At 32.2% G+C, this 1,129,769-nt stretch overlaps 25 protein-coding genes and 7 long non-coding RNA genes across 65 annotated transcripts; 17 read left to right on the forward strand and 15 right to left on the reverse strand.

Moving 5' to 3' along the window:
* Positions 1 to 38,104: 38,104 nt before the first annotated feature.
* Positions 38,105 to 394,368, reverse strand: LOC143078722 (CD109 antigen-like). Of its 4 annotated transcripts, none has more exons than XM_076253652.1 (39): positions 394,259 to 394,368; positions 389,010 to 389,091; positions 386,734 to 386,827; positions 375,141 to 375,304; positions 367,389 to 367,420; positions 363,048 to 363,201; positions 362,510 to 362,580; positions 362,181 to 362,232; positions 361,111 to 361,193; positions 360,578 to 360,617; positions 358,645 to 358,735; positions 355,842 to 355,926; positions 350,127 to 350,387; positions 328,302 to 328,499; positions 318,343 to 318,462; positions 179,383 to 179,406; positions 103,862 to 103,945; positions 103,256 to 103,441; positions 101,875 to 102,024; positions 99,814 to 99,954; positions 95,387 to 95,438; positions 84,625 to 84,772; positions 76,730 to 76,844; positions 74,915 to 75,028; positions 73,013 to 73,111; positions 71,878 to 72,018; positions 70,107 to 70,242; positions 69,307 to 69,483; positions 67,872 to 67,953; positions 66,935 to 67,091; positions 58,916 to 58,993; positions 57,836 to 58,019; positions 57,241 to 57,449; positions 56,733 to 56,888; positions 54,376 to 54,447; positions 53,306 to 53,415; positions 52,027 to 52,177; positions 43,607 to 43,709; positions 38,105 to 39,616 (listed from the first exon to the last, which is right to left on the reverse strand). In XM_076253652.1, the coding sequence occupies exons 3-39, from the start codon at positions 386,796 to 386,798 to the stop codon at positions 39,492 to 39,494; spliced, it is 4,410 nt and encodes a 1,469-aa protein (XP_076109767.1). In that variant the 5' UTR covers positions 386,799 to 386,827; positions 389,010 to 389,091; positions 394,259 to 394,368; the 3' UTR covers positions 38,105 to 39,491. The 4 variants fall into 4 exon arrangements, with proteins under 4 accessions (XP_076109767.1, XP_076109769.1, XP_076109768.1 ...); XM_076253654.1 differs by having other exon boundaries at positions 84,625 to 84,769; positions 394,259 to 394,367; XM_076253653.1 differs by lacking the exon at positions 84,625 to 84,772 and adding an exon at positions 87,226 to 87,370 and having other exon boundaries at positions 394,259 to 394,367.
* LOC143078723 (putative G-protein coupled receptor B0563.6) lies at positions 135,679 to 183,595 on the forward strand. 2 transcript variants are annotated; one of them, XM_076253656.1, is made up of 2 exons: positions 135,679 to 135,950; positions 182,364 to 183,595. In XM_076253656.1, exon 2 carries the CDS (start codon positions 182,378 to 182,380, stop codon positions 183,488 to 183,490), a length of 1,113 nt encoding a protein of 370 aa, XP_076109771.1. In that variant the 5' UTR covers positions 135,679 to 135,950; positions 182,364 to 182,377; the 3' UTR covers positions 183,491 to 183,595. The 2 variants fall into 2 exon arrangements, with proteins under 2 accessions (XP_076109771.1, XP_076109772.1); XM_076253657.1 differs by lacking the exon at positions 135,679 to 135,950 and adding an exon at positions 164,775 to 164,898.
* LOC143078721 (FMRFamide receptor-like) lies at positions 237,023 to 261,836 on the forward strand. Its single transcript, XM_076253650.1, has 2 exons — positions 237,023 to 237,048; positions 260,063 to 261,836. Exon 2 carries the CDS (start codon positions 260,663 to 260,665, stop codon positions 261,779 to 261,781), a length of 1,119 nt encoding a protein of 372 aa, XP_076109765.1. The 5' UTR covers positions 237,023 to 237,048; positions 260,063 to 260,662; the 3' UTR covers positions 261,782 to 261,836.
* A 6,840-nt stretch (positions 394,369 to 401,208) lies between the features above and the next one.
* On the forward strand, positions 401,209 to 412,115 carry LOC143078724 (chromosome transmission fidelity protein 8 homolog). The gene is made up of 3 exons (XM_076253658.1): positions 401,209 to 401,292; positions 411,268 to 411,388; positions 411,860 to 412,115. The coding sequence occupies exons 1-3, from the start codon at positions 401,270 to 401,272 to the stop codon at positions 412,094 to 412,096; spliced, it is 381 nt and encodes a 126-aa protein (XP_076109773.1). The 5' UTR covers positions 401,209 to 401,269; the 3' UTR covers positions 412,097 to 412,115.
* A 3,917-nt stretch (positions 412,116 to 416,032) lies between these two features.
* LOC143078725 (tyrosine aminotransferase-like) lies at positions 416,033 to 432,302 on the reverse strand. 2 transcript variants are annotated; one of them, XM_076253659.1, is made up of 11 exons: positions 432,167 to 432,302; positions 425,720 to 425,897; positions 424,321 to 424,425; positions 423,740 to 423,807; positions 423,310 to 423,468; positions 422,502 to 422,693; positions 421,960 to 422,042; positions 420,199 to 420,265; positions 419,622 to 419,834; positions 416,812 to 416,910; positions 416,033 to 416,225 (listed from the first exon to the last, which is right to left on the reverse strand). In XM_076253659.1, the coding sequence occupies exons 2-11, from the start codon at positions 425,865 to 425,867 to the stop codon at positions 416,091 to 416,093; spliced, it is 1,269 nt and encodes a 422-aa protein (XP_076109774.1). In that variant the 5' UTR covers positions 425,868 to 425,897; positions 432,167 to 432,302; the 3' UTR covers positions 416,033 to 416,090. The 2 variants fall into 2 exon arrangements, with proteins under 2 accessions (XP_076109774.1, XP_076109775.1); XM_076253660.1 differs by lacking the exon at positions 432,167 to 432,302 and adding an exon at positions 428,474 to 428,495.
* A 5,605-nt stretch (positions 432,303 to 437,907) lies between these two features.
* Positions 437,908 to 477,664, reverse strand: LOC143078728 (uncharacterized). 3 transcript variants are annotated; one of them, XM_076253674.1, is made up of 12 exons: positions 477,562 to 477,664; positions 454,592 to 454,918; positions 453,607 to 453,735; positions 452,332 to 452,430; positions 451,295 to 451,396; positions 450,735 to 450,931; positions 449,195 to 449,444; positions 448,523 to 448,582; positions 440,911 to 441,150; positions 440,614 to 440,682; positions 439,951 to 440,060; positions 437,908 to 438,057 (listed from the first exon to the last, which is right to left on the reverse strand). In XM_076253674.1, the coding sequence occupies exons 2-12, from the start codon at positions 454,818 to 454,820 to the stop codon at positions 438,046 to 438,048; spliced, it is 1,497 nt and encodes a 498-aa protein (XP_076109789.1). In that variant the 5' UTR covers positions 454,821 to 454,918; positions 477,562 to 477,664; the 3' UTR covers positions 437,908 to 438,045. The 3 variants fall into 3 exon arrangements, with proteins under 3 accessions (XP_076109789.1, XP_076109787.1, XP_076109788.1); XM_076253672.1 differs by lacking the exon at positions 477,562 to 477,664 and adding an exon at positions 457,590 to 457,739; XM_076253673.1 differs by lacking the exons at positions 439,951 to 440,060; positions 477,562 to 477,664 and adding an exon at positions 457,590 to 457,739.
* LOC143078726 (septin-7-like) lies at positions 473,015 to 527,965 on the forward strand. Of its 10 annotated transcripts, none has more exons than XM_076253668.1 (14): positions 473,015 to 473,290; positions 489,553 to 489,829; positions 501,927 to 502,033; positions 505,544 to 505,644; positions 507,109 to 507,243; positions 508,220 to 508,337; positions 508,688 to 508,780; positions 509,812 to 509,908; positions 510,468 to 510,519; positions 510,974 to 511,093; positions 511,496 to 511,631; positions 512,097 to 512,239; positions 512,942 to 512,962; positions 524,962 to 527,965. In XM_076253668.1, exons 1-14 carry the CDS (start codon positions 473,249 to 473,251, stop codon positions 524,999 to 525,001), a joined length of 1,482 nt encoding a protein of 493 aa, XP_076109783.1. In that variant the 5' UTR covers positions 473,015 to 473,248; the 3' UTR covers positions 525,002 to 527,965. The 10 variants fall into 10 exon arrangements, with proteins under 10 accessions (XP_076109783.1, XP_076109776.1, XP_076109780.1 ...); XM_076253661.1 differs by lacking the exon at positions 473,015 to 473,290 and adding an exon at positions 478,198 to 478,534; XM_076253665.1 differs by lacking the exon at positions 473,015 to 473,290 and adding an exon at positions 478,198 to 478,519.
* Positions 527,966 to 537,575: 9,610 nt separating this feature from the next.
* On the forward strand, positions 537,576 to 579,427 carry LOC143078729 (uncharacterized). 3 transcript variants are annotated; one of them, XM_076253675.1, is made up of 19 exons: positions 537,576 to 537,711; positions 553,799 to 554,212; positions 562,608 to 562,857; positions 564,977 to 565,146; positions 566,395 to 566,562; positions 567,031 to 567,245; positions 568,078 to 568,128; positions 568,855 to 568,950; positions 570,503 to 570,567; positions 571,500 to 571,622; positions 572,585 to 572,726; positions 573,201 to 573,360; positions 573,631 to 573,812; positions 574,119 to 574,237; positions 574,515 to 574,664; positions 575,250 to 575,391; positions 575,893 to 576,135; positions 576,964 to 577,126; positions 577,600 to 579,427. In XM_076253675.1, the coding sequence occupies exons 2-19, from the start codon at positions 553,876 to 553,878 to the stop codon at positions 578,907 to 578,909; spliced, it is 4,086 nt and encodes a 1,361-aa protein (XP_076109790.1). In that variant the 5' UTR covers positions 537,576 to 537,711; positions 553,799 to 553,875; the 3' UTR covers positions 578,910 to 579,427. The 3 variants fall into 3 exon arrangements, with proteins under 3 accessions (XP_076109790.1, XP_076109791.1, XP_076109792.1); XM_076253676.1 differs by lacking the exon at positions 537,576 to 537,711 and adding an exon at positions 538,463 to 538,542; XM_076253677.1 differs by lacking the exons at positions 537,576 to 537,711; positions 553,799 to 554,212 and adding an exon at positions 556,852 to 557,513.
* LOC143078730 (uncharacterized) lies at positions 563,370 to 563,880 on the reverse strand. The gene is made up of 2 exons (XR_012979251.1): positions 563,821 to 563,880; positions 563,370 to 563,659 (listed from the first exon to the last, which is right to left on the reverse strand). It is a non-coding gene; the product is annotated as an uncharacterized LOC143078730 (long non-coding RNA).
* Positions 579,428 to 590,838: 11,411 nt separating the features above from the next.
* Positions 590,839 to 599,482, reverse strand: LOC143078731 (putative RNA polymerase II nuclear localization protein SLC7A6OS). The gene is made up of 5 exons (XM_076253678.1): positions 599,297 to 599,482; positions 593,701 to 594,213; positions 592,804 to 593,122; positions 592,232 to 592,306; positions 590,839 to 591,065 (listed from the first exon to the last, which is right to left on the reverse strand). Exons 1-5 carry the CDS (start codon positions 599,456 to 599,458, stop codon positions 590,977 to 590,979), a joined length of 1,158 nt encoding a protein of 385 aa, XP_076109793.1. The 5' UTR covers positions 599,459 to 599,482; the 3' UTR covers positions 590,839 to 590,976.
* Positions 599,483 to 599,643: 161 nt separating this feature from the next.
* LOC143078734 (mitochondrial inner membrane protein OXA1L-like) lies at positions 599,644 to 614,866 on the forward strand. The gene is made up of 9 exons (XM_076253680.1): positions 599,644 to 599,762; positions 603,169 to 603,303; positions 603,604 to 603,811; positions 604,304 to 604,447; positions 605,333 to 605,418; positions 606,590 to 606,754; positions 608,810 to 608,914; positions 609,711 to 609,870; positions 613,716 to 614,866. Exons 1-9 carry the CDS (start codon positions 599,664 to 599,666, stop codon positions 613,949 to 613,951), a joined length of 1,338 nt encoding a protein of 445 aa, XP_076109795.1. The 5' UTR covers positions 599,644 to 599,663; the 3' UTR covers positions 613,952 to 614,866.
* A 2,583-nt stretch (positions 614,867 to 617,449) lies between these two features.
* On the reverse strand, positions 617,450 to 649,534 carry LOC143078735 (tetratricopeptide repeat protein 5-like). Its single transcript, XM_076253681.1, has 10 exons — positions 649,444 to 649,534; positions 635,070 to 635,202; positions 633,938 to 634,149; positions 632,795 to 632,942; positions 632,169 to 632,260; positions 629,541 to 629,594; positions 621,584 to 621,730; positions 620,577 to 620,791; positions 619,063 to 619,207; positions 617,450 to 618,321 (listed from the first exon to the last, which is right to left on the reverse strand). Exons 1-10 carry the CDS (start codon positions 649,456 to 649,458, stop codon positions 618,202 to 618,204), a joined length of 1,281 nt encoding a protein of 426 aa, XP_076109796.1. The 5' UTR covers positions 649,459 to 649,534; the 3' UTR covers positions 617,450 to 618,201.
* On the forward strand, positions 624,108 to 626,020 carry LOC143078733 (uncharacterized). The gene has a single exon (XM_076253679.1). It carries the CDS (start codon positions 624,313 to 624,315, stop codon positions 625,990 to 625,992), a length of 1,680 nt encoding a protein of 559 aa, XP_076109794.1. The 5' UTR covers positions 624,108 to 624,312; the 3' UTR covers positions 625,993 to 626,020.
* A 1,372-nt stretch (positions 649,535 to 650,906) lies between the features above and the next one.
* Positions 650,907 to 676,262, forward strand: LOC143078736 (centrosomal protein of 72 kDa-like). Of its 2 annotated transcripts, XM_076253683.1 has the most exons (15): positions 650,907 to 651,009; positions 653,154 to 653,281; positions 653,787 to 653,824; positions 654,900 to 655,054; positions 655,679 to 655,840; positions 663,680 to 663,805; positions 665,322 to 665,362; positions 665,932 to 666,044; positions 668,902 to 668,984; positions 669,562 to 669,680; positions 670,162 to 670,366; positions 670,736 to 670,947; positions 671,308 to 671,434; positions 671,791 to 671,905; positions 673,206 to 676,262. In XM_076253683.1, the coding sequence occupies exons 1-15, from the start codon at positions 650,946 to 650,948 to the stop codon at positions 673,450 to 673,452; spliced, it is 1,935 nt and encodes a 644-aa protein (XP_076109798.1). In that variant the 5' UTR covers positions 650,907 to 650,945; the 3' UTR covers positions 673,453 to 676,262. The 2 variants fall into 2 exon arrangements, with proteins under 2 accessions (XP_076109798.1, XP_076109799.1); XM_076253684.1 differs by lacking the exon at positions 663,680 to 663,805.
* A 2,571-nt stretch (positions 676,263 to 678,833) lies between these two features.
* On the forward strand, positions 678,834 to 684,082 carry LOC143078737 (uncharacterized). Its single transcript, XM_076253685.1, has 5 exons — positions 678,834 to 679,122; positions 680,979 to 681,535; positions 682,360 to 682,393; positions 682,812 to 682,850; positions 683,883 to 684,082. Exons 1-5 carry the CDS (start codon positions 678,906 to 678,908, stop codon positions 683,885 to 683,887), a joined length of 852 nt encoding a protein of 283 aa, XP_076109800.1. The 5' UTR covers positions 678,834 to 678,905; the 3' UTR covers positions 683,888 to 684,082.
* A 10,563-nt stretch (positions 684,083 to 694,645) lies between these two features.
* On the forward strand, positions 694,646 to 724,568 carry LOC143078738 (uncharacterized). Of its 2 annotated transcripts, none has more exons than XM_076253686.1 (5): positions 694,646 to 694,705; positions 713,856 to 714,089; positions 716,332 to 716,838; positions 719,624 to 719,653; positions 720,718 to 724,568. In XM_076253686.1, exons 2-5 carry the CDS (start codon positions 713,909 to 713,911, stop codon positions 720,729 to 720,731), a joined length of 732 nt encoding a protein of 243 aa, XP_076109801.1. In that variant the 5' UTR covers positions 694,646 to 694,705; positions 713,856 to 713,908; the 3' UTR covers positions 720,732 to 724,568. The 2 variants fall into 2 exon arrangements, with proteins under 2 accessions (XP_076109801.1, XP_076109802.1); XM_076253687.1 differs by having other exon boundaries at positions 694,657 to 694,705; positions 713,859 to 714,089.
* An 811-nt stretch (positions 724,569 to 725,379) lies between these two features.
* LOC143078739 (uncharacterized) lies at positions 725,380 to 733,848 on the reverse strand. Its single transcript, XM_076253688.1, has 4 exons — positions 733,000 to 733,848; positions 731,241 to 731,376; positions 729,796 to 729,928; positions 725,380 to 726,789 (listed from the first exon to the last, which is right to left on the reverse strand). The coding sequence occupies exons 1-4, from the start codon at positions 733,728 to 733,730 to the stop codon at positions 726,704 to 726,706; spliced, it is 1,086 nt and encodes a 361-aa protein (XP_076109803.1). The 5' UTR covers positions 733,731 to 733,848; the 3' UTR covers positions 725,380 to 726,703.
* A 3,292-nt stretch (positions 733,849 to 737,140) lies between these two features.
* Positions 737,141 to 742,392, forward strand: LOC143078740 (transmembrane protein with metallophosphoesterase domain-like). Its single transcript, XM_076253689.1, has 5 exons — positions 737,141 to 737,827; positions 738,232 to 738,342; positions 739,014 to 739,179; positions 740,211 to 740,350; positions 741,565 to 742,392. Exons 1-5 carry the CDS (start codon positions 737,158 to 737,160, stop codon positions 741,750 to 741,752), a joined length of 1,275 nt encoding a protein of 424 aa, XP_076109804.1. The 5' UTR covers positions 737,141 to 737,157; the 3' UTR covers positions 741,753 to 742,392.
* A 6,467-nt stretch (positions 742,393 to 748,859) lies between these two features.
* LOC143077956 (transmembrane protein with metallophosphoesterase domain-like) lies at positions 748,860 to 757,800 on the forward strand. The gene is made up of 5 exons (XM_076253007.1): positions 748,860 to 749,524; positions 752,637 to 752,747; positions 754,172 to 754,337; positions 754,926 to 755,065; positions 756,702 to 757,800. The coding sequence occupies exons 1-5, from the start codon at positions 748,987 to 748,989 to the stop codon at positions 756,887 to 756,889; spliced, it is 1,143 nt and encodes a 380-aa protein (XP_076109122.1). The 5' UTR covers positions 748,860 to 748,986; the 3' UTR covers positions 756,890 to 757,800.
* A 2,290-nt stretch (positions 757,801 to 760,090) lies between these two features.
* LOC143078742 (uncharacterized) lies at positions 760,091 to 763,451 on the forward strand. The gene is made up of 3 exons (XR_012979252.1): positions 760,091 to 760,348; positions 761,029 to 761,092; positions 762,444 to 763,451. It is a non-coding gene; the product is annotated as an uncharacterized LOC143078742 (long non-coding RNA).
* Positions 763,452 to 779,285: 15,834 nt separating this feature from the next.
* On the reverse strand, positions 779,286 to 785,075 carry LOC143078743 (uncharacterized). Its single transcript, XR_012979253.1, has 2 exons — positions 784,777 to 785,075; positions 779,286 to 781,962 (listed from the first exon to the last, which is right to left on the reverse strand). It is a non-coding gene; the product is annotated as an uncharacterized LOC143078743 (long non-coding RNA).
* Positions 785,076 to 792,156: 7,081 nt separating this feature from the next.
* On the reverse strand, positions 792,157 to 797,418 carry LOC143078744 (uncharacterized). The gene is made up of 4 exons (XR_012979254.1): positions 793,757 to 797,418; positions 793,328 to 793,395; positions 792,930 to 792,993; positions 792,157 to 792,253 (listed from the first exon to the last, which is right to left on the reverse strand). It is a non-coding gene; the product is annotated as an uncharacterized LOC143078744 (long non-coding RNA).
* Positions 797,419 to 800,752: 3,334 nt separating this feature from the next.
* LOC143078745 (uncharacterized) lies at positions 800,753 to 810,369 on the reverse strand. Of its 2 annotated transcripts, none has more exons than XR_012979256.1 (3): positions 808,933 to 810,369; positions 806,543 to 806,680; positions 800,753 to 803,179 (listed from the first exon to the last, which is right to left on the reverse strand). It is a non-coding gene; the product is annotated as an uncharacterized LOC143078745 (long non-coding RNA). The 2 variants fall into 2 exon arrangements; XR_012979255.1 differs by having other exon boundaries at positions 800,753 to 803,602.
* Positions 810,370 to 810,784: 415 nt separating this feature from the next.
* On the forward strand, positions 810,785 to 876,813 carry LOC143078746 (WD repeat-containing protein 7-like). 4 transcript variants are annotated; one of them, XM_076253691.1, is made up of 28 exons: positions 810,785 to 810,934; positions 815,441 to 815,614; positions 823,622 to 823,728; positions 824,997 to 825,075; positions 825,891 to 826,059; positions 831,024 to 831,094; positions 832,160 to 832,276; positions 835,356 to 835,501; positions 836,278 to 836,304; positions 841,151 to 841,241; positions 841,805 to 841,976; positions 842,241 to 842,323; positions 845,732 to 845,891; positions 846,451 to 846,668; positions 850,048 to 850,243; positions 854,770 to 855,081; positions 855,508 to 855,630; positions 856,574 to 857,252; positions 860,769 to 861,015; positions 861,275 to 861,470; positions 862,580 to 862,780; positions 864,283 to 864,469; positions 866,253 to 866,267; positions 869,019 to 869,289; positions 870,607 to 870,689; positions 870,975 to 871,077; positions 872,203 to 872,307; positions 873,007 to 876,813. In XM_076253691.1, the coding sequence occupies exons 2-28, from the start codon at positions 815,453 to 815,455 to the stop codon at positions 873,190 to 873,192; spliced, it is 4,506 nt and encodes a 1,501-aa protein (XP_076109806.1). In that variant the 5' UTR covers positions 810,785 to 810,934; positions 815,441 to 815,452; the 3' UTR covers positions 873,193 to 876,813. The 4 variants fall into 4 exon arrangements, with proteins under 4 accessions (XP_076109806.1, XP_076109808.1, XP_076109807.1 ...); XM_076253693.1 differs by lacking the exon at positions 836,278 to 836,304 and having other exon boundaries at positions 810,786 to 810,934; XM_076253692.1 differs by lacking the exon at positions 866,253 to 866,267 and having other exon boundaries at positions 810,787 to 810,934.
* A 4,772-nt stretch (positions 876,814 to 881,585) lies between these two features.
* LOC143078500 (uncharacterized) lies at positions 881,586 to 883,274 on the reverse strand. Its single transcript, XM_076253363.1, has one exon. It carries the CDS (start codon positions 883,272 to 883,274, stop codon positions 881,586 to 881,588), a length of 1,689 nt encoding a protein of 562 aa, XP_076109478.1.
* Positions 883,275 to 887,562: 4,288 nt separating this feature from the next.
* Positions 887,563 to 929,916, forward strand: LOC143078748 (uncharacterized). 6 transcript variants are annotated; one of them, XM_076253698.1, is made up of 16 exons: positions 887,563 to 887,931; positions 893,437 to 893,529; positions 894,784 to 894,972; positions 897,180 to 897,263; positions 897,568 to 897,786; positions 900,218 to 900,358; positions 901,927 to 902,031; positions 902,623 to 902,784; positions 904,664 to 904,789; positions 905,434 to 905,601; positions 909,441 to 909,515; positions 911,171 to 911,414; positions 921,292 to 921,383; positions 922,320 to 922,439; positions 922,818 to 922,989; positions 925,618 to 929,916. In XM_076253698.1, the coding sequence occupies exons 2-16, from the start codon at positions 893,464 to 893,466 to the stop codon at positions 926,127 to 926,129; spliced, it is 2,475 nt and encodes an 824-aa protein (XP_076109813.1). In that variant the 5' UTR covers positions 887,563 to 887,931; positions 893,437 to 893,463; the 3' UTR covers positions 926,130 to 929,916. The 6 variants fall into 6 exon arrangements, 5 of the variants coding, with proteins under 5 accessions (XP_076109813.1, XP_076109810.1, XP_076109812.1 ...); XM_076253695.1 differs by having other exon boundaries at positions 887,565 to 887,931; positions 897,568 to 897,840; XM_076253697.1 differs by having other exon boundaries at positions 887,565 to 887,931; positions 897,180 to 897,248; positions 897,568 to 897,840.
* An 11,550-nt stretch (positions 929,917 to 941,466) lies between these two features.
* Positions 941,467 to 966,481, forward strand: LOC143078749 (kelch-like protein 32). Of its 2 annotated transcripts, none has more exons than XM_076253702.1 (4): positions 941,467 to 941,567; positions 959,193 to 959,418; positions 961,229 to 961,353; positions 962,042 to 966,481. In XM_076253702.1, the coding sequence occupies exons 2-4, from the start codon at positions 959,216 to 959,218 to the stop codon at positions 963,520 to 963,522; spliced, it is 1,809 nt and encodes a 602-aa protein (XP_076109817.1). In that variant the 5' UTR covers positions 941,467 to 941,567; positions 959,193 to 959,215; the 3' UTR covers positions 963,523 to 966,481. The 2 variants fall into 2 exon arrangements, with proteins under 2 accessions (XP_076109817.1, XP_076109816.1); XM_076253701.1 differs by lacking the exon at positions 941,467 to 941,567 and adding an exon at positions 957,324 to 957,462.
* Positions 966,482 to 971,780: 5,299 nt separating this feature from the next.
* Positions 971,781 to 977,562, reverse strand: LOC143078750 (uncharacterized). Of its 2 annotated transcripts, none has more exons than XR_012979258.1 (5): positions 977,440 to 977,562; positions 976,882 to 977,160; positions 976,273 to 976,299; positions 974,603 to 975,058; positions 971,781 to 971,863 (listed from the first exon to the last, which is right to left on the reverse strand). It is a non-coding gene; the product is annotated as an uncharacterized LOC143078750 (long non-coding RNA). The 2 variants fall into 2 exon arrangements; XR_012979259.1 differs by lacking the exon at positions 977,440 to 977,562 and adding an exon at positions 977,368 to 977,382.
* A 9,790-nt stretch (positions 977,563 to 987,352) lies between these two features.
* LOC143078751 (adenosylhomocysteinase B-like) lies at positions 987,353 to 995,008 on the reverse strand. The gene is made up of 8 exons (XM_076253703.1): positions 994,875 to 995,008; positions 992,841 to 993,160; positions 992,014 to 992,113; positions 990,913 to 991,025; positions 990,128 to 990,335; positions 989,425 to 989,630; positions 988,468 to 988,662; positions 987,353 to 987,872 (listed from the first exon to the last, which is right to left on the reverse strand). The coding sequence occupies exons 1-8, from the start codon at positions 994,900 to 994,902 to the stop codon at positions 987,741 to 987,743; spliced, it is 1,302 nt and encodes a 433-aa protein (XP_076109818.1). The 5' UTR covers positions 994,903 to 995,008; the 3' UTR covers positions 987,353 to 987,740.
* A 15,869-nt stretch (positions 995,009 to 1,010,877) lies between these two features.
* LOC143078752 (uncharacterized) lies at positions 1,010,878 to 1,015,943 on the reverse strand. Its single transcript, XM_076253704.1, has 2 exons — positions 1,015,790 to 1,015,943; positions 1,010,878 to 1,014,641 (listed from the first exon to the last, which is right to left on the reverse strand). The coding sequence occupies exon 2, from the start codon at positions 1,014,632 to 1,014,634 to the stop codon at positions 1,011,473 to 1,011,475; it is 3,162 nt and encodes a 1,053-aa protein (XP_076109819.1). The 5' UTR covers positions 1,014,635 to 1,014,641; positions 1,015,790 to 1,015,943; the 3' UTR covers positions 1,010,878 to 1,011,472.
* Positions 1,015,944 to 1,024,277: 8,334 nt separating this feature from the next.
* On the reverse strand, positions 1,024,278 to 1,114,566 carry LOC143078753 (uncharacterized). 3 transcript variants are annotated; one of them, XR_012979260.1, is made up of 7 exons: positions 1,114,202 to 1,114,566; positions 1,114,053 to 1,114,085; positions 1,075,261 to 1,075,686; positions 1,065,995 to 1,066,108; positions 1,057,706 to 1,057,919; positions 1,042,329 to 1,042,501; positions 1,024,278 to 1,032,260 (listed from the first exon to the last, which is right to left on the reverse strand). XR_012979260.1 is itself a non-coding variant. In XM_076253705.1 (6 exons), the coding sequence occupies exons 1-6, from the start codon at positions 1,114,224 to 1,114,226 to the stop codon at positions 1,031,691 to 1,031,693; spliced, it is 1,341 nt and encodes a 446-aa protein (XP_076109820.1). In that variant the 5' UTR covers positions 1,114,227 to 1,114,516; the 3' UTR covers positions 1,024,278 to 1,031,690. The 3 variants fall into 3 exon arrangements, 2 of the variants coding, with proteins under 2 accessions (XP_076109820.1, XP_076109821.1); XM_076253705.1 differs by lacking the exon at positions 1,057,706 to 1,057,919 and having other exon boundaries at positions 1,114,202 to 1,114,516; XM_076253706.1 differs by lacking the exons at positions 1,057,706 to 1,057,919; positions 1,114,053 to 1,114,085 and having other exon boundaries at positions 1,114,202 to 1,114,519.
* LOC143078755 (uncharacterized) lies at positions 1,088,189 to 1,092,568 on the forward strand. Its single transcript, XR_012979261.1, has 2 exons — positions 1,088,189 to 1,088,363; positions 1,091,686 to 1,092,568. It is a non-coding gene; the product is annotated as an uncharacterized LOC143078755 (long non-coding RNA).
* Positions 1,114,567 to 1,129,769: the final 15,203 nt, after the last annotated feature.

Below are 1,129,769 nucleotides of genomic sequence, written 5' to 3' on the forward strand. Positions count from 1 at the left end.
GTGATTATGGACTTTTCGAATTGATTTTTCTCTGAGTTCAGTATTTTTGTGATTTTACTTTTTATATTTTGCAGTATTATCACAATTTAGGTTGTGTAAATATTTATATATGAAAGATTTTATTCATTTGAAGTCAAGTTAGATATTTTAACAATGCTTCGGGGACAATAAGATGTTTGATACAACTCATTGACCGTAAATGGATAGAAGATAAATATATATATATATATATATATATATACAACTCGTCTACACATCACACCAAAAATGTTAGATATGTAAATTTGCTTTCGCAAGCTATATATATATATATATATATATATAAGTCTGAAAATTACACCAAACAGTGTTAGAGTTAGATTTTATACTGACAAATTTTTGTCCGTCCCTCAGCGGGATTCGAACTCACACCTTTGATACACTACAGCACCAATCGCTTAGCCTCATGTCCAGCGCTCTAGACCACTCGACCACATCCGCTATATTAAAATATAACTTCAATAGTCGTAGTGTTACCTTGTCACGGAAGGTGAATCTAGAGATAGACATGAGACACGTGTTTTTTAAGCGTGTGTAGATGTTATATTATTATTTTCATACACAATGTATTTATTATTTGTCAGCAATCTAACTCAACAATTTTTATATATCATATAGGATCATGATTCATTTCATTATACAGTCACTAGAAATAAGTATATTTTACAAACAAGTCTAAACAAGTGACAAACCATACAATATACATGTCCACTGGATCTAAGAGTGATATAGATACAAGGTTAATGCAAATATTTATATAAGTCTGAAAATTACACCAAACAGTGTTAGAGTTAGATTTTATACTGACAAATTTTTGTCCGTCCCTCAGCGGGATTCGAACTCACACCTTTGATACACTACAGCACCAATCGCTTAGCCTCATGTCCAGCGCTCTAGACCACTCGACCACATCCGCTATATTAAAATATAACTTCAATAGTCGTAGTGTTACCTTGTCACGGAAGGTGAATCTAGAGATAGACATGAGACACGTGTTTTTTAAGCGTGTGTAGATGTTATATTATTATTTTCATACACAATGTATTTATTATTTGTATATATATACACTGTTTTATTTCGAGATGTAGCCCATATTCATCATATAAGTTTTTTAAATACAAAAAGTGCTTACCTATTTTCATTACCTGCATTTCTGAAGAAAAGACCGGGGTTACAAAATGGTCTGCATTTTAAAAAAAACAAAATCCAAATATCTATAAAATCTATATATTTATGTTAAACATTTATATGACGTAAAAGCAAGCTTTTAAGTTGTAATGTTATCCAAAAAGAATGGATATGTTATAGCAATTTCATATTGCATTTTGTGGACATTTTTTTTTACAAAGTAAAATCGTTTTTCTATGATTTTGTTATAATAGAATTTGTGCATTCATTAGATGAATATGATAATACTTTGTGTGTAAAAGTACAGTTTAAATGGCTTGATTTGCCAATTGATAATGTTAACCCCGGTAGCAGTGGGGATAAGGCTCTCGCTTACGATGTTTATAACAATGCAATCAGACCGGGCAACGGTTCGAATCCCGTGCACCAACGGTTAATTTATATAATATTAAATAACTTAACTTAAATTTCAAGAGGTCATAGTTTTTGTATTTTCATTCATGTTTTAATGTTGTCTTACTTTCCTTAAACCGGTAAAACTGAAGAAAATTATTGACTTTTGTCTCTCTAGGGTGGTAAAATGTTAAGTTTCTGGTCGGTATAGCATTAGTCCAGGGAAAAAATGATTTTACACTTGCTCAAATACCAAACATTCAGATATTTCTACGTCTTTTGCTGTTTTAATTGACAAATTCGGGATAGAATTGACAATCTTGTGAATGTTTAAATTAATGTATTTTTTTCGGATAAAATCGTTTTTTTCAAAAATATTATAACAAACTTTGATAACGTGTCCTGTAAAGTTTATCAAAAGGACTTTTTGTACCTTTTCGCATGGACTGGCTCATATCATTTTCAAAATCACAAAAAATCAAAAAAAAAAATCGAAATAGCCAAAAAGCAATGAAATATCGAAATACTTATAATACTTCATATCCAACGTTATAATTTAATGCAAACTTTGAAATACAATTATCCCTAACAACTAAAATTCTTCCCTTAGCAACCACACAACAATCAGCAAAAAGTCCATATTCCCAATATTTAGCATCGATTTGAAGTTTCCAATGAATTTGGCATCTATCAAAACATCTAGTTTGCAAAAAACACATCTAAAATATGTTGATTTTTCTCAAAGTTATGGCAAAATCACTTATTTCCTATACATAGGCTTTGCTTGGTACTTTCGCCGATATCACCTATATGAACCAGTCCATGCGAAAAGGTACAAAAACGAAAATTTTACGAAATTCTAAAAAGTGTGCATAATTATCGGTAGTAGACTTGTGAATAATAAAACACATTTACTTTTCCTCATATCCCTAAGCTGTGAGCTACACGCACCTGTGAGTGTTGAGACACCCCCCTTCTTTTAGTTTTATCAAGGTTTTTAATGAATTATTTCATATATTTCAATCATTTTCAAAGTACAGTTTAAATGGCTTGATTTGCCAATTGATAATGTTTACCCCGGTAGCAGTGGGATAAGGCTCTCGCTTACGATGCTGATAACAATGCAATCAGACCGGCAACGGTTCGAATCCCGTGCAACAACGGTTAATTTATATAATATTAAATAACTTAACTTAAATTTCAAGAGGTCATAGTTTTTGTATTTTCATTCATGTTTTAATGTTGTCTTACTTTCCTTAAACCGGTTAAAAAGAAGAAAAGTATTGACTTTTGTCTCTCTAGTGTGGTAAAATGTTAAGTTTCTGGTCGGTATAGCATTAGTCCGGGAACAAATGATCTTACACTTGCTCAAATACCAAAAATTCAGATATATTTCTACGTCTTTTGCTGTTTTAATTGACAAATTCGGGATAGAATTGACAATCTTGTGAATGTTTACATTAATGTAATTTTTTTCGGATAAAATCGTTTTTTCAAAAATATTATAACAAACTTTGATAACGTGTCCTGTAAAGTTTATCAAAAGGACTTTTTGTACCTTTTCGCATGGACTGGCTCATATAATATAAATGATTTTCATTCACACTAAAACGTCATTCTAATACAAACACAACCATAATATCAAAATTTGATTGTAATATGTTGCTATAAATCAAGAAAACTATAAAACTTGTCCTCCTCGGCGAGCTGAAGTCACTTTACATTTTTAAAAACTTTAACTCATATGTAGTTAAAACGAAAAAGAACGGTCTTTTTGTTTTAATGTTTGAAACTGCCTTCATCACCAACATTGTCCTTTAAAAAATATTAATAGAGTGTTAAATGTTTTACAGAGCCAAGGAAGACAACTCTTGTGAGAAACGAAAAATTATCACATGAATCGTCTCTACCGTCGTACGTAATAATATACAGGAATTAACATGTTTAATTATCGCTCTCGTCTCATTCATCTGACATTTTTGGACGTAACATTTCGGATATAAACATATTGTACATATTTATTGTGCGTCACCATTTATAATTTGGATTAGTAATTTGGTCACTATGTTTAATTGAAGATATTGAAGCAATTCAGCGTAGCTCATATCACTTAGAATCTATGAAACTTAGAGAGGAGACACGATATATGTGAAACTTTATAAGAAGTTCATCATAGTGCATTGAATGACGTCTGCACAGAGTCAAAACTTAAATTAGTTAAATTCTTTGCTAGAAATGAAAGGAACAAAATTTTCCTCTCATCGTTGTTAGAATTTTTGAAATTAGTTTCCTGTCTCTATTGTTGACTTGCGTGCAATTGTAAAAGAATTGAACGATATTTATAGCTGCAGGGTAAAAGAAGAGAAAAGATGAACAAAATAGATTTGTCATTTTTCTGTTCGACTTTCCCTCACTAACAATTTAGTGTGTTCTTATTAGGAGAATTTTTCAAAATATCCTCTAAGAGCCAATTTTTTTTAAAGGAATTCCGTGTTGGATTTTTAAAAATGATCATAATTTTAATCTTAAGTTCATCTTTGAAAGTTTTGCTGTAGAAAAAATTAAATCAATCGTGGTTATTTAGTGGAATATTTGTAATAAGTAAGAATTGGTTTTCTTTTTTTTTTAAAGAACTTGTGCAAGATCTGCTTACTCTTCCGGGCAACTGAGATTACCCCCAGTTTTTTTTTCTTTGGTTTTTTATACGTTGTGTTTTGTGTACTTATGTTTGTCTGTTTGTCAGTTTATTTTATACATTTGAATGTCACTCTTGTCTCTTTTGACCCTATATTATATGATGGTACTGTGTCTTAAAAGATGTGATTAAATATTAGCGAGTCTAAATCCATGTACATACAAAATGCATACATATAAATACACAACCAATTGATTGAGTTGTATAATCTTATTATAAAGTCATTAAACGACAAGCTAATTACTAGTATAACATTTGTGGGTATAAGTAAAGCTTTTGGTAGTTTGGATCAAAGGTCTTTTATATAAGCTCGAAAAATATGGCATTAAAGGGAATTTATTATGTTGGTTGAAAAGTTACTTATCGGGACGGTCACATTGGGCTGCTTAAGAGCTGGTGTGTCGCAGGGGTCGGTACTTGGTCCATTATTATTTTTGATCTACATAACTTACATTGCAGATGATCTAGGTGGGTTCAGTAGACTTTTTGCTGATGACACATCTATTGGCCATACTGCACCCGATGTTACAAGGTCTAAACACTTTAATAAATATTGATCTAGATAATTTGCAAAATTGGTCTGAAAAGTGGATGCTAAAATGTAATCCTAATAAAACAGATATCATGATTTTTAATACTAGGAATATGCAGAACGTCCTTACTCTTGATTTTGGTGGAGTCTCAATAACTCTCCTGTAAATGCACATAAACATTTAGGTATTATTTTTAGTAGTTGCTGCTCACAAGGAAGCAATCAAACCAAGAGTTCCAAATGGTGAAGTTGAAATCATCCCTTTGTAAATTTTACGGACGCCATCACGAGTTGGTTGGCCGTTATGGAATTACCGTTTCACAAATGATATCGGATTCGCTCCTTAAGTCGTAACTACAATCCGCTTCCCTCTCATGAATTTGACCTACCGAATTAGACTACTTACAGAATTTGTTATCACATAAGCAACACGACGGGTGCCACATGTGGAGCAGGATCTGCTTACCCTTCCGGAGCACCTGACACCACCCTTAGTTTTTGGTAGGATTCGTGTTGTTTATTCTTTAGTTTTCTATGTTGTGTCATGTGTATTATTGTTTGTCTGTTTGGCTTTTTCATTTTGAGCCATGGCGTTGTCAGTTTATTTTGATTTATGATTTTGACTGTCCTTTTGGTGTCTTTCGTCCCTCTTTTATCAACAGTCTGTTTTCCATCTTCTATTACATTGTGGAATGAATAAGATTTGCATATTCGTCAAATTCCTTCCTTCTCTTCTTTCAAATTACAATTGTAACAATTGTATTTTCATAATGTAAAACCTCCTAGGTACTATTTTTATGGAGACTGTTATCTATATAAAATGCAAGGCTACGCAACAAGTGCAGTGCACTTAGCGCAGATTTATACAAGGTCAATTTAGTACATGATGCATATTGTGCATGTGCTGACACAAGTGAAAGTGTTGAACACTATTTATTATATTGTAATAACTTTGTACCGCAAAGACATGTTATGCCTACTGAACTGACCCACTTAGACATTCCTGTTACAATTGATTTGTTATTGTTTAGTAATGATAACTTAGAAAACAAATGACAATTTTGTAATATTTTCTGCAGTACATAAATATATAAAAGAAACTCAACGTTTCTCACTCTGATAACAATCTTGCTGGTTATTTCGATTCGAATAGGACAAATTCGGTAATTTTGTTAACCGTGAAAGCCCTATACATACGATACTATTTTGGCTGTTCCGTTTTACTCAATTTTGATAATATTAGTAATGTTATATTATTCAAAGATTATTTTTTACCAACGCATTTTTTCACTTATATATGTTGTTCCAATGTAATTTTATTCGTTCGGAGACGTACAAGAAGCCTTAAAACGCCCGGTATTTACATTTGATTTTTTGTTTACGGAAACATATTTGTGACGTCTTCTTGTTTCGTTGCCATGCCAAGACAATAACATCATTTCGTGGAATTTTCGTTTAATGACATTTTACCATAAAAAATAAATTAAAATGGATTGATTTGTTTATTTTGCTGTAGAATAGAGATAAATATATTGTATCTGAATCTTTGCCTTTTACACTGGGGATTTTGATGTCGAAAATTGAGAGCATCTGGCAGTATAAATAAGTTGGACGTAACGCGGAACAGTCATTTTTTGTGTGTGACTGTGTTTGCGCTAAAGGTAGATAAATTGAAATTATACTGGTTGACGATAATAGGACGTCATATTATAATGTTATATTTACTACAGTCTACAATACAGACGTTGCATTGTTCGAATGATCGATTTGTTGTTCATAACGGTAACATAATGTTTCGCCTCAATGGAGTTCAATTATTGAAGTTAATACAAAAATGATACTTAGACCCCGTTTACACTGGCAAAGAAATTTAAATTTGAAAAATCAAGTGGTAAAAATAAAATGATATGTTTTATTTTTTATTTCTTTGACAAGTGTCTGAAAGAACAATGACACATATGAGTACAAGAAGTGGACGACACAGAGAGGCGATGAGAAACTCCAGCATACTGATCAATTACTCCTCAATGTAGCATGTATTATAATTTTGTTTACTTTTAACATAATATACCGCATGGTTTCGCAAAACTAATCTGAAAACATTTGACATAATGATTTGGGCAAATTATATCCTTCGAAACTTACTCTTTACATAGTATAAAAGAAAGTTAATGAACTCCGTTTTAAAACACTTTGAAAATATGTACGAGGTCAGACTAAAATATCAGTATTTGTAATGATGCTTTTGCTAAAACCTAGTTTTAAATTTCTGATTCGAGGGTAGCAATTAACAGCTATTTACGAGTTTTGAGCAGCGGTATACTACTGTTGCCTTTATATACATCATTATTATTTCAAACGGCTGATGACCTCTGGCGTAATTGGGGACTGAAAAAGTAGAAATATCGTTGTTCGTGACCTTGGAATTTCTTATTGTAAGCGTCGTAGGCTATTTATGACAAGATGACAAACCTTATTGCTTGTTTTGAGTGTGAATTCACATTACTATAAGACGTGTCACGGTACTTTTCTATCCAAAATTCATATATTTGGTTTTGATGTTATTTTGTTATTCTCATCGGATTTTGTCTAATGCTTAGTCCGTTGCTGTGTGTGTTACATTTTAATGTTGTGTCGTTGTTCTCCTCTAATTTTAAATGCGTTTCACCCAGTTTTAGTTTGTTACCCCGATTTTGTTTATTGTCCATAGATTTATGAGTTTTGAACAGCGGTATACTACTGTTGTCTTTATTTGAGAATGTGCTTCCATTGATAACAAATGACGTAGAAATAAGCAACTTTCTAGGAAAATAATAGATGTATATATTTTTGTCCGTTGAACAACAGCATCTGAATAAACTCATCAAAGATAACAGAAGAGGACAATTTGATAGTAACTCACGAGTGAAATAGATAAAATCTGAACCTTTAGGTGCCAGAATTTGGTTGATGTTTACAGGGAACTGCTATTAAAAGGATTAAGTCGTCAGAAGCTTGAATAAACTATCTTGAACAACTACCTTCGCAATTCATCTACTCTGAATGGGAACAGCAAAATCTTTGTTTATTTCTCAGTTGTTTCGACATGCATGCGTCTGTAATGTGCTTTCAGATTATTTCAATGAACGAAATATTTTCGTTTATTGAAAACATTTATCAAATCAGGAATACGGTAGTTCGTTATTTTTGTTATTATACTTTTAACTTAAACTATAAGTTGATTTAAAATTGTACAAAAGATTATCACAAATATTGGAATTTAATGTGGGATATAGATTGCACTCGCAGAAAATTGATTTGAGTGTTTCATCACAATTATTGTAAGTTTGTGCTTTTGATAGTGTGGTGGTTTTCTTCTAAATTGGAAACACTGCTGTAATGGCCTGAACTTTAATGAATGGAGTTTTCTCGGGAGTGCATATGCCAATATCCGATTGTAAGAAGGATTTTAATTTTAGTAGCACTATAAGTAATACTGCACTTTGAATCTCAGTAAATGAAAATATTCTTCACAATTCATAATGATAAATAAAAAAAGAATTGTTTAACTATTATCATGACAGATTATTTCATACAAAACTTTACGCATAAAGTAAAGAAGTAAAATGAAAATGAACAATATATAGTTTAATACAAAATTAAATGATGAATCTATTAAAGTTAGCTCGATAATGTTTTTTGACTGTGAGACTTAGATAAATTTTTAAATGCGTATTACTGAAATTTGTAAAAGCCATCGGATATTAATTGACTAACATCGAAATTTACATGATGGATTGACGTTTCTTTGAGATTAGTCCAACTCAATTTTTTTATTCGTCAAAGGTAAACACAACTTTCATGTATTCTATCTGTATCTTCAAAACTAGTCGTTTCCAATTGACATATCTCCGTTTTTTGATTTTACCATACCAGGTTAGAAAGTACTTACACGTTTTATTACCGACTGGCCATTATAATTCTCCACAACACCAGCCATACTCATTATAGTCTTTTAAGTTCTGAAAGTAAACAAAATAAACCAATTTTAACAGACAATCATCAAAAAGGGCTATATATTTAGTGACAAAATATATTTTCATTTTTCATAACTTATTTCATTTAGAGATTTCCTCTCTTTTTTATGTCAAATTGAAGATACAAGTCGCTGATAAAAAAAACCTGAATTAACACCTTCTGCAAACAATTTAATGATCGGCAATGATTTGTATTCTCATGCAAAGGAGTTGCTGTTGGTTGACATGTGTTGCTATAGTTATAGCTCTTCCCACTCACGTGGTATGGCAAAATTGTTTGACAAAAATACCAACTTATTAGGCAAAAATGGGAGGTCCGTAGAAATGACAAAGTCAAACGTTATCAATCAACGGAACAATTGGAAACAAAAAATCGTGCTCTCAGTGTTTTTGTAAGATGAACTTTTATTTGTATCAGTCTGATGAGTAAAACTTCAACTGATTTTTATATAGTTTTTTCTTATATTTGACTACTACACCACTGTCTGCGGTTAGGGGGAGAATAAGAAATTTCACACAAGTTTAGACCCACTACATTCTTCCAAAGTCAGGAACCTGTATTTCAGTGTTTTTGTTGCTGTGTAAAATATTTGTCTTTTTTTTCAATTATTTTGTACATGACTTTAGAATTTGGTTTTTTAGTTTGAATTTATCATTTTGCGGCCTTTCATAGCTGACTATGTGGTATGGGCTTTCCTCATTATTGAAAGCTGTACGGTGACACATAATTTTGATTGTCTTGGTCATTACGTTTCTTGTACAAAGTTGTCTAATTGGCAAACAGAAGACACTTGATTGGTAGAATGTCTACAAATGCAACATCTGGGTAACATTCTCATAAATACCTTCATGAGAAAAAAAATATCACCGTTGTTATCTTAAATATAATTTATGTCTTTCATATACTTTGTACTTGTTTTGGTTTTCATTCTTTTTTCATCTGAGCGTCGCTGATTAGTATTGTGTGGATGTGGAGCGCGTCTTGCGTATTAATTTTTTTTAACCTGGTACCTTTTGTTGGCTATTATTTGTTTGTTTCTCTGTCCTATATTTTCTCCCATTTATTTGTACTGTAGTTCTGTTGTTGTCATTTTAATGCTATAATCAATGCCATTAAAGCAGGAGGTTTGGCATGCAACAAAACCAGGTTCAAACCACCATTTGTTTCTTAAAATGCCCTGCACCAAGTCAGGAAAATGGCCATTGTTACATTATAGTTCGTTTGTGTGTGTTTCTGTTGTGTTATAGTTCTCTTATATTTGATACGTTTCCCTCAGTTTTAGTTTGTAACCCGGATTTGTTTTTTCTTTATCGATTTATGAATTTCGATCAGCGGTATACTATTGTTGCCTTTATGTACCATACTTTGTAAAACTACTTTTACTGTCAATTAAATGGGGAGTTGACACATGGAAACTATTCTCAATTTTATACACATCACTTTGGAAATAATCACTTTGAAGTTGTATATCTTAATTTTAAGAAATGAGCAGACCTTCTATCAACGGAACTATTCTTAATGTCAAATTCATTATATGTTGTATAAAAGACAAGCAATTGTTGAAGTGTATGTTATTAAGTGACATAACATCATCAATATATCTTGACACGACACTGAATAACTTGATTTTTCGGTTTGTCTTGAAGAAGGTTTTATAAAAATGCTGTTTTTTTTTAATCCCCAAGAAAAAAACAAATCAGCCAGTAGGTGTACACAATTGAAATTGAATGAATTCATTATGGATCGATGTATTGTTGAAAGAACAAAACAGATTCCTGACAAAGTAAGAGTTTTAGCAAACAAGAAATTTGTATCTCTAATTCCAACCATGTTTGTATAGGAAATGTATATGGTCGATCTTTCAAGTGAGCAAATGAAAGTAATACACTGATACGGTCTCATTTTTTCTGAGACATTACATAAGGCGGTCGTACTTTGGAGCATATCTCATTGTACAAATGTAGCAACCCTCCCCCCTAAAAAAAAGACGTTTTCTTGTCGAATAATAAAACAATTTTGTTCACAATTCAATGCAAAAATTTAAGGAATATAAGACTTTTGTTTTACATTCTTAATTTAAAAAAATTCTTGAACAAATACTTATCTATTTGCGTTCTAATGTTTTCTAATGTTTTGTAAGATATTTTGATTATAAACTCCTATCATGAGTCAAGTTGATCGAATTCTAGTTTCATACTAAAATTTGATGGGGCTTGTTTTATCTTATAAAGAATTGTTCACCATTAATCATAATGTTTCTATAACTTGCGTTTTCTCTCATGATTTTTTGGATAGAGATTTGATGCTAAAAAGGAAGTTATTAACAAAGTAATTTTAGTGGTAAAGTTCAAGTAATTATTTAAATCTTATAAAAACGCCATCACCAGATGATTAACCGTTTTTGAATATCTCTTCCAAACCACATCCACCTCCCCTTTTACTCGAATGTGTCGTCACAGAGTAAATGGTTATTTTGTCTAATGCGTAGTTCGTTTCTGTGTGTGTTACATTTTAATGTTGTGTCATTGTTCTCCCTCTAATATTTAATGCGTTTCCCTCAGTTTTAGTTTGTAACCCGGATTTTTGTTAATCGATTTATGAGTTTCGAACAGCGGTATACTACTGTTACCTTTATTTGCATCCAGAAAACGACTGTGCTCTATGTTTAACAAGACTTGCCTACCCTTTCAGGGCATCTTAGATCACTGCCGGTTTTTCTGAGGTTTCCATGTTTATTCGTTTGATGTTACTTTGAATTTTTGTCATTTTTTTTTCTTTTGAAAATGACGTAGTCAATTTTTCTTTTACTAATTAGTATGCATTTCCATTTAGTATCTCCGGCGTCTATATACCCACGCACCAATGAAAAATATATATTTTAATTATTTACATTCCCTCCTTCTTCATTCCAATTAGATGTGTGCTTTGATCTTACAGTTAATGCAGCAGTTGTGTCGTACAAACTTTTAATCCTTTTATATATACTGATTTTATTTTATCAGCATCAATCATTTGGAAATCGTGATGACTTCTATGTAAAAAGTATATTGTTTTTGAAACTACAAAATATAACTATACTAAACTTTTTTATTTAAACCTAGTAAAAAGATAAATGACACGAATTCTATTTGTCATGTACCATTAAACTACACGAACATATTATAAAAGCTAATGAAAGGTTGTACTTGATATTTTAGCTTCTTATGATCAATTAAAAAGTAAAATGCAGTTGTTTAAGCATGTTTGAAATTAAGAAGGCGTTCATTTTTTTGCATAGAATTATTTAGATAGGAGACATGTACTCTTTTAAAAAAAAATCGAAGCTTGTTTGAGTACATTTTGTACCGATGGATATTGTTAATCAACTTCAAATGGTTTATGCCTCAAAGTCAATGTTTTACGCATTTTTGAGACATTCAAATCTTGGTCACATGTTTTATAAAAGATCCCATACAATGTGCAACCCTCAACCAAGCGGTAAAAAGAAGAATGTCAGTACAGTACAGCGCAAAATGACCCAATCTTTTTTCTAATATGTCTGGAAAGATAGCTATCACCACAAAACTGGAGTATTCTAATTTTAAAAATTTCTGAAATTATATGATTCAGTCGAAACCATTGGAGAAACCAATAAATATATGTCGAAATACCTTTATTTATTTAATTTGATATGAACAGGAGATTTTAAGATACTGTTATAAAAACTAGAATCTTAGAAAATTACAAAAAACCACTAGTACTTTTTATATTTGAAGGAATGGAGAAAGAGTGAAAACAATCAAGATTAAAAAATGACTGAAATGCCTTGACGTCAACAGATTATTACAACTTGTTGAAAAAACCTCAGACATGTGGAAAGTTCTTATCCGATGTAACTTTCCCTTGCAGATTATTTATAGCATGTTCCTTATGCTGAACAATTTAGGATGTTTTAATATCTTTCAAGGCTTTCCATATGTCCAACTTTCATAGGCTGCAGTGTTCTAATATCGGCATTATAAATAATTTTGAAGAAAAATAGTTGATATTCAAATTTAACATGTCTATGAGATGAAATATTTTTTTCATGTGGCGGTAACTGTACCTTTTAATTTCTTTTATTTCTCCATCAATCTATTATGTTTCGTTTTCTGAATATTTCATTTTGCACTGTTTATGTTGAAACTTTAATGATAATTTTTCTGTTTCTTTTGTACGGAAAAAAGCGACTTCAAACTTATTGTGTTTCTTTTCAGCGGATATCTACTAATCTCAAAGAAAAGCATATAAGCAATAAAATAATAAAGACTGTAAGACATTTTAACTAATCCTATTAACCATTATCTACATTTGAAAAGGCCTGTACCAAGTCAGGAATATGACAGTTGTTGTCCATTCATTTGTAGTGTTTTCTCCTTTGACTTTGCAACTTTACTAGAGCCTTTCCGATTTGAATTTTCCTCTGAGTTCAGTATTTTTGTGATTTTACTTTTTCCTTAACAAGCAACAAACAAGTCTGAAATGTATAACCATGTCAGTATCATTTCCAATCACGCGAAGGTTGACATTTAGATTCTTACAATTGGCATATTGTGCATATAACTATCATTATGTGGTTTTGGTGTATGTCCTTTCAGGTCTCTAATTTTGATTCAGACCAAATGATTAACAAACAATAGGCTTAACACACAATTTGTGGAGAGAGTATCGTCTTGTCTTTATAGCACTAGTACTATTTCTAGTGTAGTCTGACTCCATTTTAACGTCAAATCTCATCACATGCAAAAGAAACTGAATTGCATATTAATTTAAATTTAATATGATAGGTTTTTTTTTCACATGTCGCGCCTTATCTCAAAAAACAATGTACGATTTTTGCTTAAAACTTTACACACTTCTTAGTTATATTAATCTTAAATCTGTATATTTTTTGGAAATAATTAAAAAATCTATTTTGAGCTATTGAATATTTTGTAATAAAATTAACGGTACCAATCTTCTTGCACCAGATGCGCATTTCGACAAAACATGTCTCTTCAGTGATGCTCGTGTCCAAAATATTTGAAATCCAAAGCTTATATAAAAGATGAAGGAGGAGTTTTTTTAACATGTCGCGCCGTATCTCAAAAAGATTTGCGATTATTGCTGAAATTTTTACCCACTTCTTTGTTATATTAATCTAAAGGCCTGTATACTTTGTGGTTTTGATTCAAAATTTTATTTTAGAGATATTGAGTTTTTTGTAAAAAAAAAAAGGTGGGGGTGTCAAATGTCGCGCCGTATCTCAAAAACAATTTAAGCTTATTGCTTAAAAATTAACATCTTCTATTTTATATGAATCTCAAGATCTTGCTTCTGAATGTGATAGATAGAACAAATATACTCACGGGGATGATTTTTATTACAATTCTAATTCATTGATACACGATTGACAACTTTTTGTATTGTTATGAGTTTTTCTTATACTTATTGTAAAAACAATCTATGTCTTTCACTGATTAAAACGTATGATACCTACAATCACAATATCTTGTTTGAAATCAGGAAACATGTTGAAATAATTTGTACTAATGAGATTCAACTTATGACCTATTGTAGCAATGTTTATCATTATATACATGCTTTAGGAACTACATTCATTAACAGAATATACATTGGAGAGATCAATATATCAAATGGAATCTATTATAATCCATCTATTATTGAAAATTAAAGTTCAACAACATAATCTGATAGTTTGTTAAGAGTTAACATTTGAACAGACTGCAGCAATTCTTCTTGTTAAAGTACATATGATGTTACTGGATTTTATAATTTTTCCCATTGTAAAATTCGACGAGAAATCAACATTTAAGATCAGTCTACAAAACTTTTGAATTTTTGACAAAGTAAGGCATTTCTACCTCAGGAAAGATAACCTTAGCTGTATTTGGCAAAACTTTTAGAAATTTTCGTCCTCAATGCTCTTCAACTTCGTTCTTTATTTGGCCTTTTTAACTTTTTTTTGGATTCGAGCGTCACTTATGAGTCTTTTGTAGACGAAACGCGCGTCTTGCGTAAATACAAAAAATAATCCTGGTATCTATGATGAGTTTATTCTAGACAAACACTGGTGGTCAGAGTTTACGACATATATAATTTTGCAATGTAATATTGCAAAGAGAAGATGTAACAATATGCAATTTGTACAGGTCAAAAACAGATATTTCTCTCCTTTTCTTTCATCACATTGAACATTGCAATTTTAACCTTATTCATATTTATTCCTGTTAAGACATAGTCACATCTTTTAAAGTCACATGAAACGAATTTCTTATATTTATCTCTCAAAATCAATCAATGAACGATCAAATCACAAAGCTTAGATTGTATTTAATCTTGACTAAGTGATCGAATATCGGTTGTTAAATTTCAAACATGTCAAAACTATCAGTAGTAAGAAAATATTGTATCTCACTTGATACAGTAAGAGAATATATGATCAGTAACTTGTATTGCTTCAATCGTATCTAGTTATCTGGTCTTTTGAAAAATGATTTATTGGATTGTTAGAAACAAAACATCAATTAATACATTCATAAACCAAAGAAATATTACTTCTGTTAATGTTCTTTGTTCTTATTATCGATAAAAGGTTTAAATTGCCATTTCATATTGGCAAGCATGAGGCTGAGATCACCAAAACAATAACAAAAAAAAAAACAACGTTATTTGCTTTTCTCTTGACTATCACTAAGACAATTGTATCCATTGAAGTTAAAAATAAAAACAAATATGGTTTCTAAAGATTTTTTTTTAATTTACAGCTATGATAAGGAATTTGCATTTTCTGTTGGGTTCCATTAATATATCCCCCAGAACTACAAATTAAAGAAACAACAGACACGTATTCCTCCGCCTCATTTTTAGACTTGTACCTCAATTTGACATACGCAGTCATCTCATTATCAGAATCTATCACAAACAAGACGATTTTAATTTTGAAATTATCAATTTCCCCCACCTTAGTAGAATATAGAATATAGAATATACTGGCTCAGATGCTAGTATTAAAACAAATTTACATCTGTTTGACCATACCATTAAACTTATTATTTTGTATGGCTGAGAGATATGGGGAATGTTTAAAACCAACTCTGCCTCTTGTAAAAAAGATGCTACAAATGTACTTGAAAAAATATACCAGAATGTTTTAAAGTTTTGTAAGCATATTTTAGGCTTAAATAATAAAAGTACAAATGTTGCTGTACAATCAGAATTAGGTAGATTTCCTATATATTTTAAAAGTGTTATATCTATGTTAAGCTATCTGCATAGATTACATCATTGCAACTCAAATTTATTGAAAGAAGCGTTTTTATGTAACAAAGATATGCTTGAAAATAACACTATGACATGGTATTCCTCTGTTAAATTTATTTTCCAAAAGCTTGAATTGAAAGAAACATATTGTATTGATTATTCAATTAATAGATTAAAACAACTTATTATGAAAAAGTTAAAGACATTTTTTTTAAAAGCATGATTCAATGATAAAGATAATGTTAATGGAAAGCTAGATATATATTTTTCTCATAAAAATAATTTCCAAATGGAAAAATATCTTGATATTCAAACTTTTCAATCAAGACAAATTTTATGTAAATTTTGCATAAGTGTCCACCAATTACGAGTAGAAAAAGAGCGACATAAGAACGAACCTATAGAAAGGTCACAGAGGACTTGTAATTTTTGTTCTCATAATGATATTGAAGATGAGTTTCATTTTTTAATAAACTGTCCATTGTATAATAAATTTCGGGAATCATTGTTTGCACAAGCTCATGAGCACTGTCAAAATTTTAATAACTTAGACTGGAAATCAAAATTTTTATGGTTAATGACCACTGAAGATAATCATATACTTAAAAGGTTAAGTATTTTTCTTATGCAGAGTTTTGAATTGAGATCCACAAATTCTGTTAATGGCTAAATCTCTTTTAGTTTATCCATATAAATATTTTAAATTTAAGTATTAAATTTAAATACACATTTCTCTATCTATGTGTATGCATATTTCATCTATTAATATGTAAATGCTTATATATGCATTAATAAACTGCAGTCAAATCTCTAAGGTGCTTATCATATTCTTGCAATTGTGAAAGAAATATAATTATATACATAAATATCTAGTAATTGGTTGATGTGTGTACATGGGAGAAAAATACCCTTATATCTAATCAATTGGGGCTGCATTTCATTCTTATGCAGCTCAAAACACCATATCTGTTTAAAGGGGAATAATCCTTACAGAAATTGATTGTCTTCCATATTACTTTCTCTTCCATGTGCATGCAATAACTGTTCAGTGTTCTATTGTCATGTATTTCATTTTATTATTTCATTGTTATAACACAAATCATTGTAATCATTGTATGAAATTTAAAACCCGCCAGGGTCCATGATTGGATTAATAAAGTATTCTTAGTCTTATTCTTATTCTATACCAACTTCACCTGCATATGGGATATATTTCCCACGTTATTCGATATTCAAGAGCTTGCAGCTCCTACTCAGACTTTGTAAAATGTCACCAGTGTCGGAGCAGAAAGTTGATGAACCAGGGTTATGTCAAAGAACGTCTCGTCCATTTTCTAAAAAAATTTCATCGGAAGATACCAAGACCTTGTTGTTAAATATTAGGAAAAATCATTGAACGGCAAAACTATTTTATATTTTTTCCTATGTGACGTTTACATTTTATGACGTCAAACACGCGAATAAATGCATGTTGTTTTCAAATTTGATATATGCTTTTTGTTCTTTTTTGTTCAATATTTTGAGATTGTGACACACTGATGACTGCTGTACCCAAATTTTTACTATTTTACCTATTATGTCTATTTTGTTCACGCATCGTTGGTTGTAATTATAATGGAATTTGATGCGACTTTTATACAAGTGATAGGTTAAGCGCTATAAAACCAGGTTCAATCAACCATTTTCTACATAAGAAAATGTCTGTACAAAGTCAGGAATATGACAGTTGTTATCCATTCGTTTGAGGTGTTTTAGCTTTTGATTTTGCCATTTGATTAAGACTTATATCTAAAATTCACTATGAGGGTCGTTTGAATTCAAAACTTTACGACGTAAGAGATGATTTCAGCTTCCCAAATGGTGAAGTCGTAATCATCACTTCATAAATATTGCGGACGCCATCACGAGTTGATTGACCGTTATGGGTTATTCGTTAAACAGATCATATCGGATATACTACTTATGTCGTAACTACAATTCCCTTCCCTTTTCACGAATGTAACCTACCGAAAAAGACTATTACCGGCGTTGTAACAACATGAGCAATACGACGGGTGCCACATGTGGAGCAGGATCTTCTTATTCTTCCGGAGCACCTGAAATCACCCCTAGTTTCTAATGGGGTTCGTGCTGTTTTTGAACCTCTATTTGTGACATTTTGTTCACGCATCATTGTCAATATAATGAAAATTGACGCGACTATCATACAAGTGAGAGTTTTTGCGCTATAAACGAATAACGACGAAAAGACGCCACACAAAACATTACAAAGAATGCTCATGATTAAGCAGCACGCACCTTACAATAACCGGGTTCGAACTTTGTGTTACGAAATGGCAAGTAGTTATTTGCTTAAATGTTTCAAGTTAGAATATTTCATCAATTGGTATATCTCATTGACGTGGCGTTCTTGTCATTCATTTGTTCTGTGTCTATGTGACTGTTTGTATTTTCTTTGTTGATATATTTATTTTTTTATAGCGATTACGATATTAACACAATGTTGACTGCTGACCCCTATATTTGACATTTTAACCTATAATGTCTGTTTGCCTTGTTCAAACATTGTTGTCAATATAATTAGACATATTATATGTCTCTGTCATAATGGAACTTAAAGCGACTGTCATACAAATGAGAGGTTTAACTAGCAAAAAAAACAAAGGTTAATATACCATTTTCTACATCAGTAAATTTCTGTACCAAGTCAGGAATATGACAGTTTTTATCCGTTCGTTTAATGTGTTTGCAGTTTTGATTTTGACATTTGTGAAGTACTTTTCGCTTTGAATTTTCTGCTGAGTTCGATATTTTTGTAATTTTACTTTTAGAATAACCGATATACTACCGCGTATAAATAAATATGTGTGCATGAACATGTGCATTTTATATCATCTGAATAGTTAGTGGTTTGTCATAACGGATAATGTTAAACTTTGATTTCTTAGCAGTAGAAGTCATAAACAGACCAAAAAGTAGAGCTCAAGTTATCGTCGATAGCATTAATTCGGTATTAATTCTACGTAAAAATAACTCAAAGAAAAATATGAAGTAATAGAAGCAAAATTGCATCATGTCAATAAAGAGAATCATCATTGGTACCAGGATTGAAATTGAATACGCCAGTCGCATACTGTGTCAGTACAATTCTATCAAAATTTTACCTAATTCTGTCAAGAGTTTTAGGAGAAGTTACGGATACAAATCGGAGACAGAAGGATGAATGAACGGACGGACTCAATGAGAACTATATACAACTTACTATAGAAAACTAGGTACAATACACAACAGGATCAACATAAATTACATTGAAACACGACCTCATTTCTAGATATTTTATATCTGCAAAATATTTAACTGATTCCTTGAGATACTGTGGTGGTCTTTATGATATATTTCTCTTGCTCTTTTCGATCTCTTTTTTTTTTCATTTCTAATTGTTTGCTTATATAATTTTAATAAAATTGAGAATGGAAATGGGAATGTGTCAAAGAGACAAAAACCCGACCATAGAAAAAACAACAGCAGAAGGTCACCAACTGGTCTTCAATGTAGCGAGAAATTCCCGCACCTGATGGATCCTTCAGCTGGCTCCTAAACAAATATATACTAGCTCAGTGATAATGAACGCCATACAAATTTCCAAATTGTACACAAGAAACTAAAATTAAAATAATTCAAGACTAACAAAAGCCAGAGGCTCCTGACTTGGGACAGGCGCAAACATGCGGCGGGGTTAAACATGTTTATGAGATCTCAACCCTCCCCCTATACCTCTAGCCAATGTAGAAAAGTAAACGCATAACAATACACACATCTAAAATTCAGTTCAAGAGAAGTTCGAGTCTGATGTTAGAAGATGTAGCCAAAGAAAATAAACAAAACGACAATAATACATAAATAACAACAGACTACTAGCAGTTAACTGACATGCCAGCTCCAAACTTCAATTAAACTAATTGAAAGATTATAATTTCATCATATGAATATCAGGCACAATTCTTCCCGTTAGGGGTTTAGTATCATACCATCATAACATATATGAGAAGAACATAACCCGTGTCATGCCAATAACTGGTTTTTGAATAAATGTGTTTAGTTTCGATGCAAGGACCCTACAAATAAAAGCAACAGTAGTATACCGATGTTCAAAACTCATAAATCTATGGACAAAAAACAAAATCGGGGTAACAAACTCAATCAATTAAGTGAATCAATATTAACGCCAAAATATGCAATCTTTAATGACATGACAACAGTATCGTAACTATATCCCTTCTTAATAAGTCTATTTAAAGGTTTTGTTAGTTTCTGAGGTGAATACTGACATTTTTGGACTTCATGTACTCCAGTCTAACAATAACTATTACTAAAAGCTACTACAAGTTTCAATTCGTTATAAGTATTTAACAAAAATCTGAATCGTTTAGAAAGTCTTTTTTTGTTGCATGGATTGCATATACATTTTAACAATATTGACATATAAATAGGTAACTGTTAATGCCTTTACTTTTTTCACTTTCAACGTATCTTTCAATGTACAGATGCCTTGCAACAGTCAAAATTTCATGTAATGTAAGTAAGTAATTTTTTTATTAAAGGGACATGTGTTTTTCACAAAATATTATATAATACAGTGAGATAAAAAAACAATAATTAGATCACCCGACCCTTTGGGTCTATAAGTCACTTTAAACATAAATTTCAATGGTGTTATATTAGTTTAGTTTGTTTTTGTAAACGTTTTTTATCCTATATATGTATTTCCTTACATTAATTTTTTTCGAATTATTAAAATATCGACCACATTTTAAAAAACTGATAAAAAATATATGAAAACCGAGCCATTTACCCTAAAAGGTGTGCTTGTTTGATTTTTTTTTTTTACATGAGACAGATCATCAACATGAAAAATTTTATTTACAGTATTTTAGGACATTCGTCTTCAATTACTCTGCTTGACAATTGGTCAAAAATAAGCTAATTAAAACATCATATCATGAAAGTTCATGCCCACTGAACTCAACTGACCGAGATGCAGTTCAGTGCAACATTGGTCACTTTAAAAATTAATAAAATATCATTATTTTATAAATTATGTATTAAATATATACATTGTACAAATAGATATAACTTACGTGTAAAAGTTTGCTGTGTTGGTGCCACACCTGTCTGTTGGTTTACCTGTATAGATCATCACTTTTGTTCCGTCATCGATTATTGCCTGGAAAATGAAATGTCTGTGCAATAAATCACTTCGTCTTATTACAAAAAAAAATTATTTGCTGAATTCAGCAGAGTATCACACATCTACTAATCATTTTATTGTCTGCTTAAATGTGTTAATAGGATTAACTAGAACGAAATACATCATATCATTGTTTGGAATAATACAACAGTTCATTTTATTATACTTATCATGATATTTGGAGACACTGTCTCAAGGATGATTTGTTTATTTATTAATTTACGTTGATTTTATTCTCATGTCTGTTGTGTTGTACCCGAGGATATAATAAGAAATGTACTAGTATTCATTTGTATTTAGATAAATAAGAATCATGTTTTTAGAGAACAGTAATCAAATATCAAACAGTCCATCATAGCCTTCAGCAGTGCATGGTACGTTGTTTATTATTTTCATTCACTTCCTCAATAACAACGATGTAGTTAAATGGTTCATCGGAAATGATTTAAGAATAATGTCTAAATTAAACCCCTCCCCCTCTGTTTTTAACATGCAAACATTAAAGCAAGGTCTCCTATGCCTACTTTATGAAGGCCAGACAGAGAAAAATGTATTCATTTAACCACGTTTGATTTTGAATAAATGTGAAATTATTTATACTCTTCTATTCAACATTTTTGTCATAGACCATAACTAATGTAAATCTTATTTATAACATTATTTTTTATGGTAACTAGTTAGATCATGCATCAGTCAAATGTCATTTTGATATTTTATATTTCTATCCTCCTCTTCTTTGTAAAAGGGATTTGTTTGTAGCGATTTTTACCCGACGTTGTGAAATCTAAACTAGCAATCCTCTTGCATCTTAAGTCTCAACAAGTATGAAAGTATTGCACAATTTCCTTTAAAGTGGAAACTCAACATTAAAATTTATCCAATGAGAATTCTGAATAAAGTTTGTTGACTTAAATGTGTGTTTTAAGAGGTATTAAGTAATTAGATATTATTATAAATAGATAGATAGATGATAGTTACATGTACATCTGCAAAAAGATAGATACTATTTATTAAGATAGATGTTAATTTTTTATAATAGGTTTTTTTTTCATTTGCTTTTTCGCTGACAAATGAGACAGTAAAAATCAGGACCCCCTTTGTTGCTTCCCTGGTCAACTTAGGGTTGACGTAACAGGTAATTATTAATTAAATATGTTTAAAATAAAAAAAAGTAAGTAAGTAGAATCATTTTCATAACAGGGTGGAGGAGACACTTATTTGGCGCGCTTAAGTCTCCAATTGACTGGGTCGGATTGATTATTTTGGTGAATTTTTTTAATCCAGGGACCATAATTACGCACCAAATCTTCAGAGTTGAACAAAATTCGAAACTTGATTTTGAATTTGTCATACATGTTACACAACTACATAACAATCGTTAAATCCATATCTTTAAGCAAAACAAAAAAGTAATGCCAGTGCTATACAGTTACTGAAAATAATGCGACGTACTTTTTGTATACATTAAATGACAGATTGTGAACTGAATTTTGACAAAAAGAAATTAAAGTCAGATCTATAAACGAGAAGGTTGTTTTGAAAAATGGGAAAAATTCTTTTAATAGAAATTCGTGTTTTTTTTATTTCGTTACAGACAACATTCATAGAAAATGTATGCAAAGAACTGTGAGTCTGGGTCGGTATCTAGTATCTTTAATAACAAGAATAATCCTCTGACAATTGACGTCATTATCTTTCGATATGTGATAGGTGGTTGCATAAGGCAATTTTGAGTTTTCGCATTTCGGTTTCTATAGGGCGAAAACGCAAAAAAACTTCACCTTGAGTTTTTGGTCTTACATTACTGTCCACTTCTGTCAGTCATCTCGATGAATTTGCACGAAATGTTGTTGTCAAATCTGTTTTTTTTTCATAATTTAAGAATTTTAATTTTGGTAACGATTCTTCTAATCAATTCATATTAACTGATTCTTTTAAAATTCCCAAAAGCCTCCAGCTAACACAAATTTGTAGTTTTTGAATCCTCAGAATCAAACAATACTAGAGTAGGAGGTTTGTCGATTAGTAAAATCAGTAAATGTATGTCCAGTTCACTGCTTCCTATACAAAATCATGGAGTGTATAAAAGTTTTACACATATACCGGTCACCAAGGTAGCTCCAAACAGGAGGAAGTCAATACCTCCATCGAATAGACTTGTGCATGGCATTGTCAGATTGTTTATAACAATGAGTTTAAATATCATTGTATAGATATAATGAATTAACGAAATCTTTACTATGTTTTCTTACAGTAATGGACTTTCAATATTCACAGCGTTATAACATGTAAATTTGATACGTTTTTGTTTTTTTTACATTTTTATCTGTTTATATTTCCAGGCCTAAGAGTTTGTTTATAATAAAACGGATTTATCCTACTAGAAAATATACTAAATAAATATAAGTATAAACTTCGCCGGGTGTCGACTATAAAATTTATCATTTACACTGTAGCATGAAAAAGTCAAAAATAACAAAATCAAAAAATCAAAATAACGTATGTACATTTGATAACAGAATAGTTAGGAATAGAATATGTGGATGAGAGCAGATTCTGAGATTATACTCTTGAATTCCTCTACTGTACTGCATGATACTATTTGTTGTGGCAGATAGTTCCAATTTATAACTGTTTGTGTATAAAATGAATATTTATAACTGTCTTTAGATGTTTGCCTAAATGAGTGTGGATTGATATGTCTGGTTCTATTGTCTAGTGGGATCAAAAGGTTATGTGAAGTGACTGTAACAATTTCATGAATAATTTTGTAAAAGAAAACAAGTCTGCATCGTAAACGACTAATTTCGAGTGGGTACCAATTTAGATCTGTCATCATTTCAGTAACTGGGTGTTATGGAAGCGGTTGCATGAGAAGTGTGCTGCTCTTCTCTGAACTTTTTTGATTTGTGAAATTTGCTGTTTTTGATGTGGTCTCAAATAGTTGAGCAGTACTCTGATTTTGGTCGGACAAGAGCTTTATTTGCATGAGCTTTAAATTTTGGTGAGGATTTTTTTAGGTTTTTACGAATAAGTCCAGGGGACTGATTTGCTTTTGGTGTCATGTTATCTATATGTTTATCCCATTTTAAATTTGATTGAAGAGTTAGGCCTAAATATTTTGTAGAGTTTTTCTAGAGAGTGATAGTGTAATTTATAAGTGAATCTAAAGGTTTGCGTTTTTGAGTTACACTGAGAATTTCCCTAAAAATAATATTATCATCTTCAAACAATCTTCATGTACTATGTTCAATATATTCTGCCAAATCGTTGATAAAGATTAAAAATAAAATTGGATCAAATACTGTGCCTTGGGATACCTCAGATGTTACAGGATTATTTTTTTTTGATGTTTCAACTTCAAGAACTACTGTTTGTGTTCTGTTTGTTAAGAAATCTTGAATCAAATGATGTGTCTTGTAATTTATACCGTAGAAACCTCTATTATACATGAGGTGGTGATGTGAAACTTTAGCAAATGCTTTAGTAAAATCCATTATTATGATGTCTATTTGAATGTTTTTATTATTTGAATTTGGAAGATCTTGAATAAATGATATTAGCTGAGTTTCACAGGTGCGGGACGATCGAAAACCATGTTGTAAGTCATATAGTATTTATATAATCTACCTGTGTTTATCTCAGTTACCTGCGATATGCGTGCAAATTCAATCAAATGCTGCGCACAAACGTAATGATTTTTGTAAGCAGTTGATACTGTTAAGAGGAAGTACGAGTTCATGTAGAGATTTAAGAAAAGCAACAGGAATTACCGTCAAGCATTCTGACGGGTTTTTTTGTAATAAAAAAAACCCCGTCAGAATGCTTGACATTCAGATTTTGAAAAAAAGTAAGATAACAGATTTAAAACTCCATGAAAATTCAAAACGAAAAATACATTATCAAATGGCAAATTTAAAAGCTCAAACAAATATGATAACGACTTTCATATTCCTGTCTTGGTACAGGCATTTTCTTATGTAGAAAATGGAGGAAATTTCCTTCAATTCATTTGTTTTGCTTGAGTATTGATCGAAAACTCAGAAAGTATATAATACTTCACCGTACGTTATGCAATAAAGGACAAATTACAAAGTACCTGTGATAACTATTTACACCACTGGGTCGATGCCACTGCTGGTGGACGTTTCGTCCCCGAGGGTATCACCAGCTCAGTAGTCAACACTTCGTTGTTGACATGAATATCAATGATGGGGTCCTTTTTATGAATTTCTTGTTTACAAAACTTTGAATTTTTCGAAAAACTAAGGATTTTCTTATCCCAGGCATAGATTACCTTAGCCGTATTTGGCACAACTTTTTGGAATTTTGAATCTTCAATGCTCTTCAACTTTGTACTTGTTTGGCTTTATAAATATTTTGATATGAGCATCACTGGTCAGTCTTATGTTATATCAGTGACGTTCGAATCCAATAAAATTAAAAGACCAAATAAAGTACGAAGTTGAAGAGCATTGAGGACCAAAATTCCTAAAATGTTTGCCAAATACAGCTAAGGTAATCTATACAAGGCAGACGTTTTTTCAATCTGCCAGATTACTTTTCTGGATGAATGATTGCCTTTCTTTGAAAAATTTTACGAACATTTTGATGTTTTGCCTTTTATCTCGAAAATAATAAAAGGAAGAAAGGATAGAGTGAAAAGTTTAAAAGAAAAAAATCTGGATGATAAGTTCTACTTATAAATGAACATGGTTGAAATTGTCTAACGACCACTTATGGGAGTTCTGGTTCTTTTATGACGACATTTACTGTTTTCTTTGGTGTTTTTGATTTATCCCTGAAAATAAATAATATATAGATATAGGAAGATGTGGTATGAGTGCCAATGAGACAACTCTCCATCCCAATAACAATTTATAAAAGTAAACCATTATTCGTCAAGGTACGGCATTCAACACAGAGCCTTGGCTCTCATCGAACAACAAGCTATAAAGGGCCCACAATTACTAGTGTAAAACCATTCAAAATGGTGAAATCTGTGTTAAAAAAACGGGAAACGAGAAACACGTTTAAATTACATAAACATAAACAAACGACAACTACTGTACAGATTCCTGACTTAGGATAGGTGCAAACATTTGCCGCGGGATTAAACGTTTTAATGGTACCAAACCTTCTCCCTTTTTCTGAGACAATAGTATAACATGACAACATACAAATACAAACGATAAAATATTAATTGGAACCGTAAATAATATTCATGATTTACACCCATTTAAAATGGAATTAAGAATAAAATTATAAGAAATGACAGAAGGCAGGTTATTCAGTGTGTACCACATTTATGATGTTATTTCTTCATAGACAGAAAAAATATAAAAGTCATTCCTTAAATAAAATCAATGATATAAATTCAAATAATTTGGATGAAAATTTGATCAAACTTTGAATCCTATGTCTGAAAAAGAACTAAAATCTAATTGTGTGTACAAAGAATAAGCTCTTGAATTGAGAGACAACCATACTGTTTCATTGGATAAGAGAGACCACAATACTGTTTCATTGGATAATAATCCTTTATAGTAGTTTGTGAGGAATATGGCATTTGTTATATTATAGTTCGTTTCTGTGTGTGTTGCATTTTAACGTTGTGTTTCCGTTGTGTCGTTTGTTTTCTCTTATTTTTGAGTGTGAATTCACATAACTATAAGACGTGTCACGGTACTTATTTATTCCAAATTCATGTATTTGGTTTTGATGTTATATTTGTTATTCTCAAAGGATTTTGTCTAATGCTTAGTCCGTTTGTGTGTTTGTGTGTGTGTGTTACATTGTAATGTTGTGTCGTTGTTCTCTTATATTTAATGCGTTTCCCTCAGTTTTAGTTTGTTTTAGTTTGTTACCCCGATTTTGTTTTTTGTTCATGGATTTATGAGTTTTGAACAGCGGTATACTACTGTTGCCTTTATTTGTGCATATACACATATATCTTATTAATTTGGCTGTTACAGGTGATATGTTTTTTTATATCAGATGATGCACCACTAAAAGTTGAAGTTTTTAAACTATTGAATAGTCTTAAATGTGACAATACCTGTAATATGTGGAAACAGGTTCCTACCTGGGCGTTCCTACAGTTAGCTCGTAAATATAGTTTGACTCAAAATGTAGAAGATGAGTAATATATGGGATTCTATACAAACTTTTGAAAAAAATCTTGGCACCATGAAGTATGGAATGATGAAAATAATGTCAATGGTAATAAATTTAGATTTTTTTTTTGTATTGGTACGGAGCCTTATGTTAAGGTAGTTAGTAATAGATGCCCCGACGTATTTTGTCACTTTTAAGAGCTGGTTCGTTACAACTTCGAGTTAAAACAGGTCGATATGCTAGACCACAAGAGCCTCTACAAGACCGTTTATGTATTTTGTGTCATAGTGGTCAAATTGAAGATGAAAAACACTTTCTTTTTAATTGTTGTTTTTACTCTGATAGCAGACATGAATTATATGCCAAAGCCTGTCTTTTAAATGTTGATTTTGAGTATTTATGCGATATTGAAAAACTTCGTTATCTTATGTGTAATGAGAATATGATTCCTCATTTAGCTAGTTCCCTTTATCATATATTTTATCGACGAAAACATGTCTTCTAGAAATTATATATGTTTTTTTTTTATTTTTATTTACGAAATACTTTTTAAATGTAATAAAGTTGTTCTGTTATGTATGTATTAGATGTTTGTTTTAATGATAGTGTCTCAGAAGTCGTTTTGGGCTGGCATCCTTTTACTTAATTTAGTATATATAAAATGACTGAATAAATAGTCAACGATCAATCTTACAGGGCGATGGATCATGTAATATGATTCTGTACACTACAAAATATAATATATAACAAGTCAAAAAAGGGTACAACATCACCATTAAATAACAATAAAATGAACAAATATCAGATATTTCGGATCACAGATATACTTCTTCAATAATAGCACGATGTCAAATGAATCATGTCAAAATATTCAAACTGAGAAACTTTTTCTAAATCTCGAAATTTAAACAATTTAAGCGAACACCACAGACGCTGATACAATCTATAAGTCGATGAAATATGTATCTTCATTCGACGACTTTTTGTTTCGTAATTTTAATCATGTTCGGAACATTACATCCCAATCTTGACGATTTGGAGAAAAAATATGATTACATTCATATAAGCAGACTATTTTTGTTTTCAATGTACAATAAGTGTGCTTGCCAATAAATGAACTTAAATGTTGTTGAAAGGATTTTATTTTTTTCGAGGTGAATTGTGTCTTTCTAAAAATAGTAATAAAGGCACAGAAAATACAACGTTCATATACAAACTTTTTTTATTTGAAGACTAACACGAAGCACTCGAGTATTTGTAACGAAGCTTGATTGAAAGGCACTTCAAACACAAGGTTATTAGATGCGTGCAAGTCTTTGTCAGACATAATACACGTGCAAGTCTTTGTCAGACATAATACACGTGCAGGTCTTTGTCAGACATAATACACGTGCAAGTCTTTGTCAGACATAATTCACGTGTCAGCATACGGGTAATCGGTGATAGTCACTGTTAAACATGAATATTCTGATGGAAACAGAGCGATCTATGTAAGTATCTGGAACGGGGACCCAATTAGTTGCCCCGTTAAAACGCATTCAAATTCATAGTAAATAAATGGGATCCTGTTCAATTAATAATTTTGATAGCCACCTTGGGACTTCTGGTTCATGTTGTGCACTTGTTTTGAAGTGTCTAAGTACAATCTCAGTGGATCCAATTAATTGCCCCATTAAAACGCATTGAAAAGCATAGTAAATAAATGGAGTCCTATTCAATTAGTAATTTTGATAGCCACAAGTGTCTAAGTACAATCTCAGTGCCTCATGACCGGCATTCCGTTGCAAAATTTTGTTTTGATTGACAGGGTCAGTCTGCCTACCTCCGGGAAAGAATAAAGGCTAGAATTTAGGCAATTTACTCTATGTACATTTAAATCAATCAAAATTTTTACAGAAATTAAAACTTGAAAGCCTACCTTTCACAGGTCGTGAACTCTAGATTTCCGGAAGTCAGAATATAGTAATTGCATAGTAATTTCCAAAACACAAGGCCAATATTGGAAAAATTGACCAATCGACTCAATGAACTTCAGTGCATTATGGGCTACTACGAGTTCACTATCACTTGAAAACACGTGGAATTAGTGGAAAACTGTCAACTAATATAGTGTCTGGGACTCTCGAAATAAATGTTTTGTTCTGCGAATAGGTTTATTGTAAATATAACATAATCTTCAATTTGCATGCTAAGATTAAAAAAGTATTGTTTACGGGCTTCACTATTCGACTTTCTTTTTCGCCTTGTAAAAGTAGTTGAACAGGTTTAATCTGTTGTTATGCATTGTACCTGTGCAATAACTACATTGCGTGAAACAGTAAAATTTCAGAAATGACCACTGTCCAGTATAAAAAAAGTATACTCTTTTAAACCTGTATAGTGTCATTCCAAAAACATTTATGTCTCGAAAAAAACGAAAACTAGTACTGAAATACTTCTATCTGTACTGGATGTGTAGACTTCATAACATAACCTGAACTGTTGCTAATATTATCCCAAAATATAACTCAGAGGTAGTTTCATCGTTCGGCTGCTGTCCTATTGACGTATGTTCAATATCTTCAATTATTGAAATCCTCTGGATCATAGTGGGTGCCATATTACCTAATAAGTTTTTCTAAAACGTGTTTTGTATATATACTAGTCAACAAAAGAAACGATACACGACTTTGAAATAAAATTTATCAAAAAGTATTAAATATAAAACAAAATGAGATACACAATTTTAAAAAGCTTTCATTTGCAATGTATGCACATGTGTTAATGAAAATCAAAACTTGTCGGAAAGTATCTAAATTCCGTGTGAACGATTATAGGGTGCCAATTAGTTTTTGCGGAAAGTTGAAGAAAAATCGACACGTAATTTTCTAAGTACTAAATACAATTTCAAATTTGTTTAAAACTATTCAATATGGTTATCAAGTTGTATTTCATGTTGTAACTAATGGGTTAAAATATTGTTTTTTCAAATTTTTGGGGAAAAAAGGTTTTTTTTTGGAATCTCAAAAAATGCAAATTTTTTTTTTATTTTTGTCTCAAATCAATGCTTTAGATATGAAAACAACACACAGTAAATTTGGAACCTTTCGGATTAGTTTTAAGATTGTGACCGCTTTTTGAATATCACTTTACACATACTGTCTATTGTCAATCAGTTGATAATGTATACATTTTAACGATTTCTCGTGGGGACGAACTTTGCTTAACAAATAAACGAAGAAACTGTATGATTTTTAAAAACAATTTGATGGCAAACATTGTCTTTACCTTTAAATGAGAGGTTGGCATCATTAGTTGGAACTTCTGTTTTTCAAATTGTCGTTTTATGTAAATTTTGTAATTTGTCACGAAAGCAAAAACATATTTTTTTTAAACGGATTTATATTTCCAAAATGATTAAGTATTACTACCTTCAATATTGGTCCTATTAACGGAAAACTTCATCTTTAATTTGAAAAAAAGTCTTGTATCGTTTCTTTTGTTGACTAGTACAGTAATAAGAAGATGAGACATGAGTGCACAATGAGACATATTTCCATCCAAGACACAATCTAGTTAAGTTATTAAGCATAGGTTCAATACTGAAAAGTAAGCTAGGGACCAAAAAATACTTGTGTTAAACAATCCAAACAACAACAAACACAACGGCCTAATCTTATATACAAAAGGAGAAGAAATTTATCAAATAAATAAATAAATATAATAGGTTTAGATCCAACGCTGCATTTTTGACACTACATATCAAAGTTCCCACCTTGTCGCACATAAACATGGATAACATCATTAAGGATTTTATGAAGGTTGGCAAATGTTCGAGTCCGTTAAAAAATCCAAAAAAAAATCCAATATCTTCATTAAAAAAAAACGAATTTGCAAAGACGAAAACAAAATGAAAATACAGTTGCTTGCTTCACTTCCTTAAGAACAAAGGGTACAGTTTAGAAGTCCCAAAATACATAAAATCTGTCAAAAGTCAATATTTATAGATTTTGTTAACACTGACATGGATGTTAATATTTCATAATGAAAAACCGAATTTTCTGAAAGTCGTTTGTAAAGAAAAACAAGGAAATGGGGTATGATTGAATGAAGTGGATCTAAGTAATGATAGGCATTCGTAATGTGCTCAACAATGAGAAAAACCCATACCGTATATTCGGCTATATATTAATGACCCCGATTGATGATTATACGTTGTTGTGTCTTTAAGACAAATGAATAAACACATTCTTTTCCTCGAATTAAATTACTTTGTAATAATAAAAGAAGGTACAATATCATAAAATAAATTTTGTGAAAACTGAAAAAAAATTAGTGACCCCAGTCAGATATTTGACAATCTCTAAGTCTGCGACTTTTTTACGAACACAAAATTCAAGGATCACACATTTTTCTTTAACTATCTATACGAAAGATGCTTCCCTCATGAATATTAGCACCGTCTGTTATCGACGGCTAACTTTGCGCTCCGTGTCATCATCAAACATATTAATGGCTATATATCGGGTATTTCAAACACTTGTTTTTTCGCAAAGAAACAACTCTTCGTTAATCTGAGCACGGAACGAATACTTTATATCACGAACTATAAATGTGGATACAAAAAACGAAAAACTTAGTAAAATTGTTAATCCCGCGTTGCACGAAAAAATGTGTTGTATTTCAGTTACACTACAAACCATTAAAGTCTGAAATGGCCTATATCTGTACTCGACTGTACTGATTTTTACTCGACAAGTCTGAATTGGTCTGACTTTTACTTGACATTACTCGACCCCAGTCTGAACCTTACTTGACTGTACTGAATCGTACTTGACCCTTATCTTTGCCGTTGAAAATAGTCTGAACTATTACTCGACCAGTCTGAAACAGTCTTAACCCATTCTTGACATGTACTCGACCTATTTTTCCAGTCTAAACATTACTTAACCAAAGGTCTGAACAATACTCGACCAGTCTGAACCATACTAGACCAAAAACCCTCTCCTTTTTTAACTGTTTAAATAAATTTCTTTTTAACTGACCTATATAACAACAGCCAACAAAATTTATAAAAGATTTTAACCTTATATAAGGAATATATCTCTCATTATATTTAGGATAAAAAAATTATATTATATATAACTTATATCAAAAAAAGGATAAAATTGAATAAATAAATAAAATTATTTTTCTGATTAGTGGTGAAATATAAAGTATAACCTCTGCTTGGGGCAAACTCATAAATAAGATCACACCTGGTCAGAGGTATTAAATTAAATTCTAAATAACATTGATTCAAAATTGCAACATCCTGTTTAAATTAAATAACAAAGGCCTTTCGAATATACATGCATGTACTAGATAAGTAATACACGAATTTAAGAAAATAAGGCTTTCTTTTTACCTACACATGTACTGAGTTAATTAGAACATATCAAAGTGCTTTATGTATGCCATGTTAATTTGACAAAAAATACTTAAATCAATTTAAAAATTTGTTTACTATTACTTTGGAATACATTTCCTTTTTTGAAAAGGTTATCAAGGATTGCTAGGGAAATTCTATTATAATGATTATATTAAATTCTTGGTTTAATAAAACAAAACAATTAAGCTCTCATTTTTTAAAAATTTATTAAGTTGTTTTATATACTATTTCATATATATCTTAATAAAAAAACCATTCACTGCATTAAGTCGACTGACAACATAAATCTATACTAGGCTTAAGTTAATGGTGAAAATAGTCCAATTACCATAAAATACTTCCGAAATATTCATAAAATTAGATTAATATTGAAAATATTAGTCACTATTCATTTTTTTTAGATTATTTGATCAGCTTGTTTTATTTATATTCTAAAAGTTGATATATATTATTATGTAAGTGTTGATTAATATTGAGTTGAAGTTATATTATGATTGATTATTGTGAAATTTTAATTTCAATACTGTATTGAATACATTTAATTTCAAGTTGTTGTTTCAATTTCATTTTTATTAAAAAATTCCTAAATTGATAAAATTCAGTTAATAGATACAAAGAATAGGCCTAGTTTTGTTAAGACTTGTTCAAGTATGGTTCAGACTAGGTCGAGTATGGTTGAGACTAAGTCGAGTACGGTTCAGACTAGGTCGAGTACGGTTCAGACTTGGTCGAGTACAGTTCAGATTCGTATTAAACGGTTAAGAACTGGTCAAGTACACACTCAGACTGTTAAGTATGGTTCAGACTACAGTCGAGTATTATCAAGTAAATCTCAAACGAATTCAGACTGGTCGAGTAAAAATCAGTACAGTCGAGTACAGATATAGGTCATTTCAGACTTTTAATGGTTTGTAGTGTAAATAACACGTGTTTTTGGTTGATTGTAAACATGTAGTAGTCCGTCATGCATTGTTACCCATTTAGTGGATTGGTCAAAAACCTAGGTATAAATAAATTGCGTCACATGTAAATAAACAATTACATGTGCGATAAGTATGCTAATTTATGCATTTCCATATAAGGTAGTGTTCCGACCTGTTTCAAATAAATTGTACAGAACTAGTGTGATAATAAAACTACACCATTTGAAATAAAAGTTAATATTTTCTTCAAGTACTACATTTATGGGTACCGGACTTGACTGATTGCCGTAACTGGGATCCTATTCCATCTGTCTAAGATAATTAATGTGATGACTATTGACTTCGCGAAACTCATTTTACAAATGGAAATGAGAAATAAATCAGATCTTACTTGGAATATGAGTGTTTCTTCTCATATTTCTCTTCAAACTCTATGAATTAACAGCTATATAATATAAATACGCAATCATTTCTTAATTACCTATTGGTTTAATTTAGGGATGATTTTATAAAACAATTTGATATTTTAATGGAAACACAAATATTCAATAAACATATATCAAAAAGAGACTGAAGCATAACAGAATACAAAATTTAATCATTTGAAAATGGCATAAAATATGCCTCTTATCTATGTAAACTAAAAGAATTGCATGCAAACAATTCTGATTTTTGTGTCACGTCACGATACCTTTTCTTTGTCGAAAATTTAAAGTCAGAGGAGAAATAACCATACTGCCTTGGCAGGTTTTACATTAAAAAAAGTTAATGAGCTACGACATTTATTGAAGAACTGGAGTCCCATGTCATTATCATATTTCGGTCTGAAGCAAAATGAATGCAAATAGATACAAATATTAGATCAAACCAGTTTCAATAATGGGCGGTACATAGAAGATAATATCAAATTGATTTATGGTTGTTTTACATTTGATTTTATATTTATTTTTATGGGAATTCTATTATCAATTGGATATAAGTAGTTTATAACAATACATGTATTAAATTTGCATTATTTAAGGTAAAAAATCATCAAAGTTCTTTGGCGTAAGAAGAGGCCGTGGACAAGGAGCTCTTTTGTAAATCTCATTTCATGAGCCGAGATTTTATAATAAAGTTCGATGAAATGTGAAAAAAAATGTACAGAAGTAGATTATTAACTATCTTGATTAGCAGATGACAATTTATGAGTTTGGTTGATAATGAAGAATCAAAGTGAGAGATTTATTGGTATACAAGACTTTCTTGACTCAGAATTTATTTTACAAGAACTCAAGCGGTATGGATTGGAAGGAGAAAAATAAAGAAGAGAAGTGTTATTCAAAACATATGAAGTGCAACGCGCGTCTGGCGTATTAAATTATAATCCTGGTACCCTTGGTAACTATTTACATGTTATATAACTAAAATAAAAATAAAGTTTAATAATGTAGCCGTTTAAAAAAACAACTCCTTAACATATCGTATTATTTGAGATGCGAGAATACGATTAAACAGTTGGACATTCGTATAGCCCTTTCAACGAGAAAAATCAATATGCAGATAGTAAAAACTTGTCAGTGTCAAATTGTAAACAACTGTGAAAGTCTATGTTGTGAAGAAAATTACATGGTTTTGCTGTGATAAATAAAAACATTAGACATAGGTTTTTTTTTTAAAATCTGTGACTGACAATTTATGTATAATCATAATTGCGTAAACATTGAAAAGTATTTTTTTCACGCTAACTTCTCATGAGTGCACATGATATATATTTATGTATGATACTTTTAACAATCACGGTTTAAGTCGAAAGCCAAACATCTCAGGAAGCTTCGATGGTTAGAAAATAATCTGAACTATACAAGGAAACGCATGATAGGACACAAAAGTAACCTCTGTTAGATTATTAACGTCAAAATTGACCGAAAATAATCAATTCGAACCAAAAAGGTGTTGTGTGCAATACATTTATGTAGTCATATATTAAGGTAGCACAATACAAAGAATTTTCATCCCCAATCAGACATCTTTAAAACTGATGTAATTCCACTCATCTTTCTTTAAATTTAATAAATGAGGTACCAAAAGAAAGAAGAAGGATTAATCTTTCAAATTGTGATAATTTCATTATGACATAATTATTACATATATAATTGTTATGTAATTAGTTGCCACTCTGTAATGTCCATCTTGAATGAATTTAGCTTCTTTGTTCTTAATAGCATCCTAAAACATTTTATAGATTCTTGCACAACACAGTTTGACCTCCAAAACTGTATCTCAGATTTTTCCTATTGTATTTCATTCTTTCATAAATCTTCAGTGAAGTTTACAACATTAATTCATTAGAGACCACTAAATTCAATTGGGTATAAAATTTGTTCTATTGATGTTTTTGGAAATCTGAGACACAGTTTTGGTGGTCAAGCTGTCTTATACAAGAATCTATAAAATATTTTGGGATGCTATAAAGAACAAAGACGCTAAATTCATTCAAGTGTGGACATCACAATATAGCGACTAATTACATAACTAATTATGTCATAATGAAATTATCACAATTTGAAAGATAAATCTTTCTTTTTTCTTTTGGTACCTCATTTAGAAAATATAAAGAAGGATGAAATGAATTACATCAGTTTAAAGTTGTCTGATTGGGAGTGAAAAAATCTTTGTACTGTGCTACCTTAAATTATGTACTGAAAGCACGAACAGGATTTCGCATTCCTAAACATTTCACATTTTACAATTTCATCTACATTATATTACTTTGATGAGCTATCACAATCGACTCGATTTCTTTGCATTGAGTCATTTTTGAGCAAGTCATGTCATCGCATTTTTTAAATAATACAAAATTGTGTGCCTTGTATTTTTTACTGACCCTTCCGTGGAACCAAATCTGCATTCTGGCCATGTTTTTGATTTGGTGGGTCTCAGTTGTTTAATTTCTTTGCAGATTTTAGGTGACTCTCTCTTTGTCGTGTTTTAGTTTTGACTATGGTATTGACTGTTTTATTTCGAGTCTAACATTGGTAAAAACTAATCTCATACAGTCCTGGGAGTGTTACAACAAAATAAAATTAATATGGAACAGAGTTTTGGTTAGCTTATCGTTAATCAAAACAATTTCTGTGAAATCTTAATTGTAAAGTAATTAATTGTAATCGGATTCGTAATGATTTCTTATACCAACAATCATAGTATATAAAAAAATCGATATTTGCTATATGAACAATTGATAAAGTGACCGTACTGACTGACTGACAAAGAAAGGTTTTGCAAACAGGAACTGCACCTGTTGTTCCTCTTTTATTTCTTAGACAAATATATAGGGAAGTTTCCGCAGTGATTTTATTTTTATACATATGGTCAAAGTCTTTAAAAATCAGAATTGGTATTGATTCGCATTAGACGTGAGAAAGAGACATACTTGGAATAAAGCAGTATTATTAGGCATCCTCATATTTTTAGAATTTTAGGATCTTACTGTATTATTTGACGTCCTTATTCTTCCAAAAGAAAGTCGTATTATTGGCATCCTCATATTTTAAGAATTTCAGGATCTAACTGAATTATTTGACATCCCAACTTTTCCGGAAATAAGCTGTATCATTTGGCGATATTATGACTTCAATACTTTCAAGATCTAGCAGTATTATATGGCGGCTTAACTTATCCATAATGAAGTTTCTTTCAAAAGAAGCTGTATTATTTGAGGTCCTCATTCTCCCAGAGGGAAACTGTAATATTTTGCGTTCTCATACTTTCAGAATCTAGCTGTATTGGTTGCTGTTTTCATTCATATAGGATATAGCTGTTTAATTTTGCGTCCTCATATTTTCATTCATTTAGGATCAAACTGTATTAATTGGCGTTCTCATACTTCCAAGATCTAGAAGTATTATCTAGTGTCCTTATTCTTCTTCCAGAAAGAAGCTGATTTATTAACATAGCTATGTAGTGGAGTTCTAAGCCTTTATCTTACTGTTTGTTGACAATACGAAGCTGATTTATTAACATAGCTATGCAGTGGAGTTATAAGCCTTTATCTTACTGTTTGTTGACAATTCGAAGCTGATTTATTAGCATAGCTATATGTTGTGGAGTTCTAAGCCTTTATCTTACTGTTTGTTGACAATTCGAAGCTTATTTATTATTTCCAAATATTTTTTAAAAATGGACGCTTCACAGGTTGAACTTTTGTTGACAGATGAATTTTGTTTTGTAAGTAGAAATTTCTAGTCTATTAATCTAGTTATATTTTTGTAGATTGAATTTATAACGTGATGATTTGAGTTCCAGACAAATACAATGGAATTAAATTAAATTCAAAACATAGAAACATTTTTTTTATTACAAATATTAGTCTAAATAAAATTAAACGCACTAAACTACAAAAAAAAAATCTTATACAAAAGGATATGATATGATATATGTTATAAATAACAGCCTAATATTAAAAAAAAGATTCTATTTTTTTTCCAGAAACATCTTAAAGAAATTCCTGTAAACGACTTTAACTGCTGTGTTAAAAAAATATTTCTGATGTCTTTCATTTACTGGATTTCATAAGAAATAACAACAATTTTTGTGAACGATCACTGTTATAAAAAATCGCTACAAAAATAGATACAACCTCACACAGTTTACTTTTTATCTCAATTAATTAGACAACCTGTTCAACATGTAAAAAAGGTAGATACTATGGAATAAAAGAGAAATGAATTATCGAAACCCTGAGAACATTACACGAACAAACAAATTAAGGAACAAGAAAGTTGTACACAAATACATAGCAATGCACTTACACCAATGCTTAGAACATAAATCTAAAACATCAACGACGTTAATTCCATATTGTTGCAAGTATAAAAGGTAATATTGAACAGGCATTTAAACAGAAGTTAGTAAATAAGTATTGATACATATATATATATATAGTTTTCTGTTAATCCATAATTAAATTTTTAAAATAAAAAAAAAAACACATTAAAGATATATACATGTAGAATGATTGATATACTTTACATTCCTATATGAAAAACCTTACCGATTTTTTTCTGGTCTTAAACCTAGTTTTGATTATAAAGATTAGCTATAACTTATTTCTTTGAAAACTGATAACTGAAGGATAGTTTGGGATTGACAAGTATTTTCAAAACAGTTATCTTTCATTTTATTATAAATGGATGCTTAAATATAATGTATATAAATGTGAATTACTGATTGAAATGTCGATAACAACATTTTGTAAAATTGTGTTACACATTCATTTTTGCATTATTTTTTTAACTTTCAAAATCAATACGAGGTCCATTTGTAATTTAAAAAGCAATAACTTTATACTTTTTTATCAACCGATATAAAAGATTAATGCTGGAACACAAAAGGTTTGGTCTCATTATTTTCATCAGATTCCTAATTTGTTATTTTGACATTTAATTTGTGGGCCATTTTTTATAAAAAGGTTTATGGTTTATAAAGAATATCAGTCATAAGAATTTTTTTACAGTCTTTTGTTTTCTACGTTCTTTTATTCCATCAAATCTTTTTCTTTTGATTCTTGGTTTTGATATTAGTTGTTCAAAAATAATACAAAGTAAATAATACAAAGCAACATTTACATACTTTACAAATATAATTCTATACAAAGATACACAACGTAAGTGTATAAAAAAATATTCAATTTCGAGTCCAGGAATGACATTGACAATAAATGTACTCTAAAAGTAAGCGAAGCTTGAACCTGCAATCAAAATCATAAAAAGGAAGTAAGACACGCTGATGCCACTGGCTGTTCCTGTCCTTTTGTCTGTGCTGAGCGAATAAGATGTCATGCTTTGTTTTTCTGAAATAAATTGAGCGATATAATTAGACAAGAGGCTGTCACAAAGACAGCCAACAGGATTTATGAACATTTATTTGTGTCCTGGCAATATCACAAAAACCATAACTGATGAACGGTGAAATTAAAAATCATTAATATCAAATTTGACCTCCATTTTGCCATCAGTATCAACATATTAAAATTTGAAAAGCTGATAACTATTTACACCACTGGGTCGATGCCACTGCTGGTGGACGTTTCGTCCCCGAGGGTATCACCAGCCCAGTAGTCAGCACTTCGGTGTTGACATGAATATCAATTATATGGTCATTTTTATAAATTTTCTGTTTACAAAACCTTGAATTTTTCGAAAAACTAAGGATTTTCTTACCCCAGGAGTAGATTACCTTAGCTGTATTTGGCACAACTTTTTGGAATTTTGGATCCTCAATGCTCTTCAACTTTGTATTGATTTGGCTTTTTAACTATTTTGATCTGAGCGTCACTGATGAGTCTTATGTAGACGAAACGCGCGTCTGGCGTATAAAATTATAATCCTGGTACTTTTGATAACTATTAGGTTGAGTGGTAAATGAGTAAATGCACCAACATGAATGGAAACACCATTTTTCGATCTATCAAGAACCACAACTCCTGAACAGAAAAAGTCAAAATCAACATTATTGAACTTGCCCTCCATTTTGTCATCAGTAACAACATACTAAAATTTGAAAAGTTTTGGTGAACAGTTCACAAGTAAATGCACGGACACGACTGGAAAAGCCATTTTCAACCTTTCAACAACCATAACTCCTGAACGGTAAAAGTCAAAATCGTCATTATTGAACTTGACCTCCATTTTGTCATCAGTAACAACATAATAAAATTTGAAAAGCTTTGGTGGAACAGTTCATGAGTAAATGCATGGACACGACTGGAAAAAAACATTTTTAAATCTTTCAAGAACCATAACTCCTGAACAGTAAAAGTCAAAATCGTCATTATTGAACTTGACCTCCATTTTGTCATCAGTAACAACATATTAAAATTTGGGAAGCTTTAGTTGAACCATTTTTAAATCTTTCAAGAACCATAACTCCTGAACAGTAAAAGTCAAAATCGTCATTATTGAACTTGACCTCCATTTTGTCATCAGTAACAACATATTAAAATTTGGTAAGCTTTAGTTGAACAGTTCATGCGTAAATGCACGGACACGACTGGAAACACCATTTTTCAATCTTCCAAGAACCATAACTCCTGAACAGTAAGAGTCAAAATCGTCATTATTTAACTTGACCTCCATTTTGTCATCAGTAACAACATATTAAAAATGTCGGAAACTTTGGTTGAACAGTTAATGCGTAAATGCACGGACACGACTGGAAACACCATTTTTAAATCTTTCAAGAACCATAACTCCTGAACAGTAAAAGTCAAAATCGTCATTATTGAACTTGACCTCCATTTTGTCATCAGTAACAACATATTAAAATTTGGGAAGCTTTGGTTGAACAGTTCATGTGTAAATGAACGGACACGACTGGAAACACCATTTTTCAATCTTTCAAGAATCATAACTCCTGAACAGTAAAAGTCAAAATCATCATTATTGAACTTGACCTTCATTTTGTTGTCAGTAACAACATATTAAAAAAAGCTTTGGTTAAACGGTTTTGACTCAAAAATCCGGTTAAAAATGAAACATTGCTATATTTCGATCCTGACTCGCATAAAACAATTTGATTTTTTTGCCGGTTTTAAATGATTTAATTGTGTAGTCTCCTCTGTAATTCTACTGGTCATGATATATGTATAAGGAAGAGGTCAGAATAACTTAAACGATCATAGGCAATGTTTTGTCAATAGGCAAGTGATGTGTCCTTCAGAAAACAGGCGTTGAAGACAGACTTTTTTAAGTATTCGTTAAATTATAAATTATAATTATAATAATTGTCATTATCAGTGACTTAATTTACAAAAATACATACAGCACTGCAGACATTGGAAAAGGGACAATTTCATGTATTTATTTTGGGTTGTTTCTCAGCAAAACTATGGTCAACCGTAATCAACCATTAAGTTGTCAGGTAATAACCATAATGATACATGAATGAACCAAATACAAGAACCAATATCCGGAGCATTAAGAAAAACAAAAATGTGTCCAAAGTACACGGATGCCCCACTCGCACTATCCTTTTCCATGTTCCATGACCGTGAAATTGGGTAATTTTCTAATTTGGCATTAAAATTAGAAAGATCATATCATAAGCAAAAATTGTACTAAGTTTCAAGTTTATTGGACTTCAGCTTCATCAAAAACTACCTTGACCAAAAACTTTAACCGGAAACTCCCACTTTCATTTTCTATGTTCAGTGGACCGTGAAATTGGGGTAAAAAGTCTTATTTGGCTTAAAAATTAGAAAGATCATCTCATAAGCAACAAGTGTACTAAGTTTCAAATTGATTGGACTTCAGCTTCATCAAAAACTACCTTGACCAAAAACTTTAACCTGGACGGACGGACGGACGAACGGAGCCACAGACCAGAAAACATAATGCCCCTTTACTATCGAGTTGGGGCATAAAAAGTCTCACTACTATTAAATTTCCAAAAGATAGAATGAGAAATGCAAGCGATAACATTAACGGTACCAAGAAAGGGAGGAATGACAGAAATAGTCTATTCTAATGGCTCATCGTTTGTAACGTTCATTTTGTTTGATTAACGTCACTAATTCTAATGGCATCAATTCGCAATTGATGCTATGAAAATTACGCTCAAGCGCAGAGGACATATAACAGATTTGAAATCTATGATTTAACGTTGTTTTCTGTTAGTTATATTAGAATGAAGATAACAATATTGCATGTTAAGCTCCGACGGCATCAAGTAGTTTGATGGTCGCAAATACCCGTTTACTGGATCCGTTAACGCCAGTAAACCTAATTTGTGACCATCAAATCAGCAATTGATGCCATTAGAGCTCAAAATACAATATTCTTCTAAATATATATATTCCCCGACAATGTAGTAGTCCCTTGACATCATTTGCGAGTATGGTCTTGAGCAATGAAGGCAACAGTAGTATACCGCTGTTATAACTCATAAATCTATGGACAAAAAACAAAATCGGGGTAACACTGAGGGAAACGCATTAAATATTAGAGGAGAACAACGACACAACATTAAAATGTAACACACACAGCAACGGACTAAGCATTAGACAAAATCCAATGAGAATAACCAATATAACATCAAAACCAAATACATGAATTTGGGATAGAAAAGTACCGTGACACGTCTTATAGTAATGTGAATTCACACTCAAAAATAGGAGAAAACAAACGACACAACGGAAACACAACGTAAAAATGTTACACACATAGAAACGAACTATGATATAACAATGGCCATTTTCCTGACTTGGTACAGGACATTTTTAAAGAAAAAAATGGTGGGTTGAACCTGGTTTTGTGGCATGCCAAACCTCGCACTTTGATGGCATTGTTAAATATTACATTAAAATGACAACATAATAATACAGGACTACAATACAAATGAATAGCAGAACGTATTAGGCAAAGCAACACATGAATAATAGACAACAAAAGGCATCAGGTTTAAAATTCATTATGTCAAAAACGCGCCTCGTCCAAACAAGACTTACCAGTGACGCCCAGATATAAAAGTTCGAAAGTCAAAAAAAGGGGGACAATGTTGTACAGCTCTGAGGATCAAAACTTTGAGTTGAAAAGTGATAGTCCGTCTGAAAGGGACGATAAATGGCTGACCCGTGTTAAGAAAGAGCCATATCTCTTGCACGTTAAAGACACCCTTGTATATTTCCAAAAAAGAGCAGGCTAATGCCGCTACAAGGTAACACTCGCACCCGCAAAGTGGAAAGGGATTAATATAAGTTGCAAAACTTGCCTCCCAATCCACTATAAATAAATATATTTAAACTTAACTAATGTAGTAATGGGGTCATATAAATAGTACTTACCCGGCTGATAGTAAAACTGTCCTGTTACAAAACTAGGTTTTGTGTCAAGAACAATGTAGTCCCACATTGCCTTTACATCTAAACATGTTTTCGATTTTGAAAGCTGAAACCATAAATAAAGCACTAAATAAACATAGATCATATTAAACATAAAATTGGAAGATAATTATCATAAAATATCTGTATTTTTGTAGAACTCTGAACCGCGATGGTACTCCGAACGACGATGTTTTGACGCTGAAGTACGTTTTTGATTAACCTGAAGTACGAGGCTGGCATTGTGACGCTATAAGTTAATAGATACGCCGAAGTACGATGGTGGTAAGGCTGACGTGCGATGGTCTACACAAACTACATTTTCAAATCTTTTTCATGTCATGTATATGTCGATTTGAATTTTAGAAGCAGTTTTTGCATTTTTTAAAGATTTTAGTAGAAGCTTGTAAACTTCAATCAAAGAGCTGATAGCTCTGAGATGGAAGAAGGTGAATAAAAGGTAACTTGAATTACCATAAAAGCAGCCCTACTAACCCATCCTGCTTTGTTCCATTATCGTTATGACGATTTTTTTTCTTCAAACAAGAATGTGTCATAAATACATGGATTTCCCATCCGAATAATCATTTTCTATGTTCAGTGGACTGTGAAAATTAGGTCAAATCTTTAATTTGGCAATAACATTAGAAAGATCATATCATAAGGAACACATGTGTACTAAGTTTCAAGTTGATTGGATTTCGACTTCATCAAAAACTACCTCGACCATAAACTTTTACCTGAAGTAGGACGGAGAGACAGACCACAAAACATAATGTCCATAAATGGAGCATAAAAAAAGTAAGACTTGTTACATACCCGCCAACTTTTTAAAGTTCCCATGGGGTTTTTTAGTGCGCGACAACAATTTTAAAAGTTACAATTTTTAGCGAAGTATTTTACACGATCTGGATTGTCTAGAAAAAGTGTCATATTTGTATGATGAACTTACATGCTTTTTTCCTAAGTCTGTTTGCATGATTCTAGTTATTGAATCGGTAGAAAAGATGGACATGTAGCTAGCACACCAGGGTTTATTTTTTTTGTGTAAGAATATTAGATGCTTGTTGAAATTTCCATTTTGAATTATGCACAAAGATGGAACTTTAACTGGTTGGGAACAATACTCCAAATGAGGCGTAACCCTCATTGGAAGAACATTACAACCACCTGTAAAAAATGAGCACCTTTACATGTATATTAATATTATTTAATGAAACTTTTCCCCAAGAACTATGCATCTATCAAGTATTAAATGGTCAAAACATGTCAAAAGAATTTTGTGATGTTTCTAAACTAATATCTTCTTCATTAATTTGACCCCTCATTTAGAAAAGTTGTTCCAAATGTAATGAATTTTCCCACATTTGAGTTAATCAAAGAGCTGAAAGCTCTAAGGAAAAATGACGCCACTGTCTCTAATATTGGGATATAATTTATGCAAGTCTTGATTTTCACATACCGTAATTAGTTTCACAATGCAACATGTCTCGTAAGCATATAATTGACATTCGTATATATGTGTGTGTGAAGTGGCTGTTTTTTTTAAGACAAATAATTAAGTCAAGACTACCTGAATTGTGCAAATAAATGACGTCAAAAGGCTTGTATATTTCTCACTGGTACATAGTCGAACCCCCTTCTCCCAGAAAATTTTAGGTAATTTTAAATAACCTTTTTATTACTGTTATCTAAGGTCTAATGAAACTCAAGTTATTTCAAAGAATTCAAGTCAAACCGGCACCTGGTCAAAATGGGTATAGTCAAATCAGCACCTGGTTAAATCGATACCCTATATAGTCAATTCGTCACCCATGTTAAATATATATTTTTAACAGTATTTTAAGCAAAAAGAGTAAAACTAAGAAAGGGGTTGCCAGATTTGTTTTCAGTATTTAAGCAAAAAGAGTTAAATACCTATTAAGGAAGAGATTGTCCGAAAATATTTACTTTCACATTTTTGGGGTTCATGTACATTTTGTAAATATTTATTTATCTCAACTAAATGTGTATGTTCCGGACCGTATGAGTATTTGGACTGTACGCGTACGGTCTGGACCCCAGTATGCATACTTTTTCAAAATACTCATATGGTCTGATTAATATCATTAAGAAGTTGCTTAAAGATGTACTTAGGTGAGGTTATGTAAAAATTAAAAAAAATTAGGAAATTAAAATTGATACTATAAGCTGGTAGAGCATCAATTAATGATAAAGATAAGCTAAAAATATTGATAGGTCATGGACCTCCTTTTAAAATTAAGATTTAAAATATGGCGGGACTTTTACCTTATATTTGCATTGGTATTATTTGGGTCTCAAAACAAAAGAAAGAAAATCAAGAATCTTCTAAAATTTTGGTAAATGACCTTTCATGAGCTATTAATGAAAAAATAAATGGGTGTTATGAGGCAAAATATTTTACATTGTATTGTATGGAAAAACACCAAGGGGTCCGAACATTTTACACAAATTCCAAAACCTCACCTAAGTACATCCTTACGTTTATAAGTTACAAATGCAGGTAAAGTTCATGTACAGATCAACATAACTTAACTCTCAAATTAATATGGAAAAGTTCCAATTGTAATTGGAATAAAAACTTTATTTTTTTAAGTAATACAAAAATTCACGCTTATTAAATCAGTTAATATCTTGTATTTAGCATGTCGATCAGTAAAACATTAATTGAATTATGATCATAGAAATTTACGATATTGGAAGTTAACATGATGTGGGACGACAATTTTAGAATATTAGAAACTTTACAAAATAATGCAAATGCAAAGGAACATGAATGAACTGCAAACATGTAAATGTAAAAAATATATCATTAATTGTGGTAGTAAGTGTCACCTTGGGCGAGAGTACCAAAATAGGATTCAGATATACAATTAAACAAATATTTAATTTCAATTGTTCAATTATTCATTTTATCCATCTAAAAGTAATTGTAATGATAACAATTTATATAAAACTAAAAATAAAGATTGTGATAAATGGTTAGCTCGTACTGGACTATACGCGTTTACTCATACGGTCCGACCGTACGCGTATGGTCAGACTGTACGAGTATACCTATACGGTCCGGACCGTACGCGTACGGTCCAAATACTCATATGGTCTGGAACATGTATTTTTAATTGTATATATGAGGTATATTTAGAAATTAAAGGTATTGGATATTTTTTATGCATTTTTTAACCAGTTGAGCATTTTACAGGATTGTTGGTTTAATGCTGTTTAAACTTTCCTGAAAAAGAACACCTTAAATTTGCTATTATTTGGCATGAAAGTTTGATTTATTGAGAGGGACTCATAGTTTTCCATTTTATTTTTCTAATTGTCTCATTGTTAAAACAACAGCTTGGGTAAGGGCTTCGTTGTTTACCTTTATACACAACAACATATTAACTATGTACTTGGTAAAAGTTATTAATTAATTGAATAGAAAATATTATAACAAATATTATTGGATGCCGAATTGACTTCAAAAAGGTGCCGATTTGACTAGATGCCGATTTAACCAGGTGCCGATTTCAGTTGTACATTTCAAATCCTCTGCGATCGTTTGTGGTATTTTCTTGAGAAAACCTGATTTCGTTCATCAAACAGAACTAGAAACTGCTTTAAAATGATTCTAGAACGCTTCATGATTGTTAAAATAAGTTTAATTCACTTAAAAAAAACAATTTTGAAACTTTGCGATGTTTTGAAAGGAAGTTTAAAAAGCATAGTAAAAGAAGAAATTAACCGGTGAGAGTCGAAATCCGTACATGACAGATATCACTATAATACGACTTTGAAAATAAAACAGTTCCATCCTTTTGTAAAACAGTCTTTAATATACCTATCACATTAATGTTTTAAGGGTCTTAAGCTTAGACAAATCATTTAAGTCGGTATCAAACACCAAAACGGAATGAACAATAACCGATTACGCTTTGTAGTTTACAAATTCTAAATGTATTGAACCAGGAACATATATATTAATATGTTAGATATACTGTTCCCAGATTGAACAGAAAGGAGAAATTTGTAATGAAATGTTGAGTTTTTATATTTATCACTTTTAATTTGATATTAAATAGAAATAACTTATTAATATGGATGAGTTGAAATTATTAGTTTGAAAAATCATGAGAGCGCCCTCTACAATATCAATAACAAAGATGGCGGAACGTAAACAAACAACTTCGCCGCGAATATGGAACTTGTTCTCTTATTTCTTGCTAATTGTACTATATAGTCCGCATCCCCACTGGAAGGTCAAATTTTGGAGAATAATAGCCCGGACTATACAAGCCTTCCTATGGACAGGTCAACATTTTTGTTGTAAATAAAATAAATTATGTAAACTGGTTCCCGTCCGACTACAACACTTTGTTCGAGTGTAGCGGAATACAAGCAGATACCAGTTAGTTTGTAAAATAGTAAATATGAAACCGAGTGCGGTAGGCGGAGGCAATAATCGACTTCCTGTTGTTCTGGTCAATGGTATTGGAACAATGCCGCTGACGCGTCATTTTCCAAAAATCTTAAAAATTTCTTTCTTTTTTTTCAACAGTAAAATGACCCCTTGTTTTAAGAACAGTCCCTCATTGAAGGGACACCACTCATATATAATGGCGGAAAAGGGGGTGCCCAACCTGTTTGCTGGTCTTTGTGAAAAAAGACTAGTACATTATCTTTTCAATGATTTTATAATTGAATACAAAAATAAAATATGCTACAACAAGTATTATGTCAATAATTTAGTGAAAAAACCCACTATTTATTATCTTTATGGTAGTACTGCATCATTGAATTTTGTCAATCAGCCATGCTTTTATCCTAAAAGCTGTGTAAGAACGATTGCAGACGAAAATTCACATTTTACATCTAGATGAAAACAACACAAGTTCGAAATCTAGCATGTTAGAATAATCTTCAGAGAAAGCGTTTTTGGTTGGCTTATTATGATCATGAAAAACACAGAATTTGATTGGCTGAACACGATTGTCTTAACTTGGGAACAAAATAAGGAACAGATGATTTTCACTACATCGTGTTTTAGAGTTTTTAACGATACCCTTAATATTAATATTTTTTAATAAATGCAAGCACGTATTATAAAATGTCCTTGATAAGAGTAAAGAGAATGAACACAGGGCGAACGTACTATACAGGCGAAAGAACTCAGGACGAACAGACCAAGGGTGAACATGTAAACAGGGCGAGTTAACCCGATACCTCATTTACGCATGCGTACTACAAATATCTACAGTAAAAAACATCCGGTTACAAGTAAACAAACAACGTTCATGTAGATGAGATGAAATCTAATGATTTACATAAATAAAAGGGTACATATTTAAGATAGTGATTGTTTTTCAATCCTAATTTACAAATTAAATGATTCAGATGCTTAATCATGTGTAAAAATCGATGTCAGGAATCAGAAGTTGTTATGAAATTATAATACACAGAAACGAATGCGGCATACGGAGGCTTAATGATTTTAAAGCCGGCACCATAGGCCCTCAGAAGACTTGAAGTCTTCTTCCACCAAAAACTATAGACGAGAAACTCTTAAGATTGATGAATAAATCTAAAAACGGTTCCTTTTTACGTACGAGGCGGCGTGACATTCTCTTACTACATACGGGTTCGCATACAGACACACTATATAATAATATTACGATAATCCAAGAACTTATGAGAGGAATCAAGTAAAGATAAAATGTTAATGCAGAATTCTGTTCACATGCAGGCAATCAAAGAGGACGATCTCTCATTTAGTATGAAACTGTTATTCAGAACAGTCAGACAAAATGAATGTAAATTCATATACTTGTACTAGATATTAAAAACATAAACATGTACTTCTCATAACAATTGCACATCTGTAGATTTTAACCCAGACATCATTGCATCAAATAGACCATCGCACTTCCGAGTCCTACATATTTATAACAAAATTGAAGTCCTTCCAATAGGAAAGCAACCTTGCAATAACAAATCGTAATAAAACACAAAAGTAAGTGTTCTTTGAGATTATGCATACCCCTATGTTATTCATCTACTAATAAATCAATCAAGTATTAAGAACATTACGAATTGACTTTATAAAGACAACCAAATGTCTTGCCTTCAACACCAAAATCTTCGCAGAACAAATTCATACATATTTGACTTTAGACCCTCCAAATTGGTCTTTAACATTTGATCCCAACCCCCTTAAAAATGGCAACCAAAGACAAAACCAATGAGGTCATAGATTCGTTGTATACAGGTATTGATAAATTTCTCCCAAAGTATTAACTAAACATTTACTTTTGTTCCATATTTTCGTGATAAAAAATGCCGATATTATCACAACGATGTTGAACATTGGTAACCATAATACATCTTCTTACCGTGAACTCCCCACTAGAAACCCAAATGACTTAGAAGTTAATACTGATTAGTCAACGTACGGCCTTCAAGAATGTCCCCCAAAATTTCCGTAAAGTTGTAAAATGCACACTGACTGACAAATGTAAAACAATTCGTACGAAAAATTTACTGCTTGATTTTAATGTACAAACAATGCAGAAAACATGTATGCTGCATTGCAACAAACGGCTCTCATTTGAAACTGGTACACAGAGAATATGGCTAGGTTTAACATTGTTGCAGGGTTGGAACTAGCCTGATCTTGGTGCAGCTGTGAAACACAACAATTTCAATTGAACGAGGCTTCTCGTTAGCTCAACACAAGACATACAAAAAGAATAAGATATTAAGCTTATTTTTTTAAACCTAAATATGCAGTACAGTGTTTACCTATACTTTATAATACAATTGAGAAAGGAAATGGATAATGTGTCAAAGAGACAACAACCCAACCAAAGAGTAGAAAACAGACGAAGGCAACGACTGGTCCTTCAACACAGCAAGAAAATCTAGGACCAAGAGGTGGACTTAAGTTGGCCCCTAAAATTGTGTACTAGTTCAGTGATAATAGACCTCATACTAATACTCCGAAATATAAATAAAAAACACAAACTATAAGGCCAGAGGCTCCTGACTTGGGATATGAGAAAAAATGCGGCGGGTTTAAACATGTTTTTTTAAATCCCAACCCTCCCCCTATATTTAGCCAATGTAGAAAAAGCAACACAATTATAATTGCAAGAAAAGAATCCAATATGATAAGTTGTACAATAAGTTTATTTTCGAAGTTGAACATCATTAACTACATAATGTGCTACTGACCAAATACGATATATACGGGGTCAGTAAATTCCATATGGGGCGACACCGAGACTTTATCACTAATAAAGAAAGCAAATCAAGTTTATTATCAGTTGAATTTGCAGTTCTCGTTTGTTCAAGTGTCAAATTATGTCAATATTACCAAGGCATCATCCGAATAAGGTACACTAGCTCAACAAAAAACTTGGGCACTTGTAGCCTTGAACTGTTGATAAAACAACTGCACATAGCAATATTTAATTCAGCTTAAATAACATTTCAGAGTTAGTTTTTCGGAAAGTAAAATGTTGGAAGAAAACAACTCTTGAAAAATTTTAGTCAACAGAACATGTTGTTTCAGAGGAGGAAATATAAAAATAAACAGTTGCGCCATGAGCGCATGATACGCCCGTCGTCTTGTGTAGAAGTTTTAATGGTTTCTGAGAAAGTTTTAAGCAATAACCATATATTATTTTTGAGATACGGCCGGATATGTGAAACCGCTCCTGGTTTTTTTTTTTACAAAAAACTAAATATCACTAAAATAAAATTTTGAATCAAAACCAAAAAGTATACAGATCTTGAGATTAATATAACAAAGAAGTGTGTAAAGTTTTAAGCAACAATCATAAATCGTTTTTGAGATACAGCGCGACATGTAAAAAAAACCCTCCCCCTTTTTTATAAAATGCTGAATAACTCAAAAATGAAATTTTGAATCATCACCAATAAGTATACAGATCTTAAGATACAACTAAAAAGTGTGTAAAGTTTTAAGCAATAATCAAAAATCGCTTTTGGGATAAGGTGCAACATGTGAAAAAAACACATCCCTGATTTAGTTACAAAGTGCCGTAAAGTATACAGATCATTTGACCATCATAAGAAACAACTGTTTAAAGTTTCATGAAATTTGGATAAGTCGTTCTCAAGTTACGGTGCGACATGTTTACCCGGACAGACAGACGGACAGACGGACGGAAGGACGGACAGACACCGGATATTTGTATACCATAATACGTCCCGTCAAAATTTGTACGGGCGTATAAAAACTGTATGAGACAACAGTGGCCATTGTTGCCATGTAGAAATATGCATCATGCACCTTAGACAATTAGACAACATAAATTTTAAGTCTTTCTTATATATAAAGATATAGTTTGTACCTGATTGAAATAGAAACTTAAAGTTTTGCCACTAAATTCTACACGTTGTACTCTTCGATCTTTCTGTAGTGCTTCCATATTAGTACCGTGGTAGCCAGTTGGTAAGTCAACATACATCATCCCCATCCCATTATCTCCAAAACCATCATACCTACAAAAATGTTAAAATACTAGTACATGTCAGGGGCGGATCCAGCCATTTTGAAACCCGCCAGATCCATCCACGCAAGATAAGGTACAGTAACAATATTTATATCAATAAAAACGATTTTTAAGGAAAATTCCTTAACAAATTTTATTTAAAAAAAAAATGACGTCACATTCTTTGTCATAACTCTTGTTCATCAACTTTCTGCTCAACCACTAGTGACCTTTAAAACGTGGAAGTCGTATATGTATGCATTTGAATACCGAACGAGTTTGCAAATGTATATCCCATATGCAGGATGGTTTCTGGTTCGATAAAAACAGAAATATAAGAAAGTTTACATATAACGATAGTCTTATTTAAGAATATGCAACATTTACGATCTACGGCTTATCTGAAGTACATTGGCAATTTCCAAACAAGACTTTTTGTATTGGGGGATGGTAAAAACATTCAATATAAGAGAATGCGTTAATAAAAATCTGCACTTATTAACGGATTTTTAACATTTATTTTCTGCACTAGAATTCATTAAAACAAATTATTTTCAAATCTGGCTATACATCTATAAGAAATTGTTTAATAAAAATTGCATATTTTTTTTAGTATTCAAATTATTGCTAAATTGATAAAATTAAATTACATGCTTTCTTCTCTCAACGACAATATTTCAATCGATCAAAAGTAAGTATTAAAAAAAACCCACAGAAAATAAAAACAAAACAACAGTAGGAGTGCTTCTCCGTGATAGGATATTCCAAATAAGGAGAAATTGTTAATTGGGCACTATAACAACCATAGACAAATATTTTATAACGAATGCAGTGTTTATCGCATCTATATATAAAAATTATACAAAATACATCATAGTCACAGGTAACGCAAAGATAAACAATGATGACTGAACACACATCTTTTATGGCAAAATAAATGCATATAAAGTACATTATAGTATGCAGGGTAGAATATTTCCTTGAAATTTACTGTAAATCTAAAATTTACTTAATGTATGGTCCTGGAACTTGATAACAATTCTGATAAATATAATCATATCAGTTCAAAGTCAATTAAAATATGTGATAAAAATATAAACATAAGAAACTATAAATTGGTAAGTATAAATGAACATACCATACGCATGCTTCAATCAGTATATTATAATAGTCGATGGTGTAACTGGTTGCCTGGACATGGAGATCTGGGAAATTACCAGCAACATTTATGTTGTATTCCCAATTAACCTGGCAAAAAAGAGAAAGACATTATAACATGGAGATCTGTGAAACTACCAGCAACATTTATATTGTACTTCCAGTTAACCTTGCAACAAAAAAGAGAGAAATTATAACATGTATTTCGTACTATGGAGATCTGGGAAATTACCAGCAACATTTATATTATACTCCTAGTTAACCTTGTAAATTATCAGAAATAAATTATAACATGTATTTCGAACTATGGAGATCTGGGAAATTACCAGCAGCATTTATGTTAAACTCCCAGTTAACCTTGTAAGAAAGAGGAATAATTTATAACATGTATTCCGTACTATTTTTTGAGATGAATATCTAAAAACAGGATATAAATTAAATTTTAACCATTTCAATATTATTGAAAGAATTGTGATTGCAAAGCATTATTTATACACATCTTCTATTCAATTTAAAAAACATGTTTTTTCAAATAAGGAGAGTCAAAGAATTTATAATTATGCATCTTAAAAAAAATGAAACATTTTAAGTTTTTTCCAATTTGAAAGAAAATGATTGTCCTATTGAAATTTATAGGTAGTAGTTTTTATTGAATTGATGAAATTGATTGCTAAGGATAATTGCTATTACTGTAGTGTAGAAAGTAAACGTATGCATAGAATCAACTTATTCTGCTAGTATTATTATGTATAGCTTTCAAAACAGTTGTTAGGTAGTAAACATAATACAGGTCTCCTGAAACGATGCGTTCTCGCCTACATCCGATTTAGATCTAAAGGTTCTTGCTTTCAAAACATAACAATTAAAAAAAAACAGCCCTTGATAAATTTAAAATGAAAGATCACATGAAAGAAAATTTGGAAACATCTAAAATAGTTTCTAGTTATGACTTTCAGTTTCAATATATAGATTTATACCATGAGTTCAGGCAATTTAATTAGAACTGTAAAAACCAAAACGACTAAAACATAATCTTTTCTAATAACTTACAGCAGCAACAATATTACCAGCACCTTGAACCTCGATTGTGATACCATTTGATGCGATGTCATCAACATTCAGCTAGAAATAATAAAACAGAACATTTCTAACTCATTTGAAATTTAGAAAACTCTTTATTTCAGGTCGTGATGTTCATTCTTTGGTTTAATATGTTGTGTTCATGCTGTTAATGTCAACTTATGTTCTATCTCCGGGTCGGTGTTTTGTTTTCTATTATTTGATTTTTGCAATGATGTTGTCAGCATATTTTCGACATGTTAGTTTGAAAATTTTGTTTGTATTATTAACCTCTCTTTTAAACACCATTCACGAATGTACATGTAGAAATGCGGATAAAAACATGAGAGTGGTGAACCAAGAATGTTACAGAAAAATAATTCTTTAAAATCTCGAATCATTCGGTTCTCTTTTCCAATTATCAAAGCAGGCTGATATAACATAAGTTCTAGACAAACATAACATTTATCAAAAATATATGCATGAATGTTTTATTGTGAATCTACCACAAAAGACGATAATACAAGATACACAAAACAAATTCGCCTGTGTGAAATGTCCCTATCGTCGGTGTGTAAATCTTAAATACAATTGTGTGAATAGTAAAGAATTGTCGGAATCGATCTTTAACTTTTGTTGCTGTAAATAAACTCATCAAAGATGCCAGGATTGAAATTTTATAATTACGCCAGAAGTGCGTTTCGTCTTCAAAAGATTTATCAGTGACGCCCGAATAAAAAAATGTTATGAAGGCCAAACAAAGTACGAAGTTGAAGAGCATTGAAGACCAAAAATTCCTCAAGTTTTTTGCCAAAAACAGCTAAGGTTATCTATTCTCAGGTAGACAAGCATATCAACGATAAGTCAAGTCTCAAGTTCTGTAATTCTTTTGAAAACAAAGTGTTGTGCGTTTTTAAAAAAATCAGAATACTATATTTCAATCGTTGAAAGGAAAAGTGGGAATGAGCAACAAAATGGCTAAAGGTATCCGGTAGTAACCTACGGCAGTCCGTGTAAAAGTGTCGGTCAACCATAACCTACGGCAGTGTGTAAAAGTGTCGGTCAAGCATAACCTACGGCAGTCCGTGTAAGAGTGTCGGTCAAGCATAACCTACGGCAGTCCGTGTAAAAGTGTCTGTCAAGCATAACCTACGGCAGTCTGTGTTAAAGTGTCGGTCAGGCATAACCTACGGCAGTCTGTGTAAAAGTGTCGGTCAAGCATAACCTACGGCAGTCCGTGTAAAAGTGTCTGTCAAGCATAACCTACGGCAGTCCGTGTTAAAGTGTCGGTCAAGCATAACCTACGACAGTCCGTGTAAGTGTCTGTCAAGCATAACATACGGAAGTCCGTGTTAAAGTGTCTGTCAAGCATAACCTACGGCAGTCCGTGTAAAAGTGTCGGTCAAGCATAACCTACGGCAGTCCGTGTAAAAGTGTCGGTCAAGCATAACCTTCGGCACTCCGTGTAAAAGTGTCGGTCAAGCATAACCGACGGCAGTCCGTGTAAAAGTATCGGTCAAGCAATTTGAGTACAAGTACAATCAGTTAAACACAATCAAAGTGCTTGTTAGAATTGAAGAGTAAAGATTGCTTTAATTGATCGTATTGTATTGTCTTATATCTTGATTCAACTAAAATTCTGGAAAAAGGAAGATAACTCAGTGATATTTTTAAAAAAAGATATGGGATCCTGCTCCTTGCCAAAATTATGTAATTTTATGAAAAGATTGTGACTTGAATATTTGAGTGTTTATTTCAGTGATTAATTACTGGAATTATTTATGGATAGGATGTATAGAAATGTATGATCAATGCATAATATACACCTTATCGCTATTTATCCGCCATTACTTGATATCACACAGGTTCCCGTAAAATTTTGACGTCACAAAACAAAACAACTGACGCCACAATGGAAAAGTGATTGTTGAATGCGTCAAAAGTTCAAGCGGTCGGGTCAGCCGGGATAAGCGGTAAGGTGTATTTGTTTTGTATCTCAAAAGTAGTGATAAAGATTTAGATATTCAGTCAGTAACATAGGGTTTTGATTGCATTTCGTGTAATCTTTTCCACAAAAAAATTCAGAAGAAAGAAATAAAATTGAGGAAAGTTTGACTCTTTTTCTTGGAATTTCTAAATGAATATTACCTGCCTAAGATGCCTATGTTTGCAGGGTTATTGTATACAGGAAAAAGTATAATGTTAAAATTGAGTCGGATATCTTCAATATTTCAATTCTAATTAAACATGTAATAAAACATTACTTGATTGTTAATCAATTTAAAACTTGATGTTTATGTTAACCTCATCTTATCAGATTAAATGTATACAAAAATTGTTTGATCTACCATGCTTTTTGACTGTAGAAGTATCGCATTGTCATTATCAATTGTGAATGTAACATCCTGCTGGCCCAATGATTTGAAGGTAACTGTTGCAGCCTTTTGTCCACTGGATAATATTTCAGCATAGCTTGACAAGGCTTGAAGGCCCATTACTGTGTCCTGCAATTTGCAAAACAAAATTAATTTAAAGTTAATATACAACTGCTATTTATATATTATTATCGTCATGCATTCTTCAAATGTTTTTTATACTATAATTTCAAGCTTAATGTGATTCAAGTACATGGGCGTTCTTAACGTTGTCTAGTTCTCAAAATTTAGCAATGGAACATTAAAGTATTCCTAAATACCGTATATCGGTTTTTGTTTTGTCTTGTGTTAATAATCGCTGTGTTCACGGCAGTTAAAGAAACGAGAAAAATTTGACCCGCTTAAATTTCCATGCATATTTCAAAATTTACCGTTGTTGGAAAGTTTCAAATATATAACTCAGCTATTTATACATTCTTACCTGAGTCGATAAATATCCGCCTTTTCCATTAATCTGTGAAATCAGCCATTTAGCAATGGGTCTTCCACTTGTCATATCCCCTTTGACCACGTGTGTCAACAAAACATATGCAGCCGTTTCAATTGCTGATGGTTTAACATCATAAGTGCTGTACATCTTTTGATTTCCAACTTCTTTCTTTCTCAGGTCACACCAACATCGCAAGTCACCTTTGGTTGATTATACAACATTTTTTTTATTAAGTATTTCTACAAACCCTTACGTTTACATAATGTATAAAAAAAATATTGAAATGTCTTTTTTCAATGTAATGTAAATAGATTAATTTGTAATTTAAAAGTTATTTTAAAGTTTGGACATGAAAAAAGGGTTTTTGAAAAGTGTTTTCGTTTTCAAATTCTAACAAAATAATCCATACAATGAAGTTTCCTGTCTTCTGTCTGGATTGTACAAGAAACGTATGCGTTTATATTTAAACTCAAAGCATATGCATGATAATTTAACGAAAATAAAGAAAAATGGATATCTTTCAAAGTGAAAAAAAAATATTCATGTTGAAAAATAGTACACGAAAGGGAAACGAAATATTTGTTACCATCATCTGAAATCGTTGAAACACCATTAAGATCAACCAAAACGTTGGATAGCTGCTCCTGGCTGTTACCAAGAGCAAAACAATATGCAAGAACTGCTCTTTGGAAAGCCGTCAGACCTGGCGTATTCTTGTAGAAGTTCTCCAAATATTTTAAAGTCAAACTTGCATCGAAGGTATTTGGAATCTAAACAGAAAGAACATGTATTTGTGTTACTGTAAGTAAGAATTATTCACTGTTCCGAAAACCAAATTGACGAAAGAGCTTGATGGCTCTTTAGGGACAAGAATTTAAATAAGAAACTTCAATAAACCTTTAGATAAAACACAAATATGGTCACCTAGGTAAACCATGTAGTTGTTTAAAACTTATTACATAATGCTCAACGGATATTAACCCTATATCGCTTTGCATTGTTAAACGGTCTTCAAAATAAGAATATTGCCTAAAATATTCTATATAGAATCGTTTTCATAAAAGTATGGACGAGAACATTTCTTTACGCACCCAGGTTATCAATTACCTGGTGAACAAATTAGATGAAATGTCCTCTGTAACGCTGAATTATCACATCGTACGTGTTATAAACATTTATTTAAATTTTGGAGTCACCATAGTTGTGTTTAGGTATAAATAAAATAATACGTATAACTAGCAGAAAACTAAAACTTGTGAGTTTATGTTAATGTTGAATACCTAACCATTCTTTTTTCTGCTCATGCACATGCATGAATTTTTCTCTTTTATTTATTCATATCCCCACTCGAAGGCCTCTAAAAGACTGAGCGAGCACAAAATCATTGTTATCGATAATTGATGACAAACAATAATTTAAATGTAAATGATTATATATTATTACTAAATAATTATTTTGGTTGAAAACACTGTTACAGGAGTACATCTATTTTGAAAGTATCACCCACGCATAGGAACTATTTCGTCTTAAATATGTACTACTGTCTGGTATATAATTTATGACTGGGTCAGAATTATTCTTGTGACATCATATGCAAAAGCGGCTATGATAGTTGATGGATAGGGGTTTCAAACTTTTACAGAACATATAATCTTGAATAACTTACCGCAACCTCTGTGTTTTGAGTTTCTTTGAAGGCTATATACACATAAGCTGTGAGCATTGGTCCTCCACTGGTACCAGTCTTAAAAAAATAATGATACATTGAAAAAGTAGCATAATTCTACAAAATTTGTTTTCTGCAAATATAAATAACTTACATCTTGCTGCGCCCTTCAATTCCTTTTATTGATTATTTTGATAAAGCAGATTTCTGCATACGAGGATCTAATTAACATTGAACTAACAAGAAAAATCTCGTGACAACCATATTAAAAATATATCGGCAAATCACGAAGAATAATAATTCAAGCAGTTTAGAACTAGCAGTTGACCTCCATATGCCCTTAGTTAACGAATTTTGACCTCAAACATCATTTGGTAAAACACAACAGCTCTTAGAAAACTGGACAATAATTTGTTTTAAGACTTCAGTCTTCCAGTCAATTTCCAGACTTATTATGGTCAGAATTTCTTTTTTTACCAGTACACATTTACATAATAACTGAATTGTCTTAACAGCTACCAAACAGTACTAAATAGACAACAAGCAAAATGTGTGAACATGAATTAATCTACCGCAGTTAATTAGTCCTGTAATGAGTCATCTCATTGTTTTAGTAGGATTAGTATTGTGTAATAATTCTTGTTTTGCTAACCATTTTTGCTGTTTACAATTTCTACATTTAAATCATTTCTTTTGAAATAACAGACCAAAGCTAGAAAATATGAGTCAATGTTATCTTTAAATGGCAATATCATAACTCATATAGGGAGTCAAATGATACAATTTACCCATCCTTTATATTTTAAGCCATGACGATCATGTTAGTTAATGTGCTAGAATAAAAAAAAACATAATTATTTATTTCTTGTGTTTTTAACGCCACTTTAAAACACCGATTTTCGTCTTTTTTGTGGAGGTAAGTTTTATTGGCGGGGAAGCCGAAGAGCCCAGATAAAACCACCAGAATAGATAAAAAAAACAACACTAACTTTAAACAAGACACTTGAAAGATAATCAAGTGTTAATTTGCTTAAATTACGGCGACAGTGCTGTACTTTAATAATATTCAAATATCGGAAATCAACCAGGAAAAAACATATAAAGGTAAGAAACAGAAATTGTGGGAATCAAAGTACTACATTTCGAACTCTACCGGGCGCGTAGATGACAGGATAATGGCCTCTTCCAATGAAAACGCATCACCTGCCAAACAATGTCTCAATCAGTGTTGTAAAGTCTGCTTACTAGATGTATAGTAAAGCGCGCCGCTCAATTTTAACGTCACTATAGTTGACGTACTTCCTTCAGCTTTCATTACATTATCAAACTAGCAAGACGTCTGTTATTTTACTTCATGCCATTGTACGAAATCTTACCCACTATACGCAATATTGGTGACGAGACCAGATGAAATAATGGAAGCGAAGATGAAAGCCGTCCGAGCGGGACACAAAGGTGCAGTTACGAAACTCCTGAGGAAATTCGAAGAAATTCAACAAAGTTCCGAAGCTGATTACGAAGAAATTTCAACACTATTAGAAGCAGTCACACAGAAGAAAAGAATTTTAGAAAATATCAGCGAAAAGATCTTGGAGCAAACTTCGGATGAAGATGTAGCTGGGGAAATACAGGACTCAGATGAGTAAATGTACAATTTAGAATATAAATTACGGCAAATCACAAAATTAGCAAAGCCAGTTCAAAATCAGAGTTTACCCGCAAATGAATCAATTTCATTGAATTTGAACCCTCATGCCGATAATTTTATACAGAATACACAATCAGTTCCATCTACATTTATTAGTCAACCTTCAACATCAGCAAACCAACAATATACACATAGCTCAAATTCACGCTCATCGTCTAGCACAAACAGCGAGTATCACAAGCTTCCGAAGTTAAACTTGCCTATATTTACCGGAGATATACTAGACTGGCAATCATTTTGGGACTCCTATGAAACCGCGATCCACACAAATCCTACACTGAGTGATGCACAAAAATTCAACTACTTAAAGTCCCTTCTACAAAGCGAAGCGTTACAAACTATAGCAGGTTTTTCCATGACGAACACAAATTACGACAAAGCAATTTCATTACTCCGGGAAAGATACGGGCAAACTCATAAAATAGTCCAAACCTACATGCAGGCCTTACTTGATTTACAGGCTCCAATTCATACAATTACTAGCCTCCGTAGTTACTATGATAAGACAGAAACTTATGTAAGAGGTCTCGAGTTACTCGGACAGACAGACGATACGTATGGATCACTACTAGTTCCTGTTATTCTAAATAAATTACCCGCAGAGATACGTCAACATTTAGCACGAGAACACAGATCCACAAACTGGACACTATATGATTTACGCAGAGCGCTTCTCGACGAACTAAATATTATGGAAGCCGGAAAATTACCGGATAAAGTAGAAAGACCACTCGCTACCGCTACCTTTTTAACTAGTATGAAGTCACGTTCAAACTCAACATTCGGAAAACCCGAAAAGTCAGTTTCGGATAAAAAGCCTTTCATTAAGTCTTGCATTTTTTGCCATGAAAATGGGCATATAGCCGTTAATTGCACAAAAATCACAACCGTTGATGCACGCACAGCTGTAATTAAGAGAGATAGGCTATGTTTTAACTGTCTCGGTCGTCACAAATTAGCTGATTGCAAATCTACAAGCACGTGTAAAAAATGCAACAAACGTCATCATACAAGTATAATGTACTAAGAATAACAGTATGAACGAATCACATGAACAAGTAAACGAAGATAATGGTAAAACCGTATTACACTCCTCATTGCACCACATAAAACATCAAATGTTATATTGAAAACCGCTGTCGCTTGCGTGAGCTCAGGAACACAGTCAACGGATGTTAATATTTTACTAGACGAAGGAGCACAGAGATCATTCGTCACAGAATCACTCGCCAGAAAACTAGATTTAGGTATAAACGGGACCGAAATAGTTCATCTTTCTGGATTCGGAGAGCAAAACAGACAAGTTAGGCATATGCAATCGGCAACGATTTACTTACAAACTGACGATGTAGAAAACATACCGCTCGAGGTACTTATCATTCCTGAAATAGCATTACCGATACAAACGCACATGAAATCAGTAGTTAATATGAGACATTTGCATGGTTTGAAATTAGCACACCCAATTACAGAAGATGACATGTTTGATATTAATTTACTTATTGGGGCAGATTATTATTGGAGTATAGTAGGAGATAAAATCATAAGAGGTAATGGACCGACTGCCGTCGAGTCTAAATTAGGATATTTACTTTCTGGACCAACGACAAGTATTAGAGAATCAAACAGTAGTTCAATATTGAACGTTATCGTGTCTCATAAAGCAGAGGAATGTAATTTAACAAAGTTTTGGGAAATCGAGTCCCTTGGTATAGAAGACAGTAACACAAATACAGAGCTACAAGAATTTTAAACGATTTATGAAAACTCATCAGTGTCATTTCTTGACAACAAGTATGTCGCCAAGCTACCTTGGAAAACCAACCACCCGCCATTACCGTCAAACAAAGCAGTCGCCTTTCGTAGGACTGAAAATGTAATAAGACGTCTTAGTAAAGAACCGCAATTGTTACAAAAGTATGGAGAAATCATCGAAGAACAGGAAAAGCGAGGGTTTATAGAGAAAGTCGAGGAAGATTTAGTTAAACCAAATACCAAGTTACATTATATCCCGCATCATCCAGTGAAGAAAGATTCCGCACCTACACCTATCAGGATCGTGTATGACTGTAGTTGTAGACAAACACCGGACACCGCCAGCTTAAATGATTGTTTACTTAACGTACCTCCGAAGTTGAATGATGTAACCGCAATACTTTTAAGTTTCCGCATGAATAAATACGCCGTATGTACAGATATTGAAAAGGCATTTCTCAACGTTGGACTAGATATTCCAGACCGGGACGTCACCAGATTTTTCTGGTTAAGCAATCCAACAGACCCAAGCAGTTGTATCACGACTTATAGGTTTAAATCTGTATTATTTGGAGCCACCTCTTCACCATTTATATTAAATGCTGTTTTATCAAAACACATCAACAACCACCAGACAGAATTTACTGACAATTTAATGAGAGATTTATACGTAGATAATATTGTTTCTAGTTTTAATTCCGAAGATGAATTGTCACAATATTTCAAAGTTGTTCGCAAATTATTTACAGATGGTGGATTCAATTTACGCGCATGGGCATCAAATAACAAACTATTATAACTTGCAGAATCTGAAAAAGTTATCGACAATGCGCAGGTAGTCAAAGTATTAGGCTTGCGTTGGAATACAGATCACGATACACTAAAGTATGCTGAAAATATTCTAGACACGGAAATAGACCTCATCACGAAACGCGAAGTACTTAGAGAATCGTCCAAGGTTTATGATCCACTCGGGATTATCAGTCCAGTTACCGTACGAGGTAAAATGTTTATGCAAACAATTTGGGGTGAAAATATGAAATGGAACGAGTCATTGCCTGATCATATGAGAACAGAATGGATTGACATCAGAAAAGATATAAATGAAGCAACAAAGACCGTTATACATCGTCACTACTTTACAAATTGTTCGGATTCTAACAGCGACAGTTTGATACATGTATTTATGGATGCTAGCATGAAAGCTTAAGGAGCTTGTGCATACCTAGTTTCAGAAGGAAAAGTTCACTCTTAATGTCAAGAAATCGAGTAGCACCGTTAAAACAGCTAACAATTCCAAGACTAGAACTAATGGCAGCAGTAATTGGAAGTCGACTTTTATTTCATATTTTGTCTCATATCAATGTTAATCGTGTAATATTATGGAGCGATAGCCAAATTGTCTTGAGCTGGCTGAGTTCGAACAAGACGTTAAAACAATTTGTCGCTAATAGAGTGAAAGAAATCAAAGAACTGACTGAAAAGTTTACATGGAAATACTGTCCAAGTGAATCCAATCCCGCCGATTTACTATCAAGAGGAATAACAACTCAAAAGTTTAGAGACAACATGTTATGGATGAACGGCCCTGATTGGTTAACGAACGAGAATATATGGCCTGAATGGAAAATAGATGAAACGCAAATTATGCCAGCAAGTGCTCAACAAAAAGTTACAGTTGATACGACACAAATACTGAGTACACACAGTGTAACGCAGGAAATCAATACCATAATTGACATTGACAGATTTAATTCTTTCAAGAAAGTTTTGAGAGTCATAGCCTACGTTGAAAGATTTATAGTTAACTGTAGATCAAAAAAAAAACGTACTGGAAATTTTAATACGCAAGAATTACAGAATGCAACGTATACTTTGATACAAGAAGTACAACGAAGACACTTTTTGGACGTAAAGCTAAGCTTACAGAATGGAGAAACAAAGACACACAACTTAGTTAAACAATTGAAACTTTATTTGGATAAGGACAACTTGATTCGTTGTGAAGGACGTATTCATAACGCGCCATTGGATGAATCTACTAAATTTCCTATACTGCTACCTGCAAAAGATAGATTAACTAGACTCATTATAATGGATGCTCTCATTTCACATTTACACTCAGGACTGTCAAGTACCGTCACACTACTCCGCCAGACATATTGGATACCGACTATACGACAAGTTGCGAATAGTATCTTACGCAAATGTGTGACCTGTAAAAAAGTTAAAGGCCGACCGTATACAGCTCCAGATCCGCCGCCTTTACCGAAGGACAGACTACGAGAAGCACCGCCGTTCACAGTAACGGGAGTTGATTTTACGGGAGCTCTGACAGTGAAAAACAACGATGGAACTACAAGCAAGGCTTACATATGTTTATTTACATGTGCCAGCACTCGCGCTGTGCATTTAGAAGTGGTAGACAATTTAACAGAAGAAACATTTATCCTAGCATTTAGAAGATTCGTAAGTAGAAAATTGTTACCGAAAACGATGATATCCGACAATGCTACTACCTACACTGCAGCCGCTAAGCATATAGAGAAACTCACACGATCAGCGTCACTTACAGAAAAGTTGAACAACTATGGTACAACATGGACATTTATACCAAAACGCGCACCGTGGTATGGTGGCTTTTGGGAAAGATTGGTAGGGATTACAAAAGAATGTGTTAAGAAGGTTTTGGGACGTTCCCTTATCAATATAGAACTTCTTAAGACAATTGTGACTGAAGTTGAAACTATTATGAATGACCGTCCGCTAACTTACGTATCGTCAGATCCTTTAGATGAACCGCTAACGCCATCACATTTACTTTACGGACGTCGGATCAGAACACTTCCATACCCTGATAATAGAGACTTTGAGCATTCGACGCTTGAGATGACTCATGAATCTGTGAATAAACTGTCTCGATTGAAATCTCAAATTATTCAACAGTTTTGGTACAAATGGAAACACGAGTATCTTACCTCTCTTCGAGAATATCATCGAAACACCGGAAAGGACAATCAAACAATCAAAGTTGGAGATGTAGTACAAGTGTCACCTGACAAAGTGGAATCTAGCCGTTATTGATCAACTGAACATTGGAGGTGACGGGAAAACGAGATCTGCTGTTATACGGACTAAAAATGGACTCACTTCACGTCCAATAACAAAACTTTATCCTCTCGAAGTGTCAGAAAATAGAGACTTTACTATAGACAATAATTGTGATCTCAACAATCCTTCTACTTCTAGAAACTTAAGCCGTAAAGCGAAAAGTGTTGCAATAGAGAAACTTAAGAAATGGACAAACGGAAATAATTCATAATCAAAGACTGCAAATTCAATTTAAGTTTAGTTTTTCATATATAGACATTAACTCATTTCAGAGACTTCAGGGTTTTCAGTAATTTTTCAAGTGTCAATTTATATTGTAGTTTTTTAATACTTTTAATTTCATCTTTTGCGCGGCCCGAGTATGTTGTAAAGTCTGCTTACTAGATGTATAGTAAAGCGCGCCGCTCAATTGTAACGTTACTATAGTTGACGTACTTCCTTTAGCTTTCATTACATTATCAAACTAGCAAGACGTCTGTTATTTTACTTCATGCCATTGTACGAAATCTTACCCACTATACGCAATAATCAGTTATAGGATAAAAATCTAAGACCGGAATAACATGTCGTTTCGGTCAACTAGTTCGTGATGGTGACACAAATCCTTTTGTAGTGGCGATATTTCAGCCGTTCTTCCAGTTGGTCATGGCCAAATGTGACGTCATACAGATCAAATCTACTAAACTGAAGGTTATTTCGTTACTTAACTGCAATTATGCAACGTTGTTGCCATATTCTAACACCGTTAACTGTTGAAATAATGTAAGACATCATAAGTGTAAAATGCACGACTGGAACGTATTAACTGAGAATTCAAATAAACTCATCATAGATACCAGCATTAAAATTCCATATTTACACCAGACGCGCGTTTCATCTACAAAAGACTCATCAGTAACGCTCGAATCAAAAAAATGTTTAAAAGGCCAAATAAAGTACGAGGTTGAAGAGCATGGAGAACCAAAATTTCCTAAAAGTATTGCCAAATACAGCTAAGGTATTGTATTCCTGAGGTAGAAAAGCCTTATTTTTTTTCCAATAGAGAAGAAGGTATGTTACTGTTGCAAAACATTGAAATTGAAAATTTGGAAGTTTTCATCATAATGTTCGTCATAGAATCTTTTTTGAAGTCGTCTGTTTATGTCTATATCGAAGGAAAGATAAAGATATGAATCAAACCCTCACATTTCTGTAGTATCCTTAATCTCAAGTTCACTAAGATACATGATATGTAATAAATCATTAAATATTGGTTAGTGTCGGTTGTGGTTTCACAGGAGAAGATCTTTGAAACAGTTAACAATGGCGACGACGACGGCGACTGCGACGGACGTCAAGTGAAAGTAATATCTGATATGCCCTAGAGTACCAGGTATTCTTAATCAGTGCAAACAAGTACGTTATGCTTATCATTATCATTATCACAAGACATATTATGTTGTTACCATCATATCCTTGTGAATTACATTCCCAGGCTCATTAAAGGATCCGTCTCTATTTGATTGCGACATTATAGCATCTTTAGCTTCTAATAACACTTTGTCATCAATAAAAATGAACTTGCTGGCCTGTGCAAAGGCCTTCATTACAAAAGCAGTCAACCTGAAATCACATTGAAGAGACATGTATTGTCGAAATGCGCATCTGGTGCAAGAAAATTGGTACCGTTAATTTTATTATATATGCTTTTCCTGTATGTAAAATATTTTTTTTCAGTTTAAGCACGTAATCAATAATTATATGATCTTTCCAAATGATTTTAAGGCCAATGTATTGTTTAAAACAAAATCATCACACATTTATAATAACCTTAGGCTAGAAGTTTTGAAGTGATGGTTTGCTCACCTGTCATATGTGCTTAACCCAAACCGAATTTGCGAGCGCACTATTTCAGGATAAAATGACAACAGAAAAATTCTTACGTATGTTCTAAAGTCTAGCTCTTTCGGAAATGAATTGTTAAGTCGGTAATTTTTAATGTGGTCCTTCGTGCAATAATATGTTAGAACATTAGGCTGCAATATCGTTAGAAATCCCTTTTCAAGTAGAAAAAAAAATCAATTCCAAATTATAATTTTTATTCACATACTAACCTCCTTATTTGAATTAAGGTTATGAGTTTTTCGTGTTTTCCGCGTTTACACTTTACCGTTGAGACGATAATAACTATAGGAAAGAAAGTTCTATGACTGATATATAAGATGTGATACTTTTTGTTAAACTTAAGCAACAGAGGAACAATTCTAATTGGACCTGACATTTTGCATTTAAAATATGTAGAATATAAATAGTCTTGCTAACAAGTATAGGCATTCTATATTTGTGGTGATAAGTTATACAATGAAAATTTAACTTTGGTGGCATAAGTTGAAGAATACTAACCATGTTGAAAAGGAATCGTCAGACTCTCCAAATGCACTAAAACCTCCGTTTGGATGCTTGTAGTTAAGTTCTCGCTGGTACCCTGTTATACAGAATAGAATGTATTCTAATATACTAATACTGCTTGTTAGCAAGGCAATAAAAAGAAAACACATTAAAATTTTGAAATTATAAGAAACTAAGGTTTCAACTCCATTAGGCATAACTGACCTTAGATAAATTTGAATATGTTTTATGTCCTTTTTTGTTATATAGCTCTTCAATTTTTTAGGTTATAATACATTCTTGGTTATCGAATATTGACTTTGAGCATGTCTGACGAAGATAATTCCAGAAAAAGCGTGCTAGAATAGATTACCAGAGCTATATTTGACAAAACCTATTGGAAATTTTGGTCATCAATGCTCTTCATTTTCGTAGCCTTTAATTTGGCCTTTATAACCATTTTAGAAACGAGCGTCTCTGATGAGTCTTTTTTAGACGAAACGCGCGTCTGACGCAAATACTAAATTTACATCCTCGTATCTATGATGAGTTTATTTAAGACGCATAAAATTTGTTACATAACATAACAATTGGCAAGAATATGCTAACTAAAGTTTCAGTCATTAAATGCTATAGTCACAGAACAAGTCTTATTCATTTGCCTAATAATAATCGACATGCCAGTTATGAAATAAACAAGATACAAGTACAAAATAATAACAACACAAGGCATGTTTAGAGAAACACATGAACGAAAATACACAGTAAATATTTCATACTCTCACGCTGGAAAAGGGACTACTTTTCCTGATAACAGTCAAAAAAGGACCCTTTTAATTCTCAAAACAGCTAGGTTTTAATTTGTTAACACATTGACTACAATTGTCATTATTTTTTATTAAGGCATCAGGTCTTTTGGGAACTTTTCCTAACATGGAAAACTCAAGTTTTATATTTTTGATTTTCTTTGACCATCAATATATTCTCATCATACATTTCTTTAGATTATAAATGTTCTTAGAGTTGCAAGGCGAATATCTCAACTCTGCTGATTCCATGTACATTTTAGTTAGCAGCTAATAATTTGTTAATCCTGAATCAGTTTTTGACATGGACAAAAAACAAAATCGGGGTAACAAACTAAAACTGAGGGAAACGCATTAAATATAAGAGGAGAACAACGACACAACATTAAAATGTAACACACACAGCAACGGACTAAGCATTAGACAAAATCCGATGCTAGAAGGATGCTGAATGTAACCATGTTTTAAGCTTTCTATCTCCAAAAAAATATTGCCTACAGATTTAGATACGTCACAAGCCTATTTCAATATGCTGAATTACCTAGTATTCAATGAATCGAATATGACATTTCATAACAGCCCAATTCGCATGTCTCGTAAAGATCTTTTATGTTGAGCACCTACGAATTCTTAATGAAATTTACCTTGTTGCATGTTCTTCTCAGCTTTCTGCTTGATTTCCGGTTTCACATTTTTGACAGCTTCCATGTAAGACATAGCATATATATTTGGAACTAATGAAATCATGTTTTGTTCTCCACATCCATATGGTGCCCTTATCATGGAGTCAAGATTTTGTAGAGACTGTCCAAATATATCACCTTAAAAAAACACCAAAAAAACATAAGGTATCCTTCTGCCAAAAAAGCTAAACATAAAGTAATGAAAGAACAGATTTCCAATGGTTCATGTGTTCCACATATTTCACATATCAAGGACAAATTTTTTTCGTCATAACATTTTATCAATATATTAAGGCAAGTATCGTACATACAAGAGCGGTAACTCGAATTCAATACAATAAAAAATTTGGAAAGCATCGATAAGAAAAATTTCAAATATTTGTACAAAATCTGTCTTAAGCTATAAAGGCTAAAGGGGAGTAACCTGAGTGTCTAATGATTTTTAATTTTCTAGAATTTAAGTTTACACATATATTAAACGATATTCCATGTCAGCATAGGATCACTAGCTGCTAACCTAGTGATACCCTAGGGGATGAAATGTCTACCAACAGGGCACGTGTAATCGACCTTGTGGTCATGATAAATGATCAAAGATAGAAAACATAATTTAGACCGCTGGAAGGGGGTTATCTAATTGAAGTTACTGTTAACATCCATCCTATAAATATCTATCTATGAATTATCATCAAATAGGGGCGAAAGATACCAGAGGGACATAAATTATCTCGTATCAAGGGGGGGAAATTGTATAAACTAACCTGTAACAGAAACCGTTATTTTCCTGGAGTCAGGAACAAAATCCGAAGGAAACTCTGGATTAACTAATAATGTCTGCAAGGTACTTTGTGCTTCAAACAGCTGCTGCACTCCACCATATTTTGTCTTTCCTTCAGGCTAAAATAATGAAAAATAAATTGCACAAACAAAATAACTAGGTCAAATCCTTGATTCAATATCTTGTTGAAATATATCAAGAACGAAATCGAAGGCATCAAAATCGGACTCTGTCTTCTTTGAAAGTCCAAAGGCTGTTCTCTTACAACAAATAAACATATATAGAACATATGTGAACCCTATCAATGCCATTAATGTTTTTCAATAATTTCAATCAATATATTGCATTAAAAAAAAAATGAGTTAGAGAATGACAGACCTGCTAAATAAAAAATTCAGCTTAATCTGGGCGGAGTCTCTGATCTGCGTCACTAAGATGGCCATATACCATGGAATGATAGCAATTCGTTTAAAAATGTCTCATTTCTTCCGTAAACATTGTCATAATAAACTGACGAACTACCACGCCGAAATAATATGACTGTACTAGATATGAAGGTCTTATATTTAAGGTTTATATGCAAAAACGTGTATCAAAAGGATGAAAGGATGAAAGGAAGGACGAACAAAACCATCACCATAGCCTCTGCAGCAAGAAAGGCAGTGGGAATACACAAATAATAGGTATATGTCCTTTTAACAACACTGGGAATACACAAATAATAGGTATATGTCCTTTTAACAACAGTGGGAATTAACAAATAATAGGTATATGTCCTTTAAACAACAGTGGGAATACACAAATAATAGGTATATGTCCTTTAAACAACAGTGGGAATACACGAATAATAGGTATATGTCCTTTTAACAACAGTGGGAATACACAAATAATAGGTATATGTACTTTTAACAACAGTGGGAATACACAAATAATAGGTATATGTCTTTTAACAACAGTGGGAATACACAAATAATAGGTATATGTCCTTTAAACAACAGTGGGAATACACAAATAATAGGTATATGTCCTTTTAACAACAGTGGGAATACACAAATAATAGGTATATGTCCTTTTAACAACAGTGTGAATACACAAATAATAGGTATATGTCCTTTTAACAACACTGGGAATACACAAATAATAGGTATATGTCTATTTAACAACAGTGGGAATACACAAATAATAGGTATATGTCCTTTTAACAACAGTGGGAATACACAAATAATGGGTATATGTCCTTTTAACAACAGTGGGAATACACAAATAATAGGTATATGTCCTTTTAACAACAGTGGGAATACACAAATAATAGGTATATGTCCTTTTAACAACAGTGGGAATACACAAATAATAGGTATATGTACTTTTAACAACAGTGGGAATACACAAATAATAGGTATATGTCCTTTTAACAACAGTGTGAATACACAAATAATCGGTATATGTCATTTTAACAACAGTGGGTATGTCCTTTTAACAACAGTGGGATTACACAAATAATAGGTATATGTACTTTTAACAACAGTGGGAATACACAAATAATAGGTATATGTTCTTTTAACAACAGTGGGAATACACAAATAATAGGTATATGTCCTTTTAACAACAGTGGGAATACACAAATAATAGGTATATGTCCTTTTAACAACAGTGGGAATACACAAATAATAGGTATATGTCTATTTAACAACACATACAAAATGTTTCTGTTTCCTCATTTTTTCTTTTTCAAGAATTTGATAAATGAAACTTACATCGACCGATATAATTTTCTCTACAATATCGGTGACATCCGTAACTTGTGTTCCACTTGTCGCCTCAACTCGTATCATTATATTACCTATAGTAGTGGGTTTGATAAACACGTTTATACCTTTAGACAGTCCAGCAGGTACCTAAAATTATAAACTTTTTTCTTAAATAAACTGTTATCACAGAGATATGTCTCGCTTTTTGGTAAATATGGGAATGCGATGTTTAAATTAAAATAGCAACACTTTAACATGCAAATTTGGCAAATATTTAAAGTCAATAGACCATGACTGAGGGGACGTGGCCAAATAATATCCATGGAAATGAAATATGACAATGCTTATACAACTGCATACCAATTATAATTTATATACCACTGGTGGTTTCCCATAAACCGACCTAATAACAAACTAATACATGAAAACTAAGCAAAAGTTCCAAATTCAATAAACCATGACTGAGGGGGTAGGGCCAAATAATCTCCATAGAACATGAGATTTGCCAATGCTTATACAACTGCATACTAATTATCATTAATTTACCACTAGTGGTTTCGTTTTAAATTGACCTACTCAGACACTAATACATGATAACTAAGTAAAAATTTCAAAGTCAATAGACCATGACTGAGGGCAAATCATATCCATGGAAATGAAATATGCCAATGCTTATACAACTGCATACCAATAATTATTAACCTACCACTATTGGTATCCATTACCTGACCTAATCAAAAACTAATACATGAAAACTAAGCAAAATTTGAAAGTAAATAGCCCATAAATGAGGGGGCGGGGACAAATAATCTCCATGGTAATGAAATGTGCCAATACTAAACAACTGTATACTAAATATCTTTAACTTACTACTAGTGGTTTACCATAAACTAGACCTAATCACAAACTAATACAGTGTTGAAGCCACCGCCGCCGCCGCCACAGTTTTCCAAAATTGACACAGATTGATGAATTATATCGTGACGAAAATACTATTAAACTGTAACTTTTAACAGTTTCTCCATAAAATGCTATCATGATACCTTCCTAAAAATATAAAATTTAACATAAACATATGCAGCAATGAAATCAGTCTGGTATTTCCTCTTTTTGAAATATGTCAACTTGATATACATTATACCTGGACTGTGTCTGTAAAGTCAGAATTTAAAGACTGTGTCGTGTTGCTTGAATCTCGGAATATCATGTAGTCCTTCGACTGCTTCAGTGTTACACGTACCTAGAATGACAACAAAAGGAGTTTTCGTTTAATATTTGATAAGCTGTTACTCTGACCACAAATTAGTAGCAAAGTAACAGCCAATTAAAAACAAAAAACTATTTTAAAAGTTAACCAATCATATGTTTTCATTCTTAGAAAAAAAGACAAAAGACAAAAATACTGAACTCAGAGGAAAATTCAAAAAGGAAAGTCCTAAATCAAATGGCAAAATCAAAAGTTCAAACACATCAAACGAATGGATAACAACTGTGATATTCCTGACTTGGTACAGGTATTTTCTTGTGTAGAAAATGGTGGATTGAACCTGGTGTTATAGCTAGCTTAACCTCTCACTTGTATGACAGTCACATTTTAGAAATTATAAAATTTAACAATGATTAAATGACAAACACTATTAAAAGTTGTACAGTATGTTACCATCTATAAAGCCAGCATTACGACCTCTTATACACTTGTTAAAACATAATACTTGTGTTAATGACTTAATGCTAAACAAATATTTTTAATCATGAGAAACTTGATATTTTTATGCTTGCAATTCAGAAATTGATTTTAGTATAGTTCAGACGGTTAGCTTTCACTTCTCAACTGTCTGACATTTAGTCCCCCTGTAACATTCTAAAGATTGTAAACCAGTATCAGATCTGATTGTTGAAGGCCTTACAGTGAAATATAGTAAATGTCCAGAAAAGAAATTACCTCATTCTATTCTGGAATAGGCATAATAACTGACGCAGTATAGATGCATAAATCGAGTTTCAATTTTCATACATTTGAATATAACAAATTTGGTAAGAGTGTATTTTGGTTTTGAGTATATATCAGTATATGAGAGACATCTAAACGAGGTTATTGTTTGAGGAAGAATAAAGAATTACAGTTATCTTTCTTGGCCTACTAGAAAATGACTGGTGTAAAAAATTCAGACAGGAAAACGAACGGTATAATCTATGAACTACAAGTACATTAAATACTTAACTCCATAAGGCAGGCATACATGTCACTTAAGTTTGTTCGTTTTGTTTAAGTGTGTTTTCGTTCAGAAACTGATACATACTTAATAAATCAATTATGAAATAGGTAAAGACAATGATCTTGCATGTGATCAAGAAGGCAAGTTATCGAAATAACGGTATCCTAATGTTTAACATTTTTACCTTTTATGTCCGATTGTTTTGCTGACAAAATATTGTCATTATAATTGAATTCTACACAAATTTCATACTATTGCGAGTTTAAGCTAGCTATAAAACTGGGTTTTATCTACCATTTTCTAAATAAGAAAATGCACGTACCACGTAGGGAATATGACAGATGTTTTATAGTTAGATGTGATTGAGTTTTTGATTTTGCCATTCGATAAGGAATTTGTCGTATTGAATTTTCCTTGGAGTTCGGAATTTTTGTTATATTTAGTTGCCAAATGCACAATATGCGATAAAAAAATTACAAATACGAATGTTATGCATACAAATAATTTAAGAGGACACGAAATGTATTTCTGAAAAGAAGTATATAAGGAGATACAGAAGGATTGTCAATTTGACCAACTATCTTAACATTGTCTATATGAATTCAATTTAATCAATTACATGTTAGATAAAATTAGTGATAAAGAAAATTACTTTCATACTTTTTGACATTGTGTCTTAAGAAACCATACAAACTTCGAGCACAAACATCCAATGTTTTTCTAGATATCATCTCGTCCTAAACTTAATCTATATACTCAAAATAAAATTATGGTTACTCAGATTAATTTTCGTTCATAGCAATGTACATATCATTTATTGCACTTACGTTCTTTTGAGCCATAAAATAGTTAAACACGACAAGTTTAACTTCGATTTTGTCTTCACGAACCGCTAATGCAGGCAACGAAACAACAACAAAAAACTGCTTAAATCCTTCGACCTGTTGAAAGTAAAAATACATTTCAATACCATTAAACAAAACTTAAAAGACAACTTTAATATGTCAACATACAAAAAGAACTAGAGGCTCTCAAGAGCCTGTGTCGCTCAACTGTATTTACTTTTTAAATCATGTACAATAAGGTTTAAATCATAATTAATAGTTATAGATATTACATATATAATTATATCTTGGATAATAACAAAAACTGCAACATTACCGTGAAATTACTAACTCGGGAACAGCAACCCAACAACGGTTTGTCATATTTGTCTAAACTTTTAAGGACAGATAAATCTAAATCTGATAAACATTTGTGCCATCGGTCACATTTGCTCTAAATGCTTCAGTTTCAGAGATATAAACCAAAAACTGCTTACCCCTATGTTTTATTTTTAACCATGTCGGCCATGATAATTAAAAGGCGGGGTAAACGGACACATTTTCTAAACCATAAACCCTTATAATGATTATGGCCAAGTATGACTAAATTTGTCTCAGTAGTTTCAGAGAATAAGATTTTTGCAAAAATTAACGAAAAATTGTAAATTTTTTTCTATAAAGGACAATAACTATTTAAGGGGTCGACTGACAATTTTGGTTATGCCGACTTATTTGTTGATCTTACTTTGCTGAACATTATTGCTGTTTACAGTTTACCTCTATAGATAATAATAGACAAGATAGTAACCAAAAACTGCAAAATTTCCTTAAAATTACCAATTCAGGGGCAGTAACCCAACAACAGATTGTAAAATTTGTCTGAAAATTTCAGGGAAGATAGAATTTGACCTGATGATCAGTTTCACCCATCTCAGATTTGCTCTAAATGCTTTGGTTTCAGAGATATAAGCCAAAACCTAAATTTAACTCTTTTTTCTATTTTTAGCCATGGCGGCCATCTTGGTTGGTTGGCGGGGTAATCAGACACGTTTTTTTTAACTAGATACCCCAATGATTATTGTGGCCAAGTTTGGTTAAATTTGGTCCAGTGATTTTAGAGAATAATTTGTTTGTAAAACCTAAAACAGACAAATAATAGTATACACGACACAACATAGATAGCTAACGACTAGGCAACTCGAACCCAACCAAAAACTAAAAAGGTATCGTCTTTTGACAGAATTTTAAAAAAGCCAATCTGATGGACAGCATCTCTTTTCATTAATTCAAAGTTGAGGGATCATGAACTAATGGAAAGGGTCTTCAAATGGTCGACAAACTGCAATGTACTTTAAAAAATGACGTAAGTTAGCATTAATTTGACCTTAACACATATTTTACGGATAAAACACTGTATTTTATTAATAATATCAATCAAAACATAAATTACCACACTTCTCGCTTACAATTTAAGAGAAAAGTTTTGGCCAAATGTTCGTTGACATAGCTTTGCTTGCTTCAAAATATAATAAACTGTTGATACATAGATAGGTCTCGTCTTTTGGTGATTTCATGTAAGATAGACGAACGGGAGAAGACTATTAGTATGCCCATCAGTGGTAAGAAATCAGATGACACACATTTACTTGAAGAAAAAAAAACACACCATAATGATGAAAGCCAATGCAAACATATTATATTAGAGATGAATATAAACAGAAGTTTCAATGGATATATCTTTGACCACATTACATAAGATGTAATGAACTTTTAATTGCATATTCTTTTGTACAAATTAAACTTTCAATTACTTCTTACCTGAACATTTTTTGCAATGCCTAGACCATTTGTAGGACTTATCGCAAACCCACGAGTTGTCCATGCTGTTATTGTGTCCGGTAACGTAAACATATTTTCATATTTACCATCAGACCTGTATAATACCAATCGTTACTAGTTTATTTATTACAATTTGAAAATTAGTTAAATACAATTAAATATGACACATTTAAAAAATACGAAAGCTACTCAGCAGTTAAGTCTTCATTTTTCTGTTTTGTGTACTGTTATTTGTTTTTGTGTTTTTTTTAGCAATGGAGTTGTCAGTTCATTTTCGACTTATGAGTTTGAATGTATCTTTGGTATCCAACCCCTTTTCCTTTTGATATACAAAATATGGGAATTTTTTCAATCGACTTACTTAGATTCGGAAAATGGTTCAATTTATACTTTTTACAGTTCTGTTCTAAGTGGCTCTGCTTAAGGCGAAGTGTACGTAATTGCACGCCTCTAGCGGAATACGGGAGTAAAAACGTTCGTCGTTAGTTACGCAAGTTATCTCCCTTACTCCAAGAAAGGACACACGAAAGAGAAACTACTTTCTGCGTTCTATAATGAATCCAACAAGCACTGCTGTGCTTTCTTAAACCTCATAGGAATTATCTAAATAACTCCAATTAGAAATCACAGCATTCTGTACGTTGTTCTGAGTGCAGCCTGATTTAAAAACACTGTTTTTTTTTTGTTTTAGACGCGTAGGAGAAGGCATTTCGTGTTTATGATATCAATAGAAAGAAAAAACGCCTCACAACCAAATTATAAACAAATAAACAAATAAACATGTAACAATTTTTCTTCTATTGATATCAAATTAATTAAATGAAACCTGAATTGACCCAACAATATCGTTTTAAAAAAAGCCGTAGTCTTCAACGCAAAACACAGTACTCAACGTAAAGTTTTATAATAGGTTACAAATAATTAATGAAAGACGTTTGAATTTAATTGTTTATTTTAAAAAGACGTTGAAATGTTCGTATTTTGTGCAATTGAAAATTTAAGGACATGATTTATATTCATATAAGAAATCAGACGATACCAAGAGAATAATTTGACCACTAGTGCAAAACTTACCAGTCGGAAGAACAAAGACGGAGAACAAACAAAAATAAACAAATTAGGCCCCAAAAATTACTCAGTAACTTAAAAATTGTCTCACTCTAACATTTATATTAAAATACGTAAAATTATGTCATTCAACTCCCAGTTTTCAACTTTTTCTACATGTGCAGAAAATAAACAGGTGTCTTCTATTCCGTCCGCAATTTATGGGAAAACTAAATCTAAATTTAGAACCATATTGAAATTGAAAGTACACATGTAAGATAAAATATAACATGTCATTTCTTCTTTCACAAATTCCAATTTCGAAGAGATATATAGCGAAACCTGTTTTCTTTTATTGTGCCTGTGTGCATCATTCAAAATTAGAGTATGTAATTTTGAAGTATCAAGTCTCAATTCAAGATTATGAATGAATAGAATATAGAATTTAGGGGGGGGGGGACCTTTATCGGAACTCCTGGATCGGGTGTTTTTAAGCTCGCGATTTCGGGATTGACACTTTCGGGATCCGGGATCCGGGAATTCTATTTCGGGTAGTCGGGATTTAATTTTTTTTAAATTCGGGACCTCGGGATTTCGTGTTTTTTAAGCCCGGGATTTCGGGATCTGGATCCCTCTTTCCCTCCTCCCTCTATTATGATTAAAAAAAAAAGAGGTGAGGGAAGTTTTGTGATACTTGTAACTGCAATTTAATATTTAGTGGAATGAGAGGTGAAATGTGGTGAGACTATTACATTTCGATTTTTTTTTAAATTTAACCCAAGTTTACTGCAAGGAGTGTTTAACGACCTCGATGATTATCCATGAGAATCTCGCACTCGGTCAGCTCTAGGTTTTCACCTAGTTCATGATCATACAAGAATTGAGAAGCCTGTGGTTTACTAGTCTTATAATATGAGACTTTGGAGTTCATATAATTTACATTCAACGGTTTTTATCGAATATTTCAAGGCTTTTTGACTATCAATGTTGACCCCTCCCCCAATTGATTGGATAACATGAATGGATTGCCGCTCCTATATCAAACTGAAGTCCTATAAACTGACTGGTATTCGAATTTGTTAAAAGAAATAATTGGTATCTCACAGGGGCGTAGCTGCCGTTAGGCACTTTAGGCACGTGCATACACATATTTTTTTCACATTTTTTTGTTTTATCAAAAAAAAATAATAAACAATGTTATCTGTAGATGAAAGCCGGTGAAGTTGTCAAAACTCTTTAATTATCGAATGCCATGTGTACACAGTTGACTGAATACCTAGCTACGCCCTTGTCTCATATTGATTCAATACCGTAATGCCGAAAAAAAATCATTTATTTCCGCGAATTCTGAACAGCTAGAAATATATTCCCGAGTTTCGATTTGAGTAATCCGAATAATTCAAGCCCTTTCCATGTCCGATTTTCTCCCACACGAGAAATGTAGCATTCGTACATCAGCTGAATAATACGACTGAATTATTCGGGTTACAATTTTTGTAAATCCCGAATGCACATAAAAGTAATGGTCCAGCCCGACTTTCGGAATAGGACTGTTGTAGATTTCAGATTGATTTCCAGAAATAAAAATCGTACAAAAATGTTTCACGCAAATATTCGTCTTCAGACGTGTAAAGTTATACAACGGTTACTAGCCGGTCTGGATTGTGCATGCAATGCATAAAATATATAATGTCGAGGCTCAGGGATGTGTTGAATTATAGAGATGCTTATGAGGCACAAAGATAAGATTAATTTACCCAAATGTACTAAGAATTACCACACAACTTAAATTTACTTAAATATTGATTTGTTATCCTGTGCCAGACAGATGGCTGATAATCTGAGAAGAGACCTTGATGACATTAAGTTTTATAGGAACAAAGATTTTGAAAACACGTTTAGATTTTAACAAAAATAAGGCACCAGATCGAAAATAGTTCTAGTTCATAATGAAGAAAATGTCAACTGTTTTCTAGCTTTGCGATCTCCGCACGCACCCGAATATAATAGACAAATACAATACAATAGTACACAAAACGTAACATAAAGAACTAAAGACCGAGCAACACGAACTCCAACAAAACGGTATATATTTCATACAACTGTTGCTGCGACGTCAATAACGTTGTCGTTGTTTTTTGTTTTTTTACACTCAAGATTCAACTTTAACCGTGTATAGCTTGAAAAGTAGCACGGTTGCTAAGGACTTTCTTTGCACCAATCGATTCCTCAGACATTTTAGAAACGTCTCATAAATTGAAAAAAAAAATCGATTGTCTAATATAATAGAAAATCTTGGAAATGTAACAATTCCTGCCGAATTTCCCGATTTTCCCTATATATCCTTTGTAATTTTGGTGTATGATGCTGTTAACTTCAACAGCTCGTATCTCAAAAACGAAAACGGTTACCCCCTTTTTTTATTTTATTTTCCAATTTATTTTTACAAGCAGAATCTACATGTAAAATTTTTAAAAAATCCATTGTGTAGTTTAATTACGTACACTTCGCCTTAAGACTCATTTTCTTCGTGTCTTTTAACACCTTTTTGTGTAATAAGTATTACATTCTATTTTGCGATTGGATATATTATACTACCAAAGATCACGTGATATACTCATTTAAGGATTTTCTTATCCCAGGCATAGATTACCTTAGCCATATTTGGCACAACTTATTGGGATTTTGGATCCTCGATGCTCTTCAACTTTGTACTTGTTCTTTATAAATATTTTGATATGAGCGTCACTGTCTGAAGGCTTAAATTAAAATATTGTTTGTTTGCAGTTTACCGACCGACCCTTGAAAATCCTCCCGACTGTGAAAATTTTATTGCTTTAAATTTGAAGAAATTTTTTTTAATACTTCTATTGACGCGATCCGGAACTTGGGGTTCTTTCCGGAAATGATTTAAAGTCTGGGTCAATTACGCATTTCAAGTTCGGTTTTTCTTGGGAAGGTCTAAAACGAGGAAATGGAAATACATTTATTTTTTTCTTTATATCATATTATTTGTCATTTAAATGTCTTTAAGAGTCAATTTACAGACTTTGACCGGGCTTTTTATATTTTTGTGAATTTTAATTCAAAGTTGAAAATTTCACTTCAATATTTGTGTACAAGGGGGTCTTCCGGTCAACTTTTTGTCCTTTTATAGTAATATATTTATTTTTTTCTTTATATAATATTATTTGTCATTTAAATGTCTATAAGAGTCAATTTACAGACTTTGACCGGGTTATATGCTTTTTCGTGAATTTAAGTTTTAATGTTCAAAAATGTGTTGCCAGAGTCGCACTAAGAAAGCCTTCCGGTCAACTTTTCGGTAAAAAAGCATAATCAAATATATTTTTTTTAATTTTATCTTATAGACTATTATATTAGCTTTCAAAATCAGTTTTATTTATTAATTTAGCTTTAGCAGTTCCAAAGATATTAGTTATAATACACTCATTTTTTATTTCCGCGTTTTCCATTTCCGCGTTTTAGAGCCTCCCGTTTTTTTAGCTTCCCGTCAAGCGTTCATGTGACCATTAAATGATAAAGCACATGGAAATTGTTTACATGTATCCATGAAGTCACGGAGGAGTACTTTACGCTGTCGTCTCGTGTCAATTTTAAGACAAATAACAAACAAAAAAGTTTATTAGTAAACTGTTTATACAAATTCAGGCACATGTAATGATGTGTGATGATATCATTGACGATGATGCAGCGGATATTCATAACTGACACGATAACCATTCTGTCTCAAACAAATCGGGTACTCCTCCGCGACTTAAATCTTCATGGATGTTAAGGCAGCAACCATTTGATTTTCTGGGGGGGGAGGTCTATGGTTTTTTTTTCTGGACAAATTTTGTTTTCGCCTTCGGCGAAAAACAATCTATTTTTTTCGCGACAAGTCGAAAACAATTTTTTTCTTTCAATTTTATCATTATATATAGTGGCAGCTGAGGGTGAAACAAACAATTTTTTAGCTCACCTGGCCTAAAAGGCCATGTGAGCTTTTCTCATCACTTGGCGTCCGTCGTCGTCGTCGTCGTTAACAATTTTTCAAACATCTTCTCCTCTGAAACTACTGAATGGATTTGAATGAAACTTAAAATGATTGTTCCTTAGATTATCCTGCACAAAGTGTGTGCTTCGATTTTTGATCCGTCAAAAAACATGGCCGCCGTTACTTAAAATAGAACATAGGGGTCAAATGCAGTTTTTGGCTTATATCTCAAAAACGGAAGCATTTAGAGCAAATCTGACATGGGGTAAAATTGTTCATTAGGTCAAGATCTATCAGCCCAGAAATTTTCAGATGAATCAAACAAACCATTGTTGGGTTGCTGCCACTTAATTGGTAATTTTAAGGAAATTGTGCAGTTTTTGGTCATTATCTTGAATATAATTATAGATGAAGATAAACTGTAAACAGCAAAAATGATCAGCAAAGTAAGATCTACAAATAGGTTAATATGACCAAAATTGTCAATTGACCCCTTAAGGGGTTAATGTCCTTTAATGACAATGTTTCACAATTTGTTCATCATATTTGCTAACTTTAAAAAATCTTCTCCTCTGAAACTACTGAATGGATTTGGATGAAACTTAGCATGATAGTTCCTTAGATTATCCTGCACAAAGTGTGTGCTTCAATTTTTGATCCGTCAAAAAACATGGCCGCCCTTACTTTAAATAGAACATAGGGGTCAAATGCAGTTTTTGGCTTATATCTCAAAAACGAAAGCATTTAGAGCAAATCTGACATGGGGTAAAAATGTTCATTAGGTCAAGATCTATCAGCCCTGAAATTTTCAGACGAATCAAACAAACCATTGTTGGGTTGCTGCCACTTAACTGGTAATTTTAAGGAAATTTTGCAGTTTTTGGTCATTATCTTGAATATCATTATAGATAAAGATAAACTGTAAACAGCAAAAATGATCAGCAAAGTAAGATCTACAAATAAGTTAAATATGACCAAAATTGTCAATTGACCCGAACAGCAAAGTAAGATCTACAAATAGGTTAATATGACCAAAATTGTCATTTTAATACTTTATGCATTAGGTCAACTATATTTATGTATGAAAATATTTTATGATCTATATGTCGGTTACGCAGGTTTTATTTGAACTTGACCTCATTTTCACAGTCCATTGCTAAGTTTTAAGTGTTTGTGTTTTGGTCTCATTTTCTTTATTTATAAACAGTAAGTCATATATATTTGTAATATTGAAGAATTGTTAGCTGTACATGTTTGCCTGGCATGGTTCAATATGTTCAATAAGGCATTGTTTACCAGGTGAGCGATTCAGGCTCTTGAGAGCCTCTTGTTTTTCTCAGAATCAAAAACAATATTTTTTTTTCCAAAAACTGGAAACAAACTTTTTTTTCCAAAAAAAAAACCATAGCCCCCCCCCCCCCCCCTTAGAAAATCAAATGGTTGCTGCCTAATGGATATAGATCATGCCAAATCAATAAGAAGCAACCCTAACTACACAAAGATGTAGAGAAAATGAATGGTTAGCTTGAAAAATAAATATACTCTCTCTATATTAAATCTATCTTCGATTGCAATGAGTATGCTCCTTTAGGATAAGGGGGGGCTGCCCCGGCCACTCATTGCAATTATTCTCTTTCTTACAATATTAAATATACCCAAACTGTGTGGCCTGTGTGAATTCAATTAAAACATGTCCTTAGGAGCTATTCTGCCAATTTTTTTTTATGCATTAAAAACATTTCAGTACAGACCATTTACTTTTTCTTCACAAGAAACTTGGTTTAGTGTAACTGCTTGTTTAAACTGTATTTTGGCTGATAAAATAAAATATTTTTCCTACCTACCGACCCTTCAGTCTGAAGGTACAGTCGGAAAACTGCAAACAAACATATTTTTAAGGTTGGCTTGATGAGTGTTATGTAGACGAAACGCGCGTCTGGCGTACTAAATTATAATCCTGGTACCTTTGATAACTATTATCGTATTTCAATATTTGAGACAAATATTTCACAAATTAGAATGTCATATTAACATATAAATAAATGCAAAATAAAATACTGCAAAGTTATAGAATGTGTTTTCATTGATGGGTATCTACAGAGAATTTGAACGTCAATATAAAACAATTATACAATAAACAGTAGCATAAATTAATAAATGAAAGTGTATAAAATCCAAGTTCAAATATGGCTGCAAAGTTCGATTAATTCAGAACTATAAGACAAATAGTTTTTACTTTATGATTATTCCATTCATTAGGCTGATCAATTCTTGTTCGGAAGAAAGTACTTCACAAAAAGGGGAATGCATGTACAAAGACTGGGGGATACATGTACAGAAACTATCAACAACAAATGTAAAATAAAGCATGCACATTTGTCATTTTTAATTTCAAGACAAAGGAATAGCATACATAACGATTCGCTTGATTGATTTTACATCTAACGGTAAATATTTGTAACACAAAACTGCAAAATGATATACATAAAATCCAGAATCAAGGTTATACTTAAATATAACTCAATAAACAATACCCACATGAAGACAAAGCACGATTGTATTCATCTAATGTGAATGTCTATTATCTGACGACAATAACAACATCAGCTGACTATTACTTTTTAGTAAAAATTTACCTCTTAACAACAATGATCTACACAAACCAATTCAACATGACGCTTGTCATGTGGAAAATAAAGGGGATGGTTACTCTTAATAACATACACGCTTATAACAGTACAATTGACATTCAGGTTTTCTCATGTTAATTGTTCCATCAAACGTGTACATATAACAGGAATAACATAAAAAACTTTGGTATATTTACCCAGTCGAATCATCTATCCATATCCATGTTTCAGGAAAACTTTTTCGAACCTGATTGTTTGGTTCCATGATTCCAGCTTCATTTACCTTGTCCCCTTTGAACATAACGTTACCTCGGTCCATTTCAATTTGTACCATCACTTGCCCTGCTTGTAACAATAATGTACGTACAGTGCAACAGATTAAATGAAGCATACAGATCTCATAGGGGAGTATTATTTGACAGAAATTTGATGTGACCCAAGGTTAAAAATGGAACAGTTCACTTCTTTAAAGTATGTGTAATGGAAGCATTCATGTCCTGTGAATTCGTTTTAAGAAGCAAAGTCAAACTTGAATCAATATGATCTGGAGTAATTACTTGAAACCATTATCTAAAAACATTAAGCAAGACAATTCCTTATTTGCTTTTGATGAAAGTATGCTCATAATCTTTGTAGTTTAGACTACACGTTCGTTCAATAACAATGTTTTTAATTTTGGCGAAATCAAACCGCATATTTATATCTAGGAAATACGTGAGGACGACAATAACAAAAGGAGGGCATTATGTCCAAAACACAGTCGAAACTCATTTTCAACTATAAAAAGTTCAAAACGTCTATGTAAATCTAAAATTGATTAACTAGACGGAAACTTTCCAATCTATCATCAGCCTTCAATATAAAATTTTGAAACACAACCCCAACAAAAACCCATAAAGATATGACACAAGAAGACTTCAAACGAGGTTTCGACTACAAGTACTATTTTGAATTGATCACGTCCCTCCCCCTTTAGATCTGTTATCTCGCTAAACAATAACGTTGTTGTATTTTTCTCTCTATAAAATGCACTTTTGAATCCAATGGTATCAATTGTTTTAATAATGCTTTCAGTTATATGACGAAGAACGGAAAAGAAGAAACACGAGGCAAGAGAAGCTTATAGAATCGTGTACCACTCACTTTAGATCTTTTAATAGTGCACAAACGAAAACATGAAAAATGCATCGACTGAACAATAAAGTCAGTTTCAGTTGGATCAACAAGTATGATCGTAATTAAACTGCAGACATACATGTAGATAGGTCTTAACTGCAGAAATACATGTAGATAGGTCTTTCTTTACTGCAGACATACATGTAGATAGGTCTTTCTTTACTGCAGACATACATGTAGATATGTCTTTCTTTACTGCAGACATACATGTAGATAGGTCTTGTTTTACTGCAGACTTACATGTAGATAGGTCTTTCTTTCTTTACAACAAAACCTCACTGACTTGGTGATCTGCTGCAGTACTGAATGTAAATGGTGCCGTGAGATATTTCTCAATTTATTTTAACAAATACTAAGCAACTGTTTATACTAGATCAGAACAAAAGATTAGAGAAACCAAATAATCATCCTAAAACAAGAATTTTAAACGTTCTACTAATACTACATCCTTAGCGTACTTGTTCAATTTTGACTTTACTCATATATTCTGATGTAATGTATCTAATCAAACACAAATGTTAACTTATACGCTGGGCATTGCATTTCAAGCATCAATCCTTGGGAATCCTTCAGCATGGCCAACATCATATCAAAAGTTGTCAATTAAAATACAGCAAAACTTGTCAATAAAAAAATTGAAAAACAACTTAACCAAATCAAATACAAGCTACGGTCAAGTATAGATAGTTCTTCATGAATACATTTTGTGGCATCTCAAAATTGAATAAAATTAAGAATGGTAATGTGGAATATGTCAAAAAGACAATAAATTCTACCATAGAGCTCAAATCTTTTAATCTTTTGAACAAATTATGAATCATTTCAGCCTATTTCAGCATTACCGATAGATGGAAGCAACACATAATACATTTTGTGGCATCTAAGATTTAAATAATCTTTTGACAAAAATAGGAATAATCACAGCATGACCGAAAGATAAAGCATAACCCTCTTAACTTCATAGATACATTTTGTAACATTTAAGATTGGAGCAATCTTTTGAAAAGTTATGAACCATTACAGCATTACTGATAAAGGATTGCAAAACATAATGCTTTAAACTTCATAAATACATTTTGAGACATCGAAGATTCTAGCATTATTTTGACCAAGTTATGAACCTTTATAGTATGACCGATAAAAGGCAGCAAACATAATGCTTCAAACTTTATGAATACATTTTGAAGCTACTAGGACTGAAGGATCTTTTGAACAAATTATGAACTACTACAGCAAAACCAAAAAAAAAAAACACAAAACATAAAATCACAAAAATACCCAACGTCGAGGAGAATTCAAAACAGAAAGTCCTGATTCAAATGTCAAAATCCAAAGCTCAACACATTAAACGAATAGCTAACAACTGTCAGATTCCTGACTTGCATACAGTTTTGAACCTGAATAAATCTAATCCATTGCAACATCCGATACTGAATCAATTAATCTGTTAACCAGTTTTTGGAACAATTTTTTCCTTGCAATTTATTTCTCTGTATTTTTTTCAATGGCCTAAATATTATATTGCATTGATATTAACAATTCAAAAATTCAATTTAACAGCCATAGGTCACATTTGCAGCCAGATATAAATTTGGATTTTATGATCTGTTGTTTTGTCTCACCCTGTTACGTCATTTAACCAGATCCAAGATTCTGGAAAGTTTTTACGAACTTTGTCAGATGATTCTGATTCTACCGGTATGTTTTCTACTTTATCTTTTCTTTGAACAGGAGCACCACCAGCCATGGCAAACATTATTTCATAATCTATATATAGATATATATTATATGGCGTATTAATCTGTGACATATTGCAGCCAATGTACGCCAAATTTAACAGAATGTATAGGATGACATTCCTGTATTTTTTAAAACTGTTTTTAAGTCATTTTTTGTTTGTTTTAAAAATCAGGTTTATAATGGAAATACAATACAAAATTTAAGTATATCATATCGATCTCATATGTCTAGAAATAAAAGAAAAAGGATTTAAGAAACATGAAATGCAAAAAACAAAAAGTTCCAATAAAATAATATATTTATAACCTGTAAATTATCATTTTCGTAAAAACATAAATCATAATTTATTTCCTGCAAAAGTCTTTTCTAGATACAAGCTAATTTTCAGGTCTTAATCCAATTCTTTCTAAAATAATTCATACATGAAGGTAGCCTATTTAAATCTGACTCAGCTGAAAATTGAATATCAAGTTTTAATGAGCATAATATAATTCAAAGTCTGCAAAAAAGCAAGCATGATTTATGGTACTTAAATGAGCATACGCTAGTATTTAGTACAAACAGAAGACGAGTATACAGTGCATGAAAAGTTTTTTGTGAAAATCTCCCATTACAGCAAAAGAGCGAAGCAAGTGGATAATATCTATTCCTTCCTGCTAACCACAGCAATAAAAGAAAAACTCATCAAGGAAAAGCAGGCTTATAATTTACAGTAAGATTGTAAAAGATATGTTTGTGTCTTTATAAATATTCAAAGTTCTAAAAGAAATCAGAATAAGAATATCCAAAAGTGAGGAACTTATTCGGATATCTTGTACCAGACGTAACATCTTAATGGTGGTACAAGACTGTACACATGAACATGTCTCGCCTCTTTTACCAATAATAATTAAATTTGATATTGCAAATTTAAGATCAATGCCGCAATATATGTACTTCATTATCAATTTCAATAAGATCAAGTTTGATAGCATCTGTCTGTGGTGTCACTTTTCACTCAATTACTTAACACAGCAAATAAATAACATTAACCTACAGTGTCTGTAGGTTTGACCGAAGTTCTATAAAAAGGCTTAATGAAACTTTTAAGAGGAGGGACATTGGCACCTAACAATCATTGAATACACCTATATAGTTTGTTTTTTTTTATAGTATCTGAGAAAGTAACATTATCAGTTGACCAACTTATAATGAAAATTAGGTCAAGGTCTGATATATCCTAGGTCAAGGTCTGATATATCCTATTAAGAAATGTATTCCTAGTCTTCCCCCGGAAGATTTCAGCAACTACTCGAAGTACGCCCAAAAAAAAACAACATAATCATGAAAACTTAAAAAAATAATATCATGGCCAGGTGATCAATAATTGATTGATTCTTGGTTGCTTAACGTCCAATGGGAAATGTTCCATGCATGTTTAGAACGAGAAAAATATTAAGAATCCGGGGAAAATTCAAAACGAAACGTCCCTTATCAAATGGCAAAATCAAATAATAAAACACATCAAACGAATGGACAACAACTGTTATATCTTTCTGTATTATTTTGATGCATTAATGCTTCTAACTTGAGAATGCCAAAAAACTACTTCTTGCTGTTTATTTGAAAAAAGGAGGTATTTTCCTGGAAAAATCTGGTTCGACAACAATTACCATGCGAAATGTTATGACCTTTTGATGCTAGTTGATCCGATGATGAACTTTAGTAGAGCTTTTCCGATCACTGAAGCCAGTACAATATTAATATGTTACATGGATATTAACTATTTATGAAAATTATAAGTACTTCTACATAATACAAACCAGGAAACATATAATGAAATGCGCAGTGACTTTTTTTATGGTAATTGAAACATAAATAACTGGGCGTATCGTCACATCCTACTTTTAACCGAAATATATGGATTCCAAAAAATCAGCATTCGTCCACATAAACATATCTTGGCCTATGAATGGCATCTTTAAAGTTCTACAGAAAGGTATTCCCTTGTGATAATTGTGACCTCTCTTTTTATTTCAATCTCAAAAATCTTGTATAGCATATATCTAAACAGTTCAAATGGTATGAAACACGTCAATAGTTTACTTTTGCAGCCATTTTTGAACTTGGATTGTGTAACATGTACTCTTATCTCACCCTGTTACTTCATTCAACCAGATCCAGCTTTCAGGAAAGTTTTTACGAACATTGTTTGATGATTCTGATTCTGTTGGCATTTTTTCTGCTAAGCCATCATTTACTTTGTTTCCAATAATAGGTCTGCCAGCAGCTTCTTGAACCACCATGTCATACATAATAGCTATGTAAATGTAAAGGGCGTGAAGATTCGTGAATTATCAATAATTAACCAGTGTATGTCACTTTTTGTTGTTGTTTAATCAAATAGTTTCTATCTAATATGTCATATAAAATAACACATTAAAACTACCAAATTGCATTCATCAAATCAAAAATTTTGATCGCTGAAATGGTTGATAAAGCAGGAGGTTAAACTAACAAAGCTGTTATGTTGAACATAAAAATCCAAATAATTAATATTCCAAGAAAAATAAGAATGCACACGTTCGTGTATTAAAAATATATTCCCTCGTGATTTAAAGTATCGAAAACAGGAAGTAAGTGTCTGAAAAAAAAAACCCCAAAAAAAAACCTCAAACATTTCAACCACTTCCTACTTGTTGAATAAATTTGTATTCATAATGGTACGCGTTAAAGGAGAAATATGCAATGAAATTTTGAAATTGCATTCAATATTTATTGAAATATTAACGTATCGCAAACAGCAATTATCTGTCTCACAGATAAAAAAAAAAAGCTTCTGACCAAACGTGAAGTCCCTCTGTTAAGTAGTACATGGGCAAATTTAGACAGATATCTTTGTAAGACGAAATGATTTGCGAACGGAAAAGGTGACTGCAATATAGCTTACAGTCTAGGACTGTTATTAATGTTTAGCATTATGCCTTCAACATTAACAAGATGCTCAGTTGGGGCAAGTATGGACACAACATTTAAGCTTGATACAGCTCTGAATTTGGATTGTGATTAAATAGTTGACACAACATAGGTTTCTGACACAGAATAAATGTGGTGTAAGAACTTATACTTAAAAACTTAAATTGAACATTTACCTATTATGTTCCAATATCCAAAATCTAAATACATGGTTATATTCAGCATATCATAGAACCCCAAGAATTCAATTTTTGATGAAATCAAATAATGTTCAATTTTAAACCCTTTAGACCTCAATGTGCACCAATTTGATAACGGGGCCCAAATATTAAAAATCTAAATACATGGTTAGATTCAGTATATAAAAGGACCCCAAGAATTCAATTTTTGTTAAAATCGAGCTAAGTTTAGTTTTGGACCCTTTGGACCTTAATGTAGACCAATTTGAAAACAGGACCAAAACTTAAGAATCTGAATACACGGTTAGATTTGGCATATCAAAGAACCCCAATAATTCATTTTTTGATGAAATCAAAGAAAGTTTAATTTTGGACCCTTTTGACCTCTAATTCGTTCGGACCAAAACTCCCAAAATCAATCCCAACCTTCCTTTTGTGGTCATTAACCTTGTGTTAAAATTTCATAGATTTCTATTAACTTATACTAAAGTTATTGTGCAAAAACCAAAAAAATGCTTATTTGGGACCTGTTTTTGGCCCCAATTCCTAAACTGTTGGGACTAAAACTCCTAAAATCAATCCCAACCTAACTTTTGTGGTCATAGACCTAATGTTAAAACTTCATAGATTTCTGTTTACTTATACTAAAGTTATTGTGCGAAAACCAAGAAAAATGCTTATTTGGGCCCTTTTTGGCCCCTTATTCCTAAACTGTTGGGACCAAAACTCCCAAAATCAATCTTAACCTTCCTTTTATGGTCATAAACCTTGTGTTTAAATTTCATAGATTTCTATTTACTTTTACTATAGTTAGAGTGCGAAAACCAAATGTCTTCGGACGACGACGACGCCAACGTGATACCAATATACAACCAATATAAAAATATATTTAATTCTTTCAATAGAAATTTTTGAATGCATGTTTCATTTAACCACGACTAAAATATCTTACAAAATGAACTAAACTACATGAATCTTTTTAATTGCAAACTGTAAATATCAAAATTAGTTGAAAACTAGCTCTCTAAGTAAATCTCCATGAATAAAAATGATATATAGAATAGGCAACACCTAAACAAGCTTATTATAAGATAATGTAAAGCTACTTTTGTAATTAGTGTAAACAAAAGACGAGTATACAGAGTATGGTGTGTGAGTGCAGCTATCCCAGTAAATAGAGAGGGAGAATTGAGGTGGGACACTCCCGCTTAAAATATTCCATCAAACTGCAAAACGTGTCTCTTTTTTTTGTAAATGCTTTAAATATAAAGTACAATAAAATGCTTCCCTGATCGCAGCCTTATGAGGCTCGACCTCTCAGATTGCATCAGGCTAACTATTTACACCACTGGATCGATGCCACTGCTTGTGGACGTGTCGTCCCCTAGGGTATCACCAGCCCAGTAGTCAGCACTTCGGTGTTGACATGTTTTCCTACGATGATTCTAGGAGGAACCCCATTCCTAACTCTTTTAAAAGTATTTAATTTCCTTTGGGTCAGTGGTCATAACTCCTTTCCGTACACATTCCTCGGTTAAAATTGCGATCGGATTTAATATAACACGACGTTTATTGACAGAACGAGTTAATTTTCTCGACATGTTTTGTTTTCAGAATTTACGGAGGTCACTTCCGGAAGGGAGACAACTCGAAATGATAATATTGAAGACTCCATTTCGCCGTAGGGGTGTTGCGATGTGGTCTACATTTATTTTAATTTAAATGATGCATATGATTTAAAATTATGAAACAACAATAACCCTCAGTAGCAGACAAACATAGAAACGATCCCATGATTTTTAAATCAATCAATTGAGTGGGGAATCCAGAGCAACCATTCAATCTAATACCCCTTGAAGTCAAGAAAACTATACGCATGCGCATAATTACCTAAACAAACAATAGAGCAAGAACATATATTAAATGTTAATTAGACGACCTAGATGGCTCTCTATTTCTTTATGGAAGAACAGTATCAAATATCAGTTTCAGAACGGTGACATATAAGAGAAACTCCACTTCAGTTCTTATATGACAAAAATAGATTTATCGGAATTCAGAGATCCTTCGCATTTCTATCAAAACTGGGGAATTCCCTCTGACGTGTTTCTAAATTCATAAAAACACTAAATATAAATACTGCTTAATTCTGTTAAAACACGCATATAAGTCAATAGAAATATCAAACATGAAGATTATGAAAAGAACATTATAGTAAAGTTGTTTAAGTTCAATCCCTTTGTTTGTTTTTACCTTTTAAAGCAAGACAATCATAAAAATCTGAGATGTTCCATAATGTTTACAATAAAACGATTGACGTGAGGGCAATGCCCCGAACAACTCGTATAAGTATACAGATTGCTTGAAAGCAATCGTATCCAAAAAACAAGTTATTGTCTGGAAACTAGAAAAATGCAAAGTTGTTTGTGGTATTTAACATTGAAGTACAATTTCAGAGCAATCGAATTACTTATACACAAGTTATTATTCCGAAACTAGAAAAATGCTTGTTTTGGACCCCTTTTTCCTAAACGGTTGGGACCATCATCCATAAAATCAATCCCAATTTTCGTGGTTTATGACAGTTGTCCATTCGTTTGATGTGTTTTATCATTTGATTTTGCCATTTGATTAGGGACTTTCCGTTTTAATGAGGCATAATATCAATAATAGAAATTACCAAATAATATTGGACAGTAAATCTGACAAATAACCAGTTACCGACTTTTCCAGAAACATACGCAAAATTTTATGTGAAAAAATAAGCTTGGGTTAACAGGTAAATTATGAATAGAGAACGCACTTTTCAATACCTTCAAATTATATGATTTACAAACAAGAAAAGATATCTTGCTTTAGAAGGGTATTTTTAAGAGGCAAAATATCAATATGGTATATGATCAAACAGGTGCTTATCAACATTTGGGTCTTTGAAGACAGTTGAGTGGTAGCATTTTCAAAATCTTTGCTAAATCTGATTTGCAGCAATGACATTTCAGTCTTAACCCAATCAAAGAGGATGTTTACGCCTTCTTTTTCACAGCGCCATACCTAGCTCAACCTCCGACCTGCACGACATTGGCACAAAATTCCACCACACCGACAACGATGTGCGAACAAAACAGACATAAAAGGTAACAATGTCAAAAAGGGCACAGCAGCCAAACACTGCGCGATAATCTCAAACACTATATCAAACATACAAATATGTAACAAAGAAACACAAAAAGGCATATCGACAAAGCACCCTAGCAAAAATGAAAGACAAGAATACTAAAATTGACTATAGCACAATAACAAATTGACTATAGCACAATAACACACTAATGGGATGTAAAAGTAAAGAGTCAGATCATATGTAACGAAGAAACACAAAAATGGAATACAGCAAAGAACATTTGGAAATATGAGAGACAAGAATACAAAAATTTACTAAAGCACAATAACACAATGACGGGATGTATGAGTACAGAACCATGTCATATGTAAGAAGGAAACACTAAAAGGCATATAGACAATGCACATAAGCAAAATTTAATGACAAGAATACAAAATGTGTTACCATAGAACTATAACACAATGCACAATCACATATATTTGGAATAATTTGACCAAGTTAAAAATGCTAAAACAGACGACGAATGATCATTACATTTGCAGTCAAATTTAACTTAATTTTGAAACTGTTTGCTAATCATACCCTGCAACATCATTCAACCAGATCCAAGATTCTGGAAACAAATTACGAACTTTATTCGATAAATCTGATTGGATTTGTTCTCCTTGGACTTTATTTGGCATATCAGCGGCTGCATCATCATATTGATATAAATAAAGATTCCCACCTACAGATGATTACAAGACTTATAAAAATGTTATATAGTTGCATACTATTATGACAGATATAAATCTCCTTTCACGCCTTGAAGTCATTAAGTTTTCGGTCAGTTTTTTGTACTCATACTAGTACTCCAAAATCAACCAAAAAAAAATGCTGGATTTCATGCTCAGACCATGATTTTTGTGCTCCGACTGAGCAAAGTTGAATGACTTAAACCCCTGGTCTTGCAGTTTTAACATCTGACCGAGTCCGTTCCGATATTAAGGTGAAATCTTAGAAAATGGTTCTTCAGATAGAGTGAAGTATAGTATCACACTGGACAAAGGAACATTTCCAATCCTTTCGTTTGACATTATCTGTTACAGTTTCTATGATAAGCCAATAATACGATTTTCTCATTTGGGCAGTTAACTCTATAGGTAAGATCAACCTAAATTCCGAAAGTTTATTCAAAAGAGAATATATAATACAGCTACTGTTTGACCCTTGATTTAACTAACCAAAAGTATTTAAATATTTCAAATAATATTTGCTCTTATAACTTGTCATTACAAGAATATGTTACAGTTTGGAATAAAAATATTCGCTCTTAAAAATATTCTTTGTAAGGTTGTTTGTTGTATTCAATTTTTTAAGTATTTCAACTCTGTTGAGGGTGTTCATATTCCAAAATGTTCTAGGATCTTACCCAATGAAAAAACAAAGTATGTCAAAAGAAAAATTTAGTTCATCACAGTGAGTATTTTGTAAAAATGTTTTTTTTCTAGAATCAAATCATTAATTTCAATATACAAAAAAGGCCAATTTGTAATTAAAATTCAAACCAATGACTATTAGTAACAAGCTTTTCTTAATACTGTGAATTGTATTAGATGTGGACAGCAGTAAAGTATATATATATATATTAAGTCTTAAGCTTATGTGAAAGAGATACACATATATAGCCCCAGTCAATGATTAGTATGATCTGAGCCATATGAAAGCCACTAATGTGTCGGAAATGAAAAATGATAAAAAGTTCTTGTGATAATAAAAGATGATTAATAAAGCCTGATTTAAACATCTTACCATCATTGGTTTCAGCTACATGTGCATCTGTCATATATACTATACCGACAGTCTAAAAACAGAGGAAAAATATGCATAACAATTACAAGGTTATGATTCAAATACCATTAAAAAAAATCTTATTTCATGTGTATGTCAAGTGTGATGCATGTGAAGGAAGTTTTTTCTTCTCAAGTTACGATGATTTTTTGGAACAAATGATTTATTTTTATGTCTTCTCGAATAATTTTAAGATCTTTACTCAATGATGAATATTTTCTATCTACGACATAACAGAACTATTGACTGTTGTTGATATAATAAACTGCTTTGAAAATGTTACTAGTTATCAAAAGTACCAGGATTATAATTTTATACGCCAGACGCGCGTTTCGTCTACATAAGACTCATCAGTGACGCTCATATCAAAATAGTTAAAAAAGCCAAATAAATACAAAGTTGAAGAGCATTGAGGACCTAAAATTCCAAAAAGTTGTGCCAAATACGGCTAAGGTAATCTACTTCTGGGGTAAGAAAATCCTTAGTTTTTCGAAAAATTCAAAGTTTTTTAAACAGAAAATTTATAAAAATGACCATATAATTGATATTCATGTCAACACCGAAGTGCTGACTACTGGGCTGGTGATACCCTCGGGGACGAAACGTCCACCAGCAGTGGCATCGACCCAGTGGTGTAAATAGTTATCAAAAGTACCAGGATTATAATTTTATACGCCAGACGCGCGTTTCGTCTACATAAGACTCATCAGTGACGCTCATATCAAAATAGTTAAAAAAGCCAAATAAATACAAAGTTGAAGAGCATTGAGGACCTAAAATTCCAAAAAGTTGTGCCAAATACGGCTAAGGTAATCTACTTCTGGGGTAAGAAAATCCTTAGTTTTTCGAAAAATTCAAAGTTTTTTAAAACAGAAAATTTATAAAAATGACCATATAATTGATATTCATGTCAACACCGAAGTGCTGACTACTGGGCTGGTGATACCCTCGGGGACGAAACGTCCACCAGCAGTGGCATCGACCCAGTGGTGTAAATAGTTATCAAAAGTACCAGGATTATAATTTTATACGCCAGACGCGCGTTTCGTCTACATAAGACTCATCAGTGACGCTCATATCAAAATAGTTAAAAAAGCCAAATAAATACAAAGTTGAAGAGCATTGAGGACCTAAAATTCCAAAAAGTTGTGCCAAATACGGCTAAGGTAATCTACTTCTGGGGTAAGAAAATCCTTAGTTTTTCGAAAAATTCAAAGTTTTTTAAACAGAAAATTTATAAAAATGACCATATAATTGATATTCATGTCAACACCGAAGTGCTGACTACTGGGCTGGTGATACCCTCGGGGACGAAACGTCCACCAGCAGTGGCATCGACCCAGTGGTGTAAATAGTTATCAAAAGTACCAGGATTATAATTTTATACGCCAGACGCGCGTTTCGTCTACATAAGACTCATCAGTGACGCTCATATCAAAATAGTTAAAAAAGCCAAATAAATACAAAGTTGAAGAGCATTGAGGACCTAAAATTCCAAAAAGTTGTGCCAAATACGGCTAAGGTAATCTACTTCTGGGGTAAGAAAATCCTTAGTTTTTCGAAAAATTCAAAGTTTTTTAAACAGAAAATTTATAAAAATGACCATATAATTGATATTCATGTCAACACCGAAGTGCTGACTACTGGGCTGGTGATACCCTCGGGGACGAAACGTCCACCAGCAGTGGCATCGACCCAGTGGTGTAAATAGTTATCAAAAGTACCAGGATTATAATTTTATACGCCAGACGCGCGTTTCGTCTACATAAGACTCATCAGTGACGCTCATATCAAAATAGTTAAAAAAGCCAAATAAATACAAAGTTGAAGAGCATTGAGGACCTAAAATTCCAAAAAGTTGTGCCAAATACGGCTAAGGTAATCTACTTCTGGGGTAAGAAAATCCTTAGTTTTTCGAAAAATTCAAAGTTTTTTAAACAGAAAATTTATAAAAATGACCATATAATTGATATTCATGTCAACACCGAAGTGCTGACTACTGGGCTGGTGATACCCTCGGGGACGAAACGTCCACCAGCAGTGGCATCGACCCAGTGGTGTAAATAGTTATCAAAAGTACCAGGATTATAATTTTATACGCCAGACGCGCGTTTCGTCTACATAAGACTCATCAGTGACGCTCATATCAAAATAGTTAAAAAAGCCAAATAAATACAAAGTTGAAGAGCATTGAGGACCTAAAATTCCAAAAAGTTGTGCCAAATACGGCTAAGGTAATCTACTTCTGGGGTAAGAAAATCCTTAGTTTTTCGAAAAATTCAAAGTTTTTTAAACAGAAAATTTATAAAAATGACCATATAATTGATATTCATGTCAACACCGAAGTGCTGACTACTGGGCTGGTGATACCCTCGGGGACGAAACGTCCACCAGCAGTGGCATCGACCCAGTGGTGTAAATAGTTATCAAAAGTACCAGGATTATAATTTTATACGCCAGACGCGCGTTTCGTCTACATAAGACTCATCAGTGACGCTCATATCAAAATAGTTAAAAAAGCCAAATAAATACAAAGTTGAAGAGCATTGAGGACCTAAAATTCCAAAAAGTTGTGCCAAATACGGCTAAGGTAATCTACTTCTGGGGTAAGAAAATCCTTAGTTTTTCGAAAAATTCAAAGTTTTTTAAACAGAAAATTTATAAAAATGACCATATAATTGATATTCATGTCAACACCGAAGTGCTGACTACTGGGCTGGTGATACCCTCGGGGACGAAACGTCCACCAGCAGTGGCATCGACCCAGTGGTGTAAATAGTTATCAAAAGTACCAGGATTATAATTTTATACGCCAGACGCGCGTTTCGTCTACATAAGACTCATCAGTGACGCTCATATCAAAATAGTTAAAAAAGCCAAATAAATACAAAGTTGAAGAGCATTGAGGACCTAAAATTCCAAAAAGTTGTGCCAAATACGGCTAAGGTAATCTACTTCTGGGGTAAGAAAATCCTTAGTTTTTCGAAAAATTCAAAGTTTTTTAAACAGAAAATTTATAAAAATGACCATATAATTGATATTCATGTCAACACCGAAGTGCTGACTACTGGGCTGGTGATACCCTCGGGGACGAAACGTACAACAGACGAATTATCTATCAATGTTTTATGCAGTACCACTTGCTCATTCCAAAACGACGATCGCCACATGTAAAACAAGATTTGAGCATTTGAAACCTCAACTTTTTTTATGGTGTCGTTTTGCTGAATCCAGTTTTCGTATTCGTGTTTTGTAGTTTATTGTTTATTTATACGTCATTTTCCGTTTTTGGTCATTTTCACTGAACTAGTACACAATTTTATTTAAGGTCAGATGAGGACTACCTGCGTGTGCGGAAGTTTTCTCGTTGCGTTGAAGACCCGTTTGTGGCCTTCGGCTGTTGTCTGCTCTTTGGCTTCTTTGACATATTCCCCGTTTCCATTCTCATTTTGGGCGTTTTATCTTTTAATTATTGATCAATTTCGATAGTTCCTTTGTTTCGTTCTTCCATTTCACGATTTATTTGAATTCCTGTTGTTCTTGTATATTTACAATCCTTTGGCATTGAAAGTGTACATGTTGTAATTTTGGTCATTTTTAGACATGATGATTAAATCCTATCATACGATTGCCTTACACAGCATTTGTTTTAATTCACGATGATAACTTTTTATTCAAGTTTCAGTATACAAAATCCGTTTGAACGGAGTTTTTCGGTTATAGCCCTATCTAACAAAATATAAGTTCTTGTATTTCAAGATGAATAATGTTGGATATGGTGTAAAGGCATGCGAGAAAGTTACTTTAACTGCATTTCTATTTAAGCGTTATCATTTACACTAAAAATAGAGATATGGGTGAAAGTGAGGTGGTTTGACAAATCATATAAGTCGTGTTTAACTAAACAAATGATTGTTAAAGGACCTTTTTTTGGTCGACTAATATGCGTTATTTCCCCTTTTTACAGACTATGGATACCGGCCTGTCTTTATTGAATTTTGTTGGAAACTGAAAATACTTTTGCATTTAATGAATACAAATACGTTAATATAAAAAAGTATCATCTCATTGTTTATCATTGATACCTTATGATAAAAGTCGATATACCAGGTTCAATCAAACATTTTTTACATTCAAAAATGCCTGTAACAAGTCAGGAATATGACAGTTGTTGTTCATTTGTTTGATGTGTTTTATAATTTTTTTTGGCCATTTGATTAGGGATTTTCGGTTTTGAATTTTCCTCAGAGTGCAGTATTTCTGTAATTATACTTTTTTTTAATTTGCAAATTATCAAAAAAGGAGGATTTGTGTTGGAAAAATTTTAATTTTCATGAGTCTATGGATTACAACTTGTTAAAATTTTCAACGTGTACTATTAAAATTACCTCTAAAATTTCATTCGCTGATGTACCCTGATAAAAGTTCTCAATAGCAAATCTTTTCCTCCGAAACATAATTGGACCAGGATAAGGGTCACTACCATCTCTTTCCTCTCTAGTATCAAACTCCATTATACCTTCCTTGACCTAAAAAAAAAGGCATGGTACTGATATTGACCAATGTTCTGTTTATAGTTCCAGTTTATATGTTATAATTTATATATGGTTGTATATATTTACTAATATAATATTTTATAACATTGAATAACATAGACATACTAAAAGAGATGATTTTTCATTTCCTATCGTTAATTATCCATTTTAGATGGTGACGTTCCCTTGTCACCATCTTACGGTGTTTATATATCTCAACTTGTACGATTCGCTCGTGTATGTAACAATGTTTTAGATTTTAACGAGAGAAATTTATGTATTACTGAAAAATTATTACACCACGGTTTTTGATATCACAAACTAGTCAAAACATTTACTAAATTTTATCATCGATATAAGGACATCATTCGTAAATATAGCTCAACATGCAGACTTCTTATACGTTCAGGTATTTCACATCCAATTTTTTATGGAAATAGTCTTTATAAAGCACAATGGTGTCAGTATTCACCTCAAAAACTAACAAAACCTTTGAATAGACTTATTAAAAAGGGATATAGTTACGATACTGTTGTCAGGTCATTAAAGATTGCATATTTTGGCGTTAATATTGATCACTTTTAGGGTCTTTGCATCGAAACTAAACACATTTATTCAAAAACCAGTTGTTGGCATGACACGGGTTATGTTCTTCTCATATATGTTATGATACTAAACCCCTAACGGGAAGGATTGTGCCTGATGTTCATATGATGAAATCATAATCTTTCAGTCAGTTTAATTGAAATCTGGAGCTGGCATGTCAGTTAACTGCTAGTAGTTTGTTGTTATTTATGTATCATTGTCATTTTGTTTATTTTCTTTGGTTACATCTTCTGACATCAGACTCGGACTTCTCTTGGACTGAATTTTAATGTGCGTATTGTTATGCGTTTACTTTTCTACATTGGCTAGAGGTATAAGGGGATGGTTGAGATCTCACAAATATGTTTAACCCCGCCGCATTTTGCGCCTGTTCCAAGTCAGGAGCCTCTGGCCTTTGTTAGGTTTTTATTATTTTAATTTTAGTTTCTTGTGTACAATTTGGAAATTAGTATGGCGTTCATTATCACTGAACTAGTATATATTTGTTTAGGGGCCAGCTGAAGGACGCCTCCGGGTGCGGGAATTTCTCGCTACATTGAAGACCTGTTGGTGACCTTCTGCTGTTGTTTTTTTCTATGGTCGGGTTGTTGTCTCTTAGGCACATTCCCCATTTCCATTCTCAATTTTATAAAGAAACATAATCATTTATTTTTAAAAGGAATGACTGTGATTCTTTTTGTCTATGAAGAAATAACAGCAAAAATGTGGTGCACACTGGATAATCCGCATAGCAGGTTATTTCAAAGTGTGCACTACTTTTTAAATGCTATTTCGAATAGACAGAAAAAATAGTAGTTATTTCTTATAATTTAATTCTATATTCCATTGTATGCCGGAGTAAATTATGAAAAAACGTTGATGAAGTCACGGTTACATGACAAAATTATTTTCTATGAGCTGATAGACAAAACACTGTCAACTAATCAGAAGACGTGTTCTATCCAAAATTAAATTATATCAAAATAACGCCAGCAACAGTACTAATTAGTTCCTATTTGATTCTGTAATCGAGTATCTTGTTTGATTGAAAATATTATTTAACTTGTTTACTTCGGCTTTATGTTGCTTTCTTTGATATGATTTAATTTTTATTAGACCAAATATTGAAATAATGCTTGTACCAAAAATACTGGCATAAATATGGAAGCCATAATCTTGTATTCAAATTATCTCTCACTTCAATTGATGGTTTTAGAATTAATTCAAGATTGTAAATCATCATAGATACCATACTTAACATAATTTCTCAAATCATATTATGATATTCAAGTCTGACACTTTTTTTGTCTTGGTTTATATCAAACTTACCTGTTGAAACGTTATGTCGTTTGGCGCTTTTAAAAGTTGAGACCCTTTGTCAATAGCAACTAAAAATATGGATGAATTTGGATCGGAAGTTACACTTAAAGTTACATCCCTGCCAACCATTTGTCTTTTAACACTGTATTCCATAGTCATCTACAAATACAGAAATAATACATAAAAAAATTCTAAATAATCTGCCCAACAGTATTAGCATATCAAGGATACGTTGTTAATTTTCACAAAATCTCACAAAATATGTTTAACCTCGCAACATGTTTGCACCTGCCCCAAGTCAGGAGCCTCTGGCCTTCGTTAGTCTTGTAGGAATTTTAGCTTTAGTTGATTTATATCTTGTACAGTTTAGTATGACGGCCCTTTTTTTTACTTAACTATTACACATTTTTGTTAAGAGGTCAGCTGAAGCTAACCACCAGATTTTTTACATTGTGTTATAAACCCCTTGGTGGCCTTCAACTGTTTTCTGCTCTTAGTCGGGTTGTTATCTCTTTGACAAATTTCCCATTTTCAATTTCATTTTCATTTACTTGATTATAAATATATCGCTTCTTTGACTAACAGCATTGATATTGGACCATTAATTACAGCATCTTTTTGTTTATTTGTGCAAAGACTGTGTATCAATGTGTACATCAAACTTCAAAGTTATAGCTGTAGCACGCATGATATTTAACTGCCAACAAACGTTCTTCTGCAAAACTAATATGTAGGTTGTGATACTAAAAACGTTAATCGACGTGTATCGATATTTATACATCCGACATTCATGTATCTAGGTATATTTCTTTTGTAGTACAGTTCGATATTGTGCTATGCCTTATTGCTCTTAATTTGAACTCTGTATAAACGGTACATTTCACATAAGTGACATTCAGTTTGTGCTATTCTGATGTATAGAAAATAGGAGATGTACCTTCTTTTTCTGCGGATTACATGTGGTAATGTACTAATACAATATTTATTTATGTATTGCTCTGTGCTGAATGTTCTTGCTCTTGTTTGTACTGTATTTCTGTTTCATGTAGTGTTGTTATTTAAGCGAGTTTTGTAAAACAGCTATATAAGCGTGAGGTTTTGCCAGTTAAAAATCAGGTTTTACCCACTTTTCTTACAATGTCATGTACTTATTCAGAAATATGGCAGTTGTTATCAAATAGTCCGTTTCTTAGTATGTTGGCGTTTGTTTTTGTTGCAGTTTAGTGTCCCTGTTTTCTCTTATAGCTGATGTGTTTCCCTCAGTTTTGGTTTGTAACCCTGATGATGTTTTTAATGACTTTTGAACAGCGGATTACTGCTGTTGCCTTGCTTAACCTCAGTGAATACAATAGAAACAGTTTACACAATAAGTAATGTACAAAATATATACCTGATTTTTAATAAGTCCAGAAACCATTATTTTCATCTCGTCTGCAACAAGTTCATTTTCATTAGAAACGGCATACAACAATAAAGAAGCTGATGGCGCCAATCCCATGTCTTGTTCAATCAAGAGTTCGGTAACAGATCCTGGGGATACTTCAAATGACCGTATCAACTTTCCTTTACTGAACAACTGAAATTAAGGATTACAATTTTGTATTTGCGACCGACGCGAGTTTCTTCTAAAAAGAATCATTAAATTAAAAGACAAGATAAATTAAAATAAGTTAACATAATTTATTAAATACTTCTAAGTAACCATCGCATCGAAGAGGACTATAGTACATCGATTGAAAAGAGAGTAAGTCGTTTCCATACATATAAATATTTGAATGAAATTTATGATTCATTTCACGTACAACATGTACAATGAGAATGGCAATACTTACAAACAGAAACAATAAAAATGAGAATGGAAATAGGGATAAGTCAAAATGACAACAACCTCAACAACAACAGCAACAACAAGTCTGTCATGAAAATTGCTATCCTGCTATTTTTGAAGTGGAATTCGGGATTCATTTCACGCATAAAGAGAAATTTCAATACTTACAAACAGAAACAAGTCTGTCTTGAAACCTGCTTTTCCGCTATATCCCGATGTTCTGACATGCATAGTATCACCAAGATCATAAACCTGCAAATAAAGAAATTGCTTATGAATTAATTTTTTAATATATCAATCATAATGAAACCCCAGAGAAGAAATCACAAACCAAAATGTGTATAAGATAAAAAGAATATAAAATTATTATTACATAATGTACAGGAAATACATGTTCAAAAAGAGTTAAGATTATAGTGAAAATATAACTGAAAACAGGATTTTAGTGTTAAAAGAGGGACGAAAGATACCAGAGGGACAGTCAAACTCATAAATCGAAAATAAACTGACAACGCCAGTGTGTTATCACTCGGAGGACAGGTGAACTCCAACTATTGGGGAAAGATTCAAAGAAATACATCATTGAAGTATAATATCATTCGTTTGTATAAGAGAACTACGATGTAAACAAGGTCTAATTATAAAACCTTTGTGATGACATATGCAATTTGATGTAACCACTAACAGCAGAAAATGAGAAAAAAGTTGTTGAATACAGTAAGTCATTTTCTGGTGATTGATTATAATCGAAAATTGGTCGATGAAGAAATAAAATCACAAAAATACTGAACTTCGAGGAAAATTCAAAAAGGAAGACCCTAACAAATGGCAAAAGCTCAAACACATCAAACGAATGGATAACAACTGTCATATTCCTGAATTGGTACAGCAAAGGCTATCGAGCGTGCTTAAAATTGATTAATAAATTTCATAATCGATTTTAATAATTGATAAAATTAAAATTTTTTTGAAAATCCTAGAGCCTTTTCTATATGTTGCAGTATACGCAGAAAATTGGCCCTTACTTATCGAGCATTCTATTTGTTTTTCATTTTCAGAGATTTTTAAAGTGTTACTGTAAAATATGTCAGTATATACCACACTGTTTGTATATCAAGTGCTAAAACACACAATGTTAAAAACGTAATTTGATTGGACATTTTATAATTATTCTCAGTAATTGTCTTTTTTGGGGGATAATTTCAACTTGATTTCTTTATCGCATAGTACTGTAAGCCAGAAAATTACAGAACATTCCTACAAGGAGTTATTTTCAATTTGTATGCTAATTTACATTGTCACAGCTAATGGAAAATTGTCATCATAACATGATATATTTATATCACACTCGCTGTGTATTCTATCAAGGACTACTAACATGCTAGTTATCTATTTTCTTCTTGCAAACACAGGAATTCTTATAGAAAAGAAGTCAAATTAAAATAAAATCGGATTCATTAAATGAAAGGATTTCTTATGTAATATAAAAACCCATGCTTAAACATTACCGCCAGTCAACCTCTGAAGTAAACAATGTCGTTTGGCTAGTTCGTAGGATTTAATTAAACTTAAACATACAAAGCAGCTGGAAGTATTGGGCAAAATGTGTCTACTATTGATGACCGTACTATATTCACCATAAGAGTATGTTTGTGTCATAAGGTTGCTGTGTCATTCATGTATGTTCACCACCTCCACCCACTCATCCGTTTATTCATTAAAAAAATAGCGTCGAAATGCCTTATTACTTATAAACTTATTATATATAATGCCAACACTTAAAAATACACAGGAATCTTTAAACAATAAATATAAGGTTTGCAACAGCAACTGACTAAATAAAGAATACAGAATTATAATGAACTTCAAGAAAGTTCAAGAATCTAAAGACAAACCCCAATATACAACATGTCCACGTCATCTAGTTGTGATGGCTATCTAGATTTTCCAACCATAATCTCTGTCGACCAAATTTATAGAACCTACCTTTTGCATTTTTTGTTATATCGGTGACTTTTTTGAATACACATGAAAACAATTTCGTGGACATTTAGCAAACTAAAAATAATTCAAAACAATCTTTCATCCAATCATCCTTCTAGCCAAGAGTTACGGGCCGCACCCTCAGAGAAGCCCTGGTCGTACCCCTAAGTTAACAAAGATGCATTCATTCTAGAATAAAAGTATATCAGAGGACAATCAGTTGCATTAAAAAAAGAAACAAAAAAGGAAGCATAACGATCGTATAATAGTGTAAAAAGTAAAATCACCAATATACTGAAATCCTAGTAAAATTCAAAAAGGAAAGTCCTTAATCAAATAGCAAATCAAAATTTCAAATGAATGTATAACAAGTGTCATATTCCTGACTTGGCACAGGCATTTTCTTATTTAGTGTAGTATTGTTGAACAAAATTTCTTAAAACACTTTACGACAGTGTTTTTTTTTTTTTTTTAAACTACGTTTTTCTTATTCTTATAAATTGTGTATGTTCTCAAGATTGTTTCTTCTCATTTAGGTTTGTTGTTTTGTGAACATGATAGAATTTATAATTCAAATGTCCATTAGCCCATTGCCACTGGACGTTAAGCAACCAGCAATCAATCAATCAATCCATTAACCCATAGGTCTAAAGTAGTTTTTGCTAATATATAGATATAGAAAGATGTCGTGTGAGTGCCAATGAGACAACCCTTCATCCAAATAACAATTTTAAAATAACAATTTTAAAAAAGGTAAACCATTATAGGTCAATGTACGGCCTCAATATGACTACAAATTATAATATCGACAGTTGTAACTACGTCAACGAACATTATTTACCGTTACAAAGAACAGACTTTATGACTGTGTCTGTAAATCATTGTGAAATTCATTTTGTTTTAATAATTTCTCTTTATTTACGTTTCAACTGTAACAATTCTCAACTTTGATTGTGCTTTTTTGACTGATATCAACAGTCTGATAGATTTTCAATTTATCCTGTAAATTAGATGTACTTTATTAGAAGTCCAGACATGTTGCCAAATGATTTATCTATCTTTCAGATTTTTATTTAAAGTGGTTTTATTGCTGATAGATTTGAAGAGAAATTTCCAAAGCGGATAAACGCTCTGCAAAGCAATAGTATGTTGAACATATTGATATTATACCACGAATAGTTGTTTCTAAAACCATTGTAGGACATAAGTTTTCATTAGAAGAATTTTTCTGATTTTCGATTTGGTCCAAGATCAAGATTTTCTTTGAAAACATCATCTACATTTTTTTCTTTTTGATAATATCTCATACCAATACTCTGACCGTTTTCATTAAAAACATATAAGACTTATAAAATAAACAGCAAGCAACATGCATTACTGTTTATCAAGTGTACTTATAATGTCATATAACATAAATATTCAATTATAGAATGGCCTTAATAAATATTAATAACATGGCTATCTGACATCTGTCCTTTTTATGAAACAGAAAATCTATACAATTATACTTTATAATGTTTACAGAACATGACAATAATATCCAATGTGTTACATTGCATATAGACATTAACTATATAAGTATTTTACGAACGTCAAAGTCAATGCAGGTCAAAAATAAAAATGAACGTTACGTTATCTGTCCTTGAAAACCCAGGAATCAAAAGAGGGACGAAAGATACCGAAGGGACAGTCAAACTCATAAATCTAAAACAAACTGACAACGCCATGTCTAAAAATGAAAAAGACAAACAAAAAACAGCACAAATGACACAACATAGAAAGGTATACAATTAACTCAATGACCATTTAAAAGAAATGTATTTCTGGATTTGACCATTAAACAATAATTACATTAGATACAAATCATGTTTTGAAGCATTTCACCAGAGACCATTCAAACAGACGTCAAAGGACCTAATATTATTGTGGAATATCTGGACTGTGATGACAAAACATTTTAATGATGTCGTAAAACATCTCAAATAAAGGCGACAATAGTATACCGCTGTTCGAAAGTCATAAAAAGATTGCCAAAAAATATATCCGGGTTACAAACTAAAACTGGGAGAAACACATCAAATAAAGAGGAAAACAACGAAAATGAGAAACACTAAAGTGCAACAACAAAATAACAAAGACAATGCAACACACAGAAACGAACTATAACATAACAATTGTCATTTCCCCGACTTGGCACTTGAACCTGGTTTTGTGGCTTGCCAAACCTCCCGCTAAAATGACAACATTACATGACAGGCCTACAATACAAACGTGAAGACAAAAATACTAAATAGTATTGTGAAACAACCGAAGAAAGCTTCAAACAATTGAAATACTTAATTTTGTTGTAAAACAATTGACACTTGACGACGAAAACTCTAAATGTACGTGAGATTATGAAACAATTCACAAATAATGACGACAGCGTCACAATTCAACTGAAAGTAAAAAAGAACAAGATAAATGATGTTTTGAAACAATACAAACATTGATAATAGTAGCTCTAATTAGTTATCAAAGGTACCAGGATTATAATTTAGTACGTCAGACGCGCGTTTCGTCTATATAAGACTCATCAGTGACGCTCATATCAAAATATCTATAAAGCCAAACAAGTACAAAGTTGAAGAGCATTGAGGATTCAAAATTCCAAAAGGTAATGCCAAATACGGCTAAGGTTATCTATGCCTGGGATAAAATAATCCTTAGTTTTTTGAAGTTTTTTTAAAAATAAAGGTATATCAAATGACAATCATCTGCATTTAAAAGAAAAGTAACAAAAAAGAAGCAAAATGATTTCTTGAATTTGTTGAAAACCTCATTTTTCTTATTCTTATAAATTATGTATGTTCTATAAGATTGTTAAATCAGCTATTTCTTTCATTTGAGTTTGTTGTTTTGTGTATAATGATAGAATTTCTTATTCAATTGTCCATTAACCAATAGGTCTATAGTCATTTTTTTTACTAATATGACTTCTAATACTTTCATATTATCTGTCCATTATATCACAGGAATCAAGGTATACAATTAACTCAATGATCATTTTAAAAAAGCGTATTTTTGGATTTGACAATTAAACAATCATGACATTAGATCCAAATCATGTATTGAAGGAATTCAACTGTGCTAACAACGCTTTAAATGTGAAACAATTCAAACTGACGTCAAACGACTAAATACTATTGTGGAATATCTGGACTGTGATGACAAAATATCTTAATGATGTCGTGAAACATCTCAAATAAATGCAACAAAAGTATACCGTTGTTCGATAGTCATAAATTGATTGATAGAAAACACATCCGGGTTACAAACTGAAACTGAGAGAAACACATCAAATATAAGAGGAGAACAACAAAAACATAAACACTAAAGTGCAACACAAAAAAAAAACGAGAGACAATGCAACACACAGAACCGAACTATAACATAACAATTGCCATTTTCCCGACTTGGCACTTGACATTTTAATAAAATTGGTCGATTGAACCTGGTTTTGTGGCTAGCCAAATCTCCCGCTTTTATGGCAATGCTACATATAACACTAAAATGACAACATTACATGACAGGCCTATAATACAAACGTGAAAACAAAAATACTAAATAGTATTGTGAAACAACTGAAGAAAGCTTCAAACAATTGAAATATTTTATTTTGTTGTATAACAATTGACACGTGACGATGAAAACTCTACATGTACGTGAAATTCTGAAACAATTCACTAATAATGACGACATCGTTACAATTCAACTGTTATTAAAAAACACACAAGATAAATGATGTTTCGAAACAATAAAACATTGATGAAAGTAGCTCTAAATGATATTTGAAGAAGTACAACTGTGACTAGAAACCATGCTGTATATTGGTAAAAATAGTCTTTGCATCGGAAAAAAACACTTAAATCCAGTTGTTGGCATGATACTCAATATGTTCTTTCCATATATTTTATTATGGTATGATACTAAATCCCTAACAGGAGGGGTTGTACTTTTATTCAGTTTAATTGAGGTCTTGAGCTGATATCAGTTCCTGTTAGTAGTTATGCCTGTACCAAGTCAGGAATATGACAGTTGTTATCCATTTGATGTTTTTTATCATTTAATTTTGTCATCTGATTAGAAACTTTATAATTGAAATTTCCTCGGAGTTCAGTATTTTTGTGATTTTACTTTTCTTTGTGTGTTTGTGTATTATTTGTTGGCTAGAGGTAAAAAGGGGATTGATGAGATCTTAGAAAACATGTTTAACCCCGCTGCATTTTTGCGCCTGTCCCAAGTCAGAAACACCTGACTTTTTTTAGTTTTGTATTTTTTGTTTTAAATTAAAGTTCATTTATATAATCCGGAGTTTAGTGTGACGTTGACTTTCACAGAACTACTACAAATTTTTATCTGAGGGACCTGCTAAAGTCTGCCTTTGGATGTGTTTAAGACCCATTGGTGACCTTGGTCTGTTTTCTACTCTTTGATTGGGTTGTTATCTATTAAAACATTCCCCATTCCCATTTTTAATTGTAAGTTCAACTATGCTCCTTTTATAAAATGGTAGTAAAATTAATCATTTGTTGTCTTAACTGGAAAAAAAGGAATGAACTGACTGCTCCTATTTTTCAATTAAAGAAACAAAAAAGTAATTAAAAAATATTTTGTTATTGTCAATTTTAGTAAGTTTAACTTTATCTATCAGTTTTGCAGATCAGCGACAAATGTCACGTTGCTTTGATATCTGATAAGAGCAGCGTATTGTACGTCAGTCATATTTCTGATCCATGACGCAAAAAGTCATTACAATAATTAAGAAAACCAAAGAAGATCAGAGTGTTAGCCTAATTAACGCGGTGTAAGAAGTACATGTAGAAACAGAAGCATTCGTTTTCCCATTCATTAAATTTTCCAATCAAAGCTTTGGCATCTATAGTCGATTGGTCTGCTTAATTTAACTTTATGCCATACAATATCCACAATAATAAGAAAGTGTGACGCATGTTATTTATACAACGAAACAGAGATTTGCAAATTAGGCGAGCTCGATCATTTCCATATCAGATATAGATCGAAGACATCGAATTTAAATTTAAATGAAAATGTCTTGCTCGTATCTATATTTAAAAGAACCTAGCAGAAAGTTTCGAAGGTAATTTCTGTACTTTTCAATAAAGACAACATTATTATTCCCCCGTTCAAGCCTGTCCTTCGTTTTTAGTGGTTAATGAACAATGTGTCGATTCACTATCTTGTTGTAGAATTAGCAACTGTTCATAACATTACATTCGCTCTTATAAAAATGAAAACAAAACAGCAAAAAAATATAAAAATAAATCAGCATAACTTTACAATACAAATATTTTATTTCAAAGACGGATTGTACCAGCTGTATCTTTACAAATTGTAATCTTTAAGACATTCTAATAAAAAAAAAATCATAAACCGTATAATCTAAAACAAGAAGAGATTCATTCAAAACTTTTCTGTTACAATGGTAATGTGTGCGTTTCATATCTGTTTATATTAACATTGCTGTTTGGGTTCCTGATTTTTAATCACAATTAAACCTCTTTCTATTTTTTACAGAGTTATATATAGAATGACGCCCTCCCAGTTAGTACTTTCGTCTGATTTCCCCATCTAGATGATGTAATTGCATTGAAGTTTGCAATGTGAAGTCAATTAAAAGGGCAAACAATGATATCCAGTTAATATTATATCCGTCAATAGCACCTGTTAAAAAAATCAACAGAAGTAGAAAACTGCACAAGTGTCTTAAATCTGAGGTTAAAGTACTAATTTAGGTTAAGCTTACATTGATTACCAGGTCAAGTTGTTTGGTGGGAGCTGATCATTTCATCAGTTGGTTTATAACAAAAAGTAAAATCACAAAAAACTGAATTCAGAAGAAAATTCAAACGGAAAGTTCTTAATCAAATGGTAAAATAAAACAACTTAAGCCATATACTACCATTTCGAAAATACGTAGCTTGTAGTATCAGTACACTTTAAAAGTTTGGTTACACTTGTGAGTTTGAATGCTCCTTTGGTATCTTTCGCCACTCTTTCACACGTAGACAAATTATTTTGAAATATAATGCGTACAATAATTACACAGTTTTTAACATAACCCTTCTTAGTTTTAAAATTGAGAATGGAAATGGGGAATGTGTCAAAGAGACAACCCCACCACAGAGCAGACAACAGCCCAATGTTCGTAGACATAAAAAAATGTGACATATTAATTTTATTCACAAAGTAGCAATACATAATACAATGTACATTTCTTTATTCCATACGATTTTATACATTTCTAAAAGTCTGTCGAGTTAAATTTTGGTCTTTTCGTGTTTCTTTTAAAATGATATTCATCCCGGACCCTTCATTTGATTATTAGTATGTTCTATACATGAAATTTTAAAGATTGTTGTATTCAACCTTCAAAGGAGAAGGGATGTTAATCCTAACCCATTAGTGTACCCTTATCCAATGTTATACAAAGGAGAAGGGATGTTAATCCTAACCCATTAGTGTACCCTTATCCAATGTTATACAAAGGAGAAGGGATGTTAATCCTAACCCATTAGTGTACCCTTATCCAATGTTATAACAGACTTTAAAAAAAGTAGCGGTCTAAAAACTACGGTTCTTCGTTAATAAAACAAAGGATATATTTGGTTGTATATAAAAGTCATAACATAAAACAAATTAACCAAATAATCCCTGTATTACAAACGAAAGAAATACACCAATTGAGAAACAATTCTAGATTATACGGCATCAAAGAATGTTCACAGCAACTGAAAACAAGTTCTGTGTCTGTTAGAATGTAATCATGACTTCTTTGACAGTTTCCGCTTTCATAAACACACATGATCAAAAGACTATGTAAAAATGTCAAAGCCATTGTAGCATGACAGGGGGACATAAACTCATATTCTGATTATCCTTTAGGAGCTATAACAACAAATTTGGTGACGAACAGAAACAACTATACGTATCGCCTTCCGCCCGCGAGATTATTTTTGAATTAATAAACATTATGAATATATGAGAAATTGCATTCAATTAATTATAGGAACTTTTATCGTGGGATCTTTTCTCCGACATAAGGTCAACCGCAAACCGCAATATCCGCCGCAAATGTGCTTTAAGTGAAATCAGTATGATCGGAATAAATCTCTCAATATAGTCAAGTACAAAATCTATATCATACAATATATCAGTTCTCTCATAACGACACAATCTTTGGAAAATAACGTTATATATAGAGGGACATAAAACTCCTTATATCAAATAGTCTTCATTGATTAGACAAAAAATATAGCTTTTCTTATAATTCCATGGTAGACACGGGGATGGAATTGATTGAAAAACAATGTGAATTTACATAAATTTTCGACTGAAGTGTTCTATGACCGAGGTGATTAAAGGGAAAATAATTACCACTATTCTCCAATATGATCAATTGGCTATTAATACTAAGTTTGTAGTTTCTTCTGTCTGTTTCCCTGGACAGAACTAACACTTCACAAGTACCTGTTTCTGTTCAATTGATTTCTGGGATTTAAATGTTGAAAACATCCCACACTGTTCTCATTCTCCTTTCATAATATAATTCAAAATAAACTTTTAATTTCTAAAAGGAATAGAAACTCAAAATGAGTCTCTTGAAGGGATACAAACGTAAATATAAACTGGGTTAAGGGATTTACTAAACAAACATTTCAAATTGATCAAGAATATTAATACTATATTGGAAACCACTGACAGGAAAGATTACATAATGCATGGTTTGACATAAATCATTACATAATGCAAAAAAACATAATTTGCTTGACAGTTGACAAATAATTAAAAGTACTTTTCAATTCAAAAAGATGGGTAGATCACTCGCAAAATTAAATAAAGATCACTCAAGAAATGAAGAACAGAGCACAATAAAATGAAAACAACGCTTTAAGTATGTCAGGCGTCCGAACTGCTGGTTCTTGATTTACCTTCACCAGGGACGTTTAAAATCGAATATTTGAAAGGCAAGGATTTATGAAAATCGAAACAGTTGAAGATCTTTACGACCAAAAAGGACATAAAATGAAAGAACTAGTACACATGATTGTTTAGGGACTAGCTGAAGCACGCTTACGGGTGCAGAATTTTCTCGCTGTATTGAGCATTCATTGGTGGACTCCGGCTGTTTTCTGTTCTTTTGTAGGGTTGTTGTCTTTTTGACACATTCCCCATTTCCATTCTCAATTTTATTTGAATTCAAAATGTGTTATCTTATATAATGATAATGCATCTGCTTTCCTGTATAAACAATGTTTGCCTGATGGTTACAATAATGTAGGTTGCATTTGACTATATGTTTCATGGATGCCTTTAACTTCTCGTTATTAGGTCTGGCAGCCGTTTTGTCACAATGATGAAACAGACAGAGTATGTATCGATAAATCTTTCAAGTCATTCATTTTTTATCAATCAAATCGACAAATATGATGTATGAAGGCAAATATCTGACCATAGTATGAACTAACCATGATTATTTCCTTATCTATGCTAGACATATATACTATATTATCTCTTTATGTCAGGTGGCACATCCTAAAATGAAAATATATCAAACTGTCGGATATTTTGCTTTGGTGTCAAAACCTAACCAATTGAACGAGTGTGATGGATAAAAGATATCAAACCTCAGTCTAACATACTAATCCGTGCACAAATTGATTAGAACCGTCAATATGTTACAAGGTGCAGCCGACTCCGAACTGTGAATTGCCGATGAAATTATCAAATTTCATTGTAGTATACAAGTTACAACCGACCCATAACTGTAATATCCCAATGATATTATCAAATGTTATTGTTGCATCTCCTTTAAAACGCCAACTAAATTACTTTAATATTCCTTCATCGTTTGAAGAGTTATATTTTTTAGCATTTTATATGTAAAAATTCTATAATCAAAATTGTATTGATTTTTTTGTATTAAACACCACCTCCAGCACTACTGGCTACATGATGGTGGGCAGTTTTTATTGCGGAGAAGTTCAAATCGGAGTGCACGAAAAGAACCATGAACTTTCGACAGGAAAACTTACAATCATAATCAATTAAAATTGGCATCGAACGCACCAGTTATTGGTCGCGATTTTTTCAGTGTTCGTACGCTAGGTGAACTACTTAAACCACTCGGCAACCGGTGATATTAGAGATATATTTTCAATAAAACGAGTATGAATTTCGAAACCTATTTGTTGGCCATAAAAACTTCTATAGAGTAAACAAATTTTGTTCTATTTCATTTATATTTAACACCATATATTAATATCGTTAAAACAAATCATTTGGGTCAAACTCCGCTGAATAAGTATCACTCACATGGTCAAAATATGAACATTATCGAAATCTACTGACATTTGAATAACATAATAGTCATAATGATATACTCCCAAAAATGTTCAACAATGTAAGATGATATATTCATGAAAATTTGACTTTGCTTAATGAAATTTTTTATTTGTAAATTTATGAAATTAAAACCTAAAATTTGTCGAACTCTTTCAAATTTTAGTTTAGATTCCTTTGAAAGTTATTTGTTCACTTCAACGTTTCTGTTATTCCGTTTTTTCTTATAGTTGATGTAATTCCTCGGTTTTAGTGTGCAACTCGGATTTGTATTTTTTTCTAATCAAATTATGACCTTTGAACAGCGGTATACTACTGTTGCCGTTATTTATTGAACATTGGAATACTACTGTTGCCTTTATTTATTGAACATTGGTATACTGTTACCTTTATTGTACATAGGTTCAGAAAGACGACCGATATTTATGAAGCTGTGATGATTTTGATCAAAGTACCAAGCAAGACTTATTCACAAATACTGGATCTTGATTTTTGACTTAATGTGTAAATAATCAATATATGCACATTTTACTAGCTAGTAATTAACGGGTTTTAAAAACAAACTAAAAGTTGAGAATTCTTTTATTGGCAATTATACCACATCTTCTTACTTTTATAATTAAGGCGCTTAGTGTAAATCATCGATTGTTAAATAAAACGAAATACAATTTTTATGACTTAATACCCCTTATTTAATTGCACAAATAAGAAAAAAAAATCTTAGAAAAATTTCATCGGACCGAATGATACACAATATCAGGAAGCTATTCTTCAACTATCGGATAAGAATCGCATTATTTAATGTCAGCATTAATTGTAGTCTATAACTTTTACTTTATCTAAAAGCAAATACATGTTTTGTAAATTACAAGAGACTTACTTTATTCTCTTTGCACAATAAAAGTAAACACGAAAGTATGTTAATATCGCCATTAAGAATAAAACTCAATACTTGTGAAAGATACACATCAATTTCTGTTAAACATATGTATATAGCTTTGTCAGGATAATTCCCAGCTTTTTTGATAAGTGACATTTTATTACTTTCTTTTACGATAAAACATTTCCCATGTGTAATTATCGCGGGAAGATGTTTCCTTGAAGGTGGCGAATTAAAATGACAATGCAAAGAGCATCACTGTTATGTCATTGCAACAATGACTTTCATTAAGAAAGATGTGATAATTTAAACATAGATTCACACTCAATCACATAAAAATGCAGGTCGATTCATTGATATATATCAAGGCTTTATTTAGGAGTCTATATAAGAAAATATTGGGACGAATTTAAAAAAAGAAACTGTCACTTATTTAAAGCACTGACATAGAACACGAAACTTTTGTTATTAATTAGTTTTGAAGGCATGTTTGGCCGTCGTCTGTTTTCAGAGAAAAATGTGATGAAAGCATATCATGAACGACAGCTTAACAAACACTTTATGATTTTTTAGTTTCGTATCTTAATTGCATAATAATGTAAACCAGCGTCATCTAATAAGACGTCATCAGGCTACGTAAACCGTTGCTAAGAGGTCAACATCCTTTAATGTGTTTTACATTGTTATTGCAGTGTTTTGTCTCTCAACATAATGTAGCACTAGTTCTGTTCCATGTACTACTTATATTAAATCCTTACTGTTTTATGCAAAATTAAAATCTTAATATGTGTAGCAATTCCAATCTATGAAAAGGAGAACTGATTAACAAAGTATTTAAAAAATTAAGGTCCGTAAGATTAAGATACTACGAGGCAATGTGTTATTTGATTTTCAAACTAAGAAGGCCAGGCACCATGTCATCGGCAATGTTAAACAAAATAAACATTTGCATTGAGTATGGGTACATCTATAACCACGGTAAAATAATTTCAGAACTTCTACATTCTTTGGGATCTCATCACTTGAAACATTTCGTTATAATTATACTGACAGGTAGCAATTAAGATACTGGTGTTAGTCCGATTGAACGTGCTCTTTATAGCTAAACTGTTCGGTGTGACTCAAGGCTCCGTGTTGAAGACCGTACTTTGACATTTATTGTTTTTCTTTTCTTTTACAAATTGTGACTTGGATGGATAAGTCAAAGACAAGGGCACTCATACAGATCTTCTTATATCTATCTACCTATTCTAATACATGTCTCAGCATTGATATAAAAAATGTATTTCTAACATGCGACATATCAAAGAAAGCTTATTTTATTCTCTTTTTCAATATTACAAGTTTTATGAAGTGCCATGATTAGGTGATTAGAAAAAACAGTCCAAAGCTCGTAAACCTGTGATTTGTATCCCGTCTCGCGTTTCATTTTAGATCAAATTGTAATTCTTTTTCCTTCACGATTTCTTTTGTGTTAATTTGTTTTTTGGGCGTCACATGCAATTGTATTTTCGCAATTTATTCAGGTTAATTTATGGACAACAGTTTTACAAATGAAGTGACCGAAATTACTGTACGAGAAAGCAAAAAAAATATTGCTTTTAACATTCTACAAGTAACTGCATTTTTATTTTACAGTATAAATAGAGAACTAAAGAATGAATTGTATTGTTGGTATTTATTTTGCTAGCTTCGTTATTACCATAATCTTTTGAAATTTTACTGAACATTCTATTGATTTCTACTTTTATTTTCACCCCTATATCTTCAGATATTTTCTGAAACATACTTCTAGATGTTTAACCCTTTAGTAAAATGCATGAATCCTTAAACGATTGTTCTTTATTGGTGGTGTTCTAATGTACAAAAAATCTGATAAAAATATAACTTCTGGCGATGTTACTTTTGGCTAAAACGCAATAATACATGTTTCGCTTCCGCTAGATTCTTAACTAGCTTATCACGCAATGTATTTTACATACGGATAATAACAATGTTATATTATACTAATATAGAAACGACAACTTATGGTAAATATAGTTTCTTGATTCGATAAGTAGAAACTAATTCACCTTTCAATAACTATGGCATCGAGCGATCTATTCTCCTATGTTGTCTCTGGCAAATCTTAATAAAGTATTATAGATTACTGACAAAATATTCAAAACAGCGTACAGCAAAAAATCGGCATAAAAAGTCAAAGACAAGGGCAAACATACGATACATATCAATCAGATCTGTCAATAGCCGACGTCAAATTATATTTTGTAATTCCCAGATATAATTCGTAATCCTGACTGTGTATCTCACATGTCCGTCATGAAATAATTAGTCCGTCATCCGCATTGCCGTACACCTCATGGAGTTAATATATAGGAGGGTTTATTAAATGATCTTTCGTTGATTGGGTTACGTTATTGCTACGTGGATTATATGGATTACTAATATAAGCTTGCTGACCACGATGTTGTATCCTCTGTGGTAAACATGTTTGTTGTTTTTAGATTTACATAATTTATTTGTTTTTGTTTGCGGGGTAACATGGATTGCCACTGTAGAACAATACAGAGAAAAGGTTGTTACATGTACCAGATGTTCATCTCCAGTCCTCGAGAACATAGAACTTTTGTGTTAGCTCTACAAAATGTATTTTAAGGGGAATGATTAACGAGATATTCTTCTAATGTGTATCTTCTTTAACCTTAACGACAAAATTGTCTATGTTGCACTTAAACTAAACATAAAATATTTGTTTAAATTGTTATTTCGGCTTCCACAGATATGTGCTGATCTTTCAGTATTCAGCATATTAATCTTATTATATAATATTTCAGTTTTGAACCTTGCGTTCATAATCTCATAAGAAAAATAAGATCTTTAAAATCATTATAACATCTCTACTGATGTGAAATCATAGAAAAATAAATGAACACTAGTAAACAATATTCGATATAAACCATATTAAAAATGTCAGTTTGGATTTGAAATGTTGGACATTTACAAATAACGTATAAAACAATCAATCGTTTGACATGCACTATTCTTTTTTTACCGCCACAATTACAAAATTCGCCTAATAGTTTGCACATAATAAAATTGAGAATGGAAATAGGGAACGTGTCAAAGAGACAACAACCCGACCATAGAAAAAGCAACAGCAGACGGTCACCAACAGGTCTTCAATGAAGCGAAAAATTCCCGCATCCGGAGGCGTCCTTCAGCTGGCCACTAAACAAATATATACTGGTTCAGTGATAATGAACACCATACTTAACTCCAAATTGTACACAAGAAACTAAAAGTTAAAATTATACAAGACTAACAAAGGCCAGAGGCTCCTGACTTGGGACAGGCGCAAAAATGCGGCGGGGTTAAACATGTTTGTGAGATCTCAACCCTCCCCCTATACATAAGACTCTTTAATTCACATGTGGTATATATAAGAACTTGTCTGATTCGTTGTTGACCATAATATGATTTTGTTTTTGTCTTTACATTTTATAGTGGAGTCATTATATATTTTTACATTTGTTCTTTCACTGACCGATCAACTCTTTTTGACATTTAATGTATTATTAATTTGTAAAGAATAAGATTATAAAGAAACAAATAAGTTTATACCAACATTTTTCCACTTTGACCAAAACCTATTTATCCCTTAAACACCACACATATTTCAATTTTCTACTGGACCTTGTGAACTCAGATAGTTTTAAACTGCAATGACACTACAAAGTTTTCGCTAAGAACATTGATTTAATTGTATTTATTTTACAACCAGAAAGACAATAAAGACCGTATTTATAGAAACAATATGCAACGCAACAATGAACAACATACCACAAAATTATCTGAAATATTGTAACAGTCTATTGGTTAACTGATAAACTTATGTTTATGTTTTTACTGCCTCGATATCAGAATTTATAAAACCGTTAATTTCGGTCAAAGATTATTTTCAGTTGCGTTGGGTTACTTTCTTATTGACGCATCGATCATAGTTATTAGAAAATTATAAAATGGAAACGAAAAATTCAGCAATATTTCCATTTGTAAAGGGGTGTAACTCTAGAACGGTAAAATTAACACCACTAACATTCATCTGGGTTTTAAGGTAATAAGCATTGTGTATAATTTACGGCGGGCCGGGGGCATCAAAATGTAACTTCTCATAATTTAATTCTATCTGTGTGGACAAAATTGGAAGTAACTGTAGGACATCATGTGGTTTACGTGGGTGTTATTTTTAATGTCCTAAAGAAGTTGCACTTGTTGTCGTTCTAAGCATACCACATTCTAAATTTAAAGTACCGGAAAACGGGCAGTTATAAGTGTGTATTTCTGTTGTGGTGTAACACTATTGATTCAGGTAAAGTTGAAAGTTGGTACCTATTAAAACGTTTAAACCCGCTACATTTGTTAGCAACTGTCCTAAGTTAGGAAACTGATGTTCAGAGGTTGTCGTTTGTTGGTGTGCTTAATAACTGTTTCTGGTTTCTTGCTTTTTTATATAAAATATACTGTTGGTTTTCCCGTTTGAATGGTTTTACACTAGACATTTTGGGAGTACTTGTTATATAGCTGTTCGATGCGAGCCTAGCCTCCGTGATAAGCCGTACTTTGTTATAAGTTTTGATATATCCGAATATCGCATGCACGCCACAACTAATCATGATAGCAAACTATGAAAGTCATTCTTTTTAGTAGTTCCCGAGAAAAATGTGACACTATGATTTTATTGTGTTGAACAAACGGAAGGACGGACGGACATGGTGATCGCAATTAAACCCCCGACTTCAATAATTACCAATTAGAATGAACTTAATGAAAACAGACATATTTGTTATAACAGTTATGCTAACACTATCAACGTACATGACAATATGCCTTTTCTATCTAATATAATCCCTATTGATAGGGCACTTCATTAGTATAGCTTCTTTACTCATAATCATCAATTTTATATATTCTACTCTTGTATTGCTTGATAAGAGGCGTGGTAAACCAATGTATTCATAGATAGGGTCAAATTATTAAATATGTGCTGAGCAGTCTTTTTACGAGAACAAATTAATTTTAATTATAATCTATACATACATTTCCCTTGAACCTTACGGCCTTTTTTCAGTTAAGTTCCTAACAATTCAATTTATCAAAGTCGTTTCAAGAGAATAAAACTGAGAATGGAAACGGGGAAAGTGTCAAAGAGACAACAACCCGCCCAAAGAGCAGTGTTATTAGAATTTGTCTGATATAATAATATTACAGCCTCCATTATTATCTATGTTAAATGTATAGATCATCTTTTAATGATCGCAGTAGTCTACAGCTTTAATTTGTTCAGTGCAAACGATGTGGGAAAATCGTTCTTGGTGGCAGAAAAACATTTTCCAATAATAATATTTCAAAATAATAAATTTAAAAATAAAGAAAATTTTCTTAGAATTTCAACATGATGGAATCACTGTCAATGTTCTTGTTGATAAGAGTTCATGCTGCTTCATGTTCTATTGGTATTTTCTTTTCCATTTTTGTATAAAAACAAGAATGCTTTCATAGTAATACGGATGCCCCAATCGCACTATCATTTTATTTGTGCAGTGGACCGTGGAATTGGGGTAAAAACTTTAATTTGAACATGTGTACTATGTGTACTAGGTTTCAAGTTGATAGGACTTGAATTTCATCAAAAACTACCTTGACCAAAAATTGAGTCTGAAGCGGGACAGACGGACGAACAGACAAACAGATGAACGGACGCACAGACCAGAAAACATAATGCCCATAAATGGGACATAAAAAGAAAAGTAACAACCGAAGACGATTGTATTCGCTGAAGTGCATCTTGGTAGGAAAATTTCACTCTGTACGAAACTGTGCTTTATCAATGATATATACCGATATTATATATATATGTATATAAGTAAAATATCGTTTGTATATGACGACGGAATAAAGTGAAAAGCAGAGGTAACAATAATTGAAAAGACCTTCGAGTTTTCTTGAGTTCAATCTATTAATAAAATATATTATTCTTCTTTTTAACTTGTTGCTTAATTTGAGCCTTGTGTAGAATTTAAGAAATCTTTTATTGTATAAATTGCAGGATGAGAAGCCAGCCTAACTCAATGTTAATTAATATATCCAGGATGTTGACAATTACATATGCAATGCTAATTACGCTAGTAGTTACGATGCACACTTTACTTTTAAATGATACCACTCAGGAACAAAGCCAGTCGAGGGAATAGGAATTACTTTCAGCTTTGTAATTTCAGGGTTTACTGCAGATCTGTCAACACTCTTATTTCAAAAGTATATTATCTTAGATTATGGCGTGCTGAGATATTGTCTTCATTTTATTTATGTCACTTTGGTTTTAATGCAAAAAATATTGAATTATTTTGATTTTATTAAAAAAAAAACCTTATACACTAGTATAGACAGTGTTGAAGCTAAAATTGTTATGAATGTTCCGACCTCAGTGCATTGAATGATTGGTGTACCAATTCTTACGTTATGTAATGTACATCCATCACAAGAAAACTAATCACTGTTGTAATACGACCTAATAACTCACCGTGTAGTGATCTTTTTATGGCCACGAAAATACCGGCGTTAGTACAAACAGGTCAAAACAATGATATTGAGTTATGCGTTAGACAGATGTCAATTTTTACCATACAAACGCAGGAAACAGTTTGGGGTTTCCAATTAAGGAATCATGACTGTAATCTTTTTTTCTGCCTACGAAGAAATAGCATAAAAAATGTGGTACACACTGAATAACCTGCGTAGCGGGTTATTTGCAGTGTGCACCACATTTTCCATGTTATATTTCGAATAGACAGAAAAAAGATTACAGTTATTTCTTATAATTCAATTCCATTTTACAGTAGTAAAAAATTTTAAAAAACGTTGATGACGTCACGGTCACATGACTAAATTATGTCCATGAGCTGATAAACAAAACAATGTCAGACAATCAGAAGACGCGTTACATCCAAAATTAAAATATTAGAAAATGAACGGAACGAGGCAGAATTATTACATTTCGTGTATTCTTGGACAACCGCTGTTTTCCAGCAGCATCCCCTATAAATTTGGTATTGAAAGGCACACCCCCCTTTCCCCCCAAGTTTTTTTTACGTGAACAATTTCTAGTATGTATCCTAACATCATGGAATCAAGTGTCATATAATCAAAACACATATAACGTCCTCCTACGTAAGGCATATTAATCTAAAATTATAAACATTAAGATTATTAAATTACTTTGTATAGCACTTGCTACAAACTTCAGGCTATTTTTGACTTTATGTTATATTTAGAGTAATTGAATTCGAAACACGAAAATATTCTTTTTCTGAATCTTTTTCGTTGTAATGTTTTGAAGCAAATGAAAAGACGAATAAGGTTCTAACTTCTTAAAATTTTTAGCCGAAAATTTTTGTTTCCATAATATATACATACATGAATAGAAACAATAAGTAATAAATGAGAGAATAAAATGATTGCGCCACACTAAAGTATTACAAAGTCAGAGACTACTTCACTTTTGATTTATTTCTGAAATAACCATTTATGTTATGATAAATGAGAAAATGAGAAAATTTAACAATTCATTTCAAAATTCACTCAAGAATCATTACATTGAATTGTACTGGGTTGGAAATAGCTGTTAATTAAAAGTTTGACAATATAAGAATCAATTTGTTCGGCTGTATTCTAATTTATGTGTCTCTTATAAAACTATATTAATGTTACAGGTTCACGGAAAAATTCATATCCGGAATTACTAAGTCGAAAATTAAATTAAACTTTGATTTCAAAGAAAAGTTATTGTAATCACTTTGGCCTCTTAATCAAATTTCATTTCCAAAGATAGTTTGGCTGAGGCATGCTATACGCATTTATTTTTAATCATTGAAATAGGTATTTATTCACCTGAACTATTTTTCTAAAATAGTACACCGTTAAAATGATGTAATGATTTATATTATCATTAACCATGAATTTTGTGCAATCTCTTCTTTTAAATTAACGTATACGCTATTCTAAAAGTAATCAAAATAATATGCTTAAACAAATATTCTTATAATGAGGCGAACATCAGACAAGCTGTAACTCAAATATAATGTAAGAAACCTATAAAGTGTAGTTATCTATTTTAAATATTTTAAAGGGTTGTCTTTGTTTTATTTTTCGAACGGTCCGGCTACCGGAGTCGGAGAACTTCGTGTTGTTTTATCAACCAATCACAAACCATATTGTATTTGCTTCGTCAAGCACCTCATGGAGCAATAATGTAAGATTTATCTGTTTACGGTATTGTAACCAGACATACATAAAGACGGTTATATGGGCGTTCTAAGTCAATTACTATGTCATTGCGTTTAGTCGGCAGATTTATTTGTAAAAAAGGAGACTATACAAAGCAGGCAATGCAAAAGTACATAAACAATCATTCAAATCATGTTAAGTATTGTATGTTTTTTATTGCAGTCATAATCAAACTGTAAATTATTCTGCCCTCGTACTGGCACTGTGATAAGTGAATACATTTGTTTTTGAATTTGTATATGAATTTGTACGTCGAAAAACAGGTACACCACCCCATGACAAAAAAAATAACAACAAACGGGAAAACCACATTCCACAAAAAAATAAACATTGAACATCACGATACACCAACAAGAGGCTCTCAAGAGCCTGAATCGCTCACCTTAATTCTTTTGGTTAAATCTCTCATCAATGATTATTTTGGCTTTTCAATTTATTTAAATGTTTTTTGGATCGTCCTATTTTCTTCAAAAGCCAAAAAAAATAATCATTTTCTCCTATGTTCTATTTTAGCCATAGGAGCTATGTTTCTTGACATACAAGGAAATAAAATATAAAATTTATACTAGATACTCTGAAACTCATTTAGCCTAAGTTTGGCTGAAATTGATACAGCAGTTTCAAAGGAGAAGATTTTTTAAAGTAAGTCAACATGATGAACAAATTGTGAAAAAAGTCTTTAAAGGGCAATAACTCCTTAAGGGGTCAATTGACAATTTTGGTCAAATTGACTTAATTGAAGATCTTACTTTGCTGAACATTATTGCTGTTTACAGTTTATTTCTATCTATAATTATATTCAAGATAATAAACAAAAACAGCAAAATTTCCTTAAAATTATCAATTCAGGGGCAGCAACCCAACAACAGGTTGTCTGATTCATCTGAAAATTTCAGGGCAGATAGAAATTGACCTGATAAACATTATTACCCAACGTCAGATTTGCTCTAAATGCTTTGGTTTTTGAGTTATAAGCCAAAAACTGCATTTGACCCCTATGTTCTATTTTTATTAATGGCGACCATGTTTGTTGATAGATCATAACTTCGGATACAATTTACAAACTAGATATCATAAGGAACATTCAGTTAAAGTTTGGAAGTATTTGGCCCAGTAGTTTCAGAGGAGAAGATTTTTGTAAAAGATTACTAAGATTTACGAAAAATGGTTAAAAATTGACTATAAAGGGCAATAACTCCTAAAGGGGTCAACTGACCATTTCCGTCATGTTGACTTATTTGTAAATCTTACTTTGCTGAACATTATTCCTGTTTACAGTTTATCTCTATCTATAATAATATTCAAGATAATAACCAAAAACAGCAAAATTTCCTTAAAATTACCAATTCAGGGGCAGCAACCCAACAACAGGTTGTCTGATTCATCTGAAAATTTCAGGGCAGATAGATCTTGACCTGATAAACAATATTACTTCGTCAGATTTGCTCTAAATGCTTTGGTTTTTGAGTTATAAGCCAAAAACTGCATTTGACCCCTATGTTCTATTTTTAGCAATGGCGACCATGTTTGTTGATAGATCATAACTTCGGATACAATTTACAAACTAAATACCCTAAGGAACATTCAATTAAAGTTTGGAAGTATTTGGCCTAGTAGTTTCAGAGGAGAAGATTTTTGTAAAAGATTACTAAGATTTACGAAAAATGGTTAAAAATTGACTATAAAGGGCAATAACTCCTAAAAGGGTCAACTGACCATTTCCGTCATGTTGACTTATTTGTAAATCTTACTTTGCTGAACATTATTCCTGTTTACAGTTTATCTCTATCTATAATAATATTCAAGATAATAACCAAAAACAGCAAAATTTCCTTAAAATTACCAATTCAGGGGCAGCAACCCAACAACGGGTTGTCTGATTCATCTGAAAATTTCAGGGCAGATAGATCTTGACCTGATAAACAATATTACCCCATGTCAGATTTGCTCTAAATGCTTTGGTTTTTGATTTATAAGCCAAAAACTGCATTTGACCCCTATGTTCTATTTTTAGCAATGGCGACCATGTTTGTTGATAGATCAAAACTTCGGATACAATTTATAAATTAGATACCCTAAGGAACATTCAGTTAAAGTTTGAAAGTATTTGGCCCAGTAGTTTCAGAGGAGAAGATTCTTGAAATAGTTTACGACGACAGACGACGACAGACGACGGACGACAGACGACAGACGACGGACGACAGACGACGGACGACGATGGACGCCAAGTGATGGCATAAGCTCACTTGTCCCTTCGGGACAGGTGAGCTAAAAACCAGGAGTGCACTGAATGATTCTATTGCTAAGAAAGGTTTTGCAAAAAACAAAACAGATTACAGCTTGAAACAAATAGAACAGAGTAAAAAATGACCGCCATACCAAACAACAAGAATTTTCTTTAAAAAAAGATATCCGACGTATTCAAATTTGAGTATATGTTTAAAACTATCATTTCGATAACCTTCAGAAGCACAAAGATACCATTTAAATAACGTTTTCTCTGTTTGTGTTCAGTATTCTCGGTCCTCGTATCTTTCTGTTTACATTCACCAAAACCCCGCGGAAATCTCACATGCGTAGGTGCGTTCTAAAAGTCATGTACGTTCGTACAACAAAGTTTACATTAAAAATTATATAATTGTCCCGAATTAACAGCTGTCACGGATGCAAAGAGCTTTTGGAGAAACAATTAGTTTAATAAAAATATAAATCTTTGTAAGATCTAGTTCAAATATTTATAGTTTTTCACTTGATTCCATCACGATATAATTAACGAGACGTTTTTTCAAACACAACCAAATCACCCACCATGACAGCATTTTGTCATGTCACAGAAAAGATTTTCGAGCATGCGTATTCTGTTGCCATAGTTAAGCGTCCTTAAGTTCAAAGGGCACAAACCGAAACTATACCGACTACGTCGGAAAAATGTTTGTATGAATTACAAAGGTGAGTCGTTGTCAACGCTACAACCATACAACGACATACTAATACAATAAAAAAAATAAAAACACCAAGAGATCCCCATACAATATTCATTAATAGACGATGTTAAGTTAAGTGTTGATGTTATTACGCCTTTGTCCTGTTAATGCCGTAAATTAGTTTCCGTTATATATATGACCTAAATAATATGTTTACTATAGCGCTTTTTATGCTGGTAAACAAAGTAAAGTAACATTATCCGCTCGTATAGTTCAGGTTTTAGTACCTTAAACTAATAGTACAATATCTCAGTCATACTTTATTATTGATAAAAAGAATCATCAATATATCTTATAATATACGAAATTTCTATAATGTTTAATGTTATAATTTCTTACAATTCTTACATAATGGCTCTTTATTTCATACCTATAATTTACACTCAATGTTATATTGTATTATGTACTATTGTCAGACGAGAATTGAATCAAAAATTGAATTTATATTGAATGGAGGATGTCCCCGTTCTATGTTGGAAGTTGAGAACTTATGTGATACCAGAATAAAATGATATATAAGTATCTAAAAGAAAGAAAAAAAAAAAAAGAATACATACAGAAAACAGGATATACATAAAAATAATTTCTAATAATGAAACAATTATTATCATAAAGACCGCCTACAAGGTAATTATTAGGTCTATAGTCGTAACTTAAACAATTAACTTCCAATTACCTATTGCGCTAAACAACTGCCAGTTTGCTTTCAAAACAGCATAACAGCAATAATTGACTAGTGATGTAGATACCCCTGATGTAATAATAAATAACAACCTCAATTTGTTTGTATCAATGATTTCTGGCTTGATTCTATTACTTTAATATAATAACTTATGTTTCCTAAAAGCAAAAAGAAAACATCATACCATTCATCTTAAGAACCAAATCATACATTTTCTTTAATCAATGCAAAGATTCTGATCAGAATGCTACATGTATGATTAGATAAAGGCATGTTGGGTACCAGGGAGGTACCAGTGTGGTAATAGTTGATTGTTCTCTGGCATTTCTTGGCACTGTCATCAAAACACTGTCAAAATAACGTTGTTAACCTTGCATTGTTTTCACAACAATGTCATATTGTAATGTGTAAGTATGGATATCGTAGGGTCACATCAGGTCGCGTACTTTGTATCGTCTGTTCATAAAAAAAACAACCGTATCGCATTCATTATTCTGAAATTTGAATTAGTTATGTATGTGCATGGAACATGCATCTAGACGGTTTTTTTTTAGACGACAATCAATCGATCTATCATAACTTCCTGTTAATCGCTCAGTATTTCACTATCAATCGATATAAATTCACTAAAAATCGATCAATAATTCACTTTCAGTCGATGTATAATTCACTATAAGTCGATAAATAATTCACAACCAATCGATAATTCACAACCAATCGATAAATAATTCACTATTAATCGATATATAATTCACTATCAATCGATATATAATTCACTATCAATCGATTAATAATTCACTATCAATCGATATACAATTCACTATAAATGTGTAAATAATTCACAATAAATCGATAAATAATTCACTATCAACCGATATATGATTCACTATTAATCGATAAATAATTCACTATCAATCGATATATATATATATATATATATATTTACGAGTCTAAATTGAAAACTACGTTCAAACCTATGATTGCGTTGGATAAAAACCGCATTTTTTATACGTGTGCATGTAAAACAAATTTCGTTGTAGAAGGGTCTAAAAACAGCACAAACAACATTTTTCAAAAGACCAAAAAAGTGAAAAAGTATATTTAAACAAAACGCATTTGACTAACAGGTCGAACAACTGATGTTCTTTAACCCTGCTGACTGCCATTGGCGATTGCCAAATAAAATTGATAACAAAATGGATCTTAATATAAATTTAATACTAAACAGAAAAAAGGTTTTAACTTGTATATATATGATTCACTTTCAATCGATAAATAATTCACTATCGATCGATATATAATTCACTATCAATCGATATATGATTCACTATAAATCGATAAATAATTCACTATCAATCGATAAATAATTCACTATCAATCGATACATGATTCACTATAAATCGATTAAAAAAATCACTTTCAATCGATATAAAATTCACTATCAATCGATATACGATTCAATATAAATGTATAATTCACAATTAATCGATAAATAATTCACTGTAGATCTATAAATAATTCCATATCAATCGATATATGATTCACTGTAAATCAATATATGATTCACTGTAAATCAATATATAATTAACTATCAATCTACAAATTATTCACTTTAAGTCGATACATTACTCCTACCAATTGATATACAATTCTCTAAAGCATTAAGAGGGGCCGCTTAATAATTTAATAAAACATATTCCTTATCTCTGCACCAATGTAACTTGGTTTGTTGAGAACTAAAGATATATATCAAGATCTGCACTTTTTGAAAATGTTCCCAGTTTAGCTTCAAACTGTAGTTTCATTAAAGATAAAATGTGACTTCGTATATTAGGGTCCAATGGGAGCCTTTATTGCATAATTTTGCATATGTGTCACTCGATAGTAAAGCATTTATTAATGTTATCAAAGTCATCTTTCAAACAAACATTGCAAACATTACCATTTAGATAAGTAATCCAAAAACTTAACTGTAAGGATCAAGTAATGTCTTTGGCGCCTACGTTTTTCGTCCAGTCGGAAGAAAACGAAGGAATTTAATAAAGGGCCTCATACCTTTTATCAATGCCAAGTCTTCTTCTAGAAGTTTAAAAAAGATAAAAAAAAAAATATCACCCGTCATAATGTTAAATACATGAATGTATCTCCTGCTTTACTGACTATGATTTATGATGGAAGTCAAAGGACAAAGTTCTTCCCACAAGAATGACATAAGTTAGCTTTTTAAAGATCCATGAAAAATGAGGACAAGGTCAGACAACCCCTGCCCAACAGACATGAACATTTTACAATCATTCAATACACCAAATATAGTTTACCTTTTGTTTATAACACTTAAAAAAACAGACCAAAACACAAACACTTTTTTTTAACATTGAACACAAACCACGAAAGAAAGGTCAAGGTCAAACTGACATGTCATCCTTACAGTCATTTACAAACACCACATATAGTTGATTTACTGTTAATAGTACTTGACAAACCGATCATAACACAAAAACTGAACATTATTCATTGAACCATGAAAAACGCATCAAGGTCAGATTAAAACTGCCAGATTGACTCTTAGAATCATTCTATACACCATATATAGTTGACGTATTGCTTATTGTTTCTAAAAAACGGACCTAATCGCGTAATTTTAAGCTTGTCACTGATCAATGAAATGAGGTCGAGGTCAGGTGAATCGTTTCTTAGGGACATTGAGACGGCAAGGAACATATCCTATTACTCATAATAAGTGACAAATGCACATGACAAAAACAAGATGTGTTTCCAAGCAGCCACTGAACCATGCAAATGAGGTCAAGGAAATATGACAGACAGCAACGTCGTAACATAAAGTATTTGCATACAATGTATGCAACATCCAGGTCTTTTACCTTTTGAATTATAATATAAAAAGATTTATTCATAGAGTTTACATCTTCGCCTTCGCTGGGTAGTAATAATCATGTCTCGCATACTGCGACAAGGCGAGACAAAAAAAAACCATTATAATAAAAAGTTAAAATATCGAATATTATTTTTTTTCAAAATCGTAAACAACATTCGTTTTTTTACATATCGTCACAGATATTTATACAAAAAATGAGTTAACTCACAGAAAACGATAACATTTAACCTTTCAGTTTCTAGGAAAAGTATCTTTTCATGTTTTGCAATGAAAATTGAAATGTATAATCATGTAAAGCTTTAGCATTAGACCATACAATTGTTTTTAAACAATAATGAATTTCAGAATCAATAAAAGAAATCATTTCACATGCAAATTAATAATAGTATATCAATCAGTAAATTACTAATTCTCTGATGCATTTAAGTTATGGATTTAAAGCTCAGTCGAAATATACAAGGATGTGGAGACTACAAATGTCAAGGACGTAAGCCCTGTATGTCATCGGCCTTCGATCAGCGTGTCCATTTATGAAATTGAAACCTGATATTTCAAATATTTGTATTTTAGAGTTCCTGTTGAACTACAACAGGAGCGAAACCGAATGAGTCAACAGAGTGAGTGTCTCCTACTATAAAACAGAAGATGTGGTATAATTGCCAATGAGACAACTATTCACAAGAGACCAAATGATATCGAAATTAACAACTTTAGCTCACCGTACGGCCTTCAAAAATGAGCAAAGCACATACGTATACATTACACGCTATTGTTGTGGTTGTTTCGATGTGAACGATGTGTAATATGAATGATATTTGTCTGATATTAAAACATGGTTCAGCAGAATTTTTGGAACGCTTAGATAACGAGTTTACTGAAGAAAGCTAAAGATGAAGAACCGTCATTTTATTTCTTGTAAAATAGGTTTTGTAAAATGTAGCTGTAGTATATATTAAGTTAACTTGTCTGTTACTGCATGAGGTTAAATTTCACAAGACATACATTTAGGTTATTTTCACATTTTTGCACCACTCCAGTCCAAGAACTTCCAGTGTTACAGTACTTTCGAATGTCGGTTTGTGCTTTATGCCCTTCACATTCAAAAAGGGTCATAAGAGACTGAGGATCAGATGAAAGAGATTAAATAAAGAATACCAATAAGGTGTTTCTATCGCATCAAGTTTCGCTTTTAGAACCACGTGATCTAAGTTACTACAAAGAACTTGATCATTAAAATATGATCTTTGCAAGGAGGTAAAAGATAAATGACAAAAACAAAAGTTATGATGCTGAGTAGACCACTTACATTACGTAATAAAACTTCATTCATGGAGGTGTATCTTTATTGCTTGTCCTACTACTGTCAGGTCATATATATTTTGTTGTACATAAAAACTAAGATACTTTACATTTATATGTTGCTATGTTAATTAGATCTGAGTATGAACTATTTAAAACATACAAAAACAAGATAATATATGATTCGTATCAATTTAGAGGTTCATAACGTTTTTTGTACGATATATCTCATTTCGTATCAAGACTTTTTCATTGATGTATTCATTGGTTGTTCTACATAACATCTAAAGAAACTTCACACATATATCTTTCCTTTTATTCTTGTTTCAGAAATGAATCAATTAAGTTACGACTTATAACAAATAGTTTGATATAGGAAATTATTTATTTTTCCTTTTTTGTGTTTTAGTAATTTAAACGGATTTCATCGTAATTTAAACAAGTAAAATCTGGCATACTGTAAAACATGGTATGGTACGATGGTATGGTATGTGTTATGGTATGGTGGTATGGTACAAATACCACCGTACCATGGTATGATTGAATGGTACCACGGTATGGTATGATGGTATGGTACAAATTTCTATACCATGGTATAATTTGATGGTATGAAGCATGGTATGGTTTTTTTTTTTAAATTTCGAAAACTTAATTAGTTAATCGGAAACATGATTTTTTTTTAATTAGCTGACATTATGTATCTGGCTAATAGTTAATAGAGATCCATTTACTTATACTGAAGTTATTGTCTGTGAATCAGACAAATAATTGTTTTTGTTAGGCCCCTTTTGGCCCCTAAAACCTAAACAGCTATGATAAAAAAACTAAAATAAATCCTTTCCTTCATATTGTGGAATGCTAAAGTTTCATAGATATATATATACTTTGAACTATAATGATTTACTTTTACAAATTGTGACTTGGATGGAGAGTTGTCTCATTGGCACTCATACCACATCTTCTTATACTCAAGTTATTGTCTTAAAACCAAACAAATAATTGTTTGTTGCCCCTTTCTGGGCCCTATTTACAAAACAGCTATGACAATAAACCCCAAAATAAATCCCAATACTCCTATTGTGGTATGGAACCTTGTGCTAAAATTTCATACAGATTTATACCCTTATATACCACGACTCCTTATACCTCTCTGTGTAATACATGTAACAATTGAGTTATCTTTACTGATGAGGGTACGGCCTCGATCAAATTAAAAAATATATAATTGATCTAAATAGGTACCCAAAACACTTTGGCTGGTCGAATATATTGGAACGGATTGGGAGTGATCTCATTTAAATAATACTGCAAAAGATGAGTATCGTAAAACAATATCTAAACAGATGCCTATCATTTCACGAGGTAAAAATATAAAAGAGAAACTAGCATAAACAAGACATTTAAATAGGGGGACTTTTGAGAAGGGACCCTTGTTAAGTTTGCAAAAGAACTTAGTTAAAAAAATCCATAAACACTGTTAATTAATCAAATATATATATTAGATATTTCTAGTAAAAAGGCAATTAGTCATTACAACTCTATAAAAAAGGTTTAAATATGTATGCTGGTGATGGGAGTCTATGCAGTTGTAGAAAGTTTTACACAAATGTTTTCGTAAATGTAGACATAATATGCAACTGTGTTGAAAGTGTCATATTTCAAAACAACAAAAAGTTGCTTATTGACAGAAAGTTAAGCAATAAGACTTTAACTACATCTTTAATTTATCTAGATTATAATCATAAGATATGCAGTACTTCCCAAAATTTCAAAGGATAATTGACAGAAATTTTCAATTTGTCTCAGGCCAGCACATACTATTTATCTTATCTGAACTTTATGGTTATCTGAGATGTTTAAATTGAGTTTTCTCTTGATTTCACAACTATATGTAAGTAAAAGTCTATCTGTCTACAACTACTTTCTTTTTTTAGTTATATTTTTTTTTAAATAAACAAGATGCATAATGTCAGCTTATTAAAAAAAAATCATGTTTCAAATTACCTTAATTAACTTTTCAAAAAACCATACCATGCTTCATACCATTAAATTATACCATGGTATAGAAATTTGTACCATACCATCATACCGTACCGTGGTACCATTCATGCATACGGTGACCCGTATACCATGGTACGGTGGTATTTGTACCATACCACCATACCATAACACATACCATACCATGTTTTACAGTATGCCACGTGTACTTTCGACTATCACTTACATTTCCTCTCTACCTACTATAGTTGTTGCTCAAAATATCACAAATGAGGGGGTTGAGTTAACTCCTTTAATGTCAACTGAAATTTTATGCTATGTTATCCTATTTGTCTTGATGATTATTTTTGCAGTCTACAGTTTTTTTCTAAATCTACTAAAATTTGCCCACAAAAATGTACAAAACGGTAAAAATCATCGCTAAAGCACAATAACTCAAAACGAAATTGGCAAAAAGCGTAATTTATTGCAGCAGTTCCAGTTTTTGCATGAAAACTTACGTTATTTTGACCAATTTGTATAGCTCTTATCTTGCTGATAATTGTTCTAATTCAAATTTCAATTGGAATGTAATTTAGCTTTTACGATATAGATAAAATCGCAAACTTTTGGTAAAAAAATATTAGTTAAAGGGCAATAACACCATTTAGGACTCTTCTTACGATTTCGACTATGTTGGCTTACAACTTGATTTTCTTATGTTGACTAAATTATAGATTTTCTTATGTTGACTCAATTATAGATTTTCTTATGCTGACTCAATAATAGATTTTGGCATGTTGATCATTTTAGATTTTCTGACAGTTTTTATGTAAAACAGTAGTAATTCTAAAAAAAAAAGTTGCTTCATAAAAGACAGGAGAACACTTTTGTAAACGTCAACGGAGGACGAACACCAAGAGATTAAAATAGCTCACTTGACACTTCGGGTCCTATGAGCTAAAAATAAAGCATTCACGTTATAATTAACCTAAAACTGAGTTTAATAAAAGCAGTTCCAATTTCCACTTTACATTTATCATTAACAATTTTCCTGTCATAATTTGAATGAGGTTGATTTTGATTAATTACTGCTGGTATAAATCCAACTCTCAGAGGAATAATATTCAAGATTAAACACTTTGAACCATTTGGCATGATTGAAATGGCCGCCCATTAGATTCTGGCAGTTGTATTTTTACTGACATTTTTCAAAATAAAATGAAAAAGAAAAAAATCCTCTTTGTTGACGATGAATTTAATTGCTATTAACCCAAACTAGTTTATTATATTTTCAAAACATAACATATAATTTATATCAACATTAATTTTCTCAATTATTCAATAATACAGAAATATTTACCTAAATTTAATGTATTACCCTTCGAAAGGTCGTCAATCTTAATGTCGTAAAAATAAAAGAAGCCTATCTATGATATTTTTTTTCTTCGTTTTTGTTTTGCAGACTGTTACATATTATACAGATCGTAATGTGCATCACCCAGTATCTATTATTTGTTTTACACTCAATATCATTAATCGGCCTCTAGTTCATACAACTAACATATTGATGAGGTCTTCATTGGGAATTGAGAACAACTCGAGTGAAAACTTTAGCATGTAGCTCTCGCTGTGTTAGGTGGGACTTATTATCTACTACGAATCAATATCAAAGACAACTTGCTACAGAAACAGAGATGTTTTCTTTCCGACAGGTAGCAGCAGATAATTGCTGCACGTGAAATGTTGTCGTCTGTTGAATTAAAACTTAAATCTGACATATAGGATAACTTAAAATTAGTTTAGTGAAGGTAAGTTACATTTTATCTATTATCATTACTATTTTTTTGGAATGGGGATTCAAAAATTTGTAAAACAGTTATAAAAAAAAATAATTATACATTTAAATAGCATCGTACCTTGATGTAAATATGATTTTAATAGCTTCCTTATAGTTGTTCCTTGTTGATTATAAGTTGCTTTTATTAAGTTCATTGTTTACATTAAACAATGTATCCGCATACCAAAAATTTAAATAGTGACAACTTAGTGACAATATTTTGCATAATATAGGAACTAGTACATGTAGTACTTGAAAATTTTGTTTCATCAACTGTGTCTTTCTATTACTAAAAATCCTCTACATATACATTATCTAATGAACAAACAATAATAAACCAAGAATTTAATGAAAAACAACATCTGCAACTCACAAATACTAGTAAACACATATTTATATTTATCATATTCATATATTAAGTGAAATATTTAATACGATTTGACAAAACTCTATTTTTTATAAATAAGAATACGAAAAGGTAATTATTGAACTACATAAGATCAATCTACCATAAAGAACAAAAACTGCACATAATTTAAAAGAAATTCTATTTAATCAGTCATGCAATGTCAAATATATGTTTAACATAGTATCAATACTACTTATTGTAAGTAAAATCTCACAGAGAAGCAAACCCAAGTAGGAAATTACCATATATTGACATTGTTTTCGGTTTGAACTCTTAAAATCAAATATAAATCAAAAACAAAGTGATATTAAGTATCTAGATGAAAAATGGGTAAAAGATTTTTGGGAAAATACTATTTATCTTTCGCGCTACATTCGCCCAGTGCACACAGCTGCAACTGTTTGGTTTCATCTGTTTAATGCGCCTGTCTATGATAAGGACGAAATGCTTCTGATTGCGATGGAGAAAATTAATTTCTATGCATTTACTTATAAAGACGCAAGGAGTTTTGACTAGTTTCACAAAACATTACGATTTAAAGTACATAAAACTATTACATCAAACAAAACAATCTAAGATAAACAGTTGCTCCAGAAATAAAAGTTTGGTTGAAATAACAGTCGCGCTGTCTGGATGTGATGATTTCATAAAACCGCAGAATGTTCTGTTTTTGAATTCAATTGCCAGACATCGGTCGAAAGTAAAAACTATGTTTCCTATAATGAATCGTTCTGGATTTAGGTTTCTTATGATTGTTTTTTTTTAAGACTTTAGTCTTATATAACCATCTTTGTGATACACAACTAGAGTAAAGGCATAACTATTCAGATATGTCGATTGTTAATGGTTTCATCAACAAATGAAATATATTAATCGTTTTTAAAGTAACATTTAAATGAGTTATTTTTTTTATACTAAATAGAATAATATAAATCCACACCTATCAATGAAAAGAAACTCGTGGTCATCATTATAAAAAAAGATCTTTTCCCGCAGCTGTTGACCTATGGCTATCATACCTCGATTATTTTTAAATACATTTGTTAGCTATTCTTAAACAAATTCTCCGATTAACAGCCTCTTTCGCCTAATCAATTCCACCTATGCTGTTTCATTGCTTTAAGACTTTGCCACTATTTTCATAAAAATTAGAAAAGCAGAATGAATTTGATGTGAGTTTTTGGAATGGATTACTGTTGAATGACTTGAGACACAATCAAACTGACAGACTTGGTTATAGAATCCAATTCAACGATATGTTTCAAAATCTGTTTGAGTTACACAGTAGTCTAATGCCAATTTAATTATATTAATTATACATTATGTGGAATAAATTTAAACATTGATATCGATGTGTTTAAAATATTTTAAAAAACGTATTTTCGTTTTCAATATTGTTTTTTTTATATCTTTTTTCACTATAATTACTCAAGAATGTATTTCAATTTATTCTAATGAAGCTTTGTTCTACATATTTGAGTGCTTCGATTTGCATTTTCTGTAATTGAAAACCGTCGTTTTACAAGGAAAGTTAGTTGGATTTCAAAAATAACTTGTATCAATTTTAACGAGTTACATTATCAATTTTACTTTGAATAGTAATTTACAGATTTCACCACTCAGAAAGTCTTGAGACGAGAGAGGTTGCGTTTAAACCAGAATTAAATCTCCTCTCAGCAGTGATACTCAAAACGATGAAAAAATTATTCACTATAAGCAGAGACATATAAATATGTCTTTGTCCTGGTCCTTAATACAAATAACAGGGTGTTCCGAGTGATTATTTATCAATTGTTTAGACTACAGCTAATCACGTTATCATATGATTAGAGATGCTGGGTACGAGTTTACACGCGTGAAGTCACCAAGATTTACAAGTCGCGTATCTCTTTAGTATACATGTCTCTGCTATTAGCACAAAAAAATCCAAGAAAAAAACTATAGGATATACAAGTAAATCTAACGAAATGGTACTCCGCCCTTAAGTCCTTAAACCCCAGTCACACTATCACGTTTTACTACGTTTTAAAATGTTACGTTTCAACTACGTTTGAATAAAAGGATCACTACGTTTCGTTACGTTTATTTCCGTTTCGCTACGCTTTCAAAACGCAGTAAAACTTAGCTCTTGAAACGTGACAGTGAGACTGGGGCTTAACGGAAACACCACCAAAATTTAAGAACCACATCACTGAATTGGGTTTGCACAATGAAATACAAATCTTAATTTGTAGTGATTCTTATGTTTCCTTGGATTATGATTATAGGTGTATGATAATCGGATACGCATATGTATTATAGTGTGCATATACAAATGTATGTCGAAATTCATTTCAATTATACCAAAGTAAACTTAAAGATGGTTTCGATTGAGAAATGAAATATGTGCAAAAAGAACAAAATGCGAGTAAGAGTTATTGATATTTTCATAAATATGTGTGACGCGGTTCAGTAGCAATTGCAAATTAAAGTTTGAGGGACTGAGGGACAACGAGCAAGCGAACAACGAACAGACGGACGGAGGGACGGGCTCTCCAATCGATATATACTGCCATCTTAAGAAAACGGGAGGCTTAATAATGATAGATAGAAAGACTATATTGAACTGATATTTCCTTTCCTCCTTAATGAAAAGGTCAAAGGTTCTTACAATAATTATAGGTAACATTTATTTTTTTATCAATAAAACACAAAGTTCATGGTCAGAAGTCAACAGGAAACAAGAAATTAGTTAATAAAACATTAAAAACCTTCATTGACAACATGTAAAGAACACACGTCCTAATTTCCATATCAACTTAGAACTTATATCGACAGATGTTAACTAATAAAAGATAAAAGTTATTAGTCGATGGAGATTAGTTTTCAAGTACATTGTATAGGATGAAATACTTGTAAAAGTAGCCAATTACATGAAACATGTACGCTTGATTGTAATCTAACATAAAAAAAATATATCTTTGTATTGCCTTATATCGCACTGTTTACCTCCCTTTATAGAATAGTTTTATAACAACATTGATATAATTAAAAGTTTGTCATCTTCTATAGCAAAATGGTCCCGTCCCCGATAATTTCAAAATAATTGCGATATCTTTTACTCCAACACTATTTGTACTTTTATACGACATGTTTAACTCAATACTAAATGTTTTGTTCATAGGTGCCACTACGTTAAGCAAGCAGTAAATAATCCCCCAAATAATGTTTGAAAATATCATTCAGATTACCTTAGCTGCATTTGGTAAAAACCTTTCGGAATTTTTAGTGCTCTTCATCTACGAACTTAAACTTTATTTGTTTTGTTTTTTTTATTCGAGCATCACGTATGAGTCTTTATAAACGAATTGGACGTCTAACGTGTAGAACTATAAGCTTTATCTTAGATACGTTTTTTTTGTAAAGCCATGCTCATCTTAAGCAGTCCAAACGTATTAAAAATAGAACAAAAAAAAACCTATATATGTACCAATTTAATAATGCATATATATATTTTTTTAATTTAAACATATTTATTGATAGTGAATTGGGAAACAAGTTTTGCAACTTATATTTATTCCTTTCCACTTGTAGCTGCATTAGCCTACTCTTTTTCGAAATCTACAAGGATGTCTTTAACGTGCAAGAGATATGACTGTCTCTTAACACGGGTCAGCCATTTATCGTCCCCTTCCGACGAACTATCATCGTTTCCTCAAGACCATACTCGCAGATGGTGTCAAGGGAGAGCCGAAAATTGAGTTCCTGAAATTTTCATCCCAAACGGGAATCGAACCAGGAACCTTTGTGTTAGTAGTCCGATGCACTAACCACTACACCATGGCTCTCTAAAAGTACAATTTTTAATTTAATTTAGTTAATCGCTATGGCCATTTAAAACAGAAGATGTGAATATTATTAAGCGATAATATGACTTTTATGATCAATTAAAACGATAATTCGTGTTTCCTTCGTGAAGGGATTACACCTTCGACTAACCAATACAATTGTTATCGTATTCCAAGGAAAATTATTTGCATCCAATGACCTACATCAAGGTCATGTACATTTTGTATATTTACACCAACAAAAAGAATTCCACTTCAGTTGGACGTTTGTAGGCGGTTGACAACTATTTCCTTTTTTCACAAACTTATATAATTCTTCAACAGTTTATTTAACTTTATTATTTCCCCTACATTATGCAAAAGGACTATTACCCGTCAAATTAAAACGAACTGTAATCAAATATGAATGGTGATAATAAACTGATATATTGAATGAATCTTAAGATTGACAGTTTCCATACAATTCATTCATTATGTAAATGTGTTCGGTAAACTAGCTTGATGATTCTAAATTAGATTCTTCTAAAGTTTCGTTAAAATTTCAATTTACACCATAAATAATTCAATAATGAAACATTAAGGTTTTGAAATGAATTTCCTTTCTCTAATCATTTGACTAACAATGTAAATAAAATAAAAACAAATGGAAAGACATTTCACGATAAAAAGATTTTCACTTAAAGTTAAAAAAAAAAAATACAAATGTATTGTCAATTAATGCAATCTCCTTTTTAATAGTTTGGTTGTTGTTTGCGCAAACGTCCAGTGGCAAATGTTTCAATTTCTATTCAGTGAGGGGAAACTATTCAAAATTATGGTGAAAGTATGATATTAGAGTAGTAAAATTGTATTAATAGTACAAATAATTGGAATTATTCATCGTTTGTGAGTTAAAAGTATAATTCGGCGTCCATTAGCAGTTTTCTCAATAATATTATGTTCTGAAGAACTTTTTTTAGATTCAGAAGGGAAAAAATAACCATACATTGTCTTGAATATCAATTTTATTTCTTCTCAAAACAACATATAATCGAAACGAGCTTAGTCTTAAGGCATAAAACAACTAAATTATAAACGTTCCATGTAAGCAAATTTTTGGTTCATTCCACGTATTCTTTTATAGTATTTTCCTATTTGAATTATAATCAAGATGTTATTAACTATAACATGACAAATTCTCCAAATTATGACATAAGAAGCAAACCTGTCTAACAATAACCCTCCTGTATAGATTTTTTCGTCCTCAAAAAGTTAAAGTTCATTTAAAATAGTTCATTCAATAATGTTCTAAATCTGTTACACTGAACGTCATGGTCATCGCAAACTGCGTTGCATATTAGATTCATTCAAGTCATGCCATCATTCATCGCAAACTACATAAGTGAAGCTGCACATTCTTTAACGTTAACAATAACTAACAACGTTTTAATACATGCCAAATAAAAAATCCGAGTCAGAACTCAATCTCAAATATCATTTGTGCTAAAGGTTAAAGCAAATCAGCAAGTATGCTATACATGAACACTAAGTGTTTTGCATATGTACTTTAATGATTGTGTGATAATTTTAAGAACGTCTTCATCGGTTGTATAATATGCTTTCTTTACAAATGTTCTCCTTATGTTTAACCAGTATAATATTCAAGAAAATATTCCGGTACTTCCGCATAACATATTTTTTTTTTTGTAAAGATGGACTAAATTAGAATGTGCATTTAATACTCAGTGACACAGTGATGTTTATTATAATATACTAAGAAACTCTTTAATGAGAAGAAGCCTTCAAAAAGCGCCTGCTTTTAGCTTTGAGCTGTTGGGTTCGGATTCGATTTTAAAGTTTTCTCTAGAATGTTTTGTAGGCTGTGTAGATCTGCTCATTTTTGTAAATTTTGGTCAATACTGTCTGTCAATCAGGTAACGTAATACTGCTTTCCCTGATTTCTTATCAATTATCCTTTTAGTAAATTAGATACAGCGATTTTACTATTAAGATCTAGTTAAAGTGGAGTTTCTTGTGTTTTGTACCTGAATTCATCAGTGTGGTCTCTTGTTATAAGAAATTTTTTTTTTGGAATAGATGTTAAAATTTAGATCCAGCTTTCAAAAATTATTACAAATTGCCACCACCAGAACCTGTTTTCATGAGAAAAGTCATACTTTATTTTCCATGATGATTCACATCTCTATTAATCTATATCTGGACATTTTGGTGTGATCTTTCAACTTGTAAGCAGCGTATAATCGACAAAGAGTCATTTCATTACAAAGCTTTTAAAGTTTTAGTACAAATGGATACAGAGTATATTACACATTTCACTGCTGTGTAGGTCAAGATGAGCCTATACCTTTTATGTACTACAGCAGCGAAATGTTACAAATAAGCTGTTAAAAATCGTTCTTAGCACAAATATCTCCTCGTGTGTAAAATGAGTGAACAATGAATGAAAAGATAACTTAAACGCTTTACCAGATGATGAAACAAACCAAAACACGCATCTTTGATTGCCCCTACAGAATTCCCGCAATTCAAAATTCCAATCTACCTACACTACATTGAAAAGATCTCATGACGTTTTCATTGACAGAACAAATTATCACCGATCTATCATCATATAAGAATTGGTTTTATATATGCAATCTTTATACGATGGACACTCTTGTATTATATTATGAGAAAAAAATAATTACTCTCTGCATGTTTGAATGCTTCTTGATAGATACGCAGTTGTACATTTCAATCGTATCTCAAATCTTACCAATTATCTTTATTTCTAGTTGACCTGGGTTTTACTGATATATCTAAAGATAAAAAAACTATCAGTAATATTCAAAAAATGTCAATCCTATCTATATATAACTGACAGTGAAAAACAAATGATTTGACCATATTAGATGACCGATGCACGGATTGACCAATTGATATAAAGTTATATGACATTATAAGTGTAGGAGAAGTCCGACCTTATAGCCATAGATAATTACAATTCACAAAATCTACATAGATATTAGTCATATTGAATTTTATGTATTCTGCACCCGAAAAATACGCTCAACCTTTTTGTTACAACTCGATTTCGTCTTCAGCATGAACGGAAACAATAAATATAATGCACTTCTAAATAAAAAAAAAAATAAAACATTTAAATATTTAGAAACGGAATAATGAATTATAGACTTTTATCTGCTTTGCAATCATATTATATTATAATAAAATGAAAATACATTTGATTTCTGGTTAGAATTATCGTTTTTCAAAACATTAATCAGATATGTCATCAAAACATAAACAAACAGCAACAAAAACACAAAACCGTTCTGAAAATTTGTATGTACACATAAGCAGTTTATACATTATTCAATGGAAATATATATATTTCATATACATCAATGAAAATTTTGATAAGAAGGATTATAAGCTATCTATAACATTGAATGTTTTAACGTTTTGGAAAACCTTTGATAATATTACTTTTTATGTATTTATTATACATAATTCAGCTTGTTAATTTTTTTCTCAGAACATTTCATCAGAGTTTATTCAGAAAGTTCAGCTTTTTTGATTTACCAAGGCCTTTGTGCATGGTAATCTCCAAGGCGGGAAACGAATATTACTCTAGCTCAAATTACGCAAATTGAAAACTATCTATCGCTGTACACCTCGAACTGGATATTTACAAAATGTTCCAGTTGAGACTGAATAAGTTATGCAACAAAAGACCTGGACTTAATAAATCGAGTATTGTAATTTTTTTTCAATTTTCAAGTTGTAAATTATAACGACTGAGTAGATATTAAAACCTCTATGTCAATGAATTTGTCAAGTTCTGTAATCTGATCATTTGCATTCAATGATTCATTTGTTACCTGCATCAAAAATGTTTACTAGTATGTTATATTGCTCAGACAAAGTCAAGACCCTTTAAGTTCCTCGTTAATTTTCTGTACCATGGACTCATTTTTTTATCTGTTTCACACATTATAATAGATGTGTTCCGTTGATGTGAAACATTCCCATCCGGTTTTCATTGTCTACTCGTTTGTTAACTGTTTCACATATCGCCATGGGTGTGGTGTATTTAAGTGGACACATTCCCATCCTTTTTTTCATCTTTTTGTTATCTACCTCACTTATCACCATGGTTGTGTTCTGTTAAAAGTGAATATGCTCACCCTGTTTTCGTCGTATAGTTTGTTACCTGCTTTTAATAATTCACCATGGCTGTGTTCTGTTAAAGTGGACGCATTCTCAGTCTGTTTTCGTCGTGTATTACCTGTTTCATAAATCACCATGGCTGTGATCTGTTAAAGTGGATACATTCCCACCCTGTTTTCGTCGTGTATTACCTGTTTCATAAATCACCATGGCTGTGATCTGTTAAAGTGGATACATTCCCACCCTGTTTTCGTCGTGTATTACCTGTTTCATAAATCACCATGACTGTGATCTGTTAAAGTGGATACATTCCCATCCTGTTTTCGTTGTTTATTCGTTTGTTATATATGTGTTTCAGATATCACCATACATGTGTTCTGTTTAAGTAGGTACATTTTTATCCTGTTTTCGTTTTGTGTTAAATGTTAAATGCTTCACATATCGCCATGGATGTGTTCTATTAAGTGGATACACTCCCAACCTGTTTTCGTCGTGTGTTACCTGCTTCACATATCGTCATGGATGTGTTCTATTAAGTGGATACACTCCCAACCTGTTTTTGTCGTGTGTTACCTGCTTCACATATCGCCATGATGTGTTCTGTTAAGTGGATACACTCCCAACCTGTTTTCGTCGTTTGTTACCTGCTTCACATATCGCCATGGATGTGTTCTATTAAGTGAATACACTCCCAACCTGTTTTCATCGTTTTTTACCTGCTTCACATATCGTAATGGATGTGTTCTATTAAGTGGATACACTCCCAACCTGTTTTCGTCGTGTGTTACCTGCTTCACATATCGCCATGGATGTGTTCTGTTAAGTGGATACACTCCCAACCTTTTTTCGTCGTGTGTTACCTGCTTCACATATCGCCATGGATGTGTTCTGTCAAGTTGATCCACTCCTAACCTGTTTTCATCGTGTGTTACCTGCTTCACATATTGCCATGGATGTGTTCTATTTTAAAAGTGGATACATTTCCAACCTGTTTTCATTGTTTGTTACCTGCTTCACATATCGTCATGGATGTGTTCTATTAAGTGGATACACTTCCAACCTGTTTTCGTCGTGTGTTACCTGCTTCACATATCACCATGGATGTGTTATGTTAAGTGGATACACTCCCAACCTGTTTTCATCGTTTGTTACCTGCTTCACATATCGCCATGGATGTGTTCTATTAAGTGAATACACTCCCAACCTGTTTTCATCGTTTTTTACCTGCTTCACATATCGTAATGGATGTGTTCTATTAAGTGGATACACTCCCAACCTGTTTTCGTCGTGTGTTACCTGCTTCACATATCGTAATGGATGTGTTCTATTAAGTGGATACACTCCCAACCTGTTTTCGTCGTGTGTTACCTGCTTCACATATCGCCATGGATGTGTTCTGTTAAGTGGATTCACTCCTAACCTGTTTTCATCGTGTGTTACCTGCTTCACATATCGCCATGGATGTGTTCTATTTTAAAAGTGGATACATTCCCAACCTGTTTTCATCGTGTGTTACCTGCTTCGCATATCGCCATGGATGTGTTCTGTTAAGTGGATACACTCCCAACCTGTTTTCACTCTTTATTATGTTTTTAATCGCTTCGCATATCAACACGGAAGTGTTCTATTTATCCTGTCTTTGGTTTTAGGTTTTGATGAAGTTTGCTAATATTTTGTTTTCTTGGATATAGAGTTTCTGATTGTATCTTTATTATTTTCAATCCTCATGGTGTTAAAGTTTGGAAATAAGAATTAGATACATAGAATTGAGTAATCTTTCCGTCTCTTGTCGACACAGGTCTTTTTTTCTATTTGATTAAAAGACACTGCACTCTAATCTATTTTTCTTTCCGTTGATATCGATCTAGTATGTGCACTTTTTTTTTTATTGCAGATAGTATGTTGAAGGATTTCAAAACAAATAGGGAAGATTTACTAAAGTTCTACCGATTTTATGTTATTTGATCACGATAAAAAAAATTGAAGACCTCTAGAAAACCTGCTCTTGGAACTTGAGAGTCTAGCTATCTTCAATTACAGCACGATTAAATCCTTTAATTCAATAGTGGGTTCTCACCTCTATATTTTCTTTATCTATTCGAATGTCAATTTTAGGGCATTAGATTCATGTCAGCTTCCCCAAGCATGTTATCAGATAATATGGCATTAGAATAGCGAAAATTACATTTCCGAGACAGAAATGTAATTAAAATCGGGGAATCAAAGTCAAAAATGTCAGTCAAGTTTGTGCTAACGCATTCTGATGGTTTTTATAAATGAACATCTGACTGCTCAGATTTACATTTGAAAGGAAACAATCATAGAATGATATTTTTAAATAAATAATTGATATCCAAAAAATATCAGAAAGTTAATATTTGTGTCTGACAAATTCACTGAACATTTCCGCATTGATGTTTTAATGAATAATAAATTTATCGGTAAATGTTAAATGGCAAAATATCATTTTCTGATTTTGATAAAGGCTCAGAAAAATGTATCATTAACTTGTGTTCTTTTCTCACACATTAAAGTTTTATAATTAAATTCTATATTTTAACTAAATATTTATCGAACACACCGGTAAAGTCACCGATATTAAAGTTAGGCACAATCATACTTTCAATAAAAATACATTGTAACAATTACTTTTTTGTATCTTTTCATGTTGCAATAAAAATGAGGAATATTTGTAGACAAACAAAATACTATTCAACATAAAATTTACCTAAATAAAGGCAACAGTAGTATACCGCTGTTCAAAACTCATAAATCTATGGACAAAAAACAAAATCGGGGTAACAAACTAAAACTGAGGGAAACGCATTAAATATTAGAGGGGAACAACGACACAACATTAAAATGTAACACACACAGCAACGGACTAAGCATTAGACAAAATCCGATGAGAATAACCAATATAACATCAAAACCAAATACATGAATTTGGGAAAGAAAAGTACCGTGACACGTCTTATAGTACACTCAAATATAGGAGAAAACAAACGACACAACAGAAACACAACATTAAGCTTAGCTCTATAAATCATTGAATGGAATATTAACGTGGTATTTGCATTTTATCATCAATAATGTAAATTTTCAAATTGCTTCTCTTTATACAATTACTGCATCCTCTAAGTTTAAGATTTTTTTTTTCAAATTTGAACTAAACTTCTTTGGTCATGATTAAGCTTAACATTATGGAGAACATACTTGAAGAATAAATTTGAAAAAGAAATGTTATTAATTTTAAAATAGACCCAGATTTCCCACTGTATGTATTTTCTTTCGGATATAATTAATCTGCTTTGGTTTAGTGAGTATTTCAACGCAAATTTTTGAAAGACAAAAAAAAACTATTTGTTAATGACAGTGCTATGCTACATAAGTATGCTCTTCGTTCATTTTTTAAAATAAATAAGGTCGTTAGTTTTCTCGTTTGAATAGTTTTACAATGTCATTTCGGGGCCTTTTATAGCTGACTATGCGGTGTGGGCTTTTCACATTGTTGAAGGCCGTAGGGCGACCTATAGTTGTTAATTTCTGTGTCATTTTGGTCTCTTGTGGAGAGTTGTCTCACTGGCAATCATACCACATCTTCTTTTTTATATTTGCTTTCCACAATATTCTACACTTTCTTAAATGATCTTAGAGACAGTTACACCAAAAGCAAAATATATCGTTCAAAATATGAAAGATAAACACCCAAAATTAGCTCCTACAAAGTCAAATCTGCTGAACTCAATTAACAGTAGACTATAATGAATCAATGCCAAGGCTTCAGCCAATCTTCGATTTCTTTCTCACCGATTTCAAGACAAACCAATTTACTGACATCATGGAGAGAGAACATTCTAATCTGGTTTTTTTTTACATGAAAAAGGTAGACAAATCTGCTGACTTAAGTCCTACTATATGTTACCTTTATTCGGCAAACAAATATATTGGTTTCACTTTTAAAAAAAAAAAAAAAAAAAAAGACAGAAAATGCTTATTACAAACCATAATGTTAATAAAAAGAGGCTCTCAAGAGCCTGAATCGCTCACCTGTATTTCAGAGGTGTTAGCAAACTTGATGATCAAATTGTGTAAAATTGTCTTTAAAGGGCAATAACTCCTTAAGGGGCCAATTGACAATTTTGGTCATATTACTTTTTTGTAGATCTTACTTTACTGAACATTATTTTTGCTCACAGTTTATATCAATCTATAATAATATTCAAGATAATAACAAAAAAACTGCAAAATTTTGTTAAAACTACCAATTCGGTGGCAGCAACCCAACAATGGGTTGGCCGATAGATCTTGACCAATTGAACAATTTACACTTTGTCAGATTTGCTCTAAAAGCTTTAGTTTTTTAGATATAAGCCAAAAACTGCATTTGACCCCTTTGTTCTATTTTTAGTCATGGTGGTCATGTTTGCGAATGGATCAAAACTTCGGATACAATTTATAAACTAGATACCTTAAGGAACATTTAGTTAAAGTTTAAAGGTATTTGGCCCAGTAGTTTCAGAGGAGAAAATTTTTGAAATAGTTTACGACGACAGGCGACGGACGCCAAGTAATGGCATAAGTTTAATATGAGGCCCATCGGGCCCCGGTGAGCTATAAACAAAAGACAACAACTTGAAAAAAGACGACGAAACGACATAAAACAATAACAAAAGACTAAAACAACATCTTTACCAGAAAAGAACCATCATTAACTGAAAAATTCTTTGTATGGTTATAACCTTGAAACTAAGACAGAAACAGACACATGGAAACACCGTTCGATTCCCAAACTAATTCTCAGTTTCAAGATTGTTTAAGGGAGTAGACCTTGCTTCAGGGAGATAACTCTTTAAATCAGTTATGTGTTTGTAAAAGTCAAGTTTCATCAATGTATTTTAAGCATTTACCTGAAACAGATTGGAAATAATCCAAGTAACATAGAAGCTTATAATATATTTATGAAAATGGTTGACAAAAACGTACTGATGATTTTAAGAGTTATTTCCCTTAACCTAGGTCTACTTCCTTAAAGCTAACATCATCAGGAATTAAAGTAACAACCCGTAGAATTAACCAACTAGATCACAATATATCAATATAGTTTAATCTTTTAATCTTATTCAACTGATAATGATTTCACCTGCTTCATTTTAGTTTCTTCGCTAGAAAACAAAAGTACTAAAAGGCCAGAGTTATAAAGCTTGGGGTTACAGCACTGGAAACTAAAAGTCTACAAGCACAATCATAGACAATTTAGATCAAAATATATTTGGGGCTTCGAGTTAACTTTATATTCAAATCTAACTAGTGCGGAAGTCAACTGTTACGTTTTGGTATTTAAGCTACTAAACAAAGGTTGTTTTCCCCCTTATAAATGATCTTTATGGTTAGTTTTACAGCAATGAAAATTTAGATTCTAGTCTGTTGTGTCGTAAGTTTTTCTACTAAGTATTTCATTTAATTTACAATAATTTGAATGCAGTTCATTGCCTTTTTCATCAATTTACTATAGTTTTACCAGACTAATAGAATAATAGGATGACGATGTCAACAGATATTGGACTATTAATGATCTTAGAATACAAATTATACGCAACATTTTTTAAACATCCAAGGACATCACCTTATCAGAGATGTGTTCCATGTTTTTAGTGGTTTTTTAATTCTGTTTTTAATATTCAAGGGTATTCATCAGCAGTGTTTTCCTTTGTATTAATCTACTCTCCTATCAATTCCTTTAAAGTTCGTTTCGTACTGCCAGCATATTGTTCTCTATTATAATGCAACATCGTTTGTAACGTTCATTTTGATCGGATAACGTCGCCAGAATATTCTCTAGTAATCCGCTCTACTACAAATACAAATTCAAAGTTTAAAAACATTTTATGCAAAGTCAAAGACTTCATTTCCTGCTGTTTTATTCCCTATAAACAAAATTTTAAACCTCATAAAATTATTTGTGAACGATTCAAGTTTCAATGAAATAACAGTTAAGATAGAGACATAAATATCTAAACATAAATCTTCAGAAAAACGGAAAGATAGAACCTAATAGTACAAGTAGTATACGAAAGATTTAAAAATAATTCCTATTTATACACTAAAATGCTAATAAACAATAATAGTAAATGTTTTATAATGTTTCAACATTAATATTAACGGTTACCAATTCTAATGAATGAATTTTTAGTCATTGAACAAAAAGAGTTATTTGCATGAATAATATATGATAGATAAGTAATTATTTTTTTTTAAATCTAGCTTTGAAACTTAAAGAATAAGTTTGAAACGACAATATTTCAGTGATTATCTTATTTCAGTATTTAATTTCTAAAACAAGTACAAAATGTAAGTTTGACAAATTGAAAAAACAAAACAAATGAAACATTGAAACGCGCGTCTGACGTGTATACCAAATTTAATAATGGTATCTCTGATGAGTTTATTTACAACCACTGGGTCGATGCCACTGCTGGTGGAGATTTATTTCCCCGAGGGTATCACAAGCCCAGTAGTCAGCAATTTTTGTGCTGACATGAATTGTCATTGATATGGTTATATTTATAAATTAACTGTTTACAAATTTTTGAAATACTAAGGCATAGATTACCTTAGCTGTATTTGGCAAAACTTTTAGGAATTTTGGTTCTCCATGCTCTTTAACTTCGTACTTTATTTGGCCTTTTTAACTTTTTTGGATTCGAGCGTCACTGATGAGTCTTTTGTAGACGAAACGCGCGTCTGGCGTATACACTAAATTTAGTCCTGGTATCTATGATGAGTTTATTTAGTACATGGTTATTTCGTTCCGAAGTTAAAAAAAATATTCTTTCCCGTTCAATATACTAAAGATGCAATTATTTTGATACCATAAACTAAGTCAACTTTTAAGTTAATAAAACTGCCAAACCAATTTAGCAGGAATTAAAACATTAATCCACGCAATGTTTTTACATAATAACCACCTAATTTTTATCTGTTAATTACAAGTTTTAATGTGTCTAAATGGAATACAATAATAGCCAGATTATTTATAACATATCTAGTAGTTAATATTTCGTAACTATGTCGACAGTATTTATGAAGAAAGCACCTTTCTTACCATGAAATACTTATCTACATGACAAGCTTTCTAATAAATTACATAGTCTCCGCTGTGAATATTCTCTTTTTCAATAAAACTGTAAAAATTCCTGGAAGTAATTACAATGGATTGCATTTAAACACATTCCGTAATTTATATAACATCCAAAGGATATTATCATTAACTTTAAATATATTTTATAGTGCCAAAGTAAGCTTGGTGTCGAGTCAGGATAAGCTACTTTTATTTAGTATACCGTAATGAAAACGTTGGTTAACCGACATTGTACAGATTGTTAAAAATCTTAATACAAAAACCTTGCTAATGGATAATCATGGTTATGTAATTCGTAGATTTAAATCATAAACTGCTACATATAACAATGGCAATGCAGTCATGTACTGTTTGACACTAATGAATATAGCTTTCAGGAGCCTCTGGTCTTTGTTAGTCTTGTAGGATTTTAGTTTCTTGTGTATAATTCGGAGTTTAGTATGACGTCCATTATCACTGTACTAGTATACATATTTTTTAAGGACGCCTACGGGTGCGGGAGTTTCTCGCTACAATGAAGACCCATTGGTGCCCTTCGTCTGCTCTATGGTCGGGTTGTTGTCGCTTTAGCACATTCCCCATTCCCCATTTCCTTTCTCAATTTTTAAAGTCAATGTGATTTTGCACATTTTTATTTTGATATGACAAAGTTTTTTTTTATATGGCGGTATTTTCCAATAGTCTATGGGGTTTGGTTTGTGTGTGTTCATCTTATGCCAAAGATGCCTTCTACTCTCAGTTAATCCTTTGCTTTGTGTGTGTTCATCTTATGCCAATGATGTCTTCTACCCTCAGTTAATCCTTTGGTTTGTGTGTGTTCATCTTATGCCAAAGATGCCTTCTACCCTCAGTTAATCCTTTGGTTTGTGTGTGTTCATCTTATGCTAATGTTGCCTTCTACCCTCAGTTAATCCTTTGGTGTGTGTGTGTTCATCTTATGCTAATGTTGCTTTCTACCCTCAGTTAATCCTTTGGTTTGTGTGTGTTCATCTTATACCAATGATGCCTTCTACCCTCAGTTAATCCTTTGGTTTTATCATTGGAAATCATCGTTTGTCATCAGTATTATTGTACAGAAAAGGTCTTTTTTATCCAAACCATGTTGACCCTAGATATTTATTTAGTATTTTAAGTCTTTAGTTAGGCCTGTTCTTACAGGCATCATAAATAAGCAAGGAAGTGTGTGTAATATAAATTAAAAAAAAATAACGTTATACCTTGATTCTCTAAACCAGATCAAAATATGGTATACAAAAATAAGATGTAAATTGCCAACAAGACAACTCTCCACCAGAGACTAAACGGCTTACAAGTTAACAACTAATAAGTTACCGTACATCCTCCAAAATTGAGCAAGACCCATATGGTTAATCACATATTACATTTACACCTAATAAGTTACCGTACATCAAACTGAGCAAGACCCATATGGTTAATCACATATTACATATGTATTTCATTCCTTTTCCAATTTCGCCCTTTTTTTTTATTTCTCCTGCTTTAAGACGACAGATCTAATGTGTTTACTCCTACTAAACGTATAATATCTACATTTGGCAGATGAAATGATTGAAATAAAGAATTATTGTTATTCTCGTGAATATATATTACGGTCCATGTTAAACCAATACAATCTGTCAATGCCAATACTTCATTCAATCTCTGATATTTTTACAAACTTTAATCAAATGATTTCTTGGCATTGCTTTCTTTTATAACAATAACAAAACTAACAACTTGATTCAGAAGTCGAATTTTAAAATCGTTCAAATTTTTCAATTAAAACAAGACAGGTCGAATTATTCTTTTATTTTCATATTGCTTTGAATAAAATGTATCATCCATTCGGGACCATTCATAATTCATATATAGCTCTTTTTATGATAATGTAAGAATCTAACTGTAAAAGTTTTATGAAATTTTAATTGAATACACATTATCTATGTTACATGGGAGAAATTCGGATTGTAATATTAATGGTAAATCATCGTATAAAAAACTTAATGTGTATCTAGCTTTATTCTAAAAACATACCAACACGGTTTTTTTTTTTAATTGTAATAAATTTATGCTGTTGTAGAAATATCTTTGTTTATGATATATGTATAAAGCAGACTAGACTAATCCTAATGGAAATTCGATTTTCATTGTGCTTGTTTTAAATGTTTTGTTCTTCCGCTAGGGTCGCCATTAAGTAATGATATATACCAATTATAATATTTTAACGCATTTTTTATATCACAAATGAAAATGCACGATAAAGCATCTTTTCTGGTATTTTAAACTCTAAAAAAACTAATTATAAATATACCAAATAAAGTCTTTCAAATGTTAGTAAGATACCCACATGTCATACATCAATATTCATATGTTTATAATTTTGTCTTTCATATTTGCAATGGGGCTTCAAACTTCGTATAGTCCTGAAAATGCTTGAAATATTTGCCACTGGACATGAAGCAACCAAAAGTCAATCATTCGATCTTTGAAACTGTCGAAACTGCCAGAAATAGCCTATACTAATGGAATCAAAAAGGTATCTTAGAGACATATGCCTGTGTGCTAAACTAACAAATTGTAAAGGCTTTCACAATGTTTCCCATATGGTTAATCACATATTACACTTTTTAGGAATTTATAAGTGCTTAATTTGGTCTCCTAGACTTAGATCCTATCGTCAATAGAGCTTTTTTTCATACTTTTAGACCGTATAGGGACCTCAAACTATTTGATTTGGTTGCCACAAATTATTGGATTGATATTTTATATGTTTATTAATTCAAATTGGCTTTGAATTATTTTTCATAAACTTCGAATAGTCCCAAATCGTTTTCTTGTATTCTATGGGTTTTTTTTGTCAGGAATTTGTTTTGCTAGGTGCCGATCTGATGAACCAAGCGGACATTCCCAACTGATGTTTATATTTTGTTCCTCTGTTGTGCTTTTACACTGATGTCCAAAGTACGGGTGAAGATTGATAGGTCACAAACATGTTTGTATTCTTGTATGATTTTAAATTTTAGTTCATATGTATATATTTGCTTCGCATCACGGTGCGGAGCTATTAGTTTCAGTCGAAATACACGCCATCTTGAATAAATTACTTATCACGTTTAGATTCATAATGAGGCTGAGATACAGCAACAGCTATTGGCTTCAATGAGATAAAGAATTACAGACTTTTTTCGTCCAGGATAAGACATCAAATGCCGGAAAATTGACTTGTGCATTTCAATTCCGATCAACTGTCATTAATTCATGTTCGTTTTATTATGCATATATTTCACAGATAAATTCAATATTGAAATATAAATTATTAATACGTGTTTAATTGCTTTTGTTACTCTGCAATTTGCACAAATTGCATTGCTAAACAATGTTCCTATACAATGTTTACAAAAATACATTATGTGTATTTTATAACTTCTGACAATATAGGCACACCTCCAGAAAGGCACACCTTAAGAGTCGTGTCTAAATTTATAATTGTTTTAATTTTCAACAAGAATTTTTTTTTAAAGCATGGGTGTATAACGCACACTTTAAAGTACATCCATTTTATATCAATTAATATCTAAAAATACCACATCTCCAATACTAATTTAACAACCAAATGCACACATAACCTAAAATTAGTGTAGAGTGAAACAGCCCATAGCTTTTCAGAAAGCTAAAACTTGTTCGGAGTTTAGTTTGACGTCCATCATCACTGAACCAGTCCACATTTTTGTTAAGGGGCCAGCTGAAGCACGCTTTCGGGTGCGGGGTTTTCTCGCGGTGTTTAAGATTTATTGGTGGCCTTCGGTTGTTTTCTGCTCTTTGATTGGGTTGTTGTCTCCTTGACAAATTTCCCAATTCCATTTTATTTTTTATTAACCATTCCACATTCTTTATGTCCCTATTACTATTGAAGAGCTTCGATCTATCGTTGGTTGCTGACGGTAATATTTGTTTTTCGTTTGTTGTGTTGTTTTAATCTTAAATACGGCCGTTTGTTTTCACATTTCCATTGTTTCACATTTTGTTAATGCCAGATCCGTTAATAGATCATATACATAATTGGTGTTGCTTTTTAATAAAGGTTGTACAGTGCCCTATAGATGTTAAAGGCTTCGTTCTTTTGTTTTCCGTAGATATTTAGTTGTCTCATTAACAATCAATTACGTCTCCTTATTTTATATGTACGATACCTTTAACTTAAACAGCAATAACTTTCTAAACAATTTACAAATACAATTGATAAAATTTGAAATAAAATGTTAAAAAATAAATTCTGAAACGCGAGATAAAAATGTCAATGACAGACACATGTCTACAACATCCATCAGTCGAAAGGCTTACACCTTCACACTCGTCAAATGCATATTAATTAAAATGAGTTCCGTTTTACCAATTATTTGTCTAGTAATCTTAGGATATTCACCGGGTGAACTATTCGATTTTGACAGAACTTATTACTATCAATCAACTGCACGCTATCTTGTATGTATGGCTGTTAAAAAGTAGAGAACGCAAGTTCAATCATAAGCTGTGACCAAGGCTTTCAAATAGAATAACATTCTTTTTATGTCCCAATGAGAGAATTTTTTTAATAACAGGACAATTACATAATAAAAATGTTCTTCCGCTAGCTGATACCTCAATTACCATTTAAACTGTTATACTAAAAGGTTCTAACTATTTTGCTTCTACTTGCTCTCTTCTATGACAATATCCTGTTTCGTACAAAAACTGCTCTCTTCTATGATAATATCCCGTTTCGTATCAAACCTAGACTGAAACGGAAGCGACTGAAAACAATTACCACCAGACAGAATTCACGTTATTTTTAGGTGTCAAACAGTATGATAGACATATTTAACCTCAAAATCAAGTTCAACGTTGTATATATTGGCTTCAATATGCAGCCATGTTCTGTTAATATATTTAAAAGTAACCCAAAAAAACCTTAAATTATAAACGAATGCTATGTCAATACATTTCCAATTGGTTTTTATTCATACCATGCCTCGTTCTAATGAATATACCTTTCACTAATTTAACAAAACCCTGTTATAATCAGTATGGTATATATCTTCCAGCTGCTAGTAACAATGAACAAATATTTTCACATGCAAAGATTTAAAATATTGACGGTTACAATCACAATAAACATGTTAAATTAGAAGAAGGTATAAAGAAAACATTGTTTTGTAGAACGCGTAACACCTTGACCACTGAACTTCGGGAGTCATTATAGATATAGAAAATGTTTTGTATTCGGCGTGTTCCTTTAGGGAAAACGGTACTATTTATTCTGCCATAGGCGACAATACTAACATTTTTTAAGTTTACCACTTTTTATAATAAAAACCTGGATAAAACAGTTATGTGTGGTGTTAGTACTTTATTACTCTATTTTAAAAATTGAAGCCAAATAGTATCATGACCAATTTCCAACGGAGCTTGTTTATGTTATCCATGCCCACCGTCATTTTGCAGCAAATTTATAAAATTTTGAAAGCCTTTTCGAATAATTCTCTAGAAAATATTTCAATAGGTTTTAAAATTTATATTGTAACAAGAAGTAATTGTAACAGGATGCTGTTACGAAGTCTCCCAAACAAAGCTCCCATAACTCGCCATTCATATGGTCCCATGTTCATTTGATTTGATTTTTTGTCCCATACAAGAATATATATGGCTTACGAGTAGGGATCTCCACCATTTACAAGTATTCAAACAGGAGGGGGTGGTGGTGACCCCCAGGGAATTTACCTACATTTCATTTCATTTGTTTTATTGTCCCCTACAAGAATGTATATGGTTTAAGGGTGGGGATCTGGACCGTTTACAAGATAATAGCACATTCTCAAATTGAACGGGGTGGGGCAACCCCCAGGAACTTCCCTTTAATTTCATTTGATTAGCTTTATTGTCCCATACAAGAATATATATGGTTTAGGGGTGGGGATGTTGACCGTTTACAAGTTTTCAAACAAGAGGGGGTGGGGTGACCCCTAGGGACTTCCCTCTTATTTCATTTCATTTGTTTTATTGTCCCCTACAAGAATATACATGGTTTAGGGGTGGGGATGTTGACCGTTTACAAGTTTTCAAACAAGAGGGGGTGGGGTGACCCCCTACGGAATTCCCTTTTATTTCATTTCATTTGTTTTATTGTCCCCTACAAGAATATATATGGTTTAGGGGTGGGGATGTTGACCGTTTACAAGTTTTCAAATAAGAGGGGGTGGGATTACCCCCTAAAAACTTCCCTTTAATTTCATTTCATTTGTTTTATTGTCCCCTACAAGAATATATATGGTTTAGGGGTGGGGATGTTGACCGTTTACAAGTTTTCAAACAAGAGGGGGTGGGGATGACCCCCTAGGGACTTCCCTTTAATTTCATTTCATTTGTTTTATTGTCCCCTACAAGAATATATGTAGTTTAGGGTGGGGATCTGGACCGTTTACAAGATAATAGCACATTCTCAAATTGAACGGGGTGGGGATGACCCCCTGGGACTACCCATTAATTTCATTTGATTTGTTTTATCCCATTCAAGAATATATATGGTTTAGGGGTAGGGATCTGGACCGTTTACAAGATAATAGCACATTCTCAAATTGAACGGGGTGGGGATGACCCCCGGGGACCTCCTTTTAATTTCATTTGATTTGTTTTATCATCCCATTTAAGAATATATATGGTTTAAGGGTAGGGATCTGGACCGTTTACAAAATATAAGCATATTCTCAAATTGAAAGGGGTGGGGATGAACTCCCAGGGACTCCCCCTATATTTCATGTAATTTGTTTTATTGTCCTATAATCAATTCTGAAGACTGCATGTATCTATCACTTACAGTTTTTAAGTTATATTCATTTGAAATTTTTAGAAAATAAAATCCCATAGGGTTCTATAGTAAACCCCTTCCTCCTTTCTACCCCCCAAAATACCCCTTAACAGACCCCAATGCACAAACGAAAGATTGATGGCTCACCTAGACATATTAGTCTACCATTTTATGAAATTCTAAGTCAATCTGACAAGCGGTTTTGGAGAAACGCTGCGGACAAGTTCATTTTTTAAAGTGGCGGAAGAAGAAGAAGAAGAAGAATAATAAAAATAATAAGAACTGAGCAAAAACAATAAGTCTCCAAACTTTGTTTGGGAGACTTAAATATAAACACTGCAGTTATTCATAGATAAATAAAAAAATATATTGTACCCTTACATCCAATCACGGCGCTCCTAAGTTGACTTCCTTCACCTGTCTTGGGTATACAAAAGGCCAACCTAATGCTGGGAAAATTAAATACTATCGTTTTCTCTTTACAGATCTGTTAGATAGTACTTTCGATTTCAGAGTTAGATATTGTTTTGATCTTGTTATTTTTATTGGAAAATTACATATATATAGATGTAACTCAGTGCTGAAAACACACTGACAGAAAGTCAGAGAAAGCTAACAATACAATAATTATAAAACAGTTTCCCATCATCGAAATCATTCAAGGTTGATGTTTTACATAGCTGAAAGTGCATATAATTCCCAAGCTGGGGACTTGCTTTGTTCTCTCTCTCGTAAATAAAGGAAATCAAATAAAAAGATTCACATAAATAGTTGTCATAAGCAACGAAGCATGATGTACGCATTAACATACATACTCTTTTAATTTAACCATCAGTCGATACGGCATACATAGGCCTAGTAAGTATGACAATAGTAGTACGTGATATATAATCCATAACAAACAAGTATGATCATATGGATGCGTTATACCTAATCCATAGCAAACTGGAAAACAAGTTTGGCCATTAGAGTGTGTGTAAACTTATCTGGAAAACAAGTTTGGCCATCAAAGTGTGTGTAAACTTATCTGAAAAACAAGTTTGGCCATCAGAGTGTGTGTCAACTTATTTGAAAAACAGGTTTGGCCATTAGAGTGCGTGTAACTTATCCGGAAAACAAGTTTGGGCATCTGAGTGTGAAAACCTATCTGGAAAACAAGTTTGGACATCAGAGTGCGTGTAACTTATCTTAAAAACAAGGTTGGTCATCAGAGAGTGCGTAAATTTATCTGGAAAACAAGTTTGGCCTTCAGAGTGCGTGTTAGTTATCTGGAAAACAAGTTTGTACATCAGAGTACGTGTAAACTTATCTGGAAAACAAGTTTGGCCATCAGAGTGGGTGTCAGTTATCTGGAAAATAACTTTGGCCATCAGAGTGTGTGTAAGTTATCTGGAAACAAGTTTGGCCATCAGTGTGTGTAAGTTATCTGGAAACAAGTTTGACCATTAGAGTGTGTGTAAGCTATCTGGAAACAAGTTTGACAATCAGAGTGCGTTTAACTTTCCTGGAAAACAAGTTTGACCATCAGAGAGCGTATGAACGTATCTGGTAACAAGTTTGACAATCAGAGTGCCTTTAACTTTTCCGGAAAACAAGTTTGACCATCAGAGTGTGTATGAACTTATCTGTAAACAAGTTTGACCATGGCCTTTATGATGCTTGTAAACTTATCTGTAAAACAAGTTTGGCCTTCAGAATGTGTTTAAACTTGTTTACTAGATAAGTTTACATACATTACGTAGACATAAAGATGAGAATGGAAATGGGGAATGTGTCAAAGGGACAACAAGCCGACCAAGATTAGAAAACAGTAAAAGGCAACCAATGGGTCTTCAATAGAGCGAAAAATCACGCACCCGGAACATACTTGAAACAAAAGTATAACCATTGTAATGTATGTATTAACCATAATCATAACACAACCAACTAGTTTTCTATGTTGTGTTTTTTGTATACTTTTGTATGTTTGTGTTCCGACTAATTTGAGTTTAAATGTCCCCTTCGTTTCTTTCTTCTTTTTATAACTATAAGTAATCCAATCCAAAGGATTTCAGAAAAGATACCAAAACGAGTCAAGTTGTTAAGGATGTATTTAGGCGAGGTTTTGGAATTTGTGTCAAATGTTCGGACTCCTTGGTGTTATTCCATACAATACCATGTAAAATATTTTGCCCCATAACACCCATTTATTTTTTCATATAAGACTTAATAGCTCATGAAAGGTCATTTACCAAAATTTTAGAAGATTCTTGATTTTCTTTCTTCTGTTTTGAGACCCAAATAATACGAATGCAAATATAAGGTAAAAGTCCGAGTCAGCCTTTTCCCGCCATATTTTAAATCTCAAATATCTCGAAAAGAAGGTCCATGACCTATCAATATTTTTAGCTTATCTTTATCCTTTATTGATGATCTACCAGCTTATAATATCAATTTTAATTTCTTAATTTCTCAATTTTTACCTAACCTCACCTAAGTACATCCTTAAATGGCATAAATAAATATGTATATTATAACGTTTTAAAACAACCATTTTATACATAAAAATATAAATGTGAACATTAAATCTTAAAAGTACAAAAAATGCATGATAATTATCAGTACTTCTTTGACCACACACGATGTTTGGCGTTTGCAATATTGATTTGTACAACAGTAACAAACTATGATATAACATCACATTAATTTCTTTACAAATATGATATTAACTGATAGTAACAAACTATTTAATGGTGATATACAATCCTTAGTCGTAATAAAATAGCATGTTTAGGAAAAAAGTTATTGAGACTGACAAAGTCTGCTCTTTCTACATAAAGTACCTATTCCATCAAAGAATATTTTAATTGAAATACTACTATAAAGCACATTATCTTTAGCAAAATCGAGATCTGATAAATTCTCTACAAAGGAAAAAGATTTTGTTTTTGTCCTAAGGTAAATTTATTACAAGCCTCCATGAAATATCTATCTCGGTATTCCATTTGTTAATAGATTTTTATAAAAGTTCAGTTTGAACATCTCCATTGCTTATTGAATAGCAGCGTAATCATAACAATTATCTAAAAACAGTCGTTTATTACTTAATATACATCCATTGTCAATCAAAATGGAGCCATATTGCACTAAGAAAGATTCTTTTTCAAGCATTAACTTTTAGTAAGGTTATAAATTATGTAATACTTTTATCAGAAAATCTAGGTTTATTATTACAATACTATTATTACCGATAGAAAGAATTGTGTCGGTTCGTTACAAATTGTTACGTCCTATAAAGCATGACAAGGTACACGTGTACCAAGGGGGAAATCAAATACAATACGTCGAAAAGACAAACCCTACCATTGTCAATCACTACACTTAAAACCAATAGAATCTTCACCCAAAAACTGGGAGAGAATTCGTTACTCTAGAAGAGTAATTAGTTCCGAAACTCAAAGGCCGAGTTCACTTGAAACTCTACAGTTAACTTAACTGACTCGGGTTTCAATAATCATCCGAGTTTACTCGAACCTTTAAAGTTAACCCCTCTTATTCCGGTTCCAAACCTCACTGTGCCAGGGTTAATCTCGAGAAACCCTTGAATGACGTCAAACCAATCAGATTTTTTCCTTTTTTCGTGCTTAGTCAGAGCCTTATCCAGAACTACTTTCTGCACCAGATGACATTAAAATGAACTTGTTTGTTCTGTTTGACAATTAACAACCAGGAACAAAACAATATTACAATATCGAACAGAACATAAGTAATTTGTATTTTATTCATAAAAATATAAGATGTTTTCTTCTTAGCACTGGAAAAATAGTAATTTCCTTTGTTTCCTCGACAAACAATTCCCGTCTACGATTATAATTCGTATTAGCCACTGAATCTAAGAGTAGCCACTAAGTTACCAATAATTGCCATTCTAAAGACAGAAACAATACGTACACGGTACAATGCGTTTATATTTATTAGTTTTGATAGTGAGTGAATGAACCAAACGGAATATCAAAACATAAAACACGTCTTTACACTGTCTGGACATAACTTAATGTAATAGTTTCCTGACAACAAAACAATCAGAAAATTTATTAAAGGAAACATTTAAGTCTGTAACCATTCCTGTTGTTCATTCTCAGCAGAACATAAACACTGTAGCTACTGCTGAGAACGACTTTACCTCTGATAAAGATACAAAATCAAACAATTATTTTTATGTGTTTGTAAATTTATTTATGGACGTATTTACAATAAAATTTGCAGAGAGTGTAGTTAAATTAATTCATTTAACATCGCATTAGAGTATAAAATACACCATACAGATATCTTTTGCTTAGTTCTCGGAAGGTCATCAAGGTTTTTTTTCTAAACTCATCAATGAAACTGATTTAAAAGAAAGAGGTTAAAGATACTTCGATTATAAACCTACTGTGTGTCAAAGTCCAGATTACTATCGCCTACACATAGATTTTGACCCAGCCGTTTCTTATTGAACAAGAGATTCGGCTGACATTCCTTAAATTATTTCACAAATCTTCCAGTCTAAGATTTTGAGTAAGTTTTAATATGGCTCAAAACTGAAAGAGGTGTACCAATTTCCAATTAACTTATTTATTTCTTGTATTTCTCACAATGATTGGGGAAAGTTTTTTTTCTGCATATCATAAGGAAATCAAGAAGGAGAAGAAAAAGCAGAGATGTATTTCACCAATTTATTTTAAAAATATGCATTTTTGTTATTAAGATTAGAACTTCCCGATGTACCCAATTAAAAATGAATTTACGCATGATAACATTGGAGGTTAAGTTTGCAGTATTGCAGCTATTTTTTTTTTAATTTCACACAAATTCCTTTAACCTATTTCATTGTCATGTGTGATACATATCTAATTCGAAAAACAAGATTACATTATAATTGTTTGTCAAAAGCACAGTAGCAACTATTGCATGCTTAAGTAGGAAAAATAAATTTAGCAATTTCTAAAAAGGCATTTTAAAATAATTTGTACTTAAATAATAATAAATATACATGGCATCATTTTATTTCGCCGATTTTAATCAACCTTAGGTTTGTTTTGGATGTACTTTAGCCATGGTGTTACATAATATGTATATTAGTTATAAAGAATACTACCCTGAACTTATTAGTCATTTTCTAAATCGTGCTGAAGCATTTCACCGCGTCTCTAGTTCTTCAGAAATAGAATTTTTATTCCGTGCACTTTAAAATTTAAGCCATTAAAATCTGTGTAGAAAATTAGTTGTACAATAAAAGGGGCTGTTTATTTGCTGAAAGAAATAAATTCGATTAAAAACTGCATTTGATGCTTCGAAGAAGTAACACTTTGGCGATAAAATCAAATCTTTATTTGTGGGAATTGAAACAAAATGTTTTTTGGTTACGCTATCGACATGCATATTTTATTACTTTACTAAATGCCCCTTCGAAAAAAGCAATTGAAACGGATTTTAACAACCAATACGATACGACTTCTATATTTTAAAAGTTGCAAAAGTGATTTCAAATGTAATACTTTCTTGGCTCATTAGTGTTGAATGATATAAGAACATTTGAAGAGAATCATCGTATTCAGTCCATGACATTTCTTGATCCATATCCATTTTTGTATCCATCAAAAATGTCCATGCAAAAATGTCCATGCTCTAAAAATCAAATATGTCTAAATCATACTTAAGCTATTTGGGTATTGAAAATTCAACTGTTTTTTTTTTTCATTTTTCAAATATAATTAATGATATCTATCTGAAATATGATTTTCCCCTTTGAAAATTGAAGTGCTGATGGGCTTTTGCTCTATTGAGCTTTTAACTGACATAAAAATCTGACAAATATGTTCCATATACAATGAGTTTCAAACTATGGACAAAAATGAAGTGTATTCACTATGTTAATAGTTATGCCCTTGATTAATGCAACAGATATATAATTTCCCCACGCGGAAGCTAAAATAGTACGTTAGAAAACACTCTCATATAGAAATCATTTTCTTCTAGTTATTATCAATTAAAATATTATACATCTGTAAAGGACGATATCTTTAAAACAAACTGCTTTTCATTTAAACATTTTTAACAGTCCTTCTTGAAAATATATCAGCATTACAGCTTATCATTTGCTCTTCATAAGCAAGACCATAGTCCTACTTAAAGAATCATTTGATGGTCTTAATGAGTATGCTGCTATTGGTCATCTGTTAACGTCCAGCTGTTATACCTGGTATGTACATGTAAGTTAATCCTTCTATGTACGATTACAACGTGTTTCCACAGGTCAATACCGGCTTGACCGCTTGTCAACTCTTCATACTTTTAAGCAACCAAGTAGTATGTCAGTTCGTACGTCTTTTGTTCGAATTACTTCCGCTGTGTTTGAACTGTTATTCATGCACTGATTCGTACTACTGAAGTTGTCTAAAGCCTATTAAAATGCTGTAAATCTCGTTTATCTATGAAGGCAACTTGCGAAGTACAAGATTTGGTAAAAGAGGAAAACAAGAACTGGTTACATTTATATGACAGATGAGTTCGACTCCGCGTTTTAGTCAGGTTTGTTTGCTCTTTCTTTTTTTATGGAGCGCTTTGTGAATTTCGTGTTTTTCATTTTGCTGTTGTGTTTTTATCTGTGACATTGAACCCAATGAAAATTTATAAACGTTTTATCTACGAAACAGTTTTACACTTCGTATTTTATACGTATCTTCTTATTTTGATGATATTACCAGTTCGTCCTAAACTATGCCATTTCAATAGCGATCTAAATCATCATTGCTTAGCTATTTAAAAGTGTTCTCTAAACTAATATGCGTCGTTTTTTTCCAAACCTTGCATGAACTATTAAGATGCCTTGAATAATCAAGGCGAAACAAAATTATTGGTTAACTTTAAGATGATTCTAGCTCACTATTAAAACATTTTTCAAAATAAAAATAAAGATAAGTGATATGATTGCCAATAGAGTTTCCAAGAAATGTAAACTTGTGTGGATGCAAGAGGCCAAAGTCTACTTCGTCCTGAATAGGTATGAACTAGTTGCCACTGGATATTAAACAAACAATTAATCAAAGTGCCGTGATAAGTTTTGCTCTTACATATTTTCAAAACTTTGCAGCAAATTCCCTATTGCTGGAAGTACAAAGCTATAATCGATCGATATCGTAGCATAAGCTCTTTATAAAGGGAAAAGTTGCAACAAAATGCGATTGAAGGAGAAGAATTCCTGTGTTCAACCGGAAAACTCATCATTCTTAGACAAGAACAAAATTAGTAACATCAAAACACTATCTATCGCTAATGAAAACTGGCTAACTTCATCAAACAGGTTATGAAAAACTAATACTAGGTTCAAAATTATGAAAATATTATCAAAATCAGTAATATCATAACGCTATTGAATTCTTATGACAAAATTCTAATGACAAAATCGAAAACTTCATCAAATAGGTTGTGACAAAAAATTAAAAAGTGATCCACTTTTTATCTTTTTGACAAGCGAATATTTGTAAAATTACAGGTAACGAAACATTATCTACTGTAAATTTTAAAAAAATGCGACAGGGTTATGATCGCAATAATTTAAACTCGCATGAAATTTTTTATATGATTTAAACAGGATTTTTCTCAATACCGCAAAAATTAAAATCGCATTTTCTTTTAAAATAACAAAGTCGCAATTATAAATACACGCAATAATTTCTTAATTTACAGCAATTACCACTAGTTGCTTTGTCCCAAAGTCCTGTGGAGTGACGTCCCTTGAACATTGTACATCATTTTTTTAAGGAACACTAACCAGATTTGAAAATCTGCGCTCTTAAACACTCAAATTCCAGCATGAAAATAACCTTTAACTTAGTAGAACATAAATGCATTATTTAAGCATGTAAACATAATAGCAAAGACACAAATGTGAATGCAAAAATTTCATGATATGCGGCAAATCTTAAAACATGAAGAAAGGTCAATCAATTGCAAAAACTCCATATTATTCTAAAACCCAACGTACATTTAAAAAAATAAAAAGGAAATCTGGCTTTTATGACAATTTTCTCTGAAATTTTTATATCTAAAAAATTAAATTGAAACCTTCCAGGAATATAGCACATGGTTAATAGTTTTGATATTTTACTAATAACAGAACCTATTAATGTTCACCTACGCCAGAATTATGCAAACTCTAATTGCTGCCCTATTCAGAAAGGTCGATTTAACCATCCAATAGTGTATCCATTTTATTGCACCGAAAATAGTTCTACACACAAAATCATTTACCCTACTTTAGAGCGATTGAGTTTAAAAAAAAAAAGAACGGGCTAAATGTGAAGTTGATGATTTTGAATAAAAGACAGACCTTATAACCATCAACGGCTATATATGCCAGATTACTTCATCTTAAAAGAAGTGACATTTCAATCTATTTACATGTAGATAATTCCGTAATGACGTCTTTATTCGAGTTGTCCGCAGGGAAGAGTTACTATTTATACTGATATATGAAATGAGATGTGGGAGGATCGTTAGATTTACTACTATGAAATTACAAATAGTAAAATCCTTGGACTTATTACGTGGATTGATTTTGATTACTGAATACCGAAGGCTGTTTGTAAAGAAACAGATACCATTAACTGTTTGGTCCTTTACATATGCGTAGGAATACAACGGCCACGGTTAGGATATGATATTGTAGCACATGAATATTTGCTATGCCACTTTCGTAAATATCTAATGATTGGACTAAATATTGTTCGCTGGTATCCAACTTAAGCATTTCTAACAAATAAAGCTGAAGTTAGACAATTTGGACAAAAATCATAGAATACAGAAACTATCAAATAGGTTTCTGTTTCTTACTCGGGTCATAAGATAAAATATGTAAGCTAATATACTTTTAATTTCCCTGTCATCAACTGAAAAAAAACAACACATTTACTACGCTACAAAAGACACCGAAATGGCAAATATCAATAAATTCAACCATGGAAGCAATATTACTTCCAAGATTCAACAAAGACAACAGCCCGGTGTATATACATATACAATATAGGAACAAAATATAAGATATACAGTAAACAGACGACAACCACTCAGTTACGGACTTCTGACTTGGAACGGGCACATACAGAATAGTACGGGGTGACAAATATTTGCTGCTGTCAAACCCTTCCCTGGGACAGTAGTTAATGGTACAACCTAAGAACTAATCAACGCACTGTTCTTTAGATACTCTTGTCCATGCTTATTTGAACCTACACCTTTGCAGTTAGTTCGCTTCATCAATTCCTGTATTTTTCATCATGTTTGTGGAAATTGTAGTGTACTCAAGGCAGTATTTATGTAACATTTTACAACTAAACGTGTTATTAAAATAAATTAGGATTTTAATATGATTTCTTTTTGGTTCAAGTCTTCACAAAAATCTCAATCAAAAACTACTTTCGCGAATAAAACTTCGTTAAATTATATATTGCATATGATGTTAATCAACAATCTGATTTTGTAAACCATGGCCCTATTAAACAATCTTTTTTAAACTCCAATATCAATGAAAGTATTCATAAAAAAGTAATTAATGATTATGTTGATAAAAAAAAACAACATATTATTTTAATATGAAAATAAAAGCTTGGAAATGAAAATGTGTTTTTCAGCAAAAGTATTTTAGCGATAAATCTTTACTCTGTAAGATATCGAAAAGAAATAATAAAGTACTTTGAATTAGAGCATCGAGCTCTGAAATTTATTTTCAAATACTTTCCCAGATAAAATCTTTATTGGTTAATTAGTTAGTTAGATAATACATACGGAACACTTGCAGAAACTATCATAATGATTCTCAAGGTTCAATAATTAAAAGCATCGTACAATGCAGGTCTAGATAAAACAATCTATAACCATTTATCACATTTCATAACTAAATTATAATGAAAACAGATAATGCAAATTAGAAACAACAGAAAGCATCGTACTATTACTGATAGTTCCAGAATTTTGAATAATAATTCATCCAAGACGTAATGACTGTTTATAGAATCATTATCTTGTTTCATCAATGACGAAGTTTCCAATAACTGTCCACTAATAAATTCTATTACGTCAACATCACATTTTTAACACTTTTATGAGTTAATATATTGTTCCCAAGACTTTACGTCCTTTTATTTTCTAATTTACATTGATAAATTGATAAGGATGCCTTAGTTAAGATCCCTGCTTATATAATACAAGAATTAATGGTAAATTTCCTTATTGTATCCTAGAAGAAATTTCGTTATGCAAATATACATTGGATTGAAGACGGATTGATAGATATATAACATAACTTTCGGTTTACAGGTTAATAGCCTAGAATATCTATAAGTAATAGTTACGGGATGAGGTCTTTTTGTCGGTGACTTCACTGTACCACAGTTTAAGGAAGAAGAAAAGCGCTCATAAATATCTTATAAAATTGAGAACGGAAATAGGGAATATGTCAAAGAGACAACAACCCGACCAAATAACAGATAACAAGTCAAAATTCACAAATGGGTCTTCAACGCAGACATTAAAATGTGTTGTCAGTATATGGATTGCAAAATCTTTGATTTTGAGAAAACTTGATGAAAGTCGTTGCACAAAACAAAATACCATGTGCCCTGAAACATAACATTACAGGGTTAGTGTTCCCCAATTCGTTGGTACAATAGCTGGCTGATTATTGGGTCATCTGGCTATCTCTGTTTTGTCAAGTTGATAGTCATTTGTTATCGACATTAATAATATGAACATTTTTATAGTGATTTTTTCAGAATTGATGTACAATGAATTGACATTTAAACTTAGCTGACCAATGAATAGGTTGATTGTACACTGAGTTTACTGTTTTTTAAAAAGAATTGTTGTCTATTTTTTTCACTTTACTTTTGGTTGACTGGAAGGTATCTATCTTACGGTAAATATCCATTCATGCAAAGGGCTGTAAAACAAGTCAAGGTCGTTAAACACTTCCATCATAACGCAAAACAGCATCAAAACATTAAAACATGAAGACAAAATGTTTTAATATTTAATTAATAAACTGCTAATTTGTTTTAATCATCATAAAACGTATTTAAGATTTTTTACGTTTAAACCTCTTCATGATATACACTGTCTATTACCCATAAGTGCCATTATAAGGCTACATAATCTTCCTTTCTCGTACAATTTGTTTTCATTAACTAGCTTGTAAAGATTTAAGTAACTAATTTTTTCGCATTATCCCAAAACATCCGCTATGTAATATGGCCTAATAGAATGTTGACGTATTAATGTTTCTATAACGATAATTCTATCGTTTGCTACTGTTAACATGATCCAAATAATGTCTGTTATCTCAATTCATGGAAAACAGAGGAAATCGAATCGCCGGTTTGATTGTCATGACACTGTTGTATCAATTACTGGGTAAAAGACTGCTAGATCTGTCAATTTACCACTTTTATATATATACGTTTAAATCTATGATAGAGACCCGTATTGATTTCTGAAATGTAGTTTATCTTAGTAGCAACCTAGAAATAAATAAGCTTAAACTGACCATAAGCTGATCCGTACTTTGGTATTTAGAGACCACACAGCCTTCTCAGTTCTATCAGATCTATCGGTAAAAAATTTCTCAAAATGTTTTTTTTTTATATAGCCACCTTAACTTCTTGTTTTGCCTATTAAAATGAATATTTTAAGAATTTTTTCATTTCAAATTTCAAAAATACATTTTATTTTGAAAGACATACCAAAAATCAAGGTTTATGGAAACTGATGATCTCAATTTGCTTGTTAATCGATTTTGTTGTTTATATTTTCTCTCTTTACTTGTTTTCGGGACATTAAATCAGTAACTTGATAAAACATCTTTTACTGACAATAACTTTATTAATGTTAAAGTCTGGTAATCTTGATGACTATACAATAGATTTTAATTTTCTGAACATTCTGCCTCCGCTTGATTTTCCCTATTTTTACAATTTCAAAGACGTTGTCAATTATTATACATTTCATTTTCATTTGACCCCTTATGCTATATTTTCTATGATATGGTGGCAAAGTTGGTTGATACAACAAACTATTACATACACATCTATTAGGGTTACATTACATCTTATATTGATTACATACACATCTATTAGGGTTACATTACATCTTGCATGAATTAAACTAGTTTTGTGTCATAAATGTAGTCTTAAAAATGTAATTATTGGGTAGATATAATTAATTGGAGGCAACAACTCGAATGAACTTTTAAAGTTCACGATATAAAAGGCAACCTCGTCAAAAGTGGTAAAAAACGGAGTTTATAATGCATGGTTTGTCAATAAGGAACCCTCCATAATTGTTGGTAGGAATAGAGTTGGTATATCTCAAGTGAGAATCTTCTGGGTTTACTTTATTTTCGCTAAATGTACTTCTTATATTAGGGTTTCAAGGTGAAAGTCAGTTACTAGTATTTTATCTTTATGTTTTATTTTGTTAAAGTTGATCTGCAAGAACTAGACACACGTTCTGAAACGATTGACACCCTGGCGGGAAAAGCTAAGTGGCGAGAATAGCTCTTTATGCTATTCCATCTTAACATGTAAGTTTTCAATAGAACAATCACTTGACATTCGATTGTCTCTCAAAATAATTACTACTCAAACGGAGTTATGTGATGTTTTTATCACCTCTATGATAAATTGCATAAAAAACCTTAATCCGAAATTATAGCAACCATATTTTCATAACCCAGCAGTAAAGCGCCCCTGTTTCCTTAATGAAATAAGACTATAAATATAATTCAAAAAAATCTTCGTCGCTGTGTCAAGTAAAATCAATGAAGAAGCCCGAGATATATTTTAAATAAGACAATTTTCATCATAATTGAATAAGTAAAACAAATACTTTAACCATATTGATCGTTTATCTCCCTCAACCCTACCAGTACAATTAATTCAGCTGTCTATCTGTCATTCATACGGGTCATTAAAGAAGAGAAATGGTCCTCTGATGAATGCAAATAGTTCTCTTCATTCGACAAATTATTTCTTTCATCTAAGCAAAAATGGATCAGACAAGATGATTTAATAACATTTTAAAAAAGGGTCAATATGATATTGAAAACAAAAAATGAAATATTGTGACTTCTCGAAGGTTCCGAATAATGATTATTTATGAATATTGTGAATTTGTTTTAAAAATTTGCTGTCCTTGTATCGAACTATTTAAATGATTTACACAATGAGAAAATCATTGTCAATATCTAATTGAAAAATTTGCAGATCTTGTCGATTTGAAAGTAATTTATTCTGCTAAAATTTGAATCAATAAAACTCATAGAGTAGAGATTGTATCATAAGGTCGTCTTTTTAACAAAAAAAACCCCCATTTTTTATGAATCCATAACTGTTAATTGCTCTGCCGTGTATTCCCTGCCGTGTATTCTACTTTTTTGGCTGTTCGTAATTGACCGAGTCCTATCACAGAGTAGGTAACCTGTCGAATAATTGTAAAACCCGGAGTTATAAGTTGGTAATATGAAAATGGTCTATTGCCTGCTGTGAATATTTATGAAAATGTGCTTTACTTTATCTCTTAGAGATATTGTTTTGTTTTATTAAATGTATTAAATGTGGAGAAAATCTCAATAATCAGTAAAACATAATAATTGACACAGATTATCGAAAGATATCAAAGACATCTAGAGGTCAACGTGAATTTTCAATAAGTGTCTGTTCCCTATAGATATATGCAAAGCTCTGAAACGACCAAAGTTTTATAATTAGTTAGTACATTAAGATTTCTTGATAATATCGTCCCAAGAAATATTTCCTGTTTGACCTATTCTTATGATTTATTCGTAGTGGTAATTCATAGTTATTTTTCGTTATATCATACATATAGAAATTCGTCTGAAAATATTTACACTGCATTAACCAAAACAGTCGTTGATACTGAAATGTCCTATGTTGCATGGTGTGCTATTAAAAAAGGAAATATTTCTCAACTGTCTATATAGGATTTACAAATCAAAGCGCTGTAAGCGCTGAAGGCAGTTAACCAAAAACCAAGGCAACCGTAATTATGAAAACTGTGGCATATTCATATTCATATTCATATATAGTCCATTCATGTTTATGTAATGATTTATTTATTAAGGCAAATAATTTATATGTTATCAAGGTTTCAAAAGCAATGCATATATCAATGTATATTTTTTTATGGTGAGTCTGCAGTGGTACAAGTTCCCAATGATTGCAGTTGTTCTACTTGGTAGTTAACTTGGTTTTATTTGACTGCTAGAAGTTCAAGTTGACTTAGTATGAACATGTAATTGTATGAACGGACTGGTTTCCCTGGAAAGAAAACTGAGTTTTTGTTCTATAGCACAAAAGTTATGAGACACGAATCAGACAAATGTTCACTACAATAGGGATCAAAGGTGAGGTCTGACTGACCTGCCCATAGTAAATGTAAATGATTTGCTATTTTGTCCTATACATATGAATATATATAATTTAGGGGTGGAGATCTCAACGGTTTTCAAGTTCTCAAACAGGTAGGGGTAGGCAGAGGATTTAGGGGGCAGGGGGGCCGCCCCCCTTTTTGGGAAAAAAATGGTTGCTTATGTAGGGAATCACTGAAGCGTGACTGGAGCGGGCCCCCTCTTAGGTCAGTCAGTGGGCCCCCACTTACGAAAATTTCTGGATCCGCCACTGGGGATAGGGTGACCCTAGGGACTTCCCCTACATTTCATTTTATTTGTTATATTGTCCCATGCATGAATATATATGGTTTAGGGGTGGGGATCTCATTGGTTTCCAAGTTCTCAAACAGGACGGGTAGGGTGACCCCAGGGACGCCATCTATATTTCATTTAATTAGCTGTAGTTTGGCCCATACATGAATATATATTGTTTTGGTGTGGGGATCTCAACCGTTTCCAAGTTCTCAAACAGGAGGGTTGGGGTGACCACAGGGACTTCCCCTATATTTTATTTTATTTGTTATATTGTCCCATACATGAGTATATATGGTGTAGGGGTAAGGATCTTGACCATTTCCAAGTTCTAAAACAGGAGGGTGTACAGTGACCTCAGGGACTCCCCTATCTTTCATTTGAATTGTTATATTGTCCCGTACATGAATATATGGTTAAGGGGTGGCAATCTCAACGGGTTTCAAATTCTAAAACAGGAGGGGGTGGGGTGATCCAAGGGACTCCCCTATATTTCATCTGATTTGTTATATTGTCCCATACATGAATATATATGGTTTAGGGGTGGGGATCTGGACCATTTTTAAATTCTAAAACAGGAAGGGTGGGGTGACCCCCCAGTGACTCTTTCTATATTTCATTTGATTTTTCATATTGTCACAAACATGAATATATATGGTTGAACCCCCCCCCCCCCCCCCCTTAAATTTGCAAAGCATGGGTTGTTCTCAGCTTAATAAAGAATATTCCGATAATTTTACCTCCATTTTTTTTTTAGCCTCGCTCTGCTCGACGAAAATTTAAGTTTGCGCCCTTCCTAACCTAAAATCCTGGATCTGCCCCTCATATGGTTTAGGGGTGGGGAGCTCAACCGTTTCCAAGTTATCAAACAGGAGGGGGTAGAGTGGCCCAAAGAATGCCACCTATATATCATATGATTTACTTACATTTAGGTATATATAATATAGTTGCATTATTTGTGAAAATAAAGAAAGACTTTTTCAGCTACTTTAATTGACCCTTCAAAATTGAGAAAAACAAATAACCCTTCGAAATTGCAGTAATATGTTTACACTTTAAAAGCATCTCACATGCATTATCATCATTTATCACTGATAAAGAAAATTTAGACTGTGACCATGAATATGTATATTGTTAGATATACTGTTCCCAGCTGTCACGTTGTATTGGATTTTTAAATTAAAATTTGTAAAAAGTAATTTTGAGTTTCTGTATAAAATATTTTTCTGTTTTTTCTTTCTTTTACATATATCTTCTAGTGTTTATATTCATTTACCATGCATAGATTTATTTTTTCACCTGCTTTGATTTATTTAGTAATTGATCGCCAAACCCGGAATTATCCTTATCCGCTTCCGGAATCGTATCCGATATTGTAAAATTTTGTCTTCACGGCCGCCATTGTTATGTGTTCACAATGTTGTTTTTGTCAATCAGATACGATTTTTCTCGAATTTATACAATATTTTTCGGCGATTTTCTGTATAAAGCTAGCGGTTGAACAAAATGAATATCGCTGTCATAAATAATAATGATAAAATAAGTTTTTAGCTCGTTTAATTGTAGACTTTGGTGAACATGGTGAAAAGGTTTGCAAAGTAGTTTCTTATTTTCTTTCAGGTGGAAGGTAACTACGTCGGGCGTAGCTAGAAACCAACTATCCTATTCGAAAATCCGCTTGCAAAAGTGGAAGTTCGAGGACCTCGGACCACCGCTAATTTACACACATGCCTCCAAATTGAAAAGCTACGAAAATTTCTTTTCAGTCTAATTTGAAATTGCCGCCAACAGCATGAACAGTTGAACTTATTATATAATAGACTACTGACGTAGTTGTACTATGTATTGATGACAAACAATATTCCTACGACTTTTGCCATTTGGGAAATCTAAACTACTTGTCTTAACAGATTTTCGGCGATTAAATAGTTCATACAATTGTTCTTTGACATCTTAGCTAAAAGCACAAGTCATAATGAACTACACAAGGATTCTTAATAAGCACTACTTCCTATGTGTAACTTCAAAACTTTTGAATAAATCGACGATCATTTCAGGTTTTTCTGGTCATATTTTTTGTAATCCAGAATAAAAAGTATTAAAAAAGTGTTCAATTAGTTATATATAACATAGTAGCGAGCTAGGTAATAACAATGGCAAGTATTTCAGCATTTATTGGGTAGAACACAAATCTAGAATGCTCGCATAATGCAGCTTAACTGCATAAAAATAATTGATGACTGGTTTGACATAGAGTGCGTGCTTGTTTATATTACCGATATATTATGGGACCGTTGTGATTATCATAAGTCATGGTCTTGTCAATCTTTAAATTTGATCAATATAGAAAAAAAATACTTCCAGTAATATACATTTTAAACCGCATGACAATTTTACTACACTTCTTTTTGACATACAAACTGTGTTTCTACAATTTAAAGAGAACAAAACATTCATCTCTTGTTACAACAAACAACAAAACAAAACAATACATTTTACTTGAAATACCTATTGTAAATTCAATTGCTTTCTTGTCAAATGTAAGTGGAATATTTTTATTTCTTTATAAACATCTTTATGGGAATATACTGCATCACTGACTACATTCTATAATGGAATCCCTACTCTGGTTACCGTAGCCAAACGTGGAGTAAACTCGGGGCTTTTAATAAGTTAGGTGCAACTCATTCTTTTTGGATAGAAGTATCTACTTTGTCAAAATAAATCAACTTGCAAACAAAATAATCAAATAATCAAATAAAACAAATCTATTATTCAGGAAGAGTACAATAAAAATGTTTTCAACAAACACATCTCGTTTTTGAGTAGGTTTATTTGTACTTTATAAAAAGACACTGATTATATCTGTTTGTTGACCTAGTAAACACAGTTATCTAACTTTATTGTCCGAATAAGAACTTAAAATATACGGAACGGATACGAAAGACCAAAACAAGCTGTCTTCATTTTAGTAATTCGATCACTTGACCATTTGATCAAGTTTCACCCAATAACCACAAAGTATAACGATGTTACTTTGGTCTCACATCAGTTCTCCTAGACGATGTGTTTTTTTTATAAAAAAATTCGAACATACAGAATGATCTGATTTTCTCCAGATATCCTTACGATGTATCTTATACAGAATAGCCCTTGCAATTGTTCTTTTCCTGTTATAACTAATTTGTCTCAATAGATATTGCCGATTGTAATAGGGATCTTGAAACCAGGAAGTTATGAACAATTTTTATGGGCAATAACCATCATAAGTACTGACCATATTCTTCTAAGTGAATGGTCAATTACTACCGTGAGTGCGTACCTTATTCCTCAAAGTCAATGGTCGTAGTATTGTTTTAGCGACCGATTGAGGTCATTTCGACAAGATCCAAGAAAACTGCGAAACGAATATGGTAAAAGGACAGTTTCCGAAACGAATTTAACAAATATCTTTGTAACATATCGAGTTCGTAAAATGAAAGGAAGTAATTCAAATAAAATTGAGAAAGGAAATGGTGAATATGTCAAAGCGACAACCACCCGAATGGTTTTCAAATTAACTACTTATTCATGTTACTTAACAAAACTCAGTTAATTTCTAAAAGATGACCATCTTCTTTGCAAGACTTGTTAAGATCATAAAAATAAAATTGAGAATGGGAATGGGGAATGTGTCAAAGAGACAATGGGAATGGGGAATGTGTCAAAGAGACAATTGCCCGACCAAAGAGCAGAACGCAGCCGAAGGCCACGAGTGGGTCTTTTTAAATACAACACGGAGGCGTTCTTCAGCTAACCCCTTAACAAAAATGTGTATTAGTTCAGTGATAATGTATGCATATCAATCCGAACAGCGTATTACTTATCAAAGACATGACCAGGTATAGAAATCTGTTCCATTAGTAAACTGGAACATTTTATTGGTGCTTACGCTACTTTTGAGTTTCTCGTTGCATAATATGGCAATCTTTCTATTACGTGATTTTCAAATTATTATCGTTAGTAATGACCAAATAACGTGATGTCATAGTCATTGTGAAATATTTATGTCTCGTTTGTAAATGATAAGTATCCAAGAGGGAATTAATTTTTCTTTATTTGAACATATTATCTGGTTATAACATTATTACTCAAGGACGGATTAGTAACAAACAATACAAATCATATTACCAATGCAAACAATATCATTGATTTATATGTTGTTGCGGAACAAATCCATTTCATTTTAGTATTCTAGTATTTTTTTTCTTCAAAATTCATCAATATTAGTAATGTTAATCTAAGAGTTATTCTATTATGTTTTCATTCGACCCAGCATCTCTTGCTTAATAGGCTTGAAGTAACAACCATACATTCGTGTTAATATATTTTTGTGGGAATAACACAGAACATCGTCTCAACTGATTTCAAAACATTAAGTTTTCTGCTGACCTTGAGTGCTGCTGCTGACCTTGAGTGCTCCTGCTGCCAAAGCACATTTGATTGATGATATATTAATGTAATTTGTGGAATTAAATTTAATTGTATGACTATCTCAGATTAACATTTGGCACTACAGATGAATTCAGACTTGGAAGTCAGGTTATCGTCTGGTGAATAATTCACAATGATTTGTTTAATCGAAATATGTATTATGGGTAATAGAAATATGGTCAATTAGTCACTTTCCGACAGAATTTGGAGGTTAAAACCGATGCCTCGTGAAAAGAGAGTTCCACGCTCTATGCACGTTACCCTTGCTACAACTCTTAAGGGTCCGTATGTGATCTGTTTCAAGACAAACAATTTCTGTTTGAGATTCCGTTTACAATATAATTTTGTCTTTTAGGTTGCAGCCCAAATTTCTAATACTTTCTTCCCGAACGGCCTTTTTAAGGAACTGTCTATTGTATGTTCTGGTAATTTGTTCACGTCCTGAAAATGGGTGCAATATTTGCCACCGGATGATAAGCAACTAACAATCGATCAATCTATTTGAAGTATTAATTCTGAAATAGACGTTTTCCTCGGAGAACAGTTTATACATTTCTATGTTTCAAGGCTAGACTTTCCTCATAAAATAGAAAATCTTATCACGTTAAAGGGTACAACCAACAATTTTCCCTTGTTTATTTAATTCCTGATATTTACAACATGGAATTTTATGTTTCGGGAACTAAATATAACATGTTCTCTTGGTGGCAGTTAAAGAAGGTCTATAATGTGGGGTTTTTTTTTTTTTTTTTTTTTTATTATGTTTATTACATGTTTTTGATATCCACAACAACAACTGTTTTAAATGCCACGCATAAACCATTCTAAAGATATTATTTCATCTATTACAAAGTATTAACGCAATTTTCTATGTTTTAAGAGTATCATTCATATATACGATAACCTATCCGCACCTTAAGGGTGAGACTGGGAAAACAACACGTTTCATCTCATTCTTTTTTTCAAATCAAATGTTTCATTTGTACTAAACAAATATATTCTAAGTTTTTATGAAATCTGAAAAAAAAATTCCAAAAGCAGTGACAAAATAAAATTAGCTTAAACAATTCAAACAACAAGATTAGAATATCAAATCAAAAAAAGTACGATGTCTTGAAATGAATGTCTTAATGTGTTTTATAACAGTGTAAATTTATTCTTGTCAACTCAAATTACAACATACAATTGCATAGAACTTCATGTATAAAATAAAGGAACGTGATTCTGTATTTTAATTACTATTTGTGTTTTATTCTATCTCCATTCTTTACAGTATAAAATGCAGATCTCTTGATAGATTTAGAAATAGTACATAATACCTGGTATATATATATAATTATAAACTTATTTTAACATATTCTAAGTGCATATATGCATTTATACGTAGGAGTCAAACTATACAGTAAAATTAATTTCAGAATATTATCAATTCTCTGTAATATTTGCATAAGAGAACACCAAAATACTGCAATTGACTTGCAATGTTGCAAACAATTGAAATGCAAACAATGGCGTTATGTATAAGTCCTTTGTGTCTGGATAGGACACCATATCACCATTGCCAAGTATTAAGCTACCGCTGAAAAAATAGTTTGGGATATTTTGATGAATCAGATGACATCAAACAGAAATCACAACACCATGCTTGATATTTCTGGAAGCTAAACGACTTTGATGGACAACTATCTAAGCTTCCCATCGTTGACATTTTTCCACTATATAGATATGCATTTTCTTTTAAAAGTCAAATAAAATGCACTGAAAGAAAATTATTTGTATATGAAATGTGCATCTTCACAAAAATAGAAATAAAGAAAAAGACTTACCATTGTCGCTGACCGAACACCATCCTAAAAAAAAATAAAAAATACATTTTACTGACCACACTGCTAATAAATAAATATAAACTAACCCATATAGAATATGGAGAGACACTAGTACATTAGTTTGTCCTCTAAGGCTACCAGTATGATAATGCTTGGAGGACAATAGTCTGTATGACATTAGTTTGTCCTCTAAGGCTACCAGTATGGTAATGCTTGGATGACAATAGTCTATATTACATTAGTTTGTCCTCTAAGGCTACCAGTATGGTAATGCTTGGATGACAATAGTCTGTATTACATTAGCTTGTCCTCTAAGGCTACCAGTATGATAATGCTTGGAGGACAATAGTCTGTATGACATTAGTTTGTCCTCTAAGGCTACCAGTATGGTAATGCTTGGATGACAATAGTCTATATTACATTAGTTTGCCCTCTAAGGCTACCAGTATGGTAATGCTTGGAGGACAATAGTTCGTATTACATTAGTTTGTCCTTTAAGGCTACCAGTATGGTAATGCTTGGATGACAATAGTCTGTATTACATTAGTTTGTCCTCTAAGGCTACCAGTATGGTAATGCTTGGAGGACAATAGTCTGTATTACATTAGTTTATCCTCTAAGGCTACCAGTATGATAATGCTTGCATGACAATAGTCTGTATTACATTAGTTTGTCCTCTAAGGCTACCAGTATGGTAATGCTTGGAGGACAATAGTCTGTATTACATTAGCTTGTCCTCTAAGACTACCAGTATGGTAATGCTTGCATGACAATAGTCTGTATTACATTAGTTTGTCCTCTAAGGCTACCAGTATGGTAATGCTTGGAGGACAATAGTCTGTATTACATTAGCTTGTCCTCTAAGACTACCAGTATGATAATGCTTGGAGGACAATAGTCTGTATTACATTAGTTTGTCCTCTAAGGCTACCAGTATGATAATGCTTGGAGGACAATAGTCTGTATTACATTAGCTTGTCCTCTAAGACTACCAGTATGATAATGCTTGGAGGACAATAGCCTCTAGTACATTAGTTTGCCATCTAAGACTACCAGTATGGTAATGCTTGGATGACAATAGTCTGTAGGTCTTTTTAATAACCACTGTCTCAGTTATACTAGACAATCATACTATAAGTTCTCAGTCTGGTGATCCTTTTGGATCATACCTTCAAGGATCATCAGTCTGTTAGTCCTACAAGACTTCTAGTTATATAGAACAATATGACGCAGCAATGTGGACATATAGTTTTCGAAGTCTGTATTCATCTAGGAAACTTAAACATTTCGTCCTTCTGAACCTTGTGTAACTCGAATTTAGAGAAACTATTTAAATGATCCCTTTTTATCATTTAATAACCTCTAGTTAAATAGTCATAAAAAAAACAGCTGTTTGTTGGTCCTCTTTGGTCATTATCTAGATTAGTAGTCGGTTAATCCTCAATGATCACAAAACGAGTCCTCCGGGACCAGTAATTTATAGCTTATAGTCATAAAGAACCAGAATTTTTTAGTCCTCTTGAGCCATTATTAATACTGTCAGTCAGTAAACCTTAACAATCAACAAAATGAGTTATCGGGGACTATACACATGATAGTCCCCAAGGACCACAAATCTTTTAATCTTTTAGGTTTACCATGACAATCAGCCTATTAATCCCAAACGTGTTCTATGTACCAAATTCTCTGTGACATTTATGTACTAAGTTCTCCGTGACATTTATGTACTAAATTCTCTGTGAAATTTATGTACTAAGTTCTCTGTGACAGTTACACGAAAATTATTTTATTCAGAGGGCCATAAACGTCCAGCTACTAAATTACATTACAGAAAAATATTAAAAAATTCGGGAAGTAAGAACGTAAATTGATTGATTTAATTTGGAACCACTTCTTTTAAACAACGGCTGTATAGTGGTTAAAACGAGAAATAATCAATAAAAACAACAGTTACTGCAAGTTGTCAGATGTTTAATCGAATTTAGAGAAACTATTTAAATGATCCCTTTTTATCATTTTATAACCTCTAGGGATGAATGTTATTACATAGATTAATATAATAAGAATGAAAAAATATAATTCATTTTTCTTCGGTTTTGCGCAATTTTATCATATAAGAAAATCTCATGGTTCATTAACGAATAAAAAGTATGTTGTTATTGACTAATTTTCGGTCACCAGAATTTGGAAATTCACTGCATTCAGAAGAAGTGGTGATCATAACAAAAACAAGATTGATTGATTGGTTGTTGGTGTCAAAACGCCACTTTTGGGCTATTTCGTGGCGGCTAGTTTTTATTTGTGGAGTAAGCCGGAGTGCCCATAGAAAACCACAGACCCTCGATATGAAAACTGACAATCCTAGTCAATCAAGATTGGAGACCGAGTGCAAAAAGAAGATTTAAACATTTGCACAAAAACTAGGATATATAATAAAGTTAACCAACTTAAAAATACATTCAGTTTATGATGCATTAACATCAACTCTTAAGTCTTCGGAGTAGTTATATATGCATGAGTTTTTTGTAAATTACATAATTTTGGTTAATATAATGTTAATTACAATTGTGATTATGTCTCAAAATAGCATCAAAATTTCATTATTGTTTTTCTAAAAAAAACAAAAAAAGTAGTTTTAACTTTTACCAACAAAGCATGCATTTTTATCAAAGTCACGTTTGTATAACATGCAATTAGTTTGTGCAAGATACCACGTCACATCAAATGATGTTTGGGTATTTTCAGTCTCCCTTGATAAAAACTTCTGTATAAAATGCAAATGTATGTCTTAAGACTGTGTTTGTGATGAAAAATTATTCTAGATAACAGTTTTCTCAAAGAACGCGCATATCCATTTAAAGAGACATCTTTCTTTCGGTTTTCTCATTTTCTCACTTTTAATCAAGCGGCAACATATCTCCTGTTTTTGTTAAACTTTGAAATTTCAAGTAAATAATTAATCTTTCCATTGTTATTTTCAGACCAATGTATCAACATGGATTGTGATATTAATGAAACGTCATCCTTACAGGAAGTGAATAACTTTACCGGAAACGATTCGGAACACACAATACTTAAAGGCATTCGGAACGTCTTTTACGACTATGGTCTTCCGATTGTTTGTTTGTTTGGAATTGTGGGAAATATGCTCAACCTAGCGATTCTTACAAGGAGAAAACTAAAGAGATCGTATCGTACTGTGGAGCAAGCTGCAAATGTTTGCTTGATCGGATTAGCATTGTCTGATTTATTATTCTGTACGTTTGCCTTTCCCACTACTTTCCTCCCTCGAGATAATAATTATCAGAGGAAGAATTTTATATTATATTATGGGATGTATTCAACAGCCTTTATTAACGTGTTTATTATGGCTAGTACCTGGATGACCGTTACAATGGCAACGGAACGATATATTGCAATTTGTCATCCGCTGAATCAGAAGTTGTTTATGACCTTGAGAAAGACAAAGTTAATCATAGTGATAGTCTATATCGTGGCGTTTGCTTTTAATGTTCCGGTTTTATGGAGATATAAAATTGAGGAAATTTGTATAATTAATTCTACAGACTTTATCTACCGATTAGATCCGGTACCTCTTGGAAATGACGCACTAAAGGACAATGTATATAGAATATTATGGGCCATTATGGGCAACTTTATCCCTCTTGTTATTCTTATTGGAACTAACATAAAAATATGTTGGAGAGTACATAAATCTTACAAATATCGACAGAGGTTTCAGGTGAAACACCGAGAACGGACTGATTCTAGTAACACTTTAACGGTTACCCTTATTACTATAGTTGTGATGTTCTTCATACTAGTTGCCCCATCAGAAATTGTTTTATTCTTTATTGCAGGAATAAGACGAGACGAAAATAACAGAGATCTACTAAATGCCATAGAGGCAACTATGAATTTTATGCAAACAGTAAACTTTTCAGTAAATTTTGCTCTTTATTGTATAATAAGTCCTTATTTCCGGCGGACATTGCGTTATATGTTTTGTTGCCATTGGTATCACACGAGAAGACAGTCATACAAATTAAGTATGTCGGAAAGTAATTATCATATGCCCCTGAAAAAGATGTCAGGATTATTAAGATAAAATATTCGTAACTTCAACTTATTCAAATTATTTAAATTACAATAGTAACATTTTATCTATAAATGATATACTCCTTCGCATATGCAAATAAAGCTTTATCTAGAATTGTGTTTATTGATTTAGCCTATTTCAAGATTATATTAACCTTTCAATCTAAAAGATTGTTGCTTAAGTTATATATTGATAGGAACTACTTACAATATACAAAGATATTTTTTATAAAGTAACATTACTGTATGAACATCTCAGTTTATCGACCATTTACAGGCCCTGATTATGGTCCAGTGACTGAACTAATAAGAAATGTTGCTGTCCATCAGATTGTCTTTTTCTAAATTTTCTGCCAAAAGGAGAGACACTTTTCTATGTGAACAGTGAACTCTGTGTGTCCCTGTTGTCTGTTAACATTGGATTAATGAAGTTTGTCATTTTGTGCATGTTTCGAAATTGGTAAATTTTACATGCATATCAGAATGAAAATATGTTAATAATAAATAAATTCGAATCCTGCTATTTACTGGATATTTAACGTGTTAGTTCAAATGAATATTGTCTGCAGAACGGTATGTCACCCTACACGGACATATTATCTTGACTCCGGGACTACCCATCTTTTCTCCTACTCATATATTCCTCACGCTCAGATGTGAAGCAGTACACACAATTTCAAGGCTTCGCTTTGATAGGATCGTTGATCGAACACAAGACCGCCTAAACTTGATGCGAACTCACAGTTATGAGAACCATACCAGCAACAAAATGGCAGGCGAGACAAAACATTGTTACGATAAAAGTCTGCAGATTCCATAGCCTCTTTGTTAGGTGACAGACATTTCATCGATGTTTAGAAATGCATGGGATTTTTTTTAAAACAATCAGGGATTTAATAAATACAAAATGGTGAACAACTTGAAGCATGACTGGAGCGCCCCCCCCCCCCCCCTCCCCCCTTTAGGAAAAGTTCTGAATCCGCCACTGAAAACAACAATTAGCCGACAGTACTACTCTTTTATAAAAATGTATATGATTTGTTTCGGTGTTTCGGTCTTTCGCTTCAACACTGAATCATTTGATAGTAACGGTTTATGCATACAGCAAAAGTGAAATTTATTAGATTAAAGTTAAGAATCGTTAACCAATATAATGATAAATTGTCATTGCAATTACCAAAGTATGATAAGGTACCACGACAAATTCCACGCTGTCTGCTCTTTGGTCGGGTTGTTGTCTCTTTGACATATTCCCCATTTCCATTCTCAATTTTATGCACACGTAACATAGTATTTAGTAACTAAATAAACTTAATATTAAAGGGCAGTGGTATCTTTATCATAGAATTGAGTTTAAACCGAAAGAACATTTGTTTTTATCTAATTGACGTCAGAATTCAAACTTAGCACAACAAAGAAACAACTTGCAGACGCTCCTGACAACTTGTAATAGCACCTCAATGAAGCTGACATATATTTTCCTGCTACAATAATTTATCCCGTTTATTTTTATCTTCATCGCCTTTTGTAAATATTTTCTTAATCGTCCCAATTGATCGGTATCTATGTGAACATTAATTAAATCATTGTGGCTTGCAAATCACAAACGAAAGTTAATTAATGTTCTAAAAGGCAATTTGTTGATGTGACAGGTCATTAGTTAACTACACCTCGATTTAATCATCAAAAACTCCATTACATCCGGGGATTCAGATCGGGGGATAAAATGTTACAAGTTTCTATAATACAAACCAATTCCCAATAAAAACACGTGATAAATGAGTCTATATCAAAAGTGCAAGACGTCTGCTCTATGTCACCTATTCATGTCATACTTTTTTTGGTACCTCATCTATCAAGAAAAAGCATCAAGTAAACAATCTATACTACCACGCACATTTAAAAACAGCATGCTACTGGTATGATCTAACGACGGTTTGTTCTGTCCCCGAAAAATCATTATTTAATAAAAGGGACAACAAACAATAAAAAAAAAGACACAAATAATCGTTCTACTCCTTATTACTCAACTAAAGTAGCATGAAGATGGAGACAAATGTTGCTTAAGACATATACAAGTGGATTTACAAAACATTGGTTTCTTCCGCACCATGTACTTGTATGGCAATCGTGACGTTTATATATTAAAACAGTAACCTGTAAATAGAGACAACTGATAACTCCACATTCCAGAACTTTCAGTGTTTGTTCAAACTTTAACGTACACTCCAAAATCTTATACCTTATCGTTCTATACTATATTTGTCACTAAAAAGTGAAAGATCTAAGAAATTTGTTGAACATTATTTTTTTATATAAGTTTTCAAATGACCAGTAATGCATTCTACAGAATGCCATCTTCCCGTACAAATACTCATACCAGAGGGCGCTTAACTGTTCCGGATGTATAAATACTCATACCAGAGGGCGCTTAACTGTTCAGGATGTATAAATACTCATACCAGAGGGCGCTTAACTGTTCCGGATGTATAAATACTCATACCAGAGGGCGCTTAACTGTTCAGGATGTATAAATACTCATACCAGAGGGCGCTTAACTGTTCCGGATGTATAAATACTCATACCAGAGGGCGCTTAACTGTTCCGGGTGTATAAATACTCATACCAGAGGGCGCTTAACTGTTCCGGATGTATAAATACTCATACCAGAGGGCGCTTAACTGTTCCGGATGTATAAATACTCATACCAGAGGGCGCTTAACTGTTCCGGATGTATAAATACTCATACCAGAGGGCGCTTAACTGTTCCGGATGTATAAATACTCATACCAGAGGGCGCTTAACTGTTCCGGATGTACAAATACTCATACCAGAGGGCGCTTAACTGTTCCGGATGTATAAACACGCAGCCACATCGAATGTTGAAATATTTATGTTAGAGCTGTAACTGTGTATACAGCATCTAGTGAATTCATAGATCTTTTTCTTTTAAAATGAAGTTATGGAGTATGGGAGACTTTCTGTTATCCCAATTACCATTATCAAAAATATTCCTGTTTCGTTGTTTCCACTCTTATAGTTGATGTGTCTCCCTCGGTTTTAGTTTTAAACCCGGATTTGTTTTCTCTTAATCGATTAATGACTTTTAAACAGCGGTATACTACTGTTGCCTTTATTTGGAGACTTCGGTACGTATGAATACGTCCAAACTGATTGTGAACGTTTCATTAAATGCATGTATGATTGGGGTTGTATCATGTTCTCTTGACGAAGTAAAATTTGGTTAAAAATTTATTGTTAGGTTCGTTTAGATGTACAGAACTCACAAATACAAAGCCCTATTTGTTTGGCTGAAAAGATAAATAAAAACGTCCGATTTATCAAATTGCCTCTAAAATACATGGTTGAATACAAACTGGAGTGACTCTCATACAAGTTTGAGATCTGACCGATGTAAAACCTGTCTTTGTCTAACAGTTATTCGAATGTGACTTTAACAAGACGCGAAAGAAAAAAAAACATGAAAAGGACGTTCAAACTCATTAGTCGAAAACGATGAGACAGGTATGGCATTCAGAAGCATATTGATAAAACGAGAAATGTTTGAAAAGACCGCCTAGATAGCATAGTTACTAACAATATACAGATCGCCCTAAACAATCATGATATCTAGAGAATCCAAAATATCGTCCGAGGGATTTCATTTTGAAAGGCAAGCTACGTTGTATATCGATGATAGATATCTAAGATATTGCGGCTATATAAGTTGCTACGATATTGAACGCAACCCTGGTAAGTGCATACGTAACATAGGGACATTGAATCTTCATGTTTAGTACGATTGTGTATTTTTATATTCTTAATTAAATCTACGCCTGTCCTGGTTTGATATATGTATTTAATATGTCAGTTTTCATATAAATATAAATGAAAAGGCATCCATGTATAAAAAAGAAGATGTGGTATGATTGCCAATGAAACAACTCTCCACAAGAGACCAAAATGATACATACATTTACAACTATAGGTCATCGTACGGCCTTCAACAATGAGCAAAGCCCATACCGCACATCTCAGAGATTATTTGACAGAACAAGTTAATATGGTCATTGCAATATTGTAAATACATCATATGATAATCTACGTTTATCAAAAGTATGTTTAATATATATAACAACAAGAGTGCACACACTGAAATGTCTCGCCGCCTTTATCATTGATTTTATGCTGATAGTCCTAAATGTAAAGATTTATTACAACTGTCACATAAACTTAACATTAACCAAGAAAACCAAACATTGATCAATGAACCATGAAAATGATGTCAAGGTCAGATAAACATGATAAACCATGCCAGGCAGACATGTACAGCTAACAATTCTTCCATACAACAAATATAGTTGACCTATAGCTTATAGTTTAAGAGAAACAGACCAAAACACAAAAACTTAACACTGAGCAATGAACTGTGAGAATGAGGTCAAGGTCAAATAAAATCTACGCGACTGACATATGATCATAAAATATTTGCATACACCAAATATAGTTGGCCTATTGCTTATTGTATTAAAAAATAGACCAAAACTCAAAAACTTTGACCACTGATCCATGAAAATGAGGTCAAGGTCAGATGACACCTACCAGCTAGACATGTACACCTTACAATCATTCCATACACCAAATATAGTAGACCAATTGCATACAGTATAGCAAAACAGGCCAAAACACAAAAACTTAACTATAACCACTGAACCATGAAAACGAGGTCAAGGTCAGATGACACCTGCCAGTTAGACATGTACACCTTACAGTCCTTCCATACAACGAATATACTAGACCTATTGCTTATAGTATCTGAGATATGGACTTGACCACCAAAACTTAACCTTGTTCACTGATCCATAACATGAGGTCAAGGTCAAGTGAAAACTGTCTGACGGGCATGAGGACCTTGCAAGGTATGCACATACCAAATATAGTTATCCTACTACTTATAATAAGCGAGAACTTAACAAAAAAATTTATATTTTTTTTCAAGTAGTCACTGAACCATTAAAATGAGGTCAAAGACATTGGACATGTGACTGACGGAAACTTCGTATCATGAGGCCTCCATATACAAAGTATGAAGCATCCAGGTCTTCTACCTTCTAAAATATAAAGCTTTCAAGAAGGTAGCTAACACCGCCGCCGCCGGATCACTATCCCTATGTCGAGCTTTCTGCAACTAAAGTCGCAGGCTCGACAAAAACCGGGTTTTTTTTTTTTGCAAGTTTTTTTACAAAGAAGTACCTTTTTATCGCATACTACTTTGAAGAAACGAGACAAAAGAGAAACGGTTATGACATAGATATAAAAAGATCTGGTATGATTGTCAATGACACAAATCTCCATCAAACACGCAGCCTTGGCTCACACCGAACAGCAAGCTATAAAGATACCAAGCTATGACATGTCTACATAGTATTACTGTGGTAAGCTTCTTTTTTTTAATTAAAGCGTTATGTCACCAAAAATATATTCTTTTGTTTTATAGGTCAAAATGTTGTTATTAATGATAATAACTTAAAGCTTTAATACCCGGAAGTAATCATACTTGTCCGTTGCAATCGAGTTATCAAATAAGGGAAATTGTGGTCAATGGTCATCAAAATCCTTTAGAAACCACGAAGATAGATACACCGAATAAAATAGACCTAGTGGCTAACAGTTTCTCAGAAACAGAAATAACCACATATTGGCAGCTCTCGAAACAAATTCGACACAACTTTTTATAAGACTATATTAGTAATCGGTAAGCAGAAAATAATTAACGATGGATGGTAAAACGCAGAACAAAGTAATATATTAACTTGTTAATGCGAAACTAAATTCCAAATTTATTTAATTTAAAAAGAATGTGACTGTTATTGATGACCGATGGATGTGAAAACAGATTACAGAGTAAAGCATGCTTACATGGAGCTTGATTAAAAATTTCAGGAAAATTCAATTTGTAGTCCCTGAGAAAAATTCGATTTGAAGTTGACGGGGTAAGAGTATTAAAACAAATGAAACACTTTAATAGGATTATAATAAAATGAATATAAGAAGAGTGGGGGCATACCATCAGACCTAAAGGGCATCTTGAGGTCAGGATGTTATAAATTCAAAACCCAAATGGCTATTATACTTTGAGACTTACAAAACGGATTATTTGACCTCACTCGCTCTCTCTCTCGTTCTCATTCCCATCTGTTATTTCTCTGAGCATTTCACACCTACATTATTAAGATATGACCGGGCATTAACAGATATATAAAAGATGTTTGAATAATTACATTCAATAAAATAAAAACATTATCAATGGAAAATCTTAAATCAAAAACAGCCAACCAAATACTTATAACAAATGTAAATATGCGAGATGTGTTCTTAAGGGCTGTTCTTATACAATTAATAACATACAATTTAGCAAAACTGTTGTAAGTAGCCACTACACTTATTTATCACTAAATAATGGTTTTATTAGTTGAGCAGTAGGGATATTAATTCTATAAGACTACATGTGTTATGGGATTTTTTTTTAAATACCAGCGTCGAGAAACAAGAGTTCACAGGATGAAATGGTCACGTTTACTTTATTAATTTTGTTTTAATCTTATGTTTAAGGTCTTTAAGATCAAGACCAAACTACAGACTGTATATGTATATCTTTTTAACATAAACAGTGCTCCATAAATTGATATAAAGGTCAACTGACCTCTGTCAGAGGGACATTTAAAGCTTAAATTAATGTTTAAAGTTGACTCGTAAATTAATGTAACAATAAAACGATGTCAATCTTATATGATTTTTTTTTTCAGACAGACATAAACATTTTATATCAAAATAACATAGTACTAGCCATTTTGACGCAAGAGAACTAAAGCAGAAGAACTGAACCAAGATACATTGTAAGTACATGTAGGTACGATGCGATTTGTAAGTCTTTATATAAGCATTCATTATACAATAATATACCGATAATCAGGTCGAGATCTGCAAATATTTCAAATTAAATTTGATAACCGTAATTCCTCGTGTAGGTCTCCGTTATACAATAAAGTGCTAAGAATCGGCTCAAAATTTGCAAAGATTCCAAATAGATGTCAAAGTGTCGTAATTCCACAAAACGCACACTTGACCATAAAGTCTTCATTATATAATAATAAAACAAATCTTCTAGCAATACAAAAGAACCATTCATTTACATTTTAAGTGTCTCGAAATAACACTATTACCATATGTATGTACGCTAGATGCTATAGATAATATAGATCAAAATTGGCTTTAGCTTTACATTATAGGAAAACATATTATACTGCAGTAGAGGTCGGAAACCCAGATAAAAAAAAAGGTTCCCGATAACATAAACTAATTGTTTTAGTGGCAATCGTGATGTGACTTAATATTTGCCTCGGATGTATACAGTACATCTGAAATATATATTTAACTTTTTTAAATAGCCTTTTTTGACATCGTCGTTACAGTTTAAAAAATGCTTCATTAAACTTTTTATTTGATAGAATGCTGATTTGGCTCTAGAGCTTCCTCATACATGTACATAAACATATCTATATCTTTGTTATAACAGACTTTTGATATAAACTTTCTTTTGTTTCTTATTTTCTTGCTTAACATTATGGGCAAGTTTATGAGGAAAGAGAGGTAATTCTAATTCAAAACATTTATATTTTAGCTTTTTGCATGTTACGTCCCTTTCAACGCGTACAGTTTTGCTGTTGCAGATTTTTCTTATGTGAGAAAACGTGTATTACAAATAGCCAAACAGATTAAGAGAGCTTGAACTTATGCAGTAATGCTTTTTCATAAGCCAATAGCATCGCACAGTTTAAAAAAGAAACGTCTTTTCCCTATACAAATCATATAGGCTATCCAACCCTACAGCAACAAAACTTACCCACTCTTATACTATATGATTTTGTTAACTAAACCTATAATATATCACGATTATTATATCAATGACATAAATCAGTGTCATCTTATTTAGGTAAAGTGACTACATTAAATGTACAAAGTAAAATCCAGTGGGAAAATAAAAATCAAAGAGATGAATAGCTCTGAGGGGAAAGACGGCCCTTGTTTCTATTTTTTAGGGGGAATATCTTTTGACAGTCTTCATATAAAGAATAAAAAACAGCTAGAACATGTATAAAGGTTGACAATATTGAAATCAATTGTTGTTTAATGTAATTTCTTTTCGTTTTACAGGTAGCCGGATTAAAGAAAATATCGTTTCTGACTACTTTTATGAATGAATGCAAATAATTTTTGTATAAAAGAGAACGAAAGATACCAAAGGGGCAGTCAAACTCATAAATCGAAAATAAACTGACAACGCCATGGCTAAAAATGAAAAAGATAAACAGACAAACAAAAGTACACACCTGTTTTCAAACAAAATGTGTCCAAACTAAATTGCGACATAAATAACAAACAAAAAGTGTTTTAGATTTAATTGTGGTATCCATGATGAGTTTATTTACATCCACTGGGTCGATGCCACTGCTGGTGTAGTTTTTACTCCCCGAGATCTAGAGTATCACCAGCCCCGTAGTCAGCATTTCTGTGTTGACTTGAATTATCATTGACATGGTCATAATTATCAATTATAAACTGTTAACAAAGCTTTGAATTTTTGAAAATATTAAGGTTTTTCTACCTCAGGAATAGATCCCCTTAGCTGTTATTGGAAAAAAATTTTATCAAATTTTGGTACTCGATGCTCTTCAACTTCGTACTTTATTTAGCCTCTTTAACTTTTTTTTTTATCTGAGCATCAATGCTGAGTCTTTTGAAGACGAAACACGCGTTTGGCGCAAATACACAATTTCAATCCTGGTATATATGATGAGATTATTTAAAACTAATAAGAAAATATAAACCAATTTTGAATAGGAAAATAGATGGTCTAAACGATAACATAATATTTGCCAGTCATTTGCAGATGTCAAATAATCACTTTAGTCTAGTATATTTCCGCTTAACTATTATAAAATAATTTTTAATGTGCAATCTCTTATAAAATTGTTTTTAGAATATGTATATCTAATAAGCCATACCAAACAAATTGATTTTCGTCTTCAGGAATTGTATATTATTAGCAATATCTGGTAGCAAGCAACATTGGACTTTTACTATTAGTTTGATCAGGGTTACTTCTCTTCTGCTATGATTCAGTCGGTATCTATAAGGTCTGCTTAAAGGCCACAATCGCTTTCTCGAGAAATAATCGCGAGAGGGGACAAGTGTCGTAAAGGTATAAATAAACACAATTCCATAAACAAAAATCGGAAACAGCTTTAGACGCACGTCTGCTGAAGTTCCTTATCCATTACTAATTACCTTAAGATGGTACCAAACACCTTGAGTAAAAATTGGCTCGTTTAATTTTAAGAATATTAAAAAAAAAATGTTTTACCCTTTGTCAAAAAATATTTTAAAAAAATTTAAAAATTTTGAACCTCAGTCTTTATCAGAAAACTGTCATTGGATTTTTATGTTTCAATAAAATTGAAAATTTGTATTAAGTGAGGTTATATTTTCTTTACCCCCCCCCCCCCCCCCCCCAATAAAATACACAGACACCAGACACACGAATTTTAAAATAACTGCATTCTAGTATCTTTTTGTTAAATTGAAGAAATTGCAGATGTGGAACTCAAGTCTAATGTTGGATATTCGCCATTTCTAGAAATTGCCGAATCATTGAAGTAGGATTTTCAAACCAAAATGAAAATATGAAAAAAAGTTTACGCATTACCATGAGCACAATTTTTTTTTTTGAAAAATAAGAAAGCTAACGAAGAAAAAGTATTAAATGATAAATAAAAATATTAATAAATATTTCGGAATACAAATAACCTCTGTCAGCAAGAGCAGTCTAGAACGTAATACAAAATACAAACCGGCCCCTTTATTTGCGTTTTGTGCATGGATCATTAAGAAATATATTAGAAATGTGGCCACACGTGGGCCAGTATTGGATATTATACTTCCTCTCAAATTAAGCCAAGTTAAGTTAGACCTCTGTAGCAAATTGTTTCCCTTCTTCCTTCAATGGGTATCCATGATTATGTGACATCGTGACAATAGCGAATGCGCGATGTCCAACAACCAAGACCTATCGACAAACTTAGCGTTTAACTACAATTTTGTGTACGGTACAAATGATATGGGGTATCTAAAATCGGGTACATCCACAGCAAAAAGCAAACAAAAAGCAAAGAAACAGCGCTTTTATTGTTATTCTTAATTTCATTCTTAATTTCAAAGTCACAGTGACTGTTCTTGGTCTGTTCCATGGCACATGGTGTACGGACAATGTAGACTGCAAACTTAGCACACCAGCTATGTTGTTCAGTCGTAAAGGGTGATTAAAAACTTTTCATGTAGGCCCATCAATGTGTTTTTATTATACCTAACGTTTTGTGTGTGTAGTAAAACAAGCCTATATTGTCTCAGAATAGGATTTTTTTTTTTGTTTCGAGGCTTAGAACCTAAGGATAATACCTGTACAACTTGAGTCGCATAATAACATAAAAAGAAGATGTAATAAAACAAGCCTATATTGTCATAGAATATGATATATGTTCTGTTCGATTCTAAGAAACTAATAAAAAAAATATATACATTGTTTGCGTTATTCGTATAACAACCTACACTGTCTCGTGGTATAAATAATTTACTCTACGGTAAGAAAGTTAGAATAAATACTAAAGATTATGGATCCCTGTGTACTGTTCATCATGAAATAATACAGTAGTAAGTATAAGACACCTTTAAAATAAAGAGACAAACAAGCATTGCATTCCACCCCAGTGGGTTTTTTTTTTTTATCAAAAATGCCATATAAGCGTAAGGTTTGGCTAGTCTTCCTCTACCACCTCGACCACGGAAATGTTGTCATTGTACTGGTGTCCACTCCTCTCTTTCTGGTCGTCTTTGTCCATTTACATTGTCATATTCTCTACCTCTCGTGTTGTTTGCTCTCTTCTGAATTTTACCGTTTACAACCACAAAGTCTTTTTCACGGCCAATTCCGTTCAGTACTGTCATCATATTTGACAATTGTACTCGTGCTTCTGATGTCAGTTCATTTTCAATTTAAACTTTTTGATAGTATCGTGAATATTTCAACTTTATCTTACTTTTCATCAACTTCACTTTCTGTTCTTCATTTTCCACCGAAGCTATAACAAGCCCTGGGCGACTTCCTTTGCTTTCTATTTTTGTAGCTTCAACAACTCGAACATCATGCAAACGTAAACCATCTCTAATGATAGCGGGTACATGATTTTTTGTCAACTCAGAGTCTGTCTTCTCCGCATCGGTTTCTGGGAGAAATTTAACTACAAATTTTGTCTCTCTCTGTATCGGTTGAGTAATTGCTGCCTGTGTACTGATTAAATATGTGCGCACTTTATCCGAGACTTCGGTATGTATGCTTTTAATATCGCTCTTTAGTTTATTTACGATGCCGTCAATCCATTTGTTTACTGTGTTCATTTGAGCTTTAAAATCGTCTTTCACTTTATTCACATCTTTATTTATTGTATTGTCAATCATTTTGCTAATATTTTCAACAAAGTTTTTAGCAAAAGTATTTTCTAAATTGTAAATACATGTACGTTCAAATACTTTGTCATTCATATCTTTCATCTCAACAGAAAGATCATACATGCGTGTTTTTAATTCACCCAATTCGTTACCCATGTCATCTTTTTTCAGACGTTTATTTGTCTCTTATTCGGTTTCTGATAAATGTTCATTAGACCGAGCACTTTTTAACTTATTGTCAGTGTTAGATACATCGTTTCTTCTGTCTGTAACCCCCAAGGGTGACTGGGGAATAGAAATATGGTCACTTGGTCTTCTGCCGACCGGCAGTAAAACGCTTGCCGAAGTGGGGCGTCCGTTTGGCTGTGCGGGATGTATCAAGTTCGCAGTTACGTCCGGTCAGATTGGGGACGTTAAATCCGATGCCTCGTATAAAGAGAGTGTCACGCTCTTTGCACGTTAAGAACCCTTGCAACAACTCTTTGAGGGGTCCGTAGGTGGCCTGTTGCAAGGCAAAATTTCTGTCCCTAACCAATATACCCTCATTTTCCAGTGGCAGTCCAACCTTCCCCAACCATCATCCCAGATGGCCTCTATTGTGACAAGACCTACCTATTGTATTTATTGTGAACTTGTTCTCGTACTGAATATGTATGAAATATTTGCCACTGGACGTTAAGCAACTAACAATCAATCAATCTTCTGTCTGTATTTTTGTTTTCTGGATGTATTGTCATTGTATTTATTTGTGTTTGTTTTTTTTTCTTCTCCGGACTAGTCCGCCATACTTTTTACTCAACAACCAAATATCCACTGGATAATTTCAATTCACTTTCTTATTTAACTTATTTATATTCACAGTGATAGCTTAATGATGGTTAATAAACAATTATGAATGTACCTGACTTGAAAAAAAAACTCGGAGTCCACAAATGAATAAATATACCGTAAATAGCACTTTTCAATCTCAGCTAAATACCTTGTAAGCACTGTTTAAAGTAACTTTCTAGATTATGTTTAAAACTTTTGAAAATGATATTATTTTATCATTTGTTTGTTGTTTGTTGTTGTTGTTTTTTTTATTTTTTTTTTTTATCATTTTACACAATACACTTTCCAGTATCCAAATAATTGTTTGTACCTTACTATATATTGTTTTTCACTGAAAACGTACAACTGAGGTGTATTTTTCGGAATTTGTCGAGTATCGTGGAAAGCCATGTGATAATGTTACGGAAAGGCATGTGCTAATAATCGAAGCATGTGATAAATTTTTCATATCAGCCCGGTAAACACCATTTCGGAAAGATATGGAATTCACGTTGATTTAATGCTATTATCACACTGTAAGAATTATATGTTATTTCCTCTAAGTATATGATAAATTGATTCATTAAATTTGAAGAATTGCCTAAGCCGTGTGATATGACTTTTGTTATCAACTGCTTCGGTTTTATATCAACTGCTGCCGGTTATTATCGCATGATTTGCTGTAACGTTATCGGATGACATTTTGACGTCATTCGGCAAATTCCAGAAAATATACCTCACTGGTACGTTTCTTTGTGTAAAACATATTAACGGATGAAATTCTAAAAATTTCTGTTTAACGTGCATTGACGAATATTTCACTGAATACGAAAAACGTGTGATTTTATTGACAATTAAACGACGGACCACTATAGCATAACGATACTATACTGTAAGCAACTGTTGACTATTGCATGGCCTTCGGCGATACCCATTCAGTATTGTGAGCAAACAAAATTAATGCTTCTGAAAAGCAAAACTAAGATAAGGTTTAAAAGTCAATAAATCCATGACTGTTGGGAACATTTAAAACTCATTCTATTTTAAGTAAATACTTTGAAACGTAAACAATTACGGAACGACATGTACTGTTTTAGTCACACCGTCGAATAATTATACCCAAGAGAGATCTTGAGTTGAGAAAACAAACAGGTATAATCAGACGTAGTAATATTAGAGCTGTTAATAGGAAGAATCTGCTTGAAAATTAATTAAAACATATAAGTTTCTGGACACGATTCTTGATATGAACTCATTATCTTGTTCATAGTTATAAATCACAAGAAAGGCAGGTGTTCAGATTAGGAAAGGAAGAAATTATCCGCTATTAATAATTATAAATAAGGACAGTTTTACAGATACTATATTTTAATTCGGGTTTTGTTTTTATCTTATTACAAAAAGGCAATAATGAACAAGCCAAGTAGTTATTTATTAATCCTAAAACTGTAGATAGTGACAGTGCTAGGGTTCAAATTCTGGTCATTTGGGGATATATTAACAAAAACGTATGTTAGTTACACGTCCTTGATATTAATAATTATAGCGCATTGAGAAGCTAATTCCAATTTATATTCAATTGTAAAACGTACAAATTGTCACTGGAATTGTAGTTTTAGTTTTGATAATCGGTCATATGTATTTTGTTCTAAATTAAGATGTCTTATCAGAACTTCTGTGTATGAATAGTAATCAAAGTACGCATATTAAAGCTTTTGTTAGAGTGCAGTAAACTGTTGTGTGTAACCGAAATGCATTTTAATTCCCATACCTAATTGATCTCCTAGCCAAACGTTTTCTCGCAGATCTAATTAAACGAGTCTATTTTTTCGGCTCATTGAGCTTGTTGATGATGAAATGTCACTTGACAGTGTACGATTAATAGCCACAGAATGGTAAGATGTACTAAAATGTTTTATTTTTAAGCCGTGCTATTATTGTATTCTTTAAGATTGGAATGATTCGGGTTTTTTTTTTTCGGTTACATTGGGAAATCAAAAGCGTTAACTGTTGTATATTTTAGGCTTGCGTGGTCCAAATGGCGTCATAAGCTATAACCATCAATCGGCGTATTGTATCGCCTTGCCTTCTTTATTTTGAAATACTAGACTATTCTAACCAAAATACAAATAGTTTATTTTGTCATTATAACGGAACGGTAAACAACTGTCATACAAGTGGGAAGTTTAGCTAGCTATAAATATAAATTATAACATGGCAGTTTCATATCAGACCCTTATCAGCCTTAAGTCATGATTTTAGCCTGAGAACCGACAGGCTCGAGGGATGATTTTGACCATGGGCTTATAAGGGGTCTGACATGAAAAATGACATGTTATGTTTTTTTTATCATATTCTTCAACAGATGACATATAGACAAAAACTATTTTTAAAACTTTGAAAAAATGCTTTTGTTATAATGTTTGTTAAATGCATTTTTTAATAATATATTTTCGTTTCCCTCAGTTTTAGTTTGTTACCCCTATTTTGTTATTTGTCCATGGATTTATGAGTTTTGAACAGCGGTATACTACTGTTGCCTTTATTGTTCCTGATTCCTAATATTTATTTTGTATCCAACTTTGTTAGGCCACGGTTTTTTTATTTGTTGGTTTACGGATCCGCCGACCCGATTTTTCCGATTTTCAGAATAAAAATAAAATTGACTTTTCATGCTTTTTTATTCCCGCCGACCCTTATAAATGCATTTCCCCTGAATTATAATTAAAATTTTCTTTTTTATGAAATGAAATGCATTAATCATAACACTTTCTGTTGTGAAAAATAAAACTTCCAATTTACGTTTCTAAAAATAGACAAATCAATTATAACTGACCTTGAAATGTCTTTTGCGCAAATAATTTTGCGGAACGAAACCTGTGTTTAAAACCAATTACAAAATAAGTTCGTTTCCCTTATTTGTCATCAGTCCGTAAGATGTATCATGTCAGAGAAATAGACTTGGGCAAATGTGGACAGGTGGAATACATCAATTAAAGTACTGAATATTAACAAATCATTTGAAATTTTCTTGTTTCATAGATAACGAAAAATATCGATCATTGGGATAAAAACCGGATTGCATGACAACTGATTAACCCGATTTTGTTGTTTTTCCAGTGGACGAGTCTATTACGTTTTTCGACACGTGTGTTAAAACTTATTTTTGTACGACGTTTTTACATTTTTTTCTTAATCAGTTTTTGTGCTTGAAGATCATTATTCACCAAGTTTTCTGGAATTGATTGAGAGCTACCCGAATCTGTTTTTCTTGTTTTGAAATAACGATTTAATTTCGTCTTTGTCCGTGCAACCCCCCTTTTTTACAGGAAATTATTAAACAATGTCATGCGATGTTCATGATCACTGATCAATAATATATCATCGAACTGAATGTTAAGAAATGATGACAAAACAGCATATAAGACAAACATTTCGTTAGTAAGGTGAAATATATATTTATTTTGCATATTTTTTCTGTTTTCAAAGATATTTTTTTTCTTTTTTTTTCCGACCGACCGACCCGACTTTTTTATGGGAAAAATCCGTAAACCAACAAATTAAAAAACCGTGGCCTTATATCTGAAAAAAAATACCCTAAATAAATCACTTGATATCAAATCTGAAGCATAACAACTAAAGACCAAACTTAAAAAAAAAAACAGATAATTTCATCTTAATGAAATAAAAGACCACGTCGAGATGTTTCTTAAATTGATGACGTGTAAACATTATTACCTATTTTTATTTTAAATCTTTCAGTCTCTATGTGAATTTTACTTAAATCCAATTACGTACATTTCCGATCATTAATCTTGACTTCATTAACGATAAAAAAAAATCTACGACAGCAAGAAACAGAACACATGCTTTTTTTTTAGAATCTGATGTACAGTAGTTGTCGTTTGTTTATGAAATTTATACGTGTTTCTCATTTTTCGTTTTCTATATAGATTAGACCGTTGGTTTTCCCGTTTGAATGGTTTTACACTAGTAATTTTGAAGCCCTTTATAGCTTATTGTTCGGTGTGAGCCTATGTTACGTGTTGAAGGCCGTACATTGACCTATAATGGTTTACTTTTATTAATTGTTATTTGGATGGAGAGTTGTCTCATTGGCACTCACACCACATCTTCTTATATCTATAAACTTTGAGATTATCCTTATGACACTTTCGGAAATAAACTTTGAGATAATCCTTATAATAATGACACTTTCTGAAATACACTTTGAGATAATCCTTATGATTATGACACCTTCTGAAATAAACTTTGAGATAATCATTATAATTTTGACACTTTCTGAAATAAACTTTGAGATAATCCTTATGATTATGACACTTTCAGAAAAATATGATTTTCGTAAAGTCAATCTCCGAAGATTACTGTTGCCATTGTTAATATAAAGAATAAGAATATGTGGTATGATTACCAATGAGACAATCCACCAGAGATCAAATGACGTAGATGTAGGTCAACAATAAAACAACAGAGTCTCTACTGTATAGTATGCTATAATAGACCCGACATGACAAAATGTAAAACAATTCAAACGTGAAAAAAGTAAATTTAGCAACGAACTGATTTGTGTACAAAGCAATAAACGAAAAACGAAATAATAAACAGCGACAAACAACAACTACTGAATTGCAAGCTCCTGAAATAATAAGTTTAAGCAGATTTTTCTTTTTTTCAATCAGCATAGATATTGAATTATTATTCCCAACAGAGAAAAACTAAGAGAAAGAGAATGCAATACAAGAAAGTGTCAAAAAGCCTATTAGTTAGGTCAAGGTCGAACGGGACAGCATTTTATATCTTCTTTTGTCCTGAACTACAAAATTAGCTCAATACTGAAAATCTGGTTATGAATATTCCAGCTACGAGATGTGGTCAATAAAATAGTAACGCATTCAAAATCATACGTCAACAGTGTATTGTTCGATGAAGTACAGTCTTAAAAAATTTCAGAAAGATTTGAAGCTGACGTCCGTACAATGTGAACATATTATAAATAAATCATTTTCATCGCATTTATGTAAATGTTAACATATCTATGCAAATGTACGGCCATTGAACATTTTAACTCCGAACATTTAATTCAAATTAATATTTTCTTGGTTTATAACTGCATGTCGCTGTAATTCGAATTTCTGCCTTTTCTAGAAATTTAAAAGAGAAAACGCACAATGGTGCAATGTAATTGCAAGGCTTGGTAACTATCATTACAGAGTTAAACGTATTTGCTGTTTCATTTAATGTGTTCTTGCATAATGTTTAAGATGATTTCTTCTCAATTTGTTTCAAATAAACGATAACAACATTACATTTTCTAACTTTCACTTTCCCCAAGGAAAATTCAAGACCATTAAAATGATTTATGTTCCAAATGGTTTAAGATTCTATATAAATTAATACATTGTCTTCTTATATTGTCCTTTGAGATAAGTGCTTGTAAGATGATGTGGTAGTATTTTTTATATTCTTTAATAAACGAAATATTAACCGAAATCATATCAGAATTTACACGATTTCGCTTATTTACATCTTTAAGAATTCAAAGCACTTAACAAAAAACCCATGATGCAATATTTTCTTTGTTGTTTAGATCCACATCATTGATATGTCAAATGAGGAAGATATTACCCAATCGAAACGTATTCGTTACCGCTTTTGAAAAATAATAATTAAAATATCTGAATCAAGGATATTTCAACATATCTATAAACTGGAATCACGAAGAAAATATACAAAAAGACTGCAGCAGAATGCTAGATACTGCAGGGGCGGATCTAGTCATTTTCCAAAAAGTGGATTCCCAATCCAGGATAAAGGGTAGGAGGGACCCAACCATATGTCCCTATCAAAATGGATTGATCTTCCTAAAATAAGGGGGGTTTCAACCCCCCGGGACCCTCCCCTTGATCCGCCATCTACAACAATGTACAAGTGGCGTGATACAACCATGTACTCCACAGTCGAAACTATTTTTTTAGATCTAATTTCGTAAATAAATTTTTTCAGAATAATGTTTTATTATCCCCCTCGTTTATAGCAGTCCCAAGTAATTATAGGCCTTGTTGAGAATTTCCCTAAAGCTCTTACATTTGCAAGTTTTATCGAGGTTAGAGCAATTACTGTCTTCTAATTTACATTTGTGCATATTTTCAACATTATCCAGCTACAATATTTATGTAATTACGATGTTCGCAAAATAACATGATTCAATTTTCAGATCTCAAAATGGAACAAAGAATAATTCAAATAAAATTATTACGACTTCTAAAGTAAATCCTAATGAAATTTATTTTTAAATTCCTCGTATTTTATATTTCATCATTAGACGTTTACGACGAAACACATCAAAGGGCTATTTTCAACTTGAATAGGAAAGTCATTTCCTGTCATTTTGTATGAAGTCTTGAAAACTAATAGTTTAAAAAGTTAAACTGAACATTCAGACCGTGTTTGTTAGATGATGGCAATTTAAAATTCAGAAATGCGAATCAAACGCATTCAAACTATTGGATTACCTCTATGTTTAATTCTAACTGGTAATTGAACTAAAAAGTGATGCTTTGTTTGTAGTCTGCTTACTGAATGCTTCATTTCAATCCCACACATTTCGAAAAAAAAAAACATGTTGTGCTATGGAAAATATGAGTATTCTTGTCTTCTTTTTGCATGAACCCCCTGAGGGGTTCATGCTTATATATTGGCGAGTTTTGGATGTGTCTATGGGCCACTCGATATCTCTCGGCCGGAAGTCAGAATTAAATTCTCGGAACGTCTCGAAAGTTTTCGGTCATTTATACAGGTCTTAACAGGTTGTTATCTACGTCTTTGATATAGTCCCTTGATGGCCCTTGACGACGCAATTATATTTGTTTTAAAACGACCACTGTACTCTGTGTGTATCTGGGTCAATTATAACGTGGTATTGTCTGTTGTCTGGATAACATGTAAACTAATTATGTTTGAAGATTTAACCACGGGATACTGTGTATTTCATCATAGACTTACGGGAGAGAACATTCCAGTTAAAATATTAATATTAGATCGGAAAACAGAAAGATAATATTCTTATCAAAAGTATTTTTCAATCGGAATCAAAGAAATATATACAAAATATAACTGTATTTGTGTTTCTGAAGAAACTAACAATGATTGAAATCAGAATATTTTCAGAGTTGCAATTAAGAAATAAGTTTTTTTATATGACAAAATACTCTGACTGTTTTGGTATTTTTAAATATTCATTTGTAAAGGAAGCATAAAAATTAAATCTAAATAAATTCTTGCATCCTACAAAAAAAATTGTTTATAAACAATAATCATTATATATTTACGTTAATTATTTCATACCATTTAGTATTTAGGTTTTATGAGTAATTATTATTTACTTTTATGTATTTGAATATTTATCCATAAAACAGAATGTAAGATAAATTTATTAAATATTAAAATTTTAAACGGTCGTGAATAAAAATACTTGTGTGTTTTCAATTCTTTAAGCATGATTTTAAATCCTTGCAGCTCACAACAACCGTAAAACTAATTTACCATAATCACAACAAACTTGAATTACAACCATGATGTCCATAATGTTGATTATTTTATACTGTTTTAGTATGGATTTAGAAGTTTTTGCTTATATTTTGTATAGTTATATATTCACATAGTGGAATGTTAGAATTTAAAAATAGATTCATCCGATAAATAAACTGTCCATCCGTATAAAATACTTGACGTTCGTGTTTATTGATATTATATATATATTCAATAGAATTTGAAAAAAAAATACTAACAGGAACGTTACTTTATTATAAAAGTTTTGTTTGTTTTAATAGTTTAACCTTATAGCATCTACATAGTTGTACTATGGTACGGTTTTGAAAATTGTATTCATTGTGTTGATCAACTACTAGTATCCGTCACGTCTTGATTCATTCACATTATAGATCACATTTCAAAAGCACACTATCGGTTTGCGTTCTCAAAAATTCCGGATAAAATGTCAATGAATCCGGAGTCAAAACATTTAATGTAGGCCGTTTGACATTCGAATTCAATTATTAGATTAAGATATGTGATGACGCAAATGCGTATTCTTTTCCTGAGTATCAGTGAGATGCTTTCTATTTACTATTTCGTGCGCTAAAATACTACTTGCATGCAATACTATTAAATTCACTCGTGACAGCTTAGAATGAAATTCAAAACAGTGTGGCTGTGGCCATTGATTGACACATTAAATTTATCCATTGACTGGGACAATTTGCGTGAACGTTTGTATGTAACGACTACTGTTCACGACGTATCTACGATAGACATTTAAACTGTGGGATCACCAAAGGTTCTCAACACCTTAAGGGCATACGATACAGTTACAGGGAAGGTAATGACGTTGCTAACGTAAAATGTTATTTTCGCGACGTCAAACTGTGACATATCGGGAAAAGATGCATTTTTCGACTGATTTTTATCATTCAAACTGATTTAATTTGAAAACTAGTTCATGGACCCCTATTTTTTAAAACAGCAATTTGTTTCATTTTGCAAGGAGATTATGTGACCCAAATTTTATAAAACTGTAAATAGCGCAATTTTTTCAATTTTGATAAACATGCAGCAAAAAATGACGTTTTTTCCTCTATCCATGAACATTTGATAAATATAGAGTTATTTCGGAATAAAAATTGCATAATTTTTAATGATACTTATAAAATACAGAAATTACCGATTATTTAACAAAAACCATTTTGTGTTTATCTTTTAAAACAAAAAAGTTATGTCTTTCTTTCGAAAAAGAAAATACGGACACAAATCTGAATTTTGAGCAAATATACAAAATTTCAAACTCATTTTACTCAAAAAGTAGCTCATGAAGGTATATTTTTTATTACATATTTGATTTAAGGAGGTAAAAAATAGCCTATATGCAAATTTTCATCAACTTGTAAATACAGGTTCAAAACTGTATCGTATGCCCTTAATAGAGTAATTCGAAAAATTAATCAGAAATAACACGATGTTTTGATTTATATCAATTATATAAATCAAAACATAAAGGTTATTCCTGATTAATTTTTCGAATTATTTTATAATTAAAGGCGTTAAGAAACCTTTGGTGACCCCACAGTTTAAATGTCTATCGTAGGTACGTCGTGAACAGTGGTCTTTACATACAAACGTTCACGTAAATTGTCCCAGTCAATGGATGAATTTAATGTGTCAATCAATGGCCACAGCCACACTGTTTTGAATTTCATTCTATTTTCGATTTTGTTAAATTCAGGACACGGCAGAAAGAGCTTTACATGTGACTTTCAAGCACGGTCATTATTACTAACGGTATACTGAACCCGAGTTGTTTCTCTTTTAATTCTTTTTGGAGTCACTGTCCTATTATAAACTTTGACCTTTTCGAAAAGCTAAGGATTGTCTACCCAAGGAATAGGATTCCTTAACTTTGTAATTGTATTTAGCCTTTTTAACTTTTTTCATTCGAGCGTCACTGATGCTTTTTTGTAGACTTAACTCGTGTCTGACGTACATCATTTTAATTATGGTATCTTTTTATATATACATACCTTTTTATATAAATTGGTTATTTTGATAGTGTGTACAGGTATTCATAAACTTCTGAATTCAGAAATTCTTCGGCAAAACTAAGTTTCCCTGTAGAATGTTTGAATTGATTTAAGTAAGATCAAAATAAGTCTTTTCATAAGAGGTCCCAATCAATTGCATGCCACAGGTTTCACGGCATACAACATCTACCATGAGTAAAGACAGCTTCAAATACGAGTTGAGAATATAAAGGCATTCATGTAGGAAACAAAATATAAAGATATGATAGATAAAATAAATGCATCCAGAATTCCAGATTATAAAGCAAACTGAGTGCATAAATTTATATTGCGATAGGTTTGTGCAATTTGCATGAGTCATCCGGTTAGTAGAAATTAGGATTTGCCAAAGGGTTATAATCGGAAAAATTATGTACATTCCCAAGTAATAAATAAAATAGTCGAGCTTTAAAATAACTTTTCAAATAGAAGCTGTAAATATAAACTTTCAACTGGCTTATTCTATTCACAGTCAATTATTTCAATTCAAAAGCAAACACAAATTCAGCAACAATCTTTTGGTGACCCGGCAGTCAGCGGTCTTAGGTTCATGTATTGCTTTTCTTTTTTTTTTTTTTTTTTTAAAGAAAGCAACTTGTTTTGCTAATGACAAATGTATTTTTATATTGATTAGACCGTTGGGTTTCCCGTTGAATGGTTTTACATTGCTCATTCTTAGGGCCCTTTATAGCTTGCTGTTCGGTGTGAGCCAAGGCTCTGTGTTCAAGGCCGTACCTTGACCTGTAATGGTTTACTTTTATGAATTGTTTTAACATTGGATGGAGAGTTGTCTCATTGGCACTCATATCACATCTTCCTATATCTATTTGTCTATATGACCTTTTGTGTTTCTTTGTTACATAATTTATTTGTTTGTTTTATAGTGATTGAGATTATAACACCCTGTTGAATGGTGTACCCCCAGTTTATACTTTTTTACCTATTATGATAGGTTTCTTTGTTTTGTTCATACATCGTTGTCAATATATGTAATTTGTATGCGACTGCCAAACAAGTGAGAAGTTTAGCTAACGATTAAACCAAGTAGAATTCACCATTTTCTACAAAAGAAAATGTAAGTCAGGAATATGGCAGTTGTTATCCATTCGTTTGATTTATTTGACCTTTTAATTGCAATTTGGTTTCAGACTTACAGTTTTGCAATTTCTCTGAGTTCGGTAATATTTTTTATTGTTATAATTACTTTTAAAGAGTTGTGACCTTTTAAAGTCATTTTTATTAATGTCTGTTTCACATTTCATAAAAAGGAAAACATGAAAGGTACAACATCAACATCAAAAGCTGACAGTGATATAAAGCTATACAAGGTATAGAAACTACATTTATGGAGACTTAATTCGCCAACACTGGTATGACCACCTGGTTCTGACCATAACATCTCTGTAACTATTATTTTCAAAAGCTATTTTGACTAAGACATTTTATTATGTGTTGTTTATTACTTTCAAGTAAAAGGGTCCAACTGATCGCCATCACATTTTATTGTGTCTGAGATAAGAATTTTAACACATTAAAAGTAAATGAACTTAACAGGAAGCTCATGTCTCACCGAATATTCCTTTCGTCACTCAAGGTTATCAACGGATATTTTTTTGTAAACCAATTGTCTACGGGGCAATGACTTATGATTAAAACTTCTTAAATTGCCATGACCCAAAACTGGAGGGAAAATTTTAAAAAATCCAGTCGGACCAACATAAACCGAAAATCTGAAGATTTTTAGTCTGTTCAAAGAGATTTTCTGTGTAAAAAATGAAATTCAACTGAAAAATATTACTATTGATGTATTAGCACGATTTACCATGAACGCATGGTTCGGTGATCACAGACTTGACTGTACAGGAGAACAAAAGAAAAGAAAACAAGGATAACCGGTGTATTTTTATGAGGACATTGAAATACAAACTGATCTTTGTAGCTTTAAAGAGTCATATTAGACATCATCGTCTTTTTTTATAAATGCATGTAATAATTTCTATTTTTCGTCACTAAATAGAATTTCATTTGTAAATATGTGGACATGGGCATACACCTGGGATTTGTCAAAGGACATAGTTACCCTACTAATATTTTCTACTTCTCGTAAGGATTAATGTTATAATGTCCTGAAATTGTGACGTGTATTAGTTTAAACATATTTATTTATAGTGGATTGGGAAACAAGTTATTGCAACTTATATTAATCCCTTTCCACTTTGTGGGTGTGAGTGCTGCCTTGTAGTGGCATTAGCCTGCTCTTTTTTCGAAATCTACAAGGGTGTCTTTAACTAGCAAGAGATACGGCTCTCTCTCTCTCTAAACACGTGTAAGTCTTTTACCGTCCCCTTTCGACGGACTATCGGGGATAACCGAAAATTCAGTCCCTGTAATTTTCTCCCCGGAGCCATATCGAACCAGGAACCTTTGTGTTAGTTGTCCGATGCACTAACCACTAGACCACGACTCTCATCTGATATGTATTTTCGGCCTACTACACATTTCTACGAATTTCCCGTTTATCTGGTTGAACACAGACAAACCTTTGTATTCACTAGTACACTTGTTCATAAAATAATTGTATTTGATAAAATAAAAAGATGTAGTATGATTGTCAATGAGACAACTTTCCACAAGAGACCAAATGACAAAGAAATTAACAAATATAGGTCACCGTACGGCCTATAATAAGTTCATAAATCACAATATCATTAGATTGATGGCACCTTTGTTGACAAAAAGTGGCGTCTGGTGTTTTCGATCTATCTAATAAACGGATTAAAAGTAAGAAAATCCGGAAAATGGAATAATTTGATGCCAATGTATTTTTCATTTTATTTAAGTGTAAGAGGGGGTAAAACTTATAATACACTGAATTGTAAAAAAAATATTTCTGAGTTTAAAAAGGGCATCATTCTAGGATTTACCAACGGACCCTTCTATAGAAAAAAGAAGATGTGGTGTGAATGCAAATAATACAATTCTCCAAGTCTATAAGAAGATGTCGGGTATGAGTGTCAATAAGACAACTCTCCATGCAAATCCAATTTTGTAAAAAGTAAACTATTACTTATTTGGATATCATCGTGTTAGAATCCTGTAGTGTATTACTTAAATGATTAATGACTACCTGATGTTGGAATCAATCTTCCCAAAAATCCAAAAAAAATCAGTTATATGTGTACATCACTAAGCCGAGAATTGATTTTTTATTCACGTTACCTTATATTTTCCCATACAATGACCAAGGACACAATTCTATATAAAGTAAGCACATACAACCGCTTATTGTCTATTAATTTCTTATTTAGATTTTGATCTTTTAGTTTCTTTGGTGGTTAAGAAACCACCAGAACTACAATAAAATATATCAAGGATTTACTATGCAAATCAAAAGCAACTCAAATTTTACTGAAAAATTTACCATTATTTGAAACAAATATTCTTATGATACTCATACACTGATTTTTGAACATACAATGTAATTCAAAGAGAGAGAAAACCCCGACTATTCTTAAATCCTTAGAATTCTCAAACCTGAACTTGCATTTTTAAGGCTTACACAACTTAAGTCAACCACATAGTCAACTTTGAATCATTAAACCACACAAATAAAAATGCAATTAAAATAAAATAAAAATAATAATCTTGAAATAAATATACAAAACAAATCTACATTGATAGTTTATCGAGATAAAAATCATACACAGTTTGAAGTGTCGGCCATTTTGTTTCACCATAAATTGTACGATGCCAAGGATGATATAACATTTGTTTTAAAAAAATATTCAAATCAGCATTTAAATCGAAAATCTTATGCAATTACAACACATCAAAATCACATATTGCCGTCGTGTTGCTACCTGCAGTGTTTTATTGTCATGGAAATCATTAGTTCCGTTCGTCTTTTATCTCTTCGTGACAACTAAACCATCAATCTCGGTTTCTTGTTTTTTAAGGAATCGGATAATACAAACCACTTCATTAACAGCAACGCACAACAACGCACCTGATCACAAAATTTAATTTACATGTCGTGTCTTTTTATTACAAAATCTATTCCGGTACCGAAGTCATTGTCAAACACTAATATTATTGAATTCATTTTTTGCAATATAAAAGTGATAAAGAATCAAAACATACATGTCTTCGTCCTTGATTGAGTAAAAATTATTCAGACATGATTTGCTTTTTCTGTTTTATAATTTGTTCAAAGCTTTTGATCATGGCTTCATCTGCTGAATGGATTTATTTTTTTTTCGTTATTTCCGTAAGGTAACGTTAATAATGTATGGCTAAGTTTAGATTATTGACCGTATATAAACGAATAGATGAATATTACATATGGTGTAGCGTTTTACTGTTTGCAAGTTTATCACTGGATATTTAAAGATTTTATGTTAAATGCAGACGATCAGAGTACAAGAATTCTTATGCAACAAGCTATGAAGTTGTTAAAAATAAACATGTTAAAATTCTTACAAACTACAAATAAAAAGATACACAGGAAGAACATTGAATGTCATTTTCTTAATACATTATTTACATATGTAATATATAAATTACGCACTTTCACTTAGTCAATACAATGTATAGATTTTTGACTGCATGTTTACTGTATACAGTAACGTATATAGACGTTTAATTTTCGTATTTTTGTAGATTGATTGGTTGTTGCTGTGAAAAATTTCATTTATATTGAGGACAATCATTTCTTTTTGCCTTTCATGGATAACCGTCTCATTGGCAATCAATCCAAATCTTGCTATTTGCATATAGTTTTTATCTTTGGTGATATATTGTTCAATGGACAATGGCTAGACAGTTTTAGAATCAACATATTTATTAAATCATAAAGAGCAAATGTCATTCTCAAACAATATGACATTTCTTATTTCATAATAGATGGCACCAAGACTACATTAAAGACAAGTATCGCAATACGCTGTATCCCTTGCAATTAAATGTATAATTAAAGGAAACCATTCTAACTGACTATAGAATTGATACATTAGTCGTTGTTCATCTGATATTGATGGAAAGTACTTCTCCTTCGCGATTTCAATTCTAATTAACTGGCACATTTATGATACTATTTATAAATTGACATAAAACATAATTGAACTGCACCGCATATATATTGTAAGGTCCATCAATAAGTTGAAAATAGGCTTTGAACAAATCTTTTAGTAACTGCACGTAGTCATAGACTATTACTTCGTGGTTTATGTCTTTTTCTTAGTTTTTTGTGTACTTAGTTTCAATGTGTCTAGTCAAGTTCTTAAAAAACTGATTTTCCCGTTTTTACATCGCGATGACCTTGGGGTCATTTTTACATCGCGATGACTTTGAGGTCATTTCGATGTAGTGCTATCGCCTTAATTTTCATTTTGCATAAATTTCAACCGATTATAGATCCGCGTTCATTAAAAGTGAAAAGGTGCATTTTTATACCAGCGATATTTTCTGTTCTTCGTTCTTACGATGTTTCGACAAAATATGGAATCATTTCAGTTGTTGATTTAGTGCTGAAAATTTGACTGAATTATTTCTTATTAAATATGGTTTTATATGTTTAATTGGTGTTTAAGAAAGATATCAGGTGCTCTTGTTCATTCATAAAATTATCGTTCATTAATAAAATTTATCGTAAAATCAAAATTACTACACAGGTTATACGTAGTGTAAAATGACTACCTGTAAAGTTGAAATGTTTTAACTTTAGCCTGGTAAACTTGTTGTCTCCTTGTGAAATATAAAACATATTAAAAATGATTTTCTGCTTAAGTCTTTTATTGATATAAAGTTAAAACCTTCTTGCTTCTCACTAGACAACACTCCTGTTTAATTCTTATATATGTGAATGAAAAATAAAAGTCCTCAAAACATTAACATGGCAGCAATTGCTTTTACAGCCTTTAAGGCTTTGATTCTTTTTTTTTTACAGAAGAGTGTCCACCATGCACTTGCACTGCACTATAATAATAGTAGAATAGAATGATCATATATACAAATAGATGAAAATTATATATACATGCAACCGTAATATTAATATAATATATAACAACAAACCAGTGTATTCTCTGGGACTATTATTATATTAGTATAATACTCCAAGGTATACTGATTTCTTGCACTACAATATAATAATTATTACGGTGAGGTTGAATTTCCTGTCATTTATTCATCATCCAAGCACGAACTTGTATCAGAAAAAATATCTCTGTAAATTAACCCCAGTTTCAGGTATAGAGATGTGATCTGTTTCTGTGACATGTGCTTTTAAAAATCCACAAGAACCTGCGGTCATCCGATGTTCAGTACTTCAGTACTTTGATTATCTGATATTATGCCCTTCCACTACTGTACCACATGAGGGTAACGTTTGATTGCCCAAAATATATTTAACCATGACATATTATTTAAGTTATATGTTTTTGTAACTGGTAACCAATAGGTGATAGAGATCTAGGGTGTTTTGATTTGAGGTCCTTGTTCCACTAACAGAAATTAGGTCAAGGTCAAAGGTTAGTGTCGTGTCCTAAATTTTGATATTGGCTTATTACTTATTATCAGAAGCCGTATAAGATATCGAAAAAATATGTTTACCAAATTGTTATATGCGACATGTGTACACAGGAACTTTGGTTAAGCGGGTACGGTAACAGAACATTTCTCCCCTCTTATATTGAAAACTAGCTGTATGGGGATATAACTTATATTAACCATCTTTGGTAGAGACATAGGGTCTTTTGATTTGAGTTCATTACTTTATGACCATATGTATAAATGATAAAGACATGGAACTTTGTGCATTAGGTTGCAAGCCATATGACCTTGAAAAGGCCAACTGGAAGTGACTACTTTTTATATTTTTATAATATAAAAGTATAATGCACGATATATTTTTGGAATCATGGTCAAGTAAATTTGAAAATAAAACCGGAAGTAACAAATTATCTCCTTTAATTCAAACACAAGTGTATAGAAACCATATCTTTTGGATTCAGCGTACGATTAGCAATCATTTGACAAATGAAATGACATTTTTATATCAAAATATATAATTTTGGATGGACAGACCTTCAAATGTTTTCTGAACAATTGAGAACAATTGGTTCTTAATTTTTCAAATGTGAATTCGTAACTCTGCATAATAAACCATTTGTAATATGTCAAACGTGTATTCCAATCCCTGTATAGTAAGAAACTTCCATGCAGATGACAATTTATGATGTCATATTTTTATACCTATCCCTGCATAATAAATCATTTGTAATATGCCAAAGTTTATTCCTATCCCTGAATAATAAACCATTTGTAATTTGTCAAATGTTTCTTCCAAATCCTGTTTCATAATATAGTTCTAGAGCAGATGAATATTTGTTGTTTCCTTCAAACGGGTACAAAACAATATGTAGCAACAGAACATTTAAAAATTCACATCTTAAAAGTGCAGACAATGATAACAATAAGAAGATGTAAATACCAAGCACAAAACAACTTATAAAAACACAAAAGACAAAAAGTCCACAGATATACCAATACTCGCGGTTACTGAAAACAAGTTCAAAACCAATAACAGCTAAAAAAAAAAACAACTCATTATTGTAACACTTAAATATCAATCATTACACATCCAATTTCCAATGGCAGTGGACTTGGTGTAAAGACGTCATTAACAGTCAGAGAAAAAAAGCATGACCTTGTACAAGAAGTCTGCTGATCGTTTTTCGGAAACAGCAATTCAATAAAACAGTCAAATATAAAACGATTATCGTAAAGAATGTATAAGTAAAAATTCAATTTTCCATTTGTATGGAGCCTGAATCACAATACGAAAACTTCTTATTTCATGGTTTCCTGTTTGATAGAAACATTCTAATGACTTAGACTGAGACTGATTTTGGTTTATTTTATATCGTTTCAAAACAAGTAGATGTTTCAAAACCTGCACGATAACTACATTCAACAATGGTCAGAGTCCTATCCTCATACGACCAAATAGTAGATAAACAACTAAATATATCAACCGATTAGCAATGGAAAGAAAACAAAATGTCTGTGTAAGCTGTTGTTTCTTCAGTGCACCCGCTCAATGTCAAATAAATGTCATTGCATTTGAACGACATTTTTAAATTTTAGCAAACAGAGGGAAGAGAACCAAATGAACTGAAATCATGTGACAAGGAATAACACAACTAGACGAAACATGGTAACATGTTTCATAAAAATATTACTTGTAATTGCTGAGGCAAACGAGACACTGTTGTGTTACGAACAGACGGGCAGAGGTAAAACAGTTAAACCCGTCCTGAGGGTCCAACAAGCATGGACAGACAGGCAGAGGTGTAAACCAGCTCATCCCGTCCTGAGGGTACAACCCGATATAAAGAAAAACTAACTTTACATTCATTTCATAGTTTAGCTCGAAATTGTGCTTGCAATATTGAATAAAAACTATTTTCAGTAATAATATGTAGAATTCATTAGTAATTAGATTGTATGGATACTCATAATATGATCAGACATGCACGTGTTTATCAATGAGACATCGTTCCAGGAAATACCAAAGAACAATGATGTAAACAACTTAAGGCAAACATATATCCTTCGTTAATCCACAAACCATGTTTTCTTATCTAAAATCGCAATTACTAACAATGTTTTCGTAGAAGTAACGTATTTGAGTTAGATGATACGTTTTTTCCTGAATAAAAAACAATTTCATTGCTTTGTGTTTTTCATCTAGATAATTACATCGTCAAGATTTATCTGAAATTTACCAATATTAACCAAACAGTTAGTACTATAAATACAGATGAGGTAGGGTCGTTAACTGACTAAAGTCTGGTCAACAAACTGTGTCCGATTATTCAAATAACAAATAAATGTTTTTTTCCAACTTCTGGTTAGCTTATAAGTACATTGCATGAAACGTTTCATATGTAATTTAATTACAGAGAGCTTTGGGCTGACGACGTTTGCGTCTGAGATTTTAATGTAACAGCATCAATTTGTATTGTCTTTTTCCACGACTAAGTATCCATTTGACAGGTCCTTTTATAAAATTTCCTGACTGACTTAATACTTTTCTCCTTCTATATTTCAAACTTAAAATCTCGTTATCATATTATTGTCAACAATAGTATGGGGATTTCTGTGTTATTTCCAACAGAATAAATCAAACGTCACGAGGGTTGTAATGAATGTCTGTATAAGCAGATGTCAGAAAATACAAATGAATCGTTTATTTGTATAGTGTCGTTTGTTTTCGACTTAAACATCCTTTGCATTTCCAATATCAGTTTTGTTTACCAGAACTCGTTTCAACAGTTATACATGTTTTAAACATACATGATTACGTGGGCAGTTAACGCTTAAAAGCAATTTGTGTTTTATTACTGTAGATTTGATCTGGTAAGTACAGATCTTTAACAAATGGAATTTCTATCCTTTTTTTAAATAGTAGCTTCTCGATATAAAAACAAATGCTGCGTTTATTGATAAATACTTTTGTTTGATTCCAAAAAGTTGTTATTTGCCTGTTTGGAACACAAAAAATCAAAAACTTTATTCAAAGTAGTAAATCTAAAGTTTGTATATTTCAAATAGTGATATGTAAAGTATTCATATCAAATTGTCAGTTTCAGAATCAAATGCATTTTGGGGTAATATCTTAAAATATGTACCTAAAACAGAGTGACTTAGTAACATTGTAAAGTATATCTTCAATCAGTTGCTTACGTAAATTTTTATTTATAGTAAATGTAAATCAAAGCACAAAAACGTGCGAAAGGTCATTTATGGCCCCCCCCGTCCCCCCCCCCCCCCCATTTATGTCGTCTTTTATGGTTTTTTTTTCCCCCTTTTAGTTTTCCATGTTTACAAAGCAGTGTTAACAAAACCAACAGGTGTATACATGTACGTATCAATTCACCAATATATGCAGCAAACTCTTTGCTAAAAAACTGACGTTATAATTCGCTCTTTCTCACCCCAACTTTTGAGTTTCTATGAAAGCAATATTAATAGGAGAAAACAAACTTGTTCACTCGAATTTCCAGTCTGTAAGATATATTATTATACCTTACATATATTTTAAACAATTCTATTGGGTGAAACGTTATCACGTGACATGGAATAATTCAGTTGTTTTTCATTCAATTGCAATGTAGGATGAATAACCCTAAAATTTCCACCAGCGGTGAATAACCCTATTATTAACCGGTGAATAACCTTTTGAGGTTGTTGATTTGTATTTGAGTTATCTCCCATGAAAATGACGTCACAGACGTAAATAAACAAAATGGCAGCGTTCACGTTACACTGGAAGCCCATCGAGAGACGAGGAAATAAGGCTTTGGAAGTGAATAGAGTGACAGCAGCCGAAGATGTCGCTCATAGAGTAACGGTCCTTTTCAGGGCCATCACTATTTTACAAAAAGATTCTACTGTTGTTGTACATACGAGAAATTCAAATGAGGTATTTTCAAACGTCATTTGTTTGTCATGTAAAAAAAAAATAGTATATATTTACTGTAAGAGTTCAAAAGGCCCTTCCACTGTTAGTTCGGTATAATAAAACAATTGTGGCCCCTTAAAATCGATGAATATCCAAAATTGTCAACCCTTAATAGTTATTTCACTTCGGGCTGCGCCCTCATTGAAATAACCTTCTCGTGTTGACAATTTTGGATATTCACCTCTTCAACGGGCCATAATTGTATAATATTCTGTACAGGTAACTCTTGGATAATGCTGACTTGTCGATCCAAATCAGTGACCAATATGGCGTCTATGCGACTGTTTAAATACACAACCATCCTGACTGTCGTACAAGTGAGAGGTTTAGCGCTATAAAACCAGGTTCAATCCACCATTTTCTACATTTGAAAATGCCTGTATCAAGTCAGGAATATGACAGTTGTTGTTAATTCGTTTGATGTGTTTTGTCACTTGATTTTGCCATGTGATTAGGGACTTTCCGATTGAATTTTCCTCGGAGTTCAGTATTTTTGTGATTTTACTTTCTACACAAAAATTACTTGGTTTATAAAACAAAATAAGAAAAACTGTATGATCAACAGTCATATAACAAAGTTAAATGCGCTAGATATGTTCCTATAGGACGAACGACTTACCGAACAGACAACAAGAAACAGAGAGTGTTCCGTATTAACCAAGAGTTTAAACATGACCGTGACCGGAAACTTTTTATAGTTCGGGTTCATCTTATTTAGCATCATAGTCAGCTGTAGCAGACATAAGTATAGCTTTAAAGTATATTATCAACAACAATTTTGATAGATATTGTAGGACAGTGACATAAAATAGTTATATCAGTATACTAATCTGTGTAATACGTTGACAGCCTTTCAACATAAGTAAATTTTATGAGCTTGGTCCTGACATAATCCCCCTTATAATGCAATGCTCTTGACCTGAAACCTTACTCTCTTACTGGTTTTTTTTTTATGTTAAAGAACTATACAATTGCAGGCATATTTGGATACATGTAGCAAAGCAACTTTTCAAAAGAATGTATCGTCTGATTTCATTGATTCGAGTAAGGTCAACGTCACGTGAAATAAAACCTGCAAGACTGACATGTACATCGTAAAATATTTTGATACACAAAACATAGTTGATCTATTACTTGTAGTATTAGAAAAACAGACCAAAACACAAAAAAAAAACTTAATTTTAACCATTTTACCATGAAAATAAGGTCAAAATCAGATGAAACCAGCCAGTGGGACATGTACACCTTACACTCATTCCATATAACAAATAAAGTAAACATGTTGCTTATAGTATCTGAGATATGGATTTGCCAACAAAAACTTAACCTTTTTCTACGGGAGAATTTTTTAAAAATAGTAACTCCAAGTCGCAGGCTCGACAAAAATTGAACACCGACCAATGAATCCTCAACATACGATCAAGGTCATGTGAACCATGTCAGACAACATGTTAACCGTGCAATCATTCCATCAACCAAATATTGTTGACTTATAAAGTGTTTTAGAACATATATTACCACGAAAACATAACATTGGCCAATAAACAATGAGAATCAGGTCCAGATCGAAATAAACCTACCAGACAGACCTTAAATAATTCCATAAACTTAATATGATTGTATATGTTAGAGAATGATTATCCCTTATTACCCACTAAGAGATTCAATAGGTAAAAAATCCTCAGTCTTATTTAACAAGTCTAAAGAAATTTTGATAGATAATGAAAGATAAACGCTTGCGTTTCCAGACAACAACAAAAACAACACATGCACCTTTAAACTAGCCAATAATAAACTTTATGAATAAAAAAGTGTTTATGTAAAACCAAAATAAATCTATTTCAGACTCTTAAGTTAAGAAAAAAATTAACATGCAGAGACGACAATTCTGCTTCTTTACAACTGTATTATACAAAGCAAGTCACTAATTATCTTTAATCAACGCTACATATGTAATATCGATGATAATAACCCTGTCACGAACCTAGGACTTCTTTGTTGTACGGAAAATAATCTGTGTTCATTTCATTCGCAACATCCATAAAGCAGACAGTCTGAAGGATAAGAAAATCGAATCTGTCTAAAGATTGATAATTCTAAATGAAAACATATATCTCGTGGACATAAATGAATCATGGGACAATTCATAAGAACGGAAAAGTACAATTGTATATCTATAATTTAAAATCATTGACTTGTCAGGAGTTTCCGTAACAACAAATATTGCATAGTGAACTGTCATATTTGTCCATTTGTGAAACTCGCTCTATCATTCAGGGAACATAATTGAAAACAACTAATATAACCAATACTTGAAATCAAAATATACCTAATTTGTCTTCCATTTATTTGTTGGTTTATTTTATTCTTATTTTACTTATTTTTTTAAGTTTTGAACGATGGAATTACGAACTTGTAATGCGAGAGGGAACTTCATAACAGAAAAATATCCGTCAAAGGCAGAACCAGCCATTTTTAAAAGCGATGGTACTGGCCCATGATAAAAGGGGGAGGGTTCCATAGATATGCCTCCATTCAAAAGAATCTATTTTCAAAATATCCCCTGAACCCCCTCCCCCAGACCCACAACAATCCGTAATATGACGATCTTTTTGTAATTAAGTACATGTAACTGTTTTTTTTTTTTTAAAGTTGTTATGCCTGCTAATATTGTGGATACCTCATACATTTTGGTTTTGCTCCTCTGCTAATTTATATGGTTTATGACAACCCCATTATTTTACATTCACTCATAAATATAAGTTTTCCAAAAAATACCGGTAACTGTGAAAATAATGTACCAATTAAGGCACTAATTAAAACATTAACAATCTCACGTTTTACCATCACTTTCAGAAATTCAACGATAATTAGCAGTGAATTTTTACAGCGCTTTTTTTTTTTGTATTTTTACTTCAGTATACCATCAAATTCAACAATAAATTTTATATGTATAAGAGAGTTTAAACATAAACACTGAAGTCCTTGTCATCATTTAAGATAACGTAAAAGTCCCTCCAGTGATATATTTCATCGATAATCAAGAAAATAACAAACCAAAATAGCAATCATTCGCTATCCCACGGCTTCAATGATGGCACAGCAGACAAACTATTCCAACCTTGAATTCGCAGTCAGATTTATAGATAAAATTGAGAATGGAAATGGGGAATGTGTCAAAGGGACAACAACCCGACCATAGAACAAACAACAGCAGAAGGTCACCAACAGGTCTTCAATGCAGCGAGAAATTCCCGCACCCGGAGGTGTCCTTCAGTTGGCCCGTAAACAAATATATATACTAGTTCAGTGATAATAAACGCCATACTAAACTTCAAATTGTACACAAGAAACTAAAATTAAAAATAATACAAGACTAACAAAGGCTAAAGGCTCCTGACTTGGGACAGGAGTAAAAAATAAGCTATTAAAGATTGACTTAAATTAAACGATAGAACCGCTGTTCAAAAATCGTGAATCTATGGGCAAAAAACAAAATCGGGGAAACAAACTAAAACTGAGGGAAACGCATTAAATATAAGAGGAGAACAACGACACAACATTCAAATGTAACACACATAGCAACGGACTAAGCATTAGACAAAATCCGATGAGAATAACCAATATAACATCAAAACCAAATACATGAATTTGGGATAGAAAAGTACCGTGACACGTCTTATAGTAATGTGAATTCACACTCAAATATAGGAGAAAACAAACGACACAACGGAAACACAACGTAAAAATGTTACACACACAGAAACGAACCATGATATAACAATGGCCATTTTCCTGACTTTGTACAGGACATTTTTAAAGAAAAAAGAAAACAAGAGTGCACACGCTGAAATGTCTCGCCTTCTTTACTAATCATTGATATTATGTTGATAGTCCTGAGTATAAAGCTTTATTAAAAACTGTCACATAAACTTAACATTAACCAAGATAACTCAACAAAGACCAATGAACCATGAAAATGAGGTCAAGGTCAGATGAACCATGCCAGGCAGACATGTACAGCTAACAATGCTTCCATACAACAAATATAGTTGACCTATTACTTATAGTTTAAGAAAAATAGACCAAAACACAAAAGCTTAACACTGAGCAATGAACCGTGAAAATGAGGTGGAGGTCAAATAAAACCTGCGGGACTGACATATAGATCATAAAATATTTCCATACACCAAATATAGTTGACCTATGGCATATAGTATTAGATAAAAGACCAAAACTCAAAAACTTAACTTTGACCACTCAACCATGAAAATGAGGTCAAGGTCAGATGACATCTGCCCGCTAGACATGTACACCTTACAATCATACCATACAACAAATATAGTAGATCTATATTGCATAAAGTATGAGAAAAACAGACCAAAACACAAAAACTTAACTATAACCACTGAACCATGAAAATGAAGTCAAGGTCAGATGACACCTGCCAGTTGGACATGTACACCTTACAGTCCTTCCATACACCGAATATACTAGACCTATTGCTTATAGTATCTGAGATATGGACTTGACCACCAAAACTTAACCTTGTTCACTGATCCATGAAATGAGGTCGAGGTCAAGTGAAAACTGTCTGACGGGCATGAGGACCTTGCAAGGTATGCACATACCAAATATAATTATCCTATTACTTATAATAAGAGAGAATTCAAAATTACAAATCAAAGCGCTGTAAGCGCTGAAGGCAGTTAACCAAAAACCAAGGCAACCGTAATTATGAAAACTGTGGCAAAGTTGCCTCAACATTAAACATTCATATATAGTACATTTATGTTTATCTAATGATTTATTTATTAAGGCAAATAATATATATCTAATCAAGGTTTCAAAAGCAATGCATATAGCAATGTATATTTTTTTATGGTGAGTCTGCAGTGGTACAAGTTCCCAATGATTGCAGTTGTTCTACTTGGTAGTTAACCTTGGTTTTATTTGAATGCTAGAAGTTCAAGTTGACTTAGTATGAACATGTAATAATATGAATGGACTGGTTTCCCTGGAAAGAAAACTGAATTTGTGTTCTATAGTACAAAAGTTATGAGACACGAATCAGACAAATGTTCACTACAACAGGGATCAAAGGTGAGGTCTGACTGACTTACCCATAGTAAATGTAAATGATTTGTTATTTTGTCCCATACATATAAATATATATAATTTAGGGGTGGGGATCTCAACGGTTTTCAAGTTCTCAAACAGGTAGGGGTAGGCAGAGGATTTAGGGGGAGGTGCTCCCCCCTTTTTGGGAAAAAATTGGTTGCTTATATAGGGAATCACTGAAGCGTATCTGGAGCGGGTCCCCTCTTAGGTCAGTCAGTGGGCCCCCACTTATGAAAATTTCTGGATCCCCTATTGGGGGTAGGGTGACCCTAGGGACTTCCACTACATTTCATTTGATTTGTTATATTGTCCCATACATAAATATATATGGTTTAGGGGTGGGGATCTCATTGGTTTCCAAGTTCTCAAACAGGAGGGGTAGGGTGACCCCAGAGACTCACTCCCCCTATATTTCATTTAATTAGTTATATTGGCCCATGTATGAATATAAATTGTTTTGGTGTGGGGATCTCGACCGTTTCCAAGTTCTCAAACAGGAGGGTTGGGGTGACTACAGGGACTTCCCCTATATTTCATTTGATTTGCTTATATTGTCCCATACATGAGTATATATGGTTTAGGGGTGAGGATCTTGACCATTTCCAAGTTCTCAAACAGGAGGGTGTACAGTGACCCAAGGGACTTCCCTATCTTTCATTTGAATTGTTATATTGTCCCGTACATGAATGTATATGGTCAAAGGGTGGGGATCTTAACGGGTTTCAAATTCTCTAACAGGAGGGGGTTGGGGTGACCCCCAGCGACTCTTCCTATATTTCGTTGATTTGTTACTGTAGTATTGTCATAAACATGAATATATATGGTTAAGGGGTGTGGATCTCGACCGTTTCCAAGTTCTCAAACAGGAGGGGTAGGGTAACTCCAGGGACTCCCCCTATATTTCATTTTATTTATTATATTGTCCTTTACTTGAATATATGCAGGGGCGGATTCAGTCGGAAAGGGGGGGCGTGCAGCCCCCTTAAATTTGCAGAGCATGGGTTGTTCTCAGCTTAATAAATATATTCCGATAACTTTACCTCAAATTTTTTTTAGCCTCGCCCTGCTCGGAGAAAATTTAAGTTTGCACCCGGCCCCTCCTAACCTAAAATCCTGAATCTGCGCCTCATATGGTTTAGGGTGGGGAGCTCGACCTTTTCCAAGTTATTAAACAGGAGGGGGTAGAGTGGCCCAAAGGATTTAGATAAAAAAAAAAACCTTCGAAATTGCAGTAATATGTTTACACTTTAAAAGCATCTCACATGCATTATCATCATTTATCACTGATAAAGAAAATTTATACTGTGACCATGAACATGTATATTGTTAGATTATACTATTCCCAGCTGTCACGTTGTATTGGATTTTTAAAATAAAATTTGTCAAAAAGAATTTTGAGTTTCTGTATAAAATATTTTTCTGCTTTTTCTTTCTTTTACATATATCTTTTGGTTTACAATTCTAGTGTTCATATTCATTTACCATGCATAGATGTATTTTTTCACCTGCTTGGATTTATTTTGTAATCGATCGCCAAACCCGGAATTACCCTTATCCGCTTCCGAAATCTGATCCTATATTGTAAAATTTTGTCTTCACGGCCGCCATTGTTATGTGTTTACAATGTTGTTTTTGTCAATCAGATACGATTTCACTCGAATTTATACAATATTTTTCGGCGATTTTCTGTATAAAGGTAGCGGTTGAACAAATTGAACATCGCTGTCATGAATAATATTGATAAAAATAAGTTTTTATCTCGTTCAATTGGAGACTTTCGTGAACATGGTGAAAAGGTGTCAGGTTTGCAAAGTTAATTCTTATTTTCTTTCAGTGGAAGGTGACTACGTCGAGCGTAGCTAGAAACTAACTATCCTAGTCGAAATTCCGCTTGCAATAGTGGAAGGTCGCGGACCTCGGACCACCACTAATTTGCACACCTGCCTCCAAATTGAAAAGATACGAAAATTTCTTTTTCTAATTTGAAATTGCCGCCAACAGCATCAACAGTTGAACTTATTATATAATAGACTACTGACGTAGTTGTACTACGTATTGATGACAAACAATATTCCTACGACTTTTGCCATTTGGGAAATCTAAACTACTTGTCTTAAGAGATTTTCGGCGATTAAATATTTCATACAATTGTTCTTTGACATCTTGGCCAAAAGCACAAGTCATAATGAACTACACAAGGATTCTTAATAAGCACTACTTCCTATGTGTAACTTCAAAACTTTTGGATAAATCGACGATCATTTAAGGTTTTTCTGGTCATATTTTTTGTAATCCAGAATAAAAAGTATTAAAAAAGTGTTAAATTAGTTATATATAACATAGTAGCAAGCTAGATAATAACAATGGCAAGTATTTCAGCATTTATTGGGTAGAACACAAATCTAGGGTGCTCGCATAATGCAGCTTAACTGCATAAAAATCTGAACTTTTTTTTCAAGTGGTCACTGAATCATGAAAATGAGGTCAAGGACATTTGACATGTGACTGACGGAAACTTCGTAACATGAGGCATCTATATACAAAGTATGAAGCATCCAGGTCTTCCACCCTCTAAAATATAAAGCTTTTAAAAAGTTAGCTAACGCCGCCGCCGCCAGATCACTATCCCTATGTCGAGCTTTCTGCAACAAAAGTTGCAGGCTCGACAAAAATGGTGGATTGAACCTGGTTTTGTGGCATGCCAAACCTTCCACTTTAATGGCATTGTTAAATATAACATTAAAATGACAACATAATGATACAGGACTTCAATACAAATAAATAGGAGAACGTATTAGGCAAAGAAAAACATGAATAATAGATAATAAAAGGCATCAGGTTTAAAATTCAATACGTAAAAACCGTGCATCGTCTACACAAGACTTACCAGTGACGCCCAGATATAAAAGTTTGAAAGTCAAAAAAAGGTACAAAGTTGTACAGCTCTGAGGATCAAAAGTTAAAAAAGGGGGTTGTGCCAAATACGGCTAGGGTTTTCTGCTTGTGATAATAACATCCTTATTATTTAGAACAATTTATGCTATTGCAAACAATAAATTTTATCAAATGAATATAAAAGATTTACATGATAAAACTGACGTCTTAACTAATTACAGAAAACAAAACAGAAGAGCCGACATAAACATAAAATTCATATTTACATGGAACATGAATGATGAAATTTCGAACTTAATTGTAATGAGAGTGCATTTTTGCACACAGAAGTAAGTTCTTTTGTCCATACTTTGGGGGGCATTTCCAAGCGTACAATATACAAGAATATGAAAAACCAATCATTTTTAGTGTTTGCTATTTACTATTTTAATGTAAAGGGGTTATGACGTCATCATTTTAAATTCTTTCATCAATATAATTTCCTAAAATTGCAGGTAAATGTAAAACAAAATGTACCAATTTAGACACTTATTCGAAAAATTGACCATTCTTTAATGAACAATAAAATTGAGAATGTCAATTTACCGCAAATTTCTGAAATTATAATTTTATTATCAACGTAATTTTCAGTTCTACCAGCATTTCTGTGCGTTTTCTTTATCATCACGTCTGTATAACATCAAATTCAACAATACATGGTATACGGTGAAGAGAGTTTCGATGAATAACACTGAAGTCCTTGTCCTCATTTTAGATTTTCTGAAGAACCAGATAGTTCATTTCATCGTTACTATTAAAGGCGCACCAAGAAACAAAATATCAATTATCACAAAAACATATATTAGACATCACATGGCTGCGATGATGACACAGCAGTAAATTTATCCAAAGCTTGAATTCGCTGTCATAATTAACTTAAACGAGTGAAGAAATAAATACCTAATAGCATAAAAACCCTGATGCCTCTACATACTTTTAATTTTAACACACAGGAATGTGCTCTTCTATTCTGGCGATCAACTGAAGACCATTTTTTCCAAAGTTGCAAGGGTTTTTTGTGTTTTCTATTTACTTTTGTAATGTACGGGCTTTATGACAACTTCATTATTTTATTTTCACTCATCGATATAATAAGTTCCTAAAAGTGCTGAAACTGAAGAAAAAATACTAATTATAGCACTTATTCTTAAGTTAAGCCGTCTTTAAAAACCAACAGTCGATTTACCACAACGTGTAGACACTATGCTATTATTAACAACGTATTTTTCGGTTTAACCAAACTTTACAGTGCATTTTTGTAATCAATTCTGTATATCGTCAAATTTAACAATACAACTAATTCGTTAGATGTAGTTTTCTGATATCTTAATTGCGACAGCCACACCTGATTAATAGAGAAGTAATAAATAATAATTTTATATTTCATTTGTTCTAAAAAGAACAATTAGTTTTGAAAATAAACAAGAATAGTGTCACTATCTCAAACTTTCCAGATGCACTAAAACTTTGTAAAAATGTTACCGTTGTTGTTATTCAGGAAGATGTTTATTAATCAAGTTATGAATTTGAAATGAAATCTTAATTGATGCTATTGTCATGTCACCAAGTATAAACATTTTACAGCTTATATATGGCAATATAAGTGGCTGTACTATCTTGTATTTTTCTGGTTTAATTGCCTCCATTTGAACGTTTTCATGATAATTGTAATAGGTAGTTTTATTGAAAACATTGGAGTATTTGTCCGCATTTAAGATGTTGTAAAAAATCACCCTGAGAATTTATATATCATTGATCATATTAAAGGCACATCAAGAATACAATAAAACAAAATATCCATTATCACTAAAGTATATATATAAGACATCTCACGGCTTGATGGCACAGCAGCCAAACTATTTCAAGCACGAATTCGCTGTCAGATTTATGGATAAGCTATTAACGATCTACTTAAACGATAGAAGATCCAACATAAACCTAAAATTCATAATTACATGAAAACATAAATGGTGAAACCACAAAATTAAAAGAGAATTTTTACTCATAGCAATATGGTCTATTACGTCCGAACCATGATAGTCATTTTCAACTGACGATTTTGCTTTTATAAAGTTGCAAGCGTACTATGTAAAAAGTAAAATCGCAAAAATATTGAACTCAGAGGAATATTAAAAACGGAAAGTCACAATCAAATGGCAACATTAAAGACTCGAACACATCAAACGAATGAATAACAACTGTCATATTCCTGATTTCGTACAGACATGCTTTATAGTGCTACACGACAGGTGCCACATGTGGAGCAGGATCTCCTACCCTTCCGGAGCACCTGAAATTACCCCAAGTTTTTAGTGGGGTTCGTGTTGCTTATTCTTTAGTTTTCTATGGTGTGTCATGTGTAGTATTGTTTGCCTGTTTGTCTTTTCCATTTTGAGCCATGACGTTGACAGTTTATTTTCGATTTATGAGTTTGACTGTCCCTCTGGTATCTTTCGCCCCTCTTTTATAGTGGTTACCCCATACATTTTGGTGCCCTTTACTATTTAAATGTATGGGGTTTATGGGGTTTAACTTTGACTCATCAAAATAATAATTTTTTAAAAGGACCGAAACTAAAAAAAAAATACCGATTAGGAAGGTCCCTGTTCTTAAATTGGTTCTTCTTTAAATAACGACAGCCGAATTGCAACAGGAAATAATGTTATCATTAACAGCATATTATCCAGTTCAACCAAACTTTACAGTGCATTTTTGTTTTTCACGTCTGTATACCGTCAACTTTAACAATATATTTTATCTATCAGATGTAGTCCTTTCATATCGGAGTGGCGTCAGTCACATCTGATTAACAGAAAAGAAATTCAAAAAAATATTCTATCTTTTCTCTTGTAATAAAAAGATCCATTAGTCTTAATAAAACGACAAAAGTGTCATTATCTCAAAATATCCAGATGCAGTGACCCATTTAGTACATGCTTTATTGTTACATATATGTTTAGTTATGAATTTGGAAAGCAATCCTAATTGCTGATATTTTTCTGTCATACAATTTATATCTTTACGCTGCTTTTGTATGTAATATAATGGCTGTACAATTTTTGTCTTTTTCTGATTTTATTGCCAAATCTTGCACGTTTTTTCTGATAAATGATAACACCTCTATATCATTGTAAAACGAAGTTTCAACGAACCACCAAAGTCCTTGTCCTCGTATTAGATATTGTAAAATTTACCCCAGAGAGTTAATATTTCATCGATCATATTAAAGGCACATTAAGAAGACAACAAAGCAAAATATCAATCATCACAACAACATATATAAGACATCACATGGTTTCACTGATGGCACAGCAGCTAAACTATCTCAAGCTTGTAATATTTGTGATAAGCTGCTAAAAGTCAGATGTAATAAAAAATTCCTAATTACATTTAACAAATAAAGATAGTGAATCAAAGAGCTGATAGCTCTGAGGTGGAAGAAGGTGAATAAAAGGTTACTTGAATTACCATAAAAGCAGCCCCACTAACCCAACCTGCTTTGTTCCATTATCGTTATGACATATTTGTTTTTCTTCAAACAAGAATGTGTCATAAGTACATGGATTTTCCATCCGTATAATCATTTTCTATGTTCAGTGCACTGTGAAATACCTAAAATCTTTAATTTGGCAGTAAAATTAGAAAGATCATATCATAAGGAACACATGTGTACTAAGTTTCAAGTTAATTGGATTTCAACTTCATCAAAAACTATCTCGACCATAAACTTTAACCTGAAGCAGGACAAGACGGAGAGACCAGAAAACATAATGCCCATAAATGGGGCATAAAAATAGTAAGACTTGTTACATACCCGCCAATTTTTTGAAGTTTCCATGGGGGTGTTTAGTGAGTGACAACAATTTTGATGAACATGTAGCTAGCAGACCCGGGTTTATTTTCTTGTGTAAGAATATTAGATTCTTGTTGAAATTTCCAATTTTGAATTATGCACAAAGATGGACCTTTTACAGGTTGGGAACAACACTCCAAGTGAGGGGTAACCCTCATTGGAAGAACACTACAACCAACTGTAAAAAATGAGCACCTTTATATTCATATTATTTGATGAAACTTTTCCCCAAGAACTATGCATCTATCAAGTATTAAATGGTCAAAACATGTCAAAAGAATTTTGTGGTGTTTCTAAACTTATATCTTCTTTATTAATTTGAACACTCATTTAGAAAAGTTGTTCCAAATATATTTTCCCACTTTTGAGTTAAAAATCTTAAAAAATTTCTTTCTTTTTTTTCCAACAGTAAAATGACCTCTTGTTTTAGGGACAGTCCCTCATTTAAGGGACACCACTAATAATTGGGGGGGGGGGTGTCCCAACCTGTTTGTTGGTCTTTGTGAAAAAAGAATAGTGCATTGTGCTTTAAATGATTTAATTGAATACAAAAATAAAATATGTTACAACAAGTATTATGTCAATAAATTAGTGAAACAAATACTATATATTATCTTTATGGTATAGTACTGCATCATTAAATTTTTCAATCAGCCATGCTTTTATCCTTAAGCTGTGTAAGAACCTGCTTGCAGATGAAATTCACGATTTTAAAGCAACTAGATGAAAACAACACAAGTTCAAAATCTAGCATGTTACAATAATCTTCAGAGAAAACGTTTTGATTGGCTTATAAATTGATCATAAGAAACACAGTATTTGATTGGATGAACACGATTGTCTTACAAGGAACAGATGATTTTCACTTAATCGTGTTTTAGTGTTTTTTAACGATACCCTTAATAATAATATTTTTTGATAAATGCAGAACGTATTATAAAACGTCCTTGATAAGAGTAAAGAGAATGAACACAGGGCGAACGTACTATACGGGCGAAAGAACTCAGGACGAACAGACCAAGGGCGAACATGTAAACAGGGCGAGTTGTCCCAATACCAAATTCACGCATGCGTACTACAAATATCTACAGTAAAAACATCAGGTTACAAATAAACAAACAACGTTCATGTAGATTTGATGAAATCTAATAATTTACATAAATGAAAGGGTTCATATTTACGATAGTGATTGTTTTTCAATCCTAATTTACAAATTAAATGATTCAGATGCTAAATCATGTGTAAAAATCGGTGTCTGGAATCAGAAGTTGTTATGAAATTGTAATACACAGAAACGAATGCGGCATACGGAGGTTGAATGATTTTAAAGTCTGCACCATTGGCCTTCAGAAGACTTGAAGTCTTCTTCCACCAAAAAAGTACTGTTTTCACATCTTTGTATACGTTAACTTCATTAAAACATGTATTCACAAAGACTTCTGATTATAACTTGTTAAAACAAGGACCTTATGATAGCCCTTAGAAAAAACATAAACCCCCCCTTTTTCAGAGTGAAATAAAATGGTCCAATGCATTCTGTGCAAGTTCTTAATTTTCCAAATGCATGGTCTAAACCAATGAAACAAAAAGAACTTTTAGATGATTCTAATTTCATTATGTCCATTGTAGTATTAATATTCTAATTAATACTAGCTAGTAGGTCTGTAGTTCATCCTTAGAAATATCTCAAGGTGAACGTGTGACTTGTCCTGATCATCCGCTTCATTCAATGATAATATACGTTAATTATAAATCATAATAATCTCCCTAGCTAGGAAGGAGTCAGTAAATCAGAGTCCACTGTCTAGATATTAAAAAAAATATACCATAATTACTTGAGATTTGACCTCTCACACGCTATACTTAACGCTATAGTAAGGGTGTATTTATCTATAATTCGGAAATAATCCATACACATTTTCAAGCATTGCTGAAGGTGTTTCATCAAAATAGTAGATGGATTTCAATTTTTCAATAAAATATCGGGAAAAAACAAAACAAAGACAGACATATGCTCAAACAATATTTAGTTTTTCTTATAATTCATTCACATTAAAGAGGAAGAAAAATTTAAAATACCGTTCGCCACATGTAAATTAAAGAACCTTAGTGAGCACGCTCACATACCCCACGTCCCCACATTGTCATTGGAGAAATTAAATAAGTATAAGAAAAAAAAATTGTATAAGAAAAAATATTGAATAATAATTTCCTGTCAATATACATAGTATGTCCTTATTATCTACAAAATTTCATGAAATTCTGTTGTGTGTTTTCAGAGGAGTTGAGATGACAAACTGTTGCAGAAGTACATTGAAGCAAATAAGTTCAAAGGGGCATAACTCCTAGAAAAAAAATTGATCCGTAATTTCCTGTTGATATGCACATCTACATAGTATGTCCTTATTATCTACAAAGTTTCATGAAATTCTGTTGTGTGGTTTGAGAGGAGTTGCGATGACAAACTGTTGCAGTAGTACATTAAAGTAAATAAGTTCAAAGGGGCGTAACTCCTAGAAAAAAAATTGAATCGCAATTTCCCGTCGATATGCACAACTACATAGTATGTCCTTATTATCTGAAAAGGTTTCGTGAAATTCTGTTGTGTGGTTTGAGAGGAGTTGCGATGACAAACTGTTGCAGTAGTACATTAAAGTAAATAAGTTCAAAGGGGCGTAACTCCTAGAAAAAATATTGAATCGCAATTTCCCGTCGATATGCACAACTACATAGTATGTCCTTATTATCTGAAAAGGTTTCGTGAAATTCTGTTGTGTGGTTTGAGAGGAGTTGCGATGACAAACTGTTGCAGTAGTACATTAAAGTAAATAAGTTCAAAGGGGCGTAACTCCTAGAAAAAAAATTGAATCGCAATTTCCCGTCGATATGCACAACTACATAGTATGTCCTTATTATCTGAAAAGGTTTCGTGAAATTCTGTTGTGTGGTTTGAGAGGAGTTGTGATGACAAACTGTTGCAGTAGTACATTAAAGTAAATAAGTTCAAAGGGGCGTAACTCCTAGAAAAAAAATTGAATCGCAATTTCCCGTCGATATGCACAACTACATAGTATGTCCTTATTATCTGAAAAGGTTTCGTGAAATTCTGTTGTGTGGTTTGAGAGGAGTTGCGATGACAAGAAACAGGACTGACGGACTGACGGACGGACGGACGGACGGACAGGTCAAAAACATTATACCCTCCGCAACTTCGTTGCGTGGGGTATAATTATACTATCGATCGATATTTAATATTTTTAAAAATTACTAAAGTTTCTAAGTCTGGAAAAACACAACAAAATTCTGAAAACAATTCCAAGTTAACAGGTGCAAAACTTCAACATATGCACAATCGTCCTTCATAGAGACATGGGTTTAAAACCGAAGGAGGGGTTGAATTCACATTATGTACCCACCTTTTCCTGTCCGACGCCAGATAGCCCAACATCACCATAGTATTAGCAACTTTAAAAGAACTAATGTGTCAACTGTGTCTGTACTTGAGAGAAATAAATGAAACCTTAAATTTTAAAACCTTTTTTTATCTATATATACACTCAAAGTCAAAGTCTAGGTCATACACAACAAAATAATAATAAACTAGAGGCTCTCAAGAGCCTGTCTCGCTCACCTGACTCTACTTGGGTTTTTGAAATCATATAAAAAAAAAGAGATAAAATTTGGCTACAAAGCTACAAAAATTGGTCAACACCTCATAAGGAACATTCATGCTATGTAGGGTTTCATTCCATTCAGTGGTTCTCTAAAAGAAGACTTTTATATGCATTTCCCCTAGGGTCCTATGTTAAACTTAATCCCCCGCTGGTGGCCATCTTGAATGATGGATCGGCTACAAAGTAACAACACTTGGTCAGCATCTCGTAAGAAACATTAATGCTATGTTTGATTTCATTCCATTCAGTGGTTCTCTAAAAGAAGAAATTTGAATGTATTTCCCAAAGGGTCCTATGTTAAACTAAGTCCCCCCACTGGCGGCCATCTTGGATGTTTGATGGATGACTAAGTAACAACACTTGGTCAGCAACTCATTAGGAACATTCATGCTATGTTTTGTTTCATTCCATTCAATGGTTCACTAAAAGAAGTTATTTGTAAGTACTTCCCATAGGGTCCAAGGTTAAACTAAGTCCCCTGCTGGCGACCATCTTGGATGTTGGATCGGCTACAAAGTAACAACACTTGATCAGCAATTCAAAAGGAATATTCATGCTATGTTTGGTTTCATTCGATTCAGTGGTTCTCGAAAAGAAGTCATTTGTATGCATTTCCCAAAGGATCCTATGTTAAACTAAGTCCCCTGCTGGCGGCCATCTTGGATGATGGATCGGCTACAAAGTAACAACACTTGGGGACGGGTGAACTAAAAATGTAATAAACAATTAGTAACATGTGCATGTCCCTATTAACAAAATGGATAAAAGGAGACGAATTAATTTCTACATATGTAACCATTTAAATAAATTGTTTCTCTTGAATGATTTTAAACAAAATTGCTAAATAATTATTTGACATTCTTTTTTATTACTATTTGTAGGGTAAATGTACATAGAAAATGCATTTTAAACACCACATGTAAAATATAAACAAATCGATCTGTATGTTGTAAAAGAAACTAGGAAATGAGTGATCTGTCTAAACTTGGCGGGTAAAAAAGTAGTTGGAATTTTCATTAATGTCACACAAAATCTAGATTTTATGCATAATGTTTACAAATATTATTTCCATTGCTATATAGATTTAGAATCAGGAATCCAGATTTTAATGCAATGATAGTTCAACATAAGAAGTTTGTGAAGGACTATTCATCTAAAGGTTGGTATACATTTCACCATCATTATGTCTATTTACTTTTCAAGCTTGTCTTTTAAAAAACAGGCAGTTCTTATTTCCTATCAGGATTACAGTTTAACATTACTTTTACATAAACTGTACTAATTGGCCAAAAATGTTATCTTTGAAAAGAATATGATATTACAGTATACTTTCTATCAAATTAAAATGTCCTGTATCAAGTAAGGAATATGGCAGTTGTTATCAAATAGTTCGTTTCTATGTTTGTTGACATTTGTGTCTGTTGCACTTCAGTGTCTCTGTTGTTGCGTATAAATCCTCTTATTGATGATGTGTTTTTCTTGGTTTTAGTTTGTAAACCGGATTTTTTTTCTTTCAATTAAACGTTATTGTGTTTTACCCGAAGGTATGTTGACGTTTATCAAGTAATCATACGTCGTCAGATTGGGATCACTTCAATTTTAATATGGCATTAAAAAAAGTGATTCTACTAGAATATCTGTTGAACAATATCTGGTAATTGTGTTCACATGTCCACATAATAAATTCAGGTAGTTTTCAACAAATTTCAAATTACTCAATAGTAACGATTGACAAGTTGATTTGGGTTTCTAATCAATCAAATAAAGACGACAGTAGCATACCGGTGTTGAAAAGTCATAAATGGATTGAGAAAACACAAATTTTGGACACTAAAATACAAAAATGCGACAAAACAAACATATTCCTGACTTGGTACAGCACATTTTAAGAAAAAATTATGGGATGAACTAGACAAACGTTTCGTCTACATAAAAATCATCGTTGACGCCCGAATTAAAAATACCAAAGTACGATGTTGAAGTGCACTGAGAACCCAAAATTGTGGAACATTTGGTCAATATTACACTTAATATAACCTTACTTATAGAAGATCCTAAGTATTTCGAAATTTTAAAAATATTGTAATCATTAACCACAGCGTTATCATTCCCCATTTCTTGTGTTTATTTTACACCTTCTACAAGGTTGAATGATCAAGTAGGAACAAATAACTGTTGTTTTTCAGATGTTTGTACCGTCTGTTGTACTCATTATACCTTAAAAATCAATAAAATGTTTCCCAGAATTTGATTGTATTGTATTTCCCGTACATACATAATGTCATTGTTCGATGTTATGTAAGCCTATGTTTTCTTTATATAAATCAACATTTTCAACTGTTTATGTCATTTGTTTTTGAAAACGGTCAACACTAATATTTAGCTATCGCAATAGTTTATAGAAGAGGAAAGTTATCGGCACGAGGCTTGGCTAGCGACAAAATCAGGTTCAACCCACAATTTTTCTGAAAATGTCCTGTACCAAGTCAGGATAATGGCAGTTCTTATCTTATAGTTCTTTTTTGTGTTTGTTTCATTGTCGTTTGGTTTTTTGTTGCACTTTAGTGTTTCTGTTGTTTGGTTGTTTTTTGTTTATATTGAGGTGATGTGTTTCCCTCGGTTTTAGTTTGTAATCCGGATTTGTTTTCTCTCAATCGATTTATGACTTTCGAACAGCGGTATATTACTGTTGCCTTTATTAAGTTACGTATAGTAACTAATTCAGACTGCTTAAATTTATACAAATAAAAAAAAGTGGTATGTTTGCCAATGAGAAAACTTTCAATAACAGACATACCGACATAGAAGTTAGAAAATATAGGTCAGTATACGGCTTTCAACAATGATAAAAAAAATAATGTCACATAGAAATATACAAATATACTGGTCACGAAACAAAAAGAATTTAAAACAAAACAATGCAAAATTTCACTTTCTAGAATCCTTTTGAAATTTGAACAGACATCTTGTAAACAAATACAAGTCAAATATATATATCCAAATATAAAAAAATACGTACATAGACATCCTATTTATTTTTTCCGTTTCTAAAATTATACTTCTACTATTTAAAGAACGTTTGACCTATATCATTTTCAAAATAGATAATTAGGAACTGTTCTAGTAAAAATAGTCAGTGATGTCTCTTGAACGATTTTTGACGATGAAAAACCATGTTTGCTTATTATCTTAAAATCTCCAATAAGAAAAACTTAACTTTTTACAGCAAATTTTATGCTTGTTTTATTATGCATAAGTATACTGATTTGTTTATTTTTCAGTTGAAAAGCGATATAAAAACACGAGCCTCCCCATTATTGTGATAAAATAAATCGATGTAATACGATTCCCAATGAGACAACTACCTAACAGACGATTTACGTGGATATAAGCAAAGGATATTTGTTATTCTCATCGGATTTTGACTAATGCTAAGTCCGTTGTTGTGTGTGTTACATTTTAATGTTGTGTCGCTGTTCTACTCTTATATTTAATGCGTTTCCCTCAGTTTTAGTATGTTACCACGACCTTGTATTTTGTCCATCAATTTACGAGTTTTGAACAGCGGTATTCTACGGTTGCCTTTATACGTCTTATAATCAGTTATCATCTTGACACCGACATTTACAGTAAAGCCTTTTGCAACATAATGATATACATTTTTGAAATGTTTTGACTTTTAATTTATTTTTAGAACATATTTCATATTAGATTTCTTTTCATTTTGTTCAAATTGAAGTGTTCAGTTTGCTATCATAATTAAATTTGATTTTAACAATTTATTGAAGGCATGCATTTTATTTTCAAACAGCCATAGAATTGTCTCTCTTTAAAATGACAAGTTTATCAATGTATGAAAACTGCACAGCAGTCGAAAGCCATTGATATAGACTCAATTGTGTTCGATTAGTCTAGACATCATGATCTAATTAGAGAAAAAAGATTGAACAAAAATATCCTTAATATCTCCGGGTGAGCCGCTTATAGTGTTTTCACTTATCTAAATGAACAGTATGAGGCCAGTTGCAGCAAGCAGACCGATTAAACGCAGACTCTCTTCATATTATCTTCTACAAAATAGATAAATGTCGATGTAACATAATTAAGTTCAATAGTAGTTGTTGAAAAAAGTATCATTTTTTCTTGTTGTTTAATTTAACAAAAAAAAGACAAAACATGTGAAAGAAGTGCATGCAAGACCATTGCATTAACTGGAAATATCCCAGAGAACTACAAACAGTGTTATCAGATATTCCCAAACAGTCAACTTTACCCTTACAGGGCACTTGAGATCCCCCTCCCCCCAAAAAAAAACCCCAACCCCCACACACACACTTTTTAGAGGGGTTCGTGTTGCTAAGTCTTTAGTTTTCTATTTGTCTTGTGTACTATTGTTTGTTTGTCTCTTTTAGCCATGGCTTTGTCATTTTATTTTCCATCTATTCGTTTGTAGGTCCCTCTGGTATCTTTCGCCCCTCTTTTGAGCATACGAGAAAAATCGAGATGGACGATTTGTAGTTGCCCAATCATCTTTTCTCTTGAATGTAATGAATAATATTTCTCCATGGGCTTATTTTAATGATAATAATTACTTGCTGCAATTGATGTTCAGATGGACAATGTCCTTGATGTATAGTGATATTGTTATTTTCTTATGCATTACAAAAGAATAAAAAGTTAATTTGCTGGGACGAGACTAACGCCGCCGCTTTTAGCCAAGTTCCGTTTCGGCGATAAAAGTTATTTCTATAACTATTGTTTCCGTGTTTCCATATTGTAGTACGTAGCAGAAAAAGTTGTCACGTGATGTCGGGCACTATGTAAATCTTAGATTCTCTTCTTTTAAGTTCATTATGTTGAACTACTAAAACGTTTGACTTTTAACCAAACATGTCTAATAATTCTAAATCAATATTAAATGGGAACCTTATTCATTAGCTATTCTTAATATCCTGCTTTCTTCTTCGATTATCTGTCCTCGGCAGTCGAAAAGCAATAAGTAACAAGCTTTAGTATTTGCATTGCAATTTTTACTTCAGTTTTAATTGGGTATACCAATAACTATCATTGCAAATGAGAATATTGAATAGGTTTCAAAAGAACTCAGATTTGGAAATAACGTTGTCATACTTGATTCATACGTAAGTTGCAATAAAAACTATTTGCCTCACTTGTAATGGGTTTTTATATTCAATTACATCAACTTGCAAGGTAAAAAAACAATTTGGAGTGACAATTAATTTATTCAATTCAATATCTTTATACCTTGTAAGATCGGTAGCAGTGCAGAAGGAATACAGAAAACATATAAACGGATAACGCATTTTGATTGGATATTCTATATTTAAGAACAACCCACAAAGTAAACGTAAACAATCAATTGGAATTGATATAAGAAGATAATCATGAACCGTTCTTCTATTTACTCTGGAATGACAGATTTCTTTATTCAAATCTAAGGTAAGATAATTATTCCTTGTACTTAATATCCAACAAAAACATTTTATTATTATTATTTTAAATAATACCAATCATCATTTTATTGATTGGAAAAAAAAACTATATCAAATATTTTTTTTTATTGAGACCAAACTAAACTAAAGAAATGGCAAATATCTAATGGCAAAAAGTTGTTTGTGTCTAAACCAAACACGAGTTCTAATAAATGGTTTTCAAAAAGTTTTTAAAAGCTACATAATTATTTGCGAGAAATAAGTAAAAAAAAACAAACCTGGAAATATGACCAGCAGTTGAACATGAAATGCTATATACATTTGATTTTTTTCTGTTTCAAAAGTAAGATTTTCCAAAAATAAAAAGATCAAGTGAATGATGTCTTCAGTGTTTTCCCATTACATACAACTCAATTAAACAAAACTTTATATGTTATATGGAAATTGGTTTTAATATTAATAGAATAACTAATCGAAGAATTCAAATAGAAAAAGTTGAATTTTTTTCGATATTTGAATTCATTAATTAGTTATTCTTTTTATTGCATTGGCAAATGGCTTTTTTTTAAAGAAATTAATGTGAAACATGCAAGGAACTATATCTTTTTTCTACGCATTAAAAATTTGTTTTTATCCGCCGTTATCGACGTCTTGACAACGTCTATTGTTGTATGACGTCAGAGAGTGAAATAACCACGTTTATTTCACATGTGAATTATCGGTTTTTATTCAACTGGGAAATCAATGTAATTCATTGCAACCAATGTAATAAACTTCTTTATTCTTAATTTTTGTGTTCTCATTCCTACAGAAAAACGAGTATATTTATTTGTATTCTGTTCATTTCGTTCTGTGAAAGGATTGTAATTGTATTTGACATTGAAAGTAAGTGTATATTAAAAGGCGGTTACGTTTGCACCATTCCTGTTATCAACACGATATTTCGGAATGTGTCCTACGTCTATATACAGTGTGTTAATGGTTTGTTCACATTCTCTTAATGTGTATTATACTGATTCACGAGGCTCTGTGTATACCCAATCACTTCAGAGAAAATTCCTTTAAGAAAGACAATGCTTCATAAACTTTTAAATATTTTGGCACCTTTTCGCAAAATGTCTATATAGTAATCTAACTTATTTAGTTCCACTATAGCGAACGACTTTCAGTTTAACTAGCTTAACTTGAACTTGCAGTTATTTTAAGTCTTTTCTGTATTCTAGATTTAATTTATGTTTTTGTTATTTTGTTAAAAACAGTAAGTTTCTTCCTATGCGCTTACCAATAAATGTTTGTTTCTATAAACACATTTTTCTATCTTACTTCGGGGTTTTTTTTTTCATGCATGCACTCGTTTAGGTTCAGTTCTGATTAAATTATGTTATGGTGTAGGTATTCCGTATGGATTGAAAACTGCATGGGGTCTAAATCACAGACCTACATTGGATATCAATATATTAAACAAATAAAATCAATAGCTATGTGCAAACAATTTCAGCATGATTGTCAAATCTTAAGAGCATTGATTGTACTTAACCATCTGTGATCCTTTATCAACAGTTGAGACAATGTTGTATGCTACTGTAAGTTTTGCATGGATTCAGTGTCCAAGTCAAAGACTAATCTTATTGGAACTATAACGGTTTGTCTGAATACCTGAATGCTGCATTACCATTTGTACTTGTAAAACTCGGCCAAGCAGGTTTTTCTTGGAAAGAGAAGGGATTAGTCCAGGCAATTGTCGTATTTTGTTTAAGCTTGATGCATGAAATAATTGGAGAAACCATATCCAACAATAATCAATCATTTAAAAGAGGGAGCAAACCACATACATTAATTCAGTTTAAGTATTGTCCATTTACAATTCCGTTAAATGTCTAGTAAATGATTCGTTACATCTCGCTGAACGAATACCAGCCATGTGAAAGAGATAGTTCTATGCAACGCTTCATTTCAAAGGTCATTTCGGAGGTCAAAAGTTCTTCTGAGTTAGAAAATCGTTTATCAGTTTCAATTAAAATGTTTAGTTCATAGCATTGTTGAGAAAGAACCAGATTCCAACTTCAAAATCTAACAGTTATGCTTTAACCCATTCAATCAATTATTCTTATCCAACATCTTTTGTAACGTTCATTTTGATTGGGTAACGTCATCAAGTTTTATAGCATCAGTTCACAATTGATGCTTTGGAAACGTTCGCGCAAGCATAGACAACGTATGACAGAATGAATCATTTGACGTTGCTTTTTGCCACTTTCAATAGAATTATTTCCTAATTCTGCCCCCTTAAACAAGGTTTTTTCAGGTAGTATTAAAGCCATGCATTTCCCTTATTGGCCGCCACTAAAATTTCTGACCATACCCATTAATTTGTATGCTTTGGAAGTCAAAGTGTCTACAAGAAAGTATTTATAAAATGAAGACAGATACTTTTAATATCCTATGATTCACTAATATGACAATGAACCAAAAATAGGGTAATGCCACTTCTTAAACACGCATACAATAAACCAGTGTGAAATAGAGTCTACTAATTGAAAATGTCAAAATCGAGTATAAAGTACGAAACTTTAACGCAATCTTAAGCTTCTTAAAAAATCATTATTTACATCATTAATATCAATATCGATACCAATTACAAAAGCAGAAAAGCTGTTAAGTTGTCAGAGATTGCAAAGTCAACGACTTTAACTCAGCCAACACGTTATCAATCGGAACTAAACTATGTTGTTGTTGAAATTCGATGATTGCGGAAGAAATAAGACAACATTAAACTGGAGTCTCTAATCGCTGTCTTTACAATAAATCAATTTAATTTTGACTAACAAACGGTCTTCGTGATCTACAAATATTACCAGATATAAGTTCAGTGTTTGGAAGATAAATGACGAATGAGAAGAAAATTGTATATCATTTTTGTAAAATTTACTGTCTGATTGTTGATAATAGGTTAAAAATAGCCAACTGTATAGAAAATTGCATGAAATCTTTATCTGTACCGTAAATGGCACTAAATAGTGATAGCAATTAAAGAACATTTTTTCTCCTGCTCAATGTCATTGTCTTGGCATAATACCGAAGGCTATATTGACCGGACGTTACTATTATCGGAAGTTATTTTGAAACTTAACCTTCCCATGGATATTCTGTTTCACTTTCATGTTCCTGCTATATCACCAGTGGCCATGTTGATCGGCTAGCAGTATATAAAATCGGATGTTATTTTGAAACTTGACGCCCTCGTTATGACGGAGGAAACATCTTGTATACAACTGAGGTTTAATATATTTTATTCAAATTTTACAGCTAACGTTTGATGAACAAAATATTAAAAGCAACTTGAAAAGACAAAACAAAATTATCAAAAGAGAAATGATCAAAAGTAAAGTGATCTCTTAATACTTCGAATCATCATAAATACGATAAAACACGAGAAGTTGGAGGTCCATTCGTTTGATGTGTTTGAGCTTTCGATTTTGCCATTAGATTAAGATATTCCTTTTTGAATTTTCATCGAGAGTTCAGTATTTTTTGTGATTTTACTTTTTGGATAATATGAACACTGAATATGTATACTAGGGAAAAGAGATACAAGATGTCCTTTTATCCTTTTATCAGTTCTGTTTAAAGCTGTCAACATTGATGTGTTATTTATAGAATCTGATCTTACCACATTCAAATGAAATCCAATATAACTTCCCCTTTGTAGTCTATCAAACTTTTTTTTATTTTCAAAAACAAGGACGCCATTGTTACCATCCGGCAAATATGACACAGAAATTAAAAATTATAGGTCAAACTACTGATTGATTGATTGATTGATTGATTGATTGATTGATTGATTGATTGATTGATTGATTGATTGGTTGATGATTGCTTGACGCCACATCAGCGAATTATGGAAACGACGTGGAATTGATCCCTAATTGCAAAGGAATCAAGTGACTATTTGTGTTAAATAAAATCGATCACGAAAAAACAAAATCAAGTATAGAAGTATCAAAAGTAGTATTTTTCTTCGAAGTCGCCTAATCTTTGTAGTTGAGGTTGGTGCATATTTTAGTATCAAGTATCGGGTTTTTGAGTGATTTTGACTACGCGAACACTTGAGTACTGTTACTAGTCAGCACTTGAACTAACACCCACGAGCCAGGGACAGTGATCGATTTGAGTCTAGGGCATTAGTTTCAACGCTGGGAACAATACTTTAACAGACCAAATGTTATAGTTAGCTTCTAAATATTCGGCTTTGAGCGTTCCTTGAAAATGTAAATCCAGAAAAGCTTTAGGAACGCATGGACTTTATAAAAGTGTTGTTTTCATTTTTGTCATAGAACCATGATGGCAAATTTATTTTACTGCTGAAAACTGATAGAAATGTTGTTGGCAAAAGATGCTTGGGGTATTATCAACTTATCCTTGAATTTTTATTATTTGGTAAATAGACTGAACATTTTATTCGACTGAAAACATTTTGAATGTCATATTTAGGACAAAAGTCTATAGAAGGGGCAGTTATAACCAAGTGAACCAAAACGGTAAAGACAGAACTGCTGTCATATAAAAATTTAATCATGATAAGCAGATCAATGGGCACATAAATGGCTGTGCGCTGAGATCAGTATTGTTATCATAATCAATAAACAGTTTTGAAATGTAGCCCAACAGGTTACTAGTAACTGTTATTTGCCATAATGTTTTAGCAAACAAACGGACCATTAATACAATTATTTTTCGTCTAATAACAGATACTGTTTTTTAAATCTTGACAGAATGATATAAAACAAAAAGTTTGAATCCCCAGGATTTGTGAATTGGGGAATTGTAAAAAAGTATCAATAACGAAGTTCAAGAGCAATAAATAAAACACCCAGATATTCCAAAAAAATGCCAAATTTTAAGTGACTCACATTTTATTAACAATATAATTTCATAATATCAATATAAACCACAACTCCTATCCATTCAATCAATATTTCTTTTTCTTTGATACTACGAACAAAATAAATAGTATTTCGAACAGCGGTATACTACTGTTGCCTTTTTTTTTTTACATCAAAGCATCATATTGTCAATATTATATTTTTCTTTCAAGCTATCAAACACAATGTTTTGTTTTCCAGTCGTAAAACCGCTACTTGTTCTGCGTTATTATTTCATTATTTTAACAACTTCTGATTTATAAAACACATCTGCATTGCTAGTCTTCACAGTTAAAGCTATTAATTTCAAACTATTTCAATCAATGGAATATTATTCAGGAAACTGCTTCAGAGATTTTCAACGAAACATTACACAGACCTAACCGGCTTTCCATCAATCAAAAGAGCTTAACCACCAATACTTCTCTTAATCTTTCAGTCGTATCAACGAGTGTCAATCAAAGCTTTGATTCAGGTAGTGTTTGTTTCAGTAATGTATTCTACTGCACGAAAAACAATAATGTGTAAGAAGTCGGAAATCTTAAAGTAAACGTATATTAATACAGGTATACTGTATTGAAAAAATATTAACACATAGTGATGAACATTGAAAGTATGTTGATAGGTTTCCATTCTTATTAAAAAATAAGTGCAAAAATGTATTATTGATAAATATCAGTCAAATATTTAAAAAGAAATCATGATAATATTTCAACCCTGAATGCTCTACACTGCAGTGCATATATTAAAACAATAATGGATAAGAAATCCAGAAATCTTAAAGCAAACGTATAATATTAATACACGTCTACTCTCTTGAAATAATATTTACACTTAGTGGTAAACTTTGCAAGTATTTTGATAGGTTTCCCTTCTTTTTAAAAATAAAAATGAAAGAGCAAAAATGTATTTTGATATGAGTCAAATATTTAAAAAAAAAATACTGATAATATTTCAACCCTGACTGCTCTACATTGTAGTGCATATATTAAAACAATAATGGGTAAGAATCCAAAAATATTAAATTAAACGTATATTAATACACGTCTACTCGCTGGAAATAATATTTACACATAGTTGTGAATATTGAAAGTACAAAATAGAAGTGCAAAAATGTATTATTGATAAATATCATTCATATCTGAAAATATAGATATAAAGAAAATCTAGATAATATTTCAAACCTAACTGCTCTACATTGAGTGCATATATCAAATTAGACCTTCTCAATTGTTTCTTCCTTTTTACCTCATAAACAGTTTCAATAACTATAACTAAGAGATTTTGATTATACTAACTCATGCTAAGTGAGGGCAATAAGCATATTGATATTTTTCAGTAAACATATAAATTTGAAAGAAAAATATAAAACCGAGGGAATTATAGCAAGTCTAATAAAATTTTGCATTTAATGTGCTTTGGCAGTGAAACGAATTTAAAAATACCTTAAATGGTAATGATATGTGTACTAATAAAGTAAACTATCTCAAACAAAAACTTATATACTTTCATATTTACATATAATGATCAATGATTTCGGTCGCACTGTTGAAATACTACAATTAAAGTGCTAAACGTTTGCATGGTATGTTGACAGTGCATCTGCCCATGTCATTTTGTTCCTCACAATCATTATACATACAATCTATCATCTTTTTACGCAGACAGTCACTAATGTGATATCAAGTGTAAATAGCTATACAAATGGGCGGATAAAGTTGTACATACAGAAGAACAAAATTATAACAAATATGAGGAAGTACAACATACCACACACACTGACAACCTTTCAAAACAAACATAAACCAATACGATCAATATGGTTCAGACAGCCTGATTTAATAATAATAAAAAAGGCCACGATTGCGTAGTTATTTCAGTATTAAGTGATCACAAGCCTCCCTCTTACGTAGATCATATGTAATTAAATCAAATTTAGCAGCATGATGAATACCGATATGTGTCTATTGGAACCATGCCTCTTTCGACTATTAGATTTTAATGTTTTGTAATCCTTATTACGCTTTATATTGCTTATGTTTTGTCATTTGATTTTGCCATTTCATTAGGGACTTTCCGTTTTGAATTTTCCTCGGAGTTTAGTATTTTTGTGATTTTACTTTTTTTGTAGCTTGTTGTATTATCATAATTTTGGCGCCAATCAATTGAAATATAAGGTATAATATATAAAAAAATCAATTTACGACTCATAATTCTATCAAACACACAATGCGATTGTTATATATTTTTTTGGTTATAAACTTTTGTCTCTGTGTTTGAAGTATTTTGTATGGCACTGTAATGCAAATCTGTAGGATTGATGATTATTGTCGAAGCAATATTCTAGTCTTAAGTCGTACTTAATAGTTATCAAAAGTACCAGGATTATAATTTTATACGCCAGACGCGCGTTTCGTCTACATAAGACTCATCAGTGACGCTCAGATCAAAATAGTTAAAAAGCCAAACAAATACAAAGTTGAAGAGCATTGAAGATCCAAAATTCCAAAAAGTTGTGCCAAATACGGCTAAGGTAATCTACTCCTGGGGTAAGAAAATCCTTAGTTTTTCGAAAAATTCACATTATTTTTTTTAAAAGCATTATGAAATTATCAGTGAGTTTTACTAACGTCTTTAAATTGGCAGAAGTCTCAACCTGGACCTTTAATTGAAAGGTCACGAAACATCGGCACTTATGCAAGACCAATTTTCTTCTAGGCATTTTATATTATAATGTTATATTATAGTTCGTTTCTGTGTGTGTTACATTTTAATGTTGTGTTTCTGTTGTGTCGTAGTTTTCGTATATTTGATGCGTTTCCCTCAGGTTTAGTTTGTAACTCGGATTTGTTACGTACATTTTAAATCTCCAACATTTCTTTGAATGTAACAAACATTTTGATCTTTTGGCGTTTCTTTCAAAACTGTAATCACTATTATACTACAATGTTTTGAACGTAAAAGCAATAAACATAAAATTGAGAAAGGAAATGGGGAATGTGTCAAAGCGACAACAACAAAACCATAGAGCAGACAACAGCTGAAGACCACCAATGAGTCTTCAATGTAGCGAGAAACTCCCGCATATTTATTGGTTGTTTATTTGATTTTGGGTTTTAGTAGGTATCATGTTAAAAAGGAACACATAACGGCAAAACAAAACAGTTAAAGAACCGGTTCCCTGTTTACATGTGGATGCAAAGTATGCATGGATTTAATTTCAATTGAAGGTGATCCCTAACACATTCACGAAAAATTAATTTGGCTCGTTTAATTTTCATAAAATTTTAACAAAGTATTTACTTTGATCCTTTAACAAAAATATAAAAAAAATCAAAAATTTTAAACCAACGGTTTTCTCAGAAAAGTTACACTGGTTATATAGCAGTTTGACAAACACCAATTTGATCATTGAGAAGCTTAATATTACCTCTACAACTCAACGTAATTAAAACGTTTAGCTGACTTTACAGAGTTATCTCCCTGTGGTGTTAGGTACCACCTTAAAGGTTCGTGAGTACTTTTATGGTATTTTTTAAGATTAATTGTTTTTTATCTGTCTGGATTCTATGATTTCTGTCGTAATTTTGCAATCCTGGTAATATTTGAAATATTTAACATGCATAACACATTATAGCTTCCTAGAATTCCCACACTTCAAGGGATCTTGGGAATACAAAACACTTACAAATCGTTATCTTACGACCAATATTGAATTAAGCAAATGACATTCCAATTCATAACCATGGTTCTATTAAATACTACGAGCGATTGGAAATCAATTGAGATCTATTTATATGTCTTTTTTTCATTCTTTTTTATCATTTTAGTTTTCGCAAATTGTTTCGTTTATACTTCAAAATCTCATTCACTTTGTGAACTAGAGATACAAGACATTCCTTCGCCATTACAACAACAAGTGCAATTATCAAGGGTAACATAAAATCGGTGTTTCTACTGGAAACAATATCACCAACAAGATTAGCAAATGGTTACCAAAAACATTATACATTCCATTATACATTTCATTGTAAAAGCATTTGTAATTAACGGTCTGACGGTTTTCTTATTGTAATTCGTAAAATTAAATAAAAAAAAAAAATCTAACAAATGTTTTCTTCTATCGAGCATTCCGAATCATATAAATTCTTACAGGAGCACACGTTCCAGTCCAAAGTAAGTGTTTGACAGCTATAAAGCTGGAACATGACGATTATTTTGATCACGTTTTAATTGTACAATCTCTTTCTGAATTTAGTAGGCGTTCAATACAATTCAATTAAATAAATGATTGGTTTGAAATCTGTGTTACGTTTTCCTATTTGAAGAAGTTCTTAAAAGTTAGCTGAGAATAAAGTTATATATTCGATAATTAAAAGTATACATGGTTGTGCATTAGAGACCCCAAAACAAAGTCGTGCGAATTATATTATGATTTGTTTGTTTGGAGGGATGATGCTTTTATCTAAGTTTATATCGTTGTGTATCCCCATAGCGAAAACCATCTCCAACCAATTAACAAGCCATCTCCCATCAACATATCATATATAAATATAACGTTTCTTCTTGAATTGGTTAAGTTGTCAAGAGTTGCTCTCAAAGTGAACAAGATTACGAAAACTGTTCTTTTCTGTTGACAAGGTTATCAGTGCAGTGATATTACTGAACTCCACCGACCAGAACGAAAAGTCATGATTCTAAAAATGGAGAATGCTTTTATGCTATTATGTCAGAAAGCTCTCATATTCGTCCGTTCAGTTACATTAGTCTCTAGGTTGTTTTGTAGTAACATTCAGTTCGTTTATTTTTTATTCGTTTAAGCATTTTTAAATGTGACATTTTTTAAGTTCTAACCTCGCAATTATACACCAGTATCCTGTTTTGTTACATTTTTACCGGAATGCTACTTCAAAATATCTATTTTGAACAATTCGAATGAAAAACTTGATTAAATTCAAACTGTTTAACTGGAAGTAACTATTTATTATGTTCGTTTATTTCGTTTGTTTGTCGATGAAAGAATATGGCAGAATAAGTATACAATATTGCTTTTTGCGGAAGAATATGGGTCAAACACGAACATTATGAGGTATTATAACAATTAATTGCATCTTACATATTCAATACTAGAAAAGATTTGCAAAATAGTTCCAGATATCTATTCATATGAAGTTATTAGATTACCGATACTGTCGGTGGTAATTCTTTCAAATCAACTTAACCTGTTCTGATCTTCTCTGATACATATTTTAGGATTCTAATTTCCTGCCTTATAATTGTTTCTGTACTTTGGTTTCCGCATAATTGCATTTATATTTAATGATAAATTGGAAAATGCTTAGACGTACAAGACGTCGTGAAAATAACTCAATGCGCTAGAAAGTTCAACGGTAACAATGGCCAGACAAGCTAGAATAACTAAAATCAACAACAACTTCACAAACAAAACAAAAAAAAATATTGGACACATGACTTTACAAAAGTTGAATACTATGAATCTATTATACACACACTCTAGCAGTACAACATTCTGTTGCAATAAAAAGTAAAATCACACAAATATTTTACGATGAAAATTCAAAACAGAGTCCCTAACCAAATGGCAAATCCAAAATTTCAAACACATCAAACGAATGGATAATAACTGTCATGTTCCTGACTTGCTAAAGACATTTTCTTATGTAGAAATAAAGGAAGGAGAAAAATAAAACCTCAGTACAAACTAAAAAGGCACAATAATACAAACTGTAAGTAGACTTTAAATACAATAGATAAAAAAGCTTTTCAACAGCTGTATGAACAAAACAGACAACAATTCACAGCAACAATTCACAGTAATAGTTAACCAGTTAGAAGTTTATTTTAGAAACACAATAGTAAGACAAGATTGAACTAAAGTAATTCGCATAAATAATCCGAACAAACAAAACATACAACAAAGAATGAAACGAAGACAAGTGAAGATAGAACAATAACCTTTCAATAGTTATCAAAGGTACCAGGATTATAATCTAGTGCGCCAGACGCGCGTTTCGTCTACACAAGACTCATCAGTGACGCTCACATCAAAATATTATAAAGCCAAACACTTACAAAGTTGAAGAGCATTGAGGATCCAAAATTCCAAAAAGTTGTGCCAAATACGGCTAAGGTAATCTATGCCTGGAAAAAGACAATCCTTTAGTTTTTCGAAAAATTAAAAGTTTTGTAAACAGGAAATTTATAAAAATGACACATTATTGATATTCATGTCAACACCGAAGTGTTGACTACTGGGCTGGTGATACCCTCGGGGACGAACCGTCCACCAGCAGTGGCATCGTCTTTCAAGTCTGGAAACAAAGTCAAACGTTGTACATTTTTGTTTAAAGTACAACATTCAACTTATTCAGCTTAATCAGCAACAACACTGCACATTATATACAATAAAATTCGCCGGACAAGCTTCATAAAAATAACTTCAATAATAACAAATGACTATGAAAGTTAAACATACAAATATTCTACGTCAAAGCCCTGACTAGGAAAACAACACGACAAAACATTTGTGTAAGGTAAAGTAAACAGGAATAATAGCCGGACAAGGCAAAATATATCATTGAACTTTTATTTATGGATGGAATTTCAGAATAATATGCTTGAAGGCTTTTACAGTTTTAATCATCAAGAAAAGAATCTCTAAAATTTGCAACCTAATCAATTTTCCTACCAACAAATAATGTCTGACGAAGGACTGGAAGTATTTGCTCACGGTAACAGTGTAAATTAACGACCTCTAATTTGTAATCACCTTGGAAAAAGAGAGTAATTTTCAAAATTATAGATCGACTTTTCATTTTTTAAGAACCCTAATTTTTAATTGCACCTTTAAATTTTCTAGTGTCCTTGTGTTCCATAACGTTTACGTTCATAAATACGAGAATTTGATTTCGTTAGGTCTTGTGGACTTCAAATGGTTATTCACCTCTGAAGAACATTTCTGAAAGTTTCACATAATTGTGAGCAAGTAGGCGACATGTTAAATAATCAATTGAAGAATAATATATAACATTATCTGTAATACAAATGGACGATAATTTCTAATTCAATTTTGTCTTAAAAATTCTAATATCAAAATGATTATTAAAGTGCATCATTCAAATAGAAGTTTATAATACATTGAAACTTTTAATAATTTGTATTTACACTAAAAGCTGGAAATAATAATTAATAACCATCGCTTTCAGAGAAAATGACGTCAAGCGGACTATAATATGATTTACAAAATAAAAAATTTGTAAAATTGTACCACTTTACTCAATGATGTAGAGGAACAGTAGTTTAAAGATGTTCAAATCTTGTAAATCCATTCCGAACCAGATGTAAAACAATAACTTACAGTGAATGTATTATTCGACTTTAAAAGAAGCGCGATGGATTTTGCCATTGATTAGGCTTTCCGTTTGAATTTTCAACGGAGTTCGGTATTTTTTATATTATTTTTTTACAGTATAATCATCTTTTACCTTGGAACATTATACATATTGCAAATCTATGCTTTTTATATTTCTCAAAAGGTAAACGGGAAACACTCGGTATGTCGCTAGATAGTTGGTATAAAGACATTGTCTCGGTCAGCCAATTCAAGGATCTTTATAAATAAAGGGAATAGTAATATACCGCTGTTCAATAACGATAATTCCATTTAGCAAAAAACAAATCCGGGTAACAAACTAAATGTTAATTTCTGTGTCATTTGTTCTCTTGTGGAGAGTTGTCTCATTGGTAATCCTATCACATCTTCTTTTGTTTTATATACAATCGAGGGAAACACATTAACTATAACTATTAAACTTTTTTAAAGAAGTGTTTGTGTCAGTTAAACAACTCAGTTAATGATGTCCGTGAAATGTGAGCTTTCATGAGCGTAATTTATGAATAGAAATATGGTAACGACCTACGATTGGTATAAAAAAAAATACAAAACTTGAAAGAAGTACCCTTTTATTTGAAAAATACACAAGTGTAAAAGTTCCCCGACGTATAGATTCTTGGTTTTTCTTGGTTTCATTGTCGATGTATGTGAAAGAAGGTAGGTAGTAAAACAATCTATAAAACTAAGTAAACATTTAGAGAAGAGCAAAATAATAAACAAAACTCATCAATTGTGGTACATAAAAGCTATTCACATTTTCATTTTAGCAAATCTAACTTCCAAAAAAACTTTAATGGACTATCGAGAATAAAGATTTCAAAATCACGACTATTATAATATTATTGGTTCTTACATTTGATAATGGAAGGAAATAACAGTAAGTCAGTCTAACTTTTCCCGGAGAGGAGATAATTTCAAAAACAAACTTTAAGCAGACACTTTGCCTTCTAAAACAAATTTATCACTTGACATTTTGTCGGAAGTTTCATAGACATAATTCTGCTAGTCAAAACTTCATATCTCGTTTACAAATCATTTATTCTTTCTATTGACAATCTTCTTATACTAAACAAACAACACTTTATGGGTTTCATGTTCTTAGTGATAAATGGCTTAATAAAATAGGACTTCAAATTACAAGAAAGATCAGCCTTGAACATAGTGTTTATAATATACTCTGCGTTCGTTTTAATTTCATTTATTACAGTATTCCTAACACTTGATGGAGTACCTTTTATAAACTAATTAAAGACTAAGAACAGTTTTCACCGCGGTCACTCATGAAAATAAGAAGTAAATAAGACTTGAAATGAAAGCAAAATCAATGGATAACGGCGATATTAGAAAATATGATTGATAATCTTGTTATCAAAATCAGAGCAAATATGATGTGATGTATATATTTTAATCCTACAGCAGAATTTCGTGATGACAATACTGTTATATAGTACATTCTAAAAATGAGAGATCGATTCTTAAGTTAAAATCTAATTGTGGCTCAAATCACCGATGAATCTGATCAATTCAGCAATTTACGAAATAGGACTGCATATCGTTTCATAAATGAAGTCTCCAAAATGCACTGTAAAACAAAAAAAGTTTTCTTATAGCTCGATTTTTGTTGATTCATTTTACCTTATCTAACTTTTCACACTAATCATGTATTCACAAAAACGTGATCAATCTACTTAAATGTTTATTTACGAAGAATTGGTGATTTCTCCATAAAATTTGGAATGAATAATCTTCATATTGTATCATGTACATAGCATGTTTAAAGACAATAACAATCAAAACCAATGAGTAAACTAAACTCACAAAATCAAAGGACATTTACATCAACAGTTATAAATAATAAATAAGAAACAACACGAACTCCATTAAAAACCGGGAGTGAAATCAGGTGCTCCGGAAGAGTAAGCATTTTCTGCACCGTATACGGCACCGGTCGTGTTATTTCTTTGTTCAGTTTGGTAATGATGGAAGGTTATTATGACTGAGGAAGAATATCAGATATGATTTCTGACACACTTTTTTCATAATGGCCAATCAGCTCATGATGGTGACCGTAAAATTTCTTGAGTGATGACCTAAATTTGATTGATTCATAGCTGTCTAAGCAACTTTTGAGAAAGCAATATTTCTCGTTCAACAAAATTAACGTACTTTGAGCTAGCTCTAGAGTAACGTATCAATTGAGACACATATACTCCATATGCTGGTGCCGCTGGGATGTTGTTACATAGACATGAAAAGTTGACTATAGGAAAATTAAAATCATCGCGTTTGTCATAAATTTTGGTCTTCAACCTACCATCAGTACTCATTTCGAGATAAAGGTCTAAATATGAAGCAGATTTATCTGTGTCGGTAGTATCTTTCATTTCAAGTTCACTTGGATATACTAAATGTAAGTGATCACTGAATCTATTATTATTACAGTACATCATCAATATATCGAAAGGTAAAATTAAAAGACTGGGCTAATTTCTTTTCTCCTTTCTGTACAAGCCCTTGGATAAATTCTGCTTCATAGGAATACAAAAACAAATCTGCAAGTAGAGGAGCACAATTGGTACACATTTGGATTCCAATAGTCTGTTGGAATTCAACAAACATGTTGTCAATTAAAGTCCGGCATGGCAGTAATATCCTCTTCGGTGTATTTTTTCCTTGACTCTGTATGATTTTTCACAAAGTAAGCTGAATTTCTGCCCAAAACTAGATATTTAAAACGTCTAGTCTGTAAATTAATTGAGAGACTGAACCCGATTTAAATTCAATTGTTTAGACTTTTGACAGCTGTTGAGTTCAATTGATTGATTGATTGTTGGTTGCTTAACGTCAAGTGGTAAATATTTCATGCATATTCAGGACGAGAACAAATTAACAATAAACACAATAGGTAGGTTGTTATAATAGAGGATGATGGTCGGGAAAATTGGACTGCCACTGGAAATTGAGGGTATATTGGATAGAGACAGAAATTTTGCCTTGCAAAAGGCAACTTACGGACCCCTCAGAGAGTTGTTGCAAGGCTTCTTAACGTGAAAAGAGCGTGGCACTCTCTTTAGATGAGGCATCGGATTAAACGTCCCCATTCTGATCGGAATTGACTGGAAATGTTGAGTTCCAAAAGGTAGTTTTAGTTCAAAATTGGCTAACTAGTGATCGTGTTAATTGCAATACATTATGTTTATAATGTTTTATTTTATTAACGTTAACCTTTATATGCCAATTAGAAACGATCAAAGACGTTTTATGATACATACTAAAAATCAAATTTCCCTATCTCCGGTAATTGCGACCTTAAAATCATGTAGAGTCTTTATACTCAAAACAGTATTTCGTGTGAACATGCATTAAAAATTTAGAAAAAAAGTGTTTATGTGTTTTTTCCTCTAACTTATGACATAAGGTTTGATAAAAACACTGAAATACACAGTTTAAAGGTGAAACGGTAACATATCCTTCACCATATGGATGACAGCAGCCTTTTTATAATTTTAATCATTTTTTGATATTGACACAGAAACCATAGTTATCTGAAATATTTTCAAAGGAATGTGAATATGTATGATGACCGTCTTCTGAAGTATATCGTCATACGCATAAGGTTACGATGGTAGCTGTTATCAAATAGTCCGTTTGTATATATGTTTTTGTAGTAGTAAAGTGTTTGTTATACCTATTTTTTCTCTTGTGGTTGATATGCTTCACTCTGTTTTGGTTTTTATAACCTGGATGTGTTTCAGTTAAATCAATTAAATACTATTAAACAGCGGTAGACTAATGTTGCCGTTCTAGCGATTAACTGCCTTATAACAGGTTGTCATTGCACATCTTTCAAAAATACATTGTTAGCTTGTTCAGCATATGCACAGTTTTCATATATAATTACTTTTTATAAGGGTACAAACACGATCAAACCAGTTCCCGGAAATGTAATACCATTCAACCGAAATATATAGGGCTTTTCTGCCTATCTTAATGTAAAACAAATGTGACCTCTCAAGTTTAAAGACTGATCCATTGTCAATATGGAATTTAACAATACGTTAAAAAATAACTATGACTTAAATTGTGGGTCCAGTGTCTTCTTAATTCGTTAAGATACCAACTTCGTCTTTCCTAATTCTGTTCTATTTCCTTTGAAATTGGTCCAAAAATATTTCATACAGAGTTAAATAACATGAATTATGACTAATGAAAATAAAACAGGATAATGAGATATTTCATTCCAAAATTATATTGTATCATAACACCTGATTTTAGCATTTTTCAGTGAAATCTTACAATAGTGTACTTTATTTTAATCGAGCTGCTTATATTTTGCAGCACATATGGATTCTGAGGAGAGAAAAAATGTAAGCCCTTCCCTGTCCTTTGTTCGATAGACTGTACAATAAATCGAAATGCACAATGAATGATTAATAATAATTTTCGTCATACATCTTAAAACCCAAGTTAACAAGGGTCATTAAATAAAGAAAAAAACACCATGAATCTAAAGTGAGAACGTTTTACGCCAAATAGCCACTATAAATTGGGTTATACGATATGTCATGGGATAGTAAATTAACTTTGGCATTTGTTCTTCATAACCACAATTGGGAAAGATAAATACCATTGTATGGTTGTCTGATAAATAATCTTATTTCGTCCATTTCTCATTTCCAAATTGACTGCGTTTGCTTAATTTCAACGTATCCCTTAATGCTATTTGTATGATTTGATAGATCAATAATTTCTCATTCATGAAAACTTTCAGCATTAACTCATGATGGATTTTGTTTTACAAAATTAAGCTTAATAGATATTCTGATTTGATACATATTCGTAACTGTCTTTGATACTTAATTTTTGTTTTACAAATGCTAAGAATTTCTTCTGTCGTCTGTCTTCTGTCACAGAAAAAAATCTGTTTTCTCAACATGTTATTCACAAAAAAATAAAAACATTCGAATTTTGAAACTTTATGATTGTTTTCGGCTTCCGAGTTGTAAAGTTTAACAAAACAAGAATGTGTCCAAAGTACACGGATGCCCCACTTGCACTATTATTTTACATGTTCAATAGACCGTGAAATTGGGTAAAAAATCTAATTTGGCATTAAATTAGAAAGATCACACCATAGGGAACATGTGTACTAAGTTTCAAGTTGATTGGACTACAACTTCATCAAAAACTACCTTGACCAAAAACTTTAACCTGAAACACACACTTTAATTTTCTATGTTCAGTGGTCCGTCAAATTGGGGTCACAAATTTAACTTGGCTGTAAAATTAAAAAGATCATATCATAAGGGACATGTGTACTAAGTTTCAAGTTGATTCGACTTCAGCTTCATCAAAAACTACCTTGACCAAAAACTTTAACCTGAAACTTACACTTTAACTTTCTATGTTCAGTGGACCGTGAAATTGGGGTAAAAAATTTAACTTGGCTGTAAAATTAGAAAGATCATATCATAAGGAACATGTGTACTAAGTTTCAAGTTGATTCGACTTCAGCTTCATCAAAAACTACCTTAACCAAAAACTTTAACCTGAAACTCACACTTTCATTTTCTATGTTCAGTGGACCGTAAAATTGGGGTCAAAAGTTTAATTTGGTTGTAAAATTAGAAAGATCATATCATAAGGAACATGTGTACTAAGTTTCAAGTTGATTGGACTTCAGCTTCATCAAAAACTACCTTGACCAAAAACTTTAACCTGAAGCGGGACGAACGAACAGACGAACGAACGGACGGACGGACAGACGGACGGACGGACGAATGGACGGACAGACCAGAAAACATAATGCCCCCCTACTATCGAAGGTGGGGCATAAAAAAAGAAATAAACATCTATAAGGAAGTTATCTTTCCAAAGGATGTCGTCATTACAACAAATATCATATGATCAAAGAAATGATATTACTAAAATTATATGATTGTACAGTTGTAAAGGATATAAGGAAACTTATCCTGAGTTGCCACCATGCTTCTTATTGTTAATATACAGACAGGAAGAATCGTGCAATTATAGCATTGGTATTTGATTTGTTTCTATGAAGAAATTTCACATCTCTATATTCCTTTAGTTTTTTTGTTCTCATATTGTCTCTTTTATCAAATTGTCTCAAATTGTCTCTGTTTTGTTTTCACGGTGACGTACTTCAGAGTGATGATTTCCATTCCCGTTTAATAGCACAAAATATTTTCTAGTTAAAAAAAACTTGGGTTATATTTCTCTGAAACGCTGGAATTGTTGTAAATTGTTTTTTTTTTTTTTTTTTTTTTTCTCTGCAAGCACTCGCGAAAAGTCTGTCAAATATTTTCAAATGAAACCTTAAGATAGAAGATCAGCCTGATCCAAGAAAATTTTGGGTCGTCGTGGAACCAAATGAGATAATGACATACTAATGTTATACTCAGTGGAATTTGCTTTCATGTAGAGTGGCAGACGTATTAGCAATTCGTCGTTTCAGAATCTAATGCATCCTGGGTAATATTTTCAAAAGTGCACAACAAAACGTCGTGATTGGTTAAAAATGTCATAAACAATAGAAATTCAACAAATCAAGTGACGTTATTTTCATTTTGGGATACGAACAATGAAATTACCCATGATTCTTTAGATTCTGAATCGGCCAATTTGATTATTGAACTACCTGCATATTAAATAACTGTATAAGAAAATCGATAAGCGTGCGGATTGTTTCCTCAAGAATCTCTCAAGTGATGTAAAAATAAAGCAATGTGGTATAATTGCAATTGAGATCAAACGTCATTTTGATTTAAACAACGGCAACATAGTATACCGCTGTTCGAAATTCATAAATCAATTGAGAAAAAAATAAATTCCGAGTTACAAACTTAAACTGAGGGAAACACAACAAATATAAGAGGAAAACAACGACACTACAGAAACACTAAATTGCAATACACACAAAAACGAACTATAATATAACAAAGACAATTTTTCTGACTTAGTACAGGACATTTCAAGAAAAAATGGTGGGTTGAACCTTGTATAAGAAAGTTAATAAATAGTATTGATAACAGCATTCTGATTGTTTCCCAATGAATATCTCAAGTGATGTAAAAATAAAGCAATGTGATATCATTGCAATTGAGATCAAACATCTTGTTTATTTCAAAAGGGTTCAAAAGATTATAATTTTTTTTATTCCCGTAGAGTCAATTAAAAGTTGTTCATTCCAAATCGTTCAATAGCAAGATAAAGGAACAAAGCTTTCTATATGTCTAAGGTCCAAACAGTACTTTTCACAGATGTTTTACTGTAAATTTATGTAACACCCAGATACATTGTAGTTATTTTGCCATTTCATAACTTTGTATGGACCTAATCAGGAAAACTAATTACAAAAATATGTCCAACTGTAAATCTAAATAAATAATCTATCTTAGTCTTAGTTGCTTATTTTCAATCTATTTTCATGAATCTTTGTAAAACAGTGATTTTTCAACAAGAATGGAATTTGTTAATACGGATTCCTCGATTAAGGTAAAGAAAACAATTGTTCGGTTGATTTGAATCTTCAAGGTAGATCATATAATTTGAACATTACTTTTGCCTCCAATTTCAACAAACTAGATGATCAATGCATAAAAAGTGCTGTTAAAGTTAAAAGTGTTATATATTTTCTTCTTCCGTTTTACGGTTTTTTTTTATGTAATATGTACCCACACCAAAATTTTATATCTGTATGTGTCTTCATATTGATACTTTACAAATATTTTTAAAATCAGTTTACAATATCCCCTCAAATTAACTTTGAAACACTGAACATTTGAGAAAAGTCAACCCAAACTTATTTCTAAGCTTTCTATGATCATTTTGATGCATATGTTAAGATGTTTTATGTAATGATAAACTCTATTTAGTATATACATCTTAAGTCTGTTCTACTATACATTTTGAGTTAAGATTCGGGGAACTATTTATAATAACTCTCCTGGTGCAAACGTGTTAGCGGAAACTGACCCGATCTTATTTCAACCAATACCTGATAAGAAATATATATCTCTATAACTTACAAAACCTTTCATATAGTGATGAAAGAAGTAATCTAATTCTGCTTTGATTTTTCCTTATGTGTTATATCCTGTTTTGTTAAGGAGGTAAAGAATATTTAAAATCTCAATAGTACAACTAATGTGTTTACAGATAAAATCAAATTGCTTTGCTCAACAAGGAGTAGCATATAAAAGCTATTTTTTTATTAAAAAAAAATAACTTTGCAAACAGCATCAAACGATAGTTGAAAAGTATTGTTAAACTTAACAGAACAATAAAACAAATGTGTAATTTCATTAATAATAGTTGGCCATTAAAATCTGGGAAAAAATATGAACTTTGAAACATTCAGTTTTCATACTGATTACTTTTTGATACCAGTATTGCTAAAACGCAAGATGTCAAGTGTTATTAACTTAGAAAGACGGTAAAACACTGAACATTAGCACTAATGAGATTTTAAAACCAATTAAATCAAAATGGAAGTGATTAAATAAGATTATTGTTTGCATGAAATATTGTCAAAATAAACTACAGGAAAACTAATATAGCTTGGGAAACACTTGCTATGGTGTTATTGTAACGTAAACAAATTTTATCATCATTGTATTATGAATCCTTAATGTTTATTACTAGTAGTAATGAGCAAACAAATGTATCATTATAATATAATTTTGCCAACGGGTCGACTCTCCGAAATAACCATAGAGCCAACATCCTCCTTATAGTCAACTTATGAGTTTTAAATTGCCTCTTGGTATCATCCGCTTTTTAAAAAAGTTTCTATTGAAACAGTAAAACATAAAGAATGTAGTTTTAGTCGTAATTTTGAAAACTTTTTTGACTGATGGTTAGTTGTTGTGTCCAACTCTATATGTGAGAGGTTTAACTAGTTTTAAAACCAGATTTAATTAATCCACCACTGTTTACATCAGAAAATGCCTGTACCATGTCAGAATGCGAAAGTTGTTGTCCATTTATTTCATGTGTTTGAGCTATTGATTTTGCAATTTGGTTAGGGACTTTCCGTTTTGAATTTTCTAGGAATTCAGTATATTTGTGATTCAAGTTTTTACTTTAGTTTCGGTTCTGTTATACTAATTTGAAGTAATATGATCATGTAGCCAATATAAAAATAATCGTTTCCAATTTATATTCATCAATTTAAATATTCTTGTCATCTGTAATAGTTAAATATGTCTCACAGATTTGCTATTTTCGTGACACGTTTTCTGCGAATTCAATTATGCGAAGCTACAAAATGTCAGGTTCCTCAACTAGTTTCAATCCTTCAAAATTGATTTTGTTAATAAAAATCACTTAATCCAGTAAATAATTCCGTTTTTAGAAGAAGAAATCATTTTTGAACATAATGAATTACGCAATATTTTGTGGTGAACATAGAAGTTAGTAACTGAGTAGGTATAAATTAAAACTTAACTTTGTAATTATAATTCTTCATTAATTCTTCAGCATTTGATATTAGAGATTATACATTTTATTAATCTCGGTTTTCCATCAATAAAAAATTAGAAGACCCAAAGCGCATTTTTCAACACATGCACTATTCTACTTGTATTTCAAAAGAATGTGATTATTACTTAAAGTATAACTTCAATAACCCACATAGTATTAAACGTTTGATCATAGTTTAAGTTCATATGGTAACAAAAGGCATCTAGTAACATCCCTGTAGGCGTGCTAAATATTTAAGAAATATATTGAAACATAAATCTCATTTTGACTGATTTATAATTTGTAATTTTGAAACCAGTGGGTAACTGTATGAGAACCGACCTATATGCAAAATAAAGAATTCATGAAATTTACATATTTTGTAATATAACGAATCTAAAAAAAAGTACATTTTACCAAACATTTATGTACTTCCCGTTTTATTCTTCATTAAAGTGTTAGAAATGTTTGCCGAAATAAAGGCAACAGGAGTATACCGCTGTTCTATAGTCATCGATAAAATGCAGCGAAAACAAATTCAGGACAGGAACCAAAACCGAAGAACACACGAGAACAATAAAAGGAAAACAACAGAGCAACAGGAACACTGAACTGCTACAAAAACAAACGCCAACATACATAAACACAGAATAAAAACAAAAACAGAAAGCTATATCATTTTATGGAAGCATCATTAACTTTATCTTGTAGTTACGACTTTTAATTGTTAATATAGGAATGTTTGAAAACATAGATTCCATTCTAACATAATCGGTTTTGAATACTGATATTTATCTTTTTGTCATTTTCATATGAAAATGCCAGTTTGATTTTTGACTTATAACTTTGAATATCCATTTAGTGTATTTCGCCTCTCTTCAACATATAGAAAACAACAGTTAGAACTGATTGAGCACATACCTCAATTATTTTTCAGCCAACTATCTATTGTGAACTTTCATTTTCTAAGAAACATCATTCCTGCTTAACTTTAAAATTAAAGGGTATTAAATAAACTCTCAGGATTAAACAACAATATGAAATGATAACATGAGAAATATCAAAGAGAGGCGAAAGACACCAAAGCAAAATTCTAATACGTTGTAAATACAAAATAGAATTCAATTTAAAATTTAAAAAAATGTATTTGTGAAATAGATTCTTGAAAAAATGTGCAATCAATACTTTTTTTTCTTTTTCAGGTAAACTGTATTTAGCTGGAGCATTTGTAGTATACAGCTAAAAGAGATTAATGGATTGATACTTGTTCAAAATATACATAGTGGGTTCTAGAGTTGTTGTGTGTTTGCCTTTATATCATGAATACGTTAACGAATGAAGGCTAAAACAATAGTAAACAAACGAAATATCTAATATTTTCGTTCTACATTTAACCGTTTATAACTTTTAATAAATTTCAACTTTACTTCCAAAGTTTTGTGTACATGACGCCTTGATATATGGATTTAATTTCAATAGGCAATTGAAATATGTTTTTTAGGAAATAGACATATCAGTCCAAAATCAACGCTTGAAAAATCAACGTTAGCATCAATTACTCATACCACAGTTCGAATATTCAAAGACATTTTTTTTAATAAATCATGTGGAACTACTATGATTGACTTCTAAATGTTACAAAATTGCTCATTGTGTGACCGAACTGTATTGCAATCGTAAACAAAGCATATAGTCACAAAAGAGACAAGTGAATTTGATTTATCTGCGACCATTTCAGAGGTTATCCTGGCTTTCATCTCAAAGATTACATTTAATTAAGATTCCAAGGAAATTCCTTAATCATGGAACACGTTCAGAATTGCACTGTGATTTCATCAATGAATGCATCAACTGACAATTCAACTTTTATAGAATTAGCAATGAAAATAGCAAAGATGCAGCACCTGTTATATGGAGTAATCGTACCAATGGTTTGTGCCTTTGGGTTTGTTGGTAATATTCTAAACGTTATAGTATTTACAAAAAAGAAAAGCAACAAGACGTTAGATGATGTTGAATACTGCACAACTATATGCCTGGTGGCTTTGGCAATATCCGATATGATGTTTTGCCTGACAACTTTCCCAAATGCGTTTCTCTTACAACGACATCTGTATCAGAGGTCAGAGTTCATGCTTTACTACAGGATGTATAGTATCACTGTCATAAGCACATTTATAATGAGTAGTACAATGATGACAGTACTGACTGCATTTATGCGTTACCTTGCAATATGTCATCCGTTTCGCTCAAGACAATTCATTACAATAAAGTCAACAATAACCGCCATTGTGATTGCATATCTGATATCATTTGCATTCAACATACCATACATATGGCGTTACCGAACGGAAAATTACTGTGTCAATATAGATGATCTAGTAACTATCGAAGATGGAACTTTATTTTTCAAAACTAAATTTGTTTATGTCTACAAAATACTTTGGGCTATATGCGGAAACTTCATTCCATTGATAGTGCTGTTGTATTGCAACATCCGGTTGATCAAAGCATTACATTTGAGTAAACAACTTCGCTTACTGCATAGTCGTGACGACACTTCCTGTCTGTCTGCGCACAGACGAATAAATATTACCCTGATCACGATCATCATACTGTTCTTTATACTCGTGGCTCCATCAGAAATTACAAAATTTATATTTTACATCATGAAAGAACATACAACAGATTATTACACATACAGAGTAGTTTCGGACGTCACGAATACACTACAGTCTATCAATTTCTCGGTCAACTTTATTCTTTACTACGTGATTATTGCTCCATTCCGTAAAACCCTCCATGAATTCGTGTGTGCATTTAAAAAACCAAAACGTAACACAATGACACGTGATCGTTCTTCAAATAGCGGGAAACAAACCGTTGTATTGTTATCTATTAGAGATCCAAACAAGTTGTAAGAACTATATAATTCGTTTTGTTATATGTCATAAATAAAAAAAATATTTCAAGGCATTTTGGTTGTTCAACTTCATCGAAGATTCTTCATAAAAACAACTGTCTGATATTCAGCTGCAGCACAAAGTCCTTCATGAAACATTTGTTATAAAACTTTTATATTTTTTTGGAAGCAAGACAGTTGTTTTTTGGAATAACTATCATCAGGTCAAAATTCCTGCTCATCACATTCGTGCTGTATTTGGTGGCCTTTTTAACTTTTTTTGGATTCGAGCGTCACTGATGGGTCTATTATAGACGAAACGCGCGTCTGGCGTAAATACAGTTTAATCCTGGTTTCTATGATGAGTTTATTAGCTTGAGATATTTTAATTTCTGTTCAAAATTAACTAGAGTAAAGATTATATCTATTCTGCATCATGTTTGTAATGTAATAAGGGTATGACACGTTTTTTACTTTGAAATTTTGCAAAAGCATTTGACTAAGCATAAATTAAAGCATGTCTAGTAAAAACAAATATGCTACTTTATATTCCAGTTTGAAATGGACTGAGTAATAAAAGTCAGTGATTTAATAGCATATCTGATTTCAATTAAGTAATCTGTTTGAACTGATCTTTTCTCTCATAGCGTAATTTTATCTGTTAGGTCGACGTGCAAGTATTGTCTGCAGTGATGTGTCAGATAAAATATTGTTCATACCTAAAAATACTTCAACAAATGAGTAAAAAATATTATGTTTAGCATTTGTGGGAAGCCATTCAACTTGAAAAACTTGTTGTTTATGGTACCATCGGGGTTTTTATGTTCACAAATATCACAAATGCTCGTCAAATAATTTTGTAACGCTAATCTAACTCATTGCATCTTGATTTTGTTATCTTATTTGTGTTAATGTTGTTTTATATTATTACTATTAAAATGCTTATTTATAGATTGGAACACGACAAAAAAAATATGTTCATTTCATTCCATCTCATTTTGAAAGGAACAATACTGACTCCTTCACCGATTCAACAAAGCTGCAATCATCAAAATGCGCTTCTTTTAAGTCGACAACAAATTTGTTGATTTTAATGGATTCATATTTCAGCAGACAGCCGGTATTTCAATTCTATTCTGCGTTACTTCTGATCGATTTGCTTGCGTACGCGTATAAAGCAAAATTCATATAGATTCTTTTTAAAAATAACCAGGTGCTCCGCAGGGCGCAGCTTTATACGACCGCAGAGGTCGAACCCTGAACAGTTAGGGCAAGTATGGACAAAACATTCAAGCGTGATACAGCTCTGAATTTGGATTGTGATCAAATTTTTGACATTACATGGTTTTTTTTACACAAAACAAATGTCAAGATCTTTCAAATCAATTAAAGATTTCTTCTTCAAACTTATTTAAATCTAAAATTAAATAGTTGACACAGCATAGGTTTCTGACACAGAATGAATGTGGTCTAATGAACTTAAAAAATTTTTTTTGCCTTTGAACAATTCACTATGCTGTTGAATATTAATCCTCTAAAAAAAATGTTGAAGAAATTTTCTTTTTATTTATGAAATCTGAAATGAGAAAAATTTATCCCCCCCCCCCCATTTTTTTTTCACATCCCCGTTTCCCTTTTTCCAAAACTGATATCAATTCAAATTTCTAATGGAGTTTGCAACAATAACTACTCTTTTAAATACATCATAAAATATTAAAATGTAAAATAAAGTGCTTGTTATCACTGAATGGTAAAGATTGGTTGGTAGTAAAAGAGAATATACATTGTTTATTGTATAAAACAATAAAAAAAAACTTCATCAGCAACATTTAATATTGGCAAATTTCCAATGAAGTTATTTATATAAAGTTATTGGCAAATTAAAATAGAAAATGACATCATAGTCATGTCTGGCAAATGTCCAACATACATTATCTAAAAACATTTTAGATAAGATAAGGAAAAAAAGCTTTATCAGCAACATTTTATATTGGCAAATTTCCAATGAAGTTATTTACATAAAGTTATTGGCAAATAAAAATAGAAAATGACATCATAGTCATGTCTGGCAAATTTCCAACATATATTATCAACTACTATTCTATACAAAGAAAGATAACTCCAATTGAAAATTAATTGCTATTGCACAATATTGTGCAATTAGATATTTCTTGCTATTGTGCAATACTGTGCAATTGAAAATTTCTTGCTATTGCACAATACTTGATATGGAATCCTGATTTGGACCAACTTGAAAACTGGGCCCATAATCAAAAATCAAAGTACATATTTAGATAAAGCATATCAAATAAGCCCAAGAATTTAATTTTTGTTAAAATCAAACTTAGTTTAATTTTGGACCCTTTGGACCTTAATGTAGACCAATTTGAAAACTGGACCAAAAATTAAGAATCTACATACACAGTTAGATTTGGCATATCAAAGAACCCATTTATTCAATTTTTGATGAAAACAAACAAAGTTTAATTTTGGACCCCCATTTGGACTAACTTGAAAACTAGGCCAATAATTAAAAATCTAAGTACATTTTTAAATTCAGCATATCAAAGAACCCCAAGGATTCAATTTTTGTTAAAATCAAACTAAGTTTAATTTTGGACCCTTTGGGCCTAAATGTAGACCAATTTGAAAACGGGACCAAAAATTAAGAATCTACATACATAGTTAGATTCGGCATATCAAAGAACCCCAATTATTCAATTTTTGATGAAATCACACAAAGTTCAATTTTGGACCCTTTGGGCCCCTTATTCCTAAACTGTTAGGACCAAAACTCCCAAAATCAAACCCAACCTTCCTTTTATGGTCATAAACCTTGTGTTTAAATTTCATAGATTTCTATTTACTTATACTAAAGTTATGGTGCAAAAACCAAAAATAATGCTTATTTGGGCCCCTTCTTGGCCCCTAATTCATAAACTGTTGTGACCTCAACTCCAAAAATCAATCCCAACCTTCCTTTTGTGGTCATAAACCTTGTGTTAAAATTTCATTGATTTCTATTTACTTTTATATTAAAGTTATTGTGCGAAAACCAAGAATAATGCTTATTTGGGCCCTTTTTTGGCCCTTAATTCCTAAACTGTTGGAACCAAAACTCCCAAAATCAATCCCAACCTTCCTTTTGTGGTCATAAACCTTGTGTCAAAATTTCATAGATTTCTATTCTCTTAAACTAAAGTTATAGTGCGAAAACCAAGAAAATGCTTATTTGGGCCCTTTTTGGCCCCTAATTCCTAAAATGTTGGGACCAAAACTCCCAAAATCAATCCCAACCTTCCTTTTGTGGTCATAAACCTTGTGTTAAAATTTCATTGATTTCTATTCACTTTTACTAAAGTTAGAGTGCGAAAACTAAAAGTATTCAGACGACGACGACGACGACGCCAACGTGATAGCAATATACGACCAAAAAATTAAAACTTTTGCGGTCGTATAAAAAGAAGTATAAAAAAGTTCTTGAATTTCATTTTCAGGTATACTGATGATGTACTTTCACTCAATTATCTACATGTCAATGAGTGGTTTCACTACATAAACTTGATATTAAGGATATTACAGAAATTAGAAGCAATCTTTATATCTGGATATTTCCTCGATATTGACACAGTTGGACAACTATAAACTAGAATTTTGACAAACGTCTACTTTCCATTTGTCAACGACCCTTTTTTCTCAGAACGTTGTACAGTTGTATGTCGGTTACATATCTCAGTTTATACGGTATATTCCTGCATCTTAACACCATCTTGGTTAACAGGCATATGCTACTTCAGTGAAACAGTGAAATGAGGAGGACCGATTTAAAACACAAGTTTGTACAGTTACAATCAGAAATTGGGTGACAGATACTCTCAGTGTCTCAACTTACTATCTTCATTTTTTCTTTATCTTAAATCATTATTCACAAATATTCTTTCAACGGAACGTTACCTTGTGAACTAACACTTTAAAAAAATCGGCTTTGCGGGTCAGTCTTGTAGATAGCAGGGTGAATATTCATATTTAAGTAACATGCTCTTCTCGTCCTATATACGCATTTAATTTCACGCTGGACGTACGCAAACTTCCATCATCATCATTATCATCATTATCGAATTGTAAGTACGGTGTTAGACTCGATTATATTTTAAAAGTGCATTTCATTTAATCAAAGTCTTATAATGGACACTTGATAAGCGCATTAAAATAATGTTGATAATGTTTCTGTAATCGGGAACGTAGTTAAAGTGCTATCATATATCAAAAAACAGAAACACATTAAAAGTAAGATATATTTTGTTCGTTTACAAAGAATCTGAAGAGTTAATTTGAACATTATCATTTAAAAGATTTAATCATCATGTTTTAAAGAAAACAAATAAAACATTTGAGTAACTGTAGATCTCTTACTACTTTGTGTTGTATCTTCTAGGAATAAGCAAATTACAAAAATGATGATACAATATCATCTCCACAAATTATCAGAAAATCTATGATAAATAAAGAAGTGGTTTCTGTGTGAAGTTGTTTTAATAAATTAAAAAATAAAATCTAAATTGTAAATTTGCAATTCTAAAGATAATTATCTACTTGTAATGTTATGAGAAGAAGAATTTAGAGATTTATCTTCTTGTTATGCTTTGGAAGTAATGTTTAGAGTAACACCTGCAGTAACTTTCAATAAACACTTTTTTGCAAACCTCTCACCACTTCAGTTTAATAAGGTAAAACTATTATATAGTAATTTTATAAAATTTACTGTTTGCAAAACTATGTATTATTCTTGATAATAATGATGTTTTTGCCCCAGGCGGATAACCCTGGCCTCACAACTTTTTGGAACTTTTGGTCCTCGGCAATCTTCAACTTTGTAGTTGTTATGGCTTTCAAACTTTTTACATCTGAGCATAGTTTTGGACGTAGCGCACGTCTGCTAGTTGCCGTATAAATATATTTTTTAACCTGTACCAAGTCAGGAAAATTGCCATTGTTACAATGAAGTTCGTTTCCGTGTGTGTTACGTTTCGGTGTTGTGTCTCTGTTGTGTCGTAGTTCTCTTATATTTGATACGTTTCCGTCAGTTTTAGTTTGTGACCCGGATTTGTTTTTTCTCTATCGATTTATGAATTTTGTACAGCGGTATACTACTGGGGGGGATGAAATTTGAAAAAAATAGGCTGGACAGGAGTTTTAACTTAAAAAAAATGCAGGATAAGACACTTTCAAAAACAGAAGTCAGGACAATTTAGGTAAAAAAAAGGCAGGACCGAACAGAGTGAAAAATAAAAGGCAGGACAGAGATTAAAGCTAAAAAAAAAATGCAGGATACAATTTTCCATCCTAGCCCCCCCCCCCCCCCCCCCAAAAAAATCAAAAGGTAGCTCCCTAATGAAAACATAAAAATCAAAGAGCTGAATAGCTGAGGAGAAAGACGGCCCTTGTCTCTCTTTTTTTTTTTTTGGGGGGGGGGGTTATCTTTTAAAAGTCTTCATATAAAGAATGAAAAAAAGAACAGCTAGAACATGTAGAAAGGTTGACAATATTGAAGTCAATTGTTGTTGTTTAATCTAATTTTGTTTCCTTAGTTTAGGATTCAATTTGGACCAAGAGATCTGCATCTTATAAATCTAAACATTCGATTAAAGTTGACAGTTAATTATGTAAAATTCAACTGATTTCTGTCATTAAAAAATGTTTTCTGAAATCTTAATTGTGTACCACTGAACTGCAGGCTAGGCCATTTTCGATTTTCTGTGACAGTACTCTAAGATTTTAAATTTTTTTCTTAAGAAGGTTAGGACTGAAAATTCCATTTAGTTTTAAATTTCCATTGATAAAGTTCCCAGTTACAACTCTCATCACAGGGATAAAGGTACTAATAAAAAATAATATGATTAATGTTAACTGTATGAAGCTTGTTTCTAGATCCTACATTTTGAAATATTTGTAAATTTGTAAAGGTTTAAACTATAAAATGCAACTTTTTTTTTTAATTTTTGTTTACCATTGCAATGATTTATTTGTTGGTACACACAATTTAGTTTTAATGGGACACTACCAATCATATACTAAATGTCACATTTTCAAGTTTTATTCTAGTGGATAATTACTCATCAATTGAGGTGCTCCTGATTTGGAGGAAGATTCACAAAACAGAATTTTACAGAAAAAATGAAAAAATCGTTTCTCTCCCCAATCTCATGTATCTCCACGAACTTTGTTTACTTTGAAAGTAGTTGACCTACAAATTAAAGTATTGCATGTTGATGTTTGAATCATCTACAGCAAACATAATTATGTTTAAATTTAACAAATAACAATTTATAATTAGTGCACGAACTCTTAGAATGATTTAAATAACCAGGGAAGGATATCCCTGCTTCTGCATAGTGTGGCATTCCAACAATGACGTCATTATAAAATATAATGTAGGTTGGATATATTTAGAATATCTCGTCATACTGATCTTTTCAGATTGTAAAAGAAACGTTAACGTAAATAGTGTAAAAGAGGGCTCAAAAGACGATAATTTCGCTAGAAACAGAAGGGAAATGTGTAGAAAAGTGTTAAAAAGTCAATCTATTCATTTGTGTGTTTCCTTTTCATCAATCTCAGTAAGATTTGTTGGGGTTTTCCACACTATAAAAACAAAATGAATGATGTGAGGGAATGTCATTCTGGTCAACCCCATAAGGGATTGACGGCTTGAAGCCGTCTTTCCCCAAAAAATGTATGCATAACCTGGTTGATATAAGTTACTTCATTCTTTAACTTGCCTTCTAAATTTTTATATTTCAGCATCAATGACAAGTCTTTTGTCGTGGAAACGCGCGTCTTGCGTATAACATTTAAACCTACAATGCTACAATAAGTTTATTTATATATTTGGATAAATGACTAGCTAGACATTCATTTGAAATTATTTATTTAAAAATCGTACATTATGTATTTTGTAAAAGGTTAAATATATATGTCAAAAACGTTAAATGTTTGAATGTATTTACTATTTGCAATATTGCAGTTGTTTGTAGAAATAGAAGACAATAACAATCAAAACCAAGGAGTAAACAAAGACTCATAAAACCAAAGGACATTTACACAAACCGTAATAAATTAGAAAATTGAAAAACAACAAGTCTTCAAATTAAAACATAGAAACTAAAGACTAAAGGAAGCAGATTACTTTGTCACATAAGTAACTTCGTTCTTTATCTTGTCTTCACAATTTTTTATAGTTAAGCGTTACTGACGTTTTTGTGTTTACAAAACGCGCGTCTGGCGTACAAAATTTAAATCCTGGTATCTATGAAAAGCTTTTTTATATATTAGGATAAACTACATGCTTGAAATGCTGTATGTCAACCACTTTGGCTCACACCGAACAGCAAGCTAAAAAGGGCCCCAACAATTACTAGTGTTAAACATCCAAACGAGAAAACCAATGGTCTAATCTATATGAAAAACGAGAAACGAGAAACAATTATGAGCCATATCAACAAACGACAACTACTGAACATCAGATTCCTGAATTAGGACAGGTGCAAACTATTGCAGCGGGTCTAAACGTTTAAATGGTACCAAACATTCACCCTAATCTGAAATAATAGTGTAACATCAAAATATAGAATGCCTCAGTAGTCATTTGAAAATTTAAAACGTTACAAATCGTACAATATGTATTTTGTAAAACATTTAATATTTATATATATGTCAAGAACGTGAAATGTTTATATGCATTTAATATTTGCATTACTGACGTATTTTGTGGAAATAGAAGAAAAACGGTATGCTGTAATTTAAGTGTAATTTAAAAGTAATTTCTGTTAACTTAAAATGCTTTTAGCTCTTTGACTTGATCCGAGAAACTTGTCCCTCATTACAATATTTGCTTGGTCTGGAAATAAAAGTAATTGGCTGCTTTAACTTCAAAACATATCATTGACATTCAGATCACTAATGAAACATAAACGGTTTCTATGTCAAACGGTTGCATCATAGTTGTAATAGAAGGAAGCTCTCATTGGTTTACAATAAAATAAAAGATAGAACCGCCAGAAGCGTAAGTAAAGAAAAACACTTATAGTTAATGACAGTAATACAGACGCAGTTCCTAAAACTAAATTATACATTTTCTTCTATACATTGGCCTTCAACACAAACTAAACTAATTCGATTGCCCTTCGTTACCAAATATTTATTTAAGCAATATATCATTTTCATTAGACTATATACAAAGCAAAGAAAAAATCATTTCCGAATTTTTGTAATACCAAAACACTTTCTGAGATATATTTTGCTCCTGACAGATTCACAAATGTCAAATAAAGCAATATTTATTGTTTAAAATGCTGAAACTTATTCTTAGAGTTCTAAATTTCCCGTTTACCTCTTACTAAAAATAAATGTAGCTTTTAATCTTTTCAGAAGTGTACACACTGAAAATGAAGTACATTCAAAATTGCTTGCGTTTGGTAATTGGAATAAATCTTTATGAATATTTAATCATACAGTTAAAACATTCATACTTCGTTTATACAGCTCCTTGATTATTCAATAGTAACTATAACTAACTAATTTTATTGTGAAAATCAGTTTATGATGAGACTGGTCCTTCAATCTGAGTGTTTTTCAGTCGTTTTTTTGGTAATATAGAACTGACAACGGGATAAACCGAAATACTTGAGACAGCGTAGGAGATTCATTATTGATTTAGTTTCTTTTTCGATGGACATTTCATTAAAGGCACGACAGAAAAAAGTGGTATCAAATAAAAACTATCTTGTTCAAACTTCTTCGATTTAGACGCAATTGTTTTTAAAGAATAAACAATAAGCGAAATAAAACAATATACTAAATCACTATTACTCTTACTATGGAGGAAATAAAGGACACTCGAAGATTAATAGTGGAATTGTTTTACATGAATGTCTAATAATATAAGCTAAATAATCTACACTAAACACACCAAACATGGTGATTTACAACCGTCAATAAACTGCTTCCCTGAGCATAGCTGGATACACCCGTAAAGCTCCAACCTTGAACAGTTTGGGCAAAAATGGACACAATATTCAAGTTTAATACAGGTCTGAATGTGTACTGTAATTTTAAAAATATTTGACATAGCATAAATTACTGAATAAATATAGTCAAAGAACTTGAAATTGGTTATATGAATTGAATTTATATTCAATTAAAGAATTCTTGCTGTTGTGCAATACACTGTGCTGTTGCGCAATACTTAGTAAATCTGTTTTCAGACTATAAACAAATAAAACCCAATAACTCAAAAATGAAATATCTACAATTTACAAAATTCTAAAGTTAGCTTACATCATCAGATATAAACACTTCACCAAAGTTTCGTGAGAACTGCTGAAAGCTTTTTTTAGTTATTGTTTCAAAACTGGAAAATCCACCTTTGTTATGAATAAAACCCTGTAACTTGAAAACGTAAAATCTAAAATTCAAAAAAAAACTAAAAGGAAGCGCAGGTCAATAGATATAAACAATTCTCAAAAATATCTTCCAAGTTTGTGAAAGCATTCTTGAGATATTGTCCGCAAAACTGGAAAATCCCCCTTTTATCAATGAATAAAACCCTACAATTCGGAAACGTTAAATCTAAAATTCATAAAAAACGAAAGGGAGCTCACGTCAATAGATATAAACAATTCCCTAAAGTTTTACGCAAATTGGTCAGAGCGATTTTTAGTTAATGTCCGACATGTTCACGACGGACAACGGTATACCATAATACGTTCCGTAGACGGGCGTATAAAAACGTACTGTCGAGATTATTAGTTAGAAAACTTGGTGCATCGTTTTGTAAGACAGTATGCGCTCAATCAAATATTTATTATCAATTATTTGTTAAACACAAAGTGTATTGTTATGTATATTTGTAAAGATAATTTATGAGAAATATTATTTTTTTCCTTGGTATCATTCTCGTTGAAAATATGATTCAAACGAGAATTCGTTCAATTCCGCCTTTTCTGGTTTCATTATCAATTCAAATAGTTATTTTTCTAAACTTCTACAAAATATAAAGAAACGATTTCTTCATGCATGTCTAATAATACATTTTCCAAATGACTTGAACTGGTAAGAAAAGACTTTCATCAAAATATCCCCAAAGAACCGTAGTCGATTTCCCCGTTATAATGACCATCATCGTGATGAATATTATACACATTTGAGGTTGGGTACTAAATTGAACAGAAAACAAAAACAATATCACCATTTTCCTCGTTTTTATTGATAGCCGAAATGTTGTCTGTAACTATTGAACACCGATTCCCCTCATGCCATTTTTTCTTTTAAAAGTGATACTTTAAACAATTTAATATAACGCCTTTCCTTAGAAAGAATCAATTGAAAAGTTACAAAACCAGTCTCTGCCAGAGTTGGATAAAATGTCATATACTTCCAAACATATATACCAATCTTTGGCGCAGTGGTTATTTATGTTTGATTAAGAAATGAAATCTTAAAACACGCAAATAATACTGAAGTATATTGAGTCGGTTAGAAGTCAATATCCTATTTTTTTTCATTAGACCCAATTGTCTTCATAATACAACAAATACTGCCAGTGAAAATAGACCAGTTTTATGGTTTTCATGTTCTTTTTTCAATAGTTCAGTAAGCAAAAAGTATATCTTAAAGTTAAAAAAGAGAAGACTACGCACTTTCGTCTAGCTGCTATAACGAAATTTCGTAATTCATTGTCGCTGTAAGCATTTCAAGGGTTAATATTATCATTCGCTTATGGAAAAAACAAAGAAAAAACAAAGCCGACTCGAGGACAAACATGCATTACACCGCACGTACATGAAAAGAATGTTTATTGCTATTTTGTTTTGTTTTTTTTTTTTATTAATTACCAGCCCGTCAAATATCGGAATCGAAAAGAAAAAATGAGTCTGCTCTATATCAAAGTAATCAGTCGATTATCAATTTTTAAATTGTGTTTCTGTTTTTTAAAAGGTCAGCAAAGTACTTTTGCCAATATTATATTGTAGCAACAATGTGTAAAGGGACATTTAAACTTCTTATTGAGGTAGCTTTACTTTAGTCACGCAGTTAGATCTTATATCCTAAGCACAAGTTTCTATTCAAACATTAGCATATTATTGTCTCTTTCTAAACCAAAAATCTTGCACAAATAGAAAACAGATCTTACAAATATGAAAATAAACATTTCAGAGAGACAAAATAGTGGAAACAATTTACAATTGACAACCCAGTCTTCTTATTACTTAAACGTTCTTTCAACCGTTCAACTACGACTTATTTGTTGGCGTCTTTGTTGGATTTTATTTGTTTGTTTGAATTTTTTAGTCAGCTGATTTGTGTTGTGTGTATGTGATGTATGTCCTGAATATGAACCTTTTTATCTCTGATTGAGTTACTTGCCCAATTTTGTCAATACAACGGAACTATAAACAACTGTCATACTGGATGTTAATCTACCTATAAAACCATGTTTTACCATACATTTGTTCGGGAAATGCGTGATATAACGATTGTTTTCCACTCGATCCTGTTTAATAACGTCTGATTTTGTCAGTGTTAATGGACTTTCTCTTTTAGAATGTGCATTGGACATTGATAATTTTGTTTTACTTTTTGTTTTCACGATCTTCAATATTCAAAATGCTCCCAAGAAAGAAAAAATAAAATCACATAAAATCACGGTCTAGAGAATAGGACGAAAACTATAGGTTAAAAGTTTTATCTTAAATAGACGTTGACAATGGATGTGTTAAGGGACAAAAACATTTATGTACTCTCCAGAAGCCCGTCGAGGGGAAGAAAACTCAAACATTTTAATTTTTAGTTTAGAACGTGAAAAGAAGAAAACGAATTGTGGTTGATAATCGATAGGTTATCCTCCTTTCTTTAAAACTCTTAAATGGGTGATTAGAAGCTGTAGGAGTTTCAACATTTTCTGACCCCAAAATGACATCTGATAAATTGTTTCTTGACCACCCAATTCAGTATATATTAAAAAGGAAAGAATTCAATAAACTATCTGGACTTTTTACACACAGTGACATTATATATATAAAGGAGAGATCACTGACGTAAGAATGGACTTTTCACACGCAGTGACATTATATATATATAAAGGAAAGATCACTGACGTTAGAATGGACCTTTCACACGCAGTGACATTATATATATAAAGAAAAGATCACACGCAGTGACATTATATATATAAAGGAGAGATCACTGACGTAAGAATGGACTTTTCACACACAGTGACATTATATATATAAAGGAAAGATCACTGCCGATAGAATGGACTTTTCACACGCAGTGACATTATATATATAAAGGAAAGATCACTGACGTTAGAATGGACTTTTCACACGCAGTGACATTATATATATAAAGGAAAGATCACTGACGTTAGAATGGACATTTCACACGCAGTGACATATATATATAAAGGAAAGATCACTGACGCTATCAAGGAATTTTCACACGCAATGACATTATATATATCAAGGAAAGATCACTGCCGATAAAATGGACTTTTCACACGTAGTGACATTATATATATAAAGGAAAGATCACTGACATTAGAATAGACATTTCACACACAGTGACATATATATATATATATAAAGGAAAGATCACTGACGTTATAAAGGACTTTTCACACGCAGGGACATTATAATATACAGGAAAGATCACTGACGTTAGAATATTGTTGACGTCAAAACTTTCTGAAGATGTGATACCTATCTTGAAGTAATATAGTATTTCAATTTCAACTATCAACTTTTCAATTAGATATGGTTCTTTCTGGTACTATCATGTATTATAAAATATAATCAAACCTATCACATGTTATAAAGTATATTCGTAAACACTTTTTTAATCAAATGAAAATGACGACAAAGTAAACGAACAATTGTAATGCTTACTTTAATCTATGAAACGCAATAAAGATAAAACAATCTATCTTAATTTTTTTATTTTTTGGCAAAAAAAGAATCTCACGATCTGCTGTGAAACCAACTGATACATCATTCCATTCAAAGGAATATCGCACATTAAATAAATGTTCGCTTTTTTCTACAATTCATTTTTCCGCATTTTAAATTGTTTATGATCTTGCAACAAAAGAGATAAAAAAAAAATAAATAATCATCGATATTGACTCCATAAAAAAAAGACAACGATAAACGTTAACACATATCAAGGATGTAAATTGATTACGATTTTGATTTGCTTGTGTTGGAAAAGTTAATTTGAAATGGAGATATAATGTTGATGGAGAAGAAACGAGCTTTAAATTCAGTATTTACATCGGCGTAAATGCAATGATCTGCAAACATTACCTAAATATGGTAAATACAATTACTTGTATAAATCCAATAATACACATGAAACAAAGGCTGTCACAACGACAGCAAACCGGATTTATTAACATTTATTTGTGTCCTGGCAATATCACAAGAACCATTACTGATGAATGGTGAAAGTGAAAATCGTCAATATCAAATTTGACCTCCATTTTGTCATCAGTATCAACATATTAAAATTTGAAAAGCTTAGATTGAATGGTTCATGAGTAAATGCAATAAAGTGAATGGAAACGCCATTTTACGATCTTTCAAGAACCATAACTCCTGAACGGTAAAAGTAAAAATCGTCATTATTGAACTTGACCTCTATTTTGTCATCAGTAATAACATATAAAAATTTCAAAAGATTTGGTTGAATGGTTCATGAGAAAATGCACGGACACGACTGGAAACACCATTTTTCAATCTTTCAAGAACCATAACTCCTGAACGGTAAAAGTCAAAATCGTCATTATTGAACTTGACCTCCATTTTGTCATCAGTAACAACATATTAAAATTTGGGAAACTTTGGTAGAACAGTTCATGTGTAAATACACGGACACGACTGGAAACTCCATTTTTCAATCTTTCAAGAACCATAACTCCTGAACGGTAAAAGTCAAAATCGTCATTATTGAACTTGAACTCCATTTTGTCATCAGTAACAACATATTAAAATTTGGGAAGCTTTGGTAGAACAGTTCATGCGTAAATGCACGGACACGACTGGAAAACCCATTTTTCAATCTTTCAAGAACCATAACTCCTGAACGGTAAAAGTCAAAATCGCCATTATTGAACTTTACCTTCATTTAGTTGTCAGTAACAACATATTAAAATTTTAAAAGCTTTGGTTGAACGGTTCATGAGTTAATGCACGGACAACATTTGATTGCCGAATGCCTGCCCGCCCGACTGCCCGGCCGCCCGCCCGCCCGCCGTACATCCCCAAATCAATAACCGACATTTTTGTCACAAAAATCCGGTTAAAAATGAAAAAAGTATAGTTTGGAAATTAGCAGGTATTACCAAAATAAACTATTGAATTGTTATCGAATTGCTAAAATATTCAGGTTTATGATGTTCACGGCTAACACGTTATTTTACAATTTCGACAACCTTCATTTTTCCTCTCGTTTTCCTTTACGTTTAAATAGGTAAACGTTGTATGATTGCTCGAAACAAAATAACAACAAGAATGTGTCCATAGTACACGGATGCCCCACTCCCACTATCATTTTCTATGTTCAGTGGACCGTGAAATTGGGGTCAAAACTTTAATTTGGAATTAACATTAGAAAGATCATATCATACATGTGTACTAAGTTTCAAGTTGATGTAACTTTAACTTCATCAAAAACTACCTTGACCAAAAACTGTAACCTGAACTTTGCACTATCATATTCTATGTTCAGTGGACCATGAAATTGGGGTCAAAACTTTAATTTGGCATTAAAATTAGAAAGATCATATCATGGGGAACATGTGTATTAAGTTTCAAGTTGATTGGACTTCAGCTTCATCAAAAACTACCTCGACCAAAAACTTTAACCGGACGGACGAACGGAGGCAAAGACGGACGGACGGACGAACGGAGGCAAAGACGGACGGACGGACGAACAGAGGCACAGACCAGAAAACATAATGCCCCTCTACTATCGTAGGTGGGGCATAAAAAGCAAGAGTCAAATCTTCGGTATGACTTATGGTTAAATATGTATGTTGTCATATTGTCTTAACGCAGAAGCTTCGCTGCTTGTGGATCATTTTGTATTTTCATTATAGTGGCTATTTTTAGTTACGTAATTTTCGCAACATTCATATAACTTTTGATGTTAAAAAAATAGATACGTATAGCATTCCTGAGGAAATCATCGTTGACGTTCTATGTTGATATTCTTCACTTTGATTTGCGAAACAACATGTTCTATTTTCTGTCTAAACCACTCATATTTTCCCCTGGTAAAGCAAAAATCAATCTTCGTTAAAAATCATCATACAGTTAAAACATGCATTCTTCATTATAAAAATAGCTATATCACCCAATATCTAATATTACAACAAGATTAAAAATTCAATTTGCTGTAATAAATATTATTAAAACGAAACTGTCATATCAATCTGAGTATTTTTAACCCGTTTCTGCCCATGTAGAATTGACATTATGATAAATCTGACTCTTTCCGCTGGGATGTCATTACAGAGTCATATTGCATTCAATGGTAACTTTGGTAAACATCGAATAGTGATATTACTTTGGATATATGACTATTTAATGTCGAATGTAACTCTAGCAACATTTCTATCCAAGTGATTTTGAATGTTATTTTCAAATAAAATAATTGCAGCTATTTAATGTAAAAAGGAATAATCAAAATCGATACACAATATTTTCCACTTTGTATCTAAACCACTCAAATGTTTCCATAGTTTAAAGTGTATCATGCTACATGGAAGTAAAAATATTGATAAAGATCCAAGAAAATAAAACAATGTAACTTATCAAACACAAATGTGCATGCATTAAGGTAGCACAATACAAAGATTCCAACTGCCAAGTTTTAAAATGCTGTAACTTTCTTAATCAAAGCGCGAAAGCGCTGTAAAAGCAGTTAATTACAGGTTGTGTGTATTTCTAGTCCAGTTATATCATTATCTTCCATAGTACAGAGGTGGTTTGTAGTATTTAAGATTAAGAGTTCTCTTGTACCTAGTTCACCTATAGTCACCCATAGTCTACTGTTTCAGTATATTTTCTGTACCTTGCCATGAAATGCATTTTTAAGAAATAAATGAACTTTTCCTTATTAATATAAGTAGACTATTTTTGATTATTGATTATATACGCATCTTCAATGACTCCCATCCTATGAAAAGTAGTTCACAAAGATTGACTTGTCACCGTACTGTGTGTATTGCAAGAACATCAAGTAACATAATGGTAAATGTACATAGTAACATGTCAACTCTTTTGATGACCATATTTTTTCTAACTCCAAGCAAAATTATTTTTCAGTATAAACATGATAAAGTAATTTACTGGTATGAATGAAAGAGGAGTTTTTAATTAAGAAAACAATGACATCTGGTGGTCATTTATAATAGCTGTCTCATTAGCATTTTAACCACTTCCCATATTTGCAATTAAGACAATCATGACAATAGAAGAAAATGATGCAACGCCAATCTAATACAAATTTATTTATATAAAAATAAAATTTAGTATTCGACTCTTAATAGGTACAAATCCAAGAGCTGATAGCTCTGATGTGGAAGAAGGTGAATAAAAGGTAACTTGAATTACTATAAAAGAAGCCCGACTAACACAGGTTGCTTTGTTCCATTATCGTTATGATGTAATTTTTTTTCTTCAAACAAGAATGTGTCATAAGTACATTGATTTCCCATCCGTACAATCATTTTTTATGTTCAGTGGACTGTGAAAATTAGGTAAAATCTTTAATTTGGCAGTAAAATTAGAAAGATCATATCATAAGGAACAAATGTGTACTAAGTTTCAAGTTGATTGGATTTCAACTTCATAAAAAACCTACCTCGACCATAAACTTCCAAAAGATCCAGAGAAGAAGACGATTACATTTGCACACGTGAACAAAATATTTCTGACAAAAGTCATATTTCTCTTGTCAAAAGTGATTTATATTTATATTGCAATAAATTATTCAGAAGGAGGTAAATTCAGTTTAGATTATATTTCTTATTCTATGAGCGTTTAGAGTTTAATCAAAATTCTCCCAACATCAAAGTAGAACGTACTGCTCTTGTCAACTGAGTCATATACACATACACGCGTAGATTGACTGGTACCCGATCGTAATGTAACACATATATCAAATAGCTAATGCCCGGAACGTAGTAGCGGGAACCAGGATAATACGTAGACAACATACATAACTAACGAAATTGAAAACACTTACGGTTTCTCGTTTATAAACCGAATTCCGCTTTGAATTATAGAAAATGCAATATTAATCATGTTTAGTCGACCTTTCATTGTTATATCAACGTTTGAACTGATTAAAAAATCTTTAGATGTCAGATAACACTCAAAATGACCCGACTTCTTTCCACACGGAATACAAATAATGATAGTTTGTAATCAGGTTGACTGCTTATAATGCAAAATACACATTAATAACAAGTTTTTTAAAACGAACAATACAAACTGATCGTTTCTTTATTTCCCAATGTAAATGAAAGAAACAAAAACCATATCATACCATAAAAACGAGAGGAGAAAATTGAACATTTCCGGATCTATTTCTGGCCAAATGACCCCTTACATAGATTTGTTGGACGTTGCGTATGAAAAGATGTACCTCATGACTTGAAAGTCAGGCCTTAAAGCACTGCCTTTGAAAATGCTTGAAAATCTATAAAAGTGGTAGTTTTGAATAACTAACAGATTACTCTTTCAAATTAATGCAATGTTCTTATTATGCAACAATTATGTAACCAATTATAATGTTAACTGTGTCTAAAATATTTTTTACCAAATTTCCACTGTCAAATGAAATTAGCTTCTGCATAGGTATCTCTAGAGGGTTGATTTTATTATATGTTTATATATGGCCATTATCTACAAAAGGGTGTCTCATATTTCAGATAGAATGTATAGAACAAATTTTACACCTAATCAAACATTATCTTTTTTAAGTGGTTAGGATGTTTACACTAATTGGAGAATGGAATACAATAAGGAAAATTTGAGACACATTTTTGAAGCCCATGATGTGTTGATTAAGATTTCGTTAAAATTGTCTGTATAGTTAAAGAGATGATTGAGCTAAATTCATTCAAGTGAATCGACCCAGATTTTGCCACTAATTGTATAATAATTGATTACATAATGATTGCATAATTAAAATATTGCAACCATTTAAAAGATTAATCTTTTATATTTCTATTTATACTTCTTTTATTATTTTCTATGCATTCATAAGAAAGTTACAGCATTTTAAAGGTTAGTGATTGGAAGTAAAAAAATCTGTGTATTGTGCTACCTTAATAAATAGCGATTAGAAGTGCATACTGTTATTATTAAGATGTGGTACACAAACTAGAGCATAAAAGAAGCGTGTATATCAGACCTAGATTCAATGATAACTCTTCAAAAAAATATCAATGCAAAAAATATGCTGCTATCATAATTTTCAAAACGTCATAGATTAAAATCGGATATTATAAAATCCTTAATTAATATATCATGCATTGATTTATCATTATGAAATTGAATCAAGTTTGTGATTCTGGAATGTGTAATGTTTTTCCTTACAAAAGAAACACATATTCATTCACGTAACCTGCTTTTTCTGGATCAAATATCGTAAATAAAAGTGTATGTCTACTTATGTACTCTGTATTATAATGTGCATTTGCATTTAAATAAATATATTTTCTAGACTCAACATCAGATGTTAGTGGAAAGCAGGTGTCAAACTAACTATCTTAAGTGGTTAAACTCTGGACTCTCAAATACTCAATTTATCTAGAATATGTGTCAACGTTTACCTGTATTGATCTCAATTCAAACCTTTCGCCAGTCTTGTCAAAACGTGGTATCAAAAACGATTTTGTTTGTCGTATGTGCGAGGTAAAGGTAAATATTGAACAATTTCAGAATGATTTGCAACTAAGCAGAGGTTTACAAATAATGCGTGCGTGATGTAATAAAGTGATGAATATTCTTCACAGAACATGGTGTCAACTTAAAAGAGGGACGAAAGATACCAGAGGACACCCAAATTAATAAATCGAAAATAAACCGACAACGCCATGGCTTAAAATGAAAAAGACATACAGAAAAAATAATAGTACACATGACACAACATAGAAAACTAAAGACTAATTAACACGAACAGAACCAAAAACTTGATCTCAGGTGCTCCGGAAGGGTAAGCAGGTCATGCTCCACATGTGGAACTTAACCTTTGTGTGATTCTTGGAATACGGTATTATTTTTATTATTATCATCATTATAACTTTGTAGTCTTTGATGTTTATTGATAATGATAAACAGTGTTAGTTTAATTACAAAAGCCAAAAGCAGTATCAATAAACGGTGTTAGTGCTACATTAAATCAAATTTACACTAATTTAAACAAAATAAATAGTGATTATTTCCGTGTGACACCGATGATGCCACCGCTTGTGTATAAAGTTCCAAAGAAACATTACCCTAGAAAAGATACTAGAATTGATACTACTCAAATTTCTATTTGATCTCAGTTTTGTGGTAGTAGGCGTTGTGTATTAGCTTCACAACATAATATATGTGCCTTTTGTCATTAGCATTGTTTATTATTATTAAACCATTTGATTGCGTCAAACTAAATATAGAGAACGGAAACCAGTTTAGGGAAGAACAGACGAACAAAGGTAAAACTTAATGATAAGGAGGGCCATAAAAAAGGATCACACTGGTACGATTAGTGTGTCTGTTTAATTAAGCATCAATGTAAATATAACGGAATTTGACGAGACTGACATCAAAGTGAGAGGGTTAGCGCTATAAAACCAGGTTTAATCCACCATTTTCTACATTTGAAAATGCCTGTACCAAGTCTGGAATATAACAGTTCTTGTCCATTCGTTTTTGATGCGTTTTGTTATTTGATTTGCCATGTGATTATGGACTTTCCGAATTGATTTTCCTCTTAGTTCAGTATTTTTGTGATTTTACTTCATACCTATCCATTCAATTTAGTTATTTATTGATGAATTGTATAAAAGGTAAAAAAAAAAGCCAACTAAGCAGAAGGCAAAAACACCCTAAAGCCTTTATCAGGCGAATATCACAATATAAACATTCTTGATGAATGCATAAGTCGGACTTTTTATCTTGACGTATACGATACGTGTGTCCATGCATACGACTCGACATAAAAAAAATAATATGTTTACTGGAGTGTTCTGGGTTTACATCGTGTTTTTCTAACAAGGTGTGCTTTACAATGTTAGTTTATGAGTACACTTTATATTATCAAATTAGTTAAACCTGAAAACAATATACTTTAATGCTTTTAACACTTTGGTGTTATAATTCCTTCGATGTATCTGCTACTATAAAGTATATTTACAACAACAAAACATTGACAGATGCAATTAATTGCTATGAAAATTGATTAGTAAATAGTACGTTCTTTTCCCTAGAGTATTGAAAAGTAAGCCCAGGAAACAACACAAAGATACTCAATTTATGGTAAACATGTATGTTTCATTTAAAGCAACCGAATTCTCATGTTTAGAAGATCTAGATTTGAAATTAACGTTTACACTTGAAATACATTATTGTGGAAAGCAATATTTACAGAAACATATCTGGTAAATTTAAAAATACAAATCATAGTATCACACTTATGATTAATGCGTTCTTTCCGTTGATTTACGAAACTTATTATACTTTCACAAGGACTAAAATACAGTGTTTTGTCTCAAACTTTCACTCTTTTACGCAAAATATCTGGTAAACATGATTATAATGTGTACTGACATCAGTAAGCAAACATATGTATCAGCTTTTCTCGTCAACAAATGAACGTGTGATTAAAGACCAAACCATGTTATATTTGATAATACAAACATGGATATAGATATAACATCCCTAAAGAAAACATGCCATCTGTTCATTTTATCCCATTAAATCGATGAATCGCTGCAATATTAAGTATTGTGGATCTATTATTTTTCTTTGGATACCAATCTTCGTTGATTTTGTCGTAATAGTTGAACCACGAAATTAAATGTTTACCGAACGATCAATTTTATATAGGCTTGCATGCAGACATGCAAATTTAAAAATATTCACGAACATGTTATAAAGCAAAATGAGACCACTACCCTACAAAGTTCCAATTAGGTGTGGGTTCCCAATTACAGTTTTCTACAATCTATCAGAATTGGTACCCACGAAAATTATAAATCTACAGTATTGAGTTGTTTCATTCATTTTTGTATATTATAGGGATAAAATAAAACGTTTACATTGTTTTTTGTTTCGTATCAGCTTAAATCGCTGTATTTATCCGTTTATGAGCAATATGTGAAAAATGTGGTGGAGTAGTTTAAAAGAGGGACGAAAGATACCAGAGGAACAGTCAAACTCATAAATCGAAAATAAACTGACAACGCCATGGCTAAAAATGAAAAAGACAAACAGACAAACAATAGTACACATGACACAACATAGAAAACTAAAGAATAAACAACACGAACCCCACCAAAAACTAGGGGTGATCTCAGGTGCTCCGGAAGGGTAACATGCTATGAATTACAAGATATCTTTTCGGTAATATTCAGGTGATATTTGTGTACGGTACCCGTCAGTTTATACTTTAAAATCAAGCAATCGAACACATCTAAGGTATGCTTACACATCTTTTATACTCTGCAACAGTTGCTTATTGTAAAATGCTAATGAACTGGAATTGCTTAAGAGATAAAATCGCATGTATATGTTACACTTTATAGTAACATTCACAAGTCATTTGACATTTTGTCAAACATAAATGGCTCCAATGTTTTTTTTACAGATGCAACACTGAAATGGATGCTTTTGAACGAAAAAGTCTGACCAAAAAGCATCTGATTCGAAATAACATTTTATGTGATATGATGCAGACTTTTTTGTCTGTTTGCCTTGCGGAAACTCGGTGGAAGCCATTTCTTGGGCATGGTTCGAAAGTAATTGTTTGCCTGAAAATTACAAAAATGGAAGTTCGTGAACATAAATAACCAGTTTTAAAAAAATATCAAGATGAAATGAAAATGAAGATATATGTCAGCAAAAATACTGCGACGTTATATTGGTTTATTTTTTTCTTCAATAAATACAATATAACACTCTTTTAAGTAGTAAAAAAGTTTAAATGTCAGATAAAGTAATCTTTCAACATGGTTTTAGAAGGCAACCGAATCTTAAGAATTTTTATTACACAATGAGGTACAAGACCTTCTAGACTTTTACAGTTTTATGGGTTGCTTTCTGTTATACTTCATCAATTCTGTTAGGAAATACGAAAATAAAAAAGTAACAAATATTTAATTACATTTAATTTCAGTTCTGAAAAGGCAACAATCACAGATGCACTTTATTAACTTTTACTGGTACCTTACAATAGAAAATAACTAGATGTATCGGCTAAGCAATAAAGAAGGGTAATCAATCATTAATTAACAGACCACGTTGATTAGATTAACAGTACGTTTGATGCCTTCGTATGTCGAAGTTATTTCGAAATTTCCTTAAAATTTTACAATGCAATTACTAATCATTGTCTGGCTTAAAAATCAATCATGCACAAGATTACTAACAATACATTGTGAATTGTTCATTTGCCACGTGCAATTAAAAGATACATGCCATCAAATCCGTAAAAGTAGTGTTCTTGCCTCATAGACGTATATCCAACATCTCCGTTATTTCATTACTAAAAATAACAATTTAAGTCAGGATCATGGGCATTGATTTGTAAAATAGAGACCTAGGAATCACAACATTTTAACTGTACGCTACAAGCATAAAGATAACTATATTGCATGGAAATGTTTAGGTTTACAATTATGAATTTTGTAAAGAAAATTATAAAACTTTCATGCCATAAAACATAAATACATTTAAATCCCTTAACAAGTAACACGCAAAACAACCATTTTAAAGATCTATGACTGTATTTACCAAGAACGAACAAGCTCAAAAGTCTCGTATACTTAACTAATCATGATTGAATCACATGTCGAAAGTAATCAAGATCATGATCCATAAAAATTAGGCCAAGGTCTGAATAATTTCAAAATAAATGAGAGAACTTTTGGTTCTACGAAATCATAAAGTACTTTGATATGCAGAGATACAATGACAACTAATATCACAAAAATACTGAACTCCGGGGAAAATTCAAAAAGGGATGTCCCTAATCAAATGGCAATACCAAAAGCTAAAACACATCAAATGAATGGATAACAAATAAATAATTCAAAGTGTAAAATGTTCTGAAATAAACCTACAATCCATGCCACGAAAACTAGGAATGATTTGTTGACAAAAGTATCCATATCTTGATAAAGTTTGGAAACATTAGAAATAAATAACGCCACAAATAATGAAAACAATTGATTTTTTCCGTGCGAATCTAAGTTATGATGATACGTTATACCTAATCTCCGTAGAATTTTATCATAAGTCTTGAAGCCGTTTGTAAAAAATATTTTTTAACGTTAGTCAGGTTAAATACCTGCAATTGAATATTATTTCATGATTTTCAAATGCGGGCCAATAAAGGCAATAGTAGTATACCGCTGTTTAATAATCATAACTCGATTTAACTGAACCGAATCCGAGTGTCAAACAAAAACTGGAGGAAACAACCGAAACAACAGAATGAACTGCTATAAAAACAAACACCAACATACATAGAAACGGACTAACTGATGACAACTGCCATATTAATACCGGTATCAATCGAAGTTCAACGATGGTAACATAATAAAAGTAACATATCGTAACAGAAAAAAAACTTGTGTAAGCCAAACGCCATCACGTCAATAACGTATCATACAGACACTGGTGGCTAATGTTCTATGCACTATTCCAATAACAAAACAGTTGCATAATGATCACACGTATGACAGCATCTCTTTCCAGTGTAATGCATTAATGTGTCATTAGTGTTTTTGTCTGTCTGATGATAATACTTCACCTGAGGACTATGGCACTTTTATGTGCACTTTTATGTGCGTTTACTTAATTAGATAAACAGAACAGTATTTACATTTACTTAAGACTGGATTCTTTAGCTGGCAAGCCAATAGTATGTATGTATCTAAATGTACACACATTCGAAAATAAAAGTTCATATGAAGTGACTTAATGAAGTGACCATAGTCACATCCATAATATAGTTTGACTGTAAAACTGTTTAATTGGAAACACTTGACACTTTTTCATCAACCATGGATGGCCATGAATAGCATACGGGTATTATTGAGTGTTTTAGCTGCTTTTTTTTTTCGCGTTTGGTTTTTCAAGGGGAGGGTGACTTTTAAGAATTATTGCTCATACATGTTTTTATTTTTTGTTTTACGGTATTTTCTGTTTGTTTTACTGTAAAAACAAGTGAAATTAGAGATTACAGTAAGAGACAAATTTAGAAGAATTAAGTACAACTTGTATTGTAACCCGGATTTGGTTTTTTTTTTCAATAGATTTATGAATTTCGAACAGCGGTATACTACTGCCTTTATATATAAGATGGTCAAGTCGTATTTTCCAATTGGTGGAACTAGTGTGCCTTTCTATGGATGCTGATGTAGTAATTCCTTCTCGTGGACTCTTGATGGACAATTGAGGAACATTGATAAATGTGTTATATTTGACCTGTTGAAAAATTTAATCGGAGGTGTCAGTTATTTTTTCTTTATTTGGAAGAATTAAACGCTTTCCATAGGACTGGTAGATATTTATTTTTAATGTTATGATCTTTCTTTTTTCGTTATCTACCAGTTTAATAAATTAGATCTTAAAAATACAATTATCAATTGTTTATACTAAACTCGTACAAAACATTATTTGTTTTTCACCTAATAGAATATTTTACATTTATGATTTTCTCACTTCTTTTAATAATATCCATTAGTCATTGTCTAACTGGAAAGCTCATCGAGACCCAAGACCTCGAAAATAAATTTTATCCATAATAGCAGTGTCAGAAACAACTAATACACGATTTAAAAAATAGTAAATACCATATGATGTATTGATGCCTGCAAATACTGAGGACTAGCTCAAATTAATTAATCTGCACATATAAAACCATGTAGTTCGTTTTACACTCTGATATTAGGAGAAGTGCCTCAGAGAAGAGTTCAAACAGGAACGTCATTGTAAATGGAGACATGTCCTTGTGAGAATGCCAATAGGAATACCTACATAAAGAGGATGAGTATTTACCTCATAAAAACGGACACCATTTTCCAATTCTCTTGCTACGCAACGAGCATAAATTTAATATAAGCGAAACACAAACTTAACTCAAATATCAATGAACCCAATTTATTGACGTTGCTGTGATTATTGCAATTTCATAAATTTATGTAGTTTGCTTTGAAGTTATCTAACATTTTCAATAACGTTTAACCATTGGCAGAACTTAATTTAGATTTCTTTTTCATATCAGCAGGGAATTTCCAAGAAAATCATATTATGTAATTCGTCACATGTTTTCGGTAACGTGTTTCATCTTAAGAAAAAAAAAGTCCAGATAAATACAGCACTAAGTTTTAACAAGTCTTCGATTCCTAAAACTAGTTTTTTTCTTCTTCTGAAAAAGCTCTGATGCAAACAAATTCTCAACAAGGAATTTATTACGATCATGCTTGCTTAATTGGCACCAAAATACATTTTCGTTAACAAGCCAGATCATTACATATTACAACAGATGACATATGAAAGATTAGCAAAAAACTGGCTGAATATATAACAATAAAGCTTTGAGTAACGTGATTTAAAAAAGGTCAAAACTTTTCATACCATATGTCAAGGTTGTGATTTGCAGGACACCAACATAAAATCAAATAAAAAACTGAAATGTCAAAGAAGGCGGTAAACAAAACAATTGAGGAGCAGTTAATACACAACAAAGAAATGGGACGTTGACGTTGGAAGAACAAACAAACGAACGAACAAACTATTGGGTTCCTCGTTCACTATAATGCGGGGTTATGAAAATAAAACCAATCACAAATGCAATGCTTGACTTAGGCATATACTCTGGGTCAACGTCACTGCTGGTGGAGTTAATTCCCCGAGAGTATCACCAGCCCGGTCGTCAGCACTTCTGTCTTGAAATGAATTATCATTGATATGGTCATAATTATAAATTACCTTTTTACAAAACTTTGAATTTTTTAAATATTTAGACTTTTCTACCTCAGGAATATGTTATCTTGGTTGTATTAGGCAAAACTTATAGGAATTTTTGGTCCTCAATGCTCTTCAACTTCGTACTTTTGATTTTTTTTTTCAATCGAGTCACACACCTAGTTTTTGGTGGGGTCCGTGTTGCCAATTCTTTAGTTTTCTATGTTGTGTACTATTGTTGGTCTGTTTGTCTTTTTTATTTTTAGCCATGGTTTTTCTGAGGTAAATACTCATCCTCTTTATGTATGTATTCCTATTGGCATTCTCACAAGGACATGTCTCCATTCACAATGACGTTCCTGTTTGAACTCTTCTATGTGGAACTTCTCCTGATATCAGAGTGTAGAACTATTTTTAGACATTAGTTTATTTTCGATTTATGAGTTTGACTGTCCCTTTGGTATATTTCGTCCCTCTTTTATGAGTCTTTTGTAGCGTCTGGCGCAAATACAACATTTCAATCCTAGTATCTATGATGAGTTTATATACATATATCAGGAATTGAATACCTTTATCAGTACTAGACTGCAACCCACTGTGCTAAAAAGTGAAATCACAAAAAAATGAACTTAAAGGAAAATCAATTCGGAAAGTCCATAATCACATGGCAAAATTAAATAACAAAACACATCAAAAACGAACTGTCATATTCCTGACTTGGTACAGGCATTTTCAAATGTAGAAAATGGTAGATTAAACCTGGTTTTATAGCGCTAACACTCTCACTTTGATTACAGTCTCATCAAATTCCGTTATATTTACATTGATGCGTTAACTAAACAGACACAGTTAACAAAATAGTCAAAATATGGGTAGATCAGTCATCATCGTATAACAATTTTAAAAGGAACAATTTAACAGAACAAAAAAAAACATCTATCTACAAACACATTCATTGATTTGTGTGTCTGACGTCAGAAAATTTTATACGTCACATAGATTTGTCGTTCAATGTGCATACAAACAATTTTAAAATTTACATAGGCAATGTTAGCATATAGGGTTAAAAAATCAAAAGTATGTAAGAATAAATTTCAGTAATAGACCCAGATTGAAAATAGTCCCAAAATCATTTATAGAATTTATAAGAATCCACAAATAGTTAATTCCACTACGCGATTGAATGATTTTGACGTTGATGGTTCAACGTATTTTGTAATTCATAATAGAAATATATCATAATGATATAAAATAGAACAATATCATACTGACGGGATCTTTTAAAGTACAGAGTCACGTTATAAGAACCAAAGAAATACAAAAAGTCGCATATACAAAACACGCCACCAAAAAATGAAAGACAATACAAACACATTGACGAGATGTATAAGTACCAAGCCACGTCAGACGGATATCACATGAAACCATTCAATCGTAAAAGTAATATTAATAATAGAACAAAGACAAATGAAGGAACTATAAAACACGTTGTTAAGATGTAAACAACATCAGTACGCAGAATCTATACATCAAGACCATCGTGTTATATTTGTGAAGTTGATACGGAATATTTATCAACAAGGTCTTGGTACCTTTCGATGAACTGTTTTTAGAAAAATGGACGAGACGTTCGTTGACATACCCCTGCTAAGGGAGCAAAAAGGTACAAAATAGGAAAATATCCTTTGAATTGGAATAAAACATTGAAGTAAGTCCTTAATTGAATTCATGGTCGTGTTAAAAAAAAACATTATCCTATATCAAAAGTACTTATGGAAAATGAAATATAATTATGTATACTGTAATAGTAAAGTTGTAAAGAGAAACAATTACCTTAAATCAATCAAAATGATACATCATGTAGGTGTTCAATGGCACAGTGGAGTTGTTACTAGCCTTAATCAATCATATTGGAATCCTCTATTATTTCTATAAGTACTTGTAAGTGTTTTGTATAAAGTTGGCCTCTGATGCCAAATAACAGTAGCGACATAATTATAAAGATGAATGTAAATCATATAAACGGTTGGTACTGTATTCAATCCCAAGTGTTTTGGGAAATTACCCTCACCGGAGTAATCAGGAAGGGGAAAAGAAGCATTTGTTACAATTAAAATCATTAGAGATCACAAATAATGGACTAAGATCTAATTTGACTGACAGATTTCAACCCGTTGTTTAAGTCCATTCATGTAAAACATAACATAAAAACATCCTAAGCGTTTACTATGTTACACAGTAAGCCACTGTTGAACCTCAATTTCAAAAAGGAAAAAAAATATATTTCTAAATTATTGAAATTGACTTTTCAGAACAGCAGCTTGTCATCTAAATTACGAAACTGAATAAATAAAATGTCGGTTTCATTTATAATTTAAAAGTAATTTCATCCGCAGAAATAAGTATATATTTTAATGTGGTTATTTGTATCAAAATATGTTGAATTGATTCCAATGATTTTGTTATTTCTTGAAACTTTTGTTAAAAAGATATGCCTGAAAAAGAAAACATATATATTACCAAATAAGAAACGATGATATAAAGAACTTTTATAAAACAAACAACAAATCAAGGAAACTTTTAATTGTTTGAAGTCATACATCACCTTTAATATCTTAACTCATGTTGGGTACCCTCATCTAAGGGAACTTTAAAGAACAAAAAACTACAGTTACAACTTGGAATATCCACTGTGTTAGAAGTGCAAAAAGTGTTATTCTTCTTTTAAATAGTGGATTCGTTGTAAAATAAACAGGTGCGTGATGGGCAGACTTTGAGATTTATAAAATTTTCAATTTAATAAGAGATATTAAATCATTGAAGTTTTACAGATGAAAAGATTGACTTGCAGGATATTGATCAATCAAAGAGCTTCACAGCTTGGGTTCGAAATATGGCAATGTTGTCTTCTTTTATATTAACTTATACTGTCAAAATACTAGCTATAGTAATCGATCAATTCTACTAGAATCTTGTTATATATTTGATACTGGCCTTCTGTGACTTCGATCCCCTCTGCCCTTAAAATTCATCCAATATATCTTAATTGTAATGTAAATCGTTTTTTAAGTTGTCAAATTATCTTTCTGACTTGTACTTTCAATTCTCTTTAAAGAATCATGCGGGAATCGTTTAACTCAAAGTATTCTATGTTATTCCCTATAATGATGAAGGTAAAGAACAATATTAGATATTCAACAGATAGAATTAGATTCGATGAAATTTCCAAGATTTATTATTTTCTTTTAAAATAAAATTTTGCTCTTATACTTAATTATTTTATTTATTAATATTATAACTGTCAAGTCTGTTTTTTTGTGATATACATTTGACGTGACTCTGTACTTATGTATCCCGTCATACCTTGAAACACACTATTATTTTATTTATTATTATTACTTTTACTGTAAAGTCTGTTTTTGTTATATCTATTTTACATGACTGTATTTATGTATCCCGCCATACTTTGAACGACAAAATCATTTAATGTCTACCTGTGCGAATTTCAAACGCGCAATTTTACACCAGTACTTAAAACCGTCCATCCTTTATGGGTGCATTTTACGTAAATAAATAAAATCGTTTAATATAAGCATAATGAGGATGTTAATTTTCATGTATGCCTTTTTGTGCTTTTTCGTTACATTTGTTGTTTTATAGTGATTAAGATGATAACACAATGTGACTGCTGTACCACTATTTTTGACATTTTTACCTATTGTGTATGTTTGTTTTGTTCACGCATCGGTGACAATATCAGGGAATTTCATGCGACTGTCATACAAGTGAGAGGTTCAGCTAGCTATAAAACCAGGTTCAATCCACCATTTTCTACATAAGAAAATGCCTGTACCAAGTGATGAATATGACAGTTGTTATCCATTCGTTTCATGTGTTTGAACTTTTGATTTTGCCATTTGATTGGGGACTTTCCTTTTTGAATTTTCCTTGGAGTTCAGTATTTTTGAGATTTTACTTTTTACTGGGTTCAAGGATGATTTTATTTCTGTTTATTGTTTATTCAAGAAACATTTTTTCAGTCCTTGAGTGAATGTCAACATCAGTTTATCATCTTTCTAGTATGATGTAACACCTAGGCCACGGTTAAACAGCTTAAGTTAAATCAGGGCAACTCTTAGGCCACACTTAAGACAGTTAATGTTACACAAAGGCAACACAAAGACAGTTAATGTTGCACTTAGAGAGTAAATCTTACACCTTGCTTATACTTGAAAGTAGATGGTATACCTAGGTCATAATAAGAAGTTATTATAACACCTTGGCCTCACTTAGACATTTCATTTTACACCTATGCCACACTTAGGCCGTGTTCACACCAAACGACATGTACAGTAAACATGTTTACATTCAGTTTAATGTAGTGTACACTGGTTTCACATTAAATTTGTTCACATCTATACACCTTGTTTAATTACCTGTACATAAGATATGTTCACACTTCTAAACTATATGTCATTTAGATGTTCATTACGTAGAAGTGAATGCAAATTTCTCGGACAACTTTTCTAGCAGTTAGGGAACGACCATTCGACTTCAAAAAAAAGGGGGGATGGAGTTTTTCTTGAAAAATATTCTGACCCCCAATTTGATAAAAAAAAAAAATATTCTGGTCATACAGATGGAAAAAAAATATTCTGAATCCAGAGTTTCCCCATTTATTATAGTGTTTTATTAGGTCCTTCAAATTTATGTTGAAATTTAAAAAAATCCGTAACCATGAATTTCCAGCTATTTTTGGTAATTACAGATAATTGCTTTTAATTTTATAGATTTTTTTTTTGCTAGCATCGAAAAAAAACTGAACAAAAACGTTCGCACGAAAATAATTCCGGCTCAGAAATAAAATATACCCCCCTTTTTTTTTAACTTAAGTGGTTGCTCCTTTATGATAGCAATTTTTATGATTTGCAGTAGTTTAAAGATTCTAAAGATGTCTCGATTACGGATTAGAAAACGTAGGCTGCAGCAGCGTGCTTACAGACAAAATAAAAAGGATTTAGATGTTAAGGATCACTACATTTCTATCTTTTCTGTTTGGTTCGAATGGTATTTCTTCTCTAAGCAGTATTTAGTAAAGGGAGGGGGTAATGTTGCTTTTATTTATTTCTAAGTGTATTTTAATGGATCCGAGATACTAGACAAACAATACAATTTACCCCACACTTTTTTAGTAATGCATTTATGAGTGAATCGTTGTTTGAGTAAAGACCAGTGGCAAATATTTCCGTGTACGTCCAGTCGATTCGGACTTTTCAAATGAATTACATGTTTGTGTTCGGCAATGATGATACTTTGAGTCTTCATAAGGGGTTAATAAAGCTACCTAAAGATTTTTATAACAAATTAATATATCAAGTTTAGACAAATATTTCTGTAAAGAACTTTATTAATAATTGTTATAAATATCAATTTTATTCAAAAATCGTTTCTTCCTTAAATATACATGGCAAAATATTGTTCTAAATGTCTACACTTAACCTACACAAGGCCTACATTGACTATCGACTGCATGTAGACAAAACATGATTTACACTGCATGTAAACATTGAGTTTTATCGATTGTGTTTTGTTTACGTGAGTTACACTAACATAACACCGAGTTAAGGTTAATGTGAACACGGCCTAAGACAGTTAATGGTTACACCAAGGCCACAGTTTGCCAAACTAAGACGGTAAATGTTATTCCTAGACAATACTTAGGTAATATTACACCTAGTCTACTCAGAGAGTTAATGCTACGCCTAGGCCACACTTTAAAAAGGTAAATGATACACCTTATCCAAAATTAAAACAGTTAATGTAACTCCTAAGCAGCAATAAGACAGTTAATGTTGTATCTAAGCAAAACTGAGAGAGTTAATGTTGCACCTAAACCACACTAAGACAGTTACTGTTACACCTTGACTACGCGTACTTTTCTATCCCAAATTCATGTATTTGGTTTTGATGTTATATTTGTTATTCTCATCGGATTTTGTCTAATGCTTAGTCCGTTTCTGTGAGTGTTACATTTTAATGTTGTGTCATGTTCTCCTCTTATATTTAATGCGTTTCCCTCAGTTTTGGTTTGTTACCCCGATTTTGTTTTTTGTCCATAGATTTACGAGTTTTGAACAGCGGTATACTACTGTTGCCTTTATTTACAGAGTAAATATTGAACCTAGGCCACACTAAGAAAGCTAGTATTACACCTGGGCTACGCTTACAGAGCTTATGTTAAACCTAGGCCACACTAAGACAGTTTCAGTTTATAATATTTTCCCATTCATAATATTTTCTGACATGCTTTGTTAATGTTTTATCATTTTAAGGATCAAACAATGCAGTTGGTCATCATCACTATCAGATAATCATTCGATGTATACAAAAACTGGATGACAATAAATTAACTTTCAAGTCAAATGTCAGCAAATAATCTAAAGCCAAGTATTCCAGTCGTTTCACACTTTCTTCAAGAACTCAAAATTAACAATGATTTAAATTCGACCCTGTAAGATCCATTTTTGGTTAGTACTGTAAGAAAACCCTTTTTAAAAAAGAAATACAATCCTCTTGATATTATCGAGCTTTGTCAATTCATATATTTATAATAAACTATAAACGACCAGAATATTGCTCCATCATGTGATGATTTTGTTTTTCGTCAGTATTTGTTCTTTTGATTCGGTATATTCGGTATGTATTTACTAGATTACAACTGTCGCCTCTCAATTATGTATTATGCATTATTAATGCATTGCAAGCGTCTAGAACGCATATAAATACCAACAACAGAACTTACCAGTAGTCTTTTTTAATCAAAATACGGATATTGCTTCAACCTTAAACCTTTCGAAGGTTGGATATTGCATTTTTTAATCAAGACAGTCATTTAATGCCGAATATATGCATTTATTTTTATATTAATCATAAGCGTCCAACTGAAAATGTCAAACAATGTTCAGACTTTTATACTCTAAAACAGTTACACCTATTTTTAGATTTTCGCATGAATAAGGATCCAAAACATAACACAGGAAGGGAGACATGAAATGCGTATTTTAAATCCTGTTGCCTATTCTAAGCTTAAAAAGCTCTTTTAAAACAACTATAAGTTTAAAGTTGACAAGTTTTTCAAAAGGATCATGATTAAAAGTGCGGTCTTAAGTTTGGAAAGAACCAATAGAAAAATGAAAAGTACTGTTCAGATAATAATGAAAGAAACATTCCGATAGACTGCATTGTGCACATATCAATGCATGCACTTCATCAAACTGAAACAAATCATTTTAAGAAACCGTTTAAATGATTTTCCTGTCAATTTTGGCTCATATTGGCATATAGCATAACTAACAGGAGAAGGTGAAAAGTTATTTCTCACAGGCTTTAATTGAAAACTGCAGGCAATAGTTTCTATAATAAAGAGAGAATTCTTTCATTTTTGTTATTGCCGTCTAAATCACTATTCTATTAAGTTTAATATTATTTCGTCACTTACAAACATGTCTGTATTGAAAAAACTGGGACACATTTTAAATAAGTATTACAATTTTAATTCTCCAAATAAGTATAGTAATAGAACACCGTACAAACAAAAAGATATTGGAAAAATAGGACCATTGTATTTTCTATATCTTGCCCCCCCTTTCTGTGTTTGATAGAATTTCATGTGCATGTACTACTTAAAAACTATATACTTATATACTTATAAATGCTCTGGTAAGTATGCAAATATATTACACTTTTCCTGACTGTATTTTGCAACCAGCTTATTTAATTGAAAACCTCTTTTCTATCCCTTTATTAATTTATCTAAAAACTCAAAATTTGATCTTAATTGAAAAGAATAATTCAGTTAAGATTATTCAGATATGTATACTATTTGAATTTGGTTGTCATATAATTGACGTTTACCCTATTTATATATATTTTTGGTTCATCGCTAATTCCACCAGGCTTTTTAAAGCAATATCTGCTTCACTTCCATTAAAGTGATATTTTATTTTTACGTTTTTACGATTTTTTCAACTGACATGATTTATAACATTTCTTTCTTTGAAAACTGCCAGTTTTTCAATTTAAAAAGGAAAATTTCAAACTCCCTTTAGGAAAGTTGACCTTAAAATGATTTGCCTATGGTTTTTATGTCCCAATTAGTAATAAAGTTCCTAACCCCTTTCAAAACTTATTTTTCTTCGCCTTTAGTATATTTGAGCGGTCCTGATGACTGTATGTCCAGAAAACCGATACACATACAATTTATGATATGAAATTTCATTTTCTTTCATAATAAATAGTTTATATTTACTTTATAACTAAGAAACAGCAACATAACTAATATGTGTTTCTGTAAATTTGACCTTCCTTTGAAAATTATGTATAATGATGCCAGACTATGCACTAACCTCGATGTTCATAAAGCGAAAGGAGAGCCATTCAAACAACAGTAAGGTTTTCTAATATAGGAAAAATTAAACAAGAAATATTATATTAACATCATCTTTCACTTTCCCTAGATATAATTATTAGCAATATGAGGAATAATCTGTTTTTTGAAATAATAACTCCAAATTACCCCTTTCCAAACATATGTCTTCTACAAAATCCAAAACATTCAGAAAACTAGAAAACATATACTCAAACCCATTAACCAAACCAAAATATATTTAAAATACATGTACTACGATCTTTCAAAACATCAAAAAGAAAGTTGCTTGTGTAAATATTACCTGATCATTATAATATAAGTATTACAAAGCTCTATAAGCTAATGGAAATTGCTTAGCTTGATAGTGTACTTATATCTAATCTTTTAATAATGTATAAGAATTGTCTGACAATAACTTGTAATAAACATTCCGTTGTACAGACATATCAGATGATATATATAAAGAAGCTAACAAGGTAGAAAAGCAGACGACTAAACAAGAATAAGCCCATAGTACGCGAATGCCCAACTCGTATTAACATTTGCTATGTTCATTGAACTGTGAAATTTGGGTGAAAACTCTAATTTGGCATTAAAAATTAGAAAGATCATTTAATAAGTTTGAAGTTGATTGGGCAACAACTTTAGTAGATCTTGTGTGGACAAAATGCACTTCTGGCGTATTAAAATTTTGAACTTGTTGCCTTTTGTTAGCTGTTGTTTGTGTGTTTCTTTGTCGATTGTGTTCTCCAATTTATTTATATTGTAGTCCTGTGGTGTTGAGTTGTCATTTTAATGTTATATTTCACATGGATATAAAAGAGGGAGGTTTGGCATGCCACAAAACCAGGTTCAACCCACCATTTTTTCCTGTTATAAATGTCCTGTACCAAGTCAGGAATATGGCCATTGTTATATTATAGTTCGTTTCTGTGTGTGTTACATTTTAACGTTGCGTCGTTTGTTTTCTCTTATTTTTGAGTGTAAATTCACATTGCGATAAGAAGTGTCACGGTACTTGTCTATCCCAAATTCACGTATTTGGTTTTGATGTTATATTTGTTATTCTCGGGGGATTTTTTCTGATGCTTGGTCCGTTTCTGTGTGTGTTACATTGTAGTGTTGTGTCGTTGTTCTCCTCCTATATTTATTATTTTTAGATTGTTACCCCGATTTTTTTGATTTTTTTTTGTCCATGGATTTATGAGTTTGAACAGCGGTATACTACTGTTGCCTTTATTTATATATATAAAAAAAAACTACCGCGACCAAACACTTTGACTGAATAGGAACGGACGGACACGCAGACCTAAAAACATAATGCCCCTATGTAGGGTATAAAAATATTTAGTTATTTGTACAAGAACAATATATCATGAAATTACACAAAATACGAAAAGTTCAAAAGCATGTTATAACAAGTCTAATGTACATATTTGGGGGTTCGGTGGTCGAGAGGTCTAAGTAGTAGAACAACTATGTCTTTGCCTGTCAACACTGAGGTTTTGAGCTCGAATCCAGCATAGGAAAGGTTGACACGACTGCAATCTTAATTGACTAGAATTGGTTTTTTTTTCTAAGTGAGACGGGTGCTTGCACAAGATAAATTAAAACAAAGAAGAGAAATCATTCAGTTGGAATTGATGTACAATTTAGTAAATGTCTCCGTTTTATTCTCGTGTTTTTCTTTTCCTTTATTCTGTTCTAGCTGTCTTTACGATAACTGATAAGGGATTGTAATGCGATATAAAATGAGCTTTAATTGGACAAATTTCACAAGATATTTAGAAAAAAAAGTACATAATATAGAAGAAACGATGTGAGGTATCAAACAATTACACAAAATCAGAACGTACACCGCACAACACCCCCCAAAAAAACAAATAAAACATCGTTTTAAATGTCAGTGATGCAAAAATGGTATCAATATAGTATATCGTATTCTGGCAAATCAAACTTGCACAATATTGTTATGTCGTTAGTTGAACATTAAGATACTTTTCAAAGTTTTCTTTTCTGATTTGCTGTAAATAATCACATCTTTGGGACAATAACATTGGATTTTCCAATACTAAAACAAACAATTAATTATCATCTTTATCAAATCAAGATTTACTTAAGGAAAGAACTTCCTCATCGTCAGTTAATTCACGGCAGCCAATAAATAGGCACGCAATCACAAATCATGTTGTGTAACTTACATATATTTTTTTTTCATCAAAAGAAGTTTTGGTAACATGGTATATTAATATCTTATATCTCTTATATCCGACAACTACACTCTTAACAGGAATTTGCCAATATAAGATGTATTACTAAACATACTAATCGGAATCATATCTATTCATAGCATCACTGATTCTTTTTTCCATGACCATGACCATGGTAAACAACATACAATTATCTAGTTTTAATGTTCATTTAAATTACAATTGCTTTTCTAAACTGGTATGATCTTTCTGTGATGTTCACAATAATTTAATTAGTTTCATCACTAAGAATCAAATTAAAATCACTTATATATCAAAAATAAACTGCCTCTTAAAGTGGAACAAACGAAAATACTATTAATCATTTTGTAGATCATTTATCATAATGATAGCATCATTATTTTGTTTATGAATTTGTATTTGTTTCTATAAAATCAAATAGAAGTTGATACTTGTCAAGAGTTAAGTAGTAATGCACTTATTGATGAAATGATTACCAATACAGTTCTCTATTAGACAATAATATTGCCACAAAGCCGTCTAGGTTCTTCAGCATATTTATCAATATTATTGCACTATCAGGACTAATGGTATAAAACAATGTCTTCCTTGATTTCAAAGTCTTTAAGACGTTAGCTTACGCCGCTTCAGTTACCGCCGGATCACTATCCCTATGTCGAGCTTACCGCGAATAAAGTCGCCGACTCGACAAAAATCAATCAATTGCATTTTCTGTAGAGGATATAAAGAAAATCTTTCAAACTTTAAGATAGTTAAATAATTTTGCTCTAATCCTGTTATCTGATTATCATGCAGTAATACTTCTTTTTCCCTTTGTCACAAAATACCTTCTAAAGATAGAAATCAATATAATTGATTCTGGAAGTCAGTGCTTGTTTTTCTCTTCTTTTAGTTTTGTTATATTGCTAATGGTTTAAAACTAAATGAATGCTAATTTCAAATTCAAAACAACCATTATAAACTCTCCAAAACAGGGCAATACCTAAAATGTATTAACTATGTTTTTTTAGTGATACAAATTTGTAAGCTAGCCAAGACCTGGAATATCTGGATATCTGTATTTCAATTTGAACTTAATGGGTGATCATGTCATTGCAAATAGACATTTTAACATCTTCCAATGCATTTTCTCTCGTGGTAAATGTTACTGATATCTTCAATTTTCACAAGGAATTACAAAGTTTCAAATTAGCTTATTAATAATAATATTATATGATAGAACTTTGGCTTCATTTGGATAGTTACAATAGGTGCTGAAATTTAAAATTTATTTTGTTAATGGTGTGTTTTCAAACAAAAATATACAAACATATGCTTGGTTTTAGATTCAAGCATTTGAATAAAACATGGAAAAGGAATCCTTGGTTTCTCGTATATATAAATGTAAAGAAATGAATTTCGACTCGATGACTAAATTATGAGAAATATATAGAGCTTTAGAACGAGTTTCAGCTGTGTTCTAATTACCAAGCATATGTGGCAAATTAATATGATAGATGATGCATGTATAACAACAGATGATAATGAGACCATTTCTTCTGGAAAACCTGCAAATTTGACTGTTTAATCTACAAAGAAGGACGAATTCAAACTAGAATCTACGGCAAACGTGATGACTTTAATTTTTCAATTCTTAATTCACATTTTATAAGCTGCTACATATTCGCTCAACGTTAGCCGCAGAATGGCGATACCATATATCAATTTACGATCGTTTTTGTTTACATTTTATCGATTTCGTATCATTAGTCTTTTCTTTCCAAAATAGTTATAAACAATAGCGACTGAAATTGTCATTACAACACTTTTAAGGTCACCATTGCAATTCGCGTTATAGGTAATCTCATTGAACGTACACCAAAATGAAAATAACGTTATGGCATTGGTTTTCAACGTTTTCAACTAATCACAACGTTTTGGTGTACGCTTTTTACAATATTACCAAGAATGCATTAGATTCTGAAACAGCAAATTTGTATGTGTCTTAACTCACTATCGACATATTTTCGCGGTCTTGGATTTTTAGATAACATATTACTAGTTCTCGTATGATCCTCAAATTTATTGATTGTGTCATATTTCTAAATGACTGCATGTGCATTTGCATAGGGATGATGCATGCACAGCAACAGCTTATTGCCCAGTCAACGTATCCACTCGTTATAGCTCATTTTGAAGTTCATGCGATTCCATTACTTTTTATTTGTGACTTGATTTTTTTGTGCATCTGAATCGAATTATGAAATTTTAACAGGCTATAAGTACAGTTCCCTTAACGAACTGCAATGTTTATTACCACACGAACTGATGATGTCTACTGACGATGGTATACTTTCCTCCAGTCATAAAAACATCATTACAAAAGTCAGGTTCTTTTAACAGTCACACTTAAATCCTATACATGACATTGACGGGGCAACAAACATACAAAGAATCAAATCAATAATAATATTGAACGCGTCAAAAAGTTCTAATGTTGACATGTTATTGTTAAAGAAATGCGTATAGGAAGAGACAAGGAACATATATCAAACATGTTTTTTTTTTTTTTTTTTAAATATTTATTAAACTAATTTTATTATATTCGGTTAAAGAGCTAAATTAAAAGAGCTACATGGAAGATTTTATTCCAAAGATCTGATAGTTTTAAGGAGACAAAATATATACAATTCAGCGTTAGTCTAACGTTTCAACACCCTACACACTACAGCATGTACTACTCATGTCGCCCTTTCACACTTAGACAACGACATATTTGCTTTAGTTTAACAAACGTTATTTAAAAGGACAAACTAAAAGATTACGTGACCACATATTAATAAATAACACTTAACTTTTACTATTAACTTTGTTTTTTGTGATATCCATTTGACGTGACTCTGTACTTATACATCCCATTATTGTGTTATTGATCTATGATATTTTTGTATACCTGTCTTTCATTTTATCTTACGTGCTTTGTCGGTATGCCTTTTTGTGTTTCTTTGATACATATGACGTGGCTCTGTACTTATACATCATGTAAATGTGTGAGATTTTTTTTCTATGATAATTTTAGTATTCTTGTCTTTCATTTTTGCTGATGTGCATTGTCTATATGCCTTTTTGTGCTTCTTTGTTACATATTTGTTTTTGTTTATAGTGATTGGGATTTTAACATAATGTTGTCTGCTGTTCCGCTACGTTTGACATTTTTACCTATTATGTTTTTTTTTTGTTTTGTTCAGAGATCATTGTCAATATAATTGAATCTGATGCCACTGTCGAACATCATTGACAATATAATTGAATCCGATGCCACTGTCAAACAAGTCAAGAGGTTTAGCAAGCTACAAAACCAGGTTTGATCAGACATGTTCTACAAAAGATAATGTTTCTATCTAGAAAGGAATATGACGGTTGTTATCCATTAGTTTGATGTGTTTGAGCTTTCGATTTGCCATTTAATTAGGGACTTTCCGTTTTGAATTTTCCTCAGAGCCCAGTAGTTTTGTGATTTTCTTTTTTCTCCGTTTTCCAAACTTTTTAGTATATTACAAAAATAATCTGTATTGCTAAAACACATTTCAAATGCTGCTATTTCTGTCTAAAAGTATTATTATTCCTGCTTTCCCATTAATTCTTGATAGTGAACTTATTAAAAGATGTCTGATAAATACATGAGTCAATAATTAACATCATTTAATAACGAGGATCTTTGTTTTACATTCACTATTGATAATTACACTTGTGTTACGTTCCAAATCGTAAATTAGCCAATTAGGAAAATAATTATTTTAGCAACGTTCTTATTATAAGCAAGTATCTGTTAATAAACAATTACTATAGCAATTAACAGAAATTCTTAAAGATAATCAAAGCCTTAAAGGCTGTAAAAGCAATTGCTGCCATGTTAATGTTTGGGGACTTTTATTTTTCATCCACATATATACAAGAATTAAACCTGACATGAGTGTTGTCTAGTTAAAAGTAAGAAGGTTTTAACTTTATATAAATAAAAGACTTTAGCAGAAAGTCATTTTTAATATGTTTTATATTTCACAAGGAGACAACACGTTTATCAGGCTAAAGTTGGGGTCAAATATACATGTGCTGAAACATATAACTCAAAAAGAAATCATCATGGATTATCCCCTGGTAGTGTTTGTAACTTCCTTGGCAATAATTTCCTTTATTGATTTAATTTTAACAATTTTCATTATTAATTTATATTTAACCATTAACACAAATGATTAAGTTAAATCATTTCAACTTTCCAGACGCAAATGTTAAAAAACGGGAAAGAAATAAAATATCTTACAAGACATAAACATGTAAAGAATAAATGTATATTTCAGCTTAATAAAAATATTTTCATAATGTTACTTTGTCATCATTTTTAAAACTAAGTTCCAAACATTATTGCTCAGTTGATATGTGTCCTTCTGATGCGGTACGAGCACAGGCACTTGTTTCTATCCATAGGAAGGTCGATTATCCATATAAATAGTTTTATATGGATAGTCGACCTTCCTATGGATAGAAACAAGTGCATGTGGGTACGAGATAACTACAATTCTCATGCAATCCCGAAAAGGGGGGTCATCACAGACAAACATGACATTAAATCGTTATCACTGAACTAGTATATATATTGTATAGGGGCCAGCTGAAGGACGCCTCCGGGTGCGGGAATTTTTCGCTGCATTGAAGACCTGTTGGTGACCTTAATTCTGCTGTTGTATGTTTTTCTATGGTCGGGTTGTTGTCTCTTTGACAAATTCCCCATTTCCATTCTCAATTTTATTATACGAACAAGAACAAACAGCTCTACGTTGCTTTGATATTTATCAATTTTCAGGAAACATTGCGAAAAATGATCTTCAATATTTCGAAAACATGTGAAATAAAATTGCTAACACGGTGGACTGTCGAGTGTCAACAAACGTAGTAGACTTGTTCACTGAAAAGACGAGGATAATGGTTTCATCTGACATTTGTTATGCAAACCCAGTTTTGATCATGATATTTAAAAAGACGTACTTTTTTTCAATCTATGTATTATTAAACTAGAAAATTTCAAATTGTAAATATCTCTTCATCTGGACCGACTTGGCATCTACTACGTTTGGACGGGTCCATTTCATTAGTAAGGTGATCGATAAATATTACGGAGTTTTGACAGAAAAGGAAAACGAACTTATTGTTATGTGTTTTCAACAAGGGTTTCGTTCCGCTAAATTATTTGCGCAAATAAAGTTTGTCTATTTTTAGATTACAGGTAATAATTTGACACTACGCATTAACCTGTGTAGTGATTTTGATTTTACGATAAATGTATGAATGAACGATAATTTTATGAATGAAAAGAGCACCTGACCTCTTAAAGAAACAAAAATTAAACATAAAAAACCGTATTTATTAGGAGATAATTCAGTTAAATTTTCAATACTAAATCAACAACTGAAATGAATCCATATTTTGTTGAAACATCGTACGAACGGCGGAAAACGGAATCGCATTTATAAAAATGTACTTTTTTTTCACTCGGACTTCTATGTTATTTGATAGTCAAACGGTTGACCCTTTAAATACAAAAATACATCTACAAGAACATATTCTGAAACTTCTTAAATCCACTAACTTTTTTTTAAAGTTTCAAGCTATGTATTGCATTAGAAAACATACATAGGTGTTAAAGAATGACTGACCAGGAGCCTGTTTAACAAAATACTATGGCTTGATCTGGGCGGAGTCTCTGATCTGGGTCACAAAGATGGCCATACGCGACGGCATAAAAGCAATTGCTTTAAAAACAAATGTCATGCATGTACCGTATTTTTTTCTTTTAAATGTCTTCATTATAAAAGTGACCCATTTCTAGATCAGTTTCATTTTTTTCTGTGTGATAATATTATGACAAGTTATAGTCTTCAACAAAATGTTCTTTTGTAGCTAATGATGACTGTAATGGTATAAATTGATACAGATGAAAGTGTAGTATTTAAAGTACTTCTGGTCATGAAATATCAATTCCTATACTTGATAAACTTATTGAATGTCTGAGTTTACATAATGGTGTCAACAGGATTCTGTACTTTCCGTCATTAATCTCTTTTTTTTTTTCTAAAGTAAGAAACTGACCACTCTCTATATTGACGAAGGATTTTTTTTCATAATATGAATCCTTATCAAATATTTCAAAATTTCAAAAAATATTTTACTACAACTTATTTTTAACTGACGGGCTCGTTTTTCATTAAAAACGATCTTATTATAGAACTAGAGGCTCTTAAGAGCCTGTGTCGCTCACCTTGGTCTATGTGCATATTCAACAAAAGACACAGATGGATTAATGACAAAATTGTGTTTTGGTGATGGTGATGTGTTTGTAGATCTTACTTTACTGAACATTCTTGCTACTTACAATTATCTTCATCTTTAATGAACTTGGCCCATTAGTTACAGAGGAAAATATTTTAAGAATTTACAAAAATTTACAAAATTTATGAAAATTGTTAAAAATTGACTGTAGAGGGCTGTAACTCCTTAAGGGGTCAACTGACCGTTTTTGTCATGTTGATTTATTTGTAGATCTTACTTTGCTGAACATTATTGCTGTTTACAGTTTATCTCTATCTACAATAATATTCAAGATAATAACCAAAAACGGCAAAATTTCTTTAAAAATTAACAATTCAGGGGCAGCAACCCAACAACCGGTTGTCTGATTCGTCTGAAAATTTCAGGTCAGATAGATCTTAACTTTTTGAACAATTTAACCTCTGTCAGATTTGCTATAAATGCTTCGGTTTCAGAGTTATAAGCCAAAATCTACATTTTACCCCCTATGTTCTATTTTTAGCCATGGTGGCCATCTTGGTTGGTTGGCCGTGTTACGCCACACTATTTTTGAACTAGATACCTCAATGATGATTGTGGCCAAGTATGGTTAAATTTGGCCCAGTAGTATCAGAGGTGAAGATTTTTGTAAAAGATTACAAAAATGTACGAAAAATTGGTAAAAATGACTATAAAGGGCAATAACTCCTTAAGAAATCAACTGACCATTTTGGTCATGTTGACTTGTTTGTAGATCTTACTTTGCTGATCATTATTGCTGTTTACAAGTTATCTCTATCTATAATAATATTCAAGATATTAACCAAAAACTGCAAAATTTCCTTAAAATTGCCAATTCAGGGACAGTAACCCAAAAACCGATTGTCCAATTTGTCTGAAAATTTCAGGGCAGCTAGATCTTGATTTGAAAAACAAATTAACCCCCATGTCAGATTTGCTCTAAATGCTTCGGTTTCAGAGTTATAAGCCAAAATCTACATTTTGGTTACTAACGTTACATATTCAGCATTTTGAAAGTTTTTCTATTTTAAATCTCTTAAAGTTATGATTTTCAAACATGGAATATTCTGTACCAAAATATCTAGTACAAATCAAGTACTGTAAAATACAAGTACCTAAATATTACAATAGTTTTAAAGTAAAGAAATAGTACTAAATATTAAAAGTAAATTTCCAGTACTGCATTTTTTAGTACAGAAATAGTACATATGCAAAAGTAGCTGTGTATAGTGTAGGTACCCATCGATATATTAGCATATAAAGTTTCTGATTATTTTCACAAGTACGTGGTTCGGATAGATAAAGATCATCTAGTGTTATTTGATTAATTCGCACCGGATAGCAGCGCAGTGTGTATTTCAATTTTATTTCAGGATGACTTCTACTAACTACTGGACACATTCAAGTGATAAGTTATTTCTTTGAAATATTTTGTGTACATTAAAAGAACATTGTTATAATTATCTCAACAGTAATACTTAAAATTCAGATGCAACTTCTGCAATGATTACATACATTATCAAAGAAATAAAAAGACACATTTCTTACATTTTTCTGTGGGCACTTTCTATACTATTAAAAAACGAAGATAACCTGAGTATGTATTCATTGCTGTAAATGACCCTCAATTTTACCAAAAATTCAAGGCTTATGATTGAAGACACAAATCGTATAATTTGAACTCGAAACAAAACTGGAGGTAATGCGCATCAATAAAGAAGTTGATGAGTATTGAAAGTCAAAATTACAAAAAGATGCAGCGGGACAGTCAGTGTAAGTCAGTGTAAGTGTTTCGAATAATTTTCAAAAAGCTACGTCTAATGCAAACATAATATTTATTGTGTCTAATTCATCAGCGAGAAAGAGTGGCATTCAGAAATAACAAGATTCCATAAGCATGCATATATTGGCTTATATGGCTGCAATTTGATGCAAAAAGTAAAATCACAAAAATACTGAACTCCGAGAAAAATTCAATACGGAAACCCCTAATCAAATGGCAAAATCAAAAGCTCAAACAAATCAAACGAATGGATAACAACTAATGTTGACTGATGCTTCCTATGAATAAGGGTAGATGCAAGCAGCAATGAAGAGTTTAATGCACAACTAACGCTCCCTAAGTACTAAATATACGACTGGTATATTTGATGGATTTTTACTTAATTAATTTCAATGGAAAATGGTGTTAAACATGACACAATACGATTAAATTCCACATGTTTTTTTTCTACTTAAATTAAACTACCATATAAGGAAATAGAATAGAAATTTAAGTTTTATCACCATTAACAATTTATCTTGCACATCAGTTTAATCAAGAATAACAAAGAAGAAGTGTTCTTTAGTTCCACTGTTATCTTGTTTCCAATTCTCATTTCCTTTAAAACCCTTACTAATGACATTAAAATCAACAGGAAGCCACAACATCTTCCTGGTTTATTGGATACTAAAATTAACATTACAGACATTTAAGTCACAGTTTGATACTTTTTTTTTAATAATACAGATAAATTCCAACACGGTCAATGTCCTTAACATGTTCTTTAGTAAAGTTGAGAACCATACAAACATTTATTTTTTAAAGAGGAGGCGCAAGATACAACATGGATATCCCAACTTATTTGTCGAAAACAAGATGTGGTTCATAAGTGTTTCTCGTTTCTCGTTTTTTATATAAATTAGACAGTTGGTTTTCCCGTTTGATATGGTAAAATTCTATAGTTTAACTTTAAGAACTGTATGACCAAAAAGGACCTAATACAATAGCTAAATATAACACAGAAAAAGTGTTGGGACAGTATATATGACATAAGAAATAAACAAGATTCTATGAAAAATATAGCAATGCCCATGGATGAGTCAATTGTCACATTCCTTTAGGAAAAAACAATAATATCATCTATCAAAATTATTAACGGTATGAAGGTCAACAATGATTGTTTAAAAAAAATACGTTTGGTGCAGTAAGAAAGTTCTGCAATATAACAAATATTTGATTAAAGAAACTAAAAGTCTATTGCATCAATCAAATATCAATTCATGAATTAAGAATGATCTAAATACGCGTTCTGTTTTATTAATAATTAATAACCAACACAAACTCCCCAAAGAACAAAGATATTGAGATCGTAGTCGGACTCTTTGAACACGATACATAGTGATAAAATCTAAACATTGACATAATAAAAACAATAGGAAAACTGCAGTAACAGAAATGTATTTGTTTTAGGAAACATGAAGGATTTTCGATGTTTTCCTTGTTTCATTTACAAGTTTGTTATTTTATTTGTGATTACCGTTGCATCAACTGGTATCGGTTTAAATAAACAAACTGGATAGGCAGCAGTTTAAGTACATACAAGCAACAGTAGTGTACCACTGGTTAATAGTCATACTTTGATTAAGTAAAAACAAGTCCGGCTCACAAACCAAAACCAATGAACACACATAAACTATTGGAGAAAAACAACGGCACTGAATCTTACAAAATGTATTAAAAAAATTATCCAAAAGCCCAACTTTTTTCTTTTACATAAATGATGTATGATTTATGTAGTTAGGATAGCATATTTATGACACAAAACCCGAAGTACATCTATTCATTTATTCGTATAAACCTCCATAAAATAAAATGGGATGTGGAAAAAAAAACATGAACAAACATCTTTCCATGCAAAAGTATTTACTAACTTTAGATTTATGTTAACGTATAACAATATCTCTACAATTTAAAATGTTTGCCTTTTTTCTAATTAATTGTAATATTTTTTTAATTTAGGTTTTTCAAGACTCGTATCAGCTTTCTGGCAATTGTGCAACATAATTCCATATAAAGAATAAAATAAACAATCTTTTTCTTACACAGCAAATTGTTCAAAGCTTTGATTTTATAGCTTTTTACCTTCCAGGTGAAGACAGAAGCCGTGCATGTGAAATCAAACATCAGATATTGACTTATATTAATCTTTGCTGACTTCAGTCTATTTATCTAAATAAGTAAGGAGACATTTCTAAATGATTTTATATATCTCATCAATCATGCTCCTACTTCTACCTATTGAAAGTATTTCCTTCAGTGGGATGATGATCAGCATGCACTTATTATTTATTGATTCTTTTACCAATAAAGGAATGCAGTGGGCAAACATTCTGAAAAATACCAGGAAGTCACACTACAAAGCTACAAATTGTATGCATTTCATCTTTGCAGTTTGCACTTTTGTTCAAAGTCTTGGCAAATATGGTTCCTATACACTAGAAAAGAGGGGCGAAAGATACCAAAGGGACAGTCAAACTCATAAATCTAAAACAAACTGACAACGACATGGCAAAAATGAAAAAAGACAAACAAACAACAGCACACATGACACAACATAGGAAACTAAAGAATAAACAACACGAACCCCACCAAAAAACTAGGGGTGATCTCAGGTACTCCGGAAGGGTAGACATAGCTTCTGTAATGATGGTAACTATCTTTGAAAACTTGATAACGTTAATCAAAAGTCAGCAACGAAATGCTTACGCTGAAATGCCTCGACAGCTTTATCGGTTATTATTAGATTCTACAATGAAAGTACCTCGGATAGAGGTCGTTCTACATGTATAACAGAAACTTCATATCATCGATGGTCAAGATGTGAAGGTCAGATAAGCCATGTCCGACTAGATTCTAGTGAAAGTACCTCAGATAGAGGTCGTTCTACATGTATAACAGAAACTTTCCATTATCGATGGTCAAGATGTTAAGATCAGACTGACATGTATTAACTTTTAGGTCTTTTGGTCTATGGTGGAGAGTTGTCTCATTGGCAGTCATACCATATCTTTTGGTTTATGGTGGAGAGTTGTCTCATTGGCAGTCATACCATATCTTTTGGTTTATGGTGGAGAGTTGTCTCATTGGCAGTCATACCATGTCTTTTGGTCTATGGTGGAGAGTTGTCTCATTGGCAGTCATACCATATCTTTTGGTTTATGGTGGAGAGTTGTCTCATTGGCAGTCATACCATATCTTTTGGTCTATGGTGGAGAGTTGTCTCATTGGCAGTCATACCAAATCTTTTGGTCTATGGTGGAGAGTTTTCTCAGTGGCAGTCATACCAAATCTTTTGGTCTATGGTGGAGAGTTGTCTGATTGGCAGTCATACCATATCTTTTATTCTATGGTGGAGAGTTGTCTCATTGGCAGTCATACCAAATCTTTTGGTCTATGGTGGAGAGTTGTCTCATTGGCAGTCATACCATATCTTTTGGTCTATGGTGGAGAGTTGTCTCATTGGCAGTCATACCATAGCTTTTGGTCTATGGTGGAGAGTTGTCTCATTGGCAGCCGTACCATATCTTTTATTCTATGGTGGAGAGTTGTCTCATTGGCAGTCATACCAAATCTTTTGGTCTATGGTGGAGAGTTGTCTCATTTGCCGTCATACCAAATCTTTTGGTTTATGGTGGAGAGTTGTCTCATTGGCAGTCATACCAAATCTTTTGGTCTATGGTGGAGAGTTGTCTCATTGGCAGTCATACCAAATCTTTTGGTATATGGTGGAGAGTTGTCTCATTTGCAGTCATACCAAATCTTTTGGTCTATGGTGGAGAGTTGTCTCATTGGCAGTCATACCATATCTTTTATTCTATGGTGGAGAGTTTCATTTACTTTTCTGCATTGGCTAGAGGTATAGGGAGAGGGTTGAGATCTCACAAACATGTTTAACCCCGCCGTGTGATTGCGCCTGTTCCAAGTCAGGAGCCTCTTGCCTTTGTTAGTCTTGTATTATTTTAACTTTTAGTCTCTTGTGTACAATTTGGAGTTTAGTATGGCGTTCATCATCACTGAACCACTATATATTTGTTTAAGGGGCCAGCTGAAGGACGCCTCCGGGTGCGAGAATTTCTCGTTGCATTGAAGACTTATTGGTGACCTTCTGCTGTTGTCTGATCTATGGTCGGGTTGTTTTCTCTTTGGCACATTTCCCATTTCCATTCTTAATTTTATTACAGACCTAGTCATAAACAAGTAATGTCAACAAATGAACTATGCATTTTTATATAAATAAGGCTGTTAGTTTTCTCGTTTGAATCGTTTTACATTGTCTTATCGGGGCCTTTTACAGCTGACTATGCGGTATGGGCTTTGCTCATTGTTGAAGGCCGTACGGTGACCTATAGTTGTTAATGTCTGTGTCATTTTGGTCTTTTGAGGACAGTTGTCTCATTGGCAATCATACCAGATCTCTTTTTTTATAACAATAATGTCAAGGTCTAGTGGACCCTATCAGATGTAATCTTTATAATCATTCTTTCTGATCAATTTAATTAACCTATTATGTTATGAGAAGAACAGATATCAATACGAAAACTTGATGTTGACAAATGAACCAAGCAATTGAAGTCAAAGCCAGAAAAACCTTATCTGACAAATATGTATACCTTGCAATGAAGACATATTCTATATACAGATTTTTTTTGTTACTCATAATAACAACGGCGCGGGAAAATAGTTTGTAAATAAGATATTTTTTAAAGTGTTCATTGAATTATAAAAATCAAAACTGGACAATGGCCAGACGAAAACTTCAGACTAAGAGGCATTTTTAACACGCATTTAGTTACAAGACTCAAATTTTTTTACGCAAAACACACCCTCTGTTCCCCATAAGACTTACCAGTTAAGCATGAAACAGTGGAAATGCAAAAACGGAACGTAGTTAAGGGGCATTAAAAAACATATAATTAAAAAACAATCTGAAATATTATAAGAGATGTGAAATGATTGCCAATGAGACAACCCTCCACAAGAGACTTCATTTGACAACTATAGATCAACGCAAAGCTATTTATGCAATCTATACCTGGTCGTAGAAAACAATTGTTGGAGGGTTTAGTTAGCTATATGAAACAGGTTTAACACTACTATTTACTTCGGAGATGACTGTTCCAAGTCAGATTTATAACATTTGTTTTCCATTGATAATGTTGGTTGATATAGTATTATTATTTTTTTGTCAGGTGTCATGTACTTTCTCCTTTTTAATATAAGATTCTGCCACTTCTGTCACAGGCAAGACAATAAATCAGAATCCAACTAACAACAACAGCTCACACTGATTATTTTGTCTATTGGCGTCCAATAAACAAGTATTATTTACAATAACTGAAGCTGTATGACAAATCTGTGACTTTTATGAATTCTAAGAAACCCTTTTATAACACAGCATAAGATATTCAATGTTTTCGAAACATATATACTTTTGAGCATTAACTAATAAAATTACAATTGGTAATGCACCAAGTACATTTTTATAGCCTTCACATTACTTAAATTGAAGGGTGACAATGAATTATTGAATATTATATTTTGTGGGATAAACATATTCTATTTTAGTCTCTTTCTTAACGTTGTGTAACTGAGGAAAGGGAATATAAACTTCAGAACTGTGGTAACTGGCTGTGGAGCAAATAGTTTACATCTGCTGTTGGCATCATTTCAATAGACTGTACGCGTCCTGGTTGGGGAATTTCGCGCTGCATTGAAGACCTATTGGTGACCTTCTGCTGTTGTTTGTTATATTGTCGGGTTGTTGTCTCTTTGACACATTTCCCATTTCCATTCTTAATTTTATGTATCATACTTCAATATTACAAACAGTATGAACTGAAACAGCAAATATTTAACCTTATTTCTAACGTACGTATAACAAAAATAATTTACAACACTCATATATACGTCTGCATGCAAAACAAAGTACATCTGTTAAAACTTTAACTATTCGGTTACTTCGAAGACAAACAAAGAAACAAAATAATGTCCAGTAATAAGTTTTCCCTTCGCTGCAAGCTTAACTGACCATTATATTTCTGTGCTATATATGTACAGCTATTAATAAAACTCTACAAGCTCAGAGAGACATTTGATTCGGGATTCAACTTCATTTTCTCAATCGAACTTCTGTATTCGATTTATAATGTCTGTCGCATAATGTCTTTAGTTTCATTTTTAAGAAATAGTCAATTTGAATAATGGAAACTAAATTAAATGAAAACCGTTGTGTAAAGAATAGCATATTTTTCATTAACTTCTCGTCTAAAAATACTATAACTATCTGGTCTGGTTATTTTGTTTTTTGGAAAAGCATTTCTACAACAATAACATATTACTATTAACTATTTTTCTTGTCAATGTATCATACTTTGTGTTTCTATATTTGACAGTGAAGTATTAGTCCGCAAATGAAAATAATTGGTATGTGTTAACCGTCTGGTCAAATGTTTGTGATCAAAGTTTTATAATATCTTTGTCATATCTTTGGTTGCTGTTATTGTCTCAATGGTTTTTTCTTATACTGAAACTGTTCTCATATTATTACATTTTGCTCAAATCAATTCAATTTGAACTTGGGGAGGATCATTTAATTCTATTTATGCAGCTTATTAACTTTACAGCAATCATTGCATAAACGTAAAAATCCAATTCAAACTGAAACTTTGACAGTCAGCTGTCCTAAAAAAAAATAGTAAATGTCAAGACACTTTTGAATATAAATGACAATTCTGGATTGCTATAGGGAATATTATTGTTAGCACTAAGCTAAGACTTGTTCTAATACCATCAATTCTGCATAACTTTAAACAATACAAGTGCAAAATAATAATATGTCTAGCACATCACACCTACGACAAAGTACTAAAACCTGAAGTTTCTTTTATAAGATGTTTTCCCATTATTACCAACATAAAATGTTGCCTTTGGTAATTTCCATTTGCTTTAAAACAACAATTCACTTTTTGTTGACCTTTTTCATTTTAACTGACTTATATTGTAGTCAAAAGGTACATACAAAAGATAAGGACGTCTTCGTTATCTACTATTTTCAAAGAAAAAACGTAGAAGTGTGCTACATGATCAAATTATTAATATCTAAAGAAGCTCAAGTCAAACTTAATAAGAAATCGTACAATTCATTTTTTCAAAGATTTTCTTTTGATTTGACAGATCTCACAAAAAATATATACTCCTAACAGACAGTTTTCATTGTTGAAAAATTCATTTGAAAGCTGGTAATATCTAAAAATTAATGACTACATTGTATGCCTCAGTTTTATTATTAATTCTTTATCGGATTTACAAAACTTATTTGATCAGTAAAATGAAATATATAATTTACAAACAGCATGTTCATTATCTCATGATAACATCTTTTTCTCATTGAATTCTATTTTCTTTATCACGTTATAATGACTAAATATCTTGTTTTTGAATATTCAATTTAAACCAAAACAAATATTTCTAGTTTTACTGAAACAATAAGAAATAATTCCAAAACCAGATGATGATTCCTTGACAATGTAAACTTATCACAATGTCTCTTTCCATATGACAGATAACAGAAAATTAGTATAACAAGAATGTGTCCATAGTACACGGATGCCCCACTCACATTACCATTTTTCCATGTTCAGTGGACCGTAAAATTGGGATCAAAACTTAATTTGGAATTAAAATAAGAAAGATCATATCATAGGGAACATGTGTACTAAGTTTCATGTTGATGTGACTTCAACTTCATCAAAAACTACCTTGCCCAAAAACTTAAACCAAAACTTTATCCTGAACGTTGCACTATCATTTTCTATGTTCACTAGACCGTGAAATTTGGGTCAAAACTTTAATTTGGAATTAACATTAGAAAGATCATATCATAGGGAACATGTGTACTAAGTTTCAAGTTGATTGGACCAAAAACTTGACCAAAAACTAATAAGACAACAAAAACTGACAATGCAATGGCAAAAAATAATGATCAAAAGACTAACAGTACAGATAACACGACATAAGAAGCACTAAGACTGAGCAGCAAAATCATGTCAACAAAATCATTGGATGATCTCAGGTGCTCTGGAAGTTTAAAGGGGTTAGTTGGTTGGTAGGGTCGTCACTTTGAAAGCAAAACGCCTTAAGATAATACAGATAAGGTTAGGTTCAAACTGTTCAAAAATTTTCAAAAGTGTCAGTATTTTACTAAAAAATATTCCCTTCTACATATTTTATGATTTCACCTTGAGAAACAGCAGAAATTACCAAAATAAAAATGTTCTAATAAAGTTTACTAATTATTTTTGTGGGGACCAATAGATAAAATTGAAAAAAAAGAAATTTGTCTCCCAAAATTAAATATACAGAGAACCTGAGATACTTGACAATTCTTGTTAGTTATTCAGATCATAAATCATTTTGAAAGACTAAAATATTTTTTGTATGAGTTTTTGCATTATTGAATTACAACAATCAAGATAAATTAACAAATAAATGGTTTGAAAAAAATGGTTCTACTACAAAATCTCTTTTAATTTTTTTCAGGGAGATGTCAAATTTTGGATTTTTGAAGAGAAGCCAACATTTTTTTACGAAGAATAGATTTAATTTTTGATTAGACTTAACTCACCTTTAATAGATTAAACTTAAAGTCTGGATGTCTATGTAGTAAGCAGTAACAGAATAGAAATAGTTCATTATCCTAATATCCTGGTTTCTGTTAGTGGCATATTTTGTGACGTTTAAGGGTAAACTACTAGTCAACTTATAAAGTATATTATATGATTTTTAATTTTAGGTTCTTGTGTATAATTACTTTAGTATGAAGTCCATTATCACTGTACTGGTATACATATTTTTAAGGGGCCATCTGAAGGACGCCTACGGGTACGGGAGTTTCTCCTACATTGAAGACCCATTGGTGGCTTTCGGCTGTTGTCTGCTTTATGGTCGGGTTGTTGTCACTTTGACACATTCCCTATTTCCTTTCTCAATTTTATTTTATTGAGCTAAAATGATTAGGGGAGATTTTACATTCTGCGAATTTGTTTTTTTTTCCTTTTGTGGGTATCAATTTTCATGGATTAAGGAAACATTGTATTTACATAGATATATGTCATGGTTTTGTCAAAATATACATATGAGCCAAGAGAACATTTACATTTCATTGAACATTTGAATTTAATTTGGAATCAAAATTAGAAAGATAATATCATAGGGAACATGTGTACTAAGTTTCAAGTTGATGTGCTTTCAACTTCATCAAAAACTACCTTGACCAAAAACTTTAACCTGAAGCGGACGTACTGACGGACAAATGGACAAACGGACCCACAGACCAGAAAACATAATGCACCTCTACTATAGTAGGTGGGGCATTAAAAAAGATCTTCTTTTAAACAGATTCACTCTTACCATTTTGTAAGATAACTGAGCAGAACTAAAGTTAACATATGAATAGCATGTATATTACCTTCAATTTGAAAGCATTATATATTATTCAGCAGTCATTTTCAGTCATTCTTTGAACAAAAACCAAGAATAAATCAATGTTTAAATATTGTAGGCTGAAAAATACTTTACCCTTAATGCCCATAGAATTTAAAGGGTTGTGATATAATAACTTGTTACTAGCAGATACAAATACATGGGAGAAGAAAATATACAATGCTAGTTGTTCAGAGATGTATGAAAGTATTGAACAAAGCAAATTATGCTATACTATGCATTGTATTTGTATGGTATTGTATAACAATATTTGTTTTTTATGTAATTAAAGGATAATTGCACAGATATATAGAAATATTTTCTCTTACAGTTTCTCATATTGCACTACAACAAGCTATTGAAATGTGACATTTTGCTCCAGATAATACTTCCTTAAGTGCAATTACCCTATTTTATTGACTCCTTAGAACTCAAATACTTCTCTTAGAAGAGGATCTTGTCTCTGATAAGTTAATAATATTAAACAAGTACTGTAAATGTATTTTTCTTTTATAATTCTCAAATGGACCTTTTTGAACATATGAAATCTGAATTTCTCGAACACTAATATAAAAGCAAACAAATTGAAATTCAGTTTTCAACAGTCAAAATGGTCCATTTTATTGCTTTTTGTATTTTGTATTTCTTCTGCCAAAAAAAATAAATGAATACAGAAATTCCCCTTACATACATATCAATTATCATATATTATGTTTTGCTGAAATTTAAAAAAAACAACAAATATGCTATTACATTGTACAAAACATACATGACAGACATTTGCCTTCTGCAAATATACTGCTGCAGGATTTTGTTATAAAATCTGATAGCTGCTAATATGATACATGTAACTAATGTTAGAATACCAAGTCTTCAATAACTTTACCTTTGTTGCACAAAGGAAAATAAAATGATAGCTGTGAAGTAAACTTCTGAATTTGAAATCTGTGCAATAGTATTCAAAATATGTTATAACTATGGTCAGTCTGTTTTTGACATTAAGGACAGTAGGTTGTATCCATTTGTCAAAATGTCAAAACATTCATGACATAATTCTTTGGTATTTGTCTTGATTATGGACATGTACACCAATTGGTAGATATTGGTTAGCGATATGATGAAAACATGTATATTTATTGAAAGGCTAATCAAACTTGATATTCCTTGCAGCAGAGGCTACAAGAAAGTTATTAAAAGAAAATAACAGTACAAGTGAAAAAGTAATGGTACAATAGAACTGTAAGTGAACACTTAAAAGGATATCACTGTGTCTATTATCATATATTGCAGTGTTAAAGTATGCAAGTTCAATTATCTCAAGAATGAGTGTGCTTATACACATACTAAGTCAGTGTCCTTCAAACATGTAAAGTTTCATCCTTATCCACCAAGATTTTAAGCAAGAGTAGTGATTAGTGATTAGTGCACTGAGTCTGATGGGCCGTTTAACATACAGAGATGGTATTTACTATACCCCACCCTATTTCCCAAACATAAAAGTGTGTATATATATATATATATCAAATTTACAGATCTAACATTGTTGGGTTGATGTTTAGACGAGTTGTAAATACATAATGTACACAGCCATGTATCACCATCATTGCTGGCGATCCGATGGATAAATCTGTTGTAGAGTTGTCACAGACTCAGACGTACTTATTAATATAATTATTTTCTGTGACTGTATCTTGCATTAATTTGTAGGATCCTTTACTTTAGATAATTGAGCTGATCTGTAACAATAACATCTCCATATATCTTATATATCATGTACTGTAGTACGCCGCTAGATTAAAACTGACAAGGACAGGTAACACACGGCCATCAAAAGCTTTATTATTGTGAAGCCCAGGTGGTTGTCTGCACTGTAGCCGTCCCGCTAGACTACACAACCACCTGGGCTTCACAATAATAAAGCTTTCGGTATATATATTGAATAGAAACATTTTAAATTGAATTTAAAAAAGGTTATGTCTTATGATATGAGTAGATTTTACTTCTTCCTCTGAGGAAATATAATAAACTTACTGCTTTATTCTGTGAATTCATCAAGGAAATCTGTACTCCTGCATCTCCATATGAATTATATTCTGTAACATATTCATTCAGCTTCAACACCTGGTTTCCAGACATGTCATACAGTACAACCTATAATAATAATAATATATCATACAGTAAAGCTTAAAATAATAATATATATCATACAGTAGAGCCTAAAATAATAATAAACATTTTATTAAGAACAATATTTTATTGTGAATTCTATAACCTTTTCCAGATATGTCAGTTTTTTATAAATTATTTTATTCAAATTTTCATAAACGTCTTATTTATTTAACCTTCCAGCTTTTTTATTCAAACATAACAGAAGGGTTCTATTCAAAACCTCAGTGTTTACAGGATAGTGATAACTTTTGCCACCAAGAACCTTTTCAGTCTTGGAGAACATGATTCATTTTTTGTTGCTGTTGGCTTTGAATTAGCTTTCAGTAACTGTAAATACTCTAAGAAAGGAAATTTGTGTCTCCTGTATTTATGTTTTGCTGGCTTTTTGAGCTTGTGCCTATCTGATGAGTCAAGTTATTTCCATCTGAATGTTTAAGTTTGTGTTTTACATTACTGTCCAAGGTTAAGGAGAGGGTTACATGTTCATTCACATATTCATCCCTATTACATTCTTTATGTGCTAGTTCAAAGTCAGGAGCCTCTTATTCAGTTGTTGTCTTTGGTTGCAGCCTGTCATATTTGACTTTCATTATTGCTTTGTCATTAATGCTGTTATTTTATCATTTGAAATGCTTGACATTTTTTCATAGATGGGCCGTTTAAAGCTGACTATAAGGTATGCGATTTGCTCAATATTAAAAACTATCTGGAGACCTATTATTGCTTTAATGCTCTTCATTTGGACTCAGCTGAAGTTAAAAATAGTTTTAACCGCTAGACATCTTTGACTTTTTTAAAGTATGCACATAATTATTTGGAAAAACTTCATATGAACTGTAAAGAAATCAAATCCAAAATCCAAAACTATTCTTTCAGTCAGGTGAAAGTTCAATTAAAGAAATATTTTGTGCACATAATAATATCAACACATTTTATACAACCACTGGGTCAATACCACTGCTGATGGACTTTCAGTTCAAGAGAAGGCAAGGATACCATATGATCAGTGCAAGTAGTTTCGTATCAATAGCATGATTCAAATAGTATATTTTGTCTCAAAATTTCCAGCTATGAAAATGTATTTGTGCTTACTCGTATACAGATCCAACTGTAGTGTTGTTACCTTATGATTTTAAGCAGGCAAAATATCTTTATGTAAGGATGCTGGTCATATATATTTCACCACTTTTTTCTGAATTGCCATTCTAAGATAAAGATGTTAAACCAATGCAAATCCTTCCACTTATATGCAATACACACAAAGATTCAATACATTAGTCCATTATGTATAGCAACCAACAACAACAAATAAAAGTATATTCTGTTCAGAGGTACGTGTATATACATTTGAAAAATAAACTATATTGATCTAAACATTGAGTTGAATCATCTAAAGGAAGAAAGTTTTCCAAGGTCAATTCCCTATTTCACAAGGTCATGTAAAATGACAAATATTAATATAGCATGGGTTCATTGACCAAATGGGATTGTATTGAAGATCTGTTGGACACAGATTGTTCTCGGTAAATGATTGAACCTGGAAAACCATTATGAAATCTTACAGCCTTTATACAGTGAAATATTTCTAAGAAACCATCTAATTTATTCAATAAACTGTTATCACAGAGATATGTCTTGCATTTTTGTAATTTTGATTATGCAAATGTTGAAATCAAAATAGCAATACTTTAACATCTTACACAAGTTATGCAAAAATTCAAAGTCAATGAACCATGACTGAGTAACATGGCTAAACAATCTCCATGTAAATGAGATGTGCCAATGCTAATACAACTGCATACCAAATACCATTGACTTATTATAATTCGTTCCCAAACCTAAACACAAACATTAACTTGTAAACTATGTAAAAGTTTCAAAGTTAATGAACCATGATGAGGGGGTGAGGCTATATAATCTCCATGGAAATGATACTTGCAAATGCCAATAAATTAGCATACCAAATATCATTAACTTAACATTAAACAGGTTAATTTATGAACTTGGAATTATTTTTTAATTATTGAATTTGCATTATATCTTGCGCTTGAAATTCTTAATAAATTCAATGTTTATTTGGTATTATAATGTTTTGAGCGGTTCATAACACTTTCCATACAATGTTTTTTGTATAGATAGTGTTGTGCGCGGCACAGTGCATTCTATTGAAAATGTAATATCTTCTTTGTAATAGAAATTGTTGTGAGCAGCACAGAACATTAGAGAACAAAATAATCATGGAATTTATTAAAAATTTCAAGCAAAAGAAATTATGCAAATTCCATAATTGAAAAAAATTCCAAGTTCAAATAATAGCCTGTTATTAGCAGTTTATCTTAAACTGATCTAATCACAAACTAATACATGTAAACTAAGATAAGTTTCAAAGTCAATAGACCATGACTAAGGGGTTGAGGCCAAATATTCTCCATGGAAATGAGATGTGCCAATGCTTATACAACTGCATATCAAATATGATTGAACTACCACTATTAGTTCACCATAAACTAGACCTAATCACAAACTAATACATTGTTGACGCCGCCGCAGAAAATAGCAGATATTTCAGACATAGATAATTTTGAAAACTCTGCTGTAAGTCCTGAGCAATATACAAATTCAAAATAATAAATAAGTGCATCACATAGTGTGTATGTACATTAAAGTTGTAACAAAAAGCCTTCAAAAACCAAATTATAATACTAATAGACATAATATAAATTGACCCATTAGCTAGACTACTTTGTTAACATTGAAAAGGTTTCATATAGCTGTCATTTACTTTAAATATAGATCACTTTGCCTTGACCATTTATATTTTCCAGTTAGGAATTATTATTAATAAAACCAGAAAAAAAACAGTGAAGATAGTGATATCAGTCACCTGCATCATCTGAATTCCTACCCATTTTATCGAACATTTCATGCCACAAAGTTTTCATAATATCCTGTGTTTAATTCTTGACACTGTCTATTCTTTACCTTAACTATTCCACCCAATGAACATATTGGTATCGTACCATTTACTTGTTAAAACTGATATAAAAGTAAAATCACAAAATTACTGAAAGCCAAAACAAGTTGCTTTCTTTAAAAAAAGAAAAGCAATACATGAACCTAAGACCGCTGACTGCCGGGTCACCAAAAGATTGTTGCTGAATTTGTGTTTGCTTTTGTATTGAAATAATTGACTGTGAATAGAAGAAGCCAGTTGAAAGTATATATTTACAGCTTCTATTTGAATGGGCCGATTTGAATAGTCATTTTAAAGCTCGACTAATCTATTTATTACTTGGGAATGTACATAATTTTTCCAATTATAACCCTTTGGCAAATTCTCATTTCTACTAACCGGATGTCTTATGCAAATTACACAAACCTATCGCAATATAAATTTATGCACTCAGTTTGCAATATAATCTGGAATTCTGGATGCATTTATTTTATCTATCATATCTTTATATTTTGTTTCCTACATGAATGCCTTTATACCCAACTCGTATTTGAAGCTGTCTTTACTCATGGTAGATGTTTTATGGGGTGAAACCTGTGGCGTGCAATTGATTCGGACCTCTTATGAAGAGACATATTTTGGTCTCATAAAACATCTCAAATTTTAAGGTTTTCCTGATTTTACTTAAATCAATTCAAACATTATACAGGGAAACTTAGTTTTGCCGAAGAATTTTTTAATTCAGAAGTTTATGAATACCTGTATACACTTTCAAAATAACCAATTTATATAAAAAGGTATGTAGATATAAAAAGATACCAGAATTAAAATGATGTACGCAAGACACGAGTTAAGTCTACAAAAAAAGCATCAGTGACGCTCGAATGAAAAAAGTTAAAAGGCTAAATACATAGCAAAGTTAAGGAATCTATAATTCCTTGGGTAGACAATCCTTATAGCTTTTCGAAAATGTCAAAGTTTATAATAGGACAGTGACTCATAAAAGAAACAAAAGAGAAACAACTCGAGGTCAGAATACCGTTAGTAATGATGACCATGCTTGAAAGTCACATGTAAATCTCTTTCTGCTGTGTCCTGAATTTAGATAACAAAAACGAAAATAAGCTTTCACCAGTGAATTTAATAGTTTTGCATGCAAGTATAGTATAGTATTTTAGCGCACAAAATAGTAAATAGAAAGCATCTCGCTGATACTCAGGAAAAAAATACGCATTTGCGTCATCATATCTTAATATAATAGTTAAATTCGAATTGACATTTTATCCGGAATTTTTGAGAACGAAAAACGATAGTGTGCTTTTGAAATGTGATCTCATGATAATGTGAATGAAACAAGACCTGTAGGATAGTTGGTCAACACATTGAATACAATTTTCAAAACCGTACCATAGTAAAAAATATGTAGACGCTATAAGGTTAAACTATTTAAACAAACAAACAAAAATTGAATCAAAATTTTATAATAAACTAATGTTCCTGTTATTATTTCTTTTTCAAATTCTTTTGAATATATATATAATATCAATAAACACGAACGTCAAGTATTTATGGATGGACATTGTATTTAGCGAATGAATCTATTTCTAAATTATTACATTCCACTATGTGAATTTATTACTATACAAAATATAAGCAAAAACTACTAAATCCAAAACAGTATAAAATAATTAACATTATGGTTGTAATTAAATTTTGTTGTGAATATTGTAAATTATTTTTACGGTTGTTGTGAGCTGCAAGGATTTGAAATAATGCTTTATGAATTGAGAACACACAAGTTTAAAATCTATATATTTGATAAATTCATCTTACTTTCCGTTTTATGAATATATTACAATACAAAAAAATAAAAATTATTACTAATCAAACCTAAATACTAAAACGTAGAAATATAATAATTATTGTTTGTAAACATTTTTTTTTGTAGGATGCAAGAATTTATTTAGATTTAATTTTTATGTTTCCTTTACAAATGAATATTTAAAAATACCAAAGCAGAGTATCTAATTGTCATATATATAAAATACTTATTCCTTAACTGCAGCTCTAAAAATATTCTGATTTCAATCATTGCTAGTTTCTTCAGAAACATAAATACAGTATATATTTGGTATATATTTCTTTCATTCCGATTGAATTAAATACGTCTGATAAGAATATTATCTTTCTGTTTCCGATCTAATATTAATATTTTAACCAGAATGTTCTCCATGTAAGTCTATAATGAAATACACAGTCAGTATCCCGTGGTTAAATCTTCAAACATAATTAGTTTACATGTTATCGAGGCAACGTTATAATTGACCCAGATACACACAGTGTACAGTGGTCGTTTTAAAACAATAATTGCGTCGTCAAGGGCCATCAAGGGAGCATATCAAAGCCTAAGATAACATACTGCTTAGACATGTATAAATGACCGAAAACTTTCGAGACGTTCCGATAATTTTATACTGACTTCCGGCCGAGAGATATCGAGAGGCCCATAGACACATCCAAAACTCGCCAATATATAAGCATGAACCCCTCAGGGGGTTCATGCAAAAAATTTAAAACAGAATGTCAAAATGTATTCCAATTCTTTTTTAACTGACAAGGATTGCTACTTATCCTTTTAAAGGCTGTTTGTTCTCAGTGCAATCTCAATGAACCATTAGGTTAAAAAAGAAAAAGATTTTTTTTTAGATTACGTTGACAATACAACAACATCAGAAGCCAAGTGATGAGACTAAATCAAAACAAAGAGCTTAAACATGAATTTTTTTACTCCATCTGCAAAATGAGGGAATGTTGGATAGGGGCTGCACTTTTCCTGCAAAATGCCACCCTCAGACTCCTCCCTTAATGACTTGTGCAATGGTTCTTTAACATACAGAGTATATGATTAACACAAGTCATCTCATTAAGTTGAGACTAGATATGGCTGAATTTTTAAACATCCTGCACAGCAAATTGAAAACACTGCATTATCATGAATTTTATTGCTGAAAGGAAGATCATATTCTTAACCCTATGGGTCCAAATGAATTTGATGAAAATAAAGGATCCTTAATAATACATTCTCCTGTTAGTTACATCTGAGATAACAAGCTTTGATGATTCGGACACAATAAATTATTAAACGTGTTGTTTTCCATTTTTTAGATAGTCTCATGTAACAATATGAAGTTAGGAAAAAAAGTAAAATCACAAAAATACTGAACTCTGACGAAAATTCAAACGGAAAGTCCCTAATCAAATGGCAAAATCAAATGATAAAATACATCAAACAAATGGACAACTGTCATACTCCTGACTTGGTACAGGCATTTTGAAATGTAGAAAATTGTGGATTGAATTTGTTTTTATAGCCCTAAACCTCTCACTTGTATGACAGTCTCATCAAATTCCGTTAAAGAATAGATACTGAGTATGAAATCTTCCAACTGATTTTTATTTTTTGTTCTTTAGTTGTGTTGTTACCCAACTGCCCTATGTTAAGGGGGAGTTGAACGCTCACAAAGGTGTTGAACTTGCCACATTCTTTATGTGCCTATCCCAATTCAGGAGACTGTACTTCAGTTGTTGTAGTTGATACATGATCATATTTGTCTTTTGTATATTATTTTGTTATATATTAGTCTTTGTTTTACTGAAATTAATGTGGATCCCTTTGTGTTTTAAAACTTTTTTGCTCCTTTTAATTATTTTTATCTATGACATAATAAGTGCTGATGTTGATGATGTATTTGTGGTCACATTGAACAAATCAAACAATGAATAAGGTGATTAATGCAATAAGTTGTGAACAAATTTAGGATTCTGAACTGGAAAAATGTTCTTCAGCTGTAAAATTGTATTTTACAAAAAATTTGTAAGGGTTCCACGGAACCCAGTGTCTTGCCTACTTTTGCTGTTAATCGCAGACTCAACAAAAATGAGGAAAAACATCAATAAAAATTTCCCTCTCCATACTGTCTTTTGATTGAAAGAAGCTTCCAAGTTTGGTAAAAAAATATAGGATAGTTTATGAATCTAATAAATGTTTTATAAACTTTAACTGCAGACTGTATGTAATGTTAACTGGAAGAAAAACTAAGTCCATTTATAAGTAAAATACGGAAAAAGTGAATTTTTTTTACAACATTTACTTCTGAATAATATCTTATGATCAGAAACAAGCTTTTGTCTAAGTTTGGTAGAAATCCAGGATAGTTTAAGAACATTATAAAAATTTTAAAAACTTAAACCACAGAGTGAATGTTTTGTTTCTGGCAAAAAAACTAAGTCCATTTATAAGTAAAATACGGAAAAGTGGAAATTTATTTTCACAAAATTTTCTTCTTGATACTATCTTATGATCATAAACAAGCTTCTGTCCAAGTTTGGTACAAATCACGGATAGTTTATGAAAGTTATTAAAGTTTTAAAAACTTTAACCACAGAGTGAATGTAATGTTTCCTCGCAGAAAAACTAAGTCCATTTATAAGTAAAATACGGAAAAGTGGAAATTTATTTTCACAAAATTTTCTTCTTGATACTATCTTATGATCATAAACAAGCTTCTGTCCAAGTTTGGTACAAATCACGGATAGTTTATGAAAGTTATTAAAGTTTTAAAAACTTTAACCACAGAGTGAATGTAATGTTTCCTCGCAGAAAAACTAAGTCCATTTATAAGTAAAATACAGAAAAGTGGAAATTTATTTTTGCAAAATTTTCCTCTTGATACTATCTTATGATCATAAACAAGCTTCTGTTTAAGTTTGGTACAAATCAAGGATAGTTTATGAAAGTTCTTTAAATTTTAAAAACTTTAACCACAGGGTGAATGTAATGTTTCCTCGTAGAAAAACTAAGGCCATTTATAAGTAAAATACGGAAAAAATGCAATTTTATTTTTACAAAATTTACTTCTGGATACTTTCTTATGATCATAAACAAGCTTCTGTCCAAGTTTGGTAGAAATTCAGTATAGTTTAAGAAAGTTATTAAAATTTCAAAAACTTTAACCACAGAGTGAATATTTGTGGACGCCGCCGCCGCCGACGACGATGACAACGCCGACGACGACGGAATGTAGGATCGCTTAGTCTCGCTTTTTCGACTAAAGTCGAAGGCTCGACAAAAATTGCTCATCTCATTGTAAGTTCAAAATTTATTGCCGGCATTTATTTAATTGCCAGTTTTAATGGTTGGACAAAAACTTGAGATGAATTATTGTGATTTAAGGTCAAGCTGCATACAGATCAAATATCATTATAATTGTGAGTTCTTATTGCTATGATATTCAGCCAGACACATTATTAGCATTAATAAAAAGCTCCTAATGATTTCTGAATTTACAGTAATGATTTCTGAATTTACAGTAATGTTTTATTTCTTTAAATTGTTGCATACTCAAAATTCCATAGAAAAAGAATAATTTTAATTTGAAAGACAATGCACAGCTTTAATTGATAAAATTTTGTTCAAAATATCCTTCTTACTCCCATTGTAGATAAATACTCAAAACTTAAGTGGCAAAATCAGATATGAAAATAGTTGTTTGTTCAATATATAGAATGTATTCTGTTTCCAGGTTCATAAATAATTTAATGTTGTTACAACTTCAAAATACATAGATCAAAATACAAAACTTTAAATCAAAGAAAATATTTTTTAAAATGAGGTTGTTTGAAATATGATCAAATAAGTTTTCCAGCTATCATGCTATCATACAGTGCACAAAGGAGTGATTTCTTACAACTTATTGATTTATGTCTGAAATTGTCTTTTGGCAAATGGATTTGGTTGTGAAAAACAAAATGTTTATGTACCTTTATTGAAATGAGTTCTGTATAGTGAAATATGATGAAATACATTCACAAGGTATTGTATGGTGCACCAAGGGGTTATTTCTGACAACTAAGTTTTAATCTGTGTACGAAATTGTCTTTTGGTGAAAATGAATGGTTTTTGTTTTAAAGAACAAAATGTGTATTTCCCTTTATTGAGATAGAGTACTATGTATTGAGATATGACGAAATTGGTATCCCGCTATCTTATAGTGCACTTAGGACAACTACATGGTCCAAGAATACAGTTATTTCGTAGTGCATTTCTTTAAGCAATTAATGGATGGAAATTTCAAAAATCCCACCTGCGCTTTTTCAATATTTTTTTACAGTGTGATGTACTGTTGTTGGCACAAATTATATCAAAATTAAAGAAAACTTCATCTGCTTTAACTCATAATATAGACAATTCTATGTTAAGGGGGTCTTGAAATCTTTTGACAGCTTCCAAAGTGCTAACTTTTAACCTTTTTTAGCAGGACCAAATCACTTCTTAACTTATGACCCAAATTTTTTTACAGTGTAATTTCATCCCCTACTTGCTATTTGTGGCATACAACATGAAGAAATACATTTGGAAGAGATAAAAAAAAAAATTGACTAACAGCATACTTTCACACTAGGGACTATATTCATGGACAATGAAAATCAAACGACAATAACTGTGTACTCAGACCTAACTAGTCTATGTCTTAAACTATCTTTTGGCAAATAATCATGGATTAGTTGTGAACATCAACATGTTTATGTACCTTTATTGAAATGAGTACGGTGTATTGAAATATGATGATATAAATTCACAAGCTATTGTATAATGCACCAAGGAGTCAATTCTGACAACTTCATACTAGTCTATGTCTGAAATTATCTTTTGGCAAATATGTATTGGTATGTTGTTAAGAACAAGATGTTTATGTACTATTATTGTGATAAGAGTAATTTCTGACAATTATGTATTGATATAGGTTTGAAAGTTTCTATTGAATAATATTTATGTTTTGGTTGTAAAAAGAACAAAATGTTTACTTACATCTATTATAAGAGCATACTTTGTAGTGGTAGATGTAGTAAATGGCATTATAATATCATCCATATCGGTTGGTAAGTTGGCTTGGTCTTGCTGGAATATCACTGCAGAATTCATTTGCTCTGTGATTGTTACATTTAAATAAAACTTTGATCGTTCTGTTTTCAGAAGAGGTGCACCACTAGGATCTGTTATATGAATCTGTCAAAAGAAAACATACTCTGATTCAATAGGTAAAATATAAATTACAGTCAAGTCTAGATGTAAATCTGAAAGAAGAAATTTTTAGTCAAATTTTCGACTGAAAACCTTCACATGCAGAGATTCATACTCAGCGTTACTATAGCAAATAAACAGTTCACTTACAGATATGTCCCATCTGTCAGCAGAATTTTTTAATTTTTTTAAATTTGATGGACAGCAACATTGCAATGATCCACTTTGCTGGAACCATGAGCTAGGGAACAGGACCGTAAAAAAACATCCAACTGGCTTGTGATGCAACTTAACAATCTATCTTTGACAATGTCAATCAAATTTTATTCAACAATTATTCAGGAACACTAACTCTCTAAATATTTGGTTGCTACATACTTTTATTTTAAAACGAATGAAAATCAAGAGGTACTTTTATTGGTTGAGATTTGTATCATGTGAAAGGTCATGCTCTGCTGAATCCAACAAATATCTGGTTGAAAGGAACCTTAGACATCCTATACAAAAATAAGACTTTCTTTTGGTTGAAAATTGTACCTACTTACAGCATATGTCCCCTAAAATTCAAAATCATATTATTGCTGGATATTTTGAAAGGAAAAAAAGTTGACCATTTTGAAATTAAAGTGGTGTGTGGTCAGTAACATCACTAGGTATGATCTAAATCAAAAGGATTTAGCTTTACTCTTATGTTATATGTCAAGGGAAGCAAACCTAATTAGTTAGTGGCTGTATTGAGAGATACAACAATGGAAGCCGACCTAATTAGTTAGTGGCTGTATTGAGAGATACAACAATGGAAGCCGACCTAATTAGTTAGTGGCTGTACTGAGAGATACAACAATGGAAGCCAACCTAATTAGTTAGTAGCTGTACTGAGAGATACAACAATGGAAGCCGACCTAATTAGTTAGTGGCTGTACTGAGAGATACAATAATGGAAGCCGACCTAATTAGTTAGTGGCTGTACTGAGAGATACAATAATGGAAGCCGACCTAATTAGTTAGTGGCTGTATTGAGAGATACAACAATGGAAGTCGACCTAATTAGTTAGTGGCTGTACTGAGAGATACAATAATGGAAGCCGACCTAATTAGTTAGTGGCTGTACTGAGAGATACAATAATGGAAGCCGACCTAATTAGTTAGTGGCTGTACTGAGAGATACAACAATGGAAGCCGACCTAATTAGTTAGTGGCTGTACTGAGAGATACAATAATGGAAGCCGACCTAATTAGTTAGTGGCTGTATTGAGAGATACAACAATGGAAGTCAACCTAATTAGTTAGTGGCTGTACTGAGAGATACAACAATGGAAGCCGACCTAATTAGTTAGTGGCTGTATTGAGAGATACAACAATGGAAGCCGACCTAATTAGTTAGTGGCTGTATTGAGAGATACAATAATGGAAGCCAACCTAATTAATTTTTTTTTCACATCCCCCTTTCCCTTTTTCCAAAACTGATCTCTATTCAAATTTCTAATGGAGTTTGCAACAATAACTACTCATTTAAATACATCATAAAATATTAAAATGTAACAAAAGGTGCTTGTTATCACTGAATGGTAAAGATTGTTTTAATTTATCAGTTGGTAGTAAAAGTGAATATACATTGTATATTGTATAAAACAATGATTTAAGTTGACTCAACTACTATTCTGGACAAAGAAAGATAACTCCAATCAATTGAAAATTTCTTGCTATTGCACAATATTGTGCAATTAGATATTTCTGGCTATTGCACAATATTGTGCAATTGAAAATATTTGCTATTGCACAATACTGTGCAATTGAAGATTTCTTGCTATTGCACAATACTGAGCAATTGAAAATTTCTTGCTATTGCACAATACTGTGCAATTGAAGATTTCTTGCTATTGCTGAATACTGTGCAATTGAATTTCTTGCTTTTGCACAATACTTAATATAATAATTTTGGATCCTGATTTGAACCAACTTGAAAACTGGGCCCATAAACAAAAATCTAAGTACATGTTTAGATTCAGCATATCAAAAAAGCCCAAGAATTCAATTTTTGTTAAAATCAAATTTAGTTTAATTTTGGACCCTTTGGACTTTAATGTAGACCAATTTGAAAACGGGACCGAAAATTAAGAATCTACATACACAGTTAGATTTGGCATATCAAAGAACCCCAATTATTCAATTTTTGATGAAATCAAACAAAGTTTAATTTTGGACCCCGATTTGGACCAACTTGAAAACTGGGCCAATAATCAAAAATCTAAGTACATTTTTAGATTCAACATATTAAAGAACCCCAAGGATTCAATTTTTGTTAAAATCAAACTAATTTTAATTTTGGACCCTTTGGACCTTAATGTAGACCAATTTGAAAACGGGACCAAAAATTAAGAATCTACATACACAGTAAGATTTGGCATATCAAAGAACCCCAATTATTCAATTTTTGATGAAATCAAACAAAGTTTAATTTTGGACCCCGATTTGGACCAACTTGAAAACTGGGCCAATAATCAAAAATCTAAGTACATTTTTAGATTCAACATATTAAAGAACCCCAAGGATTCAATTTTTGTTAAAATCAAACTAGTTTTAATTTTGGACCCTTTGGACCTTAATGTAGACCAATTTGAAAACGGGACCAAAAATTAAGAATCTACATACACAGTTAGATTTAGCATATCAAAGAACCCCAATTATTCAATATTTGATGAAATCAAAAAAAGTTCAATTTTGGACCCTTTGGACCCCTTATTCCTAAACTGTTGGGACCAAAACTCCCAAAATCAAACCCAACCTTCCTTTTATGGTCATAAACCTTGTGTTTAAATTTCATAGATTTCTATTTACTTATACTTAAGTTATGGTGCTAAAACCAAGAATAATGCTTATTTGGGCCCCTTTTTGGCCCCTAATTCCTAAACTGTTGGGACCTCAACTCCCAAAATCAATCCCAACCTTCCTTTTGTGGTCATAAACCTTGTGTTTAAATTTCACTGATTTCTATTTACTTATACTAAAGTTATTGTGCGAAAACCAAGAATAATGCTTATTTGGGCCCTTTTTTGGCCCCTAATTCCTAAACTGTTGGAACCAAAACTCCCAAAATCAATCCCAACCTTCCTTTTGTGGTCATAAACCTTGTGTCAAAATTTCATCGATTTCTATTCACTTTTACTAAAGTTATAGTGCGAAAACTAAAAGTATTCGGACGACGACGACAACCCAAGACAACGACGCAGACAACGACGCAAGACGACGACGCAGACGACGACGCCAACGTGATAGCAATATACGACGAAAAATTAAAATTTTTGCGGTCGTATAAAAAAGTAGGCAAATAATATAAAATATTTATGGATATTAAATATCTCCTCAAAAGAGGCGTAGTTTATGAATTAGGTGTATTGGCAAAGTGCAATACATGATACCCTTTTCAGTACACATGACACTTGAAGTACCAGTACAAGTATCATGCAATCATTGTGTTATTATCTGTCTTTCTTAATTGGTTACTATATATACCAACAGACAAGTCTCAAATGAAGACATTAACTACAAAAACAAACTCATACAGAAAGTATAAAGTCTGTGATATTATCAAACATTAACTTTTTAAGACATTCCATTTTAACAAATGTCAGTTTCATAATGTTTACTGTCACATTTAGTGATCATGTTTTCTAAATTTGAGAGACAAAAGCTGAAATGACTACAAGGTATAACTGATTTATTGAAATCTATATCTAGTGAAATTGAGAATGGAAATGGAGAAAGTGTAAAAAGTAAAATCACAAAAATACTGAACTCCAAGGAAAATTCAAAAAGGAAAGTCCTCAAACAAATGGCAAAATCAAAAGTTCAAACACATCAAACGAATGGATAACAACTGTCATATTCCTGACTGGGTACAGGCATTAAAAGAGACAACAACCCGACCAATGATATATATCAACTTTATAATGAAACAAACCAGAAACTGATTGTGTAATGGAAGGTTAATACCCTAGACAGTTAATTGATATACTAAATGACAACAATATTGAATGGTGATGAGGTCAATAGATACAATTCTGTCATTGTTGTATACAGCATATATATAACAACAGATGTTTCTGTCTCTCATTGAACATTAACAATTAAGTACTTATACTGATGTCAAGGAGTGCTTTTAAGATCTTAACTTTTGCTGTATTCATTTATTTGATTAGGGAATTTCTTTTTTGAATTTTCCTCTGAGTTCAGTATTTTTGGAATTTTATGGTTTCATGAGTACTAATATTTGTGTATTAATGCAAACTTAATTTTTTAAAGATGTTTGATTTCTTTGTTTTAGAAATTCATGCAAACATTCCAACAGAAAATTTGTTATTTGATGAACATTTGACTTCCTGGTACCCTAGCTGTACCTACTAAAATCAATGATTAATAATACATCCATTGTACTTAAATTCTTATCTTTTACTTGGAAAAAAATAAGTATTGAATAGAAAAAATCAAAACTATTTATAAGCATTAATAGAATTGTCTGATTGGATCGGAAGATGGCTTTTCTTGTTATTAAATAAAATTGTATAAAGCTTCCTACTCTTTGTCACTAATTGCTATCCTGATTAACCAAATATAATTTCAATGTCTTAAATTTTTTCAATTGTTAATTCAAATGTTATGATCCATACCTGCAAAAGTTATTAAAGGTACCAGGATTATAATTTAATACCCAGATGCGCGTTTCGTCTACATAAGACTCATCAGTGAGGCTCAGATCAAAAAAGTTATAAAAGCCAAAAATTCCAAAATGATGTGCCAAATACGGCTAATGTTATCTATTCCTCGGATAAGAAAATCCTTAGTTTTTCAAGAAATTTTAAGTTTTGTCAACAGGAAATTTATTAAAATGACTATATAATTGATATTCATGTTAACACTGAAGTGCTGACTACTGGACTGGTGCTACCCTCGGGGACGGAAGGTCCACCAGCAGTTGCGTAGACCCAGTGCTTTAAATAGTTATCAAAGGTACCAGGATTATAATTTATGAGTTTGACTGTCCCTTTGGTATCTTTCGTCTCTCTTTTAATGTCACTATTTGAGTGGAATATCCCAATCAAAATTTTGAATGAGCAATTTTTCCACAATTTAAAACAAAACAATCAATTTAACCATAGATTAAAGGACTTAGTATGAAGAACATTAAAATACATTTGAAAATTTTGTTGTATTGTAAGAATCATCTTGTACACAAAACTCCCATGGGTATTTTGAAATGTTGGCAGATATGATAATCTTAGAATGTATGTACCAAAACTATCATATTTTGAGAAGGACAAAAAGAACTTAGAAAAATGACAAGTAATGTGAATGATTGGCAATTAACAGATATTAAATTATAACCCTATTGCACACCACACACAGAGCTTTATTTTCGGCCAATAATCTTAATATATTGATGTTGCTAACAAAGGCTAACCTTAAGATATCTTGTAGAAAGGAAATGATGGTAAAAATGTCAAAGGTTTTAAGACAAAATGTTTATTCTCTCTGGGATAAATAATTTCCTAATTACAACAGATGACAATTTGTCATGCAATGTCTATAGTCTATTTTTTATTGCTATGACATTGCAGAAGATTACATAAAGATAATGAAGTCAGAAGGGATTACTACATTTAAGTTAAAAATATGAGAATTTTTACATTTTTCAAAATCTACCAAATATTACATAATAGTTCAGTTTAAGATTAGCTGTTACATAGAAATGATGAGTTTCAGATTATGTCAATAAAAGATCTCGTTTTCCAAATGACATTTCATGTGAAAATAATTGCTTAAGTGCTTGGCCCAATATAACATGTATAAAAGCCTGTAGTCCAGATTTGTATTTGTCAAAGCTTAAGGTGTTTGTATCAATCAAACAACTTGTTCTGTTTGTATCCATATAGTGCAGAAAGTGATGTTCAAATGTTTAACAAAAAAATTATAATCCAGCAGTTTCTAGTTCAGTGTTTATATTTGTTTTTCTTCATTTGTTATTGTGACCTTGACCTCCTTTTCATTGTTCATTGGTCAAAATTAGGTTTTCATTGTTAGGTCTGTATCTGTGATTACTTTAAGAAAAAGGTCAGCTATACTTTGTGAATAACACTATTGCTTCTGTCAGTGTAAAAATATTGACATAAAAACTGTCCAAGCGTCAAAACAAAATCCATGAAGGTAAAAAAAGAAATGTGAAAAAAAATGTAATCCCCGACTGACAGCAAATGTTAGCTTTAAATACAAACTCTTATTATAAATGAAAAACATATATTTTCAAAGGTTTGCTTTACAAATTATCTTTAAATCATTAAAAAGCTTCTGCCAAAGTAATTGATGTGTAGAAAACTTTAACCCAAGACTGTATCGACCTGTAAATTGTAAATATTTTAAGTCCATTTATCAGTAATGCTTTTTTTTTGTCTTAAAGATTAGCTTCTGTCTAAGTTTCAAAACAATTGATGAAGGTTAAAAAATCTGTCATGTGAAAAAAATGTAATCCCAGACTGACAGCAAATGCTAACTTTAAAAACAAAATCCATTTAGCATAACTGAAAAAAAATTTCAAAGGTTTGCTTCACACATTATCACTTAATTATAAAAAAGCCTCTGGTCCAAGGACACAGTTATCATCCTTTGTTTTCCATTGTCTAGGAATAGAGTCCCTACTGAGAACAGTGTATAACTTGCATTTTTTTTTCAATACATCTTCCTAATTTATTTCTAGATATTTAATGCATAAAATATTAAGGAGAGGGATGATGAAATTACATGTTAAAAAAATTTGGGTGCTGAATCTTTATGTTAAGTAGTGATTTGGTCCAATTAAAAAAGGTCAAAAAGTAGTGTCTGAAGCTGTTAATCTACAATTTTAGACTCCCTTTATACAGAATTGTAAATATTTCGAGTAAGAGCTGGTAGACTTTTCTATAATTTTGATATTATTTGTCTCAATAGTAGTACACTACATGTGTAAAAATCTTTATGAGATAGAGCAGATACTATCTTTTGGTCAAAAACAAGCTTATGTCCAAATTTTCTAGAATTCCATATAGGTTTGACAACGTTATTTTGATGTCTTAAAAAATTTACACAGGAGACTTAACCTACATGTTGACGCTACAGACAAAGGCGATGACATAGGAATCTAGGATTGCTATGTCTGGCCTTTGGAAAATAAATTTCACAGGCTTGACAAAAAGGTAAATGCATTGCTGTTGCAAACGAATCAATAACGAGTCATGTTTAGAAGACCTTTATTTAAACTGACCTAATTTGATAAATCATTCAACAAGAATGTTTCCTTAAGTAGTACATGGATGCCTCACTCACACTATCATTTTCTATGTTCAGTGGTCAGTGAAACTGGGGTCAAAACTCTACTTTGGCATTAAAATTGGAAAGACCATATCATAGGGAACATGTGTTATAAGATTCAAGTTGATATGACTCCAACATCATTAAAAACTACCTTGACCAAAAACTTTAACCTGAAGTAAGATGTATGAACAGGACAGACTGATGTACGAAAAACCAGACGCCCAGACAGATAAACATAATGCCCCACCTAAGGGCATTTAAATATTCCTTAAGCAACCCATTAATTTGAATAAAAGGGAATGTGAGTCTATTTGTTAACATAAATGGCTAGAATAATTTTTAAATGTCTTCTATTTAGAATGATGAAATAAACCAGCACTTAAAACCATACTAAGATAGATGTCTTACAAGAAATCCTACAATGTATTGAAATAAAATGTTACTTCTTCACAGAACTCAAATTGAAAATGAGAGGAAAAAGGATTACAGCAGAACAATCTAATGGACAAAGATATATTTTGTTTTCTTTAATGTTTTTTTTTCTTCAGTTTTTCTCTAATTTTATAACCCATACATGAAGACCTCAGCTGCATATCTTGAAAGGTTCATAAAATTTATGATATTCTTACAAAACAGTAAATTTTGACTCTTTAATGGATTTTTCAATAGGTTGTCATTGATTATTTGTTAATCTTCTGTTTTCAGAAATGGTTGCGACAATGATAAATGACACTTGGGGGTTATCAACTTTAGATTACAAACACGTTATTTCTCCTAAACTCAGCTAATTACAGAATAAAAACAAGGAAATTTGGTATGATCGGCAATGAGACAACTATTAGTTAAAAAATATGTCAAGATTTATACACCTACAAGGTATCCCCTTAATTTTTCAGAATCAATCTTGAATGAATCCATAGAAGACGGGTGAAAGATACCAGAGGGACATTTAAACTCATAGATCAAATATAAACGGACATTGCCATGCCTAAAAAGGAAAATGACAAACAGACAAATAATAGTACACAAGACACAACATAGAATTATTAATAAAAGACTAAGTAACATGAACCCCCCCCCCCCCCCCCCAAATACTGGCGTGATTTCAGTTGCTATGGCAGGGTAAGCAGATCCTGCTCTGCATGTGACACCTCTTGTGTTGCTCATGTTATTACATAGCTGTCTTTACTATCATCTTGTATGTAAGAGACACCAGTTGATTTAAGAGATGGAAAAGATACCAAAGGAACTTTCAAAATAATAAGACAACAAAAACTGACAATGCAATGGCAAAAAATAAAGATCAAAAGACTAACAACAGTACAGAAAACACAACATAGAAGCAGTAAGACTGAGCAACACAAATACCAACAAAATCATTGGATGATCTCAGGTGCTCTGGAAGTGTAAGGGGGTTAATTGGTTGGTAGGGTCGTCACTTTGCATGCAAAACAACTTAAGATAATACAGATAAGGTTAGGTTCAAACTGTTCAAAATTTTTCAAAAGAGTCTAAGGATTTTACTAAAAAAAATCCCTTTTACATGCTTAATGATTTCAGCTTTAGAAACAGGATATAATCAAAGTGCTGGATAGCACCTGTGGAAAGTTTGCAACGGTAGATTGTAATATTTCAAATAGATTGTAAATGTGTAGATTGGAGGGTTAACTTTTAAAAAAAAAACTTTATCAAGAAATAATTGTAATAGGATGCTGCTACGACGTCTCCCAAACAAAGCTCTCAAAATTAGTCATTCCCACAGTTGCCTGACATTTGGCAAAGTCCAATACAAATTGGTCTGGTCTAGTAAAGTGATAGGAACAAGTGACGTCTAGGTATTACATTTGTATGTCATTCAAATCTTCTTCAAATCATGTACAGTAATATTCATGATTTAGGGGTGGTGATCTAGACAGTTTAAAAGTTCTCAAACAGGCAGGAGGTAGAGGTAAGAGTGACCCTAAGGGACAAGCCTTTTATTTCATCTGATTTGTTTTATTATTCCGTAAAAGAATATATGTGGCATTATTGTGGGGATTTCAACAGTTTTCAGTTTTCGAAAAGAAGGGGGTGGATCTTGACTGTTTACAAGTTCTCAAAACAGGATGGGGTGTGGTGACACCAAGGGACTCTCCTTATATTTCATTTTATTTGTTTTATTGTCCAATACAAGAATATATATGGTTAAGGGGTTGGGATCTCAACCGTTTAAAAGTTCTCAAACATGAAGGGTGGGGATGACCCAGAGGGACTCCCACTATATTTCATTTGATTTGTTTTGTTGTCCCTTAAAAGAATAAAGGTTATGGGATGGGGATCTCAACCATTTACAAGTTTTCAAAAAGAAGGGGGGGCTGGGGTCACCCCTGTGGACTTATTTCATTTGATTTATTTCATTGTCCCATACAAAAATATATATTGTTTATGGGTGGGGATCTCAACTGTTTACAAGTTCTCAAACAATAAAGGTGTGGGAGTGATCCTTGGGGCCTCGCCTTCTATTTTATTTGATTTGTTTTATTGTCCAGTACAATAATATATATGGTTAAGGGGTGGGGATCTTGACCATTTCCAAGTTTTCAAATAAGAGTGGGTGGGGCTGACCCAAAGGGACTCCCACTTTATTTCATTTGATTTGTTTTGATGCCCCATACAAAAATATATATGGTTTAGGGGTGGGTATCTCGACCATTTACAAGTTCTCAAACATGAGGGGGTGGGGCTGACCCAAAGGAACTCCCACTTTATTTCATTCGATTTGTTTTGAAGCCCCATACAAAAATATATATGGTTTAGGGGTGAGGATGTCAACTGTTTTCAAGTTCTCAAACATGAGTGGGTGGGGCTGACCCAAAAGGACTTCCACTTGATTGCATTTGATTTGTTTTGTTGCCACATACAAAAATATATATGGTTTATTGGTGGGGATCTCAACTGTTTACAAGTTCTCAAACAAGGGAGTGGGGGTGACCCCAGGGGACTCGCCTTTTATTTCATTTGATTTGTTTTATTGTACCGTATAAGAATATAAATGGTTTAGGGGTGGGGATCTTGACCGTTTTTAAGTTCTCAAACATGAGGGGTTGGGTTGGGTGACCCCATGGACTCAACCTAATTTAATTAGGGCCCCGCCAAAGGCGGGTCGCCCTATAGTGATCAGTCTGTCCGTCCGTCCGTCCGTCCGTCCATCCGTTCTTCCGTAACACTTTGTAATAACTTTGTGTCCGCTCCATATCTAGAGAACCATTATGATTTCATACTTTATACTTTACATGTTTATTAACCACCACCAGAGGGCGTGTCATGATGTATGTACAACTTCCTAGGTCAAAGGTCAAGGTAAAAAAACTTTGGTTTCAGTTGACAACCCTGTGTCCTGTGGTGAAGATCGTGTCCGCTCTATATCTTGAGAACCGTTATGATTTCAAAGTTTATACTTGACATGTATATGAACCAACACCAGAGGGTGTGTCATAATTTATGAACGACTGCCTAGGGCAAAGTTCAAGGTCAAAAACTTTGGTTTCAGTTGACAACCCCATGTCCTATGGTAAAGATTTGTGTCCGCTCTATATCTTGAGAACCGTTATCATTTTAAAGTTTATACCTGAAATGTATATAAACCAATATCAGAGGGTATGTCATAATTTATGTACAACTTCCTAGGTCAAAGGTCAAGGTCAAAAACTTTGGTTTCAGTTGACAACCCCATGTCCTATGGTAAAGATCGTGTCCGCTCTACATCTTGAGAACCGTTATCATTTCAAAGTTTATACTTGACATGTATATAAACCAACACCAAAGGGTGTGTCATAATTTATGTGCAACTTCCTAGGTCAAAGGTCAAGGTCAAAAACTTTGGTTTCAGTTGACAACCCCGTGTCCTATGGTAAAGATCGTGTCCGCTCTATATCTTGAGAACCGTTATCATTTCAAAGTTTATACTTGACATGTTTATAAACCAACACCAAAGGGTGTGTCATAATTTATTTACAACTTCCTAGGTCAAAGGTCAAGGTCAAAAACTTTGATTTCAGTTGACAAACCCATGTCCTATGGTAAAGATACAATTTTTTAATGCACATTATTCACAGCGGGGCCCACAGAGATGGCTTCCATCTCAATGATATCTAGTTTTATTTGTTTCATGGTCCTGTGATCATTACTGAAAACCATGTGTGTCCGTCACTTACTGTTTTCAAGTTATAGTCATTTCAAAATTATTTAAAAAATCCCATAGGATTCTATAGTAAATTACTCCCTTCTGTTGGCCCCTCAAAATACACCTAAATAGACCCCAAGAAGAAAAATGACAAGAACTAAGCAAAAACTTTGTTTATGAGTCTTAATAGCAAGTAGTATAATTACGAATTTTGTTATGGTCCTATTTTCTAATGCCGAATATGTAAAAGGCCAAGTTTATTATAGTCCGAGTTTATTATAGTCAAAGTTTGTTGTGGGCTGAGATTAGATAAGAAACCATGATTCTTTCGTTACTCTCTGGCTTTTACGTATTAAATAAACATTTGTAAAAATCGTAGTCAGCTTCGAAAAATGTTCATTCATGAAATATTTTAAACACAGTATTAATTTTCTCTTCAACTGGAGGAAGGTAGGAAACCTTTGAAACCAGGATTATAGTACTCCTCACGGTCTGGAGGCACACATATATGGATCTGATGCATGTCTGGAGAATACCGATAAAAGCATAACGTAGAAACTGTCGTCTCGTGTGTGTATTGATTTTACTTTCAGCGAAGCACCTATCCGCGGAGTATTGTTTGTTTGCCATTTTCAAAACAAAGTTAAATTATTTGATTTATGGATGAAATTTCAAAATATTTTAACTCAAGCTGTATACTATCAAAATAGGAAAGCTCAAAATCTCAAAAGCATCTTTCTATTATTAGTTTACGAACACCAGTACTACATTATCTAGAAGTAGGACACACTTCCTAAAGTAATATTATCTGTCACTTCTGGCGTACTAAATTATAATCCTAGTACCTTTGATAACTATTAGGAAAGTTGATTGCTATAGCAAACTTTCCAACAATAGTGTAAAAAAGTCTATCAATTATCCTTGTAAGAACATGCACATGGGACAATAGATAAAATTGAAAATAACATTTTTTTTTTTACCAAAATTAAATTTACAGATCATAAATCATCAATCATTTTGAATGACTGAAATATTTTTGTACAAGTTTTTGCATTATTGAATTACAACAATGGAGATAAATTAACAAAGAAAAAGTTTGAAAAAAAAGGTTCTACTGCAAAATCTTTTATAATTTTGTTCAGGGAGATGTCAAATTTGGGATTTTTGAAAAGAAGCCAATATTCTTTAAGAAGAATAGATTTAATTTTTGATTAGACTTAACTAACCTTTAATAGATTAAACTGATTAATAAGTCTGGTTGTCTACGTAGTAAGCAGTAACAGAATAGAAATAGTTCATTATCCTAATATCCTGGTTTCTGTTAGAGGCATATTTTGTGACGTTTAAGGGTAATGACTGGCAATAAACTACTGGTCAACTTATCAATAAAATTGAGAATGGAAATGGGGAATGTGTCAAAGAGACAACAACCCGACCATAGAAAAAACAACAGCAGAAGGTCACCAACAGGTCTTCAATGTAGCGAGAAATTCCCCCACCCGGAGGCGTCCCTCAGCTGGCTGTAAACAAATATATACAAGTTCAGTGATAATGAAGTTTATTTATATTAATTGAGCTAAAATGATAAGGGGAGATTTTACATTCTGTGAATTCGTTTTTTTTCATTTTGTGGGTATCAATTTTCATGGATTAAGGAAATATTGTATTTACATAGACATATGTCATGGTTTTGTCAAAATATACATATGAGCCAAGAGAACATTTACATTTCATTGAACATTTGAACTTGTGGTTAACCTATTACCATGAAATACATAAAATTGATATCCCACGAATAATAGTAATAGTAGTAATCAAAAGGTTATCTTTATGTATATGTATGTAAGTAATGCTTAATGATCAACTAAAACAAGAATGTGTCCATAGTACACGGATGCCCCATTCGCACTATCATTTTTTATGTTCAGTGGACCGTGAAAATTGGGGTTAAACCTTTAATTTGGAATAAAAATTAGAAAAATCATATCATAGGGAACATGTGTACTAAGTTTCAAGTTGATGTAACTTTAACTTCATCAAAAAATTACCTTGACCAAAAACTTTAACCTGAACTTCGCACTATCATTTTCTATGTTCAGTGGACCACGAAATTGGGGTCAAAACTATAATTTGGCATTAAAATTAGAAAGATCATATCATGGGGAACATGTGTACTAAGTTTCAAGTTGATTGGACTTCAACTTCTTCAAAAACTACCTTGACCAAAAACTTTAACCTGAAGCGAACGGACGCACAGACGGACGGACGAACAAACGAACGGAGGCACAGACCAGAAAACATAATGCCCCTCTACTATCATAGGTGGGGCATAAAAACATGGCAAGAATTTGTACAGCTTTTAATGTAAAGGTACCACTATTAATCCGAATTTGTAAAACAAGAATGTGTCCATAGTACATGAATACCCTTCTCACACTATCATTTTCTATGTGCAGTGGACAGTGGACAGTAAAATTGGGGTATAAACTCTAATTAAAATTAGAAAGATCATATCATAGGAAACATGTGTACTAAGTTTCAAGTTGATTGAACTTCAACTTTATCAAATACTACCTTCACCAAAAACTTTAATCTGAAGGGGAACAGACAAACGAACGGATGGACACACAGACAGAAAACATGATGCCCATAAATGGGGCATTAAAAGGAGAAGTAGATGTCTGAAAAATAAGATCAAAGCGCTGTAAGCGTTGAAGGCAGTTAACCAAAAACCAAGGCAACCGTAATTATGAAAACTGTGGCAATGTTGCCTCAACATTAAACATTCATATATAGTACATTCATCTTTATCTAATGATTTATTTATTAAGGCAAATAATTTATATGTTATCAAGGTTTCAAAAGCAATGCATATATAAATGTATATTTTTTATGGTAAGTCTGCACTGGTACAAGTTCCCAATGATTGCAGTTGTTCTACTTGGTAGTTAACCTTGGTTTTATTTGACTGCTAGAAGTTCAAGTTAACTTAGTATGAACATGTAATTGTATGAATGGACTGGTTTCCCTGGAAAGAAAACTGAGTTTGTTTTCTATAGTACAAAAGTTATGCGACAGGAATCAGACAAATGTTCACTACAACAGGGATCAAAGGTGAGGTCTGACTGACCTGCCCATAGTAAATGTAAATAATTTGTTATTTTGTCCCATACATATGAATATATATAATTTAGGGGTGGGGATCTCAACGGTTTTCAAGTTCTCAAACAGATAGGGGTAGGTAGAGGATTTAGGGGGGCAGGGGGCCCGAACCCCCCTTTTTGGGGAAAAAAATTGGTTTCTTATGTAGGGAATCACTGAAGCGTGACTGGAGCGGCCCCCCTCTTAGGTCAGTCAGCGGGCCCCCACTTATGAAAATTTCTGGATCCGCTACTGGGGGTAGGGTGACCCTAGGGACTTCCCCTACATTTCATTTTATTTGTCCTATACATGAATATATATGGTTTAGGGGTGGGGATCTCATTGGTTTCCAAGTTCTCAAACAGGAGGGGTAGAGTGACCCCAGGGACTCCACCTATATTTCATTTAATTAGTTATAATTTGGCCCATACATGAATATATATTGTTTTGGTGTGGGGATCTCAACCGTAAGGGTTGGGGTGACCACAGAGACTTCCCCTATATCATGTATATTTGATTTGATTTGTTATATTGTCCCATACATGAGTATATATGGTTTAGGGGTAAGGATCTTGACCATTTCCAAGTTCTCAAACAGGAGGGTGTACAGTGACCTCAGGGACTCCCTCTATCTTTCATTTGAATTGTTATATTGTCCCGTACATGAATATATGGTTAAGGGGTGGCGATCTCAACGGGTTTTAAATTCTCAAACAGGAGGGGGTGGGGTGACCCAAGGGACTCCCCCTATATTTAATCTGATTTGTTACATTGTCCCATACATGAATATGTATGGTTTAGGGGTGGGGATCTGGACCATTTTTGAATTCTAAAACAGGAAGGGTGGGGTGACCCATTTTTAAATTAAAATTTGTCAAAAAGTAATTTTGAGTTTTTGTATAAAATATTTTTCTGCTTTACAATTCTAGTGTTTATATTCATTTACCAAGCATAGATTTATTTTTTCACCTGACCTGCTTTGATTTATTTAGTAATTAATCGCCAAACCCGGAATTATTTTTATCCGCTTCCGGAATCGGATCCGATATTGTAAAATTTTGTCTTCACGGCCGCCATTGTTATGTGTTTACAATGTTGTTTTTGTCAATCAGATACGATTTTACTCGAATTTATACAATATTTGTCGGCGATTTTATGTATAAAGCTAGCGGTTGAACAAAATGAACATCGCTGTCATAAATAATAATGATAAAAATAAGTTTTAGCTCGTTTAATTGGAGACTTTGGTGAACATGGTGAAAAGGTTTGCAAAGTAATTTCTTATTTTCTTTCAAGTGGAAGGTGACTACGTCAGGCGTAGCTAGAAGCCAACTATCCTAGTCGAAATTCCGCTTGCAAAAGTGGAAGGTCGCGGACCTCGGACCGCCGCTAATTTGCACACCTGCCTCCAAATTGAAAAGCTACGAAAATTTCTTTTTCTAATTTGAAATTGCCGCCAACATCATGAAGAGTTGAACTTATTATATAATAGACTACTGACGTAGTTGTACTACGTATTGATGACAAACAATATCCCTACGACTTTTGCCATTTGGGAAATCTAAACTACTTGTCTTAAGAGATTTTCGGCGATTAAATATTTCATACAATTGTTCATTGACATCTTAGCTAAAAGCACAAGTCATAATGAACTACACAAGGATTCTTAATAAGCACTACTTCCTATGTGTAACTTCAAAACTTTTGGATAAATCGACGATCATTTAAGGTTTTTCTGGTCATATTTTTTGTAATCCAGAATAAAAAGTATTAAAAAAGTGTTCAATTAGTTACATATAACATAGTAGCGAGCTAGATAATAACAATGGCAAGTATTTCAGCATTTATTGGATAGAACACAAATCTAGGGTGCTCGCATAATGCAGCTTAACTGCATAAAAACACATCACATCTCGCAACTGATAACTGCAATCTGATGATATTATATGAATAGTTGTCAAAGGTACCAGGGTTATAATTTAGTATGCCAGAAACTTATTTGAGAAGTACCTATAGAAAGATGTACAACAGTATTTTTTGGACAAACAGACACCGGAGGAGGTACAGAAGAACAGAAAAATAAACAGACTAGGTAATTGATTGATAGGTGTTTAAAATCATTTTCAACATAACTGTGGCATTCAATTTATATTGGTGGAAGAAGCAGGAGTGCCCACCAACCTTCCATAGAAAAACTGACAATTCAAATCAATTAAGGTTTGAGTCGAAAACACCTGTTAAGTGTTGGATTCAGGCCTCATTGTTTACAGGCTAGTGATACAGTAGTTTAAAATTGAGAATTGAATGGGGAATGTGTCAAAGAGACAACATTTGTAGTTTGACTACTTAGACCATTTGGCCATCGAGGCCCCTGAATACAATATATATCCAATTAATAACCTTGGTAGATAGAGCCATCTCTGTGGGCCCTTTGACATTGACATTGACCTAGAAAGTTGTACATACATTATAATACACCCTCTGATGTTTGTTAATATACATGTCTTGTATAAACTTGGAAATTATAACGGTTCTCAAGATATAGAGCAGACATGATCTTTACCATAGGACAAGGTGGTGGCAATTTAAACCAAAGCTTTTGTACTTGACTTTTGTCCTAAGAAGTTTGTTTTGGATGATCTTTCATGGTTATTACATATCTAAACCTGTGATAAGGATAATCACCTTTTCAGTAGATATAATGAGCCAAATATGAATCAATGATACATTTGTAGTGGGTCCATTAATAAAACAACAATGCGTTTAAATTGCAATTTCATATCCTAAGCCAATAATATTTCCTGTTACATGATTCACCTTTTACATTTTATTTTAGAAACAGAAGAAATTACAAAATAAAGAATCTTCTAATAAAGTTTATCAATTATCTTGTTGGACAAAAGGTTGATTTAGGGGCATGGAAGTTGAAATACTGTTTTTCACCTCTACTGTTTGTTTATGATGATTCTATGACACTGATTATTAAAAGTTGTATAGCGTAGTTTAATTCAATTTATATTTTAATAGTTTTCAGAAAATTGAATTGATTTGTTGAATTTAATTGAATATTCATTCTTAATTGCAAAACTACACTTCCTGTATTCAAATGACTGAAATTGCTTAAAGACATTTGATGGGGAACTCTTTTTAAATCAGAATGCTTAGGTAAAGAGATTTCATATTTTACTTTCTAATTCCAGTTAACCTCTGATAAGTGTAACCTATAGTACTTGATAGGATAAAACTTGACTCATGCCAGTTATTTCTTTATTTAAAATATAAGTTATTTTTCGCTACATTGAAGACCTGTTGGTGACCTTCTGCTGTTGTTTTTTTCTATGGTCAGGTTGTTGTCTCTTTGGCACATTCCCCATTTCCATTCTCAATTTTATAATTCATATATTGCAGATCAAATTTATTCGTTTATAGTGTATTAATGTACGTTTTTTGATTGAGTTAAGCCTGCTAATTGATATTTTATTGTGTGTTTTTCTATGTTGTGATGTTATGTTATTGTTTCATAACTAGAGGCTCTAAAGAGCCTGTGTCGCTCACCTTGGTCTATGTGAATAATAAACAAAGCAAAAGATGGATTCATGACAAAATTGTGTTTTGGTGATAGTGATGTGTTTGTACATCTAACTTTACTGAACATTCTTGTTGCTACAATTATCTCTATCTATAATAATTTGGCCCAGTAGTTTCAGTGGAAAATGTTAGTGAAAATTGTTAAAAATTGACTATAAAGGGCAATAACTCCTTATGGGGTCAATTGACCATTTCTGTCATGTTGACTTATTTGTAAATCTTACTTTGCTGAACATTATTGCTGTTTACAGTTTATCTTTATCTATAATAATATTCAAGATAATAACCAACTAGAGGCTCTAAAGAGCCTGTGTCGCTCACCTTGGTCTTGTGCATATTAAACAATGGACACGGATAAATTCATGAAATAATTGTGTTTTGGTGATAGTGATGTGTTTGTAGATCTTACTTTACTGAACATTCTTGTTGCTACAATTATCTCTATCTATAATGAACTTGGCCCAGTAATTACAGTGCAAAATATTTTCTAAAATTTTACAAAAATTTATGAAAAATGTTAAAAATTAACTATAAAGGGCAATAACTCCTTAAGGGGTCAATGGACTATTTTGGTCATGTAAACTTATTTGTAGATCTTATTTTGCTGAACGTTATTGCTGTATACAGTTTATCTCTATCTATAATAATATTCAAGATAATAACAAACTAGAGGCTCTCAAGAGCCTGTGTCGCTCACCTTGGTCTATGTGCATATTATACAATGGACACAGATAAATTCATGACAAAATTGTGTTTTTGTGATCTCATCATGATGTGTTTGTAGATCTTACTTTACTGGACATTCTTCTTGCTACAATTATCTCTATCTATAATGAACTTGGCACAGTAATTACAGTGGAAAATATGTTCTAAAAATTACAAAAATTTATGAAAATTGTTAAAAAATGACTATAATGGGCAATAACTCCTTACGGGGTAAACTGACAATTTTGGTCATGTTGACTTATTTGTAGATCTTACTTTGCTGAACATAATTGCTGTTTACAGTTTATCTCTATCTATTATAATATTCAAGATAATAAGCAAAAACTGCAAAATTTCCTTAAAATTACTAATTCTGGGGCAGCAACCCAACAACAGGTTGTCTGTTTTGTCTGACAATTTAAGGGCAGATAGATCTTGACCTGATAAACAATATATCCCCTTTCAGATTTGCTCTAAATGCTTTGGTTTCAGAGATATAAGCCAAAATCTACATTTTACCCCTATGTACTATTTTTAGCCATGGTGGCCATCTTGGTTGGTTGGCAGGGTCACGCCACACATTTTTAAAACTAGATACCCAAATGATGATTGTGGCCAAGGTTGGTTAAATTTGGCCCAGTAGTTTCAGAGGAGAAGATTTTTTAAAAGATTACTAAAATTTTAGAAAAATGGTTAAAAATTGACTATAAAGGGCAATTACTCCTTAATGGGTTAACTGACAATTTTGGTCATGTTGACTTATTTGTAGATCTTACTTTGCTGAACATTATTGCTGTTTACAGTTTATCTCTATCTATTATAATATTCAAGATAATAAGCAAAAACTGCAAAATTTCCTTAAAATTACTAATTCAGGGGCAGCAACCCAACAACGGGTTGTCTGATTTGTCTGAAAATTTCAGGGTAAATAGATCTTGACCTGATAGATTATTTTGCCTCATGTCAGATTTGCTCTAAATGCTTTGGTTTTAGAGTTATAAGCCAAAATCTACATTTTACCCCTATGTTCTACTTTTAGCCATGGCGGCCATCTTGGTTGGTTGGCAGGGTCACGCCACACATTTTTTAAACTAGATACCCTAATGATGATTGTGGCCAAGTTTGGATTAATTTGGCCCAGTAGTTTCAGAGGAGAAGATTTTTGTAAAAGATTACTAAGATTTAAGAAAAACGGTTAAAAATTGACTATAAAGGTCAATAACTCCTAAAGGGGTCAACTGACCATTTTGGACTTATTGACTTATTTGTAAATCTAACTTTGCTGAACATTATTGCTGTTTACAGTTTATCTCTATCTATAATAATATTCAAGATAACAAACAAAAACAGCAAAAAATCCCTAAAATTACCAATTCAGGGGCAGCAACCCAACAACGGGTTGTCGGATTCATCTGAAAATTTGAGGGCAGAAAGATCTTGACCTGATAAACAATTTTACCGCATGTCAGATTTGCTCTAAATGCTTTGGTTTTTGAGTTATAAGCCAAAAACTGCATTTTATCCCTATGTTCTATTTTTAGCCATGGCGGCCATCTTGGTTGGTTGGCCGGATCACGCCACACATTTTTTAAACTAGATACCCCAATGATGATTGTGGCCAAGTTTGGTTTAATTTGGCCCAGTAGTTTCAGAGGAGAAGATTTTTGTAAAAGTTAACGACGACGGACGACGACGACGGACGACGGACGCCAAGTGATGGGAAAAGCTCACTTGGCCCTTCGGGCCAGGTGAGCTAAAAATGGCATTTTTGCACCAAAGGCAGATAATTTGGAGCTTTTTCAATGATATTACAATTTCAAAAGTTATCTAGTGCCAAACTGAATCGATTTATGGATTTTTTTTTGTACCATATCATTAAGTAGTAACTAATGGTGTAATAAATAAAATTTGTAATGAATGAAAAAAAAAAAAAAAATTTGCTGAATTTTTTGTACCCGAGAGAACAAGATTTATAGCAGTTATAGCCTGTCAAATGGATTGTACAATTTGGTTCCAAATTTCTCAACAATCATTGACTACATGCATCCAAATTTTTTTCATTCTGTGTAGGTGTATAGTCTTCTAACTTATCTGAATTCTGTGTAGGTGTATAGTCTTTGAACTTATCTGAATTTTCGTATTATCAATGTAAATAGTTCAATTTATAAATACCTCATTTTTAAGTTTTATCAAAATACAACTTTCCAACAGAACTATAGCTGTATCAGTTTCAGACTCTATTCTGTCAACGCAGAATTAATTTTTTTCTTAATTTCTTCAATAAAACAACAATTTACTTATTCTGGAATTTAAACTTCCAAAATTGGCAACCATAGAACTTTTTCCATCAATTCTCAATGATTTTTTACATCTAATAACTAGAGGCTCTCAAGAGCCTGTGTCACTCACCTGTTACTGTATTTACTGATGTCGGCCATCTTGGTTGGTAGGCAGGGTCATTAGACACTTTTTTTGAAATAGATAACCTAGTAATGATTGTGGCCAAGTTTGGTTAAATTTGGCCCAGTAGTTTCAGAGGAGAAGATTTTTGTAATAGTTTACGGACGACGGACGACGGAGCCAAGTAATGGGAAAAGATCACTTGACCTTTCAGGTCAGGTGAGCTAATAAAAATAAAATGATTATACAATAATCTGTTGTACATAAATATTTACATAAACAGTGTAATCCATATTCTTCCTGTACTCCTTCTTATTAACCAATTCCATGGCAACAGGTTCAGTATAAAAGTTGATACTGGTTTCCGTTCCCTGTTCTTCATCCGTCTCATCCTCTGTGACTTTAGCTTTGATTTTAAGGGGGAATGACTGTTCTCCCGCATACCAACACCAATAGCTTCTACACAATTTCTTTCGTAAATTTTGTGGATCTCCAATTTCTGCTGTTGTAATAGTGAACATGGCTTTACCATCGACCTAAAATAAAAATTCTCAAAATTCAGTATATTCATTTTAGTGGATTCAATTATTTTCATGGGTACCAATTATCTTGAATTGAGAAAAACTTAAATTTTTGTGAATATTTGATTTCATATTTTTTCCAATGTCAGGAAAATGGCTATTGTTATATTATAGTTCATTTCTGTGTGTGTTAAATTTTAATGTCGTGTTTCTGTTGTGTCATAGTTCTCCTCTTATATTTGATGTCTTTCCCTCAGTTTTAGTTTGTAACCTGGATTTGGTTTTTTTTCTCAATCCATTTATGAATTTCGAACAGCGGTATATTACTGTTGCCTTTATTTTGTATATTCTTTAAGAAAATTTGTAATTTGTTGAAATTAAAATTCATGGATTCCCTTTACCAACTTATTCCACAAAAAATTGTTATCTTACTAATAATAATGATTTGACTGTAATTCAATCTAATTACTATGACTATCCCTTATCTTACTAATAATAATGATTCGACAGTAATTCATTCTAATTACTATGTTTATGCCTTCTATTATTAATAATAATGCTTCAACAGTAATTCAATCTAATTACTATGACTATGCCTTATATTACTAATAATAATGATTCGAAAGTAATTCAATCTAATTACTATGACTATCACTTATCTTACTGATAATAATGATTCAACAGTAATTCAATCTAATTACTATGACTATCACTTATCTTACTAATAATAATGATTCGACAGTAATTCAATCTAATTACTATGACTATGCCTTATCTTACTAATAATAATGATTCGAAAGTAATTCAATCTAATTACTATCACTATCCCTTATTTTACTAATAATAATGATTCGACAGTAATTCAATCTAATTACTATGACTATGCCTTATCTTACTAATAATAATGATTCGACAGTAATTCAATCTAATTACTATCACCATCCCTTATCTTACTTATAATAATGATTCGACAGTAATTCAATCTAATTACTATGACTATGCCTTATCTTACTAGTAATTCAATCTAATTACTATGACTATGCCTTATCTTACTAGTAATTCAATCTAATTACTATGACTATGCCTTATCTTACTAATAATAATGATTCAACAGTAATTCAATTTTATTACTAAGACTATGCCTTATCTTACTAATAATAATGATTCGAAAGTAATTCAATCTAATTACTATGACTATGCCTTATCTTACTAAAAATAATGATTCGAAAAGTAATTTAATCTAATTACTATGATTATCCCTTATCTTACTAATAATAATGATTCGACAGTAATTCAATCTAATTACTATGACTATGCCTTATCTTACTAGTAATTCAATCTAATTACTATGACTATGCCTTATCTTACTAATAATAATGATTCAACAGTAATTCAATCTTATTACTAAGACTATGCCTTATCTTACTAATAATAATGATTCGAAAGTAATTCAATCTAATTACTATGACTATCCCTTATCTTACTAAAAATAATGATTCGACAGTAATTCAATCTAATTGCTATGACTATCCCTTATCTTACTAATAATAATGATTCGACAGTAATTCAATCTAATTACTATGACTATCCCTTAAGATTTTAAGATATACCCCTCGGGAAAAAAAGCTCATTCCCTTAATAATATTTTGGATGTGCCTTTTATTTACCAGTAAGTTAAATTTAAGCCTTTGGTATAATTCTCTCCTATAATGCAGTTTAAACTAGCCAGGACAATTAACAAATAAAAGATGAAACCGATGATACACCCCTTGCATATAACTTTAATAAGGGGCATTACTTGAGAATAGTACAAGTACCGTCACCAAAATTCCAACTTGATCTGACGTAAGGTTACCTAGGTCAAACTAAAGAGAAAAGAACCCAATTTTGGGGTGAATGTAACAATCACCAAGGAAAACACTTAATGCCCATTCAGCTGCAGTGGGGGCATTAAAATATAAAAGATGTTAAATCTATCAAATGTTTAAATTTAACAAAACTGACATTCGTTATTATCATCCTCTGATCCTTAAAACTTGTTGATGCTTTAAGTGCTTGTTATGTCACAGAATTAATTCTTCTAACAAATATGTCGATCAGTTTCAATTCTATTCTTGCAGATAGTTTAAGACAGCAGAAACAACTTCATGCGAAAGTACAGACATAACTGTAATTCGTTTCTTCTGTCATTTGAAAACGAATAATTGTTTGAGTTAAATTAAGTACAATGCGATGAGCCAGCTAAAGGTGTTACCACATGTAAAAGTTGCCAATTAAGTACTATCTAACTCTCAAAAAGGCCGTAAGACTTGGATAATATGCACTCAATAACAGTAGTTAGAATTCATAGGGATTCTAACAAAACATGTTCCCTCCAAATTAGATTTGCTTGGTTCAGCTGTTTACAAGTCTTCTCTTACAAACATCCTGAAGATACTACAAGTATTGAATATACCCATGAGGGTATTAAAGCCAATTAGGTGTTTCTTCAGTCATATCTTTGATTAAGTTATGTTACATAATAACCACTCAATACATATACAATACATATATATCTACAGAAACAGGATGGGGTAAAAATATCACCTTTTTTTTTTAGATTTCCACAGGAAGTCCAAAACAGGCCACAGGTGCAATGATGTATATTTCCAGTTTAGGAAAACAAAATTCTAAAATTAATTCCTGTTTTATGCTGTATTCACATTATGCTTCAGTTTGTGTGGTGCCAGTGAGATCTCTACTACATTTCCATTGATAAATATCATTGTTTACATGTTGTACTTATAAATCAGGTTTTGATTAAATGCAGTTTATAGTTAATGTAGGCTTTGTACTTTTAACATAGAACTTGATATTCAGAACAAGAAGTTTTTTTATGAATATTTTAGGAAGAAACAGCTATTATATATAGAAATTAGCATAACTATATATATCATGAATGAGGTTTATTGAATTTTCATGCTACTTTCATATGTCTCAATTGGTGAGAGAAAAATAGTTCTCATTTCTAGAAAAAACTTTGTACTCTGCAAATGATTGGTCAGAATTTCAATTTCAACAGACATATGTATATTTTTCAATAATATACAAAACACCTGAAAATCTTCTTATTGTCAATTTTTTTTTTACATTTATTGTGAAGCATATAAATATTTTGTGTAATGTTTGACACTTGGAACAGGACATTGTTTGACAATTGGAACAGTTCTCCTTTTTTCGTTATTATATAGATTAGACCATTGGTTTTTCTGTTTGAATGGTTTTACACTAGTAATTTTTTTGGGCCCTTTATAGCTTGCTGTTCAGTGTGAGCCAAGGCTACGTGTTGAAGGCCGTACTTTGACCTATAATGGTTTTATAAATTGTTATTAGGAGTTGTCTCCTTGGCACTCATACCACATCTTCCTATATCTATTAGCCTGGAATGTTTGATGTTCATGTTTCACACTTGAACAGGACAAATGATGTTGTCCTGGAATGTGCAAAAGAATTTATCAACAAATAGCAGACTTTTCTATTTAACACAATAAGAGTTTTGATTATAAGCATGATAAGAGAAAATGGTTTAACAACCAGTGAGAATAAGATATTACTTTATTCTTTTCATTTAATTTAGATACTAATAATAAACTCTCCAAAGGCTCATTGATCATTATATCAAAATCAAATAACTCAAGTTGATATAAAGCGATATCTAATTCTCACTCGTAATGAAGCCTATATTATACCAATTCTCACTTGTAATGAATCCTATATTATACCAATTCTCACTCGTAATGAATCCTATATTATACCAATTCTCACTTGTAATGAAGCCTATATTATACCAATTCTCACTGGTAATGAAGCCTATATTATACCAATTCTCACTCGTAATGAATCCTATATCATACCAATTCTCACTCGTAATGAATCCTATATCATACCAATTCTCACTCGTAATGAATCCTATATTATACCAATTCTCACTCGTAATGAATCCTATATCATACCAATTCTCACTCGTAATGAATCCTATATCATACCAATTCTCACTCGTAATGAAGCCTATATTATACCAATTCTCACTCGTAATGAATCCTATATTATACCAATTCTCACTCGTAATGAATCCTATATTATACCAATTCTCACTCCTAATGAAGCCTATATTATACCAATTCTCACTCGTAATGAAGTCTATATTATACCAATTCTAAAACTAAATCATTGCTCAGTTATTTAAACACAGTTTAATTAGCCTAAAGGAATGCCAATTAGATATTTAGAGGGTGGATGGTAGGAGGATTTTTTGACATTTGAATATTGTGGGAAAAAGTAATTAATTTTATTCTGTCTTTAGCATAGAATATTTTTACCAGGACAGAATAATTATCCCCAAAATCTTCTGGCCTTAGTGACTGTGTGTGGTTTGAAGCTATTTTAAGAAAATTGAAATAAATCAAACTATTCTATTCTTTTCTTTATAATAATCCAATATTTATTCCAAGCACAATCAGGAAATAATAGAACAGCTAAATAAAAGAGCTGGTTGTAGTTATTTTTGTGTAAATTAAAATATGCATTACTGCATGCATACTAAATCTTTTATCATAAAACTGATATCCAAACAAGAATATTATTTGCTCATGTGATGTACTGTTACACCCTATTCTCAGGTTAGGGGGAGGGTTTGGCACCAGAAAACTAGTTTCACCCAACCATTCTGTATCTGTTTGTCCATAAGACCTGCTCCAACTATCCCTGTTGGTGATTTAGAGACAGTTCAACTTACGCCAAATGTTATTCTACTTTTAACTCTGTTTTCATTTATACATTATTAACGTTGTTTTATTGTTATTTTGTAACATGTTACTTTATATTAAGTTGAGATTACACAATCAAATGAAATAGACGTTGTTTACTCCAAGTCCAGACATTTAGTTAACCCATCCATCACAACCCCATTTAAGTATTAAATAAACCACAATATTAATGAAATTTTGAAATTACTCAGGCTGTAGTTACTAAAAAATGATTCCACAAGAATCAAATGTAAACATTGCATTTCAAGTACTAAAATGTCAAAATTTAGTTACTAGTACATTTATGTCTGCAGTTAAAATATCTTGATTCAGACTCATTATGAAGTATACTCATCTTTAAGAATAGATTGTTTTGGTAAACAATTAAATTATCTAGAACATATTATGTCATTCAAAAATAATTTCTCTGTTCCTGTCAATGTTAAATTCAATTAATTAAAAAGCAGAAATTACATTATTTTGAGAATTTTGAATTTTAGACATTAAATGCATTCCAATGTAGTGTTTATATATCATTAAATATAAATTAAGATAAGTTCTACTCGGTTCAATCATCATATTCTGTTTAAATGAAAAGGGAGATAATAACTATTCTATGTCCCTCTAGACAATCACAGTTGTTTCCCTTTACTTGCCAATATCTTTATACTATTTGTTAACATACCAACTTAGCTCTTTTATTGAATGTTGTGTCCTGAAGTTCACATTCAATAGAGGCACTTCCATGAACCCCTTCTCCATAGGTATATCTGAATTGAAACAATAGCAATATTAGGGCAGAAGACAGATTATGTCCCTAGGTATATCTGAATTAAAACAATAACAATATTATGGCAGAAGACAGATTATGACAGAATTTACAGGAAAGATATCCCTATAAGATTAAACTAGAGGCTCTCAAGAGCCTGTGTCGCTCACCTTGGTCTATGTGAATATTAAACAATGGACACAGATAAATTCATAACAAAATTGTGTTTTGATGATGGTGATGTGTTTATAGATCTTACTTTACCGAACATTCTTGTTGCTACAATTATCTCTATCTATAATGAACTTGGCCCAGTAATTACAGTGGAAAATATTTTCTAAAAATCTACAAAAATTTATGAAAAATGTAAAAAATTTACTATAAAGGGCAATAACTCCTAAAGGGGTCAACTGACCATATCGGTGGTGTTGACTTATTTGTAAATCTTACTTTGCTGAACATTATTGCTGTTCACTGTTTATCTCTATCTATATAATATTATTCAAGATTATAACCAAAAACAGCAAAATTTCCTTAAAATTACCAATTCAGAGGCAGCAACCCAACAACTGGTTGTTCGATTCATCTCAAATTTTCAGGGCAGATAGATCTTGACCTGATAAACAATTGAACCCCATTTCAGATTTTCTCTAAATGCTTTAATTTTCTAGTTATAAGCCAAAAACTGCAATTTACCCCTATTATCTATTTTTAGCCATGGCTGCCATCATGGTTGGTTGACAGGGTCACCGGACACAATTTTTAAACTAGATACCCCAATGATGATTGTGGCCAAGTTTGGTTTAATTTGGCAAAGTAGTTTCAGAGGAGAAGATTTTTGTAAAAGATTACCAAGATTTACAAAAAATGGTTAAAAATCGACTATAAAGGGCAATAACTCCTACAGGGGTCAACTGACAATTTCAGTCATGTTGACTTATTTGTTAATCTTACTTTACTGAACATAATGGCTGTTCACTGTTTATCTCTATCTATAATATTATTCAAGATAATAACCAAAAACAGCAAAATTTCCTTAAAATTACCAATTCAGGGGCAGCAACCCTACAACGGGTTGTTCGATTCATCTGAAATTTTCAAGGTAGATAGATCTTGACCTGATAAACAATTTACCTCCGGCCAGATTTGCTCTTAATGCTTTGGTTTTTGAGTTATAAGCCAAAAACTGCATTTTACCCCTATTATTTATTTTTAGCCATGGCGGCCATCTTGGTTGGTTGACCGGTTCACTGGACAATTTTTAAACTAGATACCCCAATGATAATTGTGGCCAACTTTGGTTTAATTTGGCCCAGTAGTTTCAGAGGAGAAGATTTTTGTAAAGGATTACTCAGATTTACAAAAAATGGTTAAAAATTGACTATAAAGGGCAATAACACCTAAAGGGGTCAACTGATCATTTCGGTAGTATAGACTTATTTGTAAATCTTATTTTGCTGAACATTATTGCTGTTTACAGTTTATCTCTATCTATAATATTATTCAAGATAATAACCAAAAACAGCAAAATTTCCTTAAAATTACCAATTCAGGGGCAGCAACCCAACAATAGGTTGACCGATACATCTGAAATTTTCAGGGCAGATAGATCTTGACCTGACAAACAATTTAACCAATGTCAGATTTGCTTTAAATGCTTTGGTTTCTGAGTTATAAGCCAAAAACTGCATTTTACCCTTATGTTCTATTTTTAGCCATGGCGGCCATCTTGGTTAGTTGACCGGGTCACCGGACACAATTTTTAAACTAGCTACCCCAATGATGATTGTGGCCAAGTTTGGTTTAATTTGGCCCAGTAGTTTCAGAGGAGAAGATTTTCGGACGACGACGGACGACGGACGACGACGACGACGACGGACGAGGGACGCCAAGTGATGAGAAAAGCTCACTTGGCCCTTTGGGCCAGGTGAGCTAAAAATTGTCCTTTTATCATAAGTTTGGTATTTGTATCATTTGTTAATAAAAAGATTAACTTGATTTTCAAGTTACTGTTTAACATTTTTGTTAAAAACAATAAATGGGGAATGTGTCCATGGGACACAGATGATGCCCCCGCTTGCATATCACATAAAGTTATAAAGGGACATGTAAAGGAGCATTACTCTAGAACAATAAAAGTGAATTCCCAGAATTCAAACTTGATCTGTATTTTGTTGTAATAAAAATTGTGTATAAGTTTCCAACAGTGGTGTTGTTACTTTGTTTTTTTGTGTGTATTTGTACATGTACTAATTTTGGGATACCCTATATCCTTTGTTTTTCTATTGTTAAGATAGTTTTACTTTTAAAAGGTTAAAGTTAAGTTAGTTAAAATCACAGGATTTAAAATAAACAAAGTTTTGACAAATTAAGAACATTTCAATTGATACTAATAACATCTAAACTGAGGTCATTATTACAGCTAATTTACTACAGCTTATAGAGTAAAACTTTGGTTGGCGTGCTTGTTCTGTTTGTATAAATATTTACCCAAGGTTTGTACTTATGATTGACATATTCAAACAATAAATATAGGCAAACTTGAACCTTTTAATATTATAGTTAAATCCAATTAGATGTTAGTTTAATTACTATTGTACAATATACAAACAAAGCAAGCAAAGTCTTGCTCTACATGCATTAGGAAATTAGCTTTAATTTATGAAAAAATAATGTTATAAAATATTTTTCTGAATCAGTTCTGTAATGAGATACTTACATTCCTTCAACTTCAATATCTATTGATGAAAAATCTTTAACATAGACAAATGGAACCGATGGTTTCACTTCCACAGAAAACCTTGGCAGCACTGAAATATAATAACAAAAAATCTTTAACATAGACAAATGGAACCAATGGTTTCACTTCCACAGAAAACCTTGGCAGCACTGAAATATAATAACAAAAAATCTTTAACATAGACAAATGGAACCAATGGTTTCACTTCCACAGAAAACCTTGGCAGCACTGAAATATAATAACAAAAAATCTTTAACATAGACAAATGGAACCAATGGTTTCACTTCCACAGAAAACCTTGGCAGCACTGAAATATAATAACAAAAAATCTTTAACATAGACAAATGGAACCAATGGTTTCACTTCCACAGAAAACCTTGGCAGCACTGAAATATAATAACAAAAAATCTTTAACATAGACAAATGGAACCGATGGTTTCACTTCCACGGAAAACCTTGGCAGCACTGAAATATAATAACAAAATATCTTAACACCCTAGATGTAGGTCAGATTTCAAATCTTAATAATTAATAAACTAATCGAAGAATTCAAATAGAGAAAAATATTCAACAAGTGACAAAACAACACATTAATTCATGATAAGGTATTTTTTGACAACACCTATTGTTGTATATGTCAGAGAGTAAAATAACCACGTTTATTTCACATGTGAAATTATCGGTTTTTATTTAACTGCGAAATCAATGTAATTCAATGCAACCAATGTAATAATTTTCGATATTTGTATTCTTTGATTAGTTATTCTTTTTATTTCATTAGCAAATGACTTTTATAGAAAATAAAGTAGAAAATGTAAGGAACTATATCTTTTTCTACGCATTCACAATTTTTTTTGATCCAACGTAATCGACATCTTGACAACGCCTATTGTTGTATGACCTCAGGGGAGTGAAATAACCACGTTTATTTCACATGTGAAATTATTGTATTTTATTTCACTGGGAAATCAATGTAATTCATTGCAACCAATGTAATAAATATAATAAACACAAATAAATGGAGAATGCGTCTGTGGGTCTTATTCCCATGCTGACATAATAATGTTATAAAGGGACATAATTCAAGAACATCAAACGTGACAACTTCCAAATTTGAACTTCATCTAAGTTTTGTGGATAATAAGTAATGTTTATAAGTTTTTACATAACATTTGGTTGAGATAAACTTAAAACAGAGAACAGAAACAAAAATTTCAGCATTTTTTTTCCATTTGTAAAGAGGAATAACTCTAGAACAATAAATAAGACAGCACTTAAGTTCTACTTGATCTGTATCTGGTGGCAATAAACATTGTTAATCAGTTTCATAATATGCAACAAGGCATTCTTTTGTATGTATGAAATTAAGAATTGTGTGTAAGAAAATTAGTAAAATACATAAGAAAATAAGTATTGTACAAGTATTTGTAAATTCAGAAATTATTTCAATATGTGTTATAAAGGGTTATAAAAATAATGCAACAGAATGCTTTTCAGGTCTAGAACCAATTACTGTCACCATTTTACATTTTTTCCTCAATATAATCCATGCCTGCCAAGTTTTTGAAATCTCTATGGAGGATTTTAAGTATAGGGACTTAATGATCCTCTTGTATTTTCATCAATGTTTTTAATCTATTCTTATATTGTTTAAATGAGTTCTGTGTGTTTAAATACCCTTTTAACTCATTTGAAGGTCTGTTTTGAGGTGTTCGTTTTATATAATTAAGAATTTCAAAATTCCGATCAATACCTCTCATGTGGAATATCCTCCATAAATCAGGATAGTTGTGAAGTCTGTATTTTCTGACAATAACTCTGTTTGGAATTATTGTTATCATGTAAAGTTATCAAAAGTTAGAACTAGCACTATAGTCTTAGACTGTTAGAAACAAGCATTTGCAAAACTTACCATAAGCATCAACTGTGAAATTTCTCTCAGTTCCACTACCCTAAAAATAAAGATAATATTGGTATAGTTGTTCATTTGAAGACTTAATATGTTGTGTTTTGAATTTGGATTTTATCTATATCACAACTTTATCATAACTTATAGTACTACACTTCTACATACAAGTAGTTAAACACTCTTAATAGTTACAATTTTGAAAATTCTCAAATTTTGTCCGGAGTAATATTACGACCGCAATATATGTTTTTTTTTTTTTTTTTTTATCAAATTGTGTTGGCTTGTCGCAAAATTTACCAACATACTTTTAACAATGAGTTGTAGACCATATAGTAATTCCTGTATATCTTTTTTTTCTTTTAACTTGTTATTGACTTGCAGACTTGTTAAAACTAACATGTATATTGACCAATAATGGTTTACTTTTACAAATTGTGACTTAGATGGAGAGTTGTCTCATTGGCACTCATACCACATCTTCTTATATCTATGTACCCTATTCTATGTTCCCTATCTAATGATATAAATATACAAACCATTCCATCTGATGGCTGAACCTGTATCTTCCAATCTCCCATCTTAGGATCATTTGATATCTCATACTCAACAGTTATAACACCTGAATAACATATATATCACATATCATTGGATGCAGAAAAAACTAAAATATACAAATGTTACATAAGTATCCTATCTTTACCCTGTAAACTAGATAATTATAAACCCAAAATACTTCAAGACACTTTCTTTAAGGTGGTACCCAACACTTATACTAAAATTAATTTGGCTTGTTTAATTTTCTTAAAATTTTGACAAAGTATTTACTTTGACCCTTTTACAAAAATATAAAAATTTCAAAAAATTTGAACCAACCGTTTTATCAGAAAAATTACACTGGCTATATAGCAGTTTGACCATTGAGAAGCTTAATATTCCCTTAACAACACAACGTAATTAAAACGTTTAGCTGATTTTACAGAGTTATCTCCCTGTAGTGTTAGGTACCACCTTAATATTGGGCATTACTTGTGCAAGTATTCCTTAGATCTAAACAAGTGGGACAACAAGCAAGGCCTGGTTATCGTTTGTATATATTTGCTGTGATCTTGGTCTTTAGAATATATATCAGGTTATGATACATTCTCAGTCAAAGAAAACTATTGTTGAAGGCATTTATTTGTAACCACCATTCCTAAGTTAAGGGTAATTAAAAGCTTTCCATGTGGTACAGATTCCTTCACTATGCTAAAGGCTGTATTGCTACTTAAAGATGTCATTTTTTGGTCGTTTATTTTGTTTGGTTGCTGTCTCATTGATTTCTTACATGATTTTCTTTTATAAACATGTGAGATAATCCTTACAAACAAAACAGGGGTTTGAATTGCATTATTTTAGGGTATACATGTAATTTTCACAACAATTTCTTGATAATAAGAAATTATTGTGATAATAAAACTGCCACATATATCTCAGGGTTGAATATATGAACTTCAAATGATGACAGCAACTCCATGCATAATTCTTTCTGTGACCCAAGACAGAAATGAGGAAAAGAAAGTCTTATACAATTTTTTTTTAAATTGAAGTGGTAGAAAACAAAAATTACCTGTGTCGTTGCTGTAATCAGCAAATTTCTGAACTTTGTTACTATCTGGATCCTAAAAATAAAAAAGCATTATAGTAAATCTATAAGTAATTAAAATAGGTTAAAAAAATATGCATTAAATGAAATCCTCTTTATTTTGGCAACCAAACCGAAAGTTCTGACTTTGATGCCTAGAATGTATTCTAATGAAAATATTTGTTTAAACCTAATAGTAAGGCTTATGAAAAATATTCATTTAAGAACCAAATTATGGCCATTTTGATATTATATGATACAGATGAATCAGTGAACCTTGTTCTTCAAACAAGTATATAAAATAATGTACTTACGACAATAGTGATGTCCATTTTTTTATTAACTGGCATCAAGTCTGTATTGAGGATAACTACTCTCATTTTCACTGCAAAAAAGTTTGACAGATTCTTAATCAAATGACTTCTTGTAACGGTCATACGTGTGCTTTATTATTTCATTTGAGTGAACATTTTTAACCAGTATTGTGCTTTTTGTTTGTTTTTTTTTCTCATTTTTTTCTTGTATTTGTCTTTTAAAAGTATACTTACTGTCTTTTTTAGAATTAAGTTTACATTTTTGTTGTTCTAATCCGCTATATAAGTAGAGACTGTTGGTGGTATACAATTTTTTTTTTTAATATTTTTCAATTTTATGAGAATACACCTTAACCAATGAAAAAAACATTTTGCTTTCAGGTACTAAGCTTAAAATGTGAATACAGATTTTGACAAATTCTTATTGTTTTCAAAACTTTTTCACCTGCACTTAAAAGTACATGGATAATGCACAATAAGAGACAGACACAATGTCATGTTACCAAATGGAACCGATGGTCCACAGTAAACGCTATACCTGTCTGTGATTTTTTATAAATGGCTCTATCTGTTTGAACCAGGATTAAACCACCATCGTTAACTAAGTTTATTTCAATGCTGTCCTTCAAAAGCTTCCCTCCAATTGTCATCTCAAACTTCAATCTACAACTCCCAGGGTCTAATTCACCAGCCTAAAACATAATTCATTCAATAATTGTAGGTTAATTTGACATTAATAATTTTTAAAATGTTTTGGTTTTTTTTAGTCTGCTGTAGCTTGAAGGGTTTAGTATAAATTTGGTTTTTTTTTAATTTTTTGCTGTTGTAGCATTAAATATATATATAGATTCTACCACTGCATCGAGTGTGATATGATATTTATCCACTCGAGACAGTTAAATTTTCAAATTTAAAACGCGAGGCTCGCCGAGCACTTTAAATATTTAAAATTTAACTGTCGAGAGTGGATAAATATCATATTACACGAGATTTGGTGGTAGAATCTTTTTCTCTAAAGATTTTCAAACAATATGCAGGCAAAAGTATTCCTTCTTTGTGACTGATCTGCAAAAAGATGTGTTCTATTTATTTAACGTCATCAGACATGGTCGCATTTTTTCATGCCGTCACAATAGGAAATTCAGAGGAAAAGAAGACAATTCGACGTCATAACCAATGAAGAACTGAGATCAAACGAACCACACGTTGATTAAATTTTTTTATACAATGGGTGCAGAAAGAGATAAATTGACGAAGAATTAGAGAAATATATATATATTGTAGGGAATAGTAAAAGTATTTTCTCTGTCTAAGATGCAACCTTACATGGATTTCTCCTCAACATTTAACTAAGTTGCACTTAAAAAATTTAAAAAGGCATTTCAATAAACCCTCTATTTTCATTAGACCATGAAAAATCAAATTTATATAAGTACCAATGTGTAATATATCAACTTCGTTTTTTTAAAGCAATGCTCATATTGACACTTAAGATAGTTTGCAACTTTAGTTGTTTGAATATTTTATATTAATTTTTTAATAAGTATGCTGTAGGCATATGTGTCAATCTTACAAATGTAAAATATGTTTTATATTGATACAAAGCTATCTTTTGTCCACTTAAATGTATTAGTAAGTTATGGTGATAAACATTGAAAACAATATCGCACTACCAGTTGTCTTATCTGATAAAGATTGCTTCCACTATCTGTGGATGTATTTTTCTTTGATAGTTTTCCAAGTTTCAATTTTCCATTTTGTTTGTAAAAATTGCACTTTGGATCAATTTTTAAATCATCTAATACATTATAACTTATTAGAAAATATTCATATTTGTTTGGAACTAGATTTTGTAATTGCAAGGAACCACAAAATCAATTAAAACTTGTATCCCTTAGCTGAGATACAATAACTGGAAGAAAAAAATCTGAAAACATTCTTATTTTTTATTTCTTATTTTTTTAACTTGAAAATGCATCATTTAAAGTGAATAAATGGAATCCTTTTTTGGTTGGATTTGCATTAAAGTACATCTCCATACCCTTTCTACTTTACATTGACTTTCTCATTCATAATTTATTTTTAAAATGAAATGTAATATTAAATATTTATAACAATTCTATATCAATAGACCAGTGAATGAAAATCTTGTAAATGACTTGGTTTTTCATTTTTTTTTATTTCGTAACAATATTAATCTTATCTGTCTCTTTCAATCAGACCTCATTTTTTCTATAATATTTTTATAAATAAACAGGTTTAAATGTTCTATCATAATATAACATCCTATTTTTAAATCACTTGCTTTTATGGTATTTTTTAAAGTATTCAACAACTGTTTAATAACCTTGACCTTTGAAAGGGGTGAATGAAATACAAAATGAATACAATTAAATACAAATTTCTCAGTATATACAAAAGGGATTATCTAATTGTGAAATCTAATGCATGAGAAACAGAAAAACTTTGAAAGTTTGCCAGAGTATCACTTGTTTCTGTCATCCTCTACATCTTTTTAGTTGACTACTGTCACTGTTACTATTACACATGTATTTTAACTATTACAGTTCACAATGGCATTGTTATATCTTAACAAACCAATTAAGAATGACAAATTTAAAAATTTCTATATTTCCAAAAGGCATATAGAATGACATTATTTTTTTTCAATATACAGAAGTTGTTGTAGAGTATCTGTTGTCTGCTTGTATGATCTCATATCCTCTGGCAAATATAACATTCATATTTAGGACAATAACATTAAAAACAAGAATGTGTCCACAGTACACGGATGCCCCACTCACACTATCATTTTCTATGTTTAAAGGACTGTGAAATTGGAATAAATTCTCTAATTTGGCATTAAAATTAGAATGATCTTATCAAAGGGAACATGTATACTAAGTTTCAAGTTGATTGGACTTCTACTTTATCAAAAACTACCTTGACCAAAAACTTTAACCTGAAATTTGCACTATCATTTTCTATGTTCAGTGAACCGTAAAATTGGGGTCAAAACTCTAATTTGGCATTTAAATTAGAAAGATCATATCAAAGGGCACATGTATACTAAGTTTCAAGTTGATTGGACTTCAACTTCATCAAAAACTACCTTGACCAAAAACTTTAACCTGAAATTTGCACTATCATTTTCTATGTTCAGTGAACCGTAAAATTGGGGTCAAAACTCTAATTTGGCATTTAAATTAGAAAGATCATATCATAGGGCACATGTATACTAAGTTTCAAGTTGATTGGACTTCAACTTCATCAAAAACTACCTTGACCAAAAACTTTAACCTGAAGCCAAAAACTTTAACCTGAAATTTGCACTATCATTTTCTATGTTCAGTGAACCGTAAAATTGGGGTCAAAACTCTAATTTGGCATTTAAATTAGAATAATCATATCATAGGGCACATGTATACTAAGTTTCAAGTTGATTGGACTTCAACTTCATCAAAAACTACCTTGACCAAAAACTTTAACCTGAAGCCAAAAACTTTAACCTGAAATTTGCACTATCATTTTCTATCAGTGAACCGTAAAATTGGGGTCAAAACTCTAATTTGGCATTTAAATTAGAAAGATCATATCATAAGGAACATGTGTACTAAGTTTCAAGTTGATTGGACTTCAACTTCATCAAAAACTACCTTGACCAAAAACTTTAACCTGAAGCGGGACAGACGGACGAACGAACAGACGAACGAACGAACGAACGAACAGACGGACGAACGGACGCACAGACCAGAAAACATAATGCCCCTCTACTATCGTAGGTGGGGCATAAAAACTAAATTTGAGGTACTTTTTAGAAATTCCCTATCATAATGACTATGTATGTAAAGTTACAAATGGATGCAACTATAACTTCATCATAAACTACCTCGACCAAAAACTTTAACCTGGCAAAGAGCTGTTTCACACAATCTCATTTTCATGTTCAATGAACCATGAAATGAGGACCAAAAAACTAAATTTGAGGTACTTTGTAGAAATTCCCTATCATAATGACTATGTATGTAAAGTTACAAATGGATGCAACTATAGCTTCATCATAAACTACCTCGACCAAAAACTTTAACCTGGCAAAGAGCTGTTTCACACAATCTCATTTTCATGTTCAATGAACCATGAAATGAGGACCAAAACCTAAATTTGAGGTACTTTTTAGAAATTCCCTATTATAATGACTATGTATGTAAAGTTACAAATGGATGCAACTATAACTTCATCATAAACTACCTCGACCAAAAACTTTAACCTGACATGGGACAGACGGACGAACGGACGAACGAACAGACGAACGAACAGACGAACGAACAGACGGACGAACGGACGCACAGACCAGAAAACATAATGCCCCTACTACTATCGTAGACGGGGCATAATAAACAATTATCCAAACGAGTTAACTAAGAGAAAATACTGATACTGCACAAAGTCAGCATGTTGGTAAGTCAAAATTTCCAATAGATCATGTACCCCTAAGAGTCTCTCTCCAAAATTCAGGACACCTGCAGACATTAAAAAGCATAAACAAGTTTCCAATTATGACTTTATGAATGAACTACCTGGGGTCAATTGGGGCTACATATTAAAGAAATTTTCTTTGTGATGTCAAATGGTACCAGAAAAAAGCAACAGTTGGAAAATCAAAAATAACTCCTACCAGTCAGGTATCTAATGCATGTTAGTAAATTTTTCATGAAGTGCATTTGTGCTGAAGAGAACTGGTGAATTATAGAAAAATGTTAGTTTTGAGTGAACACTTGTCCATAGATAAATGGAGTTTTATATAAAAAATATTTTTAAATCCCAATCCCAATCCCAATCCCAATCCCAATCCCAATCAAATTAGAATAAATAATCTTACCATAAAAGTTACAGATACATCTTTTTTATTCTCTGAAAAAAAATGAAAAAAATATATTATACATTTAAAAATAAATTCAAAATAAATGAGTGTCTTAATTCATATTTTACATTCTCATATCATAAATTGCATATACGTAGACTCTTTCAAGCATCAATTTCAAAACAATAACAAATTCAGCTATTCCCATCAAACATTTGTACCATTTATTTTCCTTTGATTTTTTTTTTTTTATTTAAAAAAAAAATAATCTGTTATCCTCCTGTGACATTCTCTTCATTTCCACTCAAGGCTGTAGCTACCCTTGAGGCAAGTGAGGCACTAAAATTTTGACACTGATTATTTTTTTCATACATATATATCAATATAATAGTCATTTGTTGTTCTGTATCAACCTTAATTTCTATATAACTTGTCATCATTCCTTTTAAACTATTCTTCCTGGATATAACTCAGCATCTCAACAGGTGATGTTTCTCGATAACATTAACCTAGTAATGATAATCATCATGGATCTTTGGTTAAAAACAGGCTCTTGCAGAAAAGGAAAAGCGACACTGAAGGTAAAGAAGGAATAATTCTAGTAAACTAGTTTTTTTGTGAACAGAGTCTGAGTATTGCATATAACTTCATTAGAACAATCCAAAAACGATAAGTAGACTGACAAATCAAGTACTGGTCTTCGGAAGGGGGCAGTGCTGTCTGCATATTCATTTCTCTGTTTAACCAACTTTTGACAAATCAAGTCATCACAAGGGGGCAGTCCTTTCTGCGTATTCATTTCCCGAACTTTAATCTTTCTCTTTACAGATAAATAAAATATGAATAATATGAAACATGCATGGATTAGTTTCTATCCATGTTTCTTTAACCTTAAAAATTGAAAGAATATCCCATATTCCAATTTGATATTATTGAGGAATGGTAGAACCTTTAACACAGGATTTTGTCTTTACTTATTCGGGACTACGGAATTTCGGTTCTTTATATTCGGGGTTTCGGAATCGGAAACCCCATACCCCTAACCCCTAAATTTATAAATTCTGGAACTAAAATACCACCAACTATTTTCAGAAATAATTTGAAATTATGGACCTACATGTAAACGTCAAAAACTCCATTCCAATTCCCCTGTACCCATATCATATATACACTATAGATAGAATCATATACATTTATCTTATCTCATTCTATCCCTAGTTTGTCTACTCTTTGTCAGCATAAAAGCAAGTTTAATATTTTGTAACTGCAACTGTATGATGGTGCTTACAGGAAAACTTAATTCCCTTTTGCAAACAAAACTGTTACTACCGATGCTGCTACCAAATTGCTGATGGAGAAGGAATTGGAAGAAGACATTGATCATTGTGTTGATAATAATGTGCTTCCTTTAGAAACACAGACTGCCCTAAAATGACTGAAAACTTGGAAAAGAGCATGCATCAGCGGCGAGAGATTGTGCGGGCTTGCCATGTTCATCTTGATAAGGATATCAGCAGACCAAATTATGATTCAGAAACGATTTGACTGAACCGGCCATAGCAAAATTTGGCAAACTCTACTGACTCGATGTTTGTTCTTTGTTCTGGCAGCAGACTCTAATCAGTGATATTTGAATGATTATCTTACATATAAATTTAAATAAAGTTGTTAAAAATTTGGTGTTAGTAAAAGTCTTAAAATATAAAATAATTATATAAAAAAAGTCCAAATTCAAAACATTATCAAACTCTAAAATGCCTAGAATGCAGGATTTTGCACCATTCATTTCATACCCTCCAAAAAAAAATTTTGCCTCGCTTTGCTCAGTTCAATTATTTTGCCTCATTAAAATAAGATGCCTAGCTACGGTCTTGCTCCCATATGTTAGAAGTCAAATAAATAGTGTCTATATAAAGACAAGGAGATGTGGTATGATTGCCAATAAAACAACTATCCATTAAAAGATGGTAGAACCTAGATGGTTTTTATTATGATTGAATCAATTTGCTGCCTATCATGTTTCATTAATCTTTTATGCTTTGTTTATTCCTCTTTTCAGTATCTTTTCTCTTAAAATATCAATTTAACCATTAGGGAACATAATCATTATGCATTAAAGCTATCCAAGATGAAATCATCTATAATCTTACATATAAGTACAGCTATTACAAATGTCAATGTTGAAAAAAATCAGGTGCTTGTATAGCTGACATTGCAATTTAAGTCAGGTGCTTGTATAGCTGACATTCCAATTTAAGTCAGGTGTTTGTATAGCTGACATTGCAATTTAAGTCAGATGCTTGTATAGCTGACATTGTAATTTAAGTCAGGTGCTTGTATAGCTGACATTGCAATTTAAGATACCTGGGTACAGTGGATTTATTTATTTTTGTGCGTTTCAATTTTCGTAGAATGAAGAAAACTTGCATTATCATGGATATTTGATTTCATGGTTTTGTCAATCTCTGCATAAAAAGCCTATACAAAATTTATAATAGGTTAAACATTTAAATTTGTGGTTTACTTGTACCAGTAAACCAACGAAAATTGGTATCCAACAAATAATAATGAATTTACAGAAGAAGAATAAGTGCTGAAAGAATGAAATGAAGGGAGGAAAGATAAAAGCCAAAATGGGGTCCCAGAAATTGCAAAATCTGAAAAATAATTCTTAAAATGAGAAGGGTGATATAAACTCTTCCAATTTTACCAGATTTAAGCTAACTTTAGTGTCCCCACTGAAATGTCTTGATAGTAAGACAAACATGAGAATATTTCAAAAACACTATGACAAATACGATCAGAAGTCAAGCCTCTCCAATAATAATGTATGGGTGTGTCTAACAGTAAAGAATTTGAATATCCAATCCACTGTGTTCCCTATCACATCACAGCTGTTAAATGTATGAAATAAAGATTTTTTTATTTAAAAATATTTCAATGTTATGTCTTAGAGCATAAATATTCATATTTAATTCTGCAAATTGGAGTTTTGAAGTGTGGAACAAGGAAAGAGAAAGTTTTTTTAGCAATAAATGAACTGTATACAATGTAAGTCCTATTTGAACCCTTTTTTCTTATTATAATTTGAATGTATATTATCTATCTTGAGTGTTTATGCCTTGTAATCAGACATACAATAACTTTAACCTTTACGTTCAGTGAGAAAATGGGCTGATTATCCCCTTTTGTATAATTTGATCTCTTATTGATATAACGGTCAATAATAGGAAACCAAACCTATTACAATTAAACAAATAGAAAATAATAATGTTCTTTTTTAAGAATTTATTGAAATATACTGAAAGACTCTTATAATGCAACACCATCTATATAAATAGACTAATAGCTCAATATTTGAGCTGAGATGGATAGAAATTATTAAATGCAAATAAAAACCAACACATTAGTTGACCAATTTCATATTAAAAAAATAGTCTATGTAAAATCCAAGGTATAAAATTACCCTACAAAACAGACCAACTCCATCTTAAATATTTTATTTAAATTTTTCCAAAATCGATCAAAGTCTTAAATATGTACATGTATACATGCACTTGATTTCTATCTGAAGCAGCTCATATATAGACAAAAGAAAAATACTGTCTTTAATTCAATTTTGAGAAAACAGTCCAAGGACTATAATTTCATTTAAGTAGATCATCGGAAATCAAACCGTTGAGCAGTAACTCACACAACGCACTGATAAACTAAAAATCAGCTAAAATCAAAACCAAAAACAGTCAAAATAACTGATGGATTTTGGATTGATAGTACCGTCCTGTAAAACACTATAATACTATAGACCAATATCGGACCAGAAAAACCTCATGGGTAGGCTAGGTCGTTAAACACTCCCTAGTAGAAGGACCAGAAAAACCTCATGGGTAGGCTAGGTCGTTAAACATCCCCTAGTAAAAGGACCAGAAAAACCTAATGGGTAGGCTAGGTCGTTAAACATCCCCTAGTAGAAGGACCAGAAAAACCTCATGGGTAGGCTAGGTCGTTAAACACACCCTAGTAGAAGGACCCCCCCTAGTAGAAGGACCAGAAAAACCTCATGGGTAGGCTAGGTCGTTAAACACCCCTAGTAGAAGGACCAGAAAACCTCATGGGTAGGCTAGGTCGTTAAACATCCCCTAGTAAAAGGACCAGAAAAACCTCATGGGTAGGCTAGGTCGTTAAACACCCCCTAGTAGAAGGACCAGAAATACCTCATGGGTAGGCTAGGTCGTTAAACACCCCCTAGTAGAAGGACCCCCCCTAGTAGAAGGACCAGAAAAACCTCATGGGTAGGCTAGGTCGTTAAACACCCCCTAGTAGAAGGACCAGAAAACCTCATGGGTAGAGGCTAGGTCGTTAAACACCCCCTAGTAAAAGGAGTAGAAAAACCTCATGGGTAGGCTAGGTCGTTAAACACCCGCTAGTAGAAGGACCAGAAATACCTCATGGGTAGGCTAGGTCGTTAAACACCCCCTAGTAGAAGGACCAGAAAAACCTCATGGGTAGGCTAGGTCGTTAAACACCCCCTAGTAGAAGGACCAGAAAAACCTCATGGGTAGGCTAGGTCGTTAAACACCTTCTAGTAGAAGGACCAGAAATACCTCATGGGTACGCTAGGTTGTTAAACACCCCCTAGTAGAAGGACCAGAAAAACCTCATGGGTAGGCTAGGTCGTTAAACACCCCCTAGTAAAAGGACCAGAAAAACCTCATGGGTAGGTTAGGTCGTTAAACACCCCCTAGTAGAAGGACCAGAAAAACCTCATGGGTAGGCTAGGTCGTTAAACACCCCCTAGTAGAAGGACCAGAAAAACCTCATGGGTAGGCTAGGTCGTTAAACACCCCTTAGTAGAAGGACCAGAAAAACCTCTTGGGTAGGCTAGGTCATTAAACACTCCCTAGTAGAAGGACCAGAAAAACTTCATGGGTAGGCTAGGTCGTTAAACACCCCTTAGTAGAAGGACCAGAAAAACCTCATGGGTAGGCTAGGTCGTTAAACACCCCTAGTAGAAGGACCAGAAAAACCTCATGGGTAGGCTAGGTCGTTAAACACCCCTTAGTAGAAGGACCAGAAAAACCTCATGAGTAGGCTAGGTCGTTAAACACTCCCTAGTATAAGGACCAGAAAAACCTCATGGGTAGGCTAGTTCGTTAAACACCCCCTAGTAGAAGGACCAGAAAAACCTCATGGGTAGACTAGGTCGTTAAACACCCCCTAGTAAAAGGACCAGAAAAACCTCATGGGTAGGCTAGGTGGTTAAACACCCCTTAGTAGAAGGACCAGAAAAAACTCATGGGTAGGCTAGGTCATTAAACACCCCCTAGTAGAAGGACCAGAAAAACCTCATGGGTAGGCTAGGTCGTTAAACACCCCTTAGTAGAAGGACCAGAAAAACCTCATGGGTAGGCTAGGTCGTTAAACACCCCTAGTAGAAGGACCAGAAAAACCTCATGGGTAGGCTAGGTCGTTAAACACCCCTAGTAAAAGGACCAGAAAAACCTCATGGGTAGGCTAGGTCGTTAAACACCCCTTAGTAGAAGGACCAGAAAAAACTCATGTGTAGGCTAGGTCTTTAAACACCCCCTAGTAGAAGGACCAGAAAAACCTCATGGGTAGGCTAGGTCGTTAAACACCCCTTAGTAGAAGGACCAGAAAAACCTCATGGGTAGACTATGTCGTTAAACACCCCCTAGTTAAAGGACCAGAAAAACCTGATGGGTAGGCTAGGTTGTTAAACACCCCCTAGTAGAAGGACCAGAAAAAACTCATGGGTAGGCTAGGTCTTTTATTAAAACACCCCCTAGTAGAAGGGCCAGAGAAACCTCATGGGTAGGCTAGGTCGTTAAACACCCCTAGTAGAAGGACCAGAGAAACCTCATGGGTAGGCTAGGTCGTTAAACACCCCTAGTAGAAGGACCAGAAAAACCTCATGGGTCGGCTAGGTCGTTAAACACCCCTAATAGAAGGACCAGAAAAACCTCATGGGTCGGCTAGGTCGTTAAACACCCCCTAGTAGAAGGACCAGAAAAACCTCATGGGTAGGCTAGGTTGTTAAACACCCCCTAGTAGAAGGACCAGAAAAATTTCATGGGTAGGCTAGGTCGTTAAACACCCCCTAGTAGAAGGACCAGAAAAACCTCATGGGTAGGCTAGGTCGTTACACACCCCCTAGTAGAAGGACCAGAAAAACCTCATGGGTAGGCTAGGTCGTTAAACACCCCCTAGTAGAAGCACCAGAAAAACCTCATGGGTCGGCTTGGTCGTTAAACACCCCCTAGTATAAGGACCAGAAAAACCTCATGGGTCGGCTAGGTTGTTAAACACCCCTAGTAGAAGGACCAGAAAACTTGCTCTGAAGTTTACATACCAACAACACAAACTGATTAAGAATTGAGTTTCAAACATACATCAATCTATAGGATTATAATGCAGACTTTGGCATAACCAAGAATTGAAATATCCAGGAACAAGAATGTGTCCATAGTACATGGATGTCCCACTCACACTATCATTTTCAATTAACCACTGATCCACTTGTTCACTGATCCATGAAATGAGGTCGAAGTCAAGTAAAAACTGTCTGACAGGCATGAGGACCTTGCAAGGTAGTCACATACCAAATATAGTTATCCTATTACTTATAATAAGAGAGAATTCAACATTACAAAAATTTTGAACTTTTTTTTCAAGTGGTCACTGAACCATGAAAATGAGGTCAAGGACATTGGACATGTGACTGAGGAAAACTTCGTAACATGAGGCATCTATATACAAAGTATGAAGCATCCAGGTCTTTCACCTTCTAAAATATAAACCTTTTAAGAAGTTAGCTAATGCCACCGTCGCCGGATCACTATCCCTATGTCGAGCTTTCTGCAACAAAAGTTGCAGGCTCGACAATAAATCCATCATATTCTTAGTCAACAATATCAATTGCGATCTTTTTTCATTATCACATAAGAGAAGTTATATTTCAATTCTAATAATTGTCATAAAATATACCATGTTGAAGGCCGTAAATTTACCTATAATGATTTACTTTTATTAATTGGTATTTGGATGGAGAGTTGTCTCATTGGCACTCACAACACATCTTCCTTTATTTACATACCATAATCAATAAATTAATGAAAAAAATTATAAATACAGACATTTTTATTGTCTTTTACAAATAAATTAGCTTAAGCAGAATCTAGCAACTCCATACTGTGTAATTTGCCCACAATGTTTAACTCACATTACTGTAAATGTGTAAGGCATTTTTGAAGGACACAATATTACATTTCATCATGAAAAAAAATAACCTTATAGTCATAATGAATTATATATAGATTTAGATTAAATATCACTTAATAAGGAGGTTTGCTACTCAGTTTAAAAATAACAAGCTTTTCATAATACTTGTATATATTGATATGAGATTAATAAAGGAAGCAAATAAGCATAAGCAAAAATATATAGGTGAATGTGCTTGTTTTCTAGATATTAGCCATTGAAATTTTGGCACGAAAATGTTCTCTCTTGATTTTTAATAGCTTTATCATTTCCAAGTTTAAGTTCTCAAAAACAACTAAAAAATAACAAAGATTTTATAAGACTTTAACAGATGGCTTATAATCATGAATGTAAAAGATTTATAAAACGAAAAATGGGGGTCAATGCGCAAATTTTTGTTGAGGCATTCAACTGAATAAAACCAGAGGATTCCGAAAATCTGACAAAAAATCCAAAACATGACAAGCGAACATCCTTAAATACATGTTTTACCTGTGGATGCAATATCAAAATATACGTCCTTTGTTTTTACAGAGTCACTGGAAACTATTTCAAGTTTTCCCGTCAATGTATCTGATCTTGGCTCTGTCATAATAACACTAACAATATATGGGGTACCAATCCTGGCTTCCTTTGGAGCAGTCACAACAAAAGTTCTAAAATAATAAAACTAATTTTTACAATACAAAATACAAAATTGCAGAAGCCTTATATGGTATATCTCATTTTGCTTAGCACTTATGATCAGCCTAAAAGATACTCTGAGCCAAAAGTTTGAAGATAGGCCAATGTATAAAACAATGGAAGCTGTTACCCCCCGGCTTTTGGTGATGTTTATGTTGTTTTGAAGAGCTGACAATGTTTAAAACTAGGGATTTCAAAAGATCTGAAATTTAATACTCGGATACTCGGTCATGATACTCGAGTCCTCGCAAGTACTCGGGTGAAGCTTAAATGTTTATTGAAAATTTTAGATTTTAGGTGGGAGTTCGTATTTTTTTATAATACGACTTGTCCATTTATTGGCAACAACAATATTGGACTTCAGTTACTTGTGATTATTCGTATTGTTCAGTCTTACTTTTTCTGAGGGTTTTTTTTTTTGCGCTATCGTTTGTCTGATCTTTTTTTTAGCCATGCCGTTGTCAGTTTATTTTCGACTTTTGGGTTTGAATGTCGCTCTCACCTATATCTTTAAATTGGAAATAAAACAATTAAGGTTCAGTTTCAAATACAGAGTAATTAAATTAATTTAGATATACATCTCATACCAAATACGTTTACATAGAAATCTTGATTAACAAACAAAGGTAAGTTTTTACGGCTTGTGATGAGTTAATTATTAATCGATGAAAGTGTTGATCGTGTACAAACACCGTTAAAAATGTCTCTAATCAGTTGTGAAGGGTTTAACGCAGGTCATTTTGTTCTTGTTTAGAAATATGATCTGGTCAACAATTTCAGACGAAAGACTGTTTGACTTTCTATTTTTGTTTCAATAAATGTATATGAACAAATTCCCTCGGAAGGAAAGGACATTGATGGTACTACTATAACAAAAAGTAGCCTCAATATATTATATTTATGATGTTAATTGATTTTATTTAAGTATTACGAATGGGTTATGAGTGGGAATGTGAAGAGAAATATCTCAAGATGTATAATAGTCAAACGAGTATCCGAGTACTAAAACTGTACTCAAGTACTCGGCCTTTCGATCGAATACCCGAGTACTCGAGTACTCGTTGCCATCCCTATTTAAAACAATGGAAGCTGTTACCCCCGGCTTTTGGTGATGTTTATGTTGTTTTGAAGAGCTGACAATGTATAAAACAATGGAAGCTGTTACCCCCGGCTTTAGGTGATGTTTTATGTTGTTCTGAAGAGCTGACAATGTATAAAACAATGGAAGCTGTTACCCCCCGGCTTTTGGTGATGTTTATGTTGTTTTGAAGAGCTGACAATGTATAAAACAATGGAAGCTGTTATCCCCGGCTTTTGGTGATGTTTATGTTGTTTTGAAGAGCCAACAATGTATAAAACAATGGAAGCTGTAAACCCCCAGCTTTTGGTGATGTTTATGTTGTTTTGAAGAGCCAACAATGTATAAAACAATGGAAGCTGTTAACCCCTGGCTTTTGGTGATGTTTATGTTGTTTTGAAGAGCCAACAATGTATAAAACAATGGAATCTGTTACCCCCAGCTTTTGGTGATGTTTATGTTGTTTTGAAGAGCTGACAATGTATAAAACAATGGAAGCTGTTACCCCCGGCTTTTGGTGATGTTTATGTTGTTTTGAAGAGCTGACAATGTATAAAATAATGGAAGCTGCTACCCCCTGGCTTTTGGTGATGTTTATGTTGTTTTGAAGAGCTGACAATGTATAAAACAATGGAAGCTGTTACCCCCGGCTTTTGGTGATGTTTATGTTGTTCTGAAGAGCCAACAATGTATAAAACAACGGAAGCTGTTACCCTCCTGGCTTTTGGTGATGTTTATGTTGTTTTGAAGAGCCAACAATGTATAAAACAATGGAAGCTGTTACCCTCCTGGCTTTTGGTGATGTTTATGTTGTTTTGAAGAGCCAACAATGTATAAAACAATGGAAGCTGTTACCCCCCTGGCTTTTGGTGATGTTTATGTTGTTTTGAAGAGCCAACAATGTATAAAACAATGGAAGCTGTTACCCCCCTGGCTTTTGGTGATGTTTATGTTGTTTTGAAGAGCCAACAATGTAAACAAGGTGCTCCACAGGGCGCAGCTTTATACGACCGCAGAGGTCGAACCCTGAACAGTTGGGGCAAGTATGGACAAAACATTCAAGCGTGATACAGCTCTGAATTTGGATTGTGATCAAATTTTTGACATTACATTTTTTTTTTACACAAAACAAATGTCAAGATTTTACAAATCAATTAAAGATTTCTTCTTCAAACTTTTTAAATCTAAAATTAAATAGTTGACACAGCATAGGTTTCTGACACAGAATGAATGTGGTCTAATGAACTTAAAATATTTTTTTTGCCTTTGAGCAATTCACTATGCTGTTGAATATTAATCCTCTCAAAAAAATGTTTGAAGAAATTTTCTTTTTATTTATGAAATCTGAAATGAGAAAAATTTAACCCCCCCCCCCTTTTTTTTCACATCCCCGTTTCCCTTTTTCCAAAACTGATATCAATTCAAATTTCTAATGGAGTTTGCAACAATAACTACTCTTTTAAATACATCATAAAATATTAAAATGTAAAATAAAGTGCTTGTTATCACTGAATGGTAAAGATTGGTTGGTAGTAAAAGTGAATATACATTGTTTATTGTATAAAACAATAAAAAAAACTTCATCAGCAACATTTTATATTGGCAAATTTCCAATGAAGTTATTTACATAAAGTTATTGGCAAATAAAAATAGAAAATGACATCATAGTCATGTCTGGCAAATGTCAAACATACATTATCTAAAAACATTTTAGATAAGATAAGGAAAAAAAGCTTCATCAGCAACATTTTATATTGGCAAATTTCCAATGAAGTTATTTACATAAAGTTATTGGCAAATAAAAATAGAAAATGACATCATAGTCATGTCTGGCAAATTTCCAACATATATTATCAACTTCTATTCTATACAGAGAAAGATAACTCCAATTGAAAATTAATTGCTATTGCACAATATTGTGCAATTAGATATTTCTTGCTATTGTGCAATACTGTGCAATTGAAAATTTCTTGCTATTGCACAATACTTGATATGGAATCCTGATTTGGACCAACTTGAAAACTGGGCCCATAATCAAAAATCAAAGTACATATTTAGATAAAGCATATCAAATAAGCCCAAGAATTTAATTTTTGTTAAAATCAAACTTAGTTTAATTTTGGACCCTTTGGACCTTAATGTAGACCATTTGAAAACTGGACCAAAAATTAAGAATCTACATACACAGTTAGATTTGGTATATCAAAGAACCCATTTATTCAATTTTTGATGAACAAAGTTTAATTTTGGACCCCCATTTGGACCAACTTGAAAACTAGGCCAATAATTAAAAATCTAAGTACATTTCTAAATTCAGCATATCAAACAACCCCCAGGATTCAATTTTTGTTAAAATCAAACTAAGTTTAATTTTGGACCCTTTGGACCTTAATGTAGACCAATTTGAAAACGGGACCAAAAATTAAGAATCTGCATACACAGTTAGATTCGGCATACCAAAGAACCCCAATTATTCAATTTTTGATGAAATCAAACAAAGTTTAATTTGGACCCTTTGGGCCCTTTATTCCTAAACTGTTGGGACCAAAACTCCCAAAATCAATACCAACCTTCCTTTTATGGTCATAAACCTTGTGTTTAAATTTCATAGATTTCTATTTACTTAAACTAAAGTTATTGTGCGAAAACCAAGAATAATGCTTATTTGGGCCCTTTTTTTGCCCCTAATTCCTAAACTGTTGGAACCAAAACTCCCAAAATCAATCCCAACCTTTCTTTTGTGGTCATAAACCTTGTGTCAAAATTTCATAGATTTCTATTAACTTAAACTAAAGTTATAGTGCGAAAACCAAGAAAATGCTTATTTGGGCCCTTTTTGGCCCCTTATTCCTAAAATGTTGGGACCAAAACTCCCAAAATCAATCCCAACCTTCCTTTTGTGGTCATAAACCTTATGTTAAAATTTCGTAGATTTCTATTCACTTTTACTAAAGTTAGAGTGCGAAAACTAAAAGTATTCCGACGATGACGACGACGACGACGACAAAGACGCCAACGTGATAGCAATATACGACGAAAAATTTTCAAATTTTCGGTCGTATAAAAACAATGAAAGCTGTTACCCCCAGCTTTAAGTGATATTTCTGTTGTTTGGAAGAGCCAACAATGTATAAAACAATGGAAGCTGTTACCCCCGGCTTTTGGTGATGTTTATGTTGTTTTGAAGAGCCAACAATGTATAAAACAATGGAAGCTGTTAACCCCTTGCTTTTGGTGATGTTTATGTTGTTCTGAAGAGCTGACAATGTATAAAACAATAGAAGCTGTTGACCCCTGCCTTTTGGTGATGTTTATGTTGTTTTGAACAGCCAACAATGTATAAAATAATGGAATCTGTAACCCCCCCCCTTTTGGTGATGTTTATGTTGTTCTGAAGATCCAACAATGTATAAAACAATGGAAGCTGTTACCCTCCTGGCTTTTGGTGATGTTTATGTTGTTTTGAAGAGCCAAAAATGTATAAAACAATGGAAGCTGTTACCCTCCTGGCTTTTGGTGATGTTTATGTTGTTTTGAAGAGCCAACAATGTAAAAAACAATAAAAGCTGTTACCCCAAGCTTTAAGTGATATTTATGTTGTTTGGAAGAGCCAACAATGTATAAAACAATGGAAGCTGTTACCCCCGGCTTTTGGTGATGTTTATGTTGTTTCGAAGAGTCAACAATGTATAAAACAATTGAAGTTGTTACCCCCGGCTTTTGGTGATGTTTATGTTGTTTTGAAGAGCCAACAATGTATGAAACAATGGAAGCTGTTAACCCCCGGCTTTTGGTGATGTTTATGTTGTTCTGAAGAGCTGACAATGTATAAAACAATAGAAGCTGTTACCCCCCGCTTTTGGTGATGTTTATGTTGTTCTGAAGAGCTGACAATGTTTAAAACAATGGAAGCTGTTACCCACCGCTTTTGGTGATGTTTATGTTATTTTGAAGAGCCAACAATGTATAAAACAATGGAAGCTGTTAACCCCTGGCTTTTGGTGATGTTTATGTTGTTCTGAAGAGCTGACAATGTATAAAACAGTGGAAGCTGTTAACGTCTGGCTTTTGGTGATGTTTATGATGTTCTGAAGAGCTGACAATGTATAAAACAATGGAAGCTGTTACTCCCGGCTTTTTGTGATGTTTATGTTGTTCTGAAAGAGCTGACAATGTATAAAACAATGGATGCTGTTACCCCCGGCTTTTGGTGATGTTTATTTTGTTTTGAAGAGCCAACAATGTATAAAACAATGGAAGCTGTTACCCCCCGGCTTTTGGTGATGTTTATGTTGTTTTGAAGAGCCAACAATGTATAAAACAATGGAAGCTGTTAAACCCGGCTTTTGGTGATGTTTATCTTGTTTTCAAGACCCAACAATGTATAAAACAATGGAAGCTGTTAACCCCTGGCTTTTGGTGATGTTTATGTTGTTTTGAAGAGCCAATAATGTATAAAACAATGGAAGCTGTTAACCCCTGGCTTTTGGTGATGTTTATGTTGTTTTGAAGAGCCAACAATGTTTAAAACAATGGAAGCTGTTACCCCCAGGCTTTTGGTGATGTTGATGTTGTTCTGAAGAGCTGAGAAAGTATAAAACAATGGAAGCTGTTACCCCTGGCTTTTGGTGATGTTTATGTTGTTCTGCAGTCTTTAGTTCTTCTGTTGTGTTTTTTTAACTCTTGTTTGTCTTTTCACTAAAGACAAGTGGAGGAGGGGGGGGGGGGGGGTACTTCCTTTATTTTTAATGGTATGAGTGCAATGCAAACCAGGGTCCCTTTTTCATGCCTTGTTGGTTAGAACAGTGTACCTTTTTATGTCCTGCTGGTTGGATCCTTTTCCTCCTTGCTAGTGAGAACATGTTTCTTTTTAACATAGTATTTGTCTAGTACATGATCGCTTATTTAACTGTTTAAGATACTGTTTAGAACAGGATATGTTTTTCAAGTTTTTCTGGTTAGAACAGGGTATGATTTGGCAAGTGCTGTCTGCACCGTTATACCCGAAAGGATAGTCAGTAACCCCCCTGATTGTTGGTTAGTTTTAGATATATGAGTTTGAATATCTGTTGATATCCTTCAACTCTCTTTACTATATAACCTAAAGGAGCCTTAGAAGAAATATTGTCCTTCTTCTAATAATATTATGTCTGATGTGTGTTTTTAAAATCAAATGACCTTTTTTACAATATTCAGTAATGATCTCATTTTTGAGGATTCCTTTCTGCAAACCTGGTTTTAAATTTGGTTCATGTTCTGAGTTCTATGTTGTGCTGTGTTTGTGTTGATACATGTATCTGTTTGTTTTTATAGTGATTAAGATGATAACACAACGTTGACAGCTGTACCCCTATTTATGACATTTTTACCTATTATGTTTGTTTGTTTTGTTCACACATCATTGTCAATATAATGGAATTTTATACAAATGTCATACAAGTGATGTTTAGCTAGCTATAAAACCAGGTTTAATCCACCATTTTCTACATGAGAAAATGCCTGTACCAAGTACGGAATATGACAGTTGTTGTCCATTTGTTTGATGTGTTTGATCTTTTGATTTTGACATTTGATTAGGGACTTTCTGCTATGAATTTTCTTGGAGTTTAGTATTTTTGTGATTTAACTTTTTTCCACCTCTCTTTTATTTTATCTTCAATAATACAAATCTAAATGCAAAATCAATGTAAGATATTGTTATACTATTTTCTTTAATCAAAGAGCAGATTGCTCTGAGGGATACGATTGCCATTGTTTCATTGACACATGTATGCATGTAGCTGGATAATATTATTTTCAAAACTAATTCAAATGACAAACAGACATGTAAAATAGTTACAAAATAGCCAAACCCGAAAAAGTGTATGAACAATGTAATTAGGTCTATTGTGTTTTATTTTTGTACTATCAATACCAAGTTTACTTTCCACAGCAGTCACTGACTGACTCAGAGTGAGAGATGTCAGAGAAGGTATTTTATTTCACTCATTGGTTATTATATTTTATTAAGTGTCTGTTAGCGATGCGCCGACATATAGTCATCAATGTGCTGATGGATCGTTGTATGATATAGACTGGTAGATGTAGATTTCAATTCGTATCTTATCACCTTTTTTCCTACGTTAATTCTAGGAGGAACCCGATTCCTAACTCTTTAAATATTTAATTTCCTTTGGGTCAGTCATCATGGCTCCTTTCTGTACACGTTATCGGTTTAAATTGCATTCGTTTTTAATATAACACGACGTTTATTGACAGAACGAGCTAATACTCGACGTCTTGTTTATATTCAGAATTCACGGAAGTTACTGCCGGAAGGGATACAACTCGAAACGATAATATGGAAGACTCCATTTCGCCTGAAGGGGTGTTCTACGATGTGGAATATATTTATTTTAATCTAAATGGTGCATATGATTTAAAATTATGCAACAACAATAACCCTCAATAGGTAGACATACATAGAAAAGATCCCACGAGTTATAAATTAATTTTTTGAGTGGGGAATCCAGAGCAACCATTCAATCTAAATCCCCTTAAAGTCCAGAAAACTATACACATGCGCATAATTTCCAAGTCAAACCCTGGGGCAAGATATATCAAATGCTTATTAAACGACCTAGATGGTTCTCAATTTCTTTATGGAAGTACAATCTTAAATATCAGTTTCATAACGGTAACATATAAGAAAAACTCCACTTCAGTTCTTATATGACAGAAATAGATTTATCTGTATTCAGAGAACTCTCGCATTTTATCAAAACTGGGAATTCCCTCTGACGTGTTTCTAAATTTATAACTACACTAAATATAAATACTGCTCAATTCTGATTTTCCGTGTTGTTAAAAACAAGCATCGAAGGCAAGGGAATTATCAAACATGAAGATTATGAAAAGAACATTATAGGAAAGTTGATTTAGTTCAATCCCTTTGTTTGTTTTTACCTTTTAAAGCAAGACAATCATAAGAATCTGAGATGTTCCTTAATGTTTAGAATAAAACGATTGACGTGAGGGAAATTGCTCTGAGCCACCGGTATAAGTCTACAGATTGCTTGAAAGCAATCGTATCCCAAAAACCAACAATAACTTTATGCTGCATTTAATAACTTCAAGTTTTAAAATATCATCATGACTGCCTGCAGAAGGACATTAATTATAGTTTACTTCTGTTTATCTCTAATATGTTGTCTATACATGATCACCAAAAGATAAATTAATGTCTACAATTTTTTTTTTCAAGGAACTAATATTTTGTTTAAAAGTCAGTAGCGATTTTTTTTTAGGCGTGATATCTTAAATAATGAGAGTTATTATTACAATGATCAGCAAGATACAAGAATCTGACAAAATCATAAACGGGATTTGGGATCTGTTGATACTACCAACAACAGCACTTAACACAGCAAACATCTACAAAATGTATGATGTTATGTTTGACTTCAACGACAAATGTTGCAGGCTAGATGTAAAGATCAACACCACACTTGATCTACCACTAACCAGAATAATTGATTTAACTCCTTACAGAACACTTTTTGTCCTTAAACAACACATTACACCCATCAAAAGTTCTGCAAGTAATCCAAAATTACTGAATTCCTTATAAGGGTAAATTTGTGTAATTGATTTTGATTGACAATTTTTCTGATCATCTTCCTAAACTGGAAAATTATTTAAGATAAACTGTCAAAAATGCTGTTGTAATTACAACTTTATGTGGGAGGGAGTTAAAGTGTTAAAGGGGCACTAGCTATGAGATATATAAACAAGAATGTGTCCCAAGTACACGGATGCCCCACTCGCAGTATCATTTTCTATGTTCAGTGGACCGTGAAATTGGGGTCAAAACTTTAATTTGGAATTAAAATTATAAAAGATCATATCATAGGGAACATGTGTACTAAGTTTCAAGTTGATTAGACTTCAACTTCTTCAAAAACTACCTTGACCAAAAACTTTAACCTGACGCACAGACGGACGGATGAACGGACGCACAGACAGATGGACAAACGGACGCACAGACAGACGGACGAACAGATGGACAGACGAACGGAGACACAGACCAGAAAACATAGGTGGGGCATAAAAATCAAAAGTATGATTTTTTTTGTTCAATCATTAATGAAAGTGAAATAGTGAAATAATAATTTGCTTTTATCAGCTAAAATGGTTCAATTTTTTCAAATTTTTTCAAATTAAGCTAATAAACATTGATAATGAATTATTCACTTGCAAGTGAATAACTCGACCTCATTAAATCCATATTCATGTGAACTCCAATTTAACCTCGTAGAAAGAGATAGAATAACCCATGCATTGTCCGTGTACGGGTATTTAAAGGAAAAGACTGTCAACATTGAAAGTGAAACTAGGTAAATAATTTGATTAACTGATTCGATCCACACAAAGTCATTCTTATATAAGGTAAAAACGATGATAAACATAAATTTTTAATCTACAATACAAAATTTAACAGACCTATGAAAATCCATTTGCACGAGTTGCTTAATCTATTTATATCTATGTTTATGTTTACATCGCTTATATGGTCATAGGTCAACTTGATAGTTAATTAGATGGTGTCTTGGCTAAAATTCACATGAAACGAAGATACATCTTTTTGAGACCATGTCCTGTTAATTGATTATTTTATACTTTTGATAGTTTGAAAAATGTTGACCATTGTGATAAATAAAATATGAGAATTACAGTCAAATCGGAGAACATGAATTTGGCAGCTAGTGCCCCTTTAAGTAATTATAAATCAGAGAATGTCCATTCAAGTATAGATAGGGTTACTAATTTCTAATCATTGAATATAGTACAAACAGGGTGGTTCTGCTAGAAAAAAGAGCGAAAGATACATGAGAGGGACTTTCAATTTCATAGATCAATAAATAAACTGACAACGCAATGGCTAAAGAAAATAAAAGACAAATAATAGTACACAAGACACAACACAGAAAACTAAAGACTAAGCGACATGAACCCCACCAAAAAATCACTCTTGCTTGCCTTAAGTGAATCATTATGAAATGGTATTTATGGTAATATCAAAATTGCAAGAGTTTGATAAACTAAAATGGTTTGCAGCCCTATAAAATAATTATTTTACATCAATGATCAAAACTATCATTTGATTGTATCAATAGTCAAATTTAAGTTATATTTGGTGACAAAAGTCACATCTTATTTATTATTGTTATGCACTGGTTATTTTGTAAACATGTACACCCCTTTTAAAGTGTATATTTCTGTATTGAAATTATGTTTACTTAAAGATTCACACCCAGGATGGAACGTGGTGGTACTGCATATAGATTGATTAATGATTTCATGAATTAAATGTTAATCAGTAATGTGCTATCGATACTGTATAAAGAAACTGGTTTTCCAATATTATACTAAAATATACCAAAAAAGTATAATACATGTATTTAAAGATAAGAAAATAGGTCAACACATTGGTCAATAAAAAAGCAATTTAACATTTTGTAGATATTTTGCTAATGAGCTGTAAGGTATTTTTAACAGTGAGATTTTGTTCAATCAATATTTTATTTATTTTTAAAGTGCACAAAATACAATTATACAATTGGAATAATTGGATTTGGACACAAGAAGAACTTTAATATATAAATCTGTCTCCCTCTGGCCTCAGTGAGACTTCTTTTTAATAAAAATTTATTTATTTATCAAACCTGTCCTAGCTATTTAGATATAACAGTTTTAAATAAAATTATATTTACTGCAAATTTGTTTATTTCTCAGGAAATTATAATTATATAAGGAGAGAAAAACATTTAAAATAAATTTCAATTGCTGGTCTATTATTTTTTTAAATAAAGACTAGCTTTATATTGATATAAGGAGAGGTTGTGTGCATGCTATTGAGACAGCAATCGAACAATACAAAAAAACAAAAGGAAATTTATAATTTAACTAACGAGATTGGATAAATCCGATAATCCACGAGTAACTATGTAAGAATCTGTTTCTCTAATGATTAAAAAATAAATTTTCTCTTTTTGTTAAACGAAAATCCCCTTCAAGTGCCTTTCATATTCCATGAAGTTGTCAATTTCATTAAACGGGCACTAGCTACGAGATATATAAAAAATCTAAAGTTTTATTTTTTTCTGTTCAATCAATCCTGAAAGTAAAATATCAACTTTGCTACCAAAATAATTCATTAACTTGTTCCAAAATAAATGCAGATTGAAAGGACTAAAGACAACAAATCTAGACATAAATCAGATACCACAGGCATAAGTTTTGGTGTAAGTACTGTATATTAAAGTTGAAATGTTTTTAACTTACCCATTACGTGTTTGACCTTCTGCAGAGAGAAAACTGACCATCAAGGTCAAACAAACTAACAACATAGCTGCACAGATTTTTTCTCTTTTTATTTCTGAAACATATAATTTAATATATAATTACACCTTATGTAAGAATCCTGGGTTTTGATTGGTTAATAGCCAGTGTATTTTTCACCAATTTACTGTTATCAAATGAATATCGTTCATTTTTAACGCCGCTGGGGTATTTGCTAAAAGGATATGCCTTTTTTACCCTCTCTGCTGTGGTATTTGCCAAAAAATACTCTATCCGACTGGACGCTTGTAACGTCACGATCATCAATGCGTTTTAGGACATTAACATTCGGTGTAATTAAACAGATATATCATGTTATTGAGGGGTATTTGCGAAAAATACCAGTCTTGAGAATGAATTTCCCTCGCCTTACGGCTCGTGAAATTTAACATTCTCTCACTGGTATTTTTCGCAAATACCCCTCCTTAACATGATATATCTGTTCAAAATATTACAACTGTCAAACAAAATATATTTTCAATGCAGACGACAAACCCAATAGAAATAATAGATTTCTTAAATCAAAAATAGTATGCATGCTTGGTCAACCATTTGTTTCTCTTAGAGCATGTAGAGTGTGATTGCTTTAAGTCAGATATTAATGTTTGTTTTTGTTTAATAAGAGAACTTTTGAGTTAATGTCAGATCTTTGTTTCTGTTGAATGGGTTTCCCCAGGACAATTTAGAGCTTGATATATTGTGTAAATACCTGGCTGTTGACATTTCATAATCTTCATTAGGGATTTATATTAAAGAACAAGAGAACTTAATATAACTCGTATATATATATAGATATAAGAAGATGTGGTATTAGTGTCAATGAGACAAATCTCCATCCAAGTCAGTTTATAAAAGTAAACCATTATAAGTCAAAGTACGGTCTTCAACATGGAGCCTTGGCTTGTATTCATTTTTTCTAATATACCACGACTTTGTACAGAATGAATGTCCTCAAAAGTGATTTTCAATTAAGCGGTAAATCAGCTTAAAGCTTCTCTTGATTGTAAAAGGTTACAAAGGATATGGGGTATCCGTCCATTATGCAAAATCAATATATGCACAGAAAAAAAAAAAAAAACAAAGGAACAGCGCTTTTTCAGCTTATGTCCTTTCATTCAATTAATTGTAATTTGGGATTTTCAGAAATCCCTTGCAATCATCGTTAAAAATAAATTAATTCTGTCAGGATTGTTAAAACAACTGTTTCTGTGGTCAAAAAAAGTTTCACCACTAGTTTCAAGAAAATTATTTCCTGTTTAGGTTGGTAATTCTTGTTCCTCGCATCAGAAAAATTTAGCAGGGAAGAATTAATAGTTATTGTTTAGTTTTGAACACAAACATTTCTCATCTTATAGTTGTTTTAAAGAACATTTCACATCAAAAATTATTCAAAGGAATAGTTCAGACATTCATACATGCATATTACCAACACAATTAACAGTAGTGAAAATTAACAAGGATAATAAACATGATTAACTACAAATTTCTTCGATATTCCTATTTTGAAAAAAGACTTTTGCTTTAAAATATGAATTTGTTTTTTTACATAACAAATCTGTGTTTTTAGGTGCATTTCTTTTAATTAAGGGTTAACACATGGTTAACACTGCAGTCTGACCTGTCTTCTTCTTTCTCAACCCATAACCATCATTACAGTAACTGTAAGAGTTTTTCTCGATGTTAAAGCCTGTAGGGTTGCTTATAATTGCTTACATCCACTTCATTTGAACTTGGGGGATTATAAGTAGTATCGTTGACAACTTGGCAATCATATCACATCTCCATATTTTCATAATCTTTGTTAACATATTCTTATATTCTCTCTATATTAAAATTGTCAAACTAAACATAGCAGCAAAAGGCATCTTTTCAATAAATAGTTTAAATAGCCAATAATGAATAAATTTCATCAAAATCAAGGGAAAAACTTCTTTCATCATAAATCATATAAGTTTAAAAAAAAAAAAACATGTTGTCCGAAAAAGATGCAAAAAATCAGCTAATTAATCTAAGAATTGAATATTCTTTTTATCTACCATAAATATATATAAATATAATTATAAATATATATTATAAATACATATAATTTGACACAATTTGAAAACATAGAAATAAAATAAATATACAAAACCACAGTATCTAATTACTTAGATATTTACTGAAAACCTAATATAATGATATGAATTTAATATTAAATTCTCAAGTACAAGTATACTCACCTGTGTAGATTCTGGTCACTAACTGATGACAAGATTATCAATACGGAATATCTAAGTCCTTGAACCTTCTTCAGTGTATTCCCTAAAAATAAATTACATTCATTATGTTTACCTGAAGAATTCATATAAAAAAATAATCAATTTTTTACCTACAGTCAATCAAATGACATCACGGATGGACAGAGAGAGGATCATTTTCATTATAACATGGACAGAGAGGGTGTCATTATAATGCACAATGTACTGATTACAGTATATATTAGTGCTAATCTATTACATGTATTGAAAAGAGAGATTAGTATATAAAATCAATTGTCAGACAAAAAGGTCTTTACCATGAAGAAAGATAAGCATTTGTTCTAACTGGTATTGTCTCTAATTAGCTCTGGTAAATAATTGGTTTAGCACTATGAAAAAACTGTCAACAAAAAGTCCCTGATTTGTTACATTGATATCATCTGACAATATACATCTATCAGCAGTAATAATACCTATCACATGCATATCAAGTCAGTTTAGAAAACCTGGATGTTCTTAGATTTGTGATTAATAAATTTTACTTAAAAGGTAATGGCTGCTAAAGAAGTAGATGTAGAATTTTCAGATTATTGACAATAAAACAAGACACCCAATAGATTTGTGCTTAGTATCTATAATTTCAATTAACAATTGGAAGCAAATTACCTGCAATACTAGCATCAAGAGCTTGAAATATTAGTGCACTAAAGTCTGACATTCTTTTATTCAAAAGATAAGTTTAACTAGCTCAACTGCAGATGATATTTCAAGTCTAGTTAGTTTTGAGTCATGATTTTAGACGACACATTATTATCATAGGCAAAAAGTCTTAAAATTGATAAGAATGTTCCTATTAAATTTCCAGCTTAATATCCACCAACAAATGTACTTGTTATTTATAAGAATCTGTTAAAATATATTTTCTTGTATGTTTATAAGTTAAAAAGTAATTTTGGTGATATTTCCTTGCTCAGGATTACAAAAGTTGCCATTGATTTGTACCAAAAATTACTGCTATTTTCATACTAAGTTTTTGTGACTTTAAAACTACCTGTACAGGTTAATTACTAAAGTACAATCTTTAATATCTGCTTTTCATGGCAGTTTAGTGACATTAAACCTTTATACAGCCTTACAGTATACATACCTAAAAGTTTTACAAAATTTTCTCCATTATTTGTTAAAAAGGTTATTTATAACTTTAAAACGGATGAGTGAATGTGTTTACATTTAAAAGACATTTAATAATTATGGTTTTATCAAGTTTACTTTTTAAAGACGATGGAGCAATTTACATCTGAATTCTATTGTTTACATAATTATAGGCATTAAACTAAAACCAGTATCAAGTTATGAGGATAATAACCATTTGCAACTAAAAAAGAAACAAATAGACACAAAATTTGCATATGGAACAAAAGCATGAGTACTTACTATAAATATATAATTACCCCAGTCACGGTCCATAAAATCCTATACTGGTACCCAGTAACACAGGATTTTACTAAAAATAGTGTTAACTGAAACCCTACCCTTAAAGCTATATGTATCATCATAGATAACCATAAATTATAATTAACATAACAACTAAATTTGAGACAAAAAAGTCTTAACTTTGAAAAAGTTTAAAGTAAAAGGGTCTTTGTCACAGATTTTGTTTAAAATTTTGCACACAGCTTTTTTATATGTTAAAATCTAATTATAAGTTCCAACTGAAAATACAAAAAAAAATCATTCAACTGTTGTATTTGCTGAAATAACCTTGAAAGAAAAACATTTTAAGAAACTGTACATAAAATCTAGCATACGTTGTCAGAATTACCTATAATACTTCTAAAACTTTTAATGATGTAAAATAACTATAACTTTATAAGGGTCATCAATTTTGTTTCTTGGGTATACATTAGTCAAAGAATTGTTCTTGGTGAAAAATTTCAAAGACACTATCAATTATATTAATTAGTATTAGATGTCATTTTTCACTACCAACATTGCAAAATATTTTAAAATATCAAAGGTTCATGTCTGTCATATTTGTTTTTCGTAAACTGTTTATTATAATTTAGGCTGTCAGTTTTAACAATTGAATTGTTGTAGATTTTTCATGGCAAGGCCTTTTATAGTTGACCACATGGTATGGGATTTTCTCATTGTTGAAGTCAATATGGTTGCCTATAATTGCAAACATCCACTTCATTTAAACTTTGGTTGATATATAGTTGACTCATTGGCAATCATACCACATCTCTTTATTTTTATATAGGTACATGAATCAGCCAAACTCTATGATTTATCTTTATAAATAAAATAATAAAAATTCCAGGAGCCACAATATATTAACAAAAATAATTATTAATTTTGGAAATATGAGGATTTTAAGGCAATTCATAGTTTGTTCCCTTCTAAATGAGCTTTCTATGCTGTTCAGTGTGAGCCAAGGCTCTGTGTTGAAGACTTTAATCTGCAATAGTTTACTTATACAAATTGTGACTTAGATGGAGAGTTGTCTCTTTGGCACTCTTACCACATCTTCTTATATCTTCAAACTTAAACTATTTTTTAAGAATTCATTATGTAATATTTTAAATAAAACTATACTTGGTGTAATTGACTACTTTGCATTTGTTCCTAATTTTGTTCTAAGCTATGACACACACACTTATAGCTTTAAACACCTCCAGTCAATTTGATAAAATTAGAACACATATTTTTATGAGCTATCAAAAATAATTTAACAAACAATAAAACATTTTTACAAAAGGTTAGTTTCTGTGTCTGAATCACATTCTACGTGTAAATCAATTAAATATTAAATACATATATTTTTCAGCCATTTTAAATGTGTTTAAGAACTGGCTTTATTGTATTTTACAAGATATGCAATTTAAAGTAGGCTTTCATATAATTTTTGCAAAGTTCATAACAATCAAAGAAGAATTGCAGTACATTAAAATGACACTTTAAAGCTTCACAACTTTAAAATTGCTGGAAAATATAACATCTTCTTCATGTACCCCCTCCCCCCCCTTTTCACTGGAAAACCTCAATGTTTAGGCACAGGCTTGTATATATTGGACTTTTGAATAATTATGCCAAGTCTGATAAATCAAACGAGTACTCTATTGCTTTTAATATTTAATATATTATATTGTAACGTTTTAGCGTTTACGCTGTTCCCCCCTTTTCTTAACTCTACCGTTCTTTAACAGGTCATGTTCAGTTTTAGTCACCAAGTTTTCTTTTTAATAATATTCTTAAATATATAATCACATGCATAGTAACTGTTTAAAAACAGATAGCCTTCTAGTAATTATGGACGTCAAATGTAACGTAAAAGTCAAAGCATGCTCTTACCTGTTTTGTATCTTTCTGATTATTTCCGTGATTTGAAACGTCATTGTTAAGATGATTTTACATGTAACATTATCTCTATATCATGCACATTTATCATTACTTCGTAGGATTACCTGGTCAATCAATTTTGTACGATTGTTTACATTGAAAGGTCAACTTTGTCATTCCAGTACAATTGCCGTAAATCAAGTATCGATTGTCGTTAAACGTGTCAAAGACGTAACGTTTCGAGTCTTTTAGAGTCGAAACGTCATTTTCTAGTCGAAATTTAGGTATAAAAGAGCGTGCGTTTTGCATTGTTTCAGTTGTGGTTCAACTGGGCATAAGGCAACAGCTAGCCAAAAGCCTACTTCTAACTGCTATAATAAAGCAACTTTAGGAGTCTTTCTGACCTTTTCCATTATAAAAACAACGTGATAAATTTCAAGGTTAGCTTATTTAAAAGGCTTTTTCGAGTCATTAAAGTCAATATTCTGACTCAATTTCTGTTGACGTAATATACTTAACGACTCGTTACCAGAGTCTTTAATTTAATTATAAAATAAAAGACACCATTCAGTTTTAAAGAACTATTAACGGTCTACGTGACCTTCCGGCATATTCACACAATACTTCCATACATATTTTTGGTATAAAAGTTTATGCTTTCTAATCCGATTTCTATACGAAAAGGTATTCAGAGAAACGTGTAATTTAGGTATCCAATAGCAAATAGCTATACAGATCTATTGAAAAGGTCTCTATTGTTTCTCTATACGCGTTCGATTATTACATAGTTTAGGAACACATCATACTTAATTGTAATTCCGCCGATTTTCTAAGTTAGGATATAATAGTTCAAAGCTAGTCATTTTTTATTATATTGTTAAGTATTGATTTTATTTGTATTGTTTGACCAGGAACATCCCTACGATTTGCTTGCTTAATCTTGGTGACTATTAAAATATTAAGTAATCAGTTACATTTGTGGAAGTTAATAACATAATATCTTATAACATCATAAAATATTTGTCTCATAAATTAAATAATTAACTTCAATTGGTATTACTAATTTTAGCCAAAATATGTCAACATCGGAACTGAGTCCGTTGAGCACTGCCCGAATGTAAAAACAGTGTTCAGGGATCCAGTCCTGTAACTCAGTTACACTCCTCCCCGCTATTACAAAAGAGTAGCATATACACAAGAGGTTCTTCTTCCGAGTCTATTACATTTCGAAAGTTGCAGATTTCACACGAGGCGGACACGTTACAATATATTAAGCCATTTAAAAAGGGTTTTTTTTGCAATATTTTAATTTTTAAAGCCTCAAATGTTGACAATTGAAATTTTTCAATTTAAACATCAAAATTAACATGCAAAGTTGAATATAGAACTGATCATATTGTCTATAATATCTATCCTATTGCCATGACATTTTAAAAGCAGTCTCATAATTTATCAAACTTTTGTCATACCAAGTTTTATTAAGATTGGTAAACTTTTTCTATCTTATTAGGTCCGAGACCACAATTGTCGTCCCTAGATTTTCGTTGTCCAAGAATGTAGTCCCTAGTGTTGACAGTGTGTTACTTGCAAATTTTTTTTATACACCTTCCAAATTTATTTCTCCATGTTTTATGCCTCAAATTGCTTCAAATTTCTGTGTTTGGACTAAAAAAAAAAACATGTTACATAGAAAATTATGGCTACCTGATGTGTGGCCCTTGCCTTATTCTGTATCTGTATATATATATATATGTATTGTATCTGTATATCTGTGGATATACATTGTAATACTGGAAATGAACTAAAAATGCTGAGTAAAACTTATCCAGGAAGTTCTTAGCAAAAGATTCCCAGTCAAATAAAATAAACATGATGAAAAAAAATATTACCTTTCTTTCAATACATTAAAAAGGCTAACACCGCTGTTTTCAAAATTTCTTTTAGTCTTCTTTGATTAAACGAAAAGTAAACAAATCGATGTAAACATCACAAGCCAAGGTAAAATGTAAAAGTGTTCCAAATGTTTTCCGCGGGAAAATACTTATTCCCTCCAAATAAAACAAAACGGTACACATTAGCTTGCAATCCGTATTCTTAGATGAATTAAAAAGAACCTGGAACTTTTATACTTATAATAGTGTAACAGTCCAGGGACAATCTATACTAACAAATGTGAGTACAAAATCCAACTTAGTCGTAGAATCCAATAAAAAAAGTAATGGCAAACTTGTAGGATGAAAAAAATTAAACTAAGAGCAGAAAAAAAACAATAATCACTGAATCCGCAAAATTAAGCAAGAATGGTTATTTTTTTCTCCGTTATTAATATTTTTTGCGGGAAATTATCGGAGTTCTTTTACTATCGAAATGTGAGGGGTGACACGTTTTTGTCATGTCATGGGGATATAGGGGGTATTAAAAATAGTGGGATCTGGATAATAAAAACAAGAAGGGAGAACAATGTGTAATGTTGGGTGTGGGATGTGGTGTGTGGTTTCATTGAGAGAAATAATCGTAAAATGATATCTAACGGTGGTCAAGTATTGCGAGACGATCGTGAAAGCTCTGGTACCGGATCAGAAAAGAAATCTAATCGAGAACTGAAGACGTGTGAAAGGTCATTAAATAATCTAATTAATTACACGGACAAATTTACAATAAAATAAAACTGTCTGTCAAAATGGTTCAACATTATGATCAGTATGTGAGAAAATCCAGTTTTAAAAGTGCATAGGTGCTCCTCGACATTTCAGTGACATCAAAAATGTATTAAACAAACATTATTTTTTCGAAAATTTGAAAAAAATAAACTCACGACTTTTCTCCAAAAATTCAATTCTATTTATTTTGTATACACATAATCTGAAACTTTGTAAAAAAAATTAGAAGTATTTACACAAAATTAATATTTTGGATCGTGAAAGATCACGTACCTCTTTTTGAAGATCGTGAAAAATCTGATGCTACGAAGACGTTCAAATTATTCTTCAATAATATATGATAATTAATATTTGTTATTGGTATTGAAAAAAAACTAGATTGGCATGACTGACCCGGGTCTCTTGTGTTGGTGAATAGGGCTATAATCGTGCAATGCCATTGGATCTAATTATCTTATACTACCATACAGACTTGGTATTAAAATTATATCAATATATTCAGTCTATTTGACCGTCCTTCATAAGTTTTGTTTTCTTATACAAATTTAATATTGTTTAATTTTGTATTTATAACTTTGAATTCTCCTTTGTATGCCCATTATACTTATAAAGTAAAGATCCTTAATAAATTTAAGCATTTCAAAATATTAATATTTTCAGAAAATGAAAAAAGAAAGAAGAAATAACAACTAAGGCGATAAGAAAAGACATATATGCTATAGGGCCACGGTTTTTTGTGTTTGGTGTACATGTCTGTCTGCATGTTTCATATATGACGTCAATTGTATTTGATATACTAGTATTGAATGAAAGTAAGATGTCTATGTCAGGCTGTCGCCGGTCAGGGTTCATATACTTTCGACCTTAAGGCTTATGTTCCGAATTAATTGGCCAAACTAAATTTTACATTTGTCAGTTTCTGAGGTATAATGTAAGCATCGGAACAACTATACTTGGTGTATACGGAATGTTTGTAGAGATCTATATGGCATGGTTCATTTGACCTTAACCACTTTTTATAAATCATTGACAATCTTATTAAGCTTATGTGATACTTCTATAGTAAAACCCTTAATATTACACATGTTCAACATATATAATATCATAAGTAAAGCAGACCGGCAAGATATTTCAGCATTTGCGCTCTGGTATTCTTTAGTCTGTAATATATAGATAGTTATCTCATTGGAAATCAATCCATATCTGCTACGTTGAATATAAAGATACATAATTGTTGCGTGACAAAATGTTGGTTATCGTTCAATCTCAAATTGTTCATGAAAGATGCTGTTTTTGCTATAAGTTGTTGGTTGAAGGTTAACTTTTTGTTTAAACGTTGCATACCCATATGATTAGCTAAATAGTGGCGGTCTGCATGAATTGTACTAAACCGATCTCATAGCTGAATTTTTCACACTGATTCAGACACGTTTTTAGTTATTTTTTTTAACTTTCGGGATAAAGTGTTGAATTAAAAAAAAATGATAGCTTTAATTTTCGTTCTTAGTTACAGGCGTTGCCTGATCTTTCACGATCAAGTTTGATGAAAACTCAACAAAATTCAAGGTTTTCATAAACAAATGAACGGTTTTAAGGGAAGAGCATACTTTTATTTAACTGTACTATCAGACACATCAAAGATTAAATTTCAAGTACATCATGATATATTAAAATATAACCATTGTAGGTACAAAAAGCGTGTTTTTTTATAATTAATTTCATAGACATGCATTTTCATTTTGGTCTCTTGTGGACAGTTGTCTCTATGGCAATCATACCACATCTTTTTTTTTTTATATTGTACCTTTTTGTGGGTTTTTTTTCACATTCACAAAGTACTGCATATTTTCTTTATCTTATTGCACAGTAATGTTGAGGAAGTTGAATCATTTTGACAGACATATTTTTTTTGTTCGAATTTGTTCCGCGTTTTGAAACTGATTCAGCGATTTTTCCACGGATTCTGAAGTAAAATTTCCATTCGCGATCCGGTACCAGACCTTTCACGATCGTCTCGCAACACTTGACCACCGTTAGATGTTCTTTCACGATCATTTCTCTCGATAAACCGAATGACACCCGTGTAAAAAAGACATGCTATTTTCTATTAGTATAATCAGAGACATATATTGTATTATATGTCTCTGGTATTATAGTCCCATCTATTGTGTAAAATCTCACATTGGTGTTTTTATTATGAACAGTTACTGTAATTACAAACTAATGTCCGGAAACCCTTTTTAAAGGGTTACATCTCGAATTCTCAACAAAGTTGTTACGATATATCATATTACGGTCAGTCCAGCATATCTTTATAACTTATCTCAATTAGTATAGGGCCTGTAATTTGATAATCAAATCAAAATACTGAAGTACTGAACATCGGATGACCACAAGTTCTAGTCATCCGCTGTAAAAATTACGACCAGTCTAGCATGCAATCAAATGTTTATTCCTTATCGCAATCGGTATGGTACGGAAGCCAGTTAGTGTCAGGTAGGAGTTTTATTTTTAAGTCGTTTAACGGTTTAACGACTTACCTAACTTGTCATAACGACTTAGCTTATCTGCTGCATGTACGAAGTTTCCGTCTTTCATGATTTCTTTCGTATGTCCATTGTGTTTGACTCCATTTAACATTAAAGTTGTGGCGTCTAGTGAAATACTCACTTATAATGAGAAAGAGGATAACTGTATTTGGTATATTCCTTGTAAACGTCAGCATGTCCGTCAGACATGCATGCTTCATCTGACCTCGACCTCATTTTATAGATCAGTGATCATGGTTAAGTTACCGTGTTATGACCGTATTTTAGATAATGTATAAGGTCAACTATAGTTAGTGTATGATTATAAGATGTCATTGGCATGTCTGACTGATAGGTTTCATCTGACCTTGACCTCTCGTACATGATTCATGATTCAATGCATTTTTTTTTAATATTTTTTGTCTGTTTGTCTGATTCTATTCGTATAAGGGCTACTGTATTTAGTGTGTGTAGTGATTGTGAGGTGTAAATCATCATATTGGTCATATATATATATAGGTCAATAAATCAAAGTTTATCAAATACTATAAGCATTAGGTCAACGATATTTTGCCGATTAAGTTGTACATGTCTGTCTAGCAGGTCACAGTTAACAAGGCCAGCCTGACCTAATTTTCATAGTTTTTTGGTCAATGTTAAGATTGTTGTGTCTAATTATTAGATGCTGAAAGAAATAGTCATCCATATTTGGTTTATAGAAAGATATCATGGTTTAGAAGTTGTCTGCAAGGGTTACAGCCGATTTCATTGAGTGTGTAGTTAAGGTAATAAAATTGAGAAAGGAAATGGTGAATATGTCAAAGCGACAACCACCCGACCATAGAGCAAACAACAGCCGAAGGCAACCAATGGGTCTTCAATGTAGCGAGAATTCCCGCACCCGTAGGTGTCCTTCAGCTGGCCCCTAAAATATGCATAATAGTACAGTGATAATGGACGTCATACTGAACTCCGAATTATACACAAGAAACTAAAATTTAAAATCATACAAGACTAACAAAGGCCAGAGGCTCCTGAATATCTTTGTTTAGCTTGCTTGCAAGCTGATCCGCGTTCCGTCATTATTAGGTTAGGTTTAACTACCCTCCTTTAAGAATAGACTAGTCAGACTGATAACCAATCTATATGTTTTTAGGACTAAGCTACTTCGAAAGGAAAGTAGTTTACCGTACCTAATAGACTTGCTACATGTCCCTTCCTAATTATTATTATTTTTTCAATTTTGCCCCTTTAATAATTTTACTGCTATAACTAGGAGATTACAATTATACTGACATCTGCAGGGCAATCAGTAGGCTGGCACTTATCAGTAAACATATAAATTAGTAAGAGAGAAATATTAGAAAGGGAATTGTAGCAAGTCTACGTACCTAATAATGACTTCAATGGTTCAGCTAGCAAGCAAACTAACCAAAGATATTATCTTTAGCCACACACTCAATGAAATCGACTGTAATCCTGATCTTGACAATAGAATATATGGTGCATTGGTCAATGTTCAATTTTCGTAATTCTATAGCCAGATTAGTGTTTTGCTAGAAATCAAGTGCTAAAAGCAAGGACAGAATGAGCTAATCATGGAGTACATACAGTTTCTCCTAGTCAGTAAAGATACTCACCTTTTACAAAGCAATGCCGCGATGATAACACATTGATTAAACGGTCAACGCTTTTAAAATTTCAAGGCCGTAACTAGGCCTTATATTTTAGTGAGGCATAATAATTGAGCCGAGCGAAGCGAGGCGAAATTTTTTTTTTAGAGTATGAAATGAATGGTGCAAAATCCTGCATTCTAGGCATTTCAAGAGAGCTTGACAATGTTTTGAATTTGGACACTTTTTATATAAATTTTTCATATTTAAAAGCATTTACAAACATTAAATTTTTAACTATTTTATCTAAATTTAAATGTCAGATAAACATTCAAATATCAGTTTGAGTCTGTCGCCAGAACAGACATCACTTCAGTAAAGTTTGCCAATTTTTCTATGGCCGGTTTCGTCAAATCGATTCAGAATATTTTGTCTGCTGATATCCTTATCGCGATGAACATGGAGCATGGCAAGACAGCACAATCTCTCGCCACTCATGCATGCCCTTTCCCAAGTTTTCAATCGTTTCAGGGCAGACTGTGTTTTTAGCGGTAGCACACTATCATCAACATAATGATCGACGTTTTCTTCTGATTCCTTCTCCATCAACAATTCGATAGCAGCATCGGTAGTAACAGTTGGGTTGGAAAAAAGGGAATTTAGCTTTTCTGTTAGCACCATCATACTGTCGCTGTTACAAAATATTAAACTCGCTTTTATGCTGACAAAGAGTAAACAAACTTGGAATAGAGTGAGATAAGATACATGAATATGATTCTATCTGGAGTTAGTTTACTTGTATGATATGGGTACAGGGGAATTGGAATGGAGTTTTCGCCGTTTCCATGTAGGTCCGTGATTTCAAATTATTTCGGGAAATAGTCGGTGGTAAGATATGTTAGTTCCAGAATCTATAAATTTAGGGGTTAGTGGTTGGGGGTGTCCGATTCCGAAATCACGAATATAAAGACACGAAATTCCGTAGTCCTGAATAAGTAAAGACAAAATGCCGTTTTAAAGGTCCTACCGTTCCTCATTAATGTCAAATTGGAATACGGGATGTTCTTTCAATTTTTAAGGTTAAAGAAACATGGATAAAAATTAATCCATGCATGTTTCATATTATTTATATTTTGTTTATCTGTAAACAGAGAACAAGTAAAGTTGGTGAAACGGAGAAATGAATACGCAGACAGGATTGTCCCCTTGCGATGCCCAGTACTTGATTTGTCAGTCTACTTATCCATGTTATGGTTTTTGGATTAGTTCCAATGAAGTTATATTCAATACTCAGATTCTGTTCACAAACAGCATTAGTTTACTAGAATTATTCTTTATTTACCTTCAGTATCGCTTTTATTTTTCTGCAAGAGCCTGTTTTTAACCAGAGATCCACAATGATTATCGTTACTAGGTTGATTTAATTGAGAAACATCACCCATTGGGATGCCGAGTTATATCCAGGAAGAATAATTTAAAAGGAATGATGACAAGTTATGGAAATTAAGGTTGAGACAGAACAACAAATGACAATTATATTTCGTATTTAATATTTACCATAAAAAAAAAATCACTGCATGTCGAAATTTTAGTGAGGCAATTGCCTCACTTGCCTAAATGGTAGTTACGGCCTTGAAATTTAGGACAGAAAGTCACAGACAAAAAGTCACGGATAAAAAGTCACAATTCAGTTTTGTGATTATTTTTCTTTGAACAAGAAAACACTAATTTTAAAAATAAATTGATTTTTGTTTTTATTCTTGAACTTTTGTATATGAAGCCAGGCATCTTTGTAATTTTAAAAATGCATTCAACACTGAAATATCAATAATAATCCAATAGTTGTTATGAAAGCAAAATGACAAAGTCTTGGTACTTAAATGACTCTGAGACTACTATAAACACATTATACAACATATTGATTTAATAATTTACAAAAAGAAGCATTCAATTAAATATCGGCTCCGCATTTGGTCGGCAGAGTCCTTTCCATCGTTGGTTTTGTATATTATTGATTCTTTTTACTTTTCGGACCTTTTCGGGTATTTACCATAGAATGACAAAGCGGGAAATGTAAACTTATATTTTGTTTGTAGAAAATGGTACAGATAATCGTTAGCATGTATGTCATTATTGCAGTACACTTTATGTTAAAAAATGAACATCTTATCTTCTATTGGAAAGAGTTGATATAAAGGTTCATGTAAATTGTTTTTGGGTCCGAAATCTTTTTTTGAGAATACCGTACCTTATTTTCCTCAATCTCAATATTATATAACACAGAACAATATTTTTTCCATTATTCTGATTCAAACAAACACACAATAGTTTTAAAACTGTTTTAAAAATGATCTTTTTTTTTATGTATTCAGGTAATTTTTCAAATATTGAAAATTTGTGAAATTCTTGTTTCCTTATAGACATCCAAATAAATTTATCTTTATGGATTTTTCACAATAAAAGTAAAAAAATAAAATAAAAAATTCTTACAAATTTTTTTTTTTTTTAAATTCTTGCACATTTGACTCTGTAAATACTTTTCATCTTGCAAATGTAAATTGTCCTGAATAAAACAATGTTTTGCTCATTTGTGTTTCTTTACTAGAATATTAAGGTTATTTGATGCTCAAAATAGGGTGCATTAAATTTCTAGTTGTCCTCTATACTATATTTTATCTTTGCACCGGAAAGAGGTTAATAAACAAAACAATGGCGTATGGTGATCGCCGATTTTCAATCATTTATTGAACTGAATAAACTAGACAAATTGGTAACATATTATGCATCATTATAAAGCTTAATATATGAATTTTATTTATTTGAATCATATTTGTTCCGTCTAGCTCGACCGCCAGTTGGATTTGAAGTGTAACGGGAATGAGTTTTCCCGAGTTCACGGAATATTAGAAAACAGAATACGTCGTTAATAATAATATAGATTTAATATCAGCCAAATAATTTAAGCACAGTTTACAATGAATAATAATACTTTTTAAAATGTTTAGAATGGCGAAATGAGACATAATGGTGGTTACAAACGTAGTCTTAATAAAAATATCAACCTGAAGAAGGTGATGTTCAGTGTTTAGTTCTCAGTCAGTTCGTAAGTGCAGAACGCAAAACTATAGTCTGACGTCATCAGACCGGCACGGGCCGGTCCTACCGGAAGAAGACCGGTAGGCCCGGTAACCTCATAACTAGCTACGGCCAGTACGGCAGTTTAGAAGCTATTATACTTTTTCAAAGTGGTTTTTAATATGAATAATTTATAAGGTAAAACCAACCACCATTACACTCCCCCTCTCTTAAGACCTAATGTCGGGACGACATTAGTCCAACGATAAAATATTCAATAGAATAGATCAAAGTACATATAATATGAAAGCATGTAAGTAGATTTACCAAGTCCTTAATTATGTTTAACTTTAGCACTTAATTAACATCAAAGAAAATCAATAAAAAATTTCATTTCCAAAACTATTTACCTTGATTTCTATTTAAATTTCTTAAATCAATTTGAATTCTTAGAAATTTTTATCACATATTTCAATTTCAAATTCAACAAAATACAGTCAATTAACTTTTCCAACCAACTTTCTTAAAAAATATATAAATAATGAACACTCAACAATTTCACAATAAGTCAGTCATATATAATAACTATAGTTCCACAAAACAAAAGAATTACGGTTCCATATGTCTGAATTGCTTCCATTTTAATTCGGCAAGTTCTGTGAGTAAACGGCGATTCTCCACCTCAACCTCTCTCCTCTTCTTTCTTTCGACCTCAAGTTTGGAACCCTCTTTCCTGATAGTCTCTAACCTTTCCTTAGCAACCTGCCTCGTCCTTCCCAGAGAGTCCATACTATTTGATAGGAATAAAAGATATAAAGATAACCCAGTCTCACTCTCTGGGATGGCAGGCAGCTGAATCGGAGGGTAATCCAGGCAGGACGTCTGGCTGGAACTTTCAGTAATAGCAATGGCAGAATACCTAAAGGAGGTATTATAAGTCCTATCAATAGCTGTTGAAGTAGTAGCTGTACAAGTAGTCTCTGTTGCAGTAGTATCTGTAGAAGTGGTATCTGTTGATGTAGTAACTGTAGAAGTGGTATATGTTGCAGTAGTGTCCGTGGAAGTAGTATATGTTGACGTAGTATCTGTAGAAGTGGTATCTGTTGCAGTAGTAGCGGTAGAAGTAGTGTAAGATCTTTTCTGATAATCAGACAAAGAAATTCTAGATGAAGTGGTTGGGAACTTCCTCGGAACTGACACTGTAAACTCAGGTCCATCATCCTCATTAGAAGGGTTGCCTGTAGCTGCTAGAACAGATGAAATTAGTGATATAGATGGAGTGGGTGATGATACCAGACGGACTGAAACTACGGAATTAGAGCCTAGGTGCTTAGTGGGATTCACATCTGAAGAAGCTGACTGCCGGTTAGAAATCACAACGGATGATAACTGTTTAGTAGACCTGACTGAAAGTGAAGGTGAATCCTGAGCAGCTTTGTCTGAAGGTGAAGGTGATACTTGCTTGGCTGAACTTGTGTTAGATGAATTTTCTCTCTCTGTTGATCCGGCAGAATCAGGTACCAACACTCTGTTTTTGTATATAAAAAAACCAGGGTCAATAAACCCTTTGTTGTTCCTTTGTGTTTTTTGGCATTTCTCTACGGCAGACTGTATCAATCTCATATCTGTCATATAATGTTGGCGAACCAAATGGATTTTGATGTCATGTTTCCTTCTACAGGACGCTAAACAACCGGCTACTGAACATTCATACTTCACACACTTCATAGTGTGTTTTTCCTCCCAATGTCTCTGATACTTGGTTCTGTTTTCAAAGGACTTAGCGCCACAATCTTCCACCGGACATTGCATTCGTCCCCCAGGTTTAAAGAAAAATTCAATGCTTTTTGTCAGTTCCGACATCTCTGTATCCATTTCTTCCTCGTTGTATTCCAATACATCCTGATTTTCCATGCTGTGAATAAGAGAGATACTTAAAAAAAAATGTTTAGTATAATAGGTGTAAAAGTTTTTCTGGTTAGATTCCTACGATTTATACTTATTTTATTTTTATCTATCATTATGTAGACATCAATGCTGACTGTTCACATGCTATAAGAAGCGTTCCCAGCTTCCAAAATAATAAAATCAGGTTGACGTCTAACCTGACCTTATTCCCCTACCCTTACAAAAAGGCAGCTAAATTCTCCTATATACATCTGCACATTACCGAAAGCTCATACGAAAAGGCCCATGGTAAATAAAATGTACAAACGTACATGTAAATTCCTAGCATTCCCGGTCACAGCCTTATGATATATCTACATAATGTAGGTCTAAAGTTTATTCGGATATTAAAAAAAAAAACTATGTTCAAAAGATTTCATAAGAAAGCTAATTTATAGTGAAAATTGAAGTTTTGGTCGTATCAAGCGACCCCGTGTGCTGTATTTAGGAGAGTTATGTACAACATTGTCTTTATTCATGTTATTTTTGACTGTACAGTTATCTAAAACTGTTTCATCTTCAGTGTAAGAAACGGAATGGTGTTCTTCTGTGTTCAAGTTTACATGTTCCAGAGATCCTTGATCCATTAAGGTCGCGAGGCTTGAATCGACATTTGACAGTTCATTTTTGAAGCCGTTTCCTTCTACTTTTTTTAAATGGTCTACGTGTACGATTTTCATTTTCTTTGTTAGACTCGACTCGATCTGATAAGTGACCTCCGAAATTTTTCTTATAATTTTGTATGGACCGGTCCAACCGACGCCTAATTTCCGTTTTGCATGTGGGGGATACCAATACCACACTAACTGGTCCTTTTCGAAGGAACGAATTTTAAGCTTGACGTCGTAAAAACGTTTTTGTCGAAGAAAACTTGCTTCTAATTTCTCATGGGCAAAAGCAAAAGACTCTTGCATAGCATCCTTAATCCATTCTACATATTTAATAGGACATTCAAACTCTGTTTCACTAGGCGGTGTGCCAGCAATTATGTCTATAGGCAGACATACTTCCCTCCCCAGCATAATCAAATTTGGTGTACACTTGGTACTTTCGTGTACCGCGGCACGATATGCCATCATTATAAAAGGCAAGTGGTCGTCCCAGTCTGTGCGATTTTCATCCACATACATTGCCAACATATTTTGGGCAGTATGGTTATACTTTTCCACCATACCGTCTGATTGCGGTCTGTATGGAGTAGTACGCGACTTTTCCACTCCTAGGAGTTTACAAATTTCCGAAAATAGATTAGACTCAAATTCTCTTCCTTGGTCAGTATGTATTCTTGTCGGTGCCCCAAATCTACAAATGAACTCAGTTACTAATTTGTCTGCTACCGCTTGCGCTGTATGATTTTTCAAAGCATACGCCTCTTTCCATTTACTGAAATAATCTCCAATTACCATAATATATTCATTGTCGTTGTCTGTTTGTGGCAACGGCCCCATAATATCTATAGCAATACACTCAAGCGGACGAGTAACAGTGTAATGTTGCATGGGATACTTCCCCTTTCCTGGTCCCCTTTTCCGCTTCGCGCAAGAGGGACAAGTCTGACACCATCGACTTATATCGCTTGTCATACACGGCCAATAAAACCGTGACCTAACTTTATTTAAAGTTTTTTCCCGTCCTAAGTGACCAGCGGTCCGATTGTTGTGCAACTGGAGCATAATGTCCTTACGCAATTCTCTTGGTGCCACGAGTTGATTGGTAACCGAACCATCGATTTCAAAGAATTTACGACAGAGCAAATCATCACGGATGAAGAGCAAATCCCACTGCCGCAGTAAGGCAGACATATCCTGATCGGGAGTACTGATCTGTGGTTTTTCAGTACTGTGTGTAAGATAGTGCAATACAGTAGCTATATTACTGTCTTTGTGCTGCAGTCTACGTATATCCTCTGCACCCCATTGTTGTACCCAGTTTGAATCGGACACGATTTTTGTATTTGGAGTTGGCTGCTTTGAATCCCCTGAATTTGCATTGATAGCGCTAACAGTGCATGGCGTATTACTTATGCATTCTGAACAGTTATCGCGTTTACAGCGTCGTCTAGGCACTCGTGAAAGTGCATCTGCGTTTCCATGCGCGTTGCCCTTCCGATGTTCTATAGTCATGTCGTAAGTGTCTAACAGAGATATCCACCTAGCTACCATACCTTCCGGTTCCTTAAAGTTTTTTAGCCAAACTAACGAGGAGTGATCTGTTCTCAGAAGAAAGTTTCTACCGTAGAGGTAATGCTTGAACTGCTTTACAAATACAACAACCGCTAAAAGTTCTCTGTAAGTTGTGCAATACTTTATCTGAGACCGTGACAGTGTTTTACTGCCATAAGCAATAACGCGCTCTTCTCCGTTTTGTACCTGCGAAAGGACAGCTCCGATACCGTAAAGGCTGGCATCGGTATCCAAAATGAATGGATCTTCGCGAGTTGGATATGCTAGAATCGGCGTTGTTGTTAAGGCATTTTGAAGGCGGTCGAAAGCGTCAACGCAACTCTCTGTCCACTTAAACTTTTGATTTTTCCGAGTGAGCTGGGTTAACGGGAACGCCACATCGGAAAAATTAGGAATAAATTTCCTATAGTACGACGCTATGCCTAGAAAGCTACGGACATCACCAACGTTATGAGGCTTAGGCCAGTTTCTAATGGCCTCTATTTTTCCTGGATCGCACTGAACGCCAAACTCAGATACGATGTGTCCTAGATATTTTATCTCGTCCTTGAAGAAGGCACATTTCTTAGGTTTTAATTTAAGATTAGCACTACGAAATCGATCAAATACCGAAACTAAATTTTCTAATGTTTGTGTGAAAGTTTTTCCAAAAATAATAACGTCATCCAGATAGACAAGACATTTTTCCCACTGCAGACCTGACATTACTAATTCCATTAGGCGTTCGAAAGTCTTTGGACTATTGGCGAGGCCGAAAGGCATGTGTTTGAATTGAAAAAGGCCTTTATGCGTGATAAATGCTGTTTTCTCTCTGTCTTCTTGTTTTACGGAAACTTGATGGAAACTACTTGATGTCGGCCGTACAAAAATACTTAGCTCCGGACAAGGCGTCCAGGGACTCGTCGATGCGCGGTAAGGGGTAGGCATCCTTTTTCGTTATAGAATTAATTTTCCTGTAGTCTGCGCAGAATCGAGTAGAGCCGTCAGACTTCTTCACCAAGACAATATTAGCGGCCCACGGCGAGTGACTTGGTTCGATAATGCCCTGATTTAGCATTTTATTAATTTCCGCTTCGGCTATGTCTCGCTGCATAATCGGTAATCGCCGTAAAGGCAATTTTATCGGTTTACTATCTCCGGTGTCGATTTCATGTCTAACAAGATCGGTGTGTCCCAACTTCCCATCCGGTCCGACAAAAATATCCGCGTATTGATAAATTACGCTCTCTAAGCGTTTTCGTTCCTCTGCTGATAATTTCTCGGAGCATCGCTCGACCAACGGTTGCAAATGCTCTGGTATTACAATTTCGGGCAAAGTAAAATTATCGTTTATTTGATTTCTTGATTCCAAATTGCAGTTTAAAACTTGTTCAATTGATTGTACAGACCCTACTTGTACATTCTTTTTAAGAATTCTCGGATCCGCTGTAGGATTCAAAATTGAAAATATTACTTTTGATTTTGACAAATTAACCACTGACTTCGGCATTAAAAGATGAGTATCGCCCTTGAATTCAGGTAATGGTTCTAAGCAACCTTCAGGTTTCCCGTAAAAATTCCCCCTAATTTCCCCTTCTACAAAAACTTCAGATTTAGCAGGAATATGCACAGTATCTGTAAGATGGACCCTAGCACAGACATTATTAAACGTCGCGTGACGTTTTAAAAAAATCCCGGACGAGCCCCCAATGTAACGGGAATGAGTTTTCCCGAGTTCACGGAATATTAGAAAACAGAATACGTCGTTAATAATAATATAGATTTAATATCAGCCAAATAATTTAAGCACAGTTTACAATGAATAATAATACTTTAAATGTTTAGAATGGCGAAATGAGACATAATGGTGGTTACAAACGTAGTCTTAATAAAAATATCAACCTGAAGAAGGTGATGTTCAGTGTTTAGTTCTCAGTCAGTTCGTAAGTGCAGAACGCAAAACTATAGTCTGACGTCATCAGACCGGCACGGGCCGGTCCTACCGGAAGAAGACCGGTAGGCCCGGTAACCTCATAACTAGCTACGGCCAGTACGGCAGTTTAGAAGCTATTATACTTTTTCAAAGTGGTTTTTAATATGAATAATTTATAAGGTAAAACCAACCACCATTACAGAAGAATAACATTATGACCACCGGAATGGGGTTAAACCAGTATACCTTTATACCTTTATCTTCAGTCGTTACATAAGCCAAAGGCTTCCACTGACCCCTCATCTTGGATTGTAATATATGATTTCTCATCTCATAATAATATATTTATATATAATATATTAAACTTATCAAAAAATACTTATTTAGGTGTGCGCAGCTGAAACACTTAACACGAACATATGAATTTTTATAGGTTCCAATATCCGCCATTTAATGCAGACTTAAAATTTTTCAGAGTCTTTGCCCTCACCGTTAAATCTAACAGGTTATTCCACTGATCCACTACTCTAATTGAAAAAGTATTCAGTCTATGTGTGGTCTTCATGGTCTTACAATGTTTTTTAAAAAGTTTTAATGAGTGACCTCTAGTATTATTAGATGGTGCTAATGTAAATAGGCTCATCCAGTCGATGTCATCTATATACCATGCCACGCTTTGTAGACTTGTATCGTATCCTTTCTATCCCTATGATATTCCAAGGTTGGCAAACCCAATGAACGTAGCCATGCCATAAGTTATGGCCATAGCTATGACGTCTTGAAAGGCTATTATATTTTTTTCTTTGACACCATACATTGACAGGAAAGCGTCAAAGCAAAAATTTAAAATAGCCTTCCAAGACATCATAATTATTTCTTCTTCTTTCTTCTTACAAATACGGGAGTAGACTCCTAGGTAGGAGTGTAAAACTTCCCGGATACACCTTATCACTATTTGTCTGCCATTACTGGATATCACACAGGTTCCCGTAAACTTTTGACGTCACAAAACAAAACATCTGACGCCACAATGAAAAAGTGATTGTTGAATGAGTCAAAAGTTCAAGCGGCCGGGATTAGCGATAAGGTGTATTCTAGTTGGTGCATCTTATATTCTTTAGTTTTATATGTTGTGTATGTGTACTATTGTTTGTCTGTTTGACTTTTTCATTTTTAGCCATGGCATTATCAGTTTATTTTTGATCTATGAGTTTGACTGTCCCTCTGGTATCTTTCGTCCTTCTTTTACAAACTATTTTCAAACCTTTAATTATTTTTCAGTCTTCACAATAAACTTTTGAATCCACAGACTCAAAGCTTAATTTTACAAAACTCTGGTTGGATTCTGTTAGGCCTGTAGAGAAGATTTTTACCAAAATTAGAAAATTAACCACCCATGGTTGGTAGGCCTGTTATTAAGCATGAAGACTGATTTTTTAGTCCAAATAATTATGACATCTTGAAAGGTTATTATATTTTTTTTTTCTTTGATGCCTTACATGGGCAGGAAGGCGTGAAAGCAAAAATTTAAAATAGTCTCCCAAGACGTCATAATAAATTGGACTACTTTTATGCGCAAACTGCAGCATCAGTATGTCCCGAAATCTTGTTTCCATTTTCTTAACTTTAGTTTGCATCAACCAAATGTTATGCACTTATAGACAATGCTTATTACAATAAAAAATACAAGTACATTAATTTGAGTGGGTTGCATCACGTTTACTGTTCTTGAGTTATGTCCCTTTATAATTGTAATCCTATATGCAGGTGTGAGGGAGTGAAAACTTCGCTGAAATGAATTTAATCATTCATGATTGTGTAGCACAAAATATGACCAGAATTAACTAAGTTATCTTGTTTAGATTCAAGGTTCACTTTCAATATGATATTGTAGAAAAAAAGAAATGAACATAATTGAAATATGTGTATTGTCTCCCCTTCTCTTGATTTCCTAACAGCTATTTCATTTGTAGTGACCTTCACTATGACACCTTTCATTGTAAATTTGACAAACACACAAATGAGAAGGGAAAACTTATGAATTAAGAAAAGGTAGCAAGCAAACATGGTAGGAAGATAGCAGTGGCAGATCCAGAACTTTTCCTAAGGGGGGGGCCGCTGACTGACCTAAGGGGGGGGGGGGCTCCAGTCATGCATATAATCAACCAAATTTACTCACAAAAGGGGGGGGCTCGGGCCTCCTTGGATCCGCCTATGGATAGTATTTATTGAGTCGGCAAGAAAAAATGTAAATGCAACAAACCATTTTACAACTGTGTTATGACAAAGTTGAATAAACAAATGGAATCCAAGAAAAATATTTGAAACTTGACATTGGTCTGGCATCTCACTTATTTTTCACATGTTCCATGCTTCTATATGGATTGTTTAGAAAAGTCTTGATTAAAAAAACTTGGCCATAAAAAGCCTTCAAAGTCAATTAGCATCGCATATATCCAGAGTATTGATTTGGATCAACAGTTACTGAATTTCAGAATATTTGCTAATCATCTTGAAAATTTGAATAAATAGACAGAGACTTTACCATACAGATATCATTGGTAATACAAAATCTACATGATGCCACTAAAACTAAAACCGTCAATTAATTCTCTATGGGACTCAGGGATTAATGGACTTTAATACTGTTGGTTCATTATTATTTGTTGGATACCAATTTTCGTAGGTTTCGTTGGTACAGGTGAATCACAAAATCAAATGTTCAACGAATACCATATTTTCAATATGCTTTACTTGTATACAGAGATTGGTAAAACCACGAAATCAAATATCCAGGAATATGCAAGTTATAAGCAATCCACGAAAATTGATATGGTTACCCACAGTATATAGTACTAACAGTCTAACATGACAAATGGTTATTACTCACACATTTCTAATGAACATATTCATCAAAGTCTCAGTTAATTTGACTGTTTATTATTTACTTGTATTTTAATATGTCTACTTTATTTTACAGACCAGCAGAGGGAAAAGATGTTGAAGAATGGGGAATGCTTGACCTTCAAGGTGACCTAGAAACTAGACACCCAGTACCACTTAGTGGAAAATTTATTGGAGATTTACACTTTACTCAGAAGGTAATTAAAATATACTACTGTGGATTCATTATTGTTTGTTGGATACCAATTTTCATGGGTACAGGCTAGGTGAACCACAAATTCAAATGTTCAAAGAAGTACAGATTTTCTATAGACTTTTACTGAACTAGCGCACATATTTGTTTTGTTTAGGGGCCAGCTGAAGTTTGCAGAATTTTCTCGTGTTGAAGTCTGATTTTGGGCCTTGGGCTGTTTTCTGCTTTTTGGTTGATTTGTTGTCTCTTTGACACGTTCCCCATTCTCAATTTTATTGAATCCAGATCTGAGCAAAACCAGGAAATTATATATCCAGGAAAATTAAATTTTTCCACAATCCAAAAAAAGTTAAACAAAAGCAATGAAAGGTTGTTTTTGACACATTCCCAATTTCCATTTTCAATTTTATGATCAATACCATAAATAATTGAATCAATATTTTAGTGATGTAAAAATATATTTTTATGTTTCCAGGATGTGCCAGTGCTGATTATTGGACATCATATTCTATATGGTAAAGTGGTCAACATGGAGAAACCATTCGCAGTATTAGTGAAAAATCAGAAAAAACAGGGAGATAACTCTATCATGGAGGATTCAAATCAGGACAAGAAAGAAACATCATATACTGTCACAGCTATCATTAAAAAGAAACTTTTATTCAAATCAAGACCTAAACCTATTATTGCAAATGTACCAAAGAAAATATGAAATATACTATTGATTTATTTGTAATTTCATTTTTATGCAATTCCTACAAAGTTTTTGAGAGCAAACAGCTTTGTTTGTATGTCTGTCATATTTGTTTACCCATTACAGTCTTGACATTTGTATGTTCAAAGTTAAATGGAGTATAAATATGGCAATGTTGATGTTGTGGCCACCATTTAGTTCCATCAAACTTAGTGCAATGATTAGATATGGATATGTCATGAACTCTTTAGGTTTAAAACATTTCTTTGATATTAGTCATTATGTATTATTTTTCCTGTAAGTCAATCCAAGATCCTTTCCAATTGTAGAAAAGGGATATTTAAGATGTCTGCAGTCTGATGTCAAAGACCTTGTTAGTTTAAACTAGACCAAATAAATTGGTTGGCTAATATAAGTCACTATGGAATATTTTCAAGGTCATACACAAGGTCATACACAAGGAGCAGTTGCGGATCCAGAAGTGGGGACTAAGAGGAGGCCCACTCTGATCATGTTGCAATGATTCTCTATATAATCAACCCAATTTTTTCGAGAAAGGAGGGTGCCCCCTCTTAATGCGCCTCTGAGAAGGAGCTATCCTATCTTACAATAACTTTTAACAATTGTGAGTGATATCAACTTTGGCAACTTTTACTAGGATTGCCAGTGACTTTAATCTGGGAACAGTATACTTTCAACATATAAAACTGTAATGTACAGGTAGTTAAAAGTCTGTGGTTTGGAGCTGTCATGCTATTTGAATCAATTAAGTAAAGCAGAGGCAATTCAAGATTTTTTAGGTTAGAAGGGGGGGAGAGGGGGGGGCACAAACTTAAATTGATGAGCAATGCAAAAGATAAAATTATAGAAATAATATTCTTTATTAAGCTGAGGACAACCCATGCTCTGCAAATTTAGGATTGAGCATGCCAGCTGCACCCCACTTGAGTCCACCCCAAAGTAGAGCATTGACAGTCCAGATAATCATGGAGAAAGACGGTGTTTATCACAGCTACAAAAAGTTTACTTTTTCGAGTTTGGGGATAATATACTATCTCTGGGGACATTACTGATGAGGCAAATGTAAACTTCCCATCCTCTTCTGTTTAGTTTCTGGTGATGTTGTTATCAAGGATTCAGATGTTTTGGAGTACTATTTTAGAAAAGAAAAAAACATTGTATTGCTTAATTATCTATTGAATATATTACAAAAAGAAATGCTCCTTTGTTTTGAATTAAAAGAAATATATTTGTATTTTGTCTTGTTTGTTGTCTGTATAAAGATAAGACATGTGGTGTGATTACCAATGATACAACTCTCAACAGAATGAAGAAGAAGATAACAATTATATCATACACCATTCAATAGTCTACATTTACAGTTTACAAGGAATTGGGCAGAAGACATTGTTTAGCTCCACCAAATTTTGTAAAGAAATTTTCATGTTTCTCATTGTTGAAGGTTATGGTTGCCTATAATAGCATTCAGCCACTTCCTTTGAACTTGGTAGATAATTGTCTCATTGGTAATCATACCACATCTTCTTTTTATATATGATACATTTGCTAGAACAACAGCACATAATTTAAATTAGATTATCTCCAATTTACCAGAACAATCTCAACTGGAAAATAACATGTTCAATCACCCATCACAAATGCATTATGTCGGATACATAAGTAAAGTTAAAATTATGTTGAGGCTCCTGATATGGCTATACTTTCTTGAAATAATGGCTTGCAGATATTCCAATGGTTCCTCAGACTCTGGTAAATATCTTTTTTCTTCATATTAATATTAATTAATATGACTCAGGTCTTGTAAATCTGGGGCTCTTGGCCATAAAACTTTACTTGATATTCCCAGTACAAAATTCGTGTTTTATACACTCAATATATCAAGTATTTCCATTGGTTCTTTTCTTAGTCTGAGAACAATAATCGTACCTGTACCTGAAAGTTTTATGACTGCAAGGCCAGGAGTTCTTCAGAATCACAATGAGTGTCCCAGATTGCTTTTTAAGAGGCAAAATACTTCATTCACAACAACAAAAATTAGGTCTATACATCATACCACATCTTCTTATACATTTGTATTTATACATCTTAAATTATACATGCTCAGATATAAACAACAAGAACAAAACAAACTCAACTTTTATTTGTCTAACCGGTACATGATTCAAGACAATAACATTAAGAATTAAAAATAGTTTTGTCTGTACATTATATATAAAGATTATAGATTGTCCTGTGTGCAAACCTGAATAACTAATATCTTGAATATCTGATTAAGATGCTCAACAAAAATTATAAAGCATAGGCTTAATACAACACATTTAATTGTATACCCTTTATCCAGTTCAAAAGCATGCTAATTCATTATTATTTTTTTAAACTTTTTGACATATATTAATAAATCTAGATCACAGTGAAATGACATTGGCTATCAACAGTTCAATAAGCATATTTAAAAACACTCAGTTAATTCACATACAGAAGAAAAAATAATTCTGACTGAATTTCATATTGATAGCTTGTATAAATGCACAAATATACAGCTTATCTAATGTATACATATATACAAAATCTATTTCCCAAATCGAAAAAAAAATCATGTGAAATGTTTCAAATAGAAATATATACAAGAAATATCTCAAAACAAAAGTAAATAACAAACAAAAGAAAAAATATGTAAAAATAAAAACAAACAATCCTAAAATCTTTGGTCATATAGTGATGTTCAACTAATTAAAATATATCCTGTGTCCACGCTTCACAGATCTGACAACGCTTGATTCTACTTCCTGTTTTAGAGATCCTTCATTATTCTCTTGCTTTGGCTTAATGATATTCAAAAATTTGAATGCTGAAATTTCATTGGCTGATGTAATCAATACCAGAACAGAAAGTAGAACAGTGTTGTCAGATTCTTGTAAGTGAAGCTGAGACACCGGGGTCTGTATATTAACCAGAGTGATGCTTTCACTTTAAGAGATTCAATAACCAGTAAGTTGGTCAATAGGTAATAAAATACAATGTGTAAGTTACCTAGCTGAACGAGATAGTTAAATAGCTGCTAAAATATCAAATATCAAAACAGAAAACCGGAGATAAATTATAACAATTTAATATGTACAATAATTTTTAAATACATTCTTGGCACAATGAATAGTAAACAAACAAAGTACCATTTGAATCTAATTCATAACTTTATATACATTAAAATGCAATGACAGATATTATGAGTAAATGCAAATAAATCAAGTAAAGCTATACAAAAAAATCTCTTGAATTTGTCGGGTCATTCTATTTTTGAAAGACATAAAAATTGTATTTATAAATATATATAATGACTAGAATCCTGCATCTGATGCTTTTTGAAAAATGTCTTACAAAGGCAGTGCAAAAATTAATGCAAATCTGCCTAGCAGTCACCTTTCAAAAGCTATCATTGCCAATTGAGGACATCTAAATTATTCTTTGCATGAACAAAGCATAAACTCTATAAATTAGTACTTTTAAAATTATTTATACCAGCTGAATTTTTATTGCAAAACTTTATTTTTACTATTTATGATTGGAACATGACCCATGTATATATATTACTTCATTATGATGGGGACATAAATAACACAAAATCTAAGCAAAATTTCTCAAAGGCTTATTCATTCCATTCGTAATTACCGGGATATATGCTCAAATTAAATGAAGATGATTTTTATGAAATGATAGGGAGTTAGGCATTCATTAGAATTCACTGGTGCCAGTGACTAAAAAAAAGGATATTAAAGCAAAGTTTATCATATGAAAATGATATATGTATAATCAACAAGATAATTGGAAAAAGAAAGTGTAATATCAGAGAACATTGTTAAAACACATTCTTGTGTAATGAAAATTCAAAAATACTGTTTAATTATAAAAGTTAGCTGCACTCTGCATCATGGTACCATACCAATCAAAGTGGTCCTTTGATATAACTTTATCACAGTATTATCACAGTCAATGATTAACGGGAAATATCAGATGGACTGTCACTATTATAATGTAGGTCACAGAACTCTTTTATTCTTTCACAAGCTGTTTCAACTTTTTCTTTTGGTATAGTTAACACAATACGGAAAAAGTTTGGATACTGGAAACACTACAAAATAAAAAGATCAAATTAGCCAGAACTCCCATAAAAAGATTATCTCCCCTTACCTACAGTAAAAGATTGCATTTCCACCACTCTTATTTACTGAATTGCCAATTTATCAGCAAATTTTACATATCATTATGCTCCTATCTACAGTATGGTGCAATTGACAAATTAATCTTAAAAGTATTAGGACCTGCACCCCAATTATAGGAATAGTTATTGTATTGGGTTTATTTGGTCCTACAAACTTGTAAAAAGTCCAAAATAAAGTTATTTTCTAATGTTTATCTGTAGCTTATGCGCCGGAATTTGTATTCAATATAAACAGTTCACTATAGAAGTTTCAGCTGTCCTGGATGTATAGATATGCAGCCGTGTCCAGTCAAAATGGAAACATTTAATTCCAATGTCATATGTTAAATGCCCTGCATGTTAAAGAATCCTTCTGGAATCCCTATAATGGATCTGTTGTAGGAAAAAATTCTTAGAACATATTTCACCCCCAAATCAATTAATGTCAAAAGGTTACTAACAGGACAAATATAAAATTCAGTCTTGATTTATATTTTCTTCATTAAAAAACACTTACTTTGGCTGGTAAACAGAACACACTCTGTTCAGAAACAAGTTTCTCTGTAAAATCCACATCATCTTTTATATTTTGAAAATTTTTGGTATCAATTCCAACCTGCAGCAAAAAAATAATCATAGTTAAAGCAAGCCATCCTCTTCTATAAATTGTTATAGATAACCAGATGCTCCGCAGGGCGTAGCTTTATACGACCGCAGAGGTTGAACCCTGAACGGTTAGGGCAAGTATGGACACAACATTCAAGCTGGATTCAGCTCTAAATTTGGATTGTGATTAAATAGTTGACACAGCATAGGTTTCTGACACAGAATGAATGTGTTCTAATGAACTTAAAATTTTTGTTTCTCTTAGAGCAATTCACTATGCTGTTGAATATTAATCCTCTCAAAAAAATGTTTGAAGAAATTTTCTTTTTTATTTATGAAATTTCAAATGAGAAAAATTGAACCCAATTTTTTTAATCACATCCCCCTTTCCCTTATTCCAAAACTAATCTCAATTAAAATTTCTAATGGAGTTTGCAACAATAACTACTCATTTAAATACATCATAAAATATTAAGATGTAAAAAAAGTGCTGGTTATCACTGAATGGTAAAGATTATTTTAATTTATCAGTTGGTAGTAAAAAGTGAATATACATTGTATATTGTATATAACAAAGATTTAAGTTGATTCTGGACAAAGAAAGATAACTCCAATTAAAAAAAAATCTTGCTATTGCACAATATTTTGCAATTAGATATTTCTTGCTTACTATTCTGGACAAAGAAAGATAACTCTAATTAAAAAAAAATTTGATATTTCACAATATTGTGCAATTAGATATTTCTTGCCATTGCGCAATACTGTGCAATTGAAAAGACTTGCTATTGCACAATACTTAATATAATAATTTTAGATCCTGATTTGGACCAACTTGAAAACTGGGCCCATAATAAAAAATCTAAGTACATTTTTGGATTCAGCATATCAAAGAACTTCAAGATTTCAATTTTTGTTAAAATCAGACTAAGTTTAATTTTGGACCCTTTGGACTTTAGTGTAGACCAATTTGAAAACAGGACCAAAAATGAAGAATCTACATACACAGTTAGATTCGGTATATCAAAGAACCCCATTTATTCAATTTTTGATGAAATCAAACAAAGTTTAATTTTGGACCCCGATTTGGACCAACTTGAAAACTGGGCCAATAATCAAGAATCTAAGTACATTTTTAGATTCAGCATATCAAAGAACCTAACTGATTCATTTTTTGTCAAAATCAAACTAAGTTTAATTTTGGACCCTTTGGACCTTAATGTAGACCAATTTGAAAACGGGACCAAAAGTTAAGAATCTACATACACAGTCATGACAGTTAGATTCAGCATATCAAAGAACCCCAATTATTCAATTTTGATGAAATCAAACAAAAGTTTAATTTTGGACCCTTTGGGCCCCTTATTATGTTGGGACCAAAACTCCCAAAATCAAACCCAACCTTTCTTTTATGGTCATAAACCTTGTGTTTAAATTTCATAGATTTCTATTTACTTATACTAACGTTATGGTGCGAAAACCAAGAAAAATGCTTATTTGGGTCCCTTTTTGGCCCCTTATTCCTAAACTGGTGGGACCTAAACTCCCAAAATCAATACCAACCTTCCTTTTGTAGTCATTAACATTGTGTTTAAATTTCATTGATTTCTATTTACTTAAACTAATGTTATTGTGCGAAAACCAAGAATAATGCTTATTTGGGCCCTTTTTTGGCCCCTAATTCCTAAACTGTTGAGACCAAAACTCCCAAAATCAATCCCAACCGTTCTTTTGTGGTTATAAACCTTGTGTCAAAATTTCATAGATTTCTATTAACTTAAACTAAAGTTATAGTGCGAAAACCAAGAAAATGCTTATTTGGGCCCTTTTTGGCCCCTAATTCCTAAAATGTTGGGACCAAAACTCCCAAAATCAATACCAACCTTCCTTTTGTGGTCATAAACCTTGTGTTAAAATTTCATAGATTTCCATTCACTTTTACTAAAGTTAGAGTGCAAAAACTAAAAGTATTCGGACGCCGGACGACGACGACGACGACGACGACGACGACGACGACGACGCCGACGCCAACGTGATAGCAATATACGACGAAAATTTTTTCAAAATTTGCGGTCGTATAAAAATTGTATAATTATATATTATTGTGACACGAATGCACCCACCTGCAGTCTTATTGTTTAATTTACATTACTGGGAATTCATATGAAAGGTGAGGTGTGCCAGGGACATGCATGTGATGGACTATGATGGACTCAACTAAAGAATGTGTCCATGGGCAAGAGATGTGACCCACCCAAATTCACAATAATCTGTATTTGATGGTATTAGAATAGTGTATAAGTTTTACAACATTTAGTTTAGGGCCAATAGGCAAACAAAAGTTAGATTTGAGAAACAGCAAATTTTCCAATTTTACCATTCATAAAGGGCCATAACTATAGAACAGGGAAAATTATGCCACCTATATCAATACTTGATCTTTGTTTGGTGATAATTATCATTGTGTATAAATTTGATAACACTTTGTTGGAGCAAACTGAAGTTAGAGTGTGTGAATAGCAAATTTAGCTATTTTTCCTTTTAAAGAGGGACATAACTCAAAAACAGTGAAATTGACACCACACATATTGGAATATAAAGTTAGAAAAGGGACACTAATTTGGGAGTTTACAGACGGATTGACTGACAAACAGATGGACAAGGGTAAAATTAATGCCCCAGCCACAGAGTGTGGCATTAAACAAACCCACTTTCTTCACTTACCATCATATACATTGCTCCCTGAGGTTTGACTGGTTTTAGTCCAGGTATCTCTGATATAAGCTTGTAGAATAGTTTGGCATTGTCCTCTATATATTCCAGGGTTTCTGCATAAAAACTCTTTGGAGTGTTTTTCAGGATATCTTTCAGTGCAGACTGCACCAGGGAGTTAGGACCTAAAATTCTCTGTGACAACGAATTCAGTCCTTTTCTGATCTATCAAAATAAAAACTTTAGATGTTAACTTTTATTTAATGCATGAATTTATACTCACAATTTGTTGATTTGGAACTTAATTTGAGTTTCTATGTTATTATTATATCTTATGAGGTTATCATTAACTAAATAATGTTGTTTTTACAATCAAATTGTATAAATAAATCAAAATAAAAAAATAATTGAAATGGAAATTAGCTAAGCAAACAAGAAAACTGAATATAAGAAGACATTATATTTATACTGTACAACATTTTTTAAAATACTTAAAAAATAAACATGCAGCTTTTGTTCTGCAACTGAGAGTTGAATATTTATAACAAATTATACACGACTGTTAAATATTTGTTTTATGTTTGAATACCTCATGAAATGCATTAGATCTGTCGTGTACAACAATCCAACCCATTCTCCATCCTGGGACCAGGAATCTGTAACAGAAAATATAACATAAGTTAGGATATTCACTGCTTACTCCTTAAGTTCAAACATAAGGCCCGAATATTAAATTTGTGTTTAATTAAATCTAGTTCATTAATTGAATGATAATATCCTACTTGGTAAAATGCATTTAATCTATGGTCAAGTGATAAATAAAATGCAACAAAATTATAGCATTTTAAATCAATTTCAAAGTTTAGAATTCAATATGAATTCATGATTTTTTTTTTATTTTCCTTTAACATTTTTGGAAACTTAAATGTTAATTGTAAATCAGATATTTGCATGAAATCAAGGAAATAATGAAGACAGGAAAAGTGAGTATTTCGATACTACTTGTATGTAAAGGAAACTATCAGTCATCACCAGACATGATTTATTCACATTTTACTTATTATTTTTCATCTTATTAACATTCAGAATGTTACCAGTGAAATGTAAACCAGAACAAAATCAACAATCCCAATATTAAGTCAGGTACAAGCAGTTTATTGCCTGACCGACTCTCTCACCTTCATATGACCTTCAAATCACACACAGCTTCTGACTAAAATGTTTAAACTCCCCTTTAAATAAGAAGAAACAACAGTCAAGGATCTGCCTAATACTGGCAGGCAATAAAATAAATTATTTAAACCATTTTCATTCATTTTTTTTCGATATAGTTCAATCATCATGCATCATTTTTTTTTGTAAAATAAATCTGAATTGGACAATGCTTTGAATATATTGTATATGTATTTTAGACCACACAAATATTTATTTTCCGTTGCTTTTTAAAATTTGAGTCAAAGAGTTGTTACTTTTCAGTATACAGGTGCCAAAAAATATTACAGGCTTATTCTATTTAAAAGACCTACTCTATTTCAATTGGTTTTCTTTTTCAGACTTTAAAAGCCCTTTGTAGCTCATAGATTTTTTCATGAATACTTTTTCAGTGATATTGTAGCAACTTTTTGTCTGTTTACCTCTTGATCAAGATTTTTTCATAATTGCTTTATTGGATGACATGATACTGATAATTTAGAAATGACCTGTTGTGATTTTGGTTGATGTGTAGTTTATATTATCAGTAGTTGTGATAGCTTTATGTATAATGTGTTAAGAACAATACATTTTGTTACTATTATCTTTAAAAATGATCAACAAAATAAGGTGAAATCATGAATGATTAAAATACATTTCAAAATTTGGAAAGTTCTGATACATCATAAAGTGACTATCTCACTGACATATTCCAAAATATTTTCTTTAAATCAAACATGTCTTGGTAGTGACAAATTCAAATCTGACATCATTGCAATTTTTTTTAAGTATCTCATAATTTTCAATCAGTTTCCTCAGTATGCAAAGAGCATTCTCACTAAAACTTTGTATCAATAACTTGAGAGAAAAAAATCTGGAAGTGATACAGTACAAAGAATCAAATTTTATTTTTTTGCATCACAAACTTATTTCCTTTGAGCATCCTCTTTGCACACTGACCATTTAACTAAGCTTCCTTGTATAATGAAATGCTTATATGATACAGGTATTTACATATATTTATTATACTCATGATTAAATGCACTTCAATGTCTTTACAACATGCTGTAACCTTTGCCACTGGACATTAAGCAACCAACAATCAATCAAGAAGGACCCTAACCTTAGTTCTTCAAAAGTTGACTTATTTCTAACTCACCTTTTAGTAAGACCACTGCAGGATAAGATAGGCACAGTTTTTGATACTGATGCCATGGAATGGTACTTGTTCTCAGAAAATACCTGCAAATACAAATATCTGAATAGAAATGTGATATTAAGACATTTTACAATTCATACAGCATTTTACAAAATAATGTTATGGAATGTAGGAACCCCCTAAAATAAGAACATACAAATGTTAGCATAAACAAATCAAAACAGTTAAGGGTAGCACCCCAACTAAAACAAAATCCTGAACTCAACCTTGTTTTATTTATATATTAAAAAAAATTATCACACATATTAGGAAACAACCATTTAACTTCAAGGGTGTTATGGTTTTTTTTACTAAAAAATGTTGTGATCCCTTATTTGATGAAAAAATATATCGTGGTACAGCAGATGACAAAAAAAATAATTCTGAATCCAGATTTTCCCCATACCCGATAGTGTTGAATTAAAAAAAAAATTGATTGAAAGCATTGAAAAACTAAAAAGGGGATCTATGCCCAATTATACTTGATATAACATTATACTTACAAAATGTTCATAGATATCATCAGCAATCATAGGTATTCTGTTTCTCTCTAGAACTTCTAAGATGTCCTCAATGTGTCGTCTGCTGTAGACTGAACCACATGGATTGGATGGACTGTTTACAATCACTGCTGCTGTATTCTCATCCATCTGAGATTCCATGTGTTTAAGGTCCACTTCCCATGACTTTTCAGGCTACAAGTAACAATAAATTGTAAATTACAAGCTCAATGGACCTTGATTACTAAATACACTGCAGGGTTCAGAGATTTGAATATTCTCAAGATTGATTGATTGATTGGTGTGCTAGTTTGTGGGAGGAGTCAGTTTTTATTGGTGGAGGAGTGCAAGAGAAAACCACAAAATTAGGATAAAGCATATGCATAATGTTGTGCAGCAAGTTTTGCCTGTACAATTTACATATTTAATGTGTAACAGATACATTCATTCCAAGTAATGTTTAAAGAACCATTATCAATGACAATTTTCATTTATTAACAAGAATGTGTCCCTAGCACAAGGATGCCCCATCTGTCCACACTATCATTTTCTATGTTCAGTGGACCGTGAAAATGGGGTAAAAAATCTAATTTGGCATACAAATTAGAAAGATCATATCATAGGGAACACATGTACTAAGTTTCAAATTGATTGGACTTCAACTTCATCAAAAACTTCTTCAACCAAAAACTTCAACCTGAAGTGGGACAGACGGACGAACAAACTGACGAACGAACGAACTGACGCACAGACCAAAAAACATAATGCCCATAAATGGGGCATAAAAAAGTACCCATTCCTCTATACCTACCAGCAAATCATAGAATTTGACTTCAATACCAAGAGATTCTCCAAGAGTTTTGTAGATTGAGAATCCAGGTCTAGGTATGAGGATATTCTGTCCACGACTAGCAAGAACTGTTATACACAAGTCTAAGGCACTGGAACAACCATTGGTCAGTATCACATCCTGAAAGAAAAATTATAGGACTTGACACTTTTATCTTTGTAATAACTCTACAGGTATACATCCAGCTAGGGTAAGCAAAAATCTAGAACCAAAAATATATTTTTCTATTTTTTAACATCTATATAATGATTTTAAAACCCACTTTAGACAACTATTTTTCAAGCTAACTTTTATTATTTCTGAACATGCATTTGTCCACAGTAAATATGCTTCTCTTAGATACAAAGACTATAATTGTATAATATAGACATATATTTAGATGTGTATTTACCTTAGATGTAACAGGGGCATCATGTGTAGATGTGTAATCAGCTACAGCTTGTCTAGCTTCTTCATACCCTGTGTATAAAATATACTTATACATCAGATTTCTTGTAAAATTTCTTGTTACTAAAAATAACGTAAAGTTCAATGTTGCTTACATATTCTGATTTTTTCTAACCCAAACTATATTTTTTTACTGTATTTGTGACTGAATTTATGTCCCAGAGAAGGAAAACCTTAACAAAAACATGTTCAAATCCTCCAACCTGATGAATAAATTTGTGCTTTAAAAATTTGTCAGGGATTTTCAATTACAATGTAATGGCAAGTATGGACAAAGATGGTATTCTTTTTTATATGAAAACATGAAATTCTGCTGTAAAATTGAAAAGCTTCATTACCTGTACTACATTTAGTGATGCAGCGTTGGTACTTTGAGTTTACACTAATAGATTAAAAGAAATTTACCTATAGATGGATTGTTACCTATAGATGGATTGTAACTATTGTATTTATGTCATTACCTGTACTACATTTAGTGATGCAGCATTGCTACTTGGAGTTTACACTAATAGATTAAAAATTTACCTATAGATGGGTTGTAACCATTGTACTTGTGTGATCTAATTTTATCAATTACAGCCTCGTCTATTTCTTCTGGAATTGGCAAGTTTCCAAATACTGTAGGATCACCTGAAAGAAAAGTACTTTTGAATGATTCAATTCACATTTCAGTGATATATGGAAATGAATGGGGAAAATCAATGCTAATCAATATTTTATTGGTTCCCCCCACAAAAAAAATACTGACATTTAATCAGGTTGATCTAAGTTATCTTATTGGCAATAATACCACATCTAAAAATTTTATATTAAAAGCAATAATTTCTTTAGATAAATAAAAAGACTATACTTAATATTAATACAAACCAAAGTACATCAAACAAAGAAAAAGATGATTTAACCAAAAATATTATATAACACATTTAAATAACTGTTGTTCCTGTACTTGTTTTGAATAATAAGTTTTGAAGAAACTTGATATATGAAATGTAAAAGTAAAGTTGTGTTTCAGAAATCAATAACAAACCAAAATGTTAAACTTCATGCAAAGTATGTGTTAGTATTGTCTTTATGAATCGTATATATTGTGTATTGTAATGCTTGATATTCTATTGAATAAAATTATATTATCATCATGCAACATTTTCAATGTGAACTGTTCCAGTTTGTAGTTTGTACAGATTTTTTCTTAAACAATGGAGAGTTGTCAATAAATGAACACTTAAATATAGGGATGTTTAAATAGAATTTTTAATCACTCCAAAATTGGAGCTGCACAACTTCAACATGTGTGCAAACTTGTGAAGTTTTAAGTACATGTATCTTGGACAATACGCTTAATTAATTTCAGGTACACTGTAATAGTGACATGTTCTTTAGTTCCTTTTGTCCATATTGTATACTTAGATGGTTGTTTCAAAACTGAGACATCAATATTTTAATACTTTGTGTTGGTCTTTTAGTGTACAAGTTTTGTTCTTTATGATTCTTTCACAAGTCTTTATTCCATGATTGCATAAATATCATAACTTTTTATTCAATGATTGCATCATAATGTTTTCATTTCATAACTGGCAGAATCATATATAAGTAACTTTTTATATGACAATGTGTTACAAAATTTAAAGGTTAAATTTTTTTAGCAATTGTAAACATACACCGGTACATGCATGCAGTAGATGTGTCAAATGTTAGGTAAACAATGTGACATGTTTATGTTTTTTAGGTGTCTGCTTCCATGTTAAAATTGTCTGCATATTTAAACTTTAAGCAATTTTTGGTCTTCAATGCTCTTCGGCTTCATACTTTATTTGGCTGTCTTTGGTAGCAAAATGCATGACTGGCGCAAATACAAAATTTCATTCCTTGTATCTATGATGAGTTTATTGTACAGTGTGATTTTTTAAAATTACAACAGAATTACCTATAGATAATGCTATCATTGGTTTCTTCGGATTGGGTGTTATTTTCATTCCATCCACAATACTTCTGATTGGATTAAATGTATTCCTTGCCATTTCTGACATTGGTACTGCATGCCAAGTCTTCATACGTTTTACTTGAGGTTCCATATTTCAATTTTTAACTGAGATTACTAAATTCTGAAATGAAAAAGTGATGGCAATAAACAGACAGAATCCAAAGTAATTTCATAGTTTCCCAATGAACAAGTAATGTTATCGTTTATCTCATTTTCCCCTTGTACATTGTATAAAGGAACATATATTTCTTAAAACCAAAATCAGAACACATTTTCTATTGACCTTTGAATTATTCTGCTGATTGCGCTTGACAACATGAAACACTTATGTCCAAAAGTCTGAAAATTTTTACAATCATTCTTCCCTGCAAATCATCTGAAGGGACAAGGGATGACAGTAAAATAATGACAACAGTTCTTTTTAATTACAAACGAAAGTGAACCAACGCCTGGTGAGTCTGTAGTATGGTAGAGTCCATAAAGTGGATACCCGGGGGTATGCAGGGTCGTTATGATAAAAAACATAAAATGTAGAGAGTCTTATAACAACAACACTTTAGGGACTGCTGCAGAAATTTTTCAATATTTACAAACCGGTGTTTGTCTAAAGGAGAAAAAAATCAATGTCAGCCTGACTAGCTACAAAGATTTAGTGTTGTTTTTTTATTTAGAGTTCATTCAACTCCTATTCATTCTATTACTACATTTGTGTACAAAGGCCATGTCATGTTGCCTATATATTACCATTATTTATATATGTAGATTTATTTCTAGCTGTTTTCATGTGCATCAAATATGAACATGCAGTCATTTGATGGACTTGCTAAAGTGACTGTCTGGTACACATGAAATATTCGCGTACTGATCAGATCACAACCTAATCATTGTCAAGGAATATTGTGACGTCAGACCAAATCTATACAAATCATGGGTCAGAGCTGTTAGTTACAATTTATTTCTGTTTGAAACTGAATTTTCATGAATTTCTATCTAAGAAATGGAATAAGCAAATATTTTATGTAAGAATTTCAAAACAAACTATGGCTATATAAAAACCCAAACTTTAGCATCATTGGTGGTCAAGTAACCTGAATGATATTGGAAAGAACCATGACTTATCAGCTAGAAGTAATTATGGAAAAATAACTCTTATTGAGGTTGTTCATTAGTTTTTAAAATTCTGTTGTGGAAGACTTTCACAATATCAAAGTTGTTATTGTTAAAACTAAAATACTAAAAGGGTAAACTTTTTTTTCTTCAAAAGAACCTCTAAGACTGTTATTATTTTAGTACTTTTAGTGTTTAACTATTTACGAACTTACATATTCATTTTTAGCAGTAATGACAAATTGATATCAAAACTGAATGCTGGTCAAAATACTTATTTTTATGAGAGTTATAACCATCAAAAATGTTGAAATTGTAAAATTTGGATTCAACTCAATGGAATTTTCAAGACTCTTTTTGTCATGTATAATTTTGAGGACTTATTAAGTATATTTACCCAATCTGAAAATTCACATAAATAGCATTTAAATTATTTTGTTCATTTGTTTCCAAATATTCAATTATTTTTCTCACATGAAACAACTGTTTTGATCGCAGTAGATATAAACACAAAGCACATGGAATCGTATGTTTAATAAATGTACTAAATAAAGAAGTCTTGCCAAGTTTTTAGGACATCATTAATAACCATGTCATTCATGTAAATGTCCTTTACATCTAAATAAGTAAAGTAATAAATAGCTTGATGTGAAGTTTGACCAACTTTATAAGTTGGATTTAAAAACAATATATCCCATGATACATGTAACTGAGAAATAAACTTTAAGACGACCATTGAAAAAATAACATTGAAAAAAAATTCAGTTATTTTATGTTATTGAAAATAAATCATATTTTTTTTTTATTTTAGGTGAAAAAAGTTTGTCCTGAGAAAATAGCAACCAATGCTCTTTTTTCCCTATATTGTGACAGTTTAGTTTAAAGGATTTTGGTTGCACTGCATATATACATGTAATATGGAAAATACAAGCCTGAACTGACCATTAAGCCAAGTCATACATTTTTAGGTTAATTGGATAGATGCATGCAGTGCATATTATTGTATACAATCTACAAAATGACAATCTTTTGAAAAAAGATCCTTTTCTGTTTTTGTTTTAAAGCATGCATACAGAGTCTATTTCATTCAAGTAGTGAAGAAGTAAAAATACATGCAAAAATTTAGTTCTTGTGCTTTATGATGAGCAGTTCATAAAATACAAAATAATGGTTCAGTTCAGTTACATGGTGCGAATAGGATATGACAGATCAACTTTATCTTAATGAGTCTTAATGCACACATTTCATCAATAAAAACAGGATGTACAAAATCTATATATGCAAAATATGAAATTCTTTTTTTCATCAATAAAAAATGTAATCATGGATTTTGTTCACTAATCCATTGCTCAAGTTGACAAGAAAAATAAACATACTGAATATATAAGTAAATGCTTATTCTTATATAAATATGAGTAAAAGGATTTCTAGGTTAAAAATAATTCCAAAAATTTCTCAAGGTTAAATTTAATATTCTCTCTCTTTTTCTCAATTTGATTTATACTCTCCAATTGTTTTCTTTTAACTAATGTATTTTTTGTCAATAAAATTTCAAATAAATAGGGAGGAAAGAAAAACAACAAAACCTACCTGTTTATATGTTAATATGTCCCTAAACTGTTCCACTTATTACTTGTCCTTATACTTATACAGGTAACCAGTGGAAGGTATTTAATATTATGTTTATTACAATTGGTCATCAGTGAAAAAATCAATAACCAACAATAGGGTGTTAAATGCCAATTATTTACATGTATGTAATATATGATGACCGCCCGAAGGTCATTAGGTCAGATATATATATTAATAATCCTAACATTAAAATGTCCTTACTGGTTTTTAATGCCTTATTTAGCCACTTGATGTCCTCCCACTTAAATCAGGTAAATGGTACCAAAATTAATGTTTACATACTGGAAACCCTCTACTAATTTTTAATACAATCCAGTTACCCCTACATGTCTGCTCAGGACATTTACCAAATAACGGGAAAAAATTGTGAAGAGAAAAAGACTAAAGATTTTGAAAGACTTTACACATTTACCAATCCATTCTTTAGAATTGAAAGAAACGTATATAATATATGACATAATGTGTTATCATACAGCCTTTGTCATCTACTACACAAACATTGATAAGCCCAATCAGTTGTCTTTAAATTTACAGGGAAAATGGGTTTTTTTGATAACAAAAGCCAATATATGGTCCTTGGTTAACTTAGCTAGCTTCTTGTATTATAAACTATATTCTCATGTTGATAAATCCTGTTGAAGAATTTCTTACAGTACTAGTTTAATTCAGAAACAGAGTTCTCAAAAAGTAGTGGTCCTAAGGTTTTGATCACCAAAATTTGCAAAGGACCAGCACAATTTCAGTATTGCAATAGAAACAGTAAAAACCATCATATTCTCTCAAGAACCAACCAGGGGGGGGGGGGGGGGGGCATTTCAAGAACTCTGCAGAAATGGCTAAAAGTAATCTAAAAAGGCTGAATTGTATAATATTGTATAGCTAAAAGGTATGCATTTTCACTCCACCTACATGTATGATCAGATTTATATTTGTTTTGAATGTGGAAAACAATTTCAGCAGCTGATAAAAACAAAATACATTTGATTGCATCATGCATGTCAATAAAATATGTATGTCAACAACTTGTAAAATGTATGTGCTATGCTAGCATACCAATCGAATGAAATGATCTGTAGGCATATCTTCTCATTATAGTATACATGTACCATCTGGTACAGATTATTTGTATATACATTGGTTTTATTTATTTGAGAAAAATGGAACAGCAGTTACTGACATCTTCCAGTATAAATAATAAGCATGTATAATGAATTATCTATCCTTGTTTTTTTACTGCTGTTTTTTTTCAGAATCATGATTACCATGGGTCTAACAAGCTGGGGTTAAGTAACATTTATAATTTGTCAACCTTATTGATGAATCCAAGCTAATATTTCTGCATTTGGCAAATCCTTGTTATATTTACGGATTTAATATACATTTTGGAGAATAAAACTTGATGCTGACAGGACTGTCACTCTGAAGGCTCACTTAGTAAACATATAATATGCAAGATTAAAATCATTTGAATCAGTGGCAGCAAACTCAAGCTTTTACCCACTAAGTAAGATTGTGATTGGATTTAATCAAGATTCAATTGGAGAATATTCTTTTAAAATTGTCATTATGGGCAGTAGCTCCTATAATTATGTCAAAAAAAATATTCATGTTCACTTATAATGCTATAATCGATGATCAGGTTTGCTGTTTACAGTTTCTTTCAATTTTTCATAGTTCTCAAGACATTTACCATATATGATAAACCATGGGTACATTCTAACCTGTAATTTATGGGTATTAAAAACTTTAAATATTTGTTGTCGTTTATGCTGTTTAAAATTTCTATCTCTCTCTCTCTGTATTTTTAAGATGGCAAAAAAAATTATCTGTAAAATGTTGTCATTCAAGGACATAAACTCCTTTAAGAAGTTGATTGATGATTTTTAAGCAAGTTGACTGATTTCTAGATTTATTGTACTAGTCTAGCTTACAGTTTTTCTCTATATACATGTGCATGATATATACAATAAAATGCTTCACTGAGCGCAGCCTGATACAACTGCAGAGGTTGAACCCTGAACAGAACAATGGGGGCAAATTTGGATACAATATTCAAGTTTGAGACGGTCTGAATTTGGATTGTGATCCAATTTTTAACATAATATAGGTTTCTGACACAAAACAAATGTCAAGATCTTACAAATCTTTTGCGCAATACGGTGCAATTAAATATTTCTTCTTGAAAGTTTTTAAAAATTAAAAAAAAAAATGAATTCCTTAATAAATCTTGGACACCCCCATTTTTTTTTAATCCACCCTTAGAGCAATTACCCCCACAATCGATCCCAGCCTTTCCTTTGTAGTATGGAACCTTGTAGTACAATTTCAGAGAGATCCATACAAATAAACACATGTTATTGTCTGGAAACTGGAAAAATGCTAATTTTTTACCCTTTTTAGGCCCAATATTCCTGAAAGGGGCAATAACCCCCAAACTCAATCCCAGACTTCCTTTTGTGAAATAAAACTTTGTGGTAAAATGTCAGAGAGATCTATACACTTACACACAAGTTATTGTCCAGATACTAAATGCTTGTTTTTGGCCCCTACATGTAATTCCTAAACGGTTTGGACCATCATCCCCAAAATCAATCCCAACTTTCCTTTTGTGGTTTTGTTCCTTCTTATTAAATTTCAAAGAGATCCATTCATATAAACTAAAGTTATTGTCCGGAAACCAAATGTGTCTTGGGATGACGATACCATTATAGGATCCAAAAAAAAAAATTGTGGTTGTATATCAAGTAAGACTGGCAGATTTTTGTAATGCTTTAAAATATTGCAGCCTGAAATACTTTGCAAAAGAGTCTGGCTTTATCAATTATAAGCATACATAAGTTTCAGATGGTATTACATTTGTATAACACTGACTTTGAATAAGTCTAGGTAATGCTTTAAAATATTGCAGCCTGAAATCCTTTGCAAAAGAGTCTGGCTTTATCAATTATTAGCTTACACAAGTTTCAGATGGTATAACATTTGCATAGCACTGACTTTGAAGTAGTCCAGATTTACATGTCTGATCAAATGCGGGACAAGCCCGATAAATAAAGAGCACCGACACGAAAATGGAAATTGAATAAGGGGAAACATGAAGCACGCACATCAAAACAAACATGAGAAAACGAGAAATAAAACGTCGAAACACCTGAAATAAAAAGGTCGAAAACATTTCACGAAAATAACTCTTTACTACCCTCTACAATGTATTCTGTTTTCCTGTGATTTTGTTGAATTTTAAGGTGAATTTAAAAGTGTTTTTTTCTTCAAAGAAAATGGTTTGAAATTTAATGAGAGTGCAAGTTACATGTATGTGTTGTGTACAAGTTGTATGCTATATTAAAGCCAAGGTATTGTAACTTTTGAAAATAGTCACGGAAAAGAGTTGAATTTTATAACTTACAGACTAAACAATCTTATTACTGCTTATATAAAATGTAAATTTAATTTACGAAACAGTTTATTGGGTGCAGACTTACAGAACTTTCGTTCATTTTTGAAATACAAAAATGAACGAAAGTTCTGTAAGTCAAGTTCTGTAAGTCTGCACCCAATAAACTGTTTCGTCAGTTATGGTCACTTTATTTATATGGTAATCAGATTTTTTAACAAGCTCCTACAACAGTTTTAAAATATATGATCCTCACTTACCAACACTTTTTAGTCTTGTTTTCCGTGAACTATTCTGTTTAATTTTGCTTGTAAGTTGTTTTTGTGTGGTTTTTGTAGACGTAGATGACTTTACCTTGACCTTCTTCGTTGTAAACAAAGTATGATTGGATTAAAAAGTGGGCAGGTATATTCTGGTACCTTTTTGTCTGAATTTAGCAAAGATCTATCGAAGCAAAACAAGTATAGGGAACCAGTTACTAAAACTTCCTTCACGTGGACCATTTCAAAATATTCGGGGGATATTTCAAAATGTTCAAACAAACGGGTTTTTTTTTTTATTACATTTGATTGAAAACAGACTTCCTTTTGTTTTTTTAGCTTTTTCAAAATTTTTTTCTTGCCTTATGTTTTTTAATGCTGTTGAAGTTTGATAATTAACTTGCTGTTTTCATAGGTACAGGGCAATTTATTTTATCCTTCCCCTTTTTTCCAAAATCTGGGTTTTTTTTTTTTTTTTTTTTAACTCAATCAATCGGAACTACTCGGCCTTTATCCTTGCACGAAGAAACACTGAAAGGCCGAGTGGTTACGATTGGGAACTCAATGAACCGTTCATATGATTATTAAAAAAACAAAACGAATAAAAAGAGGGTTAATTATTAACGGTTCGTTATTAAACCGGAAAAACATGAAATGTAACTTTGTTTTTCTTAATCGAAAAAGGGACCTCATTTCATTTTGACAAAACAAAAACAAAAGCCCCTTTTTCATCCGCCAATGCAGATCAGATGTCATGTTGTAGGTACGAGCGGTTGAACGCTTGAAACAATCTGTCCCGCGCTGGGCATTTATAAATTTCTCATTAGTTTTAGTATAACGGATTCTGTTGTCTAGTTACCATTCCAATAAAACATGGATGACAAATAAATAAAATGTTCCAATGAATGTTTTTTTTTAATTGTTTTCTTGTTTGGAGGCGCCGCTTTCAAAAGGTGCATTCTAAAAAGTCTTATTAGGAAGCTGGCTTGTGATGTTTTGGATTTTTTGTCAGATTTTCGGAATCCTCTGTTTTTATCCATTTGAATGCCTTGAAAAAATTTGCCCGGTGACCCCCATTTTTCTTTTTGAAATTCTTTAGCATGTATAATGATAAGACATCTGTAAAAGTCTTATAAAATTTTAATTACTTTTTAACAGTTTTTGAGAACGTCAACTTATCAATGATAAAGCTATGAAAAGTCAGGAGAGAATATTTTCCCGCCAAAATTTCAAAGGCTAATATCTTGAAAACAAGCAAGGTGACCTATATATTTTTTTGCTCTTTGGATTCCTTTATTAATCCCCTATCTATATAAACCTGTGTCTTGAAAAGTTAATTACTTTGAAACTGAGAAGCGAACTCCCTTAAGCACGATAACAGAACTTCAACATGTACATGGTACTTTTCACGGGTCGAAATCAGTAGCCATGCAACAACTTATTACAAAGAACCCCCCCCCCCCTATTTTATTTTTATAAACTGAAAAAGAATATTTCCTTTCTCCATTTATACTATATACCTGACAACATTTTTTTTCCAATTACCTGTGTACATTATTCTATTTGGCAGTATTTTGTTCAAGGTTATGGTTGTGTTTTTTAAAAATTGTTAAAACTAACCCCATATTTTGATTTTGTATTTACATTATGTCATAGATCAAATTTATTCATTCAGTGTATGTTCACTTGTGTTAATAATATAATATATCTTTGATTGAATTAAGCCATTCAATTGATATTTTATAATTTTTATGTCTTTCAGTGGCGGATCCAGAGGGGGGGTTCCGGGGGTGCGCACCCCCCCTTTATTTTGGCCGATCAATGCATTTGAATCGGGACATATGTTTTGCACCCCCCCCCCCCCTTTGCCCTGGGCTAGCACCCCCCCTTTCGAAAATTCCTGCATCCGCCACTGTCTTTCTATGTTGTGGTGTTACACTATTGTTTCAAAAAAGGGTCAAACGTTAAACCCTGCAGCATTTGTCCTAAGTCAAGAATCTGATTTTCAGAAGATGACGTTTGTTGATGTGGTTCATAAGTATTTCTAGTTTCTCGTTTTTCTTATATAGATTAGACCTTTAGTTGTTCTGTTTGAATGGTTTTACACTAGTCATTTTTGGGGCCCTTTATAGCTTCCTGTTCAGTGTGATCCAAGGCTCCGTGTGCAAGACCGTAATTTGACTTATAATGGTTTACTTTTACAAATTGAGAATTGGATGGAGAGTTGTCTCATTGGCACTTATGCAACATCTTCTAATATCTGCTAGTATAATCACTATATTTTTTAGAGACTGATTTGTAGATTAAAAAAAAAAAAACAGTATCGCACTTCTTATAAATCAAAAGCGTGTTTGCCTCTATAGCCATGACCTCGCTGCTCGGTTTGAGATATATCTGTAGAACCTTTTTGAGTTCTGAATTAATCAGAATTATGCCACCGCATTCTAAGCAGACTTTGTTGTTCATGATGGTTAGAATTCTTTTTTCAATCACAAAGATGTTAATTATGAGTGGTAAATAGAACAACTAGAGGCTCCAATGAGCCTGTGTCGCTCACCTGACATCTATACTATTAAACGAGAAGACCTCATTTTGTGTGTCGCTTCTCTTCCTTCCACAATAAATCAATCATCATGCTTCTGTGTCCTATAGGTAACATGCATAGTCGCATTTGTCATCCATTCTTATGATTATTCAGATTGAGTTATTTTGGGAGAAAAACGACAAAAAAGGAGTCCGGATATGATTCCGTCATCAGACTAAATTTTAGTCATGGATAAGACTTCCGGTTTGAAACATGCACAAATACAACCAATCGTATGATAGATAACAAAAATGAAAAATAAATAAGCCAATCAGAGCGTTCTCAATATCATGGTGTTTAGATCGCAAGAACCACAACTATTATACCTCCTTATAGAGGACAATTATTTTTCGCGTTTGTAAACTACGATTATACTACTTATATATATAGAGACTCTCTGTCTTCTGTCTACTGTTTTCTTTGAAATGTTAACGTTTACTATCTAAGGGGTCATACCAGTTGCATATATGTTAAAATAAGTAAAACATGTGACACAAGTACAACCAATCGTATGATAGATAACAAAAATAAAAAAATAAATAAGCCATTCATATCATGGTGTTTAGATCGCAAGAATCATAACTATTATACCTTCTTAGAGAGGACAATTATTTTTCGCGTTTCATATCATGGTGTTTAGATCGCAGGAACCACAACTATTATACCTCCTTAGAGAGGACAATTATTTTTCGCGTTTATCAACATGTAAACTACGACTGTACTACTTTAATATATAGAGACTCTCTGTATTCTGTCAGGGACTTTCTATGTTAGTATAGAAAGTCCCTGATTCTGTCTACTGTTTTCTTTGAAATGTTTACTATTTTAAAAGTGGTCATACCACTTGCATATATATTAATAAGTAAACATGCTCAACTTCATCTAAAACTACCTCGACCAAAAACTTTAACCTGAAACGGGACAGAAGGACAGACGACGGACGACCATAAGTGGGGCATAAAACATTATGGTTGAAAGGAAAAATAGTGATTTAGCAAAAACGAAAGTAAGGTAGAGATTAGAGGGAGGCAGGACCTTTTTCGGGGCGTCGGGATTGGGTGTTTTTAAGCTCGGGATTTTGGGATTGATCCTTACGGAATCCGGGAATATATTTTTCGATTTCGGGATTTCGGGATATGAATTTCTTTAAATTCTGCATCTCAGGATTTAATAATTATAAGCCCGGGATTTCGGGATCAGGACCCCTCCGACCACCCCTCAAATTGGCCTAAGTCGGTCTTAGTCATTTATACATGATTCATATCCTACCATTGGTATGTTAATAAGGCTCTCAAAAGAAAAGGCACTGATGGATTGTCCTTGAAGCATATTTTATTAGACTAATAATGGTCTATATATAAGCAGTTACATTTATTTCATGTTTGAAACGGTGCAAATTTTTAATTTGATTTGACTTTTACCAAAAGAAGCATTGTAGCAAAGGAGAAGAATAATTGTGGTCTAAGGCCAGAAACACGAAAATAATTGAATTTAACAGAAAGGAAACAAATATCGGACTTTGGAAAAAGGGAGAGGGCTTTTGATACCTTTTATGAAATTCTCCAGTCCATACATAATATCTTTTACAAAAAAATCATCCTAGAACAGTAGTATATGCCCGCGATTTCGCGGGTGTGTTCTAGTTTGTATTTACAATTGATGCATGACATAATGCAATCGTTATACTTTTGCTTTAGTTTCAGACTTATCAAAAATCCAGTTTCCCCTTATCTATTTTTAGCCATGTCTGCCATGTCTGCCATGTTGGTTGGCAGACAGGGTCATCGGACACTTTTAAACTAGATACCCTTATGCTTAGTGTGGCCAAGTTTGGTTAAACTGTCTCAGTTGTTTCAGGAGAACGCCTTTGTAAAAGATCACCAAAAAACAACGAAAAATTGTTAAATTCGACTTTAAAGGGCAATTTGGTCATATTGTCTATTTTGTGGATCTTACTTTGCTGAACATAATTGATGTTGATAGTTTATCTCTATTTATAATAATATTCATGATGATAACCAAAAACTGCAAAATGTCCATTAAATTACTAATTCAGGGGCAGCAACCTAACAACAGACCTTATGAACATTTTTATCCAGTGTCAAATTTGCTCTGAATGAACACTGCATTTTCACCTATGTTCTATTTTTAGCCATGTCGACCATGTTGGTTGGCTGGCTGGGTTAATAAACACATTTTTTTTAAACTAGATACCCATTATTGTGGACAAGTTTGTTAAATTCGTCTCTGTAGTTTCACAGGAGAAGATTTTTGTAAGATTACCAAAATTTGTTAAAAACTTACTATAAAGGACAATAACTCATAAAGTGGTCACTTGTGCATTTTGGTCATGATGACTTAAAATTTTGGTGAACATTATTGTTGTTTACTGTTTATCTCTATCTCTAATCATATTCAAGATAATGACCAAAACGGAAAAATTTCCTTAACATTACCAATTCAGGGGCAGCAACCCAACAACTGACTGTCTGATTCATCTGAAAAATTCTGGGCAGATATATTTTGACCTGTTCAACAAATATACCCCAAGTCAGATTTGCTCTAAATGCTTTGGTTTCAGAGATATAAGCCAAAATCTACATTTTACCTCTATGGTATATTTTTAGCCATGGTGGCCATCTTGGTTGGTTGGTTGGGTCATCGGACACATTTTTCAAACTAGATACCCCAATAACAATCGTGGTAAAGTTACATTTGGCCCAATAGTTTTTAGATGAGAAGATTTTTGTAAAAGTTAACGACGACGGACGACGGCGACTCCAAGTGCTGGAAAAACTCACTTGATCTTTTGGACAATGTGAGCTAAAAAAAGTTGGGACAGGAAAGTTTGTTTATATCAATCGTTGTTAATGCTGTCTTGTCAACGTATATTCACGTATCCTTTTATTCATATTGAAAAAAAAAACAGTTTATAAATGTGAAATCTGTTAGGTTAACATTTTTGGTTTCCAATATCTTATTTTGATAACTTTGTATTGATAGAAATTTTGTTTTTTAATCCGCACATGGTTCATAAAATCTGGTACTTTTGATTTATTTCTGTGATATATATACCGTCTTTTTCAGTAAGTATAAAACTGAATAAAGCATTGTGTGTCGGTTATGGACGAAGCTGGATATAATATATATATATAAATAGTACTGAACAACTGTATTCAAAGAATAGAAAAGTTTTCATTGTTAAGTTTTGACAACATTGTCAGTAAAAAGAACGAATGGTTTAGCATGAATTGTTTTTGTTCGAATAAAATGTCTGGCATCATGATGCTGTCAATCAGAAGGGTTCCTGCAAATATAACAAGAACATCATTATCATCACTATAGTATGTCAAAGATATGCATGTTACTAACTTCACGGAACTTTCGTGTTTTATTAGATTTATATTCTAAAGATTCCAGTATTTTTCATGTTTATTTTCGTTTTTTAACGTTTGATGATTTAGACGGTTTACTTTATTCTTTATCATGATTACCCATTTTTCTATTCTATATATTTTAGCACCCCTGAAATTGTTGCTCATTATTTAGTATGCCCCCCCCCCCTTTCAGGGTACGATGTACCAATTTACAAAAGTGAATAATTTAATTTTGGATGTAACGCGTCTTCTGATTGGCTGACGTTATTTTGTTACCAGCCCATAAACAAAATTTAGTCATGTGACCGTGACGTCATCAACGTTTTTTCATGTTTTTCTACGGTTTAAAATGGATTTAGAATTAAATTATAAGAAATGACTGTAATATTTTTTCTGTCTATTCGAAATAACATAAAAAATGTGGTGCACACTGTTAAATAACCCGCTACGCGCGTTATTAAGTGTGCACCAAATTTTTTATGTTATTTCTTCATAGACAGAAAAAATATGACAGTCATTCCTTAAATAATACATAAAACGACGACGACGTGATTGAATGGTGTGTTAGATTCAGCGTCTAGTGTAGGGAGAGTTCCATTCTCTACTCACGTTGAAGTCCGTTTGTGGCCTGTTGAAAGGAAAATGTTGTGTCTCTACCTAAATTTCCCTCATTTGCAATAGTAATTTATAATGTCTCGCCCTTCCTCTGAGCTGACCTACCTTGCAGATACTGGTTTTGTTCTGAATATGCATGAAATATTTGACATTGGATGTGTTAGCGAGCAATCTAGGATTTTCTAAATAAGAACCCAGATTTGCACATTGACTGTTTTTTCTTAATGTATGGGGGGACTGAAAAATCATAAATAAACCACAAATAAAACTAGATGTGTCAAAACGACACGAATGACCCCGTCTCAAAAAGTTGAAAAATTCGCAATTTCAACAACAAATGTGGACACAAACATGATGGTAGTCTCACATATAAAAAATCAGCTCAAAATCTGAAGGTGTGTAGAAAAAAAGTGCGTATAACTGATTTTCAACAATTTTCAAAGTCGTAAACCTTTAATTTCGGCAAAAATTAGCGGAGCAGATCTAAACATTAATTTGATCTGTACCTCATCATGATTAACTCGCATACCAAAAATCAGCCCAATATCTGAAGGCGTTTAGAAAAAAGTCCGTATAACTGTGATTTTCATCAATTTATCAAAGTCCAAAGCCCGTAATTTCTGCAAAAACTATTAGTGGAGCGGAACGAAACTTAAACTTGATCTGTAACTCATCATGGTTAACTCACATACCAAAAATCAGGCCAATATCTAAGCTGTTTAGAAAAAAAGTCTGTAAAATGGTTTGTTTGCGGAATGACAGAATGACAAAATGACGGAATGACGGAATGACGGACAAGGGTAAAACTATATGGCACCGACAACTTTGTTGCGGGGCAATAATAATGGCAAAATTGGGTTCCAGGACCACCCCTGACTACATACATTTTTGGAAAATATTATAATTTAGGAAAATGAAATGACACTTAATAAGGAATAATATTGAATTGGAATCAAATATATACATGTATAATGTGTATACTGTTGACATACCATTCACTGTCATCTTGAATCGACGACACACCACTATTCTATGCTAGCATATTTTCATCGATACGACTTTTATTATGATGTACACTCATTTTCTAGGTCTCTGATCCTAAACAATTTTTTGATTGGTATGCACACTGAAAATCCTCATTCAGAGTTTTTTTATTCGAGCTATTTGATAAATTTTATTTTTCTTTCTTGATTGTATTTTATACTTACAACTTCCGTTGGTTTCGGTTTATTAATAACATGCTTAATAATACAACCAACAACAAACAACAGAACCGACCCACCAACACCAAGTCCAGCTCCGACTAAAATTGTTGGCACTAGAAAACGTAACATTTTATAACCATGAAAATATACGTATATGTAGATAGGCTGAAACACTCTCTCACACACACAACAAAACAAACAAAAAACTCTAGTTTTATATTCTCTGCGAGAAATTGTTTATCATACGGTAAAGATTTCTACTGTCCCTCTTGTATCTTCGGTCCCTCTTTTCGAGTTTCAAGTTTTATTCGATTATCACAAGCACAAAACGATTATTTTTATTTTCTGTTAGTTGTTTTTCCATTCCATCATTAATAATACTTTTATACGTATCATGCGTATAGGTAAAAAAAAAATTATCACAAAATGCAATCTCTGGTGATATGAGATTTAACTTGTAAGTCGAATGATCCGAATTAAGTATTCACAAGTATATTTATGCCTGTCACATGTTTATGTGCTTGTCAAAGTTAGGAACCTCGACAGTAACCGTCTTTGATAAAGTCTTAGCTTTTATGTTTTGGTTTTCTGTTGTTTTTTTTAAAGATATTCTGTTAGTTTCTATAAATAGTATTTTTTATAATCTATATTTTTATGTAAACTTACAGTCAACATTCGTGAAACTAAAACTAACTGTCTTCTTAGAACTATCAGTATGTTGCTTAGACTGAGAACCTGGAACATTGAAACAATAAGTAGGAGTCATCTTCAAAGTGTAATAGCATTACCAATATAGTTAAATGAACCGATTAAGACTAACCAAGTATGAAACTGAAATAATAATAATAAAAAAACACATTGAAACAAGAACCTCATATTCAAAATTACAATCCAATTTTCTAATTTCTTACATAAAATTAAAAAAAAAACACACTCTTATAATCCATACATTTCTTGGCTTACTTGTTATATTGTTAGTCATTAGTGCTGTTGTTTTTGTACCACTGGACGGACTTTTTTGTACCATTGAACCCAAGCATGGATTAACCCCACAGGCATGTGTTTCCCGAGCAACACCTTGACAGTTTTTACCACCGTTAGACGGAAATGGATTTGAACACGTTCTGTTTCTAAATTGTGTCCCTCCACCGCAAGATTTAGAACATGTACTCCAAGATCCATATGTATTCCAGCCGCCATCAACTGAAAAATAATCCTAATTTTTATTACATAAAGTTAGTACGTTTTTGACAACTTCTATCAACCTATACATCTTAATCACTGTAGTCCATAATCACCCCTGGTGACTCTCAGAAAAACATTAGACTATTTTGAAAGGTTTCAGAATTTCTAAGAAGCTACATATATAAGAAGGGCATAGTGCATAAGAAGTGGATACTATAAAATTCTAACATCTTTCAATGTACATACAATCAAAAGTGTTTTTTTGTTAAAAGACTTCTCCGACCTTAACACCTTTAATTCTCATTCCGAGTGAACCTGGACTAATATCAAGAGAGTTGATCAAATGTCACTTTTAAAAGTTACAAATAAGAAAAGGGCAAATCATACTTTGTAAAATTACTTTCGATTTTGACAAGGTTCTCTGACACTTAAATCATCAAATTACCAGTATTTGATTTTGTTATTTATAACATATTTGTCATGTTTGTTTGACGCGTTTTTCTACGTGAGAGTCGGAATTCTTGTGGTTACAATTTTAAAAAAAAAGAAGATGTGGTCATGATTGCCAATGAGACAACCGTCTCCACAAGAGACCTCAATGACATAGAACATAACAACTATAGGTCATCGTACGGCCTTCAGTAATGAGCAAAGCACATACAGCCTAGTCAGATATAAAAGGCCTCGAAATGACAAATATAAAACAATTCAAACGCGAAAACTAACGGCCTAAATTTATGTACAAAAAATGAATGAAAAAAATATATGTAACACATCAACAAAATACAACCACTGAATAACAGGCTCCTGACTTGGGACAGGCACATACATACAGAATGTGGTGAGGTTGAACATGTTAGCGGGATCCCAATCCTCCCCTAACCTCGGACAGCGGTGTAACAGTACAACATATAAGTACGAACTATAAAAATCAGTTGAGAAATGCTCAACTCATCAGATGGATACACATAGAAATATATGGAACGCCGTAACTGCCTTATGGTACTTCATTTTTTATCATGATGAGGTTTTTCTATATTATGATGAGCTTTTTCTCTATTATGACGAGCTTTTTCTTTATGTTGAGAAATAATAGAGAAAAACCTCATCATAATAAAGAAAATTCTCATCATAATAGAGAAAAACCTCATCATAATAGAGAAAAACCTCATCATAATAAAGAAAAAGCTCATCATAATAGAGAAAAAGCTTATCATAATAGAGAAAAACCTCATCATAATAAAGAAAAAGCTCATCATAATAAAGAAAAAGCCCATCATGATAGAGAAAAACCTCCTCATTATAGAGAAAAACCTCATCATAATAAAGAAAAAGCTCATCATAATAGAGAAAAAGCTCAACCCTTGACATATCGTATCAATGGACAGTTATTAAAATAGCATATGCAAGTGTTATATAGGACGGTAGCCACATAGAAATGGAAAATTAACAATCGGAAAATTGATGTTTTGTTTTTGTAAGTTAAGTGAGGGGGGGGGCAAGGGGGGTCCCAATAACAACAAAACAGCAAATTGATTCGGCTCATAACAGATAACAAGGAATTAAAATGGACAAAAACAGATAACAGTAAATGAAATATTAAAATAATTCGGTCTTTGACAAATCAGTATTTATTATTACAGATATAATCCTTTTTAATGCATTCCATTTTCTATGACTATGTTTTTAGTATTAATTTATGTATCTAGACTGTGTTTAAATTACTACTCAATATATTATAATATTTTTTATACGCTCGTTTACAGAACGTATTATGGTATACTGTTGTCCGTCTGTTGTCAACATGTCGGACATTAACTCAAAAACTCTTTAACCAATTTGCATTAAACTTTGGGAAATTGTTTATATCTATTGACGTGAGTTCCCTTTTTGTTTTTATTTTAGATTTTAAGTTTCTGGGTAATGGGTTTTTATTCAATAAAATTGGTGTTTTTTTTTTTTCATTTTTCTGATAATATCTCAAAAATGCTTTCACAAAGCAAGGAATTTTGGTGAATTGTTTATATCTATTAACATGAGGTCACTTTCAATTTTTATAAATTTTAGATTTTACGTTTCCGAGTTAACGGGTTTTATTAATTAAAAAGGGGGGATTTTCCAGTTTTCAGACATTAACACAAAAATGTTTTCAGCAGTTCTCATGAAACTTTTCTGAAATGTTTATATCTATTGTTGTAAACTCCCTTTCGATTTTTATTAATTTTAGATTTTATGTTATTGAGTAAAGGGATATTATTTATTAGAAAAAGTTGGTATTTTCTATAGTTTTCAAAAATAACTGAAAAATGCTTTCAGCAGTTCTCATGAAACGTTGGTGTATTGTTAATATATATTGACTGAAGCTCCCTTTGTTACTAATAAAAAAAATGACCTAAAAGAGTTTGAATATTCTGACTTTTTCTAAATGACCATTTAATGAGCTGTGTGAATTTTTATTAATAAGACTATGAGGCAAAGTGGTATATAGGGTAGCAAAATCAAAAGCATGCAATTTATCAAGTACTTCGAACGAATTTTGACACTCCAAAAGCAATTTATTCCACTACTTTCAAAGGCCTTATTTGAATTTTTTTTTTATCAGCTGAGGTTTTTGATTGTACCAAGTAGAATACATAGTTTAGAAGGGAAACAATGGCTTGAAACAAAAGAAATCTTTGTTTGTAATGAGTCATGTGCAGCTTTGGACCCAAGTACATGTGCAGCTTCGGACCCAAGTACATGGTTGGAACTTTCATTGTACAATGCATTTGGTTCTGCTTTGAAAAGAATCACAGAGCTGAGTCTATGTACCATATTATATAAAAGGTACACTGGTTGTTAGGACCTAGGCCTTAATTGAGATCCTTGTCAGATATTCCTGGCCATATGTTTTCCTTTTTGTCATATTAAGAATTGTTTTAATTTAATATGTTCGTACGGGAAACAAGGAACATTATTCTCATACAAAAAAATAAGATAATTCTAAATACACATTCATAAAAAAAATGGAATTTATTACAAAGGATAATCATAAGATATACTTGAATTGTCCTGGACCTCACTTCTGTGATGGGTAAATGTTAATGGAATCCTTCTCTGAATACGGGATAAACATATTAGTAGTGGTAGACCCCAATGTCCAATGATCTTCAATTTATACCGAATATTGACTGTAAAAAAACAATTCTAACATTCCAATTTTCAATAACAGTTAACAGCAAATACATTATCACAATAACAGATAACAAAAAAACTAATAGCCCAATAACAGCTAACAAAGAATAAGACAATAACAGCTAACAGCAAATATATTTTCAAAATAACAGATAACAAAGAATTAAATTGCCCCATAACAGCATAACAGTTAAACCCCTTGCCCCCCTCTTAAGTTATGTTATCAATCGACAAGATTTCTAGAATGAAGAAACGATGCGAACCTGATACACTCGCATATATGATATGCTTTATTTTTAGCGCAATTCGTATCATTAACGATACTCCAGGGTTGGGTTTTCTATCAGGACTTCAATGAAGAATATCACTGCTTACGAGGCAGTTATTGTACAAATGTTGAATGGTTCGTTATAATTAATTTGAAGTCATCTATTGGACTTTTTTTTTTACTAACATCAAACAATTTCAGTCTTAGTTTGTGAGACTTAATTTCTACAGAAGTATCTAAATTGTTGATTTTTTTTGTTTACATTTTACATGTTTGGTTCCAAGAGGACAGGAGGACATTTGAAAACAAGAAATACTTAGAGGTCGATTTGGTTATAATTTCAAGTTTTTATGAACATTATATTTTTAGCTCACCTGGCCCAAAGGGCCAAGTGAGCTTTTTTCATCACTTGGCGTCCGTCGTCCGTCGTCGTTGTCGTCGTCGTCCGTCGTTAGCTTTTACAAAAATCTTCTCCTCTGAAACTACTGGGCCAAATTTTACCAAACTTGGCCACAATCATCATTGGGGTATCTAGTTAAAAAAATGTGTCCGGTGACCCGGTCAACCAACCAAGATTACCACCACGGCTAAAAATATAATATAGGGGTAAAATGCGGTTTTTGGCTTTTTACTCAAAAACCAAAGCATTTAGAGCAAATCTGACAGGGGTTTAATCGTTCATCAGGTCAAGATCTATCTGCCCTGAAATTTTCAGATGAATCGGACAACCCGTTGTTGGGTTGCTGCCCCTGAATTGGTAATTTTATGGAAATTTTACTGTTTTTGGTTATTATCTTGAATATTATTATAGATAGAGATAAACTGTAAACAGCAATAATGTGCAGCTAAGTAAGATTTACAAATAAGTAAACATGACCGAAATGGTCAGTTGACCCCTTTAGGAGTTATTGCCCTTTATAGTAAATTTTGAACCATTTTTCGTAAATCTTAGTAATCTTTTACAAAAATTTTCTCCTCTGAAACTAGTGGGCCAAATTAATCCAAACTTGTCCACAATCATCATTGGGGTATCTAGTTTAAACTAGAGGCTCTCAAGAGCCTGTGTCGCTCACCTTGGTTTATGTGCATATTATACAATGGACACAGATAAATTCATGACAAAATTGTGTTTTGGTGATCATATGTTTGTAGATCTTACTTTACTGGACATTCTTCTTGCTACAATTATCTCTATCTATAATGAACTTGACAGTGGAAAATATTTTTAAAAATTTACAAAAATTTACAAAAATTTATGAAAATTGTTAAAAAAATGACTATAAAGGGCAATAACTCCTTAAGGGGTAAACTAAAAATTTTGGTCATGTTGACTTATTTGTAGATCTTACTTTGCTGAACATTATTGCTGTTTACAGTTTATCTCTATCTATTATAATATTCAAGATAATAACCAAAAACTGCAAAATTTCCTTATAATTACTAATTCTGGGGCAGCAACTCAACAACGGGTTGTCCGATTTGTCTGAAAATTTCAGGGCAGATAGAACTTCACCTGATTATTAATTTATCCCCTGTCAGATTTGCTCTAAATGCTTTGGTTTCAGAGATATAAGCCAAAATCTACATTTCGCTCCTATGTACTATTTTTAGCCATGGCGGCCATCTTGGTTGGTTGGCAGGGTCACGCCACACACTTTTAAAAGTAGATACCAAAATGATGATTGTGGCCAAGTTTAGTTAAATTTGGCCCAGTAGTTTCAGAGGAGAAGATTTTTTAAAAGAATACTAAAATTTTAGACAAAATGGTTAAAAATTGACAATAAAGGGCAATAACTTCTTAATGGGTCGACTGACAATTTTGGTCATGTTGACTTATTTGTAGATCTTACTTTGCTGAACATTATTGCTGGTTACAGTTTATCTCTATCTATAATAATATTCAAGATAATAAGCAAAAACTGCAAAATTTCCTTAAAATTACTAATTCAGGGGCAGCAACTCAACAAGGGGTTGTCCGATTTGTCTGAAAATTTCAGGGCAGATAGAATTTGACCTGATAAACAATCTATCCCCTGTCAGATTTGCTCTAAATGCTTTGGTTTTAGAGTTATAAGCCAAAATCTACATTTTCCCCCTATGGGACCAAACTTGACCACAATCATGATTGGGGTATCTAGTTTTAAAAATGTGTCCGGTGACCCGGCCATCAAATCAAGATGGCCGCCACGGCTAAAAATAGAACATAGGGGTAAAATGCAGTTTTTGGCTTATAACTCAAAAACCAAAGCATTTAGAGCAAATCTGACAGTGGAAAACAATGGTTTATCAGGTGAAGATCTATCTGCCCTGAAATTTTCAAATGAATCGGACAACCCGTTGTTGGGTTGCTTCTCCTGAATCGGTAATTTTAAGGAAATTTTGTTGTTTTTGGTTATTATCTTGAATATTATTATAGATAGAGAAAAACTGTAAACAGCAATAATGTTCAGCAAAGTAAGATTTACAAATAAGTCAATGTGACCGAAATGGTCAGTTGACCCCTTTAGGAGTTATTGCCCTTTATAGTCAATTTTTGACCATTTTTTGTAAATCTTAGTTATCTTTTACAAAAATCTTCTCCTCTGAAACTACTGGGCCAAATTAATCCAAACTTGGCCACAATCATCTTTGGGGTATTCAGTTGAAAAAATGTGTCCGGTGACCCGGCCATCAAATCAAGATGGCCGCCACGGCTAAAAATAGAACATAGGGGTAAAATGCAGTTTTTGTCTTATAACTCAAAAACCAAAGCATTTAGAGCAAATCTGACATGGGATAAAATTGTTTATCAGGTCAAAATCTATCTGCTCTGAAATTTTCAGATGAATAGGACAACCCATTTGCTGTTTTTGGTTATTATCTTGAATATTATTATAGATAGAGATAAACTGTAAACAGCAATAATGTTCAGCAAAGTAACATTTACAAATAAGTCAACATGACCAAAATGGTCAATTGACCCCCTTAGAAGTTATTGTCCTTGATAGTCAATTTTTAACAATTTTCATAAAATTTGTAAATTTTTATTAACATTTTCCACTGAAACTACTGGGCCAAGTTCATTATAGATAGAGATAATTGTAAGCAGCAAGACTGTTTAGTAAATTAAGATGTACGAACACATCACCATCACCAAAACACAATTTTGTCATGTGTAAAATTGTTTATTAGGTCAAGATCTGTCTGGCCTTAAATTTTCAGATGAATCGGACAACCCGTTGTTGGGTTGCTGCCCCTAAATTGGTAATTTTAAGGAAATTTTGCTGTTTTCGGTTATTATCTTGAATACTATTATAGATAGAGATAACCTGTAAACAGCAATAATGCTCAGCAAAGTAATGGTCAATTGACCCCCTAAAGAGTTAATGTCCTTTATAGTCAATTTTTAACAATTTTCATTGGGCCAAGTTCATTATAGATAGAGATAATTGTAAGCAGCAAGAATGTTCAGTAAAGTAAGATGTACAAACACATCACCATCACCAAAACACAATTTTGTCATGAATCCATCTGTTTCTTTTGTTTAATATTCACATATACCAAGGTGAGCGACACAGGCTCTTTAGAGCCTCTAGTTTTTAAATAAAAAAGATGGATTTCCTTTTACCAGACACATATATATGACAACTAGTATGTGTCTCTGACTATATGTCTGTGTTTTAACTATTCAGTAGTTTATGAGAACATTTAGTTTTTCTTTACGTTTAATGATAACTCTTCGTAGACTAGTATTTTCCTCCGTATACTTGCCCTATTACTTCTGATTTTTCATTTTTGCACAATGTCCTTTTAATTCACGTCTAAAACAAAGATCGATAGCTATACTTTATACACACAAGCATAATTATAAGTGTTGATACAATTACACACAAGCATTTTGTGTAAATAAAATGAACAAAAGAGAAAATGATCTTTTGATCTACTAGTTACGAGCACTTTGGTTGGTACCTTTGGGTTGTACAGTTGTGACGACAGGAACATATTTGGTGCTCTTTGGTACAGGTGGACCTACAAGTGGTAAAAATAAACAAGTATGCATAATTATATAGATAGACAAGTTTTCTACAAGGGTGAGATTTAGCTAGCTATAAAAACAGGTTCAACCCATAAGAAAATGCCTGTACCAAGTCAGGAATATAACAGTTGTTATCCATTTGTTTGATGTGTTTTAGCTTTTGATTTTGCCATTTCATTATGGACTTTCCGTTTTGATTTTTCCTCGGAGTTCAGTATTTTTGTGAGTTTACTCTTGAGACTAAGCAGTTGACAGAACATCTTTGATGTGCTGCTTCTTTTACAATTTTGTATCGTTCTATGCACGTGATTTGGTCTCTGTTGGAGAGTTGTTTCTTTGGCAATCATTCTACATCTTTTATATCACGTGACTAGTATCTTATATTCACAAATGATACCAATGTTCTTTTTCTCTCTTAAAGAAACTAAATTCATTTAAACTCATTATCTAGTGTTTATTATGCTGAAAGGTTTATCTAAGAAATGCATTTCAATAACTGATTTAACATTCGTGAATACAACATTCATGCATTTGAAGCATATTACAAATCATCTGATGACAACTTGAAGCTTTACGCGACACAGTGTGTTACAAAATATACTTACAACTGGTATATCTTTCCCAGGTCTTAATTGAAAGTTCTACTTTATGTGATATATGCTGAGTATTTGGCTGACCCCACGATTTATCCACAAGCAACAGTGCTGCAGACGATGCATTAGGATACCAAAACCTTACGGTCTGGTCAGAATAAGAAATCACCATTCCACCAAGCGCGTCGTTCCCGTTAACATTCTGTACCGCGCCGGAACCATGGAATATAAAATTCTTGCTTGTACCATCAAGAGCTCTGATCTGTAAAGAGTGAAAAAATCAAAACAGAATTTCATGTTTTTTATTTATTGTATTATTATTAAAATAAAAATTTTGTCCCAAATAGGTGATAAAGTAACTATTATGTAAGCAACTTAAATTGTTGTGTGTTTTTTTTTTTTTCTAGTGAAGTAGGAGATATAAGGCTACTGGTGCAGTGTAAGGAAACTTGAGTGAAGTACCAATTAAGATGGCATATTGGTTCAATTTAGAATGAACAATAAAAAGCTGAGTTATATGCTGAGTAACAAATTGCCACAGTAACATTGATAATTTGGTGGTACATGAAGTAATTTTAGATTTTAGTATATGCCACAGTGCATGAACTTTTAAAGTAATAGACATTGATTAGTGTATATTTGATATAACATATGTGATTTATATGGAGTTCAAATGTATATAGTATGGTGATGGAACAGTTTCCTGCACGTTTACAAAAGTGATTTGACATTAAGTTATTTTAAAGTTTTATGTTTGAATTGAGCTCCTAGCTGGGATCGCAGCCTTAGCTCAATTTGGATAAGACCAACTGCCGTTGCGTTGTAAATTGGTGGTGGGTACGCCAGGCTGTGTTGACGTCCATTACACCAGTATCTAGAACAATATATTTAGGCGAAATAATACTGGTTTTATATGCACCGATCATATACACTGTATAATATTCCTGCACATGCACACAGTTGCTTACAGTAAATCAGTTGCTAATCCGTGCTACACTACAAAAGTAGTGGTACTCCAGATAGTGGAGGAAAGAATAGAGAAGAAGAATTGCTGAACGTGAGAAAGTTCCGACTTTTTTTTTACATCTCATGAGCAACTCAACGGGTACCACAAGAGCAGCTTTCCCCGTTTCTAAGCCTCATCCTTATATCGTTGATATGTCAAGTCAATGCACTATTATTGTCTATATACATATGTACACTTATATGCAGTTAACAGTTTATGGTTTGAGTGGGTAGTACTAGTGTTGCTAGTCTTGTGAGTACTCATAAAGGCATTTCTCAAGTTTTTCAAAAAACCTCTTGCGCTCTTTCCTTATAAATCGCCGGAATTTGATTTGTCATGAGTAACACAACGGCTCACATTACATGTTGGATAAAAACAGGCCTTCATGAATATTTGTTTTAGTTTTTTTTATAGTGTATTTTGTGACATTCTAATTTTTCAAAGTCTCTGCATTTTTCTTTTGGTTTGCATTTGTTGTATATATAACGGTAGATTGCTGTTACCTAGAGATAAATTCCACATGCATATGAAGACATTTTTACTCACTATGATATCTATCAGATTGTTTTCTCGGTCGATAGGCTGGGTTAGGCTCATGGTATATGATGTAGATGGTAAAGTTACTGATTGAATGAAGTTACTCTTAGAAGTGAGTTTTTTCCATGCATATATCTTTACAGTTCCGGACTTCTCAAGTTTTCCCTTATTTTTGCCCCATCCATCTGCAATGCTGAATAAACCACCTTAAAATAAATACAATGTTTACAGAGATACACAGTTTACAATATCTAGTTCGGGAATTTGCATTTACCACACAAAGATTCTCTCGTCAGACGTGGCTTATACTGAAATATTGAACTTTAACTGATCTCCATACAGAAAGAAAAATGGGAAGATCACAGAGAAATGATTTTTATTGCATTAATTATTTGTTTTGGATTATTTTAATGTTTTGGTCTGTTTACACTGAAAAACAAGGCATACCAAATACTATTTAAAATTGAGAAATTGTTAAATAATGCACCGAAAAAGAAAAAAAGCAATACTAAACAAAACAACACAAGCAGGACTATACCAAATATATATTAAAAACAACACATTCATACCTTGTCCTCCATTTGGCGCCCATAATCTAAATACATTATTATCGTAACTGTATATTACTCCTCCCCAGTCAGTACCCGTTGGATTGGTCTGCATAGACGAACCTATATATCAAATCAAATTTCACTCATAAGTATTTGAGTTTAACACGATGTTTATTCCTATATGATTTTTGATCGGAATTGGTAGTACATAATACACTCATCATAGATACCAGGACTAAATTTTGTATGTACGCCAGACGTGCGTTTCGTCTACAAAAGACTCATCAGTGACGCTCGAATCCAAAAAAGTTTTACTTAATTTTGTTATTTTTTATACTTTTGAGTAACATGATTCCATGGATTACATTCATTATAAAACTAAATATAATTTTTATTTTGCTTATAAAAAATATATATTTCAAATACAACTATATGTATACAAACAAGTTGAATCTACCGTCCACCGATACTGAATAGCATGTTTGTTATATTTTTGACAAGGAGAAAACAAAATTCCACATAAACGTCTTTTTTTATTTAAAAGTGCTGCAACGAGATGGTTTTCAGTTTTAACCTCGATCAGCCAATGTGTGTTCAAAAGTCTTAACCGAGACGGAGCATCAATGGCAGCACTCATTGCACATACCATTCGAGTGACATCCTTTTTATATACTAAAAAAGTCCTCCAATCGAGCAAACTTGTGTCCTTGCCCAACCTCTCATCTTCTCGTCAGTCGAGCAGTGATACATGAGTCGGCCGGGCTATCTTAAGATGTGGATCCAAACCACATATGATACACAATTCGCATGATGTGGTCAGCGCACTGGGTTTTATCTATAGGCAGTGCTGCCTTTCAAGTTTGATGCGAAGCCAGTCGCATGAGTGGTTCCGATGACGGTAGTCGGAGATCTGCTATGGATAAGACTAACATTCGTAAAGTTTAAAAGCCGAATTTTTACACTGCATGTCTGTTTTATCCAAACTCCCAAACAATGTGTGTGTGTTTTCTTTTATTAATTTGCCTTGATAACTATAACTATTTAGAATTATTTACCTACAGCTTCAGTAATAATACCAGACGGTAAGGTGACTTGTACTATTGCATAGTCTAGTTCTGTTCCTAATCCGTGGGATACTTCCTTGTAAGTGTTCGCTACAAAAACATTGATAGATTTAAAACTAAGCTTTGAAGTTTCAGTTATATAGTTTGTTCATGTTAGTTGCAGGTTGAAGTCTCCCGTAAAAAGCTTTATCATTTTTATTGCAGATGGTATAGCCTCCGTCAAATATAATTGTCTAGACTCTAATCGATATCTTTTTTTTTTATCTTTTAAGCTTAGAACCGTTATGTTAGAAAACTTAGATTAGTATTTATTTATAGTCGGTCTCATTCGCCAGAATCGGATCAAAGCCTGCTATGGCGAATCCAGTCATTCTTAATAGGGGTTCCCAAACCAGGATAACAGGGGTGATTCCAACCAAATGCGTTGATCGTCCAAAATAAGGGGGTAACCCCCCCCCCCCCCCCCGCCCCCGCCCCAGATCACCTCCTCCTGGATCCGCCACTGGTGTGATGCGGTTTGGTCAGTTTCTTTGGATGCATTATATGTAATATTGAATATGTGCATATAAGTCGATGAATTGGCTGCATTTACAAAATACCAAATTGTTGGCAAGTGAGATAGATAATATAACATGCTCTTAAAAAGTGCAGGTGCATTCCAAGCTCTTTCCAAGTACTTTCCAAGTTACAACCCAAGTGTGCGTCGCAATAAAGCGGTTGACACAATTTCATATTGTATCATGAATTTTTTTATTATGTATATCTTGTCTAGGTTTTTTTTCATTAAGGTTACATTTCTTGAAACTTTTAAATTGTATATACCAATAAAATCATTTAAGATGAAAGTTCATCTATAACTTCTTTGGGTGCAACATGTAAGAGATGAACCAGATTGTATTTACTTTTCACCAAACATACGTTTTAATGCTCTTGTTTTGTCATTTTACTAATAAATTTAAAGTGTTCATCGATATTATTTGGACCGCATATCTAACAATTGTTAATTCTATTATAAATTGACACTTGAATATAATACAGATTACACTAGTGTCTTGTCGATGGCCTTTCTCTTACCTCCTACCTAGTGTCAAAGGGACGATTTAAACACTTACAAAAATTTAACATCATGAAAGAAAAAAAAGTAAAGTGACTTGCAAAGCATTCTTGTTGAAAAAAATATATCGCTTTAATTATACCAATACGTACTTTAAACGACTAATGTACTTATCAATAATTTAATATTTGACAGTGAAAAAATCTGCTTACTCGTTGTATCCATGGGTATCGATGACGATTCAAAATCTGGTTTAGGGAAGTTATTCTTGCCCCATGCTCGGATCCTGTATTCGGCGGATATTTCACTTTGTTGGACAGGACCAGACCAAGCACTCCCTCCTTCAAAATATAAAAAAGATGTGAACGTTTTAATTGATTATATGCTAACTAAAGAGAACAATATAGTATGGTCCCAGTCCTCATGTGATCATGCAAAATGTGATTCAATAACCAAAAGCCGTTAATTGTTCCTTATAATTGAGATATAAATTCTATAGAATGCATTCTAAATTAATTTTAAGGGAGATAACTTTAATAATATCAGAATCTACCGTTAATTGTATGCCAATTGTCTGTCCTGATAAGGCAGTAAATGGAAAATATTACTCATTTCATTCATGTACACTAACATTGATTGCAACTGATTGACAAATATAGACTTTAGACTTTTAAGTTTGAGTGTACCATAAAATTTGGCTTTGCAAAATTTATTAGATGGACTATTACAGTTTGCACTACGTGATTATTTTGTAGATGGGGAATTATGATATCCGGAAAGCAATCACAATAACTATGCAAAAGAACTTCATCGTTTTACGAGCTTATTATTGCTTGTTATTTGCAAAATGAATCTGTACAAAATCTTATTAAACATATGTTAAAAAATCCTATTTCAACAACGGATTTTCAACAACAATGAATTCAATCTATATGAAGACTTACAGCAAATCCTTTTTGATATACAATATCCTCGTATTAGCAGACCTCACGGTTTTAATCAGCATTGGAAAATAAGTTATGTACCTGTAAAAATCACCTTTCAAACATTATGTCCGTCATGTTCATTGGGAACAGAAACTACCACTACTTCGTCATTGTAATAAAACTCAAGCATTGAAAAATAAGTTATGTATATATAAAAAAGAAGATGTGGTATGATTGCCAATGGGACAAGCGTCCACAAGAGACTATGTACCTGTAAAAATCACCTTTCCAACATTATGTCCGTCATTTGTATTAGGGACAGAAACTACCACTGCCTCGTCATTGTAATAAAAGACAAGTCCACCATAAGGACTATCTATATCATCATCTCTCTGTGAAGACCCTAGTCCTGAAAAGTAAAACTGTCTTTCTGGTTTATTGTCTCCTGGTCTTACTTGGACGTCAACTTTGATAGGAAATGTCCCTATTTCATGCTCCATTGTTTGCTGGGGTGAAGCTTTGTCATGTGCTGTTATTTTGGACCATGGACTGATGAAATGTGGTTTCTGTAAACATGTGGTCCAGTCAGCTTGCGATCCTGTCAAAATGGTATAAATAGTTTTTTTATCAAATGACTGGGAAGTCAGTAAAACATTATCACATAACTAAATCGAAAAAACATTAAAAGCAACAATTATTTTCCTTGATATTCAGGGGGGGGGGGGGGGGGGGGATTTTCAAAATAGATAACTCAGCCTTGATAATCACAAAAATAAATGGTTTGTTCTGTGGTAGTTTGAAAATAAATAATCTGACTTACAATGTATTGAAAATTATTAGTAAATAACTCTGCAGGTCTATTCGAAAGTATGAGATGGCACCAGATTCTTCATAAAATTAATATTTTTTTCAAAAAATAATAGGGGAAACACTTCCCAACAAATATTATTTCAAAAATATACTTGAAATGTCTGAAAATGGTTTTCATTTAACTTGAGATATATTGTGTGTCAGAAACACTTACCTCACTTTTATTACAGGCCGGTAACTACATTGAGGCAAATGGCTCATGTAGGAAATTTCAAAACCAAAAATTTGTCTTCATATCAAATTGTTTTCACGTCGAGTGTCTTGCAAGAAGCAAGTTCTGAGTTCTGTTCACCCTCTGAGGTAGCCCCTGTATTTTTGGGATCAATGTTTCTTATTTATTTGTCTTTTGTTCATTGATTGCCCCTCTATATTCTGTTGGTGTTGCATTCCTTTTGTAATTTAGTAATTTTGTTATTAACTTGATCATGAGTTTAAAAAAAAACACAGCAGCCACATACTTAACTATGTGAATTAAATGTTTGCTTTATACTACATATTGGTCTTTTGATGGTGTCCCTAAAAACTTAAGTCTTACACTGAACCTATACATGTTGCTTTGAGACTCATTGAAAATTTTGTCAAAAAATTATCAACTCTGAACTTGCATTTTCAGATTAAGAAAGGGTCTGTGAATCACCCAAAGAGCACGATTTTGCTTCATTTGTACTATAGCTTCTCGGGGTCTTCAGCAGGTCCAAAACCCTTCAAAATTTGTTTAGCCTCGCTACGCTCGGCATAAATGTTTTGCAATACTTTTAATCCAGACTACTTACAGCCAAGCTTTAATACCTTGTATAAATGCAAAAACCCATTTTTCTATGATTCAATAGGGATTCAAAATTAGATTGATGTAACTATTTAGTAAAAAAAAAAAAGTAACGTCTATAACAAATAAACACAGTATGGATATTTTTGTCGCTATCATAAAAAAACGTAGGTGAAAAAAAAACCAGTCAAAATAGGTGCAATTTGGGTACCATTACGTTATTACTGGTAAATTATTAAGTCAGGGATTAAATTACTTAAAACTTTTACTTAATTCTTCCATAGAAATATAGATTTGGTTATAGTAGTACTTAACATATTTATATTCCTATGTTTTACAGAACGAACACAGCATAATCGACAAAAAATGAGATTATATTATCTACAAGTTAATGCCGTTTTAATTTCAACAGAATCCGATACGTTTTTTGAGAAATACTTGTGTTTTGATTGATAGTAGAAACGTCACTGAATTATATTCGCAAACCAATATATATAGTCGTGTCTATGTTTTATATATTTGTCCTTATTTGTGACATATAATTTTATTTTAAAAGTTATAATTTCATTTGATAAAAAAAATAGTTTCAAAATAAAATGTCAAAAGAATTGTTTTTCGTATTTCAACAATTTTTATGTAGTGTGATGAAACCTTTTTACATTAAATGACTGATAAGTAGCAACCCCTAGTATAACAAATCTTATCCTTTATTGATGATATACAGATGATGTTTATTATGATACTATTATTAAACATCAAAAAAACTATAAAAAAAAACCACAAATATTCAAACACAACGAAAAATACACAACAAAACAAAAAACTAAACAAAAACAATACACAACAAAAAACAACCAAAAAAAAAAAGAGAAACAAAAATACAAAAAAAAAGAGAAAAAGATAGTTTCTATAATAGAATTGTCAAAATTTGTACATGTCTTCTTCAAACATTAAGAGGGTCTTAACTTAAAGAAAGAAACTATAACATATAAATCCTCTATGTAAAACCTAAATAATTGTGCATTTAAAGATAATGGCTAATCAAGCAAAACCTTCACAAAAATAGAAAGTTGGAGAAAGTGGCATTACAAGTGAATTTTTGAAATTCCAAATATACAATAAAGAACAATAAAATCTGTTATCATTATCCCACGCAACGAACATATTAAACTAATCTTGACCTGTCCGTCAGTTTGTCCGTATGACAATCATAACTGTAATCCGTCCGTCCGTTCGTCGTCACTTTATTAATTGTCGCTAGTCTAGCGCCTTCATTTTTGTTGAAAAAATCTGAAATGGTGCATTTTTTTTATTAAGGGGATTGCTAAGATTAAACCACGTGACAGTGCCTTGATTTGTTACCTTTATTCCTACTTATCAAAGTTTGTAAAAGTTTGACAACAAACAAAATCGTCTATGTATTATACTTTATGGCAAAATAAAACATTATTTTTTTTTTATTATTATATATGAATAAAACTTACAAAATTTATTATTTTAAGAAAAAAAACTTTACTATATTTGCCAAAAGTTTTTCAAGGAGATGGTCATTTGCTTACGGGAACATTGTATCCAGTAACACTTTATAAATATTTAAAGAAAAACAACAACCTTGAAACAAAACATCACTTACCCCTAACATATAGAAGAAGAGTTACATGAAGAAGTTGTATCAAACTTGCTGGTTTAAATTCCATCCTCAGGATTGTTAAGCATTGACTGATATAAAAGTTTTCTCCAATATATATTATTTGGGGGATTATAGTCGACGAATAGAAAACCCTTGCAAATCATATCTAGGATATCATTTAATTCAATCAAAATCAATTATATTGATAGTATATGCGTTTAAAAAAATATTCAGTACTATTTGGTAGCACTACAGTCTAACAATGATTTTTTGAAGATATTTTTTTTTATCACATAATTTTGAAGTAAGTATTATTCTGCACAGTTTATAAAAATCCCAAAGTCATTATCATATCACAACAGGGAGTAAATTAATAATGGACTTATGTAAATAAAAGCACATGGTAATTAATCTAAATATATAGGCATTTGGGAGGGGCTAATATGTCAATCATCTGTTGATACCGTGTCCAGCTGTTAATCCCTGACCACAAGATAAATATTGTTAACTGGCCACCCGCTGATTGATACTTCGACACAAACTTTTTTGTTTGTGTAGATAAGATTGTAACAACAGCAGGGGTCCAGTTAATAAATATTGTAGTCTTAACTCATTTTTTTTGCAACAAAAATTAATTATATAACATAGAAGTGAACAAAGAAAAAGAAAAAACTAAAGGAAAAAAATACTATGGAAAAGAGTGGGAAAGTATTTTTGAAAGCCTCTTTGGTCTTCTTCATTTAAATACAGTTTTATGCATTTTAACCAATTTTCAGTTTATGTGTAATTTTTCAGTTCCATAAAATTAAAAAATCATGTGGGAAAGTGTATTTTCAAGAAAAGGGTGGTCTTGATCTTTTTATGAACATGTTCTTTGATGCACACTTTTAATGTTCTAGCTAATTTCAGACCTAGTTTATTTCTTTTTTAAAATTCAAATGAAAATTATTCTTTATATATAGTGAATAATGATGTTAAACATTGATTAATGCAGCTGGTCAATCATGTTACTCTCTTATCTTAGACTGGAAAGAGGCGGAGCTTTGTCTATATTTAATAACTACATCACAGATGTTGGTCAAATCTGTGACGTCAAACTCCCGCCAAATGCCAAGTTAGTGTTGGACAGTTCACATATAATGCAAAATTTACCACATTAGAGCATCAAAGACACAAAGTGTGTGGTTCTATTGACATAGTAATGGTATCAGAACACTCCTGGTGTGTTCCCAGTGGAATGTTTGTATTTATATTGACTTTATAGGGGTTCTAAGGGGGAAATTCAGTTTTTAGGTCATTTCTCAGAACAATTTTTCATGAGAATTGTAAGGAAAAAATGTAAATTGAAACTTTATGGGTACCCCCTTTGGCTTGACCTTAATATACATGATTAAAGGGTGTATTTTCTACAATACCGTGTCCCAGTTTTTGGATAATTTGTTTCTAAATGAATTTATAGGTCTCCAAAGATGAAAGGTGAAATGAGGTTGGGCACCCAGCAGTTAAATCAATATATCTTCTTACTGGAGGCATATATCAAAAATCTAAGACACGGTTTTGGAGATTGTATATGGTTGACTGAAGGGATTAAAACAAATTTTTACTACCATTTGACATGAATGTGTCATTTTCATCCATGTTGGAGACCACATTTTTGGCAATTAAAGAGCTTTATTTTGAGATTAATCAAACCAAAAATAAATTTATATATAGATGAAGAAAGAGTTATATTTCAGCTTTAAAATGAGTTAAAGATTTTAAAAATCCATTGAGTAGTTTTTGAGAAATTAATCTTTATAAAGACTGTTGATTGGAGTCAGAAAATTCTGACTGTAGTGCTACCAGAGTAAGATGATCATTAAAATATCTTTATCGGTTTTTTTTTACGCAGGAATAAATCCGAAATAATGCTATGGAACAATTTCTTCAAATGTCTAGGTTTTAACATACTTTACTAAGTAAAAACGCTGGCGTTATCGAGTGCAAAATAGAACTCTTTATCTCTTCAGATATGATAGTCACTCAGACTGACTTCATACAGGAACTTCTTAAGAAGAAAGAAAATAAGTTAGCTGTATCCTTTAACTCTACTTTCCGCTATATAGATGATGTTCTCTCACTAAATGTTTAAAATTTTGGTAACTATGTTGCACGCATCTATCCCATCGAACTTGAGATAAAGGATACAACAGAAACAGTTAAGTATGCCTAATATCTTGACTTGCATTTAGAATCAGTTGAAAACAAAACTTGGCGAAAAAAGTGATGATTTCAGCCTTCCACCTTTGTGAACTTTCCATTTCTATTTAGCAGGATTCCAGCAGCGCCTGCATTCGGAGCTGATATATCTCCAATGGATACCGGTATTATATTCTCGGGCTTATATTTCTTATTGCGATTTCCTTGATAGAGGCCGTTTGCTCCTCACAAGGAGGCCAATAAAACAAGAGTTCTAAATGGTGAAGTTGAAATCGTCCCATGGAAAATTTTACGGACGCCATCACGATTTATTTGACCTGTAATGCATGGAATACCTATGATGATGTTAGAGGATATGTTCCTTATGTCGTAACTACAATCCCCCCATTTTAACAAATGTGACTCTACCGAATTAGACTTGTTACCGGGTTCATGTACTAACTTGAGCGACACGACGGGTGCCACACGCGGAGCAGGATCTGCTTACCTCAGAAGTTGGTGGGGTTCGTGCTGATTAGTCTTTAGTTTTCTAAATTCTTGTCTATTTTTTTCTGTTTGTCTAATTTAGCTACGTATGAAGTTTCTCTGGTATTTTTCGCCTTTTTTTTAAATATTATAAAATGAAATCTCATGGAAATATGAAAATTCGTGGAAATATTTTTTGAAGATTTTTTTTTTTTAAACTTTTTACGCAGAGATTTCCTGATTTAATGACGAATGCATATCAGTCAAAAGTTAACGTCTTGAACATTGTGTACCTAGATAACACGGAAACAGACAAGAGAAAAAAATCAAACACCGAAGCCGAATTTTAATTCCCAAGAACCGTATTTTAAGTGATCCGGCTTTTCAAGTGAGTTTTCAGTGATACAAAAGAAAAATATTATTGCGATGCATGTCAATTTTACGACAGTAGTTGGATTATATATATATATAGGTACTAGTATCACTTGTTATTATGCTATATCTCCGAATCGATCAAGTATAACTTTTAATCAGGTTAACGTGGCCTTTTTGAAAGTTCCTCGACACACTATTTATTAAGCAAAGCGAACCAAAATAGGCTTCTGTACTTTACCTCTGACGTTAGAACAATTCATAAAGACAAATAAAACAGTTGCTATTATAACATTGTTTAAAATACATGAATTAAATAAGTTATGCATTGGCACGATTGAGAAAAAAAAAGAAGAATGAGGTCTTGCTTTCAAAATAAGAACTATTTAAACCTAATCAAATGACCAAAAAAGATGATGTTGAAAACTTAAGAAAGGTCTATGCTGTAAAATTTCAAGGAATTGGACACCTAACGCATTGTTTACGGAGGCACTGGTCACATATATGAGTATATAATTACACAGTCGCTTAACTTGGGCCTTCTCCAGTCTTGTATTGAAGAAGGATGTTTTTATACACATAGAGATCTGAATGCAAAAATTCATTGAATGCATTATCTAGTCTTCAAGCAGTGCAAATACATTAAAAAAAAGAGTTGTACTTTTCAACCAATAGAACCTATGTTTAAAGATTTCCATTACATTTTGAATTGCTAGTATATTGGTATTACTTGGAAAATCGTAGAGTAATATTCCCGTTAAAAAAAAAGAACCATGCTGACCAAGTCCGAAAATTGTATTATCATCTGAATTTAGTCCATCATAGTAAATTTTTAAAGGAGCGACACCAATCATATTGTATTTATTTCCAACAGAGAGTTGAAAAGACATAATTGTACACTTTACCATATAAGTTTAAAAACCATAGTGATATTAATTATATGTCATGATATTTGAAGTGCCCGCGGCGGAAGTTCACTTAAATTTTGCCATTTCATTCTAAGGACCACGAAACCTCAATCAACATTGCAGCTACGTGCAAAATGTACAAAGCCAAAGGAGTGCTATTATATTGATATCATTCCCCTTTTAAAAGAAATGCTTTATATTGGTAAGTGTAAAAAGTCCTCTGATGGGAAAGTTCAAACTGACGGATTTATATAATTTAAATATCCAGACTATAATTACTGCTATGAAAAATGTTTAACGATTTTTTTGTTTAACAAGACTACCGGTCCGGTCCTTCTTACAATAGATTACTTATTGAAGTTGGAAGGGATCAGAATAGTCATCGTCAATTTTCATTAAACATTTAAAAAAAATGATGGAATACAGTTTTGATTTTTTTGTTTGGAAAATGTTACTGGAAGTTCTGAAAATCTGTGCTGGAAAAGATCAAAAGGAAGACCAATTCACTTTCCAAATCTGAACGTAAAAAAGTCGTCATAGAACAGATAAAAAAAATATGATAAAATGTGTTTACATGTTAACACGTGTTTTAAGTCAAATCGAAAGTGAAAGTACCTGTCACGCTTCAGTTGGCGGAAGTTGAACATCCATCTGTAAGCATGCGTGGATATTAAAGCGGCTAAACTACAGATTGAAATGGGTAAGAGGAAAACAAAACAATTGTTATCAATGTTGCATGTGTTATCCTGACAATTACCACATTAACTAAATACCCAATCTTTCTTGTGGCTCATAAAATTTCGGTTTTCTCCAAGTCAAATTATCTGTTGTTTCAAATGAAGGAAACCGGGTTCACTTCCGTGACATTTGCCACAGTGTCAAAGGATGTAAATGGATTAAAATGGGTTTCTGACTTGATTAATATTATTAATAATTAAGGCATCTAGATAAATACTTCTACGGAACTATTTATTCTATTTAAAAGCGATATTAACCTGTTTTATTAAGCAAGCGTACAGTGAATCATTAACAATCAATACTTTCACACCCAGACAAATCTTCACAAAGTATTAGAGTTGCCTCCCTTACCATAGCCTAGGTGAAATGTACTTTGAATAATTCCTGATTAACAATACATAACCAGAACCATATTTGTATTATGCCCCAGCTGTAGTGAAAGAACAATACATAACTAGAACCATATTTCTATTATGCCCCAGCTGTAGCGGAGGGGGCATTTAGTGTTTCCAATGTTTGTCTATCTCATCTCGCATCCTGCACGTCCCCAAAATTGGTTTCTGTTTTTATGCCCCACCTAGGGGCATTATGTTTTCTGGTATGTGCGTCCGTCCGTTTGTCCGTCCGTTCGTTCGTCCGTCCGTCTGTCCCGCTTCAGGTTAAAGTTTTTGGTCAAGGTAGTTTTTGATGAAGTTTAAGTCCAATCGACTTCAAACTTAGTACACATGTCCCCTATGATATGATCTTTCTAATTTTAATGCCAAATTAGAGTTTTTACCCCAATTTCACGGTCCACTGAACATGGAAAATGATAGTGCGAGTGGGGCATTCGTGTACTGAGGACACATTCTTGTTTTACTTTAGTTTGCCTCAAACAAATGTTATGAAACTTATACACAACTATGTGAATCCTGCATCTGCATGTGGAAGTTGACTCGTGCTAAACAGGTGGGGGTCTGTCAGTATGGCTCACAGACATATTCTCATTTATTTACATTTGTAAGTTGAGGTTTGCGTGTGAGCAGGCGATTAAGCATACAAGAGCTTTTAAATGAACAAAAAAATATTGAACAGGTTGGGAACAAACCCCCTGTATGGTAATTATACCTATATAGAGGGATAATCCTTCTTTAGAGGGATAAAATTATTCCTCTATAGAGGGGTATTTTTGTTTGCACTGGATTTAAAGTAAATTAGGGCAGAATGGCATTTTCTAGTTATATTGGCTATAATCTCTAGCATTATATGCATCAACATATGCACTTTGCTAAAAATTGGGATAACCAGTTTTCTGCTAAAGTTACAAAACTTGTAATCTATTGTATACCTATCTGAACACCTGACCAACAACAAAAGGAATAGTTGACCTTTAAATTTCATGTTAAATCTAACAATAGAAATTCTGTTCAGTGAGGCATAAGTGAGTTGATTTTACCTGATCATCACAGCTTTCAATCATGGTGAACAATAGATTTTATATTTAGTCAGATAGGCATCAAACTGGGCATGTGCATATTAAATTAAGTACATCAAGTGGTGCATCAACTGTTCCAGGTTACTTCCATAATAAGTAGAGAATGCCATTCTGTCCTATTTTGATTTAAATCCAGTCTAAACAAAAATACCCCTCTATAGAGGGATAATTTTATCCCTCTATAGACGGATTATCCCTCTATACAGGTATAATCACCATATAGAGGGTTTGTTCCCAACCTGTTTAATGCAGTTTTCTCATTTGATTTTTAGCTCACCTGGCCCAAAGGGCCAAGTGAGCTTTTCTCATCACTTTGCGTCCGGCGTCCGGCGTTAGCTTTTACAAAAATCTTCTCCTCTGAAACTACTGGGCCAAATCAAACCAAACTTGGCCACAATCATCATTGGGGTATCTAGTTTAAAAAATGTGTGGCGTGACCCGGTCAACCAACCAAGATGGCCGCCACGGCTAAAAATAGAACATAGGGGTAAAATGCAGTTTTTGGCTTATAACTCAAAAACCAAAGCATTTAGAGCAAATCTGACTGGGTAAAAATGTTTATCAGGTCAAGATCTATCTGCCCTGAAATTTTCAGATGAATCGGTCAATCGGTTGTTGGGTTGCTGCCCCTGAATTGGTAATTTTGAGGAAATTTTGCTGTTTTTGGTTATTATCTTGAATATTATTATAGATAGAGATAAACTGTAAACAGCAATAATGTTCAGCAAAGTAAGATCTACAAATAAGTCAACATGACCAAAATGGTCAGTTGACCCGTTTAGGAGTTATTGCCCTTTATAGTCAATTTTTAACCATTTTTCGTTAATTAAAGTTATCTTTTACAAAAATCTTCTCCTCTGAAACTACTAGGCCAAATTAATCCAAACTTGGCCACAATCATCTTTGGGGTATCTAGTTTAAAAAATGTGTGGCGTGACCTGGTCAACCATCCAAGATGGCCGCCACCGCTAAAAATAGAACATAGGGGTAAAATGCAGTTTTTGGCTTATAACTCAAAAACCAAAGCATTTTGAGGAAATCTGACATGTGATAAAAATGTTTATCAGGTTAAGATCTATCTGCCCTGAAATTTTCAGATGAATCGGTCAATCGGTTGTTGGGTTGCTGCCCCTGAATTAGTAATTTTGAGGAAATTTTGCTGTTTCTGGTTATTATCTTAAATATTATTATAGATAGAGATAAACTGTAAACAGCAATAATGTTCAGCAAAGTAAGATCTACAAATAAGTCAACATGACCAAAATGGTCAGTTGACCCCTTTAGGAGTTATTGCCCTTTATAGTCAATCTTTAACCATTTTTCATAAATCTAAGTAATCTTTTACAAAATCTCCACTGAAACTACTAGGCCACAATCATCTTTGGGGTATCTAGTTTGAAAAATGTGTCCGATGACCTGGCCATTCAACCAAGATGGCCGCCACGGCTAAAAATAGAACATAGGGGTAAAATGCAGTTTTTGGCTTATAATTATGAAACCAAAGCATCTAGAGCAAATCTGACAAGAAGTTAAATTGTTAATCAAGTCAATATCTATCTGCCCTGAATTTTTCAGATGAATTGGACAACTGGTTGTTGGGTTGCTGCCCTCCAATTGGTAATTTTTAAAGAAATTTTGCCGTTTTTGGTTATCTTGAATACTATTATAGATAGCAATAAACTGTAAACAGCAATAATGTTCAGCAAAGTAAGATCTACAAATCAGTCAACATGACCTAAATGGTCAATTGACCCCTTAAGGAGTTATTGCCCTTTATAGTCAATTTTTAACAATTTTCATTCATTTGGTAAATTTATGTAAATTTTTACCAAATATAGTTCTCTGTTACTAATGGGCAAAGTTCATTATAGATATAATTGTAAGAAGCAAAATCGTTCAGTAAAGTAAAAACTTCAAACACATCACCATCACCAAAATACAATTTTGTCATGAATCCATTTGTGTCCTTTGTTTAATATGCACATAGACCAAGGTGAGCGACACAGGCTCTTTAGAGCCTCTAGTTAAGTTTTTTCTTCAAAAATAAATTGAAATAATCACTTTAACTTGCATGTAGGATGATTGACAAGAAAGTAAATAAATTTCATATATTCCATCTGTTTCAAGTTTGTCATGGTCAAGTCAACATCAGATATTACAAAATGAGTGTTTTCAAAACAAAGGGAAGTTTCTCATCGGTGTAGTATTGCATTGTACATGTACATGTATAAAGTGCAAAATTTGGTGTAACTATGCATTTCTCTAAATTTAAAAGATGCACAGTAATAAGTAAATGGAAATCCTATCAATTGATGTATGAAAAAAACCTCATCAAAGTTACCAGGATTTTAATTATATAAGCCAGATGTGTGATTAGTCTACAAAAGACTCATCAGTAATGTCAGTGACACTTGATTAAAAAAAGTATGAAGTTGAACAGCATTGAAAACCCTTAATTCCAGAGGTTTATTGGCTACTGTCAGTTCATAGAAGAATCTATTCATGTATCAAAAGTAAGAAGTAATCATTTAAATGTGTTGTACATACATGTGACCAAATGCTTTGCCTTGATTCCATAAGGGTTACATTTTTTATTCCTTGAAAGTTGATTGGATTAAATGCCTCTAATTAGTCTATTGACCTTAAAAAACATGATCATTAAAAAATGTTTCAAATAATTTGTGGCAGCTCTAATAGCACTGCAGCGCAAACTTAAACGAAATACATACAAAATTAGTATTACTCTAAACACCCGGGATCAACACACTTCAGAATTTTAAGAGAAGTCAAACCCCATTCCGAAGACTTCAAGGAAAACAGAAGGATCACGTTAATACTTTCAAGAATAAAATCTTCTAAGAATCTGTATTTTTTTGTTTTTTTGTTATTTTTCAAAGCATTTTTACATGACAACTGCTAAGGTGGTATACATGTCGTTGCAATGCCTTGTCATGCTTTTGTACTGAATTACATTTGTACCTACAATGTACATTTTCAAATTGTCAAAAATTAACATAAGGACCATAAGAGCTAACTTTGTGCAGCTACACGTAGGTCTGAATGGATTGAAGATTTGACATTAATCAAATGTTTCACTGCCTTCCATTGCTAAGATCATAATGATATTAAATTATACCCCATGCAACAAAGTTGCAGAGGGTATAATATTTTTGACCTGTCTGTCGGTCAGTCCTGTTCTTGTCATCGCAACTTTCTCTGAAACAGCACAACAGAATTTCATGAAACATTGTATATAATATAAAGAACATTCTATGTAAATGTGCATATACAAATGTACATGTAATATGATCATGTATATAGACAGGAAATTACAATTCATTTTTTCCCCATGAGTTACGCCCCTTTGAGCTTACATGTACCAGTATTTGCCTCAATCTACTTCTGCAACCGTTTGTCATTGTATTGAACTCCTCTGAATACACACAACAGAATTTCATGAAACTTTGTGGTTAATGAGGACATACAACTGTAATATGTTAATGTGCATATCCTCAAGAAATTTTTTATCAGTTGACATTTGTAGAGTTATTAGTCTTTGAACTTAGGAATCTGGTGAGATTTGTTTGCCCTGTGACCGTGGGTTTGTTGGGTACATGTATGTGAGCGTGCTCAGAAAGGTTCTTTATTTTTGGTCTTAAATTTTTTAATAGGAATTCAGAAAGAAAAACAGTTTGTCACTTGTTGGAAAGTAAACTTAAACTCAACACAGGAGTTAAACTGTGCATATTGCTGTGTTTATTTATTCTACATTGGCCAGAGGTATAAGGGGAGGGTTGAGACTTCACAAAACATGTTTAACCCAGCCACATTTTTGTGCCTGTCCCTATTCAGGAGCTTCTGGCCTTTTGTTAGTCTTTTGCTTTTAAAAATTTTAGTTCATTGATATGTTTGGATTTTAGTATAACGTCCATGTTCACTGAACTAGTAAGCATTTTTATTTAGTGGCCAGCTGAGGACCCCTGGCTGTGGTTTTTTCGCTGCGTTGAAGACCCATTGGTGTCCTTCGCTTGTTATCTGGTTGGGTTGTTGTCTCTTTGACATTTTCTCAATTTCCATTCTTAATTTTATAAAAATATGTTAATTTCAAATCATATGTGATTGTTTCTTGTATTTGCATGGATAATCTGTTTCAAAGCATCAAATTGTCGTTTAGAAATGCATATAATGATTTTCAAACACTTCATAATGGTTTAAATGTGACAAAATAACAATAAAAGATCATAGGAAAAGTCATACTGTAAATCGAAATAAGTACTTGTAAATCAAAAACAAATACGGTGTTTAAGACACAGCAAAAATTTGTATTTAATATTTTACAAACATATACGACTTTGGAAGTAAAAAAAATCCCTTCCTTTAACACAATCTTGATCAAGTATTCCTCAAAATAGTGTGTAAAGGTCTTTTAGCTAAAAGAAAGCATATGTACGCCTAGCAGCCTGAAACACCTAAATCTTGATCGAAAAACTGACTACGTTTTGTAGTTTATACATCTTTGTACTGGTTCCCCACTGACTCCTAAACTATGTACATATAGTTAAAATACAAGCAGATTCCAGTTTGCATTGTGCATGAAGTAAGAAAATTTTAATGAAGTATCAAATATTGTTATCTATCAGAAAATAAAAGATACTCAGATTTAAATTGCATATAGATATTAAGTGGGTAAAATATTAAAGTTTTGAAAGATAAAAAGGAGTCATCTAAAATTTTAATTTAAAAAACTTTTACTGAAAATTGAGTGCGACATAAATACTTGAAGCTTCTCTAGAGTGACTTAGTCCCTCACAGCCTGGTGGGATGTTCCCTGAAGGGGTTTGATATAACCTCTGCAGCCACATGTGAAGTTGATTACAATGTCCTGATGTCATAGATATTAGGGGTTTGACCATAAAGCCGTTGGAACCCAAACTGATTTCACTTATGATCAAGGATGGCTGATACACCATTATTCCCCATTAATTTTTTTTACCGAGGGTATATTTTCTCTGCCTCGGTCGTTGAGAGACCCTTGGTAGCTGGCATAAGCCTTGCATGAGGCTCCTCGATGAAAAATTCTCACTGTTTAAGCAATTTACTACATGTACTAATATATATATAATAAATTTGAATAATTTAGGAGGGGTCTTTCAGCGATTTAAGGTTACATTTTATGTAATGAAAAAGCATGATAAATGCAGGATATCCTAAGAATGATTACATTTAATAACATCTTGTTAAGTATCATGCTGCAAGACAATGATGAGCTACAATGTAGGCTGTTGTCAATTCAGAACCTTCTGATCACCTCAGATATTATTGTAAGGAAAAACTAGTGGGTTGGTTTTGTCAGAGCAGCTTTTTAGTACAGCATTTTTTGTAACAAAAAGTAGACTTGTATTTATTACACATGTAACATTTAACTGAGAATATTTTTTGGTTTACAAACACACATCAAAAAGATGAAACAAAGATAAAACTTTGTGTTTCTTTAAAATTTACTCAACCAGGAAACCATTGGTGTAACATTAACCATGATAACAAGAATATTTTATCATGTTTTATCATGGTGTTAAAAACAAAAAGGTCATGGGTAAAAAAAGAAACATTAAAAGAAATGTTTTGGTAGATAATTTATTATATGATCTGGTACATGCATGGCCAATCAATTACATGTACTTTGAGTCTTTTATTTACATTTAGTATCTGTGATTTATGGGATCCAACTACTACAGTACTTGGATAACGTCAAATGATTATGGATTTTAATAGGAACATACATGGACTTCTATTTGCCAACTCCAGTTGCGAAGTTTGGTCTAAAAATACATTAATGTGTTTGTATTAATAACCAACTGCTATAAATTTGTTGTATCTACTCTATTAATGTTTCAGAGATGCAAACAGTTTTTTTTTCCTGTCAGACATTGGGGCCTACAGGGTACGAAGTTTTGCCAGACCCATCACATTTCTGCCAGACCTATATTTTCACTCAAAATAATCTATGTAAAAACTTTGTAATATGTCTATAAATAACAATGAAATGTAACTGTTTCCTGTTGAGGGGTTTCCCGAATTTTCCGCTAAAAAGCACATGGCTTTCAACAATTGTAAACAAAGCATTCAATTTGTGATCATGGATTACAGCTTTAATTAATTGAATTTGGATATAGATATTCAACTTAAGGTACAGTCAGGCAATGTTTTTACTTTTTTCTGGATTAAAACTAATTTGAAAGAAAAGTTTAAAAAATAAAATATATTGTGAATATTCAGTGACCCATAGATTTTTTTTAACTCTGCTACGGAGGTTAAAGTTACGTCATTTTTCAAACCAATGGTGTGTATTCTCTGTTACAACTAAATAACTGCGTTTGATATAAATATTTCAATAAATTAACGATGTCAAACATACGATTTCAAAACTGAAATTTATACTGCAAAAGGTTTTATTTTTATTTTTTAAGGAAGGATATTTGGAAGGTGTCAGGCTATAATAGTTATCATTAAAACAGTTTGAACTCCCGATTTCTATTATGTAATGGAAGCCTTGAATGTTGTTCTATCTAATCATGCAACGTGGTTGTAAATTCACAATTTTATAAACAAAATACTCTGCCAGGACCGACGGGGAATTAAGTTTTGGCTGACCCAAGCAGACTAAAATATTGACGGCCATCAGGTCCTGCACAGCAACGAGTTTTGCCGGACCTGCATAAATTCTGCCCCTTAGGTCTGACAGGTCCGACGATTAGTTGCATCTCTGATGTTTATTACTAAGGCTGATTTAAACAATCATAAAGTTAGTCTTGATATGTAAAAAAGAAGATGTGGTATGATTGCCAATGAGACAACTCTCCACAAGAGACCAAATGACAGTCACACAGAATACTGTAAAAGAAATAGAACAGTGATTTAATGGAATATGTAGACAGCTCTCTCACAAGCAAAAAAAACTTCACTGTAAAAATATAAGGGTATACACTATGTACAGTCAACTCACGGGTACACATTATACTGCATCCACACAGCATGAGTAACCAGGGCCAACCCTGCAGTAAATATAAAAAAAGTTGAACAATTAAGTAAAAAGGGATTTTACCAACAGAAGAGTAGTTGTATATATCACTTTTCAGGCCACACATGCATATGGTAACATTGCAATCTTACAAAAAGATTATTTGAAATGAAATGCATGAAGGTATTCTATATGGGTAGATTTTTTTTGTGTGTATTTATACCTATTTTTATTTTGCTGATCAAAATTGAATCCGAAGAAAAGAATGTTTAATTAACCCCAACACCTGCTTGTGCATTTTCCAAACCAGGAACAATGTCAGTAGCTGTCTTGAGTTATATCCTACTGAAGTTAAAATTTTGGCATGGTAGCCCACAGCTTAAATTTTGTGGCCAAGCTACATAGTTCTATATAAGTAAAACCAAAATTTTAGTAGCCCACATCAAATTTTAGGGGCCATTGGCGAGTGGGCCCCTGCTAATTTCAAACCCTGTGTATTAGTTCACACTTATATAGTCTCAGGGTAAATATGTTGCAGAAACTTGTTTTGGTAATTGAAGTAGAGAACATGTATGTTGAACTCTAGTGACCCATTGGCATGTATCATATACTTTTATTACTATGGCTTCATTTAGTACTAGTAGTTTATTATTTACTAATGTTACATTTAGTAACTAAAGTTTTCTTTTCTTTTTTCTTTTCATATTGTTGCTGTGCTGTCCTGGTTGATCATGTACAGTAAGTAGAATTATAGATAGTAATTCACCACTTGTATACGTCCTTACCAGAGGTTAAGGTTTGTACTATATTTTTCAATAATATCACATGAGTACATGTTTTGCAGTGCTGACAAGGTTTGGAAATATAATTTCAAAGAGTTTTCATTTGCAATGGGTTACAAAAGAGTTTATATGAATTTGATTTGTAGGATGTGGTTGGTGAGGGGGAAATTTTACCATTTTCCATGTACTTTCCCTTGACCCTCTCTTCCCAATTCAAACACCATGCCTATAAAACTAGCTTGCTTGCTTCATGCAGTACAAAAAAGGTATAAACGTAGTTCTGAAGTACTTACAGAGCTGGGGAATTCCCTTTACAAATATTTCACATTTTCAATGGGCTACATTTTTTTTATGGGTCAAGGAAGTTGGATGGAGTAAAAAAAAATCTTTATTACATGTATTTTACATTTTCCAAATTATACATTTTGTACATGGTACTGTTAGGCCTTGGCCCCTCTCTTCTGAGACACAATGTTGATAAATCTCCCATGTTTCAAGCTTTAATCTGCAGAGCTGATAATACACAAACTAAGAATGGCAGGTTTATGTTGATATTACATGTAAGTTGCTATTAAAACATGTTATGATCCATAAAAAATAAAAAGCCTGGGGTGAAAGATTTTGGATGACATACAAAAATGTTTTAAGTACATTTCTTGATTCATAAAATTAATATACACAAAATAAAAATAGTCTACATGAAAAAAAATGTGCAACTTTTGGCACAGTGCATGTTCTGGTTTAATTTAAGCAATCTGAACGAAATATGTTGATAATGATAAAAGATTTGAAACCCAAGGTAGATGTACAAAATGTAGTACACAATCATTCATGAAATTAACCTGAAAATAACATATTAAACCTTCTCTCTTGACATTCATATACTGTAATAAGTTTAATGACCAGTGATACAGGACTTTTGTTCACTTTGAGCTTCAAATTATATTATTTTGAAAAAAGTTGTCAATTTATCTGATTACAATAACAACCTTCTCAGATTCACTGAAATGAAGAAAGTAGCAATTTAAAGGAAAACCACACTTATAATTTGAAAATTTAGAATGTAAAAGTTCAGTCACAGACTATTAATTAGTTTGCACATTTTAAAAGATACAAAGAAATATATAGAATGTTAGTTTTTAGTGATTTTTTGGGGTGCATTAGATAAGGAAACCCATCATTTTCCATGTCGATTTAAATTTTAATGGTTATATACATCTCAGTGATTATGGACTTTAAATTTTTAAATAAATATTTAAAACTTTTGAGACAGCCCTTTGATCAGTAAAGAATCTAATAGGTTATTTCAGTTATATAATTGACTAGCATGGGTAGCAATAAAATAAGTGTTCATTGAAATAAATAACACTATACATGTCTATGGTTAGGTGACGTCCTATTGTTCTGTGACACCAGATAGATAGTATTTTATTTATGTTTTATGTCACTATTGTAAATAGGTAGTAATTTTTTATCACCTGTACTCTACAAGGAGTCGAGATTCCCTTCGAATACACACTGGAAGTAAATAGCTGGATGTGAATTATTACCGAAATAAATGCTTCCTGACTGATGAATGTGCTTACTGTTTTTAGACTGTTTGATGTAAATTAAAATTTGAGGGTGTAGATTTCGTTCGAGATAAAAACGCTGTTATATACTGCTGCTTTGTGTGTAAGAGATTATAGTGTTTAGGAGTTATAGAAATGTCGCAGGTTATAGAAAATCTGCAGATTTCCGAACCAGAGGTTAGTATACATTGATAATTACATATAACAATGTTAATTAGATAAAATTGTATCAATTTCATATTTTTCGTATTAGTCATTTTCACAGTAAATCATGTTACATCTATTAAACTGATGCAGCGTTCAATGTTTCTGATAAAACTATCAGATATTCTGTTGCCAGATATTTTTTTTGCCAAATCTTTTCGGAAATGTCAGAATTTTATGTTAATAGTTAGCAATTAATTGCGGTTATGAGGTGATCACTTGTTTTGCATAAATGCTTTGTTTTTGTTCATTGGCTTTGTTTCGTGCTTCCTTCGGTTATTATTTTTCTTTGGTTATGATCTGAGTGTTGAATAGTACTTAAAAACTATGATTGTGTAATTAGCTGTTAATTAACAAGTATGATTTTGATGTCATATTTAAAGTCCTTTAGTAGGAACCAGTTATAGACCTATGGTCAAACTTAAAGTACATGTATTATAGGATTTATAAGACAGATTATTCAGAGATCTTTATTGCCATTTTTGGTATCTTTCACAGACCCTGCAGGCATTTTTCATAAAGGAGCACAAAGATGTGAAGGCATTCTCACAGGATCACCAGAAACTTGTCATTATGAGAATACATGTATTGTTGTAGTACAAAAATGTATGCAAAAAAAACCCTGAATTTTTCACAAAATTTGATCTATAGCTTGATATTAGCAGAGTTGTTAATTACTGATTGGACCAGTCAGAATTTCCCCCATGATTTTTTGGTTAGCACCAGGGTAAATTTGGGGACAAAGAAATTGAGATACTAGTTATTAAAGCACCTTGGGTCAGAAATATGGGACAGCTTGTTAACTGTGCATTATATTTAAGGGCCTTGGGAGACTTATTTTCTGCCAGTTTTTAGGCTGTTGGTCTCATTCTTTGAAAAGAACATAATTGTGTGTTTCACTGGAAAGATAATAGTTATGGTATAATGATACCTATTTACATGTACGTTCGGCTATTTTTGGAAGGTTTTCTTGGGCGTTTGTTCACTTTGTTAAAACACTGAGGGCTTGCACATTCTTCAAAAATCTAGATATGAATTCTACACACATAGTGAGGTACATTCAGAAGTAAAAGTTTAATAAACTTAAGCTCCACCCTGAAAAAGGCAGCTGTTTAAGATCTATCTTTGTCTAAGCTTGTCAGTAAAATCTGTCTGTTTTAGAAGCCTCATGTTTCATAATCAAAATCCGTATAGACATCTGTTACAGCATATTGCTTGTTCTGTGGATGTTTACTTCTTATCTAGAGTTTTGACTACTTATCTTCAAGTATTCCAGAATCGTGTGCACAGAATTAAAGTTGTTAATCGATGCATGATGGCAATTAAAATAGTAAGAACAACCCCTGCGTCAGTCATAATGATAACTGAAAGAGTAGACATCTGTGAAGCTTTTTCTACATGTACATTGTAGGTGTAACAAGGTAGACCCAGAATTTTTCAAAAAGGACTGAACAAAAAGTGAAATTTCCAATATTTTTAATTTACACGATATGAACTATTTATTTTGCTCCTGGATATCCTCTCAGAAAGCGTAGTTCTAAGTGTGCACTATGAACATGATGAAAATAAGGATGTTATCATAAACTTTAGAAAAGACAGTTTTTATAACTTCAGGAAGTATGACTTATGAAAAAGCAATATTCAACACTTTGAAACATACTTCATTCCTCTTGATAAGTTTATAAAAAAATACTTCAATGGAAATCAGGATCGCATGACAGTAATGATCAGGGGTGGATCCAGGGGGAGGGTTCTTGGGATTGGATCCCCCCTTTTTTCTTGAGGATCAATGCATTTGAATGGAGACATATGGTTGGAAACATACCCCTCTCCCTCTCTTTTATCCTGGGTTGGGACCCCCCCCCCCTTTTTTGAATAAGGCTGGATCCCTTAATGGTTTGCTGTTACAATCAAATTTTCTGCATATTTATATTTTGTTCATCCCTGAAATTATAATTTATTAAGATTTGAACAGTCTGAATCCATTATTAGAAGACAACAACGATAACTTGACCTCATATTTTGTCCCCTTTTCTTCAATGGTGAGGTGAAGCATCAAATGGAGATTTTGTTTAGAAGGTGTCTTCATTACCTATAATTCCAAATTGAAAATAAACGCCGCTGAGTGAAAACACACCTTTAACAATAAGAAATTTAAATGTAAATAGACCTACCTGTAGTTTACAATATAATATACTAACAATTATGTTAAGTATTTCTGTAAGCGGATAAAAAAAATTATGCTGACAGAATGAGACGCATGTATAATTACTGGAGTGGAATTAAGCTCATTTATACCTTTCATTACATGTAACTAATACCACATCTTCAGATTGTCATTAGGAAATATATCTTGGTTGACATGCATTCCATCAGCCCACTAAATACCTGTCAAATCTGTCGGGAGACATTGCATGATGTGATGACAATAAATAAAGTTTGACAGATTTTTAATTTTGAAAAAAAAAAAAATGTGCAGGTGGTTTAAACCTATATTAATATAGGAAAGTGAGTAAAAGAAGGCAAAAATTGAAAAAAAATTGCAGATCAAGAGGTGGCCTCCTGGGGGTTGGAACCCCCCCTTTTTTTTACGATCAATGCATTTGAATGGGGTCATATAGTTGGAACTCCCCGTCTTTATCCTTGGTTAGGAACCTCTCCCCCTCTTTTGTCCTGTGTTGGGAACCCCCTTTTAAAAATGGCTGGATCAACGTTCAACCCCTGCTTTATATGTATTTACACCATGAAATGTAAATGGATATACATTTATCATGCTTTACCATAAAATAAGGTCAAATTGCCAAAAGACCTACTGAATCTATCATTTTGCTATAATTATAATGTTATGTTGTAAATTAGTACACCCAATAGGCCTAACATCCTTACAAGTGTATCTAATACACATGTTATAGAAATTAATGAATGAAAATTCAAAAACAGGAAGCACATATTTTCTTCCTTGCATACACAAATATTAAAGAACAAAAAGAACAAAATCTGGTTTTTGTGCAAGTATATAAGTTTTTGTAATCATTGAAGGTGTTGTTCTGTTTTTGATGAACAGGTTATATCTTTGAAAGAATTTGACACCATTTGAATCCAATATCTTCGAATTAACTTCTCTCACATAAAATCAGGAAATCTCGAAAATAAAATCAGGAACTCTCAAATAAAATCAGGAAAGGTTCAAATTATTTGTAGGTCCTCAGGGGTGGATCAAGCCATTTCAGGCTCCCAAACCAGGATAAAGGGAGGCTTCCAACTTAATGTCCCCATTTAAATCATTGATTGTCAAGAAAAAGGGGTTTTCCCCCTGGATCTGCCACTGGTCCTGTTTGAGTATTCGAGTTGGTATGTAGTGCTTATTGTAATCTGTCTAACTTCAGGTTATTGATAGTTTTAATGGGAAGGAGTTTAGATTGTTATAAAATATTGATCCCAGATTAGTCTGTGAAGAAGTTGTAACCATTAAAGAACAGATCAAGATATAAAATATCTCAAATCAGTGTAGGGTAGTGTAGTGACCTCAATTTCCTGGTTCAATGCATATAATATGAAGTTTGTAAACCGTAAAGGTCTGGGTTTAAATTACTACTAAAGTTCATTGTGATTGATTATTGATATATATTCAAATCTTGATGAAAAATTAGCTGTACAAAAAAGAGCTCTTTAAATTTAGAAAAAAAAAGGGGGGGTATAAAAATAGAACCAATCATTTATTTGTGTAAACGTAGTTGTGCTTTCCATTTTTTGTGTGATTGTGAAAACATGTCAATTCATCAAATTGAATAAAAAGACATTCATGTTTTAATAAATGCTTCCTGAAATTTGACTTAGAGGTGTGTATTTCTGGTAGAAAGAGTCTTTAGTTGTAAATGTGTCCATCTTGATTTTTTCTCTCAGTAAAATAGTAGATTATATAATTCTCAAATATTTCAATGAATGATTGTTTGAATATGAATAAATAGAAATCTGTAAACGTTCAATTTTTTGTCGATATTAAAAGCAGATCAGGTGGTATAGAACACCTGGATATAACACAAAGAAACAGCTGTTTGTCTGTGAATATAAATCCAACAAAATATTCCATATTTATTTAGGTCCCAAGTTTTATCACAAGTGTAAAAACTCACAGAATAAAATTCTTGTATAAATGTTTTTTGGCTGATCAGACAAGATTAGCCTTGGATCAATGGTGCAAGGACAAATTAATTGTTGTATTTAAATGTTAATTATCAGCTCACCGAGTGTGGATCAAAATTATTGATCCTTTCTAAAGTTAGTACAATCATCTCCGCCCAAATTGGACAACAATCAGACGATCGGAACACAACAATGATTAAAATCTGTGCTCTTTATAAATACCAGTAATTGTTTCTTTACCGTGCATATTGTCACAAATAATATCCATTGTCAGGATTTAACCGTATGAAATAAAGTTGAAGATATTTTGAAGATTTAAAAAGTCAAGATCCATTTTTTATGTTGATCAATATTTGTATCTGACGTTTGTCTCATGTTTACACTGTGCCAGAGGAAATGACTTCTGTTTGAGGGAAACACATCCTGTGTATGTTAGAGAAAGTCTGTTTGTTATCAATCAGTCTTATGTGTGTATGATGTAGATTTATCTGCACTCACCAGGAGATTAAATTTCACCTCAAACTTTTAGGAGGAGGAATATTTTGGCAGTGTATAAGGTGCCTCTGTCTAAAGTTTAATGACTTTTACATGTGCTAGGCGTTAATTAGACTTCACAACAATTTGTGTGTTTTAATTTAGGATTTCGTTGATTATTGTTTGTGATCTATTTTCAACATCTGGATTGAGTATTGCTAGTGTGTTGAAGTAATTAATTTCCACTTTGATGAACTTCTGACAAACAACATGGCTGCCAGTACACCTATGACACAATCAGGCACAGGTAGAGGACCAGCTCCACCCCTTCCAGAGAAACCTCCTTCAGTGGCGGAGAGAACAAGACTTCTAAAATCAAGTTTTCGCAAGGATGATGTTGATAAACCGAAAGTTGTATCTTCAAGTCCAATAGTAGAAAGAGCAGCAACACTACCACATAGTCATGAGACAAATGGGGATAAATCTGAGACTCCTTCTCCTGCTAGTAGTGTGGGGTCCATGACTGGTGTAGGGGTTAAGGCCTCCACTCCGGACTCAGTCAAGGACTTGCCACCAAAGCCGGCAGTAAGTCCACCAGCTGTATGTATATTCGTTTGTCTTGTCTTGACTTTAGCTGTGCATGTCTTTCATATACATTCAGGGAAAGGGTGGGTACCAGGGTATACGGTACATATGTATCTTCAGATTTATTTCTAATTGTGTGTTTTTTTCTTTCCTTCATATTTTATGAAAAGAGGCAGTTTTACCAGCAGTTATTTTACATGTAATTACTGTATATACCCGTACATTTAAATTTCACTATGAATTGTATTTTTTGTTCTTGTTTCATTTTGTTTTTTGGCTACAATGGTTTACAAGTACTATATTGTTAAAAGAAAACTGAGTATTTATAGATTTAATCCCATTTAAATGCATTCCTTTGTTACTATCCCTAAACCACATGTTGTAGGGCAATTGAAAGGTGACTCATACCTTTTAAGTCATTTAAGAATGCAATTTTATAAGTGTTTGCTAATAATATTTAGTTTTTTTCAAAAAATAATGATATACACGTATTAGGTGTAAATCTTGATGTTAACTGTTTTCAAGATCTTGAGGGAAGATATATACCCAACTTTGTTTACTTATCTCAGTGGTCAGTATACAAATCCAATTACCAACTAGCCTCAGTGTTTATAGACATCAGATAAGTGTTTATTGGTTTAAGATTATTGTTAATGGTCAATTATAATGGCTACTGTTATCTGAAGGTGTAACTGATATACAAATCTTTGACCTTCTTCTCTCACTTATTCCAATACAGAAACATGCATGGGTCTTGATTGAATTCTTCCTTTCTGTTAAATCTTAAATCATGATTAATCAAGTTAATCTTTTCTACCTTATGACAGTTATAACTTAATCTATCATGGACTTCACATGTGCGCTATAATCCATTCAAGTGTTCAACTAAATATAAATTTACTTTATTTGCAGAATTTACGACATTTAAAGCAAATTAAATTATCGAAGGAAATACATAATTTCCTTATAGATATGCAACAACTTATACTGATGAAATTAGGTCTCCTTCCTTAGGAGTCCTAACCCATATACATGTAGAGCTTTACTACCAGGTGAACCATCCTTACACTCTCCCTAAACCTAACCTAGAAAAACCTACACATGTAACCATAACGGCAAATGAACCCTTACCTTAAAGTAGGGACCCTTAAAGTAAAATAAGGCCTGAAAATAAATGAATCCACAGTAAATCTACCTGTCATTGACACCTTTGCCATCTTTCAGCCATTCTCTCTCTCTCTCTCCTTCCTTCATTTCTCTTATCACTGTTGTATTGAAATGATTATAGATGTTGAAGTATTACTAGAATCTACTACATTGTCAGGTTTTACAAAAGTTGTTTAATTACATACAAACAAACGACCCTTCACATCTTCTTGAACTACAGATGACAAAAGAAAGACAACAGTATGAGCTAACTATGGAGGTATGATGTGTGGTTAGAAACCAGCTTGGGAGTGACAGTTTCCTATCATTGTGTACATTATATCATTGGCGGATCCAGGGGGAGGGTTCTGGGTATTGGAACCCCTCCTTTTTTTTGATGATCAATGAATTTGAATGGGGACATATAGTTGGAATCTTCCACTTTATCCTGGGTTGGAAAACCCCCTTTTAAAAATTGCTGGATCCGCCCCTGTATATTAACCTCTTGTCCAAAGACTTACTCCAAGATTAAAGTTTAACACACCACACTTTTAATGTCGTTATGCACATGTTTGTTATGCACTATCTCTTTATGTACATTTAATTGTCCTTACGAGAGTCTATTTATAGTATGTCTTACTATTGACTATTTGAATACTGGCCAAAGTCCTAGTCTAGTCATGCTAGTATTCAATATAAAATATTGTTGATTTAAACGAGGATAAAGTCAGGAATAGTGTAACAAATTAGGAATTTATTGAATGAAAACTTTTGATTTGTGTGCATGTATTTTGCAGACAAGAGACAATGTGTTTTTAAAGTCTAGCCAATCTTCACTGACCTATAACAATCTTTAAGGGCATACGATACAGTTTTGATCCTGTATTTACAGTTTGATGAAAATTTCCATATAGGCTAGTTTTTGCCTGCTTAAATCAAATATATAAGAAAAAATATACCTTCATGCGCTACTTTTTGAGTTAAACGAGGTCAAAATTTTGTATATTTGCTCAAAATTCAGATTTGTGGCTGTATTTTCCTTTTCGAAAGAAAGCCATAACTTTTTTGTTTTAAGAGATAAACACAAAAAAATTTTTGTTAGATAATTTGTAATTTTTGTATTTAACAAGTATCCTAAAAAAATATGCATTTTTTATTCAGAAATAACTCATATTTATCAAATGGTTATGAATTAAGAAAAAATCGTATTTTTTTGCTGTATATTTATCAAAATTAAAAAAAATCCTCTATTTGCAGTTTTATAAAATTTGGTCCACATATTCTCCCTGCAAAATGAAACAAAAGGTCGTTTTAAAAATTAGGGGTCCATGCACTCGTTTTCAAATTAAATCAGTTTGAATGATAAAAAATAGTCGAAAAATGCATCTTTTCCCGATATGTCATAGTTTGACGTCGCGAAAATAACATTTTACGTTAGCAACGTCATTACATCCCCTGTAACTGTATCGTATGCCCTTAAGTCTGGTGTATTATTTTCCTTATGCATATTACTGATAATCACTTTATCAGAGTTATCATACATTTCACTCTTTGTTTTACAACCTCAGGTAAACTCTTACATTCCTTATTATACATAATATGTATAAAAAAAAAACGACAAATTTACTCATCACCATGATGCAATAACACATGTCTTCTTCCACAACCCTTACTGTCCAATTGAATTGCATTCCAAGTTTTGAATTCACTAGGCATTATTCTGTGAGATATGCAAACTTAATCTTAAAATTAACAAATTTCCAGCCCATTTTTAGAACCGATATGTACAAAAAAATGATTAGAATATAAACAAAAAACAATGATGTTGAATTAGGGTTTTGACATAGAGGCTAGAATTTGTGGTTCAAGAACATTTATTTTTGGGCTTTTCAGAGTCATTGCATAATATGGACTCATTGGAGGAAAGGTTACACATTTTGTAAGCCCTGCTCACAGATGCTAGTAATATTATAGACATTCTTTTAAATTTAATTAACATTTTATGTTGTTTAGTGCAGTTATTTTGATCCAATCTTTTTAGTGTTTCTTAGTTATATATGTCAGATGAGTCACTTTGCTCTTGAGATAAGCAGTTGTCAATAAATTTCATAGTTTTTATAGAGGAAGAAATATTTTTATATGATATGAATGGTCCTTCAACAAAAATTCATTATTAAAATTTCCACCAGACCTTATTGAGAGCATAAAATGTAATATTTGTCAAAACAAGAGCAGGGGCGAAGAATCATAAGTGTTAACATAAATCTGTTATAATCTAAGATCATTTCAGTGCAGAATATATACATACTGGCATTTTATTCAAGACAGAACTTTGAAACTATTTTAGATTTATTTGAGTCAGTTTTCTAAATTCTTTTCTATAAAATTGAGAAAGGAAATGGGGAATGTGTCAAAGCGACAACAACCCGACAATAGAGCAGACAACAGCCGAAGACCACCAATGGGTCTTCAATGTAGCGAGAAACTCCCGCACCCATAGGTGTCCTTCAGCTGGCCCCTTAAAAAATATGTATACTAGTACAGTGATAATGGACATCATACTAAACTCCGAATTATACACAAGAAACTAAAATTAAAAATCAATATTTAAAAGTAACATTACGTGTAGCTTACAATCTTGTATTGTTTTGTCTTAAAAGCAGTTAACAGAAGTTGCACTTTGTAAACATATGGAAAAACTAGACATTTTGAGTAGGACAGGTAAAAAGTCTGAACTGATCATAAATTAAGCTCCATAAAGTTGATGCCTGGATACCCTAACCCCTGGTCCCCACCCCCTAAATTTAGCTGATTCACAAACTACTCCTTTTTGGGAGATATTCTATACTCAAAGATATTTTGTTTTGTTTACCTACTGGTTCACAGATATCTTCATCATGTTTTGTCTCATGTGACACACTATGGGTATTTTACCAGTATAAATGCAGTTATATAGCAGTCAAATTGTATTCTCTGGAAGACTCAAAGTAGAGAAAGGGTCAGTGCAATAATTAATTATTTTAGTGTAGGTTTAAACTCTTTAAGATATGCCCCACAGCCCAGTTTTGACCTTTGCGAAAAATACGAGTGCATGTGATCTTTCCATTCGGGATATAAACTTTTTTAACTGTAAAATCTTCATAGTTGCAGTGGCACATTTTTAGCTGTAACAGGAGTTCCACTCTAATCAGATATTTTTGGTAAACAGAGTTACTTCCCTTTCATCAAGAAATGGTATTGTTTCAATTATCATTAACGAGTGTTTACCTACAATTTTAGCAATACATTATAATAATGTAATTATTGTTGACCATTTTGGACAAAGGTCAAAACCTGATTAAAGTATGGTGATGTTTGGGATATGTTTCTGTTGGATGGATGTATAAAAAGTGCATACCTAAATTATGTAATTAAATCTTACAGTTTTCAAAGATACACACATGATTTATTTGTGCACCTGCTATATAGATTAAGGATCAGTTTTGCATTTTTTTCAGACTTGAAAACTTAGTCTTTCTTCCAAAAAAAAAAAAAAAAAAAAAAAAAAAAAACATTTCTAAAATTTTCAAAACATGGTGTACCATTTTGTGTTACTTATCTTTAAAGTTTTCAACTCAGATCCCTTAGACTTAAAGAAAGATTGATTTGTAAATATTGAAATTGTCTACCTGCTATCATGTAGTTGTATGGGGATTTTTTCCAATTTTTCCAAATATGAGAACTACATGGTTAAATCATAATACAATGGATAAAAAATGACACTCTTTGCATAAGATACATTGTATTAACCCATGCCACTTGGTATGGAAATTCACCACTATTGAAAGTATGTCTTGTAGATGCTATGTTCAAAAGTTGGACCATAATACAAAAAGAGGTGTAGAACAAGAAGAGTTTTCAGCCAATCTTTGCTTCACCGTGTATCATCAGTACACAGGATATAGGTACTAACCAAGCAGACATGATCGATTTTGACCTTAAATGGTAACGAAAATCTTTGTTTTGCTTTATCAATATTCAATGTACATTTCTCAACATTTGAAATTCCTGCTCCCAAATAATTTTCGCATCAATTTTTTCTTATTTATAAAACAACTTTGATATTCTAATAAGAACAATTAACTTGTACATGCGCAAAAAGTTGTGAATGTCAACACCAACTTTCAATTTCGATACAGTTGTTGAGACATTTACATGTTTTATCTGAAAGAAACCTAATACAGGGCAAAAGTAAAAGTTACCAATCATAAACCTACCTGTAATTACTCATTCCTTGAAACTTTTTGGGCAATAAACGAGTATGAAAATAAAGTTTTTGTGTACAGTGTATAACAACTTAACTATGCACCGTACATAAGGATTTATGTGGTCAGCTAAACTCTGTACACAACGCTTCTTTAGGGATAAAATATCGAAAAATAACATATATATGAAAGATTTCAATGCCAATTATTAAAACAGCTATACTTATTACACACACACATTGGCCTCCTATCAGAAAAACAGTTGCAATGAATATAGAATTATATCGGATGAGACTTTGCAAACAACAAAATGTTATTACCACAAAACACAAGTTTGAATTTTGGTGGTTTAACTTTTGCCAAACTATAGTTATACCCCTTTACAAATGGCAAATGGAAAAATTGACCATTCCCGAGTTATGTCCCTTACCACGTTATATGCAAGAAGGAGCATCATCATTATTGTCCCTTGAACACATTGTCCATTTATTTTATAAAGCTTTAAAACCGCAGAGGATCTGTTTTTGGAGATGCACCTTTACTGACTGATTGTTGGGAACCTCTTCTCAGACTTGCAGTCATTCAGCCATTTGAGCTACTTGTATATTTCATTTGAATGCATATCAAACTACATTTACAGTTGAATATAAGGTTTATTATTTCAAATAATTTGAGATGTAGATACATAAATCTAGACAAAGGTATATTTGTTTCTCCCAAATATTGGTCACTCTAACAAACCAGTATATTTCACACTTGATATGGTTATGCTTTGCCTCTAATGTCATGCAATTTGGCATGTTAATGCCATAAGTCATCATGGAATGGAAATCTCCAGAATGATGATAAATAGTTTCCCCATATTTCAAATCTGATAATCTTTTTTGCATGTTGTCATCTTTCATATTGGAATGAGAATCCAATTCATGTATTTCTACATTTCATAAATCTTATCTACTTTGATAATATATTATTATGTGGAACTCCATTATACTTTGAATTGGTATTGGGATTCATCAAGTGGAGTTCATTGCCATCTTTGCTGCTTTAGAACTACATTTTAGGCTTAATTAGATCAGTTAGAACTTACGTTTAACATGTATGTCATCTGAAATGACTAGTATTATATCTTTGATGAGAGGAAAAAGTATGACATTTATTAAATAATTATACATACTTACACCAAGATATTATATATATTGAATTATCATGCTTTACCATAAAATAAGATCATGTTTTTTTATTTCAATAAAAAAGTAGAAAAGTTTTCTGCACTAATTATTAATGTACAATGAAATAAAAAAGTGAAATAAAAAAAAAGGTTATTTTAAAATTGTCTCATAATAGTTAGAGGTTGGAAATGACATCTTAGGCAGATCCAGTGGGGTCTGGTGGCCCTGCCCCCCCTTTTTTTTGGGAAAATTTGGTTGATAATACAGAGAATCACTGGAGCAGGACTGGAGAGGGCCCCCCTTATTAAAAGTTCTGGATCTGGCAGTGGACATTGTTTGGTTTGATTAATAGGCCTGTATATATTTAGATATAGCATACAACTCGTCTAAACATCAACCCAACAATGTTAGATCTGTAAATTTGCTTTCGCTTAAATCTGTTGTAAAGTTGTCACTGGCTCAGACGTATATATACTGAATGGCTTGAGAAATCTACTTAACTTGTAGGAACATTTTTTTACATCACACCTGAACATAAGGTATTCTCGTTAGTCAGTTATATTTATTCTGTTTCTTTGTACCAACCATTAACCCATACAATGTTATTATTTGCTATCAAAGCTTTATCTTCATACATTTGTGTAATACATTGGGGTTTGTAGTAATTCTATTTACATCCAGAACATGGATTTAATTTAATGATTATTTGGCTGAATGAACAAAACCCCTAAAGATTGATGTTTCATTGATCCTGTCTATTGAAAATTAAGTAATATTTCTATCCAGAACAATTAGCCTTGAGACATTGTATGAGAGTGTTCTGACAGAATATCAATACTTTCCTTTCCTAGCTGACTCAGTAAGCATCCTTATTAGGGTCGAGGACTAGACACCATTATTTCCTGTTTAATTCAGACAATATATCGCCTGGTTTAGTGTGTCGCTCGGTTTAGTGTGCCAAGGAGTAATACTATGAATGGAGAGTAAAGTTGGTGAATCATATTGTGTATAGGAGAGGGTGAAGGTCGTTTAATCAGTTTTATGTTTTGTGTGAGATCGGATGTATAGTTCAATATGACAACTCAGGTAAGAACAAAATCATTTAATTACTCATTAATTAGGTCATTTTCCCCCAGAATTTTCGCATTAAATACAAAATGTAATTTAAGTTAATTTTACAGACATTTAATAATAAACAAAATGTCTTTAATAGTAAATAAAGACACAAAAGCCATGGGTCACTCCCCTATTTTATGGCAATAGTGTACTTTGGTGTCAAAAGAGATACATCAGTCAAGGGTTATACCTATCATTAAACAGGTGCCCCATGTCTTATAAAGGTGTAAAATTGGTGTTTGGAATGTAAATTTATTGATGTGTTTTGTAGGTCTAAATCTTCTACTTATATAAATCTTAAAACTCAGTTATGTCCTATTCAGAAATATATGTCATATGATGGATAGGGTTAGTTGACCTTACACAGAGGTGAACAATTTATCTTGAAAAATTAAACATATGATACTTCTAAACAGCTGGATCATTATTGACCCCTTGTTTGTAAAAAACATAATTTTCTTAAATGATTTTAAAATAATTATAGTGTAATGGCAGGAAATTTGTGGAAAATCCTTTTCTGTCTTATTCAGTTGATGGATTTTGCAAATTTTAAGAAACTGAAAATAATTGATAGTATTCGTATATTTCTCAAGTTACCCTCCTTAAATTTGTGAAAAATGATAATATTTCAGTTTCTTAAAACTCGGGTCAACTTGACATTATATTCATGTTTCAATTTATTGGGAGAGGATTCTAAAGTCATAATAATGTCTTTGATGGTGGTATTCAGTTAAATCCATTATAGCCCCTCTGATCAGTTTATTGAACAATCTAGGAATGAAGTAACTTATTAAATAAATGTTGTATTGTGGTCAGAATGTAATCAACATTCTTTAGTAGTCAGGCAATGACCATCTGCCAGATTTTACACAGAGTGAATGGTGAAGTACTTTGGCCTAGGTCATTGTAGAAGTAATTTCCCAATGATAAAATACTGTTGTACTGGTGCACTTAATTGGTATTACTTTGTATTCCCCTGGACCTTGTGTTTGTAAAATGATGACACTCTGGTGTGTACCAATTTTGCATGAAAGATTCTATAGGAAATTATTTAAATTTGTACTGTAAAAAATAGGTCACCATGACCTATACTTTTTTTCTTTGCTAAATATATTGTTTGATAAAGTTTATCCTAGATTTTTTTGTAAAATGCATAAGTCAGCATTGTAAGCTTTCAATTGAACAATTTATTTCCATTTATTTCTGATTTGAAGACAAAGCGACTTTGTTGTCTAAGATTACTGATAGTAGATACACACACATTTCGTGCATTCTTAAATTTGACAATTACAATATATAAATTCAGAAAATCTTGAATAAGGTTGATTTTGTGCTACTTTTTTGTTACATTTGCCAACAATCCCAAGATTTGAAATGTGATTAACACAAATGATATTTTAAGAAAATTGTTGGTTACATGATATCATGGAATTTCCTTATCCTTTACTTATACAGTGTAACCTGCCTAATCGGAGACACCTGAGTATTCCAACATCCTGCTTTAAATGACACCTTTTCATGGTCACAAAATATGCCTATTCTTGCAGAAAAAACTGAGTATTCAGACACCTTGCTTAATCTGTCATATTTTCTGGTCCCCCATGCCAGTGTGTGTGGATAACACAGGTTACACTGTAAAGGTCATTGTGTTCAAAACTTGGGGATAATTGAATTTCTTTTTCTAAAGGGTGTACACCAGCTGTAACACAACACTCAATTATTTTACCTAATTGTAAAAAAAAAAAGTTGTTTGAACTGTTGTATGTAATTGGTTCATGAGGTAGTTACAGAAGCATAATTTTAACAACAATTTACAAAAAGGGTTTAAAATACAGCTATTTTAATGGTCAGTTCTGGGTTGACAAAACATCTTATGATTTACGACCAATGACTTATTTTTACGACAAGGTTAAAAAAATATTTCATTAAAAATTGGTTCTTGACTGCACCAGTGTCCACACAAAGTAAATTTAGTAAATGAATATTTCATTAGTTGTAATACTGTAAACGCTGAGTTATTATTAGAGCCTACATGTATGTCAGTCTAATAAATGTGTGAGTTACAAAAATCACTGCATATCAGCAGATGTTTTACAGAACAAATACATGATGTATTCTTAGACTGATATTGGGAGTTAATTTATAGATAGGTATTCCATTTATAATGTAGATGATATGGATGCAGTCTGAGATCTATAGATATTCTTAGACTGATTTCAACTTGGAGTTAATCTCTTATATACTGAAGGTATTCCATTTATAATGTAGATACAATAGATGTATTCTTTGCCATCTATAGATTTTCCTATCAGACATGAATCACTAGTAGTTCTATATATATATATCAGGGGTAATGAGGTGTTAGGAGAGGCTCCTCAACAACAGACTGATTGAAGTACATTGTAATGCCTACTAGCGTCACTGCTATTAGAATTGGAGAGGAGTGTATTTTTTTTTTTATTCCCTCATGATGAGAAATTTTGGCATGTATTGTGTACCCCTGTCTTTTTGTCCATACTTGTATAATATTCTGTAGTATTTAAGCTAGAAATATAGTACTTTGTATTTTGAAAAGTTATGTAATACGTATAATATGTTCTAATCTTGTGGATTATTCATATGGATGGGATAATCTTCAATAGAAATTGCAAGAAAACATATTTGTTTTACAAATGATAATAAAAAGATGTGGTATGATTGACAATGATACAACTTTCCAACAAAGACCAAAAGAAATAGAAATTAGCAATTATAGGTTCCTATAGGTTGCTGTACCTTCGACAATGGGAAACCCATAATGCATAGTAAGCTTCATGATGAATCACAGGATCTTTACTTGGAATAAGCTAATACAGAATATGGGGGGGCTATGTTTAAAGGGATTCAACCTTCCTTTACCTGAGACAGTGGTGTAACAGCACAACATCAGTACAATGTATGAGTAACAATTCACATATTTTGAACTGCAGAAGCACACTTCTGAGGCAAGTTATAACATTACCTGCTTGTACAAACTGATGGTTCTTTCACACACAAAAAGACAACAAAATATCAGCCAAAAAATGGACATTTTACATATGACACTCCTTAAATAGTCTAGTAACTTATAACTTTCCCAAATGCATTTATATCTAGTCACATCACCATACTGATTTTAATTTGGACTTGTACATCAGGAAAGATCTAAATCACAAGATCATGCATGGTTTGTCAGTTTCTTCCACTCAAATTGTTGTTTTCAATGACAATATTTTTTTAGTAGAATGTGGTGTTAAACTTAGTTTTTCAGTAGATATAATATATATTTTTTATTAAAGATTTTCATTTATTTATATGTTGTTATGTTGTTTTGCAGTTAAACGCTAAGCGGGAAGCATTTTTCAAAGATGCACCAAAATTTGATCCAGCAGCAAGATTTGCAGCTGATCGTGAAAGACGAGAGGAAAGAACTAGAGAACCAATAGCTTCTAAAGATGACGATAGAGAGAAAGAACACCATAAAGAAAGAAAACATGGAGGAGGAGACGCAGGATCGAAAGAGTTGGAAGGATATGTTGGATTTGCTAATTTACCGAACCAAGTTTATAGAAAATCTGTTAAAAAAGGATTTGAATTCACACTTATGGTAGTTGGTAAGTGTTTCATCATTCAATTTTAAGTTGGATATGTAAATTAAATTGCGAACAATAAAATTGAGAATGGAAATAGGGAATGTGTCAAAGAGACAACAACCCGACCATAGAGCAGACAACAGCAGAAGGTCACCAACAGGTCTTCAATGCAGCGAGGAATTCCTGCACCCGGAGGCGTCCTTTAGCTGGCCCCTAAACAAATATATATACTAGTTCAGTGATAATGAACGCAATACTAAACTCCAAATTGTACACAAGAAACTAAAATTAAAAATAATACAAGATTAACAAAGGCCAGAGGCTCCTGACTTGGGACAGACGCAAAAATGCGGCGGGGTTGAACATGTTTATGAGATCTCAACCCCTCCCTCTATACCTCTAGCCAATGCAGAAAACTAAACGTAAAGACAACTCTCCATCCAAGTCACATTTTATAAAAGTAAACCATTATAGTTCAAAGTACGGTGTTCAACACGGAGCCTTGGCTCACATTGAACAGCAAGCTATAAAGGGCCCCAAAAAAAAACCCAGTTTAAAACCATTCAAACGGGAAAACCAACGATCTAATCTATATAAAAAAACGAGAAACGAGAAACACTTATGACTTTTCACACAATTTGTGATAAAATCTCCCTCAAGTCATAGATGGTCAGGTAGGCTTTTCTATTTTGTGGAAAGTGATTTTTGACATTATATATTGATCAGTTAGACCCTAAGGCCCACTGATATATCTATCATGTCAAATTGTCTGTTAATATCAGTTAATAAAAATGTCCAGTGCAAGTGACCAATCTATAAAACCTTATGGCCATTATTTGCACCTGATGACCATACATAATTGTATTCTGTCCAGTATTGGTCTAGACTAATACACAACTGACCATTTGTAAAAAAAAATAAGAGATTAATTAAGGGTACAAGAAGTTCCCAAAACTGTGAAATTGTACAGATTGGCTTACTTTGCAAATTGTGACTTGGATGGAGAGTTGTCTCATTGGTACTCATACCACATCTTCTTATAAAATATCTATATTCATATGTTCAACTTGATTTGCATAAAAAAAAGGGAGATTAAAAAACCTTCAGATACTGTAAACCAAAGCAAATTTAATAGGAATCATGTAATGTGAGACCTGTATAAATACATGCTTCATTACTATTTACATCTGTATATATAGGATATTTTCATCCAAAATTTACTTGAGAGTTTATATAGTTCATTTATATAATTGAAGTAATAAGTTTTCTTTAGTATCATGAAAGTAAGATTTGACTCCAGACCCACTTGTAAATGAAATCCCTAATGGCTTATTAGTTAGCTTGTTTCAGCGTTATTGTTTTACCAAAAGATATTCAATATTCATGTTTTGAACGTTCTTTTGTTTATTAAAATGAAAAGTAATATAATGAACTGGAATGCGGACAGAGTGAATTTATTTGGTGTAAACATTGTTTGTTTTTTGTATGTAACATTTTTAGGTCAATGTAAAATATTGAGGTCAGTTCAATAACAATACAGTATACTGCTCCTAAACTTAACAATCAGATTTTAATAAATTTTCCCTCAAACTTTCTGTCCTAGTTTATTCCCATCGTTTGCAATGACACAAAAAAAATTAAAGAATAATACAATTGTCAATGTTTTTATAGACCAGTTGATTGAAATGTTTGGGAATAGGGAAATTACAGCTTTTACATTAATGCTAGCAAGACAAATCTTTGTTTGGCTTGCTTGCTTTGCTTGTATCAATGTTTGCTCAAGCATGGCAATTAAGATAGGCGGGGCTTCAGCTTGTTTACATCATACTTAAATCTTATTGGCCGTTATGTTTGAGGTTAAGGACACTAAATTTTAAAACATCACAGGATGACAAATATCAAGCGCAATCGCAGAAATGGAAGCCAAAAAATTGTATTTTTTTTCTCGATGATATGCATTTTTATCATCTAACTTAAAAGGCTGTCGTCAAGTACTTTTTGTAAAACAAAATAGCTATTCGAACACACCTACTCTGATTTTGTGATTCATAACATAGGTATTTTATTTGGCCCATATATTTCATCTTTTAGTACTGTGATTTGTTTATGTTATAAAGTCAACCTGTAGCTTTGCTATATAAAAATGATAGAATCTGAAGCGAGATGATGTATCAAATGTTCTTGCTTTGCACGTTTTCAAGACAAAATATTCATCTCAAACACACCCTAACATAAGAAGGTGCACTAATTTTTCTCTTTTTGATAAAATTGTTACGAATTTTTTTTTTAAAATTTCATGAGTCACATAATGGAAGGACAGACACGGAAATAACCGAACTTATAGATTGACATGTTCTCCGTCCGTGGTAATTTTTTAAAAAAAATCGAGGTTATGCATTTTCTTCATCCAACTTGATAGATAACCATGTCGTCGACTTGATATCTAATTGTTCTGCTTAACTATGTTATAGATAAATTGAAAACTTATGCAAATGTTTTTTTTCCAATAAAACACTTCGTATATGAGAAGAAAATTATTATTTTATTTGTTTCTATTAACTTTTAAAAATTATGTTAGGGTGTGTTTGAGATGAATAATTTGTCTAAAAAACGCACAAAGGAAGAACATTTGATACATCATCTCGCTTCAGATTCTATCATTTTTATATAGCAAAGCTACAGGTTGACTTTATAACATAAAAAAAATTACAGTACTAAAAGATGAAATATATGGGTCAAATGAAATACTTATGTAATGAATCACTAAATCAGAGTAGGTGTGTTCGAATAGTTATTTTGCTTTTCTAAAAGTACTTGACCACAGTCTTTTCAGTTGGATGATGAAAATGCATATCTTCGAGAAAAAACAAATACATTTTTTGGCTTCCATTTCTACGATTGCGCTTTATATTTGTCATCCTGTGATGTTTAAAATTTAGTGTCCTTAACTTCAAACATAACCGTCCAATAAAATTTAAGTATGATGTAAACAAGCTGAAGCCCCGCCTACCTTAATTGCCATGCTTGAGCAAACATTGATACAAGCAAAGCAAGCAAGCCAAACAAAAATTTGTCTTGCTAGCATTAATGTATTAGCTGTAAAGCTGTAATATAACCATGTATGGTATTAATATGTTAATTATAAACTTCAAACGGGTAATACATACGGACACAGGAAGTTGGTGCTTTATTATCTTCCTGTTAATAAGGAATAACTTATCAACTTAAAAACTGGCTGCAGATTTAACACTGGGAGAGGTTCTGTATTAAAATGATTTTGTGCTTCAAAATATGTAACAAGGCTTCAATTTGTAATTTAATTTCAAAGTGCCCTTTTTCAATGTGAGCTATTTGCAAGTAATGGATTCATGAAAACAATTGGACAATCTATTTCCCTACAAGGAGTTTGAAAATTAACTTGAAACCTAGTACACATACTCAGTATGTTATGAATTAATAGGTCAGATTGGTGCCTTAACCCAGATTTTGTGGTTCATTGAACCTTGACATATAAGTTTGAGTAGGACATGGTCTCTTATATGGGCACCAATTCGTTTTTGTTGTGAAATTAATAATTCTGCAACTGAACACATGTATGGATAAGTATGTTGATGCATTTCAAGACGTAGGCGGATCCAGGGGGGGCCCTGGGGGGCCTGGGCCCCCCCTTTCGTGGGAAAAATTTGGTTGATTATATAGGGAATCACTGAAGCATGACTGGAGCGGGCCCCCCCTTAGGCAAAGTTCTGGATCCGCCACTGCAAGAGGAAATGATTTTAGCCTCTTTCTTAAATATTAAGTAAGAAGTAATCATAAAATGCATTGCATGTTGGCTAAATTTAGGATATTAGCTTGTAATCAAATACAAGAGGATCACAAATGTTTGTCATTTTCGCTGATTCACATCCTTCTTTATGGTTTTTGATTGCCCTCTTGCTATCATCTGACTTTTAAATGTCCTTTATTTTTCATTTTTGCGGATGTTGAGTTAAAATACACATTGAAACTTTAATTAGGATTAGTTGTGATAAAAAGTTTAAAACTTGACCTTATCCACTTGTCACATAGTATAGAGTAAATATTTAACCCATAACTTAACTGGATAAGTAGTTTACATAGTACATACAATTTGTTTATAACCAAACTGTTACTTAATTCCAAATACAGACACTCTATACAGATACAATTTAAATACATCTAGACACTGAAGAAAGTGTTTTTTTAAGCAGATAGGAAAATATTTTGTCTGAAATTACTTCTGAGTTATGAAGCTTGAAATGAAATTTGTTATGCCTGTGTTTAGGTTTAAATTAAGGTCAAAGGGAGTTTTTTTATACGACTGCAAAAAATTTTTGGGGTCGTATATTGGTATGACGTTGGCGTCGTCATCATCGTCTTCCGAAGACACATTGGTTTTCGCACTATAACTTTAGTTTTACTAAACAACAGTTTAGGAATAAGGCGACAAAAAAAGGGCCCAAATAAGCATTTTTCTTGATTTTCGCACTATAACTTTAGTATAAGTAAATAGAAATCTATGAAATTTAAACACAAGGTTTAGGACCATAAAAGGAAGGTTGGGATTGATTTGGGAGTTTTGGTCCTAACAGTTTAAGAATTAGGGGCCCAAAGGGTCCAAAATTAAACTTTGTCTGATTTCATCAAAAATTGAATAATTGGGGTTCTTTGAAATGCTGAATCTAACTGTGTATGTAGATTCTTTTATTTTTGGTCCCTTTTTCAAATTGGTCCAAATCAAATCGGGGTCCAAAATTAAACTTTGTTTGATTTGAACAAAAATTGAATTCTTGGGGTTCTTTGATTTCTGAATGTAAACATGTACTTAGATTTTTGAATATGGGCCCAGTTTTCAAGTTGATCCAAATCGGGGTCCAAAATTAAAGTTTTGTTTGATTTCAACAAAAATTGAATCCTTGGTTCTTTGATTTGCTAAATCTAAACATGTATTAAGATTTTTGCTTATGGGGGCAGTTTTCAAGTTGGTCAAAATCGTGGTCAAAAATTAAACTTTGTTTGATATCAACAAAAATTTAATCCTTGTGATTCTTTGATATGCTGAATCTAAACATGTATTTAGATTTTTGATTATAGGCCCAGTTTTTAAGTTGGTCCAAATCGGGGTCCTAAATTAAACTTTGTTTGATTTCAACAAAAATTGAATATATGAGGTTCTTTGGTATATGCTGAATCTAACCATGTATTTAGATTTTTGATATTTGGGCCTGGTTATCAAATTGGTCCACATTGAGGTCTAAAGGGTCCAAAATTGAACTTTATTTGATTTCATCAAAAATTGAATTCTTGGGGTTCTTTGATATGCTGAATCTAAACATGTATTTAGCTTTTGGATATTGGACCATAATAGGTAAATGTCCAATTTAAAATTTTTAAGTTTTTTAGTTTAAGTTCTTAAACCACATTCAGTCTGTGTCAAAAACATATGTTGTGTCAAAATTAATATTTAATCACAATCCAAATTCAGAGCTGTATCAAGCTTAAATTTTGTGTCCATACTTGCCCCAACTGTTCAGGGTTCGAACTCTGCGGTCGTATAAAGCTGCGCCCTGTGGAGCATCTGGTTTTTATCAATGACCATGTCTTGGATAACACAATTAAGTCTTTTGATAATAGGGTTACTCCAATACAGGGTTAAAACCTTGTTAACCAATAACAGATACTTTTGCACTCTAATAAATAATTCAACACTGTTTCCTTGGCTTTCTTGAATGTACCATTCTGTAACCTTATCCAAATGATGGCTTAAAACATGGATGTATTATGTTGACATTTGGCATTACATCCATTCTTGTCTGTTCCATGGGTTGTTGTCTCTTTGACATATTCCCCATTTCCATTCTCAATTTTATTAAACCATTCCTGACCTATATTATATGCATGAATAATGCTGGACAATTTTTTGCATACAATTAACTTGTATAAGAAGTATAAAAATGAGGTGACTGTGTTTTACATTTATTGAATGGTCTGGTTCAGGTTGAAAATGCGAAGCAAATGTCGAGGCAAGTTGATAGAGTAATGACATTTCTCACTGGACAAACTAGGTTACTAAGAAAAGCAAGTGAGGGCCCTATAGCTGTTTTAAGACAGCTACCTAGAATTAAATTATATTGACTGTAATCAACCTTCTTTTCATCTCATGTTGGTGAGAGGTTTTTTGGCTGTGAGTGTCCATGACTATAAATTACCACTAAATGGCTGCTTCCTAATTCTTATAAATTAACTTCCATTTATACCCTCAGCTCACTCTCAAAATAAAATTGCCTAAAACTTTGAATTAATTAGTCTAGTAGATAATTTCACTGTTTTTTATACGACCGCAAATTTTGAAAAAATTTTCGTCGTATATTGCTATCACGTTGGCGTCGGCGTCGTCGTCGTCGGCGTCGTCGTCGTCGTCGTCCGGCGTCCGAATACTTTTAGTTTTCGCACTCTAACTTTAGTAAAAGTGAATGGAAATCTATGAAATTTTAACACAAGGTTTATGACCACAAAAGGAAGGTTGGTATTGATTTTGGGAGTTTTGGTCCCAACATTTTAGGAATTAGGGGCTAAAAAGGGCCCAAATAAGCATTTTCTTGGTTTTCGCACTATAACTTTAGTTTAAGTTAATAGAAATCTATGAAATTTTGACACAAGGTTTATGACCACAAAAGAACGGTTGGGATTGATTTTGGGAGTTTTGGTCTCAACAGTTTAGGAATTAGGGGCCAAAAAAGGGCCCAAATAAGCATTATTCTTGGTTTTCGCACAATAACATTAGTTTAAGTAAATAGAAATCAATGAAATTTAAACACAATGTTAATGACTACAAAAGGAAGGTTGGTATTGATTTTGGGAGTTTAGGTCCCAACAGTTTAGGAATTAGGGGCCAAAAAGGGACCCAAATAAGCATTTTTCTTGGTTTTCGCACCATAATGTTAGTATAAGTAAATAGAAATCTATGAAATTTAAACACAAGGTTTATGACCATAAAAGAAAGGTTGGGTTTGATTTTGGGAGTTTTGGTCCCAACATAATAAGGGGCCCAAAGGGTCCAAAATTAAACTTTGATTTCATCAAAATTGAATAATTGGGGTTCTTTGATATGCTGAATCTAACTGTCATGACTGTGTATGTAGATTCTTAACTTTTGGTCCCGTTTTCAAATTGGTCTACATTAAGGTCCAAAGGGTCCAAAATTAAACTTAGTTTGATTTTGACAAAAAATGAATCAGTTAGGTTCTTTGATATGCTGAATCTAAAAATGTACTTAGATTCTTGATTATTGGCCCAGTTTTCAAGTTGGTCCAAATCGGGGTCCAAAATTAAACTTTGTTTGATTTCATCAAAAATTGAATAAATGGGGTTCTTTGATATACCAAATCTAACTTTGTATGTAGATTCTTCATTTTTGGTCCTGTTTTCAAATTGGTCTACACTAAAGTCCAAAGGGTCCAAAATTAAACTTAGTCTGATTTTAACAAAAATTGAAATCTTGAAGTTCTTTGATATGCTGAATCCAAAAATGTACTTAGATTTTTTATTATGGGCCCAGTTTTCAAGTTGGTCCAAATCAGGATCTAAAATTATTATATTAAGTATTGTGCAATAGCAAGTCTTTTCAATTGCACAGTATTGCGCAATGGCAAGAAATATCTAATTGCACAATATTGTGAAATATCAAATTTTTTTTAATAAGAGTTATCTTTCTTTGTCCAGAATAGTAAGCAAGAAATATCTAATTGCAAAATATTGTGCAATAGCAAGATTTTTTTTTAATTGGAGTTATCTTTCTTTGTCCAGAATCAACTTAAATCTTTGTTATATACAATATACAATGTATATTCACTTTTTACTACCAACTGATAAATTAAAATAATCTTTACCATTCAGTGATAACAAGCAGTTTTTTTACATCTTAATATTTTATGATGTATTTAAATGAGTAGTTATTGTTGCAAACTCCATTAGAAATTTTAATTGAGATTAGTTTTGGAATAAGGGAAAGGGGGATGTGATTAAAAAAATTGGGTTCAATTTTTCTCATTTGAAATTTCATAAATAAAAAAGAAAATTTCTTCAAACACTTTTTTGAGAGGATTAATATTCAACAGCATAGTGAATTGCTCTAAGAGAAACAAAAATTTTAAGTTCATTAGAACACATTCATTCTGTGTCAGAAACCTATGCTGTGTCAACTATTTAATCACAATCCAAATTTAGAGCTGAATCCAGCTTGAATGTTGTGTCCATACTTGCCCTAACCGTTCAGGGTTCAACCTCTGCGGTCGTATAAAGCTACGCCCTGCGGAGCATCTGGTTTGCAGTGCCAAAATTCTGATGATGTGTTATTGAATTTGGTTCTGATTGAGAACATTCTTCTTATGAAGATGATTTACTTGTTCAACGGTACTATGTTTGAACCAGCTGCCAACCAGATGTTTTATATAATTATATAATTTCACCAGTATTTACGCAAATCTTCTCTTTTTCACAATAATTTCTTTTAACTTGAATTACACAGTTGTATATTTGCCTTCTCAAAGAAAGTATTTGATTTTGAAATTTAAAAAGTTCTGAAAGACTAAAAGGTAAAAACTAAATTAGAAGGTAATGATATTTCATTGCAATTTCTCTTCATAACAACCTTTGTGTTGTAATGATTTAGATGGAAAGGTGCCCATCTCAAGTGTTAATGGTTCTACTGTTCTGGTGTTGAAACAGTCTCATCTCAGAACACAATTGGTGATGGCTGGTCATGTATGTTGGCCCTGGTCTTCGTATGGACAGTCTTTAAACATACTATGTTGTTTTTGCAATTGTCAGAAACAAAGTTAATGGTAGTAATTTTAAAGTCTTCATTTATGTGAGAATTTATGTAGTTAATTTGATATTATAAATGATTATGTGCATTTAAGTGAGGGTAAAGTAAGGGTTTAGTGTAAGCATCTTAAGTGTGCATAGTTGGTTTCAGATTTCATCAAACAGATATTTTTTGTTATTTGGAAAATTTGGTTTTATGACAGATCTTTCATAGTTTGTTTTTATTCTAGCCATAACCTGGATGCTGTAGATATTGACATATGGTTATTGGTATGGACCACCTGTCTAATGTTGAACAGTGCATAGTGTCCTTTAGCCAGGCACTAGGTGTCATATAGTTGCAAACTTACCATGCACTTGTACTAGTATAACCTCCAAGATTCCAAAATTTTAGTTACATGTCCTTTATTTTACAAGATCTTGGTAAATATCTTTAAGTTTGAAATTATTGGGAGTTGCAGTAGGTGGTAGATTCTGTAAGGATGAACGGCAGAAAATTTGGACTGCCACAAGATGTTGGATACGGGTAGACATTTGTCTTGCAACATGCTTCTAACAAACCCCTCAGAGTGTTTGTAATGATAAAATAATGTACAGAGAGTGGCACTCACCCTACACAGAGCATTGGATTGTCACTCTTATTCCAATCAGACATTGTTGTGTATTTATACCCTCACGGAATCAACTGGACATGTAGCGCTTGACAGCGAGTTTGACAACAGTGATGGTTGTACTTCTATTCCCAGGGACTTAAACTTAAGAAGGAATCAGTTAAGATGCTAGTATATAGAGAATATGGTCTAGGAGTTGTTTATTTCAATAAGTTATACACACTTCGTTCGTAGAGATGATTGAAAGGTTATCACCTCAGCTGTAAAAAGAAATATAGCTGTTCATCATCTCTAAATCCAATTGTTTGCAAGATATAAATAACTTGTAAAATTTTCAATGTAGAGTATTTTAGATTCAATAAATACAATTATCTACACACAGGACAATTTGTAATTCTGGTGTGGAATGAGTATATAATTATAGGGATGATTTGACCAGTTTTATCCCCCAGGTGTTGTTCTAATATATAAATTGTTTATATTGTACAATAGTAAAAGTGTGGCTGGCTAACCTATGTTTATATTACTTATACATCACAAGGATACTGGAATGTCATTAGGTAATAACTTATCCATCCTTTGATGAAAATCCTCAAAAGTTCTTCTCTTGATGAAAAACCTGATTGCCCTCTTCTTTTACAATTGGCTATTTAGTTTATATATAATATCCTCTATTTATTTGAACAAGGCTATTTATAAATAAGCTTGTTTGAAAATCTTAAATACTCAAAACTCCTCCATTGCATTGATGAATGTTTTGCAAAACAGTATGAGATAAGGAGATGAGAAACAGTTGGAAGCAAAGTGAAATATTTTGGTTGGGTATAAATTTAAAAAAAGGGGTACTGGTAAGAAAGAGGACTTAATTTGATAGGAACTGGAATTTTAATTTGGTTGGAGTGTGTGGACTTGATCCATTAAAGGGGAATTACAAGAAGACCGGAACATAGTGTTAAATTCAGTGAGATGGTTCGGGGGAAAGCAAGTCAAGAATAGTTAAGCAGCTTTTAGGCTGATTCCATCAGGAGTTTGAAATACAATCATTCCAATTTGTTGGGATATTTAAGATGATTGTCAAAGCTAAAGGGGTTTGTTGGTTATGATTTGGGCAGTTGTATATTTGATTATTTGTGTCAAGTTTTGGGCAGTTGTACATTAACTTAAAAGAATATATCACTTTGCATTGTAGCTACTGATTTACTGGACAGTTTTTATTGATATTGATATGGATACACCATTAATTTTGTTTGCAAAATACATCATAAAGACATAAATAAACTTTTCATAGTTTGTCACTGTCATTTTTCCACTAATCTCCTTACTGGTACTTCACATAATATAAATACTATTTTATTCTTCCTGTATTAATATTAACAAAAATGTGCATAGAAACAACGAATTTGCTTGATTAAAAATGAATTTTATAATAAATTTATAGAAGCTTTACAACCCGGTATTTTTCTTCCTTTAGAATAAGGGTCTGTAGGTTATCTAAGAGTAAATGGATTAATTGCAGGAAGAGATCTTTCAGAAATAGAAAATGATTTTATTTATGGGAAATCCAATATAAACAGAATTAGCTTGCTTTAAACAGACATTATACATGATTGTAAATGACACAATTATTGATTTAGGGTGAAAAACAATAAGGAAAAAAGTAAAATTGTCTGGCAAGGAAGTTGCTACCCAAACTAAATAATAAATTGATATGATATTATGATTAGTCATTCCACTTGATAAAAAATTCCAATAACTGCAAAACAATCTCTAGGGAATCATGCTTGAAAAAAGGGGGTTGCAAAATAAAAATAGAAACATAGTGAAGCTTGCTGACAGTCAATGATTCATAGATTCGTGTATAAAATATGTGAACTATTGATGTTAAAACTTGACAAAACAAATATTTAAATCTATAGTAATTTGTAATAGCACTCCTCACCATGAGTGGTCAGAATACACACAAACTACTTCAGTCTAGTCATAAGTATTTGACTTATAGCTTAAACAATGATATTTATGTAAAACAGCTTTCTCGTACACAATGGCTTCAATAAAATGATATGATAGATGTTATAAACAGTACTGATACCTTTACCATTCTAAAGATTGTGGTATATTTTTTTGTAATAAATGCATGTTCTTACAAACCCTCTACTTTCAAAATGTTTGAGAAATATATGAATGTAATTTTTTTTTTAAAAGGGTTTTTAAAAATCCTGGTTCTAAAAAACAATGGAAAGAATAGAAGGCAGAACCCTGCAGAATTTCATCTTCTATTAAAAAAAATTTTTTTTTTTAAAATATTGAAAAGATACCAATAAAAATACATAAGTCAGGATAACCAACATAAACCATGACCAAAAATTACAAATAGACAACCAACAGTCCACAAAACTTTTCACAAAACTTGTATCTGCAACCTAAATCCCATGACAATCTGCGGGTGATCTTAGATGGTTCCAAAGTATAAGCAAATCTTTTTCCACATGTAGCTAAGTACCAGTCATGCTGATCATGGCTAAGTACAAACTTAGTGATAAGTCTAATTAAAAGTCTAATTATGACTCCAAAATGTAATAAATGTACGATTTTCATTTGTATAAATAAAATCTAACATATTGGCTGAACTTCCATGAAATTATTGTTTCTTTTTTCTATTTTAGGTGAATCCGGGCTTGGGAAATCAACGCTGATCAACTCATTATTTTTGTCTGACCTCTATAGTAGTGATTATCCTGGACCATCACACAGAATACAGAAAACTGTTAAGGTAACTATTACCAAAACACTAGAACACACCCGTGATATCGCGGGTCCGTGACTGAATTAAAGTATATAACTATGCGCAAGCCTTATTTTAGTATTAGTATTGTCATCTGATAAAGTCATGCCGATTATAAGATACACAGTTTTCTCTGCTTTCAAATCTTTCTGTTTGAACCCGTCGAACTGGAACTTATCAATTTATTGATAATATTAATTATTTGGAAAACAAAAGGTCCTGGAATGGAATATTTTTTAATCAACAGCATTGTCCTATATTAGTTATAAATAAAGTTGAATTCTTTGATTCGCTGTTTTACGTCATGCCCGCTAACTGTACCTATACGCCTTATTTTAGTCCAGATTTTTAGTATTCGTATTGTTATCTTAGAAAGTCTAACTGATTAAAATACTACAATAGGTAACAATTTGACAATTAAGTAGTGTCAACCCTGTGTAATACTATATAGCATATTAATCCTGAATACACCATTTGGTGGTGCGCCTGTCAAATGCGGAACGTACAGATAAGGTAATCGGTAACAGGTGAATATACTATTGGTATCGGTATCAGACTCGACCCGGAACTTCTTAATTATTGGCAATATTAATTACGTGGAAAACAAAAGGGCCTGGAGTGGTGTAATTTTTAATCTACACCTTTGTACTATATTAGTGATATATAAAGTTGAATTCTTTGATTCGTCGTTTTTACGTGATGACGGCTGACAAATTGGACCTCATAATTTTAGTATTATAGATAGGCTATGTATAGTAGTCCATCAACATTACTGCTCTATTTTCTTGTAAGTCCACAATGAATTGGTTCACATTTTCCATGCTCCAGTGATTCTAGATGACTGAACAAAAGTTTCCTGCAAAATGAAAAAAAAAATAGTTATGACATAACAAATCTTATGCATGATTAATACTGTACCTGATTTCTGGGTTTTATTTATTTCGTGATATTTTGTATGTAGATTTGAAAACTGATTGAATGTATGCATGATATTTTGTTTTTAAGTTGAGATGATTTAGTTTCTAGACTAAATTTTCTTTGTTCTCAGCTAAAAGTACAGGCATGTCAATCATATTTGTCTTACATGTAAAAATATTAATAACATGTTAAAATTATTTCATTAATGCATAATAAAATTATGTAAAATGAACGGGAAAAAAAAAAAGATCCTTCACACACTGGTACAGGACTGACTGGCTCATTCATTCATGAATTAATGTGTCATTTCACAAGGTCCACAGGAAAACATGTCACACTACACAAGACTCATTTTTGGGGAAGACGGCTTCAAGCCGTCAATCCCCAATGGGGTTGACCAGAGTGACATTCCCTCACATCATTCATTTTGTTTTTATAGTGTGGAAAACCCCCCAACAAATATTACTGAAAATGATGAGATGGGGAGACACAAATGAATAAATTGACTTTAAACACTTTTTTACACATTTTCCTTCTGTTTCTCTCAAAATTATCGTATATTGAGCTCTCCTTTACACTATTTACGTTTCTTTTACAATCCGGAAAAATCAGTATGACGAGATATTCTAAATATATCCAACCTACATTATATTTTATAGTGACGTCATTGTTGGAATGCCACACTACGAATAAGCAGGGATATCCTTCACTGGTTATTTAAATCATTCTCAAAGATTGTGCACTTATTGAAAAATAGTATTTGTTAAATTTAAACATAATGATGTTTGCTGTAGATGATTCAAACATCAACATGCAATACTTTAATTTGTAGGTCAACAACTTTCAAAGTAAACAGGAAGTCCGAGGGGCTACATGAGATCGGGGAGAGAAACGATCTTTTCCATTTTTTTCTGTAAAACTCTGTTTTGAGAATCTTCCTCCAATTCAGGAGCACCTCAATTTATGGGCTAATTATCCACTAAAATAAACACTTAAAATGTGACATTAATTATATGATAAGTAGTCTTCCATTAAAACTAAATTTTGTGTACCAACATAATCATTGTAATAGTTACTAAAAAAATTACAAATGTTGCATTTTGTAGTTTAAACCTATTTATTCATGAAATTTTACAAATATTTCAAAATGTAGGATTTGGAAACAAGCTTCACACAGTTTACATCAATCATATTGTTATTTTTATTAGTACCTGTATCACTGTGATGAGAGATGTAACTGGGAACTTTATCAATGGAAATTTAAAACTGAATAGATTTTTCAGTCCTAACTTTCTTAAGAAAAAAATTAAAAATCTTAAGAGTTCTGTCACAAAAAATGGAAAATGGCCCTAGCCTGTAGTTCAGTCGTACACTATTAAGATTTCAAAAATAATTGTAGTTGTTGTTAAATGACAGAATTCAACAAGTTGAATTTTAGATAATTAACTATCAACATTAATTGAATGTTTAGATTTAGAAGATGCAGATCTCTTCCATTGGTCTAAATTGAATCCTAAACTAAAGAAACGAAATTACATTAAACAACAATTGATTCCAATAGTGTCAACCTTCAACATGTTCTAGCTGTTCTTTTTTTCATTCTTTATATGAAGACTATCAAAAGATAACCCCCCCCCAAAAAAAATGAAATAGGAACAAGGGCCGTCGTTCCCCTCAGAGCTATTCAGCTCTTTGATTGGAAGCAAGGACTTACCAGCGCTGTGTTGTTTACCCTTTTTTGTGGTTAAGGGGATAAAGCAATTGAATATATGTACTACATGTAATAAAATTTGAAAAAAAATGTGTATTCTTATCCAAAAGTACAATTATGCCAATATTTACATTTGTTTTATAATGTCAAGAAAACCTATTTATAACATGTTAAAATTGTTTCATTAATGCATTTTAAAGGTATGGTATGCATGACTTTTATTTATTATTTTAGCAGTGCATTTGCATATGTTACAAGTCACAAAAAAGATGTATGTTGTTCACTTCAACAGAAATGTATTAATATGAATTACAAAAGTTAACAGAAAAACTAGAAATTACTAAAGGCAATACATAAACATGAATAAATCTACTGAAGATCATAAATGACATCCTTTTAATATAAAACTTCAGAAAAAATTACCAGTTATGGCTAATAAAAAAATGTAAATTTATATTAACTCCAATGGTCCAATCAGAAATGTTAAGGGAAAATAATGGCAGAAGGGGTTGTGGGACCAAATAAAAATTATGAATAGCTCAAATGGTTCAAAGAAAATATGCATGTTACCTGGAATATCAGAGGCCTAGAATAAGGATGAAATTTAAGAAAATATTGATTAGAAATCATTGATAAAGTGATTTTACATTGTAAGGGCCAAGTGAAATGACAAATTGCTGAATGTTTTCATGAAAACTGGCCTCAAATAATATTGTCTATATCAGTGATTACTTCTAGTTTCAGTAGTTATTTTACCAAATACTCATCAGTAAGAAAAAAGTTTTGGATCTGCTAGAATATCTTTCTCTTATAAATGGTTTTGTTGCATGATACCCCTGGCACATTACAATTGTTGTTTATTTTTTTAGGTGGATACAACACAAGTAGTACTGAAAGAAAATGGTGTACAGTTAAAGTTAACGACAGTAGACACACCTGGTTTTGGTGATGCTGTGGATAATAGTAACTGGTAGGGATCCACGTGTACTGTAGATTCATTATTATTAATGGCTTCCAAAATATGTCATTTATTTGTATATATGTAAAGCACAAGTTCAAATGTTTAACAAAGTATAAATTTTCTTGCTTGTATGAAGCTTTTTGAAATCAGCAAAATACAATTGTTCTAACTCCATGACAATTTGGACCAACAAATAGAAAAAAACGAATTCTCAATTTTCTCAAATAGCATTTAACATTGTAATATCAATTTATTTTGTGTTTTCTGTTGATCTCTTTTCAAGAAAAAAAAAAACATCTATGAGAGCTAACAAAAATATTTATAAAATTATGTTTTATAAAAGAATAAACAATTTCAAAAATAGCTTAAAACCTCAGCATATTTCTCATTCAACTCTTAAAAGAACCTAGCGTAACCACTTTGATACAAAGTTCAAAGTAATATGATTGCTGTTGGCTGTTTAAATCATTACTGTAAGGAGAAGTGAAAGCCTGCAAATTAGTTGTTCCTGCCTAAGAAAAATTAAATAAACAAATGGTTGAATGTTACCAAAATGTTTCTCTGCAAAACAGATTTTGTACCTATCTTAATAATTCTGAGGTATGTTCTAATTGCTTCAACAAAGATTAGAATGTATAACACAATTTATCATTGTGTGATAAGGGAGATAACCTCTGCTACATATAATATCATGTGACTAACCTCTGATGCATATTACATCATGTGACTTGTTTCTGGCACCAGGCTGGTGTGAGATATCATATGCTACATGTAATATGTGATTTTTCTGGCATCAGACTTGTGTGTGAAAATATAGATATCTTTCTAGTTTCTACACTCTTTTATCTATGATGCAATGCAAGTTATGCAATATCTTACAATATAGAATTATTTCATATTAAGAATAGAAGAGTTCTTTCCCATGGTCTTGTACCATGATACTTTTCTGTTTAAAGTATTTTGTTATTGGGAACTAAATATACATAGATGTCAATAATACACCACTATATTTATGAAGCATAAAAATGATTGAAGAATTTTTTATTTGAGAAATAATAAACAAGGAGTTGCATGCAATGGCATATAAATGTTTACTTCACAATAATGCTATGCTCAAAGGGCATATAAAAATTCAAAGTATTGTTAAACAGGAATTGAGTGAGGATGTAAAATATGTATACTATCTAATTCATAAGAATCTTTTATAATATTTGATGTACACACAGAAAGAGAAAATTACTGTGCTTCTTAGAAAAATCTGAAAAAAATAAATTTAATGTTTAAAGTGAGTGATAGATTTGAATTAAACAAGATAGGGGATAATGTCAAGACAAAACAGACATTTTAGTCTTCATAGTCTGCAGTGATGAAGAAGCACTCATAGTAAAGTCACTTGAAGGATGGTTTCCTCCTAATTTAGATCAAATATATCTTTTTGTAAACTGTTTATTAATATTAGACTTTGTTTTGTAGTTGGCAGCCAGTGATAGACTATATAGATAGCAAATACGATGAATATTTAAATGCTGAGTCACGAGTCAATCGAATTACAAATGCTGATACACGAGTTCATGTATGTTGTTACTTCATTGCACCTACAGGTCATGGGTATGTATCCATATATCATAGTTTAACTGCACATCACTTTAGTAAACTTAGTTTTGATTAAGAGAAAGTCAAAACATTGTTGAAAAAAGAAATTAATAACTGATCTGATTTAGTTAAGGTGGGTCGGGCCTATTCAAAGTTTCTATCAGAAGTGCCATATTTTTTGTTATTTTATTTCTTCAGAAAGTGAATCAAATTAGTCGAGAAAAAAAATAGGGGGTCACGGACTATTTAAGCTCAAAATTTTTCTTTTAAACAGGTATGTAAAAGTGACCATTTTTCAATGAAATGATAGGGAAAATAGAGGTGTTGACATATTTTTATCGGAATATCAGAAAAACATTTTATGACACTTGGTCCAAATCTGTAATATGAAAAGCTGAAATATAGCTTCAAAGAATGAGCAAATAAAAAACATAGGTCACTGATAAGGAAAAAAAATTATTTTGGCGGGAAAATGGTGAAAAGGGGTGAAATGTCATTTTGAGCTTTAACAGATACACATTATAACGAAAATATTCTTTTAGTGACATAACTACAATGATTTAACATTTCTAATCAATCAAAATATTAAAAAAAAAATATTGAATTTACAACAGATACTTTTCGTGTGCATTGTAATTTTACGTGAAATTATGCGCAGTCGTATAGTCCCGATCCACCTTAATTAATTAAAAAAAAACTTATTTTTTTTAGTTAGAGGATTCTGATTTGAGACAGGCACTCAAAGAATGTGTTTGGGTTAAACCTGTTTGAAGGTGTCAACCCTCCCCTAAACTGTGACAGTGGTTTTAAGACAACATCAGAACAAACTATAAAAATCAGTCGAAAAAGGCTTAGCTCATCAGAATGATACAATGCAGAAAAACATCTTCTAAATACTCAGACAGAAAGTAGAGTTGTTTATCTTAAATCCTCTGTAGATTTCATATAAAAGTATTTAAAAAAATATTGTTCTATAATTATTTGTTTTCAGATTAAAACCATTAGATGTAGAATTCATGAAACGTCTACACGATAAAGTCAATATCATCCCCATTATAGCCAAGGCAGACACATTAACTCCTGATGAGTGTCGAGAATTCAAGAAAACTGTAAGCCTTAAAAATTCATAATTTCAGAAATATGCTACTTTTATTTCACTATTTTCACTGTACCAGTGAAAATGAGTACCTTTGAAATAAATACGGCAAACATGCTTTTGCTTTAAAAATCAATAAAGTTGAAAACTGAACCCATAGTAAATACAGATTTACAGCTTTTGGATTTGACAGTTCAGAAGACTGATAAAATCCAATGAAAAGTAAAAGATATTGGTTCATCAGATCTTGTTGTACATATTGAATGAAATTACTCAACACAAGATAAAGATATATGAATTTCCTGAACATATATCTATTTTTTTATCTGTCTATTTTCTATTTGTGTATCTGTCTATTTATAGATATTGAATGAAATTGCCCAACACAAGATAAAGATATATGAATTTCCTGAATGTGATGATGAAGAGGAAAACAAGCTACAGAAAAAAATGAGGGTAAGTGTTGAAACAGAAATAAAATATCAAGATAAAAGGTATCACAAAGTAGTTTGCAAGATGGTCAAAAGAAAGTGTATGTTAATTATGCTATAAAATTGGAAATGCCAGAAATAAGTTACAATGTTTTTATGAATTAATTGATAATGAACAATATTTAAAAAAACCCTTAACACAAAGAACAAGGCCATTTTTTGTAAAGGTTTTTTTATTACTAGTTCTATACTTCTCTCTTGGCTCTCTGGATCCTCTAGAGTGGGGTGCTCATTTTCGCCATATCTTTCCATGTTTTCTTCAGTTTATGTTCAGGTCTTTATGTTTTTGAAGTATACTGGTATTTCTATATGAAGATAACTTCAAATGCAAAATATTCTTAGCTTGAAAACGTGTTTGTTTTGAGAAAAATCATCTGAAAAGTTGGATAAAAGGGTGTCTGAAATTTCCTGATTTTTTGTCAACAGGGGACACATATTCGCCGTTTTTACACATCTATTAAAAACCAAATAACTGAAGCTTTAAACAATATTTATCAAATAAATTTCATTATAGATGAATAGCAGACATTTGAAAGGTGTAAAAAACTGAAATTTAGGGCAATCAATCAAAGAATTACTAAGAAATACTTCTTTGAAATCTTTTTTTCCATTCAGGAAATTGGCTGAAAATCGTAGTCCTTTTTTCGGTCCTTTGCGGTAAGTGCCGAAATTTGGTCTCATTTTCAAAAATAATCATATTTGTTATAAAAATATCATTTATCAGCATATTTCTGCCATTTCAGCCATCCTTTTAAGTTTTTACACCTCAAAATCATAAAACGGCGAAATTGTGTCCACGGCGAATATGAGCGCCCCACTCTACCAAAAAAAAAAAAATGACTGTAACAAAGTAACACAACAGTGCTGAAAGTCACCAAACAATCAATATATATCAGGACAAAGTACTTTTTGTTTATTATTAGTTTTGTGATTATTTATTTAAGGGCAGGGTGCCTTCTGTGTATTACTATTTCTGTATTGGTCATTATATTTTAGGACCGAGTGCCTTTTGCAGTCATAGGCAGCAACAGAGTAATAGAATCAGGTGGAAAAAAGGTCAGAGGTCGACAGTATCCATGGGGTATTGTAGAAGGTATGTATAATAGAGGACTTCAAATGTTATTATATTTGTTTGAAAAATTTCCCTAACGACAAGAAAATATGTATTATTAATGGCCAGAATTTCAAAAAAATATAGCGGTTATGCGATTTGTGAAACCTTGTTTCAAATCTTAAAAGGAGTATATTATCGCAGTACATATACAAAATTTGTTAACCAAACTAAATATCAAAATAAAACTTAATAAGATAGTGTGGATTCATAGATTTTTGTTGGATACCAATTTTCATTGATTTCATGGGAATGTGAGAACCACGATTTTAAATGTTCAACGAATTTTGTGAAAGGCTTTGTATACAGAGATTGGCAAACCACAAAATCAAATGTCTACAAAAAAGTTTTCCACAATCAAAGAAAAGGTATACCAACTACAATAAATAGAACCACAGTATGTGAATACCTCTGTAAAAAGAAGTATGCTAAAATAGCTCCATTGATAATTGAGATATTTATGAGTATATTGACACCTCCTTTTAATGACATGATGATAAGTACTAATAAGTCTAATTTACATTGTTTATTTTTTTTTCAGTGGAAAACTTAGAACATAATGACTTCATTGCATTACGGAATATGCTTATCAGGCAAGTATCTTAGAAACAGTGGAAATTTTATTAAGATTCTGATCTCCACAACTGATTATGTCCTCTTTTAAGAACTATGAACATTTTTTATAAAGTATACATAGAATATGTTTAGAGTATTTCCTATAATTTGAAAAAGTAAATATCGATATAAAAGGAAATGAAATCTAAACACTTCCATATGTTAATTTCAAAAACAAGGGTACAGAGTTGTATTTAATTTTCCTTACTGAGATTATTTTTTTTTAGGAATACTGCCACTGAAATAATAAGAACTCTAATTTTTGTATGGGATACATATAACTGTATGCAGATTTTCTTGAATTTGCAATAATAAATCTTGCATTTTATTCAATTCTACAAAAATTGCATTAATAAATTTACAATCATCAATAGAACTGTCAAGCTCACATTTTTATATGTTTTGTATTAATGATTCTTTATATTATTTCAGAAAACATATGCAAGACCTTAAAGATGTTACAAACAATGTACATTATGAGAACTTTAGATACAACAAACTAGCTCCAACTTCAGTTGATGGAAACAAAATTAAACCAGGATCATTATCAAAGTAAGTCCCAATATAAGTCACATCACAATTTTACTTTATTGACATAGCATAAATAGAAATAAGAAGATGTGGTATGAGTGACAAGGAGACAACTCTTTTTCAAGATACCAGATGACACAGAAATTAATCTTTAACACAGAGCGTTGGCTTACATGGAATAGCAAGCTATTATATACCAGATATTTTTTCATCAGTTGACATTTTTTAGAGTTAAAAGTCTTTGATTTGGATTATAAAAAGATTTTGTTTTCCGAGTGACAATGTGGGTGTGTTGGGTGTGTAAGTATGCTCTCAAGGGTTCTTTAATTGTATTATCCTTTTGACCTCCATTATGCATATCACCAGCATGTCTTATTTTCCATGTGTCTGTAAAATTCAAAGTATCATTGTTTGATTTTACAGAGATCCATTAACTCAAATGGCTGAGGAGAAACGAGACCATGATATTAAAATGAAGAAAATGGAGGCTGAAATGGAACATGTTTTCGAAACTAAAGTCAAAGAAAAAGAACAAAAACTTAAAGAATCAGAAGCTGATGTAAGATGAATTATTGTTAAACTTCATGATACGATACTTTTTATTTTTGAAAATTAATTCAATCCAGGGAAATAAAGTATATTGTAAATATGTGTATTTGATAGGTAAAGTTAAGTTGTTGAGAGAAAATTTGCTCCTCTTTAAACTTTCAAAAAGAATTAAATTTTCCAGGAATTTTTCTTGTAAAAGAAAAAAAAGACACTTTTATTACTTCAACCATGCAGTTTAGCGAGGGAGACATTTGCCTATTTAGAGTTTGAACTTTATCTTCCATAGGTTTGAGAGTATCTGTAAAATAGCTAGAAGGGTTTGATATATATATCCTGATGAGAGAAAGAAAACACTTCTGAAATTAAGAAAAGTTTAACTCAAGTTATGAAAGTTTAAAATTTTTTCTTTTATTTCATTATTTTAAACTTGTTTGAACAATACTTCATTTTATTTGAATAAAATGTATTGTTTTAGTTACAAAGAAGATCAGAACACACAAAGAAAAGTTTAGACCAACAACAAAAAGAAATGGATGATAAATGGGCACAATTTCAAAAGGAGAAGAAAGCCTGGGAAGAAGCTATGGGAATTTCAGGATCAAATGAAAATATTAAAGAGTAAGTTTAAATTATTTATAATCATTTTTGATGTAGTTTAGTGTAATAGTTTTAGGCCCTATTCTTTAACTGTGGGAATATTTCATAAAGCATGCTTTGCTTCTTTCTGGTATTATTGACATAATGTTATCCAGCATGCTCTTTAATGCATATTTATCTCCAAAAAAAGATTCCATAAGTCTGTTTAGTTAAATAAAATTGTACATAAGTTTATTGATTTATCAATTGAAATTCATTAATTACAATAAAGCGAGCTTATGAATTCTCATAATAACAATCTTTAGTTAATGATATAAAAAACGTAAGCTGAGTTAAGGAGTGTTTGCATGTTAAGATTTTCCATTCAATTTGATACCATAACGCAGATAATTTGTACAGTGATCTGTTCTCACGATATTATTTTCCATTGGATTAACCAAACATGACATGCTTCTCATGTTAGTGTTCACATGGTGCGATTACGCTGAAACGCCATTAAAGGTTGGAAAAAATCAGATGGAAAATCATATGTTGTAAACACACCTTTAAATGAATGCAAGTGTGAAAAGTGACGATTTCTGACAATAATTTCAGGTCACATGATTCAAACATGTCTTCCACTACAGGAAAACGAGTAGTTAACAGGTAGACAAGTTTGAAGTGTTGAGTTCTAATATGCTCTGAATTATGTCTTGCCAATTACATGTATAACCTATCTTGCAGTATGATCAAAAACTCGCCAAGGTAGGCTCAAAATTAGGTTTACTACTCAGATTAACTGTAATATCTTATTATATGACTATAAATGGACTTTTGTTTGGTAGCTTTTATACTCAGCAAAGTAAGCTAATACTCATGAGGCTTCACAAGGTTAAAAAAACTATCTTTGACAAATTACTAGATTATGTTTCTCTATTTATAATACAAAGCACAGTGGAATTTACAACTTTTTTTCAGTACATATTATTATATAATTATTTTTTTACAAAATTCAGTATAACAAATTGTTCAGTTATTTCAAAACCTGATCTAGATTTTCATTAGATACACCATATTGTTTAAGACTGAAGTTTTGTAAGCTTAATACCACTGTAGCAAATAGTAGCTATATCATGGCAAGATTATTTGTCAAGGATAGTTTTTTTACCTTAGAAAGCTCATATATGTATGCGGGACATGTAGGTCATTGCTAGTACCTGTCCATGAATATATTCATATATACCTGAATCACTACTGCTTATCTCGCAAGCATATTTTATGTAATGAGACACTCACTATTTCAGCTTGACCCTTTCTTCATGGAATTTTTTTTTTGCATACTTGATTTGCATAGGATTTTTTCAGTAAAAAAGTATTGCAAAAATGAATATTTCATCAATGAAATTCCAGTCAGGAATTCTTAGATACAAATTTCATTTAGTCTGATAAAGTTTTTTTGTAGACAAGACCTTTCAACTAAGGCACTACACAGGCGTCAAAAGGCGTGATTATTGAGGAAAGGGTTAACAGACCATACCATCAATTGCTGTCTTTTTGGCAATGTAATACTTTTTTTTTTGGAAACCCTCTTCCATTTTGGATAAAACAATCAACATAATTTAAAAGAATTGTATAAAACAACAAGTAGTTCTTTAAAAAAAAAATCATGCAATTTGAAGTACCAAACTTTTTAGTGAGGTGATATGTAAGCAATGTCAATACTGAATTGTAGCATTCAAAAAGGGAAAAAAGGTACATAATTGTAGAAAATTTTGTCAAAAATTATTGTATTACAAACTTGATAAAATTAGACATAGTCAAAAAAATATTCAAAACCGTCTGCCTTGGTAGACTTAAGAAAATTTCTTTTATAATTTTTATGGCCCCGCAACGAAGTTGTCGGTGCCATATAGTTTTACCCTCGTCCGTGATTCCGAAATTCCGTCATTCCGCAACAAACCATTATACAGAGTTTTTTTCTAAACGCCTTCAGATATTGGGCTGATTTTTGGTATGTGAGTTAATAATGATGAGTTACAGATCAAGTTAAAGTTTCGTTCCGCTCCACTAATTTTTTCGAAATTACGGGCTTTGGACTTTGATAAATTGTTGAAAAGCACAGTTATACGGACTATTTTTCTAAACGCTAGATATTAGGATAATTTTTGGCATACAAGTTAACCAAGATGAGTTACAGATCAAGTTTAAGTTTTGTTCTGCTTGGCTAATTTTTGTCGAAATTACGGGCTATGGACTTTGATAAATTGTTGAAAATCACAGTTATACAGACTTTTTATACGACCGCAAAAATTTTAATTTTTCGTCGTATATTGCTATCACGTTGGCGGCGTCGTCCTGCGTCGTCGTCGTCCGAATACTTTTAGTTTTCGCACTCTAACTTTAGTAAAAGTAAATAGAAATCAATGAAATTTTAACACAAGGTTTATGACCACAAAAGGAAGGTTGGGATTGATTTTGGGAGTTTTGGTCCCAACATTTTAGGAATTAGGGGCCAAAAAGGGCCCAAATAAGCATTTTCTTGGTTTTCGCACTATAACTTTAGTTTAGGTGAATAGAAATCTATGAAATTTTGACACAAGGTTTATGACCACAAAAGGAAGGTTGGGATTGATTTTGGGAGTTTTGGTTCCAACAGTTTAGGAATTAAGGGCCAAAAAAGGGCCCAAATAAGCATTATTCTTGGTTTTCGCACAATAACTTTAGTATAAGTAAATAGAAATCAATGAAATTTAAACACAAGGTTTATGACCACAAAAGGAAGGTTGGGTTTGATTTTGGGAGTTTTGGTCCCAACAGTTTAGGAATAAGGGGCTCAAAGGGTCCAAAATTGAATTTTGTTTTATTTCATCAAAAATTGAATAATTGAGGTTCTTTGATATGCCGAATCTAACTGTGTATGTAGATTCTTAATTTTTGGTCCCGTTTTCAAATTGGTCTACATTAAGGTCCAAAGGGTCCAAAATTAAACTTAGTTTGATTTTAACAAAAATTGAATCCTTGGGGTTTTGTGATATTCTGAATCTATAAATGTACTCAGATTTTTGATTATTGGCCCAGTTTTCAAGTTGGTCCAAATCGGGGTCCAAAATTAAACTTTGTTTGATTTCATCAAAAATTGAATAATTGGGGTTCTTTGATATGCCAAATCTAACTGTGTATGTAGATTCTTAATTTTTGGTCCTGTTATCAAATTGGTCTACATTAAAGTCCAAAGGGTCCAAAATTAAACTAAGTTTGATTTTAACAAAAATTGAATTCTTCGGCTTTTTTGATATGCTGAATCTAAACATGTACTTAGATTTTTGATTATGGGCCCAGTTTTCAAGTTGGTTCAAATCAGGATCCAAAATTATTATATTAAGTATTGTGCAATAGCAAGAAATTTTCAATTGCACAGTATTCAGCAATAGCAAGAAATCTTCAATTGCACAGTATTTTGCAATAGCAAGAAATTTTCAATTGCACAGTATTGCGCAATAGCAAGAAATCTTCAATTGCACAGTATTGTGCAATAGCAAATATTTTCATTTGCACAGTATTGCGCAATAGCAAGAAATATCTAATTGCAATTTCAATTGGAGTTATCTTTCTTTGTCCAGAATAGTAGTTGAATCAACTTAAATCATTGTTTTATACAATATATATAATTGATATTTCAATTGGAGTTATCTTTCTTTGTCCAGAATAGTAGTTGAATCAACTTAAATCATTGTTTTATACAATATACAATGTATATTCACTTTTACTACCAACTGATAAATTAAAACAATCTTTACCATTCAGTGATAACCAGCACTTTATTTTACATTTTAATATTTTATGATGTATTTAAATGTGTAGTTATTGTTGCAAACTCCATTAGAAATTTGAATTGAGATCAGTTTTGGAAAAAGGGGAAGGGGGATGTGAAAAAAAAATGGGGGGGGGGGGGTTAAATTTTTCTCATTTCAGATTTTCATAAATAAAAAGAAAATTTCTTCAAACATTTTTTGGAGAGGATTAATATTCAACAGCATAGTGAATTGCTCAAAGGCAAAAAAAATATTTTAAGTTCATTAGACCACATTCATTCTGTGTCAGAAAACTATGCTGTGTCAACTATTTAATCACAATCCAAATTTAGAGCTGAATCCAGCTTGAATGTTGTGTCCATACTTGCCCCAACCGTTCAGGGTTCAACCTCTGCGGTCGTATAAAGCTGCGCCCTGCAGAGCATCTGGTTTTCTAAATGTTTTCAGATATTGGGCTGATTTGTTTGTATGTGAGCTAACTATGATGAGTTGCAGATCAAGTTTAAATTTCATTTTGCTCTGCTAATTTTTGCCAAAATTAATGGTTAACAACTTTAAAAATTGTTGAAAATCACAGTTATACAGACTTTTTTTCTATATGCCTCCAGATTTTGAGCTGTTTTTATGCCCCACCTACGATAGTAGAGGGGCATTATGTTTTCTGGTCTGTGCCTCCGTTCGTCTGTGCGTCCGTCCGTCCGTTCAGGTTAAAGTTTTTGGTCAAGGTAGTTTTTGATGAAGCTGAAGTCCAATCAACTTGAAACTTAGTACACTTGTTGCTTATGATATGATCTTTCTAATTTTAAAGCCAAATTAGACTTTTGACCCCAATTTCACGGTCCACTGAACATAGAAAATGAAAGTGGGAGTTTCAGGTTAAAGTTTTTGGTCGAGGTAGTTTTTGATGAAGCTGAAGTCCAATCAACTTGAAACTTAGTACACTTGTTGCTTATGATATGATCTTTTTAATTTTAAAGCCAAATTAGTCTTTTGACCCCAATTTCACGGTCCACTGAACATAATAAATGAAAGTGGGAGTTTCAGGTTAAAGTTTTTGGTCAAGGTAGTTTTTGATGAAGTTGAAGTCCAATCAACTTGAAACTTAGTACACATGTTCCATATGATATGATCTTTATAATTTTAATGCCAAATTAGATTTTTTACCCAATTTCACGGTCCATTGAACATGAAAAATGATAGTGCGAGTGGGGCATCCGTGTACTTTGGACACATTCTTGTTTGACATGTGAGACTACGATCATGTTTGTGTCCACATGTGGTATTGAAATTGCAGATTTTTCAACATTTTTTAGACGGGGGCCATTCGTGTCGCTTTACCACATCTAGTTTTCATTCAGAGATAGCCAATAAAATGTTCTGAAGTACTTTTGAAGATAGATGTAGTCAATTTTCTCCTTTTCCCCTATTGAATGAATTCCAGTATGAATTCTTTAACACAACTTTTATTAGTTAATTATTATTTTAATTGATGATTGCATGGATTTTGTCCTCTTCGGTCTTTTAATTTGAGCTGTATTTGTCTGCGGTAAAATGTGTTCCACAAACAATTGTTTTCTGTGTGATTTATCATCAATGGTGTTGACAAACAGTAAGTACAAATGTATTAATAGCATTCTTATTGTTATACCAAAAATCATGGTTGTACTTGTATTAATTAAGGAAATAGGTTTTGCTACACAATATTTCAACCATAAAAAAAATGTTTCTTTACCCTGCAAAATGTTCTTGTTCTTTAAAACTATGACACATCAGTAAACATTTTTTTAAGTTGTCTATAACTGGACTGAAATTTTATTGAGTTAACCAAGATTTTAAATGAAACAGTTCTAAGCAGTGGTAAGAGATGTATTGCTCAAATAGGAATTTTTCTGGGACTGACGAATGCTTCAACATGTTGTCAACATAACAAGGCTTGATTGTTGGTTGGAGATGAGGAATATTGCTTTCTTGGAGCCTTTTTATTTCTAAATTCAATATTAAAATAGTTATATAATATATTTCTTATTTATATGTCTTACCTAGACAAACTTGCAAAGGTGAGACTGAGGTGTGCTGTTTCTGGTTGGGGTAGCATCAACAATGACAATGTATAAACTTATGATTAGTGTTCAAGTTTAGGGGAACCACTATTGGTAGGTCAATGTTATTTGGTATGCAGTTGCACATCCATGGAGATCATACAGTTCCATTTCTTCATTCATGGTTCATTCACTGAAATGTATAATTTACATCTTATAAAGTTTGTGTTTAGGTATTGAGAACCACTCATGATAAGGGAATGGTATTTATTATGCAGAATTTCTCATTTCCACAGAGTTTATTTAGCCATGCACCTTCATTCATGGTTCATTGACTTTAAATGTTTTGCTTAGTTTACTACATGTAATAAGTTATACCATTTTTATGCCCCATTTATGGGCCTTATGTTTTTTGGTATGTGTGTCTGTTTTGTACAATCGGTCCATCTGTCCCACTTCAGCTTAAAGTTTTTGTTCAAGGTAGTTTTTGATGAAGTTGAAGTCTATACATGCTCCTTATGATATGATCTTTTAATTTTAATGCTGAATTAGAGTTTTTACCTCAATTTCACGGAAAACAATAGTGCAAGTGGGTCATCTGTGTACTATGGCCACATTCTTGTTTTTAATAAGCATTATACATACAGGTGAGACATATATCTGTGTCATCAGTTAAATTTCTATATAAATAAAGTAAATTTTAGGTATCACATTACAAAGTTTATAACTTTATCATTTATTAAAGTGGATTTTTTTTTAATGAGATTTTCGAAACAATATTTTCCTTTTTGCATGCTCCTTGTAAACTATTGAGACAAATAGAATGAACTACTAGTTAAGAAATATTTTTAATCAGATCATCACAGATTTATATTCATCTCTTCCTGCTTATTCATATTCCCTCACACAAGGCGAAGGATATGTCTTGCACATCCAGTCTTATTCAAGCTACATTGAATATGCTTTGCCTGATTATAGTTCCAAGTCCTTACAGAAAAAAAGGTCAAAATAAGAATGCATTATCAGTGTAAACTTAAAGGGCAGAATTAATTCTGCATTATTTCCAGTTTAACCAAGTTTTCTTATTAGAAATTTCTAATTTAAAAAAAAACAAAAAAACAATTAACCATAATTAATATGCAGTGCTGTTAATTTTAATCTATAAATAGATAATTCAATTAATGCTGTTTATATATTTTACCATTACTAAACATGATATGATACTAAGATGGGTGAAAGTTCTTAAGTGCAGACATAAATTGATTTCGAAATGTTAAGTCCTGATACTGTGGATTCATTTATTTTCGTGGGTATCAATTTTCGTGGATAGAGAAAAAAAGACGTTTCGTGGTATACGTAAATTCGTGGATTGCTGATTACAACACCAAAAAATTAGATACGTAATTCGTGGATTTCCTTTTGATTTAGGAGATCAAATAACCTCCTTGTTTTGATCAATAATAAAACAAAACAAAAAAGAAGGAATTCATTGAATTGTCAAAATCCTCGCTTGGTCATTCTAGGTTAAAGTGCTCATTGATAACTTCGATTACAATAATGGACAGAGACAACTAATTAATTGTTTGTTTTACAATTTATAAATTCTTGTCTGAATTCTATAAGGCATTCAAAACTTTATGATTGAAAGCTCATTTCCCTAATCACGATATAATAAACAGTGGTATAAGTATAAGGTGTGAAAATAAATGTTCCTGTCATAAACAATATTACCTACGGGCAATATCTCCGTACTTAATCCTATTGATTTTTAATCACTGGTAAATCAAACTATGACACGGTAATTAACAACTTGCAATTTTAATCAATTTTAAAAAGTAAATTATCACTGATATTCGATAAATTTATTATAGATTTAATCAAATACTTGTATCTTCTTTCAATAAAAAAACACGTGTTATGTTACAATGTTCATCGCTAGTCAACACTATACTAGAACTGCCTAACATAACCGGAAATAAACATCCGACTCCATACACATTTCTCGGGATTATTCTTCGTTGAATTCTTAAATTCGTGGTTCGCTGTGACCCACAAAACCCACGAAAATTGGTATACCACGAATAAAAATGAATCCACAGTATATGAATATAAAAAAGAAGACGTGGTATGATTGCCAATGAGACAACTCTCCACAAGAGACCAAAATAACACGGAACAACTATAGATCACCGTACAGCCTTCAACAATGAGCAAAGCCCATAGGGCATAGTCAGCTATAAAAGGCAAGGAATTGAAAAATGTAAAACAATGCCTATATTTTTTGTTAACTTGTACAAAAGGAGATGCAGAAAATATTATAAAGAAACAGTATCCCAATGACAAAGGTAACCAGAAGACTTAAATATAAGTTGACAGATCATATTGGTTAACTGAATTATTGGTGCTAACTTGACACTGCATCAGCCAAAAAAAATTAAAAAAAATTAGAGATACACACTCAAAATTGTTGAATGCTCTTAAAAAAGTTGTTAGTGTTCTGCTGTCCTTATTTCATGTATTGCAGTTTGGAAGAGAAATTTATTTAAGAAATGGCTGCTTCTTTTTGTAAATTCATTGGGGTGTAAAAGTGTTGACCGAAGTACATTTTGTATGACGTCTTCATTCTAAAAATGTATGCATGGTCAAGGCTTTTACAACTCTTTGAAATTACTAAAAGAAGCATTCAATACTTATAATTACAATTTTTCGCTATGATCATGAAACATGATTACCATCAAGTTTTTCTTTTATTTACCTGTGCACTTTATTGTGGAAATGTGTGTCATCATGTATGTTACAATTTGTGCTATTCATTTTAAAACAAAGATTGAGAAGAGACTTACTTTTCATTTTAATTTGATTTCAGCTCGCACAAAAAAGACAAGAAAAGGCTATTTTAGTAAATGACACTTTATCTATGACGAGACTCAACATTGGCAGTGTTTGCTATACTTACAGTATTGTTTTATTGGAAATGAAATAGATACCATAGAACAATAACAAAAGGTGCTGAAATTTTGCTGCAAGATTGTAGTAAGGATTAGATTGTGATGACAGTATTAAAGACAGCCAAAGACATTGTTGTTTGCATGGTCAGGATAATCCAATACTTGATAAGAATTATTTTTGTTCACAAACTTTGATTTTGGACAAGAATGATTTCATTTAGTAAGCTCAGACAAATTTAAAAACTATGATAAAGATTTAAAGCTATTTCTTAATCTACCACCGTTTTGTATTTAAAATATAATAGTATGCATCAGTGCTGCTACTAAGCATAATAAATTTCTTGTTAAATTTAATAACAATGAAATTATTAAGGTCATAATTCTGTTTTTAAAATGAATATAGAATTATTGAGCTAGTTGTGGAATAAAGATTTAGTGCTATGTTTGTGAAAAAAACCACACAAATTTTCTTTACATTTATAATTTGATACCCATATGTCTACTCGTTTCCATTGTTTATCAATTTTAATGCTGCCTGAACAATTTTTACCTCTAAAACCTTTCTTGTCTGTATGTTATACAGTTCAAAACCTTGAGTATTGTGTAATACCACTGTGTGTTTCATGAAAAGTATTTTGACCAGTCTTGTCTTGGATTACATTTCATTCTGTATTTCCTTCATGTTTCTAGACTAAGTCCATGTAAATTGTTTTTGGTTTATGTTTGTCATCAAAAGATATATGTGTTGTTTTTATATTTTGTACAAATATGTATTGTTTTAATGTATTTATTAACATTCAGTTTCAAAATAAAATTTTGATATTGTTTTGTATCAGCTGTGAAATTAAGTGTCTCAACAAAACACAAAAATCGTGTTAAAACAATAAAAAAATATGTTGAGCTTGTTCATTTAAGGTTTCACATTAGGGTTGCACATATTAATTTTGCATATACTAAGGTAATATCTTGCCTAAATTAACTTCATGTATGTTTATTTAGTGTCCTACAAATGAATGGCAGGAATTTTAATTATATTATTTAAGGAATGACTGTAATAATTTATCTGTCTATGAAGAAATAACATAAAAAATGTGGTGCACACTGAATAACCCGTGTAGCAGGTTATTTTTAAGTGTGCATCACATTTTTTATGTTATTTCTTCATAGACAGAAAAAATATTACAGTCATTTCTTATAATTTAATTACTGCCATTCATTTTAGGACATTAAATAAACATACATGAAGTCTAAATTCCATTTGAAACTGGAGTAAAGCATGAAAAAACGTTGATGACGTCACGGTCAAAAGACAAAATTATGTCTATGAGCTGATAAACAAAACAATGTTACCCAATCTGAAGACGTGTTACATCCAAAATTAAATTATTGTTATTTATCATATTTTTATATCTTCACTTACATCAAATATATTATTTTTTTTGGTTTTATAATTTTTGGGTTATTTAGTATATTTTTTTTTTTTTTTGGTATTCTTGGTGAACATTTCATAACTGATAAAAAAAATTAAATTAAAAAATTAATGCTAGCATTTATTATCATTTTACATTTAAATATATTTTTATATTTATTATAGTTTTTGTCTGCACATCAAATGAGATATTTCAAGATTTATCCATTGTATGGGTTCAAATTTCATATAAATGAACATAATTGGAGAAGACATCTTACAACTCTTTGTATGCCTTTGTTTTATTGCGGAGGACAGTAGTAGTGTACAAAATTACAGAGTCAAATTGCTTGGCTTACATCGTTTTCTGCTTTGAGTACTCTTTGATTGTTTTAGTTCTTATTTGTTAAAGTTGGAAACATTATATTTACAAACAATCAGTCTACTTAAAACAATAATTTTCATTTGAATGTAAGCAATAATGTTAAATATCTTAGCAAAAATTGATATTTACCAATTAACTTGAAATATTTATTTGATTTATCCTTTCAATTCAAAGAAAAATCTATAAGTTTCTACATTTTGATGCAAGATATTCTTAATATCCCCGAAATATTGATGAAATTCAAATACCATATAAAAATGAAGTCAAACACGTGTTCATAAATTATTTTTTTCAATCAAAAGTTCTCCATTACTCTCATTCATTGAAATGCTGTGGAGAACAGCTTTCATTATTAATTGTCTAGTCAAAATGTTATTTTTAGCAAAATTCAGATGTATGTGTATCATTGAAATGCCAATATTTTCTATAATTATTATGTATCTAAAGCACAGAATTTGTTTTCTTAAAAAAAATAGTATTGCTCTTTAATATTGTTCGAAATAAATCTGTAATATAAATTAGATATTAAACAAGCCAACATGTTCAATTCATGAACTAATAAGTAAATTGCATTTTATGCAAGTCTTCCTGAGTATATTATTAAACCAATTAACTTAAAACAATGATTAGGTTTTTTTTAAGTTGCTCATTTTGCTTCAATTTCTATGCAGAATCTTCATATGTGGCCATGCTTTATCTTTTGTTTATATTAATTTTGTACTCATTAATAAATGTATTATTGTAATAAAATAAAATATTAAAAAACAGACTTTATAAAAGCTGTATAGATGAATTTTGTCTGTTGTGTTATGTAATATGGTATGATTTTCCTTCCAAAACTGTCACTGTATCTTGGTAGAACAAACCACAAACTGTTAGCCACTACTCGAACAAGTAAGAAGAACTCTACTTTGACAATACATCTTTGTCATTTGTATCAACCTCAATCTACAGGGGGTAATTCAAACATGTCTTGAATGTCCTTAATATTGCCTTTTAGATAGTAGAGGAAACTTGGCCTTCTGAAAAAATATATTTATGTTTAATAACTCATAAATGTTTTTGCCATTGTCAAGACTTGACACAGGCATATATTTTTACCTCTGTACATGTGTTAGCTGGAAATAGGTATCAAGATGTTTTCATAAGTCATCTTTCAACAAATTTGAATGTAGAACTTTTGTAAGCCATAGGACAGGGATACTGTTCTATTTTATAAATTTCACTTTTGTCTTCTAGAGTTCTAGGTGATAATCCGAGTAAGCCATCACTAAGACATTTGAAATATGAAATGTTAGGGACCACTTAACACAGATTTTAATTCAAGACTGACAAATTTCCTTTTTTTCTTTCAAGAATTATTCCCCTTTTTGAAAACAAAAATAGCAACAATGCTAGTTTCTGGAAGATTACTTCAATCGAAATGGACCAACCTATTTGAAATTTGGGAATTATATTAGAATTAACTTAACACAGATCTCGTTTCTATTTGTTTTTCTGGAGTTTGTAATCTGAAAGTTACTGCTACTAGTGGTTTCTAGTTGAGTTATTGTAATATGAAAGTTACTGCTACTAGTGGTTTCTAGTTGAGTTATTGTAATATGAAAGTTACTGCTACTAGTGGTTTCTAGGTGAGTTATTGTATGATCTATAGCAGCTTACAGAGAATTGTTTCTAAAGTTTAGATACTCTAACTGATAGAGTTTGTTGTCTATGCATGACAAAAATTACAAGTCGCTACACTTTCTTTCAGAAATAACCAATGATGGAAATTCATAACATGATTACTAACTGGTGGTCACTAACAGGAATAAGATTAAAACCTTCTAGATTTTATTTCTGATTGGGTTTTGTTTTTATCTGCATCTAAGAAGAATCATAGCCATTTGAAATATTTTAACATCAGCAACATTCTAAGAAAATTTTCCAAAATCATGTAATGATGTAAATAATAGGCATTTTGATATTTGAAAAAAAAGTATAGCAAAGGCTGTTGCGCTGAAGTTAATTACTTGACAAAGAAAAGGGGATTTTGAATGTTAAAACTAAGCAATTGTGATCGGTTGGATATTATGTTTTAATTAAAATATGTAAGTACAATCTTTTTTGAACAGGAAACAATCAATTTACATTTGGCTAATTTTAAATTCAATTTTTATTCTATTTTTTCAGCTCTCACAAGAAAGAAAAGAAAGGCTATTTCAGCAAATGATTTTATATCTATGAAGAAAATCTCCATTGGCAATGGTTGTTATGGAAACAGTATTGTTTTGTTGGAAATGGAATAAATTGCTCACATTACCATAGAAACAATAACAAAAGGTGCTGATATTTTGCTGCAAAGATGTAGTTGGGACTCTATAGTGATGATAGTATTAAAGCTGGCCAAAGACATTGATGTATTCATGGTCAGAAAAATGTTTGAATTGATTTGAAGTAACCAGGTTCTGAAATGTTGGTGTTAGAAAGAAATATTTCATTAAAATAGGTCATAAACACTTAAAACGGATTCAAGGAATTCCTGAACGTAGCACCACTTCTATATTTAAGGATCATTTTATGCATAAGTGATGTAATATAAGCATAATAAAATTCTGATTACATTGTAAAATCTAAAGTTCATAATTCTGTTTCTTAATAAATATGAAATAGTTGAACTAATTTTAGAAAATTAATTAAGTGCTATTTTTGTGCATAAAAAAATGTAAAAATGTCTTTGCATTTATAATTTGGTACACATATGTTTATAAGTATTATTGTACAATATTTAGATATTGCTTATCAATTTGTAACCTAAAAAAATCCTTGTAATTATTTCTATGTAGTAAAATACAAAACCTTAAAGACTCATTTCAAAACCTTTTGTTTAAAACCACTTTTGTGTTTCATTAAAAGCCTTTAGACCAGTCTTATACATCTAATATTGCATTTCCTTCATGAAAGTATTTCTATATAAAGACCATGTAAACATTCTTTTTATGTTTTTCATCAAAGATATATGTGTTGTTTTTATATTTTGTATAAATGTATTGTTTTAATGTATTTATTAATATTCTTTATTCTTTGTCAAAATAAGATTTTGACATTGTTTTAGATCAGCTATGAAGTTTATAGATAATTTTGTACTTAAAATTCATGAAATTGTAGAGAGTATTTTATGCTAATTGTCCAGGTTAGAGTGATAATTTCAAAGAAGGAGGGGTGCCTTTAAGATCAGAATTTCTACTGTCTTGAATTATTTATGATGCAATTCGTGTCTTGGTGTCAATGAAATAAATTAAATTATTATCAAAAAGTTCTTTTATGATAATTTAAATGTCTTAACAATTAGCTTGTACTTGATTTTGCAATATTATTTCCGCAAAAGGGGGACACTTATCAAGTCTGCAAAGGTCACTAGTATTGCTTCCTTAAATACATAAATAAGGGAAAGACAGTAGATAATTTGAAAAAAATATATTTTAAGCTTTCATTGTCAGGCTTTTTCATAATGTTCATTAAAAAACACAAATGTCCTGTAAAAAAATGTGAACTTTGTTCAGCTTATGTCTTAATGGTTTCACATGTAGCAAAAACTATTGCTCCTACATAAACCTCATGATTGTCTTTTTTTCACAATTTAATGGCAGGAAATGTAAATATATCATTATTTATCATATACATGTATTTATATCTTCATATACATTTAAAATTTTCAAGTTCTGAGTTACTTCTATATTTATATTTTTGATATTTCTGGTAAGCAACTCATTTCTCTGAATGGAAAGTTAATATTCACAAGTCAAAGATTATTGCTTGCAATGTTGATCTTAATTGCATTCATTATCATTTTGTAAGTCATCAATGTAAATTACTAAAATTAAAACTAAAAAATGGAACATAGATTCCTACAAGCTACTAGCATTTGAATGTACGTATAGCACAGCAAAGTAGATATTTCATGATAAAACTTTCATTTTATGGATCCAAATATCATGTAAATATATATCGTTGTACAAAACTGCTTACTTCTCCAAGAATGCAATGTTTATATTGCTGTGAAAAGTAGCAGTTATGAAAGATAACATAGCCAAATTGCTTGGCTCATTTTGTTTCTTTTTGCTTAAAACACCTATTTATATTATTGTTTTAAACATATTAATTGATTGAAAAATAATAATATTAAGTAAGGAGTTACTTATCTTAAAAAAAAACTAAAAAGTTTTGAATTTTTAAGCAGTTACAAATAGTTTCTTTGGAAAACAAAACTTAACTGTCGGTCTTGAAAGAACACTTGATTTATACAATTCAATTATAAATTAACAATTGCTATAACAGAAATGATAAATATTATCAAAATTGAAGAAATCCAAATATAATTCAGGAAAATAGTAATTCACACACTTGGTCATTAAAATGTCTTCACATTTATGTCCACCATCAACGTTATACATTATGATATGTTTTAAATGCTCTGAAAAGAGCTTTCATACAAATAAATATTTGTCTAGTCAAACTGAAATTTGTAAAAATATCATGTATATGGGTAGTTCCAATAATTAGTATGCATAAACAACAAAAGTATTTATAAGAAAAAAAACATGTTACTCTCTTATAGATCTATGATAATCAAATAGCAAGTTTTCGTGGTATCCAGTGTTAATGGTTTATATACTTTAATATAAATTTCTTCCTAAGTTCTGTATATGTATATAAAGGTAAAGTAGCATGTGAATAAGGAGATCAATTGTGATTTCATATACAAGGCAATTATTTTGCTATTTTAAAACAGGTCTTTTCAAATTTGAGTGAAGATATTTCTTCTTAAAATTTCATTCATAGAAAATATGAATTGTTATTAATTATATTGTATACCTCCATAGAGTTCATGTGACAACACAATTTTGAACCATATTGGATGTTGTCTAAATTTGAGATTAAAATGAATGTTAAAGAGACAAAGTTTTGAATTCATTGACTATATATCCCCATGCCTTATGCAAGTCTTCCTCATATTTTGTAAAACCGTTCAGCTTATAAGACAATAATGAATTCGTTTTGTTTAATAGCTTATTTTGCTTCTATTTCTATGCAGAAACTTCATGTGAACATTTCTTTATTTTTTGTTCATATTAATTTTGTACTTATTATAAATGTTTTATTGTAATAAAATAAAAATAAACTTTATAAAAGCTGTGTAGATGTATTTTGTTTGTAACATGTCAGTAATCGTTCTTCTGAAAGTTGTGGTACATTTGAAATCAAACACAAAATCTGTAGCCACCAGGGATAAGGGGGTACTACATTATGACACACACCTATGTCATCTGTTCATGTGTTAAATAGTAAAATTACAAAAATTCTGAACTCTGAGGAAAATTCAAAAAGGATAGTCCCTAATCACATGACAAAAGCTCAAACACATCAAACGAATGGATAACAACTTGTCATATTCCTGACTTGATACATGCATTTTCTTATTTAGAAAAATAGAGGACTTTAATCTATAGGGTACAGCTCAACTAAATTTAGGATGGACCTTAACAGTACTTTGTTTCATTCTGATCAGAGTGGGAAACTTTACTGTCAGATGTAATTATTATTTAATCTGACCTGGCACTTTTGTTTTCTCATTTTCAGCCTATTTACCACATAAAAAAAGATTGACATGCCTGGTGCCTCAGACACCTTGTACACATACTCCACCTTTAGACCATTGTTGGTAAGGAGACCCTCTACATCTTTTCCTCTTATGTGTGGATATGGAAATCCTGTACAGCTATAACCCTTTTCCATTTGTCATATTCCTGACTTGCTACAGGCATTATCATATTCAGAAAATGGTAGATTAAACCTTGTTTTAAAGCAAAGAAGCACAAAAAAAACATATATCAAATTTAACAACCACGTTCATTGCTTACATATTTTTATATGACCGCAAAAATTTGAAAATTTTTTGGTCGCATATTGGTATGACATAGGCGTCATCGTCGTCTTTGTCGTCGTCCGAAGACATTTGGTTTTCGCACTATAACTTTAGTATAAGTAAATAGAAATCTAAAATTTAAACACAAAGTTTATGACCATAAAAGGAAGGTTTTTGGGAGTTTTGGTCCCAACAGTTTAGGAATTAGGGGCCCAAATAAGCATTTTTCTTGTTTTTTTTCACAGAAATCTATGAAATTTTAAAATAAGGTTTATGACCACAAAAGGAAGTTTGGGATTGATTTTGGGAGTTTTGGTCCAAACAGTTTAGGAATTAGGGGCCAAAAGGGTCCAAAATTAAACTTTGTTTGATTTCATCAAAAAATGAATTATTGGGGTTATTTGATATGCCAAATCTAACCCTGTACTTAGATTCTTAATTTTTGGTCCTGTTTTCAAATTGGTCTACATTAAGGTCCAAAGAGTCCAAAATTAAAGTTAGTTCGATTTTAACAAAAATTGAATTCTTGGGGTTCTTTGATATGCTGAATCTAAACATGTACTCAGATTTTTTATCATGGGTCCAGTTTTCAAGTTGGTCCAAATCGGGGTCCAAAATTAAACTTTGTTTGATTTCAACAAAAATTGAATATATGGGGTTCTTCAATATGCTGAATCTAACCATATATTTAGATTTTGGATATTGGACCATAATAGGTAAATGTTTAATTTAAAATTTTTTAGTTTAAGTTCTTAGACCACATTCATTCCGTGTCAGAAACCTTTGTTGTGTCAACTATTTAATCACAATTTAAATTCAGAGCTGTATCAAGCTTACATGTTGTGTTCATACTTACCCCAACTGTTCAGAGTTCGATCTCTGCGGTCGTATAAAGCTGCGCCCTGCGGAGCATCTGGTTGTATTTTAAACCAACCCATAAAGGATTGAAATATTGGAAGTCGTGTGACTGAATAGCTAGGTTTACATCAACTTTGGTGTTGAATCACGTGTTCGACGTGTTTTGAAATGGATTTTGCCTCATGCTCATTTTGTTCTTTTAAGGGGGTCTGTTATAACTTGTGTAGTAGAATAATAGTGGGAGCTATTATGCAAACAATTTTTCAAATCTTGATACAAGCATGAAATTTGGTATGAAGTTTAAATAAATGTTAATTCAAAATTAAAACAGGTGTTTGTTACAACGAATTTACTTTTATTCAAAATGACCAGAGAGATGTTTTACTCTGTTCAATTCAAATAGCTTATTTTGGTTAGAAAGACATGTTGCTTTATCTAACATGTATCTAACTGATAGGTGGATGTAAATAATAGTTATCAAAGGTACCAGGATTATAATTTAGTACAACCCGTACATTGAAGACATAATCGGTAGTAATCACAGTCACACTGTACCCATACAGCTGCATTTCAAAAGTTCCTGACACAAAGATTCGATGGCAGGCAATGAAGTCCATTTTGGTTTCCAACTGTCATTGTGTAGCATATTTTCATTAAGGAAGTATGGTTTAGCCATTGGAAGAATTTTAAGTGAATGCATCACGTTCACATTTGTATTCGAGGATCCTGAATCCTTGTGATACCGATATTGTTTTTAACGAAGTAACTCATATTTGAGTGTTTGTTCCAGCATAGAAATTGCAAGTGACATTGAATTGATGAAGGAAGGGACTGTTTGTCATGTTCGAGAAATTGACACGGATCCTCAGCACAAAGCCCAGAGTATAAGACGGAAATGTAGAGATTGAAGAGAAAACCTCACACAGAGTAAAGGCGAGAGGTTTTGGGAGAATCTGCTGAAGTATAGAGATACTTTCTATGATCCGGCATCAGGTCCAGGAAAGACAACAACAATTGTTATGCATAGTATCAAATTGATAGAAGAATTGGTACCACTTTATAAACGTCAGACGATTGAAGATGAAATTAAGAAATTGGAGAAAAGAAATTTATTGAGAAGTCCAATAGCCCCTGGTCTTCAGGGTTAGTATTAGTGCAGAAGAAAGGCTGTGTGTTGATTATCTATACTATTAAACGAGAAGACCTCATTTTGGGTGTCGCTTCTCCTCCTTCCACAATAAATTAATCATCATGCCTCTGAGTCCTATAGGTAACATGTATAGTCGCATTTGTCATCCATTCTTATGATCATTCAGTTGGGGTCATTTTGGGATAAAAACGAAAAAGAATGCGTCCGGATATTTTCCCGTCATTGGACAAAACTTTAAGTCAGATTAGACTTCCGGTTTATGTTTTTCTGTACTTTGAACATACAAAGACTATGAATAAAGTATATAAATTTTATTTCTGCTGTCATTTTGAGTTCTAGCATGTATCATCCTTGCTTAACGTGTTTCAGTTTGGGTTATTTTGGGAGGAAAACGAAAATGAATAATATTTGCTATTTACTATCAATTAGTTTACAGTGGATCCAGAACTTTTCATAAGGGAGGGGGCACTGACTGACCTAAAAGGGGGGGGGGGCGTTCCTCTCATGCTTCAGTGATTCCCCATATATATAATCAACAATTTTTTTTCAACGAAATGGGGGGCAGGGCCTCCAGCCCCCCCCCCCTCCCCTTGGGATCCGCCTATGGTTTATAATCAACGGCGGTCACTGCGGATATATTTCTGTACATACTTACATGTATACATTTACTATGAATAACTGTATTTGTTATAATTTACTATAAATTCCTTTTCTGTACCTTGAACATACAAAGACTATGAATAAAGTATATAAATTTGCTATCTGCTATCATTTTGAGTTAGCATTCATCATACTTGCTTAACGTGTTTCATTTTTGGTTATTTTGGGAGGAAAACGAAAATGAATAATATTGGCTATTTACTATCAATTAGTTTACAGTGGTGGATCCAGAACTTTTCATTAGGGGGGGGGGGAAACTGACTGACCTAAAAGGGGGGGCCTTCCTCTCATGCTCCAGTGATTCCCCATATAATCAACAAAATTTTTTCAACGCCCCCCCCCCCCCCTTTGGGATCCGCCTATGGTTTACTATCAACGGCGGTCACTGTGGATATATTTCTGTATACATACATTTACTATGAATAACTGTATTTGTTATAATTTACTATAAATTCCAATGGTTATCTTGGGGGGGGGGGGCTCTTTACTATTCATGGCGTTCACTGATGTATATATATATATATGTAAGTACCTTTGACTTTGATACCTCTCCTGAAATTCTCTGTATAGTAATTTAATTAAAGTATATATGCATGTTCATAGAGTACAGAAAAATAGAAGGTATAAAAATCGGTATTTGGAAAATAGGGGGAGGGCAATAAATGGGCCCAGTCCCTAAGTACCTTTGACTTTTGACACCTCTCCTGAAATTCTCTGTATAGTAATTAAAGTATATATGCATGTTCATAGAGTACAGAAAAACAGAAGGTATAAAAATCGGTATTTGGAAAATAGGGGGAGGGCAAAAAATGTGCCCAGTCCCTAAGTACCTTTGACTTTTGATATCGCTCCTGAAATTCTCCAGTCAGTTTAATTTTTTTTACAGTTTACATACGCTCTATTTCCCCGCGATTTCGCGGGTGTGTTCTAGTAGGAAATTGAAAGATAAGACGATAGAAGATGATATAGATGCACTCAGTGGAGTCAAGTGAATGTCAGTTTTGGACCTGTGTATGGCTTATCATCAGGTGCCTATGAATCCATCAGATAAGGAAAAGGCTGCATTTTCTTCACCCAGAGGTGGATTATACCAATATGTAACGATGCCGTTTGGATTGTGCAACGCAGGAGCTACGTTTCAAAGAATTATTGCGACAGCAATGCGAGGATTGCAGTGGCATGTTCTAGTTTTGTACCTAGATGATATAATAGTATTTAGCGAAACAGTTGATGATCAGTTGGTTAATTTGCAGAAAGTTTTTCAGAGGTTATACGATTCTGGATTAAAGCTCAAGGCTGCAAAGCGTAGTTTTTAAACACGAGGTAGAGTATCGCGGACATATTATGTCAACAGAACGGGTGCGGACGACCCGCAAACTGTTTCTGAATGAAGATCTTTCACTGGACTGATTTCTTATTAACAAGATTTATCAAGGATTTTTCGAAAATTAGCTAAGTGTCAATTTGATTTATTGCAGTTAAAAGCTTCCTGGGAATGGGCAAGTGATTGTGAACAAACTTTCCGGTTACTCAAGGAAAAGCCTTCAAGCACTCCTGTATTTGCATATCGAGAAATCGACGGAGAAGAGATTATATTAGATACAGATGCGAGTCATTTTGGAATTGGGGCAATTTTGTCAAAGTTCAAGAAGGATCACAAAGAGTTCGTGATAGGATAAGTTAGCAGAACTTTAAACAAACCGGAACGGAATGATTGTGGAACACGAAAAGAACTTTAAGCAGTAGTTTACGTCATTAAGTATTTAAGATTTTATTCGCTAATGATATATGTTTTTTTCTGGAATAGGGATTCATCAGTCCTGGAAAGAGAGAATTGTAACATATTTTTATTGTTAAACATCCAGTCGGAGCCCACGTGATCCGACGAAAGACCAACCAATGGATCCGAGCAGGACTTATATATAGACTGGGAAGAAGAAACCTATAGGAGAATAGAATTAGTTTTATAACAGTTCAGTACGCTTTGTTATAAGCAGTAAACATTTGTGATAACCTTTTTGGAGTATTTATTTCTTAAATAAGTGACATTTGAAAATGCCTTTAACAAGTCAGGAATATGACAGTTGTTGTTCATTCGTTTGATGTGTTTTGTCATTTAATATTGCCATGTGATTAGGACTTTCCGATTGAATTTTCCTCGGAGTTCAGTATTTTTGTGATTTTACTTTTACTTAATGATTACTAGACCCTAGTCGGAAATAAGTGCCTAAATAAGATTAAACCCATTTGATGTATACTGCAATTTATCTGATTCGTAATAGAACATTTTAGCTATTTATTTGTTTGTTTGTATTCTACCTTGCCCTAAAGGTAGATAAGGTGTCTTCCTCCATCTTGGATTTAGAAATACCAGAAAATAAGGTCTAGATCTTTAATAGAAAGTGCAAGTTTTTAGAGTAGTAGGTAATTCATGTGTAAGAACTTTCATTTCAATATAGAAATGACATGTTTTATCATATTTATGACAGAAAACTTTTGTTTGATTAAATTTTTTCCAACTTTGCCACATAAGGGGAGGCAACTCAAATGCAAGGGCAGATAATTCAGATTAAGGTACTTTTACAATAGAATGTGTTAGGAATTTACCTATTTTTTACTGTAGCAAGACAACGGGTCCGGTGACCCATTTTTATACGCCCGTCTTTTAGACGGGACGTATTATGGTATACCGTTGTCCGTCCGTCGTCCACACTTCGGAAAATAACTCAAAAACACTTTCACCAATTTCAATGAAACTAAGTGAATTGTTTATATCTATTGACGTAAGCTCCCTTTCGTTTTTTTTTAATTTCAGATTTTAAGTTTTGGATTTATGGGGCTTTATTCATAAAAAGGGGGGATTTTCAACACTTCGGACAATAACTCAAAAAGGCTTTCACCAATGTCCATGAAACTTTGGTGAATTGTTTATATCTATTGATGTAAGCTCCCTTTCAATTTTTATAAATTTCAGATTTTAAGTCAAAGTTTGGATTAATGGGGCTTTATTCATAAAAAAAGGGGGATTTTTAACACTTCGGACAATAACTCAAAAAGGCTTTCACCAATGTCCATGAAACTTTGGCGAATTGTTTATATCTACTGATGTAAGCTCCCTTTCAATTTCTATAAATTTCAGATTTTAAGTTTTGGATTTATGGGGCTTTATTCATAAAAAAGGGGGATTTTTAACACTTCGGACAATAACTCAAAAAGGCTTTCACCAATGTCCATGATACTTTGGTGAATTGCTTATATCTACTGATGTAACAAATAATACTTAATAAAATCTGATGAAAACATAAAATTTGTAAAATCTTTAGTTCAATTTAAAACATTAAATTTCTTGTAAAAAATATGTTCCATGAATGTCATACGTTTGTACTATTATTGAATGGTTGCAAGGATGAAAGCACATTAGCAGTCCCTGAGATACTAACTGTTCCCTGAGGCATATATCATTTTATGATAACATTTTTACTATCTAAGCTATGGATAAAAATCAAATACTGTTTTTGCATATAGGATGTTTTACTCTTGTTGAAATTGGTTGCAATTGAAATCACAAATGATACCTTAGCATTGCAGCTTTTTTACAGGGTTCGGTTTCGGTGGAAGGGTTGAGCGCAATAAAAAATGTTATAAAACATAACTAGTCTACAATAGCACATAATAAGTGAACAAGTGACAACATGAAAATCCTAACATGTGACTAAATATTCCTTAAATGTTAAAGGGTGTCATTTTATGAAAAAAATAAGGAAATCAAGTCTCCTAAACATTTATCAATATGATCATCTTGTGAATATTCTAAACAATAAAAAGGTAATAATCATTATCCACCATATTAAGCACCATTTGAACAACTTTTGCATACATCTTTGTATAATTTAGTATGGATTCCTTACTGTGTTCAACAGAATCTAACTATGAGCAATATACCCCAAGAAAATTACCTTCTTTCAAACTACTATAAAATTTGGAAATCAGCCATAGAATTACTAAAACCCATAATCATATATCACTTTCCTTATATTGCATTGAAGACTTCTATGTTATATGCCAATGTTAATGATATTTGTTTTTTTATGCTAAATATTGAAAAGCTGAACTAGGTTTAATCATCAGTGTCTTCTTCACTGTAATCACTGTCCTCATCATCAGAAAAATCCTCATTTTCATTCTCAGAAGAGGCCTCCTCATCATCAATGAAATCTTTATCTTCATCATCAATGAAATCCTTACTTTCATCACCTACTTCCTCATTTAGATCATAACTTTCAGAAGGGTCACTGTCACCATCTTCACTTTCCCTGTTATCTTCTTGCTGCTCCTCATTGTCATTGTAGTCTTTTTTGCCATTTTTATACGCCCGTCGTCAATGAAATCCTTACTTTCATCACCTATTTCCTCATTTAGATCATAACTTTCAGTAGAGTCACTTTCACCATCTTCACTTTCCCTGTTATCTTCTTGCTGCTCCTCATTGTCATTGTAGTCTTTTTTGCCATTTTTATACGCCCGTCGTCTTTCAAACAACGGGCGTATCATGCGCTAAAGCGCAGCCCTTTATTTTCTTTTTCTTAACTGAAAGCATACTATTAAAGCCATCTTCTCATATGTTATCTCAAAATTCTATGGTGTATTAAACGCTTTATTGCAGAAAATTGGGTTTTCCATGCATTATCTTTACAAAACCTGTCAATTTCGAACACCGTGTAGCGTGAAAATAAACCCCGTGACCCATTATTTTTGTTATCTTTTTTCAAAAAGCATGATGTTAACTACTTATTACATTGGTTGCAATGAATTACATTGATTTCCCAGTTAAATAAAAACCGATAATTTCACATGTAAAATAAACGTGGTTATTTCACTCTCTGAAATCATTTGCCACTGTAATAAAAAGAATAACTAATTAAAGAATTCAAATATCGAAAAATATTCAACGAGTGACCGAACAACACATTAATTCACGAATGCGCGTATTAAATAGATTCTAATTTAGACACCCCATCTACCTTAAAGGATTCAAGTTACAATTGTCTTATTTTTTCATGCAACACTTGTGTTCAGGAGATGGTACCTGTTGAATGCATACATACGTTTGAGCCCAAACATGTCTGTATATGCTGCTATTTATGTGTATTCAGAAAGAGCACCTCTGGTAGACGGAATGGCATCATAACGGGCCGCTGCTTCTTGTCAAACTGAAAATTAAATCGCGTCTCGTTAACAGCAAATGTCAGAGTTGTTCAGTCATACATGGTGCGAACAAATGCTTCTCGGTTGTCAATGTCAGTGTCTTCAATAGAGTTTGATAGTTATCAAAGGTACCAGAATTATAATTTAGTACGCCAGACGCGCGTTTCGTCTACATAAGACTCATCAGTGACGCTCATATCAAAATATTTATAAAGCCAAACAAGTACAAAGTTGAAGTGCATTGATGATAGCATACTCAAACGGGTAAAAACGTTTGTTAATACAACTGGAATTACTTCCCATGTCTGCCAAGCTAACTTCTTTCTTTTCTCATGAGATGCCGAGACATAGTCACATCCAATTGGAAGAGTAAACACACAAGAACATAACTAATTACATGAATTTGAAAGAATTCCACTTATCATACAAACGAGAGGTTTAGCTAGCTTTAATTCCAGGTTCAATCCACCATTTTCTACATAATAAAATGCCTGTACAAAGTCGGGAATTTGACAGTTGTAATGTTATCCATTCGTTTGGTGTGTTTGAGCTTTTGATTTTGCCATTTGATTAGGGACTCTCCGTTTTTGAATTTTCCTCGGAGTTTAGTATTTTTGTGATTTACCTTTCCACTTATCATGGGAATGCAAGGAAAGATGTATCATTTTGTGATGTTTGCTTACAGTACCTGTAATTGCACCAGCTTCAAACACATAAAAAATATGAAGAATATGGTCACAATGAGCATGTAAGAACATAATCTATCTGAATTATAGGTTAATGTTGACAAATGTACTCTTTGTGATTTGTTTCTTAATTAAGGTTTTGACTAAATTTGTCTATAACTTCGTGACATTTTAATGAATAGAAGATCAAAAGATTACGTTACGTTAATGTAACGATTTCATGTAATTTCAAAGGAAATCTCTTGTAAATAAAGTTAATAGACTTGATGTAATGATACAAATATCGATCTGATGTTGAGTGGTTATGTTGCGATGCAGATCGATGCAGATTTTCTCAGGTAAACACAGGTCTCCGGTGATTTGAGGTACAACCTGAGAATAATCTCAGGTACAGCATACAACATTTCAAAACCACCATAAAAAATACAATGTCAGAAGAAGTAAATGGAAGACTGCAGGTAAGGCATTTTTTTTTCTCTATTATCTAGACTTATCAGACGAAAATACGGATATCTAGAAAGGTTAATCTTTCTGTCTTAAAAACGACATGCATTTTCTAGAACAAGCTGTTAACATGAAAACCCTTAAACCTGAGGGTTTGACGAGCATGTAACATCAATTTTCAATCAACATTATTTTTTTTCTATTTGAAAGGATTAAGAGTTTCTGTCGTTGGGTTCCTTAAAGATCTTTATAGGCATTCCGTTTATACATGTTATTTTTATCTAAATTTTCAACATTTATATACAAGAACATGCCACAAGAATATTCACAAAACAATGGTCAATTTCATATTGTCGTATATCTTCAAAACAACAATTAAATATTGAATATAATGATGACACCTTGAATCTTTTATGTTTTTGACTTGCAGAATACGCAGTAATTTCGTGGACATCTTTAACTCGCAGTTTAAATGTCTCGACATAGTTGTTTAACTGGCGATCGAATTTTTAGAAAAAAATATCACTCTATAAGATGTTCTGCATTTGCTGATTACAAAAATAATCGTGTTGATAAAATATCGTCTAATAAAAAAAAATAAATCTAGTTAACTTATTCACAATAGGAACGTGTGAGATATAACTGCTATGAGATATGTGATTATTGGTATAAAATACGAGATTTTATATAACGGAAATAACCGTTACCACAGAAACCAAAATACAATATGAAGATCAATGTCATAAATCAATTTAGAAATTACTTGTAATCTGTTTGATTAATAAGGAGTAGATGTTTTGACTGGTTACATGTATATATTTACAGACCTTCGATTGTTTTAAAAGGTTTGTGTGTTTTATGTGTTTGTTGTTTGATGCTGAGACTACTATACCATATGTGTATGTGTCAGTATAGTAGTATCAGTATATCAAGATTGAGGATTTTGAAACTATAAATGATCGTTTACTTTGAGTTCAGTTTGCATTAATGATCGGCCTTCATTATTGGTATCATGATATTTATTGTTCTGAAACATAAAACATCCAACACCAAATGTAACGACATGCACAACTTTTTGGAATTTTGGGTCCTCAATGCTCTTCATCTTTGTACTTGTTTGGCTTCATAGCTATTTTGATCTGAGCGTCACTGATGAGTCTTGTGTATTACATAATAATCCTGGTACCTATGATAACTATTAGGACGATAACTCCTGCTACCATCTGCACTAAACTAAGATTTAACATGCGGCTAAATGAAAGACTGCATGGTTTAGTTTTTTTTTCTTTTCAATATGATATGTTCGTTACAACCTGATCAATCGCTGAAAAACAGTAGTTTTTTTTTTAACAACCAAAAGATTCAAACTTATCAATAACAAATAAGCCAACCTCTTTTGTCGTTAATTCTGGGAACAGAATATCTAACATATATGTTCCTGGTTAATTGAATTAATGTGTTTCAGTCCTGCTAAAAAGCGCCCGGGAGCGCCCGGGAAAAGAAAAAGCGCACGGAGAAGGAAATTTAGCGCCCGGAGAAGAAAATTAGCGCCCGGGAGAAGAAAATAATAATATTTTATAACAATATTTTTTTCCCTTAAAAAATAACTAATCATTGCTTGTTTTGTCCTTAATATAAATGTTGATATGTACGATGCTACATCTAAAGTGTTGTTGTACTTTTACATTTTAGATTTCAAAATTGTATATAAGTAAGTAAATAAATATGAATAAGAGTATATAGAAGAATCATGAAAGACATTGTCCTCGATCAAAATGTATATTTTGTTACTAAAAATAATCGGTGCCTGAGGTCTAATATTTTCGCAACTGCATGGTGAACACTTTTTTATACAGATGCTGAGATAGATTTAATATATCTTTTCATAAAACTAAAACTGTTTCAATGGCTATGGTTATCAGGGTTTTAATGCTTAGACTTAAACTTAAACCAAACACCTGCTTTTTACCCCCTTGTTTAAACTACGGTACATGCATAGTACTGCTTTTTTTGCTCATTTATTATGTGTACCTCTTTTAATTTTGATTAAATTAATATATATCTGTAAAATTGTTGTCTTATACATTTTTCATTTTGATATCGTTTTTGAAAAACATGTCTTTTGATGTCTTACATGTTATACATCTTCCGCATAAACTGTGATCCATTATTATCAGTCTTTCGAAATAGTATTCATATATTATTGTTAAAATTGAAATATTCATGTGTCAAATGTCTATTATCTGAATTTGCAAATTACTTGTCTAAAATTAAAAAAATCAATGTCCATAACTTAACAAAGTTATCTCATGCCAATAAAATATCTATATATTTTCCCCGGGCGCCTTTTCTGTTCCCCGGGCGCTATATTTTCTTCTCCGGGCGCTTTTCTTTCCCCCGGGCGCCTTTTCTTCATCCGGGCGCTCCCGGGCGCATTTTAGTAGGACCCATGTGTTTCCTTTTTTTTGCTGGTGAATTAAAACAATATAATAATTCAGACAAGGAAGAAGTTTGTCTTTTCCTTTACTAAACAACGGCAACGGGCAAAGCACGCTGAAACTAAAAATTGTGGGGGACCTTAATTGTTACCAAAATTTATTTTGAAAGTAACAGTTTCCAAAATGTTATTTAATGTAATTCATCAAAAGAAATTCTAGGCCCTAAACGTTCCTTGTATATTTACATACTATTGATACAGTGCGCCCCTGTATGACTTCACAGCAGTTGATCCCGCTATTGCTTTGGGAAATCTGGAAACTGACCGAACAGATCCTTCAAAAAGAGCCCCAGGCAGCATTGTGTGTACACAATTTTGTCGGAAAACTGAGCCAGCACCTTCATTGCACTAGGCACGCTGTTATCAAAGGTGCTAATGATTGCCAGTGTAGTTTCATACCAAACTGCCACTGCTACTATGAATGTCCACAGATTCAACACGAAATGAGTTATAATAGTCTGTAAAGGGTCTCAGTTTATACAGTGGCCATTTTTAGACCCGATCAAAATGTTATGCCATTTAACAATAATACTTCTAGATAACAATCTAGTTCAGCCCATTCTTCAGTTGTATTTTTCAGAGAAGGAAATAAAGTTTCTTTCTCTATATGTTTTGAGAGGAACATAGAATTAGTGTTATCATTGCCAAATATACTTAGTGGGTAATTAAATGATTTAGATGATATATTTTCAATCAACCTTTAAAAGATGTCAATGGGTTGCAGTGTGGATCCAGAAAATATTTGTTTTTGTATCAGTTCTGTTCATATTCGTTCGAAGTAAGGGATTGACATTCCATCCGTCAGTAAATTTTCCTGCTTTGTAAACAGTTACTTCATAAAATTTCAAAAAGTATCGCACTGACGATACCGGTATGAGATATAATAATAAAATAATACAGTATATGATTTATCATACGCTAGATTTACCCAGAAACAAACGGTGACTACATGGTCTTATATGTCTCTGGGTTTACCCGCAAATATAGGCGACACATCAAGACATTTTGTTTGAGTATTGAGTGCATAAAAGAGAGATTGATGACAGACATAACAGAGTAAAGTTAGTCGGTTGGTCAATAAAAGTTGTAAGATAATATGTCGTGTCGCAATCTCTCAATTTCTCAGTCAAACCAAAAAGGAGAACATTATTTTCGTCGCCTCTGGATCAAATTTTGTTCTCTTATTTTGTACCACTTACGGAGAATGGGGTATTTGTAGGTTTACTCTTACTTATTTTTAGTCTATAGGATGAAAAATTAAATAAAAAAAATTATTTCAAACAAGTAAAGGGAAAGGGGGATGCTGGGGTTAGCCTGATTATTTATTTCATTAGTTCGGTAGATTTTGAGTTTTATGTCTTTACATACCAATTTAGAATGTATATCTTAGTTCAGTATCATCTAGAGTATCACCGTGATGGCTCTGATGCAGTACAACTTGGCAACGAAACATACCGACTGAGTGATTGATTTCCGCAAATTTACCGTATAAATCCGGATTTGACTTTGTATGGAACAATTTTCCCGCGGAATTATGTTGTCTTCAACTGTCTTTCGTCCATGCATCGTTAGGCTTCAGACAATGATGGATCAAACGCCGAACAGAGAATGGTATCAATTCGTACACGATGGCAAACACATATATTCAAAACTCAGATGGAAGTGGTATTTTTTTGTGTTCCCTTGTATAACAGGTTGAGGGTTAGTCCAAATAATTATGACGTCTGGCAAGGCTATTTTATTTTCTACGACGTCCCAGAAAAAAAAACTAAAATAAAATAGCCTTGCCAGACGTCATAATTATTTGGAATAGTTGAGGGTCAGAGGGGTCCTGATCCCGAAATCCAGGGCTTAAAAAAATCCTGAGGTCCCTAATTTAAATAAATTTAAATCCCATCATCCCAAAACTCAAAAAAAGATTTCCAATCCCAAAAGGATCAGTTCCGAAATCCCGAGCTTAAAATACCCGGTCACAAGAGTCCGGATAAAGGTCCTATCCCTCCTCATAATAATTGTAAGGCAGTGGCTATTTGACCGGCACGGGCATTCACCCCATGGGCGTAGATTTTTTTTTTGCATCTTTTCGTACATCAAAGACCCCTGTAAATATAGTCCTGTAAATATATTGTGAACTTTTAAAACCGATTCTGAAAAGAAATTCTCCTTTGAAGGAGGGAATTCCTTATACAGATACAGAGATACAGAATAGCAAATTTGCTATTTAGCCGGTACCGATTTAATTGAATCTCAATAATCTCACTGGCATTAAAATGGAAGAATAATAATTAAATATCAATTTTTTTTATTCAAAACCTTTTATTACTGTTGCTCATATAAACACTTAAACTTCTTATCTAAAAAAAATTAAAAAAAACTATGTTGCGTACACATGGAAAATTTGAAAAAAATAAAAAATATGGTGAATCTATTAAGAATAGAAGTGAAGTAATAAGATAAATTTAAAAGTAAAAAATACAAATATGATAATAGTCGCTTTGTAGCTATACTACATTCTGGAAACTAGTATACTCTTTTCATTTACGGAACCAGCATTATGATTGTGTTGCCCGGCGATGCAATGGCATAATGGCAGTGTTCTCCCCAGGGCCTTTTAGCATCATGGTAATGTGATGCTATATTTCTGAATGTGATGCTATATGAATTGATTTTCTTATAGAATGTGTTATGGATGTGATACTATAATTTTTAGAAACAAGATGGTATTTCAAAATTCCTTGTTTACCAGGATGCTATATGAAATATCTGGGGAGAACACTGAATGGTCTTAGCTTTCAGTACCATGAGAAGACTTGAGTAATACAATTATAATCAAGCGATTATCTGGCTTGGTCTTTTGAACACAAACCGTGAAAAAATAAAAATTTCATCAGACACATTTTTTTTCAGTATAGAAAGGAAAGGAAATGGTCCTTTGATTTTTATAATTATATTTGAGAATTATAAGTTGAAAAAAAAAAGATTAAAACATAAAAATGTAATTAGGTCTTTCCACTTTTCCGTGGAAAGACCTATTGGATTTCTTCTGATTATTAGGTCTTTCCACTTTTCCGTGGAAAGACCTATTGGATTTCTTCTGATTATTTAGGTCTTTCAACCTTTCAGTTGAAAGACCTATAGGTTTTGTTCTGATTATTATTATTATTATTATTATTTTTTTTTTTCTTCCGCCAACTTTTTTTACCTTCGCTGTTTTTTTGTTTCGCAAGATGTCGTTTAGATATTTGAAATATGATATCGAACAGTTTATACGCTTTTGAAACCAACTCTGCTTAACCGAATACTTTCCCATATAAGAGTTATCTCCCCGAACACTGTTTTTATTGTTATCTCTAAGGCTTCGCAACCGTATAAGAAACCGACAAATTTATTTTTCCAAATTGCTCGTTATATCCTCAGGATGTTCTGTTTCATTTGGACCGAAGCTATCCGGAGACTCCATATGAGAGTTATCCCCCCTTTTATATATGATATAAGTGATTTGCATTTCTAACTGGTAAACCATAAGTGATAGAGACCTAGGGTCTTTTGATTTAAGATCCTTGGTCCAAAAAAATGAAAATTAGGTCAAGGTCAAAGGTCAAGGTCAAATTTTAAATTTTGATTTTGGCTTATTTTCACTTACTTCATTAACTTTATAAGATTTCGACAAATTATTTTTACTAAATTGTTAGTTGCGACATGTCGTAACTCATAAATTTTGATTGGAAGGGTGCGTAGACAATAAATGGGAGTTTTTGCCTCTCTTATATTTAGAATTATGCGTAAAGTGATATTACTCATGAACCATACATATTAAGGAACTAGTGTCTTTTGATTCGAGATGTTAAGTCTATGACCTTGAAATTGAGGTCAAGGTCAAAGGTTAATTGGACGTTCTAGATTTTGACCTTTGCTTTAAATTCATATTTATACATCATAAAGCCATAGGAACTGACATTTTTAACTGAATTTTAATATTTTCATGTCAAAATAAATCTTTATTAGTTGAAAGACCTTCAATTGTTCTTTGAACAATTGGTTTTTAATATTTTTTTTTTTTTCTTCCGCCTAATTTTTTTCCTTCGCTGTTTTTTTGTTTCGCAAGATGTCGCTTTGATATTTGGAATATGATATCGAACAGTTAATACGCTTTTGAAACCAACTCTGCTTAACCGAATACTTTCCCATATAAGAGTTATCTCCCCAAACACTGTTTTTCTTGTTATCTCTAAGGCTTCGCAACAGTATAAGAAACCGACAAATTTATTTTTCCAAATTGCTCGTTACGTCCTCAGGATGTTCTGTTTTATTTTGACCGAAGCCGTATCGAGATTCCATATGAGAGTTATTGCCCCTTTTGTATTTGAAATTTTGAAATGTATTTTAAACTGGAAAACCATAAGTGATAGAGACCTAGGGTGTTTTGATTTGAGATCCTTGGTCCAAAAAATGAAAATTAGGTCAAGGTCAAAGGTCAAGGTCATATTCTAAATTTAGATTTTGGCTTATTTTCACTCATTTTCATTAACCTTATAAGATATCGACAAATTATTTTTACTAAATTGTTAGTTGCGACATGTCGTAACATAATAATTTTGGTTGAAAGGGTACGTAGACAATAAATGGGAGTTTTAGCCCCTATCACATCTAAAATTATGCGTAAAGTGATATAACTTATTAACCATACATATTAGAGACCTAGGGTCTTTTGATTTGAGATCCTTGGTCCAAAAAATTGAAAATTAGGTCAAGGTCAAAGGTCAAGGTCATATTCTAAATTTTTTGATTTTGGTTTATTTTCACTCATTTTCATTAACCTTATAAGATATCAACAAATTATTTTTACTAAATTGTTAGTTGTGACATGTCATTACTTAATAATTTTGGTTGAAAGGGTGCGTAGTCAATAAACAGGAGTTTTAGCCCCTATCATATCTAAAATTATGCGTAAAGTGATATAACTTATTTACCATACATATTAGAGACCTAGGGTCTTTTGATTTGAGATCCTCAGTTTGTGACCTTGAAATTGAGGTCAAGGTCATAGGTAAATTTGACGTTCTAGATTATGACCTTTGCCTAAAATTCATATCTATACATCATAAAGCCATATGAACTGACATTTTAGACTGATCTTTAATATTTTAATATCAAAATAGATATTTACTGGTGGAAAGACCTTCAATTGTTCTCTGAACAATTGGTTTTTAATTATTATTATTTTTTTTTTCTTCCGCCTAATTTTTTTCCTTCGCTGTTTTTTTGTTTCGCAAGATGTCGCTTAGATTTTTGGAATATGATATCGAACAGTTTATACGCTTTTGAAACCAACTCTGCTTAACCGAACACTTTCCCAAATAAGAGTTATCTCCCCAAACACTGTTTTCCTTGTTATCTCTAAGGCTTCGCAACCCTATAAGAAACCGACAAATTTATTTTTCCAAATTGCTCGTTATATCCTCAGGATGTTCTGTTTTATTTTGACCGAAGCCGTATATAGATTCCATATGAGAGTTATCCCCCCTTTTATGTTTGATATAAGAATATGCATTTCTAACTGGTAAACCATAAGTGATAGAGACCTAGGGTCTTTTGATTTGAGATCCTTGGTCCAAAAAAATGAAAATAAGGTCAAGGTCAAAGATCAAGGTCATATTATAAATTTTTGATTTTGGCTTATTTTCACTTATTTTCAAAAACCGTATAACTTATCGACAAATTATTTTTACTAAATTGTTAGTTGCGACATGTCGTAACTTATAAATTTTGGTTGAAAGGATGCGAAGAGAAGACAATAAATGGGAGTTTTCGCCCCTCTTATGTTTAGAATTATGGGTAAAGTGATATTACTCATTAACCATACATATTAAGGAACTAGTGTCTTTAAGTTTGAGATCCTTAGTCTATGACCTTGAAATTGAAGTCAAGGTCATAGGTTAATTGGACGTTCTAGATTTTGACCTTTGCTCCAAATTCATATTTAGACATCATAAAGTCATAGGAACCTACATATCAACTGAATTTTTAATATTTTCACATCAAAATATGTTGTAAGTGGTGGAAAGACCATCAATGGTTCTCTGAACAATTGGTTTTTAATTATTATTTTTTTTCTTTTTAGCTCACCTGGCCCGAAGGGCCAAGTGAGCTTTTCTCATCACTTGGCGTCCGGCGTCCGTCGTCCGTCGTCCGTCGTCGTCCGTCGTCGTCGTCCGTCGTCGTTAACTTTTACAAAAATCTTCTCCTCTGAAACTACTGGGCCAAATCAAACCAAACTTGGCCACAATCATCATTGGGGTATCTAGTTTAAAAAATGTGTTGCGTGACCCGGTCAACCAACCAAGATGGCCGCCACGGCTAAAAATAGAACATAGGGGTAAAATGCAGTTTTTGGCTTATAACTCAAAAACCAAAGCATTTAGAGCAAATCTGACATGGGGTAAAAATGTTTATCAGGTCAAGATCTATCTGCCCTGAAATTTTCAGATGAATCGGTCAATCGGTTGTTGGGTTACTGCCCCTGAATTGGTAATTTTGAGGAAATTTTGCTGTTTTTGGTTATTATCTTAAATATTATTATAGATAGAGATAAACTGTAAACAGCAATAATGTTCAGCAAAGTAAGATCTACAAATAAGTCAACATGACCAAAACGGTCAGTTGACCCGTTTAGGAGTTATTGCCCTTTATAGTCAATTTTTAACCATTTTTCGTTAATTAAAGTAATCTTTTACAAAAATCTTCTCCTCTGAAACTACTGGGCCAAATTAATCCAAACTTGGCCACAATCATCTTTGGGATATCTAGTTTAAAAAATGTGTGGCGTGACCTGGTCAACCAACCAAGATGGCCGCCACGGCTAAAAATAGAACAAAGGGGTAAAATGCAGTTTTTGGCTTATAACTCAAAAACCAAAGCATTTTGAGGAAATCTGACGGGATAAAAATCTTTATCAGGTCAAGATCTATCTGCCCTGAAATTTTCAGATGAATCAGTCAATCGGTTGTTGGGTTGCTGCCCCTGAATTGGTAATTTTGAGGAAATTTTGCTGTTTTTGGTTATTATCTTGAATATTATTATAGATAGAGATAAACTGTAAACAGCAATAATGTTCAGCAAAGTAAGATCTACAAATAAGTCAACATGACCAAAATGGTCAGTTGACCCGTTTAGGAGTTATTGCCCTTTATAGTCAATTTTAACCATTTTTCATAAATTAAATTAATCTTTTACAAAAATCTTCTCCTCTGAAACTACTGGGCCAAATTAATCCAAACTTGGCCACAATCATCTTTGGGGTATCTAGTTTAAAAAATGTGTGGCGTGACCTGGTCAACCAACCAAGATGGCCACCACCGCTAAAAATAGAACATAGGGGTAAAATGCAGTTTTTGGCTTATAACTCAAAAACCAAAGCATTTTGAGGAAATCTGACATGGGATAAAAATGTTTATCAGGTCAAGATCTATCTGCCCTGAAATTTTCAGATGAATCGGTCAATCGGTTGTTGGGTTGCTGCCCCTGAATTGGTAATTTTGAGGAAATTTTGCTGTTTTTAGTTATTATCTTGAATATTATTATAGATAGAGATAAATTGTAAACAGCAATAATGTTCAGCAAAGTAAGATCTACAAATAAGTCAACATGACCAAAATGGTCAGTTGACCCCTTTAGGAGTTATTGCCCTTTATAGTCAATCTTTAACCATTTTTCATAAATCAAAGTAATCTTTTACAAAATCTCCACTGAAACTACTAGGCCACAATCATCTTTGGGGTATCTAGTTTGAAAAATGTGTCCGATTACCTGGCCATTCAACCAAGATGGCCGCCACGGCTAAAAATAGAACATAGGGGTAAAATGCAGTTTTTGGCTTATAACTATGAATTCAAAGCATCTAGAGCAAATCTGACAAGAAGTTAAATTGTTAATCAAGTCAATATCTATCTGCCCTGAATTTTTCAGATGAATTGGACAACTGGTTGTTGGGTTGCTGCCCTCCAATTGGTAATTTTTAAAGAAATTTTGCCGTTTTTGGTTATCTTGAATACTATTATAGATAGCGATAAACTGTAAACAGCAATAATGTTCAGCAAAGTAAGATCTACAAATAAGTCAACATGACCTAAATGGTCAATTGACCCCTTAAGGAGTTATTGCCCTTTATAGTCAATTTTTAACAATTTTCATTGATTTGGTAAATATATGTAAATTTTTACCAAATATAGTTCTCTGTTACTAATGGGCAAAGTTCATTATAGATATAATTGTAAGAAGCAAAATCGTTCAGTAAAGTAAGAACTTCAAACACATCACCATCACCAAAATACAATTTTGTCATGAATCCATTTGTGTCCTTTGTTTAATATGCACATAGACCAAGGTGAGCGACACAGGCTCTTTAGAGCCTCTAGTTTTTTTCTTCCGCCTAATTTTTTTCCTTCGCTGTTTTTTTGTTTTGCAAGATGTTGCTTAGATTTTTGGAATGTGATATCGAACAGTTTTTACGCTTTTGAAACCAACTCTGCTTAACCGAATACTTTCCCAAATAAGAGTTATCTCCCCAAACACTGTTTTTCTTGTTATCTTTAAGGCTTCGCAACCGTATTAGAAACTGACAAATTTATTTTTCCAAATTGCTCGTTATATCCTCAGGATGTTCTGTTTTTTTTTGACCGAAGCCGTATATAGATTCCATATGAGAGTTTTCCCCCCTTTTATGTTTGATATAAGAATATGCATTTCTAACTGGTAAACCATAAGTGATAGAGGCCTAGGGTCTTTTGATTTGAGGTCCTTGGTTAAAAAAAAATGAAAATGAGGTCAAGGTCAAAGGTGAAGGTCAAGTTCAAAAATTTGATTTTGGCTTGTTATCTCACATTTTCAGAAATCTCATAAGATATCGACAAAATATTTTCACACAATTGTTAGTCGCGACATGTAGTTACACATAAATTTTAGTCGAAAGGATAAGTAGATGTTTGATGCGAGTTTTCCCCCTTTTTATATCTAATATCAGTTGTATGGTAATATAACTCATTATCAATATAAAGTAAATACCTAGAGTCTTTTGATTTGAGGTCCTTGGTTTATGACCTTGAAATTGAGCTCAAGGTCATATGTTATTTTAACGTTCTAGATTTTGACCTTTGCTTTTACCTCATATGTATTCATGTTAAAGCTATCAGACTTTTTGCATTAGGTTGCAAGCAATATGACGTTGAAAAGGCTAACAGAAAGTGACCTTTTGTAAACCGGAAGTAACTAATTTTTGTAATAAATTATTGTAAAAGTATGTAAAACCATATATTTTTGGAATCAGCATCAAGTAAACTATAAGACAGTACCGGAAGTAGAAAATTATCTACCTTATTTATATCTTTTTGTGTAGAAACCTTATATTTTTCGAATCAGCGTACAATAAGTTGTCATTTGACACTGAAATTGACATTTAAAACCAAATTTTAATATTTTCACATAAAAAAAATCATTACTGGTGGAAAGACCATCAATAGTTCTCTGAACAATTGGTTTTTAATTGTATTTATTTTTGTATTTTCTCATTTAAAAAATATTATGTAAGTTACACAGACACTGTTCCTTGTTAATCTAGCTCAACCCAATACACATTAGAAATTTGTTTTTCTCTAATTATTTTTTTCTTCAAATTTATTTATCATATATATATTGAGTTTCAAAAGTTGATTTTCTAACTGCTGAAAATATGATTTTTGTGAGGTCATATTAAGTCCCAGGAAATTGTGAGAATGCAGGATTTTTCACGATTAACACCAAGCAAGCAACTATTAATATTGTCTGTCATGTCTGTTTTATGATGTAGTTTTGCATAACACTATTTTTATCACTGGCAGGATATTTAAACCAAAGATTTTACACAGATTTGAAAATCAACTTTTTTATAAATATTTTAGAAAAAAATTATATTTCATAATGTAATTTACAAATGTGTTTTCATGCTTTTAATTAATATACTAAAGTTATAAATTATTTATTTATGAAATAAAATTGAGAATGGAAATGGGGAATGTGTCAAAGAGACAACAACCCGACCATAGAAAAAAAACCCCAACAGCATAAGGTCACCAACAGGTCTTCAATGTAGCGAGAAATTCCCGCACCCGAAGGCGTTCTTCAGCTGGCCCCTAATCAAATATATATACTAGTTCAGTGATAATGAACGCCATACTTATTTCCAAATTGTACACAAGAAACTAAAATTAAAATAATACAAGACTAACAAAGGCCAGAGGCTTCTGACTTGGGACAGGCGCAAAAATGCGAAGGGGTTTAACAAAGACCCTATAAGTGAATCAATATTAACGCCAAAATATGCAATCTTTAAAGCCCTGACAACAGTATCATAACTATATCCCTTCTTAATAAGTCTATTTAAAGGTTTTGTTTGTTTCTGAGGTGAATACTGACATTTTTGTTATTTTTGATTGTACTGCTTGATATTGTGATAAAATTATTTTAAATTATTAAGCTTTTTTATTCTCTACTAATCACATCAATGAACAGTTTTATTCAGTGCCGGCTTAATAGCAAATTTGCTATTTTGCCGGTGCCAGTCAAATAGCCACTGCCTAATTGTAAATTACTGTTGATCAAAATACTGAAAGTGGTAAAATCAAATTGGAGAGATAACAACGTGAAAATTATATTGAACTCTACAGAATCTATCTTGGTTATAACTTCAACCCCTATAAACAATAAAAAATACAATAGATCAAAGGGAATGAAAGTAGAACTACCCAAAAGGAGAGTAGGAAAGCCCACAGGCACTATTTTCTTCCCATTGCCAATATTTTATTGCCATTGACAGAATGTCTAAGGCCTGTCGAAAGACCAATTGCATTCATGTTGGTCTAAAGGTAGATTATTTTTATATTAATGAATTCATGCATAGTATTATTTTTTACCTTCTCTGTGCTAGGACCTTCTGGTATTCTGTCAAATAAAAGCAACATCAAAGTAAAATCAAGCTTGGAATCGTTGCAATAACATCGAAAAAAAATATTAATAGGTAGTGGATTTTATGGCTGTGTTTTCTATTGGTGGTCTTGGCTGTTTGCTCTTTGTTTGGGTTCTTTGACACAATTCCCATTTCCCAATTTTATAACAAACAGTTCATGTTTTCCCCATATTTCAAAGATTGAATGAAAGCTTGAGTTTACTTCTTTTAGTTGCTCTTACTTTGCCAACTGGCAACAACCAGGATGTTCTAGCAGAGTAGGTATTCTAGAGAAAAATTATATACCCCTTAGTCAAAACTTAGTATAAATAAAGGTCTTATACTTTCTGATCAATTATTAAAATTTAAAATACAGTGCAAAAACACTTTACCAGGGGATTAGATGTATACCTTGTAGAAATTCTCTTCTTTTATTATGATAGGGTCAAGTACATTGTAGCAATGGTCCTTCATACAATTAGAGATTGAAGGTCAACACCTAACTGATTCAAGGACCATGGTAGAAAAATCAATGTCCACTATTTGTAATAATACATTTTAAGCAAGAATGAGTTACTTCCCTTGTAGAACATAAAAATGCAGAAGTAGTATATACTGTAAAGAATGTTGTAAATGAGTTAACCACTTGCAAGTTGGTTGTGGGTGCATTCAATCCTGCATTTACCAACTGCAAGGGTTCTGTTCAATTGGATAATATGGCATATCCTGCACATGCATTGGAATTAAAATCCCAAATTGAAATCATATTTTCATATTTTCTATGAACTTACTTGAATAATCTTAGAAATTTTATTTAGTAAAAAAAACATTGTAATGTTCTTATATTAAATATTTTTTTTTAGAATTTGGTAAATTTTATTGTTTCTTTTCTGAATCAACATAATTTTTTTAAACTTACATGAATGAAGATTGAAAGGACCATTATACATACCTCATTTTGTTCCACTAGAGAGGCATTACACATACCTCATTTTGTTCCACTAGAGAGGCATTATTGTTTTGTATTATGAGAAAACACATTTGAGATATAGATACTAAGTAAAATTTATTAAAAAAAATGAGTTAAAAAACCAGGATTTCTTTCAATGTTCAATTAAAAAATGTTATAAAAGGTAATTTTTGGGATTATATGGAGAAAAAGACTAGTTTTACAGTAACAAATTACAGTTTTGAGAAATAATTTTATTAGTTTAAAGCAAAACATTTGATTTAATTATCATAAGATTTGGTGATCACAGTTAAATATACCTACAAATTGTATTTCATGGTGAAATGGTTACTGTTGCATTTAATTTGTGTCTTATTATTTTTGCTAATGATAATCATAGTTGTCTCCCTTACAGCATGTTAAATGTACAGAGAAGTATGAAAATAATTAGAAAAAGCATCAAATGGATTTTGAGTTTTGAAATTTTTTCTCACACTTAGTTAAACTTTTTTCTATTATACAGAAAAAATATGGATTTCTGAAATTGGATTTTTTTTTTTGAATTAAATTTATAAATTGAAAGGATAACAAATGCAGGTTATTGGCAAGTGACAGCACCATCATCATAGTAGTTTTAAAAAATATTCTGTGCACTGCACATGTAAATTTATAACAAAATTACCAAACTGCAAGGAAAATACAGAAACAGAAAAACCCTATGAAATGGTAAAATCAAAAGCTCAAATGCATCTTAACAAATGAAAAACACTTGTCATGTAACTGTCTTGGAGCAGGCATTTCCTCCTGTTGAAAATGGCTGGTTAAATTGGTTTAGAGTTATTTGAAGTTTTTTTACTATTCAAATACATGAATATCTTTTTTTTTATGTTTTTTTTACTGATCATTTTGTTCAATAACCCATCCTAGTGCATGTCCTATCAGGGTTGTAAAAAAAAGAAAGTAGGGGAAAGTTTTACCTACTTAGTCCTTATTATGCCCGGAGGCACATAGGGCAAGGACTAGATCTTTCCACTCATCTCTGTTGTGTGCTTTCTTCTGTATTTCTCCAGCTGATTCCATGTTCCTCATTTCAGCTTCAACTGTTCTTCTCCAAGTTGTTTTGGGGCGTCCTTTCTTTCTTTTCCCCTCAGGTGTCCATCTTAGGGCGACTGTTCAAGTCCTCTGTTCGTCTTCGGAGAACATGGCCAATTCATCTCCATCTTTTCTTCTTCAATAAAGTCAGAATTTTTAATCATGTCCTAAAAGTTAGCGGTGGTTTGAATGCTTTTTGTACATGTACAGTGTTAATACTTGGTCACAAAATACTTGTGTAACCTTGATAACTGAATATGATTTGATATTATAATAAAAACTCACATTGAAAAACAAAGAGCAGTGAAGCAAACTGAAAGAAACACTTTCCCTAATTTGATAATATTATCATTTACCATAAAATTGAGAATGGAAATGAGAAAAGTGTCAATTAGACAACACCCTGACAAAAGAGTAGAAAAAACAGACAGTTTATTCTGAGATTGCTGGTCTTGTGTTTGTCAAGTCTATGCCTTTCTTCTTCGATTTTTAATTTGATGTTTAATCCTACAATATAAGTTTCCAAAAAATGTATTTTAAAATGAACCATAATCAACTCTTTGATTATTGACTGCCATTCTATTTCAGAAGTAAAGTTTAAAGAAGGAATAATGAAAAGATGTGAAAATGCGTTAGAATTATGAAAAAATATGATATAAAGAAGTATGGGTGACAGTGAGGATATAATACCACCCAGGATTGAAGTCAGTCATTTTGCTGTATCTAAAGTATCCACCATTTCGGAAGAAAGCCTCATAGGTGGTAATGAAGAGCTTCCTGGAGGAGTGAGTAATCCAGTCTTTAAAGTTGAAGAACCCAGTGAAGTAACTACCCCAGAACCAGAGCATTTTACTTTTGACACAGAATCTATACAGCGTTTTAAGACCCAGCCCCGGAGAGGAACATATGCCGGAGGTATAAATCTATCACATAGATTGTTAATTACCGAGAGGAGAAGTAGTGAGAATGTTGGCCCCCTACAAAATGACTACATTATTCCTAGTAAGTACAACAACATTCCTTTATAAAATAGAAGGCATGATAACCAATAAGATCCACCAAAAATCAAATTAATAGGATTCTCTGCTCACTTTAAAATCACTCATTGTTATTGATTTTCACAATGATTATGTATTAAAGTAATTAGTTTATCTGTTCCCTGTCTTATATGATATTCTTGTAAAACCTCACATTATTCTTATTTGCTTACATGAAAAGAATAGCTTTGTATTGATACACTGTGCTGATTGATCAGTTCACACTGTACTGTCATCATTAGAGCATGTGGAGCAGGATCTGCTTTCCCTAACGTAGCATCTGAAATCACCCCCAATTTTTGGTTGGCTTTGTGTTGCTAAGTCTTTAGTTTTCTATGTTCTGTACTGTTATTTGTCTTTTTCTTAGTTAGCCATGGCGTTGTTAGTTTATTTTCGATCTATGTATAATGAGTTTGACTGTCCTTCTGGAATCTTTCACCTCTCTTTTGTCCTCTCATAATAAAAATGTGAAGAAAAATGATGAATTTGTTGAAATTGAATCTATGCTATAGATTGTGATCTATCAAGGCTATTGGAGCAGACTGATTGATTGTGTATTGGGATAAGTGTTATTCAATACAACATTCAGGTCACAGTTATATAGACTAGAGAAAAATCAATAGAGCCTCACTCTGATTTCAACCAATATTTCTCTGCTATTTGATTAAACCATCTTCAATTTTATTGATTCAAACAGTTGAAGGTTCTAACACAATAAAAACAAACATTAATTGTATTTTGTAAATAAATTTGGATATAGGCAGCCAGTTTGTAAATTTTTGTGCATTTCTTCCAGAATCTAGGAATTCTCAATTATCAAAAATTGAATATTCCTAAATATTTAAATTCATGGTTTTGGCAAATTCTGCATACAATCTCTTAGAAAATTTGTAATTCGTTGAACATTTAAATTTGTGGTTCTCTTTTACCCATAAAATCAACGAAAATTGATATCCAACAAATATTAGTGAATCTACACTAAACTACAGTAACTTCAATGTCTACTTGGTGCTACTAGACCAGACCCAAACTTTAAGACCCTCTTTACTAAGAATTAGGGTAATCTTGTAAGATATTAAATTTAAAAAAGTTAAAAAGAACCAAAAATTGCCTCTGGTCAAATAAATAAGTAGAATGTGGATGTCATTGGAGCTCTGTTTTGATTATTTTTATGCCCCACCTACAATAGTAGAGGGGCATTATGTTTTCTGGTCTGTGCCCCCGTTCGTTCGTTCGTTCGTGCGTCCGTTCGCCTCAGGTTAAAGTTTTTGGTCAAGGTAGTTTTTGAAGAAGTTGAAGTCCAATCAACTTGAAACTTAGTACACATGTTCCCCATGATATGATCTTTCTAATTTTAATGCCAAATGATAGTTTTGACCCCATTTTCATGGTCCACTGAACATAGAAAATGATAGTGCGAAGTTCAGGTTAAAGTTTTTCGTCAAGGTAGTTTTTGATGAAGTTAAAGTTACATCAACTTGAAACTTAGTACACATGTTCCCTATGATATGATCTTTCTAATTTTAATTCCAAATTAAAGTTTTGACCCCAATTTCACTGTCCACTGAACATAGAAAATGATAGTGCAAGTGGGGCATTCGTGTACTATGGACACATTCTCGTTCTTTCTATAATTGAACCTTGTATTCTGGACAATTTTATTTAACATCTGAGATGGTAATTACATGTACTACCAAATACATTGTATTAAACTTTTATAAAGAACAATTGGAACATACATGGAAAACCAACAAACAGATGAAATAAATGCTCATAGTATTTAACAAGAATTATAGAATCCAATGCTACTGAAAAATGTCCTGTGATGATCAGCTGTCATTGTCTTGACAACCCTGTTCACAAGCCCACAGTGGTGGTTATAGGGGTTTGAAACCCCCCTTTTTTGACAATCAGTGCTTTTGAATGGGGAAATATGGTTTGAACCCCTTTTAAAAATGGCTGGATCTGCTCTTGAACCCATACTGTCATCCAATCTTCAATATTCCAACTGATATTAGTATTTAAAATTTGAAGACATTTCTTAACCATTTCTCCAGAAATTAAATATTATGAGGAGGAATGCACTTGGATTTTGAAAGCAATTTAAACATTATTTATAGCCCCAACTAATTTAACAATAAACCTCAGATAAGACATAATTCTTAACCAAGCTGTATTAGAACTTACATTTTATAACATGTTCAATATATATCTATTTGTTTGTTAGTCTCGATTCTAAATAGAGTATTGACAGATTTTACACTGATTTCCCCGAAAGTTTTCCGATTGTGTATACGCTGCTAAAGAGTTTGTTAGTCTCGATTCTAAATAGAGTATTGACAGATTTTACACTGATTTCCTCGAAAGTCTTCCGATTTTGTATACGCTGCCAAAAAATCCAATTCATCACAAACAATTTCTTCTAAGGGTTAGGTATTGATTAAACATTACCAATACCGTAGAGAGACCAAAAATATTACATTCTCTCTTTCATGAATATATGTCTGGCTATCGAAATCTGTAAAAATGACAGTTTCAATTTATATTTTGTAATTGAGGCTCATTGACCACTATCTGTGGCTTTTGTAGTCATGAGTTTGTATAGATGTAGTATATTTTATGGAGACAGCTGTGCACTGTGATTGAAATATCAACTGATCATCGTATGAAGCCTACACACATTCAAGTGAAATAATTTCCATTGGAAAAATGTGAATGATTGTGATTTAGAAGTTTATAAAGGAAATTTTCCGTGCATTTTGGATAATAATTGCCTTTTTGTGTCTAAAATTTGTTCATTTGTGGAAATACAACTGTATTCTTTCAGAAAACACGGTTTATCTATCTTATTGAAATTAATCCTTTCCTTGTAGTTATGTAAAACTTAGATTTAACAATTCATTATTCGTTTTGTGGATACTGCAGTTTAAGTAATGTATTGATTTTAGATTTTGTTTTTGACAAAAGAGCCATGATGTTGCCTGTTATTCATTTGAGTGGAATATTATTTACACAATAGCTGGATTTAAATTTTTGTCAGTCTGACGTAAAATATTGAAGAAATTAATAAAACTGGTCGAATGTTTCAATACCTTGTCTCTCTATGATTTGGAGTTTTACATCGACTTGGTGGGGCGCCAGACAGCCGCAAAAAGAAGAAATGGCGTGGAGAAACCCCACAGATAGGGATGAGGCTATATCCCTTCAGGAGTTTGACATTGATGATAGTAGATGTCCATTACTCTATCAAGCTTCTAGTGAGAACAGTAGGCATTTTTTAAGTATTTATTTGATGAAAGTGATATTTATATCAGTTTGTTTGTCCAAGATAGGTAAATATTTGGCAGAATTGGCTACTTTTATGATGTTTGTATCCAAGATTCGCATAAGGGGATTAAAAATTAAAAAAGAATATGGGAAAATTAGAACAAAGCTTGTTTTCCCCACATATATGAGAAATTGAATATGTTTTTAATATGAATTTGTTGTTTTAAAATGTAAATTCCATGTATTTTTTTTCATTTGAGAAGTAAAAATTAAATGTTTTTACAACTCTGCGATATATATGGCCTTTAATATTGTATAGACTCCAGCCTATTATTGAAATGTATTTTGACCATAAAGTGTCTTTTGTTTATTTGCATAGTTAGGTTTCTGTCTCATTGATGTATACCCCAAATCTCTGTTCTCATTGATGTATACCTCAAATCTGTTCTCATTGATGTATACCCCAAATCTCTGTTCTCATTGATGTATACCCCAAATCTCTGTTCACATTGATGTATACCCCAAATCTCTGTTCACATTGATGTATACCCCAAATCTCTGTTCACATTGATGTATACCCCAAATCTCTGTTCACATTGATGTATACCCCAAATCTCTGTTCACATTCATACAATTAGTACAGGAAACTGCTGTGCTCAGTGTGGCATTTGGATCTTATAGATTTTTTTTTCTTTTTCAAAATTTATTATAAAAAATATATTCTAAAATTTAAAATGATTATAAATGTAGTTCAGTCATCATTTAAAACATAAATAGCAGGATTAAATTGTGTTAATATGAATACAAATAGAACAAGTTTACTCCCACCATTCAATTGTGTGTTGATGTTGATCTCTAACGTGTTGTTGTCTCTATCTTGGTGGAAGTGTAACTGTTAACGTCTTTGGTTAATGCCTTGGAATTGTTTATAATGATATTTTTTTTAACCATTTAGAGCTTATACTTTTATTGTGGCACATTATTTAAACAGTTACCAAACGGCACATTATCAATACATAAAGATATCCATGATGAACAAACGTTTGGTCTTAGATGCCTTATTTTTTATAGTTGCTATTGGCTTATAAGGCGAGATTTAAAGAATGTCTGTTTCCCCTCCCCCGAGTCTACCTTTTGCAAACAGACCAGGAAGGCAGGTTCTTTTTTTTTTCTTTATAATTGCATATCATAGCATGGTTACATGAATGATTTGACTTATCCAATCAAGGCCACTTATCAGTTGTTTGTGCTCAATTTGAGTGTATTTATTTAGATTATTAATTCATGTACATTTGGTTTTAAGCACCTTCCAAAAATGGAAACAAATTATTTTCGAGAAAAAAAAATATTTCCATTTTTTTTATGGAATAGAATTTTTTGACCCGGGGGCTTATTTTTCACACACGTGGGGGGAGGGGAAACAAACATATTTTTAATTTTTGCCTAATTAGCTGTCAGTAACTGTGAGTACTTTCAGATCTGTACTTGGTGTCTGTTTGTTATTGGGATATAGGGTACCCAGCCAACTATGTCCTCTCTGTGTTTTAGTTATTATGTATTTCTGTTTGTATCCATCTGATGAGTTAAGCCTCTTTCAACTGATTTTAATAGTTAATTCTTATGCTGTACTGTTACAACACTGTCTCTGGTTAGAGGGAGGGTTGGGATCCCGCTAACATGTTTAACCCCACCTCATTCTGTATGTGCCTGTCCCAAGTCAGGAGCCTGTAATTCAGTGGTTGTCGTTTGTTGATGTGTTACCTATTTGATTTTTCGTTCATTTTCATACGCCCGTAAAAAATTTGACAGGACGTATTATGGTATACAAATGTCCGTCTGTTTGGCATAAACATGTCAGACCGTAACTTGAGAATGACTTATCCAAATTTCATGAAACTTTACAAAGTTGTTTCTTATGATGGTCAAACGATCTAAATACTTTTTGAGTTTTTTAAATAAAACAGGGGTGATTATGATTAAAACTTTACACACTCCTTAGCTATATTAATCTAAAGATCTGTATATTTTTGGTTTTGATTCAAAATTTTATTTTAGAGTTACTGAGTTTTTTGAAAAAAAAAGGGTTTTTTCACATGTTGCGCCGTATGTCAGAAACTATTTATGATTATTGCATAAAAATTCACACACAAGACGACAGGCATATCATGCGCTCATGGCGCAGCTGTTTATTTGGTACATAAATTAGGCTGTTAGTTTTTCTTGTTTGAATTGTTTTACATTAGTCATTTTAGGGCCTTTCAAACCTGACTATACAATATGGGCTTTGCTCATTATGAAGGCTGTACGGTGACCTATAGTTGTTAATTTCTGTGTCATTTGGTCTCTAGTGGAGCGTTATCTCATTAGTAATCAGACCACATCTTTTCATAGATTCATGCCATTGAGTAGCATTTATCAAAAACATTTTGATGCCTTTCATTATTTGATTGCTGTGTCGGAAACATTTACTCTAATTATATTCCTATTCATATGGATGTCAGAGTTTTATATATTATACAGTTCTATGTTCCCTTTGTACCAGTATTCTTCAGATATTAAAAATTTCATTGTCACACTAAGTGTATCAAACAAAGTTGATCAATTTATAATTGATTATCATACATTTATATAGCACTGGCAAGGAAAGTTCATTCATTAATAAATAATTGAATTGTTCAATGATGGTCTGTAGCTTTATAGAATTCTTGACTGAAGTATCTTATGAAAAATCTGTATCTAGAAAGTAGGAAATTAAAGTTCCAATGTACATGCTTTATCAGAAAGGATGGGATTATAACATATGGGTAATATAAGACAACTCATCTCAGCTAGGATGGAAAAGGTTCAGATGAAAAAATGAGTTTTTGTGATATTTAAAGAATGACATATTTTAATTCTGTCTATAAAGAAATAATACAAAATATGGTGCAGTGACACTGAATAAAAAGTGTGCACCACATTTTTGACATTATTTCGATTTGACAGAAAAAAATATTGGTCATTCCTTATAATTTAATTTTGAATTCTATTATAAAGGAGTAAATCATGATAAAACGTTGATGACATTACAGTCACATGATAAGACACCTACTTAGAGAAATCCCCTAAATGAAATAACTGAACACAAATAAATAGATTTAGTATCATTAATTGACTGAAATGGAATTTTTTTACTAAAGCTGAACTCTAGTTGTTAGAGGTGGATTTAGGGGGGGCAGGCTGCCCCCCCCCCCCTTTTTGGGAAAAAATTGGTTGCTTATATAGGGAATCATGGAAGCGTAACTGGAGCGGGCCCCCTCTTAGGCAGTCAGTGGGTCCCCACTTATGAAAATTTCTAGATCCGCCAGTGGTTGTGATGCAATGAAGAGCATCTCTTGGAACATACTTACTTTACTTATCCTCTTCATCCCAAGTGGGACATAAGGCCACAACAAACTGCCTCCACTTCTCTCTGTCCTTAGCCATGTACTGGGCTTGGCCCCAGGTGTATCCCATTGCTTCTAATTCTGCTGTTACAGTTCTTCGCCAGGTGATTCTAGGCCTCCCTGGTTTTCTTTTTCCTGGTGGTGTCCAATATAAAGCTGTTTTAGGTGTGCGGTGTTGTGGCATTCTCAGTACATGAACATAGAATCAATTTACTCACATCAGATACATCATATCTCTAATAAATAGTTAATGTTGTCTTCTTATTTATGTGTATCAGATTCAATTATAGTCTAATTTTAAAATAGTTGATATTGTCTTCTTATCTATGTGTATTAGATTCAATTATACTATAATTTGACTGATTTGAATTCTAGAGTCTACTCTCATTGTCGTGGGACACAAACCAGTAGAATTTACTACTTATGGTTGAGAGCTATGTGTAACATTTTTGTCTTTACTTAGGGATCTTACTGTTTAGGAATTTGTTATGGATGGCAGCAGGCCTATGGTTTGCGGGTCGATTTGGGCCAAGGCACCGTGTTGAAGACCATATCCTTGACCTGTAATGTTTGCTTTTACAAATTAAGACTTAGATGGAGAGTTGTCTCTTTGACACTCCAGGGGTTTCATTACCTTTCATGTTAACTGGTACTTTCCATGTTTCTAGGTGGTACTTTTCAATTTATTCCATGAATATCTTATATAAAAATTCCTACATTCAGGCGGTACTTGTCAATAGCATAGGAGGGTAAAAGTACCGGGTACTGCCTTCTTATTAATGGGCAGACACTCATACCACATCTTCTTATATCTATCTTTATTTAATCTGTAATGAATTTATTCACAACTTTTCTAGACTTTAGAGCTTCATCAGATACACAGTTAGGAGACTTAAGTTTAGATGCTTTTTCACCCTAAGAATTTTTTTGGTACGTTGATGTCTAGAATGTCCTTGACCGTTATGTTTATACTCTATTTCAGCTTTTCTTCATATCTGTGTAGAGATTTGTGTTTAACAGATTTCATATCATTTTATTTGTCTTCTACAATGATCAAGTCATAAGTTTTTATTTTTTCTTCAACTTCTTTCCCCAAAAAGTAAAATCACAAAAATACTGAACTCCAAGAAAAATCCATACGGAAAGTCTGTAATCAAATGGCAAAATCAAAAGCTCAAACACACATGCCTGCCAACTTTTCAAAATGCCCATGGGGGTTTTACATGCAGGATGGCTCTTATAGTCCTAAAAACCCTTCAAGGGCCTTCAAATGTATTTTAATGTTTTCATACTTTTAAAAGCCTATAGCCATTGTAAAATTAACTGTTTTGTTCAAAATTGTAGACAAAATTGCTCTTTCAACATTTTCATTTGGGAGCTTTCAGGGGGGAGGGGGGAACCCCTGCAAATAGTGACAGTTGGCAGGTATGAACACATCAAATGAATGGAAAACAAAAGTCATATTCCTAACTTGGTACAGGCATTTTTGTTTGTAGAAAATGGTGGATTGAACCTGGTTTTTAAAAAGGTTTACTTATGTGTCTTGCATACACAGTGTATCAGCATGATCAGTATGAGATAGTTTATAATTTTGGATGATACATTTCTCCTGAATTGAGAACAAATGGTATTTTTAATCAACTAATATATGTATGAAAAAAACTTCAGATATCCATACAAACCATGGAATACAGTTCACCAGTGATGATTTGGGACAGAAACAATCCAATGATTGGGACAGCTTCCCCTCGGAGGGACGATTACCAGCCCCTCCCACCCCAGGACTACTGAGCATCAATGGCTATGATAGACACGGCCATCCTCCACCCAGTCCAGGGTTACTCAGTATTAATTCTGTATGGAGTGAACTTGGGAAAATCAGCTCAAGAAGATCTTCATATACTGAATCTAATGAAAGGTATAATTGAGATAACTGGGAGTAAAGCGAGAAAATTGTCCACATGTAGACATTTATGCCAGAATACATGACAGGACTGACACTAATTTAAATAGGTTGGGTGGGGCATCTTAATTAAAATCCATAAACTTGTTTAGTAATTTGTCCAAATGAAGTTTTTATCATGCTTTATTAAAAAATATAATAAAAGAATGGGTCACTGGACTTTTTTTTTACGCTACAGGTTGTGCAAAATTGTCAGATTTTGTATATATGATGCATGGAAAATCCAATTTTGTGTGATATATAGAAAACTAAATGATAGAATATTAAGATGTAATGTGAAAAGATAGCTCTTACAGATAAGAAAAAGAAAAAATGGGGTCTCCAAACTTGGTTTCATGCTTTGTATTAAGAATAGGTAAATTCACAACACTTTCTATTCTAAAAATAACTTTATGATAGTTTCCCCACCCCCTACTCACTGAGTTATCTCCCCTTATTTGGCAAATTTGAAATAAAATTTAATCAAACATTAATATTTTGTTTTATAGAAATTACAGCCGTAAATATGATAAAACACATAATTTTCTATATTTACATCAAAAGTCTGGCACATGAGTTACAAACTACTCCCAAAATTTGCACATTTCATCACAGATTTAGACCAACTATTATCTGCTACTTCAAAATCCAAAATGGAGGAAGACATCAGAGCTACGTTAGTAATAGCCGACTGTGCAAGGGCTGTATAGCCAGTTCAGGTCGTTAAAAATGTCTATCTTTATTGCCACCTTTATGTCATTTAAGTCTTTAGAAGAATCTATTAAACAGATAAACCAGTAAATCTAAGTTACTTAATCAAAACAATATAGATCTATAATCATACTATTAAGATTATAATATTGAAAATTAATGTAGTAATATAGTAATAATGTTCCTATTCAGTTATGCACAGAGAAAATAATTTATATAATAGCTTACCATAAATATTAATGGACTATTGGGGAAAACCACAGAGAAGTATATACAGTGAATATTTTTGTCACAGATGTTATTGATTCCCAGGGAAATAAGCATCAGGCCAGTAATTGATATGTCTTATAAAACAATGTAATTTCACTTTTATTACATTTATATTTAAATGAATGCTAGGTTTTTATGCATTTTTCGTTAACTGCTTTTAAATTGAAGAGAACATTTTGAGATTTGAATTGACAGAAATACAATTTAGATTTGACATTGAGGTTTGAAATTACTGTTTTTCTTCATTTTTTTGGGTCATTATTATTTTTCTTCTGATTTCGTAGGTTATTACTTATTTTTATATATTGGTTGTTACACCAATATTAGCTTCTTTTAATGATCAGATTATGTGTTTTCAACCACACACACACACACACACTGAAACCTCACTAAAATATTGATTGTGTGTTAAAGGTTAAGTCAGACATAGAAATGGACTTTATTGCCACTAAAATTTATATTATAGATTGTAAGTGCATTGCTCTTATAACAGAGCCAATAGGGAAATTTTCTATTTATAATCATTGTTTAATAATATGATAGATGTCCTTAGATGGCATATATTATTCAGATCTACAATAAGATAGAGCCTCACAGCACATATTCTTTGATATATATTTGTATTTATACAAACATGACAGGAATATTACTTAAAAGGACCTTAATAAAAGTTCCTCATTTTGTATAGATGAAATATGGAACTAGAGGCAATTCTTGATTCCAACTGGTCAGTATTTAAATGTCTTTCTTTAAAAATACAAATGCCAAAAGTATTTTAAACTTTGCAATTCCTATATCTAATATAATGTTTTTTTACTTGTGACAGCTTTTAGTTCTTGTTGCAGCCTTTGGATAATCACATTTTCATCTTCTTGTCTGACTGCAAGGCTAGTTTGATCCAAACTGCATGTATGAATTAATGTATGGAAGGGTTTTTGAAAATATTCCCTTTAAAAAAATGGAAGGACATTCTGCTAAATTACTGTGCTAGTTTTTGTGCCTGCTAATAATATTATACTTGAACTTTGCAAAGCTCATTTTAGATGGGGGTTAATGTCCAACCTCACGATAATTTTATTATTTCAGATTTATATGATATTTCTATTTTATATAGCTCCTTTAGAAGTGGATCTCTGTCCAACCTGAGCAGTAGTCTTAGTGAACATCTACATAACTTGGTCAGAGCTTTTTCTAGTCGGACAGAAAGGGTCAAGGCCAGTACAGTAATTCCACCTTCACCTTCAGATACACCAGAGTATGATGCTAATTCAGATGCCTTATCAGGTATATTTAATCTATTAAACTTTTGCATAAAATACCTCCGACCCAGGGAGAGCTGTTTAGCAGGTCAAGGTTGATGAAAACTTTCGTCATCATAAAATACTTGAGCTTGAGTCTTTTAGCAAAACTAGCTTCAACCTCTCCCAAAACCTTCTTGTTTTTATATCTCAAAAACTACAATAAGCAAGATCATTAAAGACTAAAATGCAATTTTAAATTTTGCGATATTGGGGAAAATCCGGTTTGTCAGAAAAAAATTTCAAAATGCAAGTTTGAATTATTGCGATAATAACCCTGTTGCATCTTTCGCAAAAATAAAACATCAAAATAAATTCTGAATTTACAGTATTTAACACTGTGATATCCAGTAAGAACACAATCTTTACACAAGATTTTGTTGAACGTGTAAGTAACCATGACATTGAAACTGAGGTAAAAAAGCCTTTTAGGGCTTTAAATGAATTTTGATTAAAGGTTGTTTTGGATTTTAACCATTGATCCTTCACTTTGTAAAAAATGTCAAGCATAAAAATTAAGAATTTACTACTTTTATTGAGTAAAAAGCAGGTAATTATACCCCTGCTCCCAAAAGGGGGATACTGTTTAACCTTGTCTGCCCTTCCCATTAAATTTTGTTACTTTTTTCCCAAAGAAGTATAAACAATAGTTTCCTGAAAATATTTTTCCAGCTTCATGTCATCATGCTATACTGTGTAAAGGGGCTTCAGATCCATTGCTAATCAACTTTCTGTTTACCGAATGTTTATATATTTTTCTAATGCATACTAGCCATTTATGTAATTTTTATGGAATTTTTCTATATAACTGCATTTAACTGCTTCCTGAAAATGGCTATTAGGCTTCATGTGAACCTGCTTTACCATGTAATGTGCTCTTAGATTCATTTTACTTCAACTTCCTGTTTATTAAATACTTAAAACATGGGTATCATTAGTGATCAACAGCTCACAGGTCAACAGCTCACAGACCAACAGCTCACAGGTCTACAGCTCACAGATCAACAGCTCACAGATCAACAGCTCACAGGTCTACCTGCTAAAATATGAAGATTATTTCCATTTAATCAGTGATTTCCTGGACAAAGATGTCAAAACTTTCATAAATAGTCATACAAAAGTCAATGAATATGACTAAAGGTTAATTAATTAAACATTCTTTTGAGCAAATAAGCAAAAAAAAATGATGTTTTTATGGACCATCAGATTTAACAGGTAATGTTTATATTTTCAGCAATCTCCAACTTTGAAGAGCCACCACAAAGAACACATAGGATTGATTCGTTCATTCCGGGTCACAAGCCTACTCCTACAGGAGAACCTGAGGAAGAACATCACCTGTTCAGGTGTTGTAGATCAACCAGATTTACCTGTAAACTTCCAAAGGTGTTCGAAGCACAAAGTAAGTAGTTTTATCTGATTCTTTTTATACTTAAATCTGCAGCTTTTGATAATGCAATTTTCCATACAGAACACCAAATTCAGTTTTCCATTATCAACTGTTTAGAAAGAAATCCAGCAAAAAAATATCATTCACCTACAAATTATATAGAAAGTGACAATAATGGTCAACTTGGATAAATAATCAGTATTAAGAAAATTTTGCACAATTACTATTTTATATTGGTTTTGTTGTAAAAGATATAGTTTGTATAGAATGCATCTTTGAAATAAATACAAGGGGAGATAATTATATAATAAAAAAAAATATAAAATCAAAAATAATAAATATTTATTTTCTTACATAAACTTACATTTTATGACGGAAGGTTATTCATTGTATTTGCGTATATCACATTTTTAAACAAAATTGATGAGGTAAAAAAATACAAAGACTTCTGTATTTTTGTATACATGTTTCTTGTTTTAGGTAAAATTTACATGGGGTGGTTATTTTTAGTAACCTGTACTTTTATGTACAATGCCTATTCCATTCCACTAAGAGCATCATTCCAAACAAGATATATGGACGACAAGAACAAACTGTATTGGTTATTAGCAGACTATACAGCTGATGTTATTTATTTATTGGATATTTTAGTGTTCAAACCGAGGCTGACCTATTTAGTCAGCGGATTGAATGAGGTAAATTTGCAATTAGTTTGTTTAATATGTCGATGAAGATTATAGATTGTTAAATGTATAAAAGTGCAAATTAATTTGTATTTAAAAAGGAAGCTGTATATATGATAGCAAAGGCTGTTTTATTCCAATTGATTGTATACCATACAAAAATGATTTCCCAAATTAAGTGCAAGTAGTTGAGCTTCTGTAATAAACTTTATCATGTACTTATAAAAAAATACAGAAATTATTGAGAGCCAGATTTACATAGATCAGTTTGAACATAAAACCCCAATTCATTTAAACTGCCTTGTTTAATTTAAATAAATGAATTTGAGAATAGTATGGTTTGTCTTAATACACAAATATCCAATACATCTACTAGATTCATTATTCTTCCTAATTTCTTGACATTACCACATACATAGTATTGGAGGATAATCACATTGAAGATGGATATTTGTATTTCAATTGAGTTTTTTCTTCTCCAATATGTTATTGATGCTCAATAGATATCTAATTGTTTGAATAGTTTATTTCTTTTTTTTTCATTTTTGCGCCTGTCCCAAGTCAGGAGCCTCTTGCCTTTGTTAGTCTTGTATTATTTTAACTTTTAGTTTCTTGTGTACAATTTGGAGTTTAGTATGGGGTTCATTATCACTGAACCAGTATATATTTGTTTAGGGGCCAGCTGAAGGACACTTCCGGGTGCGAGAATTTCTTGTTGCATTGAAGACCTGTTGGTGACCTTCTGCTGTTGTCTGCTCTATGGTCGGGTTGTTGTCTCTTTGGCACATTCCCCATTTCCATTCTCAATTTTATCTTTTAATAGTTTTTTTTAATGCTTTTGTAGACTGATGTTAAAAAAACAAGAAAACATTACATGAAGAAGAGTATATTCAAGGTAATCAATATAGGAGATTTTATTATAAAAGACACATAATGTGGATAAAGGAGATTTTATTATAAAAGACACATAATGTGGATTCAGTATATTTTGTGGATACCAACATTTATGGATTAAAGAAAACATGGACACTTGATTTTGTGGTTCTGCCAAACCTATCAAAAATTTATATTTTATTGAACATTTGAGGTCCTGTTATAGCCATGAAATCCACAAAAAATTATATCCCATGAATAAAAATGAATTCACAGTACTCAAAAATGTAAACTATTTTACATTCTGTCTATAGATTCTAACAGGATATCATTTTTATTACAAAAAAATGTTTTACTAAATAATGATTTCTAACATCATTTGATCTTTTTAATGGCATATTTTATAAGAATCCTGCATTTTTATACTAACAAGACATTGTGTCTGATGGAATTTGTACAAAATCAGTGTCTGTATTCTTATACATAGAAATAAGAAAATATAGTATTAAATTGACAATGAAACGATTCTCCACCAGAGACAGAATGACACAGAAGATAACAGCTATAGGTCACTCAACAATAAGCAAAACCTTGCTTGATGAACTTTATAAGTGCAAGGATATAGGCAATCACCTCTATCTGGTAAATGGTGTCATAAAGGCGCGCATAATTGAAGAACTTTTCTGGTGAAGGACATAACTTGAAAGTTGTCTATTTTATTGCTTACTGTAATATGTTTTCCTTCCAGTTTGATTGCTTGTCATTGATGCCATTAGACATATTTTACTTGGTGACTGGTATACATGGAACATCTACGCTACTGAGACTTCCAAGATTGATGAAGGTAAACAGTTCACAACATGATATAACTTAGTGAGGAGCTATGTCACATATATTCACTGAGTTTCCGTCAGTCACATGTCCAGTGTCCTTGACCTCATTTTCATGGTTCAGTGACCACTTGAAAAAAAAAGTTCAAAATTTTTGTAATGTTGAATTCTCTCTTATTATAAGTAATAGGATAACTATATTTGGTATGTGCGTACCTTGCAAGGTCCTCATGCCCGTCAGACAGTTTTCACTTGACCTCGACCTCATTTCATGGATCAGTGAACAAGGTTAAGTTTTGGTGGTCAAGTCCATATCTCAGATACTATAAGAAATAGGGCTAGTATATTTGGTGTATGGAAGGACTGGAAGGTGTACATGTCCAACTGGCAGGTGTCATCTGACCCTGACCTTATTTTCATGGTTCAGTGGTTATAGTAAAGTTTTTGTATTTTGGTCTGTTTTTCTCATACTTTATGCAATAGGTCTACTATATTTGTTGTATGGAATGGTTGTAAGGTGTACATGTCTAGCGGGCAGATGTCATCTGACCTTGACCTCATTTTCATGGTTCAGTGGTCAAAGTTAAGATTTTAAGTTTTGGTCTTTTTATCTAATATTATATGCCAAAGGTTTTTATTTGACCATGACCTCAAATGCACGGTTCATTGCACAGTGTTAAGTTTTTGTGTTTTGGTCTATTTTTCTTAAACTATAAGTAATAGGTCAACTATATTTGTTGTATGGAAGCTTTGTTAACTGTACATGTCTGCCTGGCATGGTTCATCTGACCTTGACCTCATTTTCATGGTTCATTGGTCTTTGTTTAGCTATCTTGGTTAATGTTAAGTTTATGTGACAGTTGTAATCAAGCTTTATACTTAGGACTATCAACATAATATCAATGATTAGTGTAGAAGGCGAAACATTTCAGTGTGTGCACTCTTGTTATTAATGTGATTAATATGACTGTGTGAGTATTGCAATAATAAGAACTCACATTCTGAGGTGGGAGGTTAATGTTTTTACCATTCTGAGTTGGGAGGTTAATGTTTTTACCATTCTGAGGTGGGAGGTTAATGTTTTTACCATTCTGAGGTGGGAGGTTAATGTTTTTACCATTCTGAGTTGGGAGGTTAATGTTTTTACCATTCTGAGTTGGGAGGTTAATGTTTTTACCATTCTGAGTTGGGAGGTTAATGTTTTTACCATTCTGAGGTGGGAGGAAAATGTTTTTACCATTCTGAGGTGGGAGGTTAATGTTTTTACCATTCTGAGGTGGGAGGTTAATGTTTTTACCATTCTGAGGTGGGAGGTTAATGTTTTTACCATTCTGAGTTGGGAGGTTAATGTTTTTACCATTCTGAGTTGGGAGGTTAATGTTTTTACCATTCTGAGGTGGGAGGTTAATGTTTTTACCATTCTGAGTTGGGAGGTTAATGTTTTTACCATTCTGAGTTGGGAGGTTAATGTTTTTACCATTCAGAGTTGGGAGGTTAATGTTTTTACCATAAGTGTTTTTGGCCTAGGAGGCATTGATTCACATATGTATAAACATTTTTTTTCAGATTCAGACATTTTGGGAATTTTACCAGAGATGTGATCAGGCTGTCAGATCAGCACATATTTTAAGGTATGTAAATATAAACATTACTTGTATACATTTCAATTTTATCCAAAGATAAAAAAAATTAATTTCTATCATTGCTTTGAATTTAAATAGTTTATATAGTTTTTTGCAACATATTAGGCATATTGATTTGTATTGGAAAAAAATCAACAGGTTAATCATTAATACTATGTAAATAAATGTTGGGTAAATGTCAAGACAGCATTCCAATGACACAATCCAAAGATATCCTGAGGGGTGTATGTCAATATTTCAGCTGAAGTAAGATTTCCAATTTTTAATGCGTTAACTTTAATATTATAGGCTTAGATTGATAATAATAAAAAAAATGATTATTTGATAAGTTCAAATTGAAGATGAAATCATTTTCTCTAAATATAGAAAAATAAGCCTGATTAAGATCCTATACCTTTGAAGTTTTGATATTGAGTATTGATGAAAATATTTAATACATTCCATATTCTTTTAACACAATAATATTTTCCAAAATAAGTTTTCCTAATTCCCCTAAAAATATCTGAGCCATTTTAAGAGTGATCATAATATATTATATCCCTTCAAACCTTAGACAATGCTTACAAAATATTTATTACAACAAAATGTTGACTGCTGTACCCCTATTTTGACATTTTACCTATTATGTCTGTTTGATTTGTTCACATTTTGTTGTTAATATAATATAATTTGATGTGAGTGTCATACAAGTGAGAGGTTTAGCTAGCTATTAAACCAGGTTTAATCCACCATTTTCTACATAAGAAAATGCTTGTACCAAGTCAGGAATAAGACACTTGTTATCCATTCGTTTGATGTGTTTGAGCTTTTGATTTTTGCCATTTCATTAGAGACTTTCTTTTCTGAATTTTCCTCTGAGTTCAGTATTTTTGTGATTTTACTTTTTAAAAAGTTAACATGAGAAATGATTTTATTGCCAGAATTTTGAAGACAATGACCTACATGGTGTTCCTGATCCATATAGAGACTTGTGGGTACTATTCAGTGTCTCTGTATGAAGGGTTCGATAAAAATGATTGGGTCTACAATGGGAAAGGAAATGCGTAAGTTATACAGGATGTAAAAAAAAACAGAACCAAACAAAAACCACATTATTGGTCATAATTCTTTTCTTGCACTTTTCAGACGTAATGAAATTAATTATGAATATAAAAAGTTCTTTGTTGAAGAACATCCACAAAGAAAAAATAAGAGACTTTTACACATATTTTAACCAATTAAAAATCATGAAAATTTACAACTTTGGTATAACTTTGCATTCAAAAACCTGAAGTGAAATGGGTATATTCAGAAAGGTTCAAAGAAAAACTGTCCATACCAGTTATACCATTTAAAAATAGAGAATAGTATATGTATATCACAATATAATTACATTAGATGTATGTTTCATTATAATACGTTATTCTGATTGGCTTACTACAATCTTGCGTTATTTCTTAATCAACTTCATTGCACAATAAAATTTATCTTTCATGATGTTATGAGGTCCCACAATAAAGTGCACACGTGAATTAAATAAAAACTTGATAAAAATCGTGTTTTTATGATCCCAGCTAAATAATGTTATTATATGTATTGAATGCTTCTTTTTGTAACTTCATAAGGTTGTAAAAGCGTTGACCGTGCACACATTTTTAGAATGAAGCATACAAAATGTACTGCGGTCAATGCTTTTTCACCTCAATAAAGTTGCAAAAAGAAGCATTCAATTCTTAAATGAAGAAAAGTTTTGTCATAGAAATAATTCACATTACATAAAAATCAAACTGTAAACGAAAACGAAGTACCAGTGAATAAATGTACAACTAAAACATAATGTAAGTATTCAAATTGTTTGATAATCAGATCTTACATTGAATTTTAAAACTTAACATGATATTTTAGTTTGAAATTATATGTCAAAATTGTTATGGAAATAGAAAAATGCAGAAAATTTTGATTAGCTTGACATTTCAAATCTCACTATTAAGTAGTGGCATTTAAGAATGATAACTTTAATCCACAGATATATCAGGTGTTTTTATTTGGCTACCAAGACAGCAACCTCCATAGGAAAGATAAACAAACCACAGAATGAATTGGAGTATGTGTTTATGACAGTTTACTGGTTGTCAGGTGTCTTTGTGTTTGCTTTACTGGTTGGACAAGTGAGTATACTAACTTTTAATCCTGGAGTCATTTCATAAAACTGTGAAACCTAGAATGCAATAGTTTAAGATTTAATGATATTCCAAACATTGAAGATTTAGCCTGGATTCATTTACTCATCTCTTCTTACCATCTTTTAGAGGGCTACATTTGTGGCTGATTAGTCCTTCGCCAATAAAGACTGGTCAAAGGGAAAGCACAATAGTGTTGTAAGTGGTATTAAACACCAATCAATAAGTCAGTCAATCTTGACACTATCTCTTGAGCAGTATCACAAACTACAAAGTGGTGGTCAGATCAATATTATCTATACACATACATAGTTTCCAAAAGACTTCTGAAATGATTTTATTTTGCCAGTAGTATATTAAGTGATCTCTACTGTGATGTCAATTCTTCAATGTACAGGCATCATTGTTTTATATTTAGATTTGAAATGATGCTTTTTAAAGGATTTTGTATTTGTTGTTTAGATACGTGACATAGTAGAGTCAGCACAGAGGGTGAAGACAATGTATGATAAAAGGATGGAAACAGCTTTGAGATATGTTAAAAATCTTAACCTACCCAAAGAAATGAGAGAAAAAGTTAGGGTCTGGTTTCTGTACAACTGGCAACAACAAAAAGTTTTAGGTTAGATACTGGTTTATATTTTGTTAAATTATTTATATTTTGAGCATAGTATAGATGCAGAGAAGTTTTAAATTATTGCTAAATATTAAGATATGTCTTATCTTATCTAAAGGCATAATGTTTTACTCAACAAGTTTCTTCCAAGTTAAATTTCCAAAGCACACATATTAAAATCAAGGGGAGATAATTAAGATTAAAAAGACTGTATTACAATATTCAATAGTGAACACATCAGATTATATGCACTGATTAAAAACTTCTATTTTTCAGATGAAAAGGCATTAATGGACACATTGCCTACAAAGTTGAGGACAGATTTAGCTATTCATGTACACTTTAACACGTTAAGTAAAGTGAAACTGTTTCAGGACTGTGACAAGTCTTTACTGTTTAACCTGGTACTGAAACTAAAACCAATGTTATACCTGCCTGGAGAATATGTGTGTAGAAAGGTATGTACTTGTGACAAGTCTTTACTGTTTAACATGGTACTGAAACTAAAACCTATGTTATACCTGCCTGGAGAATATGTGTGTAGAAAGGTATGTACTTGTGACAAGTCTTTACTGTTTAACCTGGTGTTGAAATTTCCAAGAAGAGAGGGGGGAGGGTATTTGGACTCAACTTTAACATCACAATTCAAACAGAACGTTGACTTTAACAGTGCTTATTTGTTTTCAAACAGGGGTTCATATGAAAATAGATAGATTTTAAAACTTGCTAGTTAGAACGCCTGACATATTTATTATGTTTTGTAGGGTGAAGTAGGGAAGGAAATGTATATAGTAAGTCAAGGATTAGTAGAAGTTGTTGGTGGACTGGACAATTCAATGGTGTTTGCAACCTTAAAAAATGGTTCAGTGTTTGGTGAAATCAGGTACATTTTATTGTATGAAATATTTGACTGTGTACTTCAGCTACTGTCTAAGTAAATCTTTAAAATAAAGTACTTTTGAACTTTAAGGGTTAAGATCATTCCAACCATATGTCCCCATTCAAAATAATTGATCGTCTTGAAAAATCCCTGAACCTATCACTCCCTATTGGATTTGAAGATGAGACAGCAAACCATCAGCACAACAAATTTTTTTCTGTCTAAAACATTTGACAATATTTTGATCTATAATGATCTCTTTTGATTGGCTTACTTTCAGTTTGTTATCAGTAGGGACAGAGGGTAACAGAAGAACAGCTGATGTTAGGGTGAAGGGATTCACTAATTTGTTTATGCTGAGTAAAGCTGACTTTGAGTCGGCAATGAGTGAGTTTCCTGCAGCACATACAATGTTAAAGAAAAGAGCTAGGTGTGTATATCCAGGGCTATAGTTCTACATAAAATAGTTTTTTAGTTTTTTTATGTTCCAGGTTATTGCAAGAATAAAGATGAGAAGGATCTTATATTGGGATGTCTTTATTTTGGTGGTTATTTGGGATTTATTTTCATGGAAATTTTAGAGTTAATCCTTATCAGGACTCTGGAATTAATGATTATTTTTTTAGGAACAGGGAAAGAATGATTTCTTTTAATTTAGGGAATTTGAGATGATACTCCTCCTTCTGCCCCTAGAGAATGCTGGTAAATCTTGTGCTCATAGGGAATAATTTTTGACTACAACATAAGTATATGAAGAGAGAAATATAAACCAAATGAACTGATCCAATTTTTAGACATTCTTAAAATAGGAAAGTGACAAATGTTGCAGTTTTTAAACCAGCCTAAATAATAGGTATTTATAATATAGAATGATTTTTTTACTGTACCTTAAGTGAATTGAAACCGAGTGCAAAGTGATCATACAATAATTAAATGATGTAGTTTTTTGCATTGTAAGATTCTGAAACAAAATCTGTATATGGCCTCCAATATATTTTTCATTTCATAATTTCAGAAAACTATTAAGACAAAATGCTAAGATGACTAAGAAGGAAAGTGAAAGTTCTCTTTGTGGAAGTAAAGTGGATGTTGAAGAAATTATACACCAACCCAAGGAAAGGAAAAAAACACCAAAGTTACTACAGACGGTTATGCAGGTAAGACCAACATACATGTGGAAGCCCTGTAGCAATTTTTATTGTCTTTAATACTGAACAACTTTGAGTTAAAATGTGATACTGTGGGTTCATTATTATTCGTTGGATACTAATTTTCATGAATTTCGTAGGTACAGGGGAACCACGAATTTAAATGTTCCAACAAATTACAAATTTTCAAAAGGAATGTATGCAGACTTTACCAAAATCATGAATTTAAATATCCACGAATATGCTAGATTTTCTCAATCCAAGAAATTGGTACCCACGAAAATAAATGAATCCACAATAATCAATATTATTTTTCAATTATTCAAAATGTTGTTTCAGTAATAAAGCAAGAATCCTTACTTATATTTTTATTTAAAATTCAAAATTACCAATATTCTTATTTGAGAGTATAATAATTTGAATTTATTTTATTATTTATCATATGGCACTATGGAATATTCATATATACTTTAAACTCCTTGATAACTGTTTAATTTTATTTACATGTAGGTGATGAATCCGGCAGCTCAAGTCATAAAGAAATTAGGATCTTCCTCTGAAGAGATTCAAGGTCCTCAAGGGGAGATAACTAATTCTGAGCATGTAAACTCAAATGAAATTACAAAATCAGATGACAACAGCTATAGTGATAATAACAACATACTAAATGTAGATGTAAATATAAATTCTGATGATAATCAAATGGTTGAAGTGAAGAAAAACAGCTTGCAGGAAGATTCAGTGTCAAAGAAGGTTGGTTGATATGGTAATTTAAGAAACAATTCTTCTACAGATCATAAGTTAAAAATATCCCTGATGCAATGGTAAAAACAAATGGAATCAAAAGGACTGTAAATATAAGAAACAAATATTAAGTTCAAGAATTCTTCTACAAAGTAGAAGTGAAAAGATGCTCGATTCAATAATAACCACGAATGCAATAGGAAGAACTGTCTGGAGAAAATTACCAAATATATATACCTGTAGTCCCATAGTCTTGAAAGCAAAAAAAACAATTTAGAATATTGAAAAAAATAAAGGATGTGGGTGGGAATATTTAGTCATTTTCTAAAAAATATGAAAGCAGAATGAATAAAACTGCAACAAAAACATTAAAAAATAACAACTACACAAGTCATGTCATGTAATGATTTCATCTTAAAACGATGCTAATAGGGAAATAAATACATATCAAGAACCCATAGTGGCAAAGAATAATTTGGTTGACCAATCAAAAACCCATAGTGGGAAAGAATAATTTGGTTGACCAATCAAAAACCCATAGTGGAAAAGGACAATTTGAATGACCAATCAAAAACCTATAGTGGGAAAGGACAATTTGAATGACCCCCAATCAAAAACCCATAGTGGGAAAGGACAATTTGAATGACCAATCAAAAACCCATAGTGGAAAAGCATAATTTGAATGATCAATCAAAAATCCGTTGTGGGAAAGGACAATTTGATTGACCAATAAAAAAAACAAAGTGGGAAAGGACTTTAAAATAGCAATTACAAGTTTTTAGACATACAAACACATGATAAACAAAGCAATTTACATGGTTTACTATTCTCTTTCAGGAGGAAAGTAAATCATTAACTGCACAAGAGGTTGAGGATTTTTATGATGAAATACTAAGAGCTACAGAAGGTAATCCTAAAACATTTGATGAGGCTGTACTGGGCAATAAAAATCCTCTAAACAGAGATGGAACAGCCCACACAGACGACAGTGTTGATTCAGGTATTTATAAATACAATGTGTTTTCGATAAATTTGCACCTGCTCTAGACTTTTCTCAAAATAAATGCTAGGTCAGTTGAAGGTGCCAGAGAATCTAATAAAACAATTCTAATCATTTGTAGAATTTCATGGCAATCAAATGAATGTTTGTTAATTGTGTGTAAAATGTTAAATTATGCAAGTCTTTCCTATGTAAAAACAATTCAAAGTTATAAGAAAAAAAAATAGTTGAGTTATTTCCCTTAGTTGATTTCCCCAATCTGTAACCTACAAGTGGCATAATCTTTCAGACAATCACACAAAAAATGCAAAGATCTAAAAGAAATGTTGACCTGCAGTGGTGTTAGAACTAATAAATTGGTGAAAAAATAGATATGATTTTATATGTTGGTCGAAAATATGTCCAATGGATCATATTTTAAATCATTAAAAAAAAAAATCCAGTTTCAATCTATATTTTTTTCTTTTTTCCAGGTGTGCATGTGACCAAAGCAGCAAGTCCTACAAGTAGTGACAAAACTATTAGCAAGAAGGCTAGTAAAGAATCATTCTTCACGGTATCGACAGAAGATACTGACAATCAAAAAGGAAAAGTAGGATTGTTGGCGGAATTCTTTGAAGATGATATACATAATGATCTCACTAATAATGGAAATGAAACTAAATATGAAATGGATAACTGTGCAGCAGAAAAACAAATTCATAAAGAGGCTCATAAAATTGTTGTGAAACCAGTAAAAAATGAATCGGTAAAGAAACAGGGATCTGTTGTTATGAACAGGAAACCATGGAACTCACCAGTAAAGAAAATCACCTTTGCTGATACCGCTTCAAATGTGTTGAATCTAAAAACCACAAAAGACTCAAAACATAATTCTCCAAAGAAAGTTGAAAAATCTGATAAACAAACTGGATTATTAATTAAACCTGGATCAAAAAAGCCTACGTTAATGGGCATGAAATCGGGAAGGAAAATAACTCCTGAAATTCGTATTGACAGTGACCATATTACAAAACCACATGTAAAGAAGAAAACTGAGAAAAAGTCACCTTCTAAAAGCATTACTTTGAAGAATTCTAGCATACTTTCACATAAACCGTTAAATGATGCTACAAAAAACACTGAGGAAAAGGATTCAGGTTTCGGCACAAAATGTGATGACACTTCTGAAAACAAATCTGATTCTATTGCAGACACTGATAGTCAGCTTGAAAAAAATATATTTGACATTTTAGATTCTGATGAAAAAGCAGATGGTGATAAATATGAAAGAACTGAAAGTAGGAATAAAAAACAAAGTTTTGAAAAAGAAAATAATAATCATGAAATCAAAAAACAAAATGAGATTGAACAGAAAACTTACCTTAACCAAAACTATAAACATCGCATTTCAAAGATTGAAACTTCTATCAGTAGTCTGTCGAGTGAGATAGAAAAGGCAGATGCACTATTGAGAGATCTATGCTCTGATGACGATGATGATTTGATACAATATGAACGAAAAGATGAACTAAGTCAATCTCAAGGGAACACAAAACCACAAGGCAAAATAAACGTTGTGGAGGCTAAAGAACCTGATACTGTCGCCTTTACTATACCTGCCAAAAACCAGATAACATGTTCGGTGGAAGTTCATCGGGAAAAATCATTGACCCCCCTGGACATGAGGGGTGATATAATTACTCCTATTTCTTTAACTGAATGGATTGAAAATGCTAATGAATCACTGAGGAAAAGAAAAGAGAGTTCAACTTCTAGTATTTTTCATGAAACTGGAGTTTGAAATTATTCCTACTTATTACATGTTAAACAATTTGTTTTTAAAGTATAATTTTAGTCAACAAGATGCAACAGAGATCTTTATAATTTGTACTTATGCCTAAAATTTGTACATAGAGATATTTTTATCTGCCCTTCCGAAAAAAATAAGGATATAAACTTTCCTAACTTACTTTTTGTATTTTGAGCATGTTTCCTTTTAAGCTCTACATCACTGTCATTTATACTTAGTGATAAAAGAAGAGTAAACAAAGTCTTCTTTGCCTTGAATGTCCTGGGATAGTTATTACCACTGTTATGAATAGGATATCTGCTTTTCATAACAACTACTTTAAAATAGAGGGAACTGTTGATGATTTCAATATATTGTCTAGGAAGTTATGATAGCATGTAATATTTGTTAATTCTGTTATTTGGTTTAACTATCTGGTACTTTATCTTATGCCCTCAACATGGAAAATATTTCAAACCGTAATGTTTTAACAATATTTTTTATACCATACTGTTTTTTACAATCTGAATATTTAAGTCCGATTATATTTAAAACCAATATCTTATTTTGTACCATGAATTTTATTTTTGTTTTATTTATGAATTTTACATAAAATCTTATCTAGTCAATGGAGGTTTTTATACCTATAGTTTGTTGTTTAATAAGTACTTAAGTTATTGATTTGTTTGTGATATAATTTTTTATTGTTAATTATATTTTTATATGTCATGTGCAATATTGTTTTCCTACACATACGTTATATCTTGTCACTCCAGTGCAATATTTACATCAATTTTTTCACTGGCTTTTATTGCCATAATTTTGTATTGTTTCAGTGATCTCTCCCATTATAGAAGTTACCATATTCATACTTATTTACTTGATAAATAAATGTTTAATATATTTTCAAACTTTTCATGCATCAGGAGGCCAATACTGTACATGCATTTTTGTTTTGGTGATTTGGTCATTTTAGACTTAAAATGCGATTTTTATGCCCCATTTATGGGCATTATGTTTTCTGGTCTGTGGGTCTGTCTGTTTGTTCGTTTGTCCATCTGTCCCACTTCAGGTTAAAGTTTTTGGTCAAGGTAGTTTTTGTCGAGCCTGCAACTTTTGTTGCAGAAAACTCGACATAGGGATAGTGATCTGGAAGCGGCGGCGGCGTTAGCTAACTTCTTAAAAGGTTTATATTTTAGAAGGTGAAAGACCTGGATGCATCATACTTTATATATAGATACCTCATGTTACGAAGTTTCCGTCAGTCACATGTCCAATGTCCCTGACCTCATTTTCATGGTTCAGTGACCACTTAAAAAATCAAAGTGATGGAAATCACTCATGGAAAGATTAGAAGAGTAGTTTGAATTATTTCATATTAAGGTATGGTGGGGAAAATGAACATTTATAAAGCACTACTGCTGAAAATTCTATTTACAGCAGGTCTTTAGAAGGAAACTTGCTTTTCCAGTACATGCAAAATGAGGATAAAATGAGCTCAAATTAAATAATATGGGTCTCTTAATTTGCACAATTTTATTTAAACTGCAGTTTATATCTTATGGAAATTATGTTGCCGGTTCTGAACATGTTTCAAAAAAACAAAAAAAAGCAAAAATTCTTCTAGTAAATGTTACCAACTATCCTTGTAAGACATAAATCTGGACCAACAGCTTAAAACTTAAAGTGTCAACAAAAAAAATGGAAAAATGTTGTTATGGGGCATTTTGTAAGTTGAAACAGAGGTTATAGGGCATTGAAGATTAAAAGTTTTAGAGTGCCTTTTGATCAATTTTTAAAGTATTTTTCAACACAGGGCATTGAAAATGTACTTTTTCAACGTAAACCAATTAAAAAACTTATCTTATTGAAATGTGGATTCTTTCTTGATTGCAAAAATATATATTCACTTCTAATAAAAATTCAAATGACTAAAATAGACATAATGATTGATGGGAAATAAACTAATAAACAATGGTTTGTTATAATTAAAAGTTTTAAAATTTTTAAACTGTTTCAAGCCAATTCCTGATAAAAAATAGTGTACTAATTTAATTGTTGATTAATTACAGATGATTATTGGAAATTTATCAAGTAAATTATAGGCCTTACTTGAATACCTTTTATTTATTCATATTTATATTCATATTTCATTTTTTTTAAGATCATGTTAATCCATTAATCATTTATCTTTCAGATATAATTTACAGAATCACTTTATGTAATGTAGATCAAAAGTAATTGGCAATAAATAAATCTATCATCCTTATAAATATCAAACATCTAATATACACATTTGTGTATTCAATTATGAGGTCAAATACTTGTGTATTAAGAATTATATTGAGTGGTCTGTATAATTATGTAAGACTGAGGTTGATAGGTAATGTGGTCAATTTGATTGGCAGTTTAGGAGGTGGGGCATTGTAATTAAAGGTTCACCTTGTCTCTGATTGTTTAGTGATAATGACAGTTGTCAATCATACTAGTTGAATCAATACCCAGTTACCTAATCAAAATGTTTTTTTTAAAAGCCTGCACATCAACACACCTTAATGACATACATTCTTGAATGAACTGCTCCAATAATATACCCAGTTTTTTTTCAGTTTATATTTGTATTATGTGCACATACATCAGAACCATAGGGAACTATATTTCAGTGTGAATACATTTAGTAACAGTAGCTAACCTGTCCTGTTGTTAGGGAGGCTAGTGCCTAAGTAAAGATTTAGAACAAGTTCTAATCTTTCCAAAAAGTTCAAAATTTTTGTAATGTTGAATTCTCTCTTATTATAAGTAAGAGGATAACTATATTTGTAATGTACGTACCTTTCAAAGTCCTCATGCCCGTCAGACAGTTTTCACTTGACCTCGACTTCATTTCATGGATCGGTGAACAAGGTTAAGTTTTGGTGGTCAAGTCCATATCTCAGATACTATAAGTAATAGGGCTAGTATATTTGGTGTATGGAAGGACTGGCAGGTGTCATCTGACCTTGACCTCATTTTCATGGTTCAGTGGTTATAGTTAAGTTTTTGTGTTTTGGTCTGTTTTTCTCATACTTTATGCAATATATAGGTCTACTATATTTGTTGTATGGAATGGTTGTGAGGTGTACATGTCATCTGACCTTGACCTCATTTTCATGGTTCAGTGGTCAAAGTTAAGTTTTTAAGTTTTGGTCTTTTTATCTAATATTATATGCCAAAGGTCAACTATATTTGGTGTATGGAAATATATTATGATCTATATGTCAGTCCAGCAGGTTTTATTTGACCATGACCTCAATTGCACGGTTCATTGCACAGTGTTAAGTTTTTGTGTTTTGGTCTATTTTTCTTAAACTATAAGTAATAGGTCACCTATATTTGTTGTATGGAAGCTTTGTTAGCTGTACATGTCTACCTAGCATGGTTCATCTGACCTTGACCTCATTTTCATGGTTCATTGGTCTTTGTTTAGCTATCTTGGTTAATGTTAAGTTTATGTGACAGTTGTAATCAAGCTTTATACTTAGAACTATACAAAAACATAATATCAATGATTAGTAAAGAAGGCGAGACATTTCAGTGTGTGCACTCTTGTTGATGAAGTTGAAGTCCAATCAACTAGAAACTTAGTACACATGTTCCTTATGATATGATCTTTCTAATTTTAATGCCAAATTAGAGATTTTACCCCATTTTCATGGTCCACTGAACATAGAAAATGATAATGCAGATGGGGCATCCGTGTACTTAGGACACATTCTTGTTTATCTTTGCAATATTGAGAAAAATCCTGTTTAATACATATAAAAAAAATTCAAAATGCCAGTTAAGATTATTGCATTTATAACCCTGTCACATTATTCCCAATAATAAAAACATTGCAATCATTTCTGAATTTGCAGTACTTGATAAATAAATATTTGATATATTTGCAAACTTCTCATGAAACAGGAAGTCAAGAAATAAAATTAGATGGCAGAAATGATATATTTAATACATCTACTTGCTTTATACTAATTTGCTAATTTTCTTTCACCAGTTAGTCATTTTGAAGAAACAAAATATCTAAAGTAATATAATAGAACAACATACTTAGGCCTCAACATTTTTTTTTAAAGATATCTCAAGCTCTTGTTATAACCAATTTTCTTCAATAATTGCCAATTCTGTCGTCCATACCTTTTATAAATTTCACTGATTAATGCAGACATTGATTATAGCCACCATTATTGAACATGAATGAATATTTTACAATGAAGACATTGATTCTGTGACGTTTGATGAATGAGATAGATGATTTTTATGTAACCAGAATCATGATTTGTCTAAAGTGATTTATCTATTGTTTAATTTTTGTACTGTTATATATTTATTGTTATTTAGAAATAAACCAATGTTAATAACAGTGTTTTATTCTATCAAGACATTTATTAGTTACTGTTCAAACTGATTTGAAAGTTATTGGTGTCTTCACAACAAGACTTATGTATTTTCTATGGTCAGAATTTATTCCACTGGCTAATGTTAAGCAAAAGGTATTTTGGAGGATCAAACTCTTATTTCAGTGTCTTTTCTCTCCACCTAAATCTTCTGATAGAGTGGTATATTTAGGAAATAATACATGGCTTGTATTTATACTGATTTTACCATGCGTTGGCCCTTTATGCTAAATATTTTACCACAAGCAATAGCAAGGGGTAAACTGCTATAATTATAAAAAAGAAGATGTGGTATGATTGCCAATGACACAACTCTCCATAAGAGACCAAATAACACAGAGATTAACAACAATAGGTCACTGTACGGCCTTCAGCAATGAGCAAAGCCCATACCGCATAGTCAGCTATAAAAGACCCCAATATGACAATGTAAAACAATTCAAAGGAGAAAACTAATGGCCTAATTTATGTACATAAAACAAAAAACAAATATGTAGCACATAAACAAACTACAACCACTGAATTACAGGCTCCTGACTTGGGACAGTCACATACATACAGAATGTGGCAGGGTTAAACATGTTAGCGGGATCCCAACCCTCCCCTAACCTGGGATAAGTCTGTCAATATAAGGAGATGTGTTATGGTTACCAATTCAAATGATGTTGACACAGCAATTATAGGTCACTGTACAGCCTTCAACAAAGAGAGAAATAACCATTACGTAGTAAGCTCCTTTTATGGGGTGCACTTTGAGGAGAGATATTGGTCTATGACATTATTCACTATTTGTAGCAGTTACTGGTCTACAATATATATGTAGGACTCAAATCTATGGTGGGTTCCAAATCTATGGCAGATTCCTAATCTATGGTAAATGTGACGTCATGCCATCCCAAATCTATGGCAGATTTTTACAATTCTAATCTATGGCAAGTTTTGTAATTTCTTAATCTATGGTGGATTTTTGTTGTTTCCAAATCTATGGTAGTTTGTGCAAATGTAGAACAAGGCATCACCAACTTGTCTTAAATAAGTTGACATGTATGACAACAGGAGCATGTCTAAATCATTTGTGAAATAAAAATTCCATAATGGTCAACCAAATCGTGATGTCAAACATAAAAAAGTGTAAAAGTGAAATACCATAATACGGAAATAAGGAAATGATCTTTCATGGAAAAATGAGCATTTCTTAATCTGTGCATTGTACCAGTTTAATCCATTTATTAAAACACTAGAAAAAAGTCCATTAACAAACAAGAAAGCAGTTTTTATAAAATAAAGAATTAAACAGTTCGACTTTTCACATACTATTTATTTTATCGTTAATCAATCTTTTTTAACTGGTGACGATTTGAGTCAACTTGGTGGTATCCTGTAATTTCTCACTTTAAATACTTTGCTAGACGTAGATGCTAAAATATTTACTATAACTCCATTCCTAAAACAGCTGTGCCTTTCCTCGGACGCGGAATTCGGACGGTATATCAAATAATTATTATCCGTCCTATAGATAAAAGATCACATCTTTCCTTAATTTATTGGCAAATTGTTCTAGGGGGAAATTTTTATACACAGGACTACAGGAAAGTTTGATGAAGTCGGCGACGACTTATATATTATCAGTTGTCAACGGATATGAACGTAGATAACGAATTTATCCCCGGTCTTAGTCCGAATCAGGTGAGTTTTATTGAAATTCGGGTGGAAAGTGTAACGTGAAAACAACGTTTTTTTCATTATCTAAAAAAGTTTCATTCAAATTTGGAACTTTTACATATTTTTAACAGGGTGTAGGGTACTACCTTTGGTAGAATCCTACAGTTAGTCAAATATAAAACATTTTTCATACGGAAACAGAGAAACTGGATTGAGTCAAATTTGGCGCTCACTGTTGTGAAAGTTACGTCAAAGATGGTGTGACGTCAACGTGGGTCATTTGCAAAGCTAGGTCAGTAGGCCCATTCCTGGCAGTCAAGTGATGCATTTAATGAAATGAGTATAAATGATCCGCAAAATAGGACAAAATAGTTAATTAGTTTTCTCGTTTGAATTGTTTTACATTGTCTTATTGGGGCCTTTTATAGCTGACTATTCGGTATGGGCTTTGCTCATTGTTGAAGGCCGTACGGTGACATATAGTTGTTAATGTCTGTGTCATTTTGGTCTTTTGTGGATAGCTGTCTCATTGGCAATCATACCACATCTTCTTTTTTATATAATGAATTAAATATTTAAATACAAACATCATGGATAATTTACAAAATTCAATATTTCACAAGGAGCAATCATGGAACTAAGGAAAACTTGTGTGAAGTTCCCCGGGATAAGGGTTAGTAACGTCCGGGGATATGGGTTAGCAACACCCAGGGGCTATGGGTTTTGTAACGACATGCGTTAACCAATCAAAATCCTAGATATATACTAAGCCGGGGATAAGGTGTTATTATATTGTGACGTTATATTTTACTCTTTTTCCCCGGAAAATTACTTAATTCATAAATCTGCCATAGATTTGACGGTTGTAACGGCATATTTGCCATAGATTAGGAATCTGCCATAGATTTGGAACCCGCCATAGATTTGAGTCCTACATATATATTGATTGATAGGTGTTTACACCACCTCCAACACTATTGTGCTACTTTGTGTAGGAAGCAGGATAGAACCACTGACCTAGGAAAACTAACAATCCCAGTCAATTAAGATTAGGAGTCCAGGGCACCTGGAGTCGATTTCACAAGAAAACTTGCGACTAAGATTTGTCTTAAGGCATGAACAAATAAGTATACTTACGATCAATCTTAGTTGAAAGTTTTTTTTTGTGAAATCTATTCCAGTATCCTAAGTGTTGTCAGTCTAGCGATACAGTATACGTACATCATTGATCAATCCTAACCAGTTCCTTTCACCTGCAACCTCAGAAGGTATGATATGACTTTTGTTATTTTTTTGGCCCTTTGAAACTTTATTGAAAATCCTTCATACATTTACAAGACATATATTTAATAATACACAATTAGGACAAGAGGGTGTCAACATGACAGGGAAAAGACAGGTTTTGTTACATTTAGTCATCAAGCCAAGGCTCTGTGTTGAAGACCGTACTTTGACCAATAATGATTTACTTTTATAATTTGTGACTTTGATGTATAATTGTTTTATGCCCCCATACCACATCTTCTTATATCTACTCACAGAAGAATGAAAGTATATTTAATTATAATTAAAAATTTTAAAAAGTCAATGATTTGAATAAAGAATGGCATAATTTCACCTGGGACAGAATCCAGAAATTTTACATTCTAATACATCTTGCTGTACTTAAATTCAATAAAAGGTATGTTAAATTTTTCAGCACAAGCCAGGCTAAGGTATTGTTTTTGACATGAAATGTCTTTTTCAGCACAAGCCAGGCTAAGGTATTGTTTCTGATTTGAAATGTCAGTTACATTATTTAAACTAAGAGAAAATGGCAATTAATGCTTTATTGAAATTGCAGAATTCAATATACAAATCAATTGGGCCAAGAAAATGTGAATTTATTCCTGAACAGATAAGATGAACAAAAACAAGAGGCTCTCAAGAGCCTGAATCGCTCACCTTAAATTTTTTGCTTAAATCTTCCATCAATGATTATTTTGCGTTTTCAATTTATATAAATGGTTCTTCAATTCTGTCGTATCTTCTTCAAAAGCAAAAACAAGAGTGGACACACTGAAATGTCTCGTTTGTCTCGTGTTCATAATATAATTTATGATGAAAGTATAAAAAAAACATTGTATACCCCAAGCATTACATTATTGCTGTTTACAGTTTATCTACATCTATAATAATATTCAAGATAATAACCAAAAACAGCAAAATTTCCTTAAAATTACCAATTCAGGGGCGGCAACCCAACAACGGGTTGTCCAATTCATCTGAAAATTTCAGGGCAGATAGATCTTGACCTGAAAAACAAGTTTACCCCATGTCAGATTTGCTCTAAATGCTTTGGTTTTTGAGTTATAAGCTAAAAACTGCATTTTACCCCTATGTTCTATTTTTAGCCATGGCGGCCATCTTGGTTGGTTAGCCGGGTCACCAGACACAATTTTTAAACTAGATACCCTAATAATGATTTTGGCCATGTTTGGTTAAATTTGGCCCAGTAGTTTCAGAGGAGAAGATTTTTGTAAAAGATAACTAAGATTTACGGACAATGGTTAAAAATTGACTATAAAGGGCCATAACTCCTAAAGGGGTCAACTGACCATTTCGGTCATGTTGACTTATTTGTAAATCTTACTTTGCTGAACATTTTTGCTGTTTACAGTTTATCTCTATCTATAATAATATTCATGATAATAACCAAAAACAGCAAAATTACCTTAAAATAACCAATTCAGAGGCAGCAACCTAACAATCGGTTGTCTGATTCATCTGAAAATTTCAGGGCAGATAGATCTTGACCTGATAAACCATTTAACCTCTGTCAGATTTGCTCTAAATGCTTTGGTTTTTGAGTTATAAGCCAAAAACTCATTTTACCCCTATGTTCTATTTTTAGCCATGGTGGCCATCTTGGTTGGTTGGCCGGGTCACCAGACACAATTTTTAAACTAGTTACCCCAATGATGATTGTTGCCAAGTTTGGTTCAATTTGGCCAAGTAGTTTCAGAGGAGAAGATTTTTGTAAAAGATAACTAAGATTTACAGAAAATGGTTAAAAATTGACTATAAAGGGCCATAACTCCTAAAGGGGTCAACTGACCATTTCGGTCATGTTGACTTATTTGTAAATCTTACTTTGCTGAACATTTTTGCTGTTTACAGTTTATCTCTATCTATAATAATATTCATGATAATAACCAAAAACAGCAAAATTTCCTTAAAATTACCAATTCAGGGGCACCAACCTAACAACGGGTTGTCCGATTCATCTGAAAATTTCAGGGCAGATAGATCTTGACCTGATAAACAATTTCACCCCCATGTCAGATTTGCTCTAAATGCTTTGGTTTTTGAGTTATAAGCTAAAAACTGCATTTTACTCCTATGTTCTATTTTTAGCCATGGCGGCCATGTTTTTTGATGAAATGGGAATTAAAACATGAACTTTATTCTAGATACCCTAGGAATCAATCAGATGAAGTTTGGTTTGAATTGGTTCAGTAGTTTCAGAGGAGAAGATCTTTGAAATAGTTTACGACGGACGGACGACGATGACGGACGGACGACGACGGACGCCAAGTGATGGCAAAAGCTCACATTTCCTTTTGGAAAGGTCAGCTAACAAGTGAATAAGGTGCTCAGAGAGGGTTAACATGTACTGATTTGATACTGAATAATATATGGAAACTAATAACAAGCAAATAAAATCTAAAATATGAAATAATTTTATTGACAAGTTATTTCATTACATAGTAATTTTAAAGTTCAATATATTATTTTATTTCACTTAGTGAATAAAAAGTAAAAATCCCTTATAGTAAAACAACAATTATTACACAAAGACAGAAGCTTGGATGAATATCCAGATGTGTTTCTCATTCTTCTTAGATATTTTTAGCACTTTCTTAACTCATAAGATATAAAAATTTGTCATTTCTCATCTGAGATCATTTAACTGATTTAAAAATAAAATTAAAAAATTAATTGCTCATCAAATTTATGTTCCATCTTTGTTTCTTTCATAAACTATGCTTGATGAATCTTGCCTACTGTTGAATACACCTGTAATTGTTAACATCTTCTTCCTTTGATACATAAAACTACAGGGAGATAACTCTGTAAAATTCAGCTTGACATTTTGATTAAGTTCTATTGTTAAGTAAGTCTTAAGCTTCTCAGTGATCAAAATAAGTGTTTGTCAAACTCTTGTTCATCCAATGAAATTTGTTCAATAAAGTGTGTGGTACATGTTTATTGCAATTTTCATTTTTCTGTGAAAATTAAACTAGCCAATTAATTTTATACGAGGTGTTTGGTATTATCTTAATGAATACATTACAATTGTTTATAAATTGGAAATAAAACACATCATCTTCTAAATATTATATTACTGTAATAAAGTTGTGTATTTTATTACCAAACTTAATATTATTTTTTCTTTAAGGAAGCTGGCTTGTCATGCTTTGGATTTTTTGTCAGATTTTCGGAATCCTCTGGTTTTATCCATTTGAATGCCTTGAAAAAATTTGCCCAGTGACCCCCATTTTTCTTTATGAAAATCTTTTACATGCATAATGATAAGCCATCTGTAAAAAATTTTAATTACTTTTTAAAAGGTTTTGAGAACTTCAACTTGTCAATGATAAAGCTATGAAAAGTCAAGAGAGAATATGTTCCCGCCAAAATTTCAATGGCTCATATCTCAAAAACAAGCACGGTGACCTACATATTTTTTTTGCTCTTTGGATTCCTTAATCAATTCCCTATCAATATAAACTAGTGTTTTGAAAAGTTAATAACTTTGAAACTGAGAAGCGAACTCCCTTAAAAGATATCACTTTTTGGCTAAAATTCAAATATATATACTTAAATCTGACATTGACAAAACCTTAATGTATAAAAGCATTTCTGATGAACATTTTCTTTTTTCAAAGTCATGACTTTTAAGATGTATAAACCTACAATGTATATATGTAATCACTATTACCAACATATGTCTGAGTTAAAACTTTGGCATATAAAATATAAACTTGATACATCTTGTAATCTAAACAGCTCTATTTGATAAATGAATGTCTGAGCAAGTAAATTAGTCAAGTTTGCAAGACGAAGTGCAGATAATATTTGGATTGGAACATGTTTCGATATTTTTGTACCAATTGCCTTACTGACTACAGAGATCAGATTTCTACTTTCTAAAACACATCTTCATATTTTGAAGTTTATATTGCACAATACTGAACACAAAAATTTCTTGCTTTTATATCCATACAGAAGTATATATATTGTTCACACTCCTCTAAAAATTTCAATTGTTTTTATTTTTATTTTATCAATTGCATTGCATTGGTATAATTAAGTGCCAATCTGCCTAACAATCAGGCAGTGATGAAAACATGACTAACAAAAACCATCTCAAGTTTACATTAATGTATGTTTAAAACATTTGTTTCCTATTCCTGTTCTGGTATTACAAGATATAACTTGGATGAAATGCACTAGAAATTTACAATTAATGGGGAGCTAACTCCTTACTATCATTCTAACCAACAGTTATCTAGAGATTTCTCAAAATACTAGACAGTCAGAACAGTTCTGCCAACTTTTCATGAAGGAAATGTGTGACATTTGGCCAAAATAGAAAAGATCAAAGAGAAAATACAATAGATCAATGGAAAATGCCACAAAAAAATCATGAACATGCATAAGACTTGACAATTTAGCGTGAGACTTGGCAGCCCTGTCAGAAACGGAGATGTTTTGATGTTTGTCTGATTCTCACAAAGATTGACACTTAAGATCTCGTTATATATTAATTATCAGTACTATTTTTAACAAAGACATTAGGATATCGATAACTTTTCCTTATTCATATGGTATTTATACAGATGATAAGTAACAGATTTGGTATTTAAGCTTGTTCTTAAAACATCTGTTGTTCAATTATGAGGTAATTTCTGTGTATCCAGTCTTATTATTCCATATCATCATTCCATTTGGTCCATCTCTTGCTTTATCATGCGGTGATATCTGTCATAAGATGACCCAGTTTCGTCATCACTAACCTCTACAGCTTCTGAAATAGTAATATACCTAAGTAAAATAACGGAACATACAGTTATCTCTGCTAGACTGCAAGGTGAACCTTTTCAGATACCAGACTATTGTAAATAAGCATGGATGTTGCACAGCCTTATAAAAAAGTCAAATATATGATAATAGTGTGACAGAGATAGAAAAACAAAACCAAACCACTGCTTTAGATATACTGACCAAAGAACATGCAGGAAAAAATAAAACATATAGCATGCAAATGAGGCAAACCCAAAACATATCATCTGGAAAGTATTTGGTTTTTTTTTATAAATGGACACAGAAAGAGCTGTATTATATTAAACTGTTAGCTTCAAATCTATGAAAGATAAATATTTTTCCAATCTATGAAAGCTAAATATTTTTCAGTGTTCTCCCCAGGGCCTTTTAGCATCATGGTAATGTGATGCTATAATCTTAAATGTGATGCTATCTGAAGTGGTTTTCTTATAGATTATGTTATGGATGTGAAGCTATAATTTTTAGAAACAAGATGGTATTTCAATTTCCACTGTTTACCAGGATGCTAAATGAAATACCTGGGGAGAACACTGATTTAATATCAAATAACTAATAAAGCTTTTATTAAATTTAAATAACTACAATTGGTCTGTAAAAAAAAGTCATTCTTTAGTTTACACTTGATAGAATACGCTGCTGGAACTACTTTCGCAAATATATAAAGAATGTAACTGTGATAAATTCATGTGCAGTACACATTAATTGAATGCTAGCAAGGGCTCCCTGAAGAAGTTAAATATACCTTTGTTCTTTTATTCAGTTTATGAGTGCATACACCCAGTTTACACATCAATAACATATATGTCATGACACAAATCTTTCAGAAATGAGAGACAGAATACTAGTTTGAGATGACCAAAATACAACATAACAATGATCATAACAACAAATTAACAAACAACACTGAAAGCTTGGACATTTTAACTCCCACTTAGAAACCTAGTTCTCTGGATGGGTTATCAATATAATTCATTTATTCAAAAAATATAGTTAAGATTGAGAATAGAAATGGGAAATATGTCAAAGAGACAACAACCTGACCAAAGAGTAAAGAACAGCTGAAGGCCACCAATGGACTATGTTGCTTGAACTACTTTTGTAAACACTGTCTATTAACTATATAGTTACCTATATTACATCTAGATGACATCCAACCTGCTAAATCATGGTCCTGATGTTCAAATGCTACAGTGTCTCTGTCCTCTACAAGTAGATATACATGTACATGTGAGGTCATTTGTGATAATATAAATCATCTCAAGTTCAACTGAAATATATATGCAACAGATAAATATTAATGAAAATGGTCAAACAGAAAAGAACTTCCCATTCAATGAAGCACATGTAGGATATACAATCTGTGTTTAAACTAAATGTCTTTTCAATCTTATCTGAATCATAACTCTTTTTTAAACTATTTTTTGGATATCATTGGTTAACTGTCGTTGTTAAATCGCTACAAATTTAGTGCTATTTCAACATTTGAAGTTTCGTTACATGTATATAAATTCAGCTACATTGTACAATATTTTTTTTTATTCCTTTTATATTTTAATGTTGTATCATATAAATCTTGATATAATAAATTCTTATTCTTTTATTATTTGAAGTTGTGCTGTGGAAATTTACCTACTATGCATGTTCTTATTGTTTTATTTGTTTGTAAAAATGTAACCTACCATCCCCATAATGTAACCTACCATCTCCGTAATGATACTCTGCATCTTCATTTTCATAAAAATGAGGATCTTCATCTGGATAATCATTCCTCCAATTATCTTCATCATTACTATCATCCTCATCCTCGTATATCTCCTCATTTGTAAAATTTCTGTCATCAGCAAATATCAGTTCATCATCATATAATTGAATTTTTAAGTCACTTTCTAAAGCTTTGAAATTAAATTCTTGGTTATTTGTATAATACAAATCATAAACATAATCTTCTTCCTGTTGTGAGACTGTCTGTTTAACGAGAGGTACAGAATTACATGTTATGTTGTCCGCTGACTGAGATTCCTACAAAATAGTGACTAAGTCAGTAAACAACTTTTGAATTATATTATTGCCTATAAATTATAAATCTATTATTTTTGGTGAAAGAAAAAGTAGTTAAACAAGTAAGGTCTTAAGAAAAATTAAAAGTTTTTATGACTTTAGATTCTCAGTAGTTGTCAATCATTTCTTAAGCCTGAGACAGGGTTGGAAATACATTGTGTACTCCCAAAAATGGGTAATATGATTCTTTTTAAGTTTACTATACAAAAACTAGTAAATAGTACACTGTACAGCAGTTTTAGGGTTTTATTGTAAAATTTATACCTTTTATCCAGAGTTGAGAGTCATTTTTGAAGATAAAAAAAAATTTAAGTTCATCCTTTTCTTCATTTTTTTTTATTGATCACATGTCCTAAAGTTAAAACAGCATCAATTAAAATGAATTAAAATCAGCTTTCTTGTTTTTAGTGTAAGGACTTTTTCAGGCCCTCACAAGTCAATGCTAGCAACAAAATTAATAATCGGGAGGAACTGAAATATTCTAGTTAGGCCGAAATAAGAATGATATTTTTTAAAAGTCTATAAAAAATTTCACTTACTTTTAATAATGATTCAAAGGTTGGCATCTGTACAGATGATGGTTGATCAATTTCAACATCTAAAAGTTGGTACACTTTTTCATTTGTATTTGCAGCACCCTTCTCATCATTAACATTTGAATCACTACTGTGTGTCCCATTACAAGTTCTTGTTTTGTTACTATGGTCACAATCATTTGTGTCATTAGCACATGCTCCATTGTGTATTTTTGTTTTGGTACCTCCATTTTTATCTTCACTAGCTAGTTCACCATTTGATAATCTATTACTTTTAGCAATTTCACTTTGAGTCAATTTCTTGCTATCAGAATTGCATATTTCTTCATCATTTTTATCAAGTCTGTCTAATTCAATATTACGTAAAGATGATATAATTTTTAATCTACTATTTTGAGAAGATTGTTTTTGTCTTTGGCGATTTTTTGATGTAATGTTGACAGTGTGTTGTTTATATTCTTTTTGAAGTTTCTCTTTTCTTATGGCATCTCTTATTTGTCTGGAAACACCTTCAATCTGTAATACAAATACATACATATATATTTCTATAAAAAAAACCATGTACATGTACCAACATAAGAGACCTGAAACGATTATGATAATTACATAGAGAACACATGCTGAAATGTCTTGCCTGCTTAACTGACCATTGATGTTATGTTGATAGTTCTAATATATAAATACCACATCTTCCTATATCTCTTTACTACAAGTAGCACATAAACTTAAACATGATTCAAGAAATGAGGTCAAGTTTCAGATAAACAAATCCAGAAATACAGTTATTGTCTGGAACCTAGAACTAGAGGCTCTAAAGAGCCTGTGTCGCTCACCTTGGTCTATGTGCATATTAAACAAAGGACACAAATGGATTCATGACAAAATTGTATTTTGGTGATGGTGATGTGTTTGAAGTTCTTACTTTACTGAACATTCTTGCTTCTTACAATTATATATATAATGAACTTTGCCCATTAGTAACAGAGAAAAATATTTGGTAAAAATTTACATAAATATACCAAATTAATGAAAATTGTTAAAAATTGACTATAAAGGGCAATAACTCCTTAAGGGGTCAATTGACCATTTAGGTCATGTGGACTTATTTGTAGATCTTACTTTGATGAACATTATCGCTGTTTACAGTTTATCGCTATCTATAATAGTATTCAAGATAATAACCAAAAACAGCAAAATTTCTTTAAAAATTACCAATTGGAGGGCAGCAACCCAACAACCCGTTGTCCAATTCATTTGAATATTTCAGGGCAGATATATATTGACTTGATTAACAATTTAACTCCTTGTCAGATTTCCTCTAAATGATTTGGTTTCAGAGTTATAAGCAAAAAACTACATTTTACCCCTGTTCTATTTTTAACCATGGTGGCCATCTTGGTTGGATGGCCAGGTCATCGGACACATTTTTCAAACAAGGTACCTCAAAGATGATTGTGGCCAAGTTTGAATTAATTTGGCCCAGTTGTTTCAGAGGAGAAGATTTTTGTAAAAGATAACTAAGATTTACGAAAAATGGTTAAAAATTGACTATAAAGGGCAATAACTCCTAAAGGGGTCAACTGACCATTTCGGTCATGTTGACTTATTTGTAAATCTTACTTTGATGAATATTATTGCTGTTTACAGTTTATCTCTATCTATAATAATATTCAAGATAATAACCAAAAACAGCAAAATTTCCTCAAAATTACCAATTCAGGGGCAGCAACCCAACAACAGGTTGACCGATTCATCTGAAAATTTCAGGGCAAATAGATCTTGACCTGATAAAACATTTTTACTCCATGTCAGATTTCCTCTAAATGTTTTGGTTTTTGAGTTATAAGCCAAAAACTGCATTTTACCCCTATGTTCTATTTTTAGCCGTGGCGGCCATCTTGGTTGGTTGACCGGGTCACGCCACACATTTTTTAAACTAGGTACCCCAAAGATGATTGTGGCCAACTTTGGATTAATTTGGCCCATTAGTTTCAGAGGAGAAGATTTTTGTAAAAGATTACTTAAGATTTATGAAAAATGGTTAAAAATTGACTATAAAGGGCAATAACTCCAAAAGGGGTCAACTGACCATTACGGTCAGGTTGACTTATTTGTAAATCTAACTTTGCTGAACATTATTGCTGTTTACAGTTTATCTTTATCTATAATAATATTCAAGATAATAACCAAAAACGGCAAAATTTCCTCAAAATTACAAATTCAGGGGCAGCAACCCAACAACAGGTTGACCGATTCATCTGAAAATTTCAGGGCAGATAGATCTTGACCTGATAAACATTTTTACCTCACATCAGATTTCCTCTAAATGCTTTGGCTTTTGAGTTATAAGCCAAAAACTGCATTTTACCCCTATGTTCTATTTTTAGCCGTGGCGGCCATCTTGGTTGGTTGACCGGGTCACGCCACACATTTTTTAAACTAGATACCCCAAAGATGATTGTGGCCAAGTTTGGATTAATTTGGCCCAGTAGTTTCAGAGGAGAAGATTTTTGTAAAAGATTACAAAGATTTATGAAAAATGGTTAAAAATTGACTATAAAGGGCAATAACTCCTAAAGGGGTCAACTGACCATTTCGGTCATGCTGACTTATTTGTAAATCTAACTTTGCCGAACATTATTGCTGTTTACAGTTTATCTCTATCTATAATAATATTCAAGATAATAACCAAAAACAGCAAAATTTCCTCAAAATTAACAATTCAGGGGCAGCAACCCAACAACGGGTTGACCGATTCATCTGAAAATTTCAGGGCAGATAGATCTTGACCTGATAAACATATTTACCTCCTGTCAGATTTCCTCTAAATGCTTTGGTTTTTGAGTTATAAGCCAAAAACTGCATTTTACCCCTATGTTCTATTTTTAGCCGTGGCGGCCATCTTAGTTGGTTGACCGGGTCACGCCACACATTTTTTAAACTAGATACCCCAATGATGATTGTGGCCAAGTTTGGTTCAATTTGGCCCAGTAGTTTCAGAGGAGAAGATTTTTGTAAAAGTTAACGACGACGGACGACGGACGACGACGGACGACAGACGACGACGGACGCCGGACGCAAAGTGATGGGAAAAGCTCACTTGGCCCTTCGGGCCAGGTGAGCTAAAAATGCTTCTTTTTGGCCCCTTAATTCTTAAACTGTTTGCCCCATAAAATCTTTAAAGGGGAGGGATTTCAACTTTATTTTTATGTTGTTTATTGAATTCTTTATAGTTCTACAATCAATGCATGGTAAAATTGATTGTTTTGTTTAAAATTGTGTACATAATTGCCTTCAAAATTTCCAATTAGAAGCCTACATGGGGGAAATTCCCCACAAATAGTGACATGACACCCTATAGAGAAACATCAGGAAGCCACTAAAAACAAGGAAGAGCTTACTTTTGTCAATTTTGATAAGGAAGGAGAAGAGAAAGGACAGAAGAAGAGTGTGGAAGGAAGTGGTTTACTAGGAACAGCAACTGATTGGCCAATGTTAGTGGATCTGAAGCAGAAGTTACAATTCCCGCCACAGATTGCAGTAACAAACCGGAGTCCTGACATCGTCATTTGGTCAGCCTCAACAAAACAGGCAATCCTGCTGGAACTAACCGTGCCATGGGAAGAAAGAATAGAAGATGCCAACGAAAGAAAGAGATTGAAGTATCAAGACCTACTGACAGAATGTAAAGACAATGGATGGCGGGTTTGGTTATTTCCAGTGGAAGTGGGAAGCAGAGGATTTGTTGGACAGTCTATGTGGAGAGCATTAAGAGCATTTGGTATTGTTGGAGGGGAAAAATCAACTGATTGGTAACTTGTGCAAAGAGGCAGAGACATCATTAATGTGGTTGTGGAAGAAAAGGTTTGAGCAGTGGAAGCAGTAAGTTTAGAGGCAGGGATGGACAGAATCTGGGTCCGTTCGCACCCAATCGTGTTTGCGCCTATTCACGTTCGCACCCTACACGTTCGCATCCAAAGTCCAAATTTTTATTTTTAACTATCATATATACTATGAAATACAAATCGTACAATGTATCTTGACTCCATATCTTTTTTTTTGTAAAAGAAATAATAATGATCTGGTCAAAATTTTATTGGTTTTGTGTTTAATAATTTGTAAACGAGTTTTGGAAAGTGTATTGCTATAAATATTTAGCCATCATATTGTCATACTTGTCCAAACACACATGAGATCAAAGGAGACAAGCTGTTAAAAACAATTATATTTCTTGTTTTTTATTTAAAATCTTCAAAGTTTTAGTCAAGCTAAATATATACAGTTATTTACATCAAAGCAAGTTAAAAGACTTAAATCAGCAATCATGGTTTTTAAACACTAAAAAATAACACCAAATTAGGCTGTGTATAAATACCAATTAGCAGTAATCATACATAATTAACATTTAATAATTAATCAACTGAAATTCAAATACAAATTGGGCACAAACATGTGTCGTGCAAATGGACTTCGGGGGCGAAAACATGTGAGGTGCGAACGTGTAGGGTGCGAAAGTATATTGGGCGCAAACAGACCTGATACCAGATGGACAGCCATGAGGATTCCGGCTGGGACTTGATCACCCCAGTCAGAACACCTCTGGAGGTTGTAGTGGACAGCGCCAAACAGCCGAGAAAGGAGGATTCACCTGAAGACGGAACCACGCATCTTTCCAACAGGATGTATTAAGGTAAAAAAAAAATGAATATAATGTTCGTGTCAGTCAGTTTATATTGGTGGAGGAAGCAGAAGTTCTAAATAACACATAGGAAGAAAATAGCAGTGACTTTAAATACACTCTTTATCACAACATTCGTAAACTAAATGTAAGAGTTATTTTTAAATGGAAGCAAGTTAACTCGTACCAACGGAAACTCGTACCATGTTAACTCGTACCAAAAAAGTTAACTCGTACCAACTTAAAGTCGTACCATTAAAAAAAAAATTTTTGTGGTGTTTTTTCTTTCTAAAATTAATAAAAAAAAGTTGAATTACTGTAATTTTATACTGGATTTTAATGAAAACTTGGACAAAAATACGTTTTTTTTGTTATTAAGATACTAATATAAATGGTCTTAATTACCTTAATACCCTGCTAATTAATATACGATATTCCTTTGATTGTGTGATCAAATTAATACATTCCTTTGATTGTGTGATTATTGGTTGATTATTAACTAATAGAAATAAACTTAAAATATTATGCTGCCAACACTACCATTACATCTACTGGCTATTCACAATACCATTAGAACCATGGATGGACAATCAAACTCATAAAAAGAAATAAACGCCATGGCTAATAAATAATAGCACACAAGACCGTGACAACTTAGCAAACGAAAGACTAATCTGATGATGATTTCAGGTCTCATTTACTTTCCTCTGAAGGTGTTACTACTCTTTTTCAAAGCAATGCATATTTCACACATTAAATGAACATGACATTACTTAAAATCTTGATAAAAGTTAGCAGTGGTACGAGTTTACATTGGTACGAGTTATTTTTTAGTGGTACGAGTTAACGTTGGTACGAGTTTACATTGGTACGGGTTAACTATAATTCTTTTTAAATTTGTGTCCCCCTTTTTTTAGTCACCTTCGAAGCAACAGTTCCTGCAAATTTCAGAGAGCTTTGGGGTTCATTTTCCAATGAGCTTGCTTGTGGATGATTTTCTTCTTTCTTCCTTTTACATGAAATGACAATCGATTCCAGGGGATCTTCGTTTCTTCTACGTTTCACACGGACGATAGTTGCCATTCCGATTCGTAAAATTTTACAGTGTTAATCTCTAAATCAAAGTGATTAGTAAACAATAACACTTTGTGTGTTCGGTTTACATTAAGATTATGTCAAAACATTAATTCTAATTTATTTGTTTGAATCTAATAAAAATATACATTCTTAGAGTTGATTTAACCAAGAAAATATTATTATTTGGAGATTATTTTTGCAGACAGCCAAGATGGCGGCCTCCATTCGGCATGTCAGGGAAATCAAGAAACTTTTAAGCAAATCTTCATTTCTACAAAAATCTATAAGCAAAGAATTCGAAATTATTAATGTACGTCTTCAGTTGTTTATTGACTATTTATATCTATGCATGCTTGTGGTTAGAAATGTCCCAAACTGTACCTGTGATGTGAAGCCTGAAAGGGTGCTTGTCCTTGACTTGAGTGTTATGGAAGCATGAAAGGTTATATAAGGGTATTAGAAAATCTGTCATCTTAGAGAATGTTTAAACACCACTGTTAGTCAGTTTTGTGGAAGTAGGCATAATTTCTTCAATCTGAATATGTCGTTAGAATTAATTTTACTATTACATTGAAAATTGTCGGTCCAAAATGATGCGCCGCTTCTCTGCCGATCTTGAGGGTGCAGGACCTTTTCCGGGACTTCAAGATGGGTGTTCTTATGCTCGGGATTATGTGATTGATCCTTTCAGGATACAGGATTTTTTTTCCTTCAAATTTCTGGATGTTGGGATTTAAATTTCTTTACATTCGGGTCCTCAGGATTTCATGTTTTTTAAGATTTCGGGATTAAGACCCATCTGACCCCCTCCTCCCATGTTCTTTAGCCGACTGGCAGCCTTGAATGCATACAAATTGGGCCTCAATTTGTTCATTTTTATGCCCCAGCTGTAGGACAGGGGGCATACGTACGTCCCAAAGTTAGTTTGCCTCAACCAAGTGTTATGAAACTTATACACAAAGTGACAATGCTTAATACAGATCAAGCAAAAAATAAGCTGGTATAAATTTTACGGTTCTTGAGATATAGCCTTTTATAAACTTAGACAGTGCTGAATTTTTCGTTTCCGTTTTCTAAATTTTGTTTGCCTCAACCAAATATTATGAAACAACTTATGCACAATGCTGCAACACTTGGCTATTCAGCTTGTTTGCAGGTAGACTATGTATTTATATTGACCAAGGGTCTTTTGCAAGATCAGCTCCATAATGTATTTGGCCTTACTTTTTCTTGTTGGTCATGTGACAAACTTTCAAATTGTAATGCAGGAATTGATGGGTCGCTGTGAAAACTGTAAAACAAGAACTTTGAAAAAACGGTGATGGCTGTAAATATTTTTTTTTTTATCTAATTTAAAGAGTTAATGCATGAGAAAAACAAATAATCAATCCATGAAATTGAGTAAGAATCCCAAGAAAATCCTGTTTAGATCACCTGGTTCTAAAGGATTTATGAACAGAAAAAACTAAACGGGATATTATTTTTTCATCACATTTTTAAACTCTCTAATTTGGGTAAAAAGAAACTCATGTGACAAACTTCGAAATTGTTCAATCCCATCATTATTTTTGATAATCCTGTCTTGCACCCTATACTGTTGACAAAAAAATTGCAAACAGCAAAAATTATCATCAAGACAAAGATCTAAAAGAAGGTCAACACTTCCACAAATTGTCAGTTAGATTTATGGAAATATTCTTTATGAAGCACAAAAAAGGCAGTATTCACCTCAGAAGCTAACAAATAAAATTGAGAATGGAAATGGGGAATGTGCCAGAGTTCGCGAAAACTTCGTTTGACCCGTCGGTCATGGGACCGACAAAGCAAGATTATTTGTCAGTCCTACAAAATTTTAGCCAGTCCTAAAAAAATCTGTCAATTTGATCCTAAAATAAAAATAATAACATATTTTATCCTAAAATATCTTTATTATTATTAGTTTTATTTTTCACAGCTACGGACAAATTAATAATGAAGGACCAGTTCTGTTCTTCTGATTGTTCTTAATTAAAGTCATCTTCACTATCTTTTTCATCAAATGAATCATTTTCTTAGTATTTGTTAACTCCATCTAAGATTTCAATCGCCGATTGTTTGCCAAGAACAAATTTAGCAGGCCACGTGTAGATCGGCACTTCGGTTTCCATAAATTTCAGTTTGTTTATAACAGGAAACCAGTACCGGAAATTAGCAGCAGGTACATCTGAAGACCGATGTAAACACATATTGGAATTAGTTGCGGTACAACTAATTACCGATAAAATAGGAACTACAACGGCCGTTTTTACATCGGTCATCAGGACCGGCACTAGGTTTCAAAATACTGGTCCGAGCCTCATTTTGACCGATAGGACCGACAGGACCGACCATTTTCGTGAACTCTGATGTGCCAAAGAGACAACAACCCGACCATAAAAAAAAAACAAACCAACAGGTCTTCAATGAAGCGAGAAATTCCCGCACCCGGAGGCGTCCTTCAGCTGGCCCCTAAACAAATATATACTAGTTCAGTGATAATGAACGCCATACTAATTTCCAAATTGTACACAAGAAACTAAAATTAAAATAATACAAGACTAACAAAGGCCAGAGGCTCCTGACTTGGGACCTTTAAATAGACTTATTAAAAGGGGATATAGTTACGATACTGTTGTCAGGTCATTAAAGATTGCATAGTTTGGGGTTAATATTGAATCACTTATAGGGTCTTTGCATTTGAACTACATTTGTAAACACATTTATTTAAAAACTAGTTGTTGGCATGACACAGGTTATATTCTTTTCATATATGTTATGATGGTATGATACTAAACCCCTAACAGGAAGGATTGTGCCTGATATTCATATGATGAAGACATAATCTTTCAATCAGTTAAATTAAAGTTTGGAGCTGGCAGGTCAGTTAACTGCTAGGTTACATCTTCTGACATCAGACTTGGGCTTCTCTTAAACTGAATTTTAATGTGCGTATTGTTATGCGTTTACTTTTCTACATTGGCTAGAGGTATAAGGGGAGGGTTGAGATATCTTAAACATGTTTAAACCCCGCTGCATTTTTATGCCTGTCCCATGTCAGGAGCCTCTGGCCTTTGTTAGTCTTGTAATATTTTTAACTTTAGTTTCTTGTGTGCTATTTGGAGTTTAGTATGGCATTCATTATCACTGAACTAGTATATATATTTGTTTAGGGGCCAGCTGAAGGACACCTACGGGTACAGGAATTTCTAGCTGCATTGAAGTCCCTTTGGTGACCTTCTGCTGTTGTCTGTTCTATGGTCGGGTTGTCTCTTTGACACATTCCCCATTTCCATTTTCAATTTTATTTACTTTAACACTAAATGACCAGCAAGACATGACCTTCAAAAGTAGATATTTTATTTTAGAATTGTATTCTAGTCTTTTATGCTGTAGAGTAGGTATTACTGTAGATGCACATAGATTCAGGTGACTGATCAGGAACAATTGTTTTTTGGTGATATTTGATTTTGTGGTTTGCAAAAGTCTCTTCAAATCTTTAGATGATTTTTTATTTGTTGAGCATTTAAATTATCATTTACCATGAAATCCGAATGAAAATTGGTGTCTTAACTAATAACAATGAATTCATATATTCATAGAAAAAATAATTTGATCATGACAGAACTGATTTAGATGTACAGAATTAATATTGTAGAGGATAAAGTAGTAAGTTTAATTATTGTATATTTATCTTTCAGTCCTGCCAAATTCGTGGTCACCATTTATTGTCATCAAATATCAGCCCTGCCCAGCTACCAGTTATATGGAGGTCAAAGACACCACACATTTGTGCAGTTTTAATACAGAGATTTAACAGTTCAGATAATGCATCAGTAAGATTATTGTAGAATTCTCCCTGTATTTGATTTTCAACCACTAGATTTTGCACAATGAATGATAGTTTTCCAAAATAAAAATAAAAGTTTCATTTGCACAGAATTCCTTTCTATATATCGATTGATTCTTGAAAAGAAAACTAAAGTTTACAATATGTAGTCAATATTTAATTATTTTTTTGTAATTTGAAATGAGGAGTAAAACAAAGTTAAAAAATATAGCACAGTTTGAACATTGATACAGAATTTTTCAAGCATGTTATTTTTTTTAAATGTCTTGTCTATATTTATTTCCAGAAATTTGCAGAAACAGTAGATTATATACCACCTCCACCTTTACCTGCCCCTGAATCGTTAGACCTTGCTGACACACTCAATGCTCTGGGTGAACCAACGTTTGCCAGTCTTGGTTTAAACAACTATACACCTGCTGGTGTGGTACAGATGGCATTAGAATCATTGCATGTTGACCTAGGAATGCCATGGTGGGGAGCTATTGGACTTGGTAAAAAATAATTAAACTTATTTATCTATTTATTTCAACTATTATTAGCTTTTATTCCTGGAAATACATTTTATACTTTAAATGTTCATGCAGTGTACATATTTTAATATTTCAAGAACACTTAAATAGTTATATGATATAATCATTAATATCAAACACTTCTACAATATATCATTAACTTTTATCATTAACTTTAAAGTTGTCAATAAAACTCAATAATGGGAACCTGGATTTTACTTGCAAACAAAATGATTAGGAAGTAGGCAGCCAATCTGTCAAGAGAAGGTATGAAATCTATAATACTCATCTATATTTATCTGATTTATTTGCTGCTGATGACACTGCATTCCATTAGGTATAAGCTTTTCCCAATTTGGTAACCATACATTATACTCAAATAGCTATCAACAGGATCAATTCTGAGTAAAAAAAAAATATCCATTTCTAAAATTTATTAATTCAGCATTGATTTTGGTAATATATCTTTTACAGCCACAGTTATTGTCAGACTTATGATGCTTCCCATAGCTGTTATATCCAGGAGACATATCATAAAGATGAACAACCATATGCCAGAGTTAGCAAGGTTACAAGAAAGAATGTCAGAGTGCAGACTCAGGGGAGATCTAGTAGGAAGTAAGTAACAGAGAGAAAGAAACAGCCATGCGTGATAGTCTTATATACATAAGAAGATGTGGTATAAGTGCAAGTGAGACAACTCTCCATCCAAGTCATCATTTATAAAAAGGAAACCATTAATGATTATAGGTCACAAAGTACAACCTTTAACATGGAACATTGGCTCACACTGAACAACAAGCTATTAAGAGCCCCAAAAATTACTAGTGTAAAACCATTTAAACAGGAAAACCAACGGTCTAATCTATTTTAAAAACAGGAAATGAGATACACTTATGAACCACAGTAACAAACAACAACCACTGAACATCAGGTTCCTGACTTAGGACAGGTGCAAACAAATGCAGTGGATTTAAAACAATTCAAAATCAATTGACAGAAATGAAAGAAAGAAATTAGATCCTATCAATATTGAAATTTATCAAGATTTGATTTTTTCAACACTTTTGTCAGAAATTGAAGTCATTTGTTGTTCATATCTCAACTCTGATTGACATGTTTTTCTGGTGATAAAACTATCAATTGGTATTTTATTATGATCCACAGGGCTTTCCAAGTTCCTGTTTTAGTGGACATGTTGGATAGCTAATAATGATTGATTATCACTTTCACTTGTGATTAAACCTAACAAGAAAAACCAATATGTTAATTGAGGAATATTAACTCTAAATGTAATGGACATCTAAGCAGTTAGTATTGTTTTTTCTATGATCATAGCACAATCCTCAAAATTAGCAGAGGATTGACAGGAAATGTCCTACACCCAAAAAATATTTGGTCGTGTCAATTTTTGTTAATTTTGTATAATATTTCTAAGAAAAATGTGAAGAATCAATATGATTAAGTTCGTTCTGCATTATTCAAGTTCAATTTCTTTTCCAGCTGCACGATATGGTTCAGAATTAATGGAATATTATCAGAAACATGACATCAAACTATTCAGAAATATGATGATGCCAATGGCACAGGTAAGTGAAAAACTGCACGGAACAAAATATCATATATCTGATGACTCTGAAAACAGGAAAATAAAGTATTTTTATGCCCCACCTACGATAGTAGAGGGGCATTATGTTTTCTGGTCTGTGCATCCTTCTGTTCGTTCGTCTGTTCGTCCATCTGTCCCGCTTCAGGTTAAAGTTTTTGGTCAAGGTAGTTTTTGATGAAGCTGAAGTCCAATGAACTTGAAACTTAGTACACATGTTCCCTATGATATGATCTTTCTAATTTTAATGCCAAATTAGACTTTTGACCCCAATTTCACGGTCCACTGAACATAGAAAATGACAGTGTGAGTTTCAGGTTAAAGTTTTTAGTCAAGGTAGTTTTTGATGAAGTTGTAGTCCAATCAACTTGAAACTTAGTACACATGTTCCCTATGGTATGATCTTTCTAATTTTAATGCCAAATTAGATTTTTAACCCAATTTCACGGGGACACAATTAAAAATATTTTGGTTTGCCCAAACCCTACCCAAGGTTGAGACAGTGGGTAGGTAGGTAGGCATTTTCTTTTCTTTTTTTTTTAAAGAAATTTGCGTATCAGATGTTTATTAGTCTTCATGCCTAACTGATTAAAAAAGACTTCTTCAAATCAGGACAATAAAAGAATTTGAGTAGGCAGCTTTTTTCTGGGTAGGTAGGGTTTGAGCAAACAAACCTATTTTTTTTTTATGGCCCGGTCCATTGAACATGGAAAATGATAGTGAGAGTGGGGCATCCGTGTACTTTGGACACATTCTTGTTTAATTATGATTTCTGTATGCAAAAAAACAACAGACATTATTAATTGAGTACTCATTTATTACATAGTCCTAAGTGCATATAGGCAGCTGGAAAAGCCAAATTAATCTAATATATGTGAAAAGTCATAAATTGCAACATTCATTTCTTTTCTAATGACAAGAATCAATTAATATCAGTATGCTGATACTGCATAAATTGATTCAGTAATCAGTAATAGTCTTGAACCAAGGGATGAAAAATTATAGAAAAATTACCAAAAAAAAGAGATGTATTTCAACTATACTGTTGATAAAAAAAAGTCCCAACTAGAGGGTTATGTTATCTTTTACAATTTAATAAGATGAAATAATTGTTATCATTACTGAGATTAATTCTATGTACTTGTTATTTCCAGTTGCCAGTGTTTTTATCATGGTTTACTGGATTGAGAGGCATGGCACATCTTCCAGTGGAAAGTTTAGCGACGGGTGGCTTGTTATGGTTTAAAGATTTGACTGTACCTGATCCAATATTTTTACTTCCTGTTGTAACAATGGCTACCTTGTCAATAACTGTAGAGGTAAATGTGTAATGATTAATGATTTAATTTTAAAAGATTAATGAACGATAGATTTAGGTGGTGTAGATGATGTTTGTATGTTGTAGTGTTAGGCCTTTTTTTTTTAATTAGTTGGTTTACGGACAACTAGTGTCAAAGGTTAGGGTCGGAGGAGGTAAAAAAAATAAAAATAAAATAGCAATCTTAGATTTTTTTTTTGTTCACGTATAACTGTTCTGAAAAATTTGAGTTGGAGGAAAAAAAAAAAAAAAATGCTGTTCATTCATGACATTACAGGGGTTGAGGAGGAGAAATAGTTTAGCTCTTATCTTGATATGCTTTGCATTTGATGGATGGATGGTCAATTGTTGTTTAATGTCTAGTGGCTAATCAGATGCATAATTAGGATGAGAATATGATAATGAGAAATGAAATGCTAAACTGACACACTGAGCCAGAATTTAAATGTGGTAGCTCACAAGGTAACAGTTCCCCCAAAGATATGTTACCTTACCCAAACACATTATTCTGACTCCTTTAATAATTGCAATTGCAGCGTGCTTGGCGAAGAAGCAGCAGATACCAATTTTTAAGTCTTTGATTTGACCGGGTCAAGGTTCAAACCCAAGATCTCTCACTCTCCAGGTGAACACAATACCATCACATTTAAGGTGCACGTGGTCTTCACGTATGAATATATGTGCATGTTTGACCCAAAAATCTTTTGAGGACAATATACTTGACATAAACAAATTTCTTTGATTTATGAAATGTTTGATAATCAACTGTGTTCATGATCCTATCATGCTGATGAAGAAATAGCAATGTACCAAAGTTTGACTAAAACACATATTTTGTACAGACAAGAAATTTGTTAGCATCTAAATTATGCATGAATCCCGTTCGCTGAAAAGTGGAAATGGTGGCAAAGAAATAAAAAGTTGAGATCAATGTTTTTTGCCCCAAAGGACGCAAGCACTTCTACGGGTGTACTGGTAGGGGTGTCTGCCCTAGTTTTGTTTGGTGGCGAAACTGTTTGTACCTTGACAATGGCAACATTTTCATCAGCCATATTGTCGAATATGGCATCGCCGATTGTTTGCTTAGGTTTGCATTTGATAAAAGTGCTCTCAGTACGTTGACCATCAAAGTTAATATTCAACTGAAAGTAGATGAAGCCGTCAGACTCCATGGTCCTCCCTCGTTGGGTTTTTGAATTCGTCTGCGTCATTTCGAAGCTTTTCAAAATACGCCGTTCACTACAAACGCTTTATTGACACAGACAAAACGTTTTGGAACGCCTCGGATTTTTTTATTCACAGCACTCGAAAAATCGGGTCGGCGGAATAAAAAACAACACGAAATCAAAATTTTAATTTTATTTCACTTTTAAACAAAATCGGGTCGGCGGATCCGTAAACCAACTAATTAAAAAAAAAAGGCCTTAACTGAGCTAAAAACCTTTATTTAAAGATGTACAAAGCTGAATTTAAAATATAACTGTGAAGAAGAGAGATACATGTACTTTTAGAATATGTACTTCTCTCAACTGGATATTGATTATTTGGATGAAAAAAATGATTCAATTATCTTAGGGCTGTTCCAGGAAATACTATTCCCCACTCAAGTGACGGCACTTTTATTTTACCCCCCACCACCCACAGAAATAAAAATAAGTTAGAACAGCACTCCCTATGCATTTTGGTATTTCAAATACAGCCACCTACATAATATTTTTTGGGGGAAATTTTGCAGTCACAATCAATATGTATGAGGAGACATTGACTTCTTATTTTTTCAATTCATACTGAGGGGATATAATTGCTATAAATATAAGATCTATGTAAAACTGTAATAAAATAATTGCTATAAATACAAGATCTATGTAAAACTGTTATAAAATAATTGCTATAAATATAAGATCTATGTAAAACTGTTATAAAATAATTGCTATAAATATAAGATCTATGTAAAACTGTTATAAAGTAATTGCTATAAATATAAGATCTATGTAAAACTGTTATAAAATAATATAGAATGTTTTGTTGTGTAATAACAGTTGTTTTGTTTAACCAGGTTGGAGCTGATGGAGTGGCAGCAAACCAACAAAAACATATGATGAAGTGGGGAATGAGATTGATGCCTGTACTTGGTTTATTGTTTGTCTGTAATTTCCCAACAGTAAGTATTTCCAAATGTTACGCCTGCACAAAGTTCATAATAAGACATAAATACAAGAAGATGTGGTATGAGTGCCAATGAGACAACTCTCCATCCAAGTCACAATTTGTAAAAGTAAACCAATGTCCATTATAGGTCAAAGTACGGCCTTCAATATGGGGCCTTGGCTCACACTGAACAGCAAGCTTTAAAGGGCCCCAAAAAAAAAATAGTGTAAAACCATTCAAACAAAAAAACGAACAACAAGAAACCAGAAAAACGTATGAACCACATCAATTAACAAAAATTACTGAACAACGGGTTCCTGACTAAGGACAGGTGCAAACAAATGCTGCTGGTTTAAACAGGTACCAGCCTTCACCCTATCTGAAACAATAGTGTAACATAACAACAAAGAAAGACACACTATAAAATATCAATTGAAATGGCTCTACTCAATCAAGACATATTAAGAAAAACAAGTAAACCTACACTGAACGAATTAATTTTATCTTTGACACAATGTTAATACAAAATTATGAAAAAAAAACCAATTTACTGACATAAGTTGTTACAAAAGTTAAGTGGTCATCATTCAAATAATCGTTATTTACTCTTAGTTTCATATGATTTTCATTGAATGTGACATTTTTACACAAAATATGAGGTAACATTTGTTATAAGAAGACAGTTAATAGATGATTTGATCTCACAATTTTATGATCAAGTAAAAACTGATTTACATATTGTGTTTGGAGTTTTCAGATTAAATTTTATATAATTTATTTTATGTAAAATATATTCTATTTCTTTTCAGGCTTTGTGCTGTTACTGGTTTACATCAAATACTTTCTCATTGGTTCAAGTTTTGTTTTTTAAATTACCTGCTGTGAGACAATTTCTTAAAATTCCTGAAATGGTTATTCATCCACAACCAAAAAAGAAGAAGCCAGGTTTCTCACAAGGATTTAAAGACAGTGAGTGTTGACAGTGAAAACAAGAGTCAAATATCTATAATTTTATTGCAAAGGAAATAAAACCTAGAAACTATTAGAATATAAAGTTCCTATTGAATAACCTCCACAGAGAACAATAGCTGTTGTATTTATTCAATGGGACAGTTCTGTTAGCAAACGATTTCCTTTGCAATAATTGAGGGGAGTAAACTAAATCTGACCCAAAATACACGTATTAGAAACCCAGTGTGAAATAGTGATGATATTTCTTTGCAACACTTGTTATTTATAGTTATACACATTGTATATGTCGTGTACATTTTATTATTTTGTACAGGTTATTACTTGTACAAAATTTTTATACAAGTAATAACTCGTATGATGCCATCATGCAGGTTATTACTTGTATAAATATAATTATACCCCCGCTTTAAAAAAGGGGGGGTATACTGTTTTACCTCTGTCTGTCCGTCCGTCCGTCAGTCCGTCCATCAGTCCATCAGTCCGTCAGTCCGTCAGTCCGTCCGTCAGTCAGTCCGTCCCATGAAACTTTCGTCACATTTTTCTCAGGAACTACACATCCACCCTTTCTGTAATTTGGTATCAACATTTATATATGTCAGCCATACCGTGTGATCCGTTTTCAGATTCATCACTTGACAACTTCCTGTTTACCGAACACTTGTCTGATTTTACACATGATAGCCAAGTTGAAAATTTTCGTCACATTTTTCTCAGGAACTACAATACAAGGATTTCTGAAGTTTGGTTTCAGGATTTTTATAAGTCAGCTATACCGTGTGATGCGTTTTCAGATTCATCACTCGACAACTTCCTGTTTACCGAACACTTGTATGATTTTACACATGATAGCCAAGTTGAAAATTTTCGTCACCTTTTTCTCAGGAACTACAATACAAGGATTTCTGAAATTTGGTTTCAGGATTTATATAAGTCAGCTATACCGTGTGATGCGTTTTCAGATTCATCACTCGACAACTTCCTGTTTACCGAACACTTGTATGATTTTACACATGATAACCAAGTTAAAAATTTTCGTCACATTTTTCTCAGGAACTACAATACAAGGATTTCTGAAATTTGGTTTCAGGATTTTTATAAGTCAGCTATACCGTGTGATGTGTTTTCAGATTCATCACTCGACAACTTCCTGTTTACCAAACACTTGCATATTTTTACACTATTAATATTATCCACTTGCGGCGGGGGTATCATCAGTGAGCAGTAGCTCGCAGTTTCACTTGTTGTACAAGTAATAACCTGTACAAATTTTGTGGAGAAAAAGATAATAACTTGTACAACTGACTATCTTTCGTATTTTTTGAAATTTATATTGTGTTTGTTTATCTGTTCTTATTTTCAAGTGTTTATCAGTATTATTTTTGAAATGTTAGAAGTTTACAGATGAACGAAGGACGCAAAGTAATAATATAAGCTAACGTGACACCTTGTGCAAATTTAGCTAAAGAGCTAGATGCCACGTAAATGCGGACTTCTGGTACAAAGTGACATGGTCCTTAAAAGCAAAAATAAATTGGTACCCTCCATTCATTTATTTTCAAACATTTTATATCCATTTTCTGCCATATCAAGCACAACACCTTTGATGTTTTTACAGTCCATCGGCCCACGATCTACTCTTTGTACTGGTATTATGACATTGTCTCCAATTTCTAAATCTTTTAATCTTTTTTTGGAAGAAGACAACATCTCATCGGCCTGTCTTTGTTGGCCTGACAGGGCTCGTTTTCTCGCACGTATTATTTTGAAATTTGTGTCTGCGTCAACCGTTTCAGTGTTTGTGTCAAGATCTGTTTCCGTTTCAGTGTTTGTGTCAAGATCAGTTTCTGTTTCAGTGTTTGTGTCAAGATCAGTTTCTGTCTCAATGTTTGTTCGGACATTGTCGTCACTAGTAGCTGTTTTCAATGTAATTAAATCTTCTTCAGTTTCTAGAGTGACAAGTAATTCTTTTGGAAGGGCTGATGATGACAAGCCAATTTTAGGGTCACTTCCGAATAAAGCTTTATACATTTTTAATCATTTCTTTTAAAAAATATATACCTGTTTTTATGGAATTGCACAAATCTTAATCCCTCCGACCAGTGTGTGTTGTTGATTTCGTGTGTCCAAGAAATCATCATACTCTTTATGTCAGCTAAGCTCTTTCGACAGACCCCTGACTTTGAGGGTGATGTGGTCTACCATGCACTAATTTAAGCTCTGGCCAAAGGAGTTTAAGTTCTGTAATTACATTAGCCGTAAATTCCCTTCCATTATCGCTTTGCAGTATATGTGGAGCTCCCAAAAGCAGAAAAATGTCAGTGAGCTGGTAAGCCACTTCAGCTGCTCTTTTTGTCTTTAAAGGGCGCAGTACACTGAATTTGGTTAAGTGGTCCTGGTAGTGCATGATCCACTTGTATTCTCCATCTGGACATGACTGATAGTCAACAAGGTCTACTTGACCTCGGGAATTAAAGTCTGTAGAAGTGATAGGACGAACAACTAATTTTGTGGTTTCAGTACGACTTTTCTTCAAAATACACTGTTCACACATCTGAATGAAAATTCTGATAATTTCTCTGCTGATATTGGCAAATTGTTTTTTTAACTCCTTATATGTCTTGTGGATGCCCCCATGGCCAACTCCAGAATGTGCAGTTCTAATCAACGGATAAAGTTCATCTACTGTACAATAGTAAAAAAATTCGTCACCTTTGCGAATGAGTTTTTCAATACCTGCTACACTCAAAACATCATATTGCCTTAAGAAATATCTTTGAAGAGCAGTCTTTTTGGAACTTAATTTTGCTTCCTTTACATTCCCAATAGTCTCTCTGTATCTTTCTCGTGTAAATATTGAAATATTAGAAGATTTATTGTAATCACACAATTTAATAATTTCATCATGCAATTTCTTTTCTATACTGTTTTCCATCTTAACACTTTAGTTTTGACTACTTAAATGAACAGTTTTGTTCATATATTTGATATATCAAATGTACTCACATATTGAGAGTTTATATACTTTTAGGCAAAGTAATGAATTATATGTTAAAAGAGAAACAATTTGTTGTGAACTTCAAATAGGCCAAGGTAAAATAATGACTTGTACAAGTTATTATCTTTTTCTCTTCAAAATTTGTACAGGTTATTACTTGTACAATTATATTTATACAAGTAATAACCTGTATGATGGCATCATACAAGTAATTACTTGTATGAAAATTTTGTACAAGTAATAACCTGTACAGAATAATAACATGTACACGACATATATACTATTCATTTCTAGAACATCAATAAAACGGTGTTATCTCCCTTAGTGTCGGAAGTCACCTTAATGCTTGTGCTTATGTTGTTTATTAAATATTGACTTTGAATAAAACTTTGATATTAAAATTGAAAATTGATGTAATTTATGCTGGAGAAATCTGTTCAAGTGCTGCATTTTGGTCTATGTGCAAAAGAAATTCCTATACAATAACATAAAATTAATTCATTTTTTAAAATTATATATCATAATAGCTCATCAAACTTTTGAAATTATTTTGGTCTTTGTTACAGTATACTTTCAATAAATTGCCTGAAAATTATGACAAACAAATATATATATATATATAAAGGCATACATGCTCCAATTGGTTGAAAATTATGAGAAATAGATATGTATAAATGCCTACATATAGTGCATGCATAGTCTTCTTTAGTTAATAATTGGGGAAAATTATGTTTTTATAGAAAAAATGTTTTCTATTTATTAAGCAAAGTACATGTATATGCATAATTTGTTAATCTATTTCTATTCTAATGTTTTGATAACACTGTTTTCATTGCTTCGATTGCAGGTTGGGAAAGTAATAAAATAGTAAAACAGATAGAAGACCGACAAAGAGCTGATGCATTAAGATTCAAGGAAGCTGGTAAAGGGCCAATACAAAAGACATATACATATGATCCTACAAAATTACAAAAGCCAGGAGAAGATTACACGTATAACAAACGTGTAGGCCAAGGACATGCATTTAATCAATCGAAAATCGACAATATTGTGGAAGGCATTAAAATGAAAGCAAAGTCATAGCTAAATATATATATGTTACACTGAGATATCAGCAGAGTTACAACACGAAGAGAGAAGAATCTGGGAAACTTGTGATTTAGACCTAAGAACAATATTTGTTAATGGGAAGAGGTCTTTCTCCACATTTTACATGTGCATGTCCCAAACTTTTGCTGTAATACTTATCACTGTTGATCCAATACTGCAAATAAAATATTATTTTAAAAGAATGAGAAAAATAGTTTGTTCAAATCATGAAATTAAGTTTAAACGAAAATATGATATTTTCTTAACCTACAAACATTAATACCCATGAAAACTGTTTTTGGGAAATTTTTTTAAAGCTGAACTGTCAGTGACAGTATAGTTACTACAGTGAACAAAACCCACTGTGGAAAAAAAAACATGAGAAATAGATGTTTTTAGACAACATTCTGTGTATTTTGTGTATTTATTATTGTAAATACAAGTTTGTATGTATTTATTTGTTGATTTTGTTAAGTCATAAAATGTTCTCTGATTTTCTGCAGAAAAACTGCAAATGGACTTAATCTACTTTTGAAAAACCTTGATACTCTATGTATGTTTGTAATACATGTAGTTTTGAAATATTTAAAGTATGTTTTTTTCTGAACATAAAATCAGTGAATTATTTTATTGTCTTTGTTGCTTTAAGTTGTAATGATCATGTCAGAAATAATATCAGTATAATGAAGATGCTGAACAATAAAATAGTTGAGCGGTGGCTATTTCCTCCATTAAAGTTATAATATAGGGCTGATAAAGATGTTAATGCTAAACAAATTGTTATATATGTTTGAATTCCATTGGAGGTAATACTAAGCAATGATTTTCTTGTTCAGCATTTTTTTTACTTACTGAATTTTGGCAATGTATTAGTATGAAAGAATTTCTAAATAAAAAATTTGCAAAGTATCCATTAATTTTGACTTTGTTCTCTACCTTTTTCCCATACAACAAAATTTGAATTGTTTTGCAACAAGGGAGGTAATTTACTTCACTAATGAATTTATTGATTTTCCAATGTGATTTGATAAATCAAGTGCAAAAATATAGTCTGAGCTGAAAAGGGTACTTAGTGTATTGCTACTGAGTTAATGTTTTGTGGTAAAGATTGCACAAAATGAAATCAAAAGCCTAATGAATTTGACTTGCTAGCTATATTTAACAAGCCTCAATACTGCTTTTGAGAGCCAATCAACAAAGTGCAGTGAGGTGAATGTAATTTTGTCCTACACATGACAAGCATCAATTAATAAAGTATACTCGGATATTAAGGTAATAAAATCATTTAACATACTTGATAGTAAAGTTCTTATGAGGAAATATGTTTGTCAAACCAATTGTACCATCTTAGATTTTCAATTGCACATTTCTGTTATTTTTCCTCTTGCAAAAAATGTCACTGAGATTAGGGTTACTTCTCTGGCCTCAACAGCACATGCTCTTTATATTCAGTTTCGTATTTCAGAGATGAAGGATCTAGAAAATGTTTGCATCAATTGACATTGATGTTGGTGTATTGCAAGTCAACTGAAATCACCAAGGGTACTACCTAAGTTCAATTTTCCATAAGTTATTTAGAACTAATGGTGTTAGTGGCAATCTGAAATGCAAGATGACTGCCATGACTATACTTCTATTGCTGAAAGTTCAACTTTCACTGAATGAGTCATTAATTTATATGTACATGTAAGACTAGTATATAGGCTCCATTCGGTCTCAAATTGTTGAGATGTTTGTCTTAAAAACAATTATTATGTAATATCAGTACTTATTCAGTATGATCAGTCAGAACTTTGTGTCATATAAACACTGGCTTAGGATCATTAGCCAATACTTTGGTCATGTCAACACTGGTTCTCTATGGGTCATGTCAACAATGGTTCAGTATTATCAGTCAGAACTTTGTGTCATATAAACACTGATGCAGTATCAACAGTCAGAACTTTGAGTCATCAACACTGGTTCAGTATCATCAGTCAGTAATTTGTGTCATGTCAACACTGATTCAGTATCATCAGTCAGAACTTTTGTGTCATGTCAACACTGGTTCAGTATCATCAGTCAGAACTGTGAGTCATGTCAACACTGATTCAGTATCATCAGTCAGTAATTTGTGTCATGTCAACACTGGCTCAGTATCATTAGTCAGAACTTTGTGTCATGTCAACACTGATTCAGCATTATTAGTCAGAACTTTGTGTCATGTCAAGACTGGTTTGGTATCATCAGTCAGAACTTTGTGTCATGTCATCACTGGTTCAATATCATCAGTCAGAACTTTGTGTCATGTCAACACTTGCTTAGTATCATTAGTCAGAACTTTGTGTCATGTCATCACTGGTTCAGTATCATCAGTCAGTAATTTGTGTCATGTCAACACTGGCTCAGTATCATTAGTCAGATCTTTGTGTCATGTCATCACTGGTTCAGTATCATCAGTCAGTAATTTGTGTCATGTCAACACTGATTCAGTATCATCAATCAGAAGTTCAACTTTCACTGAATGAGTCATTAATTTATATGTACATGTAAGACTAATATTCAGGCTCCATTCGGTCTCAAATTGTTGAGATGTTTGTCTTAAAAACATTTATTATGTAATATCAGTACTTATTCAGTATGTCAAATGATCAGTCAGAACTTTGTGTCATATAAACACTGGCTCAGGATCATCAGCCAATACTTTTGGTCATGTCAACACTGGTTCAGTATCATCAGTCAGTAATTTGTGTCATGTCAACACTGATTCAGTATCATCAGTCAGAACTTTTGTGTCATGTCAACACTGGCTCAGTATCATCAGTCAGAACTGTGAGTCATGTCAACACTGATTCAGTATCATCAGTCAGTAATTTGTGTCATGTCAACACTGGCTCAGTATCATTAGTCAGAACTTTGTGTCATGTCAACAATGGTTCAGTATTATCAGTCAGAACTTTGTGTCATATAAACACTGATGCAGTATCAACAGTCAGAACTTTGTGTCATGTCAACACTGATTCAGTATCATCAGTCAGAACTTTGTGTCATATCAACACTGATTCAGTATCATCAGTCAGAACTTTGTGTCATGTCAACACTGATTCAGTATCATCAGTCAGAACTTTGTGTCATATCAACACTGATTCAGTATCATCAGTCAGAACTTTGTGTCATATCAACACTGATTCAGTATCATCAGTCAGAACTTTGTGTCATATCAACACTGATTCAGTATCATCAGTCAGAACTTTGTGTCATGTCAACACTGATTCAGTATCATCAGTCAGAACTTTGTGTCATGTCAACACTGATTCAGTATCATCAGTCAGAACTTTGTGGCCTGTCAACACTGGTTCAGTATCAGCAATCAGAACTTTTGTGTCATGTCAACACTGATTCAGTATCATCAATCAGAATTTCAAAAAACAGTTGGAGAAACTTAACAATATTAGAATCACAAATCAGAACTTCTATTAGTTCATCAATAATGTACAATTAAAGAAATGACAATTCCAGGAAAATAATTTATTTTGAAATGCATATGTATGAAGATTTCATGAAAAAGTCTTGAGATGACAATTATTTTCATTTACATATGGTATGATATTGACAGAAAAAATACAATATAAATTAGGGTAACAATAATATAGAAAAAGCAATTACTCCTCTCGATTCAAAACAAATATTTTTAGTATTCAAATATATATATTAATAAAAATACACCCTCTCAATGTCAGTTACTTTCCTTCCCTTATGAAAAGGAATCAGTTTGCTTAAACTTAATTATTAATGAATTAAAATGAGATATATTTAATAGACAATATATTATGTAAATATAAATATTTATGACATATTGCACTAGGAAAAAATCCTAAACAACTTTACTCTTTCAAATACAGATTGATATTATTGATGGATTAGTGTTTGCTTTTACCACCAAAGCATAATAAGGCTATTTTGCAGGATTAGTTTTGATTATCTAATATCATAATATTTAATTTTATTGTATCGATAGTTCTTATTTCTACAACATGTGTATCTGATTTTTATTTGAATTCATTAAATTAGCATGTCAATAAATCTCTTCAGTAAAACAAAACAAAACAATTTCAGATCTGACCCTGTATCACAGACAAGCTACAGCACTTTTATGGTCATTGATAACAGTATTTTTATCACTCTTTGGTTAACAGCACCAACATATTTTTGTATTCAGATCTCTCATTGGCTAACATCTTCAACAAGATTTGTGTTCTTTCCAATCATTGGCTAACAGCACTGACTGCTAACACTGATGGTGCCTGCTTCTCTATTCCAAGTTTCTTCCCATTAACAACTAATACTAAAGGTGAATTTACTCTAATACTATTGAAGTTTAAATTCTGAAAATAAGAGTAAAAATTAGATACTAGAAGTGAGGTTTATACCTTAATATAATTGCCTAGATAAAACCTACAGCTTTTCTATAATTTTGTGTTTAAGACATTTGGAACAAAACACAGATCTCAGAATAACATAGCGTATAGTAAGATGCAGTTTTTGTCAATAGTTATGAGAAATTAAATGCAGTTGGATCATATATGATCCACAAATATATGTTTGGTGTAACTAGTGAAGCAGGATCTGTTTACCCTTTTGGGACACCTGAGATAACCCCACTTTTTGGTGGAGCCTTTTGCTATATATGCAGTGTTTTGTGAACTTGTTTGTCTTTCAACATCTTTTTTCTGCCAAAATTTTGTCAGTTTATCTGGACTGGTGTGTTTTGAATGTCCCTTAGATATCTTTTGCCTCCCTTTTTTGTCATATGTTAGAAAATTTACCACATCTTTATGTGAGACTTTGATGGTCTGTGGATATGGTTCTGGTATGGATACAGAGTCCCTGATCTTGACCCCACTACCTTGTTCAGGGAAAACTTACCACATCTTTATGTGAGACTTTGATTGTCTGTAGATATGGTTCTGGTATGGATACAGAGTCCCTGATCTTGACCCCACTACCTTGTTCAGGGAAAACTTACCAAGTCTTTATGTGAGACTTTGATGGTCTGTAGATATGGTTCTGGTATGGATACAGAGTCCCTGATCTTGACCCCACTACATTGTTCAGGGAAAACTTACCACATCTTTATGTGAGACTTTGATGGTCTGTAGATATGGTTCTGGTATAGATACAGAGTCCCCAATCTTGACCCCACTACCTTGTGATAAATTATATACATTTACAGGTAAGCACTGTTCATCATCATCAACCATACAAAAGGAGCTGTAACAAAAAATAAATATAAAACAACATCATTTAACAGTTTGAATTTATCACTCAGAATTTTATGAAAATCATTAAAACATATATTAACAAGAATGTGTCCTCAGTACACGAATGCCCCACTCGCACTATCATTTTCTATGTTCAGTGGACCGTGAAATTGGGGTAAAATCTCTAATTTGGCATTAAAATTAGAAAGATCATATCATAGGGAACATGTGTACCAAGTTTGAAGTCGATTGGACTTCAACTTCATCAAAAACTACCTCGACCAAAAACTTTAACCTGAAGTGGGACAGACGGATGAACGAACGGGTGGACGGACGAACGAACGGACGAATGAACGGACGGACGAATGAACGGACGCACAGACCAGAAAACATAATGCCCCTCTACTATCGTAGGTGGGGCATAAAAATACATTCTAACTGAATGACAAACATACCTTTATTTTGTTTTTTTATGTTGTAAAACTAGGACCTGAGAAAATTGTGGATTTATGGAACTGAAGCCCTCTTTAAAATTCCACAATTCTGTATGTATACAACGCATCCTTTATTTTACAATATAAATATTTCTGAAGTATGTTATTTCTATTATATTTATATATGTTCTGCTTTGCACTGCTGTGTACAACAGAAACACATTAGCTAAAGTTCACTCATGTTATGACTGTGTGCCAAGACCAAAAGCATATATGAAAAAAACAAATTTTAAAATAAAAACTGGATATGCCAGACTGTTATCCTCTTGTTCTATGAACAACTGAGGGATATTTTTAAAAGATTTAAAATGCTTTTGATTTTCAAACTCAAGGAGCAAAATAAGTAGTCTTATCATAATTTATCGGTAACACAGCTTGTTCCTTTGTTTGTGCTACTGTGGCATACCTGCCAACTGTCACTATTTGCGGGGGCTTCCCCCATGGAGGCTCCCAAATGGAAATTTTGAAAGAGCAATTTTGTCCACAATTTTTAAAAAAACAAAACAATAAATTTTACAATGGCTATAGGATTGCACTAGTATGGAGCACCAAAAAAAAAGACTAAAATATATTTGAAGGCCCCCTTGATGGTTTTGTAGAACTATAGGATCCATCTTGCACGTAAAACCCCCATGGGCATTTTGAAAATTTGGCAGGTATGCTGTGGGTACTAATATGTGGATTGAGGATATTTGAATTCATGGTTTTGCTGTCGTCTGCGTACATTCCTTTAGGAAACATGTAATTCGTTGAACATTTAAATTTGTGGTTCCACTGTTCCCACGAAATTCATGAAAATTAGCATCCAACGAATAATAAAGAATCCACAGTATATTATTTATATATTATTGGTGCACAAATATTCCAAAGATTAGATTAACTTACAATGGGACAGGTTCATAGGACTGAACAGTACACACAACTTTCCCTAAGATCACTTTCTCTGCATTCAACTGTGGTTTCAGGTCACAGAATTTACATTGTACAAGATTTATGGTCTTCCCTGAAGGCCCGGTGTACTTTCCACCAGCATAAGGACCTAAGTCAACATCCTTTATGGTCTGAACTAAAGCTTTTATCTTCTTGTCTTTAATCTTTCCCTGGAGAGCAAAAATAAAACAAATACTGCCTCACTGAAATTGAGCTTATTATTTTTTATTCATTTGTGAATAGGCCACAAAGGTAATGGATTTGAATTTGTTAGTTTACAGATTTTATATTGAAATCATTTGAAAAATGTTTGATCGGTTATCTTATAAAATACAATTTGTAATGTAACACTATTGTTTCAGGTTAGGGTGAAGGTTGGCACCTGTTAAAACATTTAACCTGATGTTCATTGGTTGTTGTTTGTTGGTGTGGTTCATAAGAGTTTTCGTCTCAAGTTTTTTTATATAGATAGGCTGTTGGTTTTCCTGTTTGGATTGTATTACACTATTCATTTTAAAGCCTTTTACAGCTAGCTGTTTGATGTGAGCCAAGGCTCTATATTGAATGCTGTACTTTGACCTATAATGGTTTACTTCTACAAATTGTGATTTGGAAATAGAGATGTCTCATACCACATCTTCTTATATCTATGTATTTCATTGTATACAAATTTTGACAAATACCCATGTTAAAATGAATACTGTAAATCAATTTATTTTCGTGGATACTTTATTTTGCGTTTAGCCCTCACTAACTCATTTCGTGGCGATTTATTTTCGCAATTCTCATCTTTGTTCGATGTAGTTAAATGAAAATAGATTTGCGATGATTAATATTCGCGATATATTTCTACTCGCGAGTCGCGAAAATAAATCACTCGCGAAATTAAGTTGATTTACAGTATAGAGCATGGAACGAGAGAACTTTTTCGTAATTTCTACATGTAATTCTAAAGTCTAAACCTTTTGTTCTGTGAGATCTCTAAGATTTGTGAGATATGACATAAGATTTTTCTCATGCTCTCCAGGTTCTGTCCATGTTGGGTCTAATTTTGATGCCATAGAGAAACCCTCTACAGCTGCTTGGTAATCTTCTTCATACTTGAAGGCCTAAAATAGATAAATTATAATAGATGACACTTTTAATATTTTGTTCTTAGCCTTTTTACGTAGATATGTAACTGTTGTTCAGGGGTTGTTGTCGTATATTGATGTGGTTCATAGACGTTTTTCGTTTCTTGTTTTTTTTTTATAAAAAAATTCTTGTTTTTTTTTTAAATTCTTGTTTTTTTTTATAAAAAAAGGCCGTTGGTTTTCCTGTTTGAAATGTTTTACACTAGTCATTTTGGGACCCTATATAGATTGCTGTTTGTTGTGAGCTAAGGATCAGTGTTTCTCATTTTTAAATAGATTATAATGTTAGATTTCCTGTTTGAAATGATTTACATTAGTCATTTTGCAGCCCTTTATAGCTTGCTGTTTGGTGTAAGGCAAGGCTCCATGTTGAAGGACATTACTTGACCTATAATGGTTTACTTTTTGTGACTTGGATGGAGAGTTGTCTCATTGGCACTCAGACAACATCTTCTTATTTCTATATATCAGTATGATTTTTTTTTATTTTTCATTAAATCAAATGAAAAACACTGATTCAGTGGAAATTGTTAATCAAAATGGAGTTTGTTAATTTTTCTATGGCCGGTTTCTTCAAATCATTTCAGAATATTTGGTTAGCTGATAACCTTATCACTATGTACATGGGGCATGGCAAGACCACACAATCTTTGCCACTCATGCATGCCTTTTCCAAAGTTTTCAGTCATCTCAGGGCAGAACAAAACATTCACAGCAGAGGCTTGTCACTGGTAGAGTTATTAAAAACATAAGAACACATCTTACATTTGGGTTAATATCCAGAGGTGGGTTTATATATACAAGCTTGCTGAGGAAAATCGGGAATTGATTCCTTATTTGTTAAAAAAATATAAAGACATCAAATTCTGTAGTACGGAATTAGCTCTCTCTCTCTCTATATATATAGTAAGGTCAAAATCCCGTTTTAAAGGTCCTATCGTTCGTCAATAATGTCAAATTTGAGTACAGGATGTTCTTTCATTTTTTTAGATTAAAGAAACATGGATAAACAAAATATGAAAGCTGCATGTATTAGTGTTTATCCATGTTTCTTTAATCTAAAAAATAAAGTTAGTGAAACAAAGAAATAAATTTCAGACAGGACTGCTTCCGTGCGAAGCCACAGTACTTAATTTGTCAGTCTATTTATAGTTTTTCAATTAGTTCAAATGAAATTATATTCAATACCGACTTTTCTTAATCCCTGTTGTGTTCACAAACAACTAGAACTATTTCTTCCTCACCTTCAGTATCTCTTTTCCTTTTTTGGCAAGAGCCTATTTTAACCATAGATCGACGATGATTACCTTTATTAGGTTAATGTAATCGAGAAACATCACCCGTTGAGAACTTGAGATGCTGAGTTACATTCGGAAGAACAATTTATAAGGAATGATGACAAGTTATAGACACTAGGGTTGAGACAGAACAACAAATGCCTATATTTCATACTTATATCAAGTCTGAAACCAAATATCAGAAATCCTGGTAGTGCAGTTCCTGAGAAAAATGTGACGAAAAATTTTCAACTTGGCTATCAGGTGTAAAAATGATACAAGTGTTCGGTAAACAGGAAGTTGTCGAGTGATGAATCTGAAAACGCACCACACAGTATAGCTGACTTATATCAAGCCTGAAACCAAATTTCAGAAATCCTGGTAGTGTAGTTCCTGAGAAAAATGTGACGAAAAATATTCATGGGACGGACGGACTGACTGACAGACTGACGGACTGACAGAGGTAAAACAGTATACCCCCCTTTTTTTCAAGGCAAGGGTATAATTACAAAAAACAAATGCACCAAAAAAATCAGTGTCGAAATTTGGTGAGGCACTTGCCTCAACGGTAGTTATGGCCTTGATTTCCAATATTATTCATTCAGGAATTATGTGGAATTATTTATGCTAATAGTTTTCTCTTTTGAATTGTTTCACAGTACTTCAGCTTAATCAGCCTCCGAATGGAATTAAACCATAATCATAAATTGAGCTACTTTTGTAATTATAGTGACTAAATTATATTGTTTGACCAGAAAACAGTAAGTCTACCCTTGTGCTTTATCCCTCCTCCCTTCACCATATGGAGGTCTGTTCTCCCTCAGACCCATTCTTTTATCTAAAGACTTTTTTAGTCTATATTTAACATTTGCTTGATCAATTGTATTCTTCAAATATATAATTGTAAATTGAAATGATAACAGCATGACTTGTAAATTATTTGTACTGCATACGAAACAGATAAACTCAAGGACAAAAATCCTTATCAAAGATATACTTAAGTGTCACTCTGTACTTTGAACTTATTATCATCATATGTATCTCCAATTCAAAGATAAAACATAACACATTTACCCAGATATATTAGGATACAACAGAGTATAGTATTTTTTGGTCAAAGTGAAGTGCATCATAAATATGGCACATGCTCCAAATAAATGTGATCTTTGTGAAAATAGTCTGAATCTCCAATTCAAAGATAAAACATAATACATTTTACCTAGATGTATTCGGAAACAACATAGAATAATTTTATTCATTCTAAAGTGACTTATGTAAGATATGGCACAGGCTCCTAATAAATGTGATCTTTGTGAAACTAGTCTGAAAGTGACATGCAAGTGTTTGGACTGTGATAAGTTATTCTGTGATCAATGCACGGAAATTCACAAGAGAGATGAAAACCACGACATGTTTTATTTTAACGAAGGATCTACTGGTACCGTGAGGATAAGTAAGTGCAAAATTCATCCAGAATACAGTTGTTATAATTTCTGTGTAACTTGCGACGAACTAGTATGCCCGAGATGCTTGTCTCAGTCTCATGGTTCTGGCAATCATGTCATTGAGGAGAGTGAAAAAGTCTTCTGGCAAAAAAAGGCAAAACTTGACGAACATTATGATAAAATTAAGAACGATATGCTGATTTTTTTGGCAAAGGAAGACAAGAAAGTTGACGAATTGCAAAGTCTTCATAAATATCATTATCTTGAAGAAAAACAAAATATCCAGAAACAAGATGAAAGGCTGAAAGATGAAATTACACAATATACCAAAAAACTTATGAATGAACTTGAGGAATTTTGGGATGAGGTACAGCTTAAATTTCAAGAAAATAAATCACATTTAGAAGAACAAATCTTGGAATTAACTAAGAAGATTTCTGTTCTAGACAAAATTAAAAATAGCAATGATGTAAGCACATTGTGCCTCTTCAATAAAGAAACAGTAGCCTTCATAAATAACACTGATATATCATTTGTGGAGTTACCAATGGAAACGAAAGTTCTTCAAAAGAAAACTGAAAAGGCAATTTGTGAATTAAAAATAGTACCTCTAACAGACAGTACATTCATTGAATTTCGTCAGATGCAAGCATATGAAACAAACTTTAAGAAAATCAGCTCGATCGTCAAAGGTCCAAAAGACACCATTTGGATAAAGGATGGATCATCAAGTTGCATAAAGAACATCAACTTAGAACCTGAATTGCCCGTAATAAATGAAAAAAGTTATTCTTATGAACATGTAGCTGATATTGCTTTGACAAAATCAGGGGAGTTAATCATTGCCTTTATTGATGATCCGTGCATAAAAATTGCCACAGAAACATTTAATATAAAACCATTTTATACATTTCCGAAAAGACTTCTCACAAAACCCCAAGTTCCTCTTTCTCTCCATGTATTAAATGATGGCAAGATTATCGTAGGTGCTGTGGAAAAAGATGGAAGACAATATTCGTTAACGGATAAAAGCCATCGGCAGTTAGTTATTCTCAATGAAAACAAGGAACCAGAGAAAGTCATTGAATATAATTCAGATGGCTCTAGGCTTTTTATTAGACCTCGCAGGATAACATCTGACGACAAAGGGGAAATCTATGTTATTGACCGAACTCATTTGGATTTTGGAAGAGTGATTGCTTTTGACCAGGACCATATCATGAAATGGACCTATAATTGCCAGACAAAAATACATCCTGACAAACATGGACATTTTGATCCTTGCAGCATTGTGACAACATCTCAAAATAACATTATCGTATGTGACAATTCAAACAATGCATTTCATATTCTCAGCAATGGTGGACATGTTATAACATTCATTCAAACAGAGGAATTAGAAATATTGAGACCATTTAGTATGGAAATAAACAAAAAAGGACAACTAATTGTTGGCAGTGATCCTACACAACAGAGAAAGGCTAAACTTTATCTTTTACAATTCACTGGATGTTAGTTATATCAATAAAATTTTACCATCAGCATTTATATCAGTAAATATAAAAAAGAAGATGTGATATGGTTGCCAATGAGACAACTATTCATAGAGACCAAACGAGTTGAAATGACACAGAATAAAACAGCTTTAGCTCACTGTAAGACCTTCAACAATGTACATAATTCATACCACATACAGCACATAGTCATATATAAAAGGCCCTGAAGTGACAAATGTAAAAGGATTCAAACAAGAAAACTAATGGCCTGATTTATGAACAAAATAAATATTAAAGTCCATATAAGTATGAAATAAAGAGCTGCGCTATAAGCGCATGATACACCTGTTGCAAAAACTGACAAAATCCCCCTTTTTTAAGTATAAAAATTCATATAAATTGGAAAACATAAAATCTGAAATTTATAAAAAAGTAGTTGACAGATATAAACAATTCACCAGTTTCATAAAATTTTGTGAAAGTATTAATGAGTGATTGTCCGAAAACTTGAAAATCCCCCCTTTTTTAAGCATAAATATTCATAACACAGAAACATAAAATCTGAAATTTATAAAAATTGATAGGGAGCATACGTCAATAGATATAAACAATTCACCAAAGTTTCATTAAAGTTGATGGAAGCATTTTTGAGTTATTGTCGGAAAACTGGAAAATCCCCCTTTTTTTAAGGATAAAACTATATAACATGGAAACGAAAAATCTGAAATTTATCAATATTCGAAAGGGAGCTTAGGCCAATAAATATAAAAAAATTCAACAAATTTTCATAAAAGTTGGTGGAAGCTGTTTTAGTAATTGTCCGAAGTGTGGACATTTTCTATGTTCAGTGGACCGTGAAATTGGGGTCAAAACTTTAATTTGGAATTAAAATTAGAAAGATCATATCATAGGGAACATGTGTACTAAGTTTCAAGTTGATGTAACTTTAACTTCATCAAAAACTACCTTGACCAAAAACTTTAACCTGAACTTCGCACTATCATTTTCTATGTTCAGTGGACCATAAAATTGGGGTCAAAACTATAATTTGGCATTAAAATTAGAAAGATCATATCATGGGGAACAAGTGTACTAAGTTCAACTTTTTCAAAAACTACATAGACCAAAAACATTAACCTGAAGCGGATGGACGAACGGAGGCACAGACGGACGGACGGACGGACGAACGGAGGCACAGACCAGAAAACATAATGCCCCTCTACTATCGTAGGTGGGGCATAAAAATATAAAATTTGGCTAAAAGAAACAACACTTGGCCAGCACCTCATAAGGAAAGGAACATTCATGCTATGTTTGATTTCATTCAATTCAGTGGTTCTTTAGAAGAAGACTTTTGTATGCATTTCCCATAGGTTCCTATGTTAAACTAAGTCCCCCACTGGCGGCCATCTTGGATGTTAAAATGGCAACAAAGTAACAACACTTGGTCAATATCTCATTAGGAACATTCATGCTATGTTTGGTTTCATTCCTTTTAGTGTTTCACTAAAAGAAGACATTTGTATGTATTTCCCGTATGGTCCTATGTCAAACTAAGTCCCCCGCTGGCGGCCATATTGGATAATTGATTGGCTACAAAGTAACAACACTTGGTCAGCACCTCATAAGGAACATTCATTCTATGTTTTGTTTTATTCCATTCAGTGGTTCTCTAAAAGAAGCTAGCCATTTGGAAATATTTCCCATAGGGTCCTATGTTAAACTAAGTCCCCCACTGGCGGCCATCTTGGATGATGGATCGGCTACAAAGTAACAACACTTGGTCAGTATCTCATAAGGAACATTCATGCCATGTTTGGTTTCATTCCATTCAGTGTTTCACTAAAAGAAGACATTTGGATATATTTCCCATAGGGTCCTATGTTAAACCAAGTCCCCCGCTGGCGGCCATCTTGGTGAATGGATCGGTTACAAGTAACAACACTTGGTCAGCACCTCATAAGGAACATTCATGCCAAGTTTGGTTTCATTCCATTCAGTGGTTCTCTAAAAGAAGACATTTGGATATATTTCCCATAGGGTCCTATGTTAAACTAAGTCCCCCGATGGCGGCCATCTTGGGATGATCGATCGGCTACAAAGTAACAACACTTGGTCAACACCTTATAAGGAACATTCATGCCATGTTTGGTTTCATTCAATTCAATGGTTCTCTAAGAGAAGTCATTTGTATGCATTTCCCATAGGGTTCTATGCTAAACTAAGTCCCCTTGCTGGCGGCCATTTTGGAAGATGGATTGGCAACAAAGTAACAACACTTGGTCAGCACCTCATAAGGAACATTCATGCCATGCTTGGTTTCATTCCATTCAATGGTTTTCTAAAAGAAGTCATTTGTATGCATTTCCCATAGGGTCCTATGTTAAACTAAGTCCCCCGCTGGCAGCCATCTTGGATGATGGATCGGCTAGAAAGTAACAACACTTGGTCAGCCCTCATAAGGAACATTCATGCCATGTTTGGCTTCATTCCATTCAGTGGTTCTCTAGAAGAAGTTCAAAATGTAAAAAGATAACGTCGACGACGGACGACAACGGACAACAGACAACGACAGACGACGGACGCCAAGTGATGAGAAAAGCTCACTTGTCCCTTCAGGTCAGGTGAGCTAATAAAAAGAAGTACAAACATAGGTAAGCAACAAGTAGTGAAATTGTCAACATTCTTTGAAAAGGTACAAAAAGAGTTTTAGATCAACTTTACAGGACAGTATGCTTAAACATTTTTGAAAAACAATTTGTTTCCGTAAACAAAAATGTGTCCATAGTACATAGATGATCTATCATTTATCATTTTCTAATTTCAGTGGACAGTGGACAGTGGACAGTGAAATTGGGGTAAAAACTCTAATTTGGCATTAATATTAGAAAGATCATATCATAGAGAACATGTGTACTAAGTTTAAAGTTGATTGGACTTCCACTTCATTAAAAACTAGTGACCAAAAACTTTCACCAGAAGCAGACAGACAGATAGACGGACGGACAGATGGACGGACAGACTCACAGACGAAAAACATAATGCTCTTAAGTGGGGCATACAATTTATTGCTACATCAAAATCCATATTTTTGGAGACACCTGTCATCCTATTAGTGAATTATCAAAGTACTTTATATGAAAGAATCAATTCTGATCAATTCTGTCCTGAATTTTAAACATTTTGTAGATTTATTCAGGGTTTTAATTAAATAACAAACCAAGACTCTAAGAATTTGATCTTTAAAGATTGTGTACACTCAAGGTTTGATTTTGACTGTTTTACTAATTTCTGTTTCCTTTCGGTTATTAGCTTTAAAATTTTATAAGACTATAAATTCTTCATTCAAAAATAAAACGATTTTTCCTATAAACAACTTTTAACCAGAGGTGATATGACACTTTATGGCCTCCAACTATAACCAACACCCATTCTGTTAGAATTAGCAGTTTACTAAGGGTTGGTTAAGATACAATTCCCTGTGAACGAACATATTAAGTTGTGGGTTTCTGGAAACTATTACTTTAAACATATTTCCCTTCATTTCTGTATAAGATGTTTGACTTACCACAGATCTGTTAAAATGGAGATCAGGATTATTTTTGGCAACAGAATCTTTCTCCTGAAATGTGTGAGATATCATTTTACAAAATACTAATACATGTAACCAATAAACATTTGATCTAGAGGATGCAAAATCGAACCAATATTGGCAATAAAAAAACACAAAGATATTTTAGGTAACTTGAAACAAATGCTCTAACATAGTTCAACTTATTTGGAATTAAACAATGAGAGTTATTGAAGCTTTATCATGTTTATGTTTAACGTAAGGAAATGTGATATGATTTCTAAGGAGACAACGTTACTGTTTACAGTTTTTGGTGGGGTTCATGTTACTTAGTCTTTAGTTTTCTATGTTGTGTTGTGTGTACCGGTACTATGATGTCTGTTTGTCTTTTTTCTTTTTTAGCCATGGCGTTGTCAGTTTGTTTTTCTATCTATGAGTTTGAATGTCCCTCTGGTACCTTTTGCCCCTCTTTTAAGGGGGATGAGGTCTGATTTTTGGTAAGATATCCATGCTTATAATGGGGGGGGGGGGGTCGGAGGGGTCCTGATCCTGGGCTTAACAGCATGAAATCCCACGGTCCTTAAAGAAATTTAAATATCGACATCCCGAAATTCGAAAAAGAATTCCTGGATCCCGAAAGGATCAATCCTGAAATCCCGAGCTTAAAAACACCCGATTCCGATGGTCCGAAAAATGTCCTGCCCCTTCTCTACAATGGTTTGCTTCATCAACTTTATTTCTACAATTGAACAACGAAATTAAAGTTTGAAGGAAATTTCTCCTTTTTCAAAAAATTTTCTAAACTTTTTTTCTATTTTTACCCGAAATAGTTCTCATGATTAACTTTGGCGAAACGATTCTAAAAAAATCAGTTATTTTTTGTGTTTTTCCTTTTTTTATAGAACATGTATTCTGTTTTAAGTGACAATAAGGATATGCACAATAACAATTGAGGTTAGCAGCCATAATTCTTTAACTTTACAAACAGTTCTTATACAGATTATTATTCTGAATAGTTAATTGATTTTTTTTTAAATCTTACCAAACTATGTTCTATTTTCAGTAACCATGTTGGTTTGATGTCCAAGACATTGGCATAATTCTTTTAAAAAGACCCCAAATAATATTGCAGACAAATAGTATTCCTTAACTTATCCCATGGATTATCGTGATGAGACAATGGATGACATATTCTAAGTGACACCAAAAGCTTACAATGGCTTTTATAGTGCAGTATGATTTAAAGAAATAACCATATGCTCTGCAGGGCGCAGCGTTATACAACCGCAGAGGTCGAACCCTGAACAGTTGGGGCAAATATGGACACAACATTTAAGCTTGATACAGCTCTGAATTTTGATTGTGATTAAATAGTTGACACAACATAGGTTTCTGACACAGAATGAATGTGGTCTAAGAACTTAAACTTAAAAACTTAAAAAATTAATATCGGACATTTACCTATTATGGTCCAATATCCAAAATCTAAATACATAGTTAGATTCAGCATATCATAGAACCCCAAAAATTCAATTTTTGATGAAATATAATAATGTTTAATTTCAGACCCTTTAGACCTCAATGTGGACCAATTTGACAACCGGGCCCAAATATTAAAAATCTAAATAAATGGTTAGATTCAGCATATTGAAGAACCCCATATATTCAATTTTTGTTGAAATCAAACAAAGTTTAATTTTTGACTCTTTGGACATTAATGTAGACCAATTTGAAAATGGGCCAATACTGTGCAATTGAATATTTCTTGCTATTGCGCAAAACTGTGCAATTGAAAATTTCTTGCTATTGTGAAATATTGTGCAATTAGATATTTCTTGCTATTGGGCAATACTGTGAAATTGAAGATTTCTTGCTATTGCGCAATACTGTGCAATTGAAAATTTCTTGCTATTGCACAATACTTAATATATTAATTTTGGACCCCTGATTTGGACCAACTTGAAAACTGGGCCCATAATCAAAAATCTAAGTACATGTTTAAATTCAGCATATCAAAGAACCCCAACAGTTCAATTTTTGTTAAAATCAAGCTAAGTTTAATTTTGGACCCTTTGGACCTTAATGTAGACCAATTTGAAAACAGGATTAAAAATTAAGAATCTGAATACACGGTTAGATTTGGCATATCAAAGAACCCCAATAATTCATTTTTTTATGAAATCAAACAAAGTTTAATTTTGGGACCCTTTTGGCCCCTAATTCGTTGGGACCAAAACTCCCAAAATCAATCCCAACCTTCCTTTTGTGGTCATAAACCTTCTGTTAAAATTTCATAGATTTCTATTAACTTATACTACAGTTATTGTGCAAAAACCAAGAAAAATGCTTAGTTGGGCCCTTTTTGGCCCCTAATTCCTAAACTGTTGGGACCAGTACACCCAAAATCAGTCCCAACCTTCCTTTTATGGTCATAAACCTTGTGTTTAAATTTCATAGATTTCTATTTACTTTTACATAAGTTAGAGTGCGAAAACCAAATGTCTTCGGATGACGATGACGCCAACTTGATACCAATATACAACCAAAAAATTTTCAATTTTTGCAGTCGTATAAAAAGTGTACTTAGGAAAACAGTAGTAGTTCAATTTAAGACAAAGTACTTACTGCTTGTAAGTAAGCACTCATGCTTTGTTTCAAAGACTTGGGATTCTGTCCTGCAGCAAAGAACAATGATAGGTAGGCATTACCCAGTACCACTGAAAAATAAGAAAAAAAGTTTATTATTGTTAAAATTCTTTTTGATTGATATGGTATAGCAATATTTTTCAATTTTTTATAATGCATTAAAATTTATAATGCATTAATAATAGCTTAAGCAGATCCATTTCAAGTTGTTTATAATGAGTATAGCAGATTCCTTTTAAATTAGATCTTGGCTTCAGTGATAATTTGTTAACATTGAAAGCTGACATAATAACCAACTCATTTTCAGTTTTGATTCAATCAAGAGAAAATCATTTTAGAATGCTGACAAAAGGAAAGTTTATCATAAAGATAGAATACCTAAATCATGCAATCCTATATATCTATGTACTATAATCAATAATGGGAAATGTCATATACTATGACTGGCAATGGGAAAGAAAAAATCCTTAACCATAAACTGTGAGATCTATGGATAAGAATACATACACCATGATGTACCATCATGTATGTCTAGTTGTACAGCATCTTTAGCTATGTACTGAATTGACTAAACTATGAGACCTATGATTAATAGTAATACGTACACCATGAAGTACCATCATGTATATCTAGTTGTACAGCATCTTTAGCCTTCTCCACACTTTCTTCTATCATTTTAAGTTTATCTGATGGACTACCACTCAACTGTTTCAGAACCATTGACAAATTTCTTAATGATACCTTGTTTTTCACCTGGAGCAAAGAAAAGATTTATAAATAAGGGCTATAAAGAACGCTTACACATCATAATTGTAAATAAAAGTTTAATTTGACGACTGACTGAAAGACCCTTATGTGTAGTCAAATTAGTTAAAAACCAGCCTTGTCGCTAATTTGACTTGTCAAAATGCCTATTCAAAATCACACAAGTGTTGAGCAACTTTCATGCAACAGGTTTGTTCAATTTGATGTGAAGACATTTGCTAAGTATTGAAATCAATATTGCAAAGGTGAAACAGCCCTCTCTCTTAACATTATAATTACTGTAAAGTCAAAATTTATTGCAATATCATCATTAATGCAAAAAATAGGCAGTACCATGTTTGCAACAATAAAAATGGGCGTTCATAATAGTTTCAATATTGATTTTCCTGTTAATTTTAATAATATTTCACATTTTTGCTTGTGGTTAAGGATTCTGAATAATAATTGTTCTGAATTAACATTGCCCTAAAAATAATTGTTCGGTTTTTCAACAACATTTTTTTTATAATAGCTCTTCATATAACTAAAATCAAAATAAAAGTTTAAATAAAGTGCAATGTTTGACTGTTATGCAAAAAGAGAGATTTTCATCGGTTATGTTAATCTCTAAAAGTCAATTTCCAATTTTCCAATTTCAACATATTTCAACAAACTGTATAACAAAAGGGAAGTTAAAACTCTGGGACAATGTGATTTGTGTCTCCTATTGTAGTGTAATTATTAAAAAATAAATTACAATATTGCTTTGATAATTTTAGTACAGGGTACGTAGCTCAAATTAGAAGAAAAAAAATATCATAGAATATGGGAGATAACTCTATTTTCATCAAATTCCAGTTGAAACAGAAACCTTTAAATATCCATTTAGCACATTTTCATTAACAATAATAATGGAGTATTAAAACCCCTAAAACAAAAAAAGTAAAATTTGGATTACAATTGCAAAGACTTCACTTTCCTATGAATATTTATTAGAAACCTACATGTCCAAGAGCTCCAACAAAGCAATTTTTTGCAGCAGGAACTTCTCCCTTCTTCCAATAACTTTCTCCTAATTCATTCCAGGCATCAACCAACTTTGGATCTAACTTTACTGCCTTTGACAATGCTTCCTCTGCTAAGGGGTCAAAGGTTGGTAAGACATTTAGTGCTCTCCCTCTCAGCATATGATAAATAGCTTTATTTGTAATCTCATCTGAAAAGAAATAATTATTACCAATTTACCAGTTATTTACATAAACTTATTCTGAAATAACTTAATGTAAAACCAAAGGGAATCAAAATGTCGCACAGAACAGTCAAAGCCTTTATAGGTCACTTTTGCCTGAAGCAAAGCTTACTGGTGACTTTTAATGAAATAACTTAAATTCAAAGTTTGGTAGCACTGATTTGATTGAGGAGCAATATCAAATTATATCATAACTAACTTAATCAGGGTTCTCAATTAGGTGAGTCCATGAGTCCCAGACTCGTCATTTTATAAACTTGTGAGTCCATGAGTCCCAGACTCGTCATTTTATAAACTTGTGAGTCCATGAGTCCCAGACTCGTCATTTTATAAACTTGTGAGTCCATGAGTCCCAGACTCGTCATTTTCAAAACTTGTGAGTCCAAAGATTCATTACAATTGTTACATGTTGTATTCACTGTCTGAGTACTAATATCATAAAGTTTTAAAATAATCTAAACTTGATGTCATTTCCTAGCTTTTATTAGTCATGTAGACTGAAATAATAAATGATATAGAAATAAGATTTCATCTTCTTACTGTTGGACTGCCCACTACCATTACAAAACATTCACAGCATATGTGTGTAAAGATGCCATGTTCAATGTCTATTTAGTGTTTTATGCAAAATTGTGTCTAGAGCTAAATGTGAGGGGAAAGGAAAGGTAGGACTGTTAGTTCTGAAATTAATATTAAACCATCCATGACCAAAATAAAAAAAAAAAGCTTATATAAAAACAAAACTTAAATTTTAGTTTTTGTTTTTCCACTTTTTTTCCTCTGACAGTTACCAGTAAACCCTTGAATAAACATACAAAACTTTATCTTCAAATGTCTTCTGTTTTAATTATGTAGACACAAATAGAAAACATTTATATATAACATACCCTTTAAACCTTCTAATACTTGAACAGTTTTGGTCATTTCTTTCTTAACATCATCATTCTTATCAATGGCTTTTTCAAGTGGAAACTTCTCAAAATAATGGTCTCTAAAGCTGTACAAATTATCAACTGCCTCCTATAATTGAAAGAAGAACAAAAAATAAATTAGTAATTTGTGTCTTACCCAATTATTAGCTGGCATATTTCTGTAAGTGTAAGCTTAATCAAATATGAATTCCAATTCTAAATCAGTAAATGTATAATCATGGGGGCTTCAGGAACCAGGTGGTCCAGTAAAAGAGTGAAGCTGTATGTACCTCTTTTGAACTATAAAACAAGAGGCTCTAAAGAGCCTGTGTCGCTTTTTCTTGGTCTATGTGCATATTCAACAAAGGACACTCTCCAACATTGTAGAAGAGAATAGACTTCATGGCAAAAATTTTTATTTTGTTGATCTTGTACTACTGATCATTTAGTCTGTTTAGTTCTGTCACCGAGGAAAATTAGGTGACTTTTAGGGTTGTGTAACAAAAGCCTGACTGAATGGCCTTTTGCTAATGGAACTGTGTGATGCACTTGATCACACAACAAATAAATGCTCTGAATAGCAATGACAACTCTGTGACTGAAATTCTGGTGAAAACTAACTCTTCAGACTTCAGAACTTGCAATGAATAATTCAATAATTCTTCATTGCATACTTTTATTAAAGATGGACTGTGTTCAGTGTAAGGTCCTGAGTCCAAATCTTATTTATCAAAATTGCAAACAAGTATTTAGACACAATTGAATTGAAACTTCTATAAAAAGTGATAGTCTACTTACTTACTCTAAATTTGACTTGTTAGTAGATCTGGCCTAACTGATAATTTTTGTGATTTAAAGTGTCTATCTATCTATTATACGTTTTATCATATAAGACAAAATTTAAAAAAAAATGGTAGAATTTAGAAATAGACACTTAATGGTATTCAAATGGCAATTACTATTTTAAGGCTGTAACTAACTTGTGTTGATCATTTTGCAATTTAAAGTTTCTCTCTATATATTATAGTTTTCAAGATAATAGGCAAAACAACAACAAAAAAACAGTTAATTATGTCATTTAAGGACAATAACTCCCACAAGATGTCATCTGACAGTTTTGATGTATATGGACAAATGGTAATGCGCAACATTTTAAAGGTTTATGCCCATGTCAGATTTGTTCTTTTCTCGATAATAGACAAAAACTCTTGCATTTACCCCCTTTTTTCTATTTTTAGTCATATCATTCATGTAAGCGGGCAAACAGGGTCATTGGACACATTCTTTAAACATGATACCCTAATGATGATTGTGGCCAAATTTGGTTCAATTTTGCCAAGCAGTTTTAGAGGAAAAGAATTTTGTAAAAGTAATTGATGACGTCAGACATCAAGTGATGAGAAAATCTTACTTGACCATTATGTGAGCTAAAAAAAAATGTAAAAAATCAAGAATGTGTCCATAGTACATGGTTACCCCAGTTGCACTATCATTTTCTAAGTTCAGTTGACCGTGAATTTGTAATTGGCATTAAAATCAGAAAGATAATATCATAGGGAACATATGTACTTAAAGTCTGATGAAGTCATAACCAATTCTGTATATACAATGTACTTATTCTCTTAGTACTTGATTTTTATTCTTATTCTATTTTGTCCAATTAGATATTTAAGAATAAATGTAAATATTTGTTGTTTTTTAGGTGTTTCAGTTAAGTTTAACTATCAAGGCTTTTTCTCATCAGGTATCCCAAGCCTCATATGAGCCTATCATTGTAGGAAACACAGCCAACAATAACATTTCAAGACAAACCAGATGCTCCGCAGGGTGCAGCTTTATACAACCACAGAGGTCGAACCCTGAACGGTTGGGGCAAATATGGACACAACATTCAAGCTGGATTCAGCTCTGAATTTGGATTGTGATTAAATAGTTGAAACAGCATAGGTTTCCGACACAGAATGAATGTGGTCTAATGAAATTAAATTTTTTTTTGCTTTTGAGCAATTCTCTTTGCTGTTGAATATTAATCCTGTCCAAAAAAAAATGTTTGAAGAAATTTTCTTTATTTCTGAAATCATTGACCCCCCCCCCCCCCAATTTTTTTTTCACCTCCCCCTTTCCCTTATTCCAAAACTGATCTCAATTCAAATTTCTAATTGAGTTTGCAACAGTAATGTCTCATTTAAATACATCATAAAATATTAAAATATAAAATGTCATAGTCATGGTTAAAAGTAATATTAATTAATAGTAACTTTCAAAAAAATAAATGGGGAATGTGTCCAAAGGGACATAGATGATGCCCCACTAGCATATAACATTATAAAGGGACATAATTCAAGAACTGTAAAAGTGAAGCTGCCAAAAATTGAACTTGAACTAAGTTTAGAGGTAACCAGGTGCTCCGCAGGGCGCAGCTTTATACGACCGCAGAGGTCGAACCCTGAACAGTTGGGGCAAGTATGGACAAAACATTCAAGCGTGATACAGCTCTGAATTTGGATTGTGATCAAATTTTTGACATTACATGGTTTTTTTTACACAAAACAAATGTCAAGATTTTACAAATCAATTAAAGATTTCTTCTTATTTAAATCTAAAATTAAATAGTTGACACAGCATAGGTTTCTGACACAGAATGAATGTGGTCTAATGAACTTAAAAGTTTTTTTTTGCCTTTGAGCAATTCACTATGCTGTTGAATATTAATCCTCTCAAAAAAATGTTTGAAGAAATTTTCTTTTTATTTATGAAATCTGAAATGAGAAAAATTTAACCCCCCCTTTTTTCACATCCCCGTTTCCCTTTTTCCAAAACTGATATCAATTCAAATTTCTAATGGAGTTTGCAACAATAACTACTCTTTTAAATACATCATAAAATATTAAAATGTAAAATAAAGTGCTTGTTATCACTGAATGGTAAAGATTGGTTGGTAGTAAAAGTGAATATACATTGTTTATTGTATAAAACAATAAAAAAAACTTCATCAGCAACATTTTATATTGGCAAATTTCCAATGAAGTTATTTACATAAAGTTATTGGCAAATAAAAATAGAAAATGACATCATAGTCATGTCTGGCAAATTTCCAACATACATTATCTAAAACATTTTAGATAAGATAAGGAAAAAAAGCTTCATCAGCAACATTTTATATTGGCAAATTTCCAATGAAGTTATTTACATAAAGTTATTGGCAAATAAAAATAGAAAATGACATCATAGTCATGTCTGGCAAATTTCCAACATATATTATCAACTACTATTCTATACAAAGAAAGATAACTCCAATTGAAAATTAATTGCTATTGCACAATATTGTGCAATTAGATATTTCTTGCTATTGTGCAATACTGTGCAATTGAAAATTTCTTGCTATTGCACAATACTTGATATGGAATCCTGATTTGGACCAACTTGAAAACTGGGCCCATAATCAAAAATCAAAGTACATATTTAGATAAAGCATATCAAATAAGCCCAAGAATTTAATTTTTGTTAAAATCAAACTTAGTTTAATTTGGACCCTTTGGACCTTAATGTAGACCAATTTGAAAACTGGACCAAAAATTAAGAATCTACATACACAGTTAGATTTGGCATATCAAAGAACCCATTTATTCAATTTTTGAAGAAATCAAACAAAGTTTAATTTTGGACCCCCATTTGGACCAACTTGAAAACTAGGCCAATAATTAAAAATCTAAGTACATTTTTAAATTCAGCATATCAAAGAACCCCAAGGATTCAATTTTTGTTAAAATCAAACTAAGTTTAATTTTGGACCCTTTGGACCTTAATGTAGACCAATTTGAAAACGGGACCAAAAATTAAGAATCTACATACATAGTTAGATTCGGCATATCAAAGAACCCCAATTAATCAATTTTTGATGAAATCACACAAAGTTCAATTTTGGACCCTTTGGGCCCCTTATTCCTAAACTGTTAGGACCAAAACTCCCAAAATCAAACCCAACCTTCCTTTTATGGTCATAAACCTTGTGTTTAAATTTCATAGATTTCTATTTACTTATACTAAAGTTATGGTGCAAAAACCAAAAATAATGCTTAATAGGGCCCCTTTTTGGCCCCTATAATTCATAAACTGTTGTGACCTCAACTCCAAAAATCAATCCCAACCTTCCTTTTGTGGTCATAAACCTTGTGCTAAAATTTCATTGATTTCTATTTACTTATACTAAAGTTATTGTGCGAAAACCAAGAATAATGCTTATTTGGGCCCTTTTTTGGCCCTTAATTCCTAAACTGTTGGAACCAAAACCCCCAAAATCAATCCCAACCTTCCTTTTGTGGTCATAAACCTTGTGTCAAAATTTCATAGATTTCTATTCACTTAAACTAAAGTTATAGTGCGAAAACCAAGAAAATGCTTATTTGGGCCCTTTTTGGCCCCTAATTCCTAAAATGTTGGGACCAAAACTCCCAAAATCAATACCAACCTTCCTTTTGTGGTCATAAACCTTGTGTTAAAATTTCATAGATTTCCATTCACTTTTACTAAAGTTAGAGTGCGAAAACTAAAAGTATTCGGACGCCGGACGACGACGACGACGACGACGACGATGACGACGACGCCGACGCCAACGTGATAGCAATATACGACGAAAAATTTTTCAAATTTTGCGGTCGTATAATAAGCATTATATACACATTTCATTAAATTTAGTTGAGACAAACGTAAGTAAAGAGAACAAAAACAAATTCTTCATTTTTTCCACTTGTAAAGGGGCATAACCCTAGAATGGTAATCAAAATGCTTGTAATCACTGAATGGTAAAAGATTGTTTTAATTTATTAGTTTGTAGTAAAAGTGAATACTGCATTGTATATTGTATATACAAAAATGTAGCATTGATTTAAGTTGATTCAACTACTATTCTGGACAAAGAAAGATAACTCCAATTTTCAAAGAATATTATTCTTTTTTGTCCAATTAGATATTTTAGAATAAATGTAAATATTTGTTGTTTTTTAGGTGTTTCAGTTAAGTTTAACTATCAAGGCTTTTTCTCATCAGGTATCCCAAGCCTCATATGAGCCTATCATTGTAGGAAACACAGCCAACAATAACATTTCAAGACAAACCAGATGCTCTGCAGGGTTCAGCTTTATACAACCACAGAGGTCGAACCCTGAACGGTTGGGGCAAATATGGACACAACATTCAAGCTGGATTCAGCTCTGAATTTGGATTGTGATTAAATAGTTGAAACAGCATAGGTTTCCGACAGAGAATGAATGTGGTCTAATGAAATTAAATATTTTTTTTGCTTTTGAGCAATTCTCTTTGCTGTTGAATATTAATCCTGTCCTGTCATGGTTAAAAGTAATATTAATTAATAGTAACTTTCAACAAAATAAATGGGGAATGTGTCCAAAGGGACATAGATGATGCCCCACTAGCATATAACGTTATAAAGGGACATAACTCAAGAACTGTAAAAGTGAAGCTGCCAAAAATTGAACTTGAACTAAGTTTAGAGGTAATAAGCATTATATACACATTTCATTAAATTTAGTTGAGACAAACGTAAGTAAAGAGAACATAAACAAATTCTTCATTTTTTCCACTTGTAAAGGGGCATAACCCTAGAATGGTAATCAAAGTGCTTGTAATCACTGAATGGTAAAAGGTTGTTTTAATTTATTAGTTTGTAGTTTTTGGACAAAGAAAGATAACTCCAATTTTCAAAGAATATTTCATAAAGCATTGGTTTTAGGTGATTCAACAACCATTCTGGACAAAGAAAGATAACTCCAATTTATTGTCTTGAAACTGTTTTTGGCTCCTTTTTTGCCCTTTAGTCCTAGACTGTTTGCCCCATAACCCTTAAAATATATCCCAATGTTCTACTTATGGTATTAAACATTGTGGTACAATCTCAGAACAATTGAAATACTTATACACAACTTATTGTCCTGACACTAAATGTGCTTGTTTTGGGCCCTTCGGGCCCCTAATTCCTAAACCTTAGGGACCATAACCCCCAAAATCAATCCCAAGCTTTCTTTTCTGGTTATAAACATTGTGTTAAAATTTTATTGCTTTCTATTAACTTATACTAAAGTTAATATCCGGAAACCATCCGTCTTCGGACGACGCTGAAAACAACAACGACGTGATACCAATATATGACCGCAAAATTTTTGCGGTCGTATAAAAATACACTAGTCCAAATAATTATGATGTCTTGAAAGGCTATTTTATTTTTTGCTTTGACACCTTGGCTGTAAGGCATCAAAGAAAAAAATATAATAGCCTTTCAAGACATCATAATTTTTTGGACTTGAATTACATGTGCCTGATCTGATTAAAATATCTTAAATCAAGCCAGCCAAATAGCCTATTTCTATAGAAAATAGTGAATTGTTTGACAGTGCTGGGAACATAGAAAATATGTTATTTTGCTGGCATTAGGTAAGCAAAAGCCAAGTTAAAAACTACACATATGCAATTCAAATAAATGACTATTATTTCAAAAGCAACTTTAATTTAACAGTAACACTTTGATTGATAAATACTTTTAAATGGTTATACGTGTCTCAAATATTGTTAGCTGTTTTCTTATCTAACTAAGTACTGGCATATCAGTAATTACATGTATTTGATTCTTTAATGTTGTGACAGTGCACATTTTCATAGAACTTTCCAAAGTAACATATTAAATTTTATTCTTCACAAAGAACTGGCAATATAACAACTGAAGATGAGCTTATAAGCATTGAAGTGACAAAAGGATAGAGAAATTGCATTAAAAAATAAAGGATACAAAATGAAGACCCTCCCCTTTTTTACCTTCTTATTTTTGCACCATGACTCAAAAGACCTCAACCTAAATGTCCTAAAGTTAAAAGCATGAAGACATATTTCGAGTTAGTCTATCAGTTTCGCTGCTGGATAACTCGGACTAAAACAAAATCGGACTATAACAAAATCGGACTATAACAAACTCGGACTATAACAAACTCGGCCTACCATTATCTATATGAAGAAATATATTGAACAAACTCGGACTACGATTAGTAGATGGGTTATTTTTTTTACTTTAATAAAAAAAAAAACACTGTACATATTAAAATTATATACGAATTTATGAGATTATAATGAATATTTTTGAAAAAAAGACCATATATAGAATGTATTAAATATTTGTTATACGAGTTGAATTTGATATGTTTAAATGAGGATAATTAACTTTTATTTGAAATATCATTGTGATTTATTGTGTGTATTGACAAAAGATATTTTAATGATTGGCGTGTGTTCGTGTTTTTATTGTGTTTAATCCTTGGTGTTTATGATTAGTATATAGGAAATTTAAATTCTATTAAACAAAGAATTAATGACCAATGTTTGCAAGTTCAAAATGCAAATATATTTGAATCCAAAAAGTTAGACTTTTTCAAAAGTGTCTACATAATGGGCAGAAGACCACCCTATGTTGATATATTAAAAAACAGAAGTGACAGAGCTGCAATATGTAAGATCCGTATAAGCGCTCATACACTGATGATTGAAAGAGGGAGACATCTAAATATTCCCAGAAATGAGAGATACTGCTCTGTATGTAATTCTGGTCAAATTGAAAATGAAAAACATTTTCTTTTACATTGTGAAAAATACTCAACTAAGAGGGACATATTTTACCACAAAGTTTCAAATATAATCGTTGATCCTACAAAATTTCAAAAACATGAAAATAATATAATCTTTTTATTAAATAATAATTCATACACAATCCTAAAATTAACTTCCTCTTTCATCTCAGACAGTTTGAACCTGCGTAAAGCAGAACAAACTCTATAAAATTGCTAATAATCATTGTTCATAATATTACATATTAATATTGTCATTATTTTCAATACTTAATATGTTTGACCAACTATGTAATTGATATATTTTTTTTTAATCATTTACTGTTGATGATATTGATATCGTTCGATGATATTGTTCTAAATATGCCTATTGATATTCTATGCATTATTACTATTTGTATACCAGTTGTATGGGCCATTGCCAATTATTGTAATTGTGTTTGTGCCAATAAAATATTTGTATTTGTATTTGTATTTGTATTTGTATTTGTATTGTATATAAACAAAGAGAAATGTGATTGACAGTGAATGGCTTCTTAACAATTTCACTTATCTGTAGTTCTTTATTAATAGCTTCAGCAATTGAAAAGTAATTATATTCAAATGGTCACATCAAACGGATACAATGTTTTTAGAAAGGCAAGCCGAGGCAAACATTTATTATACATGTATCTAAAAATAGATTTGGAGTAAAATTGAAAAAACAACAGAGATTTCTTTGATCTTACCAAATACTTCTATAAAATAACATGAAAAAAAAAATCCCTCATCATTTTCAACATGGGTACCGACCACTGCGTCGAGTGTTCTAGAAAAGTTACAACAAAGCAACATGCCTTACAGTGTGATTCGTGTAGTTTATGGCAGCACGGAGTTTGTAATACTGGCCTTCTACGTCTTAGTACCAGCACTACATCGTGAAGCCAAGCTTGTTGCTCTAACAGTCCGCTTAGTTTCTGAAGAACAGGTCATCAGGAACCAACGCACCCGCTACAAGGAGCTGGAAGGTCATCTTCATCAGCTATGGGACCAGTACACAGAAGGTGATATAACAGCATCCCGTCTACTTCGTGATTGTGGCAACATCTACGGTCCGTCCAATGACTAGCCTATGTTTATACTCGTGCTTTTGCTTTGACAATAACATTCATTGTCTGTATGTTTTGTATGTTTTGTATGTTTTGTATGTGCTATGTGTGTTTTAAATGTGCTATATATATGCATGCTTTTAGTCTTATAGATGATGACAAAATGCTTTTGAGATTAAAATGTGCTTTCTGTGTTATATTTTTCGTAAGTAATATTACTCCACCATACATAGTATGATCAGAAACCAGAAAAACTACAACTCACTAAATTGTCTTATAATAACACAAGATTTGTAATAAAAAAAAACCAAAAAACAAAATAAAACTGAAGTTCAGTTACAGCCAATACAAGACAAGACACATTTAATTGGATATTTAGTTCCCAATTTCGTGTAATAACAGGTAGTTGTGTCCTGACTTGGGTGATTAGATAGGTGTCAACAGTACATGTGCCAGTTGTTTGTTTAACTTATGGTGATTAAAAAGGTGTCAACGATACACGTGGCATGATGTCATAATCAATTAAGATATGCATATAATAAAAATTTATTCTGAGAGGGACATCATTACAAATAATAATACTGGAATGACAAAAATTTGTTATCATATTGTAACGGCCGTTTGTTTTAAACATCGCAGACTCTAATGTAACTACACTACAGTTGTCAAATCTGAAATATTTAGAAATTTAGACCGTTCAGTGCTGTTTATTTGGAATTCTTATTGACGCAATCTTTCTTATAACATCATAATATCGACACCGTTAAAGCTTTAAAATTGTGCTTGTTCACATCGCACATTATTATTTTTATTTAAAGCATATATGTGAACTCTCTGATGTAATTAGTCATATAACCTATGTCATATTCAACAAATTTTTAGAATGGTGCAAGCGTCTTAACTGATGTTCTGTTTGCCTTTTTTATTGTATAAATTTCAAGATTTAGTAAAAGTTTAATCTAATAAGACTTAAAGATGATTCATTTAACACCAGAATCTGACTGACGAAGGATATCTGTTATCCGAAATATTTATAAATAATTACATTTATAGTTCCTTTTTATATCATTGGTGTTGTTATGTACACTTTTTAGGCGTTTATATAATTTATTTTATTGTGTACATGTATCGTTACTTGTAACGATCCAGCTCCCACGTGGGAAAAATCGTTGACTATTTTTCAGACGTTTGATATATATATATATGAGGGTTTGGATGGGGTTAAATGATTAGAGAATAATACCCTTAAAAAATAAAGATTAGAGAATAACAGGCCAAAAAAATAAAGATTAGAGAAATGCGTGGTCAAAAAATATAATGAATATTGAATAATTAATAAAAGAAAACTCTAAAAATTAAGTGTTTACAGAATTTTCCCTTCTTAAAATTTAAAGAAAATTATCAAAATTATTTGTACAAGAGCATGTCCAAAATGCGAAAAACGTCTAACAGCTTCATGTTAACGTGATAAATGGCCCACAAGGAACCGTATCTAACAAAACCTGTAGATCCATACAGATACTCGACTCCGGAATAAGCGAGTTAACTAGAAATGTTCACATGTTGTCTTCCAGTCAGTATCGCACAGAAGCCTCTACTTTGCTTACAAAATATACTTCTATTGCCGAAAACCTCCATGCCGTAACAGTTAATGAGGGGGGGGGGGGGGCAAGGGGGGTCCCCATAACAGCAAAACAGTGAATTAATTTGGTGAAAAATAGATAACAAGGAATTGAAAAGGGATAATAACAGATAACAGTAAATGAAATATGAAAATAAATCTGTCCAGGACCAATCCTGTAGATGACTCGTAGATCTTAGTATATAACTTGTGGTATGGACCTAGAAAATTGTAATTTGTGTATGGTAAGGGTGCTATAAACAGTTTCGTACTAAAAACTAGGGGTTATTCCCCGTCTAAAAATAACCATGGAGGAAAACCCCTGTTTATTTACTTACTTGGTGAAAAAGTATCATGTTTTTTGTATTTGATTGTAAAAATTAGTTGATTAGCTTTCAATTAAAACAGGTTGAATGATTGAAATAATTTAAAAAATTATATTAAATAAACATGTTTCGAGGGGAGACAACACTGTAAACAGTCTGTTTTTTTAGCAGTGAAAATTGAAAACTTATTTGCAGCCACTGTAGCTCTTTTCGGAGCAGGAAACCGTACCCTGAAACAAGATTTTTTTGAAAGGCCAGGTAAAAACCTACAAAATTCATACAGTTTTGATTATGAAAAATGTGCATGGATCATGTCTTCATGGGTGTGCACTTGACCTGATTTCAAGTTTTTTATGTTAAAATTATACCTATTTCCCCCCATGTTCCTTGGATGAAATTTTTATAATATATTAAAAGTACACATTATTTTTATTTCATTATAAACTAGAGAACATTCTGATTCCAGTGATATCTAGTTTTATACAAGTATCTGTATTAATCAGTCCACCAGTAAGGGTCACATATGCATGGTCCCTCAAAACATGACGTCATAGAAAAAAACTGTTGATTGCACCCTTAAAGGGACAAACATAAACTATAATGATGTTTTAGCAAAGAAATATGTTAGCAAATGTAGTAAAATTATTTTGAAAAATATTAAATGACATGTATACATTAATTTAAAAGCATCAGTTTGGTACATTTAATGCAAATATTACAGATTTGTACATAGCAACCAGAAATAAGAAACCCAGACTCTGTGCGAATATTGAAGTTTTTCGTCTTTTTGCGACGTCATGATATTTTTATTCAATCTCTCATATATTTGAAACTAAAAGTTGCACATGAAAAGTGTAGATTTTTCCTACTTTGACCTTTACTACTGATCAGAGTAACATACATTTTTATTCATTATATTGTATGTTTGGTACTTTTTATAGTCAAAAAGGTACAAGTGCCATTCCTAGGAAAAACACCATTTCAATATTTTTCTCAACTCAGCCTTATCTTAGTTCATATAATACTAGGTACAAAATATGCTTTTAGTACCTTTATTCATGCTTATTTCATAGTTTTTGTTCTATTTATTCAAAAGAAACCCTGTTTTATGATTTATTTTCTTTGTAAAACTGATGAAAAAGGGATAGAGGAAATGTTTAGAATTTGCCAGTTAAACTGTTTGCCACTGGCCAAAATGCCATTACTACGCGACATAAAAAAAGAGCTGTAGTTTCACTATTTGTGGTCACAATCCTTAAAGTAAGACACCATTTTAATCGGTATAGTGTACAGATTCAGAAAAGCTGAGAAATTTTAATTTGTCGCATACAAAGTTTTGCCTTAAGGGTGCTATAAACAGTTTCGTACTAAAAACTAGGGGTTATTCCCCGTCTAAAAATAACCATGGAGGAAAACCCCTGTTTATTTACTTACTTGGTGAAAAAGTATCATGTTTTTTGTATTTGATTGTAAAAATTAGTTGATTAGCTTTCAATTAAAACAGGTTGAATGATTGAAATAATTTAAAAAATTATATTAAATAAACATGTTTCGAGGGGAGACAACACTGTAAACAGTCTGTTTTTTTAGCAGTGAAAATTGAAAACTTATTTGCAGCCACTGTAGCTCTTTTCGGAGCAGGAAACCGTACCCTGAAACAAGATTTTTTTGAAAGGCCAGGTAAAAACCTACAAAATTCATACAGTTTTGATTATGAAAAATGTGCATGGATCATGTCTTCATGGGTGTGCACTTGACCTGATTTCAAGTTTTTTATGTTAAAATTATACCTATTTCCCCCCATGTTCCTTGGATGAAATTTTTATAATATATTAAAAGTACACATTATTTTTATTTCATTATAAACTAGAGAACATTCTGATTCCAGTGATATCTAGTTTTATACAAGTATCTGTATTAATCAGTCCACCAGTAAGGGTCACATATGCATGGTCCCTCAAAACATGATGTCATAGAAAAAAACTGTTGATTGCACCCTAAACAAGACGTTTCGGCCGTTGAGGCAGTTCTGCCTTGGTTGATTTTTTCCCGTAACTTGTACAATAAGTTATAGTATGGATGTTGAATTTTTCTGAACGAAATTTCTAGTTTCTGTTTTTGATATAGGGATATTTTTATTCTAGGGCATTTGAGGGATCAATTTTTAATGATTTAGGTTTTTTTATTTAATTTTTGAAAATAGTGCAGCCAGTGACACTTTATTATCAATTTGATTTTTAGATTTTTTTTCTGAAAAGCAAAATATGGTGGTCAGGGTTCTCTTTCATGTAAATGAAAAGAGAGGGAGTAGCACTTATAATATAAATGCTAAAAGAAAAAGATTTTGTTTAATTCCCAAAGCCATAATTCAAACCCACACCACTTAGTAATGTAAAACAATTCAAAGGAGAAAACTAACTGCCTAATTTATCCACCAAATAGTGAACGAGAAACTTAGTAACACAGTAACAAACTACAACCACTGAATCCAGGCTCCTGACTTGGAAATAGGCACATACAGAATGTGACTGCGTCAACTTTAGCATGCTAGTTGGTGTTCAATGAAACTGTATTGTTAGTTTTCTCGTTTGAATTGTTTTACATTTGTCATTTGCGAGCCTTTTATAGCTGACTATGCGGTATTGGCCTCGCTCATTGTTGAATGCCGTACAGTGACCTATAGTTGTTAATTTCTATGTCATTTTGTCTCTTTTAAAGAGTTGTCTCATTGGCAATAACACCACATCTTCTTTTTTATATGTAGTCAAAATCACTGGAAAGAACTGATGAGAACTTGGACTTGTTACTTCAAGGAACTAGCATTTAATGCATGCAGAACAATACACATCAACACGTCATTGTTGAGAAACAAATGAAAACCTTGCTGTTGTTTGGAAATCACCGTTCTCATTCATTTAAAGGAATGTTTTTTACTTTTTTTTTTTAAAGATTAAAGAAAACTGGGGGAAAAATTAGAGAATAATGTGTAAAAATCACTTTTAAAGAATAGACTTATTTTTTGAAGATTAGAGAAAAAAGGGATGAAAATTAAATGTTTACAGAATAACAGACCCCCCCCCCCCTCCCCCCCCCCCCCCCCCCCCCCCCATCCAGACCCTCATATATATATATAAATATCTTGTTAACGTATTTTTTTTTTTTATCCCCTTCAAAAATGTTCAAAAATAAATTATTTAATTAATTGTAGATAAAAAATCATTTTAAATTAAGAATTGAAAATTAATTTCCAATGACAGCAACAATCAACATTATACTTATATTCTTATAGTAGTCCGAGTTTGGTATAGTCCGAGTTTGTTATAGTCCGATTTTGGGAGGCCGAGTTTGTTATAGTCCGAGTTTGTTATAGTCCGATTTTGTTATAGGCCGAGATATCATGGATTCATCAGTTTTAAGGAGATACAAAGTGAAGGACACCCCCCTTTTTATCCCCATCCAATGACTTTCTCATCTTTGCACCATGACTCAAAATACCTCAACCTAAATTTTCTACAGTAAAAAAGAAGAAGAAATATGTTTTAGTTAGTAGGTAATCTTGGTCAGAGCCGGTTTAATACTAATAGCCACTGCCAAATAAAAACTGGGATTCTACCCTTTATTCATTTATCCCCCTCTTAGGAAACAATGAACACACATATTGCATCCTAAATTCTTCGGTTTTAATGTTACCTTTGCCTTTTCCATGTTTAATGAAGTTACTGAAATTCAGTTATTCGACGAAAGTATAAATATGCCGGTTGCGTTGTTTACATCGCCATGCTTTGACTTGTTTACATTTGAAAAATAGTACACAGCATACACCGTCCTCTGTTAGAATCCTTAAAAAAAAAGACGTTGAACAGAAACACAAAATAAATCCAGTTTTAGGTCATTACAAAAGAAACGCAAATGAATGAAGATATATTATCAAAAGCAGCTTCAAGTTGCTTTTAAATACCGGAATGCATATTTTTTAAATAGAAATTATTCATTCTTTAACAATAGGGTCGGTTCGACTCGGGCTTGGGACCAAATCGACTTTGATTAGATATGGGACAAATAGAGACTTTTATGGATTGTTATGAATGCTGTTCTTCTTCTCCTCCTTCCTAGTATGGGAAAGACTCCAGTGCCAGAGTGTGGAATATCCATGAACTTGACGTGGCGCTATACGTGATGTATATGAAAATGGAGGTAGAAAATTGTGATATATATTTGAAATATTTGCCACAGTCCACTTACACAGTTGGTTTTCGATAATTGTTGAAGGTCGTATGTTTACATATAGTTGCTTACTTTAACGTCATTAGGTATCATAGATACCACATCTTCCTATTTCTTTATTAGCTGTACATTAATATTGTCATCTTGGATTGTAAAATGGCAATACACAATTGATATAGTTGTTAGCTTAAATCTGTAATTTTGAGGCAGAATGGCAATTTTTGTGTAATACTCTTAATATTTGTATCAACAATTAAATAGAAGTGATTTATTTTATTCTTCAAATTTTCAAATACCAAATATTTGTTGTTCAATTTCAATTTTGCCAACTCTGCCATATAAGGGTTGATAACTCTTATAAAACACATTTTGTAAAAGAACGTTACAGAAAAGTTGCATTTTTCTAGTGGCAAGATAACGGTTTCGGTGGTTCCACCTTTATATTAAAAAAAAACCGGTTTTATGAAATATATCTTCTCAACTTTTATTTCAAAATTTATTTTATTTCTTTCTATTCACAAAAAAATATTTCATGAATAATCTATTAGCAACATTGGAAAGTTTGCACTTCTTGTAGGTAATATAAAAAATTGATTACAGTAACCTAATCTTTTTATAAAAAAAATTAAGCGCAAGCAGAGACATATATACACATATATGTGTCAGGCGCAAGTCAAGCACATCTCTGGTAAAAACCTCATTTGGCAAAGCTGAGACTACTATAACACTATGTGTATAACACTATGTGTTATAGTAGTCTCAGGGCAAAGGAAAAATATTTGTGAGAATTTTTTTTTTTCATTGCTTTGAAATATATACGAGTTTTAAATCATGATTTTGTTAATATAAATTTCACTGATACGTCCCGTTTTGGCTACTGAAAAGGGGAGATAATTTCTGTTTATAACGTTGTCAAATGATCGTTCTAGATGTTGATTTACAGCTGTTCAGTATTAGTGTTTTGAAACATGGCGCTAACATTGACAGAAGAAACCATTCGAAATAGAGTTAATTTACAGCATGACAATTTAGGTAAATATTCGTTTAATATTCAGCCTGATTTCATAAGATAATTTTAACATTTAAACAAACATTTCAGTATTTTAGCGTGTCAGTGAAAAGAAAGTGCTACAAAAATATTTTTATTTCAGATTTTTTTCTGTTGTTTCATGTTTGGCAGTTTGTACCTTTAATGCAAAAAAAAACATATTTCATTAGAAATGCGTTCGTTTGAATTTCTTCAGATATTTCATCACAAAATTCTTCATATTTCATGTTCTTAATCTGTTTAATGTTAAGAACGTTAAAGCACTGAGAATATATAATCCTGTCAACTTGTCATGACATGTTAGCAATAAACTATTCATTGCAAGTTATTAAATGTCTTTATTGCATTACTTAAACTGTGAACAAAGGTTATTCACATTTCAAGTTGTTGAAAATAATCTAAAACTGATATTACAATTGATTAACACCCTAAGTTGAGTGTTGTCCACTGTGTGTAAAATAAGTTATAGACAGTCAATTAATTTTTGAGTTATCTCCCATTATTCACATAGACTTGATAGTTAAAATGAAAGTTTGTTTTGTTTTGAATTATCTACAAAACAAGACGACTTCATTGTTAAACATCATTACACTTCTTTGATTTTTTTCCAAATATGATTTTAAATTAAAGTTGAACTGAGGTTTTGTAAAGATGATTTAAATGAATGGAGAAGTTGTCTCTTTATCTTAAAACAAATAAAACTAGACCAAATACAATTACTCATATAAATGGTGATATACTACAAGATACTGCCATCTACAGATAAAATTGCCATTAATTGACACTATGTTTTTCACCAGGTGACCCTTATCTTACATGTTTGGGTTTTGTTTGCCTTTATACTTGTGTTTCTGCTAATTACATGTTGAAAAATTGACTTGGTAGGTACAAATGTACATGTAAGCAAATAAATTTATTTTTCAAAAAGTTGACTGGTTTAAGCAAAGATAACGGTCTGACTTAAATGATGCTTGTCCAAATTGAATAAGGCCTAAATTAAAATATTGTTTGTTTGCCCTTTTCCGACCCTATGTTTTGAAACAGGGTAGGGAGGTAGGTAAAATATTTTATTTTTTTCCCCAAAAAAATAACTTGGCTCGGTATATTATTTGTCATGGGTAGGCAGGTAGGTAAAATATTTTATTTTATAGATACAAAATCTGCATAATGTCATTTTTTTGTCCGTTTTGTTTTTGCAAATAAGTTTTCCGCTGGGACTATTAGTTTTGAAAAAACAAATATAAGAGATAACTTTGCACTGGTAAGATAATGTCCGGGCAGACATATATTACTAGTAGAAAAAGTCCCTAGAGTGTTACAAATTTCGTGTGTGCCTTTTTTTCCAATAAAAATGCTAGGCCTATAAGACTTAAAACTCAATTGTCACGTATTTTGCATCACATTGATTTATAAATAATCTGTATGGAAAACTTGGCGATTTTACTGCCAGTTATTCTCCACTTTACAGGGTTTTGTCACTTTTGGTTCATGTCAGATATAAATAATTTAGCGGCATCGTTAACATAATCATTCTGATATGCGGATCACAAAAGGCCATCCCTACATAGAATACAACGTCCGTTTACAAATTAGTTTGTACACACGTTGATACTTTTGTATCAAACAAACTTTTTTGTAAATGAACCCTGCTCTTTAAGTTTAAAGGTACAGAGTAACGTACTTCATATGATTTCAGAAAGCGTTCAACATCTATTTCAAACAAATGCTTTGAAACTTCAAATGCAAGTGTTCATGTCAAACGCTCAGGTGATACCAAACGGACTGGACCACATATGTAAAGATAAAACCAGAGGATTCCGGTTAACAAGTTTTGAGCGGGAAATACAAATATAAGATTTTTGGTAGGAACGAAAAAATAAAATAAAATAAAATCTTGCTGGTAAATACAAATAAAAGATTTTCAGGCGGAACGAATTGATAGGGTCGGTCGGTAAAGGGCAAAATATGTATTTTTATCTGTATTTTCTGTATTTACAGAAGTTATCATTTAGACCATTGTTGTGCCATCATATCTGCAAGTTGTATATTGTCATGATTGTACAGTTATATTAGTGAAAAGTGTAATGGGAATTAAAATAATACTACTGTTCACTATTTTTATTTCCAGAGGACGTAAAGGCATTGTCTCTGCCAGGGACTTACCATGAAAAAGTTGTAGAACTAGGAAGTTCCTTTAGAAAATTCTCCAGACTTAAGTCCCTTGATTTATCAAGAAATACTATCACATGCTTAAAGGTAACATTCTCAAGTACTTTGTATGAAGTGTTACTAATACATAATCTTAGAACTAGCTACTTATTATTAGAGATTTATAATGAATGCAATTAACCTAACTTTGTATTTGTGTGCTACAGTACATACATGACATAATGGATTTCTATTAAAATAAAATTCAACAAACATTTCTATAGTTGGCAACGAATATACATATGTATATTAGGGGTTACTTTTCAGAGGATGTATTTAAGATTGATTTGCTGCAGACAGCTGGTTTTGTATAAAAAAAATATATTTACCTAGTTATCTCCCCCTAGTTGATAGTATTCTCTACACTATGTAACAGTCATTACTGTACATGTTTATTTGAAAATTCATATTTCATTTATATGGTACAGTTCATTCTATTCAAATAAAATGAAATTGAAACATTTTCTTGTTTTGACCACATGTCCAGCCAATTAAATCCTTTTGACATGTTTAAACATAAAACAAATATTGATATTATTTTGTTTTTTCACAGGGAATTGAACATCTGAAACTTCTGGAAAAACTGAATCTGTATCCTTGCAATTAGTTGGAGCAAACATAATATACTCTATAGTGGTATCAGAAAATAATCTTGTGCAGCAACTTTTATTCTCAGTTATTTAAGATAAGTCATGTAAATGTATCAAACCAAATGAAACCAGGACAGTTCACAACTTTAATGTTTCCTACCTGACTTCAAACCAACCGTCTTATTGTTTAGTTTAAACATATTTTATTTGCTTAAATGTACAAAAGGAATGAGACACAAGTTAATCAAACTTATATAGTCTTCTCTTACTGTTTCTTGTGCAAGGAAAGCAACTACAAGATGTGATACAAAAAAATGTATATCTGAAACAGCTAATAAATAAAGGCAACCAGTAGTATTCCACTGTTCAATAGTCATAAATCAATTGAGTGAATAAAATCAGGGTTACAAACTGAAATAGGAAAACACATCAACTATAACAGGAAAAGAATGGAACAACAGAAATACTTAACTGTAACAAAAACAAATGCCAGCATACATTGAAACAGGCTATTTATTAACAACTGCCATATTCCTGACTTGGTATAAGATATTTAAGAAAATTGGTGGGTTGAAAACAAATGGTGTAATTCATGTTTGTTAAAGAGTCATAAGAGATATTCAAACTCGTAGGCCAATAATGAAGAATTACCAACAGATAAACAACAATCCACAAAACCCAACATGAACAATAATAGACTGAGCAACACATAGCACAGCAAGATTGGCTTGATCTCAGACAATAACTATGTGTGATTACAATTGTTATTTTCCAATACTGTGAACTAATTTATTTTTGTGGATACCAATTTTCATGGAAAATTTGCATATTGGTGGATATTTGATTTTCGTGATTCTGGCAAAGTCTGCATACATTCCTTTAGAAAATTTGTAATTCGTTGAACATTTAAATTCATGGTTCTCTTGTACCCAAAAAATCCACGAAAATTAGTATCCAACGAATATTAATGAACTCACAGTATAATGGACTATAAAATGTTTTTCAAACATAATTTTAACTGGAGATAATATATATCTATACATATCTTTGTATTGATTGTCCTTAACATAGAAAAGATACTACAATAGCATTGAAAGTTTTGAGGAATTGAAGAGACTAAGGTTCAATACTAATTTAAAAGAACTTGACCTTAGATTGAACCCTGTTACAAGGACTGAAGCAGACTACAGACTATATCTTATTCATATGCTTCCAAATTTACAGAAACTAGGTATTGTTTACATCTAATCAATAAGAACACACATACATGTACTTCTTTGTATTTCAAAAGACGGTTTGATTGTTTTTCAGGAATGATTTAAATTATTTAAACATGAAAACAGCTTTGAAATTGTATTGAAATAGCTCATGTTAAAGGCTTTTAAGAAGAACGCAACTAGAAAACTGAACCTTTGCTCTTGGTTTTTAGCAATTACATGTAGTATTTTTTGTTGTTTAAGTTAATACATCAAATCCTGTCTGTTTTGTTATATGATATCAATTAGATACTTAAGACAGCAACCAAACAACACATTTAAAGGTCACCTATGTCTATGACCTTCACTGATCAAGCACATAACCAATATATATATGTATGAGATGTAGTAAATTTAAAGTGAATGTAAGAAATCCAAAACCTCAGATTATACAAGTAACAAAATATACTCTTTACTTTATTAGATACATATGTGTTGTCATTAATTTACAAACTGATTTATATGACATTTTATACATTTTGCAGTAAATTGGCAGTTTAAACACCAGCAAATCATTCTAAGTGAATGTAACAGTTGTATACATTTACAGATATTGTTAGCACATGATGTTATAATTTTCATAATTTGTTTTACTTTAGATGATAGAGGTGTTAGAGACAGGGAGAGACAAGCAGCTCTAGTCCATTTTAGTTCAAGTCAGGCCACAGAGATGACACCACATGAGGAAATTATTGAACCTCAACACAGACAGCCTAACCCTCGTGCCCAGTCTGTAAGGGGCATGGGAAAGGGAATGACAGGTAGATAAAACTACATCAAAATTCTCCACTCAAACAACTATACCCTAGGTCTCAATCTGTAAGGGTCATAAGGGAAATATAGAAGGTCCATTGTGGATTCAATATTTATTTATTTCATGGATATGCCAAAATCTGCATACAAACCAGTGAAAAACTTATACTTGGTTGACACTTAAATCAGGGTTTATCAATAACGAAGAATTCCACAAAAATCTGTGGAATTGTAGTCAACATAGAAAACAAATATTTACTGAAGTTCAATATTTAAGCAGAAAGTTTAAGATTTAAAATTTATTTCTGTTTGAATTTGAAAAGTTAGATTAGACAAATTTCTAAAATATTTTCAGTACCGAAGTACGATATGATGAACATAGCTAACAACAATTAATAGTCTAATTTATGATAGAAACATCTTTACAAAAAAACAACCAGTCTGAAGGGAGAAATTATTTGTTTATGATAAAAAAAAATCCTCAAGTTAATTTCTCCATTAAGAACAATTACCCTTAACTTTTCATCCTTTCCTAATACTGTGGATTCATTTTTATTCGTGGTATACCAATTTTCGTGGGTTTCATGGGTCACAGCGAACCACAAATTTAAGAATTCAACGAAGAATAATCTCGAGAAATGTGTATGAAGCAAGGCTTCCAAAATTTTCTGACGACAGCCGGACATTTTACAAAGAAATATTTTTGACGGTCAATGATCAGCTGGATACTTAAATGTAACTGAGAGGATGCATAAGATATATGTGTCTAAGTAATTAGAAGTGTTATATGCAATAAAATTATTAAAACCTGTTTTGTTTTCTTCATTCTAAAAATAAATAAAATATTATTCTCGGTATTGTGTCATTTTTCTGTGTATCGTAATACAGGAACCAGCATTGCATCAGTCAGCTTCAGTACCTGACTATTCTCATGTTTTTGTTTTTGTTTAAATAATCTATCTTCTCTCTGTGAGTACTCTACACTTTGTTAATTAAGGCCATCTTATTTGAAACTGTTGATGACAACTGGCTTTAATTGTAGTACAACTTGATACACGTGATACTTTTCTTTTTGTGTATTGATTACCTGACCTCGTGACTTTTACAACTGATGCGGTATTTATAGATAACATTGAGGAGGCCCAATGAAGGATATTGTTTTAAACCGTGTAAAATCTACTGAACAGTGATAACATTTTTCTTTGTACAATTTTCAAAACTGATTTAGAAAATAAGGAATAAATAAAAACATACTCAGTTGAGCATTTGTCGAACCAGGCTTTACAAAGTTATTTTTCAGTTTATGTTTTTGACAAATGTCACAAAACATGGCATTTTTATACGACCGCAAAATTTGAAAAATTTTTCGTCGTATATTGCTATCACGTTGGCGTCGTCGTCGTCGTCGTCGTCGTCGTCGTCGTCGTCGTCCGGCGTCCGAATACTTTTAGTTTTCGCACTCTAACTTTAGTAAAAGTGAATGGAAATCTATGAAATTTTAACACAAGGTTTATGACCACAAAAGGAAGGTTGGTATTGATTTTGGGAGTTTTGGTCCCAACATTTTAGGAATTAGGGGCCAAAAAGGGCCCAAATAAGCATTTTCTTGGTTTTCGCACTATAACTTTAGTTTAAGTTAATAGAAATCTATGAAATTTTGACACAAGGTTTATGACCACAAAAGAAAGGTTGGGATTGATTTTGGGAGTTTTGGTTCCAACAGTTTAGGAATTAGGGGCCAAAAAAGGGCCCAAATAAGCATTATTCTAGGTTTTCGCACAATAACTTTAGTTTAAGTAAATAGAAATCAATGAAATTTAAACACAATGTTTATGACCACAAAAGGAAGGTTGGTATTGATTTTGGGAGTTTTGGTCCTAACAGTTTAGGAATAAGGGGCCCAAAGGGTCCAAAATTGAACTTTGTGTGATTTCATCAAAAATTGAATAATTGGGGTTCTTTGATATGCCGAATCTAACTATGTATGTAGATTCTTAACTTTTGGTCCCGTTTTCAAATTGGTCTACATTAAGGTCCAAAGGGTCCAAAATTAAACTTAGTTTGATTTTAACAAAAATTGAATCCTTGGGGTTCTTTGATATGCTGAATTTAAAAATGTACTTAGATTTTTAATTATTGGCCTAGTTTTCAAGTTGGTCCAAATGGGGGTCTAAAATTAAACTTTGTTTGATTTCATCAAAAATTGAATAAATGGGTTCTTTGATATGCAAAATCTAACTGTGTATGTAGATTCTTAATTTTTGGTCCAGTTTTCAAATTGGTCTACATTAAGGTCCAAAGGGTCCAAAATTAAACTAAGTTTGATTTTAACAAAAATTAAATTCTTGGGCTTATTTGATATGCTTTATCTAAATATGTACTTTGATTTTTGATTATGGGCCCAGTTTTCAAGTTGGTCCAAATCAGGATTCCATATGAAATATTGTGCAATAGCAAGAAATTTTCAATTGCACAGTATTGCACAATAGCAAGAAATATCTAATTGCACAATATTGTGCAATAGCAATTAATTTTCAATTGGAGTTATCTTTCTTTGTATAGAATAGTAGTTGATAATATATGTTGGAAATTTGCCAGACATGACTATGATGTCATTTTCTATTTTTATTTGCCAATAACTTTATGTAAATGACTTCATTGGAAATTTGCCAATATAAAATGTTGCTGATGAAGCTTTTTTTCCTTATCTTATCTAAAATGTTTTTAGATAATGTATGTTGGACATTTGCCAGACATGACTATGATGTCATTTTCTATTTTTATTTGCCAATAACTTTATGTAAATAACTTCATTGGAAATTTGCCAATATAAAATGTTGCTGATGAAGTTTTTTTTATTGTTTTATACAATAAACAATGTATATTCACTTTTACTACCAACCAATCTTTACCATTCAGTGATAACAAGCACTTTATTTTACATTTTAATATTTTATGATGTATTTAAAAGAGTAGTTATTGTTGCAAACTCCATTAGAAATTTGAATTGATATCAGTTTTGGAAAAAGGGAAACGGGGATGTGAAAAAAAAGGGGGGGGGGGGTTTAAATTTTTCTCATTTCAGATTTCATAAATAAAAAGAAAATTTCTTCAAACATTTTTTTGAGAGGATTAATATTCAACAGCATAGTGAATTGCTCAAAGGCAAAAAAACCTTTTAAGTTCATTAGACCACATTCGTTCTGTGTCAGAAACCTATGCTGTGTCATGATCAACTATTTAATTTTAGATTTAAAAAGTTTGAAGAAGAAATCTTTAATTGATTTGTAAAATCTTGACATTTGTTTTGTGTAAAAAAAAACCATGTAATGTCAAAAATTTGATCACAATCCAAATTCAGAGCTGTATCACGCTTGAATGTTTTGTCCATACTTGCCCCAACTGTTCAGGGTTCGACCTCTGCGGTCGTATAAAGCTGCGCCCTGCGGAGCACCTGGTTTTAATATGAAAACAAGAAAAGAGAACGCCCCTCTTATTCATTGGACAAGTCAGCTTGGTATACCCAAGCGAAGCTATTCTTGGTGTTTTTACTATATATTTCAATTAATTTTCCCCTTTAGAGTACCCCAGTATTTAACACGATGTACAGTGTTAAATAATAATATGTTTCTGATAGTGATATCATACTTATTCATTTATAAATATATTTATTTGAAGAATAACTTTTCAATATCAAGAAACTTTGTTAAACTGAATGCTCATTTAAAATAATATCTATAAAGCGTAATTAAATAGGATGTTGTTCCGTACACGCTTACATATTTGACCTCATTACCTGATCACCTTTATGTACCGGTACATTGTTATGCATCATTAGTTCTATTGATAAAGACAAGCTAAGGACACCTCATCAAAGGTAACAAACCTGTAATCAGTGAATGATTTATGGCTTCAATATAACTTATTGAGGGATAATTGTTTGACAGCTTGTTGTTATTTAAATAAAAGAAAACGTGTTTTTTCTACTTTTTATTGATGTACACAAGCTAAAGACCAAGCCGTACATTTATGTACCAAGAGAATTAGACTAACTGAGACACTTCAAAGTATCTTAAATATGCTGCATCTGTTGTAATAAACCCAATTATGACCGAAATATCTTTGTGAAATAGTATGCCCAAGCGGACATGTCCAAAACCCAAACGGACATTTTTAATGATCGATAGTTGGTCAAAATTGAAATGACCGTTTTATGAAAAATGCCTTGAATAACAAAAAGTGGCAAACCAATTCTATTTGACCGTTTGAGGCTGAGAGCAGCCGGACTTTTTATGAAAGTTTCGGTCATGTCCGGAATATATGACCGTTTTGGAAGCCTTGGTATGAAGTCAGATGTTTATTTCCGGTTATGTTATGCAGTTCTAGTATAGTGTTGACTAGCGATAAACATTGTAACATAACACATGTTTTTTATTGAAAGAAGATACAAATATTTTAATTAAATCAATAATAAATATATCGAATATCAGTATTAATTTACTTTTTGAAATTGATTAAAACTGTTCATGGAAAATAAGGCCAACCTTAAAAATATGTTTGTTTGCAGTTTTCTGACTGTACCTTCAGACTGAAGGGTCGGTAGGTAGGAAAAATATTTCATTTTATCAGCCAAAATACAGTTTAAACAAGCAGTTACACTAAACCAAGTTTCTTGTGAAGAAAAAAAAAACATTTTAAAACAACAAACACTGGACATGCTGAAAACCAACATCAAATGAACAGGCATTTTCAGATAAAAAACTTTTTAACCAAAACTGAAACTTTAACATAGTGTCATTATCCAATTTATGACATAAAATATGGTATAATTATTAAATACTGGAACACTTATAAACAAGGAATGTTATTATGACTAGAACTGTTTTAAAGAAATATATTCAGACATATGCTTCTTGACTAGAATGTTTTTATGAGTAGAGTATTTTCATCAGCAAAAATGTAGATATTAAAGATTTATAAGACAATGTATTAAAGAGTGTATTTTTAATAAAAAAAAATAACCATTGAATCTTCCTCAATTGAAAAAAAGGCAACTTGAAAAAAAAGTATTAAGACATTCGACTGTTTTCATATTTCTAACAATATTTGATTATATGTGATAAGGTTATATTTTTGCCAGGCTTTAATGAAAACCAAAGAAATCTAAAGTTTGGGGTGAAATCCATAGCACCCCATTAAAAGTAAATGGTCTGTACTGAAATGTTTTTAATGCATAAAAAAAATTGGCAGAATAGCTCCTAAGGACATGTTTTAATTGAATTCACACAGGCCACACAGTTTGGGTATATTTAATATTGTAAGAAAGAGAATAATTGCAATGAGTGGGGCAGCCCCCCTTATCCTAAAGGAGCATACTCATTGCAATCGAAGATAGATTTAATATAGAGAGAGTATATTTATTTTTCAAGCTAACCATTCATTTTCTCTACATCTTTGTGTAGTTAGGGTTGCTTCTTATTGATTTGGCATGATCTATATCCATTAACATTTCAAATGAGCCCTTCCTCCGTACAGGCGTGTTTACAGATATCCATGAAGATTTAAGTCACGGAGGAGTGGTTTCATCTTTGTAGTCTTCACAACGATTTGTAGAAAATATGCCATACTTCAAGCTGCTGTCGAATTATTTAACCACGGAAATTGGTTCCATAAAGTCAGGCTCCACAGATTCTGTACCCGATTTGTTTGAGACAGAATGGTTATCGTGTCAGTTATGAATATCCGCTGCATCATTGTCAATGATATCATCACACATCATTACATGTGCCTGAATCTGTATAAACAGTTTACTAATAAACTTTTTTGTTTGTTATTTGTCTTAAAATTGACACGAGACGACAGAGTGAAGTACTCCTCCTTGACTTCATGGATACCTGTAAAGGTGGCACGGTAGTATTTGCATTCCAGAATTTAGGTTGCTCTTTTGTGTACCCTACTTAGGTTAATGTATCTAAACAGTGTGATTGGACAAAAAATACAGTATCAACTGAACATACTTTCCCAAACTGAGGGATGAATCAGGTGTAGAAAAATATGAAATAATTTTACATACAGATGAAAATGAATTTTTGAGAATTTTTTAAAATTTTTATTCACTGCACCATAAAAGACCTAAAAGTACTAGTGGCCTTAGGTTTTTAAAAATAGCAAAAAAAGTAAACGGTCATGATACATATTCAAATTAATTTCTGAATAGTAAAATGAAAGTACTTCATTTAACTGTGAATGTAGAATTTTTTGCATTGTTAGAAAGTGGTGAAAATTCTAAAAAGGCTATCATTATCCCTTATGGGCCAGGAAATACTACCGTGCCACCTAAACAATATCCATGTGCTTTATCATTAAATGGTCACATGAACGCTTGACGGGAATCTAAGAAAAACCGAACTTGAAATGCGTAATTGACCCAGACTTTAAATCATTTCCGGAAAGGACCCAAAGTTCCGGATCACGTCAATAGAAGTATTAAAAAAAATTTCTTCAAATTTTAAGCAATAAAATTTTCACAGTCGGGAGGATTTTCAAGGGTCGGTCGGTAAACTGCAAACAAACAATATTTTAATTTAAGCCCAACTGCCAGTTGTTAATTACCGTGTCATAGTTCGGTTTACTAGTGATGAAATATCAATAGGATTAAGCACGGGGATATTGCCTGTAGGTAATATTGTTTATGACAGGAACATTTATTTTCACACCTTATACTTCAAATGTACTAATAAAACTGTTTATTATAGCGTGATTAGGGAAATGAGCTTTCAGTCATAAAGTTTTGAATGCCTTATAGAATTCCGACAAGAATTTATAAATTGTAAAACAAACAAATAATATGTTGTCTCTGTCTATTATTATCTGTAATAGAAGTTATCAATGAACACTTTAACCTAGAATGACCAAGCGAGGATTTTGACAATTCAAAACTTTTTCAATGAATTCCTTCTTTTTTGTTTGTTTAATTATTGATCCAACCAAGGAGGTTACCCGTATATGATCTCCTAAATAAAAAAGAAATCCACGAATTACGTATCTGATTTTTTTTTTTGTAATCAGCGATTCACGAATTTACGTATACCACAAAATGTCTTTTTTTCTCTATCCACGAAAATTGATACCCACAAAAATAAATGAATCCACAGTATAAGAAATAAGAATTGGGTAAAAGTTGTAACCATCAGCGTGGCTAAATATATTAACTGCCTTCTGGCTTATGTATGTTAAATGTATCAAAATCTTGTGCAGGGCTTTCAGTAGTATATATTGAGTATGTAGTGGGTTTCCACCTGCAGCTACACTGCTCCACCTATCACCTACTTAATAATTTTTGTGAATGAAATCAGTTCCAAGCAGCTGTCTCTTTTTTTGCTACTTAAGAATTCTATGTAAAATCTATTGAAAGCCCTGTTAGTGAGAATAGCACAAATTAATAAAGTTGAGGGTAAACATAGAATATAGTCATCATGAGAATATGGTCATCTAACCTATCATTGGATCATGTGTATTAGGGACGACCTCAAAAGTTCAATGTAGGATAAAAAACTTAATTCACATAGTTTTTTCACTGACACCCCCACCCTTCTCTTAACTTAACACCCCCACCCCCAAACTAATTGATTTAAGTTTTTTATCCTGCGTCGATCTTTTGATGTCATCCCTTATGTACATTGTATTTTTCATTATTTATCAATTTTAGGGATGATTTCAACAAAATTATATAAGAGGAGGCACAGATATGAAATTTCCAATATCTGCCATGGTAAATTTTGCACGACATTTTTTTAAAGCTTCTTCAAGCATGAAATTTATGTAATCAAGAAGAAAACTTTTTTCAGCTTTAGATGATGATGATGTAGCAGTATTAGACTTGATAGCCCATACAGGTGGGGACTTGAGTAAGCCTAGACATATAACAGGGTCCACTGCTAGAGAACCTAGTGCAGAGGAATACTCACTAGAAGGTACTGCCATCTTTGTTAGTCCATGAACTTGCGTTATTGTATAAATACTGGGAATATAAATGAAAATATGTAGGTATATGGCAACTAAACAGCAAACCTAAGAACTTCAGAAAATACATAAAAGGTATTCTGTCAATGCAAGCAAAATCTGTAGGTCACATCTATGAAACAGATCTAGATATGTAACCCAAAGAAAATTTTTAACCCTGTGTGTTATAAGTAGAGTGAAAGTCTTTATTCAGGTCAACTTTTAAATTTATGATATATGGAATTGATATATTTTGTTAGTTGATTGATTGATCATAGGAGTTTCCTCACCACCACATAGCAAAAGAGACTACCCTGTCATATTGTCTAAATAATAATACCGGTACTAATAAAATGTGGGCTAAATAATTATTTACTTCAGAACCGTAGCTCTTATAGTCACAAAATTGTTAAAGGACCATAAAAGCTATGGTTCCAAATCTAATAGAATATTAACATGTCTATATATACATGTATAATTACTACAGTAGTTTGTGATAAAAACGTTTCTATTCTTTGGATTGTTATTAGTCTTATATTTTTGTAGCCAATTATTTATACATTAACTACTAACATTTGACTGTTCGTTGACTGCTTTAAAGAACTCTTTTTATTTTTGAAAAACTTCCTTTTACCAACATGAAATTTATATATTATAAAATTGAGAATGGAAATGGGGAACGTGTCAAAGCGACAACAACCCAACCATAGAGCAGACAACAGCCGAAGGCCACCAATGGGTCTTCAATGTAGCAGGAAACTCCCGCACCCTGAAGCGTCCTTCAGCTAGCCCCTAAACAAATATGTATACTAGTAAAATGATAACGGACGTCATATTAAACTCCAAATAATACACAAGAAACTAAAATAAAAATCATACAAGACTAACAAAGGCCAAAGGCTCCTGACTTGGGACAGGCACAAAATTGCGGCAGGGTTAAATTTGCTATGAAGTGAATTTGAAATGAGAATAGCACACACAATTGGTAATGATATTTTTGATATGGAATGTCATAAGTACAGATTTAAAAGATGATTCAATAACCTTGAACATTGACCCTATGATAATCAGAAGATATGGATTAGTTTTTCAACAAATTTAAATCATTTCCTCAGGTATAGAAATCATATTAAAAGAGCATTTTGTGTTTTACAATTTTTCAAAAGAGCAACAAAAAAAATCTGCTATTTCTTGCCTTGAAATGAAAACAATTAACATTTCAAATATAAGCTTCAATAAATTTTACTACAAAAATATAACTAAGCAGTGTTAATAGACATCCCAACTTATTAAATATGGATCATGAACAAAAAAACTCAAAAGAACGTTTTTGTTTTGAGCCTTACCAATTTTATTCTTCCAAGTTGATAACACATATACAAATGTTTAACATGAAAAATGAAAAAAGCACAAAACTCATTATGAAACAGGAAATAGAGAAATATGTTGATTGATTTTTACCATTAATCATTGAATGCTTAATTTTAGTTCTAAAAACTATGGAAACAGTACCAGAAGAAGCTATTGAGGTAAGTTTATACATGTACAAACTTTACAAGAATGTTAATGCTGTGTCGAAAGAATGTTAATGTAGTCTTACAAGATTGGCAGTGTGTTGTAAGAATAATAATGTCAGCTATAACAAATAACATTACAAGAATTATCATTGTCAGATATGATCCACAACTTTAATGGAATAACAGTGTCCGCTATTACCTTACACATACAAACACCAATTTTACAAGAATCATAATGAGCTCATCAAGAAGTGAGTGTGGTGTATAGTGCTATATATTGTATGGTTTAACAATAGTTATATTTTTTTTTGTATTAGCATCTCTTACATGTACATGTACTTCTCATCTCTAGGCAAAAGTGTTATGTTGATCACTAGAATAGACTTTTTTCATACTGTATAAAGAGATTAAGATATTGCATCTAAATAGTATTAGAAATGTCTGAATTAAAAATAGATTTATGTAAAGTAATCTAATTTCTATTCTGTAAGACAACAGTTTATATGATACATGGTTCAGTCTTTTTGAAATTTAAGTTGAGAAAATTTGTTGAAAGACTGATTTTGGATCTTTTTATGCAGGATTACCACCAGACAAGGAAACAAACAGCAGATGGACCAGTGGCTCCTCATCAGAAAAAGTATCCCAACATTCCAGCTGGTCATACAGGGTCATATGATGTTGATGGTACCAGGTAAGAGGCCTTTTTAAAATACTCTTTTGTTTAATGCTCGTTAAGGTATACTATAAAATATGATGATCATGAAAATTTATGTGGGGAAGTGTGATTCAAATTTTGTCTGTCAATATGGTCAATGTTAGAAGGCTTATATGAATTTTAACAGTATGACTAAGGGTCTTCATTTCTCTCATTTGATTAAGGATAGTTCTTGAGTATGAGCTGTCTCTTTTATTGCATTAAGTGTTACCTTCAGAAGCATGTAAATAATCTGCTGTCTCTGTTATTGCATTAAGTGTTACCTTCAGAAGCATGTAAATAACCTGCTGTCTCTGTTATTGCATTAAGTGTTACCTTCAGAAGCATGTAAATAATCTGCTGTCTCTGTTATTGCATTAAGTGTTGCCTTCAGAAGCATGTAAATAATCTGCTGTCTCTGTTATTGCATTAAGTGTTACCTTCAGAAGCATGTAAATAATCTGCTGTCTCTGTTATTGCATTAAGTGTTGCCTTCAGAAGCATGTAAATAATCTGCTGTTTCTGTTATAGCATTAAGTGTTACCTTCAGAAGCATGTAAATAATCTGCTGTTTCTGTTATAGCATTAAGTGTTACCTTCAGAAGCATGTAAATAATCTGCTGTTTCTGTTATAGCATTAAGTGTTACCTTCAGAAGCATGTAAATAATCTGCTGTCTCTGTTATTGTCGAGCCTTCGACTTTAGTCGAAAAAGCGAGACTAAGCGATCCTACATTCCGTCGTCGTCGGCGGCGGCGTCCACAAATATTCACTCTGTGGTTAAAGTTTTTGAAATTTTAATAACTTTCTTAAACTATACTGAATTTCTACCAAACTTGGGCAGAAGCTTGTTTATGATCATAAGAAAGTATCCAGAAGTAAATTTTGTAAAAATAAAATTCCATTTTTTCCGTATTTTACTTATAAATGGACTTAGTTTTTCTGCGAGGAAACATACATTCACTCTGTGGTTAAAGTTTTTAAAATTTTAATAACTTTCATAAACTATCCTTGATTTGTACCAAACTTGGACAGAAGCTTGTTTATGATCATAAGATAGTATCAAGAAGAAAATTTTGCAAAAATAAATTTCCACTTTTCCGTATTTTACTTATAAATGGACTTAGTTTTTCTGCGAGGAAACATTACATTCACTCTGTGGTTAAAGTTTTAAAAATTTTAATAACTTTCATAAACTATCCTTGATTTGTACCAAACTTGAACAGAAGCTTGTTTCTGATCATAAGATATTATTCAGAAGTAAATTTTGTAAAAAAAAAATTCACTTTTTCCGTATTTTACTTATAAATGGACTTAGTTTTTCTTCCAGTTAACCAGAGACATATAATACATTATATGTCTCTGAGTTAACATTACATGATACAGTCTGCAGTTAAAGTTTATAAAACATTTATTAGATTCATAAACTATCCTGGATTTTTTACCAAGCTTGGAAGCTTCTTTCAATCAAAAGACAGTACAGAGAGGGAAATTTTTATTGATGTTTTTCCTCATTTTTTTGAGTCTGCGATTAACAGCAAAAGTAGGCGAGACACTGGGTTCCGCGGAACCCTTACAAATTTTTGCATTAAGTGTTACTTTCAGAAGCATGTAAATAATCTGCTGTCTCTGTTATTGCATTAAGTGTTACCTTCAGAAGCATGTAAATAATCTGCTGTCTCTGTTATTGCATTAAGTGTTGCCTTCAGAAGCATGTAAATAATCTGCTGTCTCTGTTATTGCATTAAGTGTTACCTTCAGAAGCATGTAAATAATCTGCTGTCTCTCTTATTGCATTAAGTGTTACCTTCAGAAGCATGTAAATAATCTGCTGTCTCTGTTATTGCATTAAGTGTTACCTTCAGAAGCATGTAAATAATCTGCTGTTTCTGTTATTGCATTAAGTGTTACCTTCAGAAGCATGTAAATAATCTGCTGTCTCTCTTATTGCATTAAGTGTTACCTTCAGAAGCATGTAAATAATCTGCTGTTTCTGTTATTGCATTAAGTGTTACCTTCAGAAGCATGTAAATAATCTGCTGTCTCTGTTATTACATTAAGTGTTACCTTCAGAAGCATGTAAATAATCTGCTGTCTCTGTTATTGCATTAAGTGTTACCTTCAGAAGCATGTAAATAATCTGCTGTCTCTGTTATTGCATTAAGTGTTACCTTCAGAAGCATGTAAATAATCTGCTGTTTCTGTTATTGCATTAAGTGTTACCTTCAGAAGCATGTAAATAATCTGCTGTCTCTCTTATTGCATTAAGTGTTACCTTCAGAAGCATGTAAATAATCTGCTGTCTCTGTTATTGCATTAAGTGTTACCTTCAGAAGCATGTAAATAATCTGCTGTTTCTGTTATTGCATTAAGTGTTACCTTCAGAAGCATGTAAATAATCTGCTGTTTCTGTTATAGCATTAAGTGTTACCTTCAGAAGCATGTAAATAATCTGGTTTTTGTAGTAGCTGTTCTACAAAGCAATTTAACCCTTAGTATTCTTCAGATTGTTTCTCAGGAGTAATTGTTTTAAATTCATTCTATATATATACACTTATTAATTTGGGGGAAAATACAGTTAAAGCTAGCAAGCTGAATCAAATGCTTCTGAAAGAATAATTTTTAGAAAATCTTGAAAGAGAAAGTATTAGTGTATATCTTTGGCTCAAAGAAGTCTAATTGAAATAGAAATAATGTTGCCAATAAACTAGATAATTCAGCTGGATTCAGTAGCATTGGCAAGTATTTTACTACATGATTGTAAAATTTAGTTTAGTTGGAGTAATTTCAAGTGTGAGCAATTTGTTTCTGTTTTAGATACATATTTATCTAATTGTAACATCAATTTATTACAGACGAGATGAAAACCTACAATACCAGGATGAAGTTGATGCATATACTAAATTCAAAAGTCATGGCTACTTCACACCACATCCAGGTAAGTTTTGGGGCTTGAGTTGCCGATGGTTCTAAGTAGTTACTAGCCTGTCAACACTGAGGTTGTGAGTTTGAATCCGGCTCAGTGCTTAAAATTGGGGTTAAAACACACAAAAATCAATAAAATATCAAATCCAGGTTGGGTTATGTTTTGTTGGTTACAAAAGAAAATGCTCTCTTTTGACACATGACACAAAAGTCACATGATATGTTAACAGTCCCCACAACCCAAATTCCAAATCCCCAGGTTCTTAATGACAACATCACGTTTTTGGTAGAGTTTCAAATTATATTGCCTAACACTACTAAGTATAGAAATATAAGCTGTGAATGGCTTTGAGTTTTGAAACTCAGCGAGCATTTATTCAAAAACATGGATAAAAATGCAGGTTGAAATAGAAAAGTTTTATGTGAGACAACAGATATTCATCAGTTAATAAAGTTTCAACGTGTCAGATCACAAATTCAGTAAATTTTTCTTCAAAAATGCCTTTAAAAACTTTCAAAATCATAATTGAAATTTAGGAAATGTTTCTAACTTCAACTCTTCTATTACTGATAGAATATTTGTATTTTAGAGAATGGTCGAGGAGATAGATCTGAGAGTCCTAGAGTACCTACTGAGAGACGACATGGTGGTGAGGAAGAACCCAATGATCACAGAAGGACAAAAAGTGTACCTTCTCACAAACTAAATGTAAGCAAAATTTATGGGCTTCTCATGTTCTTGTGGTTTATCATAGATACCTTCAAAAAATGAAGTGCAATTTCTGGTTCGGTGTTTTTTTTATAAACACACAAATTCAGATTTTTCTGAGGTTTTCTTGTCAATTTAGAATGTCTAACAATGGCTAAAAAAGACTCATATTTGACCTAGTTCTGTTACATTGTATTTTATATTTAAACTACATGCATTGGATTATTTACAGATCAAAAAATTAGGTCAATGTTGTAATCTTATGCATGTAGTTGCACTCTGGACAACTTCTTGTTGGGCATAAAATGAAAACAGGCAATGAATATCAATTCTAATTATTAATTTTTGCAATGGTTATATTAAGAAACACATTTCACTTATGGCCTTTCAGCAAACTTTAATTTTATAAACTTAAAGGCAGGATAGAACCTATTTGATATGTGTTTTATATTTGATGTATTTCTTCATTACATTATGCCAGGATTCCTTGGAAGATTTTGGTATGCATAGGATAGAAGGAGATCGTCTTGAGAATGGACATCGGTCACTTGAGAGACCAAAGTCTGAAAATGAGCCAGTACAGGGAGAAACTCCAACATACAAAGATTTCTTATTTAAAATGTGTGATCTTGTAGATAGATACTGGAATGGAACCAAATCTCTACACAAAAATCCTAAATACAAAGGTTTGATATTATTTCTACTGTCTGTGTTAGGGTTGAAAAATAATCACTATTCCTTCATAATGCTATATTCTACTTGATTTTATGATTCAATGATCATGTATTATGGATATGGTTGTTTCCAAGTTATTCAAAAGCTTATTTATTACTGTTTGATAACTTTAAAAATGTTTAAGCACCACTTATTGTTGCTTAGTAACTAAATGCAGCCTAATCTAGGCTATTGTAAAAATATTTACTCTCCAGTCCTTATGCTAGTTATCTTTGAAAGATCTTCTAACTTAAATGTGTAGAATTTCAGTAGAAAGGCTGAACAAAAATTTGTGCTACATGTAAACAGAAATGATAGTAAACTATAAACATTGTTTTTAGGTTTTGCTTACAGTTTAATACAGAATCTTGGTAAAAAGTTTGGCGATGATTCTACTAGGGAGAAAAGATATGTTGACGAACAATTAAATCGACTGGAAGAAGAAAATTATCGTTTAAGAAAGCAATCCAACGATACCAAGGCAACATTAGCTGATAGTACATTTAATGAAACACAGATGAGAACACAGTTACGGAAAGCACAGACAGATGTGGTAGGACACCAATGTTGTAAAGTTACTCTTGTATATTATTGTCATAGAACATTCGTAAATAAGCTTAATTACTTCTTTCTTTAATCTTTTCTATTATCAATTAACGATTCATTAATGTTTTTAAAAAGTTCTTTGTTAGCTATTTCACTGTAGACATTAACTTCCCTAACTGACAATAAGAAAAATATTTTACAATAGAAAAATTCATTGATTAACAAAGGAAGTGCAATAAAATACATATACCTGCCTAACTAGCCTCAAATGATAATACAGGTTAAAGATGTAAAGAACTGATTTGTTTGGAAAAGTTTTAACCTCAGTTAATTGTTTCTCTCTTTAATTTATTTCTTAACTCTACAGGATCAGTTGAAAGAGCATCTAAAAAAGATAGTGACTGAGAATCGTGATTTACAGAAGAAATTAAATGAAACGGGGAATGAAGTGTCAGCTGTTAATTCTATGTCCTCAGTAAATCAGACACATTTAGGTAAGAAGTTATCTTAAATCACTTTTCATTCAAAGCTGACCTAGAAGATAAGATAGAAAAGAAGCCAATTGATTTTTATGGAGGGCAAAAGTTTTAGAAAACCAACTGTTAGGCACTGAACAAATACATGAAGACTTACTTTGTAGATAATTCATTCAATTTCCTTGCAGGTAACGCCCACGGAAATATTTATTTGTATCTCCAACGCTGTTAAAAACATTACTTACATAACAAGTTTAGATGTGACAAAACACACACAATCTTATGTTTTGTTTAATAAGAATTTGTAGAACAAAAGGATATATTATAATATTTGTTTTGCAGCTTATACCTTTTTATGATATATAATATTTTAGATGAATTACAAAGACAGAATGATGTGTTGAAGAATGAAAACCAACTTTTACAAATCAGATTAAAACAACATGGTCAGTTACAGGACCTTGCATCCATGTTACAAGATAGTCACAAGTAAGTACTTCTATGGATAAGACTAAAACAAAATCATTTTTATGCCCCACCTACGATAGTAGAGGGGCATTATGTTTTCTGGTCTGTGCGTCCGTCCGTCCGTCCGTCCGTCCGTCTGTCTGTCTGTCTGTCTGTCTGTCTGTCTGTCTGTCTGTCTGTCTGTCTGTCTGTCTGTCTGTCTGTCTGTCTGTCTGTCTGTCTGTCTGTCTGTCTGTCTGTCTGTCTGTCTGTCTGTCTGTCTGTCTGTCTGTCTGTCTGTCTGTCTGTCTGTCTGTCTGTCTGTCTGTTCGTCTGTTCGTCTGTCTGTCCCGCTTCAGGTTAAAGTTTTTGGTCAAGGTAGTTTTTGATGAAGTTTAAGTCCAATTGACTTCAAACTTGGTACACATGTTCCCTATGATATGATCTTTTTAATTTTAATGCCAAATTAGAGATTTTACCCGAATTTCACAGTCCACTGAACATAGAAAATGATAGTGCGAGTGGGGCATTCGTGTACTGAGGACACATTCTTGTTTTAAAGCTAAGAAAAGATTAAAAAAAAATATTTTGAAGCAAAATCATGTTTTCTATTCAGGTAACTTAAAAAAAGTATTATTAAGAAATCTTGATAATTACAAAAAGACTTTAGTTTCAAGATTAAGATCATATCATGAATGTTTTAATAGAGGTCTTGTAATTATCATATGATCACACAAAGTTGACATTTTGAATGTACGATTGACATTGTCACACATCTGTACGGAATTTCTTTCAATATGAAAAGAGGAAATTCTTAGTGTGTATTAAAGTTCAAATTGATTACACATTTTTTTGTAATTTTATTGATGGCCTAACTTGCTTTAGGTTGGGACAATGAAATAACTAATTCTTGGGTGCAATCCATAATCAGTGGCGGATCAAGAACTTTCATAATGGGTCCGCTCCTGCCATGCTTGAGTGATTCCCTATATAATCAACCAAATGTTTCCCATGAAAAAGGGGATGAAGCCCTACTTGGATCAGCCTATGATGATTTACATGAAAACAATTAATTTCAACAAATATGAAATAGCAGAAATTTTATCTAAGTGTGATCTCAATAAGCTTGAATTCCAGGATGAAAAATTTAAACATTTATAGATATTGAGTTATTGCTCTTACTATTTAGTGTTGTGATGAAAACTATTATCACCTTCAGTTCTAATTAAGTTTAGATAGGTGACCGTGATTATCATAAATAAAATTTTCATGTAGCAGAAGGAGAAATATATTTTGTGCTTCGTAGGTCATATTCATCATGTTTGTTTACTTCTTTTTTTAGATCACTTGTCACGACCAACGATCATCTTTTAAAGGAATTTAACGACACTAAACAAAGACATAACAATGAAGTACAGCAACTCAACTGGAGTTATAACCAATTAAAAAAATCAATGAACATGTTATCTACTCGTAACGAGAGTAGTTATCTTCCAAGTGTCAGTAGGGATCATGGACATAATCCAGGGCTCTCGCGGTCAGATCAAGTGCTAGGATGTGCAACTCTTTATGATGGAAGAGAAACATAGCATATCATATACAGAAATAATATATTTAAATATTCAAAGCATTATTGTGATAAATCTGCTGTGAAAATTTTTTAATTTTGTTTCACATAAATTGTTTCTACTCTGACACACAAAATGTAAGGAAATGATACGCATCTCATTGCATTAATGGTTTGCCTTGATGTTTCTTTAAAATGCACCATGTTCATATAAAATAGTGATTATGATTTGATGAAGACCAGTCTTAGAAATTTGATTTCAAGTTCATTCAGCTAAAATCCTATCAGCTGGTAGTTAATACCACCAAATCTAAATATATCTAATACCAAACACAACTAATTTTTTTTTAAATATTTAAATGCATTTTAGAGTTGTGTTCAAGAGTTTTAAGCATTTAAATAAGTTAGGTATGCAGAACTATTAGTAAGAAATTGTGAGTGCACACAGTAGCATGTAAATTATTGTTAGTATTGTTTCACTTCTTACACTTTGTAGACTTTTTTATAGCATCATTGACCTACGTATCTGTTCAGACGTATTAAAACCAATTTTTCATATATTTGGTGGTTACATGTAGGGGGGACTTTGCCCTGCTTGACCAAAGAATCTGCACCTCTTCAACTTTTGCATCATACAAAAATTACTTTCCATTGATTGTGGTGTCTGAAATTTTCTATTGTGAAGTCAACATTTTACTGAAACCTTTGTGATGTCCAGTTATGGTGGAAAAACAGAAATAAAGTATTGTTTTTATACCCCACTTTTAAAAAAAGGGGGGTATACTGTTTTACCTCTGTCTGTCCTTCCATCCTTCCATCAGTCCATCAGTCCGTCCGTCCCATGAATATTTTTCGTCACATTTTTCTCAGGAACTACACTACAAGGATTTCTGAAATTTGGTTCCAGGCTTGATATAAGTCAGCTATACCGTGTAATGCGTTTTCAGATTCATCACCTGACAACTTCCTGTTTACCAAACACTTGTATCATTATTACACCTCATAGCCAAGTTGAAAAATTTTCGTCACATTTCTCTCAGGAACTACACTACCAGGATTTCTGAAATTTGGTTTCAGGCTTGATATAAGTCAGCTGTACCGTGTGATGCGTTTTCAGAACATCACTCGACAACTTCCTGTTTACCGAACACTTGAATGACTTTACACATGATAGCCAAGTTGAAAATTTTCGTCCCATTTTGCTCAGGAACTACAATACAAAGATTTCTGAAATTTGGTTTAAGGGTTAATATAAGTCAGCTATACCGTGTGATCCGTTTTCAGATGCATCACTCAACAAATTCCTGTTTACCGAACACTTGCATATTTTGACACTATTAATATTATCCACTTGCGGCGGGGGTATCATCAGTGAGCAGTAGCTCACAGTTTCACTTGTTTAAGTAACTTTACAATCAAATATCTACAATTTAGCTTATATTTTGGACAAATTATCAAGATCTTGTTTTAAACATAGTTGTTATGCATTTAGCAAGTTGTTTTTACCAGAAACAAAAATAGTTAATTGTGGCAATGGAGAATTATTATTATTATTTATTAGATTTTTATTTTGCAATATTTAGAGTATTTACTTGTTTAGTTAGATGTATTGTATTTATTGCTGTAGAAATGATTATGTTTTATATTCTTGCCAATTTGAATCCGTCCTGTATTTTATAAAAAAGAATTCTTTCTATGATATTATAGCTAATTTATTAAAACTATACAAAGTTTTATTTCTATCTGAATATATATAATATTGTGATGTAATGTGTAGCGGGGTAGGGATATGCGGTAAAAAAAAGGTACTGTATAATATACACAGATCAATGTCAAGTCAAAATCTTTGTCATAGGTTGTAGATCAAATGATTTGGAATTTGTTTTGCGCACAATTTTTTTCACCATATGTGGTCTTTTTTATTTTGTTCTGAATGCAGTTATGTTTTTTCAATTGACCCATATACATTTTTTTGAAGACTTAACTTTTGAATCATCTTAGTTTTCATATATGTGTCCACATCCTGACCTAGGAACAATAAGAGATAGAATCTTTTTATGCAATGTTTCTGTTCTATGATTAAAAGATGTTTCATCTAATTAGATGCCTTGAATTTAAATATAAGGCCATCATCCAGGCAAAGAAAGAATTATACAATATATATAGACCATGTGGACTTGGTTCAGGTGGGATAGAGGCTGGGTCATTTGCTGACTCTGTTTATTATCATTCAGGTTTATAGATTAATTGGTTAATGTTTCTTTTTCATATTATTGGCAGATTTTATAATTGCACATTCATTAAATTACACATGGAATTACAGTACTAGTCAGAAAATTTCCATGAATGGGGAAATCTCTGTCCAACCAGATCATTCATTGAACATTTTACTTACTTCTCTTTCTACTGCAATTTCTTTGGTGCTATTTTAAGATGAGATCTGTTCTATATTTATTTATAATTTACTCTGCTGATAACATCTTGATTTGTCAGTGTTTATATTCAACTTTTAAATATGAAAAACAGTCTTAGATCCTATCGCAACACTTAATCTTTCTATAGAATCTACTAAAGCAGTGAAAATGAAAACATAGTAAATAACCTCTTAGATGTGAGACCTTTATCGTGGGTTTTCCTAGGTCTGAAAACTTTTAAATGGGTAGAAGGTCCTTTGCAAGTTTTCCCTGACTACAATTTTATTCAACTTTGTATTTGATGGAAACGCATAGTTGAGTGTAAAAATGAAAAATGAAAAGGTAGAAAGTATATGCATCATATATTTGTATATGTTTAGATAAATAATTTGTGTGACAAATAAAATATTTTTGTAAATTTATTGTTTTATCCTATTATCTCATCATCTCTCATGGAAGCTACTAATGCTTCAAGGAAGGTCATGGGTTCCATCTTAGGCCAGGTCACCCCGAAGACTTGACAATTGGTACATGTATTTGTAGCTTCTCAGTTCATCAAACAACATTAAGGAGCAGAAACAAAGATTGGTCTGCTCAGGAGCCAGAATAATGTGTCGGGTAAGGTGACATGTCTTCCAGTTGACTGTTACCAGAAAACAGAATGATATGTCAGGGTAAGGTGACATGTCTTCCAACTGACTGTTACCAGGAGACAGAATAATGTGTCAGGGTAAGGTGACATGTCTTCCAGTTGACTGTTAACAGGAGACAGAATAATGTCTCAGGGTAAGGTGACATGTCTTCCAGTTGACTGTTACCAGGAGACAAAATAATGTGTCAGGGTAAGGTGACATGTCTTCCAGTTCATTGTTACCAGGAGCCAGAATAATGTGTCAGGGTAGGGGGACATTTCTTTCAGCTGACTGTAAATAGGAGAGACAATAATATGTCATAGTAGGCTGACATGTCTTCCATCTGACTGTTACACGGAGACAGAATAATATGTCATAGTAGACTACATGTCTTCCATCTGACTGTTACAAGGAGACAGAATAATATGTCAGGGTAGGGTGACATGTCTTCCAGGAGACAATTATATGTCAGTGTAGGGTAGGGTGACATGTCTTCCAGCTGCCTGTTACTAGGAGACAGAATAATGTGTCAGGGTAGGGAAGGGTGACATGTCTTCCAGCTGCCTGTTACTAGGAGACAGAATAATGTGTCAGGGTAGGATGACATGTCTTCCAGCTGACTGTTATTAGGAGGCAGAATAATATGTCAGGGTAGGGTGACATGTCTTCCAGCTGCCTGTTACCAGGAGACAGAATGATATGTCAGGGTAAGGAAGGATGGCATGTCTTCCAGCTGCCTATTACCAGGAGACAGAATAATGTCAGGGTAGGATAGGGTGACATGTCTTCCAGCTGCCTGTTACCAGGAGACCGAATAATGTGTCAGAGTAGGGTAGGCTGACATGTCTTCCAGCTGCCTGTTACTAGGAGATTTGGCATATAGAACTGAATTAAATTCCATATAGCACTAATAATATGTTCATGTCCTGAATATGTATTTGAATAGCCACTTGATGTTAATCTGCCATCAATCATCATGATCATTATTATCCTTCATTATCGTTTGCATCAAGGGTCAAATAGTTATTAATGTGACTATCATTCATCTACCTTTATAGATTTGTCTGTTAACAATATCATGGGTTATGCCCTTTTTCCACTATTACATTTGTCTATACTATTTACAATATATCAAAAAAGAGGACAAGAATGTGGCTGCAATCGTTTCAACATATCAGGGTCATCTACGACTCAAATATTTTATATTAAATAATGGTCAACCAACTAATGATGGCATCAATTAAGCTTTCAAAAAATGGCTTCATCTTTACCCCTAAGAACCTTTGGATTATAAGCTTCCTTGTTAACAGCAACTCTCTGTAAAGGAAATCATCATAGGCAATGCATACTTAAAGTTGTCGGTAAGGTATCAACTGGGATATTTATACTTCTTATGCAGTTGTTGCTAAGAGGTACATGTCAGTCTGGCAGGTTTTATTTGACCTTTGCCTCATTTTCATTGTTCGTTGCTCAGTGTTAAGTTTTTACGTTTTGGTTTGTTTTCTTATACTATAATCAATATAGGTCACATATATTTGGTGTATAGAATTATAGTAAGGTTATATGTCTGTCTGGCAGGTATCATCTTACCTTGACTTCATTTTCATGGTTCATTGGTCAATGTTTAATTTCCTGGTAACGTTTGTTTCTAAAAAATAAACTATAAACAATAGGTCAACTATATTTATGAGGCATACTTGACTGTGTCTGTTGCATCCTTTGTTTCAAGTGAAATAGGCTATATGCGTTCAAATTCACCAAACTTGTGAGAGGGCATCATCTATATCAGCATCCAGCATGCCATGGATAGGTGAACATATCCAGGTAAAAATACTTTAAAAATGTCTTCTTTCACATCGTTGACCAAACTGATTACTGATGATAATGAAAGAGTTTATGATGAGAACCTTTGTGAGTCAATTATTATCTCTACCTTATTTCCACCTGACTACAGGTCAACAAAACTAGGTAAGTATAATTTACACCCGACTACAAAACTAGGTAAGTATAACTTCTATAAGGATTATGTGTCTGTCTGACATATGCCATATAAACTTGAGTTAATTAGACTTTGACTTTTATCCCCAATATCATTGATGGACAAAAGGAACGGCATCAAATCGACATCCTAAAGCTTCCCTTGTTGTACCCAGATAATTCCAAGGATTTGTATAGTCTTACATGGTGCAGTTGTTAAAATTAAGTAACAAATAAACAATGTTGAAAAAAAAGTTCAAAAAATTTAACAATCAACGAAACATAGACCTAGTTTTTTCACTTTATTTCAAAATTCAAATAGTGGTAGGTCGAGTTTTATTTTAAGGCCGAGTTAACCAATTTGCCCACCGGAACGGGAACCGTAACTGGTTTCTTTTTATAGGAAGGGGGATTTCCAATTTTCGTGTTTGCTGTTGGTTCCAAAATATAACATGTCAGAGTTAGATTATCTCAATGAACCACAGTGCATGAAACACGGTGCCAGATGGCGAGCAAGATTCCAGCAATTAATGAACATTTTAAGAGCTAAATTCACAAAGCAATATTTCCATAAAGTAGGCGAGGCCATTTGTACATGCGGACCAGACGATGATATTTTTAGGTTTTTACCAGAAAAAATCCAGCAGAAACGTATCAGAAAATCAAAAGGTTAAGTTTGTTGTTAATATATTCTATAATATAAGTACAGGTGTTATTCTTTCTGCTTCACAGGAAAAAAACACTTCCTCCTTGCATGCAACTTTCTTTTCACATTATTTTTGTGTGGTCTTCTTGGAATAGACAAGTTCCCAAATGAATGAACTTTCCTGGTCATGCTGGTTGACCTGGGGTAAAAAAATTGGGGAAAACAGGTTAAAGGACATTATGACATTTGCTTAATGACATCAAATTTCTTTATGAAAGGCATAGTTCATGTTTGCAGTTGAAATGACATGTATTCTTCTTCCTGTATAAGCAGCCAAGCCACCATAGGTGGATTTAGGGGGGGGGGCAGGGCCCCCCCTTTTTGGGAAAAAAATTGGTTGCTTATATAGGGAATCACTGAAGCGTGACTGGAGCGGGCCCCCTCTTAGGTCAGTCAGTGGGCCCCAACTTATGAAAATTTCTGGATCCGCCACTGGCCACCAACTGCATGCTTGACTATATATTCTACCACATTTTTGGAGTGAGCACATAAGACACTTTGAAAATTTTCTTGTAAGGGGTTATACCAGAAAATGACTTTTACAAGGGATAATAGAGGGCTCTGAAGTGAAGTGAAGTCCTACATACAATTTGTACCAACAAACTTTTTAAAAATTTCAAATTTATAGTGGTCAAGGAATATTCTGGCATCATTTCCGACTATACAAATCCACCTCAAGATCAAGAAAAGTGTAAAAATTTCTAAAAAAACAAATGCATTTAACTCTGTAGATTGTGATAGGTCCTGCAACAACTAGGACACATAATTTATTGAAAAAAATGAGAAGACTTCAACAGTCTGTCTTTGAAATGATGTGTGTCTTGTTTTTCTCAAGCATCTGACAGCATTTCTGGTAGTGCAGTTGAATATGAGTAGTCCATAAAGTTCAAGACACAAACAAAACAACAACTCAGTAGCTTTAAGTGAAATAAAAAAATAAAGAAAAAATAGGGTCTAATATTAATGAAGTAACATTTTTTCCGCTAGCAGGGCATCATATATACAAAATTCACATCTATATTAGATATAGCACTGATTTATGTCAATCTCATTAAATTACTACAGCAATCCTTAGATTTCTTTAAACAGCCTTCACATATTTAATATTTCATTGTTTCATGTTGAAAAATATGTTTTGGAGTGGCTACCTCCATGACCACAACTGAGTAAAAAGATCGCCCAGGTCAATTTCTGGTTGCCAATGGTGAGTTGGTGACTGGGCGACCGTTAATTTTTTTCCCTGTGAACTTGTTTATATTCTTTTATACTACGATTACAATGTTTACAAAGAAGAAATTGCTGCTCAAAGCTAAGGTTGACTCTTTTCGTATTCAGTATAAAAAGCTGTCTGTTACAATTTGTACATGTATCTCATTGTTCCTTTACCAACCTTCACCCATCAGATCAATCTCAGACTACCATACTTTTTACTTACAGTTAAACTTAAACTCAATTCCTTTAGGGGTCTCATTGGGGGTTCTGACCATGGATCTCGCTTACTGTTTTGTCAGATTCCCGTATCATGATTACACTCTGTATGTAAGAAAATTCTAATTTTTTTGTAATGTCCTGTGTCCCACTAGACTCTTTCTCGGCACAATAATATGACTCTTACGTGTCACGCTAACAAAAAAATCGGCAATCCCCTGTCAGGCTTGGACCCCAATGAGACCCACCCTTTGTAGGACTGATGAATTTGTTCTGATTTAGACAAAGGTTTTGTAAAAAAGTTTGGTTAACTTACAGAGGTTGTCAATCTTACATATTTTCATTTTAGAAAGATTTCACTGCAGTTTATTTTATTATTTATCAATTTTAGATACAAGGTGGGCAGAACTAATAACTGATGAAGTGGCAGATGAATGTTATAAATATTTTGACAATTATATTGAAACAAACTTTGACAAAACAAAAGACGAATATGGACATCTTAAAGATATATTACATGTTTTGAAGGAACGTGGACAATTATCTAGTAGACTTAATAGTGCTAATAGGTTTCTTTATGTTTTCTACAAGTTTGATAAAGATAAAGATACTTCATTATTAAATCCGCCCCCAGAACCTCCTAAAAAGGAGGAGGTCAAAGATGGCGTTAAGGAAGAACCAATGACACCTGCTGTACCATTGGAGAAATTAGATATGCACTTAAAATCTTTAAGGCCAGAAGATGTAGGGAATTTCATTGGGAAGAAGGGAATCCATATAAGGAGACTTTTGAAAGAAAAACAAGGGAGTAAAATAACGATGGGAAAAGAAGAGGGTCATGTAAAGATTGAGATAGAAGCTACAAAAGAAGACTTACAGGAAATAAAAGATAGACTTTTACAGAGAGAAGCCCTAGTCAATCAGGCGAGACGTCAACACGAAGAATCAGTAAGTTAATTAGTTAATCAATTAAACTTTAACGAAATATTCAACTCTTGATAATTATCTTAAATGATGGTGACTATTCTCAGTTGTTTCAAGTCATGTAGCAAATATGTAATCTTAAATGTTAGTGCAATACATGTACTTGTATACATCATAACATGTATTATATTAACACTGTAAGTTTTGCTTTCATCTAATTTAATGAGATGCTTTGATTTTGTTTTTTGTAAAATGTTTTATTATTACATTTGTATATAGTTTTTAATATATTTGCCTTTATAACGTTCATAATATAAATTAAAGCATTCACATCCATGTACAAAAGGTGTTTTTATGCCCCATTTATGGGCATCATGTTTTCTGGTCTGTGCATCTGTTCCTCCGTCTGTTCGTCCGTTTGTCTGTCCTGTTTCAGGTTAAAATTTTGGTTAAAGTTTTTGGTCGAGGTAGTTTTTGATGAAGTTGAAGTCTGATCAACTTGAAACTTAGTAAACATGTTCCCTATGATATGATCTTTCTAATTTTAATGCCAAATTAGAGATTTTATCCCATTTTCACGGCCCACTGAACATAAATAATGATAGTGCAGATGGGGCATCTGTGTACTTATGACACATTCTTGTTATTATACACTTTAGCAAGCTTAAGCAACTATAGACAATAATCACAAGACTAGAGCATATAGTGCAGTAACCCAAATATTTGATAACATAATCAGCTTTCTATTAAAAGATAATGAAAGGATTTTTTTAAAGTGAATGTTGAATTAATTACTAAATGGTTCATATTTTATTTGTTTTTATAATGCCTTGTTTCATGTTTTGTAGGTTAGGCAGTATAATGAGATGATGGGCGAACCATGTAAGTACACTTGTATTATTCAATAAAATGATCAATTTATTGTAACAATTTAATTTGTCATGTGACATTAAAACAATATGAAAATCCAGAAGAAAAAAAAAACACTTCTGTCAGATACAGCAATTTTTTAATTTAAAAGTGTATTTTTTCATTTTCAGAATTTTTTTTTAAACTGGTTGTAGTTAAATATATAATTGATAATTATTCCTTGATAATTAAACAGATATTTTAAAAATAGTTCAGGGTATATCCAATGATTCATTGTTTATTTACTGTTTGAATATGGTGATATTAATTGATTTACATGTGTAGCTATAAAGTTAATTTGTAATGAAAAACATTTTTATAACGAAAATTATCTTACCATGTTACATATCAGACACTGATTACTCTTTTTAAAACATTTGATATTTTCCAGCATCAATGGATTACCAGTCAGCAGAGGAAAGCATGGATCGTAAGTTAACCTATTATAATTCTTTAACAATTGTTGTACTGTTTTGTTGCTGATATTTTAGTAGGTTAAAATGTCATCCACCTTTAAGAAACCTCCTTCAACCTATGATTGCCCTGACCAAGATGTATGTGGTTTATAGGCCACATCATAGCCTACTGTGTGTCTAAGCTGTCACTAAAGAAATAACAAGAGTCTTGTCAGAAATTGACAGAAAAGGGTAGACCCCATTTTTAATTCAAAAGTTGATATATTAAAAATAAAAAACCCTGACTGTCAAGAAAAGTATAAAGGCAGCTGTTCAAAAGTCATAAATCAATTGAGAGAAAACAAATCCAGGTTACAAGCTAAAACACTTTAATTATTAGAGGAAAACAATGAAACAACAGAAACACTGAAGTGCAACAAAAAATAAGCGACAATGCAACACACACAGAAATGAACTTTAAGATATCACTGCCATTTCCTGACTTGGTACAGGACATTTTAAGAAAAATGGTGGGTTGAACCTGGTTTTGTGGCTAGCCAAACCTCATGTTTTTATGGCAATGTTAAATATAACACTGTAATGACAACATTACATGACAAGAGTCACAAGACTACAGTAAAAAAAATGCACAACATTAAGGACAGAGAAATACACAAATAAACAATACAATAGTCAGATGGTAAAAAGATCTGTCCACTCATCTGATTTACATATAAGATTTATTGTAATAAGTAGTTTTAAATTTCGATACTGTAAATTCAGAAATTATTGCGTGCATTTATTATTGCGATTTTGTCAGATTAGACTTAAATGTGATTTTAATTTTTACAATTTTGAGAAAAATCCTGTTTAGTTCATATAAAATATTTCAAAATGCGAGTTTAAATTATTGCGTTTACAATTCTGTCACATTTTTCGCACTAATAAAAAATCACGCAATAATTTCTGAATGTACAGTACTCAAAGTCATATCTATTAATTATATTTCAAACTTATATCACATAATCACTGGGTATTTTAGTAATTTTTTTCTTTATCTTTTTCAGAGTAAATGAGAGATTTTGAAAAAAAAGCACAGCCAAGGTTTATTCTAAACAAATACTGCGAGAAAACTGAACCTGTTGTCATGTTAGAATATATGGAATGTGATAACATGATGAAAATGTACTGATTATTTAATTACAGAATTTCGAATGTATATACTAAGGTGGATATTTTAATTGTAGTATAAAAACAATAAAACCACTTAGTTTTTAATCTTTCTTTTAACCAAATTGTGTGAAGAAATTTTGTAATTTGTAAAGATGAAAAGTGAGTGCATGTCTGTTTGTTTATTTGTGTGTTTGTTTACTTGTTGACCACACTCAATGAGTGCCTTGGTGATCTCTTGGTGGTGTGCTCACCTCAAGGGCAGCAGCAGGAGGTTTTTGGTTTGCTATCTATCTGAGCCAAACCATGGACTCGAAAAAAAAAAATTTGCTGTTTTTATGCCAAGTAAGCTGCATTTAAGAGTAAGAGCAATGACTGTCCCACTCAAGAGTCAAAATAATGTGTCTTGAGTTGGTTTTCATGTCTTCCTGCAAATTGTTACCTGGTTTTGCAGATTGTTGAGGCCCAAAAGGTGACCTTCAGTTGGTTTTAAACTTCTACATCTTTAAGGTCTCTGCTGGATAGTTGTCTCATTTGCAATCAAAACCAATTTAAAAATAGGAAGTTCAAAATCTGGCTCTGGTGTCATTCTAGTATGAAGCACAGTTTATATTCATATCACATTATCTACTCTCGTCCATAATATGAATTTAATATGCCACTGGTCATTAAGCAGCCAGCAAATCATCCACACTCGAGGGAGAAATTGTATGGTATAAAACAGGGTGTTTGACAAGAAGAAATTGTAACCATATTGTTAAATTACTGAGAGATGACATACCAAGAATTTTATAAGATGACATATCCCAAAAGATAATGAGTGACAACATATCAAGACATTAAAGATAGAAAACATGTCTAGAAATTTATCCAAAAAATTGATGAGAGATGTCATATCCACAAATTAACAAGAGATGACATATCCAGAAATTAATGAGAGAAGAAATATCTAGAAATTAATAAGATGACATATCCAGAAATTAATGAGACATATCATATCCAAAAAATTAATGAGAGATGACACGTCCAGAAATTAGATGAAAACATGTCCAGAAATTGATCAGATTACATATTGTAAAAATAAATGAGTGATGACATATCCAGAGGTTAATACGAGATGACATATACAGAAAACTGTGAGATGACATATAAAAATTCATGAGAAACATGTTAAGAAATCAATGAGAGATGACATCCAGAAAATTTGTGAGATGACATATCCAGAAGTTATTGAGAAATAAATTAATTTTGGATGTAATGCGTCTTCTGATTGGCTGACGTTATTTTGTTATTAGCCCATAGACATAATTTAGTCATGTGACCGTGACATCATCAACGTTTTTTCATGGTTTTCTACGGTTTAAAATGGAATTTAGAATAAAATTATAAGAAATGACTGTAATATTTTTTCTGTCTATTCCAAATAACATAAAAAATGTGGTGCACACTGATAAATAACCCGTTACACGCGTTATTCAGTGTGCACCACATTTTTTATGTTATTTCTTCATAGACAAAAAATATTACAGTCATTCCTTAAATGACATATCTAGAAATTAATGAAAGATAACATCCAGAAAATTATTGAGAGATGACATATCCAGAAGTTATTGAGAAATGACATATCCAGAAATTAATGAGGGATGACATATCATGAAATTATTGAGAGATGACATATCCAGAAAATTATTGAGAAATGACATATCCAGAAAATTAATGAGAGATGACATGTCCAGAAGTTATTGAGAAATGACATATCTAGAAATTAATGGGGGATGACATATCCAGAAATTAATGAGGGATGACATATCCAGAAATTAATGAGGGATGCCATATCCTGAAGATTATTGAGAGATGACATCCAGAAATTAATGAGGGATGACGTATCCAGAAATTAATGAGGGATGACATATCCAGAAATTAATGAGGGATAACATATCCAGACAACTATTGAGAGATGACATATCCAGAAAATTATTGAGAGATGACATATGCAAAACAAATAAATGAGTGATGACATATCCAGAGGTTAATAAGAGATGACATAAACAGGAGTAAAGGAAAGATGACATTTCCAGAAATTGTTGAGAGATGACATATCCGGTAATTATTGAGAGATGGCATGTCCAGTTGTAAATAAGATATGGCATGTCCAGTTGTAAATAAGATATGACATATCCAGATATTATTGAGAAATGAAATATCCAGAAGTAAATGAGAGATGACACGTCACAAGAAGTAAATGAGGGATGGCATATCCAGAAATTAATGAGGGATGACATATCCAGAAATTACTGAGGGATAACATATTCAAAAATTAATGAGGGATGCCATATCCAGAAGATTATTGAGAGATGACACATCCAGAAGTAAATGAAAGAAATCATGTCCAGAAGTAAATGAGAGCCGACATTTCCAGAAATTAATAAGGGATTACATATCCAGAAATTATTGAGGGATGACATATCCGGAATATTATTTAGAGATGACATTTCTAGAAATTATTGAGAGATGACATGTCCAGATGTAAATAAGAGATGACATATCCAGAAATTAATGAGAAATGACATATACAGAAGTTAATGAAAGATCATGTCTAGAAGTAAATGTGGGAAGGCATATCCAGAAATTATTTAGAGATGACATATCGAAATATTATTGAGGGATGCCATATCCAGAAAATAATTGAGAAGTGACATATCCAGAAGTAAATGAGGGATGACTTATCCAGAAATTAATGAAAGATGACATATCCGGAAATTATTGAGAGATGACATGTTCAGATGTAAATAAGAGATGACATATACAGAAATTATTGAGGGATGACATATCCAGAAGTAAATGAGGGATGACATATCCAGATATTAATTGGAGATGACATATCCAGAAATTAATAAGAGATGACATATTCAAAAAATTAATGAGAGATGACATATTCAAAAAAATAATGATAGATGATACATTCAGAAATTAATAAGGGATGACATATCCAGAAATTAATGAGGGATAACATGTCCAGAAATTAATAGATGGCATACACAGAAATTAATGAGCGATAAAAAAAATCCACAATTTAATGAAAGATAACATATCCACAATTTAATAAGAGATAAAACATCAAAAAAAATTAATGAGATATGACATATCCACAAATTGATAAGATGACATATAAAAAAATGAGAGATGGCACATCCAAAAAACTATAGAGATATGAAATGTCCAGAAATTAAGGAGATATGAAATGTCAAGAAATTAATGAGAGATGACATGTCTAGAAATTAATGAGGGATGACATATCCAGAAATTAATAAGAGATGACATATACAGAAATTAATGAGAAATAAAATATCTAGAAATTAATGAGATATGACATATCCAGAAATTAATGAGACATGACATATCCAGAAATTAATGAGATAATATATCCAGAAATTAATGAGATATGACATATCCAAAAAAATAATGAGATAATATATACTGTCCATACATTAAAGAGACGTGACATATCCTCAAAAAATAATGAGATAATATATACTATCCAGAAATTAATGAGATATGACATATTCAGGAATTAATGAAAGATGACATATCCAGAAATTAATGAGACATGACATATCCAAAAAAATAATGAGATAATATATACTATCCAGAAATTAATGAGATAATATATACTATCAAGAAATAAATGAGACATGACATATCCATAAATTAATGAGACATGACATATCCAGAAAACTATTGAGATATTATATCCAAAAATAAAGAGCTCTTTCTATAGTCCATTTACGTCAGAACTGCCAGACGACTCCTTACCAGACTTGTTGCCCTTTAATGGCGATTTTTGTTTACGGTAGCAATACACAGTTAGAAGTTTAGTTTCGCATTATGGCCCCTGTGAATTTTTTAAATATGAAAGTTTTTGTACAATAAAATTGATTTTTAGATAATTGAAGAATAATATAGCGTTCTTAGTGGGTTTATATGAACATTAAGATTGTTTTGAACATATTTTATAGGCCATTTATATGATTGACCGTCCGTATTTTCCTATCCGTACAGTTCATAGGTCCATACATTATTTAAGAAATAATTCATGGGGGCTTGAATATATCGTGATTTTACCACGGGTTGGCCCTTTATGACAAATATTTTACCCCTGAGCGATAGCGAGGGGTAAAATATCGGCATAAAGGGACAACCCGTGGTAAAATCTAGATATATTCAAGCCCCCATGAATTATTTCGATTCTGATAGGACACATACGGTAATTCTTTTGGATCGAAGCGCTCTAGGTGTAGGCAAATATTTGCCGTTCCCATAAATAAACGCACTAATAAACTAGCGTAAAAGAACGGAGCAAACTGCATTAGTGACATGTTTAAACTATTTAAAATAATGTATTGAGACAGTTTTGGATGAATTTGAATGATAATTTATTTATATGTCTTATATGATGTACAATAAAGGGCTTTTGCCACATTTTAGCATCATTTGTGTATGTTTCCTTGTGATGATTTTCGGATTCACAAGCGTGTATTTTCCCGTAAAATGCTTACATTCTAACGTCATTGTTCTATGACGTCGGGTATCTCATTCATAAAAAAGCATATGACGTGGGAGTACCATCGGAACAGCACTGGCAATATATTCATATTTTACCACGGGTGTGTACTCAAAGCGTTTGAAGGACGTCATGTTAGAATGTAGTGTTTATATCAACAAAGATTTTGCGCTCGATCTTTTCAATTCAATTTGATGGAAAAACGAGCAGATAAGCATATGATTTTTTTGGAACCACTTGATAGATATAAACCTATGGATTCAGGAAAGGTATTACTATAATTGATTGAAATTTTTCTTTAGACCAAATTTTGGAGACTTTTGTGACATGTTCACCCCCCTTTTTTGCTATATTTTGTATCTAAGAAATGCAGATTGTTGCCATGGTTACACCCAAGAGGGATTACATTTCACCCTTATGACCATTAGAAATCAAATCTATGGAAGATTCTCTTTCTATAAGTATATATATTCCATAACACACATATAAAGCCTTCTTTGTTAGACAGGAGGGGAAAGAGGGTGTTTAAAAATTATGAGTGTCAATTTTAAGTTTTTTTCCTAACTGTGTATTGCTATCTGATACATGTTACATGATCAACGACTTACTACTCAAGTTAGATGACAGAAACCAATCCAAGCCGTACAGTAGACGTAGTAGTATGCGTACCCGCGTTAACATGCACTCCAAAACCACTTGAATCATGGGGAGTGTTATGCCGATTAACGTCCGAGGGCTGTATCCTAGGTGTTGGGTGATTGACCTTCATTTCACTGCCTCCCGGATTTGGTCCTGATAACGCTTCCTTTCATCTATAATACTACGTCCGAGACTCATCTACCAGTACTCCTTCATCGAGGTTATCGGGCTTACAAGCTGACCAAACTGGCCCTGAAAGCAGCCGTTGTGAAGAAGATAACATCAAATTAGTAAACAAACCAAATTCCAAACAGCTCACAAAACCCAGATGGCGACCTCAAAAATGGCGACCACCACTCATTCCTGACCGAAGGCACAACATTATTTAAATGCTTGAACCAATCGCCTTCGGGCAACGAACCGACCGTGCGAGGGCTTTATAGCCAGTCAAGGTCGTTAAACACTTCCATATATATATTCAGGGACTCCGTTTGAATATGCCAACGAGAGCACATGAACTGCGTTCGGATTTTCCATCGCAATCATATATATTGTTTTTGGTTTGAATTAACTAATTTGTTACACTGATATTTACTATTTGAACTTTACTAAATGAATTTGGACTTTACCGATTTAATTATCATCGGTTTATTGTATTGAACTGCCGACATTGTGTGTGAATAAAGAGCTAGTACCCCGCATTGTGAATCGTTCCCAAAGACGGAATCCCACTCGAAGCCGTTCTCAGAGGCGGATTTAGGGGGGGGGGCAGGGGGCCCGCCTCCCCCTTTTTTGGAAAAAAATTGGTTTGCTTATATAGGGAATCACTGAAGCGTGACTGGAGCGGGCCCCCTCTTAGGTCAGTCAGTGGGCCCCCACTTTTTGGATCCGCCACTGGTTCTGTCAATGTTTATAAGGAAAGAACAAACTCTTTCTTCATACTATTATACCTTTTAACATTAATATTTTCTTCAAGTCAAAGGACATGTATACTATTTTAAATCAAGGAATTTTATCTACAGATTTTGTAGCAGAACAAAAATGGGAAGGTTTTCCTAACAAAGTTGTAGAAAATTGGAAAATAAATACACGTGTGTGTTACCAAGGTTTAAAAAAACACTAGGTTTAATAATATGTTGGTTTCAATATAGAATTATTCATTATATTTTAGGGACAAATGCTCTACTTTTGAAAATGAATCTTAAATTGTTAATTGTAATTTGTGTACATTTTGCAAGGAAGAGCCTGAAACTATAGAACATTACTCTGGGGTTGTCATATTGTAGCCGACAATCGGCACAATCTAAATTCATGGATTTTCGATAAGTGTCTTATCGAAATTCCACTTAATAAGAAAATTGTCATTTTTGGCCTCTATGAAAATTATAAACTGAATTTTATTAAAAATAAAGTTATCTTACTGACGAAGACGCAAGTACTTTTAAAAATTTACAGATGTAAGATAAAACCTAATATAAAAGGTCTTCAAAATTACATATAAGAAAACTTGATTTCAGAGACACATATTTCTTCAAAATACTTAAGTTAAGAACACAACTTGTACTGGAACCCCTGGGCTAAGGTCATTAATTAAATTTAAACATGTATGTACATGAGCATTTCAAATTATTTGTATACTGTTATACCATACCATATGTATGCTCATATATTTCTTGCACTACTATTACTATATTATTGAAAATGATATTACTATACTTAATCCATAGATTTTTAAGTGTTAGTTTATAGAATGCTTATTATGCTTATTTATTTCACTTGCTTGCTTATTGTGACACAAGATAAATATATGTTGAACTTGTAAATTCATGAAGAAAAAAAAATTATAAAAAAAAATGAATAGGTAGATATAATCAAAGTTCCATTATTTTCTCTTTTAAAATTTCAATTCATTCGAAAATTGGAATATGTGTGATAGTAATAAGAAAAATCCAACCTTAATTTACAAAAACTAAATTTCACTGCTAACTATTCAGTGTAAATGAATGATTTCTTTTCAATTATTACTGTTATTATTGTACTATATGAAAGAAAATTTCAAGACAGAACGGTAGGTTACAAATGTTCCAAATGGTGAAGTTGAAATTATCACATCGCAAATTTTACGGATGCTATCACGAGTTGGTTGACCGTTATGGAATAACCATTTCACAAATGATATCGGATATGTTCTTTACGTCGTAACTACATTCACCTTCCCTTTCATGAATGTGACCTACCGAATTAGAATATTTACCGGATGTGTAATCGCAGAAGCAACACGACATGTGGAGCAGGATCTGCTTACCCTTCCGGAGAACCTGAGATCACCCCTAGTTTTTAGTTGGGATCGTGTTGTTTATTCTTTAGTTTTCTATGTTGTGTCATGTGTACTGTTGTTTGTCTGTTTGTCTTTTTTTCATTTTTAGCCATGGCGTTGTCAGTTTATTTTCGATTTATGAGTTTGACTGTCCCTCTGATATCTTTCGTCCCTCTTTTTCAGAAGTTTTTTTGTGTTTATAAGTTTATAACATTGCCATTTCTTATGTATCCTACTCTTTGGTGTCAAACATGACATGTTATTCTAGTTGCTGTATATGTCATTTCTCAAATATTCTGTTAATGTTCAAAGTAAGAAAACAGAATAACAATTTCTACGCCCTAGATTTCGCGTCATACGGGATAATTCCGTCTAAATGCTGTCAAAGTCCACTCGAATATATCATTACTAATCATTACTCGCTTTATACTCGTCCAATATGGATACATTTAAATTAAAAATCTACATTGTTTGAACTTTCAATGAGATTGTAGTACAATTCTAAGAACAGTAGTACTAGTATGTGGAAATGTTTCTTCGACAAGGAAATGAACATGACTGTCGTGTATCACAAAAACTTCCGCAAATCACAAACAAAGACACATACATTATACTTTTTATCTATGATACACGAAAATGTAACTGTATACTGTGTAGTGTAATGTTGTTCGGCTTCTCGTCTGTTTTTCGTCGACTGTTGACTAGTTGATTTTCCGTTGTATACTCCTATATAGATATAGGAAGATGTGGTGTGACTGAGTGCCAATGAGACAACTCTCCATCCAAATAACAATTTAAAAAAAGTAAACCATTATAGGTCAATGTACGGCATGTACCATTAGTGCATTTTTGTCACAAACACATTTCTCGGATTTAAAAAAATCGTTATACTATGAATGTTTCGAAAAACTAGGGATTTTCTTATCCCAGGCACAGATTACCTTAGCCGTATTTGGCACAACCTTTTTGGAATTTTTGGTTCTCAATGCTCTTCACTTTATAATTGTTTGGCTTTATAAATATTTTGATCTGAGCGTCACTGATGAGTCTTATGTAGACGAAACGCGCGTCTGGCGTATCAAATTATAATCCTGTTTCTGAAGTACCTTTGATAACTATATACACCACTAGGTCGATGCCACTGCTGGTGGACGTTTCTCACCGAGGATATCACCAGCTCAGTAGTCAGCACTTCGGTGTTGACATGCATATCAATTATATGGTAATTTTTATAAATTTCCTTTAAAACCTTTAAAAACAACTAAGGATGTTCTTATCCCAGACAAACATTACCTTAGACGTATTTGGCACAACCTTTTTGGAATTTTGGGTTCTCAAAGCTCTTCAACTTTGTACTTATGTGGCTTATGTCTTATGTATAGTCGAAACGCGCGTCTGGCGTATTAGATTATAATCCTGGTACCTTTGATAACTAATTATACTTATCTGTCTGCTTTTTAACTTTACATTTGTCTCACTCAACAGTGTAAAATCCACGAGAGAACCACTTGAGACAAAAGTATAAAGTTGATTTTTATCAGTAATATTTGCTTTTTGGGCGATAGTTGAACTTTGTCATTTTTGGGGAAATCTTATAGTTATTTATAACAATAACACTTTGCATTTGCGGAGCATCAATTGTGTCTCCCAGACACAATAATACTGGCTCAAAGAAAGTCATACATTGACTCTGTTATAATACAGTTTCTTCAGGTGCACTTTGTCTAGTTTTACTTGTTTCCTATTGTTATACTTATACAAAGTTGAATAACTCGAAACAATATATAAGACATTCTTTAAATTAAGAATTTCTAACCCTAATTTATACCGTGCATCGAAAACTGAGGCAGATATAATAATACGCCCTTGAATAAAAAAATATGTAAAAACTTTATTGATAACAAAATTGAAGATGAGTTTCATTTCTTATGTGAATCTATCAAGACGAAAGGGAAAAGTTTATTGATGACATTGTTAATACTATACCATGTTTTTGTAATTTAGAATTTTTTGATAAATCTAGATATTTAATGAACTTGGCTGTTCGGAGACTTATGTTCTTCACAGATTTCTTATATAGTAGACAAATGTATCACGATCACTCGAAATTTATCAGTGGGAATAATTGCACAAGTACTATTGATGTGGATGTTTTGTCTATTGTTTGTTATACGTCACAAAATTGCTGTCTCTTTTTTGTTTTATTTTTCTATAATTACATTAGATGTATGTTTCATTATAATACGTGATTCTGATAGGCTACCTTGCAATCTCGCGTTATTCCTTCAGCAACTTCATTACACAATAAAATTTATCATGAATTCATGACGATACGAGGTCCCATGCACAACTTGATAAAGTGCACTGGTAAATTAAATAAAAACTTGATAATAAAAATCGTGTTTTCGTGATCCTGGCTTAAACATGTGTTAAAAATGTAATTATAAGTATTGAACGCTTCTTTTGGTTACTTCATAGGTAACGTTGTAAAAGCGTTGACCGTGTGCACATTTTTAGAATGAAGCGCCATACAAAATGTACTTCGGTCAACGCTTTTACACCCCAATGAAGTTCAGTACAAAAAGAAGCATTCAATTCTCAAAATGTGTTTTTATAAATGTATTTCAGCGATGATCCTTTTGTACTGGATTTTTCTGGGGGATTTTTTTTTATACTAAATAACTATATATAGTCATTTAGTTATTTTGACTATAAACTATTTTTGGTATATCAATATTCATTTCATGTGAGAATGTGAAGAATTTGTGATGAAAGTGGACCTATAGTAGTTTTTTTCGATTTTCTATTTTGCCGGTGCCGGTGGTAGGTTAGAAAAAAATCAAGTTGCAATCCACAGGCACTCGTCTCATAATTTTGTTCCCCATTATACATAATTTATATAACACAAAGGTATATATTTAGGGAAGAAAATTCTGAGACGAGTGCCTGTGTTGCAATCCCCTTTTTCACCATAAAAAATTAGTTAATGCCTTTGGTGAATTTTTGAAATATATTTGTTTCATTAATCATATAAAATAAAAGTCCTAAAAAATAAACAATCCGAGAGGAAAAAAATCTATGCTAGTATTTTACTCTACTTTCGTTTTGGGGAGCTTGACCACTATAAAATATAACAGTGTTGTCTCCCTTTTTTCGGATTTCCTTCCTGATTATCTGATTGATACCTGTTTACAAAATTATAGGTAAGAGCAATTTTAATGAACTTCCAAAGCATCAGATTGGACCTTAAGGTCAACATCAGCTAAATGACCATTGCCCTTGATCCGAGATTACTAATAAAAAGTCAAATAACATTAAAAATATCGAACTCCAAGGAAAATTCAAAAGACAAAAGTAGCCAAAACTAAAAGTCCCGCTTATCAAATGACAAAATCTATACCTCAAACACTTCACATGAATGGGACACAACTGCCATTTTCATTAATCAGTATTATAACTTTAACCAGAGACATATTAACACATTTATTCACATGTCGTTGACATATATATATATGATTGTCATTAATGTCATATAAACACATGTGTAAAGTATGCATTGTCTTTGCACATGTGTATATATACGTTTAAACTCAAAGTTACTGAGAATGTACACATAGGCGGATCCAAAAAAAGGGGGGACTGAGTGCCCACCCCCCTTTTTGTTGGGAAAATTTGGTTGATTATATAGGGAATCACTGAAGCATGACTGGAGTGGGATCCTCTTTAGGTCAGTCAGTGGGCTACCCTTATAAAAAGTTCTGGATCCCCCACTGGTACAAAGGTAAATTGGAATATTGAACTAGTTTTTTTTAGTTTAAACAGTCCAAATAATTAAGTCGTCTTGAAATGCTACTTTATTTTTTTACTTTGACTTCTTGCCTAGTAAATAAAATAGCCTTGATGTCTTACCCAGTAAATAAAATAGCCTTTCAAGAGGTCATAATTATTTGACCTACATGTATTTTAAACAATGCTTTAGAAGAGTGTGTAGATGGGGGTCTTTCATGTCTGAATCCTTTAACAGGTTGTGGAAGATCTCACAAATTCTTCTTCTTTTTCTATTAATTTGCATCTCACTTTTGGTGTATTATCACAAAAAGAGTATTTACACATCCCCAAAGGAAACATCTTCCCAAAATACTATGTACACAAATCCAATTAAATTTAACCATCATCATGATCATGGTGTAAATGTTATAATACTCGTTTAAAACTGAAACGGCACGTTCCTTTTGTGCGGAAAAAATCCATGTTTGCGCGAAAAAACACATTATGTTTGCACGAATTTTATCTGTTGAAAAGTTACTACATTTGTGCAGATTCATACAAAAATATATGAAAAATAAAAAAAAAGACTATTTAGTAGAAATTTACGTTATTAGCAACTCAAAATTTCCATCAACAATGTGGAAGGCTGTGCCCCAGAGGCGGATTTAGGGGGGGGGGGGGGGCAGGGGGCCTGGGCCCCCACTTTTTGGGACAAAATTTGGTTGCTTATATAGAGAATCATTGAAGCATGACTGGAGCGGGCCCCCTCTTAGGTCAGTCAGTGGGCCCCCACTTATGAAAATTTCTGGATCCGCCACTGTGCCCAATGAAGCAGACAGAACATACCAACATTATGATGGGCAAGAGTCTTTTCATAGCCTTTACAATGAACAGTTTTATTCAACTCAACCATCCATCTACACTTTTGTTGAGATTATTATACAAGCTCAGGTGACCATTTCGTTAAAATTCACGACAGCGATAACCAAGCCCTTGTAAAACGCACTGACAAAAGAGAAAATTCAGTTTACCGTCGCTGAATTTATTTTAAAAGTGTCTTTTACATAAATGTAGTGCTTTTTAATGTTTGTATAAATTAATAAAGACTTGTCTTAGGTATGTCTATAAATATGTTCATCAATAAGATGTGGTATGATCACCAATTTATGTTCAAAGCAATAATCGAAAAACAAATTACAGGTAAAAAAAAAAACTCAGGTAAACTACAGGGTAAATTCTCGCAAACATAATACAATTTCTCCGCACAAATGTAATCCGTCACTGTGTCATTTTAAAATCCACGCAAATGTAGGTCGCCCAACTGAAATGTTTAACATGCAGGGTTGGCCAAGTAAATTGTGGGTTTTTCCTAGGCTGGGCAGTACTCCCAGAAACTGGTAATACCGGGCATTACGATTTTTTAGCTTATTTCAACCCAAAATAGTAATGTCCTGTTGTAGTTTTATAGTATTAAAGCTTAATACTTTAATACTATTCCATTCTCAATTTTAATATATACATTTTATACATTTTATACAGATAACCATTGAGACATTTCTGGGAGATTGAAAATTCACTTTCATTCTCTTCAGTCTTCTGCTGTAATTCTCTGTAGGTAGAATGCGAGATACAGTTAGAATACCTGGTTAATTTCCAAGCTTTGTTTCAATAATCCAATCTTTGAACAAAATGCATTTCATTACAGTGTTTAAGTGAATTGAAATTTAAAATGCTATGCAATCATATTGCTAAATAAACACCATACAGGGTCTTGTAATTAACACTTAAAAAAATGAAAAGGCTGATTATTGTTATATAAACATACATATGTATCTGTGTTCTAATCTAAAGACTGTAAATTCAGAAATTATTATAATATTTATATTATTGCGAAAAATGTGACAGAGTTATAATCACAATAATTTAACTCACATTTTGAATTTTTTTTAAGGTAGCACTACACACAGGGACTCGGTTAGCAGATTAAAATTTTGTAAATCAATGTTTTTAATTTATTTTTTATTATTTCCTGTCTATTTGCATTACTATATTAACGTATTTAACGTTGCCATCACTATTTCTTTGTTTTCTGGCAATGTGCAGTTTACTATCCATATCCATATACTGAAAAAACCTAGGTTCAAATGTCCAGTGTCCATCCGTCTGTCTGTCCGTCCGTCTGTCCGTCTGTCCGTCCATCTGTCTGTCTGTCTGTCTGTCCGTCGTACCGTCCTTCTGTCTGTCTGTCCGGCGTAAACATGTCGCACTGTAACTTGAGAACGACTTATCTAAATTTCATGAAACTTAATATAGTTGTTTTTTCTGATGGTCAAATGATCTGTATATTTTTTGGTGAAAATAAGATTTAAACTTTTTGAGTTACGGCACTTTGTAACTAAAACAGGGGTGCGTTTTTTTTCACATATCGCACCGTATCTCAAAAACGATTCTTGATTATTGCTTAAAACTTTACATACTTCTTAGTTATATTAATCTTAATATCTGTATACTTTTTGGTGATGATTAAAAATTTCATTCTTGAGTTATTGAGTATTTTGTAAAAAAGGGGGAGGGTTTTTTTACATGTCGCGCCATATCTCAAAAATGATTTATGATTATTGCTTAAAACTTTACACACTTCTTTGTTATATTAATCATAAGATCTGTATACTTTTTGGTGATGATTCAAAATTTCATTTTTGAGTTATTGAGTATTTTGTAAAAAAGGGGGAGGTTTTTTTTACATGTCACGCCATATCTCAAAAACGATTTATGATTATTGCTTAAAACTTTACACACTTCTTTGTTATATTAATCCAAAGATCTGTATACTTTTTGGTGACGACTCAAAATTTTATTTTTGAGTTATTGAGTATTTTGTAAAAAAGGGGAGGTTTTTTTTTCACATGTCGCGCCGTAGCTCAAAAACAATTCTTCTTCTTCTTCTACTTCTTCTTCTTTGGCGAAAAAAGCATTGACACACATTATTGAACTGCTATTAAATGACCACACAGTACACCTAAGTTATAAAACTCGAAAGAAGTTCTTTATCAATTGTTTGAACAGGTGATTTACTGATTTATGGAATCGGCTATTGCAAACCATCTTTTGACTCTCAAATCGATGACGACCTGTTTTACAGACATTTTAACTGCTTCACATAGCAAACGTTGAAGCTCAGGAATCGTTGCTGTGAATGAACATGTGTATTTCACTGCTTCAGTTAGACGTTTAAATGAATAAATATCACAGAAAGAAAGCGAGATTAAATACCCCCTTTGGTTAGGAATATGACTATGCTAAAGTCGGAATTGTGTCAGTTGTTTTTTTGCCGTTTTTTATCTGGGTTTTTTTCAACAAGGATCTTTGTTTTATAAATATCTATGACTGTGCATAAAACTTAACAGAAATCAGTTGAGACTATCTAAACTTGAAAAAACAACTTAAAACGTATGCAGAACAGACAGATAGACTTTTATTTTATGAAAAAACTAGTTGGTGTAGTATTATAAAATCATCAGACCCAATGGCATTAAACCATCAATCTTTTCACAAACAAAAGTGAAGCAGAATAAGTCATGTAAATCCAATCTTTTGATGTACCAATTACAAATATAAATTATCACTTGTTTAAAGAACGATTTGATTGTTTTCATGGACTTTTTGAAATAACGAACAAGTGGCAACATATATTTTGAGATCCTTTTCACGATCATCAAAAATCTGTTCACGATCTTTCACGATACAAAATATCAAATTTTACAACTATAATCGTTTTTGCAAAGTTTATAAATAAAAAAAATCCTCAAAATAACGATAAGAACTAATCAAGCAATACTTTTGAATGATATTTTTTTAAGGAAAAAAGTAGTTTATGTATTAAAAATTTGAAAAAAAAATCCTTTTTGTTTACTTTTTTCTCTCTCAAAATTTCGAAGATCAATCTGCCTTTTGTAGATGTGTATAACCTGTGTATTTTGTTAATAAGGTTTAGTGTGTGGTCAGATTATTATAATTCTATCGAGTGAATCAATCTATTTTTCACCAAAATTCATATTTTAAACTATTGTACAAGTTATAAGTGAATTTTGATCAAATTTTGTACAAATTGTAATTTGTACAGGCACGTTTTGTATAAATTATGATTTGTACAAAGTCAAAATACAAATTATAATTTGTACAATATTTTTGTACAAATTATAATTTGTACAAAATGGTAATTTTTGAAATCTCAAGAAGAGATTTTATATGAATTTATAGGGTTAAATATACTTACCATGAAATTACATTTATATTATATAGAATATGTTTGCTTTCACAACATGTTCTCATCTTCTGGTATTCTTTTTCCGTCCACGTTGGGACAACCTCAATTGAGTACAGTTTTCTTCACTATCTACAGACAACAGTAATCCGTCATCACAATAATGTCAATTATATCCATCACCACATTTATATACACTATATATATACAACATATATATACATAATATCGATCACGGTAAAATTAGCACTAAATGTTCCCGGCACACTAACAATATACTTATTTCCTGTTAAAGACGCACAATTATCTCTTCTTAATGTCCAACGTTCTATATCTAGCAACGTGAAGAGCATAAATCAACTGCCTTGATAAATCTTCTATCCTTTGAAGTATTGTATTATCATTTGTATACCGAGAAAGTAACACGGTGCAGTCCAAGATAATTTGTAGTTGGTCATCAGTTGGTATGTCCCTCATTCTAAAGTTCAAGAAATCAGAGATAATTTCATCGATTTGGTTAAGATATCTTTCTCTAATGCATTGGAGTATTTTACATGTAAGCAAAAAATGAGAACGATCTTCGATATCTGTATCACATAATTTACAAGTAGGAGTCTCATTTAGATTATATCTTGATCTATGAGATTGTAAAATGTACGTATCAGTAATAACCTTTAGTTTCACAGATATTCGGACAGCTTCTCTCGTTGGGTCACTTGTATTTCCAATGGATAATAATGTATGGCATTTTCCTGGTGAAATGTTCGAGATCCCAAGATATTTCAGAGATTTATAAGTACAGCTCTTTTGTATTAATGCATTTTTCCAGTAATGGTCAATTGCTAAACGAACGGATTTCTTCCAAGAATATTTTGTTGGTGGGTCGTTTAGAAGTACGATTGGTGATTGTAGATCGTATTTGAATAGTACCCTCTTGATCGCTATGAACCAGCTATTACTTTCTTGATTTTTTGCTATTAATTGCCTCCTTGCTATTTTCTTTTCTAAATGGTTTTCATTTTGGTTACAGATGTTGTTGAATAAATTTAATGATTTTTGATCAATTTGAGCTTCTATAGGTAAAATGCCAGACATGATGTAAATACTAGGATCAGGAGCTGATATAGGAACGGATAAAATTTGTTTTAATATTTTCTTCTGAAATGTTTCTAATTTAAGTAGGTTTTTTGAAGTTGGTAGTATGACTTCGAGACCATAGGTTAAGATGGGTTGTACGAAGGTTTTGAATAGTTGAATAGCAGTACTAGGATCAAGTCCATTTTCTCCATGCATACCGGCTGACATTAAGCTGTACGCGGCTCTTCTTGATTTGGTGATGTTCTGTTCAATGGTAGCATCTTGTGTTTTTTGACTGGTTGTTGATCTTAAGATGCCCAAATGTGGAGATTTATCTGAAATTGGCATTGCATTGTTGTTTATATATATTCTTACTGGATCCTCAGATTTTTTTCGGTTTGAGGGTTGTACTTGTATAACTACGCTTTTTTGTGGCTGTAAGAGATAGTGATGATCTTCACTGTATTGTGCAGCAATATTCACAAGGTATTGTAGTTCATGTGGGTTTTCGCTAACAATTGCTACGTCGTCAGCACACGCTACTGCATTAATTAGCGTTTCACCTATCTCACATCCAGATGTAGTATTTTCAAATGTACTAAGAAGATCTTCGATATATACCTTATATAGGTCTGCGCTCAATAAACCGCCTTGTTTAACTCCTTGTAGAACTGAAAATTTTTCTGAGATTTCGGTTGACCATTTTATTCGAGATTCTGTGTTCTTATGGATTTCATCGATCAGTAGCCAAGATGATGGATCAGTGCCTGATATATATACTTTTCTTAACAACATTTTTAGAACAACAACATCAAAAGCTGACTTTGCATCCAGTAGTACTATATAGAAAGGTAATTTTTTGTCCATATATTCCCTATACACTTCTTCTAAAATAATAGCAGCATTCAGAGGTGATGTATTTGCCGTGAAGCCTTTTTGAAGTATGGACTGTAATTTTAGAGAGCCAGATCTTAGGTCTATACGTAAAATAAATTCAATGATCTTCAAAAGTATGGGAAGGACTGTTATTCCACGATAATATTTGGCATCGTTTTTGTCTCCCTTGTTTTTAAATACTGGTGATAATAACCCTGTTTTGATGATGTCAGGAAGTACCCTATCTTGGAACATTCGATTTATCAGTTTATGCAAAAATAATTTAAATTGTTGTCCGGCATATAACACATTTTCAATAGATATACCAAATACATCTTCAGCTTTTCCTTTATTGATTGATTTTATAGCTTTCTCGATAGTGTCTAAATCTACATATCTGGTAGCATAATGTTCACTTATCCTTTTTATAGAGACATAATCCATTTCACATAGTGCTAAATGTTGATAGTTAAAGTCAGGATGTTCAGATGGAATAGCAAGTTTACTAAAATGTTGGTTCCAGCCTTTTAAAATATCATTTCTCTCAAATATTTCATTTTCAACGTGTAGATCATTGATAAAGGTGTTTCCGTTTTGCCTCTGTTTCCGTATTAATTTAAAAAATTTCTGTTTATCATTTTGATTGTAATTAATAATGTCATTTCTTTCGTTATGCTTTCTTCTGATTTCTTCATTTCTAATGGCTGTCCTGAAGTTTTTTCTAGTGAGTTTCTTTTCTGTTAAAAGTATATTATCAATATTTGGGGGTCTACCGGCTGATTTCCAGTTTTTAAATGCCAATTTATTTGCTTCTAATGATTCCGAAATTTCTTTGTTCCACACATTGAGTTTTAATTTATTTTTCCCATACGTTTTCTTCTGGTCCAGCTGTTTTGCAGTATTAGACAAGAGGTCCATTGCTTGAAGGGTAATCACTTCTATATTAACCTTATCGGAGTTTAACCTTTCTACAAAATCTCCAATATTTCTGCTGATAGTCTCTTCATACCTAGGTTTGTCCACCTTATTCCATCTAATTTTGTGTTTTTGTTTTTCAGAGTTCCTTGATTGTTGTTCTCGAGTAATGTTACATTTGATTCGCATTGATATAGGATGATGGTCTGATACATTAGATGGTAAATCAATCAGTCTTTTCGATGGTTCACACTTTGGATCAGTATATAGAAAATAGTCAATTTCAGATGTATCAATACCATTTACATTTATAAAAGTGAGGCCTTTAGAGTTAGTTTTCAAATTACATTCCACCATTAAATCGTTGAGTTTATGTTTGCGTCTGCTGTTATTGGATGGATTGTATAGATCTTCATTAAGGTCTCCTCCGACTATAATTTCATGGGTCCCACCATACTTTTGTACAATTTCGTAAATCTGGTCTAAACAGTCTAAAAATATGTCGTAGCTATCATTTGAGGATTTTGTAGGAAGGTATGCTGATATAATTATCTGTGGTTTATCTATGGTTAATTCGATACATTGTAATCTACTTGATCCGTCAGGCAGTGGTTTAATATAACGGTCTATTGATTTTTGCCAAAGCACTGCTACACCACCATATCCACGAGGCACATGAGAGGCCGCAATTGGGTTATCTGAATCTACTGCTTTTCCGACACCTACTAATTTCGGGTGTAGTTCTTTTAATTGTTCTAGTTCGAAATGAAATAGCCAGTGTTCTTGAATTAATATAATATCTATGGATTTCTCTATTTCTTGGAAGAATTGACCTGTAGTTTTTATGTTTTTACAGTTAAACGATAGAATGTTTAGAGTGTCTTGATTGTTGTTGTTGCACTCTATGTTTCTTTCTCGGTGACTAGAGGTTAGGTCAGTCTGTTTACCATGCGATTCAACTCTAAAAAAGAATTGGTAGTTGTCGTTAGGTAATCCTGACTTGCATTAGAGATGGTCATGGTTTGAGCAGGATGATGCTGTATATTTTGTTTCTTTAGAGGATAGTTAATGTTCGGAGGCGGATGGTTGATGTTCGGAGGTGGTTGGAAGTATATTGGTTGTCCCATTATATGATGTGTTTCTGGTCTTTGAATATTAAGAGGGCCGGTATATTGTGGTAGATGGCCATTTCTAGGTAGTATGGGAGTGTTGTGCTCCTCAAAGTTCACATCTGTATCAAGTTGGACGGATGGTTTCGCTATGTTTTGCTGTGGTATATTTACATTTTGGTTTTGACCTGATGATGGTGCCTGTGTAGCCTTATGTGGTGATTTATCAAACTTTTCATTTTCAAAGTTAAAATTTCCTTCCATTTTGGATAACTGTGTATCTATTTGACGTAAAATAAAGTTGGAGACTCTGTCTTGCAGGTTGTTTAATAGGAAATTATTATCCTTTGGGGTACTTCTAACATGTTGATCATCTTGGTTAGTGTGTACTATTGTCGGGTTGCTGCTTTCCGTTCTATGTATTAATTGTACATCTTTTCGTAATATCTCGTTTGATCTCTCGAGCTCTTTGATTCTAGTTTCTAATTTATGTATGTGAGATTGAAACCACGTTCTTTCATTCTTCGTCTCTTCCAACATTCTTTCTCTAAGTTTTACCTCTTCCTCACGCTTACGTAACTTTGTCTCTCTTTGCCTCAATTCAGCTTGTTTAATTTCCTTTGGATCTACGATGTTCTCTTTCTGTGTTACAGCTGTGTTGTTGCTACTGTATGTATTTTTCACAGTTGTATTTTCTTCGTCATCATTCCTTGTAGAATTAACATTTAGCGGAGTAGCTGGAGTACTAATATCAACTACATCTGGTTCATTGGTGTTTGACGAGTCAGTTCTTTGATCCATATTGCCTATACAGTTGGTACATATGCTTGTATCATCGCTCTCTTTGTTACGTGTAATACACATTTGGTGACAGGGTAAGGTACATACTTCACAGTTGATAATGACACCATCTATCTGTAGATTACATATGCAGCAATCCAATTGTAGCTCTTCGTTTAGAATGTCCCTTGCAGAGTGTAAACATTCAATTTCTGGAGGAGGCTTTAACATCAGATTTTGTATTCTATTTTTACTAACACATGGTTCTGTACATTTTTTACATGTGTAGGCATTGTCACTAGTATTATTTTCTATTTTGTGAATGTCATCTTCATTTAAATAGTCACATCTGTAGTGAATCCAGTGTTTACCAGTAGTACAAAGAACCCCTCTTGTCTGAACGTTACGTCCGCATTTTACACATTTAATAGAGATTGTCTCACTGTTTTGTTTAGATATTACAGTATCTTTAATGGTGACTGCAGTATGGGAGGTATTAATGCTAGAGTCCTGACTGGAGTTTGTTGGCGAGTTCCTCATATTTGATAGTTGTTGCAATTGTTCTTCTAATTGGTTATTGAGTGTTTGAAGATTTACTCGGTTACCATTTAGGACTACATTTTTGATGGTATTATGTATATTAGGTAGGTCGGTTTTCATGAACCTCTCTGTATCTTTCCCATTGACTAGTAAGCGGCAAGTCGTGTAGTATGCTGACAATGTATAGATGTGGGTTTGGTCTATGTACATACGAAATATCATGCTGATAACAAGACCTTTTTTATCCTGGTCTTGTACTGTTTTTACAGTAATGTTGTTATTCTCACTGTTGAGTTGTTGATAATAGTATATCAAAGCATTCTTTAATAGTTCGAAGGAAACAGCATCAGCTTCTCCTGTAATACCTCCCCCTGTAAATTTATAGATGATATTTGCTTGGCGCTTTGCAGCTTGAAGTTTCCGAGCAATCGCCCTATCTAAATTTAGCTCAAAGTCATTGTATCGTAAATTTTCAGTTCTAGGGTTGGTACTTGTATGTATTCCCTGTTTGCTAATGCTTGTCATGATGTATCAAGGTTATTATTTACCTTTAGTTGAGTAGTTGCTTAAAGAATATCGTGTCGGGTTATTATTTATTCACTTTTAGTTGTAATCAGAACTATATTTTAACAGCGTGGCTTGGATATCCCATGCCTTCTGTTTTTATAGTCTGCTTTACAACTATGATATTAATACCAACAGTCTTTCTGTATTAAGTCTGAAATTTGACCAAGCCAGGCTTTAGCGAGTAGTCTTTTTGGATGTATACCATCAGAATATAAATTGTAGTTTATGTATTTTTCAGTCGGTTTACTTTTCCCTCTTGACCTTTGTCGCCTACTTTGTAGATGGATAGAGAAGCAGGGAGATTTTGTTCCGAGAGTACTATTCAAATATTTAATACCGTCGTTGACTTTGACTATTTGTTGTTGAAGTTGTGTTTCTTGTTCTGTATATTTATCTATAATATCTGATTGTGCCACTAAGTCGGTGTGATTGTTATTGCCGTCCTTGTGGTTGTTTTGTTTTTTATTGTTGATCTTTGAGGCTATTTTCTGATTATATTTAATGATGGAATATGGTGGTATTTCAAGTATTGTGATCTTGGAATGTGGATATTTCTTTACAATATCAATGCACTCATGAAATTTGTCTAAGATGAGTTGAACTGTATCATCACTTGTAGATCTTAGAGAGATGTAACCATTCTTGTCCCTTGTAGTGAGGTTACAGGTACCTGACCATATGTATATACTGATATCACCGACTTGTTTGACTTTGTTGTTTATATTTGTTTTAAGCCACTTTAATTGATCTTGGATAGTCGTGCCTGATTTACACTGCCAGTGTATATTTTTGTCAAGTGAATGTACAACCTGATCTCTTAAGTATGAACCTTTGCTGTCAGATATAATGATTGGTGCTAAATGTTGTGTACCAGTTAGAGGTTTGCGTGGAATTTGTAAGTATTTAATCAATTTTGCCTCGGTCATGAATGGTTGATAAGATATAGTATATTGCTAGTGTGCGTTAGTGGATAAGTAGTTGGTTTATACAAGCTAAGCAGTTATCTATGCAGTATATATATATATAGTCTAAGTAAGCTGTGCCACTACTAAGCTTCTATATAAAAATAATAAATGATTTGTCTAAGTTGTTTCACACTTTCAAGATAAAAAGTTCAGAGTTCGTATGTAAATAGTACCATCAGCAAGCAGCGTGGCTTGGATATCCCATGCCTTCTGCTGTTGATGTACTATTACAGCGTTAAAAATATTTTATGACTCAAGTTTATTCCAGATAATATACTAAAATGAATAAAATCGTGTTGTGGTTGATCACTGTGCTAGGATATTTATTTACACACGGTCCTTCACAGCTCGGAAATATTCACGTAATGAGTAAAAAGTTAAAAGTACAGGATGATTATAATCAAATAATATATATTTAATCTTTCCTTCGAAATTAGTTCATGAATATAGGTTGCTAGTGATGTATCATAAAATTTCTTAAAAAGTTTGTTGAATTTTCAAAATGGCTGCCACATGTGTTTCACTTTCTCGGATAAAAAGTTCTCAATAAAAGGTAAAATTCGTTTTCACCGTTGTTCAGAAATGAATATTTAGGTGTATGCAGGGTCACTCATGACATAAAAGTATATTCTGCAACTGTTGTCTGTAGATAAAAGTTGATAAAAGTAGAATTTTCCACCACCATATAAAAACACGTCCGTCACCATGAAATCTCGCGCAATTAACTAGGTGATTAAAAATTACATCCATGAGATGTACTCACCTACGTCATAGTTCACCTGTGTAACATACACTAGCTTTAGTTTTAATTTGTCGTTTAATTGAATAATTTCAATTAAGTGAACAAAAAACTGAATTTATTCCAGGGGTGGTGGTGGATTGTGGTAAGTATATTTAACCCTATAAATTCATATAAAATCTCTTCTTGAGATTTCAAAAATTACCATTTTATATGAATTTGGTTAAATATACTTACCATGAAATTACATTTATATTATATAGAATATTTACTGATTAACAAGCAGTATTTCATTTGGTGGAGGATAAATTCTCTCACACACATACAATTTCAACATATAAAAAATTATGTGAAATTTTTAAAAAAATAACTCCATTAAATTTTGTAAATACGGATATTAGTAAAAACCGAAATTACTGAATTTATTATACAATGAAGCTATGCTGCATAACTATATGTATCAATGGCAAACTTTGCAGATTGTATAAATACAAGTATGCAAAATTAATAGACTTGATGTAGAGTTGTCTCAATGGCACTCACATGTATATATACCCCATCTTTCTATATCTGATGAATAAATAATCTGCAGGTCAGTATAGAAATAATTATATTAAAGCTCCTTCATTATGAGCTAAATGTGTTGTAATATTTATGCAACAGTAAGTAAGCATTTATTTCTGAATAGGTTGTTCTTGTTGCTTGTACAAATCGACAAGAACTAATCCAACCTTAATTTCATTACTTTCCACTTTGAAACTTAAGTTTATTTGGAAACATTATTACCTTTCTTTAACTTTCCATTGTTTTCTCTATGTTAATATAATAACAGATAATATATGATTGCTGTCATCTTTTGATAACCTGATCAATATCACATCTTTGGAAATAAATTCTTTTCTACTTAATTAAAGAATTATAATCAATTAAAATATACTTTGTAAATAGGTGTCCTTAATACAATCAAAGTTTATTAAAGACTCAAACCAAAGTTGTTTCATGATTATGCTAAATCTGGATTAATCTTTAAACTTTTTTAAAGTTATAGTCCCTGAGAATTTGCTTCTCTGCTAGATATACTACTTTTAATATTTTATAGATTTAGAATAAAATATTTTCATCAAGAGAAGTCTTGTACTATTGTATAATGACAATTCTGTAAACTGACTAAATTTAAAAAATCTGATAAAATTTCTATGAGTGGTAGAACCTTTGAATACAATGTCTACCATTTCAACCATGACCAATATTTTTGTTTTGTATTGGACTACTCAAGTGTAAAAATACAGAAATGGACAAATCAGTGGAAAAGTTTCAGTATACATGTTTCCATTGATATAACTGCTTCCACAGAACATTTGGATGTTGAGCTGAATTAAAGCCATGATTGTTGTCCTTATAAGTCCAAAAAGAATGCTAACAGATGATTTTCTCCAGCTATGAAAAATCTGTCTAAAATAAAATGTTTTGATATTTCTAATTAACATTTGACAACGGTTAACTTTCTAGAATATCTTGCCATGTACAGTTCCAAATTTAAAGAAAACAAAAATTTGACATAATGAACAACTCTTGTATGTTGCTCTTGATAATTGTTTATATTAATTTCAGAAATTATTTCGCTATCAGAAATACTAAAATGCAACTTGTCAAATATAGTTCTATAGTTGTATTTAAAGAAAAACACTTGTTTGGCAATATGGAAAACACTTGTACTAACTTGCAGTATCCTTAAGTGTTCTTAGTTATTTCAGAAATTGTTTCACTATCAAAAATGCTCATTTTATTTCTGTCTTGGTTCACCTCATCTGAATCCTATACATTCTGATATGATTCAATATATATCAACCAAACAGCTTTTGGTAGTATTTTGTGACTTCAACCCAGTCATTTGGTTAACTTAGTCACTCAGAAGAATTTTGCATTTGTCCCCAGATTTGGCAAAAACAAAATTAATGTGATTTAAATAATCACATCTTTCAAAACAAAATTGAATCAAAATTCAAAGTAATTGTTTAAAATAAACACATTTCAATTTTGTGTAGCATATTCTTGCATAAGATACTAACTCTATGCTATATATTTATATTATTCTGGCTGGTAATATGGAAATTGAAAAGTGAATAATTACCATCAATTCCGAGGTTAAAATCACATGCATTCGGAAAACCTTCCTGCATATAGATAATACACAACTTGACTTTGACCAGACTAGATTTTTGCAACTTTATGCTTATAATGAGCTAAAATAAAAAATAAACAGTGACATTTTAATATTTAGGTATAATATTAAGAAAATGTCTCGCATTTGATTTGATATAATCATGGAATTATCATACTATATTTTACTTCCATTTACTATTCTTAGACTATTGAAAGCTATTTGCTAACTATTAATCAGTCTTTTAAATAAATTGCTTTTCCTACATTTTGCTGTTAGATTAACTGCTTCTACACTGGTGCTAAAATTTGAGAACCAATTGAAATGTATATATATTATATGTTTATATTGGTACATCATGTGTTACTCCAAAAAAAACCTCTTCTTTTTTTTCTGCATCTCGTAAAGACTGACTAAATAAAAGGTTTATATAAAGAGCTGTATAATAGATAGTTTCAAATCTTGAGAACTACTTCAATTTCCTAGACCATGTCTAGCATTTTAAATAAATCCTGCATCCACAATGCTTTAAATCTTATTTATTTATTTACCAATATTTTACTAATTTTTTTACAAGATCTAAATTAATGATAATCTTGTTTCTATAAATCAGCATATTTGAGTCCTCTATACTTCAGAATTCTGAATCAATATTTAACTCTAGGAAAAACAATGTGTAGCCATTGCATAAACTGTTGGGTTCTACCAATCTCACATTAAGAATAAAACAGACCCAATGAATGAATCCTATGTTTCTTGTATGAAACATGTCAACATTAATCAAATAGACTTGGGCAAAATCCCTATTCTATTTTAAGTCTATAGTGATCCATTGAGCACATTTTATTTTCAATAAATATGGTTTATGTTCCCTGAATGGAAGGTTAACCAAAAAAAACATCATCAGTTGTGGGCAAAATCCCTATTCTGATTGTGATGTATTTATCAACTGTTCAAACAGTATCACTGTTGGTCTACGCTCCCTGTATGGAACGTTTTCCAAATAAAACAATCAGAAATGGGCAGATTCCCTTTTCTGATTGAAATTTATTGAACCAATTGAGGTTCTAGTCACAATAGTGGTATACGCTCCCATACGGACGTTATCCACATTAAAATAATCAGATCTGGTCAAAATACCTATTCTGATTTAATAGTTATGTGTTTACACAGTCTCGTGTACCAGGTGTACACGTAACAGACTGCAAATTGTAAACAATCGAACCAATTGAGGTTCTAGTGACAATAGTGGTATACGCTCCCATACGGACGTTTTCCACATGAAAAACAATCAGATCTGGTCAAAATACCAATTCTGATTTTAATATAGTGATGTGTTTACACAGTCTCGTGTACATACTGCAAATTGTAAACAATCGACTTTATCCAAACTTTACACTCGACCCGTTTCGTAGCATTGCTCTAATGCAGTGAAAAATCCGGTCAGCTGAGCGTGAAAAAAGAAATAAACATCCGTTTAAAAATATATGGGTCATTTTCAAAAAATGTCGAATTTTGAAATTGAAAAAATTATTAAAAGATACTTATTTAAACAACCCTCTACATAAGCAAATCAAAACAAACAGTACTTTAAGAACAACATATTAAAAGATGCAATCTTAATGATGTCATACAAAAATATGTTGAAACATTTTTTGATCGGTGGTACATTATTTTGTCTATCCTGTTACCATTTTCAAAAGAAATTTTGGGTTATTAAGAAAAGGTTTAGATAAAATGTTAAGCTTGTTTTACGTAGACAATTAGATGGTTTTCAAGAGAATAAACTTCTATATATATTCATTCTGTAATATAATAGATTATTTGCCAATTTAACAGGTTGTACTGAAAAATGCCTCTAAAAATTGGTTTTCAAAGGTTGTAAAAATTACCACCAGTAATGCAAGTCTAAGATAGCAATTTATATTGTTCGGCATTTTTTCACCCTTTCAAATAAACCCAACATCAAGTAAATCCCTCATAAGTTAGTTTACTTTTCTCTATATTTCATTGGTAACAGGAACGTACGTTTCTGATATATTACTATATAAAAGTCTATCCTGTTACCTTTTTGTCTATCCTGTTACCGATATCAGTATTGCACCTGCGAATGCTTAATTGGGAAGATTAATACGTTATAACCTTAAGATGACTTCAAACAACGAAATATTTCATTCGTTTTGCACCTATATGTTAAGATAAAAAAATTAACGACGTTTTTGTCTACAATTGTCTATCCTGTTACTGTAACCATAGCAACCATAGTAACAGGATAGACATAACAGGATAGACAAATTTCTTCGTTTTTGATTGCTGTTGTGACGTAACTACTCCCTTTGATGAAGTGATTATGTTTTTCTATTGTGAATTTGGTTTCCAACACGTTATTGCACTTTTTACAAGTATACTGTTGGTGTATTTAATCAAAATTGGTGGTAACAGCATAGACATGAAAAAAAGTACGCTATATTTTTTTCACTAAATGTCTTGAAATTTCTTTTCTCTACACTTTCGTTCAAGAAAAGAGGCGTTTTAAATGTAAAGATTACTTTGCACTTTTGAGATCAACACCGACTGATTCAATATTCATAGGGAGAATAATTTCACGGCTGATTTAAGTAGCGGTAACAGGAAAGACATGAACCTCCTGTACGCAGATTCAATTTAGTTTGTAGATAATATGTTACATACAATGATAATGAAGCTACGATTTTTCGTTAGAGTAATATTAAACGTTCTTAAAAAGTCCCTTTTGCAGATATCAAGGCGATCAGAAAATCGCAAAAAAATCATTTGAAATGTGTTTTTCTGACACTGTACGCAGACAAATACCCCCTAAATGGGTCTTAAATGCAGTTTAATCTTATCAAAATAGATGTAAGGTGTGTTTATTATTAATGTTCTGAATCACAAATCCGACAAGCTTTCATTTAAACCATTACGACTGAAATTTCCATTAGAAATAAAAAAGTTAGCATGGGTGTACTGAAAATTCGACATTTTTTGAAAACGACCCATATCTTTTTAAAAACGTAGCACTCACGTAACATGTCCGATTTTGACAGCTAAATTCTGCCTTTCCTCGGACCCGATTTAATGTTTGAAAATGGCGGCTAAACAAAGGTCATTTTCTATGTCGTCGTATTTCCAGACTCGTAAGCTGTAAAAATGACGAAAACGTGCATATCAGAAACTTGGCAGAAGCGCTGTATTCTGATTCACATTAAATTAATCGTATACCGATATTCCGAAAACAAATAATGTCTTTTATAAAACATAAGGATTTTCAACAGTAAACTGTTAAAAATCCTTGCCGACGAGAAACATGCGTTCTCTTGAACGCAAAAATTAAAACTAAAGCTAGTGTATGTTACACAGGTGAACTATGACGTAGGTGAGTACATCTCATGGATGTAATTTTTAATCACCTAGTTAATTGCGATGAGAACATGTTGTGAAAGCAAACATATTCTATATAATATAAATGTAATTTCATGGTAAGTATATTTAACCAAATTCATATAAAATGATAACTTGTACACAACATATATATATACACATAAAGTCATAAGAACCAAACATTTAGTAAACGGATGCAACAAAAAACGACACTATCGTTAAAACAAACATCTAATACATACATAAAAGGAAAGTACTTTTAATTCTATACAATAATTTCAGGCATTTTGTAAAATGCATGGAAAAATAATTCATTATGTAAAATGACTGAATCTTGCACGCATTTTATAAAATACCTAAAGTTTTCAGGCATTTTACAAAATGCCTAAATTTAGAAAATGTCTGTAACAAATACAAAGTTTTTCATAATTCGAAAAGTAAGGCTCCTGGTGACCGTGGTATCTTTGTTACTTTAGCATTTTTAAAAAAATCAGTTATCTCAAAAGTACATCATCTTCTTACCAAATACGTACTTCGTTTCCTGTGTTACAAACCTTAGATAAAGCCGACGAGGAATAGCATAACATCGATCACCGAAAGCTATATTATTAGCAAATACAATGTATATATATTATGGTGTTAGCCATATACTTCAATTGTTCATTTTCTTAGTGCATGGTATTGTTTAAGGAAGTTAATAAACCAGTTTGATAAATCTGTTTCTTTTTTCTTACCTTTTCCGTCTGTTATAAATGAAATGGATATTATCACTGCTGTGCAGTTCTATGACATGTATTAAATTGCATTCACGGTTCGGTCGCAATGCTTGATGAACCATTACTTAATGTATTATAGTGAGTTCTCTGTTTAATCCAAACTTATAATTTTATGTTGGTGATAACTAGCCAAAGGTTTTAACCTGTTTGTCCAAATTATAATAGGTTCCCGAAACTGGATAGTACAAATTTAGCATTTAAAAAATTATGTATGCAAAGTCGCTTAATCAAATATGCCGCTAGTTTACACTTTGTGTTGTCACGTGATATGTTTAATGGTGTTTGAACCTTGTCGAGTTTGATTCTACTTCCTTGTAGAATGTATTTGTAAATGTTTCTTTATCTGTTTCACGTTATTTTATTATGTGTTATGTTCATGTAAATCAAGCGAAAAATTATATTATATTGTTTTGACAGCAGTTTGCGATTCACTGCTGAAAATCCCTAGATAGTGCAAGTGAACAAGTGGGATGGCTACAGGAGCTCAAGGAATTTGCTTGAAACATGACAGACGGTGGAGGGGTAGATTTCAGGAGTTTTTAAACAAAACCAGCGGGCCAACAAGACGAAATCCATTAATTTGCCAAAGTGATGTTAAAAGAATTACAAAAGCAGTGTGCTCATGCTCATGCGCAGAATTTGTCAACCAAGGTAATAGGATATAACATAATAAAACTTACTGCAAACAATTGATTAATTTGTATGTCTTATAGATATAATGTTACCCGTCATTTAAAATGCCCATTTCTCAAAATGAAATGTCTGATGTACAGCTGAGTCTTTTGTTGTGTAGCATAATACGTATTTTCTATTATTGAAAATCCCCTAATATATTTATAGACACAATTTCAACAAGAGACTGTTTGCTTTTATTCATTAAATATTATTTGCATGGTGTACCTGTACTTGTTTTTATCATAAAGATTGTCAATACGGTCGTTCTACATTATACATGAAATTTTCGGCTCTCCCTTGACACCATTTGCGAGTATGGTCTTGAGGAAACAATGATAATCCGTCGGAAGGGGACGATAAATGGCTGACCCGTGTAAAGAGAGAGCCATATCTCTTGCACGTAAAAAAATCCTTGTAGATTTCGAAAAAGAACAGGATAATGCCGCTTCAAGGCACCACTCGCACCCGCAAAGTGGAAAGGGATTTTAATAAGTTGAAAAAAAACCTTATTTCCCAATCCATTATATACATGAAATTATTTGGTTTCAAGAAATGTTCACGGGTTAATTATTTTAGTTAGACGAATCGACATTTTCCTTTGTAGTTCATTCACCTACCTGTACTGTTATCATCAATTTGCAACCGTCCTTAAACATGTTCCCACTTCCTCTGAAACAACCTAGTCAATTACAAACCAACGTTGTAATAATAAGGATTCTACGTGTTTTAAAGAGGGTTGGTTTGTTGGTACATGCCCAAATTTTTATATATGAGAGGAAAGTACACAGTTCTAAGACCTAAAAATATCAAAATGCCATAAGAATAGATATATTTTACTTATAAATTTCTTTATTCATACAGAAGTTTCAACATTATTTGAAGAGTATAAGGTACACATCGATCGAGTACTTATTGCTCAGTATTTAGTTTCTATGTTGTGAGATGCATACTGTTGATTGTTTTTTTAGTCTTTTTCTTTCTTTTCATCACGGCGTTGTAGACCTGTTTATTTTTTACTTTTGAGTGTGAGTGTCCATTAATAAATATCGTATCTGACGATTTTCTGTCAAAATAAAAGAAAACCCATTTTAGTATACTAGTATGACATAAAAGAATAAAAATGTTTAAAGTCATATGAAACCTCAAATTAAAAAAAAATGATGCATATATTTTTATAACTAAATGGATGGTTTTCATTATAAAACTTGTGTACATATATATTTTTTTTTCTGAAGAAAATTGTTTGATTTGTCCACATTTGGAAGAAGTTTACTTTTTAGCTCACCGTTCCGTTGGAATTGTGAGCTTTAGTCATCACTTGGCGTCCGTCGTCGTCCGTCTGGTGTAAACTATTACAAACATCTTCTCTAAAACTACTGAACCAATTCCAACCAAACTTGTGCTGAATGATCCTTTGGGCATCTAGAATACAGTTTGTGTTTTATTTTCTGTTTCGTCAAAAAAACACGGCCGCCATGTGTAAAAATAGAACATAGGGGTAAAATGCAGTTTTTTGCTTATATCTCAAGGACAATTTTCACAATTTGTTTATCATGTTTTATAACTTTTAAAAAAATTCTTTATTTCTGAAACCACTGAACCAATTCCAACCAAACTCAAGCTGAATGATCCTTAGGATGTCTAGAATAAAGTTTGTGTTTTATTTTTCTGTTTCGTCATAAAACATGGCTGTCACTCATGGCTAAAATGGAACATAGGGGTAAAATACAGTTTTTGGCTTTTATTTCAAAAACCAAAGCAGTTAGAGCAAATTTTACATGGGGGTAAAAGTGTTCATAAGGTAAAGTTATATCAGCCCTGACATTTTCAGATGAATCTAATAACCCATTGTTGGGTTGCTGCCACTAAATTGGTAATTTTAAGGAAATTTTGCAGTTTTTGGTTATTATCTTTAATAGTATTAATAATAAAGATAAGCTGTAAACAGAAGATATGTTCAGCAAAGTAAGATCTGCAAATAAGTTCATTGGCACTCACACCACATCTGCCTTTATCTATATATGACCAAAAATGTCAATTGACCCCTTAAAGAGTTGTTGCCCTTTAAGAACAATTTTACACAATGTGTTAATAATGTTTTCTAACTTAAAAAAACTTCTCCTTTAAAACTACTGAACCAATTCCAATCAAATTTAATTTACTGGTAAATTTCAATTATTAAAAAGATACATTTGATTTATATCATTTATTATTTTAGCATGGAGTACCATTACACAACCTAATATCCAAAAGGCTCATGAGTATTATACCAGCACTGTGAATTTTGATGGCAGTAGAGCTTTACTCAAAGAGTTTCATGCAAAACTTAGTGAAATGAACATGTTTATGAGAAATAACACTGGAAGTGCAGACCGGCTTATTTACATTTTATCAACCAAATTGCTCCCCCCTGGACATGTGAGAGAAGATATGTTAGATAAAATTTGTCCAATCACCCAGCGTCCTCTTGGCGAATCTGTTCACATTGGATCACTGAGAACAGAACATACTGGTCGATTCTTTGGAAGAGGAGGCACAGGTATTAGGGAGGCAGTTCATGGAATACCAGTTGGCAACATCACCATAGACATGAGGCCAAGTACAAACTCAGGAATGATGGAGGCTCATGTAACATTTAGCTGTAGACAGCGACATAATCAGCAGGTTTTGGAAGGACTAAGACAAAGAGTTGGATACTATGTAGATGTGCAGCCAGTTCCTCTAAGTAAATATATTTTTCTCCACGGTTTGAAAGAGTTTCTTTCCTTTAAAGCAAAAGATCTGCACATTATTTTAAGAATCTTTCTGGATTATTGTAATTTATTTCATATCGGTTGAGAATAAGATTCTCTTATTGGATAAAAAGGGGTCACATGACATTCATTATTCTTCAGTAATAAATTCCATCGGTCATTAACAGAACAAAACGGACCAGAAAACCGGTCGTTAACAAACTTTTACATGATAACGACCGGCGGGGCGTGGTTTCCGTCTGATAATGACCGCTGGGGCGTGGTTTCCGTCTGATAATGACCGTTGGGGCATGGTTTCTCTGTTAATGACCGGTGGGGCGTGGTTTCTCTGTTTAGAGAGATGCATGTACCTATTATAAAACATGTTCCTATTTTTAATATTATATTTAAGTTGTTGAATTGTTAATCATATGTTTTTGTTAATTATAAAATTAAAGAGAACTTGATTAAGTATTTATATGCTGATAAATTGCACTAAAATGAATGGCAGTATTACTACGACTGGTCTTCACTCTTTGCCATAGAAATCGTACAACTACTCGAGTTCGCTTAAGGCATTTTGAATTTATGAGAATTTTCCAAAACATAGTTTCTCAATGAAATAAACATAATAGTTCTTGAAAAACTGGTTTTTATCGTGATACATGGACTGCCCGTAGGACAGTGGTATTGACTGCGACAGCGATAATGACCTCGCCTTCGGCTCAGTCATTATCACTATCTTAGTCAATACCACTGTCCTGTGGGCAGTCCATATATCACGATAATAACCTGCTTTTTCAAGAACTATTATATAAATAATGTTATAGTTTTACATGCTTTTAAAATTAAATAATTAGAATTTCATATAGGAACAGCACTAGTCTGATCCTATGAATTTCAGATTTTACAAAATCATACCCAGGGCATGTAAACAAAGAGGACTTAACATACACTGTTGCGCTACAAAATTTCAAAGAAAATTTTCTCCCTATATCGTAAGCGGAATAAAAAAAAATCGCAAGGATTCTGCGGAACCCAGTGTCTCGCCTACTTTTGCTGTAAATCGCAGGCTCAACAAAAAAGGGGGGTCAATAAAAATATTCCTCTCGATACTATCTTTTGATTGTTAGAAGATCCTGTCCAAGTTTGGTAAAAATCATTGATAGTTTATGTATCTAATAATGTTTTAAAAACTTTAACTGCAGACTGTATGTGAAACTGGGAGAAAAATAAGTCCATTTATAAGTAAAATATGGTTAATAGGTACAAAATGTTAACAAAATGTCCTTCTAGATACTAGCTTTTGATCATAAACAAGCTTCAGTCGAAGTTTGGTACAAATCCTGGATAGTATAAAAAAGTTATTAAAAATTTTAAAACCTTTAACCTTTGAATGTTGAGTTAATACTTGCCCCAACTGTTCAAGGTTCGACCTCTGCTGTCCTATCAAGCTGCGCCCTGCGGAGCATTTTATTTTTACTAGATTTTACATACTTTATCCATGGTATGCGATTATCAATGATTGTAATTACCTATCAATTTTAGAATTTTGGACATCATTAATTTATGTAAAACTACAAATAAGATATTCGATCAAGATTGTAAATTGTCAAATGACAAGTACAATCTAATTAAAAACCGATCTCTCATCGCTCCTGTTTCTGATATGTCGCGTGGGAGATCTAACGAAACCGGCTTTGAGGTCACATGTGAGTGAACTAAAAGTCATGAATTTATAAAGATGTGCAAATGAGTTGACGACCTATTAATAAGCCAATCAAAAAAAGTTTATGAATTATTTTGACTGACGATTTCGTCGTAAATAAAATGAGTTACATCCCTTTGCCTTACGTTAAACTTCCAAGATCGTGGAAGACTCAATTTCATTGGTTGAAAAAGACACACCTACGAGGTCACTCACATGTGACCTCAAAGCGGGTTTCGTTAGATCTCCCACGCGACATATCAGAAACAGGAGCGATGAGAGATCGGTTTTTAATTAGATTGTGACAAGTAAAGATACTTCAATATTGAAAATATATTTTTCTGTTATAAATGTATTACCAAAAATACCGAACATCAAGATGAATTCAAAAGGTTGAAGTCCCTAAAACTGACAAAATCAAGTGCTTGACTATATCAACAACCAGGAAGAAAGACTGGAAAATAGCTCATAGTCATATCGACTTGGAACAGGCGTTTTCTGAAGATAGCTAACTAAACCTTCTGGTTAATTCTTGACGCGTTCAACAATTTATCTAACACGCACTTACGTCCCCAATAATATAAATGAAGGAAATAGTAGAATACCGTTGTTCAATAGTCACTTATCGATTAAGCAGAAACAAATTTGGGTCACAAACCAAAATCGAGGGAAATTCATCAAGTAGATGAAATCAACAGAACAAGCATGAAATATACAAACTTAAATGTTTTTCTACAGTAACACCGTTACTTCTACCCACATAAACACATGTTTTTCTACACCGTTACTTCTACCCACATAAACACATGTTGTCAACAACCAAAACATTAAACGACAATCTAAGGTAAAATAATTATTGAATTAAAAAAAAGTAATTAAATTCAACTTCACTAAAGATATTAAGTATTATAACACTTCCTACTTACTACATATACGAAACCACGACTCATTATAAATATAAGACTTCTCTGAGAGTGTACCATAGAAATCGAGATTATTAGTGATTTCACTAAATAATTATGCTGTATTATATATGTATAAAATATGGTTTTTATTTAATTTTATAACAGGAGCAAGACAACACAGAACTGGTCATCAATGTAAGTTGTCTAATTTTATTTATTTATTTTTCCGGGTTTTTTTCTTCTGAAGGAAAAAGGGGCGAACTGAACACATTGGACCTGTAATTTATGTACTTTTTTATATTATCAATCATGGGCAAACAGTTAATGTCGATAAGAGAAAGAAAAATTACCATAACATAAATTTCGTCTCTTAAACTCGGACAGCATCACACATACTTTAAAATGATCAATATTTCCAAGTCTTATAGCATGAAAAAAATTGTCAAATCCATTTATTTTCTGTTTACCGATAATTTGTCAATATGTTGAATGAACTTAAATGTCGTTATACATTTGTCCTATACTACGGGACCTTGATGACCAAGGGTCTAAGTAGTCCAAGTATCGTATCACTAGCATGTCAACACTCAGGTTGTGAGTTCGAATCTCGCACGTGGCTGGTGTGTTCGACTCTAATCTAAATTGACTATAGGATCGTCAATTTTCCTTCCAAACAACTAATCAACGAACCAACAATCTTATAGACGACTGAATAGAATGACTTCCATTTTGGTTAGTAGCTCAATATTGATTGGCTGCAAATTAGTTTGATTCGTTGGACACCTAGTTCCTTATACTTTGACTTACGAGTAGGAGTATGCTTACTACGACAACACGTGCATCCTTGTTTTAATTATATGTCTATTGAAATATCTGAAAGTATTGACTAAATTATGTTTGGCTTTCATGTACTCTCATCGTCAACTGTTTCTCTGTCGTGCATGGCTTTGAGTTTTTCTGATGACGGTAAATCCAAAAATTCGATCTGGGCCCACGAAGTGTATTATGTGTTGTTTTCATTAGATTATATTATGTAGAGTTTCAATTTCTGTTAATATAATGTTCACTTTAAAATTTCAAATAGCAGTTAGTTTTTGTGCCAACTAATTTGAACAACATGTGTGTCGGTAGTAAGGAAATAAGAATATAAAGGTTATTGGTCATTTTTCAAATACTGTGTCAACAATCTAGCCTCAAATATCATAAAAAATATATAGTATTTGCATTAAGATATTTATGAATATATTTAACTTTTGTAGCTATGGATATGTAGATGTCCTCCCTAAAGAAATGGAATCTTACAAGATAGAAAGAAAGATAATGAATATATTGTTAAGTTTTACTGATAAGTTTTTTTTATACGAAAATTGTAAAATGGTTGAATTGATTTCATATTTTACAATACAAGGATTCAATTGTGTTTTTTACATAAGGCTGACTAATTGTACGGAAATGGCGGAATATAGCCTAACGTAAATTTTCAATATGTAAGGTGATAAAATATTTGAAACATGTCTGTGTTCCCCTTGCACAAAGAGCTTGTATGAGCTGTTTGCCACGACTTAGCATCTGTCGTCCGTAACTGTTACAAAAACAATTCTGAAACCACTAGGCCAATTTGAACCGAACATTATCCCTGTCATCCATGGGGTATTTCTTTCAGAACAACAAATAAGTTCGATGAGCGATTTTTTTGCTATTACATGTATTTAGAAAAATATTGTAAAGAGCGACTAAAGACAGCAAATTGGTCTCCAGGACAAAACCATCAAAATACTCCTAACAGAAGTTATCTCGTTTGAATGTCGACGACTTGATCCAATTTGTTGAATTGTTGTTGAAACTAAAGAAGATAGTTAGATGCTGTAAAAAGCTAAAAATTACCAGCAAAAAGTCAATACTGCCGAACTCATCAGTTCGGTTCTAGAGGAGTCTTTGCCCCACAATAACCATGTTAACCAATTTTAAATACAAGGTGAGCGATAAAGTTTCTAGTTACTCAAGTGCATCATTTATATAATGTATTATAATCCTCTACAGTACATAAAAATATAAAAATAAAATATGGGGTAAATATACATTAGACAATGTTCACTTTGTAATATAAGAGTTTCCTAGATAATGGGGTCAACTACCGAACGCATTTTCGAAGCTTATCATAAGTGTCATGTACGTTCACCACTAACCATTAACATGCTTAAAGCCAGCTTGACAAATTTTCGTTAAGTCTGATGACCATACAAAGAAGGTCGGAAATCTATCTGAAGTCAAAAAGCAGCTACAACAGATTGGAGTTAAATATCGACACTTTTGACTCTAAATCTTTGCATTGGATATTCAAGATTAAATACGTCATATTTAACTTTAAAACTTTTTTAATATTTGTCCCAAAATATTATAGTCTATTTATTTCATAAAACACAGAAGGAAATAGGGTATCAATAAAGATTTTTTTTAACTCCCATCTTATAATTGAAAATGTACACCCAGAGAGAACAAAGTAGAATGAAACGGGCAAGGACACATAATATGTGTCAACTATAACATAAGGGCTAGGAACAATGAGTTGTACATACAAAAAGTAAAATGAATATTAATAAAATGGATATTATTAATTACCAAAAATAATGATAGCACAAAAGCCACGAAGATACGAATTCAAATATACCCAGTCAAAACAATGAATAACACATGGTAAAATGGGTTCGAACCTATATATTGGCGCCTTCTAAAATACCTGAAATTTGGTGTGCAAATTGTATCTGTATAACGAGAAGCACCGTCATAGCTACCGAGGCAGTGACATAGGAATGAAGATGTATTATAACATTGGTAAATCTGAATTTGCGGCCCTAAAAGTACAGAAAATTGGTTAAGTTGTTAATGGTAATGCGGTCTTTGTGTGTGTTCCTATTTTTTTTATTTTTTTTTTTACCTCAAATGGATTTATTATACTAAATGAAAGTAAACGTGAATATGAATGTGTAATTACTGAAATTTATTAAATGTCTTTAGGCTTGGAGTAATTGTCTTTAATTGATTTGCTTAGCTTGTAAAAGTAAAAATGTTGAGTTGGAGTAAGCAGTTGATGGAGAGAGAATGAGTTGTTAAAAAGGGGGAAATATTTACAATAATTTATTTATTATTACTAAGAAAAGTCATATATCTCTCTTCATTTAAAAACTCAGTTGCCATCATATGCAAAACCCTTTAATTTTTTATTAGCGACTTCCGGTTTTGAATTTTCCTCGGAGTTCAGTATTTTTGTAATTTTACTTTTTGTGCAAGCTTTATATGTAAATATATTCATATAAATCATTCAGTAGAAATAATGGTGAAAAAGATTTGTAGGAATACGATTAATTAACATGCATATAAATAAATTGAAAACTCAGTGCCTGCTGTAAAGTATATATACAAATTAGCATGAACATAATATATTGTGTTTTGAAACAAAAGATAAACAATACTATTCTTATTGTATGTGAACTTTCTATGCATATATATTAACCACTGATTTATTTTCTATCTGTACTTATTATTAGTGCTGTTTTTAGTTGTTTCTGTACTTATTATTAGTTGTTTCTGTACTTATTATTAGTGCTGTTTTTAGTTGTTTTTAAAATATTTACTGCTGACTTGTTTTATATGGTACCTGTAGATTTAAGTAGAATTTGAGTGCACTTTTGCCCTTTTTCGAAGGTTTCTAAGGGTTGTTACATACTGTTTAAACAATTCATGATGAATGCATGATCCAAAAAGAAATTAAAAGATTGCATTATATTTCCAAAAACTAAAAGTTCTGATGGCCATTTATACATATATCAGAAATGATCAAGTACACATTTTTTTGTGTGTATTGTACATGAGAAATCAAATGTATTTTTGTAAGTGTTTAAGATTATTTTTTTTGAACTCACTCATTTGTAATTCAAAATTACAGTTAATCCTTTTAGCATGTCATCTGTATATTTTGTTATTGTTGCTGAATGTAAATATGCTTACTGGTGCCTGTATCCATATGTTTTTAACTGTTAATACTGTTAAATATCATGTATGTGAAATGCAGTGTTATGGACAAATACATGATTGAACTGAATGTTTTTATTCTTTTTTAAAGTTATTATTCAACAGATGAATTTAATTTGAAAAATACCATTGAATTAATGAGGCTTTTTTCCACTTATTTGCGACCGTCCAGAGTATAATACTTTATACGAATTATTGTTAATCAGACGTATGCTATAACTGTTTTTTTTTTTTCGTGCCAATATTTCAATTGCTTATTTCAGTTGTCTTACATTCCAATGCATTTTACTAAAATTGATAATCAAGCCTTATTCACAAAAAATCAACAAACAATTATCTATTCTTATTTATTACACAGTTCTGTGTTATATGATAGGGTACACACTATTTTTGCACTTTTCAATTTAGTTCTGTATATAGCTGATTTTTTTAAATCTTGATTTTTAATGGTCGCCTATTGTATTTTAACACATTTAGTATGTGTCTGTGTGTGTGTAAGTGTGTGTATTAACAGATGCAGACATGCTTTGTTTTTGGTCCATGAAATGTGTCTGATTGCATACTGTATTTTACCAAGGAAATATATTAAAAATTACAATAGTTGTGAAAGAATGTTTATAAAATGCCACTGTTTTATTAGGTGTTGCTTCAATACTGCTTGATTACTTGATACCACTTATAATTCGATGTGAGAATGGTATTTAGACTTGTATTATTTGCTAAAGACATTAAACGGTATGACATTAACTAATTGTTGAATGCCTGAATGGCCAATATATTTGTTAACTTCAAAGTCATTAGGTCTGTGGTGGAGAGTTGTTTTATTAGAAATCATACCACATATTCTTATTTAAATAGATAACTGGCAGTGTAGTGTTACTGGTTTCTGAATCGTAATTGTTAATGCTTATTATCCTTAGTTGTTTGATTTATTTTGAATACATTTTGTTCAAACCAAGAATATAACAATCAATTATGTTATATTTATAACATGCCTGATTATTGAAATACACAGGTTATGCATATTGCTGAATTGGAAAAAAAGTTTTATAATACATGCAATAAAGTATCATCATATTCTGTATAAATTTGTATTTCTTTTTTTTTTCACACAATCCATGTCAGAATCATTTTGTTGAAAAAAATGGAAAACAACAACACGTTTTATAATGTATTGCGTCCGAAGCGCTTTTCTGGATTTACCTTCATCAGGAACGCTCAAAGCCAAACATTTGAAATCCGAAGATGTATAAGTACCGAAAATCGTTGACGAGCTTTATGTCAAAAATACCTAAAAAAAAATAGCCAAATTCATCTAAAGCCAACTTTGCCTGAGGGAGTTGAAGCCTAAGTTTTATAATAATTTCAAAATTTATAAACAGACAATTTTAGTAAAGTTTGTTAAATCGTGTCAGTACCGAAGCACTGAATACTGAGCTGTTGTTGAACATATTTGATAAAAAGCATAGCCATACATTGATAAATATTGTTTTTCCTCAGTTTAAGAGGATCGATCGTATTTGATAGCAGAAGCCTTTTGAAACATGGTAAGAACTTTAACCACAATTGCAATATTTAGATATGCTGCTCTTTTTAAGAGTGGTCTTTCGGTCATTTTGATGTTTTCTCTGGCCTGTGCTTCAATAATAGCAATTTTCATCAGAATACTTGTGTTTTAAGAGGTGTTTTATTATGTTTAAGATAAAAAAAAAAAAAAAAAAAGAAGATATATATCTTAATTAATTTCAATGAAAAATAACTTCAATATTGAACGTCATAAATATCAAATATTTTTTTTAATTTTTTTTATTTGGAAAAAATCTACACATATATTGCTTAAATAAACATACTTCATACAGTCGAAAAATATAATTATAAAAAAAAAATCGATGCTTTGGATTCGTTATACTTATTGATAAATAATATATAAAAAAAAAATGATAAAATCACAGTACTCAAGTCGATCTAGATAAAATACATAAATATTAGAAAGTAAAGCAAACAAATGACAGCAAAGTTTAAAAAAAAACATTCTTATTTTTTTATCATTTCATTCACTACTTAAACCGCTAATACATTACATTATGGAAAACTGAAACTTAATTTCCATGAATATAAATCCATGTTTTACAAATCTTCCTTGTATTAAACATACCTTTATATCAGTTCTTTGAAGACGACCATAATATAAATATGAAGTACTATAAAGTATGCGTTATTTGTGACAATGGAATGCTAAAAAGGACTGGTATTATAAGTAAATCATAAACAAACAAACTGTCTATCGAATAAAGAGTACACATCCTGAGTAAATTTTTCATTTTAATAATATAAATTATCGGAGTTTGTCAGATACTCATATGTTACCTATGAAACTAAATTACAACGATATAGTCTTATTCATTTTCACAAAGTTAATCGTCTACAGAAACATTTATAAAAGATTCAGTTTTTGGTATTATATGAATAGAAATACGGCGTAGGGAACTTGTCTACCAAATATATAAGAAAAATTAACATTTCGGGCTATGATTACCCCCAGATTTTGGTGGGCTCATGTTTCTCGGTGTTTAGTTTGAGTTTACGGATTTTTGTTTGTTTGTCTATTCGTCGTCTTTTTGTTTTTGACATGGTGATGTTAGTTGTTCTCTAGCTTTCAAACGTTACCTTGATAGCTTCCACATAATTTCCATTAATACAGGTTCATTTGTATAAGAAGTTTAAGAACTGCAATATTGAGGGAAAGCAAATCACCTAAATATATATAATTTATTAAGAATTGTTCTGCCCCACTGTTCTGGTCTTTTCAAAAAAATAGAATGACCAAAAGCTCCAACGCAATACTGTTATACTTATGTAATAAGCATTGTCATAAAGTTTTACAAGGATTTGTTGATAAACTCATTCGTCCGAATGACAGTTGCTACAGTACCATACCTTAATTGGATAAAAAAAAGAAGGTATAGGTGATCGTATATAACAGAAACCTCTCTTTATGGCCTGTTCAGACATATTGGAACATACTAGTGAGAATTTGGCTGCAATGTAGCTCATTGGCCGGTAAATTATTATCATCAAAATTAAACAAAATACAGTATATCTGTTCAACGTGTCTCTTGCTGACCTAGCAATCGTCCTGCAGGAACAACTTTTGCTAAAATTCACGTAAAGGAATGTATCTGTAAAAACATGCTGTAGTTAACAATATGATTGTTTCTAGTCATATTCTGATCCGATTGTTATACTGATAGTTTCTCCTATATTTAGTGTAGAGTGGTACCACTTGTTTGTATCTAAAACAACTGAAATTATAATAAGACATTAGTCATAGTTTCTACTGACAGAAATGAGGTTATTTTCCTCTGATCAACTTCTCATTATTCTTTATAAATCCAATTATATGTATTCATTATACCATAAAGATAACGGTATTCTTATGTTTGTGTTTAATCAATTGTAAATTTTCATTACAATTATATTAAATTGCTTCTATACATCATTACCAGAATGTTGATAACGGTGAAAAATTAAATAAGACCATGGAAATTAGAAAACCCATCAACAAATTCGATCCCAAAAATAATTTGATTCCAGTTATTGTAGTAGTATAATATAAAATAATCATAAAGAACGTATTGTTTCCATTTAGAATACGCAAAACAATAAATGAAAATGCATCACTTCTTTCGAAATTTCATAGATGAAAAACATTGTTTGTTAAATACTAAATATTAGAAGCCTGAATATTCAACAATTAAACAATTTTTGGATGCTTTATAGATATAAATTACTAAATAAAGGAACTGTCATGGGCAATGCAATTTCCATGATAAGAATTTTACCAGAGTTAAAGTGGGTTTTGACCTTAAAAAATATATTGCATCATATCTTTTCTGAAATCAACATGAGTGTTACACGCACCTTCCGTAGGGTCTTGTCCCAGTTGGAGAGGTTCTAAACTATATAAATATGTAACACTCTATAATTCTTTTTACATTTGCGTCAGTGATGAGTCTGCAAACGAAATACGCGTCTGGCACAAGCCTGATATATTAAATTTATTTTAGTTCTGATTCTAATATGACGTGCTTCTTTAGCTTTGTAAATAACACTGTGATAAAATTCTCGATAAAATATTCTTAGCGCAGACTCAGAGATATGCATAATAATGGCTGTCAAAATATACTTCCCACGTAAATCTACATGTATTGAAACCTATTTGCATATCCTTTGCCGATTTTATTGTTAAAAAAGTGCAATTAAAAAAGACAAAATAACTTTTTTGGCGCATTTAAGTCGTCAAAACATGACGTCATACAAATGAAACCGCTAAACTTGAAAGTTTTCTGTTACGTGAACCCTCGGAATTCGTATGATATTGTATTAAAACTGATTTTTTGAGGTAGGTTTTGTTTTATTTTCTATTCTATTGCATTATTCGCATATTTACCCATTTCAGCAAGTCAACATGGCGGCTCCTTAGTTACAAAATGTCAACTTTTGATTTGACGGAAGCTTACGAGATAAACATGTAAATTAAAAATGACAAATGTTGGGTTTGAGAACTTAAAGAATTAAAAAGTTTTTTCTAGCAGTTATTCTCGAAATAACCTACGCAAGTTACATATTTATAAAGATATTTGAGCTTTATCTAACAGGGAGTAAAAAAGAACAGCCACATACACAGCATACCCACCCTCGCTTCAGTTTTTTAATGAACGTATTTGTCCTATTTAATAGAATCGAAATAATTCATGGAAGATGGCTTCCATGAATTATTTCTTAAAAATCTTCACTATAAGGATAAAATAAAGAGGAACTACAGTTGATACATCTTTAATTCATTGTCTGTTGAACTCTGATAAGTCATTTTTTTATGCATTGAAAATAATAATGGGCAGTTAACTGGTCGATGGAATGGAAAATTATAAGCGAGATAAATGACAACAGCAAAGGACATTAATATTTTAATGAAAAAGCAATGAGTTAATAAGGTGATATCTAGCAATGTCATACTTATTTCTCCTTGATTTACAATAACAATCTGATCCCCAAAATAAATTGATTCCCATATTAATAATTATAAAGAACGTACTGTTTTTTTTAAAGAATAAGCATGAAAAACCAATCAAAATCCAACACATGTTTCGCGAAAATAACATAGATGCAAAAACACTTATACTAAATATTTGAAGTCTAATTATCAAACAAGTTTAATTTGGATGCTTTGTAGAAATAAAGAACTATGCATTCTATTAGGGACTTTCCGTTTTAAATTTTCCTCGGAGTTCGGTATTTTTTTGTGATTTTACCTTCTACTTAGTAAAGTAACTAACATGGGTATTGAAATTTCCGTGATTACAAACATAAGTGATAGTCGATATAGTCAATTCTAAGGCAGCAACCATTTGATTTTCGGGGGGGGGGGGGCTATGGTTTTTTTTGGAAAAAAAGTTTGTTTCCAGTTTTTGGAGAAAAAAATAATTTGTTTTTGATTCTGAGAAAAAAAAAATTGTTTGTTTCACCTTCAGCTGCCACTATATATAATGCTAAAATTGAAATAAAAAAATTGTTTTCGACTTGTTGCGAAAAAAAATAGATTGTTTTTCGCCGCAGGCGAAAAAAAAAAATTTGTCCCGAAAAAAACAACATAGACCCCCCCCCCCCCAGAAAATCAAATGGTTGCTGCCTAAAGTAAACTGGGTTTGACATTAAAAAAATTATCATAACTTTTCTAAATCCTACATGAATGGTACATGCACCGTCCATAGCAATGAGACGCAAAAGTTCTTTTCTAGGCCCGTTTCGGGATGTTTACAATTACAATTGTGTCAGTGGTGAATCTGTGAACAAAACTCGCGTCTGGCAAATATTATTTGATCGATGCCACTCCTGGTGGTTTTCTATTCCCTACGGGTATCACCAGCCCAGTAGTCAGCACGTCTGTGTTGACATGATGAATCATCATTGATATGGTAATTTTTTATTCGAGCGGCACTGATAAGTCTTATGTAGACGAAATGCACTTCTGGCGCAAATATAAATTATCAATCCTGGTATCTATGGTATCTATGATGAGTTTATTATAAGCCTCACTGATATATTAAAACTTATTTGACGAGGTTTTTTTTTAATACCTGAACGATGATGACAGATAAAAAGAAATGCAGTCGATACATTTTCATTATCTGCTTAACTCTGAAGATGGAACGGAAGAGGTTACGCGAGATCAGTGATAATATCAGAGGAAATAAATATTTTACGAAAAAAATGATTTGTTTAAAAGAGGATATTTGGCAATGTCATACTTATTTCTCCTTGATTTACAATAACTTCTAACTGTCGCGGACATTGAAAATAGCAGTCCCGTGGAGGCTGTAAAATCCACCTTTTTCTACCAGTTATCTGAGCCTGCCATGAAGGTAAATCTACATGGTCAATCTGGAAAAAAGAAACAACATCTTGGCTGGTAAAGTAATTCAAAATGGATGCCAAAAATCAAATTGTAAAAGGCATACAAGGAGAAAAAATATACACGTAACTTGATCTACCGTCTTATCAAAGACTGTTCAGTAGTAAAAAGCATTATATAATTGGTTGTTATGGCAAAATTTTCTTTGCATAATAAATGTTTCCGAGTATAAAAACAGCCCATTGAAAGTGCACACGAGTCCACGACTAAAGAAATCAAATCGTGTTCCTCATTACCATATGTTATCGATGGACTCTGATCAGAAGTAAATCTCACAATGTAGCCGTTACTTAAATGATCTTAAATAACTAGACGTTCATACAGTCAAACAATTTGAATTTTAATCAATTTTTCACAGTATTATATTCCTCTTCTTTAAGGAGATGTATCCGTAAATGACCTTCTTAAACTTATATATATATATACTAGAACACACCCGTGATATCGCTGGTCCGTGACTGAATTAAAGTATATTACTATACATAAGCTTTATTTTAGTATTGGTAATATCATTTGATGAAGTCATGCCGATTATAAGATACACAGTTTTCTCTGCTTTCAAACCTTTTCTGTGTGATCCCGTCGACTTGGAACTTATCAATTATTGGTAATATTAATTCTTTGGAAAACAAAAGGTCTGGAATGGAGTATTTTTTAATCAACAGCATTGTCCTATATAAGTTATAAATACAGTTGAATTCTTTGATTCGCTGTTGTACGTTATGCCCGCTAACAAATTGAAAACTGTACCTATACGCCTTATTTTAAATCCAGATTTTTAGTATTTGTATAGTGAAGTCCAGATTTTTAGTATTTGTATAGTTATCTTAGAAAGTCTAACAGATTAAAATACTACAATAGGGAAAAATTTGACAATGATTGAATTTAGTAGTGTCAACCCTGTGATTATGACCCGTGTATATAGCAAACTCATAAATACACCGTTTGGTGGTGCGCCTGTCAGATGCGGAACGTACAGATAAGATAATAGGTAACAGGTGAACATGCTATTGGTATCGGTATCGGATTCGACCCGGAACCTGTTTATTGTTGGCAACATTTACTATGTAGAAAACAAAAGGGTCTGGAGTGGTGTAATTTTTAATCTACACTATTGTCCTATATTAGCTATATATAAAGTTGAAATCTTTAATTTGTCGTTTTTACCCCATGACGGCTGACACATTGGACCTCGTTATTTTAGTATTATAGATATGCAAAGTACATGAACGTTACACAAAAAAATTGAAAAGATCACTAATATTAAAGCCATTTACTTACGTGCAAATGAGCCCCATAGCCTGGACTACCCATAAATATCCAGTCAGTTTTGCTAGATTCTGAAAACTCTGGTAAAAAGTATGGTCTAGTATAATGTTGTCTCAATATATTTGCTGCTGAATTATCGCAGTTGCTCCTGAAACAATGTAAATTCCTTGTTATTTCTTGTTGATTACACAGTTCTTTGGAAATTTCAGCACGTCCATGTTTAAATGTCCCTTTCAAATTTGATTTCAAGACTACCTACTAGGGACTACTAGGAAGGCCTGTTCTATTTCTCCTTTACAACGGCATGCTATTGTTGTACATTTTTGGTTTATAACTGTACAGTGGTCTGGCAGCATTTAATATAAAGGTATGTGTGTTGTGTTTTTATATGTGACATTGGCTATTTTGATTATTATCCGTTCATAATTTATGAAACTGTACGAAATCGGAGGTTACAAGTTAACATTTTTTGGAAAGTCCGACCTATTGTAGCACGTTTTTGTTTTTGATGCTCCAAACCTACACTGTTTGGTCCCCCAAACTTTTACTGTCGAGCGCACTTGAAAGTAAATACAGAAGGATGAGTATTTGACGCTGGTACATGTATCTATGTAGCATACGTTTTCATTATTAAGGACCAGTTGTCACTATCAAAGTTTTCTTTGACCAAGTAAACTTGATCAAACTTTTTTTTGTTGCACTTCAGTGTTTCTGTTGTTTCTTTGTTTTCCTCATATAGTTGATGTGTTTATCTCACTTTTAATTTGTAACCCGGATTTGTTTTTTTCTCAATCGATTTATGTCTTTCGAACAGCGGTATACTGCCTTTATTTCTAAAAACTTTCGACGGACTTTGATGGAATAGAATATCATTATATTTTTCTTGAAACTTGGATTTACTTTGATGTGAAGTAAAGCCAATCATAGTTAAGTATAGAAATGCTACAAACCCAAACTACATTGCAAAATTGACAATTGCGATAGTAAATTAATGTGATAGATAAATTGGCAGTTCAACTATAGTCCTGGATCTATGATGAGTTTTTATTACCAAGAAGCAGATCGAATATTTCTGACGTTTGTAAAATGATCCACAAATTAGACCCGATCGAGTCTCTTAAAGGTCTTGTTGTTCTCCTCTTATATTTAATGCGTTTCCCTCAGTTTTAGTTTGTTACCCCAATTTTGTTTTTTGCCCATAGATTTACGAGTTTTGAACAGCGGTATACTACTTTATTTATGAGATTATGGAGGGGATTTCTTGGTCTTCTCCCTATCAACCTTGTTTTGTCCACTTTCTCCTCACCTCACTGTAGTGTGATTTCTAAATCGCCTTCCCTGAATTGTCAAACACAAAATAAACAGTTAAATTGGTTTGCAGTTCTTCCTACTAGGGACATTTTTCTCTTCATACACATTGAACTTCCGCCTATTCTTTGACCACCTTTTGATGAAAAATCTTGATAGGGACAACTGGTGACTATTTCCTATTACACAGTGTATCAACCTTTCTCTGAATATCTGCTTGTTTGTCAACAAATAAACCGTATTGTTTTGTGATATACTTTAGATGATCGAGTTTTTACTTATCCAACTAAAAAATATCAGTTCGTTTGATGTGTTTGAGTATTTGATTTTGCCATTTGATAATTAAGGACTTCCAGTTTGAATTTTTCTCGGAGTTCGTTTTTTTGTGATTTTACTTTTATTCATTTTATAATACCCAAAATTTGATGACTTAATTATAACCAAGTTAATAAAATATACTAACCATCCAATATACCATGGCTTTGCCTCGCCTTTCATGAAAGCTCTTTCCTCGCTCATTTCAAACACATTTCCAAGAGAACTAAAATCCGTTTTGTACGGAAAAAACTGGCAATCTTTTTCCACTTTGTCTAGTGCTTCACTTCCAGGACTAAAGACTTCTTTCATAAAGTTATAACTGAAAAATTCTGATGCCGTCCAATTTTTAGTGCCATCACTAATGACAATAGGTATTCCACTATATGCATACTGACTTTCAAAATCTTTGATACTGATATTATTAATATGATCCACATGGTGAAGGTTCCTGCAAAAATCGCAGTTTAACGGTGGTTTTATATTTTCCGTAACGCTCTCTGGTACATAAACAACACATGGTTCCTTCAATGGATTAGATTTGTACCATTGAAACCACCACACTATTACATGGGTGTTCGATAATGGCCATTCTGTCACAAAAATAAATATTATAGCGACAAAAACTATACGTGCAATCGTTATAAAAAGTCTGCAAAAGTTTACACGGTTTATAGATTTCTGAATTTCGTTTACACTACTTAGTTGTTGGAAGTCTTGAGGTTTTAGTCCAAGCTTGATGGCGTGTCTATGCAAATCTGCAAAAAGCTTACGCGGTGTTTTAGATACGAACTTGTCCTTGTCGTTCAACTCATTGTTTTCGTTTAACGGTGACGGTCCATTTTCACCATTGACCACCCGGTTTACTCGGTTCCTCATAACTTTATGTGTTCTTCATCACAACTCCTCAAATGAACAACACGTTTTTGTTTTTGGTAAAAGCTTTGTGAGAAGTTCACCATGCACTGCAACTTTATACATAAGCTGCAGTTAACTAATCTAAAAATAACATAAGCAGTGGGTATTTATAATTTCCTTATTTTCGAACCTCTCGGTTATTATTCATACAGTAGGAATATCCGAAATATGTCTGACCACCACACTAAAATCATAAAATAACCTTATGGTGTAGTACGCCCATATATTTACACGGACCACAAACGAAATTATGTATGCGTTCTGCGATATCGATAAATCAAGGATTTGTACTATACAAATCCTTGAATAAATGCACATATTCTTCTTCTCCGGAAGTCCACCCTATTTGCAGGGTCACCGCATTAAAAATATATCTAGTTTTAGATAATGTTTAAAAATGCGCATTTTTTATAAAATATTAAAAATTCTATAAGTTTAAATATGTAACTTTGTTTAGTAATACAAAGAATTATTCTTCAACAGCATGTTGTTACCTATGTTATATAGGTATATAGCGATGACGTATGGCACAAAATTTAAATTTAATTATTCTTTTTAAATATTTAGCTCGTATTACGCTTTCCAGCTTAGAATTATGATTCACGAGTCGACCACACCTTGATCTTATTTTTCCAATCTGAAAAAAACAGTCACTTAGGGACAATTTCCTATTTGAGTAAAGTATGGAATTATCATCTTGACAATATAATACTTCCATCATGGGTCAAGTGACGTAAAACTGCACCCCTTCTGTGTTCACTCAGTATCGATACATCAACTATGCGAAGCTTTGGATGGAATGGCGCATTCATGAGTTTAGGAAAAACAAAGATCTTCGATTATGAGCTGAAGGCGGAAACATATAGAAAATGAACATTTAAATTTTTTAAATATAGATATAAATAAGCCGCCGAAGTTTATTAAGAGTCGGCATAGTGTACAAACATATAGACATAACATACGCTCTAAAAAAGCTTTTAACCGACATACTCAAAACATAATAATACAACTCATAAAACACATGAAATAAGTACATCACACAAAATGAAGCACTATAAACATGGTGGTAATTAGCAGATTATAATCATGAAAATCCAGACATTAAAGCTAATATAAGCATATAAAAATGTAAACTTACCATCATTAGAAAGCTGGCAAATTGCATAGCGTAAAATATATTAATAAATAACATATACACTATAATTGGTAATTTTGTTTACCATAATTTATAAATTAATAATCTGCACAAACTGTGCACTTACAGTCATATCTATGCCATGACTCAAGTTCAAAACATTTAAAAACTGACTGAAATTAGTATGTTGTTTGTCGAGCCTGCGACTTTTATCGCAGAAAGCTCGAAATAGGGGAATTGGTCCGGCGGCGGCGGCGGCATCTTTAGCTTACTTTTTAAAAGCTTTATAATTTAGAAGGTAGAAGGCCTGGGTGCTTTATTCTTTGTATATAGATGCCTTATGTTACGAAGTTTCCGTCTGTCACATGACCATTGTTCTTGGCCTCCTTGTCATTGTTGAGGCCCCTCATGGGGGGTCCTAGTAATCACATAATCACCATTTTTTTGCCAATATAATCACATAATCATTAAATATTTGCTTATCTTTAGTAATCAAATAATCATAAACTAAAAATACAGTCCTAGGTAATCAAATAATCATGAAATATTTGGCTTAATAATCAAATAATCATTAAAAAAAACGGCCAAGTAATCACATAATCAAAAACCCCATGAGGGCCCTCATTGTTCAGTAACTACTTGAAAAAATGTTAAGATATTTTTAATGTTAATTTCTCTCTTATTATGAGTAATATGATAACTATATTTGGTATGTGCGTACCTTGCAAGGTCCTCATGCCTGTCACACAGTTTTCACATGACCTCGTGACCTCATTTCATGGATTAGTGAACAAGGTTACGTCTTGGTGGTCAAGTCACGCCATATCTCAGATACTTTAGGCAATAGGTCTAGTATATTTGATGTATGGAATGATTGTAAGGTGTATTTGTCCAACTGACAGGTGTCATCTGACCTTTATCTCACTTCCATGGTTCAGTGGTCAAAGTTCAGTTTTTTAGTCTTTGTCTTTTTTCTAATACAATGCAATAGGTCAACTATATTTGGTGTATGGAAATATCTTATGATGTACATGTCAGTCTCGCAGATTTTAATTGACATTGAACTCATTTCACGGTTCATTGCTAAGTGTTAAGTTTATGTGTTTTGTCTGTTTATCTTAATATAAGCAATAGGTCAACAATATTTGTTGTATGGAAGGATTGTAATTTGTAAGCTTTACACATGTCTGTCTGGCATGGTTTATCTGACCTTGACCTCATTTTCATGGTCCATTGGTCAATGTTTAGTTTCCTTGGTTAAGTCTCAGTTTCTTAGAAACTATAATTAAGCAATAGGTCAAATATATTTAGTGTATTGAATGAGTGTAAAGTGTACATGTATTTCTCGTTTGGTTTATCTGATCTTTAAATATGTTCTTGAATCATGTTAAGTTTATGTAATAGTTGTAGTAAAGCCTTCTATTTAGGACTATCAACATAATATCTATTATCAATGGTTAGAACTTGAAAGAAGGCGAAACCTTTCAGCGTGTGAACTTTTTTTTCTAAAACCATCAGGAAGACCATTTCATAAAACAGCAGCTGTATATTTAAACGAGTTCTTACTGGCCATAGGTTGATGTTCGAACCGTAGGTATACAATATATCAAGGAATGGTATAGTTCAAGTTATGAATTTTTAACACAATTTAAATTAATTTTACATTCAGTTAAAAAAAATCTGATATCTTATTCTTATGCATACAGGTAGTATAAGACTGACTGATTTTTAGAAATTATTTTAACTACATGTTTTGATATGATGGATGCTCAATATTTAATTCTCATTTCTTTTTACAAATTCTAATTTTTGCTTAGACTAAAAATTTTTTTTTTAACATTTAACGATATAAATTATGATTTAAATCAGGCTTCTGTAATAAAAAAAAATCATTACATATGTAATATATTTTTGTTAGTATTGGCTGACTGCGTTTACGAATTTGGAGAATGCTTGAAAATAAATTTTACTCCTTTTAAAAGCGTTCATTGCTATCCTATCTAATGTATAAATATTTACTGGTAATTAGGTAAACTACATTACCGCTTAAGATCATGATTATTGTCTTAGTTTCTGTATATTGGCTCAGATTCCCAGGCTATTATTTCATCTGTAGAATATTTTAGGAAAGACAAGATTAGTATACCATTATAAGTATAGTTTTTTAATTAGAAAACGTGTTACACAACTATATAGTTATAATGTCTACTTTCGTTTTATCATTAATGTTGTAAGCGATGTAAACAAACCGGCATGATCATGAAAAGAAAGGGTGCTTTGATCGTCTCGATAGTTGCTATTGTTTTAAGTGTGATATTTGCAGAATCATGGGTGCTTTCGCTAGAAAGCAAATTAAGAGGAAGAATTCTCAGAATTCAAGTTGTGATTATCATACAATGTGGCGTTGCGGTTATATCAATCTTTTTATGGAAAAATCTGTCTACTGTATTTCAGACCAAAGGTCATGATACATCGCCTCCTCGACTTTTTTGGAAATTCATACTTATACTGTATACAATGTTTGCCCATGGAAGTTATTTATCGAACGTCTTTCTTGTAAGAACAGAACCATCAGTCCTAGCCATAGTCAGTTACCTGTGCTTAGGAGCACATGTTCAGATGTTTACCTTCTTGGTCATAGCTAAAGCAGTTGGCTTCATTATCAAACTTTGCAAAAAGAGACCATTGAAAAATAATAGTACAGCTATAATGGCAATGTTTTATGGTTTCTTAATGACAAGTTATGGCTATTATAGAATTTGTCAGCCACCAATGGTTAAAAATGTTACTATTCCAATTAAAAAGTTGCCACCTTCATTGAATGGCTTTACAATTACATTACTCAGTGATATTCATATAGGACCAACTGTTGGAAAGAAACAGCTTGAAGTTGCAGTTGACATAACTAACAGTCTTCAGTCAGGTAATAATATTATTAGGTATACAGTTTATTACATTTTTAATGAGGTGTACAAAAGAAGTAAAAATCTAAACATTATACATGTTAATTGTATAATTATACATGTACAATGTACATGTATGTGCATGTATATTGAAGAAATCATCTTTTTGTAAATTACAATTGTCAGGTCTATTCTACAAAAGTGTATACTACTGTTCATAAATGCTTAATAATTGTATGTAGCATAAACGTGTACTATGTACCTTGTCATTTTATTGACAGAGTCATATTGCAAATTGGTTTACATGTATTATATTTTAAAATACAATATAAAAATAAAATCTCTTAAAAAGATTAAACCAGTATCTACATGTTTATCAATACCAGTATATGAAAATAGTTTCATTTGTATTCACGTTTTTCAGATGTAGTTGTAATTGATGGGGATTTAGTTGATGGTGTTGTTTCAAAGTTAAAGGATGCAGTACAGCCACTGAGGGATATTAAGTCAAAATATGGAATATTTTATGTCACAGGTAATGTACATAAAAATTAGCCGTATGCATAACAATCATTTCAGTATGGATGATATGCATGATTCACATAATTGATATGATGTGCAATGAAAAAACAATCGTAGTTTTTACCTGTAAGCTACATTTCGTATATAATTTTATTGTGACATCCAACACATTCTTATTAGATGCATTTGTAATTTTTTTCTTCCTAAAAAGGGATAGCAGAAATCCCCCAAAATACTGTAAAGTGAAAAATGTACAACTGAGCACACCAACCACTAACAACCTACTCCTCTCAATGTCCTTTCATACAAAAGAAAACAACACCATAAAAATCGGAAATGACCAACATTTTATTATACATGTACATATGTGGTAAAAAGTCTGTGGTCTAGTGTTGAAATTGAATATCATTGATAAAGTCAATTTCTGTTACTTTTCTATTATTAATAAAACATTCAAATCATTCCAAACTCTAATATGTTTCTACACTTCAAGCATTACACTGTTACAAGATGCAACATATTTGTAAGAAAATATATCATGATGGAAATAACAGAATGTAGTAAATAGATAAATACAACATACAACATACATGTACAAGTATTATATGTAAAATAGCAGATGCATGTACAAAATGATATAGAGCCTGAGCAAAATATATATCAAATAAGTTGTTTTATTTCTAGGTAATCATGAATATTATACTATGGATGTTGAAAATTGGATGGAGACATTAAAAGAATTAGGTGTTCATGTTTTACACAATGCTAATGCTAGAGTACCTGCTGACAAAGCAGATGACAATTCCTTATGTTTTGTGGGGACTGATGATATAGAAGCAGATAGGATTAGGTATTATAAATTAATTTATATGGGCAAGAAGATTAATTCCAAAGTGCTCCCATTGTTAGCATGCACATGTCCTATAAAGAATTTAGCCAGTGAAGAAAGCTAAAGCCTATGCAAAATAACTTTAGGAAAATCTGTAACTAACAACACTAAGAATTACATGGGAAGTCTATCTCTTAACTTATAGGTGATGGCATACAAGATCACCACATACTCAATCACATAATTTGGTACTAAACAGAATCATGAATATGAGGAAAAAATACAAATTATAACACTGTGTTAACATTTAAAATATATTTTGTTGATGTTGGTTTTATAGGTGAATTTCTAAATCTCCTGAAATATCCTTGGCTCTTAATTTTTACACATGTTTTTCTGCATTTGTCTTATAAGAGGGAATCATGCCAGTTGGCAGACCAAATAGCTGTACACAAGCTTTTATCTTCTTTGAAAACAAGAAACTAGTCAGCACAATATTGAAAAATAATAATTGAGATCTACAAATATTTTGATGACTGCATATAGAAGTGCAATGTCATTTTGAAAAGTTGTGCTGGGGATGGGATATTCGAAGAAAAAAAATGTCCTGATTTTTGTGGTAATTAATAATATAATTTTGACAATAAAGACAAATTATTTAAATGGGGTTATACTGTATGAATAAAAATATATAATTTCTTTTTGAAAAATAAAAGTTGTTGTGAAAAAGATGGAAATAAAAATAAATAAATGGCATATTCTTGTCAGGTGAGCAAATCAGACTCAGTCTTTGGATCCTCTCAGTCTGGTTTTTAATCATTTTTGTATTGGAACTTTCTTTTCTGTTTTAAAATGTAAGGTGGCCGACTCATCAATGTATGCTCCTTGTATCAACATTATTAAATATAACAAATGATAAGCATTAGAACTATACAATCATCCACACAACAACAAAAAGTTAGATTGAACAAACATAGTCAAGCCTTTTTTCCACTGTTGTGTGGTTTGTTATGGACTTTTTATAATACCATATTATAATGTTTGCATTACAGGTATGATGGACATGGTATGAAACTAGATACTGCCATTAAAGGTTGTTCTACTGAACAAATCACCATTTTATTAGCACATCAGCCAAGTGCAGCAAAAATTGCATTGCAGTCAAATAATAAAATTGATTTAATTCTCTGTGGTAAGTACAATACCAATTTGACCTAAAAAAATAATAAGATAAATATATTTGGTATGCTGTCAAACAGTTTTCACTTGACCTCAACCTCATTTCACAGATCAGTGAACAAGGTTAAGTTTTGATGGTCAAGTCCATATCTCAAATACTATAAGCAATAGGTCTAGTATATTCAGTGTATAGAAGGACTGTAAGGTGTGCATGTCCAACTGGCAGGTGTCATCTGACCTTGACCTCATTTTCATGGTTCAGTGGTTATAGTTAAGTTTTTGTGTTTTGGTCTGTTTTTCCTATACTGTATGCAATAAGTCTACTTTATTCGGTTTATGAGATGATTGTAAGGTGTACATGTCTAGCTGACAAGTGTCATCTGACCTTGACCTCATTTTCATGGTTCAGTGGACAAAATTAAGATTTTGATTTTTTGTCTTTTTTTTTCTAATACTATATACAATAGGTCAAAAATATTTGCTGTATGGAAATATTTTATGATCTATATGTCAGTCGCGCAGGTTTTATTTGACCTTGACCTCATTTTCACGATTCATTGCTCTGTTTACTTTTTGTGTTTTGGTCTGTTTTTATTAAACTATTAGTAATGGGTCAACTATATTTGTTGTATGGAAGAATTGTTAGCTGTACATGCCTGCCTGGCATGGTTCATTTGACCTTGACCTCATTTTCATGGTTCATTGGTCAATGTTTAGTTTTCTTAGTTGATGTTAAGTTTATGTGTTCACGGTTGTGATAAATCTTTATATTTATGACTATCAATATAATATCAATGATTAGTAAAGAAGGCGAGACATTTCAGTGTGTGCATACTTGTTTAATTTTAGTTTCTTGTGTATAATTTGGAGTTTAGTATGACGTCCATTATCACTGAACTAGTAAACAAATTTGTTTAGGGACCAGCTGAAGGAGGCCTCTGAGTGCGTGAGTTTCTCGCTGCATTGAAGAACCATTGGTGGCCTTTGGCTGTTATCTGCTCTATGGTCGGGTTGTTGTCTCTTTGACACATTCCCCATTTCCATTCTCAATTTTATTGAATCTAAGAGTGTTTATTGTATTGTATATTACTAACACACTCATTTATCATTATCATTCAAAACAAGACAACTTAAATTTATAAATGTTTTTTTTTCATTCATTTTATTGTAAAAAGATTTCTGTTTTACTTTTTTAAATGACACAGATTATTTTTTTCTCTATTTCAGGACATACACATGGCGGTCAAATGTTTCCCATAATAATAGGTGCCTATTTCATAAATCCTTTTTATGCTGGATTGTATCAGCATGGAGACTCATTTATTTATGTAACCATGGGGACTTATTACTGGGGATTCCCCATGAGAATTGGCACACAACATGAAATTACAAAAATAACATTAGTGTCAGTATGATTTAAATGATTTTATAGTCTTAATGTACTGAAAAAACATTATTGTTGTTGTATTGTTATCAGTATTGTATAAATTACTTAGTTAATTAATAAGGAAAATTAAGTTCTAATCATCATGACTGAATGCATTTTTCTTTACTGATTTATTTAAATGAACAGTACCAAAATGTATAACGAGAATAATTTACTGTGATTTTTGCCAATTGCAATCAACCATAAAATCCATGTTTGGCAAATTTGTTGTATTTTTATGCCCCACCTACGATAGTAGAGGGGCATTATGTTTTCTGGTCTATGCCTCTGTTTGTCCGTTTGTTTGTCCATGCATCCGTTTGTCCCGCTTCAGGTTAAAGATTTGGTCAAGGTAGTTTTTGATGTAGTTGAAGTCCAATCAACTTGAAACTTAGTACACATGTTCAACATGATATGATCTTTCTAATTTTAATGCCAAATTAAAGTTTTGACCTCAATTTCACGGTCCACTGAACACAGAAAAAGATAGTGCGAAGCTCTGGTTAAAGTTTTACCTAAAGTTTTTGGTCAAGGTAGTTTTTGATGAAGTTGAAGTCCAATCAACTTGAAACTTAGTACACATGTTCCCTATGATATGATCTTTCTAATTTTAATGCCAAATTAAAGTATTTCACTGGTCTATTTTTGAAATTTTCATATTTTTGGTTTGTTAATACTTTTGTATGTTTTTCTATTTCATATTCATAGTTATTTCCCTATAAGACATAGTAAATATTGATTTTCACAATATTATACAAAATGTTAGAAATGCAACTCTCAAATCTATACTAACTGATAGCAATCATATTTTTTTTTTACATTCTTAAGTTATTTGTGATTAAAAGCTTTAATTTGTTCAAAGATGGTGGTTAATGAAAGTTGTTATGTTATGCAAAGCTGCATATTTTTTGTAATCCTAAAATCTTGTTTTAGCTAGAGCTTTCTTAAAAAAGAACCATAGCTAAAAGTTTAGAAAACCAAAGAAACTTTGTTCACTATGAGTCATAATTAACATGAGCAGAAATCTGAATAATATTGATTTTAAAAAAGGGCTTAAAGATTTATAGAACTAAAGAACAGATTTGCCTTATGCTATTGTATCATTGGCTAAGATTTTTATTTTAAAATATAAAACAATGCATGAACTTTTAATAACATGTACCTTGTAAAAAGGTTAAATGAAAATAAATAAAGAACTCTATAAGGAAAATTGAAAACAGAAAGTCCCTTATCAAATGGCAAAATTAAAAGCTCAAGCACATCAAACAAATGGATGACAACAAGTCAGTACCAACTCACATTTATTACTCAAGTTATTTCACTTGACTGGGCGGAGTCTAGCCAGTTCGCTCATAATAAACCAGTCCATCTTAACATAGGTGTTTTAGGATAAACTCATCAATAAAGTGTGCAATCATTGTTTTGTAAATTCATTTGATGACACTGATAGGTGATTAAAAATCAGTAATAATTATAACGGCAATCATCCTTATCACACACATCTTCAAATAGACTGTCCTTATGCAAATTAAAACATAAACTCCGCCCGATCAGTTGAAATAACATTGGTAATAACTTGGTTGAGAAAACTAAAAAGAAAACTCCCCATGGGCAATAGGCAAAACTAATTAATGCCATTACAAAAATTTCATAAAGAAAAATAACTGCTTAAATTATGAATGCATATTTAATTACTGGGAACCTGATACTGTTTTTTCTGCATAGAAAGAAAGATCACAATAATTTCAAAATTTACAGTTTGTTTAATGCCAAATTTCACATGTAACTGCAGGGTCATCATGTTGTTTATTTCATCTTCTGTGTTCAAGGAATAAAATGTTTATGATGGAGCAATACTCATCTTTAAACTTTGTTTATATCTTGTTTGTATATGACTGTTTTATATATGTATGTGTTCAAAAAAATTAATTTAATAGTATTATTTAATCTTCTTTTTGTTGTTATGTAAATGATTTTGCTTACTTTTTATAGAACATTGTTACTATATATTCTTTTTATACATGTTAACAATTTATTTAATTTTATACCTGATAAAGTATGCTAAATTTACATAAATAGAGAAAAATCTAGTTCTATACTAGGTATTCTGACTTTTGTATCAGATAATGATATCGGATTTATATGTATATGTATCATGTTCCAAACAATAAAAACAAAATGGTGTAAATGACATTTAATGTAACACACAGTGGTTAAACTTTTCATAAACAAATTTTAGACAAATATAGTAATGAAACTATTGATCCAGTAAACAAATGTTTGTAGACTCAATTTGGAACCATTTATGTTAATGCCACAGATAAAAAAGAAAACTATATTTATGTTCAAATACAGAAATATTTTTAGTTTAAACTTGATGGCTGAAAAAAAACCATATACAAGTTGATAGATGAACCTCAGGTTTTGGAAATTATTAGGGATTTAGTCTTTTTTGACAATTCCAGTTATCCCTGTTTATGTTTTATTTTTTTCATTGATAAACTTATTGATCTCATGGTGTGTTTATTATGTTATATTGGTCTAGCTAGTAAAAAATCAGGTGAAAAATATTTCCTTTCAAGTTTAACTCCTCAATAATTGTCATTCTCTCATAAAAGTACAATTGTTTATATTATTATAAGCAAATGTTTTAATAAAAAGTAGATTTTGGTATCATAAGAATTATCATAAAATATAAATTTTTTTTCTTAAAATATAACAAAAGGAGAAAACATCAGGTAATAAGAGTTCTGTGTATAGTATTATTATATTATTATTCATTATACCAAACTAGACTACACTCTTTACGCTTGACCAGGGAATTTTAAGACTAACCAGTAAGGTTTTCGAATTTCAGACTGATCACTTTTAATCACAGAAAAGTCCATTTTCTATTCTGTACCCATCCTTAATGTCACTGTGGTAGGATGCTTTGAACTATTAAAAAATAAAAAATAAAAAAGGGTTTCTAGTCGTTGTAAACAGATAAAATAGTTACCTTAGTGTGAACCAATGCATATGAATAATGATGGAAGGGAAATAGAGACTTCTCATACAGAAGGATTACTTAGTTTTTGAGAGGAAAAAATTGATTAAATTTAAATTATACACACATACAATCAGTATGTTTTTTCTTAATTTTAGGGCATTTTTATTGTTATAGTTTATTTGATTTTGCCTTGATTATAGTAATTAAGTCATGTTTTGATTTTTATTTATTTACTAAAATTTTTAATGAAAGCATATAATTTTTTTTAACTTTTTCATTGAATATTGTGAAATAAATTATTGCCAGTAAGAAGTTGTTTTATGTTTCAATAATATGTAAGTTGACAGTGAGTCAAACTTATAGAAAAAAAATCACATATCTCAGTGCCAGTTTTAATGGAATATGCATTATACAATATATAGCTAAACCAATAAGAAGGACACTCAAAACCATTACAATAGTCTTAGAATGGCTAAATCATTTGTTTAGAAAATATATCGTTTTTGTGCTGGATGTCCATAGCAAAAGATTTCCAAAAAGGATGTACAGTTTGTTAAATTTTGATGCTTTTATAAATAATGGCATTCAATCCTGGTATCTATGATGAGTTTATTATACTATTGAATGAATCACTATGTTTAATTTGCTGTTCAAGACACACTAGGATTCATCAACTTTTGAAAATTTACCAATTGATTAAAATAAAAGGAGTGAGCGTTCCAAGACAAAATTACAAGTTTGATTAAACCAGTATAACTTTGAATGATTATAAGTTTATAAAACAATTATTGCCGAAGGAAATAAACTATAATGACATTGTTCTCGAAGACGAACTGGCAATGCCTCGAGAAAAATTTAAAAACAATCGAAAGACAAACAGTATACAAAACACAACATAGAAAACCAAAGACTGAGCAACAAGTACCCCTTCAAAATCCTGGGGTTGCTGCTCATGAGGCACCTGTCAGGTTGCTTATGTTAGATCAGACCTGCTGATTATTCCTAATTGGTATGTTACATTCGAAGAAAAAGATGACGGGATTGTGTTAACAGCTATCCTGTTCAGTGAAAACAGATATTTAAAAATGGTCAAATAACTGGTGGTGTCCTCAATAAATTGTTGGAAGGGATAAATATAGAATAATGAAATTTGCATATTTAAATCGAATTGTTTTCAACCAATGCAAACCCAGCATTTTTGTCAAGCCTTCGACTTTTGTTGATCCTCATGCCCGTCAGACAGTTTTCACTTGACCTTGACCTCGACCTCATTTCATGGATCAGTGAACAAGGTTAAGTTTTGGTGGTCAAGTCCATATCTCAGATACTATAAGCAATAGGTCTAGTATATTCGGTGTATGGAAGGAATGTAAGGTGTACATGTCCAACTGGCAGGTGTCATCTGACCTTGAACTCATTTTCATGGTTCAGTGGTTATATTTAAGTTTTGTGTTTTGGTCTGTTTTTCATTTACTGTATGCAATAGATCTACTATATTTGGTGTATGGAAGGACTGTAAGGAGTATATGTCCAACTGGTAGGTGCCATCTGACCTTGGCCTCATTTTCATGGTTCAGTGGTCAAAGTTAAGTTTTTGAGTTTTGGTCTTTTTTTCTAATACTATATGCAATAGGTCAACTATCTTTGTTGTATGGAAGAATTGTAAGCTGTACATTGCTGTCTGGCATGGTTCATCTGACCTTCACCTCATTTTTATGTTTTATTGGTCAAAGTCTATTTTTCTTGGTTAATGTTAAGTTTCTGTGACAGTTGTAATAAAGCTTTATATTTAGAACTATCAACACAATATCAATGATTAGTAAAGAAGGCGAGACATTTCAGCGTGTGCACTCTTGTTCCGATTTTGAAATAATGATTTCCTTGTTAAAAAAAATCAGACAATAATCACTAATTTGTTTTCAGTGTTCTGCGTTATAAGTAATGTTACACTGAAAACAAATAACTAACATAGAAAAATGGGTATAAAAATTACTTTAAAACAAGGATTTACTTCAATTGCCCTAGAAGGATACTGGTTTAAAAAAAAATCTGCAAAACATCATATTAAAACATTTTAAAAAATTAAGAGGAAAGCGTCAGTTTAGCCATATTTTAATTTACGGGTCTGACTGAATTGCGACAAGAACCGTCGAGAAGCTAACACAAGTGTTTGTTAGCAAGGGTGGCGAAACATGCATCGCAGAAGACCTTATCAATGTAGCAGGCATTGCGGTTATACATATTTTGTGCATGTTATAGTTCTGGAACCAAGAAATCAACATTAAAAAGCTGAATTTGTTGTTTGAGCACAACTATGATAGCAGTGTAATGTGTGATCGAAGGCGCCAATTCGTATGGAGGACATACTGTTCCCTCAGGTTTTGTGTGTTGCCCCGATTTGAATCTTCTTTATCGATTAATTAAGGTAGACTTACATAACTACCGACTTGTCAATCAACTCATCATAGATACCAGGATTGAAATTTTATATTTACGCAAGACGAGCGTTTTGTCTACAAAAGACTCATCAGTGACGCTCGAATAAAAAAATGTAAAAAAAGGCAAAATAAAGTCCGGAGTTGAAGAGCATTGAGAACTGAAAATTCCTAAAAGTTTTGCCAATTAAGCTAAAGTAATCTATTCCAGAGGTAGAAAATCCTTAGTATTTCAAATATCTAAAGTCAATTTCTTTTGTATGATCAGTTTCAGAGTTACAGTCATGAAAATATAGACTGTGTAGGTTATCTGATATTGTTATTAGATTACAAGTAGATGTTCCCCGTCTATATAAAAATTATGCAAATTTACGTTTTTTAAAAGCTCACTTGTAGGATAATCTTTTTACAGCATTACATCAATAGATGTCTTGGTACCCCGAGGGTATCACCAGCCCAGAAGTCAGCACTTCCGTGTTGACATAGATATCAATTATATGGTCATTTTCCTAAATTTACTGTTACAAAACTTTCAATTTTTCTTATCCCAGGAATAGATTACCTCAACCATATTTGGCACAACTTTTTTATAATTTTGGGTCCTCAACGCTCTTCAACTTTGTACTTGTTTGGCTTTATAACTTTTTTAACTAAGCATCACTGATGAGTCTTATGTAGACGAAAAAAGTAAAATCACAAAAATACTGAGCTCAGAGGAAAATCCAATCGGAAAGTCCATAATCACATTGCAAAATTAAATGACAAAAATTAAACGCGCGTCTGGCGTACTAAATTATAATCCTGGTACCTTTGATAACTATTGGTACAGTATTTAGTTAGTTAACTCTACTATCCGCTAAAAAAATAAATAACAGATTACCGAACTCAAAGGAAAATTCAAAACGGAAAATTTTTAATCAAATGGCAAAATCAAAAGCTCAAACGCAACTGTCATATTCTTGACTTGGCACAGGCATTTTCTGATGCATACAAAAAATGATTAAACCTTGTTTTAAAGCTAACTAAACTTTTAACTTGTATGGGAGTCGCAGACAATTCCATTATATTGACAACAATGCATGAACAAAACAAACAAACATAATAGGTGAAAATGCCCAAAAAAGGCGTACAGCTGTCAATACTTCACTTTTAAGGAGAGGAATTTGTATAAGTTTCTTGTCACTTTTTTTCAATCCATGTACGTATAATATATCTTATTATTTGTTTCTAAAACACTACACTTGAAATTAATTGACATACAAAAAGAAGCATTTATTCTTACCATTAAATTTAGATTTAATGTTGGTAAATCAAAAGACACAACCTTAATATGTATAACAAATCTATATTTATTTAATGTCGAAGGAGGTACTAGTAGTTACTTTATTGATGTTTTTTTTTCAAAATGTGTATGAGTACTACACTATTCTCAATATAAAAACATATAACACTAAATATTCATCAACTTGTTTACTGATAGATATTTCTTTTCTGCTAATATATTTCTTAAATATTAGTTAAAGTTCTTAAAGTATACCACAAATTAATTGTCTAAAATATTTAAAATGGAGCAGGTACGGAACGGTTATCATATCTGTGACGGGAATTGATATTAAGACTATAATTTTCTTAAGGTCGCAACCGATGTATTACATAAACAACCCGGTATGATTTCGAAAAGAAAAGTTCCTTTGGTTATCACAGTAGTTGTTATTGTCTTAAGCATAGTATTAGCCGAGTCATGGGTGCTTTCTCTCGAAACCAAACTAAAAGGAATAATTCTAAAGATTCAATTTATTATGTTCTTAGAGTGTGTCCTTACACTTATGTCGATCTTTGTATGGAAAAACCTGTCGTCTGCATGTCAGGACAAATGTCAGCAAGCTTCAACTCTTCGACTTATGTGGAAATTAATACTAATACTTTATATGATGTTGGCACATGGAAGTTATACATCAAACTTTTTACTAAACAGAACAGAACCAACATTCCTAGGCACAATTAGTTACTTGTGTTTAGGAGCACATGTGCAGATGTGTACATTCTTAGTTATAGCTAAAGCAGTGAACTTCGTAATTAGACTTTGGAAAAAGAGACCACTAAAAGATGACCATACAGCAATATTGGCAATTGTGTATGTTTTGTCCATCACAAGTTACGGGTATTATAAAGTTTGTGAACCACCAATCGTTAAAAATGTTACTATTCCTTTAAAGAATTTACCTCACTCGCTGGATGGCTTTACAATTACATTACTCAGTGATATTCATATAGGACCTACAGTTGGAAAGAAACAGCTAGAAGTTGCAGTTGACATAACAAACAATCTTCAGTCAGGTATTATAAGAAAAAGTCTCAGCAATGAAGGTTTTCTTAAAATCATCATATGCATACATTTGAGAGATCAGAAGGGTTGTGTTTTAATGCAGAACTTAATTAAATAGCTCATACAGCAGATATCGAAAAGTTAACAAATTCCTTGATGCATGGTTTATTTCGGTCAAATAAAACAATATTGGCCATCGGTAACAGATTTTAATTCTCCACCCAAATATATAATTATTTTCTAATATTATCATTATTTTGAATATCGTATGGATACCTTATAATTATAGACAAGTTTATACAATTATACGTCTATCCTAGAAGATACACAATTTTTTTTATCATTACCATTAGATATATTTCATATATTAGTGCTTCAATATAAGTCATCATTAAAACTTGAAATTCTCTGTATTAAAACTGCAAAAGATCACAGGAATACATATCATACGGATATCTCGCTTCATGAGAGAGAGAGATATTTAGCGCTATAAACCAGGTTTAATCCATCATTTATCTACATTTGATAATGCCTGTACCAAGTCAGGAATATGACAGTTCTTGTCCATTCGTTTTTGATGTGTTTTGTCATTAATTTGATTTTGCCATGTGATTATGGACTTTCCGATTTGATTTTCCTCTGAGTTCAGTATTTTTGTGATTTTACTTTTTTCATTATGTTAGCTTCGAATTGTTGTAATGAATGATGGACACACATATCACAATAGGGACCAGGGACCAAGTAATAAAACATATTGTAGTTCTATGCATCAAAGGAGATGAATGCTATATGTCAGTTTGGCAGTTACCAAATCATATAAAATAAAGGACGTGCATCTAGAAGCGAACGTATTGTCATAAACATTACACACGAGTCTAAACAAAATAACAATCCTTTAAATTGGCCGAGTCTAACAAGAATAGGATACCTTCAACCATTGCGCTATTCCCTTTACGCAAAAGTCAATTAATATAAGTAGACAGATAATGACAGAATTCATGACTGAGAATTGGTGTAGAAATATCATGCAAATTTGCATCACATTTAACTACATATCTAAAGCCCCGGTCACAACAGATCGTTTTTTTGTCGTGGAAATAAACTCATCATAGATACCAGGACTAAATTTTGTATATACGCCAGACGCGCATTTCGTCTACAAAAGACTCATCAGTGACGCTCGAATCCAAAAAAGTTAAAAAGACCAAATAAAGGAAGATAAAGTTGTCGTGGCACTGTCGTGCAAAATGTCAAAAAAATATTTCTAGTGGTCACATCAGCCACGATGATTCCACGATGGGTACACGACAGAAAAAAAATTGTCATTGTACTGTCGTGGGTTTGTCGTACGACCATCGTGAGTTGTTTGGGGTTATCATATGTTTTTAAGGTTTTCATGTCCTGGGGTGCACGTGTTACTGTCGTGCCACTGTGGTACGACTGTGGCACAACATTCGTGGGTTAGTCGTGCATTTGACTCGGAACTACTAGTATATAAGGCAACAACCACTTGATTTTATTTTAAGCTTTACATATAGTGGCAGCTTAGGGTGAAACAAACCTCTTTTTTTTTCTCAGGGTCAAAAACATATTATTTTTTTCTCCAAAAACTGGAAACAAACTTTTTTCCCAAAGAAATAAATAGCACCCCCTCCCCCCCACCACCCCTCCAGAATATCAAATGTTAGCTGCCTATAGAACGTCCGATTTATTGGGTTAGTGATGTGAGAGGCGACTATCAGCTAAAGTTCTAAAAACATGCCCGCTTCAACCCTTGCATCAGTGTACTATACTGCCCAAACATCAGACGCAGTTCGACCCATGGCCTAACTCATCAACTTCGGGCGTTTCGCTGTTTCCTATGCTGTTCACGGGCTCGAATTAACGCTAACATGACCATATTTTGCTCTTGTAGGATTTCGGCAAGGCGCTAATTAATTAGCAGGACCAAGCATAATCGTTCTGATGGAATAACCACCCTCTTTAATAACATTAACGGTACCAATTTTCCTGCACCAGATGCGCATTTCGACAATATATGTCTCTTCAGTGATGCTCGTGGCCAAAATATGTGAAATCCAAAGCTTATATAAAAGATTAAGAGCTATAATCCAAAAGGTCCAAAAAGTATAGCCAAATCCGTGAAAGAAATCAGAGCTTTGCATGAGGGAGATACATTCCTTAATTTATAATAATTTCTAACATTTTGTAACAGCAAATTTATTTTAATAGTATTTTCATGCCAGAACCGAAGTACTTGCTACTGGGCTGGTGATACCCTCGGGGACTAACAGTCCACCAGCAGAGGCATCGACCAAGTGGTAGTAATAACATTAACGGTACCAATTTTCCTGCACCAGATGCGCATTTCGACAATACATGTCTCTTCAGTGATGCTCGTGGCCAAAATATTTGAAATCCAAGGCTTATATAAAAGATGAAGAGCTATAGTCCAAAAGGTCCAAAAAGTATAGCCAAATCCGTGAAAGGAATCAGAGCTTTGCACCATGGAGATACATTTAAGCGACAGACTGTATGTGTTTTCAAAACATTCATTCCCGCCGTATTGTTTTCGTCTAAATAAAACGAAAATGTGTTGCACGACGAACGTACCTCTGTTGCAAGACAGACAATGAATGTTGTGCGAGCATCGTACGAAATTTGGTATTCGTGAGACAATCGTGCGATTGTATCACGAGTGTCTTGCGACAGTCGTACAATTATTTTTTAATTAAAATGGTTTATGTTGGTACCCACGACAATGTGTTTATCGCACGACAGTCCCACGATTGCGGTAAGACACTCACACCCACAAGACAGTGACATGACAAAAAATCGTAGAGCAAAAAAGGTGCATGTCCAATTTTCGTCCCACGACACACGACAGCGCCACGATGCTCAAAATATCGTGAGACTGTCGTACGACGATCACAGATGACCCGTGATTTGAATAAAAATTTCATGTCGTGGAGCTGCAAAGATGTGTCGTTGGTTCGTTGCGACCAGGGTTTAAGTGACGAATATCAAGCTTTTCAATGTTTTAATCAGTGTGAATAAAAACAATACTTGATAATAAATTTCTTTGTTTTTGAATGAAACTGATTACGCAGTATTATCTTTTAGATATTGTTGTTATCGACGGAGATTTAGTTGACGGTTTGGTTTCACAGTTGAGGGATGCAGTACAGCCCCTGCGAAATATTCGATCGAAACATGGAATCTTTTATGTCACAGGTAATGCATATAAAACAATTGTACAGCTTTAGACACATTATAACTTTTGTGTGAAAAAAAAGATAATCAAAATCTAGAACAAAAATCAACAAATAATATAATATTAAATTAGATATGCTTTTATTGTTATACAAAAAATAACTTGAAAAATAGAGAGTTGTATTTTGTACAAATTTTTTGCCAATCAGAAAAAAAATATATATAAAATTAAATAGCAAACATACGAAACTCCACAGAAAAATTCAAAATGAGAAGTTCTTTATCAAATGACAAAATCAAAATATAAAAACACATCAAACGAATGTCAAACGACTGTCATATTTCTAACTCGGTACAGATATTTTCTTGTGTACAAAATGGTGAATTTTACCTGGGTTCATTGCCAGCTAAGTATCTCACTTGTATGAAACGAAACAACATGTTACACAAGTTCATGCCAATGACAGATGACAGTGGCATACAATTCCACTTCATGACGCCATCGTTATGACTTCATATACAGGTTAAAAAGTGCTGTTCTGGTTGATAAAAAAATCAAAGACGTGTAAAACTACGCCTATCTTTAATCATGCTCGTTAAGTTTGTAAACTCCTCGTCCTGGTTAAAAATAAAGCCTATTATATAGTAGTATACCGCTGTTCAAAAGTCATAACTCGATAAAAAGAAAAACAAATCTGGGTTACAAGTCAAGAAATTCCGTAAGCATAACGTTTAATGGATTTGATTGTAAAACTCCGTAAAGGGTACCAGGTTAAATGTTGATACTCTGGAAACTCGTTTCCTTAACACGAGAATCATAACAGTTCGAAAACCAATTCAAAATACGAGCTAAAGAGTATTAAAAATCGAAAACTTCAGTACAATACGACTAGGACAGAAAACCATTAAAGTTTCAAATCATTCAACAATTCGTAACAGTGAATTTAAAAAATATCATACTTCAGGTCAACACAAAATATCCATGGGAACGAAATGACCATAAGCATCAACACGGTGACTCTAACAAATCATAACTAGCTATTAGTTGGTATGTCATATACGCATTTCATCAAAACAAATAATAGTTGAAAGCATTAGAAATTAATCAAATTATTTAAAGCTGGGCCTAATACGACTAAGGTATTTTTTGCCTGGCAGTAGACTAGTAAAAGATATTGGTAGTTTACCGTCGTTCAAATTCCTAGGAATTGCTTAAAATAACAAATCATGATAACATACAAAAACTGAGGTTATCACATGAACTCTTTAGAGGTAGAAAAAAAACATGACTGTTTCATCTAAACTTGAAATTGAGTCCGTTTTTAGTTTAGTCACTCCAAGAAACTCCTTAGATAACATATTAAACTCATAAAGTATGTTTTTTTATAATTCATCAATGTCTTATTTTTTATGTACGCTTATATCGAGATTTTTTTAATCAACAGGTAATCATGAATATTACACTATGGATGTTGAAAATTGGATGGAAACCATAAAAGAATTAGGTGTTCAAGTTTTACACAATACTAATGTTAAAGTGCCAGCAGATAAAGCAGACGACAATTCCTTGTGTTTTATAGGGACTGATGATATAGAAGCAGATAGGATTAGGTAATATGTCATGTTAACATTGGCAGTAATATTCAGTAAAAACAAATGCTTAACTAAATATCGACAATGAAGAAAGTTATATCTTTTTTTAAAAGTAACATAGGGGTGTTATAACTTGCTACGCCAAATACTGTATAAGATCTTAGATATATATCGTAACACAAAGGTGATATGAAACGATATCGCCACTTATGCCAATCTTTAATACACACACATTGTCAAGAAATTTGTATTATACATTATATTTTCTAGAAGTCAACATAAAAACTGTTTAGTATTTTACATTGGGAGGATCTACTCAATGTGTTACCGATCATATCGATGGTCAGAATTACAAATTAACTGTTTACAAAAATTTATTTTTTTCTAAATACAAAGAATGTACTTCTACAAGATTACATTACCTTAGCTGTATTTGGCAAATAAAATTGTAAAAAAGTATCTATATGCTTAAAACACACAATAGTTACAAAGATGCTATACACATTAATAGAATGGTAAACATACAGGGAAATTGGCATGTACTTGTATTGTGATATGTGGATTTGTTTTTGTTCTATTTTCACAACAATGCATTTTTCCTAACAGGTATGAAAATCATGGTATGAAATTAGACACTGCCATTAAGGGTTGTTCAGAAGAACAACGTACCATTTTAATAGCGCATCAACCGAAAGCAGCAAAAATTGCATTGCAGTCGATTAATAAGATTGATTTAATTCTCTGTGGTAAGTAAACAAAACATTTTACAGAAAATAGAAAAATATCCATGGAAATTTACATAAATATGCATACTTTTTCAGAATACAATTTGCATTTGTATATAGGATTCTATGAATGTGCAACATCCAACGACAAAAAACAACATAACATCCAGAGGGCAACGTCAATAATTCACAGTAAGACATACTAGTATTGTGAATTCATTATTATTCGTTGGATACCAATTTTCGTTGGTTTCGTGGGTACAGGCCGGGGACCACGAATTCAAATGTTCAACGAATAATACATAATTAATAGGCTTTTCATACACAAATTGGCAAAACCACGAAATCAAATATCCACGAATATGCAAGTTTTCATCAATCCACGAAAATTGATACCCACGAAAATAAATGAATCCACAGTAATAATAATGTATATACCATTCGGAAAGATCCAGGTCTTTCCGATGTTATGAAAGTTGTAAGGAAATTTTGATATTGACAAACAAAGATCTTCCATCATCATTTATAGAGTGCTAATGTGGCTGCTAAACTCATTTTCATAATAATAAGTTTTTACAACTTTTTTTAGCTCACCTGGCCCAAAGGGCCAAGTGAGCTTTTCTCATCACTTGGCGTCCGGCGTCCGTCGTCGTCCGTCGTCGTCCTGCAAATCTGACATGAAGTATTATTGTTTATCAGATCAAGATCTATCTGCCCTGAAATTTTGAGATGAATCGGACAATCTGTTGTTGGGTTGCTGCCCCTGAATTGGTAATTTTAACTAAATTTTGCTGTTTTTGGTTATTATCTTGAATATTATTATAGATAGAGATAAACTGTAAACAGCAATAATGTTCAGCAAAGTAAGATTTACAAATAAGTCAAACATAACCAAAATGGTCAGTTGACCCTCTTAAGGAGTTATTGCCCTTTATAGTCAATTTTTAACCATTTTTCGTAGATCTTAGACTTAGTAATCTTTTACAAAAATCTTCTCCTCTGAAACTGCTGGGCCAAATTAAACAAAACTTGGCCATAATCATCATTAGGGTATCTAGTTTAAAAAATGTGTCCGGTGACCCGGCATACCAACCAAGATGGCTGCCATGGCTAAAAATAGAACATAGGGATAAAATGCAGTTTTTGGCTTATATCTCAAAAACCAAAGCATTTAGAGCAAATCTGACATGGGGGTAATTGTTAATCAGGTCAAGATCTACAAAATGATGTATCTGCCCTGCATTTCTCAGATGAATTGGACAACCCGTTGTTAGGTTGCTGCCCCTAAATTTGTAATTTTAAGAAATTTTGCTGTTTTTGGTTATTATCTTGAATTTTATTATAGACAGAGATAAACAGTTTTTCATAATTTTCATAAAATTTGTAAATTTTTACTAACATTTTCCATTGTAACTACTGGGCCAAGTTCATTATAGATAGAGATAATTGTAAGCAGCAAGAATGTTCAGTAAAGTAAGATCTACAAACAGATCACCATCACCAAAACACAAGTTTGTCATGAATCCATCTGTGTCCTTTGTTTGATATTCACATAGACCAAGGTGAGCGACACAGGCTCTTTAGACCCATTAGTTTTATATAAAGATGTCCGTTTGTCTGTTGTAAGAACTAACACATTTTTTTTTCTCTATTTCAGGACATACACATGGCGGTCAAATGTTTCCATACATAATAAGTTCCTACTTAATAAATCCTTTTTATGCAGGACTGTATCAGCATGGGGACACCTTTATCTATGTATCAATGGGAACGTACTATTGGGGCTTTCCTATGAGAATTGGAACCCAACATGAAATTACAAAAATAACCTTAGTAGCAGTATGATTAAACAGTTGAGAATCTTGTGACAAAAATACCTCATTTACAAACTTCAAAAATAGATCTTTTCATTGTTTGGCAGGCATCTGTTATAATTTCACAAATTATATTTTTCTGGTAATATGTAACAATGAAAAAAAATATTAACAGAACTACCATATCAATGTTATCCATTTACCGCATCAATATGTACGAAGCGACAAAAAATATTTTCAAATGTTGCTTTGGGAGTAAATTCCTTACATACCAAACTCAATGTATGTTTCTAGTTGCTGAATACATCTCTGACACATTCCTATTTTCCGTTTGAGTATTATTAGCTAGTCAATAGAGGTTCAATAAAAATATGTCAAAAGAATCGATTCAATTCAGCATAGATTTATTCTTTCCATTAGTACAAGTCACTACGCAAATTCAAACTGATCTTAGTTCGATGTAACCATTTAATACAAATGACACAAAAAAGACTGCGCATATTTTTTTATATACTAGTATGTTTAAAAAAATCGAGACGATCAATTCGTTAAATTGTTTTTAAAGAAAGTAAATTAATTGAAATTGAAATTGTAATTCTCTGAAATCTAGCTTGAGAGGAGGAATACCACAACCGATAACGAGGGTATATATTGGCTTTATTTACAGCCATTGCAACAACTCGAAAAAAATCTTAACTGATTTCTTTAACACCTTGACATTCAGACTTGGAATGCTATTTCGTTGATTTACGGGTATCGTCGAACTTGTTTTACTTCTGACTATTAAACTAAACTCACCAATAATTGGAATTGTTATTGATTTCAGTAAAATTGCTTAAACCAAACTTACTTGTATTTCATATGTATATAATGTGTTTATGTTTAAACCGATTTTTTTTTAAAATTTATAATATACTACTTAGTAACATATGTTGTATATTTTTTTCTGGGTGTTTTATTTTATTTTTATTTTGTTTCATTTTCTATATAAAAAAGAAGATGTGGTATGATTGCCAATGAGACAACTATCCTCAAAAGACCAAAATGACACAGACATTAACAACTATAGCTCACCGTACGGCCTTCAACAATGAGCAAAGCCTATACCGCATAGTCAGCTATAAAAGGCCCCGATAAGACAATGTAAAACAATTCAAACGAGAAAACTAACGGCCTTATTTATGTAAAAAAAAATGAACGAAAAACAAATATGTAACACATAAACAAACGACAACCACTGAATTACAGGCTCCTCACTTGGGACAGGCACATGCATAAATAATGTGGCGGGGTTAAACATGTTAGCGGGATACCAACCCTCTATGTCGTGATAAAATTCTAAAAATACAGAATGAAGAAGACTATACTAAAAGGGAATGAACGACGCTACCTCTCTAGTTATGTTATACATATGTGCTGTTGTAATAAAATATAAAAAAAAACCTAATATCAATTCATTGCATGCGTTCGAAGCGCTTTCTTGAATTATTTTCACCAGGAAAGCGCAAAGCCGAATATTTAAAAGAGTTCTATGACAAAAAAAGAACCTAGAATAATGATCAACACCAACTTTGCCTTAGCAAGTTGATACCTTAGTTTCTTAAAAATTCATCAATTTATAAAAAGAAAAAATAATGGAATTAAGGTTTGTTATGAATCATGGAATACCGTTCTCGAGCACCTGAGGTCACCCCGGTGTTTGGTAGGGTTCGTGTTCCTCAGTCTTTAGTTTTCTATGTTGTATTGTGTATAAAAAGTAAAATCCCAAAAATACTGAACTCCGAGGAAAATTCAATACGGAATGTTTCTAATCAAATGGCAAAATCAAAAGCTCAAACACATCAAACGAATGGATAACAACTTATATAATGCCTTTTTAAAGTTGACGAAACAAGAAAAGAGAAGCTTAGGGCCCATTTGAGTATATGTTGCTATTAATGTTTTGAGAACAAACATATGGTCACTTGTGGGTTCTCTTCTTCTTGCAAAAACATATCTGTTCTTTACATATTATATTTCTCTTGGATAAAAAAAAAACAACTCTCTAGCCTTGTGTTCAATATTTTTGCAAAAACCATTCCTAGTGCACTTCAAATTGTTATTATACCTCTATAATTTGAGGGTCATCAGTAGAACCACTTTTAAATAAATCCTTTTGTCCACATAGCAGGAAATGAATTCATCATAGTTACCAGGATTAAATTTTGTATCTACGCCCTACGCGCGTTTCGTCTACAAAAGACTCGTCAGTGACGCTCGAATCCAAAAAGGTTAAAAGGCCAAATAAAGTACGTAGTTGAAGAATATTGAGGACCAAAATTCCTAAAAGTTTTGCCAAGAACAGCTAAGGTACCCTATTCATGAGGTAGAAAAGCCTTAGTATTTCAAAAATTCAAAAGTTTTGTAAACAGATAATTTATAAATATGACCACATCAATGAAGGAACCAGTTAAAAGAATATGATTAAATATTTTTTTTTAAACTTGTTATCAAAAATGAATGGCAACATTTTAGCATTTCATTTAAGATCATGTCAAATTCACTTGACTTCTTATTCTTTAATGTATATATTGCTGCAATTACTTCTTTATCATTAATCTGAACAAGTTCTACAAATATTTTTTTTCCTTTTCCAATTGCTTAAATCGTTGAATAATATTGTTATCAGTTGTATAGCAAACAGTCGTCTGCAAAAAGTCGGACTGACGAATTTACTGCATCTGGTAGATCGTTTGTGTGACACAAGAAGATGATGGGTCCTAGCACCGTTCCTTGGGGGGTCCGGATTCAACCTCAGTTTGCTCCTTTAAGTTGGACTCGCATTTTTCTTTCTGTTAGGAATGAAGTAAGGCATTTGGGGTGATAATTACTCTAATTCCATATTGATTCATTTTGTGCAGGAGTCGATCATGAGGTAAAGTTGATTGATTTGGAAAAATCCAGAATCGCAATGTCTACCTGGTTTCCTTTATCGTATGTATGGAAGCGCATATGGTACACCCCTTGTAAAGTTATTTTGTTGCTAATAAGTCGGAATTATTAGTCAAGTTGTGTGTTATAAGCTGGAATCTTATCATCAAGTTGAAGTCAAGTTGTCGGAATGATGTAGAAAAATTGTTTTACAATGTCGACTTGCTGATATAAATATAATGGCATAGTAATAAGAAGTCGACACGTTGAATTCAACTTATTAATTGATTAAGTCGACACAACTTGTTTATTTGATATTAAATCATCATGTTGAAGTCAACTTGTCGGAATGATGTAGATAAAGTTTTTATTACAATGTCGACTTGCTAATATAAATGTAAATGACATAAAATAAGAAGTCGACTTGTTTATTAATTAAGTCAACTTGCTTATTTGATGTTAACTTTATTCGTTCTCACGGTCAGATTCCCACGGTCCGTATTTTACTTCCTGTGCTGACACATTAAAGATGGAGATCGACAGCAACAACATCAGCGGGAGCAGTGGAAACGAGTCATAAGTAAGTTTATATTTGTTTTCTTTGGAGACTTAGCGTTATATTTTAATATGAAGCAATACTGAACACAAAATGAAAAAGATCATAGGGAGAAAAAACGTTATTGTTTGAATGAAAGGGCATTGAAAAGTTACAGTTTAACGTGACCTGTGATAAGATCTAGAGTAAGACGTCTGCTATTATTAAAGATATATTCTTCTTAAAGGGTTTCACCCCTCTCCCCACCATCCCATCACAAGTACACTACCCGTTCTGTACGACTGTCAATGAAAAATGGAAAAAACTGAATGGTCCCTCCCTTTCGCCTTTCAGAGTCCTTTGTAGATCAATCTCCATGACTCATTTAATTCATAACAGCTAAGCAAAAAAAAAATTAGTAATCTAAACAAATAATTTGATTCACAACTAGCAGGGTGGATCTTGTCATTTATAAGGGTTGGGTATGGGGATCCTAGCCCACGATAAAGGGGAGTTCCAACTATATGTCCCCATTCAATTGCATTGATCTTCCAAATAAATGTAAAAAAGGGTTCCAACCCCGGACCCCCTGGATTCGCCACTAATGCCAGGTAGAAAAGCATGATGCGAAACGAAATATGTGTTCACTTTATTTTGATATTGACCGATTAGAAGATTTTGCTATTCATTAAACATTTCAATTGAAGAAATATCGTCTATTTCAGCTGCTTGGTCACCTGCCCGTCTAATAAATGGTCAAAGACTATGGAATCAAGCAATATTTTAAAGGTAATGTTGAAAGTAAAACAAAGAAATATGTTGCTGACATCGAACATCAAATCAACACACTTTGGCTTAAAAACAAACAAAATTTGTCAAAACTTTCTTGTATAGTTTTTATAATGTTTTTCTTCATTTAGACTAATCAGCTCCATCTTCGTGGAAAGTATGAAAAAGGTTTAATACTGTATTGTGATTTATTTTTTGTAAAAACTGCACCTTAAACGGCCAAAAATTACAAAAAATAAAGGATTACCAAAATAGGAAAAATGAGCACACATTTACACGGCTCTAGCGAAAAATATAGTGAACCATGATATAAAGTTTTCTTCATATTTTGTCTAGCATGCGCAGTAAAAGCGAGACATGTAGGTACGATTTTACAGGCGACGGTGAATATATGGCGTTAACATTGCAACCAAGTTTGCTGTTCATGTCTTTATCTCGTGAAGCATAACGAGTAAGGTTCTTATATTTAGGATGCAGATTTCCTACATATTGTTCTTGCCAGTCAGTCATGTGCCATTTATCTTTGACCTATTTTGAATGCTTGAATGACCCTGAAGAACTCTAATAGTCAATTTTGCAACCATATCTCAAGAAATAGAAGTCTAAGGTTGATAATATTTGGCATTAACGTCTCCAACTACAAGGGGATGATAGTCTGAAGTGTAATTTTAGCTTTGACTTAGGTTGATGATATTAGACAAGGAGGTTCCCCACTACCAGGGGATGTCATTTTGATACCTGTAATTTGATCTTGGCCTTGTTTTTATGGTTGATTGACTTTGACAATATGCGACCAAATTTTATAAATTAGTCAATGATTGATAAAGAACTAGATATCATGTTTAAGGAGGCATGATGTTACAACAAATTTAGCAAAAATTGAAACATATTTTTTTCATAACAAATTTTATTCATTAGGTACACTATTCGTTGTTTCTTTAAGATATGGTACAAAAATCAACCAAACAAAATAAATTCGTTTAGGCATCAGATGACTTTTAAAATGTTTATTCGATTGCAATATGCTGGAAGAAGATATGTCCTCTTGTTTGAAAATGAAAACATGTTCAAATGTAAAAATATCATATGCTTATACCTGATACCTATAACGGGTAAATTTAAAAATGAAATATGTTATAAATATCGCCATGAAGATTTATTTTGGATTGTCAAAACTTACTGTGTATTTTTCCATTTCGTATTCCATTAAATGTGAAGGCGCAGCGCATTTCCTAGTAGTTTTATAGTAAGCTGATGACGTCACAGTGAACACCCTATTTAGATATCAAGCCAATCGGATTTTTCATTTTATCATTACATCATACGTGTAATTTCTATGTTTATGTTTCAGTTACTCTGTTGTCTCCTTTGTGTTGCTGATCATGACGTTACAGGAATACCTTACCCAGGCGATGATGCTTCTGTGCCTGAACTAGTCCAATACTATCATCAATTATGCTACACGTCCCTTCAAATATGTGGATTTCTCTTGTTTGTTCACGGAACATTCATGAGTTGTTCCATGTTAAAAAGACTTAAGAGAAGATTAAATATCAGACGGCGTAACAACCAGTCGCCATTACCTACAGTTGTAAGGACAATCCTGGCTTTACACCGTAATGGCCTGTCTAATGTTGGATACAGGTATATGTGGAGGACTCTGGACATAGGCTTTGGACTTTGCGTCACACAATCAAGAGCAAGGCTTTGCTTAAGAACAATAGACCAACAGGGTGTACTTAACAGATCGCATCGAGTTCTTCGAAGGAGAGTGTACTACAATAGAGGACCAAAATATCTGATTCATGTCGATGGTTACGATAAATTAAAACCCTACGGCATAGCTATACATGGGGCAATCGATGGATACTCTCGTAAACTTTTATGGTTGATAGCAAGTCCCTCCAACAATAACCCCAGATATGTCGGTTACTGGTATCTTAATTGGATCAAACAAAGAAAGATGCTTCCAAGGGTTGTTCGATCGGATGCAGGAACAGAAAACGTCATAATGAGGGATTTACAAAGATCGTTGCGACATAATCAAAACGATGAAATGTCGGGACAAAATTCTTTTCTCGTCGGCAGATCTGTTGCAAATCAAAGAATAGAAAGGCTTTGGGGTACACTAAAAACGAGTTTCACCCAGTTTTGGAGAAACCGTTTCCAGGATTTCCAAGACACTGGACTTCTTAATGTATCGTGTCCAGTACATAAAGAATGTGTTCGATTTTGTTTCCTCTCCGTTATCCAACATCAATTGGACATGTTTGCTGAGAACTGGAACTCACATAGAATAAGAAGACAACGTGCTGAAGTTGTAACACCAAGTGGTATTCCAAATATGTTATACTATCAGCCAGAGTTCTTTGGTGGAAGAGACTGTTCATTTCCTTTACCATGTAACTTACAAACAATTGACAATCTCATAGAGGAATATACAGATACCTTTCCAGAGCATGGCTGTAGCAATGAATTTATTAACATTGTCGAGTTGCTTACTGGAAACAGACGAGATCAGTTTCCCATCATCACATCATACGATGACGCAGAGCTATTGTTTCGGACATTGATTGCTGCCTTACCGAATTGAACATTTGCTATACATTTTTTATACAATAATGATTTTGCATAAACATTTTTTTAGAAATTAATTATATATATAATATAAGTAGGTTTGATATTTGGTTTTACCATACAAGAATTAAATCAAACAAAATTACTAGGAGTTACTATATACTGTTTCTTGGTCTAGATTTTTTGTTGTTGATTATGGTAAATATAAAAGAAAATACTCTCTACGCCTAGTGCAGCATGATACGATCACATTTATCAAGGGAACAAACAGTAGGGCAAGTGTTGACACAAAGCTCATGCCTGATTTGTAACGCCTGGTCTCGGCACAAAAAAGTTTGCCAATGGGATATGATATTCCTATGTTGATCGCATTCGTTTGAATGGTTTTGTTTCTACTTTCTTGTACTCAAGGATCTAGTTTAATGACAAACTTTTTGCGCCAATACTTTAGGATATGAAACAAAAGACTATTAAGAGGCTGTATCGCTCACATCAACCGTGGCTACATAAGCCAGCCCAATTTAGACCCCGATATAATAGGTATGTTCCCCGTTATTGCCCATCAAGGATGGATATAGCACTGCTTGAAAAGTGTTCATACAAAAACAAATGTTATCAAGTTTGGTCTCAGTAGTTTTGTTTAAGATCTTTGATCCCCCTGGCCCTCAGCTCAGGGTCCAATGTTAAACTATGTTGTTAGTAATTCCTGCAATCTTGGGTTATAGTCTTGAACCTACCAGACATAGTTTGCCTGTGCATTTTAAAAGATCATTGTGACCAAGTTTCATTGTAATTTGCACTGTACTTTTAGAAAATATCTTTCAATAAATTTCGCCATATGGTATAATCTCAACTACGTTCGTCACTGGCAATCAAGTTGGATTGTACCCTGTCCTGCCGAACACAATTTTGCTAGAAGGCCATCCAATGATAAGTTTTGCTTCAATTTGCTTAGTAGTTTCTAAGTAGAAGATCTTTCTATGCATTTCCAAATAAGATGCACTTACACTACGTTTTCCGCGGGCGGCCATCTACGATTGGAGACATACCTGACAGATATATTTATTGTAAGGATTTACTAGTAGTTTGTTTGCAATTAGTTCTATAAATTCTGTGTAAAAATGTGCTCCGTAGAGCGTAGCAAGTAACGACCGTATAAAGGGTACTTCGGGTAAGTGTTGACACAAAGTAAATGTAGACATATTAAATTGCTAGACTCCATCCAATTCAATCCTCCGAAAGGGCCAATCACATCTCTAGACCCGATTTGGGCCTCTTGTTTGTTGGAAACGATAAACTAAAAACTTAAAAAATTAAGTAAAACACAATGTATGAAATCTACAAAATAAAAATATAAATCTATAAAGTATACACATGTCGAACAACATTTTTCGTTTCATCAAGTTGAAGCATTTTCAGTCTAGATCCTTTTTGGTACTCTTCTTTTTCAAAACCGCCAACAAATTACATAATCCATTAAAATACCTTCATATGATTTCTGTTCCAAACATCTTCATCAAAATCGGACAAAAAAAATTGATTTCCAATTTGTTCTTGGTTCACCCCTTTTGGCCTTGTGTTTCTCAAAAACGGTAAATTCAACATCAAATATTTAAAACTATCTCCTACAGGGTCCAATGTGAAATCGTTGTTCCCCTCGGAGGCCTTGGATCAAACCAAAACCGGCCGAAAACAATTTGCAAAGGGAACTAGGTTTTGTTCCAATTGGTTGTTTTGAGCAACTGTTTAACTATGTTCCCGCTATGCCAGATCGTTTAAAAAGAATCAATACAAGAACCAATGTAAACAAGTTTGGTTCCAATTGACCTATAATTGTTAATGTTTGTGTCATTTTGGTCTTTTGTGGATAGTTGTCTCATTGGCAATCATACCACATCTTCTTTTTTATAAGTAAGTTCAGAGAAGATATTTGAATGCATTTCATACAAGTGTGGCAGTTAGTAGATAGATATAGGAAGATGTGGTGTGAGTGCCAATGAGACAACTCTCCATCCAAATAACAATTTAAAAATTAAACCATTATAGGTTAAAGTACGGCCTTCAACACGGAGCCTTGGCTCACACCGAACAACAAGCTATAAAGGGCCCCAAAATTATTAGTGTAAAACCATTCAAACGGGAAAACCAACGGTCTAATCTATATAAACAAAACGAGAAACACGTATATATTACATAAACAAACGACAACTACTGTACATCAGATTCCTGACTTAGGACAGGTGCAAACATTTGCAGCGAGTTTCTGATTTAGGTCTGGCATATCTGGAAAGTAGGATGAAAACAATTTTAAAACTAGATCATCATTGCTGAGTGTTATCCATGCCCGCCGTCATTTTACACCAAATTTATGAAATTTTGGAAGTCTTTTCGAATATTCTCTAGAAAATCTTCAATGGGTTTTTAAATTTTTATTGTAAATATACACACTGCAGTTTAATATTCATAGATCAGTAAAAAAAATATATTGTACTCTTGCATCCAATCACGGCGTTACTAAGTTGACTTCCTTCATCTGCCTTGGGTACACAAAAGGCCAACCTAATGTTGGGGAAATGTAATATATTGTAGTACCGGTTTCCCTTTAAATGATGTTTTAATTTATTTTTTTTTTAATTTTTTTTTTACAAAACTTTGGAATTTGCCCAACAAATTTTGCATGCAGTATCACAATAATAATGATTTGTCCTCTGAAACGTCAAATATTACTTTTGAATCATATATTTTCTTGTTTTCCAAAAACAAATGCGTTAAATTTCCATCTTAGAAACTGCCAACTTTAAGTTTGAGAGATTTACTCGAGGATGGTATTAAATTTATGTCTTCATCAGTCCAATGATCCTTGATTATATGTGCATCGAAAATTTTAATAAAAAGAGTCACTAAATAACAAAATGATTTTGGTTTTGGGATTTAAAGGTGACTACTAACACCATAAATTGAGGTGTATACCCAATTAAAAGTGCTAAAATACAAAAATGTGACCACAAAACTTTTTATGAACAGAAAGAAATTTAAATCTATATACTAGTCTATCATTTAAAACAATTTGCAGCCGTGTTTTATTCCGGAACTGTTATATTATAAAAAAGAAGATGTGGTATGATTGCCAATGAGGCAACTATAAATATCCACAAAAATGACCCAAACATTAACAACTATAGGTCATCGTACGGCCTTCAACAATGAGCAAAGCCCATACCGCATAGTCAGCTATAAAAGGCCACGATAAGACCGGTAAAACAATTCAAACGAGAAAACTAACGGCCTTATTTATGTAAAAAAAAAATGAACATTAAACTGTTAACTAAGCGTCTCTTTTGAGATCAGTTGCAGTACTGTAATGCCAATTATATAAAGAGGCACAGCCTGGACACTGTGTTATGGCTGGACGACCTGATCACTATAAGGCATCAGCCACATTTTGTAGCTGGGTCCTAATAAACCAATACATAACTGAACATACAAAATGCGTTTACAAAGAAAGATACAAGAATAACAGATACTAATAACATCTGTTTCATTGTTAATTTTGACTCAATCAGTGCCCAGATGAAGTATAAAGTCAAGTATATTCAACTTTTTAAAATGAATACTTGAATGTTTTGATAACCCAAGTCAAAGTGGACAGCAGTTTATTAGCATTCACAGTTCTAACTAATGACAGCAGTTCATTAGCATTCACAGTTGACAAATTCAAGGCAATGGCTAGTTTGCATAATAGGCATTTCATAGCAGTTTATTTAGCCTTCACAATTATTAGCAGGTTTTTGTGACGAAAATTTTAAATGAGATACATGTACCCAAAAAAACTGATGTCAGCACTGAATATTCATGAGAACTGGTATACTAACAGCTATCAATAATGCATATTCATACAAAGTGCTAAGTTGATTTTCTAAGCTATACATCAGAGAAACAGATTTCACCACTAATAACTCGTGTATTACAATATTTCTCCATTCTCCACAGTAAAATTTAAAAAAACTAAGAAAGCCTAGCACTTAAAATATTGAAAATTGACTGTCTCCAGTGGAGAAATATTGCAACACACTTGTTGCAGTGGTGAAACTATATTAATTCTCTTTCTCTTTTGGATTTAAACAAAAAAAAATAATACACGTAATAATAATGTTACGTAATATGTAAAACATTGTATTATGTTTCCAAAATTATGTTTCCAATTTTGGAAACAAACTTCAGTAACATACATCAACTTCATTAAAAGAGGGACGAAAGATACCAGAGGGACAGTCAAACTCATAAAATGGATTGTTTGGTCAATATTAACCATAACCAATCGGCTATTTGCAGCCTATGTTTACCTAATACTCCCTCCCCGTTTTTCAAGTCTTCAATAATGAATATGATGTATTTTTGTTTTTTAACAAAATCATATTAAAATAGTCGTATCTTCATTTTCAAATAACATCTTGCACTGCAAGTATATGATATTAGTTTATTACATTCCTGCCAACATCAACTATTCTATTTGAATAAACCAGTATCCCCCCTTTTTGGGCTGTCTGTGTGATTTCTGTTTTCCCCTACAAATTTATGTCAGAATATACACATGCATTAACTGTAACTTCAACTTACTGTACTGTGGGTTTGTGAATGCATTCCATTTAGCCTAAATTATAATTTATAATTGACAAAAATAGTTTTTCACTAGCAAGAATTTACACACAGTTTGGAGCCAAAAATGCACATTTGATCATTCAAATGAAGGTTTACTTTCAAGCTGAAAACACAAGTCAGGTCCAAGCATTTTTATAACAAAGATTAAAATCCAATCAGCTATCTAACTGCTATGGAACTGCTGTCATAACTGTTGTCCAATTGACAACACTTTAAAAGGTACCATGACTGCTAAGAAATGGTCAAATTAGACAGGTTTTTCAAACTGGTATTATATGGAATGCTAAGAACAGCTAAAATAATGCCAAAAATATGAAGAAGTGGTAAATAACAGCTATTAGCTAACGATAGCAGTTCAGTTTGACTTGGTAAATTCATAGTTTGGGTGGAATTAATAAAGTGATGACTTCACCGAATATTAATCACATTTTTCTCAGCAACTACCCATCTTTGAATCCTGATGGACAATTCATTATGTATTAATGCCATACCCTGGGTGCAATCAGAGAGCAATTAAACATTCACTTCCTCTTTATCGTGGACTTCATTTTATATGGCCTCAAACAGTTTTTGTGGTTGCATATTGGTATGGCATGAATTGTGAGATCTGTTCCTTCCTATGCCAATTAGAACCAAACTCTATCACAAGTATTCACGGATGGCGTCCTTAAAAAATTGTGTCTGGTAGGTTCAATCTATAAGATTACTGCCAGCATGGAACATAGTTAAACATTGGACCATAAGGAAAGTCTTTGAAACTACTTGCCAAATTGTAACCAAACATGGTCAAAATGGGTATCCAGAAGGTTCGGGTCCGATCCAAGATGGTTAACAACATGCCACAGATCTTAATTGAACATTTGAACTTAAAAGGGAAACACAATCTAAGATAGCTGAAAGTATTTGGCCAATAAGGATCAAAATTGATCATGGTGGTCCTTGGAATGTAACCTTTTTATGCAGTTAAGCTGCTTTATGCAAGCACCCTGGATTTGTGTTCTACCCAATAAATGCTGAAATACTTGCCATTGTCCTTATCTAGCTGGTAACTTTGCTATTTATAACTTAAAGGATAGTTTTTTAATACTTTTCGTTCTGGATTACAAAAGATATGACCAGAAAAACCTTAAATGATCGATTTTCCCAAAAGTTTTGAAGTTGCACATAGGAAGTAGAGCACATTAGGATTCCTTATGTTGTTTATAATCCCCCGAGTCGAAACAGTCGAGATCCCCACCTTTAAATTAAACCATATATATTCATGATTGAGAACTAATCAAATGAAATATAGGGAGAGTCCTTAGGGTCACCCTACAAACTCCTGTTTGATAACTTAGAAACAGAAATTTATATCCAAAATTTTCCACTTTATTTCATCTAGATTATAAGTCTGCTAGTCACTGATTTTTCAAATAATGCTTCCTCAACCATATATATCCATGTATTGGACAACATAACAAATCAAATGAAATATACTAGGATCATCCCACCCCTCCTGTTTGAAAACTTGATAACGATTGAGATCCCCACCCCAAACCATATATATGCATGTATGGGACAAGATACAAAAACATTAAATGAAATATTAGGGCAGTCCCTAGGGTCACCCCATCCCCTCTTGTGTGTGTTTTGAGAACTTGTAAAAGATTGAAAAACCAACTCCTAAACTAAATCATATTCATTCCTGTTTGTCATTTCAAAAAGATTGAATGACATACAATGTCAATCTCATAGGCGTCACATATGCATGTCTTTCTATGTTGTGATGTTATGCTATTGTTTCTGTAAAAGGGAGAAGGTTTGGATCCATTAAAACGTTTAATCCCGCTGCAAATGTTTGCACCTGTCCTAAGTCAGGAATCTGATGTACAGTAGTTGCCGTTTGTTTATGTAATTTATACGTGTTTCTCGTTTCTCGTTTTTTTATAGGTTAGACCGTTGGTTTTCCCGTTTGAATGGTTTAACACTAGTAATTTTGGGGCCCTTTATAGCTTGTTGTTTGGTGTGAGCCAAGGATCCGTGTTGAAGGCCGTACATTGACCTATACTGATTTACTTTTTTGAAATTGTTATTTGGATGGAGCGTTGTCTCATTAGCAGTCACACCATATCGTCCTATATCTATGTCACTTTGATAGACCTAACCAACGTGTACTAGATCTTGCCCAATTTTCGGTGACCATAGGAATGAATAATTATTGAAGTTTTGTTTGAAAGACTTCATAACAGCATTATGTAACAATATTTTTTTTTGATAATTGTAAAATTTTATTGATGGAAAATAATTAGTAGGTTTAAAGAATTTCCCTTAATTATAATTTGAATTATTACTGGTCCTATAAAAATTTGCATTTTCATATGGCTCATTATAAAGAAAACATATCTTTCAAGCCCAAGAATGTTTGACCAACTGTTTTTATAATTACCTGCCATTTTATTCCAAACTCTGACATCATAAACTTGGGGTTAAGGTGGGGGACATTAACATTTACTATGGACAGGTTAGTCAGACCTCACCTTTGATCCTTGTAGTAGTAAACATTTGTCTGATTTGTGTCTCATAACTTTTGTACTGTTGAACACAGACTCAGTTTTCTTTCCAGGGAAGCAAGTCCATTCATACTTTTACGAGCTCTTACTAAAGGCAACTTGAACTACTAACAGTCAACTTATACCAACGTTAACTATCAACTAGAAGAACTACAATCATTGCAAACTTGTACCACTGCAGACTCATTACCATGAAAAAAATATACTTGATATATGCGATGCTTTTAAAACTTTGACAAAATATGAATTATTTGCCTTAATGATTAATTCATTAAATGAACATAAATGTACAATATATGACTGTCTAATGTTTGTTCATTTTAAAAAAATCTTTAAAAAAATTGAAGCAACATTGCCACAGTTTTTATAATTATGTTTGGCTTGGTTTTTGGTTAACTGCCTACAGCGCTTACGGTGCTTTGATTAAATTATGTCAGCAGTTTATGGTACCATCCAAGATTACCGCAAGAGGGAAACATTAAAACATTCGACCCTATAGGAAACATTCAAAGATATTTTCCAAGATGACCAACAGCTGTTAACAGAGTTTAACATTTAAACCTATGGTAAAACTTTCACAATTGTTTCCCTCTGGAACTAAATGGTCAATTAGAACCATATTTGGTCTCAACGACTCTTAAATGGTACCCTTTGAAAATTGTGTTCGACAGGTCAAGGTCCGTTCCAGTACATATCATACATCATGGAACTTAGTTTAACAATGGACCTTTAATAAGGAAAAATACTTCACAGATCTTTTCTGAAACTTAGTCACAATGGTCCTTGGATCACTTGCTTTAAAATGTTAGTCCAGTAAGTTCGTTTCTAAACAAAAATTGTTGACAACATACATGTAACATATCAAAACATAACAGGACCTTAACATTGAAGAATCTTTTCCTCTGAAATTACTTGGCCAATGGGGTTATTGAGTGCAAACAATACATTTTCTTTTAAGATAGGGTTGTTGTATATCAAATGAAAGGTCATGATATGAACATATGAAATATCAAATTCCCGACCTCCAAAAATAAGTTGAATAGGGTTATTAAGTGCAAAAATCAAACTTTATAGAACATGGAGTTGTCGCATATAAAATGAAAGCTCATATACTCTATGTTACATATATCATACTTCCGATCTAAAAAAAAATAGGCGGATGAGACCATTAAGTGTTATAAGCGAAAAGTTTTAGAAGGTATGCTTGTCGTATATCAAACGAAAGGTCGTACAAAGTACATTACGAAAACATCACTTTAACAGGAAAGACCTTTCAATTGTTTTACAAGGAAGTAAAATACGGACCGTGGGAATCTGACCGTGAGAACGAATAAAGTTAACATCAAATAAGCAAGTTGACTTAATTAATAAACAAGTCGACTTCTTATTTTATGTCATTTACATTTATATTAGTAAGTCGACATTGTAATAAAAACTTTATCTACATCATTCCGACAAGTTGACTTCAACATGATGATTTAATATCAAATAAACAAGTTGTCGACTTAATCAATTAATAAGTTGAATTCAACGTGTCGACTTCTTATTACTATGCCATTATTTTTATATCAGCAAGTCGACATTGTAAAACAATTTTTCTACATCATTCCGACAACTTGACTTCAACTTGATGATAAGATTCCAGCTTATAACACACAACTTGACTAATAATTCCGACTTATTAGCAACAAAATAACTTTACAAGGGGTGTACCATATGCGCTTCCATACGTATGACTGGAGCATGTCGTGGATTGTGATGGCAAATTGGGTGTCACAGAAGTATCCGGATCTGAAGCCTTGGTTTAGCGATGTCAATACATTATGCTTTTTAAGAAGTTTAAGCATATGTCGGTATATGATGTGCTCAAGTAGCTTACATGGTACTGATGCCAGTGCGACGGGTCTGTATTTTTCAGCCGCATGTCGGTCTCCTTTCTAGAAGATGCAGGAGATGTTGGCATTTCTCCAGTCCTCTGATAGGGAACCAATGTCTAGGTATATTTGGAATATGGGTGTCAGTATTGGTGCAAGATGTTCGGTGTATTGTTTCAGTACTCTATTTGGTATTTGTCTGGACCCGATGCTTTGGATGTTGTTTGTGTGAAACAGCTTATTTACACCATCTATTTGGATGGTAATTTGATGTACGTAGTCTTTTACCATGATATTTGTTTTCGGTAATTTTTGTGTTGTTTTATTTTATGTTGTTTGTGATCGTTTGTGTGTAACAGCTTTTTCACACCTTCTATTCTGATGGTAATTTGATGTATGGAGTCTAAATACCATGATGTTTGTTTTCGGTGACAGACGCAAATTGCTTCAGTAGAATTCGGACCTTCTCCTTGCTGTTGTTTATGAGCTGTCTTTGCCTCTTTTATGGTGCAACCCAATTGTTATCCAATTTTATGTTGTATCATTCCAGCAGCGCATGCATACGAATATATATCTAGATAGGATATTCCCGGGCTTGTATTTCCTTTTATGATTTCCTTGATAGAGTGTTGATGCTCAAAAGGTAGCTATTATTCCAAGAGTTCCAAATGGCGAAGTTGAAATCTTCCCTTCGTAAATTTTACGGACGCCATCACGAGTTGGTTATTGTTATGGAATATCCATTTCACAGATGATAGCGAATATGTTCCTTACGTATCAACAATTCCGTTCCCTTTTCACAAATGTGACCTACCGAACTACTTACCGGGTTTGTAATAACATGAGCAACAAGACGGGTGCCACATGTGGAGCAGGATTTTCTTACCCTTCCGGAGCACCCGAGATCCCTCTTGAAGTTTTTGATTAGTCTTTAGTTTTCTATGTTGTGTCTTGTGTACTATTATTTGTCTGTTTGTCTTTTTCATTTTAGCAATGACGTTGTCAGTTTATTTTCGATCTATGAGTTTGAATGTCCCTCTAATATCTTTTCGCCCCTCTTTTATCCTGTTTACTTGATTTAACATATTTCCAAAAGGTTTTGTATTGTTCTTATTAATTCCTCCTATTATGGCGTTGTTAATATAAATATGTTCTGCTTTCCTGATTTCTCTTTTGCATATTTTTGGGTAATGGTGGTAGTTTGTCCATGATTTTGATCTTTTGGCTTGGTTATACAGGTTTTTTTTTTATTCAGCATTTTCTTGATCGTGTGTGTTATCCATGGCAGTCTGTGGTTGGACTATTTTGATGGTACGATAATTTAAGTTTGAAGTTGGATTCATAACACACTGCACATATAAATATTATAGTTAATTGCTATTAATAAGTATTGCAATATGCATTGTGTTTAAATGCAATATCAGTATTTAGTTCTATTTTAATCTTTAATCAATCCTAATTCTATCTTACTTTTGAGATATAGTTTTTCATATGTGACGTAATTTTTCAGCTGTTTCAGAAATTTCATATGTTCAAATTTTTAATGCCTTTTCACCATCGTATGTGACGTAATTTTTAATGCCTTTTCACCGTCGTATGTGACATCATTTTCATAATTTACTGCGTTGAGGCCTGGACTGATTCGGGTGTGTCTATTCTGTGTTGGTCATTCATTATGTATTCGTGTTTGTTTTATGTAATGAGTTAATACTTCAGTTTCATTATGTATATCTGTTATATTCATTTGATAAAATTTACTGTTTGCAATAGCATTAATTGTTCTAAATAACTAGGATGTTCTTATCACCAGCATACAAACTTAGCCGTATTTGACACAACCTTTTTCAACTTTTGATCTTCAGTGCTGTACAGCTTTGTACTTTTTTTCGCTTTCGATCTTTTATATCTGGGCGTCACTTGTGAGTCTTGTGTGGACGAGGCGCGTTTTTGACGTATTAAATTTTAAACCTGATGCTTTTTGTTATTCATTAATCATGTGTTTCTTTGTCTAATACGTTTATCTATTTATTTGTATTGTAGTCCTGTAATATTATGTTGTCATTTCTATGTTATATTTAACATTGCCATTAAAGTGCGAGGTTTGGCATGCCACAAAACCAGGTTCAACCCACCATTTTTTCCTTTAAAAATGTCCTGTACCAAGTCAGGAATATGGCCATTGTTATATTATAGTTCGTTTCTCTGTGTGTTACAATTTAACGTTGCGTCGTTTGTTTTCTCTTATTTTTGAGTGTAAATTGACATTGCGATAAGACGTGTCACGGTACTTGTCTATCCCAAATTCATGTATTTGGTTTTGATGTGATATTTGTTATTCTCGTGGGATTTTGTCTGATGCTTGGTCCGTTTCTGTGTGTGTTAGTTACATTGTAGTGTTGTGTCGTTGTTCTCTTATATTTATGCGTTTCCGTCAGTTTTAGTTTGTTACCCCGATTTTTTTTTTGTCCATGGATTTATGAGTTTGAACAGCGGTATACTACTGTTGCCTTTATTGATGGTATATGTTTTTCTAGGCTGGCAATTAGGTGTTTCTTAAATGTCAATCATTCTTCGTTGACATTTTGGTTGTTTTGGATGTTAATCCTCATTTGTGGTGACAGTGAATCTATATCTTTATTCACTTTATCGCAGCTAAATTGGCTCTTGCCCTGGTGTAAACTTTCCGATAGCTAGATTTGGAAAGAAAGGATTGATGTCTGTATCAGTTATGATGATGGCATGGTCAGAAATACCTGGTATGTTCGTTGACGTTTTCATTAGTTAGAAAGTTTTAATTGATGTTTATACTAATGTTTCATGTTCTGTCCGACTCGGCTTCTGTAAAAATAATTATTTTAGGTGGACGATACACATTTTATTACTAAATTTATGATGCCTGTGGTAGAGACGACAATGTTTTCTTAACCGTCTCATGAACTTGGTGCACGTGTTAATTTTTCAATCTTTCAAGTTGTCAGGTTTATTGAGTCAGTTGCATTATTTGGTAGTAGAAGTATAGCAGTGCAAAAATTCAAATCACAACTTTTCACAACTTCCTTAAAATGCCGCCAGTTCGTAAAACGCGTGTTTCCAGTAAAAAAAGTAAGAAAAGTGACACACCAGCTGTACAGAATTCCAGTAATACGGAATTGACATTTGACGAAGTTAAAGAAAAACTAAGGAAGCAATTTAAGGCATCAGGGCTCCATCCAATTTCACCAAAGAGCAGTTATTGGAACTATTAAATGAGAATTCAGGACAAGATAATACAGTTATGCCCGAAATTCCAGCATTAACTCAACTTACCACCAAGTAAAACAAAGGAAGCAGATGGATTCATGACAAAAATGTGTTTTGGTGTCAGATGGTGATGTGTTTGTACATCTTACTTTACTGAACCTTCTTGCTGCTTACAATTATCTCTATTTATAATGAACTTGGCCTAGTAGTTTCAGTGGAAAATGTTAGTAAAAATTTACAAATTTTATGAAAATGGTTAAAAATTGACTATTAAGGACAATAACTCCTTAGGGGGTCGATTGACCATTTCGTTCATGTTGACTTATTTGTAAATCTTACTATGCTGAACATTATTGCTGTTTACAGTTTATCTTTATCTATAATAATATTCAAGATAACCAAAAACAGCAAAATTTCCTTAAAATTACCAATTTAGGGGCAGCAACCCAACAAAGGGTTGTCTGATTCATCTGCAAATTTCAGGGCAGATAGATCTTGACCTGATAAACAATTTTACCCATGTCAGATTTGCTCTAAATGCTTTGGTTTTTGAGTGATAAGCCAAACACTGCATTTTACCCCTATGTTTCTATTTTTAGCCGTGGCGGCCATCTTGGTTAGATGGCTGGGTCTCCGGACACATTTTTTAAACTAGATACCCCAAAGATAATTGTGGCCAAGTTTGGATGAATTTGGCCTAGTAGTTTCAGAGGAGAAGATTTTTGTAAAAGATTACTAAGATTTACGAAAAATGGTTAAACATTGACTATAAAGGGCAATAACTGCTAAAGGGGTCAATTGACCATTTCGGTCATGTTGATTTATTTAATAATATAATAAGATAATAACCAAAAACAGTAAAATTTCCTTAAAATTACCAATTTAGGGGCAGCAACCCAACAACGGGTTGTCCGATTCATCTGAAAATTTCAGGGCAGATAGATCTTCACCTGATAAACAAATTTACTCATTTCAGATTTGCTCTAAATGCTTTGGTTTTTGAGTTATAAGCCAAAAACTGCATTTTACCCCTATGTTCTATTTTTAGCCATGGTGGCCATCTTGGTTGGTTGGCCGGGTCACCGGACACATTTTTTAAACTAGATACCTAAATGATGATTGTGGCCAAGTTTGGTTTAATTTGGCCCAGTAGTTTTAGAGGAGAAGATTTTGTAAAAGTTAACGACGACTAACGATGGACGACAGACGACGGACGCAAAGTGATGGGAAAAGCTCACTTGGCCCTTTGGGCCAGGTGAGCTAAAAACATGAAAATAAGGTAAAGGTCAGATGTACCTCATCAGACAAACACGTTAACCTTTCAATCATTCTGTATACCAAATACAGTTAACCATTTTTTAATATCTTTTATATGCACACGCTGAAATGTCTCTCCTTCTTTACCAATCATTGATAGTATGTTGATAGTCCTAAATATAAAGCTTTATTACAACTGTCATATAAACTTAACATAAACCAAAAAAAAAATAAACATTGACCATTGAACCATGAAAATGAGGTCAAGGTCAGATGAACCATGCCAGGCAGACATGTACAGCTAACAATTCTTCGATACAACAAACATAGTTGACCTATTGCTTATAGTTTAAGAAAAACACACCAAAACACAAAAAACTAAACACTGAGCAATGAACTGTGAAAATTAGGTCAAGGTCAAATAAAACCTATGTGACTGACATACAGATCATAAAATATTTCCAAACACCAAATATAGTTGACCTATTGCATATAGTATTAGAAAAAAAGACCAAAACACAAAAACTTAACTTTTGACCACTAAACCATGAAAATGAGGTCAAGGTCAGATGACACCTGCACCCTAGACATGAACACCTTACAATCATTCCATACAACAAATATAGTAGACCTTTTGCATACAATATAAGTAAAACAGACCAAAACACAAAAACTTAACTATAACCACTGAACCATGAAAATGAGGTCAAGGTCAGATGACATCTGCCAGTTGGACATGTACACCTTATAGTCCTTCCATATACCGAATATACAAGACCTATTGCTTATAGTATCTAAGATATGGACTTGACCACCAAAACATAACCTTGTTCACTGATCCATGAAATGAGGTGGAGGTCAAGTGCAAACTGTCTGACGGGCATGAGGACCTTGCAAGGTACGCACATACTAAATATAGTTATCCTATTACTAGTAATAAGAGAGAATTTAATATTACAAAAAATCTTAACTTTTTTCAAGTAGTCACTGAACCATGAAAATGAGGTCAAAGACATTGGACATGTGACTGACGGTAACTTCGTAACATGAGACATCTATATACAAAGTATGAAGCATCCAGGTCTTCAACCTTCTCAAATATAAAGCTTTTAAGAAGTTAGCTAACACCGCTGCCACCACCAGATCACTATCCTTATTTCAAGCTTTCTGTGACAAAAGTCGCAGGCTCGACAAAAAAAAAATATGGACTAAAATATCCATGAAAATAAGGTCAAGGTCAGATGAACCTTGTTAGACAGACGTGTGAACCTTACAATTATTTTATTCATTGAATAAACATAATGAATTACTTAGTTTCAGAGAAACAAATACCTAATCCCAAAACTGAACATTAATCACTGAACCATGACTTTGTTAGGCTAGGCGATCTCTCATGATGGTAATGATGGACAACTGTTAAAAGTCCTGTGGCAATTAAATGCATATTCAGGACAGGTACATGAAAATTAACCCTGCTTTGTGCAATCCACATGAAGAGCAGCAGCAAGTACCAATTTTTGAGTCGTTTAGGTTTTAACATGCCAGAGTTCCAACTTGAGGCGAACACACTAATACAAGACCACTGATGTTATTGTATAAAAGACTCCTTAGTTGTAAATGTCTGTCATTTGGTCTCTTGTGAAGAGTTGTCTCATTAGGACACTTCTTTTTTATATGTATACCTAGCAATGAATCCATATACATTTGTACCAAATATAGTTGTCCATATAACACATAAAAATGGGGTAACTAGTCAAATAAAAAGACCATTTGGCATCTTCATACAAATATGAAGCTATCCAGCACCTTTAAAGTTTGGACAATAAAGTTTTAAAAATGACAACCCTGTTTAGTATCCCTAAGTTCTGCTGATAATACACTGCCAAGCCAATGATGATGATAGACGCCAAGTGATGGAAATATAAATAAATATAATTAAATATAAATAAATATAATTAAAGCATCTGCATGTGTCATACCCTCGACCACAGAAAACTCTTCCCCCTTACTTGTCCTCCAGATACAATTAAGATAAGATGATTTTCCAAATAAATTTTAATTACCAATTATTATGATCCTACATGATACAAAATAACCAAATGAAACCAAACACAATCTGCTTCTTTTAAGATGTGTGTAAATATCAAACAAACAGTTACTTGTGATATGCTTTTGATCACGGTTGTAAATTATCTTTAAATAAAAAGGAGGAAAAGGATCTGCATCATGGGTATGGTATCAGTAGCAAAATATTACATAATGCAAAATAAATGACAGTACTGAGGATACTATCTATTTTCCTGGTTGTTTTTATTATAGGGGGGAAATAATCCTAATGTAATTTCTTAGTCTATATAATTACATATAAAAGTTTATGAATTAAAATAAAATCATGTTAATTTTTTGATACATGTAATAAATTTTGTAATCATTTTTTGACTATTCTTTGTTTAATATATAAACTTGTTGTTCGGTGTGAGCCAAGGCTCCGTGTTGAAGGCCATACATTGACCTATAATGGTTTACTTTTTTTAAATTGTTATTGGATGGAGGTTTGTCTCATTGGCACTCACACCACATCTTCCTACATCTAATTAAGGCTTTTTAGTCCTTACTTAACTTATAAATAAATAATAGAATTCCATATTAAAAAAGAATCCTCAGTTTGTCTCAACTTTTAAAAATGACATCCAAAAACAATACAATTCTTATACAAAGTAAAACTGTGGTAAAAGCTATAATATAAAAATATCAAAACATGCATGTACAAATTATTTTTTGAGAATTACTCAACTTGACTGTCCCTTTGGTATCTTTCGTCTCTCTTTTATTTACTGGGAAAATAAAACAAACTAAATATTTGATCGGTGCAAAAATGATTAGATTACCAATGAAATAGCAGAGGTGGGAAAAATTTGGTTGATTATTTAGGAAATCACTGAAGTACCACTGGAGGAGGCCCCTCTAACAATCAGTGAGCACCCCCTTTTTTTTCCCTTTATGAAAATTTCTGGATCCTCCAGGGAACAGATTACATTTCATTCATTCACATTTTTAACCTCAAGCTGTTTTAAACTATATAGTTTCTTTACTCCTTCCAAATTTCTAAGCTATTTGTTTTTAAAATTAAGTAGTATATTTTTATATTTATTTATGGAACCCTGAGGAGGGCAGATAACTAGTGTTCAGTTATTATTTTATAGAATGATTTATGCATTAGGCCGGGATGTGGTATAGTGATTCAGTGTATGATATGTTTGCTCATCCATCTTCAACCTTAACCCACAATTATCAAGATTAAATGGGACTTTCCGGATACTTTCAAATAATCTTCAGTCTCTGCCGACGTTGTGTACTATTTTTTATAACTTCTAAAGGTTCTCTAATCAAAGAATGGATTTTTTCTTTTCTTATATCTTATTACTCATATTGAAGGATAGGTTAGTTCAGCTGATATCAACATAGATTTAGTTAGAGCAGATTCTCAACTTACATCCACAAATCTAACAGTTTGATCAATCTTCCAAGGACTGCATCAATAGTTGAAGGGTGAAAAAGAATGTTTATGAGTTAAAAGCATAAAAATGTCAGATCTCATTATGAAAATAAATATCTGCATGTAAAAGTAATTTTTTTTAGTTTCTGAACAAACCCAACCATATTAAGGCTTGGTATAACAAGATTTTACAATAAAAACAAATAAATTCAGATAAAAACCACTAAAATCAGATAAAATCATATAAAACACAAATGTTGTTATAGCAAACCTTTATATATACTTCAAAGCTACAGTGGTAATATACTATTGTCTTGAAGTAGAATACATTGAAAATTTGTATTAATGTCATGACAATTTTGTCATAATGAGATCCAACTTTTTAAGACAAGATTAAATGCAGGATAAAAACATAATAAAAAAAGGTCCATTCTTTCAATTGGGAACCCCAAAATTTCATTATAATAAAAAAAAATACACACTGCCATTAGTTACAGAAGATAATCTGAAAGTTTCAATGAAAATCTACCAATAGTTTATAAGCCGTGGATGAGAGATGATGATGGACAAACAGACAGAAAACACAAATCTTCCCATTGCAGAGGCGGTTTAGAGGGTCCCCCCCCCCCCTTTTGTGGGAAAAAAATTGTTGATTATAAAATAAATCACTTGGGCTGGCCTAGTCCCCTCTTAGGCATTCAGTGGAGTAAAACCCAACCCAAAACCCAAACATTTTTATTTGGGGTCAAAAACTTAGTAGTTAAAATATTTAACAGGGGACTAGTTTCATATTCTCTTTTCATAGTGTTTGGCCATCAAAATCCTACTATTTTGGATTCTAACCAACAAAATTCATTTCACAAAGCACTTGTAAGGCTTACATGTACATAACTTAAAAATATGTAAACCTATGTACGTCTTGTGGGTACTTTGAGAAACCATATGGCATACCTTTGGGACCCCTCAAATAACAATAATTTCAGTTTAATTTTTCATCAATCACAAAACAATAATTGAATGCAAGTAATATAAATAAAAAAAATCTATAATTTGAAATTCAATATAGCAATAAAAATACAATTTGTTAAAAACTCATTCTGCTTACAAGACTACTGCCTACAGATTGTTCCAATAGAGATAGTAACAGTTCATCCGATTGTTTGCAGGATTATTGTCTGAGGATTTTACCATACAAGGCAGCAACTGTTACACTTTAAACTGAAAAGAAATAAAGTTAAGTTTCAATTATTTAATCAAATAATCTTAAGGGTATATACCCGGTAATAAAATTCAATTTAAAAAAAAACATATCATTGAATGTGAAAACTACTCTTATTTTTGCTACTTCATTTGAAATCTGTCAATACACAAAAATAATTTTTCCAAACTTTACAATTATGAGATTTGACATCAAATACCTGAGCAATTATTGGAAACACAGTGAATGCAGAAGCTGCTGGTTAGTTCACTTAATAAAAAGTAAAATTTAATGAATATTTTGTTATTTGTTGTTTTATTGACCCTTACTGAGATCAAAACAAAATTTTCTCCATGATGAAAAAGTAGGAATAAATTCTTTTGAAATTTGTAGTGAAAATATGAATGACAATGTAAAGCAGTTATCATACATGATCATCTTTTTTATGATAGCTAGGTTTTACTTGATATCAGATTATCTCCCCTTCACGTCTGGCCCATGGCCACAATTATGGCCCCCCTTTTCGTTGTCCACGAGTATAGTTCCCTTTAATTATAATGTATTTTTTCTTATTTTTTTTTCTTTCCCTTTCTCATACATTTCTTAGTTTTTCTGGGGTGGAAATGAAAGGGGAGAGCTGAAATAAACTTTTGGATGTTTTATTTTAACAGATTTTGATAAGGAAAGAGTAATTCGGCTAGGTGGATTGAGATCACAATTAATTCGTAGTGCATTTCTTTTAGAACATAAATGAAAATTAAAAAAATCCCACCTGGGCTTTCTCGATGATTTTTTTACAGTGTGTTGTACTACTTTTGGGACAAATTATATCAAAATTATAGAAAACTTCATCAGCTCTAACTTAAACTAGAGGCTCTAAAGAGCCTGTGTCGCTCACCTTGGTCTATGTGAATATTAAACAAAGGAAGCAGATGGATTCATGACAAAATTGTGTTTTGGTGATGGTGATGTGTTTGTACATCTTACTTTACTGAACATTCTTGCTGCTTACAATTATCTCTATCTATAATGAACTCGGCCCAGTAGTTTCAGTGGAAAATGTTAGTTAAAATTTACAAATTTTATGAAAATTGTTAAAAATTGACTATAAAGGACAATAACTCTTTAGGGGTCAATTGACCATTTCCGTCATGTTGATTTATTTGTAAATCTTACTTTGCTTAACATTATTGATGTTTACAGTTTATCTCTATCTATAATAATATTCAAGATAATAACCAAAATCAGCAAAATTTCCTTAAAATTACCAATTCAGGGGCAGCAACCTATCAACGGGTTGTCCAATTCATCTCAAAATTTCAGGGCAGATAGATCTTGACCTGATAAACAATTTTACCCGATGTCAGATTTGCTCTAAATGCTTTGGTTTTTGAGTGATAAGCCAAAAACTGCCTTTTACCCCTATGTTCTATTTTAAGCCATGGCGGCCATCTTGGTTGGTTGGCCAGGTCACCGGACACAATTTTTTAATTAGATACCCCAATGATGATTGTGGTCAAGTTTGGTTTAATTTGGCCCAGTAGTTTCAGAGGAGAAGATTTTTGTAAAAGATGACTAAGATTTACGAAAAATGGTTAAAAATTGACTATAAAGGGCAATAACTTCTTAAGGGGTCAACAGATCATTTTGGTCCTGTTGACTTATTTGTAGATCTTACTTTACTGAACATTTTTGTTGTTTACAGTTTATCTCTATCTATGATAATATTCAAGATAATAACCAAAAACAGCAAAATTTCCTTAAAATTACCAATTCAGGGGGGCAGCAACCTATCAACGGGTTGTCCGATTCATCTCAAAATTTCAGGGCAGATAGATCTTGACCTGATTAACAATTTTACCCCATGTTAGATTTGCTCTAAATGCTTTGGTTTTTGAGTTATAAGCCAAAAACTGCATTTTACCCCTATATTCTATTTTTAGCCATGGCCGCCATTTTGGTTGGTTGGCCGGGTCACCGGACACTATTTTTTAACTAGATACCCCAATGATGATTGTAACCAAGTTTGGTTGAAATTGGCTCAGTAGTTTCATTGAAGATTTTTGTAAAAGTTAACGACGGACGACGACGACGGACCACGGACGCCAAGTGAGCTAAAAATGGACAATTTTATGTTTAAAACGTCTTAAAAATCTTTTGACATCTTCCGAAGTGCTAATTTTTAACCTTTTTCAGCTGGACCAAATCACTACTTTACTTTAAAATTCTGGACCCAAATTTTTTTAGTGTAATTTCACCCCCTACTTCCAATTTGAGGTATAAAACATGGAGAAATAAATTTCGAAGGGGTATGAAAAATATTGGCAAGTAACCCACTGTCAACACTAGGGATTTATATATTTGTGAACAACGAAAATCAAGGGATGACAATTGTGGCCTTGGACCTAATAGGTGCAAAAAGGTAGTATTTACACTTTTCGGAACATCTCTTGACTTGCCTACAGGGGTATGGATGTGTATTGGGCCAAATTTGTATGATGTAAACATGCAATTTTTCTGAAAATTGCATATATTGTTGGACTTGAACTGTACATTGCACACACCAAAATTAAGACAAAAAGATTAGGCAAATTTTTTTTAATGCGACAAAACGTTATAAAGAACTGATCGAGGAATTAATTGTAGTCTCGAGCCTAATCTGGTTCAGAGCAGGGAAGACAAATCAGTTAATATAGATACACTTATAAAGTAAAGGTACAGCATTTTACATTGACATATATTTAGGATAGATATATAAATATCAAGGGGCATTTAAAATTAGATACATGTATAATTAATAAATTTAAATTGTTTGTTGATTAAATAATTCTCACCTTAAAACAGCTCTAATAACTCCCCAAGCAAGTAACCCCAAGGAAACTTGTGATGCTAACCTGTAAAACAAAGTTCAAGGTCAGTTATTCTCAACTTTCAAAAAATATGTACATCATAATAATTGTTTAAAAGTTCTCAGATAACAAACAAAATTCTGCAAGAAAATAATTGGTATTCAAAATCAAACTAATGGTTATGTTTTTGCCCTTTGTAAGGTTTTTTTATCTCTCCAACACATTCCCGATTTACATTTTCAATTTTAATAAGTTAGCAATAAATAAACTTGTATTTCATCATATTGTATAGTATTTCAAACCTTCAAAAAACTTATTGATGTCAAATACTAATAAAATTATTAAAAGTAAAAGCTTTAATACCTACCAACATGTTAACACCAGGAAAACATTGTAATTTCAACAACCTGAAATAAAAAAAAATGTTTAAAAGATAAAATTAAGAAGAGAAACAAAATTATGCCTTGTATCATTTCTTATGAATTTGTTATATAATATCTTCAAAATATTGACTTGATACATAAGGTAGAAAACATTTTCATTAAATACAAGTTATAAAAAAATGTTATGAAATGATGAAGTTTAGTATGGTGTTCATTATCACTGAACTAGTATATATTTGTTTAGGGGCCAGCTGAAGGACGACTCCGGGTACGAGAATTTCTCGTTGCATTGAAGACCTGTTGGTGACCTTCTGCTGTTGTCTGCTCTATGCTCGGGTTGTTGTCTCTTTGGCGCATTCCCCATTTCCATTCTCAATTGTATCTTCAATATCACACAAAAACCCTTAATAAATAAAAAGTTTTAAAAGTCTATAATAATATTATTATAAATTTTGTGGAACATTTCAACTCACCACAGATTTTTCCTGGTAAAGCCTCAGACTTGGTTGAAGATATAATTGACCATCTTCCTTAGAGCTGCTATCATAACTGCCAAGGAGGTCCATGTCATCATTATCTTATTGTCCATTTGCTTTCAGAAATAACATTATACATGTATAAAAAAAAATATCAGATGCACTTTACAGTTTTAACAAAATCAGTTTTTTTGAAAACTTCCCCTCATCAATTGTAGTTACCCACTATTTCTCAAACCATCCAAATCTATTATCTATATATAGAGCTCTGCTTACATATTTTTTTTTATTTACAGAGCTCTAAATAATAGTTATTTTAGCTAGTATACATCTGATATTTAAAGAAAATGTGTAAAAAAAGTGAATATTTAAATAAAAAAAGTTATATTCCCTATAAACACTTAGGAAATTTAAAGTATGAGGAGTATAACAAGGGAATTACCTCCCCTTGCCTAGAAAATATGACCCTGTCAAGACTCCATATCCTTCCTATATTTAACAAAAATACAAAATATAGTATAAATAAAATGAAAAAAAATATACGATATGTAAAAACTACGACACATTTCAATAACTAATTTAGTACTTTAACTTTTACCTAAGGGCCTTAGTGGCAGTGGTCTAAGAAGTATTATTGTATCTCTAGCATGTCAAAATGAGGTTGAGAATTCAAAGCCAACCTGTGGTAGGTGTGTTTGACTCGAAGCTTAATTGACTAAAATTGACAGTTCCCTCAGGGGAAAAGTTGGTGGGTATCTACTGTTACTTTTAACTTTTTCAACCCATAAAAAATGGCCATCACGATAATACAAATTGGGCTGAAAGTGGCATTATACACCAAAATTCTATCAATCAATCAATCTTTTTTCACCGATATGTTCTACTCTGCTTCTAGTGAAATAATTTTGATTTTTTAGCTAAAAGCACTGCCAAAAAATAACAAAAAGTTGGAAAAATATATAACAATTCAGGCAACACAAAAACACAATATATTCTTTTTAAATTTTTTTTTTTTTTTTTTTTTTTTTAGATTCTCCATTCTTAACCGACTGAAGCCTTTGGACTAGACAGACCATTATTAAATTTACCAGTAAATTTTTTCTGTTTCATTTCATTTTCAAAGTAAAAATGAAACAGAGTTACAGGGTGTTGGGGGAATAACGAATAAGATCTAAATTATGAAACATATAAAGTTCAGTTTCTATAAGCATGACAAGAAAAGTACCGTAAGAGTAATTTTGAAATTTTAAATACAAGCTTCCAATCTAGTTGAAAGTAGAGAATCTTCACACATTCTTTTTTTTTTTTTTTTTTTGTTATTGTAAAAAATTACATTTTCTGAAACATATACAAAAGTTTTCTGAATAACTTTCTTCACTGTTATATCATATAATCATTTAATGTGGCAGCCGCAGTCAAAGTTTCCTGAAAAAGAAATAAATATGCTTAAACATATCTGTCAAAACATATGATCAAGCCTATATCAAAATTTAAACTATATCTAATACAATTATTAGCAAATAAGGATGAAAAACTAACCAATGGTTGGTGTGTGTCATGTTTATTTTTTTCGATTATTCTTTTTCATGAAACAATGTGTTGGTTTTCTTGTTTGAAATTGTTTTCCATTTTGTCCTATTCAGTACCTCTTATAGCTTACTTTAAAACTGATACTGTAAATTCAGAAATCATTGCATGCATCTATTCTTGATTTTTTAATAAATGGATAAATATGATTAATAATCCCGATTTCAGAAAAATCCGCCTTCAAAGATATGCATCAGAGATTAAAATATTGTGATATTCAACCAGTTGCATTATTAACATTCATATAGATATTTGCTCATTGCTGAACATCCTACAGTGACTGTAATTTGCTTCCTTTATTGATAGTTGTGTAGTTGGCAATCTTATAACATCTCTTTATTCTTATATCCCCCTATCCAGATTACCGGTATAAATAAACTTATATTTTGGATTTTTTTTTTTAAATGTTAGATCTACACATGTACATAAAAAAGTCCATGGTGCATTTACATACTCTTAGATGAATAGTTCAATCTATTTTTTAATTCTTACATAAAATTCAGCTCCAATGGCCCTTTCCCAGCTTCAATCCCTACAGACAAGCTGTGGTGCTAACCTGAAATATAAAATGCTTAGTCAATCAAAATTGTTTTAAAGGATCACTTCTGGAATACCGTATCTACTTTATATAAAATGGGTTATATACATGTGACAGGTTTTGAGAACATTGATAAGACATCAATCCAACAACCCAATTCAATCCTTAAAAGTTGTAGGTTAAAAAGGGCTAAAGTTGGCCACAAGATTTTAATCTTTTTTAATTCAGGTCCAAATGCTACATATAAATTGTTGTGGTATCATTTTTGATACAAAATAACCACTTCTTTTTTTGACATGTAACAATATAAACTACAAAGTTATGACCTCTTGATTATGCAATTCTGGTGTTTTTCGCAAAACCGCCAATTAAGCTCCAATTTTTCACAAGTTAGAACTATTTTCAGCATAATTCACTTTCCCTGATCCAGTAATAGTGTATGTCTTGTAATTTAAATATTACCCTTGGCACCTTTAGGTTACTTAACATTTTGGATCAAAGGTACTGTATTCTTTAAGTTTTTAGGTAAGAACATCACATTTTGATAATATCTCCCAATTTAGCTAATTATGGAGTCTACAGTGTATTATAAAGAAGCTTTTTCTTTTATGTCGCCATAAGTCTCTTGATATATCCATTTAACAAACCATATTTGGGCCTTTTTGGAATTCTATGATGAAAGTTGAAATTTAAAATCTATAATAAGGCCATATTTGCCAAGTGAACATTGTCATATGGTATTGATAAAATCAAGAGTATACTGTTGACCAAACTTTTATAAACCTTTAACCCTAGTCGGTATTCATTTCCAAATAATATTATTAATAGAATAATTTTTTTTAAACAGGATTAACATACTGGTACCTACCTTCATATTAGCTGTATTTGACCACCAAGTCTTATTCCAACACCATGAAAACATGTCACAGAAAGTACCTAAAAAGAAATTAACACATTTATTAATTTTACAAACCAGTTTCTAGGTCAACCTAAAGATTACTTTACAAATGTTCTGATTTCTTACTTCATGTACCAAAAGTATAACATCCACATATTCTGTAAAATTTATAAAGATTGAAAAACAAACAAAAATTGTCAGTTTTATGATTTGAATTTCAACTGAACTCAACTAATTTGAATAATGAAAATGAGTTGCCTCCCATTGAATGAACAAATCTTGCTGTTAATAAAACTAGTCTCCCCTTGAGGTATAATTCCTATCTCAGGATTTACTCCAGTAATTGTGATAGAAATTCTTGTTAATGTAACTGGTATCTCAAAATATTAAACTGGTAAATACATTCTTCAAAGATGTTTTTCACACAGAAAAGAAAGATGATTAAAGAACCTTAGTGAGCACGCTCACATACCCCATGTCCCCACATTGTCATTGGAGAAATTAAATAAGTATAAGAAAAAATATTGAATAATAATTTCCTGTCAATATACATAGTATGTCCTTATTATCTACAAAATTTCATGAAATTCTGTTGTGTGTTTTCAGAGGAGTTGAGATGACAAACTGTTGCAGAAGTACATTGAAGCAAATAAGTTCAAAGGGGCATAACTCCTAGAAAAAAATTGAACCGTAATTTCCTGTTGATATGCACATCTACATAGTATGTCCTTATTATCTACAAAGTTTCATGAAATTCTGTTGTGTGGTTTGAGAGGAGTTGTGATGACAAACTGTTGCAGTAATACATTAAAGTAAATAAGTTCAAAGGGGCATAACTCCTAGAAAAAAAATTGAATCGCAATTTCCCGTCGATATGCACAACTACATAGTATGTCCTTATTATCTGAAAAGGTTTCATGAAATTCTGTTGTGTGGTTTGAGAGGAGTTGCGATGACAAACTGTTGCAGTATTACATTAAAGTAAATAAGTTCAAAAGGGCATAACTCCTAGAAAAAAAATTGAATCACAATTTCCCGTCGATATGCACAACTACATAGTATGTCCTTATTATCTGAAAAGGTTTCGTGAAATTCTGTTGTGTGGTTTGAGAGGAGTTGCGATGACAAACTGTTGCAGTAATACATTAAAGTAAATAAGTTCAAAGAGGCGTAACTCCTAGAAAAAAAATTGAATCGCAATTTCCCGTCGATATGCACAACTACATAGTATGTCCTTATTATCTGAAAAGGTTTCGTGAAATTCTGTTGTGTGGTTTGAGAGGAGTTGCGATGACAAACTGTTGCAGTATTACATTAAAGTAAATAAGTTCAAAGGGGCATAACTCCTAGAAAAAAAATTGAATCACAATTTCCCGTCGATATGCACAACTACATAGTATGTCCTTATTATCTGAAAAGGTTTCGTGAAATTCTGTTGTGTGGTTTGAGAGGAGTTGCGATGACAACCTGTTGCAGTAATACATTAAAGTAAATAAGTTCAAAGGGGCGTAACTCCTAGAAAAAAAATTGTATCGCAATTTCCGGTAGATATGCACAACTACATAGTATGTCCTTATTATCTGAAAAGGTTTCGTGAAATTCTGTTGTGTGGTTTGAGAGGAGTTGCGATGACAACCTGTTGCAGTAATACATTAAAGTAAATAAGTTCAAAGGGGTGTAACTCCTAGAAAAAAAATTGAATCGCAATTTCCCGTCGATATGCACAACTACATAGTATGTCCTTATTATCTGAAAAGGTTTTCATGAAATTCTGTTGTGTGGTTTGAGAGGAGTTGTGATGACAAACTGTTGCAGTAATACATTAAAGTAAATAAGTTCAAAGGGGCGCAACTCCTAGAAAAAAAAATTGAATCGCAATTTCCCGTCGATATGCACAACTACATAGTATGTCCTTATTATCTGAAAAGGTTTCGTGAAATTCTGTTGTGTGGTTTGAGAGGAGTTGCGATGACAACCTGTTGCAGTAATACATTAAAGTAAATAAGTTCAAAGGGGTGTAACTCCTAGAAAAAAAATTGAATCGCAATTTCCCGTCGATATGCACAACTACATAGTATGTCCTTATTATCTGAAAAGGTTTCGTGAAATTCTGTTGTGTGGTTTGAGAGGAGTTGTGATGACAAACTGTTGCAGTAATACATTAAAGTAAATAAGTTCAAAGGGGCGCAACTCCTAGAAAAAAAAATTGAATCGCAATTTCCCGTCGATATGCACAACTACATAGTATGTCCTTATTATCTGAAAAGGTTTCGTGAAATTCTGTTGTGTGGTTTGAGAGGAGTTGCGATGACAAGAAACAGGACTGATGGATGGACTGACGGACGGACGGGTCAAAAACATTATACCCTCCGCAACTTCGTTGCGTGGGGTATAAATATATATGCACTTTTTATTAAATATTTCTAGAAAATGTATAAAAATTGTTTGACTTCAATAAACTTGCCTTCTCAATTTCATGGTAAAGCCTCAGACTTGGTTGAAGATTTTATTGACCATCTTCCTTAGAGCTGCTCTCCTGGCTGCCAGGATGGCTGTCATCATTATCTGATTGTCAATCTGTCATTTTTTGGTCCATTATTTATAGAAATGAATAAAGATATCAGATGCACTTTCAATTAATCTCCTATCTTGAAAATTTCACCCAATCAATTCTACAAGAAGTAACCCATGATTTCTCCCACCCTCAAATCTATTATCTAGAGCTCTGTTTACATTTTTTTATTTACAGAACTCTGAATAATAGTCCTTATTAGCTAGTATACATCTGATATTAAACCCAAAACTTGTACAAATGTGAAATTAAAGTAAATAGTTATATATTCCCTACCATGAGGAAATTTCAAGAATAAGGAGTTAAACAGGGGAATAATAAATTACCTCCCTTTGCCAAAAATTTCACCTGTTTGGACTCCATATCATTGCTATATCTAACAACAAAAAAATAGTATAGCTATAATTAAAAATAAATAATTTGATATAAAATATTCAAACATTTAAAAAAAATATTTAGTACATCAATTTTCAAATTGGTGGTTCTCTCCCATTACATCTCAACCAATAAAAAAAATGGCCACCAAGATATAATCAATATTGCTGAAAGAGATGTTTAACACTTAAAATCAATCAATTTTTTTTCACCAGGATGTTTCTTTACTATGCTTCTTTTGAAATAATTTGTTTGAGCTAAAACATTGCTAAAAATAAGTATAACAAAACAATGGAAAAATATTTATATAATACAAATCAGAAAAATAAAAAAAATACATTTCTTTTTCTTTTCTTTTTGTTTTTTTTTTGTTTTTTTTTTTAGATTCTCCATTCTTTAACTACTAGAAATGTTTTGGATACACAAAGACCATCATTAAGATAACTTGAGTAGGTCTATAAGTAATAAAGTAAAATTATGAAGTATCAATTTAGCCTACAACTTCCAGCTTTGTTGAAAATGGAGAATCTTTACAATTCTTTTTTTAAACATACACAAAAATAGTCTGAATTACATTCTTTTTTGTTTCAGTTGAATTGCACAATAATTTCCTGCAGCCACAGTTGAAGTCACCTGAAAAAGAAATATACATTCTAATATCTGTCAGAACAATAATCAATGCAAAGAAACAAGTACATGTAACTGGCAATTACACTTATGATGCATAGAACATTGCTTTTACCATTATTTTGAAGTGATGTGAAGACATGAATTTACAATCAACCAGTCTTCCTTTGCAAACAAGGGATTTTTTATTATTTCATTGTTTCATCATAAATCACAAGCTATTGGTTTTCTTGTTTGAATTGTTTCACATTTTGTCATGTTGCAGACTTTCATAGTTATATGTAAGGTATAGGTTTTGCTCATTGTTGAAGGTCATACAGTGACTATTAGAAGAATGCATCAATGTCATTTGGTCTATGGGAAATCTTTATTTCATTAGCAATTAAGCCACATCTCATTTCCTTTATTTACAGGTACAATTTTAGATATCGTTAAACAGATTGAAAGATTTTTTTTAAGTTACAGCATAATTTTTGATTTCGTTTATTTATCTTGTTACCACCTTCCGGATTATATATACAGATATAGTTTTAGAAAAAATAAAATATAACACTTCTCTACACAATTTAAATATAATACTTCTATGCATAATCAAAATATAAAACTTCTTTGCATAATAATATTCTATGGTATTTACATGCTCTTGGCTGAATAATTCATTAATTTTTGAATTGGTTCTTACCATAAAAGTCAGCTCCATTGCCCACTCCCAGCTTCAATCCTTACAGACAAGCAGTGATGCTAAGCTGAAATTTAAAAGAACATAAAATGCTTAGTTAACCAAATTATTTTGAAAGGATCACTGTTAATGTATGAAAATTATAAAGAAATGGGTCATATTCATGTAATAGATGTTGAGAACAGACGAGAGAGCTATCCAACTAAATAATCAGGTTAGAGCCTTTAATTTATACATATATACATTGTATTTGTACTCATAAAAAAAGTGAGAGTAGAAATTAATCACAGAAATTAAATGTTTGAATATGTCAAGGCCAAGAGAGTAAAAAACATGTATCTTTATGTATTTTTATAATACATTGATAATTTATTTCTTTTCAAAACAGTACTGGTACATACCTATATATAAGCTTTATCAGACCACCAAGTCTTATTCCCACACCAGAAACACATCTCACAGAAAGAACCTAAAATATAAAAATTGACAATTTATATACTTTACATTTCAATTTCCCTGACATTAACAAAATATTGTTCCGATTTCTTACTATAACCTAAATAACTGAAAAATCAATATAAAAGATAACAAAAAAAAAAGTTTATTATTTGAATTTCCAACTCCACAAAAATAATGATTTAAATATATTCCATTGTTCATAAAAGTAAATTATGAGTTATCTCCCATTGAATTGCAAAAATATCATTTTACATTAGCAACATCATTATCTCCACTGTAACTCTATCATATGCCCTAAATATACATTTTAATAAAATTACCGATAGCATGTATAGAAATTTTTGGCTTATTTATTTGGTATTTAAACTTGCCTTCTTATTTTCTTGGTAAAGCCTCAGACTTGGTTGAAGATTTATTGAATCATCTTCCTTGGAGCTGCTACCATGGCTACTTTTATATGCTTTTCAACATTGGTTTTTGTACTGATCAGTTCACTGAATCCATTTTATCCAATTAATGAAATGTCCTTTCTGTTGTATTTCACCAAATATACAATTGTCCCAAGAATGTGCCAAAGCATCTCACAATATTTTCTTTTTCGTGGCAGCTGAAGTAATTCTCAATATAAAACACAAATAATTGTTTGAATTCATACATAAAACAGTAAAAATATCAGATGTGCTTTTAAACATGTAACTTGTATTTTCAAAATTGACCAAATGTTTTTTGAAGTACCCACAATTTCTCTTTCCCATTATTATTTAAAATGTTTACATTTTGTTTATTTACAGAGCTAAAACAATAACTTTTATATAAATTAGCAGACATCTGATATGTAAAAACTTAAAGAGGCAACACAAAAAGAACAAAATAGTAATTGGCTAAAACCAATAAATCACACAACATTTTTTAATATTTTGGAGCATTGTTTAATAAAATATCCCTTGTTTAAAGTTTTGCATCATGCACATCATAAGCATGCAAATTATACTCCAAAAATTAATCATAGCCTGAGGTAGCTCAGTTGTGCAATTTTGGTGATGACAATCAACCTTAATCAATTTGCATGCTCATTATGAGAGTTCCAAAGATATGAGTTCAAAACAAAAATTGTTACCTCCTTAAAAAGTTTTATACAAAAAGCTCCCAATTCAAGAAAAATTAGAAAAAATTATAAACATTTCAAACTGCAGATTGAAAAAATGGGGGAAAACTCCTCAAGCAATTTCATACTAGGAAATACACAACTTTAACATGTGTGCAATCTTTCTGCAAAGTTTCGATGGTGCAGAACACTTAATATAGAAAATACAAATATATGCAAAATGGTGCTATATAGTGAAATATTTACACAAAGGACCAAATTTAGTAATGTAAAAGTGTACTCAAAGATGATAAAAATACTGATTCTTTAAAATAAAAAATAATTGTCCATATTCAAATTGCATGTAGAATCTAATACTTCATTAATTTAGTTTAAACTTTAGTACGTTAAGAAAAATAGTTCTGAAATTAACAAACCAAAAAATGATGTTTTTTGTTCCCAAATTTAGTTTCAGATAGCATTTAGATTGGTGATATAAAAATTTGTTTTTTTTTATAAGATTGGCTTCCTATGACTTCTGTTGGAAAAGAAGTGAAAACACAGATATCCTGACATTGACTGACACAAGGTAACCTTTTGGAATGACTGGTTCCTTAAATGGAGGATAACAGTCAATACGGAACCAGCTCCATTTAATACACAGACTTACAGGAAACAGCTCATTTTGTCCATTTGGAGAGGAAACAAATGTCATGTAATAACTTACAAAGATTTTTTTCCATCTTCAAATGATAAAAATGCAATTATTGAACACACCCCGACCCCCTACAGGGGTGGATCATGCCATTTCTAAAGAGAGGGGGTTCCCAACCCAGGATAAAAGGCTAGTCCTATAACATATGACCGCTGGGGCATTATTTACTATTTCTATTTACTGTTCTGATATTTTATTTTACTATCAATGTGCCACCCGATAATATCAGTATAAAAATGTTAAAAATTGAATAAGAATGGGAAGTCATATGTTATAGGACTAGATAAAAGGCTAGGTTCAAACTAGTTTATGTTCTCATTCAATTGCATTGTCGATCATCAAAAAAAATTGTAAGGGTGCCGCAGAACCCAGTGTCTTGCCTACTTTTGCTGTCAATTGCAGGCTCAACAAAAATGAGGGGGGGAAATCAATAAAAATATTCCTCTTGGTAGTATCTTTTGAATGTAAAAAGCTTCTGTCAAAGTTTGGTAAAAATCCAGGATACCGGTAGTTTATAAATCTCATAAATGTTTTTTACTGCAGACTATTTTATATTACTGGAAGGAAAACTAAGTCCATTAATAAGTAAAATACGGATAAATAGATACAAAATTTTAACAAGACATTTGCTTCAGTCCAAGATTGGTACATTATCCAGGATAGCATAAACTTATTAAAAATTTAAAAACTTTATCCACAGAGTGAATGTATTGTATCCTGGCATTAATAAGTAAAATATGGAAAAATTAGTTTGTTTTATTTACAAAATCTACTTCTGGATACAATCTTATGATCATTAACAACCTTCTGTCCAAGTTTGGTAGAAATCCAGAATAGTTTAAGAAAGATATGAAAATTTCAAAACTCTAACCAAAGAGTGAATATTTGTGATTGCCAACGCCGCACGTAGGTGGGACATAAAAAATAAAAGAAGGTATGAAGGTAAACTCTAAAAAGAATGTTAAATAAAATTTGTTGAATAGTGTTGAATCAAATTTTGCAGAGGTACATGCTTCCAATTGGCTTCGCTCAGAGTTACTGCCTCTAATTGGGACCACTCTGCCGGGGGTACTGCTTCTAATTAGCTTTAGCAGACAGAGGTATATATGTACTGCTTCCAATCGGCTTCGCAACAAGACAGAGGGTATGTGCTCCCAATTAGCTTCACTAAGAGGTACGTGCTTCCAATTGGCTTCGCTCAGACAAACGTACTATTTCCAGTGTTGAAAAGGTACCGTAAGCAAGTCTGTACTACATCCAGCATAGTAAATGGTACATAATTGCAAGTCAAATGTCGTCCAAATTTACAAAAACATATTTTATTTTTACATTCTTGATCCAGTTAAAGATAATTCACATCTACCTTCACTCCCTATTTATAATTAATCCTGATGGTGTCATTGTGAAATGCAAATTATCATTACAAAATTCTGTACTTTCCTGAAGTTGCAATCCTGATGATGTGCCATAGGAACCAAAATATGTCTATCTTATTAAATCACTGTTAACTTGAAGAAAAACTAAGTCCATATATAAGTGTTTAACAGAAAAAACGGAATTTTATTTTTACAAAATTGACTTCTGGATACTATTTTATGATCATAAACAAGCTTTTGTCCAAGCTTGGTATAAATCCAGGAGAGTTTAAGAAAGTTATTAAAATTTCAAACTTTAACCACAGAGTGAATATTTGTTGACGCTGCCAAAGACGACGCCAACGACAGAATGTAGGACCGCTATGTCTCACTTTTTCAACTAAAGTCAAAGGCTCAAAATGACATGGAGAAGAACTGTACAGGCAGAGGCTAATAAATACCAACAGACATGGGGCACACTACAGAAAACCGTCAACGACTGAGAAAAGTGGAAAATCTTTGTTACTGCCCTACACGCCAATGGCGTACAAGGGCAGTATTAAGTAAGTAAGTAAACACCAAAACTCCCACCCTCTGAATCTTCCACTGCCCTCAAAGTATGGTACATGATCCAATTGGAACCTGCTTGGTAAATATAACTGATTGTGTGCAATTTTTAAAAGAAATTTAAGGGGAATTTCGAAAAGAAATGTCAAAATCATCTACAAATCATGATGAGCAATTGTTAAATGTGACGAAAAGGTTTAAATTAAAAATAGTTGTCAATTATGTACTGATAATTATAAACCAAATAGTTACTTAATATTTCTAAATCAAATAAAAATTACACTGATTTTAGAATAATATGATGTTGAATGGACAAAGAAGACATAAACAAATAGCCAGAAATTGTTTTTAGAATTTTCATCAAAAATTAAAATTTGAAACAAGTTATCTCCCTTGCTTAAAAGTAATGGATTTCAATGTGTAAAGACAAAGATACAAACAACCAATGTTGCTTATATACAACATTTGAGGCTTAATAATAAAACTTGATTACAAATTTTTTCAAGCAAAAAGTGAATACTGTGGATTCAATATTATTGACAGTTTTTTTTTTATTATTATTCATGAGAACCACAAATTTTAGTTTTTTACAAGATTATTTTTTGGGGATTTGTATGGATTTGTATGGAGAATTTGTAAAATGTCTGAATGAAAGCATTTTATTGGGGATTAGAGTTGAAAAATTAACCCAAGAATGAGATATCTGAAGCAAAATAGATTTTACTACCATTTAACGTGAGGGATCATTATTTAAATTTCTCTGGGAAATGATGATAGTTTTAGATAACTCAGAATGAAGTTTTTTTTTAGGGGGGGTGTGTGAAATGATTTAATTAATTGCTTTCCCATTTGGTTAAAGATTTAAGTGATTTTTATAGATAAGAGATACATCCAATTAGATTATAATTTTGAAATGTTACTTTTACTTCACCATTACCTTGTTTGCAATAAGTGCTTTAAAGAAACAGATACCCGGAAATAATTTTGTTGACACTCGAGTAAATAACATTTTGGGTAATTTTTCACAATACTGTATTTGAATTCAATTTAAGATACACATATATACATTTAATTTTTTCGTTTCCAATACATCATAATATGTCAAATACAATTTAGAATTTGATTTAAGACATTTGCTTTTGACATTGTTTCAAAAATTATAAAAAGTTCAAAGTAGCTTTAAGCTCCAAATTGTTTTTTTTTTAATATTTAAATGACTGTACAAATATCAAATACTTTCATTTCAGAATTACATATGCAGATTCCTTTGAAAGCAGAACACTTGAAAACCATAACACCATCCAAAGAACAAATGAAAAAACAGAAGTAATAACCAGACCCTACCCACTACAAGCTACACCAAAAAGAAACTATGTTATATGTTAGTAAGAGACGCAGCGCTCAAAGCTCAATGTATTTCTGAAATGATAATTTGATATTTGTTTAATCTTCAAAAACAACTTTCAAGATGAACAATAATGTTCAGCTATGAAACTTTAAATGCAGATGACTATGACCTAAATTTAGTTTGAAGTACAAATGTACTATGTTATTCTCCAATTTGACAATCAAGATGTATTGAAAACAGTAAAAATATTGGGGAAATTGTTTAATTATAAATCTGAAATTTCAGTTTTTATCCTTTTAAACTGGTGTACATTTGTACCACCAAAAATTGCATGAATTGCTATGCAAACCCAATTTCAACCACCCAAAAGCACTGGCAATGCAAACAAGACAATGTTTAAAATTGTTTTATTAATATCAGTTGATCATTGGACCCAACGACCTAAAATGTTTTACAACTTAATAAACCTCATCTAAAGTTATTTCAACTATCACCATTTCTACATAAATCAATTTGAGAAAATATTATAAACAAATCAAATAAGCGGGCTTTCCACTCTGGGTTAATCTCCAACCTCTTTTTTTAGCCTTGACTGTTGTTGCATATTAAAGTATGCCAAATTGATGGGCAAATCATTTTACTGCATTCCAGAAGAAAATTTTGTTCAATGGTTTAATAATCGGAGACACTTTTTGTGTATGTTGTAATCAAATCAAATCAATCTTCTTTCTGAGTTTTTTTATTTAATTTCCAGTTTTTATAGTACTTTCTAAATTGTATCTATATAATGAATGCCCGAATTTTTTTTATTTATTTTTCCGGTCAAAATTCTAACTACGTTGTTCTCATGAAATGCTTACTAAAAATACTGTCATCTATGTATTCAAACTGAATATGTTCTAATGGAAAATACTTTTTGGTAAGTTTTAAATATTAAATGAAACTTATTTAAGAATCCACCGACAAGAATGTAATAAGTACCATGTGGGTTTATATTGGCATATTTATCTCTATTTTTTTTAATTATGAGAATAAAGAAGGTGTTATGTACTTGGCTATTATTAATCAAATGATCATTTGGCTTCTGTAATAAATAACATGAGGAAAACTTTTATAACAAGTGAAACTGCGAGCTACTGCTCACTGATGATACCCCCGCCGCAAGTGGATAATATTAATAGTGTAAAAATATGAAAGTGTTCGGTAAACAGGAAGTTGTCGAGTGATGAATCTGAAAACGCATCACACGGTATAGCTGACTTATATAAATCCTGAAACCAAATTTCAGAAATCCTTGTATTGTAGTTCCTGAGAAAAATGTGACGAAAATTTTTAACTTGGTTATCATGTGTAAAATCATACAAGTGTTCGGTAAACAGGAAGTTGTCGAGTGATGAATCTGAAAACGCATCACACGGTATAGCTGACTTATATAAATGTTGAAACCAAATTTCAGAAATCATTGTATTGTAGTTCCTGAGAAAAATGTGACGAAAATTTTCAACTTGGCTATCATGTGTAAAATCATACAAGTGTTCGGTAAACAGGAAGTTGTCGAGTGATGAATCTGAAAACGCATCACACGGTATAGCTGACTTATATAAATCCTGAAACCAAATTTCAGAAATCCTTGTATTGTAGTTCCTGAGAAAAATGTGACGAAAATTTTTAACTTGGTTATCATGTATAAAATCATACAAGTGTTCGGTAAACAGGAAGTTGTCGAGTGATGAATCTGAAAACGCATCACACGGTATAGCTGACTTATATAAATCCTGAAACCAAATTTCAGAAATCCTTGTATTGTAGTTCCTGAGAAAAATGTGACGAAAATTTTTAACTTGGTTATCATGTGTAAAATCATACAAGTGTTCGGTAAACAGGAAGTTGTCGAGTGATGAATCTGAAAACGCATCACACGGTATAGCTGACTTATATAAATGTTGAAACCAAATTTCAGAAATCATTGTATTGTAGTTCCTGAGAAAAATGTGACGAAAATTTTCAACTTGGCTATCATGTGTAAAATCATACAAGTGTTCGGTAAACAGGAAGTTGTCGAGTGATGAATCTGAAAACGCATCACACGGTATGGCTGACATATATAAATGTTGATACCAAATTACAGAAAGGGTGGATGTGTAGTTCCTGAGAAAAATGTGACGAAAGTTTCATGGGACGGACTGACTGACGGACGGACTGACGGACTGACGGACTGACGGACTGATGGACGGACTGACGGACGGACAGACAGAGGTAAAACAGTATACCCCCCCTTTTTTAAAGCGGGGGTATAATTAAAAATGGCTCATCATAATCCAGAAACATTGTTAAAAATTTTGATGGTGAATATTTGTGATAATCACAAATGATTTTGTTTTATATATATAAATATTAACTAATTTCAGAAATTCAGAATCAAATTCAATCACATTTTCCCAATTACTAAATGCTTCTACCATAAAATAGTGGAGGAGGCTTTTTCACCTGGGCAAACTGATTTCAATTCAGATAGAATCACATTTAAGCAGTATATATTAATAATAAAATACCCTAGATTTAATAATGTACCCCCTCAACTTTCCCAAGAGTAAAATATACATGAATTTTGATCTTGGCATTGTGTACCTGAATTTTACTTCACAAATTTAGAGCAAAATTGCATCACTTAATTGAAATACTATATGGTATCGAAACCCTCATTTCATACGAGTTACCTCCCCTTCTAATTTAGTGAATTTTTATTTCACTACTCAGTGGCGAATCCAGAACTTTTCATGAGGGGGCCTGCTCCAGTCATGCTACAGTGATTTCTTATATAATCTTCCCACAAAAGGTGGGGGGGGGGGGGGGGGGGCAAGGCTCCCTGGATCCACCTTTGCTACTGTCATTCAAGATATCAGTGTTTTCATGTAAACCCGAGTCATTATTTGTTATTTTACCTTATATTTTCTGTAAAAAAAAGATACATTATTAAATTTTGGAACAGTTCAATTGTAAAAATTCATAGAAGCATATCTTAATTTACTCCAAAAAATATAGAATTTGTTATTTATAATCTTTTATTTAACACATTTAATAATTTGGTTATGCATGAAAAGGTTCGAACATTTATTTTTTCATTCGTTGATTAAAGTAAATTAACATTTCCAATTTGTTTTTCTATTCATGAAATTATTTACTTATTATGTTAAGTAAAACATTTTGAAGAAAGAGATGAAAAAACACATAAAAAATTCATGTTGCATTTTGACAGTTTTTGATAGAAAAAATGGAGCAAAGAATGAAAAAAAACCATTTAACTTGAACAATTAATAAATAAGTTAACATATCAAATACTTGCCACCATTCTGTGGTGCCTGATATCACCCTTATTTTTTTTGGTTGGTGCTTGGTGTCTGAGATCATTCCTGGTCTTTGGTACCGTTGGTGTGTTGTGTCTGAAATCATCCCTGGTCTTTGGAAAGGTTGGTGCTTGGTGCCTGAGATCATCCCTGGCTCTTTAGTTTGGTTGGTGCATGGTGCCTAAAAACCTCTTAGGTCTTTGGTTGGGTTGGTGCTCTTTGCCCTAGTTCATGCCTGTTCTTTGTTTTGGTTGGTGCTGGAGATCATCCCTGGTCTTTGGTTGGATTGGTGATTGGTGCCCGAGATCATCCCTGGCTCTTTAGTTTGGTTGGTGCATGGTGCCTGAAAACCTCTTAGGTCTTTGGTTGGGTTGGTGCTCTTTGCCCTAGTTCATGCCTGTTCTTTGTTTTGGTTGGTGCTCGGTGCTGGAGATCATCCCTGGTCTTGGTGCTTGGTGCCTGAGAACCTCTCAGGTCTTTGGTTGGGTTGTTGCTGTACAATATTTTGTTATCAGTGTAGACAATTTTCCGTCACTTCTTTTGTTTGTCTTTTTTCACCACATGGTTTAAGATTGGCCCTTTGGTATCTTCCTTTTTTTTTATGTATGATCTTGTTTATCATTATACCTCACTGTTTGAATTTTGAGGATTATATTATGGAAATACCATTAGAGATATGCTATTCCCAGATGTTCCAGGACATGGATACCTTCTTGATTACACTGTGTGTGCTGCTTCATTGAAAAAAGGTGAAAATTAAGATGTCTGGTGTGTTAAATTTTGTGAGATAGGATATTTCTTGTGTTCCTTCTCAAATTTGTACACCAGTTAATACTTCTGATTGTTTTTTTCTGTGTGTTTTATCTCATTGACAAAAACACACAAAAAGACAGAAACAATAAATACCGTATACCTATGTTGGTGAACTCTGAAATGAAATATAAATACATATACAACATTACACATATATAAGAATAAAATCAATTAAACTTTATTTTATTTTCTTTGAGGTAAATTTCAAAAATTAAATATAAATTTTTTTTTAAATTAAGTTTTTTTACTTTATTTTTAGTGTAGCTCTTGTTGATCATTATACCAGACTGTTTACTATTAGAGATATTCTATTTCTAGATGTTCAAGGACATGCATACATTCTTGATTACACTGTGTGTGCTGCTTCAATGAAAAAAGGTGAAAATAAGATGTTGTGTTGAATTTTGTGAGGTAGGATATTTTTTGTGTTCCAGGGTGTTCTGTCTCAAATTACACCAGTTTTTAAATACTTCTGATTGATTTGTTCTGTATGTTTTCTCTCATTGACAAAAACACACAAAAAGACAAAAATATAAATATTGTATACCTATACATCTTTGTAAGAACTCTGAAATGGATATGATTAAGAGCGATTAGTAATTTGTCACTTTTATACAAAGAAATGGACATACAGAAATCTATATGCCACTTTTCTTCATCTGTTACAACCCAGCCATACTCTGGGGTTTATGACTGAGGTTGCATCTAAAACAAAAACAAATTTGTAAATTATTAGTGTTGGAGAATTGGTGTCACTTCCATCAAATGGGTTCATGACTGAAAAATCCTCTCGGCTGCATCTGTAACAAAAAATCTGTAGTGTTTTGGAGAACGTTGGTGTCACTTTCATCAAACGGGCCCTTTAACAAGCTCATGGTAGAGTGATCTTGTTACTATTGTATAGTGCTGCGGAAACTATGCGCTACCCTCCCTGGCCTAGTACAACGGAGTCTATTCAAGGTCTATGACTGTAACATCCCCCTCCTGCAATCTGCAAAAATCAAAATTATAGAATTAAACATCTGTTGGTGAACTCTGAAATAAAACATAAATAAATATACAAAATTACATACGGGCATATAAGAATAAAATCAATTAAACTTTATTTTATTTTCTTTAAAGTAAAATTCTAAATTTAAATTCAAAATTTAAATATTTTTACTTTATTTTTCCATGAAAGTTAGCATTGTAACTGCTGTAAAAATACCAAAACTATTGCCATTTGGCTTAGTTAGTCTGTTTCTTATGTTACCTTTTCTGACGTGGAACACCTTTTCTGACGTAGAACACCTTTTCTGACGTGGGACACAGACTTCTTTTTAAATGAGTTTTACTGTGCGAATTGCTGTGTGTTTGTTTTTTCTACATTGGCTCCTAGAGGTATAGGTGTGGGTTGAGATCTCTCAAACCTCTTTAACCCACTGTATGTATGCACCTGTCTCTAGTTAGAATCCTCTGGCCTTTGTTAGTCTTGTATGTTTTTTAATTTTAGTTCATTTAATTATATGTTTTTGAGTTTAGTATGACATCCACTTTTACCGAACTAGTACACATTTTTGTGTAGGGCCTGCTGAAGCTTGCCTCCTGATGCAGAATTTTCTGGTTGAGTTGAAGAGCCATTAGTGGCCTTCGGTTGTTTTCTGCTCTTTGGTTGGGTTGTTGTCTCTGACATTATTTTCAATTTTGTATAAGATTCATATTTTTTGTTGGAAAAACCAGTCACCAAACCTGTTGTGTGCAGTGGCTTCCTTGTTTCATTTTTTTATTTTGACATTCTGTTCTTTTTATTATCTGACCAAGCTGAGCAACCTTCTACTACAATGGTACCTATTAAATGTTGCATGCATACAGACCAAAATGATGTTAAATTATAGTTTTGGAAAAAAATGTTAAATTATAGTTTTGGAAAAAAATAATAAATATGCAAAGTTTTTAGCTCATTTTTACAAAATTTAACTAAACAGACTGCTACCCGTTGGTTTTCTATTTTGAATAGTTTTACACTAGTAATTTTTTTGGGCCCTTTATAGCTTGTTGTTCGGTGTGAGCCAAGGCTCCGTGTGGAAGAACGTTCATTGACCTATAATGGTTTACTTTTCATAAATTGTTATTTGGATGGAGAGTTGTCTCATTGGCACTCACACCACATCTTCCTGTATCTACTTGCTAATTGCAGGTCATTACTTCATTATTCCACTTTAATTTATGTTTATCAAAAATGAAGTGCTGTTATTTATTGTCTTTTTTTTTTATAGCAAATACCTCTTTAGGTGATAAATTATCTTAATGTATTTTAAAAAGTGAATGGAAGCTGACTAAAATACACAAGATATTCAGTAATTTTTTTTTTAACAATTTCAAGCTCCTATGTGTGTTACATATCAAACCTTAAGCTTAGCTTTACAAATTTGATGGATTCTTTAATGTTTTTTGAGTGAGAGTGACAAGCTCCTTGTGAAAAAAAGCATATTCTAGTATTGTACAAACCATAAGCCTTGCTATCAACAGTAAATTTGGTGAAAATTTTAAAATCAAATCTTATCATGTAGAAAAAGTTATGCTGCATTTTGTTCAAACTCATTTATACTCTTCAGAAACTAAAAAAAATCAGTCAAAGTCAATCAAATGTTTAGCATTGACAATGCATTGAACATTTCAATAGAACTAACATACATAAGGTCTTTATGACTCAAGAGGTCAAAGCCAATAAAACAACCAAAAATGACAAAATGCTTTCCATGTCCTCAACCAAGTCATCACTAAAGCCATTCAACTTCAATAAACATTTGTCTTAGTCAAAGTCAAAGTGCAGTGAAATAGTCTCAACAGAGTAGAAATGAGTAAAAAAAAAAAATGTTTTTGAAGATATTTGAACATTTATAAAATGATATTTATTTCAAGATGTAGGACACACATTGGACATTTTAGTGTGCTGATTTGGGTCTACATGCTGTGGTATTTTGTTAGAAGAATGGCATCCTACATCTTAGCCTTGGAATTTATTTTGGAAAATGAAAAAAAAAAATCTTTTGTTGATGAAAGCATGGCAAAAGGCAATTTAATGTAAACAATTTCTGTATTTCTTTCATCTTAATTATCAATTATAGATATGAGGGTAGATAGGACCTTTATCGGGACTCCTGGATTGGGTGTTTTTAAGCTTGGGATTTCGGGATTTCGGGATTGACCCTTTCAAGATCCGGAAATTCTTTTTTCGAATTTCGGGATGTTGGGATTTAAATTTATTTAAATTCGGGACCTCAGGATTTCGAGTTTTTAAGCCCAGGATTTCAGGATAAGTTTTCAGAATTATGATCCATGTGTCACAGTTATCTCCCATTGATTTAAGGTAAGCTTCATCAAAACAACTCCATTCACTTGTTAAATTTTGAAAAATGACCAGAGCAACTGAATTAATTTTAAAGACCATTGAGGTAGTGGCCATTTTCCTCAATAATAAGAGTGACATTTTTCTCTTGCGGGGAGTCAATATTTCCAAATATTTTGTTGTTTTTTAATTGCATCTGGCATTTTTTTTTTTAAAAGAACAAATTAGCTTATTCAAAATTTGAAACCCTTCAATTTGAAAAGTTTTCTGTATGAAATTTTGTAGTTTGGTTAGGCATTGCACAAAAAGGGTGGGCTTATGTTTTATATAAAAAAGTTTCACCCTGCAACATGCTCATGTGCTTAGGTCAGATATTGGTGTGTATGTAAGTTATTTGTTAGTCTGTTCATTTTATTCACAAATCTTTTAGAATTTGGATGATTTACAAGTTCATGTATTGTATAAACAACAGTCTATAGTTGAAGACCTGTAGATGTCTTTGGTTATTTATTTTCATTGGGTAGCTGCCTTGTTGATTTATACCCTACATCCCCCTTTTTTCATAATGATACATAATATCTAACCAACAAAAAGAATACTCACCAAGTTTGATTATAGATGAGGTTCTTACCATAATATTTGGTAACCCCAGATATACTTAACAGCTGTCTTACTGTTCACATTGCTTACTCTTCAAGGTCATCAATCTCTCGTCTGCTCTCTGCTCAGTTGTTGGCTCCTCTAAAACATCATTTCTTTTTAATAAATATGAAAGAATGGAACTTAAAACTCTATATTATCTATCATTCTATTTAAATCTTGGTTGGTTGGCCGGGTCACCGGACACATTTTTAAAACTAGATACCCCAATGATGATTGTGGTCAAGTTTGGTTTAATTTGGCCAAGTATTTTCATGGGAGAAGATTTTCTGTAAGAGTTAAGGACGACAGACTACAGACGACAACGACGGACGCCAAGTGATGAGAAAAGCTCACTTGGCCTTTTAGGCCAAAAGACTGGTGAGCTAAAAAAGACTACTTAACTTATATTACCAGATATGAACAAAAAATTTAGGTATATTTAGTTTAGATCATCACAGAAACTTACAATCTAATTGTTAATATACATATAGTACAATATATTATCAGATAAACCTGCTAGTATTCCGGATGGTAAAAAAACTAGAGGCTCTCAAGAGCCTGTGTCGCTCACCTGTTACCTTATTTACTGATGTCGGCCATCTTGGTTGGTAGGCGGGGTCATTTGACACTTTTTTTAAATAGATACCCTAGTAATGATTGTGGCAAAGTTTGGTTAAATTTGGTCCATACGTTTTAGAAAAGAAGATTTTTGTACAAGTTACAAAAATGACGAAAATAAAATTGAGAAAGGCAATGGGGAATGTGTCAAAGCGACAACAACCCGACCATAGAGCAGACAACAGCCGAAGGCCACTAATGGGTCTTCAATGTATCGAGAAGTTGTTTAATATTGACTATAAAGGGTAATAACTCCGTAAGGGGTCATTTGACTTATTTGTAGATCTTAATTTGCTGAACAGTATTGCTGTTTACAGTTTATCTCTATCTATAATAGTATTTAAGATAATAATGAACCAGATGCTCCGCAGGGCGCAGCTTTATACGACCGCAGAGGTTGAACCCTGAACAGTTGGGGCAAGTATGGACACAACATTCAAGCTGGATTCAGCTCTAAATTTGGATTGTGATTAAATAGTTGATACAGCATAGGTTTCGGACACAGAATGAATGTGGTCTAATGAACTTAAAATATTTTTTTTGCCTTTGAGCAATTCACTATGCTGTTGAATATTAATCCTCTCAAAAAAATGTTTGAAGAAATTTTCTTTTTATTTATGAAATCTGAAATGAGAAAAATTTAACCCCCCCCCCCCCCACCCCATTTTTTTTCACATCCCCCTTTCCCTTATTCCAAAACTGATCTCAATTCAAATTTCTAATGGAGTTTGCAACAATAACTACTCATTTAAATACATTATAAAATATTAAAATGTAACAAAAGGTGCTTGTTATCACTGAATGGTAAAGATTGTTTTAATTTATCAGTTGGTAGTAAAAGTGAATATACATTTTATATTGTATAAAACAATGATTTAAGTTGATTCAACTACTATTCTGGACAAAGAAAGATAACTCCAATCAATTGAAAATTTCTTGCTATTGCACAATATTGTCAAAGAACCCCAATTATTCAATTTTTGATGAAACAAAGTTTAATTTTGGACACTTTGGGCCCCAAATTCCTAAACTGTTGGGACCAAAACTCCCAAAATCAATACCTACCTTCCTTTTTTGGTCATAAACCTTGTGTTTAAATTTAATAGATTTCTATTCACTTATACTAAAGTTATAATGTGAAAACCAAGAAAAATGCTTATTTGGGCCCCTTTTTGGCCCCAAATTCCTAAACTGTTGGGATCTCAACTCCCCAAATCAATACCAACCTTCCTTTTGTGGTCATGAACCTTGTGTTTAAATTTCATAGATTTCTATTTACTTAAACTTAAAATGTAGCGAGAAGTTGTTTAATATCGACTATAAAGGGCAATAACTCCTTAAGGGGTTGACTGACAATTTTGATCTTATTTTGCTGAACATTATTGCTGTTTACAGTTTATCTCTATCTATAATAGTATTCAAGATAATAACCAAAAACTGCAAAATTTCCTTAAAATTACCAATTCAGGGGCAGCAACCCAACAACAGGTTGTCTGATTTGTCTGAAAATTTCAGGGCAGATAGATATTCGGACACATTTTTTAAACTAGATACCCCAAGGATGATTGTGTTTAAATTTGGCCCAGTATTTTCAGAGGAGAAGATTTTTGTAAAAGTTTACGGAGGATGGACGCCGGACGACGGACGCCAAGTGATGAGAAATGCTCACTTGACCTTTCATGTCAGGTGAGCTAAAAATTGATTAAGTTTTGTAATAAACTATTTGACTATACCTGTATTCACTTGGTCTACTGTATCAAGGGAAATGAAGTTGATATACTGTCTTGCTTTCCTAGATGCATCTGAATACCAATTTAGATTTTAGATTACTAAGTTTGTAGTGTCAAAGTACTGAAAAGAAACATTTAATATTAAAATTATTCCAGAAAATATGTTGCAAACAAAAAAGGTATGAGTGTTTACTGTACCCATACCTTCCCTAAAGTTTTGTTGGGAAATTTTTTGATTTAGCACTGTTGCTCCCATAGACTCAATATTTTTGAGTCTATTGACCCTACAATACAAGGTTTTCAACATAGACCTTTTCAGTCAGTTTTGCCAACCCAAAAACTTTACCCACATTTGATTGGTTAAACTGTTAATTGTTCCCTAGACAGATACATGAATGTGAGCTCTATTCTTCTTGTTATATTTGCCACTGGACATTATGCAACCAACAATCAATCAATTCATGAATCTTAAATGGTTAAAGTAAAAGCTCTATGCTGTTACTCCAGTAAAGCTTGTATATATAGACATGCAGACATTAAGAATATGTTTTACATCTCTAGTAGTAAATCAAACAAAACAGATCACATTAAAGAAATTTATGATAAATAAATGATACCTTAAATCTTCTATAACTTTGAACTCATTTGATGTCCACAAAAATTTTAAGGAAAAACACAGGGGTTTGTCCAAGTAAAGATCAATTTAAACTAAAATGAAGCCCTGTTGATCACTCAAATCCAATCGGAACTACTCGGCCTTTCTGGTTGCACGAAGAAATTGTACTGCATAGCGAGAATGGCCGAGTAGTTACGATTGACTCAAATCTACTCACTTCACACTTGAGTAACCAGCCGTGTAGCCAAATATTATCACCTGACAAAAGTATTGCAAACTATGTAACTGAATTTTGCTCAGATAACAAAGAATTGCCCTCAAGGGAATTCTTTTTTTGCGGGGAATACTTTTTAACTTGTTAAAGAACAGTAAAATCTGAAGCATGAGGCTGAAAGAACCTGCATTCAAATTTTTAAGTTTGACCACGAAAACTGATAAACTAAAAACTTGGACCAAGGACAGATATGAAGAATCAAGTTCTTCTACCTTTTGAAATATAGCTTAATCGTATATACATTTCAACCCCAGGCTGCATCTTTATGTTAACTGTAAAAAAAAAATATAAGTCCATTTATCAGTAAAATACGAAAAAAATAAAATAAAAATTTTCAAAACTTTGCTACCGATAGTTGAGCAAAACATATATGCTATCTATGATGAATATTCCTTTTCAGTTGGTGTGACTTTTACAAACATCAATATATTTGCTATTGCAAAGTTGACAAATCATGACTGCATCAACCCAGTCTAGATAATTGTTGGTTGCTTAATGTCCAGTGGCAAATATTTCATGCATATCTAGAACGATAATTGAACACGAGCCAGCTTCTTCAGATGGTCTTCTGTTTTTATATCCAAAATTTTTGAGAAAAGATTTTAAAAGCGGTGTTCTAAATGATCCATATAATGAAAATAATCTGGAAGCATATCAAGGGGTGAATATTTTATACCTGGAAAACCGGATTTGTTTTTTTCTCAATCGATTTATGAATTTCACACAGCGGTATACTACTGTTGCCTTTATTTATTTCCGAATAAAAGTCGTTACCGATTCCATTTTTGCTCTTTTTCTTAGTTTTATGCGTAGTGATGTGCTCCCAACTTGATATGATTATTTCCTGCTTTATATTTTGTAATCTCCAATTGTTAATAAAAAATACAAAAGTATCCCAAATTGATTTTACAGATTAAAAACTTACTAAAATTCAGTTTTATCATCGAAACATTTTGTGATTTTTTTATGTCGTACGTAACCGGAAAAGGAGCTGTTAGGCACATTATCATTTGACATTTTTACGGAAAATCAACATATATCGAACCTATTGGTTTATTCAGTGTATTTCTTCAAATGTAGAGGGGACCATTGTTTGTATTTAGTAAATCATATCTGTTAGTATTATTCTATACAGAAAATTGTGTAACTGATTAAAAATAAGAAGTATTTTAGATCATCTAACATCTGTTTCTGTGACAGGCACTTGCAAAATCACGATTTGTTTCTGTATATAGAGAAAAACTTATGCCTTGTTACAACATAAACAAGTTTTACTTCTCGTTCTGCACACTACGTAAATAATGACATTTTCTCCTCCAGCACACTAAGCCTTAGATATTTATAAAATATATACATTTGAGAGCTTCAAGGCTGCTCTCCAACATCGTCAAGAGGTGTATCTCTCTCCCATTGAGTTAAAGCCAGAATTGGTATATTCAACATTATCCTATAGATACACAGACACAGATTTTGACCTTTTACCATATATCGTCGCTGTTATGCAAAAACCTCGTATCTCAATTTTTTGCGGAAATCTTTTTATCGAAGATTTAGAATTAAATATGTATGTTCCACTGTATGCGAGAATATCTGATCTTCTAACCAATCATTAACCCGAATTCTGACATGTGACGAAAAAGTGTAGTCGGATTGGTGGGAAATTTTGTTGTGCGAAAATATCGTATCTCAAAAGAAAAACACTTTGCACGGCAGCTGACATTATCACAGGTACAGTTTTATCAATTTTAGGTTCTCAAAGCTAATATATTAGCTTAAAAATAATGAAAATACAATATAGGTGCAGAAATATTTGCTCGTCTTGGTAATTGACTGGTTAGAAGATCAGATATTTTCGCATACAGCGGAACATACATATTAAATTCTAAATAATCGATAAAAAGATTTCAGTTTTTACTGCCTGGTGTAAAATTATCAAAACCTTAGATACGAGGTTTTTGCATAACAGCGACGATATATATCGTCGCTGTTATGCAAAAATCTCGTATCTCAATTTTTTGCGGAAATCTTTTTATCGATTAATTAGAATTTAAATATGTATCTTCAACTGTATGCGAAAATATCTGATCTTCTAACCAATCATTAACCCGAATTCTGACATGTGACGAAAAAGTGTAGTCGGATTGATGACACATTTTGTTGTGCGAAAATATCGTATCTCAAAAGAAAAACACATGTCACGGCAGCTGACATTATAACAGGTACAGTTTTATCAATTTTAGGTTCTAATATAGCTTAGAAATAATGAAAAGCTTTGAAATTACAATATATAGGTGCAGAAATTTTTGCTCGTCTTGGTAATTGATTGGTTAGAAGGTCAGATATTTTTGCATACAGTGGAACATACATATTTAATTCTAAATAATCGATAAAAAGATTTCAGTTTTTACTGCCTGGTGTAAAATTATCAAAACCTTAGATACGAGGTTTTTGCATAACAGCGACGATATACATGTTTATATGACTCTAAAGTGCATGGTACTCTAAAGTATGATGGTCACGCTAAAGTGCGATGGTCTACGCTAATGTACGATGGTGTATCACGCTAAAGTGCGATGGTTGTTTGTTCGCTCAAGTACGATGGACCAATATAGGCTTGGCGGCTTAAAACATTAAAATACATGGATTTAAAAAAAATAGTCTTTTTATAAAGCTACATTTAGTATAAGGTATAACATATGTGATTGGCTTTATTATTTATCAGTAAGCTTAAGTGATAGTTTCTAAATTTAGAAGACCTACCACATTGTCGGAATAAGTAATATTTATTTGTACAAGGCGTTTAGCTTTAATTTTAAACGCCAGTAAATGGTGATACTCGTTGAGCTTTCTCTTTTCCGTAAAAAATATATGTTATATTTTCCTGCATTGTTCAAACTATGTTTTAGCCAACAATTTATTAATTTACGCTTAGAAACATGAACCTATACATGCTATATTTTACTGATGTTACTTTTCAATAAAATCGAGAATATTTTAACGGGGACTGCAATGTAAATTGCAACGTGAACAATGATTTCAGTGCATCCGTTTGCTACCAATAGAAGCAGGATATACGATTCCCATGCATATATTGTTATGTATCTATAAGGCCAATTAAAATTAATTGATAGATTTTCATCCCCGCCCGCCTATCTGAAATCGTCCCGCCCCGATTTTTTTTATTTTGAAAAATTTACGATTTCCGGATTTGGTTCATCTCCGTCTCCGGTAGCCGTCAAAAATTTTGTTTCCTTCCAAATCCTGTTTCAAATTTCGGTTTTTGTATGTTTCCTCGAGTAATTAAAAAATATTCTGCAGCTCTATGATGACAAAATCGTCTATAGAGAATAGAGATTGATTTCGAGAAGGGCATGTAATAATCGGGTTACAAGTAATACGTTGTGTCCAAGATGGTAAATCGCGACATGACTCAAATTTCTGTGATTAGAAAACCGTTGATTTTTTTATTGATAAAATGACTTTGTGGCAGGAATTTTGGACTGTGAATTATACCCAAAGAGCAAGAATAGTGGAACACATTGGTACAAAAACATTACTGTATAAACAAAATGACGCAAGCACGAACTTGTTTGATTTATGACAATATTTTGAGTTCAAAAAGTCGGTAAACATACACTTAGATTTCTTCTTCTTTTTTTAGTTACAGAAAACCATCAACATTTTGAAGATTACATTCTGGCACATGTCTGATTGAGGTTGCTTTTTAAAGTTATTTTCAATTTTTCTTTTTTTTTAAACTACAATTTTTGATTGAACTTAAAATTTTTATATTTTTTTTAATTTAAAAAAAAATTAAGACAAAAAACAATAGGTAGATACATTTAGTTTAAGTGAGAAAAGGTTTAAAGGAGTGCTTCATGGGTAAGTGCATCCTTAAAGTTGTATGTAGAAGTTTTGTTTGAAATTTCAGGTAGTAATTTATTCCAATCTTTGATTGTTTGGCTGAAGAATGAGAATTTCAAACTCTTTATTGCATTGGAGCTGTCTGAATGTTAATTGATGAGTAGATCTTGTTTTTGACTGGCTTTTTATGAGAATATCCTGAGATGGTATTGCAATTTCGTTTACCCATGGCTATTTTTTGTTGACAAACAGCAAACACCTTCTGTCAAAATACCCTCAATAGAGCCATTACACAACTTCTACTTTTTGGTTAAGTTCATGTTTTACATACTAATAACTACTTATATTTGCATCTATAAGAAGAATCATAAAAGCACCAACCCTTTTGTTTTCAAAACTGTTTCATTTTATTCTGTACTCGTAATTCTTTAGTTGCATATTTGTTTCATTTTATGGAGACAAACAAATGCGTCGCTTAGAAAGACACATTTGGTGAAGGTAGTCCAACTGAAGAGAGCATTCTTCTTTTATGTTTTTGCTGTTTAGGTTTCTAAAGCAGCAATTACATGTAGAACAGTGGTTGTCAATCAGAGATTTTTATCAATGTTAAGATTCGAAGTATTATGTACGATTCCTTATACATGTATATACATGATATAAGCTTATTATTACACTTGCGTATTTGAAGAACGTGTCACAAGAGGGTTTCATAAGAAATAAAAAATAAAAAATAAAATCCTCCCACCCGCCCCATTTAAAAAAAAAATTTGGATGAAAATCTACTAATTAATTTTAGTTGGCCTAAAGTAAAATGGCCGACTGCAGGACACAAGTCCTTCTTCCAGCATCCAAAATAAATCAACAGAGTTGCTTCTGCCGAAGAAGCACGGTTAGGTCTGAAATTAAGTCGTGGACATTTGGTTTAAAAGTTGTCAGTCAAATATTCTTAATTTATCTTGTGGTTTGTATAAATGACTGTTAACGTCATAATCCATGTACAATTCTTACGTCTATACTTTTGCGGACCATCAGACTTTAGCATATGGAGTCATCACACTTTAGCGTATGCCATCACTCTTTAGGGTGACCATCATATTTTAGCATCCCCATCACACTTTTAGAGTTCTACATATATATAAAAAGGGGCCTTTTATAGCTGACTATGGGGTACAGGCTTAGTTCATTGTTGAAGGCTGTACAGTGACCTATAGTTGATAATTTCTTTGTCATTTGGTCTCCTAGGCAATCATACCACATCTTCTTTTTTATAATACAGTTATACACACTACAAATCTTTCTATTTCTCAAAATTATCAGATGACTCGAGCTCCTTATTGGAGAAGTTTCAAATAAAGAATTTTTCTTGATGCATGTTTGCCTTTTTATGTCTGGAAAACTGTGATAGGTTCAACTTGTAATTTATAATCAGTAAAAACAAGGATGTGTATAGTAAGTCTTACTATACAAATTTTTGGTAAAAATAAAAGATTGTTTTTGATTTACTTAATTTGAGCAAGAGTTACTTCCCTTTTGTACCCATGGTCTACATGTATGTCCACAAGTTCTCACACATTTTGGCAGAAAAAACATTTAGATAATTAGTTTTATTGTGTTGTTACATCAAGCCATATATATAGGTTGCTGTTTTATCAACATTAATGCTACACTACTATGCCTCTTACACATACATGTACATATATATACATGTATTCTTGATTTTTATACAGTTTTACATTTGCCTTTATCTTTTATTGCAGATAGAATTTAAAATGTCTACAGGTGGAAATCTTGTTGTGCCGATGGTATTATGGGGAGATAACTGTCCTACTCACTGTATATCAGCTGTGTTGATGACACCCGACCAGAGAACTATTATCACTGGATGTAATGATGGACAGCTTGGTATATGGGATGTCACAGAAAATTGGCAGGTAAATGCACCACTGTTCTTTATTTTTTTTATTTTATATAGTTGATAAAGACTAATACACATATTCAGGTAAACATAACATTGTTATAAAATCATTGTTATTCTTTCCAATAAGTCCTTAAATATGATATAATCAACAAAAGAGAGAAGTAATAATTTTTTCAAACACAAAAATTGGACGAAATTAGTGTATTGATCTGACACTAATAGATTAGGAACAAAAATTTATAAGAAAATAATTTCTGACAGCAAAACATTCAAGCAATATAATATACTGTATGGTTAAAATTCCCGACAAAGAACACTGAGAACCAGTTTATTACATGTATAAGTGGAAAAATATTGCTAGCTAAAACACACATACATGTATTATAAGATATAAACTCTGTATTCAATGTACAAAAAAATAAAATGTATATAAAAAAAAGTAAAATCACAAAAATACTGAACTCAGGAAAATTCAAAATGGAAAGTCCCTAATCAAATGGCAAAATCAATAATAAAACACATCAAATGAATGGACAACTGTCATATTCCTGACTTGGTACAGGATTATTGCATTTAAGCTTTTTGAGAGAAATTGTACCAGATTACCCTTATCATAGACATTTTTATGTTTGATATTCAGAAAGAGAATTCAAAATTGTTCTTAGATATAACCTATGCTCTCAATATCAACAAAAAAGGAAACAAACAGCTTATAACCAATAAATAAGGTGAACAAATACTAAAGCTCCGCCCTTGTAATAGTGATTAAGATTATAACAAATTGACTGTTGTCAGGGTTCTCACTAAGAATTTTTGAAGGCGAGTCCAGGGACTCATCATTTTTAGCCATGATGAGTCCAACAGCAAGAAGTAAATATTTTATTGCAATATAATGTAATATTTTAGTCTACATTTCCTAACGGAGCAATGAAATGACAGATCACTTTTAAACATTTGTTACAAAATGATGATATTTTTGTTTAACTGGTCCGAGACCACAATTGTCGTCCCTTGATTTTCGTTGTTCACGAATATAGTCCCTAGTGTTAACAGTGGGCTACTTGCCAATAATTTTTATACCCCTTCCAAATTTATTTCTCCGAGTTTAATGCCTCAAATTGTAAGTAGGGGGGTGAAATTACACTGTAAAAAAATTTGGGTCCAGAATTTTACAGGAAAGTAGTGATTTGGTCTAGCTGAAAAAGGTTAAAAATTAGCACTTCGGAAGCTGTCAAAAGATTTCAAGACACCCTAAACACAAAATTGTCCATATTTTGAGTTAGAGGCGATGAAGTTTTCTATAATTTTGATATAATTTGTCCCAAAAGTAGTACAACACACTGTAAAAGTTTCATTGGGAAAGCGCAGGTGGGATTTTTTTTATTTTCATTTATGTTCTAAAAGAAATGCACTACGAATTAATTGTGTTCTCGGACCTAAGAGGTGAAGTCTGTAAATATAGAATCTGTACTTTGGCAACTTCCCTAAATGATTTGGTGGTGTCACTTTGTCAAATAGCATGAAACTAAAGGATTTAAACTTTTATTTTATAGAATTTCTGCAAAAATGACCAACTTTGGCATTTTATGGTCAAAATAGGCATTTCAAGGTTTTTTCAATATTGATGCATACATGGCATCCTGACTTTCTATCTGACAGGTTTTCATGTGTCAATACTTGTGTTTATATGCCTTTATCTAGTACTTTTACTTGTTTATGAACTCAGAATCTACAGAAAAGAAGGATATTTCAGATAATATGTACAAAATGTGTTGTATAAATGACCCTTGTCTAACGCCCTGTTTGGATGAAGTCAAAAGTGGGGTTCTTGGTACATAAAATTTGAAGTCTATAATAAAGACCTCACTAAATTTGTATCAAAAGCACTTTACAATGTCTAATGTACCTGTTCCATTTCACATAATATCTTTCTTTTCTTCTGTAGGATAGCAAGTGGTTTAAATATAAGCCTGTTGAGACTAAAATTGCATTCAAGTTTTTCATTAAAAAGGCAAAAATCTTTGTATCAGACCATACTGTCTGTAAGAAAAGTTAATTGCAAGAGCCTTTTTGTGCTCAGATTTGTTGTATCATGTCACATGAGTATAGAAATGATAAAAAGGGCACAATTTTTTATTTCTTATAGCCTCAATATGCATTTTTTAATGTAAATATGTGGCACGGCTTAAATTGACCCTTATTTTTTTCCAGTCTTGCTTGGCTTAAGACCCTTTTAAAGTAATATGATATGCTATTTGTAACTTTTCTTTCTATTTAAAGTACATTCAATACATATGTAAGGATTATTTATAACCAAAAAGCTTCACAAATTTAAAATTGCTGGAATATATTACATCTTCATGTAAGGCCCCCTTTCATTGAAAAACCTCAAATTTTAGGCCCAGGCTGATATAAATTTGACTTTTGAATAATTATGCTAAGTCTGATAAATCAAATGAGTACTCTATTGCTTTTAGTACATAATAAATGATATATTAGGGCATTTGAAAAGTATTTTTTTGCAACATTTTAATTTTCAAAGCCCAAAATGTTGATAGTTGAAATTTTTCAATTTTAACGTCAAAATTTAACACGCAAAGATGAGTATAGAATTTAACATAGTGTCTATAATATATATCCTATTGTTATGAAACTTTGCAAGCAGTGTTATAATTAATTAAGCTTTGGTCATACCAAGTTTTTTTAAGATTTGTCAACTCTTTCTATCCTATTAGGTCCGAGACCACAATTGTCGTCCCTTGATTTTCGTTGTTCACGAATATAGTCCCTAGTGTTAACAGTGGGCTACTTGCCAATAATTTTTATACCCCTTCCAAATTTATTTCTCCGAGTTTAATGCCTCAAATTGTAAGTAGGGGGGTGAAATTACACTGTAAAAAAATTTGGGTCCAGAATTTTACAGGAAAGTAGTGATTTGGTCTAGCTGAAAAAGGTTAAAAATTAGCACTTCGGAAGCTGTCAAAAGATTTCAAGACACCCTAAACACAAAATTGTCCATATTTTGAGTTAGAGGCGATGAAGTTTTCTATAATTTTGATATAATTTGTCCCAAAAGTAGTACAACACACTGTAAAAGTTTCATTGGGAAAGCGCAGGTGGGATTTTTTTTATTTTCATTTATGTTCTAAAAGAAATGCACTACGAATTAATTGTGTTCTCGGACCAACTTTATACAAAATATTTCAATCTTAATGCATCTGTGGACTCACCAGTTTTGAAAATGGTGAGTCCAGACAGATTTTGATGAGTCCGGGACTCATGGACTCGCCTTAGTGAGAACCCTGCTGCTGTACCCCTTATTTTGACATTTATACCTATTATGTCTGTTTATTTTTGTTCACAAATTGTTTTCATTATAATGGATTTTTTATGTGACTGTCATACAAGTGAGAGGTTTAGCTACATGAAGCTATAAAACCAGGTTAAATCCACCATTTCTACATAGTAAATGTCTAGATACCAAGTCAGGAGTATGACAGTTGTTATCCATCCACCATTTCTACATAGTAAATGTCTAGATACCAAGTCAGGAGTATGACAGTTGTTATCCATCCACCATTTCTACATAGTAAATGTCTAGATACCAAGTCAGGAGTATGACAGTTGTTATCCATCCACCATTTCTACATAGTAAATGTCTAGATACCAAGTCAGGAGTATGACAGTTGTTATCCATCCACCATTTCTACATAGTAAATGTCTAGATACCAAGTCAGGAGTATGACAGTTGTTATCCATCCACCATTTCTACATAGTAAATGTCTAGATACCAAGTCAGGAGTATGACAGTTGTTATCCATCCACCATTTCTACATAGTAAATGTCTAGATACCAAGTCAGGAGTATGACAGTTGTTATCCATCCACCATTTCTACATAGTAAATGTCTAGATACCAAGTCAGGAGTATGACAGTTGTTATCCATCCACCATTTCTACATAGTAAATGTCTAGATACCAAGTCAGGAGTATGACAGTTGTTATCCATCCACCATTTCTACATAGTAAATGTCTAGATACCAAGTCAGGAGTATGACAGTTGTTATCCATCCACCATTTCTACATAGTAAATGTCTAGATACCAAGTCAGGAGTATGACAGTTGTTATCCATCCACCATTTCTACATAGTAAATGTCTAGATACCAAGTCAGGAGTATGACAGTTGTTATCCATCCACCATTTCTACATAGTAAATGTCTAGATACCAAGTCAGGAGTATGACAGTTGTTATCCATCCACCATTTCTACATAGTAAATGTCTAGATACCAAGTCAGGAGTATGACAGTTGTTATCCATCCACCATTTCTACATAGTAAATGTCTAGATACCAAGTCAGGAGTATGACAGTTGTTATCCATCCACCATTTCTACATAGTAAATGTCTAGATACCAAGTCAGGAGTATGACAGTTGTTATCCATCCACCATTTCTACATAGTAAATGTCTAGATACCAAGTCAGGAGTATGACAGTTGTTATCCATCCACCATTTCTACATAGTAAATGTCTAGATACCAAGTCAGGAGTATGACAGTTGTTATCCATCCACCATTTCTACATAGTAAATGTCTAGATACCAAGTCAGGAGTATGACAGTTGTTATCCATCCACCATTTCTACATAGTAAATGTCTAGATACCAAGTCAGGAGTATGACAGTTGTTATCCATCCACCATTTCTACATAGTAAATGTCTAGATACCAAGTCAGGAGTATGACAGTTGTTATCCATCCACCATTTCTACATAGTAAATGTCTAGATACCAAGTCAGGAGTATGACAGTTGTTATCCATCCACCATTTCTACATAGTAAATGTCTAGATACCAAGTCAGGAGTATGACAGTTGTTATCCATCCACCATTTCTACATAGTAAATGTCTAGATACCAAGTCAGGAGTATGACAGTTGTTATCCATCCACCATTTCTACATAGTAAATGTCTAGATACCAAGTCAGGAGTATGACAGTTGTTATCCATCCACCATTTCTACATAGTAAATGTCTAGATACCAAGTCAGGAGTATGACAGTTGTTATCCATCCACCATTTCTACATAGTAAATGTCTAGATACCAAGTCAGGAGTATGACAGTTGTTATCCATCCACCATTTCTACATAGTAAATGTCTAGATGTCAGGTCAGGAGTATGACAGTTGTTATCCATCCACCATTTCTACATAGTAAATGTCTAGATACCAAGTCAGGAGTATGACAGTTGTTATCCATCCACCATTTCTACATAGTAAATGTCTAGATACCAAGTCAGGAGTATGACAGTTGTTATCCATCCACCATTTCTACATAGTAAATGTCTAGATACCAAGTCAGGAGTATGACAGTTGTTATCCATCCACCATTTCTACATAGTAAATGTCTAGATACCAAGTCAGGAGTATGACAGTTGTTATCCATCCACCATTTCTACATAGTAAATGTCTAGATACCAAGTCAGGAGTATGACAGTTGTTATCCATCCACCATTTCTACATAGTAAATGTCTAGATACCAAGTCAGGAGTATGACAGTTGTTATCCATCCACCATTTCTACATAGTAAATGTCTAGATACCAAGTCAGGAGTATGACAGTTGTTATCCATCCACCATTTCTACATAGTAAATGTCTAGATGTCAGGTCAGGAGTATGACAGTTGTTATCCATCCACCATTTCTACATAGTAAATGTCTAGATACCAAGTCAGGAGTATGACAGTTGTTATCCATCCACCATTTCTACATAGTAAATGTCTAGATACCAAGTCAGGAGTATGACAGTTGTTATCCATCCACCATTTCTACATAGTAAATGTCTAGATACCAAGTCAGGAGTATGACAGTTGTTATCCATCCACCATTTCTACATAGTAAATGTCTAGATACCAAGTCAGGAGTATGACAGTTGTTATCCATCCACCATTTCTACATAGTAAATGTCTAGATGTCAGGTCAGGAGTATGACAGTTGTTATCCATCCACCATTTCTACATAGTAAATGTCTAGATGTCAGGTCAGGAGTATGACAGTTGTTATCCATCCACCATTTCTACATAGTAAATGTCTAGATACCAAGTCAGGAGTATGACAGTTGTTATCCATCCACCATTTCTACATAGTAAATGTCTAGATACCAAGTCAGGAGTATGACAGTTGTTATCCATCCACCATTTCTACATAGTAAATGTCTAGATACCAAGTCAGGAGTATGACAGTTGTTATCCATCCACCATTTCTACATAGTAAATGTCTAGATACCAAGTCAGGAGTATGACAGTTGTTATCCATCCACCATTTCTACATAGTAAATGTCTAGATACCAAGTCAGGAGTATGACAGTTGTTATCCATCCACCATTTCTACATAGTAAATGTCTAGATACCAAGTCAGGAGTATGACAGTTGTTATCCATCCACCATTTCTACATAGTAAATGTCTAGATACCAAGTCAGGAGTATGACAGTTGTTATCCATCCACCATTTCTACATAGTAAATGTCTAGATACCAAGTCAGGAGTATGACAGTTGTTATCCATCCACCATTTCTACATAGTAAATGTCTAGATGTCAGGTCAGGAGTATGACAGTTGTTATCCATCCACCATTTCTACATAGTAAATGTCTAGATACCAAGTCAGGAGTATGACAGTTGTTATCCATCCACCATTTCTACATAGTAAATGTCTAGATACCAAGTCAGGAGTATGACAGTTGTTATCCATCCACCATTTCTACATAGTAAATGTCTAGATACCAAGTCAGGAGTATGACAGTTGTTATCCATCCACCATTTCTACATAGTAAATGTCTAGATACCAAGTCAGGAGTATGACAGTTGTTATCCATCCACCATTTCTACATAGTAAATGTCTAGATACCAAGTCAGGAGTATGACAGTTGTTATCCATCCACCATTTCTACATAGTAAATGTCTAGATACCAAGTCAGGAGTATGACAGTTGTTATCCATCCACCATTTCTACATAGTAAATGTCTAGATACCAAGTCAGGAGTATGACAGTTGTTATCCATCCACCATTTCTACATAGTAAATGTCTAGATACCAAGTCAGGAGTATGACAGTTGTTATCCATCCACCATTTCTACATAGTAAATGTCTAGATACCAAGTCAGGAGTATGACAGTTGTTATCCATCCACCATTTCTACATAGTAAATGTCTAGATACCAAGTCAGGAGTATGACAGTTGTTATCCATCCACCATTTCTACATAGTAAATGTCTAGATGTCAGGTCAGGAGTATGACAGTTGTTATCCATCCACCATTTCTACATAGTAAATGTCTAGATGTCAGGTCAGGAGTATGACAGTTGTTATCCATCCACCATTTCTACATAGTAAATGTCTAGATGTCAGGTCAGGAGTATGACAGTTGTTATCCATTCTTTTGGTTTGTTTGAGCTTTTGATTTTACCATTTGATTACAGACTTTTTGTTTTGAATTTTCCTTGGAGTTCAAATTTTTTTGTTATTTAACTTTTTTCTTATACATTCAATTAATTCATTGTTATGCATTAACTTTTCTACATTGGCTAGACGTATAGGGGGAGGGTTGAGATCTCATAAAAAGATTTAACCCTACCGCATTTTTGCGCCTGTCCCAAGTTAGGAGCCTCTGACTTTTGTTAGTCTTGTATTATTTTAATTTTAGTTTCTTGTATATAATTTGGAGTTTAGTATGGCGTTCATTTTCACTGAACTAGTATAGATATTTGTTTATGGGCCAACTGAAGGACACCTCTGGGTGCGGGAATTTCTTGCTGCATTGAAGACCTATTGGTGACCTTCTGCTGTTGTTTGTTCTATTGTCGGGTTGTTGTCTCTGTGACAACATTCACCGTTTTCATTCCCAATTTTGATTAATATGAAAAGGAGCAAACTATCCTGTTCCTTCAATAATAAAAAGAATAAATATCAAATACCTCTAAATTCCTTAATAAAAATCCCGCCCGAATTTATGCAAATATGTTGTTGATTTATTTTTAGATATTTCCAAGAAGTTTACTATTTGGACATACTACTGCGATCACTTGTTTAGCCTTGGGCAGTAGCAAATCAGAAACTCCATATGTTGTCAGTGCTTCAGAGAATGGGTAAATTTATATTTATCATGTTTATGTTGTTCTACTATTGTGGATTGATTTATCTTCGTGGGTACAAATTTTCGTGGATTGAGGAAAACTGCACTTTTGTTGATATTTAGTTTTGTGTTTTTGCTAATGTCTGCTTACAAGTCTTATGGAAAATTTGTAATTCGTTGAACATTTAAATTCGTGGTTCACCTGTACCCACGAAATCCACGAAAATTTGCATAGGGGAGGGCGCCACAATTTTGCGCCTGTCCCAAGTCAGGAGCCTCTGGCCTTTGTTAGTCTTGTATGATTTTAAATTTTAGTTTCTTGTGTAAAAGTTTAGTATGATGTCCATTATCACTGTACTACTATACATACTTTTTAAGGGGCCAGCTGAAGGACACCTACAGGTGCGGGAGTTTCTCGCTACATTGAAGACCCATTGGTGGCCTTCGGCTGTTGTCTGCTCTATGGTCGGGTTGTTGTCGCTTTGACACATTCCCCATTTCCATTCTCAATTTTATCCAACGAAAAATAATGATTCCACAGTATTACTTTCAGAACATATTTTTTCCATGACTGAAGCATTTTATATCATATACATGTACCAGGTAACGATAAGGGATTTTTTTTTCAATAAAATAAATCTATTTAAGGTTCATGTATCTGGAATTCAAGATTATGAAGAAAAAAAAGTTTGCTGTTTGATGCTTCAATAAAGAATTTGATTTTAACCTTATTTTTGTAAAAGGGAACTGACTGTATATAGATATCGGAAGATGTGGCGTGAGTGCCAATGAGACAACTGTCCATCCAAATAATAATTTATAAAAGTAAACCATTATAGGTCAATGTACGGCCTTCAACACGGAGCCTTGGCTCACACCAAACAGCCAGCTATAAAGGGACCCAAAATTACTAGTGTAAGACCATTCAAAGGGGAAAACCAAAGATCTAATCTATATTAGAAACGAGAAACACGTATAAATTACATAAACAAACGACAACTACTGTACATCAGATTCCTAACTTTGGACAGGCGCAAACATTTGCAGCGGGATTAAATGTTTTAATGACAATTGCAGATTTTTTGTAGGAGGACTATTATAAAGATGTGGTTTGAGAACATGTAGTACAACTATCCTCTGGAGAAATATATACATTTAGTATGCATTTCTTGAAAGTAAGAGGAATGGACACCATTGTAAATTTTTTGTTAAACAAAGTTAGATTTATAAGCCATTATTAAATGAAAACCTGTTGTAAATCAGCATGATGTATAATTTCAGAGAGATGTGTCTTTGGGATATAAGTGACGGTAGATGTGTAGAATGTAGCAAGTTAACAGTCACACACACAAACATGCAGGTAACTAAGATAATAGTAAAGTATGGACTGTACTACTGGACTGGAAATACAAGTTCCTTCAAAATGGAAAAAATATTCTTGAATATAATGTCTACTGGAAGATATATAACAGTATATGTTTCCAATAAAATAAAGGGTATGATAGTTGTTTGAACAGAAACAGATAATATGACTTACTTTATAACAAAGTTTCTAGTAGTTGTTAGGTGGAACAAATATAAATGGACAGTACCAACATTGTAAATGTCAATTTCAAAATAGCAACCCAACACCACAATAAAATGAAAATCATGTCCTGGTTAACATAAGGACTTACATATACACAAGCCTGATATGGGGATATAAAATAACAATGTGGCAAATTATCAAAAACCTGTTAGCCAAATAAAATCACTGCTATTAGACAGAAAAAGACAAAAAACAGTCCAAGAAACAATACACATGAATTTTAAGATTGAGCAACTTGAACCAAAACAAAAGCCAAGATTAGACTTGGGTGCTCTGGAAAGCAAAGTAGTTCTTTCTTGAATAGTAACAACCGTAATGCTGCTCAAGGCAAGTGAGAATCCCCAATGAAAGTTGCATTAAGTGAAGATGCAATCAGGGAAATGAGCAATGAATCCTATTTTATTTGATAGTAAACAAATGGGAAGCAGAAGTAAATAATTTGTATTTATAAGTTTTTTTTTATAATTGTCCCTCTGCAGTATGGTGTGCATGATATAGAAATATAAGACATCTCTTATTCCTTAAAGGGTTATTTAAATTTGAATATTTTGTTATTGTTTACACCAAAACTGTCTTTTCATTTCCAGTCTTACTACTTCAAGAACTCAAAAGACCTACGTCTAGTATGTAATGGTTATTATCCAGAAATTCTTATTATTGACCCGTTGACCTTTGACACCTTGTACACATTGTGTTCCAAAGTATTACCTGATTGGATTAGTGCATGCTGTGTTCTAAGACCAGTAAAAAGAGAAGGTAATACATTATATTGATATTAAGTACTGTAAACCAACTTAATTTTGCAAATACTTTATTTTGCATTTATCCCTTTCTAGCCCATTTTGCATTCATCCCTTTCTAGCCCATTTCACATTCATCCCTTTCTAGCCCATTTCGCATTCATCCCTTTCTAGCCCATTTCGCATTCATCCCTTTCTAGTCCATTTCGCATTCATCCCTTTCTAGCCCATTTCACATTCATCCCTTTCTAGCCCATTTTGCATTCATCCCTTTCTAGCCCATTTCACATTCATCCCTTTCTAGCCCATTTCACATTCATTTTCACATTCATCCCTTTCTAGCCCATTTCACATTCATTTTCACATTCATCCCTTTCTAGCCCATTTCACATTCCATTTCACATTCATCCCTTTCTAGCCCATTTCACATTCATCCCTTTCTAGCCCATTTCGCATTCATCCCTTTCTAGCCCATTTTGCATTCATCCCTTTCTAGCCCATTTCACATTCATCCCTTTCTAGCCCATTTCGCATTCATCCCTTTCTAGCCCATCTTGCATTCATCCCTTTCTAGCCCATATTGCATTCATCCCTTTCTAACCCATTTTGCATTCATCCCTTTCTAGCCCATTTTGCATTCATCCCTTTCTAGCCCATTTTGCATTCATCCCTTTCTAGCCCATTTCACATTTATCCCTTTCTAGCCCATTTTGCATTCATCCCTTTCTAGCCCATTTCACATTCATCCCTTTCTAGCCCATTTTGCATTCATCCCTTTCTAGCCCATTTCACATTCATCCCTTTCTAGCCCATTTTGCATTCATCCCTTTCTAGCCCATTTCGCATTCATCTCTCTCTAGCCCATTTCACATTCATCCCTTTCTAGCCCATTTCGCATTCATCCCTTTTTAGCCCATTTCACATTCATCCCTTTCTAGCCCATTTTGCATTCATCCCTTTCTAGCCCATTTCGCATTCATCCCTTTTTAGCCCATTTCACATTCATCCCTTTCTAGCCCATTTCGCATTCATCCCTTTCTAGCCCATTTCGCATTCATCCCTTTCTAGCCCATTTCGCATTCATCCCTTTCTAGCCCATTTCACATTCATCCCTTTCTAGCCCATTTCGCAACAATTTGATTTCATGATTCTCAAGTTTACTTGAATAAATAAATATCAGTTTTACATATTCACAACGATTTATATTTGCGCTATTTTTCTACTTGTTAAAGTCACGAAAATAAATCACTCACTAAAATTAGTTGGTTTACAAATTGTGGATATGTGCTTGAAATAAATATTTTAAAAATGTTACACTCATCTTCATTCTTCATGCATTCAAATCTGTAAATGACAAATTGTTTAAGTGGTTGAAATGGTAGAATAACTTTCTTGCAAGCATTAAATTAAAAGTTGTTGGATTCTAGCGTTGTAAATTTAAAGAATAAATAAATAAACAGATAGAAATAAGTCGTTGTTATGGTTTCAAATGAAAATGTAAAGGAGTGGGGCAAGACGATTTCACTTATAGCCCCTATCACCATGGTCTTGGTTGCAAACATGTTCTGATTCTCATTTTGACTTTAGGTACTGAATACATATATTTTTGTTTTGATAATAAAGGCAACAGTAGTAGACCGCTGTTTGATAATGTTGGTTATTAAAACATAAAAATTATCTTTATTTAGAAATTGACAACATTGTAAGAAAATAAGGTGACTGATGGTCAGTCACCATTGAAAAGAGTTAATATTTGGGAGATTAAATGACCATTGAAATGAGGTGACTATTTAGGCAGGTTTTACTGTATCACTTAAAGAGAATTTTGTGATAGTAAATTTAGTTGTTTAACTTTCAATGTGTCAGATAGAATTGAAACCGTGTTAGATAAAAGAATAATACTGAAACTGATTGAACATTATTAAAAAGAAATACATATATTTTCTCTTCTAGAAACCATTTCTGTTAGATGAAACATGGCCTTTCAATATATTTTGTTTTATATGCGTTTTATTTTTCCTTCTGTATTTGTAAATATATTTGAATGAAATTATTTTCAGATGAACGGAGTAAGTACTTGAGTGGCTGAAATAAAAAAAAACAATTTAAAATGAATGATTTCTATGTTCATTAACCCATTTTTTCTTTCAATTGGAATTTTTAGCCATGGCAAAGACTTTTACAGTGTTTACATGCTTTTGAATTATTTGATGCTGTTACACATTTTTCTAACTACTGTGGATTCATTTATTGTTGTGTGGATCAATTTTTCGTTGATTGAGGAAAACTTTCATTTTCATGAATATTTGATTTCGTGGTTTGACCAATCTTTGTATACAAAGCATATTAAAAATTTGTAAACTTTTTTTTACAAAAAATTTGAACATTAAGATTCATTGTTCACCCAAATCAACAAGACCCCCGAAATTACTATCTGATAATGAATCCACAGTACCAACTAACAATTAAGATAGATTATTGCTTTGCTGAAATGACTTGTGATATAAAAAATATTAGAAATCTAGTCACTGCTAAGAACTGTACTCTGTAAGATCTTTCCTAAATTTAGTAATGAATATGTTATAATATTTCTAATGATATATAAGAAATCACTGCTATTGTTGAAAAAATAATTTTAGTATCTAAAAAACCTTTATCCATTTTCTGCTAAACTTTCAGCATATAACTGCCTTTTCTTTTTAAATGATCAAATGGGATATTTTCCCCAGCTTGAAAATCCTGTACAACTAATGACACCGTGTAGAACGCCACATGCGGGGTGTCGGCTATGTTTGACATGGGGTGGCAATTTTGAAGCGACGAAAAAGTAACAAGGTAAGTTCAAGCATCAAAATTTCTTATTTCTAGAACTCTCAGTACTATATAATGTATTGCACGGAAGGAACCGCAACATAATCTATTTCCTGAAAGCAGAAGCAGTCGTTTTCAGTGCTCAGTTTTCTCAAACACCTCACCCTAGTTTTCCGTGTTGCAGATTTTGAGGCTTTATATGCAAATTTCGGTATAAAAAACTACTTTACACAGCTACCCTCCGTATCATTTATATAGAATTGTATTCCTCTCATTGACTTATACCAAATACCAGTTTCTTAGTTAAAATTAATTGAATTTAAAACTGTTATTCATCAAAATATAAAGTGTCGCTCGGGGTGTCAGATTTTGCGTCGCAAGGGGTAGAGGCTTGTCATAAAAAAAGAATACATTTTCTTATAAATCGATCTCTATCTGATACTTTTTAATTCAAACACACCTATACAAATAATAACATAAATGTAACAGAAATTCAACCTAGAAAAACACAGGTTACATCAAATTCTTCAAATTTTATTCAATTCCGGTTCGTTAGAGATATGTATATAGTCAGAGTAGACCTTCAAAGTAGATATGATATGATAGATGTGTAACAGAAAACGGATAGTTCTAGCTGGGCGATTACAAACGAAATAACTGTCTTGAATCATTTTTTCTTGTAAACCTGTTCCGTTGTATATTTGTGTACAAGTCGTTGTTTTCTCATTGACAATTGTAGTATCATCGTCTTCAGGATTACTTGAAGTTGTGTTGTCATTCGCTGAAAAAGATGCCGGTGAGTGTTTCATTGGAGAGAGTTTTCTAATTCTTTTAGGAGTAATGGATTTTTGCGGCATGCACGAGTGCTTTTTGTGATGTTTTGGTTTATTGAGCCATGGCCTTTACTTTTTTTTTACCATGATAGTGACTGAAAAGGAAAAGAAATCGTTTACCAGCTTGAAAACTAAATATTTTAAGCCATTTTTTTTTTACTATGAATGAAATCAAAAGCACATGTTTTATAAGACCAAAAACAGGCAAAATGAAAAACCCTTATTTTGTCATGGTAAAGTAGATGTGAATGAAATCAAAAGCATATATTTTATAAGACCAAAAACAGGCAAAATGAAAAATCCTTGTTTTGTCATGGTAAAGTAGATGTGTCTGAAATAAAATGTATCATATGAAGACTAATTTACAAGCAAATATGTATTTTTTTAATGACAAGCCTCTACCCCTTGCGACGCAAAATCTGACACCCCGAGCGACACTTTATATTTTGATGAATAACAGTTTTAAAACCAATTAATTTTAACTAAGAAACTGGTATTTGGTATAAGTCAATGAGAGGAATACAATTCTATATAAATGATACGGGGGATGGCTGTGTAAAGTAGTTTTTATACCGAAATTTGCATATAAAGCCTCAAAATCTGCAACACGGAAAACTAGGGCGAGGTGTTTGAGAAAACTGAGCACTGAAAACGACTGCTTCTGCTTTCAGGAAATAGATTATGTTGTGGTTCCTTCCGTGCAATACATTATATGGTACTGAGAGTTCTAGAAACAAGAAATTTTGATCCTTGAACTTACCTTGTTACTTTTTCGTCACTTCAAAATTGCCACCCCATGTCAAACATAGCCGACACCCCGCATGTGGCGTTCTACACGGTGTACTGATGTATTACATAATATGTAGTTTATCATATGTGGATTATTCTGTACAAAATTTAAAAATGTTTGTGGACCTGATTGTTATTCCATGAACATTTGTCATAAATTTAACCATGTTTGGGGATCTGATTACTTTGAAAACTTTACAGTGTTACTTGCTATAGCCAAATAGCTGTTTGCTTGTTGTCTCAATCCATTTGCTCTGTATTTATAGCTAGTTTAAGTTTTTTTATGCTAATGGTTATTTTATAGCATTTCGTTTATTTTTTAAATGTGAACAATAAAAAAGTATTTGTATATACATGTACAAGTTTTAAACATTAGGATTTGTAACTAGTTAATACATGTATCTTTATAGAAGGATAGACAGACATTGAATATGATGTAATATTCACTTACTTAATCTATATGCAAAAGTATTGTTTAAGCATTGTATGATTTGTTCAGTAATATTTTTATCAGACTTTTGTACATGTAAATATTTTGATTCTGTAGAGGATGTTTTGTTGGCAATAACCAACTCTGGTGCGGTGAAGATATGGATGTTGACTGGTTATGAAAATAGGGTAGATATTTATTGTAATGTTTATGTATATAATAACTAGATATAAGAAGATGTGGTATGAGTGCCAATAAGACAATTCTCCATCTGAGTCACAATTTGTAAAAGTAAACCATTATAGGTCAAAGTACAGTCTACAACACAGAGCTTTGGCTCACACAGAACAGCAAACTATAAAGGGCACCCCAAAAAATACTATTACCCTGTATTTGAAAAAAAAACATTATGGTTATCAACCAATCATAAGAAATGAAATTTTTGTTTTATCTGATTAAATCAACTATATGTCATTATTTTGTTTAGAATTGACACATCTGGAGTTGTTATGAAATTCCATACAAAAATTAAATACCTTAAATTCCATTTTATACTTCAATTAGGGGCAGGTCTAGGTGTGGGCATTTATAATGGGCGTACTCCCTTTTAAAATAAAACAAAACCAAAAATGTGATATACTAATATTGTATTAAATATTGCAATTTATCATATTAATTAATTAAACACATACTCTTTAACTATAAAATATACATGCTCCAAGTCAGGAACTGTTACATTAGTGCATTTCACAATTATTTTTTTTTGCCTAAAAAAAGGTCTAAAAGATTGTTAGCCTCGCTACTCTCGGGGAAACATTGGAATAAACGCCCACTCTTTCAAATATTCTAGAAAGGCACCTGTCAATGAGTTTTCTGTCAAGATCTTAGATTGACAACTAAAATTTAAATTGCAACCTTGTGATTGTGAAACAGATGCCAGTATGAGTTTCATGCAATATACCATTTCTCCACTCTCAACTTGTTTAAAATATGAAAATGTATTTGTCTTTAATGGGGAATTATGGTTCAATTAAGGGAAAGAAATAAATAAATACAACAGATCATACAAATCAACATGAATTGTGAGAATCAAAAGTGTTATGTAAGCCTTTTTAGAAATTTGTCTTTTGCTTCTATTTCTCTTGACTTTTTAAGTATCTTTTGTACTGCAAATGGTAATCAATATACAATGTAAATCAATATACAAGGTATATTGACAAAATAAAGCACTATATAAATTCTATTTTTGATAGGCTCAGCCAGTGTTTGAGGAAGAATCTAAGCAGATAAGATGTCTGAATGCAGAAACTTTAACATGTTGTACTTTTAACCAGAGGACTGTTCTAATAGTATGTTCCAAGTATTGGCAGGTAAGATCTTCTGAATTCTGATTGGTTAATTTGTTTTAACACAAGTTAGTGATTGGACAAAATCGAAAAACAGTTTGTTCAAGGTAATGTGTTTGCTTGTATTTTTATATTTTATATCTTTTTATCTTTAAATTCTATTCACTGCTTGTTTAATGATATTAGATGTTTGAAATTTTTTAACTTAGGCAGAAAATAGAGTAACATGATTGATGAGCATGCTTTAATTTATACACATGGTCATCAGGATTTTAAATAGAATCTTAATATACTTAAAATAATTCCTTTCATACATGTATTTTATATTCATTTATTGTTGTGGGTACCAATTTTTGTGGATAGAGGAAAACTAACAACTTCATGAATATTCATTGTTTTGAAAAAGTATGCATACATTCCTCCAGAAAAGTTGTAATTTGTTAAATATTTAAATTTGTGGTTCTCCTGTACCCAGGAAATCCAGAACAATTGGTATCCAACGATAAATAATGAATCCACAGATAAGACAACCTGTTTGAATCATTATCAGATTTTTATCTATTACATATCTTCAGTAATTATCTGCTCATTTTTCATGTAAATTAAGTCAAACATTGCAGTTTTCTACTTATATTATGATATACTCTCAGAAAAATTTATTTTACTTTTAAATATGTTTGCTAAATCATATTTTCATTACTGTTATATTTTATAATTAAAATAGAAATTAAAAATTAAACTTCATATTTGAAAAAACTTAGTTCATTTGTATGTAAGAAGTTATTTCATGTTCAATGCTGCTTATTAAAAAAAATAAACTAATATAAGCATGTATCAGATTGTATGTGTTTTGTAAAATGATTTAAAACACTTATTGCATTATGAAACACTTTAAGGTAGTGTTTGATTTATTAGAAATTTGCATATTTTGATTTAAAGGTGTATGATTTTGATGTGAAATCATGCTATGACAGAATTAAAGATAAACGTTTATTGGTAAGGCCTGCATGTTAGAACATGAAAATGAAACTTCTGTATTGTTTAGTTGAGACTGTAAAATATATTGTATGTTCAAAATATTGAACAATCAATGACAAGATTAGTATGGATTTCTTTTCTCGACATGTAATAACCTCTTGCATTGCTAATCATTTGTTAGTCATGCTTTTTGAAAAAGTGATTTTTTTTGTCCTAAATGTTTTTTACTGTCTGAAAGCTTTTTCCTGTTACTACTGTTTTTAAGAATGCCAGTAGCTTTAAAAGTATTTGTTGACCATTGATAAAGATCTGAAAACCCATTTAAAGCCTGACTGCATACTAAAAATTTATTAAACCACCATCTTTTATATTTTAAGAAAACAGACATTCATAATTTGTCAAACTTGATAAGTGTCATTGCTACAGACCTGAAGATAAACAGGTGTACCCATAATAGCCAAATTTATCTCATTTTATTGGACCAATAAGTTCTTTGAACTTATGAAGATATATTTTGATATATAGGTACCTATAGGACACAAAGTTTGTTATTAAGTTCAGTGTACAATTTTTGTGGGTACCATTGAACCACAAATTTTCAACTATCCAAGAAATACAAGTTTTACTCAATTCATTAAAAATGGTATCCTCAAAAATAAATGAATTCACAGTACATGAAAATTAAGATAAACATCATTTAGTAGAATTATAATTGATGCAGAAGTTTCAAATTAATAATGCCCTGAATATTATAATCACTGTACTCATTATCAATCGTTGTTAGCTTTTTCAGCACAATATTTCAAAGTCAGAACAAAGTAGATTTGCTATTATGGATGTCTGTCACAGGATCACTTTTGTTAAGCTGTTCTGTTTTCCAGTAGATTTTATGTTCATTTCATATTTGATTGTTTGCATATATGATTTGGTAGTAGAAATGTAGCTTTATATGCATAAATTATATACAATGGAAAAGTGTTTTAGAAATAAATGTTATTACAAATATATAATGTTAGTAGAAACACACACACAGAAAACCAGTATATTCATTATAAAACACTTTATCAATTACTTATTTTAAAAATATTGCACCAAACTTCAACAAAAAAAGAGGACAAAGCTTAGCATATTGGTAGAAAGAAAAATGTAGTATTGTTGTTGTCTTATAACTAACGTACTCAATGTACAGGCATTTAGAGTATCAAGGTATCATGACAATTTTTGTGGGAATTGGTCAACCACAAATTAATTTTTAACAAAGTGCAATTATCCCTAGGTTTGTATGCAGACTATGGCAAAACCATGACATTAAACATCCATCAACAACAATTTTACCTCAATCAATAAAAATTGGTATTGACAAACTTAAATTAATCATTGAAAATAAACAATACTTTATGGAAGCAAATCTCTCTGAGAAAAAACAACCAAAAACCACACTTAAAGCACAATCAGTAATTTGTAAGGAGGATTCAATGTGACATATAGAGTTACACTTATCAATCAAAAATCCTTTAAATTCATGTTCTGATAATGTGTAGTATTTATGATTGGATAAATGAGACAGTAACCCAATGACAAAAATAAACAAAAGATTTCTAGTGGACAACATTCAGTCTTCAATTAACTACAGTTTTTATTCAGAAATTATTAAACCTTCCACAAATAGCATTGAATCATGTGATGATATCAGGCCTTCAGTTTTCTTTGTTGAAATCCTAAACATTGTCTTCACAGTGCGGGCACTAGATCTTGCTATATAGTGTAAACATTGTTTTCACAGTGCAGGCACTAAAGCTAGCCATATAGTGTAAACATTTGTCGTCGATTGAACATTACTAACTAGTTACTTCACAGTGCGTGCACTAGAGCTAGCCATATAGTGTAAACATTTGTCTTTGATTAAACATTACTAACTAGTTACCTCTACTTTGTATTGTTGGATAGTTTTTCTCACTTAAAGTTTCATAAATAACTAATGCCTTTGAATAAAAGCATATTCTGCATACATTGAATTCAATACTTTATATGAGTCAGTTTTATCAACAACAAAAACTAATATGTAAAACTAACCTGACATTTATTTATTAATGATTACGTTTCCCGCCATTTTTTACCTTTACAGATATATGATGCAGGAGACTTTACATTGTTGTGTTCCGAGTCTAATCGTTGTGGTGAGCGCTGGTCTGGCGGAGATTTCATTAGCGTAGATAAAGTGTTGGTCTGGAGTAGTGATGGCAAAGGCTACCTGTATAAATTACCTACAAAGTAAGTTCATTAACATTGATGAAGAAATTTGATATAAGATTTTTTATCAGTTATCAGTTTGTCAGAGTTACCTCCTCTTCCACAAATTTCACATCATGCATATTCATATTTTAAGCAATCTAGATAAGTTTTCATGTTTGAATTAGCTTATTATTGTAACATTACAGATTTTGTATATCTGAAAAACATAAAATTTTGTTATTTAAAGAATATCTGTTTAGCCTGATAAAAATCGTTCACAGATTACATGGTTTAATTATCTTTATCAAATGAGCTCATAATTCAATTGTCTTTATTCTTACTTATTGTATTTTACATTGCAAAGACTGGATTATGCTGATTTTTCCAATTTGCATATTTGAAAACTGTTTATGAGTACTTTTCAGGCTTGACAGATATTTTACTGGGGATTAATTATTATTTGTGGGATTCTAATAGTAGAAGATTTCGTGGTTAACAGCAAACTTTGAATTTAAATGACGAATTTCAAATTTCTTCTGGCTTGCATGCACATGTACACTTCGGCAAAACCAAGAAATCAAATATCAGCCAATATGTTATTTTTTCCATAATCCACGAAAATTAATTTTCCACGAAAAATAAATTAAAACCACAGTATCATGATATCAACTTAAGAGCAATGACATTTAAATGTGCTGTTATTTAAGTTATTCATTTTGCTCATAAGTTTTTCATTGAACATCAAATATATTCATAGAAATTTGTACTTTAAGTCAAATTTTTCAATATTTATGTAATATCATATTGCATTCTAGTTTACTGAAAGGAAAAGTTTTCACCAGGTAATATGTCAAGTCTGAAAATATTCTGTTTGTAGCAAGCTTGTTCATGGCAAATATTTCATAATAATAAAGTTTGTGTTTATGTTTTGTTTTTGCTGTGTAATGAATATTAAAAAGTTATTAGTTATGTTATTGTTTGCTCTTAGAATGGTAGTTAACTAATGCAAATTTGGCTAAAACAATACTTTGACCAATAATGGTTTACTTTTACAAATTGTGACTTGGATGAAGAGTTGTCTCATTGGCACTCATACCACATCTTCTTATATCTGAGTTTATCTTTCCAAGATAAATTTCAAATTGATTTAACCACTTCAAGAAAATACACATGTATGCTTTCAGTTTGATGTTGCCAGTATATTTGGTTTATAGATATAGATATAGGAAGATGTGGTGTGAGTGCCAATGAGACAACTCTCCATCCAAATAACAATTATTAATATGACCAGAAATAAATACTATTTTTGTATTTGATTGTTTGCTGTGAATGAGCTTGTTAACAGAGAAAATCTCAAGTAGAGCATTGTTTTCAGGCTTGATGTTTCAACATTGCTTTTAAATGTCTGTCTCATTTATTTCAGTGAACTTTTTTTTTTTTCACACCACTCCTATTATAGAAGTAGGGCATTATTTTTTTTGGTCTATGTATCTTTATGTTATTCAGTCTCTTTGTCCATCCTGTAACAAGGGTCAAGTTTTATTTTAAGGTAGATTAAGGTTTGGTTCATTGTAGCTTAGGATGAACTTTTGATCACATTCACTGGTAACTTAGTTCAAATGTTCATTCGGATGAAAACTTTTAAAAATATTTTCCAAATTAGGATATTGACCCAGATTTTGTCCTTCAGTCAACACAGAATTGTTATGTGTGAGGGGGCATGATGTCCTTTTGAAACTTATTCTTTTGAAGTCCCATTTATCAGTGTACTATGGACACATTCTTGTTACTCCCTCTTTTGAGATTTAAATATAATAATAAAGCAATTGTAAACTTTTCCCATGTAGTCTATAAATGAAAGTCCCTATATGTGTTATGATTTACTAAGATTATTTGAGAATTTCTTTGCCAAGTGCCTAAGATCTGCTCCTTTAATGATTTTGAATTCATAAAAAAAAAAAAAAAGAGATATTTTTAATTTTGCTGCTTATATAAAAGCTAGGCAACAATTTTGATTAATAACTGTCGTGTATGTGGTGAAATAATTTTGTGAGATTCTAACTGTATTTAGTTTTGCACTGACATAACTACATTCACATAGTTAACCTTTGTTTGAACTTTCTTTATTCCTGTTTTTGGTTTATTCTAATTTTTATTAACTGTAATTTTGATTCCGATTTTGTTTTTCATATATTTTTGTAACATATATATATATGCTAGTGGTACAATATTCCAGAATTCAGGATTTTTTCATGTCAGAGAGTATTTCAGTTTTCAAGTTGGTCCAAATCGGGGTCCAAAATTAAACTTTGTTTGATTTCATCAAAAATTGAATAATTGGGGTTCTTTGATATGCCAAATCTAACTGTGTATGTAGATTCTTAATTTTTAGTCCCGTTTTCAAATTGGTCTACATTAAATACCAAAGGGTCCAAAATTAAACTAAGTTTGATTTTAATAAAAATTGAATTCTTTGGCTTTTTTGATATGCTGAATTTAATCATGTACTTAGATTTTTGATTATGGGCCCAGTTTTCAAGTTGGTTCAAATCAGGATCCAAAATTATTATATTAAGTATATATATATTGTGCAATAGTAAGAAATTTTCAATTGCACAGTATTCAGCAATAGCAAGAAATCTTCAATTGCACAGTATTGTGCAATAGCAAAAAAATGTTCAATTGCACAGTATTGTGCAATAGCAAGAAATCTTCAATTGCACAGTATTGTGCAATAGCAAATATTTTCAATTGCACAGTATTGCGCAATAGCAAGAAATATCTAATTGCACAATATTGTGCAATAGCAAGAAATTTTCAATTGATTGGAGTTATCTTTCTTTGTCCAGAATAGTAGTTGAATCAACTTAAATCATTGTTTTATACAATGCACAATGTATATTCACTTTTACTACCAATTGATAAATTAAAACACTCTTTACCATTCAGTGATAACAAGCACTTTTTGTTACATTTTAATATTTTATGATGTATTTAAATGAGTAGTTATTGTTGCAAACTCCATTAGAAATTTGAATTGAGATCAGTTTTGAAAAAAGGGAAAGGGGGATGTGTTAATTTTTCTCATTTCAGATTTCATAAATAAAAAAAAATTTCTTCAAACATTTTTTTGAGAGGATTAATATTCAACAGCATAGTGATTGCTCAAAGACAAAAAAATTATTTTAAGTTCATTAGACCACATTCATTCTGTGTCCAAAACCTATGCTGTGTCAACTATTTAATCACAATCCAAATTTAGAGCTGAATCCAGCTTGAATGTTGTGTCCATACTTGCCCCAACCGTTCAGGGTTCAACCTATGCGGTCGTATAAAGCTGTGCCCTGCGGAGCATCTGGTTTGTCTTTGCAACAAAAATTTCAAAATTATTCATGAAGTTTTGCTGATTTTTTTTTGAATGTCAAATTTATACATTTTTTCAAGCTCCAACGTATTATTTCTTTTCTTAATGCATTAGACTCAGAATAACAGTACTATAGTTGAAAAGTTGCCACTGTCAATTGTCTATTTGACGGTCGCAAAATAACGTTTTACTGTCTCCACAACGCGTCGCCAGCAAAACTGCATTTGCGACCGACAAATTGACAACTGACAGTGGCAAATCTTCGACTACAGTACTGTTATTCTTTAAGTATGACATTTATTGGGCATCATCATTCAATCACTGCAACATATGGACAAATCACAAAATTCATGATAAAAATTCTGTCCACATTTTAGACCTAGACTCAATAATGTAAACCTATATTTGCAACAACATAACTGTTGTCCAATACTCTGCTATCAGGCTCTTGCCTTTTTTTACCCTAGCCTTATGGTCATTTGAAGAAAAACATAACCTGATATTGAAATATAGTCAGTTAACTTTTCTGCTTCTGTTTTCTTCAAAGCTTCTGGCTATTTGGAAATTATATAACTTTGAGCAAGAGATATTTTTGTAAGCCATTTATTATTGTTATTACAACCTTTTTTCTAGGTCAGTAGAGTGAGTAGCCTTCCCTTTATTCTGAATCTTTGCTTCTGCCTCATTTTTTGTCACTTGTAAATCTTACTTCATTGCAATGCATAATATATTGTTTTTCTTGTAAATTGATGAAAAGAACACTTAATTAAGTTGGTGCATGCAACACACTTGCTAGGGTAACCTTCATCAGAAACTCTCAAATCCTAAAATTTGAAAGACAAGGGTGTATAATTATTATAAAACTAGCATGATCTTGATGAAAGACATTTTCTGTTGAACATATACAATAGGGTAACTTGTCTTATAAGGATTTTGGTTGAGTAAGTGCAGCATGTCTCTACCTTATAATTACAGTAATGTTCATTCATAACATTATCAGCAATGCAGCATTTACATTGTGGAAGGACTTGATGAGTAAAGTTTCAAAATTACCTTAAAAAGGCCAATACTCAAGCAATGAAATAAGATTTTTTAATATCATTTATTTCATCAATAGATTACATGACTCACAGCTTTATTACTCATCAGACATTTCAATCAGCAAATTACAGCATCTTCAATTCTTCTACATAACTTTGCTAGTTATAACGTGAACTTCTGAGATATAATGTGTCTATATATCTTATTAATGAAGCATACAAAACATCTGTTGTATTCAATCTTTAAAAATGTTTGCCATCAATATACATGTATATATATATATACATTGAAAACAACATAAGGTTTACAAAACATATGCAAATCAATAAAAGTTTATTTTGCTGCTTGAAATTAACAAATCATAATCCATCAACCATGTGTCATCTTTTGCCCTGTTTATTCATAACATAATAATGTTTGTTTTTCAGATTGTTTTACTTTTTGGTTATATAGAGGGATTTTTAAATCAATTTAATCATCCAAATTGTATATTGCCCATCATGATCTATATGAAAAAGATATGGACTTATAGGGATTTCTGAAATATACTCCATATATCATATGTTACTCAATATTCAGTTGTTCTGTTACAGTTTTCCCAGATTTTTTATTAACAGACACTAGTTGACATCTTCTTGTCTTTTTTGTTGTTGTTGTTGTTTAGTTGCTGTCTAATTGAAGTATGCCTTGCATTGGCTGTTATTGATATTAATATTGGACTTCTTAGGTATCCGAATATGTATAAATCTTCTAAATGTTTTCTTTAAGCAACACGAGTTTGTTAGCCTTAACAATATATATTGCTAGGTCAGCTTTGACACTGCCTCAGACATTTGTATTGTAGGCATTAGGCTAATCTTTGCTTTGTATATGCAAGATATTATTATGTCTTTTAATGGTCATTTTAGCATTATATTTTTCACCTCTTTGAGCCAAAATATGACAGAAATTCAGTGAAGTCAATGCTTATAGTTGAACATTAGTATTCACTTAATGCATTTAGTAACACATTATTAGATACATTTGTGATGGCTTTTTTTTGTGTGCATAAAATAAAAAGTCTTCATGTGCTAAATTTTAAGTTGTTTTAAAATAACCCATTAAACTTATTTTTATGTGTAGGTGTTATGTTGAATATGAAAACTAATACATGTGTTAATTGTAATGTTATCTTTAATAAAGAAAGGAATTTTTTGCAATTAATAATGTATAACCCCTTACAGTACACATGTGAAGAAATTCAATTGTTTTTACTACAAGTTAAACAATTACATTTGTTTCAGTGCTGATTCTGAGAGCCAGGAGTACCATAAACATAGCTACCAGCCATCATCACCACATGCTTACTACATCCTAGATATTTACTCTGATAATGTAAGTTTGAATTAGTGAAAACCTTGAAATATAACTATTAAAAGTATAATAATCTTCAAGGTGAGTCCTGCACTTTTCCTAAAGATGTGTTTAACAGCTAGAATAGATAGACAGATTTAGTTTGAATTTTGGTGGAGTCACTTTTACCCTTCTAGAGTTATGCCCCTTTACAAATGAAAAAAATGCTGAAATATTTGTTTCTGTTCTTTAACTTTAGTTTGATTCTTCCAAATGTTATGAAATCTATGCATAATTCTAACTACCACAAAACACAGATAATGTTTCTATTTTGCTGGCAACAGTAATCTTTACTGTTCTAGAGTAATGCCCCTTTGCAAATAAGAAAATTACTGAATTTTTAGTTTAAGTTCTATAACTTAAGTTTGTCTCAACTAAATGTTATTAAACTTGTAAACAATGTTTATTGCCACAAAACACAAATCAAGTACAAATTTGGGTAGTGTCACTTTTACATTTCTTGAGTTATGTCCCTTTATAATGTTATATACAAGTAGGGGCCATATATATATATATATGTATAAATACATATCATTTACTTTTAGTCACCTGCTTGTTCACCTGCCATGACCTTCAACAAAGGAAAAGGAGATAAGGCTTCACCTCCATTACTGATCAGAGGTGACTCTGAAGGTCAGGTTACAATGTGGACTCTTCCCACCGTATCAGAGAGGCAGATGACTCTGGTCAGACAGGAGAGTTTTGATAGATTACCAGGTAATAATCATTACTGATTAGAAAATAGATATTATTAAGTAGAATTCTTGTGTTTGAATCTGAAAGAAATAACAGTTTTTCTGCACACATTATCATATTGTCAAAACAGCATTTTAAAAAATTAGTCAATTTCAGTTACTTTAAAAAAAAATAGCTATACCCACTCTTGATTCTTGATATTTTTTAAGCCTTTTCTTCATCTGTATTGTTTTGCCCATGTAATTTATACCGTAATTATTTCTTCAATTTACTCTATTTTTTTAGCTTTACCACCTAAGTGTAGTAAGAGTTTAAAAGATGTATGGAAGAGTTTATATGAAACACCTCCTGGAATTATTGATGGCTTTGTAAGTACAGTTAACTCTCGTTGTCTCGAACTCGGTTGACTCGAAATTTCGGATGAGTCGAAGTTTTCATGTGGTCCCGAACTTTGTTCCATATAAATGTATGTATTTCGACTCCTCCTAATGAGTCGAAATTGGTTGAGTCGAACTAAATTTACAGTCCCAAGGTTAACAAAAGCATTCAAAATTCATCATTTATCTCGAACTTATACAAATATGTCAAAACATGACCTCCGGGATTTACATGGATTAAAGAGTTAATCTGACAATACACGTGTAATTAAATTTCCGGTCACTGACCACTGTAAATGATTTATGACATGCTATTTCCACGAGTGTTTACCTGAGATTATCTTTTATAGAATTTTCATAAATAATTAGTGATACATTGTTAATGTTTAGGACAAAGTATTTAAAATGTTTACAAAACAATTAATCGTGATTTACACTAATGAGCTTGGGTGTGTATAAAGTGAGGATTAAGACTTCCGTTGATGATCACCTAAAAACTACTCAAATCGGCGTCTTTTATCTTGTATTTTCTATTGAAAAGAAAGAGATGAAACAAAATGAAGATAAATTTCAATTTTCTAAAATCTCTCGTATCGAGAATAAACAATTTTGTCAAATTTTAACGACCTAAATTACTCTAAGATCGATTGGAAATTACTCTCTCGGATAAAGGCCATAGGAAAAAGTTGTAACTGAAACAATTGAATAAGTTTAAATAATTTTATTATAATAATGAAAGACCCTCGATCTGATACCAGAATATCGATTGCCTTTCCAAATTCATCCGGATTTATTTTAGCTTTACCAAGTTTAGCAAGAGTTGTGTCCCTTGGTCTGTCAAACTTCCGGTTTTCGTTTGAGTCGAACTACGTGTATCTCGAAATAATTCTTTGGTCCGCCTGACTTTGAGATAACGAGAGTCGACTGTAGTTAATTTAAGGATACTAGATATAAGAAGATGTGATATAAGTGCCAATGAGACAACTCTCCATCCAAGTCACAATTTGCAAAAGTGAACCATTATAGGTCAAAGTAGGGTCTTCAACAGGGAGTCTTGGCTCACACCTAAAAGCACGCCATTAAGGACCCCAAAAATGATCAGTGTAAAACGATTCAAACAGGAAAGCCAATGGTCTAATCCATATAAAAAACAAGACGCGAGAAACACTTATGAACTACATCATATAATATATGTATGTATAAAATGACTTAACAAAGTATTACATTCTCAGAATTGTTACATTACTGCTCAATGTCTTGAAATGAATTGTTGATTGTATTAAAATAATGTGACATAAACTTGATGGAATAACTTACACTTTCTTTGTTGTGAATTTCAATTGAACACTTCAAACAAAACAGAATACTAATACTTGTATTGTACCTATTTCTTAAACCCATGCAGATATTATAGGCATATCAGAAAAAGTCAATATGGAAAAAAAAAATATTTTTAGTTTTTTTCAAGATTTGTTTATCCATTTTCTAATCATAAATAAATTCTATTTTTTCTAGACTATAAATACTATCTATCACAAATCCATATTTTGATGGATAAAAAAAAGGGACTTTCTTATTAGATTGATATCATCCCTCTTTTATAGGGAGGACAAGAGAAATAAGATTTTTAGTCAATTTTGACTAGGTACTTTACAAAATCACTGAAATAGTTAAGATCTTTTTAGCAGATTCTCTGATTAAATTCTGTGAATTTGTAAAACAAATTGTTGTTTTTAATTAAGAAATTCTTTTAAAAAAAAAGGTACAACAGTTACACTCAAGTCTGAGATTATTTTAGCCTTTTATGTTAAACTTTTCATCAAACAACTAACAAACTGGAGACAATGGCTCCGGCACATATGTATTTAAATCAAGAGCAAACTTACTTTGTTGAAGGCCGTAGGGGGACCTAGAGTTGTTAATTTCTGTGTCATTTGGTCTCTTGTGGAGAGTTGTCTCATTGGCAATCATACCACATCTTCTTTTCTATAATTACACACAATTATTACTTCAAATAACTGAGTGAAAATTCAAAATGTTAAATATGGAACTGGGAAAAAATGAAGAAATTTCAAAACTAATTATTACTTAAAAACCACAGGAAGAAAACATAATAATCTAAAACTTATCAACAAAATCAATAGTTTATTTGTATTCAGGAAAAATACATTTCTAATATCAAGTTTAACTTTGTAATCAGGGATTTAACAAAATAATTAGAAATATTTTCAGTGATTTTATTGTCGAGCCTGCAACTTTTGTTGCAGAAAGCTCGACATAGGGATAGTGATCCGGCGGCGGCGGCGGCGGTGTTAGCTCACTTCTTAAAAGCTATATATTTTAGAAGGTGGAAGACCTGGATGCTTCATATTTGTATATAGATGCCTCATGTTACGAAGTTTCCATCAGTCAAATGTCCATTGTCCTTGACCTCATTTTCATGGTTCAGTGACCACTTGAAAAAAAAGTTCAGATTTTTTGTAATGTTAAATTCTCTCTTACCGTAAGTAATAGGATAACTATATTTCGTATGTGCGTACCTTGCAAGGTCCTCATGCCCGTCAGACAGTTTTCACTTGACCTAGACCTCATTTCATGGATCAGTGAACAAGGTTAAGTTTTGGTGGTCAAGTCCATATCTCAGATACTATAAGCAATAGGTCTAGTATATTCGGTGTATGGAAGGACTGTAAGGTGTACATGTCCAACTGGTAGGTGTCATCTGACCTTGACCTCATTTTCATGGTTCAGTGGTTATAGTAAAGTTTTTGTGTTTTGGTCTGTTTTTCTCATACTTTATGCAATACGTTTACTATATTTGTTGTATGGAATGATTGTAAGGGGTACATGTCTAGCGGGCAGATGTCATGTGACCTTGACCTCATTTTCATGGTTCAGTGGTCAAAGTTAAGTTTTTGAGTTTTGGTCTTTTTATCTAATACTATATGTCATAGGTCAACTATATTTGGTGTATGGAAATATTTTATGATCTATATGTCAGTCGCGCAGGTTTTATTTGACCTTGACCTGGTTTTCACGGTTCATTGCTCAGTGTTAAGTTTTTGTGTTTTGGTCTATTTTCTTAAACTTTAAGCAATAGGCTCAACTATATTTGTCATGTTTGTTGTATGGAAGCATTGTTAGCTGTACATGTCTGCCTGGCATATGGTTCAACTGACCTTGACCTCATTTTCATGATTCATGTTAAGTTTATGTGACAGTCATAATAAAGCTTTATATTTAGGAGTATCAACATAATATCAATGATTAGTAAAGAAGGCGAGACATTTCAGTGTGTGCACTCTTGTATAACATATATCGATATGCCATCATTACAATGAATAAATGTGATAGCTTGTATTAGTTGTTAATATAACTTGCAATAAATAATGTTTGCAGCATGACCATAAAGACAAACCATTAAAGATAACTGCCACGATCTATGTTCCCTCCCAAGGTAAAGTGGCATGTGGCAGAAGTAATGGTTCTATAGTGATAGCTGTAGCCACACAAAGTATTATACTACAACTGTTGGAGGATAAGACATTGGAACATAAAGGTAAATAATTCTGTGTGAACAATTTTAAAACTGATTTCATTCTAAAGTATTTTTTATGAAAATATAACCAAGCTATATTGCTAACTTACATATGAGCATACACATCATATGACATGTTCACAAAGGTGTGAAACACACATATGCATATGAAGGCATTCAAAATACTGTGAAAGTGCTTTTATTTGTGACTATCAATGAATCTAAATGTCCAAAGAAATCAAGACATGGAAAGATGCCTATTATCATTTGTTTAATTACAGTGACAAATGACGTAGAGAATACATGGAATATTACAAAATGCACAATGAACTTCTTCAAGGGTTCTACATAAATTGGAAATAACTATATAAATAATGATTAGAAATAGATTCAGGTTTATCTGGTACAATACTTGGAAATAACCATACCAAAGAAATTGCCCTTTTGAAATAATGTGTATAAATGATTACATTATTGTGTCTGTTATAGACATTTTATAATATTTTGTTATCAATTCCTATATATATTGTATATTCATATATGACAGCAGTTAAAGTGTATTGATAATTTTTTTTTGCAGATGTTCCACTTAAAGTACTAGACGGTCATGATGGTACAGTAACAACTCTGTTATATCCTTTCAATGAAAACACTCGGTATGAACCCCAGCACCTGTTATCTGGTGGATCTGACTTCTCTGTTATACTCTGGGACATGTTTGTGGGAACCAGACTTCATACATTTACTGTTCATGGAGGGGAGATTACTCAGCTACTTGTTCCACCAATGAACTGCAATGTAAGTAATAAAGTAAACTAGAAAACAATAAAAACTTGACATTTGTTAACTGTTTTTTGAAATACTGTGGATTATTTAATATTTGTTGGGTACCAGTTTTTTTGGCTTTCGTGGCAACAGAAATCAAACATATCCTTGAAAACGCTAAATGATACCCACGAAAAATAAATGAATCTGCAGTAAAATAGTTGTGGCTTTGTTTTATGATTGTTATAATGTTTAAAGAATCTGCATCATAATAGACATAGCAATATTAACCTTAGACTGCTGCATTCATTTCTATTGTATTTCCAGTATTTTCCTCTGACTTTCACTGCGCCAATGTTAGTTCCATGTACAAGTATATTTATATGACAAGTTCATTGTTATAGCTTTCATCAATAAAAAATAAAAAATCTTGACAATCTTAAAGTTTGGATCTATGGATGTCAGTGATCATTTGAAAGGCGCAATGATAAACATCGCAAATCCTGTTTCATGTCATCCATTTCGAACAAGGTCTGGGGAATCCCCTTGGTTCTCGCTTTAAAAGTCTTCTGTTCGCAGTTTTGCTAGAATGTTTCTATTTCCATCTATTATATCTTCGGTTCTCTTCCAAATCCTTTAAATCGGGCACTGCTGTTAAATCGTTATCAATGAAATACTTCTGAACGTGTTGGCCATTACTCCAAATAATATCTGCCATTTTGTCATCAAAAATTTTTACTTTTGGTTTTATCGCTTAAACCTGATCAACCTGATCAAATCTGTCAAGAGACACTCCAAAGAACGCAGATTTTTAACCAATCAGAATCCATACAAGTCGAAACTGCCTCAATCTCATGAATACTGACTCCGCCTATTCCATGGTAACTGTGTAAACAAACGAGTTACGAAAATAACTATAGTCGCGTGTAGCAGTAGCGGACTGCTTTATGGGAACGACAATAGTTGTGTGTAGCAGTCAAAGGGTTAAAAAAGACCAGACTACTAAGACATGGCAGCAGTATAATTTGGGTTTCATAATTTTACAATCTTTTTATACGACCGCAAAAATTGAAAATTTTTTGGTCGTATATTGGTATGATGTTGGCGTCGTCGTCCGAATACTTTTAGTTTTCGCACTCTAACTTTGGTAAAAGTGAATAGAAATCTATGAAATTTTAACACAAGGTTTATGACCACAAAAGGAAGGTTGGGATTGATTTTGGGAGTTTTGGTCCCAACATTTTAGGAATTAGGGGCCAAAAAGGGCCCAAATAATCATTTTCTTGGTTTTCGCACTATAACTTTAGTTTAAGTAAATAGAAATCTATGAAATTTTGACACAAGGTTTATGACCACAAAAGGAAGGTTGGGATTGATTTTGGGAGTTTTGGTTCCAACAGTTTAGGAATTAGGGGCCAAAAAAGGGCCCAAATAAGCATTTTTCTTGGTTTTCGCACAATAACTTTAGTATGAGTAAATAGAAATCAATGAAATTTAAACACAAGGTTTATGACCACAAAAGGAAGGTTGAGATTGATTTTGGGAGTTGAGGTCCCAACAGTTTAGGAATTAAGGGCCAAAAAGGGGCCCAAATAAGCATTATTCTTGGTTTTCGCACCATAACTTTAGTATAAGTAAATAGAAATCTATGAAATTTAAACACAAGGTTTATAACCATAAAAAGAAGGTTGGCTTTGATTTTGGGAGTTTTGGTCCCAACAGTTTAGGAATAAGGGGTCCAAAGGGTCCAAAATTGAACTTTGTTTGATTTCATCAAAAATTGAATAATTGGGGTTCTTTGATATGCGGAATCTAACTGTGTATGTAGATTCTTAATTTTTGGTCCCGTTTTCAAATTGGTCTACATTAAGGTCCAAAGGGTCCAAAATTAAACTTAGTTTGATTTTAACAAAAATTGAATCCTTGGGGTTCTTTGATATACTGAATCTAAAAATGTACTTAGATTTTTGATTATTGGCCCAGTTTTCAAGTTGGTCCAAATCGGGGTCCAAAATTAAACTTTGTTTGATTTCATCAAAAATTGAATAATTGGGGTTCTTTGATATGCCAAATCTAACTGTGTATGTAGATTCTTAATTTTTGGTCCCGTTTTCAAATTGGTCTACATTAAAGTCCAAAGGGTCCAATATTAAACTAAGTTTGATTTTAACAAAAATTGAATTCTTGGGCTTTTTTGTTATGCTGAATCTAAACATGTACTTAGATTTTTGATTATGGGCCCAGTTTTCAAGTTAGTTCAAATCAGGATCCAAAATTATTATATAAAGTATTGTGCAATAGCAAGAAATTTTCAATTGCACAGTATTCAGCAATAGCAAGAAATCTTCAGTTGCACAGTATTGTGCAATAGCAAGAAATTTTCAATTGCCACTATTGCGCAATAGCAAGAAATCTTCAATTGCACAGTATTGTGCAATAGCAAATATTTTCAATTGCACAGTATTGCACAATAGCATGAAATATCTAATTGCACAATATTGTGCAATAGCAAGAAATTTTCAATTGGAGTTATCTTTCTTTGTCCAGAATAGTAGTTGAATCAACTTAAATCATTGTTTTATACAATATACAATGTATATTCACTTTTACTACCAACAGATAAATTAAAACAATCTTTACCATTCAGTGATAACAAGCACTTTATTTTACATTTTAATATTTTATGATGTATTTAAATGAGTAGTTATTGTTGCAAACTCCATTAGAAATTTGAATTGAGATCAGTTTTAGAAAAATGGAAAGGGGGATGTGAAAAAAAAAATGGGGGATGGGGGGGGGGGGGGGGGGTTAAATTTTTCTTATTTCAGATTTCATAAATAAAAAGAAAATTTCTTCAAACATTTTTTCAACAGCATAGTGAATTGCTCAAAGGCAAAAAAAATATTTAAAGTTCATTAGACCACATTCATTCTGTGTCAGAAACCTATGCTGTGTCAACTATTTAATCACAATCCAAATTTAGATCTGAATCCAGCTTGAATGTTGTGTCCATACTTGCCCCAACTGTTCAGGGTTCAACCTCTGCGGTCGTATAAAGCTGCGCCCTGCGGAGCATCTGGTTAAAACAGTTTAAAGTATCAACAATTCTTATAACATAAACATTGGATATGAAGAGTCATTTCTATTAGTGATTTGTGAAACACTTACTCATTACAATGGGTTAAGAGCTCTACAGAGCCCATGTTTACTGTGTTAAATTGTACATATCATTGACAGAGTACTTTGAGAAAATATACATATGAAATATTATTCCTCTGTTGGTGTCTGTCATGTAAGTCATTGTATCATGTTATTTCAAAATCATCTTTGATGGGAACTATTTTTTTAAATGTTAAGAAGGGCTAGTTCGTAATTCTGATTTAACTTAAATATTTACCTGATTTCCTTTCAGCAAAGAATTTTAACATCAATCTGTTCAGTTGGAAGTGACCACACAGTAGCTTTGTTAAGTTTGAAAGAGAGGAAGTGCATTATGTTAGCAGGGCGCCATCTGTTTCCTGTTCAGACAATAAAATGGAGACCTCTTGATGATTTCATGGTTGTGAGCTGTTCAGATGGAACTGTTTACGTTTGGCAGATGGAAACTGGTATAATATTTTTTATTAACGTATGAAAAGAAAGATCTTGTATTAAGTTTTTTTGTTGTTTTTTTTTTGTGTTTGTTTTTTTTGTCAAATATATAATGACAACCAATAAGCCTAGGTATTAGTGTTTGTATTTTGTAAGTATAGGAGGCTAATAATGGCTCTTTTCGCTTCAAATTTTATCAATTTGACAAATTGTTAGAAATGGAGGTTAAAATTAGATTACAAAAACACACACACATAAAACTTGAAATCTATGTCCAAGATGCTTTTTATATATGTCAAAAATTGTGTTATGTCAATCAGAAAAAAAAAATGATACTAACATGTACAACTTCTATTTTGTAGGCCATTTAGACCGAGTAGTCCATGGCATAATATAATACCTTGTACAACTTCTATTTTGTAGGCCATTTAGAAAGAGTAGTCCATGGTTTTATATAATACCTTGTACAACTTCTATTTTGTAGGCCATTTAGACAGAGTAGTCCATGGTTTTATATAATACCATGTACAACTTTTATTTTGTAGGCCATTTAGACAGAGTAGTCCATGGTATTATATAATACCTTGTACAACTTCTATTTTGTAGGCCATTTAGAAAGAGTAGTCCATGGTTTTATATAATACCATGTACAATTTCTATTTTGTAGGCCATTTAGACAGAGTAGTCCATGGTTTTATATAATACCATGTACAACTTCTATTTTGTAGGCCATTTAGACAGAGTAGTCCATGGTTTTATATAATACCATGTACAACTTCTATTTTGTAGGCCATTTAGACAGAGTAGTCCATGGTATTATATAATACCATGTACAACTTCTATTTTGTAGGCCATTTAGACAGAGTAGTCCATGGTATTATATAATACCATGTACAACTTTATATTTTGTAGGCCATTTAGACTGAGTAGTCCATGGTATTATATAATAACATGTACCACTTTATATTTTGTAGGCCATTTAGACTGAGTAGTCCATGGTATTATATAATACCATGTACCACTTCTATTTTGTAGGCCATTTAGACTGAGTAGTCCATGGTTTTATATAATAACATGTACCACTTCTATTTTGTAGGCCATTTAGACAGAGTAGTCCATGGTATTATATAATAACATGTACCACTTTATATTTTGTAGGCCATTTAGACCGAGTAGTCCATAGTATTATATAATACCTTGTACAACTTCTATTTTGTAGGCCATTTAGACCGAGTAGTCCATGGTATTATATAATAACATGTACCACTTTATATTTTGTAGGCCATTTAGACAGAGTAGTCCATGGTTTTATATAATAACATGTACAATTTCTATTTTGTAGGCCATTTAGACCGAGTAGTCCATGGTATTATATAATACCATGTACAACTTCTATTTTGTAGGCCATTTAGACAGAGTAGTCCATGGTATTATATAAGACCATGTACAACTTTATATTTTGTAGGCCATTTAGACTGAGTAGTCCATGGTTTTATATAATAACATGTACAATTTCTATTTTGTAGGCCATTTAGACAGAGTAGTCCATGGTATTATATAATACCATGTACAACTTCTATTTTGTAGGCCATTTAGACAGAGTAGTCCATGGTATTATATAAGACCATGTACCACTTTATATTTTGTAGGCCATTTAGACTGAGTAGTCCATGGTTTTATATAATAACATGTACAATTTCTATTTTGTAGGCCATTTAGACAGAGTAGTCCATGGTATTATATAATACCATGTACAACTTCTATTTTGTAGGCCATTTAGACAGAGTAGTCCATGGTATTATATAAGACCATGTACAACTTTATATTTTGTAGGCCATTTAGACTGAGTAGTCCATGGTATTATATAATAACATGTACCACTTTATATTTTGTAGGCCATTTAGACTGAGTAGTCCATGGTATTATATAATACCATGTACAACTTTATATTTTATTATATAATACCATGTACAACTTCTATTTTGTAGGCCATTTAGACAGAGTAGTCCATGGTATTATATAATACCATGTACAACTTTATATTTTGTAGGCCATTTAGACAGAGTAATCCATGGTATTATATAATACCATGTACAACTTTATATTTTGTAGGCCATTTAGACTGAGTAGTCCATGGTATTATATAATAACATGTACAACTTTATATTTTGTAGGCCATTTAGACCGAGTAGTCCATGGTATTATATAATAACATGTACAACTTTATATTTTGTAGGCCATTTAGACCGAGTAGTCCATGGTATTATATAATACCATGTACAACTTTATATTTTGTAGGCCATTTAGACTGAGTAGTCCATGGTATTATATAATAACATGTACCACTTCTATTTTGTAGGCCATTTAGACAGAGTAGTCCATGGTATTATATAATAACATGTACCACTTCTATTTTGTAGGCCATTTAGACAGAGTAGTCCATGGTATTATATAATAACATGTACAACTTCTATTTTGTAGGCCATTTAGACAGAGTAGTCCATGGTATAATATAATACCTTGTACAACTTCTATTTTGTAGGCCATTTAGACAGAGTAGTCCATGGTTTTATATAATAACATGTACCACTTTATATTTTGTAGGCCATTTAGACTGAGTAGTCCATGGTTTTATATAATAACATGTACCACTTCTATTTTGTAGGCCATTTAGACAGAGTAGTCCATGGTATTATATAATACCATGTACAACTTTATATTTTGTAGGCCATTTAGACCGAGTAGTCCATGGTATTATATAATAACATGTACCACTTCTATTTTGTAGGCCATTTAGACAGAGTAGTCCATGGTATTATATAATAACATGTACCACTTTATATTTTGTAGGCCATTTAGACAGAGTAGTCCATGGTATTATATAATAACATGTACCACTTCTATTTTGTAGGCCATTTAGACTGAGTAGTCCATGGTATTATATAATAACATGTACAACTTTATATTTTGTAGGCCATTTAGACAGAGTAGTCCATGGTATTATATAATAACATGTACCACTTTATATTTTGTAGGCCATTTAGACCGAGTAGTCCATAGTATTATATAATACCTTGTACAAGTCCATGGTATTATATAATAACATGTACCACTTTATATTTTGTAGGCCATTTAGACCGAGTAGTCCATAGTATTATATAATACCTTGTACAACTTCTATTTTGTAGGCCATTTAGACCGAGTAGTCCATGGTATTATATAATAACATGTACCACTTCTATTTTGTAGGCCATTTAGACTGAGTAGTCCATGGTATTATATAATAACATGTACCACTTTATATTTTGTAGGCCATTTAGACTGAGTAGTCCATGGTTTTATATAATAACATGTACAATTTCTATTTTGTAGGCCATTTAGACAGAGTAGTCCATGGTATTATATAATACCATGTACAACTTCTATTTTGTAGGCCATTTAGACAGAGTAGTCCATGGTATTATATAATACCATGTACAACTTTATATTTTGTAGGCCATTTAGACTGAGTAGTCCATGGTATTATATAATAACATGTACCACTTTATATTTTGTAGGCCATTTAGACTGAGTAGTCCATGGTATTATATAATACCATGTACAACTTCTATTTTGTAGGCCATTTAGACAGAGTAGTCCATGGTATTATATAATACCATGTACAACTTTATATTTTGTAGGCCATTTAGACCGAGTAATCCATGGTATTATATAATACCATGTACAACTTTATATTTTGTAGGCCATTTAGACTGAGTAGTCCATGGTATTATATAATAACATGTACAACTTTATATTTTGTAGGCCATTTAGACCGAGTAGTCCATGGTATTATATAATAACATGTACAACTTTATATTTTGTAGGCCATTTAGACCGAGTAGTCCATGGTATTATATAATACCATGTACAACTTTATATTTTGTAGGCCATTTAGACTGAGTAGTCCATGGTATTATATAATAACATGTACCACTTCTATTTTGTAGGCCATTTAGACAGAGTAGTCCATGGTATTATATAATAACATGTACCACTTCTATTTTGTAGGCCATTTTGACAGAGTAGTCCATGGTATTATATAATAACATGTACAACTTCTATTTTGTAGGCCATTTAGACAGAGTAGTCCATGGTATTATATAATACCTTGTACAACTTCTATTTTGTAGGCCATTTAGACCGAGTAGTCCATGGTATTATATAATACCATGTACAACTTTATATTTTGTAGGCCATTTAGACTGAGTAGTCCATGGTATTATATAATAACATGTACCACTTCTATTTTGTAGGCCATTTAGACAGAGTAGTCCATGGTATTATATAATAACATGTACCACTTTATATTTTGTAGGCCATTTAGACCGAGTAGTCCATGGTATTATATAATAACATGTACCACTTTATATTTTGTAGGCCATTTAGACTGAGTAGTCCATGGTATTATATAATAACATGTACAACTTTATATTTTGTAGGCCATTTAGACTGAGTAGTCCATGGTATTATATAATAACATGTACCACTTTATATTTTGTAGGCCATTTAGACCGAGTAGTCCATGGTATAACTGCTGAGGATATACTGAGTAACTGTGATGAGAATGCAATGCCTATGGATGGACTTGTTAATCCTAACATAACATTATCACAAGCCTTGAAACGTAGAAATCTAGCTACGTTTAAAAATCTGGCTCAGCAGAAACTACAGACTCCTGGAAGTATTATACAGAACCAGCGACCTGACCAGGTTGTCAAACCTCAGAATTATGCCATGTATATACAAGGTGTTAGGACTAACGTTAGAGACCCTGATGCTCATATTATCTACTTTGATACAGAAGCATTGATTGGTAGGTAGTTAGTGTAGTTCTTATTATTGCAAAAGTACTTTCACTGTTTGAATTTGATTTTAATGGGTTGCAGGCAAACATTGATTTGTGGATTTCAAAATTGTGATTTTAGAAAGGTAGAACTGTCTATCAAGAGTTATTGGACTTGAACCATAAATTTAAGGCAATTTTTATATGACTATGGATATCTCCTTGAAGTTTTTCTCCATGTGCATTTTTTTTTTACTTGAATGCCTTTCACAACATTTCATTAATGATTGCAATTTTCATATGCATACAACAGGGTGTATCTTGTGTCCCAGGCTTTATCTGCCTTAATGCTCATTATACTTTCCTGATACAGATCTAGATTAATGTAATTACGGTATTTATAGCTATGGAGTTAAAAAAAAAACCGATACATACATATTTTGTTTTGAATTTTAGTACAACTATTAACTGATGAGTATGCTATGATGTCACCTGGAGAGTTAGAAGCCAAGGGATTTATTTTACCTTCCTATGAAATACCTGGATCAGAATTCTCAGATGCCCAAGCTAAAATATTAGGTAAAAATGTTAATTATATGGCAAAATTATAAATTGATAACAAAGTTAGTTATGCTTCTAACAGATTTTCATTACTTTTGCTTTGGTTTTTGATTAACTGCCTAAAGCGCTTACAGTATTTTGATTATTTAATTTTAGTACAAGTTAAATATTAGGTAACAATATTAATTATAATGCACAATTTAATAATCACAAATAATGTCTTAAAAATGCTGTTCCTTTTTATTAAATAAGCTACATTAGTATTTAATAAAGTCTAGGATTAATGAATGATTGTATATGGTGGACAATCTGCCAATGACAATTGTAATCTTCAATATTTGGCCAGGTTTTAATTTCCCTGATTTCAATGCGTAACGTTTTCATGAGGTGTTAAATTTGTTAACCAAGCAATTAATATGCCCAACATATCAATTAATTGATTTGGTTAAACTTTCATCACAGCAGATACTTTATTGATGGCAAAATATATGAAAATAACCCCTATGATTTAATTTACTCTGTTTACAGTATTAAAGAGAAGTCCATCTATTATAGACTAGACTGACAAACTAAAGCTGCATTCATATGTGTTAACTCACAATATCACATTGTATTAAATTAATACAATATTGATACTATTAATATGGTGTGAGTGAGGATGGAATTGCAACCTAAAATACTGTCTTGAATTAAAATGCAATAAATCTGTTGCCGAACTTGATAAGTGCAGAAAAGCTGAATTAAACCTGATAAGTCTGTTACCATTCTACACTGTGAAATATCTTTAGGTATTTAGTTTGGCTTCTAGTAGGTTTTGAAAAATTAGTTGATTGTAAATTTTATAGGTATTATTCATTTGGTTTATTCATATTGATTATAAAATATGATGTTTAGTTCAAAGATTGATTGCTAATCAGATGATTGAAGTCTTTGATAATAAATGTGTTAATTTTACCGATAGGTATGCTAACAAAGATTAAAGATAAAGCTGATTCATTTGGTCAGAAGATCCAGTCCAAGGCTGAAGGAGCTGGTTTCTCACCTGTACACAGTGATGTCCAAGCCTCACCTGTCAAAGGTAGAAAGAAGGAGAAACGTGTGGTGGTCACTGATGTCAATAACCTAACATTAGAGATAGCTAGACTGTTTATGTCTAGTCTTCATGCTTGGGGACTAGACCCAGATCTTGATAAACTTTGTATGAACAAATTAGGGCTGATTAAGCCAAAAGTCCCATTATCTTTTGGTCTCATATCTAGAAATGGACATATGTGTTTAATGCTTCCTGCATGGCATAGACGTCTTTTACAGGAAGTGAAATCAAGTGATTCAGAAATCAAGTTACCGCAGGCCACCTCAGACAAACCTACATTATTGTCACAGATTGAGACTACGTCAGGAATGTATTCTGATAGTGATCAGGAAGGTGAAGGTTCACCAGGTTCAAAATCTAAAATAAAAAGATCCACAGCTGAAACACTACAGGAAGAGTTACAGGCCTTTTCTACAAAGTCAAGATGGCAGATATCTAGTGGTGTTACTACACAACATTTGCTGAGTGTAATATCTACTGCTAATACATTAATGAGTATGACAAACTCTGCTTTTATCAATAGGAGATTGAAATCATCAAGACCCAGGTAGGCCATAAATGTAACGGAAACTGGTTACTGGTTGTTTGAAAATAAGTATCATTCAAGTGCAATATTTAAGGAATGACTGTAATAGTTTTTCTGTCTATGAAGAAATAACATAAAAAATTTGGTGCACACTGAATAACGCGCGTAGTGGGTTATTTAACAGTGTGCACCACATTTTTTATGTTATTTCGAATAGACAGAAAAAATATTACAGTCATTTCTTATAATTTAATTCTAAATTCCATTTTAAACCATAGAAAACCATGAAAAAACGTTGATGACGTCACGGTCACATGACTAAATTATGTCTATGGTGTAATAACAAAATAATGTCAGCCAATCAGAAGACGCGTTACATCCAAAATTAAATTATTGATTTTTGTTTACAACAAATTTCTCTTTTTCAAAATTTATGAATCTAAGTTGAAATAACATAAATAAAGGTGTTTTTAAATGGTTAATTTTTATTAAATTTTTTTTATAGCTTTTAAACATTGGAAGAGTTCTGGTAAATCACCTTATACAATGTATCAAGATATTGCCCATCTGTTTTATTGTTACTTATTTCTTTGGTTATCTATGATTTTTATGCAGTTAAGCTGCATTATGCGAGCACCCTAGATTTGTGTTCTACCCAATAAATCCTGAAATACTTGCCATTGTTATTATCTAGCTTGTTACTATGTTATATATAACTAATTGAATACTTTTTTAATACTTTTTATTCTGGATTACAAAAAAAATGACCAGAAAAACCTTAAATGATCGTCGATTTATCCAAAAGTTTTAAAGTTACACATAGGAAGTAGTGCTTATTAAAAATCCTTGTGTAGTTCATTATGACTCGTGCTTTTAGCTAAGATGTCAAAGAACAATTGTATGAAATATTTAATCGCCGAAAATCTCTTAAGACAAGCAGTTTAGATTTCCCAAATGACAAAAGTCGTAGGAATATTGTTTGTCATCAATACGTAGTACAACTACGTCAGTAGTCTATTATATAATTCAACTGTTCATGCTGTTGGCGGCAATTTCAAATTAGAAAAAGAAATTTTCGTAGCTTTTCAATTTGGAGGCAGGTGTGCAAATTAGCGGTGGTCCGAGACCTTCCACTTTTGCAAGCGGAATTTCGACTAGGATAGTTGGTTTCTAGCTACGCCCGACGTAGTCGCCTTACATTTGAAAGAAAATAAGAAATTACTTTCCAAACCTTTTCGGCACCATGTTCACCAAAGTCTCCAATTAAACGAGCTAAAAACTTATTTTTATCATTGTTATTCGTGACGGCGATGTTCATTTTGTTCAACCGCTAGCTTTGTACAGAAAATCGCCGACAAATATTGTATAAATTCGAGTAAAATCGTATCTGATTGACAAAAACAACATTGTAAACACATAACAATGGCGGCCGTGAAGACAAAATTTTACAAAATCGGATCCGATTCCGGAAGCGGATAAGGATAATTCCGGGTTTTACGATCATTTACAAAATAAATCCAAGCAGGTGAAAAAATACATCTATGCATGGTAAATGAATATAAACACTAGTATTGTAAACCAAAAGATATATGTAAAAGAAAGAAAAAGCTAAAAAATATTTTATTCAGAAACTAAAAATTACTTTTTGATAAATTTTAATTTAAAATGATCCAATACAACGTGACAGCTGGGAACAGTATATCTAACAATATACATGTTCATGGTCACAGTCTAAATTTTCTTTATAAATGATAAATGATGATAATGCATGTGAGATGCTTTTAAAGTGTAAACATATTACTGCAATTTCGAGGGGTTATTTGTTTTTTCTCAATTTTGAAGGGTCAATTAAAGTAGCTGAAAGTTTCATTCTTTATTTTCACAAATAATGCAACTATATTATATATACCTTAATGTAAGTAAATCATATGATATATAGGTGGCATTCTTTGGGCCACTCTACCCCCTCCTGTTTGATAACTTGGAAACGGTCGAGCTCCCCACCCCTAAACCATATGAGGGGCAGATCCAGGATTTTAGGTTAGGAGGGGCGCAAACTTCGCCGAGCTGTTCTCAGCTTATTAAAAAAAAATTGAGGTAAAATTATCGGAATTTTCTTTATTAAGCTGAGAACAACCCATGCTTGCAAATTTAAGGGGGGTGCAAGCCCGCAACCCCCCCTGTCCGAATCCGCCCCTGCATATATTCAAGTATAGGACAATATAATAAATAAAAAATGAAATATAGGGGGAGTCCCTGGAGATACCCCACCCCCTCCTGTTTGAGAACTTGGAAACGGTCGAGATCCACACCCCTTAACCATATATATTCATGTTTGTGACAATATGAAAAATCAAATGAAATATAGGAAGAGTCGCTAGGGGTCACCCCACCCCTCCTGTTTTAGAATTTAAAAATGGTCGAGATCCCCATCCCTAAACCATATATATTCATGTATGGGACAATATAACAAATCAGATGAAAGATAGGGGGAGTCCCTGAGATCACTGTTCACCCTCCTGTTTGAGAACTTGGAAATGGTCAAGATCCTTACCCCTAAACCATATATATTACTCATGTATGGGACAATATAACAAATCAAATGAAATATAAGGGAAGTCCCTTGGGTCACCCTACCCTTCCTGTTTGAGAACTTGGAAACCAATGAGATCCCCACCCCTAAACCATATATATTCATGTATGGGACAATATAACAAATAAAATGAAATGTAGGGGAAGTCCCTAGGGTCACCCTACCCCCAGTGGCGGATCAAGAAATTTTCATAAGTGGGGCCCACTGACTGACCTAAGAGGGGCCCGCTCCAGTCACGCTTCAGTGATTCCCTATATAAGCCCCCTGCCCCCTAAATCCTCTGCCTACCCCTACCTGTTTGAGAACTTGAAAACCGTTGAGATCCCCATCCCTAAATTATATATATTCATATGTATGGGACAAAATAACAAATCATTTACATTTACTATGGGCAAGTCAGTCAGACCTCATCTTTGATCCCTGTTGTAGTGAACATTTGTCTGATTCGTGTCTCATAACTTTTGTACTATAGAACACAAACTCAGTTTTCTTTCCAGGGAAACCAGTCCATTCATACTATTACATGTTCATACTACGTCAAATTGAACTTCTAGCAGTCAAATAAAACCAAGTTTAACTACCAAGTAGAACAACTGCAATCATTGGGAACTTGTACCACTGCAGATTCACCATAAAAAATATACATTGATATATGCATTGCTTTTGAAACCTTGATAACATATAAACTATTTGCCTTAATAAATACATCATTAGATAAACATGAATGTACTATACATGAATGTTTAATGTTGAGGCAACATTGCCACAGTTTTCATAATTACGGTTGTCTTGGTTTTTGGTTAACTGCCTTCAGCGCTTACAGCGCTTTGATTTAATAAATCATCTACTTGACTGCCAATATTTTAAAGAATAACATTGTTTTTAATCATTTATGATTTCTTTGGCTGCTTGCAACTGGCTGTAATCTTATATTTCTTTTTCAGACGCAGGTCTAGTAAGAGTTTTGCTGCCCCTCAACCACCACATTTAGTAGAGGGTGGGGACAGTTCTGAAGGGGGGAGTGAGGATGAGACTGATGGACAGATGTTACACCAGGCACAGATAAAACAAGGGTGGAGTCTGCTGGCTGCTTTACATTGTGTTCTCCTACCAGAAATGGTTGGCTCTGAAAATATAAAATCACCTCAGCTGGAGATGTTGGCTCGCAGATGGCAGGACAGATGTCTTGAGGTAAGTTTAGATTGATGACAAGAAGAAATAAACTACATGTATTAAATAAATAGGTACTGTTAACCAACTTAAATTTGTGATTATTTTATTTCCACTAGTTTCACAGTCAGGAAAATTACAAGAAAATAAATCTTTGTGAACTTTGTTGATTCATCTTTATTCTTCGGACTTTAATCTTCTACCATGTAGTGTAGGTGAACCAAGAATTTAGATGATGAACTAAGCACTATATAGCCTGACACATTATTATTTAACACAGATAAGAGAAGCAGCTCAAGCCCTACTGTTAGCAGAGTTAAGAAGAATTGGTCCAGCAGGTCGTAAGGCTATAGTAGATGAGTGGTCACCATACCTTCCAACCTATGTAGATCCTAACCTTAGTCTGATGAATGCTGAGACTCAGAAAGGAGGGGAGGAGGATGATGAAGATGACAACATGGATCCAATGGTTTCAGGTGTGTAGAGTTATCTCCCATGTCTTTTTGTTCCTTAAAATATATTTCCATGATTTCAAAACATATTAGACTTTAGCTCTGACATTGCTAGTTTAATCAAGAGTCAAAGGTCAGATTAAAGTCATTGAAAGTGCAGAACAAAATGTTTATATTTTGATACTGATACTTTGATTGATTTAACACACTACTAAATAAGCAAAATTACTTTTGTTTGCTATCAGTCAAACCTAGAAACCTTTGGAGTGAGGCATATTATTGAAAAAAAGGAAAAAAGACTATTCCTGTTTCAAAATTCCAATAGGGAATATATTTTACATTACTGCAGTAACAATAAACTGTTACAGGTATGAAAATGGTTTTCCTACTGAAATAGCCCAAAAGTGGTGCTTAAAAGTGGCTTTAAAAATGCATAAAATAAATTAATAAATAAATGAAAGTAGTTTATTTACTACAATCATAAAAGAAGAATAGATGTTACTTTGATATCTCTGTTAAGAGGATACAAATTTGCCAAGACAGACTATCTGTACCATGTGTTGTCTGTCATTGTTTGTACATATATTTCTTAGAGGAGTCGAGTGTTGATGGTTGGTGTTTTATGTTTTGTTGTTCAATGTATTTGCTTATTCCTGAAGGAAGCAAGCTACAGCTATAGTTATCTTAGGAGTTATTGGTGTCTCTTTATTCCTCACTTAACTATTCCTCTAATTCCATTACAGATTCTCCTTTACATAGAGTGTCATCGTATTCCTTTGAGAGTAGAAGGAAGCAAGCTAAAGCTATAATCATGTTAGGAGGTATTGGTGCCTCTTTATTCCTCACTTAACTAGTCCTCTAATTCCATTACAGATTCTCCTTTACATAGAGTGTCATCGTATTCCTTTGAGAGTAGAAGGAAGCAAGCTAAAGCTATAATCATGTTAGGAGGTATTGGTGCCTCTTTATTCCTCACTTAACTATTCCTCTAATTCCATTACAGATTCTCCTTTACATAGAGTGTCATCGTATTCCTTTGAGAGTAGAAGGAAGCAAGCTAAAGCTATAATCATGTTAGGAGGTATTGGTGCCTCTTTATTCCTCACTTAACTATTCCTCTAATTCCATTACAGATTCTCCTTTACATAGAGGGTCATCTTATTCTTTTGAGAGTAGAAGGAAGCAAGCTACAGCTATAGTGATGCTAGGAGTGATCGGTGCTGAGTTTGGACATGAAATAGAACCTAACAGAAGGAAGGTAGAAGTTACCAAGAAATCAAAGAAAGAACAGGAAGGCTTCACTCTGTCTAATTACTCTCTGTCAAGACATACTAGTAAGTAATGGTTCAATGTATCAATGGCAATACTCTGTCTAATTACTCTCTGTCAAGACATACTAGTAAGTAATGGTTCAATGTATCAATGGCAATGATTGAAAGTATCATTATATTTCCTAGAAAAAAATGTGAAATGATAAAAATAAATAATGCAATACTGTTAATTCAGAATTATTGCGTGCATTTATTATTGCAATTTTTCAAGAATGGACAAAAGTGTGAGTTGTAATATTGTGATTTCGAATAAAGTGCATTCAGGACATATATTTCAGTTATTAGAATGGGATTTCTTATTATTGCGATACTCACGCAGTCGCACTATTCACATTTATAAAATCTTGAGATAATTTTTGGATTTACAGTATAACATACTGGTGTCTTTTGTTGCTTGTTCACAAACAATTTATTTGTTTTACATATATTAAGATGATAGTATCCAATTTTCAGGTTTTTATCTAATGATTGATAACTTGACTGACAGTGACAATAAATATAATGCTAGTACATGTATGTAAAATAATCCAAAACCTTAGATTTCGTAGATATTATTGTTATATGCATTCCCATATAATCAAGTGGTGCAGATAGCTGAATGTTTAAAGAATTATGATATTAACATTATATGGCAGGGTACAAATATATTTGTAAATATGGAACACCTTCTTTACTCCTGATTTAATTTTAAGATCAAGCCTCTTTAGTTTTTTAGCCGAGTTGCAACAAAGCCAAACTCAGCTTATAATATGATGAATGTCATCTTGATCGTCTGAAGTCAAAAACTTTTCAGTTTCAGGACAACAAATTTTGAGCAACTGAACAATATTTTTACCAAACTTGGTTTGCTAAGCCCTATTGGATGATGAGGAACCTTATTAATAAAAGATTAAGGGGTTATAGATTACAGCTACAGTAGCTATTGATAAACTGGGATATATTTAGTATATGAACTGTATGACCTATATTCACATAGCTTAGCTTGAGAATACCCCTTTAAAAAAAAAACACTATATTTAGGTCAGTAGATCAAAGATCAAGGTCACAATACCCAGTTCCCCTTCGTGAACAGAAATTGTTAGCAAACTTTACAGTCTTTTTCACGCAGCTCGGCTTGTGCACCAATGGTGCTTCTGGAATTCTTATACTTTCTAAATACTTCAAATTGTTTCAAGTGTGTATCATTCTTGATCTGTGTTAAATAAAGAATATATATAAAGCTAAAAGATTATTTAATTTTTAGTTTTAAATTCAATTTAAATTGTAGAAAAGAAAAATTTGCCTCTAAGAAATAGGTGCTAACAGAATGATTTATTTAATGAATATGAACCAAAAGGGATTACGTTTTTTTTCATGTAACTTTGCGACTTTACAAATTTATCTCCCCTTATGAATGAATAGTTCTGATTTAAATTATTACAATGCTGAATAAGATGTTATGTCTTGTGTATTGGATTAATATTAGAATCAAAGGTTTCTGACTTTTTCATGATGTGTAATTTCAGGTAAAGCATTAACATTTTTACTGCAACAGCCACCCAGTCGTAAATTACCTGCCCACACACCTATCAGAAGAGCTGCCATAGATTTGATTGGTCGAGGATTCACAGTATGGGAGCCATATCTTGATGTGTCTGCAGTACTGTTGGGTCTACTGGAGCTCTGTGTGGATTCTGATAGGCTTGTTCCAAGGTATCTATAATTATTTGATCATTTTGAATATTAACTCCCTTAGAAGGTCCTAGTTTAAGATTAAACTATCTTTTATTCACTCCTATGCACCCTTCAGTGCTGTATATATTTTTTAAGCAATGCAGTTACACTTTACCAAAACCAAATGAAGATTTTTTTTTTAAATGAATATCATTATTTGATATGAAGATTATTTCCTATCGTGGTAACCTAAGCTCCAAGTTCAAATAAATTGTACCTTATATTTTTGAGAGCTTTAAAAAGAAATTCTGTAAACAAAATACTAAATTACTCAAAACAGTAACATGGAAGATTCATGTTTTAAGAAATATTAAAATTTCTCCATTGTCTGTGATATTGAACTTTTTAAATGTAAGGCCAATTAGTTCAAAATCAAGAGCATTTTCAAAAATTTAAGTTAAATGTTCATTTTTTTACATAATTTATTATACCCATGCCAAATATTTTTATCAATATAAAAAATTATTGTAACCTAACAAGAGGGTTTTTAGTTGTAGCTCTTTGTAGGGCATTAAGTTTTACCCTTGTCCGTCTGTACGTATGTCCATACTTCCCAAAGTTGGTTTCCGTTCTCTAACTTTAGTTTGTCTCAACCAAATGCAATGAACCTTATACACAATGCTTATTACCACGACACAGATCAAGTTTGAATCTTGGTGGCATCACTTTAACCATTCTAGAGTTTTGCTCGTTTATTGTTGAATTTTTAGTTTCCATTCTCCAACAGAGTTTGACTCAACCAAATATTATGAAACTTACATGCAATGTTTATTATAACAACACACTGATCAATTCTGAATTTTGGGGGAGTCACTATAACCATTCTACAGTAATGCCACTTTATACTGTAGGTACTCGCTTATAAGTCGGAAGTTTGGGAGTAAAATTCAGAATCCAGAGAGGGGTACCGACTTATAGGCGAGATCCCGAGATTAGAGGAAAAATCCAAGCTCAAGAAAAGTGGTCAGATGTGAATTTCTTGGCCAAAACTACGTTTGTGATATCCAATCCTACATAGATCTCTAAATAAATAGCTTTTTGTCAAAAATAAATGACTACAATACTGTCTTTGTGTTTTATTTGATCTCTGTTAACCATTTGTGTTGAATTTCCCACTGTTTCCATTTTGTGTATTGATTTTTCATGGTCACATGGTTTGTGTGTATCATCCCAAAAGAAGAGCCAAGAACCAGAAATCAGAAGAAGATAATAATGTACTAAATATGTAAAAAGAGTGTATCAAACCGACTTATTGTGTTATTGTTTTATTTGAAATTAAGATATTGATTGACAAGCCAATATAATCTAAATGGAAAAATTGCTGAATTTTGAGTTTGTGTTCTCTTACTTTAGGTCACTTTAGTTTGCCTCAACCCAATGTTATGAAACTTATACACAATGCCTATCACCAAGAAACACAGATCAAGTTTGAAATTTGTGGCGTCACTATACCTTTCCAGAGTTATTCCTTTTTGAAAATGGAGTAATTGCTGAATTTTTAGTTTCGGTTCTCTAACTTCAGTTTGACTCAGTCAACCAAAATTTTATGAAACTTTTACACAATGCTTATTACCACAAAACTGGGATTAAGTACAAATTTAGGTTGCTTCACGCTTACTGTCCATCAGTTATGTCCCTTTTATAACTTTATATGATATGCAAGCAAGGGCACCATCTTCCCCATTTATTTTATGTTATTTTGTATATCTAAAAGTTTCATGTTTAGATTGCTATTCAGAATTCATTATGATAATGTTTGCAGATTTATTAGGGATATGTAAGTTGTTTAATCTTTTATAACGGGAAATTTATAATTTTGTTTTATTACTAACTTTTAAATACTAATTTCCCCCTTATTACACTACCCCTCCTTTGTTCTAGTCACTTACATGTACCAATTTATTTTCAACATGTAAAAGGGTTTTCTTTCTTTTCTTAAAGGTGGTGGTATTATATTTTTTTATGCCCCACCTACGATAGTAGAGGGGCATTATGTTTTCTGGTCTGTGGCTCCGTTCGTACATTTGTCCGTTCGTTAGTTCGTCTGTCCAGTTTCAGGTTAAAGTTTTTGGTTGAGGTAGTTTTTGATGCAGTTGAAGTCCAGTCAACTTGAAACTTAGTACACAACAAATGGAAGATTTTAATGACCTTGACTGGCTATACAGCCCTCGCACGGGGGTACACATGTTCCCTATGATATGATCTTTCTAATTTTAATGTCAAATTAGAGTTATAACCCCAATTTCACAGTCCACAGAACATACAAAATGATAGTGAGTAGGGCATCCGTGTACTATGGACACATTCTTGTTAACCTTTTTTATACGACCGCAAAAATTTTAATTTTTCGTCGTATATTGCTATCACGTTGGCGTCGTCGTCGTTGTTCGAATACTTTTAGTTTTCGCACTCTAACTTTAGTAAAAGTGAATAGAAATCAATGAAATTTTAACACAAGGTTTATAACCACAAAAGGAAGGTTGGGATTGATTTTGGGAGTTTTGGTCCCAAAATTTTAGGAATTAGGGGCCAAAAAGGGCCCAAATAAGCATTTTCTTGGTTTTCGCACTATAACTTTAGTTTAAGTAAATAGAAATCTATGAAATTTTGACACAAGGTTTATGACCACAAAAGGAAGGTTGGGATTGATTTTGGGAGCTTTAGTTGAAACAGTTTAGGAATTAGGGGCCAAAAAAGAGCCCAAATAAGCATTATTCTTGGTTTTCGCACAATAACTTTAGTATAAGTAAATAGAAATCAATGAAATTTAAACACAAGGTTTATGACCACAAAAGGAAGGTTGGGATTGATTTTGGGAGTTGAGGTCTGAACAGTTTAGGAATTAGGGGCTAAAAAGGGGCCCAAGGAAGCATTATTCTTGGTTTTCGCACCATAACTTTAGTATAAGTAAATAGAAATCTTTGAAATTTAAACACAAGGTTTATGACCATAAAAGGAAGGTTGGGTTTGATTTTGGGAGTTTTGGTCCCAACAGGTTTTTAGGAATAAGGGGCCAAAAGGGTCCAAAATTGAACTTTGTTTGATTTCATAAAAAATTGAATAATTGGGGTTCTTTGATATGCCGGATCTAACTGTGTATGTAGATTCTTAATTTTTGGTCCCGTTTTCCAATTGGTCTACATTAAGGTCCAAAGGGTCCAAAATTAAACTTAGTTTGATTTTAACAAAAATTGAATCCTTGGGGTTCTTTGATATGCTGAATCTAAAAATGTACTTAGATTTTTGATTATTGGCCAAGTTTTCAAGTTGGTCCAAATCGGGGTCCAAAATTAAACTTTGTTTGATTTCATCAAAAATTGAATAATTGGGGTTCTTTGATATGCCAAATCTAACTGTGTATGTAGATACTTAATTTTTAGTCCCGTTTTCAAATTGGTCTACATTAAATACCAAAGGGTCCAAAATTAAACTAAGTTTGATTTTAATAAAAATTGAATTCTTTGGCTTTTTTGATATGCTGAATTTAATCATGTACTTAGATTTTTTATTATGGGCCCAGTTTTCAAGTTGGTTCAAATCAGGATCCAAAATTATTATATTAAGTATTGTGCAATAGCAAGAAATTTTCAATTGCACAGTATTCAGCAATAGCAAGAAATCTTCAATTGCACAGTATTGTGCAATAACAAGAAATTTTCAATTGCACAGTATTGCGCAATAGCAAGAAATATCTAATTGCACAATATTGTGCAATAGCAAGAAATTTTCAATTGATTGGAGTTATCTTTCTTTGTCCAAAATAGTAGTTGAATCAACTTAAATCATTGTTTTATACAATATACAATGTATATACACTTTTACTACCAACTGATTAATTAAAACAATCTTTACCATTCAGTGATAACAAGCACCTTTTGTTACATTTTAATATTTTATGATGTATTTAAATGAGTAGTTATTGTTGCAAACTCCATTAGAAATTTGAATTGAGATCAGTTTTGAAAAAAGGGAAAGGGGGATGTGAAAAAAAAATGATTTGGGGGGGGGGGGGTTATTTTTTCTCATTTCAGATTTCATAAATAAAAAGAAAATTTCTTCAAACATTTTTTTGAGAGGATTAATATTCAACAGCATAGTGATTGCTCAAAGACAAAAAAATTATTTTAAGTTCATTAGACCACATTCATTCTGTGTCCAAAACCTATGCTGTGTCAACTATTTAATCATAATCCAAATTTAGAGCTGAATCCAGCTTGAATGTTGTGTCCATACTTGCCCCAACCGTTCAGGGTTCAACCTCTGCGGTCGTATAAAGCTGCGCCCTGCGGAGCATCTGGTTAATAGTTTAAACAGGTGTATTTTTTCATGAAAAAAATATATAATTATATCTCTTAGCATCAAACCATTTCTTTTTGAAGTAGAAGTTTACAAATGATAACATATTTTATATTTTCTTAGTATACAGGTGTATTTTTTTAATAAAATGTTAAAGTTATCTCTTAGCATCAAACGGTTTCTTTCTGAAAAAGTAGTTTTCTAATGATAAACATATTATATATTTTGTTAGTATGACCTTTGGACTGCCATTGTCTCCAGCTGCTGATGCCTGTAGGACAGCTAGGCATGCTCTATCACTAATAGCAACAGCTCGTCCACCTGCATTCATCATCACCATGGCAAAGGAAGTTGCCAGATTTAATGCCATGCTACAAACAACACAGTCACAACACTCTCAGATACAAAACTCTGTACTTATCAGAGCTAAAGTAGAAATCTTGAGAATCATAGAATTATTGGTAGAGAAAATGCCAAATGATGTTGCTGACCATCTAGTAGAGGTACAAAACATATAGTGGATTTATTATTATTCGTTGGATACCAATTTTTGTGGGTTAGTGGGTACAGGGAGGGGGGAGGGGGAATTACACTGTAAAAAAAGTTGGGTTCAGAATTTTAAAGGAAAGTAGTGATTGGTCCAGCTGAAAAAGGTTAAAAATTAGCATTTCGGAAGCTGTCAAAAGATTTCAAGACGCCCTAAACATAAAATTGTCCATATTTTGAGTTAGAGCCAATGAAGTTTTCTATAATTTTGATATAATTTGTCCCAAAAGTAGTACAACACACTAAAAATGTTATTGAGAAAGCACTGGTGGGATTTTTTTAATTTTCATTTATGTTCTAAAGAAAATGCACTACGAATTAATTGTTAAAATTAGAATAGAGCATGACAAAAGAATTATTCCAATTCTAACAGGAAAATTATTAAGTATTGTACATGAAAGTGGACCTATAAATAAATGCAACAGTAGTATACTGCTGTTCGAAATTCATAAATCGAATTAAACAAAAAAACAAATCCGGGTAATAAACTAAAACTGAGGGAAACATCAAATATAAGAGGAGAACTACGACACAACAGAAACACAACACTAAAATGTAACACACACAGAAACGAACTATAATATAACAATGGCCATTTTCCTGACTTGCTTCAGGACATTTTAAGAAAAAAATGCACATTTGAAAGGCAGCCATTTTATTTAAAGATACAAAATTTAGACATGTCTTACGTTTAGAATGATATTACTGTTATTTCATTTACTGGCAACCTGACAACAGCAGAAATATCTGTCCATTATGATCTTTTGCCTGTTCAAAGTACAACTGATGCAGTAATTTAAATTGTGATGTCATGCACATGCTCTCTATCTTTTATTGGAATTAGAACATGACTTTGTTCATATTTCATCTTTTCTAAATGTTTAAGACCCTGTGTACTGTTTAATGCAAAGACATTATGTTTATGAATTTTTTCATCTGAAAATACTTGATTCATGAAATTATGACTTGTTCGATGGAGAAATAGTCTACAGTAAATTCAGAAATTTTTGTGTGCATTTATTAATGCAATTTAGTCATTTTAACCTAAAATACAATTTTAATTTTTGCGGTATTGAGAAAAATCCTGTTTCATTCATATAAAAAAAAAAATAGAAATGCAAGTTTAAATAATTGTGATTATAATCTGTCACTTTTACTGCAATAATAAAAACATCCCAATAATTTTTTAATTTACAGTATTTTAAAAAATTATGTGTCTGAAAAATATTTTGTCACAAATTTTCTTTAGTAATCTTGTTTTATCTATTTAATAGGCCATGGATGTTACTATTCATTGTTTAGATGTACCACAATTGAAGTCAAAGGGTCTTCAAGAACTCTTTCCTGCCATATGTCGGTAAGTATTTGTGTATTATTGCATGCAATATATCTTTATTAATTTCTGCTTGGATTGTTTCTCATATCAGTGCCTTTTATAGCTTACTTTTCATTGTTGGTTATGCTGATAATTGAAGGTCACATTGTGACTTATTGTAACAAACATGTACATTATTTGCTCTCTCTCTGGTTGATATTTATCTCATTAGCATACAATATCTTTCTTATTTTTAATTGACTGTATATAAAAACATTTACAGTATTTTTGCAATGACCATGAAAAGAACATTTTCTGTTTGTATAGTTTCAGTATGGTTAGTATGTGTCCTATCTCAAAGAGAATCTGGGTTGGAGCTAAAAACGGTGGTTTAGCATTTTATGATTTGAAACAACATTCCAAGTGTCAAGTAAGTTATATAATAAATTAAACACAAGTGAACCAGCGCCTGGTAAATCATCTGTCAGAAGATTCCATATAGTGGAAACCTTGGGTATGGAGGGTTGTTACGATAAAAACATAAAATGTAGAAAGTCCTATAACAACAACACTTTAAGGAATGCTAATTTATTGAGATGGACATGTTTTGGTGACTAGGCCACCTTCATCAGGATAGAAAACAAGACTAAAATCATGCTGATGTACAAAATATATTAAATGTGTAAAATCTAAAGCTAGATTTATTTGGATCTGAATATTAAATGAAGATTGTCTCAGATCTATTTATAAAATAGTGAAGAAAATAATGGAGGAGATTTCGTATATTGACAAACAAAGATGTGAAATGCTTTATTTATAATATTCAATACTGGTCTTGTTAGCATCCTTAGACATTCATTTTGGATTTAGGTCTGATTTGTGACAAGAGATCATACATGTACCATGATCAATATGATTAACATCTAATGGTTTATTTTTCCAACATGTCTTAACCAGTTTGATTGGAAGGGTTATTTGGATTTGTAATTAAAATTGTATTTGTTCAAGGGATACTATGATCATTTCCCGTTTGTATGGGTCACGACAGGTACATGGGGTTAACATTGGGGATCAAGAACTTTTTATGAGAAAGGGGGGGGGGGGGGGGGTACACTTACTACACTGACTGACACTTAGGCAGCAACCATTTGATTTTCTGGGGGGGAGGGCTATGGTTTTTTTTGGAAAAAAAAGTTTGTTTCTAGTTTTTGGAGAAAAAAATAATTTGTTTTTGATTCTGTGAAAAAAAAAAATTGTTTGTTTCACCCTCAGCTGCCACTATATGTAATGCTTAAATTGAAAGAAAAAAATTGTTTTCGACTTGTCACGAAAAAAATAGATTGTTTTTCGCCACAGGCGAAAAAAAAAAATTGTCCAGAAAAAAAAACCATAGCCCCCCCCAGAAAATCAAAGGGTTGCTACCTTAAAGGGGAGCTCCAGTCATGCTTCAGTGATTCCCTATATAATCAACCAATTTTTTCCCACAAAAAGGGGTGGCCCTGGATCCACCAATGGATATGGAAGCCTGCTCACATTAGATTCTTTTATTTTCCAGGTGATAACTGCACATTCTGGTCACATTGTAGCTACTGCTATAGCTGCTGATGGTAAACATTTGGCAACTTATAGTCATACAGATAATAAACTTAAATTCTGGCAGGTAGGTTTTACAATAAATTATAGTCATACAGATAATAAGCTAAAATTCTGGCAGGTAGGTTTTACAATAAATTATAGTCATACAGATAATAAACTTAAATTCTGGCAGGTAGGTTTTACAATAAATTATAGTCATACAGATAATAAACTTAAATTCTGGCAGGTAGGTTTTACAATAAATTAGTCGGTGGAAAACTTATTACAGCACTCAGTATGCAATACATCCAGCTGTTAAGAACCTTCTATGCATTTTTGTTCAATTTTAAAGAACTAAATCTCACTGATTTTCACAAAGCTTGCACAATAAAAACTGACCACCATAAAAATCGCTTAATAGTGTTGAAAGTGGCGTTTAACACCAATCAATCAATCAATTCTTTACCGTTGGCAAATATGTGAAATCCTATTACTGGGTAATACAAATTCATTACTGTTAACCAACTTATTTAGCAAACGATTTATTTAGTGTCTTTTCACCTTTACTCATTTAACTACATCAAGCAAATTTGAAAATTGGAAATTAATTTGCAGCAAAATGGGCTAGTTAAAGCTAAACGTGAAATTAAGAAATCACGAAAATAAGTTATTTTACAGTATTGTGATCCTGATGCTGTTGCATCTTTTGGCATTGCTAAAAACATTGCAATAATATATGAGTTTACTGTAATACTCTACCATCTTGATAATTTGTATTTTTTAGACTGCCTCGTCCTCACTGTTTGGTATTGGATCTCAACAGACAAAGTTACTGAAACAATTCGCTACCCAACCACTGCCTATTACAAACTTAACAAACTTACTCAAACTAGTACGATTAGTGTGGATCGATAATAGAATGCTGATTTTACTAACACTCGATGGTAGTGAATATAAATATAGTATTTAGTGCAAGTAAGCAGTGATAAATTGTAATCAGACGTTTGTACAACTCAAAGAGGACAGACAATATGATAAAGAATATCATGCTAGTCAGACTATTGGACCAGGGTATAGTTATTGATAACTTAAATTAGAAAAATTATATGAATTTGTTAAATATTAAAGGTGATCAAAATGGCTGATGAGAAGTGTTACAAATCATGCAGAAATTAAGCATTATGTCCACTGAATGATTGTAATATGTCATTTAAGAATAGTATTGGTCAGATAATGACGATCAAGTCATTTTGATGCAGCAGAAAAATCTTCACAGTAGATCAAGTTACAAAAGTGAATACATGTATGAAGATAATGATTTATAATTAGAATCAAATGTTTTGTGTCCTCATATCTAGTCTATATTGTTCTAATTATTAAACGATTATTATACTTTAAACAGTGTAAATATATTAATAAACAGATGTAGCAAGGTAATAAAATGTTTAACTTAAAGGGACCATGTTCTCTCATCACCCATTACAAGTGCATTTAACCTATGACTGGTAAGTCTGATACTTAAGTAAGCCACAGGGGCAGGATTTTGAAAAAGGGGCAGAGGTCATCCAAAGTAGGCGGTATTAGGAGTTGGACAAGTAAGTGGTCTATGGATAAACCATATTTAGCCAAGGCTCTGTCTTGAAGGCGTACCTTGACCTATAATGGAACACTTTTATAAATTGTTATTTGGATGAAGAGTTGTCTTATTGGCACTCACACCACATCTTCCTAAACCTAATTAAAGCTACATACCCCACCCCCACCCCTTACTTTTAAATCTGCCTCTTTGTTGATTTTTGGTACTTCTAATAACTCACTTATATCTAAAGTTTGACAAGTAAGTGGTCTATGAATTAACCATATTTGAAGCTCCATTTGATGTGTGATGTTGCAAGGTCAGTAATTAAGTTTCTTTTGTGATGCGAAATATTTTCTGGAGATTTGATGGTCTCTTTAAATTATATAGAATGTTTAAAACTATTTATTAATATGACCTAATTGTATAGGCAATTAATCACAGGTTACCAATAGAAAAATTGTGAAACAATAAATATTCACTGGACTTAACATTGGCTTCAGAACTATTTTACTTTCTGATAGACTTGTATAAAAGATATGTCAATTTAGTATGTGATATTGAAAGGGACATTTTAACTCTCTTATTATACGACCGCAAAATTTGAAAAAAAATTTTCGTCGTATATTGCTATCACGTTGGCGTCGTCGTCTGCGTCGTCGTCGTCGTCGTCGTCCGAATTCTTTTAAGTTTTCGCACTCTAACTTTAGTAAAAGTGAATGGAAATCTATGAAATTTTAACACAAGGTTTATGACCACAAAAGGAAGGTTGGGATTGATTTTGGGAGTTTTGGTCCCAACATTTTAGGAATTAGGGGCCAAAAAGGGCCCAAATAAGCATTTTCTTGGTTTTCGCACCATAACGTTAGTATAAGTAAATAGAAATCTATGAAATTTAAACACAAGGTTTATGACCATAAAAGGAAGGTTGGTATTGATTTTGGGAGTTTTGGTCCCAACAGAATAAGGGGCCCAAAGGGTCCAAAATTAAACTTTGTTTGATTTCATCCAAATTGAATAATTGGGGTTCTTTGATATGCCGAATCTAACTGTCATGACTGTGTATGTAGATTCTTAACTTTTGGTCCCGTTTTCAAATTGGTCTACATTAAGGTCCAAAGGGTCCAAAATTAAACTTAGTTTGATTTTGACAAAAAATGAATCAGTTAGGTTCTTTGATATGCTGAATCTAAAAATGTACTTAGATTCTTGATTATTGGCCCAGTTTTCAAGTTGGTCCAAATCGGGGTCCAAAATTAAACTTTGTTTGATTTCATCAAAAATTGAATAAATGGGGTTCTTTGATATACCAAATCTAACTGTGTATGTAGATTCTTCATTTTTGGTCCTGTTTTCAAATTGGTCTACACTAAAGTCCAAAGGGTCCAAAATTAAACTTAGTCTGATTTTAACAAAAATTGAAATCTTGGGGTTCTTTGATATGCTGAATCCAAAAATGTACTTAGATTTTTTATTATGGGCCCAGTTTTCAAGTTGGTCCAAATCAGGATCTAAAATTATTATATTAAGTATTGTGCAATAGCAAGTCTTTTCAATTGCACAGTATTGCGCAATGGCAAGAAATATCTAATTGCACAATATTGTGAAATAGCAAATTTTTTTTTAATTAGAGTTATCTTTCTTTGTCCAGAATAGTAAGCAAGAAATATCTAATTGCAAAATATTGTGCAATAGCAAGATTTTTTTTAATTGGAGTTATCTTTCTTTGTCCAGAATCAACTTAAGTCTTTGTTATATACAATATACAATGTATATTCACTTTTTACTACCAACTGATAAATTAAAATAATCTTTACCATTCAGTGATAACAAGCAGTTTTTTTACATCTTAATATTTTATGATGTATTTAAATGAGTAGTTATTGTTGCAAACTCCATTAGAAATTTTAATTGAGATTAGTTTTGGAATAAGGGAAAGGGGGATGTGATTAAAAAAATTGGGTTCAATTTTTCTCATTTGAAATTTCATAAATAAAAAAGAAAATTTCTTCAAACATTTTTTTGAGAGGATTAATATTCAACAGCATAGTGAATTGCTCTAAGAGAAAACAAAAATTTTAAGTTCATTAGAACACATTCATTCTGTGTCAAAAACCTATGCTGTGTCAATGTGTCAACTATTTAATCACAATCCAAATTTAGAGCTGAATCCAGCTTGAATGTTGTGTCCATACTTGCCCCAACCGTTCAGGGTTCAACCTCTGTGGTCGTATAAAGCTACGCCCTGCGGAGCATCTGGTTTACAGTGCCATTGTAATAAGTATAAAATATATTTTGATTTGATTTATATATTTAATGTGCAATAAGTTGGTTCGATTATGATATAAGATTTGATAAAAAAAAATGTGTCGTTACAATTGTTTTGTTTTTGTGTATTTACTTGCATTGCTAAAAGGCATTAATAAACCTTCATTCAAATAGATACAATTAGGTATATGCAGTCACTAATTCAGTTAATTGTGTTTATATATGAAATCATAATGAATACCCAATATTTCATTAAGCATGATCTCTTTAAAATATATGCATTATTTATGCTAGTTGTATCTGGCAGCAGTATATATGTTCCTGGATTTATATTAGGACAGAAGACATGTTAATTTTAAATGATTCCCAAGGAAATGTCTTTTTCGTAGAACAAGTAAAACTGTTTTCTGTAAACTTTAGACTTTAGCAATGCTTTTCTGGGGCCAAAAGCATGCAGTCAGATGTTGCATATGTTTTATATTCGAAAAGTAATATATAAAATGAATCTTTTGAAAAAATGTTGAAATCCTTTGTTGATTGTATGTGTGTCTCAGAAAAAGGATTTATTTTACAAAATTCCTGTAGAAATTTGAGAAATGCTATGTTTTTACTAAAATAAATACATTGCTATTGAATACAGCCTATTTTGGTTAATTTCGTTTGATTTATTTTATATTAAATATTTTGTTATTTATAACTGTTATTTAAATTTGTTATTTTAAATAAATTGTCATTATTAATACAAAATTATGTTATTTGTTTTGTTTTTTGTGAAGTTTATTTAATTTCCACTGACAAATATTTCATGCATTTTAAAAGCAATGTTGAAGTAGTGTAATTGATATTTTCTTCAAGGTTGATCAACAAGGATAAAACATAGAAATTTGGAATACCAAAATTATATCTGGTACATCATATAATTATAAATAATATTGTGTTGTAGTAAAACATGAAATATATTTTGTAAGTTGTGATAGGCTTTGGTATAGTTTTCATAGATTGTGAGGACTTTTAGATTGGTAATTTGTGTCTTTAGAATTTTTGTAAAATGTTATTGTTTGTGCTTTGTGACAGTGTCAATCCGATTTGTCAATAGAAAACATAGGATAGAGACTATCTTTTCATTATCAACACACAAAAAGCAAAGTAACAGGTCTTTTAAGTTTTTTTCATATCCAAAGCCTTTTTTCAACTGATTTTTACAGTTTGTTCTTTTGTTGGGCTGTTACACCACTTTCCCAAGGGAAATTAACACTGTCACATTGTGTATGTGCCTGTCCCAAGGCAGAAGCTTTCAATTCAGTGGTTATCTTTGGTTGCACGTCTATTGTTTGTTGCTTTGTACATAAATCTGGCCATTTGTTTTCTTGTTTGATTTGTAATACATTTATCACGAAAAATCCTTTTATAGTGGTACTATAAGGTAGGGTTATTGAGCACTGTTAAAAGCCTATAATTGCTTATATCTATGTTATTTGGTCTCTGGTAGATAGTTGACTTACCGGTATTGGCAATCATATCTCATCTTCTTTTTTTTTGGAAAGATTAATTGGAATTTATGGTCCAGTTATTTCCTAAGTAGCTAATACTGGTCTCATCAAACAGGGTATAGCAAGGTTAGCTTCTAAATAAAGAAATCTATACACCCGGAAATATAGTTCCCAATAAATATGTCTGTGTTCAAAAACTGAAAGTTTGGTCGTCACACATTTTTAGAACAGTTCATTCAAGTACTAGGTATACACATGTATATTTCTTTATTTTTATGTCCCACTTAGGGGCATTATGTTTTTTGGTCTGTGCATCCGTTTGTCCGTTTGTCTGTCCCACTTCAGGTTAAAGTGTTTGGTCAAGGTAGTGTTTGATGAAGTTGAATTCTAATCAACTTGACACTCAGTACACATGTTCTCTAGGATATGATCTTTCTAATCTAATTGCCAAATAAGAGTGTAAATCCCAATTTCACAGTCCACTGAAAAAAGAAAATGATAGTGCATGTGGGGCATCCGTGTACTATTGACACATTCTTGGATTTGTTGGCTAATTAGATCATGTTTTCTAGGTAAGAGTAATTAGTTTGATTGACATTTGCCATTATCAACAAACAATCAAGAGACAAGATGGAGTCGTAATTTGAATGTGCCATCCTCTTGAATACCTATTATTATTTTGACCAAATTACCTAACTTTAGTCTTAGATTATTTAGCATATTATATTACACAGTCCAATACACAATTAATTAACTCAATGTAGATCTTTGATACATACAGAAATGATAAATTTGATAATTCAACTATTACTTTTGATCTTCACTAAATTGAATGATTCTGTAAATCAATCATGACTGATTGATAAAAGACTTAGGATAATTATCAAGCTCTTTCCTGACAGAACCATTCTTTCTTGATTCCATAAATTAATTTTGCATAAGACAAGTAAATCTTTCATTCTGAAAGTTTGAACTCTTTGTTTTAATGCCAGTTGTTTGAATTATTCACACTTTGTGAAATCATTGATCTTGAGATCTGCTGTACCAACACAACAATAATGTTGAAATAAAGTTAGGAGAAGCTTAATTACCTCCTTATGTATTAGTTTGTGATTAGGTCAGTTTATGGGGAACCACCAGTTTTAGGTCAATGATATTTGGTATGCAGTCGTATAAGCATTGGCATATTTTTCTCGCGGGAATTTCTCGCTACATTGAAGACCTGTTGGTGACCTTCTGCTGTTGTTTTTTTCTATGGTCGGGTTGTTGTCTCTTTGGCACATTCCCCATTTCCATTCTCAATTTTATTCACAAGTTAGTGTTTGTGTTTAGGTTTGTTTAAAGGGAACGACTTATGAGGTTTCAGTGGTATTTGGTATGGAATTGTATTAGCATTGGCACATCTCAATTACATGGAGATTGTTTTGCCCTGTACCATCAGTCATGGTTCATTGACTTTGAATATTTGCATAACTTACATATTAAAGTATTTTAATTCCAATATTTGCATTATCAAAATAACAAATAGGCCAGACATATCTCTGTGTTTTAAAACAGTTTATTAGTCCCCTACCAATAAAAAAGGTCGAAAGGGATTTAAGGTTTGCATTCGAATTTTGTTCTGGTCTGATGATTTCTCTAGAGTTATGATCCATATCTTGTTAGAGTACTATGTTAAACCATATTTCTGTACAAAGGGAGATAACTCATGTTTCAAAAGATTTTTAAAAGACATTCTTTGGTAAATTGTTTGAAAAATTTTGTGGCAGGTTTGTTTGTTATTTTGTATAAACTAATTTTCTGAATGCTATATGTATACAATCTTTTTTATGAAGTGAAATCCTTTAATTAGATAATAATCTATTTTTATTATTAAGTATATATATATATTTTACTACATTACATTGTGTAGACATTTTATAGATAGGTTACAAATCTATATCAGCAGGATCTGCTTACCCTTTTAGGAGCACCTGAGATCACCCCCAGTTTTTGGTGGGGTTCGTGTTGCTTAGTCTTTAGTTTTCTATGTTGTGTCTTCTGTACTATTATCTGTCTGTTTGTGTTTTTATTTTTAGCAATGGTGTTGTCAGTTTATTTTCTATCTATGAGTTTGACTATCCCTCTGGTATCTTTTGTCTCTCTCTTGTGACAAATGAAAGAAAAAATATTTGGAAATATTAATTATATTTTTTTATTATAATTTTGAAAATAGATATACATTGTATTACATCACATCTAATTTTAGAGAATTATTAATCATATCTAATGTTAGTGTGTTTTCCACACTTTTTTTCATCATATTGAATACATCCATTATGTTAACAAAATTGTCATAGTTCTTCATCTCAATTGTTGAAATAGATACAAATGTTTTTCAGTTCAGCATCTAGGTATTTTGATATAACTTAAGAATAGTTTGTGTACATGAAATATAATCATCAGGCAAACAACATCTTTTCAAATGTTTGTCTTTTCACTTTTATTGACAGTTCTCCAGTCTAAATGTTCTAACACGCATGTAAAATTGAACTTTAAATCTATTAACATGAAAATTATCTACTTTCCATGGATTGCAAATTGAATAGACCCTAAAATAGCTTTATTTGATTATGACTTTTCAAAAGCAATTTTGATTTGCACAGTTTTAATCACAATTCAATTTTTACTGATGGATTACAATCCATGTTACTGGGAAGTGCATTACATTTAGCTAATTCCTTGGTAAATAGCATATCGGAATATTTCATTTCAAATGCTTAGAATACACTATGATACACTTAGTATGACTGAAATACTTAGCATATATATACACCTTGACTGTATAAAATATTTAAAAGAACTCTCCTATTGCTTTTGCTCAACAGATCATTTGATCCAAACATTACCAAGACGCAATGAAATCTACATTATACAGATATCAACATATTGTTCATATGATACAAATTAAGTTATTATATAATTCCAAATGTAAGGTGTTCACATGGAAAGTGTCATTCTGAAACTACCAGTAACTTAAAACTATAAAACATAACTTGATATTTAATTTGACTGTCCTTCTTGCATGTTACTTTTAAATAATCTTAATTTATCTTTTATCATCAAACTATTTACCTTTAAATTACAAAATACAAATGCATGTATTTATCTAAGAATTCTGTAATGATTTTATAGGGATAGTGTATGCAATATATTACCTATAATATCACAATCCTAGGCTTGAGTCAATGGTTATCTTTTAGGCCGCTCATCAAATGGGGACGTCCGATCAGGATAACAACTATATTATGACTGTCAAATAAATCATGGGGAAACCCGGAATTCCATGATATGACGTAGTAGTCTTCCGAATGTACATATGTAATAGTAAACCCAAGTATGTGTAGTTCCGAGTAAACTGGTGTTATCCCATATTCATAACATTTCTTTAGGTCTTATAAAGCAGAGTCAATAATGTGCGAAATAAACAACGAATGACTTTTTTAAAAGTACTGCTACTAAAATCAACATCTGTTGTTTACAACTAAATTATAAGTGCAATCCAAATATTTTTATTAAATTGAAAACTGACTAATATAATGAAAGTTATTTAAGACGCAACTTACGCTACTATACTAGTCTATTAATACATACTGAATTGGTGGGTATCCAAACTGAAAGTGATACTTTTACAACAATTGTAAATTGTAACTGATCTTAATCATAATACATTCAAACTATGGTCTTTATTTCATATTTATTTAATGATATTACTTTTTTTTTTTATCTTATTGAATATTTATCTTTGAGACCTGCAATTGGTTTCAAAATGTTAATGAAAATTATATTTCCATAAAAATTCCTATTGCATAGTAGGTACAAATTTTGAAAACTAAAATTTTAACACTTTTTGAATTATCAATATGCAACTTTTTCTAGAAATAATCTTATCAATATTAAAACTTTGAATATGTTGATACTACATGTTTATATATTTACATTAAACCTTAATCTTTCACAAATTTCTGTCTAAAATATGCTTTCAATGTTTTAGAATCCTGCATATTTTATTTCATATAGCTTTGCTTCTTTAATTTGACTACCTGCAGCACTCGTGCATCCTATATAAAGTTGTCCAGTTGTGTTGATGGCAAGAGAATGTTGATATTTCATTCCTATTTCCTTAATGTTGAAATGTGAAATGAAATGACCGTTGTCATTAAGGATATGCAAAATTGAAACATCTAATTCTATCACAACAACTTTGTCACTTGGTGTTGTCACAATGTTTACTGGTTTGAAAGGTGTATTCTTATTGATGATTGAATGGCCTGTATACTTGTTTATTATGTGTCCTCCTTGTCCTATTACTATTACTTCACCACTGCGATCATCTGAAATATCATCCACTACATGTACATTTCTATTGTTGGTACTGGTTATATCTCTGGGACAGTCAAGCAAATATTGATTATCTTTATCATGATCATACACAGCCTCTTTGTCTCCTTTAATGTTCATTATCATCACAGCACCTCTATTTAGTTCATAACTATAAGCTGCTACTATGACTTTATTGTCTCTAACAACATGGATGGCTCTGGGAAAAAAAGGTGTTACATCATAAACAGAATCAGTCAGTTCACCAGTACTACTGATTTGTTGTAAACTTGTTTTCCCTGGAACACTCAGAAGGAGTTGGCTAGACGGGATAACTGCCATTCCACACACTTCAATTTTGAATTTAGACATCACCTTCAATTTAGTTCCTTCCGGTTTTACTCTTTGTATCATCCCATTAGTTCCGGAACTTAACCAAAGTGTTTGGTCAAGGCATGGACTTACAAATCTAATGGCATCAAGTTCAGTCTGGTACTCAGTATTGATGAATAGGGAGAAATTTGTTTCTGTAGACAAGTTTCCATCATCTTGTAATGATCCAATGTGAGATTGGGTAACATTCCCTGGAACAAATTTTGGTGATGAACTGTAGCTTGGTTTGGTTTGTGGTTCTTTGATCTTGGTAGATTTCTGCATCATGTTAAAGTCTTTGAAGAAATCAGTAGCATTGGAAATCCCAATAAAATCCTGGACTTGGTTGATTTTGTCTTCTGTCTGCTTTGTAGATAATGATAAAGCATTCAGATCTGATTTTACTGATGTTAAAACAGTTACATGACTTTGATCCAATTCATCTATGAGTTCCTTAAAATATTTTTCTACTTGCTCTTTTACAGTTTTTTCATGATTAATAATATAATGTCTTACATTGGAATACTTTGAATTTTCTGCTGACATGAGGTTATTAAGCTCATCAATCTTTGCATTCATGGTAGAATTACTGTCCTGCATTTTACTTTGTCCTTTTTTCAGTTTCTCAACTTTCATTTTATATTCATCACTAATTTCAATTAAATCATGCTTTTTATGAACTTTAGCAATGCAGGTTGGACACACAAGTATTTCACATGTGTTACAGAAAAGACATGATGATTGGCCAACATGTTCATGGCATTTGATATTGGTAAAATCCAGCTCTTCCTTATGCAGCCCAATCTCTTCTATACTGACGATCTTATGATCCTGGGCGTTTTTAAATTTGGAATGAACCTTGTCCTTGCAATGACTACACATCAGAATACTGCAGTCCATGCATTTCCACTGAATTGGTCTATCTGTTTCACATAATTTACAATTAACAGGAACTTGACTCCTTTTTACTGACTGTGAGAATGCCATCTTTGTTGGGTTTGTCCAAGGTATTTCACTTCTTCGTTAGATCTGTTCCAAAAAGTTAAATACTAGTGTGTACTTACTGAATGAACTGAAACATGATACAGGAATGATTAATTCTCTTATTATGTTAAATTGAAAACAACACTTATTATGCAATACATATTATATTTCATGTGCTTTAAATAGATTACTGTAAATTCAGATATTATTGTGTGCATTTATTGTCGGGTTTTTTTAAATGAACAAAAATGTGAGTTAAATTAATAGGATTTAAAGAAAAGTGACACAAAAAAGTAGATGTTAATAACATGTGAAATAAACAACTAGAGACTTTTCTAAACTACTGCTACAAAAATCAAGACCATTTACAACTACATTTAAGGTTGTTTTTTTTATTAAACCTAGTCGTTAAAAAAAATACAAAAAAATAATCAAAATATAACTTTGCAGCAATACTTTTATTTAAATAATACTTCTAATTCCTTCTTGCTTTATAAAATCTTTGGTCTCAAAAAGGTCAAAATATTTTTTTTTTTTTAATTATTTAAAAAAACACACTTATCAAAGTCAATTTTTACATAGCATACTGTTATGTTGTATTTTACATTTAAAGTGAAAATCAATTTCTGTAATTTACAACTAGATTGTTCATAGAAAGTTTTGTTTTCCACATAATTAATATTGCCAATAATTAACAAATTCCGGGTGGAATCCGATACCGATACCAATAGTATATTCACCTGTTACCTATAACCTTATCTGTACGTTCCGCATCTGACAGGCGCACCACCAAACGGTGTATTTACGTTTTTGCTATACTAAACGGGTCATAATCACAGGGTTGGCACTACTAAATTCAATCATTATCAAATTGTTCCCTATTGTAGTATTTTTATCAGTAAGACATTCTAAGATAACAATACAAATACTAAAAATCTGGACTTAAAGACGTATAGGTAAAGTTTTCAATTTGTTAGCGGGCATGACGTAAAACAACGAATAAAAAAAATCAACTTTATTTACAACTAATATAGGACAATGCTGTTGATTAAAAAATACTTCATTCCAGGACCTTTTGTTTTCCAAATAATTAATATTACCAATAATTGATAAGTTCCAGGTCGACTGGTTCAAACAGAAAGATTTCAAAGCAGAGAAAACTGTGTATCTTATAATCGGCATGACTTTATCAGATGACAATACCAATACTAAAATAAGGCTTACGCATAGTTATATACTTTAATTCAGTCACGCGCCCGCGATATCACAGGTGTGTTCTAGTGGTCCATATATAAACAAATAAAGATCGGGAGCACATACACGAATCCCCTCATGTTATATTTCAAATACTTATGATGAAATATGGTTATAGTTTGGTACAATACTTGTATTTGTGCAAGCGGATACGACCAACAGATTTTTTGCATCATTCGAAACCTCTCTGGCCTTGAAATACTTCTTTATCATTTAAAATTATCTCGAGGATTTTACACCTAATGTAGTGTGCATTATACATTCATCTAACAAACTTTAGATTTATCAACTTAGGAGTAAAATTGTATATGACCTTACGTGATCTTACGTTTTCTTTGAATCTTTTGTGTATGCGGTTCACATAACAATTACGTGTCATCGACTCTTTTATGGTAGGGAGTTCTTTCAAACTTCTTTCATTGTTTCAAATTACATAATAAAATGCATAAAATTTTATGGGCAGGTTATATTTTGTCGTAAATAAGTATAAATTAAGGTATATTCTATTTCAACCGCGGTAAAGAGAGGGCCCTCATGGGGTTTTTGATTATGTGATTACTTGGCCGTTTTTTTAATGATTATTTGATTATTAAGCAAAATATTTCATGATTATTTGATTACCTAGGACTGTATTTTTAGTTTATGATTATTTGATTACTAAAGATAAGCAAATATTTAATGATTATGTGATTATATTGGCAAAAAAATGGTGATTATGTGATTACTAGGACCCCCCCCCCCCCATGAGGGGCCTCTAAAGAGATCTTATAAATTTGACAAATTGGGGCATTATTTTCCCCTGCTGACAGCTTATACTTTTATTTCATTCAGATCATGGAAGTAATATTACTTCCATGTTCAGATATAATATGAACAAATTTTAACGTCAGAAAGCAATATGTAAAAATTGCGTCGTTAGGCTAATTCAAATTAATTTGAGCAACAGCCTCGAGATGAAAAAAAGATGCGCGGCAACATCAGCAGACTACGTGATGTAAGTCAAAAGTGGTCGGATGTAAGTACATGTATCCGTTTCGAAGCAGTACACATTTGGAATTGGTAGGTCTGGGTCACTTTTGCACATTCCAATGAGAATAAAAATAGAAATAAGTTATTTAAATTTAAAAGTTAACTTGTATATCACTATAATTGTATCAACTAAGAAGTCATCAACTAAATATGTACCACTAAATAAACTGTATCCAAAATGGAAAGACATAATAACTTAAGTATGGGCGAAAACAAAATTCAATATTATACATAAAAAGTATGAGGGCCAGACTAAATAGGCCATAGAAGGTAAAAAAATATAAAATGAATAAGCATCTGTCATATTATTATTCACCAGTTTTTCAACAATCATCAATTCAAGCATGATACCTGATGAATGGACAATAGGAGACATTTGTGCATTTCCGCTAATTAAGTATCTCAAACATGCATTCACTGCAGGATGCTGCAACATATAGTATGCAACAACATAATGTGTTACCGTCTAGATTATTATAGTATCATCAATGTTTACGTCTTAGATGCATGATTTTTTGTTAGTTGTTAGTGGCTTTGAACTAGCTATCAGTTAACTGCGAGTACTACCTAATGTCTTTTTGTTGTTGGGATGCATAAGTACCCGGCCACGTCCACTTCAAGTGTATTTGTGTCCATCTGGTGAGTTAAGCCTTTTCATCTGATTTTTATAGTTCGTTCTTATCATCGGTTGTAATGTTATACCACTGTCCCAGGTTAGGGGGGGTGGTATCCTACTAACATGTTTAACCACACCACATTCTGTATGTATGTGCCTGTCCAAAGTTAGGAGCCTGTAATTCAGTGGTTGTCGTTTGTTTATGTGTTACATATTTGTTTTTCGTTCATTTTTTTCTACATAAATAAGGCCGTTAGTTTTCTCGTTTGAATTGTTTTACATTTTCATTAGGGGCCATTTATAGCTGACTATGTGGTATGGGCTTTGCTCATTGTTGAAGGACGTACGGTGACCTATAGTTGTTAATTTCTGTGTCATTTTGGTCTCTTGTGGAGAGTTGTCACATTGGCAATCATACCACATCTTCTTGTTATATATTTACGTTAATGTCACAGTTGCAATTACATGTATGTGCTGTCATCAAGGATTGCAAAAAATCGTTAAGAACACCTTACAGATATATTTATTTCATATTTTGAAAAAACCTCATATAAGCTATTAAATCAAAATTAAACAGTTACAGGAAACCAGGTAAACACATGCAATGTTGGATTTACTCATTCCTATGCTTCCGCAAGCAAAGAGTCGTGGTAAATTGAACAACATCAAACAGGTCCAACGTACGGGGCGCCGAATGGGACTCTTGTGGTTTTGTCGACAAAATTCAATTTTGTACGGACAAAAGTGAGTTTTGTTCAACAAAAACGAGTTCAGTTTAACAAAATTTGTAGCATACTACAAATTTCAATTTTGTCATACAAAATTATCTTTCGGTGGACAAAAGTTAGTTTTGTCATGACAAAATTCATTTTTGTAACACAGACTTTACTTTTGTTACCTAATTTGAATATTGGGCGACAAAAGTCAATTTTGTATGCAAAACAGGTTTGGTTTGGATTCTGTGAACTAATTTGCATACAAAACTGAGATTTTGTCACAACATTCAATTTTGTGTTTATTTTTGTGTAGACAAAATTGAGTTTTGTTAAATCGTGAGAAATGAAAATTTAACACAAAAGTCAATTTTGTGCCACAAGAGTCAATTTTGTGTCACAAAAGTCAATTTTGTCTTCACAGAATTCACAAAATTGTATTTTGTGTGACAGAAGTCAATTTTGTCATGACAAAAATGAATTTTGTCATGACAAAAATGAATTTTGTAATGACAAAATTCATTTTTGTCATGACAAAATTCATTTTTATGACAAAAGTCATTTTTGTCATGACAAAATTCATTTTTGTGTCACAAAATTCATTTTTGTCATGACAAAATTGACTTCTGTCACACAAAATTCAATTTTGTGTTTATTTTTGTGTGGACAAAATTGACTTTTGTGACACAGAAGTGAATTTTGTAATGACAAAATTCATTTTTGTCGACAAAATTCATTTTTGTCATGACAAAAGTCATTTTTGTAATGACAAAAGTCATTTTTGTTGTGACAAAATTTAATTTTGTGTTTATTTTTGAGTTTTGTTAAACAGAAGTGAAAATTTAACAAAGAAGTCTATTTTGTGTTACAAAACTCAATTTTGTATCACAAAACTCAATTTTGTATCACAAAACTCAATTTTGTATGCAAATGAATTCTCTCATCACGAAGAAGTAAGAAGGCCTCTCATTGGATATAGTAACCGCGGGTCTCGCAGGTTCAAGGATACATCATATGGATTATGCGCTATTCTGCAAAAGACTGAAAAGTAAGTATAGATACCTTATTAAGTATGTATATAGCAAATATAGGACATTTTGTACAATATTGTTTATTCTAATATGACGTCCTTCTTTGGCTAACACTGTGTAATGTATATATAAATAGGATACATCCGACGTCAGTTGTTTTATACGAATTTCGCGAAATCGCACATGTTTTCACCGCCCATCTAAACATTTCTGTAAAAAAATTAGTTGCCATTTATTACAAAAAAAAATCTATAATTCTAAGCTTGTTTCTCTTTTTTGAAATCATATGTACCTGAGAATCACCAAATAAGCTGGAGGTGGAGTACATGTATACCACCAATTTATGTATGTTATATAGTTATCAAAATCATTTAAAAATATATTTTCGGTATACTTTTTTTTCTATGGACTCTCATTTAAGTCCCACCCTATTCAACATTTTCATAAATGATCTACCTCAAATTTTTAAACAGGATGACTGTGATCCCTTGAAAATAGAAGACAAATATTCGAAGTCTCCTATTTGCTGATGATATTTTGATAATGTCTGAAACTAAAGAGGGTCTTCAGTCAAGTTTAAACCATTTGTCTCAATACTGTGATAAATGGCAGGTAACTGTAAATTGAAAAAAAACTAAAACTATGATTTTAACAGGTTGGGAACAAACCCCCCTGGATGGTGATTATACCTGTATAGAGGGATAAACCTTCTTTAGAGGGATAAAATTATCCCTCTATAGAGTGGTATTTGTGTTTGCACTGGATTTAAATTTCATGGTAATATTATTAGTCAGAATGGAAATCTTATTCATTCAGCACAAGAATTAGCCAAAAAATCTATGAAAGTAATGTATTCTATAAAAACATATTGTAATTCGATTCATCAGACTCCTGTAAATTTGTCAAACCATTTATTTAACTCACTCGTCAGACCTATATTAACTTATAACAGTGAAATATGGTATATGGATGCATACTCATCCTTTTATTAAGCTTCAATTAAAGGAGATAAAAATAACAAAAAAGTAGATACTCTTAATTTCATTGACAAAAGTCCACCTGATAAAGTACTAAATAAATTTAATAAGTTAACTTTAGGAGCAAAAAAATGCTCTTGAAATATAGGTGCTCGATCTGAATTAGGCAGCTACCCTATTGATTGCTTTATAAAAAGACAAACTCTTCTTTTTCATGATAGACTATTAAGGGAAGAAACTAGTCCCTTACTAAAAGAGACACTAAATTTGGCAAAAACTTTACATAATGCAGGTATTTATTCTTGGTACTCCTATGTAAATCATGTCAGAAGTCAAAATGATTTAGAAATTGTTAACCAAAATAAGGATAAAAATAATAGGCTAATATACAAACAAAATCTAGAAAACTCCTATGAAAATTTATATAATGATAAAATATTAAATTTACAAAAGAATAGCAAACTCCAACTTTTTAAAAAAATAAAGAAAAGCTATAACTTTGAACCATACCTACTTTCTCAAAACTTTGAATATAGACAACTAATTTCTAAATTTCAAATAAGTGACCACTGCTGATTAATAGAAACTGGAAGATCTATACAGGAAAATTCCCAGAGATTTAAGACTATGTACACATTGTGATGTACTAGATGATGAGTTTCATTTCTTTTTTAAATGTAAAATAAAGGAACATTTAAGAAAAGAATTTTTAAATGAAAATAAATATAATAACTTAAATGATATAGATAAATTAAAACATATCCTCAATCCTGAAACAAAACAGGACACTTGCAAATTAGGCTCCTTTTTAAAAAAATCACTAACACTGAGGGCAGGGAGTCCTTGATATAATTTGAATCTCTTATATATATATTGATTTAAAAAAAAGACAAATTATAGTTCAAAGTGTCTCCGTTGTTTATTTTCATTGTTTTATGTTAACTGTATATTATGTATAATGTTTTAAGCCATTGGTCCATATGGGCGTAAAGTGCTTTTCAATAAAGAAAATTATAATATAAAAAAAGAAAAAAAAGAAAATTCATTATAGAATGCACCACCAAACTGTTGACAGTCAGAAATGCTCATTTATTGTCCCCTCTAAAAAATTATGTGAGATTTTCATACAACTTGTCTCCTTTTTCAATATTTTTATACTGTTCTTACATCATGTACATATTGGAAAATTTGTTTTTCATTTATATTTATTGGTGTCAAATTTTATCCTTTTAAATCAAAAGAGAAAATGAGAATTTTCAGTTAGGACTAAATTCAGATGCTAATAGTCAACTTTGAGAATTTCTGTAACTTCATAAAATGACCTGAGATTTTCATAGAATAAGGCCATTATGTCATGTTTATACTGTTCTTACAATACATGTAAAATCTTAACTCATTTAGAGATATATACTACATGTTGAATAGGCAAATTCTACAATTGTTTTCAGTAAATCATGACTGTCAGTGATAGCAACTGTTATTTTTTTCAAGTCATAAGATTGTTACAGACCTTTACAAGCATACTCCATGCAAATTAGTCCTAAATATTACATTTTGTGATTACTTAACACAAGATTTGAAAATTTGAAGTTAAATGCAAATGGAATTAAACTATTTGATAGGAAACAATTGTTGATAAATAATACTCCAAATTGACAACAACACTTCAAATTAGATACCAAGCTAGGCTTTAGAACAATTTCATGTATCATATAATAGTAAAACGAACTCAATTTACATTGTAAAGAAACTTTAATTTTCTATATTTATCTTATCTATTTAGAACTCTATTGCTAATTTCACTTTTCATTGTTTCTCTCACCATGACGTCAAATTTAATGCACCACTTTGAGTACTTCAGGGATGAATTTCTGTATAAAAATTGTCCTGATGAAGCCTGCCTTGCAGGCGATACATGTAGACCACAGCAAATAAAATTGCAGACCATTTGAAGTGTTGTTGTCAATTTGGAGTATTATTTAAATGTTGCATTCATTTGCATAATTTGACAACCCGGCATATCAAGGTATCCACTTCAGGGACTCTATCGAAATGATTCACACAGGCGTTGGTTCACCTCTTGGAGTTTAGTTGTTGATAAAGTTAATGAAATATTTAATGTTTTATATATATTAAAATGTTAATTGAATATTTTATATATAAATTAATAGAAATAAGGTTGAGTCCCCCATTAACAGTTTGATTTTTCCCAACAAAAAAGCTAGGGTCTGCCCCTGTCACTATTCTTAGTAAAAAATGATTTTGCCCTGCCCAAGTTTGCACATGCCAATCTCGCAGATAAATATTGAACAGTCCCTAAATAAAACCACATTTAAAAGAATGTCTGTTTCCCCTCCCCCGGGTCTACCCTTTGTAAACAGACCAGGAAGGCAGGTTCTTTTTTTTTTTTTTTTTTTGAACTGGTAGTGATTGTCATAGCATGGTCACATGAATAGACCACTTTCAAGTTCATCCGTCACTGGAAAAAACTCGTCAATTATACGCGCCTTTATCACCGTCATTTTTGCGTTTAGGGGCGTCGTCACTTCCTCCCAATGTTGAGAGAGTGGTTGGAAAACTATAATTCTATATTGTACGAATTATTCGGCAAATTGAATTCTCAAAATTGACAATCAACACTGCTGTCATTAGGGAATTGTCAGTAAGTACCTACAGAGCAACCATTATTTCTAGTTTATCCTGCACAAAGACGATCACTAAGACGCTTGATGAACGTAAATAGTGCAGGGATACAGGCGAGCTCCTCTATCTGGTAAGTGACGTCATAAAGGAGTGCATAATTGACGAGTTTTTGCCGGTGACGGATGAACTCGAAAGTGGTCCATTGTTTGACTTGTCCAGTCCAGGCCACTTATCAGTTGTTTGTGCTCAATTTTATTGTATTTAATTTTATTTAGATTATCAATCCTTCAGCTTTCAAGCACTTTCCAAAAATTGAAACAAATTATTTTCAGGAAGGGGGGGGGGGGGGGGAAAGGGAAACAAACATATTTTTAATTTTGGCCTAGCAAGTTTTTAAATATCATATCTTATGAACTTTTAAATTTAATCCAATTCAATTATCGGAAAAGTAATGCCCTTAAATATTGTTACTATGACAGTAAAAATTAATAACAGCTGTGACAACATCTTATAACACATAAGAATTGGTTTATTAATTTAAAACCATCTAAAATATGTATTAAAGATAATTATAAATATTCAATGCATATATTTTATTTTTGTCCTTGAGAGATAATTCCTAGGATATCTGTTAAAGATGTCTAAATTGACCAATAAGGCTAAAAAAAAATTATTATTCATTTCTAGAGACAAATGATACTAATTGATATTTTTCTTCAATTTGAGTAATTTTAAATCTTCTATTAATATCAAACATGCATACCATACTATACTTTTGACAACAATCAAGAACTGATGACCTTTTGCACACAATGTCAAAATTGAGCACAACAACGGATGTTATGATTTTTTTTTATTTACGCAAGAGAACATCGTGAGGATAAGGGGATACAAGTATCTACTAAATTAACACAATCAACTTTGACCACATTTATTTGAAGAACTGGCCCAACTGGAAAAAAGTTTGTTACATTGTCGAGAACTGATAACACTGATAGAGATTACAAAGGACATTTCGTTGAGCCGGCAAATGACGATGGCCTTCTTTAAATAATGGAGTGTATTGCTGCCGAGTAGAGCGAGGCGGAAAAAAAATAATGGTGATTGTTGTAAAAAATAAACAAAAAATAACGAAAACACATGAACTCTTCCTACAGAAGGGACTGATCATTTAACTTTAAAAGGGGGGGGTCATGTTTTTTTTTCTGGCCAAATATTTATTTTTAAGACACGTCACAACAAATTATTTTTTCAAACTTAACAGGGGGGAACTGAACACGAAACATGTGAAATAAAATTGTGAAACGAGAAATAAGATCATAAATATTAAAGCAATAAGTGATAGAAGTTATTATTCAGCCATTATTGGAGATCATGCAGTCATTATCAATGATCATGGATACTTTGAGTCACATTTTAGTGCTGGGCTGACTTATAAATCATTTCTGGCCTACTTTTCAATCAAATGTGTGATATTTTAAGCACGAGAAATTGAAGCTAACTGACACGAAAAATGGGAAATATTTAAGGGGAAACACGAAGCACACACACTGACCCTAACACAAGAAAAGGAGAAATAAAATGTCTAAACACGAAAACACAGTAAATTAAAACAGTTGGAAACCTTGCACGAATATAACCCTTCACCACCCTCTTAACATTATTTTTATGGTATGCATCCTCCCTCAGAATATTTTTTCTTCTTCCTTTGAATATTTTTTTCCCTCAAAATTTAGAATCAATTATATTTTTGTGTTGGCAAACAAATTATAAAAATTAAAAGGCTCTTGAGCAAGTAATCGTCATGGATAATCAGTTGTATAGATTCTGAAATTGTAATTGATAATTTTTAGTAGATTTTCCTATTGAATGCATAAAAAATTTTTTTTTTTATTTTCAAAGAAAGCTTTGCCGAACAATTGAGTTGTGATGAATGAGAATAATGATCCTCCACCACCTGCTAACAACAGTGTGTTGTTGCAACAATTTGGACAGGTAAGAATTTAATATATGAATGAAACTGAACACCATGAGACAGAGTAATTTGTTTGTACATTAAAGTCTGCCTAAACCAACAATTTTGATAACTGAAATTCTGTCCAAACTTTCAGGGATCACTTTAGGCTGCCACTTGGCTTCATTGACACAGTAAAATGATAAAGAACGCACTGAAACATTTACTGTGGGCCAGATAGACGCAGTACCGATTCTAAGGGTGCATGGTTTATCAAACAATGCCTTTACATAATTGCTGTTATCCTTGGAATCTTACTTAGAGGCCACCATTACTATGTATCGCATATTTTGTTGTTGTTGAACTGACCCCTTTTGTCGGAGTTATGTGACTAATTGACTATTTCTTATTATTGTACACTAAGGGAACATTTTGTGGATGCAATTCCTCATCGACCACTAATCCGATTTCTTTAAATTTTTCAGGATCGCTAGTTTCCATAAGTACTACATCATACTGCACCTCCATTTTAATATCAACCAATTTTGTTGGAGTTACATGTATGGGACCATACTGTTCTTATCCCCCCCCTGTACATTGACGGTGGCATTAAGCTTTACCCTTGTCTTTATGTACATGTATATATGAAAAATAGTTGGGTCCTGTTCTATAACTAATGTTTGCCTCAACCAAGGCAAATGATTTAAAACTTATACACAAATGTTTATTACGTACTACAATGTACACAATACAGATCAGGTTCAAATTTAGGTACTGTCACTTTTGCCGTTCTTGAGTTGTGCCCCTTTTTACCTGAGAAAAGATAGTATATGAAATGCTAAGTACCATAAAACACAGATCTTGTTCCTATTTGGGTGGCGTCACTTTCACTGTTCCTGAGTAATTCTCCTTTTCCATTTTGTTCTTGTCCCGATTATGCATGATTCAATCCATTTTGCCCGCATGGACATCCAAGTCCTTTAATACACATTCTTCATTTATTTATTTTCCCCGAGTTGTAGTTTGAATATCCTATAAATGAACAGGAAATGGTTTGGGACATAAATTGAATCATTTTAAGTGAATGGTGCAGAAGCTTAGCAAAGAGGCAAAGATCTATATTTATAGAGTTTCGTATGCACCCCCACCCCCCGTAAGATGACAGGGGCATTAAGATTTACCCTTGTCCATCTGTATGTCCATCTGTCTGTCCTTCCGGCATATTCCCTATTAATTTATTAGTTTAAATTTTACTAATTAAATATTTAATGTTCTATCTATCCTTTTTCTGCCAGTTCCTGCAGACTATTCAACCATTGCTTGCCACTCAATCTTCATCAGCATCAGATGCTTTGTCAATACAGTCTGAAGTAACTCAACCAGAGAGACAGTCACAGATTGCATCACAGACTGAGAGCTCAAAGCAGTCACATCCAAGGCAGATCTTTTCCCCAAGCCGTTTACGTATACCATCGGCAAGGATGGTAAGATAATTGCTTATTTTATGCCGCCTTTTATTGCCCCGTCTTGATGGGTTGATGTAAGTTTTACCTTCTGTTCTGTCTGTAGGTGCTAATGTATGTCCTGCATATTTTCCTCAGCTAATACTTTGGAATTTTCCATGTCCATGAGAATGGTTTGAAATTTGATGTTTAGCATGAGTTGTACTCTATTTTCCAGACATTTTTAGCTCGCCTTCCTCAAAGGTAGGGTGAGCTTTTGCAATCACCTTGCATCCAATAGTTTGCATGATTGTTTCTTAGAGTATTCTGCACAAAATGATTGTTAAGATTTTCAGAAAGATCGGTTGACAGATGTTGGAGTTATGGCCCCTGAAACATGTAGGTTAAGGTAATTAGTTGAGGGATTCAGGTTCCTAGGCGCCTCTAGTTTATATAATTTCATTGAATTTCAGTGTTACATTTTTGTGAACTAAAACGTAAGAACTGTCCATGGGAATGATTAAAAAACGTGCATACAGCGTCAGCATGAGGGTTTGTAATGTGTGTTTTTGCAACTTTCATTAAGGTGGAATGTCAATATCCTGTTCACCAAACTTTTTTTAGGCGTTGACATTCATGTTCTTTGGACAAATCAAAAAAATTTGTTTTTTTAAATTTTATCTTAATTCTTAAACTTCATCAAGAGCTAGTATGTTTTCACGTCTGTCTGTCCATCAGTCACCGCAAATCAGTTTTCCACACTTTTTTAAATCGTGCTTGAAGATATTGATTTGATATTTGGTATATAGTTTAATAAACATGACCAGTTACAGATCAAGTTCAAATTTGGTTTATGTAGGATGATTTTTTGTTGTTGTGGTCCTACTAATAAGGACTTCCACAAAAATTATCAGTTTTCTATACTTTTCAGCGTCAGGTTTATAGTTTTATTATGACTAGTTACAGATCAGTTTTGAATTATGTCCTGGTCTGATGATTTTTGGTGAAGTTATGGTCTTTGGACTTAGAGAATTTATTAATTACACAAATACTGTAAACCAGGTTATTTTCTTGCTGTCTTTTTCTTGCGATTTAATTACCAACTAAATCCACATCGACTGTTTTAAAATTACCATTTTACAATTATAAAGTGAAAAAAGTTAAATACAAAAGCATGTTGTGTCATATTTTCCTGACAATTAATATCTACCTTGAACTTTCTTAGTACATTTTAAGTTCTATTACATCAATGATTTATAATATTTGCATATGCTAGTTCTATAATTGACGCCCGTCCCCTTTTACGGCTTTCATTATACATGAACCTTAGGAATGTTAGCATGTTAACTTTATGAGTATAGTTTTTAGATATGCAATTAGTGTCATTGAGCCAATTCACGTGCAGGCTTGTTAAAACAGTTACACAATTATATGAAAGAAATGACTTGATCAAAAGAGCATCTAATGCTGTAGGTGTTGTGTTTTGTTGTTAAGGTGGTACCTAACACTACAGGGAGATAACTCTGTAAAATCGGCTAAACATTTTAATTATGTTGTGTTGTAAAAGGAATATTAAGCTTTTCCGATTGATCAAAATTGGTGTTTGTCAAATTGCTATATAACCAGTGTAATTTTTCTGACAAAACGGTTGGTTCAATTTTTTTATATTTTCATATTTTAGTTAAAGTGTCACAGAAAATACTTTGACAAAATTTTATGAAAATTAAATGAGCCAAATTTATTGTAGTGAAAGTGTTGGGTGCCACCTCAATCAGTAGACTATTTGATACGTGACAAGAAACCACTGCAGATTAACGGATTGGGGTGTGTCATGATTACATAACATTTACTGTTTTAGTGTTTATTGAGCCAATTAGTCATGTCAATTGATGTTTTAATATTTTAACAAACTTACAAATGATAAACAGTCTGTAATTTCACTTTGTCTTTTTATGAATAATTACAGATAATGTTTCAATTGGGTTCTAGTCTTATGATTTGTAGGTCCTTGGACTTAGAAAAAAGCCCAAACTATCTGTTTTCAGAACTTCTTTTTCATGTAGCTTAAAAATATTGATTTGATATACAGATTTTTGACGAGTCATGTGTTAGTCCGAGTCCATACTTGTCTTTACTGTTCAGGGTTCAACCTGTGTGGTCTTATCAACAAGCTGCACCCATTGAAGCCAGTAGGGTTCCATGTATTGTTTGCAATATATTAAGAATGCTTGATGAATGTTTGTTTTCAGAATTCTAGTGCTACATTGTCCCTTTTGAGGGCAGAGTCTGAAGATGACTTTGTGCAGCAATCAAGTATGGTGAGTATGGTAATGGTAAGTTGAGTATTTATTTGTAAGTTACATTAATTATTATATTATTTCAAGGGAAATCATGTGTAAAAAAACAACAAAATTGTGGCAGGAGACATGTCTTAAGTATTAATAATGGTTACAGTCTCTGTTCACCTGGCCTTTACATGATCTAGTTATTACCATATATACTATAAAAAAAAATCTCATGGCAGGCAGTGTTTTGCAAAAGAGGACAGCTATACTGTAAATTTGTATACATTTTTATTGATGTCATAAATAAGTTGGCATGATAATACAAATTTTCATTTGAAATATTTTTAAACAGCCTGTTCTTAGACGTCCCAAGCGCACAAGGGCAGTGGCGGTTGAAGTCAAGGGAAAGAGGAGGGGACGAGTTATCACAAAAGACGTTGTAATACTGCCTCACACAACATCATCACATCTTGACACCTACACTATGCCTACGTCAAACATGATAACAGAGTTGGCAAAGAGGAACATGGTGGGAAAAATTACATTTTCTTCTGTTGACAAAGAAGATGCTGTAAGGAGTGAAATAAATTCACTTTTTGGGGATTTCAGTTTCGCATATCTGCAGGTATTGATTGATCTTAGGTGCTGCTTGGTTTGATTGTTAATTAGTTAGACCAGGCATTGTAAGACACAAAAAAAAGAAAACAAACATTTTATGTTGTTTTGGCTGATAAAATTGACTTCAGTTGGGTGGCATTAAAGGGAAACTTCACGTTTTTTCACTTATCATCTTATGTTCATAATTCCATAAAAAAAACATATTCACCAAGTTTTATTTTGAATTAAAACTAATAAAGAAGAAAATGGGGAATTATTAATTTTATTCCTTCAAACTTCCTGACTAATTTGACGTAGTTGAAGTCTTTTTGCATGCTGGGAGTGAAATAAATCTCATTTGAGTCTTGTTCGTTAGCCATATATATGATAAGGGCATTTAAAGTGCATCAACGACTTTTAGTGTAGCTATCAACCAACTAAAAACAAGTGATAGCCATACAACTTTTAAAATGAGATTGTAGGATTTATATGCGGATTTTTTATATGAAATTTAGTAATAAAAGTTAATCATACAATAGAACATTTTTATGATGTTTTTACTACAAATATTTTAAACAAACAAATGAAACTGACATGATCAATAGTGTATTAAAAATACATGCTTGATTCTGACAATGGGTATTAGGGCTATTCCATTTAAACATACATCAACCCCCAGGAAGGCACTATGACAATAGGGCAGCCACCCAGAGAAGCATTTTTACAAATTTTGAAGGATTGTCCTCATCAAAACTTTGAAAAGGGCACCCACCACTAGAAGTGGTTTCAAAATGCCTTCCTTGGGGTTGATCTATGTTTAAATGGAATAGCCCTTATTATGTGACACTTTGTGAATGTTGAATGCGTGGTTAAACTCGAGATAATTACTGTGCCTATCCAATAAGCTTTGTGGTAGTAAACTACCTATTGCCTGACCAGTTTAAAAATTGTCAATACAATTTGTCCATTTAAATTGTACAACAGGTATTGTGAGAGCTATTATCAACAGGTGGTCATTTAACTACCTGTAGATTTACCTGGTTTGTTTTTGACAGAGCTAATTTAAATGAATTTAAATGAATGATACATGTAGCTAGCTTGCTTTCCTCATGTTTAATGTCCTGAATGAACTATTCTATTTAGGTATGGGATATTTTACATTAAATACACTATTTGTTCTTTCTAATAAAGATATGTATTGTATATTTATTCATTTTGCTTACAATCACAAATAAATCATTGCTGGTAAATCCCACTTTCATAATGAAGAATAAAGCATTGAAATTTCTATTCACTAAGCCATTTGTACTTTTTTTTGATATATATTGAAAATAAATTTTTAAACAGTAATTCCAATTGAAGTAGATCCTTAATATCAAATGAAACTTAGCATCACTACTATTCCATTTCAGGAATCTTAATATAACATGAAAATATATCCCATTAGAAAACACTACGCCACACATAATTCATCTTGTAGAATTATTCACAAATAATTGGGCTATCCAAAAAAATCCATTTCACAAACACTTTAATTCCATTTAGGATCAAAAACTTAAAATACATCCCACATTAAAAACACCATGAAGCAAACATATATCGCCTTTTTTATAAACTAAATTCACTGATTGAAATTTCCATCTTGACTATTTTGAGACACAAAAAGAAATGGCTTAAAATGTCCCATCTCTAAATAGAATAGTCTATTCTGGACATTGGTCATGATGCATGAGGAAAGCAAGCTAGCTATCAGTCATTTAAATTTTACCTTTTAGGAATAGTGAAGATTTTTTTACTGGGTAGTTAAATGACCACCTGTTGATGAGCTCTCACAATACCTATTGTACAATTTAAATTTATTCTGGTCAGGCAATAGGTATTTAAATACCTCAAAGGTGATGGGATAATGACAGTAAAAGATGAGCATATATTCCATTCTGATCTTTTAATCTTCAATCAGTGAATTCTAGCCATCACGGTTCACCGTTCCAGGTGTGAACAACTATGTATGATAAAGGGAAATGCATTAGCTCACTTTTAAATGAAGTATGACTTCTGATTACTTTTGTAACGATGAAATACTTAATTAATTTAATTGATTAAATTTATAAAAAATAATAGCCTTTTAAACACAGTGTAATGAACTTATAAAAAGGGGGCTAATATACCAGGTAAACCTACAGGTTGAAGTTGAATTTTCAAGAAGGAAGTATGCCATCATGATGAAACTCAATACACGTATGCATTTCGCTTGCACTAGTCCACATGGACTAATAATTGACTCAAAGGTCCAGATAAGATAACTGGTAATACAAATTTAAGACAGAAGCCAGAATCACTATAAGAAGAATATGTGATGTTTTATTAATTCTTAAGTTTTTAAATCAACCATATTATTCATCTAGGTTATGCCAGGAAATAAAAGTCTCAAGAAACCATTTGTTTCCAAGAGTGTCAGGTTTGATGCAACTACCTTGATAACCATGAGCCCACAGGGACGAATGTACATTTTGGCACTAGAACCTGTCCCCAGTGCATCAAGTATAGTAAGTTCTGATAAGAATGCTTATAATACATCCTGCATTGCAGGCACCCTATAGTTTTCACTTTATCCTTCTGTCACCTGTTAACAATTTGTTGTTAACACAAAAGCTTTGAAATCCTTACGAAATACAGACCTGAAATTTGACAGCACCAGAGTTTTACTCAAAATTGCATTTGGTAAATCATGAAAGTTCACAGCTTATTTTGATCTCTGCCAGCGTTTCCAATATATATGGGTTATCATTGCACTCGTCCCTTGAAGACAGCCTTAGAGATTATATGTTCGTATGAGCTCTGTACAGTGATACTGCATAGATGCCAACCATTATGATTTTGGCGTAGTTTTCCGATTTTGCGATAAAAACTACGCTATTACATTCAAAGTGGAATAGTTACAGATTACCAATCATCGTCGTTCAATTTTAAATTTGTAATACACAGATTTTTATCATTACTTTTCCGTCCTGGTCTGGTATTTAGAAAATGCCAATGTAATGCTTTCGAATTCTCGAGAGTTATCAACCAATTGTTGAGTAACTAACTGACTTCCGAAGAGGCAAACTTGCATTTTATGAAGTAGCCTTCCCCCTTTCTCTACTTCTCCTTGACAAAACGAAAATGTACCAGTCGAGAACATCTGAACAATTATTTAATGCTACAGACAACATGTTAAATGACAAATTTTAGTGCACATCACTTAACAACCACTTGTCAGTAATTTTTATTGGTAAATGTAAGTTTATGAATGATAACTGAAAGCTTTTCAAAAATACGTAAAATTTGATAATTTGTTACTGATTGTGTTAAAACAGGGTTGGCATCTATGATACTAGACATATTATCACTCACAATTTAAAGGAAAGTTAAGCAAAATAGCTATAAAACCACATATAAATGCATCATCAGATAATCATAAAACTGGAGATAAATACTGTATACAACAGTGTTGACCGGGTACTAAATGTCCAATATTTTGTTTGTTCTCAGTAAAACATTCAGTTCTTTCTATTTGAATCAGTATTATATTTTGGAAAAACATTAATTCAAACTTTGGCAGTTTTGAATATTGGGACTTTTCACTGAGCACAGCACTGCAAATGTACTGCCTAAATAATTTCATAATGATGTTCATTTTCTGGATGTGTGCTAATGGAAGAGGTGGCTACGCCATGCTATGCGACCCCTCCTTACAAAAATTGATTTTGACCAGTAAAAATTAGCCAACACTTCATATAAACAAATAGACAAAAGCTTTAAAACTGTTTTTTGCAGTCATCCTGAAGATCTATTGAAATTGGCAAAAGTCCAGTAAAATTAAGTTTGGTCCAGTAAAAGTTGTTGATGAACTTGACTAGATGTCCAGTAAGTTTATCTAAAAAAATATCAAATTATGTCCGTTAAAAAGGTCTTTGGTCCAGTGAAGAACCTACTGTTTTCGTACTATTAGTTAAAAGTTTTTGGTGTACTGCACTGCCTAAAATCAGTGGTGGATGTTAAGCCTATAATTGTGCATATTCACTAGTTTCTCTTTAAAAGATTAATGAAATTTCTATTTCATTTGAATTTAAAGGAGAGCGATGAGGATGACAAGGAAAACAACTTGGATGGCATTGAGAACCACAAAGCAGGTGAAATGGAGTGTCATGAAGCTGACAGAAGCACTAGTGTCCATAGAGTAGGTTTTATGGCTTATTTTAATCTATTTGTGCCCCACAACTTGAAGTTTAGTTGCATATTTTTTAACCCTTATCTGTCAGTCTGTCCTATTTAGGGGATAACTATTCCCGCAGTTTTATGCTAGAATGTTTTTACCTGCATCACCTGTGGTGAAAGCAGGTCTAGTACTCACTCCGTCGGTCAGTCCCTCTGTCTGTCAGGTTTTAACTTAACGGGTGGTTTTTTTTCTACAAAGCTTGAGATATTGAGCTGAAATTTGAAATATGAGTCTACTATGATGAGTTACAGATCAAGTTTGCTGTTTGTTTGGGTCAGCTGGTATTTGGCAAAATTACAGCCTATGGATTTAGAAAAAAAACAACAGTTTAATGCAAGAAAGATTTTGATTTGTCTTATGTTTGTTCATGTGTTGAAGATATGTATATTAGGATTTTATAGTTCACGTTAACAAAGTTTAGGTTGACTATTGGAGTACCCTTGGCGTTCTTGTTATATGGAGCTGATCAATTTCCAGTTGCTCTAGATAATTAAGTTTGTTGTATAGTTATTTGTTTTCCAATATACAGACAAGTGTTTGTTTTATTTTCAGACATGCCCAGCTGGTCACACTCTGGAAGGTCTTGGTAGTAACTGTCTTTGCTGTGAGCAAGACAGAGAGTATGCACAGGTTTTGGCTATTGACCGTGAAATAAGAAGAAGAGAGGAAGCAGAAAGGAGGCAAGCTACTGAAGCTGCTGAGGCAGTTGAATTAGTAAGTAATGTATATGCAGTGATGTGTGTGAGAAAGAATTATTCCCACAACTTTATACTTACATTTTTATACGCCCGGGCAATAACTCAAAAACACTTTCACCAATTTCCCTGAAACTTAAGTGAATTGTTATATCTACTGAGGTAAGCTCCCTTTTGTCTTTTTTTAATTTCAGATTTTTAGTTTTGGATTTATGGGGCTTTATTCATAAAAAAAGGGGGGATTTTCAACACTTTGGACAACAACTCAAAAAGGCTTTCACCAATGTCCATGAAACTTTGGTGAATTGTTTATATCTATTGATGTAACAAGTAGCACTTAATAAAATCTGATGAAAACATAAAATTTGTAAAATCTTTAGTTGAATTTAAAACATTAAATTTCTTGTAAAAAATAGGTTCCATGAATGTCATACGTTAGTACTTATTATTGAGTAGTTGCAAGGATGAAAGCACATTAGCAGTCCCTGAGATTCTAACTGTTCCCTGAGGCATATATCATTTTATGATAACATACTTTCATCACCTATTTCCTCATTTAGATCATAACTTTCAGTAGAGTCACTTTCACCATCTTCACTTTCACTGTTTCTTCTTGCTGCTCCTCATTGTCATTGTAGTCTTTTTTGTCATTTTTCTATGCCCGTCGTCTTTCAGACGGGACGTATTATGGTATACCGTTGTCCGTCCGTTGTCCACACTTCAGACAATAACTCATATAAGCTCCCTTTCCATTTTTATACCCCACGCAACGAGTTGCGGAGGGTATAATGTTTTTGATCCGTCAGTCCGTCCGTCAGTCCTGTTTCTTGTCATCGCAACTCCTCTCAAACCACATAACAGAATTCCACGAAACCTTTTTCAGATAATAAGGACATACTATGTAGTTGTGCATATTGACAGAAATTTGCGATTCAATTTTTTTTCTAGGAGTTACGCCCCTTTGAACTTATTTACTTTAATGTACTACTGCAACAGTTTGTCATCGCAACTCCTCTCAAACCACACAACAGAATTTCATGAAACCTTTTCAGATAATAAGGACATACTATGTAGTTGTGCATATCGACGGGAAATTGCAATTCAATTTTTTTCTAGGAGTTACGCCCCTTTGAACTTATTTACTTTAATGTACTACTGCAACAGTTTGTCATCGCAACTCCTCTGAAACCACATAACAGAATTTCATGAAATTTTGTAGATAATAAAGACATACTATTTAGATGTGCATATTGGCAGGAAATTAATTTTTCTTATACAATTTTTTTTTCTTAAACTTATTTAATTTCTCCAATGACAATTTGGGGACGTGGGGTATGTGAGCGTGCTCTGACACTAAGGTTCTTTAATATAAATATAAAAGGTACTTGGTACTCAGAAAGTGTGTTGTGAACAAGATAGAATGTATGGATGAAAAATTAAGACAACAAACTCAGTTAAATTTGAGGTAGCCTTAATAGTGCCAATTTTTTTGTGCATTTTTATTTATTATTTGACAGGGCTCACACTATTTCTAGTTGATCATATAAATTCATTAAAAGACAAGTTAAAAGAGCAACAGGCGTATCATGCGCTAAAGTGCAGCCTTTTATTATCCACTGCCGTGAAAAAAAAGAATTTTTATTTCACAACAGATTAAGTTAAAATTTTGACACACTTTTAAAAGCTGTATGCATTATAGCTTGAACAGTCTTAATTTCATCATTTTCATCCATTTTTTATATTTGGTAAATGCCTTTTACGTGATTGAAAATTGCAAAATTTTTCTTGTTAGTGTTCTAGAATTTGATGTTTCATTTGAACAGTAGTATCTAATCATGTTCACACAAGTGTTGATATTCTCATTCTCAAATTTTAACTTTACTTGCTTCCTATAACAGATAAGATTGAGGAGGCAAACAAGATTGCTCGCTGAGCAAACAGATTCAGATCATGGATTTGAAATAAAGATACGAACGCAAGAGGGAGTCCTGTCCAGAAAATTCTTGGAATGTCAGGACATTCAGGTAAATTTCAGTAAAATATGAACAGAAACAATGCAACTTGAACCCCTTTTGAACAAAGTTGGTTGTGCAGGGTCTGTAGATTTTCTGTTGTATTCTCTACATATTTTATACAAATCATGCAGGAGCTGCTCCATGCGTGTTAGGCAATTTCTTACAAATTCCACAGACAATTTATTGTGTGAATCAACATTTATTTTTAGAGTCCTCCCTTCCAAGTTGTCATTACAATGAACATGATGAATATTATAAATGGTTAAAAATGTGACCATATTGTCAATTCTGGCAATTTTGAGCTTGAATAAAACATTCAATAATGTCACAAAATGACGTCACTTTTCATTTTTGGAGAAATCAAAAATGAAAATTAGGAAAATCTTCATTTTCACAGAATTTGATACATAACGGATTCCAGAAGCATTCTGTCAAAATATCAAGTCATTTCTATAATTAACTTTAAAGATATTGGCATCTGAATTTAAATTCCAACGAAATTAATATAAGTGGGGCGTTTCTTTTGTTGGTTAGTATATTTCATTGTTTCAACAAGAATCATGAGCTCTAGGAATTAAATCACCAAATATATTGCAGTGACTATCAAAAGATTTTTTGAATAGAAGTTCATGATATTTTATTTTCTTCGTTAGGTGCTGATGGACTTCATTGGCTCACAGTCAAGTGCAACTGAGTTTTTTACTGTTAGGGGTGCAACAATGGAGATGGCACTAGAGTCGTCTTTGTCAGGCAAGCCATTGTCACACTTTGGGATAACTGGCCCAACGGTGCTAAATTCTGTCTGGATGACAGAAAGCGAGGTAAGAAAACTGAAGTTATATATTTGTACCCTTTTCATTTTAGTGTACTGCTTTATTATGTCCCAACCATGTACAGGATGTGACATATAGTGTTACCCTTGTCCATAAGTCAGTCCGTACATAACACTTTGGTTAAGGTCCATATCTCAGAAAGTAGACATGGTATAGTTATGGTACTTCACCTGTGGAAGTGTCATGGGTAGTGTGCCACGGTTCAGAAACTCTCAGGTCACTTTGACCTACATTTTATGCTTCATTGACTCTGGTTCAGTTCTTTTGAGTTGAGTTTATATCTGGGAAAGTACAATCTATGGGAGGGACATCTACAGGGTGCTGAATGGGACTTGCACTTTTTGTAATCAAAATCAATTTTGTGTTTACAAAATTCAAATCTGTCATTACAAAACCATTTTCGTCTTGCAAAACTATGTGATTCAGACTTGTTTTATGAGAACTTCAATTTTGTAATGATAAAAATTCTTTTTGTAGACAAAATTCTCTTTTGTAGATAAAATTCATTGTTTGAGAAACAAAATCGACTTTTGTGAGACAAAGATATACTTTTTTTGAGACAAATTTTGTCTCAACAAAATAGATTTTTGAGAGTCAAAATTCATTTTTGTTGAGACAAAATTCATTTTTGTGAAACAAAATTCACAAAAATGAATTTTGTCTCACAAAAGTCAATTTTGTCTCAACAAAAATGAGACTTGTTGAGACAAAATTGACTTTTGTTGAGACAAAATTGATTTTTGTGAGACAAAATTGACTTTTGTGAGACAAAATTGACTTTTGTGAGACAAAATTGACTTTTGTGAGACAAAATTGATTTTTGTGAGACAAAATTGACTTTTGTGAGACAAAATTCATTTTTGTGAAACAAAAGTGACTTTTGTCTCAACAAAATTGAGTTTTGTGAAACAAAATTCATTTTTGTGAGACAAAATTAATTTTTGTTGAGACAAAATTGACTTTTGTGAGACAAAATTCATTTTTGTGAGACAAAATTGACTTTTGTTGAGACAAAATTGATTTTTGTGAGACAAAATTCATTTTTGTTGAGACAAAATTGACTTTTGTGAGACAAAATTCATTTTTGTGAGACAAAATTGACTTTTGTTGAGACAAAATTGATTTTTGTGAGACAAAATTGATTTTTGTGAGACAAAATTGACTTTTGTGAGACAAAATTGACTTTTGTCTCAACAAAATTAACAAAATTGACTTTTGTCTCAACAAAATTGACTTTTGTGAGACAAAATTCATTTTTGTTGAGACAAAATTCATTTTTGTTTCAATTTTGTCTCACAAAAGTTGATTTTGTATGCAAATTAGTTCACAGAATCCAAACTTAACTAATTTTCGTTCAAAAATGACTTTTGTAGCCCATTTATCAAATACGGTAAGGCCTAAAAAAAAAAAGATCTGTGTTACCGGTAACATCATCTTGAAAAATAGGTCAGTAGGTCTCTAAATTTTTATTTCTGATATTTTTTTTTTTTACATTGTTAATGAAATCTGGAAAATTATCATGGTTTTTCTCCAAGGATGGGTCTGTAATTAGTTTCAAATACCCAAAGTGCAGCCATTTGCAATGTTTTTGAAGCACCTGGTGTGCAAATTTCTTGGATTTAACCTATTTGGAATACCTTTTTAACATTAATAAAATGGTTTACTGGCTTTCTGTGACAATAGAGGCAAGGTAAATAAATTATTATGTTGATTAACAGAAGCCTGTGTCAAAAACAGGGTCGGTTGATACCTTTTTTGTTTTGATTAATCTAATAAAATAATTAGGGTCAGGGCTTAAAAACAGGGTCAGTTGGGTTACTGGAAACTTAGATTTTTTTGTCTGCCTAACAATAGTCAAGTCTGTGATACAAAATTGATTTTTTTCATGACAAAAGAAACTTTTGTCCACTGAAAGATAATTTTGTATGACAAAATTTAAATTTGTAGTATACTACAATTTTTATTAAACAGAACTCATTTTTGTTGAACAAAACTCACTTTTGTCCATAAAAATTTGAATTTTGAGTACAAAACCACAAGAGTCCTTTTCGGCACCCCAAAACATCTGGTTTTACACACACATTTTCTAGTTGGCAATGCTTTATCACTGCCTCACTACAACTATAAAAGTTTTTCTAGTCGCTTTCCACAAAGCAAGTTTTAATCATTTCTTCAGTTTACTGATGATATTAGTAGCTTTTAAATGAAAGTATATTTAACAGTGTGTGTATACGCTCGTCTTTTAGAAGGGACGTATTATGGTATACCATTGTCCGTCATCCGTCGTCCGCACTTCGGACAATAACTGAAAAACACTTTCACCAATTTCCATGAAACTTAAGTGAATTATTTATTTCTGTTGACGTCAGCTCCCTTTCGTTTTTTTTTTATTTCAGATTTTAAAGTCATAAGAAACGAGTGACCGATGAAAAATAATGTTCTTCCAATTCTTGAACCAATGCATACAAACATCATAAACTTAGTCTTCTGTGCTCGAATTTATCACTTTTTTCGTGTAAATTTCGTATAATCGTCAATTTTTTTTTCAATCGGTCAGTGTTGAAAATATGGCAGGTAATTAAAGTTCGTGTTTTGAAGCCGAAGTTTAACGATTGTCACATGTTTGTCAACAATTGACGAAAAATAAACAAAAAAGCATGGAAATTGAGCACGTGTTTAACATGTATATTCAGATAATAGTTTATTTTAAGGACATCCATGCGTATTGTGGTCACCGGATTTTTACGAGATGGGTCACACTGAGGTCACCTTGCATACGGATAATATGTCGGGGGAATTGCTTGCTGGAAGGAAGCAATTCCAATAAGTAAACTTTTTCTAAATATGAATAAATTAAAGAATTTTCTTCAGAAAAAAGTATATGTACATAAGTTTTATAATGAGAACTATCCATTGAGTTATAAAAAACATATGCATTATTATTTTTTTATTTGAGGTTTCTTATGACTTTTAGTTTTGGATTAATGGGGCTTTATTCATAAAAAAAGGGGGATTTTTAACACTTTGAACAATAACTCAAAAAGGCTTTCACCAATGTCCATGAAACTTTGATGAGTTGTTTATATCTGTTGATTTAAGCTCCCTTTCAATTTTTATAAATTTCAGATTTTACATTTCCGTGTTATGAATTTTTATGCTTAAAAAGGGGGGGATTTTCCAATTTTGGACAATAACTAACACTTTCACAAAATTTTATGCAACTTTGTTAAATTGTTTATATCTATTGACATAAGCTCCCTTTCCATTTTTATAAATTTTAGATTTTACGTTTTCTTAAGAAATGAATTTTTATACTTATAAAAAGGGTATTTTATGCAACTTTGGTGAATAGCCTTAAGGTGGTACCTAACACCTGAACTAAAATTAATTTGGCTCGTTTAATTTTCTTAAAATTTTGACAAAGTATTTACTTTGACCCTTTGACAAAAATATAAAAAAATCAAAAAAATTGAACCAACCGTTTAATCAGAAAAATTACACTGATTACAGATTATATAGCAGTTTGACAAACACTCATTTTGATCATTGAGAAGCTTAATATTCCCTTAAGAACACAACGTCATTTAAACGTTCTGCTGAGTTATCTCCCTGTAGTGTTAGGTACCACCTTAATAGTGCCAAATTTTTTGTGCATTTTTATTTATTATTTTTTTTTTTGGGGGGGGGTATTTGACAGGGCTCACACTATTTCTAGTTGATCATATAAATTCATTTAAAGCATAAAAGACAAGTTAAAAGAGCTACGGGCGTATCATGCGCTAAAGCGCAGCCCTTTATTTTATATTGTTGCACTATTTTTTTTTTAGACAGCTGATAATGGTGAGCAGACATTTGCTGATACTCCAACTATTGGTAGTGCTTCTACTATTGAGACTATGAAGGTACTTAAACCTAGTAGATGTCGAGATATTTACAATAGATTGCAGCAATCTGAATAAATTCTTATTTCTTCACAATTCAAGATTTGATAACTTAAATAATAGAAAAATTAATCGAAATGGGAATTTGTCAAACTCAAAGGGACAACAACCCATCCAGCGAGTAAGAATAAATCACAGGAAGACACATCGGTCTTCAATGAATAGTGAGAAACCATCACACCAAGAGGTAGGACGTAGCCGGCCCTGAAACCTTTATGTAAACTGGTTCAGTGAAATGGGCTTCTTTCTAGACTTCACATACCTGCCAACTTTTGAAAATGCCCATGGGGGTTTTAGTGCGCGACAACAATTTCAAAGGTTGCAATTCTTTGCGATGACTATTTTGCGCGTGCTGTTTTGTGGTCTAGAAAAAGTGTCATATTTGTAAGATGAGCGTACATGCCTTTTTCTTAAGTTTATTTGCATGATTCTAGTTATTATATCAGTAGAAAATATGAACATGTAGCTGTAAGACCAGGAATTATTTTCATGTGTAAGAATACTAAATAGTTGTTGACTTTTCCAATTTAAAATTATACACAAAGACGGACCAGCTTTATCAGGTTGGGAACAACACCTAGGGATACCCCCTCAATGTTAGGACATTAAAAACCACTTTTTTTTCAGTACAAATGAGTACATGTAGATCATAAGATGTATAGTTCTTTGGGAAAAGTGTCTTCAAGTAATATGAATGTGTGCTCATTTGTACTTAAAAAGTGGTTTTTAATACCCTAACATTGAGGGGGTATCCCTAGGTGTTGTTCCCAACCTGATAGACCACAAAACAGCACGTGCAAAATAGTCATCGCAAAGAATTGCAACCTTTGAAATTGTTGTCGCGCGCTAAAACCCCCATGGGCATTTTCAAAAGTTGGCAGGTATGTTATCACAAAAAAAGATCAAAGGAAGAATCCACAAAATTGCGATAAATATTGTTATTCTTCTTTTCAGGCCACAATTTTTTCTCACAGGCAGAGTTCTGCCTGAACAGTTAAGATTGAAACTTATTTTGGTCAAAAAAGCTGTCATTGTCATGAAAGCTGTCAAAACGCGTTAAAATGTTTTTAAAAAAATGGTCATTTATCTCCAAAACTGTTAAGCAGAATATGATGAAACTATGTATAATTGTTCAATAGGCTATGAAGGTGGAATTGATGGGAAAAAATAGTAAGAATTGTTGATATTTTGGCAACCATTTCGAAAGATGGGCTACAGATGGCTACAAACTCAACATTGTCTTTTTTCAACAAAAATTGATGTTTTGGCTAATTTTATGATTGTGAACAACATGCAGCCATCAAAAATGACCAGTGGCAACATCAACTATAGCTTGCAATTCTAGTTATGTTTGACATTGTTGCAAATTCAAATATAATATTAAGTCATATATTAAGTCATTATGACAGATAAATGTAATAAAAATTTATTAATTTACTTTTGTTGGGGCACTTTAGGGCTTGGTACATGGTGTGGATTGAAGACCATGGGGTGACCCCTGGATGAAAGTGTTTTTTTTTTTTTTGTGATTGATTCTGTATTCACTTATTTACTCCATATCATTTAATTTTCTCACATAATATTTAGAACATAGCACATAAGCAACTACTTTTCAGGAGCCTAGAAAAATAGATGATCTCATTGAAGCATGCAGTTTGAAGCTTGATCCGAACATATCAATTATCTCAATCCTGCGTGAAGATGCTATTGACACCCTTCTTGTGGAAGTTGCCCGTTTTAAGCCTGGATCAAGGTTACATATTGAGTTTGAGGCGGAGGATGGCTGTGATGGTGGAGGGTTATTGAGAGAGCTTAACAGCCTTGTCTTGAAACAGTGGGAGAAATCTTCTCTCAGCAATGGTAAGAGCAGAACTGGTTCCAAAATCCTCAACTTCAGGTTGATATTCTTCTTTTGACCTTTTTAACTGTATTATAGCATATTAATAGACCTTTTTAACTGCATTATAGCATATTAAAAGACCTTTTTTAACTGCATTATAGCATATTAATAGACCTTTTTAACTGCATTATAGCATATTATATAGACCTTTTTAACTGCATTACAGCATATTAATAGACCTTTTTAACTGCATTACAGCATATTATATAGGCCTTTTTAACTGCATTACAGCATATTATATAGGCCTTTTTAACTGCATTACAGCATATTATATAGACCTTTTTAACTGCATTACAGCATATTATATAGACCTTTTTAACTGCATTACAGCATATTATATAGACCTTTTTAACTGTATTATAGCATATTAATAGACCTTTTTAACTGTATTATAGCATATTAATAGACCTTTTTAACTGTATTATAGCATATTAATAGACCTTTTTAACTGCATTATATCATATTATATAGGCCTTTTTAACTGTATTATAGCATATTAATAGACCTTTTTAACTGTATTATAGCATATTAATAGACCTTTTTAACTGTATTATAGCATATTAATAGACCTTTTTAACTGTATTATAGCATATTAATAGACCTTTTTAACTGTATTATAGCATATTAATAGACCTTTTTAACTGCATTATAGCATATGAATAGACCTTTTTAACTGCATCATAGCATATTATATAGACCTTTTTAACTGCATTACAGCATATTATATAGACCTTTTTAACTGCATTATATCATATTATATAGGCCTTTTTAACTGTATTATAGCATATTAATAGACCTTTTTAACTGTATTATAGCATATTAATAGACCTTTTTAACTGTATTATAGCATATTAATAGACCTTTTTAACTGTATTATAGCATATTAATAGACCTTTTTAACTGTATTATAGCATATTAATAGACCTTTTTAACTGCATTATAGCATATGAATAGACCTTTTTAACTGCATTATAGCATATTATATAGACCTTTTTAACTGTATTATAGCATATTAATAGACCTTTTTAACTGTATTATAGCATATTAATAGACCTTTTTAACTGCATTATAGCATATGAATAGACCTTTTTAACTGCATTATAGCATATTATATAGACCTTTTTAACTGTATTATAGCATATTATATAGGCCTTTTTAACTGTATTATAGCATATTAATAGACCTTTTTAACTGCATTACAGCATATGAATAGACCTTTTTAACTGTATCATAGCATATTATATAGACCTTTTTAACTGCATTACAGCATATTATATAGACCTTTTTAACTGCATTATATCATATTATATAGGCCTTTTTAACTGTATTATAGCATATTAATAGACCTTTTTAACTGTATTATAGCATATTAATAGACCTTTTTAACTGTATTATAGCATATTAATAGACCTTTTTAACTGTATTATAGCATATTAATAGACCTTTTTAACTGTATTATAGCATATTAATAGACCTTTTTAACTGCATTATAGCATATGAATAGACCTTTTTAACTGCATTATAGCATATTATATAGACCTTTTTAACTGTATTATAGCATATTAATAGACCTTTTTAACTGTATTATAGCATATTAATAGACCTTTTTAACTGCATTATAGCATATGAATAGACCTTTTTAACTGCATTATAGCATATTATATAGACCTTTTTAACTGCATTACAGCATATTATATAGACCTTTTTAACTGCATTATAGCATATTATATAGACCTTTTTAACTGCATTACAGCATATTAATAGACCTTTTTAACTGTATTATAGCATATTATATAGACCTTTTTAACTGCATTACAGCATATTATATAGACCTTTTTAACTGCATCATAGCATATTATATAGACCTTTTTAACTGCATTATATCATATTATATAGGCCTTTTTAACTGTATTATAGCATATTAATAGACCTTTTTAACTGTATTATAGCATATTAATAGACCTTTTTAACTGTATTATAGCATATTAATAGACCTTTTTAACTGTATTATAGCATATTAATAGACCTTTTTAACTGCATTATAGCATATGAATAGACCTTTTTAACTGCATCATAGCATATTAAATATATATTAAAAATATGATCAAATTTGTGCTAGCATTTCATCAAGAATATACCTTCTTTCTAAATTAAAGAAATTTTTAGATATTAATGCCAGGAAAGCATATTATAATGGGTATATTCTGCCTCTCATCGATTACTGCTGTATTATTTGGGGAGAATGTAAAAATGAAGGGATAGTAAGAATATTAAAACTTCAAAAAAGAGCAGCAAGATTAATTCTTGATGCAGACCCATTATCCCCATCAGCCCCCTTATTTAAAAAACTTGGTTGGATGACAGTAGAAAACAGAATCAAATACCATAAATATTTATTGCTATTTAAATGTATGCGGAAAGAAGCACCACAGTACCTAATTCAAAAGTTTCAACTTATATCTGTAAATAATCCTTATGCTTTAAGGGGTGTTACTCAAGGTAATTTGATAGTTCCAAAGCCAAAAACTGAACTGTTTAAAAAATCTTTTGCTTATTCTGGATCAGTTTTATGGAACGGACTACCTTATGAAATGCGTAAAGTGCAAAACACTTATTCTTTTAAACAAATTATAAAACAATACTTGAGACAGTCCCAATATTCAGTCTGAAATGATTGCAACTACATTGTATTACTCTTAGAATGTATGATTTTAATGATTTGTATATACTAGGTCTATTTACTACATGCGATATTTAACTGTTTTATATCTTTTAATCATGGTACATGTACACTGAACTATTATGTCTATACAATTGTGTTTATATGTTGTATGATTGCTTTTTTCTTTTATTATTACCATTTTGTTTTTACTTGTATTGCATACATGTATATGAGGGCCTCAGGGAAGATTAGTGATTGTAACTAACTGTGTTTACCCTCTTTAAATAAAGAATTTATTATTATTATTATTATTATTATATTATATAGACCTTTTTAACTGCATTATAGCATATGAATAGACCTTTTTAACTGCATCATAGCATATTATATAGACCTTTTTAACTGCATCATAGCATATTATATAGGCCTTTTTAACTGCATTATAGCATATGAATAGACCTTTTTAACTGCATCATAGCATATTATATAGACCTTTTTAACTGCATTACAGCATATTATATAGGCCTTTTTAACTGCATTATAGCATATTATATAGGCCTTTTTAACTGCATTATAGCATATGAATAGACCTTTTTAACTGCATTACAGCATATTATATAGACCTTTTTAACTGCATTACAGCATATTATATAGACCTTTTTAACTGCATCATAGCATATTATATAGACCTTTTTAACTGCATTATAGCATATTATATAGACCTTTTTAACTGCATTACAGCATATTATATAGACCTTTTTAACTGTATTATAGCATATTATATAGACCTTTTTAACTGCATTATAGCATATTATATAGACCTTTTTAACTGCATTACAGCATATTATATAGACCTTTTTAACTGTATTATAGCATATTATATAGACCTTTTTAACTGCATTATAGCATATTATATAGACCTTTTTAACTGCATTATAGCATATTATATAGACCTTTTTAACTGTATTATAGCATATTAATAGACCTTTTTAACTGCATTACAGCATATTATATAGACCTTTTTAACTGCATTACAGCATATTATATAGACCTTTTTAACTGCATTACAGCATATTATATAGGCCTTTTTAACTGCATTACAGCATATTATATAGGCCTTTTTAACTGCATTACAGCATATTATATAGACCTTTTTAACTGCATTACAGCATATTATATAGACCTTTTTAACTGCATTATAGCATATTATATAGACCTTTTTAACTGCATCATAGCATATTATATAGGCCTTTTTAACTGCATTACAGCATATTATATAGACCTTTTTAACTGCATTATAGCATATTATATAGACCTTTTTAACTGCATTATAGCATATTATATAGACCTTTTTAACTGCATTACAGCATATTATATAGACCTTTTTAACTGCATTACAGCATATTATATAGACCTTTTTAACTGCATTACAGCATATTATATAGACCTTTTTAACTGCATTACAGCATATTATATAGACCTTTTTAACTGCATTACAGCATATTATATAGACCTTTTTAACTGCATTACAGCATATTATATAGACCTTTTTAACTGCATTACAGCATATTATATAGACCTTTTTAACTGCATTACAGCATATTATATAGACCTTTTTAACTGCATTACAGCATATTATATAGACCTTTTTAACTGCATTACAGCATATTATATAGACCTTTTTAACTGCATTACAGCATATTATATAGACCTTTTTAACTGCATTACAGCATATTATATAGACCTTTTTAACTGCATTACAGCATATTATATAGACCTTTTTAACTGCATTACAGCATATTATATAGACCTTTTTAACTGCATTACAGCATATTATATAGGCCTTTTTAACTGCATTATAGCATATTATATAGACCTTTTTAACTGCATTATAGCATATTATATAGACCTTTTTAACTGCATTACAGCATATTATATAGACCTTTTTAACTGCATTACAGCATATTATATAGACCTTTTTAACTGCATTACAGCATATTATATAGACCTTTTTAACTGCATTACAGCATATTATATAGACCTTTTTAACTGCATTATAGCATATTATATAGACCTTTTTAACTGCATTACAGCATATTATATAGACCTTTTTAACTGCATCATAGCATATTATATAGACCTTTTTAACTGCATTATAGCATATTATATAGGCCTTTTTAACTGCATTATAGCATATTATATAGACCTTTTTAACTGCATTATAGCATATTATATAGGCCTTTTTAACTGCATTATAGCATATTATATAGACCTTTTTAACTGCATTACAGCATATTAATAGACCTTTTTAACTGTATTATAGCATATTATATAGACCTTTTTAACTGCATTATAGCATATTAATAGACCTTTTTAACTGCATTATAGCATATTATATAGACCTTTTTTAACTGCATTATAGCATATTATATAGACCTTTTTAACTGCATTATAGCATATTATATAGACCTTTTTAACTGCATTACAGCATATTATATAGACCTTTTTAACTGCATCATAGCATATTATATAGGCCTTTTTAACTGCATTACAGCATATTATATAGACCTTTTTAACTGCATTATAGCATATTATATAGACCTTTTTAACTGTATTATAGCATATTAATAGACCTTTTTAACTGTATTATAGCATATTAATAGACCTTTTTAACTGTATTATAGCATATTAATAGACCTTTTTAACTGTATTATAGCATATTAATAGACCTTTTTAACTGCATTACAGCATATTATATAGACCTTTTTAACTGCATTATAGCATATTATATAGGCCTTTTTAACTGCATCATAGCATATTATATAGACCTTTTTAACTGCATTATAGCATATTAATAGACCTTTTTAACTGCATCATAGCATATTATATAGACCTTTTTAACTGCATTATAGCATATTAATAGACCTTTTTAACTGCATTACAGCATATTATATAGACCTTTTTAACTGCATTATAGCATATTATATAGACCTTTTTAACTGCATTATAGCATATTATATAGACCTTTTTAACTGCATTACAGCATATTATATAGACCTTTTTAACTGCATCATAGCATATTATATAGGCCTTTTTAACTGCATTACAGCATATTATATAGACCTTTTTAACTGCATTATAGCATATTATATAGACCTTTTTAACTGTATTATAGCATATTAATAGACCTTTTTAACTGTATTATAGCATATTAATAGACCTTTTTAACTGTATTATAGCATATTAATAGACCTTTTTAACTGTATTATAGCATATTAATAGACCTTTTTAACTGCATTACAGCATATTATATAGACCTTTTTAACTGCATTATAGCATATTATATAGGCCTTTTTAACTGCATCATAGCATATTATATAGACCTTTTTAACTGCATTATAGCATATTATATAGACCTTTTTAACTGAATTACAGCATATTATATAGACCTTTTTAACTGCATTATAGCATATTATATAGGCCTTTTTAACTGCATTATAGCATATTATATAGGCCTTTTTAACTGCATTATAGCATATTATATAGACCTTTTTAACTGCATTATAGCATATTATATAGGCCTTTTTAACTGCATTATAGCATATTATATAGACCTTTTTAACTGCATTATAGCATATTATATAGGCCTTTTTAACTGCATTATAGCATATTATATAGACCTTTTTAACTGCATTACAGCATATTAATAGACCTTTTTAACTGTATTATAGCATATTATATAGACCTTTTTAACTGCATTATAGCATATTAATAGACCTTTTTAACTGCATTATAGCATATTATATAGACCTTTTTTAACTGCATTATAGCATATTATATAGACCTTTTTAACTGCATTATAGCATATTATATAGACCTTTTTAACTGCATTACAGCATATTATATAGACCTTTTTAACTGCATTACAGCATATTATATAGGCCTTTTTAACTGCATTATAGCATATTATATAGACCTTTTTAACTGCATCATAGCATATTATATAGACCTTTTTAACTGCATTATAGCATATTAATAGACCTTTTTAACTGTATTATAGCATATTAATAGACCTTTTTAACTGTATTATAGCATATTAATAGACCTTTTTAACTGTATTATAGCATATTAATAGACCTTTTTAACTGCATTACAGCATATTATATAGACCTTTTTAACTGCATTATAGCATATTATATAGACCTTTTTAACTGTATTATAGCATATTAATAGACCTTTTTAACTGTATTATAGCATATTAATAGACCTTTTTAACTGTATTATAGCATATTAATAGACCTTTTTAACTGCATTACAGCATATTATATAGACCTTTTTAACTGCATTATAGCATATTATATAGGCCTTTTTAACTGCATCATAGCATATTATATAGACCTTTTTAACTGCATTATAGCATATTAATAGACCTTTTTAACTGCATCATAGCATATTATATAGACCTTTTTAACTGCATTATAGCATATTAATAGACCTTTTTAACTGCATTACAGCATATTATATAGACCTTTTTAACTGCATTATAGCATATTATATAGACCTTTTTAACTGCATTATAGCATATTATATAGACCTTTTTAACTGCATTACAGCATATTATATAGACCTTTTTAACTGCATCATAGCATATTATATAGGCCTTTTTAACTGCATTACAGCATATTATATAGACCTTTTTAACTGCATTATAGCATATTATATAGACCTTTTTAACTGTATTATAGCATATTAATAGACCTTTTTAACTGTATTATAGCATATTAATAGACCTTTTTAACTGTATTATAGCATATTAATAGACCTTTTTAACTGTATTATAGCATATTAATAGACCTTTTTAACTGCATTACAGCATATTATATAGACCTTTTTAACTGCATTATAGCATATTATATAGGCCTTTTTAACTGCATCATAGCATATTATATAGACCTTTTTAACTGCATTATAGCATATTAATAGACCTTTTTAACTGCATCATAGCATATTATATAGACCTTTTTAACTGCATTATAGCATATTAATAGACCTTTTTAACTGCATTACAGCATATTATATAGACCTTTTTAACTGCATTATAGCATATTATATAGACCTTTTTAACTGCATTATAGCATATTATATAGACCTTTTTAACTGCATTATAGCATATTAATAGACCTTTTTAACTGTATTATAGCATATTATATAGACCTTTTTAACTGCATTACAGCATATTATATAGACCTTTTTAACTGCATTATAGCATATTATATAGGCCTTTTTAACTGCATTACAGCATATTATATAGACCTTTTTAACTGCATTATAGCATATTATATAGACCTTTTTAACTGCATTACAGCATATTATATAGACCTTTTTAACTGCATCATAGCATATTATATAGGCCTTTTTAACTGCATTACAGCATATTATATAGACCTTTTTAACTGCATTATAGCATATTATATAGACCTTTTTAACTGTATTATAGCATATTAATAGACCTTTTTAACTGTATTATAGCATATTAATAGACCTTTTTAACTGTATTATAGCATATTAATAGACCTTTTTAACTGTATTATAGCATATTAATAGACCTTTTTAACTGTATTATAGCATATTAATAGACCTTTTTAACTGCATTACAGCATATTATATAGACCTTTTTAACTGCATTATAGCATATTATATAGGCCTTTTTAACTGCATCATAGCATATTATATAGACCTTTTTAACTGCATTATAGCATATTATATAGACCTTTTTAACTGCATCATAGCATATTATATAGACCTTTTTAACTGCATTATAGCATATTATATAGACCTTTTTAACTGCATCATAGCATATTATATAGACCTTTTTAACTGCATTATAGCATATTAATAGACCTTTTTAACTGCATCATAGCATATTATATAGACCTTTTTAACTGCATTATAGCATATTAATAGACCTTTTTAACTGCATTACAGCATATTATATAGACCTTTTTAACTGCATTATAGCATATTATATAGACCTTTTTAACTGCATTATAGCATATTAATAGACCTTTTTAACTGCATTATAGCATATTATATAGACCTTTTTTAACTGCATTATAGCATATTATATAGACCTTTTTAACTGCATTATAGCATATTATATAGACCTTTTTAACTGCATTACAGCATATTATATAGACCTTTTTAACTGCATCATAGCATATTATATAGGCCTTTTTTAACTGCATTATAGCATATTATATAGACCTTTTTAACTGCATTATAGCATATTATATAGACCTTTTTAACTGCATTATAGCATATTAATAGACCTTTTTAACTGCATCATAGCATATTATATAGACCTTTTTAACTGCATTATAGCATATTATATAGACCTTTTTAACTGCATTATAGCATATTATATAGACCTTTTTAACTGCATTATAGCATATTAATAGACCTTTTTAACTGCATCATAGCATATTATATAGACCTTTTTAACTGCATTATAGCATATTATATAGACCTTTTTAACTGCATCATAGCATATTATATAGGCCTTTTTAACTGCATCATAGCATATTATATAGACCTTTTTAACTGCATTACAGCATATTATATAGACCTTTTTAACTGCATTATAGCATATTATATAGGCCTTTTTAACTGCATCATAGCATATTATATAGACCTTTTTAACTGCATTATAGCATATTATATAGACCTTTTTAACTGCATCATAGCATATTATATAGGCCTTTTTAACTGCATCATAGCATATTATATAGACCTTTTTAACTGCATTATAAAATTGAGAATGGAAATGGGGAATGTATCAAAGAGACAACAACCCGACATTTTATCATCAAAATTATGGTTTTTAGTAGAGTTAACCAAGTCAAATAGACATATACTCCATAATGTTTCCTCCCATTTTCCTCAGCATCTGTAAATCACAGCTGCAATGCAACGCAGGTGCAGAAATCGATTGGTCTTGTTTAAGCATAGATGACTACATGAACCTATGAAATCAGTACCTGCTTACTCAGAAAAACATCTAATATTCTTTCTGAAATTAAGCAAAGAGTCTGCTTATTTATAGAGTTAAGCAAGTAGCTTCAATAATTTGTCCTTAAAGCATATAAATGATGCCATGATTTTTTTTTGGACATTAGCTTCTGGTAGCGGTTTCTCCATAAATGCTTCTGCCTTAGACAACCAGGACTTTCAGACCCTTGGACGCTATGTTGGTAGTACAGTTGCCCAGGTATAGTTCTTTTCAATACGACTTTGATATGTTGGTACTTCTTGATTTATAGGACATGAGTTGAATAACATTTCATTATTTATGCCCAATGAAGTATAGTTCTTTGTAAGAAGAATTGGATAGTCCTTTGAATTGCTATAAATAAACATGAATAAAAAATTCAACTTGGCTCTCCAACATGTCTTAGTTTTGGGTAATACTGTGGATTCATTTATTTTTGTGTGTATTAATTTTTGTGGATCGCTGAAAATATGCATATTCGTGGATCTTAGATTTCATGGTTTTGCCAATCTCTGTTTACAAAGCCTATTGAAAATATGATAGTCACTGGACATTTGAATTTCGAATTTGTGGTTCACGAAACCCACGAAAATTGGTATCCAACGAACAATAAAGATTCCACAGTAAACATTTTTCCAATTATCATTTCAGCAAGCTTTAGAATTGATGTAACTTTGTTGTCATTCAGCAACCTAACTTCTGACTGTCAATGCCTCTGATATGTGACTTAGATAACCCTGATGCTGAAAGTCGAGCAGCATCATACTCAGGGTCATGCATTCATTTTACAAGCAGTATGAAGATGAATTATTTTTTTAACAGTAATGTGCTGTTATCATACTTGACAATTTCATTAATATCAGTTAATAAGAAATTCAGAGACATCATGACTAAATAAATGTGGCACTCAGAGAACAGAATTTTGAGGAAACTGGTAAGAGATTTATTAATAATCTGCAGAGTTTTGTATTTCATCATTTTGAACAATAATACTAGGAACTTGTAGGAGGTATACAAAAATTATTGTATAGAATAAGAATTTGGGCAGGATAGTCAGAAACCAATTATAACACTATCCTAGGGGTTAGTACATGTTTGTACTTCATGTGTTTAGCACTGCACTACAAGGCTAACATTCTATACTACTAATTTTAGGGCACAGTTGGCTTGCCTGTATTTACAGAGCCTTTAGCTAAGTTTATTATTAAAGGCAGTCTAGGAGAAGTGACAAAGCAACACTTTGAAACAAAGGAGCAGCAACAGTTAGCAGAAAAGGTAAAGAGGGGGTATATAAAGAATTTTTTTAGATTCTATTGTAATTACTTTCTGTATAGGTAAGAAGTTCTGACGTGGTAATTATAAGGGTAAATATTTCTTCTTTAAAATGTTTCACAGTGGTTACTTGTTCTTGTGAGAGAAAAAGTTTTTTCAGAGGTCACAAAGTAATATCTCTTTGGTTCCCACATTCTGGTAGATTTTGAACAGCTCTGATATAAATATCCACATTCTTTCCAGATTTTCATATAAAATACTTTTTTTTTTGGAAAGTGTCATTCTTTACACCAACTGGCTACAACCATTCTTGGAAGGCTGTTAATTTATAATTGGAGGTTTTAGTATTTACATTCTAATGTTACCATGGTCTTTTTACAGGTTCTGAATTGCAAATTAGATGAGATATATGACATTGTGGATAGGCTTTCAATTGGTTGTTCGAAGCCTTCCTCAGCCCTGTGTGAGGCTGACAGAAAATGCTGGCTCCGAGGCCTCTACAGGAGAGATGTGCTGTCCATGCAGTTGCCTGCCATCATGGATTTTCAGAGAGGCAAGTTTGTTAGTGAGATTTATATATATGGTCTAGCATGACGGCTGCAGTGCAGGCGATTTGGTGTCACGATATCACAGTAGCATGGGTTCGAATCCCGGCGAGGGAAGAACCAAAAATTTGCAAAAGCAAATTAACAGATCTAACATTGTTAGGTTGATGTTTAGACGAGTTGTATATATATATATGTGTATACAACTCGTCTAAACATCAACCCAACAATGTTAGATCTGTGAGTTTGCTTTCGCAAATTTTTTTGTTCTTCCCTCGCCGGGATTCGAACCCATGCTACTGAGATACCATGACACCACAACGCCTGAATTGCAGCCGTCCTGCTAGACCACACAACCACCTGGGCTTCACAATAATAAAGCTTTCGATGGCCATGTGTTACCTTTCCTCATCAGTTTTAATCTAGCTGCGTACTACAGTACATGATATATAAGGCATGGAGAGGAGATGCATGGATATACATATGTGTATATATATAACTGATGTGGAAAGTTAACACCTGGCCACTGAAAGCTTCATTTTTATGAAGCCTAGATGTTCATGAGGTCTAGCGGGACGGCTGCAGTGCAGGCGATTTGGTGTCACCATATCTCGGTATCATGGGTTCGAATCCCATCGAAGGAAGAACAAAAAAATTGTGAAAGCAAATTTACAGATCTAACATTGTTAGGTTGATGTTTAAACGAGTTGTATATTTTCAGATATATATATAGGGTGGAGAAGTCTTAACTTGTATATATATATTATATAGGCGTAAAAAATAATTTTCACATGTGCAGATGTATATATTCATTAAATAAAATAGTGAAATAAGTTAAAAAGTTAAGTTGAATGGAACTGTTAACTATTAACTTATTTTACTATTTTATTTAATGATATATATATTGTGTACATGTTGTATCTACTTTAGTCTCCTGAGGTAGATTCATGGTATACTGCCATCTTGGATTGTACAATCACAGTACAAAATCGGTCTAGTTATTTGCCTAAATCTGCAAATATGGAGACAGATTTGCAATTCAATGGGTTAGAATGTTTTTTTCTATTTAAAGGAAATTTGTAAATTAATTGTATTGTACAAAATACTTTAACAAATATCATTTTTTGTGGTTTTAAAATCATTTTTTTTTTCAAAATGAGCCATTTAAGGGGAGATAACTCTTTTAGTACAAAATTTATACTGGGCTAATGGGAATTTTTTTATTTTTACTTGTAGCAAGAAATCAAGTTCGGTGACACCATGTTTTCTTTTTATTTTCTTAAAACATATTATGAAACCTTTCTTCTTACAATTTATTTCAAAATTCTTTTTATGCACACTATTTTTTCATGAACAAACTAACCAAATTTTGGCAATTTTCAAAGACTCAAAGCTTGAAAAATAGCACAGTGACCCCTACTTTTTATTAAATTTTTGAAAAGAGCATAGTAAAATCTTCATTTTGGCAAATTATAAAAAAAAAATGTCTCAAATAATATATACTTGTGATCTACCTAGCTGCACAAAAGAATTCACTGAAACTCTCTGAGAGTCTGTCTCCTACTATTTTATATTTTGACATGTTTGATGACTGTGAACTTAGGGGTTTCCCATGGCAAAACATGAACTCCACTATTAAAGCCTATAGGTTGTTCATTTTGCAAATGTCTATGCAACAACTCATAAACTTATCTTCTGATTTCAGTTTTATAAGACCACAAAAAGTTATGTTATGAGGTCTGTGTTTGTTGTTGTCCATTGACTTGAGTCTTTTTCAAATTTCAACACAATGCTCCTCGTGACAATGTGAACACAAAAAAGGGGCCCAAAAGGGTGGAAAATCAAATGCTGTTTAAAAGTAGGGTTGTAATATATCATTGGAAAGGTAATACTTTACTAAAATTATATTTTTGAGGATCCCAACCTTTTCTGCTGTGCAGAAAGATGTCAAAAGGGTGAAAATCAAAAATTGTTAAAAAGTGGGGTTGTAATATATTAACTTGTAGATTACAAAAATTAAATTTTCAAGGATCCTGACCCTTTCTGCTGAGAAAAAAGGAGCCCCAAAATATTTTTTTTAAAGCAGTGTTGTAATAAATCATAGCAAAAGTATAAAGTTATAGATAATAAAAAGGAAAAATTTGAGGATCTAGACCTCCATCGAGAAAAATGGGTCCAGAAGTGTTCTCACTCAGACATCCAGTTGGCATTTGCAGATTATTTCTAAATTTCAGTGTTGTTTTTAGCACACCTGGCCAATAGCCTATGTAAACTTTTGCCATCACTCTGCCTCTTTCTTCCTTTGTCTTAAACTTTTTCAAACGTTAACTCCTCTGAAACTACTAGGTGGAATATGATTAGCCTACTAAACAAAGTTGATAAACTCCCATAACTCCTGTCAAAATAATTGAACAGTGATGATGTTGGAACTTGTCCAAGGTATTAGTGGTAGTAACATGTGGTATAAATTTTATAAAATTCAGTTGAGTAATGTCAGCATGAGAGCTCTTACAAAAGTGTGATAGACAGACAGACACATGGAGGCTAGCATTGCTATGTCCCTGTTCCGCATTACCGCAGGAAAAAAAAAGAAAGCAGGTGGTATGACTAATATTTTATTTATTTTTTCTTTCCAGGTCTGCAACCATTCCTCTCAGTCTGGAAATCAACGCCAGAGGCAGAGGAAGCTGCATTGCATTTTTTGAGCCTTGACCTCATTCCCAAAAAAAACCAGAACGAGTTCTTAGAACTCTTCAAGCTAAATAAGTATGGTGCATGTGGTTCTCAGCTGGCAAGACAAGAGGACAAGGCATATGTCTATTTCAAGTCCTTCCTAAAAGATGCGTTCGCAGGGCTTGCTTTGTGCAAATCAGAATCACCACGTAGCGACTATGAGCCTGCCAAGGAGGATTTGCAAATCTCAGCTGAGGAAGTTTTGCGCTTCTTCACCGGCAGCACCATGGAACCTCCAGGAGGATTTTATAAGCCAATACTCATCCACTTTGATCCCAACTTCAAAAGTCCAAAAATAAGCACCTGTGCGCTGAATGCAACATTCCCCTTAGATTTAAAAGCACAAACTCGAAAAGCTGGGGAACGTTACTGCAAGTGGATGGTAATGGGAGATGGGTTCGGTCTTAGTGACTGAATAGTGAGATCTTAACCTTTACAGCAAAATAATTGCCATTTGATTAAAGAAACTTTATATTATTTTTTGTTACAGATTAACACAAAAAATGTGTTTCGGTTTTTTGATAGATGCTTTTTGGTGTGGAGAAAAAGATAAGTCAATCAATAATCAGTGTAACATCCTTTGATGTATACATATTGTATTACAGTACTCATTGAGTCTCATCAGAGCACTACTTCTGACTATTTGTTGCCATAAGCAAGTAAATGTATTTTAGAAGTCGGTTACAGACTCCACAATTAAAGGTGGCATTAATTCGTTTGAATTTCAGTTGAACAGTTTTTGTTTGTGTTAATTTATGTATGGTGTTTATATATTATGGTTTTCTCGTAAGTATTTCTGATTTACTGCTGAAAATGAAGGCGTAATTTGAAGTTTATTTTTGTCCAGGCCTTTTATAGTCCAGTCAATTGAGCATAAATTTGACCTTAACCTTAAAGTTATTGCAACAGAAGATTTTTTAGTTTTAATCTTTAGCATATTATACCCCAAATATACACAGAAAAAGTCAAACAAGATCTAATTTGTGGAAGACTAAAAAATCACGATTTTAATATTCCTATGGAGATTTGCATTGAAAATGAGAGATAAGTCTGCAAAAAAAAAGGAATATCAATACAAATTGGAACAAAATTATAACTTTACCGTTTCTATTCATCAGAATGTATTGATTCTTGATATTTTAGCCGTCTATATAGAGAATAACAAACAGCTCTAAAAGTGTTTTCATATCTTTAATCAAGCTACAACCAAGATTTCAAAATTCATTAGTTGACCATTTATTAATTTTTTCAACTTGTCATGGTAAAGAATATCAAACTTCATAAAAATAATTAAGCATATATTCTTCTTTTTGGGCTTTAAAGTTTCTTTAAACAAAGAAGTTGCCGAACAAATATAATTTACAGAAATAAACCATACCAAATTTTCACATTATTATTTCAAAATGGTCATAAAGCAACACATTTGCTATTTCTTTAATGAAAAATGTGCAAAAAAAATACCCATAACACTTTGGTTTTGTGCATTTCATGAGCAGAAGATTATATAATATAGTCAAATAGGAACTTATAACCCCGTCAAAGTTTCATACTTTATGTGAATTTTAAGAAAATCAACAAAAAATTGACAACAAAAAAAGACTTGTTTTTAGTTATCTCCCCTTTCCAATGTTAATTTCCATAGGAAATTAAAAATGCTGATTTTGAGCTTTCCTCAAGTTAAATTTTATGGGACTTTTTTCTGTTTATATTTGTGGCTTAATGCTATAGATTAGAACTAAAACATTTTCTGATGCAATTAGTTCGAGGTTAAAGCTTAATTTGACTGGACTAGTATGGTACATTGTCCATTGGTAAACATCTTCATATTGATCAATTGTACATTGTAATCTATTTTTGATGCACTCCACCATCAACTTCCTGTCTTTGCTGGAATTGAGTTTTTTTTCAGTGAATGAGATGTTTTATGGATAACTTTCATCACAAACAAAAAAATAAAATGGAATGATATCAAAATTTGATACATAGCTTCACATTCATCAGTTACATGAAGTAAGCCATTTTAATTTTACCATAAGTAACAAAGTTGCGGAGGGTATAATGTTTTTGACCTGTCCATCTGTCTTTCATCACTCTCTCTGTCCGTCCTTCAGTTCTGTTCTCGTCATCACAACTCCTCTGAAACCACACAACAGAATTTCATGAAACTTTGAAGATAATAAGGATGTAGATGTGCATATCTACAGGAAATTTCGATTCTATTTTTTTTCTAGGAGTAATGCTCTTTAACTTGTAATTTTTGCCTAAATATACTTCTGCAACAGTTTGTCATCGCATTTCCCCTGAAACCACACAACAGAATTACGTGAAACTTTGTAGATGTGCATATTGACAGGAAACCATGATTAAATTTTTTTTCTGGGAGTTATGCCCCTTTAACTTTGAATTTTCGCTGAAATTTAATACTGCAACAGTTTGTCATCACAACTCCTCTGAAACCACACATCAGAATTTCATGAAACTTTGTAGTTAATGAGGACATAATATGTAAATGTGCATATCCACAAGAAATATTTTATCAGTTGACTTTTGTAGAGTTATGAGTCTTTGACCTTAGGAATCTGTGAAGATTTTGTGTGTCCAGTGAGAATATGGGGGCGTGGGGTATGTGAGCATGCTCACAAAGGTTCTCTAACTGCTGTCCAACTTTGAGGGGGGATATACCTAGTAGTGCTAGCACATGACGGGCATCTTTCATGCTTCAGTTATGTTTACATTGCTTTACATTCATTTATGTTTTGATTCAAATTTTAAGAACTATCTGTTATTTAAGAAATAATTTTATTTGTTGGAAATTTTAACATGGCCTTGATATTCCCATTTAAGGTAGTTAATTAAGGATGATAGCCTTGCGCATCCAATCTGCGCAATTTGGAATTATTCATAACCAATATACTTTTGTTATGATTATTGGTACAAAATATCAAAAATAATATATTTGATTTGAAAAATACACGAATCATATTGAATTAATGCTTAATTTGTAAAATTGTACATTTTTTGGATTTTACAAAAAAGGGAAATAATTCGCATATATTGTGCAGGAGTGCCTTTGTTTTACTTCACTTTCCACAAAATATAAGCAATGGACCAATGTATTAATTAGTAATATTTTATAAGCATATTATGTAAGGCTACTATTCTAGAAAGTTCTTTGACTATATAGGTAACAAAATATTTATATTTTTGCAGAAAATTACTTTGAAAGTATTATCTCCCCTTTCCTGCCAAACACAAATTACTATATATTTTATGCTGTAACTTTTGACATATCAATTTTTATGACTCTAATTTGAAGCTATCTATTAAATCAACATATACTTAAAAGTTTGAGGAATATTCTTTGTCCTGTTTGAGAGTTATATCACCTTAGTTGTAAAATTTCGGTATTTCCATATCCAGGGTAAAATCAAGAATTTTAAAGGATGATTTCATTTATGTTAACTGTGACATAGGTTGTCAGAACTTAATTTTGTTCAAAACAAATATTACACCTAAAAACAAAACATGACAAGTGGGTTTATAATTCCACAACCAGTACCCTTGCTCCTTCTTTTCGCTACTAGGACCTTGATTGTTGATTATTAATGCATATGTAAAAGGTAAAAGTCCCAAACATGGTCCATTTTTAAAGCTCTGTATCTTTTAAAGTATATCCCTGACCCCAAAGTTTCTTTGCAAATTTTGATTGCTCATTGAACAAAGTTTTATTATACAAAATCTTGTTCACATTATATGGCAATGATCAAGACCCCCCCCCCCCCCCCCCCCCCCCAAAAAAAAAAAAAACTACCTTAACCCTGAGCGGTAGTTAGTGGTTAAATAATGAATATAAAGGACCAGGTCATCTTAAAATGACAACAAATTAACTTTTTCAGGAAACAATATCTATATAAACAACACATCTTATTGTAATCCACCACAAACAAAAGTATTAAAATGCGCAGCTACGAAAAGTGGTTTATTGAGCATTTAAACAGAGTTTAGCCATAAAGCAATTACAGCAAATCATATTAGAATGCATTACTCGAAATATCAATCATATCACAATATTATGAGTTACATTAAACTTAAAACTTTTGAATGTATAAATGTTGTTTTGATTATCATTTATGTTTGAAGTTGTTATCTGATGTTTTTTTGAATATGCATTGATTTATAATAATAAACTGTACGGTAATTTCTATGTTGTTGAATTGATTTATATACATTAAATCCTTCAAGGCATAACATTTCCTTGGCTTCAATTTGAGAGTATGGCTGGCAAAGTGAAAAGATTGGTAATCAACAATTACAAAGTTTACCTCTTTATGGAACATCAGTTGAAAGTAAATCATTCAATTGTAAAATATAGTTCATACCCACGGTCCACCCAATTGTAGACAAAAAGCAAATTCTGCTCATGTACCACCCCTAAAGCATACATGATCCGATCATGCATAGTTGCTGAGATATGAACTCAGATGTAAATGTACGGGAAATGTAGGTCACAGTGACATAACTTTGTCTGGATGCAGATGTATCATCCCAATGCATGCACATGCAAGGTCAAAGCATGATCCTATAATGTGAATTGCTGAGATATGAACTTCGATGTAAACTTTAATGTAAATTAAGTAAGTCATTCATTCAAGCGGAAAATGTAGGTCACAACGACTTAATTTTGACTGGATGCTGATGTTTCATCCCTAGCGCATACATGTGCACGCAAGGTTACATGATCCTTCCATGTATAGTTGCTGAGATATGAACTCGGACGTTAACTTGAATGGAGACATAGACGCTTGCACCTTGAGGCGAACAAAAAAAATAACTTGGGCACTGCCAGGCTACGATTACTCTTGAGTAGTAAAAATAAAAAAAATATTAGGATTGATTAGCAGACTAAATGCATACCGGCATGGGTATGCATTGTAGGGAAAGGAATCGAATATTTCTGGGTGTAACAAAAACATAGGTTATGTACAGTTACTTCCTCTTGTTGTTATTCCCATGTACGACAAACTGAGACATAAAATACTGTTGGCTCACTGTGTTGAAATATATAGTTAGTCATTGCAGATAAAGGGTCATCTTCCCAAGTCTAGCGCTGTCGATCCGCTACTCTGAATAACCAAATGAATCCGAAAACCTTCGACTTCGGAAGAGGGTAAAGGGTAAATACATTGTCTATAAAAGTACATTTTCACTCACAAGTAAACACAAATTAAAGAGAATGTTTTTGCACATTTTGGATATGTCGGTAATGTTATCCTTAATAAATGAATTGCAATATTTTACATCTTTATCTTTGTCGTTTTGTATTTCCTACCAGTAATAAATTATATTTTTCTATAAATCTTTCTTTTTTCTGTGATTTTTGTCGAGCCTGCAACTTTTGTTGCAGAAAGCTCGACAAAGGGATAGTGATCCGGCGGCGGTGTTAGCTCACTTCTTAAAAGGTTAATATTTTAGAAGGTGAAAGACCTGGATGCTTCATACTTTGTATATTGATGCCTTATGTTACGAAGTTTCCGTCAGTCAAATGTCCAATGTCCTTGACCTCATTTTCATGGTTCAGTGACCACTTGAAAAAAAGTTCAGAAATTTTGTAATGTTGAATTCTCTATTATTATAAGTAATAGGATAACTATATTTGGTATGTGCGTACTTTGCAAGGTCCTCATGCCCGTCAGACAGTTTTCACTTGACCTCGACCTTATTTCATGGATCAGTGAACAAGGTTAAGTTTTGGTGGTCAAGTCCATATCTCAGATACTATAAGCAATAGGGCTAGTATATTTGGTGTATGGAAGGACTGTAAGGTGTACATGTCCAACTGGCAGATGTCACCTGACCTTGACCTCATTTTCATGGTTGAGTGGTTATAGTAAAGGTTTTGTGTTTTGGTATGTTTTTCTCATATTTTATGCAATAGGTCTACTATATTTGTTGTATGGAATGACTGAAAGGTGTACATAGATATAGGAAGATGTGGTGTGAGTGCCAATGAGACAACTCTCCATCCAAATAACAATTTAAAAATTAAACCATTATAGGTTAAAGTACGGCCTTCAACACGGAGCCTTGTCTACCTGGCAGATGTCATCTGACCTTGACCTCATTTTCATGGTTCAGTGGTCAAAGTTATTTTTTTAAGTTTTGGTCTTTTTATCTAATATTATATGCCAAAGGTCAACTATATTTGGTGTACTGAAATATATTATGATCTAAATATCAGTCCCGCAGGTTTTATTTGACCATGACCTCAATTTCACAGTTCATTGCACAGTGTTAAGTTTGTGTGTGTTGGTCTATTTTTCTTAAACTTTAAGTAATTGGTCAACTATATTTGTTGTATGGAAGCATTGTTAGCTGTATATGTCTGCCTGGCATGGTTCATCTGACATTGACCTAATTTTCATGGTTTATTGGTCTTTGTTTAAGCCATCTTGGTTAATGTTAAGTTTAAGTGACAGTTGTAATAAAGCTTTATACTTAGGACTATCAACAAAATATCAATGATTAGAAAAGAAGGCGAGACATTTCAGTGTGTGCACTCTTGTTAATAATATAATCCCCCAAATTGTACCGACGTTACATACCAGCATTTAGTGAGCGAAGTAATCTGAATATTTTCTTATTGTTACTTTTCCGAAGTAATCATAGCCAGTACCTGTAACTTATAGGTTGCCGGGACAAATGTTATACAATCAGTCTGTGTGCAGAAAAACTAGAACCTTGTTCTTACGATAGTGTTTTTTTTTTTTATTTCACATACATATTCTTTGTGACAAGAAATCTCTTTTGGTAAAATTATTTTTTATATCTTGCTTAGTTTTATCTACTTCAAAAAACTTTAATCTGCACAATTTACAAGATTACATGACACCGATTACATACCAGTAGTTGTAAAATACACACTTTTCAAATATTCAGACTTCTGTTCTTGTTTATCTTTTCATGAAATTGTTCTTATGTACGAAGCAAATACTTTTCAATAGTTGACACGACTTCTAAATACAACCGACGTCCATCTCTTATTTCTAAAGCTGTGCCTAGTGCACAGAGTTCCTCACGGAGTTCTGCTGGGAATCGTTCAAACTCGTCACACCTAACATGTTGTAATGGGCGAGCCAAGTCATCAGGATCTTGGTATGAGCAGACCACACCTTCATGTTGCTCGATGGGCTTGTTTTCATAAGCTGCTTTGAGGTGCATAAACTGAATTTCGAGCTGGCAAGGTGATCGCTGATGTTCTGTTGAAATCTTCCGCTTGTTAAGTGCCAACACTTCCCTTGTAAGGTTGGCCTGTATTAAGGGTAGAAATACCCAGTGAAGGCACATAATGTCCGTATCATTGTCTGTATTCAGTAAACCATCTCTAGCCATTGAATCAAAGAGTACCTTGAATGGCAATGTCACCCTGTCATTTATAATGCCCCATAATTGTTCAATCGGCTGGTTGTGGACAGAACTACCTACTAATGCTGAACGAGGTCCACGCTTATCAAGAATAGCCTGCCAAATTAGCTCGTTTTCTCCTCCAAAGTCTGTCCTTAATCGAATTGGCCAGTTGAACTGCTCGGTAGCAGCAATAAACCCTCTGTGAACAGTTGTGGCTTTGTTATTATTGGATATATTCATGAACACCACTAGTCTGGTAAACCCATCAATACCTGAAAATTAACTGAATATATAAATAATTGACAATACTGGAAGATACAATTACTGGGAATCCAGTAGTGCCAAAACTGGTATAATAAATGACCCACAGAGGCGAATTTAGGGGACAGGGGGCCCGGGCCCCATCCTTTTTGGGGGAAAAAATGGTTGCTGATATAGGGAATCACAGGAGCGGGTCCCCACATTTCTGGATCCGCCTCTGACCCAGTATTGTGACAGTGACCAGTATCGGGATCGTTCTCCTTACCTAACCCCACATCAACTATTTATTTATTATTGCACTCCTAATTGTAGAGCGGTCAATCTCATCAAGTTATACCATGCATCCACTATTGACAAAATTATACTCTCAGCATTCAAATATTTTAAATAAAAGTACATAAATAAATGTTTTAAATAATTCTTAAAATTATAGAATTTTAATGAGCCATCATACAGCTCAATATCACGACTCACTGAAAAGTTAGGGTTTGTGAAGTACATTGTTATCCCTTTATTCTGCATGTCAAGATTGACAATAATTGAGCATAAACAATCATTTACAAAGGTTTGCTGATGATTAAATCTCACCTTTGATATCATAAACAAAGAAACAATAATATAATAAATTGTACTCGGTTGAATAACGAATTGTGAAATTTAAATATGTTATGGTGGCCGGATGCGGCCATTTCGTCTTTTCGTGTTTTCGCGTTTTCTCCTTTCAATTTCACCCGAAATCGGGAAATCGGGAAATCATGGCCAGAAATCGAGAAAGCGAAAACGCGAAATCGAGAAAGCAAAAACGCGAAAACGCGAAAACGCGAAATAGAGAAATCTATTTCATTTCGCGTTTTCTAGATTTCGCTTTCTCGATTTCCCGATTTCGCGTTTTCGCGTTTTTGCTTTCTTGATTATTCGATTTCGCGTTTTCGCTTTCTCGATTTCTCGATTTCGCGTGAAAGTGAAAGGAGAAAACGCGAAAACATGAAAAGACGAAATGGCCGCATCCGGCCACCATATTATTTTGTCAAGATTTTTAATGATTCCTACGTTACTGATACTTTAAAATTGAATAATAGTTATAAATATTCTGTAATCGAGTCTTGGTATTTAGTAGTTTCTATGTAGTGTGATAAATTTGTACGTTACAAGTAATTCTTCAAAGATCTTCAAAGTTTCAGGAATAAAAAAAAATGTTAATTTCATGTTACCAATACTTTGACTTTTTTCGCCTAGCAATCTCCACATTAATGATTTCAAATGCATTCAAAATTCCTTAGATTTTACTACATTTATTTTTCCCGATTTTTGGACCCCCAAATAGATATAGGAAGATGTGATGTAAGTGCCAATGAGACAACTCTCTATCCAAATAACAATTAAAAAAAAAAGTTAACCATTATATATATAAATAGGTTGGTGTACGGCCTTCAACACGGGGCCTAGGCTCACACCGAACATCACGCTATTAAGGGCCCCAAAATTAATAGTGTAAACCCATTCAAACGGGAAAACCAACGGTCTAATCTATATAAAAAAAAAGAGAAACTAGAAACGAGAAACACGTATATATCACATAAACAAACGACAACTACTGTACATCAGATTATTTAAACGAGAATGATTGAGAACCGGAGATATGGTCCTTAACCAAGAAATTAAAAAAGTGATATATATACGCAATGTAGGTGGTGTCCTGCAACCCAAAACACGTATGCTGGTCAGATATCATGACAGCTCTTTTATGTGTGATGCCCGAGATATTTACCTAAACTAAGAACTTAACTAAAGTCGTTTATGCATAAAATGTAGGTTGCAAAGACCTAATTCATAGTGGGTGGTGTTGCACTACCCAAGACCCATCTACTTGTCAAATGTCATTTGTAAAATGTAGGTCACAATGACCTAGTTTATAGTGGGTAGTTTTGTACAACCCAAGACATATATCTACTGATCAAATATAATTGCTCAACTACTTGAGGTGCCTGAGATATGCACTCGAACCAACAACTTAACCGACGTCATTTTTTATCAAATGACCTAATTCATAGTGGGTGGTGTTGTACCACCAAAGACACATATACCGGTCAAATAACATTACTCTGCTACTTGTAGTGCCTGAGTGATGGACCTTAACCAAAATTTAACCAAAGTCGTTGTTGCGTAAAATGTATGTCACAATGACCTAATTCATAATGGGTAGTGTTGTACTACCCAAGACTCATACGGTGTTAAACTATCATTGCTCTACTACATGTAGTACCCAAGATATGGACCTAAACCAGGAACTTAACCAAAGTGTGACCGACTGACGAACGAACAAAGGTAACATAAGTCCCGACTATTATACGTACATAGGTACTCTCTTGATATTAACATTCATCTTACCTCCATGGATTACCATTTTCCACTTTATCAGCTTATGATTTCCATCAATGTGCCACAGATAATGTGGACATGGCACAGAGTACTGGCGACGTTTAATTGTAACCGTCCGCCGAGCCTGAACCCCGGCACTATCAACAAAATGAATAGCAGCTCTTAGTCTCCAGCGCTGGATCTTGATAGGAGGGGTACGGGCCTTGAGGTGACCATCCAACAGAGCCTCGCCATCGTTTGGGTGATTTTGTTTGATCTCTATCACAATATCTACCAGATCGTCATCATTGATATCAGAGAATGGTATTCTCGTTATTCCAAAACTCTTCATTCGTCTGTAGATTGTTTTTGTACACACATTGAAGTCTTGTGCAATCTGCGTGATTGGCATATCTTCATCTAAAAACTTTTGTAGCCTGTCTATATTTATGTTTTCGTCAGGCAGGCTACTTGTTGAGGCCATCGTTATCAGTTTGAAAATTAAAATATGGTTTAACCTACAAATGGAAATTACACCAAAGCATATTAAAATATAATAAAACTAAGTAATCTCTATTTCAGTCGGGGAAAAGTAAACCTAAAACATGAGTTTTTTTGTTTATTTAGACATTATATCTTCTTCTAAAAACAATGAAATACAACATGTATGTACGATTATTTATCCGATATGGAAAAGGTAGAGGGGTCAGAAAAATCTGAAATTGGAGAAGGGGGTCCAGAGGCTTCTTTATGAAGGAGAGGTCATGTTTATTTACTTTATTTTTTTTTAATTCTATTTTCAAAAAGCACCAGCATTTTTTTTTTTCGATCGTCTTTTGAAAAACCAGTGACATCGAAAGTTCAATTTTGACGTCATTTACGTGCATCCCTAAGTAACATGGATTTGTTGACATTAAAGCAAAAGAAGGACGTCATACTAGAATAATATGACGTCCTGCACAGAATATCATATATAAACTTCATTAGGTATTACTTACTTTTGCGGAATAGTGCATCATCCATATATGACCTTGAACCTGCGAAACCCGCATTCTCTATATCCAATGAGAGGCCTTCTTGCAAAATCGTGACGAGATAATTCAAGTGCAGATCCAAATTTGCATACAAAATTGACTTTTGTGAGACAAAATTGAGTTTTGTGAGACAAAATTGACTTTTGTGAGACAAAATTCACTTTTGTGAGACAAAAGTGACTTTTGTGAGACAAAATTCACTTTTGTGAGACAAAAGTGACTTTTGTGAGACAAAATTCACTTTTGTCTCAACAAAATTCACTTTTGTGAGACAAAATTGACTTTTGTGAGACAAAATTCACTTTTGTGAGACAAAAGTGACTTTTGTGAGACAAAAGTGACTTTTGTGAGACAAAAGTGACTTTTGTGAGACAAAAGTGACTTTTGTGAGACAAAAGTGACTTTTGTGAGACAAAAGTGACTTTTGTGAGACAAAAGTGACTTCTGTGAGACAAAAGTGACTTTTGTGAGACAAAATTCAATTTTGTGAGATATTTGTGAGACAAAAGTGAATTTTGTCTCACAAAATTAACAAAAGTCAATTTTGTCTTACACAATTGATTTTGTGTTTTAATTTCCATATAAGGTAACAAAAGTCAATTTTGTATGCAAATGAGTTTATATTTGCATACCTTTTTGACAAAATTCACTTTTGTCATAACAAAAATGAATTTTGTCTACAAAAATGGATTTTGTGATGACAAAAATGAAACAAGTCTGTATCACATAGTTTTGTAAGACAAAAATGATTTTGTTAATGACAAAATTGAATTTTGTACAAAACCACAAGAGTCCCATTCGGCGCCCCGTACAACAGGCCATTGATTCTGGGGTATCTCATGGGACTGTTCTGGTCAGGTGTTATTTAGTAAATGATATCAGTGATATCTTGGAAAATCGGGTGTATGGCCAGTAGAAACATCCAGATGATCAGATGCGTAGTGCGAAATAAAGTATAATTTCATTCATAAAAAAGAACAGAGCAGAATGAGTTTTCAGTTGCACATAGCACCAAAATCATTAAAAACTACCAAAATTAAAAGTAACTTTCAAATTTCAATATTCCTCTTGTGTGAATAGATATAAGTACATGTCTATGTTAACGGGTGTAACATGTGAAGCTGGATCTATTTACCCTTCCGGAGCAGCTGAGATCATCCAAAGTTTTGGGTAGGGTTCGTGTTGCTCAGCCTTTAGTTTATATGTTGTGTTTTATGTACAATTGTTAATCTGTTTGTCTTTTGGTCTTTTTGGCCTTTTTTTTCTTTTTTAGTCATGGCGTTGACGGTTTGTTTTCGACTTCTGAGTTGGAATAACCCTTTGGTATTTTTCGCCTATCTTTCTTGATGTTTTCTTCTATAGAAAAACAGCATACTGAATGAGTGACACTATTTTCACTCGTAATATTATGAAACAAAATTCACGGCTGCTTGAGAGGTATTGAGTATTCAGAGAAGAATTAAGCGGCATGATATTTAAAGCAGCGTGAACAATTTGATTTTGAAACCTAAGATATGACTACGACTAACTTGGTGAGGGCACTATGCAAATAATGTATATCCATGTAGGCTACTAATTGTTCGCCACTTTTTGCACATCAATTCGTATTAATTGATTTAAATTCTAAAAGATATAATGTTTTATCTATGTAACTTGATACCAAACACTGAACATACATCAGTATTGCAAGGATTTACTATACAAATCCTTGAGTATTGTAAATGTTGAGAAAGGCTTTGTATAGTGAGAGAATTTGTCAATTGTTTTCATAAAAATAAAGTATATACAAGTTTCTATTGTAGTTTCCATATTGGATTTTGTCCATACACCATTGTCCTATTTTTCTTTTAGGTTTTCTTTCCATTATTATTATACAAGAAAAGATACAACGAAAATCACCAATGTAGAACAACGTTGTTGGGTTGCTATCTTATTGACATTGATCAAAATTTAATAAAGAAAAATAAAAAGTCGAACAGACTATCCGGAATCGCATGAACGTCGTACACATGACCTTATCAAATATTTCAAAAACATAGTCTCATCATCTCCTTGTAATTATTTCAATACTTTATGCTTTGAAATCTTTTAAATTCATTCCTCTGGGTTTTTTCTTTTTCTTGGGAACATGTGTAATACTATATAAAACATGCCTATGTAGATAAAATTACCAAAAAGAAAAGATGTGAGTGTTAATTCTTTCTGTTTCCGTTTTCCGTTTCCGTTCCGTTTTCCGTTTCCGTTCCGTTTTCCGTTTCCGCCGTTTAGCAACACCCGTCCATCTATCAGTCCGACACATCAGTTTTCCAGGTTTTTATTCTTCATGCTTGAAGATATTTGATTTGATATTTGGTTTATTGTTTTATCATGACAAGTTACAGATCAAGTTCAAAGGAAAATAACTATAATTTTTTAAAAGACAAAATGACATTTGGATTTTCTTAGGTTAATTGTTTGAAGCATTTAGTGGTAGGTTTGTTTGTTATTCTTGAAGATATTATTGATTTGATAATTGTCTCGCTTGACGGAGTCAAAAAGCGAGACATAGGTATTCTGTTTCCGGCGTCAACGTCAACAATGTATATTAGTTTGTGATTAGGTCTAGTTTATGATGAACCACTAGTGGTAAGTCAAAGATATTTGGTATGCAGTTGTATTAGCATTGACACATCTCATTACCATTGAAATTATTTGGCCCTGTCCCCCTTAGTCATGGTCTATTGACTTTGAAACATTTGCTTAGTTATCATGTATTAGTTTGTGATTAGGTCAGTTTATGGGGAACCACTAGTTGTAAGTTAATGATAATTGGTATGCAGGTGTATGAGCTTTGGCATATCTCATTTTCATGGAGATTATTTGGCGCCACCCCCTCTGTCATGGTCTATTGACTTTGAAATTTTTCCTTAGTTTTCATGTATTAGTTTCTGATTAGGTCAGTTTATTGGGAACCACTAGTGGTAAGTTAAATGTAATTGGTATACTGTTGTATAAGCATTGTATTGACATATCTCAATTCCATGGAGATTTGTTGGCCCTCCTCCCTCAGTCACGGTTAATTGACTTTGAAACTTTTGCTAAGTCAGTTTCATGTATTAGTTTGTGATTAGGTTGTTTAATGGGGAACCACTAGTGGTAGGTCAATGATATTTGGTATGCAGTTGTATTAACATTGGCATATCTCAATAACCATGGAGATTATTTGACCACGCTCCCTCAGTTATGGATAATTGACTTTGAAATTTTGCTTAGTTTACATGTATAAGTGTGTGTTTAGGTCTGTTTAAAGGGAACTACTTATGATAGGTCAATGGTATTTGGTAAACATGGTTCATTGACTTTAAATATTTGCAAAACTTACAAGTTAAAGTGTTGCTTTTTTAATTTCAACATTTACATTATCGAAATTACAAAAAGCGAGACATATCTCTGTGATAGCAGTTTATTGGTTATAACTCTATCATGACAAGTTACAGATCAAGTTGGAATTTTGTTCCGGTCTGGTGATTTTGTGCAGAGTTAGGGTCTTTGGACATTCACTTGAATAATCAGTTTTCAGCAGCTTTATTCTTCCATAATACTTGAAGATTTTGACTTGATATATTTATGAAGTTTACACCATGACAAGTTATAGATCAAGTTAGAATTTCGCTCCATTACGATGAATTTTCAACCGTGCAATTCTTACAGAATCCTTGTTTATTGGGAAGCTGGAGAGAACCACTGACATTCAGCAGGGAAACTGACAATCCTAGTCAATTAAGATTGAAGTCGAGCTAAATACATTTAAAAGGTGCCTGTGGAAAATAGCCCCTATTTTCATACCCTTAGTAACAACTTTGAAGGATTTTTATGCCCCACCTACGATAGAGTTATTCCATATATTTCCTTTTTTTTCTAAATTTTTTTATGACACGCACTGAGATGTCCTTTGAGGCAAAAAATCAACAAAAACATGTAAAATTGCAACATTGTGCTGTGTTCGTGTAAATAACGTATTTATCTGATGAAAATATTGAAAAAATGTATATGTCTCTCCAAATATACGGTAAAATTTCCCAATATATATTTTATGAATGGTATTCTCGGCGGTTATGTTAATAAGTAGACTTGCTACATGTCCTTTCCTAATTATGTTTTTTCTTTTTTTTTCAATTTTTCCCCTTTAATAATTTTACTGCTATAACTAGGAGGTTACAATTATATTGACATCTCCAAGGGCAATCAGTAGGCTGGCACTAAATATCAGTAAACATATAAATTAGTAAGAGAGAAATAATAGAAAGGGAATTGTAGCAAGTCTAGTTAACAAGGACCAGATGATATTACAATACCATCAAGTACATTTTTTTTAAGTACCACTCGATATTCTTAGTGCATTTAAAAGTCGTTTGCTTTGAATTCTGTCTCATATAAATCTGTAACTTTAATTTTGTTAAAAAAAAAAAGGATATTGAGATCGCTCTAATTTCTGTGATTCATCCTTTTTTTAACCTTATTTTAAATACATCAAGATCATGAAATGTACACACGACTTGTAATCCGGTTATATGTTGTAATATTCTTTTATAGAATATATCTATAATATGTCTATTAATCATCAAAATATTTGATCACGATTTGATTGTGTCTGAAACTACAATTACATATGTGTTATACATGTAATATTGAATAGTCTCAGATTGGGTTGAACCGTTCGATATATTTTTGCCCGATAATTATCACTCTAGCGAAAATTTGTTAATACAGATACATATATATTCAGTCAGTTTAGAGGATATACATACATGTTGAAGGTAAATTGTCCATACAAATCTGTTAATATTGAAATGATACCTTTTTATTATACGACCGCAAAATTTGAAAAAATTTTCGTCGTATATTGCTATCACGTTGGCGTCGTCGTCTGCGTCGTCGTCGTCGTCGTCGTCGTCGTCCGAATACTTTTAGTTTTCGCACTCTAACTTTAGTAAAAGTGAATGGAAATCTATGAAATTTTAACACAATGTTTATGACCACAAAAGGAAGGTTGGGATTGATTTTGGGAGTTTTGGTCCCAACATTTTAGGAATTAGGGGCCAAAAAGGGCCCAAATAAGCATTTTCTTGGTTTTCGCACTATAACTTTAGTTTAAGTTAATAGAAATCTATGAAATTTTGACACAAGGTTTATGACCACAAAAGGAAGGTTTGGATTGATTTTGGGAGTTTTGGTTTCAACAGTTTAGGAATTAGGGGCCAAAAAAGGGCCCAAATAAGCATTATTCTTGGTTTTCGCACAATAACTTTAGTTTAAGTAAATAGAAATCAATGAAATTTAAACACAATGTTAATGACTACAAAAGGAAGGTTGGTAATGATTTTGGGAGTTTAGGTCCCAACAGTTTAGGAATTAGGGGCCAAAAAGGGACCCAAATAAGCATTTTTCTTGGTTTTCGCACCATAACGTTAGTATAAGTAAATAGAAATCTATGAAATTTAAACACAAGGTTTATGACCATAAAAGGAAGGTTGGTATTGATTTGGGAGTTTTGGTCCCAACATAATAAGGGGCCCAAAGGGTCCAAAATTAAACTTTGTTTGATTTCATCAAAATTGAATAATTGGGGTTCTTTGATATGCCGAATCTAACTGTCATGACTGTGTATGTAGATTCTTAACTTTTGGTCCCGTTTTCAAATTGGTCAACATTAAGGTCCAAAGGGTCCAAAATTAAACTTAGTTTGATTTTGACAAAAAATGAATCAGTTAGGTTCTTTGATATGCTGAATCTAAAAATGTACTTAGATTCTTGATTATTGGCCCAGTTTTCAAGTTGGTCCAAATCGGGGTCCAAAATTAAACTTTGTTTGATTTCATCAAAAATTGAATAAATGGGGTTCTTTGATATACCAAATATAACTGTGTATGTAGATTCTTCATTTTTGGTCCTGTTTTCAAATTGGTCTACACTAAAGTCCAAAGGGTCCAAAATTAAACTTAGTCTGATTTTAACAAAAATTGAAATCTTGGGGTTCTTTGATATGCTGAATCCAAAAATGTACTTAGATTTTTTATTATGGGCCCAGTTTTCAAGTTGGTCCAAATCAGGATCTAAAATTATTATATTAAGTATTGTGCAATAGCAAGTCTTTTCAATTGCACAGTATTGCGCAATGGCAAGAAATATCTAATTGCACAATATTGTGAAATAGCAAATTTTTTTTTAATTAGAGTTATCTTTCTTTGTCCAGAATAGTAAGCAAGAAATATCTAATTGCAAAATATTGTGCAATAGCAAGATTTTTTTTTAATTGGAGTTATCTTTCTTTGTCCAGAATCAACTTAAATCTTTGTTATATACAATATACAATGTATATTCACTTTTTACTACCAACTGATAAATTAAAATAATCTTTACCATTCAGTGATAACAAGCAGTTTTTTTACATCTTAATATTTTATGATGTATTTAAATGAGCAGTTATTGTTGCAAACTCCATTAGAAATTTTAATTGAGATTAGTTTTGGAATAAGGGAAAGGGGGATGTGATTAAAAAAATTGGGTTCAATTTTTTATACGACCGCAAAATTTGAAAAAATTTTCGTCGTATATTGCTATCACGTTGGCGTCGTCGTCTGCGTCGTCGTCGTCGTCGTCGTCGTCGTCGTCCGAATACTTTTAGTTTTCGCACTCTAACTTTAGTAAAACTGAATAGAAATCTATGAAATTTTAACACAAGGTTTATGACCACAAAAGGACGGTTGGGATTAATTTTGGGAGTTTTGGTCCCAACATTTTAGGAATTAGGGGCCAAAAAGGGCCCAAATAAGCATTTTCTTGGTTTTCGCACTATAACTTTAGTTTAAGTTAATAGAAATCTATGAAATTTTGACACAAAGTTTATGACCACAAAAGAAAGGTTGGGATTGATTTTGGGAGTTTTGGTTCCAACAGTTTAGGAATTAGGGGCCAAAAAAGGGCCCAAATAAGCATTATTCTTGGTTTTCGCACAATAACTTTAGTTTAAGTAAATAGAAATCAATGAAATTTAAACACAATGTTTATGACCACAAAAGGAAGGTTGGTATTGATTTTGGGAGTTGAGGTCCCAACAGTTTAGGAATTAGGGGCCAAAAAGGGACCCAAATAAGCATTTTTCTGGTTTTCGCACCATAACTTTAGTATAAGTAAATAGAAATGTATGAAATTTAAACACAAGGTTTATGACCATAAAAGGAAGGTTGGTATTGATTTTGCGAGTTTTGGTCCCAACAGTTTAGGAATAAAGGGCCCAAAGGGTCCAAAATTAAACTTTGTTTGATTTCATCAAAAATTGAATAATTGGGGTTCTTTGATATGCCAAATCTAACTGTGTATGTAGATTCTTAATTGTTGGTCCCGTTTTAAAATTGGTCTACATTAAAGTCCAAAGGGTCCAAAATTAAACTAAGTTTGATTTTAACAAAAATTGAATTCTTGGGCCTCTTTGATATGCTGAATCTAAACATGTACTTAGATTTTTGATTATGGGCCCAGTTTTCAAGTTGGTCCAAATCAGGATCCAAAATTATTATATTAAGTATTGTGCAATAGCAAGAAATTTTCAATTGCACAGTATTCAGCAATAGCAAGAAATCTTTAATTGCACAGTATTGTGCAATAGCAAGAAATCTTCAATTGCACAGTATTGTGCAATAGCAAATATTTTCAATTGCACAGTATTGCACAATAGCAAGAAATATCTAATTGCACAATATTGTGCAATAGCAAGAAATTCCAATTGGATTTCAATTGGAGTTATCTTTCTTTGTCCACAATAGTAGTTGAATCAACTTAAATCATTGTTTTTTTACAATATACAATGTATATTCACTTTTACTACCAACTGATAGATTAAAACAATCTTTACCATTCAGTAATAACAAGCACTTTTTTGACATTTTAATATTTTATGATGTATTTAAATGAGTAGTTATTGTTGCAAACTTCATTAGAAATTTGAATTGAGATCAGTTTTGAAATAAGGGAAAGGGGGATGTGAAAAAAAAATTGGGGGGTCAATTTTTTTCATTTCAGATTTCATAAATAAAAAGAAAATTTCTTCAAACATTTTTTTGAGAGGATTAATATTCAACAGCATAGTGAATTGCTCAAAGGCAAAATTTTTTGTTTAAGTTCATTAGACCACATTCATTCTGTGTCAGAAACCTATGCTGTGTCAACTATTTAATCACAATCCAAATTTAGAGCTGAATCCAGCTTGAATGTTGTGTCCATACTTGCCCCAACCGTTCAGGGTTCAACCTCTGCGGTAGTATAATGCTGCGCCCTGCGAAGCAACTGGTTGTATAAGGTTTCATGCAACAGCATTAAAAGGGGTCTACCAATTGACACGTTGGACAATCCTTTTATCATATGGAGTACCACACAAGATCTTCTAGATGTGGTGTTGGAGAGGAGGAATTTGAAAATCAATAGCGTGTCATAGAAAAAGCTGATTCAGAAAATGAATAGTATCTTGCACAAGACAGAATAAAAATGAATATTCTGTAACACATACTGGAGAAAATAATTAAATATTATACAAAAGTGAAAATAAATGAATAAGTAAAGAGAGATATTCTACGATTGCAATACATGTATGTATATGTCTCTGTTGTAATTTATATATCTCAAATTCAATGTTGCATGTATGTTCAATTGCTTAGTTTTTTAAGTTCAACTGTTAGTTTCGCTACTTTAAAGCATCCTGTGTGGAAAGGTCATGCTGAAGTTGTTTGAATCTGATAATAATGATTTCCATATGATAAAGTATTTTTTTAGTGTCTCCAACATGTCTTCTTTGACAATCATATTTCACGAGACCATACGCTCTTTATTTCTTTTTGTTTAATGTATAACATACAGCAAGATGTAAGCATATTTAAAACTAGTTTGTACAACTTTTCTCATGATGCAAACTAAAATATTTTACTCGGTATATTTGATCAATTTATCTGTGGTGAAAATTTGCGTATTTAAAAAGGCAATGCTGCAACAGATATTCTTTTTTCATCCCTTTGGACTCAGTTAGGTTTTCACAACTAAGTTTGTTTTTTATACGACCGGAATTTTTTTTTGCGGTCGTATATTGGTATTACGTCCGCTTCGTACAATAACTTTAATATAAGTAAATAGAAATCTAAAGACAAGGTTAAAGACCACAAAAGAAAGGTTGGAATTGATTTTGGGGGTTATGGTCCCACAGTTTAGGAATAAGGGACCAAAATAAGCAATTTTCTAGTTTCCAAACAATAAATTGCTGAATGGTGTATTGATCGCTCTGAAATTATACTACAAGTTTCCATACCACAAAGGGGTGGTAAGAATTGGTTTGGGGGGTTATAACTCAAACCGTTCAGAAATTAGGGGCAAAATAGGGGGAAAAACAAAAGTGTCCTCGTTAATGGAGAATTACTTAAAGTACAAAACATAATTCAAAAGCAGTGTAAGGGGGTAATTCAAACACATTGACAATCACTTTCCTTATACTGCTTACAAAATATGTAAAACAAGTTGCTTTCTTTAAAAAAAAGAAATGCAATAGTAAACCCAAATGCTTGTTTGGCATTAAATATTTATTTAGATAATTGTTTAATAAAGATGTATTGTTTTATATCATTTTTGTGGTATAAGAATTAAAAACTGACATTGATTGTTTACTTAATGAAACTACAGTTCAATGTGGGTTGTTATATATTCTTGCAAAAGCAATCATTGCCCGCGACCAAGGAATATTTTTCTCTCCTCTCTCCTAAAAGACAACATGCTAAGTCACCCACTGGATGTTCCATTTTAAGGTGCTGTTTTTTTTTTATAAGAGTTAGTTTTTAGGCTAAAGTTCAAATACAAATGTGAAGAAATGTTATCAATTAATGATTATTTGTGTTCAAGAAATGCAATACGTGAACCTGTAAAATAGCTGTTTTTTTTATTGAAATTTGATATATGTTCATGGTTATTTGAACAATGGCTTGATATTGATCATTAATAATATCTTTACACCTGCTCTGCACGGTTTTTGTGATGCTTAGGGTATTAAACATTGTCAATTTTAAGTTGTGTGCTTTGTGCTCGTAAAAGTTTTTGATGGCAAACCTATTTTGGTAAAAACAAAAACTTATTAAAAACTTTAACTCGCTTTGAAGATATTTTCCGAATGTCCCTTTTTACTTTGATGTTTTCTCATATTTCAAATTATGGGTCATGAAAAATTGCACTACATCCTCTTCACCTTGGTGACCGAAACCAATTCATTAATAAAGTTATTTTGTGCCTAGACAAAACACCAAGCCGGACAAATAGCATTTTTACGGTTTTTCGCTATTTGTCCGGCCAAAAATATAATGATGAAGATGTAGCATCGTGTTTTGAAGGTTTTAAATAAAGCACGAGTTATTTTAAAATAATTATATTGTCTAACATCGTTTTATGAAAAAGAACTCATTCTAATAAAAAAAAAAAAACAGAAAAAAACTATATATTTGATTCGGATTTTTTTATTCTAATATTCTAAAGGAATTTAGATAGGGGGTGCTTCTCTCTTTTGTAGTTCTGCTTATGAATTTCATGTAAGGTAAATAGTCGGGCCAATCATTATTGGCTTTATCTATGATTCTAAAAGATCCTGAATTTATTGTTTCTGTGAAGTTTGGTTAAAGTAAAGTCCCTATATGATTATGCACGATTCTTCATTTAAATTGTTCGGCGATTTTTAATTCATAGGAAATAAGAGAAAAGGACAGGCACGTGTAACCTGTCCCCAAATGTAGGATTGTGTTTTCGATAAGATTGTTTTAGAAAAAAATGTGTATTAGATACAACAGAAAAAAGGGGGGTACCCCAATTATGGTGTCTTATTCCCAGTCAAGGCATATCAGTATGTTCATGTATCTCCGTTGTAGTATAACTTGAAAATAATGCATCCAAGCAAGTTTGATATAGTATATTTTCCCGTTTTGTCTCCATAAGCATGATAAGGTAAATGGGGTTAAATCATCAATTTCACTTTGATTTCAGGCTTATTCCTCACAGTTAACATGTATACGCGATTGTTCTGGAATCACTCCTATATACATTTGTTTAAAGCAATTACATCTTCTCAAGTTTTCTCTATGACATCTTTAAATATAAATCACGATCTCCAATTCTCAAAACGTCCATTGCATACGCGCGTGTGTTATCCGACACCTCATCCGGGACACTTTCCGCGTCACATGACACTTTTATTGATGTTGAAGAGTTTGCTCATACGCAGACTGATGGCCGGACGAATAGAGATTTTTAACTATTCGTTCGGCTAGCCGGACGAATAGACACTCCATAAATTTAATTAAATTCGTTATGTCATTGTTTGAAGTATTATTTCTCACATCTGCATAGTCAAATGTAAAATATATTTTGGATTTAGATTTTATTTTTTCCTTCATATTTAATATATACTTATTCACATTTTGATAACGAAAAGGATTCAGATGTACCTACAACAATCTCATTCGTTATTTTAATCAAGGAGGTTATACGACCTCCTTCATGTCCTTGTTAAATTAAAAGGAAATAATGTTGCAATATTTAAATAAAGAAATTAACTGTATTTCAATGTGCAATTTTAAGAAAATAATAACGGAAATGTACTTTCATAATTATCTTAACGTTATTTTCAATAAACTTTTTTTTTGTGTAAAATCCACGTTTTTAACATCTATTTAATGACGTATATTAGATGATATACGTCCTAGATAGATTTTAAAAAAAAAAGTGCAAGAACGACTTCCTCTTAATTTTAGTATGAAAAAAAAAATAGATAGCCTGCTTTGTACATCATGTACATATTCCCTAGACTCAGAATCTTAAATGAAATGCTAGTAATACTACTTTTACAGATTTTATTTTTGACAAAACTCGTTTCCGAATATAAATCGCCTTGTTTACATGAAAGCTTATCTCATAAATTAACACAGCTGGTTTCAACGTTTGACTCTAATTAAAATAATTACACATATATAAATATATAAAACAACACGTTTAATAATTTATTGCGTCCGAAGCGCTTTTCTGGATTTACCTTCATCAGGAACGCTCAAAGCCAAACATTTGAAATCCGAAGATGTATATAAGTACCGAAAATCGTTGAAGAGCTATATGTTAAAAATACCTAAAATAAATAGCCAAATTCATCTAAAGCCAACTTTGCCTGAGGGAGTTGAAACCTTAGTTTCATAATAATTTCAAAATTTATAAACGGACAATTTTAGTAATGTTTGTTTAATCATGTCAGTACCGAAGCACTGACTACTGAGCTGATGATACCCTCGGGGACTGATAGTCCACCAGCAGAGGTATCGACCCAGTGATGTAAAAATATAAAACAACAGGTTTAATAATTCACAGTGTAGATACTATTCTGTACGCTATCCGGAAGTCGCGATTTTCGAAGCGAGGATTTCAAACTGTCTAACAGAACGGTTTTGTTTTGGTGCTTTTTCTCATCATTTGTTTACTCCTATATCTATAAAGTGCTTTGCACATCTTAAATGTATGTATAACATCATAAATATGAGTAACTGTAACAAAAACATGCAGTAGAATATAAAATATTCGCGTGCATCACACCAACTTCATAGAAAAAAGTGAAATCGATTGACAATTTTGCTCTCGTAGTACAAAGCAGATAATCTTTTATTGCGAATATTTGCATCAGTTTACAGTAAAATATATACTGTTTCAATATTCCTACCGTATTTAAGTAGAATGTTCGTATTTCAAATACAAAAATATGCTTTCCTTGAGGAACCCAAAATAAATTACTGTACGATCAGTCTAAAACTGACTGTATTCTAGTAGCGATTTCAGATTTTTTGTCTGTATGACCAGTCGTGATTTTGAAGAAAAAAACAACAACAAATGGAAGTTTTTAACGACCTTGACTGAAAAACAACGGCAATTTGAAGGTATATACGTGTCTATGTGATATTATGATTGTGTCCATGGAACTATAACGTGTAATTTCTTTCATCAGACAATACAAATATATTTCTGATGATTTTTGTAGACGGCAAATTAATTTTTGTTCCGTCAGTCTTACTTAAAATCAAATGCCTAAAAAGCAATACATGATTCGCTTGTGGGCTGTATTAGTGTGTCGTTGCAGTTATCTGTTTAACTATTACATTTTTAAAGACTATTTACACCGTCTACCGTTGATCAATTGGTGATTACATACATCAAGCCTGTCTCTTTTAAAATGACAAAAAATAGATAGAGAAAGCTTTGTTAAAAAACTTTAGGTATTGAGGAAAGAATTAACGAAATTATACCCCGCCACTTCTATAGTCCATGTTTTGGAAAAAAATAAACCACCAGAAAAACTAAATTATAGGTGCACAGGGGCATCATTTAATAACGAATATGAGAAAGTTTTATTAATACTAGTATATGGTAAGTTTTTGAAAGTTGCGTTTAGTAAGCGGGTACCACCCAATAAGGTAATGGAAAAGTCCATATCATGGAAATAAAAAACTGATGATTTTTCGAAAAACCAAAATAAGAGGTACACAATTGAATTAAATGATAAGGAATCTGAAAAAAAAAAGATTCATTAAGTTATGACAAGTGTCTGAAGGAAGTTGTGGATATAAAATAGGTACGCCCAATATAAGGTTATGACAAAGTCCGTATTTACGATAGAGAAACATCAAAAATATTTTTACAAAATATTCGAAATAGAAGGTCCATACATACATTAATAGATTACAAATGGAGCAATTTTAGAAAAGTTTAACAATTGGTTTTGGAGGTCACGGTTGGAAATATCTGATGGGTGCCCCCATATAATGCAATGTTCAAGTCCGTATCTTATATAAAGAGACCCCATAAAATATTCTTAATAAAATCAGAAATACATTCCTTTTTTTTATATAAATAAGGCCGTTAATTTTCTCGTTTGAATTGTTTTACATTGTCATTTCGGGGCTTTTTATAGCCGACTCTGTGGTATTGGCTTTGCTTATTGTTGAAGGCCATACGGTGACCTACATTTGTTAATATCTGTGTCATTTTGATCTCTTGTGAACGGTTGTCTCATTGGCAATCATACCGCATCTTCTTTTTTATATTTTTTATATTTATGATACGGAATCCGAGAAAAAAATCATTAATAGTTATACCAGTGACGGATTCAAGAAAATTGGGATCCGGCGGTTTGAAACTCTTTTTTTTAACTTTCAATGCATTTGTATGGGAACATATATTTGGAATCCTCTTTTCTCCTGGATTGGACCCCCTCTCCATTTAAAAATGTCTGGAAACACCAATGTATATTAAGTGGTGTATGTGGAGATGCGCTTGCAAAACCGGCGAAACATGTTGTACCGGTCCAACGGACGAACGGAAAAACGGACTTCATTATCACTATAAACCATCGCCTCACAAAGTGGTGTACAATTGAGTGTGAAAGAGACAGATCTACATCCAAAACAAAGTGAAGGAACTGTGATCAATTATAGGCTACAGTACGGCCTCGAATGTTTGTAAATTCATGCATTTTTATATAGTAACTATTAAATCTGTGTGTTTGTACAATTTTAAGTAAAACGGAGGACATTTCTGAAACTTCTATAAACAAACAAACCTTTTTCTTATTTCAGCCACATTCAAACATCCTTATACTTAATGTAGTAAGTCGAGTACACCCTATCAAGCTAAAACATGTTTGAAAAGTTTACAGGATGTGAATTTATTAAAATATATTTGTGTTATTTAGAAAAATGCCATCTTCTAATGTATCGTAAATAACTTTGAAATCACTATTAGAATACAGTGAAATAACGACTGATCATACAGTTTCAAAATATACAAGCGAGACTGATCGTACAGTGAGAAATTCAAACAAGTGTAATTTTCTTATTTCTGGCTTCAAAGATCTGGCTGAAACTTTTACCACTACTTAAAATACACTTTATCTAGTAAATTAAGTCTGGATTTTACGTTAATTTGTACAGTAAGAGTGCAAAAAGATTGTTTTTAGGTTCACCAACTGATTTTCCTTAGTGATGCACTTGAAAATCTCTTAATTAAGGCAAAGATACGAATAATGAATGTGCTAAATTTAATTATAAACCATTTGTGAGTATCGATGTCAGCTGAATTAATCATTAAGCAATGTACAGATGAACATCTTACCGCTTAATATAGTATATCCGACAAATTTAAAATGTGATCCAAAAAGTTCTCGCTTCGAAAATCGCGACTTCCGGAAAGCGTACAGAATAGTATCTACACTGTGTAATTTATTGCGTCCGAAACTCTTTTCTGGATTTACCTTCATCAGGAACGCTCAAAGCCGAACATTTGAAATCCGAAGATGTATATAAGTACCGAAAATCGTTGAAGAGCTACATGTTAAAAATACCTAAAATAAATAGCCAAATTCATCTAAAGCCAACTTTGCCTGAGAGAGTTGAAACCTTAGTATAAAGGTCACGGCCGACACTCGGCTAACCGAGAGATTGGTCGGTTAATCTATATTGAGTATGCGGCTATATGGGCGATTGGTCTGTTAATCGGGTTGGTTATACGTCTGTTAAGAGTAAAACGCACAATTTTATGTTAGACTCTATCAAATATACATATTTTTGCCATATTATAAGAACCAAATCCATACGATATATGCTACCATTCTTGGATGAAATTAATATAACTTTAATAACACTTTTTGAAACCATTTTTATCAATTTTCAATTTCCCGATTGTCTAAATTGTTAATTGGTCATGTGCTGCTATCGTATATTTTATGTTTCATTGCTCATGTGTTGTTTCCGTATATTTTAGCTGCTCGTCTTGAGCCTACCCATTTGATCCGATAACACCCCATATAGAAATAAAATAATATTTGTATTGCCATTCATTACTCTTAACAGACCAATTAACAGACCGGGTTTTATACATCCGACCCATTAACAGACCAGGTTTTAAATCAAGATTGATTTATGTCACCAAAATACAGATTTTCGTGTAGATTTTTCACACAAAGATATCAATATGGTTAACAAACATGATGCCCGTCTTTTTTCGATGTTCAAAATATTGCATGCAAGTAATATCAACCAACGTGTCATTTTGTGTACATTTTGTGTGTGTAAAATGTGTATAATTAAATTTATTGATGAGTAACCCGCCTTTTCATTTTATAGATCGTACATCGAAGCTAGAAAAATAATAATTACACCACTGGATTCAGTATATTGAATTGTTTTGTTATACATGAATAATGTTTATAATAAAAATATATTTTAAAAGTTATACAATGAAACATGCTAAACTTTCAATGATTTTCTCGATAACACCTGATTAACAGACTTTAGCCAACCCGATTAACAGACCAACCGCCGATATAGCCGCATACTCAATATAGATTAACCGACCAATCTCTCGGTTAGCCGAGTGTCGGCCGTGAAGGTAAATACTAGCAGCTTGTAATTGCGTGCAAGGAAGTATTCAAATTCTCATTAAAATTGCTTGCGTCCAGTGATAACGCATCATATGTAACATATCTCTATAGCAACTTAAGATGCTAATGCTTATTCAACAGGTCAATTAATAAGCTATCGCACATGTATATGAAAGGTGGCAATAGAAATAACAGATGTATTCCGAATAACATTCGGTGTTCCGAAAGACTACGGACATCGTCCAATATATACTGCGTAAACCCTCAGGGGTTTGCGCAAAGAAATGTTGTATTGTCTTGAGATGATTGGCTGTCGATTTATTTTTAGAAGTTACTATTTTAAAAATGCTGATGAAGGTAATTTAATATTAGCCATGATTATGTATGTCATTTTCTTTAAGACTTTTATGATGTACTTAAATGGGTTATTATGGTTGCAAACTCCATTGGAAATTTGAATATAGATAATTTATGACCATATTTTGAGGAAAAGAATATTTTTGGGGAAAAGGGGAGGGCAATTTGTTTTCAAGATTTCAGAAATTAAAAAAGAAAATTTTCTTTAAATTATTTTTTTTTGGTTAATTCGCAACATCATTTGTCAATGTTTAGTTTTCTTGGTTATCAAAGCATGTGTCTTAAAAACTATAAGCAATGGTTTATCAAATTGTTATAATGTGTCGTGTATTTCTCATTTGGTTTATCATGATTATGTGTTACTTTTAGTAATTTTTAAATTTTAGTCTATCAACATAACATCAATGGTTAGTAAAGAAGGCGAGACATTTCAGTGTGGGCACTCTTGTTGGAAATTCTTTCTTTTAGCTATGGCGTTGCAAGTGGCGTTGCAAGTGGCGTTGTAAGAGTGAGTTTAAGTTTCAGTCAACTTATGAGTTTGATGATGTTCCTTTGGTATATTTCGCCTCAGTTTCTTTTACATGAAAATCCTTATATTATCATCATCACTCACATACAAATGTTTCTATGATATCCATGGAAAAGTCAACTATCCAAATGTAATAGAAGCTATTACATATAAATAGTTTACCTTCCCATTATACATATAGATGATCAAATGCCTAACTATGCAGAGACTTTCTATCACTAGCCATGTTAGAATAAAAAGTCTCTAAACTCTTTATCAGCACGGACTCAGTGAGTCGGTCATCTTTTTCAATTTTGCTTTCGTCATTTTTTTTTCTCATTCTCTTCGGTTTTTAATTTATTAGATCAAATAATTTCCTTATAGCAGGCCAGTTGGTTATTAAAAAGTACCCGCGGGACTATGATAGTTTTAAATTCCGGAAATACACTGTTGCGGAACCGATACGGTCCCCCTTTTAAACACATGGTAACCGGAAGTTGATTTTTGAAACAAAAACAAAGAAGCATCCGAAGGATATAATTTCTTTTTCTGAAGTAACCATGTAAAGTCATTTGATCCTAGTAAGTCATGTATCATGTCAAATAATATATCTAATTGATAAGCTAATTTACATATCTTATCACAGGCTTCAGAATTCCAAAAGGGATATCGATTATTGACTGTTGTCTGTTGACGTATTGTATAAATGGAGTCTAGACCAAGGATTTGTCTAGTAAATACTTGTAAATAAATATGTATATATATTAAAGATAAAAGTCATGCATTTGACAAACACAATAAGTTGAATGACACACAGATATAGCACTACAAATGTAAAAGTTGAAGGTTTTTCAGGGACATAATATGTAGATACAAGTTGACCCTTCTGGCTCTGCAATATTAAATCTCTTTTTGGTTAAATTTTGCAATGCTTAGTAGTTTTGTATATGGTACCAATTATTTTGTACTCAAATTGTTTAAACATTTGAAATGAACAAAAACAGAAGATTTTGACATTATTTAAAACAGCAAAAAATTGAATCACTAAGAAGATACATGTACAGCATTGATTTAATTTGTCTAGCAATTGATATTTTAGACGAAAAAAAATGACTGATGAAACTTACTGCAAAAACCTAATTTTATGCCTCCCGCATCTGTTTGTATGTCCCAAAATTTGTTTCTGTTCTCTAACTTCTAGAGTTATGCCCATTTTACAAATGGAAAAATTTCTGAATTTTTCGTGTCCATTCTCTTAATTTATATTGCCACAACCAAATGCTATGAAACTTATACACAATGCTCATTACTACAAAGCACAGATCAAATATTTAAATTTGGTGGTGTAGCTTTACCATTCTAGTGTTATGCCCCTTTTAAAATTGAAAAATTGCTGAATTTTAAGTCCCCCCCCCCCCTAACCAGCCAACCATATGTTATGACATGTATGCACAATGCTTTTTACCACAGAACACATATGTACCAATTTTTGTTGTGTCACTTTTGCAGTTCTAAAATGCTAGAGTTTAATTAATATGTCCCTTAATAAATTGAAAAAATGCTGAAGTATTTGTTTTTGTTCTCTATTAAACTTAAGTTTGCCTCAACTAAATATTATGAAACTTTTAAACACTTCTTATCACCACACAACTCAAATCAAGTTCAAATTTGGGTAGTGACACTTTTACAGTTCTTGAGTTACAAATGTATGTCTCATTATATAACATTACATTTGTAGATATGCATGTTGGGACATCATCTGTGTCCCATGAACACATTCCCGAATTATTTCAGTACACTGTACTTAGGTAAAAAAAACTTAGAAAATGAATAAAAAATTATTGTGTATTGTATATCTTGTTTGGTTAATATTCACTTATAAAATATTGAGTTAAAAAAAGATGTTAGAGCAAACTGTTTTGATTTCTGGGTAGTAAAGACTTCTACAAAAAAAATGCTTTAAAAAACTAGGGAAACTTTCATTTGAAGTGATCTATGATTCAGAATTAACTGTGTCTTATCTACACAATATTTCAAAATATTTCTTCAGAGTTGATCTGGAAACATTTTCATGATGGAATAGTGAAAAAAGGTCCTTAATCTGGTAGAAACAAAATCCCACTTTTGCTAAAAGTATAAAATTAATTTATTTATATAAAAGACACAAACTTGATTGGAAATGATGACCAAATTTAAGTATGAAGTGAAAAAAAAGCAAATAACATTACAGAATGAAATTAGACTCAGTTGATGACCCATATGCAAAGCTTTTAAACTTTGATAAATTATTGTGTCTACTTCTACAAGAAAAAGCTATTAAGTTCTTTTTATAGAAAGCAACACAAATGAACCCCAATATAAAAATCTTAAAATTGGGCCTAAATTAATATATTGTTTGTTTCTCCAATCCGACACGGTAAGTAAAATAATTTATTTTTTCCATAAAGCTTGAACAATATTGGTCGATCCTGCAAGCCTGAAAATCGTAAATGAATAAAATAATATTTGACTTAGTTTTGACAATAAAGTATTATGAGTCGGCGGTTTTTGGAGGGTCGGTCGGGATTGGGGAAACAAAAAGTATTTTATTTTAGGCCTTGAGTGAAATTAAAATAATCTTTCAATTGATTATTGATTATTAGAAACACACTTATATTTTTTTAAGTTAATTGAGATACATGCATCATTTAGATCTTCAATACCAACGTTTTTGAATAAGACATTTTTTTAAATTCTTGAACATTTTAGACAAGAAAGGTTAATGGTATATACATGTAGAAAATCTTAATGTCAGCATATATACATTTAGATGTGAAGTTTTAAAAAACCTCAAATATTAGATTTATTGATACTAATATAATATACAGTACAACTCTTGCAGTACATGTATACAGTAGTTTAAAAAAATATATATTTCAAGTCATTTTATAATAAACTAAATCTAGGTAATAAAGGGTCAGGATACTTCTTTTTAACACTCAAGATTATACTATGATCATTAAAAATCCTGTAAAATATTTTGATTGATTTTCAGTCATCAAATTATCGTAAGTTACATATTGATGTGTGTATATTATCACAATATGATCCATCATCTAACTATCTACCTGGCAGGTGATATTGACAACCAGACCTTACAGGTATATATCACATACCTGTTAACTACCTGCTAATTTATTACAGGTCTTTATCAGTAATTGTATCTATTCAATAGCTTTTAGGCATATAAACTTCCAATGTCCATATGATTTTCATAAATTTCTCATGCTAATTTGAATAGTGTAGCCAAAGGTAGATAGCAAAATTCTAAAAAAAAAATAAGTGGCAATTGATTTTTCCATTCTGCAGCTAAATCGAGGTAAGACAATAGAAAAATGTATTTTAATGCAAGTTTATATCACTATAAGATTATAGGAAACACACATGTTTGAAAGTGTTTGCATATAATATTTTGTACCTACAATGTATGTTAGTGGTCAAATTTCTTAAATAAGACAGAGACATATATGTCTCTGAATAAGAGTAAACTTTCAAAGGAAACAACTGCCAATTACCATGACCAGTTATGGAGAATTTAAATACCAAAATACAATAAATATTTTTAGTTTAAATTGATAATGTGACACGTTTATTGGATTCCTTTTAGCGGTTTAGATTTATACTCAGATAAGATGTTTATCTAAGCAGATTATGTACATGTACCATGGATAAATTCTTATCTGAGGAAAAGGTGTCAAAAGCTACTAAAATGGATCAGCTTATTTAAATGCTCCATAAGATTAAGACTAAAGTAGTCTTGTCCAGTTGACTTAAATTTTGATGAAAAAATCCATGTTATTGATGTGAATGTGTTTGATGCCAAGAGTTTTCCATTTCATGAATTTGTTATATGGTAACTTGTGATTTTGTTTTTTATCAATGGAACACTACTTATTTACTAAGGTACATTTTTGTTTTGCTTTCCTGAGAAAAAGTTTTTTTTCTTGTAAAGCCTATAGGTGTGTTTGTACATTTTGAAACTCATTTGTGTTTACTCCTCTCCTCTAATTAATTATAATTTTCTATTGATATCTTAAAAGATGTTATACAATCATTTGATATTTTGTTCATGAAATAATAGTGAATTGCCAACAACTACATTTTCCTACTTTCTAGTCAGGAAGAAAAAAATAAAATATGTTTATTTTCTATAATTCCACCTTATGTAATAATGCTGTATTTTAATTGGATGAGAGATATTGTATTTTTCACCAATTTCTATGTATTGAGACTTTCTTTTCTCTGCCAGGGTATTTGTCATTAGGGAATTCCATGTGCCAGGGTATTTGCTAGCTAATTACACCTTATTTAAGAATCCTGGGTTTTGATTGGTTGATAGCCAGTGTATTTTTCACCAATTTGCTGTTATCAAATTAATAGCGTTCATTTTTTAACGCCGCCAGGGTATATGCAAAATGGATATGCCTTTTTTACACTCTCTGCCATGGTATTTGCCAAAAATACTTTATCTGACTGGACGCTTGTAACGTCACGATCATCAATGCATTTTTGAATGTTAACATTCAGTATAATTAAACAGATATAGCATGTTCTTGAGGGGTATTTGCGATAAATACCAGTCTTGAGAATGAATTTCCCTTGCCTTACGGCTCATGAAATTTAACATTCTCTCGACTGGTATTTTTCGCAAATACCCCTCCTTAACATGATATATCTGTGCAAAATACCATGGCAGATGGGGAATACCATGTTTAAAAATAACTCAATGAATTATTTCTAATCTAATATGACAAATGCATGGTCATTGCCAAAAATACTGGTTTCCAGGTAATCAAATTTCCCTCGCCTAACGGCTCTGGAAAATTGTACCTCTCAACCGGTATTTTTGGCAAATACCACTTGTAAGCATGATATATTTGTATAATATGCTATTTTTGATAGGCAGCATTTGGACAGAAAGATTTTTGATGATTTAAGAGGAAGAGGGAATTAGACTGCAATTTCACATTTTCATTTTTCCCTAAAATTAAAGGCATTTGAGGGGAATGTTTACATAATTTATTATTCAAAATTGTCATCTTTTTTCAGACAACGGAAGTAGACCAGCTGCAATGGTTATCCAGTCATCTTCCCAGTTACGAAGAGAGGGTGAAACTAAGGTGACTTATATTGCTACAGATCATGGGAACCAGATACTGACAGGGCTACAGTCTTTGAGGAAGAAAAGACAACTGTTTGATGTAACCTTAGTGGCTGAAGGTCAAAAGTTTAAAGCTCACAGAGTTGTATTGGCCTCTTGTTGTGATTATTTCAGGTACATTAGTCTTGATATATTCCTCAGTTTACATACCAGATACATGTGACGAATAAAAATTACATACATGTGAATCTATTTAAAATGTTTAATATGTAAAGCTTTATTTCATCTTATACATATATGAATTATATATAATCACATTAAATTGCAAAAAGGAAAATAACAAAAAATACTGAATTGGAAAATTCAAAACAGTAAGTACCTAATAAAATGGCAAAATCTGTAACAGACATTATCTTATGAGAAAATGGTGGATTAAACCTGATTTTATTGCTAGCTAAACCTCTCACTTGTATAACAGTTGCATACAATTTAATTATATTAACAACAACAGACATAACAGGTAAAAATGTAAAAATAAAAGGATACAACAGTGAACATTGTGCTATAATCTTAGACCACTATATAAACCAACAAGTATGTCAACTAAGCCAAACAAAGAACTTAAACCACTATATAAACCAACAAGTATGTCAACTAAGCCAAACAAAGAACTTAAACCACTATATAAACCAACAAGTATGTCAACTAAGCCAAACAAAGAACTTAAACCACTATATAAACCAACAAGTATGTCAACTAAGCCAAACAAAGAACTTAAACCACTATATAAACCAACAAGTATGTCAACTAAGCCAAACAAAGAACTTAAACCACTATATAAACCAACAAGTATGTCAACTAAGTCAAACAAAGAACTTAAACCACTATATAAACCAACAAGTATGTCAACTAAGTCAAACAAAGAACTTAAACCACTATATAAACCAACAAGTATGTCAACTAAGCCAAACAAAGAACTTAAACCACTATATAAACCAACAAGTATGTCAACTAAGCCAAACAAAGAACTTAAACCACTATATAAACCAACAAGTATGTCAACTAAGTCAAACAAAGAACTTAAACCACTATATAAACCAACAAGTATGTCAACTAAGTCAAACAAAGAACTTAAACCACTATATAAACCAACAAGTATGTCAACTAAGTCAAACAAAGAACTTAAACCACTATATAAACCAACAAGTATGTCAACTAAGTCAAACAAAGAACTTAAACCACTATATAAACCAACAAGTATGTCAACTAAGTCAAACAAAGAACTTAAACCACTATATAAACCAACAAGTATGTCAACTAAGCCAAACAAAGAACTTAAAACCACTATATAAACCAACAAGTATGTCAACTAAGTCAAACAAAGAACTTAAACCACTATATAAACCAACAAGTATGTCAACTAAGCCAAACAAAGAACTTAAACCACTATATAAACCAACAAGTATGTCAACTAAGCCAAACAAAGAACTTAAACCACTATATAAACCAACAAGTATGTCAACTAAGTCAAACAAAGAACTTAAACCACTATATAAACCAACAAGTATGTCAACTAAGTCAAACAAAGAACTTAAACCACTATATAAACCAACAAGTATGTCAACTAAGTCAAACAAAGAACTTAAACCACTATATAAACCAACAAGTATGTCAACTAAGTCAAACAAAGAAGCATATAGACAAAGCACATACATGACATAAGCTAAAAAGAAAGACAAGAATGCAGCAATGTTATAATAACGTAAGATATAGGAGGCTTACTGATCAACAATTAGGTGAATTCTCACACTTAAATCAACACCAAAATGAATTAGACAATAAGTAAAGAGGTCGACCGTGTGATACCTCATGGGTAGTCAATGTTATTAAACATCCACAAAGTATTACAGCAAATTAAAGAGGAGCCATTGCAATACATTATTTGGAATTGTAATATATAAACATTGAAACATGATATTTTCAGAGCCATGTTTACTGATGGCTTGAAAGAAACAACACAGGATATAATAAGTATGAATGGTGTTACAGCTAAAGGAATCAAAAGTATAATAGAATTTGCCTACTCATCAAACATGGAACTAGATAGAGGTGAGATTTTATAGAAAGTGTTCTCTGATATCTTGTAAAGATACAGAATAGATGATATGCTGTTGTCAATGGGGCAGCTACTCATCCAATGGTAAGGGTTGGGGGTGAACAACAACTACTGAAATAGTGAAAGCCCTATTGTGATATTGCAGCATAAAGCAAAAACATCATTCTATCTAAATGGTTTGTAAAAACTGTGTGAAAAACAAATATATTTTTCATGTAATAAGAAAATGAAAATGAAGTTTTGGTATGATTGCCAATAAACTAATGAAAGAGCAATGGTAGATGTTAGCAACTACAGGTTCTCATAGCACCCCTTCAACAATAAACAAATTCTATACTCTAAGTATAAAAAAGGACCAAAATTGACAAAATGCATTTCAAGAAAAATAAATGCTTTACCTATGAACAAAACAAGAATAAATATGATTTAAGACAGCAACCATAAAAAAACTTGAATTTCAAACATTTTGTAAGTTTGATATAAACAAATACAATAATATTCAATTTTGCATAAATAAAAGCATTGCATTGATAAATTAAAAGAAATATACTCTTTTATTGAGTAAATATATTAAATTTACAACAAATAGTTATATCAGATAAGTAATTATATTTAGAATAGAACCAACAGGCTATATATATGTGAAATATTTATTTATGACTCTTAATTCTGTTATTATAGATAATGTTGAAGACATATTGCTTGCAGCCAATCATATCCAGTTATTACCTGTTATAGCAGCCTGTACACAGTACTTAGAATCTCACCTGTCTTTTGACAACTGTTTTGAAATGTTTAACCTTGCCGACCTTTTATCTTTAAAAGAATTGAAAAATATTGTTGCCAGATTCATGTGTTCACATCTCGATCATTTCTTATTTGACCGAATACCTCAACTTACGTGTCATACACTCTGTCATGTATTAGACTGTGATTTTCCCGTCAATTGCTCAGAATCGGACATTTTGTCAGGCATATTGGATTGGATATATTTCAAGTTTGAGGAAAGAAAGAGTTCGGCCTGTGAACTATTTTCCCGTTTAAGATTCAGTGAACTGACTTTATTAGACATAGATGCAATTAGTAATAAAAAGCAATTACTACAACTATTTGAGAAACAACCAGAAGTCGAAAGATTGCTGAAGTCCACTGTTATGACCTCTGTCTATAACCAATCTGGTCTTTTGAATAACAGAGGATTTAAAGAAGTATTAGTGTGTGTAGGTGGGTTCAGCCATGACAGAGGTATGACAAACGATCTACGTTATCTGAACACAGAATCAAACTCCTGGGACATATTGACAAAGATACCTCATGTAGAACAGTGTGACTTTGGCTTGACAGTCCTAAATAATGACCTTTACCTAGTGGGAGGATGCTACAATGACCTTATGCAGGAGATAATTCACCAGTATTGCTTTAAATATAGTCCCCATGACAATTGTTGGCAGAGTATTGCCCCCTTACCCAGTGAGCGCTGTCGCTTGTTCGTAGGTGCTGTCGAAGAGAAGCTGTATGCAATTGGTGGCAGGTTTGGCTCTGATGACTTCGCACAAGAATCTGAAACTCCATGTGAGTGCTATGATCCAGAAGAAGATCGATGGGATCCTATATCACCGATCCCAAACAACAGATCGGAGCATGCAGGGGTATCTCATAGAGGTCATCTGTACATATCAGGGGGCATTCATGATGACCATGCTCTTGCAGATTTCTATGTTTACTATCCAGAATTTGATTATTGGTCAGAACATACACCAATGCAATCAAGACGAGCTGACCATTCAATGTTTGTTTATAACAATCAGATACATGTGATTGGAGGATGGCATGAGACTAACGCTGATGATAAAGTCTTGGTCAATAGCATTGACTGTTACAACCTCAGCACGAGTCAATGGGAGACAATAGGGACTGTTCCCAATCCTCGACTTTATGCATCCTACACATGCTTCAACAACAAAGTTTATATGATTGGTGGCTGGATAGATGGAGATTATCAGAGAAAGGCAGAAACTGTCCTAGTTCTTGACCTCAAAACCATGACATGGTCAGAAAATCTGACCCCTAATATTGAAGCATGGGAACATAATAGTTGTACTGTTTACATTCCTAAATCAACTCAAACAGAAAGAGAGTTCTGTAACTGTTTACATTCCTAAATCATATTGTTTAGAGAGAGAGTTCTAACTAAAATTATCAATCATCATTTTCACTCTGATTAAAATTATGAAAATTGAAATAACAAGACCACATTTTACTGGTTTTAGAGACATACAATGGTTTGGTGATAACGAAGAAAGTAGATATTCCAAATTTCAGTACAAGTGGCGTACTTATTTTGCATCGATCCTTTGAGGACCGGACACACTTTGAAACATTTTTTTGTTATTTTCTATCGTAGCAATATTTGAAATTTGTGTTCTTTTCCATGGCATTTAAATACATTTCATTTTATGCATTCAAGCATTTTATTACGTGTACATCAGTCTAAAATGAAACTATTTGATTTTTAAAAATCTTTGTAAAATTGTAAATGTTCAGTGTGCACAAGGAGGCATTCCATATTTTACAGATGCATTTAGTGTTATTTGTTTGTGAGTCTGTTTAACATTCATGGTTTTAACTAATTGTTTGTTTATTATTTATTTAATTGTTATTTATTATTTAGGTGTTTTTTTTACCTCAGTCCTGCTTGGCACAATATGCCATTTGTTTTACAGGCATTATGTTTGAATTTATAGTGCACTACCATTGTATATGTTCCTAATGTTATTGTAGATTCAGTTATCTTCCTTATTAAGCACTGTAAAATGGCATGAAATATTCACAAATATATATTTAGAAATTATACATCAAGCTCTTTCAACTGTATACTTTTTCAATTGAACTGTCTCTAAAAGTTCTGTGCCATGACTGTCATCTGTTATCTGTGACTGGATATAAATTATGTGTTGATTTTTAGTTTTAAACTAGTAATGCTCATGAAATAAAATTTCAGTGTTCGTTAAATTGAAGGAAAGCTTGGATTAGTTTTTAGGGATATGCATCACTCATTCTTTCAGGTGAAAAAAACAACAACTGTAAAGCTTTGATTTTGATGTTGTTTTATTTTCACTAAATTTAGTTTTAAGAGCCATTGCCATGTTTTATAATTAGATTAAATGTAGGTTAGATTTTATGGGTACATAGCAGTAAAGGTTTATGATTTTACTTTTATTTTACATTAACCCATATTTGGTTTTCATGTGTTCAATTTTATTATTTTTATTGATTAATTTAACTAGGAAACCCACCCATCCCAAAGAAAAAAGGAGACCCCTTAAAATAAATAAATACAAAAATATGTAAAATTGACTAGCCTATCAAAAGGCTCAGAGAACAATTATTAGGACGATGTGACACTTAAGTGTTTGCAAGATTCAACCAGTATGATCGTTATATCTATTTAGAAAAATTCTGACAAGAGTTATTTCCCTGTATTAGAAAATTCCTTTGACAAAATTTTGATATTTCTAAAAAAAAAATAGACAATTGAACTAAAGTAAGTTGACTGAACTGAATTGATATTTATTATTTAATGTTTTAGCCAAATATTCCCAAAATTTACGGTTTGAGTTAAAGGTTATCTTCAGATCACAGAGATTTGATAACGCACATTTAATTTGGTTAATGCTTATATGTAGTATGGGTAACAGTATTAATGGTTGAAGTCTTTTTTTCAACAAATTTTGACAGTTTCTTTTATGTTGTTGCTATTTTAATTTATACTAGTGCTTTGTTGTAGTTTTATGTAACATGTTTTATTAATTACAATTGTTTAAGTGGATATATATGGAAGTTGTGATCATACATGTAGATGGATAACTTGCCCTTTTAATGTAAAACCTAAATTATTGTGCTTTTGCTCCCAGAATAAAATATGAACATTTTTAAAAACACATTTTGATCAAGAGATGAAGGTTGATACAGCAAAAAAGATATAAAATACATTTGCAGGTTAGCATGTAGACATCTGTATCTACACCATACATGTATTTGTCAAATTACTGTGAAAATCCCAACAAATAGTAGAGATATTAATAGACCACCAAAACGCCTATAGCTGAGGATCATATAATAACCTCCAGATGTTTTTTTGTTCCATAGGTTACTGCGGTTTCATTTATGTTCGTGGGTACCAAATTTCTTGGACGACGGAAACCTTGCATATTCTTTGATATTTAATTTGGTTGTATTGCCGAAGACTTCATACAAGTTTATAGGAAATTTGTCATTCATTGAGCATAAATGTCATGGTTCAACTGTACCCACAAAATCCAAGAAAATTGGTATCCTACGATTAATAAAGAAGCCACAGTATAACCTTTTTGCACTGATAATGCATAAATCAAACATCGATCAACCAAAGTTTGTTTTAAGTCGCTATTCTGTGATGTCTATACCAAAAAATTTCTGTGTACTATCAGTTATACATTTATTCTGTCATATATAAAATGAACAAACTTTTTCATTTGATTTTATACATTTTTAGCTCACCTTGCCCAAAGGGCCAAGTGAGCTTTTCTCATCACTTGGTGTCCGTCGTCCGTCATCGTTAACTTTTACAAAAATCTTCTCATCTAAAACTGCTGGGCCAAATTTAACAATACTTAGCCACAATCATCATTGGGGTAACTAGTTTAAAAAATGTTTCCGGTGATCGGCCAAACCAACCAAGATGGCCACCATGGCTAAAAATAGAACATAGGGGTAAAATGTAGATTTTGGCTTATAACTCTGAAACCAAATTTAAAGCATTTAGAGCAAATCTTACAGGGGTTAAACTGTTTATCAAGTCAATATCTATCTGCCCTGAAATTTGGAATACTATTATAGATAGAGATAAACTGTAAACAGCAATAATGTTCAGCAAAGTAAGATCTACAAACAAGTCAACATGACCAAAATGTTATAATTTTAGCTGTTATTTTAAATAACCTTTGACTGCTGCTTAAAGCAGCAATGAAGTTTTATTGCTCAAACATGTTTTACTACAACCATGCTTTTTTATTTTTATGTTTTATTTATTACATTGTGTATGTGCAATTTCCCAATCAAAAATAAAGACCTCAAAATATACTTTGTCATTTTTCTATCTTTATTCAAAGAGAGGCAGACGACACCAAGTGATATTCCAACTAGATGTAGGTTTCATTATGATATGTTATTCTGATTGGCTAACTGCAATTACTTTATCAACTTCATTACACAATAAATATATCATTATTGATGCCACGAGGTCCCACAATAAAGTGCACAGGTAAATTAAATAAAAACTTGATAAAAATCGTGTTTTCATAATCCTAACTATAAAATGTAATTATAAGTATTGAACGCTTCTTTTTGTAACTTCATAGGGTTGTAAAAGTGTTGACCGTGCACAAGTTTTAAGAAAGAAGCACTTCTGCTTCATACAAAATGTACTCTGGTCAACGCTTTTACACTCCAATGAAATTACAAAAAGAAGCATTCAATTCTTATATAACAAACTGAAACACCATGTCAAAAATCATGTCAAGTCAAAAAGACAAACAACAGTAAACAAATAAAATGTATTGTCCTGTGGTAATTTTATTTTCAGCAGATTTTTATAAATAGTCGTGTTTCTTGTTTCACGCTTTTATTTAGATTAGACCGTTGACATATAATGGTTTTCTTTTATAAATTGTGACTTGGATGGAAAGTTGTCTCATTGGTACTTATACCAAATTTTCTTATACATGTATCTAAATTAAGTTCCTTAACACTGGTGTAAATATTCTGGTCTTTCATTAAGAGGAAATATTAGATACCTGAAGATTAGGAAAATGTACATTCTAGTATGATAGAGAAATACTGACTGATAATTTTCCCGGGAACTTCTGAACTTAATTTTCATTGAATGACTGGAATGATCCATTCCTGGTTTCTAACCAGGTTTTTAATTTGTTTCTGGTTCTTTAATCTTAGTAATTCTAAGTTTTCACTGAATTCCAAGTTTTGAAGCAATATATGAGTGGTGACTGGAGAAAACATTCATGTATTTTCTTTCATTACCATGTCACCATGAGGGTATCAAAAGTTGACACTGAATGAAGGTTGACCATGAATGAAAGTTGACACTGAATGAAGGTTGACCATGAATGAAAGTTGACACTGAATGAAGGTTGACCATGATTGTTGATGATCTATAGAAGTTTTTATGTCATTGAAAAGTTTGGCATTAGTGAAAATCACATGGTAAATAAAATTGAGAATGGAAATGGGGAATGTGCCAAAGAGACAACAGCCCGACCATAGAGCAGACAACAGCCGAAAGCCACCACTGGGTCTACAATGCAGCGAGAAACTCCCGCACCCGGAGACGTCCTTCAGCTGGCCCCTAAACAAATATATACTGGTTCAGTGATAATGAACACCATACTAAACTCCAAATTGTACACAAGAAACTAAAAGTTAAAATAATACAAGACTAACTAAGGCCCTAGGCTCCTGACTTGGGACAGGCGCAAAAATGCGGTAGGGTTAAACATGTTTGTGAGATCTCAACCCTCCCCTTATACCTCTAGCCAATGCAGAAAAGTAAACTCATAACAATACGCACATTAAAATTCAGTTCAAGAGAAGTCCGAGTCTGATGTCAGAAGATGTAACCAAAGAAAATAAACAAAATGACAATAATACATAAATAACATCAGACTTACTAGCAGTTAACTGACATGCCAGCTCCGGACTTCAATTAAACTGATTGAAGAATTATCAGTACATAGTTGTATACCTTTATCTTGTTTATTGTGGTAATTTATCCAACACTATTATTTCCAATAAGATAATAAGTACACTAAATAAATCCATGCTATTTTGTGAATATTTCTTCAATTAAACTCAAGGGCTCTCCAAGTGAAAGGGTATTGCACCACTTTATCATTAATTAAACTCAAGGGCTCTCCAAGTGAAAGGGTATTGTACCACTTTATCATTAATTAAACTCAAGGGCTCTCCAAGTGAAAGGGTATTGTACCACTTTATCATTAATTAAACTCAAGGGCTCTCCAAGTGAAAGGGTATTGTACCACTTTATCATTAATTAAACTCCAGGGCTCTCCGAGTGAAAGGGTATTGTACCACTTTATCATTAATTAAACTCAAGGGCTCTCCAAGTAAAAGGGTATTGCACCACTTTATCATTAACTAAACTCAAGGGCTCTCCAAGTGAAAGGGTATTGTACCACTTTATCATTAATTAAACTCAAGAGCTCTCCAAGTGAAAGGGTATTGTACCACTTTATCATTAATTAAACTCGAGGGCTCTCCAAGTGAAAGGGTATTGCACCACTTTATCATTAATTAAACTCAAGGGCTCTCCGAATGAAAGGGTATTGTACCACTTTATCATTAATTAAACCCAAGGGCTCTCCATGTGAAAGGGTATTGTACCACTTTATCATTAATTAAACTGAAGAGCTCTCCAAGTGAAAGGGTATTGCACCACTTTATCATTAATTAAACTCAAGGGCTCTCCGAATGAAAGGGTATTGTACCACTTTATCAGTAATTAAACTCAAGGTCACTCCATGTGAAAGGGTATTGTACCACTTTATCATTAATTAAACTCAAGGGCTGTCCAAGTGAAAGGGTATTGTACCACTTTATCATTAATTAAACTCAAGGGCTCTCCAAGTGAAAGGGTATTGTACCACTTTATCATTTATTAAACTCAAGGGCTCTCCAAGTGAAAGGGTATTGTACCACTTTATCATTAATTAAACTAAAGGGCTCTCCAAGTGAAAGGGTATTGCACCACTTTATCATTTATTAAACTAAAGGGCTCTCCGAGTGAAAGGTTATTGTACCACTTTATCAGTAATTAAACTCAAGGGCTCTCCAAGTGAAAGGGTATTGTACCACTTTATCATTAATTAAACTCAAGGGCTCTCCAAGTGAAAGGGTATTGTACCACTTTATCATTAATTAAACTCAAGGGCTCTCCAAGTGAAAGGGTATTGTACCACTTTATCATTAATTAAACTAAAGGGCTCTCCATGTGAAAGGGTATTGTACCACATTATTATTTATTAAACTAAAGGGCTCTCCGAGTGAAAGGGTATTGTACCACTTTATCATTAATTAAACTCAAGGGCTGTCCAAGTGAAAGGGTATTGTACCACTTTATCATTAATTAAACTCAAGGGCTCTCCAAGTGAAAGGGTATTGTACCACTTTATCATTTATTAAACTCAAGGGCTCTCCAAGTGAAAGGGTATTGTACCACTTTATCATTAATTAAACTAAAGGGCTCTCCAAGTGAAAGGGTATTGCACCACTTTATCATTTATTAAACTCAAGGGCTCTCCAAGTGAAAGGGTATTGCACCACTTTATCATTAATAAAACTCAAGGGCTCTCCAAGTGATAGGGTATTGCACCACTTTATCATCAATTAAACTCAAGGGCTCTCCAAGTGATAGGGTATTGTACCACTTTATCATTAATAAAACTCAAGGGCTCTCCAAGTGAAAGGGTATTGCACCACTTTATCATTAATAAAACTCAAGGGCTCTCCAAGTGATAGGGTATTGTACCACTTTATCATTAATTAAACTCAAGGGCTCTCCAAGTGATAGGGTATTGCACCACTTTATCATTAATTAAACTAAAGGGCTCTCCAAGTGAAAGGGTATTGTACCACTTTATCATTAATTAAACTCAAGGGCTCTCCAAGTGAAAGGGTATTGTACCACTTTATCATTAATTAAACTAAAGGGCTCTCCATGTGAAAGGGTATTGTACCACATTATTATTTATTAAACTAAAGGGCTCTCCGAGTGAAAGGGTATTGTACCACTTTATCATTAATTAAACTCAAGGGCTGTCCAAGTGAAAGGGTATTGTACCACTTTATCATTAATTAAACTCAAGGGCTCTCCAAGTGAAAGGGTATTGTACCACTTTATCATTTATTAAACTCAAGGGCTCTCCAAGTGAAAGGGTATTGTACCACTTTATCATTAATTAAACTAAAGGGCTCTCCAAGTGAAAGGGTATTGCACCACTTTATCATTTATTAAACTCAAGGGCTCTCCAAGTGAAAGGGTATTGTACCACTTTATCATTTATAAAACTCAAGGGCTCTCCATGTGATAGGGTATTGCACCACTTTATCATCAATTAAACTCAAGGGCTCTCCAAGTGATAGGGTATTGCACCACTTTATCATCAATTAAACTCAAGGGCTCTCCAAGTGATAGGGTATTGCACCACTTTATCATCAATTAAACTCAAGGGCTCTCCAAGTGATAGGGTATTGTACCACTTTATCATTAATAAAACTCAAGGGCTCTCCAAGTGAAAGGGTATTGCACCACTTTATCATTAATAAAACTCAAGGGCTCTCCAAGTGATAGGGTATTGTACCACTTTATCATTAATTAAACTCAAGGGCTCTCCAAGTGATAGGGTATTGCACCACTTTATCATTAATTAAACTAAAGAGCTCTCCAAGTGAAAGGGTATTGTACCACTTTCTCATTAATTAAACTAAAGGGCTCTCCAAGTGAAAGGGTATTGCACCACTTTATCATTTATTAAACTCAAGGGCTCTCCAAGTGAAAGGGTATTGCACCACTTTATCATTAATAAAACTCAAGGGCTCTCCAAGTGATAGGGTATTGCACCACTTTATCATCAATTAAACTCAAGGGCTCTCCAAGTGATAGGGTATTGTACCACTTTATCATTAATAAAACTCAAGGGCTCTCCAAGTGAAAGGGTATTGCACCACTTTATCATTAATAAAACTCAAGGGCTCTCCAAGTGATAGGGTATTGTACCACTTTATCATTAATTAAACTCAAGGGCTCTCCAAGTGATAGGGTATTGCACCACTTTATCATTAATTAAACTAAAGAGCTCTCCAAGTGAAAGGGTATTGTACCACTATATCATTAATTAAACTCAAGGGCTCTCCAAGTGAAAGGGTATTGTACCACTTTATCATTAATTAAACTAAAGGGCTCTCTGAGTGAAAGGGTATTGTACCACTTTATCATTAATTAAACTCCAGGGCTCTCCGAGTGAAAGGGTATTGTACCACTTTATCATTAATTAAACTCAAAGGCTCTCCATGTGAAAGGGTATTGTACCACTTTATCATTAATTAAACTCAAGGGCTCTCCAAGTGAAAGGGTATTGTACCACTTTATCATTAATTAAACTAAAGGGCTCTCTGAGTGAAAGGGTATTGTACCACTTTATCATTAATTAAACTCAAGGTCTCTGCAAGTGATAGGGTATTGTACCACTTTATCATTAATTAAACTGAAGAGCTCTCCAAGTGAAAGGGTATTGTACCACTTTATCATTAATAATGAGTTTAGCTGTGGCTTTATTGAAACAACAAAAAGGGTATTGGTAGTTTTATTTAGAGAGCATACAAAGTACAAAGCGTCCTGCCATGGTCCACATCCAGGTGAGGTGGTGGTTCCTGAAAATAAAAAAAAACATAAAACTTTACTTATTTTGTTTATCATTGAAAAGTTTTATTAACATACAAGAGGGAGTCAATTGTTAAGATAAAGTGGAGGACAATCACATATACAAAATGTTTATACATATAAAAAGTGCAATGCAAAAACTGATAAATTTTATATGCAAATAAATATATTGGGGTTATAACCTGAGAACAGTTTGTTGGGTTGGAAGGACTTGGAACCAAATTTAAATATATTTTCACATATAATAAGTGGAAGATATCTCATGATTTTGAATCAATGTGACAAAGTACAAGGTTAAATGTACTAGACAAGACTTAAATGGATCAATGTGACAAAGGTCAAGGTCTTGGCTACTAGACAAGATTTAAATGGATCAACGTGACAAAGGTCAAGGTCAAATTTACTAGACAAGACTTAAATGGACCAACGTGACAAAGTTCAAGGTCAAAGTTACAAGACAAGACTTAAATGGAACAATGTGACAAAGGTCAAGGTCAAAGTTACTAGACAAGACTTAAATGAATCAATGTGACAAAGGTCAAGGTCACAGCTACTAGACAAAATTTAAATGGATCAACGTGACAACGTTCAAGGTCAAATTCACTAGACAAGACTTAAATGGAACAATGACAAAGTTCAAAGTCAAAGTTACTAGACAGGACTTAAATGGATCAACGTTACAAAGTTCAAGGTCAAAGTTACTAGACAATATAAAAAAGAAGGTGTGGTATGATTGCCAATGAGACAACTATCCACAAAAGACCAAAATGACACAGATTTTAACAACTATAGGTCACCGTACGGCCTTCAACAATGAGCAAAGCCCATACCGCATAGTGAGCTATAAAAGGCCCCGATAAGACAATGTAAAACAATTGAAAGACTTAAATGTAAAACAATTCAAAAGACTTAAATGGATCAGTGTGACAAAAGTCAAGGTCAAAGTTACTAGAAATAAGAACAGAAAAGCAGTTTCGAAAACTCAAAGATTGGATTCAACCTGACTTCATAAAATTGTCAGACATGATGAGAGAAATGTACCTATTGATTTTGAGGTGACATACATCAAAGGTCAAGGTCAACATTATTAAAAAAAAAATACCAAAATAAGTACTTAAAAGGAGTTTTGACTATAATTCAACAACCTTCTTCACATGGGATTGGAACTAAACTTTAAATATATATATATATATATGTTAACATGTATTGAGTAGATAATGAACCATCTCAAGGATACAAAAACAGACCAAATAATAAAAATCGTCTAAATATCACCATACCATATTCAAAATTAGATAAATGGCATACGTCAAGACCTTAATCTAACAAGTGTTTAAATAAAATCAGAGGTATGCGATCAACACCAATTGAGTTAAAAGACAAGCACACGATACTATGACAAACGACAACCTATATGGTGAGGCATTAGACTTTAGACACATGAACATGGCAGTCACGAGGGTAAAATAGTTTATGGAGATCGCAGCCCAACCAATTTGAATCTTGATTAAGGCATTTGAAAGAATATATGTTAAAAGAAAGGAAAAGAGAAAGAGAGAGAGTAAAGAAAGACACTTATCTCCATAATAACAGTAACAGTATAATATTTAACTCCTACACACACACACACACACACACACACACACACACACAACCCCCCCCTTCCAAAAAAACACACACACATAAAAGCAAAACAATATAGTAAACAATAAATTATCGCAATTTCCAATTAAAAAAAAAAAAAAAAAAAAACCTTCTAAATGTAGGTCTTCGCTTAGTTTTATCTGGTCAAGAGTAGTCTCAGTTCCATTCTCAATTTTATTTTATTGTTAACAAACATACCAAATCTTCTTATCTTATATTAACCTGATGGACTGAAATTTGCCGTCCTACATAAAATCAACGAAAAACTGTTTCTTCAACACAACGTCATTAAGACATCAACATTGGACTCTCGTTAGCTCGAACACATTTAAACCCTCAACAATATCTACTCCTTATCTATATCTCGAATTTTTGCTTGATTCGATTTAATTTGTATAGATCCAAGCGATTCGACATACGAGAGTCGACTGTAACTTGAAAGATGTTCAGTCATTTGAAATATGCTTTAGGGAGCTACCATTTCATATTTAAGGGAGTGGCTAGGATGAAATTTGAAAAAAGCAGGACAGGAATTTGAGTTAAAAAAAGAGGAAATTTACGCAAATTAAGTCAGGATAAACTACAAAAAAACAAGAATGTGTCCCCAGTACACGGATGCCCCATCCGCAATATCATTTTTTATGTTCAGTGAACCGTTAAAATAGGATAAAATCTCTAATTTGGCATTAGAATTAGAAAGATGGTATCATAGGGAACATGTTTACTAATTAGTAAGTTGATTGAACTTCAACTTCATCGAAAACTACCTCGACCTTGAAACAATGGGGCGCTAGAGTTAACGGGTGCAGAGGATCCAGAGTAAACTGGTGCAGGGGGTCCAGAGTAAACTTTAAACTGAAGCTGGACGGACAGGCAGACGGACGGACGGACGGACGAACGAACGGACACACGGACCAGAAAATATAATGCCCATAAATGGGACATAAAACGTCAGGACCAGACAAAATGAAAAATAAAAAGGCAGGACAGAGATTACAACATAAAAAAAAATGCAGGACAAAATTTTACATCCTAGCCCCATAAAAAATAAAAAGGTACCTCTCTTAAATGAAAGTATAACTTACCTAGATATTTACATTACCCAACCAGGTACGTGTTAGGTTGTGATGGGTTGAAGGTCCCGTCTCCTCTAAGTGCCCCAACTCCACTGTTTCCTGTATTAAATACTGGAGCACCACCAGAATAAATTGGTGCCGAACCTCCGGTGTTGAAGTTTGGTGATCCCAATCCACTTGGGAACAAGGGGGCGCTAGAGTAAACGGGTGCAGAGGATCCAGAGTAAACTGGTGCAGGGGGTCCAGAGTAAACGGGTGCGGCGGGTCCAGAGTAAACAGGTGCGGCTGGTCCACTACCCATCCATAATGATGGATTACTGGGATAACTTGGGTTTGAATTGGCATAGATTGGAACCTGTCTCGCCACAGTTTGCGTTTGAAACTGTACTTGTGGAACATTTTGATATTCAATTGTTGGGACATTTCGAACCACATTTTGATATTCAAGCACTGGCGTTTGAACAACTGCAATGTAAAAGAAAGGTTGTTATGCATATTGTTAGAATATCTTTAAATTAAGTATTTCCCATAACATCATTCTGAACAATTAATTAAGCAAAAGAGGTTTACATACATCACGGTACATCGTATGAAAATGAATGAGAGGTATTAAGTCTTGCTAGAACAAATCTCAACCGAATTCAGATGAATATACATTAATGGTATAAATGAATATAAACCACACTTTGTAACAAACCGAAGTCTTATTTTTAATATGCTTACTAAGATATCTTGTTAATGGTTATATTATCAGGAGACCAGATTGTTAAAATTCTTTAGAAAGAATAAAATAAGTCACAGATTTCAGTGTTCTTTTTTGTAAAAAGGCTATTGTTGTCCTTCGGTTGCGTTTATAACTTTATATCATGTAATACAAAATATGAACCTTGATTTGTGATCTAAGAAGTCATTATCTTGCCCTGTAGACTGATTCAATGAGTTCTTAGGTCGGTGACTGTTATATCGACCTTCGGATTGTTGTCTCATTCTATACTCTAATCTTGTGTCTTTTTTGCATGAATTTGAACCTATTCATTATTCGCGTTTGTCATTTGTCGTCATGTATTGTTTCCACTGAGCTTTTAATGAATGAATTCAACCGATTTTAATTGTGAATGTCAAAAGTCAGGAACTAAACGAACCCTTTTGCTATATTTTTTTTTTTTTTTTTAGGAATCATTTCGATAAGCTTTTTGATATTTAATATTCGCAGAACAAGTCGACACCCTTGTCGTAAACCTCCTTTCGATAGTGCATATTTTTTTAATGAAATGATTAGATTACACATCTTATAAGATTAATAAATGAAATTTAATATTCTAGATGTGGTCTGGGTGCATCTATAATTATATAATATTTATATCTATATATGAGAATAGCTATTTTTGAAACCTATATCGCTCGTCGTTTTTTTTATATTATTACGTAAAAATTGTAAATACAGAATTCTAACTTGTTAAATACTAATGAAAATACCAGAAGGAAGTTTAGCTAATCATTCTTGTAGCTATAATACGGTATTTTTCATTTACTACTAAGTTAATAGTTTAGCGGTTCTATATTATAATTAAAGTTAGTGCATACATTCAGGGACTTTCTATACGTTAGTATAGTATAGAAAGTCCCCGATACATTGAAAGGACCTGAGACTACTGTGTTATAAGTATAATAATATTTACCAGCTAGGTTTCGTCCGCGACTTCCACCTGAAAATGAAACAAAAGATCAGACCAAGAAAAAAGCCTGGTATACATTTTTAATAATATTTATAATGTCCTGTTATTATTTTTTTTCAAATAATCCTTTCAACCGACTTCACTTTTTCGACTTTAAAACCTTGTTAAATGTAATATTTGGTTAATGGCATTAACATGAAACATGTGAAAAAGATCTTGTATAACTTTCCTTTAAGATGTTTTTTGAACACATATCCTTTGGCATTTGATTACGTGTCGTTTCAGTCCAATACACGGATGGTTACAGTATTGATTGATCACTCTCGTAATGTTAACATTTTATTTACCCTAGATTATCCGAACACCCTTCTCTCTAAGATATTTTTGAAATGGAAATGAGAAAAAGTTTACTAGTATACAATGGTTTAATGCTTTCACAGTTGTATATTGCACACCTCTGTAAACAAATCATTTTTTGTCCAGATTCACATTTTCATTTCTCTTCAGTTTAGGTCTGAACATTTGATAAAAATAAATTATCATAAAATTCAATGTGCAGACGACTATTAAGTTTTCTTCTTGTAAATCAACACTTAAAATCTTCCACCGTACCTCCAAAACCGCCGCCTCCGTATCCCACTCCGCCGCCATAACCACCACCACCGCCGTATCCACCGCCACCACCTCCTCGATAGCCTCCTAATAAATCAGCCATTAAAGAGGACGATCCGTAACCGCCGTCACCATATCCTCTGTATTCCATTCCATATGAGGATCCTCCGTAGCCCCGACCCGATCCATGGCCGTAACCACTACCTTTTCCGTAACCACCAGCCTTTACATTTGATGTGAACAGGACCAAACCAAGAAGCAGCAAGTACTTAATCATATCTGCAATCATGAAAACTATTTTACATTCAAGATTAAAGTCTAAAAAAAATCGCAAATTAATATTATATACTTTATTTGCGAAACAAATTACAATTTTGGTTATACCAAATACATGTAGGTAAAAAAAAACATTCCCCATTTCGATTTTTAATATAAGAAAAACTCGACAATAATAATAATATACATTGAACTATACGTTTCACTTACTATATATATATATATAGTAACAAAAATTACAAAACAAAATATAAAATTAAAAAATGATCTTGTACAACTTACCTCTAAACTCTTATAAATGGAAATTATCACAACTTTTTCCTTAAGACTCTGTTGTAACTCTAGTCACGTGATGTGGCTTTTGCATGAACTCGACTGAACTCTGACAAATCTTGATGGATTATTCCTCAGGTCATGACAACTTTCCGCATTTCCAAAATTACGAAGAATTAGACGTTTGCAACTGCTGAGTGCGATGCATTAGGTACAGTTTAGGTATATTGATCACGTCACTGGGTACTAGTTGTACTGTTGTTATATCTTACTGATATTTCTGATCTCAGTCAGGCGCCAACATTACAAGATTATGGTAGTAAGTCTCCAAACACTGATTTCATCTTAATCATTTTTACAGGTGAAATGAATAAACTCGTTGATTCGTAAAATGGATAAAACTATATGCCTACACATTTTTATTCTCGATTTTAACTTTACATTTCGTCTCAAGTCAAATCTTGTTGTTCAAAACAATAAACTTGCAGTATGTATACCATCTTTTCTTAGTTATAGGTATAAATGTAGAGGTCCTATGGTACATATTGATTTTAGATAAATACATTTATATTGGTTGCAAGCGATGTAAATTAGATATCATGCTAAAATCATCGAATGAAATAGTACACCGCTATTTTGTGTAATATTAAAATGTATTCAGGAATGGAACGGTTATATTCGTAGTACATGTAATCCTATTTTTATATTATTTTATTTTATTTTTTTTAGTTTTGTATGTTCGACTGATTATATTACAACTTTACTGGGAAGAGTTCAAGTCCAAACTATGAAAAGCCGTTTTGCTATTTATTCTAACTTTAAGATATCTCATAAACTTTATAAAATATCTTATATAGTTTATGGGATTTCTAATATAGTTTATGAGATATCTTATATAGTTTATAGGATATATTATAAATTATATAAGATATCTTATATAAAAAATATTTATATGATATCTCATATTCTTTATAAGATATCTTATAAAGAATATAAGATAGCTTGTATATAATTTATAAGATATCTTGTATAATATATAAGATATCTTATAAAAATGAAATTATATAAGATATCTGATATATATCATATTAGATATCTTATTTATTATATGAGATATCTTGAATTTCGAATAAATAGTAAAACGGCTTGCCATACCAAACTAACGACAAAAGGCAAATTTAGAAACACGTTTTAAAACGAACGAAAAATTTAAATCAGTATAACTCAGCCAATTGTAACTTCATTAATTTCAGATTCAAAATAAGATCACTGCAATTAACGGAAGTACAATATGAGCGACTACGATTTTTTTTTTTTTTTTAATGGCCTAACTATCTTCTCAACAACAAACTGTACACCAAAAACCAAATTTGAAAAAGAAATCTAGTATGATTGCCAATGAGACATATCAAAGGAGAAGGATGTAAACAACAACAGGTAACCGAAAACATCTATGTTGAGTCATTGTGGTGAATTGTTTATATATAAACTAGAGAGTAATCTGCGACAAGCGTGGGTACGAAGGACACTTTACAGATATGTTTAAAAGAATACAGCTGAGTCATCATATTTTCCCAGAATTTCACCTCAAATGTCTCATTGGCAATCATACCACATCTTCTTTTTTATATTACACAGTATATATAATATTATCAAGATTCAAACATCTTTGATTGTATTTAAAGATAATAATATGAAATTGAATTTTCCCACAAGAAAGTGTACATTTTAGGCCAGAATTTCAAGTTTACCGCTATTCGTCATGAAGGTACCCCAGTTAAGACTCTCATCAACGGGATCCGCCATCAGACCCACTCTATATTATATTGACGCAAAAGGTGATATCAATAATAACAAATATGTTTCGTTAAAAAAATGTCTTTGTTAATATTGATAGAATTACAACTGATTGCATTGAGTGTGTAGGCAAAGGTATTTTCTTTGGTTAGCTTGCTTGCTAGCTGGACTGTGAAGGCATTATTATGTAACGTATATTACACTCCGCTCGAAGTAGCCTAGTCTTACAGACATAGATTTGTTATCTGTCGGACTAGTCTATTTTTAAAGGAGGATAGTTTACTTAACTTCACGGTTCAGCTAGCAAGCAAGCTAACCAAAGATATAACCTTTGCCTACACAGTCAAAGCAATCGGCTGTAAAGGTTTCACGGATCTGGATATTAAAGAAATATCAACATTGTTCATCGTTAGATTAGTCATCGTTTTTGGAAGAATACCTTCTATATAAACTATTGCTAAGTCTATAATTTATTAATTTATCTTTTTTGTTTAACAAATATACTGCTAATTGAAGCGGGTATTGAAATCAGTCAGTTTTCAAGTCTACGAAAACACTTTATATCGTTTGAATTAAATAATAAAGTACTGTAGGACGTGCACAGTTCTATACACCTCAAATACTCTGATTATTTCTTTGAAATCCACCACTGAATGTCCTGAATTGTAATGACATTTTTTTCAGATTGAATCTTTCCTTCCAAAGTATTTTTTCTTCATTTTTGTTTTATTAGAACTGATTTTTTGTTTTCCCCAACACATATTTGGTCTATGCATGCAGCTGAGCGAGTCTAGGATTTACAAGCAACATTTTTAATGTTCATGTTTAGATACATATGAGAAATATACATAGGAGTAAATTGTATATAACTCGTTTACATAACCATTTATGTCTGGTACATCTATGATTTCGATATCCATTTTTTGGAAATAGATTACTAGGTCAAATTCGTCCTGTAAGTAAATCGGATCATTTTGCTGAAGGTGACATATTTAAAAGAACAAATTACACACCTCAATTTGTCTTACTTTAAGATAGCTAGGTGTTGAAATCCCGCCAATCTGTCTACAAAATATTTCGGAAGTAGTGACGTTTTCTGATGACTTAATTTGCACTATCCAACTGCCTATATTTGTAGCATAATGTCAAATAAAGGTATATTGCGATGCATATCTCATGCAAGGAAAAGAAAAATCTTGTTACGTATAACAGTGTTGATTTATGAACATGATCGAATGAATCACCCTTAATAGCAGAATATTTCGATATATTAGATTCTTGATATATCCTAAATAGAATTGATATGTTCAGTAAAACAGGGAGAAGATACCAAAGGCGCAATAAGTATCTTGTCGAATAAAGACAGATTAAACCACATCCAAAAGGGAAAGGACGAACGGACAAATATCGAATCAACACTCTACACAGATAAGGTATATATCTTACATGTTAAAGCAACTCCCCCCCCCCCCCCCAAAAAAAAACACTTAAAAACTCACAGAAGAAAATAGAGGGCCTGTTGTGATTTTTTTTCATTTCTGTCCTTGTTTTTATCAGGCGGATCCAGCCCCCTTCCCTCTTAAGATGTACTCTTTCATACAGCAATAAATAAACTTTGTTTTCAGATTAAGAGAAGAGTCCACAAACTCATAATCATACAGACAGTATCCTCAAGTAAATTTAAATGTATAGTTTTCTAACTGCCACCAGGCCTCGTATTTGCCAATGTCAAAGAAATGTAATTACTTTAGCGAAATTACTTATAGGTAGGCCCTATTTGAAATACATTGGAAAGGATAAAAATATGTTTCATCTCTTCACATTATTACCTGGTTAAAAATCTTCAGATTAAACCATACAACTGCCAGATGCATGGGTTCCGGTTTGTTTCTATTCTACACATTTGGACAAGGTATGGAGGTAGGACCTATTCAATGTCCAAATTAAAGCCATGTTTTTCTTTTCTTCAAATAATAAAAAAGGAGCGTTTGCTGTATACAAAAATATATATCATTTAAATAGCAAGAAAAAAGTGAAACGTACATTGCTGAACTTCAACAGCTTTAATCATCTCGTCACAGTTCCTGTAAGTATACTTAGTTGATTTACATATATTATTGCAGACTGCGAAATCTACTATTAGTTGCATAAGAGGGGCGAAAGATACCAGAGGGACATTCAAATTCATATAGATCGAAAATAAACTAACAACGTCATGGCTAAAAAATAAAAGACAAACAGACACATAATAGTACACACGACACAACATACAAAACTAAAGACCAAGCAACACGAACCGGCCACCAAAAACTGGGGTGATCTCAGGTGCTACGGAAGGGTAAGCAGATCATGCTCCACACGTGGCACCCGTTGTGTTGCTCATGTTATAGACTGCTTCCCGATCGAAATATTCAGTATGTTGCACATATATACCAATATAACATGACAGCGTAAGGCTATCAGCTAATACTTGGAACGTAGTACTCGTTATTACACACCTGGTAAGTAGTCTAATTCGGTACGTCACATTCGACCGTCAAAAAGGAATGGGATTGTAGTTACGACGTAAGGAACATATCCAATATTATCTGTGAAACGGATATTTCATAACGGTCAACCAACTCGTGATGGCGTCCGAAAAATTTACAAAGGGATGATTTCAAGTTCACAGTTTGTAACTCTTGGTTTAATAGCATCCTTGTGAACAGCAACCCTCTATCAAGGAAATCTTCCACCGTATGCAGGCACTGCTGGAATGTTACTACATAGAAATGGAAAGTTCACACTTGGGAAGCTGAAATCATCTCTTTTGTCGTAAAGTTTTGTTTCAACCGACCCTCATTGTCAATTTCTAGTCAAGATATGAGGCAGACTTAACTGTATCTGTTGAATCCTTTATCTCAAGTTCAATGGGATAATTGCGTTGAACATAGTCACCAAATTTCGAATTAAGTTAGTGAGAGAACATCATCTATATAGCAGCAAATGAATTTACGGCAATAAGATTTTCAGAGGACCATATTTCATTAAGAAAAGTTCTGCCTGATGAGTTTATGTGCGATAGAGTTGAAGAGAAAGTTTATTTATTCAAAGGACCATCAAAATCACGTTATTTATTTAAAACATCCACACAAAAAATTAACACTCCTAAAATAATTCCATTCTATTTACATGATTCAATACAACAGTAAATAATAAGTTTTCAATTGCAAGAAGGGAACTTTTTAAAATGACAGAAACATACGTTGTATTCGATTATTCGAGATGACTAGATATTTGACTTATTTAGAGTAATTTAAGTAGCCAATATATATAAAACCTATCGACTACGTAAATTTGATGATGTGGTGATAATGCCATTGTGTAATATTTTTTCTCTGTGGAACGGCCTTGAATATAGAAGAATTTATAAATTTTTCTTTCATATATTCCCGTGAGATATCCATTTATCACGAAAGAGTGGTGTACTGACTAAAATAAATAAATGGAGAATATCTCAATGGGACACAGGCTTGCATATAACGTTATAAAGGGACATAACTCTAGAACGGTAAAAAGTACTGCCACCAAAATCGAAAATATATCTGTTTTGTGGTAAAAAGCATTCTATACAAGATTCATAACATTTGGTCGAAGAAAACGTTTGTTAAGAGAACGGAGAAGAGAAATTCAACAACTTTTCCATTTTCAGAGGCATAACTTTGGGGTTATCATACTAATAGTGCCAACATTAAATGGGTATAAGTGACACCACCACCATGAAAATAAAACTGGACTTGTAATAAGCAGTTTTAGTTTCATAAAATTTGATTAAGGCAAACTAAAGCTGGAGAAGAAAATGAAAAAATCAGCATTTTTTACATTTCTGAAGGAACATAACTCTAAACGGTAAAAAAGCTGCAACTAAATTTCAACTTGATCTGTGTTGTGTGGTAATAATCATTGTGTATAATATTTTTATAAAATTGGTCGAGGCACACTTAATTTAAGAGAACTGAAAACCATTTTGAGAAGGACAGACAGACAAGGGTACAACTTGGTGCTCTGACCGCTACAACAGGGACATAAAAAGACCCAACAACAGCCTCTAAAATCCTGATCTAATCCGATGTAAAATCCTGATTCTTTAAATAATTAATTACCACCCAAAATGTCAGGTTATTGTCGTCATCCTCAAGAAACAGATTTGTGAAGGACTTGAGGCATTTAAATAATAAGCAAAACTGATAACTTTACTGGTTGTTGTCCCAAAACCGATTTCCTTTGGTCCTACTCTTTAGTACATGTGACCTCAACCTTCAACAAGTTGACTTCAGTATTGTATTTCAATTCTTGTAAATGAAACTACGTGGTATACACAATCCAAAGCCAAGTTCTCAAATTATAACCATGAAACCATAGAAGTATGTAGGACCTCCTTTTGGTCCCTAAATTTATCCTTTTACAAGTTGACTTCCTTTCAATTCTTGTAAATGAGACTACATTGTAAACACAATCCAAAACCAAGTTATGACCATGAAACCAAATTTGCTAGAGGAACTGATGACCTAACAAACAGGTAAAATTACTGGACTTCCTCTACTTTTTATCACTGGATATAAATACCAACTTGTACTGTATGTTGTCCTCTAATTTCAAATTCAAAGTTAACTAATAAACAAAAAGAATGTCCCAATTTACAAACATGTGTTGTGTGCAGGTTTATACCTGACAGTTCAATACAGGACTTCTGGGTCAATGCTGATGTCCTGTCAGTACCACACTCCACAATTTAAACAAACCATACTTGGTTAATTTTCAATCGTCTTCAAACCCCTGAGCTATGTTTTGGTGCTTTTAAATATTTGTGTTGAATAATCGTCATTCTAAACACATACTTCTAAATTGCGTAATGTCGTTATATTAAGAAGTGTAAAGTACAGTTAGTGACGAAGCCTACAGCAAACTAAATTTTCAAATTTTAGCAATGTCCTTTTTTAGAGAAAACAAGAGGCTCTCAAGAGCCTGAATCGCTCACCTGGTAAACAATGCCTTATTGAACATATTGAACCATGCCAGGCAAACATGTACAGCTAACAATTCTTCAATATTACAAATATATATGACTTACTGTTTATAAATAAAGAAAATGAGACCAAAACACAAACACTTAAAACTTAGCAATGGACTGTGAAAATGAGGTCAAGTTCAAATAAAACCTGCGTAACCGACATATAGATCATAAAATATTTTCATACACCAAATATAGTTGACCTAATGCATAAAGTATTAAAAAAATAGACCAAAACTAAAAAATTTAACTTTGACCACTGAATTATGAAAATGAAGTCAAGGTTAGATGACACCTGTCAGCTAGACATGTACACCTTACAATCATTCTATACACCAATTTTAGTAGACCTATTGCATATAGTATAAGAAAAACAGACCAAAACACAAAAACTTACCCCTATGTTCTATTTAAAGTAAGGGCGGCCATGTTTTTTGACGGATCAAAAATCGAAGCACACACTTTGTGCAGGATAATCTAAGGAACTATCATGCTAAGTTTCATCCAAATCCATTCAGTAGTTTCAGAGGAGAAGATTTTTTAAAGTTAGCAAATATGATGAACAAATTGTGAAAAATTGTCATTAAAGGACATTTACCCCTTAAGGGGTCAATTGACAATTTTGGTCATATTAACCTATTTGTAGATCTTACTTTGCTGATCATTTTTGCTGTTTACAGTTTATCTTCATCTATAATGATATTCAAGATAATGACCAAAAACTGCAAAATTTCCTTAAAATTACCAATTAAGTGGCAGCAACCCAACAATGGTTTGTTTGATTCGTCTGAAAATTTCAGGGCTGATAGATCTTGACCTAATGAACATTTTTACTCCTGTCAGATTTGCTCTAAATGCTTTCGTTTTTGAGATATAAGCCAAAAACTGCATTTGACCCCCATGTTCTATTTAAAGTAAGGGCGGCCATGTTTTTTGATGGATCAAAAATCGAAGCACACACTTTGTGCAGGATAATCTAAGGAACTATCAAGCTAAGTTTCATCCAAATCCATTCAGTAGTTTCAGAGGAGAAGATTTTTTAAAGTTAGCAAATATGATGAACAAATTGTGAAAAATTGTAATTAAAGGACATTTACCCCTTAAGGGGTCAATTGACAATTTTGGTCATATTAACCTATTTGTAGATCTTACTTTGCTGATCATTTTTGCTGTTTACAGTTTATCTTCATCTATAATAATATTCAAGATAATGACCAAAAACTGCAAAATTTCCTTAAAATTACCAATTAAGTGGCAGCAACCCAACAATGGTTTGTTTGATTCATCTGAAAATTTCTGAGCTGATAGATCTTGACCTAATGAACATTTTTACCCCATGTCAGATTTGCTCTAAATGCTTCCGTTTTTGAGATATAAGCCAAAAACTGCATTTGACCCCTATGTTCTATTTTAAGTAACGGCGGCCATGTTTTTTGACGGATCAAAAATCGAAGCACACACTTTGTGCAGGATAATCTAAGGAACAATCATTTCAAGTTTCATTCAAATCCATTCAGTAGTTTCAGAGGAGAAGATGTTTGAAAAATTGTTAACGACGACGACGATGAAGTCGACGACGGACGCCAAGTGATGAGAAAAGCTCACATGGCCTTTTAGGCCAGGTGAGCTAAAAAATTGATTTATGTTTCAAAAATAACTTTGCACTTTGAATTTTAAGAGCATTACTTGTATGCAGCATATCCTAAAATTTATTCTTATTTTTATATGACCGCAAAAATAAAAAAATTTGGTCGAATATTGGTATCACATCGTCATCGTCCGAAGACGGATGGTTTCCGGATAAAAACTTTAGTATAAGTTAATAGAAATGAATAAATTTTAACACAATGTTTATAACCACAAAAGGAAGCTTGGGATTGATTTTGGGGGTTATGGTCCCAAAGGGGCCAAAAACAGCTTTTATCTAGTTTCAGGACAAAAAGTTGTGTAATAGTATTTCAATTGTTCTGAAATTATACCACAACGTTTTTAATACCATAAGTAGAAGTTTGGGATTTATTTTAAGGGATTATTGGGCAAATAGTTTAGGAATAAAGGGCCAAAAACAAGCATTTTTCTAGTTTCTAGACATTAACTTGTGTTTAACTGTAGGGATCTCTCGGACATTGTACCACAAGTTTCCATGTGACACAGGGAAGGCTGGGATTCAATATGGGGTTAATTTTACCGAATATGGAGGAATAAGGGGTCAAAAAAGGGCCAAAAAGCATTTTTCTAGTTTACAGACAATAACTTGTGTTTAAGTGTATGGATCTCTATAAATTTTTACAAGAAGGTTCAATACCACTAAAGGAAGGTTTGGATTGATTTTGGGGGTTATGGTCCCAATAGTTTAGGAATAAGGGGCCAAAAAGGGAGCCCAAAATAATCATTTTTGTAGTTTTCAAACAATAACTTATGTTTAAGTGTGTGAATCTCTCCGACATTATACCACAAGTTTCCATACCATAAAGGGATGGTTAGTATTGACCTAGGGGGGTTATGGCTCAAAATGTTTCAGAATTAGGGGCAAAAAAGGGGAAAAACTAGGTATTTCTGGTCAATGAACAATTAAGACAAATTAAGAGCAGTGTAAGGGAGGTAATTCTAAAACATTTAACATACAATGTTGGGCATGTTCAGATTTACCTTCCCATTTACTTCTTGTATATTATGTATAAAGAAATGTCAGGTTTTGGACTAATTTAAAAAAAAAAAAGGGGGGGTGGTAGTTGTTTTCAATATTTGTTTCTTCAAATTTCTCAAATTCCAAATTTTTGAAAAGTCAAAATAAGAAATCTTTAATTGCACAATATTGCACAATAGATTTATAAGATCTTGACATTTGTTTTGTGTCAGAAAAGCATATTATGTCAAAAATTTGATTGCAATCCAAATTCAGAGCTGTATCAAGCTTGAATGTTGTGTCCATACTTGCCCCAACTGTTCAGGGTCCGGTTTCTGCAGTCGTATAAAGCTGCGCCCTGCAGAACACCTAGTTGTCCTTTGTTCAGAAATCTCATTTATCAATGTACACATTTACGTACTTGGCACTAATTGAGAAAATAACTAAAATTTAATACATTTTTTTTTAATCTCTAACAGCTGAAAACAGCAATATTCTATAGGAATGAATACAGCCTTTTGTAAATACAATTTTGACCATAATCAATCTTAAAAATCAAATATCAATTAAATATGTAGCATGATTGCCCTTCATAAAACATGACCTTGAGCAATAAATATGAAATGTTGGGACATTAATAATTGATATCTAACAAAACAAAACATAATGGTCAAATAAATTAACAATTAGAAGTTCTTTTATAAGGTCCACCATTTTTGATGGTTGTATTATTCCTATATAAATTTCCACTGTTCATCACTATTGTCCCCATCTAATGATTGATACAACAATAAAAAATCCCATGTAAAAAAATGTCCCCCATGGTAGCTGGATTTCTCAATATCTGTAAATGTCTGGTTTGAAAGGTCCATCTTTAGGTAAACCTAGATAACTGGCTTGTTCGTCTGTAAGCTTGGTCAATTTGACACCAAGATGGTCTAAATGAGCGGCAGCAACAGCCTCGTCCAACTGAAAATAATAAATAAATTACTAAATTAATTGAAATAATATTTTTTTGGCAGAAGATGCAATAAATAAATAAATAAATGGGGAATGTGTCCATGGGACACTGATTATTTCCAAGCTTGCATATAATGTTATAAAGGGACATAACTCAAGAATGGTAACAGTGATGGTACAACATTCTTACTTGATCTGAGAAATGTTGTAATAAGCATGGTGTAACATTTGGTTGAGGCAAACTAAAGTTAGAGAACTGTAACAAAAAGTCAGCAGCAACTAGCACTCTAGATAACATGAATTAAAATTATGGAAGAGAAAATAACAAACTGGTCCATAAAAAATTTCTCTCATATTTTCAAGTTTCCATGAATAAAAAAAACAACAAGAGAATAACTCCTGAAAGGTAGAAGCTGTACTTGAACTTGTATATCATATATCTTTATCCCTTAAATATTCTTCTTGGAATACAATGTATATTTCATGGCTAAACATTTTGTATATCACCCAGAAACCATCAGCTTTTAGATCAAACTGATGAACAAAGCACCAATTACCCCTATTTTAATTTTATTTTTGAAGCATAAACCTGTATAAAACATACCTTCTTAGGTAATACTTCAACTCCAATCTTGTGTTGTCCTTTTTTGGTCCATAGTTCAATTTGTGCAAGAACTTGATTTGTAAATGAATTACTCATGACAAAACTAGGATGTCCATGAGCACACCCAAGGTTAACCAAACGACCTTCAGCTAACAGAATTACATGTTTACCATTCTTCATTGTGTATCTGTCAACCTGAAAATTAAAACATGCAATAAGTAGGTGTCTACCAATTATTTAAATGTCCTATGAAATTGGATGTGAAAAAAAACCCACAATTTCAATGGGCTTTCAGACTTCTTTTAAACTGAGTTTAACAGTACATTTTATTGTGTTTGATAATTCAACATTGACCAGAGGTTACTGTAGGAGGATATGTTGTTTGAGATATCACAAAGCATGTTCAAACCCACAGCATTTTTGCACCTGGCCCAAGTCAGGAACCTCTAGACTTTGTTAGATTTTTTTTTCTCATTTTAATTTATTTGTATGTTTTTGAGTTAAGTGTGGCATCCACTTTATTGAACTAGAATACATTATTATTCAGGGCTAGTCACTTCGAGCTCAGGGTGCTTTATAGACTTATAAGTGTCCATGAGCTGTTTATCTGTTTTTTCAACAGTTGTTGCCTATTTGCCACATTCCTCATTTCCATTGTCTATTCTAAGATTGAAAAAATACCCTTGATGTTGTTTGCAGTTTCAAGGCAGATGTGCAAAAACTTTTAAAATTTTGATTAACAATATAAACATGGGAATTTCTCGCTACATTGAAGACCTGTTGGTGACCTTCTGCTGTTGTTTTTTCTATGGTCGGGTTGTTGTCTCTTTGGCACATTCCCCATTTCCATTCTCAATTTTATTCCTTAAAGATATTTAGCAATGTGTTGACTATCATGCTAGAAAAGTAACTAATCCAGTTTCTGATTTTATCGACACAGGTAAAAATAAAACGTACCTGTGGTTTGATTTGTTCTTTCTTTGCACAGTTCTCATTAATCCATTTGACCTCTAATTCACAATCAAAATGTCCAATATTGCACACTATAGAATCTTCTAACATCTGTTCAAACATGTTACCATGGATAATAGATGCACATCCTGTTGCTGTTACAAATATTCTACATTTTGGTATACATTCCTCTACTGTTGTTACTTCAAAACCTGAAAGATGTGTGAATGGTTAAAACATTTTATCAACTAATAATTACTACTAGACCGTAAAGATGATACCAACTAATTTCAATTACAAAACCTACAAGATGTGTGGAGGTTAAAATATTGTCAACTATTTCTATTGCAATATAAAATGTATTTTCTTCTGTTGAATTCTTGTGAAAGTAAATGTGAAAATGTAGCGTTTGATTGATTGATTGTTGGTTAAGGACAGCAATTTTGCCTTGCAACAGGCCACCAACTGACTGAAGAAACAGCCAACTAAGGACATTGATTGTGATAATCAAAACACCTTATTTAGACTTAAATATTAATCACATGAAGACATTTTTGTTTAACTTTTAAAAATGTCTATGATGCAGCTTTATATACATTTTTGTTGTAGAAGCAAAGTTTATAATCTTTGACATATTTCTTTAACAGAAATGAGATTTATAGATCCCCCTCAAAACGTCCATGAATATTTGTTCAATTATGATATATACCTTCCATAGCTGCTTGTAGAGCAGTGATTGGGTCAATTTCTACAATCATGACACGACAACCAAAGGCTCGGAGAGCATGTGCACAACCTTTTCCTACATCTCCGTATCCAGCTACCATGGCAACTTTACCAGCTAACATGACATCTGTTGCTCTTTTGATTCCGTCAACTAATGACTCTCTGCATCCATATAAATTATCAAATTTACTCTGGAAAAAGAAAATTTATTTCAAGGTGTTAAATAAATAAAAGAATTTGGTTATCTGTAAATACATCTGCTTCCTCAGTTAAGTATTTTATAACTTAATTAATATTCCTTGTTTTACTATAGCAACAGGATAGCATGCAGAAAGTAGCCAGACATCAGACTGTTATCTCTGTTCTGCAGGATCTGATTTCGACTCTGCTCCAAGACAGAAATGGGAAAAGAATTTCAAACATCTGCAGACTAGTAACCTCCATTCTTTGATAATATCCAAAGTCTTTAAATGTCAGCAATTCTAAATCTAACATTTGGTTACCCTTTATATGTATATATAATATTTCCAACCATCTCTCTCCTCTAAAACAATCAAGAAAATCTGAATTTTCAAAGGTAACTCATTCTGGACCTGGTCTTTATTTGAATACCTTTATTCAAACATGGATATCAAGCAGTTAAAATACTGGATTTGGTGGTTACAGCACAAATAGTCAAAGTTTCATGATTGAAAGGCCAGTTTCCAATTATTTATTTGGGCAATAGTTATGTTATAAACTATTCTGATGTAAGTCATTATGGTATACCTTTGTGACTGAGTCATTGACATTAATGGCTGGCATCTTCAGTTTTCCGTCTTTCAACATTTTGTGCAAGTTATGTACTCCTGTTGTAGTTTCTTCTGATAAACCAGCAATTCCTGTAAAATAAACAAACTGACTTCAAAATCCTGCATTATTTAAATATAGTAAATTCTAAACTACTACATTAAGACAGTGGCAAAATAAACATGCAGTCCCTCAGTCAAAGGGAAATAAATCAAATAACTAAAGGTGGTAGTATAGAGAAAGGACTTATTTACTTTCTTTCCATACAAGAAATTAATTTCCATCTGACCAAAAATGCAATTTTCTTTTTAAGGTGGTACCCAACACCTTCACTAAAATTAATTTGGCTCGTTTAATTTTCATAAAATTTTAGCAAAGTATTAACTTTGACCCTTTGACAAAAATATAAAAATTTCAAAATATTTGAACCAACCAATTTATCAGAAAAATTACACTGGTTACATGTATATACATGTAGCAGTTTGACAAACACTAATTTTGATCATTGAGAAACTAAATATTCCCTAAACAACCCAACGTAATTAAAATGTTTAGCTGATTTTACAGGGTTATCTCTTTATAAATAAATTTGGTGTTTTTACTGTCTTCTGATTGGTTAAAATTATTAGTTTTATTTTCAATGTTGTCAATTTTGATGTGGACAAGCCCACTCTGACGTTGTGTATTCATACGCCAACATGTGTGTGCGTTGTTATTGTTAATATAAATAATATAAAAAGTTCTTTGAGCCTTATTTTTGATAGAAATTTATTTATAATGAATGGCAATAATTTATTTTGATTTTATTGAACCGTAAAACTAATTTTTGACTCTTCACATTTAACATAATCCGCTTCGCGGATTATTCAATGTGAAGAGTCAAAAATTAGTTTTATGGTTCAATAAATTCAAAATAGATAATAGCCATTCATTAAGTAGTGTTAGGTACCACCTTAAATTGCCCTAACAGTATAGCTACATAAATTTCACTGGCCGTTCACAGACATCTTTTTTGACCCCAGTAAATTCAGACAGAAAATGGTTATGAATTCCATAGAGAATGTTGAATTTATATATTACCTGGTAAGTATTGTGGGAAACGTTCATGGACCAAGTTAGTTAAATCTCCACCATCATCTAAGATCAAGTTTAATGGCTGTCCATCTGGGAAGACTAACGTCTGCAAAAAAACAAATTATGAATTATTATTGTATAAAGGATAAAAGACATGCCACAATTATTATATATTTAACTATCTTCAATATTTTCCTAATTTTACGAGACAGAAAAAAATAAGCTTTCATACTATTCAACATGTAAATAGTGGCCGGCATTGTCAGACCTACAGTCAGATATTGTTATTTGCATGTTCTTTCAAGCTTAGTATCAATATTCGGTCAAGGTTGTGAAACCTATTCTGAAACTTAGCCAATTCAAAGGAGATAAAGAGTGGAATAACTGAACATTTGTACCAGCAGGCAGTATACTGTATCCGTTCACAGAGTTTCGTCTATATTCAGAATTTTCACTAACTGCATTTTATAAAAAGAATGTGCTCATAAACAATTTACATACTCATATACATGAAGGAACTGCTTTACCCTAGCTTAACTGTTCTAACCATAGTAATGCTAAGATTGACTATTTACATGCACTTTGTTTTTTTTCTCATATAGATTAGACTTGATTTTCTAGATGAATGGTTTTACACTAATTTAATTTGGGGGGGGGGGGGGGCTTTATAGCTTGCTGTTCAGTGTGAGCCAAAACTCCATGTTGAAGGCCGTACTTTGATCTACAATGGTTTACTTTTACAAATTGTGACTTGGATGGAGAGTTGTCTCATTGGCACTCATACCACATCTTTAATATCTATAAGTCTTACAAATCAAAATGACAGTCTATACCTGTTCAATACACCATATGTATTCCTCGTCAGTTTCTCCTTTCCATGCATAAACAGGGACACCTGTCTTGGCAATGGCTGCTGCTGCAAAATCTTGAGTGGAGAAAATGTTACAACTGCTCCACTGGACCTGAGCCCCTAGTGCTGTGAGGGTCTCGATCAGAACAGCTGTTTGTGTGGTCATGTGTAAACATCCTGTAATACGTGCCCCTTTCAAAGGTTTGGATTCTCCATACATTTTTCTCATCTGCATCAGACCCGGCATTTCATTTTCAGCAATTTCAATGCATTTTCTGCCCCAATCAGCCAAACCGATGTCAGCTACAAAATAGTAGCCATGTTTTAAGGATGTATTCTTCTGACTTTTCAGTCTTGTTCAGTCTCGTTGAAATCTCGTTCTTGAATTATTTCCAAAACATGTGATACAAGTTGAAAATATCAATGAATTTAAAAGATATTATAATCAAACATAACTGAAAAAATTGTGTATTTACAATGAATGGTTTTTTAGTGATCCAGTTTTCAAATTTTAGGACCAATCAAGTCTGTATTTTTAGCCAAAATTTTGAGAAAATGGGTGAGGGATACAAAAAATGATTTTACAAGAAATTTACATCCTATATCATTTTGGTCTTTTCAAATTTCTTTATAACAAAAAATTGAAATACTATGCATTTTGTTCTTAAGACTGAGAAAAAACACAAAAATACAAAATTGACAGCATGGTAAATTTTACACAAAAAAGCGTCAAAATATGATAAAACTTTCTTATATTAACACCTACATATAGTTTTTTTTAAGTAAAATTTATTCAAATTGGTCCACTTCATCTTTAAGTATGAAAAAAGTTTAATTGTGGAACTGTGATTTTTTCCACGATAATAGCCCAAAAATAGGTAAAAATCAATGAAAAATGGGAAAATCATCAAAATTGGGCATTTTCAAAGGGCTGTAGCAAAAAAAGAAGTACACCACCACATGATTTTTTCTGCACCAATAATTTTGTTACAGTCTTATAAACCCAAAAATCAGGTTAAGAAAAAAAGTTTAATTCTAGAAATTTTTGGCTCCTCAGAGGTACAAATGTACATGTACATCCTTAATGAATATTGAAGTAAATTGTTCATACAATTTTCCACTGTCACTTGAATTTTAGTGACAAAAACATATAAATATTGATATACATTTGTACATAAATATTCAAGGGACAGAATATACCAACTGAATATACCAACCCCATAACAATTGCTGGTCATGAAAGCGGTGGGAATTTAATTATTTTTACATTGGTTTTTTTTCTGATCAATATATCAAAATACAACAGACTGAAATTGAATTATTTCTTTGAATTTTTTGCACTTTGATATTTATATATTCTCATCTAGACCGAATCTGGTCTGATTCTCATCCGTTCCATTGCTTTAATAATTAAAATATTTGTTACTAGACATGTAGCAGGCAAGAATCAATTATTCAATTAGATTTTGACTAAGGAAAATTTCATATTTTTATAATTACAAGACTACAAGTACTAGATACTACAGTATGTGAATGAATAAAAGGTGATGTGACACAATATCTGAAAAAAATCTGCATCACATAAATATCAAAGCAGGTGCTCTTACAACCTGCCAACAAGCATATAATTGACAGTTGTGTGACAAACTATGTCACTATAATTCTACTTTAAACCTAGAGATAAAACTTGAATTGAAAGATCTGTAAGCTTGAGATAATTTTATGTCTCCAGTCCCAAATAACCACCTCATTTCACTGCAGTTGTAAAATATTAACTTAAAGGGAGTAATCATGTTTGCTGGTTTATCAGCCTTCTTATTCACAAAGGTTCAGATGATCAGCATCAAAAATATTTTTAAACTGGGGTCATAATCTAGGACCAGCCGGCATCCCCTGATTCAATGCTTGATTTTTTTTATATAATCACCCTTATCAGGGGAAATTAAAAATTAGACAGCTTGCAAATATCTTTCATACAAGGTTTTATTAAATCTATTAGCCTTAGGTTTATACTTACCAACTTTGTATGTAGGTTTAGCTGTCATGTTGATTTGTTTGTTAAATTGACACACGTTCGTTTACAACGACCACGTTTTAAAGAAGAGACCGATTATCGACATCACTTTATATTTATGCAAAATTTTAACCAATCATTTAACTTCTTAAAACAGAGCTTTCCATTTGTCATGAGTGATGAAAGTAAACCAATCAAATTTATAGTAACATTCAACTGATAAAAAGTATGACAGCCCAGTCGGATCATTAATCTGATCCTACTATGTGCTTAATTTTATAATATCACACCATTGGCAATTATCTGTAAGTCATCATTTTTTTTATCCAGGAAGGATTAAACAGATATACATGTAAATAAAAGCTAGGTTTTTTTTTTATAAGGGGGGGATTACAATACTGCTTTGCAGCTGAGACTTATATAACACATAATATAGTAGTCTCAGTGTGTAGATATAGTACACCATTTGATGACTTGACTTCATTCCAAATTATAAAAAAAATGTTTTATCGTTAAAGTACCTTCAAAGTAAACATTATCAAAACTTTTGGAAATCTCTAGACCACACTATACATTCATAAAAAAAGAAAAAGGTGCGTGCATATATAATTATAATTTGATAAACATATAACATCATATTTCACCAGCTATTTATATACAGACGATCATTGATTGTTTGTAGAAGGTCAAATCGAATTTAGTGATATGATATGAAATAGTAAATTTACATGACAAGGCTCCGTGTTGAAGGCCGTACTGACATAAAATTGTTCACTTTTTATCATTGACATTTTGGCTTGAAAATAGACTAAGTTGTCTCATTGACACTCATACCATACTTTCTTATTTATATTGTATTAATGAATTCGGGGAACACAAACCTTTCAATAGAACTGGCATGTTCTAAAGATATGGAATGAACCGTATTTAGACTGAAGTTTTGCATATAAATCATGGGAACCTCATTTGGTCCACTAAATCATAGTATTTTCATTTCAAGTTTTAATATGGGAAATTTGTTTAACTAGACTATCTTAAAGTATACTGTTAATTTTATTGATAGTTATAACATGATTGGTTTTATCATTAAGAGGAACATTACTCTTTGAGACATCTGATTATATGTTTGCCTTGAAATCAATAGTTATTCTCAGTTATAAAAATAAAAACAACCATGAAGGTTTAAACAGCAATCCATATGACCTTCTGATACTCAGACACAACAGTTACTGGAAGCAAATTGTGCTCTACCTAAATAATTTCAATGCTCTCTCTCTCTCGTAAGTATAAAAAAGAAGATGTGATATGATTGCCAATGAGACAACTATCCACAAAAGACCAAAATGACACACTGACAGACATTAACACCGTACGGCCTTCAACAATGAGCAAAGCCCATACCGCATAGTGAGCTATAAAAGGCCCCAATAAGATAATGTAAACAATTCAAACGAGAAAACTAACGGCCTTATTTATGTAAAAAATGAACGAAAGACAAATATATAACACAAAAACAAACGGCAACCACTGAATTACAGGCTCCTGACTTGGGACAGGCACATACATAAATAATGTGGAGGGGTTAAACATGTTAGCGGGATCCCAACGCTCCCCCTAACCCGGGACAGTGGTATAAAGTACAACATAAGAACGAACTATAACAAGAGTGCACACACTGAAATGTCTCGCCTTCTTTACTAATCATTGATATTATGGTGATACTCCTAAATATAAAGATTTATTACGACTGTCACATAAACTTAACATGAACCATGAAAATGAGGTCAAGGTCAGTTGAACCATATGCCAGGCAGACATGTACAGCTAACAATGCTTCCATAGAACAAATATAGTTGACCTATTGCTTATAGTTTAAGAAAATAGACCAAAACACAAAAACTTAACACTGAGCAATGAACCGTGAAAACCAGGTCAAGGTCAAATAAAACCTGCACGACTGACATATAAATCATAAAATATTTCCATACACCAAATATAGTTGACCTATGACATATAGTATTAGATAAAAAGACCAAAACTCAAAAACTTAACTTTGACCACTGAACCATGAAAATGAGGTCAAGGTCAGATGACATCTGCCCGCTAGACATGTACACCTTACAATCATTCCATACAACAAATATGATAAACCTATTGCATAAAGTATGAGAAAAACAGACCAAAACACAAAAACTTAACTATAACCACTGAACCATGAAAATGAGGTCAAGGTCAGATGACATCTGCCCGCTAGACATGTACCCCTTACAATCATTCCATACAACACATACAGTAAACCTATTGCATAAAGTATGAGAAAAACAGACCAAAACACAAAAACTTAACTATAACCACTGAACCATGAAAATGAGGTCAAGGTCAGATGACATCTGCCCGCTAGACATGTACACCTTACAATCATTCCATACAACAAATATAGTAAACCTATTGCATAAAGTATGAGAAAAACAGACCAAAACACAAAAACTTAACTATAACCACTGAACCATGAAAATGAGGTCAAGGTCAGATGACACCTGCCAGTTGGACATGTACACCTTACAGTCCTTCCATACATCAAATATACTAGACATATTGCTTATAGTATCTGAGATATGGACTTGACCACCAAAACTTAACCTTGTTCACTGATCCATGAAATGAGGTTGAGGTCAAGTGAAAACTGTCTGACAGGCATGAGGACCTTGCAAGGTACGCACATACTAAATATAGTTATCATATTACTTACAGTAAGAGAGAATTTAACATTACAAAAAATCTGAACTTTTTTTTCAAGTGGTTACTGAACCATGAAAATGAGGTCAAGGACAATGGACATGTGACTGACGGAAACTTCGTAACATGAGGCATCTATATACAAAATATGAAGCATCCAGGTCTTCCACCTTCTAAAATATATAGCTTTTAGGAAGTGAGCTAACGCCGCCGCCGCCGGCGGATCACTATCCCTATGTCGAGCTTTCTGCAACAAAAGTTGCAGGCTCGACAAAAATCAGTTGAAAAAGGCTTAACTCATCAGATGGACAAACATACAAGCTCTATTAGTGGAAAAATAGTATAAAACTACACCCATGCAGTAAAAGGTAGTAAGATCATTATCTATTGAATTCATTTCCCCCTCATAAAGTAGTCACCGAAACACTTTTAATATGTGTTAAACTGCTTTACTTGCCCCCAATTTTATAAATTAAGTTTAAAAATATCCGGTTACAGTAAGAGTCAAAACTTTCTGTTTGAATTTTGGGATAAAACTTTTCCTCCAAAAGGCTAAGCAAATTGGAATTCAACACAGTAGCAGTAACAAAATCATTGTAAGAACTATGCATATCGTTCAACTTTTATTCTTCTTCATTAAAATAAATCTGTTTCATACCGTTGACGGTTTGGATGGGGAAAATATATTTAACAGAGAAAAAGTGGCTGAAAACTAAGGAATACAGAAATAAATATCCCCCTCCCCAAAAAAACTTACACAAATAATGGCCACATCTTCTTATAACTACATACATACAATGTATGTTGCAGTATCAATATAATTAAAATATAGATTTATGATTTCTCATCCTCGTACGACCACGCTAGTTAATATAGATTAATTTGAATTAGAAATATCATTTTGGTAGGGATAAACTAGTTTTTAAAGATCAAAATCCGGCACCTTTTTAATCTCAAAATGTTTTTATCCTTAATTATTGCGGTGTGTGTGTGTGTGCTTGCAGGATAATAGAAATGTCAAAACAATAACATTTATCCTATTTACTGAACATATTGGTTTTACAAATCAAAATGTATCCTTCTAAAGTCAATTTACAACCCGGTTGTTGTCTCGCATTATCCTTTTTAATCTCAAGTTTCCAAACAACTGTACAGCAGTGTTTTCCGGATATCGTATACTAACACTGATAACATCTGAGCCGGATTAAAAACCTCAAATAATGAAAACGTTACGACAAGGAATAACACAACCTAATGAATAATAATAAAAAGTATCAATAAACATAAATAAATTTATCAGTTAAATGTATCATGAATATCATATAAAAACATGCATTTTTACACCACCGTGTCCCAGGTTAAGGGGGAGGATCCCACTAACATGTACGTTTAACCCCGCCACCTTATGTATGTATGTGCCTTTCCCTATTTTGGAGCCTGTAATTCAAAGGATGTCGTTTGTTGATGTGTTACATATTTGTTTTTCGTTTATTTTTTTTAACATAAATTAGACCGTCATTTTTCTCGTTGTAATTGTTTTACATTTGTCATTTCGGGGCCTTTTATAGCTGACTATGCGGTATGGGCTTTGCTCATTGTTGAAGGCCGTACGGTGACCTATGGTTGTTAATTTTTGTGTCATTTGGTCTCTTGTGGAGAGTTGTTTCATTGGCAATCATACAACACCTTCTGTTTTACATATATACATATTCATATTCATAATTATAGGTATAATGAAATTTATGAGTAATATATATCATTCAGTTTGTCTGTTTTCGGGGAAGTTTGGATACACATACAATATTGTATGAGGCTGAGAAGGTGGGGAATGTCGAGATTTTACTGCTTTATCAGGCTTGAGTCACAATGGGACGTTCAGTAATAACTTGGAGACAATATATCTAATAATCGCTTCAGTCGATTCCTCTTTTTTTCTTATGAAAAGGGACACCCAGTGCATGTGCATTTGTTTCATTTTTTAATGAACAGAGCGTGCGTATGTCTATTATATGAAGGAGAACTTGAAAAATTGGACATCAAAATTATTATGAATATATGTAATTTAATGAAGATATTATATTCCAATGTTTTGATAGATGGAGAGTTGTCTCATTGGGACTTAAGTTATACCACATCTTCTTATATCTGTGAATACATACATAGAAACTAGAAATTCGGATTCAAATCATGACACAAAATCACATAATATTGATATGACATTTTGCACATCATATATTGACATTTGCCTATCATACAATGACAATTGCTCAAATAATATCAGTTCAAACTAATTTCAAGATATAATCAAACAAACAATTGGAAAAGCATACCATATAAAGAAAATGATTATTATATGACAGTTTTGGCGTCCCATACTTATTGGTGAACTACGTATATATATGTGGCATACAAATAGAAGTTGACGATAGCAAACAATACTGAATTATTTTGAGAATAAAAAACCCACTATCTGAAATGAAACCCCAAGGAAAATACATTAGATTCACTGTGTATAATGAAATACATCAAATTTAAAGAAATTAATTTAGATTGAAAAAAATTAAACGCCAAAGAGTGGGTCGATTTCTTTATAAACTCCTGTCATAAATTTATAAATGCATATGATGATATCGTTTTATTGACATAATATGATAATATATCAATATATCCAAGATCAAGGACATCGTCAAAATGAACTGTTATGTAAATCGTATTATATATAATCTATTGCTCATATCTTAAGTAATTAAGATACCAGGAGAAATGATTTAAAAGTACTTTTGTTACTTCCGCTACATGTATAACATATATACTTACTAATTTATCACTTTTGCCGGTAACTTCCTCCGTTTATGTCCTAAACATATGATTATTAATTTATTAGTAATAGTTCATTTCCCATCATACCGTGCATGTATTTGGTTCATCTATTTGGTTCATTTGGTTCATGTATTTGGTTCATGTATTTGGCTCATGTATTTGGTTCATGTATTTGACTCAACCATTGACTTTTCCATGTTTAACCCCACATGCCACTGAGACAACTGTCAACCAAAGTTTAAATCAAGTGAACTTGATGATGTATTTTTAAACCAATGAATAAAGGCAATCGTGCGGCCTTCAACAATGAAATTCAAAAAACCCATAGCGCATAGTGGTCTATAAAAAAACCCGACATGAAACAAGGAAAAAATTCAAATGATAACCAGGTGCTCCGCAGGACGCAGCATTATGCGACCGCAGAGGTCGAACCCTGAACAGTTGGGGCAAGTATGGACCCGTGGTGTAGTGGTTACTGCATCAGACTACTAACACAAAGGTTCCTGGTTCGATTTCCGTCTGGGATGAAAATTTCAGGGACTTAATTTTCGGCTCTTCCTTGACACCATTTTCGAGTATGGTCTTGAGGAAACGATGGTAGTCCGTCGGAAGGGGACGATAAATGGCTGACTCGTGTTACTGAGAGAGAGAGAGAGCCATATCTCTTGCACGTTAAAGACACCCCTGTAGACTTCGAAAAAGAGCAGGCTAATGCCGCTACAAGGCAGTGGAAAGGGATTAATATAAGTTACAAAACTTGTTTCCCAATCCACTATAAATAAATATGTTTAAACTAAGTATGGACAAAACATTCAAGCTTGATACAGCTCTGGATTTGGATTGTGATCAAATTTTTGACATTATATGGGTTTCTTACAAAAAAAAAAAACAAATGTCAGGATCTTACAAATCAATTAAAGATTTCTTCTTCAAACTTTTCAAAAATTTGAAATTTGAGAAATTTGAAAAAAAAACATTGAAAACTACTACCCCCCTTTTTTCAATTAGTCCATAACCTGACATTTCTTTATACATAATTAACAAGTAGTATAAGGGAGGTAAATCTGAACATACCCAACATTGTATGTTAAATGTTTATGAATTACCTCCCTTACACTGCTTTTAAATTGTGTAATAGTGACATTTTTAGTGGTCTTGTGATGTTTGTGAATATAATTTTATATATGTGTTTTATTTTATGAAATAAAAGTTACTAAAAAAATCTAAATAATTTATTGTGAAACCATTGCTATAAAAATAATAAAAGTCAGAAAATAAATAATAAAAAGATAGCAGTTAAATCTTTTAATAAATTGTTTTAATCATTTAATTAAAGTGTTAGCATTTATTGTATAGAAACTGGTCTCTTTATATAATGTGAATTACCTTTACATTATTATGCAAATGAGTTTAGTCCGGGTAGATTTCCCGCTAGTCATGCACGCTTGGTTATTGTTTTCGTTTTACGGGTAGATAGTTATCTAGCTAGTTCGCTGCTGAAAGTTGACGGGGTTGGATGTTCTTTTGTATTGAAGATTTGTCCAAAGGCATGTGGTTGTTATAGTTGAAAATATCAGGTATGTTAGGATAATTTCTATTGTCGGGTTTCTGTATTTTTCGGTTTGATATAGTTCATTTAGCGCGCATTTGTCAAATTAGTTCTAGTAATGCGGGATTCGCTATTATTGTTAAACTAACACTTTATTGCATGCATGTTAGCTCAACATGCAGACTTCTAATACGTTCAGGTATTTCACATCCAATTTTTTATGGTAATATTCTTTATAAAGCACAAAGGTGTCAGTATTCACCTCAGAAACTTACAAAACCTTTGAATAGACTTATTAAGAAGGGATATAATTACGATACTGTTGTCAAGTCATTAAAGATTGCATATTTTGGCGTTAATATTGAGTCACTGATAAGGTCTTTGCATCGGAACTAAACACATTTATTCTAAAATACTGTTGTTGGCATGACACGGGTTATGTTCTTCTCATATATGTTATGATGGTATGATACTAAACCCCTAACGGGAAGGATTGTGCCTGATGTTCATATGATGAAATCATAATCTTTCAGTCAGTTTAATTGAAGTCTGGAGCTGGCATGTCAGTTAACTGCTAGTAGTCTGTTGTTATTTATGTATTATTGTCATTTTGTTTATTTTCTTTGGTTACATCTTCTGACATCAGACTCGGATTTCTCTTGAACTGAATTTTAATGTGCGTATTGTTATGCGTTTACTTTACTACATTGGTTAGAGGTATAGGGGGAGGGTTGAGATCTCACAAACATGTTTAACCCCGCCGCATTTTTGCGCCTGTCCCAAGTCAGGAGCCTCTGGCCTTTGTTAGTCTTGTATTATTTTAATTTTAGTTTCTTGTGTACAATTTGGAAATTAGTATGGCGTTCATTATCACTGGACTAGTATATATTTGTTTAGGGGCCAGCTGAAGGACGCCTCCGGGTGCGGGAATTTCTCGCTATATTGAAGACCTGTTGGTGACCCTCTGTTGTTGTTGTTTTTTATTTGGTCGGGTTTTTGTCTCTTTGACACATTCCCCATTTCCATTCTCAATTTTATGTTCCTTATTTTTACAGTGAATGCACGTCTTTGACGCACAAGTATGAGTGGTCAGTGAGCCTAAAATCCATAATTTTGGTATGTGTATATTAATGTTTTATAAAAACATAATATTTTAGCGTGAGCGTATTTTCTCCATATTTCGGGTGAAATGTGTATGTTAATGTAGAAAATGTTTTCTATGTTCTATTTTTATTCTATTACATTGAAAAGTATTTACAAATTAAGAAGGATTGGCATTTAGACCGTTTTACGATAAATAAATACATACAGTTTAACATGAGCGTGAAGAAATAATTCATTGTTTACATACAGTGATTGCCGACACCTTTTTGTCGAGAATACTAAGATAATTATATTTTACTTAGTTTGATACATGTGTGCAAATTATAATTGCACGAGGAGGTATATTTTATAGAGTTATATATAATAGTTTTCATGTGTATTACGTGATAACAGTAATATTGATCGTATGTACTTATTGATCATATTCACGGGAGTATTCGACTTGGTGTATTTTTAATGATAAAGTTCCGAGAACATTTTCGTAAAGTTAAAGTTATTTTCTTTTGATAATTCATACAGATTAGGAAATAATGAGAAATATAAATACTTTGTTTTATTGTGCATTGTGTTATGTAAATGCGTTTATATATGTTGAATATTATATTTATAATTTTAATACAGATATTGGCAGATAATTATAATTGTATTTATTATGTTTAAATGTAGGGCGTTTATTTCATTATATTGAATACGTCTGGTGCCAATAATAAAAATTATCAACTTTTACTGGATTGGTTTTGTTAGCCACATGACACCCCGTTACAATTGTCTCAATTTTCCATTGACCAGAAAAACCTAGTTTTCCTCTTTTTTTGCTCCTAATTCCAAAATATTTTGAGCCATAATCCCCAAGGTCAATACTAACTATCCCTTCATGGTATGAAAACTCGTGGTATAATTTATGAGACATTCATACACTTAAACACAAGTTATTGTTTGAAAACTACAAAAATGCTTATTTTGGGCCCCCATTTTGGCCCCTAATTCCTAAACTATTAAGACCATAACCCCCAAAATCAATTCCAACCATTGAACCTTCTGGTAAAAATTTGTAAAAATCCATTCACTAAAACTAAAGTTATTGTCCGAAAACGAAATCCGTCTTCGGACGACGACGTAGACGATTATAAAAACTAACGGGCCGGCATCATTAATAACAAAACATGCATGACCTATAATGGTTTACTTTTTTTAAATTGTTATTTGGATGGAGAGTTGTCTCATTGGCACTCACCCTCATCTTCCTATATCAATGTACGAAAAACAAATATGGCAGACATGAACATACGACAACCACTGATCGAAACTACAGACTACTGTCTTAATTGGGATAGACACATAAAGAATGAATCAATGTGGCGGGGTTAAGCAAAATTTGTGAGCGCTCAACCCTCCAGTTGTAAGTCAGAGTTGTAATGGTGATGTTAAATCATTACACGTGCCACATACGTTCTCTGTACGCCAAATAATAACATATAGCTTGCAACAACTCTCTGAGTGGTTTGTATGTGACAAGGCAATATACAAAACTTCCAACTCCATCATATTCCAATAACCGATTCCAAGTGTCAATACCTTCCGTCCTGCCGACCTACCTAATACCTTGCACTAACTAATTATTTGATTCGTTGTTATTTAAAAAAAAAAAAAATCGCGTCATGGGTATTCATATAAATAAAGCTCATAAGGCTGCAAGCATCTATCAATTATTAATCGGAAATGCATGATGTGTTTTTGTCACTGATGATAAATATCAATACACCATAGCCTTAAATAACGTTACAGACCACCTGTATTCTCCGATATAAGTCAGCATCTCAGTTTTTAGTTAAAACAGGTGCGAGACGAGCGTATATGAACACCAACTTTTACTCAGAGGTGGATTTAGGGGGCAGGATGTCCCCTCCCCTTTTAGCCGAAAAATTTGGTTGATTACATAGGGAATCACTGAGGTATTACTGGAACGGGCCCCCTTTTAAGTAGACATTGGTCCCCTCTAACGAAAATTTCTGGGGACGACACTGTTACTGACCTATAGTGTCAATGTTATTTTTTGATACAATAACGTAATCAAGAGGTGGCGTGAATCAGATGTGGATACTAAATAATTCCAAAGATCTTTAAGAGTACATACAATCTTATAAATTTAGAATGGAAATGGGGATTGTGTCAAAGAGGTTTTGATTGAAACGAGCAAATTTGAGCAAAATTATTATTAGCGGTTGTATAGTTGGTTTAATGGTGGGCTATTTAAATTCGATGAATATATGCTGATAGACTTAGTGTAAAATGCTGTTCTTTGTAAATTCTACATATAACCAAATCAATAAAACTCAAACATGTTTGACAAGGTTCGTTGTTTTAATAAACAGTCAAATATAAAACCAAAAAACGTCTACTGTTTAGAGTGTAACGTTTGCGAATTGGAATATGTCGACGAAAAGAAAGGAAGTCTTTCTTTGACACATTCCCCATTTCCTTTCTCAATTTTATTTCTGTATATATGTTACAGGCATTTTCTAAATTTAGTCATTTTGTATAATGCCTCCCAAGGATAGGCATTTTTAAAATTGCCTGAAAATTTAGTCACGTTTTTGCAAAATGACTGAAATTTTGAAGCAAAAGTAAAAAATTGCCTGTTCAGTTTCAGGCAATTTGTAGAAAGAAGGTTATTATTGACAAAAGTGGACAAAAGAAAATATCTATTGGTTTGGTAAAATTAATTTATTTAAAAAAAACCTGGTGGGAAGGTTTATATGTCATACGATGTGTACTTTTTAGTGAAACTACATAAAGTATGTACTCACTCTGTATTTCAGATACCAGTAGTGAATTTGTGATTATTTTGTCAGAATTGCAGAAGGACCAATTGTTCTGTCAATAGCACAAGATTTACAATAGAATTTTTAAAAATTCTGGATTCAAAACAGAAAATTTGCAGGCATTTTAGAGAATGCCTAAAATTTTTAAAATATACCACAGGACTAACAATCCTTATTTCACAACATATCTCCATAGACACTGTAATTGGCAAAGGAATTGGAAACAACAACGACAAAAATGATAAAAATGGTATAGGTATTTTTTTCTAGTTCGTCCTTTAATTCAGCGAACAAAAATAATATTTTCAAATCTGCTATTCGACATAGACGTAGTCATGGTGATAGTCATCATACATCACCGTATACTCCATGTTTTTTATTCATGATATTCTGTCATTTATAAAAAAAAAAGTCGTTTAGTATTCATCACATTTGCACGAATCTTAATATCCTTACCCTTTCAAAACTGGTTCGATTCCCGTTTGGGATGAAAATTTCAGGAACTCAATTTTCGGCTCTCCCTTGACACCATCTGCGAGTATGGTCTTGAGGAAACAATGATAGTCCGTCGGAAGGGGACGATAAATGGCCGACCCGTGTTAAGAGAGAGCCATATCTCTTGCACGTTAAAGACACCCTTGTAGATTTCGAAGAAGAGTAGGCCAATGCCGCTACAAGGCAGCACTCGAACCCGCAAAGTGGAAAGGGATTAATATAAGTTGCAAAACTTGTTTCCCAATCCACTATAAATAAATATGTTTAAACTAATAAACCTTTCAAAACTTCATTGTCTGTACAACATTTGATTAAAAACAATGTCACAAACACCCCATTGAAACCAATGCAAACTTGCAGCTACTGTATACCATCTCGAATACTAGTTATGCAAGTCGCAACTTTTCAGACCGGTTCGCATTAAAAAAGACGAAAAGGAGAAAATATTCTTTCTTAAACTTACGAATTAGCAATGACATCATTTTGTGCAATATCCTTCGTCATAAATCAGTTCACTTGAAGATACCTCCCTACTTTAAAGACCAGTCTGTACCTAGCATCTCTTATACCTATATCAAACCAATTGCAACGTAACATTTCAATTACAAACTCATTGCAGGATCTCAATGTTGACGATGTTAAGTCTCAACCTCCTATTCAAATATGTCTCAATGATGTTAAGTCTCATCCTCCTATTCAAATATGTCTCAATGATGTTAAGTCTGAACCTCCTATTCAAATATGTCTCAATGATGTTAAGTCTCATCCTCCTATTCAAATATGACCCAGTTGTCCACGTTATATCTGATGACATGAATATAGCAAATAACACTTCTCTGTGTTATCCTAAAGCCCACGAACTATATCGATCCTAAATCCATTAGTTGGAAACACAATTTCAAAATACTGAGGTTATCAGACAATGGGTTCAAATCCAGAAAGAAGACGTATATACTCATTCCCAATGAGTTAAGGCTGTGAACTCGTAGATTCAAATTTGATATATAAAAAGACAAACATGGTATTGTCCCCAAATTTGAAGTCTAAAACAACATTGTTTTTATGGTAATCATACTACACAAGCTGCTTGAAAAGGAAATAAGTTATTGACAATTTACTTGGAAAAAAGTAAAATTGATAATTCACAAAACGGAAAGTCCCTAATCAAATGACAAAATCATAGGCTCAAACACATCAAACGAATGGATAACAACTGTCCTATTCCTGACTCGGAAACTCAGCCTATACCCCAATGACACTGTAACCAAGGAAAAAACAATGTATAATCATAGGATTGATATGTTTCTTTTGACATGTCAACCAAATAGAAAGAACTAGATCTGCCTTTACTGTATTGGATACCTGAATTACATAAATGTCATAAAAAGAAACGTGATAATTGCTTGGTCTTTCGGATGCTCCAGAAATCTCATTCAAAATAATTGACATTCATTTTATCAACAATCATCTAAGTCTCTCGCCACTTGCAACATTATTGAAACGTTTGAATTATTTTCACCCGTTGCCCAACTATTCCCCACTCTTAATTTCATATAAAAAATGGCCTACGTATATACTAATATCTTGTCTTATGGAGAGATAACTAAAAATACTCTGAAACGGACACTTTTAATTTTATATTAATTTGGAACTGGCATGGTCGGCCATCACTGTATTGGATACCGGAATTACATAAATGTTCTAGCAAATAATGTTAAATCCAACTCGCGATGGATCATGCTAGGCAATGGGCTAAACCAAATTCTGTTTCAAATTGAGGAATTGTAAGGCTCGCTATATTTCGAGTTTTTAATTTGTTGTTAAATGAACATGCATGATTTCTTGATTGACAAAATATTCGTTACATTTGGAGGACATGCTGTGCAACATACGCTCGATATTCCCATGGGAACAAACTGTGCCTCTCTTGTCGGTTTGTTCCTTTATTCATAGTAGGCGGATTTAATACACGTCCTGTTATACAATATAGACGTAAACATATAGATGATGTCATCGCACTTAATATTGCAAAGTTTGGTGACTATGCTGAACGCATCTATCCCATCGAACTTGAAATAAAGGATTTGACAGATACAGTTAAGTCTGCCTTATAATTGAAAAACTCATTACATACACTGCTTGATAAATGAATTTTGTATTGACAATTCACTTGGAAACTCAACATATACCCTCACGACACTTACCAAAGAGAAAATCCTGGATAATCATAGGTCTGTTCTATGTTCCTTTGGAATTTCAACCAAAGATAAACAACTGGATCTTCCTTCACTGTATTGGATACATAAACTTCATAAATGTCCTTACAATCAACGGTATATTGCTGGGTCTTCCAATGCTCCACGAAACCTCTTTCTAAATTATTAACATTTATTTTATCAGCAATCAAAACAGGGCTTCAAAGTTATTGTGAAACTGCCTATTCCAGAGGTGGCGTGAATCAGATGTGGATATTAAAAAATTCCAAAGATCTTTTAGAGTACACACAATCTAAGACTCTTTCATCATGTAATAGTGTTAAAATATTTGACTTTTTAAAACTTTACACAAGTATTCCCGATTACAAACTAAAAGACAACTTGAAAGAGTTGGTTTTGCTTTGTTTCGTAAAAAAGAATAGCCAACGAAGATACAAGTATCTTGTCTTAGGGAGGAATAAATCCTACTTTGTAAAGGATCACACTGATTCAAACAAAAAAATCTCTGTAACTGACATTATCAAGATGCTAGATTTCTTGATTGACAACATATTTGTTATGTTTGGAGGACGTGTTTTTCAGCAGACTGTCGGCATTCCAATGGGAATTCTTGCCGACTTGTTTCTTTATTATTATGAGGCCGATTTCATACAGGAACTTCTTAGAATGAAATACAAGAAGTTACCTATATCCTTTAACTTTACTTTCCGCTATATAGATGATGTTCTCTCACTAAATAATTCAAAATTTGGTGACTATGTTGAACGCATATATCCCATCGAACTAGAGATAAATAAAACCACAGATAAAGTTATCTACCTCGTACCTGGTCTTACATCTAGAAATTGACAATAAGGGTCGGTTGAAAACAAAACTTTAGGGAGCTACCATTTGATTTTTATGGGGGGCTAGGATGAAAAATTTTGTCCTGCATTTTTTTTTTAGCTGTAATCTCTGTCCTGCCTTTTTATTTTTCACTCTGTTCGGTCCTACCTTTTTTTTTTTAGTTTATCCTGACTTTTTTTTACCTAAATTGTCGTCCTGACTTTTTTTTTTTTGCAAGTGTCTCATCCTGCCTTTTTTTTTACTCAAAACTCCTGTCCTGCCTATTTTTTTCAAATTTCATCCTAACCCCCCCATAAAAATCAAATGGTAGCTCCCTTACGACAAACGAGATGATTTCAGCTTCTCAGTTGTGAACTTCCATTTCTATGTAGCAACATTCCAGCAGCGCCTGCATACGGAGTATATATCTCCCAAATGATACGATATTCCCCGCGCTTGTATTTTCTATCATGATTTCCTTGATAGAGGGTTGCTGCTTACAATAACGCTATTAAACAAAGAGTTCTAAGTGGTGAAGTTGAAATCATTCCTACGTAAATTTTACGGACGCCATCACGAGTTGGTTGACCGTTTCACAGATGATATCGAATGTGTTTCTTACGTCGTCAATACAATACCCTTCCCTTTTCATGATTGTGACCTACCGACTTAGACTGTTTTCCGGGTTTGTAATAACATTAGCAACACGACGGGTGTCACATGTGGAGGAGGATCATCTTACCCTTCCGGAGCACCTAAGATCAGCCCCAGTTTTTGGTGGGGTTCGTGTTGTTCAGTCTTTAGTTTATGTTGTTTCTTGTGTACTATTATTTGTCTGTATGTCTTTTTCATTTTTAGCCATGGCGTTGTCAGTTTTTTTCTTTCGATTTAAGAGTTTGATCAATAAGGATATATGTAAAATCTATTTTGGATAAACAAAACTTGCAGCCCAAACCCTCCCCCCAAACTATTTGAATTAAGTTCTTTTATCCTTCATTGGTTTTATGATGTCGTCCCTTAGGAGCATCTTATTGAGTTGGCTGTTTTGAATGCCCCCTTTTCCCGACCCTCTTTTATTAGTAAAGCTTTGTTATATTTATATATGTTTGCTGTGTCCCTGCATAAATAAACTATGATCTACCTAAAAGTCCTACTCTTCATACGACACTAGATTATGTATCCCATATAACCTTATGGATCAACCAGGCATTTTCCTATTCATAATGAATACGTGTAATGTCGATGTCTTTACGTATGATACTTGTTCGCTGCGCTACACTGCAAATGACAACGGTGCAACGAGCATTTGATGCAACAGTCTTTGACAATGTGATGTCCTTGGGTGAAACAGTTGCGAAGTTATCGTCACCATCACATGACATGAAGAATATTTATTTCGTGGTGGAAATACAATTGTTGATAACAGACAACAACCAAAATCGAATACTACTATTTATTATCTTGTTAATTTACATGTATATCACTTGCTCAGTATTTCGGGAAATCTGGTATGAGCGTAACCCTAGCATATTATACTGGAGCGAGATCCTGAAATTTGATTGGTAACATTGACAGAGGATAAGAACCCATATACCCTGTGAACACCAGAATGGTAATTAATTCCGAAACCAGTGCACTCCAGTATTATACAGTTGTTATTCGGGCTACACATTGCATATATAACCTCATATTTCCTGGTTATGTCCTATATCCATCTAGTTTTTTACGACTCAGAGGATACAAACTTGACACTCATAGAGAATATGCAGAAATTTGCAATATATATGTATTAAAGGAACTTGAGGGACCTATTGATGAAGCTTTGCCTCGAAACAAAATGGAATATGAATAAACAATAATGATAAATGATATTTTTTCCGAATGCTATAGCCAGATTATATTTTATAACGATTTTGAAAAACTCTTAAATGCACACACTTCTGAGTTGATATGGGTTTCTTATTTCCGGTTAGTACTTAGCATCCCCTGAGTATATACTAGAAAGTAGCAAATTTAATGTCTTCGGATTTATTCTTAAGAAGTAACCGGCTTAGGTTGTTTATAATTTGCGACAGGGGTAAAGTTAACAGGATATCCAAAAGCCTGTGGTCCAACTACTTCCAAGGCTCTTGACGTCTTCATTATATCTGCTACAGGCAACACCAAGATAGAGCACCTAAGCCCATAACGAACCATTTCAGTAGTAATGGGTTCGGCAGTATCGTTGTCTACAATTGTTATCAAATCAGGGGTACAAGCAACGACATCTGGTGGGTTAATTTTCTCTTCGGTACTTTTACGTGCAATCAGATTCTCATTTTGAAATTCAATGAAGAGAAATTGTCCAGAAAAACTTTCAGTTCCAGTTACATCCACAAAACCTTTGCTGAAACCTCCTGTTGTCTCACGTCTTACGTCTGTTATTTTCCCCGATATCAAGTTTTTACCGTTCTCATGGTTTATTATTGCTTCTATCGGATCTTTTTTCTCCTTCCGCGACGTCATTATTATGTTTCCAAGATTCCATGCTCTGCTGTATGATAACAAGATTGTTTTATTTAAAACTTCACTTTTTGTGAGGGTTGAAAAAATGATTCCCGCCATGCAACCCATTTCGATAGTCTCCTGTCTGAAAAAAGTTTCTAGGTCTTTAGCAGTATCCATATGTAATGCTACAGCTCTTCTACCTTTATCGTCTGCTAGTGTGGCAGGATACGGTTTGGCACCATAAATAAAAGGACAAAACATCTGTAGTTCTGGGAAAGCCCTGCCCATCCCATCGCAATCAAGAACAGGCAATCCCAACTCTGCTCCAACCAATAAAGGTTCAATGGCATTCAGTCCTCCTATTTCAGCACCCATTAGGCCGACTATGTTCTTTTTTCCTTCTAAGTTAGTGATCGTTCCACCGTCTCCTTTCGGGTTCTTCGCGTAGTCCTTAATGAATGTACATCCATTGCCTGTTTCAATATCAACGCCATCTTTGCTATGAAGATCGCCATCCTGGTATTGTCCTACTTCAAATATATCCTTCATACATTGAAGGGCAGTTAATATTTCACCACTCACTAATTTTTCTGAAACAACATAAGGAGCACCCATGAAGGCCGGCAGAGCAATCAAATCGTTATTTTCACTTCTGTACCTAAAAAAAGTATCTGGATTAACGATTTTTATTTGCTTGCCATCGATTATTGCACGTTTTGCTAAGACTTTACCAAGGTTTGGAGATCCGCCACCACCACAACCTAATATTCCCGCTCCTATTCCTATACATTCAATATCGTATACTGAAAGAATCCATTCATTATTTTCATTAATGAAAGGAGCACTTTGTTCTATAATTCCACCCTGCTTTTCGGTATTTATTATGTGTTCAGTCTGTTCTTTCCCGAACTTACTAGAATTTTCAAACGTCTGTTCGGAGGGAAGGATAAAATCTTCGTCAATGATAACAGTAGTACCCTCATTAACCGATTGCATGTCACCTACTACCTTACAGTTGATTCTTGTAGCATCTCCAGGTAAATAAGTTATCGGATTGTCGGATTTTTCTAATATGATAATGGTTTCTTTGTCGACACCACCTTTCACTGCCACGTCTGTTGCAAATTTAATTCCGTCTTCTTTTGCTTTACGTATCGCCTCCTCCATGATGGTTTTTCTAATTCTTTTCTTGACATCGTCATAATTTTCTCCAGGATTAAGTTCCATTTCATTTGTAGTTTTGGCATTAATATCTTCTTCGCTAATCTCCTCATTCAAATGAACAACATATTCTACTGATCCAGACATCTGACTCAAGGCTGCTCCGACGGCATTTGCAACTTCAAAATGACTCGGGAAAAGGAGTTCTGATGCTCCTACTAATCCCTTCTGTATATCTAAAATTATTCCACCACCGCCGACTAATATAACTGGAAGTGGTTCTGCTGACAGTTTGACGCTGTCAATAGCAATTTCTACCATAGATTTTATTTTTTGGATCCCTTGCTCCACCAGGTCACGTGACAAATGAGAAACATTAGCCGAGTTACCCAAGGTGGAATGTCCAGCAGCAACCGCTAAATCTGTGGCGGTCAAACAATCCATTTTGCACGATGATGTATCGTTTTGAAATATAAATGCCTCGTTCATTATGTTATATCCAGCACTTCTAGGTCCAACTGTGACTACACATCTGTCATCTTCCTTTTGTTGTCCTACATACGAACCACCTCCTAGACCTATACTGTGCACATCAGGCATTCGGAAGTTTGTTCTTACACCGCCGATCTTTATTTCTGTAGATGCTTCTCTTGGAAACCCTTTCCTTAGAATTCCAACATCTGTTGTTGTTCCACCTATATCAACAACAACACCATCTTTGATTCCTGACAGGAATGCGGCTCCTCTCATGCTGTTTGTCGGTCCAGATGCAAAAGTACAAACCGGATGTTCCAAAGCGTATTCTTCTCCGACTACTGTACCATCATTCTGCGTAAGGTATAATGGACATGTAAGTCTTAAACTGAACAAAGCGTCTTTAAACCCTTTGATAGTTTTTCTGCACAATGGTTTCAAGCTCTCATTCAGAATAGCGGCATTTTCTCTTTCTATCAGACTTGTTTGACCTATCTCGTGCGATAATGTCATGCTTGTATCTGGGAATTTAGATAGGATTATAGTTTTTACTACCTCTTCCTGATCTTTCCGTAACGGAGAGAATATACCACAAATCACAAAATTTGTAATGCCTTCTTTGTATGACTCTGAAACTATCTTTAAAACTTCAAGTCTATCAATGGGTGAAATTTCACGTCCATCAACCTGATAACCTCCACCGACGAAGTGCGTCCCACCATTTAAGTATGAAGCTAAATCAGGAGGAAAATCAGAAAATGGCGGCACTTGTCGTGATGCTGTTCCGCATAATCGTATAACCGTAACTTTTGTCAGTTCTTTTCGCTGGACTACTGCGTTTACGAAATGTGTTGTTCCAATATTGACGCGTTGTATTGCCAGTTCCTGCTGCTTATTTCTCTGACTGATCGCGAGAAGGATAGCATGTGAAATACCGGTAGTGACATCCTTGGTTGTAATTGATTTAGCAGACGACAAGACTTGGGGTTGTTTACAATCAATTTGTAAAATGACAGCATCGGTATTGGTACCTCCTACATCTACACCAATGACACATTGTAACATTTTATCCATTTCCAGCCTGTAATATAATTTGTAATTATCATATACTGTTGATTAGACACCAAAGTCAGTCTTTAAATTGTCCTTTACAAGAAAGAAGTTCAATCTGACTTATGATATCACCAATTTTGTAAAAGGGTCAGAAAGTGGGCAAAAAACTTGTTTTACACTAAATATGAGAAATATAAGATTAATTCTCCATAAATCTTTGCTTTTTTGGAGGTTTTTTGGAGGTTTTTGGGAGTGCATTTAGGTTATCTTGATAGAGAATTCCTACATAATTGTCTTGACCATGTCAACAGATTAGACATATCATGTACTTTTATCGAGATAGAAAAAGTCCTAAAAACGAACAACTGTTTATTCCCCTTATAAGATTTGGTCTAATTTTATTAGACTGAAAATATTGTTTTGTCTGACAACTTTTCTATTACCAAATACTGATATAGTGTGTTTTTTTCCCTGCTAGGGTAAGAATATTAAAAAGGACCAAACCTGAAAGTCTCAGTTTTCATTTATAGTCATGCTGATAATGTGTTTAATTTCTTCATAACATTCCCTCAATTTCCTTGTCCATGTTTATAATTCATATTTGACCTGTTCATGCTGTACGAAACAGCGCCCTTAAATTATTTATTTATTGAAAAATCGCAATAACGAACGTATAATATTTCTTTCATCTTAAATCTGCAATGATGTTTTTTTGCAATGCTTACAATCATAGGCACTTGTCTCAGAAAAAAAAAAATCCTGTATACCTCATGTTTATCTTAAGGTATATAAGAAAAAAAATCTGAGACAAGTGCCTGTGCTTACAATGCAGACTATGATGTTACCAAGGATTAGTGAAGTCTCACTACACAAATCCTAATGTTGTTACACTTTGAGTGATAGCATGTGTGTCGTCAACTCAATACACTATAACTTATATGTAGTCTTAAACAGATTGAATTGGCGATAAATGAATTCAAACTTATTGATGAAAATACATCCACATGAATTTTGTAGACTTTATGCTTGACCTAGCAGTCTCATCTGCCTTTGAACAACATATCCATATGTCTGCCGATAGCCGGTGAAAACGCGTCAATTATTCACTGTGACTTGCCATGCATGGACGATCAAATTTCACAATGCTTTAGTATTTAATGTAGTGAAATCACAAACCTAGCTTTTCTCTAGTAGCAGTGGTCGACACGCAGCTGTCGGCTAGGACGTCCACAATTTTCACAATGCAATGTTTGATTGGACCCTGAAAAGATGACGAACTTTTGAACTTTATCTTTTGTCGCTATAAATAAATAAATGTTGTTCCTACATGGTCATAGCTAGAACTAGATAGAGTTATCTCGCATACCTCAGTTTTGTTACCTGTTACCTGTTACCTACAGTAAATCCCTCCTCTATCAGGAGAACCTGGAGTTCATCAAGTAAAATTTTGATACTTTATATTTACATCTGTTTTCAGTCACTATACATTATTTTTAAACAATTTTTATCTATTTACAGCCTATGAGTTTGGTAAACCTTACATCTTTTAAATGTTTATTTACTTTCAAGGAGCGTTCTACGCTTTTCATGGAGCGAGTAACACAGGCTTCTAGTGATTCATTCCACCAAATTTATGTCATTTTTCTCTAACACATAGTACCAATCAAAAAGACTACAGTCCAAGATTATTTTTTCCTTTTCGAGTTGCTAACGCATATGTCAGTCCATGCAGCAGTCCAAATATTTGGTACAACAACTGTATAAAGCTTTGAGATAACAAGAGTGCACACACTGAAATGTCTCGCCTTCTATACTAATCATTGATATTATGTTGATAGTCCTAAGTATAAAGCTAAGCTTTATTACAACTGTCACATAAACTTAACATTAACCAAGATAACTAAACAAAGACCAATGAACCTTGAAAATGAGGTCAATGTCAGATGAACCAAGCCAGGCAGACATGTACAGCTAACAATGCTTCTATACAACATATATAGTTGACCCATTACTTATAGTTTAAGAAAAATAGACCAAAACACAAAAACTTAACACTGTGCAATGGACCGTGAAAATGAGGTCACGGTCAAATAAAACCTGCGCAACTGACATAAAGATCATAAAATATTTCCATACACCAAATATAGTTGACCTATGGCATACAGTATTAGATAAAAAGACCGAAACTCAAAAACTTAACTTTGACCACTGAACCATGAAAATGAGGTCAAGGTCACATGACATCTGTCCGCTAGACATGTACACCTTACAATCATTCCATACAACAAATATAGTAGACCTATTGCATATAGTATGAGAAAAATAGACCAAAACACAAAAATTTAACTATAACCACTGAACCATGAAAATGAGGTCAAGGTCAGATGACACCTGCCAGTTGGACATGTACACCTTACAGTCCTTCCATACACCGAATATACTAGCCCTATTGTTTATAGTATCTGAGATATGGACTTGACCACCAAAACTTAACCCTGTTCACTGATCCATGAAATGAGGTCGAGGTCAAGTGAAAACTGTCTGACAGACATGAGGACCTTGCAAGGTATGCACATATTAAATATAATTATCCTATTACTTATAATAAGAGAGAATTCAACATTACAAAAAAATTGAACTTTTTTTTCAAGTGATCACTGAACCATGAAAATGAGATCAAGGACATTGGACATATGACTGACGGAAACTTCGTAACATGAAGCATCTATATACAAAGTATGAAGCATCCAGGTCTTCCACCTTCTAAAAAATAAAGCTTTTAAGAAGTGAGCTAAAACGCCGCCGCCGCCGTAGCCGCCGCCGGATCACTATCCCTATGTCGAGCTTTCTGCAACAAAAGTTGCAGGCTCGACAAAAATGTCTTTAATACTTGTTAAGGCAGAGCAATTTAACGACAGTACATGTTCAAATTTTCAGTTCCTTCCTCACACAGTGGACAAATTGAAGATTTTTGACCATTTGAAAATTTTGAACGGTGGTACTGTAGAATATATGTATCCAAAAGCATTTTGATCTTATAACAGGCTTTACGTATACACATTTGTTCTGAACCAGCACTCTTCCATGTAGAATTATAACAACACCAATTTTACAGTTTTTGATATTTAAGTACCGTAATGACGGTTTTGATTTGGCTTCAGTAAACAGTTTTTCGGACCAAAAGCCATCAACACACTTTTTTACTTTCATTTTCCACTTGTATTTTGTCTCTGGTTTAAGTAAAACCTCTAATACACACGGTAAGTTATATTGTAACAATGTTTCAAAATCTTGTCAACCCTAATAATCCAGCTTTTTGAGTTTTTTCCTTTTGTAGAAGTTGACGTTTAGCAAGATCAGAGTCACTTCTAGCTATGGTACCAAACGTTATCAGAATCTTTTTATGTAGAAGTGCAATTATAGATAATTGACCTAAAAGTAGATAAGCTCCAGCGTTGGAACTCTAGCAGGTAGATTTTGAATTTGTTTCAGAAAGTTATTACAAAAGATATCCAAGCGGGAAATATCTTTAGCACTAAGATTTACAATTTCAAGTCCAAATAACAAACGTGGAACCACATACGTTGACCAGAGTTTACATGACACCTCTGGGTTAAGTCCATTTAAACTATCCAGTTTTGAGCCCATAATTGCGTAAGATGTCTGTCTTGCGGTTTTTAGACGATTTCCAATAATTGTTCTTGTTGCCTCTACTTCACAAGAGTCTTTGTCAATTCCTATGTTTATAATTTCTAATGCTTCTGAGACAATGTGGAACTTTTCCACTTGATTCCAAAGGTTGCAATTTAAAGGTGAGTTCCATATCATAACGTTAGTTTTTTCCTTTCTGATATTATATTCGTCTGTCTCTGCAAAATGGGCAGTATAGCTAATCATAGTCTGAAGTTCACCAGGTTTTGAAGAGATAAGTAGCGCATCGTCTGCACACATTGGAGTACCCACAAACACATTTCCAATTTTAAAACCCAAACTGTCACTTTCTAACTTTTTTATTAGCGGATTAACGAAAAGTTTGTAGACAGAGGGAGACCATACGCTGCCCTTGACGGACGCCTCGGAGTTCAGCAAACGAAGTAGATAACTTGCCTTCCCATCGAACTGCAGAGCTCATATTCGTGTACCAGTCATTTAAGATTTGTCAACTTTGTCCAGAAATTCCACTTTGAAATATACTTTTAAGCAGAGAGGCATGCCAAACAACATCAAAGGCGTAGTATATAATGTTTGTCCTAATTCTTTTGCTTCTATGATTGCCTCAGTAAGGGGAAGTGCTGCAAAAGTAGGATTGACCCCGGCAGTAAAGTCACGTTGAAGTCTGTTCTGTACCTTTAGTAGTTTAGGTTCCTCTAAACAAAGATGTACCGATTTAATCAGTTTTCCCATTACAAGAGAAACTGTTATACGTCGATAGGATTTTGGTAGGCAGATAGGTTTTCCATGACCTTTGAACAAGGGTGAAACAATACCTTCTTTGAAACACTGTGGTACACGCTTGAATGCTTCACTGATTTATCAAGTTTGTAAGTATTTTGACTGTTTTTTAACCTCCATATTTAAATATGTTCAGCAGAAATTCCAAATTGGTCAGAACTGAGCCTTTTCCCGTTTTCATTTTTGAAATACATTTTTGAATTGTTCCAATATCAAATCAGAGACATATAATACATATGTCTCTGATCAAATTCAATAGTTTTTTCATCTTCATGTTCCAATGTGTCTTGAAGCAAAATACGGTCTAGCTCAACTTGAGAAGAGTACTGTTTATTCTGCGGTTTTTCAGACGGAGTAGATAAGTCAGTGAAATAATTTGTCAATGCCTCACGAATAAGATCAGGTGTATCAAAATGAACATCATAAAGGATCAGACAGTCGAGTAGGCGTTTTCCAATCTGCCTCTGACGGTGAATAATTTTATAAAATGTGGCATTGTCACCAGAATGAGCATTCATAATGTTCTGATAAGAGAGAATGTCGCTCTTCAGCATTCAATGGTCTTTGGAGTTTTCTAAGTTCTCTTTTCATATCTAGACGTTTTCTGTTTGCAGGGTCGTTTATGTCAGACGGACTCCCCAGAGATTTCCATTTCCAATGTGCATCCTTACTTTGTTTACAGAGTTGTGTTTTTATTAAAGTCCATAAAACAATATGTTTCAAAGAACTCATTATTATACAGGAAATTCCAAATAATTCCCATTCAACACCAGATGACCTCTATAGACATCTTTAATATTAAAACACCGCATCATGTTAACAGGAACCTATTACAAGCTCATAGGCACAAATTTAATCAGGTAGAAATAGACCCGATTTCTTCAAATTGTAGAACCAAAACGAAAGATCTATGTCATGTGTCAACAACTTGTCCTCTGTATTATCAACACTAGAAAAACACAAGCATTAGCCTTTCAAAAAGGGCTAGTCGACTCTTAGCTGATGAAAATGCCAGAAAGAGCTCTCGCTTTGTAGATTAATTTATTTACTAGAATAGCCATGTGCATCAATCAACAAATTTTTCCACACACGTGAGGTCACACGTTATGAAGTAGTATATATCGTTTAACGTTGTTGTTTATGAAACTCCAGAAGATTCGACTATTTATAGATAAAAGTTACCTGTGTACCAATATCATGAATATCCATGATTAATGACCAGGCAAAATCTAATTGCTAAAATAGAGAGGACAAATCCGATTCTCTACAGGATTGAAGGACATTTACTAGGTTTGGATTGTCCTAACCAATCAATAAACTTTGATTATTCACGTCTCGTAATATCTTCCAATCAGGTAGCAAGAAAAATTCACGCACTGACTGTTCATTGTTCAATTCTTAATATCGACTCCTAGGAGTCGATAATATAACCTCATCAAATAAAGGCAATAGTTATATACCGCTGTTTCGAAACTCATAAATCGATAAAAAAAAAACAAATCCGGGTTACAAACTAAAACTGAGGGAAACGTATTAAATATAAAAGAGAATACGACACAACATTAAAATGTAACCCAAACAGAAACGAACTAAGCATTAGACAAAATCCGAAGAGAAAAACTTTATTTTTAGTATTATAATTCAAACAAATAAAGAAAACAGTGGTATAACGGTGTTCAAATATCATAAATCTGCTAATAGTATAAGAGGAAAATAATGAAACAACAGAACACAGAGGTGCAACAAAAAAAAACGACAATCATCAACATACATAGAAACGAACTACATTGTATTAGACAACAACTGTCATATTCCTGGCTTGATACAGGACATTTTACGAAAAACTAATGGACAACTCACTTCAGAAACCATGATGCAATTTGCACGCTTGTAGTAGACTGTCCATACTTAGCAAATTCTGGAATCATACCGAACATAAGAGAAATTCTTGGAGACTGATTGAAAAGTTGTCTAGAATATATTGTCATGAAATTCCCCCCCGAAAAAGAGAATATCCACTAAAATATGATGTTTTCCTCGGTTTCACAGCTACTCATAAACACGACAATTAAAAAATAAATACCTTACAAATTGAGGAACAAATACAATGTTTACCGCTATCTGTCTATGCGGTATTAAATAATACATTAATAGTTGAAATAGTAGTCGTCCACTTTTAGTGTGAACTGGCTTAACTAAAAAAAGGCAACAGTAGTATACCGCTGTTCAAAACTCATAAATCTAGGGACAAAAAACAAAATCGGGGTAACAAACTAAAACTGAGGGAAACGCATTAGATATTAGAGGTGCATCGGTATCTGCTTGAATACATATAGTATACAATTACCGAAAGCATCTGCACTTGAATGTGCGCATAGCTAAACATTTTCAATCTGACTTTGACAACAAGATGATTGATGTTTTAACAGGGATGTCAACAAAGCTAACAATCATCCCCCGATTACATGTGCGTAATGAAGATACTTCATAACATTTACATTCCTGAAGATACACTTTGTGCATTTGCAAAAAGTAAAATGCTAAACTCCGAGGACAATTCGAAAAGGAAAGTCCCCAGTTAAATGGCAAACTCAGAAGCTTAAACACATCAAATGAATGGATAACAACTGACATATTCCTGACTTGGTACCAGCATTTTCTTATGTAGAAACGTTCCATGGAGGAACATTTCAACTTTGGAATTTTTTTATTTGAATACAAAAGCATTTTTAAACTGATCAGTTACAGGAACACAACTTGCAGGCAGATGTTTGGTCATTTAAGATTCTTATTTGATTAACTGAATGCATATTTTAGATATTCATATTTCAAAAACAATTTACATTTTAACTAGGAGCTATAGAGAGATCAAAAAGTAAAACAACGTTGCCATTCGTCTGGATATGTGTGCATCTTTCACAATGCCCTCTCTTAAATATCTATAGCCTAAAATATAATTCATGACTATTTCACTTTTTGGTTCATTTTGTATTGCTGACAAAATGTATTGTCTGTAGTTTCTGTCAAATATGCCAAAAATAGGTCAATAAAGGCAACAGTAGTATATTGCTGTTCATTAGTCATAAATTGAGTAAGCGATGAAAAATTCTAATTACAAACTATAACCCAAGGAAACACATCAACATGATAAGATACTATAGTATTTTGAACTATTTTGTTAGCACTATTTTGAAAGACACGTTCTTCAAAGGCATACATTTGAGGACAGACGAAGTGAATACGAGTCGATGATACATTCTATAAATAAACAATGGAAGAGTATAAAACATATGCAAGATGGAAGACAAAATCAAAGCAACAAAACAACAGACAGAATAATCCTAAACCAACTTGTAGCCTTCATAGAAGGAATGCAGATTATTGGTGTAAACCAGAAAGGCTTCAGGAAAAACCATGCTGCCTCCAACTGCCTACCGAGATTTATTCAAATACATTAAGGGAGAAATAATCTGGGCATGCTTAATCTATTTGAAAAAAACAACAACATATGAATCAATCTGGAGAGAGGGACCAATGGTTCAATTGCATAATACTTATCAAAGGTACCATGCTTATAATTTAATACGCCAGACGCATGTTACATCTACATAACGTTGCACAAGTTTAGGTCTCAAGATCATTTGAGATTTTCTTTTCAATATGTGTGAAAATATATCAAAGTTAGGTTGCAGTCCAATACTTTAATATAAAGTATTTGAGTTAACTTCCAGAAATGAAAGTTGACTGATAAACGGACTTCGTAGTTAGAGGTATAAATATTAGAAAAAAGCTCATATCAGAAAATAAAATTTGGGTCAGAACTCACAAGACTTGTTTGCTTGCTGCAAAACAAATATGTAAATTTACTACACATATATTTCATAGTTATCTAAGTTACCTCCCCTTGTATGGATAAGTTAAAATTTAATATTATTTGTTGGTAACACATAATTTTTCTTCATTTAGACAGAACTCTTCTTGCATATTTCGAGACTGACTGCTTACTGCTATTTCACAATCTGAGAAGGCAAAACAACCCATTGATATCAAGGCACCTGCATACAAGATATGAAATTATGAAGCTTTTTACAAAGAGCTATATTAGTATTCATGTCTCAAAGTTGCAGGCCAGACAAAAAGTCAACATATCCTCAATCAGGAAGGGACAATCCAGACAATCTGGAAATCTCATTATCATTTTAAAGTTCAAGATCAAATATCAAGTCATTCCTTAAAACCCAGGAAAAGTAATAATTGTAACAGAAATATAGGGCAGATGAATGTACAAAATAAGAGGGATGGACAGACAGACAATGGCATTTTGGTATACCAACTCTAAACAAGTGAGGTATAATAATAACAAGTTTAGTTTTATAATGTATAGCTTTTTTATATTCAGCACTTTTTCTCAAATACAACACAAGTGAAACAGATGAGAATAAGCATTATCTTTTATACTTTTCATAAACAGTTGATAAGACTGTTAAAAACAAACATACAAGACTGCAATTGACAATGAAATGTTGACAGTTTTCATGCACATTTTCACAAACATAAATCTCTTTTTATTCATATTGTAAAGGAAAAAATCATTTCATTTCATTTAATACAGCTCTGACTGATACTAATTTTTGTAATGTTAATAACTCCTACTGTGGAGAACCTTCCAAGTAGGTGCATTACTCTGACCACCAATCGTCTGTTAAATATATAAACTTTCATAACAAAAAGAGTCTTCTGAATAAGATATATTATAATAATTACTAAAAAATGCTTACGATAACAAAACACTTCAATACTTTTTCAAATATTTTTTTCAAAGTCAAAACCTGAAACAGAATTCTATGATTGGTTTAAGATGGTGGATATCTTACATATTGCTAAAGTGATCTGTAATTGAAAAATTAAAATACACAAAAATAAGTTCAGTTACTTTTATTGAAAACTAGAGGCTCTCAAGAGCCTGTGTCGCTCCCCTGTTAATGTGTTTACTGATGTCGGCCATCTTCGTTGGTAGGCGGGGTCATTAGACACTTTTTTTTAAAATAGATACCCTAGTATTATGATTGTGGCCAAGTTTGGTTAAATTTGGCCAAGTCGTTTTAGAAAAGATTTTTATACAAGTTACAAAAATGACGAAAAGTTGTTCAATATTGACTATAAAGGGCAATAACTCCTTAAGGGGTCCTCTAACAATTTTGATCATGCTGACTTATTTGTAGATCTTACTTTGCTGAACATTATTGCTGTTTACAGTTTATCTCTATCTATAATAGTATTCAAGATAATAACCAAAAACTGCAAAATTTCCTTAAAATCACCAATTTTAGGGCAGCAACCCAACAACAGGTTGTCCGATTCAACTCAAAATTTGTGAGGGGATATATCTTATTCTGATGGACATTTAAATCTTGAAAGATTTGCCCTAAATGTCTTAGTTTCAAAGATATAAAGCAAAAACTGCATTTTACCACTATGTTCTAATTTTAGCCATGTCGGCCATTTTGTTTGGCAGGCTGGGTCATCGGACACATTTTTTAAACTATAAACCACAATGATAATTGTGGCCAAGTTTGGTTAAATTTGGCAAAGTAGTTTTGGAGAAGAAGATTTTTAGAAAAGTTACAAAAAATGACGAAAAGTTGTTAAAAATTGACTATAAAGGGCAATAACTCCTTAAGGGGTCAACTGACAATTTTGGTCATGTTGACTAATTTGTAGGTCTTACTTTGCTGAACATTATTGCTATTTACAGTTTATCTCTATCTATAATAGTATTCAAGATAATAACCAAAAACTGCAAAATTTCCTTAAAATAACCATTTCACAGGCAGCAACCCAACAACAGGTTGTCCTATTCGTCTGAAAATTTCAAGGCAGATAGATCTTGACCTGATCAACGATTTTACCCTATGTCAGATTTGCTCTAAATGCTTTGGTTTTTGAGTTATTAGCCAAAAACTGCATTTTACCCCTATGTTCTATTTTTAGCCATGGCGGCCATCTTGGTTGGTTTGACGGGTCACGCCACACATTTTTTAAACTAGATACCCCAAGGATGATTGTGGCCAAGTTTGGTAGAATTTGGCCCAGTAGTTTCAGAGGAGAAGATTTTTGTAAAAGTTTACGGACGACGGACGACAGACGACGGACGACGGACGCCAAGTGATGAGAAAAGCTCACTTGACCTTTCAGGTCAGGTGAGCTAAAAAAACAAAAACAAAACAAAAATTTGCAGGTTTTATGGCCTATTTTGTGTTGCTATCTCATTAATGCCAAATTATTCAGAAAAGTAAAATACTTATTGAAAAAAAATTATAACTAAATCCAAACCAACCTTTTTACAGCCTTGTTTTATCCATGAACAAATTGTATATATTTTTAAAACAGTCTGAAGATTGTATTTTTGATAAGACCTTTAAATCTGAAAAATGAATTTACTTAAAATTTTGCATTAGGACATATTTTTCTTCTTGAATTGGTTGGAAGTTTATATATCCAATAAATATCTGAAGCACTAACAACTAATGTTACAGTAAAGAAAATAAATATAAGTTGCAACTTATTTCAGTGTTTTTGAAATGAGTTCCATTGAAAACCATAAATAAAATGCCAACTGAATTAATATATAACAGTTAAAATCTTGTTTAAACAACTTGTGGAGAACATTAATAAGCAGACTTACTAATTGCATTGACTATTGTAAACCAAATCTTTATCATGCTGAAAGACGGACAAAGCATGAATTAGGGAACAAAAGTATATGTCAAATGAAATACAAGTATACAATACACCCATCAAAATATCCACACACATACTCTCTCTTGTTTACAATGCTCACATATAAATAAATAAATTTTGTTTTTGGCAAAAAAGTAGTAATAATTAATTTATTAGATTCCAACTAGGTTAAGTGAAAGCGCCCAAAACCCACAAGTAAAATGACATAGTTTTAAATTATATGTGTAGGTTAATTATTTTATTTAAGGTTGAAGGTTGCTTGTTTAACCTCCAGTGGCAGATATTTGTATGCATATTCCTGATGCAGGTTACGATGAAAGCTAAATTATCACAAATTGTATTGTCACACAATTCTGATGTGTGTTAAATGTTTTATTATATATACTATGTATATTATAAATTAATTATGCCTTATTTAAATTAATAAAAATATTTACCACTGAATCAAAATTATACTAATGTCAAGGAAAAAAGGCCAGTTGCTGCTATTTTGATAGTTGCCCTGGTTGAATGACATTTGTACTAGGAGAGGTCAATATGTAGGACATACCCTCATGTACTCTGTACTCCACTATACATATAACACACGACCAGAGAGTGATGAGAGAAATCACACATAGACTATACACATAAACCAAATAACATCTATATCAGCACACCTCTACTATTTAACTGACCAATGGTCAACTTTGTTTGGAAATTAAATTAAACATTTATCAACATCTTCATTCTATCTTTGACTTAACATTACATGTAAATAAACATATATATATCTTTCATACAAACTAACATAAAAATATATTTTTCCTTTTAAAAAACACAAAAACACATAATAATAACATATAAACTACACATATGAGAATAAACATTGTCCTTGCATTGTTTGCTCTGCTAGATCTATGTGACTGCATTGTTTGATATCAGTAAAAGTAAAGTGCTGTATGGGAGGGGTAAAATTATAAATTACTTGAAGGATCTTTTACAAACATATCAGTATACCTTCCAATTGTGTACTTCAAAATTGATAAGTAGATAGTACATAAATTTTACAATTTGATATTTTAAAATGTCAAATTATTATTGAAAACTACTCATAATAACTGATCTTTTTACCTAACTATAAAATATGTAGATTTCTCACAAAAATCAGGTCACATTACATTTTTTCCTATTAAAATGAACTGGTCATCACTCATGATATTCTGTGAAAAATAATGTAGTTAATCAATGTATCTTTATTTCACTGCAACATTGCATGTGTAGAATACTGTGCATGAAAACTACCAACAATCAAGTAAAAATATAAACCTATTCTGGTAATGTGTAACAAAAAGAAAACAAAAATGAAGATCTTTATACAAAGCACCTTAGGTACTTACAAAGGAGATACATACATATAACAGACATACTTAGAGTATGCCTGTTTCACGTTCCGCCTGATCAGTTATATCAGGCAACCATTTATAACGGACATTTATTCTCAACAAAATCTGCACTCTGGAATCACAGTTAAATGTACTGGGATAATAAAGGCAAATAGTGTTGTTACTATGGCAATATCATTTGTTTCAAAAAATGGGAAGCATTTTGAATTGAAAAATTATGGAGTAGGGTACTTATCAGGCAGTATATATTACAGGTATGAATAACAATGTTACAGTGGCTAATTATTCGTCCTGTAAAGAATTGATTTGCTCATTAGATCAACAGAGTGTAATATATATTCAAGTCATTTGCGTATTTTTCATAGAAACCAACATTAAAAAAAAACAAAGTTAAGGTACATGCTTTGGGAAGGTAAGTTCAGAAATGTCACTTAAAAACAATTGAAAAGGCATCCAGGCAAATTTCCTTACAAAACTTAGATATAATCAATCTTGAGGAGTTCTTGGTTTAAATGGTAGCATCATAGTTGGCACAGATTTTTGTATAATTTAACCCTTATAATAAACTGGTAGTGTCTGAATCCTTATTAAAATATGTATTTTTTTTCTCCCAATGATTTTTAGTTCAAGGCAACAATGTTTTTGTTTTTAAGGACCCTAGTTTTTTACATTAAATTTTTTTTAATCCCAAGAATTTCAAAATAAATAGAGTTACTCCTCTTTGTACAAAATACGCTGACCATTTTAAAATCTGAACAGTTCATCCATATTGGTTTTTGAAGTTTTAGTGTCCTAAATATAATCCATCTTCATGCTACTTTGAAGCAAAAATTTATACAAAAAATATAAAAATACCAATTAGTCCTGATAAAGGCCTTTTTTTTCTAAACTGGTTTTGTTTTTTAAATTATTACTTATCTTTAAACAAATTTAGAATCAAATACTGATGTAGGGTTGGTCACACAGTAGGGAATTCAAAATTTTTATATTTCTCGTTTTAGTAAAAGAAGGAAAGGGCATGGAAAATGTCAGGACCAGACATAAAGTTCATTTCTATCTAATAAGATATGCCACTATTTGAATAATTCAACACAAGGGAAAGTCACAATTATCTTTTGAACATTGAATAAAAAATGCTGAAATTATGTTTATCCAGTATTTCAAAACAAGTGACAAACAAATTATGTTACAAAAAAATCACATGATATTTTGTATGCAAAGTAATTCTATCACTTAAAATTGTCACAAAAACAATGAAATTTCTACATGCACATAGGTCATTTCTCTTTAAAACAGAAAAGGTGTATATAATTGAGAAACAAGATGGAGAGAGATATAGAGATAGAGAGAAAGAGAGTTACATATAGACAAGAATTGTTTGCTCCAATGAGATCATAGGAATCATCATAATATTGAAATATGTCTGATACATAGCAGACAATTATTGATAGAAACATACTGGTAGTCGCCTAGATATGTCAGACTCAGCAGACAGTTATTATGCAATTGACTACACACACATAGTGTGTAAAAATATTTAGTTTTTTTTACATGTGTATGATACAACAGACAATTAGTGTTTATTTAACTTGAAATGGTATAGTCTTGTTTATGTGTCTTACACTAGAGTTAACAGCTATGATTTTAATACAAAGGACAAAAAATAAACCACCCCCCAACTCCTCCTCCCTTATTGTAGTTACTGTTTAATCCCAAATTACAAGGAAAATTCATCTAAATAAATTAAAGAAATTCAATGGAATAAGACATAAAGTTAGCAAGGCCCTTCTTACCAATAAACATTCACATCCATGCAGGAAGATTTCCTACTGGAAAATATAACCTCTCTATTTCTTATTATCTCAAGTATCTCGAAATATTCCAGATATAAAATGTAGATTTAAGAAAAATAATTGAAGAACTTGAGACTAAAGCTGGTTCACAATAAAATCTGGTATCACAGTGCAGTGAAATAGTGATTATTTATCCCATCCTCTGTCTTAAGCAGTTTTATTCCATATGAAAATATTTAATGCCTTATTTTATATTTTCTTTATCATCACAACTGAAACCATGTGTGTCCAGAATATTTGATAAAAATTCATTTTAAACAAGGATATGTGTCCGTAGGACAACATGCCTCATTCTTCCATTTCCATGTTCATTGAACTGTAGAATCTGGGTAAAATAGGACATCATGCCTCATTGTTCCATTTCCATGTTCATTGAACCGTAGAAGTTGGGTCAATACCCTATTTTGTCATATTTTTTGTTAAATTGTCGTCACAATAAGAATGTTTAATCAGTTTGAAGTTGATGTGACCTTCATGGTAAATCATTTTGAACTTGAACCAGATTTAGGACAAAAGGACACAAAGATTATACTTTTGTAGGCTGAGAGATCAAAATGTGTTGAAACCTGAATTGCTTGAATGTAACTTCATCTGAACAATATTGACTTCATAATTTTTTTAAAGCTCCAGATTAAATTAAAATGAGTTGACCATATTAAAATGGAAATGGTTTCGGTTGTGAAAAAATACTAAGTGTTTACATGACATTATCCCCTATCCAAAATCCATTCATCAGGCACACAAAAATGGTCCCATTAACATTAATAAAGTCATCAAAGTAGGTAAGATTGTAATCAAATGCCTGTTGTTAGAAACAATCTTTTAGAACCAGTAATTCATAATATTTATAAAACACAGAATTTGCCACTTCAGAATCAAAACTGAAGGTAAAAGACATTCTTCACACATCCTAACAATTTTTTCTATATTTTGAAAATTTTAGCAAGAAATGGATTAGATTTTAAAATAGTGATTGGCTCCTGGCATTTTAAATATTTAATATGAATATAGGTGTATTATCATTCTCAGATACAGTTAATGCATTTTTACATAATACTGAAAAAATTATTCAATTTATTAATTTCACAAGACAAAGTCTTGCATGACCAGAAAGGACTAATAATAGTTTTAATAATATGGAATCTTTGAGAATGAATTCATCTTAAATGAACTCTGGTATCTTTAGAACAAGACAATTCAATATAACAATTCCATCTTCTTACGAAAAATAATTTCTTTAAAAAAAAAAATGTCATTATTTTCCTTTCCTTTAAAATTATTGCATTTTTCCTTAATTGAAAACCTATAAATTATTAATGACAAAACTGAATGTTGAAGTTTTCAATTCTGCAAATGTCATTTCCCTCGGAACAGAAATTTTCTCTTTTGAGTTGAAGTTTTAATTTCCTGTCAGTTTGTATATTTCTGTATAAATGTCATAATTTGGTTTAGTTCAAAGTGTCACTACAATATTAACAATTATGCCATATTGGGTTTTATTCCTTTACCAGCCTAGTTTCAAATACTTTTTAATAATAAAAACATTATTACAATCAACTTGTTTCTAAAATATTTTTTTTTTAAATTATTAATTTGACAGCCTTTGAATGAACTCCCCTAACATACTGATCAGAAATATAATGCGATATCAACCAATGTTATCCTTTTTGGTTAAAAATAGAAAAAAATCATATTGTATAATAGATTTTTTTATCAAATTCAAGGTTCAAATAATTTTTTAAAAATAAATATGTATAAATATATATAATAATGAAACTTAGTTTAGAGAAGGAAGGTATTTAGGAAAATTAACATGGACAAATATTTCTTTTCCTCAACACTTTTGACAGAATTAATTTTGTTTTGCATGGAACATCAGTAAAAATAAATCACAAATACCTCGTTTCCTTAATTTCTATTTAATATTCTTACTCTAAGCAACCATAATCTACATGGGGATTACATTTATTAACTGACGTTTCTCATTTTAATGTAAATTCAGAAATTATTGCGATGTTTTTATTATTGCGAAAAATGTGACAAGGTAATAATTGCATTAATGTAAACTTGCATTTTGAAGTTTTTTATATGAATTGAACAGGACTTTTCTCAATATCGTAAAAATTAAAATCGCATTTTTTTTTCTACATTGACAAAATCGCAATAATAAACGCATGCAATAATTTCTGAATTTCCAGTAGTAATGTATTACAGATTCCAGTTCTAAAAACAACCTGACTTAATATTTTGGCACAACCAGATAGCTACAGATTTAGATAAAACAAATATCAACTTCCCAGGTTCAAGAAAAAAAGGTGTTTCCATGTGAAATGAAGTAAGACTACCAATGTACTGGCCTACATCAACATCAATATTGAAATTAGAACAAAATAACTAAAAACTATTCAGTAAAGCCACAAAGAATAACAATGATAATAAGTGCTGCTTTGCATTTCAACATAAAATGCTTAATTAGGAGCAGGGACAATCAAGTTCTATAACTCTCTCATAAAGATATGTATCACAAAAATGGCATGCCCTTTGTCAAATGATAGACCTAACCAAAGAATATCACAATAGCTTCATCTCCCTTTCAAATAATTTAATAAGCACATGGAAGGAGATAAAATGGCTGCCAACCGACAATCATACAGAATTTTTTGCTGGCGCTGCACTGTTATGATAAACGTTTGTTCCTAAGACTCCTCCTGGATAATCGGGAGGTCGGTCCATATTAACTCCAGTATTACGTGTAGTTTGCCTAAGTTGTCTTGAGGACACAGAAGTTCTATTAAACTGCTGCGGTTGTTGAAAGCACGAATGATTGTTATTTTCTGACATACTGTAACAACGCAACACAGGGCATCCACTATTATTGTCTGTTACTAAATTACTATTTTTGGCTTGGCCAATGCTATCTATGGAGGACGTAGACCGAGAACTATAAGGAGGGGGACTGTCCTTATCGTATACAGTTTTATTTGGTGGTGGTCGAAAGCATATTTGATAATCACTCCTTCGATGACGTTCCAATTTGTTCTGACTTTCTATATAACCCTCCTCCCCATCCTTGGATATAGGGATATGGGGCGGTAATTGAACAGAAGTTTGTGCTGATTGCATTATGATATTGCGTTCACGTAATAAAGCGGTCTGATGCTCGATATTATCCTGATTGGTTGATCCAGTTGATGATGTGGATGGCACATAGACAACCTAGAACGAACAAAACAAAGTAGCTTTAAATATATACACAATAGTATTACAAACTAAACACTCTGCAGACACAAATGTTCATTGCTGTAAAAAATGGAAACTAAAATGATTATATTCAATGCTGGAAATCTATTCTCTAAAAAAATGGAAAACAAAAAAAAATGTATATTCATTGCTGTAAAAATACTGGCCACTGGATGCAAATAAATAGATCTACAATCTGTGATTTTTTTATAGTTTTCCTTGCTTTTGGAAACAGATTTGCATTAGTTAATTTAATATAGTTTAAAAGAATATCTTTTATTTCCCTTTTATTTCAGCATACAATCAAGTTCTGACCATCAAGATATATCAGTGTATCCCAAACTCTGTCAGACCAACAAAATGTCAGACAAAAAGTCATTCTGTCAGACAGAACCTTTAGGATTTTTTGGTTGAATATATAGAAGAAAAGTTGAAATTTCTTTTTCCGTCAGACAAACCCTAAAACAGTTTGGCACAGACTGATATATTTTGAATAAACCATTTGTTGCATGAGATATCCCATCAAAACTAATTCAGAATATCCTACCTAATACTGTAAATTCAGAAATGATAGCATGCATTTATTATTGCCATTTTGCATTTTAGACTAAATTGCAAGTTTAAATAATTGCGATTATAACCCTGTTTTTGCAATATATATATAATAAAAAGCATTTCAATATTTTTTTTTTATTTACAGTACTGTTTTTTTTTTTTCATCATATCATTAGAAACAGATTCAATTGCATATTCCTATAAATTGTACAGTTATCTAAACTAGAAAATCCTAATTTTCAAATTTTATATTTATTTTCATACACCTGTGTAAAATAATAAAATTATAACTGTGTATTTTTATACACCTGTGTAAAATAATAAAATTATAACTGTGTATTTTTATACAATCTATATTCATCATGTTCATATATTTTATATATATTCTACATTCATTTATTTTAATTTAATTGTAAAATCCAAAATTCCAAATATTCTCCGATATCATATTTAACTGTAGAACAGATATCTTAAGAGAAACCAACAAGAACAGTGCAATGCATTCTGCAAATTAAAAACAAAATCATGAATTTTGAACAAACCTATAGAAGATGTCCGTTGGTCTGTAAGAAACTCAGAAAATTTTATTTTTACATTCGTTCATCAAAAATAAAAATAATTTTGTATAATTGCTAAAGGTATTTTAAACCAATGAGAAAATTAGAAAATATTACCCATAAAGCCCTATTTTAGAAGAGCCAATCATATTATACAAACACTGCACCCTTGTTTTGTTTAGATACTATTTTATGAGGTATTTTGTCTATTGTACTATTAACACCTATCCAGACATCTAAGTCCTGGCAGGTGAATTATTATAATTTTTACATCACTGTCTCGGGGAGGTTATAAATGCACATCAAAAGTCAAAAGTAGCACACACAAATTGAGAACTCTTGTCTCTTATTTTCTACAAGTATGACTATGATGACGTAGAAAAACTGCTAAAAGATGCTAGAATGTATTACTTTACATACTATAAATATTTCGTATTGCATTTTTGATTTTGAGCACTTATCACTTTTGGACCATAGATCACACATTCTTCCTGGACACACAATCATTGTGAATGCTTTTACAATTATTTTTGTGATCAATTTTGTTAGTTGTTCTTCATGTCTACGACCCTTTACACTGATGTTCTGTATATGGACTAAGTCTCGTCGGAGAAAGAAAGAAAGAACAAGGAACGATAGTATATTTATCACAGAACTTACATATAACAGAGAGGAAAAAGAAATTGCACATGTTCTCCAGCTAGACACACTAACTTGTAATTCATAGACAAATGTAAAAGTATTGGAAAACAAGAAAAGGTGTCAGACTGGTTTACAAAATGATAACATATTACCAGTACAACTCTTCAAATCACAAATATGCAGTCGTTCTGTTCTGTAGTACTTTAGAAAAGTGTAAAATAAAACATGTTAATTTCATTCAAAATATTGAAAAATTAAAAAGTATTTATATGCTAGTTCCAGGATACAATAGTTAGTTAAATGTGTCATGTGTGACTTTCATAATCACCTGACCAAAATGTAGGCATTGTCACTGCCAACACATGTTGAGAAAAAGTTTGATTTTATTCTGCATGAAATAATTTTGAAATTAAAATCTAACCAGATGCAGGGCAAAGCTTTATACGACCACAGACGATGATGACAGCATATTGAAGAACCCCATATATTCAATTTTGGTTGAAATCAAACAAATTTTAATTTTTGACCCTTTGGAACTAAATGTAGACCAATTTGAAAACGGGACAATACTGTGCAATTGAATATTTCTTGCTATTGTGCAAAACTGTGCAATTGAAAATTTCTTGCTATTGCGCAATATTGTGCAATTAGATATTTCTTGCTATTGTGCAATACTGTGCAATTGAAGATTTCTTGCTATTGCACAATACTGTGCAATTGAAAATTTCTTGCTATTGCACAATACTGTGTAATTGAAGATTTCTTGCTATGCGGAATACTGTGCAATTGAAAATTTCTCGCTATTGCACAATACTTAATATAATAATTTTGGACCCCGATTTGGACCAAACTGGGCCCATAATCAAAAATCTAAGAACATGTTTAGATTCAGCATATCAAAGAACCCCAAGAATTCAATTTTTGTTAAAATCAAGCTAAGTTTAATTTTGGACCCTTTGGACCTTAATGTAGACCAATTTGAAAACAGGACCAAAAATTAAGAATCTGAATACAGGGATCAAAGAACCCCAATTATTCATTTTTTGATGAAATCAAACAAAGTTTAACCAAAACTCCCAAAATCAATCCAAACCTTCTTTTTGTGGTCATAAACCTTGTGTTAAAATTTCATAGATTTTTATTAACTTAAACTAAAGTTATTGTGCAAAAACCAAGAAAAATGCTTATTTGGTACCTGTTTTTGGCCCCCAATTCCTACACTGTTGGGACTAAAACTCCCAAAATCAATCTAAATGTCTTAACCAGCTTTTCTGTTTAAACTTAATACTATGCTTAATGTTTTATATAACTTCACACTATATTCAACATATCAATGGTAAGAATGCTCTAGGTGGACACAAGTTATTGATGAAGGGACAAACTTTGTGTAAAATTTAAAATGTCAGACTTGTCACACAACTGATATGTAGTCTAGACATCCAATCAGTGCTCAGACAATAACAAGTCTATACAAAAATAAATGTAAATTCTTCCTAATTTTTTTTTTTTTGAAATTTCTGTCTGGTAATTATCAAAATGACCTTTGAGGTGGAACATTCTTTAGAAAATCAATCTGACCATCATTTCATAAAATAACAGAACCAAATTGTATTGAAAAAAATCTACAATGAACAATTTTTGTATGAAACCTTATGGTGTTGGGTGAAATCTGTAGTGTTGACACTGTATGTTCAGCAACTAACACCTTTAATTTAATACTGATTTAAAATTTTCAAGCATAAAAAAAAAGATGTGGTTTGAATGCCAACGAGACAACTCTTTTTAAGAGAGACCAAATGACATAAAATTAACAACTATAGGTCACCCACCATACAGCCTTTTTTTTTTGGTCTTATACTAAACATTAAGCAACTAATACCTTCTAGATTATTAAGTAAGTTGGCCTATTTCTCAGACAGAAGACATTAAAAAATTTAAATTAAAAAAAAAAATGTTTTATATATAGTTTATGTAGTTTGTATTTTGTTTGCCACAAGCTGTTTGTATGCTTTACAACAAGAAAGATTATTATAATTAAAATACATGTATTTTACAACATATTTTAAGATCTTGTATTGAACCAGCAAAAGTAAATCAAGTAAATAACCAAATGTGTACATATCTTTCGTTTGATATTTATATTTTTAGTCTGTAACATACTGCATCAAACCAGCTGTCACTGTGATTATACGTCACATACAGTTTTAATGGATGAACAGAATAATATAATTCCACAAAACAGGAAACAAAACCAAAAACCAAAAATATCTTACAAAGCAGAAAATCTCATTTTTCAGAAGATCAGTTTTTAAGTAAGTAATAGAACAAAGAAAAATATGGCAATGCCCTGACATTGCTTTCCTACTTATTTCAACTCAAATTGTCAGAAATTTTAGAAGAAATTTTCATTTCTTACCGAGGCAAATCTAACAAAATTTATCGGACCACAGATGAATTATCACGTTGTGATTGGTTAAATGCCGTCACGTGGTGACCCCTTATGAGACCGTATGGGGTTAGTAAGTTTCATATGGGGTTCATGACGCGTTAATGGCGACGTCATCTATTAATGTTGTTGTGTTTCATTGTTTATTTTTCAACAAAACGCCGCAGAAAAAGTCCAGTGTCCGATAAATTCGTTATACGGTTAACTACTGACCCCTACGGATCTATAGAGGGTGAATAAAATTCATAGGGGACTCTGCCTCCGGCCTCACCCCCTATGGATCTGTATGGGGTCAGTAGCGAACCATATAACTTATAATAGTTAATTGTAAGATTTTAACCTAAACTGATTTATTTCCACAGAGTTCCACAATTACTTAATAGTCACTGTAGAAAAGGGCCTGAATGCAAGACTTTATAAGCAGGGTATAATAAGCTAAAACACATCTACTTAGCCAGTCAACATATAGAACACAAGTTTGGTCTTTCAGGTTCAACAAAAATACTTGTTTCCATGTACTTGCCCACAAATATATTTCATCATCTAGTATAGTTTAAGCAGGGCTGTGTTCAATATCGTAGCTGCTAAATATATCTAAATAGATTTTGTCTATTGAACTTGTAGCTAGTCTTTAGTTTTTACAGAGATATTGATAGCAGCTACGTAGATGCTACGATATTGAACACAACCCAGGTATTTATTTGCCAGCAGTGTAACCAGGTATTTGAATGTCTACAGTGTCACCAGGTTTTTGGATGTCTACAGTGTAACCAGGTATTTGGATGTCTACAGTGTCACCAGTTGGATGGCTACAGTGTCACCAGGTATTTGGATGTCTACAGTGTAACCAGGTATTTGGATGTCTACAGTGTCACCAGGTATTTCGATGGCTACAGTGTAACCAGGTATTTGGATGTCTACAGTGTCACCAGGTATTTCGATGGCTACAGTGTAACCAGGTATTTGGATGTCTACAGTGCCTACAGTGTAATCAGGTTTTTGCATGTCTACAGTGTCACCAGGTTTTTGGATATCTACAGTGTAACCAGGTATTTGGATGTCTACAGTGTCACCAGGTATTTGGATGTCTACAGTGTCACCAGGTTTTTGGATGTCTACAGTGTAACCAGGTATTTGGATGTCTACAGTGTCACCAGGTATTTGGATGTCTACAGTGTGCATAGTTACTGATTTGGACAGACTCTTTTCAAACTTCTCTAGAAAATGGAAATACAATAACACAAAAAGGAGGTTCAAAGCCAAGTCTGGTGGGATGACCTGGTTTTTTTCTGATCTAGTTTAAATCCATTGCATCAATTATTTTTGAGACAGATGTCCATTTTTTATCTATAAATGAACCGTTGAAAGGCAATTTATTACATCATTTATTTTTTGAGACAAAATGTTGAAAAAAATTATTCAAGTGAAAAACATAAATAACAAATGAGAATATTCTATACCTGCTGATTTAAACATATTCCTTTATAAATATATTTCAGTGTAATTTGAAGGAAAAGCTGTTGCCTATTAAGACTAACAGCTATACTTAATGTAGACCAAGGAACGTTTCATTTTAAAAAAGGATTTCATTTATTTAATGTTCAAATAATGCTACTTTATTTGTAAAAATTACAATGAAAAAAAATCTTGTCATAAAAATCTTTCACCTATGCACATGTGCACCATGGGCAAGAGAAACATGGTTCATTGAAACTTGAAGAACAAAAAATAATTGTAAACCACATGTAAAAGTGTGATGAAAATGCGACATCAACTTTCATTACTGGAATTTAATGACTCTAAGGTTGAACATCTGAAAAATCCTTTTACCTCTTCTTATAAAGTTGAGATATGTCTAAAGGCTTTTTTCTAAGCTAAGACATTTTAAAATATTGTGGTTCAGGGTGTCATAATAAATAAATGTTCACCAGTTAATAAAAGCTTATTTAGACTTGTCCTTTATCATATGAATCACAAACTAAATTGGGTTCCTTGCATTGAGACACAGTTAAAAGGATTGTTGACCCATTTGCAAATAGATTTTTTTTTTAGCATGTTGATGATGGGGCTAATCATTTAAATTTTTGTCCAGTTCTATTTTAGAAATGGTTGTAGCCATTGTAAATGATTGCAGCTGATCAACAAATAACCTGAATTCTTATCACAATATAAGAATCAATAATGTTATATAAGCTAAATGTCTGCATTTTCAATATTTCTTAAAATAAATATGTAATTTAACAGAATTTATAACTTTTAATATAAAAAAAGCCATATTGGTAGATCAGTGGTAATATAAATATAAAATTAAAACTATAATTAAACTAGGAATGTATTTATTAGTTGTTGTCTGACACTTTATTTCTAGTTGATACTAGACACGTACACCTTGCAAACATTCCACACACCTAATATAGTCGACCTTTTGAATATACAGAACTTGAAAAAACAGACCAAAACACAAATGACCAATGAACCATGAAAATGAGGTCAAGGTCAGATTCCATTTAGGGTTTTGTGTTCCATCTACATGTCTAGGACTTTCCTACTATAACAGAAAAAAAAAACAAGTCTCCCAAAGGGTTATTTGTGCTGAAAACTTTTAATTAACACCAAAAGTGAGCATCAAATGTGATATTCATTTAGGGAAAAACTAAATACTGCCCATAACAGCAACATATCGGGTTCATAGTACATCTTATATTTAATAAAATATCATCTCTTTAAAATATAAATCCCAATGTAGAGGTGAACTTCAAATAATATTTTTTGCTACTGTTTTTGTAGATAATTACAGAGAAAACTTACAAAGATTAAACACATACCCTAAACATTATAGTTACACATCAAAACCATCTATTCTCCTTTGAGGTTTGACAAATTGCTTTCCTCCTTTAGTGTACAAATAACATTTGATCCACTGATTTAAATTTTCAATTCTTCCATAAGGAAGTTCCGCAACTGAAGTTAACGTAATTTACATATTAAACAGACTTTTATTTAATGACCGCAGAAAAATGGGAAATTGCGTAATAATTTATCATTTGATAGTATTACAACCTACAACTCAAGTGACTATATACTTATGCATAATCTGGTCCAATTACATTAAATTAGACGAAAAAGATTGTCATATAAAAAACGCTTTGTATTTCAGATTAATTTCCCATATTTTCAAGGAGTAAGAATCTAAAACAACTGAAATTAATAGACATTTTAGATGAATGGTATATAATGGTTATAAAGATTAACACACATATTTTCATAAGTTCATGGCTAATACAGGATTAAGTGAAAGCCATATTTATGTTTTTAATCGGTTTTAATAGTTTTGTGGTAATCAAACCACACATTAACCTCTTATGCTGGAAAATATACAAGACGTATAGTCTACAATGGCAAATTTTCAAAAAAAAAAATCGTTAATCTTTATTATGATAAATTATAATCTAGAGTCTGAAAATTCTTTAATAAAAATTTAATTTTTCAAAACTATTTTAAACTTTTTGTTATAACATAAGATAAATAAAACTTTCTCAATGTTGAGCAAAATTTGAATCAATGTTTATCATTTTGTTCCCAAAATAAATTGAACAGAATTGATGGTTACTTTGCCCCTTCAAAATACCTATTGGCCAAAACACCTTTTTAAGTAACATAATGAAATCATTTCTTCAAACTGTGAAAAAAAGTCCTTTGCTAGAGAATTTTTTTTGTTAGTACAAACTAGTGTTATGTAACAAAAATGTTTGTACAATCCATCATCAATGACCGAATTTCCGTTTCATAAAAAGATCGGTTAAATCTAACACCTAGTTGTCAAGTTCTACCGTATAAAAAGTTTGACGTGCTGCTATAGCTTTGTATACAACAGTGTGATCAAATTCTCGATAGATCTACATTTAGCACAGACTCACTTGTTGTACGTATTTATTGTAGTTGCAGTTTACCTTCCGAGAAAATCTGTATGCATCGTAACCTACGTGCAAACACTATGTCGATTTGACAAAATTTCAAAATGATTCATGATTGTGTTCTATTCTAATGCATAGCAAATTCAATTAATTCATTAGAGCTTGGAAGAAGGTATAAAATTAAAAGAAAAGAAAAGATGAAACTCTATAAATGATTTTCATGTATTATAACATCATGTCATAACATGACGTCATACAAAAGTTTGGCATTTAGATCTGAGGTTATCAATAATAACTCTAAGAAGATATTTTTTTTCCCTTTTTCAGCATATTGTAAAAATAAATTATTTTGTGAAAAGCATACTATTCATTATGTAAATCTATCTAATAAATACTTTATTTAAAGAGGGTAAAAAATCAGTTAGTACAATACTAATCTCCCCTGATGCCCTCTCAATAATTCAAAATATACAATAATATAATATATACATTTACATATATACTTTTTATGCAAAACAAAAGGTGAAAAACATACAGAATAGGTTCATGAACATATTTTGTTAATGTCAGATGTACAAGATAAATATATGGACTTTTATTTAATAGACCCTGTAAGTTTCATCTGATAATTACATTTTTATAGTTTAGAAACAAGAAATTATAAAAACTTTGTTTGAACTGTTCTATCGTTTTTATCTTTTTTATTTGAACGGGACTGTTTCAAAGAACTGTTCCGGAGTATTGAAATGTTTTTTTTTTCATAAAATTTGTTCTCGGACGTGGTATGAAAAGACAATTATTGTCCGATGAACGCAAAGAATATCTTGCATTCACATTTTGGTTATTATTAAACAATTGACAAAGATAATCAGGTGCAAGACTATTTACACACTTATACTCCTTTGTGATATGTGATTCTTGTTTGAAAAGTTAACCATCCTAATTGTTTAAATAAAGTTTTTGATGGTGTGTCATATGATTTGTTAAGAATTATTCTGACTGCCCTTTTTAGCAATTTTAACATTTTTTCCATATTTAGATTACATATTTCAGTCCATATTGTACAACAATAATCAAAAAGAGGAAGTACATATCCATTATAAAATAAACATAAACCTTTTCGTGGAATATAATGCTTTAATTGATTTAGTAAACCTAGTCTAGTACTAATCACAGTACATACTTTGTTTATTTGTTGATTCCATGAAAGACAATCATAGATTATGATGCCAAGTAATTTTTCACTGTTTACATTTTCTAAAAGAATTCCACTATATTCTATCTTTAAAGTATCTTGTATGAAGCTTTCTATGTGAACTAACTAACATTGATTTGTATTTTTTAATATTTAGAATCATATCATTATTTTCACACCATATTTTAAAAGTTGCTATTTCATCATTAAGTTTATCACATATATCATCAACGGAATTTGAAGAGTATTTAAAAGTTGTGTCACCTGCATACAAATCAGGCTTTGTATGATTTAGCTGAAGTGGGAGATCATCAATATATAAAAGAAATAATAAAGGGTCTAGAATACTACCCTGTGGTACACTAAATGTTACTTTTTTTTTCTGAAGATATGTTGTTTATTTTATTACTTTTTGAGACCTGTTTGATAAATATGATTTGATCCATTCAAAAGAAAGAGAATCAAACTTATACATTTTTAATTTTGAAAATAAAATTGAGTGATTTACGATATCTATATAGAAGACTATGTGGTATGGCCTTTGCTCATTGTGGAGGGCAGTACAGTGACCTATAGACAGGCTATAGTTGTTAATTACTGTGTCATTTGCTCTGTGATAAAGACCGTACTTTGACTTATAATGGTTTACTTTTAGAAATTGTTACTTGCATGGAGAGTTGTCTCATTGACACTCATACCACATCTTCTTAAAACTTTATACACAACAAAACCCACCTCTGATCCTTGAGACTGAGGTCTTAATTGTCGATGTTCCACTCCTCGATCACGACTGCGCCACCTACGTAACATACGAGCTGTAGATCGACAGGGACACACAACACAGATAAACACAGCCAGTACGGGCATCAAAACAACAATCACTATAATCACAACTATCTTTGATATAGCTGAAATAACAAAATATTATCATCTTAGACATCTGGAATAATTATAAATCCATCACATACAGACGACAAACATTATTGTCTTCAAAGCAAAACATATATATATATCCCCCCCCCCTTTTATGAAGTACAAATTTTCTGTAGGCTTGTATGCCGACTACAGTAAAGCCACGAAGATACCAAATTTTCTCAATCCATGAAAATTGGTACCCACGAAAATGAATGAATCCACAGTAATGATAGACATGATATTGTAGATCTATTCTAAACTATTCATCAATATAAAATAGCATCGCATAAAAGGATCAGAGCAAGATGTCACAGAACAGCTGATGAAACATCTTGGATGAGTTGTGTCTAGTAAAAGAGCATACTGAATATCATGATTCATTTGTCATATCTTACTAACTCAATGGAATAGAGGGATACATGTAGAGTTGTAGATTCACCTGAGGATTGCCGATTGACTGCAATTGATTTTTAAAAGGAGCAGGATGCCTTGTTATCTTAGGATAGGATCAAGATGACCTACCATAGGTATGTTAGGATTTTAAAATGTACAGTTTCATGAACATTTGATACATCAAATTTTTCAGTTCAGGGGGATTAAATGCAGGAAATACTCAATAGAGTGAAAATCCTTCTGTTGCAAAGTTGACACATCATAGTTTGTAATTGTACTAGGTTTGGTTTACATTATACAAGCTGAGGCAGTCAGTGGGCCCCACTTATGAAAATTTTTTGGATTCGCCACCACTGTAGATCATTGAGCAAATATGCTGCATGTTTTTTCCCTTTCCGGTTCTCAAGAACAAAATGGGTTTTGTCAGATGTACATACCATATATGTATAAACTATCAGTTGATTATCTTTTCTTAAGAGTTATTGAGATTGTTATTTTTCAAGTGGCAACATGTTATACCAGTTGGAGTGCTGGTTTTATTCCACATGCTTCTCTAATAATGTTTTTACTAGTCACTTTAATTATTACAATATGACAGATATCAATGTTTATTTATGAAAACATGAGGTCATATGTGCACTCATAAATTATCAAATTTGAGTACATATGCACTGCCTTGAGAGTGAATAGAAGCCATTCAAATCCATTGGTTTTATGACCCATGTGTCTAGCATTTGTGAATAAGATATTTCACCTCTCTTCTCTGTGTCAAGAAACATTTAGCACCTTAGTCTGAGTTATATCTCCTTTGGAAAGAATGTCACCCAACAATTACCACTCTCAAGTTTGAGCTATATATTTTACTTGGGAAATGATCATCACTTAGATCTCAACATTATACTACGTTTTTCAATGGATTCATTTTGAATGTAATTTCTGAAATCATATTTTTCAAAAATACAGCTTGATGTGTTCTGTTTTATACAAAATTAAAAATGATTACAAGCGACGGTGTCCAATATTCCTAGGCAGGTATCAAAAGTTATATGCTTGAAATGTCAGCTCCTTGTTTTGTTATAGAAAATTTATGGGGACTTTTGTAGTTGTATTTGTTCTTTGTTACTATTTATTGTGATATTAAGGTTTATGACCCCTTCTGTAGCCATTTTTGTACGAAATTTTCAAACTTTAATTGTATCAAAACTACAGATATAATGAACAATAGAGGTAGGCCATTTTGTACATATACCAAGGGGAAACTTGATGCAATGCATAATTATTTACTGTTTCATTGCATTTAATAGAAAAAGAGTACTTTGAGGCAAATAAACCAAGATTTTTATAGAAAATCCACAGCCTTTATTACAGAGATTTTTGTTATAAAATTTGAAACATAGATTACTCACTTGCTTTTCTATGATGTGCTAGTGTTTATTTTTTACAAAAAGTTCTAACCAACCTGTAAATTGCAAAATACCTCGTGCTGAGTCACTAAAGTCGAGCGCACCCTAAAAGGTGTACTTGATTTGGTCTATATTTTAATTTGTTTTAACCAATAACTACAATAATAAACTTGTTTTAAGGATATCAATGCTAGCACTGCATGCAATAATCTTATTTCTATCAGCCATCAAATCGCCAAATATGAGAGTACAAGGAGAAAATTTCCATATGTTTAGCATTGAATCAACACAAGGGTACATAATCCTTAAAAGAAGAAAATTTAAATTTGTTATTTTTACATGTTATCTGGGTGAAATGTTCTATAATCATCAGGTGTTAAAAGATCTTTTAAAAAAAAATAATTAAAAAATGTCACATTATTCATAACTTATGGTGATCATTACAAAAATTTGCAAGCTTTCATTTTTTTTTACCTGAATCATCAAAATTCACCCAGGGACAACAGATGTTATGGGTATTTAAATAATTAATGGTCATTTCCATATAAAAAAACAAATCTTTCATTGGACATTGCTTACAGTTCAAAGAACTGCATAAATTATTGTATGCTAAGTCAAGTTAATGAAATTAACAAGTTTTGCTTTTGTTTGACATATTTGATATGTATCAGCTTTACTATGTGGCTTATCCCTAAATGACCTTGTGACACACTTTTAAAGGTCAAGATATTTTGGCTAGACAGACAATGCTATGCAAATGAGACAAATATAAATACATGTTCATAGTTTATGGAGGGTAGACATTTCTTTTTTTTTTTTTTGTATTAACTGTCTTTCCTTAATGACATGGAAAAAGCATTTATAGTATTTTGCCTTTAGTTGAGAACATTTAAAATCAATCAGTAAGATGAAAGGCAACCCACCTGTCCTACCTGTATCAAATTATGTGGTCTAGTCAAATTTACCTGTGTCCGAAAATCAGATCAATAAAAGATCATGGTCAAACCACAGAACCTTAATATAAATATAATCCATGTGGACGCCTACACAATGTGCAGTTACATAACCCAGGAGGAAACACAAAGTACTATTTTCCTGTTGGTGTAGAATGTGTGTCTCATTTTACTTCTATTATCCATAATATTCATCATACACACATAAATGATTAACTACTTTCAAATATATAAATATGATTTTATCATGAATGATTAATGTCTGACTGACAGATGTCTTCTCTTTACTAGATGTAATCTGTAATGGAAACCAGGTACAACTGGCAGACAGGGAGGAAAGGGAACCTGTTTCAGATGGAAATTGTTCCTTGTTCAACTGAGACCAATTTTAAGGTCAATAAACTGTTTTCATCATGTGAGTTGGAGATCCTCATAATAAGCTGACAACATAGAAAACTAAAAACTGAGCAGCATGAACCCCACAACAAACTGGTGTTGATGTCAGGTGCCTTGGAAGGGTATGCAGATCCTACTCCACATGTGGCACCCATTATGTTGCTCATGTTAGTACAAACTGGGTAATAAATCTAAATCGGTAGGTTACATTTGGGGAAAAAGGGACAGGATTGTAGTTAAGACATGTTGAAAATATATCCACTATCATCTGTGAACAGTCAAATTTGTAAAATTTACGAAGGGATGATTTCAACTTCACAACTTGGAAGCTACCCCTTTGCTTGTAGCTGTAAACCTCATTTATTGCTGATAAACTACTAATTTGGTCAAGCTTAAGAATCTGATTACTGGTATATAATTTCTTCTTAAAGTACAGAAACAATTCATTTTGTAACTTTGTAGTTGGAAACCCTGTACAAAAGTGGTATAATCATTCCTGGACCTATCATATCTATGACTACTCTTATGTCCCCCACCCTTACAACTTATCAAGTTATCATTGTAACTTTACAACTGCTATATATGATTTGAAAGTTTAGGATTCAATAAAGTAGGAACTGCTTTCATCATTTCATCAAGCTACATTTCTGCTTTTGTTTTAGATTAAGGTTGGTTTTAAGTTTTCATCGTCATTACGACACGTTATATTCTATTTTTATCTACCATTTAGTGTCAAAATTAGAAAATATCTATTCTTAAAGTAATTCCAACAAACAAATATGGGATAACCCATTCCCAGCCTCTTCCAATAGCTATACTAACATACTGACAAAGCATTTACACAAACAATGGGTGCAGTTATTGACCAGAAATTCTGTTTTAGACTGACATTATGTAATGAACAGCCCGAAACAACACATTATTACATAACAGCAAATTATGTATGATTTCCGTGGTAATTTGAGGTAAATTAAAGAAGACTGTCATTGGTTAACTTATCCTTAGATCTGTTCAAGTCTAAACCAGATAAAAGACATGAAAACTAGTCTAGTATAGTCCAAACCATCGAAACCTAATATTAAAAACCTCATTTTTTGGCTATACAACCTCACTTTATTTTTATCAGATTCTGTTCAGATATTGTTGGGACTCCAATGTGTTCTAGGAGTTTTAGATTGGAAACATGCTTTATATGGCTTCCCCTTGTAAAGTCAAACATAAACATTGTTTTGCTATTTATCTCTTACTCTCAAATTCCCAACTTCGTTTGTTCAGAATCAAGTAATTTAGTCAAATGGGAAAGAGGGGCAAAAGATACCTGAGGGACATTCCTCATAGATCTAAAAGAAACTGACAACGCCATGGCTAAAAATGAAAAGACAAACAGACAAATAATAGTACAGAAGACACACCATAGAAAACTAAAGACTAAGCAGCCCAGTTGCTGCAGCAAGGTAAGCAGATCCTGCTCCACATGGAAGTCGTCAAAGACTCCTATGTTAGTTATAATTTGATAATAAGATACCAAGTCAGACTCAAGCAAATGGAACTGTGTGTACCATCTAAATGATTTCTAGGTATTCAAATGACTTACTGTCAGTATGGATTCATTTATTTTCAAGGTCATAATTTTTGTTGATATTTGATTCCATGGACTGGTCTTAACAATTTCTGTAAACAAAACTTATGAAAAATTTGTAATGTGTTGAATGTTTGAATATGTGGTTCACTTGTATCCACAGTAATTGCTTTCCAACAAATGATAATGAAATCACAGTACATAGATAGCAAACCAAGTCCAAATACCAGTCTGTGCTGACAACACCAGTTCAAAAGCTTGTTTGAAAAATTTAACAAACGACTATTATATATCTGATATTCTACATGTTTAAATTTTTTTTAAAAGCTACAATACAAATGTCCCATTATTAAACAGCTAATAAATTAAAAAGAAAATTGTGCCCTTGGGCTACACAGTTAGCACGTCATCAGATATGTTTTGATGGATTGTATGTTATTCAAGAATTATATGTTAACAAGTCTCAACTTTATAAAAAAGCATAAGATAGGTGCATATCAGTGTATAACTATGGCATATATATATGTATATACAGTCCAACCTGCTTTAAAGTTAAACTCTATTAAGTTTTTTTGCAGGTTATAATTCAAGTCCTGTTGTAGTATTTTGCACCTCAATTTCAAAGTTAGCACACTTGTCATAATCCAGACAGTTTTCAGAATTTTTCTTTGGTCCCAAGGCTGATCTCTATGTAGAGAAATGACTGTACAAAAGAAGAATGATTGCAATTATCCAATAAAGGAAAACCAGTATTTACACAATAAAAGGTCACCATATGGTCATAACCAACAATCGCCAGTAATAAGAACTGCTATTCATGGTCAGCATACTCAGGACTGTGGTAAGTAGGACTGATATTCATTGTCAGCAAACTCAGGACTGTGGTAAATAGGATTGATATTCATTGTTAGCATACTCAGGACTGTGGTAAATAGGACTGATATTCATTGTCAGCATACTCAGGACTGTGGTAAATAGGATTGATATTCATTGTCAGCATACTCAGGACTGTGGTAAATAGGACTGATATTCATTGTCAGCATACTCAGGACTGTGGTAGATAGGACTGATATTCATTGTCAGCATACTCAGGACTGTGGTAAGTAGGGCTGATATTCATTGTCAGCATACTCAGGACTGTGGTAAATAGGATTGATATTCATTGTCAGCATACTCAGGACTGTGGTAAGTAGGGTTGATATTCATTGTCAGCATACTCAGGACTGTGGTAGATAGGACTGATATTCATTGTCAGCATACTCAGGACTGTGGTAAGTAGGGCTGATATTCATTGTCAGCATACTCAGAACTGTGGTAAGTAGGACTGATATTCATTGTCAGCATACTCAGGACTGTGGTAGATAGGACTGATATTCATTGTCAGCATACTCAGGACTGTGGTAAGTAGGGCTGATATTCATTGTCAGCATACTCAGAACTGTGGTAGATAGGACTGATATTCATTGTCAGCATACTCAGGACTGTGGTAAATAGGCAAATTCTAAAGAGACATGTTAGGGTCTAACTTTAGTCAAAACAAATATAAAGATACATGTAAATGGCAACCATCTGACAACACAATAACCTACAGTATGTTACCAATGTCTGAAGATTCATGTAAATGGCAACCATTCATTTATATATGTTTTATTTTCATAAAATTAAACCAAATTTACTGGTCTGATTCTTTAATCTATTACGTTCTTCCCATATTTAGATTGTATAAATGTCTCCAATGATAAGGGATGGATATAGCAGTTCAATGAACTATAATGCAAATAAATGATGCATGTCTGCTAAGGTGTTAAATTTTCAAACCTTTCCTAAAGGAGATCTCCATGGGAGTTTTACCACAACCTTTTTATGCTTGTTTCTGTATAAGAGTTTGTGTACGTGTAATGATATAGACTGAGAGACTTAATTCCTATTTAGACCACAAAAACCTCAAGGTCAAAGTCAAATTTCACGAACAGACATTTAATGACTAATATGTCTGAAAAATTTCTTCATTTTTCAAAACAACTGTTTCACATGAATTTAAGAAACCACAATTGAAAGGAAGTTAGCTACATCCATGATGGCCGGTACACTAGGCAGAGAAAGTAGGATTCTCTCTAGGGGGTGCCACAGAACTTTGGCAATAAGACTGGCAATCCAGTCAGTCAAGCAGGGTATGAACTAATTGATACACTAGTTAGTCACTGTGGTCTCTTATGGACTTTACTTCATAATTCCTTTTCAAATTCTGACAAGTTAGAAGGATCTGTGCTGGATAGAAATTGACCTTATGCAAGTGAATAAGAATTTGAAAGTCCTTTCATTTGGGGTTAATATTCAACAAATATTGATCAATATTTCAGTGAGATTTTTTTTTAATATAACAACCTCGAGATAACAACTGTCTGAATAAGACTGTATATAAGGTCAGTGAAGTGTTTCAGGACACACTACAAACTGAATGGGTCACTAAACGCCGTAAGAACATAGATTTAGAGAGAGTACACACACTACGAACTGAATGGGACACTAAACTCTGTAAGAACCTGTATTTAGAGAGAGTACGGTAATGACCTACATAACTGGTTCTATATTTATACTATTCTTTACAATTGGAGATTTTTATCTACAAAATCTTATAAACTACTTTGACAAGAAGACAATCTTTATTTAAATACACTGTAGACTGCTCAAGGTCATATTGGTTGAATAAATCGTCTCATGAATAAAAATTCAAAGACAATTTCCTACTGTGTAGATTGATTAAAATAAATATCTTGTCATTCAGCATCAAATTAATCTTCGATTACATCAAGAAAAGTCTTTTTTAGACAGCTTAAAACAGTAGCAAATTATACTGATAATTACTAGAAGGACCCCAGCAAAGGTAATTTTGGAGTATTGCATACAATGCTAAAACAGAAGTAGCTATTATCTGGAATCTAGTTCAAACACATGTGAGCAACATTCTTGTTTAATGGAAGGTGATAAAACAATTTGCATCATTATGTTTTTTTTATGGCACATCAAAAACCCAAATGTAAAAACAGAATTCAATAGTGAATTACATCAGGTCGGTGACCTTACACATTGATATTTTTATTCAGTATAACAATTGTGATCAACATGTAGGCCTCACACAAAGATATGCATCCATTATTGCTTCAGGTGACATTAATGTAAATGTGTAGTTTTGTTTGAAAGGTGAATTAAATAAGGTGACTGTAATACAGGAGTAAAAAAAATCTTTCTAATGGCAATGTTGATATCAGTCTTTTCCTCAACTTGTGGTTTTGTGGGAAAAAAGTATATGCTTTTGATTTAATGATGTACATCCTTCAAAGTTAAGCTGATATTTACTTTTCTCCTATTGATGTGTTTGAGCCTTGACTTTCCTTTAGAATATTTTGTAGTTCGGTATTTTTGTTGTTTGACTTTTTCCTTATGAACAATTTTATGAAGTCCTGAATCCTTTCATCCAAGCATTAATAAAGTGACTGAAACTACAAGATGAGGCTTATAGAAGAAATGGTACCCATGTTACACTGCAGCAGATGTGTATCACGACAAGTAATGTCTCTTTAGTGATGCTTTAAGGATCAATCATTCCAAAAAAACTAAACCTAATACAAACGTTGATAAAGCCATGAACCAACATTAAAGCCAAACTCAGACAAAGAATCCAGCCATAAATAAAGGATCTTCTTCACTCATCCTCAACTCATCAAAAAAATATTAATCAGCTCTGTAATGTATATTTGGATTATAATTAACATGTAACAGACTTGCATCTTGCAACTTCACCAGATATTTTCAATAAAAAGCATTTTTTGGATTTCTTTTGGACGCCTAAGTTAGTATGACTCACAAACAATCCGAAGTGATATTTTCCTAAAGTCTACAATAGGAGCCATTAATGGTATATACAACACATGTCTTTTTGAAGTGATACGAATCAAAAAACCAAAATTGATATAATTACAGGAAAAATTCATCAGACATGGGACATTTTTGTTAGCACTTATCTACGCTTTGGTAACAGTAGAAGAATCAATAGTTGGAATAAGCATGACTGGTTGTCTTTTTAGCGATCTCTGATACAAGCATACATAGCCAGACTGGAGGATGATTACCATCAGACAATTGCCATTATTATTTTCCACAAAAAGACATTACCAGTATGACTGATGAAGATCAAAAGAAGCACTTGGCCAAGCCTAAAAGAGGATTACTAAACCATTCCCAAGGCTTATTGTATTTGTCTGCAGTCCACAAATTAACTTCAAGTCTCTATAGCTCCATATTAAATTTGTCTGCTTTTTGTGATGACACAGATAAAAAAATTAACTATGTTGGCATCATGCAAACAAAGATTTCTGGATAGCAAATTAATTCTGTATTTGCCTACTAATGGAATTAAACATCCCCGCAAAAAATACAGGTTTTTCCAAGTAAATGCATCAACAATAAATAAAAGTCTATGTTCCAAGAGAACAGTTAAAACAACTGTAAGATAATCAACTAGTCATTATAACTCAAGTACAAGTTATTGATGTTTTAATTTTATTTCTAAACACTTTCATTAAACTGAAATCAACCATGCTCAAAACATCAATTAAAGGTCTCATTTAATTGTTGCAGAGAAGTTTTGTTACATCAGCATTTATTTCTATTCATCATCATTGACAAAAGTTATTTGAAGGCGGTTAGGTTTGAAGCAGTAATGTTGTACTAAATGAACAAAAACAGTAATGCTAGGGTTCTTTTTCAAATTGTTGCTTTAAATTATCTTGATTAATAATTATGATTTGTCATAGATCCAACCTTTGTAAGAGATCAAAGAATTGGGATCTGCTTTAATTTTTTCATAGAATAAAGTATTCCCATTATACAATGAATGCATGGAAAACAAAACAAAAACAGATGCAGATCCATAATTTTGGAAGGGGGGAGAGCTGATTGCCACAAACTAGGCAACATCAGATATAGGAATTGTTAAAGGTCTATGCATTGTACAAATATTTAGCTCGAAAAGGGGTCCCCTAAATCCGCCTTTAAGAAATAATGTTTCTTGACAAATCTTATTCTTCCTCTTTTATACTTTGTGTGTGTTACTTGATGTTAGGCCAACTAACAAACAATCTATCTAGTATAGTATTGAACTAACATGCATCTGCATTGAAGTTTGTAAGTCCAATTGTGCTGTCTGAAACTTTTATATCGAAAACTTTTTTAAGTTGTAGATCAAATATGTGACACTTGGTGTCCTGTTTCATTAAGGATTTCATAATTCAGTCTTATTGCTCATTGCTGAATCACGATTTTTTCAAAACTTTTTTATCTGTTTGTTTCAATATCTACGACTTTTCATAAGAAATCTCATTAGAAGATGAAGAAGTCTCAGTTTTATACATCTCCACATTTTTTCTTAGTTCCTAGATTACACCTATTTCTAACATTTATCAATCTATATATTCCCAACACAAACATTAGGTTCAGATGGTTTTAAATCAATATATGCAGGGTGTATATCAAACAATCCACATTCCAGCAGACAGGAATTTCATCCTTTGACTTTTAATGATCACAGACATCTTTACATCAATACAACAGAGAGAACCCACTCACTGAAGAAAACACAAGCTTTGATTTTTTTAATGCAATTTAGTGAATGCAGCTGACATGATATTCATAGAACAATAATATTTCTGACTAAGCAGTTTCAAAATGATTTGTAACTTCTATACTGAAAAGATTTAAAAAAAAATCATGTTAGGAAAATATGTGTACAAAGCAATGATATAAAGATAAATATATTAACGGATATTAAATTTATACCATGCCTATTCTATAATGATGTTAATATACTTAAACTTTATTGATATTAAATTTATACCATGCCTATTCTATAATGATGTTAATATACTTAAACTTTATTGAACATCAGTATTGATAGGAAATACAAAAAAAATTGTTCTGTAAAGAAAGTTTTAGGTTTTCCCCACCAGATCAACTGTTACACATACAGTACTTTTATTTTTAAGTTTTCTTTGTCTTTTACATGAAGTTCATTGTAATAGGGCCTAAAACAGCATCCTTGATGGAGCTACATATACGATAACGGGACCCTTTATTACACATATCACTCAAAATGTTGGCTTGCAGGTGCCCCCCTTTTTTCAAAACTCCTGAATGATTAGACTGCACCTGTTAGGTATAGGAGATTGTCCCCAAACTTTAGTTTAAGTGCACATCTTGTGGAAACTCATATATTGGTCTCGTTTTAGCAGACTTTCTCTAGACCATAGGGGATGATTTGATCAAGGTTAATTTTGTAATATTCCAGGTTAAGTAAGTGAAACAGACAGTAGTACAGCAAGTAAATCTATATTTATAAATATCTAAGCAGTGGGCATATGGCAGAGGTAATTAATTCACAGGTGCACATCTATACTGCCAGATTACACATGTTGCTATGCCAATCAACATTTTTTGTAAATTTTGTAAATTTTCATTTTTTTGTTTATCAGTTTCAAATTAGTGTGTAAAACTTCCTTTTATAGAATTTCATGCATTTGATCTATCAAGTATTGAACCAATGATCTTCTGTACTTCAGGCTAAGCACCCTTCCACAAGACAACAGAGTAGGTTTTATAACATGGAACATGTACTTGTACAGCTTTAGAAAGGTTAAAATACCAGTGTTCTCCCTAGGCCTTTACAGGACCACAGGCCTGCATTGTATAATTTTTAGCCTGGTGCTATCAGTCTTACAGTGATGTTTACTTTTTGCCAGTGGTGCCAAAATTTTCAGTAAAAAAACATTAATCGGTAACGTTTTATACGACTTGATAAAATTTTCTGTGCCGAGTTACTCCCACTCTGGAGCAGATAACTGTGCAATACTAAAACATTGTAATTTGGTTGATGGCAATTTATCACCCATCTCTCTTAAATCAATAGAAGGATCAAAGACTTCTTAGGCTTAAATTAAAATATTGTTTGTTTGCCCTTTACCGACCGACCCTATAAATTTGTTGCGCCTGAAAATCTTTTATTTGTATTTACCAGCAAGATTTTATTTCATTTTATTTTTCCGTTCCTACAAAAAAATCTTATATTCGTATTTCCTGCTCAAACCTTTTTACCGGAATACTCAGGTTTTATCTTTCCCGTATAAGGTCTAGTCCGTTTGGTATCACGTGAGCGTTTGACATGAACACTTGCATTTAGAGTTTCAAAGCATTTGTTTGAAATCGATGTTGAAAACTTTGAAATGATATGACGAACGTTAGTAACTCTGTGTCTTTATACTTGAAGAGTAGGGTTCATTAAAAAAAAGTTTGTCCAATACAAAATTATCAACGTGTGTACAAAATATTTTGTAAACGGACGTTGTATCCTATATGTAGGAATGGCCTTTGGTGATCCGTAGATCAGGATGATTATGTTAATGATGCCTTCAACAAGCATTGATATATTATTTATATCTGACATGAACCAAAGGTCTGTAAAGTTGAGAATATTTGGCAGTAAAATCGTCAAGTTTTTCCATACAGAACATTTATAAATGCGATGAAAAATATGTGACAATTAAGTTTCAAGTCTAGATCTTGTATCATTTTTATTTAAAACCCAGGCACACACATAAATTTTAACACTCTAGGGACTTTTTCTGCTAGTAATGTATGTCTGCCCGGACATATTTTAACAGGACAACTATATCTTACAGAAATCCTTTAGGTCGAGGTCGGCGTACAAGGTATGTAGTACAGAATATTAGTGTAAGTTAAAAAAAGTTCCAGGCATATAAACGTTGAAAATATCCCGCACCGTCCTATATTTTGATATTTGAAAACAAAATAGTAGTGCATATGAATTAATTTTAACATTCATCAGGATAATTTTTTGCAAAACTTCATGGGGTTTTATACTAATAGTCCCAGAAACTTATTAGCAAAAGCATACTTAAACAAAACAATACAGACAAAAATGATGTCATGCAGATTTTGTATCTATTAAATAAAATATTATACCTACCTGCCTACCCATGACAAAAAATGTACCGATATTATACCTACCTGCCTACCCATGACAAAAAATGTACCGAGCTAAGTTATTTTTTGGGAAAGAAAAATAAAATATTTTACCTACCTACCTACCCTGTTTCTAAACATAGGGTCGGAAAAGGGCAAACAAACAATATTTTAATTTAGGCCTTAACATCTTCTTACAGAATATCAAAATATTGTTTAATTAAGGAATGACTGTAATATTTTTTCTGTCTATGAAGAAATAACATAAAAAATTTGGTGCACACTGAATAACGCGCGTAGCAGGTTATTTACAGTGTGCACCACATTTTTTATGTTATTTAGATTAGACAGAAAAAATATTACAGTCATTTCTTATAATTCAATTCTAAATTCCATTTTAAACCCTAGAAAACCATAAAAAAACGTTGATGACGTCACGGTCACATGACTAAATTATGTCTATGGGCTCATAACAAAATAACGTCAGCCAATCAGAAGACGTGTTACATCCAAAATTAAATTATTGTGGGATGCAATAAATTAGCAAACAGGAAATTTAAAGACACACAGGTTGTCATGATTTGGCGGCAATATTTGAAATTGAATTATTTTCAAGATCTGGGTAGAAAAGTACCATTTTTTAAAAATTTGATGAAAATATCCCAAGTGTGGAAAAAATAAGAAAAATTCTCCAAATATTTCCATTAAAGAAGTTGCACATCTTCTACGTGTGTGCAATATTTCTGGACAGTTTCAGGTGTAAGGTTTATGAAAACACAAAGTAGGTACATATAAATTTCACCACCCGCCCACCATACTTTTAATTATATCCTGGTTTTGGTCTCTATTCAACCAGTGCCAAAAATATGTAACAGGATTTAGATATTGCTTTATAGTCAAGTAGCCTTTCTGTACTTGAGAGTCATTTAAGTTAATACTAAATCAAATAAAATGACGTTGCAAATTTTTCTCTGATCAAACAGAATACATAAAGGTATTCATACTGCGCAAAATACTGGAGATGCTTTAATTCTATACAGTATTCTTTTTTTTTGCTGGTTCTCAATACTCTATAATAAGACATGAATATTAAAATGCACTTAAAATTGTAAATCATAACATAGGGGATTAATCTTTTATGATCCTTTGAGTTATTGCTGCATCACTTACTAAAAGTTGGCTGAATGATTCTAGTTCCTTTATGATTAACTGTCTTCAATAGAGTTAAAGTACACATTCCTTCAATTAAAACATGAGAAAATAGATTTCTATCAGATGCAAATTGGGGGAAAAAAGGGGGGGTACATTTCAATTGTTTTTTTGAAAAATCCTGCCAAATAGATCTTCAAATTTGCCATTGCATTGGTTAACCTCAAGATAATTTTTAAAATCAAAGACAGTCAATAGTTGAAACACAGAGAAAATACATTTGTTTTTATCTATGGATTTTATCATACAATTTTCACTATTTTTGTGAACAATTAGCAGCATATTATGTTTGTTGAAGATAAGCTATCTCCACATAAATACTACCTGTAGATAAACAAAATTTGACATATTATGTTACAGATGACAGAAGTGTCCTTGAGAAATTACAATCCAATAACCAGATTTATATGATAATAATGTGTTCTCACATTGCCTATTAAATAATTTGACACAAGGTGGCAGCAATCAAAAAGTAAACAGTCAGATTACAACAGATTGGAACAAAATGGTACAGGGAAGTTATTACCATAAAAAAAAACAATCCTTCTGAATACCCTCTTTCTATGGAACTTTGCTTGGCTTGGTCTTTTTTTCTACATTAGGCTCAATGGAGTCCAGATTAAACAGGATAACAGGTAAACCACTATCTCCACCCTCCCCTCCCCCTCCCCAAGCCCCAAACACACACAACTTTTGTACATAGGGATGAGATTTATTGTAACTTAATAAAAGATTTCAATGTAACCCACACACCCCCCTTTTAGTACATGTAGTCCGATTTATCAAAACAGGATAAGGTTTCCAGATAACCCACAGAAGATGCAGATCCAGGATTTTTGAAAAGAGGGGATGGGTGGATAACGTCTAGTTAATTTAAATTAAGTTCACAAATGTTTAATTTGGACAAATTATCAAATCAATGTTCTATATGACAATATACATTATTCAAAATTTAACTACAGTTTTACTTTGTTCTGTTTTCCTTGTTTCAATTTGCTGACCACAAATTGTGTTTCTTATATTTATTAGTTCTTTTGACATTCTAAATGCACATATTTCACTCAGACTAAAACTTTAAAATGCTTTTAAAAATAAACAATGATTACATTATATATAAACCAATTTACTTAGCTAAATGATTATCTAACTACCTCTATTAAATATCAAACTCAATATTTTGAATCAAAGTAACTATATGTTCAGGTTTGTGACTAAAAATTAATGACTTACTTATTTGTCTGTCTCTAACTAGTAATAATTTCACAATACTCAGGTTATCTTTACATAGGGTTCATGCCTTTACCACCGAGAATAGAATTTCCATGTCCACGTAGAATAAAATATGCAGTCATTCTCTATAAATTTTTAATCACCCCTGTCGATGATATTGTTTGATTGGAACCTTTTTGCACTGTCTATCAATAGTTTAAAGTCTGTAATCCAACTTGAAAAACAAGTGTAACAAAATACTATCAATTTCAAGAGTTTTTGAGTGACTCTTCACACATAGATACACACATTCAAATATCAATTTTTAATTGTTCCATGTAAAAATAAAATTCAACTATCCATTTGTTTTATAATTCTAGTACACCAAAATAAACTCCAACTATCCATTTGTTTTATAATTCTAATACACCTTAGACATTAGACATTAGACATTATTTTATTTTTCCAATCATGGGCCCTTGTCAGGCAAGATACAAAAACATCATAATACAATGATTATATAAACATTAGTGAAATACACAATAAGTAATACACAAATAATAAATTGATAATATGAGTAATGTAGGATATAATTATAGTAAGAGACATTGAGTGCAATGAGGCCAATTTAATATTAAAAGGATATGATATTAAGTTTATTTTAAAATACGGAAACTAAAAAATAGCAAAAATAGAACCGGGAATATAGCCAAATTTTACACCAAAATAAACTCCAACTATCCATTTGTTTTATAATTCTAGTACACCAAGATAAACTTCAACCATCCATTTGTTTTATAATTCTAGTACACCAAGACAAACTTTAACTATCCATTTGTTTTATAATTCTAGTACACCAAGACAAACTTTAACTATTCATTTGTTTTATAATTCTAGTACACCTAGATAAATTTCAACTATCCATTTGTTTTATAATTCTAGTACACCAAGATAAACTTCAACTATCCATTTGTTTTATAATTCTAGTACACCAAGATAAACTTTAACTATCCATTTGTTCTATAATTCTAGTACACCAAGATAAACTTCAACTATCCATTTGTTTTATAATTCTCGTACACCAAGATAATCTAACTTCAACTATCCATTTGTTTTATAATTCTAGTACACCAAGATAAACTTCGACTATTCATTTGTTTTATAATTCTAGTACACCTAGATAAACTTCAACTATCCATTTGTTTTATAATTCTAGTACACCTAGATAAACTTCAACTATCCATCAACTATCCATTTGTTTAATAATTTTAATACACCAAGACAACATTTAACTATAATTCTGGTACACAGGTTCTAAGCTACCCCATCAAAGGGAAAATCAATCACATGTTTCAACTTCCTTAAACTATATTGCTCTCCTTAAAAAAAATTGATTAAAGTATCCATATCCCTTCTTATAGATATAGTATTACAGATATTTCCACATGTAAATTTTTCCTGAAATAATTCCTCACAGTTACCCACATTTATTTTTGATTTATAAAAATAATGTTTCCAACGCCTTGCATATTCTTGAACTTCCTTTAAATTCCAAACACCGTTAATTTATTTCCCAAAATAAACCTTCCCATCAATTCTGTAGTCTAGAGGGTGCAACCATCATTACAATGTAAAGGTTGTCTGTGAGGCTTACAGACAGTCATATCAATTCTAATCAACAGAAAACAAACAATTTCTAGTATCTTACCTATGACCTTCTGGTGATTAAATTGTGGACTCAACCTTTTGTCAAAATTTATCAATTTAGAACAGACTGAATGTGTGTATAATTATGTAAGATGTCTGTGTTAGCCTTCATGTCTTTTCTGTGCTAGATCTGACAGCTGTTTCTCATAGACAAACCAATCATATCCACTTTATAATTATCAACTTTTAATTTTCATGTTATTGGTATTTTTTGACAATCATCAGGACTTGTCCATCTAAATGATACATTTAACATGTCTAGACTGAGTAATTTTATACCAGTATTTTTTTTTTTTTAGACTTCCTGGCTAATTTTTTATTGGACCTATATTATTACCTCATATGGAATTAATTCAGAATTTCATACTAATTTCCATGATAGTTTGGAATAAATCTGTTTTTCTACACTGCTGATGAGAATGACTTGACACAATTATGCTGTAGGATGCTGAGTGCGGAAAAACCCATCTCTGGTACACCTAACACATCAGACATTATAAAGTGTTGTCAAACAGATGCATGTCTAGATACACACCTGTGGTATTTTACCTGACAAGTTATATTTTGTTCAAATCACCTGTAGGTAATGATATAAGTTAAACAGTCATTATTTTAACAAAAACATATCATGTCTTTACACAAACACATCATTTTTTAAATTACAAATTTCTCAGACAGCACACCTTTATGACTGACTTCTTTTTATATGGCTAATTATCTAGCCTGGTGAAATGGTTTTGACTACACAATCGATTATGCACTTTAAGACCAGAAAAATAAGTCTGATTAGTTAGTCAAATAAATTTTAGTATGTCTGACAATATTGTAAAGATGTGTTATTTCTTACAGTTATAATAACTGGGTGTTTACCTAATGCCAAGCTGAGCCAGATAAAGATTAAATGAAACTTAACTTTTTTTTTAATAAAAATTGTCAATTTTTGTTTGAGAAGCAAAGAAAGTATGATTTATTGTAAATGTCTGTTAATGATTGTGGACTGTGTACATTTGTGTGTCAGTCAGTTTAACATTTATGATAGCATGCAGACAGGATCAATATATGGTTTTCCATTGATTAGGAAGTACAGGCTAGGTCAGACAACCTACTGATTTATAGAAAAATCAGTCTATTACAAGGCAGGCCAAACTTACAAGTAAGAAAACTTAAATTAGGCAGGTAAATCTAAAATGTAAGGAAACTAATTAGGCAGGTAAATCTGACTTGTAAGGGAACTATTTAAATTAGGCAGATAAATCAGACATGTAAGGGAACTTATTAGGCAGGTAAATCTTGCATGTAAGGGAATTAGGCAGGTAAATTTGGCATGTAAGGGAACCAATAAGGCAGGTAAATCTAAAATGTAAGGGAACTTATTAGGCAGGTAAATCTAAAATGTAAGGGAACTAATTAGGCAGGTAAATCATACATGTAAGGGAACTTATTAGGCAGGTAAATAATACATGTCAGGGAACTAATTAGGCAGGTAAATCTGACATGTAAAAGAAACAAATTAGGCAAGTTAATCTTGCATGTAAGACAATAAATTAGCAGGTAAATCGTACATGAAAGGAAACTGTAATTAGGTAGGCAAAACTTACATGTAAGGAAACTAATTAGGCAGGTAAAACTTACATGTAAGGCAACAAATTAGCAGGTAAATCATTAATTAAAGGAAACTACTTAGGCAGGTAAAACACAGATTGCAGATCCATTTAATAGGAACTGATTTGGTAGGCATATCCTTAAACAGATTGCAGTTCTATGTAATGGGAACTGATAAGTTGGCAAGTACTAAAAAACATAAGTATGAAACTGATTACACAGAAAAATCTCTTAAACTAAGCCTAACAGACAAGATTTAAATCAAATTTAAAGAATACAAAATAATGCAAAACAAAATATAATAAAACCTGTTATAAGAATTTAAAGAGGAAGCATTATGAGATTTGTACGATTTTCTTGTACTTTTGTTTAGAAGCTATAGACTTCCAGACATATTACTGATTGAAAGGATTAGGAAATAAATTGTAAAACTTTTTCCATAATTGGCAAGGATTATCAACTAAACACCTCAAGTGCTGAAATAAGGCACACCAGTTAATGGGAAGCTACGATCATACAACCAGAGACAAACATTTTGTTAAATGAGTATTACAGAAGCATATCAGGTCATTGATTTCGTCTGAGAATGGTCGCATTTTTGACTTGGCTGGATTAAATATAAAACATAAAGGCTTAGGAGCATTGACATGTGAAATTATAGTGGATGTATTAAAAATGACAAGAGATCTAGCTGCAGTGTCTGACTGTCCTATAATAGTTGTTATATGAATCATTGGATAATGAGAATAAAGTTATTATGGGAAGACTGATGAAACAATGTTACGTAATAATATATCTCAACTATTGTGTTAGTACTTTATCAGTTTGTCAGAAATGCTCAAACACATTAACAGCATTTTATAACAATTTCCCTAAGGTTTCTAACACAAAAAAGGCACTGCACTTGGCTTTGAAATGACACCAACATTTATAAAAAGTAGAGAATCCCCTAAGACAGCTGTCAAAATATAGGTTAACACCATATCAGACAGTTTTGTATTGGCTTTGAAGAACAAATTATCCTTATCTTCAGCATCAGATAAGGTTAATCCAGTACATGTTTTGAAGGCAATAAAAAATATCTGTTGCTTACATCACTTTTAAAAGTGGGGCTATACTGCAATCACCTGGTCTTTCAAAAATACTTTATTCAGACTTCTCACTGGAACTAGGGAGCAGAATTACTTCATATGACAGCGACAAATAGTAGAAAAATTAATAATACGAAAAATATAGAAAAACAGAAACTTCCTAAATGGTATAGTGGAAGCATGCTTGATTCTTGTTTTAGTCTAACAGTAGCATACATTAGGATACCATTCTGAAGCTAATCAAATTTAAACATGACAGACTCACTTTTGCAGATAAAAATTCCAAATGTGACAACAGCTATTCAATGTTGATTAAATGATGAGGAAGGACTAGCTGACATTTCCATCCTAACCTTGTTATTTGACTACAATTCAATGTTTTATTACAAGATCTGTCGACTATCCAACATATTTGGAAAATTGATAATATCATTTCCATTTTGCCTATTCCACAGTAGCCAGACCCAGACAACAAATAAATAGTTTAATAACTTCTCCTATGTAATCAGACATCTTGAAGATGTATTACCTTTCAGACAAGACTGAATGATCCTTGAAATATTCATTCAATATTTATGTTTTACATTCTGACAATATGAAAAAAGCTATTGACCGCTAAGTGAACTCAGCCTGGCTTGTTATCCTTGTCCTTAAATATGCAAGCCATTACATGGGGATTAATCATAGACCTGTGTATACCTCTATAAGACATTAATACAATAAAATGTGGTAATTTTATCTTTTTCACTAACCTGTGTCTCCTGAGCTTAAAACACATTGAAGCAAAGTTTTTTTTATTTGATTATCACCTAACATTGAAAACATCTTGTTATCATTTAGTTAAGTAAACAGAAAATTAGAATTTACATAAAATTTCCATTGAAATCGGATTACTGTGGGTTTTGAGAACTTGGTAATGGCATTTTACAGAAAAATGAATATTTCAACAAATTCTTGGGTAAAACCTATACTAAAACACCAAAATACCTTTCGTCTTACACTGATAGAAATCTGTCTGCAAAATGAGATCAATTTTTATTTCATTTGAATAATTTTATTCTCTATTACAAGGTGTAAGCTACATTATTTATGCAAAATTCCTGTTCTACACATGTACAAGTTTGTAAAAGAATTATTATTTGACTCCCTTGGTATAATACATGCAAGGTAATATCAACATGACATGTGTTCAGATCATGATGTTGATTTCAATGGGGATGCCTTCACTCAGACTTGCAATAAATTTGTCTAAATTAAATTGAATGATAAAAAGTAGGAAAGTTCATCTCCACAAGTAAAATGATATAGATCAAATGAAAGATGCATTATACAACCGCGACAAGCAATGTCAGATAGAATCTCATGTGCTAGCTGTAACCAGGTAAAGGGTTCTACTATTTAAATTCTTTATCAACCTAGTTATGTAATGTTTGAAATGTTGGCACTGTAATTTATTGGAATTATCAATAAACAAATTATGTAACTCAGGTATATTCAGTTCAAATATGTAATGAGTATTCATCATTCTTTTATAATGTCTTTTTTTAGAAACTTAAAAGTGAATCTTCAATGGAAACGAAGTGATGCCACCTGCAAGAGGTATTCAGGAAATGCCACACTTGAATAAATGTTATCCAATATTAATGGAACTGAAAAATCCCAAGGTGAAACCGTAGAAATTGAATGATCAATTTAAAATAGTATATTCTATGCAAGTCTTATATAGTTACTGTCAAGGGAGAAACACAGTGCATACCGTGTATATATATATATTATTCTGCAAATCACATGCTTCCTGAATCTACTCCCTAAGTAAAAATATTCACCAAAGTACAAACAAACTAATACAAGTTATGTCTTTTTCTATGTACAGTTTCTCTCATCTCTATCTATTAAAGTTTTTATAATACGCCAAAAAAAAAGTAAAAATTATTTTTTAAGGGAATTAGTGCTATAATTCTCAATCTAAACATTTCTCTATCTTTATTGGTTTTAACTCCTTTTTTTATCTTAAAGTTTGTGGCTACTTTGGTTGGCATGCCTGATCATGACGGGGCACATTTTCAAAATATGGATACCCTGAGCATCATGGGGGCAAAAAGTTTGTTTCAATTGGAGGAGTAGTTCCAGAAAAGAAGATTTTTGTAAAAGTATACAGACAACAATGACAGACTCCCAATGATGGTTATAGCTTCCCGTGGCCTGTTAAACAAGCAAGCTGAAACGAGCCATTCAACTATGTACATCTAACCTTCCAATGTAGTAAAATGTACATTTTGCCTGGGAAATTTTCATTCATCTGAACATATGGTATAGACTTTATCAGTTTTACCTAAAATTTAATGTCTGGAAGGATCTTCTGTAATATCTAAATTGCAATTGTTTACCAACAGAATTTTCTGACGCAAGTTAACAAGTGCATAAGAATTTGGCATTCCATATGTTGTCTGAAGTTATAAGCGGATCTTTGTTTTCGTTTTACCTGTTTATTCAGATAGAATTACACAAGCCTTTCCTTGCTAAATGTTCTCATTAAATGTTTTTTAAACTTAAACAGAAGGCTAATGCTAATAAATCGAATATTGTAAATTTTTTGACGCTGGCATTCCTTTATAAAGTTTGGGGGTACTGCAAAAGGTACTATGGTTTCAAGAAACAATGGTTGTACAAACAGCGACTCTTTTTACTATAAACATGAACTTAAACCATTATATGATCTTTTAAGAAAGAGCATAAATTCATTTTATTTAAATTTTATTTTTTACACTGATGTTAGACACTTAAAACAGCCCTTCAAGAATGCAGTTTTAAAACTGTCTAGTCAATAGATGAGAAACATTTGTCAATTTCTGATACAATGTCAATGACACAGCAAAATAGCAAGCAGCTGGGAAAAAGTCAAATTGAAAGTCATATATTAACACCAGAGTGTCGTGAACATGTATTTTGTAATTTTTTCACACAAGTGCACTTGTCACTAACACAAACAGTGCAAACTATAACACGCATCTACATTAAATGCATTTGTTTCTAGCAATAAACTGTCAACTTTGTCTAAGTTTACAGGGTCATTAAGGGATGTTTGTATCAGACACTTCAGTGTTGAACAAACTATATGAAGTGCAGATAAAGTTGTGGTTAGACGATAGAACCTTTGATATGGATATTGTCCCTGTTACATGTATGTACAGTGGTATCGCTAACTTCAGATCATTTTAAGTAGGTGCATCCTATGCACATGTTAGATGTGCCAATGATTTTGTATGTCTACAATAGTAGGGAAATGGTAGTATGGATATCCAGGGCGTTTATATCTTCAAAGAGATTCAAATTTCCAAGGTTTCTCAAGGACGCTAGCCTTAGAAGTATCATTCATGCTCAGATACTGAAATTCAGAAGATTCAGATCTTTTTGTAAGCAAAGAAACATTCAAACAGAAAAAGACATAACATTAAACATAGACTAAAATTTTACAACAAACTGATGTTCAAAACGAAAGAAATAATTACAAACATCACTTTCTATCAAAATCATGTCTACAATGTATTTATTCCTTTGAAATGAATAAAAGGAAAAGTAGTTTATATTTCAATGATACAGTAACTCATGACAACGTCTTTAAACAACCCCATTTTACTTTCAACTAGTTTAGTACTCCATAAGACTAAGTTTTTACACAACACTGTCACTTATGCCTAGGTAATCTCATGACTATGAGTCTTTAAACAACCCCATTTTACTTTTCACTAGTTTAGTACTCCATAAGACAAAAGTTTTTACACAACACTGTTTCACTTATGCCTAGGTAATCATATGACAACGTCTTTAAACAACCCCATTTTACTTTTGACTAGTCTAATAGAGACCTGAATTCATAAAGTATGGCTAGGTTACTACAGTATATACTTACGAGTAGAAGTAGAAGCACCTAGACTTTGTACATCATTTAATGACGGGGCACTTGTTGTTTTACAGACTAGGGAGTCTAAACACTTGGACTCATCACAGTATATCTCACACTCATCTGAAAAGAATAACAAATGAAAACATGTAGACAACAAAAGGAAAATATTCTTAGGAAAAATTCAGTTTACATATCATCATACCGGTATTATTCCAATATGTACAGGAACCTGTTGTTCAATGCTTGTAGTTTGTTGATATGGTTCATTGTTCAGTGGTTGTCGTTTGTTGATGTGGTTCATAAGTGTTTTTGTTTCTCGTTTTTTATATAGATTTATACTATTGGTTTTCCTGTATGAATGGTTTTACACTAGTCATTTTAGGGCCTGGGCCCCTTCATAGCTTGCTATTGGGTAGTTTAGTTTAAACATATTTATTTATAGTGGATTGGGAAACAAGTTTTGCAACTTACATTAATCCCTTTCCACTTTGCGGGTGTGAGTGCTGCCTTGTAGCGGCATTAGCCTACTCTTTTTTCGAAATCTACAAGGGTGTCTTTAACGTGCAAGAGATATGGCTTTCTCTTAACACGGGTCAGCCATTAATCGTCCCCTTCCAACGGACTATCATCGTTTCCTCAAGACCATACTCGCAGATGGTGTCAAGGGAGAGCCGAAAATTGAGTTCCTGAAATTTTCATCCCAAACGGTAATCGACCCAGGAACCTTTGTGCTAGTAGTCTGATGCACTAACCACTACACTACGGCTCTTGGGTATAAGCCAAGGCTCCTTGTTGAAGGCCTTACTTTGACTTTTAATGGTTTACTTTTTACAAATTGTGACTTGGATGTTTACTTGTCTCATTGGCATACCACATCTTATGTTCATTTTTTTTACCTAAAATGTGGGTAGCTGTGAGAATAGACTAATACTGCATGATTTAATATGCCAAATATGAAAGTTATAAATAGTAAAACAAAATGGTAATCTGCTGAAATTTTAGGTGGGCATATAATGCATTGTATTTGTAGATTCTATTTGTCTCACTTTAAGACAAAACTTTCAGTCATTGTCAATCATTGGAAGAGAGCAACCCCAATATGGAAACATATCATGTTAATAATTCCCTCATACAATATCAGGTCAAACATTCATGATGTCTGGCAATGTAATATTAAAAGTCCATTGATGATTGGAAGCAAATATGGGGATGTCGTGTATGTCTAAAAGCTATTTAAGGAATAGTAGTATTAGTACTCAAAGTATGCTAGCTGTTTATTGATAGGAATATTATAACTTGTTGCAGAGTATCCCAATAATTAGAACTCGCTTTACATCTGATCGCATTTTTGTTCATTCTTACAAAGTCACAATAATAAATGCATGCACTAATTTCTGAATCAAAAGTACTTAAAAGTCATGGCCTAGCTGCATATATGTTACAGCTCATATTTTGTTAGAAAAGTTTTATGATTTTCAAGTCTTACAAACTGTAAATTTCTGCATTTTGTTCAAATTTTAATATTTCAGATGATCTTCTTCTGAGAGTAAAACTTAATACCATTTCATCATCATCATCATCAGACAGCTTAAAAGTCAACAATGTGATCAAATCTTTATGCAGCAACTGGCTGGTGGGTAAAAGGGAAGATAAACGGTTTCATAAACAAAATTTGAATCAAATCAGCCAGCACCTTTCCTAATACATATATAAGTTTTTTCATGACCACAACATATTCCTTTAATTTTTATTTTTTTTAATTTAAACATTTATTTATAGTGGATTGGGAAACAAGTTATGCAACTTATATTTATCCCTTTCCACTTTGTGTCTCTAAATAATTAATGAAACATGGTAATTAAAAAAACCGTTCTTCATTTGACATTAAATTCATGACTCTTATGAAACAAATTCAGAACATCCTCACCTGATGAGTGTACCTAACTTAATATATAAATGTACTTTTAATTTTATTCTTTTAATTTGTTCTTAATTGCCCAACTTGTGATCTTGTTTGATATGTAAAATAATCTAATTAATCATGATCAACAAGCAATGAATATGCATGGGTATGGGAATTAGAAAGAGATGTACCAAGTGACCCAACTTATTCTGATAAAAGTTTACACAGTGCAGCCAAAATATTCATCTTACATCATTGATGGCTACAAATGAAAATTCTATGGATGAGTTACCTAAATTATTTTCTCTTCAAAGTAACAATCCAAAGTCTGAGTTTAAGTCTCCTCACCAACAGATCACTTTAATATAAGTTATAACACTGAGTATTTCAGCTGTTATCTTATAGGGATAAACACTTCAGTTTAAGGTCTGACAGCAAAATTTGAGCCAAAAATGTATAAAGACAGTAGTGGCTTATTTTAAGGTATAAAGACAGTAGTGATCTATTTTAAAGTATAAAGACAGTAGTGGTCTATTTTAAGGTATAAAAACAGTAGTGGTCTATTTTAATGTATAAAGACAGTTGTGGTCTATTTTAAGGTATAAAGACAGTAGTGGCCTATTTTAAGGTATAAAGACAGTAGTGGTCTATTTTAATGTATAAAGACAGTTGTGGTCTATTTTAATGTATAAAGACAGTAGTGGTCTATTTTAAGGTATAAAGACAGTAGTGGTCTATTTTAATGTATAAAGACAGTTGTGGTCTATTTTAAGGTATAAAGACAGTAGTGGTCTATTTTAAGGTATAAAGACAGTAGTGGTCTATTTTAATGTATAAAGACAGTAGTGGTCTATTTTAAGGTATAAAGACAGTTAAGTGGTCTATTTTAATGTATAAAGACAGTTGTGGTCTATTTTAAGGTATAAAGACAGTAGTGGTCTATTTTAAGGTATAAAGACAGTAGTGGTCTATTTTAAGGTATAAAGACAGTAGTGGCCTATTTTAAGGTATAAAGACAGTAGTGGTCTATTTTAAGGTATAAAGACAGTAGTGGTCTATTTTAAGGTATAAAGACAGTTGTGGTCTATTTTAAGGTATAAAGACAGTAGTGGTCTATTTTAATGTATGAAGACAGTAGTGGTCTATTTTAAGGTATAAAGACAGTAGGGCCTAAATTAAAATATTGTTTGTTTGCCCTTTTCCGACCCTATGTTTTGAAACAGGGTAGGTAGGTAGGTAAAATATTTTATTTTTTTCCCCAAAAAAATAACTTGGGTCGGTATATTTTTTGTCATTGGTAGGCAGGAAAGTATAATATTTTATTTTATAGATACAAAATCTTCATAATGTCATTTTTGTCTGTTTTGCTTTTGCTAAAAAGTTTCTGGGACTATTTGTATAATAGTCCCAGGAAGTTTTGAAAAAAATATATCATGTAGAATGTGAAGTTAATTCACATGCACTACTATTTTGTTTTCAAATATCAAAATATATTTTCAACGTTTATATGCCTGGAACTTTGAAGAGTTTTAACTTGCACTACTATTCTGTACTACGTACCTTGTTCGCCTACCTCTACCTAAAGGTTTTCTGTAAGAGTTAATATTGTCCTGGGAAAATATGCCCAGGCAGACATACATTACTAGTAGAAAAAGTCCCTAGAGTGTTTAAATTTTCGGTTGTGCCTATGTTGCCAATAAAAATGCAACAAGACTTGAAACTCAATTGTCACGTATTTTACATCGCATTTATAAATGAAATGTATGGAAAACTTGGGCGATTTTACTGCCAAATATTCTCCTTAAAGGCGTTTGTCACCTTTGGTTCATGTCAGATATAATGAATATAGCAATACTGGTCGAAGGCATCGTTAACATAATCATCCTGATCTACGGATCACAAAAAGGCCAAGGACGTATGTTAGTTATACGTCCTTGCAAAAGGCCGTCCTTACATAGAATACAACGTCCGTTTACAAAATAGTTTGTACACACGTTGATAGTTTTGTAAATGAACCCTGCTCTTCAAGTTTAAAGATACAGAGTAACGTACATCATATCACGATTTCAAAGCGTTCAACATCGATTTCAAACAAATGCTTTGAAACTCTAAATGCAAGTGTTCATGTCAAACGCTCACGTGATACCAAACGGACTAGACGTTATACGATAAAGGTAAAACCCGAGGATTCCGGTAAAAAAAGTTTTGAGCGGGAAATACAAATATAAGATTTTTGGTAGGAACGAAAAAATAAAATAAAATAAAATCTTGCTGATAAATACAAATAAAAGATTTTCAGGCGGAACGAATTTATAGGGTCGGTCGGTAAAGGGCAAACAAACAATATTTTAATTTAAGCCTAGTGGTCTATTTTAAGGTATAAAGACAGTAGTGGTCTATTTTAAGGTATAAAGACAGTTGTGGTCTATTTTAAGGTATAAAGACAGTAGTGGTCTATTTTAAGGTATAAAGACAGTTGTGGTCTATCTTAAGGTATAAAGACAGTAGTGGTCTATTTTAAGGTATAAAGACAGTAGTGGTCTATTTTAAGGTATAAAGACAGTTAAGTGGTCTATTTTAAGGTATAAAGACAGTAGTAGTCTATTTTAATGTATAAAGACAGTAGTGGTCTATTTTAATGTATAAAGACAGTTGTGGTCTATTTTAAGGTATAAAGACAGTTAAGTGGTCTATTTTAAGGTATAAAGACAGTAGTGGTCTATTTTAATGTATAAAGACAGTAGTTGTCTATTTTAAGGTATAAAGACAGTTGTGGTCTATTTTAAAGTATAAAGACAGTAGTGGTCTATTTTAATGTATAAAGACAGTAGTGGTCTATTTTAAGGTATAAAGACAGTTGTGGTCTATTTTAAGGTATAAAGACAGTAGTGGTCTATTTTAGTGTATAAAGACAGTAGTGGTCTATTTTAATGTATAAAGACAGTAGTGGTCTATTTTAATGTATAAAGACAGTAGTGGTCTATTTTAATGTATAAAGACAGTTGTGGTGTATTTTAAGGTATAAAGACAGTAGTGGTCTATTTTAATGTATAAAGACAGTTGTGGTCTATTTTAAGGTATAAAGACAATAGTGGTCTATTTTAAGGTATAAAGACAGTAGTGGTCTATTTTAGTGTATAAAGACAGTAGTGGTCTATTTTAATGTATAAAGACAGTAGTGGTCTATTTTAAGGTATAAAGACAGTAGTGGTCTATTTTAAGGTATAAAGACAGTAGTGGTCTATTTTAAGGTATAAAGACAGTAGTGGTCTATTTTAATGTATAAAGACAGTAGTGGTCTATTTTAAGGTATAAAGACATAGTGGTCTATTTTAATGTATAAAGACAGTTGTGGTCTATTTTAAGGTATAAAGACAGTAGTGTTCTATTTTAATGTATAAAGACAGTAGTGGTCTATTTTAAGGTATAAAGACAATGATATTTTCCTCTTCCTTAATCTATTTAAGTTCTGATGGAATCTGAGTAACAAAGAAGTCAGAAAATACAAGCAAAAACCAAGAAAAGCTGCATCTGATCAGTCCATATTTCATTGGTGTTCTACTTCTTAAAATGAAAGTTGCCAAGTCTACAATTTGGTGTTTTACTGCTTTTTCTCCATAATGACGCCTTTTGACCACTGTGTAATGCATCAGTTAAAACATTCTCCTATGAAAAATCTGTATCAGACTTAGTAAAAATTTGTATCTAATATAAAAAGGATATTCATGAGAATATACGACTGGAATTTCATTAATGAATTTTTTGTTTTCATAATGCCTTAATACTTTAAACCTGATGATTTTTTTTTTATTGAAACAATCCTATGCAAATCAAGTATGTAAAAAAAAATTCTATGGAGGAAAGGGTTTACAATGGCTCGTTCAAAGTCTAAAACTTGGTATTTACTTCTTTTTAATGAAATGCTCCAAGCTTATAGTTTGGATTAAAACTGATCATCAAGAAAGGCTCAGAGTCCATAATTTGGTGTACTTCTACTTCATAATGAAAGGCTCTAATTTGGTGTACTGCTGCTTAACTGAGACTTAGTGAAAGCTCAAAGTCCATAATTTGGTGTACTGCTGCTTAACTGAGACTTAGTGAAAGCTCAAAGTCCATAATTTGGTGTACTGCTGCTTAACTGAGACTTAGTGAAAGCTCAAAGTCATTATTTGGTGTACTGTTGCTTAACTGAGACTTAGTGAAAGCTCAAAGTCAATAATTTGGTGTACTGCTGCTTAACTAAGACTTAGTGAAAGCTCAAAGTCAATAATTTGGTGTACTGCTGCTTAACTGAGACTTAGTGAAAGCTCAAAGTCAATAATTTGGTGTACTGCTTAGTGAAAGGCTCAAAGTCCATAATTTGGTGTACTACACTACTGCCTCTTAATGAAAAGCTAACAAAACAGTATATTATAGTAGGGGCAACATACATTTGCATCTTTAATATGCATAAACATAAATCCCCCCTTTTTTTCCCCAAAATTTTTTTTAAAAAAATTAAAAAATTACAACTCTGAAAGGTATATGGGGAAAAAATATTTGGTCTTGCCCTTCCAAATATTCAAATAACGTTTTGTGTTTTTTTTTATCTTTTGAAAATTCAGACAATATTTTGAAGTTGACAAAACGTCTAAAAGTACATTAAATGATGCTTTATTTTAAACTAGTTGATAGTTTGTATTTTAAAACACAACTGCCATGTAACATGAAATGATTTCATGTGGATATACATTTCTTGGTCTTTAAGAGCTAAATTGACAGTTCATCATTCTGACAATGGCTTTCATTTTCATGACAAAACAATAGGTTGTGTAATAGGGAGATAATTTTGAGGAAATAGAATCCTGACTGTTATATGTCATGTGTGTCAGATCCAACTGGAAAAAAATGGTGGTAAAATTTTTAATTTTGTAGTGAAGAAACTTTGTATACAATGCTTTGTGTCTGTTACTGACTTAGTTTTGATAAAACCCCAACTAAAATCAACATGTGTAACATTGTGTGCCAGGCATAGCCAGGTGTACAGGCAATAACTCATTGGAAATTGAAACTTAAAAAAGAAAATTATTTTATCACTCATGATATTTGAACACGATTTCCGTACCAAAGTCAAAGTTAACAAAAAAAATAACCAATATCTTGTCAGAAAATTGAAAACCTTTTACAACATAAACTTATCAGTGAAAAACATATCAAATCTTTTCTGTATAATTTTCTCTGCATAGAAAGATAATCTGAAAACTCATAAATCTGTGCAGAGAATGATCTTATAAAATCTTGATTATGACAAGAAACACATATAATGATCATCTATTTCCTTTTAGGTAATATCTGGGAGAAAATAATTATGTTGTTAATGGGACTGCACTGTTATTATGGACACAGATGAAAATATAATTGCTGAAAAAAATCTCCTTCTTGACAGTGATATATTATAAAAAAAAAAAAATGCATCCAATTATGTAATATGATTATCGGTGCTCTTAGACTCAATCATGTGACAGAGGGTGTGTGTGAACAAATAGTCAGAGCCAATCTTACAAGATGGTAATCAAGAAATAATGAGAACCCTATGATATAGTCATGAAAACTTTACCCTTAAGGATTCCGGTTTCCTAGTTATTTCAATCCTAATTTTCTTGGTGAAATAATAGGAACTATGGTAGTCTTTGAATACTACAGCCAACATGACAGAAAATAGAAGATGACTTTTGTTTGATATTTTTTTGGGACTCTTAGTAAAAACTTTTGGAATAGGCCTGTAAATTGACCAATGCACCATGAAAATTAGGTCAAGGTCCAATGACAAATGCCAGACAGACCTAAACACCTTCAAATCAATCCATACACCAAATTTAGTTGACCTGCTGCTTTTTACTACCATTGACAAATGAACCATGAAAGACAGATATATAAACTTTACATTCTCATTCCATACACCAAATATAGTTGACTTACTGAGCTACAACACATCCATTTATATATACGAGGTCAAGGTCAGGTGAACCTTTTTTTATGGACACATACACCTTGCAATGCAATGATCCCATATTAACATTAGTAACATAACATTTCTGTCATGTCTGTATACAATATATGATGCATCAAGGTCTTCTATATCCTGAAAAAAAGCTTTATACAATAGTTTACTCCTTCATTGGGGAATTATAATCCCTATGTCTCCCTGTATGTGATTTTCATTGCAGGAAAGACAAAAATCATCTATATACAAACAGTCATATAAAAGGTAATTTTTTTTACAGCAAAAATATTTCTAACTTTAAAAAAATCTATTTTTCATGATGAAAAAAATAATGCATTTGAGGGATACCCAAATATACAAAAACAAGTACAAGTACTGAATATATACTGCATATATAATACTAGAACACACCCTTGATATCATGGGTCCATGACTGATTTAAAGTATATAACTATGTGTAAGCCTTATTTAAGTATTGGTATTTTCATCTGATAAACATGATAAAGTCATGGCGATTATAAGATACACAGTTTTCTCTGCTTTCAAAATCTTTCTGTTTGAACCTGTCGACCTGGAACTTATCAATTATTGGTAATATTAATTATTTGGAAAACAAAAGGTCCTGGAATGGAGTTTAATCTGTTTATTTGCTGTTTTACATCCTGCCCACTAACAAATTGAAAACTGTACCTATATGCCTTATTTTAAGTCCAGATTTTTAGTATTCGTATTGTTATCTTAGAAAGTCTTACTGATTAAAATACTACAATAGGGAACAATTTGACAATGATTAAACTTAGTAGTGTCAACCCTGTGACCCGTGTATATAGCAAAATCCTAAATACACCGTTTGGTGGTGCTGGTGCGGCTGTCAGATGCGGAACGTACAGATAAGGAAATAGGTAACAGGTGAATATACTATTGTATCGGTATCGGATTCGACCCGGAATTTGTTAATTATTGGCAATATTAATTATGTGGAAAACAAAAGGGTCTGGAGTAGTGTAATTTTTAATCTACACCATAGTCCTATATATAAATAAAAAGTTGTATATAAAGTTGAATTCTTCGATTTGTCGTTTCCCCCCCCGATGACGGCTGACAAATTGGACCTCGTTAATTTAGTATTATAGATATAAAGGCAGGGGTACTCTATAACATAAAGACTAATTCAGGTTTCAAACAGGATATAGAATGTGATATTCCCTACTTAGGCAGATTCTAAGAAGATGTGTTATAATGAGTGCCATTATGAGATAGCTCTCCAAAAGGAATATGAACCCTAAGCTGGGAATGTAACATTATAAACGGAGACTGTCTAAGACCTGAAAAACATGTCATATACCTGTTTCAGGAATATATGAATATAATTAACTGAGTACTTACTACTTTTTTGAAAGTCTATATCTAATTTAAATCCACTCCTTGCATTCTTCACCCAAACAAAAATAATTTTCACAAAGTTTGACTTGTAATGAAAGACTTGCGGTAGTTTGTAATCGTAATTACAAATAGTTCTACTTTTAATTTCTATTCCTTTTAACGTTCTTTCCTTAATTATTAATTCAGGGGGGAGACAGTTTTTCCCCTCCTGAACAGTGTCTGACCGAGTCAATTCCTCGGCAGGAGTAAAAGACGTGGAACTCTGAAGAGTTTTAAATCCAACGAGATCAGTGAAATTGAGTTGAATAATATAACTATTTTTTGGTGCTGTTATTACATATTCACATTTTCTTTCATATCCTTTTTGTTGATAATCTGATGATATAGCGTTGATCTTATCTTTCTTGGAGTATGTGAAACTGCACACTGCTGCAAAAGAGAGACAAAACAATGTTATTACATAGGCAATGTTTTTGTTGTAATAGACAAAACAAAATATCTGTCTACAGTTTCATGAAAATTAATGGTTGTCAAATATAAATGAACCCTGAGAAGAATCTCAGTGTGCACCTGACGTCTGCCACGTTTTGCACTAATTGACCTCTCTGTGCAATGCTACAATCAACCCAAAATATACTTGGAAGACTTCTCTTGAAAGGAAACTCCTTCCTTTACATAACTAAGAAAACATTCAATATTTTTTTTCTTTTGATGTAATTTGATTTGTCCCCCAATCTTTAAAGGAACCAATGAAAACTGTTCTATCATAATTGTGGGCTTTTTGAAGCATCCCCCTATTTTTAAAGTAACTATAGAAAACTGTTCTCACACAATTGGAGGTTTGTTGGAGCATCCTTCAATCTATAAATAAACTTAGAAAATTTTTTCAGCGTTCCCACACATTTGTGGACATGTGAAAATTCATGTCTAGAACAGAAGGGCAGCAATCAAACCTTTATCCTTTGATAAACTAGTACTAGATATTTCATATTCTGATATGAGGTGCTAAAAACTTCGTTGAATATATAGCCCTTAAAAATATTCGATATACAATGTAATTTGATCTATGTCATTCAAACAGGGGAAGGCTATTGTAAATTGTTCCTTTTCTGGATCTAAGGGTGTTTTTTTTTTTTTTTTATAAATAGGGCATTATCCGTTTGTGAACAACGCAAACAACCAGCTGCTATAAATTATTTCTAGCTTTTTTTGCTGCTGTAATCTCTAAATTATAAAAACAGAAGTTTTATTGTAACTTCAGAGTTGGCAAATAATATCTGAAGTGTTAAATTGAATTACAAACACTAACTTATAAAAATCCTTTAAAATAAGGACAACAGTCCTCAATACAATTTTTTTAAAATATCACTTTTGTTGTATAACTACAAAAAGTGTCTTCTATTTTTATCAATACATTTGTGTAGTTTCTTATTTTCCGTCTACTGGTATACAAAAGATTAGAGTTCAAACGCTCATAAAGAATACCCATCAGACTTAATTACAAAGGCTTTAAGATGAATAATAGAGCCACTCGTACTTAAGGACATCAGGACTTTTAAAAATGAAAGCATAAAAGTTTAAAAAGCATGCAAGACATATGTAATACAATATTTTATTTTTTTTCTAGTTGCATGTACCCACTCAGTTAATGCATCATGCAGACCTAAAGAAGTTATGCAAATTACATGAACTAAATGTTTGTTTATTTACAGGTTGGTGGCTTTCAAATCAATCAATCTATAAAACTACAAACTACAAGTGCATCCTAAAAGTGAAGGTCAGATTATTACTTTTACGTATTAGTTGTAACTGAAATCTGGCAAGTACTGCAGGTTTCGTATAGACCTTTTAAATGCCTACACCTACGACTTACAACTACGCTAACACACAAAGAGTTGTCTTAAAACTAGTAATAACACATAAAGGGTTGTCTTAAAACTAGTAATAACCAACACATTTTGACTAACCTTACTGTGATGGTTTTTTACTGTGCACTTTAGTTTTTTAAACTTTAAACTAATTGAACCACTGTCTGGTTTGACTGTGTTGTGTGTTTGTCTGGTTTGACTATGTGTTGCTTGTCTGTCTGGTTTGACTGTGTTGCTTGTCTGTCTGGTTTGACTGTGTTGTTTATTTGTCTGGTTTGACTATGTGTTGCTTGTCTGTCTGGTTTGACTGTTGTTTGTCTGTCTGGTTTGACCATGTGCTGATTTGTTTGTATGTTTGGTTTGACTGGTTTTAATATGTGTTGTTCATTTGACTGGTTTGTCTATGTGTTGTGCTGTGTGTCTGTCTGGTTTTACTATGTGTTGTGAGTCTGTCTAGTTTGACTACTTGTCAATGGTGTTGTCTGTCTCGTTTTACTATGTGTTGTTCATCTGTCTGGTTTGATTATGTGTTGTTCATCTGTCTGGTTTGATTATGTGTTGTTCATCTGTCTGGCTTGACTTAATGTTGTTGTCTGTCTGGTTTGTGTTGTTTTTCTGTCTGGTTTGCCTATTGTAGTTTGTCTGTCTGGTTTCCCCTTGAACTGACACAAACTTAAACATGTAAACTATTCAAAAGTTTCATAGTTAATAGACCATGACTTAGGGTGCAGGGCTAAATAATTTCCATGGAAATAAGATGTGCCAATGCATATACAACTGCATGCATCAAGGCTGGACATATAAACCAGATAGGATTGCAGTATATTGTTACTAAAAACGAAGAAAAATACGCAAATAGATATTTGCACCATATCTTATTATAAATACTTCTTCAAAACACTGGTTGTCTAATGACACCGTTTTAATTGAAGATGAATATTTATAAACTGTACGTGTCATTATTTCGTGTCGAGAGTTATTCATATTTTGAAAATATCGAAAAAACTATTTCAGTGTTGTGTCTAGATTAGAAACAAGACAAAACATAAACATGGGAAAACCCAAATCATATTCATAATACTAGACATTTAGAATAAAAAATATCAATACATTAATTATGTAATAGCCTAATAAAGAATTGTTAATACTTGAACATTTGAATTCAGTGTCATATTCCTTCTATTCCCTGTAAATATTTTACATGAATCATGTAATTTTGTAGGCAACTAACAATAACTACAGGATATACTATTCAATAATAAATATTTATCATCAATATCATAACAAAATCTTTATTATTATCAATATTATGAAACTTATTCTTTATTATTATCAATATTCTGAACTGACCCAGACAACTAATAGAAATGAAAGGAGAGTGCAGTAAATGTCAACTCTAAAATAACCCATTGGCACTAAAACCTATGAGACTTTTTTTTCTTGTATTCAACCTAATATAAACATTGGGGCTTTACATTGTTCTAAAAGGCGTTACAATTTGGTTATTTAATATAATACATGTATACACATTCAACTGAAAGCTCAGTGGCTTCTTGATGTCTTTAAATTTTGGTCCTTTTTATATGTGACATAGTTGACATTTGTACTGTTATTGAACTTCTTTACATACCCTGAATTCACCCTTAGTGAAAATAACCTTTACCCTGAATTCACCCTTTATAGTGAAAATAACCTTTAATCAGTACTTGCCATCAATTGCTACCTTAATATTTTCAACAGTGATATTGTTTGGCGTTCTCTTTTTGAAGTGTTTTAATTTATTATGCCATGGAGTTTTAAGTACATAAATTATTTCCTATTATTAAAACAATGCACTAATACTGGGTCTGTGCACCTACATAAAATCAGTAGTTTTACTTATCTACAAATGTACAATAGCTTGAGAAATGTTTATTATTCAAATTTTTCATATTCATACATTTGTATGTATAATGTACATACAAAATTGATAGGAACTGAATTCTTTAACAGGTATAAACTATAAACTGACATATAGAATTTGTAAAAAAACCAACATTTGAATAGTTTGCAGACTTTACCTGCCATCTTAGTATTCAATATATATACAGATTACAGATTTCTGCCTGCTGTTTAGATGATTCTAAACAATAACAAACTACTACCTCCACATCATACCAGCTTATAGTCTCAGACATAATGTCTACACACAATTTCAAATCTATCAAGTATTAAAACAAAAATAGGCTATTAACACAACATTGGTATATGCAATACTCTTCATCCATGTTTAATTTGAAATGATCAATACAAGGTACAAAAGATATGGGCTTCCTCCACGTGTTACAAGATAACCGACTCCAAACTTTTGACGAAGAGACAATTACTGATGCTTTTTAAGTCCCCTCGAAGTTTTACTACCATATTATCAAATCTTGAAGAACTTATCATTTTAAAGCACTTCCGAAAGAATCAGTGTCAATGGCTTTTTTGAAAGATCAGTACGTTTTGATGGTCTTTAAAACTGATGATATACTTATAAGGACCCACTTTACTACGAATCTCTCTTTTGTAATCCCTAGTAAATCTGATTTGATACTCTGTAACATGAAAACATAGAAGAAATATAGATTACCACTGCAACAAGTGTGTTACAATAAATATTTCACAACTCAAGACAGTCAAATTTTATTATTTAAATCGTGAGGCTCTAGATTCCTCAACCAATAAGAACTGGCCATCATAAATCAGCATGATATAGTCAATTTAGCAAAGCTGTATTGAAAATAGCAACAAACAAACATGTCTCTATTTTTACAACTATATACTACACACATGAAAGATTTACAAGACTGAAACCAATACAATTTCAACAGGTTTAAAAATATAAATTTTGAAAAACCCAGTCATGAGATGTGTTCGACATGTTCAGATGAAGGAAACGAGCCTAATTTTTTTTAGGTGTCAGGAGGGTAATTAATTATTTGAAACAATTTTTCTGTCATGTCAATAACTTAATTACATCACTTTTTAGGCTTTCTCATTCATTCAGCGAAAACCCCAAAACTGGAAATCACGAAAAAGTAGAGAGCAATATGTCACTTGAATGTATGTCCTCTTAAAAAACATGACAAACAAGAATTTCAGCTGGAGCTGTTAAATTGAATTTAATATTTGTCTTGTCACTTGCTTCTATACAAATGTAACAAGATTTTCAGCTGCACCAGTATAATTGATTTCATTGTACTGTTAATTGTGAATTTAATATGAACAGGAATATGCATGTATTATTGTGCTCTTTGACAATCTACATGTAAAAGGCCAGATTTATACTGTAAAAATTGAAAAATTGATAATTGTTCATGCTTTATATTATCTGCATAAGCCTTTTGAAAAGTGCAACAAAATAAAATGCATCCACAACTTTTAAAATTTTTGATGTTCAAAAACATCTAATCAATTTTAGAATTTACAATATGTCCATAAATTTTACTTCAGTTTTGACATGAAAGAATATTTCTAATTGGAAAAGAAACAAACCTGAAAGGCCAGTTCAGATTAATGCTTTAACTTGTGATATGTATCAGAAATGCAGTACAAAATACTTGTGTTCTCAGGCCAAATATCAGGCCACTATTAGCAACCATTATTAGATAAGTACCATAAAAAACATCTATACCAATTTGGAGTGATATGCATGTCTAGTCTAAGTCTATAAAAAAATCGGTAGACTAGTTGTATCCTGTTAGCTTACATAATACACACCTTCAATCAGATATAATTTAACACATGACTGGCATGTATTAAATGTTAATTACCTTACAATAATTTCAAATGCAGAATGTTAATATGACTTCTAATTTATTCTTTTTATTGGTATCTACCGGTAGTGACTTTCAGGTTTGTGTAAATGTCACCAGCAAACAACTCTAACCTTTAAATTCATAAAGAAAATTGTAATTATTGAACAATTTTCCATCTTGTTCAAATGGTGCAGGCAGATCCTCTGTATAAATAAATCCACCTAATTTTACCATAAAAATATTTTAACATGGAAATTTTAATTCAAAATCAGTGAAATCCGTCTAAACAGAACCTGGTTTAACAGAAACCTCTGTGATCTGAACTGTATCAAACAAAACAGTAAATATTCTTTGGTAATTTAATCTGTGTATAGCAAAGTGAAACACCTGTCTAAAAATAAGTGCTCACCTGGAAACAATATGCCAAAGCTAAAAACAAGCGCTCACCTGGAAACAATATACCATGTGATATAAATTTAGAGCTTTATTGCATCTTGTTTTCTTAGAACTAAACATGTAAACGTACTGCTGATAATTTGATATTGCAGTTTTTAACTAGCTCCTTTATTCAAAACCACATTAAAAAAGTCAAAAACTTGTTTTAAGCAGACTTAAAAATCCATAGGGTGTCATTCAAAGTTTTCAGTCATATTCACATTATCCTGGATCGTTTTTGCCTTTGAACAGGTAATCTGAACTGAACACTGAATATAGTTTTTGAGTCAAAAGCAAAACAAATGAGCAGAGAAGATCTTTGATAAATTTATAACCCGAATGATTGACGCCAAGTGATGACAATAGCTCATAGCTTTACAGTTCCAGGTGAGCTAAAATCAGAAGTCTTCACTCCTTAAAAGGTTTCCGTTTTGACAGGTTTCACTGTTTTGGTAGGTACATTAGTATATCACAAACATTAGAAAACACTCTACTACTAGCAAAAATTTTGATTTCTTTTGTGTATTGAGTGTAACAATAAATTTGTAATCTATGCTAGGTAAATCATATGTTTTTCATAGCAACTACAACTAAACAAAAAATTTAAGGAACTTGCACTCTAACCACAGAATTATTTATAAACACCTGGTTAACTAAATCAACATGTATAATATTTTTTAAATTTTTATCTGTCCTTCAGTAAACAAAGTTTTTGACTACTCATAGAACCCTATTGTCTACCTGTGTTTTTATTTTAAATTTAAAATTTGTAAGGGAAATACACCAGACTGGACTTAAGGGCAACAACATATTTGTGGTGATGAAGCAAAACCGCAATATAATCCTTTATACCATTGAGGTTATCATTAATAATAATTATTATTTAAATCTCCAAGGATGTATTTAATGATTAGCATTAGATCCAGGTAGAAGACTTGACATTATATTGATATCTCTACAGTCAATACCAGGTTTTCCACATAGAAATGGTTTAAGTCTGTCTGGTTACATAATATCACTTCTTTACCATCAAGTATTTTAGCACAATCTGTCTGATGACCTTTAAAGGGTATATTTGAAGTGCAGTAGGAAATCATCCTTAGAAAATCATGGCTAAATCAAAGTCAGATAGAGGCTGATATTTTTGTGCAATCTTGTTCATACTGAGTTCAGAGGTTTTTATTAATTTTAATCAATAGACTGATTAATCAATAAAAGTACATGTATAAAGTATGATTTAACATTTTCCTCTTTTAAGGTAAAATTAATAAGGAACCCGCCCCCCCTTTTTTTGGGACGATCAATGCATTTGAATGAAGACATTCTTTTGTCTTGGGTTAGGAACACCCTTTTTAAAATGGCTAGATCCGCCCCTGGGGCTAAATTTACAGATGGGGTTCCAATTTTATAATTAATGATTATGTAGAAGTAGAGTGGAAAAGTTCCCCTCCCCTCATGCAAACTACTAATCAATTGACACTAAGTTTGTACACCCCTGTAAATCTGTCCTTATACTAAGGCTTTGTGTAAATGTGTTCAAATTTCAAAAGTGAATTCTAATAGGTATTTTTGACAGATACAATATTGTACAAAAGAAAAATATACATGTACTGGTATAAGGAAGTTGAATGAAATGATGATATATAAATATGGATAGGCATGAAACAGATGTTTAATAATCTTATTCAGACATGTATCTTAAGTCAAATTTAGCCATTATTAAAGACTTACAAATTTCTCAATAGATGGAAACCTCTTATTATCAATCATAATTCTATGCCAACAAAAGACACGGGTAAATCTAACACCAATGTATCTGTCCAACTGAAACTAATCATTACAGACCAGACACACTCAAGGTCAATGTCCTCAAGTCTTCCGTATTCAAGGTCAGACAAAATATTAAAAGCGTGAATTTTATCCAGAAAATAAAAGACTTCAGTAGAATTCCTGCAAGCATAATAAACTGTAGGCTAATATTGTAATTATGTTATCTATTTTAGTTTGGAGAGATTTAATCAATTGTATAAACCCACGATTCACAGTAATAATAAAGACTTAGTTAAAGCATTTTTTTTGTAATTCGGTTTTTCGAACAAAGAGTGCATAGTAAAAATTGTCAGTGGTAAGAATATTTCTGGCAATCTTCCAACAATTAATGCCAAACCCCATATAGGTAAAAGACATGACTGATATAAGTCTGGCTTGACAAGACTTTCAGCATGAGACATGTCTGATATAAGTCTGGCTTGACAAGACTTTCATCAGGAAATAATGTTCTTCGATCCAATACTAAATTCAGTCATCTCTTCCTGTTCCGTATTGGAATGTATATGAAAATTATAAATTCCAATCCATATATACTTAACATTATCTCATATTAGACCAATATGTGGTATTATATTTCATGTAAACAGTTTGGCATCTTCAGACATATCATTGACAATAACATTAAGTTAATTGCACCTTTTTTCAGTACGTAAATGACATACTTGTGTCATGGTCTATTACCACTGTGGACTTCAGCCTCATACCAGAGATGAACTATTAGTACCTTTATAAATTCCTTACTGTATCACATCAATATATATCACTACTAGAAAATGAGTACCCCACAAATACTACAGGAATCAACAGAGCAATGTTCAGTGAACTTAGGTACGGAGTCTTCAGAGGATTTTTTAGAAGTAATGTTAAAATATTTCTTCAAATATCCTATATACTTTATGCAACCATCAACTACAGACCAAAAACAAGAGATTAGAGTAAGTCAGTTTATTGGTAATAATGTTTTAAGGTGTTAACTGCTAATTAAGGTCAGATATTCTTGATTTCATTCTGTCTGAAAAGACCTTATGCCCGATATTCCCAATGTTACCACAATGATTGGAGTTTGAGACTTTATTCTACCACTATGATGTGAGACCCAAATATTAACACTTAAGTGGAACAAGTTTCAAACTCAATAACCATTAAATGGTACAAACTATGAGACTTGTTAATTTTTACAAATACGATACGAGTTTGAGATTTTATTTTACACTATGATACAAATTTGAGACCATTTTAAATCGAGGCCCAATATTACCCCCTAGGAGTATATTAGGTTCAATATAACCATGTGCACTATGACACTAGTTTCAAATTGTCAGAGACATTTTCATTGAATCTACAATCATTTTATATCCATGTTTTACAGATGCTTCAAGGTTTCGTTCACACTGGCAGTGACAGCAACATCTTTAACAAACCTCATTTTTTCATAATTTTTAACCAGTGCAACCTCAAAAGCGAATAAATGAAAATCCTCAGAAAAAAATATGAAATCCATACATGCTCTGCATATTATAAACCATTGTGCAACAACACCACAAATCACAATAAAAAAAATGTTTTATGCAGTGACTGTTAGTCTAGAATGTTAACAAAGGAAACATATGCAACTAAAATTTCAGACAATATGGTATGTCTACAAAGTATAGATTATCAAACTCAACTACCTATTGAAATATTAAACTTTATACTAATAGTTTATGCAGTCACCAGATGAGCATCCCAATATATCATATTCAACCACAGTTAAGAGACGACATCAAAAGATCGATGTAGGATAAAAAACTTGTATCAAAAAGTTTGGATGTGGGGGTGGGGGTAAAATTCTTTAAGTTTTGTACATCTAAAATCGATTTTTACATATATCCCTATTGGTAAATCAATTTTTTCCAAATTAAGTTAAGAGGGGGGGTCAGTGAAAAAACTATGTGAATTAAGTTTTTTATTCTTCATTGAACTTTCAAATTTCTAGTTTTTAGGAAAATAAATGTTATATATTCACAGAGACAAATGGGTGATTTTACTATAAAAATTTAAATAAAAACTTATAAATGTAATCATACATGTATTTACTGTGGATTCAGTTATTTTTCATGGGTACCAATTTTCAGGGATTGAGGAAAATTTGCATTTTTGTGGATATATGATGATTTCGTGGTTTTGCCAAAGTCTGCATACATTTCTAAATTACAACAGTTGTAATTTGTTAGACATTGAAATTAATGGTTTCCCACAAAATCCACCAAAATTTGTATCCAATGAAAAATAATAATGAATCTACAGTATTAATCGGTTATGGTCCAAACAATAAACCAGACATTCATTGTTTTTAGTCTTTGTTGGTTCTGGATTTTTAAGAGGCTGGTCAGGACGTCAGGTGTCTTGTCGACAATTGTTTTGTTCTAAATAAAGATTAACTGTAATATGGACTACAAACGACGACAATTGTTTAAAAGAAGAAACAATATCATATTTTGACTTCCTGCAATCAATGGACCAAAAAAAATATTTAAAAGACAATCTAATGGCAAATCAATATTTCAAATGTTTACATTAGAACTAATATTGGAGTGTATGATTTTGCAATAATTTCAAATGCATTAGGCAAACAGAAAGTTACGTAACTTAGAAGGATTGAATTTTTCTTGAATAGATCAAAGCATCTCCCGTTCTTTGTTGTTATACTCCAATGAATACTTATCAAAAGTTCAGTCATTGCAAACATTCAAGGATTTTTCCAATAGTTTAAAACATAATATTTGTTTTTGACATGATATTTGTTTTCACAAGTTGAAAAGTTGAACAAATACTTTTCAAAATGACTTTCAAATTTCATATTGAAAAAAAAATCCTTGGAAGATATGATCAACCTAACAATATTCATTTGTACTACTTTAAATAGATGTCAACACTGACTTAAAAGCCAGACAAAAACATGACTGTTACATGTTTTAAATATAATACATTACCAAAATAAATCTATTGATCACCTGCTGGCCAAATTGCGTAATAGCCGCAAAGTCCTGCATCATACAAAACTGCAATTAAATCCCAACCAACTGTTTCCCTCATGCAATGTTAAAAATTTTCAAGCCATGATTTGAAATAAGGTTATTGGCTTCTTTATTGTATTACTACATAAGATGTGGCGCGGCATTTACTACTGTAATTTACCCTTATATAAATACTTCAACTTTCTGACTTTCAGATATTATGGGGAGGGTCATAAACATCTCACAAGGCATGTTTCACGGTCACCCCACAACATTTTTGCACCAAGTCAGGAACTTCTGGTCTTTCCAAGTCTAGTGTGTTTTTTTTTATATTTGTAAATTGTTCATTTGAATGATGGAGTTTAGCATGGCATCCATTTCATAACAGCAAGTATATGCAAAAATTGTTTATTGGCTAGTTGAAGGCCGTCTCTCGGTGCTGCATAGGATTTCTTTTGCTCAAATTTTCATTGCTTTAAGATAATATTTTATTTAATAGAAGTATAATTTCATGCTTGAAAGTTTAGAAGAATAAATAAGTGTAATTTCAAACTTTTAAAGTTACTTGCAGTTTGTAAAGTATATAAACTAAAATCTTAAATAATAAAGACCTTGAAATCTGAATGGAATTACCTGTTTTATACTATTGACAAAATATTTAATGCTTTTAATAGGGTCTGTCTACTTGTAAGTCAACTGATATACATAAGCATGTAGTATACCTATCAGTGGCAGGTCTAGGGGTGGGTTCCACAGTTGAAACCCATTCTTTTTCTATGATCAACGCTTTTGAATAACATTTAGTTGGGACCTCATCTTAATCCTGGGTTAGAAACGCCCTCCCCCCTCCCTTATAAATGGCTGGTTCAGCCCCTGCCAATGTATTAAATTTCTATATTTACTTATTCCATTAGTTTCATTATCAATCTGTCCTTGTATCAAAATAACAATTTTCAATTAGGCTTTGTGGGTAAAGGTAAACCACAAATTTAAATCTTCCCTGAAGAAAGAATTGTAGATAATATTGTCTGCAGACTTTAACTAACCACAAAATAAAATATCCCAGAAAACACTTTTTTAACTCAATCCAAAAAAAATTTGTACCCAAGAATAAATGAATTCACAAAACCGGTAGTATCTTCAAAAACAGTTCAGATTTTTTTATTCTGTGTGCCCCAAATACAATCAACCTATTTCTCAAGCACTGAGACTACAAAATGAGGTACAATTTTTAACTTTATCTGGAAAATAATCAGTCTGGACTTCTCAATTATGCAACGTTAAGAAAAGAATAATTGAAGGACCCTTGAAGACTATCTTAAATATTATCGCACTGTGATTGGTTAAACGCCGTCACATGGTGACCCCCTGTGGATCCGTAGGGGGTTAGTAAATTTCATAGGGGGTTCATGACATCACGTCTACTGTTAATGGTGACATCATCTATTGATATTGTTGTATTTCATTGTTTATTTTTCTACAAGACCTACGGGAAAAGTCCTGTGTGTGACAAATTCGTTATACGGTTTCACTACTGACCCCTACTAGTCCATAGAGGGTAAGTCAAATCCATAGGAGACTCGGCCTGCGGCCTCACCCCCTATTAATTTTACTAACCCTCTATAGATCTGTAGGGGGTCAGTAGCAAACCATTGAACTTATAAATAGTGGGTCTGTTTTACAATTCATATTTCAAGTCCATATTCTTCTTATGAGATCCAAATAGTTCTCCAAATTGTACTTGATTTCCATTGAAAGGCACTGTTTTCACTGTTAGTACCAGGAATAATATGAGTTGCTTATTGTGAAACCCAGTAATAATTTATATTCAGTTGTAAATTGTACAGAATAAAGCATTTGGAAAACTATAAAGACATTCAACTATGCTACAAAACAAACTGATGTTATTTAAGAGTGAAATGGCCGTAAAATGATAAACATGGCCTTACCTTAACAACTTTGCATTAAAGTACAAACATTCCATAAATCTCAAATTTCTCTTCTAATTTACCTGCCCAGGTAAAACCATTGTTCAAAACCCAATCCTTTGCAGACAGGTGGGACATTCCATTACAATAAATAGGGAGAAAAGACTGACTCACATATCTATACCAAACTAAAATTATGTATTTTTCTCATTACCAGCTGTCAAAATTGAAGTACTGAATAACATGTATTTAAATTCAAATGATTTTGTAAGTATAAAGTGATAATAAGCTAGCAGGCTTGAATCTGATAACTGTATTAATTATCAATACACACCATTGTAAGACATTGATCGCTTGTCTGTCTTGTATTTCAGACAATCGTCAATAGATCTCAATAGTATGTCAGCAGACAGTCACTCAACAAATCTAGACAAAACTTTCAGGCATTCAATTTCAGAGTATATATTCATTTCATGATAAAACATTTAAAAAATCAACTGGTTTTACAAACAAATTTTGAACAATTGTTCTATATGTGCTTGTAATTTCTAAGGGACGACATCAAAAGATCAATGTAAGATAAAAAACTTAATTCAAATAGTTTGGGGGTGGGGGGTTGAACTGCTGCAAGATTTGGTTATCCGACATTGATTTTTACATATATCCATATGGGTCAATCAATTTTTCCCAAATTAAGTTCATAGGGGGGTAGGGGGGTCAGTGAAAAAACTATTTGAATTAAGTTTTTTATCCTTCATTGAACTTTTGATGTCGTCCCTAAGGGATCTGTTTAAAAAATGTCTCACAGACAAATTGTTGGTGTATAAGTGTAATACAGTTAAACTGGGGGTTACATGAAAAGGTCAACCTTGGACTCTGAAAAACTATCCTTTTAAGGGGTGACCATTAATTGAGGCTCAAACCCAATCTATTATTACAGTTGTACATTAGAAGAGGGTGACCTTAATAAAACCTCAGGTTTTTCCCTTTAGAGAAAATTATCTGATATCAAGTTTCATGCAAATCAGGTAAATAAATTATAATATGAACAATTTGGAAATCTGATTATTCAGAATATACACTTAAAAAATTAACAAAATATCCTATGACGCATCTTTTGGGTGTCCATTTATCATTAGCAACAAAATATGTACCCTTTTCTTTTTGTCTCGACAATGCACAGCACTCATTGCTTAATATCATTATCAATATGACATAAGGCCAATATTTAATATATGGAGAAATGCACTACAAATGAACTCATCATGGATACTTCAGACTTAAAATTTCCATGCCAGACGCCTGATTTGTCTACCGAGGACTCATCAGTGACACGTATACTAGTACTATATTACATACTGTACTGTTTCCATTCCTATACCATCTGCATATTGAGAAATAAGTGTACCATCTAACAATGATCCATTTATTTAACAATGTTATATCACTTAAACATGTAATTAAATTCATCATCTATCTAGCATGTATAGAGTCTAGAGAGCAAGCATATGCAACACATGGTTAGATCATTCATGCCATGTTATTGATATTATCAAAATTAAATACAAACTTTTATGTCAGAAAGATAAAATTTCAAATCGACAAGAATATATGATTAAAAATTTCTGTTTTAGCAACTGTTTCAAACATAAATATTTTTCTTTCAAATTTTTCTGAGTAAACTGCAGATCAATGACCACAGACAGACAATTATTTTCAGACCAGATGTCGAGTAGACGACAATTAATATCTTTAATTCTGTTACTTCCATCACCTGTTACTTACGTACTTTATTAATATTTATGTAAAAAATAAAACATGTATTGTGAATTCAATAATTTCGTAATCACCTATTGTTGTGGATTAATGAAAAATTGCACTTTTGTGGGTATATGGTTTCATGGTTTAACTAAAGTCTGCTTACATGTCTATAGAATGTTTCTATTTCAACCTTTACCCATGAAATCTCAGATAATTGGTATCAACAATTAATACCAAATCCACAGTAAATATTGTTAAAATGGCGGAAACGATGAAAATTGATAATGAAAAAAAATATCATATCCACAACAAAAAAATGCAATTATTTTTTTTAATAAAAAATATCATTAACAATAATCTGATAAGTGCTACTGCTCTTGTATAGTACAAATGTACAAGATTCAGGCAAAGCAAATTCTTATACTACTAGGTAGCGTTCACAACACGAACAGCAGAATCAAAATGTTGTATATTTTTTTATTTTACTTATTTTAACTGTCAACTAGGATTTTTTACCTCTGTATTATGAAGATAGAAAATGAATATCAAATCCTTCTTTCTCTCCATTTACAATTTACAATAATAAGTGTTCAGACTAAACTAATGGTGCCCTACTTGCATTAGTAATAATATCAAATTTCCTTGTTCAGTGAACCATGAAATCTTGAAGAAACCCCTAACTTGACCTATATTTTTAGTTCATATTATAAGAACATGTGTACTTATAAAGCTTCAGGTTGATGTGACCACAACTTTATGGTATTATAGAGAACATGTGACCTTATAAAGCTTCAGGTTGATCATGTGACCACAACTTTATGGTACTCAATCAAAACTTTAACCTGTTCAATCAACCACAAAGTTTTGCTCAAAGCCAAATTTGGCTTATATATATTTTTAAAAGTTCAAATCATAATGTTGCAAGTTGACAGACTTGACCACAACTTCATGAATCATGATACAAACAAGAATGTGTCCTCAGTACACGAATGCCCCACTCGCACTATCATTTTCTATGTTCAGTGGACCGTGAAATTGGGGTAAAATCTCTAATTTGGCATTAAAATTAGAAAGATCATATCATAGGGAACATGTGTACCAAGTTTGAAGTCGATTGGACTTCAACTTCATCAAAAACTACCTCGACCAAAAACTTTAACCTGAAGCGGGACAGACGGACGAACGGACGAAAGAAAGGACGAACAAACGGACGAACGAACGGACGGACGAACGGACGCACAGACCAGAAAACATAATGCCCCTCTACTATCGTAGGTGGGGCATAAAAATGTATTAAACAAACTAAAACCAAAACTTTCCCATGTTGTGTAAGAACCTATAGAACAGCCGTAGAAACAGATGCACTGATAGACTAGTAAACAATGAAACAATAATTTCTAACCACATTGTCTTTGGTGGATCCAGTGGAACTTCTCTTTTTTTTGGCTGATCAATGCATTTGAATGGGGACATTTAGTTGGACCCCTCCCTTTTTTGTCCTGGTTTAGGAACCCCCCTTTTTAAAATGGCTGGATTCGCCCTGATATGGTTGGAAACCCCCACTTTTGCAAAATGACTGGATTCGCCCCTGCATTTTAATGCTGTTTAATATAATGCCTCAACAGAAGAAAAAAAACACTGTGGCAAGACCCTCATTGGAGTCAAGGTTGCTAAAAAAACCTTCTTGTAGTGTTACCAGCAGACATTTCCTTTTTCTTTCCCCTCCCCTAGCTGCTTTGCTGGAGACTTATAAAATATATATGATGAAATACAACAAGAAAGCATGCTTTTTATCTGTGAAAGATTAATGTATTTTATATATTTATAGATAACTGCTGCAAGGTTTCGTTTGAAGATTCGAGCAACTATGGTTGAAATGATAATATAAAAGACAATGACAATTATTCCACATCTCCTTTATATTGATGAGACTGCCAGGTTTTCAAAGCAATCGTCTGGATGAAGAACAGCAATGTTTTCCTCAGATGTACTGACTGCTTCCTAATAAATAAATGAACAGATTTCTAGCAACATATATCCTTCTTTCCCATTATCCAATCAATAGCATTATCAACTCCATGGACAGACAGTGGTGTAGCCAGGGTTGGAACGATGTGGATGCGAACGGTCGCAAATTTTTCGGACTTTTTTATGTAGAAAATTAAATTTTTCCTGTATGCATGTCAGTGTATTCCCCTGGAATCCGACATTGGTTAGATTTTCGTTTAATTTAAAATTACACACCAGTATACATTATATTTCCAACAGAATTTTATGAACAATACCATCATCATTAAATTCAGAAATATTTAATGTAAAAGTTTCACACCAAATCTTATATTTGACATCTCAAAAACAAACCCATTACTTCTGTATATGGAACTTCGGAATATAGGAACCGAAGAGACACCCTCCTTTCCTGGAACTTGAGCCTCCCAATGGGGTTTTTGATTACTTGTCTTAATTCATTGCTGCGAGAGGATATGGAAATACCGGGCAACCGTCCGTTCAGTCTTGTACAATTCTTGCCAGATTTTTGTGAAACTTATATCATCATGCAGCAATGTCTTTCACACATGCAAGTATAAATCCTTTCAAATATTTTTAGCCAATATATATGCCCTTTGGAAATATAAATTATAAATGCAAATCTCATTGTATTTGTTTGGAAGCTTTTTCTCTCGAGATATAAATTAAAAATAGAAAAAGTGCTTTGTTTAGTTTTTGCCCTCTTGTACATAAAAATGTATCTTGGATGCGGGGGACATTGGATCTCTGATCTTTTATTGAAAATAACATTCATATTTGTACCTAGATGGAAAGGGGTATTCGTGAGCCCTGGAATGAAAACACTTCATTAAAATTAGAGTCGTCGTCTTTCGTGCCAAAGGAAACGATATTAGGATATGAGTTTTCAGAGATTTTTTATCCATCTTGTTTACATAAAGGAAAAACCACGCATACGGCTTTGGAAATGATTGGAAGCGATTCTCCTATTCTCATATACATTCGGATACTATTATGTGTATATGCTGTCAACTGTCATTATATAATTATTAAAAACATTTTTTTTTTGTCAAATTGATGTGGATGCTTGAGCATCTGAGCATACATGCAAGCTACGCCACTGACAGATATGTGTTGATGCCAACATTTTCATTCCTCTTATTTCAACTTAATAAACATTATTTTTTTCAAATATAAACTAACTACCCACATGATCTTATTTCATTCCAAATCTAACGTTACGTTTCCTGCATAATGGTATGTCTGTATATTTTACATGCAAACAAATGCATAAAATAGCATGTGGGTGTTTAGTTAAAACATTTCTCCTTGATAATTATACTCTACCTATCAAACACAGCTGATTTTCACTTTGCTTGGTCTATAAATAGAATCTATCATAATATAAAACATTTAAGCTTTTAGAAAAGTATTTGGTGGGACATACTACAACAGGGAATGGCATATGGAATGGACATAAGAAGGGCATGTTATGAAAACAAAATTATCAAATTAAGCTACTAGTAGTTAGAAAATTTTCTGCATTCCTTCATTTCCTTTTGTACAATTTGGAGGTTAGTATGGCGTTCATTACCACTGAACTAGTATATTTATTTGTTTAGGGGCCAGCTTAAGGACGCCTCCGGGTGTGGAAATTTCTCGCTGCATTGAAGACCTGTTGGTGACCTTCGGCTGTTGTCTGTTCTATGGTCCTGTTGTTGTCTCTTTGACACATTCCCATGATTTCCATTCTCAATTTTACTTTGCCAACATTGTTCATATCTGAACTGAAAACAGTACATAACAAGAATGTGTCCCCAGTACACGAATGCCCCACTCGCACTATCATTTTCTATGTTCAGTGGACCGTGAAATTGGGGTAAACCCTCTAATTTGGCATTAAAATTAAAAAGATCATATCATAGGGAACATGTATACTAAGTTTGAAGTTGATTGGACTTCAACTTCATCAAAAACTACCTTGACCAAAAACTTTAACCTGAAGCGGGACAGACGGACGGACGAACGAACGGACGAACGGACGCACAGACCAGAAAACATAATGCCCCTCTACTATCGTAGGTGGGGCATAAAAAAAGACAGAGGACAACTGGTCATGTGTATATATTGGACTTGTGCAAGCAATAATCATGGCAATTGTATATTTTAATCTGTTGCATTATAAATGCATTCTGTACATATATTTTTGTGGGTGCAAATTTTCAGGCTTAAATTTAAATATTGTTTGTTTGCCCTTTATCGACAGACCCTATAAATTCGTTCGGACTGATTTGTATTTACCTGCAAGATTTTATTTTATTTTATTTTTTTGTTCCAACTGAAAATCTAATATTTGTATTTCCCGTTCAAAACTTTTTTTAAAGGAATCATTGGGTTTTATCGTCCCTGTACAAGATTTAGTATGTTTGGTATCATGTGAGCGTTTGATATCAACACTTCCATTTAGAGATTCAAAGCATTTATTTGAAATCGATTTTGAAAGTTTTGAAATCATGATATGACGAATGTTGCCCTGTGTCTTTATACTTGAAGAGCAGGGTTCATTCTAAAAAGCTTGTCCAATACAAAATTATCAACGTGTGCACAAAATATTTTGTAAACGGACATTGCATCCTATGTATAGTGGATGGCCTTTGGTGATCCATAGATCAGGATGATTATGTTAAGGATGCCTTTGACCAGCTTTGACATAATATTTACATCTGACATAAACCAAAGGCCTGTAGAGTGGAAAATAATTGGCAGTAAAATCGCCAAGTTTTTCCATACATACCATTTATAAATGCGATGAAAAATACGTGACAATTGATTTTCAAAATCTTGTAGCATTTTTATTGGAAACATCGGCACACATGAAAATTTAAACACTCTCAGGGTTGTAAGTAAAATAAGATAAATGCTTAGTTTTTGCTCTTCAAACTGGTTTCATGACGATGAAGATGGTGGGAAATAAACGTTTAAAACATGCTGCTAACTATATAGCTATTTATACTATATAGAAAGTCCCTGCACAGCCCTATACTTTGATTTTTGAAGAAAAAAAAAATAGTAATGCATATGAAGTAACTCCACATTCTTTCAAAACTTCCTGGGACTATTATATTAATAGTCCCAGAAACTTATTAGTAAAAGCAATACAGACAAAAATGATATCAAGCAGAAACAAAAGCAATACCTGTACCGACAAAAATGATATCAGGCAGATTTTGTATCTATGAAATAAAATATTATACCTACCTGCCTACCCATGACACAAATTGTACCGAGGAAAGAAAAATAAAATATTTTACCTACCTACCTACCCTGTTTCAAAAACTAGGGTTGGAAAAGAGCAAACAAACAATATTTTAATTTAGGCCACATCAATAGTGAAAAAAAAAGTATTTTCTTTTAACAGCTAAATTTTTACCTTTACTAATAATAATGAATCCACAGTTTATTGTACGAAAGAAAATCAAAAAGTGTTGCATACACTGTAAAACAAAAGGAACTGTTCACAGTGGCTCAAACTGGGAGTAACCTCTAAGGTATTTACATGCCTTCCTCACAGTGGCTCAAACTGGGAGTAACCTCTAAGGTATTTACATGCCTTCCTCACAGTGGCTCAAACTGGGAGTAACCTCTAAGGTATTTACATGCCTTCCTCACAGTGGCTCAAACTGGGAGTAACCTCTAAGGTATTTACATGCCTTAAACAGTGGCTCAAACTGGGAGTAACCTCTAAGGTATTTACATGCCTTAAACAGTGGCTCAAACTGGGAGTAACCTCTAAGGTATTTACATGCCTTAAACAGTGGCTCAAACTGGGAGTAACCTCTAAGGTATTTACATGCCTTAAACAGTGGCTCAAACTGGGAGTAACCTCTAAGGTATTTACATGCCTTAAACAGTGGCTCAAACTGGGAGTAACCTCTAAGGTATTTACATGCCTTAAACAGTGGCTCAAACTGGGAGTAACCTCTAAGGTATTTACATGCCTTAAACAGTGGCTCAAACTGGGAGTAACCTCTAAGGTATTTACATGCCTTAAACAGTGGCTCAAACTGAGAGTAACCTCTAAGGTATTTACATGCCTTAAACAGTGGCTCAAACTGGGAGTAACCTCTAAGGTATTTACATGCCTTCCTCACAGTGGCTCAAACTGGGAGTAACCTCTAAGGTATTTACATGCCTTCCTCACAGTGGCTCAAACTGGGAGTAACCTCTAAGGTATTTACATGTCTTCCTCACAGTGGCTCAAACTGGGAGTAACCTCTAAGGTATTTACATGCCTTTCTCACAGTGGCTCAAACTGGGAGTAACCTCTAAGGTATTTACATGTCTTCCTCTATACGTCAAACTGACACATTTGAAATAAAGATTGTGGCTGATTATACAATGAAAGCTGGAAACCACAAGACTTTTCAAAAATATGAAAGGGAAAAAACAAACCAGAATCAAGACAAGGATGTCATTGGCGGATCCAAGGGGGGGGGGGGTTCTGGGAGTTGGAACCCCCTTTTTTTTGGCCGATCAATGCATTTGAATGGGAGCATATAGTTGGAAGCCTCCCTTTACTATGGGTTGAAACCCCTCCACCCCCTTTTTCGAATGGCTGGATCCGCCCCTGGATATGTTCAGAAGGAATCAACAATACACTTGATTTTCCTATTGTTTATTTTAATTTATTTGCTTTTTATCCTCCCTTCCCAATTACAATCCCAGATTTTAGTAACGGCCATTATTTTCCTGTCTGCTTGATAAGAGTAACAGGTCTTTTTGATTATCAAATCTGTATGTACTTAAAACTTGTGCATTGCACAACTGACTGAGTTTCAATAGTAATTTACATAAAAGATTTGACATTCATACATACATATATAACACAGACAATATAATACAGGTAAATCACAACCAGAGATTGTTTAATTTGAATAATAGAAAGGTTACATCCTAAAATGGGTATCATATGACGGAATTTGGTCAAATCCCCGTATTGTCCACAAGTTGATTTCATGCAGAAGCAAAATGGGAAATTAGTATAGAAGTAAAATAAATAATGAAAAAGGACAAAAAAAAATATCAATTTCAGGAACGTATGAAAAGTTTGATATGAAAGTCATCAAAATTATGACTTCATTAATATAGGGATTTCTTCAAAAAATCTTATGTTGTAAATCAGTAAAACCATTAAAACAGATACCATCACATTAAATGTTTGCACTGCAATATCCATCTTTTTATATTTTTCTTTTCACAATTTCAATTTTACATTTATACCACATAAAAATAGTTTGCCAATTTTATTTTCTATACAGAACCTTGAACAGTTCATAAATCAATATCTTTTCCAAAAAAAGAATGTTCTTCATTTAAACTACTGTGAGCATTTATATGACATCATCCTTTTCACCATTTATCCCATGTCTAGAATATTTTATTCAAAGGATTGATTTTTTTTGATAACTTATGTGCACTCTTTTACTGTGAATGAAATTTTAAATACCTTATATTTTATGATCTCATTCAGTAATTAACGAATACACACCTTGGATCAGGTATATAAATTGAGATAAAAGCTAAACAGACATAACAATCTATAAATAGTCCCAATGATCATTAAATAATAAGCTGTACACATCTGACAAAGGTAAATCATTGATAATTAGGATTACCAAGGCAGACAGGTTGACCTTTATCTAGATCAATCTCCTGTCTGGTCAATGGTCAGACCACCAGACTGCATTAATATTTGATCTATAAAATCTATTCTATTCAAATATTAATACTTTCCACATTAATAAAATAAAAGTTATTTTTACGCATAAATCTAACCACAAACATTCAATCTAAATAATCCTTTTAGTAAAATGTGACCTTGGCACTTTTAAAATACACCAGGTTAATTCTTTTCCAATTAAAATAATAGGTTATTCCTGACTGAAAAGTCAAATCTAATGATAAAATCAGTTTCCTTAGGTTTTTATAGTCTGCTGAAAAACCTTCTATTTCACCATTTTGGTCTGCTACTTTCTGTCATTTATGAAAATCATCACTATAACTTTGATATCCTGCCTTCTTTTAAAAAAAATCTACCTTCTCCTTAAACGTTCCTATACTTGTACTTTTTGTGTACCCCCCCCCCCCCAACACACAAACACAATCTTCCCCTAACCCCCACACAAACACAAGTAGTAGACAGATTTGTTTCAAACTACCCTAAAACCACCAGATCTTATGAAACTTAGCTCACCTTTTAACGAGACAACATCATCTTAAAATATGTAACAATGAGTAAACATCTGACAGACAAGGTCTAAATCTCCATGAATATATCGGTAAACTGCTTATCAGTCTATAGACAGGGAGTAGTATCAGCATCCAAAATCCCGGTCATCAACGTGGATGTGGGTTTATAAACAGAACTGGTCACACAAAGACTAATCAACCAGATTAATGTGTCAGACACAAAATGCTAAGCCTCTGAGCCAAATCTCTATCCTCAGACAAGTAATAAGCGAGACAAGACTTTGTCTAATTGTAGTTCGTCTGGCACAAAAATATGGTGAAAATTGGAAAATGAATCAATTTATTTCATCAATTTTTCTCATTTCAACATGCCTTCTTATGAAGTATTATCAAATCAATTCTAACCAGTTGTCTAGCCATACAATCAGATCTTGAAAGTAGAAATAATTTTTACAATTAAAGCTTATTGCCTCTTCTTTCACCTTCTCAAGCTGCAGTAAATGTACTGATGGCAGTTATAAAACTAAATAATAGGAATCAGAAATCATTCTATTCTAAAAGTATGAGTCAGGTTTCATTCAAATTGTAGACACCATTGATGATTAGTATTATATCAGAGCAGTTTATTACATAATGTATTCTCATCAAACTATTTATGCAAAAACAGCAATCTGGAATCTCTCTATGTTATAAAACATGTCGTACAAATCAACACTCTATTATGTTTTATAAAATGAATGCAATTTTATCTTCAAACATGCTGACAATAAACACATGCATTTTTTTCTCTCCATTGTGAAAATCAAATTTGCATACCTCAAACCAGATACCAGTGCAGTTTTAATTTAATATTGAGTAAACTTCAAATTCTATTTTTAGCATAAACATGCAGGGTCCAATCAAAAGAATGGAGTGAAAGGGACATAACTCTATTTAGTGACACTACCCAAATTCGTACTTGATCTGAGTTTGGAGTAATAAGCATTGTGTTTTTCAGTTTCATAACATTTGGTTGAGGCAAAGTTAACTTCGAGAACAGAAATGAAAAATTCAGCAGTTTTTTCCAATTCTAAAGGGGCATAACTGTAGAAAAATAAAAGTAACATCACCAAAGTTCAAACTTGACCTGTGTGTTGTGGTAATAAGCATTTAGCACAAGTGAATAACATTTGGTTGAGGCAAACATAAATCATAGAATGGCAACAAAGTATTCAGCAATTTGTCCAACTGTAAAGGGGCATAACTCTAGAAAAGTTAAAGTGACACCAACAAAATTAAAACTAGATCTGTGTTTTGGTGTAATAAGTATTGTGTATAAGTTCCATTGCATTTGGTTCAGGCAAACGAAAGTTAGAGAACTAAAACTTATTTTGAACTAAGGATGTACAAGAGTTAAACTTAATGCCCCTTAAAAATTTAAAACAAGATACAAAGATGCTGCACAATTGATATTGTGTTATATAGGAATCTGTGTTTTTCTGTTTAAATTCTTGAATCATCTAGGTAAATGCTTTATCTGAACCATATTATTGTAGGCTATTCTCTGCTCTATTGCTAAAAATAAACAGGCAGTGGCGGATCCAGCCATTTTAAAAAGGGGGGTTCCCAACACAGAGTAAAGGGGGGGTTCCAACTATATGCTCCCATTCAAATGCATTGATCAGCCATAAAAAAGGGGGTTCCAACCCCAGAACCGCCCCCTGGATCCGCCACTGACAGGGCAAGGGTAATGCTCACTACTTTAGTTTATCTCTACCATACATGACATATGTATATGTGGCTCATTGGCCTGCCCCAAGCCAGAGTCTAAAGTAACATCCTTTCATTATTGTATTTCATAGAATTTGGCATCCATCTCAAATGGTCTCTATTACATATCGTCACAACATTTTGATGCTTGACTTATGTTAAGGTCCTAAGATTTCCTTTATTTACATTTTGTTTTGTATAGTTTGTCTCATTCTTATTCATGCAAATATCGCATATCCTTTTACTCATAATAACTTTAAAATATAGATAGAACTTGATTACTGAAATACTCATTCCCAACAACTTAGGGCCCCATACATGTAAAGCTAAAATTGTCCTTCATAATAGGTCCTATTCAGACATATCGTGATTAGAATATTAATTACAGGATAGATAATCCTTCTGTACTAAAACATCTTTAACAAATTAAAATTCCTGTCCTAAGCTTCCTTTTTAATATCTGGAAAATGTCCAAACTTTCTAAATTCCTAAGACAAGCACTATAGCAATTGCTGCAAGTCAGTAGCAGCTGTCAAATCCCAAGGTAGACTGAGAAATTGGAGGAAAATTTGATAGAATCGTTATATAGGCAGCGTGCTACTCCAGTGTACAACTGGATAACCATGAAAACTGGAAACAAATTTCCAAGGAAGATGATAGACCAAGTTAAATAATTGAATTTACTACCACTGCCAATTCTTTGAAGAATTCAATTATACATTATTTATCAAGTAAAGATCAAGTTTAATATTGGAATGAACCCATATTAAATTATTATATAATAGATGATAGTTATCAAAACCATCTCACAATTCAAAATTTCAAGGAAAAAAATATTGCAATAGTTATTTATTTACGACTAAAGGAGAATTTAAAAGCTTCAGTCCAACTGGAACTATGACACACATTCATTTGTGTGAATGAAATCCCAAGTCCAACATTTTCACTCTTTGTATTAGAAGTGCTTCAATCTTACTCTATTTAGATAATTTTTCACAAAAAAGGTAAAAGACCATACAGCCAAATTTAGGCCAAACTGGCATAGGTTTAATAATCTATCTTTGCTTGCAAAATTTCCTGTTTTTTTTTAAGTTTCTGGAGCTTTTTCACCAACAAACCTAAGAAAAGAAATGATTGCAAGTTATTGGAAATGGTCAGGACTTACATAGGTATATCTTGGGGGAAAGTGTTGTCTGGAAATCACCGAAGCATGACTGGAGAGGGCCCCCACTTAAGTCAGTCAGCTGGCCCTCCCTACAAAAAATTCTTGATCTGCCACTGACTTTTGTCCAGTAAAGAGTTTTGTGTAATGATTTGCTGTTTAATTATACCATATATACATTTATTCTAAATTAAGGAAGAATTGCAGGAAATATTACAAACTCTGTGAGCGCTTGATCTTGATACATATCATGAGGGGCTACTTAATCTCTCTATTGTTGGCTTGCTGCTATTTTAACCTTTTTACCTCCATCTCCTTTTAATTATATGTACTGTAGAAATTACAGGTTTGTGTGTAGCTGTATAACAATATTGATTGTAGGATACAAAATATATAAATTATAAAAATAAATCTGTCTAGACACAATACACTGACTGACTTAAGGAACATGTTTAGCCAAATTTCTGGATTAAAACCTAACTTTACTCCCACGAATGCCAAGGAAAATGGTAAATTTAGCTACACCTGTGTATTTGAAACTAAAACTCGTGTTCTGAATACTGGCAGGAAAAATAATGATTTCAACTGTGAGAAAGATGTCTAAATTTAATATAACATTTTATTGATCAAAATACCACCATTTTACTGACAGCTTGAAACACCCATACCTTCACAGGCTTTGGGGTTCCAACTGTTTTTGGTATTAATTCCAAACAATTGTTATTCCTATCCAGTACAGCATATACGTTATTGCAGTTTCAGTAGCCATTGTGTAAACAGCTGATTTGAATCTGTGTTATCTATTGCATCAGCAGTACAAATAGCGGGTAATAGAGGTGTGTAAAACTAAACTGGTCCCCATTCTATATCAAATTCCACACCGAAGGTGTAAACACAATAGAGGTCCAGTTTTGTGCAAGTGCTGATTGTAAAGGCAGAACTTAATTTACATAAATAAACTTATCATAGGTACCAGGATTGGTGAAATTTTATATAAAATTTGCACCAGATGCCCATTTTGTCTACAAAGACTCATCAGTGACCCTCGAAACCAAAAAAGTTAAAAAGGCCAAATAAAGTATGAAGTTGAAGAGAATTTTAGTGGTTGTGATCTATGTTATTTACTAACTGGATTCATGTTGTTTGTTCAGGTTGCAATTTTCATGGGTTACAGAGGTAAACTACAATTTAAATGTTTAAGTATAAATATTTTATAGGCTTGTAAGCATTGGCAAAACCATGAAATCACATATCCACTAAGTTTTCCTGAACCACAAAAAATGGTACCCAAAAAAATAAATAAATTCACCAATATACCAAAAGTTGAGTTGTTGGAAAGAACCATCTAAATGGCATTTTAAAAGAATGAGTTGAAAAAGTGTCCAATTTACATAACTCTTCATTTTTAACAAAACAAAAAACTCAGCAATGGAGGCAGAAACGAGAAATAAATAGTAATCTGATTACATACAGGTGTATAAGTATAAAGTTGAAATCTAATTTACTGCATTTTCATTGAAATGTTTACTTAATGGTAAACATTAATGTTGGCACCTGTACTGAGAGGCATAGTCTTGGATTATGCCAAATTTCAGTAAAAGCTTCTTTTTATAAAGAATGTGTCAAAATATGATTAATGATTGCTGTTTTCAAGGTAAAAGTCAGTCACAGCATTTACATATTTAAGCCATTAACAAATGTAGAACTCTTTTAACAAAGACAGATACATATTTTTTAAATAGTTTCTTGAATCTTTCAGCAGACAGTTTATTCATCGGCTGAGTGACAAAATGATCAATGAAAGTGAATTATGTGCTAGTGCAAAAAGGTCTTACTATATTTGAAGGTTTCAAACATATATTGTATGCCTTGGGCATTCTTGGCACTTGTAAATTTTAATCAAATTCTTCATCAAATGAAGAGGAATCTTTGACAAATTGATTATTCTTATTGTACATGTAGATACCTTTAAAGCAGCCAGAATATATTTCTCTGTGAAATTTAGGAACCTTGCTGTATCAAAACAGGGATAGCCCAGCCCCCTATATATACCTCAACAAAAGATAATCTTTTATGCGAAGTAGATTTGCACCTTTACTGCTAACATGCAAAGTAGATGTGTACCTTTACTGCTAACATAATTAAAGTCAATCATGTGTAAAATGTAGGTCATCTTGGCCTACTTTGAGAATAGAATTTCATTGCTTAATATGATTCCAAGATTAGCAAATATTATCATTCTGATTAGATCTTAAGTCACTTAACTATAACAAATAAAGAAACAAACAGAATGTAAAACCTTTCAAGTGTTTACAAATTTTAAATCTAGAAGCTATTCGAATACTCTCTTTTTTTTTAATTCAGGTCAAAAGTTTGCAGTAGATGTTAAATTGTGCTAATACTTGTTGCAAGTCATCTACATGTCAAATAAAATATAAATTGTTGCATGATATATGTCTCCAATTCAAATTTGCACATTCTGAGTGATGACATACATACGGTTGCATTAAAAAAGAACATTTTTGTCATTTGGGAATTAATTTTTAAATAGCATATAACACATTGTCTATTTTTTCTGAAATTCTAGCACAAAAATGTGTTTCTAAAAAACAGTTTAAAACAAAAACAACTTTTCTACAACAATTTTAATTCAAATTCCACAAAAAAAGACAAAGGAACCTTTTTTCTATAGTATAAACATTGTACATAAATATTTTGAAGATCTGTTAAGGCAATCTTAACTTGTAAACAATTGATAAATGACATGACAACAGTGCAACATCAATAAATGAAAAAACTCAAAAAGGTCACATTTTAAGCAACCCCTACAGAAAAAAAAGTTGAGGGCCAGTTGATGGCCATGTGGCGGACAGTTGAGGGCAAGCTGTTTTAAACAAAATAGTTGAGGGCTAGGTGTTGAGCATCTTAGCTCAACTCAAACCTGGCCAAGCACTGTATGTTTGATAGATGTCGCTCAACTGGCCCTCAACTAAAGCTGGCCATTAAGTTGAGGAAAAGTTGAGCAATTGATCTTTGTTTTTCATATAGTTGAGCAAAAGTTGAGCATTCAGACTTTGAATTTTGTGAATTTTTTGTAGTTGAGGAAAAGTTGAGCATTTAGACTTTGAATTTTTTGTAGTTGAGGAAAAGTTGAGCATTCAGACTTTGAATTTTTTTTTTTTATAGTTGAGCAAAAGTTGAGCAATTAGAAATATGACCTGGTGATATAAATGTTAGTGCAAGTGGACAGGAAGTATTATTATAAATAGTGATATTTAAAGTGTTCTCATAACTTTTTAGAGTGAAAAAAAAATTGAGACAATATATTCATGCATTAATTATAATTTATATATTATCAAAATGCGTAAGACAGGAGACATATTTATTTTATTATTAAGACAATTTTTTTTAGAAGGTATTACTTATAAAATCAGAATATTCTAATATAATGAATTTGGTATAAAAATAGAGATCTGTTTTTATTTACAAGATAACTTTTAAAAAGAAAGGATAAAGCATTCATGTAGTCTGTTGTGAGTTGAGATCTTTCTGCAGTATTTTGGCTATAAAAATACACAATTTAAATTTATTTTTTCTACAGTATGTAGTCATCAGTTAGCAATTACCAGATAATGCTCAACTTTTAAAGACCTAGCCCTCAACTTTTAATGACCTGGCCCTTAACTATTGGCCACCTAGCCCTCAACTTTTATTGACCTGGTCCTCAACTATTGGCCAGGTAGCCCTCAACTCTAATTGCTCAACTGTTGGACACCTAGCCCTCAACTATGATATTTTCTCAACATTGCTCAACTAATTTGCATAAAGTTGAGCATTGATAGTTGAGGGCTACCTAATTTGCATGGCAAAAATCCATGTAGCCCTCAACTGGCCCTCAACTATTTGCTCAACTGATGGCCAGCTAGCCCTCAACTGGCCCTCAACTGTTAGTTCAACTGGCGACCAGTTGAGCAATGCAGTTGGCCATCCTATCATTTTTTCTGTTTGGGTATTCAAATAAAACTATGGTACTTTTTACCATAATAAATGCTTCCAGTAAATCTAAAAAAAAAAATCCAAATTACCGGCTTCCAGAATTATATTTTTTGAATCAATGGTTTTCTTTATACAAACTTAAGCTGTATTAGATTTGATTGAAGAAATTTTCAATGAAAAAAGCTTAAATCTGGCAAGTGTGTAATGATTATTTATCAGTTATTGCACACAGATGAAGTCTGATGGCTGTTTTATCAGTTGATGAAAGGCAGAATGTATGATGTCAAGGTCAAAAGTTGAAAATTATAAATTCTTATTTATTCACATAAATGTTTTCAACAGTAAGATATTTTTTCATAAAAGTCAGAATAAATCTGCTGTTACTGATGTGCTTGAACTTTTGTTAAGGATTAAGAAGTAGCACTTTATTTGAATTATTAGTCCCTGAACTGTTTATGTTAGAAAATCATTTGCTAGCTTTATAGCTATATAACCATTGAAAAAAGCATGCATTGAACAATGTTTCTATAGTTAAATATGGTAATCCTCTTTATTCAGAACACAATTAATTAGAATGGGAGGACACAACATTATACAAACAGAATCAGAAAAACTTAAAAAAAACAATGAACCTTTAAGCACCAGTGATATTCAAATACAGTTCTACTTTCCTGAAGCAAATGTCACCAGGTCTGTCAGCTTTCATAAAAGATGTTTGTTTAGAATTTGTAAGTAGAACAAAAATCTAGGTATTTTAAAGAAAACAATGAGCTGCATTTACAATCCATATTCAAACAGTGGCGGATACAGAAGGGGTGTTCCGAGAGTTGGGAACCCCCCCTTTTTTTGAACAATCTATGCATTTGAATGGGGACGTATCATATGGTTGGAAACCCCCCTTTTGAAAATGGCTGGATCTACCCCTGTTCTTATATGCTTTAATTGTGTATATAACAAATATGTTGACAGATTCAGAACATCAATGAAACAAATTAACTATCAATGGTCAAGTGGCTGCAAACTTAAAACTTTAGTGGCACCCACAACTTGTAGATTTTAAATAAGGATATGTAGTATGATTGTCCATGACTGAGACAACTATTCACCACATGGCGAAGATTATAGCAACTATAGGTCACCACAAATGTACACAGTTTTCAAGTTACCATACACATACACATTTTTTAATCAAATTGAGAATGAAAATGGGGAATGTGTCAAGGCCTCCAGTGGGTCTTCAATAAAATCCTGTTGAAGCATATTAATCTTAGTACATAAAGCATGTAAGTTAGCTTACATGTGCGGTGGAACAAGTATGTCAATTTAAAGTATTTAAGGTTATGAACTTTCACATTATGTATCTCATATACCACTTTTTTGTTGCATATTAATAGCCTGTAATAGGTCTGTCTGTTATAAATGATGTCAATATTTTTTTCCTACAAATTCCAAAATGAACATTAAAACTTCTACATTAATCAATTGCTTCATTCTTAAAAACAGTTGGCTGTTCAGTGCTAATTAACTATACATACAATTCATCCTACCATTCTATAGCCTTCACTCTATGCCAGCTATTCCTGGCATGCACAAACTAAACACACCACTTTCACCCTAGTTCACATTTACAAAGAATCTTACTTATTTATATCACCACTTCAATCAAGATTTCAAAACTTATTTTTCTTCTTTAAGCAGAACTGACGTTTACTTGTTACTAAGTGGTTTACAACTGTTCTATTCCTCAAAATGAAACTTTGTTGATTACATTTCTTGTTGATCATGGCCAGTTAGAAGTCCTTCAAGCAGAAATGTTAATTTTCATGCCTTACATTTTAGTCATTAGAGTCTTAAAATAAGTGTTGCCCCTAATAAACCATCATGACACAAGGATAAAACAGAAGAAATGTTTTAACCACCTGGGATGTGGCATAGATACATGCATGTTTGTTGTCATCTTTCAAAGAACCCAACTGCCTGAACTGGAGACCAACTTGTACTTCTATGGGAACCTAATAGGCTATTCAAGATTTTTTTTTTTTTAAGTTACTACCTAAAATTTTGATTCTTCATAAGATATCCTAGTTTTAGGATCCCATTTATGTCTAATACAAATGAATTTTTATATGAATATCAATAGCAGAAAAGTTTAGGTTAACTGGACTCTTCAGCAGTGTTTACAGACTTTTTCATAAAATGATGGAGGGGGGGGGGGGGGGGGGGAGAGGCACTGACTTTTTGAGAAGGGACCCACTCTAGTCATGCTTCATTGATTCCCTAAATAATCAACCAAAAACTTTTCACTAAAAGGGGGAGGGGGCTCAGGTCCCCTTAAATCTGCCTATGATCTTAATTTCTTTTTTGCTTTCAACTTACACAATTATATTACAGATCAAGATCAGATTACACTTTGACTTTTTGCATTACCTCTAACTGCAAATATATGAAAATCATAACCAATTTATCAGATACAATTATCCTATTTTTAAACCGAAGGGAAAGCTGTGTGCTCACACATATTTCTGGAAAATCCAATAGAATAAATAAGATATCAACATTAGCAACCATTATTAAAAAGTTTCATTCTATGTTGAAAATGGCAAAGCAAAAACAAGAAGGTATCTTTAAACATAACATGTAACAGAGCTACTGGAAAAAACAGCAATTCAAATAGTAAAATTTAAGTTCCTAAGCCCTAAATAACCTTGTGACAAATATTGATTGAATTTAACATTAATAATTCATTCTTCCTGGTTTCTGGAATTTCATTCTGTCTGTGAATTCAGTAAGGTGTCTTAGACTTATAAATATCTGTTACATGTTCTGTGATTTCAGTAAGGTGTCTCAGACTTATAAATATCGATTACATTCTCATTTACTATCATATCCTGGTTTCTTCAACAGAAATAAACATCATTATATCTGACAATGTAGTAAAAAAAATACCAGATGCTATGCAGGGCGCAGCTTTATACGACCACAGAGGTTGAACCCTGAACGGTTGGGGCAAGTATGGACACAACATTCAAGCTGGATTCAGCTCTAAATTTGGATTGTGATTAAATAGTTGACACAGCATAGGTTTCTGACACAGAATGAATGTGGTCTAATGAACTTAAAATACTTTTTTTTCCTTTGAGCAATTCACTATGCTGTTGAATATTAATCCTCTTAAAAAAATGTTTGAAGAAATTTTCTTTTTATTTATGAAATCTGAAATGAGAAAAATTTTAACCCCCCCCCCCCCCCACATTTTTTTTTTCACATCCCCCTTTCCCTTTTTCCAAAACTGATCTCAATTCAAATTTCTAATGGAGTTTGCAACAATAACTACTCATTTAAATACATCATAAAATATTAAAATGTAACAAAAGGTGCTTGTTATCACTGAATGGTAAAGATTGTTTTAATTTATCAGTTGGTAGTAAAAGTGAATATACATTGTATATTGTATAAAACAATGATTTAAGTTGATTTAACTACTATTCTGGACAAAGAAAGATAACTCCAATCAATTGAAAATTTCTTGCTATTGCACAATATTGTGCAATTAGATATTTCTTGCTATTGCGCAATACTGTGCAATTGAAAATATTTGCTATTGCACAATACTGTGCAATTGAAGATTTCTTGCTATTGCGCAATACTGTGCAATTGAAAATTTCTTGCTATTGCACAATACTGTGCAATTGAAGATTTCTTGCTATTGCTGAATACTGTCCAATTGAAAATTTCTTGCTATTGCACAACACTTAATATAATAATTTTGGATCCTGATTTGAACCAACTTGAAAACTGGGCCCATAATCAAAAATCTAAGTACATGTTTAGATTCAGCATATCAAAAAAGCTCAAGAATTCAATTTTTGTTAAAATCAAACTTAGTTTAATTTTGGACCCTTTGGACTTTAATGTAGACCAATTTGAAAACGGGACTAAAAATTAAGAATGTACATACACAGTAAGATTTGGCATATCAAAGAACCCCAATTATTCAATTTTTGATGAAATCAAACAAAGTTTAATTTGGACCCGATTTGAACCAACTTGAAAACTGGGCCAATAATCAAAAATCTAAGTACATTTTTAGATTCAGCATATCAAAGAACCCCAAGGATTCAATTTTTGTCAAAATCAAACTAAGTTTAATTTTGGACCCATTGGACCTTAATGTAGACCAATTTGAAAACGGGACCAAAAATTAAGAATCTACTGTACATACACAGTTAGATTCGGCATATCAAAGAACCCCAATTATTCAATTTTTGATGAAATCAAACTAAGTTCAATTTTGGACCCTTTGGGCCCCTTATTCCTAAACTGTTTGGACCAAAACTCCCAAAATCAAACCCAACCTTCCTTTAGTGGTCATAAATCTTGTGTTTAAATTTCATAGATTTCTATTTACTTAAACTAAAGTTATGGTGCGAAAACCAAGAATAATGCTTACTTGGGCCCCTTTTTGGCCCCTTATTCCTAAACTGTTCAGACCTCAACTCCCAAAATCAATACCAACCTTCCTTTTGTGGTCATAAACCTTGTGTTTAAATTTCATAGATTTCTATTTACTTAAACTAAAGTTATGGTGCGAAAACCAAGAATAATGCTTACTTGGGCCCCTTTTTTGGCCCCTAATTCCTAAACTGTTCAGACCTCAACTCCCAAAATCAATACCAACCTTCCTTTTGTGGTCATAAACCTTGTGTTTAAATTTCATTGATTTCTATTTACTTAAACTAAAGTTATTGTGCGAAAACCAAGAATAATGCTTATTTGGGCCCTTTTTTGGCCCCTAATTCCTAAACTGTTATAACCAAAACTCCCAAAATCAATCCCAACCTTCCTTTTGTGGTCATAAACCTTGTGTCAAAATTTCATAGATTTCTATTTACTTAAACTTAAGTTATTGTGTGAAAACCAAGAAAATGCTTATTTGGGCCCTTTTTGGCCCCCTAATTCCTAAAATGTTGGGATCAAAACTCCCAAAATCAATACCAACCTTCCTTTTGTGGTCATAAACCTTGTGTTAAAATTTCATAGATTTCTATTCACTTTTACTAAAGTTAGAGTGCGAAAACTAAAAGTATTCGGACGACGACGATGACGACGAAGACAACGCAGACGACGACGCCAACGTGATAGCAATATACGACGAAAAATTAAAATTTTTGCGGTCGTATAAAAAGAATTAAAGATAAATGGAAATATGCTTTCTAATGGCACATATTATTTTTTTTCAAAATTTTTATATAAACTCAGGGTGACTAAGAGCTTGAAATTCTGCAGACTTATTTCCTGGACAAGTCATTTTCTTGTACAGGCACTTGTCTCAAAATTTTTGTTTCTTATATACCTTACTATTATAGTATAACATGTGTTATATAAAGGTATAAAGGGCAGAGAGTCATCTCATTGGTAATCATACCACATCTTCTTTTCTATATATATATAGGGGTCAAAAATTCTGAGACAACTGCCTGTGTTTTGTTGGGACTGTATATTGCCCTCTAGATGTCCTCTGGGTATTTTTGTTGGGTTGCTGTCTCATTGATGTATATGCCACATCTTGGATAGCTCTTTAGGTTTATATTGATGTCAACAGATAATATTCCTAACTTATCATGTTATAATTTCATTTGAAGGGAACATTTGTTTCAATAATTAAATTTCCCCTTGAACTGCTTTAGAAAATAAGGTCCAGTTCAAAATCACAAACCACAACCCTTAGAATGGAATTATGGAAATTTAGGGTTGTGGCCTCCAACATGTCCAAGTTTCAGAATCTTAGAAGTGGTATGGATACAATGCTTCTGCTTATAAGAACTCCTTTTTTCTGTTTTAATCATGCATTAAAAGTAATACAAAAATGTACTTTAAGGTAGGAACACATGCATGTCAGATGGATATTAGCATTAATGCATTATATAGTTTACACCTGACCCTGAATGTTCATACATGTCCTTTCACCAGAAACAAATGCATTTTAACAGGGATAACCTTTGTTCAATGTAAATAAGTTTACATGCAAAGGTAGGTCAAAATAACCTAACCAATCACTATGTTTGCCTGTAGGCTGTGGCCATTCACCTGTCTGGGACCGGTCAGGATTTTATTACTCCTTTACAAAATATGTTAAATACCCTTAAAAGTATGTCTCAATATTATTCATTTTTCATTGTTCTATTAAACAGTTGATATCATGAATAACTTTTAATTTTTTAAAACAGTCAAAATTATTTCCATGTTAAGGTACATGAATTTATTAGCCAGTATGCAAAGCTAAATATAATAAATAGCTACATAATTTACAGCTATCTGAAAAAGTCAACAATAAAGCATGCCTTAATATGTAGCTATATGTATTCTCATAAATACAAATCTATCTATAATTTTTGTCTGACTGAAATCTGGATCAAATTTGATCTTATCAGACCTTTATTATGCAGTCAGAAGAAATCATTCATGTAATCCTGTAATGCTCAAATAAGGAAATGATTTTTTCTTTCACGGTAATTTGTTACAAAATTTTTAACAGAATGTTCAGGATATCATACATGATCAAATTCAAGGTTGGTAGTGCAAGAACCTAAAATATCATTTCTTCAGCATTCAATACTAGTCTATGACTTTCAAATCAAAGCTAAAAAGAAACTTGTTTGTCTATCCCTAATGAATTTTATGACAAAATGTTATACATTTTCCCCTTCTATATACAGATATATATATAAATATATATATAAATATCAAATGGGTCTGGTTACCAGAAAACACAAATATTTTACTGGGGTCCAATTTATAGAATTGCAAGTCACAAAAACTTTTGCATCATAAGTCAAAGATCTTGTATTATATATAACTTTTTAAGTCTGCTGTGTGACTCCAGCACATATCTATATTGGTTATGATTTTATTTAAATCGTTAATGGTGGAATACTATGGCTCCCATGTTTCCTTTAGTCAATGGCTTTCTCATTTCTAACCATGCCAAAAGACTGATTGAAAAAATAGAAATTCTTCGTAAAATCAATGTTTTAGTCTGGACTAACTGATCAATCATCATAACAACTATAAAAAGTTTGAATGTGTAATATTTTACATTCTGCAGTATCCAACAAATAAAATCATTCATGAATTTGTACTTTTATTTAAAACATCTACTAATTTTTTATGATGTTTCAGTCTTAAGTGATATTTTAAATCCTCACATACTGTTTGTCTGTTTGTATATATGTGAAATTTACAATTCAATATATTGCATATATTCAGTATTTAAAATCTATATATATATTGGGCTAAATTTGAGGCAAAGTATATATAAATCATCTTTATTTGTGAATAGTTTTCTTTTTTGATTTATTTAAAGTTGAGGGTGAGGGATAGAAGAGTTTTTTCTTGTTTAAACAGGGGATGTTTGAATACAGATTCAGATACAGAGATGCAAACATATTAATAAAAAAATCATTATGGATTTTAAATCGAAAAAAATCTTTAAAAAACACTATCTAGGTTATTAGGTCATTTGCCATACAATTTGACTAAGGAAACTGAAAATGTTAATCTCAGATAATTGATATTTATTGCTACTTATTAGTCTGTGGTATAAGAACAATATTTTCAGCAGCTCAGACTCTTTGTGATATCATGCTTATAAGTGAAGTTATAACATGTCCTCACTCTAATTTACTGAATAAATTTAAGAGTTCAATTTTCCACTCTAAATTCAACAGAATGAAAAAGGTAACAATTGAGTCATATATACATGTGTGTGATATATGTGATATAATTTACCGGACTTCCTGAAAATCATCAAGAGGATTGTCAATTATTTAATCAGACAAGATGCAATGATTCATCTGGTCAGCTAAATAAAAATAAGAAAAAAGGGGGACCTGGCTGTTCATGAAAAAAAGCAGATTCAGATGTATATTATAATTCCACCACATGCTCACCTGCCCATGAAACCTTATATATATCCTTTAAAAAATACTTTAAATGGTGTAAAAAGAAAAAGATATTTGACTGATAGTTTGGCTGAAGGCCAGAACATATTTCATGATGACTGTTAATTGACAGCTTTGTCTGACCCATATTGCATAAATGTACTGTAAGTTTTGAAATTATTGTCATAAAGCAACTTGGTGAGAAACCCAATAATGAAAACTCCAATATGGATACATGTATCTGATACCAATATCTAGATGCAGATTTGTTTAAATTGCAATAATTCATCTTGCATATTTTTTTCTATTCTTCCAGAACTGTAATAAATTCTGAATTTTGGGAAGTCTGACCATTTGATCACTAAAAAGATCTTGATAAAAAAAAAAAAAAACCAAAAAAAAACCACATAATTACAAAATTATTTCAATAAACTCAGGGATTTCATCATTTGTCTGTAAAACTTAATACCCGAATTTGCTTCAAATGAGTTCAGTATTGAACTGTCTATATAATAAATATGTATAGCTTCATATACTCTCAAGTTACATTTGCAATTCATTTTTACTGCAAGGATATTATTTAGGGTACAGATCTATAAATATATATTCCAAATATGCACAATGACATCTTTCTTCAACTTTTACATTCACATTTTTTTTTATTAAATTCACATTTACAAAATTGTATATTTTAAATACAAATATTTCATCTTTTATGCTTTTTTGTTTCTATTGTTTACAAAGTGTAGTTATCAATATACACGACCAACACCTATAGATATAAATAACTTTTCACCTGTCACTGTCCAGACTAATTCTACATATTTTAATTCACTACTGCATATATAATTTAGCATAATTTCGATACAATGAAATAATATATGCAAAGCAATGTCGTGCAATGAATAAATATGCAGTCTACCTTGCTTAAACTTTGCCCCGTCTGCGGTTACGTAAGAGTAGCTCACTAATCAAACATTCAGCTTTGTTGATTGTCAATTCGTCTACCGACTGTCTGGGGCTGATAACCCTTCCAATACACTAAATGACATCACATGTAAACATAAGTTAAAAATGCAAAAATAAACTTACCGTTAGCAACGACCGTGTTGTACAAAAGTAATGCTGCAAAAGAAGAGAAAATTAAATAAATTTGCAGGAAGTTAATTGCACCTACAGACCGGAAGTCCACATGGAACCTAAGACACCGTGATTCCAAAGACTAAAAAATAAATACTTACCAAAAAGACCAAAACAAAATAGCATGTCTAGGTGAACAGAGACCCTCCCACTCCGACGGGATGATGCATAGAGTCTCGGTTCCCCTTGCAGTGGTCATATATCCTGTTTATTGTGCAGACTTAACTCTCAGACGATATACACAGACCCGCCATCACTTTTGATGATTTGCGCATTCGACTGTCTGCGCACTTGCACAATTCTCCGACTGACGTCAAAAAGGATGTTTTTTCTTATATTTTTCTAATATTTTAAAGTAACATATTGTCCTGTTAAAACTGTGTGTTGGTAGATTACGTAAAAATACACCTGAAGCGACTGAACTGACTTTTTTTACCGTTGACCTACATTTTTTGTTGGTCTAATATTAGATTGTGAACGGCCAGTGAACATGTGTAGTTTTTTTTACTACAAAAAGAGAACCTCACAAGAGTGTTGTACTGTAACGGTATCATATAATAATATGTCTCTGCTGGTCACACGAATTCTTGGCGAACGTAAAGTTCAAAATTATATTAAATTAAATGTCAATTAATAAACTGATAATTAATTTTCTACAGCTGTTGGATGTATTATCAATTAAGCAACTTTACTCGTTCCAAAGTTTAAGTTTAAGATACATGTATGATCGAGTACTAATGTCTCTTGTAACAGGCATGCAACTACCATTTATGTCAAAACGAGAATAATTTCCGGACAGAAGTTTCTGTTTTTATATTTTCAGAGAGAAAGAAAAGGGAAATAAAAGTGTAACAAAATATTAACTCGAAGGATCGGAAAGCGCGCACCTGTTGTATTTAGACATGACGTCGCAATCGATTTTTCAAATACTTTATAGATCCTCAATATTTTCCTAACCATCAGAGGAGGATTTAGGGGGCAGGGGGCCTGGGTCCCCCTTTTGGGAAAAATATTTGGTTGATTCAAGGATTTGCATAGTTAGACTATATAAATCCTTGGTTGATTATATAGGGAATCACTGAAGCGTGACGGGAGCGGCCCCTCTTAGGCAGCCAGTGGGCCCCCACTTATGAAAATTTCTAGATCCGCCGCTGATCATACATAATTAGCTTTGTAAAATCTAGTAAATACAGACAATGCAATAAACATTATGATTGATTGGTATTTGCTTGCTTAACGCGCAGTGGACAAAATGTCATGCATTCAATTTCAGTACGAAAAACTGAAGGATAAAAATGTTAGAGACTCGAGATGTATAAGGGGGCGAACATTTGATATGCTTAGGGTGTGGGCAAGAAAGAGTATTGTAGCCGGGAAATAAATATCCTGGCCTTGAAAATATGGAAATTAACAAAGTTTATACCATTATCGCGAAAAATTTAAATGTTCAGTCATAACAATATCGAATCATTAAAAATATTGATTGATTTGTTTTCGAGAAATAGAAAAAAAACTTTTTTGACGCATTCACGTCTATTTAGTGTATTTTGTTTTAGATCTTTTACAAACATGTCTTGAATTTTTTGGAATGAACATTTAAAGCATGGCTAATAAGTTTGCTTTATCATTTTGTCTGCATTAAACATGTAAAAGTAAGAAGATAATGTGACAACTCTCCAACAGAGATCAAATGACATAGAATTTAACATTGAACTGTAGGTCATCACACGGCCTTCAACAATAAGCAAATCCTTTACTGCTTAGTCAGCTATTAAGGCCCAGAAATGCAAAAAAAAAATCAATTCAAACGAGAAAGCTAACGAGAAAGCTAACGGCTTGATTAATGAAAAAACAACGAACGAAATACAAATATTATATACAGCAACAAACGACAACCACAAGTTACTAACTTTGGACAGGCATGCAGACATTGAAAAAATGTGACAGGGTTAAACATAGGGGTGTCTAAGTAATCACATAATCACATTTGTTTTTGCCAATATAATCACATAGTTATTAATTCTTTTTTAAACAAGATACTTCTAATAATCAACAATACAGTCCTAAAATATCAAATAATCATAAAATATTTGGTCTGGTAATCAAATAATCACTTCAAAAATTGCCAAGTTATCACGTAAATAGTCAAAAACCCCTTCAGGAGGCTCAACATTGGAAATTTTAACAAAACAGATAACAGTCAGGGGGTTAACAGTTAACAGTTTATTTTTATTTCATATAACAGTTACACACGCCTTGAAAAAGCCCAAAACAGGTTAATAATCTTTCAATCAGTTTAATTGAGGTCTGGAGCTGGCATGTCAGTTAACTGCTAGTAGTCTGTTGTTATTTATGTATTATTGTCATTTTATTTATTTTCTTTTGTTACATCTTTTGACATCAGACTCGGACTTCTCTTGAACTGAATTTTAATGTGCGTATTGTTATTCTTTTACTTTTCTACATTGGCTAGAGGTATAGGGGGAGGGTTGAGATCTCATAAACATGTTTAACCCCGCCGCAATTTTGCGCCTGTCCCAAGTCAGGAGCCTCTGGCCTTTGTTAGTCTTGTATGATTTTAAATTTTAGTTTCTTGTGTATAATTCGGAGTTTAGTATGACGTCCATTATCACTGTACTATTATGCATATTTTAGGGGCCAGCTGAAGGACACCTACGGGTGCGGGAATTCTCGCTACATTGAAGACCCATTGGTTGCCTTCGGCTGTTGTTTGCTCTATGGTCGGGTGGTTGTCGCTTTGACATATTCACCATTTCCTTTCTCAATTTTAATTTTATAACATAAAAATGTATTCCCCCAGCATCAATGATATTTCATGTGACGTAAAAGTGCTGACAACTAGACCGGTGATAATCTCGACCCCCGTGGACGAGAAGTACTACTGCAGTGGCGTCGAACAGGTTGTAAAAATGATCAAAGATGCAAGGCTTTTCATTTTGTAAGTTTTGCAGTTTTTTTTTTGTTTCGAAAAAATACGTAATCGTAGTCATCTCTTGAAGGCTTTCGCCAGTTTCCGTGCATGTTTTTTTTTTGTTGCTTCCAAGACCAGAGGCGGATTTAGGGGGGGGGCAGGGGGCCCGCCCCCCCTTTTTGGGAAAAAAATTGGTTGCTTATATAGGGAATCACTGAAGCGGGCCCCCTCTTAGGGCAGTAAGTGGGCCCCCACTTATGAAAATTCCTGGATCCGCCACTGAGGACCAATCTTTTCACCCATTCAATAAACAAAACAAGTAATCCTTTTTGAAAATTATAATTATGCTGATATCTTCCTAACATGTACGTGTGTTAACTTGTAAAATATGTCTGATTAACTAAAAAATAAATGTGCGCAAATTCGAAGATAGCACTCTCAAATGAAATTGGAAATGTGCGCAAATATAATGCTCTGTTGTATTCCTGCTGAACTGTAAATGTCATTGCCGTATACAAATTTAATTGATATTAAGCTGCAGGAGAAAACTCTGTTTTAAGTTTGCCCCGATTTTTTAGAGCATTAAATGCGTAACCGTTTGTGTCACCAGTAGACTCCACTGACGTGTTTTTAAACATAGACAGCATCTATATATGTGTTTTCTTCCTCAGAGAGTAAACTATGCTTTCTTTTTATTGCCATTTAATCATTACTCACTTTAAGCACCAATGAGGATTTTTTTGCCTTTAAATTTCATCACCTGTGATTTTTCAACATTAGAGAAAATATTTTAGCATTGAGGTCAGTGTCACGTTTAAGTAACGAATTACTTTAGAAAACTTCACAGATATCTTTTTCACAACGATCACAATTTACATCAAAACAGTTTTGGACACTATTAAATGTGAACCAATGCATACATGGACACCATATGTAATAAAATAAGAAGATGTGGTATGATTGCCAATGAGACAACTCCCCACAATAGACTAAATGACATAGAAGTTAACAGCTACATGTCACCGTACGGCCTTCTACAATGAGCAAAAAACACACCTAGTTACCTATAAAAGAACCCGAAATGTTAAATGTAAAACAATTCAAATGAGAAAACTAACGACCAGTTTTATGTTCAAAACAATAAACGAAAAACCATTATGATGTATACAGCAAACCATAATATGCTTGGTGTCCGTCGCAGTGTATGATACGGTTTGTGCAGTCCCCCAGATTAGATTTCACGGAAACCCTGTGCTTCCATTATATTATGTATGATATAGCAAGTGTCTGTGTTTAAAATTCTGTGCACATATTAATTTTTGCATATTGCCACAGGAAATCATAGCCATTGTTCTCACTGACAACCTTAGGAATCGTATAAAATCGTTTTCACTATACGCATTCGTTCTTCCTTTTGAAGACTCTCAATCAGGTTTATCGCACTATTGACAATGTTTTTCCACTGAAATTTGGTAAAAATTGAGAAACTGCCCATAAACATATAGCTATTTAAAAATTCAAAAGTGAATATCTTGATAAATGATAATCACATCTGGGGTGAATCCATATTGTTTTCTATAGGTATCTCCGAAAAACTGATCAAATATATAAATAAAAATTCGTTTGGTAAGTAATTCTATAAAAAACAAATTACTAATACCAAATCTTGGAACAGTGCTATCAATATATATGTTCCTGACAAATCAACATCCTGACAAATCAACATCAAGCTAGTATATACTAAATGTCACATTTTCTTTTCATATATAGATATAAGAAGATGTGGTATGAGTGCCAGTGAAACAACTCTCCATCCAAGTCACAATTTATAAAAGTAAATCATTATAGGTCAAAGTACAGTCTTCAAAACGGAAGCCTTGACTCACACCGAACAGCAGGATATAAAAGAGGGACGAAAGATACCAGAGGGACAATTGGTTCCCATTGGAATGACGACAGTCTGTTGAAAAAACACGTCCTCCAAACGTAACAAATATATGTTGTCAATCAAGAAATCAACTTGCATCTTGATAATGTAAGTTTCAGTAAAAAACCAGATGCTCCGCAGGGCGCAGCTTTATACGACCGCAGAGGTTGAACCCTGAACGGTTGGGGCAAGTATGGACACAACATTCAAGCTGGATTCAGCTCTAAATTTGGATTGTGATTAAATAGTTGACACAGCATAGGTTTCTGACACAGAATGAATGTGGTCTAATGAACTTAAAATATTTTTTTTGCCTTTGAGCAATTCACTATGCTGTTGAATATTAATCCTCTCAAAAAAATGTTTGAAGAAATTTTCTTTTTATTTATGAAATCTGAAATGAGAAAAATTTAACCCCCCACCCCCATTTGTTTTCACATCCCCCTTTCCCTTTTTCCAAAACTGATCTCAATTCAAATTTCTAATGGAGTTTGCAACAATAACTACTCATTTAAATACATCATAAAATATTAAAATGTAAAATAAAGTACTTGTTATCACTGAATGGTAAAGACTGTTTTAATTTATCAGTTGGTAGAAAAAGTGAATATACATTGTATATTGTATAAAACAATGATTTAAGTTGATTCAACTACTATTCTGGACAAAGAAAGATAACTCCAATTGAAATATTAATTTTTTATCTGTATTGTATAAAACAAAGATTTAAGTTGATTCAACTACTATTCTGGACAAAGAAAGATAACTCCAATTGAAATTGCAATTAGATATTTCTTGCTATTGCGCAATACTGAGTAATTGAAAATATTTGCTATTGCACAATACTGTGCAATTGAAGATTTCTTGCTATTGCGCAATACTGTGCAATTGAAAATTTCTTGCTATTGCACAATACTGTGCAATTGAAGATTTCTTGCTATTGCTGAATACTGTGCAATTGAAAATTTCTTGCTATTGCACAAAACTTAATATAATAATTTTGGATCCTGATTTGAACCAACTTGAAAACTGGGCCCATAATCAAAAATCTAAGTACATGTTTAGATTCAGCATATCAAAAAAGCCCAAGAATTCAATTTTTGTTAAAATCAAACTTAGTTTAATTTTGGACCCTTTGGACTTTAATGTAGACCAATTTGATAACGGGACCAAAAATTAAGAATCTACATACACAGTTAGATTCGGCATATCAAAGAACCCCAATTATTCAATTTTTGATGAAATCAAACAAAGTTCAATTTTGGACCCTTTGGGCCCCTTATTCCTAAACTGTTGGGACCAAAACTCCCAAAATCAAACCCAACCTTCCCTTTATGGTCATAAACCTTGTGTTTAAATTTCATAGATTTCTATTTACTTATACTAAAGTTATTGTGCGAAAACCAAGAATAATGCTTATTTGGGACCTTTTTTGGCCCCTTATTCCTAAACTGTAGGAACCAAAACTCCCAAAATCAATCCCAACCTTCCTTTTGTGGTCATAAACCTTGTGTCAAAATTTCATAGATTTCTATTCACTTAAACTAAAGTTATTGTGCGAAAACCAAGAAAATGCTTATTTGGGCCCTTTTTGGCCCCTAATTCCTAAAATGTTGGGACCAAAACTCCCAAAATCAATCCCAACCTTCCTTTTGTGGTCATAAACCTTGTGTTAAAATTTCATTGATTTCTATTCACTTTTACTAAAGTTAGAGTGCGAAAACTAAAAGTATTCGGACGACGACGACGACGCAAGACGACGCAAGACGACGCAGGATGACGACGACGCCAACGTGATAGCAATATACGACGAAAAATTAAAATTTTTGCGGTCGTATAAAAAATGAATCAGAGTGATTCTTTACAAAGTAAGATTTATTCCTCCTTTCCCTAAAACAAGATACTTGTATCTACATTGACCATTCTTTTTTATGAATCAAAGCATTACCAACGCTTTCAATTTGTCTTTTAGTTCGGAATGGGGAATACTTGTGTAAAGTGAAGAAAAGTCAAATGTTTTAATACTATTGTAAGACGAAAGAGTCTTGGATTGTATGTACTTTAAAAGATCTTTGAAATTTTTTAGTATCCATATCTGATTTTCGCCACCTCTAGAACAGGCAGTTTCACAATAACTTTGAAGCCCGCTTTTATTTGCTGATAAAATGATGGTAATAATTTAGAAAGAGGTTTCGTGGAGCACTTGGAAGACCCATTAATATACCGTTGTTTGTAAGAACACTTATGTAGTTTAGGTATCCAGTACAATGATGGAAGATCCAGATCTTCATCTTTGGTTGAAATTCCAAAGGAACATAGAACAGACCTATGATTATTTCCTCGTTGGTTAGTATCGTAAAGTTATACGTTGAGTTTTCAAGTGAAACGTCAACACCTAATTCATTTACCAAGCAGTTTATGTAATGAGATTTACACACAAAAACGAGGTTGTTTGGGGCTTTATCTGCGGGGACGACACGGTGTCACCATAATTGTCATGGAGGTAGGAAGTGTTTAGCAACATATGGGTCTTTAAAGATTGATGTAGCATGGGTACTGATAGACCCGTTAATTCTGATTTGTATCAACGACCTCACAGCCTTAACATATTCGGAAAGAGTATCTACGTCTTCTTTCTCGCGTTTAGCCCATTGCCTGGCAAAATCCTCGACCGTGAATCCATCAGTATTTTGAATTTTCAATTGATATTTCTGAGCTTTGGATAACACATTTTGCAGGAAAGTGTTATTGACAATGTTCAGGTCACCTATAATAACGTGGTCAGCCAGATTATATGTGAATTGCGTACAATGGGAGGCAACTCTCATTGTACCTAATTGATAACGCCGTGTACTAGATTTGCCTCCCCTTGTTGCGTCATCCGATGCTTAGTTAGCATGTGGTTTTAGCAAGAGCATGTTCCAGCCACATTTTATTATGTATTTGATTAATTTGATAATCGCAATCCAATTTGCTGCTCCTTCCAAGCAGCAACTAGCCATTCTGTGGATCAATTTGGAAACTATTGAGATGACAAATTATTGCATATATCGCTAATATTATAATTTTTAACAATTTTTATAATACATATTAATGATGATATTGTGAAACCTCCTGCTATGTCAGGTGTGATTGCTTCCCCTGTTGTTTTTTTTTTTGTTTTTTTGTTTTTTTTTTTTCAGGTGTGTACTATATTTATGAGTAACAACTCAAATATTTTGATATTATTTTTATTTTTTTAAACCCCCTGCAGTGTCAGGTGTGATTGCTTCCCCTGTTTTTTTTTTTTTTTTTTTTTTTTCTCAGGTGTGTACTATACTTATGAGTAACAACTCAAATATTATGATATTATGTTTAAACCCCCTGATATGCCAGGTGTGATTGCTTCCCCTGTTTTTCAGGTGTGTACTATATTTATGAGTAACAACTCGAAATATGATATTATTTTTAACCCCCTGCAGTGTCAGGTGTGATTACTTCCCCTGAATATTCAGGTGTGTTCTATATTTTAAGAGAGAGATCATATTCCCCTACTAATGCGGTCGTGTTTTTGTGTGATAACTCCGAATATCATAATTTTGCAAAACTCTTGCAGTGACAGTTGTGATTGCTTCCCCTGTTTTTCAGGTGTGTACTATATGATATAAAAGGGATAATATTCCCCTGCAGATCAACTTAATTTTAATCACCACATTAAAAATATTTGTCGTAAAGCATCCCAACAACTGAATGTTTTGAAGCGCATTGGCTGCTACCTTACTAAATTGAATAAACTGACAATTTTCCACACTTTTATTTTATCTAATTTTAATTTTTGTCCTTTGGCATGGCATTTTTGCAACAAAAATAACACCACCAAATTGGAAAAAATTCAGGAAAGGGCTTTACGATTTATATATGAAGACTATGTTAGTTCATATGATGAACTACTTTTACGAGCAAAGGTTCCATCACTGAAAATAAGACGTATGCGTAACATGGCTATTGAGTGTTTTAAAATTTTATATAAATTGTCACCACCATGCTTACATGATTTAGTTGTATTGAAAGACTGTAAATATAATTTTAGATATTCTAATATTGTAGATATACCTAGGGTCCGAACAACAACCTATGGTAAGAACTCTTTTAAATACACAGCTGCTGTTTTATGGAATGATCTACCTGATGATTTTAGAAAAATTGCTAATTTTAGTCAGTTCAAAAATATTTTAAAGTCATGGAATGGAAATGACTGTAAGTGCACAGTTTGTGCAGACTTTTAGTTAATATATTATGCAAATCTATTTACCATCTAGATCATATCCCATTTTTTCAATTTTTATGCTATGCATTTTTACCAGTTTTTATGCCTATTTTACACTTATATGCTTTTAGCCTTAACACCTAGCTTATGCTTATATTCTGCTTTTAGTGCTTCATTTTTGTGCTGTGATATTTATTGCATGTGTACTATATTATGTATTGTGTTGTTATAAATGTTGTACTGTTATATAATGTCTCATATGTCGGTTAAAAGCTCATTAGAGCTTATGTTTGTCTATGTTTTATATACCATGCCGACTCTAAATAAAGCTTATTTATTTATTATTATTATTTATGCGGGCGTGTTACTGTGTATGATTATCCCCAAGTTCGTTTAGAATATCTTTGAGGCAGATATGTTTAGTAATATTATTATTTTTTTTTTGTTCCTTGCATTATAAGCGAGTTATAAGTTCACCTAGACTAAGTAGTGTTTAATAGTGTGATCACAAGTGCCATGATTGTGTAGTGTAGAAGTCCCCCCTTTCCCTCCGCTGTATTTACAAGGGTGTCTATTTATGACTGAAATTATCCATATTTTTTTTAATGCCTTTATTATGCATGATGTAGCACTGATTTTGACACTGTTGTCAAAGATAATAATTACATGAATTACACATGAATTACAATGTTGTTGGTGAAAATTTAGTTTTACATATTTGTCATTTGCTTGATTAACGAAATTATTATCATGTACAATGTCAAGCTGTATGAAGGGTATCCTTCTTCTATTGAATTGTCAGACTAAACAGGATCATGATTACACACAGGTTTTTTTGTTTTTTTGGTTTTTTTTTTGTTTTTTTGTTTTGTTTTTTTTTGTGTTTTTTTTTGTGTTTTTTTTTTTCTTTCCTGTTTGGCGACTTCGTTTGGGTTAAGGTGCTTCATATTCACACTTGTTCATTGTTGCTTATTGATACCATGTTTGGTATAATTGTATATTATTGCATTATTATAATAAAGCACCTTTCGCCAAACACTATTAGTTGTCAATTGCGTACAATGGGAGGCAACTCTCATTGTACCTAATTGATAACGCCGTGTACTAGATTTGCCTCCCCTTGTTGCGTCATCCGATGCTTAGTTAGCATGTGGTTTTAGCAAGAGCATGTTCCAGCCACATTTTATTATGTATTTGATTAATTTTTTTCCTTCCTTATAATTTATATTTAATCTTACCCAGATTGGGTTAAGGTGCTTCATATTCACACTTGTTCATTGTTGTTTATTGATACCATGTTTGGTATAATTGTATATTATTGCATTATTATAATAAAGCACCTTTCGCCAAACACTATTAGTTGTCTATTTGGAACTAGCACAGGTGCAATCAGGTGGTTAAGACTTGAAGTCGTCAATATTGAGATCATATAAAAGGGCCCCAAAATTAATTTGAATATTTTTTGATCCAAAAATCAGATCTTTACCAAGTTGAATTTTGATCATTTCCTACTATGACAAACCACGTTCCCTTTTTGGCCACTAGGCCAAAGGGCAAGATCAAAGCAGCAATTGAAAGACATGAATTTTAACGGGATTTTCGTTTTTAGGTATAAATGTATATTTTGGTACCATATGTCTGACATTATGAAATAACTTGAAAACTTCGAAGTGCAAAACCTCTGATGATAGTTGTATCACATCAAAAGTCAAGGTCACAGTTGGTAACGAATAGGTAACGAATAGGGAATAGGGAATAGGTAACGAATAGGTAATGAATAGGGAATAGAGAATAAGTAACCAACTTGACGTCCATGTCACAGTTCCTATCAAAAATGTTAACTTTTTTAGATTTTTTGTAACCAGCCAAAATATTTTGAGCAATTAATCAGATCTTTACAAGTCTCTGTTGGATTATTGCCTAGGAGCAAAACAGATACTCATTAGTTTTGAAGTCAGTTGGTCAAAGGATGTGGTCATAGCAGCAATTGAAAAACAGGAATTTTAGCCGAATTTTGGAACCATATAGGTCTGCATTTGAAAGTGCAGGACCTCTACTGATTTCTGTGTCACATTAGAAGCCATGATCAGAGTGCCAATCAGTAAAACAATTTTTTTAATTTCCAAACAATATATTTCAAGCAATACATCAGATAGTTAGATGACTTTGTTGGTTTATGGGCCTTGTAGCATAACAAATCCATATCGGCCTTTAGGTCATTTGGTTTAAGGTCAAGGTAACAATCGCAATAAGGAAACTGATTTTTTTGGAATAATATCGATTGTTGAATACATTTACACCCAAACATTCAAGCATCACATCCAGAGCACAACTTATAAGAAACTCAGCATCCATTGGTTTGTCCTTTGCTCTCTCCTGGTTTTGAGGTCCTTTGATAAAGGTCATGGTCATAACATTAGACTTTATGTTTTTTTATGTATCTGGTGAATAATGCATTCAATTTTCACCAATATTTGAGTAAATATTCGTTTTTCCTTTTGTGTGTCATACATATCATACCATACATACTTTTACCATTCAATATGAAAATAACCCTTAGAGAGAGGAATTTTGTTAGTAAATAGATATAAGAAGATGTGGTATGAGTACTAATGAGACAACTCTCAGTCCAAGTCATAATTCATAAAAGCAAACCATTATAGGTCAAAATATGGTCTTAAACAAGGAGCCTTGGCTCACACCAAACAACAAGCTATAAAGGGCCCCTAAAATTCCTAGTGTAAAACCATTCTATAAGGAAAACCAACAATCTAAAATTGAAAATGGAAATGGGGAATGTGTCAAAGAGACAACAACCCGACCATAGAACAGACAACAGCAGAAAGTCACCATCAGGTCTTCAATGCAGCGAGAAAATCCCTCACCCAGGGGTGTCCTTCAGCTGGTCCCTAAACAAATATATGTACTGGTTCAGTGATAATGAACGCCATACTAAACTCCAAATTGTAATCTTCATATAAAACAAGAAACAAGTAACACTTATGAACCACATCAACAAACGACAACTACTGAACATCAGATTCTTGACTTAGAACAGGTGCAAACAAACTGGATGTTCCTGCAGAGGTCAAACCCTGAACAGTTGAGCAAGAATGGACACTATTTAAGCTTAAAACAGCTCTGAATTTGAATTGTGATTGAAAATTTGATACAGCATGGGTTTGTGACACAAAATAAATGTGGTCAAAGAACTAAAAATCTGTAATTGAACATTTACCTATTATCATGTAATGGTGCAATATCCAACAAGAGTGCACACGCTGAAATGTCTCGCCTTCTATACTAATCATTGATATTATGTTGATAGTCCTAAGTATAAAGCTAAGCTTTAATACAACTGTCACATAAACTTAACATTAACCAAGATAACTAAACAAAGACCAATGAACCTTGAAAATGAGGTCAAGGTCAGATGAACCATGCCAGGCAGACATGTACAGCTAACAATGCTTCTATACAACATATATAGTTGACCTATTACTTATAGTTTAAGAAAAATAGACCAAAACACAGAAACTTAACACTGTGCAATGAACCGTGAAAATGAGGTCACGGTCAAATAAAACCTGCGCGACTGACATAAAGATCATAAAATATTTCCATACACCAAATATAGATGACCTACGGCATATAGTATTAGATAAAAAGACCAAAACTCAAAAACTTAACTTTGACCACTGAACCATGAAAATGAGGTCAAGGTCACATGACATCTGCCCGCTAGATAGGTACACCTTACAATCATTCCATACAACAAATATAGTAGACCTATTGCATATAGTATGAGAAAAACAGACCAAAACACAAAAATTTAACTATAACCACTGAACCATGAAAATGAGGTCAAGGTCAGATGACACCTGCCAGTTGGACATGTACACCTTACAGTCCTTCCATACACCGAATATACTAGCCCTATTGCTTGTAGTATCGGAGATATGGACTTGACCACCAAAACTTAACCTTGTTCACTGATCCATGAAATGAGGTCGAGGTCAAGTGAAAACTGTCTGACAGACATGAGGACCTTTCAAGGTACGCACATATCAAATATAGTTATCCTATTACTTATAATAAGAGAGAATTCAACATTACAAAAAATCTTAACTTTTTTTTCAAGTGGTCACTGAACCATGAAAATGAGGTCAAGGACATTGGACATGTGACTGACGGAAACTTCGTAACATGAGGTATCTATATACAAAGTATGAAGCATCCAGGTCTTCCACCTTCTAAAATATAAAGCTTTTAAGAAGTTAGCTAACACCGCCGCCGCCGCCGTAGCCGCCGCCGCCGCCGCCGGATCACTATCCCTATGTTGAGCTTTCTGCAACAAAAGTTGCAGGCTCGACAAAAACTAAGTACATTGCTATTTTTAAATTTTTCACATGCTTATGAAAGACAAGAGTGCACACTGAAATGTCTCACCTTCTTTACTAATCATTGATATTATGTGGAGTCCTAAATATAAAGCTTTATTACAACTGTCACATAAACTTGACATTAACCAAGAAAAATAAACATTGACCAATGAACCATGAAAATGAGGTCAAGGTCAGATGAACCATGCAAGGCAGGCATGTACAGCTAACAATCTTCCATATAACAAATAAAGACCAAAACACAAAAATTTAACAGAGCAATGAACCGTGAAAATGAGGTCAAGGTCAAATAAAACCTGCGCGACTGACATATAGATCATAAAATATTTCCATACAACAAATTTAATTGATCTATTGCATATATAGTATAAGGAAAAAGGACAAAAAAATCAAAATCTTAATTTTGACCACTGAACCATGAAAATAAGATCAAGGTCAGATGACACCTGCCAGCTAGACATGTACACCTCACAATCATCCCATATACCAAATATAGTAGACCTATTGCATACAGTATAAGAAAAACAGACCAAAACACAAAAACTTAACTATAACCGCTGAACCATGAAAATGAGGTCAAGGTGACACCTGCCAGTTGGACATGTACACCTTACAGTCCTTTCATACACCGAATATACTAGACCTATTGTTATAGTATCTGAGATATGGACTTGACCACCAAAACTTAACCTTATTCACTGATCCGTGAAATTAGGTCGAGGTCAAATGAAAACTGTCTGACGCGCATGAGGACCTTGCAAGTAATGCACATACCAAATATAGTTATCTTATTACTTATAATAAGACAGAATTTAACATTACAAAAAATCTTATCTTTTTTTCAAGTAGTCACTGAACCATGAAAATGAGGTCAAGGACATGTGACTGACGGAAACATCTAAACATGAGGCATCCATATACAAAGTATGAAGCATCCAGGTCTTCCACCTTCTAAAATATAAAGCTTTTAAAAAGTTCGCTAACACCGCTGCCGCCGTAGATGCTGGATCATTATCCCTATAAACTGAGTTTTTCAAATTTGTTTAAATATAAATAATATATTCTTAATGTAATGGTAAAATATCATTAATAAATGAATGTTTTTTTTAAGGACCTTATCCATACTTGCTTAAATTTAAATGAAGGTCATGGTGATCCAACTATTATCTAAATGATTTTCCATTATGAGAGTAATTAACAAAATGTTTCACATGCAGATGGACAAATAGACAGAAGAATCCCTATGTATAATCTCATATAAATTTAATGTGGAAGCACAGATTTACAAAAGAGAGAAATCATGAAAATGGGTATTTTCTGGAATACATGTATTTGAATATATTACTGTAAACCAATATATCTCACTTTTTCATGTTACCCTGTTCTAAACACCTTTTTTTAATAATTGTGTTTTTTCTTTATAGTGCTTTTCCAAATTCAAATTTTTTTCTACCAGCAAAATTCCTCTTAAAAAATTTCTTACAAAAATAAGTCACACAATTTCTTTCATTATAAACAAACTTGATTTAAAACTTAGCACCAATTAAGAGTTTGACATATGGTTAAAGCTCTTGTCTATTGGACATATGGTTAAAGCTCTTGTCTATTGTTGAAGACTGATTTTGTACCTTTACATGCAACTGTTATTCATGTTTGTTAACTTTTGTAATTTACAACAAAACAAGTCCTTTGCCGCTATTATAATCAAATTTGAGAATTCCAAATGTTCACTAAATGTAAAGAGAGATAACTCATAATTAAAAAGCAAGTTCTTTTCATCCTCACTCTTTATTCTAGTGGATAATTTTCTCATTGGCAATCATAACACATTGACTTTTTAATATTGTTTCATTTATGTTTTGGAGCTGAGTGTGATGTCCATTTTAGCTGTACTAGTACACAGTTTTGTTTTAGTGGCCAGCCAAAGCCTGCATACAGAAGAGGGATTATCTTGGTGTGTTGAAGACCCATTGGTGTCCTTGGGCTGTTTTCTGCTCTTTGATCAGGGTGTCGTCTCTTTGACACATTCCCTATTTCTGTTCTCAATTTTATTTTTTGTGAGTCCTGACTCCTAAAAAACTTTTATTCAGTTTATGAAGTTTTTGACCAAGTTAACACAACCTGTAGAAAAATGTATCAAATCCTATTATACCCATTTCAA

The sequence above is a fragment of the Mytilus galloprovincialis genome, chromosome 6 (genome assembly GCF_965363235.1).
Source record: "Mytilus galloprovincialis chromosome 6, xbMytGall1.hap1.1, whole genome shotgun sequence".
In the NCBI taxonomy this organism is placed as follows: Eukaryota; Metazoa; Mollusca; class Bivalvia; order Mytilida; family Mytilidae; genus Mytilus; species Mytilus galloprovincialis.

What these genes read in the sequence shown, in the direction of transcription:
- LOC143078723 (XM_076253656.1), top strand. Translation starts at nt 182,378, where the DNA reads ATGGATTGTGATATTAATGAAACGTCATCCTTACAGGAAGTGAATAAC.
- LOC143078721 (XM_076253650.1), top strand. Translation starts at nt 260,663, where the DNA reads ATGGAACACGTTCAGAATTGCACTGTGATTTCATCAATGAATGCATCA.
- LOC143078722 (XM_076253651.1), bottom strand. Translation starts at nt 386,798, where the DNA reads ATGTTGTTAGTTTGTTTGACCTTGATGGTCAGTTTTCTCTCTGCAGAA. An exon ending in TGGTTGAATGAAGTAACAGG is followed by an intron (nt 76,845 to 89,479) that starts GTGAGATAAGAG and finishes GGTATTATACAG; the next exon opens with GTCTGATGGTAAATATGAAA. An exon ending in GCGGATATTTATCGACTCAG is followed by an intron (nt 56,889 to 57,240) that starts GTAAGAATGTAT and finishes TGCAAATTGCAG; the next exon opens with GACACAGTAATGGGCCTTCA.
- LOC143078724 (XM_076253658.1), top strand. Translation starts at nt 401,270, where the DNA reads ATGGTACAGATAATCGTTAGCAT. An exon ending in GTACAGATAATCGTTAGCAT is followed by an intron (nt 401,293 to 411,267) that starts GTATGTCATTAT and finishes TTTATTTTACAG; the next exon opens with ACCAGCAGAGGGAAAAGATG. An exon ending in ATTTACACTTTACTCAGAAG is followed by an intron (nt 411,389 to 411,859) that starts GTAATTAAAATA and finishes TTATGTTTCCAG; the next exon opens with GATGTGCCAGTGCTGATTAT.
- LOC143078725 (XM_076253659.1), bottom strand. Translation starts at nt 425,867, where the DNA reads ATGGAACCTCAAGTAAAACGTATGAAGACTTGGCATGCAGTACCAATG. An exon ending in ATGCCCCTGTTACATCTAAG is followed by an intron (nt 423,469 to 423,739) that starts GTAAATACACAT and finishes TTTTTCTTTCAG; the next exon opens with GATGTGATACTGACCAATGG. An exon ending in TGTTCTGTTTACCAGCCAAA is followed by an intron (nt 416,226 to 416,811) that starts GTAAGTGTTTTT and finishes TTTATTTTGTAG; the next exon opens with TGTTTCCAGTATCCAAACTT.
- LOC143078728 (XM_076253672.1), bottom strand. Translation starts at nt 457,653, where the DNA reads ATGGAATTTAAACCAGCAAGTTTGATACAACTTCTTCATGTAACTCTT. An exon ending in TGGAAAGGTGATTTTTACAG is followed by an intron (nt 453,736 to 454,591) that starts GTACATAGTCTC and finishes TATATTTTGAAG; the next exon opens with GAGGGAGTGCTTGGTCTGGT. An exon ending in TAGTTTCACGAATGTTGACT is followed by an intron (nt 440,061 to 440,613) that starts GTAAGTTTACAT and finishes TACGTTTTCTAG; the next exon opens with TGCCAACAATTTTAGTCGGA.
- LOC143078726 (XM_076253661.1), top strand. Translation starts at nt 478,205, where the DNA reads ATGGCTGCCAGTACACCTATGACACAATCAGGCACAGGTAGAGGACCA. An exon ending in TTACGGAATATGCTTATCAG is followed by an intron (nt 510,520 to 510,973) that starts GCAAGTATCTTA and finishes ATATTATTTCAG; the next exon opens with AAAACATATGCAAGACCTTA. An exon ending in TTAAAGAATCAGAAGCTGAT is followed by an intron (nt 511,632 to 512,096) that starts GTAAGATGAATT and finishes GTATTGTTTTAG; the next exon opens with TTACAAAGAAGATCAGAACA.
- LOC143078729 (XM_076253675.1), top strand. Translation starts at nt 553,876, where the DNA reads ATGGGTGACAGTGAGGATATAATACCACCCAGGATTGAAGTCAGTCAT. An exon ending in TCAGTGTTTGGTGAAATCAG is followed by an intron (nt 574,238 to 574,514) that starts GTACATTTTATT and finishes GCTTACTTTCAG; the next exon opens with TTTGTTATCAGTAGGGACAG. An exon ending in AGACGACAGTGTTGATTCAG is followed by an intron (nt 577,127 to 577,599) that starts GTATTTATAAAT and finishes TCTTTTTTCCAG; the next exon opens with GTGTGCATGTGACCAAAGCA.
- LOC143078731 (XM_076253678.1), bottom strand. Translation starts at nt 599,458, where the DNA reads ATGGCAACTATCGTCCGTGTGAAACGTAGAAGAAACGAAGATCCCCTG. An exon ending in AGAGTATCATTACGGAGATG is followed by an intron (nt 592,307 to 592,803) that starts GTAGGTTACATT and finishes ATCTACTTGTAG; the next exon opens with AGGACAGAGACACTGTAGCA. An exon ending in GTCATCTAGATGTAATATAG is followed by an intron (nt 591,066 to 592,231) that starts GTAACTATATAG and finishes TTACTATTTCAG; the next exon opens with AAGCTGTAGAGGTTAGTGAT.
- LOC143078734 (XM_076253680.1), top strand. Translation starts at nt 599,664, where the DNA reads ATGGCGGCCTCCATTCGGCATGTCAGGGAAATCAAGAAACTTTTAAGC. An exon ending in CAGGGGAGATCTAGTAGGAA is followed by an intron (nt 604,448 to 605,332) that starts GTAAGTAACAGA and finishes TTTCTTTTCCAG; the next exon opens with CTGCACGATATGGTTCAGAA. An exon ending in CCTTGTCAATAACTGTAGAG is followed by an intron (nt 606,755 to 608,809) that starts GTAAATGTGTAA and finishes TTGTTTAACCAG; the next exon opens with GTTGGAGCTGATGGAGTGGC.
- LOC143078733 (XM_076253679.1), top strand. Translation starts at nt 624,313, where the DNA reads ATGGCACAGGCTCCTAATAAATGTGATCTTTGTGAAACTAGTCTGAAA.
- LOC143078735 (XM_076253681.1), bottom strand. An exon ending in AGTATTAGAAGGTTTAAAGG is followed by an intron (nt 634,150 to 635,069) that starts GTATGTTATATA and finishes ATTTCTTTTCAG; the next exon opens with ATGAGATTACAAATAAAGCT. An exon ending in AAGTCTCACATAAAGATGTG is followed by an intron (nt 618,322 to 619,062) that starts GTAAGTTTTCCC and finishes TCTTATTTTCAG; the next exon opens with AATTTAAACTTCAATAGTAT.
- LOC143078736 (XM_076253683.1), top strand. Translation starts at nt 650,946, where the DNA reads ATGGCGCTAACATTGACAGAAGAAACCATTCGAAATAGAGTTAATTTA. An exon ending in CATGGGAAAGGGAATGACAG is followed by an intron (nt 655,841 to 663,679) that starts GTAGATAAAACT and finishes AACTTTTTTCAG; the next exon opens with CTTTAGATGATGATGATGTA. An exon ending in AGAGGAATACTCACTAGAAG is followed by an intron (nt 663,806 to 665,321) that starts GTACTGCCATCT and finishes GCTTAATTTTAG; the next exon opens with TTCTAAAAACTATGGAAACA.
- LOC143078737 (XM_076253685.1), top strand. Translation starts at nt 678,906, where the DNA reads ATGTCAGAGTTAGATTATCTCAATGAACCACAGTGCATGAAACACGGT. An exon ending in ACGTATCAGAAAATCAAAAG is followed by an intron (nt 679,123 to 680,978) that starts GTTAAGTTTGTT and finishes TATCAATTTTAG; the next exon opens with ATACAAGGTGGGCAGAACTA. An exon ending in GACGTCAACACGAAGAATCA is followed by an intron (nt 681,536 to 682,359) that starts GTAAGTTAATTA and finishes CATGTTTTGTAG; the next exon opens with GTTAGGCAGTATAATGAGAT.
- LOC143078738 (XM_076253686.1), top strand. Translation starts at nt 713,909, where the DNA reads ATGGCTACAGGAGCTCAAGGAATTTGCTTGAAACATGACAGACGGTGG. An exon ending in CGCAGAATTTGTCAACCAAG is followed by an intron (nt 714,090 to 716,331) that starts GTAATAGGATAT and finishes TTATTATTTTAG; the next exon opens with CATGGAGTACCATTACACAA. An exon ending in TGTGCAGCCAGTTCCTCTAA is followed by an intron (nt 716,839 to 719,623) that starts GTAAATATATTT and finishes ATTTTATAACAG; the next exon opens with GAGCAAGACAACACAGAACT.
- LOC143078739 (XM_076253688.1), bottom strand. Translation starts at nt 733,730, where the DNA reads ATGAGGAACCGAGTAAACCGGGTGGTCAATGGTGAAAATGGACCGTCA. An exon ending in GCTATGGGGCTCATTTGCAC is followed by an intron (nt 729,929 to 731,240) that starts GTAAGTAAATGG and finishes TCTTTTTTCCAG; the next exon opens with ATTGACCATGTAGATTTACC. An exon ending in TGTAAATCAAGGAGAAATAA is followed by an intron (nt 726,790 to 729,795) that starts GTATGACATTGC and finishes TTATAATTTCAG; the next exon opens with TTGTTTTAGATACAAACAAG.
- LOC143078740 (XM_076253689.1), top strand. Translation starts at nt 737,158, where the DNA reads ATGATCATGAAAAGAAAGGGTGCTTTGATCGTCTCGATAGTTGCTATT. An exon ending in TGGAATATTTTATGTCACAG is followed by an intron (nt 738,343 to 739,013) that starts GTAATGTACATA and finishes TTTTATTTCTAG; the next exon opens with GTAATCATGAATATTATACT. An exon ending in AATTGATTTAATTCTCTGTG is followed by an intron (nt 740,351 to 741,564) that starts GTAAGTACAATA and finishes TCTCTATTTCAG; the next exon opens with GACATACACATGGCGGTCAA.
- LOC143077956 (XM_076253007.1), top strand. Translation starts at nt 748,987, where the DNA reads ATGTTCTTAGAGTGTGTCCTTACACTTATGTCGATCTTTGTATGGAAA. An exon ending in ATAGAAGCAGATAGGATTAG is followed by an intron (nt 754,338 to 754,925) that starts GTAATATGTCAT and finishes TTTTCCTAACAG; the next exon opens with GTATGAAAATCATGGTATGA. An exon ending in GATTGATTTAATTCTCTGTG is followed by an intron (nt 755,066 to 756,701) that starts GTAAGTAAACAA and finishes TCTCTATTTCAG; the next exon opens with GACATACACATGGCGGTCAA.
- LOC143078746 (XM_076253691.1), top strand. Translation starts at nt 815,453, where the DNA reads ATGTCTACAGGTGGAAATCTTGTTGTGCCGATGGTATTATGGGGAGAT. An exon ending in TCACACACACAAACATGCAG is followed by an intron (nt 825,076 to 825,890) that starts GTAACTAAGATA and finishes TTTCATTTCCAG; the next exon opens with TCTTACTACTTCAAGAACTC. An exon ending in CTCTCTGTCAAGACATACTA is followed by an intron (nt 862,781 to 864,282) that starts GTAAGTAATGGT and finishes GTGTAATTTCAG; the next exon opens with GTAAAGCATTAACATTTTTA.
- LOC143078500 (XM_076253363.1), bottom strand. Translation starts at nt 883,274, where the DNA reads ATGGCATTCTCACAGTCAGTAAAAAGGAGTCAAGTTCCTGTTAATTGT.
- LOC143078748 (XM_076253695.1), top strand. Translation starts at nt 893,464, where the DNA reads ATGAATGAGAATAATGATCCTCCACCACCTGCTAACAACAGTGTGTTG. An exon ending in TGTTGCAACAATTTGGACAG is followed by an intron (nt 893,530 to 894,783) that starts GTAAGAATTTAA and finishes TTTTTCTGCCAG; the next exon opens with TTCCTGCAGACTATTCAACC. An exon ending in GTATGGTGAGTATGGTAATG is followed by an intron (nt 897,264 to 897,567) that starts GTAAGTTGAGTA and finishes ATTTTTAAACAG; the next exon opens with CCTGTTCTTAGACGTCCCAA.
- LOC143078749 (XM_076253702.1), top strand. Translation starts at nt 959,216, where the DNA reads ATGGTTATCCAGTCATCTTCCCAGTTACGAAGAGAGGGTGAAACTAAG. An exon ending in TCTTGTTGTGATTATTTCAG is followed by an intron (nt 959,419 to 961,228) that starts GTACATTAGTCT and finishes TGATATTTTCAG; the next exon opens with AGCCATGTTTACTGATGGCT. An exon ending in AAACATGGAACTAGATAGAG is followed by an intron (nt 961,354 to 962,041) that starts GTGAGATTTTAT and finishes CTGTTATTATAG; the next exon opens with ATAATGTTGAAGACATATTG.
- LOC143078751 (XM_076253703.1), bottom strand. Translation starts at nt 994,902, where the DNA reads ATGACAGCTAAACCTACATACAAAGTTG. An exon ending in TCAATGACTCAGTCACAAAG is followed by an intron (nt 990,336 to 990,912) that starts GTATACCATAAT and finishes TTCTTTTTCCAG; the next exon opens with AGTAAATTTGATAATTTATA. An exon ending in TTGAAGTATTACCTAAGAAG is followed by an intron (nt 987,873 to 988,467) that starts GTATGTTTTATA and finishes TATTATTTTCAG; the next exon opens with TTGGACGAGGCTGTTGCTGC.
- LOC143078752 (XM_076253704.1), bottom strand. Translation starts at nt 1,014,634, where the DNA reads ATGGATAAAATGTTACAATGTGTCATTGGTGTAGATGTAGGAGGTACC.
- LOC143078753 (XM_076253705.1), bottom strand. Translation starts at nt 1,114,226, where the DNA reads ATGCTATTTTGTTTTGGTCTTTTTG. An exon ending in ATTTTGTTTTGGTCTTTTTG is followed by an intron (nt 1,114,086 to 1,114,201) that starts GTAAGTATTTAT and finishes CTTCTTTTGCAG; the next exon opens with CATTACTTTTGTACAACACG. An exon ending in CTCAGTCTCAAGGATCAGAG is followed by an intron (nt 1,032,261 to 1,042,328) that starts GTGGGTTTTGTT and finishes TGTTCGTTCTAG; the next exon opens with GTTGTCTATGTGCCATCCAC.